This window comes from Halichoeres trimaculatus, unplaced genomic scaffold, assembly GCF_033239565.1.
Source record: "Halichoeres trimaculatus isolate MK-OKI-2021-1 unplaced genomic scaffold, fHalTri1.1 fHalTri1_scaffold_22, whole genome shotgun sequence".
Taxonomy (NCBI): Eukaryota; Metazoa; Chordata; class Actinopteri; order Labriformes; family Labridae; genus Halichoeres; species Halichoeres trimaculatus.
The window spans coordinates 13,793,603-14,759,796 of record NW_027437200.1 but is presented as its reverse complement, the minus strand read 5'-3'; the positions used below and the strand labels follow the sequence as shown (position 1 = coordinate 14,759,796).

The 966,194-nt window shown below is 39.9% G+C and overlaps 5 protein-coding genes and 2 long non-coding RNA genes across 44 annotated transcripts; 2 read left to right on the top strand and 5 right to left on the bottom strand.

Annotated features, from left to right (window-relative positions):
* The first annotated feature begins 19,681 nt into the window (after nucleotides 1-19,681).
* On the top strand, nucleotides 19,682-79,906 carry mpdz (multiple PDZ domain crumbs cell polarity complex component). 12 transcript variants are annotated; one of them, XM_074698920.1, is made up of 49 exons: nucleotides 19,682-19,833; nucleotides 23,044-23,122; nucleotides 26,730-26,896; nucleotides 31,626-31,787; nucleotides 32,106-32,245; nucleotides 32,342-32,555; nucleotides 33,790-33,912; nucleotides 34,681-34,881; nucleotides 35,405-35,507; nucleotides 37,134-37,222; nucleotides 37,754-38,003; nucleotides 39,778-39,864; nucleotides 40,169-40,248; nucleotides 40,373-40,519; nucleotides 41,930-42,103; nucleotides 42,512-42,712; nucleotides 42,885-43,094; nucleotides 44,079-44,234; nucleotides 44,476-44,628; nucleotides 48,146-48,445; nucleotides 49,709-49,820; nucleotides 51,190-51,388; nucleotides 52,676-52,717; nucleotides 53,843-53,968; nucleotides 54,266-54,346; nucleotides 55,194-55,371; nucleotides 55,542-55,652; nucleotides 57,885-57,971; nucleotides 59,914-59,979; nucleotides 60,194-60,265; nucleotides 62,794-62,974; nucleotides 63,766-63,962; nucleotides 64,053-64,144; nucleotides 65,976-66,054; nucleotides 66,390-66,458; nucleotides 67,147-67,242; nucleotides 68,630-68,704; nucleotides 68,871-68,964; nucleotides 69,104-69,249; nucleotides 69,784-69,867; nucleotides 71,858-72,051; nucleotides 73,502-73,649; nucleotides 73,731-73,817; nucleotides 73,898-73,979; nucleotides 74,073-74,236; nucleotides 76,284-76,388; nucleotides 76,633-76,727; nucleotides 78,209-78,332; nucleotides 78,413-79,906. In XM_074698920.1, exons 2-49 carry the CDS (start codon nucleotides 23,107-23,109, stop codon nucleotides 78,557-78,559), a joined length of 6,306 nt encoding a protein of 2,101 aa, XP_074555021.1. In that variant the 5' UTR covers nucleotides 19,682-19,833; nucleotides 23,044-23,106; the 3' UTR covers nucleotides 78,560-79,906. The 12 variants fall into 12 exon arrangements, with proteins under 12 accessions (XP_074555021.1, XP_074555016.1, XP_074555014.1 ...); XM_074698915.1 differs by having other exon boundaries at nucleotides 42,515-42,712; nucleotides 73,898-74,236; XM_074698913.1 differs by having other exon boundaries at nucleotides 73,898-74,236.
* Nucleotides 79,907-103,858: 23,952 nt separating this feature from the next.
* lurap1l (leucine rich adaptor protein 1 like) lies at nucleotides 103,859-110,748 on the bottom strand. Its single transcript, XM_074661991.1, has 2 exons — nucleotides 110,269-110,748; nucleotides 103,859-105,233 (listed from the first exon to the last, which is right to left on the bottom strand). The coding sequence occupies exons 1-2, from the start codon at nucleotides 110,482-110,484 to the stop codon at nucleotides 104,844-104,846; spliced, it is 606 nt and encodes a 201-aa protein (XP_074518092.1). The 5' UTR covers nucleotides 110,485-110,748; the 3' UTR covers nucleotides 103,859-104,843.
* An 840-nt stretch (nucleotides 110,749-111,588) lies between these two features.
* On the bottom strand, nucleotides 111,589-115,850 carry LOC141784172 (5,6-dihydroxyindole-2-carboxylic acid oxidase-like). Its single transcript, XM_074661908.1, has 7 exons — nucleotides 115,430-115,850; nucleotides 114,709-115,031; nucleotides 113,657-113,861; nucleotides 113,400-113,567; nucleotides 113,132-113,311; nucleotides 112,204-112,350; nucleotides 111,589-112,107 (listed from the first exon to the last, which is right to left on the bottom strand). The coding sequence occupies exons 1-7, from the start codon at nucleotides 115,782-115,784 to the stop codon at nucleotides 111,920-111,922; spliced, it is 1,566 nt and encodes a 521-aa protein (XP_074518009.1). The 5' UTR covers nucleotides 115,785-115,850; the 3' UTR covers nucleotides 111,589-111,919.
* A 169,666-nt stretch (nucleotides 115,851-285,516) lies between these two features.
* Nucleotides 285,517-757,487, top strand: LOC141784311 (receptor-type tyrosine-protein phosphatase delta). Of its 25 annotated transcripts, none has more exons than XM_074662101.1 (45): nucleotides 285,517-285,673; nucleotides 285,832-285,945; nucleotides 286,079-286,114; nucleotides 427,917-427,940; nucleotides 488,854-488,926; nucleotides 495,245-495,356; nucleotides 509,371-509,414; nucleotides 540,483-540,530; nucleotides 590,987-591,024; nucleotides 656,564-656,749; nucleotides 686,299-686,444; nucleotides 688,359-688,500; nucleotides 707,544-707,732; nucleotides 708,921-708,929; nucleotides 709,675-709,692; nucleotides 711,636-711,746; nucleotides 712,622-712,633; nucleotides 714,953-715,222; nucleotides 716,277-716,858; nucleotides 717,228-717,373; nucleotides 717,527-717,671; nucleotides 719,280-719,585; nucleotides 720,452-720,645; nucleotides 720,958-720,984; nucleotides 721,429-721,546; nucleotides 722,411-722,998; nucleotides 723,401-723,498; nucleotides 723,603-723,859; nucleotides 724,958-725,051; nucleotides 726,641-726,850; nucleotides 727,815-727,975; nucleotides 729,886-729,897; nucleotides 731,340-731,452; nucleotides 735,081-735,178; nucleotides 737,754-737,877; nucleotides 742,062-742,237; nucleotides 743,907-744,026; nucleotides 744,139-744,293; nucleotides 750,362-750,647; nucleotides 751,504-751,682; nucleotides 751,887-752,013; nucleotides 752,253-752,378; nucleotides 753,319-753,473; nucleotides 753,624-753,759; nucleotides 754,273-757,487. In XM_074662101.1, the coding sequence occupies exons 10-45, from the start codon at nucleotides 656,647-656,649 to the stop codon at nucleotides 754,339-754,341; spliced, it is 5,802 nt and encodes a 1,933-aa protein (XP_074518202.1). In that variant the 5' UTR covers nucleotides 285,517-285,673; nucleotides 285,832-285,945; nucleotides 286,079-286,114; nucleotides 427,917-427,940; nucleotides 488,854-488,926; nucleotides 495,245-495,356; nucleotides 509,371-509,414; nucleotides 540,483-540,530; nucleotides 590,987-591,024; nucleotides 656,564-656,646; the 3' UTR covers nucleotides 754,342-757,487. The 25 variants fall into 25 exon arrangements, with proteins under 25 accessions (XP_074518202.1, XP_074518199.1, XP_074518200.1 ...); XM_074662098.1 differs by having other exon boundaries at nucleotides 723,398-723,498; XM_074662099.1 differs by having other exon boundaries at nucleotides 686,299-686,447.
* On the bottom strand, nucleotides 668,735-744,167 carry LOC141784316 (uncharacterized). Its single transcript, XR_012597432.1, has 3 exons — nucleotides 744,096-744,167; nucleotides 695,363-695,423; nucleotides 668,735-669,190 (listed from the first exon to the last, which is right to left on the bottom strand). It is a non-coding gene; the product is annotated as an uncharacterized LOC141784316 (long non-coding RNA).
* Nucleotides 757,488-813,480: 55,993 nt separating the features above from the next.
* Nucleotides 813,481-917,833, bottom strand: LOC141811047 (uncharacterized). The gene is made up of 3 exons (XR_012600142.1): nucleotides 917,548-917,833; nucleotides 852,398-852,462; nucleotides 813,481-813,521 (listed from the first exon to the last, which is right to left on the bottom strand). It is a non-coding gene; the product is annotated as an uncharacterized LOC141811047 (long non-coding RNA).
* A 5,191-nt stretch (nucleotides 917,834-923,024) lies between these two features.
* usp53a (ubiquitin specific peptidase 53a) lies at nucleotides 923,025-965,956 on the bottom strand. Of its 3 annotated transcripts, none has more exons than XM_074662128.1 (18): nucleotides 965,500-965,956; nucleotides 965,290-965,411; nucleotides 953,393-953,925; nucleotides 952,605-952,697; nucleotides 949,904-950,038; nucleotides 948,900-949,010; nucleotides 946,190-946,272; nucleotides 945,851-945,935; nucleotides 945,464-945,610; nucleotides 942,876-943,025; nucleotides 939,636-939,804; nucleotides 937,436-937,576; nucleotides 935,615-935,761; nucleotides 933,109-933,895; nucleotides 932,221-932,288; nucleotides 925,802-925,868; nucleotides 924,409-925,142; nucleotides 923,025-924,320 (listed from the first exon to the last, which is right to left on the bottom strand). In XM_074662128.1, exons 3-18 carry the CDS (start codon nucleotides 953,534-953,536, stop codon nucleotides 924,244-924,246), a joined length of 3,138 nt encoding a protein of 1,045 aa, XP_074518229.1. In that variant the 5' UTR covers nucleotides 953,537-953,925; nucleotides 965,290-965,411; nucleotides 965,500-965,956; the 3' UTR covers nucleotides 923,025-924,243. The 3 variants fall into 3 exon arrangements, with proteins under 3 accessions (XP_074518229.1, XP_074518228.1, XP_074518226.1); XM_074662127.1 differs by having other exon boundaries at nucleotides 965,290-965,408; XM_074662125.1 differs by having other exon boundaries at nucleotides 965,290-965,956.
* Nucleotides 965,957-966,194: the final 238 nt, after the last annotated feature.

Sequence of the window (966,194 nt, the reverse complement as noted above, 5' to 3'; positions counted from 1 at the left end):
CTGGTTCCTTACCCTTTAAAAAAAATGTACTTATTAAAAAATGAATTCTGATTAACAGGATAGGCCTATATATATATAAAATTGAAAAAAAAAAAAGTACTTACAAAGATTAGAACCAGTTTTTAGGAGGTATTAAACCTTTGTTTTTAAATGGTCTGAAAATTCCATCTTTTTTTTTTTTAAGCTCTTGACATATCATTACATCACATTACCAACACTCACTTTTTAATGATGGGATCAGAATCTCAAATCTCAAAGAAGCTCTTTTTTTAATGACAGCAGGATTACTTAATGGTGAACTAGCTAGTCAAAATTAGGCTAATCACTATTAACTGATTAGACCACCAGATGTCATGCTGTCTCTCTCCATGTAAATGAGATTATATATCCTGTTCATACATTTGACAACAAGGTTGCACTGTCTGTGACATCACCCTTTGCTTTCTGAAAAAGTATTTTGAATAAACACGCAAACAAACCTCTATCTTTTAATCTTGCACCTGTCAATCTGGACAAGTAACAGAAAAAGTACCCATCGTACAGTGTTTACTGATAAAGAAATTAGCTGTTAGGACAGAAGTCTGGTTGGAGAATAATTTCATTTTAAAAATAGTTCTTAATCATAAATCATATTACACATGCACATGGTGCACATGGTCTCTGTGTTGTCAGCCATCTGTTTCTGATACAGCACTTTAAAAGCCATTTTTTAAAAGTCATTTTGGAAATGCTGAACTCAACCTAGCTTTGTTGAAGTTTAGACAAGGCAAGGAGGTGGGCCTTTGGCCTCTTTGCAGACAGCTAGAAGGCTCACCTGTCTGTCAAGTCAGCTGTGCCCATACATGGGCAAAAATCATAACTTAAGAAATAACTAGCATTTAGGATTGATTTTAATGTTTTACTGCTTGTTTCTAAAGCCCTCAACAGTCAGGCTTCCGCTTATATCTGTGACCTTCTTACTCCCTATGGGCCTGGTTGTTGCCTGAGATCCTCCAGCAGGGCCCAACTACTGGTACCAAGATTTAGAATGGTCACAAAAGGGGGCAGAGCCTTTGCTGTTGATTTTCTTCTTTTTTTTATTGTTATATTAATGTGATCTTAACTGTATTGTATTTAATTGTCAAGCACCTTGGACCTTTGTATTGAAGGGGTTAAACAAATAAAGCTGGATTAATTGGATTAAAAAGACTCCCCCAACCCACCAACACCCCTTACAATGTGTGCCTATAGTAAATGTAGCCAATCCAACCAAAACTATTTTTAACTGAGTTGTAAATACGTTAATGGCACAAAAAAAAAGAAAAACTTTTTTGGCTTGGTTTCAACTATGGGACTTTGTGGGTTCTTGTAACCATCCCCTAGTGGATACTAGAAGAACTGCATTTTTTAAAAACGTTCATATTCCCTTCAAATTTACAATACCTTAAAAACCCACCAGAGGATAAGAGCTCCCATTTCACAGGCTCTCTTTACATTACCATGACTCTTCACCATTTGGGCCGGAAAGGAAATACAAACAGCACCTTAGAGAAAAAAAGACATGCTTTGTGGTTAGATCTCAGGTATACTGCATAGGAATCTACACATAAAGTGTCCAGTCACAGGCAATTATTGATTGAGTGCTTCAATTGCAACTCCTCAACCATTTGGACATTCAAAAGTGTTCAAACAGTTGCTTAGAGGAGAAATAATAAACTTTCCGGGCAGGATCTCTGACTCTTTTAAGGGCTGTTACGGCCTGTATGATATTTGGTTGATAAAGTGTTAGAAATATGTATGAATGCATTTCCACTTAGTCTTGTCATGGTGAAACCATAAGGATTATTTTGCTGGCGACTGTTGCAACTAGGGATGGGTACCGAATTGGTACTTTTATAGGTACCAACTGAATTCTGTCAAAAGTACCGGGTATCAATTCAAGTAAAACCAAACAGTACCATGTTTAGGTACCCAAATGTATCCTTGTGACTGTGAGGGAGTGGGAAAGTAGGTGATTTTCCATACTAGAAATATACATTGAAAGGTTATATATTGAAGAATAAATGTGTTAGATTGAGAAAAATTTGAATTTCATTATTAAACAAATTGACATATTTTTTTCCACAAAAACACAAAGAAGTACCGAAACTTGGCACTGTAGAGTACTGGTACCGATTGCCAGGTACTGGGCATCGGTACTAACCTGACAAGCCAGACGGACAGTTCCATATATCCACCACGGAATTATTTCACAAGTCCATCTGGGTAGCAGCTCTTCCGATTTGTTTTCAGAGGCGGGACTTTTAAAAAAAATCTGCAGCTGGTGATTGGACGACCGTTCTGATTAACACACTCACCACGGACCAATCCACATCAAGCCACGCAATGACGTATGCTTCTAAGAAACAATAGATGAACAACTACTGAATCACGAGAAACAGTTGTAAAAAAGGCGTTAGACGACAGCTTCCGTTTTTATAAATTTAACTTAAAAATCAAAGGAACACAAGGTTACATCGGTACCGTATCGTTTCAAATGTGAAAGGTATCCATCCCTAGTTTGGACCCCATTGTTTATTTCCCAAAATTGAGAACTCTTCTCGACTGCTAAAATTGACATAAAACAGATGGTGCCAAACAATCTGATCAGAAATGGATCAAGTAACTAAACAAGAACAAAGACAAAATCATTTTAAGTTCCAGATTTAGTTTTAAATCTTGTTGTTTGTGAGACTTACACAGCCTTTTTTTTCCAAAAGTACTTCCTAAAAGAGGAGTTCATGGTCCTTTTTCTCACCAGAATCATGTTGGTCAACTCACTGGAGGCAGCTCATCCTACACATTTCTTGTAAATTGATTTTTCTTTAGTTTTCTACATTAACTCATGAGTTTATGCTCAACAAAACAACACAAAATATTCTGTTGACCTTTGGGTGCCCAAACAGCTGCACATCTACCAGCTGGAACCAGCCTGCCTCAACCTCTCAATCATCCCCTAGTCAATTAATCACTTTAATAATCCTCATTACAATCAAACAATAACAAGTAATCATGCAATCACTCACCCAGTGTTGCACTAATGAGCCCAGTGCCAACACAGGCCTGCCAAAAGCAGGTTTTTGCACTTGTTTCCTGTCTCAGAAACACCTTGAACTCCTGCACTCCCTGATGAAAAATAACCGTCTGCCTGTTATCTTTCCCCAACACTCCCCCCTCGCCAATGCAAATGGATTACTCCAGGTAGAGCGCTGACCAAAGCCGTCTTCCATTCCACTTACATAAACGGCAAAGCTTCAAAGCGATACTTTAAGTGCCATGCAATAAGCTGCAGCCATCTTCCCTACTTAAGATATACACAAGAAATACAAATAGCAGTCCATACATTAGTCCATACATTAGGAGTGACGTGGATATTATGCCCCTGTTGAGATGCACATGCCAAGAGACTCATAGAGTATCTGTCAGATTCAGATCAGCTCCTTTTTATCTCCTGAATAACACACTCTTCATCATCCAAGTATAAACAACATTGCTCGTCCTTCGCTGGAACAGAAAAAAGCATTTCAAAAACATGGAGATGAAGGCGAGTTAGACCTCAGACAGCTAGTTTTATTGAAGAAAAAAGATGAAAAAAATCATAAGAGTGAGAGGAAATATCCCTGAACTGCATGGAAATGTTTCAGTTTTCTTCTTCAGATGTAAAAGGAAGGCTAACTGAAACTAAAAATGATGATCAAGAATTACTTCTGAAAGATTTAAAATAAATCTGCTTGTCCTCTGTTAAACAAAGAGCTTAAACACTGGTTAAATGACCTTTTATAAGTCGATCTGTAAGAAACCAGACTATCATGCGTATTGAAAATCCCATTGAACCCCTCTGTATTTTATTTTTTAGAGTAAGTGGACTAGCACAAGGATTCCTTCTTTGCTGTATGCTGGGGTAGATTTCTGCATGTTAATAATGATAAATGATGGATTCAAGATAAGAGCTAACATCACTGCCATTGAGTCAAATCGAAATCCACATAAAGCATCCTCCAGGAATTCAACAGAAAACTGTTCATTTTTAAATCCAGCTTGTTAAGTGCAAGATTACAATGAGTTCATTTTTTGGAGGTGAAGTGGTTTACTACAAATGTAACACCCACTCACATTCATCATGAAACAAACAGCAGAAGTGTTTTTTTTCTACTGAAAAGGACAAAAGGGTGTTTAAACCATCTTTAATTGCAAAAACCTCAACAGGGACTAGAACAATGGATCCCTTCTTTGAATTGTGCCAATGCCAATTCAACCTTTAAAGCTCAGGTCAATGTTTCTACGTGAAGTTAGACATAAATACTATGTGTATGTGAAAGGTTTTGATCAAAAACATAAAACAGACTGTGGCAATACCCGACTAAGACAATGATTCTCTTTTTGTAAACATATTTTGAGAATGTGCTAAAAAGGCGCTGTTTGAATCCAACCTTTAACCCTTTCCTGCATGTCAGCCCCTACTTTTACTGCATAAAAGTTGAATACTAAAAAAAAAAAAAAAAAAAAAAAAAGATTTAAAACTAACCAGTTAGCTTTACCCTAGTGTGTGGCCTAAGAACTCCACTAAACCCCCCAAAAGTTGCCTCAGTAAAAGTTCACTGAAAGTTTTAGAGACTTCATAAAGAAGATTAGATATTTGTGGACATGGCTATCTGCAGGAAATGCAGGACAACAGTGACTGCAAAAAAGAGAAGAAAAATGGATTGAGAAAAAGCTCCAGACATGATCTGTGGACATTAAGCCAAGAACATTGACCTGAGAAGTTGTCAATGATGACCCAACTCCACTGTAATACTTTCTGTCAAGAGCATCCTAAGCTCTTTGTGTTCTGTGGACCTATGTCTTCACTGTTTTGTTACTCCCAAACAGCAAATTTCAGTTAACAGAAGGCAGCTGTTTTAGGAAATAGCTCAAAGGACATCTGTCAACAAACAAAAGGCAAGAAGAAGAGGATAATGACAACGAAGAAGATCAGAGTTTTAACAAAGTGGTGACTTCTAGTGTATAGAAATGGAATCAATACAGAAGTGCTAAAGCATTGCAGTTCCTTTAGTGTCCCCTTGGAGCTGGTTCCAAAAGCAAGGGAAACCCCATCAAGTCCATAATCAAAATGTTGAAGTTTACAGCAGGATGATACTGTTTACAGTGAAAAAGAGTTAGAAAAATGTGTTAGTATCTAAAGCCAGCTAGAGTTATTTAATAACCCATCTATTTTTAAGTATATTTAGAAGAAGAGTTATTCATATTAAGCCTTTGGCCTCAACTTCGCCTCCTGGCCAGTTTCTTGCTTAACTAAAATGTAGTTGAAGTCACCATTTCCAATGAGGTGACCACACGTTAGGATTCATAGCGCCCTTTCAGGAAACAGTGGGTGACATCACCAAGGCTATGTCCATAATTAGCTCTGTCTAAGCGGTAAGGATGGGCTTGCTGTTGACAAATGGCCTAAAATATGAACACCAATGTCCTACGTAAGCTTAGCAATGTCACCCATTTATTTCTGAAGAGGTGCTGGGATGCCCAGAGACGGTGGTTGCCAATAGGTAATGCTAACTCTAACTTTGGGCAAATCAAAAAGGAGGCATTTGGAGTTGAGGCCACGGCCTGGCCACCTGTCAAAAAGCTTCCACACATCCATTTGTCAAATCAGCAGAGTCCTTTTATGTTGCATCCAACATGGTTTGCTTTGCTTTGGGGGCATGCCCCAAGTGGACCCTTGAGGAACTGCAGTTTTTCTGCACTTCTACTTTGGCTTCGACTTCAACACTGTGGTTGCTGCTTGACGATTGTTATGTATTTGAATGTGTTTCTGCTGAAGACCAGGTCTGATTACCTGGCACATTTTGAAAATAAAAAGCTTGCACATTAAAAACAAAATGTTGAAACTTCCAAGAAATTCTCATGTGGTTGCTTTGGGGGACAGAACATTAGCACAATTCATAAATCCAAAGGGAATTTGGTGCTAGATGAAACCGAAATGACTTTGTTCGGCAAAATTAACAAATAAAATTCTCAGTATACCTGTATCAGACTGAATGTAGTCTACCTTTTTTTTTTTTTATTTCCTCTTGTTTTGATTTTAAGTGTAACAAAGCAAAACACAGTGAGATGTTAATGAATCCACTTAGCCACAGAGAAGGAGGAAAATCTTGGAAACATATTTACTGAGCCATTCAGAGCTGTTTGAGTAACAACAAACTCATTTCAATGTCTCTTCCTTTGTAAACAACAACATTTCAGCTCGAAGGCAATATGGATAATTGTGTGCGTAACATGCTAATGCTAAACATCCAGCTGCCAAAAAAGGATTTTCTAAATACAGAGAGTTAAGCACCTGAGACAGCGTCATAATTGAACGCCATAAAGTGATGCACGGCTCCATAAAACCTCTGTACAGCCACTCACCATGCTGTTGTTAGAAACTCATGCCAAATATAAAGCTGTTCAGGAAAATTAAGGCTTATGGGGACAGTTGTTGTGCAAAGTGAATCCAATAATGCAGAAGCTATTTTCCTTGTTTATCCATGCTAGCAAGCTGAGGAATTATCATCTCCACTGTGCTGACACTTACAAATGCAGCCGTGCTTAAAGCGCTCAGGAAAGTAGATGCTCTCCTTTGGATGTTTGTGGGGAGCGGAGTGGATGTGCGCTTAGCCTGGGAGAGTGAGTCATGAAAAATGGAGAGTTAAAGTTGCTGATACAAGCACATAGAATGAAAAGGTCGCAGGGTTCAAGATAAAGGTTTGTTATGGGGGTTCAGGCTGGTCCAAAGTGGTTAGAAACGCCTTTCTTCATCGCCTTTAAAACTAAGAACACCATTATCTTTAGAACTACATTGTTTTGAGAAAGTTTCTAACCTGTAATAGTTGTCTCAATGGCTTAAGATGCAGTGATATTATGGTCATTTACAAATAACCTACTATGCCAATACTACATTAATGTACGCACCCTAAATTTTTGCTATCATCCATTTAAAGAGGAGGTATTACGCTTACAGATATTTAAAATATACTAAGCTCATGCAAATTTTCTAAACAGAAACATGTTAATATGCTGTAGAATTCCTTGTCGCCATGTGAAAACTGCTTGAAACTGTCTGTTACAAAAATAGCCCAAGCTCTTCACAAAAACTTCACAAGACTTGCTGAAATGATGGGGAGTTGTTGTAAGGATCCCCTAACAAGCCCATAGCTTGGTCACTGGCAGGCCTCTAGAGGACTGGCCAATCCGAAGGAAGGGGTTTTTTGGAGCTGGTAGCCTTAAAGAGGCAGCAGTTAGATGGTTATTTGGATGGGTTTTTTTTTTTTAGCTTTAAATCATGTAAAGCAACAATAGGTGTATCAGGGGGACAGTACAAACTCAAGTGACAAAGGGACAAGTGACAAACTAACCACACAAACCATATCAAATTATTTATAAAAAAGTAGTATAGCATATATCACTACAGCCTGTTTACACTGAGGCAAAAACGACACACAAATTCCGATATAGACAAAATATACGTTTTGGTCTCGGGCTGGTCATGAGGGTATGGAAGCACACAGGCATGACGTCAGATCCAAGGTATATGACTGCTGCGATCGTTTCTCTCGACAATCATTTTAAAAAATAGCGTGGGTGTTAGAGGGCTGTGTTGGACCAAAACAGTGTAACATAAGCCAAAAAGTCTCTAAAGCTGCAGCAGTGCTCTCTGTGTCTCATTGTGCTGACTCTGAAGAGATTACGCTTTGTGTAAATGGACACTTCACGATGAAGAAGGCGAGCCATGGGTGTGCCTAAAGTCTGGTTTATATTGCGGAACGCATGCTGGGGGACTGAGTATGGCCAGTGTGACCGACTTGATGCAGTTGTGATAATAGCAACAGTAGCCCCATTTACATGGGTAGTTTTCCGAAATCAATCGGGTTAAGTGAATCTGATTTAATTTGTACACATGAAGTTTAAGTAAAGAGATCTTATTCGCGTATACATGGCCCTAGCTGGATCCAATTGTATAGGTTTGGGACGCTTATTGTGTCCAGTTTTTCTGTTTGTTTGCCATGTTTGTTTTCGTTTGGCTGTGTGTTGCTTTGCGAACGTCACTTCCGTGCTTACATACTACACCTACGTGCCTCTTACATGCTAGGGAGCGCATGCGCAGACCAAACAATCCTTTCTATCAACCCAAACCGCTCCACTCAGCCATTTACATGGAGCCTAAAGCTGATAATCAATTGGCGTAGACTACCTCTTACAATCCGACCCAAAATACAATCAGAACTCGGTGAATCAGATTGGCTAAGGTGTTTACATGAGACATTTTAAGTTTGATTGACCTTTCACTCTGATTGTAAATAGGATTTTTTGACCCATGTAAACAGGGCTAATGTGTAAAACTGCAACATTTGCCTTTTCTGTTTTAAAACGTGTTGACTGCAAGGCCCTGAGAAGATGGAGAGCTGAACAAAGACAGAAATGCCAGCCTTAATAACCCTGTAGACGTCTTACTTCAGTTTGTTTAAATCAACCTTCAAATAAGAAGTCCACTGTTTTTCAAGCTTGACTGAAAATTGAGATGCTCACTTGAATGTTAATCCATTCTGCATAAAAAAAAAAAAAATCTGACCCTGGAGTCAGAAACGGATAAAATAAATATTTCTAAACCAACAAAATAACATTCAAATTAACGTTTTGTGACAATGAGTTTCTGTCCTTGGTGGTTGCAGGGAAATAAGTGTGGTGATTATTTCATAAACAGGTGGTTATGCAAATAAGAATCCTTCCAGGGTGGCTCTAAATTGATTTGTTGCTACTTCCAGGTTACAGTTAAACCAACCAAAAGTTTGTCCCTATTTGTAACAGTTGGGCTGGTATCTGAACAGGACTCTCAAATGCATTTTCTGTCAGCGGTGGAAGATTTTCATGAAGGCATTTGCCGATCTATGTTAATGCGTATTAAACCCCCTTTGTAGGTGTTCCTTTAGATGTCTGTATTTAACTCCTGTGGATGTAGGCAGGCACGGTCTGCCCACAGACTGTGGGAAGACCATGCCTACATACAGCATTACATCAGCAGCAATAAACTTCACCAAGCAACACCTACCTTTCTCTCACCCACTACAGCTTTAATTCTTCAGCAGGGGAATGATCCAGTTCACAAAAAATAATCCCACATTTGAGAAAAATACATCCAGTGTTAAACTCTAGCCAAATGAAATGACTCAGAGAGAGGAATGCTGCTTGAACCATTGTAAATCAGTTAACACAGAGCAGGATCACAGTCGAGGATTGATTGTATTTATGCGCGTGTGTATATGTGTGTTTATATTGGCATCTTTTGTGCTCGGGTGGTTTTCTCTTTCCTTTCATATGATGACCAAGATGTACTGGATTCAGTTGAAGAATTCTTCAAATACTTGATTCCTTCACAAATACCCCACCGTCTGAATATCGACTGCTATCCACTTGAGATTAATCTGAGCCCTAATGAATTGCAGTATAATGATTTTGACACAAACTTGTAAAAAATGAGCGCATAATTGAACGGTCTGAAATTAAACTCTGATCGATAACTCTCTCTGCTTTGTTGGATGAGCTGTAGAGGGCTTGTGTGTGTGTGTAAGAGTGTGTGGGAGCGATGCTAGATAAACACACCTACTGACATGTAGGCAAAGGTTGTGTGTTGGGAAAAATATTAAAAAACCTTTGTTTTCTGACCTTTTAAAAATATTTTTAGAGAAGTATGACCTGAACGTTTCTAAAGCTCGCTAAGTTACATATAAAGTGCACTAGCTGCTTGTATTATTTCAAATTTCATACCATGACAGCTGCACACATACACACCACAAAAGCTAAGACACTTTTGTGTCAAAAAGAGGCTCCCTCAAACCACATGAGAACATTTGCTATTTGTGACATGTTGTTTTTATGCACCACATGCAAAATCTGAAGGTTATTTGTGAAATTTCTGAATATATTAACAGTGCCACTGGAGCTTTTCATGCTATTTAAAGGTGCAGGTAAGTTTTTGAGAGAAAGGAGATCAGATCTAGAGACATTCAAACCGACACAATAATGCATGTCCTACTTCTGCTCCTCCAGTTTCAGAGTTCTCACCGTTGGAGAGATTTCCACACACACCTCTGTTTGAAATTGGATCACAGGGAGGCGAATGAATTGTTATACGAATATATCTGTTTTGGTCAATACAATACTAAAATACCTTTCACAAACCACTTCTGAAAAACAACAGAGTTCACTGTGCTTCTTGCCTTAGGAGGAGCCTGAAGTCTGAATCGACCTGAACAGGAAAGAGCAAAAAGACATTTATAGCTCATTTCACCTGACTGTGGTTAGTACTGCGTTTTGATTGGTTTAAACCACATAACAAAAGTGATGCCTGAAAAGGGCAACCTGATCACATGCCACATCCAATCAATCTGCAGAAAGGAAGTCTGAAACATTTCAGCCATGAGAGTTAGGAAGTAATGACAGTTCCAGGGCGCAAATTTGAGCCCAAAGTTTTATCCTGTCCTGCAATCCAGACACCGGCAACAGGGCTGGTGAGTGTGAGTGTTGATTTTTCCAACCCTCGTACTGACCCTACACCAGTGTTTCTCAATTCCAGTCCTGGGGCCCCCCTGCCCTGCATGTTTTAGATGTTACCCTACTCTCTCTACCCTACCCCACCAGCACATCTGATTCAAATGAATGGCTCGTTATCAGGCTTGAGCAGAGCTTGATGACGAGCTGATCGTTTGAATCAGGTGTGTTGGATTCGGGTAACATCTAAAACATGTAAGGCAGGGGGGCCCCAGGACCGGAATTGAGAAACATTGCCCTAAACCAACCCCAATCCTTAACCCCAACCCTAACCGTAACCCTGCCAACCCAACAGTTCCACTGAGTTGTCAGAAGTCATCAAGCGAGTGTCATCAACTAAACCCTAAAGCCTACCAACCCTAAACCCTAACCCTTGATCTTTTCTTACCCTAATCCTAGTCCTAACCCTTTTCCAACCCTAAGTCTGACCATAATAACCCCAACCCTAGGTCTAACTGTAGAATCTCTAATCCTAAACCCTAACCTTTGACTTTTTCTACCCTAACCCCTGGTCCCAAGCCTTCTTCTAACCTTAATCCTAACCCTACTAACCCTAATCCCAAACCATAACCTTTGATTTTTTTCCCCCCTACTAACCCAACCCTAACCCTAACTGTCCTCTCTAAGTTTTTCAGGCAACTTTGTAATGCTGCAGTTTTAATTTTTTTTAAATTTAATTCTTCTACATTTGAACAACAAAAAAAAACAAAACAAAACTTTTTGCAAAAAAAGAATTTCAACTTGTGCTTCATTAAATGCAAAAGCATCTTATATCATATGCCATTTAGGGTATTTTCATACATGTTTGTACAGAGAGAGCACAGTTCAATAGTCAAGAGCCAAATTCTTTATAATCTTTTTGAAGATACTTGGGGAATAAAGGTTTATCTGAGTCTGAAGCTAAATCTCTGTGTTGACTTTGTAAAGAAGTATTAAGTTAAGCGTTCATTTATTTCTGTAAATATTTTGCAAAAGTGTTGAAGTCTTAAGTTGGTAGCAACAAAATCAGTGGGATAATGAACAATGAATGGGTGATTATACAAATGAGAATCTAATTCTACATCTGATGATGTAAACACATGAATGAGGTGATTTCCACTGCAGAGTCTTAGTGCTGTCTGAGAACCAGAAAATCATGGCTAATCTAATTCTTATTTGCATTGCCACCTATTCACTTCACATTATATTAAGTTCATAAATAGACTGCTGCAAATTAAAATGTTTAATTTTAAATGAGTCATGTAAAAACAAAATGTACTTGTTACCTTAAGAAGGCCTGAAGCGAAGAAAAATGAATGCCATCAAATATGGAGCTGTAATTAGAACAGTCTGAAAAAGGAACAGATTGAAAATTCCTTGTCAAAAAAAAAAACAAACTTGTGTTTTGGCTCATTGCTTTAACAGTTAAAGAAAACAGTCACACACTTTTGGAAGTACTCTTAGTTTGTCCTCTCTGTGAGCAAAAAGCAAAGATCAATATAACTCTGATGTCTGAGCATTCGCTTGTGGAAGAGGCAATTAGCTGAGTTTATCATAAAGACTGGAGGCAGAGGAAACAGCCAGGCTGGCTCTCTCCTAAGTTCAAAATCTTGTGGAGCAGCACCTCTAAAGCTCACTAATTAATGCAGTGAATCGCACTTGTTTCATCCTTATACATACAAATCTGCAAGAATGTCACTTTGAAGCAGTAGTTGCATAAGGGACGTGTTGCTGGGGAGCTAATGGTTTTAGAAACAACAAACAACAAACAACAACAAATTAATATTCCTACAGAAGATATTCTTACTTTTAACTAGAATTCACATGAGGATTAAAAAATGTACAATGCAAGGGAGGAAGAGAGTGTACAGTCGAACAGTATCCAGTTTAGCAGCATTAATGAAACATGACTGCAGCAGTGCTTAAAGAGGGCTCACTGGTCTTTTTTTTTAAGGCTTTCTACTGTCCTTCTTGTACCCCTGTAGTACCTTCACAGCAAATAAAAGTCCCTAATGTTCTCATAAGTGTTTCAGGAGACTTCCTGATCCACAAACCAGCTTCCTTCTGGTTGGCCAGCCCTCTCAAAGGTTGGTGTATGAAGCTTGCCCCCTCCAAAGTGTATTTAACCAGCTAGGAAATCCTCATGTGATGACCTCATCTTACCAGCAAGTCTGTAATGTTCTCGTGAAGATCTTGTGTTATGTTTGGAACAGACCATTTTGGGCTGTTCACAGATGAATTCTAGGGTTTCTACAACTCGTAATGATGCAGCTGTTTAAAAATTTGTCCATGTTTGATGTGAACATCTGGCATTTACCTTGTATCCATGTTTAAAAAATGTGAAAGCAGAACAGCCCTCTTTGAATCCCTCCGTGATTGAACATGTAAACACTGTGTTTGGGTTGAAATGTCAGCACATATGGATAGGTAGAGTTAACTCACAGGAAACAACACAAAACAGAAACCAAAGCCGTGTTTCCACCAAGCAGTCCAAGTACAGTTTGGCACGGTTTGGTTTGGTTAAGCCTGATCCTGTTTGCGTTTCCACAGCAAACTGTGCCCTCTTGTGGCTGTTAATCAATAGAGTGATGCTGTAGCAGTGCAACACAGTCTACCCCGCTAATAAATCCAACGAAGAAGAAAAACTTGACACAGTAAACAAAGGGCGTAGATGGAAGACATGCAGCATTTCATCCTCTCTGTGGTTGGCATGTAGCTCTTTGAAAAAAACGCAGCAGCTGTCGGGGTAAGTGACGATTCTTTTGACCAATCAACAGTCTGCAGTGTTGTAGCTCCACCTTCCAAGAGCGGATCGGTTCACTCTGGCACCCATACGAAAGGGTCCCCAAAAGTGGGACAGCTCATCTCGGTTATTTGGGATCTGTCCTGGGATAAGTCAGTGGAAACGCCACAAAATGCGCGCTGTACCAAGACGAACCAAACTGGTCTACTTGGTGGAAACGCGGCCAAAACTTACTAAAGCATTGTCACTTCTACTGATAGCTCCAGTTTCTTCAATTCCAAATATGTAGTGGTTTGCTTGACCAGCTTGTTAGACACTACACCCAGAAGAAGACAGAGACAAGGAGCAGTGTTTACGGGTTTTATTGTAATTGTGATGATGGAACATGCTGAATCCAGAGTCCGGTTTATGACACAGAGAGAGTGCTGACCGAGTGCAGGTGATCCTGAGCTGCAGGAGTCGCTGAAGGAGGCACTGGAACAGGAGAGAGACACAAAGGCGTTAGACATAGGTAAACTTGCACAAAGCATGAATAATGCAAGGAATCAATCAAGATACTCTTGCTGTGTACCAGGTTCAGAGCTGAATCTACTGGCGCCGGTCCTCCCTTGCGCGAGAGCCTAAGAGCCGGTGCTCTTGATAGCTGAATGGAAGACAGGTGAGTGAAGAGCCAGCGTGGGGGAGCCCGGGAATCCAAACAGAGAGGGAGGAGGGGAGAAAGGAAAGTGAGCTCCACACAGTCCACAGGAACCATAACAAAATAGGTTGTGTTTCATGCTATGTTACATGTACTTTGAGCAAGTCTACGCTACTGTCAATCAGCATGGGTAAGACGCTGAGTAGAGGATGCTCTGGGTCCATGGGTTTCGCATCACTCTCGGTCTTGACCCTCTCCTGGGATCTCTTTGTCTTGGGAGACCCTACCAGGGTCAAATGCTCCCGACAAATGCTCGCAGCTTCCTAGTTCACAGGGACACACAAACCCCCTCTACCATGGTAAGGTGACGATTCATCGAGCCAAGATCATGAAGCAATAACTCATCACCTATCTTTGAAGGAACCCCCCTAAGCACTTCTTTTTACCTTATGTTTAACACCCCTGTTCCACGGTGCATTCAAAGGCCTCTGATTCTTCCAGACATTAAAGCCTCTGCAAAAAGAAGCGAAGAGCAGACCACACTGCTGGATTTCTGCTTTAAAGCCCTAATTTCAGCACTCAGACACACTGAGGTCAGATTTTGCGGCAGTATAGGCCAGTTAACTGCTCTCAAAGCCCTTCCAGCTGATGCAGTGTTGTAATTTCCACTAAATGTAATGTTACAGAAACTTAGAAAGAAAATGGAGGCAATAAATTGTCTATAATAAGCTAGCACGCCAGGTGAAACCACTTAGCAATAGCAAGATAACCCACAGCTGCCAGCTCTCGCACATTAGAAGTAATTGACCTGTACCACACATACTCAAGCCAAACCACAGACTTAAGGTCCATTTGTTCTGTTTTTCACTTGTTTTAACTTACACATTGATGCATTTCAGACGTTTAAGGCTGTAAACCAATGGTCTGAGTTCAAAGGTCATCACAGAATGGGTGCAACATGTTTTTTGGTGCTTCAATTCCAATTCCTGCAGAGAAACAACTCAACTGATTTTGATTACCTTCTTTAGACTCCACTTTTAGACAAAGTTCTCCTACAAACCCAAAAGGACACCCTTGGATGGTGTCATTCCATTAACATCAGATATTGATTACCCATGATCTATGAGACCTTTGCACCTCAACGCTTTCCAATCCAAGTCATCTGACCCCGAAGACCCACTGAAATCAGGTGTTGAACCCCTGAAGGCCCTAACCCCTAAAATAAGCCTGTTTTGCTATGAAGCATCAAACTTTAAATGAACGACCCAACGTACAATCCCCCAGGTTAAGTCTGAAATACTTGGTAATGGTTGCAAGATGCAATAAAAACAGAAAGAGTGTTTCAATTGAATAATGAGACATCTGCCTCTCGCTGAGTTATTGTTTCATTTTGCCTCATACTGAGCTCTCATACTTTCTTTGAATCCTTCAACTTGAATTGAGATGTTATAGTTCCAAAGACTATTTGAATGGTGATGGTGTCATTAAATCTGTGTTTCTTTCAAGGATTTATAAAAACACTCTGTTGGTTACCCATAAAAAAATCTTGTCCAAAAATCTGATGTTTTTAAGCAAAATTGATATTTTAATAGGGTATGGCTGTCATCTTTGTAAAGTACAGTGACCTTGAGTTTTACACTTTGATCAATATCAAGCACTGTCAGCCAAGTATGCTAACATGGCTAAAACAAGATTCAAGCCACAAACTTTGGTGGTTATTTACTGGTACATTGTCTGCAAGGTTTTCCCTATTATCTTAGAGATGTATTTACTGGGAGATTTCTGTATGTCAGAGCAAAAGTTAAAACCCTCAAAGAAAAGCTAACATACTCTCCCATATTTTTAACATAAATGTGTGTAGACTTACAGACCTATTTGTTATAGAAATCCCAGACTCTGCATGTCTAATGATCAAAATGGTCTGTTCTGAAAATGGGATGAAATTTTAACAAGATTTTCATCTGACTCCTACATTGATGAGGTCATTACATCGTGGTTTTTAAACTAAATATTTCAAAAATACCTGTGCATGAAAGTTATTTGTAAATGTGCTCTTTAAGTTTTTCAGGCATCTGTAATACACTGTATTATTGAGTGTTTTCTTAGCTTTATTATTCATTTTTACTAACCATAACCCTAGGTGACTAGGATCCCAACACTAACCTAACCCTAACCCCAGCCAACCTAACCCTAACCACTTTCTTCATCAAGTTTTTCAAGTATCTGTAATCTACTGTAGTATTAAGTTTTGTGACTTCTGTCTTTCATATTTGAACACATATCTCTGAACTTTCTAAAAAAGGGATTCAACTTGTGCTTCATTAAATGCTAAAGTATCTTGTTACGAACAGCTCTACACCTATAAGACTGGTTCTGCATTAGGTTTGTGCTTGTGAAAACAAAGTTTACTCCATTCAAGTGCCTGCTCATGGTGGATTGATGTTTGGTGTCCATAACAGAGCGAAGGGTACCGTAGACCTGCCCTTGGTAAAAAAAATATGAACACATATTTTTGCTGTGAAAGTACTGCAAGTTTTCCCATCTGTACACCATAGATAATGTGACATGTAAGACACAGAGGGGTCTAACTGTGTTAATCATGATGCCCTATAGGTATGCTTGTACAAATTAAATATAATTTCTTTTGCATGTAGTCAATGAGAAAATCTTACCACAATCTCCCTTAATAAAGGAAAAAGCTTTGTGCCAGCTATTAGCAAATTGCAGCTATTAGCCTATAGTACTTGGTAACATCATCATCATAGCCTCTTTGTCAGTTTCAAAAGATTACATGAAATGAGGTAGCACTGAATATAAAACTACGGTTTGAATTAAATCACATACAGATCAGATGCCTAATGCTCCTAAAACAACTATTGCCAAGGGCTTTTGATAAGCAGGTATTAAAATACAAAATGCTTAAAATGCCCAGCACTGGGCTGAAAATTGTTCTTTCCTTTTCCTTTCTTGTTACAATCGCCCGTCTTTTCCAGCGTTCAGCTGAGTCAGACCTCCCACATAAAAGTGGCTTATTGTCAAAGTAAGAGTGGAGTTATTGGGTGGATAAGAGAGAAAGGTAGAAGCAAAGATATAAATGGTGAAGGGATTTTGTCGGTATCAGCTCTCTGAAAGCTGCTTGTATCCCTTTCCCCCTTGTTGAAATGACTTCTTACAGAGTGACCCTGCTCTTCCTTCCTCCACTGTGGATGTGTTGATCCGTAAAAACTGAAAGTTTTGAAGATACTTAGCTCTGAGGTCAAAGGACAAATGGACAGTATGGAACATCTACCTGAGTTACCAAAAGCACACCTTTCCTTACAGCGAAAAGAAAACTGTTAATCTACCTTATTGGTGCTGTTAGATATGAGTCAGAAGTTAACAGCTTCTTTCCCAGTAACCGTTCATTTTGAGTAACTGCTTATATCAGACTTGATAAGCATGGCACTTGCCGCCTGAAATGGAGTGCATAATCCCATAAACAGGACACAGACAGAGAAATCTTGTTTTATCAGCATGCTGTGTCCTTTTCCAAGGTGCTTTCTGGACTCAAAACACTTTCCTTTCCTCCAGTAATAAAAATCACACCAGGCTTAAATTACCAAATGGTATATTCATCTAAAAGTAGGTGTGAATTGATATCTGACTAATACAAGATAAATGCATGGCCAGGTGAATGAAATGGATTTGGGAGCTGACTTACTCATGCTTTTAAGCAGAATGACACATGCAGTTCACGCCTGGCTGGATTGTTTTATTCAGAAACTCATAGCAAAGAGAAAGAGATTTAAAAAAAAAAAAAAAAGAGGAAAAGATATTCATGAAATCTGAATTACAACACAGCTTCATGTCCATTCTGCCAACTGAATCTCCTACGGCAAAGACCGTGAAAACATTAAGAATTCAGGTCTGGGTTATTGTCCCAGAATGACTCCAGTATGACTAAAAGACTGAGTGCAGTATTATTCATCCTTTTATAGTTTACAGAGCTTAGCATTTAGCTCAAGGACATATAAACAATGGACTCCTGCACCTGTGACACCGGAACTCTCAGGCCAATTATCCTCAAATGGTATCATTTCAAGGACTTAACTCAGCTGCTACAGACATAACAGCGTGGCAGTTTACCCTGCACATCAAGATGACCTTCAAAGACGCTCACATATTGTTTACCACTGTTAAGACCATGAAAACTGCCTTAATGGTTTTCCTCTTTTAAACTTTAACATTACATAATAGGAAGGACTTTTTAAATTCAGCTTTATTATGCTGAGGGAGTGTTGTTCTGAATATCAGCACAGCTGCTCAGTATAACAGCCTCCTCCTTGTGTTATAAATTCAAAACTGTGTTTAGGTACATGATAAAACAAGAGCAGCTTACGAGAATCTTTATGAGGCTATACATTTTGTATTGTAAAATAACTAGTTCTATAACTTACATTGAGTTGAATTCTTCTTTAAAACAAGCATGTATGCACATAAACCAGGTGTTTCAAAACCTTTTCAAAGTCAGCCATATTTGATTCTGTGAAAAATGTCCCAGAAGCCAGTGAGTTTTGTAAACATGCAAAATATCTTATTTATCGTTTTTTTTAAACTCTTTTTTTGTGATGATTTCTCATTAAAATAAATATAAAAAATGAGTCACTAAATGGTTTGAAACATACTTGTGTCATATTTGTGAGCCCTCCAACACATTTCAACTCTTGATAAATACATTTAAAATGTCTTACTCTGTACGCTATTTTATTATTATTATTGAGCATTTTTACCTGCTACCTGTAAAACTTCTTGAGTTTCTGCAGACTGTACGTAGCTTTGGTTTTCTATAAGTAGCCTATACACAGTGCAATATACTTTTATTCTTATTTATTTATTTATTTATCCATTTTGGGTGAAAATATAAGCATATACATAATTTAGAACAGGATCAATTTAAATGCCACAATTAATACAGTGTAAGACAAAGGCAATTGCTGTGTCTGAAATGGCTTACTTCTGTACTTACTTACACTTACAGAATAGAAAAATGTAACACACCTTGATTACTCAGCTTGTGCGCTCAGAACGGTCAAAAAGTTGAGTATGAAACGTGCCTGAACCACACAGTCCAAACCATTGACTCTATAATTAATGGATGTAGTGTCTGTGTGTCCCCAACAACAACAGCTACAAAGCGCCCACCTGTCAATCAGCTAAGCTGTGCCTCTGATTGACAGGTGGGTGCAAATTTGCATGCTAATATCTTCTAAACTCTCAAGTTAGAAAAAAAATCACCCATGTACAGTGTGTGTCTTTAGAGAAATACGCCATTCAGATGGGAGACATTTTTTTTGTACCGCAGTGTAAAAATGTTTGTTTCTTCTATGAAAATGCCTTTTTGTTGCTTGGTATATGTGAGGTTTCTAGTACTTCCGGAGCCAGCTTCAAGCGGACACTTGACAAACTGCAAGTTGTAGCACTTCCGCGCTATACAGGAGAGTGCTGCTTGGTCCGAACATACGGAGTAACACTGATACTGCTGGTACCCCAAACATAATGTTCAACTATAAATTATTTTTTTAATGTACAGTTTTTGCCATGCATGTATCATGATAACTGAACCTGTAGTATGTGATGTAAGTCAGAATTGCTGCAGCTATGAGCTGTGGGTTCAAAAACCAGGGCCTGACATTTGAGGCCTAGTCGTCAGGTCAACCAGCAAGCGGCGCTTCAGCCCCAGCTCAACTCTCAGTCCCGCTATCGCTGAAAATGTCCACAGAGGATCGAGTTACACGACGCCCCATCTTTAAGCCCCAGTCGGAGCGCCGTTAGCCGCAGGACAACAGGGGAAGAATAGGGGACTGGCCGTCGGGGAAGTAAAGGGCTCCACACTCATGTAAGTGGCTATTTCTGGACTTATCTAGCTTAAAGAAACGCATATGTACGTTTAGGAACGTATAAGTAACGTCAACTGGTCTAACGGTCGCCTTTGTCCGCTGCATTACTGCTAATTAGAGGCGAAATATTCTGAGACGTTTGTTGTCGCTGGGGATCACTCAGCTCAGAAAACGGAATTCACACACCCTTCACAGTCTTTTTTTTTTGTAACAAAGTGAGATTTAGTCCTATATCATGGGAGTTTCAGCTTTGAATCTATGAAACAATGTTAACTTCTCGACCGTCTCTCCCTCGGAAGCCTGTTGCTTCTTTTCGCTCCACGGAGGAGATGGGGAAGGAGGAGGAGTTGGGAAAAGCGGATTGTCCCGAGTATCATGGCGACTTTATTCAAAATACGATGAAACATAGCTGTTGACTTCAGAAATATACAGTCATATGCATGTAACGCATTATAAAATACAAGAAGACGTGAGCTATGCCTCTAATATTGTGATATAACCCGGCGAAGAGCAGCACCAGAACGTAGCAACCTGTTATAAATGAGGAATTACGGTTCACAGCAACGCTAATATAAGGCTTTAAGACCCCAACGAATGCCACAAAACAGCGTTGATTAGTTGAACTCCAGAGGTTTCAAGTGAATCCTTAAAAGCATATATGCAGCCTGAATCACTTGGCCAACTAATGCTAGGGAGTGTAGCTCAAGTAACGCAATAATTCAACAATAACTGTACCAGAGATTCCGGGGAACATGCACGATAAGGCTCTGTTATCTGAGAAATGTGCATTTAAAGGGTTAAATGCATGAGCTATTTCTTATCAGCAGCCTATTCAACTGTATGATTATCTGAAATGTATATTTCCTGCTGCTGAAAGGTATGTGGTATTCAGATGATCAAAAATATAAAGGGGTTGTATTAAAATATCTTATCTATACATTTTTTTAAACTTAACAGTTATTCAGTGCAAAAAATATACAGCCAGACTCAAAACAGTGTTCAGTTCACACTTGTTGCAAACACAACTTAATATTGACCACCATAATGTACAAGCCTGGCAATAAATACACAGAGGTTACCCTGCTATATTTAGAAAAGCCACCAATCAGTGGGAGCAGTATAAACACACATTAGATAAAGCAAATTACACAAAAGTAAATAAATGTTGCTGTGATCTGGCGGCAACATACTGTAGCTATTCTAAGACTGTATACAGGGCTTTCAATTATCCCACCAATCTCTTCTAATCGTGTAATGTCTCCCTGGCTCATGACAGGCGTGTGACAAAGCCTCCTCTAAAGTCATGTATGACAGTGCTGGTATGGGAGAGACAGTAGCTTGTGAAGTGTGGGAGTTGGATGTAAACCTTTAGTTATAACCGTTACTTTCTCCATGAGTTGTTTATGTCTGATCAGGCAGCACCTGACAAACACATTTAAGTTGACAACGTAGCTTTTACATTTTTTATATACTTACAACGTACAATCCCATTTTCCCTCACAGTTGGGGTGCTTTATGAAATGCTTATAAAAATAGAATCTGCTGGTTTGCAAATCATTTAAAGTTGTTATTGCAAAGAAAACACATGTTGAAGCTGCAAAAAAGCATCTTATGGAAAATTGCTGCTTTTAAATTTTATGGCAGCGAATAAAGGGACAAAACAGTCAGGTTGTGTAATGTTGGAAAAGAAAAAAAACACCACAGGGAACATTACTTGACTACAGTTAACATGGCATACAAAAGAGGCTGAGTCTTTCAGAAGTAAAAATGAGGAGGTTCACCATGAGAAATGCTAGGTGAGGGAACTGTACAGCAGTTATAGAGTAATGTTCCTAAATATGAAGATTGAGAATTTTAAAACATTATCTTTATACAAAATGAAATAACACAAAACAGAAAAACCCAATCCTGATAACTGATACTAGATGGATGTGTTATGTTTTAATGAAAAAAGAAATGACTCTGTAGTGGAAACCACTGCATGGGCTTAAGATTGCATCCAAGAATCACTGTCTATAGTAAATTAATTAAGCTATAAATCCAGTTCAAACAGTGCATTGAGGAAACCATACAACCTAGTTTGTTATCAGTGCTCAGTTTAAAAGCTAGCATCCCTAATAGAAAGGGGGTACGAAGGTGCCCATGGCGTGGCTTGGTTTTTCGGATCTGGTACCAATAATGGTGAACATACAGGCCTCAATGCAGCATATTCTACCCCTTAGACCTTTTTTTCCCCAGAGAGAAAAAGACCTTGCATATTTCAGCAAAAAGATATCTTGACACGAAAACAACAACATCATCAACGACAACAAAAGAGGCCTGAAAATGTTGGGCAGTTTGCAAATCTTCAAAATTTGGTTGTAATATGTTTTTTTTAACGATATGTTCACGGGATTACTCTTCTCTCAATCTAATACAAGATACGATGGGTACCCAACAGTGTATTGACTTCATTGATGCTAATATATGAATTAAGTGATTCAGTGTGCACAAGATCAACAAAATATATCTGATTAACTTAGGAAAACAAAATGATCCTTTAAGGTAAAGTATAGGCTAATGTTGTCAATGTCTCAATAGGAATCACAAAGTAATAAGGCCATGTATCAAACTGGAAGGGATATCAGATTGAAGAGCTGTATTTTAGAATTAAAATGCCATTATTTGGCCTCAGGGAGCCGATAAATTGCCGTATCGAAATTGTGTCATATACTAAAATATGGGTCATCTAAGTTAATGGAAGCTACAGATGACAGAATAGCTGTCAAAGTGTACCAAATAAAGTCCAAGCAATGCCAGATACCAAGTGTAAATCCACCTATAGAAGCATTGGCAAAATATAAGGAAATTGAAAACCTGCAATAGATGTTTCTCAACCAGCCTCGCTGCACCACCACACTGGAAACTCAGTAAATAGCCTGCAGTCCTTCAGCTCAATGGTTCCTCTGTGATGTTATTGTGAAGCTTTCTTAAGAGATAAATATGGCCTTGACTGAAAGGAAATAAATCCATTTTCCCTTTCATGTTGACCTTTTCGATAGAGAGCGTTTAAGAAGTTGAATTCAGAGGAGTATAGGGCTTTCCAGCTCTTATTTTTTTGTTTGTAAAGAGTGCTTTTAAGGAGTTCTAAAATATGATGGACTTTGTGCCCTTACATTCAGTTTTATGATTGCTTTGAGAAAGATCTAACATATCCTGTTGTTTTGCAGGCCGTGAAAGAGGAAAGAGGAGTTGTTAATGGGGTCAAACCGCATCCAACAGGAATTCTAAACATGATTGAAACAATGGGTGAGTAATGTCATTTCATTGCTTTTTTAGTTATGAACTGGAGAGTTATGTGCTGGAATCAAGGATGAATAGTACTTCAAATTAATTTAATGACTGTTTCTACCATAAACTAATGAGTCGTTTAGGCTCTGAAAAAAGCCAGTGGTATTGAGACAAAGGCAAATTTTTCTTTTCTTGCTCCATCATATCCAAACCCTGTAAATTCCTCATTTAATTACATCAATTCAAAGGAAATTTACTTATTTTATGCGAGTCAAATGATCTGTCTTCCTTACGGAGATGAATTGCCCAGATCCCTCTCATATACTAAGCTTGATCAAGATCAGAAGTTATTGTTATGAGCTAGACAAAACATGAAATACTGACTCTGCACACCAGGCTTTATTTATTTTTAGTCTCCATTTCTTAAACTAACATTTTTTTGCAAAGGGTTTTGGTCCAGTCACTTGGGAGTCAGTCTAAGCTGGCCCTGCATTCCAGTTTTGGCTCCTGCTTGGAGTGTTTCTCAACCAGCGTAAGAAGCCCTGGCTTACATTCAAGGCGTATGGACTGCCAATGTTGCCATATCTGATAATGTTGCCACATACTTGATTGTTTGTTTGTCCTCATAGAGATTTATTTGTCCAACTGTCAAGTATGGAGCCAGACTGGTGCTGCCAGCTTCTTTCTTTAATGCCTCAAGCTGTGGTCACTCTCAAGACTGGCATGTTGACTGAGTGCTCTGAAAGGAAGGTTGGGGAAATGGGGGCTTGATAAAACAGCATTCAAATTCAGGCCCACAGGAACTGAGAATATGAAAAGAGAAATATTTTTGGAAGAAATCAAATTTGATGCAGTTCAAATTTGAATCTTGTCATCTCCATTCTCTGCTTTTCAACCAAACATTGGATTTATCCAGAAAGATGAATCTGGTTAACAAAGATAAGATTCCATGTCACCAATATTAGAGTTAATTTCTCAAACAGGAATGCAGTCAGCTCTTATTCAATCGTTGTCATGCATTTTTTTCTCACCCAAATGACTGAGCAAAGGCTTCTTCCTGAGACTAAGAACCTGACTGAAATATAAGTTTAAGCAAACACTATAAACCAGTTTTAGTGCAGAACACTGTCTGCTTGACTGTGATTCTGCAGAAGTGCTTAAAGGACTTAACACAACATAAGCACACAGTATTAAAAAGATGACACTATTTTAATATCTTCTTTACCACTGTATTCTCTACCTTAATTTTCTTCTTTTTTGGTCCATTTGAGAACAATAGCGGCATATGTCTTCCCTAAAATCTTGGCTGATATTTTTGCTTGGCCGATATCAGCTAAGACGAAACCAGTAAGCTTCTTAATCATTGTATTTGCAAGTTGTGTATCATCCAGTAACTCATTTAACCATATTCCTTTGTCCGTTAGATATAGGCCACAATATCTGTGTCGATATTTCTCATCAAGGCCTATATCCGCCAATAATAGCTGAACAATAAACTCTGTTTGGCTTAACCCTACTACTGTATTCTGAATGGTAGTTTTCTTTCTTTTGGACTGTATTATAAATTGTATCAGCAAATACTTATGTAATATCTTTACTTAAATTTTTTTGCTGGGCCATTATCACTCAAAAACAAAACAGGGATTATTATGTCCAATCCAATCAGTATTTATTTTCTATTCCTATATCATTCAGTAATATCTTTAACCATATCTCTTTGACAACTTATCTGCCAACATTATTGGTGCCGATATTCTGTATGAAGGCCAATATTGACCAATAAAAGCTGCACTCGTAACTCTTTGCTTGGCCTATCTTAAAAACCATACAAGCGAATACTTATGGAAATTTTGGACAATGTCAGCCAAAACAAATACTTATGTACCAGTGATAGGTTGCTAGGCAGAATGACGTCTTTTTTGGTATTGATTTGTCACTACTGCCAAGACAAGATAGGCAGATAATATCAGGGACAATATTTTCTTGACACATATTGGCCAATATTTGTTTGGCCTGTAATGGCCACAGATATCTACCGTGACATTTCTTTGCCATGCCGATAGTGATGGGTACCTTTCACATTTGAAACGATATGGTAACGATGCCTGGTACCTGGCAATCGGTGCCGGTACTCAACTGTACCAATTATCGGTACTTTTTTGTGGTAAAAAATATACATTTGTTAAACAATAAAATGTCATTTTGTTTCAATTTGACATATTTTTTCTTCAGAGTATAACCTTGCAATGCTGTGTTTATGTCCAGCATGGAAAATCACCTACTCTTCCAGTCCCACACAGTCACAAGGATGCATTTAAGTACCTAAACATGGTACCTTTTGATTCCATGTGAATTGGCAGACAGAATCCGGTCGATACCTGTAAAAGCACCTAATTCGGTACCCATCCCTACATGCCGATAATAACTGTGCAATATTTCTTTATCAGGCCAATATAAGACACTTGTATTGATAGGTAACTTTACAAAGCCGGTATTGGCCACGTACATCTGTGTCCATGTGTTTATCAAAGCAATATTGGCCAACAAGAACTATATCGATATTTTTCTGGCAGGCCATCTGTTGAGACATTTCTCTACTGGGCTCATAATAACCAGAAATTCTTTGACACACCTTTATCTTTTCTGGGACAGTAATCAGCCCATATCATCGTTATTTACCTTTATTTACTAGGCATAATATCTGTCAGCCCATATTTTTTTTAACTTTGCTTAAATCAGCTGTACCAGTTTTTCTTTGTTAGGGCCCTATCAGCCAGTAGTATCAAACTCTGTATATTGGCCCTACCAAACACTCTGTCATCTGTTCCTACCCTAAGTTAGGAGTGACAGTGACCTGCATGGGATCAGAAGTGAACATAAAATGTCTGCTCAGGCTGCTCTCTTACCGGCTTGTTTACAACCTTTGTTCGAACAACAAAGCGTCTAAGTGCAAAAAGTGCTCTGGACCTTGTGCACGCCCTATTAGGTGTTAGTCACAGTTGGTGAGCTTTTGAAATTGCTTCATTTCTGTTTCGATGACGTTGGGCTGGCCCATCCGCTCTAACAAGCCACTCTGGAGTTGCTCGATTGTGGGGCTTATGCAGGGTCCAGCAAACAAACTGTGAAGTGCTTGAGTCTTTTATCTTCCCTCCTGATACCCATTCTTCACTGCTGTGCAACCCACCACTGACCCTATATGGCAGAAAGGAAACATTGCTGTTCTGCAAACAAGCTGCGTGCTGAGAATCAAGTTTTTCTTTCTTCTGGTGCTCAACCTGATGCTTTGTGATTTCGATATCGTCAGGTGTGCTGGTCCCCAGTCAGCCTCAGCAAAACCTGCGAGGACTATCCATTCCTCTTTATGCTTTATTTATTGTTAAGCCAAAAGAGGAAGAGAAAAGGTGTAAACAAAACTGTCAGAGCGTAATTTTATATTCAAAATGTAATCAAATAATGCTGTTTAAGAAGAAAGAGCCATGCCCAGACAGTTCCCTGACTCACTATCTTGGTTACTCATGTGCTGATAAAGCCTCCATCCTCATCACCTCTCCTGACCTCTATCTCTCCCAACATCCACTCCTCCACCCTGGCTGGCCCTGTCACTGAAATATGCGACGGCTTGCAGATACACAGCGTGCCTTGCAGGCGGTGGAGCGTCTCCAGGCCAAACTGAAGGAGAGGGGGGAGGTGCCCACGGAGGAGAAGCTCAACCTGCTGAAATCAGTGCTCCAGAGCCCCCTCTTCCACCAGATCCTGGCCTTGCAGAAGTCCGTGCAGCATCTCAGAGACCAGGTACACTTCTCACTGACATTTAAAACTTACCAAATCAACACAGCCACTATCTGTGATTCCTTTTTAATTGTAATATGCCTATAAACAATGCAGTATTCATTAATGGAAGCTTATCTATGACTGCTGAGTTGTTAGATATGAATAACTATCCAGGATATGAGTGACTCTCTGCTCCCAGAAAGCAAAGTTGCAAAGGTTATAGTCAATGAGAGGTTTGCATTATTGATGTATGAACATTAACTTCCAAAATGGCAGATGGCAGCATCAAACTAGTCCAGTTTACAACTAAAACACACAGTAGCAGTCATTTTAAACGAGTACAAGGAGCTAATTTGTGTTCTTTTATGATCATGTTTTTTGCAGAGAAGGAGGCATATTGGCATTTTTATGTTTTGACAACAAAAGGGGTTGTGATATGTGGGACATGGTTTTTTAAATGTAAAGTTCAACACTTACAAGTACGAGTGTATTGAAAGTCAAAAGCAGGAATGAGACTGAGGAGACTCAGGGGGTGTCGTGGTGAGTGAATTTATAATGTTATAATGAAGATAAGGTTGATTCATAGAATGTGGACATTAGAGATAGACCGTTATTAATTTTTCAGTGCCGATACCGATACCGATCATTAGTAGGCAAGGAGGCTGATATTTGAAGCCGATATTCATTTGCAGTCAAAGTGAAAATATTGGTGTAAAAGTTTTGAACAATACAAACTCCAACACTTAACTGCATTCAAATGCCTTCAAGCATATGTTTATTTAATAGCTCCCAGACTTAGCTGCATGTTTTATAAAGTTAAATAAAAACTTAACTTAAAAAAATAAATTGCTAAAGTTTTCTACAGTAAATAAAGTTTTCCAAAATTTCAATGTAACTGCAATCAAACTAAACTGAATTGTGTTTATGCTGCTTTGCTAATGCAGTTGAATTAATTTTCCGTTTGGTTTTACATGACTGAGTCTACATTTTTGACCATCTGGGGCTTCCATAGGGTTGACAGGGAGAAATTCTGTGCAGAAAAGCATCAACAAGTAGCTCCTGAATGTCTGCAGTTCAAAACATTTCTTACCATTATTTAAGAGGCAGAAAAATGAGGTTTGACTTTTGTGTCTTTATTACAATTTCGGGAGAGTTTGCTGTCTTAACTTACCTTTAAAACATATCTGCTATCCAGAGTTTCTCCACTTGATGAAACCTTTTTTCATCTGTGTTGTGCGTGTGTACAGCTTTCACTGCTGATTGGCTGTTACCTGAACCATGGCTCTGCTTGTAACCAATCAGATGGTACTGTGGGTGGGACAGTGCTGGGAACTGAGAAGTGACTGCAGACAGCTGCACAGCTGCATCAGAGCCGAAACAGCTCAGTTTTAAATTGGTTTCTTATCTGCCGTCGAATTAAAAAAAAAGGCAGATGCCGATATGCCCCAAAATGCCAAATATCAGCCCTGATAATAGGCCCTGCCGATAAACGGTCTATCCCTGGTGGATATGGATCTGTTTGTAGAACTGTTGTTGTCATCCTTTATACTTCGCTAATTTAGCAATGTGTCCTGTACTCCAGTGTCCATTCCAGTACGTTATGATCGACAAGTCCACATGCTTTAGTTGGAAGGATTGGAAGATGAGACAAAAACAAAAAATCAGTATCAGCAGGTCAGGCTTTTTAAAGATCTGTGATCTGTGATAGTTTCACCCTCTGCAAGAGAAAAGTGGTAACTTTTTTCCAATCCAGTTTATAAACAAAGACTGAATGAATTTGAAATTTGAATTTGAAAAAAAATGACTTTGAATGAATCAAAAGGAACAGATAGAACAAAAAAATCCTGATTTTGATATTGTCAAACAAATAATCCCAATATATCGATTGTCGATTCTTTCTCTTACCCCTAGCTGACAGCAACAAAACCCTGCAAATTTTTTAATATTCCTGAGCCGGAATTCCCACAGAAACATTCGAATTGAAATTTACCTAAAATTTTCCATCTTTTTTTTCAACTATTGTGTGGATACAGACAAAGAATTGACTAGTTTAGTAAACCTTGTTTATTAAATTTCTATAGAGGAACATCAGACTTCATGAGTTCAGTTTTCAGCAAGTGAATGTCTGATTTTCTTGTTTTCTAAATTTGGGCTGATGAAAGCAAAGACCTTTGAAGGAATGATGACAGCGTCTTAATATTTTGTTTTATAGGTGATTGTTTGGCCCGTAATTTTGTACTTCTAGCCTGAATCTTTCTGTGATGTAATGTGACGTGACGTCAGAATCAAAAGAAAGTCTTAGATGCTAATTTGAAAACAGTAACTTTCCTTTTTACAAACTCATGCCTTGCAAATCATAAAAACAATGATTAAGTTTTCAGCAGCTGTTTTCAAAGTCATGAACTGTTCCTGTTGCTCTTTAAGAAGCTCCAGTTTGAAACTATCAACAGTATGGTGACAATACTTTCAAAGACAGGCAAGGTAAGGTAGATTTTAACATTACATCAGCATGTCTGAGCACAATAAAGGACTAATTAGTTTTTCTGTTATTCATTTTGCTCATTCTTTCTCTAATACATTCGAAAGAGTTAAGCAATATTGTGTCCAAACTAGAGCCAGTCTTCCAAAATTAAGTTCATTTATTCACTTAAACCTCATCTCCATGTTTCCTAACTGAACTGCAGTAGAGAAGCAGCAGCACAAAGACAGAGTTTTACTCTCAAAAGTCCGTGCCCTTGGGAAGATGCCCATTTAATTACACTAATTCAGCATATTGAAGGCTCATAACTGGTTTGGCTGAACTTTCGAATGCATTATTGCACAGAAAGTAGAGTGTGGAATCACATTAGGAAGGGAGCTCTCAACAGCTGGTACGGAGAAGAGAAACAACTGCAGTGACCAGTAAAAGTGTTGATGAACATATGGGCGTGTTGATTCTGTTTTAAGAGTGAAAAATGTGCAGAAACTTGTGGTTAGTGTTAAAACCAGTGAGGTTTGGAAAGGATTCACTTTATCTTTCCTGCATCCCAAGCGACCTCACTGATTCAGTTTTTGGCTCCTGTCAAGACACAAACCCTCGCCCTCTTTCAATCCCCATCCCCATCCCCTGTGGTGTTTCTGCCGTGGCAAAATTGCTGTCAAGGTTCACACAAGCCAGATATAATATGGGAACATGAGCAGAGATAGTTGCTCCAAGTCAGGGACTTCTTTTTCAAGCTGATTCTGTCCATTGAGAATTGAACATTTAAGTGGGAGGAAAGAGCTCTTAAGTCAGAGTGGAGAGAGGGCCTGGGCCTGTGTTTGAGAAATAGAGACAGAAATATGTGAGCTATGCAGGGGGAGGCAGGGATGCTGGAGCTTTTTACCCCTTGTGGAATTTAGATTATAAAAGCCCTGCTGGCATTTTGTGTGTGCTGGTGATTTGAGCTTATTTCAAAAGAGGTACATTCCAAAGTGTGTTTATTTAAATAAGCTAAATTATCAAGCAGCCTTTTATTGGAAATTCCTGTAAGATATCAAAACTATTCACTCCACGATGAAACAGAAACAAACAGACACATTTAAAGCTACAGAAGTCTGTGTAATGTTTTAACAGAGTGTCAGAACCCGACTGCTCTTGATGAGCCCTTCAGTAAAACCAATTTGGACCGGTTTTGTGTCCAGACAAGTGCCAGACACATAAACACAGACACACTGTCCGTCCCTTTGGCTCTGCTAGTTAGGCCTTGCACAGTCCGTGTCGCTATGGCGACAAGACCCCCACTCCTCCAATGAGAAAGAGGCTGCTGTGTGAAGTGGGGCAGAAACAATTTCTTAAATGTGCAAGAACCAAACTGGAACTTTAATCCTCTTAGCCAGGCCCCAGCTAACAAAGCTCATGCATGAGGATAGCAACTTAGCAGCATGCTACGCTAACTTAGCCTGGCCCAGAGGGCTTTGTTTGCAGTGTGCTGCCCTAACGTGGCCTGTCCTATAGAGCTTTGTTTCTCAGGATTAATCTGGGACTGTGTTTAAAGAACACGTCTGAAAGTTCACGTCTGTATGGATATACACAAGTTCACGAGGACGGCTTCAGCCGGGCATCGCCATATGTTAAATGGACTGTTTATGACATGATTGCACTGCATAATGTCCAATCTTTTAAATCCAGCTCAGATGGTCATGAACGTCCCGCCCTTTGGCTAATGAAACCGGGAAACACTGTTTTATGTCGTTGTAGCTTTCATGTAATTCATCTGTCACACAAGTAAAGTCATCGCGGTAATTAAAGCCCCAGCTTATTAAGGCATCCAGATGGCCAGCGATGCTTTCCCCCCACCATGATGGAAATATTGTATTTGGAGTTGAGTCATTGTTGGAACATCAGCTAAGAGCCATTATCTCCTGAAGGATTAGGCTGCCATGGATTCAGCTAATCGTGCTGGGATAACTAACTCTCTGGCATCCCCGTGGCTTCACACAACTACACTTCAGGGTTTTAGCGTCCAAATTAAATTTGCTAAATTTAAACGTTAGCTGGTAGGAATGGATCGTGGTGCTTTTTTGTTCCAAGTTTTAATTGTATTTGCTTGGATTGAAGCCAAAAGTTTGTCTCTCTAGTGGGGGATTTTGCAGATATTGAAACCTGTTATGTGAGCGGCACACTGGATCTCATCCTTTGGGGTTATTTTATGCAAATTTTTTTGCAAAGCTGTCCAGAAAATAAACATCAGCTGTTCAAAACATTACTTTCTCCCTTTTGTTTTCACAGGGGACTGTCCCAGGCTCCCATGGAAGTGATCTAGGTGATCATGTCGCAGCAATCAAACCTAATGGTGGACATGTTCCCTACTCAGATGCTCCAGCTGCGACGCAAAGCAACGGGAAGACGGCATCTGAAGAATTTGATCACATTATACAGTCCATGGCACAGGTAGAGACGATTTGAAATCCAAGGCAATCATCTGGGTGTTCCTGCTTTTGATTGTGGTCTATGTAATTATAAAACACATGAATATTTGGCTTATTTCTAAAAAATATTTAATTGTTTTGATCATTTCCAAACAGGGAGGAAACCTTGATTAAGATTTACTCAAAGGAATATTCAGAGAATTAAAAACAAGAACTACAGACCGCCAACTGAGTTCTTTTCTCTTGAGGCAGGCACTGCGAGTAGACTTCAGACGGCTGCCGGTAGCTTTGATGCTACACTGAAGCCAAATATTATACTCTGTACGTCTGTTTGATGTAGGGCCGCTACGTCACAAACGTGGACTTGCAGAAGCCGGTGTCAGGAGGTCTTGGCTTCAGCGTGGTGGGGCTTAAGAGCGAGAATCACGGCGAGCTCGGCATCTTTATCCAGGAGATTCAACCAGGAAGTGTCGCGCACTGGTTTGTCAGAATCGACACCATTAAAAGAAGAAACTTATCCACTGAGTAAAACCTTAATTCATCATCCCTCTGTCTCTCTGCTTCTTTGCCCTGCAGTGACGGGAAGCTCAGGGAAGCAGATCAGATCTTAGCCATCAACGGCCAGCCTCTGGACCAGAAAGTGACCCACCAGCAGGCCATCTGCATCCTGCAGAGTGCTTCAGAGAGGGTGCAGCTCACAGTGGCAAGAGGGCCCATACCTCAGCTGGCCAGCCCTGCAGTGTCACGCACGCCTTCTGCTGCCAGTACACTCTCTGCTAACTCCAGTGCGGTACAGACACTGTCCATTTCAACTCTAATATCATGATCAGAAATGTGCACTAGTCAGCACAGCTGTCATTCTTTAAGAGTGTTACTGGCAAAGAAACACAGCTACACAAGATTTCCTTATAAGGCTGTTCAGAAATCTACATGCAGGTGCTCACCAAATGATCATAGGTCCACACAGTTAGGGAAGGAACAATGGATACAGCAGACAAATGGCAAAATTTCCTGTTTAGAATAATATTAATTAATTCCACTGGATGTCCAAATCTCAAGTTACTGTAAAGCCTTTTCAGGTATTGATACTGGGCCGGGTGAGCTTCAGCAAAGCCCTGTTCTTTTCTACTTTTACATTTCCATAGTGTACTGTGGAATAACATTTGTACCTTAGTTTGGGAATTTTTTTAAAGTTCACCATGGCACAGTTTAACATCCGTTTAATCTCTGTTCTGACTACATTTCACCACTGTTGTGCCTTCATTTCATACTTGTGATTTCATCACTTTTTGCTTCTATTTTATCTTAATTATGCCATGTCTTTATCAATTTCAACCATATTTTATCTCTGACTCTAGTTCAGCTTAATGTTACCCCTCTTTAATCTCTGTATTTTATCCCCATTTTGCCTTAATTGAATTTTGATTATGTGTCCAACTCATCTTTTTTCTCCTATTTCTCTTATCTCATTTCCATCATGTGCCTAGTTTATCTCTTTTTTACCTCTCTTTAATCTCTATCATGTGCCTGTATTTCATTTCTTTGTCTTGATTGCAGCTCACTATTGCCTCTATCATCTCCTTTATTTTAATTGTTAAGCCTTTTTCATCTCTAGTTCATCTTTATTTTATCTCTGTTATGACGTTTTCACCCATATTTTGTCTTTTATATCTTCTGCTTTGCCTCTGTATCACTCTCTTACACCTTTGGGACACATCTTGTAAAACCTCTTTTAGCAGCCTCTTTGCCTCATGCTAACGTTGGTTGCACATTCAGAGGCAGATTAACGCCAATCACCTTTAATTGGTGTTGAAATTTACATTAAGGAGGCAGAACAGAAATGTCACAGTCCCATTTCGGGCATATTGTGAAAGATGGTCCAAGTAAACATTGGCTGTAATAGTCAGTGACATTACCTGCAATGATCAGCTTATAGGTTTATATATTCCTTTACAAAAGTTGGAAATTCTCAAATTGATGCTCATATAGAACGCTTATTGGGCTCATTGTGTTTTTCTCACTAGTGGCAGCACGTGGAGACAATCGAGCTGGTCAATGATGGCACTGGTCTAGGCTTTGGTATTGTGGGAGGTAAAACCACCGGAGTAATTGTAAAAACCATCCTTCCAGGAGGCATCGCTGATCAGGTAATTAACACCGCCAAGGAGGTTATTTTTTGGAGATTTTGTCTGTTTGTTTGTTTGTCTGTGAACAACATAACTCAAAAAGTAACGAACCGATCTTGATGAAATTTTCCGGAAATGTTCAAAATAAGATAAGAAAGAAGTGATTACATTTTGGAGGTGATCTTGATCACTGTCTGGATCCAGGATTTTTTTGAAGGATTCTTTATAATGGTGAGATAGGGCCGTTTTCACCATATGTGTACATAACTCCACTATAAATGGTCAGATTGCTTTGTAAAACAATACAAGACAAGGTCACCATCATTTCTGACAGATGTAAAAGTACAATCCAGATCCTGGCAATATTCTGGATACTGAGATCAGGAATATGAAATATGTGCTGAGTCATCATAATTTTCAACACTGTCAGGTAACAAATAATCGTACAAACCTGCAACTAACACTAAATTGTAGCAGACAGTCTGCTGAAAGGGAGTATAACATTAAAGTAGGACTAAAGTTTTGCATGACAATTACAATATGCTTGGTGGAGGTCTGCGCTCTTTGAGTGCTTTTCTAGTTATAAATGCATCTCTACGTTATTAGGCTACTGAGAGGTTAGATGTATTCAGAGTACTCTTGATTACTTAAAAAAAAAACAGCAAAGAAACACTTTCTGTTGTAGAGAGTGTTGTCTCCTTGGTTTGGGAACTGTTTTGTCTTTTTTGATATTTTCTGCCAAGCTACAGTCAAAACTGAGTCAGAAAATAAGTTATTTTTCTATCTCAGGACGGCCGCCTGCGCAGTGGGGACCACATCTTGAGGATCGGAGACACCGACCTGTTCGGCATGGGCAGCGAACAGGTGGCGCAGGTCCTCAGGCAGTGTGGCAACAGGGTGAAGCTGGTTGTAACCAGGGGTCCTGTAGATGAGCCTCCTTCTGTCTCTGCTGTCATGCCCATAGTGCTCCCCACTGTCACTGAACAACAGGTGAGAAAAGATGAGTCACTCAATGAAATATTAATGCTGTTCCTTCATAATGAATCATCAAACTGACAATATGTGTCCAGTTGATAATTGGACACACATTTAAAGTCAAACACTTCCATCTGAAACATTTCAGTGCTCAAATTCAGCTTTTCATCTCCAGTTATTCTTTCTTCTGCTTGACAGTCTGAATCAATAGGAATAAAAAGAGTTGAAGCTTACATCACTCGTAATTCACACTTTCACACTTTCAGAGCAGATATTGCGTTACTTTCTCTGAATTTCATGGCTATTTTCAACACTCACTCCTGTTGCAGTTTGAATCAAATTCAATGACTCACTTTCTGAATGACAAACAGCATATTCTTTCCACTGCACGGTACTTTATACAGCTGACATGTTCAGATTGCTTAGATTTGAACTTGAAAAGTGTGTTTGATGTGCACTCCGATGACTGATGAATCAGCTGTTATTTCTTTTTAGCTCTCATTATTTGTGCCTGTCATCCACTTTATTGCTTTCACAGGGATATGAGGATGAGGAGGCTGAAGCTTTTGATGTGAGCCTTACAAAGAACACACAGGGACTGGGGATCACTATCGCTGGCTACGTTGGAGATAAAAATTCAGGTAAAAACAAGAGAGAGATTACTTTCTGATTAAGGGCATTTGTGAGGCGTCTTAAGCTGCTAATGAAACAGGTTGGAATCAAAACAGTCCCCTTTTTGAGCTACACAGGCTAATAAAAAAAAACAAAAATATGCATAGACTGACTTATTCAAGTTATTTTGAAGGCTGGAAACCACTGCTGTAGGGTAGGTGTTGTTATTTACATCATATCCATGACGCTATGCCAAGCTTCCAGCATGCTTGAGGCTTTCCTCTCACTGGGGTCGTCTGCTTAAAGCTACTGGCCTGGAGTGCATAACATTGATGTGAAGGGGGATGACTTATCTCACATATAAAAGTTACATCATGAAGTGAGGATCTTTTTCAAAATCAATGCCAAACAGAAGTTCCTCAAAGAAGCTTTAAAGATCTCCTTTGAATCATCAAAATGAGCCTACTGATTTAGTTTTATGCCCTAAGATGTGAGTAATTTTCAAACTGCCCACATATTTTGGCAACAGAAGCAACATTTAGCCTTTGTGATTCAATCAAGTTACAATCTTTAAAATCTGAAACAAAATTAAGCATAAAATGTCTGGTTAATCCATAGTTGGTTTTTACCTCCCCAAGGAAGTAATGTTTTTTGGGGAGTTTGTCTGTCTGTTAACAACATAACTCAAAAAGGGACAAACGGATCTTGATGAAATTTTCAGGAAATGTTCAAAATAAGATAAGGAAGAAGTGATTAAATTTTGGAGGTGATTCAGATCACCATCTGGATCCAGGATTTTTTTAAATGATTCTTTACCATTGTTGAATAGGGCCGTTTCCACTATATGTGTATATAACTCCACCATAAATGGTCTGATTGCTTTGCAAAACAAAACAAGACAGGGTCACTATAATATCTGACAGGTGTAAAAGTACGATCTAGATCCTGGCAATATTCTGGATACTAAGATCTGGAATATGAAATATGTACTGGGTCATCATCATTTTCAACACTGTCAGGTAACAAACTATCGTACGAACATGCAACTTACACCAAATTGTAGCAGACAGTCTGCTGAAAGGGAGTATAACATTATTATTCTGGAATGTTAGTTTGCTGTCGGGGCGTAGGGTTGTGCCTTTTTTTTAATGTGAGTGTTTTCTTTGTTGATTTCATCCTCTACACATTTAAGTCCTGTTATTCAACAATAAATCTCATGCTACCTTATTTTGACACTCAGGTGTATGACTGATTGATTATTATTACAGAATGCCAAAAGCTAAATTCTGTTGAGTTTAATTTGTCCCTCTATTTGTATTTCTTACCCAGCTGCTCCAGGCATTACTGAAAACACTACAGAAATAAGCAGTCTTGTCACTGAGGGCTTGCTAATGTAGCCTCTAAAAGGGCAGCAGTGTATTATTCAGTCTGCTCCAATCATCCCAAAGTTGTTCTAACAGTTTAAGTTAAACAGGTTGCCTTTGAAGAAATGCTGTTATGTGTAGGATTTTAATTGGATTTAAAAACTACTTGCTTACATTGGCTAACAACAACAAACGAAACACGTTTGTGTGCATTCTGTAGTTGTATTTCATGTTGTGTTCATGGACCTTTCATCACTTCTTTTGTTTCTTTCTCTCACTCTAATTTTTCAGAGCCTTCTGGTATTTTTGTAAAGAGCATAACAAAAGACAGTGCTGTTGACCAAGACGGACGTATTCATGTTGGAGACCAGATAATTGCTGTAAGTATGCCAACTACTGAATCTGTACCACCCACATTCTTTTTATATTGAAAGAGGTAGAAAGTACAGTAATCATTTAGTGTCAGCCTTACTGTCAAAAGTATGATACAAGTAAGAGAAAATAAAACTGAGACCCATATGATGCAGATGAACAGGGGATGTAATGAATAGAAAAATGACAGGATTTATCTTGCAGACAAATTTGGGGGGTGGGGTGTGTGTGTGGGGGGGGGTGTTTCAGTAAAACTGAGACCCTCTTAAAAAGATGAACAAGCCATAAGTTTGCCAAATTATCATCATGGTCATCAACAACATCATATTATTTAGTCAGTAGTGAACAATCAATAGGCCAGTGTTAATGGCTTCCTCCAGGAGACTTTAAATATAAGATAAAGTTTAAGTTTACAAGAATTAAGTTAAGAAAAAATAAATCACTAAAATGGAATGAATTAATAACCCTGATCTATAAAACTTTTGGAAAATTCTCCACTCATCTTAACCCAAAGACTCTCACGTGATCGCCCCCTACAGGTTGATGGAGTAGACATCCAAGGATACACCAACCAACAGGCAGTGGAAGTGCTCAGACACACAGGCCAGACAGTCCACCTCAAGCTGATCCGGCGGGGCTTCAAGCCTGAGGAGATCCCCCCTGCTGTGACCCCCGTCCTCACCATCCTGACCCCCGGCACCGCCATTCCCGACACCACGGTCACCACAGTCACCACAGTCAAGAGGGAGTTGGAACTGGAGAGGAGGAAGGCTGAGGAAGCTGTCCAAGGTAGGAAGAAGAGAGTAGGAGGAGTTGAACATGGATAGAAAAATGCCTTCTGCTGCTCATCATCCTGACAAAATGATGAGGTTTGAAGTGGAAATGTGGCTCAGGCAGAAGCAGTGATGAGTGACTTAGAAAAGAGATTTGTTTCTCTTTTATCAACTAACACAAGAACAGTTGTTTCTCTAGCTGCTTTCAAAAACTGAGTTATGTTTTGGGAATGGCAAATGTGTACCTTTTATTACCTTTTAATAAATAATCTGACATTATCCTGTCACAGAACAATTTATTGGTTGATATATTTTGATAAAATTTACACTTGTACTGAAAATAATTTTCCTATCAGACAGCTCTTCCTAAGAGCTGTATCGGGTGAAGTACGCCCACATTCATAAGAGAGAGAAATGCACTGATAATTAATCATTTCTGACAAAGTCCAAGAGGACAACAGTATTTTTCCAAACATTAAAATAAACTTAACCACTTTGTTTAACAATTTCTGTTGAGTGCTCCCTTTCGCCTCCATTATTACTGCACACTGACAGAATAATGCAACAACCCTTGACTGTGCTAATAAATTTAGGTGTTGTTTTCTCAATAAAGTCAAGACATTACGATCTCTGACTTTTTTCCTTGTGCATTTCCTGACTCTCTGAATGTGACCAGGCTCACCTTTTGCTTAAAACTGCCCCTAAATTACAGGCACTAAAATGACCCTGTAGTTATAAAGAGAACCAAAGCTTTCTATTGTGTTGTCTAGATCATAGATTATAGTCAGCCATTGATAAGACTTGTCTAACTGGGCATCCCCACCAACAAACTGGTATTCTAGACACAGCTGTGCTCGATAAATTCATGCTACAAGAGATATTTCATTTTTATTCTTCCATAAAATCTTATATTTCCATGATAGAAACATCAAACAGAGAGGAACAAACACTAAGATTCACATCTCCCCTGAACTGACGGGACCTCCAGGCTATTGCAAAAGCTGTCGATTAGGATGGATGGAGCTTGAAAGGGATTAGATTTGGCAGCAGGAAGTTTTTGCTCAAAAACATGCAGGAAAAAATAGCAGTCAGCTGCTACAAGAAATGAAAGAGGCTGACTTCAGAGGAACCTGAGAGTCAGAAAATTAGAGCAGATCACCCTTTTAAAACTTTTAGATTACAAAACAGAGGTAAGAAATGAAAAACAACACTGGAGCTCCCGTTGAGGAGAAAAATGATAAGGTGGCATGTGTGTATGGAAAAATCCTTCAGAGTTAAACTATTTGATGTTGACTCCCTGTCCATATTGCAGACTAGCAAGAATTAGTTTTATATTGGCACGGAAATGCTGCTGATGTACAGTGTAGACCATGGCTTGCTGAAAGTATGGATAGTAATTTCACGGGTGACCAGTTCGGTGCCTTGAGGAACTCCAAAGACATAAACAGAGGCGTGAAGTATTAAAAAAAGCACCAGGATCATTAAACAGGTATTTGAAGTCCTTGAATGTTTATAGACTGACTTTATGGACAACATCAGCAAGGTCTGCATGTCCTCATCCGACCAATTTGGGAATGAGATGGGGTTGTTTCACTACAATTGGACAGGAATGATAAAAGGGTTTGAACTGTTTTGGAGGAGTTTACTTCCCTTTTCTGAATAAAATGATTGTTTTGATACATCTGTGTGCTGATTTTGTAGAGTAACCTCTTTCCTGTGGCCTATCCTGTCGTGTCAGTGCCGCTGCCTGCTTCTGTCCATCTCACCATCCATTGTGTGTTTTTTTACAGTCACCACAGATGAAAAGGCACTCCAGACAAAGAGTGACGGATTGGATGTCAGCGCAGCCATGGATCACCTAACAGAAGACAAACATGGTAGGAGGCTGTGGTTCTCCTTTAAGTACACCAGCAGAGATACTGGGCACACATCTGACAGATAAGGGTTATTGTTGGCAGGAACACACAGGCTGGCTACACACACAGTGAGGAAATAGAGAGATGGGTGTTGTCGCAAAGACAGTGCAGTAGATTTAAAGTTTTTGAAGCTTGGACTACACTAGAGAGCATTTTGCATACAGATACTAGAGTTTCATTCCTTGCTGTGAAAACTGTGTCCAAAATTGGCAGTTTTATGTTGTTTAGTGTGTTAATGTATGCATCATATCTTGTTTTTTCGAAGGAATGAAGCTGACAGCCTTCGAGGAGGATGAACTTACGAAGAAGTGGCAAGAGATTCTGGGTCCAAGTAATGAAGTTGTAGTGAGTGAATTCCTTTCTCTCAAGCATCAATTATGCATTCCTGGACTCCAGGGCAGTTCACTCTTGCAGGTAAACAGCTCAAATGATAACCTCGACTGAAAAATGGGTTTGTTTTGCATGGCAGGTGGCCCAGGTGGAAAAATACAGCGAGAGCAGTGGCCTGGGCATCAGTCTGGAAGCTAGCAGCGGGCATCACTACATCCGCTCTGTTTTACCTGAGGGACCTGTTGGTCGCTGTGGGAAGCTGTTCAGTGGAGATGAACTCTTAGAGGTATCTAATCCCTTCAATAAAAGAGAACATTTCGTTTACAACAGTGTCTAGAGGCATTACAATTACACCAATTTAGCCTACAGTTAGCGATAAATGACTTCCAGCCAAGACTTACTTTTCCATGAGCTGCTTGTTAAATGTGAAGTGTGTTTAGATTACAATCATTGCAAGAATTCCCTCCTCTAGATGTGTGCAGAAAAGATGCCATAATGCCTTGATTCATTACAAGTGTATCCACCTTTTTACCCAGTTCTGAGAAGTCTCGGTTTTACTGAAAAACGCAAGATACAGTGAAACTGGGATACAGATGAACAGGTGCCACTTCAGGAGATGTAATGAACTGAGGAATGACAGCGTTAACTTTGCTGCAAATTAAAGGGTAGTTTCACTGCTGGCAATTAGTTACAGTAAAACTGAGACCTACAAAATAAAGATGAACACGCACTATTTCAGGCAATGTATTAAACCAAGAAGCTTTAGTTTTAAATAAAAAAAAAAAAAATCAGGGAGTCTCAGTTTTACTGTTAATTTGATTAGTTACAGTAAAACTAAGACCTACAAAGTAAAGATGAACAGGCACTACTTCGGGTAATGTAATAAACCAAGACAGCTTTCGTATTGGAAAAAAAACAAGGAGTCTCAGTTTGACTGTAACTACTTAAATTAACAGTAAATCTGAGACTCCCTGATTATTTTGCAACACTAAAGCTATCTTATTTATTTATTTATTCAAACCACCTTTCTACCTGCACCGTAATGTTATTTGTTTATCTGTTATCGCTTAGTCTCAGTTTTACTGTAACTATTTAAAGTAACAGTAAATCTGAGACTCCCTGATTTTTTGCAACACTAAAGCTATCTTATTTATTTATTAATCCAAACCACCTTTATCCTATCATTTATCCAAACTACCTTTCTACCTGCACCGTAACGTTATTTATTTTTCTGTTCTTGCTGAGTCTCAGTTTTACTTAAACTAATTAAATTAACTGTAGATCTAAGACTCAGCAAAAACAGATTAACAAATAACATTACAATGCAGGTGGACAGGTAGTTTGGATTAATAGTTTTGGATGGATTTCAGAAAGTCAGTAAAAAACTGAACAGTGATTGGCTTTTCAACACAGGTATGGATGTAGGGCAGTACCTGCATGAGGATATCTGATTTGAGTTAATTGTTGACAGATTACCACCAGCTAGTCTAGTCTGCCGCATTTACTGCAAAATGAAACTAGAGTGCAAACTAATAGACCCAGGAAACCGATTCTTTAGTTCTATGTAGAGTCTGTAAGTTAGAAAGTAATACAGACCTCAAATTTTAAGCTAAGCTTGAAGCTACCAAACTGCCAGGCTAGAAAGCCTATGAAGTCGTAAACAGATTCATCAACAAAGTTTGTATTTTGTTCACAGGTCAACGGCATATCACTAATTGGTGAGACCCATAAGGAAGTAGTGAGAATCTTAAAGGAGCTCCCCCTCTATGTGTTCATGACTTGCTGCAGGCCCGCCCCCCACCTGCAGACCGACATGGATACTGTTCAACAAGAGCCAGAGGCTCTATCCATTCCTACACCTGCATTAAAGGTACTTTTACTGTGACACTGCAGAATAAAATAAAATTATATTTATAGTAATTTAACTGTCCATTTTAGCTTCCAGGTTGCAAACTCTGATAGATTAAGATGTAGTGATAGTCAGGAAACCTGAGTTTATTATAACCTCTTCTAGCGAGATGTCAGGAACAGTAACCAGCAGCATTTGTTCAAGATATGAGGCATCAAAAGTAGCTTTCCTCTGAGAAAAGAGTTTTTCATCTCTCCAGCTTTATCGGTGATAATGTACTAAAGCCCGAGCATCCCGGAGATATTTCCCTTTTATCTCCTGCCAGAAACCTGAGCCAGAGACACAACTAGAGGCTAACAGCCTCCGGGTTAGGAGTGAAAAGTGAAGCAGGCATGCTGTTACTCAGAGATTTTTGGGCTTTTTCCTCAGCAGAAACAAACAGACCTGAGCAGTGTGCTTCTTACTGAAGACTCAGAAGCGAACACAGCAGCAGCAGCAGGAGCAGCAACACAGGATAATGTCACAGAGGAGGTGATAGGATCTCCTTTGGCGATGTGGGAGCTGGAGATCCAGAATATCGAGCTTGAAAAGGGAGAAGGGGGACTGGGATTCAGCATCCTGGACTATCAGGTGAGAAATCTCTCTGGGACTTAAAGGGAACATTCACTTTAACTGATCGTTTCAAATTTAACACCAAAGAGTCTTATACTTTTTAAGCTTGATATCTTTTGAAACTGAAGGCTGTAAATGCTTACCTCTTGACCTCTTCTCACTGAACTTTTCTGGACCGGCTCTGCTACAGGACCCCATGGACCCGGTCAAGACAGTTATTGTGATCCGCTCTCTGGTTCCTAATGGAGTAGCTGAGCAGGATGGCCGCCTGTTGCCAGGAGACAGGCTAATGTACGTTAACAGCACAGACCTGGAGAACGCCAGCCTGGAAGATGCCGTGCAGGCCTTGAAGGGGGCCAAGCTTGGCATGGTGCAGATAGGAGTTGCCAAACCTCTGCCTGTAAGAATAAGCATTAGTCTCATCACTTTTCTTTGATTTAACCTCGAGTATTTAAGATATGTGTGACTTATGTACGAAGCTGGGAGAATGTGACTTTTCTTGTGTTAAATTTGCAGCATGTCAGGGATTCATCACTGCATGTATGCGCGGCTGTGAGTCAGGCTTGTTTTAAATCATGCAACTTTGTATTCAGTCATGAGGGTTCAGCTTACAAGGCCTTGAATTTTTCATGCAGGGAAAAAAAAGACTCGCTTGCATGGTTAAGCTTTCTACCCTCTGTTCTTTCAAAGGAGGTGCTGCCTAAAATGCCCTGTTCCCTTTTGTTTTATATGATTTTGTTATCGAACTTTCCAGGAGCACAAACCCTGCTGTTACACTTAAACACACCAGCGCACCTGTCAAAATATTTGCTGGGTCCAACTGCTTGTTCACCGCTTCAGGCACCTGTACTCTGCAAAACTTCTTGCATTCTTTCAGCTTTAGAGCTGAATCTCTCTCTCGTATTGAACGTGCCCCTGGAGAGGGAGACCTCTGGGCTGCTAAGGCTAGCTGGATTACAGAGCTGTATGAAGGAAGCCTCTGTGGAGTTAACCAACTCTCCTGCAGGACGTGGAATGTGCTTCTGCAGGATATTTTATTGTATTGCCTCCCAAGATTGAGTCTTACAGGGGTAATCCTCCAGTATGCTTTCCTTCGTTTTGTGTCTGGGCTGCATGCTACACTCAATCAATATCAGGAGCTCTGGAGAAAATGTGAAATGTTAAAGGAATTAATTCAGTCAAATCATAAATGTGCCATTTTGAACATTCTTTCTGCTTGAACGCTTGTGACACTGGATCAATACTAAACTCTACTTAGTGTTTAAAAGTCTCTCTACCTCCTAACATCTTTCTCCATTCCATACTAACATTCAAGTGCTTGATTTAAACAAAAATCAATTAACGTAAAGCTGGAGACACTTAAAGAATCTCTCCACTTTCCTAGGATTTAGGATATTCCCACTCTCCACACCCATATGGTGAGCAGGAAATTACTCCATCATCCACCATCCATTCATTTGCCTTCAACAGTATTATGGTTGAAGAAGGAGAGGAAGGAGGACTGGCTGAGGGCATCGTTTTCCGAGCTGAGCCTGCATTGGTTAGTTAGCTATTGGGGGGAAAAACTACTAAAAACATGAGAACATCCCAAGGAACTGGACAGAAACTGTACTTGCTTGGATAAAGGGCTGTGATGTGTTTTGTCATAAGGTATTTTTAGCATTAGTGATTCTGAACAGATGAAGTAAGATGCTAGTTTTAGCTTTCAGTGAGTTCATAATTCAAATAATAAAAGCCTGATTGTGTCTTAGTAACTTACTGAGTGATACTTTTTGCAACAGATTGACACCGGTGAAGCAGACCTCTCTGATGAAAAGGTCTTAGATCACTCATACTCTGGGATCGAGGACGACACTTTCCAAGCATCCATGATCGCTTTACATGGGAGCAGCTGCAGCGCAGACTTGGACTTCCTACACTCATCTACACCGAAGGTAAAAAATAACAAACAATGTTTGTATCATATAGCAATGTATGTAACATGTCACATGTTAAAGAAATTTTAGGAATCTTGACACTTGATGAAGAAGACTCAGGAGACTCAGATGGCTTAAGTTGAAATAGTTTATATAGCTCGATCGAGGAGAATATGACAGACAGTACACATGGTGCCCAGTGTAATGCAAAGTCAGTTCTAACAGCCCAGTCCGTGTGCTCAGTATTTAGTATTCTTGAGATTGGGATTGTTATGTCTGTCTATCAGAAAGGGGGGTTCAGCTTAGCTTGGGAACTCTATGTGAGAAACAGCATTCAAGGAGACAGGAACGTGTGAATCGGTTCCAACCCAGACTAAGAAAAACACTGTCTCTGTGTACAGATAACTTTAAGTCAAATACAGGTATTATTGTGACACATATAGAGACAATTTAGAGAATTAACTAAGGAAAGGCATAAAGCAATATGAAAATTCCACCACATCACAGAGCATGGTCATCAGAGCTTTCATTAAAGAAAGCGCTAATATCATATTTAATGATATGATGCATAATTATGCAATAACATATGATTCAGTCCAATAGCATACTGTAAGTACCACGTATATGTTATACAAAACAATATGGCATGGCAACATGACATATTCCAGCTGGTGTCTGAATTGCGATTCCTATAGAGATTAACTTTTTCAATGTACATATCCCCCTGCTGTTAATCTCTCTTCACTAGCTTCCAGAGGCAGCTCAAATCAAAGTCAAAGCTCTTCTTCTGACTCACAAAACATTGACAAGAACGGCTCCTGCCTACCAGGTCTACACTCCTTTCTGACCACTACGCTCTGCTTGTGAAAGATGCCTGGTTCTCCCAGCCCAGCCTGGCTCCAAATCTCTAGCCAGACTCTTCTTGTTCCCAAATGGTGGAATAAATTACCTAACTCTGTATGATACACAGAGTCCTTTTCTACTTTGAAGAGATGTCTGAAGACTCATCTGTTCAGGGAACACTTGAGCACTTAATCTGACCCTTCTCCTCTTTGTCTTCAGGGTAGAATGAGTCAGAAGGTCTCAGACTCAGCTTTTAGTGAATATTCGGCGCTAATTACTGAATGTTGTTGGTAGTATAGGTTGAAGTTGAAGTATATTGTTGCAGCAATTGATTGTGGTTAGTTGGCTAGATTATTCTACATTATTTTAAAAGAAATAGTTGCACTTAATAGCAGATCAGGCAGCCAAATAACTTGTAGATCTTTTGTCGCACTAACTAGGTTTTTCCTTTTGTCTAAATTATTGCTTGTGTTGTATGTCGCTATGGACAAAAACGTCTACTAAACGAAACTGTGGAACTGTAAAACTGTAGTGCAGTTAATTAGATGAGTTGTAGTAAGATTAGATATGATACAATACAATTATTATGACAGGGTACAAAATGATGTGTTACTATATAATAGGATTCTATTATGACAATTCAGTATAATTTGATATGATAGGTAAGGTAAGATAAGTTATGATATAATACAATATGTTGAGATAGAATTTGATATATGATGCATTACATTAGGATACAACACAAAACAATACATTATGTTAGGATAGATGATTTGATACAATACAATACAATAAAATTCAATATGATGAGATATGACATCATACATTTTGATATAATACCTTATGATACAATATGATGTGATACAATACAATGGTAAGAAAAAATATGATTAAATACTTAATGATGTGATTTATATGATAGCATTTGTGAAGATAAGATATGATAATATAATACAATTTAATTCAATAAGACCTGATACCACACATTTTAAATATTCTGCTAAGATATAATAGGATTCAATACAATGGTGTTCAGTGTGATAAGGGAGATACCACACTTTTTGATATGATATGATACGGGCTGATATACGATTCACTATAATGCATTAAAATTCTATACGCTTTGATACCATACAATAAGATATCCCAAGTTATGATATGATACAACACAATAAGACCAGATTAAAGCCATGAAAGTTGGTTGCACCATACCAATATTGCACGTTTGGTATATCACACAACACAAATCAGTGAAAGAAATCAGCACATGAAATACGTTTTACAGTTTAAAAATCTTGGATATAAGAAATATTTGTTGTTTTTGTCTCAGAATTAAGAACTGGACTGATTTATTGTGCTAAGATTGCAGCTTTTTTCTATCTCTGTGCCCACAAGTATCTACACAAACTGAATACGAAATTTTGAGGAAAGTAAACAAAAACAGCGAGGGGCGCACAAAACTGTTTCCTGAGGGTTTCTCTGCTTCCAGTTTTCCCAAAGGTCACAGTTGACCCTATTTAAAAGGCTTTTCTTAGATATGTTGACAGTAATACGGCATCCTAGAGGGACAAAAATAGGCCAAAACAACTTTAGCTATTTTATATTACTTTGGGATTTCATGAAACCTGATTTCGAATGTTTGTATGAAGCCAGACAGCTCGCTCTTCTCGCCATGATGAACACTTTTCCTCCCTAAAGCCCCAGAGAGAAGGTGCTGATAAATCTCAGCTCTACTTCAGTGACAGTAAACTGTGGCTCAGCTTTTCAAACCCACTGACAGTATCTGAGGTGATATTTTTTTAAAGAATATGGATGTTTTGTTCCTGTCTGGTCCATAACTGTTTATGGGACAACAGTATAAAGGTCAGCGGGGAGTTAAAGATCAAATAAGCTCAGTCAGCCCACAAAGTCGGCCTCCAACGTCACTGTCGATGAAACACTGACAGCTTCTTTTTCTCACGATTGCATTGATAGATTGCTGGTTGGCTACTTTGCTTTTTGGTTGTCTGGCTTTGAATGGAGTTATTCATGTGCACATGCTGTGGATTTCTCTCTTCAAGGCTACAGAAAAGTCAATTTTGGATATTTTTCAGCACTCTGGACTTAAACTTGTTGTGAGGAAGACTGTGCCTTCATAAAATAATGATACAATAAGTGTCACAAGCCAAATAAGTCACCAATAATCATCTATAATTGAAAATACTTTTGATTTTTCTTATGTTTTTTTGTTTCTTACCTCTTAATCTACCGAGTAGTTTTACATGTACTTTTCACTGCCTAGTCCACCCCATATTCATAACTATAATGTATTGAAATGAAACCTCCTAATCTTTTTTTAACTCTCCTTTTCAAGTTTGTGATTTGAGCCACATTTAAATCTGCATATTTAACTTTTCTTCAGATTTATGCGTCTGTATCAAGCTCCCAGGGGAAAGTGCTTGATGAGATTTATCACCACTCTGCCTAACTCCTAAATGGAGTTATGGTTTAAAAAAAACTCCATTTTGTGCCTGGCAAGCTTAAGATCCCCAGTAATTTCTGCTGTTCTCTATCGGCCACTGATGGCTTTTCTATGGCTCATTACAAGGAGGGCAGGACGGCGACTGAGCGAGATGAATTCCCCCTGTTGGGCAATTGTCTCTCTAACAGAGTGGAACGTTCACTCAGCTTGCTGTGCTTTGTTTTACCCCAGCTGACAGCTCGCCTCGACTTGCTGGAGGAGCGTCCCTGCTATGCAGCAGCATCCAGCCTCGAGGACAACACTCAGGCATTCTCAGCAGAGACATCGGCCTGTTTCACTCCTCAGAGTCTGAGTAGTTTTAACCCCATGCTGAGCGGTAATGAGCAGTACCTGGCACCACAACTGACCAAAGATGAACCAGCGGAGAGTTCGAACTCTTATAGCACGTTTGCTAACGCCCTAGAGGAGCCTGCTGAGCATCCTTACCAGGAGCCACCCATGTCTTTTGGAGATATGAAGATTCTGATGAAGGTAAAGAAGCAACTTCTGAAGATTTGAAAGGATGCAGGGAATTATATTGCCTTATTAAGGGGCACATAATTCAGCAGCCACTAAATGTACTAACTACTACATATCTGATGTATCTCATTAATTTAATCCCATTTAACAATATAAATACACTTTTTTATGGTTTAATTTATTATTTTTTTTATCTGATTTTCTTGGTATTAATGCATTAATTTAATTTTAACATTTTTAATATTTATTAGATTACATGGATTTGGAAAAAATCGATGCTGATATTGATGTTGATGTTAACTTAAAGCAGACGTGTTTTTTTATTTTTATTTTTTTGCTTTATACTGTCCCTCTGGTAACTAATAATTAGGGTACTATAGTAGCTTTAAATTATTAACAGCACCTCAAAAATCTATATTTTTCACACATTTGTGTTTGGAAAAAAAAACTTTTTTTCAACACAGGTATAAAACACGTCATTTTAGCTGCTGTCGCTTTAAGACTCTCAGGGCCTCAAAGCCCCTTCCCTCTGATTGGCCACCCCTCTGGAGGCCTGTCCCTCCAACATTCCAAATCAGTTAGGAGGTTCTTACTCTAAGTCAAGCATTTCTTTGACATATGATATGAACAGGTTTTCCAGCATCGTGATTTTATATCTGTGTTTAAAGTATGGGAAAGCGCAATACCCCCTCTTTAAAAAAATATTGAAACAAAGGCCCGAATAACATACAGTAATCATTACCGATTCAATATGATAATCAATCAGGCTCAACCATAAAAATAAACCAGTGGGTACAGACAGTTAGGTTAAAAAAAACAATACTGAAACTTTTGCTAAATTGTTATTTCAACTTTGCAATCTGTATTGGCCCTGAATCTGTGAATCTATGAAATGCTGGATGCAACAAGTTTGCAATATAATAAGCTGGGAAAGTAAGATTAGAAACTGTAACTGCTGGAGATGAATGAGAATTGGTGATTGGCACTCAATGAGCCTCTCTTATTGAGTTTCCCAAACTAAGTTTGAAAAACCACAAAATAATCAACCTTGATCTTCTTTCAAACAGAATTTTAAATGTAACTCTCTAACCTCACCTCAGTTAGACACGGGGATCTTTTCAACTACATAAACAATGGTTCTGAGCTTATTTGTTTTGAAATTATTTCCCTTGCACTCCGTCTACCCTTTCAGTAGAGACCCCTGCTTTATTCAGCTCTTGGCCCTCTGTTTTCATTCACTCTGTTGAATAACTATGTTGAATTACCCTCCTCAAGGACGAGGACGTCGCCGTGAAAGAGTCAACAGAAGACGGTGACAAGGAGGCGCTGACCTCAGGGAGCAACTTTGAAAGGACCATCACTGTTGTCAAAGGCAACTCCAGCCTTGGTTTGTGTAAATTTCTTCACAGTGTTTAATTTGTGTTGATAATTTATTTCTCCTCTGCTCCCCTCCTAAGAAGTGTAAATGAGGTCGTGGGACTGAAAGGCGTACTGGCCTTTACTTCTGTGTCATATTAGTTATGAATGCCAGATGGGAAGCAAAGCGATAGAAAAGATTTTTTGGCTGTTTTCCAGTCTGAAAGGGTAACTTCACTGCTGCACGGGGTACTTTGCATTTCAAAACTCACCCAGGGAACTGCTACTGTCTCAGTGAATACTAAGTTTTACCTTCCAAAACAAAAAGGTATAATGAAAGCACTGTTTATACGCTCAAACGAAGAAGCTCATTTGCTCCTCAGTTGTCTTTTAAGCTTGATAGCCCCAGCTGGAGTCAATACTTATGAGTTTTGTATTCTACTAAAAAAACTGTACACGCTGTTGTTTCTTGAACTATTTCAATGAATCCCTGCACATGAAGGCCATTTAAAAATCATAGAAATCTTGTGTATAAATATATTTCACCATGCTCGAAAGTTACTCCGTTGAGTATGAATTAGAGGTTAAATCTGAGAGTGTTTTTATAGTTTCAAGGATGAAATACTGGCAAACGAAAAGGTCTTTTATTCCTTTAAAGTACAGAAAATCCTTGTGTAAATCTACACTTGATAATTCTGTATTCACATAATTAGACAGTGAAACTGTACACCCATAAGCAGTATGGTGTAACATCAAGGCCAAAAGTTTTCAAGTCTTTCATAAAATTTGCAACTGAAAAGAAATAAAACATCAAATCCTAGAATACATATGAAAGTAAAAATAAAGAATAAATCAATTTTATTTAACTTGAAAAAAACTTTTAATATACCTATTTTTATCTTGAATACATTTATGTATTTCTCAAAGTTCAGTTTATTTTTTTAGATGTTTAAACTTTGGCCCTGATACAACACCATAAAGAAGAGTTTTTTAAAGCCTCATTTTTACTCTTAAGAAAAACTTTATTCTTGTTGATTCCAAGTAAATGATACAATATTTCAAAGTGAAGCCTCAGTGTAACTTGCTATTAACAGTGAAACTGAGACTCACCAGAAACAGATAAGCCTAAAGAGACATTTTTTTTGGAGATGTTTTATAGAGGTGGTTACTTAGTCTATTTTTATCTGATCACATAGTTGCATCTCATATTGCTAACTGGATAAAACAATACAACACACAAAAAAGCAATCTTTGTAGGATTTTATTGATTATCAACTCCTGGAATACCCCAAAACTGAACTATTACCTCTGTGGGTTTTTGTACCATGTATTCTTAAGAATATATGGTACAGATCAAGATGCAAACATAAAACATCACATTTTTTAATGATATCTTACAGGGATGACAGTGAGCGCCATGAAAGACGGTCTGGGAATGCTGGTTCGCAGTATAATCCACGGTGGCTCCATAAGCCGTGATGGGCGTCTGGGCGTTGGCGATCTCCTCCTGGCCATCAACGGAGAACCAACGTCTAATCTGACGAATGCTCAGGCTCGAGCCATGCTGAGACGACACTCCCTTATTGGACCTGACCTGGGGTAAGAAACTGATGGTGACATGATGAAAAAAAAAGTCTAAGTGCACAATACACACAAGTTCAGTGACTTTTGACTCCTTAGTAGAACTTTAAGAGCAAGTAGCTGCATTTTGCATTTTGTCACAGCATGATTGTCCATGTCATAATTCAAGGGCTTTTAGAAAACAACAAAAAGAAATACTTATTTATACTGTATTGACATATTTATTTTTATCATTTTATTTTTTATTTATTTTTTATTTATTTATTTATTTATTTTTTTTTAATTTATTTTATTTTATTTTATTTTATTGGTTTAGGCAGTTATGCCATGAGACTGTTTTTTTTTTTTTTTTATTTAAAATGTAATTAAAAAAAACTATTTGTTTTTTCAACTCAACTTTTGACTCTACTTGAAAATGGACCTGGTGATTTCCCTATCTGAACTTTGCTTATGTTTATTACTGTTGTCATTTTTGACATTATACCTCTTTATCTAACATCATTGTAATTGAAATTAAGCATTAATGTAATAGTCTAGCTAATTAAGACATAATAACAAGTAATTGTGATGACAGAAACCAGGTTTAAGATATCATTATTTTTAACCCATGTCCCATGAGTCAGTCTCCAGGTTATTTAGCTTCACTTTTGGGGAGCTGTCACGTCATCCATCTTTTTTTTTTTTTTTTTTTTTTTTTTTCCTTTCTTACAGTCTTTGGTCTGAACCTTTTCAGGTTGATTGTCACTGATCTCTCCTCTCTGACCTGATTCCTCATCCATCATTATTTTTTAATTTCCTCTTCTTCCCAGTGACAAAGTTTGTATGCAGAACAAGCCGCTAATTAAGACTTACACCATTTCTGCTCCAGTGATTTCAGATTCAAATCTTCCGAGGCAGTCTGTGCTGATCTTTACTTATAAAACTGAATTTAAATTCTCTTTATGGTGTAATTATGGTGCTGAGTTATGAACTGTTTGGACATGAGGCAGGCTGCTCTGTTTGTTTTGGAGTTTCATAAGGTTGAACTTCTGACTCATTAAGCATTGAGTGTTTTGCTCTTGTACTTCAATGAATGTTTTTTTCTGAGAGGTATGTTCAAATCATCACTTTTCTTTCCTTTAAAATCTCCAAACCCAATCACATCAGGATGGTTTCACTTACTTCTTTGAGTCACATGTTGTTGCATTGACAGAAGTGCGATTTCTCCCATTCCTGGTTGTGGTGTTTCTCAAGTTCTCTTTGCTGAAATTAACGTGGCAGTTGTGTTAGCTTCGGTGCATAAAAAGCCAACTTTTCACGTTCTAGATCTGCTTGTGCACCTGAGGAAGATCTGTGCCCATTTTATGTGTGAGTATGACTAACTTCCACGCTGGGGTTGTTTCGTTTATTTGCAAAGAAGCTGCCATCTTGGTTTTCCTGCCTTTCAGTCTCTCCATCTGCTTTTGGGCTTCGTTGCAGTCCGTTGAGTTTTATCCAGAGACAAAAAGCTTAAATTTGGCAAAGTTTTAAAACAATATTAAGAAAGTCTTACCTCTGTTTATTAGACTATAACTGGGGAAGAGTTTTCATGTGATTAATCAACACTTTAATCAAGTGTGATGGTGTGTGCTTTGATTAACATAAGAAAAGAAGACATCACTTCTCACATCTTAACACTCTCTGTCATCTGGATAAATCATGACTGACTGCAACACTTATTGACTCAACTTTGCTGGCTGTGTTACTCATTTTTCTATCATCCTTATGACTAACAACCTCACCGGTTACCAGCATGCTCCTCATTTCCTCCTGCAGCATTTATAACCTGCTTTTATAACTCACTGATTTCATTTTAATCATTGCTTCTCCGAGCTCCACCTCGTCTCTCGCAGCACGTTCCTGACAAACTCACCTATCTGTTTCATTACCACCCCTCAGTTCATTTCCCCTCTCTGTTTGCATGCCATCAAACCAAATCAAGCTGACTGTTTCTCTCAAATGTGTTATTGTGCCTGACAAACACAGCATCGCTCTGAAATGTTTGGAAATTGGACTCTAAGTGGGTGTTATTTCTGGAAGTGAATTAGCAACTTTCACTCAACATAATGATCGATACCCCAGTCAGATGTCAAATTAATTGCCCTGTGTGGTTTGAGGACATGAAAAATACATTTAAGACACATTCAGTACAGTTGACTGAATTCTTGTGTTTGTATACAGGCAGCTTTGATAAGGAAAAACTGCTACATGTGAAAAACAAGGTTTGAAAGAGCCTCTTTTGTTTCATTGCTTTCAAATCAATCTGCACTTGAATGAAATTCTCCATTTTTGGTAAATCACCATGTAGTGAACGCTGGTTTAATTGCCACTGAGGTGGGTAATGGCTGAAAACAAGAGGTGCCAAATTGTGCTTTTCAGAAAGAAATGTTTGACTCATTTGTTTGCGTGTGTGTGTGTCTGTGCTTGTGTGTGAATCTGTGTGTGTGTGTTCAGCATCACATATGTTCCAGCAGAGTACCTGGAGGAGTACAAGGCCAGCCTTGAGCAGACTACGGATGCAGAGGATGTTTTTTCTGAAACAGCTCCAGCTCCAAATCCAGCAGCATCGTCAGCTCCAAAGTATGTCATTAAAACTTGTGCTCTTCAGAACATTTTTTAATGTTTTTACCTCTAAAAAAAACCCTTGTGATCGTGCCTTGTTTAAATGCATTCTAGCATGCTAGCAGTGTTCCTACTTACACTACTTTCCTGCTTTACTGCCACCACCTGGCACAAAGTGGTATAGCATGAAACAAAAGAATAGTAGCATGATGATGAGGTGCTCATTACTTAAACATTACCCATGTTTTTTTTTTCTATTTAGAGCTTTTTGGGCTCTTATAGTTGTACCTTGTTCTTCTGTTGTTGTTTGTTCAGAGATATTTCCAACCTCCCTGAACGAGAAGATGGAGAGGGAGAGGAGAGCACAAGTTACGGCAACTGGAACCAACCAAGAAAGTGAGTGTACAGACTTTATAAATGCTTGCTGGTTTCTAGATTTGGACCATTAAAAAAAAACAAACAGACAAAAAACAACAGTACACAAAACACAAGATATCACAAAGCTAACAGATACTAAACAGAGTCTGGGATAGTATTCCAACAGAAGAAGAAGAAGAAGAAGAAGAAGAGAACTTTGTCATTGTAACAAGTACAACGAAATTGAAGTCACAGCAGCAATCAAGAAAAAACAAAGTAAGAAAGCGTATAGAAAGTGCAAAAAGCTCCATAACAAAATAGATGATGACATCTTGTCTATCATTCTCCAGTTCAGCCAGCCTCCACCTCCACAGGGTCCAGGACTGAGCTTCTTGATGTTAGCTCCGTTAGCCATGTCTGTGCCCTCTGGTATTCCTCTGTTGCTGGGTTAGCATGGCTAGCCCGTCCATCCTATTGGTGATAGATCTTACATTCCCAATAAGGGTGGATGGAAGGACAGGTTGATGTCGTCACTTCTTAGCTCACACCTCAGTCATCAGGCCTTGCACCAGTTAGCATTGACATGCTACAGGCTGCAAACAGCTGAGTTCACATGTAAACAGTGCAGCCATGGTTTCATGTAGGATCTCCAGACAAACACAGCAGCAAAAATAGTAAAAATTTCGCTGAAGCCACAGAAAGTTTGGTGTCCATGACCAACAAATGAGCCATACAAAGTAATGATCCACTCCAAATACAAAGATTACGAAAAAGAGACGAAAAAATTACAAGAAATGGACAAAGAAGAGAGAGGCGCTGCAAAAGGCAGCCATAGCCAACAGGGCTTTCATTTCCCAAAATATCAACAACTTGTATCTTTTTTCAGAGTGGAGCTCCTCCGTGCACCAGGCAAATCCTTAGGGATCAGTATCGTTGGTGGTCGTGGGATGGGCAGCCGTCTGAGCAATGGAGAGGTGATGAGGGGAATTTTCATTAAACACATCCTGGAGGACAGTCCTGCTGGACAGAACGGGACCTTAAAGACTGGAGACAGGATAGTAGAGGTAAAAGAACAGTTATTAATTGTATAAATGTATTTTTTTTAACATATTTTTAATTTTCACGAAAACTTAATCCATTGTTAGTTGAGAAGAATTTGAAATCCCCAAACATAAAAGTCACTTATTGAGTTTAAATTGTGTGAACTTATTTCTCCCTGCTGTGTCTTTTTCAGGTGGATGGAGTTGACCTCAGAGATGCCACTCATGAGGAGGCAGTAGAGGCCATACGCAGAGCAGGCAACCCTGTCTCTTTCCTGGTCCAGAGTATCATCCACAGGCCCAGGGTAAGTCTGTATTTGTAACTACCTCACCATCTTATGCATAAAAATTTCTCATTCTGAAGCTTTATTCATGTAAATCAAAGATCTCAAGCCATTTAGGGCACTTTCAAATTTGAAATGAACAATAGAAAACCCCTGTGGTATCTGGTTTGAATTTTAAAGGAAGTCAGTTTAAAATCTTTTGTCAAAGCAACAACAAACCCTGCATGGCATATTAAATACATTAGCAAGTTTAAACCTCACTCATTGAAAATCAACGTGTCCACAGCATCGTTTGTTGTTTGAAAGTGCCCTCAGGCTTTAAAAGCATGACTAAGTAGTTTCCTGCTGGGGCTGCATCTGGCTTTGTTCCAGCATCAGATCTCTCACACTCAATCACTTTTCGTGCATCATGAACTATTCCCACATGCTTTCCTTCAAACATTCTGGTTACTCATCTTTACGCCTTGTAGCAAGTCATAATCTAATGAAGCACAGGCAGAGGAGGGACACGAAGAGGGGCAGGAATTCACTACAGCTTTCGAAAAAAAGAGTGAAACTGAACTGTGGTGACTCAGTATTCATACACACATTTGTTAGTCTATCAGCATTGTTTCAGCTACAGCAGGCAGCTAAGAAAGCAATTCTGCCTCCATTTAAGGTTGCCACCACAATGATAAACTGCTGGACAATCTCTGCCTCTGCTCTACCCTGCTAGATTGGGTGTAGCTTTTCTAACAGAGAAACTTAGAGAGATTTATAGAAGAAATAATTTGGCAAGCAATCAAGCCAAAGCTCCTTTTACCACCTTTCAAATTGAAGGACACATTATCAATAAAGTAAACAAATTAACCATAGTGCAAGACTTGAAAAGGTAAAAAAATACTTTTATTTTCAAACTCACTTCTCATTAGCTTTACAATAAATTCAGTTGCTAAAAACCTTAAAATCTTAAATGTCTCATATCATGAGATGTAAATTGTCACATTCCTAATTGGAAATGTGTTAAACGAGTTTAGAGGTAGCTGATGTGTTTGAGCTATCAAATCAAAGCTGACAGAATGCTAAAGCTAGCTTGTAAAGCTAAGTTTGTTTTAATATATTTGGCCTGTTTACATTAAATTTGCTGCATCAGAATTCATAAAAAGAACATCTTTCTTTGGTGCTAAAATTTCCTTATATTACAGGAAAAAGTACACACTGTAAAGCTAATGTTGTAGCTTTCTTATTGTTAGCTTAATGTCAAAAAAGCTAACCAGCTATACCAGCTACCATCAATACTGTAAACGTTTTCTAGAGTGTTTTTCTAAAATTTTTCAGCACCACTTAAACAATGCTAAAGACTGAAATAAACAAATCTACTTCAATTGTATGCTAGCTTAATACAGAGTGAGCGCTCAAACCAGCACAGGAAAAGTCAGTGAACAGTGGGGCTAACTGTCCAGAAAAAGTTAAATCTGGTCATAGTTACCTCACACCTTAATAGTCTTCATAGCTCTTATGTAGTTAGCTCAGCAACTACATAAGCTAGCTGTCTGCTAGCACTTGTTTCAAATTTAGCATAGCACAGGAAAAGTCAGTGAACAGCGGGGCTAACTGTCCAGAAGAAGTTTAATCTGGTCAGTTATCTCACACCTTAATAGTCTTCATAGCCCTTATGTAGTTAGCTCAGCAATTACATAAGCTAGCAGTCAGCTAACACTTGTTTTTAATGTAGCATACAGACATGAGTGCCTTTCCATGTCATTTAAGGGGAAAAGCATTGAAAGTTTCCAAAATGTTCCTATATCTATTCCTTGAAAGGGGTTAAAGGCTGTTTTTGTCAGCTAACAGCAAAAAGACAAAATTAGCAACTGTACAGTCAAGGCCAGTTATTAAATTTAGCTGCTGTTAGCTTCAGAAAAAAATGAGGTGTTTCCCTCAGTTCTTAATTTGGACCAATTAACTAGTTACCGGCAAAGTGAATATTGAAGAGGAACATCTTTTGCTTTTTAAGTAACTCCTCAACACAATAGTTCACTTCAAGGGTAAATTATGAAGGTATGAAACTAGCTAGCGTGAAAACAGCTAGCATAGCTCTTTCTTACCATTACTACAACAGCTTATATTGAACAAAGTCATGCTAGCTCATTCCCTCTAGTTTCAACTGCAGTTAACGTGCTACGGGGTAAAACACCCTCACACCAACAGTTGTTTTTATTTATTGCTTCCAATGCCTCAAATCTTCACCCCTGCTCCTCTGCACTGCTTCCTCAGCCTGAGTCCATATATAGCCCAGCTCCATCACCAGACGTAAAGAAACACACTACCGCTTTCACATGCATGCCACACGCCTCATGTCAGGTAATTTGTCTCTCCCTTCTCATTTCTGTTGCATCAGCTATCCATCACAACTAATCTTTGTTATGTTATCTTCCCTGCCTTCCTCTTCCCTTTGTGTCTCTCACACCGTTAGCTCAGTCTTTCTTCTTAGCTGCATCCTTGACTTTGATACACACATAATGTGAATGGAAATAAAGACGGAGGAGAATTGGAGATGCCTCCTGGGAGAGGAAGAAGAGTGGGTTTATTTTAATATCCTGACTTCTTATTCTGTTTTTCATAACAGAGGGATCTAACTGTATTAATGGCATGACCCACGTTGATGTTTTTAATGAAAGGGGACAGCTAGGGGTGAAATCAATTTTGTTACTTGTGATTGCAAGAAACCTTTGAGTGAAAGGTGTGTTGTGTAAAAATATACAACACAAATCCTGACTGGATTCTTTTTTTATAATTTAATCATGAGAGATGTGGAAATTATATTAATATGAAAGGAGCTCTTCAAAGAAACAATAAAAAAGCAGATAGAAAATGATTCCCTCTGCGTGGCTGAAGGGCTGTGAAATCATCAACAACTGAGACATCTTTTCAATCAACTCTCAAGTCCCTTCGTCAGAAATAACCACGGAGTGAAAAGTTTGAGCACATTATTTTGATTGGATGATATCTCAAAGTGCTTAAGGCAGGTCAGTTTTCAAGAGCAGCCACTGGGGGCCACCTGGAGAATATAATAGCCGTTTCCCTTCAAGTTTTCCAATCCTTCTCTCATACGCAGTGAATAATCTCCCGTTAGCCTGGAGGAATCTTTGAAACATTTTGTTAAAGCGTTTCACAGAAAGAGCCTTTGCTCTGATTTTTTTTCTGATGTGCAGGAAACGGCTGTCCTCAAGGAAGCCGCTCGATTTAATAGCCTCTCATTTAAATAAAAGCTGAGGTGCCTGTCCCGCCGTCCTCCACGCACTCACCCTTTCATTTTTCTTCTTCCTCCCAGGCGGTCTCTGATTCAATTTCGTCCAAAAGTCTCAGCCATCGTATTAAATATTTGTCATGTTGTCTTGTCGGCTTGTTGGTCCCTTTTGTATGTTGCTTTTAGAAGCCGCCCCTGCCCTTTCTGAAGCTTAATAGCCACTGCGGGTCCAGCCTTCGCTGCACTAATCAAAACTACTTAGCCCCTGCCCTCCCTCAGGTTAGAAAGCTGCCTTTTGTCTGTGTCTGTCTGCTTGTGTGTGTTCTGCTGTCACCTTTACTCCTTCAAGTTTTTCAAGAAAGAAGAAGAAAAGAAGCCTGGACATGTTTCTGTGATTCTTTTTTTGTCCTTTAAACTTCTGGGCAGGCATTAAAGTAATTCTCCTTTACTTTCTGTGTTTGTTTTTTTGTTATCTATGCTTTTATTTATCGTTTACTTCTTTATGGGCTGTGCTTTAAGTGCTTTTTATTTCCTCCTGTCCCCAGCTTTGACAGACCAATTTCTTCCCATTATTCCTTCGAACACCGTCTCAAGCGGCTCACTGCCTGTGTAAAGAAAACAACTTGATTTGACAATCAGCACTCAACACAAATACAGTTATATGAGGAGCTATATTCTGCTGTATGTCCTCTCAGAATGCCAGACTGACTGGCTAAAGCTTGGGTAGACATTTTATGCTGGGTAAGCTTTAGCAACCAGCATGTTCTTATTTTGGCACTGGTGTCCCAGGCGATGAGCTGGAGCAAAGATTGATTTTTTTGTTTTTCCTTTGGTAGTTACATTTACAAACAGATGGCTTTTCATGATTACAGCATATGGTGCTTAAAGCTTGTTTTAATCCGTGCAAACACTTCAAACTTAGTGCAAACTTTTTTACATTTATGGTGTTTCCTTGTCTGCAATATGGCACAACATGCTGCACTATAATTCACTGTTTATTTAACTATTTGTACTCCATTCTTTAGTTGTTTACATTCATATCTGTCTTACACAAAGCAGTCATCAAACACAGACTCCAATGAGGAGAGAGCTGCAGCTATGACGAGGGACAACAAGGACAAGGTCAGTAATTCAAACTATTAACCAATCACTGGTTGATAAAAATGTTCTTTACAGCAAAAAAAAAACAACAGATTTTGGAGTGCATGATTAAGATTCAGTAACTAGATGTGTTCAACTTTTCATTTTAAGAAATGTTGCTTTGTTTAGTAGGTGTAGGTGTGTGTCTCAAATGTGTTGTCTCATAAAGTTGTCGCCCTTTGTTTCTTCTCTGTAGGAGGCTGACAGTCACAGTAGACTTGTCCTCCGCCTCTCCCCAACTAACCCTTTCACTCCTACCCCGTTTAAGGTTTGTGGGTCTCTGTGTTGTGTTTCCCTTTCTGTGTATGCATGTACAGCTTTGTTTATGCACTACAGTACAGTCCGGGCTGTGCGAAAAATGGCGATATTGAAACTTTGTTTTTGTGGCAGTATATAGGTTGTTCAGCTGGTCGCCTGGCTGCTTGAGCCGTAAGCAGCTCAAGCTAACGGTGGTAGAGTGAAATAGAAGGGAAGCTGAGAAATCAAAATGGTAAAAGAAAGAATCGTGGATTTGTTTTGTGGATTTTTCCACATGGACAGCTCTGTACAAATGCACAAGAAGGAGCTACATTGTGTTTGTACGCAGCTGCTCTGTATACTGCCTGCTGTGTGTGTCTCTGCTCTGCTCTCTGTCAGACCAGCAGCTACGCAGACTGTTTAAACTCACACATCTTGAAATACCTATGTCTCCTTAAATCTATTTGGCTTCTTAGGCTGTTTACACGACACCGGTTTTAGTGTGAAAGGCAAAAGTGTTGTTGTGTTTCAGCCTTGTTTATACGGAAATGGCGTCAGCCGACCTAAAACGCAAACTTTTGAAAAGGGCTTCCAGAGTGGGATTTTTCTGAAACACTACCAACACCGTTGCCATGTAAACAGTAAGCCGGCGTTTTCGGTGGAAACGCTGACGTCACACTCCGCTTTGCCCGAGCGCATACAACAGGACAACAGAACCAATTTTACCGTTCGCCACGAACTACCGTGTTGTGCTTGTGCCGCTCAATCTGCTTAATCTGATGACTCTCTTTCAACAAAATGGGCATCCTTACTTCGCTTCTGAACTTAGTATTCCCCAATACACCAGATGATCAGCCCATCTCTACTTCGGTGGAGATCTACATGAAGTGGCTTCTGGACAAGACAGTTATAGCGCCGACTGTAGGCCTGGCATGCTTACTACAGCGTTTTCAGTCCCTCGACTTTTCGGTGTCAACGCAGTCTCCCTTCTAGATATATGCTCAATCATAATCCACACTTTATAATCGGATTATCTGAGCCTATGTAGGCTATTTCGAAATGCTGCTTCATAACTTCTTTGTAGCTTCCAGCAGGACTGGATTGATTTACAGCACGTCTAGGTCTCTATGGCAACACCTCACCAGCTGACCAAGTTTAGTAGTGAGGAGAGAGATCTGTGTTTTTCTCCGATGAAAATGATTTCTGCGATTAATTTTGTGGTGATGGTGGACACAGGAGCCTAACTGTCAGACATAAAAAGGACAGAAGAGCAGAAGAAAGCTAATGGCTAAGAGGGCTTAACTGTTTGTGATAATGCTCATCCCAACCCACAGTCAGCAGTTATTCTGCAGTGGTCTGTTCAAACTTGAGAGTCTATCAATAAAATGAAGAGTGAGGTCATGTTAGCTCTGTATTAGCATCGTCTGTCAGCGCTACACATGGACGGCTACTAAACTACTGTATGAACTGACAGTTTGCTTGTTGTTACCTAGCCTAGGAATACGTTGTAGCACTGGGCTGGTATTAGCGCTACATATAGCATGCTACGGGCAAACGGTACAAACTTACATTAGTTTTTTGTCACACTTCAAACAACAGTGCTATGTAGCTGTTCTGATAAATACCTTACGTTTTGCGTCGTTTTAAAAAGTTGTCTTGAACAAAGAAAATTAGTTTAAAAAAAAGTCACAGTTTTACGACAGTGTGCTTGCGTCTCCAGGCCAGAAGGTGGCAAGGCAGTCCAATTAAATCAGATCCTCCCCTCATAGCATCTTTTGTATAGTTGAATTTGTACCTTTTGCAGAACATTGTGCATTTTGCACCATGTCTGTATTTTAAGATATTCCTATTGTTGTTTTTGGTAGATTTTGATTTCAAGTAGTTAATATTTTTGGTCCTGACAGCCCATTGTTCTAATTAATTAGAAGAGAAAGTTATGCGTAGCTCCACCTTGTGACGTGTATTGTAGTGTGTGTTTCCTAACAAGCTGTACATACATACACCAGTATGTGGCCTAACAACACCTTTGTCTCTCTGATTTTTTACAAATCAGAACTTTCTTTTTTTTCCTTTTCCTCTGATGAAGCAACAGAATCACTATAATGTTCGTCAGTTTGAGTTTGTTGGAGTATTTTCCTTTAAGACTGATGTTATCTCAAAGGGACAATATGATCTGTTGCTCTCGGGCTCTCTGTAAGTGTAGATATTCATTTCTGACAAGTGAGTTTTAATTTAAGTACTAATTTAATTTTAAGTAATTACATGGGCAATAATTGAGTGATTAAACCCTGTAATTATTCCAATGTAACTTAAGGCAGTAGCTTAAATAGGCTGATCAGGCTGTTAATGATTCTCTCTCTCTGAGCCGAACATGTACAGCTCAATCTGATGAAGCTCTTCATGTAGACCAAAACTGAAGCTCCTCTGAATTACACCAACGGCTCTCAGAGTTCCTAATTTTACAATAACTCAACATCAAGTTGATTCACCTCATATAAAAAAAGGAGCCTGAACTTTTACTCATAAACTTTTCTCTGAACTCCTTCTGTGGCGTGACAGCTGGTGAAGCGTGAAGCAGCGAAGGCGGCTCCAACCAGCGTCATCCTCCCCCTGCCAGTGGTGCCCCATGTGGGAGAGACCGATACGGACACGCTGACAGAGATTCCTGGCAGGCCTGCTGAGGCAGAGGAAGAGAAGGAGGTGGAGGAGGAGGTGGAGGATGAGTTTGGATACAGCTGGAGTGAGTTTGCTTTTGTTGTCCGAGCTGATATTCTTTTGAAGAAGTGGCAAAAATGAGTGGTGTAAATTTCAGAGAGATTTAGTCATTAAAAATTAGATTTATGGCACCATTCAGTAAATGTATGTGCTCCATGTGACATGTTTCACTGCCTACCTGCCACAAGAGGTCCCCCAAGTTCCATATTAGTCTGCTCATAAATCCATCCTCACCCTACTCTAAAGGATCCAGATACCTCTGAAGGACTCCATGTCCTAATTAAGCTATTAGCATGGTAAAGTCAACTCTAGGACGAACTTATCGCTTCAAGGAGAACGGTCAGTTTCATTCAGCTCAGGCAGCCAGCATAAAGGACAGACATCCAGCCTCCAAACACCTGGGACTGTGGTGAATGTGTGTGCGTGTGTGTTGGAGAGTGTGCCCGTCCTGTGGGGATAAGATTGATGAGGTTGGGCCCGGGGAGGTGAGTTGTGGAGATTAGTACAGGACTGATGGTTCAACAGTGGCAGGGAGCCCAGAACAACAGGAGCCCGTCGGTGTGAACAGCGGCTATCTTAACACACCAGAGACAGGAGGGACAGAGAAGGGACTGGAGGGAGAAGAGAGGGGAGAACAACGGAGACAAGACTGAGACAAAGAAACAGAAAGCGAGACTGAAAGAAAACTTTAGCAAAAGTTTGAGCTTTTTCTCTCGCGTGTCTGTGAGTCTGCAACAAAACCTGACACAAATATCATGTCAAACTTGGCACTTCTCCGGCGTATTGTCTGCTAACATCTGTCTGTCACACCTTCAGAGAACATAATCCAGCGCTACTGCAGCCTCCCAGGTGTCCTACACATGATCGAGCTGGAGAAAGGCAAGACAGGCCTGGGACTCAGCCTGGCAGGGAACAGGGACCGCTCACGCATGAGTGTGTTCGTGGTGGGAATAGACCCCAGTGGGGCGGCCGGCAGGGACGGACGGATGGTGGTGGGAGACGAGCTGCTGGAGGTGGGTAGATGTGGCTCTTTGAAGTTATGTCATCCAAAATTTAAATGTATCCGAAACACACTTTACAGTCTGTTGATCTGTTTTTTACAGATTAACGGACAAGTCCTGTATGGCCATAGTCACCAGAACGCCTCCTCCATCATCAAGAGCTCGCCATCCAAAGTCAAAATCATCTTTGTCAGGTACAGGAACACTTTCATCCTCCAATCAGAGCTTTGCAACACCATCAGCATTTAAAAATACTGACCTGAGAAAGCCTGGATCTGTTGCAGTTTCAAACAACATCCAATAGAGGGAGCTGTTGTATTTCAACTGAAAAAGCACATGCAGGGGAGGTTTTACAATTCATGACAAGAATTAAACTACAGAATAATCATCATGCATACTGAAGATTTTACAATTTTTTTTACCTAAAATGATAATCTCATGTATGTTTTAAAGCTTTAATTCTGGCTTTAAAAATGGATTTGCCCTCCTCATTGTCCTAAATTGTTACTACTTGTGCAGTAAAAACCAGGCTTTGTTTGTTTATTTGAGAGAAAAGTGAGTGGGTACACCCTACATAAGAAAATAGCTGTCTAGTTAGTTTCTAATTGAAAAAAAGCAACTTGATATTTTATGGGTCGTGGAAAATCGAAAAGCTCAAGAAAAGCCAAACAAAAGGAGCATTTTAACGGTTTTGTGTTAGAATTTATGAGTAAACGTTAATTTGCTGAAAACTAAAATATTGTTAATGGGATAAACCCTAGACTGTATGTAAAATTGGACAGCATGACAGCCCCCACAAAAGTGAAGCCAAAACATATGTAGCTCCTCCTACTGACCTGGCACAGTAAAAGTCATAAAACCGCTTCTTCTTTGTTAACAGTTAGGACATGGGTAGATTTTTGAATACAAGATACAACTCTGATAGATTTTACTTTGTTTTAAAATGTTATAATCGATTATATACTCACTCAATTTATGACTAACCTTGAAAAGGGGATGGGTTTCATTTAAATTCTACCAAAACCCTGTTTCCACCAAGCAGTCCAGTTAAGGTCAGTACGGTTTGGTACAGGTTGGTTCAGTTAAGCTTGGTCCTTTTGGCATTTCCACAGCCAACCGTGCCCCCTGGTGGTAGGCCGGGTGTAAGCTTGATGCCTAGCAGCATTAGTAACGCATGACGCCAAAGCAGCACGACACAGTGTACCCAGCCAATAAATCCAACGAAGAAGAAAAAAGGACACAGTAAACAAAGAGCAACGATAGAAGACATCTAGCATTTTGTTCTCTTTGTGATTGGCATGTGGCTCTTTGATACAAAGTGCAATCAAGCTCACCGCTTGGTGGAAATGGGGCTTAAGGCTGTTGTCATTAAGCAAAGTTGCAAGTTCAATCCAAATAGTTTTTCACAATTTACCAAAAAATCCACTCTTTTTTATTTTATTTTTATTTCTTTTGGCTCTTTTTTTATACCTGTGTGCTTAGAAAAATGGGAAGCTTCATCACGCTTGAGGTGGCCATGTTCATCCAACATTTTCCAGATGAATAAAACTTTTGCTATTTGTGCCTGTAACTCAGTCAATTCACGCCCTTAGCAACAGACAACAGGAGCTTAAGTCTACTCGTGTCTTTACATTGATGTTTCATGTATTTCACTTATGCAACAGATGATACAGATTTGGCTCCATATGAACAAGAAGTCAGCACTTAATGCAGGAAGGATTTTGGCTTCACTTTAGGGAGATGGAGACACTGTCCATCAGTTTATACAGTCAGTTTATACAAACTGTACACAGCCATAATTCAGTTTTCAGCTGCTGAAATATCAACACAGAGTCACACACGTATGACCTTTGACCCTCCTCCAAACAGTCCTTGACAAGCTGACACTACTTAACCTTCGACTTCACTTGCATCCCTTTCCTGACCCCCCCCTGAAGAGACTGTGATCAACACCTGTAAATCACAGTTTCACTGTCATGAAGTGGAGGAGCAGCCATTAACGTGAGTTATGACTCTCTGGAACAGGAGCACTGAGGCGCTGAACCAGATGGCTGTGGGACCGGTGAGAGAGCACGAGGGAGACACAGCGGAGCCCCACACAGAGGTAGGAACGTGTTTGTGGCCACACAGGTACACAAATATGCACAGAGACGACGACAGACAAAAAAAGTTGATTTCAAAAGCTGATCCTGCAACACAGGTGTTGGAGAGAGTGAAGTGAAATCAGTGGTTTTAAAACTTCTTTAAGTGCCAGGTTTTACCCTTAATTTTAACCAGAAAGTCTCTGTGTGGTCCTAGAGGTCGCAACCCTCCAAGCATGACTCCTATGACTACCCAAAACCACAAACAGTGCAGTAGAAGCCCAAACACTCATCACTGTCCTCCTACCACACAACACTCTCAGCCATTCACTTCTTACTGTACCAACTTCTCTTCCAGCTGGAAACAACGACAGCCAACGGCGACGCAGACACTTCAAAGCACGTGAATCACATCATAAAGCTGAAGGTGAGAGACACTGGCCCCCCCGAAGGAACAAAAAGGATTCTTTGAAATAGCAAAATAAAGATTATAATAGAGAAAGTTGGAAGCAGTGGAAGAATGAGGGAGTGTACACAAGAAGAGTCAATGGGGTGTGACAGAAAGAGACAGGGAGCACACAGGAGCACTGGAGTCTGAAAGACAGACAGGAAGCAGACGAGAGTCAAATAAAAGGTCAAAAGGATATAAAAAGGCCAGTGAATGGGAGATGAGCAGGGACATAAAGGTTCAATGCAACAAATAACACAAAGAAGAGATTTTTACCTCCTGTGGTTTCCACTTTATACACATTCAGTTTTTTCAGTAATGTTTGCTCAGATTTAATGAATAAAAACATCACATTTGTGAAACCTCAAGAGTGAGAGCTTTACAGAAAAAATAGGGCCACATTGTAACTGTTGATGAAAAACAGGTTTCCCCTGTTTTTTTGTTGCAATAGAGCCAGATAAATTTATTTACACCTGATTCATTAATTCTTCTTGGGGGACAAAGGTGGATAACTGCAGACAGCAATGATTGTTTTGGTTTTAGCTGTTGCAGATCTGTTATTTAGTGTCTGTGAGAGCTATATGCGTCAGCCTGAATGTTTTTGCACCACATTGTGGCTTACTTTTAATCCTTGTTGAATTATGTATGCTGTTGTCCCTATCAACAGGATGAAGGAGGACATGGCATCACCTTCACTGAGGGAAACACAGACGCTGGAGTCGAGATTCAGAGTTTATGTGAAATGGAAGGACACGCCAGCGAGGTATGAAGTCCTGCAAAGGAGATCATTCTGATCAGGGGTGCACAAGCAATGATCCTGTGCAAAGGGGGAAAATGAGCGTACCGTGACATCACGTTTTTGCCCACACAACAGCACTAAACTACTGAGAAAATGGTAAAGCTGTGATACAATTGGCTAAGTAGTTACATTGCATCAGATTCAAAGTAACACATTGGTGGTTGACATTAAATTTGAAGGTTTTGTGTTTTCTTTAAACCATAACAGAGAACAGGCTGAAACTTTCAATGTTTTTGACATTTACTGAGATTCAGATCAATAACTGAAGAGTTTTGAGGGTTTGTTAGAATCCATTTACACACAATTTGGGGGCATTATTTTGTACCAGAATGAAAATTGAAATAAGTGCAGCAATCGTCTCAAAGTTGCAGGTTGCTCAGTTCTGGTTATTATTATTCTTCAAGCAAAATATGAAGGATGTAGCATTTTGCATTCTTGAGATTTCTTTTTTAGCATAACCCTAGTTTTGAATCACCTCAAACTAGGTATGTTGAGTATTTTGGGTGTGGCTCCTCAGGAATTTAAGGTATTCAACTACAAATCCAAATTTGAAAACTTCAAACGATATAAGACAAGTTTTGTACAACAAAGATCATTTTTCGATGTTACTTTTGCATATCTAATCACCTTAACCTTATTTTACCAAATGTGCCATATTTGATCTATAAGTTTCAAAGACATCTGTCTCATCATCATGATAAATGATATACTTAAAACCTGTTAAAAATGTGAAAAAAAATGTTCTACCTCCTTGAGGATTATCATTCCAATATAGGCAGCTAAAGTTGTTTTTACAGCCCTTTTTAAAATGCCTGCTGTTTTTTAGAAAATAAATAATTTATTTATAATAAATAATAATAATAATAAATATTTTTAAAAAAAGGGTTAATAAACATCTCAGTTCCAAAATAAACAACAATTTTCCAGCTATTTTTGACAGGTCAGTTAACTAGGGGTGCACTGATCACAGTTTTCTGGCTGATCACTGATTACCAATCTTTAAAAAGCCTGACCTGCTGATAACGATTTGGGCAGATACCAATTTTTACTTTTTATTTTTTATAACTGACAGCAAAAACCTTCAATTTTCCAATCTTATTTTATTGAAGAAAAAACTGAAACAGCCAATAAAGAGTTTTGGGTCTCAGTGCAAAAAGCGAAAATGGCTGGCTGTCAGACCTTAGTGGAGGTATATAAAATCAGTGTCATATGTAAGGATGGGGAGGTCACCAATTTCTGATCTTTGATCACCGAATTCAGGTTAGCTTTAACTTGTATGTATAAGATAAAATGACTTGCATATGGGACTTAAAGGGCTCATTTAATCCTGAGTGTGATCTGCGTCCTGCAGGAGGACCAAGTGAAACCAGGGGACAAACTCTTATCTGTGAACGGTGAATCAGTGTCCAGCTACAGTGTTGAAAAGGTACGCTAAACAAGCTGGATTATCAATCCATGATTATTGGAATTAAAATCAATAGGAATAGTGACAAGAAGGAGATTGAGTCTGATAAGTAGTTTCACTGTCTAAGGTCAGCTTTCTCCTGGGAAAGTCACATGGTCTTCAGAAGCTAACCTTCTCCTCTCCCTAGTCAACCTGCCAGGATGGTGACACCTCTAGCCTACCCAGCATGCCAAGCGCCACGGTGTGTACGCTGAGTCCACCAGAGGCAGAGGCAGCTATAAGTAAGTCTGCTTTAACAAAGCATGATATCATTCTGACTTGTTGTAGGATGAATTTTTCTGTTCCTCATGGCGTAGTCTCAAACTGTGTTTCCTCCATTTAGGACAGAAAAATTTAATAATTTCTAAATTTATTTTTCAGGTCTAAGTCGCTCTTCCACCCCTTCCACTTTGACCTGCGACCCAGCGACCTGTCCCATCATCCCTGGTTGTGAGACCACCATCGACATCTCCAAAGGCCGCACAGGCCTGGGCCTGAGCATCGTGGGAGGCTGTGACACCCTGCTGGTAGGAGAGTGAAGAAACACAGCTCCTAGGAATGACTTCTATTCGATACGTCTGATTTAAAACCTGATCTGAAAAAAAGGAGGTATCTGCACCTGTAGCTTACCACCAACTCTGCCACCCACTGAGAACCTTTAGCAGAGGTTTGAAATAGCCGTGGCAGCTCAGGAATGTAGGAAATAATGTTGTCACAGCCTTCCTCCACCTCCTCCTCTTTCTCTCCTCCCATCCATTCTGTCTGCTCAGTCAGGCTTGGTAGGGAGCTGCTCTTTGTCTGCTCCTCTGCCTCGGCCACAGCAGACAATATCCAGCCCAGGAATGTAACCTCTGAACCCAGAATGACACCCACACTGGAGCGCAGAGAAAACACAGTGGAAGCCAGAAAGATACATATGTTTAAAATAATGCATGTGGACACAGCATTTTTGCAATTAGTTGTGCTTTTTCCTCCCAATTTACCGTCTTTTAAAACAACTCTTATGTCATCTCCAGCTGTTCTTCTTCACCTTCTTCTCCTTTGTTTTCCTCTCACTCCAGGGGGCCATCATTATCCACGAAGTATACGAAGAAGGGGCAGCCTCCAAAGATGGCAGACTCTGGGCAGGAGACCAAATCCTGGAGGTGCGGTACATTGCGACGCGGTACAATGAGCATCACATATGACCTAGATCTAAAAGAGAGTCTGAGCGAGACGTAGCCGCCTGAGGAGTTAGTACAGAAAAGCTAAGCTAATCTAACTGAGCACTTAAAGCCCCAAACAACTTGTAGCTGTTAGCGAGACAATGAGGTGATTGTGCGTGAAAAAGAAAGAGCAAAGTAAACACGAGTGTGGATCCGGTTTGTATTACAACAAGAGACGAGTTAAGTATCCAGCTCAACTTGGATTTGCCCGGAGTTTGACCTCCTGCTTTGTCACCGAGGGAGGGCCGGGGTGTGGTAGCTCGATCCCTAAACCTGAATTGAAAAGCACACACTCACACACACACACACACACACACACCCTGATGACTTAATTGCCCTCTACTATTCCTTTCTGTCCCCGAGCCAAGCCGATGTGTTTAGAAAGAGAGGGTCAGAGAGGAGAAGTGAAAAGAGCGGTTTCCCAGTCCGCAGTCATGCTACTGGCTGGGAAAAGTCCTCTGTAGGTCCATGGCTGAAGCTAATGTGGTATTTCCCCTCTTTAATGTGGTTTAAAAATAAAAAGAGAGATGAACTTCAAAACCTTTAAGTGGCTGCTTATGCTTCTAGCAGACGCTTGTGGGAAAATATGACAAGGGATGAGGAACATCACTCTGTGATTTTTCAATTTCAGCATCAAATTAGCACATTGTTCACAGACTCTGCCCAAAAAGAAAGAAAAGGGAGCTGAGCCTCTTAGAAATTTTTGTGTTAATGCCATAATCTCTATTTATAGATTCCACCCAAAAGTCCAGTACAGATTTAGGTCTTGGGGGTGTTCTAGTTTCTGTTTGTAGTCCTCTTGTAGCCCAAGTAGTTTTAACCAGTCATGGATCCAATCACAAACTTCCAGCCTACAAAACCAAGCGCTCAGGCATGGTCAGTTTTGGCCATCTGTGCTGTGCCCAATGATCCTTCAGCTCTAAAGTCCAGTTTTTTTTACGAGTGTGATTGCAAGTGTAAACAGGACAGGACAGAAACTAACTAAAGTCGTAGACATGTTCTCTCTGTCTCATTTTGCGGACTGATGAGGCCACGCTTCCTGTAAACAGACGCTTCATGATGACTCAGGCGGGCCAAGCATCCGTCGTACTATTGTGTGATGAAATATCTGCAAAAGGGTGCTTGGCTCTGGTTCATATTGGAGTAGTGTTTTCCCTATCGGCCAGCGGGGTATGGAGTGGCGTAGGGGCAAACATACCTAGGTTCTTAAGGTGTATTCATACCTGGACTGTTTGGTCCACTTTAAACGGACCAGGATTTGTTTCCCACGCTGGTGCGGACTTTTCATGCAGGTGTCAATAGACACAAACAAACCCTGGTGCGGACCAAACAACCGGACCGAGACCCACTTTTTGAGGTGGTCTCGGTCCGCTTCCAAACGAACTCTGGTGCAGTTTGCGGTTCTCTGGTGCAGGTCTGAATACAAACCAAGGTCCATCCGAACCAATTACAGGACACATGCGCCTTTTGGGCCTATAAAGCCACCGTAACCTAACTGTCTTTAGTTCATACCTGATCCTCCGTCTTCTGTTTAGCCACGCTGTTGCTCGCATGTTGTGGGTCAGGACACGCAGGGCATAGCGTCTCCTTGCTGCGCGCATTCGTCTTCACTGTTCCAAAATTTGAAACGGTGTTGTTAAGCCTGCTTTGAAGGAGCTGCTCTTGAAACTGAAAATGATTTTGCAGCTCTAATAAGAGCACAAACACACATGTTTACCTCCATTTCCAGGTCTGTACTCTGATGTGATGGAGCAGAAAAAAGAAGAGGAATATTTTGCTTAACTTGTCTGATTACTCAGTCACTTCTTGATTGTGACTTACACGTTAAACAATTGAAGCACAGAGAATTTTTGTCATCTTTTTTCGTAACTCCATGCATTGCTTTATTAAAAGCTGTATTTCTGCATATTCACCTTTTCTCTCACCGCAGGTAAATGGCATCGACCTGCGTGCAGCCACTCACGACGAAGCAATCAACGTGCTGCGCCAGACTCCACAGAGAGTGCGTCTGACCGTCTACAGGGACGAGGCTCAGTACAAGGAGGAGGACCTGTGGGACTCTTTCACTGTGGAGCTCCACAAGAAGCCTGGACAGGGCCTGGGCCTGAGTATAGTGGGGAGGAGGTGAGAAATATGGACAATTACCATGTTAGAAACGCTAAGAGACTGTTTGCACGTTTTTGCACATCAGTACCAAGCTACAGATTACAGTCATGATCCCAAACTTGACAGCTAATTTGGTCGGACTTGCATTAATTTTCTTTTTCTGCACAGGTCTCGGCAGCACAGGTAATTATTATCAGGCCTGTATAGTTTTATAGAAACTAGCATGTAGAAAGTTAAAGAACTGTTTAAGAATCCTTTAAAATACTGACAGGATTAAAACATAGCTTTTAGATTTGTCATCTTTAGACTGCTTGCTCTGAAACCCTAGAATAAATCAGTTTGGTCAAAATTATATTATTTCTGCAGAACAATTTAAAAATCTTAGTTCTGTCACAGCTAGACTGCTAAAATGTTAAATTTTGAAGAAATTAGAACCTGAGAAAATAGAGTAGTTTGTTTTAATAAATACTTTAAACTTCTGAAAACATCAAATCAACTCAGGCTTTGAGGGAAAAGGTCACACGCTGACAGTCTGTTGCTTTCAGGTGTGATTGATCTCACCCCCAGGAAAACACGCAGGAATGTCTAATACAGACCATACATGCGTATTTACAGCTCTTCCAGTGTGTGTGTGTGTTTAATGCAGCTGTAAATCTCTGCCCCTGTCCGAGCAGTTTTTCGACACACAAGGAAAAAAGCAAGAAAAGTGCTCAGCAGGATGGAAAAGGCAGCATCGTAAGAGACAATCTAAAGGCTTGGTCTAAAATGGAAAGTGCAAGCTAGCAGTTAGTGGTGGAGCGGTGACAGCCAAGTGTCTCTGGCACTGGGGGATGGAGTGGGATGGAGTGGGATAGAGTTGCGCTGCTTCACAGCTTCTGCTTGTGTTCGTTTTATCTACGTGGAGATTGGCACTCGGGATACAGAAAGTCCTCAGAGGGGATGTGCTTTTGGATAACAGATACAGGCAGAGGACGCTTCACTGTCGTCCCTGTAGTTTACTTAATTTCCCAGAGGACTGTGCTTAAAGAAGAAGCTCGGATCTTTTCACTCTGATAAGCTTTGCAGAAAAACAAGAATCTGAAGTTAGAAAACAGGAGGAAGTCACTGCAGCTGACTCTTGTTGATTCACATCACCTTGGTCCTAAAGCGTGTCCTCTGTGTGCTCAACAGAGCGAAGAAAAAGATGTTAAAAAAAAAAGATGGAAAAGACATTCATCGAGGTCACTTCTGGGGGGTAAACACACTCTTTTGCAATTAAATATTCCATCAAACCAGCTGTTCGACTGCCACTTTCCAACGAGCATAAGCCACATTAATGCAGAGGTCCACTGGAAAGAGAGGAAACTGTATCCTCAATTTCATCTTCAGAAACAGAGTCAGCAGTTCGACAAAACTAAAGACGACTCTTACAGAAAGTTGTGCTCAACAGCTTAAAGATATTAACACGTTATCTCATCTTTGTGAACAGGAACGACACAGGGGTCTTTGTGTCTGATATCGTAAAAGGAGGTTTGGCAGACACTGATGGCAAACTGATGCAGGGCGACCAGATCCTGTCGGTCAACGGGGAGGACGTCAGATCAACAACTCAGGAAGCAGTGGCTGCTCTGCTCAAAGTAACTCTTTAACCAAATGTGTAGTTAATGAATGAAACTATACAGGAGATGTTTCAAAAACAGTGTTTTTTTGTGTTGCAGTGCTGCGTCGGGCCTATAAAAATGGAAATTGGAAGGTTTAAAGCAGGTCCATTCCACTCTGAAAGACGACTGTCCCAAAATAGTCTGGTACTATATTTTCTTTCTTCTTCTTAAGTAAAAAAATCTCTCTTAAATATTTATTAAAGAGGACTTCATGCCTTTTTCAGATGGGTGAATCAGGCAGCTCCAAGCTGGCCTCCCTGTCCTGTTCTGACCCTGGAAACCTCGCCAGCGACGCTGACAAAATAAGTAAGAGCCCAGATTCGAAGCATCCATGTGTTGAAAGCAGCTGTAAACTGCAGACATCATATCCTTTCCTCACATTTGTTGTGTATTTTTCAGCTGCAGAGCATCAGGACACCCGTACAGTCGAGTTCACCAAAGGTCCCAATGAGTCTCTTGGTATCAGTATAGCAGGCGGCGTCGGCAGCCCTCTGGGGGACATACCAATCTTCATCGCCATGATGAATCCAGTGGGCGTGGCTGCTCAGACCCAGAAACTCAAGGTACGAGAGACACGTCACCCTTTGAGATACCTTTAAGATGATGTGAGGTACTTCACATTAGTTGAGGATACAACAAACAAATGGGGGGAAAAATTAGCAAGTGGAAATTTTGCAGTCATGATGCACCCTGGTGTTTTCCACTCATAGACAACATCTGGGTAGACAGATTTTGATCATTTTACCTCTTTACCAACAAAAGTCTTCAATTCTGTTAACCAGTTTTCTATTTCTATTAACAATCACATAAAGTTGTTTCAAAGTTTGATATCAAAAGTGGAACTTAAAGAGGAAGTATCATGCTTTTTTAAGTTCATACTGTTCCTCTGGGTTTACTTTTTTACTCAAAAAACAACAGCAAAAAAACTGAATCCCTTTTTTCCTCTCACTGGTGGTTTAAGCCACGTTTCCACCAAGCAGTTCCTGTTTGCCTTTCCACAGCCAACCATGCCCCCTCATGGTAGGGGGCGTGTAAGCAGGATGCCGATAGCTGCATCAGTTATCAAAGGCCATAGCAGCACGACACAGCGTACCCCGCTAATAAAACCAATGAAGAAGAAAAATGCAACACAGTAAAGAAAAAGCAAATATGAAAAGCATCTAGCAATTCGCCGTCTTTGTTATTGGCATGTGGCATTTTGATACAAAGTGCAATCAAGGTTTGTTTTTTGGGGGGTCTGTCCCTGGATTAGTCAGTGGAAACGCCATAAAATGAGACAAACCGAACTGAACCGCTTGGTAGACACAGGGCTTTAGACAAGCCTTATTTCAGCCTCTGTCTAAAATGCTTTGGTTTAGCTGCTGTGTCTTTAAGGCTCCCCACTCTACAAACCCCCTGGCCTCTGATTGGCCAGCCACCTGGATAGGCCCTAGTGTGTTATAAACCAATTTATCTTAATGTGATGATCTCATAATTTTAACAACTATCATGAAGGCCTCGTGCTTTTTTTTTCTTTTCAAACCAAGCTTTATGAGCAGAACAAAAAGATAAAGGGATCTCTAACCCTAACCCTACAACATATGAATATGCAGCTGTTTTAAACTCTGGCCACATTTAGGATGACCATCCAGAAATCTTATTTTATATCTGTGTTAAATATGGGAAAGCAGAATAGATGAAAAATACTCTATCTCGTCATTATATGTCTGACAGATGCAGCGTGAACAGCAAACGCCTGTTGCTACAAGACTCTTCCTGACATCTGACGTGGACTTTTAGAACACCGTGTTACACCCTGAGTAAAAACATGAACCCAACATTATGAATCACACTGTGAGTGGGAGGCATCATCACATCCTTCGTCAACGTGCACAGCAGTAATTCTTGTGCGCAATTCAATGTGAATCCCAAATTCTCAGAGTGATGTCTTTCCCACTCACTTTGTGAATCTCAAGTCCTCCCAAAGGTCAAGAGCCTGCAGCCTTTCACTGTGACCTTCACGGCCTAATGACAATAGTATCTGTGTTACGCACACTGGAGGAGGACAACAGCCAATGCCAGTGTGGATAATAAATCTCCCACTCCTGCATTCAGATCAGTGAGCAGACAGAAGGGCTCATTGAAAAGAACAGGGCTGGATCTTGAATCGTATATTCATGCTGCTTCATCATTTCAGACAGAATGGGAGATGAGAACTCAACATAATTGAATTACTCAGCTGAGCACAGGCGTAGTTTTGCTTTTGTGTGGTGTGGAGCTTTAAAGCTTCTGTCAGTATTAGCTAGTGTCTCATATCCTGTTATCACGCTGAGCTCTCCTCACTTTGAAGCAGGAGCATAAGACTGATAGAAACAGCAGCTCTGTGAATTTAAAAAGAGCTCCTGCTGTGCTGCTTCATATTCAAACACTTTCAGAGGAAAAGAGAATATCAGTGTGTTCATTATTTAAAGTAGGTCACATGTTTCAAACCTGGAGCTGAAATGAGTTGCGCAAAGTCACCCCTGAGTCTCATCTGTGTCTGAAATTGCAAACTTCTTCGGAAATGTGAACGTTCCAAGTGGTTTTTCTTTCCTAATATCCCATCAAGTTGTATTTGACTCAATTTTCCAGATCGGGGATCGCATCGTCAGTATCTGTGGAACCTCTGCGGAAGGCATGACCCACTCACAGGCAGTCGCTCTGCTCAAAAACGCCACAGGCACAGTACAGCTTCAGGTCAACACACACACACACACACACACACGCCTGTTTTCTCACCTCTTCTGTTCTCATTAGATAACCCTGCAGACACAGTTAGATAATCTGCAATAAAAAATATTCTGCTCTTATCTGTGTGCAGACAGAGGAGTCGCACCGGCACACTTTGATGTTCTATTAAACTCAACGCCCTCATCCTGCTATCAGCTTTTAGCACGCCATAAAAATGTGCCCTTGTTTTCGTGCTTTGATGAACCTACAGGTAGTAGCAGGCGGTGACACCACAGTGACGGGCCCCTCTCAGGAGCAGGCAGCTGGAGCTCTCACACCAAGCTGCATCTTTCAGGACGACCTCGGGTATGAACTGTTTGTTACGTTGACGCTTCTTCCCCTCATCCGGCGTTGTATCAGTGTTCAGAGTTTTTGTAAGCTGATATCTACCGTTTTTTCGCACGTTGTGAGTGAAATTTTCCAACACCTGAAAATATCAGCTATAATGTTAATTGAGAAAAATACATAATAAATAAAAAAATATAAAGTTCTGTATGTTCTTCCCTTAAAATAGATGTAAAAAAAATGAGAATTTAATGTAGAGAAACTTACTGAGTGACAGGAGGGACTTTCCATTTCCTCATACAATCACAGAATCAGGCGGGCATTGACACACTGTCTTTCAGCACATAATCAAATCAATATTAAATAAACTAATATCATTAAATAAATTTAATTTGTTTGGCTATACATTGAGTTTTATTTGTCTAATTGCTGGTAAATGCAAGTTAATGGACATGTATCATTTTTCAGAGCATGTGTGTGATAGTGGTTTAATCAGTTAGAGTTCAGGAATGTTAGCTGCCAAATTGTCAAATAAACAGAAAGCAACCAGAAACACTTATAGTATTAAAGGACAAAAGGACTGTGTAAAATTATTTTGAAAAAAAAAAAAAAAATTAAGATAACAATGTTTTGTTGTGCCTTAGGGGCTGTATAAAATTTATTTGTAGGAACCGTTAAAGAAAAAAGTACTGAAGAATACATAAGGGACTGTATGAAAATTATTTCCACAAACCATTTAAGAAAAACGTCATCACACTGTGTTTAAGGGACTGAGTGAAAAATGAAATGCTAATTCTTTTTGAAAAAGAAGAAACTGAATGGTATGCAAGGGACTGTATTAAAATCATTTGCAGCAATCATAGAAATCATTGAAGTAAGGGGTTACAAAGAGCCTCATTAAAACAATAAATTTCATAATTCTTCAGAACTGATGATAATACACAAGGGACTGTATGAAAATTTATTCATAAACCATTGAAGAAAAACAACAACGTCACACTGAGTCTAAGGGACTATGTAAAAATTAAATGCTGAACCTTTTTGAAAAAGAAGAAACTGAACTTTATGCAAGGGACTGTATGAAAATTATTTGCAGCTATCATAGCAATTATTGAAGTAAGGGGTAACAAGGGGCCTAATTAAAACAATAAATTTAATAATTCTACAGAACTGATAATATAATCAGTTACTTTAAAAAATATATACACTAATTGCACTTAATTCTTAGATTAAACAACTTTAATTTAAAATAGTAATATCGCACCAAATTGCCACGTGACACCTGAGAATATTATACTGCTTTTTTTTTTATATTACATTAAAATATTTAAGTTTTGTATTTGCTGATTAGTTCCTTAATATGGCTGTGAGCAGTATTTAATCACCATTATTTTTGGTTCCTGGACTAAAAAGTTTGGGAACTCCTGGTCTAAGGGGCTGTGTGTAAATTAAATTCAAGAACTATAAGTTTCCACGCAGTTTCTGTCTTCTTCTCCCATCAGGCCACCTCAGTATAAAACCATCACTCTTGACCGTGGACCTGACGGACTTGGTTTCAGTATTGTGGGAGGATACGGCAGTCCACACGGAGACTTGCCCATCTATGTGAAAACAGTGTTTGGAAAGGTAGGTGATAAATGAGCTACACCATTTGTAGGATCATCAAAGTGTGATATCAGTCCTATCTCTACCTTGCTTTTGCTCAGGGAGCGGCAGCAGAAGACGGCCGCCTGAAGAGAGGGGACCAGATAATGGCGGTTAACGGGCAGACTTTGGACGGCGTCACTCATGAAGAGGCCGTTGGCATCCTGAAAAGGACCAAAGGAACAGTCACTCTCACTGTTTTATCATAGAAACACACAGAAACAAGACTGTCACTACCTTTGTTACTCTCATCACACGTAGTCATTTCATATCAAGAACTCCTTAGCAGCACATGACACAGGTGTGACGTCAGATCTAGCTGAAGAACTCAAACCAGTGAAACACCTGTGAATACGAGCACACTGAAACACGAACTGTACACTGATAATCATGAAGAACCTGAATCTCAATGTAGCTTTAAACACTGTGATCCATGTAAGCCTACTGTAGGTAGATATTTGTACAGAATGTGTCATTTTAAAGAGCTTTTATCACTGAAACAATCACCCAAACTGCTCCTACAATAGTATGTAAAGAACTTTAAACCGTTAGCCTTGTGAAGTTTTATGAAGGTGTCCAGAGAGTCTCAAACAGGCTGTAAATAGTATTGAAAAGTGTTAAGACACATGGCTCCAGATACATTCCAAGGCTCTGGTGCAAAATGAAGGATTCATGACACTTTGCAACCCAAATATTTTCTGTGTTCTGTCCTGAATTTATGGCCCAGCGCTATTTTTTAGGAGTATTTACAACAGAAAGGGCCCGAAAGTTTCAGGAAAATCTCCACAGAGAGCAGCCTTTTAATCAAACGTTTTAACAGTATTTGGTCAACTAAAAGCAGAGACACCCTGCTGAACTAAGAGCACAAGCCAGCATGAAACCACATGAACACACTCTTGGGGGCAGTTAAGTCATTAGCAGGATTTAGCTAATGGCTTTATTAGCTGATAATAGCATTATTTGTCTCTTGCTCTGCACTGCTGTTGACAAGTTTTCCTGAAAGGCAAATGCTGCGGTAATTGATTTAAATCAATTTTATGATGAAGTTGTTTCAACAAAGAGGGGAAGAGAGCCTCTGTTAAGTGCTGACGTCCACAGAACTGATGGAACTACATAGCAGGTTAACATTCCCTGGATGGAAAGATGTGAATTCTTTGATGTGTTGGTCCTTAAAGTGAAGAACGTGTGTGTATGTGTGTGAGTATGACCTCTTCATTAAAGTATAGTGCTGCTAAAGCTGAAACATTAGGTATTATATCACAGTATTTGGATTTTAAAGTATTATGCTCACTACATGTGACTGTATAACTGGATTGAAAGCTCGTGTGGAATCTATCTCGTGTTTTTCATGAAGTGTTAAATGGTCAAATGTTTATAAAAATGGACCCAAGCCCATTTTGACCTCATTATTTGCCCAAAATAAAGTCATAGAGAGTAGTTTTTAAATCATTAGACACGTGTTGTGTGTCCTAGTTGTTTCAAAGAACTCCCCGTTCTCTAGAACTGTCAAAGCGGCAGTATTGAATTTATTCACACTGAATTAAATAAAAGTGACCTTTGGATTTCATCAATACTTGGTGCTTTTGTCTTTTGTCTATAGTGTGGTTTGAAAATCAGTTTAAATATACATCTACAAAAATATTGCATTAAAAACCCAGCAGAGTGACTATAGATTCAAAATAATAGAGTTATATAAAAAGATGATGATATATAATGATGGTAGTAGAAGTTAAGCATTATGAAATGCTGGGCGTCTCTCCAAGTGCACCAGCTGTTGGAGAATGTAACTGCTCCTTCCTGAACACTCGGGTTATTACCCAGTATACATCACATATAGCATACATCATCTAAATATGTTTTTTATACAGGAGATAAAAGCATGTGCTCTTGCTGGGGGTTCCATTTAAATGAATGGTGAAAGGGTGTAAATCAGAAGAAGATGACATGAAATGAGCAAGGATTTATAGTTATAAGACAACGGAGCCATGTGGAGCAGCACTTGAGTAGACTCTCTCTTGTCACTTGAGACTTAATAAAGCCAGGATAAAGAGACAGAGCACTCCATTAAATTATGGCATCCCATCTGTCTGTATGCTGACAAGCACAGCTGCTTAGCAACCAGTGGCGCTGTTTGTAGCAAGTCCTATTTGAAGGAGTCCACTCCTTGAGTCTGTTAACACCTCACATGGAGGGTATCAATTCATCAGAGGAGTCACAGAGCATTTCAGTTGAAAGTTATTGCTAATGAGGTCCGGTATGTTTACAACCACTGGGCTTTTACAGACACTGTGGTGCTTTTATAGGACAGAAACATTCTCAACTAGTGGGGTGATAGCTTCACTCCAAGGTCAAGAACTAACACTGTGTCCTGCAGCTGCTGCTAACTAAATCAAAAGCTAGCTTAACCGCAAATTGCTTGTTATTTTCTAATAGGGTAGAAAACACTGTGGCAAGCACCACTGGCTGCCTTAACTTAAAGTAAAGGCCAAACAAAGTTCCTTGCAATTGCTGCTAGCTAAAAAAAACTAAACCTTTAGCTAAGTTTCTAAACAAATGAATCACGAAAACCTTTCCCGCTATTTAGTCTAAGATGTTTTTATTTTTCATATGACAGTTATCAAAAAATGCTACCAGTTAATTAAGCTAGCCAATGACACACTAGCTACATCTTTCCTCAAGAACAAACATCTTCTTAGAAGTTAGCCTACCTCCTGCAATGTTCAAGGAGATGCTGGCTGATACCCATGCAGTAAAAGGGTCTACTACACTGTTTGGTGGCTCTTTTATCTTTATATGAAGACTCAACATGTTTCAAATCCTTATGCTAGCTTAACAACAAACGAGCAAAATCACAAGCTAGCTGTCTCCTACACTAAAACTGCTTAGTGATTAAAATTTTTGTGTCATGGTAGGGTTCCCTAAAGCCAACGTGCTGCTGAAAATGCTGAACACAACCAGTACATTGGTACTAATCAGCACTGCAAACTCCACATACAGATAGCCTGTAAAGAGTAAGTCATCTCCAGAAAAACTGTAAATTGTGGATTGAAAGAACTTGCCACTGTCAAACTACCCCTCTAGATTTGACAATACTTTCTGTACAGTTGGGTTACTACTTCACCTCAAGGTCATGACCCAACACAGCTGCATTTACTGCCCCTCAATCCTATGCTAGTTTAAACAAAAGCTAGTCAGTGCCTTCCCTAATGAGTTTTCCTCAAGCATCCGCTGCTAGGTTTGTAATCCATACTCAGGAGAATATAATAGTTGGGACTTTTTTAACAGATGTACCGAACAGTTGGGTGACTTCTTTACCCTGAGGTCAAAGATCTAACACAGTTCCTTGTGTCTGCTGTGAGCAAAACCACAAGCTAGCAACTGCCTGTACTTGACAGCTGAGCATCCCTGAGCACCTGTTGTTTTAATAGCCCCAGTGGATTAGCGACCACCTCCTCTTTGTCCAGGAGACGCTGCTTGGTTTACCTAAGGCTTGTTCAGACAGGCCTTTTTGATGTGATATCAGATGTTGCTACTGCGTCATGCTTGGTTCAAACGTGGGCAAATGGTGTAGAGTTTCAGCAACAATGGGGCCAAAGATAAATTACTTTACAGGACTAAATTATCAAGATGCCAGTCAGGATTTTCCCATGAACAAGACTTCTTTCATGACCTTGCATAACAAAGACACTGTTATGTCCTGTTGCGTACAAAATGTCAACTCCATAACCAAAGAGTGTGACCCTCAGCTTCAGACCATAGCCTGTGAAGTAAGCTTTGTTGCTTTCTGTTCAAACATTTCAGATCTCACTACCATCATGACTCATGCTAGCTTAAGAGGGTGAGCAAATAGAAACCTGAAGTTGATGATTGGACCGTGATGATTCAGCAGCCATGTCTACAGTAACGCCACTGTGCACTTTATTTGCACAATTTCTTTATAGGGCTGTTGACAGGGACATAATGGTGGGAACGTGTTGAGTGACACTTAAAGCAAGTCTTGTTTGGACTTGAAAGAGATAAGTTTCTTCAGGCTGAAGAAATTATCACAAGGGATGTCTTCTTGGGTAGTCATCCTCATTATGTGGTATTAGGAACTGTTTGTCCATGAATGTCTGTCAGTTTGTCAGAGTGCCTTCAAACAGCTGGTCTTATCAGTCAAATCTATCTGTAAAACCACTCGTTACCAATTTCCTCTACTTAGTGCAAGGTTTTCTTCAGACAAGTGTCTTGAACAGACTTGTGTATTTAACAGACAAGAAGGGGCCTGAAGGAAATTTTGTTGTCCTGCTTGACAAAAAGTCAACTAAAGTTCAAAGTCCTGCTTACGGCATGAGTGTAAGGAAAGCAATGTAATCGCTGTAAGATCTTGTACAGCAATTCATGGTTCCTCAATGAGTTCCTTGTATTTTTTCTTACATAACCAGTGGGCTAATGTTGTTTTTGCATCATCTACATATGAGAATCTTGAGAAATCAACAAAAATGCATGACTGATACCAACAATGAATGGCTGAGCCCCTCAGGTCCTTAGTTGGTACTGATAAAAACAGGTTTGACTCTGAGGTGGAAATCACTGCATGGACTCAAAAACAGTTTGTTGAGGAATTCACATATAAAACTATATCATACAAAGAAAAGTAGCTCCAAGGTGTGACAAATCCAAATTTATCAGTCTTTTTGTAAACCATAGATTTCCAAACTCACTGTTCTCTTAGTTCAGGGGTCTGCAAACTTTACTTTACTTTTATAGGAGCCATTTAGCCTCAGCTCAACTGGATTGACGACATTCAGGAGCCACAAAATCCACTTTATCTTCACAATAAAGACAAAAAAAAAAGTATAAAATCCTGAACTTAGTGATAATCTAGTGAAAATTGTCTGAACAAAATGTTTTTTGTGTTTATAAAATTGTAAATGTGATTACAAGGTTTGAAAAATTTGCAAAATTTGTTAAAAAAAAAAAAATTGCTGAAATTGGAAAAAAAATAAATTGTCAAAAATTGCAAAAGTTGCAAAAATTAAATTTGACAAATTTGCTTATTCTTTTAAAAAAGATTTTCTTTTTCTAAATTTGAAAGGAAATTAAAAAGAAATGAAGTTTAAAAAATTAGCTAAATCTTTTTTTTTTTTAAATGATGTTTTCTTATTTTGAAAAATGTCAAAACACTGATTTTTAAAAAATTTGCAAATTATTATTATTTTTTTAATTGAAAGCTTTATTCCAAGGGCTGGCTCATATTTAGTTCAACAAAATATTGATACAATTTTATTTAGTGTCTTTCGCCATCTATACCCTTTGTGAGAAAAATAAAAAATCTCTTTTTCAATATTTTTCAAGCTACAAGGAGCCACTGCAAGGGAGTCAAAGGGCCACATGAGGCTCCAGAGCCACAGGTTGAAGACCTTTGTCTTAGTTGAGAATTGAGGTATTTGGTCTAAATTGACCAGAGCTAGCTTCTTATCCCTCCATTGCTCCCTCTAACAAAGCATGTTGAGTTTCAACGGCCTTAATGGATCGACGCAGCACAGTTTAGCAAAGTAAGGTAGGTAGAATGTAAGTGTGAAAATTAGTGTTTTCAACTTTTTTGTTTTTATGATTTATGATATACTTTCAAAACAATATTTATTTACATTTTTCACAGCATTTAAACCTTTCTTTGGCGCTTAGGTTGTACATGCAAAAGTCGTTTTTGGGCAAAAAACCTGTCATTATACCATTTTTATTACCTGCTACTGTATGTAGTATGTCTTTAATGGGGAATTAGTATACAAGTCTTTTTATTTTCCAAGCTGTCAATCGTGTTGCTAAAAACCTGCCCCCTGGCTGTGGTGATAGGCACTGACAATTACAACAGAAAGAACAGAATTGTTGATGGAGGTCTTGTTTGCTCTTGTAGGCTATTAAGAGGTACTATGGTGAATTTCAGTCAGTCTCATAACTAGCTAAAAACTGCTAACTGTTGCTTTAACTGGGTTGTAAATCACAATGCGTCTGGTACCTAACTCTTACCAAGCATAACTAGCTTTATCGTTTTCATAGTGGGAGCAATTATTAGGAGAGTTATACTATCAATATAAATGATATAAACGATACTATACACTGTTGTGACAAGCTTTTTATAAGTATGTTTGCTTGTTGTCAAGCTAGCACAAGGATTGCTAGCACAAGGATTAGCCTTGCCCAAAAGCTCAGACTTAAAGAGCAGCCAGCAATGCTTGATAAAAAAAAAAAAAATTCTGGGAGCTTGTGATACAAGCTTCACTGAGGCATGTTCTGACTTGTTTGTGCTAAGAACCTGAGTATTTTTATAAGCACAAGCATTTATTTGTGTTTCTAACAAGGGTAAAATCATCCTACAGCCTGCCCTGACATATCAAACAGTCTTAAAGAACATTTGTAGCTTTGAGCAGACATGCTTAGTTTAACAACACACTTCATCTCCTGAGTACCTGATCCACCTTGTGAACTCTGTTTTCTGACATCTCCTTTACATGGTGACTCTTTTTGTTTTGAGTAACACAGGGACTTGAAAGGTCAATTTCCCCAGCTTGAACTAACAGTAGCACGCTCTCCATACACAAACCATCACACATGATTAAATTTCCACTGTGGCCGTGGTGTTGAATTGCTGCGAGCTGAACACACAGCTCCTTCCCTTCATCAACTTTTAAGAGACTCCAAACAGTCTCTGAGGCAGTCATTTGACCTTCTCTGTCAGTGACTGTCGCCTGCAGCCTTTACTTAGCTGTCAGAAAGATTAGCACATCAGAGGTGTGTACAATCCCCCGCATTGTTTGACTCAGCATACATTAGTTGCTCTTTAACAGTCCTTGCTCTTTACACAAAGGGGTTAACTGGAGACAAATTGGATGGGGGTTACTGGTGACAACAGAAACTATCCACTGAAGACAAACAATCTTGCAAACTTTTTGTATGTTGCTAATCAGTACTATTAAATGACTATTAGACATCGGAATGTCACAGCTAACGCAAGAGTGCTGTTTTTACAAGATGAGTCTGTGTGATTAACCTAACTGAAGTGATGATTAATGATAAGCATAGAAAATGAGACTGAACCTCGAGGGGAAATGCTAGTGAAGACTGATAAACAAGTCTTACAACTCAAAGCGGGAATAAGGAATTAACGCAGACTGAATCAAGGACAAACCTTCGCATGACAAATCTCACCCAGCCCATGCTTATGTGGCGTTTTCGTTTGTTTACTGCAGCTTCACGTGTCATTTCCAGGTCAAAAAAAGATATACACTGTCCTCCTGTATTTAGATGGTAGCAATTATATTTTTCAGAGTAAACACTGAAGATACAAACAAACACATACTTTCCTTCCTCCCCACAACCCGAAATTACGCTCGAGTCATACTTTGCAGCCAGGAAACTGGATGTTTTCATGATTTACAGTTGGGGTTTTTCTTTATTACAAGGAAAGCCAGAGCTCAGCACAAAGTCTAGTGCTCCCCTCGTTTAAAGCAAAGCTGGGAGCAAACCAAAGGAGCGATGACATCATCCAAGGTCGGATTTCCTGTTCACCTATGGGGTGTTTGCACAAAGCGGAGTTTGAAAGCCGAGGCTCCTGTTTGCACAGACAACAGAGCGCATGTTCGTTGAGGAAACACCAAACACTAACATTAAATGTTTGTGTTGGCTCTTTAACTCCTCTTATTACATGTTGGCAATACAAACAGTCTAGTCAGCTCAGGCGAGACAGTTTTTAATGACCCATCTTGAACTGTGAACTATCCCTGTCCGACCCAGCACTCAATAACAGGAAGCCACTGCACCTTGTCTTGAGCACACCTTGCGTGTTCCTGCTGGTATGTTTGCATTTCAGTTACTGCCTCAGATTACATCACCCGGCTGAGGCCTGATAAGGCAAAGTGTGTAATCATGGTTTTATGAGCTGTGTGTAAAGTAATGCAGTGACACAGCCGCTGGGATATGTTTGCAGAGCTTAGGGATTTAAGAATTACTTGTGTTTGCTTGTGAGAGGTGAACGTCCAACCTGATAGAAGTATTGAACCAACATTCAGGGACAGAAAACAAAGAACAATGCCCACCCAAATACTGTTCCCCCAGTTAAACACAAACAAAAAAAATCCCAAAACGTTAACTGAGCACAGCACAAGAACAGAGACCTGAAATCTAGGAAATTTTAGCATGCTACTCTGCTCAGATTGTTAGTACTCTATGCCATCTGTAGCTCCCATTCAGCTACAGAAAGTCTGCAGTTGTTAGCATTCATGCTAAACTTGAGCCTCACAAAAATTAGTATCCTATCATTTTCATTGTGAGTATATTTACGTGTTAGCATACCAAATTAGCCCAGCAATTTCTGTTGCGGAGTCTCATGCTGTGTTCAATTTGGGAAGTTGTTAGTTGAAGTGACGTCATCTCTGAGTATAGCGTTCCAGTTGCCAAGTCGGAAAAACTTGACTTAACAGCAGTATTTCTTTATATAAACATCAAATAAAACTACACATACAGCTAATTTATTGTGACAAACACTAGTCTTAACAGGAGCTAAATTACTGTTTACCCCCTAACTCGGAATTTTCTACTAGGAACCTGGGGGTGGTGTGGTCCAACGTCCAAGTCGGAAATTCCGGCCTCGGGGGGCATTCCAGCTGGGCGTTCCCACTTGGAACTTGGAAATTCTGACTTCAGAGTCCAAATAGAATGCAGCGTTACCACAGCATATTTTCCATTTCGGAAAGAAATCTACAAACAGAGCAGTACCTTAGCACAAAGTGTTAGCATTGCGATAGCTTTATCTTAGCCACCATAGAACAACTTTAACATGGCCTAAACCATTAGCTGTCGCAGCAGGCTAATGGTATTGTCATCAAGAGAATATTAGCATGCTGATAATAGGACTTCACCAAAAGGATCACTGTGCCTGAGAAGCTAGCATGACTGTCCCAACAACTCGATAACATCAGTGCTGTAATCCTGTAATACTTAATAGCTAATAACTGATAAATATTTGCGTGATATCAGTATTTAGTGGGAATTAGCATGCTGACATAACAAGCTAGCCATAGGTTGGAAGGGCCTACACCCCAAAACAGTTAGCATAGATGCAGACTCTTGAACTGCAAAGACTATAACTCTGCTTTTAAGTGATAGCATGTGTTAGCTAGCATTAATTCAATTGCCCTGATTAGAACTTCGATTATAAAATGTAAGAGGCCTTATTACTACAATCTTGTATTTTGAAAAATTTTGAGTATATAAGCATGCTAATGCTACTATATAGTCCAAGGCAATTTGTAGCTACATGAGCCCTTACAGAGCAGCCAACATGGCCTCAGGTCAAGCATTAGTACAGCAGTGCTTTGGGCAAATTGATAATGTTAAAATGCTAATTTCTTCAGATTGCCAGTTTTCTTCTGGTCAATGTAGCCTGTGTTCACCTTTAAGTTCACTTTATAGTATCACAAGATGCTGCATTAAGACATGTTGATTTCTGGAAAAACCTTTACAGTGATACCACTGTCATATTTGTACCAAATGCTGTGCTGTTTCATCTTAAAAATGTTGAAAGCCAATATATGAAAATGCAGATACAACAATGTAAACAAATGAGGAGTACCAAAGACAGACTGACTTTGCCTTTAGTTCAGCTCATAAACACAGTATTACAGCACACCTAAGGTCACAGTGATGCTGAGCTTGTTGCAAATCAGTTAATGGTCTGCATCGACCGCCATTCCCGCACAAAACAAAAGCATCCCATTGATTTTAGGGCTGGATGGAAAAATGAGCCTGTGATGAAAGCTCATTCACGCCCCCGGCTCTGAATGTTATTTAAGCTCATTTTCATTCGTGGGACCAACCTGTACTGTTACACTGTAACAAGTCTCAAACGAAACGATGTTCCCTGTTTTTTTTGGGAAGTGCTACCTGCTCCAACTTGAATGTCTCAGTTAGGATCTTTTACAACCCTTCATAAAAATTATTGTGAGATCGATTGAATTTCTGTTATTCAATCTAAAATAAGTCTCTTTACTCTTCTCCGATGTGCTGACTCTTAGAACAGTCTGCTGCCTTTGATCTGGCATGTTTCCAAGTCTTTTTTTTTTTTTTAACTCTCATCATGATCCACTTTCTCTCTTCATCCTCTAATTGTTATAACAAAGGCAACATAGTCTTAAAATTCACCATCTTCAAAGCTATTCAGTATTCTCTCACCTCCAAGCTTCAAAGATATACGTTCAGCCTTTGCAAGGCTCTCTTATTATCGTCTTATCTTCCAGGCAGTGTTTCAGAGACAGCTCCAAATTCCAAACAATATGGGTGGGGTTTAAAGTTTGGATTTTAAGGACATTCTTGCAAGGTTACATTCTCAGACAGAGCCATAAATAGAAAAGAAGAGCCCTGACCCAACAGAGTATCCACAGTTGAAAAAGGCCCTTTATGTGTCAGAATACAGCTTCATTGACTGGTTTAGTAAAAAGTTTGGTTACACACAACAGCTATTGTATTAACTGTGCAAAAGTCAGCTTTGTGAGATGATCACTTTGAGGAAACATTCAACAATAGTCCTTAGTCTTAGAATTGGAACATTCCCAAAACTGACTTAAGGAAATTTCTTTTTTTTTTCCATTGCAAAACATGCCTCTGCTGTGACAGTACCCAAGGTACCATGCTTTACATCCATGATTTACGAGCTCCTCCTCTCGCCTCTAAACGAGACCACAACAGGCTGAACGCAGACCTCAGCAGAGCCTTAAAACATGTTTATATGACCCTGAGCAGGTGAATGTATCCTGCAGCCCTCGTCTGGTTTGTTGCTGTTGAAGTATTTGCAGCCACTGCACATTGTTCCTTCTCCTCAAGACCACAGGTGCTATAAAACCCTGTAGGGAGGCCGTTTTCTTCTTCTTTTTTAACTTCCTGAGTGGATTCCGAGCTTTAAACAGGTGTAACCATGTCCTGTAGTCATTGTAAAACCAGGAAACGAGGAAACAGAAACACGTTCCTCTTATCTCCCATGCAGCCTCGAAATAAATGCAAACGTAACAGCTGCCAAAGGTGCACCCATGGGTGACTCTGTCATTAGATTCCATTGATGCTTATCTGATTCACTGTCACATCAATAATGGAGAAGAAATGCAGCAGGGTGACAATGCTGCATGCACCCTATAGAACACACACTCTAGTTTGGCTAATCCTGCTAACACACCCAAGGGGAGAAGTTTTAAGAGCTTTTAAAAAGCTGGAATCTGTTTTTTTCATGGTGAAGACATGAAACAGCAACGTAAGGAATTTTAAAATGAGAACCTGTCAATCATAGTACAAAGTAAGACACTGAATAAAACATATAGATCAGTGTATGTGTCAGCTTTTTGCCTAAAGGACTTTATTTTATCGAGCTCTCTCTTTGAAATGTAAAAAAAAAAAAAAGTTTAGTAGTCACATATGCACTGTTTCCTCTAGGGCTGAATTATGATGTTCCATTAAACATGCTTCATGCTACAGAGCTGATATGCTAAAATTATGTTGTACACACAAGATTCAGTCTATTGTGCACACAGGAGTAAGTTTCTTCTTCACATGAGATATCCTGTGCACACAAGATATAATGTTGTAAATAAAGATGTTGCCATGAGGTGCAAGCAAGATTTTGTTAGTTTGGGATGTTACAGAGCAATCTCTCTTCCTTGTCAGTTTCTTGTAATTTTTTTCCATCTCTTTTTTTCTTAATTTTTGTATTTGAAGTGGGTCATTACTTTGTATGGTTCATTTGTTGGTCATGGACACCAAACTGGTTTTGTCTTCAGTGATATTTTTGCTATTTTTGCTCCTGTGTTTGTCTGGAAATCCTTCATGTAACCATAAACGCATTGTTTACATGTGAAATCAGCTGTAAGCAGCCTGTAGCATGTCAATGCTAACTGGTGCTAGGCCAGATGTTTCCCCACAAAGTACATGCTGGTACTCAGGTGTAAGCTAAGAAGTGATGACATCGACCTGTCCTTCCATCCATGTTATTGGGAATGATAGGCAGACTACCAAAAAAGCTCAGTCCTGGACCCTGTGGAGGTGGCGGCTGGCTGACCGGAGAATGATGGACAAGCTGTCATCATCTATCTTGCACTTCCTCTATACTTTCTTACTTTTGTTTTCTTGATTGCTGCTGTGACTCCTGAATTTCCCGTTGGAAATACCAGAAAAATATCTTAATACAAGTAACTTTTCTCTTGTTTCATTGGCAAATGCTTTCTTCAAAGAAAGTCATGTGACATCTCAATCAAGACAGATGATACGTTGGAGCTTTGAGACATATGTCACAAGAGAGGACGCAAGACAGAAATGTGTACTCATATGATTAATGTGATCATCTTTGTGAGCCTTCAGAAGTTTTGTTCTGTGCAGCACCATTAAACTTTTTAGAGCAGCAGAGTCACTCAGCGAACACCAAAAAAACGTGTCTCAGTAGTTTTAAAGGCATCCATCAAACTAAAGCTGAAGGGTATTTTTAGGCAGAACTTTCCATTAGACTTGCACGAACCTGTAACTTTCAGGCAGCCGAGGTGATTTATACATTCCTGATAAGCTGCTGTCGATCCACTCACCTACAGGCAAATCAAACCACCCAGGCGTCAACATACATCATCTTTTACAACAATAACATCAGATTCATTTTGCTTGGCAGATTGATCAAATTCCTTCCAATATTACCACAGACATTAGTATGGTGGATGCCATCGCTGTTGTTGTTGTGAAAGTAATAAAGTCAGCGCATTTCGGTATGTTGGTGGGGCTCAGAGAGTGAGCTGCCAACAGACATGGCTGCAGGGCGAAGCTAACACATGGCATCATTAGTGGGCCCTCTCACATGACTTGACAGGCTTCATTTCACTGCGGTGAGATCGACATGCATCTACATCCTGTGCTGTGAGCAGGAATAATGTGACGTTAAAGTCTCTCCTGTCTCCTGCTGTTGTTTTCCATCCAGTAAAGGCTGATGCACTGATTCCTTCAGACTGTTACATGTTTTAAAGAGGGTGGAAAGAGCAGAGGATGACTGTCTTTACCACTTTTAAACTGTAGAAGAAGAGAAATGATCATGATACATTAAATTTCTCCAAAGAAAAAACACTCACAATGGGGAAAACAAGTACTGAACGTGTCAACTTTCTTCTCATTACCTTTATTTCCTAAGCTGCAATTCAAATTAAATTTCTACCAGACATTGGTATTTTCACAATTAATCCACACATGAAAAGAAATCATGATATTCACGTCCATAAATAATGATTATGTGGAATTAAGTACGATAACACAGGAAAAAAGTATTGAGCACACCATGGAAAGGCTGTATACTTTGGCAAGAAAATGCACCATACTACCTGAAATCTGTCAGTAATTATTACTTGAACTTCCAATTAGTGCTAACCAACACCAGCTGGGCTAGAGCAAATTGATGGTCCTATAAAAAAAGGTTGTTTTTTCACCAAGCAGTTAAATACAACACACCTCATGATGGGTAAAGGCAAAGAGCTCTCTGAAGACATTCACAATCTGATTGTTTCTCAGCATCAGAATGGAACTGGTTACAGACTTATACCAAAGCACCTGAATATTCCAGTCAGCACCGTTGGGGCCATTATTCACAAGTGGAAGAAGCACCACCTTACCATCAACAGGCCACGCACAGGAGCTCCTTGCAAGATTTCTGACCAGGGAGTCAGAAAGATAGTCAGAAGAGTACCCAACCAAGGACCACCTGCTCCAGAAAGACTTGGAGGCAGCAGGTACAATTGTTACAGAGAAAACAATAGACAATGCACTCCACCGCCATGGCCTCTATGGACACTCAGCCCGCAAGACTCCATTCCTCAAGAAAAGAAAAGCTTGTTTAAAGTTTGCTAAACAGCACCTTGACAAGCCTGTAGAATACTGGGAGAATGTTGTCTGGTCAGATGAGACCAAAATTGAACCTTTCGGCTGTCATACGACATACCATGTTTGGAGGAGAAATGGCACTGCACATCACCCAAAAAACACTACACCATCAGTGAAGTTTGGAGGTGAAAGCATCATGGCATGGGGTTGTTTCTCATCTCATGGTATTGGCAAACTACATATAATTGATGGAGCAACGAATGGAACCATGTATGGGAAATTCTTGAGATGAATCTGCTGCCATCTACCAGGATGATGAAGATGAGACGTGGCTTTTCATGTGTAGATTATTTGAGTTAATACCAATGTCTGGTAGAAATTTTGTTTGAATTGCATCTTTGGAAATAAATGTAATGAGAAAAAAGGTGACGTGTTCAATACTTATTTTCCCCACTGTAAGTGCAAATTTATAAACACATGTTCTAAGTTATGACTTGTGATAAAGAAATTTACATCAGTTTTGAATCTGTTTAGCTCATCGATGCAGAGTTTAGAGTCTGAGACAGAGTCTGTTTAGTTCTTCAAGCAGATGTTCTGGAGACTTTTAAGATAAAAGCTTTTCAACACAGATGTTAAAGTTTCCAGAATATATCTCAGTGCATTCATGTAAAACAGAAACACACACATGTTACATTAACCCCCAGATCCAAAACTGCATTGAAGCCTTGCAGTCATGCATGCATCCTCTCTCTGTTTTCAGAAGTAGGCTGCAGTGGAATCCCTGCTATGCTACAATGCAGGGCCAACATCCAAGCATTCCCCATGAATTTCACTCCTACATCCCATAAAGAAAAGCATGGCTTGTTGCTGCATTCCAAACTCTGAGTTATACATTTTCAGATACTGTTCCTGAAAGCCATTAGCTGTGTTATTCACAGCTGAATGGATTTACAGTTTCAAAGGCCATGAAACCCAGTTTGCTCTTTCAGCACTTTTTCCATATCAGCAATCTGTGCGGCCATTTGTCTTCATTAGTGCTCAACATCATCACCTGTGTGAGCGAACTGAAAAGGAAGGGGCAGGTTTGACTCTCAGTCTTGTGACGACATAAGCAGACAAGCTGTCGGAGAGCAGGGCAGCAGTTAGTCTGATGATGATCTATGCAGAGACAATCATTAACACAAACTGCCTGCAGCCTGAACACTGGGGTCAGTAATCACTCTGCAGTGGCTGTGCTGTGTGTTTGCTAAGCTGATGTCACTTTGGTTTGCTTTGAACTGCTGTCCCCTAATCCATGTGTCAGCCATTATCTTTGGGTGTCGCTCTGAAGTTGAAGCCTCAAATTCTGTGTAATTAAAGCGTTCAGATCTATCTATCTATCTATCTATCTATCTATCTATCTATCTATCTATCTATCTATCTATCTATCTATCTATCTATCTATCTATCTATCTATCTATCTATCCATCTATCTATCTATGTACAGTAAAAAATAAGGAATCAAGGTTAGACAGCAGTCAGTTTAAGCATTCAACCACTTCCTCATTAACTTAAGCATTAGTCATACATTTGCAACCAATTTATGTTATTGTTTAACAGTTTCACTGAGTAATGTTTGTGGATTGAAACAATGGCTACGTTTACATGCTGTCAGTAACCCTTTCATATTCGGAATACTAGCAATAACCTGGTTTCACAAGGCCATGTAAACACCAAAAACCCTTTTGAAAAAAAAAACGGAATAAGCTCTTAATGTGGTTTTTAAAAACCTGGAAATCAACCCTAGGTTACCCCTTTTCTAACCCAAATATTTGGTCATGTATATGCCTATCGAGAAATCCCCATTGAAATGAACATTAATTTGTGTTCTGGGAATTTTCTGTTCGCAAGGAATCTTGGTCTTTTCGGTACAGGAAGTCTGCCGTCATGCTGCTGTTGTTAGTGTTGCTGCTGTTACTATGGATACAGGAAGATGAAGCAGAAATGACGCGCATTACTGCATGACATTTTCCGTGCATTAAGAGGTTGTCTGTGCGTCGCTGTTTTGATTGGTGTACCATGTAAACAGGAATAACTTGATTGCTCACACATGCAAATGTAGCCAGTGAAACATCACAACCTGTACAAGTCGACAGCAAATAATCAAAATTAGATGGCTTTTCTTGGTGGCCAGAAATGCCAGCCAAATGTTGGGTCTAAGTAGCAATGTAAAGGATAGGGTAGGGTTCATAGGTAGCTATACATTATCCTGTTAATTACCCAGCTACCAACTGTCAAACACACAAATGCTGGCCAAATACAACAGCAAAATAAACAAACTATGATCGCTGGATAAAAATACTTTTGTTGTTTTTGCCTAAACAGCATGCTATCCAAAACTAATGTTTTAGCTACATTCACCAACCAACACTCACCTTCTAGTCTATGATGTCAACATGCAGACACGAGATGTGCTGGAGCTCTTTTCCGCTGAATAGTTAGACATGATGTGTGATCAGTTAGCATCTGGCATTGCTCATGTTACTGAAAGTTAACAACGATAATTCAGGGGATTTGAGCTGTCAGAATCAAGCATCTTACAGAGCCTGAAAATTGGCAAGAAAGCCAGCTAATGAAAAGCTACAACGCTCTGGCGTCCAAATGTAAACACATTTCTATCCTGCAATACAGCACAGTTGAAGAGAATGTTAGCATCTACAGCTTTAGCTTGTGTTACTTAACAAAAAACAGAAACTTCCGGCTGTCCAAACCTGTTACACTATCTAACAGTATTTTTGGTGTTTAACATCTTTTTTACCTGACAGAAATACCATCTGTCACCTTCCTGTCCTTTGATGAGTGCGATGAGTATTGACGCCTGTCACTGGCTCTCTTTATATCAAACACCTTCCCTGAAAATGTTCAGGAATGTAGGGTAAAAGGGGCTCATCAAGGAGTAAGGTTAGCATTTAGCTGCATCCTAGCTTACAAATCTAATATCCACTCTGTTGCTGATATGTGAAAGATTCTAAGTGAATGTAATTTATCAGATTCACATCATTTGTTCATGGCTTTCAACTCTGAACACAACAGCTCACAAGTGCTAGAACCAAAGCTGCAAACTACCTGATCCACTGGTGATTACAAGGACAGTAAGTGAACGGCGTCACCATGGTTCACTGCTGTAACCCCTCCCTTACAGCAGACTCTCCTGAGACCTATCAGTAACAGCCCGCTAAGAGGCTTTCCTCCCCCCCAGGCACAAAGAGCTGTCTGTTAGGCCACGGAGGCATCCCAGGAGTCAGCTAGACAGGTGGCTATCCCCACAGGGTTTGTATGTGGGGGCTGGGAGGCTGAATGCTGGAGTAATCAGAGACAAGTCACGACAAAAGCATTGTGTTGTTTCAGTGGTGTGAGTTTCCAACTGTTGAACGTCTGGGTCAAATGTTTGCTGGAGAGGAACAACAAAATAAGAGGGAAATAATTTAGGTTCAGGAGGAGACTTAGGGTTTTGTAGAGATTTTAAGCATCCCTCTACTACAAGAATTCTGAAATTACTTTCTACTTGCTTATCCAACATATTCAGCTCTGCTCATCAGAGGAATAATCTACCAAAGATAAATTGACTAAACTCTTTTTTCATCTATATGTATCTTATGAATTGTTGCAAAATTTTCATCCTGGAGTCATTTCTATTTTGCACGCTATCTTTGATATTGATGGGGCTTGACAGTAACTCAGGCCATCAAAAATTAGAACTTTGGGTACAATCCAAATCCCCATCAAGTGGCGGCGATGTTTTCTTTGAATCTCTGGATTTGAATGAAGGGGTTTGAAGTTGGCGCCAATGAAACCTTGCCAGTTTTGCATCTTAATCCACCCTGGATATTAAAGCTTTTGATTTCTTAACTATCAGCACTTATGGGGGGATCTTATAGAACTGATTATGGGACACAACCACCTTGGATTGCCTTTAGTACAGTGGCAATTGCTCTAAGCTAGCAAGGGAAGCTCAGCTTCCCCTAAAATGTCCCCAAAAAGTGGTGATATGTACTGCTGTGTGTACATTTCATTGACAAAATATGTGCTAGAATTCCTTCATCTTTTGTTCAGAATCAGCTACCTATCACAGGTAACTGGCTCCACCTCCTTCTCATTCATCCCCGCAGCGTCTCAGCACTTTAACACAGTCGGACACTGAGCGTCTTCTGACTTCAGCGGGGAAGCGTAGAGTGGGTTGTTCCACTGTGGAAACTGGACGGTCATTGGATAAACGCTGGGCTCTGTCCCACCCATCAGACGCTCAGCGTCTCTGGGGGTCTATGAGACAGTGGGCTGGCCTGGTCGCTGGGCTTCTGCATGATGAGTGAATTCGTAGAATTAACTGATTAATTTTTAAAATTTATGATGTAGGCCTAAAAAAAATGAGCTTCCCCTCCTTGACTGACCAGCAGTCGCCACTGCTTTAGTACCTTTACACACCCTTGAGTGCCACCAGACAGCACAACATGGACAAAGGTGGCTCTGTCCATTTGCAAGGAATCGGACATTCAGGAGACTTTGAACAAGAAGAAATAAACATAAATGGAATTAGTATGATCCAAAAATCAGATGATAGGTTAGGATGTATCTCAAAGAGTGACCAAAGTGTTTCAGACACAAGCATCTTTTTAAATATTATAGATAACCTGATTTTAGGTTAAGATCCAAGCTGTTACCCAAAAGTCAAGTCTGAATTGCCACAAGCTCCAACAATGAGAGGATCTTTTGTTCAGGACAGTAAAAGGGAGCGCAGTCCTTGCTCTTTCCCAAGAGGATCACATCTCTTTCCCAGGACTGATGACAGTTTATTTGAGCCTGCAGACAGAATGACGAGGAAAATGGAATCCCACAGTGACAAGAAATCTGTAATATTCCTTCGTACAGCAATGATGATAGAGGACCAAATTCAGAAAAAGGCACGAACTCATGTGGGCAGAAAATAACTCAGAGAATAAAGAACTGTAGAGTCTCACTCTGACTGGAAAAGCTTGGGGCAACAGTAACTGAATTATGAAATCCCTTAGCAGAATTCTTTATGAGACTTGGGAAAGCAAGAAAAATACTTGGAGTAAACACAAGAATCAAGGTTTGTGGGTTGTTTTTTTTCTTCTTGCATACATCTTTTCCACTGAAAAATAAGTTGTGTTTTTGGATAAACACAAATATCAAACTGTAACAGTGAAAGATAAATACAACCTTTAAAAGAGATAACCTCAGAAGAACAAATTTATGACTCATTATGCTAGAAATCAGAAGAATATCTCACTACACTGACTTCACTACAAAGTCATCAGATTAACGTTTCTTGACCTCTTTGGGTCAATCAATTGTAAAGCTTTCCCACTGACCCCAAACTGCCCCTCATTTGACCCAAATGAGCGTCCAGGGAACTACAAAGCAGCCATCCACTGGGAAACATTATGGTCAGCCATGTTTGCCAACAGAGGGCAAGCCCCAGCTCAGCTCCTTTAATGACATGGGGTCATCATGTTGCCAAGCTACGCTTGAAAAGACTGTTGACCTTTTGTCTTCATGGTGCCTGTTTCTGGTAGAGTCTCCCCAATCAACGTCTTCCTTGACTGTGTCCATTTCAAGACACAAATCTGGAAAAGTTTACACTGTAGCTGAAGTAATCTCATGCCACAGCTTCTATAATCTTCAAAGCAACTATGATAACACATACTCCTCACAGTCTCTTTCATGACTCACGACTTTTCTGTCAAAGAGCATTGCAAAAGTTCAAACGCTCTGCCTGGGTCAGTGCCTTCTGTACAGCTGCCTTTGATTCCTAATATAGTCACGGAAAGGCTTCCTGGCCCGGATATAAAGAGAAAAAGGGAGTGAAAAAGGGGGGATCAAATAGGATAGAGGTTTGTTTTGTTCTCTTCTCTCTATCTGGTGAAGGTTCCTGGCTGATGTAGCTTGGTGTTTAATCTCAGCTGGAAGGACAGTGCCCTGCCAGGGCTGCCCTGGAGTGGTCCTGACAAAGGTCCCCAGAGCAAACAGACTGTATGTAGAGTGAAATGTACTGATATTTAGAGTAAAGGTGATAATGGTGATTAATAGGCCAATCCTTGGTTCCTGTCATAAAAAGAAGAAAGGAAACTTTACTGGAGGTATGTTGACATTGGCAGTGGTCACAGTATATAACTGGTTCCACCGGTATAGGCCTGTACTTGGAAATCATTTCACAACACGCCAATGACTGTCACTGGATCACAACATTGTGAAATGTGTAGCTGCATTTGGTGAAGCTTTCGCATTTTATCTTTATCCTGGAAAAAAAAGAAGGTTATGAAATGTCTGAAACAAAAAAATCTTTGTCATGACAGTGACAAAGCTGCTCTTCGCTGATGATATATGAAGGAGTGAAAAGGGCCAAAAGAGGGACAGTTTTGGTGGTCAAACCACAAAATATGGTTTATGAATTCTAATACCTACCTCATGGTAAGTCTGACTCTGATTTATGCACAGTTGATTCTTTACTGTATATAAACAACTTTACTGCCTTTTTAAAACTACCAACGTAACTGTTATTGGGGGCAAGTACTGTAAAATCTTTGCTGTAAAGCCCCGTTTACACGACAACGTTTCATCCGAAATCGCTAAAACGCAGTGAAAAAAATTGCATTTACATGGAATGCTGATGGACAGAAAATACTGTAGTAAGCATGCAGGGCCTGTGGGTGGCGCTGTAACTGTCTTGTCCATAAGGGAGTATTTCTTATAAAGACAGTCAGCAAATTAGCAGATTGAGCAGCACAAGCACAACACAATAGTAGCGACGATTGTAACAACTGTACTGTTGTACCATATGCGTGACGTCAGCATTTCCACTGAAAACACGAGGCCGAATCACAACAAAACTTTTGTGTTTCACCCTAAAACCATTGTTGTGTTAATGGCCCTAAATCACCCCAGTATATAAGGGGTACTCCATTTCAGGGGGCTTTCACTGGTAAAAAGGTTGAAATTATCCTTGATCAGCAATGTGCAGTTTGGTTGCATAAGTGTAGCTCTTTCCTGAATCATCCGTTGTCCTGTCACTACCTGCTGTACGGCAGATGAGCTAAGCAAGGTATTTTTAAATAGTAAGAGGAACAGGCAGACCAACTGCCCACATAATTAGCTCCTAGCTAGCTAGCAAGCTAACATTTTCACTGAATGTAATGTTTAGTAAAGTCTTCAAGGAGTAAAACTCGGGGTGCGTACATGGAAGCACAATTGCCCCTCACCCCCCCAGCCCAGCACAGCCTGCCTATGTCATCATAAAGCGTCTGTTAAAACGAAGCGTGATTTCATCAGAGGAGTGGTCGCAGCATACATAAGTCAAGGATAGTACTTGTGCTCGAGCATGAGGTGTACCGTGCTGAAGCTCACCTCTCTGAAGCGTGCAAAAGCAGAGAAGTGAATCAAGCACGGCACACTTGTGGTCATACTTGCCAAACGAACTGGGCTTAACAGTTAAACAAGCTTAAGCACAGTACGGTTTGCCAGAGTGATAGTGTCTTAAAATTAAAGTTGCAGGTTGAATTTGTATCATTCTTTGAGAAAGTCCCAAAAACTTAAGCAAAAATGGAACAGAATTGTCTCATGGGATGATAACCAATCCACCGTACTGTAACTCCATCTGATAAATAATCCAGCACTCCCTGTGTTTACGCTGATTAAAAATAACCCCATGAACTATGAGTGGAATGCAGCTAACCATCCTTGAAGCTAGCAAGTTCTCAGGCTGGCCTCTTTGAGTATTTGGGTTTCTCAGATACTTTCCCTGTGATGTTTACAAAAGCTTCCTAAGGGTGTTCTTTTCTCCAGCTCAGCTGAGCTAATTTATGAGAGCAGAGGCAGCCATTGTTAATGTTTAATATTTGCACTGACAAGCACAGTGTCTTCTCTGCACAGTGGTTCCCAGGAGCAGAGGAGAGGCTCTTAAGAAGGGATTCAGAGTTCAACATCTTGGAAAAATGCCAAGACTTAAGCTCCCTGAAACTGATGTTTTCCTGACAAGAGGTAGACGTTTATGACTCCGACTTATGTAACAACCAAGTGTTTGCATGGTCTGAAGTTGATAGCCATCATCACGTCAGCGGTGCAGAAAATCTCATGTAAAGCACAACATTATGGCTGTGGCTAACCTTAACATTCATTGCGCATTTTTCCTCAGCGAAACAAGATATTCATGCTATGGGACAAGCCTTATTAAGCTTGCCACAGCTTCATAAATCTCCCAACATGGAGCTCCTCATGTCTGGAAATGTAATAAGGCAGACATAGTGCATCTAATGTGCCTCATCCATCACGAGTACTAGCATTAGCATAGTCGCTTAGCATCAGGGACAAACATTTTTGCCAGAGTTCAACAGAACTCTATATAACCGAGCAGTAATGTCTGAAGGGTTTGCAACTCTATATAAGGCTGCTGGATCTCAGTGAAGCACACCAGATGCCCATAGAAAGAAATCCTAATTAAACCCGTGTGAAGTAACTTGACAATGGTGTACATTTACTGCGGTATCTGCTTCCTGTCTACCTCTTTTGATCCCCTCCTAAAACTGTCTCCAGTAACCACATATCCTGTATCCTCATTTGGTAGCGTGGTGACAGTTTCCCAGATACCAGAGGGTATTGGTTTCATCTCATGGCACAGGCCCAACCACAGCGTCTAATTTGCTAATGGATCCCTGCTGGAAGCTGCTGTTCCAAACGTGTGCGAATGTAGTCATGTCTGCCTGAATGAAGAAACCAACTGAGAGGATAATCAGAGCTCTGCACTCTGAACCCAAACTCAGGAGGCTGATGTTAGCCTTTGTGTGTTTTTGGAAATTCAGGTGTCATTCACCTTTGAACGAGGTATCTAAATCCTGCCAGAAGTCTGCAAACTTCTCTTTAACTTAACAAGAATAACATGGTGCTATGTCGAGTGTTAAAAACAAAAACACTGACATTTAAGCTGGCAGCTAGGGCAAATCTGTTAAACTTCTTCAGCAAAAGACTAAAAATATTTTGTGAAGGCACAACAAATTTTATAGCTTTAAAATGATAAGAGATACATATGAATTTGAAACAACTTGTTTTACATTGAGTTGGACACATGCTATCATGCTGAGGTAGCAGTTAAAGGGCCTGTTTCCACTTGACGCATATTTTACACTGTCAGGCTAACTTTTGCTAGATAAAAAAAGGTAAAAAAAGGCTTTGTAGTTAAACATATGAATTTGAAACAACTTGTTTTACAATGAGTTGGACATATGCTATTTTGCTGAGGTAGCAGTTCAAGGGCCTGTTTCCACTTGACGCATGTTTTACACTGTCAAGCGCCAACTTTTGTTAGATAAAAAAAAGGTAAGAAAGGCTTTGTAGTGAAACATATGAATTTGAAACAACTTGTTTTACAATGAGTTGGACATATGCTATCATGCTGAGTTAACAGTTCAAGGGCCTGTTTCCACTTGACGCATATTTTACACTGTCAAGCGCTAACTTTTGCTAGATAGAAAAAAAGGTAAAAAAGGCTTTGTAGTTAAACATATGAATTTGAAACAACTTGTTTTACAATGAGTTGGACATATGCTATCATGCTGAGTTAACAGTTCAAGGGCCCGTTTCCACTTGACGCATATTTTACACTGTCAAGCGCTAACTTTTGCTAGATAGAAAAAGGTGAAAAAGGCTTTGTAGTTTCACAATGTTTTAAAAACATTCTGTTTGCTCTCTATGTTGACTTTCTTAATGTTTTCTTTTAGTTGTTAAAAAAGATGGACGTAGCATAAGTGTAACTTGGTAATTGTGCTGTTGTTTAAAAATTAAATTAGGTAAGTTTTTGGATCATTAGGAGCCCCACGCCTTCTTGAATTTGATTGGTCAATGATATAGAAGACACACAGATGGGTTCTTGTACTTGGGATGCCCAGCACAGAAAACGCATATCTGATCCTAATGTATTAATTGCTGCGATCATGGGGTTAGCCAAATCATGCCAACATAACCTATATGTTTTTGAATGATGTCAGAGTTGATGTCTTCCATTTTTCTGTATTTTATTTTGCTAATGTAAGCGGCACATTTTTTTAGTGTTACACACAATGTGCCATGCTATATTCCTAATGTTACTTTGCGATGTAAACATGCTACATGTAGCACCAGGAAGTTAACAGTAATCTTGATTACTGGGGCAAAGTTAATGTTTTGGAATGTGTTTGTATACTAGAAAAAAATGCCAAAGAATCAAATGGGTAAAAGTTCAAGTATGTGAAGTGTGTAAGTAGTAAATGTGTGACTGGATTACTCAGGGAAAGACAGCAAATCACCACAACAAACGCGAAGATAACTCATTTTCACTTTCTTGAAGGAAATGAACGCTTTGAAGGAGAGAGAAAGCAACTTGTGTTTCTGTGTAGTGTACCATGAAGCTCAGAGGAATTTTGAGTCATACTTATTTGCAGCAGAAACTCACAGGACCGGTTCTGTGTGTCCAATTCTGTCGAGGCCACTACCTCTCCTCTTTACACCTCCCTGAGGGACATTAGTCTGATCTGACATGGTTGTGTTTGTGAGGAGCTGACACTTTGAGGAAGCTGAGGGAACTTTTTTAGTCCTGTTAATTGAATTTTTGACAGGAAGGTCATGCTGCCATTCATAAAGCTCTGTGGTTTAGTAGCTTGGTTTAACTTGACAGGGAGCTTAAACTCCCCAAAGCCTCTGGGAGGGAGAGATAAGGAAATTGCAGCATAAAACCAAATAAAGCTGCTTTGCTTTTCAAGAGACACAAAGTTTCAAGTACGCTTAAAGTGCCTGGATAAAGTGATTAGATCTGTCTACAACTAACATTAGAGCATCCTTTGTGTCCAATCTTATTTGAGCAAGAGGATTTCAGGGAAACCCTTCATCCGCGATTTCACGAATAGTAGTTCCACATAACATGGGTGAGTAATTGAAGATTGATCCACCAAGGCAACAAGTCTGGTGTCAGATCCCAGTCTGAGAACTCCTCATAGCGTGCCCTGTAGCCATGCCTTCATTTGCAAGCCAAAGAGACCAAGCGTCTCATCTTTCACATAATGACTTTCCCTGTATGGTTTGTCTGGAACTTTAATTATTGAACGAAAGATAAGAAGCGAGTCAGACGCAGAAAAAATAGCATAAAGGCCTCTTATTCTGCCTGGGTTTGATCGGTGTCAGTTTCAAATCACTTCTTGAACTCTTGAAACTCACAAACTTGTGATGTCTGCTCGCTTACATCAGACGCCATTCTCCCACTAACACCCTGAGAACTTTAAAGGGCACACCAAGTTTCCAAATTTAGATCCATCTTCCTGGTTTTTATTAGAGTGAAGTGTTATGGAGAGAGTGAAATTAACGAGGGTCATTTTCCACGCAACATTACACAGGAGCACCGCAAAGCCTGACTCCATTACCGAGAGATTAAGCCCGAGTTAAATTCACCAAAAAAGGAAACCAGCATAATGTTCGCTTTCCATCTCATTAAGATTCTGTGATGGGGTGTGTGAACTGCTTAAGTTTCTTCAAATTGAGATTAAAACAGCAGTTAGAGTGTTTGTTTTCATTAAAAACTTACGCAGTTTGAGGAAAATCATAATATATTATTTCACTTCCACAACAAAATAAACAGCAATCAATTAAAAGAGAAAAACAAATCAACAAAAGCAAAAAAAGAAATCATTTACAGAAATGTAAAGCTTGTTATTTTTTGACAACAGACTTAAAATGTGCTCACAATGCAAACATGTGTCTCACATATGTCCACCACCGACAAATCTCCCATCTGCTGTTCACAGGGTTTTGCCTCCTGGGCTTAAATTATCTATAAGACAATCAAATAGCTTTGGTTTTTTCAGTCAAGCATCTGTGCTTTGAACGTGCCACTAATCTCTTTGTGTGCATATAAACTCCACCACAGCAGAGTGAGGTTCAGCTCAGGAGTCTTCGTCAGTCAAAAGCTGAAAGTAAAAAATGATAAAAAAGCTCAAAGTTTACAGTAGGTGACGCTTGAAATTTGGCATTTAGATAAATTGCACTTGCTGTAACACTTTAAAGAAAATAAAACAGTTAATCTCTTCAATCACTCAGCATAAAATGCCCAATCCTCCAAATTGTAACTAATACCTTATCTTCTTCTTAGCTTGGATCAGCTTATCATGGTCGAGCTGATGCGTCAGTTCATTTTTGACAATTAAGAAGCTGCTCAGCTTATGTTGCTACCACAGTACTTTTAGGCTAACGTGCTCTCCTCTGTAGAAAAAAAAGTAGCTGAGGTACTGTTCAACTCCAAAATAAATACAGAGTGATTCAAAGTAGAGCACCTGATTTAATTGACCTACATAACAGAATATTAAGACAATGAGAGGAGTGAAAAGTTTCACTGCAATTACTGTGACATCACTCAGGAATGGTTTCATGAGGCGTGTTTGATTTACGATGTAAGGAAACTGGTTTCAAGGTAAAAGGTGTCATGAGTCATTTGCCAAGTCCTGGTGACATCTTAGCTTTCGCTGCACACAGAAAAAGTGAAGCGTGAGGGAGAAATAATGTGACAGCCGTGTTATGAATGTTAAACGTCAGTAGTCACTGATTTGACTTGGACTATCCAAAGCAGTAGTATTCATCTGATTCCACCCTGAGTTTCAGAGGGGATTTGCTGAAAGTTTCACCGTCAATGACTGATTTCTCTACGAAACACTCCAGATCTGTGGGTGACGGGTTGTCTGAGAGGTCATCTGCCAGGGTGTCCAAATAGCTGCCCACAGAGAGGCTATCCAGGCCGTCACTGTTCCCATCGTTCAGGCTGTTAAAGCTGCCTCGCAGTGAGGTACCGTCCTGGCTGTCTGACAGACTGTACAAGCTGCCCGTCAGGCTGCCGTCCTGGCTGGCCACGCCCCCTTTGTCGTCTATCATCCAACGGATGGACTCGATTCCCTCGTTGATTGACATCAGCTGCTGCATCAGCTTCCCATCGATGGCTCGCAGATGGGCCTGTGGAGAAAAGACACAAGTATTTTATAAAGAGAGCTGATCAAGACAATGTATTAAACTATTCACCACTTTGTTCTCTCTTCTCATTGGCTGAATGAGTCTGACAGCCTGAACACAGAGTCAGACCCGGCTGTGTTCACCATTTTTAAAGTCTATAGAAACCTCAATACTGAAATCAACAGCCAACACTTCATGCAACAAGGAAGGTGTGTGAAGAGTATGGATGGGTACCTTTCACTTTCAAAATCAACCTGGCTATCAGTATCTGTACTCAACAGCACCAATTTTTGGTACTGTCATGTGCTACTGTGGTAATAAACATTCATTTGTTTAAAAATAAAATCTCAACGTTTTTCAATCTAACATATTTATTTCTCAATATATAAACTTGCAATGCTGTGTTCATGTCCAGCATGGAAAATTGCCTTCTCTTCCACTCCCTCACAGTCACAAGGATGCGTTTAGGTACCAGAACACAGGAGTGTTTGATTTTACATGAATCAGTACTACTTGGTACCTATATAAGGACCTGATTCAGTGCCCATCCCTAAGGAAGAGGAAACAGAGAGTTTAATTTGTGTGCGAGTGCCAACATGATCAAAAAAAAAGAACATGACAACAAGACAAAGAAATTGAGACAACGGAGAAAACACAAAAAGAATGAGACATCCTTAAAGTGATACTCCAGGATGGAACAAGTTGGGTCCTATAACAGGGTTTAGGGCAGAAATTACCCCTACAGCAGTGTTTTTGTGCAGCAGAAGCCCAGAGCACTCGCACCAAACACCTCCTTCCTGCTCCTCTGCCGGTTTCCTCTGCACTCAGACGGGGCCATATTTTACTTGACCAAAAACACAAATAAACGGACTCCCATCGAAAAAAATCTGATATCGGTCTGCATTCACGCTTTATTTCGAGAATTTTCAGCACGTTACTTTCACACAAAAACACCGCTAAATAAGGCTCTAGTTCTCATCATGTCGCAAAACAGCGCTACCTCCGCTGCAGAGCCACAGCTGGCTACAAGGTGCTCGCCGCTAAGAGTATCAGGCCGCGCGCGCAGGGTGCCAGATATAAACAAACGCGGGTAGTCTGCCAGGACGAAGAGACACGACAAGTAAAATATGGCCCCATCTGAGTGCAGAGGAAACCGGCAGAGGAGCAGGGAGGGGGTGTTTGGTGCATGCGCCCTGGGCTTCTGCTGCACAAAAACACTGCTGTAGGGGTAATTTCTGCCCTAAACCTTGTGATAGGACCCAACTTGTTCCATCCCCGAGTATCACTTTAAGGGAACAAAAAAGATGAAAACATATATCAAAAAAAGAAAAGGTGTAGACAAAAATTGGGAAAATTGAACGCCACAAAAATAAAAAAGGGGGCAACAAAAAAGGAAGATGGACAACTAAACAAAGATGTGACACTAAAAATGAAAACTACAACGGCATTAAAACAACAACAGTTGAATTGTTACACTTCCATTTTTGATGTTGTGATTAGCACTTCAAGGCTACCTTAGCCCAGACATGAACAGGGCTTCAGTTAGCCAGCCTGGTTCTCTCTATAGGTAATATCACATAACATACTGTCCAATCACCTCGTTAAAACCAAGTCACAAGCTGGGAAAGGGTTTTTTGACTCTTGGTGTCATTGTTCTCTCTACGCTGGATTTATTGGAAAATCCCAAAACTGTGAAACTGCTGCAGCTCAACAAAGCAGCACGACCCCAAAAGTGCAACTAAGGTCTAAAAAACAAACAAAACTTGCATCACTGCAAACTATTCCTAGAAAGGGTACAAAGTTCATTAAAGACCTGTTAATAATCTCACCACATGGTCGGTGAGTAGCTGTTAAAGCCTCCAGGCCACATCAGACTGAGCCAGAATGAAAGAAATGAGAAGGTTTATTCTACAGATCTCAGCCTGCTGATGGAGATCATGTGATGTGAAAGCTCATACTCAGTTCCTAAACAGCCTGATTCTTGTGGTGACCGTATTTTCTTAGCTTCTGTGAGCTTTCTTGTGTCCTCACATTGCCAGGATGCTTTGTGCTATTTTGTTTAGACTATCAGGCTCTGTTGGGAACAGAAAGACCCGACTATGTGACCCCGGAAAGAGAACTCCAGCCAGGAAACTGCTGCATGCATTAATGTGAATGATGAGACTTCTAAACACACAGTATGGCTTTTGATTTCTCTCCCTGCCATGACAATCAGTGGCATTGACTGGGGCTGGAAGTGGACAGCATGTGGAGTCATTCAAAAGTCCCAGTAAGAGTAAAAAAAAAGAGTTGAGAGGCAGCTGTAACGGCCTGTGAGGTTCAGAACTCAGCAGCCGAGGCTGGCAGCGTGATGGAGACAGCTGGCTGTATTTACAGTGGATCAGCTAGCATCCTTCATTTAACTTGTTTTATTGCTGCCGGTGTGTTTGCTTTGTGAGCGTCACCACCAGCTTCATACGAACAGGGGAGCTGAGCAGATGGAGGGATACTGGAATCTTCTCCAAAGCGTTATCTCGTGTTAATAAGATGGCATCAGTGGGTCCAAATTACAAAGTGGGTGTGGGGGGCTCAGTGGGGGCCAGGAGGTACACTAATATGAACCAACAACAAGACATTTATTATACAAGAATTAGGAGAGCTTGTTCCTCAACTTTCTAGGAAATGGTTCATTTTAATGACTTCTTTAATGGAAGAAGGTCAGAGGTGGGAAAACACGTCAATACAGAAATAGATCAGTCTGACTCTGCTGTTTTTTTACTATTGTATACACTACCTGTATCATGAGGCACACTGTTATTCTCACCCTTACATTGACTTTGTCATTACAATGATGCAAGAACAAGAAATGGGAGTCTTGAGGCTGTTAGTATACCTAAACAGAGCAGCTCAACAGTAACAGTTGGTACAAAATAATGAGGCGAGTAGGCCCACATTCTTCTTGTACTGTTTTTTTTTACATCACAACAACCAATAAGGAGAAGCCTGAATCATCACTGACTATTTAGAAGTGTTATATTTTAACAACGCAGATACTGATACAGCAATTCCTTGTGATACTTTGACCTTTGATAAAATATCAATATTTCAACTCTTAATATCAATATTTTTGTTAGAATACATACTTATATTTCAGGTGAGTTGGCGGTACAAAACATCTTCCACACCTCAAATGCAGTAGATGGCGCCGAAGACCTACTCTGCTGTATGAATCTGTAAGTATATTCAAATTATTTTATTCCTAAACTTGATGGTGTGGGTTTTGATGTCGTAAGCATCAATGTTTTCTGTCTAGTCACACAACCATTTTCACTTTACTTTAGGGCTGCAGCTATCGAATATTTTAGTATTCGAGTATTCTACTGAAAGTCCCATCGATTAATCGGATAAAATACATTTTTGTTTAGTTAAAGAACAGTTATTTTTCAAATGAAATTTTTTCTCTTTAAGAAATTGAATTTTATGATACAGCATGTCAATAAGAGCACTTCCTTTGGTAGCTCCAAAATTTGTAAACACACTTTGACACATTTTTTGTGCCTCGTACGTCTCATCAAATGTTGTGGACCCAAATGGCACCCGTTTCGTAGAATGACCCATTAGTCTCCAAACTCCAGAAAAGAAGCTAGATTTGTTGCTAGTTGCTATTTTGTATAAGAGGTAGCTTGAGGGGTCTGAAAACTCTCTTAATATGGCCTCAGCACTATTTAAAATACCACTCTTTGATCTTTTTTAAAATTAAACGATTCCTCGAAGCGGAGAAAATTACTCAAGTCATTTTTGTAATTGAGCACCTCGAATCATTCAAGGAATCGTTTCAGCTTTACTTTTAACAGTATATTAAGACTGCTAAAATGATAATGTGCAATATTAGACTTTTTTTGAGTAACATTGGTTAAACCAAGTAATATTTAACAGTTTCACCAACTGACCTCATCTTTCACCCAACAATTTTTGGCAACATTAGTTTAATAGCCAGGAGTTTCAGCGACAAAATTGACGCACTTTATGTTTTTAAGTTAGATGTATGTATGTGACAGTACATCTGGCTTTAATTTCAACAACAATAAATAGAAAAGCTGTTTTCAGTCGAACAGTAAACTGAGTAGAATACTGTAGTATATCACTGTATTGTGATATTGTGAGTATCATGATGCGTTTCATATCGTGAAGTTGTTGCCAATACTCAGCCTTATTAGGACTGTTGTTAAGAGTTGTTCAGTTTGCAAAGTGGGCCAATAGATGAGTACTTACTGTGGTGTAACATTCACAGAGCTAAGCCTATCAACACTGCTTCACTGGGTGATCTACCAGTCTGTTCGCCATGATTCAGCTCGGCTACTGTCTGCAAAACTCGGTCAACCAGGCCATCTGCTCAGGAGTCTTAATACCTTTAAGTGACCTGACTTCAAATGGAGGGTTTGCTGTGCCTCAAGGCCTCAGCCAAACAATAATAGCATTTAGGAATAATTTCATGTTGTGTGTTCACAGATGAAACCGTGCACTAGTGAAAATGGACAGAGTAGATTTTCACAGGGTGGTTCGAATCACAACAGAGGGAGGTGACAACAGTCAATCAACAAAGCTCCCTGCTGACTGGAGGTGTGAATGGCTCTCGCTCACTACTGACCACCGGTTTGCAGTGCTTTTAAGGACAATGACTCAACACCCATCACCGAAACTTTGCATTTTACGACCACGTGTGGACCACTGTTGCATTTCCTGTGACTATGGGCATGCTTGCCAACAATACGGCAGCTAACAGAAAGCTGACATATTAAAAGCTTAGCTTAATAAAGCGCATATAAAGCATAAATTGGCTTAAAGTGAGACTTTTCCCATCTATAATTTCTTGTATTTATCATTAAATGTACCTAATATTGACTTGTGTTGCAGTAAAACGACAAGCCGGACAACTTCCAACACCATTACGTACTTTAATTTAATAATTAACTGCATTGCACGTGACCTTTTCCAAACTATTCAGACTGTATTTGTAGTAGTTTCTCGACAATACCACTTAAAATAAGAAGCTACTCACCATTTCTTGTTTCAGGAACAGCATTTTGCTCTCCAGTCTTTTCAAGTCCGCAGAATTACTCCAGAACTTGCAGCCAGATGAGTGCGTTGCTGTAGACTTCTCCTGCTCTTTATGTTTCCCTGCAACAAGAGTCCGAACAAGACTATCCGGTACTTTTCGACCCAGTTTTAGCTCTATATCCTTCAACTCAGGGAAAACGTTGCTTTCCTCGTCCATTGTGTGCTTCCAGGAAGATTATACGTTCTCGCTGTATGATTTGAAGCTGGCAGAGGGGCAAATTACACAGCGCGAGCTCGGAGATATTCCCGGTGATTGGTTGAGTGGACGCGCGCACGAGCTGAATCCGAAGAGGAGCAAGAAGTTGCAACAAGCGCGTGCCTCTCGCAACTTCATTTAACTACTGCACAGGATGAAGTGTCGGGCTAATAACACTTAACAGCGAATACACCACAGCAAAGTTTCAGCAACAGACCTCCCATTGAAGAGTACCGACCAGTAGTGAGAGAGTTTGATGAGAACGTGCTCTGTTTGGACCCTCCCACTGATGAAACCGGACACCAGACAGGTGAGGCGATACTGGGATATCTAAGAACAATTGAGTCAGGAATACAGTGGCATATAATGTCATTGCTGCCACTCATTAGGATTTCTGATGAGGAGTATTTTCTAAATGAAGACTATGACAAGTAGACAAGCACTTAAATATTTTTAAACCAAATATCAACAGTTTCCATCAATTAAAAGTGTGAAGTCAATCAAACCACTCTTTAAGGAAAACAAATTTAATCATTGAAAAAAAAATAAGCAGGCACCAAGATCTCAAAACATTTGTCAATAGTAAAAAGGCAAGAAAAGCAGCGATGGAAATTTAAACATTAGAAATTCATTAAAAAAAACAACCCCCCGAAAAAAAATCTATGTAATTTTCTCTAATCTGTTATTATAATATCATCGTTAATTCTGGTGAATTTATCTTCATACATAATAAGAGACACAATATAAATAAAAAAAACCTCCAAATCTCCCGTCCTAAGACACACTGGCTGCGTTCAAACGTTTATAAATGGATCTATGGCACCCCCTTGTGGTTGTTATAGCTCTATTTCATGAGCAGTGTCTGACATTGTGAATCCAAACCAGAGACCACTGAAACTGTGCAGATTTTATAATCTGTGGATTTAAAATAGACTGTTAATTATAAAGTGGTTGATAATTTTTATCACCTGCATTACTGATGTATTAACTTAAAGTTATTCATCATCTTTACGCCAGGTCCCTTCACATTGCTACCACACCCACACTTTAGATGTCCATGTTCGCTTTATTTGAACACATAAAACATTTCCATTTTTATCTCAAATCTCAAAAATTAAAAAAGTGAATATTTGACAAGCCAAACATGTTAAAGCCACTTCAAATATCTTGAACTTTCATTACAAAAATGTATCTTCAATTACTGTTTGAGCTGTTCACACCTGGACTATTGGTTAAGAAAAATGGACTACATCAGTGTTTGATAAATGGACATGAATGAAGCAAGAAGATCACTTCCTATCACAATTGAGCATTCAGCATCTATTCCTTCTCACTGGTGAAAACAGATTCAAGCTTAGACAAATTTATAAAAGGGAGGACAAAAGGCATGTAGCTGTTATACTACAGACTGGCTGTTTTTGTCATCATAGCGCTGGTACTGATCCCCAAGCAGGGGCTGGTGGCCATCCATCTTGTAAGACCTGGCACGCAAGGCACACGTGGTAGCAGCAAAAATGACAGCAACAACCACAAGGGCTGCAACTATTGCCATTGTGATGATTTCAGTCAAGGTATAAGCTTGGCCTAGAAATGTTTAAAGACATGATTACATTAGTTTGGCATGACTGGAAAAAAGAGCCATACAAATGTTGCTGCGTTAAATCTGTAAAAAAGGGTTACCTGGCCATTGAGCTTCGTAAGAGTAACCAAGATTGTCTGGGGCAGTCGCGAACATCTCAGCGTTAGTCACAGGAGGCCAGAAAGGCACCATGTTGTAGCCCCTGTTGTGGCCAATAGGAGCCATTTCTCCAGGGAACACAGACATGTCTGTTGAAAAATACTTGGCGTTAGCAAAAAAGGTGAAAATGCTAACACGAGGGATAAGAAACACAGGTAAACAACAGATAATTCTGTCAAAAATTGCTAATCATGCTAACAAGGAAACAAAGTAAAACACAGGCATGATGAAGGAAATAGATAAACAATCACTCAGTTTACCGGGAAACTAAGCTAACAGTACAAGCAACAAATCTGTGAAACAAAAAGATATATAAAGCCAGTTAGCCAAAAAGCTTGCCATGATAATAAAAAAAAAAAAAAAAAAAAAAAAAAAAAAAAAACTGTAAAAATGTGGATTTGCTTCTGTTATGGAATACTTGTGGTTAGCCAAATAGATAATTGCATTAATAAAAAAAATGTGTTTAAAGTGCAAACATTATCATAAAGGAAACAGAAATATTTGAAGTTAGCCAGAGTGCTAACTTTGTATTAGATAGAACTGTGTGATATTCAGGTGTTGAAAGGACTTCTAAAGACAACTCTGTCAAGGAAGATTTGGTGTTAGCTTAAAAGCAAATTATGCTAAATGTAAGGTTATTTAGAATGCAGGCATCTTAAAGAGGTACATTTTATCAAGCTATGAGGCTAAAGATTAATTATGCTAACATTAAAAACAGGTAGAGGTGTATTAAAAGTATTAGTTGAAAAAACAACCAAACTCTGTAAAGAAATAGCTGTTGTCAGTCATGAACGAAAGTTAGCCTAAACATGCTAATTGCAAAGCTCTGAGAAGTGCTGACACAAAAAGAAACATAATTTGCTGAAACACCTGGGGCATGTCTCCTCAACCATTCATCAAAGATGGCGTCAGTGAAGGCGTGCAGAAGGACAAAGATGGGGTCATTGGGTGAGAGGTGAGTTGTTCCTCCTGTCCCGTTCAGGAACAGATGAGCCAGGTTGTGGAGGGTCCTCACAATGGGGTCATATTTTCCCTGGGGTGTGCTGTAGCCTGAGTGTGGCAATGTTGAAATGTGTCAGAAAATGTTGTCATAATGTTTGCTAGACAGGAAAAAAAACCAACATATTTTGCCAGTCACCTTCAATTGCATTTCTGAAGCTCTCAGAGGAGGTGGAGTAGTAGGGTGGTGTGTCAAAAGTTGTGACCTGCAGGCATGCCTCCACATCCTGAGGCTCCGGAAGACGCTGCACCATGGGTCTGTCAACATTTCCTGCTGGGTTTCTTCTGATGGGATTAGTCTCAGTGCCTGGAAAAAGAACCACATCAGGCTAAAGTTTGCTTCTTACATATACCCTCATTATACCAACTCCTTTGTTGAATAAACAAAAGCATTACTGTTGCAGATGGTTCCCAGAGTGTCATAGTCCTCTACGCCCTCACAGACCACCCTCCACCGGGAGAAGATGGAGTTGGCGCTCAGGGAGTTTATGTCGAAACTGCTCCTGGCTCCCATCAGGTCATCTGTGCAGATGTCACATGTGTTGCCGCCGATGGCAAAGTTCCAGTAGGGCAGGGCGAACGATGGGTTTTGCAGCATGTCCTGGTTATTTTAACAAGAGAAATCACATTTTGGATATGGATAGGAACTGAAACTGGTGTAAACTGGCTAAAGTTTTGTTACAGTGCCGAGAAAGTCATTTACTAGATAGAAAAAACATTTATAGGTCATAACTTCAAAGTTGGGTGCTTATCTTCTGTTTTTCACAACTTTTTCTCATTGTTACTGCAAAAACATCACCCAATGGACGGGATTAATAAAAGTATTTCTTGGGCTTGACAAGTCATTGAAAAGTTACCAAATCCCACTCTGAAAACCAACAATTTCAGATCTAATCACTTCTAATAAATCACAACCACAACCCAATAAACCAGTTACTAATTTACATCAACTAATGAGAAGCTAAGCTTCATCAGATATTTTTCCACATTTTCTTTTCCCGAAAAAAGCTCCACTTTTTGAAAAACCCAGGCTTTAGTGCATGAATGATCCTATTCTGGGAAAAGACCTGAAGCATTTTGTGGTTATCTTGCACTGTGCGTAAAAGACTGTTTCTGTGCGTAAGAGCTGATCAAACACTGGCTGGATTGTTGAAAGTGTGCTTTCAAGTATACTGTTGGAGGCAATTAGGCATTTATCAAGCATCATTTTGGGGATTAATAAAAGTTTAGTGACTCCTCTGGCTGGAGTGTGATTGAGAGTGTGTGGATCAAATCGAGATTAGGCCCTTGAAATCGCTGTTTGGCTCGCTTATCAAAGTATGGAATTACCCCGACAATCAGGATTTTCATGCTTATACAGCTGAGGTGACACGCATTAAGTAAAACAAACAAGCTGCTGCACTAAATCTAATGGTGTGATTATCTAATTCAATCCTTTTTTTTTTTACCTGCATATCTCGCTCCAGCTGCAGCAGGTGGAACCTGTGCCAGGTGAGAAAACCGGGTCCTTCATGCGAGAAGTCCACACCCCCAAAGCTGGGCTGTCCCGCGCCCAGGAACGTCTTACTGACCGAGTAGTAGTGGGTCCACACGAAGAAATTATAGATGGTGATGTTCTCGAACTGCATCGTGTTCCCATCTGGCCCGAAGATCTCCGGGTAGCGTCGCGTGGCGATCACGATGTCCGGGTGCACTGTGCGCTTGGCCAGATCCAGTGCGTCCACGAACGCACGTTTCTCCTCTGCGCTGAGGAGCATCACGTTTTTTCTTACTGCAGGGATTATAGCAGAGGGAGAGTGGATTAGCTGAATAAGTCATGCGTTAATTTTAACGACTGTGAAAAGAAAATACCAGAAACAGGTAGTTTTGGTCAGTTTAATTTTCTATCAAAACCATTTTTTTCTGCTTGTAAATTAATATAAATGCTTTTCACGTTTAACTTTTGGTGTAATAAATTAACTTAAAAAAAAAGAGCCATTTCAATGAAAACAAAACATAAAAAAATGAACAAAACTTAAACACATTCAAGAAAAATCAGCCTTTAAACGCAACTTAGCAACCTAAAATATGTCCAACACTTCATTTCTCCTTGCTCCAGCCTCAATCACTTAACGTTATTATGCAACGTAATGTTATTATATAATTTGCCCCCTCAGAGCGTGCACTCACCCACAGAGACCCTCTGGTCACAGTTGAATCCCGTCCACCCGTGTTTGCAGCGGCCGCAGTCAAACCCCCCGAAGTTGGCGTTGCACTGACAGGTCCGGTTGAAGAAACGAATGGGCCATAGTTCCCGATCGTCCTGTCCATCGTGGGGGTACTGGGGTCCGTGAGGGCTCGCGTCCACGGAGATGAAAACGCACTGTCCGCGCCCGGTGCTGACGCCACAGGGGTCATTGTTGAGTCCATTCGGCGACGGGCAGCATGTTCCGCTCCTGAGTGCTTCGGGTGTCACACATTCCCGGGGGAACTGGGCGCTCACAACCGTCGCGCCCACGAGAACCAAAAAGCAGCACCGGAACATCCTCCAAACTTTTACGCACGGCTGATTTGGAGTCACTTTGACGTACTGTTTTGCACCTCAGCTAACTCTTTATCCAAAAGTGCCACTTAAACACATCAAAAACCTCTTTCCGTTCTACTAGTGTGGCGAAAAACTTCCCCTCCAATGTGTCCAGACCCCTACTTCTATTTCCCCCGAACCAGTGGAGCGTCCTTCTTAAATACCGGATTAGCGCATGACCAGGCTACCCGGATTTTCTGACTCCCGCGTGATGCCATCACATAACATCATGTTTCCTACTGGGGATGGAGGGAGAGAAGGTAGTGTGATCCATCATACACTGTGCTATTCTTCTGAAAACACACTGCTCTTCTGTAGTGCAACAATAAATTTGAGAAAGTTTTAATTATTTGGTAAATTATTTAACATTAGAACATATATTAATATACATAAGTAGGCTTTTCTGAAGACTTAAAAGTCTGAGGCCTGCAGCTGTCCAATAAGGATTTAGTGGTCATTTTAAAAATAACATTATAGGGTTATAGCTTCATTTTGGGAAAAGTCATCCTTCTACTGCAAGCAAACTCAGTCATAAAAACTTGACATACACTTCTTGTTTTCTTATTTTGAGTGTCCCATCTGTGCCAGAAAACTGAAGGAATCCCCCAAATGCTATAAAATGCCAGGATCTAATCTCAAAATGCCTCAGAGGTTCATGTGTGAGCTAAATGATCCCATTTTGGGTCATTTGACTTCTCATGAAGGCCTTGCTTCCCCCCTTCTTCCCACACCACCACCTCCTCTCCTTGAAACCTCAAGGGTGCGTGTGCCGCCATGAGCACGTGAGAAACCTGAGGTGCATTTGCAAGACGAAAAGAGGGGGGGAAGAAATCCTAACCAAAAAAAAGGAAAAAAAGAAATTCTTTGTGTGAGTTTCATGTTTCAAATCACATGAATCAAACTGGAGAGGTTGAAATGTTATTTATGTATTTACTTTTACCACAGAGTGCATTACAGCTGTAGCCTTTTCTGCCTTGCAGCAAAGAAAGTTTGTGGTCTCTTTATCTCTTTACAACACAATCCTTTCTTTTTATTTATTTTTAAATTCTGTGGTGTAAGTTGACTGGGGAAACTGAATGTGTAAATATTCCATCAGTATTGGCCTGGATCTGTGTTGTAGTTGTGAAAACTTTCAGTCTTTTAAAGGCCATTGAGAATGTTGTCTGAACAGCTTCAAAGATAACAGGAATATACAAGACAATCAGAATCACACTTGCTTGAAAGAGACATGATAGTGAAAGATAAATATTGGGCACAATGTGGGACAAACTGGTACCTCATTAAAAATGTCCTCAGAGTGGTCCAAGTAGTAAGTTACACCCCTTCATACAAAAGGTCGAGTGAAGATCTATTCAAAACCCCAAAACTCAATGTCCAGTTAATTTAGCAATTCTGATGTGTTTTCATTAAACCATTTCCAGGATACATACTTGGACACACTTTTAAGAACTTTTCCTGATTCTACCTAAACTTAGTCTGATTTTTTTTGCCTTGAGAAAGTAAAACTGAAGTGAGACTGGAGTATGGGAATATAAAGTTAAAAGTAGAGGAAGCTAAGGATCATGGCGTACAGTCACACAAGCGACCACAACACCACGACCACGACTGTAGCTTCTATACATGAGGCAAACACTAAGTGCCAGCTGACGCCTCAACTTGGTCAATGTTTTGAGAGGATTTTAACTTTAAATTCTTCTTACAAACTATTTATTGAGGGGAAAAAATATCCAGTGTTCTGTCTTCCTCATGTTTCACTTCAGTTAACATTGCATGCCAAAGTCAATGTACCAACAGGCTACTTGGAAACAATGCTAAGTCCGTGGCTCTAATCATGAACAGGAAGAAGTGACTTGCATGGTAATTATTCCAAAAACTTGAAAAAAAATCTCCTCTGGTGCCATAATCTAGATCCGTGAGAAATTCCATCAATTTTTCTTTCATTACAATGTTTAAATATAGCTTTTTATCATACTTCCATTTACTCCTCTCAATGAAAAGCTGTTTGAATGGGCAGTGTGGCTGGGGGCATAAAAAGAAGAATTGGTCTCAGTGTTCAATCTGCCGCAAACTTTACAGATGTGAAAAAAGACCTGATCTGAATATGTAATAATACCAGTAATTAAAGTAAAAAGAAGACATGTTGTCCGTCCATCGTGCATATACACGCACTGGCCACTTTATTAGGCACACCTGTCCAACTGCTCATTAACGCAAATTTCTAATTGGCCAATCACATTGCAGCAACTCAGTGCACTTAGGCATGGTCAAGACAAAGGGTGATTTAAATGATTTTTAACGTGGCATGGTTGTTGGACTGAGTATTTCAGAAACTGCTGATCTACTGGAATTTTCACTCACAACCATCTCTAAGTTTACAGAGAATGATCCCAAAAAGAGAAAATATCCAGTGAGCAGCAGTTCTGTGGTACTAAATGCCTTGTTGATGCCAGAGGTCAGAGGAGAATGGACAGACTGGTTGGAGCTGATAGAAAGGAAACAGTAACTCAAATAACCACTGGTTAAAATCTCTGAACACACAACACGTCCAACCTTGAGGCAGATGGGCTACAGCAGCAGAAGACCACACCGGGTGACCCTCCTGTCAGCTAAGAACAGGAAACTGAGGCTACAATTCACACAGCAACACCAAAACTGGACAATCGAAGATTGAAGAAACGTTGTCTGGTCTGATGAGTCTGGATTTCTGCTCCACATTCAGATGGTAGGGTCAGAATTTGGCGTCAACAACATGAAAGCATGGATCCATCCTGCCTTGTATCAACAGGTTGCTGCTGGTGGTGTAATGGTGTGGGGGATATTTTCTTGGCTCACTTAGCCCCTTAGTACCAACTGAGCATGGTTTAAAGTCCACAGCCTACCTGAGTATTGTTGCTGACCATGTCCATCCCTTTATGAGCACAGTGTACCCATCTTCTGATGGCTACTTCCAGCAGGATAACGCTCCATGTCATAAAGCTGGAATCATCTCAGACTGGTTTCTTCAACATGACTATGAGTTCACTGTACTCAAATGGCCTCCACAGTCCCCAGATCTCAATCCAATAGAGCACCTTTGGGATGTGGTGGAACGGGAGATTCTCATCATGGATGTTCAGCCGACAAATCTGCAGCAACTGTGTGATGCTATCATGTCAATGTGGACCAAACTCTCTGAGGAATGTTTCCAGTACCTTGTTGAACCTAAAGAGGCCGGTGAGTGTATGTCTGGTTGAAAGTACAAAGTGGACTCAAGGAGTTACATGGAACTCTTTCAGTTATAAAACAGAAATCAAGTTTCAAAATTTGGGTGCCATGAATCAACCCTGCAACAGATTACAACTTGTGCTCTACCATTCATGGAAATTCACATACTGGAAATCCTCAGTCAAATACAAAACAAGACCAGCCTGGTGAATGACCCCATCTTTCCCAGTCCACTCTGCTGATCTGAAAGGCAGGCTTTTTACAGTTTCCCCAAAGGTTAAAGTAACTCGTGATGCGACATCATCAGTAGTTTTTCAAACTCTACAAAGCTTTTCCACAGTCACAGGAGACATCATTCAACTTTTTTTTCCCCACATGTTTATAGTATATTCATGACTGGTGCACAGATGTCTACAAGCAACCAACCAGGATGAGAATGTCAAGTGAAAGTTGCTGCGGTGAAAACGACTAAGACATAGCAATTAAACTGCAACCCTCCTTTGTTTTAGCTTGTGTTTTCTTGCTTACCGTTCTTATAATGAATTGATTTGATTCTCCTCTTGCCTCCAGAGGGTTTGTGCTTCACTGTTATGCAGGTGGAGGAGTCTGAAAACAGAATAGGCTTTTGATTAATGTAAACAAGCTGATCATTGCAGCTGGTTAATCATGATTATTCTGGTTGGCTGCCACTTCAACCACAGCATTTTATTTATCACTGAGGACTTAGAATCTTGATGAGGATCTGTACGGTTGTTTCTTTCCTAAGCATTTCAAAGCTCACAGCTTTTGAATAGTTAACCACAAGCTTCACAAGAAGGTTGAAGAGAGGGCAGCGAGTCGAATGAGCAAAACTGTTTCATGCATTAACTGTTTGAAGTTCTTTCACTACAACCGATAAAGCATCTCAGTAAGTCTGAGGGGAACCAGATCTGGCACTAAGAAAACAGATGCTTGAAAAACTTTTTCATCAAACACTGGTGAAGGTAGAGATGGGAAAATATCAGAGTTAGGATTTCAGTTTTTAATAAGTAGACACCAGAACTTCAAAGAGCAAAGATTTTAGAAAGAGGGGGAGCAGGAGTAGACCTGTGCTCCTTAAAACAAAACAGAAACTAATGCTTAAAAACTAGTTTGAACAGACGAATGTGAAGTCAGTTATTATTACAGCCAATGACAATGACTACATCATTTTTTGCTATGCAACACTTATAACACTTATTAAAAAAAAGGATTGTCTAACCTTTTAAATAGTGACTCCTTTTAAAAATTACACTGTTTTGAATAAGAAATGTTAGTAGTTTCACTAAAGAAATGATGACTTAATGGTTTTATTTGACCAGCTACTGAGGCCAAATTAGGAAAGAGTATTTTTAAAAAGAAGTTCATCACATCAGAAACAGTTAACATGTTGGAAGTGTCATAGTTTCTGTTATTATAAACTTCTCAAAGCCAATGATAAGCTGGTGATCCTTTGGATAAAAATACAAAAAAACAAAACAGCATTATGGTTAGGTAATGCTTAAAAACTACCTGCAACTTGTAATCTCAGAAGGGATGGGTACAGAATTTGGTACTTTTATAGTTACCGACCAGATTCTGTCAAAAGTACCGGGTGTCGATTCACGTAAAACCAAAAGGTACCATGTTTAATAACCTAAATGTATCCTTGTGACTGTGAGGGAGTGGAAAAGTAGGTGATTTTCCATGCTAGAAATGAACACAGCATTGAAAGGTTATATATTGAAGAATAAATGTGTTAAATTAAGACAAAAAAAATCAGTATTAAATACATTAATATTTTTTAGCCACATAAACACAAAGAAGTACCGAAACTTGGTACCGTAGAGTACTGGTAGTGATAGCCAGGTACCGGGCATAGGTACCGCATCATTTCAAATGTGAAAGGTACCCATCCCTACATCTCAGGTTTATGGTGCCAGCTCTTTTAAAAAGCGACAACATACAAATCTGTGAGCAATTACATCATTAACACAAGTCAGGGAATGCAACATCTTTCATACCAGCTTTTAGTCACAAGTTCAGCGTTTCTTTGCAAACATACAGCAGAGTTTGGGAGAAAACAAAATGAGACTTTACTGATAAAGTTGTAATATTATAGTCTTATTGAGAAGTCAAGATGAAATTTTAAAATTAAGTCTAATTTTACAAGAATAAAGCCATAATTTAGCATTAGTAAAGTTGGAATATAACAAGATTTTTGTTCCAGTATTTTGTTACTGAAGTTGAACATTTACAAGAATAAAATCACAGTTTATCAGAAGGTGTTTTGATTCTACCACCAAGTGTTATTGCAAAAATTAAGTCCAAATGTAAGTCTGTCAGAAAAAAAATGAGGAACTTAGAGCAACTGGAGAAGTTTTTTTTTTTTTTTAACTTTTTTTTTTTTTCTTTTTAACTTTTTTTATAAAGGTTAAACAAATAATTAAGAGACTCTTCGAACAGCAGCGCCATATTGTTAAAACATGAGGACATTAAAAAAAAAGAAAAGAAAAGAAAAGAATTAATGATGAATCCGATACTTATGTTTAAGGTGCTTCTTGTTTCACATTCTAGCACAAGCAGATCTTCTGGTTTCCTATCTTGTAATATTACAAATGTATTCTTTTCCCCTTAATATACTTTCTTCAGTATTGTGTCCCAACTCTGCTTTAGGGTATCTTTTTGTTTTACAATAATATTTTCCCAGGTGTAGTCATTTTAAGGCAAGCTAAAGGGTTTTGATTTTGTATATTTGAAACGTAAAGTAATGTAAAAATGCAGCAAGGTGTTATGTTTTGTGACTGTTTTCAGTGATATAATTTCACTATAATACTAATATAAATTAAACAGTCTAATTTTAAGTAAGAAAATTAGACAAAATAGAAAAAAGTAAAAATAATAACATTTATTTTTGTGTCTGAAAAATAAACCCTCATCTTATCAGTAGTTTTTATTAATTATTATAAAGAGAAACGCTGTCTGTCATGATCTCAAACTGAAAGCCAAAGACTCTAACTCACTCAGTCACATGTTTTTCACGCTGGCTGTCAGAACTCCAGCCTGCATGTAAGGTTTCATAATTGGGGCATTTTGGCGAGGGGATTACACAAAGCTAGCACTAAGCTCATTCTCATGCGGTACATTGTAAAAATACAGCTACATTCCTGTCGTATATACAGTTCACATGTTACCATTAGACACTTAAGGTTACTTCAACTATTTGACTTTTTTTCAAACAATATATTTAAAATGTCAAATATAATGCCAGAACAGTGATAGATTATTTGCCTTCAGAGTTTTTAATGGCCCTAAATGAGTGTTCTTTGATCCATCATGCCCTGAGACTTGTGGGTTTTAAATGATTCAAAGTGCCATTGACCTGAACTGCACTGCATTGTTTTTAAGGTCACATTTAAATAGAGGAGGAGCCCACTGCCAGTGGCTGTGTCTGGATGGAGTCTGTTAACATCCTCCCTCCACCAAACGAATGCAAACCTTTTATGACAATAATGAATGAGATAATTTTACATTTTTTATTTCATGTTAGATTTATTTGCACAACAATTAAAAGGTCTGAGTTCATTTCACAGTTAATCTAAAGGTTAAAATGCTCATTGGTACATTAGTCTCTCAAACTGTGCGTACAGCTATAAGCCATTTGACTTATTGTTTAATACCCCACTGCATTATTCTGCTACACAAGTACAGATTGAACAGAGCTCAGTTTGTCCCGTGACCACCACTCAGTCGACCCCCCTCTCTGCGCTCCCCCACTTCCAGCCAGTGTGTGCTCGTGTCTTTGCATGTGTGTGAATAAACCTTGGGCAGGAGTAGATCATGTGAGAAGATGTGACCTGGGCTTAATGGTAATCCTTGCCTTTGGAAAAAAAAATGGCACAGTGGGAGTTGTTATAGGGAGGGAGCTGTATGAGCGGTTCATATGACTGACTGTCTGCCTTCTCCCGCTTTTCCTCTCCTCTGAGACAAAGCCCATCACTGAAAACCAATCCAATTCACTCCCGCACCCCAGGCTAAAACCAATTTGACTCTCACTTTTTCGCCTCTGTGTAAATGACGGGGTGGATCAAAATATTTTTCTAGCTTCCAAATGAGAGAGTCCCATGTGAGCAAACTGCTTTAGCAGTTAGATAATGCTAACAGTCTTCAGCTATGCTAGCAACTTTGGGGGAATGTATGCTAAGAACTGCTTGAGCTAAATGCAGAGTATTTTCAATGGTAATGCATGTTTAAAAGATCTACAAGCTCATTTTATTTGTAGGTTTGCTTTTATAGTTATGCTAGCAACTTTGTAAGCAACATTAGTATACTTAAATTCTTACCTTTAGAATACTTTCACATGTTTTTTTTTTGTTATTCATGCATGCTAGAGTATACTCTGGTGCAGGGGTGGCCAACCAGTCAGAGACCAAGAGCCACAAAAATTACAGTGGTACTTCAGAGAACCACATCACAAACGCACTTCCTCTCACAAATCAACAAAAGGACACAAGATGAAAACGAATACACTACCAAATTTTGAAGTGACATTTATTGCATTTGTAAGTGTGTTTCAATTCATACTTGGAGCCGTGGCTAAGACAAGTTTCTGTTTTTACTGCAGAAGAGACAAAGTTCCATCCATCTATCTATCTAGATAGCTATGAGCATATGTGCAATGTAGAGAAAAGAAACTGAAACTTAAGTATCAATCTCAACACCCAAGTATTGGTCAATACTGATTCTAACGTTGGCATCAATATATCAATATTGGCACACCACTACTCATAACAATATTATATATTTTTTTATCACGAGCCATGTGTGGCTCTTTGCCTTTCGGTGTGTGGCTCTTCGATCCATTAATAAAAAAAAAAATATAAAGTTATAAGTAGCGGTGTACTGATCAATCTAAAATATTGATATACTGATGCCAACGTTGGGATCATTGCTGATCAATGTTTGGGTGTACACATTGATACTTAATTTTCAGTTTCTTTTCTCTAGTGCAAATTTAAACACACAAACACAATAAACCTCGCTTTGAAAATTGGAAATGTATTGATTTTCATTTTATGTTTTTTTTTTGTTTATTTGTGAGAGGAAGTGTATTTGTAAGACCACGTGTGTGACGTGGCTCTCGGTAGTGCCACAGTCATTTTTGTGGCTCTTGGTTCTCTGACAGGTTGGCCACCCCTGGTGTAAACCATAACCATACCGTACAAGTTTTCTGTGTTGGTGTTAAATTGTTGGTGCGAAACACAAGAAAAGTTCGGCAGGTCACAAACTAATAGAGCAGATGGATTTGAACTTTCACGTTTTTGCTGGGTGGATGTCAGAGGATACAAAAAGGTTATTAATCCCAGAAGAGAAGATCAATGTTTTCCCATCGTCATCAGGTTTGACTTTTACTCCCAAATGTCAAGCTGACTGTTTTGTGAACAATGGAAGGTGAGAATTTTGAGATCTTTAGTGTCATTGATGTCATAGTTTATTCTCTCAGTCTTTTTAAGTGGCAATTTCCTGGTATTGCAAAGTGCGCGAATGTTGGTGAACATCATCTGAGTTTTGAGAGCTTTGTTTGTTGGACTAAGATATTACAATGAAACTATCTAAAAGTGATGTTTTCATCGGTAAAAAAAAAAAAAAGAGAAAGGCTGACATGCAGACCCATGACTAAAGTTCTGAGGGCATACTGTAAATAACTCTATTTTTTGTCACCATGCACAGTGCCTGGTTTGTGAGGCTGTGTTAGGCCTCCCCATGGGCTCAAAACAGCTGAGAATGTTTTGTCTGTTGTGCAACTGAGGAGTAAAAAAAACCAAATTGAATCACCAGTGACATCAAATAAAAACATTTTACATGGACTTGTATTCTTTCACAACTGACATATTGTTTCTGTGAAAGAACAATCAATTTTGAACCATGAAAACAATACAAGTCCGTATAATTGACATCTAATCTGAGGCAGGAATAAAAAATAATCTTGGGAATAAGCAAATGCATTCAAAAAGGTTTGAGTTTATGAGCTGAAAAAGTCAGATACTTTTCATCAAGAAAACAATCCTCTCAATGGTGTTTTGTTTTATGGGATAAGCACATTAACAGTCACAAGTTTTAATCCCACTAAGAATAAGTCGTACTGAGTAGCAGATCAAGTTTTTAAGTTTGACCTGAAGCAAGCGCTCTATAACTCATAGAAATGATGAAGGATGAATAAATAATATTAAGGAAAAAAAAATAAACTAAACTTGTATCTGACAAAACATATGTGGATGTAATACTGTGTAAATAACAGCAGAGGGCAGTGACATCTCATGTAAATATTTGTGCTAGTATAAGCATACGACCTCTGTTTGCAATACAACAGACACTGATTTTAGTCAAATTAGACCCACAGCCAACCTTAATCCCAATCTCATCTCCTAAAGTAAACCTCAGGGGGCTTTCGAGGCCCTCTAACTTGTCAATCTCAGAATTAACCAAAGTTAAGGACATTTTGATGCAAGAATTTCTTGAAGATTGATGGTGTGTTGCCCCCAACTTCACATTTAAAGTGCCAAAATTTGGCACAGTAACACTCTGAACTCTTTTGATTGAAGATGACTTCAAATAAAAAAAGAAGCAGAGGTAAAGTAAAAGTGCTCCGGAACTTTCTGTGACATACTTCACATTAGTTTTGCAGAAATACAGAATAAGCATTTTATATGTGACTCAGAGAGAACTTCATTTGTTCCGCCAGGGAACTTCTTGAGAATGTACTGCCAGCTCGGGGTGGAGTGACACGCTGATGAATAGCAGGAGTTAGTCCTTCAAATGAAGGCCTCCGCGAAATATCGGGATACTGTCTACTTAGCACATGCACCAGCATCTTAAATCTGCTTCTTTCCAATACTAAAGCACTTCAGGTGATTTACATAGCAATCATTTAAACAGCAGAGGCTGCGTGACCGGGCGTTTGCAATAAAACTCAGAGATCTACCACCCAGCCTGCCGCTGCCACATGATTGCTTTTTAACAGTCATTAGTCTTGCACGAGTCTCATCATTTTTCGGTCAATCCTGCACTCGGCTTCACAGATTTTTTTTCCACTGATGTATGAAAATGAGGGCGGATATTGACAGGTTGCTGTAAATGGGAGAGGTGAGGGTAATTCAGAAGGAGCGAGGCTGTGTCACAGATCAGCGCAGACAGCGGCGGTAATTAGTGAGAAACACTGGTCTGGCTTTAGGATGGAGCAGGAAAACAGCTGGGTTAGAGGGTTGGAGGGTTGTGCATGCCTCGGCCAATTAAAACACAACAAAAAGGCAGATGATGGCAGGGATTAGAGTTCAGAAAGATCCTGCTCATCATTACCGGGGGAAACACAAACACTTTGTAACAAAAACAGGCGAGGGAGAGGTCGAGAAGAATACCATGTGGCTCCATACATGGAAATCTGCAGTCAAATTTAGAGAAAAGGCTAATTCCCTTACAGTGCACCCCTCAAGATTTGGATCACTACATTTTCAGCTGTATTTGCAATGTAAGCTTAAAAAACATAAAGAATGCAGTCATACAGAGGGAGTGACAGTCATATGATTTATATGCTGTAAACCATAAGTTAATCAAATAAAGGATTATTCTTCAAAGAATGGTCCAAATCAAATCGGCTTTATTGGCCAAGGAATTTGATACCCAGATTTGCATTTCTCTAGATTTACATACATAGAAAGAGACACGTGGTGATAGCTTTACCACTTCCAGGACAGAGGCGTGCGATGGACCCACCTAACATTAAATGTAGCTTTCTTTAGCATCTTTAAATGTACTGTGAGGAGGATCCGGTTAAATTGGGCAACAGGGCAACCTTTAAGCCCATAGTCCCAAGCACACTGTCGTGAAGGCGTGACTTTTCACAAGGTGTGTATTTGTTTGGGAAATAAATGGAGACTGGATCAAGCAGTACAATGCCCCAAGGTAAGGTATTGATCAGTACAGTTATAATACTTCCAAGTTCGTACCATAGTTTAGTAGCTGTCTATATTTAGTGCTACTGGCAGCCCGGTGCTCTAAAACATGTCTGTAACTTGTAATCTTTGTGTGTCCTGGTCATGACCTGCCAGTGTTCATCTACCAAGAAGCGTTACAATAATGCTTTATTGATAGACTCTCAAGTTTGAACAGACCACTGCAGAATAACTGCTGACTGTGGGTTGGAAGGAGCATTGTCACAAACAACTTAGTCCGTGTTTTAAAAAACACAGATCTCTCTTCGCGCTACTATTTTTATTTCTTATTTAGAAATGCTTGTAATAAGTTTAGTATTCATTAGTTTCTGTATTAGTTTTAGTCTTTTTTTTTAACACTATGTGGTAGTTGTCTGGGCAAAATTAAAAAATGTCAGAAAAGCATTGCCTAAAAAAAAAAAAAAAAAAACTCAAAACATGCAACTTTTTGAATGTGTTCCCAAGGACAGATAAACAAGAATAAAGCATGTCACTCAGTTTTATTCTGCAGAAAATTTATGGATAATTAAAAATGGTTAAAAAATAAATTAAAAAATGGTGAGTTGATGTATGTAGACTGACAAAAATGAAAACAGACATTTTCCCTTTCAATTTATTTAATTCCAGTTAGTTTTGTAAATTTGCTAAACAGTTAAGCTTAGTTATTTTTTTCTTTGGCCTGTTTTTTTGTTTATTTTAGTTACCAAAAATGTTTTTTCACCTCTCGTTTTTGTCATTTTGCTAGTTTTCATTAACTGTAATAACCTTGGAAAGTTTAATATGACTCATTATGTGGGAAGTAATGTGTTTCAAGCAATTTCTCTTTGACTTTAAATATGGCCAATAGAAAAAAGGGGGAATATTGTTCATAGATGAAGTATTATCATTCTTCCATGTTGGCTGGAGTATGAGTAACTTAGTAATACAAAAACAGACACAGTCCATTAACCAGGGAAAGAAACCACAATCATTAAGTCAACTGCTGATAGGACAACTGTCCATGAGAAGGATAAACCACAGAAGGTCATATTAAAAGTTTGGTTTTATCTGAGCAGATTAATGAAGAGTGACTGAAACATGTTCAACAGGGAGTGAACACAGTCAACAAAGGTCGATTCCTCCTCTCTGAGGAACGTCAAGAGCCAATGTGCACGTCACATTCTTCATATCAAGCTGCTACTGAACCAGAAACAAACGAACGAAGCATCTTACCTGGTCCAAAGATGAAAATACACAAATGGTTGGCTGCTCAGTCAAGTGAAAACACATAGAGCATTTCTTGCACAATCAAGGAACTGGAGTCTGGAAGAAGAGTTTTGAGGCACAGAATCAAAAGTGGTTCAACTCCAGTGTGAAGTCATCTGACGGTGTCTGACTACAGTGTTTCATAGAGCCCAAAATCAAGACATGCCACCTACCAGGAGGAGACTTAATTCCCTTATCCACAAGGATGTTGATTTTCTGTTCCAGAAGAACTTGGATCCTGCCGACAGCGCCAAAATTACCAAATAATTTGTTGACCATCATGTTACATAATGACTAACCAACTTGCCTCATTAGAACCCAATAGAAAAGAGCTTCATAATATTATTATTCATGAGATGCTGCCATTTCTCTTTGGGTGTGTGCCAGCTCCTCTCAACTCTTCTCCTGACTTGTGCAGCGTAATGTTCAAAATTTCTTCAACCTCTGATCCCCCTGATGCTCTCGTTAGGTATCCCCTTACATCTGTGCCCCGAGACAGCCACCTAAATCCAACAGTCACCAGAAAGAAAGGGATCTGAGGGCAGAGACACAGGATCAGAGGCCTTGGGCAGAGCTTTCTAAGTCCCTTCTCTGGATTCTAGCGTGACTTTTGAGAGCAGACCGCATTAGCTATGAGCACTGAGTATGGATGTTCTCTGAAAGAGAATTCAGACTTTCCAGCTTTAATAAAAGAGAAGTATCATATAATGTACAGTTGCTGCTGTATATGTTGAGTTATTCAGAGTGTGGAGTTATCCACCTCACTCCGTGGGCGGATAAGTCAGGCACTGATGTGGCAAGAGTCTTGCAGAGATAGAAGCACGTTGCCTGTCAGATTGAGGCGTGCATGAACAATATAATAAATCTGGAATAAGACGTGCACTTCTTTTACTTACCAGTGTCAAAGTTGAGGTGTCTACATCTCCGTAAAAAATATCACAGATTCACTTCTATCTTTTTTAGTCATATCTGAGATTGTATCTCGCCTCACAAAATCAACTTCTTTCCTCTGTGCCATGAATATAAAGTTTTGGTGATGTTACCAACTCGTCACAAACTTGGTCTCTGCACATTTCATAATCCTACACTGAATATGCTGCTACAAATAGGTGTGTGCTCAACTTTTCCTGAAGGAAATTAATACAGCCGAGCTTTTAAATATAGATCTGCATTGATCTGTTTTGAAAAAGCGGCTTCTGTTTGGTGGAAACTTTGATAACGACCCGACTTCCCAAAACAAAGGAGATGCAAGGCTCTTTCTGCATTAATGATATCTCGGAAGTCTAAAAGTCAGGAAAATGTAAAGCTCGTTAAACTTCTGAAAACACTCTCAAAGGTGCACAGGAACAGCCGGAGAAGTCTGCGTCTTAATGAGACATAAGGTAAAAACAGGCACCAAAATCTGAAGCTGTGGCGCTTATTATTACAGAGAAGGAATATTCATCTTCAAGAGAAGAGGGCTTAATAGAAAACTCACTTGGGGTTTGTCAGAGATGCAGGAAACTTTGTCAATTAACAGCAACAAAAGGCTCCAACAACTGCGGTATAATGTTAGTAGATACAAAAAATATTAAAATAAACAATTCCTGTGCATCCTTTTCTTTCATTTAAATAAAAAAGAATTATTTCTCCGGGGTTGTTACTTGTGTCTGCTGACGTAAATAAATAATACTCTTTACATTCAACATCAGGCATATTTTGAAGCTGGTTGTTTGCGTGGACTTGCATCAGCCAACATTTAGCTAACGTCACTTTCTCTTTAAACCTCATACTCAGCTTTCCCAGACAGACTCATGAATGTTGTCAGTAATTTTAAGGAAGAATACCAGGTGTATACCACAAATAGGCTCTTAAATATTTGAAAGTAGTGTTGGTGACATGTCCAATTTATTTCTGATTCAGGGTTTTGAAGCCCTTTGTTGACAGGGGCCATATTGGTATACAACCTTGCTTTGTTAGCCTCTTTGCAGTCAGCTATGGGTCCAGCCAACCTTAATAGACTGGACTCTCGAAGAACTGCAGTTTTAAGATTGACACTTCCATAGAGGCTTCATATTTTATACTTTCAATCTGAGGTTTTATCTGATCAATCATTCATTTTTTGCCCGTAGTCCCCCTCTTCCTTTGCCTGGGATAGTCTGTTTTAAACAAATAATCAAGACAGGTGAACTTTGAAGTTAACTTCTAATATCCCAGGGGAATCAAGGGCATTTATAGGGCCAATAAAGTGTTTTTATCTGTGCATGCCATAAACTCCAGGCTTTGGATCATTTTTCTTTTCTTTGTCTACGACACAGCTACTTTCAGTATCCTTAAAATGGCAACATTCAATCTTTTGGCTTGACCATGCTTCCTCTCAAATCCAACACCCCTGTGGTTCCATACAGAGGTACAGGGGGGATCTGTTTTAATTGGACAGCTTCGCCACCTTCTGGCCCAAAGTCTCATGTACACTGTCGTGAAGGCGTGACTTTTCACTGGGTGTGTATTTGTTTTGGAATTAAATGGAGATGGGACCCAAACAAATTTCCTATGTTCAAGACAACTTTTTACTGGATACAACGTGCTGAGGTAAGGTGTTCATCAGTATAGCTACATAGTGCTGTTATTTAAAACCTGACATCAAGCAAACACTGTTAGTAGTAGCCGGCTTTATATAGGTATATGTAGCAGCCGAGGGGTCTACGACATGTTTGTAATGTGTAGTGAAACCTGGTTGTGTCCTACCAGTCATCTACCAAGCAGAGCTAACATAACCTCACTCTTCATTTTATTGATAGACTCTCAAGTTTGAATAGACCACTGCAGAATAACTGCTGACTGTGGGTTGGAATGAACATTAACACAAACAGATTAGCTCGTGTTTTAGCCTTTAGCCCATGCCCTATCACTCTCCTGTTTAGCTTTCTTCTGCTCTTCTGTTTTTTTTTTCTGTCTGACAGTTAGGCTCCTGTGTCCACCATCACTACAAAATTAATCACAGAAATTATTTTCAGCAGAGAAAAACAAAGAAAAGCCAGAATGGTGTTGTCATAGAGACCTAGACGTACGGTTAATCAATCCGATCCTGCTCAACCCGATCAGAGAGCTAAGTAATAGTATCTCAAAATAATCCATAATGGTGCTGATAATCTCATTTTAAAGAGTGGATTATGATCAGGCACGTATCTGGGAGGGAGACTAAGAAACTCCTCACAGCCCCCTAAATGCGTGATGGGCAGATAAATGACAACTGTCTGAAAAAAAAAGTCCTAAAGAGGCTTCTGCCACAGAAATAAATAAGAGTCGAAATCAAGTAAAAACTAAAAAATCTTCACAGGAGTTTTCTATGTCCACTGAATGTTGTTTGAATCAGAGTATGTCTTAACAGATGTTAGCTCTTGGCAATAATTGGATGGATGAATACTGATAAAAGACCAGCCTGATGTGAAGGATACCACTCATGAGCCTTGGAGGTGAATTTGGATTTTGAAAGAACTCTTAAAAATGTTTTTATTCCAATGTGCTCATGACCTCTCAATCATTTTTAGACATCATATAGATATCAAAACCATTTCTATCTTCACTTTCAACCCTTAAATCTGCAGCAGACATATTCTCTCTTAACTCCTCCAGAACTGATGGCAGCAAACCTGCTCCACTACCCGCAGACTCCACATACCTCACTGGTGTGTTAGGTCATTTATTAGCTCTCCATTATGTCATGTAGCTGAATGTATTTCATTTGTTATGCGTGCCGTGGTGACAAAGGTGGAAATGTTCCTGCTAATTTAATGCCTATTGAGACAGAAAATTGGATCTACTTCAGGGAGCCGCGATGAGTGTAGCGATGCCCGAGCTGCCAATTTCTACCCAAGATTAATTAAAATGAAATTTCCATGGGACCTGTGACAGTCGCGGATTTCCTGTACATATTTCTTCATAATTGGAATCACATTCTGTCTCTGGAGGAGGAAGACAGGGGGGGATTGTGTGCGGTGTTTGAGGGAACAAGCAGGGATTTTGCTGAGGTGGAGGTCTGAATGTGCTTGAATTAATAATGAAAAAAAAAAAGAAAAAATCAAACTGTGGAATGCAGGAACAAAAGACCATGAGGAGGTGACATGAATGACTAACACTATAGATGTGTCAGATTAAAGGAAACACTTTGATAGTTCTTTCGTTCGAATGGCTGCTCTTCTACAGTTACAGCGGTGCATTCATCCTAACAGCAGCAAAACAAAAACATGTTGCTCCACAGAGGGTCTGCATTACCACATTTCTCACCCGTTAGTTCGATGTGTTTCGGAAAACAAGGTTTTACAAGTGGACCATAAATATAATGGAACAAAATCTGTGATGTATTACCGTAAAAATGTATTTAAATGGGACCAAGACCAGAAAAAGCTCTGCTGTACAACAGCGCATGAGGTGATAAGTTCACCATAGGTTTGTCTATGACCCCAAAACTACTTAATATCTGTAGGATTCTGAATTTCCTTTAAATCATCATTTTTATCATGTGCACACATGGTATTTTTTTAATGGAATAACTTGTTTTTTTTTTGGTACAATATTGCTAACCAACTAACCACAACCAATTGCTGCAACAATATACTTCAGCCTCCAAAAACATTCGGTAATTAGTGCTGAAAATGTACTAAGAACTGGGTCTGAAACCTCCTGACTCGTTCTACCCCTGAAGATAAAGAGGAGAAGGGTCAGTTTAAGTGCTTAAGTGTTCCCTGAACAGATGAGTTTTCAGACATCTCTTAAAGTATAAAGGGACTCTGTGAATTGTATAGGGTTAGGTAATTCATTCCACCATTTGGGCACAACAGAGGAGAAGAGTCTGGCTAGAGATTTGGAGCGGTGCTGCGCTGGGAGCACAAGACGTCTTTCACAAGCAGATTGTAGTGGGCAGAAAGAGTGTAGACCTGGACGAGGGACCCCAGGCAGGAAATCTCTCTGAGATTAACAATGAAATTTTGATTTCAAATTACTGACATACAGGGGATGTTGCCCAAATGGAGCAAAAATCATTGGGACATTTAGAGATTTTACAATCTGAAGACTTTTTCCAGATATCATGAACAATTTCATTTTAAAGTAAAAGCTGCATTTGATCTGGCTTTAGCACCACTGCCTTGGTCCCATACCTAAGCACTTCCTCTGTAAAAAAGTGTTTTAAGTAGTGATAAACCAGAGTTATTGTCAAAGGCACAAAGTCTACACTGAATGATTAGCAGTTGTATCCCACTACAGGTAGGATTCAAGTCTTATCCTAAAAGTACAGTATGTTTCGTCTACACTATGACACTTAATCAAAGGAACAAACTTCTCTCTGTTTCTTTTCTTTCTGGGTCAACAGAAGCTGAATTACCATCCACTGGATGGATTTAAGCCAGACCTGAGCTTCTTTCACCAAAACATTTTTTTTTGTCGTTTTTGTTTTTGGGATGTTAGCTTGCTTCGAATGACTTGAGTTAAAGCTGGTGCACTTCAAACACAAACACCAAAACTGAGTCACACACATTAAGTAAAACCAAAACACATGCTAACGAAACATCAGGGAGCTAACGAAAGATTTGAACACGAAAACAAGAGGCACAGTGCTGTAACAAGACAATATCAAACTCAGTAATCAAAAAGTGCAAAAGGAAAGATCTTCATCCCTCAGACAGCAAGCGGAAAAACATGGAACTACTGGGATTCCTGCCACTAATTAAGGAACGGAGTAGCAAACAGATTTGTCATTGTTTCCTTTGTAGATTTATTCTTAGCCCACGAGAAAGCTCAAGCAAGGCAACAAGTTTAATCAAAGAATGAGGATTCTGTCTTTTTCTGTCTAGGGAAAGTTGGATTTTTTTAATCTTCGCTGGAGTAGTTGAGATTTGCTGCCACCATAAAAGAGACAGAGCACCCTTAGGTCTCCAATTCTTTCACTTCTTTTTTTGTGACTCATTGCTTTTTTTTATTAACAACTTCCTTCAAATCCCTCCCCTTGGACTGCTGTAATAATGGAGGTGAGGAGCATTAGGTAGTGAGGTTTTAAACAGCAGGAAAGCACATGAACCTGCATCGAATCCCAACTAACCTTATGTGTCCCCTTCTTATTTAAAATTGATCAAAATTCATAGCGTGTGATTTGGGAAAATTCTGAAGTGCTCTCGATTTCTTTAACTATTTAAAGAAATATGAAAAAAAAGGCCTGGAGACTGAATGTGGATTATATTAAAAGTCCTAACTGAAAATGTTTTCTAAGGACACGAGGAAGATTCCTTCCTCGTCTCCTCGCAGTCATTTTAGTTTTGCAACAAAACAAGCAAAAAAAACAAAGACAGTCAGTTTATTATCAAGTAGGCAGAAGCGTCAAACACCTTTAACCAAACAGAGATCATGAGCAAACAAGAGGATTGTAATTAGACATGAAGCAGAATAAATTATACACTGTTGGTAAAGATTGATGATGATTTCTCAAAGTACAAAAGTAATGCCAAAACACCCAGTGACATCTTGCACTTGCAGCAGGGTTCAGAGCCAGTTTGCACAGTAGACATTTTATATTAAAGAATATATGGTTATAATGACAGCACCCATGTCTTTTTGACATTTCTTTTGATTTTTGAGTTTGACCCATGTGTTCTGTGAATAAGAAGGCGGCAGGCTGCATATGACCTGTGCTGTGGCGTGTTGGTAAGGTAAGCTCCAAATGTTCAGGCTTCACTTTATGATAGTTGTTGTGTTGTTCAGCATTCTATCTGGCCACTTCGAGTCAATGTGTCAACTTACGCTAGATCTGCTCTGTTGCAGTCTGGCCGCAACCCTGCACTAGCAGGTCACAGCAGATACGCAACAATCTTTTTTTTGCTGGATGCCAGAGCTTTGATGCCTTAATTTAAGAAAAAGCAGATTGGGTAGGCAGGAAAAGCACCAAAAGTGCATGGTGACTGTCATAATAAAACAAACCACGTCAAAAACAAATTGCACTTAGCTTGAATATGATAACAAATGGATGTAATGAGCACAGCCAAGACAGGAATCAAAAGGTTTGAGGTTTAACAGCTCAACATGAGTGAAGGGAGGCTTAAGCCGCGTTTCCACCAAGCAGTCCGGGTCGGTTCGTCTCGGTACGGTGCACTTTTAGCGGCGTTTTCACAGACTCATCCCGGGACGGATCCCTAAAAACCGAGACGAGCCGTCCCTCTTTTTTGGGACCCTTTCGTATGGGTGCCAGACTGAACCGATCCGCTCTCGGGAGGTGGAGCAACACACTGCAGACGGTTGATTGGTCAAAAGAATCGTCACTCACCCCGACAGCGGCTGCATTTCTCCTTGCGGCTCACAGACTTCTCTGAAACAAAGCTTGATTGCACTCTGTAACAGAGAGTTACATGAAAATCACAGAGAGGACGAAATGCTGCATGTCTTCCATCCGTGCTCTTTGTTTACTGTGTCACGTTTTCTTCTTTGTTGGATTTAATAGCGGGGTAAGCTGCTACGGCGTCGCGCTATTGTTTACCAGCTGCGGCTTCCGGCATGCGGCTTACACGCCGCCCACCACGAGAGGGCACAGTTTGCTGTGGAAACGCAAACGGGATGAGACTTGACTGTCCCAAACCGTACTGAACCGTACTGAACCGACCCGTACTGTTTGGTGGAAACGCAGCTTTAGTGATGGGGCAGGAATCTCAGGAACTCCTCGGTCTCGCGACCCCTGTTGTCTGTTAGTCCTGCACACAACAGAGTGGGGCTGGATTGGGGACCCATCTGGTGTATTGAGGCCGTTAGTCCGGTAGTTTCCAAAGCTAAGGTCGGGACCCCTTGAAGGATCTTGACACATCCCCTTCTCTTACCCCACACACAGACTTCAAGACACCAGTTCAACATTACATTTAGAGGTCCTAAGCTCTGAAGTGTATTAAGCGCACCACTGCGATCAATGTCCTCCTATTCTGCTTTCAAAAAGCATTTGTAGAAACTTCTGTTGCCAGCCTGATCCTTCTAGTCCTTCTAATCGTGTGTTTCTTGCTTTTGCTGCGTCTTTCCTGAATTGTATATGTACTTTGTTATTGCTTCTTTGGTTTGTAGTATTTTTTGCTTCTTTTTCTTTTGTTTTGGGCAGGTGTGGAACTCTGTACAAGCTTGCAGAAGCTTGGTTCCCACCTTGCTCAGTTTTGTACTTGTACTGAACTTGAGCTAAACTAATAAACTAAACTATGAACTAAAAATTAGTTAAAAACAGTTGTCAGACCTAACTTGACAAAAATTGTGTTCCCTGTTAGCATAAAGCAGTACAAGTGGAACATGAAGTCAGGCACCAGAGTAGCACTGAAACATTCAGTTGGTTTCACAGTAAAAGATGATATTGCTCTACCTGTTTTAATGTGAGGAAAAACTGACCAATGAATTCGATTAAAATGATTTATTACATTTTCGATTAAATGAAAGAAACCATGTGTCCAAGCTTTTACATATATGAAAAGACTTAAAGAAAGAGAGGTTTGCTTTAAATGCTCTGGTTACATGATAAATGCTGTTCAATAGCGGAGACCTTCATACATTAGACATCACAGCCTTTATGCGGAGAAGGAAGCAGAATAAAGCTGCAGGCCCATTGGGAGACCAAGTGCACCTTGGTCACCGGAGCAACCTCCACGTCAGTACAGAGACTGCTATCTGGCTTCAACAATATCTTGTCCTCATTTGACATGTTCCTTCAAAGAAATACCCATGCCCACAGAACAGACACGCACAGTAAATGCACATGTCACTGACGCGAAGATGTGGCAGTGTACGCAAGTGTCCACAATGGCATGAACACGCAGGCACACCCACAGCCATTAGAGTAGGAGACAGTACCCTTCCTGTACTTCAAATTTGGACCACTTACATAACCAACCCTTCTGAATTATGTAATGCACCCCCCATTATTAATTTTTTAATGCATCTTCTTTTGAAGCAACTATAATTGGGCATTTATATGTTTTGTGCCTCGTCTCTGAGGCATCGAGGCTCTCTGACGTGTGTTCAGAGGCAGCGAAACAAAAAGTCTCCAAAGCAGAGCGCCCGCGTTCCCTCATTGTTCTCAGGCTGAAAAGAACAGGCTGGATCTCCCCGATTAACACCAAGGAATGAGCGTTTCATGCTGTCATAGGGAATGAAAATGTGACATGCTGCTTTTTTTTTGCTTCCTTCCACTCAGAAAGTTTTGCAGCAGCAGCAGCAGCAGGGAAAGAGGACTTAAGTGTGTTGACTCCACGACAGCTGTCACGAGGCTCTGACAGCTGTTGTTAAGCTTTGTGAGTTTTGATAGCCCTACAATTAAGGCTATAGCAGGTGTGCTAATTTACACAACAGTGAGGTTTAGTCAATACCAGTCCTCTGATGCTAGCTGCTGTGCTCCGACGTTACTTTGACGACAATTTACTGCACAGCTTTCAGAATAACCTCTGGAAAAAATCACAGGGGAGAGTTTTTCAAAACAGTTGCAAGGCTATGGGTCGTTTACAAAGACGTCATCTAAATCTTAATAATCATAATTCAGAACTCCATTCTGTTAGTATGCACAGCTTTACATGCAACACTACAAGCAAAGAATACTGGATGAGGGTTGACGGTTACATTTTCATTGCATTAGCATTGAAAAGGAGACATAAAATAAAAAAAGTTCAACAAACTCTTACAGAGATTAAGCTGTTCGAAATGTAAGGGTTATTGAGAAAAAACTCTGTGAAAAGTTGTCTAATTAAATAAAATCAGGCTGGCTTCCTTTGAGAAAATAATTTCTATACACTTTAAATCAAGAGCTCAAAGCCTTTTGTACTAGGCTGACAAACTACTTCTGTATCCTGTTAAAATAGTAAGCATATTTCTGTAGGGAAAAGAAGCTTCTTTTGCGCTCAGATTCATCAAACATTACACACCATCTCCTGCGTTATAAGCGATTAATGCATTACAGTGATCCAGTCATCAACAATTAAATGTTAATAAGGAGACAGGTTCCAGTCTCACAACTTTCCATATGCAAGCTGAACATTTGTCACTGGAAACACTGGAAATCAATCCATAATCAGAAAAATAGGGCTAAGATGCTTCATTTAGTTTACCAAAAGAAAACCGGGCCACTTATGGGCACTGCCTTATAACACCATTGTTATCCTGGCTTAGTCACTATAGGAAATAAGAAAAAAGATCAAACGTTTCATGTCTCATATTAAATGTAACCCCTATTTTTTTTTTTTTGACAGTAATGGATAAAAAGTTTTTGATCTCAGAAGACATTTCCTGACCCTCTTTTTAGTATTTCATAACCATAGCATGCCATACCATACCAACTCCATTCATAAAGCACTTTTAAAAACAACCACAGCTGTGAACAAAGTGTTGTACAGGTAGATTAAAGAAGAAGAAAAAAACAGATGAAAAAAACTAAGTCTCGCTGAGGTTAAAAGCCAAAGAATAAAAATGTGTTTTGAGATGCGTTTTAAAAGTGGACAGTAAACTAGTCACTACCCAAGGGGTGCAGACCAGGGTTTAACAACGTGGTGCCCATGAGGCATGTCCCAAAAAATAGCACTGGTCACAATGTTGCTCTTTACTACTATGTTATTAAAAAGGGATCTGTGCAATTTTGTTAAAAAAAAAGTTATGAGACAAGTAGCTCTTTGTGCCATTCATTTGCCGCGAGGTAGCCCTTGGTCACAAAAAAGTTGGTGACCCCTGCCATAGACTGTTTAATAAATGAATGTAGTCTCTGTGATGTCATCCATCTGTTTCTAATATGAACTTTTGAAGCAACTTGTCAAAGGAAGCCATGTTGGAAATGAGGCGGGCTTCAAGCCACCACACTAACAGCCATAAGGCGCCTTCCTGTCAGTCAGCTGCCTCTGATTGGGTAAACTTGTCATCTAAAATCTTCCAAACTTCCAAGTTAGGAAAAGAATTCACCCCCCACCCCCTACCCCGTACAGTGTGTGCCAAAATTTTTGTTCCAGGCTGTAAGCATATTAATTTCTGGTGTGAAAATGGCTTTTTTAGCTAAGTGGAACACTTGATAAGCTGGGGTTTGCTGCTTGGTCTGGACCATAGACTCCTGAAACTGTGAAATCAAGCCAATTGATGGACACATTTTGGATATGGCGCAGGCTTTGAGCTTCCTTTATAACAGCTATAGGGTGTCCGTCATGTGAGTTGAGCTGTCTTTGATTGGACAATCAGTCAAAACTAATATCTTCTAAACTGACAGGTTAGAAAAAAAAAATCACCCCCCTTAAAGTGTGTGCTGATATCAAACTCAGATCCAAGCTGGTTTTTGAACAAGGCTGAAAATGTGTTTTTTAATTCCGTAAAAGTTTTTTTTTTTTTTTGTTTGCTTAGTGTGTACGTGGTTTCCAGTCTTTCTGCAGCCAGCCTCAACCAGATTCTGGATGAACAGCAACTTTTAACGCTTCCACAAAGACTTAATTTTTCTCAACTGGATGTTGCCCCTTGGTCCAGACCCCTATTTTGGGAACCACTGTTTCATGTGGTTGTGTGACTGGCATCTGTGGGCTTGTGAAGATCTGGGTAACGTTACTTAGATTCTGTTTATGTGAACATCTGATTTTAATGAGTTCTTTTCGGTATATGAGCTCACTTGAAAATCATCAAAGGCAACTGAAATTCAATGGACTGGGTGATTGCTGTTGCCTTTTTTTCCAGACAGAATAAAAGAACAGACTGAAAATGTTCCCAAAGAAGATAATTTGATTTGGCTTTTGACAAATAAACATATTTATTGGATTGAAAAGATGAGCAGGCTAATTAAATAGATGAAGCAATTATCACTGAGTTGAAACTGTCACTCTGGGACTTGTGAGTTCAGCAGTTTACAGGATTTAAAACACAGCAGAAGAAACTAAAAGACGCTTTAGATTCAACAGCTTCGACTCTGGGTTATACAATCCAGTGTCACAGTGGGCCATGCCATGTCAGATTTCCTCACGGGGATCATGAAAGTTACATCAGGGTTGTGCCACAGACAGGGCAGAGTACATTTTTCATCATGATCTGACATTCAACTCTCATGAAAATCATCCAACATCTAAAATCTTTGAGATCAAAAATTATCACAAATACAAATCTGCTGTTACTGCTTCTGTGCATAAAATCTTAATGTGAACTCTACAGTGCTGTCTGTGTTTAGGCAACTCTTCAACCATTCCTAAAAAATTCATATAGATCTATATATTGTTGTGAGTAGTGGTATGCTGATCAGTCTTAAATACTGATATATTGATGCCTACTTTGGGATCAGTATTGATCAATACTTGGGTGATGAGAATGATACTTAAGTTTCGGTTTCTCTTCCCTACATGTGCTCCTCTCAATCGCTCATGTGCCTATCTAGATAGATAGATGGAAATGTATAGATTTTCATTTTATGTTATTTCCTTTATGTCTGAGAGGAAGTGTATCTCTAAGACTGCGTGTGTGATGTGGCTCTTTGTAGTACCACTGTTATTTTTGTGGCTCTTGGTCTCTGACTGGTTGGCCACTCCTGCTGTAGCATTTAAAGGAGGAAGCCTGGCTGACAGTGAGCACAGATTGTGTCGTCATTCCGTTGATCAGAAGTGCGCCGGTTATTGTGAGATGCCCTTAGGCCTAATTAAATATTAAACCTTTTATTTGCTCCCCGCAAGGTATTTGTAAATACATTTCATGCCAGGGAGAGCATCAAAAATTCCAGATTCCCCCCCTGACACAAAGGTGCGCTTATGCCGCTACACCCCCCGTCCATTCAAACCATTTAGGCGCATTTAGGATGATGAAAGAGGAAGGAAATTGCTGCAGATGGCTTCTAGGGGAATGGATAGTATATACATCTCAGTCTATCTACGCAGGATTATACATTCCCTTCTTTGATGAGGTCATAAACATTGCTTCGTATATGTCTGCCTATAGTTATTCTGATCGGCGGATAAAAAGAAGTGGTTGTTTTAATGAAGCTTGAAAAGAGATACTGCTAGTTTAGTGGCGGTGCAAATTGCAGCTGGGTAATGCACGTTGTTTTACTGCCTCCTGTCTGGGAGTAGTCCCAGTGGGAGGACCTCCCCATTCCAGAGGAAGCCACAGTCAGGTTGGTCATAAACAACAGGTGACAGTGCATTCGGCATGTCTTTACTGGCGTGGCACTTTAATTGATGGTCCTGCCTGGCTCGTGCAGATAAATCAGGAGTCCATCATCAATAGAACCGCCAACTATCAAGTCATAACCCCAAGATGAAATAAATGGAGGGGAGCGTGGAATAAAACATACATTGGCCTTCACTTGCTTGGTATATTCATAATTCAAAGGCATAAATTATCCTGCCTTTGCCTCACTGCTGAGTCTGGCTGTCCCTTTTCGTTTACAGGCAGGGAGCTGAAATGAGTCAGCCACAGGACTGCCGGGACACAAAGTGGAGTTCACAAGACCGAACAGTAGATGGAGCCCCTCGCATTGGCTTCTGTTTCACCGGAAACATTACATCAGTGATTTATTCTCCCTCCAGCTCTGTATCATCACCATTACATGCCGTTTATGTCATTAAGGCTGGGGCTGTGTGGGGGGTTTGTGTGCCTCTGTACGTGCGCATATCAACACTGGAGGAGAAACAAAGGGTGCAGGGAAAACAAAACAAAACAGGAGACCACTGGATGAAGTGGAAGACATAGGGGTCATGAAAGGTTGTGCAGCAATTGACTGCATTCGTCAGCCCTTATTTGCACGGTGGTTGTCTGCTATATTTCCCTTGGGTTAGTTGGTTTCAACTTCTTGGTGCTGTCACTCTCTGTTGACTTCTGAATGCGGGGCAGATGCCATGATTTTTCTGTTTTCTTGACATATTATGTAACAGATTCAGCAGTGATGAGAGGACAAGTTATAGGGACTCCAAAGCCCACATACTGAACCCATGCTTCCAAGACTTTTGTAAACTTTTTACTTGACACTTATCCTAATTTTATCCCACCTTTCTCTATTTCTATTTCATTACAAGCTACCTCAGAGTATTTTTCCAAGAGGCGTTAACGTCATTTGGCCTCTGCCTGTTTGCCAGCATGCAGTTCATCCATCTTTTATCATCTTGTAATCCTACCCCTCCCCACGAAGAGCAGGAATTGATCCACAGTGTAGTGCGATAATGACAGAACACTGGTGCCTGTGTATGTAAGCCTGAGGAACACCATGGGAGATGAACGTGATGGGAGCTGACATTTAAGAGAAAAGGGAGGAAAAAAAAAAGAAGTAGTACAAAATGAAGTAAGCAGTGTGGAAAGCTTGTGGCTCAGGCGTTGAGGCGTGGACTCGCATGGCACTTCCCAGCGCTGATTACTGCCACAGTTGAGGAAACCTGTGGGTGTGTGGGTAGGCCCGCTGGCATTTTGAGCTTTCCTTAACAAAAGACTGGATAGAGCAGTCTCGCAGCTCGTGACATGCTTGAGAAATGTTGCAGTACGAACAACAAGCAAACAGCTGGAGATACCAAGAACGCACTTTTAACTCTGCCAGTTGGGATGCTTTTCAACTCACACACTTAAAATGCCTTCACTGTGGGCAACTGCATCAAGCTGTTGGATACTTTTCACTGTTTGAAAATGTTTTAAACAGCTCAACTCATTCGTCAATAATGTGAGTAACAGCTATTGTTGAAACTGTTAAATTGTGTGCGAGATGGTTTTGCTTTCTTTAAATCAGCTAACTTCCACCAAAAACTGGCACATCAATCTCTTTCAAAACTTTTTGTTTATACTTCAATTTTTTTTTTTTATGAAGAATGATCTTGAATTCCAAAATAACTGTTTTACCAGGATGAATATTTTTTCCCTGTGTAAAAGCCCAGACCTTTCATCATTATCTATTAGCTACAGCAGCCAAAAAACAAACCCTCTCAGTCGGCACAGATGTTGTAGGAGTTCAGATAGCGCTAGGCTAGTCGAAGGGTTCCAAAAGTTTTCAGCTCAACACACTGAAAATATTGGTGCAAAAATCTGCGACCCCCCCTGGCCCTGGGAACACACTAATAGGCTGATCCAAAAATAAACCAAAACAAGAAAAATACCCTAAAATACCTTGTTAAGCTGAACTGTTGAAATAAGACTACCGAGTGCTCTCATTCCTGTGTTTCTTGATAACTGCTTCGTCAAAGGACCCTTCATGTCGTTTGAAGACCTGAAAAGAAACTACAACTGTTTCTGTTATCTTCAGATGTGATCTTTCTTGAAAGCTTATCTGGGTCCTGAAATGATTTTTCCTGTTATGAATGATGTCGAGAGATTTTTCTGTGAGGGGAAACATGTAAATTCATTTCTAGAATGTATCACCTCTTAGTTATTGAGGGCCCAAAATCAGGTTTGCATAAGTCTAGAATGAAGTGGGAGTCAAATACTATCAATGTCTAGTACATACTGATTAACTAAGATGTCAAAACTCCAAATCTGATGTTTTCTGTAAACTCCGGCTGAAGCAAAGATTTTGGAAAACTCTGGTTTCATGGTTTCGTGTAGACGTCGGTAAACAGTTTTTGGTTTTCAAACAACACAACTGAATGATGGGGGCTCATTCTGATTGGCTGGCACAAGGTTTTAGGTCTAGAAAACTTTGACAAATATAGGTTTGAGCCACACATATCAGCAGATTTGCCACCTATGTGTGGACAGAAGTATTTTTAAAAATGAATGAGGAGAGGATATTTGTTTCTGAAAATTCTCGGCCACGTGTGTACAAGAGCCTGAAGTTGGTTCCACTGTATCTGGCATTGTACCAAAGTGAGCCCTTTCTGGTCTGATATTTGCTCCAATTTAATAAGGATCACAGGAATTAGTGTTCCACCAAACCCTGAACTATGTTTATTGGGGTTCTTTACATACACTCACTGTTCTCTAAACACTGTACAACTTTAAATCATGAAAGTTGCTCTATGGCTAAGGAGTGTATTGTAGTGTTATGGAAATCTTATTCTCCCTTTTTGATTGACAGGTGGTCTTATGATTTTTTTTCTTTTCTTTTTCTTTTTCTTTTTAGAAAATGTGTCAGCCATATTTAAACCATTCCTGTACATTTCTTACACATTTCTTGATATCGGAATATTGATATGCTTTTAAACACTACAAAAAGGACCCCCCCCCCCCCAAAAAAAAAAAATAAAAAATAAATAAATAAAAATAATAATAATAATAATAAAAATAAATAAATAAATAAATAAATAAGGTTAGGTTACAAAAGGTTACAAAATAAAATAAAATAAATAAAAAAAAAAAAAAAAAATAAAAAAAAAAATAAATAAATAAAAAATATAATGAAATAAAATAAATAAATAAATGAAAATTAAAATACACAAATAAACAATAAAATAAATAAATCATGTGCTTGTCATGTTAATTTGCTGTCACTAATGCCATCATTTTTATTTTAGCTTGGTCACCTCAGGTGAAACAGACCATACATATTCTTGAAAGAGTATGTTTACAATACTGTACAAAAGTACAATTTTAAGTAGTTTTGATTTTGGAAGGCATATTTGAACCCCTATTCTGTGTGGTGACCCCACTTTTGGTACCACTGTGCCAGTCATTGTCATTAAAGACACAGCTAATAAATACATTTTGATACTATAATAACTCTTTCAAATTTTTACGACGCACTTTTTAAACTGAGAATGTTAAGAGTCACCCCTTAAACTGTAACACTGGTATAGTTTAGAAAAGGACTTAGTCTTCCAATCCCCAGACTTTCCTGTGTCAACATTATGAGTTAAGAGTAATTTGTTTAACCCACTATTAATCCTGACGTTCCCCTATCAGGTCTCCCAGAGGCAAAGGTTCTGTAGTGTCTTCCTGTGCAACATTTTTTTATTGTGGTCAGCAAACACGCAGTTTCTGTGCAGCTGTGTCAGTCTTCCTACTACCATCTGTTCACTGCTCTGTGTACGGTAGTTGAGCTCACCCAACAGGAACGCAGATCATTATAAACAATGGACCCACCGCCTGCAACCAATTTGCCAAGACTTGTGCCATCCACTTCTCGAGTCTCTCGTCTTAAATTGAAGAGTCTTTTAAATCAAATGGCACGCAGAAGCCTACTGCTGTTTTCTTTGCATGCATGGTTATGACCTAATGAGGGGGAAAGATGTTTGAAAGTGGAGCCACCAGCCTCTTCCGCGTCATGACATATCCTAGCACATAACAGCTGCCAAGAATCAGTGGTTGGAGGAGAGTTTTTAAACGCTCCAGGCTATGTTCAGTGCATGGTGGCTGGGGCTGTTGCAGTCATGGAGGAGCACAACATAAACTCTGGTATAATGGGCTTGCAGATATATAACATGCTACAAGTAAGAAAAAACTTTATGCTAAAACTGTAGTCAGTTACTCCAAAAAATAAAAAAAATGGTTTTGCTTTCCCATATTTTAGATATAAAGATACAAAACAACACCACTAGATGTTCATTCTAATCGTGGGCAGTTTTTTGAAAAGCCACATACAGTGGGGACAATAAGTATTGAACGCATCAACTTTTTTCTCTTCCCATTAATTTCCAAATATGCAATTCAAATAAAATTTCTACCAGACATTGGTACTAACTCAAATAATCCACACATGAAAAGAAATCACAACGTTCAGGTCCATAAATAATGATCATGTGGAATTAAGTTCGATAACACAGGAAAAAAGTAAAGTTAAATTTTGGTCTCATATGACCAGACGACATTCTCGCGGTATTCTACAGGCTTGTCAAGATGTTGTTTAGCAAACTAAACAAGCTTCAACATGCCTTTCTTGAGGAATGGAGTCTGGCTGGCTGAGAGTCCATAGAGGCCATGGTGGTGGAGTGCATTGCCTATTGTTTTCTCTGTAACAATTGTACCTGCTGCCTCCAAGTCTTTCTGGAGGACTTTCAGGGGGGTCCTTGGCTCGTTGAGTACTCTTCTGACTATCTTTCTGACTCCCTGGTCAGAAAGATGCTGAGCAACAATCAGATTGTGAATGTCTTCAGAGAGCTCTTTGCCTTTACCCATCATGAGGTGTGTTGAATTTAACTGCTTGGTGAAAAAAAATGACCTTTTTTATAGGACCATCAATTTGCTCTAGCCTCTGATGCTGGTTTGCAGTAATTGGAAGTTCAAGTTATAATTACTGACAGATTTCAGGTGTGTGGTGCATCTCCTTGCCAAAGTACACAGCCTTTCCATGGTGTGTTCAATACTTTTTTCCTGTGTTATCGTACTTAATTCCACATAATCATTATTTATGGACGTGAATGTCATGATTTCCTTTCATGTGTGGATTATTTGAGTTAATACCAATGTCTGGTAGAAATTTTGTTTGAATTGCAGCTTTGGAAATAAATGTGATTTGAAAAAAAAGTTGACACTTTCAATACTTATTTTCCTCACTGTATCTGTATGTTGTGGAACTCCCTGAATCTGTTTTCAAAGTGCTCAAAATGGTCCATTCCAAAAAAAGATAGCACAAGATCACCATGGGACTGCTCAAATGCTGAGGTCACAGAATAAGGATCCCCTAACTGGTTCATGACAAGTTGGAGGGGGGAGGCTCAAACACCAAGGTCTGTCTCTTCCCCCAACAGGCCTCCAGTGGGTTGGCTAGTCTAAGGGAAAGGGGGACGAGGAGCAGGGAGCCTAAAAGAGACAGCAGCTAAATCAAAGTGTTGTTAGAGTTGACAGAGGCTAAAATAAGAGTTTTTTGAGAGAAAAATATGGGTATCTTAGCTAAAATACTGCTACTTTTTAAAACTAAGAGTTGCATCAGGGAGAGTAAAACCTTATAACATCTGTACAATGGCTCGGCCAATTTTTATTCACTGTCACAATCAGGCAGTTCAGCACACCCACACACACTTCTTGCACAGCGGTAGAGCCCTGCCAGATTGCTGTGGCTGAAGATATGTGGTGGAATCATCAATCACCAGAGCCTCCCTCTGGTCAAATCAAGTTTGTCCTGGTGTGAACGGAGCACAATGCCAGCCGTGCAAAGATAGGCCCTCGCTGGCTGACTGGCACGAGGAGCATGCCCGGGCTTTTCAAGACAACCCCAGGCATATCAATCTTGCGGCAGATGGATGGACGGACGATGATTAGGACAAGGCTGTAGTTTCGTAAAACCAACTGGGACGCAGCTTCCATTGGTGACGGATTCCTCTTTTTTTTGTCACTTCTCCCTACAGCGAAAGGAGGAACAGCTGGAGGGATGGAAAGCACTTTGTTCAAGCGTCATCTGTTCCCTGCAAACTCCACATTCGCAAGAGGGCTGGCTTTTTGCCCCAATATCTCGGATGGCAGAGTTATACCACTTGATGATGAAAGTGACCTTAGGTAGTTATGAAAGTACAGAAAGAAGTTGGAGGCTGAGTTATGCACTTGGACCTTCACATGTAGCTTTCCACTGTTGTGAAATCAAGGTTGAACATTTTAAATATGATTAAGATCTTCCAGTCGCCTCTGATACTCGCTGTGAATTTAATCTACAGCCACATTCATGCAAGCCAAGGGCAACATAGCAACTTTATCCTGTGAGTAAGAAAAAAACACAGCTGCATGAAGAAGTTGGTGCACAATGAATGCAGAGGCTTCCCACAGGAGGTGTGGAAGAAGTTGAAGTACTCTCTTGCTGTTTCCATGTTACCCCTCTGTGCATTTCACTCTTTGTCAAGGTCAACTATTTTCCATGGGTTTGGAAAAGGAATCCAGGCTCTAACCATGTTTGAGCAGCAGGGTTCAGGGGGAATGAGAACGCTGAAGTGCAGCTCACAAGTGTAATTGGTCTCCTGGCATCTTCACACAGGGCTTGATTAACATGCCTTTGAAGCATTCCGGGCACATTTGCCCACAGAACAAAGACGAGGCAGATAATGATGATCAGAAATTGACAAATTTCCACCAGTTATTGACAGACAAGGTGTTCCAATGTCTCGGACATCCTGCCTTTGATGTGAATTGATGGCTACGCTCACTCCCTTAAAGGTGGAGTTATCTTCAAAAAGCCAGACAGGATTAAACAGAAACTGGTGCTATTAGGGGTGAGCATTAATATTAAGGCTCTGTCAAGCAAAGGACAGGGGGCCTTTACAGCTGCATTTGCTTTAACCAATCACAGATTGGCTGGATTCTTTAAATGCACGCCAATTAATGTAGACTGATACGAGACTGAATACTTGATCATTTATTTATTGCCTTGATGAGTAATTTCATGCGCGGGTTACTGGAGGCAAGAGTCTAGCACGGCATGGACTCACTAGAGCAAGCAAAGAGAAACTTTCAGAAGAAGGAATACAGCCGCTTTAGGTCACTGCTTTAGTTGCTGATTTAAACCCTTAAATAACATGTAATAATATTTAAGCCGCTCATAAGGAAAACCTCTGTTGTTGGCAAGTTCGGCATTGATTTGCCTCCATGAAGAGGTTTGTGATTTCCCTCGGAATTAGACTGGTTATTCAAGCCGCGTTCCCACCAAGCAGTCCGGTTCAGTTAAGAATGGTTTGGCACAGTTTGGTACAGTTAAGTCTGATCCCGTTGCGTTTCCACAGCAAACTGTGCCCTCACGTAGTAGGCGGCGTGCCTGATGCTGAAAGCCGCAGCTGTTAAACAACAGTGTGACGCCGTAGCAGTGCGACACAGTTTACCCCGCTAATAAATCCAACGAAGAAGAAAAACGCGACACAGTAAACAAAGAGCACAGATGGAAGACATGCAGCATTTTGTCCTCTGTGTGATTAGCATGTAGCTCTTTGATTAAAAATGCAATCAAGCCTCTTTACAGAGAAGTCTGTGTGCCGCCAGGAGAAATGCAGCCACTGTCCGGGTAAGTAACGATTCTTTTGACCAATCAACGGTCTGCAGTGTGTTGCTCCTCCTTCCGAGAGTGGATCAGTTCAGTTTGGCCCCCATACGAAAGGGTCCCAAAAAGTGGGACGGCTCGTCTCAGTTATTCAGGGATCTGTCCCAGGATAAGTCAGTGGAAATACCACAAAATGTGTGCCGTACCAAGACGAACCGAACTGGTCGGCTTGGTGGAAACGCGACTTAAGGTAGCACTTAAGGGTGGGTGTGGTGTCCCAAAAGGCCATCTGACTGACTTTTCAGTGAATGCAAAATGCCTTTTATTAAACACAAATGTAATTCATAGAATGCTAACACTTCACAAAACAGAAAACCATTGATTAATTCTGGAAAAAAACATGTTTTTTTCTGTTTGTTTCTTTTCTTTTTGATTTTTTTGTGTAATTTTTATGTTTTTGCTACCACAAAATATTTGACTTTTAAAGTGTTTTTTTTTAATAAATATGCCTTTGATACAAATAGTTTATTTTATTATTAGTATTATTATTAATTTTTTTTTTTTTTGCTGTCATTTAATGTTTGCACAGTTGACCCTTTGGGCCTCCGTATTCGGTGGTTATGACAATCACACTGAAGACCAGTGATGAAATTTGGTCCCAGATGGGGTGTGTTGGTTTTATCATACCTTTTAAGAACATACAAGTTTCCTGAATAAAAGTTTGAGGGACAAAAACATGGCTGACAATGTGTTTGGTCTGGCTGTAGAGTGAAAAAAAGTCTTTTATATGTTAAAATGACACTCAAGAAGCTTCAAACCCAACAATTCAGGCATATGGAATATTTCACAACAGTTTTTTAAATGTATGGGAAAAAAAATATCCAAAATACACCATTTAAGGGCGGGAGCGTTTAGTTGACATCAAGGTTTGAACCCCTCAACATGAAATACTTATCACACATCACTCTCTGCTGCAACTTCTCAGAAATGATCTGGAGTGCACAAAGCTTGTTACAGCATCATGGGGTCACTCAGTTACATACGTTTCCACTTTGGAAGTGCTTGATTCAAACATTGCGGCCATGACTTGAAGGTTGGCAGGGCCAGTCGGGGGGAAGGAGTACACTACTTACAGTATTTCTATGCTAGCTGTCTAGTATGAGGCATTGCTTTCAGAGAGAACCTTTATAGTTCAAAGACACTCGCTTTGTGAACAACCACAAAGAGCTTTTCAGTTTCAATCCATGGAGTGAAACTATGGAACAGTCTGTCAGTGGGGCTTAAGCTGTGCCTTAACCTTAGACATCTTATTGTGAAGTGTACATACATGTACACTACACAGGATGAAAGAGGAGGTTGGATAATCTATGTAATTTTTATATATATGTTGATATATTATAAGAGAAGCTGAATGACACATCATTTATAAATAAAAATGGAAAAGGTGTGGGATCAAACAAGTCTTACCTAGTCCCACTTAAATTCTGATATGTAAATAGTTTTTGCATTGTTCATCTGTAAGTTTGCTCTTTTTTTGTCAGTCTGTTGTTTTTAGATTAACTTTTTTCCCTTTTATATGTTTGAAATATTTTAATTTCATTACCATAGAAAATGAATGGAAATGCTTATTTTAACTGTTTAATAAATAAAATAATGATTAAAAAATACTTATGACAGAGAGTCAAAATAGAGATTGCAATTGTTTGGATTAAAAAAAAAACGGTTTCTATTTACATATCCCAAAAAGCAGTGGGAACAAGTTACACTTTAGTCTTGTGTATTTGGCTTCTTCCATCAGGGGAACACCTGGAAGGCATCCCTCGGTGGTACCTGTTGTTGCAAGCAGAAGGAAGGGAACTGTATTTCAGTTCATGCTAAAACAAGACAAGAATATGCTAATTTTGTTCCAAGTTTTTTTTTTTTTTTTTTTTTTTCTTTTGACACGCCATATTGCATAATCAAGCTGAGAAGTTGTAGGTTCAGACTGAGAAGCAGACGCAAGGTTGAGGGATTTGAAAGGCCACTAAAGCATCTCTGTCAGTTACTGACAAGAACGCACCAGTTATAGCTGGTCTTACACCTTTTTTCAATGACAGGAAAGAAGCTTCCTCGTCAATCCTGGTCAGGTTAAAGCTTGTTTTATTTCAAGGAACTGGCAACTTATTCCCTCCTGTGGCATAGAAGGAAGAGATACACAGTCCAATAAATTCTTGGACGATAACAGGAATGTTTCAACAACAAAAAAAGAAGAAGCACTGCCACAGCAAGCTAAAAAAAAAGAATCCTCAGTTTTAGATGTTGATCGCTGTTTCAGGACGGTATGACATGATTACAACTTGCAAAAGCCCCAAACTTTTGCTACAGCGAATCTTCTTATGTCATCTGAAAAGCCATCATCGACTGAGGATGCACTGAAGAAATATGAAGCAGCAGCTTGCGTTACCATCACAAATAGAAGAAAACTTTGAAAAAGAATCAATTAAAAAAAAAAAATAAAGTGGACAAAGGTGATTTCAGGTAAGAACTGGTTAGTATAGAAAATGTACATATCCATTCTGCTTTTAAAATTCCAAAAGCTGACAAAATAAATTATTGTTTATCTAATTGGTATTGGCCATCAGGTGCAGATTATAACAGGCTATTGGTATCAGCCCAAGAATAACAATATGACACACCCTAAATAAAATGTATGGAGCATTTACCAGCCTGGGAAACTAACACTAGAACTTAATCACAGCAACAGAGCTTATTTACTGTATGCAAAAGTTTTTAAATCTTCATCCTCTTCCAAAACACTTTGAATTAGATCAAGGCAGAAAACGAGGTTAACTCCTCTTTGAGCATCATCCAGTTTAAGCCAGTTCTTTTTTGATCCAAACTCTCAAACAGTATATATCCTTGGAAGTACATGTGCTCTTCCTCTGCATGCATATTCAAACAGAACAGTGAGGAAATTGGGTAAACAATCCAAGAGACACTGTGGGTTCTTGTGAATCTGGAGCACTATCCTGTTGATTAACTGAATTAATGTAAAACCATGCAATGCGCTGGAGTAGTTCACAACACATGTATACATCATGCAGATATGGAGATGAGCACATGCTGAGGATCCTGAAAGAATCGTCCTTCACCCTTATAAAATGATTCATTACTATGATTACGTCAGAATTAATGAACATTTTATTCCTTGGTCGAGTCAGCACAAGCGCTTCATTTTGTATTACTTTCACACTGCTTTCAGACTTTTTTTTTTCCAAAATAAAAGCACAGCTAAGCTGATTAAGTCATGACAAAGAGCAGCTCCTGGCAGTAGGTCATGAGTGTTACCGTCTAGAAGGTCACATGAGGGGTGTGAGAGTTTTTTGTGATTTAAAGTTTAATAGATGACTTAATTTGTCTCCTTGAAAAAAAATAATTGGATAATGTCATCACCACAGAGGATTCTGCTGAGGAAATTAAGTACTTTCCCTTAAAAGTCCTCTGGTGCCCTTAGTGCTCTCTTGTGTCATGCTCACAGAGGCCCAAAGTTATCTAAATTAATTAAAAGTATAAAATATATATGTGTTTATATATAATTAAAGAAACTTGATTTATTAGTTTGCAGGGGCAGATCCAAAGGGTGGAGTGGGGTGGCATATGCCCTTGCTGAAAGCCTGCCATCCCAGGCTGCAGCCAAAATGCCTTGACTCTGTCGCCTCTACATTTGTGGTAGAAATTATTCACAGCCAAAAACACGCTCTTCATACTCTGGACTGTTTCTAATTTGAGAAGCAAACATATCTTTTGATCACAACAAAGGGAAATTCAGCTACACAGATATTCAACAAAAAACATGATGACATGTATATGCCTTCTCCTTTTCTGTTCCCTCCATCTGGAAATCCCTCCCCACTCGCGACCCATCAACATTCAACTCTCTTTTAATAACTTACCTTTTCTTAAAGTTAGCTTTTAACCTGAGATTGTACTTTGTCTTGTTTTGTTTGACTCATGTTTTGTACTGATTTATACAATTGTTAAATGGCTTTGAGTTTTTCAAAAGTTCTTTTTAAATACAATGAATTGTTATTATTTTTTGGGTCATTTCATCCAACCCTAGCAGCATAGGCTCATCTGTGTCGGGTGAGTCTCAGTTTGACTGTATATAGTAAGCTACCAAGAAACATCAGCCCAGCTCACTACAGCAAAACAACCCCCCCCCCCCCCCCCCCCCCCCCCCCCCAAAAAAAAAAAAAAATAAATAAAAAAAAAAAAAAAATATATATATATATATATATATATATATATATATATATATATATATATATATATATATATATATATATATATATAGATAGATAAAAAATAAAAATAAATAAATAATAACAATAAATAAATAAATAAATAAATAAATAAATAAACAAAAATAAACAAGTAAACAAAACAAAACAAAACAAAACAAAACAGAAAAACCCAAAAACAAAACAAGCCAACAAACCCAGATATACTTATGATTGATTTGCAATTAACAGGTCTTAAGTTTGCTGCAATAAAATTGTAATCCAGATAAATCACAGTCACAGTTTCATTGTAATTAGTGACATGGATGCTTTATTCCGGTTTTCTTTATCACTTATTTTTTAAGATGAATTTACTTTAAATAACTTGGAAAATGTTCAAATTAAGATTGCTAAACAAATATTTTAATGCAGATAGGTTGTAATCTCAGTTTCACTGTAATTGGTCTGTTACAGAGTGGCTACATTCTAGTTTACTTAAGCAGTATGAGTTATCTCAAGATAACTTGCACAATGTGCATCTTAAATTTGCTAAAACAACAGTTTAATACAGATCAGTCATTCATTGGCTTCCTTTATGCCCTGGAGTTGCACCTATTTCTATTCCTATTTCTGGCAAGTCTCAGTTTCACTGTAAATGGCTAGCTACACATACGCTTAACCCTGCCTTGCTACACTAGTAGGTACCTGAAAAAGACAAAATTTTCTCTTTGTGTTTTCTTTCTTAGAGTCCTATGAAGCAAATTTGTCGCTCAAGCTGAACTTGTTCCCAGCTTTCCCAAAATCCAGACATTTGCAGACAGAGATTAAAAACACTGTGGCAGTAATGCTATAATCTGCAGATGCACTGATTTGTACCCACTCCTCAGTCTTCCGGTGTCTTTATTTCCCTGACATAACCACTTATTCTCATTCTCACTTGGCACCCAGGTGTCAGCAAATAAAACCAACATGTTAATTAAGCGCTGCATATTTTATACTAGCCTTGATTATCAACACCTGTGCCACCTATGTCATGTCAGCAGGCAACTGCTTAAGCAAGCTAACACAAGCACAAAGCTGTGACAACTGAAAAAGGAAGTAGAAACCAATTAAATGGTGCGGTTTGCTGTGAATATGAAGAAGCTAAAAATATGCAGCTAAAGTCTGTTTGATAAATGTGTGTTTTTGTAAAGTATCCCCTTCTGCAGCATGTTTTTGATGGCCATATGGGCCTTCAGAGAGAGAAGAGGGGTTCTGCTTATCACCCAAAATATGTCCAAAAGGAAAAAAAATGAAAGACGAGAGTGAATCATCACATTCTGTTCTTTGTTGGTACAAATGAAGGCAGCGCTTTTGAAGTCACATAGGAGTTTGTAATTCCCAAACGGGCGGACTGTTTGAGTTGATGTTTAACTGTTCAAACACAAGTCTGAAAAAAATGAGATGAAGAGGGAGCAAATATCAGCAAAATGCACATTTTAAGGACTCCTCCTACAGCTTTTGATGTCTTTTAGCAGCTTTGAAATCTTAACATATGTACAAGAAGTGGCTCTTGTGCTTTGGGAGTTCTGAATAAAGAAATGCTGCTGGTCACAACCTTTAAGTGATAATGCTCATCCCAGTGGCCCTGGCATGGACAAAATGTTTTCATAAACAAAGGGACAACATTTCAGACGGCCTTGTTGCTCTCCACTCTTTGTCACGCCCTCTTTAATATTTGATAGGGTCAATATTTTGCTTTTTGTTTCCTGGTCAATAATGCATCAAAGTATCAAACGATATTTTAGTCTAACGTGCTCTATCTATCGCCATTTCCATCTTGAAACACTGTCAGTTCTTGGCGAGCTTTTATGCCTGAGATCAAAGCGCATCCAGGCTCCTGTTTTTACCCCGACTGCATAAAAGATCAAGGCACGTAATGAGGCAACCTGAAAGGTGATAGTTCGGAAGATGAAAGTATTGGCTGTTTTTGGGTATGTCAAAGAGATGTATACTCTTCTCAAATTCAGCCTTAACATTCTGTGATGGTCATCACAATTAGGTTTGATTATGTGAGTTACAACTGAGCTCTGCTCACATTCATTTTGAGTAATATCTTTGTATGTCATCTAATGGGTTTTATCCTGGAATAAAGGAAGTGGTTAACAGCTGTGTGTGGGAAGATTTCCAGTTTATAGTGGAGAATGTTTGAATGAACTCATAAACAGGGATTTCTGATTAAAGAGGGGTATTGTTTTTTTTTTTTTTACAGGCTTTATTGTGTCCCTCTGCTTTGTTTAGGCTGCTGGCTCTTTAAGGCTCCCTGTTCCACAAACTCCCTTCACTATAATCCCTCAGCCCCCTGGATTCCTAAGCAGGCCTTGGTGTTTGAGGCCTGACCCTCAAACATGTCATTGATAAAGTAGGATATCCTGATGAGATGACCTCATAATTTCAACAAGTCTTAAGAAGAACTCTTGCTATTTTAGGAGTAGAACATTTTGAGCAGTTTACGTATGAATAGAGGAATTTCTACAAAATATGAATGGAAAATCTGCATGTTTAGGATGGATATCCAGCTGTTTTAAAAAAAAATTATCCATAAAATTAAAAAAGGGGAAAGTACAATACCCCCTCTTTAATTCCAAATACCCCCTTTTTAAATCCAGAGCTAATAACCTTCGCTGACTCCTCATGTTAGTTAAAAGCATCACTATGCTGACATGATTTATAATGACATGTAAAATTTAATATTTAACATCAACATCCAGAGGTCTCACATAGTACACTGATTGTGCGTTCACACCAAAAGAGGCAAAAGCGGCAAGCACGCCCGAGAAAGCGGACAGCGGCCAAAGTGGCAAAATATTTTAGCCACATTGGCCACTCGTCACGTGACTGATGTCAAATGTTTGCTGTTGTTCAACTTCAGTTTAAAGCATTGCATGAACATAATGTAAAATCGCCATCTAATCAGTCACGAGCAGAGCAAGTAAAAACCAGGTCACCGGCGTCTGTTCAGATCCTGGCACACAGTCGGGTATGAAGCTATCCACAGAAGAAATCAGAAAGATTCAGCAGGAGACTGTTTGATTATAAAAGTAACCTCGCCCTCCAGCGTAAACCTCAGATCGTTGCTGAAAAAAGTTAGTCTGGTGCCCTGATGTCATCTCATTCAGATGAAGCAAGAAATGCTTGTATGCTAGGCTACGGTACGTCTTTGCCACAGACTACACTTCACTCCGCTATTTCCTGCTATTACTGCACATACTGCACCAGAACAACCTACCATCTCCACGACACAATCCCAGGCAACATTTTTTCTGTTGTTGGTCACAGTAGCAAAAAAGGCGGACATTAAAAAAGAATAGGATAAGCTACTCTACTCTGATTGGTTGCTACCATTTGCCGCAGAACTGCGTCATAGCTAATTACCATAAAGTTGACAACTTAGTGCTGCTTTTGACGCTTTTGATGCTTTAGCCACTTTAGCCGCTCAGGACGACAGGCTGTCATTGAAAATGGATTAATTTCCGGGGTGCTTTGCTGCTTTCGTCTCTTTTGGTGTGGACGCACAGTAAGTATTCGATGTGAGACCGGATCTGGGGCTGCAGTAGATTTATCAGATAGCTTAGCGGTTGGCAACAGTTAGCTCCACAGCCATCCCAGTGCTCGCCATATTTATTTATTCGACAGTCACACTTCACAATGTGAAGATTTGTACGATTTCAGTTTTGAAAGTCAGGACGAATAGATTCTGTAAGAGTATGATGAGCCTGAATCGGCTTCGTCATTGTATTTCACTGTTCACATTTTAAAAATCGAATAGTTTGGTCCATGTTTTTGGTTTTGCTTTCATTATTTTTTGACAGAACTATTATCCTCTGATTTTTTTTCCACCAAGCCTTAATATCTAATTTGGTTGCTCAGTTTGGTTCTGACAAACAAATCCAACCTTGCAATTAAAATATGCCAGTCACGATGCCGGATACAGCTCTTGCAGCCTTGTTTAGCAAAACAAAAAGGAGAGGTAATGTGTCACAGTAACTCCTCAGAGTGGCAGTCGGTTGATTTCTTGAACATTTTACATTTTTCGCTTTAGCTGCTGCCGAGTGTCGTGTATTACAGAGGAAGGCAGCGTTTGATTGACAGGTGAAAGGGTGGTGACTCAGTTGTTGTTAAAAGTTATATGATGAACTGCAAAGTAACTTTTTGAAAATGACAATCTGAAACAAAAAGTGAGATAATGTGTCATAAAAGATGCAGTGGAAAAAAAGCTGACGGTTAAAAACACCATTGTGGAAAAACATGTCATTACTTTGTCAAAAACTGGCAGAAGGGATATACATTTCACTTATTTTGCTTACGTTTATCATTTCTTCTGTTATTTTGAAAAAATGGCTCATCTGATAATTTAACCTTTTTTTGCACGAGTATTATTTTGGAGGTTGTTTAATTTGTGTTGAACGCAGATAAATCTTTGATCTCTTTGGGGCTTTAGAGTCAAATCGGTGTACCAGTTGATCAAAACACTGAGGCATAACAAAAGAGCCAGTCTTAAAAGCACATCAGAGAGCCTCTCCATGTTGAATCATGCAGTATGGCGCTAAAAGACCGACCCAGTAGGCCATCATTTAATCCAGTTATTATCATTGACCCCTGTAAGAGGAAAGGGCACTGCAATCAGGCAGACACCATGCTGTGATTTAATTCCTGTGGACCATCAATACTGTGAACAAAAGAAAAGCTGAAATGAATCTTTGGGTCATAACGTCAGGCTCGCAGAGAGCAGCAAGACAGATCCGCCCTGGGGTGGTGGAGGTGGGGGGGGTTATTAGCACTTCGTTTTCACTTAACCTCTGGGAAAGAGAGGAATAATCAGATGTACAAGAATTCTCTTGGGGGCTATAAATCTGTCTTTTATAAAAGACATTAGACAAAAGTATTCAGGAATGTCACGCGAGGTATTGATACTAACATGTATCATCTTCCAATAGAGTTGGGATATAAGTAAAACAGCTGTCTCCTAGTGGTCATAATGCTTAAATTAGGGCTGTCAAACAGTCACCAAATTTAACCAAGATTACAATTTCCAAAGTTGAACCATGAAAGTACTTGTACTTTTGATACTTAAAATTTCAATTCAAAATGTCAGATTATTTTAAACAAAGACAGCACAATCACTCTGCAACAAAGTCCAAACAAATACAAAAGCAAATCTCTCTGAGCTTGTGACTTTTAAAAAAGAATAAATTAACAAAAGTGCAAAATAAAACCAACAGCTGTCAGAGCTCAAGTATTTTTTTTTCAATAAACTGAAGTGCAAATTAAAACAGGTTAACTGTTAACTAGTTCAGTGCATTTTTAAAAAAATATTTCATACAAACAAATTTCAGATAATAATTCAGCCATGGGGCTGCACGGTGGTGCAATGGTTAGCGCTGCTCACGGCAAGGAGGTCACCTCCTACAGTCCAAAAACATGCTCACCAGGTTAATTGAACACTCTACATTGCCCATAGGTGTGAGTGTGTGAGTGAGTGGTTGTCTGTCTATGTGGTAGCCCTGTGATTGACTGGCGACGAGTCCAGGGTGTACCCCGCCTCTCGCCCAATGACAGTTGGGATAGGCTCCAGCCACCCGTGACCCTGAACAGGGTAAGCAAAATTTATTTCATTCAGAAAATGAATGAATGAACTCCAGCTATTCAGCATCTTCAGCAATATACATTGTTTAGCTTTTCCTTTCAAATGTCAGCAAATCCATCTGCAGTGCAACACAGCAACAGTGAAACCAGCACAGATACATCCTCGATGCTAACAGGCTAACTGTGGTTATACTCATAAAGATGGCAGTTTTTCCAGCTACTTCTGTTGTTGGGGTTTTGCTTTGTCATTGTTTGACTTCACCTCTACTGGTTCGAAAGAGTTTTTCAATAACTGGACTGATTAACATAATCTATTGAGTGTTTGGCAAATGGTCAAACTCTGGGTGACAAGAGCTATCTAGTTCCAGGGAAAGTTTAATGCAGAACTGAAAGTTCCTGGACCCTCTGGTTGAAAACACTTCTCCTGAGTAACTCATTGAAAATCAACTATAAAAGAAAATATGTTTGTCTTGTCGGGGTCCCATCTGGCATTGCTTTAACGCTGGCTTACTGTTCAAAAGAAGTGCTTCTTAGTCCATTTCTGCTCAAGGTTTGTTTCTGCCTCCACACTATGTTACCAATCAACTGCTTCCTGACAGAGTTTTGAGGCATATATAGGATGTCTAGAATAGAATATAATGCTATTTACTTTGACCACCCTGGTTGAAATGACTAAAAGCCATACTGTATAAATCAACTTTTTACAAACAAAAGCAACAGCTGCGTTAGCATGCTATGAGGCCTTGAAAATACATCTAATACACACAAAGAGGCTGTTCTTTCAGTAACTGACCTTATCTTTAGTGTTGATGAGCAATGATTTGAGACTACAAAAAAATCTCAATTTTTCATGTGCTTTGCAACACAGCAGGGTTTTAATTTGACTCTGACGATGCTCAAACCCTGTGACTAATCCTGTGAGGGGCGCAGCAACACGCTCCAAACATACATAACTGTCACGAGTTTGAGCACGCCCATCGCTTTCTTCAGTGTGCTGGAAGAGAAAAAGCTCAATTTTGGTGGGCCATCTGGAGGAGGCATTACAGCTAAGACCATGCCTATAACAATAGACCATCCAAACCTCATCCAGTGTTGGAAAATATCTGACAAAAGACTTGAAGACAGTCTCCTTCTGTTTGCTTTTAAATACAACATGTTTTATGATGAGGCTACAAAAGAAAGGGTTAGGCAAGGTAACTGAGCACCGGTTTTCCCCACATGATGTCCAGTGACAAGATAACTGAAATAATTGTGTTAAGTATGCTCAGAAAATGACAAGAAACTGTGTCAAAAAGATGAGGATCATGTAACTGTCAGGAGACTGGTTGTTTTGGCCTGCTTTTCGGCCTTTTGAATAATACATTTGTTATTTAACAATCTCTAGCACGCCACTCTTATCCTGTTCCTTTTCATCAAATACATATCAAAGCTATAAAACATGAATGTAAGAAAACACACCTGCAGATGAATTAACTTTGAGATGTGACACCAAAAGAGGGATCCAGATCCAGCCAAAAACCCAAGCACTTAAACTGTTGGTCATATTGAACGTTTATATTAAGTAATGTGGAAAAGGTAGCAACAATGGGTTCAATGTTTTAAGTTGTAATTTTAAGTTTGGTGGTGCTGAAATTGTGTCATCAGCATAAGTCAAATTTTCTCCATTTTTATACATGTAAACAAAAAAGAGATATGAACCAAAAATTGAACCCTGAGGTACACCTCTTCTCTTGTGACTTAAGTGAAAAATGATTTTGCACAATCTGCAACTACTATTTGAATTCTGTTATTTGAACTGTTTTGAAACCAGTTACATGCCCCATCAGCAAGTCCAGCAGGAGACAATCTGTGTAGTAACACAGAGTTGTAACCCGAACCCTAGGTTATAAAACGGGCTACACACTTTTTAAATCTTTATTGAATTTACAGCATAATTAAAAACAAAAGTTGCTGGAGTGCTTAAAAGTGTGTTAGCTGAGAAGCACAAAGAAGAAAGTGAGCTTTGTGTGGACAGAATTGTCAATTTAAATATTCTCACAAAGGTCCTGTTCACCTTGTTGAAGGTTACCTTTAATTAAATGGTTCAAGTTTGACGTGAATTTTCATGAAAAAGCAGGGTAATTATGTCACTTGACAGTGAAATGAAATTCACAGTTTGATAAAAATTCTTCCCATAAGGAGGCTATAAGAATCGGTTACATGGAAGCACTACCAGCCATTGAACTAGGGATGGGTACCGTTCACATTTGGATTGATACAGTACTGATACCCGGTACCTGGCAATCGGTATCAGTACTCAACAGTACCATTTTCGATTCTTTTGTGTGTCTATGTGGTAATAAAAATTAATTTGTGTAATATTAAAATCTCAAACTTCTTCAATTTAACATATTTATTCTCAATATCCAAACTTGCAACGAGGGTTGGGTACCGAATTAGGTACTTTTATAGGTACCGACCGGATTCTGTCAAAAGTACCAGGTACCGATTTATGTAAAATCGAAAAGGTACCATGTTTAAGTACCTAAATGCATTCTTGTGACTGGGAGGGAGTGGAAGAGTAGGTGATTTTCCATGCTGGACATGAAAACAGCATTAAAAGGTTATATATATTGAAGAATAAATATGTTCTATTGAAAAACATTCAAATTTTATTATCAAAAAAAGTGATTTTTTTTTTCACCGTATAAAAAAGTAAACAGGAAAAAAAGTACCAAAATTTGGTACCACCGAGTACCGGTACCGATTGCCAGGTACTGGGCATTGGTACTGTATAGTTTGAAATGTGAAAGGTACCCAACCCTACTTGGAATGCTGTGTTCATGTCCACTATGTAAAATTACCTACTCTTCCACTCCCTCACAGTCACAAGGATGTGTTTTGGTACCTAAACATGGTACCATTTGATTTTACATGAATTGGTACTCAATACTACAGACAGAATTTGGTTGGTACCAAAAAGTACCTAATTTGGTTCCAATCCCTTCATTGAACCTGAGGGACTCTTTTGAAACCTACAATCACCAATCATGTTTTAATCATTGTGGAGTGGGTAGCTAGCTTACAAGCAAGATAATATCAATACAAATATCATATCTGGGTCCTGCTTAATGTCAGGATTCTTGTTTATATAACATGTGCTCACAATACATTATCCCGGTATATACATAGTATTATATACTGGTCCTTGGGTTAGATGAATTTGCCACCCTACAAAGGTAGTTAGCTGTTTTGCTAAAATATGCTAATTGGCTTCTGGCCCCAAAAATGTACAAAGAACTAAAAGTAGCATTCATCTTTTGTTCTAAGTCTTGACAAGAAGGTAATTTGTTTTCACTAGATTATTAATTATATCCTCAAACAACAAGACGCCAATGTGTTCTCCCAATGACTAATCATTTGTTGTTGTATTTAAAGAAGTTACAGTACCAAAAAAGAAAATGCAGGTTTTTTCCCACTCTTGAAATCTCTCAAAGGTTTGAACATTCAGAAGGAATGTGCTGCTTACCAAGAGATCACTCTTTGAAACCGTCTGCACTGAAATTCATTTAACAATTAATGAAACGAGCTAAAGAGACTGAGAGTCGACATGGAGGGAGGGAGGGGGGGGAGTGAATTTCAAACTAAGTCTGCTTTCTCAAGAAGCCTTCTTGAAATGTACTCTCTTCTATCGTCTCGTCCTGCTCCATTTCTGTCAGGAAAGAAATGGAGCACTGTGATATGACATTTTCTTTTCAATCGGCAAATAAACCATGTCAGTAAACATGATTCCACTTCCTGCTCTGTGGTTATGAGAGTTTGCCACTTTTCTATGTAGGACATTGAAACTTTATGTTTAAGCATGACACTCAGATTTGTTGAATCAGTACCACAAGTTCAAACAAAAACATCAATTAAGATTTAGTGACTTATGCAGGAGAATAAAGCAGAAAAACAGCCTTTAAGGGGAATAAACAACACTGGGAGGGACAGTGATGGTGCTGATGTAACTTCTGTAATACAAAGCTAAGTGTATACAACTGCCCATCTCTCAGAGGTTAGGTCAACATATTTGTTGTTGCTACAAATTGTATTTTTATATAGTGTTTTGTAATACTCTTGTATTTTTTAGATGTTATTGTGGTTGAATTCTCTCGCAGCTTCAAAGAAGATAGAGAGCACAGCTTTTCACCTTTATGTGCCGACTTTTTGATAAGCACAGAGAGACATCTAAACCACTTGTCAGTCAGCTACCGTAGCAGCGGTGCCAGAAGACAGGCAGGCCAACAAAACAAACAACCAACACTCCTCCATCTAACCTATCTTGGAATAAATGGACAAAAAGCAACGAAGGAGGCAATAACCAGGCTGCAAAACCCTGCTCCGTTCACTCCAGCACGGCAGCCAATCCAGCATTGAGACACCCAAATGATATTGCGCGTGCAGTGGCTCGGCCCGGCCAAGTGTAAATAAGCATTTCCACGCTCTGCATTGGGTGTATAACATGGTGTCAGGTAGCCACAATGAATGTAGAGAGGCAGAGGGAGCAATCAGCCAACCTTCGCCTCGCTGAGATGGAGGGCCACCACGGCACACACAAACAACCAATCACAGTAGGACAGTGATTGATGTCTCATCCCGCTTTGAAATCTATCATCCCAACCAAGTGGCTGTCGAGACCCTGCCTGACAGGTGGTTTAACACACTTTAATATGCATCACCTTGACAAATACTTCATTAATCCACTATTATATACACTTGAGTTGTGTAACCATCATTGAGTTGTATTAAATACACTTAGCACCATTGAGTCCTGATTGATATGTGATCAGCTAATGGTGTATCCAATTTGCTGTATCCTTTTGAAAAACTTGACACACCAAACTGAAAAGAGCTGTAAACAAGATTAAATAAAGTATAGAGAGTGTGTAAGAAGCGCACACAGCCTCTGGGCTTGAAAGTGAGGCATATGCAGATGGATATTAAAGCTGCATTCTTTAATGGCCACCTGGGGCAAAAAGAAGCCCAATCATATACAAGTCCATGAAGGATGAACTGAGTCTTCACTTGATTTCTTACTTCAGTAAACATTCTAATGAGTCTAGGATTTAAATTTCTAGTTTCAAGTCTAGTTCAATAAAGCATGATGTTCTTCTTAAAAAAAAATGGCACTGCTCAGAGTTAAAGCTCTGGTGGGAAGTTTTTAAGTTTGTTATGAAACAGACTGAAATTAATACCGTCACCCCTATGTGACCTACAAAAGTAAAATACACCATCAGCATGAGGATAGATTATTTTTATCTGCCATTTTTTGATGCCTGTTAATGTTGCCGCAGGGTAGGTGTCAGATGAGGAAGTTAACAGCACCCTGCCAAAACAGCTCTTACTTCAAGAGAAGGATTTCCAGTGAGAGAAAGCAGGGTGAGATTTTTGTTGGAAAGTACAAATTAAAAGGTTTGGAGGATTTAAGGTGCCACTTTGTCCAAAAGGGGGCACTAATATCAAGACAAATGAAAACTTTCACAAAGGGCCTATAAAGTTGGGTTCTGATGCTGCATATGAACCCAGTAGCTATCAGATGTAGTGCCATTTCCAGCCTGACTAGCAACTGCTTTCTTTTTGGAGTTGATTATCTGCACTAGCATGAGATCTGGTTTAAGAAATTAATTTCAGCTAAATTCATGTTATATGAGTGACGTGTTCTACCACTTTTGCTCTGCATAGAAAGGAAGCCCCATGAGTCCTGCTGTTCATTAACCTGCACACTTAGCTAACCAAGCAAGCAAGTGTTCACTGCTAACTTATCAACTTATAAATATCGTATCTCTTTGCCCCAAAAAAGAAAGACATCAAACTGAACTTCAAAGGCACTGCCATTGTGCAGCCAGAGTTTGCAAAATAAAAACGGATGTCTTCCTGCTTGGCTCAAAGTGAGGTCACCAAAAAAAACTGCTCCCCCTGGTGGCTGGCTGCTGTATAGGTGAAAAAATCTGGCTCTCCAGTCATTCCAGATGGGCTGTGGTCAAACTTTAAAAATGAATACATCTTGTAGAAATGTTTCTCACGCCCGATTGTTGTGGTGATTTGGAGATATCATTTGTCTGCCTTGTATTCAAGTCCTCTTTTTTCTGAAAAGTATGAGGTTAAAAACGAGGTGTAACGATGATTGACAGCTGCTGGTCTTGTTTATTTTTTTCGGGGGTTGTAAAATATATCGGGAGGTAGAGTCAAGAAGTGATCAGACTCATGAAAGAAAAATGATAATTATTATTTGTGTCACCCAGCTCCACTCAGATTTACCCAGAATCCCTTATCGTCTCTACTGCACAGACTCTGGCTGCACAGCTGCAACCAATGGCTGCGCCTGTGACAGGGATATTTTGGCTTCAAAACTGTACAGTGGTAAATGACGGAGCCACGCTGTCCACTCTATATACAGTCAATGGTCTTGTCCACACGTAGCTGGGCATTTTCAAAATTGAATACCCACCCTCATTGTTTTTTTTAAATGCTTTTGTCCACACACACCAGGAATACATGCTGAAGAGTGTGGCTCAAAGCATGCCAAACCCATAATTGGCAGTGTTTTTCAGACAAACCTATGCCAGCCAATCAGAATGAACTGTGACAGAGTTTTCAGAAAGTATTGTTTTTAATGACGCAAAGCTGCGTTTTTGTGTGGATGACAGGTGTAAACATATAAAAATATATGCGGTTTCCCAGATAACCGGCTGGACATGGACTTAGAGGGTGTCTCTGTGAGAATCTGAGTTGAGCTGGGTGACAAATATAATATATGTAATCTTACTTTTGAGTGTCTGATCTCTTCCTGGCTCTGCCTCCTAACCTGGTAGAGAATCTGGGTGTTTGCTGTCTTTTGGTTTTGTACATTCAGTACTAAAACCATGTGTCTTTTGTTACTCTGTCAAACTTATATGACTTGAAGAGGAGTGAAACAGTTCATGTTAAATTCATCGGCATATGCAGGATTCCAGTTTTATAAAACAGCATATTCATTTTACCTGTGTTTTTTCATTTACAGTAACATGGGCAGGATCTAAAATCTTTTTATCTTTTACTATTTAAACTTGTTGTAATTTTTTTTTTTTTTTTTTTTTTAATTTTCTTTTCCTTTATCTGGCGGTGGTATTTAGCCTTTGGTATAATGTAATGCCTTAAGCTCCTCCTCACATTTCTTTTTCACTTCACTAGTAATATTGATTCTAAAAAGTGCTTTATAATAATAATAATAATAATAATAATAATAATAATAATAATAATAATAATAATAATAATAATAATAACGATAAAAATTCATTTATTTTTTTAATATTTTATTTAATTTATTTAATTTATTTTTAACTATTTTTATACTCCAGAAACCAATGGGTGGCATCACAGTGGCTTTATCAACTTTCTAAAAATAGCACAAAAAGTAAGGCACTTTATTTCTGTATACTGTTAGAAAGCCTATGTATTTACTTTTAAGTGGTGTTCAATTTTTAAGAAACAGGCATTTATAGGATTGCAGATCTGAGTTTGTGGGTTGTGCCCTTTTGAAAATCTGCCATATCTTCTCTGCCAGTGCCAAACAGTGTATTCTGGAGTAGTTATTGACTTAATCTACCAAACACCAATCCCCTCATTTAACGTAACACTTTTAAGTGATTAGAATTTTAATTGGTGCGTTGACCTCTTAATCACGATACTAATTTGGGTTATGTTTTAATGACTGGAAAAATCAAGCAAATTAAACTGAGTTGGTAAGAAGAGAATATGTGACATTTCTTTCCTCAGCACTTCATTAGCAGAAACACAATCTAAAATTCACTTGTTAGCACTGAGAGGCAGCGGTGTGGTTTATTCTCGGATCTGTGAAAACACGTTGTGTCTCACCGGTGCCATTTATGCCACATCTCCTCACTCTTCAGAGTTTGCTGAGAGGTTGTGTATAACACCGGCAGCCACTCGTCGTCTCAGCAGTCTTTCTAAAGTACCTGTGAGATCTCTCAGAAGCGCACTTTTGTTCAGTTTATGTGGAGAATAAGCACGGAGGAGCTTGCATTAAGTCAGTTCAAATGTAATCCAACAACCCGACAGTGTTTTTTTAACCTCTTAATGGCACTGCCCTTGCGGACCACTTCCTGCACAAACTGTGACTTCTGATCTTCCTGGAAAGGTCTGCATGATGAATGTCGATGTGACATGAGCTGCATTTTTTACAAGCACAAGTGGAGCCACCAGGGGCAAACGGCCCCACTTCTTCCACCCACGTGGAGCTTTCTGTGTATCATTTACCATCTTGACAAGTTGCTCCTCATCCTCACACTTGCACGTCCTACCTCGACTGCTCGTCCCCTCCCTCAGTCGACTGGGGAAGTCAGAGAAAAGAGGGAGGAGAAGTGTCGCTGGGTGAGGGTTATTTTTCTTTCCCCTGATCCCTGTCGGATAAGTGTGTTTTCTCCTTTGTGTCTGGGGCTATTCTTAATCAAGAGGAGGTGGAACCACAAGAATTTGGAGGGGCTGCTGATAAGAAAAGCATGTGTTTAACAGTTTTCCTTACATGCAGGGCGACAGATTTGGCCTCTGGAAATGCAGATAGAAAGAAGTGGAGCTTATAAATGCAGATATATTCAGCTTTAGGTCGAGAATTATAGACAGTATTACCGCTATTAAGCGAGGTTATCTCCAGCGTGAGACTAAATTGAAAGTATCTTTCGGAGAACACTCCCTGCCTTTTTAATTCAGCACAAAAGCCTCATTGTCAGTTGTGGCTCAATTTTCTTGGCACTATGTGGAGATAATTGGTAGAAGTCATGTAATGGACACATCATTGCTTGAGAGGATACAGTATGTAGTTTGTATGCAGGGAAAACCACAAAGGATGACAGTCATCCCTTTTAAGCCAAGTACCCATGACAGGAGAAGAGCGGACACTAATTTAGCATTTCAAAGCCTCTCCACTGTTCACATCCAACTTTATACCTGTAATCGCCTCACACAAATATATTTTTAGCCTCCTCGATTCTGCTGTCCCCACTGGCTGCTTCCCCAGGGAAATAAGCATCCCCAGTTGCTGACATCCACAGTGTGTTCTCTATAGATCAAACAGGCCCGATCCTGAATTGCCAAGGCCCTGAGGGTCCACGCTGCCAAACACATGAACTGTCTTTGTTAATGTCTGCTAGTCCACTATCAATAACTCCTGATGGGGTTTTACTTATTCCTCCAGGACGAGCTACACTTGTGAGCTGAGTATAGTTACCAGATAAAAAAGAAGCTCGGGGAGGAAGGAGGATTGGTTTGAAGATTAGCGCTCCGCCTTTGTAGGAGATCAAATTTAGGTTCCTTCCCTCAGTTTTGAAGCTTCCCGTCTTCTTCCTTCCCACTCTCATCTTTCTAAAGAGCCTCCAATTAACAGGGAAGTATTTGTGTGTGGGCTTTTACTCAGTTCAAACAAAGACCTAATCAGAGAGCATCCCTGGCATCAGGAAAAAAAATATATAAATAAAAAAAAAATAAGGGAAAACAGCGCTTGGCAGAGAGGGAAAGTGCTGGCCTGGATTCTGAGGAAAAGTTTGTTCCACTTTCCCTCCACTTTTCCCTGGTCTCACAGAGCGGCTCGTGTTTGTTGCTCCAAAATCAGAGATCAGCACATTTGTTTAATGTGGAAATTAACTTTCATCCTGTCATGCTAAATTTAACAGAGCACAGAGAATTTTTTATCATTATTCCAGGGAAAAGGAGCCGGATGGTGGATGATGATAGATCTCCTTATTTTTTTTTATTTTTCATTTTTTTTTAGATAAAAACTTCACAGAGCTAAAACAAAATACAACAACAAAAAAAACTCAATTAAATTCTCTTTTTGAGGATTTATTCTCAGAAGAAATTTCCGCTGCATCACTCCATCAAGATGCTGAAATGAGGGAAAAAGACAGCTCTTTCATTCAGAAATCGACCACCACTCATTCATCTCACTTTGTGAAGCCTTCCTGTTATCAGGGGCTCTGTGGTTTCTGCAGAATGCTAAATATTTTATCGGTGCAGTAAAATTTGGGATGCAGAAATGTGCAGAACATCCGACCATAACCTGATAATCTTGATGCTACAATGAAAAGATTATAAAGCCTGAAATAAAACAGTAACTTTCTTATAACGCGCATGTATATAGATTATCAGGAGGCGGTTTGAGGCTTTGTTGCTGAAGTGAAGAGAAGCCAGTGTTTGCAGTGTGATCATTTCATAGAGCTATGGCTTTATTCCCCTTAGCTGTTCTGATCCCTGGGTAGACTCCCAACCCTGTCCCTTGGGTTTAATTATCTGTACGTATAAGAAGCGGTAGAAAGGGGGCAGTCTTAATGCATTCTGACCAGTGTTGGTGCACTTTCCACAGCAGGAGTGATGCTTCACATGGATGAAAGTTTTCATTTTCCTTCCTGGGACAAAGAATAAAGAGGAATTCAACTTGATTGATTCCCGCTGCTTTTCAAATGTCTTTTCAAACACAATCTGCGTCCTATCCTAGAAAAAAAGCGAGTGTTTTCTTTTCTCTTCATCAATATTCATCAGTGCAAATTGTCAGTGTGGCCTTAATAAACTTGATAACATGCTTTTTATACCGTCCCATGTGAGCGCCGCATGATTACAATGAGAGATGAAACAGTGTTTGTATAACAACACCTTTATTATTCATATGTTTCATTTTGAAGTGGCCTCCTCATTAATCTGGGCTAATTATGGCTGTAACACTTTAGAGACTGGATAGCGGAAACATGCTTGGAGAGAGGAATGCTCCCTCAAAGACACTCAGAACAACCACTGAGGCGGTGTAATTCACAACGCGCTGGCCTAGATAACACACAGAAGCTTGTTTGTGCTCATGCATGAATCTTATAGGAGTGTTTACTTTTGCTCCGAGTTCTGTCCTCCTGATGCAAGTTTGGTTAAGAAGTCGCAGTTATTTCAAGTTAAAAGGCAACAGTATTTCCTTTAAAGACACAAAAGCACGAGATACAATGTAAAACGTACAATAAATACCAAAAATCAGAAATCAAAACTACCAGCTTATTTGAAATCATATTGCAGCGAGCAACTGGTCCCTCAGGAGGTTGCTGAAGTTGCACAAAGGTTATGTGCAAAGAATCCTGATGAGTTATCTCATCCCCAAAAGTTAATGATGTTTTCCAAAGATACATAAACATCCAAACATTGAGTCATCTTTTATGTCTGATAAATACAAAACAGCATGTGCCCATAATACGTTTTCAGCAGGCAAGAAAAGAAAAGTGTTTTTAAGTTTTTACAATTTCAGGAAATCATCTGTTATTTGGTCTTTACTGCTACTCTCTTGTGTTTTGATTGTAACTATGTTCCTTAAAGAGGGGGTCTTGTGCTTTCTCATATAAAAAATGTTAAAAAAGTTGCAATGCTGGATGTTTGTATGATATGTACAAATTTTCAACCTGCTACACTTGTCATAAGTCGGGAAATCCATAAATCTGTCTGTAATCAGCTCAAAACAGGATCTTTACCAAACCTTCACAAGGTCCCCACAAGCTCCGCCCCTTACAGGCCTCCAGAGAGCTGACCAACTTTTCACCATTTAGCCTTCAAGCTGAAAATGTAATTATGGTTATAAAAATGTTATCAATCTAGTTGAGCCTAGAGTTCGACTCAACCCTGATCGGCACAACTTCTTGACCTTTCTTAAAGTTTCTGGGAAGTCAACATTTTGGCAAAAAAATCAAGGCTAACCTCACACGTTTATTATTATTATTATTATTATTATTATTATTATTATTATTATTATTATTATTATCATTTTATTTATTTATTTTTTTTTAGTTTTTATTATTATTTTTTTTCCCCAAGGTTTGACTTCTAATTATTGGAGTAAATTCTCTGATATAATATTTTACCTATCAATGGTCATCGAATCCAGCCTAAAAAATGGATTTTAAATAAATAAATAAAAGCCAGACTGAAACTTTGATTGACCTTGATTTCGGTTTTTACAAATTTATGGAAAGAACAAACAAACAAACAAACATAAAACAAACAAACAACAAATAACAACAACAAACAATTAAAAAATATATCAAATAAAACAACTAAAGAGCCCGCCCTTACATTTTTCTTTTTACAGATTTTTGATTTCCAATAGATGCAACAAAGGTTTTATCACAATGGTTGGATTCAGAAAAAAAAAAAAATAAAATAAGTTAAAAAAAACAACAACACCAGCAGAAAAAATCATTGGATGAGATTGGCTTTGACAGGGGACAAATATTCAATCAAATTTACTCCAAAACTGGGAAGTCAAAGTTACAAATAAACAAAAAAACAAAAACAAAACAAAAAACAACGCCTTCAAAAAAAAAAAAAAAAAAAAAAAAAAAATTAAAAGAAAACAACCCCCCCCCCCCCCCCCCCCAAAAAAAAAGCATCAAATAAAACAACTGAAGAGCCATCCCTTACATTTTCGATAGGTGACAAATATTAAATCAAATTTTCTCAAAAAATGGGAAGTCAAAATTACAAAAAGAAAACAAAACAAACAAACAAAGAAAGAAAAAAAATGCTGAGAACATCTTCAATGTCTGCACTCCTATGATTTGACTTCTGGTAATGGAGCCAGCCTCGGAGTTCACCTCAGAGACAATATGTACTCAGTTAACTTAAGTAAAAACACTAAATTCCCTGTGAGACCTGCTGGCAGACTGCTACTAGCTCTTTGAAAGTAAGTAAGAAGATTTAATCAGGTTGTTTGTGATCCAGTTTGCACATTAACTATTGATACCCTGAGCCATATGCTGGATAACTGTATGGCACGGTACGACTAATTACACAGCATTATTATACCAATCACATTCTGTGAAGGGTGACATAAAATTGCTGGCTGACATTTCAACACCAAATGAACATCCAGGGGGCACTAATAGCCTTCAACATAAGACGTGTTGTATTGGATCACATTGGAACTGTTACATCTACTTCTCTGTGCCTCTTCCATCACCACATTGATTGCAATAACACAACCAGACGACTTTATGTGTGCTCCTAAATAAGCAGATCACCTATGGAGAAAGATGCCGTGCTTGTATGTTAATCTATAGAGTGTAAACTGGGGTATATTTTACTTTCATTTTCAAAGTGGTGGGGCCTTATTATTCTGGTTCTGCTGTATGACACTTCTGGGTTGTGTCCCTGTAGAGAACCTCGCTAAAACTGGGTCGAATGTTAAATCGGCTGTTGAATCAAGAACAGAGCAGGAGAGCCTCAAAAGGAGGCTTGATGTTCTCGGAAAGAAGAAGAAAAAAAAAAGAAGGTGTGATGGCAGCAGCGTTTTCTCCGTTATAATCATAGTTTCATCATTTGGATTGATTTGACATTCAAAAGCAGATTAGGTAATGTGTAAATGAACATTAAGCACCACTTGTTAGTTCAGTATTGAATAATAAATTACAAATTTTGCAGAGTGATGAAATTAGTATGCCCTTTGAGAAAAACTCCCCAGAAAGAGAAACATGATGTCTCAAAGGGACTGAGAGATAAATAAAATCAATAAAATAAAATGTTGTGGAGGTTTTTTAATCATAACATCACCACAGCAAGCCTTGGTCGTCTTTTACTGAAACTGCAAAGACATTTCTCCTTTTTCTCTCCAGTGATTTGCATGTTCCCCAGATTTTCATGCTCAGTACGGACTGAACTTGATAATATTCAAATATATGTGCACATAATTTTAGAATGCTCAGTGCAAGTCACCTCCAGATGTAACACCTCCGAGGCTCCATCTTGACAGTGTCATGATGTAAATTGGCCCCTGATGTAGTGTCTCTCTTGCCTCCTGGTGCATGATATTCTCAGCTCTGATATGGGGCAAGAATGTGTGACTGAATATTTTTCAACCCAAATGTTACAAGGGATTACAGGTTATGCATCAAAGTATTTAAAAGTCTTTTGCTGTTTTCTGTCTGATGTGAAGCTAAAACAGTCGAGTTCCTGTTAAGTCTGTGTGTTAGATTGACAAGTTACACATCAGAGCAGGCAGAGAACGCCATCATTAGGAGGCAGTTCTGACAGGCTCCAGGAAGAATCCACTGGGGTAGTCTAAGCTGTCTGATTTGGGGGTGAGGTCAGGGGTGGGTTCATCTGTCTGGTAACAAACTCACTGTGAATATCATGCTTGGAATAATAGAAGAATCAGTGATGCAATTTGTGTAAACGGCTTGCAAAAAGACAAAATACTCCTGCCATGTCAGGAAATGTTTTCTACTTTAATTTCTTAATTGGAACAAAAAAAGGTTGTCCTCCAAGGTAGAACACTTTGAATGTGAGGCTGTGTCTGAACAGTTACAACAGACGCTTGATTAAAGGATTAAAGTCTGCCAAACATGGAAGGAACTTTTCTTTCAAAAGGGACAATTGGAGCAAAGACTCCACACTGAAAACAATACTTACAGTGGGGAAAACGAGTATTGAACGTGTCAACTTTTTTCTTTTCACATTTATTTCCAAAGCTGCAATTCAAACAGACTTTCTACCAGACATTGGTATTAACTCAATTAATCCACACATGAAAAGAAATCACAACATTCAGCTCCATAAATAATGATTATGTGGAACTAAGTAAGATAACACAAGAAGAAAGTATTAAACACACCATGGAAAGGCTGTATACTTTGGCAAGGAATTGCTCCACACCACCTGAAATCTGTCAGGTATTACTACTTGAACTTATAATTAGTGCAAACCAACATCAGCTGGGCTAAAGCAAATTGATGGTCCTATAAAAAAAGGTTTGTTTTTTCACCAAGCAGTTAAACACGACACACCTCATGATGGGTAAAGGCAAAGAGCTCTCTGAAGACATTCACAACCTGATTGTTGCTCAGCATCAGAATGGAACTGGTTACAGACTTTTATCAAAGCACCTGAATATTCCAGTCAGCACCGTTGGGGCCATTATTCGCAAGTGGAAGAAGCACCACCTTACCATCAACAGGCCACACACAGGAGCTCCTTGCAAGATTTCTGACCAGGGAATCAGAAAGATAGTCGGTAGAGTACTCAACGAGCCAAGGACCACCCTGAAAGTGCTCCAGAAAGACTTGGAGGCAGCAGGTACAATTGTTACAGAGAAAACAATAGGCAATGCACCACCATGGCCTCTATGGACACTCAGCCCGCAAGACTCCATTTCCCAAGAAAAGGCATGTAGATTCAAAATAAAACACAATGCACAAACTCTTAAACGTAAATTTCCCCAATATGTTATAACTAAGTCACATCTGGAGGTAAGTGCATCAGGTAAACAGTCGGTCAGAGGGTCCCAGATGCAACAGGACGCTATGGATGAAGAGAAGCTGATCTTCGAAGTTGAGAAGTTAAACAGTCTGTATTATCCCAAACACCCTTTTTTAAAAGGATACAGGCAGAAAGGACAAGGTGTGGACTGACATATCAAAAGTTATGGGAGTGGATGGTGATCGTTATAAGTAAAGCATTACATTTTTCGAGTAACTATCTTAACACTTTCAGAAACATTTTACATGTTCCATGTTCCCTCTGTTTTAATGGAAGAGGTGGCCTTAATGATCTATTCTACAGCCAGTCACTAGGGGGAGCCCTAAAGGTTTTGGTTCAACCTTAAGGGAGCCACTGTTAAAAAAAAAGTCCTGCTGTATTTTTTCTGAGTAAAAAACTAATGGAGCCAAAAGTAGCTCAAATAAACTGTCTGAACAGAAAACACAGCACTTGTGGATCATTAAAAAAAGTTAACTTCAAACTTTCTTTAAACTGCAACTTATTTATGCTTCAAGCAGAAACTGCCTGTTCTCAGAAGCAGATTTTGAGATTTAGTCAAGACTGTAGTGCTACCAAATAACTCTGAAAACAAAGTTTAGTGTTCTGTTTCGACAGCTGCGTTCACTTCACATCTTCTGCAAACAAAAACTTCTTTGACAGGAAATGTTGGTGATACTTAAAACCGCCGTGAGGAGTTTTGGATTGCTGATGAAACAGACTGAAATTTACAGAGATGTCTGTTTATGACCTACAAAAGCAAGCAAGACCATTAGCAACAAGTCAGTTCTTGAATTTTTTATTTCTCATACCTGGAACTTCAGTGAAGGAGTTGGTATCAAACCAGAAGACTGACAGCACGTTGAATAAACAGACATTTTTCCATATTTATATATTTGGAAAGACAGTGGATGAAAACTTGGTAGGGAACACTGTTTTAGAATGCACAGGACAAAATCAGCAAGAGCTTGTAGTACAAACTCTGTCCATACGGGGGCACCAAAATCAACACAAATGAGTTTCCTGACAGGAGCTTTATAGAAAGATTTTAACGCTACCTGAACCTAAATTACAAAGACACGAAAAAGTTTGCACAGGTCAGAGAACTACTAATATATGCAATCTGTTAACGTCAACAAAAGTTCAAAGGTGAGCCCATTGATGGCTTTTGAGTTACGGTGTTTTTTTAAATCCATTTTCTTTCTGGTATTGTCGTTTTATTATTTATCAGAGAGCATGAATATTTTTTGATAATTTACCTTTAGTCTAAAAGATGTAATGATTAAACCATTGTTACTTCAGTAAAAACAAGTGTCCTAAAAATTCTTTGACCAAAGAAAAAATTTTAAAAAGGAAACCTAGCATTACAATGTAGTGCCTTTGGTCTGCATTAGGCTAAACATCCAGATAAGTGTGTGTAAAGGTTGATAGCACACTACCCCTGGTGATTAATTACACAGTGAGAGATACTGTGAACCATCCTAGAGAGAATATCTCCAGCTACAGTCAGAGAAGAATAGGAGAGTCCAGCACTTCTAAGAACTGACACAACCAACGTATTAACCCATCCTTATCTTAGCTGGAAGGAAACTGCATTTCCAGCTCTTGCACAGTAGATAGAGGAAGCACAAATTGCTGGATGGGTCCACTGCACTCAGAAACATATCTAATGAGGTTCTTAAGCAGAACAAGAGGGTTAGTCATGCTCATCAAGTCTCTCAGGAGACTTTTATTTCATAGGATAATGGTGTTGAAAATGTGACAGGGCAGTAGCAGAATTTCATTTGCAGAAGAGGTCAGGTTTTGATTATTGGTGCTGGAAGAATTCCAGCAGGAGTAAAGTTTGCACAGTGGAGTCAGATCAGTATTGTAACGTAGAGAATGGACTGAGATTGTATCTGATAAAACAAGCCATGATAAATGTTTTCATTTATGTGACAAGCCTTCACGTTCTGACTCCAATAGGAGCAGTTTGTGGGCTCCCATTCAGTGTTGAAAACAAGAACCAAAAAGGGGTAACACGGCATGACTAAAGAGAATAAAACCATTGCTATTTGACATGACAAAAGGCAAAGATTTTTCAAGGCAAATGTCTGAATTATCATAATAGAGAAAACAAATTTGTCCACCCCCATTTTGAGGAGGGTGTTCAAATCTAAAAAAAAAAAAAAAAAAGAAAAAAAATTAAAGAGGGGGTGTTTTTCTTTCCCCATATTTTAAACATGCATATAAATTAACAAGGCAAGTCCATACTAAAGTGCACAATTTTTCAAACCAGTTCCTGTTCGTATTTTGTAGAAATCCTTGAATCTGCTTGTAAATCACCAAAATGGAACAACATCTTAACAAGATCTTCATAAGAATTGCTGAAATGATGAGGTCACAAGGGCCTTAAAGAGACAGCAGGCAAAATTGAATTGTTTCAGAAAAAGGCTAGAATCCAATTTTTCTAAAACAGCAGAGCGAGAAAACATTGTTTTTTTTTTTCTTTTTTCTGTTGTCTACATTGTCACCAAAGGGACAGTATAATGCCTAAAAAAGCACTATACCCCTCTTTAATGTATTTTCGAAAGAGATGAAAATGTGACATCATATTGCTACAAAATTAACTGTACAACAATGTGATTTAATGTGACTGAAAAATACTGTTGTTTATAAATGTTTGTAGTGTTTTGAGTATCGCCCATCCAGTAGTTATTGCTCATAAGTTTTGGCTCACAAACTCCACATCATGGGTTTTTCACGGTTCTTTAAGTTTTACCCAAGACATATCCCCCTGCAGATAGAGTGGATGAAGAAAATGTAGTCTTAGCATCATCTCCAAATTTAAGTGTGTCTGGAATAACAGCAGCAGTTTTAAAAATAAAAGTAATTGGGCTGCGACACAGTGTGCTGAAATAATTTATTTCATATACGCACTCAGCTGAGAAATATATCTGCTTTCTGAGCTAACTATTGCATAAATATATTCTGCACATCTACACATCAAAGCAGAAAGTTGACTTCCACATTCATACAAGCAAATTTCTGCATTCTCACACAGCGGTGCGTGTGTTCCAAAATAAGAGCACACACTTCTCCAAGTGTTACTTTTATCAAGTCTACTTTGGAGACCAAGGTGGTTTTTGACACTTGCTTTCCATAAACAACAGTTGGGGGTGAAAAATAGCTTTCTCCCCGTGTATCACAGAGGCAGTTTCTCCAATGAAGAAAACATGTCTTCAGTTGTCAAGCTGCTTTGTGAGCCCTCAAAAGGTGCTGCAGACAAATATACTTCACATCAGGAGAGAAAAGCTGCAGCGGGCTTTCACACGCTCTTCATTTCTCACTCAGAATATGTGCGCCTTAACAGTACAGACCTTTTCGTTCACTTCAGCTTAAATGTACTTTCTTCCTGCTCTTTCTCTTCCAATTGCAGTGCTGCAAAATCTGGCCAGAATGAGAGAAGGCATACGGCATGCAACAGTGTGCCATCCCCAAATCACCAACGGGCAAACAGACGGGAGGCATGCATCATTACTGTGAGTTAATGGAGCAGTAGTTAAGATTCTGCATACATGCAGACTCCTTGATCAAATTGTTTTATGCTTTTTTTATCCTGCATGGAAAGCTGAGTGTGAATGCATGCCTCTTGAAGCACAAAAGACTATTTTTATTCTTAAAGCAAGAAGCAGAGGTTTAAAGTTTATTCTTAAACTGAAGAGTAGAGAAGATTAAGGCGCTTTTACTACAAGGAAAAAGTCCAAAAAACATCAGGGCATGGATTATTCGGAAAAGGCCACCAGCTGTTCCCGCTTGTCTTTAACAATACATCAGCCTGATGGTAATTTTTACTCCATCATGGTGCTCGATTTCTAAAATGGGCTGCCAGACCATTTGATATTTATCGTGGAATTGGCAAGTACTGCTAGCTTCTGTTCTGAAATGTACCAGCAGCCAAGACCCTGCATTACTCATGCACCCGCAGTATGGTCGGCTTTGGCCTATTAATTTTGTTACAGGATATGAGTAATGGCTGTGCCATTCCTCATGTGGCCACAGGGGTATTTACCTTTGATTCCTTAATCATGTGAAACTCAAAAGTTCAAATAATGTCACACTGGGCAAACTTTCTTTTGTATTAAAGGTACAGTATTAGAAAATGGAAATAATTAGGGATATCAAGTGGTCAGAATGCAGAGTAAAATGCCCACTTACACACACCTGGTGTCAGTGGCATCAAAAGCTCCTATGATGCGTTTTTGTGTCTGAAATGTATGCTTAGCTAAATGACGCTGATTATGACGCACTGTGCCTGTAAGTGGTAGAAGTCTTACGGGTAGCTTTAAATAATCATGAATAGAGAGTTTCATTTAAATCTCCCAATGGTGTTTAATAACCATAATCACACAGCAGTGGCTTTGCTGTCTTGTAGCCTTATGCTTATTTTGAATGGGAAAAATACTGCTTTAGTTATTTTAGTTTTGCATCAAAGAAACCTGTACTTAAAGGTCCCATTTTGTGCAAAAATCACTTAATTAAGTCTTATAGTGAAATTTGTGGGTCTTTAGCTTTACTCCTATCCCACAAAATGTGATATTTAGTGACAAAACCTGTACTTAGTAGCGCTTGTGAATGTAAAATCCTGACCGAAAACGAGCTGTTTGGATTTTGGAGATTTGCCAATGTCAGCGATTCCCTTTTTTGACCAATCAGGAGCAAGTCTGACCTGATTGGTCCACTGGAGCAGATACCCCCAAACCCCCTCCCTGCCCACTCCCCTCCCACTCCTCTACCTGCTGCTGGAGAGAAATCTCTCCAGCAGCAGGGTGGAGAATTTCAAAGTTGAAGAGCCATCACTGCTCTGTTTTTGGCTATAAACAGCCACATAGTTAAATGCACAAGCTTCTCATCTTGGAAGAAGACAAGACTAAGTGGCTAGAGTTCATTTATCAAGGAAATATGCCAGCTACACTCAGTAAAACTGTGCATGTGTGTGCTAGTCACTTCACGGCTGACTGCTTTTCCAACTTTGGACAGTACAACAGAGGGCTAGCGAATAGACTGGTCCTGAATCCAGGCACATTACCAACCATCCTCCAACAAACCTCGGACCCTGGAAATGTGAGTATTTTAAATGCTGTGTGCTGTGGAGCAGATGTAAGAGCTTTTCCTCAGTATCCCCCTGTCTCTGTGTTTGCTTCAGGATGCTAACTTTAGCTGTGGTTAGCCTGTTGTTTTAGCCTGTAATGTTACGGTAAATCAGCTTCGCTGTTTTCTAAACATTGTGCACTCGGAGCTCGTGGCGCCGCTCTCAGTGACGCGGAAGAGTGGGGCGGTATCAGTGGTGGCTCATTTACATATGAAGGTCACGCCCACTAAATCAGAGCGTTCTGAACAGAGGGGCTATGAGAGCTTGGAAACAAGTTTTAGTTTTTGTTAGACTAAATAACTTGTTAGCTATGCTCAGCCAACAGCTAATGTTACATTCAAGTAGCTTGCCAGCTTTTGAAATTAAGTTAAAATTAACATCAATATTAAATTTCATTTTTTAGTAATGTACATGAAAAGGAAGTGTAGCTAACCTCAATCGAGCGGGTTGGATGGCCAGTGTCTACGCCCTTAAATCTCAGAATACGCCTACTGTCCCATGACGCTAAGCTAGCATTTAAATAAACTGGCTGCATGTGAAAATACTAAACAAACTAAACAGTCTTTCCTCTAATCCAAACACCCAGCACATACAGCTAAGGTTTGTAATAAGCCTCATCCCCAGCTGACCCCACAGTGTCTGACTTCTCCTTTTTGTCACATTCTTCCTTGTTGTCTGCATTACTCAAGCAAAGAAGGCTGCTCCCTCTCATTCTTTCTCTTGCTCTACTGTCATTTAATCAATGTAAACTTACACCCACAGCCTTCCCGGCAGCGGACGACAAATGATTAGCGATCATTTTGTTTAGGCGGCTGCCGAGGGAAATCTAACTCTCAGGGTTAATGTTCTATATGACACGAGGTAAGCCAAGGAGGAGGGATCTCCCCTCTTATCTGCTCATCAGCACTTTAGATAATTCCTCTTGTGGTGATTTATATTAGGGGAAGTTCAGCTGAGGTAGGAGGTTCTCTGTCATTGTAGGCAAATTATTTGAAAAGAAAGTTACTCTGAGCTCTGATGCTAATCAATTAGCGATTTGAGAGCTACGCTTAATCAATCAGTGCAGAGGGCCAGATCCCTCAGGTTTGTCTTGTCAGGTTTTTGGCCACCAAAGATGCAGTCCTCAACATGCCTGATGCCCCTTCCTGGAACAAAGTGCCTTTCCAATGCCATGGAAGGCCAATTTATGACAAAGTTTTGTGATTTAACTCAACAATCAGGCTTGGGGAATGAAACTAATAAGCACTGAATCTGAGGCACTGAGAAAATCATGGTGAGGATCTATAAAAAGACGGTTTAAAGACGTGAAGTTTTTCAGCAGTGATTTTTCTCTTGCCACCTGCTTTGATTGGTAGAAAAGTGGCCTGAACAATGAGTAAAGGGACAACAATCATCCTCACAGTCAACCAAATAGGTCAGTTCAATCGCCGGCTGCTTTATTTTTCGCTGGTTTTTTTTTCTCTTTTGGTGCCAAAGCAATCTGCCTTGAATCTCACTTTCTTCCCTAAACTTCAAACAGCCCAGTTTGGTTTGTTTATTAAAGCAAGCCATGACATGTGCTGTGAAAAGAAGCAGTTTGAAGGTCCTGGAAAGTTCATGGTTTAATTACTACTTTGTGTATGTGAGAGAAATCTTTAAAGAAATTCATTTCAAAACTCAGAAACCAAATTATCGTTTCTGCGTTTCAGCTTCTAACAAATATCATTCTTTGTTTTTTTTCCCCAGAAGCTGACCTTGCTCTAATTTGATGTGAAAAACAATCACTATATCGGAAAATAAAGAAAAAGTCAATAATTATAATGGAAAGCCCCTGAGAGTTCTTGGACACCATTAATAATGGGTATAATTTCCCCACTGGCTACTCTGTTTCATGATGTGTGACGGATTATATTCCCATGCCAAATTAAACGAAACAGTGCTTACAGTACGAGTCCACATTCTTACAGACAGGGATTGAGAGAAATGCTTGCTAAAGAGTTTTTTGAGTAACACATTTTTTTATTATCTTGTTGGTTGGATATGACAGCTTTAAAGTATCCGTGCGTCTTATATTTAGAACTTTTTCTACAACGTCTGCCCAGAACCCAAGACAGATGAACACAATTAAAGAGAGTATTTTTGTCAGCTTCCACCAGACTGTAACGGGCTCTTCTAATGAACAACAACTCGAAAAACACAACACAAAAAAAGCCCAGAACTTTTGCAAAGGTTAGCTTGAGATCTTTTACACACAGCCCTGAATGGTGAGCACACTCTCTTCTACATAGTAGAGGAAGTAGGAAAAAAAGCAGGTATGTCAGCAAGAAAAGGACCAACTCTGTGGAGTCCAGGTGGGAGCGGTGGAGAGGAGGGGGCAGGTGCTAAGAAAAGAGATGGCGCTGGAAACTGTTAATGAATGGCTATTGGAAACTCTGTGCGGACGCTGCGTTGAAATGCTTACTCGTCTGTGATTAATGGCTACTAGGCTGCCGTAATAGGTACCACTGGGACCTGAGGCACAGGCACCTTTTTATAGAATAGCCCCCAGAAGAAAAAAAGATGAAGTCCCCATTACAGCGCTTCTTCAAGACAAAAAAGGAAAAAGCCTCAGTGAGGCCTGTGGAGCTGGAGTTATATCATAATGCAGCGTTCCTCACACAGCAGAAATGTTTTTGTCAAATCAACAGGAAAAATTAATCACATGAACATCTGAATTTCTTACTGCTCAGCATCACTGAGTCACTTCAACCGTGGACGGTCACATTTCTCTCCAGTGTGTGTGTGGGGGATTGTCATTGTTTTAATTGATGTGGTAATTATCAAAGTGATTACATTTAATTACATTTGTAGCTATGTTTCATTGTATGTCGTATGACTCTGCCGCCTGTTGAAGCAACATTTCTCAGAAAAGAGAGCAAGTAACCAAGAATGAAGGTAAATGTGAGCAGAGTGTGAGAGTGATTAATTTATCCATGATTTAAGCCTCAGGTCAAAGATACTGTTCATGAAAATGCTGATAATCAAGTTGTAAGAAGAAAGAGCAAGAATACAGACACAGACAGCGAATGCTACATTATGTTAGAGGCAAACATAAACACTAACACAAATACTGATATACAGACTTTTTTCCAACGATAAAAGGAAATAAAGTTAATAGTGAGAAGATTTTTTTTTTAAACTTATTTTTTATAGGTTTCACTGACTGGCATCAAAAGACCGTTTTTATGTGACTTCCCAGTCTCCACCTACCCTCACCTGAACAGCCTTTACTGCACTTTTTCCTTTTCTTTGTTTAAGATCTTTAGTGTTTCATCACCTCAGTTGAGCTTTGCTTTTGTCATTGTTCTTGTAAAGTCCTGGTTTTGTTGCAGTTACAACAGTGTTTTTTGTTTTGGTCAAGGTTTTGTGCTTAAGCTTCTCTTTCCTCTTTGTTTTGCGAGATGTTGCTCAGTAACAGTTAGGGTTTCTTGTTTTTTGGTTTGACCTAGTAAGCCTGTTAAGCACAGTGTGGTCTGACACTTTTTTTCCAGGATGTGACCTCTGAACTAATCCTCTGCACTTGTCTATTTATTATTATAGTTAGCTACTAACTTTTCCTACTGTGAAAAAGTTAATATTCTTTATTCTTTTTTTAATGCTCTTCCTTTTATCATGCTATTTTAGCTGATTTTACTTTGCACCTGATACTACACTTTCTCAATTTACCACATTATTTATCCAGCTTTTATTTTATGTTGTTGTATTATTTTATTTATTTATGTATTTATACAATTTCTTGGTATTTGATTATTATTTTTTTTAATTTCATTTATTTATGTATTTTTAATTAATTAATTCCTATTCCAGTTTTAGCTCCTGTGTTTCCTCATCATAATTCAAGATGGCGTTTCCTTAGTCCTCTAATTATAATTCTGTTTTCTGTCAGAATTTCCTTTTTATGTCTTTGTGTGTGTGTATGTTGAATGTGGTTTGGGGGAAGGGGGATTGCGGGGGTCATAAGTTTTCACTTTATTCGATTGTGCAATTTTCTGCTTTTTATTCCACTTCTTGCCATTTCATTTTATTTCATTTTATTTTGTAAAACACTTTCTATTACAAAGTCATGTAAGAAAAGTACTATGCAAATAAAGTTTGGTTGATTGATTGATTGAAAGTTTGTATTTATGATTTTCTAAAATACCTGCCTTTGTATTTACTTGTTGAACTTACTTGTGTCCTAAAGGGGAAACCCTCTGTTGAAGGGGCAGAAAACTGAACAGGATATCTGAAACATTCTGTGGGTGACAGTTCCAAAGTGTTGTTGTTTTTTTTATTTTCTAACACCAGAAGTCCCTCACCAATCCTTACTTGGTTACATTTAAGACAGTATAATACTACAATATCTGGTACATCCTACACCACAATGGGTGGGGAAAATGAATTCTCCCTCATGGATCAGACCTTCTTATTTTAATTATCAGACTAAATAGCCTTATGTAATTCTTCTTATTTACAGAATGGAATATAATTTCTGTCTTTACATGGTCGCGTGTTCACAATGCTCATTGCTCCCTGTTTCTGCACACGGCTGATCTCCACTATGACGTACACAGACACACAGCGTGTTGCAAATAGAGAGTCAGGAAAAAAAATGTTGCAACCACTGTTATTATTGGAGATGATTCTCTTTGGCCACTCTAGTCAGAGAAGACTGACTCTGTCACCGCACAGTATGCGCCACTGGAGGCAGTTATTCTCTGCCCCTCCCTGTTGGATCCATTCACTGAGGCTGTGACTTCATTTCAGTCAAACTTCTGCACCATACATTGAAATAAAGACATGGAGCTGTTGTTTTAGCAGAATGTGGTAATTTCTTCTATTTGAAAAGCCCCAGTCGATGGTTGTTTCATTTAGTTGCACACTGCTGGAGTTGTGACCAAGAAGGTTGAGGTTCAGTTTGTGTTGTAAATGGAAACTGGAATCTTTTATTGTACATAATTATCTGGGTAGGGAGATGTGTGTATTTGCCTCTTCCGCTTCCCAGCATGTTTAGAGTTTCACACACTGACTCAGAAACTAACACTTGTATGTATACGACCACAATGCATGCTGTGGTGGATAAATTATTCAGTTCTCTTTTGTTCTACACATTACCAAATCCTCAGAGTAAAGGAAGAGAGTGCATCTCAGGTTCCGGTTACAATCCATTTGACTTTAAAACAACTTTGACTCTGTGTGTGTTTGTGTGTGTGTACGTATCACCATACTGCTCAGGCCTGAGAGTAACATTAAAACTCTGCTGCTGTATCCAAATAAACATTCATCTTTGCGCTCCAAAAGCCGTTGTTTTTGTGCAATTCATAAACTCTCTAAATTAATCTTGCTGTGTTCCACACGCAGTCAGGCACAGCAATTCTGAAGTGAATTAATCAACCCAAACACAATTGCCTCGTTTGCATTTTCCAAGGTTATTTTCAACTGATTACATGTAAGCAAGGTTGGTTAAGGAGAGAAGCTTTGTTTTGAGTAACAAATAAATGGAAGCTGTTTTGTTGATACCAAATTGTTCAAGTTTCTGAACTGGAGCATTTTAAGGTGCATTTATTAGTTTGTAATGCAGCTGCTGCAGGTTCCAATTTAGTTTCAATTTGTTTCATCTTCATGGTTCTGCAGGTTACTGACAAGGTCTGTCTTTACGCAGAGTGATTTATTTCTTAAATGATATTTACTATCAGCCCATTATTGTCTTATCTGTGAGATTGATTTAGGAGGTAAAGGCCAAAAGGAATTCTGGGACACTTTTCCTGCAGAGATTGAGGAGAGAGTATCAAATATGAAAGACAGACCATGTTTTGGACATAGAGTCTTTCGAACTACTGTACTGACCTTCATACATCTATTCAATATTTTTGAATCACCACCCTTATCCCACTACAGTTTGGTTGTTGAATTGTTAAAACAGATAGTAGCTACAAATATTTTAAAGAGAGCAATTCATAATTTAAAACTGAAAAATGTGTTTGTTTCATGAAACATACTAGCTTGTTTCCAACTGACTTTAAAACAGTTGTTACCTGAACATTGCGGCCAAAGCTGTCCCTGAGCATAAAAATGCATTCAATTCTAGGATTTTATCTACAGTAAGTACATAATATCACAAAAGGTTTCAGAGAATATGAAGAAATCACCTTACAAAGGATACAGCAAGAGTGAAAACTGATACAGCAAGGCCTTGACCTTCAGGCCTTCAGGCGTCCCTGCACTCTAAACAAACATTCCTTTAAACAGTGTGAGAGTACACAATGGCAACACACCATTCACTGTACACTATACACAACAGTTCTTGGCCTGTAAAGGCCTATATACTGTGTTAAAGAGCCTAAAGAAGTTTGCTGGCTGTGTGGTTTTCAGTAGGAAGGTGCTGCATCTCTTTCAGTGAGAAAACCTTGAGTCCAAGCTAAATACCTGTAAACTGGTGACGTTTAAAGTGTAGTTTAGTTGCCTGCTATAGCACAACTGGGCTGCTGTGGCAGCCTGGTAGCGCTAATGAATCTGTCGGCTAGCGTGACAATGAGCAAACTTTGTCAGCTGGCGTGGTGTTCTCATTGAAACCTTGACGTGCCAGTCTTTCTTGGCCTGATTGCGAAGCTAAGAAGTAGCATTAAGGAGTGACCTATATTGGCGCTGGTAATCTCATTTTAAATTGTGGATTACCACTGGGCATATCTAGAAGGGAGAGCTTTTCCAGATCACTTGGAAAGTCCTCACAGTCTCTATAACCTACCTTATATACTTAAATACACACACAAACTCAAAACATCGGATGTCGGAGAGACATGCAGATCAAGTCAGTATTTGGTCAGTCAGTCAAAAACCATATCTAGACGTCAGAGCAATGTGCAAAATAGGTTCAAATTTTGACATCTAAATCTGACTTTTTTTGGACGTTGTTATGACGTTCAGCATCTGGACGTCATTTACAGACCAAGTCTGGACTTCAACGGGACGTTCAAAATGGATCCAAACATTTTAGACGTTAATCTGACCTCCATACGATGTCCGAAAAAGACGTGATAAAAACTTTCATTCTGCACCTTCAGGAGACCTGATTTGGACGTCGAAAATTACGTTAAATATACGTCATTTCAACATCACATTGTGCAGTGGACAATGTTACATTGGGATAACTAGGTAAAGAGTATAAGCAGAAGCATTGTAAATAACATCAGGTCATGTCAACGTGAGATTTCCACATCCTTGCAATTCCTTCTCATTGGAGTAAATCCATGAAGGTAAGTGTGAATTCACACATAAAGCGTGAGTGCCAAGCGCGGTTGTTGGGCACATACCAATTCATACTGGGATCGCAAGTACAGAGGTACAGACACTGCACAATCTCTGTACCACAGGGCTCTGTACCGCCCATAGCAGCTGGATACCCAAGATCACAAGACAATCTACATATCTCCATGGTAATATACTAGTATGTTAAACTCACCTGGCCCTCCCAAAACTCAAGCAGAAAGAAAGAATCAGTAGAAAGAATGTGTTGTGTCATGTAGGATTTAAAGTTTCCCACCTCAAAGATGAACTTTTCCTTGTCTAAATCCTTGCATTTCCTCTGGATCTGACCTGTTGATGACTTCTAGCCTTGTGCCCGTGGCGTAGTTTTGAAAAACAAGAATGAGATTTACAGTCAGGCGCCAGAACATGGTGCTTTATTTTGAAATGACTGGATACTCAGATTGTTTTCATACTTGATTTCCTGTTTGGTATGAACTGCTCTGCAGAAATTGAAGCGTTCTGCAGCGCACTCCGGCAAAAACAGACTTGCATCGAAACAGCAGTGCTCAGCCGATGGTGATCATGGTGCAGCATGCGCTACGTGAATGCAATGATTGACTAGAGTGGTTCCTAAATGGCGTGGCACTAACGCTTTTTAAGATTGGAGATATGAGCTACAGGAGCAATGTAGATTTCACACCTTGTGACATCACAAGTTGATCAGATTCTTAGAGGAGCATCTGGTTGAGTATTATCAGGCAGAGGTTTGGTTTATATCATATTTAGTTAATAGGTGAATAATCCAGACACCCAATCAGGGCAAAATTACCGAGAGCTGGTTTCCATGATAAATCCCCTTCAGAAACGTGCAGACTTATCTGGATGAATGGAATAAACGCTGCTTCTGTTGCCAAAACGTACACGCATATTTTTATGACAGTGGCTGTAAACAGGTCATTAGGCCATAAAGCTGCATTAGTGTTAATTTCACCCCTTTCAGTGATCTGTTAAATGTCCTAACAGGAGCTTTAAGGGAGACTGCCTCAATGTTTGAACAAAACAATGACTTGACATCAAGCTTTCTCAAAAATATACTTCTAGTTTAAGTATTCCTGTTATCGGAACACTGAGATCTTAGACTTGATGCCTCAGATTTATTCACAGGCGACCTTTAGTGTAACGTAAAGAACAGCCTGTTCTTTACATTCACAATGCTGACTCCATTAAGTGGAACATTTTCTCCCAGATGTGACAGCACTACTTTATCAGGATGTAATCACACTCATTACTGACTACAACCTCTCTTCCCTAGTTTACGCTATATGAAATAATCCCTCTTTGTTCCCTTTCAACCCCAAATCCAACATGTTCACAAGCCTCTTTGAAAAAGTCTCTTTTCACACTAGCCATACAGGAGAGCATAAAAAGATTTGGCTCTGAGATTAATTGAAGAGGGACCTTTACGAGAAATAAGAGAGGAACAGTGTGATTGTCCCCAAACCTTAGACAGATAATGGTGTCTTGGCTGCAGGGATCCCTCTGGAGGTGTCTCTAAGCCTCCAACAATGGAAGAAAAATAACCTTGCGGTGGCCCACGCTGACACCGGGCCCACCCAGCACAGATTGGTACCATTGTGCCACACGGGCAATCTTAATTAGTTTTGACGTCACTGTCATGCCGATTGTGTTGATCTAGGGGCCTGTGGTTTATCTCTTGAGATCGCAATTTGTGAGGAGAACTTGCCGTTTGGGGTTTGCGGACCATGACCAATCAACAGTTTCTGAGAATTCAACCTCTTCGGTAAACGGCTAAGCCTTATGTAACTCCTCTGTGTGTCTGGTAGAAATAGAAAAATAAAAATAAACCGACAAATAAAACACCAGATTTGAACTGTGTTCTTGGGAACTGCCCTAAAAAAGTCACATTAAATCTTAATGAGTTCAAACACAAAGATTCAGCTCCAAACATCCAATATGCAAAAAACTTGCCTTCAACTTGTGGGGCTGTTAAATTGAATCTGAACTTGCATGGCCCTCTTCCCTCAGCTTCAATAACCCCAGCAGAACATTTCTATCTGTTTCATGCTTGTTTTGAAAACTTCTTCAACATCGTCCGCTCTCTGAGATTTCAAGGTGCTCGTGAAAGGATTCGAGGCCGTAAGTCAAGCTGCCGTGTGCCGCCACACCTGCGTTATTCCATCTTCACCAGCCCTGCCGGCTTCACCGAAGCCATCCCTCACCGCTCTAAGGTCCTGTCATACATTCTTTATGATGGCCCCGTAACCGGGCTCAGGATTGGCCAGGAATTCAGCTCGCAGGGGGAAAGGAGGAGAGACGAATGGGATGCTGTCAATATATCACGGGAGACAGGGTACAGATTTGATGATCAAGGCCTGACTGAGACAGGTTTAAGAAGCAGCATCAGCAACCTGTTTGTGTCTGCCGTGATCCTGACGGATAAGCAATCTGCCTGCAACATCACCTCAACCCTGACAGAATGGGATGCAGCTTCAACAAGACATGAAAAGATGGCTCTCTGTGCCAGATTAGAAACAAGCAGAAAAGGCACTGTTTACTCTATTTCCTGCTACTCTCTGGCCCCAAAATGGTTAATTTCTGCTTTGGTGAGCATAAATGTGCCAGTTGAGGAGTGTTTTCATAATCAGCCTTGGAGCTCTCTGTACTAAACCACCAAAACAAAACACTATTAACCAAGCTAGTAGTTGTCAATCAAAAGGACAGGTCGTAGGCGTCAGCAAAGGTCTCTGTGGACTGTAAGTGCACTTCTTATGAACCTCCTGTCATGCCTGAGCTCGACATACCATCTCTTCCTTTTAGCAAACTAAGGAAGGCGTCTGTAGCAGCTGCAGCCCGGCTAATGGCAGCTGTATGCTAATGTCCTTGCCTGAGTCAGCAAACGCAGCCAAGTTCATGGCCGACTGCCACAGCTTGCTATTGCTCGAGTCAGTAGTCCTCTCCAACAAGTTGAGGAAGAATCATCATGGAGGAGAGCTGAGCCAGAGGAAAGAATTTTTGCACACGCAAGGGTGTGTGTGCTGCACGTTGTCAAGTTGGAATGTAAAACTTCAAGATCTGGAAGGTGAGGACAGGCAATTGAAGTGATAAATAAATACTAACAGCTTTGATATTAAATACATTTTCCTGTTTTTCCACACCTTGAGTTAACACCTTGCATGTTACATATGCACATTTAAAGCAGATTCTTTTATTCTACATCTTTAAAGGATGTGTTGATTAGTGATCAACACATTGTATGATTTTCATCAGATAAATAATTCACATGAAAAGAAGTGCATACTGTGGCACATGATTACTTTAACATCTTTGGAAAGCAGAGAGTTTAAGTAAAAAGTTCACAAAATGAAAATTATTTATTTGCAAGGCGCAAGAGCATCAGTGCCCAGTAGTTCTGCGCACATTAGAAAATGTCAAAAAAGTCCTTTGGGGATGTGCACATTTGGTAAGTCTAAGTGTCTTAGCAAATGAAGACCAAACCTTGTGCTGATTTAATCAGAGCACGTCTGTGCATGCTGTTACAATGGTCACTCGGTATCACTGGCTTGCTACTCAGCACATGGCCGATGGAGACTCTGAAATGTTCTTGTGGCACATGTTCATCTATCCAATCAATTACTAAAAAGTTTGCTGGCTGTGTGGTTTTCAGTAAGAGGGTGCTGCGGTATGTATCCGTGTATCATTTGTTTATTCCATATCCGTTTCAGAATCCAAAATCAACTTATTTCATTTTCATTTTCAAATAAAAAATCGGAAAACAAATAACGGCCTATTTTTCGCTGTTTTGATTTTGTTTTGAAATTAAAAATAGAATACCAGAGAATGGAATTATCATGGGATTTTTTTGTTCTATTCGTTTTTGGTTTGTATCATTTTCAATGTGTTGTGACCCAGAAGTTGTTGACTTTTTTTTTCTCAAAAAGGTCAGTCAGTCTCTACTGGGTGATTCCATTGACGGGTGAATTGAGCAGCACGATAGCAAACGTTGTATACAGTCTATGCATTTTACAGTTATTATTAGCAAATGTTTTTGTCAAGGATGGCAGACATGTATGTGCTTTTTAAAGAGGGGAAGCGTGTCACAATTAGGATGGAAGATATGACAGTAGATAAAGTCTCTCGTATGTTTTAGGTAAGTTATGCAACTGGCACTAGCGTCAAACCATGGTGTAGAGCTGACGGCTAGGCTAACGTTACATTAAGCAAATATTGACATTTTTTTCAGGTGAACTGCGACTGCCTATACTTAACTGACCACACTAACGTAGCCTTGTGCCCCATGCCGGACGGGTCATTCAATATATTTGCACTGAGCCCAAACTGCCACTACAGGGTGGCAGATGCCACACGCATAGACTGTATAAGAAATGAAATAACAAGTCGTTATTTGTTTTCCGATTTTCAATTCTAAAATGGATGCTGCATCCCTTTCGTCGAGCCCAAATACCCCTGAAAACCCCCCGAACTAAAGACATGTAAATGAAATGTGTTTGTTTTTTCTACTTGTGATCACAGTTAAGTTGCTTACAGTGGGCAACATCTAAATAGATTTAAATTAAAAAAAAAAAAAAAAACAGGAAAAATCCCATTTTTCAAAAAAGGTGGCTAATGTGCCTTTCATCAACAAAAATGCTGACTCATGTTAACTTTTAGTTAACGCAGCAAAATGTAAAAAGGTGGAGTTGAGGTGAGCCTTTATGCTAATAGCTACAGCAAACCCACCTGTCTGCCAAGTCTGGTGCAGCCCACACATAGCAAAACTGTGAACCTTAATGTTCAAATGTTCAAAATGTTCAAAACTAGAAAAATAAATAAATAATTACACATGTGAACAGTGTGTAAAAAGATGAGTGGAGAAAAGGGCAAAATTGCTTGCTAAATGTGTATATAAATGTGTAAATTTCTGCTGTGAAGATGGATTTTTATGTGGATAGTTTCTCTGGCTTGTACTGACTGGCTAGTAGACACCCAAAGAACTGCGCTAGGACTCCTGCACTGGCTCCAAATGTCAATGTGAAAGACTTCAACTTGAGGTAGAGCTAATTAGCTTCCAACTTGGCTGTTAGCTACTGGCTCTAACCTAGCTATTAGCTGTTTGTAGCCATTTGTCAATATAGTCCAGTCTGTGTGGCAGCACTTACCTTCCTTTTTTGGAAGTTAACAAAGCCCATGTCAGCTTAAGAAGCTAACTGCTAACAGAGCTGAGAGCTATGTTACTCTTCCTAAAAAATGCAGGTAAACCTGAAGAGTAACACATCATTTAAAAGAGTGCCATGGCTAACAAGGTAATCAGTTTTCATATCTATTAAATGCACATGTAGCCATGTTGCTTTGCATGTATGAGACTACTGTGGACAACAATGCGTGGCTAAAAAGGATTATGTTTCGTTTCTGCTGGCAAATGCACACATCCACTTTAAGTGCTATTTTTTTTTTCCTTTCGCCAAAGGCTAATATTATGTCTGACAACATTATGTTTAAGGAAATTAAAAAGAGGTATTTTTGTCCACTAATAACAGACTTTCAACACAGAAACAGCTGCTTCATTTGCATGAACGCTAATTATATTTTTGTAAAACATGCTACATTCAAACCCACAAAGAAAACATAAAATGAATCCAGCACAACATGGACTATCATTAACTGTGCTTTGGTTAAAATAAGAGCTGTGAAAGTCCTTAATTTACCACACTGGGTGAGCAGATAGGAAGAGAAACAAAGCATGCTGAAAGGAAAGTAAGAAACAATATTTCAAATTATGGTTTTTATGCTCTTGGGGAGGAGAAAAGTCTGAAAGACAGTTAAAAACTATTGAAGAGTTTATCCAGATGGGACAAAATTAAACACACTGGAGTTAATTTCAGTTCAGAAATTGAAAAAAAAAAATAGACTTCAGTTACAAATGGCTACCAAGTTGAAACAGAATATGTGGCACAGATTTCTCAACAGCCAGTTTAAGCCCATGTTTTATGTAAGACAAAAACATTTCATATCTGTGGGTATGAATGGTAGTGGTGTACTAGATCATTGCATCATATATTGTTGCCTGAAGTCAGTGACTCAAACCAACAGCCTAAGTGGGTAAAGTTAGATTAGTAAATGTTATCAAACTATTAAAATATGGAGGATCTCGTGATGATGTCATTGCCTAATTTGCATAATTTGCCATGTGCACGTCACTGTAATGGATGCTGTGAGTAAAACAACCCCACATTATGTTCAGAACCATAAATTATCTCAATCTAGGGCTGTTTCATCTGTAATTCATTTGCAGTCTGGACTTGAACTCTGTGAGAACCTAGCTTCCTGCGAGTGCGTCAGGAAAGGGAAGGCTGTTCCTTCTGCTTGTTGAGACACAGTGCAATCTGACTCCCATTCATTCCAAAATGCCCTTAAGTCTTCATTGACATGAGAGAAAGTTGCTAAGATTTACACATTGGAAAAAGAGTCCATAAAGAGTCTGTGAAATTGCTAAATGTAGCAACAAAGCCGTTAAGCTAGCAACAATGCTTGTGGTTGCTGGTTATTTGTAATTTGTTTTGGTTTGCGTCAACTTTAACAAATATTTCATTAAATTCCTGAGAAATTTTCACCATTTAGTTGTTGTTATCAATGAGGTTTTCAATACTGATCTAGGCTGAAAGAACATAGTTCAATTCAAATTCAACTGTGTGCCATGAATCATGTGCAAACACCTCCAAGCACATTTGGTCACCATCATCGATCACTACTTCACCAGTCTACAGAATTTTTATGGAGACCACATTTTTGTATTTGGAGTGTTGAAGTCCCATCAATATAGAGAGATTATTTGTTTATCAACAACGCCCGGATGTGCACGCAACTTGGGTGCAGAAGCACTGTGGAGTATAATGGTTTGTCAACTGACATGGGGGAGTTAACCACCAAGAAACGCATTTTTAAACTTAACATCACTTTTACGGATGGTTAACGGCGCCCAAGTTTGTGAAATAGCAGTGAGTGGACAGAAGAGATCAGCAAGTGGACAGATATTAGGTGGGCAGACGATTTTAGCAGATAAATCCAGCGTGTACAACACACAACTGTCACTCGATGCTCATGACTGCATTACCCGTGGACACTTACCAGACTGTGACATACCAGGATGTAAACTCTAAAACCCGCAGACTGCTGGGTCGGAGACCTGGTTCATAATAAAAGAACCAGAAAACTACGTCCTGAGTCAATCATTTACCTGCAGACGTTGCTGGTGTTACAGTGTAAAACGTGACCCTGTTAACTGGTGGCTCTCAGCCGTTAATCACTGATGCTGTCGACTGAGAGCCACCACTTAGCATGGTCGCAATTAACTCCAAAACACCAGTTGCTATGTGACCGTCAAAACTTGGTAGACGTTGCCTCTGTTGTGCAGTATCGTTTCTAAAAACTGACCACAAAACAACCGTCCATTTTTATGCTGCTAACAGGTTGAATTAAGTGTTTGAAAAATGCTAACTCGTCTGAACAAATGGAGCTTAACACTGCTTCTGCGGTCAGGATGCGTGCGCTACTTTATGATGACGTAGACTGATAATCCCTTTATAAGTTCTGAGGATAGTAATGAGGTAAATATCATTAATAGCATGGTTTAATTTTAAGTAATAGACACATCTGAGTTAAAAAAAATGAATATAATATAAAATTTGTATATTTATTGGAGGTCAACAACCCACGAGAGCTAGACTCAGCGAAGGAAAATTTGCCAAAAGTCTCTGAAAATTCTTTGTGTCATTTAATTGCATTACACATTTTTGCATACACGTGTTTATTATAAATTAAGCTGTTTAATGCTGATATATGTATATGACCAGCTAAATATGGTTAGAATAAATTCCCCTAAATTACATTGAAAAAATCTGCAAATTAATGTTATTTGAATTTGAATTTATTTGTTTGGTTGGGACAATGCAGATTAATTTAGTTTCATAACAAGGCATAAATCTGACGTGCTGCACAGAGAGTTTATAGTAAGTGCTAGTTTTCAACTCTTATCCCTAGTTGGGCCTTTGAGTAACTACATTATGTGATGTACATTTACCAGCGATAAAATGACAGTAAAGTTTACAAGTTTACAAAATTCAAAGATTTTTGCAACCCTAGTTTCCAACTTGGTTTTTGCCATGTAGTAATCATTGGCCTCTGAAAACCCCCGCTTTGTGTTGTCCCCTGATTATGGCCTTGGTATTTTAGTTTTTGTTTCAGTTCTTGACGGCTAAATATCATGCAACTGTCATGTGGGCTCCAGAATGCTGAAGCTGAGAAAGAGCAGAAACCCAGTGAAAGCACAGACACTGCCAGGAATTAAAACCAACAGATAGGTTTGAAGTCAGCCGTTAACATGGCTTTTGAAGCACTGGTCTCAATCAGAGATAAGAGGTGAGCTGTCTTGCAAGCTAACCCCTTTGCTGCTCCTTCTACCATAGGTTATTGGAGGGAACCACTTTTCTTCCAGTCCACAGCACATGCCCTTTGTCCTTTTCAGGATAAGATATCAGGAAATAATCAAGTGGGAGCCTCTGTTCAGCCCAGACATATTATTCTCTTTACATCAGCTCTCTAATAAATTCTCCAGCTGAGGCATTTCTTGTACAAAGAGTGACAGCTGTTGAGATAATAAATCAAACATTATTCATGGCCAAGACCTAATTGCTCACATTATGCTGTGAAATAGACTCTTACAGAGCAGAGGAAGAGATAAAGAGGCTCTCATTCAGAGGATGAAATACTGTACCTGCACACACTATTCTTCATGATCAAGGGTCTCATTTTCTATTATTCACTCATCCACTTATGACTATCTCTCAACTTTGTCTCACACTCCAAACTTCATGTCCGCACACACAAAAACACACTATATACCTCACCTCCTAATTCTTCATGATACAGTGCATACAAATTTATGAAAACAAGGTGAAACAACTCCGGTGTGGTGAGCTCATTAATCACACGTTCACAACCATAATTTATCTGGTCCCAAAGTCTGTGTGCTACATGCACCTACACATACACACATACACACACGCACACATGCACACTGTGATATGTAAATGCAGACAGATGCTCTTGCATAACATTTGCAAGTCATTCCTTAAAATTAATAATGATTTAGAAATGGAGCATGCTTTAAAGCAGGTGTGTTTACTCTTCTTTGGAGATGCTTCAGATAGTTTGGAGGGAAAAAAGTAGCTCATAATGGTCTCAAGAAGTCACTAAAAATTTTGAGTGAGGAAATGACAAATCTTTTTTTTTGTCTGGTTTCTATTAAAAAACACAACTGCCTGCCGGCTCCCTGGCATTTCTCTGCAGGCTCCGAGCCGTCAGGGAATGCAACCCTTGAGCTCCGTTCCTGTGCTTGACAAGGAGATGACATCGTGTCAATCAAGAGATGCTGCAGAGATTTTTCCTCTTGAAGCGTTCGCAGCACGGCAGAGTGGTGCAATCCACAAGGTGGCACAGCAATTCCTCACTATCTCAGGTAACCTGCACTGAAATTGCACTCTGCTCTGCTCTGCTCAGACTATCAGCTGCTTTACTCCACATTAGATCTTCTCACGCCAGGCTTCAAACATCTCACTTCTGTGCGAGTTTTTTAAAGTATCACATTCAAACACAGCACAGGGACGACTTTAAACAAATGATTTACTCTGGCTTGTTTTGATGTGGGAATAAACGGATTAGTTCAGCAGAGATAATGTCATTGTTATCGATCTCCTTCATGTTTTATGCTAATTACAAATCCATAAATCTTTACAAACGGATTTAGCTAGTGATGGAATTAATTGTAAGCCATTCTGCTGGGTTTTTCCCTTCATTCCTCCTCAGGTCGGTTGATGTCTTATGGATTTAATGCTGTTAATGATGGATTTGGTTGGCAGAGTTCGCTGAGGAGTGATGCAGAAGAGAACTTTTTCGTGAAACTAAGCCGAATGTATTCATTTTTCATTAACGCTGACTCCCTGCAGTTGTTTTTTTGCATGTAAAAAGGGGCGCATTATTCAATCATGAAGCAGCTAAATATAAACAGATTAAATTTTGAATGTTTGTCGGAGCAGTTCACAGAGGGAACTGTCAGAGTAACCCAGTTTTAAATGTCTCTCTTGTGCAATCATTTCATCTCATTACACAATAGAGATGTGATGAAAAGGGTCACAGAGTACTAACTTAGTCCTTTTATTTTGAGATTATCTTCGCTTGACAGAGGACTTTTTAATATTACATGACCTCTGTCACAGATAATCAGGGTACTAACAGGTCATGTCACCCACAGTTGAATGAAACAAGATATTTAAAGGAGGTTTTTTTTTCAGTCAGCCGAGTGAGGTAATGCAACATGGGAAGCTTTTCATTTCAGAAAGCTTTTACCATGCAAACCACACTGGGTATCAACCGTATAATTTTTTTTTTGATTATTATTTTTTGCCTATTCTTCTCACACTGGTGTTTTAGAGAATCCCCTTTTCAGCCTCTCTCGGAAACTTTTCATTTTAGTTGTTGACTCTTAAAGGCTTCCTGATCCACAAACCCCCTTCACTCTGATTGGCCAGTCCTCTGAAGGTCTGTTAAGGGCGGAGCTATGGGCAGACCTTGGTGTTTAAGGCCCGCCCTTTAACTGAATCAGAGCCCAGTTAGTATGACCTCATTTTTTTTTTCAGTAAATTCCGTGAAGATTTTGATGTTTTTTTTTTTTTTTTTTTTTTTTTTTTTTTTAAATATACCATTTGGAGCAGTTTACAGACAGATTCAGAAATTTATTTAAAAAAAATGTGATAAAAAGTGATTTTAAAATCGATATATTCAACATGGAGAGCCAGCATTGTTACTATAATTGCTTTTTTATTTTTATTTTTTTTACTATTTTTTTAAATGTGTGAAAGCATAGCACCCACTCTTCAATATGCATATTTTAAGAGTTGCAAAACCATCAAACTGATTGCCTAACTCTTAAAAATGTCACCAATCCATAACCTTTCCTTTAATCCGCATTTCTTTTCCCTTTGGGAAAGTGTGTCACCTTTCGATAACAGTGCACCTGCACTAAAAAAGAAAAAGACAAAGAAAAGAAAGTAGTTTAGTCTAGCTTAGTTTTTGCACTCAGCCAAAAACTTTCATCTTTTCATCGTGGGCAAAGGGTCTTTGGTAAAAATCTATTGAGGAAAATCTCAAACTTGGCCACTGCAAATTCAATAGTCTCAATTTAGCTTGTGGAGTCCCACAGGGCTCCATTCTGGGTCCTTTAACATTCCAGCATTTGTGATAAAATCTGTTTTAAAAAATTGTTATTTTATATCTATTGATGGAAATACAAAATATATATAATGAAGTGTTGTCGACATACTGGCTGAAGCCTTGAAGATACTGACCCTGTGCTTGAGGTGTCTGTCCTACTGACTGATGTAAACCCCCCACTCCAAAGTTATCTTTGTGGGGAAAAAACAACAGAGTTCGGCAGAAAACTTCCTGGACGACATTTTATTTGAGGAGAACAGAGTCCAGGGACAGTTTATCTTTGATAAAAAGGAAACAGCTTACTTAAAAGTAGCATGGTGAAAACTGATGACTACCTACGAGTCAAATCACAGGCATTGACACGATTACCTTTTTCCAACTGAGATTATTTGATGAGTCAGAAAATGTCTTTCTCATGCTGACTCAGACAGGAAGTCATGAGTAGCTCATAAACAGGCTGGACTATCGTGATTTGCTGTTTATGAGTCAACATCCATTTGTTACAAGTTATCCAGAACAGGGATGCAGATTCAGGAAAATGTAGTTTCACCAGTCCTTCAAAAACCCGATATATAACCTTTTTATTTATGAAACGGTCAAAATTCTCTCTGTGTCTCATAAAGCACTGCTGGTCCTGGTCCACATTATTTCTTATACATGCTGACAGTTCATAACCTTTGGGCTTCTGTGTTCACAAGTGGATACATCCGTCATGTATCTGGAGCAGTTTTAAAAGTCTGATGAAATGCCATTTAGTATTCATGCACCTTAAAAATAGAAAAGTCTCTCAGCTGATCTTAGTCCAGCTCCTACACTGTCTTCTTTAAAAAAAAGGAAGCACAAAGCTTACTTTTTCAAACTCAAGTGTAGTCTCAAGTGAACACAGAAAGTTTACTTTAGGTTGTCTGTATGTAAGCGTATTTAGTGCTGTTTCCTGTGTAAATTTATGATATGTTCTGGTTATTTGAAAGTTTTTGCTGTTTTATCTGATTTCTAACACACCACTCTGTTTTTATATATTTGATGTCATTGATAAAGTAAAAAAGTAAAGAGACAAGTATGTTCTTTGTTATATAACTGCTCTCAACAATGGACCCCCCAGCCTTTAGACCCAAAATAACAGAGCTGGAGACCTGTGCCCCCCTGCTGCGTTAATACAATAATACAAAAATTGGCACAAACTGCACGTGTTTCCTAAGAAGTCAGCTGCCAATAAGAATCATTGTTAATCATGGTCCTGTCTTGGTCACTGTGAAGGCCTTGTGGTGATAAAGAAATGTAGAAAACAGCCCAAACATTTCCTGTTAGCAAGGGTTTATATGAAATCAAATCCCTCATGAAGGAAATTCTGAGACCTACTTAGGGTCTCAAACCCCACTTTGGGAACCATGGGGCTAGACAGAGAGATTGACGACATTATAGCACCCAAAAAGTGAAACCAAATACCTGTACCAAAAGCACTGGTATTTAAGCCTGCCGTCTCCATGAGAACCGGGGGTGAACTTAAGTAAGGCTAAAGTGGTAAAAATACAGTTTGAATAAATTGTGCTAAAATGACGTTTCTGCCACTTAAGTTAGAAATGTAGGAGTTGTGGAATTTATTGCCAAATGTTATTCTTTTTCTTTTTTTTTGACAGTTTGGCTTTTATTGATTACTAGATACAGTAAAAATGTGGCAGCAGGGCTGCATGGTGGTGCAACTGTTAGCGCTGAAGCCTCACAGCAAGAAGGTCACCAGTTCGATTCCCAGCTTGGCCAGTGGGCCTTTCTGTGTGGAGTTTGCATGTTCTCCCCCTGCACGTGTGGGTCCTCTGGCTTCCTTCCACAGTCCAAAAACATGCTCACCAGGTGCGATTGACTGGTGACCAGTCCAGGGTGTACCCTGCCTCTCGCCCAGTGACAGCTGGGATAGGCTCCAGCGACACTGAACAGGATAAGTGGTTAAGAAAATGAATGAATGAATGAATGAATGAATGAATGTCAATCAGACCTGCAGGAAAATGGCATTGCTGCAGCCCTGTGTACTCCAAAAACAATGTCTAAATCAAACAGAGGCAAGAGCCTGGAGTACTGACCTGAATGCCTTGTAGTGATGTCATGCGCAAAAGATACAGCTCTAAGAATCAATGCTTTGTAGTGAATAGAAGAGCCACTCAGTTCGAGTGTCTCCCTCTTTTGGCAGTAGGTTCTGATACTGTCCTGTGGATTTGTATGCAGTATTTGGTTCATTTGTTTTGTGTGCAAAGAAATTTGATTATAATATTAACCAAAGGTAATACATGCTTTTGTAACAGAGCAAATTCACAAAATTAGGCAATTGGAGTTTTCTCACAAAAACACTGAAGGAAAAAGGGTTCTTCAATACACAAATCATTTATATTTGCAAGGTTTGGCTAAAATATGAGGTTACAAATAATGCCAAATTAGGAACTGAAAGAGCCGGCTCTTCTTTGGGAACTGAACTTTTCATCTTGATACTTTGGCTACAGGAGACCTTCCCTGATGGCTGAGTCTATATCTGGTGACATCAGCTGCACAGTATGCCAAAACACTGTCTTTCATGGAAGGGTATTTTGGCTTCAGGTTTGTACGCTGGAAAAAGGTGGTGATGTTTCAGTTTCATATGCAACACATATGCAGTGTTACTGGTTCTGGTAGCAAGACTCAAACGTCAAAGAAGATTCAAGATGCGCGAGTTACAAAAATCAGATACAGAACTCGTCATTAAAATGAAAGAAGACGACCGGCTGTCAATATATGTATCATTAGTAGACTTTGGAGGCCTTCAGTGATTGGAACCCCAAAACATTTAGAGCGCCCTCTGCTGACTGGATTCTGTAGAGGTAACAAAACCCATCTCCCTAAAATGGGAGTCATTGAACCACATGCAAACTGGTTCATCAAACGGACAACAGTACATTCTTTTCATAAAAAGAGAGGACACTTAGGTCTGCCTTAGTCAGTCTAATGTCCCAAAGGGTGCAGGCCTACCCAACAGGGGAAAAGAAGCTGCTGTACATCTGCAAATGGAAAATATTACACCTCTCCCACTCCTCAGTAATGGATTTTTCCTTGTAGCTCTGACAACTCTCCAGTGCCCTTGACATGGAGCAGCAACCCCTCAGGGTCGATTTCTCCATCCTCCTCCTCAAGCTATTGCTAAATCAAGTAAATGTGAAAAGTGAGGTTTGTTTTGACTAGTTTTGTGGTGTGATTTGGTAAAACGGGCTTCATAATGGACTTGAATTTAAACTGCTGCTGACTCTTTAATAGAGGTCAGTCAAATCCTCAGACATTAGCATAAAGTGGCATGAATTTAGCTTGCTTCTTCTCCTTTTAATGCAACCTGACATTTAAAATCACACCAACACATTGCCCTGTCTGGAAATGACAGTTGCTGTCCTTGGCCCCAAGTAAAACCACTGCTTTATATCTGTTACAGCGAGTCTGATGTATTTGTCAAGAGTGGTTACACAAGACAGGGAAAACAACAAAAAGCACAGCGTAGTCTGACAGATCACAAAGTATTTTTCCATTATGTATTTACACAATCACAGTGCTCTACATATTTCATCTTTCACCCTGTTGCTGTTTTCTGAAAGGTTTCTAGTGTGATAGTGTTATCTAATCATACAAGCAAGAGTAGTCTGAACTTTTCCACCATGATATACTTAGTTTGAATCCATTTTTGCTTATAAATATGGCAGTTTAGAGCAACAACTACCTTATAATCTCATTTCTTTTCTTTTTTTGTTTCAGAGCCCCAAGTTGCTAGGCGCCACCCTGTTGGCTATGGCTGCCTTTTGCAGCTGCTCTCTCTTTTTTTGCCCATTTCTTTTTTTTTTTTTTCATCTCTTTTTCGTAATCTTTGTATTGGAAGTGGATCATTACTTTGTTTGGCTCATTTGTTGGTCATGGTAACCAAACTTTTTGTGGCTTCAGTGATACATTTACGACTTTTTCTCCTGTGTTTGTCTGGAGATCCTACATGTAACCATGGCTGCATTGTTTACATGTGAACTCAGCTGTTTGCAGCCTGTAGCATGTCAGTGCTAACTGGTGTAAGGCCTGATGTCTTCCCACAAAGTGAGGAGAAGAAGGTGAGGACGACGTGCTGGTTCTCAGGTGTGAGCTAAGAAGTGGCAACATGGACCTGTCCTTCCATCCATTGTTGTTGAGAACGTAAGATCTATCTCCAATGAGATGGACGAGCTAGCTGTGCTAACCCAGCAACAGAGAGAATACCAGAGGGCAGAGTAGCATCATGCTATTCACAGACATGGCTAACGGAGCTAACACCAGACACCAATGCCACAGTGGAAGAGCTTCACCTGCTGTGAGCAGACAGGATCCAGGAGACAGAGACTGAACAGACTGCTGAAGAAGCTCAGTCCTGGACCCTGTGGAGGTGGAGACTGGCTGAACTGGAGAATGATGGACAAGCTGTCATTTTCTATTTTCTTATTGAGCTTTTTGCACTTTCTATACACTTTCTTACTTTTGTTTTCTTGATTGTTGCTGTGACTTCAATTTCGTTGTACTTGTTACAATGACAATAAAGTTCCATTCTTATTCTATTCTATTCTTAAACGGGATTGAATCCATCAAGTGGGCCACTGGGCTCATCTCATCTTTACAAAAATGGTGAGGACAAACAGGCAGATGACCTGACATGTAAGAAAGCAGATTGTGGAAAACAAATGAGATCAGGATGGAGGCAGGATGATAGCCTCTGCTCGGTCAACGAGGCGTTTGAAAGGCTAGAGGCGCAGCCATTAAAGGCAGCCGTAACATGAGCTGTGAAAGCAACGGAGGGAGAAACAATCATCATGACTCCTGGATGTATAAACACAATCCATTAAAAAGAGATAATTAAAAAGCAAATGTGTATTTTTTATTTTTGCTCCTCATTTTTACACCGTCAGAACAACCTTTTCAAGCCATGCTTAGCAGCCTGTACAGTCATAATCCTAAACCTCTAGTGCTCACCCCGAGTAATTCTGGCTAAGCAATTAATTATGTCATACAACTACCCATAGATCACTGTATTACAATTCTGCTTTTCAGGAAGAAGTCCCTTATGGAATTAGACTTATTTCAGCATGCTTAATTCTGTTTCTGCAGCAGTGGAGATGACAGTGAAACAAAATAAGACCCAAAAATCATCCAATCCCCTGGCAACAAGAGCTGACAAAACCTATTCACTAACAAGGACATGTCTGCCTATTATGACAATGCAAGTTTTACAAGCCTCCACTAATGTGTCATTCATTATGAGGGCAGCCGGAGAAAAATGCCCAACTTTACGTAACGCATCAGCATAAAATGAGAGCTGAAAACTCTGACTGTACAGAGGGTGTTTCACAATGCATGTCATTCTGACACACCGAGGAAAACGGCAGAGGGAGGATTATAATTACAGATGTATTAACAATATTTTTGTAAAAGACAAATTTATCAAATCTATAATTTATATTAAATACATGATTAAATTCAAAGTGACTGACCTTAACATTATGACATTTGAAGAGGAGAAGTGAACTACATTAATAGTCTTCCTATTAGAGCACCTGTCAGTAGATAGGATGTGTCAGGCAGTAAGGGAACAATTGGTGCCCAAATCTGGCAAATGGGCAAAAGTACAGATGTGAGCGACTTTGACATGGGCTGAGTTATGATGGCTCGATGTCTGGGTCAGAGCATCTCCAAAATCTGCAGCTCATGTGGATGATCCTGATATGCAGGGGTCCAAAAGTGGTCCAAAGAAGGAAAACCAATGAACCACTGACAAGGTCATGGCCAGCCATCACTCAATGATGTAAGGGGTGAAAGCTGGCTCATGTGGTCTGATCCACTGAAAGAGATGGCCTTGATTAAAAAAGAGTTAGAATCCACTCTGCATCCTGAGCAAAACCGGAGTCAAAGACTGATCCAGGGTACCAAAATGCTACAATGTGCACATTAGCATCTGTAATGTATCATAAAGCAATGGAAGAAGGTGGCCTGGAGAAATCAAGACTAGAAGTTCAAGCTGTGATATCTAAAGCCCTGTTTCCACCAAGAGGTTCAGTTCTGTTCGTCTCAGCACGGCTTGCATTTTACAGTGTTTCCACTGACTAATCCCAGGACAGACCCCCACGTGACCGAGACGAGCTGTCCCACTTTTTGGCACCCTCCTGTATGGGTGCCAGACTAAACGGATCCGGTCTTGGAAGGTGGAGCTACAACACTGCAGGGATTTCTCCTCGTAGCACACTGTCTTCTCTGAAACAAAGCTTGATCGCTCCTTGTGTCGAAGAGCCACATGCCAATCACAAAGAGGATGAAATGCTGGATGTCTTCCACTGTGTCCAAACTTCCACTGTTGGATTTATTAGCGGGGGACACTGTGTTGCCCTGCTATGGCGTCACGCTATTATTTAACAGATGTGGCTTTCGGCATCCGGCTTATGCGTTGCCTCCCACACAAAAGGGATTAAGCTTAACCGTACCAAACCATGCAAAACCGTACTGGAGCAAACCAGACTGCTTGGTGGAAACATGGCTTAATTCTCCAAGATCACAATTAGGCCTCTTATGGACAAAAAAAGTCAGACTTAATGAAATTTTTGCTTTGCAAATAACAGGACCTTCAGTACCTGTAGGGTTGGGTACCTTTCACATTTGAAACGATACGGTACTGATGCCCGGTACCTGGCAATCGGTACCGGTACTCAACGGTACCAATTTTCGGTACTTTTTGTGTCTATGTGGTAAAAAATGTCAATTTGTTTAATAATAAGATATATATTTTTTACAACTTAACAAATTTATTCTTCAGTATATAACCTTGAAATGCTGTGTTCATGTCCAGCATGGAAAATCACCTACTCTTCCACTCCCTCACAGTCACAACAATGCGTTTAAGTACCTAAACATGGTACCTTTTGAATCTACATGAATCGATACCCGGTACTTTTGTCATAACTCGGTTGGTACCTAAAAAAGTACCTAAATCGGTACCCATCCCTAAGTACCTGCCATGTACATCTTGGTGCCAGGTACCAAAGCTTACTATCAGAGATCCAGTGGAGTTCATGTCTAATCAGGTCTAGACTGCTTAGGATCCAATCTGGTGAGAAGCAGTCTAACATGGCTGATAAATGATACTGTCATATACTGCCAGTATAGAGGAGTATTAGTAACACTGCTCAAGTAGCAGAAACAGTGGTAGCGGCAGCAGTAAAAGAAAGTAAACAAGTTACAGCAGTAGCAATTCTAGCACCGTCAATAGTAAGAGACTGAAATCGGATTGTAGTACACACATAAGAAGAATCTTCACAGCTTATCTTCTCTATCATCTTTTACATGCACACACCACAAGATTTGGAAATAATGACCAGCACAGACTTCAGGATTACATCAAGATTATCGGGCCAGAGAAAGCAACGCACCACCTGATCCTGTCATTTCACAAGGATGCGAATGTAAACAAACCCCCCCCAAAAATGGAAACTACTGTGCAGCTGCTGGCTGTAGATATTCTTTGATCTTTCTTATGTGCAGAATATGAATCAATAGGTGAAAATGAGATACAAAGGTCCTTTCAGCTGCATCAAGACCTGACAGGGTATTCGCAAACTTGTGACAACAGGCATCAAGGGGTTAAAATAATCTGGACTAAACATCGGGACCGGCCTTGGTTCCTGGACCAATATTCACCAAGGACAGTTGGGAGTTTCGAATCTGTGTCCAGTCAGAATCCTGTTGTGTGAGCCAGGCTTTGTTCTGCACATGAATTTAAGAATAAAGCCGAATTGATGCAACGACAACATTTATGATTGATATTTGTATGCAAAAAAATTACCCGCACTCTGACGTGGTTGACACTGAACACTCAACTTTGTTTGAAATACAAAAAAAAAAAGACAGGTGATCATCAGCATAAAGCAATATACTAATGTCTTGTATCACTACTGCTTTGAGCAGCTCTGACTGACCCAAAGTCACCAGCTCAGTATGTCTGACTCTATTTTAAGGCTTGGGGAATTATTGCATTCAATAATATCTCTTAGTATCAACCATTTGTTTATTTATTTATTTATTTTTACATATCTGATGATCTACAGAGATGGTGGGAAAGCAGCTTTGAAAGCATTCGCCCTTGTCCACAGACCTGATAAACGTCACACACCACACAGACACATCCTACATGGTTCAAGCGAATAAAGATAGACTATCAGTTTCTTCTACTTTCAGAATAAAGCTAATGGAAACTCAGTAAATGCGCATATTCAGCAAATACTGGATAACATTTAATTAGGAGGCCATTACAGTCAGAGTTGGTTCGGCCACACATGTCAACGTATTGATTTGGTATCACAGGGGGGGAACGCTGTAATGCCTCACCATATACCAGAGGAACCCTGTGTTGATAAGGTGTGAGATATTTCACACTTTTTCCATTAGCGTCTCGTATATCCTGGACGGTAAATGGAAGAGGGAGACAAGCTTGGGTGGCAAATGAAAGAGCTATAAACTTTCTAATAAGATGTTGCACATAAACCTTGTTTTAATGTGCAAAAAAAGCAGATATATGGAGCTTAATCAACAGTATGGCAAAATGACTTCAGCTGATATACATATGTGAGCTATTAGGTTCATTTTCACTCCATGATTAAATTGCCTGAATTTATCTTGCACCTCTTTCACGTCTTGTGCATTAAGAAACATACAAATATTACATCCCTTTATTACACTTCCTCATGCCTGATGCATTATGGTCTCTTTTCACCTCTCAGGCCACTGAGAAGTACAGTAAACCACCTGTGAACAGTAATTTGTCTTAATCATCAGGCCACTGTGACGGACAAACTGGAAGCATCGGAGTGGAGCCCAGTGAAGGGAAAAACCCAACAGCAAAAGTATGATCATGCATTAAGATAGATCGCCACATGACAGCAGGAACAAAAAGCAACATCTATCTCTTTATGAATAACCTTGCCTGTTCCAAATTGGTGGGGGCTCAGGGGACAGTTTGGGGGTATGTTTGTGAACACTCACACACAAAACTATCTGCAGCTGAAAGTGTTCTTTTTTCTTCATGAAAAGGAACGTTACCTTGACAAAAAAAGGGGAAACAACAGGATAGATTCATGTGTCCATCCATCTTTCTGACAGTCAGTATTAAGCAACAATCCCCAGATATGAATCTGTGACCGGGATTTGCTTAAAATAATATAAGCTTTTAGAAGTTTCTAAGGTTTACATTTCTTTATTTTTCAAAACCAAAGTAGGAATTGAAAAGTGTGCTCTCAGCCAATGTTTGTCAACTGCAGTTTGCAAAGTTTTGTTACTATTAAGTTGATAATTTCATGTAGCTACATCATGATTTTCTCAAGCAGCATTTAAAAAAAAGCTGCCATAAACAAAGCTAAAAAAAAAAAAAAAAAGAGGAAAAAAAAAAAAAAAATTAAAATAAAAATAAAAATAAACAAAGCTAAGTTATATTAAAAATATCTTTGGTCTAATCATTTGATTTTGCAACACATTCACAATTTGGCAAGAGCCAAATCTTAAAACTGTGGCTCATAAAAGAAATGCAGTCTAGATTCCAGAATAAAACAACCTATTTATGATACAAATTTTAGATTTTTTAATATAAAAATGTATGTAAGATTAAAATGTAGGGATGTAGATATGGCCTGGTGGTTTACGCCTTGAAGTGGAATCCAACCTGTGGCCTCTAACCCGCATATCACTTCCCACATCAGCCCTGTTTCCTCCAATCAGAGGTCAGTTGTGGTGTATACTCACTCCTCTTTATCCCAGAGGACATTTTTATTTATTTCTTATTTTCTTTGTGGAGGCACAGAAAAAATGCACCCCAAATACATTTCTCACCTCTGCCCTATAGGTGGCAGAAGTGAGATACATCCAATAGTTTCAGATTAAAAAATGAGGCTTGTTGTACTTTTGAGTATATCTGCAAGAAATTTGCACCAGGGCCCTGATTAGTAGCTGTTTTTTCAATTTTACTGATTTTTTTTTTTCCTTGCTGTAATTGTTTATCATTAATTCAGCTTGGTGAATACCATAGATTATATAACACATGGCCATAGTCTTTGTGACATCATTCATATGTTTCTAAAGCAGGATATTGAAGACTTTTGTCGGCAGGGGCCATATTGTAATTGTTGACTCAAGAGGTGGGCTTCACCTGCCAGTCAGCTGAGCTGCACCTCTGATTGGTCAAACTTGTGATCTTAATATTCTCTAAGCTGCTCAGTTAGAAAAAAAAAATCTACTCTCTGTACAGTGTGTACCAGGCGAAAAGTCAGCTTTTCAGACCAAACCTGTTTTTTGAACCAGGCAGTAAAATTGTTTTCTAATGCAGTAAAAGTCAGTTTTATTTGGCATGGTGTGTGTGTGGTTTTTGATCTTTCTGATGGACTGTCAACAAACTGCAACTCATAGCACATCCACATAGGCCTTATTTTTTTTTTTAAACTGGATGTTCCCCTTTGGAAAAATCTTGTACTCTATTGCGAAAAAAAAAACCTTTCCATTGTACTCTATATATCTTAAGTTTTACCTTTGGTCTAAAGGTGAGTACACACTACAGGATAATCAAGCTGATTTTTCTGATTGTTATTTTTCTGTGATGTGGGGTCTGTTAAGAGTGATTTCTTCTGGTTTGAGCTGCTTGGAAGGCCTCCAATTCAGAGATTGTAAATAATGAACATATTAAATATTTGCGGCCAAAAATCCTGTAGTGTGAGGAGAGGAGCTGAGCAGATACAGCATGTAATGTCACGTGTACAAGGAGCAAAGCCAATCAAGATGCAAGCTGATTCAGCTGGCAAACCAAAGAGGAAGTAAGAAATCTATCTCTAATTCTTAAAACGGCTATACTCACCTCCAACTCGCATTCATATTTATACAGCCCATATGCCCACCGTCTCCACAACCTTTTCCATAACCCTTTTTATTTTGTGTGTTTGTTTTTTTTTCAAAATGTTAGAGTTCGAAAAAGAACATCTTTACTTTTTCCTGTACGTCCGTCATTTTTGTTTACACCAAAGTCACATTTTACTACGCAAGATTTGGAATATTTAGTGTGAAGAAGCTGAAGCTCTGCTGAAGAGTCTCTTAGTGTGTGTTGTCCTCAGAGTGCAGACCATGCACAGTAAGATCAGGAGAGAGAAGCCTTGTGTGATCTGTCTTTTGTTATCATCAAGTGTGTGCTCTCTAAATGTGCGAAGGTTTGGAGAATCCTGTAATGTGTAACCGAGTTGTACCTACAACACAATCTACGTTTGTGCTTTACAAATGAAATTAAGAAGGTGATAAGTCACAGTATGATCCATATTTAAACTGTTGGTAACTGAAGGGGTTAACGGGTCAGTGGCTTAACTACCAAAACTTAAGTTTGCTCCTTAGAAATCTCCCTCTCTTTCTGTACTGTGTTTTAAAAATCTGCATCTGTGATGGAATATCCCTGCACATTCGACTCACCAGTCCCATTCATAACCCACTATCATAAATGTGATTACAGGAGAACAATATGAAGAAATTGATTGTCCGCTGCATTGTGAACAATGTTCTGGCTCCTTGTTTGCTAGCCTAGTGATGGAATCCTGGGAGTATTGAGTGGAGCCAATTCCCCTGTGTTGCCTGAGTGGATCAAGGGGTAAGCTCTTAATTACTCAGAGGGACAGTTCAGTGGCATTATGAGCTGTGTAAACACACACACACACGGAAACTGGGTTATACGACTCCCCCTTAAGAGGAAGGAAGGTGATGCATCCTGCACATGTAATCTTGAGCATCCTTTTAAAACACTGTAAATAATACATGTTGTACTGTTTGTTTCAGATTGTAAGTAAATCATCAAAAAGAATCAAAGAATGCAAAATTCATGCTCAACATTTGCAGAAAACTCTTGAAAATGTCTCAGTGTCCAGATACTAACTTTTGTAAGGAGATGAAATGGATCAAAAGTAAGACGGCACTTCTTTGTCTGACTATCCAAGTGCATTAAAAGCAAGATCAGTGCTTTCAGAGATGAATAAAACAAAGAGAACAAGGTGTACAAACACTGTGTTTCCATGATCTGACAGCATTATTTATCTTCTCGTTGACAGTGTGCTCGAGTACCACTCTACAGATGTTTGCAGAAAAGTCTGAAACTGCAAAACTCAAATTCAGCTGAGTGGACAAAAACACAGATAGAGAACACAGTGGAACCTTCTTTTTTATTTTCAATATAGACAACACAGAAGACTTGCACTTCTGAACACCTCTTTGAAACTAGAGGATAACTCATGACTCATCCACAGGGCAGCCATGAACACAACATCCTACCCAAGGTCACAAAAAGTGAACTGGGAGCCCCAGGGGACTTCGAACAGGTTCTCTCCAGCTCCTTTTTTGGGTTCATTTCCCACTCGCGCAAGAGGCCGTGTGGATGGCCTTCACTCATCAGTGCCCTCAGAAATCTGCCACCACAGTGCTGCGTAGAACAGCGACAGTAAAATCAATAACATGTTGCTAAACCTCGAGAGAGGTGGGGGCTGTGCTACATGTTTACTGCACTGCAATGACAACAAAATCCATCATTTGTTTGAGAGGCCTTTGTGCTTGGGAGTTGTTCTTTTCTCTTTAGTTTAGGGATTATACCTCATTCAAAATAACTCTCATGTATTTTATTGCTAAATGTTTTGATAAAACTAATCTTGCTGATGGCTGTGTACTTTTATTAGCTAATCAAAAAGGTTATCTAAAGTTATTTAACCTGGGGAAACACTTTCTGAGCTTTTATTGCACAAGCTGAAGCCAACATAATGGTCTTTCACACTGCAGTGGCCCAATCTCAGTTGCTATAAAACGCTTGAGTAATCTCTATTCACAGATTCTACAGGAAAAAAAAAAAGTAGACCGAGTTCATCCGTCTGTGTTTTTGCTGGACTCTTCCTCTTCTCATTGTCGTCGCTTGTAGACTTTGCAGAATTGACCAGGCACAGCCACACAGGAGCAACAGCAGGTGGCAATCTGATTAGTAGGAGTCTAAAAACAGTTCATAATGATAAACAGATATCTACATGCCAGTGCAGCCATCAACTTCTTGTTGGAAAATATTTTTCACAAAGCAACAAATCTGTTGACCCTGTCTTACATCTGCAAATCATTATAAATCAGAAACACTTCCAGCTACTCAAATAAACCAGAGTGAAACTCAAGGACCTGTGTTTCTTAACTGGTGGGTCACGACCCAAAGGCAGGTCCCTGTCTTTGCCTGGAAAAAAAAAAAACCCCAGTGAATTCCTGAAAAAAAAAAAAAAAAAAAATCCTATGCTTTTATTTGAAGGGTAGTTTTTTAGCTGAGTCCTGTCCATTCACACTCCAGAACAGTAGGTGGCAATAACGCCTTATAATGAATACTGAAAATGTTCATTTCTCAGAGCAGAAAAAGCAAACAAGGTTAGTTTGTTTGCGATCGAAATAAGCATGGTGAATAGAAAACAGTGACTAAATTAAATATGGATATGATCAAGTTAGTAAAAAACTAAAGCAGCATTTTGAGAAAAAAAACTCGTCTCTCAAAGAAACTCGATGAGTATTTGTGAAAACAATTTTAGGACCTGAGGATGTCACGCAGTGTCTGACTTCTATGTGCTCAAAGCAAGAACAGGCACTTCATGTATCTAACAAGGTGGAACATGGTTTAAAATGAACCATGTTTTTATCTAATTAAGTTGATAAGTTGAATTTTTTTCCTGATTTGGGTCTTGCTTGTCATAAGCCCCGTTTACATGGGTCCAAAAATCCTATTTACAATCAGATTGAAAGGTCAATCAGACTTAAAATGTCTCAAGTAAACACTAAAGCCAATCTGATTCACCCGGATCTGATTGTATTTCAGGTCAGGTTATAAAAGGTAGTCTATGCCGACTGATAATCAGCTGAGTGGAATGGACTGGGTTGATAGAAAGGATTTTTCGGTCTGTGCATGTGCTCCCTAGTATGTAAGAGGCACGTAGGTGAAGTACGCAGAGCAACACGCGGCCAAACAAAAACAAACATGGCGAACAAACAGAAGAACTGGACACAATAAGTGTCCCCAACAAAACACGACATGGTTCCATCTTTAAGGTAAACAGAAAGCAGGAAGTGCACCTCTTCTTCTCTTACAGATTTACAAGTAGTGGCAGTGTGATGTAATGCGCAGGTAGAAAAAACCAATACAATCAGATTCAGCTAGGGCCATGTACACCCGGATTGAACGTGGATCTCTTTACTTACAGACCAAATCAGATTCACTTAATCCAATTGATTTCAATCAGATTGAGGAAAACTACCCATGTAAACGGGGCTATTGAGGGGTGGTCACTTTTCTTAACAGTGAAGCTGAGACTCCCTGTGCTCATATGAACTTTACAAATCTGCTTCATGTCGTTATTTTGGAAAAAATAATACAACTTAATGCAATTTCTGGTGAATCAAAACAAAAGTACTTTTTTGGGTAAGTTAAAAAAATCTGATAGATGAGAGTCGCTTGCTTTTAACAGTGAAACAAGGACTGGCCAGGAAGAAATAATCAAGGCCTGCTGCAGGGGATTTTTCAAATCAAGTAATAACAATGTTTATTTTCAGATGCATCTTGAAGAAATACTTTCACTTCATCTTTAATTTGAAGGTGTTCACTTTTCAAGTTGCTAATTTGATTGCAAACAACCCACACATGGAAGTAATCCATCACTGACCACTGGTTAAACCAAAAGTAGAAATACAGTGGCCATCTGTCCTCTAGTTAGTTGTCCTCGCCACAGTAAAGTGGATTTGCTCTGCTGATGTGCTAGAGGTAGCAATGAGGTGCTAGATTCACAGGAACATAGATTTAGAAGCATTCAGAGCACAGTCAGATCTGAGTCACATTCAAGCACGATATCATATGCGACAGGATAGAGACTGAAAAACAGGGCACACCATCACTGGCAGCCACGGTAACCATATATGTCATAGGTCACTTCGCTTAGAGGGATTGAGTTTTATGAATCCAGTAAATAAGTTATCTGTTCTGCTTATTGCAAGTTCAAAACTGGATCAAACAGAAACATTTCTTTAAGCTGGTCATTCTATGCTCAAGCTGAGATTGTACACATTGATTTCTTTTTGCCTGCTCTTTCCATTTAATCCCAAAGCTTGCCAAAAGTGTGCCTAAAGGAATTGAAAAGACGTCCTAAAGAGGCATAAGGCGCCGGCCCCACTGTTGGGCAGCCCTGAGCCCTTGTGGACTTATCTGAAACCAGCATCAAAGTGTCTGAGTCAGTGAGGGCGGACATTTGGATTAGACCCATCACTCACACTTCTTCATACCTGCTGGCCATGTTAGGGGATTCAATCCAACATTTTGATACACTTCAGGACTGTCAGACAGACCGAGCACCCAGGATTTTAGGAAAAAATATGTCTCTGAATAGTTTCTTTCTACTAATCTTGTTTAACTTTAGAGAGAAGACAGAACACTTTAGTAACAGCATGCACCAGTTATAACAGAATAACAAGGTGAAGAAAAGGAGGCTGTTCTGAGGTAATTTAGGAAATTCTTCACAGTCAGTGAAAAATGTGAGCTCCACTCCATGATGACGCTTCAGCCCTCTGGCCTTCTTCAAGATCATCTCACACTGAGATACAGGATACCCTATGAAGGTCACACTCTTGCAAACACATGTGGAATTGAGTGGGTAGGAGAAAAGAAAAGCCATGTGGAAGCAGAGTGTTTCACTTTTTGTCTCCTGCCCGAGGTCGGCACTTTACTGAATCCTTTGGTTCCTTCTCTGCAAACAAATCTTCCCCTGACTTTTGTCAACTAGAGACACTTTTCTGCTCACTTTTAGGCAGAGACACTTTAAGTCTCTATTTTAGACCCTCTCTGAAGAAGGAAAACTTCTCTTTCAGAACAAAAAGTTTTAAAATAGCATGAATTTGGTCAGACTGATAGCAAATAATGACGTTACATCAGGCATAGACTAAGATTGCAACCAGACCCATTACCACCTTTCTATCACCAGCCAATCAAACAGACAACAATAACTAAGCAAAGGAAGAACTCTTATGTTAAATAGTCTTTTTAATCAAAAATAAAGATTGCTGGTACAATAGAGGTCAAATTGAAATGAATAAATTGAAATTTCCTGACCCAAAATTCAAAAGCAAACAGAAAACATAGCGTGACCAGAGTAAGGCGATCTGACAGTCATACAGAGCAACTTATAGTTTCATCGTGACTGTTTACATTAGCATGTGGAAATATACAGGTGTAATTGCTAGGCGCAGCCCTGTTGACTATGGCTGCCTTTTGCAGCAGCTCTCTCTTCTTTGTCCGTTTCTTGTAAATTTTCGTCTCTTTTTCGTAATCTTTGTATTTGGAGTGGATCATTACTTTGTTTGGCTCATTTGTTGGTCATGGACACCAAACTTTTTGTGGCTTCAGTGATATTTTTACTACTTTTTCTCCTGTGTTTGTCTGGAGATCCTTAATGTAACCATGGCTGCATTGTTTACATGTGAACTCAGCTGTTAGCAGCCCATAGCATGTCGATGCTAACTGGTGCAAGGCCAGATGTTTCCCCACAAGGTGAGGAGAAGGAGGTGAGGATGACGTGCTGGTTCTCAGGTGTGAGCTAAGAAGTGACGACATCAACCTGTCCTTCCATCCATTGTTACTGGGAACGTAAGATCTATCTCCAATAAGATGGACAAGCTAGCTGTGAGCAGACAGGATCCAGAAGACAGAGATGGAGCATGAAGCTCAGTCCTGGACCCTGTGGAGGTGGAGGCTGACTGAACTGCAGAATGATGGACAAGCTGTCATCATCTATTTTCTTATGGACTTTTTTGCACTTTCTATACACTTTCTTAATTTTGTTTTCTTGATTGCTGCTGTGACTTCGATTTCGTTGTACTTGTTGCAATGACTAAACAAGTTCTATTCTATTCTATTCTAACAGGATGGATGTACTTTTCTTTAGTGACCCTTTGCAAACCTTTGTGGTTTACAAAGGGACAAGAGCCCTGACATTTGTGAATTAGCACAGACCCCGAGGGGTACCATTAGAATCTGTATGAGAAGCCACGGCATCATAATGTGACTGCTCGGGTAAGAAAACTGTCATACGCTCATGATTGATGAATCATGTACACCTGACATGACTGTGTCCCATTTTAACCCTACACAGATGCAAAATGGTGATGTTCCCTCTTCTCAAAGTTTGTCAGTGAGCACTTGGGAGGTGTGTGTATGTGTGGGCAAAACCCCGCTCTGTTCTGAAATGTATATCTTCACGAAGATGCTCGAGATGTGGGGGAAGAAGAGAGGGGAGATTGAAATATGAGGCGCTGACGCGGTGGCGCCGCAGTGATCTGAGGGGTGCCATGGAGACGCCTGTCATGAGGGGGGTGAGTCCTGTGATGTTGACGTGTCTCTGTCTGCAAAGGCTGACAATCTGCTCAAGTCAAACTCCTCAGAAGAGTGCTCTCCAAGTGTGTGTGTGTGCAACCCTGTGAATATATGTGTGCAGGATGTGCAGGAGTGTTTGTGTGTGAGTTTTGCTCAGCGTAGGTGTGCATCGACTCTTTGTAGGTGCATCTGAAAAGAAGGCTCTGCCAGCAGCACAGTGACAGGTTCAAAGGCAGATCGACCTAATTAGGACTTGAAAATTGTATATTTTCTCATTTGGAAGGCATGAGAAGTAGATGCAGCTACAGATCATAACACAAAGGCAAATTATTCTCGTAACCCTTGCCTGAAAAAAAGAGAGGAAGACTTGTATAATTCTACTTTATCAACAGTGAATTAATAAGTCAAACTTGTTCACCCAAGGATTTGAATCAATCTTGCATTCTGTCGTTATCGATGGGCAGACTTTGTTCTGGACTATTTGATTAAGCACCCAAGGCACTTAAAGACCAAAAGAGAGTAGTCAGAGCAAGGACTGCTTTAATCTTTTTGAAAGAGCAAATCAAACTTGTTATGGATTAATTTTGAATTCTGAAGAAGCCATTTGCCTTGGTACCACTATGACATTCATGTTCTCACTTGCAAGGTCTTAAAAACGTGAACTTAAATTTGGCTCCAGTTTTTCTTGACCTTTAAAACCAGGATTTCTTTTTAACCAATGAAACAGCAGGTTGGATAAAGATGAGCTCATTGAAACTCTGCTGCTACCTCATTATGTCGTGCCTCCAAAAGCTTGAACGCCTCAGAGACATTAAGGGAGGTAATACTACAACCCCAATTTAAAAAGGTTGAGACGCTAATAAAATATGAATGCTACAGGTTTTGAAGGTTGCAAGTCAAATGAAAATTTTATTTGATTGAAAATAGTGCAATGACAGCGTAGAGTTAGTAAGGTAAAAAAATGGTTGAAAAAAAAAGTTGATTTTAAAGATGAGAGATTTTATAGACATTTGGACAGGGCTAGTAAGAGAAGCTACCAGCTTCACCAGAATTTCTGGATCATATTTTTACATAATTCTTTTTTTTTTTTTTTTTTACATTTTTAACTTAGTTTGTTGCTGTAGTAAAAAAAGGTGTTTCTACTAACAAAAGTCTGTTTTTTTCCCTTGTCCTTCTGGTGTTTTCCCAAGCAACAACCTCCAGTCTAAAAATATGAGATAATGTGGAAGTGCTAAAATCTGTTGTTTCTCAAGTGTCCATTAAAGGCTGGCCCTGGAAGAAACAGAAGTCACATACACAACAAGTTAAAAAAAAAAGCTGTTTTCATATCAGAAATTAACATATTTACAGCCTGGTTCAAAAAATCTCTTGTCTAAGTCGTTAATTTCACTATCAGCACACACTGTATGTGGGGGTAAATTTTTTTCTAACTCAGCAGTTCAGAGGAAATTGAGATCGCGAGCTCGCTCAGTCAGAGGTACAGCTCTGGTCACGTGACCGACAGTCACCCTATAGCTGTATGCAGTGCTGCCTGATGGCCTTAAGATCTCATTATACCAGGTTCTTGGTCTGGTACATTTGATAGAAAGAGTTTTTTTCTTTTTACATTATTTGAATGTTATTGTGATTTGTAAATGATGAAATGATGAAAATTTTCGCACGTTCAGGCTGAAGAACATAACTTCGAAAACGGTTAAACTGTTTGCCTACACCTACCTAAAAAGGCATTGCTAAGCTGATACTCTTGTATTTGGAGCCAGGCATTACTTATTATGTCTCATTTGTTGGCCATTGAAACCAAGCCTGTGTTTTGCCAGCTGAGGAGAAGGAGACAAGGATGACGTGCTGGTACTGTGGTGTGAGCTAAGAAGAGATGACATCCACCTGTCCATCAATCCATCCATTGTTATGAGGAATGTAAAACCCATCACCAATAAGATGGATGAGCTAGTGATGCTAACACAGCAACAGAGGAAATACCAGAGGGCAGAGTTGCATCATGCTATTTACAGAAATAGCTAACGGAGCTGGTGAAGAAGTCCAGCTCAGTCCAGAACCCCTTGCAGGTGGAGGTTGACAGGGGCATAATCACCAAGCTGTCGTCTCTGATGAACTTTCTTTTTTGAATACAGTGCTTTTTGCATCATTTATTTGTGTCCTGATCTTTCTTGATTTTGGTTACTGCAGAGTTTGTAGTGGTTGTTTTTGTTTGCTTCTTCCTGCATTTTTGACCTCATCTTCAGCATCTTACCGGTAACAGCATCTTGCATTCTTAGTCACAATTCAGTCCCAGATTACCTCTTCCTGCTTTGCTTTCCAAACTCTTGATTTATAGTTTGATGGACTGCTCGCTAACTCCTAGCCAATCTCACCCATATTGCTTAATCAATACATCCGTGGACGAATGTTCACCCTGATGAATCTTGGGTGACGAAAATCAACTCAAGCATTTGCTAGATGCCCCTTCAACTATCCATTTGTAAATGCAAGATGTCCCCATGGTACTGGCCTTGGAGATGTCGCCCCTACTCCATGTAGAGGTCTGTGAAGAATGAAGTGGAAATAAAGTTCATGTCAAGAGATAGCAGCCTCCAACTACCTGTCCTAGTTTCCTGCTGTTCATGTTTATATTGGATGGATTACACCATGTGTAATTATCATATTAACAGATGAGATGAGATAACGCATTGGGGGTGGGGGTAACACTGGTAAGTGATCTCATTGATAAAAAGGTTACAGCTGCTACTATGGTTAAATTTTTAAGTACTTGTGCTTAAAGCATTTTCATTTAATTGCCATTGCAAATTGTTTTAGCGTTGATCTATGATTTTTCTACATTATGTATTATTCATATGACAACCTCAGTTTTGATAGGAAGGAACTTTAGTCATCAATATATTTGATTTATAAATGGTTATGAATGGGGTGTGATTAATTTAGGGGATGGTGGGGATCAACCCCTCCTCTGGTTCTTCCCTACCTCTGCTGAATGAATTTGATCCTATGGAGGGACAACCCCATCAATGATAAAAACACAGTGAAATAACTGGTAGGTTGTGACAGAGTTTTCTTACACAAATAGCCTTCACTGCTGTCACCAACTTTCCCCTGACCCAAGCTGTCGGCAGTCTTAGAATTTGAAAATGTACCCATTAGAGAGAAGAAATTAAGCACATTATAAATGTTCTTCTGTAAAACTTTAACAAGTGACAGTGAAAAATAAATCTAAACCATGACATAACAAGTTTGCAAATGTGACTTGCAAGTGCGTCACCCCAAAATCTCTTGGGAGTTCAGTCTGTTAGCTCAGAGCGGCAACCTCCGGCCTAAGAATAAGAGACAGAGAGGAAGTGCTAAAATCTGCTGTTTCTTGAGTGTCAGCATGGGGCTGGCTCCAGAAGTACCAGGAGTCACATGCACACCAAGCCAAAAAAGTCATTTTCAGAGCAGAAATTAACCTATTTACAGCCAGGTTCAAAAAATGTTTCTTGTATGAGTCGCTAATTTTACTATCAGCACACACTGTACAGGGGGTGAATGTTTTTTTAACTGAGAGGATGTTTAAATCGCAAGCTCACCCAATCAGAGGCACAGCTCAGGGTCACATGACCGACAGGCGCCCTATAGATAGCTATATGTGAAGCCCTTGCCACTACCAATATGGACGCTATAGCCGATGCGCTTCATTTACCATTTCAGAAACAAATGGGTCACGTCGTTTATACAGTCTATGGTTAGCAAACCAAGTCCCTGTTGTTCTTTCCAACATGGGAGGACAAGGAAATATGGATGTTTTTGCCAGAGGAGACAGGGCGATATGCACTGTTTGCTGTGAAAGTGTGGTTTGTAGGACATTAAGTGTGATGCGTCTTTTTGAGACCAAACAGAAAGTCAAATTCCTTGTATTTTTGAGATACTTGGCGAATAAAAGCAATTCTAATGCTGATTCTGAAAAAACTTCAGAGATGAGACAATTGATTGGAGTCAGTTAATACAGCATTAGCAAAGTATGCTAAACAGAACAACACATTCCAGATGTTCTGACCTGTCAGGAACCAGCAGCGGTAGGTAGTTAGGCCATTTCTAACTGCATTGCAAAGCATTGAAAACCATTTCTTGATGGAGAATACATCAAGGAGACTTTCCTCTCGACTGCTGATGTTTTATTTGATGGACTGCCAAATAAAGATACAATTATGTCCAAAATCAAAGAGATGCCTGTTTCAGCAAGAACTGTGAAAAGGCGTGTTAGTGAAACACATAATTTACAAATGATTTTATAAAAGAGGTAAGTATTGGCACTTTGAGCATGGTTGCCTACCCCTGATGTAGACGAATCCCACCCTGGTTATCAATACTGTTAAGAATTATAAGTATAGTTATTTCATGCAGAAAATGATTGAACACCTATGCTTTTATCACCAAGTACTTCTTATGAAGGCATCAGCCATCGCAGTAAAAGAATACGTTGCTTGTAGTGTATAATCTTGTCAGTGTATAATCAGTGCATCTATTTTTCCACTCAAGTTCATACTAATGCCAGCACTTTGTTACCATCACTGTGGAAAACTGAGCGCAAGAATTACAGTTGTCAGAGTATATTTTTCTGCTTTTGCCATTTTTAAGTAATTGGAAAAAACATCAGCACTTCTTCGATGACTGCTTCTTTCAAAACTTAACTTATTCATGTGATGTCGAGGCGTTACTGGGACACAAAAGACAAACTGTGAGTGAGAATGTGTGAGAGTCAGCAGGGGGGAGGGGTGGGGGAGTTATTAGTGAGAAATTGTGTTATTTTTACTTCCATGACTCATCCCTATTTACCAGTACTTTTTTTTTCTTATCAGCGAGAGAGTTGTCTTTGGTGACAAGAAGCAAAACATTTTAAAAAGTTATCGCATGGGAACTCCTCACACTCACATGCTCGGTCCCACTGCAGTATATAAGGGCACAGCCTCAGTATCCCAGCAGCTGCTTCAAAATAGGACACTTACTAATGACATATTCATGACTGTACGACTGCTTTGGTGATTGTTGCACAAGATAGCTTCTGACAGCTGACTTTGATCGGAAGTATCTTGTTTGCGTCAGACTTGCCTACCTCACTTCCTTTGGGCAATGATATAACGAGACCAAAGAAGAAAGCTGGTGCTAAAAGTGCCTCTATTGATGTCATTCTCATTGATAGCAAAAATAGCTTTCTTGCGTGACGTACCCTCATCGAAGTCTGCAGGGAAACCTGCAAAAGGCTGTTTCTCAAGGCGTGCAAGGTAGCTCCTTAGCCAGCAAAAGATATCGGACACAGCAAGCCAGCAGACAAATCTGCCACTGGGAGGTTCTGCTGCCTTTGCCAGCCAAATTCTCCAGTGGAGCATGAGCAATTCTCTAAATAAGCACATCCGTGTGTCCAGAAGGGCCCAAAACCAAAGTCCAATGTCCTTAAAAGTAAAGCAGCTGCCAGGCATGAACCCAGAAATTAGGCTGAGGATGCAGATAGATATGGAGGAACTGGAAGAGGGAAAAGGAGTTGTTTTAAAAAGTAGGTTGGGAAATAAACGCAGTCAGTATTTTTAGATCCATACATCAAACATTTGTTTCTAGGCTGATAGGTGCAGACCTACTTCTGATAGCACTTACTGTTAAACTGCTGAGGCTATATTTTCTCTACATAGACAATTATGTTGAAAAGGGACTACAGAGTCTCATAACATCTATTAGATAGACTCACAGACTGTGGCACTTATTTTAAGGTCCAGTGGTCACTTATTATAAATTGAGAGGACTTACATAACTCTACAGGGAGACCATTTTTATTTGATTCGTAAGGTCTTTCTGTTCTCCTTTTATTCTAATTTTCCTCTTTGCTGTGTTTTGAGTGAAATTGGTTTTGCTGCTTGTAAAAAAATAGTGTTGTCTGGATGTTTTTCATTATACAGGTAGACCAATGAAAATATCTGTGTTCTACTTTTATTTGAGACATAATATTGACTTAAAATGATCAAGACATTCATATAATATAATATAATATAATATAATATAATATAATATAATATAATATAATATAATATAATATAATACAATAAACATAGCCAATTTGCAAAGAATTCCATAGACTCTTGAAAGCATATATCTTGGTGATGTCACTGTTTGTTTCTCAAAAAGGAGACACATGCTTTTTTAAAAGCTTAATGCTATCCCATAGTTATCCTTCAGGCAGCTTTACATGATTTTTACATGACATTTTAGATGGTCTCTCCACTCCACAAACCCCCTTCTCTCTGATTGGCCAGCCCTCTGGAGGCTTGTCCGGGGGGTAAATCTGTGGGCAGACCTTAGTGTTTGAGGCCCTCACTTTCAACGTCATGAGCCAGTTAGGGGATCCATGCAATTACTATTAGTGTATCATTTGTTCATTCCATATCTGTTTTAGAATCCGATATTGGAAAAAAAATATTGACTTATTTCATTTCTTGTTTTCAAATCAAAAATCAGAAAACAAATAATGGCCTATTTTTTGCTGTTTTTTTTTTTTTTTAATTAAAAATAGAATATGAGAGGATGGAACTATTCGTTTCGTTTTTGGTTTGTATCATTTTTGATGTGTTGTGACCCGGGAGTTGTTGACATTTTTTCTTCTCAGGAAAGTCAGTTAGTCTCTATCGGGTCATTGGATCCATAGGTGAATCAAGCAGCACAATAGCTAATGTTGTACAGTTATTCGTAGTCAATGTTTTTGTCAAGGATGGCAGACGTGTATGTGCTTTTTAAAGAGGGGAAGCGTGTCACACTCAGGAGGCATCATGACATTTTCCGCCTGAGGTTGTGTTGGATGCAGATACGTCAGACACTCATTGCAAAACATCTCCGTACACCCATGTCCTGCAACATCTCCGAAATGTCTGTGTGGGTCTTACCAGCTTCAAACACCAGCTTAACAACACCCGCGTATTGTTCTAGTGTGGCCATAGTGGTCTATTTATATGTCACTCACTGTATATCGTGAACCTGGTTTCAAGATCTGCGCGGTTAAAGACTGGCCTCTCTGAGAAAAAAAAGTCAACAACTTCTGGGTCATAACACATCGAAAATGATACAAACCAAAAACGAACAGAACAAAAATCCCATGATAATTCCATTCTCACATACCCTATTTTTAATTTCAAAACAAAATTGAAACATCGAAAAATAGACCGTTATTTGTTTTCCGATTTTTTATCTGAAAACGAGAAAATGAAATAACAAATAGTTATCGGTTTTCCGATTTTGGATTCTAAAATGGATATGGAATGAACAAATGATACACTGATAGATGACCTCACCAATTCAACAAGTCTCTTACAGATCTTGCTAAGATCTCATCAAGATCTTGTGACAGACCAGCGGTCCAAACAGTGTGCCAATGGAGCGCTAAAACTGCAGTGATTTTAGTGTGATGCTAGCACATCTGTAAGTCCTTAAGAAATTTCTTGTGAAATGACAGACTTAAAGTATCAACAAAGACCTCTGGGACCATAGTTATCAGTTTCTAATTTAATGGCATTCAATAGTCGTAAAAGACAGCACCAATGGGTTACTGCAGCCCCTTTTAAGCAAAGTACTGTCTCCTCTTATATCACCTCATTCCCATAATCAACTCAGAATTGGCTTAACAATTTCCCAAATGACACCAATAGACACCTTTATTAGCTGTCTTTATACAGCATTACTTCGGTATTTCATCCAAGACTCCAGCCAGAACAGGACACTTCACTTCAACAAGGATATCAATGCTTAATGCATGACAAACCTCCATGTTGAAGGGCAATATGTGAGAGAGCCATCTTCAACAACTTGCTGTCACACACCTATCTGCATCTGTCACATTTTCTGTTTACAGCCCCCCTGGTCATGTCAAAGAAGACGTTTCAAAGTAGTTGTTGAGAGGAAGGTGTAGGAGTAGGTGAAGAAGGAAAAAGGGGCTGATGAAGAGAAATCAAGCAGTAATGATAAGAAGGGAAGAGAGATACATTAAGGAGTCTCGTAAAGGGAGTAGGAAGGTGAAAGAAAGGAAGGAGGGTGGGAAAAGCAAGCGAGATTGTTAAACCTTGCTAGCTGTAATGGCTTCCAGCTTATTTTATCAACTTTGTAAAATGTAAGTCATCCCTTCTTATAAGGGGTTTGGGGGTTTGATTGACAAGGCACGAAGATGTGCAACAGCCTGAATGATCTTCATCAGAATGTGATGACAGTTGTCAAAAAATTGATGTAGTTTAAACATCAAGCTCCGTCAAAATACAGCCTTTGATTTGTTGGACTATGTCATAATTCCTGGTAGACTGGAGTAGGTAGGATTATTTGGCACAGTCCTGGTACAGCTCAGATTATATCTTAAAGGTGTCAGATATTGAGGAGATGCACTCTTCACTGAACACTGTAAATCTGAGTGGCTTATTGTGACATTTGGAATCCCCCAGGGTTTGCTTCTTGGGTCCCTATCATTCATTACACAAGCTGCCTCTTTGTCCGAGGATGCAACACAATAATGTTGCTTTACAGCTATGCTGATGATGCTTAAATGTACTGATCCCTTATATTTACTCAGTGTTTGGATGTAATTACTTTCCTTTCAGATGGAAAATAAATAAATAAATAAATATATAAATAAATAAATCAAAAGAAAGCACACACAAAAAAAACATCTTTTGGTGACAAAAAAAAAAAAAAAAAAAAAAAAAGTAACCAAAGCTGCTTCTTCAGTCATTGAATACAATAATATTCTTATTTGGGGTGCTTACATTATTCATCTTTAAACACAGAAACAAAATTAGTTTACAAAAACTATAAACTACCAGGTTCAAAATTATTAGCCACCTTAAGAAATGATCTTTTTATTCAGCCAAAGCACAAACACGTGTTGTGAAATTATAGGCTTTAACTTTGTAATGTTCACAGCTTGTCATCAATTGTTAATCAAGTAAAAATTGTGGGTTGTCCTTGACATTTTAACCCCATCATTGGTTTTGGCTGTCACTCAGGAAAGTGTCATGCCAAATACAAAAACTGGATTTCCAAGTGTCAAGAAGTAATGTAAGAAGTATGATCAAGAAGTTCCAAGAGAGAGCACCACACAGCGAAAGAAAATAAAACAACAGAGCACATTTTCCCTTTTCTTGAATCTCAACTTTATTTGATTTCTTGCGGTGCTAATTACAAGTTTCTACTGCCAGTTCACCAATCAATAATTTCAGACCAAAATATATTCCAGTGCTCTCAAAAGACGTGAACACAGTCAGGCATTAACTGTTGCTTGAGAATTATCTAGCTTTCAGCTCCTGAAGTCAGACCCAAATTGATTAAAGCTGCATAAAAACATTTTACCTAATAATTTTAACTGCTCCTTCAGTTTATTTTCAAATCTAAAAGAAGAACTCTGCCATTTTTTTGGACACTTTTGTTGGGAGAGTAGAGAAAGATAGCATCGCAGCTATCAACACTTGGAAGAGCTACAGCTGTGTTTGAAAGCCAGTGTTCCTGTAAAGTATTTAATTCAATGTGGATCACACACTGGGATGATCATATTACGCTGTTTTTAGAGTGTAAAGTCCTGCATTTCCCTGTACATCAGATTAAATGATAACCTTGGTTATATGCAATGCCTGATTCTGATTGGTCCAAACCCCCAACTTCATATCAAACCAACCAGTAAAAAGGAGTCAGACACATTCGATTTCTGCCTGATGACACTGTGCAAAAATGCAAGTTTCCTTTCACATTCTGAATTGACAGGCTCCACATGTCAGCATTTCAATTAATTACAGAGAAAAGTTTTGTCTTTGCTGTATGAGGAAATAACTTTCAAATCAACATAATTTCTGACAGATGTAAAAGTATGATCCAGATCCTGACAATATTCTGGATACTAAGATCTGGAATATGTAATATGGACTGGGTCATCATCATTTTCAACACTGTCAGGTAACAAATTATTGTACAAACCTGCAATTAACACCAAATTGTAGCAGACAGTCTGCTGAAAGGAAGTATAACATTAAAGTAGGACTTAAATGTTGGTGACAATCACGATATGCTTGGTGGAGGTCTGCGCTCTCTGAGTGTTTTCTAGTTTATATCTTTAGTTGGAGGCCAGGTAATGAGTGGTGTAATGTAATGATAGCAGGTGGTTTTAATAAGAATCCTGACATCACCCACTCATTAAGCATTTTCTCTAACTTCGAGCATCTTTCATCAACAAGCCTGAGAAGAAAATTACCATTTAAAAATTCAAAAGCCTAAATCAGATGCACTTAACTTGTACCTCAAATCATAGCGCAGCAAAAGCTCTGACATCATATTGACATACCAATTAGAAGAGTCGTGTAACACCGCCGGTAATATCACCAGACGTAATTGCAGAGCTAAAACAGAATGATAGCCAGATCAATACAGAAAAACCTTAGAGGGAAAGAGTGTTCCTGAGAGTGAGGGAGTGTGTGTGAAAGCAAGGCCGCGCTTCATTGTGTAGAGGTCGATCTATGGAAAGAAAAAAAAAGGTGGTAGAGAGTGGTGGGAGGAGGGTTCCCAAAGGATACCACCATTTCATAGCACAGTCGCAGTCAGTACCTCCTGGGCTGGAACTAATTGGTGCAAGATTAACTTTCCAGTGGGATATAATGACCCCGAGCACTCCAACACGTATTTGGATCAGTGACACCGGAAGAGGCCGGTTTCCTTACCACACGCTCAAAGTGATTATTTGGTCCTGGACTGTCTGGCTACCATGCACTTCAGCCTGACGGGACAAAAATAGCAAAACACTTCGAGGCCATGATATCTTTATGAGAACTTGGAAAGTCTGAGAAGTACTGTGTGTGAGTGTGTGTACCACCTGCTGTAGGGAGGACACATCCATATCAGGTAGGACCACAAATGAAAGGAGACGCTCTGCTTAGAAGTAGCTGCTCACTCAAACATTTTAGAATAATGAGAGCCATGAATTATATCAGCGACTTGTTCTTTGTGTCATCCAGAATAGCTATAGGAGAGTAGTCGGAATAAATGGTTATGTTCTGTAGTTTGTGGAAAGCAGGCAAATGGCATCTCCCTGCAGAGTAAAAGTGAGGACAAATTGGTGTTCTTTCATAGCTGCGTGTACACTTTCTGAATGTGCTTACGCTGCACTGTTTTGGGCTGCACTGGCCCAAAAACAGCTGTTTGTACTCCAAGTACCTTCTCCCACTTCTAACACCTGATCTTGTCAACCAAAGGACACCATGGGTCAATTTCCTGATGTACTATTGGTTGTTATTGGACAGGTGTGTTGTTGACGTGTTGATTTCCTTCACTGTTGATCTTCACCACAATCGATCTTCACCACCCCTGATCCCGCCTCTGTTTAATTATTGGATGACAGCTTGTTTTGGCAGGTTTAGTGTGTACAACATTGCTGTTTGGTCTTTGCAAAGTTGGTGTTGATTCACACAGTGGTATTGAGCTACTCTTGTTGATGGAAAAACCAACACCAATGTGTTATCATAGATTTCTACAGTTCTGTTCTCAAACTTAATTCAAGAGTGTGACCTATAAAGAAAGGTTACTTTCGAAAGTAGTAAAATTTAAATTATGAACAAAATATCCTTCAATAGGTCTGGCCTTGTCTTCCTCTTTTGAAGCATAACCACACACACAAAGAATTAACCATGAAAAATATGCTAATGTTCCGGCTATTGTTTCAAAAGAGCACTGCATTCACATGGGGTATACCTTCCTATCCTTGCCCCTTGTGGCTAATCTTCTTTTTTCTGTTTTCAACACGAGCATTAAAGACAACTCACACAGAAACATGTGTAATTGCTGTCCTTTTCCTGCTATTCTCTTCTTTTTTTATACCATCACTGATCTTCGTCTGCATAGTCCCAAGAGACAAAGATTGTCAATTTTCCCAAGTCGCTCCCTACCATAATAGGTCTTTTGACGGAAAGCAAAGCCGAGTATGAAGTTAAAAAGAAGAAAAAGAAAAAAGAAAAAGTCATTCATCCAGGGAAAGAAGCTGTCTTCTGCTAACAGTTGGAATCTAAGTCAGATGTCTCAGCTATCAGAGCAGACTTGACAAGGTGCAGCCAGCACAACTCATTTCACCTGTCAACAGCAGGTGTATTGACACAGAGGGGAGACGCCGTTTTCATGGGTGAGTGGCACACAGTGGTGGAAACCATTTTGCAAGGTAACCACACTATTTGTGGGTCACATCCCCGTTCGCTATGTGTAGCGTGTTTGAACGCTTGGCCAGCTCTTCACCATCAGTGAAAAACTTGTGTTTTACTTTCAGTTTGACATCCTATCTTCGTTTTGGTGGAGCCACTCTGTCAAAGGCCAGAAATCCGGCCAGTGAAATAAATGAGCACACAAAGTGTTGCTGTTCTGGATGACACAAGGATTGCACCATCTCTGGTTTCATAACATGAAGAAATGCAGCACATTTCAATGTATAATGTAATGCATTCAAATGAGAAGAAGATAATTACATGTTTTTAGGTGCTCTAAAGCTATTTTTCAGTGACTATGTGAAGAGGACAAACACAAGTAAATACAGATCACAGCGTGTGCTGTGTGTGGACCCAGTACCTGACTAAAGTGGTTTCTAAATCCAGCATAGTGTATGGAGCTCATGCTCTGTGTGTGAATCCAGACATGTTATAAAATATTTGAAAAAAAAAAAAAAACCCACAAGAATGGCATCTTTAAACATGACACAAAGCCTCTTTTTTTAACCTCTTATAAGTAATGAAAACTTAATTTTTCAGAAAAAAAGTGGACTTAATCACAAGGCAGCCCAACAATATCTTGAAATTACCACAACAAATGATGTGTGAAACATTTTTAAGAGGTATTTTTTAAAAGTTTGACCACAGCCCATCTGGAATGGCTGGGGAAATGTTTTTTTGTTTTTCCTACACTGCAGGCAGTCACCAGGGGGAGCAAAATTTGTGGTGACCTCACGTCGAACCTATTTAGATAACTTTTTTTGTGGTGTTTTTTTGTACAGTCTTTACTCACAACTACTGTGCTGTTTGGGGTGAAAGCCAAAAAGAAAAAGAAATTACCTAAACTGCAGCCAGTCACCAGGGGGAGCTGTTTTTGTGTCGACCTCACCTCAAACCTAATTAGAAAAAAGAGGACTTGACCACAAGGCAGTCCAACAATATCTTGAAATCACCACAACAAATGATGTGAGAAACATTTCCAAGAGGTATTTTTCAAAAGTTGACCACAGCCCATCTGGAATGGCTGGGGAAATGTTTTTTTTTTTTTTTTTTTTTCTTTCCCTACACTGCAGCCAGTCACCAGGGGGAGCTGTTTTTGTGTCTGTCTCACCTCAAACCTAATTAGATGACGTCATTTTTTTAAAATTTATTTATTTATTTTTTTTACAGTCTATACCCACAACCACTGTGCTGTAGGGGGTTAAAGCCAAAAATACATTTTTTTTTACCTACACTGCAGCCAGTCACCAGGGGGAGCCATTTTTGTAGCGACCTCACCCCAAACCAAATTTGATTACGTCAATTTTTTTTTTTTTTTTTTTTTTTTTTTTTACAGTCTGTATTCTGTGCTGTGGAAGGTGAAAGCCAAAAAGACATTGTGAAGGTCTAAAATAAAGTGGCTTAAGAGTAGTAGGGTAAAATGTTCCGATAAGGTGAGCCAAGAAAAGCTTTCTGAATTTGCCAACAGTCAGAGGAGTTCTTACCATGGACCCTAAAGCAGCTGCTTCCAAGAGACTGAGAAGACAGTTTACAAGAATGGCACTGAAAACAGATGACAGTAAGCCCATCACCAGAGTCATCAGTCAGCTGAAAGCCTAAAGAGATCGTCAAAGGGTTGTTACATTTAACTGAAACAGATGGCCAAAAAACATATAAACAACAAGAAAGTATAATTTTATGGTGCAACATTTAAATAGTAAATACTGGTACAAGTCCTTCATAAAATATAATGAAAACCCATTCTAATTTCAGGGGATTTACTAATTTCTTTTCCCACCAACCTACAATTTGAAGACAGCTAAGCGCAGCCTGTTGCAACACAGCCAAAATTACTTACATTTTTGGGTGACAACTGGGGAAACCTGGATCCATCCCTGCCTCACAACCATATTTGCCCTTTGCACAATTATGGCTTTTAGCACCCCAACCTAAGTACATAAGCATATGTTTCACCAAACGTTAAATTAGACACTGGCAGCCTTTTTGAATGCAACAGAAAACACCTGTTTGTCTGTCTGGAACAGATGCTACCAATCCAAAGTCGACAGTTAACAGTTTAATCTTAAATGTTAATAGTGAAGTCAGATCATAAAACACCACATCTCCACATTCTGATGATTCAAAGAGGATAACATCACACTCTGAGCCAAGAATAAAGACATTTTATCTGTTTTTCACAGTAAAAAGTCATTGGGTCACAGAATGAGGCCGAATAATGTAATGAAGTTTTTATACCATGCCATGTCAGTACCAACAGTGACCTGCTTAGTCAGCCTCTGCTGGCAACATGAGCTGTGGTCACATATTTTTGCCCTAAGGTCTGCCTCCAAAACGAATGTGAGTTAAGGTTTTTGTTTGGTGTCTATAAAGGACCACATTTGTCCATTGGTTTCAGGTCTGAGTTTGTTGGCAAACCAACTAGGAAACCATCCCTGGCTCTTTAGTTTAGTATTTTTCAGACAGTGACTTTTTAACGACAAAACAATGATATACAAGGAGCTGTGAGCTGAGCTTGATTCTCAGAGGAGTTAACGCCACTGAAAATGTCAGTATATAAAAGCAAAAGATTCAGCCATAAATCTACTCCAATTGTGCATTTATTCTGATATTTTTATGTAGGACATTTTATAACTGAGTTCTTTATGCATTAATGAGTGTTATTCTTCACATGGGGCTGTTTCCCTAGGTGAGACTATTGATAGCTCTGTTAAAGCAGCCACTGGACATTTGTATTGCTATGGCAAAGGGTCCATGCATGTATCAGTATACACATTAAAACTTTTATATATGTATATATTTTGTAATTTTTCATCTCTTTTTCATCATTTTTGCATCTGGAGTGGGTCATTACTTGGTACGGTTCATTTGTTGGTCATGGACACCAAACTGTTTTTTTTCTTCAGTGATATTTTTACTATTTTTGCTCATGTGTTTGTCTGGAGATCCTACATGTGACAATGGCCGCATAGTTAACATGTGACATCAGCCGTTAGCAGTTTGTAGCATGTCAGTGCTAACTGTTGCAAGGCCTGATGTTTCCCCACAAGGTGAGGTGAAGGAGGTGAGGATGACGTGCTGGTTCTCAGGTGTGAGCTAAGAAGTGACGACATCGATCTGTCCTTCCATTTATCGTTATTGGGAACGTAAGATCTATCTCCAATAAGATGGACAAGCTAGCCGTGCTAACACAACAACAGAGGAATACTAGAAGGCAGAGTAGCATTATGCTATTCTCAGACATGGCTAATGGAGCTTACAAGAGACACCAACGCCACATTGGAAGAGCTTCACCTGTCGTGAGCAGACAGAATACAGGAGACAGAGACTGAACAGACTGCTGAAGAAGCTCAGTCCTGGACCCTGTGGAGGTGGAGGCTGGCTGAATTGGACAATGATGGACAAGCTGTCATCATCTCTTTTCTTATGGACCTTTTTGCACTTTCTATACACTTTCTTACTTTTGTTTTCTTGATTGCTGCTGTAACTCCTGAATTTCCCCTTGGGGACAAACAAGGTATATTCTATTCTATTCTATTCTATTTCTTTTGCAAACTGATAAAACTAAAGGCAGGCATGAAGACAATGCAGGCTATAAAGGTTTTAGCACGAGAGACGCAGAGGGTGAAACCAGATGTTGCGATCATCAGAGTTTGACATAATCATCACTTCCTGCAGAAGCTGCAGCTGTTATCACACATTCATTCCAGCTAAAACGACTCAAGAACATCACAGCAAGGTGCCAAAGTGAATCCTAGTTTGCTTGAAATGCCTACCCCTGAATAGTGGGTGAAAGTTGACTGTCATCCACCATCAGCTAAACCAGACTCTCTCAAGCTCTCTCAACCTCACATTGTACCAAAAGCTCAGTTTAACCCAAGCAGACAACAGGTGACACTCTCTGACACAAAAATATCTAAAAAACAGACCAAGCACAAGCCTAAAACTGTCGCATAAACTGCATCTCAACAAAGCTATAACCAATGCTGTGTGACAATTACTCCATTTCACACAGGATTCAACCTGTAATGGGGTTCAGCGGGGTGCATGTGTATTTATTTACATCCATTATTCATGAGTTTCGAGAAAGAAATGCTGTTTTTGAGTTGCAAAACGGACCCAAACTCAGGGGAAAAGATTGCCTTGCTTTATAGATATAAAATAATAAAACACCTTGAAAAATTTAATTGGAGGAATATAAATACTGGTAAAAGTAAGGATCAGTGATTTCAGGAGTTACAGCAGTTTAGACCTAGTCTACAAACTGTTTCTACCTTAAATGTTTGCCCCTGTGATACCTTGAAAGATTTATTGATTATACTAACACAGCCCAAGCTAAAGGCTAATTAGCCTTTGCACTCATCTATGTGTGGACATTATGTGCATTGAAATTCAGTGTGACTACACTACAGCCAGTTTTGGGTCATGTTGTGTGGAATCACAAATCATCTTCTTTTAAATGTTTCTACCCGAACAAATAACTGCTCTGTTGCTGAATTTTCTTTTTCCTCTTTTGTTTTTTTCTATGTAATTTAAATGTTGCATCCTCTCTGCACTTCCGTCATGTTTTTGCCAAAAAAGATCAAAAGAAGTTTTCAGACGAGATTTTGAGCATCAATCACCCTCACCGGCCTCATCCTTTTCTTGTTAAGTGAAGAATAACTTAACAGAATTACAGTTATTATGGAAGGCTCATGTTCACCGAGATGTATTTTTTAAAGTCCCATTCGAAAGTGTTTGAAAGTTTAGTTTTGGAATGAAAAAAAAACAAAACATCAGGGATAAAGCTGCAAACAGTGATGTTTGTTAGAAAACAAAAATCAGTCATATCTGAGTTATTAGCATTTTTTGAAGAAATTATTCCTCCAGGTTCAGGAATTCAGAAATGAGCAGGAAATGAGATCCGTGTGTGTGTGTTTGTGAGAGACACACACACAATGTTGACACACACAATGGGAGATCAAAATACACACCAAGAGACTGGTGAATAATTCACAAGCTTACAGGGCTGGGGTTGTTAGGCCTTGTTTTGATTATACCTCTCCAAACCACAGCAGGAGGAGGAAGTATGAGGTCTCTGAAGAGCAGAGGGAGTGAGACATCACTTCTCTGTTTACTTTCTTTGGTGGGTCAGTGCTGATTCCACACAGCATGAGTAAATTACATTTTTATGAAGATGTATTTTGTCCAAATGTGGTTAATATTCATGCACTTTTTAGAACTAATTCTGACTCCTGGATGAGCTGAAGATGCTTATTTACCTCAGACAGTCTCTCTTTGCTCACTTTGTTTATTCTCCTGCCAACTTAATGCCTTTGTTATCTGACTGGGTCACTTTTAGAAACTCATTAGTGATTTTATTTCAAAAGAAAAGGGAGTGAAGAGGTAAAGAGACTTAAAAAGAAGGCATCATGTCTCACAACAGCTGGTGATTGCTTGGAGAGGGTCGAATTATGATGCAAGACTCATGAACCACTTACTCCCTTATCACTACATTAGTGCACATGCCTAGTATGCAGTTTTTACATTCTTAAAGTAATTTCTTGAGAGTTTTTCTCAGATGACTCCGGACCAGGGTGTAGAAGCTGTCAGAGGGCCTACCCTTGACATTTTTTCTCATTCACACATGCACACAGTGTTAAGTTTTCACAGCAAGTTGAGGGGGATAGTAGACACGGGAAGATGTCTTAGGGGGCAAAACATGAAGAACAGGTTGCAAAAGCAACATTGACATGTGTACTGAATAATGGCAGAGAGCAAGCAAAAACCAGCAGTTACTGACGAGATGTTCTTCACTTTTATCAGCACAGTGTGCAAATGCGAAACTCTTAGGCCCCGTTTACACGGAGACTCCCGCAACGATTCTTCCTTTGCGTTTTCAAAAGCCACCCGTGTTAACATGAGGACGGCGTGAAAACGATCCGCGTTCATACGACTCCAGGAGGACAGGTCGCTTCTTCTGTTCTTTCTTTTTCTGCCGTTTTGTTGTGTGAGACGGTCGGCAATCCAACCATAACGCGCAATACCGCCACCAACTGGCTCAACTGGAAATGTGGCTGAACGCGGAGCCTTCACCTGAAACTGCGAGTGCGCATGCGGTGACGTCAGCGTTTCACCCTGAGAAGGTCTTGTCTAAACGGAAGGCCAAAACGCAACAAAATGTTTGCGGAATCGACTGTTTTTTGGCGTCATAAAAACGGGGCCTTAGTACAACGGCCCATTAGGGCCACTTAAAGAAATAAAAAAAATACATTTTCGAAAAATTACACTTGAAATTTTCAAGAAAAAAACTAGAAATTTTCGAGTTTGTTAAGTCACAAGTTTACGACTTATTGAATTTAAAAATGTAATAGTATATAAAGTTGCAATTTTACAACTTTATGGACCAGTAAATTCCGATTTCTCAAAGATTTATATGTGGCTTTGAATGTGTAGATTGTTATGTACTTCACTGCAAGATGGACCGAATTGAAAGCCTCATCAGACTGTACTTTCGAGTTGGTCTCAGCAATAAGACTTTTTTAAACATATTTACAGCCTGGTTCAAAAACGGCTTGGGTCTGAAACACTGATTTAACTAGTAAATTTGTTTCTATAACCGCGGTTAAGAAGTTAATGGGGTCAGTTGATTTCCCAATCAGAGGCACAGCTCAGGTCACATCACCGGCGGGCACCCTGTAGCTGTTGGGAGAAAAACTCAGAGCCGGGGTCATGGCAAATGTGGCTGCATCCGTGGATTGGCTTCATTTCACGGTTTCAGGAACAGACGGGTGACATCGCGGAGACTACGTCCACTCTGAATCGCATGTTTAACCTCATACATTTGTTTCTTTAAGTTTTAAAATATGATGATTCATTAAGACTTGTTCATGTTTGCCTTTGATCTCCTATTGCATTCACTGCCCTTTCCCATGTCAAGTCTCTGATAAGTATGTTAAAACTAAATGAGGGGTTTTCTGTCTTAGCTTTCCCGTGTGATATTATCTGGTTGGCCCTTGTTGGTGGGGCAGTAAAAGTGAAGTGGTTAGCACAAACAAAATAATAAGCAGCAGCTGTGGTCGGCACGCTGTTGGCAAATGAAGCCTCTGGTACTCCAGTGCTTGGACAGAGTATCTACATTTGTGCTTGTTTCGCAACCATCAGAACATCTGGCGTGCAGAAGAACTAAGACAGGTTTACCCCACAGTCAGTACAACATTACCTCTAAGGGATCACAAAGGTAACTCCGGCACATGAATCCTTTCTGTAACAATAAATCACATCCTGTATATGTTAATTTCCCTGACACCACAATGTGAGGTATACACTAGAGAAGCCACAGATTTATTGTAGGGCAGCATGTTTAATGCTAACAGTTTGGAGCTAAAGGTCAAAGGAGCAGGTAGAAGAGGTCATACCACAACAATAAACCTAATCCAATTTCACAACCACAGACAGCTCGGCAGGCTGAGTCCTGACCCAGGGATCAGAAAGGCCAAACAAGCCAGGATTTGATTACATCCATACAACATTCATCAAACAGCCATCAATACAAACATCTCACTGACAAATATCCTAGTAAACTGTGTTAGTTTTACAAGATTTCATTTCCCACATTTTTTGTACTTCATGATTGATGCCAGGGTAGGAACCAAAACGCCAACTATCACTGTAATAAATGGTAGTGGTCGGGGGTTAAAGACAATGTAGAGATGCATTTGTTCTGGTGAATGTTTTTGGCTCTACCACAGTTTGCCCAGGCTGCCACTGGGTTCAACTTTTTCATTTCTCTGGGATGTTTAATTCATGAGGCATTAACACTGTATACATGGGCAAAGTGAAATACAAGATAAGAAAAGTGTAAAAATAGCCAATGGCTGTGTATGAAAACTTTTCGGACAACAAATGTTTCCAAAATGTTTGCACTCTGAGAAGCTTACTCTGGAGACTCTAGTATTTGTTACTTATTACTTGCCAGTCACATTTTGGCCGATCTGTAGAATATTGTGTTATTGCGTTCTGTAGCTATATAAACACAGAAACTACCAAAAGAAAGGGAAGTGTCTTTTTTCATCAGAAAAAAAGCTGTTTATGCCTTTATCTGGTCTTTAAAGATACTTTGAGAAGGATCTGTTTTAGTTGGACCAGTGACGACTGCTCTAAGACTGCAAGGGAAGCTCAGTTTCCCCTAAAATGTCCCTAAAAAAAGTGGTGATATGTACTGCTGTGTGTACATTTCATCGACAAAATATGGGCTAGAATTCCCTCATCTTTTGTTCAGAATCAGCTACCTATCACAGGTAACTGGCTCCACCTCCTTCTCATTTATCCCCACAGCGCCTCAGCGCTTTAACACAGTCGGACGCTGAGCGTCTTCTGACTTCAGTGGAGAAACGTAGAGTGGGTTGTTCCACTGTGGAAACTGGTCAGTCATTGGATAAGCGCTGGGCTTTGTCCCGCCCATCGGACGCTCAGCGTCTCTGGGGGTCTATGAGGCAGTGGGCTGGCCTGGACGCTGGGCTTCTGCATGATGATTGGATGATCTGTCTGAGGCCGAACCCTTTTTGATTGACAGTGAAATGAGCCAGTCAGAGATCTTGAAGTATAACCCTCCACCAGAGCATCTTCTCAGTTGTTCTGGATTGATCTGGAGGCTTCATCGATCTCCAGCGAGTTTACCTTTCTTAAAAACGACGACATTGAGAGCACTGGTAAAATCCCTGGAAAAAACACCTGGTTGGTACGACAGGGTCACAGATCATTTTCTTGAACACCTGGTTGGTACGACAGGGTCACAGATCATTTTCTTGAAAAGGAACAGAGGGTAGAATTTACATTTAAATATATATACAAATTTATGATGTAGATTGGAAAAAAATGAGCTTCCTTGACTGACCAGCAGCAGCTACTGAAGTGGACTGCCTCGCCACCTTCTGGCCCAGAGTCTCAGGTGTACTGTTGTAAAGATGTGACTTTTAACCTGGTGTGTGTTTGTTTGGAACAAATTTTCCTTGTTCAAGACAATCTTTTATCGGATACAACGTGACAAGGTAAGGTATTTGTTGTTGTTTGATACATGACACCAAGCAAACTTTGTAAGCCTGTATCGACATCAGTAGGTTATATGTAGCCCTACTAGCAGCCGGGTGCTACAACGTATGTGTAGGCCAACACGGCAACAAGAAAACTGTCAGTTTATACAGTGGTTAAGTAGCCGTCCATTAGTCGTGCTTCTGACAAAAATTGACTTTTATGATAATAAGTAGCAGTATAAAAGTATTACAAATTGATTCATTGAGTATAAGGGCCATTAAATGGGGGAACCTACGAGCACATCTTCCTGTGTGTTTGTATTTGTACCATCACACTGGTAGAGGTGCAGGATACTTGAGAGCAAAGCTTAGGTAGAGGGAATCTGCAGGGTTCTATCTAACTTTGTGCTGGCAGGGAGCTGCTGTTAAAAATAGCCACAAGCTGAACACACACAAGTTTCCTCCTACTTACCTCACACCAAAACCACACCACAGTGTACAAGAGAAATATATCCAGTACCTCTGTACGGGCAAATCTCTGCCTGCACAGGTGGTGGTGCAGGATTGCTTTCCGTGTTTGTCTTTGTGGTGTAGTACACCTGCTGTGTCTGGATTCAATCTGAGGTGTGTGCTTCCTAAATTGGCACAGATTTCAGACTAAATCCACAAACTGCATCAGGAGAGTATGCAAGTGTACCCTCGGGCCCTTGAACGATTCTGACTAGTCATAAAATAACCAGATTTTCTCTTCACTTTGTTGCACTTTGAATCTGAAACTGTCAAAATAAAAGCACAGGGGAAAGAAAAACAGAGAGGGAAATGCAGGGGACATGGAGCTGATGCTTGTTAGTTCATGTGCACATTAGCTAAAAGGACTTAGGCAAGCTTACAGCAGGAGACAAAGGGGTTAGATGAGGAGACTAAGTATTGAGGGCAGCAAAGGGAAGATGAAAACCAATTTGAGGTGCCGATCTACCAGAACAGAAGAAAAATATCACAATTCTTCTGTAAGAAGTTTGAGTCATATTAAAGTCACAATGTGTCTGGGATTTATTTTACTTTTTTTCCGAGTGATAATGATGACGGCCAATCATGCAAGACAGAGATGGTTCTGTCCTCAGGCCACTCATACACCATTTCTTCAACTTCTCTGAAAAACTGACTCTGACCTCGGTTTAGCAAGCCTGAAAAAGAGCCACATTAGTTTCTCATTCTCTCTTTTTTTTTAACCACCAATGGGTATATCTTAATGGGATCTGTCCATGCACAACCAAACCCTCACTGCAGACCAGCAAAAACACAATCAAATGGTTCAGAACCAGAGGGTCATGAGTACATCAACTTTCAGATTGACTTCACCAGCTTAAACTATTAAAGCTTTTTTTATGTTGATTTTCTGCTAATGAACAATCCAGTTGTCTTTATTAGGGTTTTGCTAGGGGACAATTTTAGACGACCCAGTTGTATTAACCGCCAGCAAGAATAATTACAAAACAAAACAAATCCTGCTGGATGTATTACTTGTTGTCTTATTCACTTAAACTTCTTAACTCACACTCATAAAAAAGTCAAAAACATCCGAAAATTAACTCCACTCTCGTCAAAAATCAGTGCAAGTGAAAAGAGCAAGTGGTTTTATCGGATTTATTTGGCTTCTATGCCAAACAAAAACCCTCCCTATGATCTTTCCTAATCATCTTACATAGTTCATATCAGGTTATTACCATGTATGACCTCTAAAACAAGCCACATATTACAGCATGGGCATTATACATAACAATATTATGCAAAAAATAATCTGACCTAAACTACAGATTTAAGCACTTCATATAAAAACTTAATCTGATGGTAACAAGTAACCATGGATGTCTGAATAACCATGGAAGACAGCAATGTTTCTTTCAGTTACAGTCTACATTACAGAAACAACAAGCTTTTTGTGGTTGTACATAAAGACAGTGTTAATGTAAATTCAGTGCTTATTCTAAAACCTAATGATGGAACCTCATGAAAGTCAGAAGACAAACCATGTCTTTGGAACCAACAAGGCCTCTACCACATTTTTCTTCTTCAGCCAGTCCATCCCATGGATCTTGAGCTGTTGTCCCCGACTGGACAGGGTGAAATTCTTATCAACAATTTCAATATCTTCAGGGACCTTGGATATCTGCAGCAGAACTATCAAACTAATCAATTTGAACTGTACATCAACAAAAGCAACACATCAAAATGTTTGGGGATGTTGTAAAATACAGTGAAGGAAATAGGAGTCATCCATGGAGATGATGAATATCTGTAAAACCTATCACTTACTCTATGACTTACTGTACGCTCACGCCAAAAGAGGCAAAAGTGGCAAGCACGCCAGAAGTTAAACCATTTTCAATGAGAGTCCAGCATCCTGAGTGGCTAAAGCAGCTAAAGCGGCTAAAGCGGCTAAAGTGGCTAAAGTGGCTAAAGCGTCAAAAGCTTCAACAGATGAGAAGTTGAGCCTCGGTCAACTTTATGGTAATTAGCTATGACGCAGTTCAGTGGCAAACAGTGGCAACCAATCAGAGTAGAGATGTCCTTTGACCGAGCGGGCCCTAAAGAACAACGCATTTAACTTCAGTTCCTAGTTCCGTCATCGATACCAAAAAGCTCATAAATTGTGTTTGAGCTCATCCTATTCTTTTTAATGTCAGCCTTTTTGGCCACCGTGACCAACAAAAAAAAATGTTGCCTGGGATTGTATCACTGGTAGGTTTTTCTGGTGAGTTCAAAAAAATGTGCAGTAATAGCAGAAAATATCGAAGTTAAGTGAAGTCTGTGGCAAAGACGTAGCCCAGCCTAGCATACAAGCATTTCTTGCTTCATCTGAATGAGATGACCCCAGGGCTCCAGACTAACTTTTTTCAACAACGATCTGAGTTTTACGCCAGGGTGCAGGTTACTTTTATTATCAAACAGTCTCCTGTTGGATCCTTCTGGATCCTTCCGTGGATGGCTTCGTACCCGACTGTGCACTGGTGGTCTGGTTTTCACTTGCTCTGCTCGTGACTGATAAGATGGTGATTTTACATTATGTTCATGCAATGCTTTAAACTGAAGTTGACCAACAGCAAGCAGCTGCCAAAGTGGCTAAAATATTTTGCCCCTTTGGCCGCTGTCCGCTTTCTCGGGCATGCTTGCCGCTTTTGCCTCTTTTGCTTCTTTTGGTGTGAACGCACAGTTGAGAGTATCAAGTGAACAGACTATGAATTTACAGTAATGACAGTCCCCATGGAGCTTTACTTTAATGGATGAGTAGTGTCAGCTAAAAGCTCCAAAACCTATATCTAGAGAAAGCCAGCTGGTTATCAAATTCATGATAATTTGTCCCCATGCTATACTGTCCTAATAAATAAAAAATATGAGTGTTTAAACTCATGAGTCCCCACAAGAAATGTTGCAACAGTCATTCTACACTGAAATCAGTCCAAGCCAAAATTTTTTATCTTTTGAGAATGCAACATGATACAGTTAAAGGAATGTTAAAGCCTGTAAGAGCCATCCTCTGGGAACCACAAACTTTATGTTTAACAGTAAAAGCATCACGTGAAAGGACCATGAGTTTGCAGCAATGGCTGTCGCTTTGAGGCTGCACTTAATCACAAAAGTAGCGGAGGCTAAATGCTAACACAAATGCCCTATGTTGTAACTAAAAAAATGTCCTTGGATGAAATAAAATATACCACAAATATCAGAAAAGCAATTTGATAATATAATCAATCCAAGCCAAAAATGGGAATGCTACAAAATATGGTTGAGTGGTCAACAAAGCCAGTTGGGGTCGTCCTCTGGGAACCTGAAAAGCTCTATACTACCATGGCCATACAGTACATTGTTTTTGAGAGAAATGGTATAACTCCAACCTAACCCTCACCCCAACCCTAGTGGTGGATTATCTACCGATGAATGATGGATTATCATTAGCCACCCTAAAGACATACAGCTTTGTTAGCTGCATAAAAAAACTAGCTTAACTGTAAATGAAGAAAGAAACAAGCAGCTAGCTGAGAGCAACATAATGGTTCCTGGTAACAAACACAAACAAAGGCCAGGCAGAGGAGGAGGGGGCTGAGACTGGCAGATGGAGAGAGCAAAACAAAACAAAAAGGAATTTAAAACAGCAAAAAGTTGAGACATAGAAGAGAGCAAACACACAGCAGCACAGCCCACACAGTCTAAACTGTCACCCACTCTTCGGATGGCGATTAAGCAGATACCTGTGCGGTGCTCTCGGACACAGAGAATAACAACTGTTTACCTCCGCTATCAGGAACTTCATCTCGATGGCACAGAAGAGGGCAAACTGATTCATCCTGATATGCAGCAGCAGTGGATGTTCCCCTTGAGAAAATTGCAGCCTTGTTTTTCCACTAAAACATTTTGTTTGGTTTTCTGTCCAAGGTGATAAATACGATGGTGCACATGGAAACACAGGTGTTAGGGCTGGTCTGCATATTTTACCAAATGGAGTGCAAATCTGATATGAGCAGGATAGTGTTACAGATGCAGAAAATGAGATCAATGCTCAAGTTCAAACTTGCCTTTTTAAATAAAGCTTAAACTGTTTCTCTTTCATCTTTAAAAGGAGTAATATAAATAAGAATATCATAAACAGATCCAGCCCAAGAACTGGATTAGATCTTAACAATAAAAAAGATATTATTAGGTTGTCAACTCCTCAGTTCAAAAGGTCAGACGAGAAATTGGTGAGTTTCAATTTTATTTCCACTGAGCATTTTTTAGGAATCAGTCTAAGCAACCAGGCAAGGGAGATTTATTTTTTGTGGGACATGACACAAAAGTAAATGAAACTGACAAAGGGTTTGCAACCTGCAGCTTTGGAGCCTCTTTCAGCTCTTTGACTCCTTTGTAGTGGCTCCTTGTAGCTAAAAAATATTACTGAAATAAATATTTTTTGTTTTGAAAATGATTATTGGAAATTAATTAAACTTCAACTTATATTTATTTATTTATTTATTTATTTTTAATAATTGTTCAAACTTTTGCATACTTATTTTAAAAATCTCAAATATGTTTGAAATTAAAGCACATTTTTTGCAATTTTTGTAATTTTTTAAAAATATTTATTTCAAATAAAAAAAATACGTTTTAAGGTTTTTGCAAATTTTGCAAATTATTTAAATTCCATTTTTAAATTTTGAAAATTTTTGAAATTTGCTGAAAAGTTGAATTTTTTGCAAAAATTTGGAATTTCACAATAGTGGGGTCTTTTTTACAACTTCTTGTAATTTAATACATTTTGCTAATTTATGAAATGTTATAAGTAACATTTTTTTAGAATTATATTTCCAAATTTATTAAAAATAAAAACTAAGACATCACATGCACAATTTTACAAACAAATACATGTTTTGTCTTGTTTGTGAAGATAAAGTAGATTTTGTGGCTCCATAATGACTTTAATTCATGTGAGCTGAGGCAAAATGGCTCTTATGATAGTAAAGGTTCCAGACCCTGATCGTGCATGTAGCTAATGATATGGTCCAACATACAATCCAAAGTCTTAACAGCTGTTATCTGCTTAACACATGTATATAAGGTCTAAGCTGTACTATTATTGAATTGAAAGAGGCACATTGATCCGTGCACTCTGCAAAAGTAGCAAGAAACATCTTCCTTTTAGGCTCCCCCTTTGTATTCCTCCTGAACATCAGCAGCTGAAAAAGAGCTACTTATTTTTCTGCTTTACTTATTAATGCAGTGCAAGTTAAAGGCTGATTTTTACATTCTAGTATTCACATACTGTTCCCCGAGGTCAAGTGTTGTTTTCAGTTAACAGAGTAAGTGTACTGCACTCGTGTACACAACATCACAGTGATATGTTGGTGAAGTACCTGCTGATCGTGTTAGTGTGTGTAAAAATAAGACAAAGTGAAAAAAAGAGACGGATGGAGGGAGGGTGAGAGATACTGCCATTTTTTCCACTTGGCTGTTCCTACCTCTCTTTCTGAAACACCCTCCTCCCTTTTTTCTTTTTGCTCTTAACACTCACCCCATACATCAAACCATGCATTTATGCCAAGCAATTGAATTCTTATTGGATATAAATCCAGGCAGTGACAGATGAGGTTTCAGTCTGCGTCTTTGCTGTATAAACTGACATACATCTCTCATGACTGATACCTTTAATTAACAGAGCGGTCTGAGGGATCCATGGCTCTCTGTCTTTCACCTCCAGAGCTCAGACACACTTTCAGAGTGGAGTCTCGGATAACCTTTTTGTTGCCAAGTTAGCTGTGGCCTCAAGGCAGCCTCAGACCTTTTTTTTCTCCAAAGGAATTTATGAGAAGTTTGAGGTTTGGCTAACTTAGAAATACATCACACCAGGTGGACATTTCCTCTGGAAGAAACTTGTGATGAATATTTATAATATTTTCTCCAGTTTTGTGGCCAAGTGCTGACTGACCCATGATAACTGGATAAATAGAAGAGCCATTAAAATGAAACAATAGATGATTGTTATGGTGTTGCACTGAAAACCACAAGTGTAGGATTACTGATTGCAGGAATTTAGGGTTCTGGTTTATTCATATTTCTGGCAAACTGCCATGGCCTGTTGGGGAAACAAGAGCAGAGCTGCCATTTTTAAAGTTAAGAATAACTCCAATGTGTTTACTCCCAATAAAAGTCAAAATGCTTGCTTGGTGAAAAGTGTTTGAATACTAGCTGGTGACTTCAGTGTCAGAAACTAATTGTGACTGACAACAGGTGACTCAGGTAGTGTATCCTGTATTATCCAGGATTTGTTTAATGGAGGTAATAAACAACATGTATTAACTGCTGATGTCAGTACACAGGTAACATGTAGACTTGTGATGTTATTATTAGAAAGGCAGATAAATAAACGCACCATCAAAAGCCAAGACATTTCCGTAGCAGGACTGTACAACAAAGCATATCTTATGGCATGGTATAGTGCTGTATTCTCTTTTTGAATCATTGGCTGCCATTGACGGCTATAGATGTCAATTCGATTACAATCCTTTGTTGTGTCTATAGATGTATGTTTTTCAGCTCGGGGGAGGCAGGGTCTGGGGGCATAGACATGAGTCGAAAAGGTAAGACAGTTCACACTCAACTTGAGGATGTGTGGCGGTAGTTTAAAGAGGAAGAGTGGCACAATCGTGTGACAAGATGACGGAGATCATGGGGAAAATCTAAGGATGGCGCCCAAGATGGGTGAAATCGACAAAAGCACATTTTGTCTGTTTTCTTTTTTTTTTTTTTTTAACCAACAACAGGAAGAGAGACATAAAACAAGAGAGTCCACTCCCCTCAGGTAGTTTTGGCGTCTATATAGACACAGAATACATAAGTTTTTGGGTCTTGAAAGATTGCCGAGGCCACTAAAAACAGCTGGCAGTGAATAAGTAAATATTGTATCATATTGTATCATATCCATTTCAGTCACATTGTACCATTTTTTGGCTAATCTTATGAAATCCTACCATACCATTGGATTATATCATAGCATGTTGTATCCCATCAAATATTTTGCCACATCCTATTATATTGTTTGGTGTCTAGATGAATAATGACTTGATGTAAGACATTTGATCATATCATATCATATCATATCATATCATATCATATCATATCATATCATATCATATCATATCATATCATATCAAATCATATCATATCATATCATATCATATCATATCATATCATATCATATCATATATCATATCATATCTCATAGTGCATTGTATCCTTTAGTAACCTGTTGTCTTTTATCATTGCATCATTTCAAATCACAATATGTGATGCCACAACCAGTTGTCAAATCATAATAAATAATTTCATATCCCTCCTATTATATTATACCTAATCATATACCATTTCATATAATATCTGACCATCTTGTACCCTGTCTTACAGTGCTCTAATAGGTCAATCCCTGCCTAGGCACCACAATTTGGCTGAGAGGCACTGAGGATCATATCTTATCAGTGTTGCCTGACTCCAACCTTGGTGGCACATTTTGGTTGGGAGCACAAAGAGGATGGTATACTCTCATATTGTATTGTCTCGTAGCGATGTTGGCCAATCCCTACCTTTGCAACACAAATTGGTTAGGAGTGCACTGAGGACAATCTGCTGGATCAATACAAGTGTGCTGGGAGTGGAATGCCCGCCCTTCCCTTCCCTCTGAGGGACACAGGAGAGCATGAGGTCCACAGCCCAGGGAAGTGGCCAAGTCCAGCTTTAACTAACAAGAAGGTGAGGGACGTACCTTGACACTTAAGTTCTAACACCAATGGATTTACCAACAGTTTATGGTTCAGACCACTCTGGAGGGCAGTTAGGTGGCTTAAGGGGTAGAGTTTGAGGAGATTCTTTCAGAACTACTGCAGTCTTTGGATGCTCCTGGGTTGACTTCCTTAATCCTGCATGGAGTTTATAAACAGTACTAATGAATCAGCAGGGGTAACAGGTCCTTCCTGCATCACCTTAGGTGCTTTAGAGATGTATGCAGCTGTTATTGAATTCCTAAATAATAATAGTGTTAACCTCTTCAGCTAGAAAATATGTGTCTTTTACAAAGGAAAAAGAGTGTTTTTAAGTGGATGAGTTCAGGTGTCATTGAGTCTCCTTCAGAAGTAACGGTGAAAGGGATCGTAAGCTGGGCAGTCGCTGAGGGCAATCCTCTACATCACTGAAGTCCTGGCATCTGATTGATGTAGGAAAGAGATAGCCGAGCTACAAGGCAAAGCTCTTGATCTTGCAGTCAGACATTTCATAGTAAGAAGCTTAGCAAGTGACCAAAAGATTTAGATTGCAGATACAAGAAGCCAAGGATTCCCATAGGGGGACTTTGTCTTATCTTACGTTAAGGGAAAGATTAAAATCGTTTTCAGCCTGCCTTGAAATGCACATATAAAGAAGAGGTTACTGATGGAGGTTGTAGCCTGAGTGAGGACTCATTCTTATGAACTTTACAGTCTGGAGATGATTCAGAGTCACCCTCTGTTAGGTGGCACTGAGATGGACCTGTTACAGCTGGAGAATGCTGCATGGGCTGCTTTGTTTGACATGTTCCTGTAGCGGCCATGAACAAACAGAAATAGCTGTGCCTGTTAAATCACTACATGTGTGATGTTTTTGTCATTATTACACATTTGCCAGGCGTCAAATTGAACTGAGGGATAACTTATAGGATTTGATTCAAAGATGTGAACGTGAAAGTGCTTGTTCAGACATGGTGTGAGGTCTGTTGGATAAGTGGAACGACGGGCAGGGGTGAGGAATAGTCTCTGGAGGCAGGACATGACACCAGAAGAACAATGCAAAAGCTTCATGTTGGTACTCCACCATTCTATGTCCTATATCTGCACTATTGTGGTTTGGCTCTATCCTCCCTTGTTGCATTGTCCAGGTGCAGCACAGGCTGCAGGGCAGCTGGAATCTCAAAACCCGGGATTAACCATGTGGCCTGTTGAGTCACGCTCAGTATGATTTTTGTTTTATTCTGTCGCTGTTAAATGAAATATGATCTGGCATAACCACAGTATTCTATGTTTTGTGATCATGAACTGTTGTTTTGGTGCCTGACTTCCTGTCTTCCCATCTAACCTTTTTTTTTTTCTTTTTTTTTTTTGATGCACTGTGCCCCATCATCAGGCAATTTTTTGTTTGGAAGGACGTGAATTTTTTTTTTTTTTGTCAATTTTCTCACTCTAAATATATTGAATTGGATAATCAGATATTATCAGGGTGGTATCAAATATTTTAATACACTCTTTTTTTTCTCTCACACCATTTTTGTTTGTCTAATATTTTAGCTGAATAATTTAGCCTACAATTCTTATTTGGTTACCTTGGCTTTGAATTAAAGCACTGTGAATAACACAACTGTATTGCACTTTTATATAGGTATAGTTGATTAAAACTACAGGGAACCCCCCCACCCACCAATAAATAAATAAATAAATAAATAAATAAATAAATAGATAAATAAAGCCACCCAGTGGCTTGTTGTGGCTTTGTCACCAGCCCATACAGAGGGTAAAAAATCATCAGAAAGATCCATTTTGGCAGTACACACTGACACATCACACTAATCAAATGTAAGTGACTTAGTCAACAGTGCCCTCAACCCATGAACAAAAAATGCCACAGAACTGTTTTATAATTTGACACATTAGACCAACAGTAGGGAAATATGGATTTTGAGTGTCCCTTCCTGTCTTGATCTTATTAATGAATACAAAATAGTTTTTATCATTAGGGGTGGGTTTCATCTCTTGTCTTTGTAGCCTGTGTTATAAACTGCCACTAATGGATGGAAAAGCTGCTCCGCAGTGGCTGATTGGTCAAGAGCGGTCACGTGATCTTTAGGTCATTTGAGGTCACGCAAGGTGCATTGGTATGTTGCAAATGCGGAGGTATATTTAGTGACATAGATTTATACAAAATAAATAACATGAATAAGTGTAATATAAATATTGATAAACACATTCATATATACAGATTTTTACCTGGGTTACATCTTTGTGATGGAATAAATGATGGTTGATTTACATTTTCTGCTAGAGTTATCATTGACAAAAGCAACATAGCCCTGCACTATGAAGACGGCTATGATGATTGTATTTATACGAGTGTAATGTGTAAATGGAAGATATCTTCCTGAAAAGACTCTCTCCTAAACCACAGATGTTTAATCCAAAAGCACTTAACTCTACCTACTCACTTGCTCTGAATTTTCCTTCGTATTTTTTCCTTGATTTCAGCCGCATGTTCACGTAGAATTGACAGAAAAGTCAAACAAGTTGTTGCAGTGGATAACTGAGGCAGAGCCTAGAGTAGGAGGGAAAAAGTTGCATGCCGAACACAATTTGTGAACAACTTAATTACATTACCCTCATGTAAACAAAAGACTCGGAATGAAAGATTTTTAGATTGTCTTAATATGCTCCTGATGTAGCATTAAATCTTCAGTTGTCTTTTAGGTTGCTTAGGAGAAGACATGGATCGCTGAGCTTGAGCCACACCAACCTTGAAAATCTCCTCTCTTCCCCTACTTTGTCTCTCTTTCCCTCCCTAATCCTCCTCTCTCTTCCTCCCTGTTCCTCCTTTCTTTCTACCTCCTGCCTTCTTTAACACACAGGGATGTACACCCAGACGCCAGCGCTCCACTCATTTGCGCAGGCTTTCAGTGGGCCAATCGCAGCCTGACATTTTGTCTCACAGTTCAGTGCATAGTAATCCCAAAGGGATCTATTAAGTTATGGTACTCAGTGAGCCAGGGAAGAGGGAACCATGCTGCAGAGTGGATTAGTTAATCAATAATATGTGGAAGCATTAAAATAAATGCATTTATAGGTTGATACAGAACAGAGCTCCATGTCTTCTAGCGGTCTCAATTCCCTGAGGTACTGATCATGAGAAATAATAGGTTGGCGCTTATTTTAGGAGAGTAACTGCAACATTTGGCTATGTTAGCTTGAATTCAGTTTTACTCCCTTAAAGCAATAACAATACACATTGAAAGAACATGTTTTTGTTGCTCTACAGTTACTTCTGTGGAAATATTTGGCTTCAGTGGGGCTAATAACCCTGGAACCCTTTTTTTCTTTGTCATCATGCAAATTTATCTTTAAATCTCAAGGGACACAAAACGAGGAACTAGGCTCATTATTGTGCAACTTTACTGCATTGCTGCACTGCTGCACCCTTTACACTTTTGTTAACATTTGACAAAAAAGCTCTTCTGCTCACCTTGTTCCTGCGCAGGATGCTCAGTCCCGCAAAGTCCCCAAAGGGATTCTCCGTTTAGACTTACAAAGAGCTGTGTGATAAAAGGATTTTTGAGAAAAGCAAGTAGCAACAGTTATCTCAAGCCTGAAGGCACTTTTTATTATGCAATCATACTTGATTGTCAAGTGGACAAAAAGGCCTTGATCTGGGAGTTGTTGAAAATTAAGCAAGGGCAGAATGGAGCAATAAAACATGATGAGGTGGATACAGACTGTGCTGTGTGTTAAGGCCAATGAAAGCATGTAAGTGTGCCTGTACATCAACTTCTACACATTGTTTATGAAGTCCTTTTGATTAATCAGTTTTAGTCCTGAAAGTATTTTGACACTGAAATGTACTAAAAATTTATAGATGAAATGAAAAAGAGCCATGAACTGTGTGTTGTAAATGGGGAAAGTGCAGAGAGCTACATTATACAATAACAAAAAGTACAAGTGCAGTATGAATCAAAAGAATGGGAAGCTCTCTCAAGATTCACATATAAAACATTTCAGATTTTTTCTTTTTCTTTTTTTGACTTCATAAGTTAGGCAAGGCTCATGATGATGTCACTGATCTCATGTGTTTTTTTTAGGGTGAACTATTCTGACTTAGCACGAACATCCAAAATTGTCACTTTATATGTATGTTCAAAATATGAGAAAGCCTCACACACCCCTCTTTAATCATGGACTCAGCACTGGGTACAATTAACAAAAGCCAGCTGAAGGTCTAGTACAGGGGTGGCCAACCTGTGGCTCGTGCGCCACATTGGGCTCTTTGCCTTCTGGTGTGTGGCTCTTCGATCCAACCATAAAAAAGTAATATTGTATATGTATTGTTATGAATAGTAGTGTGTCAATCAATTAAAAATATTGTCAATTGATGCCAACGTTGGATTAGTATTGGTCAATACTTGGGCGATGAGATCAATACTTAAGTTTCAGTTTCTTTTCTCTATATGTGCTCCTCTCAATCGCTCACATGCCAATAGCTATCTATCTAACTAGATAGATAGATAGATAGATAGATAGATAGATAGATAGATAGATAGATAGATAGATAGATAGATAGATAGATAGATAGATTGAAAAAAACTCTGTCTCTTCTGCAGTAACAGCTACTCCTGGTCTAGTACACTTAAGACACTGACGGCCTTCAATAAACAATCTTAGAAAATAGTTTTCTACACAGTATATGCTTTCTACAACGGTCAAGTATTTGCTAGTTTCTTCAAGTCTTGTTGAGTACTTCTCCTTGTCATGTCTAATTCATTGCCAGTGTGGCTTAGATTCTGACTTTGCCTTACAGACCAGGCAAGCACAACTTGCATACGAATGTGAGATATTTTACTGTGGGGATCTGTACTGTAGTGTTTTTAAAACTCAAAAATTCATTGGCGGTATATTTTTCAGTGCTTCGTATTTCCCACAGAATGAAGCTGTACCTGTGGCAGGGAGACAACAGCAGAGGCAAAAGTGTCTTTTGAAAATAGTGACATACATAACTTTCTCCATCTTATTGAAGTGCTTATAAACCCCAAATGACAGAGTGTTGTGTACACACTGATTATTGTGTACACACATCAAAACATATTTAAACTCCATGTTTAATTGTATCAAGTGCCAAGAACAGATTTAAAGCAGAAACAGATGAGAGAGGGACATGTTTGTGTTGCATCAATGGAGTGAAAAGTTGACCCCTTCTTGCCGGATACAGCATTTCAGCTTCTCAACAGTTGTGATCTTTTTATTTTCAGGGTTTTTTTTGTATGATGTGCCAAATGTTTTCAATGGAGGCCAGTTGGAAGGCCAGTTTAGCACCTGGACTTTTCTTCCACAGAGACCTACCGTTGTAACACACACAGAATGTGGTTGCTGAAAAAAATGAAAAGGTCTTCTGAGAAAACAACTGTCTGGATTGCAGCATATGCTACTACAAAACCTGTATATTCAGCTCTAATGAAGGCTTTCCTGATGTGTAAGCTAACCATGCAATGGGAATATGAATACCCTTCAGATCATGACCTTTGAACTGGGAGATGATGACAAACCAGATGGTCTGGATTGTAGCTTATCTCTTTGAATCAAAATAATCAAATTGAATCAAATGTTGATTTGACAGACCACAGAGAAGTTTGTAGGTCCCATATTGTGCTTTTTTTCTGCAGTTTAATATGGATCATTGATTTCTTCATGAAATGGTAGTAACATGTTTTGGTCCAAAAAGCCAATAAATCAAGCACAGCAGCATTGTTTCCAGGCTCTCATAGCCCCTCTGTTCAGAACGGTCTGATTTAGTGGGCGTGGCCTTCACATGTAAATGAGCCACTGCTGATACCACCCCGCTCTTCCACATCACTGAGAGCTGCGCCATGTAGCCATGACTACCGAGCTCCGAGTGTACAATGTTTAGAAATCAGTGAAGCTCGTTAACCATAACATTACAGGCCAAAACAACAGGCTAACAGTAGCTTAAGTTAGCATCTTGAAGAGAAAAGCTCTTACATCTGCTCCACAGCACACAGCATTTAAAATACTCACATTTCCAGGGTCCAAGGTTTGTTGGCGGATGGTTGGTAATACGCCTTGATTCAGGACCAGTCTATTCGCTAGCCCTCTGTCGAACTGTCCAAAATTGGAAAAGCAGTCGGCCGTGAATTGACTAACACACACATGCACAGTTTTACTGAGTGTAGCTGGCACATTTCCCTGATGAATGAACTCTAGCCACTTAGTCTTGTCTTCTTCTGAGATGGGAAGCTTGGGCATGGAACTATGTGGCTGTTTTTCTCCAGCAGCGTGGAGAGGAGTGGGAGGGAGTTCGGAGGTTTCTGCTCCGGTGGACCAATCAGGTCAGACTTGCTCCTGATTGGTCAAAAAAGGGAATCACTGACGTCGACAAATCCCCAAAGTCCAAACAGCTCGTTTTAGGTCAGGATTTTACATTCACAAGCACTACTAAGTACAGGTTTTGTCATTAAATATCACATTTTGTGGGCTGGGAGGAAAGACAAAGACCCACAAATTTCACTAAAAGACTTAATAAAGTGTTTTTTTGCATAATATGGGACCTTTAATGCTTGGAACCAAATCTATCTTGATTATCTTATCTTATCTTTATATATGGTTTTCTTTTCATAAAGTACACTCTGGACTTGCATTTAACTATGCAGATGATTTTAGACCTATGCAGTGATTTCCACTCCAGAGTCATGACTGTGTTTAGTGCAGTATTGTCTGTTGGCCCTAGGATTTGTACTTATTGTGATACACAATAAAACTAATAAACCGCATTGCTGAATACATTATTACTAAATAATGTTTGTTTGGTTGTTGCAAGATAACCTGAACTGCTTGGAAGAAATTTCTGCAAGACCAGGACAACCATACTTCAACAGTCAAGATACTAACCAAAAATGTAAGTGAACCTATATATCAACCTAGCTGGAAAAGAGTGATATTGGTCTATTTTGTTGCTAAAATACCACTTGGGTAAAAAGGAAAAAAAAAGCCTCCAGCTTCAGCATCCAAGACAAGAAAAATATAATTCATCATCAAACCATTAAAAGTCAAAGATGAAAACAGAAATTAGATATGTTTCAAACACAGCTGTCTCATCCAGCACAGACAGCATGACATCACTACCAGGTGTCTCAAACACAGCTAAAAATAGGCCTCGATAGCAAAACGCGTTTGATGTATCAAATTCACCATTGGTAAATGTCAGGTTTTGGTGTCAGCCTTTTTGAATCAAAGAGAAGCAGCTTCTTCCCGGACTCATCAGTTTGCATCAGCTCTCAGCAGTCGTACAGGGCTAACAGAGGAGCCTGGAACGCTTTTCTCTTCACCAAGAGCAGCTGCGGTGAAATGCACTGCCATCCCAGCTTGGGTTGTTTTGTCGAACATGAAATGCAGTGTCCTCTGTGATGTGCTGTTTTGTACTTTGATCAAATGGGCTCAGCATACCGGCTCATTCTCTATTCTCACTTTTCTTCTCTGGAAACACTATTGGACCTTCCGCCTTGGTGTGTGCAGGGCAGAATCTTTCTCTGAAGTTTGTGGGAGCTGGAAGTCATGGTTACCATTTCATCAAATTGATGTTAGTAAGCCATGACCATTCCATAACCTTGTTGTTTTTCCTCCACCAGCCTTCTACCACCTGTGCTGGATGCTACAAGACCACCAAAATGGCCTATTATCAGCTGTTATCTGTCCCATCAGTATGTCTCAGACAGGGCTGACTGCACTAGACACAAGCTAGAAGGTGAATCAGTTATGATTGCACCGCTTTGGTGAATACTCAACTCTGATTGATCAATTACATTATTCTATGCTCTGCAATTTCTTTAAGGCAGACTTCTCCTGTGGATGACAGAGGAATGTTTGTCACAGATTTTCGTGGACTACGTCAGGTCTAATACTTGAAAGAGGTTCGGTGAACACACTGGTAATGTTGACACTTAACTGTGACATTGAGGAAGAAAACTGAGGAGAGATAAGGACATGTTTGAAAAGTCAAACCAGGAGAGATGAAAAATGAAGCCGGAAACTGAAAAATGAAAAATAAAAAATTGAAGCAGATGGATAAAGTGAATGAAAGGTTAACTGTTTACTCCAGGAACCTTGAAAAAAAAATGTGCCAAACTGGAATGAAATGAAAATTACTGGTAGGCTCTTGAATGCCAGCCTAAAAAAAAATGTAGCCTCAATCCAAACCTTGATGAATCAAATAAATTAATCAATTGATTAATTAATTTAAATAAGACGTGTAAATGCTTGAGAATTTTGGGGTGGCTGTTTAGATTTGAGGGCCAGGCCACCCCTCGGATTCACCCCTGCTTGTTTAGCCATTCAGACACACTTTGGATTGTTTTACTAATTTGTAAATAGATGAGTCTTTGGAAACTAAGGACTAGTTTTATTGCTTGAAAATTTAATTTTAAGTAAAAAATAAATCTTTTTTTTTCTGCCAATTTTACTTCGACTTTGTCATTAAACTGTGAGTGAAGCAGGATACTGTTCATTTGATGGAATAACATCCTGACAGTTCTGCTTGTTCTGCAAATTCTTGTTTCAAAATTTTCAAAATACTAGAATAATGGGAACCTGATCACACAAATCATATCATACTATATCAAATGACACTGCTGAGAGAAGTACATTAACATACACATAGTCCACCTTTGCCTGCTCTTACTAAAAAATGCAAGTTTCTGACTAAGGCTTATTCTGAGAATTAGGAAATCATGATGTGGAACAGATGTAGTAGCAGCCTGGGGAGCAACCAGGGCCCAAAAACATTTGTGAAGGAGAAAAGTGAAGCAAGATCCAGTCCTGTGATTACTATTCTCAGGGTCTAAACTGCTGTGAGTCACTCTCTTGCTTAACTTCAAAATTCCTCTGAAATTCTACTGAGCTCTCTTCTTTCAGGAAACTATTACAATATTTTTACCATAAGTTACATAAAACCAATGGACTCCGAAAAAAAAAAAATGATGCAGAATTTCTAATGGAACGCAGCAGTGGAGCTAGTGTGAACCAAATGCATGTGTTTAAGAGTCCAGAGAGGAAATGTGATCATGTGTGTTAAATTTGATCAGACAAAATATGTGAAAGATACCACCACTGAGGTTGGTGGAGTTGAAAATTGATCATGCATGTGAAATTTGAAGCAGACTTGACCTTCTATGAAGATGCTACAATGACTTCCTGGTTAATGGCGAGACATCAGAGTTTGGCATTGCGCCATAGACTGCCTTTAGCTACAGGACACTGGATTCACACATCGTTTGCCATGACTGAATTTTGTGGAATGTTTTGTTGGGACTTTTTTTAATGGTGAAGGAACGCATTACGGTCATCCAGCGTAAACAGAAAGTAATGTGAGATTAATGCCTGATGGGCTTCAGTTCAGCCAATCAGAGACACGTAGCATGGTCCTTCCCTTTCCGGTTTCTCAAAATGTTTTTCATGATTCCTCAAATGTATTTCATGATCCCTCAATTTTTTTGCGCATTGTGAAATGTTTTTGTGCATTTATAAATGTTTTTTTTCAGATATTTAAATGTTTTTGTGCATTCATAAATGTTTTTTCAGATTGTGAAATGTTTTTTCAGATTGTGAAATGTTTTTGTGCATTCAGAAATGTTTTTCAGGTTTTGAAATGTTTTTGTGCATTCATAAATGTTTTTTCAGACTGTGAGATGTTTTTGTGCATTCAGAAATGTATTTTCAGATTGTGAAATGTATTTTCAGATTGTGAAATGTATTTTCAGATTGTGAAATGTTTTTGTGCATTCAGAAATGTTTTTTTCAGATTTTGAAATGTTTTTGTGCATTCATAAATGTTTTTTTCAGATTGTGAAATGTTTTTTCAGATTGTGAAATGTTTTTTCAGATTGTGAAATGTTTTTTCAGATTGTGAAATGTTTTGTCAGATTGTGAAATGTTTTTGCGTATAAATAAATGTTTTTTCAGATTTTGAAATGTTTTTTTCACATTGACCTTCAGGGCCACCGTAGTTTTGACTATATCTTAAAAAAAAGCTCTTTTTTAATGTATTTATAATTTTGGAGAATTAAAACATCCACCCTTTGAATGCAGATTGTACTATTAATAGCCCACCTGCAGATGTTCCTGTCTGTTCTCTCCTGCTTTGCTCCCATTTGTCATTTCTGTCACTCCTTTATCTGTTCTCTCCCTCCATCTTTCTGTCTCATTTTAAGGCCCCTTGGAATCATTATTATGCACTCTCAACCATATCATTGACAAATATCTGTATGCTAATGCCTGTTGTGGGTTTGCTGCTCTAATTAAGGCTGGTGCTGTGACACAGGCGCGCTAACAACCCATGGAGTGCTCTCAGTTGGGGAAGAAAGGAGTAAAACAATCGGTAAACACTGCTGCTCGGTGTGGAAATGTTCTTACCTTCTCCCGATGGGCTGCGAGCTTGTGTTAAACAAAGACTGCACTGATTGGCTGCCATTGGATTGCCTTAAGCTGACCTCCCAATGGGACAGCAGGTAAGTTAATTAGACAGGCGTTAGCTTCTCCCAAGCTAGTTTCTGCGACTGTTAGGACAGGATTTAGGAACATTGTCCCTTCACTCTGTGGTGTGAAGTTTGTACTTTTCAGCCTTTGGGACCAGGGCTAAGCTCCGACCTCATGTTTCTACATTATAACCAAGTGTGCCAGCCCTCCCTCCTGCTTGTTTTATATTTGGACTGAACCCTGAGGAAATGACTGAAACTTTGTTACTGTCAAACTCCCTTCATTTATCCTCTCAGAAAGTATAGGCCCCGGAGCTATTGTATTTTTATTTACTTTTTCATTTGTGATAAAATATCCATGCTATTCACCAAAGGCCTACTGGCCTCAAGTTTAGATGAAATTAGAAATCTATAATTCAGTTCACACTTCAGAAAGTGTGCCCAGCAGAGTAAATGTTTGGTGAGAGAAAAAGGAGAGGGGGAAAGAACAAGTATAGCAGAGAGCGGAAGGGGGAGAAAGGAGATTTAATTTCTTATGCCACAGCCGAATAGACTGCTTGTGGCGCAGCAAAGTCGCACACAACCTTGAATAATGAAGTATAACAATATATTCCTTTTTCATTTTGATATTTATATGAAAAAGGAAAGGCGGTTGCAACGTGGAAAGTAAGAGAACGTCTCCAAACAACAAGCAGGGAATAAACTCTTAACATCAAGACTTTGACGAGTCGTGACATGCAGGCGAGAGAAGAGTTCAACGCTTGATCTTCTGACACAATACTTGACACATTTCTCTGATATAATTGCTCATAGAGGAAACTGTATGAGCTCTTTCCACATCAGCCAACTTTTCTCCTCAAGCCTCTGCCAGCTGATATAGTCACTTCAAAGATTTGAAACTTAGTGGGATGTTATTGAATTTCTGACGGGGGTGGAGGGCGCGCTGGAGAAGATATTGCTCAGGAGTTTTTTTTCAGCCGACACTCAGACCAATATCATCAGATATTAAACATGGGGAGAAATCAACCTTTTTTGAAGAGCAGTGTGAAGGAGAGAGAACAAAGGCAGGAAAACACAAGATCTATTACCTGGGATGTTGACAGAAAAATAGTATATATCAAAAATGGCTTGGGGCGTAAGGCGCTTTAACCAGATTCACACAGACTCTTTACCTTCTCAACGCACACAGCAGGGGTGTTTTGCTGAGTTTAGAACACAGGTGGATGTGTCATTCCCTGACGCAAGTAAGCAGAGACTTTGTTTCTACAGAAGAGGAGAAATACGTAAGAGATCAATCTCAAACTGGTGTTTATACCAAGGTTTTTGCAGATAAACTGGAGGCCAGAGTAAGCAGGTTCTAGACACCTCATGGGCATGATTCTTACGCCAACACTGTGACCAATGACTTAAAAAAGACTTAACCGTTGTTGTGTTGCTATGTTTGATCCAACTGAAACTCAAAGTTTTCAAAGCGCGAGAATAACTTTTTTTTCCTGATGTTTCCCGACTTCACACCTTGAGTTTCCCTCACTTTAATCGTCATCACTGTGCCGTCTCCAAAAGATGAAACAAAATATAAGACCCTGTTTTTTTTTTAATGAGATTCTGTTTTTGGATTCTGTTTCCGTTGTAAACACATGACATCTCCAGTGAGAATTTTCCTGGCGGGTAAGGAAAGAGACTAAAGCTGGTGTCTCAACATGAAATTCAAAAGCACAAACTTGACGACTGGTCATATCTGTATAGTTTTAATGCCTCCAATCACTTCCACTAGAGAGGCATCTATCAAAATGCAGCCTTTATTTACAGCTTCCAGGACAAAAATTCACGGTGACTCATACATCTGACAGTTAAAAGATGACAGGATGAGATAATGTATTAGAAAGTACAAATTATTAATGTGTGGGAAAAAATCAGCTTAGATAACAGAGTTACATTTGTGTCCACAGGGGACAATAGAGTCAGCACAAACATGGGGTTCAACAATGAACCCATTTCAGTTTGTGTTTTCAGGTGTTTTTCAATAACTGCCAGGCACTCAAAACTGAGTGTTTACATTAACGGCTGAACTACACCAGATGTGTCCGTCACAGCAACAGATCAGAAAGGTTTCCATTCAAGTCAATCTGTCAACTCACACTAAATCCGCTGCAGTCCGTCTGCGTGGCTGGTCCGTTGTGCAACAGGTAATACACAGCCATGCTATTTTTGCCAGACGCTGAGCTGTGACACAAAAATTCAGCAAAGGGAGGATTGAGCACGACAGGAAGTTGGGACACAAAACAACCTGTCAACACCCTGTGACTTTCAAAATAAAACAAAACGCATCAAAATTGGTTTGTATTTAGCTTGACTACAAGCTCTGAGCAGAGCCAGACCAGGAGTCAACAGGTTTGAGGTTTTACAGCCCAACATGAATGAAAAGAGGAAGCACATTCAAAATACAGTTCCCACAATGGGCAAATAGCCTCAGTGGTCAAAAGGGTTAATACAAAGAAAAAGTTTTCAGTAATTGAAAAATGTTATGTATAATCAGTCATGCTGAAACTGGAAAAATGTGCTAAAAATTGAAGACATGCTAGAAAATGTGGGGCAAATAGATAAATGATAACAATCTGACAACATACAGAACAAAAAGGAATTAAGTTATATCTACAGATTGTATTACATATGGTTAGAGCTTCTGTGATGTCACTGATTTGTTGCAGATACAGAATTTTGATGCCTTAAGTCGATGGACCATACTGAGAATGCTGAACCAAACCAAGCTTATTTGAAGTTAAGATGGGGTGAAGAGTTGTACCTTAAGCGTCATTGCTGAAGGAACTTACCATACCATAAAACATGGACAAATCTCTCCAATGTCACCCGTCTGTTTCTGAAGTGGAAAGTCAAGCACATCAGCTATGGCGACCATTCTGGTAGTGGCAAGGGCTTTGCGTACAGCTATAGGGCGCCTGTTGGTCACATGACCCTGAGCTGTGCCTCTGATTGGGCGAGCTTGCAATCTTAATATCCTCTGAAAAGTTGTTAGAAAAAGTTCACCCCTGTACAGCGTGTTTTGATAATACAATTAGTAAATATGTTTATTTCTGCTTTGAAAACAGCTTTTTTGGCTTAGTGTGTATGTGACTTCCTGTACTTCCAGAGCCAGCCTTAAGTGGACACTCAAGAAACAGCAGATTTTAGCACTTCCGCATTGTCTCGTATTCTTAGACCGAAGGTTGCCGCTTAGTACAAACAGAGAAATTATGCAGCAAGGGTGTCTCACAATCATGATGACGTACTTCAGGACTGAAGGAGAGCTGAGCGTAACAGTTTTATTTGTACAGTGAAAGGGGCGTGAAAGGAGTTTGAAAGGGATCCTGAAAAATGCCCCAACCATCTATCCATCTTCAGTCGCTTATCAGGGTCGCGTGCGGGGGCAGCAGCCTAAGCAGGGAAGCCCAGACTTCTTTCTCCCTAGCTACTTCATCTAGCTCATCTCAGGGGATCTTGAGATGTTCCTCCCGGATAGCCGGGCTTCTCACCCTATCTCTAAGGGAGAGCCCGGCCACCCTATGGAGGAAACTAATTTCGGCCGCTTGTACCCGAGACCTTGTTCTTTCAGTCACTACCCAAAGCTCATGACCATAGGTGAGGGTGGGAAAAATGAACGAATGAGTGAAAAATGCCCCCCTCTAGATATATACCTGATCGTAATCCACACTTTAAAATGACATAATCCGCGCCAGCATAGGCTATTTCAGAATGCCACTTCATAGCTTCACTGTGGACCTTCCCAATTGGGTCGAGCAAGACAGGGTGAATTCACAGCACACATTCAAGTCTCTATGACAACACCACACCGGCTGACAAAGTTAAGCACATTGCTACATTACTGTACTTATAAATACTTTCTACATCTAACAGAAGATGGCAAGGCAGTCCAATTAAACAGATCCTCCTAACAGCATCCTCAACAAACTGTTCCACATAACTTATAGCACCCCCTAGTGGCCTGGGTCACTACAGCATATTCTGTTGAATTTTGTTTTCTCGGTTTGTGACAATACATTTCAGTATCAAATGTGGTGCCTGTTACAATATCTGTTTTTCATAGCACATGTTTTTATCTACAGCTTGTTTCTGGTCTAAACAAGAGATTTCTTACTATTTTGCCCAAGTACATTTGACGCTTTTGGCCCCTGTATAATCCTCTATTCTAGGTTAGTCAATAACTCACCGAGGGCTTAATGGTGAAGCTAGCATGTAGGGTAAGAAATCAATGTCAGTATCAGTCATTGGGTGTTTCTGTGATGTTGAACACCTGACCTTGAGCAGACATTTGCAGGGGCTTGTGCTGAAAGAAAATAAGTGATACCCAGTGAGGTAGATGAATCGTATGTCTGCTGCAGTTCAGTTTCTGAAGCGCTGAGGGCCAGACCTGTGTGTGAACACACAAAGATGGCTATTCTGTTCACTGGAGTGACAGTGACACAAGGTTATATTTCACTCATAAACAAGGTTAGTATTCAATTTATAACACGTCTTTTTTTTTTTTCTTCTCCAGTCAGCCTTCAGCTGCTTCCACAGTCATATTTGAAACAATGTCTGGAATAACACTGAGTAATAACCTTAATTTGGGTAATATCTGTCATGTATATTTTCAAATGCCTCTGGTTATTTTGACAGCCAGCATGAAAGCATCTCTTTCGCTCTCTTGTCATGTGTGAGACGGATGGATTTTTTCACCCATCATGCTCTGATTTGAGACAAAGTGGAGAACACAGAGAGAGGTGCCGGGGGTGGAGCGCTCTTTTATATCAGCAGAGAAATTCATTCAAGTCGGTTAAAATGACGTGTTAGGATAAACAAAGCAGATGAGTTCAGACCCCAGAGATTCAAATGTAAACTTGGAGATAAAAGGCGAACCTTGTGATGTATTGTCTGAGCAGTTTTTCAACGTGCGATGACTCCATTGAAGGTGTTTTCACTGTACAGGCATTTTATGAGACTTTAACTCCTCTAAATTCGTCTGACAGCTTGTCACTTTTCATAACTGCAAACCCTTCCAGATGACGGAAAAGTGGGTAGGTGTTTCAAATTCTGACAAATTGAAGTTTGAATGTTTTGATTTACTGCGGGAGTTAGATTTTCTAAAATAAAAGATCTCCTCAAAGATGAGCAAACAATCCATAAGCAGGAGGATAAAGTGTCACACAGTGTCATGCTTTTGCAGATGACTTTTTTCGTTACAAGATCCATTTTTTATTTGTTTGCCAAAGTGCTTAAGCAAGGGTCAGATTTTCCTTATTTGGCATTCATGCAAAAACGCCTACAGTTGAGGATGCGTCTGGTTAAGTTTGACAGTGAAAGTAAGTGTGCAAGCAAGCAAGTGGAGCTTTTTTCCCTCTGATTTTCTTTGATTAGTTTTTGGACTCATGTCTGAAACTAAAGCAGGATTAGCAAAGAAAAAAAAAGATCCAACAAAGTATTGATTTGAGCCCTTTGTATGTGAACATTAATACAATGTCATACAGGAGGTGGAAGGTGTATGATGCTGCCTTTTTTTATATAATGAAAAAAAAAAGTTAGTGCAGAAATATTTTCATAGTGGCCGTTTTTTGCTTCATGCACATTTATGTAAGGTTTTTACATGTAGAAGTCCTCTTTTTATAAATGTGTGCACAACTGAGCATGCATGTCCAAAGTGAGGTCTGGGATCCAGTTGTGGTCCACTCCATATTTTTTTCCAAACAGGCCCCAGCTTTTATCTTTCACTGTATGAATTATGGTGCCAAAAAATCATGTTCTCAATAATGTGCCTATTCACATTTTATGTCAGCAGCAGAAACCAAACCAAAGTATCTGTAGTAATGTCTCACTAAACTACATTTGGACCAGTGGCAGTTGCTGGTCAGTCAAGGAGGGGAAGCTCATTTTTTTCCGGCCTACATCATAAATTTGTTTATTTATTCAAACGTAAATTCTACCCTCCGTTCCTTTTCAAGACAATGATCTGTGACCCTGTCGTACCAACCAGGTGTTTTTTCCAGGGATGTTACCAGTGTTCTCTCAACACTCGTCGTTTTTAAGAAAAGTAAACTCGCTGGGGATCGATAAAGCCTCTGGATCAGTCCAGAACAACTGAGAGGATGCTCCGGTGGAGGGTTATACTTCAAGATCGCTGACTGGCTCATTTCACTGTCAATCAAAAAGGGATTCGGCCTCAGACAGATCATCCAATCATCATGCAGAAGCCCAGCGTCCAGGCCAGCCCACTGCCTCATAGACCCCTAGAGACGCTGAGCGTCCGATGGGCGGGACAAAGCCCAGCGTTTATCCAATGACAGCCGTGTTTCCACAGTGGAACAACCCACTGTACGCTGCCCCGCTGAAGTCAGAAGACGCTCAGCGTCCAAATATGTTAAAGCGCTGAGACGCTGCGGGGATGAATGAGAAGAAGGTCGAGCCAGTTACCTGTGATAGGAAGCTGATTCTAAACAAAAGATGAAGGAATTCTAGCACATATTTTGTCAATTAAATGTACACACAACAGTTCTTTTTTGGGGACATTTTAGGGGAAGCTGAGCTTCCCTTGCAGTCTTAGAGCAATCGCCACTGGTTTGGACTGTGCACAGGCTACACATATGAAGCTAAAGCTCTGAACATTTTTCAGAAACGCAACACTTACAGCTGATGTGTTTAAAAAAAAAAAAAACACAACAGAGGACACAAGACTAGATCAAAGTTATGAAACGTTACAGAAAAGGAAAAAAAAATAAAGCATAAAAGTTGTTTTGAATTCAGGGCATAAAATATTTGGGGTTTGAAGTGTTTACGGATCAAAAAAGTCTCAAACATATGACAAACATTGAATCCCGATTCTGCCATTAAAAAGTATATAATAAATTTGAATAAAAGAGAATGAGAAGGAAAAGGAAAGGAAAATGGAGAAGGTTCTCCTTAAGAAGAAGCAGAGTTTGCTGATGTTTATGCAGCACTTCACGGTGCAGAAAACGGACAACTTATCATCTGGTATCAAGAGACACTTGAGGGACAGATGAGGTTTTGTTCATCAGTCTGTAATGATGGCACAAGAATGTTTGATTACACAAGTGTAAGAAGAAATTGTTTTTTTTTTTTAGAGAGCAGTCTGTTACTTTTACTGTTGGACATTGTACAGGGTCTTATATCAACCAAAAGGTCTGTTAATTTGAGTAAATCATGTACTTTGCCTATCTAATGTGAATGTGCCTCATCAACCACTGATGTAAGTGGTAAGTGGTAAGACACAAATAATCAAAGATATTCAATCAAATGCTTCCACAAGTAAATAATAAAACACACTTAAACCACAGTCACTTTTACAGTTTTAAACACACTGATGGGGCTCATGGGAAGTGAAGTCTCTTTACACAAAAGCTAAGGTAGTCATATACACCTGACCACCTTCACCTCATTATAACTCAAAGTGTCTCTTCTTTCCTTTGAGGGTTTCACTGTCTCTACCCATGCGTCAGTGAGTCCATACTGGAAAAAAGCTACATGTAAACACAACTCTGGAAGGCCCTGGATTATCCACACTGACTTCTATGAGTAATATTATGCATTACTAAAATCCAGTAAGCTTGTAATACTGTAGCAAATCTCCATGATGCACTGTGGGATTAGGACAAAGAAATGTGAATCAATGTCTTTTCAATCAATGACTGATAGCTCTGTGATTATGGAAGCCTCAGTTGCTTTTTGAAATAACAGCAGAGGGATAAGATTCTCTGTTCAATCATATCTGCATTGATAAATATATGACTCTTATCTTTTTAAAGTGTCACAGGATTTTAAGATACAATCCAGCAGCACAGCTCCAACACAAACACAACAAATTAAAGGTTTTTGAGAGAATAAAAAAAAAACCTGAAAATGAACACCTTCATTGTGCTAATTAAGAGTTCTTGTGCGTACAGGTGTAGAGTGAAAATGGCCAAACACCATTATCAGACTGAAAGGTGCCACACAGTGATGCGAGGAGCCACTGGGCGAGGAGCCTTGTAGGCCATCTGCCATGGCTCCACCAGAGGAGCACATCTCTGACAGGTAATTAATAAGGGAGCCTCCAGCTGTGGTGGCCAACCTCTGTGGCATATGCTGCTCTGATGACACTGGTTTGTCTGGCGTGGTGTATAACTGAGCTGGATCTGAACTAATTATTCAGCATTTTAGTCACATCCAATTGACGAGGGTTATTTTTTGTCTGTTTTTTCTGTTTTGAATTTTTGAGAAATGTTGAACGAAATATGTACCCTGGCTCACAACAAATGGTTTTAAAAATATTTATCAGGTATTAAAAATCTGAAAGACCACTGATGTCAACATAGGAAAGATTTATCTGAGTAAAAATCTCAAGATGTGAGAATTGGAAATCTCATGAAATCCTTGAAAAACAATGTTTGACAAAACAAACATGGTTGTCAAGCTAAGTGCTGCTTATCTAACCAGTCTATCCATTCCAGGATTTTCTCAAGTTTCTTTATTTCTCTGCTTTTCCCATCAGACACAGCATTTCACAAGTATCTGATATTATTAAGCTGTTTGTACTGAAGCAAATACATCAGATTTACAGGTGTTGTTGGTTTCACATTTGAAACTTGTACTGGAATCATTCTAACGTTATCTTCATCTTGAAGTTATGCTTGCTATAATTCCAGGACTGTTCGAGTTGCTTAACAGTTACCAGGGGTATTGTTGGGCAATGTTTCAGTCGTTGAATTCAGTAACTTACACGTAAGCTCTGCAAGTGGACATATTTCTGCTATTGACTCAAAACTTGTGTAACCAGAGTGTGTTTTGAGTTAAAGCAAATTAAAAAAGTGTACTCATTTTCAACAAATAAAGTGAGGTTTACATAATATAAAAGAGTACTTACAGACAGCAAAGAACAGCTGTAGAAAAGCCCAAAAAAATAGACTTCATAACACGCAATTTGAATTTGCAATGTCCAGTAGAAAAAACAAGGTAACTCAAAGAATATTTCACCATAGACCGTATAACTAATGGACATCGTCTGCCTGATGTCACCCATCGGTTTCTGAAATGGAAAATGAAGCAGATTGGCTATTGCTGCCATATTGGAAGTGGCAAGGGCTTTGCGTAGAGCTATAGGGCACCTGTCAGTCACGTGACCTGAGCTGTGCCTCTAATTGGGCGAGCTCGCAATCTAAATATCCTCTAAACTGCCAAGTTAGAAAAAAATCACCCATGTAAAGCATGTCCTGATGGTAAAATTATCGATTCAGACAGGAGACGTTTTTGGAACCAGGCTGTAAATATTTTGATTTCTGCTTTGAAAACTTTTAAAAAAAACATTTTTTTGCTTGGTGTGTCTGTGACTTCCTGTACTCCCAGAGCCAACCTCAAGCGGAAACTCGAGAAACAGCAGCTTTTAGAACTTCTGCATTGTCTCATGTTCTTAGATCGGAGGCTCCTGCTTGAATGTGACCCATAATTGTAAAATTGAGTCCCTGTCAATTTAGATAGCAATTGAATTTTTACTTGAAAGGTTTCTTTTTCCTCACAAGACTGAGTTAGTATCACACCAAAGGCCAGCAATATCAGTTTGAAATATCAGGGCAGTGGACAGAGCAGGAAACAAGGCGAGAGTGGGGAGTGACATACGGTAAAGGTATCATGGGGCACGCAGCCTAGACTGTTCGTCTACACCACCACCCCATTCAACTATATCTTTGAGTTCAATTAACTTTTCAGGTTTTACAGTGCAGAATTTGCATGAACACTGGTATTCTATAAGATCTTGAAGATTGGGCGTATCTGACATTCATCTATTTTTATTCCTCAAGTTGACTCATGGCTGTGCTTGGCGTGCTTTCTTCTTCAGTCAGCTTTTCTACTTTTTGGTTTAGTGTTCTGTTTTGTGTGCCAACCCACTGGTTCCTCAACTACAACAAGATTTCTGATCATAAATACTGTCTGATCAATATGCAGATATTTCTCTATATACTTCATATCTGGTAAGAGAATCTCTCCAACCATCAAATATCTTGGCTGACTTTGGCTGGAGAGGGTTTACCAGACTGGAGATCAGCCCGCTTATCTTGGAGTGTGTACACCACTGAGGAGGTTTCAGCTTGTAAAGTCTATGAATCTTGGTTTTCTGGCTTGAAAATGCACAACATACATTATTTCCTAGGGAGGCTGACAGGAGCACATGCATTGCAATAGACCCAAAGATCATCAGGAGAAAGAGAATGCAATTTCAGAATTTAAAAAAACATAACAAAAACAAAAAAGTATTCAAAAAGTATCTGTTTCCTTTTAGGGTTGCAGGACATTTCACCTCGTTAACCAATGTTGTTTCAAAGGAACAAGGACGAGATATAACCCTTCTTCTCTGAATTAAAAGATAAACTAAAAATGTGCAATGACTTTGATAGCTGTCCTCAAATTATCCTCGATCATGGACGAAGGTTGCGGTGATACCTTGAGGACAGTTGGAAAGCTTACTCAGGTCAACACTGACAGATGGTCCAAATGTTACACCAAAGGGAAAGCAGAGTGTCTTCTTCTGACCTCAAGTTCAGCTACAGGTCAGATTCAGGTCAGACTTCTCCATGGAGATGAAGGTTGAAACCTTATCACGCTCAGCTCATGATGTGCCCACACACCATAAAGAAAAACAGAGAAATAGAGCAGTGTGGTGTATATCAGTCCACATCTTAAAGCTAAGGTAGTTGGTGAATTGAGCTAACATGGCTGTTATGTTAGATTTATCTTTGTGCCAGGTATAAATGTCAGCCATTGGTTACGGGCTGTAGCTGCACGGAGAGATTCTCAAACGTCTGGCAGAGAGAAGTCATCTTGAAATCTGAAGAGAGACTCCAGCCAGAGGTGTGAGAGTGATTATTCTGGGGAGATCTTGAGACAGGTCAGCACTCAAACTGAATTTATGTGCCCACCATGAGGAGACACAGCTATTAGTAATAGAGAGATGTTGTTCTGAGCAGCTGCTGCAGTTTCAGAGGTGAGGCTTGTCGTGTAGCTTATCGGTACTCTACATCTACAACTGTAGCATACAGAATACAGACATGCTTATGTAACGATCACCCTTACATGTTCACAAAACCCTTTCTGATTATTTCCCTTAACCTGTGAGCAAAATCCTCTCTGCTTACTCGCTGAGAATACAGGGGCATTACACGAGGGTGTTCAAGGAGTTTGTGGGGGTAGATGAGATGAAAGACTATCAGCTATAGTTTTTCATACAACATGAAAACAGAGGACATATAGAAGACGTGCATAAGGTACGTGACAAAATACAGCTCCACCCCTGACCTAATGTGCTAATTCCTCGAGCTCCTGTGGGGAGTTTCCAACTGGCTAAAAAATTAATCTTCATATGTCTTTATGAACTAAAAAAACAAACAAGACCAACCACAGAAAAACTGAATGTTTCTGTGCAGCTATTTTTAATGACGGACATTTCTACCATGTGGACGTATTCACAGCTTAACTTTTTCCATGTGTTGTTGCAGCAGCTCTGTCTTCTTTTTCTGTTTCTTGTAATTTTTTCATCTCTTTTTTGTCATATTTATGTATAGAGTGGGTCATTACTTTGTCATTTTTTACTATTTTTGCTCCTATCTTTGTCTGGAGATCCTACATGTAACCATGGCTGCATTGTTTGCATGTGAACTCAGCTGTTAGCAGCCTGTAGCATGTCAATGCTAACTGGTGCAAGGCCTGATGTTTTTTTTTTTGCACTTTCTATACACTTAAAAAAATGTTTTCTTGATTGCTGTTGTGACTCCTGAATTTCCCCCATGGAGTAAAATAAAGTCTATTCTATTCTATTCTATTCTATTCTATTCTATTCTATTCTATCATAACAAAAAATATGAAAAGACAGTTTTATTTTATTTTATCTTTTTTCCAAGTTGCCTATGGGGGGCACCAAATTGAAAGATTCTTGCAGTAGCTTAAACTTGATGTGACTTTAGGGTTCAAAGCGTACATTCATTTAAGCTTCATGCTGCTTGAGTCTCACTGTAGATCCCCCTTTTGACTGGCTGCCTCCAAAGTGTTATTTTTCTAGCGGCTTTGGTGTCAGCTTCAAATCAAATGAAGAATCTGTTCTTTCATGCTTTATTGGTTCTGTATGATAAGGTATGTGTCGCAGATGTGATGACAGTTCAGAAATGTTACAGCTAGGGTCACTTCTAACAATACCTTATGACCTTTTCACTGAAGTAATGTCAGCACCCATGGAAGTGAAAGCTTCAAATGAGTGTTTCCAGCTGGGGAGGACCGTAAAAACTTTGCTTGTGTGTTTCGCTGTATGTCAGGAGCAGGTGGCTCCAAGCTTTAGGGACTAAAGGAGTGATGCTGATTGGAGCAGTCGACAAACAAAAGGTGAAGAACGGAGCGCACCACAGACAAATGACACAAGCTGGTCTGAAGAAGATCACAAAAGTTCAGTTGTCAAGTGTTTTTGGCTGGATGGTGTGGAGCCAACAGCACTTCACATCTCAACCTGAAAAACATGATTATGGCTCAAGCTGCCAATTTTTTTTTTTGCTGCCAGTGCCAAAATCCCATTAAAAGAAATGGTTCAGCCAGAGAGAGGGAGCTCTTGTAAAAGCCCAAACATGCTATTATCAGTTTTGCAGTTGTGTCATAAGACTCTTTTAAATGTGAGAGTTGTGTGTCAACATGTTCACACAAGTGTCACAAAAAAGAAGCCCAAACCATAAATTTCTTTGTTCACAATCTTTCCTCTTGTTGGCTTTTTATCAGTATTTCTAAGCTCTACTTGGGATTTTTCTCATGGATTCAGTTATTTTCAGTTTGCTGTGAAAATCTAAGTAGTCATAGCTTCAAAAGTGGCAAAGGCAGAAATATAGATACTTGCCTTGCTCCTTTCTTTTGAAAAGCAATCTCAACAGGTGAGCTGCTTGAAAACTAGTTTCAGGGAGGATAAAAAAAGGTTTGAAGAGATTTGAAATGCAGATGTCCTTATCTCTCTCACACACTTTACGCACCAGGCTGAGTGGAGGAAAACAAAATCAGCTCCTCGACTCAATAAAATGGCACGAGGGTGAAACTAGCTTTCTAAAAAGCTGAGGTACATTTGGCTGATACAGCCAGTCTTTACTTATTAGCATACCCACAGATGATGATCATGTGACCATACGCCTCTGTAGGAAGAAGAGGGTTCTCAATTCAGCTCAGGCCTCACAGGTGCTTATTTTGTATTCTACACTACAAAGAGTGGGAGCAATTTTGACATCTCAGCCTTTTACTGTTACTCATATTTTTAGACTAAGTGCTGAGATAATGAAGGGAAAGGAACCTCCATGAAACGTGGAAGTTAAATAAGCTAAAGCTGCTGTTTAATTCTGTCATTTTGTGTTTTCTCAATGCCATCAACTGTATGAGTCATAAATTATAGCTATCAGTGTGAATTTTAGACCGCCGCTTACCTGGTACTGCCGTCTTCTAAGATCTAAAAACAAATCTTCATTTCTTGGGATATTTCTTGGACTGATTAGACGATTGTAGCCTGTGAAGCAAATTAAACTGCCTTTCATTGCCAGGTGCGTCACTCTCCTTTTATGTGGGATCTCGTCAAAAGATTTCAGAGATACAGAAGATTATACTTCTATGAGGACACACCAACTAACTCATCATGTAATGTGAAGATTAAGCATCTCTGCAACAATTTAATTTCATCCATTTATCTGGAGACTGAAGAGTCATGCCGTCATGTGTAGGCCTGCCATCTGGGTGTCACAAATGCTAGGTCAGCCTCTTTTGTCAGGCCATGCTTTATCCATCAATAACCAGAGGATGCCTGCAAAAGGACCATTTGTTCCCCTGCAGCTAGGGAGGGCAAGTATTAGCCTCAAGGCGCACAGAGATGAGTATTTTAGAAAACAGAGGTTTTGAATTAAAAAAGAAAAACTTTTGCCACCCACACAATAATACAATGACAAAGAACAACTATGTTTGATGGGTGTGAATGTGGTTGTTTGATTAAACCTCATACTGAAGTCAACTGGTAGCCTGACATTTGTGAAAGATCAAAACAAAAAATTTCCATGCACAAGCAAGCGTCAGTCAAAAAGTTCATTTTTATCACCCACATAAACGAATGAAGCTGACTTGAAAGAAAGAAAGAAAGAAAGAAAGAAAGAAAGAAAGAAAGAAAGAAAGAAAGAAAGAAAGAAAGAAAATGCAAGATTTTTGCTGAATACCGACAGACATGGACTGGGCCTTAGAGGCAGAAAAAAAGAAAGTGTTATAAAGGAAGCTATTTGACAGTGACTCATGCTCAGAGTGGGAAGTTTGATGTCTGAAAATTGAAAAAAAAAAAAAAAAAAAAAAAAAAAACTCAAGTAACAGGATTTCTTTTGAATGCTTGAGAATTTGGCAGATGAAATGAAAAAAATCCTCAAACGATGAAGCAAAAACATGCAAATCAGTTGAATTTAGCCTTATATTCACAATGTTGAAGGTAAGAGTACATGCTGTAGATATCTACCTGTTTGGCACAAAAAAACAACACATTTTAGTTTGATAACGCAAAAGCCAAAACCAAAAACTTCACAGGACTTGAGCAGCAGCAAGACTCAAACCTCTCAGCGAGACTTGAAAGATCACTCAACCCTGAAATGGTTGTTCTACCACAACCTCATGCTGGGAGGTGTTTCTTGTTCAGAGGTCTGTTACACCGTCCTCTGGCTGTGAGATTGTTTGACATATAGACCAGCTTAGACAGCCTAAAGAGCATTCAGTGGAGTAGTTATTTCCCTTGTGTTGAAAGCTGAAACTCTCTCTGCAAGATAGAGGAGGAGCTCAGCAACCCCCTCTGTGGAGAACAAGGTCATGATGTTACAGTTGGTGCTGGGAAAGAGAAAGCCATCATCCTATACAGAGGGGTTAAATGGCTGCAGTTTGTCTCGACATGGACAAAGATCTTTGAAGCACTGCCACCAAACTTTGCCTTCACAGCACGGCATCAATGGGGGGAAAATATCTGGAAGTATAATCAGTTTTTCTGGCAGTGCAAGACAGTCGGAGTGGTCTCAAAGCCAAAACTAGAGTGCTTGGTGCCAAAGCATATGTATCACTTCTGGTATGGGGTGGATAGCAAAAGTGGGGGAAAGTGGGAGAACTGGGGAACATGGCGACATCAGCAACCACAGCCAAATGTCAGGCTGTGTTAGGCCATTACTTCACGCCCGCCGACAGGGGGGGACAAACAGGTATGTTGTCATGGGCCCTAGGCAGGGGGGGCCCCACAGCTGGGCAGTGATGCGCAAGAAGCCTGCTGCCCCAGAGCGAGGGTCAGACTCAGAGCCAGGCTACCGTGAGAGGGAAGAGAGAGACCGCCCTAATATTTGCGATTCTGCATTTTAAGCGCGATGTGCGTAGGGCTCCATGATTCATGGGGAAACCCATTTTCCACAAGAGGACGCATTTTCCACTATCTGAAGCAGCAAGGATCCACTCTGTGGACTACAGGCCTGATATTTTCATTTAGAATACGACTGTCATTGTTGTTTGTCTGTTTGCAGCGCAGCCGATGTGCACACAAACACTTGAGCTACATACCTCCTGAATCGCTCAGTGTCTTTGGGCACACGCTCTTTCGTATGCTGGTGACCATAAAGACGCAGACAGACGCACATCATAGGGACAGTGATGCATATAAAAACAATCTTGGAAGGATCAAGCCCCAAATACAATCTACTAGTGCACCGGTTTTCAATCTGTGGGTTGAGGCCCATAAGTGGGTCTCAGAGCTGTTTTCAGTGGGTGGTGTATAAATCAGGTAAAATGTGGCAAATTTGTCTCAGTGTATGGAGGCCCTAAGAGGGCAAACATCCCCAAGTGTTTACCCACAAGAAAAAACAGACAACACTGCTTGAAGGTGGGCATGTGTGTTGAACTAAGAAAGAAAACACTTGTGGCAAAAAGATGATCTTGTCCCAGGCCCAGTCAAGGCTGTTAGCTGGCCTGCATTACTTCATAATCATCTTGATGTTGGGTGCTGTGTTTGCTAAGTATTTGCATGTGAAAGTGAAGTGAAAGTGGCTTCAGTAGTGTGTGATAAAGTCATTATCTTTACGTTGCAGATTGACAATTCAATAAAAAAATGTTTTAGGTCTGCTTTTTCTGTGGCTGGGAACACATTCACATTGATTCTAGCTAAATTTGCATGACAGTTCCAATATATGCACAGGCTACATGATTTATCCCAAAAGAACTGTAGAAATTAAGCTTTGAGAGGTTGTTGGCTGATGTCCCTGGGAATGGGAATTCCTTACACACACCAGTTTGGCTCACATTACCCAGCACGTAAACATTCTCCATCAAGGCATACGAGTGACTGGATCTCATTAAGCCACTGTTAACAAAGCTTGGTGGACTGTGACTTCTGAATGTGCAAATGAATGAGGAAATAACTGGGCTGGAAAGCACTTTTCCTTTGTCACTCCCCTCTCAGCTGTGATCTCATATAGGAAGAGAACACGTGCTTGAAATGTGCATCAAGTGGCCTTTTTAATGAGTCAAAAAGACAGAGGGAGAATCTGCAGTGGGGAATGACCTGCAATATGTGACAGCAACCCGGACTCTGCTAATCTAATTGGTACAGATGCGTGCAGTCCTCCAGTGGAACTTTGTTTCATTTGCCGTTAAACTGACAGTGTCTCAGGATGTCGATATCTTCTCATGGTTCTTACTGTGCAGGCTAAGAATATTGTTAGTGTAGAAAAGTTGTACTAGAGAAGAAGTTTCAGCCATTAGGAGTGTTAAGTTGACCGTTTCCAAAATATCAGTCCAATTACAATCAATCACAGTCCTGACTCCTTTCTTTAGAATCAATTCCTGTTGGACTCTTATTATGCCGAGAACCTAGATTGCTCGGGAAAGAATTGATGGCAGTAATTATAATGAATAACCCTCCATCCCTTTCATCTTTTATGAACAAAAGAAGCTTCGGCTTTAACACACATTTGAACACTTGGAGGAAAATTACAGGATGTACAGTTTTAAAAATAAAGTATGAGGAGATTATTCTATCTCACAAAAAATGCTCGGCAAGCCTTTTAAAGGAGGCCGTTTCCTTTCTTTTATCAAGCTTTTTCTTTTAAGTCTGGTGTTTCAGAAGAGAAGGTGTCAGTATCTATAAGTTAAAGAAAAAAACCCACTCATCTTAAAATCATCCTTTGTTTTACTTTAAAAAAATATATATTTTTATGGAACCTTTAACTAGGTTGGGCAGAAACATGCCATAAAAAAAGCCTTGAATTATGAAAAGACAGTTTACAAACAGGTTAAAGAAAACAACAGTTTAACATTGTTAAAACTAATTTAAAGATAACCTGCAGAATCTTGCTCACAGATTACAAATCAGAACACTGGCACTGTCCATTTGTCTTGTATATTTTGTATCATAAGACCTAGCTAGAGGCTTTGAGCAAAATAAGATCTGTCATTTTTCAGTCATTTTGGTAAAGTTCTATGTGGTTGGAGCTGCAAGACTAAACACTCTTTACTAAAGGTTAGTGTGGACACAAGGATCAGACAATTTAAAGACACCACAGGAACGTAGGGCCTTGTGATTTTGGTTCGTTGAAGATTGTTGATTGATTTGCTTTCTAATATCCTAGTTTGAACTTAATTTGTACATGGAGAAAAAAAAAAACAAAAAAAAAAACAAAACTGATACATTATTAAATCCCATTCATCCTGGTGTTTTAATCACCGTTTTTTATTTTTATTTCTTATTTTTTTCATTCAAATAGATAAATTAAAAAAACAAAAAACAAACAAATAGATAAATAAATGAATAAATAAATCAATAAAATAAATCAATAAAATAAAAGTAATTTAAAAATCATCTTTTTGGTAGACTTTTTTCCCCACATAACAACCCACTCAAGGTTAGCACATCCATATTGTTAGTTGTTATTGAACTTACCAGTTTTTGTCTTGAACACAAGATTGAAAACTGGAAAGCTAGTCCTTAGATGTTTTCCATTTTGGTACTGGAAAGAAACATTAAAAAAAAAAAAAATACATTGAAGAGTTGTTTGTTTTATAAAAAACGAAAACAGATACATTCTTAAATCCTATTCATCCTGGTGTTTAAATCATCATTTTTTATTCCATTTTTTTATTTACACAAACAAACAAACAAACAAACAAATAAATAAATTAAAAAAAGTTTTTTAAAGATTATCTTTTTTGGTAGACTTTATTCCCACTTAACATCCCACTCAAGGTTAGCACATCCATATTGTTAGTTATTATTGGACTTACCAATTTTGTCTTGAACACAAGATTGACAACTGGAAAACTAGTCCTTAGATGTTTTCCATTTTGGTACTGGAAATAAACAACTAGTACAATATACTTTTCTGTTGATGAGAAACACTTTTTTTTTCCTGTTACCAAAAAACCCTGCTTCATACTCATATTTAATCCTTTATCCTTAAAAATATAATGTGATATATAACATGAAATGTAAGACATATCACTGTCAGTGAAGTAGACTACTTTGGACACATGAGCCTAACTGTTCAGACAGAAAAAAATACCACTGTGGACCTGCACATAGACAAAAATGGACTTCTCTACGTAGGAGTGATAACTCTCATTCACCACCTGAGTGATAGTGAGGGGTGTTTTTAGAGGCTTTTTATGGTGATAAAATTTGAAAACCCTTCTTTAAAATGCTTTTTCTCTATATGAAAATGACTTTGAATAGCAACATAGGGAGAATCTATCACTTTTAAATATAGCTAGGATAAATGCAGCCACTGAATAGAGCAGTTGTTAAATGTACAAACTAAAAGGGTCTTCGTGTGTCAACAAAACGCTTCAGTTATTTGTATTCTCGAGTCCTTAAAATCCATGCACATCTCTTGCAAGTAAGTGCATACATTTACCCAGAACACTTGAGCTTGGACGATGTTTGGCTTTGAATAGAGTCTGCAGTAGCACTTGACTCAACTCATTTCAAAAGAAGAAAACAGAAAGTAGAACAAGAAGAAGAAAGAAGAAAAAAGGAGGATTGAAAGGTCAAACTGGAGTACTGATCTTGGATCTTTATTTTTCTTCTGAGGATTTTTCAAAATTCACTTCACCAGCAGCAACATTTACCACACCAGCAAGTACACGCCACTCCATCCCCGAGACAGCATCGCATGACTGAAAGTTACCAACTTGCCTGTCTGAGCTGTAAGTTTGCACTACAGGCTGCAGAGCTCCTGGTCGGCCACCATCAGACTGATGCTCACGCTTGGGGACACAGGCTTTTGAATTATTTTGTCACTGTTCACCATCACTTTCAGTGTGATCCTCAAGAGACATAATCTCAGAGGACAGGAGGACTTAGGCCCAATATAATTGTTTGTGACAGGCAAGTTCACATTGGTGCTTGCCCCCAAAACTCAGCTGTCAGTGCAACATTTTTCTGTTGTTGGAAAGAAATGGTGTTTTTTGGAAACAGAGCAGCATGAGGAGGATTGTGTGGTTGTGGATGCAGCAACAGATAACTGATCTTTCAGTGTTTGCTGTCACTCTCACTTGAGGGAAGGCAGGAGTTAGCTTACCATTCAGATCTAAGGATGATAGCATCACAGGGAGGATCTGTGTCCTGTTTCACCTTTGCTGAGGCCCAGTCTCTATTCTATTTCTGAACAAACCCTCATGTATCTCATACTGTTTTATTCTGTGAGAGAAAAAAAAGCTTTTCAGGGCAAACAGGACATTCAAATTGTGAAAATGGTCAAATTAATGCATAAAACTCGACAAATATGTAAATCTGCTCCATCCTATAATCCTGCAATAATCACAAGAGGTACTGAAGAGCTACACAGTCACAGAGCTGCGCCTGGTGAAACTGGTATGAGCGAGAGAACATTTCAAATCATCCCAGTCTCCCAGAATAATACAATGACTCATAAATATCACCTTACTTCTGCGTGAACCAAAGTGAATATCAGATACAAAGCACAAAGCGCGGAGCATAGCTGCTCCCACTCAACTTTTATTTATATTGCATACTTGGCAGAATCCCAGCTATATATTTTTGCCCAATCTAATACTGACTCACAATAAGGCCCTAAATGTGGAATCCCATTTTGTTTAGTGTCAGTTGTTTTCACTTGTATTGCAATGTGACGCCTCTAACGTCACTTTCTCTGTGGTGGAACATGCAGCCAGTCAGTGAGGTCGCTACATTATGTCTGGAATGACTGTATGTGTGAGCTTTAAACTGAACTTAATAGACTACAGAACAAGTCACTAAACTTTGCTTAAAGTGCACAGCTTCAGAGAGTTGTGTAATATTTGTGTTGACACGCTGCACACAAAGCAGATAAAGATGTTTTTAGTCCTTGCGTGGAAAGCGTGTAATTAAAAATGAATGTTTTTAATATTTTATTTTCTCTTTTCCGTACATGACAGCCACCCACTGGATCTGATCAAATCTTCTCTCCTAACTTTTAGATGTTACGTATTGGAAATTTGGTTTTCTGTGTTTCTGTGTAATCTCTGGAGGCTTTGAAGTGCAACTTAAAGGTCCTTTTTTTTCTTTCTTTGACAACTGCTTGACATAGCTTATCTAAAACAGCTGCTGAGAAACTGTTTACATGTTTTAAATTACATAAAGTTGCAAATCTAGAAGGGAAAAGCAGCTGTTTTTAGTTCTGCTGCACCATCCCATAATGAACACAAGCTCTCCTGCCTCTGTACATGTGTGGAGTAGAAGGCTGAAACTATGGGCTGACCTTTCTGATATTCACACCTATAAAACAAAGTATAAGGACGCCGTTATTGCTGTCATCTGCTCTCTGTATCCCCTTCTGTCTGTCTCTTTCACTTCACTTTCATCAGCCTTACAAATCTACAAAAAAAAAAAAAGAACTGAGATTCAGACGCACATAAGGAGAGGGCTCAGACTATGTACAGAGAGGAGAGTAATTACAGACTGAAGTGAGAGTGAAATAAAACTTTGTTCAAAAGAAAAGTGATGTCTCTACAGTTATACTTTTAATTACCTAAAAATAAGACATAAACTGAAGACGTTCGTCCTGATAATGGTGCAAAAATTAGTCAAATAGTCTGTGTGATAAATACACTGATCAAGTTTATAGCAATGAGTTATTATGGACTATAGTTCAACACCTAGAGTTTTCATCCATAGGCTGTACATTATACAGATTTTGTGTCTATGACATCACCCATTCAATTCTGATACAGTGTTTTTGAAGCATTGACAGGGGCCTGATCGGAAATGCTGAACTCAACCTAGCTTATTTGGATGAGGCAAAGAGGCTGGTCTTGTCCACCTGTCCGTCAAGTCAGCCCTTAAATTCAGCCAACCCTCATGTGGACTCTCATAGAACTTGCATTTTCCGGCTTTCCACAGAAACTGCACGTTTGTTGCGAAGTGGTTGCAGCTTGGATTGATATCTGGATTTGATAGATTAAGGCATGTCCAGACACAGACCATGTGTCAAATGATTTAGTGATCTGGAAACAGAAATACAGAGAAAATTGAGCCCTTCACTGGTTTAGTTGAAAAAATAGACTGTATGAAACATTGGTGTAGTCTCATCAGTGACATCACCCGTCTGTTTCTGAAATGGTAAATGAAGAACATCAGCTATAGCGGCCATATTGGTAGTGGCAAGGGCTTCTGGTACAGCTATAGGGCGCCTGTCAGTCATGTGACCCTGAGCTGTGCCTTTGATTGGGCGAGCTCGCGATCTTAATATCCTCTGAATGCCCCCCCCCCCCCCCCCCCCCCCAATTTTTTTTACCCCTATACAGTGTGTGCTGATAATAAAATTAGCGACTCAGACAGGAGATGTTGTTTGAACCAGGCTATAAATCGGTTAACTTCTGCTTTGAAAACAGCTTTTCCTTGTCTTGGTGTGTATGTGACTTCTGGTACTTCAAGAGCCAGCCTCAAGTGAACACTCGGGAAACAACAGATTTTAGCACTTCCGCATTGTTTCATATTCTCAGACTGGAGGTTGCCGCTTGGTTAATAAGCACGCCAAGGAAGATGTGAGAAACAAGCCACAGGCTGGACTCGAACCCGGGCCACCCGGTCAAGGGCAAACCCCAGAAACAGAATACTTAATTGAGTTTAGTTACATCCCTTTCAAAAAATATGAGAAAACAAACATGGGGAAACACAGAAATGGGATGAACCCAGGAGCAGCTAGCCACCCAGCACCCCAGGAGAAGAGAGGGGGGAAAAAAAGGTTAATTCAGACTATTCCCAACAGGTGGTGTAGTTTGAGATTGAGAAAAAAACACCTCAGCATATAGGCACATGATAACAACAAACAAAAACTTGAAGACTTGCACAAATGTCACTGCTGAGGGGCGCGCATGCAGCCTTACTCGGGCATGTGCGCATCAACCTTCTGCAACTGAACTGTAACAGAGCCAAAGAAGGTGTTGAGTCCAAGGTTGTGTGTGCCATGTGACCTCGTGCGTATGTATGTGTAAGCCCATGGACTTTATCCCCACCCAGACTCAACAATGTTTGTGCTGTCTGATGGTGACAAGGTCTATTGCCGTTGAGATGGCCTTGAAGAGTTCTGATCTAAGACCAAGAGCAAGCAGGACAGAACTGAGAATGCTAGGCCATCTGCAACCTTAAGATCCCTTTATCAGCTTTTCTTCTCTGAAAGTCTTTAGGTATCCCAACAATTACAACAAACCAACAACCAGGGACGCAAACACACAATTACAGATGGTTAGCCAAAGCTCGGATCACTTCCCGTTGGGTCTCACTACTCTTTGACTTCCAACAGGCCTGTAGCTGAAGCTGAAAGTCTGTCGTGAGCCTGAAAAAAAATCTTCTGATTGATAGACTAGAGTAGCATTTAGATGTGTATTTATTAGCTTAACCAGTCCAGGTTCATGGAGTAAATAGTTCACCCTCCTTATAAAAGTAACATGAACAATAAGGACTCAACTTCAAGGATCTACTACAACCCATGCCATCAAAGAGATGTTCAACCTTTTGCTGTCCAAAACCTAAATGTTTTGGTTTGAATTGATCTGAATTGAAATGTTGTAATATCTAAATGTTTCTTGAAATGGACTCAATGTGCATGTCTTGTTATGTTTGAGACTTCAATCACACAACTGCCTCGTCAGGGCGACATCAGGGGCTCTTGGGAAAGTCAGGAAATGGAATGTTCACAAGGCACGGCACATCTCTGAAAGGTCAACATCACTTTTGAAATGCAGCACAAAGAACACAGACACAAAGAGCACAACCTTCGGCAATGGACACAAAGGTTATATAAACTACCATTAGCCTATGGATAATCTAACCATGCGATGAGTGATGCATACAAATCCCACTCAATGGACATAGCATCGACCTCTTTGTACTACTTCAATCAAATATAGAATGGGGCTGATTCTTCTTGCTAGTCTCATTCAGCCTCAGAAATATACCCTGTTGATTTCTTCAGTCTCTGTACATAAAACATGTTCACTTCCTGTTTCTTTGAGGAAACATCAAAACAAAACATAGTGATTATATTTTAAGCAATGTGGTAAAAGGATGAAGGGAGTTAGATAATACAAAGAAATTGTACAAAGTATGCTCCAAATAGCAATTCTTCACAACTCTTCTATTATATTTTTGTTCCTGAAAAAGATGGATGGTCAGTTGTTGGAGAATTCAACAGTATCCCTTTAAACACCCATTTAAATGTTCCAACATCCCGACAGGAGGGAAGGTGTGTAAGATTGGTTGGCAGGGGTGTACAGAAGTGCTGTGAACTACCATCAATCAGGGAAGAGGCGAGCTGGTACCGCCTGTGCTGACCCCCTCACACCCCAGCAACATCCTCATCACCAAACTGTCACCTCAAAGTCAGTACAGGTCACCCACCACCTAATGTATGAAATCTCTGCTGCTGCTTTCTCGAACTTTCTGCTTTCATCTTTCCCAACCTGACACAATCACGCAGCCATTTAGCAATTTTTATCCTGACAAATTTTGCATCACCTACATTGTATTGTATGTGAATCAGATAGCCTTGGTTTTGGTTTTGCAAGAATGAAAGGGATGCTCTTCTCTTGGATGGCTGTGGCTCAGTAGAAGAGTGAATTGTTAACAAACAGGAAGGTTGGCAGTTCACTACATGTATCCTTTCAGTCTACAGGATGAAGTGTTCCTACAGAGAGGATCATGAACTCCTCGTTGTCCCCCAAGGTAAGGCTTTGGATGTAAAAGTATGTGTGGATACATTCTGTAAAAATAGGCCTTTCATTGGACCACCATCAGTGTGTGATTGTAACGTGGTCTTAAAGTGTTCCGAGTGGTTGAAAAACTAGCAAAGCCTTGTACAAGAGCAGACCTTTTACCATTCAATCCGAAAACTCAACGTTATCTCACAGGTTAAATTTGAAGGTGCTGTGAGGACTGTTTGTTTGGCATTGACTATGTTCTTATGGGAATAAAGACCCTATTTTCAGTGAGCATCATGAATGAATGAATGAATGAATGAATGAATGAATGAATGAAATTTATTCAGTTCTCTTGCAACACCTGAAACAATTTACAAGTTTGAAGTAATTTTTTGGAATTTCCAATAAAAACCAAAAGGGTGTAGGTCATAGCAAAGCTTATTAACACCTACCCCTCTCATCAGATAAAACAAAACAAAGAAGAAAGATCACAAAATGAGTGAGAAAGAAAAAAAACAAGCCAAAAATAAGAAAAAAAACAACCCAAAACAAAAATAGGGGGTAAAAAATAAAAAATAAATAAAAATAAGAAAAAAGGAAGAAAAAAAGACAAATATAGGGAAAAAGAAAAGAAAAAAAGAAAAAAAGAAAAACTAGAAAAAAAATGAAAAAACAAACGAAAATCAAAAATAAGAAAAAAGGAAGACAAAAGACAAAAATTGGGAAAAATAAAAAAATAAAATATAGAAAATAGAAAAACGGAAAAAAAAACAAATACCCCCCCCACCCCCCCCCCAAAAAAAAAAATAAAAAAAAAAATAGAAAAAATAAAAAACAACAACAAGCAAACTTTGTAAACTCAGTGTATAGCGTAGCTCAGTGCACAGAAGGTGAGAATTTAAATAAAAGTAAAGCTATTTTAAGGTCACTAATATAGGCCCCAAAAGAACTAAAAAAGTCTACAGAAAGGAGATCTCAACTCGTGTCTGTTGACACAAGTTAGCTAATATCTGAGCGTGCCTTTCCAGGATAACAGGAACCATTGTAGACCAATTACTATTCAGTTTCTTTTTTGGCTGCACATACTGTATGATTCTCACTGAAAACAATATTCAAAATTGATGCCATTAAGACAATAAGAGTTGTTTGAAATGCTGCGTCAATTTCTTTGTGGTTTTTATTGGTAGCTGCACAACAAGCTGGTGGATATGTGGGTTAGAAGACCTTCACATCAGGGTCCTGCTTACCTTGGGATCCTCGAGATCATAGGAGAGTTCAATGAAACCACCTGCTCACGATACACTATCACTTACATCAACACTTATTCAAATTAGAAGGAGTAATGGCATGATTAGCTTGTGCTTTTGTGTTTTGACAACCTGGCCAGCCAAAATCAACATAAAAAGGTACTTCCCTTATGAGATGGTTATGGTAATTAAGTTTGGATGTATGTAGTAATTTTATACATATACATACTGATTCATGAAATGGACTAAACAGCCTCAATTGCCCTTTTCCTCTCCAAGTTTCAGGAATCGACCCTCTGACTAATAAATAACAATAACTGAAGGAAAGTACAGCATTCTTCCTTTACACTGTTACAGCAGCATTGATTTAGAGTAGCTGCGGGCAGCTGTACAGAACATGATGGATGGAGAGTGTGTCAAGAAGTCCAGTCCAGTGATGGTCTCAGGGAATCATGGATTATCCCCTGGATCTTATTTTATCTCATTTCCCTACAGGGTGTGTGTCTCAGTGGACAGCTGCTCCTGAGCTCAAGGGTTGCCCAGGATGGCACAGTTAAGGGTATAAATGGACTTCTTTGTGGCATTAATGGAAGCCCAACTGTTCCCCCTGCTGTACAGAGATCAGACTGGGCATCAACAGCGCTTTCTTCAAAGTGACTTGAACACCATGTATTTATAGCTTTTATTTTTCTACATTCAGAGACGATTCATCTGCCACTAAAAGACCATTTGGAAAATAAAACCTCTTTCAATCTACAATGGAACCTAGACATGAGAGAGAGCTTCAGTCAGTGGAGAAGTCATTTGGTTGCTGCTCAAGTGCAGTTTGATGAAATGAGAATAATTTCGTTGACTTCAAGACAATCAGAAGGATTTTGGATGTTCAATAACAAGACAGACAGTCTGTTTGTTTGCATGTGGCTCTTTGAGACTGCCTGACATCAACTATTCTGAATGGAAAGAAAGTGAAGAGACATTTCTGCTATTCTTGGATACCCCCAGGAAGGCTAAATATTATACTCAGTCTGGGGATGGTGCCAAAGTAAATGCCTTTGTATCGCAAGACAGTAATAGTTTTACATTCTGGGAAATACACTTTACTCTCTTGCTGTGCCTTTGATGGGAAGATTGATACCTCTCTGGTATCTTTCTGGTTGTTTGAAACTCCAGCCAGGATATGGCTTAGCTTGGCACAAAATCCACAACCAAGGGAAAACACTGAAGGCTGTGTTATGCTTTCCAGGTGAACGTGACGTGCGGAAAAGAGACGTGCATGAGAATGTGTGGAGCTTTTATGCTTTTGGACATCCCACGCGGCGTCCATTGGTGTCCATTCACAAACTGCAGGGCGTGAGGTTTCACAAAAGTACGTCTACCAGGGTACCAAACAAGAGTCAAAGAAGTTTGCCTTTGTTTACAACACATTTACATATCTGTCCTGGAGATTTGTTCCAGGTTTGTTTGACGGATTCCTCTCCTCTGCTGAACCATTGACCACTCGGTTATCACGGTGTTCTATGTGTCATGAGTCACACAGATGCCTGTATTTCTACACTTCAACAACTTCCATACCATACCATACCATACCATACCATACCATACCATACCATACCATACCATACCAACTTCATTTATAGAGCACTTAAAAAAAAACAACCACAACTGTTAACAAAGTGCTGTACAGGTAGATCAAAATAAAATGATAAAAACAAATAAGGAAAAACAGACACATAAAAAAAATGGTAAAAACAACTGAAAGCAAATAAAAACAAATAAAAGGGAATAAAAGAAAATAAAAGGGAATAAAGCTGGGCCAAGGAACTAAGTCTTGCTCAGTTAAAAGCCAAAGAATAAAAATGGGTTTTAAGATGATTTAAGAAGATTATTTTTCTACATCTGATCAGCGCATCTACTTTTGACAGGTTAGAAATCTTCAAGTGTGTGCAGTGCTAAATTTTTTTCACTTGAAAAGAGTCGCGTGAGGGGGCGTATGTGCTAAACTGACGTCATTTGTCTGCATGAAGCCTCACAGACCCCACTGATGTGTCAAGCATAAATCAGTCTTTAGTCTGGCCTGAGTACGTAAGAAACTTGATGATTTACACATCATTTACGTTCTGTTCATTTGTACAAAACCAAAATTTGCACAGTGAAGGGATATTATGGTCCTTATCATATTCCATAGGAATTAGGGATGGTACCAAATTTGGCACTTTTACAGGTACCGACCGAATTCTCTCCAAAGTTACGGGTACTGATTCACATAAAATCAAAAGGTACCATGTTTAGGTACCTAAACATATCCTTGTGACTGTGAGTGAGTGGAAGAGTAGAAGATTTTCCATGCTGGACATAAACACGGCATTGCAAGGTTATATATTGAAGAATAATATATATTTTTAAATGTTTCACTATTAAACAAATTGATATTTTGTAACTGCCTGAACACAAAAAAAGTAGCCAAAATTGGTACCATTTGGGTATTGCCAGGAACTGGGCATCAGTTTTGCTTAATTTTTGCCAAAAGACAGCACAGAAAGTGCACTTGTTCATGAAAAGTCAGCTCCATTTTTAACTGTGAAGTGTATTCTGCCCCTCCTGTGCGATATTTGACAAATACTTCAAAACCTGCACCTGAAATCCCAGCTAGAAATATTTTCATGATGAACGGACGGGCAACGAGAATGTACTCGGTGCCAGAAAAGATGTTCCTGTTTAAACAGCTCCAACATTTTCCACTTAAATTGTACATTTCCCCATTCAACTTCCTCTTGTCATTAAACATCCCATACACCAGAAGAAGAAATCCCTCATTAAAAGTAATTCTGTATCTATTTAGAAACACAAATGAGCACCATCTGAGAGAGAGAAAAAAATCCTTCAGATCTGACTAAAAAGGAAATTTGTGACTCAATTCTGCTTAAAAGCATCATAAGATCAACACCATCAATTACTACAACTGTTATTTCAAAGAAACTGCACCAAACCTTATATCATCAACATATTCTTTTCTCTTTTATCTGTGATAACTGCTTCAACGCCTGCCCTAGCAGCCTTTGGATTGTAATAAAATTATAGGTCAAGATTACAGTCATTATACATCTTGTTGCTTTTGTTGAATTAGTCACAAATCCGTCCAACCCAGGAAATACCAAATCCTAACTCCCACAGCATGCTCGATATCTCTACTGTCTGCTCATACCCAGTGTTCTGTGTCAAACATACACATGATGAACAGATGAAAAGCACTGTTGAAGCTTATTGTTGCTATTTCTATCCACCCAGTCACTGTAATCTTTGTTAAAGAAAATTATGCACAGGTGTACGACAACAACAGCAACAAATTCATGTATGTGTCTGATGGTAGTAAACAAACGTGAAAAACTGCAGGTCTCTGAAACATGAACAGCCAGCGTGGAGCCAGCATTTAATTTAACACGTGAACTTTCCCTGCTGTTAGATGTGGAAGTGTCCTCTGTGAAAAAAGGCACATACGGCAGAAAATGTCACCTGATATGAACTCCTGCACCACAGCTCTGCTTGTTTTAAGGTTCTCAAACTAGTGTTTTTATAGAGCAAGAATCAGATTTTTCTACTGCATTAAAAGCAGATCCAGACAGTTGTTGCTGAGGTGTCTCATCAGGATGGTATGAGGTTTGTGTTGCATCCACTTTTTTATTTTTATTTTTTAAATCTCAACTCATGATGTAACATTTTAATGATTCCTGGAAGATATTTTTCCTCTGCCAGGGCATAATTAAGGGGTTTATCCTAAGGTTATGAGTTTATAAATGGAAGCAAAAAAAAAAAATACCTTTTTGAGCTGGCTATGAAAATGAGGTCATTTTATTGGTCACTGTTTTATCATTGTCTTTATGACAGTTTTATCCCAGTTTGATTTTTATTCAACTTTTTACTGCTTGTTTTTGTTGTACGTGAAAACCTACATACCTTGTTCTGTCTTTTTTTTTTTTTTTTTGTGAATTACTAAATTACTATTCTGTCAACTTTATTTATTTATTTATTTTTTTTGCAAAAATTGGTTGCACCTTGGGGGGCCAATAAGATTTTCAGGGGGGAGCCACCCCAAACCCTGACTCCAGGTCTGGCCCTGGCAGCATAATTTGTAGGAAACATGAAACATTCAGGTCTATGTACAATGTTGAGATGAAATTTGAAAAGTTAACAAATGTTACATCTTGGAAAACTTGCTTTTGATGATGTTTACCATTTTCTCTCCCAAGTTTTCATGAAGTCTGAGAAATTAAAAAGCAACATCAAAAAGAGGATTTAAAGTAAGGTTTAACTAACTGTAATTTAAAGCTCATTATAATACTGAGCTCAGTGTAATAAGTTGCATTCCAACTTCAGTTTAAGGTTTTGAGGCTCCAGGCTGTAACTGAGCTGCTGCTTTCATCCAACAACCTACAGGTGCAGACACAAAGCTGTAATGTTGCAAGGTATGCACGTTAAGGAATTTTTATTTATCTATTTATAGACCTTCATTGCCTCATTAAGGGATTAACTGGCTGTCGATTCCTGCCTGGTGGAAAACATCCCGTCACCAGCTGCTCCCCTAACCGGCCACCAAGCGGCCGGAGAGGGAAGTGCAGCTCTGAGCGCAGCATCCCTGCCGTCTCTTCCTTTCCCTCCCTCTCTCTCCAGCCGTCGCCGGGAGCAGCGTGCGAGTGTGTGTTGAGAGAGTGTGTGTGTGCTGGTTTTTAATCTGACAGCACGCTGGGGCTGCGTTTCCTCAGAAAAGCTCAGCTCTCTCAGTTTTTCTGCTCGTCTTATTGCCGCTCTCATTGTCTTTGTCGACAGTGATAAAGAGAGCAGGTACCAGCTGTCCATTCCGCCAATTTATCTCGAGTTGCTTTTTTTTCTTCTTTCACAGATGTTATGTCAACACTTTTTGGGTGGTGGAGGAGGAGGTGGGGGGACTCCCGGTACTAATGGAATTTGTTGTGGCTCTTTTGGTCTCTTCTCTCTTACAGTTAAACCAGTGGGCCTGTTTTTGGAATAAGAAAAGCATTGCTGTTTTCTGACTTTGGTGGAAGAAAGAAGGGACTCCTCTGGAATTTCCTCAGGAATTTATTCGGACAGCCCCGGTAAGAAGACACACTGACATCTATACAGCGAAATAATTGAGAATGCATGCACTTTTTCCACCATAAAGACTTTATAATTGTGGACGATGAAACTCGTCGCTCATCTATTTCTCCTTTTTGCACTTAATTGCAGTTACCAGGGCTTTGCGTTCTACCGCCTGGCTCTATAGTAAGTAGAATAGACTTTTCCTCTGCTGCATGTGTGTTGAAATCAGCTCGTGATGTGTTTTTGTGTGGAATTAAGTGTTGGCTCGGTGTCTACTCCAAGTTGTGTGTCGTGCCTCGCTGTGAGTAGGAGCCCAGGGCGCATATTTTTGCATATCTTGGAGCTGCGTTATGGATATCGTAGCGCACAGCGTGCACCGCTCTGCTGCTCGCTGTTTTACTCTCCAGATGGTGGCGAGATATTTACAGATTATTTTTTAACGTCATCATTTATGACCCATTCGGTGCTTAAAAAACAGAGCCATGTCTCGAACCTGCTAATGACGCTCCAAAATGTGAAGAAGGCACGCGCAGCCTGCTCAGAATGTGTGTGTATGCGAGTGTGCGCGTGAGAGAGCTGTTGGACGTGTTCGGAAAGTTTGGTTGAACGTGTGGGGCCGTAAACTGACTCGGTTCGTCTTTTTCAGTGTGCGCGCGTGCTTGTGCGCGCGCCAAAGGGCTCCTGGCTCAGGTGATGTAGACGGTGGGTGGGCTGTGACTCACCTACTTTTTTCTGCTGCTGTTATCTGACAGGCTTTGATGTCAGATTTGACTGGTGATTGACAGTTGATCATGCGCAGTCGTGTGTCAGCACAGACCCTCCTCCCTCTTTATCTCTAGCAGCTATATTTGGAAGTTACCACATCCTAACTTTTGTCTAACCTCATTTTCTGTGTAAAAAAAAAAAAAAGAAGAGTATTTGTCACTACTACAGATGAGTGATTCACATACAGCCAATTACCCGTGATTTCAGTCACATTTTGCAGTCCGAGGGGGAAGAAAAATAGTGGAAGAGCGTCTAAAAGGCGAGATAATGAACTGAAAAGTTTGTGCGCCTCTGTTATTGTAGCAAGCAGACACAAATGAGGGGCAAGGACGGCTCACACAGGCAGAGAGATGTGTGTTAGTGCGGCCAGTGTGGAGTGACAGAGGGCTAAGTGAGCATGACCATTGAGGAGAGGTAATAGCATTACGGTCTGCCAGTCAAGAGGCAGAGAGATAGGCTACTGCTGTAGTGAATGGGCAGCAAACACAGACAGGGAAATATGACACAAAGGGGAGTTTGTCTAATATTTAAGCTATTTTTTTAAGCTAGTTTAAATCCAATAATCATTTTGTCTCCACGTTGAGGGTTTTGTGCTGTGAAGTAGCTTAAGTGGGATGTGGAAATCCTTTTTGGGCTGTGATTAAGGCCGGATTTGGTACGATAATGTCGCCCTGGGGTCAGAGATTTGCAGATTTTTAGCTCATTTGTTCTGACTTTCTATCCATCTATCCATCCTTTTATCCATGCAAGTCACTGACGGCTTTACAAACACTGTGGACATCATCCAAATTCATCTGTGTATCTCCAATAAACAATGAATATGTAAATAAACTGCCGACGCTAATGTGGACATAAACAAATCCAACAGAAACAGCAACGGGAGACTAATGCACATCCTCGCGCAACAAACTGTAACATGATGAAATGCTGGAGCACAGCAATGCTATGAGCTGGTGCTCCCTGAGTGTAAAGACAGTTTGGAGCTCAGAAGTGGATCTGAATCATTCGCTGTCAGTTGCAGCGAGTTTTCTGGCAAAGCTTTCAAGGATTAGTCCCAGGTAGGAATAACCCCCCTCCCACTTCTTTTCTTCTGCCTATCCTTTCGCCAGCAGCGCTCCCATCGTACAAACTGGCAACATCCTGCAATTTTCCTTTCCTTTCCTTTCCTTTGAGTGATGCTTCCCCAAACTGCTTGCCAGGCCTCGGCATCAATCACTGCTGGATGGGGTTTGAGTAGAAAGGGAAGGTTAGGGAGCGAGGGAGACAGGTCTGCTCATTCACGATTGCACAGGTTGACCCAGAGAGCTGCGGCTTTGGAGCCTTGCTTCTGCAGACCTTTTTTCTTCTCTTGGCAATTATGGTTTAACACATGAGAGTGGGGTGAAGCTGTGTTGACAGCACAGACCTCTGCCTTGGTACACCTTCCAGGCAGGGGTGTGCCTAAAGGGGTGGTTGAAGGTGGCATGAACCCAATTGAAATCTGACTGGCAAACACAAGGGCCTCTTAAAACTTCTCCTTGTCTTTTTTTTTTTTTTTTAAATCATTTTGGGCTGTGTTTCCCATGATTTTGTCTTTTTAATGTGTGTAAATGTGGCACATTCTCTTCTATTTTGTGAAAGAAGAAGACAGATGTGCAGGAAATGAATACGTTTATAAAATATTGTTAGCATACTTCTGCACACTTCCCCACATTAGCCCTGTCTACAAAACATTGCCTACAAATGTGTTGCATGCTGCTTCCGTTTTCAATTACTTTTACTGGAAACATTGCATTTGCTTTAGAAATCATTAAAGATTCATGGCTAGCAGTAAAAAATGTAAGCACACCATGTTCCTTTTTTAAGTTTATAAATTAGATACAGACATTTGATACACGTCTGACACTTTCATGTTGGCAGCTAAAGTAGATATGTAAAGTTAATGAATGATGCTTGTTTCTTCATGTGCACACAAAGTTCATGCCACCCCTGTTATTCCCTCAGTTGGGAATAACTGGGCACTTCCCTGCTCCCAGGAGAAGACGAGCAGTGCACTGTAATTACGACTTATAAACTTCACCCAGGTGACACAATTGGGACATGGCTTTAAAAACAGCTGCCAATGCATTCTTTTTTCTGTTGTGTCGCACATGTTCTTAAAATCTGTGCAGTTTTCTGTTGCACATTGCACACAAAAAGTACGGTATATTTGTGGTTTTTAAGCAACAGACGGAGGAAAAGTTTAAGAAGTAAGCAAATATCACTCTTCTAAAATTAGTGGGGTATGAGCTGTGAGAAGAACACTTCATTGTGGTCCAAGCCTCGGCAAGCTGACTAGCCCACTCCCAGGGGCCGCTTTATAATGAGCCCGCGCTGTCAGATAATTAGATACACCTGACGCAGGCGTTTGCAGGAAATTCTGATTCATCCCAAAATAAAAAATCTCCGCGCCTGCCAACATGAAAGCCGGAAAAAAACCCATCCCGCTGCCACATTGCCTCTCCTCTTCTCCTCTCTCATGGTGGCAATGTTATATTTATTTATCCACATCTTAATGCTCTTGGATGAGGCGGGATTCATTTTGTGCTGATGCATTAGCTGCCAAAGTTCCTCATCTTGTTCCCATCCCATGTAGCCAAGACTCCCTTTGGCTGCGTGATGCGCAGAAGATACCATCACTTTCGGTTCTTTTAAGACATAAACATGATGACAAAAATTCACTCTTTAGAAAAATGCGCTTAAGGTAAGTGCAAACAGTCATCGGTTTCTGTAAAATGTGAGTCACACATGTAGAAGAGAGGCATATTTATCTTAAGCCATGTGTGTTTTTCTTTTGTGCTCCCCTCATTATGTTTGAATACAGAAGTGAAATGGTTGCAGATTTTAGATTTGATGGATGATCACACGACTCATCAGCCATCTCATGCACATGCAGCGTACAGCAAGCGTTGAATGATTAATTGAGTTCACACACATGTACACACACACACGTTTACACACAGGCTCATGTATACAGCCTGAAACATACGTGTCCGTGTTTTGGCTGCTGCTTCGAAAATGCTGCATAAGATAAAAACTGCTCACCTGTGTTTATTTATTAGGGCACATGGCTGCAGTCATAAATCAGACACTCATTAAGTTATTAAACAACAACTTTTGTCTCCTGCAGGAGACGTGAATGCTATTAAGCCTGATGTATGTGATATCATAAGACGGTGAATCACTGCAGGCTGCTTTTGTTAACTGATTAAGAAAAGCTCTCTTTCCTGTCTCTAAGTTGTCTGCATTTAAAATGTTTAAGGCTAATACTCATCTGGACTACTTGGCTGTTGTCCAGAGATTAGCTTTGATTTCTTTCTCTGTCAAAGACTTGAATATTCAGTAAGTTTGATAAATACACACAGGGGTATGTGTGTATGTAGAAAAACTGTTAAAAGCCCTGTTATAATGTACAGCTTACTTTACATGGAATGCGTTGGAATATTTCTGTCTTCCAACTTCACATGGCAGAAACATTTGCTGATCACAAATTAGCAATGCTAATTTAAAGTGAGCACCAAGCTAATGTTCGTAGACCAAGGCCAAAGATAAATTTTAAAAAGCACAAATCATGATTACACTGTGGAAACTAATTTAAGTCATGCAATACACTGAGTGTTATTAAGCGATAACCTACAAACTCAGTTAGTTCAGTTAGCATTAGCTTCGATAAACCCCTAGTTACTTATAGTAAAGCTGCTGCTTCAACTTTTTGAGCTAACAATTTTTTGTTGTTGTGTAAATGTGCTATTGACCAATGACCTCCAGTGCTGAGAAAAAAAAATGAAAGCACCAACAAAAGCTGTAGTTCACTGAGTGGCCCCTTGAGGCAGGGTCCAAAGGTAAGCCAACAACCATTAGCTCACAGTACAAATTTTAGCTTTTAGCTGGCAGAATCAAACTAGAGTCTGGTATTTATTTATTTATTTATTCTAAAAAAATCCTCTTTAATCCTCTGAGCAGTTATTTTTCCTACCAATATAAGCAGATATTCCTGTACCTGGCCTTATACTTACATATATTAAGGTAATATTCACGTTGTAAAGTCTAATCATGATTGTAGCTTTGTAGCTGAGGGATGTTTACTCCACTTGTGACTTCTGGCCAGAATTCATAAAGGCAAAGAGGTGGGGTTGAGGTGGGCCTTGGGCCTCCTGGCAACCATCTTAAACTTGCTCGCCTGTCAGTCACGCAGCCACTGCTCTAATTATGCAAATCTATTTATGAGTCTTAGCCTAGAAGTAGACAGAAGAGTTCATAAAACACATTCCCTGTGAGTACAGTGTGTTTGTTTAAAAAAACAAGATATTTAAGACCAAAATGTGTGTTGTACTAGATTTTAATCAGGTTTGACTTTGCTCGAAGACTTGACCCCAACACAGTCAAGGCAGATGTCTGTTTAACATGAGCCTGGTTCTGTCCGAGGTTTCACTTCTTCCATTGTAACTTGCTAAATGCTGCAAAATCCTGTACCCATGGTGGGTTAAGATGAGATAAGACTTTTTATCTTGTCTTGATGTTGGGTTTCTGTTAAAACTTTAACCTGTTTATGTTTTTGTTAAGTGTCTTGAGATAAGGTTTGTTATGATTTGGCGCAACACAAATAAAGGCTGATTGATTGTTTGACTGATTGGCATTTTAAAATGAGTGTTGATGAGGCTTCCTTTACTTACAGCCAGCCCTTAGTGGACACTTGAGGAACTGCAGTCTGTTGCATTTGACATGAGCATTATTTTTCAATTCTAGAAGTTGCTGCTGGGTACTGAAAGTTTTTTGGTATTTTAGTTTTTTTTTAAGATACTTTAGCACTAATTTGCAAAAGAGTGCTATCACCTGTGAACATATCCACTGTTTGCCTCACATTGATTAATATATGGTGATGCAGGGTAATTCATGTCGCTTGCTTTTCTCCATAGTAAAGAAGCCTATCAGGAGCAAGCTCTAGTCATCTGTGCCCTAAAGGCCTCATTTGGTTCTTTTGTCCCACAATAAATTTAGTGTGCTGCATTTATACAGAGTAGTTGCTAATTCAAAAGACTCACACTGGCCACATCTTGCACATTGATAGCATCTCCTCTCCTAAAACATTAGTCAATCCTGGCTTCAAAACACCATGTTGGATGACCAACCAATTCAACAAATGAAACCTCAAACTCAAAGGACTGAAAAGAAGAAACAAGGATGACATGTTGATGGCTCTGTTCATTATTCATACAGCCGATGCTTGGAAACTCAAACCATTATTTCATGCATTCATCACATAAATATTTACCACCTTTGAAAAGCATCTGAGGCAGCTAGAGTCCAGCAGGGGTGCCGTTGAAGGGACATGTCTGGTAGCAAATCTGATGTCAGTTTGATCACATCATCTAATCCAGAGCATATTGTCTCCCCGTGAACAGTCAACAAGGTTCCCTGGCCTTCCTGCTTTGCTGGCAAGGCAGTGAAAGAAATTCAGCTCTGAGCAACTGTCACAACATGTCATGATTGCCAATTGTTTGGTTTAAATTGCCATTGCTTTCTTGCTCTGCATTGCATTCAAAGTAACACCGTGGGGCAAAGGCAATAATATTTGACCTATGCCATCTAATTCTGTAACATTTGAATATGCTGCATTGACATTTAAATGGATTATAGAAAGCTGGTGTACTGTTCAGTAGTTGTGCTGCATGAAATATACATTTGCGAGGATTGAGGTTGTGATGTCTTTCATTAGATTCATCTGTCATCTTAAACCTATGAAAAACTAAGCAGCATCCGTGCTTTATGGTACTTTTCTTCCTACTGAACTCCTCTTATGGTAGTAAGAGTTTCAGCCCAGGTTCAGCGATGCATGATTTGAAATTCATCTCATCCGTGAAGGCTGCGGCGGATGTTTCCCTTCTCTGCTCGACTTCCTGTATCGTTATCGCCTAAAGAAAACCCCTGCGTCTGTGCTGTGCAGTTGAACTTGGAAAGAAACAAAACAACAACCACAACAGAGTAAAAAATGAGCAGCGGTTGCCTTCTGTCTGCTCTGACATGACAGGAGCTCACAAAACTGACCGATACTGACAAAACTGGAAGACAAGACGAGAATTTCTGCGGATGCGCTGCCCGGGGTCAGAACCACTGCCCTGGGTAACAAGGATGTACACTCAGCTGGACAAAATATCATGAAAACTGCACAAGCCAGCAACACTAAGTCAGATTTTGCATACCGTTCAAAATGCTATATGACACATAAATAGGGATATCCATTGGTGTGGATTAAAAGTGGATCTGCTAGCATGTTGCACAGCTTGATGCTAGTTATTACTTGAAATAATGACTACAATAGAGCAGATACACCCTGACCTTTCTTTGTACCACATGTACTTCCACATGGTGTGAATCCTCTCTGCACAAGCTACAGCTGCAGCATTCCTCTGCTTTCTTTCTCCCAAACAGATTTGAGCGGGCACCGGTATGTTCAGTATTGGCATTATAGTCTTCTGGGATATGGAGGCACAGAAGAAAAACAGAGAGGAATAATGCAGGCAAGCTGGAGCCAAGGTACTCTGCACAGCTCGATGCTGCTGCCTCTAACCGACATGAACAAGAGAAATCAATTAGACCTACTCGGTTGCTATCCAAGGGACATCCACCATGGGAAAGGGTAGAGGGAATCAAAGTGTTAGGGAGGAAAAAAAAACAAAAAGAAAGCAGGGGAAAGAGGAAGAGAGTGAACTCAAGTGTCAGTTTGTTGTGGTCTTTGTCAGATCAGCCGCCTCTGACCTCAAGATAACATCCCATTCAACCCATGCTTGCTTTATAATTCCAGACACTTGCCCATCTCTTTTTAACCAGCAATGTGACGCTTCCTCTCTTGCTTTCCTTTCAGGTCAGTAATGAGAAAAATGAAAGGCTGGCACAAATATACCTTGCAAGAATATCTTGATGAAGCACTCACAGCAACCTCAATGTTCCCAACAAGCTTTATATTCAACGTGAAATCTTTATATTCCTACCTTTAAGCTGTCCCAGAAGTCACCCGGAGGTCACTGTGAACATTTTCTGGTGGGCGCCCGGCTTGTTTTGCTAAAAGAAAGAAAAAAAGTCAGACTGTGGGGTTCACAAGCTTTAAAAGTTGCATTCAAACTGAGCTTAAGGTTTTAAAAAACTCCTTATTTGGCTTTAAGAAAAAATTTCAGAGTCCCTGAAGATTAAAAATAAGATTCTTCACACTGAATATAAAATAGTCTGACTATTATGGTAGGATCAGAGAGGCTAGTATCCACAGCGTATCATTTATTAATCATATTTTACAGCCAGCCAAAGCACAGTCTTGCTCTAATTTGAAAATATATGCTGTGCTACAGTAAATGTAGAGATCCTACTTACAATCCTGATTAAACGGACATTTAAAATCAATATGTAGATTTCCAGAAGATCATGAGAAAATTATTGTGCTTCACTGGCGGAGATGATCGAAAGAGATAAGCCAATTGATGCTTTATGCATATTTCATTGACTGGTGTTGTGCACAGCTTTGTAAATACTGAGGTTGAGTGTGCACAGCGCGGATTTCACAGGACCCGGAGGCCTCATCGGCTTTGATCAGACTGAAAGAAGACACTTTTTGATCGAGCCCCACCTCGGACATTTAAATCAAAACCCCCTGACAGGCTCAGCCGCACTAAAGCCGGGAGATAGGATGTAATCTCTACACATAGGAGAAAGTGGACACCCATGGAAGTGTGCTAGAGTCTATTATACTGTACGTTTTGAATTACCCCTCCCTCCTGCTTCCCCTTGATGAATATCTTGCATGTGGTGATAGAAGAGAAGAAATCCAATTTTACACAGGAGACCTGTCTCAGGGAGTCCTTTAAATGGTTATGATTGCATAAAGTCTGCAGTATAACCAACCTGGAAGGAGTAATGAACAGGAATCCATAACTTTTCCTCAGTCTGGATGGGCATTAATGATAAATCTACCATGAAAGAAATTGGGAATGGATAAAAAAATTGTTATAATCTAACCAGCTGAACTGCCAAATATTTTAGCAAGTGTGTGACTTAAGGCTCCCGTGACATTTTTTTTGCATGTTACGAAACACTCAGAAATGAATACCCATGCCTGTTTGTAACCTCTAGAAACTGAAGACAGTGGAAAGAGATCATAATCATTCTTCTCAGTTGTTGTTTATGTCTTCAGCTGCTGCTGGGGTTGGTAGCAGAAGCAGTGATAAACAGCAAACGGCAGAGACAGATTTGTTTTTACAATTTGCAAAGAAAATAAACTCAATGAGTGATACCTTCAACAGTTTGAGTGAAGCAGGTTAGGAGTTTTCGTACTAAACATGACTATTGTGTCTGGGTCTATGGGGAAAACTACCTCACTGAACGTATAAAACCAATACCACAAAATGAGGATTCGATCTGAAATGGAAATTACAGGAAAATATGTTACAGAATAATACATTACCAAGGGGTCAGCCCTTTGTTCCCACATTTTTTTAGGTCTTGTGCTTCTGCATCCCGCTTCAATTCAAGCCCTATCCTCCTACAAGATTTTGGAAGTACTTAATAGAAACGAATGAGTAATTTTATTTTGATCAGCAGCAGCAGAAATGGTCACAATCATAGTCATTACAAGAAAAAAAAAACAATAGGGCGATCGAATCAAGGGTTTCAGCTGAAGCAGGGAAAATAGATGCGGAACTCTTGATTTCATTTCCTTAAAGGCAGGGTCTGCAGGAACTTTTGTTACTTGTTAGTAAATACAACATTCAAACCAAGCTCCTCCTCCTTGGATCAGTGCCTGGGATAAACCTCCTGAACTCACTCATAAGCCCAACAACTAACAGTGGAAGACACTCAAGAGCTGTGCACCTGACTTAGCATTTAGCACAAGCTAATCAGCTAAGCTAATTTGACACGTACCTAGTTAGCAGAAAGACAACTCGCTTTGCTTTTCACCCTGTACGCTCCCCCAGTGCCCCTAAAATGAAAGTTGGACCAAGCTTCACCCTCGTTTATGACAAAGCTTGATCTGTTTGGTGTTTTGTTTCCCTTTAGTTATACTCTTCTTGCACCATGTTAGGTTTGCTATTGTAGCCTCTTGGTTCACAGCTGTCTTGATGCCTTCAGAACTGACGGTCAAAAACACAAACATCTGCACTTAATGCATAGCTAACAGCAGAGCTGTTACTATATAAACACTGGAGTCTGTATGTGTGGCAGTGGACATGTACGACGACGTGAGGGAGGTGCGTTGTTATGACAACGTGACTTGTTTTTGTGAAAAAGGGGGTTTCCATTGCACTTTTGCAAAAAGACTTTGGTATCAAAACTTTGGAAAAAACACCTCATGAGAGCGTAAAAACTTTTATGGAAATTCAAGAGGTTTTTAAAAATTACAGAGTTTCCATATTTTTTTTTTATTGGGATATTTAGGTATCGCACAACTCTAGGTGTAACAGAATTAAAGCCACTGTCACACATGTATAAAGCCTAGAAGTAATGATTGAGCTGGTCTGCATTCTTTTTGGCACCCATTCCCGTGAGCACATAAATCCCATTCTTCAAGATTCCCACTGGCTTCCTGTCCCGTACCGTATCAAGTTTAAAATCCTTCTTCTTACTCACAAAGCACTCCACAACCAGGCCCCCTCATACCTTACTGACATGCTCCACCCCGACACCCCTTCCTGCACCCTCTGCTCCTCAAACCTCCTGACCGTTCCAAGGACCAAGCACCAAACCTGGAGGGACAGAGCCTTCTATGTCGCTGCCCCCTCCCTTTGGAACTCACTCCCACAACACCTCCGTGTTACTGCTGACCCCACCGCCTTCAAAATGAAACTCAAAACTCACCACAAACTCTTCCACAAAGCTTTTAACTTAAACTTTCAAAGCCCAGTCCTGACCATGTCTTTTCTTGCAGCTTTTAACTGTTTTTGTCTGGTCTTCTTCCTCTATACATGTTTTTTTTTTTACGGTTATTTCATTATTTTTTATATTTGTATCTGTTTTGTAGTTGTTTTTTGAAAAGTGTCTGAGTTTTTGAAAAGCGCTCTATAAATATAATATATATGAATATAAATTATTTTTTTTATTCCCGTAAAAGTTGACATTTTACTCCTGCAGACTGTACCATTAAGTTTCACAAAAAAAAAAAAAAAAAAAAAGATTTTAGAAAATAAATCCTTAGAAATGTGGGAACTGTTAAAACATGGGGTTTAATTTTGAAAAATAAATCTTAGAAATATGAGAACATAGGCCTGTGCACTGTTACAGCATGGGACATTATAGTATAATACATGATCATACTAAACTTTACTACATGATTCATGATGATACGGTATAATAAAATGCTGTAACATATCCACCATTATGATTGGACAGACTATGATGTTGCTCAATGGAATATAATCTGTTATGGCACGTTATGGTTCAATAGAACACAAGTTGATGTGATACAAAAATATAATCCAGTGTGCTGAGGAAGGATACGCTAGGATGTGATACCACTAAGTGATATAGAACATAGTATATGATTTAATATGGTTTTATGTGATATTCATCTTAAGGTTGGAGCACATTTTTGAATTTTTTTTAAATAGTCCACGTCCATCATGTTGCAGCAGTTTGCTGCCTTTGAGCAGTTAAAATGGAACAAATTCTGAGTACAGAAAGCATTCAGAGCAACCAACCCTGGGATCACAATAAACTGGGTTCCATAATTTTTTATGGTCTGAGCAGCTATTTATGTTCAGTCTGCCATGAAGAGATGCAACCCTTCGGAGTGGAATTTAAAATTAAAACGGAAAAAGTCGATCACGAGCCCATCTGATGATGAAATTTCAAACAGAAGAAGCTTAGGAAGTTGTATTCCATCTATAATCCTGTGTGTGCAGTTCGCTCAGTCCCCCGACAGAGCACACATGTAAACACAACGCCCCCACCTCCCACTCAGCCCTGCTGTAGGTTTGGCTGTGGGTGCTCAGCAGATCCCTCGGCATCATGAGAGAATAACAATGAGGGTTTTGGAAGGGATCAGTTCCCCAGCACAGAGCCATACTTGGTAGGGTTTATGTAAGACCCTGGCTTCCTGAGCTTGCTGCCAGTTTAAGATGACAAAGGGATGCCAACGAAGGAGGGAGGTAGAGAGTTGAGGAGGGGGGGCTGCATTTCTGTTTCATCCTCCCATCACACACAAACACCCTCCTTCTGTTCACGCACTAGCTTGGTTATGTGTCGCGGCTTGCGATAGCAGGTCTCATGTGTATCCAAGCAAGTTGATGTGTGTTTTCACACCATTTGTTGGATCTGCAGCGCCGTTGCCTGGTTTTTTGAAGACACCCACTCCTTCCCCTCGTATCCACCTTTTCCTCCCTTTGTTTTCCCCTTCAATATGTTCCAATGAAAGACGGCTGAGATCTGTCAGAACCCATCCTTTCCTCTGTCTTGCTTGTCAACTTTTTTAAGGTAGACTGCCACGGAAATTCACTCAGCCCTGACACCCCAGTGGTTCTTCAGATTTCAAAAAACCGGTAGGAGCTGGAGTGCTGTCTGTTTCAATGAGACAATTTTGGCGTAAAAGTCTGCGATTTCTGTTTTCTAAACATGACGTAAGGTGTTAATGGTGTGGTTTGAGTCACTGCTATCCTAAAGCTTATTCAGAGCTCTGATGAGTCAAGGATTATTAAGGATCTATAAATAGAGCTAGATGTACGCAATCCATTTTAGACATCTCCATTTGTTCCCTCCATGTGTGATTATTCATGTGAGATAAAATGTGATGTGTTTTCTAAATGGTGTTATGAGGTTGACGTTAGAAATGCTGGATGATGGAGAGGACAAAAATACAAGCAGACATGAAAAAGAGCTTCTCAGTTGCTGACAAAAGACATACTGTATGTAGTGTGTGGTGGTATGCAGTCCAGACGATGGTCTCCCTGTATTCCTGCACGGCACTGAAATACACCACAGATAACATTAGGATCCACTGACTTGGGAATAAGCAGGAAAATCGATGCCGGGTGAAAATTAAATTTGGCCCAGAGAGCCTTTAGGCAAAGTGCAATTTGAAAACACATCTTTTACTTTCCCCTGAGTGTCTGATCAGGGCGGGCAGGAGATGGACGGAAGATCTAACCGCCATGGAAAAAGCCAGGGGTATTCTGGGTATGAAGGCAAGGGAAACACCTCATCTCGCTCCTAATGTGCCCCCCCACCTTTGGTTGTCTAATTCGGTTTGGGCCGTGTGTCTGTTATCGGATCATATCAAAGGTCAGAGGCGTCCTGTAGACAGATCAATCTCGCCGTCTGAGGAGGCGCAGAGGAAACATGGATAGAGGGAGAGCAGATCCATCTAGTGGACCTAGAGTGAGGGTGGATGAGGATAAAGAGGGGTGGGGGCTGGAAAAATAATGGCATCTGCTGCTAGGAGAGAAGTGGGCGAGGAAGGTGAGATTGAACTGTTGACTTGGGGAATGTGTGAGGAAAAAAAAAAAAGAGTTCACATTATTGCTTGTAAGATTAGAGCTGCTACATCATTGCTAACCAGATCAGATGCACCAAATATCAAATTAAATACTTAATTCCAAAAGGATCGTAGCACAAGGATTATGAATGGTTCTTTTCAAAGATATTAATTAAAGTTGGCCATTTTCACAAGAAATAAAAAAAGGAATCACAGTCCCTGGGTGGCCACCACTGCCAGACACTATTAGTGATTTGTACTAATAAGTGTGAAAATAATCCAAAGGCTTCATGATTCATGCATGGCTTCCAACAGTGAGTTCAGTTTCAGTAACTGGTCTTCCTGTACAATTCACAACTGAAAACCTATAAAATCAAGTCAGTAAAGTTTGAGGAAAATTTAACGTATTTCTGAGCAGATTAAACCTCTCACAATCGCTAGCCTACCCATTCTTTTTGGGCATATTGCTAAGTCAGGCTCTTGGTACGTTAGCAACACCCACCTATGCTTCTACAAAATGTGTGCATGACAACAAGTGTCCATTCAAAAAGCTAATTTTAGCTTACAACCAAGTGAGCCAGAAGTTTCTGAGTGTCCAACATGAGAAGAGCTGTTCAAAGTTTTCAGATTATAAAGGAAAGAAGCTCTGTTGCTTCTTTTGACATACAATGCACAGGAACATCCTCATCTTCAAGAACTGTTCTTCCTCAATGCATGTTGTTTGATGCAGCCATATAAATAAGGAAATTCTTTTTGTAGTCCATAGGTGGTGGAGTGTTGTTCTTACATTTAATGTTTTCCATCAGGGTCTTACATGTTGGCCAACCAGTCAGGGACCAAGAGCCACAAAAATCGCCATAGTACAACAAAGAGCCACATCACGCACGTGGTCTTACAAACGCACTTCTTCTCACACATATACGAAATTACATAAAATGAAAATCAATACATTTTTAATTTTCAAAGCGAGATTTATTGTGTTTATAAATGTGTTTAAACTCGTATTTGAAGCTGTGTCAAATACAAATGTCTGTTTTACTGCAGAAGAGAAAGGTCCATTGATCGATCTATCTATCTAGATAGATAGATAGATAGATAGATAGATATGAGCACATGAGCTATTAAGAGGAGCACATGTAGAGAAAAGAAACTGAAACTTAAGTATCAATCTCATCACCTAAGTATTGATCAATAATGAACCCAACTTTGGCATCAGTATATTCATATTTTAGATTGATCGGTACACCGTTACTCATAACTATATAGCCCATAGAAGAGCCGCACACCGAAAGGCAAAGAGCCACATGGGGCTCACGAGTCGCAGGTTGGCCACCCCTGTGTTAGATGTTTGTTTAAATGTGTGGGTGTCATAGTATTTTATTTGACATTTCTACCATTTTAATCAATGAAAGAATCAGTCCCTTTGAATTGTCAAATGGTGTCACCACAAAAACATGACAAGTATATTTCAAATAATTCACCTTTCTGGAAGGTTATGGAAGTGTACTGTTGAAATAAGGTATTTGTTGTGAAATATCATCTCAAGGTATAATTAAAATATCAGTACGCCGTAGACATCAATGTTTTCTCAGTGCAGTGGGTTTAAAATCATTTTAAATTCAATCATTACAGTGTAGTGGACAGCTAAAACCATACTCGTAGCTTTTTTGCACAATATCAGGGTTTTTAATGAGAAACATTGGTTACGCTAATTGACATTTCTCAGTTACACCATATGGCAACATCTCTCACCCTGCTTCTTGTTGGAAAAACCCCTGAGAGTAAAGATAACCAAACCGGATATGCAGCTTTAATTACATTACAATGTAATCTCTCTTAAGAACGACTAATTTCTGTTTGTATTCAAGGTGGTCCTGACTTATCCCTCTCATCATCCCAGTGTTGAGAAATGGTAACAAAAATTAAAAATCCCTTATTTTTTCCTATATTAAGTTGTTGGCCATCTGTGTTTTGGTGTACTACCAACAAGAGCAACGCATATACAAAACTGGCGTATGGACATTGACCTGCAGGACAGCTTGTATGAGGCTGCTGCTAACTCTGCTAGTGTTAGCAACCCCTGAGTAAACCAAATTAAACCCTTTTACCTATAAACTCTCAGAAGGTTTTATGCAACTTTTGTTTTGTTTTTGGGAGTGTTTCCTGATCTTTAGATCCATCTATTTGTTAGAATTGTGGCATCGTCCCATCTAACTACATAACTCTTAGGACAGTCAGCATTGCAGAGTGCATATTGCTTTTTCAGTAGTTTTTAGAGACTTGTCATTTGCCCCACAAAGCTACAAAATAGAAAGAAATTTTGAGATCTTGTCTTTAACTTTTTTCTTTTTTTAAATGACACTCGTATAAATCAAAGATCAAATGAACAGAAGACGTTTCTCATATTAACAGCAATAAAAACATTCATTAACAGAGTGAAAACTGGGTTACACCAAAGGTTATTTAATAAAACTCTCCACTGAACCACCATTTATCCTTTCACCTCATTGAATACTTAAAGTTACACTCCAGACCTTTTAGAAATCCTATGAACAAATAGTCATAATTAAACTACTCATGCATAAACACTGTAGTGGTGGGCTGCGGTTCTGGGCAGAGTTTAAAGGTAAGGATAAATCATCCACAGTTTAATGGCAACGAGATGTTTAATTTGGAACCCCTGAGTGCGTAATTAGTTCAATTAGCCCCAATCCTGAACAAGCAGAATGGACCCAGGTTGCCCTGTGGTCCGCCTGCATTAAAAGCCAACAGTTTATTTCCTGCTGTAAGATTAAAACTCTCTGTGCAATAACTCACCGGAGCCTCCCCTCCAGACACCGTAGCGAAGGTTCAGTGTGAGATAATGTTTGCTCAAGCAACTCTCAATGAGATTCAGCGCTCCGGTGACACCATTACTCTAAGCTCATTGCCTAGTCAGGTTGGGTGGGTCCACCCTGCCTTGGAAAGTCGAAGTGCACAGGCGCCAGAGGAGAGAAAGAGCACCTCTCAAGACAGATTACACGTCTGTAGACAAGCGAATAGGCTTGCACTTCACCTCTGCCTGAGACAAGCAGGTTATTATCCCTCTTTTTTTTTGCACGCTCTTGCCAGTCATGTAATGCATCCAGGACAAGATGCTCACCCTGCAGCCTGAGCAGGTGGACGACAAGGCAGCTTACACGTCCTCGCTAATTGCAGGCAGTCAGTGAGACGTATCTGAAATGAAGATGATGGCACAAGCCCGCAGTGAAAGTCAAAGCAGCCCAGGCCTGAGCCAAAGTGTTTTAAATGGATTACGCCAGTGTGTCATTGCGATTACACGCTCCTTGCAGGGACCGCGACAAGATGAATTGTGTTTTATGGCTTTACGGCGGATCTTTTTCTTTCTTTTCTCCTCCAACTTGAATGCATTTTTTCCCTTGCACTATGCAACGTGATCTGAATGTGGGATTGTTTTTTGCCTTTGAACTACCTTGCAAAACAGTTCATCTGTAATACTTCTGCTGTAAGGGACATTTTCTGTTTATCTCAGAGTAGAGACACCGTGTATACATATACATTTCCATGCTTTTTAAATGATATTCTCAGACTTGTTATGTATGGCTAAAGCACCAGCGTTTGCCCTTAACTTGCACTGTACACCATAGCATTTCAAAACACCCTCTCAGCTGTGAACTCCAAGAGGCTTCAGAGGATGCCACAGAAAAACGAAAACAGCTTTTTTTTTCTTTTTTCTTTTTGTTCCTTCAATGCACCCGTATACAGTGAGGGTTCAATAATTCACTTCATGTTCAATAAAACTGTCTGATCTTTCTTTCTTGTCTGCTGCACATTTCTCTCACACACTTGTCATTTACAAGGCCAGGCATCACTTGTATGCACCATGCATTATGTGTCACAAAGCTCACGGTTAAAGCGCGATTTAATAAAAAAAAACGCTTCGAGAGCGTCCTCCAATCCCAACTTCATCTCAGCAGAGGATCAATATTTACAGCAGATGTGAGTGTAAGCAGGCAGAAGTGGTTATGAAATCATATGTCATAAAGAGGTAGAGGGAAAAAAAGGGGGGAGGAAACCATTAAGTAGGAAGAGGCCACAAGGTTAAACACCAGAGTTCAACCACAAACCAGAACAACATGCGTTCCTAACACACCCACCAATCTCCCTTTAGGAGGCAGTTCTATCATTAGCATTACACAAACAACAACTTTTAATTGCACCGACTTTATGCTTCCTGTGATGCACACTCTTAACAGGACTTGTTGAGGCACACTGTTTGCAGTCAGTGTGATGTGGGGGTGTATTACATCTGGTGCTGTGCTGGTGGATTTAACCCCTCACACTCAGGCAGAAACTGTGAGATTTGTGTTTATGCATGCTGCTACAGAAAATTGACAAAGGTGTGAAGTTGTTACAGTTATACGATGTTGTAAATAGCCTGGGAAGTAGGAGATGAAGTCTGTCCATTGACCTAATAATAGCGTACATACATCAGGCTTGACAGTCTAAAAAATATAAAATCTAAGTTGTTTATATGATAGAAAGAGGCTACACATTTAAAACTGTTCACCACAAGTGACTTTTTTGTTTTGTTTTGGTTTTGTTTTGCATGTAATTACGTCCCTTATGGCACAACATAGTTAAGATGCTGCAGCATTTTCCTGCTGCTACCATGATGGAAAATAATGACACCAAGTTCTTATCTAAGGGCACTTGTAACTTTAAGAAACATCCAGAAAAAAATAGAAACTGCTGCCGTAAAGTTAGCTTGACTGGGCTTCTTTTTATTTTTTTTTATTTTTAAACATTCAAAAAAAGGCAAACCACAAGGGGGCGCTAGCAGACCACCACAAGTTTGTGTGCCACAATTTGAAAAACACTGCTCTGTATTGTTAAAAAGCCCTTTAAAACTGTGTTGAAATTCAAATCTGCAATGTTAATCATGAAATTAATCACAATAAACTACTAAATTCAGCAATTAATCATGATTTAACAAGCAAGTTTTTGACTGCCCCAGTGAATGTATAGGGCTGTGTACATCCCTCACAAACTTCAGTATAAATGATTTGCTTTGCCCTATTTGTAATGATGAACAGTAGGTACCTTTCGTTTTTAACAAAGTTGGGGGTAAAAAAAGTCCTGTATTCTTCAAACAAACAATAAAGCAAACTAGATAATATCTGTCGAGGCTATGTCTTTCATGGGTTTACTTTTTCTGTTTATCTATAGTGCCTCCACTATCAAACAGGAAATTTAAGACTTTGTTTTTATGGTTTTCCTGCGTTATATTTTACAAACAAACAACAAAACCTACCTTTCTTCATGATATTCCCTTTCCATGAGTTGAATCCAAACTTCTTCACATTACTCCATATTCAGTTTGGCTTACTCCCTTGATTCCGCTTTAATAATAAAAACAAACAGTTCATTCCATGAATAAGATCAACACGTCTTTTCACTTGATGGTTTAACTCGGTGTCGATAAACTGGTGTCTTCATGTTTGGCTTTCAAACTGACGTCTGCTGTGGCTGCAGGAGCTCGTTAGGACAAGTGGCTGCAGCTGGAGGACCAGGGTGTGACTGTGACACTCTCTGTCAGGTATAAAATGCTGCTGCTGTGTGCAGTGTCTGTTTCTCCTTTGTTTGGTTTTGTTGGTTTAGCTGCATACACTCATATTCCCACACTACTAATTCTGTAGGTATTTTTGACTTGTGTCTTGTATAATTAAGCTATCTTTGGTCTGTATTCTTTATTAAAACCTCCATTGCTGTGTTCACTTAACATTGAGTCATAGTTGCTTGCAAATTGGAAAGTCTTGTTAGCTTAGCTATCAATCCCTCAATGTAAAAAAAAATTGCCTCAAAACATGGAAGGTGATACTCCTGAGAAATGTAGAAAGCTAAGCTACAGCAGTCTAATCAAATTAGCTTTCTACTAACTATACTTGAATCAATCTGGAATGATAAAACATCTTGCTACATAGTGGTTAGCTCTTTAACTTGTGTGAGCTGCTGCTAGCAGGCTGTACTAAAAAGCAAGTTAGCCTTGTCAAGCGTTAGCCGTATTTGCCAAGTTAGCCATCTCAGGTTAACACAAGCTAGCCTTCCTGGTCTCTCACTAGAGACATTTCAGGGGTGAAAATGTGTGCAAAAATCACTGGCTTCATTTTTTCAGGCAACAACAGGACTCGACACCAAACTGTAGCAAGTGTAGGGGCTATCACATCACTTAATTAGCCATGCTGCTGATAAATGTAGTTTAGAAATCTATCCCATGAAGTTTGTGCAATGGGCTCACACACAAAAACCAGAAGAAAAGAGTGCAACCACTTTAAACTAAGATGCTTTTAGCTAATGTTGGAGTCTTTCTTAACACATTTAATAGTACTTTTAATGCCACATAAAAAATTGTAATGGATAATCTCCCTGAACGTGATGGCACCATATCTAGCCTTAATAGCACCTTGTTAGCTACACTGTGATAAATCAATGCAAAGATAGCCTAAGCTAATCCTATAATTGATTGCCACAGGATAAATTACAATCTCCCACCCGATGTAGTCAACCCTTTGCTTCTCAGAAATCTCCGCCTTGGCTGCCCTCGGCACTGAAACCATCCCTCAGTCTCTCCTCCTCAAGTGCCTATCACACTTAATGCTCTTACCAGGTTTTATATCAGAGACAGCACTTACTCCTCAAGCTAATCACAGCTCTGCCATCCACTAAATTTGATCTGTCTTAACAATGACCATTGTGCACCCGTATTGAACACCACAAAAATTAGCCTCTGTACTAGTGACCAGTGGGACAATGTATTCTGCTGGCTTTATCACATCTTGCCCTGGCCTCCTATTAATCTTGTGGGCTGTATGGGATGAATTAATGCACTGAGGGATTTGTAAAGGCTATGGATATGGATTACATTGTCTAACGGTATGTTTGAATTGGTCTCTGGATGTAATTCTTGTGGACTGAGATTAAATTCAGGTGATAGGAGCCGGCTGTAACAAACCACGTTATTATTGGCCTTGTCAGTCTGTTGTGCATGGTAAAATGAAGCAGTGCTCCTTTAATCCTTCTCATCTGCAAGAGGTCTGCATCTCTGATTGAATTTCATAAAAACAGTTGGAGCAGATTGGGGGAAAAGTGATTGCCATTTTTCTCCGCAGACTCACTTTCTTATTGTTTTTTTTCTCTTATATTCCTCTCCTGACTGTACTTCCTTTGCTTATGAATAAATGGATTGCAAACACATGCAATATTTTCTAATGTTGGTCTGTACTAAAAAGATAAGAGGCCACGAAGATTGTAACATTCAGAGGAGCATCCTCCCCTTTAACCACAGGGATGTGGAGTCTGGGTGCCTTTCAGTTTCTCTACATCTAGTATTACATCAGATAACCATATCAAAGCACCCTTTCTAAAAATACAAAAAAAAAGAAAAAAAAGAAAAAAAATAGTCTTTATCTAATCCCAACATAAAGTGTTTTTTTGGGCTCATAATTGAAAAATTATGTTCTTTAATGGCTCGTTAAGTGTTGCACGCTCTCTCCCACTTTCTGAAAGCCTTTCCTCATCCTTTTTGTTTTTTATTTGACAGTCACATTAAGACAAGTTAATGCGTCGTGTGTATTCCAAGCATCTGCACACAGCTGAGTGCAATTTCACAACATTCGCAAGCCAGAAAATCTGCAACCCCCTGACTGTGCCTAGCAAACAACACTGGCACCTACGCAGTAATTGGGTTCAGATTTTTTTGAATTATTCCTTTTTTTTTTTTTTTTGTACATCTTTCACCCATGGGTGGTATAGTGAGGCCAAGTGCTTGTAGATTCTTGTGGATTCTGGCAAGCATTGTGCGGTACCACATAAGCTGCCAGAGAGAAGAGGAGAAAATGAATTAGCATTCAGCTCCAGGCTGTGCCACAATCATGGTGGAGTATCTCCAAAAAAGAAAACACAAGCATCCACATTTAAACTTGCAAACTAAATAAATGTAGTGAGGAGTCACCGACAACTCTTCCCCTTCATTTCAACACCGCCTCTGCAAACATGCGTGCATGCATATGACACTGATGATGCAATAGCCAGGGGCGCATCTATAAGTTTCTGACTGTGCAGAGATGGAGAGGCGCATGAAGTGTGGGCACTATTTAAATAGCGTTTATGTTTTATTTTTTAAAGGTCCCATATTATGCAAAAATCACTTTCTTAAGTCTTTTAGTGAAATTTGTGGGTCTTTTGTTTTCCTCCCAGCCCACAAAATGTGATATTTAATGACAAAACCTGTACTTAGTAGTGCTTGTGAATGTAAAATCCTCACCTAAAATGAGCTGGAGGAGCAAGTCTGACCTGATTGGTCCACCAGAGAGAAATCTCTCCAGCAGCGGGGAGGGGAATGCCAAAGTTAGAGCCATCACTGCTCTGTTTTTGGCTGTAAACAGCCACATAATTCCATGCACAAGCTTCCCATCTCGAAAGAAGACAAGACTAAGTGGCTAGGGTTCATTTATGTGGGAAATGTGACAGCTACACTCAGTAAAACTGTGCATGTGTGTACTGGTCACTTCACGGCCAACTGCTTTTCCAACTTTGGACAGTCCAACAGAGGGCTAGCGAATAGACTGGTCCTGAATCCAGGCGCAATACCAACCATCCACCAACAAACCTCGGACCCTGGAAATGTGAGTATTTTGTGTGCTGTGGAGCAGATGTAAGAGCTTTTCCTCAGTGTCCCCCCTGTCTCTGTGTTAGCTTCAGGATGCTAACTTTAGCTGCAGTTAGCCTGTTGTTTTAGCCCGTAATGTCACGGTAAACGAGCTTCGCTGTTTTCTAAACATTGTGCACTCGGAGCTCTTGGTGTCACTCTCAGTGACACGGGAGAGTGGGGCGGTATCAGCGGTGGCTAATATATATATGAAGGCCACGCCCACTAAATCAGAGCGTTCTGAACAGAGGGGCTATGAGAGCCTGGAAACAATGCTGCTGTGCTTGATTTATTGGCTTTTTGGACCAAAACATGTTACTACTATTTCATGAAGCAGTAATGATCCATATTAAACTGCAGAAAAGGAGCATAATATGGGACCTTTAAAAGCACCCACTTTTTACTTGCTTGGCCAGTATGGAGGCACATTTCAATCCGAGCCACTTTCCATACCTGCTTCTGATCAGGACACTGTTATGTTAAGTTTCCTTTGCGGCCTAATGAGCCAGTGAATTTTGTTACACACTTTCCCAAGATGCGCATCAATCTATGGAAGACAACAGGAAAGCCTGAGAGAGCAACTGAGTCAGATTCAGTTGCAAAAACGAGGGGAAACTTCAGGGTCCTCGCAATATGCCGTCTTACATCAAGCGTTAATGGACACCTGCTGCTGCGCCTGCTGAACTCACAAGGAGCTGGCAGCGCTCGCTTCATCGCAGCTGTAAACAAGACTGCATCACTGCATGTTTTGTTTTTTTCAGCGCTTACAGCTGACCCCACCATCCATTTGGCCCTGCTTTATGATTACCATAAATGCCTGGATTGCCTACATAAAAGTGTGGAGTGGAGACTACGGGGCCTCCGCTTCCATTAGTGGCCGCTTTTTACTGGAAGGGGCCAAGTGAGTCTCCTGGGTAAGGCCAAAACTCTTACTGTCCTCAACAGTCTGTCAAATAGACTCTGTAATCAAGGACTGGGCTAAGTGGATGGCTGCACTGATGGTTGTGTTGATAAAAAGATTACTCATGGAGGATGCATTGCATGTGTGTTGTAGAGGTAACAGAGGGCAGGAGTGTTTCCAGATTGAGAGATCATCTTTGAGAATTAAATCTCAATTAGGGAAAAACCATTTGTATTGTCTTGTATTGAATAACCTTGAATTTTGAGCTCTCTTATTAAATTGACTTTGTTAAAATTAATCCTTAATGATAGCCTCAAGGAAATTAAGGCTGAAAAATACACATTTAATTACACCGTCCAATGTGGTCAAGCATTAAGAAAACAATCAAAAAACATGAACTTTTCCATTTCTTGAATAAGAAAGCAATAACATGAAAGCAGGGGGCTGTCAGCTTTAAGGACGTAGTGCATTGTAATCCATGCCTCATATATTTTTCAGGTCATTTATTCATTTGGGATCCAGGCTCAGTTTTAATATCAGCAAGCGTGCAGAAATGTCCAGGCGCCGCATCGGGTTGTAAGGTCTTGCTGAGACAGTACATACGTATAATAAAATTGCCTCGTCTTATTCGGGGATTTGAGTTTCAATTTGGCCTCACGCTGTTTGTTTAGAGAGAGCAACTTTTTCCTCAGCGTAGATCCCTGCGAGTAAGAAATATATGGAAATCCAGGAAGTAATTCAAAGGATGCACTGCATACCAAGTACTAGTACTGTAACCGTGGTGATTAGCATTGACTGTGCAGTGGAGTGCCTTTTCTTTAAGTGGAGAGATTAAAATGTGAAAGCAACTCCCATAGGAGCTCATGGGAAAGCAGCAGAATTATATATGCGAGAGGAAGAAGCGGGGGGGACTATTATGAGCATGATGACAAGAGATCAATGTTGCCTCTTATTCCCAGTGACAGACTGAAACTAATATACTCATTAGTGCTAATGCCACCGTGATATAAATTGAACGGCTTTTATTTTTAATAGTGCTGCTTCTGTCTGCATTGGGTAAAGAGTGGTGCTCTCTGAGACTGAATCTGTCATGTGTCCTTGGGCATCAGTGGCTAACAGAGGGGTTGAAATTGGAAAGCGATTGTGAAAATTGTAGAGGGAATTGTGCTATATCGTGGACCTTAAAAACACCTTTATTTTGTGCTGCCGTGCCCTCACTTTGAAGTAGTGTCAGTGGATGGCAGCGGATAGGGAGGGCATTTTAACAAGCGAGATGAAGAACTCATTTTCTTTTGTACAGATTTAGAAGTAAAGTTTGCTTTGTTGTCAAAATGAAGAGTAATTATGTTTTTCTTTTTATTTAAGACTCCATTCTGAGAGCCGTGCTCCACCAAACATAAAGATTATGTTCCAGTTATGATCTAAGTGTTCCAGTGCGGTCTTGTCTGTTTGCTAACTATGAGTTCCATTTTTGAATAAACACCCCCCAAGACCAGCCCAATTATTGTACCTAGCTGTCCAAAAATCAAACTTGCAGCTCCTCTAGGAGAGCTTAGTGGCTCCAGTATATAAGCAACACCTCATTTGCTGTTGTATTACTTACAGAAAGCTAATGTGAATCAGCCCTATTAATAAACATAGCCAATTTTTCATTGTTAAATTATCAATCATGTAAAGCACAACATGTTTTGGTCCAAATGAGTGTTTTGGGAGGACAAAAAAATACTGCTGGAAGGAAAAACAGCTAAGCTGCTGAGGCTGGGAAGTTTCCACAGCTGCTGCTGCTGCTGCTGGCTAACAGCAACAACAAAGCCAGGAGCTGGGATTAAAACCAAAAGAAGTTAGTAGAATGTACCAGAGCTGACTTTTAATGAGTGAAAGCAATTTCCTGCTTTTTCTGAGTCATGTATTTGTAATAAAGCGGTGAGTAGATTGGATCATTAGTGGGAGACTGTTAGATCTATGGCCGGTCCTGCACCCAGCAATGTGATTTAATGTACAATTCATTGGCAACATTTCCAACAAGGTCCTCGCTCTATATTTGCCAAGTTAAGCGCGACACTTTGAGAATTTGTTTCCATTTAATGGGAATTTAAAGATAATTGAGTTTATAATTAGAAACAAGAAACAGATAAGAGCGGGTTGTAAGCGTTTCAGCAATGTGCGAGTAATTAAGGTGCCAGTTGGAACTTAGTACAGGAGATACCATCAGTTTTATGAATGTAATGATATTACATTGTAGTGACATTATTTAGCATTTTTTGACGGCAGGCTTTTACAGTTCATAAATGTATATGTATGAGGACATAGATGATTAAGAAATGGCACTAGAGTGTCCCCTCCTCTTTACACTGCAATTACACCAAAACTGAAAACTCATAGCGGCTTCCTAAGTCCATGATATGCTATGTTCATTCCAGCTAGCATTTTATTGCTAAGTTTTGATCAGAATCCAATATTTTGAACTGTGAATTCAAAGTATTCAGTATGCATGTTTAAGCTTATGTATATTTTAACAAAATACTGCATGGACAGTTTCAAACACAGCCATTCACAGTTATGTGACCCACTGGTTTCCAAAGGAGTGTTCTAGCACTCATTAATGGTTGCTTCCAGCCACTGGATCTACTGACCACCCACCTGTGTTGACTATTTCAGTTTAGGAAGCTAATGGTTGATAGTTGTTTAAAGTGATTAGTATTGGGCATCTCTGGAGGGGGTTATTTGGAAAACAAGATGTCATTAGCTCCTGCTACGGAGATTCACCACCATCATGGGATAGCCTGCTTAGCTTGCAGTAGGTGGTAGGCTAACAGCTCAAAATGATGTGGAAAAGCCAACATTTTGATACAAAAAATTGTCTTGACTCTATAGGATAACTTTCACACAGCAAGATTTGTCACATTTGCCAAAATAATACCAAAGAGTCAAGGTATTTCATGTCTGGTTTCTATTAGAAGTGGAAAGGAAACACAGAATTTTTATTCTGTAAGTCAAGTGCCATGTGAACATACAAAGGCATTGAAGCCCAAAATTATACAAAAAAAAAAAAAAAAAAAAAAGAAAAAAGGGGGACCCATCCCAAAGGTTTGGGCAAAGCCCCCCTGATTTATTTTCATTGGCTCAGGCCCTGTTGTTGAACTCTGGCCTTTTTTTTTTTTTTTTTTTTTTTTTAGAAACACATCTTTTGAACAGTAATTAACATTTATAACTGTCTTTTTATGTTTTTGTTTAAAGCCATATTATGCTACGATAGTCCATATAGAGCCATTTACATTAACTTTATGCCAGAATTCCATTGGCTATTTACACTCACACTCAAATGGACAAACGCCTTTGAGAAGTTTCCCCTGCAGAATGAGTGCAAGTGACCGCTAACACCGGTAACCCTGTAGCCCAGTGTTTTGCAGAGCAAAAAGACAAATAGTCTCCAGTCACACCTTCTGACAAAGAAAAAGCACGCCACTGGATTCCACCGCCGGTTAGGTTACACAGGGCGGGCCTACAGATCAATACGAGCCTGCCAATGACAATGTGTGTGTTAATGCCTCTGCCTGCTGCTGCATTCTTACTCACACAGCCATCCTGCCAATCCCTGCCTCTAATTACACATGCATCCTTTGCTTTCTCTATGTCAATTCTCTGCTACAATCCTATAAGGGAACACTCTCATTCCTTCATCTCACTTACTGCCAGCAGATTGATTAAATATTCACTCAGTTATGCCAAGAATGCCAAGTCGGAGCCCTGAGTGTGACGAGTGCTCACGCTGGAATGAAGGGTTGTGTAATTGTGTGCTTCTTGCTGCATCATAATCATGTGCTCGCATTTGATTGATCACATTTGTGCCTACGTCCCGTACCTGGGCTTCTTGTGTCGACAGATGCATAAGAAAAAAAAAATGGTGGAGAAATTTTAGAACAAAAGAAAAAGATGGAAGACGCATGAGGGTGGAGACGAAAAGGGAACAAAGACGAGACAAGAAAGAGGAAGGAATATATTTCTGTGTGTATGAATTATTCAGACGGCTGCAAGAAGCAACCACATTATTGGTGCTGTTGTGCTCTAATATCTCCAATACCGACTTTTTTCTCCCCCCCTCCCTCTGATTTTTGCACTCAGATTGCAAAATGAGTTAATCTTTTATAGACTGGTGATGTTTCATGACCTCAAAACAAGAAATGAATGCAGAATGTCTGTGAAGAAATTGAATAAGGGCAAGTTGTCAGGAGGAAAACTTTCACTTTTGATACAGTATAACTGAAGCCATAGTTTAAAACCTTAGAAACTGACACTTAAATAATAATAAACTTAGCTTTTTGAAATGTGGTAGCACTCAAAAAGCCTTTAATGTGGTTTGTCTGGGTGTGTGATTGACAGGCGTTTTCTTTTCACTCTGTCCTTTGATCTGCAGCAGGTTCAAAAGGTGCAACACACACTTATTAGCCCCTTTCAAAATAAGACATAAAATATTGAGTGATTTTCCTATTTTGGGTTATTTAATGTTTTTTTCATCCAGCTTTTGCTCCACTGAAAACATTTGATCAATTTCAAAACCAAGGAGGAACAAGGTAAAGAAAAATCACTCCTACACAAAGCCTTCAGTTCTCTACTCTTGCATCCAGCAGGCTTTGTGTTCGCCACCTCAGCTGCGAGCTTGTGTTTGTCTAACCGAGCTGTGCCAGCTGGGAGGAACTGTATGCAAGAGGAGGGTTTTTTTTTTTTTTCTTTTTTTTGTGCATGTTTGTGTGCTTCCTTCCATTTGTGTTTGCACATCCTCATTGAAATTCAATTTGTTGAGAGAGGGAGAAAAACACTGAAATCCACTAAAAAAAGGCTCTGTCCTTGTCTTTAACATGGAAAACATCATCAAAGTATGGTATAGTTTAATTTAGCTAACACGCTTGTCAAAACATCGATGTGGATGGGACAAATTATTTATAAACTGTCACAATTTGGATGTATAATTTACTATTTAAAATGCTGTTTGGGAATAAATAATCTCATATTGCAGCCTATTTCTGGGTGTCTTACGGAATGGTCATTGGGTGAATTTAGGGGATTTGCACTGTCAGTTGGACTTAACTGCCCTGAAACTTAGGCTGTAGTTTCTCCCTGTTTGTCAAATCTTTAGGATGAACTTCAGAGTCAAATACTCTTAATACCAAAGAGAGTTGCAGATTGTGATAAAGTTCTGTAAGACCAACTTAACCCTGCAAAACCTGACTAGTCAAAAAGTAGCAAGATGGTTCTAAATTTTTGGAACTAAAATGTTTATTAACCCTTTAAAAGAGAGTGCTGTATCATTTTGTTAACATAGTATACACAACATATTTTTTGTGTCAAATTTTGTGAATTGGGTGGTTTGGCAACTTTTTTTTTCCCCAAGTCAAGTTTTCAGGGAATATGCATTCTTTCAATGCAGAAAAGATATATTCTTAAAAATGAGTAGCAATTTAGATGTTATTCTTACCGCAACTTCTTGTAAATTAGCAATGATTTTTCCAAAACAAAACCAAAAAACAAACAAACAAACAAATAAAAAATAAAAAAATAAATATTACATTTACAAAATATACATTTTTTCTTTTTTCTTTTACAGGTTTTTAAGGAGACTATCATGATAATTGGATAGAGATCTTTGAAACTCATGTATCAAATATTTTACTTTTGGCATCATAGAGGTAAATAATAAGGGCCTGTGTCCACTCATGCTGCTCCTTTCATTTATTCATTCATTTGTTTATTTTCTGGCAGCTACTATGTTTATATTTTTGTATACAGCTCAGCTCAGCATTCTCATTGAAAAAAAAAAAAAGAAATCCCTCAGATATTTTCAAAAGCTCAATATTAGGTCTTTAGCTACTATGAATGCTGGGACATGCTCCCATCAGATTAGTTTTGCAGTTTATTAGAAAATTGTCTTTAAATAGCAAATTTAAACACTATTACAATATATTAGCACTACCAAGGGTGAAAGTAACACAAGTTGGCTTTTAAAATATTTCAGCTGGAAACACCGGTGAGTTGTGGACCTTGATGTTGTATATATGCTCCTGATGGACATAGGCCCTTATTGTACTTGAATGTGCTTTTCTTATAGTTCCTCCCCATTTACACACTGATCCAAAGAGCACCCAGCAGCAAATGATTGCAAGTCACTGCTTTAAAAAAGCACTTTAAACATGTTAATATACTACAATACTCTCATGGGTCAACCATGTCTTCTTTTGGAGCTGAGCTTCCAGCATGCATTCATATGACATGTGCTCAAATTATTGCTTCCTCTGCAAAATCATCCAGTATCTCTTTCCCTCCAAATGAAAATGAAAATGACGTTGCATGTTCTTCTGCACTCCTGCCAATTTGGCACCTGCAAGAAAATCCTTTTCTGTAAGTTTTGCATTCATCTTAGCTGTGCCCACCCCCTGCAAATCCGTAGATGGCTCCTGCCTGCCTTATACGCATAATGGTGTACAGGTGTTCAGCATGTTAATACTGTTTGGGACTTCATTACTTGTGCAAGAAGGAAAGGGGTGGGGATGGGGGGTATGAGTCTGGAGAGATTGGTGTGCTTAAGGTAGAAGGAGCAGTGGTAAGAAGCAGCTGATTTCCCTCAGTCACTTTGCAAAGCAGGGGAAAGTGGGGCAGAGGAAAACGGGAAGAAGAGGAGGGAGCAAGAAAGAGAGAAGCGGAGAGATAGGAGACACATGCGCTTCTGCAAAACAGGATTTTAATATTCACAATACAAAGCCTTGTTAATTTTACAGTCGGACAGCGTGTACCTGAGCTCCAGCGTTAATGATGATGTTATGGCGAAGGTTTGAGAGACTTCTAAAGATTAAAGACTTTCTTTGTGGCGCTGCAAAAATCCTGTATACCACCTGCTGGCAGTCTCTCTGCAAAGTTCATTTTTGGGGAGCTTCTCATTAAATTTATGAATGCTTGGAGGAAGCCAGATCTTCTATTCTCTCCATCTGTATTTTTTTGTCCATATGGGACGAAGTGCTAACTTTGTTCATTCCTCTCTTGTCTTTCTATTGACGTCAGTCCCCTTTTTTTTTCTTCTCTAGTTTGCTGAGAAAGGAAAAACTGCATACATGAGCTATCTCATCTATGTCTTTCGAATTTTCCAACAAAGGGGGGTGATCATGCTGTGTGGCTGCAACAATGTAGGAGGGTCCACTTTATCTTTCATTTCCTACTTCCTAGGCTGATAGGTGGGGACCTACTTTATCTTCCACTCTCTTATTTTTGCTACTTTCTGGGCAGTTGCAGGGAGCACTACTTTATCTCTTACTCAACACTTTATGACCTGATGTTGTGAGCCTTACTTTATCTCTTATACCCCACTTTCTTTGGCTGATGTAGGAAGCCCTACTTAATTTCTCACTTGCCACTTTTTAAGTAGACGTAGGGGGAGGTGACTTGATCACTTATTCACCAATTTCTACTCTTTAGTAGGGATCACTTGTTAATTTCTTACCTCATTTTTGGCTGATGTGAGATGCCCTTCGTCACTTTTATACAACACTTACACCAGTGCTGATTTACAGAGGGCTACTCCATTATCATTCACCACTTTCTTGACGGATGTTTCGAGCCCTACTTTATCTCTTATACACCAGATTCTGGACTGACGTAAGAAGCCCTTCTTAATTCCTCCTCACCACTCTCTAGGCTTACATAGGAAGCCTTTTCTATGTGTGCGTCTCAAAGCTCCAAAGTTCCGTCCTTCCTTCCTCCAATTGCGTCTTAGTCCCTCCCACCAGAGATGCATGGGAAAGATGTGAGGAAATAAGGAAAGGAGAGAGGATTTGAGGAGATTTGTTTTTAGAGGAATGAGACGTCCTCCCTTCCGGAGCGTCACATGTGTTTCAGTGATGTTGGCGTCAGCTGATCAGCTCTAGATCATCTGTCAGTCAGCTCTAACAGCTGTTTGTATGTCTGCACATGTGTGCTGTAATAACTCTTTGAAACACAAACAATGACAGAGCGTTGTCTGTTCCTTTAACCTGTTAAACCAACATGTTACCATGAAGAAAACCTGCTCTCTGTAAACTCTAAAACTTGTAAATATAACCCAGTTTATTGTGTTTCAGAAAGACAGTATTTATTAGATTTCAGTTTTCAGTATTGACCCTCCGTTACAATGATTTGATGATGGTTGTGTTCAATAATTAGTGCTGTAAACTCACAAAAAACACTTTTTATTCCCAGATTTATAATCCAGCTCGTCTTTTTTCCCTCATTAAACTCTGTTGTGTTTGTGAAGTTTCATGTAGAGAAGTGGAGCCACTGCAGTGTCCAATCAGAGAGTGATATTCCATATGGGGGCGCGTCTGTCAGTGAAAAGACTTCCTCAAATCCAGCTGTCATGTTTCCTTAGTGATCACTCCTCCCATCAGTCTCCTCCATCCTCTCTCCTCTGAACACAATTATCACTTTGGGGTAGCCTTCAAAATGGCAACTCAGAAAGTACTTCCCCTGCCACGGAGGAGAGAGGAGAGAGGAGGCTGCAGTTTATCACTTTGAGACGCACCCTATGTCTTTTTCACCATTTTCTGGCCTTTTTTGTTGTAGCGAGCCCTTCTTTATTGCTTGTTCACCGTTTGCTGGGTTGTTGTGGGGAACCCTAGTTTATCTTTTACTCACCTCATTCTTGGCTGATGTAGGAAGCTCTACTTCATTTTTATTCACCACTTCCTGAGCTGATGTAGTGAGGTATAAGTCAAGGGTGTGAGACGGTGGGGGAGTGTTCGGAAGGTCAATGCCACACTGTTAGCGATGGCGAGTAATAAATAAAGAAATAGATAAATAAAAATAGGGCCAGGTAGTTAGCAGTGTAATGAGACAGCTGCGCCCATCAGCAATCGATGAGCTCCAGAGACAGTAATCACTACAGCTTCCTTAACACTCTTCTAATTGGATGCCAGTCATTTGCAAAGCTGCTGCAACAACGTTTCTCGACGTAGAGTGACAACGTGATCTAGGTGTGTCTGCAGATTTGTGCCCGGAGACGGTATATATGTGTCTAATTATAATACATTTGTGTATGTTTCAGTGTGTGTGAGTACAGCAGCACTCACCACTCATTAGCATTGATTTTTTTCCAGGAGGGGCCTCAGTCTTTCCCTCCCCGTTGATCTGTAGCACGCAAATAGCCATAACTTCTGCTCTCACGGTCTCGGTCGCTATGGGCCCCTCCGCCCTCCTGCAGTGTGTGTAAAAGATGGCAGTCATCGATCGGGGCATCTGGATGCCTACCCCTCCCTCTCCTCTCTGCTGAAGAATCCCTCTGTCGATGGGAATCTCAGGTAAGTTACGAGCGAGCCTGCACCGCTTCCAATTAACTAACAGACTGCCTGCCAACAGATTTCTCAGCTGTTAGCGTCAAACTGCGTAGCCACACTTAGCTGCTTTTGGAGAACTACATGGAAATGCCACGTCTCAGGTATTTGCGGTGAAGAGTGACAGCCTCTTGTTTCTTATTCTCCCTTCTTCCAAAAAAAAAAAAAAAACACCTCTGTCACCTTGGATGGTGATTATCATTCACAACCAGCACAACAGTTTAATCATAAAAAAATAACTGTCTGGCCTTTCTGTGAAAAACGCCCTATCTTAAATGCACAGCTGATTACTTCAGACGTGATTTGCCTGGGAGTAATCGTACACATAACAGCTCACCTGAAAGAAAAAAAGGGGATATTTCATGCAAAGTCACAGGGTAGGATAGCTAAAGCAGTCATTTTCCCTGCTGAGCAGAGAAACCCCAGTAGCTGCTTCTGTAATGTCATTATTCCTCGTCTGCATTGATTAAAAACTGAGAGACGTGAGAGTATTTAATTAGTTTCATCATGACAGACATCACCTTCGTGACATACAGTATTCTCTGCTCTTTTCTATCATGTTCAGAACACATGGGTCGGGCAACCAACCCCAACATTTGATTAGTTCATTAGCACAGAACATCCTAGCTATTGTATTTACAGTATCTCCCATCTGCGTTATTTGCATACATGCTTATTGTGCTTCACATGTAATCAAACAAAACCGGCCTTTCAAACATGGAATGCAGTGCCAAAAACACCAGAGTTAATCTGTAAATAAGACAACAAACAGCCGAGCGAAAAAATGAGCAGGAAAATAAATAAAAAGCTTCACAGCTGTGTGCCACTAAAGCTGAAACCCCGGCTGCTCAAGCTGCAATTAATATTCCAAGACCACGGCTCAACTGCCACCGATTATTCCAAGTGCCATTGTTTTTTTCTCCCGCCACTGAAGAGGCTTAATCATCTTAATGTTTTAGCGAGAAGAAGTGAGAAGCCTGACATTTTAGTTTTTTTTTCTTTTTCGTTTCACTCGATGTAATAGGGCAGGAGATGTTTGCAAGCTGGAGCACATTAGGACCTGATTACTCCAATTTTCTTCCATCTCCATTCTCAATCCCACGTCTTCCCCCTCCCAAAGTAAAACCCGGGGAATCTGTCATTTTGCCAGGCAGCTGTTTTTTGGCAGCTTCTCTCTCTGTCTCTGTCTTTCTTTCTTTCTCTCTTAGGCACTAAGCCCACTGGGCCCAGTGGGGAAGATCTAGCAATCCGCGTAATGTGAGCATAATAACACCAACAAAACATCTCATTCCACGTCTAATTCAGTGTAGCGTCTGGGCCTCCGTGTGTGGGATAGAAGACAATCCTCTCTGCCTCTCTTCCTTTTCTCAATAGATTTTCATTGCAGTAAATAGGATGGATGCATGCGGCTCTGTCTCGTAGTTCAAGCAAGACAAACCCCAGTGTGGTATTTAATTTTTCAACAGCATCAGAATGGTAGCGTTTGAGCGTAGTGTGACCCTTTGCGCAGATAAGCTGCCATGAATAAAAAATCTACCTGATTTCAGTTGCGTTTTAGGTTATTGCATTATAAGGAAAGCCAGTGGCGGTGTAATCAAAGGCTTTTTATGCTTTCTCTTTCTGAATTCCAGCCCATGGGGTGCAGATTTCACCAGCTATATTACAGCTCTCATTACCTCGGAAAAAATACACAGTGGCCACGTTTTTAAGTCACTGCTCTCTTTATGAGCTTCTTTTGCCCCAAGCGTTGATATCATCAGGTTCTTTATTGCATCTCTATTGTCCGTTTCCCCCCTTGCAGTTGAGGCATTTGAGTCTTGATTTTTGATTTGGCTCATGTCTGACCGGAGCTGGAGAACTACAAAGCTCCAGGAATCTGGGTGTCATGATTGATGATCAGCTGACCTTTAAGGTTCATGTGGCCTCGATTGCTCGATCTTGTCGATATGCTCTCTATAACATCAGGAGGATCAGACCCTATCTGACACAAGTCACGCAGCTTCTGGTACAGGCCCTTGTGATATCACGCATCGACTCCTGCAATTCCCTTCTAGCAGGCCTCCCTGCGTGTACATACAAACCTCTACAGATGATCCAGAATGCAGCAGCACGTCTGGTCTTTAACCAGCCCAAAACAGTACACGTCACCCAGCTGTTAATCTCTCTTCACTGGCTTCCAGTAGCAGCTTGAATCAAACTTAAAGCTCTTCTTCTGGCTTACAAAACATTGACAAGAATGGCTCCTGCCTATCTGGGATCTCTCATCCAGGTCTACACTCCTTCTCACCCACTACGCTCTGCTTGCAAAAGATGCCTGGTGCTCCCAACCCAGCGTGGCTCCAAATCTCTAGCCAGACTCTTCTTGGTGGAATGAATTACCTAACTCTATATGATCCACAGTGTCCCTTTCTACTTTTAAGAGATGTTTGAAAACTCATCTGTTCAGGGAACACTTGTGTACTTAAGCTGACCTTTCTCCTCTTTGCCCTCAGGGGTAGAATGAGTCAGTAGGTCCAAGACTCAGCTCTTGTGATTTTTTTAGCACTAATACTGAATGTTGTTGAAGTTTGAAGGATACTGTTGCAGTAATTTATTGTGGTTTGATGGCTTGATAATTTTACCCCCCATTTATATATATGTATATATATATATATATATATATATATATATATATATATATATATATATATATATATATATATATATATATATATATATATAAAAGTGCTGGGCAAGTTAACGCGTTATTTTCGTGTTAACCCTTCAATCTATTAGCGCCGTTAAATATTTTATCGCACATTAGTGCATGTTGTTGTTGTTTCACATGCTTTTATTTTGTAAATGTCTGTCGCTGACCGGAAGTGAAATTGATGGAGAAACACTATGAGTAACCAAAACAAGCATGGAGAAGAGGGGCAACGCCACGGAACTTAAAGGCGCTCGTCGCTTAGTGTATCAGTCCATGCGCACGGCGTGCCAGATATAAACAAACACAGGTAGTCTGCCAGGACGAAGAGACACGACGAGAACTAGGGCCTTATTTAGCAGTGTTTTTGTGTCACTTTAATGCCCTGATAGTGGCAATAAGCTTTAATTTTGTATTTACATTTTGTAAATTTGATTTGCACTAAATATGTGATTAAACTATTACTGTATAACAAGTACTGATTTAGTGTTTGCATGACAGATGTTATGGCACTTTCACAATGCGATTAATTATGATGAATCAGGGAAATCATTCGATTAATTACAAATAAAAGTTTTATATATATATATATATATATATATATATATATATATATATATATATATATATATATATATATATATATAAATATATATATATATATATATATATATATATATATATATATATATATATATATATATATATATAACTTAATGGCAGCACTAACTAGGTTTCCTTCTGTCTAAATTCATCTGCTAAATGAAACTGTAGAACTGCAGCTCTGCATGTATCAGGAGTCAAGTTTTTAATCTTTGCATACATGAATTAGTCATTCATACCCCTGAAATAATTATTGGCACCTTTGAATTAGTCAATTTGTTGAAGAACGTAACAGTTAGAGTTGATGTATTATTAAAAATATGAATTAAAAATGTTAAGTTATGTGGTCAGCTAGAGAGAGTGGTATCATAGCTGAGTAAAATCATGAAACCCTTTTCAAAGTGTTGACTCGGTAGAAAATAGAGCTTATGACTTTCAGATAATGTATTAGATTGAATGTGCAAATGTCTAATCAGTGTGCATGGATGATTAATAAATCTCAGCTCTGCTCTGGTAGCAGGAGCACTGAATGTATAGGCGTTTCAAACACAAATGCAAACATGCATATATCCCCGCAAAAGAAAAATCTCATTTGTTATGCAGATGAGCTTCTAATCTGTAAATCACTCTGAGAATAAAACAGTCCAAGAACCAGAAACCTTCCTCACTTTTCTCCCCTGACTTGTCTGTCATTCTCAGTCATAAGCAAAACTCTTGTTAGCACTTTGCTCACGCTACCGAGGCCCTAATTAAATCTCAAACCCAAATGCTAATCATCCAGAAAAAAAGTACAACCTTCCCCCAGCTCCCAGAGTGCCACAGTTAAATCCCCGAACCGCAGACACTAACACAAACACAACAAGACTTTACTCCCAGTCCTGGGTTGTCTTGGTTAGCAGAGGAAATCATAGAGTGCCAGGAAGTGGTGTGTAAACAGTGTGCTCTCTATGCAGCCAAGCGAAAACAAAGCCACTTAGCATTATCAACACAGGTGACAAAGGCGTGAAGAGATAAGACACTTAGTGTGACACTTACTCTTTTGGAATCTGTAGTTAGCATTAAGAGCTCTTGTGTTCAGAGTTGACATCCAAAAACCATACATTCAAATCCCCGACTGTGTTGACTATCAAATACCTATATGCATATGTCCAGATCGCAATAGTAATCCTACGTCTAATGCTAATAATTTAGCCACTCTGAACTACTTACAGTAAAAGCCATACACGGTTGACTGATCCATCCATAGAACTCTATATTAAAATGTGCCTGTATGCATACAAGCATCCCTGCTTCTTTATTTCTGGCACAATTAACAGCTTAGCTGCGCCGTTGTGACACAGGCACCTGGAGGGAAGAGGGAGAGGAAGCTCAAAGGGCTGCCTCCACTGATGAATACTAATTCACCTTTTCACTCCATTTTTCTTCTCTAAATATTCCAACTTTTGTTTGTACTTTCCGCTATAATCCCCTGCTTTTCTCCTCGCTCTTAGGGCGCCATTTTCTGAAACTTTTTCTCCCCCCTCTTCTTTTGATTGTAGCACATTCTCCTTTTAACCTGAACAGTGTTTTTCATCACCCTCCTTCTGTTGTGATTTCTTTCTCCCTCCTGTTTTCCCTCAAACAATAGAGCTCGGATGTATGTTTTAAATAGGCCAATCAATGCTTTCAAGTCTGTAAATAGCTTTTGACAAAAGCCTGTCTGACGAGGGTGTCAGAGCAGCCATCAGATTCATTCAGAACAATTGAACGCTGTCACACCTGGCAGGGACAATAACGTTGATATGACTGGTTACTTATGACTAGAAAACACAAATATGGGCCTATTGTTAAAAGAGTACAACAGAGCAAACTGGGTCAACAATAATTACCTTTCTTTTTTTCTTTTTTTTTCACGGTAGTCCCGCTGATGCTGCAGAGCTTGGAACAAATGCAGCTGCTAAAACATGTCTTATTAAAACTAGGACCATCGTTCTTTTGGTCCAACTCTGACCTAAATGTTGCAGGCACAAGCTGTTCATACAGAAATATGCGCTGTCCAAGGTCCTGAAACTTCATGCATTCAGCCCAAGCAAACAGCTCAGCTGAAAACAGTTTTGTTTGGGTGGCATCTCATCTTTCTGATTTTCATCTCTGCTCTATCCAAACCTGACCTGGAAATCGATTGGCTCTGTCATCATACCAGACGTCTTTGTCTCTAATGAGGACCGAGGGGCACGAAGGCTTCCCAAAGGAGGCTTCAGAGAGGATACAGTACAAGAACTTCACGTACAAACCACACTGAAACCATCTTCACAGCACTAGAACCAAGTTGGAAAAAGTACACTCGTGAAATTTCTGTGCATTTTCCGAATAATGAAGACGATAAAAGACATTTGGCCTTTTTCACATTTCTACATGAGAAAAAATTCCTCCGCAAATGAACTCTGACTTTTAATTTGCTCTTTAAAAGTAGAACCAGAAAGGCCAGTGAACAAAAGTTCCCCTTAGGGCCAATTTCATTACAAAGGTTACCTTTTTGGAGTTTTTTTTTAACAAAGAAGCAATTTCTATTTGCCCCATCTGTGTCATATAGTCAGTGAACAATAAAATGAACCCCCCTGCTTTGTTCAAAGGGTTTTTCTTTTACTCTATAATTATTTTTGCATCCTCCTCTGTAAATTACAAACCATCCAGTCACAGTCTGAAATTAAAGAATTCTAAATTACAGGGTAAATAAATGTATTCTGATGTTGCTGCACATCGCTCGAAGCCAAACTTCTGTACTTAGTGTTTAAGTATCACCTGTAAATACCTTTTAGTTTCATTTTCATTTCCTACATTACCCCAGAAACACTTATGTGGTAAGCTTTTTATTTTTATTACAGCTTATTATTTTATTCTTGGCTTCAATGCTGCCATCCCAATCACTCATTTTCCCCCTACAGCTGACCAGCTATCCACATGCCATCATCAAGAGCAACGAAAGACGCCTATTAGGAGAGCTACTGATGCATGCCTGGCACTGGGTAAAACAACATAGTTTAGCTGTCTAAGCTGTCATAAGGAAACTACAGATTTCCTGCTGCAACCCATTCCAAAGGGCAGCATGCAGAGGGTGATCATTTCATCATCATTTGTAGAAGGACACCATGCATAACCCCGGCAGCAACATCACCCTATCAGCGCAAACATCAAGTCAGTGGCAGCATGATGGCTAACAAGCCATGGCTAAGAAGCCCACTCACATGTTTTCCAACTGTGCAACCATCAAGAGTAACTGACCGCGTCTGACAAAGACGACCTGAGTGTTCTTCTCCCGTGTCTGTTCCTCTGTTCTTTTGTGGGTCTTCTAAAGGGAAAGATGTTACTCGAGGAAGAAGCTGAAGTAACTGCTGTTAATGTTGTGAATAGCTGTGGCTGTCCGCTGTGCTGAGCGGACCATTTCCAGCTGGGATAATCTGTATTAAATAAATACCACATGAAGTCTGAGTAACTAAATAACACACATTTAGGGCTCTCAAGGAGCACTGTGAAAATAAGTCTGTATCTATCTTATTTCTGCTCAATTCAAAGCAAAGACATTTGTTCCGACTTTTAAAGGTCAGCATTGCACCAAACCAAGAGGCTCATTTCTTAGACATTTTACAGAGGGAAGTAAAATCAGAGAGACATTAAAACATTTTTATTAAATTATCAGTGTTTCGACTCTTATCACTGCTGGTTTATCTAGGGATGAGCAAGTACCAATACCAGGTATCAGTATTGGGTCAACACCAGCATTTTTGGCCTCATGAAGGCTGCCTATACCAGCATCAGATACTCAAGGCAAGAAAATCTTACAACGAGCAAGTCCTCCTTGCCACTAGTTGCTGCTACTTGCTGCAGTTTAACACCACAGCAAATGTGCGTCAGGTCCTTTTCAGACAATATGAATAAACCAGGGAGAGTTAAACAGTTTTATTTGCTCTTTAGTTAATTAAAAAAAAAATTAAATTGAAATTAAAAAAAATATTTAAACTGACAGTTGTTAGTTTTATTATATATATATATATATATATATATATATATATATATATATATATATATATATATATATATATATATATATATATATATATATATATATATATATATAAATATATATTCAAATTTTTTTAATCCAGAGACAGTTGTTCATGTTTTATTATGTACTTAACGACAGAGGGACTGTGCTGTCTTTGATCAAAATTATCTGTCACTGTTAATTGAAATGTTATGAATCAAAAGTACTAGTAGTATTGGTACATGCTATTGGTGAGTACCTAAGAGGGAGTACTTGTACTGGTATTGGTCCGCCAACAAGCACTATCAAACTTGCCTTGGTTTTAACCGAACTAAAGTCAGTGGCAGCTCAGCTGGCAGACCCCAAATCCCTCAATCCACCCATTATAGACATCATGATGCTGTTTTTCACTGGTTTTGAGTATTTTTTTTTTGTTTTTATTTGACTTAAAACCTCCTTCATGATGCAATATAAAAAAATCTCCATCCAAATAATTGAAGTGAAACTGCTTATTCTATGTTTTTATTGCTGATTTTTATCATAGGCTTGTTCTTTCTGGAGACCATGGTGGATGGAAGATCAAGTCAAAGGGAGTTCAGGGGTAGCTCAGCTGGTGGACTCCAAAGAGTAGCAAAGGGAATGAAATCTAAGCCAATAAACATGGGAAAACTGCCTTTATTCAGTGTTATTACTGCTTTTATCACTCAGTCGGCTCCTGTTAAAAAAAAAAAAAAAAAAAAAAAAAAAAAAAACTGTCACTACAGAAACATCTTTTTAAGTGTTAAGTATCTGGTTTCAATATTTTCACAGATACTTGAACTAAAAATAACTACAGTTTTATTATTTTAGTCATTAGAATATAAAAAATTACCCTGCAAAAATGCCAACATGAGATTTAAATTGTTCCCTTCAAAAATGTTGAACTACCATCTGAGAATTATCCCATGGAAGTTCCACCTTGAATTATCATACAGGTATTGTTCATGGTTCCAACAATAATTCTGTCTGTGTCACCGGACATTTTGTGAGCATACTCCTTCTGCACCTGTTTTGCCTCCTCTGCTAAAACAGGAAGCTGAAGTGCAGCTTGCTCACATCTTAGGGTCAAAGGTCTTCTCTCATTTTCCAAGTGGATTCATATCTTCGTGTTACCACCCCTGAGATTTCCCCGCTGCATGGAGCCTTTCTCAGAGGAATCCCGTCTCCAACCGCTTGACCTCCCTTTCATTAAGCCCTGACTCCCAAATGTCTTCCTGTTAAGAGTGCAGACTTCCAGGGGTGGAGATCCACACCCCCGCCACGCGACCTTTTCACCCCGTCACTCCCCATTCATTAGCAGGGAGGGTATACACAGAGAAGACTGCTATCAGTGCAATAATACTGTGCACTTGCAAAGGAACCCATTGTTCAAAGACATCATTAATCGTGCACTGTTAGTTCTCCTGAGTTTAACTCGCGGCAATGTGCTGAATGGGCACTCAGCCTAACCCTATAATCCTCTCGCACTGCGGCGTGTACGTCTTCCTACAGTCCTCCATCGCCGCTCCTGTTTAATATCAAACAAGGCTTTATTTGTGTTACTGCAACACACTGCTACAATCCACACCAACCCCGGCCTACTTATGTGAGGAGAAATATCCACCTTCATTATGCATAGGACTCTTGACAATCCCCTCCTAGGATTAGGTACGTGTGTGACAGTGAGGGTGCAAGCAGGCAGGGCTCAGTCGAAAATGGGAAAAGGAGAAAAAAAAAAAAGCAAGGTTACAGATTTCCCCCCCTCTGGTCTGTCTCCTTCTTTTCTATCTCATGCACCCCCATCTTACTGAAATCGTGTATTAAACATTAAACTGTAAGTAATGACAGAGCTCAAGTACACTCTAGTCAGCAATAATAAGGAAGCCTCGGGGATTTTTTAGAGACTTGCGTGCACAAGCATATGGAAATGTAAAGATTACCCACAATGCAGCTTCCTCTTCTTTTTTTGTCTTTATTCTCAGTTGCTGGTGAGCAAGGTGTGATGCTACATCGAATTATAATCAATATTCGAGGATGTCTACCATGCTTGCAGCTACAGATGCGACTATGCTAAACCAACTGCCATGGGACATGAATGCTAATGGCCCACAGGAAATGCTTGTTTGTTTCTCTCATAAAAAAAATCTAAATCAGCACTCATATCAAGAGACCAACAGATGGAGTGAAGTTTTCAATATCAATGTGCCAAAGTGGATTCTTGGTCTTACTTTTTGTGTGTTGTTATTGAGCTAGATAGCTTAGAAAGACGACAACTTCCTTATTCGAAACCGTCCTCTGACATCATGTTTGAAGCTCAAAATGTAGATTAAAAAAAAAATCATCAGGATTTCACTTTTAATAGAAGAGGAATTCAGAATTTGCCAGTACAAATGTGGAATGTCATCATGCTGTAAATTAAGGGTAATCAACATGTAGCATGCGACAACATGCTGCCACTTAAGTTATGACAGCCAACAGTAGTTTTTAGCTAATTCCTGGCTAATGTTTTATGATAATGATAGTTCGAGCTAATAGTATTTACAGGGGAGTTTGTATTTTTATCTAAAAGAAAAAAGAAAAGAAACAAAATCAAACATCACTTGCAACTAAGAAAATAGTTAATGCTAATGTTACCTTATGTAAAATTCTTGTTTAAAAGTTCTCTCTCTCTCTTTTTTTTTTTTTTTTTAATTTTAAATTGTATTTTACTCGATTTTTAGGAAGTTAAAGCGCCCCCCCCCCCCCCCCCCCCCCCCCCCCAAAAAAAAAAAAAAAAAAAAAAAAAAAGTTACAATATCAGTAGGTTATTGTACCCAGGAAGTGGCTGATTGCTAATGTTAGCGTCTGTTGTGGTCCTAATTTACCATACATGACACTGAAATCTCTGCTTTTTTTATTCTTTAGGTGTCTCCACTGTTTTCTCATTTTATAATTAGCAAAGTAGCATTCAGCTGTTTAACATTACACCACAGCTAATATTAGCATTCAGGATTGATCTAGCTATCATTAGCAGTACATTGTTAGCTAGTTAACATTTTACTTTCCTCTTGGCTTGAGAGACATCATTACATGTATCAGTTCCGATGCTAGTGGGAAATAGAAAATGGACATGTGCTAACATTCACTGAGGTCAAACTGACTCAATAAGTTCTAAAAATATGTTACTACTGCTGTGACCATAGCATGTGTCTCTATTGCTCATCAAAACCCCAAAATTGAGCTGTGAAATAAAAATAATGTGTCTGGATATGTTATTTCACTTTAAGTTACAGCAGCTTATGTTAGCGCTCAACAGTGTTTTTGCTAATAGCCAAAACCTTTTTTAGCAAGCTAACATACTGCAGCCTTGAGGTATGTAATTTTTACATAAGCAATAAAGAGAGACTTTCTATCATGTATGTCATAACATCAACAGGTTATGTCAGAATGTGGTTAAAGCTAATGCTAGCTGCTAAATTGTGGCTAATAATTCTTCAAAACATTGGTTCAGCTTGGTGAAACTTGTCCCAATAATCCTTTCAGGTTTGACAACCAGCTGTTTTTTTCTGTTGCTGGTAATGAAGCTGTGAAAACTGCAGTTAAGCTCCTCACCCTGTGAGTGATGTAAGAAGACAATAGCTGCTCTGAAGATACAATGTACTCCCCATGTAACATAAATTAGCTGAAGAAAAAGGACGTTTTCCTTTTGTGGGGGAGATTTGTGATGGATTTAGTTTGCACGAGCTGTGGGGAACCTTACATGTTCTCACTAAATGAAATGAAGGCCACGTATTTCAACACCTTTTTCAGATTTTGCCTATAGATTAACATTTTCTCCTTCATCATCACTGCATAGATGCTGCCGCTCTTCTGTCTTCACAGCTCCAAGCGTGAGAGATTTCATTAAAGTAGCTGCTTAATTATGTAGGTGTTGAAATTTAATTAATGAAAGGCTGGAGCGACTCCATTACTTTGACACATTTTTGACGCTTGCTGAGAAAAAGAAAGAGAGATCTCATTTTAAAGAAGCAATGTCCCTTGAAGACGTCTTTCTTTTTCTTTTTTTCTTCTCCTGTCTGTGTCTGGCCTATAGTACCTGTCTTTCTGGTGGCTAAGCTTACACCTCACCATCGATCATCCAAAACGGTGTCAGAGGAGTTGACAGCGAGATTCTCCTATCGCTGAGCTTTACAGTCCCAGTAGTGGAAAAAAAGAACAGTAACAGACAGTTAATGCCACCCTTTCTGCTGATGTACACTTGTCTCAAAATTGTCCATGTGTTGTGCATTACATCTTGGATTTTTTACACTTGTCTTTTTGCTCTCTATACAAGACGTCTTCATTAAAAAAGAACAAAAGCTCAATGGATTTAAGACTTGTATGTATATTAAAAGTAGAAAATAAGTCGTTCCTAGCAAGAAATACTCAAAATGACATACTTTAAGGACCACAAATCGAAAGTATTTGACCAACATTCTAAACTTAGCACATTACTCACACCATGCTTAATATTTAGGAGAACTACAGGGTTGTCCTAAAGTGTTATGATTCATGCAGAGACATTCACACACGAACGTGGGAGGAGTAATGTTCATTGTCGACAATGAGGTACATAAAAGATACCATTTGGGTGAAAAATGAATCATTTTTATGACTGGCTGTGTGGGATGCAAATGAAGGCACATGCTCTCTCCTAAACGCACACTTTCACACATTATGCAGCTGTGCAAGAGTGAGGATTCACGTCTGTCATCGACAAAAAGTTTGATTTGACGAAGCAAAATTTGATAGCTCCAGACAACCCCTCAAACAATTTCACTATTAAGATGCAGAAGCTGCTTTGTGAAGATAGTGGTCTGATAACTGGTGCGATGGTGAAAAGATGAAGAGAAAGAAAAAGAAAGAAAATTACTTTAACCTTTAATTACCTTCCTTACCAAGTCTGCCACAGCATGTTTTCAGTTTTAAAAGCTGCCTTCCCTTTTTTCTTTCTTTTTTCTTTTTTAAATGACTTTGCTAGACATAAATATAACCCTACATCCCAAACTTTAATAATCTGTAAAGACTTACTCAATAACTACATAAAATTTTTATAAAGTGCAACAAAGCATATAAAAAAATCAATTTTACGCATGTTTTTCTAAGATCAGAAAAGCCATGGCTGTATCTCTTAAAAAATATAAATATTAAAAAAATAAACAAATGTGACAAAGTGTATTCAATGTAAGAAGAGATGTGAACAATCCCAGTATGGATTGTGATGTTTTTGTTGTTTATGCTTTGTCATGGATTTCTGCTAACACATTAGTGGAAAGAAACAGCGCTCAAGGACATTTTGAAAATGCACTACGAAAGTATAACTCCCCAGATTTTATATGCAAAAAAAAATGACCAATCTATGTTATCATGCTTTAAATCTACCGTCAGTTGAAACTCAGTGTGCAAATTGTAGCGCTAGTGCTATGCTGGACTCTATTTGGTTAACCCAGTTGCTGTTTGCAGCATCAGTAGTGCAACCAATGCAAAATATGTCATTTGATGATATTGCATGGATATGTGATGTAAAATCAAGACAAATGATGAATTTAAAATTTTAAGTGGCACATTTAATGTGCAGCTAACGTATGAAGGTAGTAACAACATAGAGAATCTGACATCCGAGTTGTAATCAGCTCAGTATCCCAAGTCTGAAAATTAAGCTATGTGTCCAAATAGCTAGCTATATTCAGCTAAAATAACTGTTTCAAATTTGATCATTAAATAGTGAGAAATGCAGCACTAGAACATACATGAAAACTATGTTAGCTGATGCTACGCTAGCTCTGAACTGGTTGAGTGCTAACACCTGATGTTAGCTGCCAATTACTCCTGAAATATTGTTCGGTGTCTCTCAAAAATTCTCACTACTTATCCTTGTCTCAGTTGCTTTTCAGCAGATAATCAGACAAATTATTATATTTGTCTGATTTCAAGCAATAAAGAAAAGAACAATAGTCCAACATTTTAAGTGTTGCACGCTGGATGGGCCATCAAAGGAAAATTGCTGCTATGAGACTATTTCTAAACTGTTGTTTAATACCCGTGCTGTACACACAAAAATGATTTATTCATAAATAATATTAAATGACAGGAGAGGGCTATTATAGTACACATATAAAGACAGAGAGGATAATGGGAATAAAACACAAAGATTAAGATGACTCAAAGTATAGAAATGCACTTTTAAGTGATTTCTTCCAGAGCCTTCTCTAACCTGGTGTCATGTGCATAAAGCCTTCTCCAATAACACTCACAAGTACAAGCGCACACACAGAAGAATCGACCCCAGGTGCAATCTCATCTTCCCAGCAGGTGCCTGACTGGCCGGGTGCCCTGGCGCCTCCCTTAGAGAAACGCTGTGTCTCACAGTGCACTGGAGTGACCTCCCCTCCCGAAGGCTGGAAGCCTGGAACAATGTGAGCCACTTAGCGACACAACTTTGACATCTTTTGCACAAGAAGTACAACTTCTTCAAAGTTGGCCTGGAAAGAAATTTGCTGTGCTGCAGCAGCAGCAGCAAAACCTGCGCTCATGATGGAGATATAGGACTGTACAGGTGTCCAATTCTTCCGAATCATTCCGTCACCAGCTCTTTAGAGCAAATCTGAGAAAGCTTCAGGGCAAGATTCGCCACTGCAGGTTTGCCGGCGTTTCTCTCCCTCAGCTTGCGTGACCAGCTATGCCAGCAAGTGGCTGTTACACAATCTGTGGCTCTCTGATTTCTGAGAAACAGAGGTTGAAGCAAAGGGACAAGGGGCATGCTGGTGTGTCAGAGAGCAAGAGAGCCGGATGGAGGATGACAGGACTAAAACGAAAGAACAAAGTCGGTGGCTCTCCAGCTGCAGTGTAGGATGTCAATACAGTATTAAACCAGAGATGGCCCTTAGTGCTGCAGTTCCAGCCGACCGGCCAGCTCAGCTGAGGCTGTGCCACAGACTCCCTTTGATGTTTGGGGGGGAAGGGAAGTAGAGGGAGAGGGGTGGTGAGGGGAGGGTAGACTGCAGCTGTTTTGGCCTCCCAACTGTCACAGCTGACACGGTGAGAGCCAACAATAATTCTTCTCTGTAGTTCAACCCTCATGCACCCCCATGATCGCCACCTTTCCCGCCCTCTACCAGGATGGATGCCCGCCTTTCTGTCTGCAAACTGAACGCATAGAAAATGAAGCAAAAAGAGGCTAAGTGATGCATAAAAAGACTGGGTGTCTGACTGATGCTGTTTGAAACCGTCTCTTACAAGTACATAAACTGTCTGCGTGAAAATGCTTTCACTGTAGAACAATGTCAGATAAAAGCTGTGAAAATAGGATTGGTTGAACTTTTGGAATTTGAGTGTTTATTCCTTACAATTTATTGGCAGCACTTCTCAGCTTGGTGTTGAACCACCTATAGCTGGTATTCCACTTCAGAAGTTTCCAAGCCGTTTTCTTACAAAGCAAAATGAACAGGGAACAATACTGTCATAACCAAGCTAACGCCACCTGCTTCTTAGACTTAGAAGACAAAACATTCTTAGACTCCTTGACTTTTCAGTGTGTGGGTTAGTTTTCCCAGCAAGAGCAACCGGAGTATGAGTGAATTAATTCATCTAAGTGACTGTTTAACACCTCCAGTGAACAGCAATTATGCCATCATTGCTTATCGCTCCTAACTAGGCCCGACTTGCCTGTCATGCTTTGATTTTTTTCGAATGTTGAGGGGATGTCTGCAGGGGGTGTAAGTACAACACTCACTTAAGACTTTAAATTGTTTTCAATAGCCTTTGCAGCATGAAACCACAAGATGAAAAGTGTAATAAACTATTTGGATTGTGTGCCAATCCTCTCTGCTAGCTTAAAATCTATAACAAAGAAGCATGTTACTTTTGGGTTGTAATCAAAACGAGCACTTTCCATGATGATATATCCACTTTGTGGTATTTTCCAACACGGTTAAAGCTAGTCCCAAATAATACAAAATCAAACTGATGGCTAACTTAAGCAACTCTGTTCTACCAATGTTGTTTCTCATGTTGCTCTGGATTTGGTGTGTCCTGTTTTTCTTTCTCATTGGATTAATTTAGCAGGAAACACTGGTTGTGCCCAAAATCATTCAGTCATTCTCTACTCACTACTCACTTTATAGTGAATTAGATGTAGTGGACTATTAAAGTCCACTACTCAAACACTGCAAAATGGTATTTATTTCAGTGATAACTAATATTTTACTTAGCTTATTTTCCACAACAGCCACTACAATAGAAACATATATTACACTTTTTTTTAATAAAGAAACCATATATTTATGTGGAACGTATGCTGTGATTGAGAATTACAAGGTCCAGTGAATGCATCACCCGGGATGAACGGTTTAGCGGCTAACATCTGTGTTGTTTGTTTCTCTGCTGGAAGTTGTGAGACGGGCTCGTCCGAAAGTTAAACAGAGAGCTAAGTGTTATTTTCTGACAGTTTTTAATGTTTTTTTTTTTTTTTTAATTTTATCAGTAATTATCAATCATGTAATTAGCCATTTCTTCTGTTTGAACCACAATGCATGATGGTATATATTGCTCATATAGTGAGCATCGCTAATACACTACTTTTCAAAATGGATTGTGGGATACATTGAGTGGACTATATAGTGAATTACTATGCTCACTCAGATTTTAGACAGCACTACTAAATGGTGTATTCACTATATAGAGCACTATATAGTGAATAAGGAGTGATTTTGGATTGCTAACCAGCTCTAAACAATTAGCAAGTGATCACTGGAAACCTGAAGATGGGGGTTGACACAACTAAAAGTTCTCCAATTTGATACAGCTATCGAGACTGAGTGCACTGTAAAGACAGATTTATAAAAAAAAAGCTACATGAAATACTTTTGAATTCAGGCTTGATATTTCCAACCAAAACAAGGGGCTAGCATCAACTCACTACCACTGTTAGCTAAACATTAAGCTAAAGTTACCGACCAATTGTGGCTAGCTACCTTTTTTTAATTTCTAATTTCTTTACATTAATATTCTCAAGCAAAGGTTACAGTATTAAGCCTTTGACGCAATAAACATGAATGTTGTGAAATCAAAATTAGCATTAAAAAACAGAGGTTGAGTCTTGTTTTGAACATTTCACATCAATAGACTTTGAGCTCAGTTGTTTATGTAGCCTGCGTCACATATCAGAAGAGCTGTAGCTGAACTAGAGTGGTTGTGGAGAGATACCCAACTGATTTTAAAGTGTGAGTTAGTTTAACATCTGAAGTGACATGCCATCACAGGTTAATTATGGGCGACTCTAATACATACAGGGAACTCCTGGTTACCTCTGTCTGCTGGAGAACTCACTCCAGTTCCAGTGACTCACATAAACCCTCTGATTTCCAGCTCCTACACTTCCCTCCCTGTATTCTATGGGTGTCTGATTCATACTGTGCAGTGTGAGTTTTTTTAAGTGTCTTCTTTTTTTAGAAAAAAAAAAAAAAGAAGAACCTTCCTCTTTGAAGTTCATTTTTAGACACCCAGTGGATTACACCCCATGCTCAGTGGAATAGGTTAAACATGTCCAGATGTGCTGTGAAGAACTAAATGAAGGGTAGACAATTTTCATTGTGATCCATAGATAATTCTCAACTTTTTAATGATGCCCCGTGGCTCCTTTGGAACATGATACACCTGCAGGCATTAGCACCGTTCGAGCACAAAGGGAAGAGTCATCTTTGTAATAGTGAAAGCACATTTCCCACGGTGTGCAACAGTACCTAAAATGGAGCGCTGATTGGGATTTATGTCTTGCATGTCTGTGTGCCTTTGTGGGTGCGTTAAAACTTACAGTGGAATTTAAAAAAGATATCTGTTCAACTTCTCGAGGGGACTTGGATCATTGAATGGTGTGCTTCATTGTGTGGCTTTTATCTGAGATCATGCTTATGGGACTGCTGTGCTACTTGCTGAGATTGTTATTTAAAGATTATCCACGTTTTAGGGTAGTCTCTAAATGTGTCGGCTCTGGATAAGCTTGTCAGGGGCTTAATAGTGTTAATATTTACACCATGCCTCTGAATCAACATGGCAGCTTGGCTGTTGACCCAAGACTTCATAGGTACCCTTAAGCTATCATTTTTGACTTTCTCCATAGATAGTTAAAAAACTACAGATTAGAGGGTTAACGCTGGAAATAGTCAATAACAATAACGTCATTTGTTTTTGCACCAGCATTCCATTGTATCAGCACACTAACCTGCATATCTGAACATGCATCCAAACTTTAAATTGCACAGCTCCACATTGCACCATGTATCCTCTTTCTCATTATTATTGTTATTTTGTTTTTCTATAAATATTCTTTATTCTTATTTTATTTAATTTTCTATTTTTTTTGTATATTTTTATACCAAGTAAGATTCCTTGTATGTGCAAATGTACTTGGCAATAAAACTCGATTCTGATTCTGATTCTGTTTCTGATATGACTTCACAGAAAACTGTTTCCTCTGGTAAAAAATATTAGTCTCATTCTGTCTTTGGAAAATATAAGTAACTTTTAACTCCATGCTTTTCTTCCCGAGTTCTATAAGTACAGTTATATAGGAAGTGCAGAGTGACAAAAGAGAGGAAAAGACAGGAAATAAAATAAAGACAGAAAAAGTGACAAAAAGTCAACAGTCATGTAAACTTGTTAATCTTGTCCGTTACTTTTAAAAATAAACTGGACAAGTCTATTTCAAAGCTTCACATGCTTTGCTAACAGTAACTTCATATGTTGCAACATCCTTTTCAAAAAGTTCTGCCACTTCAATATTTACATAAAACCAAAAAATATAATTAGAGTTTGATGCAAAACATTGAAATTCTACTTTAAAATCTAAATTTCTTCTTTCATGTATTGTGTACTTTCAAATAAACCTGAGATTCTGATTTTAATCTTTCAAAATAAAAGCGTGGATTAGTACAGTGGGAAATAAAAGACACAAAAACTTAAAAACATTTTTGCTCTAAAATTACTCTTTTCCCTGTTATTATTTGTGTAACTTTTTAAATGTTCTTTAAAAAAGCCAGCTACTAGATATACCAAGCCGTATCTAGCAGCTAGCCTGAAGATGATTATGCGACGAAGAGGAGCATTTCATGTTGGTTTGGGGTCAGTGAGGAAGCTCTTTTAAATCTTTCAAAATAAAAGCCTGAAACTCAGAACAGGAAACCAAGTGACTTAAATATAAAAGCATAACAGAAACAAAAGCACTAACAACCTCTTCTTAAAAAGAAAAAGAAAAAGAAGAATGCTGGTCAACTTCCTGTTGCATTATTTTATTATTGACTTTGCTGTTTTATTTTGATTGGAAGGGCAATGTATAATTAAGTTGCATTAAGTTTGAGTCAGTTAAGAAAAAAATATGTTGTAAAAACGAGATTCAAAAAGCAAAGTTCTCTTCTGGATATGTCTTAACAGTCTTGCATTAAACACTCAAATTACACCAAATGTAGTCAACATCTGTCTGTAGAGTGTAATAATTTCAGGGTTTAAGAAAAAAAACAAAAAAAAAACCAACCATCGCTCATTCATGTTAGCAGGACTCCACATTAACAATCAAGGCAAGACCTTCAGTGGACAAAGTATTGATGTATCTTTACACAAAATATTTCTGACACATACAAAACATTATTTTTTCCATTCCAGGTATTTGTGTCCATAAATATGGCTGCCACATTATACATTAAAATTATTTATGCCTGGATTAATTTGATCCATCAAAATGAGAGTAAGGTCTCCATGATTCTCTAAAGCCTCATTGTTATTCTCAGATCAGTCAGCTATGAACTGCGTTATAAAATCGCTCTCACACTGACAAAAATGAATGCAGACTTGATGTTAATTGTGATGTATTACACAACTCCAGCTACTTTCAAGAGTCCAGCCGATGATTTTTTTTTTTATAATGAAATGGATGGAAACCAATGGCAGCTTGAAGAGAAAAGAAAAAGCTTTGGAAATTTGTGCATGCTGTTCATAACAAGTAATTAATAAGTGGCTGGAAATCTGCAAACATAACTGTCAGTTTCTCAAAAATTGTGAGGTCAAGAGGAAGTTGGCTGTCGATGTCTTCCAATTTCATCTGTTAAATGGGGCTTCGGTGATCTAATAGTTTGAAGCTTTAAATCATCTCACGAGGGAAAGTATCAAGTTTGTGTCTTGAACAGATACAATCATGAAATCAAACTACACGAAAGCCTTTTCTCAACAACGTTATCCAAATGCCTGCATCATCTGACTTTATCCTCAAGACATGTGGTTCACACCTCTTTAATTCTTCTCTGTACAGTGATCGAGACTCTGCAATGCAACTTTGGTATTCCAACCGAGTATGTCTTTGCTTTCCCAGGAGGAAGTTCATGCATAATGGATTAATTGTTGCACACATCCACATGTAAAACGGCCCACAGGTTAGTATTCCTGAAGTCTCACAACGCTCAATAGGTCACCCAAATGGCCATGCCCGACGATACCCCTGCAAATCTATTGAAATAGTTCAATTAAGTCCACAAGTGCTCTACAGACTGCAGTGTGAGACTGCTAAAGAGCCGTAATAGGCACCTGTCGAGTATTCACGGATGCTGGTGTGTCTTAAATTGACACATGCACTCTGCTTCTTGCACATACACATATATGTAAAAGCCTGGGTCCTCGGGGAGAAGACTTTGTGAATGTCAATGCAATTCAGCGGTGACAGCAAGCCGTGTCAGCAGCAAAATGGGCCCGATGTTGAGCTGAATGTAATGACTCACAGGACAATTGTCGGCGAATATGGAATGGCTTCCACTTTGTTGTGACGCGCTGAGGACAGGTGACAGGGGGACTTGCGAGGGAGCGCGCAAGAGCTCTTCGAGGAGGTCTCCCCTCCTCTCCCCTCCTCTACTCTCCTCTCCTGTTCGTGTGTGTTCCTTCGCAAACATCTCCACTCCAGCTTTCTATTTATGCCGGCTCCCTTGCTGAATTCTCAGGGATATTGGTTCTGTCTGCAGCTGAGTGAAAGGTCCAGCTCTACTTTTCTTCTTGTAACTGCACCTCTTAGCATTTGGTATTTATCTGCCAAAGAGAAGACCAACAGGGCAAGAACACTGTAGCATCTTAGACGGATGATAGTAGCTTAAAAGCTGCTTTTAAACAACCTGAGGATCTCTCACATCCAGACAGGTTTGGGGAATTGTTGGAGAAAGTAGTTTGTCACAGTAAAACTTTTCTGTTTCTCATAAATTCTCCCACCTCTGGCAGCAGTGAAGCATCACTATTTTATGAAACACTGACATGCAGCTTGAACGAAGCATAACTGATATAATCCCCTTTTTTTATTGACAGTATAATTCGACTCTTTACACGCTGCATTTTAACAAATGTGCTCACACTACAAGAGATATACCCTGACGCCAGAGCAGTCATTTGTTTCTGTCCTTGTTGACAAGCTAATCTGAAATAATACACTTGAATTGAATCACCACATAGAGTAAAGTATTCCGCTGTAGATGAGGAAATTGAGCTCTGCAAATATCATCTGCATAACAGACGCGCCACAAATGATGTTGATGTTACCCTGTGCATAAATATTTTGCTTGAATACATCCTACCTGTGAATGAGCAACACCGAAATGACTGCCACATCTCGCAGCCTGCTCTTTCTCTCCTTAAAAAGCACAATTAGACGCTGGGAGATTTGAATTCTATACAGAAAGCCTCTTCATTTCAAACGCTGCTTTGATCACCTGCCTGACAAGAGCAACAATTGAGCATCAGCATTCAAAGTAGAGAGCAAGAAGAAGGGTTTTTTTTCAGCTGTAATATGTGTGCATGTGCCAGGGACAAAATATGGAAAGAGCGACAAAGGAAGCGAATAAGAACAATAAGAGCGCAACTGTAGCAGAAATAATTAGAATCAGAGTAAAACTGCTTTAAATTGGAAGGAAAGCAAAAAAGTAAGAGAAGCACAAGTCTTCAGAGGATGACTAAAACAGTGTCAGAGTTTGGCTGGCAGGGGGAAACACCAGCCATTTTAAGCCCTAATGAACTCATGATAAACATCGCAGCACTAGTAAGCCTGTGGAAGAAGGACACAGTGGGAGAAAAAGGGGCTTAAAGCCCAGTAGCCGTGGAGCAGAGAGATGAATCACACAGCCAAACGCTGGAGAAACACAAGGCTGCAGATTTAACAAGCCACCTCCAGTCGTTCCTCCAAAAGAGAAGCGTGCAAAGATCAAAGGTGGTCATTGTTGCTGCCAAGGACGTCTTATCAAGGATATCTAATTTTTGGATCTTTTAATTGGAGAAAGTTTCCGCAGAGTGCTGAAACAACAAAAGTTAACGAGTTCGATTCAGAAAATGTCCAGGCTGTGACCATTTTGTCATTTTCTTACTTTAGAAACTTTGCACATTTGATGTTCTTTTACTTTTTTCTTCTCAGTTTGATTCATTGGATCATTTTCAGCTATAGGGTTGCATAACAACAATTTGGAGACGTAGAAGCTGATCTACCCTGGCTTTGTTTCCTTGATGTCCTTGTTTTTGTCTATTTCACTGGATGGTGGGATTCAAAATTGTCAATATTCATGAAATCAGTCGATTCTGTGGAATGAATTATTGTCATTTGTCTGTTGTTGCCAAAATTATTACTGATTAAAAGAAAGATGAGCATAGTCTAGATATGTAACACAGCATATGCACCATCACCTGTTGGCTTGTTGACACCAGTTGCGTTTGCAGTCCAGCAAGCCTTACTTCTCACTCCAATAATAAGTCTCTGTTTATTCATTTTGGACTGTAAAACCTCAAACCTGTCGACTCCTGGTCTGTCTCCACTTGTGTCTGTCGTCATGGTCAATCTAAATATGATCTGGTTTTGACAAAGTTTGTTTGATTTTAAAAGTCACTTAATGTTTTTGAGTAGTATCCATACACAACTTCCTGCCCCACTCTTCTCTATGGTGAATTAAAAAATCTTCCTGCCAGACAATCCAAGCAGACAATAAAAGCTTAGGTCAAGGGTCTGCAACCTGCGGCTCTGGAGCCTCATAGGGCTCTTTGACTCCGTTGCAGTAGCTCCATAATGAATGCATCTTGCAATAAAGCTTTCAGTTTTGTTTTGTTTTTTTGTAGATTTTTGCAAATTTAGACATTTTTGCAAATATTTTTTTTTTTTGCAAATTATTTAAATTTGATAAAAAATGTTTAAAAAAAAAATAAAAAAATCTTGCAGTTTCTTAAAATTTAGCTATTTTTGGGACATTTTTCTGAACATTTTTTTTTTTTTTGCAACTTATTGAAATTTCACCAAGTTTGCAGATTTATGAAATATATGACATCACTCATTTGTCACTTTTTCAAATATTTGCAGATTTATTTAAAATAATTTAAAAAAAAGAAACTAAGGCAATGCATGTACAATTTTATAGACACAAAAACATCTCGTGTAGATAATTGCTCACAAGATTTTTACTATATTTAGAGTTTAAAAGGTTGCAGACCCATGGGTTAGGTCATTCTTGTTATATGGGATGTTGTTTCCAGTAACTTTTATACAAAAAAAAAGTCAAAGACTTAATGTTTGGTTTTAGAGCCTTTTCCAAAAATGATGTTTCCAGTCGATAATGGAGCAGATTCAGTGTAAGCTAATACATTGAAGTGATTCAGAATCAGAATCGCTTTTATTCACCAAGTATCTCAAGAATACAAGGAATTTGACTTCAGTTAACCTCTTTCTGTACAGTCTTTATAAATAAATACTAAATATTACAAAAATAGAAAAAAGCTAGAGCTTAAGTAATTCAAAAAATATAAAAAATATATAATAATAATAATAATAATAATAATAATAATAATAATAATAATAATAATAATAATAATAATAAAGAGCTTTGTAAAAATAAGAATAAAAAAGTATACACATGAGTTACAATAAAATAAAAAAAATAAAAATAGGGCACTGAAAGGATGTCAAAGGACTGTGCAATTTGAAAAAAAAAAAAAAGAAATATAATTGTGCAAGAATAGAATGGAAACCTGTCTGATCTGGTGCTGTGACGGAGTGGAGACGGACTGCAGATGCATCTGGTGTATTTCAGCCACAATGCCACTGGCACAGCCATCCCTACTTTTAGTTCAGACACATCAGAATAACAATTAATAAATAGTTTTGGGGTTATACTGAAGGTTAGGACTGAACTTTATACCCAATTTATTTAACATTTTGTCAATTTAATGAAATACTGAAATTGCCAGCAGCTATAGATATTCACTGATGCTCCTTTTATTTTTTTTTTTACTTAACTAATCAGAATGAGAAGATTGCCTGTAATTTTTGAGTCTTGTGGGGTCATGGTTAATATATTTTTCTACAGACTTGGATAAATAACTCGGTCCTGTTTCAGTAGAGGCAGCTCCTTGAAATTGAGGTTAATGTTCCGTACAAAAGACAAACCAGCTGGCAAACTGCAGCATTTAAAACATCAGCCATTAATTCTGCTCTTATCCTCAAGCTTATCATTCAACACTCATACAAACACAAATGGCATCCCACTGCTACGGGTTCCCTTAACCCAATGAGTCCTCTGGATTGAAACGTCTTTAAGTACTCAAGCTCAGTCGATTACTGTTGACTTACAGTAAAAGACCAATCAATTCCTTCTCTTTCCCTGCGTGTCGTTGACTCTTGCTGAGGCAACACAATGTTTTGTGTGTGTGTGTGTGTTTTTTTTTTTTTTCATAGGGGCACAAAACAGTTTAAGCGTTCTACTTTTCTTCTTTTCAGCAAGGACAATTTGCTGCGGCAGGAGCAGTCTCAGAATATCAACAGCGTGAGCGAAAACACCGGCTGCATACATCATAAGCTGCACACTGGAGGAGCCATCTGAAGCTGGCTCCCCAAAACACGTGCACCTTTTTGAGTGACACCGCCAACAGATTCTGCTTTTCGGCTGTCAGATGGCACCTCAGCTTAAGCATACGACACAATGAGAGATGTTATATTTTCTTGTCAGTGTGGGTATTAGGAAAAAAGAAAGTCATGATATTGAACTGATAAAAACAAGACATCTGCAAATTACACTGGGCTCGCTGCTGACGTGTGGCTCCCAGTGTGACACATTTATTTCAATCCATTTCCATAACAATTTGTAGTCTCGTAGCTTTATTTTGATCTAGCTTCACTACAGCACAAAACTAGATAACCTGTCAAAATCTCTTTGCTGAATAAATCCTGAAACTCCAGTGTAAGTTCTGCACTGCTGTCCTGTGCACAAAGCTCTGATTGGCTGCTTCGAATGTTATCTCTGTAGATGAACAGTGCTATAACAAAAAAAAAAAAAAAAACGATGATAAGCCAGGAAAGAATAATTGGAGATCTAATCTGAGTTATTGACTCTCAGATGACCAACTTAAAGCTCTGATGAGGATTTAAAAAAAGAATAAATCTTACTTAAAACAAAACTTAAAGCAAAAGAAGGCCATCAGTGACTATATAACTTTTTGTGTTTTTGAATAGGGATGGGAATTGATATGATTTTTTCACTACCGATGCCCTTATCGATTCTGCTTATCAATCTGATTCTTTATCAATTCCCTTACCAATTCCTGTTGTGAATTTTCTTGGTACAAAAAGTAGCTTTACAAGTTTTCTGTGTCAACAACATTTAATTGAGTTTATACTGTAAGTGAATAAAATGTAATTGGTCCCTGAGTCTGGATATTTCTGGGCATAATCATACAGAAACAGTTAAAATCTGCACACAATGTGACGTTGATGTACATGTGCCATCTAGTGTCTCAAAGTGGTTATAGCAATGGTTTAAGTTGTTTGGAACCTTTCTGTAGTTATGACGTCAGCCACGAGCCTTTCAATTGCCTGTTAGCTTTTGACATTTGAAATTCTCAGTATTTTTTACAAAGAGTTAATGTGATATGTTTCTGTGATGAAAGTTGAAATTCTATCCTGAAGCTGAAATTATGCTGATGTATGCTAACTGCTTGCATATCAATGCAGTTTCCCTTATACGTTAGCTTCAAGCTTGCACTATTTTGTTATTTTAGTAAGTAAGGTGATTTATACCATTTGAATGTACTGAATATGAATCTCCTGAGAGAGAGGAATGTACATTTCTTTATGAAGTCAGTTCTTCAGTAAAACTTCAAGCTGAAAATCCTGAATCAGAGTTTTCTTGGGAAACATTATCTAGCTGCTAGGCTAAGATAGCTGCAGCAGACTAGTTAACGTAAGACCCAGCGGCTCCGGCACAATGTAAAGAATTGATAAGAGAATCATTAATCACAAAGACTAAGGATATCAATGTATTGAAACATTTCTAATCGATTCTCAACAGGAACCGTTTTTCGATTCCCATCGCTATCTTTATTAAGGCTTGACATTGCAGGGTAGTGTCAGACACAGTGATTTGCATTATGCTGATGAAAAAGCTGTTTTTAGACAGTTTTCCACAGATACTCTCGGTGCGGGGTTTGACTGACTGACAATGAGCACAGAGCCAATTTGGCGTAATTGAGATGGACCAGACCTGGGCCTGGTGGAAGTATGGTGCTAGTAGGGTGCAGACCCTGAACTGGAACCCTAAAATGCAAGGGGGTTGGGGAATATGACAGCTGAAGAGAGTCACTAGGCATGGAAAGGAGACAAAATTTCAAAGTCTTGAACAAATAGATCAGAAATGTATAAATTGACATCTGTAGTGGTATGCATGGTCCAATTACTTCCAAAGCAAAATAAATCCATCTTGATTCCTGGATTCTGCTGTCAGGAGTTTTCCCACTTAAGAAACCCAATTGCAGAGCTTTATCTCTGACATAAATCAGCCTCGCCTGGAATCATCATTTCATGGATCACAAGGCTCCTCTACTGTGGAATTTAATATTCATTTTCAAAAGACTGCTTGCACAGTACAAGTCTGTTACAGGCCTGGCTCATTTTGAGGGTCAGTTAATAGCTCAAAAGGTTGCTAGGTGCAGTCACACCCTGCGGCACTCAGTTGGAGCCACTGGGAGCAGCTCGTGTTGGTCGATGTCACAGGAGCACTTCCACTGTCTCCCGGTCAGCTGAATATTTCATAAGTTCAGAATAGAGAAGGTGCTGCTCTACTCAGGGGCAACTGACCTGTCAGCTTTACGCTACAATGGAAAATATTTCTACCCTACGACCTCCTCTTCCACCTCAGTGCCTGGCCTGATCTGAAAAACATACACTGCAAAACACCATGTGCTCATGTTAGTGTCAGTGTTTCTACCTGATGAGACAGTTCTTGGGCTGATCGAGCGATATCATGTAATGAAAATTAATTGCTGTATAGTTGGATATTGATTGCTGCTGTGATGAGTCACTGCTCCCTTCACTGATGTTGTCAGGAGCCGGATATTGAGGATTGAGGGAAACAATGGAGATCAGGGGTATAACTTAGAGAGTCACTGGTGCATTGTTTTTTGGTAAAGTGCAGCTTTGACGTCTCCGTTGGAAAGACCTGTTCTCAAAAGCTCAATACAAGGTGCAAAACTGAGCAGAAAACACAATTAAATAATTAATCTTATTTTGTACACAAGGAGATTGGCCGGCAAAATCTATAAAAGGTAGTTATAGCATTAGATCAACCTTAAGTTTGTTTGAAGAAGTACGATATGAATCTTTTTGGTCCAACATGACCAAAGTTAACCAACTCGTTAACCAAGCAAACTGCTAAAAATTCATCCAGCTGACTAACTGGCAACAAAGTTACCAGTCATTTCAAAGATTAAGTAATAGTTTCATCTTGATAAACCTAAAGTTATGGTCACTTTTGCGCAGCCACCCACTGCTAGCTGGGGATTTAGCATTGCTAACAAAGTAGAAGTTAAAAATTGAAATGAAATGAACAATTTATTGATCGGTTTAGAAGTTGTCCTGCAGAATCCAAAGCTGGTGTTCGGTCTTTGACAGTTTGTTGATGTTGATCCATCCATCTTTTGACTGCCCTTGCTGTCCCTGGTCTGTTTTCCCTGCTGGTGACTGACCAGCTTTAAACCACCAATCACAACTTTTGTTCTCCCTAAATCAACTTAGAGTACTATTTAAAGCAACCTTAACATTTTTGCCACAGTGTCAACAAGCACAAGTGAAGTTTGAGCGATTCCTTTTTCTTGATTGATTTAACTTGATTGCTGTGGTGTTTCCACCAATCAGAATCAAGTATTGGACAAAGCTGGGTAACAATTTGAAAATAGGGGGAAAACTGTATTTGGGGAGACTTAAATTTTCAAAAAGGAAAACAGCACTTCTCTTATCTGTTTCCATAAGATCAGATGTCCCTGCTTTTGGCACCCCCTGCTGGCTTAAAGAAAGAATGCATCTGAGGATTGGCTTCCCTTTAAACCCAGAAGGGTCCCCACACAAATAACAACTATGTTGCATTAAGACAGTTTAAGATAGTGTTGTACAAGGACAAATAAGACTGAAACTTTTGGGTTTTGCCTTTTATTAGTTTGCTAATTTGAATGTTCCAGCAGCAGGGCGTTATCTAAATATCCTGAAATTATTCAGAGAGTCTGTGCTAACAATACATTCTTTTCTATAGAACTTTGTTTCCTCACCTCATGGCAGGTCTTGGTGAAGTTTAAGAGGTGATGGCCTTTTGTCCTGGTAGCTCTAACCCCCCTTCAGGAAATCAGATCAGTTCATCAGGGGGAAGCCAAAAATCTATGACTTTTCTAAACTGTTTTTGAGAGGGCCGTTTAGTTCAACAGCTCAGGGCTACTTCAGCTTACATCCTACTCAATCCGAGGAAAACATCCAAACATAGACTCTGGCAGTTCAGATACTTCAATACCCACTTGTATTCCCTTCGTCACTCTTTCCACAGCCAGCACCATAACTGCAAAAATAGACAAACTGTATCTACAGGGGGACTGTCAGTTACAGTGCAGAGGTTAAAATTTAATGAGCGTGTGGACGTGCCTCTACCCTGAGTTTCCTACTAAACTGAAATGATGTGGGCCCTGTAGGAGGACGGTTCTGTGTTAATACAGGTTCAAGCACACTGTCATGAGTTGACACAAACGCATTGTTCAATTCACTCCACTGCTTCCACTATTAAACACAGTGTCGAACCTTGTTATGCTAGCCGCAGAATGTGGAGTGTTCAGCTCAGGGGACACCTTGGGTGCATCACGTGCCAGATATCAAAGGACTGAAGAGCTCTATGTAACAGTGGATGCTTTATCCACCTCTCTCATGTCTGTTTAGTGAGAGCTGCTTCTGAAATAGGAGGAGTAAGAGCTTTCAGCGTGAAGGAAATGTTGTGTGGGAGTTGGAGGCATCCCTGTTCCTGCTAACATGATTAGCATTTTGTGCTGCTGTAATGCTGCTGTAAGCCAAATGTTGGACGGTAACAGGCTTGTGTTTACTTACAAGTGTTTATATTGTCGTAGTTTGCACGGTTCATGGTGTTGTTTATCTGTCGTATCACAGTGAGGTCTGGTGAATTTATTGCTAGGAAATGCTGTTAGGAAGCTTAACTCAGCATTCTATTACTATGTATATGTTTTTTTCCCACAAAGCACAAAAAAGGAACAGAAATATCACCTGAATCATAATAATTCTTCTAAAAAAATCTCTTTTTATTCACTTTTTCTTGCATTTTTTTGTGGGGCATTTTGGAACATCTCCATTAAAAGAAGGTGTGGGTTGTCCTTTCTGCATCATAAATGATGGAAGAAGAGGTTTTGGTGCCAGATGGTGGCTGCGACACATCTTAAAGTTGTTTTATAACTACATTTCAAAAAGAGAAGAAGAAAAATATGGATTTGTTTTATACTTCAAAAACAATAAATTGGAAGAATCAAATGCTCTGAATAGTGATGAGCTGATGACAAGAGTATTCACATGTGATTAACTATCCCAATAATACAGCTGTAACCAAGCAATACATGCTATTTGGCTTATGTACAGTAAGAAGCAGTATGTGATTTCTTTATTTTTCAAAAATGACTGAACTCACTACTTTGTAGACATCCAGCCATAGCCAAGCTCCTACAGGTAACTGTGGCACTTTCACATGAATGCTTACTATTTTCACACGCAGCGGTGGCACTTTGTACAGCATTTCTCGTAAATAAAGTGTCAAGGAATTTAAACAAAATAGGCCATAGAGTATTTACTGCAATCCAGATCTCCTCCCAACATAGCAAATGAGTGATAATTAATATAATTTCACACAAAGCAGTTTTATCAGGCGCTCTGTGTCACAGATAGCGTTATGGCTCTGGGGTTTGATCATACTGATAAAGAGGTGAAAACAGCTCTAATGTGTGGGGAGGAGCAGAGCTGTGGAGGAAAACAGCCCTCTGTAAGTAAGAAAAAAAAATTGCAACAGTGCAGCCCTTATTTTCCTCCCGATTGATACTAATTGGCAGCAGAATGCCTTCCTGACAAGCCTCTCGCCCTCAGCACCTCCTGCATGCGATCGTGATGAACTGCCAACTCCGGAAATAATCCCAAGTTTAGCTGGGGAGGATCATCAAGGCCTTTAAAAATCTGCTGGGAAGTGAGAGATTTTTTTTTTCTCTCTTTACTTTCCTGGCACTTTCACTGACATCTGAAGCTTGTTCTATTTGTCAGGCCAACAAAGTGAAAAAGAGCTAATTTGCCATTTCAGAGGGAAAAAGACATTACATGGATTTATATTTAAAAACAGGCGTACAAAATCCTCAGCTTTCTATTACAGTGTCATATAAGAATTTATTAGAAAGAGTAAAATGGGAAAAAAAAGCCACCTGCTGTTTAAAGCATTAACTGTCAGTGCTCATTCATCACTGTGTGATCTCTGGGGCTTGGTTATTTTGATTGTTTTCAAAGCCCAATTGGAGCCATATTAAATATCCCAGGATATAGATCCCCACAAATATCACAAATTAATTTACCAAACCTCGCTCTGACAATTTTCTTCCCTCACATTTTTTGAAAATCGACTTCAGAGTAGAAAGATCATTCAGGTTTGTGAGGTTTGGGATGGATCCCTTTTTTCCCCCTGCAGGAGTGTAATTTGACACTTGACAAAGTGCAGCGGGTTTCTTGGATGAATGAGCGTGTCCATCTATCAGGTCTGCTGGAGGAGCTTTCATTTAGCCATACAGTTCAGTGTGCTGTATTTTTTCCCCTTAGTTGAACCTGTAACAATGTGCTTTTGGGCAGACACTATGTAATGTCAATCAGATTTTGGAAGAGGATGGACATATTCTGTATATAATAGTGATGTGCCTTAAAACTGTGTTCTTTCTGATGGCCAGCAGGGGGGCCAAAAGAACCATATAATACAGCAGCAGAAAAACAAAAAAACAAAACCCTGTTTGTCTGACAACTTCTTACCTTCTTCCACATTAATAATTGGTCCATAAAGCTAGTGTTTTTTTTCTTCTTTTTTTTTTAATGAAAGGCTTTAGTTCCAATTTGTTTTTAAGTTATTCTTTTCAGGCTGAAATGATACGGCACTGATGTCCAGTACCTAGCAATCTATCGGTATTTAACAGTACTATTTTTTGGTACTTGTTGTGTGTGTATGTGGTGATAAATATGAATTTGTTCAATAACAAAATCTCAAAGGTCCATCTTGCCAGGCTCCATTGACCAATGAACTCACTCAGCTAAATTCTAACCAATCAGGGAAGAGAGGCGGAAGCTGCGGGAGCAGAGGAAGTGGTGAGAAGATGTGACGTCAGCAGACTTTCGTTCTTGTCAGTGCTCCTTTGATTCTTAAGTTAACTTTACAAAAAAGGCAGCAGTCGTCTAACCCCAAAATCACAGCTGTTTCTCATGTTCCTGTAGTTGTTTGTCTATTGTCCCTCAGCAGCAGCGCACATAAGCTACATCATACCATGGCTTGAGGTGGATTGGTCTGGTCGCCCAATCACCAGCTGCTGATTTTTTTGAAGGTCCCGCCTCTGAAAACAAATCCAAAGAGCTGCTACCCAGATGGACTAGTGAAATATTTCGGATATATGAAACTGTCCGTCTGGTGTGTCAGGTTAACTCGGTACTACAGCCGGAATTTAGTTGGTACCAATATAAATACCTAATTCAGTACCCATTTCTATTCATCATAGAGGGCAGGACAGTGGATAAAGTAGGAAACAAATAGGGTGAGAGTGAGTAGTGACACATCATCCACATCAAAGCAAATCAGTCTGTAGATAATCCTGTCTTCTCTGCCTGTTGACACTGTGGCAAAAACATCAGCTTTAGCATTTAGCATGCTAAATCGGCAAACAAAACGGAAGGTATTTCCATTTACAGTTTAAGATGACATAAATTATGCTTTGTTATAGGCTGATTTGTCAACCCTGAATAGAATAAGGGGAAGGCTCCCTGCCTGTTGACACTGTGGCAAAAACGTCAGTTTATTGTTGTATGCTAAACTGACAAGAAAGGTTTGTGGTAAAATGCTTTTGACCTATGTGATGAACACTGTGATAAGCACTTCTACGTGTTTACACTGTGGTAAAAATATTAATTGTTGACATTCTAACTGTCAAAATAGATTTCACGATTTAAAAAAAGGGTTTAAAAATGTGGATTTTTTGATCAGTCATTAAAGACCTGCAGTTTTTGTGACCATGGCAAAGGCAATTTATTTACTGCTAAACAATGCATCATTAAGAATATGGACAGTGTTTTTCCCCCTTAATTTCATTTTCAAGACAGGCTAGGGGAAATTTTTCAATTCATTTGGATGCTCTTTAGAAGTGTCATCAATCCAAGAGGCATTATGGCTCTTTTTTCCCCACTGTCTCTTTTAGAAAGAAGAAGAGTTATGTGCAGATGATAAATTGAGTTTATGCTGAGCTGCTAAATTCTATCACTGGTGCTAAATCTCTCTCCTGTTCCTTCTTTCTTGCTAACTTCTCTAATCACAGGCAGTTCAAGTCAGGGCACCTTTGTGGCCCTGTTGACATTTGAAACAAATCAGCTCTGACGGGTCAGCATCCCTTCAGAATCACTGCCCCACAAAGAGGTCAATCACTGGATGAATGATTTATCTTGGGGAGGATAAAGTGTTCCTTTCCAGCTGAAACGGCTCATCCCTGAGAAAGCTCTCTGCCGGCGAAGAGAGTTAAAATATGCTCTGCACAGCCCGACTTGGTGCAACAATGTGTTGAGCATGCTTACCGAGCTGTTAATGTTCAAGACGAGTGTGTTGAAGGAGGTTGAGTGTGTGGAGGTCACCTTTCTTTTTCTGCTTGGCTGACTTTGAACATAAATCCCCTCCAATAACAGGAGCAGAGGTCTATCGAAGACAACATTCACACTCATGTTGTCTGGAGCATGTGATCCCCCCCCCCCCAAGGGTGATACAGTTCACCATGCTGCCAAGCTCTCTTGAATTTGCCAAAATGCTCTCTGCCTTGTGGTGCCCAAACCATGAGGCCTCATAAGAGCAATCTGGGTAAACTGGATTTGTTCGGACTTGCTCCAGCAGTCTGGGAGATCTCTCAGTGTGGTATACCTGTTGATGAAATGATTGTGCATGAACTGTGCTAATGTGTTCTTCTGGTATTCAATTAAGCTGTGTTAATGTCTCCACTGGATGCAGCATCCTCCAGAGTGCTGGATGATCTCTCTTACAGTCAGAACACCCTCAGCTTTCAGCCCTTATCGAGGTCATGTCCTATAGCCATCTGTCTTTACTGCATCAGGAGTAATCCTTGAGTACACTCTCTTCACCTTATTAAAGAGACCAAATACAGGAAGAAAAGCTGCTGCATTTTATAGTCACTTGGACCAGCTGCTAATTTTATCACAGGTTAGTGACATGATGGCAGACATTGCCGACCGTTCCATCTGGTTTGACTGCACAACTCTACATCACTAATACAGTGAAATATTAAAATTCCAATAAAGTTTTGAAACTTAATTTATCATTTTCATCGATTAGAATCCTTATATCCCCGCACGAGGCCAAGGAGTCTTGACAGAACTTATTAGAGCTAGCAAATGTGTGTCAGAGGCTGCCTGCTAGCTCAAACATCCCATAAACCTAAATATATATACAAATCAAAAACAACTTGTATTAGAAGGCCCTTGGACCAGTATCTAGCTAAAAAATGGAAAACAAGCCATTTCATAAGCGTTGCTATGACTTTTTGTGGGCTTAAAATGCTTGAAGAAAAATTTGATGACTCATCCTACATTCCAGGAAGTCAATTTTCGGATGACCAGAATTCTTGCCTAGGTATAGGAGATTAAATACTTTTAGCTCACTAAGCAGAGCATTTGAACCAGAGGCAGCTAACATGTTAGCATACTTGGTTTGTTAGCCTTTTTGATAAACCACAAGTCTCCAGGCTAAATGCTAAGGTGTTAGCCCCCCTTAAAATGTACATATTTGTATATTATTTTAACTTTTCTTTTTGCCACCACAATTCATGGCTAGAAAAATTTTTTTTTTACTGTGCTAGCGTCATGTTTCTCCTTTAAGTCGCCCCCACTATTAACGCTTAACAGGAAATGTGAAAACATTTAAATTCACCTAGCACAATGCTAGCTATTTGGTTATGCTAACCATTTCTGGAGCTAAAAAAAAAAAAAAGCTTTCAGTTATTACAGCAACAACACTCAACATAACTCTATCTTGACCAAATGTTGAGGTCTAAATACCATTACTGTTTTATGTGTGCTCAGCACAGGGACAATTTAAGATAAACAACAACATTAGTCCTTAGAACTCCTTCAAAACAAGAAGTCTACAATCCACAAGGTGTGTTTTTAGAGACACTGACAGTTATTTAATCACATGTCTAAAGCTGACATCATTATACATTACAATTTAATTAAAAGCAGGAGAGCTGACCTCAAGAAAAGTCATACTTCCTCTGTCGGATCTCCCTGCAGCCTGTATCAGGCATATCAATCTACCTGTCTGCAGCCTGATATCAAAGGTGATGGATGACGGCCGACCAATGCTCAAGTCAGCTACTTCTGTGCCGCTATCTGGTTCAGACTCAGTCGAGCACAAATCTGAATGTCACAGTCCCGCTCACATCAAAGGGCCCCTTTTGGATTCATTAATTCTCAGAGACGGTCCTCCCTATCAATTACAGCCATGATTAAAATGTTTTCGAGTTGTCTTGCTCAGACTCGGAATATTTTCACTGAAGGCATAACTTCACAGGAGTGGCTCCTTTCTTCAGAGAAATTGAATCTTTTAAATATTCTTTCTGTTCTGCGGTTCAGAAAATAAAATGCTCTGCAACAATCACACAGGAGCTTAAACCAATTAGTCAAGGCAGCATGGCTTTAGGTACTTTTCAAGGAAAACAGATGCATGACAACTAAGAATACAGCACTGCTTAAACGCAAACAGTAGAGGAGAGGTCACATGATTTACTGTTAATAAACGGAGAGGCTTGATGTAGAGTCATTGTGAATGTAGTAAGCATGGGAATGGTTACTTACACGAATGGTTGTGTGTGTGACAAAGTTGTGTACACCTAAAATCATGAATTCTGAAAATGTGTTTTTATATAGTTTTTTTCAACTGTTTCTGCAAAAAAAAAAAGACAGAAAAAGAAATTACAAAAATGAATGTCGTCTTAGGAGGGGTAGAAAGGTGCAGACTGATGCAGAGGCGGAAATACACCAAAAATAATGAAGCAATGTACTGATAGATAGATAGATAGATAGATAGATAGATAGATAGATAGATAGATAGATAGATAGATAGATAGATAAATAAATAAACAAACAAACAAATAAATAAATAAAATAAAATAACATAAAATAAAATAAAATAAAATAAAATAAATAAACAAATAAATCAATAAATACAAAAATAGAAATAAAAATAAGGGGTCACTTGTCCAAACAGACCATCCTTTGACATGAACAGTCGTTAGCTTTTCTCTGAAACGAGCTCTTTCCTAATGTTATGTACTCTCAGCTGTGAAACATTTCAAAGGGGATTTCAGGAATGGTGCTATGTGGTTAGCCGATGCTAATTGTACTGAATTACATTAATCTACCAAATCTGTTTCTCTCCCTCTCCATGCTAATCAACTTATTTAGCCGCAAAGCTCCACTGAGTAGATACAAATCAAGGGGAAAATGATACAAACAAGTGTACGGCACACATGGCAAGCAGTCTGCTTGGTAAAAACAAACAACTAAGAATGACTTTAAATGGTACGTTTTTGTTAAAATCAGAAGGTCACATGTTTTGACATTTAACAATAGAGCCACTGACATGCCTAGCTCTAACCTTTGCTAACCTTTGACCTCTTGACTGTGCAACGCTGACACAAAACCACTACAGTGTAGGAGGAAGTTGGATCCTTTGAGGAGTGGGATCGGTTTAGCATGTATGCCTATGTAAATACATACAGTACATATGGCAAAACAACACATTCATGTCTTGTATGAATGCATGAATATAGTAATTCATAACGTAGGGGTCATTCCCACTGGACTCCACAAGAGTGAACTTAAAGATTGGGCCTTCAGTATTGATCAGAGTTGTGTCACTCTAAGTTTGACTGGAAGATTAAAGATTTAGGCTTTGCAGCAGAATTTGTCTTCTTCAGTATGTTCAAGTTTTGGATTTACTTCCACAGTGTATAACAACAATCACTTCTGTCTGAACAGTAGAAAGATTTAAAGGTTGAGAGGCCTGAAAAGCATATCTGAATTAAATAGTAAGCACTTAAAAATGTAAATAGTGTTTTATTCCTGCTTGTTTCGAGTACCCCTCCCCCTTTTCCTGAGCAAGTCTTATTTTTCTAATCCATCCAGTCGACTTGAAAGACCCTCTGAAGAATGTCTTTGGAGCTTGTTATTGTGCCTGATGTTTCTGATGTTTATTTCTGCGCAGCCTTGCAATCCGCCGTGGGAGTGAAAATGAAATTGATTGATGACAACTTTGGGTGTATTTTGATGAAGGGGGCAGCAATGCTGTTGATTAGTATGGTTGTTTTTTCACTCTTTTATGCTTTTTTTCGAAGACTTAATTGCTACCAACACTGTTTTCAAGAGCTATACAGTAGAATTATGTGATGCTCCCTGTATGTGCACATCATTTCATCTTCTACTCTTTCCAATAAGCACGACGGAGCAGGTGTTGGTCTAAGCACTCCTTTCTGCTGAGTCCTTTCTTTTCTATGTATTGTTTAGCATCAACAAAATCACCTTTCGACTTAATCCAACACCAGGAAGCAGTATTAGTGAAGTTCAAGACTGCAACACAGCAATTTCCATCTTTGGAAATATCCACAGTGAGACAAGAGATGCTTGGTAAGCTGCATCCCTCAAAAAACAACATGCTAATGTGAAACAGTGGACTGCTGCTGTGTTGCTCTTTGTAGTTTTATTCTCTCAGTCCAGAATCCTCTGACACAAAATGCTTATCTGTGGGAATCAGCGATCTAAAACATGACATGGTTTTCCGAGGCAGACAGCACATAACTGCTTAGCGTTTCACTGCATAGGTAGGCATCCCTCTGACCGTGACGCTTCAGACACACTGGGCCTGATTTCATCAGATTGTTCCATCCGAGGGCGAGACAAAACAAGCTCTGAAGAGCACAGCTTCCTGCTCAGAGCTGCTGTGAAATAGCATGAGCACGGACAGTAAGGATGCCATCTTTTATTCTGTAAAACACTGGACGATTTTTCACTCCTCTGTGGGCAATGTCACACTGTACCAAAACTGTCAAACTACATGGATCGAAGCCGTTTGGTTTTGAGCACAAGACATGTGAAGCATCTATTCTTCACTCTTTTAAAAGCCTGGAGGCCAGTCACAGCTCTCAGGATGTTTGTCTCCACCATTATTTTTCTGCTGGCCTTTACCTTTAGCCATCTAAAGCTAATGAGCAGGCTCAAGGGCCCAAAAGTAAAGTGGCTGAAAACGTAGGTGATCTGCAGTGGTATAAATGATCTCGGTTAGGAGGAATGAACAGACGAATGCAAAAGTCTGACACAAATGTAAGAGTGGAAACGAGCTGAAAATGAAATCATTAAAAGAATGAGCTGCAAAAGGCTGAAAACAGCTGCCAACTTGCTAAACAATGCAAAAACAGAGACTATAAACTAGGGGTGCACCAATCACAATTTTCTGGCCTATCACCGATCACTGATCTTTGAAGAGCCTAACCTGCCAATACTTTCATTTTTATAACTGACAGCATATACCTTCAATGTTTCAATCTTATTTTATTGAAAATCATCAAACAATACCTATGAAACAATAAAATCTTTACGTTTTAACTTAAAAAAAACAATAGTGTCCTGAGTTGTAGGTCTCAGAGCAAAAAGCAACAAAGGCTGGCTGTTAGACCTTCCTGGAGGAATATAAGATCAGTTTCATATGTAAGGATGGGCCGATCACCAATCACCCAAAATTGAGGATATCGGCAACCAACAATCGGTGCATGTCTACTATAAACTGAGATGATTGTCGTAGGAACATAGGTGATTCTTTATTAGAGGCAGTATGGTAAACTGCTCTACTGAGTATCCCTGCAAAGCTTAAACTACTTTTGTCCAGTGGCGTTTTCTCCCGGAGGCCAAGGGAAGCCATGCTTCCTCTTCTTTTTCAGACTGTAGCTGTGATTTAATGAAAATACTCATTTTAACAGTTTTGATCATTCTTCTGTGATTCGTCACTGTCATCTCTTCCTTATTTCTCTCCTCTACTTGTTTAGCATTTTACGATGTGTAAAACAGCGCCCTCCTAAATGTAATGTGGCGAATGAGTGGTGAAAATATGACATTGCACATTGTTGTCCGCAAGGAGGCCAAGCCGAGTTGGCGTACCTTGGTGAAAAAAAACAAGAATGATTAACCAATCAGGTGAGGTTGCAGTCATGACACTGCTCATCTGTGATTGGCCAAGACTGTGTAAGGGGAAGCGACCCCATCTTTGGCCTCTAACCAATCAAATCACAGTATCCTCATCATCATCAAGCTACTGAATGAAATCAGGGAGATTAGCACGTTAGCAGTGTGCATGAAGCAGCCAGTTGTGCATTTGAGTGGGCGGTTGAGTACATTAATAGGATGTTAAAGCTAAGTCAAGAGGACAATGTACATGTGTGAATGAGTGACTGAAGGTGGGAAAGTGAAAGGGCATGTGTCGATGTTCGAAGTGTGGGTTACATAACAAGCATGTGTAAGTAAAATGAGCGTTCTCTTAACAGGTCATTGCATTACAAAAAAATAGTGATATACAAGCTGCAACATAGTCTTTAATGTACCCCACTATTATACAGATTGGAGGCTTTGTTTCACTTGGCTTCCTCAAAAAATAATCCCCACGCTATGCCGCTGCTTTTTTCCTAAGCCATATTTTTTGCTGCACTCAAAAGACCCTCCTTGAAGTTGTCTCAAGTTAGAATGCAAATCTACCTCCAGCAGTGTAAATATCAACTGTGCAACCAGTGCAGCAGGGACCTGAAAAAAAAAAAAAAAAAAAAACAACAGGTGTCCAAAATTGCCAAAGTTCCCTATTTTTGTGAATGGAACAGTTTGAGGCAGGCTGTTAAATAAGTGTTGATATGGTGCTCCAGCTGCTGTCCGTGGTGCTGAAAGGCTGGTTTTCAGGATAAGTGTGTGGCACCTGAAACACTTACATGTTGAAAATAGCAGTTTTTCTCGAGTGGCTATGTATGTGTCCGAGCATGCCATGGTGTTTTACTCCTGGACCTTAAACTGATGCAAATTTAATTTCAACAGGCAGAAACCTTGAGCAGAACCAGAGTAGCTGGTGAACAGCCAACTTCTACAAGTAGAAACAACAGCAACAATTAACAAGATGTGTCTCTATGAAAAAACACACTACTTCAACACAAAGAGTATTTTAAGAGCAATATTTGTACATTTAAATTTATGAAAACAACACAAAGGTTATGTGGCAAGCTGTTTCTGTATTTTTAAAATAACATTGGCATTATCTCCAAAAAGACAACATTGGCTATCTGATTTAGAAATCCCTTTCCAAATGTATAACATTTGACATGCACATAAAATTCTGTCCAAGCTTTTTGGCTTCAATTTCAGCCAAAGACAAATTTTCCATCTTGAAAATGACACTTTCTGTGTCCAAAATGCTTTGCTGTTCCTGATATCAGAGACAGTTTCGATTGCTAAAGAAGAGATATGATTGAAAAGAAGGAACATAAAATGTCAAAACAGCAGTATTAATAATAGTATCATAAAAGAAATATCAGTGTGCATTTAAGGGGAGTAAAATAACTGAGTGAAAGCAAGTAAGAGTAAGACAAGAGAACATTATGTCCTTGGTGTGCAGCTGTTAAAACTGCAGTTTTGTTTAAAAAATATATTTAGTTTCTCCTCCTGTTAGTTTGACAAGATGGCAACTGCTGTGCAAGAAAGTGCTTTGTTGACACATCTAATTATGCAGATCTTCATATTCTTATTTCACCATTTAAAACTCCCTACTTCTTTTTGTTCCGTCCTCCTGGAGTACATTTTCTCTGGCAGAGAAAAAGGCCTGCTGGGAGCTTCTGTGTCACACATTAGTGCTCTCGTGGTTCAAGTGAACCTCAGATCAAAATCCCCAGAACTCCAATAACAGGAGACAAACCATTTCCTCCTCCACCCCTCCCTTCTTCTCCACCTTCATGTCCTTACACCAGAAGTGTTCCTGAAGGCGAGCAATCAATAGAGCTCACGATGAAAGGCTGTAAACCTGAAATAGTACCCATGACAAGCCCTTGCAGGTAATAGGTCAGATGTATTGATTGATCTGTTCATAAACACACATTTTAGGAGGGCGTGGAGTGAAATGCTCCGTCCATGTAGAACGCAGACAGCTGAAAATGTGTTTGATTTATCTGTGTCTGAAGTAAAGACTTTAATGTCCCTCTGGCACTAATTTTACAGGAAATGTTGCTTTGAAAGGTTTGTTGGCTGAGATCATAAATGTATAAATCACGTGTGGCAGCTTCAATTTTCTAAAACTACAAAGTGTCTTCTCAGCCAAACCGCAGCGCCAGAAAAGGATTCATACGTCAGACCACATACCATTGTCCCACCTCTGCTGTCACAGCAGGAGATGTTCTTTTGGCGAGAGGCATCATGAGAATGTGTGCGCAGTAATGAAACGTTGAAGCTACAGTGCAAGCTGACATTTACCACTCACTCAGTCATGTGATTCTTTCATCGTGCCGTGTTCATTCACTCGGGAGAAGTAGACCTTTCACAATATATTGCATGTATAGTGAATGCCTCTAAAATGCATTAAAAACTCCAGTGAGGACATTTCCATTTGGGTTACCTTTCAACCCCCTGTGGATGAAGCAGTGCTTCTTATGTCAAAGAGGATTTTGCCTTCACTTTTTATTACTTTTATTAATAAATGCATCACTCTGCAAGATCTCATTTTGTCAAGTACCTGAAAAAGGCAGTTTCACTGGTTTTCAGGCATTCTCAAACAAAATGTGGAGATAATTGTTCTGTTTGCTTTTGTGGCTCATTTAAAGGCATCATGATTATTTTCAGTCTCTTTTGTGTTCAGTATAAAAATCCTTGAGGGAGCTTAATTTAATTCAATAAAACTCAGTTTTTAGTTTCAGATTATCTTTAAGCAAAGGAAAGTACAAAAAATACTTCTCAATACACCTAAGGGAATTTCTATGACAACATAAAATATCAAACAATATAATTGAACACAACACGGTCTGGTATGACACAATGTAATGTATGAAATTATCCCATTAATCATTTAATGAAATGATAAGATATGATATGATATGATATACTATGATATGATATATGATATGATATGATATGATACGACACAATATGATATCATATGATACGATATGATAGATGATACGATATAATATGATATAATATGGCATGATATGATATGATATGATATGATATGATATGATATGATATGATATGAAATGATATGATATGATATGATATGATATGATATGATATGATATGATATGATATGATATGATATGATATAATATGATATAATATATCATATGATATGATATCATATCATATCATATGATATGGCATGACATGATATGATATCATATGATATCATATGATAAGATATGATATAACATGATATGATACGGCATGATATGATATAATATGCTATACTATGCTACGCTATGATATGATATGATATGATATGATATGATATGATATAATATGCCACCATGACATTACATGTTGAGTTATTAATCATATATGATATTGAAGGGTATGATGGGATATGACATGAAACGATAAGATTTGATACAATAAGATAGAAAACAAGAGAATTTGATGGGGAAATGTCTGATTATAGCATGTTATATGATGAGAATTCTCTTTTTTAACCTGTAGAGTTTTTTATATTTGACTTAAAGCAGTCATCACAAAAAAAGTCATGATTAACAGACATTGCGGCTCAACAAGCTAAGAAGCTATAACATTTGGACTCTGACGTACATGGAAACCCATTCGGCAAATATGAAATAAAGATCACTCTAAAACCCATTTTCAGAGACAGAACTGTCACCATGTGGGAAGTATCTTAAATCTTTAAAAATTCAGACTTCCCTCCTTTCAGTCAAAATAAAAATTTCAATGCCTTCCCCTTTTCTTGACCCTACTTCCACTCATAATAATTTTCATACAGTCCCCAAAGTTGTTGAAAACTTTCCTATGCACAGAGGTAAAAGCTGAATATGCAGGTCAACCACACTGGATTTGCATTTCATCGGAAAGGAATATAAAGGCCTGTAGGAGATGATAACCCTGCCTGGTGTCACTGTAGAATTGCCTTTGCAGACCATTTGAAGTCACGGCACATTTTCACTGTACACTTTTGAAGTCTTAACCACGCCGACGTGACACAGATTCCTACTCATCCTGAGGAGACACTGTGTCCTTCATCAAACTGAAACTGAGACGATGCAATCTCTCCCTCCCTCCCCCTGCCCACCACTCTTCCTCTTCCTCTGTCTCCCATCACTAATAAGCAGGGCTCTTTTCTTCATGCATGAGGGACTTGCAATCGCTCCTCTCCCTCAGTCAGACAGATAGCAGGGGAGATGGATGTGTCAGTCAGTCAGCGATGTCTCATCTCAGTCAGGTGCTGTGTGTACTTCAGGTTATTTAGAGGCCTGCTGGCTGGTAAACCACTCACCGCTCGTATTTTAGGCTTCAAATTTGCCTTTGGAAAGCAGAGCCAAGCTCTTTGTGCTTAGTTGTTTTCCGCCTGTCTTTCCTTGGTACTTCTTAAACTTCAGCATGAATACCAATCTCCAACCTATCACTCAAGTATTTAATAAATACATTAACCAACTTAGTTTTCTTGTAGTACTGAGTGGTGAAGCTGGATCTTCAGGTCCTCTTCTGCCAAGACACTACCACCCCTGCCTGACACAAACTGGAACAGTCAGTTCAGTACATCCCTCCATCTGCCTCTCTGCAGTGTCACATCAATGAATAACAAGCGCCCCAGCCACAATCTCCAATTATGCAAATCGATCGCAGGATCCAGATATAGGGTTGTTTGTGGCGGATCTAAATGCAGATGCACTGATGGTTTAGAGTTCTATCACATTACAGTCATGAATAAAGGACTGCCAGCTAAGACCCTCCACTCAGGCATGTCTGTAAGCTTCTTCTTCGACGTGTTGTACTCTACAGTGATGCTATTAAAGAAATACAAAGGCTGGGGAACATTATTGTTCACCTGCTGACTTTTTTTAAGCTCTTAAAGATACCAGCGTAATCCTGTACGCTGACGATGTGATACAAAACATTGGCAACATTTTTCCAAAGGGCTTCCATCACACATACATTTTATTTACACAAGTTTAATCAATCCCTCTATATTCAAACCATTCAACATCTTTTGTTTTGTTTTACATACTTTCTCTTTTGAGAAACTACTGAGGTTCCAGTTCATTTTGCTTTGGTGATTTATTGGTAAATGCATGACGCAAAAATCAACCCCATTTTATAAAGCTAAAAAACCTTTAAAAAGTATTTCTTTTTCATTATTTTTATTAATTTTAAAATATGTAGATGATTTTCACCTCATCTCAGAGGCTGATGGTTTAATGAGTTAAATAAACAATATACTGGGTATCTCTTTTGAACGAGGGTTAAGACCTGTAATTTGTATTAATTTTCCACAGTGCATGAAGTTCAAGTAGGTCAAACCAAATGCTGGGAATAAAGAAGGCCAGGCAAGGTTTCGCTCTCACAGAATAGGATGGCTTCTTACACTTTCTGCATATTAAGTAGACACAGTGGTGTACTCTGCTCACAAAAGCCAGGTCTCTGTGTGAAGAACGAAGTCAAAGAAATCTCACCTTATGTGAGTTTTTTATGGCTGAATGTGTTTTGCTTAAAAAACAATTTCTTGCATGTCTCTGAGTCTTGAGGGCATAATGTTTTCACCACAGCTTACAAACCTCACCCCTACAGTCTTGATCTGATAACAACGTCGCCTTGAACACTTTTCTTCCACTGGAACATTTCTACAGACAGATCCGCCGTTTCATCGACCCTGATCTTTTAACTTCCAGTTATAGACGTCACGGACAAAACATTGTTTCTTTCTTCCACACAACAAAAGACTTGAGAGCACTTTCTATTCAGGTCAGTAGAGGCTCCGGTGCAATCACAGCCTGTGTGATGATGACCTGATCCCACTTAAAACAGCCTTGCTTGAAGTGCCCTGTGGATCTGCACTGGAGATGCTAGAGACAGCATGAACTGTTGGCTGTTGCAGCAGTCCTTTCTTAAAGAGTGCCACAGCTAATTCCCCCTCTCTACTATTTTCATCTTCCCATCCTTTTTTTGGTGTGTGTGAGTGAGTGTGTGTGTCCATATCTGGGTCGCTCTCATGCCAGCATTCTGCCTCCTTTGTAGTGGAGTTAATTGGCTGGTGTTGCATCTTGATGTGGGGTTTTCATTATCACTTACTATGGAGTTGTCTTTTGTTCAGACTTAGAGAGCCCAGAGGAGGCTCCAACTTAAAGTCTTCAAACCCAAATCTTACATGTCACAACGCTTAGAAGTCATTAGAATTGAGGTTGAGATATGTCACGCAATCAACCAGTGACAAGCTGGTCCATGGAGAATGCTGGAAAGCTGCTTTATCAGTTATCACAGGAGGAAAGGCTGACTTTTGCTGAACAAGATTTCAAAAAATGAAAACATTTTTTAAAATAATGAGCTCAATAAAGAGTAAATTTACGGGTAAGTAAATTGTTGTAAGAAGTTGCCAAGATAGAAGCACAAAAAGTGTCCAAACCATAGACTGTATAATTAATGGATGTAGTCCCGCCCATCTGGTTCTGAAACAGATTTTTGAAGCATATCAGCTATCCCGGCCATATTGGAAGTGGTGGGGGTTTTGAGTACAGTACAGGCCACCCATCAGTCACGTGACCTGAGCTGTGCCTCTTATTGGGCGAGCTCACAATCTTAATAAAAAAAAAAAAAGTCACCCCCTATACAGTGTGTGCCAATAGTGAGGTTAGCGATTAGTGATAGCAACAGGAGACATTTTTGAACCAGGCTATAAACAGGTTAATTTCTGCTTTGAAAACAGCTTTAAATGGCTTGGTGTGACCTCTGGTACTTCCGAAGCTAGCCTCAAGCAGACACTCGAGAAACAGAAGATTTTAGCATTGTCTCATATTCTTAGACCAGAGGTTGCCGCTTGGCCCTAACCCATCACAAACCACCCAGCCGGTGGCATCAAAAAGGTCTCAAAATCACATAGCTGGCATCAGAATAAGTATTACGTGTCATGAATCATCAATATGTTGACTATTGTAGGCTCGATTTCAGGGTTATGAGATTTGTCTAAGCTTTAGCAAAGCAAACTAGCCAAAGCTGTTGCTGTACAGCTCCTGCTGACCTGCACTAATGCTAAACTGTTAAGCGGTAAACAACCACAGGTAACATCTTGAGTCATGGCTTGATCTGGCAATGTTTTGATTTGAAAAACTGGAATATAACATAGGAATGGTGTTGAACTGCAAGGATGATTGAAAGCAAGTTGTGCTACTTCTGCTAAATTTGGCCAAAATCAGCGAAACAACTTGACAGGGTTTCATAAATAAGGCTACATTTGGTCATATTTCATTGTTGATGTTGTTGTTTTTCCTTACCTTTAAACTAGCCAATCAGAACTTATATTTCAGTTAAAATGGAAAGGAAATAATGTGGTTCCAGGAAGAATATTCCAGTTGGTAAAATGTCCTTGCTAATTTTTTGGCCCTTATACCACCAGTTCACTTAACAGATATGATTCATATTTCACTTGGACAGAAATGTTTAATTTAAATAGTAGAAAAGACTGTTGCAAAGTATTGTTTTTAGAATCTGGCCCATTTCTTTACACTCAGATCACTTATGAAAATGTATGCAGAATGTACATTATGGATCTATTTATTGCGCCCCCTTAAGAAAAAATTCCCCTGCCCTCACCGCAATCAACCTTAATCCATACTACAGGGGTTTGAAGAGTAAATGCAGCACAACAAGGCAAAAAGAAATAGTCACTGTTAGAGCCTTCAAAGAAAGGCAAATAGTTCTCCACACTGGTAAAAACACTTTAATGACTCAAAACTTACTGCCAGTATAAAGATGTATTTCATCATCCGACTTGCTATTCTCAGGCCACTATTTAACAGAACTCTTCCATTCTCCTCCCTGCGGAGATGTCTCATTTAAGCACACAAACCGCTAGGAGGGCCAGCCACAAATGTGTAATTGAAACCCTTTTTGGGTTTATGAATAAGAAAACACCATGTGCCCTGAATGACAGAGCGCCTTTTAACGGCAGGGGCATCGCTGCACATGTCGGGCATGTCTAGTGGCTTTTAGATGGGAATGTTACGTAACACATGGGTGCAGGTGCAAGTCATAGAGCGGGGGTATGAATGGCAGGCTGCATCTTGTGAGTGACCATCAGCATGTGAGTGTGATGCACATTTAAGGTGTAATTAGAGGTGAGTGTTGCACTTTAAATTACATGCTGAATCAAGCATGAGACTCGATCATAGTACTCAAACTATTGCAAAGAGAGGATACAAGCATGAAATGTGTGAAAAAGAAAGTGTTTGTGCTTTTAGATTCAGTCTAAGTCTCGCAGTCCCAAGAGATGCACCATATCCAAACAAAGAATGAAACAGAATGGAAGAAATTCATGCTATTTTATCAAAGCAATATCTTTTAAGAGACCCAATAGGACTGAATTCAGAGGGTGTTAGCATGAAATAGGTTTTGTTTCCTCTATGGATGCTGCCTACAAGTTGAAAGCTAAAATAACATGGTTCTTTGCAGGTAAAGTGCTGCATCAAACACCAATCGAATAGATCCAAGTGCAGTTGGATTAGAAGCTGCAAAAGATGGATGTTGTGCGGGAGTGAGCTGCAACACACCCTCAGAGTTGCTAGCAGCTGTTCAGGGTAGGAACTTGGCAGGTACAGATCGCGAGGGATCTCACAAGCAACTCTCTCCGCCCCTCCTCCTCCCTCTGCTAGCGATGGCCTCATTTATCTGTCACCACCCCTCCTACTACTACTCCCCCTTAACCCCCCCTCCCCTTCCCCATCCACTTCAGACATCTTTGTCTAACATGCCTCCGCCGTCGCTGTCGAACCGAAACAACTGCCGTCACTTTTGTTTTTATTCCATCAATTACTCTCCTGCCAAAAGCTGTGATCGGCCACTCTGAAAGCTGCCTGCTGCCCCAACAACTTCACATCCCGGCTGTCACAAGAGCGGTGTCACTTAATGACTTACCAATAGGCTCGACATAAAGACTGTATTAGTCATTCAGATCCCCTGCGCTGCCCTGTTACATGATGGCAAAAATACCTAAGGGCCCCCACAGCGCTCATATTGTTGTCCTCCTCTGAAATATGCCTTCAATTAGAATGTCATATCTCCAGGCCGCCGTCATCTTTTGCCATTGCTTCGAGTGATGGCGGGGGATCGGGCATTAGTTCTCCATCTGACGGATGTCTCCCTGCAGAATTTCTCATTAGTCAAATGCATCTCTATTCCATCACAAGCGACTCACATTGTTGACCACGAGTCTTTTGATGACGACTCACGCCCCTTGCATTCAAAGCCAAATTAATTACCATAGATAGTAGAGGCATAAATATATCACCAGAGCACATGCCAATTTTTCATAAAGTGCAGTGGAATTTACAGTCTGTGCATTTTAATAGGGCGCAGACTCCTTTACTGCATTTTGTGCCTTAAATTTACAACTCAACTTAAATTCTAATATCTTTGCTACTGTTTTGTTGTGTAAAGAATAGATAGTCATTTGAAGGATAGCTTCTATGTGTAATGAAAAAGTGAAGGAGGGAGGCTGTAATAGAAGAACCTGACGCTGTCCCATTTGTTGGGTCAATAAATTGATTTTGAAATAAATATGTTTTCATTTTTGTAATCTTTGCTTCTACAATTATTCAATAATAATAATTATAATAATAATAATAATAATAATAATAATAATAATAATAATAATAATAATAATAATAATAATAATAAATACATAAATAAATACAAATTTTGTGTAACAAGATGGATGGCACAACTGCTCCCCAGAAGTGAAGCCAGAATATCTATCTACCCCATGGTGATTGGCAGCATTAGATATATTGAAGTCGGCCAAACCAGAAAATTATGAAACACATTGAAAAATCTTTAAGAAAGTGAAGTCAGAGCATCTGGAGCTACCCCCTGGTGACTGGTTAAATAATTGCTCATTAAGTATGCATTCTCCATTAAAATAAATGGGACAAAGTCAAATGTAAAAAAAAAAAAAAAAAAAAAGAAGAAGAAGATAAAACCATCCAATAACACTGTTCTGAAAAATGTTTTCTGCTCTACTTTTTATAATGCTCTAGTAAATGCATGTGTTTTTTAAAGAAGTTTGAGTTTAGTTAGTTAATTTATACTCAAAAGAGGAAGTGAAGGATCATGAGGGAAACCTCTGTTTGACAAGTCTGTCCCTTGCTGTGGATCCTTCACTGGCCAAAATTAAAAACCCGACCACAGCTATTTGAATAAAAGTGTCCCCTTCAAATTGACACAAGAATCTTTGCTGCTTTGGACTGTTACAACCAAAGGGATCTTTGCAGTTTTAAGACAAGCTGAATGAACGTTTTTGCTGATGGGACATGACATCAACATTGTGGATTCACTGGCCAGACTGCTTTTGCTCTTAAATATGTCACCTGCATAATGAATTAGCACATATATAAAAAAAAGTGTTTTGGCTTCACTTGTTTGTGTAGTGGTAATGGGTGTGTTGTCCATATTTATATACAGTTAATGGCATACACCAAGAAACTTTGTTTAAAGAAACAGAGTAAATTGACAGCTTATCTGTTCTGTGGTCTCAAAGCTGAAAACTGGATGTCTAATAATGCAGTTTCACATTTGCTTTGATTTGCTCTTAAAATTCAATGTGCTGTATGTTTTTTTGAATACCGTCAGCTATTCTGACTCATGGTGTCTCCATCTTCTCTAAATCTTCTCTGACTGACATCAATCACCTATCTCCCCCTGCTCAATACTACTCGTTGATGAAAGCAGAGTGCCTCAACATTTGGTCGGCCCACGCCAATAACAGAGCTTTCAGTCTGACAATCGGGCCAAGCAGGTGTTTGGCGTTGTGTTGGGGGAATAGAGCAGCTCAGCAGCACATTGGAGGATCAGAGGAGGCTTCAGATGCACCTGGTCACGTGCCAAGGCCTCCCTCCCCACACAATCTGGCCTGTTCTGTTCCCACTCGGTGGCAGACGCACCTCCGCTGGCAGCTCTGATGGACGCTAAGCTCCGTTCTGGTGACAAATGCAGAGATCATTCGCTCCGGCCCACGCAAGCGTTTAATCATGATGCACTGCTACTGCTGCTCACACCTCAGATATGATATCTTGTGAAGGCCTGTTACTCTCATATTCTTGAGCTAAAACAGTTCTGGATATGTAAGGAGTCATTCATGGCTTCCTCATGTCACGTTTTTCCTTGTTAGGAGGGGTCTTACCTGGATTTCTGCCACAGTGAGCTAAAATAAGGTTTATGCACGGTCACATTTAAGTGAGTGAGATCTCTCAAACCCCTGTTTTGAATGCACTGCACGTTCTGGACCCACAGTACACGTCCTCTACCCAGCACATAAGTAATAGGCATGGAAATCCCTGGTTAATATATGAATAATTCTGTGTTGTATATGCAGCCTTTTAGCTGACAATTTCCATCTGACTTTCAAAAAACAAATGGACTGTTCAGTCTGCAATGCTGTGCAGCGGGGAATGTTTATGCATAAAATTGCAGCAGAACAATTTATCTTTACATGAAATCACATTTATTTATCTTATTCTGAATGTGTTTTTCATGCCAGCTCTTCATTACATACAGCCGCCTGAACGCCTGATGGTGTTTAATAGCAGATGTCTCCTTTTCCACTGTATGTGCAGATATAGTTATGAAATCCCCAGCTTTATGCCTGCAGTATAAATTTCTCTACGAACCTGTGTGCAGTGAAGGTATCAACAATATCAAAGGTAGCCTCAGCGATGGGAATGAGAGCATCCCAGAGGGTCTGCGAGCTGAAATAAGACAGATACAGCTGAGTGAGCCTTGATGGAAAAAAAATATATGGAGAGACAGGTCAAAGAGATGGGGCCTGGACCCTGGGGTGTGTGCTTGAAGATGGGAGAGAACATCAGGCATTGTTCACCAAAGCCAGGCTTTCAAAGACTGAACAGTTACTCAGTGACAACAGAGAGCAGGAAGAGACTTTTTAAGCCATTGGAAGGTAAAGTACACCGAGGGGAGGTCATTGCTGTGTTCCTGAGGTCCCATGTTTACTTCAATTGCAGAAGGTTGGCAAGGACCACTTTTTCAGTTTGAGCAGGAGAGGAATGAAGGGAGATAGTTGTTTCAAGTGCAACTTGAAGATGTGGAGATGTACGTCATTGTTTAAATTCAGGAGGAGTGACTGCAAGTTTTTAGAACTGAGTCCTAGAAAGTACAGTATGTAGGCTTTACATTGTGGGTGGAAGATCTCAAAATCTTTACAACGGTCAGAAACAAAAAAGAAATAAAAAATCAAAGACACTAGGAACAAATGTTCATACTCGCATACCTAGAGTTTCACTCAGCTTCATCCATCAGCAGCATATGTATAAAAATTATATTAGGCAAAAGCAGAGGTTGACCTTCACAATTTTTTTTAAAGCCAGAGTATCAGTTCTTTAACTGACAGAAACCGTATCTCATAAGTCATCAAGAAAAACTAGTTTACAGATTTAGTAGGTCTGCAGGATATGGCCTAAAACCAATATCTCGGTATTTTTGAGCTACATCCCAATACACATCTTGTTATTCTGATTTCAATCACTGTACAAATTTTAAATTCAACCCTTTGATGAATAAAACGATACCACTACAATGATCTAAGCAGACCTTTCATTCCCATTTTTAAAATTTGCATTTGCAAATCCCAAACCCGCGACTGACAAGACATGCTAGCGACTGGGATAAAGTCATTTCATCTCACGTGCAACAACCTGCAACATATCCAGTACATTCCATATATCAAACACCTCCAAGTATTTGTCAATTCTTGAACCAGATAAAATTAAAAAAATATCATGTCATCTTCTGTTTTCACTGTTAAACTGCAGACGTTAGCAGTTAGCCTAGCTTCAATGTATACTGAAGCTAGTGGTCAACATCTTGCCTTCACAAACCAAATACTTTGCAGCTAGATGGGAATATAATATTTTCTTAGACTTATGCTCAGAAACACACACCAGGTTGTGCATTGCAGTCAATGCAGATCAGAAGGATTTTTGATGTAGCCCAGATGTGACTTCCCGTGGCCACTAGGTGGCTCCAACCATTGGATATCCCAATCAGGTTTTTTTGCCCCTGAGTTCCAGTCATTTGATTTTAAATATGCTGATACTGAGTCCAAATCCGATACTTCTACTCCTCTACATCGCGCCCCTATATTCTGCTCTGCTTCAAACAATAGTGTCACTGCAGCAAAGAAGTTGATGTCATGCTCCAACCTGTCTGACTCTGTACCACCACATTACGGTAGCAAACACAAAGCTGTTTTTTTTCCTATTTGTTTTGAAATAATATAGATATGATAAAAAAAATACATATATATGAGAATGAATATGTATTAATATACAATCCCTGATGGGGATGTAATGCCTGATTCAAATTGAGTGTGTAACCTTGTGATTGGCCCCGGTTCCCGACCACATGATTGGGTCAGGATGTCCCTAGCATCAACATTAGGGTCCTTGCACTTTTGAGCCTTGTTATTACTAATTTACACTATATAAATGCCAAGGCGTACAACAAAGGTAGTCAACAGAGGCTTGCACAGGCTTTTTGAAAAGCCTTTTGCCTCCAAAGACTGTACTTAGTGTACATTTTTAGCGGGATGCACACCACTGAACACAAATCAGACCTACGTTGATAGAGCCTCTCAGTGTTCAACGAACTGACCCAAAACACAAAGCAAGGAGACAAGAGGAACTGCTTTATCCACAGGGGACCGCAAAATTTGGGGAACTGAAAGTCACCCACTGGAGCTTTAACAGGCATATGTATGCTCTTTGTTCCATTGATTTTAATGCCAAGCAAAACTTACCATCTCATGAGTAAAAAACAAATCTTCTCATAAAGCATGTCTTACTCAGTACAGTGAGCAAGGAAGTATTTTTTTGATTTACACCACTTCTTATAAAACAAACGTCTGGTGGACTGCTCAGGAATACAGCGGTGAGGTATTAAAGTATCAAACTTGAAAGTCACTTAGTTCCATGAGCAAAAGTCTGATCAAGACCTCATTTAGGCTTGACAACTATTGCTGTAAGCCTCTCTCTGTGTTCCCTTAATCACAGCTACCATTTCACGAGTCCTCTACCTTGTAATTTGTTCTAAAACGGTGTCACGATAAATCAGAGATTTGTCCCTGTTTTACAATAAAATGAATCACTGAGGGATCTGCGTACTTGCTTGGATGATTTCATAGATTTTTCAGTGAATCATATGCTAATTGCTGCCTTATGCTGCTGCAAATGAAGTGAGCAATTTGCTGTTGCGACACAATGTTTGCAAATTTGCTCCAGTTGCAAGCATATAATTCATCATTAATATGTGATCCCGCCTGAATCTGATGTCACCCCATGATTGTAGCTGTGTCCTTTTTGTTTCATAATCACATTTGTTTCTTTTTTTTCCTTTTTTTTTTTAACACTGGTCTATATTTAGTGTCACCTTTGCTGTCTCACCTGATGTCCAACTGCGTCCTTGCGGAGCTGATAAAGCTGTGGGACATCAAGGATCATCAAGGTGATGCCTAGTCCAACCAGCCCCGGTGTTTTGCACAGTGCAAAAGGAAAAAAAAAAAGGTTTTAAAATGGAGCAGTGACTGAGCTGAACTGACAGCTGAGAGCTGCAATTATTTCCAGGTTACTGAAAAATGTCACAGCCAAAAAACAGCAGGGATACACCAACAGGAGCACTGTTTAATCAGCCACGTTCGCTTTGTGTTCATATTTAGATCCTCTCTCAGGGATTTTGTTGCTGTTTTCATGGCAGGTATTCAAGTTGTTTTGCCTCCAATTTTTCCTAAAGAGCTATTGATGTGCCTACTTAGGATTGTTTCTTGAGTGAAAAGTGAATAAAGGGTAGCATTTGTGAATGCCGTCTTTCAGCATTCTGCAGAAGTGCTTATGCAAAGAGGAGATCCAACTTGTGTGTGAAGTTTAATCAGCATGTGAACATGTGCTCACGTATGTGGGCAGGGTGTCCATAAGGTGTTGCATGACGGCACGAAGCAGCCGGGCTGTTTCTTCCTGGAAGATTGCTCGGAGGCGAGGACAGCAGGAGTGCAATTTCGCTTTCATTTTCACTCTTACAAATGTTTCGAAATCGATCTGAGATAAATGTCACTGAGGGTATTTAGACCAACACGCTCACTGACACACGTACAGTCGTGGTGAAAGAGTAACAGTCAATAGTGTCACTCTTCAAAAGGACGCTCATCTGACTGTTCCTCTCCTCGCCAGGGCGGTGACTCACTGCAGCCCAATTGTTCTCTGGACACATGGACACAAACTCTGCACGTTTGATTATCATTCTCACGGTGATCTGAGCCACAGCGCAATTACTCAACAGGAACAGTAATCACTCAGAGTCTAAGCATGCATTTAATTACAGGAATATTAACAAAAAATAATCGCTCTTGAACAGCAGTCACACAGAATGAGATTTGGCGAGGGGACTCTGAGATGATTACCGCCTGTAAATCTCGCCATAAAATTGTGGGCTATTATGTCTTGCACTCAAATGGCTTGTTTAACAAAACCCTAATCGCATGCATAATTCCACACGGTTCATTATTGGAGTTCATTAAGAAACAAGAGGTGCTTTTCAGAGTGAAGGCTGCTGCTAAAAGTATTTAATACAGTGCAAAATATTCATTATATTTTCCAGCTCTGTGTGTCAAAACAATGGCTACATACACACTAAATCATAAATGAAGCTGTTGTGCTTAATGTGAACTACAATGAAGCAGCATTCATGGTGGAGGAGAAAACTTTGATTTTCTCTCTAAAACAAAATGTACACGTCTATTTATTGATCACAGACTAACCATCTGTCTGTCTTTCTATGAGCATCTGTCAAAGCAGTGCTTTTTTATTGTGATTAATTGCTGCTGTTTGGTCAGAACTTGCAATTAATTATATATTTAATCACTTCTTTACAGCTTCATTATTTTGCATCTCAGAACAGTTTTTAAATCCATATTAATGATGTTTATATATTCTTTTAAGTGTCTTGATTTGGTTATCAAATAAATGTGATAAAAGATACTTTATAATCTTTGCTAATCTTAGCTTTTGGGCTTCTTAAGTAAATGCTTCTATCTTACGCTTGTTTTGTCTACAAAGTTCTTATTCTGTGAAGTACAGTTTTGATGTTACTTCAAGTTCTATTAAAAAAAAAGTCAGATTTTTGTCAATATAAGCCAGTTCTTAAAAGATAATTTGAATAACTCACTAACATGCAGTGATCCCTGGTTAATGTGTCATCTTTTGCACTCTTCAGAAGTTCCAGTCTTTATCTTTGTTTCAGATAAGTTGTGTATGTGTCAGACTTTTGCTCCTCTAAACCTTAATGTATAAAACTATCATGTATGCCAACCCAAGTAAGTCCCACTCAGTCCCCAAGAGCTGTTAGTAACTTCTTTGATTAAGTTTCATCTAAAGGTGTGATCCACACATTCCAAGATAAGGCTTTGTAGGCCTCTGTTATGTTACTTCCCAGATTAGCTCCACATGTATGTAGAGATGGGTACCTTTCACATTTGAAACGATACAGTACCGATTCCCTGTACCTGGCAATCAATATTGGTACTCATTGGTACCAATTTTTGGTACTTTTGTGCTTTTATGTGGTAAAAATATCAATTTGTTTGATAATAAAACATAAATTCTTTTTAATTTAACATATTTATTCTTGTACAGCATGAAAAATTACCTACTCTTCCACTTCCTCATGGTCACAAGGATGCATTTAGGTACCTAAACATGATACCTTTTGATTTTACATGAATCGGTACTTTTGACAGAATTCGGTTGGTACCTATGAAAGTACCTAATTTGGTACCCTTCCCTACATGTATGATTAACTTTTTTACCTCAAAGCACTTTTTGAGTTATCATAACTCTGCGTAATAGAATAGACTTTGTTTCCCATGAGCACTATCACCACTGTCGAAAGGACGTGAATCTTGTTAAGACATGCATTTGTTTTGGAAAAATATGCCTGAAGGCTGGATCATCTTTTTAACATTACTTTTGTTTTCTTCAAGACAACTTTTTGCGATGAGGTAATGCGTTATTGCTTGATAGCCTGACAGCAAGCAAATTTTGTGTGTAAGTGTCACTTGCAGCCTGGTGCTTTTGGACGGAACTTGTAACATTAGTGAATCCTGGTTATGTCCTGCCAGAGCTCATCTACCAACTCCAACCTCACCAAGCAGAGCTAACGTAACCTCACTCTTCATTTTATTGATAAACTCTCAAGTTTGAACAGACCACTGTAGAATAACTGCTACATGTAGGTTGGAATCAACATCATAGCTTGTGCTCTATCACTCTCCTGTTTAGCTTTCTTCTGTTCATCTGTCCTTTTTTAACCAGTTTAGCTCCAGTTTTCACCATTACTACAAATGTTTCATACTGGTTAAAAACCACAAGTATTAGTAGAATATATAACAGTGACACTTTCAGGGCATTTAACCATGACCTAATGTCTGTGTGCTGAGAGTGAATATCATGCAATTAAAAAATGTAACGAGTTTGGAGTCTAAGCTAACTGCTGCGTAATGTGTCAAAATTAGAGTTTCAGTTGTCATATCAACAGGTGTGAAGGAAACATGATGAATTTCTTTATTTTTGTGCATGCACAGTTATTTGTATTAAAACTGATGTGTGATGTGTTAATTTTCATTAAGTGCTCAGTTCAACACTTTTTTCAACCCTGATTCTTCCAGCTTAAGACATGAGCATCCAGTGCAAAATTAATCAATCTGTTTCAACTGCCTCTAATGTAATATCTCTGCCACCTTAAACAACCCTATACATAGCGTATCATCTCTTACATCATTTATGCAGAACAAACCTTCTGTACACTCTGACTACCACAGCCTGCTGCTGCTTTGTTTCCCTGTTAGATTCCCACACCCTCACTAAGCGATGATAACATGCGACAACACACGGCGTCAGGGGGGTGCTGCGCAGCAGGTGGCCGCCAGGAAACCTTGCTGTCACCCAAGCGACCGGCCTCTGGCAAAAGCTGACCTCGTAACACGGGCGCACACGCACACACTCACACCGCTCTCATACATACTAACCACCTAGTGTGTCAGCCGTTACAGTGTGTGGCGAGCCGGGGAGCTTGTCCGACATGCTGAGTCGACAACAAGGGGAGCTCAAGTGGCGGAAAGGACAGCAGCCTCAGGGGCTTGCTCGCCATGTACCTACGTCACAGCATAAACTGCACGAGGGTTGACAGGCCAAGCAGATAAAACACAGAGGTCTGTGCGGAAACATCACATAGACTCATATGCAAGAGTGGCTGAGCCTCAGTGACTGGGAACCAAAGAGAAAGCTTGTTCAGGGAGTGTAATTGCCCTTTTTGTTGCTGCTTTTATTCACATATTAGCACTAAACAAGGATAAACGCTCTGGAAATCAAGTTTTCAAGCTAGATTAACTTGTTGCCTCTACGTCAGCTTGAGAGCTTGCTCAGTTACAGATCCCAGGGTGGAGAAACAAGCGTTAGAGATTTTTACTGTGAGAGTGACAGAAAGACAGAAACAAATCTTCAATGTATTTCAACCTATGCTCTTGTACTTACGTGGCCCCGCTGCCACCTGGGAACACTTTCCCATTAACATTTAATGACATTCACATTTAAATATTTCACATCCAATCCCACACTCTGCTTCTGGATGGTTTTAAAGTGTGACTAAAACTGCCTGGAGTATAAATAACCGCCTCACAGAAGGAGGAGAAAACAAAAGCCAGGCCTCTCCCAGATACACGAATCGACAATGATAAGTCCACCAGCAGTCGTTTGTCTTCCGTCGAAATTGGTGTTGAAGCCTCCTTCCCGTTCTTATCACACTTGGCAGTTTGCGTTATGTTTATATGCAGTTATACAGTGGGTGCCCTTCTCCCTGACAGCCGGGTGGCTCCCGAGCAGGGAGCGAATATTTCAAGTGAGGGTGCCCTTCTGCCAGCTCACAGGCTTAATGTCAAGGGGGTGGATGAATTGTTGTAGAATTCCTCTGAGATTACCTTTGGTTTAAAGAGACACAGAGGAAGGCGCTGACTGATTGCATGAATGAAAACACAAGAAAACACAAATTGAGCCATCACGGTGGATTTCTGTTCCTGTTATTGCCTCATTTTTTTCCCTGTCTTTCTGCTAAACTTTGCAAAGCTGGAGCACAAAACTTGGTTCATGCAAGATCACACACACCCGCTCCGTGCTTTTATTTTGGTAGAGTATTACAATTCCAGCTAATTTAACACAAAATGCTAACACCAGGTGCTCTAACCTCATCCAAAAACAAAGGTGCTCACAAAAATGCAGAAAAGGCAAAGAATTGAACAATTTCTCACCCCTCTGTGTTAAAAATAAACTCTTTAACACCTTCATTATTCCCCTCCACTTCACAGGAAGTTTAAAATTACCTAACGGCTTCAAATCAGTCGCAATTTGTGCCATTTAAATTTTGGGATAATGCCGCAATCCAAATAGCTTTTTGTCACATGCTAGATTAAATGACTCACTGAAATTACTCATACAGTACACAGCAGCCTGGTGCTGAAGTGATTGAGCAGCCAAAAAAGTGACTTTCTGCAGTTTATCATTCAGACAAACAATGCACTGTACATGCAAGGCACCTGCATTGACTTTTACAATACCCACTGACTAAAGACTCGCTATTACCTGCAATCAGTCGTCTGTTAAGGAACAAGTGCCCCCACTTTGGGTGAAGATTACTGCGGTAAGAGCTCTCCTCACCGGTCTCACAAGCCATTTCCTGTTTTTAAAAAGCATTTGCTGGAAACTGCTGCATTGGCTCAGAGAGCGAGGGCAGATCATTGAGGCGGTGGGTTGTAGTGTAGCCTTTCTCACACCCTGCACATGTTCAATAAGAGGTTAAATCAATACTCTCACACATTTTCTTTGTTGAACACTGCCTTATACAAGGTTAGTTTGATCTAACACCAATTAGTAGAGCAACAAACCTATGAATGCTCAGGATTGGCAGAGTTGTGTCCAGAATTATCAGATAAGGGGGACCCAGCCTGTACAGAGGGGAGGGTATGGCGTCATTTTAGTGTGTTGAAACTACAGAATGTACACACACCACCACTTTATAGGGTAGACCTGATCAGCTGCTTCAATACATGACTATCTAATCAGCCAATCACATGGCAGCTTTGTACTAGCGGCCAACAAAAACAAGAAACTGCAACACAACTTTTTTTTTTTTTTTTCCACTTGCACTGTTTCTCTCATCTTGTTTTATAGATAGCATATTTTTTTATTTTATTATCAATTTATCTTTACTGGTTTTTAGTTTTTCTTGCTTTTTACCTCGTAGCTGCCCTCTTTGTTTCTTTTAGCCTAAGCACTGTTATTACTCTGTCCTGTCTTTGTGTCGCAACACAAGAGCACTCACCTACTCACTGTAAACTGAATTTACCCAAGGGTACAATAACTATTTTGAATCTGAATCTGAACAGCAACTCAATGCGTTTGATCACATAGACATGGTGAAGACGACCTTCTGAGGTTTATACTGAGCATACCGAACCATAGACTGTATACAGAGTGGACAGTGTGGCTCTCCATTTATCATTGTACGGTTTTGAAGCCAAAATACCCCCGTCACAGGCGCAGCCATTGTAGCAGTTGCTGCTAGAGTCTGTGCAGTAGAGACTGTGAGGGATTCTGGGAGAATCTGAGTGGAGCTTGGTGACAAAAACTTTTTTTTTTTTTCCTTTCGAGAGTCTTAACACTTTTTGACTCTACCTCTCGACATATTTTACAATCCCTGAAAAAATACACAAAAACGGCAGCTGTCAATCATCGTTAAGCTTTACATAAAGCCTTGTTTTTAACCTCGTATAACTACTGAAAACGAAACTTTTCAGGAAAAAGAGGACTTGAATACAAGACAGCTAAATGTTATCTTCAAATCACCACAACAATCAGACGTGAGAAACATTTCTATGAGGAGTATTAATTTTTTAAAGTTTGACCACAGCCCATCTGGAATAGCTGGAAAGACGGATTTTTTTAAACCTATACTGCAGCCAGCCACCAGGGGGAGCAGCAAGCGGACGTCCATTTTTTTAACAGTCTATGCTTTGAACAAGGTTTAGGTGTTGGTGACAGGTGGTTTAGTCAGTGTTTCAGAAACTACCAATCTACAGAGATTTCACTGACCATCTCTAAGGTTTACACAGTAATTGGTTTCTTGAGGGGGTTCTGCCTCATTCACTGATAAATGCATAGAAATGTTCTTACTCTGCACAAAATAAATAAATAAAATAAAAGCAACTATGCAAAGCCACAAACCAACTATGTACAAACCAACCAATGTTATTCTTACCATCTTTAGTACATAAGTAAATTAGATATATTTTGTTATTCAACTCTTATTTCAAGATTCAGTATTTCAAGTGTGATAGTGGTGGAAAGGTGTCAGTATCAGGGTTGATTAATTCATTAAGTCAATTCACTGTTATTATTGAATTCTCTCTTTTGCTGAAGGTAGTTTGAATATGTCATACATTCATTTAAAAGAGTATGCGTATGCTTTTTTTCTAAAACAGCTGACTGGCAAGCATGTACAACACACCCACTTTCTAATAAAATATCCCATGATTAGACATAAAAGTTTGACCCTTCGTCAGTTATCATGAATGAAGATATGAGATACAGAGACCAAAACTAATCTCTGCAGGGCCAAAGTGATGCTAAAATAATTAGATTATCAAATTATTACCATAGCGGCATGAAATGATTCATGATCCTGACAGTTCCACCTTTTCATGTAGCAGGCCAGCACCAACTTGTGCAGTGTTTTTTAATCTTTCCCTCCCAGTTTGGGAACCATGGGTTTACAGGGCTGCAGCTGGGGTGGCCAAGAGAGGTAAGAAGGGCCATGCCACCCTTCGAAGACACCCCTGTTCAAAAGCATTCATGTCAGCAGTCTATTATGGCGAGATAATGAGCTGTAATTTCCCTCCACTGATAAAATCCAGTGTTCTGTTTAATAAGGAAACAGTGTTTCAAGATATAAAGGATGTAATTGGTCAGAACAAGCGTGGTGATGTTTACTTTGGCTCTGTTTCTGTCTTTGCTAATCCCTCAGTCTTGGCTTAATCGTTTTTGAAAGATTTGTCACACTTTCACATGTGTCTGTGTTTCATTTTTTTATTTATATATTTCTTTCTTTTTTTTTTTTTTTTACCACTCCTCTGTCTCTAAGCTGCCAATCTGCAGAGTGCAGAGCCAGCGACTGCTCTTAAGTATGCTGTCAGGGACCTGCAGGGCTGTTTTCATTCATCTTTTGTTTTGTTTTTGTCAGATTTTTGGTGCTGTTAAATGATACAGTCTGCTGTAGTGTTTAAAATCAGAAGCATTATGAGGCGTCACTAGCTGGGTTATTTGCTTGCATACTCAGGCCTTGCACCATTTCTATAGGTCTTGCAAAATAATTGGATAAATCAGGTTTGAGATACATGAGACTTAATCCAACTTTATAGTAGATCAGGATAAAAGCATCCTAAATGGATACCTTTGCCTCAGATGAAAATAAAGAAAATCACTGTATGAATATGATAATCATGCTGTTGAATCCAAGCCTTTACCTTAATGTCATGTAATGTAATGGTGTTTGTTGTGAAATCAGTCACCTTTCATAAAAAGCACTAACACTACATCTGCGCCGTATGCAGAGACGCGGCGCAGTGAGCAAGACGGACGATAATACCTGAGGTGTGATCATACCATGTTCCTGCCAAGTAAAAGTGACAGGAGGAGATACTAATCCCTGTTCGTTCTGCTGCAGTTTATGACTGTAATCTCAGATTAATGTCCAGGAAATGTCCTCTCGAAGTGGCTGCACACTGGGCAGATGTTGCAGCGTGTTAAGTCATGTGCCGAGCTGAAGTCGATATAAGAATGAGCGCTCACGTTTGCGGTCTTTCCAGATCTGTTCACCTGCAGAGACCATGTCATGGCACTGTCTTGTCAGAGTTCGGAGGCTTTGTTTTCTTTTTACATGAGTCCTAATATATGAATTCAGCATCTAAGACTTTTCACAACCAACTCTGTTGTGATCCTTGTGGATTTTATGGTTTAGATTTTTTCTTAGAACTGAACTTCAGCACAAATTTTTCCCATTTGCAGGGTTACTTTTTTCTCTGAAAATGTTATTTTCTTGCAGTTTTGCCTTCTGTATCTGAAGGCTGCATTGTTTTTCCTTTCATATGATCTTGGGCTGAGGCTGAAATAATATAAAGGACTGATATGAGGTGTTTCACAGGGGTTTTGTGTGATATTAGGTGGCCAGAATACAGCTTTTTTTTCTTCTTCTTCTTCTTTTTTGGCTTTCAAAGAGAACAAATAGTTATTTTTTCTATGTTCTGTAGAGTTCTACTAAATCTGATTTTCTTTAAAACACTTGCATATATATATATATATATATATATATATATATATATATATATATATATATATATATATATATATATATATATATATATATATATTTATATTTATATTTATATACATATATAGGAACATTTTTTCTTTTTTTTTTGGTTTGTGCTTTTTTGATGTCTGTTTAAAGCTTGGTTTACACATGACGCATCCTAGAGATCTGCGCAACTCTGTGCAGGTCAATAACGCCATTTTAGCAGCCTTTGCCACCGGCACACGTGTTAGTGAAACAGTGCACCCTGCAGTTTGGGAAAAGACGCCAACAAATGCTGCCTTGGAAAGAAAAACAACAAACCATACGCCCTCCCTTGTGCTGATTTTGTGCGTCTCATTTCTGTGTGACACATTTGTGCAGAAACCAGAATCTAGCCTTAAAGCTCCTGTGAGTCGGCATACGTTTCTAGCACTTTGGCGCCCTCTCTGGATGAGTTCTTCCTCTCAAATCTCATCAAATTCAATCTCATCTTCTCTTGTAATTGTTAAAGTTTTTTTTCTGACAGGAAAAAAAAAATCTCCCTTCAAGAAGTAAAAAAAAACACTCAGAGGAGCTTTAAAGTATTTTTAATTAAATTCTCATTTGAGAGGTGACTTGTCAAAAGCAAATCCCATATTTTCCATGCATGATGTACTATTAAAAAAATTGTTGTGGTGATGCATCTGCAGCAGATAAAACAAATTTCTCACTTTGGAAAGCAAATATGAAACTCCCCTTTAACCCTGAGTAAGGAGTGAAGGGGTTAAACCCCTCCAGATGTAGTGGACAGTGGTGAAACCTTGAACAATGACTTAATGCACTCCACTGAGGCTGCTTCACATCCCCCTAATGGATCATTTTTCACCTGGCACCTCAGCTCTCTTAAGATCAACTGAGAGGGATCAGCTTTATCGATTTCTTTCCTCCACACCGATCCAGATCAATAAGGATTCCTGCATTATAAAGCACCCAGCTCATCTCTGCGCTGCTGCACCTCGTCATGATCTCATCCATGTCATCTGATAATGAGTTATGTTGATGCTACTGATTTACCTCCTTAGTAGAGTTGTTTTTGAGAAGAGGGGCTGCGTGGGAAAGTGTTCTTTAAGCAAGGCCACATCTTAGACGTGAATCCTTTCAATAATCTTCTAATTAGAACTGTACAATAACGTCCATTTTTTAGCTCCAGCTGCAGCAGCTTTAAATGACAATCGCTGGGCTCACCAGTGCCTGGATCTATTCCCAGGGTGCATGTTTCTGGCAGATGATTCACTGGCATGTTGAAAAAAAAAAAAGCCGTCGGAAGTCTGCAAGATTGTTAAAAGCTGCAGGGTGAAAAACGCACGCGCTCCATCAGTATGCAATACATCAAAGATGCCGTGATGCCGAGATGATGGGCTCGCTGGCATGATCAAAAACAGCACGCTTAAAATGCAAAATCTCACGGTGATGGCTGAGTTGTGGAAGGAGGATGAACACAAACAACAATCTTGGGGAAAAAAAAAAACAAAGAAAGGTACAGGAGAGCACCTTCAAAGGGAGAATGTCATTTTGATAATGACCCTTAAGCTTGGGTTCAACCTTCATCTATCCACTTATCATACACAAGAAGATCTCCAGTATGATCCATTTTATAGCTATGAGATAAAACCCGCAGCAATTATTTATATGGCTTGTTGACACCAGCATCACTTACTCGGTGAAGGTGCTTTGGTGTCAGATCTCACCGGTAATGTGGTAGGGTGGGCAGAGGAGGGGTGAATGCATTTTCAGCGATACCTGCGGCATTTCCAGTCTTTTATTATGCCAAACTGCATGAGGTTAACGGGATAGGGAGGCCTCTACGCCTCTGAGGATTATTGGCAACGCGTTCTGACAAAACAGCTATGGAAAGCAAATAATTGTCTTAAGGTGAATAACAATACCATGTTATCCCAGCAAGAGGGGGGGTTATACAAACCAAATAGAGCTTATTTCAGCACCCCATGTTTCATTTATGAGATGCACATATGGAGCCTACTACTCTTGGTTTATATTCATGGCTTATGCACAGGGACGCAAGCGGGGCGGGTGAGGGATTTAGCAGAATGCAAAAGGAAATGAACAGGGGTTGCAGGGTCTTGCCAATATGCATCTAACACCGCGGTACAAGGACTCTCCCCTGAGTGAGTTTGGGATTTTGTGAATGAAACCCCTCCTTATCTATTCTGCTCTGGAAGCCGATCAGTAAATGCAGCCTAGGGGCAGAGCCCTCTCTGCAGCATGCAAAGATTCAAACACATTTGCAAATGAGCCTGTTCCTACAGTATGAACAAGGCGGGATTTGGAGGAGCCGGAGGTAAAGTGCATCAGGATGGTCTGACTCGGTCATTACATGGTGGGGGCGAGAAGCATGGCCTCAGGTTAGTAACTGAGCAAGACAAGTGTGACATCAAAACAAAGCTTGTGTTTCTCACCATGCCAGGCCATGCTTGTGACTCATGTTAGGTCAAAAAATTGACTTGTTGATTCAACAGTTCAAAGTTGGTCGGTTGGTTCATGTTCTATGCTGACGACTATCATGTATTCATCTTATATTCACAGGTGCACCATGTTGTTAAGCACTGTTGATTTCCATCCTTTTCTTGACAGTCATTTAATCTTCATAAAGATCTGGTTTTAATTAGCTTTAAGATTGTCACTTTGGTTCCCTCTGCTCGGAAAGCTAACACCATCCGGGGCAATGACTGTTTCTTATCTCATACTGCTCTCTTTAACAGTTGTTCATTACAAATATTTCTGTTTAAGCAGTGTGTACTACATTTCCTCATTAATTCGGTAAATGTGTGCACAAGTCGTTTTTCTTTCTTTCTTTTTTTTTTTTTTTGATGAAGCGTGCACCCAGCTCTTGAGCACGCATCGAGCTGAAGACCGACCTGGAAAGTCGTGCACTCAAACAGCATTTACCATCTGCTCAGTTTCAAAAACAAACACAACAGACTTCCAGCCATAGATCATAACTATTGAGCATAGGCATATTGTTAAATGTAGGGTCTACAGGAATTTTCATTCAAAGTGGACTCCTCTGCCTTGGATCAGTGCCAGTGGCAGCGCACACCCACCGCCTCCAACCATTACTCTGTGAATACATTAACTAGCCCAGCATCCACCTGTATTATTGCGTTTTCCGTGGCTTTTTCAAGACTTGAGAGCCAAACACCAGTTTTGGCATGTTAGCATAAGCTTACATCACAGGTTTTTAAGACATACCACATTGGTAGAAAGCCACCTCACATTGCTCTTTGTCTCGTGCTGCTCTTTAAGTGCGGAAAGCGAGTGAAAGCCTTCACCCAAGCCTTCACCCAAGCTCTATCTGTTTGCTGTTTCACTTTGGTTATGTCTTTCTTTCTCCACGTCCACTATCAAAGCTGCTCTGATTAGCTTCCACCTGCACTCATCAACACGCAAAGTCACTTGCACATTGAGGTTCTATGATTGGCTGATATAACCACGCTAACTCTCTGCCCAGGGGGGTTGAGGCAGACACTGACACTGACACACATGTATAAAGGCAAGAAGAAGACAATAGGGCAGAATTATTTCTGTGAAAGTTGACATTCTATTCTTTAGGGAAATGCTGCAGACCCTACCTTTAAAAGCCAGTACAAATTCAAATAAGTGTGTTTACTACGATAAGTCCTTGAATTTAGCTAGAGCGGTTACAGAACAATGACGTGGAACACATTCACAAATATGAAGCGCACTTTTAAATCTATTGTTACTATGTTGCAAATGCACTAATGGTAGAAGAACACTAGTTATGGAAAAATATACAAGTGAGCTATAATTCAACCACAGAAGGGTGTTTTAACCCAACAGCCTCCCACCTACTTCCTGCCAGTGGTTTCAGACAAAGTAAACAGCTAAACTGAAATTGTTGCTTTACTTGTTGATGGTGACAAAGAGAGGAGAAGAGGTCATTATTCATGTTAGTCCGTCTAAAACTCCTCACTGGAGATTGAAGTAGTGATTGATTATCCTTTCAGAATTGAAGATGTTCAATGTTTTCAGTTATTTTATGTGTGAGCTAATGTCAATACACTCTCACACCAGCACTTGTCCATGTGCTGTAATAAAAAGGGTTGATTGGTCATTGTAGGAATTAGCAGGATTCTGAATCCAGAATAATATCACTGTGATGGAATTTAACATGATGTTGTTAATCAGGAGATTTCTCATGGATTTACAGAACACTACCATACACATGGCTTAGTACAGAGAATCAATAGTTCATACAGAAGTCGCCTTCATACATACTGAACTCATTACTAACATTCATGGGCTCTCACTTGAATACAGAGCATTCTGTTTTGACTTGAGTTTCTTAGGACTCCAAAAAATGAAAATGATACAGAAAATGAAACCAGGCATGCTTAATGCTTTAAATAGATGCTGACTCAATGGATTAAGACAAAGAGGTTTATTCATCTCATTTGTGAGTGCTCACCTAAAAATTAAGTCCTAATCCAGTTTACACACTGAAATCTCTCCCTCTTTTCCTGTTTGATGTGTTTTTTGCCTTGAGCCACGCGCCCTAGTTTTGACATCGAGCGTTTCTCCTCTGTGTTCCCTTAAAAAAAAGGGTCAATTGAAGAAAATGAAGAAAATTGCAATTTAAATATTCATAAGGCTCTTTGTCTTTTCCCATCCCATCTGTGTCACGGAGAGATCATGCTATTCCGCCGTGGATTTTTGGCAATTACCTCTCATTGTCACCCCGGTGTGTCCAAAGTCACCTCAGTGCTCTTGAGAGACACAAGCAACCTTAACATAATTGTGGGGTTAGAAAAGGATGCCAACAGATTGGATACTCCTGAAGCTGACATCATTTCACTGTTGCTGAATAGGAGCACACCCCTGCATTGTCTACCACAAATTAATCCTTACACCATGGCTGTGCGGTCGGGAAAAGATTACATTGTGTAATTGCATGTCGGGCACTGGCAAAATGAGCCATTGTGAGTGCCAAGCAGAGGGTCCCGGTGTGGGGGATTCTGTTTTCTGTTGACACACACTTGTTATTCCCCTCATTTTTGCACTAAGCAGAGAACATGCTTTACTTTTTTAAAAAGGTGTGCTAGTCCCAACAACTGGTAGCCTTCACGCTAAATTAATCCCTTTGAATTTCGACATACCTAACTCTGTGTAGCGACAGCAGTGCCATCAGGGTCTGCACAGCTCAGACAGGATCTTGGCAAAAGGTTTCAGCTAAAGGCCAACACTCCGCCAGCTCTGTCACACTATCATTCCAGCGTGGACTGTAGGGAGCCTGCTCCCTAGTGCTTCTGTTCTCTGAGTGCCAATTATGCCATCCAATTGAATTATGCCCCTGAGTGGTATTATTAGCAGTTGTTGAGGGATCCAAACATTTGTATTCATTAAAGCTTGTTCGTAGGGATGATTGAATGACTGGCCCAGTCTAATTAACATGTGAATAAAAACAATGCGTGACGAATTTAAATGTTTATTAGCGGCACTGTAAAAAAAGCTAATTTGGTCCTTTGCAAATGTCATCTTAATGCTATTGACTCATCTCTGAGCAAGTCTTCCACTCTGGGCAGAAGTTAAACAACACCGCAAGTGTTGAGAAATACTGCATTGACTCAAATATAAGACTTGTTTTTTTTTGTATAAAATAATGTTTTAAAGTGGGGTCGTCTTATAATCGGGGTCTAATCACTGCCACATGCTAATAGTCGTCTAGGGTCGCTCCACTACACTACCCGAAACAGCAGAGGGCGCCAGCTTTTTGTGGCCTCATGGTGGCTGTGGTCATCGTCAATTACAGCAGCTATGAACAGGAGATGAGGAATGGAGAGGTGCGGTGATTGGGAAAGTTAACAGACAACTGAGGTGGAGTTATTGTTTGGTCTGAGTCGATTTTCTATTCTCGCGGTTCAATTCTATTATGATTTTTGGGATTCCGATTTAACTTAATAGTGCAATTATTCGATATTTGCAATTTTTTTGATTGCTTTTTTAACACCAGACTATGCAAAAAAGTTAAATAAGGATGATAATGCCTACAGACCATATGAGTAGCCATATTTTCCCCATAAACTGCACATCACGTGAGTCAGTGAGAAACATTTCCCCCTCTGCTGGAGAAAAGTGGTAACTTTTTTTCCCAAGCCAGTTTATAAACAAAGACTGATATAAAGAATTTGAATTTGAAAAAAAAAAAAAAACATTTTTAACAAAGAATACAGATTCTTATATTGTAAAAAAAAAAAAAAAAAAATCAATTTGCCATTTTTCTCCCACCCCTAGTTATGCTAATTTAAAAAATAATGATGGTCAATGACTGTCTGAAAAATGTGAACTGTAAAGAAAAAAAAAAAAAAAGAAGCTTATCAAGGTTCTCAAAGCAACCTGACAGGAGGGTGTGAGAGTTTGTTATTAAGAAACATAATGAAGGCATGCTCATTGCCAGAGCCGTCATAAGAACTTAATTTGAAATACAGATCTTAGTGACTGCTTTTTTTTTTTTTTTATGGAAAAAAAAAATAGATAAAAGAAAGCAGTCTCTAATTTTTTAAGTGATTTTCACACAATTTCAATAAAAATAGTTTATTCAAACAAAGTAAATTTTGGTAATCAGAGTCTTTTTCTGAAGATTAGTCTTGAAAGGAGGGGAGGTAATCATTTTGATAATGTTTCAAACAGAAGTTTATCTAATTAAAATTAAATTATGATATACATAGAGATAGTGCACTTCCACCTTCTTCTGTAGTATTAAATAAAAAATAAAAAAAAACTAATGCCAACATAAGCACTAAGGTTTGTGCTGGTGATGTATTTTTTTTGTCCAGGCATGCCCAGACGCAATCTGGCTAATGGAGCCAAAACTGACACCACACCCCTCCTGCCAACCAAAACATGCATTCAAAGTATCAGTTTCTAATAAAGTTCAGGAAGTTTTCAGGTAAATTTCCTAAAAAAATAAATCCATTGGAGTTTTGAAATTACTGTGTTGGACATATTTGCATGCATGTCTGCTTTAAAAAACCAAAATGTTTAATATTTATACGTGTATATGACTAGGTAAATGCTGTTAATGTAAATTCCCTAAAAAATTCAACTTGAAAAATTCAAGAAATTTTGCAGCCCTAATAGTAACTGTTTAAGAAACAGATTGAAAAGTGGTTTTATGTAGGGGTTGTGGTAATGAAATGAGCTGCCATATTGACTTGCATTATCATCACTATACAGGATCGTATGCAGTATTGGTCTTCAATACTGACTGATCTTAACTCAGTCTGCAGCTTTTGTGTGCAGCAGACCTAAAGTGGATACAAGTATTCCGTCCCAGATTTATTCAGACCATCAGCACCAGTTTAATCTTTGTGTGGGTATCAGGGGCAACAGCTTGCAGTCATGGAGCGCCCTTTATCAGAGCTGTCAACACCATGCTTGGTCAGGTTTTACTCATTAAAAAGTCTTGTTGACACCAGATGGAAAACAGAATTACACCCGTGCTTGAAATGTTGTCCGTGTTAACTGCCACTCCACACCAAGTTTAGATTCATAAGATGAAAGCAGTCAGTGCTGAATCGGGCTTCTTCAAACACGTTATCATCTTTTCAAAACTCTTCTTTTTCTCAGCCTTAATCATTCCCTTCCTCTGTCCTGGCTCCAGCTCTCCTACTGTGGCACAGCTGATTGGGCTGCTAGCTTTGGTCACAAAGCTCTCTCAGTGGGAGCAAGAAGACAGTTGGCGGAGTCCTTCCTTCACTGAGGCGCTTTAAGTTTCTGAATGCTCTGCTAGTTTCCCCTCGCATTCACCCTGACACAATCACATCCACTGTACGCAGCTATTGTTAGTGGGTCAGACCACTATGTTAGTCAGGGTCAAGAAAGCAGCATGCAGCTCCTTAAGTGTTAAGTCAACCCCGCTGGGAAGCATTGCTCTTTTCTTCCCTATTTATTTTGTTCCCTTTGGCAAAATTCGAGGCGCAGAGTTTGTCTACCAGAGGCTGAAAATCCTCTCCACTTGCCTGCATGGCTGTTGGGCATCTAGAAGTGCTCAGAATTAATGGGAAGGAGCCCAATTTGTCTCAGAATGATTTCATCACATTCAGTGATGTTCTCTTTCCTAACTTTGCAAATACAGCAGCCAAAAGCTGCACGATTGACAATTTGACAATTTAGTTACTGCTGCTGACTGGCTAAATCAGGGACAGTCAAGAAAAAAAGCTACCTCCTGTATGAATTCGAAGCTAACCAACAAACTTTTTAAGGTACAGTAGTGCAGGTATGTTTATGTGCTAAATCCAGTGAGGAACTTTAATGTGGTTATATAACAAACTGATGCTTCCAGCAGATCTTGCAATGAACAACAAGACTGACTTTTATTTCGAAGGACATAACCACTCCCATATTGTGGAGAATAATAATAATTTTTAAAAAATGACATTTTTGACATTTAAGATTCATTGTGTGCGATTCATTTATTTTGAGAGACATTTTCCTTTTAGAGGAAGAGAAGGGAAAAGAAGCAATTCGTACCAAGAGCCGTTTCAAAGACAAATTTCTCTTTTTACTGCAGAACAGACAAAGCTTCATCCATCTATCTATCTAGATAGCCATGAGCACATGTTTGATGTAGAGAAAAGAAACTGAAACTTAAGTATCAATCTCATTACCCAAGTATTGATCAATACTAATCACATCAATATATCAATAATTTAGATTGATTGGTACACCACTCATAACAATAATGAATGGATCAAAGAGTTGCACACCGAAAGGCAAAGAGCCGCATGTGGCTCGTGAGCCGCAGGTTGGCCACCCCTGCTTTGAGACATTTTAGGACAGTTTGAGATTTTTCAAGGATCTACCAGAGCCCTGTGTCCAGGATTTTATACAAGTTACAAAATGTACCTACACTGTACTGCTAACACACCATATACTTGTAACTGAAAACTGCAAAATCATCCCACCTCCAGCATCGATTCAGTCTTCTTTGTCATCTATATTTCAACGGTGTGAAAAGATTAAAACTCCCTGTTATGTTACGTCTTTTGATTATAATTGAATATTCTCTCAGTTTAATTTGTAGTCATTTATTTGGTCGAAAAAAGAAAAAAAAAAAACTTAAATCAAAGGTACAGACTAGGAGGATAAGATCAATCAAAAGCTCCTCTTTTCCCCTCTCAGATTCAGCTTAACAGAGCTGCTACTTCATTCATGTTTAATCCCTCTCCTCATTCCTCCATAACAGTTCCCCTATGCGCTCACATATAATAGGGTGAAGTGTCTTATGACTGAAAAATTGGTTTAGCCAGACTATTCAGCTTAATAGACAGAATAATTGAATAGAAAGTCAGCAGAGTATTTTGATTTAATTTTCGTGTGTATGGCGTCACTCATCTTCTTTTTAATGAAAGAGAAAGTAAAAGCAGCATCCTGAGGGTTACCAATCCAATGGTCTCTGTTACAGGTCTCAGCAGAACAGTGGATGTTGGGGGGAACTTTCTTACTTGTACTTAGATGTAATTTGCACAATTAAATGAAATCCAGTGTAAGGATTGCAGGTAGCACACAGTTTGATTAAAAATTTAACAATGCCATGACAGGAAAATCGAATTAACAACATGGCTGCCTCAGTCAATCAAGTGCTAGGCTGTGGAAACTCATCAGTGTCTTGCTTTTGGAGTGTATGTTTGTGTGTGTGTGCACGTGCATGCATGCAGCCCTGCCATCTCAGTACACTAGATAATCCACATCCTGGACGAGCGCAAACCTCACTCTTCCAGAACACTGCAGAAGGTAATTACAAATTAGGCCAGCTCTTGGATCATGAGGCAGGCGGCATTCTCCAGTGCATCCTATCACCCCTGATTCTCCCCGGCCAAAACAGGCTTAGGCCAGGCGAACAATGACTCAGGCCTCTGCGCGGTGACAAAAACCCGAGCAGGCGTCCTGTGCTAAGCCCATGAGGGACTGTCGCCCTTGGTGGATGGCTTACTGGTGAATTAGCACTTGAGGTCAACGGTTTGGGTGCACATTTGGGTGGTAAAAATTCAAGGGAGGAAAGTGTGTTTAAAAGTTTAAGTCAATCAAACCCTTCCTGTCAGAATAAGAAGAATTTGATGTGCAGCTTTGGCAGGTGATACTTTTCTCGGGGAATAAATGTCTTTCCATCCAAAGATACTTTCCACTCAAGCAGCGGCGGCTTAGTTTCCCCTAACACATAGGTAGACATCTCAGACTGTTCTGATGATGATCATCAAGCTTTAAACCAGCATACAGTCCCTTGACAGGATGTGCACACGCGTATGAGCAAGAGAGAGCTGGTAGCAACTTCGACAGGAAGCCTGTGATCGCTCTTTTGTGAAGCAGAAAGTGTAGGAGAACGTGTGTGAACAAGTGAGGCAGGCACGTCATTATTATAGCCAGCGTGCCGGCGCGCATGCATATGCCGCCTGCCTTCACGGTCATCGGGGCTGATGATGTGTTCAAGGTGGCACGACAGCTCAGGGATGGCGTGCCGGGGCGAATGCTGAGGGGAATACCAGCCATCGAGACGTTCCAGTTCATGAAGTGTGCAAATCAGGCGACAGGGGAGGGAAGAGGAGAGGAGGGGGGAGGGACAGAGATGAGACAGGATTGGAATAGCCAGGGCCAGGGCCGGACCACCTCATCTGGGAAGGAGAAGGAGAAGGGGAGTCGAAGAGGAGGGAGTTTTGAGTGTAGACGCAAAAACAGAAAGAAACTCAGATAATAGTCGAGTGAAAAGATGCCAGACACTGAAGAAGGTGAGTGGGGTACTCCTCTCAGTGGAGCAGGCTTCCTGCAAACAGCTCGGCTTTGACCATCTTCAACATGCATTAACAAGCACACAGAGCCGACTTGACACTTTTGCTCCATTATCAGTGCATAAAAAGCCACCATGCATGTCATTAAAGCCTTAAAGAGAGGAAACTTCAGTCCTGCATCTCAAAGTAGCGTCTTCTGGTTTCAAATGAGCCTTTGTACGCTGACTCCCCCCATCACCCTCTCTCTGTTACCATAGCAACAGGCGTTTAGGATTTTGTAAAAGAAAGCTTTTTAAGAGTTGCCAACATCCACACACAAGTTCTTGGATCCCTGTGCACCTTACTTTTCTCTTTTGCTGTTTTTTTTCTCATATTCCTCAGTAAACCCTTCTCCATTTTCATCCCTGCAGCAGTGTTTTGTTGTTGTTGTTTTGTTTTTTTTTTTGGTTATGTTCAAATAACCAGATTAGTCTTAAGAGCGGTATTGAACTACCAAGGGCGGGAGCAGTGCCAACAAAAGCGCCAGGCAATTATACTTTTCTGAAACAACAGGACACGTTTTAATCGGCTTGTGAGATTTAGCCGCAGACTTGGCAGAGAAACTGGACGGAAGTACCCTTTAATGTGTTCCTTTGCACTGCATTAAAACAAGTTCATTCGCTTGCAGCAGATACACTTTCAAATGCTGATCAAATATCAGTTTTTCAAAGGTTACATGCATAAAATAATAGTACTAACACCCTTATACAGAGAACATGTGCGGTATAAATTCCTCATTTTGCATTGTGCTATTAGAGTTCTGAGTGCTTCAATCCAACCTAGTGCGTTTTTAAAGGTCACGCAGTGATGTGGATTATTTTTCTACATCACGACATGTTATCTATTCTCACAATGTGAAAGCCCTGACTAATGTTGTTCATATTTTTGAGTGATGATAATGAGCGACTCCTCCCTGCTTCGTCTATAAGAGTGTGGAACTAAACGGGCAGATCGGCTGAGTGATTTTGTCAGGGCTTGGGAGTACTGTCTATGTGCATGTGTGTGTATATTTAGCATGGTGGGTTTTTTTGTGTAATGGCGCTTCTCTCTATTAGATCCCATGATGTAATCCATCTTCTGGATAATTAGCAATGAGGGGATAGAAGGGAGGAGGTGGAGGAGCTGGCATACACCGTTATAGATGAAGGCTCCGTGCCTGTACCCTGATGGAGGGTGTTTAATCTGCGCGTGGCATGTTAGGCTCATAAGAAAAACACTGCAGCTTACGCTTGTCCCAGTGCTCTCCTTTTTGCTGCCTGCGCTGTTGTTTGCTCCGGCTTCAACCTTTCATGTGTTGCCAGGGGCTTCACATAGCAGTGGAAATATAAGAAAGCTCCGATGAGTGAGCTCCTGACATTTGTCTGGGAATGCACTGAAAGCAAGTTGCATTTATTTATTTTATTTATTTATTTATTTATTTATTTATTAATTTATTTTATTTTATTTATTTTTTTTTGGGGGGGGTACTGAAATTGATTATTAAATAATTAAAAATAGAATGAATAATCTCTATTATGGTGCTGTTTTTTTAATCAATAGCATGAAAATAAAATCTGAAAAAAAATATATATATATTTTGTGTCAGTGTGTGTCTTGGGAAACAGCTGAAGAAGATCTACTCTGGGAGGTAAAGTTAGAAAACAAACAAACAAACAAAAAAAAAAACAAACAGACACGTATCTATGTGGTAGTTTTGTTAACTAGCTTTCAACCATCCAAGACAGGAAGTGTCTTTTTTTCCAGTTGAAGCTTTTGTATAACTTTATACTTTATAACTTTTATATTTACAATAAAACCAAGACCCACTTGAAACAGATGAAAATGCATTACTCTATAGAGTGTCATCAACCATAAAAGTTTTATCTAGAGGGGTTAGCTTACCTTCCAATAGCAAAAATCACAAGTTTGAAAATGAGGAAGTTAGACAGTGTGAAGCGTCTGTGTAACTTACTATTTACAGTGAAACTGAGACTCACCAAAAGCAGATAAATAGGCAAAAATTGCCTGTTAAATTTTTGAGGTAAATCAAGCTTAGCTTATGTTAGCTGGACCTTTTTTCAATGCAGACATGGAATGGAACTTAACTGCTAGCTACCTTACTACCAAGAAGTTGCCCGATGAGTGACAAGATTGAAAATGAAGGAAGAAATGAACACCCAGTTTGAAGTTCGTGGTATGAATGCACTTTTCTATGGGTAAATTTTGAACTTTGTAATAGTCAAGTGCACACAGTTGCTCAGCTTTACACTGGCTCTGACAAAATACACATTTCACTAAAGACACTGACCAAAGGTAAATTGATTTTCAGAGTAAAAGAGCAGTCACACTGAAGAGACTGCACGTCAATTTGGCTGCGCTTGCAAGTGCAATTATCATTTTCCCCTTCCATCCAGGGACCCTTTATTGTTTTCCAAGAGAGCTCTCTGACTTTCTGAATGCCTCCTGCTCCCTGGCGCCGAAAGTACAAGCAGAAAGGATCAGCAGGAGGAAGTCAAATATATTACAGGAATCTAGAAATGGTGCTGACCGATGACAAGTACAGGCTTCGTGGGGGATATCCTGTTTCAGTTTCCTATACATGGCTTCCAACAAGTGCATTTCAGGTCATGTATATTTAATGTCAGAGCAGTGACCATGGCAAAGTGATGCATGTAAATGTGAGAGTACATGTGTGTGCAGTCATTGATAGCCCTCTAATGCATAAGCGTGTGTGTGTTAATGTGTGTGTGTGCCTGCTTTGGAGTGTGCACACCCTTTATATTGTGCTTGAGCCTGCTCCAGAGGTACTTGTCAGGGCTCGTGGGAGGGGTCAAAGGGAGAGGTCGTTAATCAAGACAGACAGGAGCAACACCCGGGCATTCCCAGGATGACGGCGTAGCTGGGAGCTGCGGGTCCCTCGGCCCAGATCCCTCTCTGATCAGAGCGCCAATTAAGACCCATGCTGCTCCGCTCCTGAGCAGAGGCAAGGAAGACAACCTTTTGTTCCTATGGCCTTACAACACATCACACTTCATGAAAGCCCAGGAGCATTTATGTCCAGCTCACGATTGATACAGAAGAAAACAAAGTAGATTTGGTGCATTCTGTGGTGCTGAGAGGAGGCTCATACTTTGTGAGTGCGTCATTACAATGTATAACTTCGCAGATGTAACACAAAAGTAAAGCAGCGCTTATGTACAAAGCAAATCTCAAGAAGAACAATTGCCAGTCATATCGTAAAGAAAAAACAGTTAGAGTAGAAAAAAATGACTTAAATAGAGCAAGAAACAGCAGTAATCAGAAGGCACAAAAACTACAGCCATTTGTCATCATTGACAAAAGAAAGCATCCCTCAAGGATCTTTCCACGCTTCAACACCACTCATCAAATTGCAGGTCTTCTCTTCTTCAGTCTTTTTTTTCCCTCTTTACCTCCCCCAGACAGCACTAATGATCAATTCCAGCCCCTCAGCATATTTATTCATGAGTGTATTACACCTGGTTCCTCTTTGTTGCCGATGCATTTCCTCAAGTATTATGTGACGCCTTTCCTCCCACGCTTCTGGCTCAGAAGGCATTTCTCTCTTCTGCTTCTCACTATCGGGCTCTGTTGAGCCTCACAACACGCACACTTTCATGTGCACACACGAACGCGCAAGCACACAAATTCTGCTTTTGCACATTGGGTAATCACAGTTCTTTTATGTAGATTCTCTGTTCCTCCCACTGTGAGTCAGTTTTATTATATGTTTGTCAAGGCGGCCATTCTGAGGAAGAGAGAGGGAAGTGTGTGTACTTATGCCAGTTTGCACAAACAAGGAATCCTGTGTTTGTGTGTGTCTATCTTTCCTTTGCTGCATGCGTGCATAAACATGTATACCCTCCAAAAGCTCAAGCCTTACAGTGCTTAATGTCTAGTCAGTACATCTCACTACATAAAAATACAAACTATATCCATCTCACAACTCCAGATAATAATCGGATTGAAACGTTTCTCACTGTCCTGAAACAAAATTGGTGCAGTAGAATCTTGTGTCTACAAATAAGTTTGTATGGACTTATGCTGTATCTATACAGTAGGAAATATATAAAGAGATGTACTGACTAGTAACGTGAAAAATGTGCTTTTAGTTTTTGCAGTCCAGCCCTTAAAAAAGTGTGGATGTGCTCGTTTTGTGTGTGCCTGTGGCAAATTTAGCCGGTTCAGAAATATTATAGTGACCTCATGTTTTTTTGAGAGCGAATAAATCTGTGCCTTGAGAGGCCAAAACAGAGAAACCGTGCAGTGAAAACTGAGAAAGTGAGAAATTCTACTCTGTTCTCTGCAATTTTTCTGTCCACATTATGCTCATGATAACTTTTACTGTTGATAAAATTATTTTTATAAATCATACATATACAGAGGGGAAAGCATCTACCAGAGAAAGAAGTTCCTTTCCCACAGGTCACATGATCTATCTTTATCTGATTTACTTCAGTTTTCAGTGACAAAACAGAAAAAGAAGGAGCTCTATTTTAAGTAGTTAAAAGTGAGGTTTTTTTCTCCACAAATCTTGGAGTTTAAGCAAAGTCAAGCTGGGTTTTTCAAAAAACAATTGATTAAAGATTGATGATTTAATTTAATCAGCAGGGCTCTTTGTCCTTTAGAATGAGAAAGAAATAATGAGCAAAAGGAACAATGAAATCTTTATCTTAGTTCAAATTAATTTAAATTATATTTTTGTTGTCTTTCTACAATTGCAAGTTAGCATGAAAAGTAGATTTTATTATTATTATTATTATTATTATTATTATTATTATTATTATTATTATTATTATTATTATTATTATTAATATCATAAAATACTTACTTACCAATGGACCTAATATTTGTTCCAGAAACAAACAATTACTTAGCTTACTCAGTGACCTCAACCTTTTTTTTTTTTTCTTGTATTTTAAAAATATATTTGTTTTTTTAAAGACAGAACATACAAACCAAGGAAAAAAAAAGAAAACTTTGAAAATAAGTAAAAGCCTATCCCATCACGAATGGAAAGAAAAAAAGTAACAAAGGAAGCACGTCTTTGGCAATAACAACACATTAAATCACATTGAAATCTTAACTTAAGCGGTTCTTATTTGAAAAAAAAAATAACAATGAAGGAATTGAGAAAAAATAGAGACAAATCCTCTCAAGCAAGATAGTGCAACTAAGACACATCACATTATTCTTTGCTACAAAGAAAGTTGAGCAAAGTGTCCCAAATCTTAATGAACACACTTCCCCTGTCTTCATTGTGGAATATCAGTCTCTTAGGATGTAGAATGTTCACCATTTCTCCCTAAACAACTTTTTAGATCCACTTCGAGAGCATACAGCTTGTGTGGATATCAGTTGTTTTCATAGTTTATAAAAAGCCTGAATGATAAGTTTAACTTTCACTTTAAGTTGTTCATTTACCCGTTCACTCACTCACACAATCCCTCAGCCACCAAGTGGTCAAAACAAGGAACTGCATTCGCTTCCCACACTGGTCTCTGAGTTTCTTTCCTGGCTTTATCTGAGCAGTTTTTGCTGCTTGGTGTGGGCTACATCACATCTGTGACTGTGTGTGTCCTTGTTTGCTTCACTCTAAGCGTGTAAACACAGCCACTCTGTTTGTCTGCCCGTTTCATCTCTCCACAAATGCTTCAGCTGGAGTTTCTCGCCTCTCTATCTCTCTCTTTGCCTCCTTATCTCTCTGCTGCTTTCTTTTCTTCCCACCCTCGCTCCTCTCCCTGCGTGGCTGATGGGATGCACCATTTTAGGGCGAGCTCAGCGGTTCGAGTTTCCTCCCACTGATATGATTAGGTGTCATTAGCCGTAGCGGCGTGTCAGGCTCGCCCAGCAGTCAGCAAATGGGAGAGGTCTTTGCTATTGATTGCTTTATTCTTTGGCCTTATTTTCACTCCTTGAACTGAAGCATCCTGTAAGTTTGCCCTGATATACTGAAGCATGGCATGTATATAAATCTCCATGTATATATCCGTTTATCTATCTTCGCACCAATCTGTCTCCCTGACTCCTTTCCTCCTCGTGTCCTGCAGCCATCTTCCTCCCTGAGCTGTGTGGTCGCTGAAGAATATGAAGTTTTAGCTGCGGCTGCCTCGCTGGGGAAATATAAGTCGACTGTCTATTGCATTACTGTTTCTAAGCCTCGCATCAGGAGGTGATCAGATTCCCTGAGGTAGAAGGAGCAGGGGAAATGGAGAAAGGGATGAAAGAATGTGTGTGCTGCTTTGTCTCTCCATGTATGTGTGTGCAAGGCTGTGTGTTTATATATCTTTAGGTGAACATTATGGCTGTTACTCTTCACTAAACCACATTTGGACATGTTTTTTTGTTTGTGTATCTATCTGAATTAAGGAAAGGAGTCATTTTCTGTTGCAGATACAGTGTGCACAGCGAGGTTCCTTTCAGTTTGTTAACACTAACAGGCAGCTCCGTGAAACTGCAAATCCTGTACACCTCTTCTCAACCCATGCAGGAGGAATTCAGTTACTTCCAAACAAAAATCCTTGACTTCTTAATGAGATTTGATTGTCGCTGCCATGACAAGTTGGTTCCAGTTTTGCAAGAACAGCTGCTGTCCGGGGATTTTCAAACAGGGGGATTGTTGCCCAGAGTTGGAGGATGGTGTTTTAAGTAGAAAATATACAGTCAGCATTTTTTTGGCGTGGGGGGAAAAACAACTTGTCACTGAGATGTGTCAGCACAGAGAGCAAAGAATTATTTAAAAAACAACAGTCAAGCCAAAAGTATGCAAATAAAAGCCTTGTGCAACACTCGACTTATTGAACTCCAACGAGGGTGACCTACCTACACTTGATTGAATGAAACAGGTTTGAATTCAGCCTCAATACACAGCGTTAACCTGCATTTTGTCAAAGTGAGTACACGCTGGTTTAATGGTGCAAAGAGTGTCTCCTTGACACATATTAGGCCCCTTGAAACAAATGGAGGATCATTTTCAAGCCACGGTGTACCAAAGCTGTGTTACTGATAAGGTGCATCCTTTCATGGTCACACCCTGCACTTCAAATACAATCATACACCAGGTGACAAAGCAGTCATCATCTCAAGATGCTCTCAGGGACGCAACAATAGCTTCAGCAACTAACTAGCCGTGTCCTTCCACACAGTGAGGGTTTCAGTAAGTCGGATGTCTTTGTTATCTGTAAGTGCCATGAAGTCATCCTGAATGCTTTTGAAGCTTCTTGATGAAAAGACACTGTACCTTTAAGAGATAGACACATCCAGCCCTAATAATTCACAGTTAGTGTGCTAGGTAAAGGAAAGAAAATGGCAAGAATCAGATGTACCATTGGGAACTCTGAAGGCTGCTTAGACAGAAAAAAGGTCATACAAAGGTCTAATTTATTATTCAAAAAATACTTGTTGGTAGGTAAGGTAAAGGTGAGGTAAATTAGTCAAAGATAATAAATAAATAAATAAATAGTAAATAAATAAACACATATTAAATAAATAAATAAATAAATAAATAAATAAATAAATAAATAAATAAATAAATAAATAAATAAATAAATAAATACTAATAAAAAATGTATTTTAAAAATGTGCTTTTTTCCCTTGGCCGTTACCTTGCTTTATCGAATGCCTTCTTCTGATTGATGAATGATCACAGCAGTTCATTCTTAGCAGCTTAAGCAACACCAAATACAACCTGATCCTACAAGACGGATCAAAATCAATCCACTTAAGGAAGTCCAGCACAATGCACCTCTGCCTGTTGACACTGTGGCAAAAAAACTTCCAAAGTTTCTCCGTTCATCGATCCATTTTCTACTGCTTTCAGAGCCAGTGTAACTGTCTTAGGGTAAGAGGCGGGGTTCACCCTGGACTGGTCACCAGTCAGTCACGGGGCTGACACCCAAAGACAAACAACCTCTAAAGTGCACAATCACACCTATAGGGAATTTAGAATCACCAGTTATCCTGATGAGCATGTTTTCAGACTATGGGAAGAGGCCAGAGTACCCAGAGAGAACCCAACACATGGGGAGAACATGCAAACCACCTTGCCCAAAAGTGGGGTTCAAACTGGCAACCTTCTTGCTGTAAGGAAACCCATGCAGTGTTGCAAGTTGTGTAGTCTGTGAGCATCAAATTTCAAATTCCGAGACGAAATGTTGTTTCCTTGTCCTACTCTACATCAATGAGCTAAATTACACAGAAGACATTCTCCATAAAAGGGCTTGTCCTGCAATCCAGGCAGCATCCAAATTCACTTACACCAACTGAAACTGAAATGTCACAGAGTGTCATTAGATTTTTTTGGATGGGCTTCATTCAACAACTAAAGGTCTTTATTACACCAAAACATTGCAACGAATCCTTACACTTTATACATGTGTCAATGTAAGGGAGGGTTATATACACTCTTTAAATGGCACAAGTGATTTGACTAAATATAACAGATCCACATATGTAGATAAAGTTCTGCCACTATTAGAAATCTGTACTGTAAAAGGGAGATAAAGATGTGTTGAATTGGTACTGCTTATAAGTTGACTTTATGTAAACGCCCTACATGTGAAGCATGTGTAGTAAATGGGATAAATGTCAGAGAGTTTAAGGAACCATGTATCCCAATAAAATGGTTTAGAAGTCAAATACAATGTAAGAAATGGCACCAACCTTCCACTACTGCAGGGATATTTATCTGGTCAGAAGTAAAACTATGTGCTTCATTTAGTAAAAAGGCAGGAAGTGTTTAAAAATCATGCAGTGTTAAGCATTCATAGACTTGAAAACCTTCTTTAAAAGTCAAAAATAGAACCATAAAATTGCTTTGTAAGTTTGCACTCTGCTTAAGGTCCCCATCTGAACTCCCTGAGTTTTCTTAAGGCTTATCAGCCTGCTCCTTCCCTTGATTGAATATATATCCCCACCAATCACAAATGAGGTCTTCAGCTATTTAGTTTTCAAAAATCAGGGTAAGCACTTTATCCAGTGGCCTATAAAATGCGAGGACCGGTGATACAGCGAGTGCCCAGAGCAGCGTTTCGACGCTGAGCAGCAGCTTAACTGGCTTATAACGGAGCGGGAGAGCGAGTCAATCAGCTGCTATTGAGTGACTCTGTAATGGCCGGCCTGACCATCACACTCCCCAGAGAGCCAGTTTTGTTTTCCATTAAGGCTGTCATTACACGGAGAGGCCAAGTGAGTGTGTCTTTTGTGTATACGTGAATGATAGGGGAAAGGGGAGGTGAGAATGGAATGGAATGCGGCAAAAATTACAACATTTCTGCTTTAAACCTCATTCCTAAAAAGACACTAGGATAAAGATGTAGTTAATTGAGCTTACGTGCCATTAAGTCGTACCCCATGTGTAATAATCTCTAATATGGAGGTAATTTGTAGTCAAACCTTATCTGTGGTAGTAAAAAGACCAATTATTTCCTTATGGACTCCAACAGTTTCTAAAGATTCCCAAGCAGAATTTGATGCCATCCCTGTCAGCCAGCTCACCGGCCCGAGAGGGGAGAGCCATTAGTTTTAATAAAGCGCCACTCTAATTGAGAGGCCTCCCATCTTCATAAAGATAATTACTAGAAATGTCAGACTCTGCGTGTACTCCCCCCTCTCCTCGACCCGACCTATGAATAGCGATAAACCACAAGTCTGGACATATATCTTTATAAGAGGGCAAAGTCACAACCACTTACTTGACTGGGACAATTAGTCAGCATTAGCTGCAGATGGCCTTATAAGTGAATTAAATGCTGGTGAGTTACTCTACATTATCCCTATTGAATCTTTCGTCCGTGTTCATTTGTTTAAGTTAAAGAGCGAGCCTGAGAGGAAGTATGAAATATATTCTGAGTTGGAAGTACTCTTTATTGACAAGTTTCCTTAAACAGAAAATTATACTGGAATTATGAGTCTAATATTCAGTATTATATATTCTCTAATGTTTTTACTCTGTATCATTGGTATGCAAAGTAAGTCCATGGAGCCCAGCCAGGCTTTAATGTGATAAAAACCTTGAGGGGAGTCTGGATGGTACATCTGAATTAGAATATACTCTAAGTTGGTGGTAGTAATGACTGAGCAGCATCGTATGAATCAGATCCTAACTAGTTCAAGGCAAAAGGCTTTCTACTGAAAATGGAGACTGGACTTCTATAGAGATTAAAGCCTTACATGAGAAGAACTAGACTTCTGTGAGCAGAATTAACCACAGTCCCCACGAGAACAGGGTCAACCAAAGGCTACATGTGTTCAATACAGCCAGTTATAGCAGGTGATTGGTATAATTGAGGTTAAAAATTTACCACAATGTTAAAAGGCAGAAATACTGACTTTATATAAAACAATATTGCATTTTCACTCACGATCATCAACACACAAAGTCACTTGTGCACGCTGGATGCTCTGTGATTGGCTGAGATAACCACGCTGACTCTCCGCCCATAAACGTCCAGATACAACCAGAACATCAACATACAGGCTGAGGAGAGGGTTTGAGGCAGACACAGACACTGACACACATGCATAGAGGTTCAGAAGTAAAAGTCGACTTCTTATTTTTTCCCAGCGAAATCCTGCAGACCCTACCTTTAAAATTATTTTAGTTTCAGCCCCCAAAGTTATACTTGAGGTCAACATTTTGGGATAGTTTAGTTATCAGATTGTTCAGATAATATCATGGGTGTGCAAAAATTGTTACAGCAAAGTATTGGGATGTTTGTTTTCCCCATAGTATATCAATTCCCCCACTCCCTGACATTCATACATTAAATAAATTTTAAAGAATCTTCTTCCGTTAACCTGTAGATGTCAACCCCCATAGGCTGGGTTTATGAGCCTCGAGCTGCAGCAAGCCAGAGGGATAGCGTCAAGTGACACAGAAGGGATGTTAAAGGGCAACTCTGTTTTTTTTTTACACATGGATCTTATTTATAGGTGTGTGCATACTCATATACTCACTTAGACAAATATCATGCAGCTCGGAGTCCTTCAGAAGTTATTTAGATCCAACCGATTTTAGCCGCACTTAACGGGGGCCACGGCAAGGGAGCTTCAGCGCGGGACATAATCTCTGCAAAATCGCTGATTTTGGCTATATTTTTTCATCCATCTCCAGTGTTATCATAAAATCAGCTCTACCGTTGCCATAGGCGAACACTGTCCACAAGCGCACCACCAGTTCGCATTGAGTCGTGCCCCTGTTCTCGAGCCAGCTCTTTGTCTTTCTCCCTCTGCATCATTCTTTCATGAAGCTCCTCGTCCGTGTACTCAGGCTCAAACCTGTAAGGACAACCGTCAAACTTTTGTTTACCAGGTCAACTCTGGGTCAGCTGACCCACCTGAAGACGGTGGACAAGCTGACTTTATGATAACACTGGTGATGGATGAAAAAATATAGCCGAAATCAGCGATTGTGCAGAGATTATGTCCCGCGCTGAAGCTCCCTTGCCATGGCCCCCGCTAAGTGCGGCTAAAATCAGCTGGATCTATATAACTTCTGAAAGACTCCGAGCTGCACAATGTTTGTCTGAGTGAGTATAAGAGCATGCACACACCTATAAATAAGGTCCAGGTGTCAAAAAACCGGAGTTGCCCTTTAAGAGAGCTAGCTCGGCTAATGAAATCAAAGTGGTGAAACAAAATGATGCACATTTATTTTTTATTTTTTCATGATCCTTCACCCTAAGGAATGGAAAACATGTCAACACTTCTGCGCTGAAATGCCAGAGGGAGGAATTTCATTTGTATTCAGCTGCTCCTCATACTGCTGGGTGACTGACGTGTGTCTCTGCTCTGCTCTCCATCACACCTGCAGCTTTTCCACTATAATAAGCGGTTCGCATGCCTCAATACTGACCCTTTGTAAACCTTTTGGTAACTTATTCAGAGTCTTAAGCCAGAACTGATTCTATTGTTTACCAGCAATATCAAGGTAGTTAATCTTATAGCTGGTTGGGTAGTTTTATAGACACGTATGCTGTGTATGTAGTTTGTTCTACACTGATACATCATATCTTATAAGGATCATTCTTTAGTCATCAGTCTAACCCATAATGAAATTAATGAATGCATATTTAAGCTTAACACAGTCTCCCAAAATTCCTGAGTCTCCTCTGCTCTGTGATGCAGCATCTCTGTCTCCTGAACTTTGACTGATGGCTCTCTCTGGGCCGTGCTGGAGTGTCAGGAGAATGGATGAGGTGGCAGAGAGTGACTGACAGCTAGCAGGCAGCAGCTGCTCCCCCAGCAGCCACACTTCAGCCTTCAGCCTATCGTATAAAAGCAGGTTGTAATTGAATAATAAGTACACTTTAGGATTCAGGGGACGTTTGGTAAAAGCCTCCATCACTCTGAAACACAAAGGCTTCCTGATACATCTATGAGGCATCTTTCGCTTTCCTCTTAGCCTCTAATAGGGTTTATTCTAGCTCTTTTTTGTAGGGAATCACTGAAAATCAGTCTTTGGAAGTTAGATTATCCTTTTAATGTGCATTATCATGAAGTTGGATACTCAAGCAAACCAGGGACAGCTGTCACGGTCATGGCTTCTAATCAGCTAGAGATGACGCTCCTCTGAGTGCTAACAAACCCACTGGATCACACATATGGTGATGAACACAAGTGAATACTTATGGATCTATCATATTCCCCTGTACAAGCGTTAATTTGGTCCAACCCACGCACAGGATATCAAGAAATCAATAATGCTTTCCCATGTCTGAGGCTGCGCTAGGTGGGCCTAATTGAAATGTATGAGGGAGCCTGCTAAATGATCTGTGCAGGCAAGGGAGCCGGAGCGATTGCAAACATATGGAACGGTTCCTTAGACAAGAGAAACATTTGCACAATGCCGAGAGAGAAACAGACAGAGGAGCAAAGGAGCACAAGTGAAGGAAAGCAGGAAAAAAAAAAAGGAAAAAGAAAAAAACACAAAGAAGTAGAGTTAGTCCTTAGCTGTACGTGACGTTTCTTAATGTTCATGCAACAGCACTCAGGAGAGATATTTCATAAGAGTTTGACAGCTTTTCAGCTGAGTACTGGAGTTAGTGAGAAAGAGATAGATCAAGGTTGAAATAGCTCAGAGAAATGTAGGCGTTGGCACGTTACCAACTCATTAGAAACAAATGACTGCGAACAAAGAAGTAAGAGTCTATTGTTGCCACGTGAGGCTGAATGCTTAACAGTGACCTGCACGCATGTGGAAATCTCCACAGCGGTTTATATTCATGCTTCCTTCTTTCTGCTTTTCCTCCACCTGTTATCCTTCTCTCCATTTCCTCCACCCTCTCTTTCTCTTTCTCAAATAAGCTATTGACATCTTGTTTAGTAATGACTGCAAGAATAATGGAGCTTGTATCGTGTGGAATGAGCGATAAGTGGAAGTGGCATTTTCTAACATCCACGGCAGGTGGACAACCTCACTCACTCGATTCCAATTGGTCAGCTTAATTGGCCAATCTCAGCTGGGTAAAGGGTAACACCTTTTGGGCACTCAGTTGGCACAACACAGCGTAACTTGTCCACCACGTAGTGATGAGTGGGGGCCATGGTGGTGTGCTACTAAAAATAGCCTGTAAATGCTGATCAATGAGTGCTCTTGACACTGTATTACATATAACGGCCAGCAGGGGGTCTTTGAATTGGTTGGAAACAAAAACCGCATGAAGCCCACAGAGAAAATCATCCTCATCCTCACATAATTTACAAGCTCAGGAAACGTCTTCCTACAGAGTTATGGATCTAAACTCTGAATTGAAATATGGTGTCAACACTATGGCGGACTGAGTTCAAACAATGTGTATCCTTTTCCATCTAATTATGCTAGTTCCTGTCTCTGAAAAAAATAACATGGCATCCATAGTGTTGAATTTTTGTGATTAACTGATGTCGGTTGAGCAAAGGGTGCCATACTCCAGGGAAAGTGGTTCGTCATGGTAGCGTTGCACAACACTTTCCAGGCATGAAATTTGTGGCTAGAATATTGTAGGAGTAGACCTAGCCTTGGAGGGCAATTGGTAGAGCCAATCCAGAAGAATCCTCAAAAGTCCATTTGTCAGAGCACAGAAGACTTGGTGGTATACCCCTGAATTCCACTGCTCTGCGCCTTTGTAACACACTGTGGAGCACTTAGCTTCCATTGTAATCTATCAGGCAAATTCCACTGCAGTCGCAAGAAATACACTTCAGGTCTTTTTTCTACGCAGCCGCTTACAAACCTCGTAAATTCACTGTCGATAAGAAAGCACTAGACAGGAAGTCACCGTGTGAAGTACCCGGAACATTCAAAGTAAAACACAATGCATGAACTCTCCAACATTAATTTTCCCAATATGTTATAAATACGTCACATCTAGAGGCACGTGCATCAGGTAAACAGTCGGCCAGAGGGTCCCAGACGCAACAGGATGCCATAGATGAAGAGAAGCTGATCTTGGAAGTGGAGAAGTTCAACATTCTGTATGATCCCAAACATCATTTTTATAAGGATACAGGCAGAGAGGACAAGGTGCGGACTGACATATCAAAAGTTATGGGAGTGGATGGTGATCATGTGATATCGCTATTCACACAAGAGCCTGTGACTCTCCCAGGACCAGCCCTCCCCCTCCGGATTGAGCGTGGCACCCCAGTGGGGTTTGACAATCAGAGCAAGACCACGGCGCTCTGCTGGGCGGCACGTGTGGTGGAATTAAGGGGTTAGGACTTGCTCCATGGTGGCCCAGGTTCAAATCCAGCCTGTGGCCTCTTTCCTGTACGTCACTCCCCACTTCGCCCTGGTTTCTTGCTATATCCACTGTCCTATCCAATTAAAGGCATAAAAGCCCCCAAAATTTCCTAAAAAAAGACCATTCTTTCTCTTGGCCAGCAGGGGGCCTTTGATGTGGTTGCAAACTGATTTTGAGGGACTCAGAGAACTGCTTAGAGTTAGACTTAAAAAGCCATTTTCAGGTCATCTTCAGCACACCAACACTTTCACTTTGCAAATTATTGTCTACATTTTTTAGAAAGATTGAGACTACAAATGTCTCTGTCATGGCAGCTAGTCAGTTGTTCCAGTCTACGGTCTTTTTTTCAGTGTACAAACATGTTGAGGAAAAACTTTCACTTGCTAGCATGCTAATTATTAGCATTTTGAACAACCTTCTTAAGTTTCTAAGCATTGGAGAAATTCCACTCCAATAGCGGTCTCACAAAAGTATAAGACATGTACTGGGGTGATTTATTAATAAATCCCAGTGAGGCTCATCCTGCACCATGATAGCCTGAGCTAACAATGTGCCTGGTGTAATTTCTAAGCTCATTTCAGTTCCCATATTTTATTCAGTGTTGGTTTTCTTGTGGCTCAGACATAAAAAAAGACCAGTTTGATGTCGAGCAGCAGCCTTCACTTCAGGAAAGATAGAAAGAAAAAAAAAAAAGAAAAAGTAAACATGAAGAGCCTGCCAAAAAAAAGGCATCTTTTCCAAATGGCCTTTTAGCCTTTTGCTAATGCTAGGTTGCTCAGAGTTCACACAGTTTCCTGACGAAATGCGAAGGGATTACTTTATGACAGCCGACTGGCAATAATGTCTCCTTGCAAACACGCCTTAGGGCCACAAACAAAGGTTGAGACACGAGTGGATGGCTCGAGCCCAGCTCATGAGGGAGTGTAAAGTGTGTTAATATAACTCTTAAGTTATCTACACCTTGCATGTCGCTACACATAGAAAAAAATATCTGGATGTTTGAGTGCATGGGTGGGTTTTTCCTCCCTGCATCAAGCTTGACAGGTAGAAAAGGTCAAACATTTGTGCTGTGAGAATTTTGCCCCCTGAGTGATAAAACCCATCGTTATGTAATAATAAAAACAGGTTAATCTGGCACAAAGCATCAAATTTTTCTGCTTTGTAGTCAAGGAGAAATGTCCAAATTTCAACGAGGACGCCCTGGCAGAGGGGTACCACAAAAGAGCATCTATTATTCATTTTGTCAATGTATCGACATGGACAGCTCTGGTTAGAGGAGAGGTAAGGTCAGGACAAAAAGCTCCAAGAAATGGGAGTAAGGAACAACATAGCTACAGAAAGAAAAGTAAAATGGAGACTTTTCTACCAGCAGGCAAGTAAAACAGTCTGCTAAAGAGGGTCATGGGTATAAAATGCAGGTTTTTATTTCACGTGCTCAATATCTGACCTTCAGTTTAAATGCAAATGTATGGCATTTATATGTACACCCTTCTAAGAGCAGGAAATTATATATAGAATGACATATAGATATAGATGTCAGAGGGAAAAAGCTGAGTGACAGCCAAGATTGATTTTGCTGGCACAGGTCTGATTTCCTTCATATGCACAATGCGAGGTTGTTATTTCTCCTGCCACCCTTTCCTGCCTATCCAGTCTAGGTCTTTATCATGCACCAGACGGGTAAGTGTTTTGGAGCGAGCTTGATCCAGCCGAGTGTGTACAGATGTGGTAATCCATTTGTTTAAATACATCTGACATGTTCATTAAGCTGCTAAGCCACACACCCTCACATATTCCCTTTTCTCCCTCTCAATCCCTCCACCAAAAGCTGCTTTTTCTTAGCGCATTGAGACGGTAATTACCATGCAGTCAAATGAGAGGATGGCAAGCAGAAAAAACACTGCACTCGTCTGTGGCTGCCTGCCAGCCAAGCTACTTACACTGTGGAGCACACAGCAGCCAGACAGTGCAGGCCAGAGTCAAGCTGCATACGAGTCGGGCTTCCTGAGCTAATAGAGATCATCTCGTGGTGTGGGGATTTCTGTGAGAACATGATGTAGCTTGTCAACAATCTTTTACAAAAGCTCAGGAGCTGGGTCGAGGGTCATGAAAACACAAAAAAATCCAGCAGACACAGGAAAAAAATATTTTAAATTGATGGATGAGGTCTGGCACTGTCAAATTTCATTTGATACACAAAGCTGTACCAGCACAAACACTAAAGAGTCAAAAGAATCAAAAGGGCGGCCCACACAGAACCAACAACCAAAGGGTCTCCAACATCTTTCCACTCCAAAAGCATTAGAGGCTCTCTGCCTGTTAGCCTGCCTGCTTCTCAGGCACATCGCTGCCAACTTGGCACATTGGAGAGGCGCTACACTGGTGTCGGCATTGAGCCATCTCTGCCAGCTCTATGATTGTCATGATCTGGGTCGTCAAGAGTATTACATGGCCACCTGGAAAGAGCTGAACACCTGGACGCAGCTTAGTGCCCGGCTCAGCCATAATACAGGACTTTTCACTGCCAGTATGTACAACCCCCTCTCCTCCTCCTCCTCCTCTCTCTTTCATAAGGCTCACGCGTGATCAGGCATGGTGTAAGCCTGCTGCTGGTATTCAGCACTTAACATTCTGCAGATTCAAACCACATTCAGTGTTCCAGCCTGAAAGCTGAGGACAATGTCAGCATCCAGGTGATACATTGTGTGATACACAGCAGGTGATACTGGATAATTAAAGCAGACTTTCTGCATGATAAGCTTGAATTATCAATGCTGCATTGTAGATATTCTGAGCCAGGAGAGAGTTCTTTTGTGTAGTCAAGGTCCAGATGGGTAATTACCTCTTTATTCATGTTGAATAAGACTGTAAGGCTGGTATTAGAAATATCTTCCCACCATTTTCCTTTACAATTCTTTTGTTCATTTCCTCAACTTAGCACTGGACATACAGAATCCTTTTCATTAAAGACATATAATTTTAAAATTTCTATATCTGATTGGAGAAAGAGGTTGTTAATGACTAGTTCCAGTTTTAAAGCAGGCTCACAAACTCAAATAGCACTGTATTGCTGTCGCTTACCCCCCCCCAAAAAGAAAAAAAGAAAAAAAAGAAACACTTTTCCCTCTGTAACAACTACTTCAATGCTACAGAAACTGTAGTTTAACTGTTCGGGCATTTACAAAACTTATTTCGGTTGTGTAGTATCTTGAGTATCCGCACTGGCATTGGTATCTATGCCACTATCAGTGTGGACTTATAGATTCTGATATCAATATTCGTATCAGTATCTGTGTCAGTATTACTATCTATGCATGTACCAGGATGGGTATTGATATTGATATTAGTACCAGCATGAATGTTAACATATTTCTCAGTGCCAGAGCTTAAAAATTCAAATTCAAAATAAGCTTTATTGGCATTGAGGTTTTTTTTTGTTTTTTTTGTTTATACATGTTACCAAAGCCATTGTACAAATAGAAGGATTAAGAAAACATGTTAACAATCAAAAACATATTAAGGAAAAATAAATAAATTAAATTAAATTAAATTAAATTAAATTAAATTAAATTAAAATAAATAAATAAATAAATAAATAAATAAATAAATAAATAAATAAATAAATAAATAAATAAATAAAATAAAATAAAATAAAATAAAATAAAATAAAATACAATTAAATTAAATAGAATAAAATAAATAATAAAATTGAAGCCCCAAGGGCCAATAAGCAGGTCCCTGCCCAATGTGCTCCTGTCGGGTATGTCATATTCCTGTCTAGATCTGTGACAAGCTGCCACATATTCGGCTGACAGCTGAACATGGGGTGCTCTCTTCACCCAGAATCTTCTAGATCTCTTCCTCTTTGGGGAGATTAAAGAATGCAATAGTATCAATATCCGTGCTAGTTTTGGTTGGTATTGGTGTCAGGGTCTGTGATAGTACCATTGGTACACAGTATGCATCTTAATATTGGTATTGGTATCAGCATTGGTGTCAGTATCAATATGAGTCTCAGACTAGTACTGGTATCAGTATCTTTGTCAGTAATGGTGTTGGTTCCGGTATCATTGTCAGCAGTATTGGTATTGGTATCAGTTTTGATGTCAGTGTCTGTGTCGATAACAGCATTTGTATTGACATTGAAGGCACATACAAAGACAATGACTGACTTTTTGTTTTATTTTCAAAGGCACAAGCAACAAACTAGCACCTCCATTCCCCTGAGCATTTCTTTATTCTATCCAATCAAACTGATATATATATCTCACAATCTTTTACAGAATATAAGACACTTCCCCCTTTTTTTCAGTTGTCTTCCTCCTGTACTATAAATCATTCAGCATTTTCTGCTCTCAAAGCTGTTAAAAAAATGTGTCCTCACCATGAATTTTCATGACAGTACCGCCATCCTGCGCTCCACCAAAATGAGCCTCTTGACCTCTGTCGCTAAATTTCATTGTGTGTGATCAAATTCAGAATTTATATTGCCTCTTTTTTATTGTTATTGCTGCAGAGGCTTAACCTGTGTTTCCTGATTGTGGGCGCTTAAGTCAGACTGTGAGGATCCATTTTCTGCATCATTCCAATAAATCTGCCCTCCTGTTTACTAAGATAGGCAACTGGTTAAGTTCATGTGTACCCACAGTGGATTATGATCGGATAATACAGTATTCCTCCGGGACAGTTTGTACTCAATTTACCTTTCAATTGTCTCCCATAAGGATAAAGAAAACAAATAAATATTCCTTAATCTTTTATTAAACGTACGTGGTTACTCTTCTTTATGTGGTAATCATGTTTGTCCTTCCCATCTGTTCTAAAGGATAACATGAAGTAGAGGACATGAACTTTCAGACATCTATACTCACAAGGCAGGTGTTGTCTTATCAGAGCATGCTTTATTTATATCACATAATTCACTTCGAAAAGCCTATTCACCTCCTTGAGTTCACCGTATTCATTAAATACGGTTCCCCTTCAGTAAATTCAAGAGTCACAACTCACAAACAGCGGGATATAAAATCATGCCTCAGAGAGCCTGAAGAGGTAAGGTGTCTGACTTTTTGTGATCTTGACAATGGATCTCGCTGGGGGCCATCAAATCCAGACAGTTCTCACAAAGGTATTCAGCAAAGCCCAGTGTCCCATTTAGACATCCCAAATCATCAGAACCATTGTGAGTGCTGAGAAATAAAAAAATGGGACTGGGATTTGAGTCCTGGCTGAACACAGATGCTTAGGAGTGATAGCGACCGTCGCAGGAGAGTGACAGCGCAAAGAAGGACAAACGCAACGACACAGGAAGGTCATAGATGCAAAGAGAGTCAATAAAAAACAATGCCTCCTCATAACAAACAAGGTGGGAGACTCTAAGACTGAGTAAACCGCACCTTGGATTTTGTGCTAATTAGTGGTCCTGTGGGTGGTTGTTAGTCTGCATGTCCACTGCTTAAGTGTGCTTATATAAGCAATCAATGGCTTTAATTAGACTATTAGGTGGGATTGGGTCCCAGAAGACCACCTCCACCCTTAAGTGGGCTTATTGTTTACCTTGCTAATTGCTAAAAGTGAAGCATATTGGGCAGCAGGAGTATTGTAACTATTGATGTCAGGGTTTGGCTGTTTGGTTTGATTCTAAATTTAATAGTAAAAGCAACCTCGATGGATCCATGAGTAATGAAGTTTGATACAAGAAACATTACACAAGTAAGAAATGGTGAATTTTTAACGTATAAACCTGTTAGCATCAGTGTGTTGCTAGGTTTGATTACACCAGTTCATGTGATTTGTAAAAAATAGCTTTAGTTAGCTAGCTTGCATTTTTAGGGAAAGCTTACCTTCTATGATACACACTAGCGACACACTACCATGTGTTTAAGCTAGCAGTTATTGCAGGGTTATGTTGACCATCTTTACAGTTAAAGATGGTTGCTGCTAGCATGCTAATATTTGATGATAATCCAGCTAAACACAGAGTAATAGCATTATTTCTGCGAGCACATAAGTTCTATGTTAATGGGATATTTTTCTCAACACAAGGTTACATTGCACCATTTTTTAAACTTTTTTCCCCCTAACCATGCCATGTTAATGGAGTGTAAGAATTACTGTGAGCAGTATGCATCTTTTCAACTTTGATATTTAACTGCTGATGTCATGGATGAGAAAAGTCACGTTGCACCATGTTTTCAGTTGCTAGTGGCAATGACATTCAAGGTACATGTCCTTTCTGATCATTTCAAGCATGTAAAAAAACTACAAACATCACTGGTCCCATGGTCTGGCATAGTAAAACCTGCCAATGCTAACAGATTTAGCATCCTATAATATGATGCTAACCTCAACAACAACACCAACCACAAACCACTGTCTTTATTGTTATTGTTGTCAGCGTGCTGGAATTTAAAGTAAAAGACTTGGCCTACAACCTTTAACATGAGCATGTTAGCATTCAGTTAGCATTTGTTTCAAGGCAAGTAACAGCTTAACTGAGCTGCCCACCAGTTTACAATATGAAACTTGTTGCAGTTGGAGCTACGTGTTCAACTCACAATGGTTATTTTTTTAAGCATATAAACATTTCACAATAACAATGCAAAGGGTTAAATCAGTGTATGTAAAACCTCAACAGCGTACCTGCAAGTTTTAACATGATGTCCAATGTGCATAAATAAAACATAAAGCCAGTTTCCTGTTCATGTATTCATGTTTGACATGAATGAAAGCAATATTATATCAGTATTCTGTGTTTGTGTGGTCCACAGCTGCTGTCTAATCTTGTATTCTGGTGGAATGTGTCTTTACATTCCCTGGATTTTGCTCTTCTTTTTTCCCTATTTCTTTCTGAGGTGAAGTGCAAGCTGTCAGAGGCCCTCCACTGAATCTCCATAGCAGACTGGTAGATCCAATAACACTGCGTTCACCCAGCAAACGTGCTGAAAAACACTATGTTGCTCCCACATTTTCATATTCAGCACTCCACATCAGGCAGATTCACTGACCCCTCAGAAAAGAAACTGTATGAAATAGAAAACCCTAATGCAGGTATTATTTTCAGCAGCCTTTTATCTTGAAGTGTTGGATTTTATACAAGCAACCTGGGTGACATGAGGAGGAGTTCTCAGTGATAGCTTTTCCACAGGAGGGAGAAACAGAGGTGTAAAGAGAGAAGGAGACTCAAGTGATACAGGATGGGTAATGAAGGGGGGAAAGAGGAGGTAGGGGAGGAGGAGGGGGGAGCAAAAGAATCAGGTCGAGCTCATAAAAAAAGACAAAGGCAGAAAGCGACAGAGAAAGATCCAGTTGAAGGAGCAAATGAGGGAGAGACAGCCAGAACTGGGAGGAGAAGGGGAGTGCTGTTATAACTTCATGCATGTTTAAGCAGAGAGATAACATGAGTTAAATGCCCCGAGGATGTGGGAACCAGCGCCCAGCCAGAGAAATCACACCAGGTGTAATGAATCTCATGAGGAGGGAGGAGGAGGTTATTTTTTAATCATTCATTATAAGTAACCCTTTGAGAAAAATTAGACAAGTTCAAATGCGAAAACTTTTTCCTAACCTCAGAATTTCAGCAACACCCGTAGCATGATGCAGGCCATGGTAGTAGCTGTATGCGTATCAGTGATAGCATACTCTTTCCACAAACAAGGCAGTCATTCACGTTGATCAAAAAAAAAATTAAAAAAATAAAAAAATAAAGATCCTTCAGGCTGGTACAGTCTGGGAACACATTCTCCTTATGATTTAAAGTGAACTGTCATGGCAATGGAAAGTTCAATGACTCTTGGTTTAGTGCCTATCATATCACTCTGTTCCTCCATCACTTCCCCTCCTTTTTTAGCATTTAACAACTAAGTAAAAATAAACTTACTTGAAAACCATCACCTGGATAGAAGTGTGATTAAACTGATGTAACTACTCTTGGCGTCGAGTAAGAAAACCATTACAAGGGGATGGTTAAGTCCAATTCAGCCCTCCTTGGATGATTAGACTGGAATTACTTTTGAGATATTTAAAATAGAAAAGTGACCTACCAAATAAAACTACAAATGGACTAATTTGGGATAATTGGATTGTATTTATTTCCCCTGAGAGAGCAGCCTTCATTTAATCCCACTGGTAATCTTATTTTTGTAATTTAAGCATTAAATCTTTTCTTACTTCTTGTTAATTCCTTTTTCTTGTTGTTGTTTTTTTTTTTTTTTTTTTTTTTTTTCTATGACAACAATGGCAGGCAACCACCCTAGTTCTTTGTCTATAGTATGCAAACTGTTCATCTTTACTAAAGAAGTAATAGAGTTCTCTATATTTCAGCTGTTGAGCCAATATTTATATCTTTAAAAGGTTAAAAAGCATCCACTATTGTTTTTTTTTTTATTTTGTTTATTCGTTTTGTTTCGTTTTAATTTTTGATTGAAACTTAATATATCCTGGAAGAGTGGACATTCAGTAACATTTTATCATTGGACTGTGAGGCCTGTGACTCTACCTCTCTGAACTCCACAAGAATAACTGATTTCGCTTTTTTTGTTGTTGTTGTTCGGGACTCAAAACAAAACTGGAAGGACATTGATTTTACCAGCAATTATAGTGTAATACTTTTGTATTGATCAATCCAAATAAAAATACAATTTAAAAGAAAGAAAGACAGAAAGAAAAATCACCACTTAGAAGTTAGTTTGCATAAAAAGAACTGACCATCAAGAAGAAAACCATGTTTGAGAAAACAGGTCCTTTAATTATATAATTTGAATCCATGTCCCTTCAGTAACAATAGAAAGGGATTACATTGTGACCTTGACACAGCTAGTGACCAGAGGGGGGCTCTAAATGTATCATTTTGGCTAGTGGTTACAAAATGTATTCTGCAAGTTCAGTTTTTTAATCCAGTGTTATCCCGGGGTCAAACATCATATCTACCAAAGATATAACAATGTTCCTACAAGCTTCAGCCGAGAGAAGATAGAGTTGTCGTGGTACAAAAACGAACTTTAAACCAACTGCTGTCTTTTTGTTAGTTTTGCTTATGACAACTGTTGTTTACAAATTTGTATCATAAATTTTCTGTCTTTTTGAACTTGTGAAATAACAAGAAAAAATAAATAAATGACACTGTCTCTTTAAGACTCTCCATGCTAACATCAGCATGCTACACAAAGAAGGAAGCTGATACTGACATTGCTAATATGTTGCAAGAATACAGTGCTTTTGGTAAAAACAAAGAATCAAAAGTATTAGCTTAGTTTGTTAGCAAGTTAGCATGGTCTCTGAATCGTTAAGGCCTAAATAATTTAAACTAAAGCTGCTTCAAAGTGTTGCAATTTCTGTTATATTGATGAGTGTTGCACCACTTATGAGTACAGAAAGTAACTCGGAGTTGTTGCTCAAGCTCCTAGAGTTTTTGGGTGTTTCTGTCAAAGTTTTTAACGCTGGAAGAGGTTTTTGTTGAGCTTGATGAAGTTGTTGAAAAGAATGACTGAATATTGAATTATGTAAGTTTTCAGCACAAAGACGTCAAGTACACATTGGGGTCATACAGGTTAACTGTACAGTATGTTCCGGATAAATGTGTTGTGCTGGGCGCCCATAATGATGTGTCCTTCACTGTCTTTTATCTCCTTACACTCACACACACACTCATACCACCAGGGATAAAAAAAAAAATCTTGTCAGTTAGAAAAATGGAGTTGAACAGATGGCTTCAGAATGATTGAAACAACCTACAATGGTTTCCACACCCTCCATATCTCTCCACCCCAACCGCCCTCAATTGCTGATGACTTCTGTCTCTCTTCAAACCCCCCCTCGGTTCCCTCGTCCCTGCCCAGCTCCACCCCTCGTCTGGATGCCTCATCTCAGACTCTTCAATGCCATCCAGGCTCACAGGTCTTGCCAAAGAGGCTCAGGCTCACTGGAAGCCCCATGGTGCTACACAAAGTCAGCCAAGAGGAAGATGAGAGGAGGGAGGAGGAATGAAAGGTGGAGGAAAGAGGAAGCAAGGATGTGGGGGCTGCATTAAATGTGAATACACAAACTGAATCTTAGATTGTGAATGTTCTCTTTAAGCAGCCATCTTTTCTGTTTCCAAACTACTTTTCCTTTCCTCTTTTGTCCTCTCACCCCATCATCGCCTCCTCTCTGCGCCTTCCTTCGAAACACCTCCAACCAACACCAGGCCTGTTTGCCGAGTGCCAGCCATGCAAATGAGATAGTTAGCAGATCAAAAGGCATGAAGCTGTGTTTTTTTAATAGCAGAAGAGGTGTTGATTAGTGTTGAAGAAGAAGAGACAAGGCTAAGTGCAAGCAGCCTCTATTCCACCCTAAAGCTTTTGGGCATATGTTGATGTGTGAGTGTGTGTGTGCAGTGATGCAAGAGAGAGCGTCAGGGAATATGTGTCATTCTGGGAGCTGCATACCTGCAGACATTTGTCTATGAAAGTACGAAAGTGAGTGTGTGTCATCAAAGTGTGTCCCTTCAGGAGATCATCGTTAATGCATAATACATAACTCCATATTTCCGGCTATAACAGCAATAATGTTGGCGCGCTGAGTTTATAAAAAGGAGATCAGGTGTAGGAGAAAGTGATTACGAGGCATAAACACGGCAACCGATATTCCTTTATTGTGTGAAGAAACTGGCATGAGGTTGACAGTAGCTGAAGGTAGCCTTGGAGAAGGCTGCCAGCAACAATGTTAATGAAGTGCAGTGGTTTGGGGGTTTATGGAAGAAAAACACCCGGATAATGAGATGTGCTGGTAAATTAAATTGAGGCGAATGGGGCTAAGTGTCAGACATAGAGGCATTAAGGCTCCAAATGTGTGTTAAGTCATTAAGTGCCAGTGTATGATGATGATCTGGCTCGGCAATGTTTATTTCTATATGCAATTCACGCCAACAATGGAGATTTATTATTATAATCAGGAGACACTCTACTCTGGCAATCCACTCTGTGTGATTGTGGAGTTAATTACATTCTTGCTCTACACTAAGCAATGTGTGCAGCATTTTTAATTAGATCTCCAGGGGGAGTGTTCTTTTATTATTATTATTGTCTTATAGGCATTACATAACGCTCAGCATTTGTCTTTCAAATTTTATCCAGAGCAAGCTGTCCTCAACTTGGAATCCAAATTTCCACCCAACCTTTAGCAATAAATAAAAAAAGCAGTTCAAAGCCGGCATATATCAGTGGCTCTTCATGCTGTGTCCGGTGGGTTTGCTTGCATGTTTTTTGCTCGTGTCAGAATTTTCATCTCCCTGCTCTCCCCAGCTGCTCTCTCCTTCTCTCCCTCCCGCTCACACAGATGGCAGAGGGCCGGAGCACTTTAATGAATTTTCAAAGGAGGCAGCATTGGCAATATTAAAAGGAGCTCCAAAACTTAAACACGTCTGACACCGGAGTCACGTGCACGCGCGCAAGGACGCTTGCACCCACTCTTTTTAATAAACAATGAATGAATGCCAACACGAGTGATGCACGGACACGCTCAAACCCATTATTACTTTGCTCACCGACACAAAGAGGAAGCGCTACAACCCGCACACCAGTGGGCTCTCTTAATTAACTCCATTAAAATGACAGGCACCCACTGAAAGGTCAAAGGTCAATTTTAATGATGAGCCTACATATGGCAGCCGCCGTGTTGCCTTGCAAGGGAAAAACGAGCGCCACTTCTGCTGATCCATCTGTCCCGTGGTAATGACTGCACCTGGCCTCGCATGGGCTGACGCACACACACACACACACACACACACAGGTAACAGGAGCCCCTCAGAACACGCTCGGCACACAGAGGGAAACACAATTAAAAAGCAATAAGCACGCTTGCATCTTGCAGCCGCATTGTTTACTCATTATGTCTAATTATCTATTTGAGTCAGAGATTTAAAAGACTCCTTTGTAGGAGCTTTTTTGTTTTTTGTTTCGCAGTCAGCGTGAGCGTTTATGCCGCGCTGAGGCTGTAAATGACTGTCATCTTGGTGAATTTCAATTGGAAAAGCAAGTCAATTGTCAGGAGTGTCCTCATGACCTTTGCTAATGGTTTCCTTGTTGGAAGAGGCCAGTGTTTAAGAACCTGATTTGTGTGGTGAGAAAGAAGTGTCAAACATCATTACAGCTTCTCCTTCCCACACCAGACCCCGGAGGAACCACTACAGTCCAAGCTGCTTTTAGCCTGGCCTTGATCACGCCGGCCCGACATACGACCGCCTGTAGGGTTTCCCCCCCTGAACTCATAAGTGGCTGATATGAAAGGCCAAGCTTGAGCAGCGCTGCTGGGGGCATCAAGGCTATTGCCTTTCCCTCTTTTCATTTCTCCTCATCCATTCGGTCTATCCTTCAGTCTTTTTCTCCTGGGGCAAGATGGTCTTTCTACTACCTCTGTGTAGCTGAACCCAGGGTCAGAACTGAGCATGGAGCCCATGGGTCTCTGATCTCCCCAACTTCTGATCACTCATCAAGGTCTGCCAGGCAGAATTTTTTAAAAGCTTGTATTTGAAAAAAGTCCCTTAAATCCCCTCAGTGTGTTCCTGTTTTAACACAAGAGGGTGGGCACAGCCCCTGGGATGATACATCAGACCATGGCAGCATTTGATTTTGCCCTGTCCCTTCAATGATTTTCACTATTTGTTCCCTCATAGCAAAGCAGATGGCCTAGAAGCACAGCAGTTTTCAACATTTTTCATTTTCTAAAATTCTGTTCAAGCCCTCCCTGATCAAAATGTTAAAGACCATATATTTTAGAATGATTTCAAAATAGAGCCAAGGTGTTATTAGCTTGTCTGTCATAATATAATTTGCCTGTAGTCTGACCTGAGGGGAAAAAAATGGCAGCATTGAATTGCAGATCTGTGAATTGAGACGTACAGCGAGATTGCGCATCACTTCTGTTTCCAAACAGGAGACAGCTGCAACAGGAACAGAACATCTGCTGCGGCGCTAACATAAGTGTTCCTCGTTCCCGTACTGTCATGCCTGAGTGGCCTTTTCACCGGACAGCTCGGAGTCTGACAGGCGCCTGATGAAGTTTAGAGTTTCTGTAAGTGAGCTCATCAGGCTGTCACTCACAAAGTACTTATTCACACCTCCTCTTGAAGAGAGATTAAAAACAAGTGAGCAATATTTCTTCTCCTCCTCAAAGAACAGCCTCAGTTTGGGCGCCAATCTGGCTTCTTGTATGACTTGTGTAAACTTCTAGATACTTCAGCAGTCTGTGTGAGCCCGGGCCATCTGTAGCCTCTGTCAGTGCCTCTCTGAGTCTTTGTTGCAACAGAAAAAATAAGAAATGTTTATATCAGCTCAGATGGAGGAGTGCAAGCTCTCTCAGCATCATTGATAACATGGCAGAACTCTTCTCTCTTCTGCTATGTCAGTTTTACACCTCCTCTCATTTTCTTTCTGCACCGGGGCCTTTTCGCTGCGAGCTGGAGCTCGGCCAGCCAAAGCCATTTCGTCCCATTATGTGGTACTGTAAAAAAACAGCTGCTCTGATTCCACACTGGTGAATAGGTTAAATGGTAACACACGGAACAGGGCTTTTTTTGTCACAGTCTAAATTGACCGACAACAGGCTCGGGAGGTTTCACTGTTTCCTTCCGGCTGCCTTCCAGCTCCATTGCTTTTAAATTCCAATTAGTGAGCACTCAGTCCTGCAGCTGAGTCAAACCTCTCTTTCTCTCTCTGGCTCTTTATTCCTATTCATATGAGGTTTCGTTGACATGTAGTTATTTGCAACTGAATGAAAAATAAACACAAAACTCTCAACATGTGGCGGCTCACAGTGATTATCTGCGACTAATCCCTCAAGAGCTCAGTCGGACAGTTTCTAAGACTGTCATCTCCTATCATACAGCATTGGATTAAATCATTATCTTCTCCTATCAAGTTGTACTAAAGTGCTGATCATGTTATTTGGTAAAAAATCATTATGTTCTTTTAATCTCTTGTGTGGTATCAAACTGCACCACACTGTTTGATTTCTTGATTGTCTCTTATCATAATGTGTCTGTCATCTCTTTTTGTATCATGCCATGAAAACATGTTGTCAAGATCTCCAAGATCACAGGGGTGATCAGGGCCCTGTTCTACGGAGCAGGATTACTGCCTAGCGAGGTAGCTTTGAGGATAGGTTCCGGATTCCCTGTTCTACGACATGGGATCACTCCTCAGCGAGGCGAGTCTCCATGGCAACATACGCTGAACGGCTAACCTGCTCCGGTGCAGGTTAGGTTCCAGATTGAACTCGTGGACTATAAAAACCCCGCCCACCGACCAATGACCTCTCACGAACAAATGGCTTGTCCGTTCTTAGTGGATCCCGTGGACATCGGAGCTCGCATTGTCCGAGGAGCACTCCGGCGCGTGAGAGATTTCAGGGACTGCACCGACCCACTCTCTTTTTCGGATGACCACCTTAATGAAAAGTTACTGGTTTTCCAGGGAGTGGTTAGTAGTACATGACACTTTCTACAGGTAGTTAAAGGGAATGAAGAACTCTCATTGCCGTAATAAGATCTTCAGTGCCAACACTTTGTCCATGACAATATTTTATCGTCCATATTAAAATTGTGACAGGAATTCATGTAGGGCTCATGTGGGCTACATATCACACAAAAAATGTAAACACGATAGGAATGAACAAATGAATAAATTCATCTAAGAAATAAATTAGGTATGTTGCATGTTACAGTAAAAGTGCATGGTGAACAGTGCTATTTCAGGATGATAATGGCACAAAAGATTTTTTTTTGCACTACACTTACGCATTTAGACTGTCAGCAATTTTCTGCCAGCACTCCTTCCGTGCTTTAGCAGCGGCGACGGTGTTGCTTTTAACGTTCATTACATGTTTCAGCTCGTCATACTTCCTCATGATCACCTCCTGCTCCTCCTGTGTGATGTATGCGGTCCTTCTCTCTCCGGCCTGCTCTGACGCTCCAGACTGCTCCATGTTAGCGATTAGTCAGATGCAGCGGGCTCCGCCTTATATGTGTGCACTGGCTCATTGCCAAGCTGGATCCACTTATGGGGTTGATAACCAGCGTCGTAAAACCGTGTAGCGAGACCGCCAGCTACCGCGCTTAGTTCAGCGAGGTAGCTCCAAGGCTATCTCGCGAGGCTGAACTTGCTTCGTAGAATAGGGCCCTGGCCAACAGTGGGCAGCAACGCCAGCTAAGTGTACAAATAGATTGGAAAAAGTTTTGTTTGTTTAGTCCAGCGAGCCCAATGACTGACACACAGCTGAAGTCACAAAATCAAGAAGTTTAGCACTTCACACTCCATTGATAAGTCTTCCTTCTTTCTGTTGACTCCTGGTCTGGCTCCACTCATTATAAATGTCGTCATTGGGTGTCATTCAGTCAATTATGATGACTTTTAAGGAAAGTAAACATTGTCTGGGGATGTCTATGTTATAAGAACTTCACATTTACAAAGTGGCAGGTTAGGCTGTCTCTTTAAATGTGAAGTTCTCATAACAAAGACATTCCCATACCATAAGACAGGGGTGGCCAACCAGTCAGAGACCAAGAGCCACAAAAATTACCGTGGTACTACAAAAAGCGACATCACACACGTGGTCTTACAAACGCACTTCCTCCAACACATAAATTAAATTTAAAAAATGAAAATCAATACATTTTCAATTTCAAACCGAGATTTATTGTGTTTGTAAGTTTGTTTAACTTTGTAGTTGGAGCTGTGTCAAAGACAAATTTCTGTTTTTACTGCAGAAGGGACAAAGTTCTATCTATCTATCTATCTATCTATCTATCTATCTATCTATCTATCTATCTATCTATCTATCTATCTATCTATCTATCGATCTATCTATCTATCTATCTATCTATCTATCTATCTGGAAAAGTATGAGCACATGAGTGATTTAGAGCAGTGGTCCCCAACCTTTTTTGTGCCACAGACTGGTTCAATGTCAGACAACATTTTCACAGACCGGCTATTCTTCTGTGTCCTCACTGGCTCTTTTACCCTGCCTAAAGAAACTTTCTAAAGATGTTTGTTATTTTGTCTATTTTGCTAGCTTGGGGGATTTGGTGTCAAGAATGAGTCATGGGCAGGTATGACTGAGAGAATCTGATCATTTTTCAAGATAAAACATAGTTTAGAATTTAAAAATGAATCAAACTGAAGAAATGTAAGTTAAGTAATTTTTATGTGTGACCCGGTATCAATTGACACACGGACCGGTACTGGTCCACGGCCCGGGGGTTGGGGACCTCTGATTTAGAGGAGCGCATGTAGAGAAGAGAAACTAAAACTTAAGTATCAATCTTATCACCCAAGTATTGATCAATACTGATCGCAACGTTGGCATCAATATATCAATTGTTTAGATTGATCGGTACACCACTACTCATAACAATCTACACATCTCTATATTTTTTTTATTAATGGATCGAATAGCAGCACACCAAAAAGCAAAGAGCCACATACAGCTCTCGAGCCACAGGTTGGCCACCCCTGCCATAAGCGAAGACATCTACTCCACCTGGTGCCTCAGCAGAGCTCGCAACATCATTAAGGACAGTTTACATCCTGGTGCCCAGCTGTTTGACCTGTTGCCCTCTGGCAGGTGCTACAGGTGCATCAAAACGAGGACAGACAGACTGAAAAACAGCTTCTTCCCGAGAGCCATTACCACCCTGAACGCTGACACACAACGACTCCAGTGTTCAGCGTAATGTTTAAAGTGCAATATTTCTGCTACTGGCACTGCTACTGCTGCTCCTTTTTTTCACTTTCAGATTCATATTTATATTTTTTCATATTTATTTAGCAATTTGTGTCTACATGCTGTGCAATACAATTGAAAAATCAACCTCATATTGTGCACTAAGAAAAGAAACTACATTGTGCTGTGCACAAGGACTACATCTCATATATATATATATATATATATATATATATATATATATATATATATATATATATATATATATATATATATATATATATATATATATATATATATATTTTCCTTCTTACTATTTATTGCACTGAAAGGAGAGGCTCTCCAATCTCATTGTGCATTATGTCTGATGACAACAATGACAAATGATCATTTTCCTTTTGTATGTTTTTGCCTGCATATACCATTTTCAGCCAAAATTTATCAACAATTGACTGTGTCCTATTCTATTAAAAACATAACTATACAATTAAAATGTAGTGTACAGCACTAAAGTTAGTGCAGTGACGTAGATTTATTACATTGTTTGGCTGTTCCAGGGTTCGTTTGCTGCAGTACCAACTCGTACTCATAATTTATAGGTATTGACAATTTATGCTTAAGAAAAGAACTCAGTTTGTTTCAGTTTGAACCTTTACAGGGTGTTGAGTGGGCTGTGAGTGTACTTCAAATCAAGTGTTTAATAGCGTATGTAAAATTGCATGCTGAGGTTAAGACACTCAACCATAAATGTTATTTTAGATAGTCCATTTCCATAGTAAAACAGAGAACAAGTGCTGTACAAAAGATACTTGTACTTAATGAGTGAATTAGACGTTAAGAATGAAAGACAAGACAAGTGCTTCTTGAGGTACTCATCAAAGCAGAATAATACAGCTTTCTCTTCTCTTAACTGACCTCTCTGTCAGCCTTCAGTCTCTAAGGTATTGAAATTTTACAGGGTGGGGGAGGTTAGTCTAAAACTGACTATTGCAAGAAATGTTTTGACAGAGTTTCCAGTGGCTGGTGAAGAATAATGGCAGAGTGAGTCATGATTAACAACCCTATCAAACCCTCACAGATAAATTGTGGTCATTTGTGTTGAAGGAGATGAAAGTCGAAATGTGTATGGGTATTTCAGACCAGATACAGAAACAGTGAATTATTTCTCTGGGAACTTTTAGGGTAAGAAAGCATCATTTGTGATCACTGTGTAACAAAACCTGCAAATTATGAGTGTAGACATGGTTCCAATTTATAATCTGATAATAGGCTGTTGTTATATATTTAACCACGCATGAAACATGGCAACAGCTCAACAGGGCTAATTTGAAATTGTCAGTAGGTGAAGCTGCCATTCACTGTCAGTGACCAAACAAAGCAGCCTCTCTGACTCCCTCAAAATGCGCTTTTGTCCCCACCATGGTGCAGTGACTGTTGTGTGATGAATGAGAAAAGTCAAGACCCGCTGTGTCAAAAAGAATCTCCCTCGAGGAAACTGATGTCCTTGTCCAAGAGCTGCAAAGTCTCAGAGGACTGAATACACAGCGACGCAAAAACCCAACCAAGGGCAGATGATGTCTCTGTAAAAGTTAAATCCAAATTCCTCAACAAAGCGAGAGCGACATCGCCTTGTTTTTCCATTCATATGAAGAATTTTATGATGAAATACATTCCAGGCTGTCAACACCAGATGTGTTGGAGACAAGCTCTGGCCTCTGTGACGTTTTTAATATTCTGACAGCTACTTTTAAATTATACACTGCATAATCTCTGTATATTCAGCCAAGTAAAGACTTCTACCACCATGCAAGTAGAAATACTGGGCACATCTGCAACTTGTTTACAGTACAAGATCTGACTACCTTAGTACCTATCAATGTGTGCTGCATTTTTGCAGTATCATATTTTATACAAAGAGTCATATGAACTACAGAAACATTCCAATGTACTGCTTCCAGAACACTATTTTAGCACAAGAGATGTCATGGTGAGGAATGGTGATATCAAGGAAAACTGCCTCATAAAAATGTCAAATGGCATATGAAATGAACCACTTTAATCTGGAAGCAGGGGTCATGTTGTGGCTTCCAGTCACTCATTTTGGCATTGCCATTTCTGCCTTATTGCAACAGCTAGTCAAAGCAAAAAAAAAAAAAAAAATTACTAAATTGAGTCCATGCCTTTACAAAAAACCCCACGTCTGAGCAGAGCCATGCTCACTGTGTCGCATCACAGAGGCTTTTTGTAATTCCTCCCAGCACTGACCACTCCAAACATCCCCAAATCCCTCTTGTCAATAAAGAAAAGACAACATGAGGAACGGACTTCTCGGCTTTTCTTTGCCTTGTCAAAAGTTTCCATATCGTGTTGTGAGTTCTACACAGCATAACTAAGACCCTGCAAGCAGCTTATCTGCTTAAAACAGGAGGGCGAGAGAGGGTGGAAAAACAGTCTCCGTCTTCCATCTTTTTCCTGGTTCACAGAGTGGGTTTACTGAAGCCACCAGAGCTTTGGTGTCTCCCTCTAGATCCCTTCTCTGCTATTCCTGCCAGTCTAATCCACTTAGGCCTGTGCTTTTTCCACTGGTTTGATTGGCCAGGCCTCTTAACTTTAACCTCTGGATTCAGGAAAAATCAATTAATATTCCAATTACTAAGGCATATGTATACTACCCTTAGACCATTTCACTGGCCGAAGAGAAACTAGGAATGTCCAAGTTGGAGTTGTCAGGTATCAGCTTCACATCCTATCAGGGGAACGTCCAGAGGAGAGATAAGGGGTGGCACTGCCCACCTTTAAATCTAAATGGCCACCCTAGAACCTCCCCTGAAGTTCTACACAGTGATTGGATATTGTCCAAAAAAAAAAAAAATCTGACTTGGATCATGAACACTTTGATGGGGCTAGTTGGCTTCATGGTCTGAGCATGCATCCTGTACAAAGGGTAGTCTCACTGTGGTTTCTGGTTCAACTCTAAGGCCATGTCGACCCGTAGCCGGGTATTTGGGAAACCGCATATATTTTTTATACGTTTACGCCTGTTGTCCACACAAACCTCAGCTTTACATCACTAAAAACAATGTTTTCTGAAAACTCCGGCCAAAGTGAACATTTTGGAGAACTCCGGTTTCATGGTTTCGTGTGGACGCCAGTAAACAGAGTTTTCGGTTCTCAAACATCACAGCTGAATGACGGAGGCTCATTCCGATTGGCTGGCGTGGGTTTTTTGTCAGTAAAACACTGCCCATAATGGGTTTGGCGTGCTTGGAGCCGCACTCACTTGGGGATTTACCCGATGCGTGTGGTCGAAAGTATTTTTTAAAACAAACGGGGGGGGGTCATCGTTTTTGAAAATACCCAGCCATGTGTGGACATGGCCCAAGGCACAACTCTCTACCCACACACTTACTTTTTTTTCTAATCTCCTGTCTCCCCTAAGCTATCCACTATATAAAAAGAAAGAAAAATAGCTAATACATCACATTTTTAACATCCATGAAAAATATGACAAAATGCAGTTTGGTGTCTCTGATGGACAACATAACTCAACCCTTTCAGAAGACTTTAAACTTTATGTAAGGAATCTGTGCACGTTTTGTATTTGGACACAAGTTGTTGTTTTTTTTTATTTAATTTATTTTTTTATTTCTTGTGGTTAAATAGTCCTGTACTTAGACTTATTGTATCATTTTGTTTCATTCATTCTTTTTTAGTATTACACTTTAAACTTTCTTGTTTGCATCCGTAACTCTGTAAATTTTCTCAGTATGGAACAAATACATGATTAGCTTATCTTAATTTTTTACACTTTTACACTATACACTTTTCATATTTATTTATTTATTTATTTATTTATTTATTTATTTATTTATTTATTTATTTATTTATTATTATTATTATTATTATTATTATTATTATTATTATTATTATTATTATCATTATTATTATTATTATTATTATTATTATTATTATTATTATTATTATTATTATTATTATTATCATTATTATTATCATTATTATTAAATTTAGAACTATGGATAGCACATTGAAATATGAAAATATAACATTGCTAATTTGTGTGAATGGCTGTCCCTTTGATAAGTCGGCGCCCAAGTTGTGGAAACCCAAGTCAAAATAGTCTGGGCATGCCCCTGCCTCCTAAAATAGCTCATTGCACAGATTTAGCACATAAGGTGTTAACTTCGAGTGTAATTTTTTCAAAGCTAGCTAGCAAAGTATTTGTAAGATGTTTTTTTTTTTTTTTCTCATTGTTTTTTTTTGTAATTTGTTCCGTCTTTTTAATCCACTATTATTATGTGTTCTATTCAACCACATGTGATGGTTACTTGGCTTTTGTGATACCAAAGCATGTGTAACAGCAACAACCCACTGTGTTTCAATAGTAGTTGCACTTTACACCGTAATGCATTATATTCTGAATCTTGGTCCATCCCATTCATCTCTTTTCTTTTTATTCTGTTGATGTCACATTACGCTGTCCCTTCAAAAGTCTCAACCTCTCACTCTCCCTCTACCAAACAACCCTCATGCTAATGTCATCGAAACCCCAGGTGCTTCCACAGCCTCTTGAAGTCTGACATCAGTCCCTGCCACCCTCTTTTCCCCCGGGTCCAATTTTCCCTGCATGAAGCTTCAAGGTCCTCAGCTGAGCTCTCTGTTTAGCAACAACAGTAGCTGCAAGTGTGAGTGTGTGTCAGCCTGAATGGTAATGAGCGTCCCAGAGATTGAACCCCTAGTCTTCCCCCCTCCTCCCTCTCTGAAAATAGATTTGTTCTCACGTGCAAAACAGATACTGTAATCGCATTCCTCCATCGTTGATCCCTTTGGGAATTGTTGCATGCACACCAAAATGTAAATGAATGCAGGGGGGGTTAGACATCATCAGCGATAAATCATATTACGGGAAATTCTGCTTAGCAACACAACCAGACTGCACTGTAAGCAATGACCACAGAGCATTAGCCCTGAGTTTAGTATTTCCCAAACAATCCACCGGCTTATTGTCAGCTCACTGCATTTCTTTGTTTTATTGCACATTTACAAGAAAGCAAAACTGTTTTTTAGAGGAGTGCATTTGTAGAGGGAGTAGTTTAATTTGAAGAGGAAAGTGGTGCTGTAACAGAAGTATGTATTTCTCAACAGAGGAAGTAGAGAAGAGGTCTTGTATTACTCATTTCTGTACATTTCTTGCAAAATGTCAGAGAAGCTGTGACATACTGAGAAGGTCGCTAAATGTTGCTTTTTTTTCCTCACTATAAAGTTCATTGTTTGTGTCTGGGCAGCCCTGGGGTCTCTGAGAGTGGTGCGGGACTGACTTATATAACGCCACTGGAACCTTGGTTGTTGGCTGTCAAACTAACAAGCTTTGGGAAATGTAGCAACGGTTGGGTGAGAGATATCTGAGGGCGACTAAATTACCTCAGAGACTTATGGAGAGATGGTTGCACCTTAGTGTGCGTTTGTGTGAGCACATGTTTTTTATTCTGTGGTTACGTTTGCAGAAAAAAAGGGTTCATAGATAAGGTTTCTGCTTATGTTCTCACCACCTCCCCCCTGGAAATCTTAAAACGCTGACAAATATTAATGCAACTTGTGCAAACTTGGGACTCTCAGGGGAAACTATCTCAGATGTTTCATGTCCCTCGATTAATAAATGATGCTCCCCCCTTGACAGGGACTATTCTTAACCACAAGCCTGCGCAATGCTGGAGCAACCGTCATTTTTCAGGGGTGCTTTTGACAGCCTGCATCGAAGTTTAACTTGCTGTACATTGTAATTTGCTGACATTTCTTTTCTCTCTTTCTCTTCCCCCCCTTCTCTTTCTTCTCCCCAATGGCCCACTTACAGATGTGACCAACTATTCCACACTAGGTAAGACTCATTTCATTTCTTTTTACAGCGTTGTTCTCAGGAGTAGAGGAGTGTTTGAGTTGTCATGTGTCCTCAGGAGTGATGTGAATGCAGAAACATGGAGGAGAGTTGGATGGGAGCAATAAGATGCTGCTGTTTTCTCAGTAAGGCTCTGCAATCCTTACCCAACCCACTCTCCCAGATGTGCGCATGAGAATGCACAGTGGTCGATTTTTTTTTTATTCTCTTCTGGCAAGCGGCTTGTGTGCTCTATGCCTTCAATTTTAGTTTTATTCAAATGAGAATCAAATGGCCCAGATTGTTCAAAGAACATGCCGGCAGTGTTGACTTAAACAAGCACAGCACGGATGGTGTCTGTTTCCTCACTGTGGTGAATGTGTGGACATTTCTTATATGGGAAGCTGTGCACCCTTTGCTGTTCCCTTCTCCACCTGTCAACATAAAGCCCCGGTGAAATGTGCCCATATGGTGACACAGCCTCACATGCTCTGTTTGCAGGGCATAACTTAAGCACAGACAGCTCCCAGCTCCCTTTAATCTTTCTCTACACTTATTTTACGATGGACCAAAGTGGCATATGAAGTGGCTCTTACTCTGCGCTGTTGTGTAAAAGGCATCAACACACTTCTCCAGTCTGTCTGTCGCTTATTTATTCCTCACCCACCTGCAGTAGCAGCTTCACCTGTAGGCATGGAGTAACAAATCCTTCTCAGAGTGTCTCTGCGTACATGCTCCAAGTGCCTGCTCAACATTGTAAGTAAAGTCTGGAAATGCAGTCTGGCAGCAAGCAACATGACAGCTCTAAATTGTAGGTTTGGCCATAAAAATCACAAAAAGTTTTCAGTAACTCGAACACGTGAGACCAGCAAAAAAGCAATGCCTGGCTGTAGCAATAAATGAAAATCACTATAGATGACACTCCTCCCTTTTTAACATACAAAAAGTGACACCAATAAATCACTACATATAAAGAAGTTATTTCCAAGTCTCTGTTTTTTGGGGTGTTATGGATCTCAAAAAATGTGGACACTTGAGGAATTGCATTTTTTTGCAATCCTGCATATATGCTCCATATGTGGTATAGTCCTCAGTAATCCTGACAAGTGGAGCCGTGCAATTGACGCCAAAGATAACCAAAGCAACACACGCTGAAACGGGTCATCACAGTCCAAGCAAGAGCAGATTTTGTGCTGATACTACAGAAAGTTCAGAAGCTTTAGTGTGACTGCTCATTAAAACTCATTTTTCTGCTGTGCTAATTAACTAAGGAACACTCTAGCAGTTGTGTTTCTCAGCATAGGGGTCAATCAGATCTTATTACCTCCGCCAAGCAGGTTATGTTTTTGGTTTGTCTGTCTGCGAACAACATAATTCAAAAAGTAATGAACGGATCTTCATGAAATTTTCAGGAAATGTTCAAAATGAGATAAAGAAGAAGTGATTAAATTTTGGAGGTGATCTGGATCACCATCTGGATCCAGGAATTTTTTAAAGGATTCTTCATCATTGTGAGATAGGGCCATTTTCATAATATATTTATATAACTCCACCATAAATGGCCAGATTGCTTTGCAAAACAATACAAGACAAGGTCACCATAATTTCTGACAGATGTAAAAGTACGATCCAGATCCTAGCAATATTGTGGATACTAAGATCAGGAATATGAAATATGTACTGGGTCATCATCATTTTCAAATTATTGTACAAACCTGCAACTAACACCTAATTGTAGCAGACAGTCTGCTGAAAGAGAGTATAACATTAAAGTAGGACTAAAGTGTTGTGTGAAAATCACAATATGCTTGGCAGAGGTCTGTGCTGCCTGAGTGTTTTCCTAGTTTGAGCATCACTTAGCGAATACAAATTGAACTTATATCTTGGCTTCACTTTAGTGGAGCTGGTGTGTCGTCCAATGTTTTTTTTTTTTTGTTTGTTTTTTTTTTTTTTACAGCTTATGGCATAAGTAGTTGAACTAAATGAAAAAAAAACTTGACAAAACATATACTATAAGATATATCTTCCAGTATGCCAACCCTCTCAACCCTAAAAACAAGGGTGTTTTTTTTTTTTTTTTTTTTTTTTTTTTTAAACCTGGTTCATAATTAACCACATTATCATTGCCCTAATAAATTAGCTTATTGTTCTGGTCTGAGATAATTTTTCAGTAAACTACTGTAGCCGCATGTAATTCATATGAGCGTGTTACTTTATGTAACTTATTTTGTAAGACAAAGAAAATCAGAGTTAAATTAGTTCGACAAAGATTTCATCATTTGAATCTGGATTTTGTACATGTTTCTGTGGGATCAGTACCATTCAGTTCATCTGCACATGTAAACATGATGCAGAACTCTTCCCCTGGCAACTGTGGTTCACAGTCGCTTGTTCCAAACCAACACATGAGAAAACAACAGATTTTATATTAGCTGTAACAATGGCTGACAGCAGACCAGCAGGCCCAGTGATACAGGGAACGACTGAACTCTGGTCAAAGCAGACGAACCCAGTGTGAAAACGACCCAAGCTGTTGAATGGCAAGATGAGTGTAGCATCCTACGTTTTGTCAGGCTGTTGTCGAGAGAAGCTCAGCAGGCTGCAGGGGTGTGATAGAGGTCAACTGCATGATTGAATCCACCATAGCAGGGCCTCAGACCTGGACAGCAGGACCTTTCAAAGCTGCCCATGGCTCCAAGCATCTGTTCTTATGGGGAAAATCAATCATCTCATCTCCAAAGTGGAGTGTATTGGACAAATTAGGGAGCTGGCATACCTTCGTGTTACTCTTTCCTGGCTGGCGATTTTTCTCTCAGACACAAAGTTGTTCCTGATGCACTTGACTTTCATACTCAGACAGTTTTGGGAGGCGGCCACCTCATTGTGTAATTGAAAACCCAGCGCCGTGCCACTACACTCGCACAGTTTGGCTACCCGGCGGAGCATCTGCAAGCAGTTCTGGTCCGGCTCTCGACTGTTTGAGGCAGGCGCTGGCTGGGCTGACTGCTCGGAAAGAGAAAACCCCTGGCTAGCTGAGAATAATAAGTACCCATGGGAAGCTGCCAGATGGACATTTACTGTGGAGCCTAGCTGGAGAGGGAGAAATCTGTCAAACATCACACCAGGCATCTGTGGGGGAGCAGTGCAGGTTCACGTCCACCATGTCGGATAAGAGGAGTGCTCTTTGTCGAGACTAAAAGCTGTTAGATTTTTAACACATCATATCTAGTTGATGCATTTACCTTCTTTCAAGGTCAACGACTCACATTACATTAAACCCACCTGTTAGAGCTTTCAATAATGTCTACATAATGGAAGCTTTAAAGACACTTATCATATGTTTGCAGTGGCCAGTACAGACACGCTGAATAGCCTTTCACTTTGACTTAGTTTAATTGCTGTTTCTGGGTGTTCAGCAGCTTATTCATTTAAAAGTTACATATTTTTCCAGATGCTCTGTCGTGCTGAGGCAACAAAGACTACAGACATCTGAGGCCACGTTTACACAAAGACTCCCACAAAGATTCTTCCTTTGTGTTTCCAAAAGCCACCCGCGTTTACATGAGGACAGCAAGAAAACGATCCGCATACGACTCCAAGAGGACAAGTCACAACGATGTAGTGGCCATGCCAGACCAGTAGTTGGCGATGTGGATATATATTTGTATATATGCTATTTGGAAATCGCCATCATTGTTGTGGTTGTTCTTTCTTTTTCTGCCGTTTTATTGTGTGAGACGGTTGGCAATCCAACCTTGAGGCACATTACCGCCACCATCTGGACTGTAATGGCTTAACTGGAAGTTGTGGCTGCGCGCGCAACCTTCACCTGAAACTGCGAGTGCACATGCGGTGACGTCAGCATTTCACCCTGAAACGCTCTGCTCTGTGTTTATACCAGGATGGATGGAGGAGCGTTTTGAAAACTCTCCACTCTGGAGAGCGTTTTCAAAAGTTCCGTTTTCAGACAAAACGCAACGCGGTCTCATCTAAATGCAAGGCCTAAACACAACAAAATGTTATCGGGTTTGACTTTTTTTTGGCGTCGTGTAAACGCGCCATGGGTTTATGTTCAATACTTGTGTCAAATTTGCCAAATAGGCCAAAAAGATAATGCTATCCCCTCCTGGAAATTGGCACAGACTTCTTTAGTCTTTTCTTAGATAGACCTTGAAGCCCCATCTTTTGACTTACAGTAGAAACGTCCAGCATTCCTTTTCTTTTTTCCACACACTCTTCAATACAAAGCTATAGGCGAGGAATTACAATTGGCTCATTATACTCTTGGAAGCTCAAGGGCTCCAGAGACACAAGCAGAGGGAGAACGAGAGAGAAAAGAGCACAAAGAGTTCACCCCGGTACCGTCAGCAGCGAGAGAGGACCTTGGTTCTCTTCGACAAGCTGTGCACCAGTTATTATTGCATTATGTCTGGCAGCACTCCTCTCAGACAGGAACTGAGCCACACTTGATCAGCGATATGACACTGGCAGAGAGGAGAGTGATTGCTGGCTGCTTAGTTAAGCAAATACCATTATGCTGTTGAAGTCTAAAAGTAGATCTGCGCTTGGTGGGAATGATAAAAGACCAGCCCGGACAGTATCCAAAGCACTGGCAGCTTTGTAATCCTCAGGAGTGGATTCTTGTGAAATGGTTTTTTTGGTTTATTCTTCCCTCAGAGAACAAGAACAATGCTATTCATGGATGATACACTGCTTTCAAGTCTCCATCTGGGCTTCTCATGCCCTGGAAAAAGTGATCTTTAACAGGGTTTAGAATATCAAGAATAAATGCCTAATTACGGAGCATTTTCTGATGACTGTGTACATTATGGATGGTGTTCTCTGTGTACACAGCTAAGGTAACAGAATATGTTTTGTAGCAATGATCTGGAGTTCACAGCCCTCATAGGGGTGCTTATATGGAGAACAAGCGAGGAGTCATTACCCCAAGCCGTTAGAGAGCAACCATAGCCTGTTCCTGCAGAGGGTCTTAATATTAGCGCTTTCGTGTCTTTTAGCTGTGCCCTCTGGGTAACGGGCCATTTCGCTAATGGTGAGTTTCTCGAGCATGTGTCAAAAGCCTCCTGGCATATGAAAAGCTCTTGAGGGGGCTTAAAGTGATCGTTTCCTGCTCTTTTTTTAAACACAACTACCGCTGGGTAAATTGTTAACAAGAAATATGACTGATAGCTTGTTAGAGTGACTTCGCATAAGTCCTACTGTAATTAGACAAGAGTGACAGATTCACCGATGTTCACTTTTACAGCCACCCCAGAGAAATCTGCCAACTTTGGATTACATTAGCTGAGCCTGTCAGTCCCCCTCTTTTACTCTCGATAAGCAATTTCTGGTATTTACATAACAGTCACTCATTATAGCAGATGATCTCACATGCTACACACATGCAGACGCTGATACATGATAGTGTGCAACACAATTTGGGAACACACCAAACAGATTCATGCACACTTGGATGCCCCCTTTTTCCTGGGCTGCTGTTTCGAACAGATGGCTTATCTTTAACTTTATCAGTGGCAGAGGTGTCACACGCAAACGCGGGAAGTTTCTCCAGTGCCTGGGGAGAGCGGCATCCGTCAGAAGCTAAAAGCATATGGTGGAGGCACATTAAGGTGTCCTTTCTCTCTTCCCCTGCCTTCCTGTTGGTTGTGCGGTTGCGCAACCAAGCGTCAGATGCTCACTTCACAGGACAAAATATGTACTTGTGTGTGTGTGTGTTTTGGAGTGTGTGGTGGGAAAGTGGGCACTTAATTTAAGATCTTGTGGTTCCTGTTGGATCAGTTTTATGTGTTTTTAAAGCTCTTCAGCTCCTTATTCATCCACCCATCTGCATGTTCTATTTGCATATACTTGTTCTTGTGCTTATAAAGAAATGTTTAACAGTTAAACATTACTTCTACTGGGCATGGTGAAATAATGTTTCTCCATTTTGGAGAGAAATTGCGAAGCAAAATCAGCTGTGTCAAGGAGGTGTTGTTTTCCCTCTCTCTCCCACTAATATCAGCCTCTACTGCCATCCCAACCTAAACGCCCCAGTAAGGCACTCAATTCCAACATTGGAAGGAAAGCGTGTTTACCAGATCCTCCATGTGTTGCATTCCTACATTAAGCTGAGTGTCAATCAAAGCCCTGTTTGGGCTCAGTCTTCCATGCACCAACACGACAGCATGGTGTTGGACACGAATCAGACGCACTCGAGAAATTACATTCTGCTTGTGTGGTTAAGGAAGTGCACAGTAGATGTAGATGTGGAGGTACTGGAAAGCTTGCCTGCTTAGACACAAACTCTGTCTGTGAATATGTTTGTTTCGACAACAGAGGGATGATTAATTAAAACATCGATTCACTTAAGAATCTAATTCCTTATTGGATATATCTTTACATAAAGGTAAATGCCACTTAAATTAATTGGTGAAACATGTATGAAGCAAAATCAATCAATCAAGCAGGCAACCAATTCAAAAATAACAACAAAAAAAAAAGAAAGAAAAAAAAAACTAGAAAACTAATCACCGAAACAGGCAAATCAACTAACTAATTAATTGATAACAAACAGGGGCCGTTTAACAAACCAGACAACCAAACCAACTGATAAATCAACCAAATAACAAGCTACTTAAAGAAATATCCAACAAAAAACCTAAACTAACCATTCAATCGACCTCTATACCAACCAATCCATTAATAAACTAGTAAACTCACCAAATAACCAGCCAATTTGTGGAAAACTAATGATAAAACAGAATAGAATAATACAATAGAATAGAACTTTATATGTCATTGCAACAAAGTATGAAAAAAAATGAAATAATATACAAAAATAAAATTATAATACAAAGAATATATACATTCATATAAAAATTAATTAAATATTATAATTTTATTGATAATTTAATAAAATTGTACAAATGAATATATAGAATTATACAAAATATAAAATAATTAAAATGATAACATAAAATAAAATTAAAAAAAATAGTGAGACAGTCAACCAACCAACCTAGTGGTAAAACAACAAACAGATTTTTTTTTTTTCCTTTTTAAAGAACTAGTCAGTCAAACAACCAAACAGCAAGTTGATGAATTAAACAACAAAACAAAACTAACCCAACTGACTAATCAACCTTCTAGCCAACCACCTAACCAGCCAGGTGATAATTAAAATGGCTAACACAGACAAAGAAGAAGAAGAAGAAGAAGAAGAAGAAGAAAGAAAGAAACAAACAAACAAAAAAAACACCTGCAAAAAAAAAAATCACCCAATTTATCACCCAACCAACCCACCAACCAACCAACCAACTGCTCACCACAGCCATGCATACAAAAAGACAGATCAATCAACTAACCATATAAAATATAGCCTTTAGTTGTTCAACAATGGGGAATTTACAGAATTACAGTTATACAAGACAAAATAAAGTGCAATAAAGACGACAGAGGGTTTCAGCATTAACAGGAGTGAAAATGTCACAGGTACAACTATTACAAGTCCAAAAGTTAACCAACGATCACACCAACCAATCAATAAACAAACCAATCAAATCTTATTTTTTTACGCAAAGTCACAAAAGAAGCACTGAGCAACATAATACCAAATGATAGAAAAAAAATGAAGAACCAATACAAAGAGGAGTACTTGTTAAAAAATGACAGGTAAACCCTGTTTTTAATGGTAAAAAACTGAGCAGACCTGTACTCACTGGTGAGTAGCCGTCTGCAACAACACAAACTGCTTTCCTTTTCTTTCTCGAGCCAATGTTTTATAAACCAAGAAGTTAATACAGTTATAAAATTACTTCCAGCATTTTTCATCTACTGTTTCTTTCTTTTCCTCAGTTTTGACATCTCCTTTGTGCTAGGCTTCAACTCAAGAATGAATTCTCTGATATGTCACAGCATGCATCCCACAAACCCCCTCGAGCTTTTCCTTTTTTTTCCTTTTGTTGTTCCTGTTTTGACGTCTCTCTAATAAGCGCCAGCAATTAGCCTGCTCTTCAAAAATATGATTTTTTATTGTGTATCAGGGTTTGGTCATTAAATGCAACAAAGGCAGTCAAAAAGAGACACAATGGGCTTAGCTGATTAAGGGTGCTGCAGAAATGATGCTTGGTTGAGAAACAATCAAGGAAATTCACTTTATTTTGTATCATCCTGTTAATAATAAGAAAAAGTCCAGCACGTTTTTTAAAGTGCAGTAATGTGTTCTGTTTTGACAGTATTTTTCCATTAAGCATGCAAAAACACACCATTTCTTTCATCTTTATATAAGATCATTTGAATGTGCTGCTGTTTGCATCAAGCCTCAGATTGTTTGTGCTGCTGATAAATCTGACGGGGCCTCAGCTGAAGTCAAGCAGTCTCCCCTGAGACAGCATCTGGCCTAAGTTGACTCAAACCTCCTGCATCCAAACTGGCAGAACATTTTAGAATGATGAAGACCACTGGACAGAATCCATGGCCTTGCTTCTCTAAAGGTTGAATGTCAGAGGTTGCTGGGTGGCCAACCCATCTGCCAGTCTGGCGCCAGCTACATACAGTAGAGGGTGGATGTTAGTAATCGAGTGGCATACTTCGTGGGTGTTTGAGAGGAGACAGGCTGTGTCGTGTTCATCAGAGCATCGCCCTCAGAAAGATTATGTCGTTGTCACCAGCTTGATTAACAATGTTTTGACAGTTGCAAAGTAACCGTGATTAATTTGTTCTTTGTGAGTTGTCAAGGTTTGTTGAGGTATTTAAAGGAAAGACATATGCCTACACGCTTTCAGAAAATACAAGTCAAACCTTGTTCTGTTGAGAAGCAGGATTCCCCTCCTGAAATCACAATGTCCTGAAATCATTTCGAAAGCAAGCAAAGGCTCGTGATCATGGAAGGATTAATCTATTAGTGAGCTGGAGGGAAAAGTTGAATGTTTGGCCCAGTGAACTTCACCACCCTCTTAGAGCCCTAAGTCCATTTTGTATACACTCTGTCAATTCCAAGCTCTTATCAGGTGCAGGCATACAGCAAACAGGACATGGCAGGTGCATTGTATCCCTACACACCTGAAAAGAAGCCAGCTGTGTTACACCAGCCAAAATGTCCTGAGAGAAAGGTGTGTGGCCATTTGATTAAATTAAACCTAATTTTATTTTTCTTTACACAAATTAAACTGAATAGAAGTTGGCTTCTTAGTGAGAACCAAATGTGACAGACTTTGAACTTAAATGAACCATTTTTTCAATAACCTGGGGACAGTGTTGTAATGTAACAAAGTACAAATACTTTGTTACTGTACTAAAGTAACATTTTTTACACATCTGTACTTAACTTTGCATTGGCGTTTTCTCCCGGAGGCCAAGGGAAGCCATGCTTCCTCTCTTTTTTCTGACTGTAGCTGTGAATTAATGAAAATACTCCTTTTTAACAGTTTTGATAATTCTGTGTTTCGTCACTGTCATCTCTTCCTTAATTCTTTCCTCTACTTATTGAGCATTTTACGATGTGTAAAAAAGCGCCCACATAAATGTTCTGTTGTGAATGAGTGGTGAAAATACGATATTGCACATTTTTGCCTGCAAGGAGGCCAAGCCGAGTTGGCGTCTCTTGGTGAAAAAAAACAAGAATGATTAACCAATCAGATGAGGCTGCAGTCATGACACTGCTCACCTGTGATTGGCCAAGACTGTGTCAAGGGAAGCGACCCCGTCTTTGGCCTCAAACCAATCAAATCACTGTATCGTCGTCATCAAACCACTGAATGAAATCAGGGAGATTAGCACATTAGCAGAGTGCATGAAGTGGCCGGTCGTGCATTTGAGTGGGCGGTTGAGTAAATTAATACAATGTTAAAGCTAAGTCAAGAGGCCAATGTATGTGTGTGAATGAGTGACTGAGGGTGGGAGAGTGTAAGGCCGTGTATTGATGTATAAGTAAGTAAAATGAGCGCTCTCTGGGCACTCTAACAGGTCATTCCATTACATGAAATAGCGATATACAAACTGCAACATAGTCTTTTATGTACCCCACTTCCTAAAATTAGAAGAAATTTGAGATAGTGACGTAATGCCTTTTGGTCAACCCAACTGCCAAGTGGGAAGAAGAAATTCAGCTTGTCTGGGCATGTCACATTATCGATGCCATCATGGAAGCACCTGCGGCAAGCACTGATGCTAACGATTCTTTGGTAGCATCTGTTGAGAATGTCGACCACAGCGGCAAACTCTGTGAACTCTGTGGTGCTGCTGCAGAAAGCATTGCACAACCGTGGCTGTGTTTGCATGAAATGGTCTCTTACGTTGGAGTGAAAGATTCTTCCTACCAGATGAAATGCCAAGAGTGACTGAAACAGCAGGGTGCAAGTTTTCGTTGAAGAAGTTAAAGCCTCTTTCTCCTGTGCCTGGATATTGTCTTTTCACTGTAAGAAAGCCACAATAAATTTCAAAATCAAAATTCTAACTGATTACTTTTCAAAAGATACTTTTAATACTTAAGAAGATTTTATATCATGAAAGTACTTTTGATTCTTAAGTATAAAAATCAGGTACTTCAAGACTTTTGCTCAAGTAATATTCTAAAAAGTGACTTTAACTTTTACCTAAGAAGTTGTATGGTAACACACTTGTATTTCTCCTCAAGTACTGCTTTTAAGTAAGACTGCCTGGGGAATAACTAAATGTCTCAAAGTGCTTTATGACTGTTTAATCAGCTCATATTGAATCAGACATGGTGTTTTATTCCAAGCACAAGCTTGATTATATTCTCTAACAGCTTTATTTTCCTGTTTCTTATTTCTTATCACAAGAGCAAATGATGATGAATGTAGCGCGTTAGCCACAATTTAGCCCGAGCGTTGGTCAGTATCTTGAAAAAATATCTCTAAGCATGCTTTTGTTTTGCTTATTATTTGCATTTTGGAAGCAGAGTTCAATGCATACTTGCTGTAGTGAAAGACTTTGTGTTTAAGATGTAAGGGAATAGATTTGAAGCTAAGAACAGCACTCACATACAGCACTATTTGTGCACTAACTGTGGATTACATTAGAGAATAATGTTGTACAAATGCAATTTACATGTCTGTCTGTTCAGGAAGGGTTAAAAGAAGGAACCTTCAATTGCTCTTTGAATGCATTAGCTCTTTGAAGGAGGCAGTTGATGACATTTGATTTAAAAAAAAGAGAGAAGAAATGAACTGTAATGATTCATAGTGATGTACAGCCCCAGTGTTAGTCACATACTGCCGCGTGTCCTCACTGTTACCCAGAATAAGATATTCATCACAGTATTAAGTGATTAGTATGCACAATAGTGCCCTTTTGTTTCTTCTTAATTACTTTTAACTGTGCAGCAAGCATCACTGCACCATGCTTAAGGGCTGCAGAATATTTACCCTGCAGAGCTTTATGTACACACAAAGCCGCTCCCCCATGTCCCCGTGCATTTCTACTTTCGCTTTCTTGACCAATCCCAAAATAGAAACCTGTGTTAATTAGTCCTCTGTGGCCTGCCATACAGAGAATCCAGGTTTGTAAATACAAGAGAGGATGTGTCCTCAATTGTCCCTTGTTACAGATTAAGGCCTGAGGCCAGATGGGAAACTTGAGCCAAGCTGGGGTTTTTTTTCGTTGTTTTTTTTCTCCGGCTCTGTCATTCCTGCAGGTCACAGAGGAAAGGTTTTTGTGTTTGCCAACAGCCTTAAGTGACCACAGGCCTTGATAAAGGGTTACCTTGCAGATTCAAGCCTGTGACACATGGATAGATTGGTGAATTGGTGTGCAGAAATTAGGGCTGTGATCGACAAAGCCAAGTTACAAATTGCAGAGAAACATCTGAATATGCTCAGCACTGCATTTGTCTCAAATGTGCAAATGTGTTTATAGCTGTGCTGAGGTAAGATTTCTTATAATGTCAAGGACACAAGTTGTTATGTAATGAAACGCCTGCCTTCCTCTGCATATGGGCTAATATAAATCTTTGTGATATGAGGAGTTTTGGTTGCAATGGAAAATGAGCAGTATGTAAATCTGACTCTCTTGCCATAACTACAATTTGTCCTTTTCCTAGATGCTGAACAGTAAGTTATAAGAGAAGTCAAGAAAAGGCATTTGGATTTAAAGATCCCATATTGTGCAAAAATCACTTTATTAAGTCTTTTAGTGAAATTTGTGGGTCTTTGGCTTTCCTCCCAGCCCACAAGGTGTGATATTTAATGACAAAACCTGTACTTAGTAGTGCTTGTGAATGTAAAATCCTGACCGTAAACAAGCTGTTGGGATTTTGGGGATTTGCCGATGTCAGCGATTCCCTTTTTTGATCAATCAGGAACAAGTCTGACCTGATTGGTCCACCGGAGCAGATACCCCAAACCCCCTTCCCGCCCACTCCCCTCTCCGCTGCTGGAAGGAAATCTGTCCAGCAGCGGGGAGAAGAATACCAAAGTTGAAGAGCCATCACTGCGGCATAGTTCCATGCACAAGCTTCCCATCCCGGAAGACGACAAGTCTAAGTGGCTAGAGTTCATTTATCAAGGAAATGTGCCAGCTACACTCAGTAAAACTGTGCATGTGTGTGCTAGTCACTTCATGGCCAACTGCTTTTCCAACTTTGGACAGTACAACAGAGGGTTAGCGAAATGACTGGTCCTGAATCCAGGCGCATTAGCAACCATCCACCAACAAACAAACCTGGGACCCTGGAAATGTGAGTATTTTAAATGCTGTGTGCTGTGGAGCAGATGTAAGAGCTTTTCCTCAGTGTCCCCCCTGTCTCTGTGTTAGCTTCAGGATGCTAACTTTAGCTGCGGTTAGCCTGTTGGTTTAGCCTGTAATGTTACGGTAAACGAGCTTCGCTGTTTTCTAAACATTGTGCTCTCAGAGCTCATGGTGCCGCTCTCAGTGATGCTGAAGAGTGGGGCGGTATCAGCGGTGGCTCATTTACATATAAAGGCCACGCCCACTAAATCAGAGCGTTCTGAACAGAGGGGCTATGAGAGCCTGGAAACAATGCTGCTGTGCTTGATTTATTGCCTTTTTGGACCAAAACATGTCACTACCATTTCATGAAGACATCAATGATCCATATTAAACTGCAGAAGAGGAGCAGAATAAGGGACCTTAAAGAAGAGGGGGGAAAGGTCTCTGAATACGATGTTGATAATCACTTCATAACGTTGGTGCATCCCCTTAACTGCATCATCAAATGTATTACATCTCCTGTCACCCAACAAAACAACCCCCTTGATTACACTGGGCTTAAATCTCTTTCAGTAAAATAAACAAGCCTCATGTTCTGGATCAATATCAACTACATTATCAAAGGCAGTGAATACAAAAGCATGTTAAACTACATCAAGCTGTTTCCCAAAGAAAGTTGGCCCCATTGAGGAACAACAAACCACACTGAAAAAAAAAAAAAAAAAAAAAATATGTCTGTACACAATTGTGTAAATCCTGATTTATAAAAAAACAAACACAGCAATTATCAAAATGATTGTTTCAGTCACATTATTCAATGAAAGCATGATAATATCTAATTCTACATTGATTGAATTTAAGTGATGCATTCATTTGGCAAAAAGTGCATCTTAATTTCATGTTAAAATCACATCCATACACAGATATCTACCTATGCATTTACACTCATGTTTCTGCATGAGGCCGTGTATCAATGCAAATCACTTTATCTTTCTACAACTCTGCATTTTCAAGCAGAGAAGGAGCCAATTTTCAAGCCATGTCTCAAAATGACCACCTGTCTTCAACACTTAAAACTAAAGACTCTGTTGTGTTCTTCTGTAACTTTTACAAAGGAAATAACCTCATGTTAGCTCTTGATTCCGGTGCTGCTGATGTCTCTCATCTCTCTGGGGCTAATTAAAAAGATTGTGTCGGTGCATTGTAAGTGGAATTACGTGACTGCCAGGCTACCACACTCGTTCCTCGCCTCCCCACATTGTATTTACTTGGTGTTTCTTCAGAAGTGAAGAGGCTGTTACATGTGTCACAGCGACATCACGCCCCATCATTAATTTTCCATCTTGTTACCGTACATCCACCTCTTACTTCTTTTATTCCCTTGCTCTCAAACTTTCCCTCTTTGCCTCAGCATGATAATCACCTGACTTGAAAGATGGCAAGCAAAGAAAAGGAATCAGGATACTGTATGCAAGAATAACAAGCTGACACTGCACACTCAACGGCAGTGAATAATCTTTCCCACATTTTTATTCCTCCCCCTAGCTTTGCACTGTAAACATTGCCCGTTATCTATTTTTATCCTGCTGCTTTCTTCTGTTCCTGGCAGTAAGATTTTGTTTACCCTTCAGTTTTCTGTTGTTTCAGATTTTAGTGGATTGGAACACAGTGAAGTGATGGTAGGACACCTTTGTTAGTGGCAAATGACCTTTGATACAAAGAGCTTGTGCTTACATCAAAGTAGTTTGCTTTTGACACGCAGAAATATTAAAATATAATCAACTTAACTAAAATTACTTAAGTCTTCTCAGAACATTAGCGTCTTTTTTAAAATCATGTCATCACTCTTTGAACCGTGTTAATCGATGAGTTAGAGCAGGTAATTTACAAGGCACACTTCCGGAGAGGCTGTGTTAAAACCGGTGCATTATGATTTATATTAACATAATCCAGTCTTGCTAAATTGGATCAGCCATATTATTAAAGCTTTCACTCAGTGTGGTTAATTCATCTCATGCTTAACTCCTAATGAGAAATAAGGAAGCAGTTACAAGGCAGGGTACAGACTGAAACGCAGGTAGAGATTATCAGCCTGCCTCGCATGGTCTCATTCTCACTCCCAGCGTGTCTGTGTCATGTCTACAGGGATAGAAACAACGAAAAACCACTCAAGTGTACACTCTTCATCTTGTGGTATCAGTTTGGGTGCCTATGTCTCAGACTTTGTTCTAAACCAAGGAGGATTTTTCATTAAAGGCTCTTTGGAAACTGTGCTCAACAAAGACCTGCTGATACTCGTGAGTTGGAAATAAATGAGGGCTTTAAGTTGAATAATATAAATGTGGAATGCAGGGTTTAAAGCTGGGTACACACTTTAGGATATAGTCAAAATTTGGAGTCAAGCACTTTCCTCTAACAAAAGCCAGCAAAGGCACAAGTTATTATGGTTTTTAAGGTTAGCATACCAGATTTTACTGTGGTGTAAATATGTAAAGACTGATTGACTTCCTCCTATCTGCTTGGAAGATTACCTTGTCTGTTATGTGTGCAAACAAAAACAGGTGGACAACAAAACAAAGTAAAAATCAAAACAAAACAAGAAACAATATTAAAACAACCAATCAGGGACGAGTTAACCGAAGAAGGAAGCACAACTAACACAGTCAGGGCTACAACAGTTAACACAGTAAAAGTTTTTTTGGAGGTCCAAACTAAGGACCAGCTTCCTGCTCTGTGGCAAAGACACAGGTTTTTATTCTTCTCCTGAAAAAGCAACCCTGTCTGACTGTCATGGACGGATGTAAACTGTGGATGTACTTGGTCGTAGGGGTTGCACAATTTCTCATTTTTAACCAAAAAAAAAAAAAGTAGATGGTTTTTTTCTTCAAGAGCTGCAGCGACACAACGATTAGTAGCATGACATCCCAGGTAAATAGAATAGAATAGAAAAGAATAGAAAATACTTTATTTATCCCTGGGGTAAATTCAGGAGGAGTCACGGTAGCAATCAAGAAAACAAAAGTAAGAAAGTGTATGGAAAGTGCAAAAACGTCTACTCCACCCTCTGGTAATCCCTCTGTTGCTGGGTTGGCACAGCTAGCTTGTCCATCTTATTGGAGATAGATCTTACGTTCCCAATAACAATGAATGGAAGAACAGGTCCATGTCCTCACTTCTTAGCTCACACCTGAGAACCAGCACGTCGTCCTCACCTCCTTCTTCTCATCTTGTGGGGAAACATCAGGCCTTGCACCAGTTAGCATTAACATGCTACAGGCTGCTAACAGCTGATATTACATATAAACAATGCAGCCATGGTTAGGATCTCCAGACAAACACAGGAGAAAAAGTAGTAAAAATATCACTGAAGACAAAACCAGTTTGGTGTCCATGACCAACAAATGAGCCATACAAAGTGATGATCCACTCCAAATACAAAGATGACAAAAAAGAGACAAAAAATAAAATAAGATGAAGAGATGAGAAACAGCCTTAGGGCGTTCTCCTTAAATTACAGTTTTAGGAGCTTTTATCAGCTATTATTTGGCATAATTTGCTAACATCTATAGTGGGATTTGAATAAAAAGGTTCCTCTAAATTAGGTTCCAGGAACTAAAATAGTTTATAGCTCCTGCAGTGCAGAGGGTTCCTTCATGTAGTGTGAAATTGCCTGTGCATGTTGGGAACACATTGACTGCTGGCATTTTGCTAACTCCTGACTACCATCACACTGTTGTTTGTCTGAAACCAGTGTTGGTACTGGAGGGTCTGTTCCTAAAATGTGTACACTGCATTATTCAGACAACAATGAAAAATCAAAGGTTTGGAGTCAACAGCACACTCAGATCAAGTGCACATTAATAAATATTAACAATTCTCTGCAGTTTCTTTGTTTTGTCTGCTCTGTCCTCATGCTAATATGTTGTCACAACACATACAATTTGCACTGATTCACAGCAATTATTGTCCCTGCCTGTCGAAAGAGACCTTTAGCAGTTCTGGCGTGTATGAATAAGCTAACATTCTAAATCCCAAACAACACTCCAAGGGGAACCATTCACCGTCTTATCATGCTATCTGTCAACACACGATGCTAATTCAGGTGTGAACGGTAAACTCATTTCCATTTTGTAATCTGGCCATGCTTTCAGAAATATTGGTAGTCTGCCCACCTCGCTGCTTCCCATTGGACACACAAACAAAAACCTGATATCCAGAAAAAATGAGAATGAAATGAGTTAAAAAGAATTAATCAGGATGCTCATGCATAATATGACAGTCAATACCCTATCGATCACTGTAAGATTTTAATTTACCCATAATGACAGAACATTAAGTGAACCTGATTGATAGTTTTTACACATGGGAGGACACAATTATCCTCTGCACAAGCTACACACACACATTCCCTCGCACACAATGCCGACACAAATCCACACACACTCCCCTTCCATAATGTTATTATCTCATTCTCCATGGTCTCATTTTTCACAAAGCCCCGGGGTGTGTGAGGGACAGTCAGGGTTGAGCTCACACAAGCCCCGGCTGCACACCCGACTGCCAGCGAAGGTCTGTGTTAGTACCAAGTGCAGCGCTGCCAGAAGAAACAGGAACAGGGAAATGGAAGGAACCCAGACGATCCTGCAACACAGTTTTCATACTACCAGTGGCAGCAGCTGCTTGACTTTATTGGACAAAACTGATCATTTGGAGGTTTAAATTTGAGGCTTATCAAAAGGGCATTCTTAAAAAGAGAAATGGGTGCACTAAGGTCTGTGCAGCCGCATAAAAAAGAATAACTGCAACATCATAGCAGATGATTGATTCTTACACAGGTCAAATGTTTTCTTTACAGCTCAGTTTTGAGCCTGTGTTCTATTAGAAAGGAAGAAATGTCCAACTTATTTGACTCTTAAGACATCATTTTCAACTTTATCTTTCAGGTCAATTCCTGCATTTTATTAAATAATAAATAATCAATTCATAAGCAAAAAGGCACTGAATGATGCTCGGAAAACTGTTGTTCATCCTCACTGAAATACAACCTATATTTTTCTGTCTGGCACAGAGGGAGGCGAGTTTCTGTCACGACAGGGTTAGTTATCAAACTCTGAAGTGTCGAATCAATACAAGTCTTTGTGCACATCTTCTTTTCAAGTTGCTATGAAGAGAGCATTTTTATTCACACCAACAGTGCTTCCTTGATGTTTAAATAAACTGTGGGATTGATTTTGCATTCAAAACAAACAACTGTCCACTTTCCCATCTGTAAGAACTGAGCCTGGACTGCTCGGACATGACGTCATCATCCAGTGAATCCTTAGCAAAACTGTTTCTTCTTATCTGTGCAGCTGTAGTGAGTAGCTGACTCCAACTTTTACAAGCTGCAATAGATATCCTGCCTCAATCCTTCAGTTTTGTTATTCACACACTGCTTTCTCCTTCTTTTTCCCCTCTACTTTACACCAAAAAGCAAAAGTATTATAAAGTTTTCAAGAGCTCGAGTTGAGTAAATGTCTGCTGTTAGGATTTCGAAGTGGTCAGAGGTTATATAATGCTTATTTTATTACGTCTGTCAACAGAGTTATATTTAGAGTACAGGCTGTCTGCCTGTCTGCTGATGTTTTTGTTGGTTTGTAGCAGGAAATCAACTTAGGAGATTTAATTAAATTTGTTGGAAAAGAGAGGCCAAGGGCCAAGAGAGCATCTGATTAGTTTCCAGCTATGTGGTGATTTATCAAGCATGTTTGTTTTTCTGTTTTTTTTTTTTCACCAAGCTGTTACTCCTGGACTTTGAGCTCGAGAACGGGAAAGCAAATTTTGCCAGCTGAGAGTTCAATTTATTCAACTTTTATCAATTTTTGGCCCATTAAAAAATAGTTGGCAATAAATATCAGCCTGATGTTGGATTGCGTTTCGTGCTAACAACCAAATATTAGCATACTAATATGCCAAAGCTGATCAAACCCTTGGCCTACATCTGCTAAATTTAAGTGCATAAACAATTATATTGTAGGCTATTAAGCAAGCTCACATGAACTCAGAATTCTGACGAGCCCTTAAATGGTGTTAGCATTACAGTTAAGTTAGTTACATTGTTTTTTAATTAGCTACCATAGAAGAATTCCTCTAAGTCTTTGACTTACGCTGAATAGAAGGTTTTCTTTCCACTTGACGTGTCTTTAATTAAATTTACAGATCTCTGTTAAGTCCAGACTTTTCTAAATGTAGCCAGAAATGTGCCCATTTTGCTCTTGATATCCTAGCTTCCCTTACCAAAAGCAGTCATGTTTTTTGGTTAATTTGAGGAGGCATTCAAACAAAGCTGCCACCGTGAAGCTAAGCTATTAACCTTGTTTTCTTTCAAGAGCTTGCTCACTAGAAAATACTGTTAATATAACATAAAGTTAATATTTTAGTGCTATAAACTACCCAAAAACAGACACTTCTGGTAAAAATCTAAACATATAATAATGCAAATTTGGACACAGTACATGATTCATATTTGCCTTTGTTTGTGTAAAGTATAGCAGTGTATGTTAGCATGCTAACCGATGGGAGCAAAGATGATTAAACAAACAATAATCCACTACACTGGAAGCATGATGACAATGGCTTTCCAGGCTTGTAGATGCAGCTCAAAGCACTGTTTGTATGGCCTCACCTAGCTACTAGCATGAGTGTAAAGTTAGCATGATTCTCTTTCAAGTGCTGGCTAGCTCAGTAGGCTTCTGACCAATATTTCTGCTTAATGTCAAGAGTGTGCATTGTCATCATAGGCTTTAAAGCATAGGTTGAAAATACAGCTTAAAGCACAGCTTCGCTAAAATACTGCCTTAAGCTGCTAGTATGAGGGCACACTGATAAGTCTGTGTTATGCTTTCCGCACAAGCTACACGCGGAAATGACAGAAATGCACAAGATCCATACGAGAGAACACGTGAGGCTTGAATGCTTTTTCACACCCCATGTGGCGTCCGTTGGTGTCCATTCTCAAACTGCAGGGGGCGGTGTATCACAAACGTACATCTACTAGAGTACTAAATGAGCTTTGAAAAAGTTTGACTTTGTTTACAACACATTTACATATCTGTCACAGAATTTTTTTCAGATGCTTTTAACTGATTTGTCTTCGCTGCCAGGAATGGCCACAATTTCATGTCGTGAATTGTTTACCACTCGGTTTTTCACCCTTGTTTTTAACCTCTTATAACTAATGAAAACAAAACTCTTCAGAAAAAAGAGGACCTGAATACAAGGCAGCCAAATTATATCTTCAAATCGCCACAATAATCGGACGTTAGAACATTTCTACGAGGTGTATCGATTTCTTTAAGTTTGACCACAGCTCATCTGTAATGGCTGGAGAGCCAGTTTTTGTTGTTTTTGTGGCGATCTCACTTTGAGCTGAGCAAGATGGTGTCCATTTTTTTTTTTTACAGTCTATGGTGAAGAGTCATACAGATGCCTGTATTTCTGCACTTTTATCACTTCTGCCATCTTGTCCCCGCTTCTACGTCCAGCAGGTTAGAAATTTTTCAAGTGTGCACGGCATGAAAATTTCCCAAGTGAAAATGACTGTAGGGGGGGGTGTAGGTGCAAATAAGATGCATCAAGCATAAATCAGCCTCTAGCCTTTGCTGCTTTCAAGTGCTGCATTGTGGCACGGTTTTGGAATTTCAGTGCAAAAGCACATTTAATATTGTTTGGATGAAGGTTTGCATTGTTGTGTAACTGTGAAGACCCCACACTTTAGCTGTGGAACAATCAGTGGACACAGAAGAGACATGTTCCTAGAGTCTGCAAGGTCTGATGAGTGGGCCTCCAGCAGATAGCCACACATATGATCAGTGTCACATCAGCAGCATCACTGAATGTGACACCTCAGACAGGGGCTAGCTGTTACTGTGAGGAGCCAACTCTCCACCACAACTTATTGGTTCAGGGCCAGATTTTTTTATTCATAAGCACATGCTGAAGACAGAAAACCAAATGTCCACAGGTCCCATCCACATTGGCGGACAACTGGAGTCACAGAAATATTGATTCACAAAGCCACAAGTCAGACCAGAAACTCTCAAAACTGCATCTAACATTTGTCAGGGAGGTGCTGTAACATATTCTCCACTTCTCACTTTCCTCATTTACATCTGGAAAGAGGTGACAGGAGTCATGTGGTGTTGGTATCTTGCTGGAAGGTTTGTGCTCCTTACGTACTTCAACAATTATTTGAAACAATGTGATGTATACAAATGTAACAGCAAGCAAGAGTGGGAAGAAATCAAAAGTAACAGCTGTCAACAAAAAATAAAACATGAGGTGTAAAGTTTGCCGTGGGGAAAACACAGACTGATGGTGACAGTGATTTACTGAATAATGCATTACACTTGGGAGACGAGAACATATAGAAACGACATATCGAAGGAACTTTTCTGCTCCCACTTTTGTTGTATGAAAAATACTTTTCTAACACATCTACAAGAATAGCGGTGGCAACATCCTTAAATTTAGAAAGATGAATAACGCCCCCTGAACGTGTGATGAACACTAATTAACAAGTTTCAGCTTGAGAAAACGCTCGTCTCCTGCCTCTTTGCACATTGCGTCCCCTTGTTGCTGCAGCAGTGGCAGGTTGGGTGGATCCCTGAAAAAGAAACCGATTTCACTGCCTCCTGTAAGATGCTGATTTCTGCACTGCTTTTGAAAGAGTCAACTCTCTTTTTACAGCTCCTGGCATTTCCAGAACATCCATATGCTTAACTCTTCAGCGGTGGTTTTTCTTTTTCTCTCACTTTCCTCACCCTGCGTGTCTTCAGGTTTGCCGCGCACACGTTTACAAGAGTGTGAGCAGATGTGCTGTTTATACTGTGAGGTGTTTCGGTAATTGGGACAAATGGTTAATTTGATTTAACACTAATTCCAATCTGTTCTCATCCCTTTTGAAACAAATGGAAGCAACCTTTGATTTTTGGTATTGACACTGTGCTCAGTAAATGGCTGACCATATCACAGTGTGTACCAGCTATAGGTCTCCAGAGAAGCAAATGAACGCTTCCCTCTCAGAGTGCTGGGCGTCATGCCCAGACCTGCCTGATCTGTGTAATAGATCCGCCCCGGCCAGCTAAAGCAAGGCCTTGATCTCAGTCAATACTATTTCCTGTTGTATTTCACACCATGCTGCTGTGGCTAGTCTTGCAGATTAACTGTCACAGGGACATGTTAGGACAGGAGGAGTGCTTAGGCCTGACAGGTATCCCATGACAATCTAATGATTGTATCGTCTTTGGATAAACCTGATCCTCAAAGGTCCAACTCATTCACTCTTGACCACCTTTGAAGCCTCAAAAGTACAATTAAATTCTGTTTACTAGGGCTGGAACAGTATGCTATACTCAGAATTTGATTCTTTTTCGATTTTTGGGATGTGATTTGATTTAAATTTTGTTGGTTGTTTGTTTTTTGACACCAGACCATGTGAAAAAGCTGATGATGAAAATGTCTACAGACTATAACAGGAGCCATATTTCCCCCATAAAATGCACACCTTGTGAGTCAGAGAGAAACATTTCACCCTCTGCTGGAGAAAAGTGGTAACTTTTTTTCCAGTCCAGCTTATAAACAAAGACTGAATTGAAGAATTTGAATTTGAAAAAAAATAATAATGATAATTTTTGACAAAGAATCACAATTTTAATATTGTCAGAAAAAAAATCCAGATACATAAGTGAATCAATTTTTTCCCACCCCTACAATTTAGACATAGCTTAGTTTAAACTTAGCAAAAAGAACGGATACATTTTTGTGGTACTACCACACATGCCCTATCCTTGGTCCAGACACGATCTGGTGTTCAGTTTATGGGGCCACCAGATGATCAAAACAAGAGTCAATAGCAACAGCAGAATTAGCTGTTTGGAATTGGCAGAGAAGATTTGACAGATTTTTCATGGTTGCCGCCCACATACCCCACTTTACTGCTTATACAACTAATTCATGTTCTTTATCAATAGGGATGGGTACCTTTTACATCTGAATCAAAAGGGTACCGATGCCCGGTGCCTGCCAGTTTGTCACCAGTACTCAACAGTGTGGCAACAAATATCAATTTGTTTAATAATCAAATGTATTTCGTTTTTTTTCTAATTTATTATATTTATTCTTTAATATATAACCTTGTAATGCTGTGTTCATTGCCAGCATGGAAAATAACCAACTCTCCCACTCCTTCACAGTCACAAGGTTGCATTTAGATACCTAAACATGGTACCTTTTGATTTCACATGCATCGGTACCTAGTACTTTTGACAGAATTGGGTTGGTAACTATAAGAGTACTTGATTCTGTACCCATCCCTACTTACAAATGTATTGCCAAGAAGCATTTTAATGATAAAGAAATAATCTACCAAACATCAATCTCCTTGCTCTTTTTGCTAAATTTACATTTACGAGATCTATCAAAATATAGGGCAGCTACAGCAAGTTTCTTTCATCCTTTTATTAATAAGCTTTGTTCATTTTGATTTAAGCAGACATTAATAAGTTAAAAAAAAAATCATTATAACTATTTTAAGTCTTCATCTGAATGCTGATGATTGCAGTCATCAGTCGAGACCCCATAATTTTTTCTTTTTAGCTATTGAGGGATAGAGAAGTCACAGATTTGCAGGCTGTTCAAATTTACAAATGAGTGCCCAAAGGCACAAAATCAACAGAAGGCTGCACAAATTTGGCCTGTGGGCTGATCCAACACTAAACTCATGGTGATGTCATTGAAGTCGACTAGATCCCTTGGACCGGACACGGGTAACACCCTCTCAAATGCTGTCCAACATGACTGACTCTGCAGCTGGCAGCAGTACTTGCAATCTAGTAGATCAGCAGTCATCACTAGTTTGATGTGAGTCACTATGCTGATACTGCTTTTAACACAAATACTTCGAGAGCAGCTAACTCCACTAAACAGAGGCTTTTGCAATGCTGAAAACCAACGCTTAATGTGACCATGACTTTAACATTCAGTACCATGAAACATGGCAGGGTAAGTAAGGTATGTCAGCAGGATACCAGTCCATGGTATCTCTGCTCCAATGATGGCTGTCAGTAAAGTCTGCTACACCAATTTTGAAAGAGACAGTGGTAATTATGTGTTATGTTACAACCTGCTCTGCTGCCACCCATTGTGATTGACTCTTCAGCTGACAGCTCTGTCTGCAGCCCAGCAGGACAAACCCTCTGTGGTGTACAGTTTTTATTTTTTCCATAACTTTAAGCAGCAGGTGCACTTTTACTTTCCCTTACTGTGAAAACCTGACATTTTCTCATGACAAACAACAGAGATAGGTTATAAAGTGTGTGTTCTGCTGGTAAAATCGGACTCATGCAGGCTGTAAAAATGGAGGGAAAAACTCTCAACCTGACAAGTCATGTTGTTCAGTTTGAAAGTAAAGAATGTAGAATTTGTTTGACTGAATGGCAGATTGACTAAAGCAACTTCTCTAATAATAATCACAGTGATCTAAATAAACATCTGAATACAGTCAGGACTATACAAAACAATTTCTACATTTTAAACAAAACTAAGCAAATATATAAAACTCTGCTTTGGTTCTCTGATTTCTTTGTCGCCACATGACTGTTACAGTCTGAACATGAAGATTACTTCAACTATTTTCCCAGTTTGGCTGTCGTGATTTATTTATTTATTCATCGGTTTATTTATTTATTTTCCCATGTTGTTCAAATGTCAATTTTTGCTCAACAGCGGCTTTAAACTTAAGTTCATAACAAAGTTTAAGACCATCACCCAGTGTCAGGTGTTTGTCACCACTGCCCTAAAATAACAGTATCCAGTTGAGTTTCGAAACACTTTTTTTGTTTTTGTTTGTTGGTTAATTCACAGGAGTGTTCAAGATCTTAGAATTTAATGCTAAAATACAGTTATTGTTGCCATTCACACATTCTCTAATATACTTTTTGAAAACAAAGGGAGAAAAGAGTAAAGATTATTATTTTTAATTCACAAATCACTGTTATTTACTTGTGTTCCTAAACAGAAAAATAAGTTTCAGTGGTTCTGACTTCTCAGACAATTCCAGTTTTCTGGCTCAAATTAGGAAATAAAATCATAAAATCACTTGAAAACTCCTCACTCCTGTTAATTATGGTGACATAACGGACAATTCTCCAAAGAAAAGAGTCAGAATTAAAGCACTTAATTTGTTAAGCACAATATGTTGAACCACCTGAAGGAACAGTGGATTGGGGTTGTACGTCCCGAGCGTAATTATTTATGGGGTGGTGGGGCAAAACTTTTGAGAACCCCAACATTCAATTACAAGGACTATTACTACTATTAATTACCCCAACATTTAACTACAAGGACAAACCGGTTCAGAGTCAGTTTCTACTAGTGCTGCACGATTTGGGGAAAAGGTGCGATTTGCGATTATGTGGACAATATTGCGATTGCAATTGTGCTTGAGATTTAATAAAAAAAGTTGTGTCATGATGAGTCTACAGACTTGCTTGGTTATCATGGAGAAAAATCTGAATTGCATGTGCTGACATTGCAATTGCGATTGCGATAATCGTGCAGCCCTAGTTTCTACCCAACAGCAGTAAGGGTCCTGAACAAAGGCTGAAATCAGTACCTCATTTGTCATCATGTAATTACCATATCTCCATTACCTCATGTCAATAATGCACCTGAACATGGCAGCTATTTTGCACTTTAAACTGTTTTGTACTGACTGAAGGGCTTTTGCAATTTTGTTGCACTTGTTGCAATGACAAATAAAGTTCTATTCTATTCTATTCTATTCTATTCTATTCTATTTAACTAAATTCTGAAACTAAAATAACCTTTTTGAATTTGTTCTGTTTCATCTGCTTTAGACTGTGACAAAATAATGAACTGTCCATGGTCCTGAAACCATAGACTTGACTTTAAACTGGGCAAAGTAAGTGCATACTGTGAGGTCTAAAGGTGTATAGCTACCTGAACTGAATGGCTGTGTTATAGGTCATAAAACAGGCGTCAAAGTACACATCACATTAACTTTTCTCAAACATGGCCACTGTCATTAAAGTTACCTCTTATCGTGCTGTTTATATTCAAGCTCTGATTCTTTGGTAAGGTTAAGTTTTAGTAAATTTTCTAAGAATGACCGGTCAATGCCCCACCTAAGGGATATCCAGTATTTTATCCTGATGTTGTTACCTTGCAGCTGGGGAAGCAGAAAGGCTTAAAGTAGGTGCCTAATGAAGCTGTCTGTTGGCAGAATGTTTGCCATTCAATGCAGAATCAATAGCTGAAATTAGATACTTTTGGTTATCCTTTGACTTTTCTTCTTGCAAGAACACAAGGTGGAAATGTATACTCCCAACAAAACTAAAAATTCCATTCCATTAAAGTGTGTAGTTATACATTTACCAGCACTGACCAATACTCCTGGTAGAAAGTGTTTCTGCTGTGTACTGGTTGTGAAAATGACTCGTCAATTATTAAAGTTTTTCTGTATTTAATTGTAGCAACCAGAATATTATTGTTGGTGATTTGTTTCCAGTTAACAATCTCTGCAAACTGCTCATTAGTCTTTCTAACGTTGCCTTGTTTGACCGTCAAAATGATCAGCCTCTTTTCAAACAAGCTAAAAATCCTATATTATTCTTGACATCATGAAGGCATCTTTAACTGGAAAGCTCTTTTCATCTCCAAATGTAATACGCTTTAAAAGCAACAGTGAATGTTAACAGAGTTGTAGTTTTATTTAAATACAGCCCTTTATCCCCTTATTAACTGTGCTAACATAAAGGGATAAAACAACGAGTAGACTCTCAAGCATTAATATTGCGCTTTTGCTTAACCACTGCTGGGCGTTGGGTCCCTGCACTGTATTTCTGAGGCTTGTGAAGATGTAACTGGAGAGTCTCTGAGGTGTATTATACACAGAGAAATGGGGCTCACAACCACAGCCTTCATCCAGCAATCACTTTAAAAGGTGTGCAGTTCCCCCCTGGCATCTCACACACACTCTTTTCTTTTATCCATTACGTTCGGTGCCTCACTGTGCTGTTTATCTCAAACACTGCTTTCCTATATTAAAATGCCAGCCAATCAAACCATCATTAATTCCTGATTACATTCATGTAACTCAAGTCACTCAAGCTCTATTAATAAGATTGAGTATCCATGTTTAACACAATCTAATGGATGTATGAAATAAGCCTCAGCTATTAATGCTTAATGTATAATTGAATGTTCTACATGGCCAAACTTGTTTACTGGGATAATTAATGTTTCAGATTTCCCATTTGCCTGAAGAGACAGTAAGAGGGAAGAACACAGACAATGAAAAGAGAAAACTCCTCAGCCAGGCCCTGAAGGTGCCAAGCTCGAGCAACAGAGGTTAAAAGAAATGACACCTGATACAGGGATCATTTTTGAGCACTGAAAAGCTTAACACAACAAAAATATTTAAACCCCAAATTTCTGAGCAAGTGTGTACTATAACCTATAAACTCCTTCACCAACAAATAAAGCTAAATAAATAAACTTCTCCTGGTTTGCTTCCTACAAGGCCTCTGTGCTGGCTCCAAACCAAAGCCTGAGAGCTGCTTGGTTTGTATTTTTGTTTGTTGGATGGTGTGTGCACTTTCTCATTTCTCCTGTTGTGCAGGGTTTGTGTGTTTACCTGAGAAGAACAGCAGGGTGTGACTGAGGTAGGGTGTGAAGTCTCATGGTCCAGTGCACATTAGAAACAGCAGTGTCTCTAGGGTGATTCTTCATGCTTTAAATTTCTCTGTCTTTTTGTCCTTTTTGTGCTCCTCAAAGGGCTGAATGATTTGATTTGGACTAAAATGATTGTTTTCTCACCATCTGTTTTTTTTCTATTAACTAAACATTTTAAACATCAAAAGCTACTCGCTAATTGTTTGTGTTAAAAACGACAAGCAAGCTTCTTGTATCAGATAAAAGAAAACAGCTTCTATAGCACTATAGCAGCTTAAGCTAAGTTGTAAATTCATCTTCACAGACTGGCTGTGAGATTTCTAGGTCTGGATACAAACTCAACTCACTTATTTTCAGTCACATGATGTTCTTCCGTTAATAGCCAACTTTTGACCTTGAATACTTGAGTTTGACTGGTCAAATCCCAATACATTACGCTTTATTTCTGCATGACTGACACTGGTGCCAATTGGTCACAAGCACCGTAGTATAAAATACTACCAAAATTAGTTTCAGTTCATTACTCCAATCCCTTAAACACTGAGGCACTGTGTAGAAAAAATGATGGGAAAAAAAATGTATGATTTTTGTTTGCCAAAAAGTTAAGCCTTATAATTAGTTTAAAACTGTACAATTGAAAAACATTAAACGTTGAACAAATTATTATTATTATTATTATTATTATTATTATTATTATTATTATTATTATTATCATTATCATTATTATTATTATTATTATTATTATTATTATTATTATTATTATTATTATTATTATTATTATTATTATTATCATCATTATCATTATTATTATTTAATTGTTTTTGTAAATTAAACAAATAATTTATTATTATAGTTATCGATAATAATAATAATAATAATAATAATAATAATAATAATAATAATAATAATAATAATAATAATAATAATAATAATTATTATAATAATATACTGTATTTGATGCCAGCAACATTTCTTTAAGATCAGAGGTAAAGGGACAATAAAACAGAACATGTTGGGTAATGCTAACAATGGTGAACATTTTCAAATTCTTGATATTTTTTTAAGAGGTAACTTAAAAAGGAAAGACAGGGGGAGCGTGAGTATTCTAACAGAGATTAATGTAACTCTGTTGACAAAAACGCTGTCAATAAACATGCAACATGGCATCCACAAATGCAAATTAGAACCGTATCTTGAAACTGTACATTCTTTTTGGAAACCAAGGATACAGTGCCCACCGCTCCAAAGAAGAAAAGAGATCCAAAATATCTAGCTGTTTATCACCACAAGGGTCAAAAGCCAGATTTAAAATGATTTTGGACTATTTATTTTATTCCTATATTAACCACATATCCTAAACACTTTAAATAACTGCTGTCGATCTTTTTAATCAATGTAATAGGCTATTTAGGACACAGGCAATGGCTTTTGGAGGTTAGCCTTAAAGAGGATAACTTGGTTGTGCTATACACAAGACCAGAGTGCTTCAAATGCATCTTTTTTTTCAAATCTTTTTTCTACTGCATGCAAACAGCTGTTGCTAATTTAAGTTTGTATGTAGTACTAGTGGTAGATATAACTGTAAGAATACATCAGTTAAGGTTTCTCTGGTTGGACTCACTCTCATTGAAACTTAAGGGCGATTTAGAAAATATATAAAAAAAATAGAAAGTATATATAAAAACAGCAAAACTTTGTGTCATTATATAAAAGTAACATATTTTAAATATAAAAATATGTTGTTTTTTTTATTTCTTGTTTAGCTTTTGACCTAACTACCTGAACTCTTTCAAGTTTCAATTCCCAGAACTTTTTCATGTTTTATCTCCTCTCAACCTCTTCTCACTCTCTGCGAAACTCCTGCCCACATTTCTCTAGGCAATCAATAATCAATGTGCATAGCCTGCCAAAGACAACTCACCTGTTACACTGTTTACTGTGGCTGGACAATGGCCAAGCTTTGATCAACACACACAGGCGCTCACAGATGCACCCTCTCGCCTGCTGGTTTTGTGAGGCTTCACACTCAGGGGACACTTTCCACTCTCCTGCTGGTCCTCTCCGCTACATTTCACACTCCCTCCACACGGGTTGCTTAACCGTGCTGCCTTTGAGTCATTTAGATTTCTCCCAGGTGGTTGAAATTTAGTTTGAACTACAGCCGGGTTTAAGCTGATGAATAGCTTTTATTGAACATGAATAAATTTAAGGATTGAGATTAGTCAGCTCCTTCTCTCTGATGATCTCTGTCCGCCAGAGGATGTGCTCGGCATTTAAAAACTGCATCGAAGGAAACAAAATGCGCGTGGATTGTATTGAAGTCAGAGCTGAGGAGGTGTGTTCTGTGTGGTGTTAAAGATGAGAATCATATACACCCGTTAATGAAAACATCACTTCATGGACATCCGGTAAAATGACTCAGGGAGGCTTATGTCGACTCTTCCGCCTCTAAATCTCCTCTGCTTGCACCCTCTTATCGCTGATGTCGATCCATCCCCCCCTTGTCCATAAACTATCCCCATTATTTAGCCTCTTCAAAATTAAAGCCCGTGACACCAGATCTTGCCCCGATGTGAGAAATATCACAGCCATTGACCTTCCCATCCCTCAAGCAGGCACCGGCCTGCACGCTGATCGATCCTGCTGATGGCCTTGTTGCTAATCTTTCCAGAGGACCGACAGGAGGTGACGGTATTTCACTGTTCAATCTGATCCAATTATCTTCAAAATAAACACATTTTGGAAAGCGGCTGACCTTTCACTGGAAGAGGGCAGGTGGTCGAGATGATTGTGAGCTTGTAGATGACTGTGTGACAGTTGTTTTTAACAACCAAACACCATCATAAAATAAACACTGAAGAACACTCTTTAAACTGTCACACCAGGAGCTGACAGAGACACAGTCAGGCTATCAGGCTTACAGAAGACGAGTGTTAAGAAGTTATTGAAACCAAGTGGTTCACAGCTCTGTGTAACACTTTCATAGACAGTGATGAAATAAAATCCCAGTACCCCATAGTTCCTGGACTTCTGGAAGGTACTACCTCACAAGCGGGACCATTTAAAACAGAACTTTTTCCCTTCAGGGCCAAACAACTTTCCCTTCTCAAAGTGTGTGTAAAAAAATTGTGATGATCGCAGAGGTGTCCAAATGTAAATACTTATTGTTTCCCAGAAAGCCACACATATTAATATATGTTAACAAATATTAATAACCCTTTGATCTTTACAGGAAAAAAAAATCAAAAAATAAATAATAACACTATTAATGAAATATATAACACTATTTATGAAATAAATAATAACCAAATAACCCTTTTTAGGTTTTTCACAGAAAAAAAGACCATGAAATATTAACTTTCTTGTAGACACCACTGTTTGCAGCTCTCTCTCATGAACTTCATTGTGAAAACCAGAAAGCTAGCAGGCTAAGAAACCAAACTATGTGATACAGCACCCACCAGCACAATACATTTAACTAGCAGTATAACAGGATATTTTTTTAAGGGTGGGTTTCGGATAGGGCACAAACTGCAGAAGGGTGGAATAAAAGTTATGTTCTATGCATGTGTAAGTCTCGATCATGTGGTCAGACTGAAAAAAAAAATCACAATGCACCTCTGGTATTGTTCAGGCGGCCGGGCAAAATGTGGAGGCAGGCCATATCTGGCCCCCGGGCCATAGTTTGGGGACCACTGATTTAAAATGTATTTCTGAAGTCAAATAGCAGATAGTTCCTCGAAAAGTCCTGAGTTCCTGTGTCAAATTCCTGCAGTTGAAAAAAGACTTTAAATGGGCTCAGGTCTAAGGAAGGCACTGTTGTCGTGGCACATTTTCTTCTTCTGTTACAGATTGAACTGGCATTTGTGAATGTCATGAGATGCTGTGGATCGACAATGGCTTTCAAAGAGACTTTAAGACAATGCAGTGAATTCCACTACAGAGTCATGCCAGGTTTCTCTACTGGGCTGCTTAAAGGCCCATCCAAGCCATCTGGTACTTTCCCTGTGTTCCCAAAATCTTTCAGCAATATAACATACAGTTGATACTGTAATGCCAAACTTGACACTTAGGGAATTCAATCTTGTTGAGCTTCTTGCTCACGCAGTCACTCACACAGTGTTCAACCTTTTCTCATCTGCACTTTTTAGGGACTCAAACCTGTAGAAAATACCTAATTAATTTACTTCATCAGTGTTTTTTTTTGTCACTCTTACATCATTTTAAATTTGTTGTTGGAATAAGTTTTCAAATGAACCTTTTTTTTTTTTTTCATAAAAGAACAAAAATGTGCTTTTCAACATTTGATGTGTTACTTCAGAGTTCAAACGGTTTTCACAATCCAAATCTGTTTCAATCAACATTTTACATCATGGGTGATCTGTTTCGAAAATAGGGGCTGTAGATGATGAAACTAAATCCCCTTTGGGTTGATTACTACATTGCTTAAATTAAAAGGAATCTGATTAGAGCGCATGTGCTGGATTGAGTATTAATAATCTGTTATATGCCTGAATCTTAGCATTTAATGAGACCAGACATGATCCTTTTGCTTCCTGTGAACTATTACACAAGCACAGTTCGACCTAGGTCATGTCTTTGCCACTGGGGCCAAAGAAGACTAGCCTGTGAATTCTCAGTCTTTGAAGACAGAATCAATCAAGCTCGGCCAGACACGAGCCCTGCTTCCCTTTTAAGAATTCTGCAACAGGCTTCTTACAAAGACATCCCTCTGAGCTACTTTCTCATACACATCCCTAAAAACAACAACAAAACATCAGTGAGCAAAATCAATAAGTGTGATGAGCAGAAATGCATTTTAAGAGTGCAATCAGAAGTTCTGCTAAGCCAAAAAGTAAAGCAAGTCTTTATTTGAGACGACTTGTCAGTTTGTATTCAAGTCGTGTCAATACAAAGACATCCCTGATCAATGCTTATGTTTAAAAGATTAAAGTGGTAGTCTAACTGTATATGCAGCTTGATAAAGGCGATGGCCACTCTGAATAAAAGGAAAGATTACAAAGTAGAAAAGTAGAAGCAGGTATTTAAGTGTTGGATACTAAATCTTCTGAACATTGGAGGCTCACTGAACGACCCCACAAAACACTTTTATCATGGACTTTCTGTTTGTTAAGAAAGTAAAACCTCAAGCAGAGGCAAGGATGAAAACAACTACAAACTTTAAAAAAATGTTTGGTAAGCTAAATAAATGCAGCCAAAGTGAGTGAAGAATGAGTTGTTTGTTTCTTTAATGAGAGTAAAAAACGTTGTACTATATCAACACTAATGTCTGCTTGTTATTCACTTTTCGCTGGGGTGACTAAACTGGGGAATGAGCAGTATTTATTGACACTTTAAATCCACACTAATCAAATTAACTTTTGCTTTAATTCAAGTATTTTAAGATGTTATGTTCTCTGTTTAGTTTAATGTTTTCATCTTCAAAATAATATCAAAAAGCAAAATTTACGTCTTCTTAAAATCTGTAAAAACTCAACAATCTGAGAAGAATTTTGATCACAGCCAATCACGGGTCCAGATTTGGGGTGGCTTTTGGGGTGAATTTCTGGGGTGGGCTATGGCCACCCCTAACTTCTCCGAAGGATCCGCCCCTGCTTAGTGGTGAGAAAGCCTGACTTAGGTCAACCCATTAAGGCAGGGGTGGCCAACCTGTGGTTCGTGAGCCGCATGTGGCTCTTTGGTGTGCGGTTCTTCGATCCATTTTTAAAAAAAAATTTTAAAGCTATAGGTAGCGGTGTGCCAATCAAACTAAAATATTGATATACAGATGCCAACATGGGGATCAGTGTTGATCAATATTTGGGTGTACACATTGATAATTAAGTTTCAGTTTCTCTTCTCTAGTACAAATTTAAACACACTAACAAACACAATAAACCTCGCTTTGAAAATTGTAAATGTATTGATTTTCATTTTATGTCATTTTGTTTATGTGTGAGAGGAAGTGTGTTTATAAAGACCACGTGCGTGATGTGGCTCTCTGTAGTACCATGGTCATTTTTGTGGCTCTTGGTCTCTGACAGGTTGGCCACCCCTGCATTGAGGTAATGAATTAGGGTAACATTTATGTGTAATTCTAAAGTGAGTAAAATGATAATTTCTATTTTTTTGATACTGATTTTTGATTGGCTGACAGGTAATAAATTTGTTTCAGTGGCCTTTTATTGACTGAAACCAGACTCTTATGTTGTAAGTGAATTTGGCATAAACAATAAAAGCCAAACATGACAGAAATGTGGTCTAAACAAATAATCATTCATCATATTTGATCCAAAGACAAAGATTACATTTGGAATAGCTAAAAACTGAGACTAGGTGTTTTACAAATCAAACCGATTGCTTGATTTTTCAGTGATAAGAGGATTCACTTTTTGAACACTGTGACAGAATATCATTCCTGGAGTTTCAAGTTCTGGGTACACTGCCCATTGAAACTTCAGCAGGGACATATGGGTTCAAATCTGGCAATCTCAGTTGATGGACAGTCCCTCTAACCACTATTCCCCCTGCCACTTCCATGAGATACTTTTTCAAAAGCCTGACAGCTGAAGTTCAATTCAGCCACAAACTTTAGACCACTCTCATCAACCTTGGTCTCTGACTACACATTTGGGAATGAACCTCATACACAGCTGATTGTGGCGAGATGGGCATCTGCCTGTCCAGAAGCACTAAAGCAGGGCCTGTTGTTCGAAAACCAAAGGGACAGCGACAAGCACTTAGCCGGTCCCTCAGCAGCCAGTCCCATTTCCTCCCTCTTATCTAAAGTGACAAGAGGAGTTTCTAGCCCTCCTTTGCCTGAGGCTCATCCTGCATTATCTCCCAGTGTACCAGCACCACAAGCTATCTTGTGTCCCTGATTCCCTCCGTCTAAAAATATGCTAAGAAGGATGCTAAATGCAGGAGTGTGAACCTTGTTGTGCTGCTTGAATGTTTTTCAAACGGCTTTTTTTTTTTTTTTTTTTAGAAGTCGTGCCATGTACTGCATTGCCCTTCCCACCAAACGCCTGTAGTTACCGATCCGATAAAGTGTGTGCAGCAGTGAATGCAAAGCGACAAAACATGAACTAAAACGGACACCCTAATGAGATATTGATTGCCCGCACTGATGTTTACACTTTTGCCCGTCTAATACTCTCCAAGTCCACCATAAACAATCAACCATCTGTTCAAGTGCATTCACAGCCCTGCTGTGCGGTTTGGACACATCTGATGTTTGGATGATTTAACTTTAAGTTCCACGTAATTCGTACATTTTCACATACTTTTCATACTTTCATATACTCCCACTGCACAAAGTGGACCAAAACAACCCAAAATAACTAAATGAATATGCATCAGTTTGAAGCAGTTTCACACTGACTCCACCAAAGCATTCCCACACAATTGAGTTTGACACTCCTCGTACACAGCACAAACTGCACCCAAACAAAGCGCATAAAAATGCATGATTTTCAGCTGTTGTGACAATTTTGAAGACTCAAAGGCTACAAGCAAAAAAAAAACACTTTCTCCTTGAGACACAAGGCTGCGAAAACCTCTGCAATTATATCTTTTCTGCCACTCTCGTCTTGCTGCTGAGCACCAAATGGTCCCGTTTTTCCTCAGCTCAATTACAATGTGTATTAATTGTGGAAAAAGTGCCAGGGGACTCAAGTCATTCGCATTGTATTCATTAGTTTATTCTTAATAGCCGGCGAATGCAAAACAGCAAATGATTGAAACAATTTTTTGATTTGCCTCAAGAAAAGATAGCTCACCCCGAGCTCCTTTTTGTTTGTGCAATGGCCTAAAGAAAAGACTGAGAGCTCCTCTGTAATGAACCCGGGAAGCCACTCTTTGCGCAAAATCAATAGTGACGAGCTCCCAACTTTGAGCCTTTGATGCCTGAGAATACATTACGGCCATTAACTAGGGCTCACGTCCGGGCGATAAGCATGCAGCTCACTCCTGCAGGCTCCATTTGCACCCCCCATCCACACACTGAGCTGCACCATTGCTGTCGCAATTACAGTGAACGCCTGGGCTGTAGAGTACTAGCAGCTTTATTTATCACCCTGATGATTTCCCCTCAGCAAATCAAATGCTACAGTTTTATTAAGGCTCATTGATAAACCTGTGGAGCATGGGCATGACTGTAGCTATGGAGTAAGAAGCTACAGGAGAAGTTTTGATGTGTGTGTGTGTGTGTTACGCTCTTTGCATCCTGAGAGCTTCTACCTCTTCACACCCCCCTATACAGAGCCTCCTATTTACATTTAGACCAGCTTTTTCACATATTTCTTACAGTAATTCCAGTGGTAATGCAGATTTTGACGGCTGTTTGCCTGTATCCGTGAACAGATAGAGTACACCTGTGTAGGAGAGTGTGTTTACAAAAATGGAAGGAAGAAGAAATGTTTTGCCTGAATGGTTTCGGCCCTGTGAACCCCACAAAAGCATCAAAGCAGCCATGAATTAAAAAAAATATCCCACCACAGGCCGCCTCTTGCTGCTGTACTCATATTCTCAGTCTAACTTTGTTGCCTTGGCTGTCAAGGTGAGGTGAATTCAATACTCGCAGGCATTTGTTTGTGTTTGTATTAAAGGAAAAAAAGGCTCTCTGCTATGTTATGGCCACATGCTGGGCTGTAATCATGTGTGCCCGGCTTGTTAGCATTTTTTTATTGCCTTGAATTGCAAATGCAAGGAATTAAGTCAAAAGCAAATAGGCTGGATTCTCACCTCGCTGTCCACCATTAACTAATTGGCAGCATTGTGTGCACAGCGAGAACCGGAAAAGAAAAGGAAAAGAAAAAAAAAAAAAACAGTCATCTTCAGAACAAACTGTGAGTAAGACAAGCAGACAGTGAAGAGAGACAAATCCCATGCGCCTCGTCTCACATTTCCACATTAATTTAGAGATGTGAAGCTTTAAATGTTGAACTGAATCACTTTTCCAGAACAAAAGCGTGGTAAATTTAGCAACACGGTGACGCAGACATCTAAAATTGGCATGTGAATATTTGAAATAGCCCCTCTGAATAACCGTTTAACAGCAACACTTGCAGTGTGTGATGCAATGCAGATGAGGCATTTTGGAGTGTGCACTTGTGCATGAAGCTTGCATACATCACTACAGGGTGGCATCATTTATACATCGGAATAAACACATGCAGCTCACGGACTGTTGATTCACAAAGAGACGCTCATACCCGGCAGTGATATGTGTGAGATTACGTCTGTGCTGCAGGGCTTTTAAGTGTGTAAGAGCATTATGCATGTACGATCCCATGTGGGAGGAAAGCTATTTACAGGATATGACCACGGATAGAGTGAAGAGAGAGATCATGGCACAGCGATGTTACACCATGAGGAGAAAAAAAGGTTATTATGATGCCAGTGCTAAACTTTTAACCTCACCTAATAAATATTAATTGTATTATTTGTCTTAATTATAGAATTGAAATGTGAGAGAAGGGCCTTTTAGAGGCCATATCACCATTCTGTTGTCATCTGTTGACTGGAGCAAAATCCCTTTAATGGTCATAAGTCTTGTTGAGATTCTCCAAAAAGCTACTTGTGTGTCTTGGACAGAATTATAAACCCTGTACTGGCTTTGGCAGCAGTTTCTTATTCAGTGGCGCTTGATCTGTGAGCACCTTTGCAGAGAATCTTAAATTGTACATACTTGACATTTGCTAGGCACCGCCCTGTTGGCTATGGCTGCCTTTTGCAGCAGCTCTCTCTTCTTTGTCCATTTCTTGTAATTTTTTTCACCTCTTTTTTTTGTAATCTTTGTATTTGGAGTGGATCATTACTTTGTGTGGCTCATTTGTTGGTCATGGACACCAAACTTTTTGTGGCTTCAGTGATATTTTTACTACTTTTTCTCCTGTGTTTGTCTGGAGATCCTACATGTAACCATGACTGCATTGTTCACATGTGAACTCAGCGGTTAGCAACCTGTAGCATGTCAATGCTAACTGGTGCAAGGCCGGATGTTTCCCCAAAAGGGGGGGAGAAGGAGGTGAGGATGAAGTGCTGGTTCTCAGGTTTGAGCTATAGAAGTGACAACATTGACCTGTTCTTCCATCCATCGTTATTGGAAACGTAAGATCTATCTCCAATAAGATGGACGAGCTAACTGTGCTAACCCAGCAACAGAGGAATACCAGAGGGCAGAGTAGCATCATGCTATTCACAGACATGGCTAACGGAGCTAACATCAGACACCAACTTCTAGGAACTTCACCTGCTGTGAGCAGACAGGATCCAGGAGACAGAGATGGAGCATGACTGAAGAAGCTCAGTCCTGGACCCTGTGGAGGTGGAGGCTGGCTGAACTGGAGAATGATGGACAAGCTGTCAGCATCTATTTTCTTAAGGACCTTTTTGCACTTTCTATACACTTTCTTACTTTTGTTTTCTTGATTGCTGCTATGACTTCAATTTCGTTGTACTAGTTACAATGACAATAAAGTTCTATTCTATTCTATATTGGCCAATACGGATATGTTCAAAAAATGACCAACATCAGCAAATACCAATTTTTTAAAACTACAAGGAGCCACTGCAAAGGAGTCAAAGAGCTACATAAGGCTCCAGAGCCACAGGTTGCAGACCCTTGGTCCATATGTATAAGCTTCATGAAAACATGCAGAAATACAGACAAAATGAACACAGAGCACGGACAGAAGGCTCCAAACGTTGAGCATAAATGGGCCTTTATGTTCCCTTATATCTACGCACTTACAACATCACGGTTGTGGTATTTCCTGACAACAAAAGCATAAACTTATTAGCGATTCTACCGATGAACAACAGAGTAATTCAACTTTGATGGAAAGAATTAGACCCATCCTTTCCACATTTTCACAAAAGCGGTCACTCTGCCAGTGTTGGTTACAGCCATACCTGTCAGTGAGCTCATAGACAGTGACAACACAAATTGGCAATTACAAAATGTCAGCAATCGGAGCAAAAAAGTGTCACAGGCTCGCATAATACAGATGGCTTTGGAGTAACACAGGACATTGAGTTCAGGTGCAAGGTTTAGGTTGTACATTATTAGACCTTCTATCCAAACAGTGACTGATAAAGTTGGACTTAACACCAAACTATGTAGAAATGGAACAACACATTCATGTGTTTCTATCCTGTCTCACATGACGTCAAGTTCTCTTTCACCTTTCAATAATACTTTAACTTCAAGGTGATGTCTACTGGAAATTATTTAAACTGCAAATATTCAGTTTGTTGCTGCTTCTCTGCAGTTTTTCTGTCTAGCCTATGGAAGCCCTACATGGCCAAAATACTCATGTGAAAACTGAACAGAAAAAAATTGCATATGTATTACATGCCTATCAAAGGTAGCAAAAACTTAATTTACTCCACTTTTGTTGCAGTCACACTGAAATTTTGGAAAAACTTTATTTACTGTAGAAAACTTAAGGGAGCCATTTATTTGTTCAGGCTTTCGTTTACTTTATAACAGTTTAATTATAAAAAAATAAATAAATAAATTAAAAACGACTGTAATAGTCTGCTATAACACTGAAAATGCATATCAACAAACTGGGGTTTCTTAGTCAATAAAATCAGCTATTTTTTTAACAATAGGAAAAAAAAAAAAAAACCCGAAAACAAAAAAACACCTTTGTGCCGTGGCGTGCAGACTTTATAAAGGGTAGGGGCAAAAAGAAGGAAAAAAAGCCACATATAGCTTATTTTTACCACTCAAGAAGGCAGTTAAGTGCGTTTTGCCAGCCAGGAGGGCACTTTTTCTTTTCTTTTTTTTTTTTTTGGACCACAAGGGGGGGTGATCGCCCCCCGTGCCCCCTCTGTGCACACCACTGTCTCAGAGATATAACTCCCTCAAAGTTTACCAAATTAATAACTTGGAAAGTATAAATAAAGCTTAACTCTATTGAAGCAAAATACAAAAAAAGTAAATTATTACATAATATTAATATTAAGCGAATCATTTTTACGATAATGAAGGGGTCCTAGGAAAAATGTCTAACCTGAAAGGGGTCCATGGTCTAAAAACGTGTGAGACATGCTGCTGACTAGAAGCTGATTAATAAGTATATGCTTAAATGCATTTGAATGAAGTTAAGTGTTGGGGTTTGTATTATTCAAAATTTTGATCCCAATATTTGTACTTTTATTGCAAATAAAAATCAGTTATCTGCCTCCTTCACTTCCAATAATCAATATCTGTATTGACCCTTACAAAACCGTACTTAGCTTAGCTAATATCCTGGCTTCATATGTGATGCACAGTCATAAGAGTGAGACAGATCTCTCCACTTAACTCTCGGCAAGAGGCTAAATGTGTGTGTTTTCCAATATGGATCAATTTCTTTGACATTTGCACATATTTTCAGCTTTGATTTATGGTCTCTGATGACACTTGCGAAACATCTTTCCCATCCAAGGACACATTGCTCTTTAGACACCTTTCCAGCCAAAAATCCTCCATCATAAAATGGGAATGTAATCATGCAAATTGAAAAATATATCCTCACCCAGCTCAAGACTTTTACCCTTACCATTGCCAATATAGATGTTCTATTTCTTTGCAACATCCCAGTTTTCTCAGGCACACTTCCCTTTTCTACTGGAAGATTTATATGATGGCAGTGTTCTGGTGCACACATTGCAGTAAAATGTTCTAGAAAACTATTCCCACTTGCACCACATGCTGAATCATTTCCAAACAGCACCTGGAAAAAAAAAATCTTGACCAGACAAAACACACACACACATGCACACAAAAAAACACACGCACACACACTTGACTAGAAAAAATCAGGAGCAGCACAATCAGCAAAGCCATTTTTAATGAGCCTCTTTCCCTCTCCATCAATCAGAGTGGAATTAGGACAGCACTCTGCAGCTGAGGGGAGTGAGGCTGGGAGAACGGGGGCAGAAGGAGAAAAGTCTTCATTAAGGACAGAGAAAGTGGAGGTAAGGAGGGAAAAGAAAGAAAGACTTAAGTGATCCAAAAATCTCTCCTCCCTTCTCTATCTCCCGCCTAATCAGGGAGACAAAGTTATGCCGGTCAGACGGTTTATTATTCCAGCTAATCCCTCATCACGGTATTTCATCAGGTTTGGCATTTGGCTATCTGCATTAATTAGATGTTAGAATGGACACGGCGTTAATAACTGACACACGGCTGATAATGAGAAACGGTCTGCAGCACCGTATCCTCTCGGCATCGCCCTCCCTTTGTCAGTGCTGATACCTCTGAGCTTGAAACAATGTGTCGTGTTTACCTGTGCCGGATTTCATTTATTGATGATTCAGCCTGTTTTTAGCACCACTGGCGATAATGTACTGTCTGCACTCTGGGAGATAAGCGCCGCAGTTTGGGCTTGTTCGGATTGTCTCTCCTTCTGTCTCCTTCTTCTATTTTTATCTCCGTTCTCCTACCAAAATTTTTCTTCTGCTTTCTCTTTTTATTTTATCCCACAAGCACCCTCGCCATTCTCACACATTCACTCTTTCTCTATCTCACCTGTCTTTGTTTTTTTTTTCCAAAGCCTCCCAGTGGAGAGTCAGAGCTCCTATCGCTCCTTTGCACACTTGCCTCACTTTTAGACGCTCTCTTTCTCTTCCTCCCATCTTTGCACCACCATGTGAATATCCCACTCTCTAATATTCACTTTCACTATTTTCTTTATTCCTCTCCTCTTTCTCTGCTTGTTTTTTCTCTGTGGTTTTCAGCTAACACTCGAACCTTTAATATTCTGTCATCCTTCCTGTTAATGGTGGTGGCAGTAGTGAATTGTGATGGTTATGGGAGTGGGATGGAGGAGGCATTGCTTGCAGCCTGTCCTTAAGATTCTTTGACAACAACCGACAACCAGTAATTTAACATGAAATAAACCAACATTCAGTTAGCCTTGGCTAATTAAAAGAAATGGGCATTTACAAATGCAGCATTTAGAGGGTTAACTATTAATCGATAAGGTTTTATTTTGGGGACAAAAACTGAGAGGACAAACACTCTGTTTCTGCCTTACAGGTGCCAGACTGCAACTCAGGAAAGAACAATGTCTTTGCATTTATTTGCATTTGCATTTGCAATGAAAACATATACAAGTAAAGAAAAATACAAGTATAATTTTATTTTGAAAGTCACCGGTTGTGTTTGGGTAGTTTTTGGTCACGACTTCCTGCTCAATCTTCCCTACGCTGTATGCATGCGTCACAGCTCCATGTCCATCAAAAATAGGATGGAAACCTTTCTGATCCGTTGCTGAGATGAAACGGAGATGGACTGCAAAGGCATCCGGTGTATTTCAGCTGTTAAAGTTAAATTTTTACCATCAATTATATTTTCTTCTGTACTATCATCAAAACTTACATTGACAGGACTTAGACTCTAAATCCAGAATTATGTTTACAATTAAAATAATGTAGGCTTTCAACTGTTACGGTCCCCAGAACGGCTCGCATTAAGGAGACACAAACATAATTAAAAACAGTCAAGAATTACCATATTGAGGTTTTATTGGCAGGAAAAAAAAAACAGGTTTGGTGACCAAATCAGATAAAAATAAACACCATAACTAGTTCCCAACCAAATACCCCAGAAAAGAAACTAACAAAATGCTGGTGGGCCAGCTAAAAGGAACAAAAGAAAGGGAGCCATCGCTGTCCAGCCCATGTGAGGGCCGCCGGAACAGGATTCTCCCTTCTACCTAAAAGAAAACCCCTAAATATTTAACCAATAAAAATAAAACCGAAAACTGGACCACTGGACCCACCAGAAATTAAAATGAAAAGAAATCTACTTAAGGTCACACAGTAACGGCCCTCTGCTTTCTTAGCCGCTCCTGCAGCTGCTGCTGTGTTGGTTGCCTGTGATCATCTGCAAGCTGCAGTCTTCCCTCTCTTCACAGCTCCCCAATCACTGCTCAGCCACACCTGTGTAAAGAGCAGAGTCAGTGAGGCTGATCAGCCAGAGAGCAGAGAGAGAGAGAGCATGTAACATCCCCACCCTAAGTTACTGAACAATGTATAATAAGGAAAATATAAGAGAAAAAATAAACTTACAGTCTTTACAGGATACATTGTTCAGGAACATCAACTTACGAGCGTGACAATGCGTCAGCCAGAACATTATCCCTGCCACGGATATGTCTGATTTCCACATTGAAGGCCTGCAACCGCAAACTCCAATTCATCAAACGTCTGTTCTTGTTTCGCATCCTATGTAGAAACACAAGTGGATTGTGATCTGTATAGACGACTACAGGAGCGATAGCATGACCGACATAAACCTCAAAATGTTCCAGAGCCATAATAAGTGCCAGCGCTTCCTTTTCAATAGTAGAATACCACTTCTGATGAACATTGAGTTTCTTAGAAAAATAAGAAACTGGATGCTCCACGCCATCTGAACCTTCTTGAAGAAGAACAGCACCGACACCAGTATCGCTGGCGTCCACAGCCAGCTTGAAGGGTTGGTCAAACCGAGGGGCAACAAGAACAGGTGCATGCTCTAAGAGACTTTTTGTCTGCTCAAATGCCAACTGACAGGCTTTAGACCATTTAAAGCTTACCTTAGGGCTTAACAAATCAGTTAAGGGTGAGGCCACAGCAGAAAAATTTTTACAGAAGCCCCTATAATACCCAACCATTGCGAGGTAACGGCGAAGCTCTGTTCGATTAGTTGGAACAGGAAAGGCCTCAATGCACTCCACCTTTGCTCGCACAGGACGGACTTGACCTCCCCCCACTACTTTCCCAAGGTAAGTCACTGTAGCCTGCCCAAACTCACACTTGGAAAGGTTCACGGTCAAACCTGCCTCCTCCAAGCGACAAAACACTGCACGCAAATGCTCCAAATGCTCAGACCATGACTCAGAGCAGACAACTAGATCATCCAGATATGCTTCACAAAATGACAGACCAGACAGAACCACATTCATCAAACGCTGAAAGGTGGCCGGCGCATTACGCATCCCAAAGGCCATGACTGTATATTGCAGGAAGTCATCAGGTGTTACAAATGCAGAGATCTCCTTTGCCCTCTCAGTCAAAGGGACCTGCCAATAGCCCTTCAGCAAGTCCAACTTTGTTACAAACCTGGCACCTCCAACACGATCCACACAATCCTCCATTCTGGGAAGAGGGTAACAGTCAGGCTTTGTCACACCATTTACCTTGCGAAAGTCTGTACAAAAACGATCTTCACCGTTAGCTTTGTCTGCAAGCAAGCATGGGGAGCTCCAAGCACTATTACTGGGCTCAGCAATATTATGCTGTACCATATACTCCACCTGCCGCTTAAGTCGACGCCGCTTGTCTGGATTCACTCGATATGGATGTTGTTTAATCGGCAGTGAATCCCCGACATCAATGTCATGCTCTAATAAATGCGTCTGAGAAGGAACATCAGAAAACAGTGATTTTTTTGATTCAATCAATTCAATCAGATCTGAGCACTGCGGCTCAGAGAGATGAGACAAATGAGCAGGAAGATCTTTCAAGATCTCAGAGTTTGATAACTTACCCCTGGTCAAGGCCTCAGATAAACCCCTGTCCTCAGTTCAGCACTGGACAGCGCCGAAACCTTCCCTGTCATCAGAGTAACACATGGTGCAACAGGTTCAGCACCGGACAGCACCACAGGGGGCACCTCACCTGCCTCAGAACTAGATTTTACCTGCACCTCTGCCCTATCACAGTAGGATTTTAACATATTAATGTGACAAAGACGATTTCTGCGACGGCGATCTGGAGTGGCTACCAGATAATCTCTATCACCCACCTTTTCTTGAATCAGGTAAGGACCACAGTAGCCTGCAGGCTAGACCCAGGGATTGGCAGCAACACTAAAACCTTGTCACCAGGCTGAAATTCTCTGCTTTTAGCATATTTATCAAACCATCCCTTCATTCTCGCCTGTGCTATCTCAAGATTAGCTCTGGCTATCTCACATGCACGGCGCAGCTTGAATCTGAAATCACTCACATAATCCAACAAGTTTTGTTCTGTCCCTTCACACAACCACTTCTCACCCAAAAGCTTCAAAGGACCACGTACAGAATGGGCAAATACCAGCTCAGATGGACTAAACCCCAGAGATTCCTGGACCACCTCCCTTATTGCAAACATCTGCATGTGAACCCCATCATCCCAGTCTTTTTCAAACTCCAGACAATATGTACGCAACATGGTCTTCAATGTCTGGTGAAAACGCTCAAGAGCGCCCTGGCTTTCAGGATGGTAAGCACTGGAATGACAGTGTTTAATTTTTAGCTGCTTTAACACCTGTGCAAACACACGTGACATGAAGTTTGAACCCTGGTCCGTCTGTACAACTTTTGGCAAGCCAAACAATGAAAAAAACTTTGTCAGAGCCTTTACAACAACAGGAGTTGTGATCTTACGGACAGGAAACACTTCTGGAAATCGTGTTGATGCACACATCACTGTCACCAAAAACTTGTTACCAGCCTTTGTGCGAGGAAGTGGACCCACACAGTCCACCAAAACACGCTCAAAAGGCTCACACACCACAGGAATTGGATACAAAGGAGCAGGAGGAATGGTTTGGTTTGGCTTCCCAGCCACCTGACACACATGACAAGACTTACAGTAACTTGCCACATCCTTTTTCAGTCCTGGCCAAAAGAAATGTCGCAAAATGCGGTCATATGTTTTTGTAACACCTAAATGACCAGCAAGAGGGTTATCATGAGCCAGATTCAAAATTGTCATGCGGTATGGAACAGGAACTACAATCTGAGTAACCACACTCCAATCATCTCCAACTGAGGTAGTCAATGGTGTCCATTTTCGCATTAGCAACCCATCCCTGATAAAGTAACCACTTGACATCGAATCCACTTTATCCCCAGCTACCACAGCTTCGAACAAGGGAGACAAAGTAGAATCATTCTTCTGCTCAGCAATCAACTGGTCACGAGTCAAGGACAAATGCTCAACCTCAGAGAAAGGCCCTACATCCATACCCTTACTCTCAACAGTAACCTGAGGAATCTGCGAACTAACACCGGGATTGCAAATAAAGCTGTCACTCAAATCAACTTCAGCTTCATCCTTTTTAGAACGAGACCGAGTAACAGCACAAGCTGCAAAAACCTTGGGAAACTTCACAGCGAGCTCATCAGGAGACTGCCTGACAGGAACTGGCGTCACTTCAGGAGTAACCAGCACCTTTCCTGCAGCCAAATCATTGCCCATCAAGAAAGAAACCCCCTGAATTGGGAAACAAGGACGCACGCCGACATTCACTTCACCTGAAACAAGGTCAGACTGCACACAGACCCTGTGCAAAGGGACGCCTATGTCCTTCATGCCAAAACCCAACACAGGAACATCAGAACCAACTGCAGACTTATCACTGAATGGTAAGACTCCTTCCAAAATAAAAGACTGGGAAGCAGCAGTATCCCTCAGCATTTTCACTGGAACTTTGTGACTGCACCCAGGTAAGGAGACAAAACCATCCATAACAAATGGAGCAAAATCTGCCAAGTCACTGGTTACCGCCGGAAACTCATCTAAAGTTGCATTACATCTGTTGACCAAAGCAACTGGTTTAGAATTCCGCTTTTTCAACACAGGACAAGTTGCTACTATATGCCCCTTTTTCTTACAATAGAAGCACATCACATTATCTTTTTCCCTTAGTTCATCCCTCTCAAGCTTAACCTCAGGTTCTAAGGGACCAGAACATCTGACCAGCTCAGACCCCACAGCTGTACTTTTAGTGCTATCCTTCACAGCACTATTCACGCTTTCAAGAGGCTTACCACTATAGGGACGGTCCACAAAAACTGACTTATGAGTCAGAACATACTCATCCACTAAGACAGCTGCTTTAAACACATCTGAAACCTTCTGCTCATTCAAATATGTTTGCACTCTTTCAGGGAGACAATTCTTAAAGTCCTCCATCAACAGCAACTGTCGAAGCTGCTCAAAATTTTCAGCCTTGCTGGATGTACACCAACGATCAAAAAGAGACTCCTTCTCTCGAGCAAACTCAAGGAGTCTGATACCCTGGCTTCTTCAACCTGCGAAACTTCTGACGATAAGCCTCAGGTACTAGCTCATATGCCCCAAGCACAGCAGCTTTTACTTTATCAAAGTCAAGGCTATCTTCTGCTGGAAGAGATGAGTAAACCCTCTGTGCTTTACCACTCAAAACGCACTGTAACAACAATGTCCACACATTTTTCGGCCACTTCAATGTTGTTGCCACCCGCTCAAACAAGATAAAATATTTATCAACATCCTTCTCATTAAAAGGTGGAACTAAGCGGATGTTTTTACTCACGTCAAATTCAGTAGATCTACCAGTAACTGAAGAAGTGGCACCAAGCTCTAATTCAAGTATGCGGAGCCTAGTTTGTTGTTCAAGCTTTTTAGTTTCAAGATCATTGATATAGTGCAACTCTTTTTCTCTTAAAGCCAGACGCTGCAACTCGACCTCTAATTCTTTCAACCTGACTGTTTCATCCACAGACCGACTCGACTGCTCTTGAGTACTCTGTATCTGGGGCAAAATACCTTTACTCACTAAGGCAGCATACAAGTCAGTTTTAATAGTTTGTTTTTTAGCCTGCTTTAAAACAGATATCTCATAATGATCAGCCAATGCCACTAGATCAGCCTTAGTACCCCGATCAAAAACCTCAAGAGATGGAGAATCGATAAACTCAGTCAACTTAAATTCCATGTTTTAACAACTCAACTTTCAGCAGAAAACAGTCACACTAGAAGGCCTCCATACAAATGTAACTCTTGACCATCAAATTACTGCACACACAGTACAGCTACAAACACTGTTAATTGTAAGCCAACAAAACTGTGTTCACAAAGTTACCAAATACACAAAAGGCAACACACAGTACAAAAGGCTACAACCACAAATTACAAAAACATTAACATTTACCTGGCCCTACCTCAACTAAGCCACCAAAGCTAGATGTTACAAAACCACACTGAAAAACAGAAGTTAGTTAGGACGAGCCCCCAAAATTATGTTACGGTCCCCAGAACGGCTCGCATTAAGGAGACACAAACATAATTAAAAACAGTCAAGAATTACCATATTGAGGTTTTATTGGCAGGAAAAAAAAACAGGTTTGGTGACCAAATCAGATAAAAATAAACACCATAACTAGTTCCCAACCAAATACCCCAGAAAAGAAACTAACAAAATGCTGGTGGGCCAGCTAAAAGGAACAAAAGAAAGGGAGCCATCGCTGTCCAGCCCATGTGAGGGCCGCCGGAACAGGATTCTCCCTTCTACCTAAAAGAAAACCCCTAAATATTTAACCAATAAAAATAAAACCGAAAACTGGACCACTGGACCCACCAGAAATTAAAATGAAAAGAAATCTACTTAAGGTCACACAGTAACGGCCCTCTGCTTTCTTAGCCGCTCCTGCAGCTGCTGCTGTGTTGGTTGCCTGTGATCATCTGCAAGCTGCAGTCTTCCCTCTCTTCACAGCTCCCCAATCACTGCTCAGCCACACCTGTGTAAAGAGCAGAGTCAGTGAGGCTGATCAGCCAGAGAGCAGAGAGAGAGAGAGCATGTAACATCAACCAAGATCATTTTTTAAAACCTTATTAAAGTTGATAAGAAAAACATAAACTTGAAAATTTCTTTTCTTCCTTCCAAACACAAATTTTCTAAAAAAAAAAAAAAGTTTAAAAAAAATCCTTAAAAAAAGCAAAAAAAAAAACAAAACTGAAAATTTTCAATAAAAGTTACCACTGAAATTTTCCACCCCTTTGCAGCCATTGGCTGTATGTAGAGTGGACAGCATGGCTCTTTACCATTGTATGGTTTTGAAGCCGAAATCCCCTGGGCAGTAGAGACTGTGAGGGATTCTGGGAGATCTTAGGAGAATCTTAGGGGAGCCAGGTGACAAAAAAAATATTTTTTTTAGTTTTTCTTTCAAGAGTCGAATCTCTCCTTGACTCTACCTCCTGACATATTTTACAATCCCTGAAAAAATACACAAAAACAGCTGCTGTCATTCATTGTTAAACGTGACGTAAATCTTGTTTTTAACCTCTTACAACTACTGAAAATGATACTTTACAGAAAAAAAGAGGACTTGAATACAAGGCAGCCAAATGATATCTTCAAATCACCACAACAATCAGACGTGTGAAACATTTCTATGAGGTGTATTAATTTTTTAAGGTTTGACCACAGCCCATCTGGAATGACTGGGGAGCCAGATTTTTTTTTTTTACCTATACTGCAGCCAGCCACCAGGGGGAGCAGTTTTTGTGGAAACCTCACTTTGAGCCGAGCAAGATTACGTCCATTATTTTCCCAGTCTACATTTGCAACCCAATACAGAACTGACAAAGGAAGCAGCTCTGATAGGTTGAATACTCAAATAAGTTCAGCAAAATGTACAACAGATACATTATCATGGCTGGCTGCCTGCATCTATAATGGAGATAAACAGATTTGGGGGAGGCTTCAGAAAAGAAATGTATCATTCTAAAAGCAGACTTAGAGCTAGCTAGCTAGCTGGTGACTATAGCTGCCTTTGATCCAAATCACACAACACATTAAAAGTTTCTTTCATTTCGTGAGCATTTTTCCCTAGGCTCCAGTTCAAGTACTTCTTAAAACTTATTTATTTAAAATTATTTACTGTAGATTGGCAGCGCCTAGATCAGGCTAGCTGGCAGTGCCTTCGTGTTGCATTGGTTGCTAGAAAAGTCCCACCAACTGTTGCAAACATTACTTAAAACCACACAACACATGACAAGTGTCTTAAGATCAGTCCATGACTTATTGTGCAATTTAATGTAGCTTGTTCAGATGGTCCATTTTTGTCTGCCAAAGAGCATCCTCTTTGTTCAGATTAGTTTAAACTTTTTCCATCAAAATTGTCTCCATTCCAAACTCTTCAGTTCACAATCAGCTGACGCACATGAGTGTAATGTGTGTTAATGCTTTCCAAGATAACAACCTTGAGCATGGGGAATGGGGGTGGGGTCCTCCTAACTGTCTTTCTCCGTTTTCTCACTCTCCTTTCCCTTCCTCCTTCCTGTGACATGACTCTCTCTTTAGTATTCTGGAAGTCATGGCCAGGTGTATAGCAATGCACCTCACTCTGTCACAGCTCTCGCTTCAGCAGCAATCATGGAGAAACAGTGTCTTTGACCTTACCCTCTTCTTGACTGTATCTTAAACTAAAAAGAGTCTCTTGTTATTCGTTGCTTTCTACACCCGCGTCCTTTCTGGAGTCTGTCCTGGTGTTATTCTTTCACTCTTTTTCACTCCATGCTGCTCCTTCTTTACAGCCAAACACTTTATCAGACCGGGCATGTTGACTAGGAACACATTCTTATTTACAGAAAGAGCCTCAGGGAGTAGGCGCAGAGGCAGAGGGTCATACTTATTTACACCTTCACTCCTGGGAGCTGCCCAGCAGCTTGTGCATTTGGAGTGCCTTGCTAAGGGGCACTTGAGAAAACCTGAAAGACTTCTCGGGTCATCTGGAAATTCTGTCCATTTCTCCGCTCTTCGTTCTACTTAAAGCTTTCACCTTTTTTCTTCAAACCGTCCCTCAGCTGCTTCTTTTCCTCCATCCTTCCACATTTACTTCTCCCTCTGCGTTTCCCATCTGTCCCTTGCTGTCACACATCAGGAGTGTGTCAGCGAGGATTCGGAATATGTCAGAGTACCGTCTGGTCACTCACTTTTTTTTTTTCTTCCCCTCTCCTTCATCCGTCTCCTTCCTCCTCTTCCATCTTCCCCTGCCATTGTAAACAACCGATTATGCCTTTGAGGTATTCTATCAGGGTGTTTTTTTTTCCCCAGCTCTAATGATTCTTGTCATGGTGCAGCGACGAAAATTGAAGCACTCACAGATCCCCAAGTGTAACCAAGCCTTTATCTTTCAACTTTCAAATCCCAGACGCTCCTTAAGTCCTCTCTTTGGAGAGCCGGCACCAAAAGCCAAATCTCTCAGTCAATTTACCAGGCGGCTGTTATTATTTTGTGCATACCGCCATGATCTTACCATCATTAAAATTCGTCCCTTACGTAACCATCAAGGACGAAGAAGCCTCTTGCTGAGAAAAAGGACAGAGTAGAAGATGCTTCTCAGCTTGTTATTTTTATGTTTTCACATACTTATTTACTTCCTGCTCTCAGTTTTTGGAAGATCCAAAAGGAGTGAATACTAAATAAACACAGGCTCAGAGTAAAATATTCAAGAGGTGCCCTATTTACAAAGGCTGGAGAGTTTCTCTCCCACTGCCGTCACATGTTTGTTATGTGATATAAAAAGAGAAGCATCGGCAACTCCTGAGACCTCATCCACAGATTTAATGCGCCAAGAGGAATCTGTTTATAGCAAGTGTAAACACATTTGCTCAGTGCATTAAAATCTACTTGAAATGTAGGCAAAGTTGGACTAAGGGATGAGCGGTGTCTCTGTGTACGAAAGGTTTAGGACGCCTCAGTGTGTGAGTTTTTCTGGGGAAGACGGAAGAAGAGGTTTCATCTGTATTTATGCAAAGATCCAGGGTGCTCCGACTCCTGCGTGTGAAGAAATGCATCTGTGTGTGAGTTTGTGTGTTTTTTGCGGACCAGCTGCCAGACTGCCAGGCTGCTATCTTGGTGAGTCAGACAGGCAAGGGGAGCTGGCGAGGCACGCCGATCGCTTGAAGTGCTACACTCCCCCCCTGAAAAAGTTCGATCCGCCCTGCGGAGAATTTGTCATGTTGTTCCACCTTTCTGATTCCCGTATGGTGGGTGTAGAGCCAAGGGTATTTGTTCCTATTTGCTGTGGACACACTACGTAAGTGTAACAGACCGGTAAAGGTAACACAGAAATTTGTTTGGCCTTGCTGTGAAACCCTCTCTGTCCTTTTCTCCCCTGGTTTCAGAAAGATGTGCACTAGAAAAAAACTGAAATCTTATCAAGTGGTTTTGTCTTATTTTCAGTGGAGAATGTCTTTTTAGACTTGATTTGAGCCACATTCTCCTGACCAGTCCTGAAAATGTCTTGTTTCAAGTTATGTAATGACAAAAATGAGGTCTAAATTGCTTGTTACAAGTAAAAAAAAAAACTGCCAATGGAACAAGAGAAAAATTACCTCTGTTGAGACTTTTATTCTAGTTTTTAGCAAACTTTTCTTGTTCCACTTGAAGTTTTTTTTCTAGTTACAAGCAATTCAGACCTCATTTTTGTATTTACATAACTTGTTAGATGAATGTGGCTCAAATCAAGTATAACAAGACACTTTTTAATTAAAATAAGACAAAAACACTTGAAATGTCTCAGAGAAAGAGGGGAATACATTTATCTTTTCTGGCACTGTAAATTCACATCACAGCTCTGGTCCTGAGCAGCAGAAGAGCTTAGTGGCATTCTTGAAACTAAAGTAACCAAGGATCCTGACCTTTTTTTTACATGGCCCACCATCTACGTCAGTGGCACTCCCTTCTCTTAAATTCAAATGTTTTGATAAATTCTAACTTTTGGAAAGGAAAAGTATACTGTTGAGTTGGATCAAGGACAAACCTCCAACTGTTACTATGTGATACAAAGAGATTTTTTCTGAACTTTCACATGAGAGGATTAGCTTAGTGCTAAAAGGCAATGAACAGTTATTCTTGATCACTTGGAAACCACTCATGGACTATTTCCCCACAGAGAGTCTTGACTTATTGTCCAATTGTTCTCTTACCCAAATTGAAAGCCCTCTGGATTAAATACCGGAACTGGACATTCCCATCCAGGCTAAGGCTGGATTTCAATGTAACGGACTATGGCATTATTATTATTTTTATTTTTTTTTTTGGTAATGGTTGATTTTAGTCCTGTTAGTTATGTCTACATGTCTTTTAACTGTTATATTTTTTGAAGATTTCAAATAAAATTCATTCATTTTCTGAACCGCTTATCCTGTTCAGTGTCATGGGTGTCTGGAGCCTATCCCAGCTGTCATTGGGTGAGAGGTGGGGTACACCCTGGACTAGTCGCCAGTCAATCACAGGGCTGACACATATTTGGCCCTTTTCTACTAGCACGCCTTGGCCCTATTCTACTCGGCTCTACTCGATTTACAGCATGCTTTCACTAGCCTGGTATCTCCAAAAAACAAGCCAATTTTAGTACCTACCATGCTCTGGTTCTAAGCAAGCTGAGTCGATACTAAAAAAGATGACGTCGCCGATTGCCAGCTACTGATTGGTCAGACAATGTTGTCATTGATGAGTCATGAGCGCGACACCCAAAACAAGATGGGACATAAGAGGACGAGAGCCACCCGGCATTTTTAGATAACAACTTCAAGAATGATGTCCCGACAAGTTACCAACAACGAGGTCCAGACTTTTTTGGGTTTGGTGGCCGAGGACAGGAGCTGGACGGAGCCACAAGAAATGAAAAAGTCTACCAGGAAGTCTCAAGGCTGATGGATGAGCATGGCTACCACCGCACTTCCCAACAGTGCTGGGAGAAATTGAAAAAACTTAAGAGTGATTATAGGGCCCGCACACACTCACACCTATGGACAATTTAAAGTGTTCAATTAACCTGATGAGCATGTTTTTGGACTGTGAGAGGAAGCTGGAGAACCTGCACAGGGAGAACATGCAAACTCCACACACAGAAAGGCCCACTGGCCAAGCTGGGGATCAAACTGGTGACCCTCTAGCTGTGAGGCTGCTGCACTAACCGTTAATAAATAAAATTGTTATTGGAAAAAAAAAAGGCGAAAACACTTGACAAGATTTCAGTTTTTAGCAGTGTGGGCTAAAGTACATTTCATCCAGTTTTTCACACAAAACTTCATCATTTATCCATCTTTACTTAAACAACTTGCTCAATTCTCTTTCCTTTTCTTCAACCTTCCCCTTTCCCATAAGACTTTACATCTCTTTGCACTTTTTGATCGTGAACATCCTATTTCTCAGCTCTGTCCACCTCCTCCCTCCTTTATCTAACACCATCTCCCCAACTCGGTCTTGTCATTCTGTCTGGATTGAACACCTTTTCAAGCATTGGTTAATTAAAGCACTCCTCTCACTCTCACATTATTAACACAACTCCTCTGAGATCCATCAGATCCCCGGGCCTGTAAGTAAAAACGAAGCTGAAAGAGGGTTATGTGGAAGGCGAGTGATAGAAAGACATAGGTGGGAACTGGAGGGGAGGGAGAGAGCATATTGTGTAGAGAGCCTCAAGAGTGATTCAGCCATTGTTACTCATCCCCTCCTTTTTGCAAGAGGGCTCATGTCATGAGTATTTTAAGTGCTCTCCATTCCGTTGTTCTCCTTTAATCCTGTTAGATAACTCCCTTCCTCCCTCCTCCTTCTGCGCCTTTTTCTTTCTATTTCTCTCCTTTTCCTCCTCCGCTCCCCGCTGCCCACTCAGCAAACGGCGAGTCTTGTGCTCTCTGCCACGGAAAAAAATAAAAGGCTGGAGTGTGCCTAAACAAGCTGGGAAAAGGAGGGAGAGGGAGCAGGGTGGGGTAGGGAGGAAGTGAGAGGGAAGATGACAAAGATGTGGCGGTGCTCGGTAGGTGCTGGAGAAATCTGCTGGCCGGTGCGGGCTCATTTGTTATGAGGAGGAATGAGTGTGGACCAGAGCCAGGACGGTGGCGAGTGAGTTGTGAGGCGGAGCTTGCACACAGCTTGTGGTTAAGACGCACAGGGGGACAAAAATGAAACAGGATGGAGTTTGAGTGAAATGGTTAAATTCGAACATCAATATTCCAAAAAAGTAAACAGAGCAGCATTTAGTCACTTCTCTATCAGCTGTCCAAACACAGACTCACGTCACAGAAAGTGGGGTTGGTAACCACAAAAAGAGCCTTTTTCTCCCCATTCCCCTGCATTTCAAAATGTTTGATGATAAGCGGTTGAATCACACTGGATTTACACCAAATAACACGTGATGCAATGTCTCAAACCTGCCTTGTAACCGCAACACAAAACCAGCAACACTCCATCAACCTCGACTCCACAAGAAATACGCTTCCCACAAGCCTCCCCTCTTCCCTTACCCACCCCATCCCACATCCCTGGCCCCATCATTTACATGAGGACAATTACAAATGAGCACAATGTAGAGAGCAGGGGCTTGGCAGTGTAGTTCATTTGCCAAGATGGGGGCAGCCACTTAGCACAGGTGAGGTGGGGCTACATTCGGCTACATTCCTGCAGCTTCCTTGTAAGTGGGGGAAAAAAATAGGTCAAAAGAAAAGATGGAGAAATTGCAAGAGCAATAGCACAGACTAGTGGCAAAGGTGAAAAACTGCTGGTGTCAAATCTAACATCAGTTGATTTCAGGAATACACAGAGGATTTCAACAGCAGTGATTTCAGGGATCTCTGGGAGGAGATATTCGCCTTTGATACATCAAAGGGCACCATCACCACCACTCGCTTTAACAAGAACAATCTCTTCATTTACACAGTAAGCGCTGACAAGGAGATTAATCCAAAAACAACAGGAGGAAGGTGGAGCTCTCGCTGAGAAAAATTTGCATGACCCAAAAATGCCCCGTCTGTGCCCTGACTCCATAAATCAAAGCGAGGAACAGAATCCCCCTGACGCTTTCATTCTTTGTCCTCAAAGGTGATAAATTGATCCTGTGTTGGCTAATAAGCAGAGGCACAGGGGCGGCCACAACTTCCCTAAGATTTATTCTGCGACAAGTGGATTTATAGAGGAGCTATGTGGAGAACAAAATCTATTTACTTCATTCGTTCGCATGGTACTCATGAGATTTGAGATTTGAGGAAGTCCTCAGGGAAACCCGGCGAAGAAGTATCAGGACGATAGAAATAGAGTATCCGTCATGGAGGCAATGAATGTGATGGAATTACCTTCTCTTGATTGATGTACATGTGCTTCCGATTAGGAAAAGTCTCAATCCATGAGCCCACCGCCTTTAGCTGGGTCACAATTCAATACAACTCCGGAGTAGATTTCCTTCCCCTTCTCCGACTTTGCCCCCCTTTCATTAAATCTGATCTAATAACAGAGCTGGTTGCGAGAATCGATATGACGGACACTTTCTGAGGTATGTCAGCAGTCTCACTGAAGAATGTGGAAAATAATCTCTGTCAGGCATATGAAAAACCTTTTAAAGCAACTCAAGCAGTCATCCTAATAACACAAGGTGATACTGTGACAGGAAAAGCGGTCTTTTAAGAACATGATCAATGCTATCATTTTCTCCACAGCTGACTGGAAAGAGGCACAACATACAGAAGCGTAGAGTTTCCGAACAGAGCGGCTGTGCTCCTTGCCTCTTATCTTCGCTTTGAGTTCTGCGACTTTATTCCCCTAATGTGTTTTCCGTCTTCCTGATTCATACTGGGTTTCATCACCCCCACCTCAACCCTCACCTCTTTCCCCTCTTTGTCTCTCACACAACACTTTCCTTTCTCATACCTCCTCTTGCTTTCACACCCTGACAGCACGCTTATCCTGTTGTGTTGATGAGATATTTGAGTGATTAACATCAGGCATGCTGAGCAGATTATGATAGCCTTTGGGGAGCAGCAGTTTGGGCATGATGGAAAGTTTCCAGCATGATAGAAAACTCAGCTGAAAAGACAGATTTGATTGCTGACAAGGGAAAGGTAGCGTATTAAAGTCTGTACTCACCGATTCGTCAACGACTCCACAGAGGCCCTCCACTTTTTATCATTCTAAGAGAAAAATGGACAGAAAAAAATGAGTTTACTTCAGATTTGTTTTTAACTAATGAGTCCAAAGGACAAAACTTGACTAAGAATAAAAAATTAGGCTTTTAATGAAAGCCATTCAATTAGCAGTGCCAGTTTTATTAATAGAGCTCTAACACATTTCCATTTTTCATGCCAGCTCTGTGCATAACTCAGAAGTTAAAGTTGCTGCTTCATAAATAGATGTTAAAGACTTTTATCTTTGAGGTTAGATGAGAACATCTCACTGAGACAGCTCACATGGTGGATTTGATGTCCCGTCAACATCATTCTGACTTTCGCAAACGTATGCAAATGTGTCTAAAATATCAGACCGACTCCCACCCGGAGCGCTTCTTTTTTGGGTCACATGACGTCAACTATGAATAAAAAAACATGATGTACCGTATAACTAATTCTATCTACGTCTGGCAATGACGCTATCCTGTGCCACTGAGGCAGCTGTTGGTGCGGGAAGAGAGAGGGGAAAGCGAATGGCAGATCACTTCCCAAATGCTCATTTTTAGCTGGCTTGTTTGGGCACAGCGCACCAGAGCTGACGAGCTGAGCACAGAGTTTTTGACACAATGGTGTCAAACTGGAGACTGTGATGTTCGGCTCACACAAGTGAAAAGCATCGCACCTGCTGGCAACATGCAGACCGAGACACAAACAGACTGTTGTCAAATCTGTGTCGCAATTAGTGTGTTTGGAGGGGATGCTGCGGATGCTGATGACACACTTGCCTTACAATGTTTCATTAAAGAGGCTGCCAGGGGAGACGGCATATGGAATTTATTGGACAGGGTGATCAATGAGAAAATGTCAGTCGTAATCATGTTGGGAATCATACAGCACTGTGGTTTAACGCTAACAGACTAGAGCTAGAGCTTCTGGGAAACAGGAAGGAAGGTGAGGCCAGTGCCGCATCAGATCTAAACTTAGCTACTGCGTAATGTCAGAGTGGTTGTCTTAAGGGTTTTATTTCTCCTCTCTCCTGTTCTTTGAAATTATTTAACAGATGGGAGCATCACTGTATCCAGTGCCAAGCTGTGTTAGCGTTAAGATGAAGTCTACTTTTTAATGTTTAACCCTTTTACTGAAATGCTCACAGAGGCTAGCAAAGATGCATACTTTGATTAAGCATCCCAGTCTGATACAATGTGACCAGCAAAACGTTTTGTTAGCCCACATTTCCCATGATGCTTTGGCATTTTGGTGCTACAAATCATAAACTTGATGGTTTTGTGTTATTTAATCACAGCTTTACTTACTTTACTTCCAACATTGATGGTCTTAGCACAGCTTCTATGCTAGCTTTAAACACAAAACTGTGGTATTAAAGCAGCTGCTATTGGATGGCCAGAAAACTGTAGCATCACAAACAGTTGTTGAAAAACAGAATAATTTAGCAACTAGTGCTGTTTCAGTAGCTTTTAGCATTTTTTAGCTCATTATTTTGGTTTTAATCTGGAACTTTCTGAACTGTAGAGAAAATTAGCAACCACATCCTGAACTTAGCATGTGTGCTAAGTGTTAAATATAAATCTGGGAAAAATAACTCACAATAAACAACTTTTGAGAGTCTACAACACGTCATGTAAAAAATTTAACTTGTGTTGATGAATCCAAAACAAATTAGCTATGTGGCTAAGTTCAATTATTATCTGGGGTTTCAGTATTTTTAAGCTCATTGTTCTGCTTCAGCTGCCCACAATTATCCATATTTTGGTCAAGATCTTATCAACCTTGAAATGTCAGGGGCCAAATATCACTGTATGCTAGCTGTCAACACTAAATACAACAACACTAATAAATTAGCAACTAGCTCTATTTAAGCAACTTTTAGCATTTTTCAGCTCATTTGTTTGGTTTTAATCAGGAACCTTCTGAACTGTATCTAAGCTTTAAGCTAGCTGTAAAAAAAAGAAAATTAGCAACCACATCCTGAACTTAGCATATGTGCTAAGTGTAACAAATCAACCTGTTCTCCTTCTCATTGGGGAAAAATAACTCACAATGGACAAGTTTTGAGAGTCTACAACACATCCTGTAGAAGATTTGACTTGCGTTGATGAAGCCAAAACAAATTAGCTATTAGCTTTGTGGCTAAGCTCAATTATTCTATGGGGTTTCAGTATCTTTAAGCTCATTGTTCTGCTTCAGCTGCCCACAATTATCCATATTTTGGTCAAGATCTTATCAACCTTGAAATGTCAGGGGCCAAATCCCACTGTATGCTAGCTGTCAACACTAAACGGTACAGAGAAAGCAAGCTAGCAACTAACTGCTTACTACTACATGGACCAGAATTGAGAAATTGTATACTTGTATTAATTGGATGAAAGGAGAAGTAAAATAAAAAAAATTGGGCACAGTTCCTCCCTGACTGTGTGTGAAAGAAGCCTCGTTTGATTGATAACTAGCTTAGCCTTTTTGCTACTTATCAGTCTGCTCCCTTGTAATTGTAACATGGCTGATCTTTATGGTGTGTTTAAATGACTTTAAAGAGTTGGCTGTTACCAAAAAATTAGGCTCAGTATTATGTGTGAAAAGAGGTAGAGTATGTGTCTGACATGTTACTTTGTGTTTCAGAAGTCCATTAAAATTGTTTGTGAAGTCCTGTAAATGTAATACTCAAACCACTACTTTCTGCACAGAATGGTGTGAGCAGTTAGTAAAAAAAACAATATTTTTTTCGACAGTTCTGGACTGTTAAACTAGCGTTGTTTGTCACATATTGAAATGACCTACAATTATCATATTACACACAATGGTGAAACCCCTGCGCTGTTAATACAAGCGCATGGCAACATACTCCCTGGTCTCCCCTGTGCTGTAAATTAACAGTTATATACGACTGTCAGTGATGTTCCCTGGGTTCAATTGTAGCGCTAAAAGAAGTAAACAAATACAGATTGGATTTTTTTTTTTAACTGCTCCCACTTGACTGGCATTTTAGAAGTTGTGTATGGATAAGTAATATCTCCACCTCCACCTCAACATTCTGGAGGTTTTATGAGTTGAAGCCTGCGTCTCTGTTGGTTACTGTTCAGGGGAAGGTCATAAACGGGCGATTTATGTGCCAAGTGCAGCCAGGAATGCTGATGCTACTGTCAGGGAGCAGAGCTACTGTCTGCTTTGACTCCACATTTAATGGAAACTGTAAAGTTCACAACTGCATGTCCTCACTCATGCTCTTTACAGTATGTGCTCAGGGAGAGAAGAAGTTAAAATAACTGGCAGACAGGAGATATAGAGGGTTGCATAATAGGACAGATGGGAGATAAATTAGGTCCTTGTGACACTAAAAGCAGGTTTTACACTTTCAGCATATTACATCACATTTCAAGTCTAATTTGGGGTCTAAGTGCACCAAATGTGCTGCCAGCGTTGAAGTTAATGGCCATAGTGAAAAATAAAAACACTTCATTAGCTCTCAGTCTCCAAGTGGGGTCTACACTCGTTAAAATATTATTCAATCCAAACACATAGCTTGCACCACATTCTCATAAAACCGCACAACACTAGGGAGATGTTGCTCTATAGATTACTGTGCCACCTACTTCCCTTCTCAGCTCTTATCTGGACTTGAAGGCCACCATTGTTAAGCTATGGGCATTTTAATTGCAATGGACAGAGGTCCATTAGCATAGCTTCTTGGGTGGCCATGGCCATGTTTCTCTGAATCATTAAGCTAATTATACAAGCTAATTAATCAGTATGCTAGGAATGGGGCTGTGTGAGCAGACACTGCTCTTTGTTGGCTTGCATAATGCAAGGAGTCCATTTTTAGATGTGGAAGTGAAGGAGGAGGAGGGAAGGAGTGGAAACTTTGATCTGGAAAGTAAACATGATTTTTGCATATCATAGCAAACCAGAAAAAAAAGAGCCATTATGGATGCAAAAAGTCAAGCTAGATTCACATTTGTGGTGCTTTGAAGATGCAGGGTATCGTGTGTGGATGGTAGATAAAACAAGTAGGGCTGTGTACGGTGACCAACATCCAATTATCAGTGTCATTGAAGACAAAAAGACAGAGATCTGTCGCTTAATGGCACCTCTTTGACGTCTGAAGTTCTGGAATAATAAATAAAAACCATATTTCACTGAAATTAGCCTGGTCTTTCAAATTTAAAAGGAAAGAACATAAGACCTGTCTGCACATTTCTATGAATGAGAAGGAAGTCCTGGGTGTAATTTCAGGTCCCTTGCTACCCTATTATTTTCCAATCATCACTCTGATCCCAGCTCTTGACAAAATCAATTAACGTCCAATATATGTGCACCGCTCACCTCTTACTTGGCATGTACGTGGCATTTGCTTGTGTGTGTGTCTGGTACTAATATGCAACTTTGCCACACGCATATTCATGCTTTCTTGAACATAGTTAAGGGTGTGTGAGAGTGACTCGCTGTCAGAAATTATTACTTACAAGCAGACACAACCAAACATCCAGCTCTCCTGTCTTCAGTGTGGAGGAGACGCTGTCAGCTTTCAAGCAGGAGTCTATTTTTAGCCTCTCTCATTATGCACAACTGAAAATCACCTCCTCAAAGTACATGAAGCATGTTTACCAAACCTAATGGGACTATGCTGATAACACAGCAACGGATAGTGGCTACTGTGTACGTTGTTTTACACCCATCTTCATAATACTCAATGTGCAATTATGTACACAAACAGAGCATTTATCCATGGTACTGTGAACCAAGTGTGAAATTGTGAATGGTACAACACATCGTGACACTGTCTCTCTTTTTGTCTCTTCAGGGAGATTCTGAGGAGTTCTCTTCTTTCATCACTCTGGTCCGAGGCAGCAATCGCAATCAATTATTCCAAACAGGTGAGACCCATATCTTATTATTCTGGGTAAAAGGCTTCCTTGAAATTGTATTGTTGGATAAAACACTCCATCTTTGACAATAACCTATGACTTAAAATGTCAATTCAAATGCCAGTGCAGCCGCAGAAATCCACAATTTAATAACGTCAATCCATGGAAATCAAATCAAGGGTCAAACAACTAAACGCTGTTAGTATGGATGAAAAGATGGGAAATTCATGTCTGAACATGATCTATTGTTCAGCCTCAGAGAGTCGATGTCCTCCCTGCTCGACTCTGGTGCATTATTTTTGACAAATTCTGAATTATCTTTTGAAAAAGACTTCAGGTGTTAAAACAAAGGTGCTCTGAAGGGTGACCAGAGGTGGTATGCTTCATTTATTTGTTTATTGATTGAAGTGATTGTGGTTGGAGATTCAGAATTATTCTTTGCTTATCACTTGATATTTTCGTATCCCTTTTGGAACACTAAGGTGAAGTAGCCATATGGAGGGCTTTCGCATGGCACAGTCTGGTTCTGGCTCTGGAACTGGTTCCACTCTGGATTCTTAAGCCGTGTTTCCACCAAGCAGGCCGGTTCGATTAGTCTGTACGGCCATGCATTTTGTGGCGTTTCCACTGACTTATTCTGGGACAGATCCCCAAATAACCGAGACGAGCTGTCCCCCTTTTTGACACCCTTGCGTATGGGTGCCAGACTGAACCGATCCGCTCTCAGAAGGTGGAGCAACACACTGCAGACCCCTGATTGGTTAAAAGAATCGTCACTTACCCCGACAGCGGCTGTATTTCTCCTGGTGGCACACAGACTTCTCTAAAACAAAGCTTGATTGCACTTTGTAACAAAGAGCTACATGCCAATCATAGAGAGGACGGAATGCTGCTTGTCTTCCATCTATGCTCTTTGTTTACTTTGTCGCGTTTTTCTTCTTCGTTGGATTTATTAGGGGGTAAACTGTGTCACACTGCTACGGCGTCATGCTATTATTTAACAGCTGCGGCTTTCGGCATCTGGCTTACATGCCGCCTACCACAAGAGTGCACAGTTTTACTGTGGAAACGCAAACGGGATCCGGCTTAACTGTATCAAACCGTGCCAAACTGTACTGTACTGAACCGAACTGGACTGCTTGGTGGAAATGCAGCTTTAGGTACTTGGTGCTTTCGAACAAACCAGCCCACGTTCGTGCTGGTTTGACCAAAGCTAAAGCAGGAGGGTGTAATCTTAACTTTCTGCTTGTTTAATCAACACAGAATATAACACAACCACCAATAATGTCATGGTTCGCTAATTGGAAGCAACTTTTTTTGGTTCCAGCATTGAACCAACTGTTAAGTTTCTGGAAAAAAATACAAGTTAAAGTTAAAGTCCAACTGAATTGAAACACCAAAGAAAAATTTAAAAAAAGCTGCACCTGCACGCTTAAACCAAGCATGCAGGTGCAGCTAGTAAAAATGATGTCAGGAGGCTACCACATGACAAAGGCTAGCAGAGCTCTGTATATAAGAGAGTGTAAATCACTAGTCCTGTGGTTGACACTAACATAGAGGTTGGTTACAGCTCTTGCTCAATGGATGGTAATCAACAGCAGGCAATGTAACAAGAGTTTCATGCATACAAAACATATCAGAGAGAGAAAGCAAACTTAAACTGCTGGAAAGTTTGTTCATGTGATTACAAGATTGAGACATCAACTTTGGACAAACATATTTTTGAGTCCATGAAGAATCAAGAAAAAAAAAAGAGAAAGATTGAGTAATATAATTAATCTGCCTGAGTTTAACATCTATGTGATACTTTTATGCTAGTTAAGTTGATATGGTTAGTAGGGACAGTGGAGGTGAATAAGCTATATTTATTCCTGTGCGTGTGTGCTCATGCACTTCATTCCAGCCCTGCATGACTCACTGACCCCAGCCAAAAAAAGGTCTGGATGTGCTCCTGGTTGTAGCAAAGTCAGTGCCTTAAAAAAGAAAGAAATCTGTGTTCAAGTTTAAACCTTTTTCTTTTTTTACTCATATCAAAGAGTTGACTAGCTGACCACTGCTATTAAACCTGTCAAATTGCTGCTTTCCTGAATTGTGGCTCATTTTTTGAATTTGCATCTGGTGTTGCTCTGTAAAACCTGATGTCACACAAAAAGCATGCTAATGGTGCCCTCTGGAGTACAAAATTCTCCACTGCTGCTGCTTCTGCTCATCTGCTGTTTGTAGCAGAGGTCTGTTCTCACATTAAGACCGCAAAGCTGCTGCTTCTTTTCACACTTCTTATGGCAGTTGGATGGATGGATGGATGGATGGGGGACTGACAGGTGCATTTAGCACATTTCACATTTACACAGAGGCTGACACGCAGAGGCTTCCTGAGAAAACAAAAACAAGCCAGTGGCAGGAGATGACCCAGTTGAAAACACATTGAATCTCTGGAATCATCTGTCAAAATAACGCAGTCACGGAAATATATCAACACCAAGCGGCCTCCTTCTTGTTTCATACACACATAAAAAAATATCCTGCTTCTACTCCAGCATGTCTCCGGTTAGTTACATTACTAATAGCAATAACTAATAATTAAAAGTTAAACTTTAATGGTTGGAAAAACATCTTCAGAAATAGGAAGCTACCCCCTTTTGTCACAGTGCTGGTTTATAGATCAATGAGCAGTTCAGTGGTTCTCCCCAAAGGACCAGCGGGTGCAACCATAATTGGAGCATTTGTGCTGCTGCGAGTTCCTGCTCCCCAGGCAGAATCCAGCATGCACCAGAACATTTCTATACAGGTCCATAAGGTTTTCAATGAACTTATCAAACAGCTGCAAGGAAAGTTTAGCAGTGTGCTATTTTTGAAATCAACTCATGGTAGTCCCATTTAAAACCCAGTGTCTCATAAATGGGACACAGCCCCCACGTGCTTTTACTTCTCTTCCTCACCTCCTGGTCCCAATTCATTCCCAAGTGTATGTAATAGGTGACTGAAAGCACAACAAGGAGATGAGTTTGATTTTTTTTTTACTCTGAGCATTTCACACATATGATGTCCTCTGTCCCTCGTGGCAATTACTGGGACAAACTGTGAAATTTTGTTCCAGGCTCAGGTAGCAAAGTGATTCAAATTAAGGATGACAGTGACAAATACAGCTTCAAAGGAAAGGCCAGACCAAAACAGTTAAGCGCAGACAAGTGGGTTGGACTAAGTTTGTTCTTGAGGTATCGTAAACGACAGATGCAAAATTGTCACCACGGAATAGCCTGTTGGAGTCCATTTGGATGTCCTGTTCAGAAGCCATTAAGGCATTAAAATTGAATCGAAACTTCTGTTCTCTCTCAGAGAAAGTCTCTAAAACCCTTGTTAACTGACGTTGTAGTGCATTTAACTGATGACAGTTGGTACGTAGGAGCCGGCACGCCTGTCAGATGGAGTTGTGTTACATAAAGATGAATTTTGCAGCAGTAGTAAGTGACCTGAATTAGAGTAGTGATGAGTCCAGCAGTTTAAAAGAAAAAAAAAAGAAATCTGAAAGGCTGCCTTTTAAAACTGCTTACAAGATGCAAAGTAACCTGTTAACTGTTAAAAAAAATACTGTCTCAGACAGCAGAGTCTATTTCTAACAGTACTACAAACAAAAGCACATGCAGCCTACTTCCTTGAGGAAAGCACTTCCTCTGACTCAGCTTTGTTCACACAGTGGCAATTTTCACCAAATTCCACACTCAGAGTGGGACACTAAAGGTAATGATAATTCAACCAGTCAGAGACCAAGAGCCACAAAAATTACCGTGGTACTACAAAGAGCCACATCAAAAATGCACTTCCTCTCACACATAAACAAAAGGACATAAGATGAAAATCAATACACTTCCAAATTTTGAAGTGACATTTATTGCGTTTCCAAGTGTGTTTGAATCTGTACCTGGAGCCGTGTCTAAGACAAATTTCTATTTTTAGAGCAGAAAAGACAAATTTCCATCCATCTATTTATCTAGATTGCTATGAGCACATGTGCAATGTAGACAAAAGAAACTGAAACTTAAGTATCAATCTCATCACCCAAGTATTGATCAATACTGATCACAATGTTGGTATCAGTATACTAATATTTTAGATTGATTGGCACACTACTACTCATAACAAAACATATAACTTTTTTTTTTATGAATCAATCAAACACACGGAAAGGCAAAGAGCAGCATGTGGCTCGCAAGCCGCAGGTTGGCCACCCCTAATTCAAATGTTTGATATTTCAAAAACAAAATATTTTAAAATCTTCTAAATATTAGACACCACAATGTTGTGAAGTGTGAAAATCTGAAAAGAGACTGAGCAAGATAATGAGCTAAGAAAAAAAAAATGTTTTCCATCAATTTTTGTGTCAGCACAGGACTTAAGCTAACAAAATTGCACAGTCACTCCTTAGCTAATGTTACACAATCTGGAAATTTGATTCCTGTGTAGCTTGCTAACATTTGCTGGTATGTTACACATTCCTTCTTGCAACATGTTACATTACATACACTCAAAAATCGTTCATGCTAACTTTAATATTAGCCTGTGAATAGCTGTAAGCTAACATTCGCTATTAGCCTTTGGGTAAAGAACACAAGCCAAAAACTCAAATTACATGTTGAGGACAATGTATTGTTAGCTGGTAGTTATCATTACACCAACAAGATTTAGCTTGTATTGTCTGTTTGAACTCAAAATCTTTAGAAATTGAAAATAAAGGAATCTTAAATAATGGAATTGCAACTGTGGTTAAACACAGTAAGTTTTTGAAATTCTGTGATGACTCAAAGTGAAAATCTTTATACTTTGACAGCCCTGATGTTTACTAGACGGGAAATACTTAGTTAGCACAATGTTATCTCGTAATTCACTAACATCTTATTTTGTTCTTTAACAGCACAAAATGAAAAAATAATAATTGATTAATAAACAAAAATAAGAAAGCTCTCTGCCATTCCCTCGCTAAATGTTTAGCTTGCTTGATAAAGCTGTGAAGCATCGCAAACTATCATCAGGTTTTAGAGTTTTTTAGTGTTTGCTTTAAGACCATGTTTACAGACGCCAAACGGGCGAATCCGATAACATTTCTTGCGTTCTGGCCTTGCGTTTAGATGAGACTGCGTTTTGTCCAAAAAACTGAAATTTTTGAAAACGCTCCCCAGAGTGGAGAGTTTTTTTTTACCTGGAACACAGCAGCTAAACATTAAAGTAGCACCTGTGCTTCCCACTTCCTGTGTTCTGTCAATAGGAAATACCTGCCTGCTAAAATAGCCTTGTTACACATGGTTCACATATCACTGTTTTCTTTTTCCTGCCCCTGGCTAATTTACATGTGTTATTAGGTAAGAGAATTTTAGAAGTAGGTTAGGAGTTAAATATTATAGGCATTCTTTAGGCTGAGAATAGGCCTTCTACTGGGATGTATAACTGATGGCCCATCCTGCTACCTCCAAGGGTCAGGCTGCCTCATATGATTGTGTTTTCAAGCTTCTTAAATTAACTACACTGTGTTATGACCAGCATTGAGTGCTTGTGTGTGCATCTAAGCATGTGTCGCGGTCCAACCCCAGCTGCGATGATTTATTATCCTGCTTGAAGGGACTTGTACTTTCATGAGGTCACATGAGTAACATGGCAGCCAGGCATAGCACACTGTTCTCTTTTGGCCCTGCCGGGGACAGGGAGGCATGCCAACGCAGCTCAAACAATTCCAGTTTGCTCATATGCAGGTACACAGCTAAGCATATATGCATTGTACACACGATCCAGACAGACACACACACAAGCACACGAGCAAAATCAAATACTGTAATCCAGGATTAATACTGCTTTATCACCTGCACAGGAGGCAAACGTTATGCAAATTCACATTTCAGCTATTCCAAAGGCACGTCACATTTGGGCTCATCTTTAATGTGTCTTTAGAGAGGTTAAGTCTATGCAAATGAAGCCTCATAAGTTTAAAAACACTGGGGATATTTTTGTTCTAAGGGCTTTAGAGAGAGGCCAACGGGACGTAAATTAGAGACTTTTAGATTTATCTTGGTGGTTAGTTCTGGCTAGATTTTCACCTCAGGGTACCCAGAAATTTGTTTTTTATTTTATTTTACTTTATTTTAATTGAATATTAGAAGCTGTCATTTTGCCCTGCTGAACTTAGTTTTTGTAAAGCTGAATAATGTTTTGACAACTCACTCAGTTAATGACACTGAAATTGACGAACAAACAGCTTTAAGCCTGATTAATGTATTTTGTAATTCATTTACATTTTTATTTATATATAAAACCTCAATGATTCTTTCTCTCTCCTTACAGGTGGGGGCAAAGGGGGCAATTTGTTTCAGTGGTGTGTCGGCGGGGTAATCCAAACAGCACTGGGCAGCATGTTGGCACCTGCATGAACCCAGCAGTGAAGCCTCATTTCTTGGTGAGTCGGAAAAAGGATTTTTTTTGCTTGAACAAAAACGCACACAGAGCAGCTATTACCCTCAGAAAAGGTTTGCCATATGACACTCCACAATTTGAAGGAGCTATTAATTATGACTCATCTTATTCAAGGATTTTTTTTTCTAAAGCTCAATTGCAAAACGAGCTTGAGCATATTTGTCTTCAATTTCAGCCTTAATGAGAGAAAAGGAGCTCTAAGAATGAAATGAAACAGAATTGTTTAATTAAAAACACAGCGCCCTTTTCAATTCAACCCCAAACTAAAAGATTGAGTAAATATTTCATTACCTGTTTCTTTTACTTCATTTCTTTAAGAGTACCAGTCTTTGAATAACAGGGATTTAGAGAACTGGCCTATCATGGGGCTAACATGAAAAAACAACCCTTTCACTTACACATACACCTACTAGCAGTCTAGCTTGATCAATCTACTAGAAGAATATATTTATATGGACTGCTGGAAGGGGAAAATTGAAGTGACTGGAGAAAAACCACAAATGCACAAGGAGTCCATGCAAACTCCACACAGAAAAGCCCCTCATCAGTATCAAGTAATACCAAATTGTAGCATTCGAAATTGAGTGACTAAGAGGATGTTGAGATTATGATGCCAGACCAAAAATCAGCAAGAGTTGTTAGGGTAAACAGCTTTTTAGTATTCTGCTAAACGAAAAAAAAAGTTTACTTTGTCAGAACCAGTTTTTGAGAAACAAACAAAAAAAAAATCCATTGTATTAGAGCCACAACAGAACTGAAAAGTTAGGTCAATTGGAAAGACTCAATAAAAAAATACAGCCATTTGAGTGTCCACTTAAGGTTAGCTACCAAAAGACAAGGAAATACCATTAGAAGTAAATTTAAAATAAACGTTTTTACAGCAAAGTTTTGGTCTGAATAGCTCTTTTCTATCTCTCTACACTGTTTGGGGGAAGAAATTTTTTTATAACAAGCCCTCTTTAAGATCCTAAGGTGATACATTTTGCATAATTAGACAGAAATTGAGGCATAGCTAATTAAACTGAAAAGCAAACATGCTGTAGCTGTACGCCACAAAGCTAAACTCTGCCTTGGTGTTTCTTTTCACCTTACGCTAGGTTGACTGAAAGTGAGGTTGAGTCATCACTTTAGTTATGATAGCCAACATCTTTAGGCTTCAAAATCAAGGAAACCAGTGGGTGACATCTCCAATACAACATTTAGGTTTCACACATTAAAGGGTTTGACATGAAGACACCTGGTGCTCCCAGCCCAGCGTGGCTCTAAATCTGTAGCCAGACTCTTCTCCTTTGTTGTGCCCAAATGGTGGAATAAATTTCTTAACTCTTTACGATCGTTAGAGTCCCTTTCTACTTTAAGAGATGTCTGAAAACTCATCTGTTCAGGGAATACTTAAGCACTTAATCTGACCCTTCTCCTCTTTGTCCTCAGGGGTAGAATGAGTCAGTAGGTCTAAGACTCAGCTCTTGACGAATTTTCAGCACTAATTACTGAATGTTGTTAAATGTTTAAGTATATTATTGCAGCAATTGATTGTGGTTAGATATCTTTTTTAAAAAAGTTGCACTTAATGGCAGCACCTTAGGCCAAATAATTTTTGGCACTTTGTCGCACTGACTAGTTTTTTCCTTCTGCCTAAGTTCTTGCTTGTGTTGTACGTCGCTTTAGACGAAAGCATCTGCTAAATAAAACTATAGAGCTGTAGATGAAGACCTTTCAGAGAAAAAAATGGAGGCTGAGAACACAAAAGAGGAAAGTTGTTTATCATCTGCATAGACTGTTAACTCAGTGTTGTCTGTCAGTTTGCTGCAGTCTCACACCTGATTTCTAGTCTTGAGTGTAACTATAAGGGTGGACAGAGGGAGGATTGTTTTCGTGCAGTTTAAACCAGAGTCAAATTCCTTGTATTCTTGAAAATACTTGGAGAATAAAGGTGATTCTGATTCTGAAATAACTGATGAATCTTTCTGCATTTCATCGCCAACTGACAAGCAACTATAATTTGTTATTCACAAACAGCCTCTGTAATGGCTTCAACACTTCTCCTTTGAGAGTGAATACACACAAAATACCCTTACACACTCTCTCAAACACACTTCCTCCTTATGGTGTAATGGGCAATGACCTGAATGGCACAGGACATGGCATTTCTTACCAGGTCTGCAGAGACTTTTGACTACTTCCCACTCAAGTCACATCACCCTCAGGCTCAACTGTAGAAATATGATTCTAACCCCCCCAAAAAAACATGAACCAAACAAATATTCATGGAAGCTCCACTGTTTTTCTGCAGCTGTATACTCTTGCTTGAATAAATTTAGCTGAATAACTGAGTCAGCCAGATGTTGGTGCGCCATAATATCCTTGGCACTCACATTTGAGGTTGCCTTTTTCTGAAAAATATGGAGGTTACGAATCCATGTTGAATTAGTTTGCAAATTTTGTGGGATGTAGACTTTGTCAAGCGAAGTAATGCTGGAAGGAAAACACAAAATTTACGGAGCTGCCTGACAAACACAGAAATCACCGTTGAAGAAAATATTCAACATTCTGCCACCAGAAACTCCACAAATGACACACAGAGAGTGAACTGAGCTTTCTGTTGTTAAAAAATGACCATGTAGTCATAACCAGCTGGTATCCACAAATGTATGAAGCACTGGTGAAAAACAACAATATCAAGTTTAAAAGCTAATTAAAGTTATATGAATCAGTGGTTTAGTGCTTAATGATTACTTTACATAATCAGCTCATTTCATTGTAACATTTCACAATGGCTCTTCATCTAATTGCTTGAATCTTCAAAAGAGCACCATCATTAAGGCAAGAGTACTCCAAATCCAAAAAGATTTTCTCCCTTTCTTGTTTCCATTAACACCTCTCGGCTTTGGAGACAATTCTCTGACCGCGTTTTCAGTCATTTAAAATTCATGCGGAGGTTTTTGGAGGGAGAGGGAAATAAATTTGGAATGAAGTAACACAAACAAAGAAGAGAGACGAAGGAATGAAGACTGGCCAAAACAAGATAGACTCTAATGAGAATTCAATCTTGGTCGAAATAAAGAGAATATTTTAAAGCAGGACTTTAATTACTGTTGCCAGATTTTGAAAATCATGTAGTTACCTCCTGAATAATTCAGTTTATTGCTATATAACTGTTGAAAATGAGGCCATGGGCTTTATATTGTTCTAAATTCTGAAAACAGTTTTAACAGACATCGTTTTGAGCATGCAAAATGTGATCATGGGACAACTTTTAAGAACTGTTTCCAAGATTTCACTCACGATACAAATACTAAAAAAAACTGTCCCAAGAGAAGAAAACCCCTGCCCAGGCCCTGAGTGATGATGTAGCCGAGAAAATACATTCAGCAGGATATAAATATTGCACAGCCAGTACATGGAGAGCATTTTGGCCAATGAATTATTGCAAAGTCCGGTGGCTTTATGCCAGACTCGGAGTATATCTCGCTCAGCTTCACCCTGCCATAAGCTGCGGCTGGGGAATAGCAGTTATGGGCACTCCACAAATAACTACCAGCGATACCAGAGATCCATCACACTCATCCCACATGTTGTGTGCTTACACTTGAGTGCACTCGACAACAGACGGATAGCAAAAAGAACACTGTATGGGTGTCAGCGTTACCTGGGAGGCATGAGTCAGGGCATAAAAGCCCACATACTGCAGTCCAGAAAGCACATACAGTGCAGTAAAAGTGATATTTGTCACATGAATGAATGCAGAAAAGCCTTAGTCTTCTCCATGAACATGAATATTTTCTGTTTTTGTAAAATGGTTCGTCCCCAAAAGCAGTAAACTGAGTCAACTTTTCGTGCAGTGGTGCAGTCTGATCGAATAATAATGAGTCCATATGCCTTACATTAGTCAAACAAGATTGTGAAACTAATCCAACTTTTTTCCGCCCCCTGCTAAATCACTTTTCATTTGCACAAGATAATAATGTAACTCAGTGGAGCATGAAGTTAATGGTTAATACATCTGATAGAAGCAGCACAATGAGAAGAAAAGACGATCAAAATAAGCATCTAAATGGGAAAAGGACTTTTGCTCAGCACAGTGTATTGTGGAAGCAAAGAAATGTCGGGCAGGTTGTGTCTTTTGGTGATTAGTAAGAGAAAAAAAAGAAAAACATAATCCCCAGACTGCTGACATATTTCTTTTGAAAAGCTCACCCTGTCTGAAAAAGACAGATACGCGCTGGAAAATGGATCAAATCTGTTTCATGTCAGATAGCAAGCAAGGGTTTCCCAGGGTGAATATCTACAAAACCACAAACAGACAGGATTAGAGATTGAAGTTCTGGACAAAGTAGATCAGGAAAACACAGAGAAGATGGTTTTATTATGCTTCAACCCGTGATAACCTACTAATTACTTCCTTAAATATTGAACTTACTCGTGCACTGTGCGCAGGAAGAATCTGCAGGTTTATTCAGAGGATGTGTTCTAAGAGTATGAATTTAAAACCATAATTTGTCTTAATATAAGTGCTAATTTTCTCACACTGCATTCCTGTTGTGATTATAAGAAAACAAGCATTGCAAATTAATTCTATTCCTCTTAGAAGGAGGAGTGACTCTGCAGCAGAGCGGCTGAGACTGTGTGTGTTTAATGAAATGCACCGATTTATCTCAAGGCACTACGGAGGATGAGGTGTTTAACTCTGGTGCATATTTCATGACTGTTAAATGAACGCCGGCTGCTCGTTAGTCATGTGACAGGTAAGGGCGCCTTTTAAGGAGGTATTAGAAGATCTCAGTCTTGGGCACACAAATGAGAACACATGTGGACACAGGCTTTACGGGAAAGGAAGCACTAATGGAGCAAAATGAGAATTCGTTATTACTCATAGGTTTGATTAATTGCACAGCTTGTCGTTTGATATTATAGTGCAATACCACTGATTGCAAATGTTCTCACAGTGAAACAGTATTTATGGTCAATTCAATTAGAAAGTCTGCATACTTAACCTGAGCATCCAACTTTTACCAATCACATCAGAAAGAATGCTGGACTCTTTCACAGCACTGTTAGGATAAAGCTCCTCCAGAAGGATACAGCCACAAGATGGTGCTGTGCATCACAATTTGGCTACAGAGGCTTCATCTGAGGCTGTGACATCAACCTTGTTTCAATGCAGTGGGTGGCTTTCGATAGTTTTGGTGTCCTTGATTTTCAAGCAAAAGTTTAACACATGAAGATAGATTGCATTTATGTATCCTTATTATATAATTAAGCATAATCATCCTCTTTTTGTCATGTAAAATACATGATAGACAAAAAAAATCACACTTCTAAAAGAGTATGACTCACGTAATCACTATACATTAGCTTAATCACAGACACTGTGCAATAATTGTATGGCAGAAACAGAAGAAAGTGTGGCTTGATAGCGAAGCAGAGTAAATCATAAAATGATACTGGGTCATAAACTACAGTAGGGAAGAGGATAAGGGCCACTGAAAAATAATCCTAATTTTATTGATACTACTATTTTTTCCTGAGGAAAAAAAGTCAGAACTCAGAGATTCTATTTTTTATTTTATTTTATTTATTTATTTATTTATTTATTTATTTATTTACTTTTTAAATTCTAAGAAAAAATAGTCATAAAAAGGTGATTTTTTAATTATTATTATTATTATTATTATTTTTTTTGTATTTTTTCTTGTGGCCCTAATCATCTTCCGTACTTCAGTGATCATGGTATTCTATTTATTATTTCAACTTACATGAACTTTAGCAACCCTGGAAATAATTATGAAACTTCAGATAAACACAAATGTTCACACGCAATTTTTTAAAATTATTATAACTGCATTTTTTGCATATATGAATGCTTGTATTTCAAGTATACTTTCTTTAAATTAAGTTTCACTTTAAATTAAATTTATCATGTATAAATGCAAATGACAAATGACTGCAATGTATGCAGTCGAGTTCATAATGGAAAAAAGAGATTATATTGAAATTATAGTAAAATCCAGTAGATGGCAGTCTGTCAATACAGAATCCTTCCACCCACAGCCTCCTCACACACACTCTCCCTCTAGTAGGTGTGACTCTCGTCATCAGGAGAGGTCTCTCACTTGTAATGTCGACCCTGCACACTGTGACGGGTGAGAGGAAAAAGTGATGCTGAAAATCTAACTTCTATCACAGCAGTAACGAAGCAGACCAGATATTTCACAGTGGAAGATGAAACAAAAGCATGTAGATTAATGTCTTCATGATAGAGTCGCTGCTCTCACACACCTCTGCAGTGTTTTCCCTCCATCGTTTTCTCCCCTTCCATCCCTCACACTTGTACAAAGCCGAATGGCGTCACCACCCACCACACACACTCCCTGCATTACACACACACATACACACACACCTCCTCGCCATCTGTCTGTGCAGCGGCCCGTGTCTCTGGCACTGGGAGCAGTTGGGAGCAAAGAGAGTGAAAGAGAAAGTGTCTCCTGGCTCTGTGGTCCTGAATCCCACTTCCTGTCTTTTTGCCCCTGCTGCGTTGTTGTCTATCAAGCGCTCTCACGACATCACGCCGCCTGCCGTCGGGCCCTCCCCGCTATCGTAACACCTATCCTTGGTGCCATTTGGAGACAAATCAAATTCTCTCTGAAGCGATGGAGGTTGCGCGCTCTGTGATTTCTGTGAGCTCATTTCAGCTTAGTTCATTAACTCCAGGGTGCACATTTCCTCTTTAATGCTAAAGCCTGCAACTCACCACCAGGACAAATAAACATGCTTGATTAGCTTATGTATTAGCCGTTTCTTATGGTTGCTGCAGATGGTGGAACTGTGCTCACTTTTTTTATTTCTGAGGGGCAGAAATATAAAGCAAAGAATCAGAGAAGGACAAACTGTTTATGTTTCCTGAGAAAGATGTTGCTTTACTTAGTGAAATCATCACACGTGAATTTCGTTGCTCTTTTTCAGCTTGACTTTTTGTACATACAAATAAAAACAAAAACATGAAACTCTTGGTTCTGAAAACCAGGAAACAACAAAATGAGAAAGAAATCCACAGTAATATCAGGCTCAATCTCTGTCATCAAGTCTGTTTTCTGTACAAGCCTCCCTTCTCTTTCAGTGAACGCTCATAACCATGCGGCTTTACGGGCAGCTTTGTAGGCAGCTTAAGTAATTTGAACAAAAATGCATTCCTTCTCTCTCTCAGTCTCTGTCATTTCGACTGCAAGCAAAAGTGCCTCCATACCGGCGCTATATTCAACCCCAGTGATAAGAAATGGCAGCTATCAGCAGGCAGTTTGGAAGCGGCATATAACTGTTATTGTGTGTGTGTATGTATAAAAATTGATTTATGTGCCCCATCACTTAGCAGGCGCAATATGTGGATGAATACAGGCTAATATAATATTATAGAGGGTATGGAAAGGGCCAGGTGCTGCCTGAAGGTGGAAAAACTGTGATCAAAGTCCAGAGACACTGAATAAGACGTATCATTAGTCGATGAAAGAGGCTGCATTTCAATATCTAAAGCTTCTTTACAGTGTGCAGGGTAATGCAGGGGTACATTGTAGTCTCATTTGAGCTTTGATTGGCACAGCTGCTGCAATTTAAATTTCATTTATTAACAAATCAAAGGAAAATTACATGTGAAATAAATTATAAAATGATTCCTTAAATTTAAATCTTGCTGTAAAAAATGAGGGGTTTGGGGAGAAACAGGCAATTTCAACAGAAGGGTTCACATTGAGCCATCTACCTGTTGGAGATGGATTAGCATGTAGTACAACAGCTTACCAAAGGAAAGTCTCAATATGCAATGAAAATTTGAACAATATAGTGACACTTTAAGTAATATATATTTTTCCCTACAAAAAACAAAGGGGTTTTACGTTGACGGGTTAAATGGAACAATGTAGCTAAGTTAAACCAAACTGATGCATTGTTTTCCTGAATTAAAGACTGGCTGGGGAAGTACATGTTTAAGGAAAAGTGGTGCACTTCTATTCTAATTGACATTCCCCATTGTGCATGGAAAATAAGATATTTTAAACAGTTGTACCATTTTTTTTTTTTTAAATTTTACATTTTAAATCTAACTGCCATTCAAAGAAAACATGAACAAGTGTCTTATTGTTCAGTTATTCCAGATTATAGGCCTTAGTGAATTAATGAATTCAACCAAAGAGAAAGAAAGAAAGAAAGAAAGAAAGAAAGAAAGAAAGAAAGAAAGAAAGAAAGAAAGAAAGAAAGAAAAAAAGTCTAGGTTGGCTTTTAGATATTAGCAAGAAAGAAAGAAAGAAAGCCCAGGTTATCTTTTAGGTATCAGGAACAGTGGTGAATGTCAATGGACCATAGTTTTCCCCATTCTAAATTCAAAACTGAATTTTTGGCAGACACTATAATCAATCTTAAAGTATATAAAATAAAAGAGTTTTAATAAATCAAATTGAAAAAAAAAAGTCAGGTTTTATAATACATTAACTCATTTTAGGAATAGTCTATAGTAGCATCATTCCCATAACTGCAGCACAAAAAAACACTCTTTTTTGAAAAATAAAAAAAAAAGTATTTCCAGTTTTCAAAAAATACATGGAAGTCAATAAAATCTATCGGTGAACATTTTTTAACTTCTTATCATACATGCAAACTGATTGTCAAGGGAGATTAAATAATTGATGATTTGGCCTCTTTGTGGTCAGAGTTGATTATGAAAGGTCAACAGGTCATTTATGTTTGGTTTATGATTAGTTTTGCCTGAAAAGTTAAAGTACAATATTTTTCAGAAATAAACTATTCTAATGATGTTAGAACCTAATAAATAATTGTATCTATGCTCCACAGTGCAACCTTAATGACATGGTGTCTTTGCAAATCAAGCTTGTATTGAGACTTCCAAGATCTTTTCAAAGGGGTTTACTGCAGTCATGTAAACAAATCACAAATCTGAACAGCTCCTTTTTCTGCCATGAATATCAGTCTCTACTCCTATTAGATGCAGTTGAGAGAAATAGGCCTGGCGGTAGCAAACAGCTCCATGTTTACCCGCAGAGCTGCTGCCATGTCCAGACTTGTAAATCAGGCCCATTGAGGTAGCATAATGCTGATGATTATGACAGCCAGTCGCATGGGAGTGATAGAGGGAGCACTGAGTTATGAGCTCGGGGGAAGGATGCCCAGAACTGAAGAGTCTCACAAATGGAGGAGCACTTTCACAGAAACACAAGTCCCCAGATGGGGACTAATGCTGCAGTTGGCGGCTGTGCCGCCCAAATGAGCGCACATTAGCCGCTCTGAACACACAGGATAGTGAAGTATGTTTGTTTTTTTTCTTTTTATGTTACTGCTCTTTTGCTTTGCTCTATTACTGCCACATTAGCCTCGAAAGACTGAATAAAAGAGAAAGACAGTTGAAGCTTTTAGAAAGTGTTTTGTACTGCAGCTGACACGCAATGCATCACTTAACTAGATGACTTCAGGATTCCATTGCCTCTATTACTAAATAATGTACTGTTTGCATTCTGCTGTATTCAGTCTACTCCCCTGTGCCGTCCAACGATCATTCATCGACATTGATCGTCAGCCATGATAATATAATCAGGCGTAAAGCCCGACAAGGCTGGCCGCTCCGATAGATCAGAGCTGCTGACAGCAGAGCTATGCACAGGTCATAAACCCTCACCTTCCCTGTTTGACCCCCCATCAATTTGGCTCTTTCCAATATGAATGCAAATAACAATGCATTTTTGGTGACATGTTTATGGTTATCTCTGTATCTGTGCACGCTCCGCCTGCTGCCCCTAAATGTGCTGATGTTACCCTGCTAATAGGATTGAAAGAGGTAACCTATTGCTCACTAGTGGTCAGCTCGCCCACTCGACTCCCCCTCCCCTCCCAAAAAAACATAAACACAAGCGCATGCCCTTCGTCTCACACACACACACACACACACCTACATGTCCTCCACCCCAGTCACTTGTGTATGCATTGAGCTGATAAGTACTGCGGTTCATTTTCCCCATGGCAAAGCACAGTAAAAAACTGGGGAGTAATAATTGCTTTGGGGGATGGGGGGGAGAGGGGGGGGTGAGGATGGCTAAATATGCTTGATTGCCTCCTAAGCTTCGGTGCTGTGTAATGAAATATGGCTGCTGCAGACAGGGGCTTGGGCGCGATAGCTTTCTTGTCACTTTCTCACTTTTTTTTTCTTTCTTTTTTTTTCTTTTTTTTTTTTATTCAACCCTTTGCTCTTCTGTTCTGGCATTTTCTGTCTTCCCTCACCCGTCGGAGTCCATCAAAGCGTTTGTTGCCATTGAACACTTATCTGAGCTATAATGTAATAATTACGGGGGCCAAATCCGGCCTAATTGAGTATTCCTCGCCACATCAAAACGGCAGGCGCCCTAATATTCCTCTGTTCTACAATTTAATTTGTGGATTCATTAGCATGAACAGGGTGTACAGGGGAGAAGCCAGATAACTGGTGACTGACTTAGCAAAGCACACATTTGATGAAGTCAAACCTGGCTAATTTTGTTAGCACATGCTAGTGCCCTAAAACTCCAAATTTTACCCCCACTAATGTCTGTGACGACTTTTAATACTAAGAATGAAGTCGGCTTGTTTCTGCTTTTGCACAGAAACCAGCGACTTCATTCACACAGAAAATTGCCCCCACAAATGAGAAGTATTGGGCCGAAAGTCTACTGTAATCACGGCATTCATAATCATCACTGCTAATCATCTCATTGGGCTGCCATAAAGCCCTACATTAACGTTTTTGAAAAGATAATGAGTCAAATTAAAGCTCAGCCAGTGTAGCAAAGGAAAGAAATGTTTATCCCCAACTCATTTTTGTTGTACCCACCCAAAGCACATTCCTCCCTGTTGGTTAAATAAGCAGCTAATCATTTACAAGAATACGAGTCCACAGGCTTGTATGGGCGCAGCAGCATCTGCGAAAAGCATTTAGCAAGAAAACAGCCTGAGAAAATCTTCCCAGCACATTAAATGCTGGAGTCTACACTCTTTCTCTCCTTCTTTTGCTTCCAGAATAACTCACCAGCCTAATTTGTTGTGCTACTTAAAGGAAAATGTAATTACACTTGTTTTCATTATGATTCACAAAGCCAATCGATAACTGTGGTGAAGTCATTCTCCACTGCACTTGCAATTTGCTGCTCCTTTGGCTGAAATTTGGTTACAAAACAAGTATTCTGTGTGTTTACATGAGGATAAATATTTTCTTTATAATGGCAGCGAGTCAATCGACCAATGAGATGAAAAGCAGAAGAGCTTTAACTGCAAATCCTCAGTGGTTAAGTTCATTTGTACATAATTCCTTGGTTGGTGCTCCTTGTTTTTGTTATTAACGAACTGAAATGCATGTTTTTTTTCTAGTCAACTGACAAAAACATTTGCAAATATGCCAATCAGTTGCACACTGCAAATGTTCTGGCTATTCCTTTGTTAGTTTTAATACTACTGAAGTGCCTATTCTGATTTTTTGCAGACAGTTCGTTTTAAATTCTGAGAATAAACAAATTTGCTTTCAAACGAGCTGTCTGATAATTAAATCGGTATTTATAGGGTAACCTTGTTTGCTGGTTTTTACTTGATGGAACTTTGGTGGTAAACAACTATCACTCCAATATGCTAGTAGCATTAGGAATAAAAGTTAGTAAGTTAACCTCTTAAGACCTGAGCTTTTGTCTGGCGTGCATTTTTTTAGTCTCCTTGCTATTTAGAATAAGTAAGACTGAATAAGTGTAATAACTAATCCTAGTCTTTGCGCTGGGAGTTTGATTATTTGTGTTATGAGTTCTCTGTTAGTGTTATTGTACTTGAATACATTGGGGTTTTTTTTTTCCCTAAAACGGGTGTAATGTTGTGATTTCACCCAAAGATGATGTGGGCAGTGTCTCTAAATGTGGCTAACAGGTCAAAGTTTTAAAACAAGAAGTATCATGGGTCTGAGAGGCAGAAATGTCATGTCCACGTATGTGGACTCCAGGTCTTAAGAAGTTAAATCAAGCACAAGTGGAGTTTTCTTTTAATGCAAAATGCTCGGAATAAACTGCTTAAACCCAGAGCACCAATATTGTTTGCTTTTCACCCATGTGATTGTGGTCATGTGATTTTTATTGTGCTGCTGCTGTCTGAGTTGCAAGGGTTCCCTGATGACTTCAGACTGGTCACTGATGCTATCAAAGGGAGGCGCGTTTCCAGGCTCCCATCTCTGCTCTCCCTGTTTTTTTTCACCCAAAGTTAAAGGGTGAAACATTTTATCATTATTTATTATTGATTAAAATAAAGTTATTGTTACAGACTTCACTCGACAAGGCTCACATGTCCAAAGAATGGGGGGTTGGGGCAAAGAAAGAGTTCCCAGCTCAAGATGTATATGCAAGCAAATTACAGAACTGTACTTTGCCATATATTGTTGTACTTAAATTCATTGTGATGAGAAATATTTTTATTGGGTGTTTTATACCAAGCAGAATATACCTGAAATTAGTGATGGTGTTACTGTTTGTTACATTAATGTTCTGGGTTCTATGTCACTCAAGAGCAGCTGATTATGAGACACATTTTGTTAAACAATGGCAGTGAGGAAACTGACTAATTTAATGAAAGACAAGGGCTGTTTTCCTAACCGTCAACTACATACTACGTGTGGATGTAGTGTGTGGTAGGCACTGCATACTGCCTACTGCTTTCCCATAGCATGTAGTATGACGGTTCTATTGGGTCTGTTTTGTAGTGTACTACTCTGGTTTTCAGTTTTGGAAGGCAGAGCTCCAGCTGATGACTTTGTTAATCATACCACAGCAAATAAATCATATTTTATTTCTTAATCTAAAACAACAGTTATATTGATTATTTTAATAAATCTGGAAGGGATTGAGTTATTATTTTTATAGTTTATGGAAAAAACCACGTCAATGTAATCCTTGTATGGTTAAAAAAAAAGGTACTTATTAGTTTATATGGGCTTTAGTGAATTTGTAGAAGTAAACACCTCTTTTACAACTAGAAGTGACAAGATTTATTGGTGTTTCTGTCACATCACTTCACTTGTATTTCACAGATTGTCTAACATTAATGTTGTGTTGTAGTTGTAGCACTGACTCATTACAGTAGATGGCGGTAATTCACCTAAACCTGCCACCCATATTGAAAAATAGTGTTAGTGCCATGCGTAATGGGAAACAATATGCCAAGTAGACTGGTACGTTGCATACTGAGAAATTTTCCTGAATCAGTAGGACATCAGGAGATTGTTGGCAGACTGCAGATTTTGCAAGTTTTTGCATGCTGTCTACTAGATACTGAATTTTGGCCAAAATAGTAGGCACTGCTAGTGTAGTAGGTGGTTTGGAAGACAGCCAATGTGTATTTTACAAAACATTTTTGATTATATTTTTTATTTTTTAGCAGAATAGTATTTTTTCTCCCTTCTCTTGTCTGAAATATCTTGTTTGCTCTTAATAATGAAAGAAATGTTAACTTCCTGAGAAGTCCATCTATCCAGATTGTGATGCACATGCTTATCACTGGGCTGCATGGGTTGCTAACAGGAGCACCTTCGAGAGCTCTGGTTCTTTCTATCCATTTTTTTTCAAAGTCTTACAACATCTGTGGTGTGGTAGGTTAATTCTAATTGGAAAAATGCAAAGTAAGATTAAAATAGGATTAAAAAATGTGACTGTGACTTTATGAAACAAGATCGGCTGAGACAGTTTTACCTACGGGGAGCCCAAGATGAAATGAAGGAAAGCAACACACAGGAGCTTCAAATATACAGAAAATAAACAAATTACAATCAAAATAAGATTCTTTTTTGTATTTAACTTTCAAATATTGTCTTTTTTTGTTTCTTTGATTGAAATTGAGTTGCCCAGAAATATTCCAGAAGCTTTAATACTACACCCATAATTTCCACTCTGTATATGGCAGGATTCCTCACTTTCCTGTCCCTCTCTGTGTTTCTCATCTTGCAGTTCTCTTTCCTGAGACTTCAACCACAGGATGAGGCCTGCGGCAGGTAAGAGAGCAGAGGGAAGGAAAATTCTGACCTCTGTTTGGCATCATTTTACATTTCCTTGAACTCAATGTGGCACGGCAGGGGGAGGACTTCAAATCCTGTGTTTTGTTCAATTTTCAAACTTACCAAGCAAATTTGAACTAGTAATACATCCATCCATCCATCTTTGTTTGAGAGGAAGTCTGCTAATTTTGAGTGAAGAGAAAGGCCAGAGAATATGTCAAGTGCTGTTGAATCAAGAGCTAAGCTACTTCAATCCCTCGATCTCCTGACCTATAGCAGGGCAGGAGGGGGAAACAGACTATATCTGGCAACCTAAACCTTTTTAAAGTGACTGAGGGAGTGGAGGAGACTGACTGGCACTGATGGGACCAGACTAGCAGTGTGCGATGCTGTGCTATAGTGCGCCGGGGCCCCACAAGCCTGATTGATAGAGTGTGATGAGACTGTCACTGAGCAAGGAGAGCGGCGCAGAGATAGCAGAGATGGAGGGAGGGGAAGTGGGCTGACCAGTGGAGAGAGAGGAGATGGAGAGAGAAATAAATTTGAGAACATGTGAAGGATGAAGTGGGGGAATGGAGTGGCTGGATGGAATGTGTTTCGGACATATGAAGGATGGAGAGGTGAGGGGGTGATACTGGAGAGGTGAAGCAGATACAGGAGGCATGGAGACTTTGATTATATGCAAGTCAGGGCTGGCTGTGGTAGGTTTAGATATAGATATACGGATCAAACTACAGAAGCCTCAGGTGGCCATAAATCCACACATTTAATCTTCATGATACTTTTCCTTATTTTAAACATGGATATAATATTACAAAAGTGAAAATCTCCAAACCAAACAAATATTCAAACCCACATATTTAAACATTGTAGAAACTCCTGAATCAATCCTTAAACTTCCTGAAATGGTTAGTTTTAAAAAAGTAAATTAATTAAAAAAAAAAAAAAAGCACAATCACTTCGTGACAGGTTTTAAGGGGCGGGCCTCAAACACCAAAGTCTGCCCATATTTCACTCACCAACAGGCCTCCAGGGGGCTGACCAATCAGAGGGAAGGTGGTTTGTGGAGCGGGAAGCCTTAAAGAGACAGCTGTTAAATTAAAGCTTTTGAAAGAGGCTGAAATGAAGGATTTTTAAAAGTTTCAGAAAATAGTTTTTATATATCATTAAAGCTACAGGGGCACTAAAAGGACAGAATATAGCAGGGGTAGGCAACCTAGGGCACGGGTGCCATAGCTGGCACCTGAGGCTATTTATGTTGGCATGCAGACAATGAGGCAGAGGACAAAAAATGAATAAATAAATAAATAAATAAAGTACTCATAAAATTATTGTTTTGTATTCTATTTAACACTTGACAAGAAACTGAGCACACTATAAATGTTCTAACAAAAAAAATAACTAATAACATCAAAAAGTAAATTTAGATCATGACCTTACCAGTGCGAAAATATCGCTAGCAAGTGCGTCAACACATATCTCCTGGGAGTTCAGTCTGCTAGCTTGCAATTTTCATCCATTTAGCGGTGTATTCATGGCAAAGAGACCAAGTTCAAGTCATTCTTCCCAACATAGTTGGACAAAGGAGAATGTATTTATTGCCAGAGGAGACCAGGTAAGATGCACCCTTTGCTGTGAAAGTGTGGTATTTAGGACATCAGTTGTGCAGCATCTTTTTGAGAATAAACACAGTGTTAGTAAAGTATGCTAAACAGAGCAGTACATTCAAAATATTCTGTACTGAAGGAAGTTATAACATTTCTTGCTGTGTGAAGCATGGAAAAGCATTCGCTGATGGGGAATACATAAAAGAGTCTTCCTTATTGACTGCTGACGTTTTATTCGACGAGGGTTACCATGTCCACAATCAAAGAGATGCCCCTTTTTGGCAAGAGCTGTGGAAAGGTGTGTTAGTGAAATGCCAGAAAATGTGTTACAGCAGCAAAATTCTGCTCTCAAAGATGCTCCTGTATTTAGCGTGGCTGTGGATGACAACGTCATCAATGTCCTACACTTGGCCATTGTGGCGAGATACAGTGATAGAAGACAGATAAGTCTGCTGTGAGAATGTTTAAATACAGCAAAAATACTATGAAAACAGCTCATTTACCAACAGCTTTATAAAAGAAGTAAGTATTGGCACTTGAGGCACAAGTGTATTTTGAAGTGGCACAAGTCATGGAAAAGGTTGCCTACTCCTGGTATAAAGCCTTGAAAAAACTTGTTCACTCTTCTAAAAAGATATCTGTAAAAAGCAGAGTAAGTTGGTTAATTGACTGAAGTATTATTAATAAAATTAGATTTTTTTTTCAAAAAAAGAAGAAAATGTTTGTTCTGGACATAAGAAAGTATTTCATAATGAACACTTTATTTGCTTTTCAGACAATGCCTGTCTTTGAAACACAACATCTGCTGTCTTAGTTTAATGCAGAGGTGGAGTTGATGCAGATGCAACAACTAGCTTACAGTGTGCTCACCATTTTGTTATCATAAAATAAATAAGGTAATTTAGGTCTAAACTAGTTAAAAGGGGACCAGAGAGGCATCACCAATAGTTTTAGGTTGTTTACGTGTTTCTCGAAAGCTTGAACATGAACTGGATGGTCAAAAACTTTAAAGTTGTTTTATCTCTCCTGGTGAGTATAGTGTCACATTGTTAGTAGTTTCTTTAATTGAAGTTGAAAGGTTGATTTTAAATACAGAAAAATATTTAATAAGAAAATATTAAATTTGTCTGTTCTTGTAGTATGGTCCAGCAGTAACGTTTGCAGAATTAACACTGTCATGTTCGGTCATTAAAGTAAAACACACTGAGATTAGGAATGACTTAGTTAAATAATAATGACATAAGCACTGAATCAAAAATTGTCTTTTGTTTTGTTGTTTTGCACCTTGTACAATCCCCTATTCACACATCTCTATGTCTTGTACAGTCTCTAAAAAGCAGCCCTTGCGTAATTGAAAAATCAAGCGTCGAGCATAAACCAGGCAGTTATTGAGTTTCCTTCATAATAAATTTGGCCAAACAAGCAGGGTAGAGACTCAAATTAAAAAAGACATGTCGGCTTTATAAAACATTAACAGTTGGAAATACTGCCAAAACCTGGAGATTTTAATTTTAGTAATAAGTTCCTCAGGAAATCGGTTACCTGTTATTCAGCAACAACGCTCATACAAAGCTACATACTTCCTGTACAGTATGTCCCCCTTGTGAATCTCATAAATATTTTACAGGCTTGTTTATCAGACTATCAGACCCGGCTTAGGACACAATATTAGATCTTGTGGACACATGGTAGCCTGGCAGTGAATGGGATACAGGCTGAACTAAAGCCCTGTTCTGGGAATTCCACAGTTAGTGATTTCAGACTCAATAAAGGCACCATGTTTTACTTTTATCCTTGCCTGAGGAAAGAAGGCTGACTCACCAGAACGCTAAAGTTATTATTAGCGGCTCACATGTGTGGAGAAAAGCTGTGTGTATGTGCGTCTGAGTGTGTGAAAGACACTGAGAGAAAGAGGGAGAGGGAGGGGAGTGGGAAGTGCGTGCAGGAGCAGCATGAGGAGCTCTTATCTGCCGCCTGCCAAGCCCTGACCAGGGCCCTGACTCCTCCAGCTCCCCCCCAAAACACCCTCTCCTCCATCTCTAGCGGGGGCTTCCCACTAGTCTGCTTTAGGCTAGGCGGCCAGGTGAAATGAGCAATTCCCATTCAGGGACAGCAGCGGCGCGCAGACTGGCCCTGTGAAATGGCTGCTCACTTTGGCAGATCAATGCACTCTCTTTTCCTCGTGCACTGCCACTGAGCGATAGCCAGGAAGAAAAAGAAGGGGGAAAAATGAGTATGGCCAGAGAGAAGGATGAGGTTGTTTGGTATGTGTGTTTGTTTGTGTATATGTGTGAGTAGAGTGTGTGTAGAGTGTTAGCAGGGGCATTTAATGATATTTGCCATGGCTGCTCTGAGTGAGTGCTGTCGGAGGAAAATGGGAAACGCTTTGCATAAACTCAAAAGACATGCAATATTGCGGCTGCCTGTAAAGGGAAGTAAAAGTGACGTTCCAAACCCTGCCGGATATGAGAAAATCAACCACTGAACTGGAATATTTTCCAATATAAATGATATTAGTGACGTACTGAAATGTAGCAACATGAATTTACTCTCAACAAGCTCACATTTGTTAGCATAAAGACAGGTTAAACATCATGCTGCTCCAAGGAAAGTTCTGTGGAACAAAATGTGTATTATCAAAGCTAATTATCCATCAGTTAGTTGTGACTGACTTTGACATTGATGATCCATTTGCATTGGCCTGTGACTCCCTGGATCTGTTCAGGACCTGGTTTTAGGGTAATTATCTAGTTAGCTGAGGGTTTGTTGTGTGTTTCCACAGCCTGTGGTCTGTGTCTTCAACTTTCCAAGACTCAAACACCGACCTTTTACCTTTCACAAGAGTATCATTAGCTTAGTTGGTTATCCAGGGACGAAACATCACTGCACTGGACCGGTGAAGCAATTTGCCACCTTGACCTCAGTGGTGAAGTCATGTGGACTTAATATGGAGGAAAGAAACTTTCCAGAAGACTGCCCATCTGTAAGCTTTATAGAAAAGTGGTTACATACTTTAGCTACAAGACTTATTTCACCTGAACTTTTGCTATACTGCTAGCATTAGCAAGCTGCAGCACCAGCAGAACTGAATGAGCTATGGGGACTGATAGCACCAAGAAGTGCAAATCATTTGCTCCCACTTTTCACTTTGTCTCTATGGAAACATTCAGGACAAAATTCAAATGAAAATGCAAACATGAAAATGAAAATGCACAAAAGTAAATGCATTTTCATTTCAAGAATATAGGCAAAAAGTTGAGTCAAATACTCAAATACTCAAATACTGTAAATTGAATCATGTAGAGGCTTTTGTAGCTTTCAGGCTTTACATCGTGTGTTTTCCTGGTGCTGAAATCAGGTACAAATAAATGTCAGGATATGATTTCTGTCCACATGTCAAATCAATGTCGAGTCCAACTCTCCATAATTTTACGTCATATGCCACATTTTAACCCGTCTTGTTGTGTTTACTGCTGCACTCCACGATGCTAAATTTCTTGATAAAAAAAATAAACACAAAGACATGCTGTTTGCGAAATGACACATCTTAAATTTGTTCTTGCTCATTCTAAGTAAACACTTAATCATTTATTAATAAATACTGAATCCTGTTCATTTGTTGTTCTGTATACCATCAGATTTAATTATTCATCTATTTATCAGATAACAGCTATCATGGTCTTAAAATAATTGGGTAGTTTAGACAGAGAAACGCACCCTCCTAATAAAACTCCTTCCTTCATTGTGTTTGTTCTTTTGCAGTCTCTGTTTGTAGCAAATGAATGCTAAATAACACCAGCAATAAAAATTCAGAGTTATGAGAAGGCAAGGCCACACAAAGTGAAATCATTTTGTTTACCCAGTTTCATTACTGCAAGTTTGTATCATATTCCATAATGCAGGAGACCCATAATTATGCTCTTCACCTCGGTTTAAACATAGAGTTTAAAAATTTTACAGTGGTGCAAACTCTTCCCTCACATTTAAAACATTAAAACCTCCATCATAGAAAATATGAAATGGCTGACCCGAGAACACTCCCCACCCTTTCTTACCACATCCTGCACTGGCAGAGACCTTGTTCCCAGTTTGGTCAGAGATGACTTTAACAAAGCACTCCCTTGATTGGTTATTGGTTACATCATTCGTCCAAGCTAGTATGAGTCCAAAGTGATTCATGGGGAAATCTATAATTTAAACGTCAAAACTGAGCCATAAAGCTGTCATTTGTATGACTAACACACATATTTTGGTCATGTGATCAGAGACAACAGAACCGTAGACGCAACAGTTTTCAACTATTTTGATCTGCAGACATTTTTCAATCCTTCTTGGTAATAATGAAAGTATTACATGTTTTTTTTTTTTTAGGTTAAGGAAAGTGTAAATATTGTTCAGGCCTTTTTAGCATGGTAGCTCCAGTTACAAAACATGCCTGTTGGGGTGGTACACAGGTCTCACAAATATGGATGAACATGTGTGACAATCAGAATTTAATGTTTTGTCCGATCTTCAAGGGGAAAGAAAAAGCTACTTAATGATTCAGAATTCTTAGGTAAAACACTGATTAGAAAACATAGTCACCACAGTCTTTTTTGTCCACTCTACCAAAACATTGCTGTATTTTGGAGCAAGACTGCAGAATATTTTTTTGGAGTTGGTAAAGATCTCCACAAGTTACTACTTCTCATTCCTAAGAATAACACCAAGATTTGAAATTCAAAGACATTTCTTTACCTTTTTGTAGAGCTGGCTGAAAATGAAGTGAACATGTAAAAAATAGAAAAGAAAAGAAAAGTGTGCACTTGATGCTGGCTCCAAAAGCCAAGTTGTACTCTTGTCAGGCCTTGGCTAAAATGTTAATTTTTAAACAGGATTTTACATGTTTACAGCCTGGATCAAGAGCAGGTTCTGGATGTTGAACTAAATTTATTTATTAGCACACATTGCATTGAGGTTGATTTTAACATGCATGTGAGGTGATATGAGGGCTTGGAAGACAAACATTAACACCAGTCTAGTTGAGGTTGCTGTTGCTAGGTTGACCAAAGTAATGTCTAGGTAGCTTTTCCAATATGGTGACCACCATCAAAAACATCTCACTAGAAGCCAATGGGTGGAGTCGCAGTTACTGCACCCATTGTTTTAGGAATGCACGATATGTCAGTATCAATAGCAGTAGGGATGGGTACCTTGGTATCGGTACTCAAGAGTACCAATTTTTGGCACTTTTTGTGTCAATGTGGCAAAAAATGTCAATTTGTTTTAATAATAAAATGTTATTTCTTTTTTCAATTTCATATATTTATTGTTCAGTCTTTATCCGTGTAATGCTGTGTTCATGTCCAGCATGGAAAATCATCTACTCTTCCACTCCCTCACAGTCTCAAGGACGCATTTAGGTACCTAAACATGGTACCTTTTAATTTTAAGTGAATCGATACCAGGTACTTTTGACAGAAATCGGTAAGTACCTATAAAAGTACCTAATTTGGTACCCATCCCTAAGTACACTGTAAAAAGTAAACTGAAAACAGTTTTGTGAAAGTAAAGAAAACATTGACGCTTATGACATCAAAACCCACATCTAAGTTAAGGACTAAAACAATTGGAATATACTTATAAATTCCAGTTATTATACAGTTTATGTAAATGTAGTAAATGTACCTAATTCGGTACCCATCCCTGAATATCATATCATTTTTTCTAACATATTGGCATTGGCATTTACTCATTAGCTGCCAGCCATTTTCAGAGTATCTTGAATGATCTTTCAAGACCCAAATAATATTGTTTTCAATGACCATGTAAACACCAAAGCTACCTAAAAGAGGGATATATTGAAAAATTTTGTTTGCATGCTTTTCAGTATGTTCACAATTTGATTATCTCAGATTGTTTTTGTTTTTTTTCATCAATATTGATATCGGTAAATTTCGACTATCGGCCATAACAGCAATATTAATATGGGATATCAGTGTTGGCCAAAATTTTCATATCGGTGCATCCCTACATTGTTTTATGAAGCCTATGCTCTGTCTCGCCAAAGAGAAACCACAGAATGGTTTATCGGGTCCCCCACTTTTTCTTTTCATCATTTCTTTTCCACCATAACCTCACAGTGATGACAACACTTTCTCCAAGATGAAACTATGACATTCGCTTGGGCATCAGTTGGTGGTGTTTTGAGATCTGAGGCACTCCCATGAGGTGCTCCCCTCCCTCAGTGAAGGGGCAGTATAATTGTGTGAAATCTCTTACCCCACTCTTGTAAATCACAAAGAAGTGATTGTCTCAATGCAATCCAGACCACTTCAGATTCATTAAAGTGTGCTTGCCAATTCTGTGCAGACTTATAATAGCACACTGAACAAACTGAAAAACTCAAGCCTTGATGAACGAGGGATGAATTAGGGATTCGCCGTGAACAAGAAAGTGGAGGAGAACTTGACCTGAAGCTCAGTTTTATTCTGTGTATAATAAAAGAAAGAGCCTTTTACGGCTTCTTCGTAATTGCTGCTAGAGTCTTAATCATTTGGGAGTGCATGTACTCCAATGTGGTTAGATGAAATTAATTTTTACAGTCTTTCTACTCAATTTTACAAGCTCATGAGACATTTCCCAGTGAATCCAAATGGAAAGCTAACTGAATCATAGATGGAGCCAAAAAAAAAAGGATGAGTCATACTAAAACCTCCATAGATTTTGACAAGGAATTGAGACTTTATGTGTAACTCACATTGAGGGATGTATATTTCAGTAGCACTCAAATTGATTTAATTTCCTATATTATAAAAACGATGGCTGCAAGTCAAATTCATATCAAGTATTCATTGAGTTGTTCTTTTTTCCTTAATCTTCAGAACCCCTGTCAAGTCTCTGAGCATCACTGAGGGCCAAGTTATAAATAAAGCCAGACCTATGCAGACATGGCAGAAACAAAGTGCACATGATTACATGGTTGAAAGCAAGGACAAGAAGACAGAAAAGCACAGGATAAGAAAATAGAAAAGAGTGCAGCCTCACAGCTTTGATCGCGTCTCCAAGTTAGAAAGTCTGGTTTGTGTGCAGTCTTGGCAGAGGCAGGTGCAGGGAGGTTGAATATTGGTCATCAGCTGTCAAGGCGGTAATGAACAGTGTTTACAAGTAATACCACGCGCTGCCACATTTTTAGGGTGTGAAATGTCAAAGTGTCCATTTTCCCCCCCATGCTAGTCAGAAGCAACACTGTCAAGGCTTGGGCTGTAAACAATGGGAAAAGCGAGGCGAGACAGCAGCGGGGCGCTTTCTCTGTTACACCCATTACAGTCAGCGAGAGGTGGGGGGAGGGTAGCAGGGGGATGTCAAAGCCTGGAAAAATAGAGATGCTCGCAAAGTGTAGAAAAAGTGGAATCCAAGTGGATTCCATTTGGCAGAGCAGTAATGATAGCTGTTAAACCAAACTGGGGGAAAGGAAAGCAGAGGAGGCTGAGAGACAGGGAGGAAGACAGGCAGAGAGACACCTGCTGTTGCATCACCGGCTGTAATAATAGTGTTGACATTCAAATAGAGAGCTCTGACAATAGGAGCAGGCTGAGGCAGCACCCAGTATGCAAATAAAAAGAACACATCAGGAAATATTAGCTAGCGTCAGGACTTTTCGTAGCACACATTGAAAACCACTTGACCCCTTTGGCTTCCCACAAGTGCTTATGTATTATATGCATGTGTGCGCAAGCGAGCACGGTTGACACATTAAATGAGCTGATTTACCACTTGAGTCTATTCATTTCATACTAACTGCACATCCAAGGCAAGAATAGAAGTGGGCTTGCATTGTTTGTTCAACTCAAAGCCTGTTGGAGTTAATTATTTCTCTGCTTTCCGATGCAATTAGTTAAACCTGCGCCAGAGTGTGTGTGTGCACAGAGTTTGTTTATCTTGATTGGCATTCCAATTCCACTCACACCTCCACTCCTACATTCTCCCTGTCACGCTATCTCAAATGCCCAGGTTAAACATAATTCAAAAACGGAAAGGATCATTAGTCGGCAAATTCATTCTCGACTCTCTCTTTCATGCGCCCCACATGGCCCCAAAGGGCCTATCAATCAAAACCCGATTCAGCTGATATCACATTCACCATTGCACATATTTTATTCCCTTTTAAGTGCTCAGCAGTCTTTTGTATCAATGAGAACCTGTGGTGATAGGAGTAGAAACTTTCCATGTTTGAACTCAGTGGGGTTTGAAGGACTGCAGACCTCAGCAGAACCTCGCTGATGCACAGGTCAATACCTATTATAGTAAAAGTAGTAGTCAATGTGGTGCTCACACATTACCAGCTTCAGATGGTGTTGCTTTCAAAAAGCTTTGACCCTTTTTTCAGCCCTTTGATGACATATCTGATGGTTTAACCGCACTGTGATTGTTTGTCTTGTCAGATTTTGTTTCTGTGCCGTGGGAGGAAAGAATCAAAAAGATGGGGCATGGAGAGGAGAGCTTTTTTATCTTTACAACACATCGAATAAACTATATATTGGCAGAGACTTGACTGATAGGGACTTTGCTGTAAATTCCCTCGGTATAGCAGCAGCCAAGCTTGGACTAAGGTTTTAAAATATTAACTGTATCATTTTCCAAGTATTTCAGCATCACAGGTTAGCTTTCTGTGGCTCACTCCTTGACACAATTCTCTAAATCCATGAGTACAGTCATAAACAACAAATTCAGAACAGTCCAAACACAGCTCTCTAACACTTTAAACCTGCATATTGAGGTTGCCCCATCAATTTTCAATTCAGTAACCACTTCAATTTATTTTTTTCAGTTTGATAGCTACATTAAAGACTGTTTAAATTTTCCCCTGAATAGCCTTTTTGACTGTTTTAAACCTTACATACTGTTTCTGGTCAAACTTTACCCAGTATTCAAAGATGGATTATCAAGGATAATGGTTTTATTAAGGTTTTTTGAAACTGCACAGGCCATGTTTCTTAAGTTTGTTGCCCACTGTCACAGGAAATCATGATATGAAGGTAACAGTTTTTAACAGATAAGTGGAAGTCAAAAACTTCTCATATGGAGACAACTTCTAATTTAATTTTCTGCACATCTTGAGGTATTCTGCTTCATTAAGTTTTTTGATTTTTGTTGAACTTAATGGCAAAATGTCAAACAAAGATAAAGAATTGCTATTTCATTTCTTTAACAATCTTAACTTGGTTATATCATCCATAGTTTCTTAGAAAAATAATGATAGGCTGAAAATGAGACTGTGATTTTTTTTTTCTTTCTCTGCCTTGGTATTATTAGATTATCAAAAAGGACCCAATATTGAGCCCTGTGGTACTCCATGATTAAAATGAAAAATTGTTCTCTACTATAATATTAGCACTATATTTACTCAAATGTGGTCCTCTAAAAACAGTTAGGCTTGGATCTACTTTTGTAAGATTCTGTGGTAAACTTTTGGTTTTAGCTGATTATGGTGCCCCTTGTGGACAAACTGGTGCTGCCCATCACTTACATGAGTTGTGTCTTCAAAAAGTTAAAGGTACATCTCATTTTTGTTTTTAAACATGTAAACAAAGACAGCTTGATTAAAAAAAAAGAAATAGGACAGAAAGAAAAAATAATCTAGGTAATGAGAGGCTTTGTAATTAATTAATTGCAATTAATCACATTTAAATGCTAACAGTATTTGACACAGAAGGCTGCATTTGTCATTTCAAATGGATGATTGAATCAATTAATAGACATATGCAAAAGTACTAATTAAAAACAAAGGTTCATTTTAAATTAAATAATTTTTTAAAATGTCAAATGCAGTTTAAGGAACATTGCTGCATTTTTAGCAGGCAATGTTTGCAAGGCTTAACTACTAAATTCAATGTCTTGAGGAATTTTTGTAAACTCATAATAATTAATCTGTTAAAATCACAACTTTGATTTCAAATTTAACATTAAATAATGCTGGAGATGACCAGACCCTACCTCCACTTCTATCAGTGTATAACAGTATCCACTTTATGGATACTGTTGGCCATGCTATAAGGACTCTACCAGCAGTGTTGCTGTAGTTTGGAGATTCTCCAGTTTACTTTGCAGGTTGGAGTTCTCTTTGTAGGTTTGTTTTTAAGATGTTTGTATAAATTTGTGGTGTTGCCACCGCATTTTATTTATTTCTGCAAAAACTGAAGCTCACAGTCTTTTGGTCAGCTGCTGTAGAATAACAGCAAAGTGTGCTCATCTAAGCCATCCTCACAGCAACACTCACAGCAAAGCAGGAAAGGGGGCAGAGTGTGCATGAGCAGAGTGAGTAAGAGAAGCACGCAGAGAGAAAAGAAACTGAAACTTCACTATCAATCTTATGATCAATACTGATACTAACAATGCTTTTAAACACACTTCCATTCCATATTTTAATTAATTGATTAATTGTAAGTAATGTTTTTTAGTCCCAGCCCTAATAAATGATAATAATAGATGACACCTGTATTAGAGCTTGCCCATTCCTTGTCCTCGCAGGTTTTTTGCACCTCATCCTACTGTGTTGTCACTGAAAGTCGCTATTTCCTCCAAAACACAAAACACTGATTTCCATTTTTCAGATTTAAAGGAGGAAGTACTTTGATGTGTATGTGCAGCAGGAAGAGGCATGGTTTCATTTATTCTGTATCCCCTTTATTCTCTACACTGTCAACCTGCCTGTGACCACACTTGTCAAGAGAATAATTACCGATAAAAAAAATGCAGAGAAGCAAAAAGAAATTAAAAAAAAGAAAGAAAGAAAAATAGTCAGAATAGCTCAACACCAGAGGTCTGTCTGGCGATATGGTTAGTACATTAATTTTGTCATAACAAAGGAGTTGCAATTATAGCCATTGTGCTTGTCACTTGCTATATCTTAGTCACACATGGAGGGAAATTATTAAAAAGAACAAGAGTGAAGAATTTGAATATCTGAATGTATTCAAAAATGAGAAAAAAAAGAAAGAGAAGACATGCTCTGATTTATACAAGGGAGCAGGGGAGTGCAGACAAGCTTGAGCGACTTTAAAGTTTTCTATGGGAAATGAGATTTGGAATATGACAGAGCTTCTAATATCCTCGCGCACAGCTTCCCAGCATGTATGCTAATGCCCCTGTCCTGACTGCTAATACACAACGGGGAAAGTGGGCTAAGTAAAATGAAGGAGGGAGCTGTGAAATATAATTCTGAATGGCTATAACGACTACAGTGTTGGGCGTCTTGGATCTGTACTTCTTCATTCGGATGTTCTCATTTGTATCCACACCTGTGTCATTCACAGCCTTACGTCTTAACCTAATTTCATGGTCTGCGGGTTTGGATGGATGGCTCTGCTGCAACTTGTACACTGAGGGGAGGAGAGAAAGTGCCGTGGCTGTGCGAGTGTGTGCTCACACAATAACACAATTGTGGCTGAGGGAATGAAGGAGAGAGAAAGAGGAAGAGGGGGGAAGGATGCGCTGTACAATAGCGTAGAGAATTGTGCTCACTGCCAGATATTAACCTTTTAACCTTGTACTTTTCTGTTAGAAAAACTACATTAAGCCCCTCTGGATAGCTGACAGAGAATCATGGTTTTACAGACTTTCACTGAGCCTGACTGCGTGATCAGAGGTGAATCCATTTTGTGGTAATGTGCTTCAATTACAGCACAAGTCTGCTAAAACACACAAGTTGAAGCAGGATGTCGTACTGCAGGATTAGGTGAAAGCAAATGTTTTTGACATTTATGATCCAAATTTTCCACGACCCATGCTTGAATGGAAATAAAAAAAAGAAGAGCAAAGGAAACAATGTAATACACAGAAAACTGTTGATTAAATAAGTGACATTTGGAGGATAAATTCCTATTAATTCCACTACGAATCGTCCTAAAAGCTTTGTACAGCAAAGTGCCTTTAAACCGTTTTTGTCAATGCAATTTCTCAGTGTTGTCTAAAGCAAAGTGTCAGCAGTGCCCTTTTAGTTTGCCAGAGTATCTTCTGGTGCAACGGCTTATTTAGCCAAACCAGGCATGACACCAATTATACTGGAGGGAAATCGATTCCAACAGAGCACTCTGCTGGGACCAACAATAAAATGATCAAAGTGACTGGATGTTTTGTTTGCGACGGGCAGCGAAATTAGTTTATACTTTAAACTTAGTTTTTAACCCAGTCAAAATCGGCAATTTTTGAGGCTTTAAACCGTATTCTCTGGAGTGACATTATTGCACGGAAACAAAGTGACAGAAAAATAAGCGAGAAAGCAGAGACAAAGAGGGAAGAGATGAAAGCATATCGGCTTCTTTTTGTTGCAGCAAAACAAGAACGATTCTACCATCATTTGTTTTTTTTCCACTGAAGTTTCGAGCTTGCTATGAAAGAGAAGATAATTGCTTTGCCACACATTAATTGATAAAGTTGGTGACATTTTAGTTGAAGAAGCTGTGGTGCCAAATGCCAATTTGTGTCCAGTTTGTAAGCTGCTGTTTTCAAAAGCTTTGTTGTAATACGTCAGTCAAAAACAGTAAGAGAAATGTCAGAAGACGGAATCTGTTCTTGATTTATAGCCTCGCATGACAAATCCCTGTAATCTCCCGTGTTTACTTAAAGCTCCTGTGAGGGTTTTTCAGCTGGTAGGAAAACATACTGCAATTTATACTGATACCTCAATGTGACCTGCAAAAGCAAACAATACCATAAACAGCAAGATTCATGATTACTGAACAGGAATTTTAAACATGTGCAGCTACTAGAATGCTAATAACAGAACAACACCTACAGAGCCTGTGTTTGCATTTTCAGTAGCAAGGGCTAATCATGGGGTAAATCTAACTGTTAAAAGACAGCAGGGTGAGGTTTTTCATCTGGGAACACTACTTCAGCTTGTAGAGAGTGCAGGAGATAAAGGTCACTGCTTTTTCCACAAGGGAGTAAAAACAAAGTGCTCTTAAAGTTCCTCGCAGGAGCTTCAGTGTATATGTTAAATTGATTCTGGTGACCCTGAGGGTGACAAAGTCAGTCTGTGATAAAAACTGCATTTCCCATCACTTACTATCATAAAGCTGTGATTTTCCACTATGCATATGTTATAAAGCAATCAATGGGATATAAATATTTTTAGATACTTTTCTTTATTCAAGACGTCTTTTGCAGAGTGAGTGATTAATTTATTTCGAGCTACATAAAATGAAGAGATGTAACTTAATAACAGAGCTTTCTCAACTCTAAAGTCTGGTTTATACTTCTATGTCAACCCTTCGCCTTAGTGGCTGACACAGTCGTGAGCACTACTTAGTTACACGCTGATGTGTCTACACTGCTCTGCAATACTCCTCCAAAACACATGAGGGCAGTGTGGTTTCTGTGATTGCCTGATTTCTGTTCTACATTTTTACATACCCTAAGGAGGTTATGTTTTTGGGAGAGTTTTTCTGTCTGTGAACAACATAACTCAAAAAGTAACAAACAGATCTTAAAGAATTTTTCTGAAAATGTTTACAATGGGATAAGGAAGAAGTGCTTACATTTTGGTGGTGATCCAGATCACCATCTGGATCTAGGATTCTTTTAAAGGAGCCTTTATCATTGTGCAATAGGGATGGGAATTGATAAAATTTTATTGTTTCAGATGCCTTCATGGATTCTCTTATCAATTCCTCATTCCTGTGTCAACAAAATTTTATTGAGTTTATAAGTAAATAAATATGAACTTGGTTACTGGATCTGGATTTCTCTGCACGTAAATAAGCAACAATAAGTAAAAGCTGCATGTCAAGAGACGAGGTACTGTTTTGTAAAAGGTCATCTAGTGTCTCAAAATGGTTATAGCTAAGCCACAAGTTGTTTCGAACCTTGCTTTAGTTATAAAGTCAGCCATGAGCCTGGACGTAACTTTCCTTTCATTCCCCTGTTAGTATTTTTGAATTGTTTAGCACAGTTGACAAAGAGTAACTGTGGTATGTGTTTGTGATGAAAGTTGAAATTCTGGTGTAAAAACAAAGTTAAAATGAAGTATGCTAACCACTAGCATATCAAGCAACTTCCCATTAGCATCAAGCTAGCACTATTTTGTTCATATTGTTTTTGGGAAATAAGGAAATTGAAGATGTTGAATAGGAAGTTGTGTGAGAGACTAATATACATTACTTTGTGTGTTCAGTCTTAAGTACAACTTGAAGCTGAAATCCTGAAATCAGCATTTTCTTGGAAATCTTTTAACTGACTGCTAAGCTAAGATAGCGGCTGCAGACTAGTCATAATGTTAAGAATTGATAAAGGCATCGTTGAGCATTAAGGCTAATGATATTGATAGATTGAAAAATTTCTTATTAATTCTTAACAGGAACCGGTTTTCGATTCCCTACCTTAATAGGGCCGTTTTCACCATATGTGTATATAACTCCATGATAAATGGGCGTATTGCTTTGCAAAATGATGCAAGACAAGGTCACCATAATTTCTGTCAGATGTAAAAGTACGATCCAGATCCTGGCAACATTCTGGATACTAAGATCTGGAATATGAAATATGTACTGGGTCATCATAATTTTCAACACTGTCAGGTAACAAATTATAGTACAAATCTGCAACTAACACCAAATTGTAGCAGACAGTCTGCTGAAAGGGAGTATAACATTAAAGTAAGACTGAAGTGTTGGAGACAATCACAATATGCTAGGCAGAGGTCTGTGCTCTCTGAGTGCTTTTCTAGCTTTCTTATGTTTCACAGCGATTTAGATTGTATGTTATATCATAGCTAATACATGACACCACTTATCATATTGCAGTTACTTTAAGGAAAGATAGAGAGAATAGAAGGTTATGAAATGTGATTCTGATGAACCAATGACGATGAGTCTCTGTCCTTTGTTTGTAAAAAATGTACCAGCTGAGTTCTTAACATAGACACTTCAAGGTGAGTGTTTGGCTCTACCTCAGTGCTAACATTCACTTTAACAATGAACCAATCAAACCAATTGATCAAAAATAGACATGTTCAATATCAATTAAAAATTCCCTTAAGGGACTCCTGTTTACCAAGTAACCTTTGTCTGGCACCATGTGGTTAAAAACTACAATGGCTGTATTTTGCTACATATCGGCTTTTCTCTGGAGCATCACATTTTCCATTACCAACCTAAATGCTGAAGTCCAGAAGGGAATACAGTTGCAAAAAGCCTATCACTGAGATTACTTAATTAACTCACTCGTGCTCTGATGGTGCAGTCATTGTAGACATGTGGAATGTTGAGAATAATATTAAAATCATCATGAATATGCTAATCATCACACTGCATATTCATAACCATTTAATGGTTCTTGATTCTTATGAGACAGCACCACATTATGTAAGCTATGACGAGAGCATGTGATCATTGGTGTTATAATACAGTCAGCTCAAACCATCACTTTACACTCAGGAAAGACAACACATAAAGAGCTAGAGTTCAGTTTGTTTTTTTAGCTCCCTGCAACAAAGTGCCACTCCATGTCAATCTTCATCCCTGTTTCCAGACACTGGCCTGTTTAAAAGAGATCGCTCATATGTCAGAACCACATCTACGATTTCCTGGAGTCTGTGCTGTGACTGTCAGGCTCTGCAGACCATGAAACCAGTTTATTTGATGCCTAAAATTACCTCATGGCAGCATGCCTTGGACTGCCACTTATGCGTGGTCACAGAAATCCCCGCGAGAGACACCGAGGGAACTTGATGACACTTTTGAGGCAGGTAACAAATGAAATGGAAGCTGTCTCACATCCAAAGGCAGAAACACAGAATGTCTATTTTACAGTATGTGGCAAAGAAATCAGTTTGAGTGTATGTTATTTAGTTAATAGTGTCCAGAACTTTCAGCAGGTTGAACGAATACAGAATGATGTGTTGCTGGGTTTTTTTTTTTCAGAATGTGTCTGACTTTTCAGGATTAGCTTTTCAATGTCAGCACTTGGCCTTGCTTTTTTAACAAGAGGTACCTGAGGTGAAAGAGAGAGGAAGAAGAAGAAACCCAACTCTCTCCGGTACAATTACACAAGTGCACTGCAGTCACTTAGCCCGCTAATACACGGTGTGATATTAATTACTGTTTGTAAACAATGCACTTTGCAGAGATTATTGCATGCACTCGGCGTCCTCCATTTGTGTTCGGTAATTCTCACAAGTGATTAAGTGGTGAAGCTAGGACAGCTGTTCAAGATGAGTTCATTGGCATGTTTAATTAATTGCACTTGAGATAATTATTCAATCATTACTTTGATTAATTTTCAGCGTCCCAGATAATGCATCAAACGTCTGCTTGATGTCAATAGTTTGGAGAGTGTATGTAGAGCGAGGCTTAACATTTTGGGGGGCTTGATTTAGGACATAATTCTGCTTTGTGGTGAAAATAATGCTAATTACAGCCAGCCGTGATAGGGATTCATTATTATTGCTGCATGCAAAATCTAAACAAAGCTACTATATCTGTCCTTACACCCACACCTGGAAGAATTGCAGTTTTTCAGTGCATCTCTGTACAACACCCTGATGCTGCTCACTTTAATGTTTTGAGTGGATCCAGTGTTTGAAACATGCTTATTCCTCACCCCCTCAGATATGCAGGGCAGTGGCAACATCCGACTGAAGGAAAGCCAGGCAAATCGTTTGTGAGAGATCTTGTCAAACAGATTAATTCCCACCCTGGGCCTCAGGGTTCTGGACCGTTTTTCTGTCATGCTGCTTTGCCAGGCTCCCTCTTGATAATACCCCAAAGATAAAATTAATTGTGCAGGGAGATGTGGGATGGGGAGTATCTAAAAAGACCTTGAGCAACACATGAAGCTCTCTTTCTCTCCCTCTTTCTATCTCTCCTCGCTCCTCTTCATGTGAAAACAGAAACAATCAAACCGTCAGGAGCATGGCACATTGCACGGACGATCGCTAACTCTGTTAGGAAGTTGCTGGAAGTGAGGAGTTCTGAGAGAGATGTGAAGAGACAGAATCAGCCCCTATGAAACAACCTCGTCTGAGGATGTCTGGAGTCAAATTACCATCAAAGGAGAATCCTTTATTTCATCAGCAGTTTATGAAAGTGGATTGGCACACCAATGTTTGTCTTGATTGGGATCATGTTGCCTTCTTTGAGTCTTAGAGTGAATTCAAAGGTATGACAGGCAAGAGTCTTCAGGCATTGTTCAAGCTTTGTGGGACTGTATTACTGTATTACGGCACTCTGTGTAAAGGTGTTAATTGCTAGCATAGCCCTTTTGACCTTTCATATTCACTATTATGATTGAAGGTCATCCTTTTTTACTGAAAATTTTTCATAAATTGAGATTTGGCTACAGCCACTGTTTATTTAAGTTATCAACTTTCCAACTAGTCAATCAAACAAATAAAAAAAAGTAGCACATCAACAACAAAGAGAAACTTTGTTTACTGAAAGACCACTAATGTATGCCATCTGATACTTCCTTAGGAGCTTTAAGGCATTTCTCCATTAATGCCATTTTTTGAGCTGACAGTCCCTATTTGCTACTCGAGCTAGCATCAGGCATCCAAAGTGCCCCCAGAACACTGCTATACTCTTTTTGATCTTTTGAAAAATAATTGATGTTCTTACGGAGAAGAAACTAAAGAAATGTGTTTTTTCAGGAGATGGTTTAGAGAAATGAAGCCTACACGGAAGTGCTAAAAGTTGCTGTTCACTGGGAATTAGCTTGAGGCTGGCTGCAGAAAGACCAAAAGTCACGTACACACCCAGCCAAATAAAAAAAAAAAAATCATACTTTTACTGCATTAAAAAGCACATTTACAGCCTGGTTCAAAAACAGCTTGGGTCTGAAAATGAGATTTCGATATCTGCATACACTGTGATTTTTTTCTAACTCAGCTCTTGTGACTGACAGGTGCACTGTAGCTGTTGGAAAGGAAGCTCAAAGCCAGCGTCATATTAAATGTGGCGGCGTCCATGGATTAGCTTCATTTCATAGTATCAGGAACAGACGGATGGTGTCGCGGAGACTACGTCCATGTTTCATGCAGTCTATGGTCTAGAGTTGCTGCTAATGCTACAACATGATATATATTAACTTCTCGGACAATGCTTTGACAGGAATTATGAAGCATCCAAAAAAAACCTACAAAACCGATTTATTGGTCACTATGAAGTTGCTAGGCGCTGCCCGGTTGGCTATGGCTGCCTTTTGCAGCAGCTCTCTCTTTTTTGTCTGTTTCTTGAAATTTTTTAAGTCTCGTTTTCGTAATCTTTTTTTTGGAGTGGATCATTACTTTGTATGGCTCATTTGTTGGTCATGGACACCCAACTTTTTGTGGCTTCAGTGATTTTTCTTACTAATTTTGCTCCTGTGTTTGTCTGAAGATCCTACATGTAACCATGGCCACATTGTTTACATGTGAACTCAGCTGATAGCAGTCTGTAGCATGTCAATGCTAACTGGTGTAAGGCCAGATGTCTTCCCACAAGGTGAGCAGGAGGTGAGGACGACGTGCTGGTTCTCAGGTGTGAGCTAAGAAGTGACAACATCAACCTGTTCTTCCATCCATCGTTATTGGGAACGTAAGATCTATCTCCAATAAGATGGACGAGCTAGCTGTGCTAACCCAGCAACAGAGGGTATACCATTGGGCAGAGTAGCATCATGTTATTAACAGACATGGCTAATGGAGCTAACACTGGACACCAACGCACTGCACTTTGTATACACTTTCTTACTTTTGTTTTCTTGATTGCTGCTGTGACTTCAATTCCGTTGTACTTGTTACAATGACAATGAAGTTCTATTCTATTCAATTCTATGAAGGAAAGTAAAAACACTAAAGGACAACTGTAGTAAAGTGAATTCTATGTATATTGAATTTTATTCTCTTCAACTTATTATTTTGTTTGCCATTATACTGAGAGATATTAAAGCTAGCCTGAGCGTTAACTTAGCTTTTAAGGCTAATGTCCCAGACTGCTTTGCTTTGAAAACAAAAATGTATGAGCTTGTGGGGATATGAGGTTAGAAAACAAGGATAAGTGTAGCGAAGGGTTTAGATGCCAAATCCAGCCATAGTCAAAGTGTTTATCAGTCTTTTCTCCAAGTATTGATATGGATTCACCCTTCATGCTAACAGCGCTAACTCATACACAGTTGCTAAACAGTAATTCAGTTCAACAAAAGGCTCTAAGTGATTAAGTACCAAAGGAAAAGCCAGCACATTGTACATATGTCAGTGTGTGATTTCACGGCACTCCATCCTAAAAGACATGTTCCATCCTCTAAATTAGCATTGTGAAAAGCTAAGCTATCCAAAAAAGTCGTCCCACTGCAGCATCATCACACTGTATAGCAGTCAAATGCAGTCACAGTCTAAGTGAAGCAGACCTTTCCCACAACCTCCTGCCACCACAAACAGCTCAGAACATTTGCTTACCCTGCTGTGACAGTGTGCTAGCACACAATGTCTCAGGCTTTCATCACCTCTGGTCTTCAAATGCCAGTGAAAGACCAATTTAACCAAGAAATATTTCCATGGAAAGCTAAGCAGAAGAGCAGGTAGATGGTGGCAGCTGGATTTCTTTTTTCAATAGCCCTTTGGCACCCAGGCTGCCCCTGTCGCCTCCACGAACAGATGGTGCAAATGAGCCTTTATATGCTGCTGCTAGACGCTGTGACACTGAAACAAAAGTGTTGCTCTCAGGACTGTCATAGTCAAAACACATCAGCGACTGCTTCAGAGGTGGTTTGTACAACTACTAGAGCTTAAATCATGGATTTGTCGTCTACTGTCTTCCTCTGCTGTGACAAATACAGACGAGAGCGACTTGGCTGTTGTCGTTATTTTTACATTCTTTTTGTAGCACACACTGAGACGCCAGTGCTGTCAACATTCATAGTGCTGTATGAATAAGAGATGAGATCATTGGGATTGTTTGTCGGAGCAGAATGCACATTCAGTTCTTTGTGCGCTGATTCTCAATGTAGTCCAAGAACGCGTCTGTGATTACAGTGAAAGAGGAAATGACTGTTTGGCAGTTTCCCTGGTAGAAGTATTTAGGTCTCTTTTTAGTGAGTGTATCCCACACATGCACAACAGCACACACAGAACGACTCAGAGTCCCAGCAGTTCGCATCCAACAGCTTTGAGCTCAAGTAGTCACTGCTGTCACAGTGTGACATCATCAACGGGGCTGGCAGTGTCCCAGTGGTGTCCTCCTTTGGAGCCAGAGATATCCTTCAACAGAGCTCATCCTGTGACGCTGCCGTGTCACTCAGGGGCCCAGACAGTGGATGACAGCCTTGGAATGAGAGCTCAAGAGCAGGTAAAAACTATTGACTGGACCCCAGGGAGCAATTATGAGCAAAGCCCAAGGGCTTGCTCAAAAGAAACCTACGGCTTGTTTAAGTCTATCAAAAACACAGCTAGGGATAACGCTTCTTCCTTGTTAGTCACAAACGTATGTTTGAAGCTCAACTGGTGACAGATTAATCACATAAACACCACAGGGGCTGTCAAACTTAAGAGTTAAGCTTGGAAGTAAATTAAAGTATTTGGCTTTTGCGTCAGTAAAACCTTGTCAGTCCTCATCTGTGAATCTGTGATACAGCAAACGTGGTGATGTGATTAACAAGCTGACCTTTTTCCCAGCTTTCTCCTTCCTCAGCATTTGTATTCCAAAGCTTGTAAAAATCCAACAGGAATAAATTCAATAGCTTGACACTCAGGACATCACTCTCCATGAAATACCTGCAAATGATCAAGGCAGACCGATAATGGCTATGGAGAGGACTCGGCTTGCTGCCCTGTGACAGACATTTCCAATTAAAAAGGGTAAATAACTTGAGAATCATCTATTTCGTCCTGTCCCGACATTTATCAGTGCATCAGGCTTTAAATCTGCTCACCCCTGAAATGGTAATATCACAGATTTGGATTTCCTAGGCAAAGAAAAATGTCATATAGTTCCAAAAATCCTCACACTCCTATTAAAATCTCCCTGCCCTGTCTGTATTAGAGCTTTCATGTAGCAACCCGAGCGTGGGAGGAAGTTAGTGATATCAGTACACCAACAAGATACAAACCCAAGCTGAGGCTGAGTTTGTTGGACTGTTTGGATCCCATTGTGTACTTTCAGGGACAGTTTGGATTTTTCAGAGTATGTCGAAAGTCCGAATATTGTCTTCTGTAGATGTCAGGCAGTTTGGTACAAGTTTGGAGAAGTCAGCCAGAATATTGATGTGGGAGCCAAACCAAGGACTATTTAAGAGAGGGGTTAAAGGGAATAGAAATGACAAGAATAGAATAGAAAAGTAAATACTTCATTTTAACCCCAAGGGGAAATTCAGGAGGAGTCACAGCAGCAATCAAGAAAACAAAAGTAACAAAGTGTATAGAAAGTGCAAAAAGGTCCATAAGAAAATAGATGATGACAGCTTGTCCATCATTCTCCAGTTCAGCCAGCCTCCACCTCCACAGGGTCCAGGACTGAGCTTCTCCAGCAGTCCGTTCAGTCTCTGTCTCCTGTATCCTGTCTGCTCAGGACAGGTGAAGCTCTTCCAATGTGGCAATCATGTCCAGTGTTAGCTCCATTAGCCATGTCTGTAAATAACTACTCTGCCTTCTGGTATTCCCTCTGTTGCTGGGTTAGCACGGCTAGCTTGTCTATCTTATTGAAGATAGATCTTACGTTCCCAATAACGATGGATGGAAGAACAGGTTGATGTTGTCACTTCTTAGCTCACACCTGAAAACCAGCACGTCATCCTCACCTCCTCCTCACTTTGTGGGGAACATCAGGCCTTGCACCAGTTAGCATTGACATGCTATAGCTGATTTCACATGTAAACAATGTGGCCATGATTATATGCAGGATCTCCAGTATAAATATCACTGAAGACAAAACCAGTTTGGTGTCCACAACCATCAAATGAGCCACACAAAGTAATGATCCACTCCAAATACAAAGATGATGAAAAAGAGGTGAAAAATTTACAAGAAACAGACAAGGCAGCCATAACAGGGTGGCACCTAGCAACAATGATACAATAATTAAATGAACAGTAAATTGCATCAAAAAATCAGGAAAATTAAACTTACTGCAATGTGAATGAGTGATTTCTTTCTCAAGGCCTGCTGTGAATTAATATCTTATTGATTTGAGGGGGAAATGATACCTTCTTTTGCTTGCATTACCTGCTTCAATAATATTAACCACTGCTCATTCACAGCTAGAGAACATTCTGCTGACATGCACTGTCCAATCATGAAAGTGTACTTAAGTGTGTCCATTATAATCAAAGGCTGTAATCATGTTCAAAATCCTTTAACCACCCGCTACTTACGACTCACTGTCAAGGCAGTTCAGGGGTCATTATTCTCAAATGTTAGGTCGACACAACAGATGATTAGCGCCACATGAAGGAAGAATAAAACCGAGATTCTCCGAATAAAGTCATGAGTTTACAAAAGTGACGTATAATTATAAACAAGCTGTAGATTTTCAGAAGAGCTACAAATATACAAGAATAAACTACACTGCCTGGCCCAGAAAAAAATTGTTGCCACCAAAAAAAAGGTCACACACTGTAATATTTCATTGAACCACCTTTAGCTTACTGCACACATGCACTGTGGCAATGTCACCAGATTTATTTCCATCCAGTATTGCATTAATTTTTCACCAAGATCTTGCATTAATGCTGGTAGAGTCTGACCACTGTGCAAAGTCTTCTCCAGCACATCCCAGAGATTGTCAATGGGGTTAAGGTCTGGACTCTGTGGTGGCCAATCCATGACTGAAAATGATGTCACATGCTCCCTGAACCACTCTTTCACAATCTGAGCCCAATGATTCCTGGCATTGTCATCTCTGAATATGGCCGTGCCATCAGGGAAGAAAAACCCCATTGATGGAATAACTTGTTCATTCAGTATATTCAGGTAGTCAGCTGACCTCATTCTTTAAGCACAGACTGTTGCTGAACCTAGACCCGACCAACTGCAGCAACCCCAGATCATAGCACTGCCCCCACAGGCTTGGACAGTAGGCACTAGGCATGATGGGTGATCACTTCATCTGCCTCTCTTCTTACCCTGATGGCCCATCACTCTAGAACAGGTTCAATCTGGACTCATTAGACCCTAAAGAGTCCACCTTCATGCTCCCTAGCAAATTGAAGCATTTTTCTTAAGGCTACACAGCTGCTGAGTCCCATTTTCTTGAGTTGCCTTCCCATGTCTTCCTGGAAGACGATGGGTCCCCACTATCCTTCCAGTTTTTAGTAATGCATTGGACAGTTCTTAACCCAATTTTAGTAGTTTCTGCAATCTTCTTAGATGTTATCTCGGCTTGATGCATGCTAATGATTTGACCCTTCTCAAACAGACTTACATCTTGTCCACCACTAGAGGATGTGTCTTTCCACATGGTTTGTTTCAGAAATGAGAAGCAATTGCTTGTTCCAGTTGGGGTTAAATAACTTGTTGCAAGCTGAAAGATAATCGCCCATGCAGTAATTATCTAATAGGAGTCTTGTACCTTTTTGCTTAGTTGAATCCAGGTGGTGACTTTTTTTTGGCCGGGCAGTGTAATATTAGAACTTAGTATATAAGAAGTACTTAATCAGGTCGCCACATCACAAATCAATGAACTCTGTCCATAGCGGGCTTTATTGAGAGTATTGCGTGGTATTAAACAGTGTACTCAGAGGATTTAAATCTAAGTTGTTTGTACAGTAGTCAAAGGTTTTACTTCACATTCTAGATCCCTTATTGATTGTCTATATCAAACTGTAAAAAATGGCTGTAACCGCTATAAGAACTGATATAGTAGATGTTTCAAAAGCAACCTCAACCCGAAAGAGACTTCTAACTTCAAACTGGCTGGCTGAAATATGACCCAAATTTGGCACAGCTGGTGGCTCAAACTTATGCCATAGGTGTGATTAATGAGTCGCCTTTGGCCCAAAGTGCTAATAACTTGAGCTGATCCCGAGCCAAAATAGCTTCATGTCTGTACCACCCGAAATCCAGCCAAACATGCTCCTCTGGTTTAAGGATATAACCAAACTGTGTTCAGCCAACTTGGCTGGCTATGGATCCATTCTCTCTTTTTTGATTAACTTCAGTCAACATGAACAGAATGCCGCATCAGGATAGTGGAATCCATCCATTTGGAAAAAGAAAAGTCTCCTTTTTTTGTAAATAAAGTGACATGACTCATTAATGTGATGAATGACCATGCAATTCCCTGGGATCTCAGCATCAAGCACCCACCCTTCCTCCAAACCCCTTCAGGCCTCTTGTGGGCCATTCTGGGTGAAAGCCGAACATTTAAAACGTGTGCCTGGAAGTGCTGAGGCAAGCAAGTCCGGCGGCCAAATGGTCGCTCTATTCAGCTGTTGGAGCACCCAAGGACCCATCACACTGTTAACATCAAATCATTAAATTCACCCCTTACTCAGTCAAGTCGGAGTGACAGAGAGAAAGATAAAAAGACAAAGAGGAAGGGTAAAAAAAAAAGCAGCCATGTTGAGCTGCGAAGCTTTAAATAAGGGTTGAAAACATTGAATAAAAACTGACATTTCTGTCTGGTTTGGCTCCTTCCTGTGAAGCAGAAATGCTAATCTCTTAGTGCAATTTTACTTCCTAAGAGAAGAGAAGAGATCAATAAAATATGATTTGGCTAATGTGTCACTGTCAAAGCGCAGGGCTTGAGATTATTCTGCTGTATTAAAAATTTAATTGCATCTCCAGTGGTGTCTAAAAAATCTCTGATAGCATCGTACCTTTAACTTGTGTGAATACACACTCCAAAGTAAGCTGAAAATTAAATCTTTCTGGCAGATTTCTGAATACTTCTTACTGGGTTGCTTATTTCATACAACACTGCTGGTTGTTTTCTTCTTTGAGGTGTTGGGTTTGACTAAAGGTAACCTTGATGTACACAGTTGTTTTCAGAGTTCATCTATTGTTTTATTCCATGCCATCACAGTATCAAGTTTTAACTATGCATTTGCTGCTTGCGGATCATTCTTGCATCTGATTCATTTCAGGAATGTTATTGAAACTATGATAACATAAATGTGCAGCCGTTCTCTAAACCATTTGATACATTGTCACATAATGGAAACGCGTGCCTAGCACACATTATCAGACAGCCTTTGACGTCCATTCTCCTGGTACTGAATGTACCCAGATCCACAACAACCCCTCAATTATAATATTTAACTATGGCAGCGCCTCAGAATGACTGGATTTTTTTCTTTGTAACACATTCTCAAGTTCATATGCAATCACTCACTTCAATTTAATCTGTTGCGTCTATCTGAATATAACCACTGAAAAGGCACTCAGACAGTTGTTCTCTTATTGTAATCGGTCAGCCGGACTTTGTTTCTATGGGAACCTTTGTGAAACACATTTAGTTAAATAAGGACACAGCCCTGGTGGTCATGGCATAAGCAGTAAGAAAGAGAAGGAACAGAATGTAGAGTGATAAAGAAAAAAGCAGAGTTAAATATGAGCTCATTTTAAACTTGATACCAGCAGAATGTCAAAAAGGTGAAGCAAAGGCTTTTTAACTATTGTGTTGTTACAACATAGGTGTGAAGTCTGGACTTTAGGCAGCCACGCTGTTGCAATACATGCAGAAAGTGGTTTGGTTGGTTGTTTATTTATTTGTTTATTCATTTATTGATTGATTACTGCTGACACATGATGGTTCTTCAGTTAATTAAAAAATAAATAAATAAATAAAACATATTGTTGCTCCAAGGCCTGTGTCTGCTATTTAGCATCAATAGCACATTTCAAGATGTGTGAGATGTATTGTTGAGGATGCAGTAATTAACAATCCTCACCTTGAGTGTTTTTATTTTTTCTTTCTTTTTTTGTAGTTGTTGTTTGTTTTTTTGTTTTTTAAATTTTTGGAAGTGGTACTGATATATGCAATGATTCCCACTACAGAGTCAGGTCTGTTTTTTATACAGTGCTAAAAATCACTTCCATTCAGTTTTGTTTTTCAGTCTCTTATGAGATTCTGCTTAATCTTCTTAAGTCTTAAGGTCATCTACACACTAGAGATGTTCAGTAATTTTGCAATCTAACTCAAAGTCATTTTTCTTAAATGTCGAATAATTAGCTTGTAGGGTCTACAGCAGGGGTGGCCAATGAGTCAGGGACCAAGAGCCACAAAAAGTACCGTGATACTAAGAAGAGCCACAAAGACGTGGTCTTGCAAATGCACTATCAATCTATCTTTCTATCTATCTACCAATGTATGTATGTATGTATGTATGTATGCATGTATGTATGTATCTATCTATCTATCTATCTATCTATCTATCTATCTATCTATCTATCTATCTATCTATCTATCTATCTATCTATCAGTAGAGTATTAAAGTAGTAGAGTGTAAAAGAAAAAAAAACTATGATTACACAAACGATTGAGAGGAGCAAATATAGAGAAAAGAAACTGAAACTTAAGTATCAATCTCATCACCCAAGTATTGATCGATATTGGTGCAAACTTTTGATACAATACATCAGTTTTATGAGTGGATCGAAGAGCCGCACACCGAAAGTCAAAGAGCCACATGCAGGGCGCGAGCCACAGGTTAGCCACCTCTAGTCAACAGTCTCTCAGAGTGGTGAACCTCATTACGGGAGTTTTTCAGTGTTCTGTTGTATCTTTTTAAACTTGTTACTGGCGTCAATCTTAAGTGGGCATATGTGTATTTCACCAAACAAATCTCATGTCTTTGTTTAAGAATATGATATTTAACTTAGTTTGTTTTCACTTAAACATGGGATTAAATGACATGCCAACCATTAAAATCTTATCCTAGTAACAATTCACAGAGCGTCCCAGTATTTTGAAATTTAGTTTTTAATAACAATCAAATACTTAGAGCCAGACACTGAAAATGGATAAAACATCCAAACAGAAAAAAAAACTGGACACCTCTGGAAAACTCTTGGGGTGGCTTTGTAGACCAAGTCATCATGTTTGATCAAGTTTTATTTGAGGTTTCAAACATAAAGCCTCCGTCAAATAGAAAATGAAAGAAATGGCTCCATATCAGTTTGCTTCCTCTGCATTCAGACTGTGCATCAACCAGCAATTGATTGCTAAATCAATCCTGAAACAGAATGAGCAATTTATTCCATCCAATGATTTTTGCAGCATCTGTATTAATGTGTGTGTCTTTTTTGGTGAGTTCTTGAATTATATATCTTAATGACTCTGATTGACAAAGAAATTATGTGAAATACACCTTCACTTTGCAAGCAGTGTGTGATGCCTATTAATTAGCTACTCCAGTGAATCATGGAGGCAAATTTCAAGTCAAGATCACATCAGTTTCCACTGGCTATGAGTCATGCATTCAACTTTGTGTAAAGCATCTACTGTTATTTCATCAAAGATAAAGGTGATTGTTTTTGCATGGAGTTTTTATGTCTTTGTTATTTCATTTGTGAGTGCACAAATATCAAGTACAGGCAAGTTTGTGAACAACCCTAAAAAAAGTTGAACACCCCTCAGATGCTTCCCTCCAAGGGCTGGCTGTTTTTGGCAAGCATCCCTCTGACCTGCGTACATGGCATGAATAGAGCAGGAAGCAAATGTGTCCCTCCTTATGGTGGGTCAGACTACAAGGCAGCCCAGATTTTTCAGGGACTTTATTAAAGGGCGGAATCAAAAACTGAATTTCAACACAGTGGCATCTGAAGCTTTTGCCTCAAGGGCCTGATTTCCTGGTTCTCTGGTGTTTTAACAATGAGGCTGCACTTGACAGTCGGATCTGAGGCCGGCGTGTTTGAGTGGCCCTGGATTTCAGCTTGTGTTTTTCTTTTTTTTGCACAACAGCGTTAAAAGCCCCACAGAGGAATGGGGTTGGAAACTCATTGGATTTGAGGCTAATGAAATCCTAAAAGACCAATCCTATCAGAAACATCAAAAATCAACCAAACTCATAACTAGATAGAACGCACATTAAAGTGATGTCAAACTTTTCTCGTTGAGTTGTGAAGCTTCTACAAGTACAAACAGGAGCCAGGGATTTGTCTCCAAGTTTCAAGATATTTGCTGCTTATCTTAATCCACAGAGGCTTTTCTGTGGTGGTTCTTAAAATCATCAGGTCATAAAAAACACTCAGTTAAACTTGAATTAGGGAGTGCTGTTTATCTCAAGAGCACCCTGAGAACACATTAAAGGTTAACATTTTCATTTTAGCCTTAAAAACGAGAGTTTTACAATAAAACCATCCTCAAGATGGCACCTCCTGAGACACTTTTCTTTAAAAGACTTATGAAATCCCCTCATTTAAGAAATTTCTTAATTTGTTTTACACAACAATAAATATAATCATTTAGCCTTATTGGGGAATCTGCCAGTGAGGTCATATCATGAGTTCTATGTTACAAAGCTACAAAGCTAAGTTTCATTATCATAATTCAAGTCAAAATCCTCTGCAAACTTTCAGTTGTCTTTCTAAAGTAGACTTCTTACAGAGTCCGTCCATCTGGCACCTCTTACCTCAAAACAAACCGGCACAGAGTATGAAACAAGGGCGGACTGGCGTATGGGGATACGGGGGATTTCCCTGATGGGCCGATGGGCCAGTGGGCCGGTGGGCCGTGGCTGCAACACGAGAGAGAGGGGGCGGGGCGGATGAGGCTGTGGCAGAGTCGCCTGTCAATCACACTGCTCGAACGGGGACAGTGCCAGACAGCTTTGTTGGAGGATTTGAAGATTGCGTAATCTTCTAGGAAATTTGGGACTTTTCCCGAACAGCCGGTCTTTTCCAGACCCTAACCGGCTGGTGGTTGGAGCAGTTTTTTTTTTTTCAATTAATGATGTCAGGGGCGGACTGGTCATCTTAACGCTCTGGAAAATACCAGAACGGCCGGTGCTGCCAGTCGGCCGACGACCAGTACTGCCGCAGGGGGGTTGCTGCCGGTCTACCGATGTGTCCCATTGTTGTGGGCTGGGCTGAGTCAAAGTCCCAGGCTGTTTTTCAGTCCCAGTCCGCCACTGGTATGAACCCACTCTTCAAGAATGAGTGTTCCTTAGCACTCCTAGTGTTCAAACTCAATGAGACACCTTCAACTTTCAGATATTGTAATCACCATACAACCCCTTCTTTTAGATTTGATGGACTTACTTCTCCATCATCAGTTCTGTTTTAGCTGAAGCTGTATGAAATTTCCCGTGCACCTGTTTTTGAGCTAGCACCACACTGCCACCACAGACGAGCTGATCCTCTAATTCTCTCAGCAGTCTGGGACACTATTCCCTCTACTTACTTTTGCCAATTTGCTCCTGGGAGCCCCTGAGCCCTTGTCTTCATTAAGGGAGTTCCTCATTGATCAATCACTGTCAGAGGAGCTCCTCTGTAATTGCAATGTGGCCTAATCATGACTGACGTCTCACACCCCTCCTCCCCCCACCCCTTTCTGCTTTGTCACAGGTCTCAGGAGAGAGGATGTTCCATGACTTTCACACCTTCGACCTCAAGGTAGGCCTCTCTAAAGATCCTACTCTTCCCTAAGTGGTCTATCTTAAGCACTGTGTGGTGTTTAATAGAAGTGGTAAATCAAATGTGAATAATGTCAGGGTTCTGGACAGGTGGGTAAGGATAGGGTTATGTGTGGAGGATATTTCCACATTTGGCCAACACAAAAGGGTTCACAAATCATTCAAAGTACAATGTAATATGGTTCCAGCTGCAGCTCCTGCCGTGAGCTCTTAATATTCATCAATCATGTCGCATTTTCATGGTGCACTGATTGATGTTTGCTGTAGGACTTGCACTCTGTTTGTCACATTCAGTGAATAGACCTCTACATTAGTCAACTGTACAGCAGTGAATGTTAGACCAAACACAAATCATAACTGCGACAAATTAACAGGCTTTGACATCAAACAAGGCACGCACAGTATTCCACCTAACTATTCCAGAACAGGAGAGTCGCCTCCGTAGTACGCTTCATATTCTATATCACTGAAACCACTGTCTGACTTTCGGCTTTAGTTTAAATTTAATGTGCCTCAAGTATATTCGACAGCACCCCAGATCCATGCATTACGAGCCATTAGTTCATGCTCAAATGCTCATGCACCCCTCTGGTGCCCAAAGAAAAGCAAACACACCCAGTGTACACAAAATCAAAATGCACAGTCCAAACAAATGTTTTCTCTCTTGACGCATTATCGTGTTTGATGCTCTCACCTTGAAAGGTCATGTTCAGAAACACATCACATGCTAAAGGTTGGAATGGTGGAAAAAATGCCTCAATGACAAAAGAGACAAATTTAAGACATGAAGAACACAGCATTTTAAAAAGTTCAAGCGTACAAGTGTTTTATCGTTAAGTTCATAAAATACCGCCTATAGGACACTATGCACTGTATAATGAAGTTTGATGGAGTTCAGGGCCCTTGTTTAATTTTTTTCTACCAATTTATATGTGACCTTGGACTTGTGAACCACCTCCAGCCTGGTTGTTGTATGCTGAAATTCCTCACCTGGTTCACACTGAGAGCAAAAAACACTTTCATTTCTGTCTCACCTCGAGTGGTGAGCAGACAAGGCTGCAGAACAGCATGCAACAAGCAGCAGAAGTCAGAAAGAGTGAAAATCATCATCAATAAGATTCATATAATAAGAGTTGCAAAATTATAGGGATTTTCAAATTAAGAAGCCTACCATGGGAATTTTTGGAAATTAAAGGGAGATTGCCTGATTTTGGGGGAATTTATATAAAATGCATTTATTTGGTTATGTTCATGTATAAATATTAAAGGTTTTGCTTTTTATAAGCAGACATGCATGCAAACATGTCTAATACAATATTTCAAAAATAAGTTGATGACAAAAAGTAAAGCTCTGAAAACTTCCAAAATTTCCAGAGAATTGAAAAAAGAAAAATTCAGTCGACGGCAACAAAACCCTTAAAATTTCTAATATTCCTCAGCTTAAACTTTCAATTTTGCACACCTTTGCAAGTCTAGTTGTCAAGCTTAGGTGAAAGAATAACACCCTGTTATTTTATTTTATTTTATTTTTTTATTCTATGCTTCTGTGAATTTCGTCCCCACTGTTGCACTATAGTTAAAGCTTCTTTTGCTTCTTCAAGCTCTATTACCATGATGGAAGATTTTCCTACAAAACCCAGATAGCTCAGCTGACAACTCCACAGTAGCACTTGGTGATGAATGGAATAAAACCATCACCAAGGCACTCTGATTTTGAGCTTCTATCGATGAGCTAAGCATACAGGTGCGGCTCATCAGCATGCAACTGCATCACAAAAACCAGTAGGGCTTTAGATCAGGGTGTGGGAATCACCCCTAAACCACCCATAAAGAGCTTACACTTAGTTCATTCATTTGGTTCATAAATAATGATCCTTGATACGTTCATCATGTGATTAACTATTTGATCATGAACTATTGGGATTAACTATTAGAATGCAACTAATTGGGATTTAGAAACTGTTTGACAGCCCTGAAGAGGTCACTTTGAACAAGTCTGTTCATCTTTTCTTACAATAATGCAGCAGCTGGTGTTGGGACATTAAAAAAAAACATGTCAGGTAGTGATACTTCTTCTCATGATCCTAAAGCCACAGTTTGAAGAGAGCAGTATATCAGTAAACTCCTGCTGTTAACTTTTTACTCCTGCGGAACACAGTCAGAATGATGACAACCGAGTTTGCCATCAGCTCCATAATCTGCGCCGTCACACTGACACACAGATTTCTGAAGAACAAATTGGAAAAGATGCAAAGTGATGTAAAAAGAAGATGGTAGTGATTTTACGGCCTGAAATTGATATCTGTGCCATGATATTAGACCCACTGGGATGCAAAAGTTTGGAAAACTTGATGTGATTTTGTGAAATGATTTGTGCGTCTCTTATTTTTGCAGCTGAAAGAGGTTTAACATGGGTGTGATGGCAGAGATTAGTCTCAGTCCTCTTCTGATCTTACATTAGCACAAGGTTATTCAAGCTTACACGCAATGACTGGGCTGAACGCCTGCTTCCCCTCTGTAAACATGCTAAAACTCTGCTCTAAACACATCAATATCCTTATTTTTAAATCGTTTTGTTGTAGAACCGTAGTCAGTATAACTCATGTAGGATTTCACGCTTGTACGTACATGACATGATCTGTCATCTCCAAGAGAGGGCATGGACACAATTGCAAATCCCCCCTTCTCTCCCCTCCTCCTCCTCCTCCTGATATGCTAATGCTTCATCCCGTGCCGTATTTCATGCAAATGCCTTTCATCGCATATTTTCAAATGTCATTTAGAAGACAGCTGTAGCACAAGCATCCATAATGTTTTGACTAGGGGGGGAATTGCAACATGGATCTCAGTCATTGTGAATTCTGCCCACAAAGACAGGAAGTCAGGAATGCTGAACTGTGTCTCTGACAAAAACATGAGTGTTTTATAAACGTTAGAAAATATGTTTATGATTAATGCTGTAGAGCAAGGGTCTGCAACCTGCAGCTCTGGAGCCTCATGCGGCTCCTTGACTCTTTTGCAGTGGCTCCTTGTAGCTTTAAAAAAATATGATTACAATAAAGAATTTTGTTTTTGTTACAGAGGTTATTTATGATAAAAAAACCCTGAAATAAAATCATGGATTAACATTTCATTGAACTAAAAACGCATCAAATCTTGCAATAAAACTTTCATTTTTTTTATTTTTTTTTTTTTAGATTTTTGCAATTTTTTTATTTATTTTTTTTTTTACATTTTTTCAAGTAAGAAAAAAAACATGTTTTTTTGAACATGTCAGATTCTTTATATATTTCATTATATTTGAACTTAATTTTTCAAAAATATTTAGACAATTTTTGAAACTACACATTTTTTAATGTTTTGCAAATAAACACAATTTTAGCAATTTGGGGGAATTTTCGCACATTTTTCAAAAATTTCAAATTCTTCAGTTTTTTTTTTTATTTTAAAATTTTTGAAAAATTTTGCAAATCTTTAAGTTTCATAAAATTTGAAAATTCATGTAATTCATGACATTGCAATTTTTTCCAAATTTAAAAAGTATTTTTAAATTTATCAAAAATAAAAAAAATAAGACATTACATGTACAAGTTTATTAACACAAAAAAAATAGTGTTCAGATAATTTTTCGCTAGATTTTTACTTTGTATAGGGTTTTATTACCCTTTTGTCTTCATTGTGAATTTCAAAGTACATTGTGTGGCGCCTGAATGGCAAAATGGCTCTTATTAAAACAAAGGTTGCAGACCCCTGCTGTAGAGGAAATGCCTAAAAAGGGGTTATCCCAAAATTTTATTTGAAATTTTGGAGAATAAACCTATTTTTTTTTCCTTTTTTTAAAGCAGAAATTATCATCTGAGGTACATTTTCTGAATTGTATGTTCTTAAACCCTCCAAAGCAGCTATTCAGGACATTTAATGCAGCAATATAAAGTTAAAAGTGTACAACTACTGTCTGTAAAACTGCAGCCACCTTGGCATTTGCTATTCCTGCGATGTCATTGTCTATAATACTGTTCCCGACGATGAACTAGGAGGAAAGTTTTAAATTTAAAATGTAATCAGCACAATCACCACAAGCAATCAGTTCCTCTTCATTCCACCTGATCGAGCCCCCCGCTAAAAAATCCAGCCTGTTAAATAGAGCATCTTATCAGGCCTGGATTAAGTTTGACTTTGATTAACATCTGTCGTCGCAGTTTAGAATGTCAAAGTTCAAGTTTGGGGAAAATTTAGTTTCTGACAATACAAGAGCACAAGATGTCAGGGAAGACTTCAGGGTATGATGAATGAAGAGGATGAAGAGGAGAGCAGAGCTTTTTAGTTTTTTTCTGCACACTTCTTTGAAGCCAATATTCAAACCATACAGTAAAAACTTAAATCTTGATTTGTCAGTTGATTGTCAAATTAAAAGGCAGCGTGACGTTTCTTTTAGCTCAGTCAGAGTTGGGGGAGGAGATTGATCCTTCTCTTTTATCGTGAAGGTGGTTGTCATCTGTTGGCTTTGGCTTCCCTCCACAGAAAAAGAGTGATGACTGGCTGTCTGCTTCAGTCTCACTGTTAAAGTGACAAAGTGATGACACATATGGAAGTTAATGCAGTAAAAAATCAAAACTGATGCACTCTTAGTGTCTCCTGTTACCCTCAGATGTAACACCTTTCACCACATGAAAAATACTCCATCTCTGTTATTCACTGGAAATTATTTGTGATAAAGAAGAGATATTTACTAATTGGCAGTTTAGTGGGCTGATGGGGCATATTGATTTGTGCGATATGACCTGCTGTTTTGTGTGGATACTTTGCTTGATGACTGATGAACACATGAAGTTCAAAGAAGCTGTGAGCGTTACAACTCAATCAGCTCATAGAGCTTGTGTTGTCTATTTTTAAAAAGTCAAAAATTGTGGTAACTTGGTTATTAAAACTTACAAACAGCATTAAAATGAACATGTCTGATGTTGCTTCTGGTGTCCCGGGGCTCCTGGCACACTAAAGTTGTAATTTCGAGCAGGCTTCTAATATTTAAAGAAAAAAGTTCAGCTAATTTTTTTTTGAAACAAACTAAAAACTTCATGTTTTCAATGAACAGAGATATCTTTGTATTCAGTAATGTCCATAAATATTACCATACCTTGATTTCTTCTCTTATTGTCACAAATAGCTTGGGTTGTGTTTTAGAAGGGGCTCTTATTGTATAGTGATTCTATCCAGAAAGTTGAGGAAAAAATGCAGAGTATAGAGTGAGCTGTAAATGGAACAGCAACTTTGAAATGAATCTTATGAACTACTAGTGTCTGTTGTCTTTTGAACCCCTGTGTAGGACACAAAAATCATCAATCATATAGAAAAGAAATATCGATAGAAAAGGCATATTTTTAACTGACTGAATCCCAACAGAACTAGTTCCCAGCCAAAAAATCTGAAGTACAAGTTGCACTGGTATTTTAAAAAATGGTTCTTTTTAACTAGCTATTTATAAATCCTCACAATGAGAAGTGGTTTCTTTGTAGTTCTTTCTTGGACCACCTTTTTCTGCATGTGGAGTTTGCAATCCAGTAATCCAGTAAGTGACTGGTAAGACAGCCACATATCAAATCCTTAGCTTTAAATCTTGTAATATAACCAGACATCATAAAAAAAAGGAAAGGAAAGGATCGGAAGAAGAAAGTATTAAAAGGTATAATTTGCACCAGGGACTGTTTCACGATTTCAGTTTTGGGTGGGCCAAACCAATTTAGGGTGGGCCTTGAATTACAAAAGTAAGTAGTAAGTAGTTAGTATGTTTTCTGTTTTAAAGCAGACTTGGTTGCTTTTTGACCCTTTAATATTTTATGAAATTTTAGTGCATCAAACAGCAATGGCTCTCAGTGGTATTGGCCAAAGAGTAGTGCTTTAATGCAACAGTGGGCTGCGCTGCCCAAACTTTCCATGTATACTAGGCTGTAAGAGGAGCAGCATAAACCATAGTTAAATAAAAGAAAAAAATCTACAGTCTTTCCCAAAATCATTCTCTGTTCCGACTGGTGTAATATGAGACTGAATGAGTCTTAACTTTTACCAACAGGCTAAAGATTGCCAAACTTAGCTCATTTTATGGACTTGGAATCTTACAATAACAAACCAAGCATAAAATGACAACATTTTTATAATATTCCTCTTAAAAAAAAAAAAAAAATTAAAAAAGAAAGAAAAATAATTTCAAAGGAAGTTCTCAAAACCTCCTCATACTTTATTAAAGGGAGTCTGGCAGTCCCCAATGTTAAAAACCCTGGCACTGCACTAGGTTTTAGTTCATCTGTGGCTTTAAACACAAGACGCAAACTTGCCATGAAATTATTCTCCCATTGCACTTTGCAACATGAGATTATCAACTTAGACCCATTGTTCGTCCAGACTGACATGTATTTAAATGTCTATTCTGTATCTGCTGCAGGAGTCCTGCCACTTCTTGATAGCATTGTTTAATAAAAGAATAGCAAAGTGCTAAATATTGTTTTCCTATTTTCTGGGTAATTGTTTTTAGATAAAAACTGCTGATACAGCTTTGCAAGGCAATCAGCTTTAAGAAAAGGCCTGATGATTGGAATGATTTGGAGAAATTAAAACACACCAAAGAGCTGTATTTGCTGTTATCCAGAGTTCGTTATAAAATGCTCAACAAGCAGCGCTGACAGACCAACTCCAAACTCTTTATGAATTTCAATGTCACTACAGCTGGGTTCATTTGGGGGAAAAGGCAAAGCAAGCACACTGAGGCCACATCCAGACATAATAAAGCGTTGCTGTGTTCACAGAGGCGTGGAGAGGTGAGAACACCTCCCCAGCACATCCTCAGACACATCTGTGCCCATGCACCTCAAATGATGTTCCTTTTTCAGAGGAAACAGGTCAGCCGTGAATACCTGGCTCTTTCCATTTCAGGAAATCTTTAAACACACTTAATTAAGAGTGTAAATATGTGGGTTTATTGGCTGTGAATCCAAAAATGTTGACTTCTTATGACTTTTTAAGTATCCTCACAAAGATCTGCTTTCAAAAGCGGATTCATTAGGATGTGTTAAGGCACAAAAATGCCAACTTGGCCCTCATTTAGACACCAAATCAATCAGATTGCACTGCTGTGATTGCTTAATTAAATGCTCGACTGTGTAATGACTTTACTTGAAAGGGGAATTAAACGTCTAAACGCTGCAGAATCTGCGTTGAGGCTGAGCAGAAATCAATGGGACATAGTGCTGGAACCCAAGGTGTTTTCCGACTTGTTTAGGGCAAGAGTTTTGTATTGATGCCATCCTTCAGTCAGTGAGTCAAAAGCTCATTCCTCTCGGTCCAAAGCATTGATTGGAGGCATACAAACTGTCTGCTTACTTTGTGCTTTCAGTGAAGGTCCAGGAGGCGAGTTTTCAATGCTTTACAATCGAGAAGTGAATGTAAAGCTCCATTTTAAAAGGATCAAAAAAGAATTTAAAAATGGATAAAGGATTTAAAAAAAACTTTGACCCACAGACAGCGAAAAGTATACATACAAACTCAAAAGAATGTTCATATAAAAACATATTTACATAAACTTTAGTCTGTTCAATGGATGGACTGTGAGTGATTTCTCAGGATGCCAAAGCAAATATCAATTCTGATTATTGCTGGTTCACTATGTATAAATGATCATTGGAAAACATTTTTATTAACCATAAAAATAAAATCATATGACCCAACAATCAGTTGACCACTAGCTTAGACTGTCATACGTAAACAATGAGCTTAATGGATTAGCAAAAAATAGTTTTTAGAGATTTATATTTACAGATGAATGAATTATTATTATTATTTTGGCTATTTGGCCCTCTTTTGTAGATTTTACTTTTTTTTCTCAACAAATGTAGGAAAAATCATCATGAAAACCAACATTATTTTCAAGCTTCCTTAAGATTGTTCCAGAACAGCCTGGTAATCAGAGTATTTGCAAGAAATAGCCCAACACATGCACAAATCAGTCCACAAATGCTCCTGTTTGCAATATTATTAATTATTTTACTAATTTCACAAGTTGGTAGAATATTTGGTATTTAACTGGATTGAAGAAAGTTATAAAGCTATTTTTAAAAATCTACAACATAACTCAACACGCCCTTTAGTTCTAGGAAATTGTATGTTGTTTTTGGGGGCCTAGCATAGGGCAAAACAATAGTAGATGCCAAGACGCCAAGACCTCAACCAACTAGCAAAGCTAGTTATTTTGGGCTTGGTTCTGACATTGGTAAATGATACCACAGGTTATTACCATCCAGGACTGAGAGTTACTGGAAAAGTCAGCACTGATGAACAGGAGCAGGCTGGCTGAACCAATGAGCTCAATGAATTGATGATCAGACTGCCAAAGTTAGATTTGCTGGAACTAAAGTAAAAAAAAATAAATAAAACAATGTCTGTGTTGCATGGATGAATAAAGGAAAGTTCACAGTTGGCTCTGCTAACAAAGCTGTCATTCATCTGTGAGCTAAGAGTTAGGGTTTGAAGAAAGGAAGGTGTCTTTTATGGCGTGAGTGTGAAATATACTTTATTAGCATTAGCTTTAACCCTCCTATTGCACAAGTGTAGCATCACAGAGCTCTTAGAATGACTGTCAACTATCATCTATTCCTCACACAGTCCAAGTTCAGAAAGATCCAGACTCAGTGATTCATATTATCTATTCTCCATTATGTCTGATAAGTGGTTTGAGTTTATAGACCGTCTGCATTTTTCCATCTTGATCCTTAAATGGCAGCAAAGCATGGTACCATTTTTTACTCAAAACAACTTCCAGTGTCCGCAACCATCAGTCTTTAAGTATTTTTTGAGTGTTTTGACAATGAAAGCCCAAAGGAAAACATTAAAAATCCAATGCACATAGAAATAGTTCTTGAAAGGAGTGCAACCCACTAATCTCACAAACATTTGATTGAACCAAAGGACCTTTAGAAAACAGCCAAAGCTGGGAAGGGCATACAACTCTGAAAATGACAACCGATTATCAAACTGCCTCTGGCTCGAGACACTGTAATCCCCCAGATGTTTGCAGACTATGAAATATGAGAGTCTGAATTAGATCTCTCAAACAATGTCGGCTTGTCTGCATCCCGTAAACCCTCGGCATTTAAGTCACAAAATTAAGTTGACCCCGTCGGAAAGCTTAAGGACATGTAACAAAGCCCCCGGCCGTCTTATTACTTCATCTGCTTTCGTCTCATCTCCTCTGTGTAATAAGTTCCCACTCCAGCAAGACCACTGGGGCTAATAAGGGTTTTATCTGCTTTTGATATTAGATATTAGCACCTCATCAAAGTTAAGCCAGCGGTGGGCTCTCGTCCTCCCTCCGAATTTACATTAGCCTAACAATGTCTCCAAAAGAAATCTTATCAAATTCAAATTAAGGGCGAGTTGAATAGCCAGAAGGACACTGCTACCCATCACTCAAGGAACTTGTAATTTGGTTCTGCAGCAAATAATACAAGCCTGCTTTGTAAATCACTGAGATCACAGTTTTGGTGCAGTAATTCTTTGAATACCTCATAATTTGTAGCATGTAAATAATGAATGTTTGGCTGCTGGGTATGAGAAGTTTCAGCAACACATTCAGGATTTGCTGTTTGGAAAGTCTATAAATAGCAACGACTCCAGTCTGCCAGTCTGTGTGTTTTTTTTTTACCTGAGGGAAAGCACTTTTGTAAAACATGTTGTTTTGTTTTCATCAGATGCTAAATGCAGCATGTAACCTCACCGTTAGATGTAGGAGTCTATGATCTCATAAAAGCACTCCAGAAATCAAATTAAACAATAATGTTTCAGAGTTAATCACGAGGAGAAGACAATATATAGCTTGTTCGTCTCAAAGGAGAGCACAAGGATGTTGTTTTAAGTGTCTCGATTATTTCAGAAGTCTTGTTTCTCTGAGACAAATCTCTAGGTAAATCCTGTATCTGCAGAAAGAGTGCAAAGGTTTCAGACTTCTTATCATCCCTCGTGGCATCCTTTGTCAGGTTGTGTGGCGGGGAAAAAAATGAAATATTAACTGGAAAATATAGCTCGGAGAGATAGAAAATAAATTACTTCAGTGTGGCAGGGAAAAGAAGATTGTGAGATTTATCAAGTCAAGATGGAAATGCCTGCTACGTCTGTGCCCCTACCTTGAAAAATTAAAGAGAAATCAAACGCCTCAGAGTACACAGCGATTGTGATATAAAGGTGTGTGTGTGTTTATGCGTGTGTGTGTGCTTGCATACTTGTTCCCTCAGTTATTTATTGTTGAAATGCACTTTCTTAATGCCAGCTATTTCATCTCTGGTGACATGCGATAAAAAATAGAAGGCGCTTCTCTGACACAGCCATGCTTTTTACAGTAAGGCTCTTGTTGTATGTGTTTGGTTGATCCTGCAGAGCTTATAAACACAGGCTGCAATTAGCCAGAGCTCTACGGTCCAGTCTTTGAGCACTCAACAGATTTTCTGTGAAACAGCTTGACTGGCAAAATCTATAATTGTACAGATAAGTGAACATGTTAGCTAGATAAAGGTTAAACTATCAGGGATATGTTCTCCATCCATCTAAAGCCAATTTTACACATTCAGCTCAAGCCGTTGTGGGTGGGGAAGTGAGAGGAGGAAAAAAAATACTGGCAAGTCAATATTGATTGATCTGGAGCCTTAGCAATTACCTCCATGTGCAGAAGACCATGTTAAGGTCAGTATTATCTTAGCTCATTTTATGGGTCAGCGCTCTGGCTTTAGCAGAAATAAATTAATGGGGTAAACACTTTAAGCTCACCTTGATGAAATTTACAGCAAGTGTTGAAGCTTTGCATAGGTGGAAGGTGCTGAGCAGGAGAGTGACCCTTGATATTTTGCTGAACCTTCATCAGCATAGGTGGTAAAAAATGCAGTCCATAAATCACGCTGATTCCCCTGCAATAAAACAAGAGCAACATTATACACTTTAACTGCAGCAGCCTGTTAAATTAACGACGTTTTTGTCTGCTATTTTAACTTCAGAGCAATGACTGGTTTAAAAAATTGTGTCATGAGTGAAAAATAGCTACATTTACAAAGATGAATAGACCTTTCTCTGCCTCAAACACATGCCATACACACAAATACTTACAACAAAGCCTACTGGGTGTTTCAACAACACTTAATAGATCTGTAAGTAACTGCGTGCTTGTTTGCAGCACTGTGCCCAAGGCTGCAGTCATCACTGAAAGTAGGCTAACAGCATTTCAGCCACAGGAAACCCAAATGCACAACAGCCTTCTTGCAATTTGGGTCACAGAGGTCAGCATCTAAAGATTATTAAAAACTACAAAACAGTGGTTATAGGTAAATTGGTGTTTGGATTTTTGAATTGCTTTCGGTACTTTATTTGTCTACAGTTCTACAGTTTTATTTAGCAGACACTTTTGTCCAAAGCGACGTACAACACAAGCAAGTTATTCCGCCACAGGTGCTGCCATTAAGTGCAAGTTTTTTGTTGTTGTTGTTGTTTTTTTTTTTGTTTTTTTTTTGGGGGGGGGGGGGGCTTACAGTAATCAACAAGCCAACAAACCACAATTAATTGCTGCAACAGTATACCTCAAACTTCAACAACATTCAGTAGTAGTGCTTAGAAATCAAAAGAGCTGAGTCTTAGACCTACCGACCCATTCTACCCCTGAGGGCAAAGAGGAGAACGGTCAGCTTAAGTGCTTAAGTATTCCCTGAACAGATGAGTTTTAAGACATCTCTTAAAAGTAGAAAGGGACTTTGTGAATCATATGGAGTTAGGTAATTCATTCCACCATTTGGGCACAACAGTGGAGAAGAGTCTGGCTAGTGATTTGGAGCCACGCTGGGCTGGGAGCACCAGGCATCTTTCACAAGCAGAGCATAGTGGGTGAAAAGGAGTGTAGACCTGGATAGGGACCCCAGGTAGGCAGGAGATGTTCTTGTCAATGTTTTGTCAATTTATTTTTGAACCAGGCTGCTACCAAAAAAAAAAAATCCTGTGGACATGGACTGTCATTTGCAGTTCTGTGCCAGTTATAATTTCTAGTGCCCTGATTGGGTTAATGGTAATGAAAATGGGACAGTAGTTATATAGAGTTTTTCCAGTCTCTCTGACCACTCAAAGAGTTCTACACTGCTAGTCTCATTCACCCATCCACACCACATTCACACACTAATGGTGAAGGGAGTCCTAGGGAACCATCAGTTTTTACCTAACCATTCATACCATTTCACTGAGCAACAGCAAGAGCAATTTGGGGTTCAGTGTCCTGCTCAAGGGCACTTTGGCATGTGACTGCAGGAACTGGAAATGGAACCCCCAACCTTCCTGTTGAGAGGTGACTACTCTACCACTGAACCACAGCTGTTCCGGTTGCCTGTTGGTTTTTCTTAGTTTTTTTCTGTCCAAGTTTAAGCTAGCAATGTTTGAAATATATCATTCTAACATATCAACTAAAAGTGTTAATTCAGAGCACTGGGAGAGTAACCTTAGCTCATTGAGAATGAAGCTACACTGCAAAAAATTAAACAATAAAAAAATAACATCTTTTCAAGTGTTTTTGTCTAATATTAGTAAAAAAATAAAAATCCTGTAGCACTCAATATGAGCCACATTCACCCAACTAGTACAGAAAAACGTCTGTAAAGACAAAATTAAAGACAAAATTGAGGTCTGAATTTCTTGTAACAAGTAAAAATAAAACTGCCAATGAGAGAAAATACAAGTAACATTTCTCTTTTTCTCTTCGTTTTTTGAGATTTCAGATTTTTGCAGTGTAACACCACTGTGGTTTCATTAATGGCACTAACCGGGCATGTTATGTTGAGTGGCTTTTTTATGTGCCATTTTCTGCTTTGATTTCCACCAAGGCAACTCAAAAATACTTTTCCATCTGTACCAGGCAAAAATGTGCAAAATATGTGTGCACATTAAGGGAAATGGGGACAAAATTTGCCTCGATAAAAGAAAAGGCAGAACAGTAAAACCAAGCATTTTTTTTTAAAAGGCTCTTTGGAACTTTTAAAGGGGTTGTATTGACCCAGGCGGTCATGAATGTTTAACATGACTCACTTCTGATTTTCCACAGTGGAAGCATCCTAACTGATTCATGCAAAACCTCCTGGTTGTAAGGAAGGGCCACGACACACAGCCTAACATTAACAGCACAGTCCCTGACTGTGACACCTGTTTTTTTTCCACTCCAAGGAGCAGACGAGTGCCATTAGTCAACCAAACATTCCATCAGATTTCACCATGTTGGCATTCTTCTGTGGCCTTCAGGGCTGACTCAGAAACAGCTCTGTTATGCTCTTAAGTCCAAAATAAATTCAATTTCCAATGCAGTGATCTCCTTAATGAAAAGTCAATGTCCCTTACTCATTGGCAAGCTCCCACGGGGACAGTCTGGAAGATGAATTTATCAACGGGCCGGACACTGCGCCCTGGGGGACACCACCCCTTATGATCAAACAGAATGCTACAGAGTGTGTTCAACCAGTCCTCCATTATTACCCAGCTTGTGCTCTTAATGTGAGCCGACAGAGGAGGGATGACAGTATTGATCGTATGAAAGTGCTATTTATATTCTCACAGATCCTTTCACCAGTGATTACAAAAGCACTTCACCACTGTGGCTACTCTGTTCCCCATTTGTTAAGTGCAGAGAGGGAGAGTTTCTTTGACTTAGATGTAGTGTTATCTTGGTTATTTCTGCATCAGACTGTGTGCCAAACAAAAACAGGCCTTCACTGAATCTTAGTATCAGATCGACATCTTTCTTGAGCTGCTATCTAAAAATAAAACACAGCTTTAATCAATATTAAAACAATTTTGCATTATAAATGTTGTTCAGTTTTCTTTTTTTTAATTGTGTAATTGCAGTTGTTAGTTCTGCTTTGTTGGGCTTGAACATTTCAGAGGTTTTTGATTATTAATAACATCATGTCTTGTCAGCAGCTAACCCTGTGATAAGGAGGACATGAGGTTGATGTCACGGCACATGGGTAACTGTAGTGAAGATAAGCCGTAATCCCCAGTTGCTTCAATGTAATGCACAGAAAAAAAGAAAAAGCGAAGGGAGCACTGAGCACACATTGACAGCATGATGAAATAGCTCTGTGTCAAAATTACCCACCACAGAGACAAGAACATGCAAAAGGTTGCTTATAATGCACGTGTAATTCATGCACATTGCATTCATTATTCCATAAGTGCAGCCCCTGTGTGGTTTTTTCTCACATGACCCACAATAGGAAATCATGTCTGATTTAACATGCATGAACATTCAATCTACCTCTGGCAATGCACTCATGAATAAAACACTGAAATATAGATAATTAGTGACCTCATATGATTAACCGTGCACTTCCACCTTGCAGAAAATCTGTGCACGTGAGCACCACCTACAACCCACTGCTGCACAATGAGACTTTGAGGGTGGGTGAGGTTTGAATGTAATGTCAGAGAAGTGATCACAATATCTGCACAAATTATTGTCAACGTCCTCTAATTGTGTATTCAGAGCACATCAGTTTACAGTCACCTCTGAAGTATAATATTGGCAGGTAATTGGTGTGCACTGATATCATGTACAAAAAAAATCAATATCCCACGCTTTGCTTGGGGATGAAATAAAAAAAAAAAAAAAAAGGTGGTTGCAGAAAAAGAAGTATGCTCAAACATATAGCTCAGTTATTGGATGGAAATTGTCTTTACGTTTCTGTTTGATCTTTGGGGATTGTTTTGAACACAGGGCAGGGTTTCCTCCAGGGGTTTTTGAAACTGTGGGGGAGCCCCTCAGTTTTAGCCTTATCTAATGACAAAGTTTGCAGCCTTGCTGAGATCTATCGTCTTTATTAAAAACTACTTTAAATTTATTAGACTGGCTGATGCACATGACATTTTTATACTTATATCCTACACTGGAATACAATAGACATCATAGTTACTCATAGTTGCTAAAGTAAAGGGTGAAATTAAAGGAGATAAACAGTGATAACTTGTATTTATGCACACCCTGGCCACCCCTACTTAACCGTATCCGTGTCACCCCACTCTGAAAGTCTGGACACGCCCCTGCACAGAGACATATAGTAACAGTGGTAACAGTGGTATGAAAGCTAACAGGCTTTCAGGTTTGTTCAACAAAAGCTGGGGTACAGTTCCTCTGTTGATTTTCAAAGAATGAAGGGAAAGATAGACAAACTGCAACTTCTGTCCCACGGGCAGCACAAAGGTGACTTCTGGAGCGCCAGGAGGGTTAACGATCAGCTGGTGCATAACATGCGCCACTGGATTCGCTGCACCTATCATCATGACAGTCTCCACAGTGATCGGGATAAAGTTTAAAGTGAATGTAAACCACACAGAGGGACAGGGGGAACTTCTGCTCGTGCTGACATTATATACGAATATAAACATTGCAATGCAGCTCAGAAAACTAAAGTTAACTTTGCAACTCACAGGATATTTATGATGTGACTTGTGCATCATTATATAATATAAAGCATACAGCTAAATGATAACATCTATCTGTAAACACTGATTCATAATCAAAGTAAGCACATAATTTTTTTTTCCCCCTAACTGTCTGTCCATCTGGGCTGAATTTTGCCATGCGGTATGAAAAAAGCTGAAAATTGTGAATCGCAAAGACCCGACCAAGCTCTGTCTGTTATTGGTTTTTGATCACAATATGATCCTTCCACCAGTGTGAGTTTTAGTCTGGGCAACTTTGGTTGCATGTACAATGTACAAGAGCCATGTACAGTATAATTCACATTTGAAACATATGGGAAAAAAAAAAGATCACAGTTCTGAAGGCAGTGCACCACTGTTATTTACATGTAGTGGAAACCCTGTAGGGGGCGCCAGAATCAACGCAAACAAGGTTCCATGTAGGAGCTTTGACAATAAAGGGGGCAAATTACCTAGCGCTCTAGGTCGTGCTTCATGACGTTCGCCCTTAATCGGGTAGCCCGGGTTTGAGTCCAGCCTGTGGAATTTTTCCCCTATGTTACACCTCACTGTCGCCCCCTTTCCTAAAACATCAGCTGTCCTCTAATATTTTATTAATTGCATTAAAAAACATGCTTTTTTGCTTGACACTATTCAGCAATTAGTACCACCCATATTCATTTTTGATTGTTTCATTACTACAAATATTTGCATCCCATGTTTTAAGAGCCAAATTTGTAGAAAGGGAGATGAATAAATATGATTACTTCACCATAATATTTCTTAGTCGCTCTTGGTAATGTGAAACATTACCAGCAATTTTTGCTGGATTGCAAAACTATCTTGAATCTTATGGGATTGTATTTAGAAATTCTGTATTGTCCGTAAGAGTCGGTAGTTAATCTCAAATAAGAGCGACAGGCAGTGATTGGTTTTATTTTTTAACAAGCTCGATAGGGTACATTTGTTCCATAAAACTTTTACAGCCCCTGCAACCAGAAAAACTCTGCCAACATCTTGAAATCATAAACCACATGCAACTTAGGGTATTTAACTTTTATAATATTATGGGTCAGATTATCTTTACATCCCCCTGAGAAAATCCATACCATCCGCTGAGGAAAGCGTCTAATTTATTGGATCCTTCACAGATAGAGGATCTGTGTGCATCCTAGTCCCCACAGTGTGAGTCTCTCTCTAATGTGGCTGTACTGCCCATAAACAGACAGTGAGTGATTAGCGCTGCTCCGCCATTGACATCATTTGCATTTTAATAGACCATAATTACAACTCGGGGAAAATAAATTGCAGTTTGAAGAATGTTTGAATTACTCCAACTCTCCGGCTCCTCTGCTTGCGAGATAGCAGCGAGCGTATGCAGGAGCTGCCTGGATGGTTAATATCAGGTTTGGAAATGTACAGAGAAGCCAGATTGCAAAAAGGAAGCGGCAGTATAAGACAATGTGGGCTTTTTAAATGCCATTCTGGGGTAATCAAAGTGTTTGAAGTTGCACATTTTCTTTAATTTAACTGAAAAGAAACAAAGATGCATGCTTATTGTCTTTCCTGTGGGTGTTTTACTGTACGAAAAGGCTAATTTCAGAGTCAAATCTTTGACTTTTCAGCCATTGAAAGCCCATGGAATGATTAGGCCGCCGTGCTGCCCTCCTGTATTGTTTGGTTTCTCGTTAATGCTTGTGATAATTACAGTTTGTCCATTTAACACCCCCATGTGAGTCTTATCGTTGCACCTCACCTGCTGAGATGTGACACCTTCCCAGGATTTGCTGAGGGACGTCTAACCCCAGCAGCTAAAGCCCATGTGACCCTATAAGCAAGAGTGACAACACAATAATACTCCCCGCGCCCAATCTTTCATTGGTGGATTATCAGATTAGAGGCTCCAGTTGTTTATGGGCTCAGTGACTATCGAAAAAGTTGATCTGTCAAGTTTATCTTACACTTGTCGTATCAAGGCAGCGTCGGACCATACAGTTGGCTGTGGATAGAAGATAAGGGCCGACACGGCTGAATGAAACCTCCAGAAAATGAGAAACGAGGCTTTTCTTTTTACGTCGACGATACACTTTATCTAGTTTCAGGAATGAGCCCACCAAAAGCACAAGTCTTTTGGATTCACTTGATGTCTTTGACCTCTTTTGGTGTGACCCACCTGCCTTTTTTTTTTTTCATTCCGTAAGGAGATATCAGAAATCATCCACTAGTTTAACACCCAGACTAGTGGTGTGGAATAGCAAGTTTCAAATGGGAAGTAATCCACCCTCTTTCAAGCTGCCCTTTTGTTGTATTGCAAAGACTTAAACTCTGATACAGATTTCCAACCAATCCGTTGTTTTGAAAGATGAACAAGATAGAGGGGGAGCGTGATTGGATCTTTGGAGGTGGTTCATGAATTCCAGCTAAGTGGTTTCTTACCATTACAAAGCAGTGGCTTGAAAAGTCATGACCTCTTCGAACGTGATGGTGCGGAATATTAATTAGAGTCAGTGATAAGATCATGTCTTGACAGATGTGCTCTGGGTTGAAGCAGCTATTTTTGAAATCTCCACTAGTATGATGCTAAGCTGAACTGTAAAGTGCAAGAGACACAGCCTTAATATGAGGAATGAAATAAAGGTAAAAACCTCATTGGGATAAAAAAAATAATAATAATAAAAAAAATCATAGTTATTTACAGAGTGTCCATTTTTAAATGTTTTTTAAAGGTCTCTGTGGGAGCAATCTTAACCTTTCACACTCTTTTTCTATTTTAAAAAAGGCAGGATTTTTTTTTTCCACCATGCAAATGTTAACAGTTCATACCCACAAACTAAGGATTGGCAGCTTAAGTGTATGAATCACATGAATCACTGAATCACATCCTTACTTTGTGGATGGCAATGTCAAACTTGCAGCTCTTTGGTTGGACGCTCCACCATTAGTCTGACATTAGTCACAACATGCTGAATAGAATTCTGTGAAATGTGGTTCAAGCATCCAAGGTTACTGCATGCTTGTACCACATGTTCTATATTAGCCCAATAGAAATCTATTACACTGCAATGTATGAACTTAGTTAATAAAGCAATTTTCAAGTCTTTGGTTTTTTACACTGATGCTCAGAGATGCTTTCATGAGGTTATTTAACTCTACAATGCAAAGCATATAGAATAGAATAGAATAGAATAGAATAGAATAGAATAGAATAGAATAGAATAGAATAGAACTTTATTGTCATTGTAACAAGTACAACGAAATTGAAGTCCCAGCAGCAATCAAGAAAACAAAAGTAAGAAAGTGTATAGAAAGTGCAAAAAGGTCCATAAGAAAATAGATGATAACAGCTTGTCCATCATTGTCCAGTTCAGCCAGCCTCCACCTCCACAGGGTCCAGGACTGAGCTTCTTCAGCAGTCTGTTCAGTCTCTGTCTCCTGGATCCTGTCTGCTCACAGCAGGTGGAGCTCTTCCAATGTGGCATTGGTGTCTGATGTTGGCTCCATTAGCCATGTCTGTTAATAGCATGATGCTACTCTGCCTCTGGTATTCCCTCTGTTGCTGGGTTAGCACAGCTAGCTTATCCATCTTATTGGAGATAGATCTCACGTTCCCAATAACGATGGATGGAAGAACAGGACCATGTCGTCACTTCTTAGCTCACACCTGAGAACCAGCACGCCGTCCTCACCTCCTTCTCCTCACCTTGGGAAGACATCAGGCCTTACACCAGTTAGCATTGACATGCTACAGGCTGCTAACGGCTGAGTTCACATGTAAGCAATGCAGCCATGGTTACATGTGGGATCTCCAGACAAACACATGAGAAAAGTAGTAAAAATATCACTGAAGCCACAAAAAGTTTGGTGTCCATGACCAACAAATGAGCCATACAAAGTAATGATCCACTCCAAATACAAAGATTACAAAAAAGAGACAAAAAAACACAAGAAACAGACAAAGGATAGATAGATAGATAGATAGATAGATAGATAGATAGATAGATAGATAGATAGATAGATAGATAGATAGATAGATAGATAGATAGATAGATAGATAGTTTTGAGACAAGTCAGGTTGCCCTTGTGAGAACTTAGTTACCCCATAACTTTTATATTTGGCTATCATCTGTTTTAACAGCAAACGATGACCAGCAACCTTATCCTTAGAGTACACAGCACAGTTAGCATGCTACCACCCTTAATGCTAACGGAGAAAATCTCCCTTTTTATAATGATGTCTCAAAGTTGTCCATAAAAGCATGCTAACATCTTAGCTTACTGACATTAGAATAAATCTCAAAGCCCTGTACTGCCTCTCAGAGCCTCACAGAACCAGTGGCATTGCTGCAGACTCTGAAGTCTCTTTCGTTGCAGGCAGGTCTGGATATACATTAATAACCTCAGCACAAGAAGCAGTGACACATTTTTAGAGAGAAAACAGCTGAATTTACAGAGTGCTTTGAGCCTGACACACTGAATCCTGTCACCAATCCTCTGCCAACTATGTTGCACATTCACTGTATTCATTGGAGCACAGTCATCAAACTGGGCTTAACTGTTTAAGGGTTGCATGTCATCACAGTTGTGATTCATCTGAAGCCCCTTTGAGTGTCGGGGCACTGTGTCGTGCCAAACAACCTTAGTTTGAATGTTTAAGCCCTTGCTTTATATTTTAGAATAGTAACAGCAGAACAGCATCCTAAAAGGATAATCATAATTTTCCCTCTGCCCCATTCCCATCTTATTTATGGCACAGCGCACTGGATTGTCACTCCCAGCCAGTGTGATTATTCACCTGGCGAGCATATTATTCTAGCAAATACCACAGCTATAAAAAATTTTCATATTTCATTCCAGGGGGTTTGATGAGAATGCGCTGAATCCCATTTTCCAAAATATTGGGTATTCTGCACGACAAGAATATGGCTTTCCTGATTACATTATGCCTCTGAGCTGTGTTTAGCCAAACGTGCATGACTTGCAAGTGTAATGTACAATGGGCTGCTGCTGGTGTGTCACATTAAGAGGAAAAAAAGATGGAAAGAAAGGAGTACAGAGAGGTGCCATTTCAGCGTACTATTTACATACAGATGAACTCCTCAGTGTTCAATCTGTCTGTTGGTGGAAATTAAAACCCTGTAAGGTCATATCCCCTTGGTTACAAAATAGAAACTGAGGGGATCTCACAGTTTTTTGATTGAAATAGAAGGATTTCAGGCCTTGATTTTTGAGATTTTAAATTGTATTCTGGAAGCATGAAAAATATTTTTTGTGTCCAGATAAAGATAGATGTGTGAAGCATTGTAATTCAGGGCAATCACTCTGTACCAAGCTTTTTTACTGATCTGTAAGAGGCTTGATTCTGATTGGTCAGAGCCTCTTGACAATCTCTTGACAACAGTTGTACCCCAGGGGCAAAATGATCAAAGGTGAGGAAAAAACATAAACAATAGCTTCTGTTAGCATCATATTGGTAAAAATAAATAAATAAATAAATAAATAAAATCGCTTAAATGTTAGTATTGGTTAGCATGCTAATTCAGCAGGCTAAACAACATGGATGTTTTTGTACTGGATCCCAACCAGCAATCCATATCCATTCGATTAATGGTTGTCGCAAAGAACCATAAGCGGTGGGGCCGGTACGATATGCTTTTCTTGCGGTTCAATTCTACCACCAATTTCAGGGTGCCGATTCAATTTTAATTGTGATTCTTCAATATTTATGATTTTTGCAATTTTTAGTTTGCTTTTTTTTGGCACATGTAGAAAAAGTTAAATGATGATGACAATGTCAAGAGACTGTGTAAGGAGCCATATTTTTTACCCCATAAAATGCACATCATGTGAGTCAGAGGGAAACATTATACCCTCTGCTAGAGAAAAGTGGTAATTTTTTTTCCAATCCAGTTTATAAAAAAGACTCAAATGAAGAATTTGAATTTGGGGGAGAAAAAAAAAAAAATATATATATATATATATATATATATATATATATATATATATATATATATATATATATATATATATATATATATATATATATATATTGAAAAAGAATCCTAAAATTGATATCGTCGAACGGAAAATCCCCAAAAAAGAGATTTACATTAAAAAATTATGGCATTTGCTATGTTTATTTTCATAGGTGCATCAACTGCAGAGCTCAGATAAGAACAAGAGCTGAATGAGGACAGTTCAGTTTAATGTTAGCTTGACCACAACAGGAAAAGAAGAATCCAATATTAACTGCTGTCAAAACACTGGGAAAACTTATAAACAGTTTTAAATAAAAAAAAATGTTACCTTTTAATCAATCTTTTCCACCAACTTTTTTGTATCATTAGTTATTAGCTAGGCAATAAGTACGATAATGTAGTAGGCAGTTGTTGGATTTAGATTCCTTTCATTGCCAACAAGATCCCTCCTCCTGTCACATCCTGTGGAAGGTTTAAATTCTATCACTAACAGTTAACCACACATTATCCCCTGTGTAAAACACCATACTGTATGGTAGTACACAGTGTAGTTTGTTATATTAGGGTAGGTTTGGTACAGTTCTGTATTGTATTGAAAGTATGTCATATGCAATGCTTGAGCATTGTATCACATAACTTTGCGTCATATCAGACCTTACAGTATTGTTTATGGTTGTATCATATCATGTCAAATACAGTTTAATAAAGCAAGAGGACAGCAGACAGCTGCAGCAGTCATGACATCCCTTTCAGTTGAAATTCATATATAGGCCTAAGATCAGACTATTTTGGGCATACATGAGAAACAACAAATAAACATGATGACAGTTGAGCTGGCTTGATTGATTCTCATTTACACAGTTGCATTTGATAGTTGTAGCACTACATTGCACCAGCACAGCGTTCTCCTCTCTGGAAGCAAAGGGTATTCAGCATTTGAGAGCAGAATCATCCCTTGATACAAACACATAGTGACCTGAGCCACAACTCGAAGCAGTCTGGAGCACAGATGTCCACCACATGGACTGGACGCAACTCATTTGTTGCACTTTGCAGTTATTTATTTCTTTCCCAGCTCTGATATAGGGAAACATCTGTCACCTTTGCCTAAGTGGCTGCATGCATGATCCATGGACTATGTTTCAGAATAAAACATCCACATATTGTTTGGCTCTGCAGTCCTGAGCTCAGGTGCAGGATCCTCTTAGGCATTTGGAAAGCTTGCTGCTGCATTAGAGGCAGGCAGTTCCCAAACACCTGGAGACCTCCTGTGTGCCACCAGATTTAGCCATCACTGCCAAGCCATCACATGTCTGGCTTATGTTTCCAGTGTTGAAACCTTCCATTTTTTTTTGAACCATGTATCTTTAATAGCTTTAATAGTAAGCAATAAATATTGAAGCCTTGATTTTCCGTGGTTCAATTTTGGAACAAATAAATCACCTTCAATTCTCATGCTCTGGAATGGACAGTGTCATATACAGGCTCCATTTCTCATATGGCCCTTTCCATAGTCTTTAATCCAAATGGCAGTCTGCCCACCCCCAAAGCAAATTAATTAAATGGGCATCGTGCCACAACTTGTGGAACAAAATCTGAAGCTTGTGTCTGAAGTATTTGAAGTGTCACCCAAGATAAAGGATGTCGGAGGGGTTTTAATTCTCACAGCCCGGCCCCAAATAGCACCAGTAGCCATCTGTATTCTCGTTTCTGCGGCGCTCGCTAAATCAACACACTCGACACAAGCCTGAGGATGCCTCGGCACATTCATGCATGACAACATCAAAGCTTTTCCTTATTGCCTCTCCTCTTCATTTTCTCCCTCCTCAGTCTCTCTTAGCTGCTATCTGAAGCTAAAAGCAGTGGTACCACTGCAAATATTATCTTTGGGGTGGTGCAAGCGCTGAAAATTCGAGCTGTGTCTAGTAAATGGTTTGGCTCAAAGATGATGGCAGCATTGGGGAATGATTTTATCCTTGCATAAGGTGCCAGTATAGTCTGATCTGTGGCCTTCGGAAAGTCTTTCCATTTTAATGTCAAATGTCTTTGTTTGGCATTTTTCATGAGATTTTCTTAATTTCCTGTGTTTGTTCCAACCTCAACATATTGACAACAATAAATCTTTAAAATGTCGTATGAGCCCAAACCCCATATTTCCATGAGCGGAATGTCGCAATGATAAGCTGGATCTGTCATAGGGGAGCCACTCAGCACCCACAAACAGATTGAGCAGGCACCCAAGATGGATCTGTCGACACTTCATTCTGCATATCTCTATTTAATGATATTATATTTCATTTCCCGAGCAAAGAAAACACCATTACCCAAAGCAGCGAGTCGGAACGAGCCATTCTGCGACAGATTCCAGGCCTCCTTGGTGGTACAGTAATTGAATTACAATCGGCATATGACACAAAGTTTGGAAATGAGTGTATTTGTTTCCATTTGTTCCCTCAGTGTTACATGCTAAGCCAAACTTTGCAGACAATGAATCAGCTTATTGCTCTTTTCTTCTTTATATGATCATTATCTACGAGTGTATGATTTTTAAGAAGCTGGGGATGGATAAAAGCACAATACAGATGACAGTCCTTTCTTTTTTTGAACCCATACACAGGCAATCTGTGCAGCTAGCTAGCAAAGAGGTCAAGGGAAATAGTCCTCTGGCAGCCTTTAGTTGGGTGTCTGATGCTTACTTTGCCAGACTCATATCGATAAGTACCCGAAATCCATTTCTCTGGTAACTGTGGTTAAGTGCTTTGAAGCCAATGGGGTTTTCAAAAGTGTGCCTCGTTGTTTTGACCACAGATTGAAAAGCAGTTATCATTTCAATAGGAGTGATCTGCTCATAGGGAAAAGGACAAAGAGGTCAGCAGAAGTGGAGTAAGTGCTCCCTCCGGCACAAACACGCAGCCATTCTAAAGGCCCCACAGAGAGTCCAGGGGAAATTGATTTCAGCTTTATTCCTGGTCAAATGCATGACTGTGCTGGCGGGTGACCTGGTGGTGGACCTGTCCACTCAAATTAGGAAACCATTTGGAAGATATGGCCACATGTGAATGGCCAATCACACTCCATGAATACTGCGCCATAATAACATTATTTCACACATCAAAACATCTAGAGGTCATCTGGTGCTCCTGTTTGGTGAGGGATGATCTTTTTGTTGTGGGGTAGACTCTCTTTTTAGTGGTTCGAAATGAGTGCTCTGTGTGGTCGACTCTGGCAAAACTGAGGAGTACCACTGTAAAATGTTTTTTGGGGCAGTGTCATTGGCACAAATTACATAAAGACATAAAAGCTTTCGCTAGTAGCTGCATGCATTCTGACAAAAGAGGGATTGGCACATACTCTTCGGCATTGATAATGGAACCAGAGTGCTTTCAACTACACTGAAAAACTGAAAAGCACCCCCTGACACTAAGCACACATCATTCATCTGGAGAAGAGTACAGGGATGAAGGTAAGGGGTCAAAGTGTGGAAGGCAAGCTGTCTTAAAGTTTTAATATCAGCTCAGGTGACCTGCCGTGAAAGGATGTCCATCTTTTGGGTCAACTCTTTGGTAATCCGCTGTAAGAGTCCACATCTCATGTGACTTTAGGTGTAAAGGATATAGTGTTAAAAATAATCTAATCTGGCTTTTGATCATTTCTATTGAAAGACTTTTGACCAAATGAGCCGTTCATCAGAATTTATTTCACTGGCAATTCAGCAAATTTGTACAGTTAAGGTCTTTGCACACTGGGTCCGTTTTTTGTGGCCAAAACTTACGCAAGTAAAAAATAAATTCAATCCCATGTTGTGTCAATCATGTTTGCATACTTGCTGTGAAACTTTCGTCCGTCATTATTTTCTTCAGAACAGGTTCGATTTTTTTCGCGTTTTTCGCATCCTCCCAGCTCATTTCCTGGGTATTTTGACTATTCAGAGACACTGTAGGCTACTTAGAACATAACATTCTCACATTTTGACATATTTTCTCTACACATTTTTCTCAATGGTGAAGAGGGCTGCACGGTGTCACGATGGGTAGCGCTGCAGCCTAACAGCAAAGACGTCACCGGTTCGATTCCCAGCTTTGCTGGTGGGCCTTTCTGTGCGGTTTCTCTAGCTACTCCGGCTTCCTCCCACAGTCCAGAAACATGCTCATCCGGTTAATTGATCACTCTAAATTGTCCGTAGGTGTGAGTGTGTGTGTGAATGGTTGTTTGTCTCTATGTGTCAGCCCTGCGATTGGCTGGCGACCAGTCCAGGGTGTACCCCGCCTCTTGCCCAATGACAGCTAAGCGGCTAAGAAAATGGATGGATGGATGGATGGATAGATGAGGAAGACTTGTGTACATGTGAGTGTGATGGTGTCTGTGTGCCTGTGCAGTGCTACCAACTTGGCGACTTTGTTGCTATTTTTAGCGACTTTCTGGAACCTACAGCGAGAAAATGAGAGAAAAGCAAATCTAGCGACTTTTTTGGTGGTTGGAGGCTCCAAGATCTCGGGAGAAAAGTTTTTAAAAAAGCACTGTTTCCCTCTTTCCTGGTTCATGCATGGCCAGCTGTACACTACGGGCACTAAGACAGCTCAGTTGACAGGTAGAAAAAAAACCAGACTCAGTGTGCAAAGACCTTAAGTCTGTATTTCAATCCAATCTTGTGTCTGCGCACCAAGAGAAGCTGTAATTTCAGTTATTTAAAAGCCATTTGTTAAACATTCATGCACCATGGGAACTCTCCTCTCACAGCCCTGTTCTGTGTACATACAAGATTTATGTATGGTTTGTTTGCTTTGCCGCCTGACGCAAATCTGTTCCAGTTAGAAGCTCATTTCAGCCAAAACAGGGAAGAAAAACTGCCCATGTCTTTTTTCACCCACAACCACCATGTTTATTCACATCACTACAGTATATGAAGCAAGACAGGAGGCACTGGTACGGAAAAGAGGGCTGTACCAACCATGGCCATGTTGCTTCAACTCCACGGACCTCTGGGCTTCTCTCGCTGCCAAGCTGCAGTCACCCATGGAGCCGTGTGCTTATTTTCTCTGCCCTCTTCTTGACCATATGGAGCAGAAGGGTCATAGGGACACGGTGTATCACAGATTTGTCTGTGTGTGTGAGAGAGCGTGCGTTCATGTGTGTGTGCGTGTGTATGTATTGCCTGTTTGCGAAATGAGCCAAATCTGCTCGCTAGTGACTGTGGATTTGGCAGCAGGGTGCATTGATTTTGTCAGCATTTGCATTTTCCTGCCAGCCAAGAGTACTTTTATTAGCTCTACCAATATAGATGCAGAACACATCATAGTCCTTTCACATTCGGCTGGGCTGGTCCTAACACAATGGCTGCGTTGTTTTCTCCGTTTATTTAGGGATTCCTTTTTAGGCATGAAATTCAAAAGCATAAACCGCTGAGCTGTTTCTAGTCATGTAAACGATGAGCTTTTCCGTTCCACAGGTACAAGGAAAACCTGTGGTGATGAATGTTAATGCCAAAGGTCAAAGACTCTTTATAGGTGTGAGATGATGAAGTGTCTTTACTCCACTGCCAGCTGATCCAGGGTCAGCTTGTCAGAGCTGACACGCTGACATAGTAGCAACCTCTCATTTAATCACCATATTAATTCAGCCATCACAAAGCCCTAATGACACAGCCGCTGGCCGATTAATCTCCGAATTTGATTTAGCGAGTGTCCATTCATCATAACTGACTGTTTCCGTATGCAATCAATATGGCCCCTTTTAGCACCTCGGACACCTAGACCTCAAGAGGTACACAGTCGTGGTGTGAAGAGCGTTGTGATAAAGTAAACGCTCGCCCAGGCCAAAGGGGAGAGGCATCAATCATGTAGTAGTGTACATCAGCTGCACCTTTTACCTCAGGTTCTCTTGAGGTGCGTCTGACAAGAAGCAGCGATGGAGTAGTTATGGACTGCAGTGATCACATCTGTTACACAAGAGAGTCTCATCACGAGTATCGTAAATGTAGCTAATGCCAAACAAGTCTGGAAAAGGGTTTTGTAATGTGTGCTCCACCATGCATGAAATTAGCTAGATTGACCACAAATCTTTATTTCTTCATCACTGTAGCACAAACAGCCCACTGCACTGAACTGCTACAGCTCATATGATCACATACACTGTTTGATGGAACTTGTTTCAACGTGAACGTATGATGTAAAGGGCTGCCTCAAAATATGTTAGGTCAAAAAATAAATTTTGTTGTTCTAACGCCAACAGAAGTTATATTCATTAAATTATATGCCTTGTGTTAACCTTTGTCTCAGTTTGGTTGATTTAGACTTGTTGGTTAACTCAACTTCTTAATGTCGTTTTTTGACATAATTATTCTATTTCAGCTCAACTAAAGGTTTTAGTTATTGGTAACACTTTACTTTAGCGGTCCACAAATTTCATTGCACTTAGGTAATAATTAGACAAAGTTCTTTCTTATTTCTTTGAAATTAGCCCTGAAATTTCATGAGAATTTGATTTAAAAAAAATAGCACATAACTTCTGGCCAGATTCTGTTTTGCAGTGCGCCTGTACTCACAGTGTCTATCACAATCAGCTAAGACCAATTTACAACCCCACTCTTGGTGAATATCACATCTGAAGCCTTCAGTTGTATCATGTAAAACATTATAGGCCTAATCATGAAGGTATATCATTTTACATGTGATCTCAATTATGCATATCAACAAACTGGGTACTAAAGAACTTGGTTGAATAAATAACAAATCGCTCAGTATCAACTGCTTATTGGAAAATTGAAATATTCACTCAACATTTTAAAGGTAATTATCAGAGGAAACAATGAACCTAACTTCAGTGTTCAAGAACTAAGCCGCTATTTATCACCTGCTTCTCTGGAAATGGATACGTTGGTGGGTTGGGATTTAATTTCTAATAAATTATTTGCTAATAGCCACCTTCTTACCATGCTGAGCTCAACTTAGCTTCATTTGCACAGTGTGTGCCAACAGAGAAATCAGGTACTCACAACAGAGTCATTTCTTGAACCAGGTTGTAAATGTTTTTATTCTTGCTGTAGAAATCAGTTTGGGTTTTGGTTGGGTGTATGTGGTTTCTAGTGTTTCTGGTTCTAGGCAAGGCAGATGTCTGTCTAACATAAGTCTGGTTCTGTCCGAGGTTTCTGCCTGCTGCAAAGTCCTGTACTCATGGTGGGTTAAGATGAGATAAGACTCCTTATCTTGTCTTGACCGGGTCTAGACCTGTAAATGTTTTTGTAAAGTGTCTTGAGATAATATTTGTTATGATTTGGTGCGATACAAATAAAAACTGATTGATTGATTGGTTGCTTGATTGATACTAGATGCTAGCAGAATCTAAAAGTAGTGCAGTTTTTGGATTTTCCCAAAGAGCTTCATATTTTAGACTTTGGTTTTGACCAATAAGAGTTTAGAATCTGACGCAGTTTGGTGATTAATAAGAAAAATGGTTTTGATTACATGCAGTAAGAATCAAGCAATTAAAAAACAAAAATTGCAGTTACGTTAAACATTTTCAACAAGCAGAATCAAGAAGGCTGCGAGCTGAGCTGCTGAATCACTGTGCTGATTTTTACATTGGCACACCCTTATCGATTGGTATTTTTTAGGTTTACATGGAATTAAAGGTGCAGTGGGCAATTAGCCGTTATTTTTTTTTTTTCAGAGTAGACTTGGTTGAAAAGTGTATAATATTTATTGTTAAGTTTTAGTAGCATAAGACGATGGTGGTTGTTGTGTGTAAAATAAACTGTATTAAGAGGTGTGTTTGATGGTGAGAACTTGACAAATGAAAGATCGCACAGCTCCTCAGGGTTAATGTTTACATCCATTTATTTTTCCAGGTCTCACGCTAGTGTCACATTGATTTTACATACTGGCTGGTTTGTGAAGTCATGTTAGTTAAGGAAGAGACAAAGGCCAATCATCCCAGGCAGGTATACCTTCTCATGCCACTTTAATTTACTTGTGAACAAGTGTTAATACTCCTGTATCGTGAAATAAGCTGCGTAGCCAGTGCACCTTGTCACTATCCCTGCATGCTCGCACTTGGACACACTCCCCCCCTTCCCACACACACACACACACACCATCAAGCCGCAGGGTGAAAGCAGCTCTGCTCACTCAAGGGGAAAGTGAACAGCTGTGCCTGTGACAGCTGGAGCAGTCATGACATCCCTTCACCAAATATCAGGGATGGCTTAGGACGCAATGGCGTATCAGCCCGAGAGGGGTCCATTTACAACCTGGACGAGACGCGTGGAGGCTTTAGCCTGCGACTGAGCTCAGTCTTTCCTCCTCGCGTTTGTGGTGATAATGTGAGAAGTAATGAGTTTCTCCTTGGTCCTCAGCCCATATAATGGTCCCCTATTTGCTTCAAAACAAGCCCAATGGAGCAAATTAGAAAATATTGTGCCTATGAAAAATGACCTGAATGCTAATGTTTATGATCCGGTTTCACTGATCAGATTCTCACCACAATCTAGTTTGACTGCTTACATTTCATTACAAATGCAGGGAAAACCTGGTGTAACTCACTCAAGACAAGTAGAAACACACCCGCCAGATGTCACAAATAAAAAAAAAAAAGTTATACATTTAGAATTCAGTCTGTTCAACTAACAGCAGTGGCACGTCAATCATGTCGCCTTACCCTGGAGACACATCAAGAATGCAAGTTTTTATCGCGCGTAAACACTTTTCTAATCATCCTGGAGTTTGGGTTTTTGTTTGAAATATAAAAAAATGACGGATGTCTAAAAATGTGTTAGAAGCAGTTGTAATTGTGAAGGCAGCGTTTAGAAAAAAAGAGAAAGAAATCAGTGTACTATGCAAATGAGCATAATCACCTTCAGCCCCTTTAGCACCAGACCGATTTTAATTACACCTTAATTTCATGTATAAATACCCCCTATTCAGACGGAGTGTGGCAGTAAACCCCTGCAGAAAAGACTGAGTGGGAGGACTGTATAGGTACAGATAATTACAACTCACTGTTATGGACTCCTGATTATATGAGGTGCCGGCCAACATACTGTCTCCAAATATCACTGAATAACCTCCACTGAGGTGATAGATTAAAGTCTGTCAGCACTGTGACAGGGCGGCCTGTAAAAAGGAGCAGCACTTCATACATGGTCAGGACGTTTGCTTTATCTGCGAGGTGCAGCTTGGACGGTCCAGTGTGTGTGATGTTAAAGCAAGATAACTATGACAGTTGGCTTGACATGCTGTAAAACCAATAGTATATGACAGAGGTTTTATAAGGTTAGATTAAAAAAATCTATATATTAATAAAAAACGGAGGAGCAGGATTCCTCACTGTAAGGTGTTTTTAAAATTTTTGTGCAAGCAAAAAATATGTTGGAACTGTTGGATGTTTGTTTCCATCCTGAATGAAGTCATATAAAAATTACAACTTTCATGTCCTGTCCACAGTTCAGCCTGTCTTGCAGTTCCTTGTGGTTCCAACTCAAGCATGCGTTCCAGTATTTGAGATGGTGGACTCTTATGAGGTTATATTTGTGCCACCAGAAACTGAATTCAAATTAAAATTTGGAATTTGTAAAGCATGATGTGTAATGGAATTTAATGTTTTGAAACTGTATTGTTTTTTTTTAAATTGAATTAATCTTTCTTCAACTGAATTTGAAATTGTATTTTTTATTACCTATGAAAATTCAACTCTTTTTGTGCTTTAAAGTCAAAACACAGAATTTGATATAAAGTAAAAAAAGAATCAGATTAAGTTTTACAATTCAATGTCAATTTAGAGTTGTGTTGTGTCTAGCTGTACTCCTCCCCTGAGCGGGATGACCGTCAGTTCAACGATGGCTGAAGACCAGCAGCTGAATAGTCAGGTTTGAAATCACATACACATGGTTGTCTGTCTACTGTGCTACCCTGCAATCGACTGGCGACCAGTACCGCCTCTTGCCCAATGACAGCTGGGATAGGCTCGTGCACCCACCCCGACAACGCAGAAGGGATAGCTAGTAAAGAAACTGATGAAATCACATACACGCCCCTTTCGTCAGAGCAAAACAGCTGGAACACCCCCTGAGGTCAGAGTTGACAATCGAAGATGGCTGCCCCCCTTTCTAAACAGTTATCAAGCTCCTGTAATAATCAGTTCATAAGCACTTCTGACAAATATTTGTAACAGCCGTATACATAGTATTGTTCAACTTATATTTGTAGAAATGCTGCCACAGTGTTATTTATATCCCTTGTGTGGTATAGGAACTAAAACGCAGGGGGTGATAACAACGGCTAACACAACAGGCCTGGTATGTTAGCACTTTTTTTTTTTTTTTTTTCAAAATTAAAGCTGATTCGGAGAAGACGTCACTCTAAGTTCCTCCTTCCGAGTTCCAAAATTGAAATATTAAACTGAATCTGCCTTTTGTGGATTGAAATTGAATTCTATGTCTTTGAATTAAAATATAAAAAGAGTTGAATTTTCAAAGGTAAGATACTATTTCAAATTCAATTAAAAATACATTTTCAAAACATTAAATTACATTAAACATCATGCTTTTCAAATTCAATATTTAAATTCAAATTCAGTTTCTGGTGGCACAAATATAACCTCATACAGTAGTTTATAATCGAGTACTGATGCTGTGCATTATTTTCATGTATATACAGGGTGTGTTTGTTGTTGCCTTTATTCCATCTTCACTGTGTCAGTTAAAGAATAAAGGAGAAAGTCAGAGGCCTGAGTGAAGTTAGTTATACCTGTGCCCACATTAAACAACACAAATAACAACTAATTTTTTGGATACAAATATCACATTCAAACAAACAACTTATTTTCACTGGTAAAATTAATATACTTGATCCCAGGACTTAAACAAACATGAAATGCTTCGTGGAAAATACACCAGATGGAAAAACCACAGAGCTACAGTCCATCTTAAAGAACCGTTAAAGATGAACATCTATAAATAGAGTAAATAGAGCTTTTTTCTTCCTCCTGCGGGAACTTAAGATTGAGCATTGTTGAAAACACCGGAGGAGCATATGCTTAGACACAGCTTGCCGCAGCCTCAGATGTTTCTTAACAGTTGATTTCCTCAAGTTGCATTTTCTTTTTTCCCCCCACTGTGTTATTGTGCTAATTATTTTTCGGCACGTTCCACATGGGTGGGCTCACGGCTTCGGACCGCAAACAGACTCAACCCAGTTTTCTCCTTCTTAGCCCCAGAAGCTACCAACACAGGGAGTGCTGAATGTAAGCCCAGCTGTGTGGCACATCGGATCCACAACACTATTGACTGCTTTGAAATGCTTATGAGAGCTGATGGAGCGTTTTCGTGCTCTCCACGTTTGCAGCTAAATAAGATCTGTGCACGGAGAATTTCCTGCAGAGCTGCTCTTGCAGAGTTGATATTCAGGTAAATTCATATATGAAAGAATCAAATTATTGTTTATAGAGCCTGTTTGGAGTGGTTTGTATTCTACTGTGCATGCACCACCTCCCGCCACGCTGGAAGGCTCTGAAAATATGAACCAAGTACTTTCATTTCTCAAACAGTGCCACCTCTAATCACCGTAGACAACGGCATGTGCTGACATGAAGCAGAACAGCAAAGCAGTTGAAGAGAAGTGTGTTATGGCACTGGTTGTCACACACATTTTCCGGGTATACATTTTTCACATCTCCCACAGACCTCACAAACATGAAGTGGAACCATTTTTGTCTGCCATGATGTGAAATTGGTCTGTAGCTGGTGTGCTTGCCTCGTACCGATGCCACACTTTAAACCAGAACTGTTTCCCCTCCTCTGCGGTTTGACCCGACTGTAAAAACCTCCTGACTTCAGCGTGCCAGATATGATCTGAAATGGCATCAGAGAAAGTCAGACTGAATATGTCACTCGCTGTCATTTTTCTGATCTTTTTCTGTTGCCTCTACGAGCAACATGATAAAAAAAAAATCAAGCCTGTGGGTGTTTTTTTTTTTATCTTGTCGAGAAAAAAATAAATCAGCTAATGCATATTTCACGTTCTTTTAGGGGAAGGGAAAAGTGCTGGCTGTTCTATAATTTCAGACTTGCCGACTGAGGTCAGGGGTTCCATGCTTGAATGCCTGCATTTGCATCTTTGACTCGCTCGGGCCTAGTGAGGAAGAATGAGCTGTTGCATCTCCTGTGATGTGCAAAAAAAGTGAGAATGTACAACAGAATTCAGTGAACTACGTGCGCTTCACTGAACTCAGCATGAAACTATTTCACCACATCAGGGTCTGCATTCTCTCTCAGAAACTGTACAAATGCAAAAAGAGAAAAAAAAGAAAGAAAAGAGAAAAATGCATGAAAGTGGGGCCACACGAATAACTGCACCCAAACACAATAAGGCGACGTAGTCATGCAAATATGTGCTGCTTCATTCTTTTTACATTTATTTTTACTCCCCTGTGCCATAATTCTGTGTTTAATTTTTGTTGTTTATTTCAAAGGTGGCTCTTTGCCTCTTGATGTGTGGCTCTTCAATTCATTCTGTTGGGATTAGTATTGATAAATACTTGGGCCTAGAGACTAGTGCTTAAGTTTCAGTTTCTCTTCAACATGTCTACATCATAGACTGTATATAGAGTGGACAGTGTGGCTCTGCCATTCACCATTGTACGGTTTTGAAGCCAAAATACCCCATCACAGGCGCAGCCATTGGCAGCAATTGCAGCCAGAGTCTGCGCAGTAGAGACTGTGAGGGATTCTGGGAGAATCTGAGTGGAGCTGGGTGACAAAAATAGTAATCATTTTTTTCTTTCGAGAGTCTAATCACTTCTCAACTCTACTTCTAAACATATTTTACAATCCCCGAAAAAAATAAACGGGAACGGCTGATGTTAATCATCAATAAACCTTATGTAAAGCCTTGTTTTTAACCTTGTATAACTAATGAAAACAAACTTTTTCAGAAAAACGAGAACTTGAATACAAGGCAGCCAAATGATATCTTCAAATCACCACAACAATCAGACGTGAGAAACATTTCTATGAGTAGTATTAATTTTATAAAGATTGACCACAGCCCAACTGGAATGGATGGAAAGCCAGATTTTTTAACCTATAAATCTACCAGCCACCAGGGGGAGCAGTTTTTGTGGAGACCTTACTTCGAGCTGAGCAAGATGACTTCCTTTTTTTTAGTCTATGGACTACATGTGCTCCTCTCAGTCACTTAGTTCTCATAGCTATCTATGTATCTAGATAGATAGATAGATAGATAGATAGATAGATAGATAGATAGATAGATAGATAGATAGATAGATAGATAGATAGATAGATAGATAGATAGATAGATAGAACTTTGTCTCTTCTGCAGTAAATACAGAAATGTGTCTTTGACACAGCTCCAAGTACAAATTTAAACACACTTACAAACACAACAAATCTTGCTTTGAAAACTGGAAACATATTAATTTTCTTTTTCGTCATTTCGCTATGTGTGAGATAAAATGTGTTTGTTAAACCTTGTGTGTAAGGTGGCTCTTTGTAGTACCACGGTAATATTTATGGCTCTTGGTCTCTGACTGGTTGGCTACCCCTGGTTTATTTGAATATCTTCACGTGGAAGGTATCTGTTCTTGTCTGCAGTTTTCAAATCCCCAATTGTCACACAGCATCACAACGAGCGTGACCAAAGGCCTCTGCAGTGCCGTGGCCATATGACCCTAGTTTGTCATTCTCTACGCTACAAACCGACAAGGTGAAATCTGCATCCATTCCTCTTTTTATTTACATGTGAACTAATGATTCCCCTGTGGGCTCACTTTGGCCATCCAAATACTCTGCATGGTGCAACCGTGGGTGATGTATGTATGATACTAGTGGGCAAGTGAAGCCGGTGACTAACCCGGTATGAGACATGGTTTCACAGCCTAATTGCAGCTCCCAGCTGAATAGGCCATAAGCCAACAGAGACCTACTGACCTTGGTGGAAGAATGAAAAAAAAGGGCCCCATGCCTCTACATGACCCATTTTGTTGGTGAAAAATCTTTGCTCGACGTTAAACAACTCTGAAAGGCTATTGCGAATTTGCCAAGTTACCACATGAGCGGGGATGTCAGGAAAGCTGCTGGTGTGGTGCAGCGAGAAAGACGTTAACATCTGTCACACACCCTAGGGAGAGCACTGTGAAGTTTTTACAGTAAGCAGTGCTTTACTCGTGTTTGTATTAGACGGTGTTTTAAAAGAAAGGGTAACAGAGCAGCATCAGACAGGCAGTTATTTCTGCACCAACTGTTCACGTCCAGGATAACACCATCAAAACAACTCGTCTGTTTGTATAACTTTACCAAAACTGGTGCATTATGCTTCACTTTATCAGACACACCTGGAGGTAATCTGCTCCAGTGGTGGTATGCCACACAAAGACATGTATGGAAAAAATTAAAATAACACGCCATCTTTCACAGAGGCAGATGCTGCCCTCTTTGTTCCCTATCACCCGTCTTCCTACCCCATCGAAGCCAACAGCTGTTCTTTTGCTGCACGCTCAAACAGCTAAGTAAAAGGCAGGAAACAGATAATTGAAAATGTCGATCTCATTAATTATGGCCCTGGAAGTTGAAGAAGTAGCTTTCATTGGGAAATAAATGACTCATCCCGAAACGTTTCCGACCTGAGGGCTTGTAAAGCGGAATCCTCTTTCATGGTGAAACCATTTTGCTAAATCTTAAAGTGATCTAAGAGCTGCTTTTCATGTTATATTTATTAATAATAGGTTAAATGATTGTCCAATATGGAGTTGGGGGAAGCTGAAAGTGGTGTTTAAATGGAGTATTCTTTTCTCTACAGAGTTCAGCTAATGATTCAGGTTACACAGTCCTAACTTTGGGGCTCTGCTTCATCCTCACTTGTCTCATAACACTTTTTGAAAAAAAACAAAAACAAATATGAAGTGAATTATCCATAAAATGTGTAAAATGTTGCAATAACGGAAATTGAGACCCTTCATTGTTGAATGTTATTTGGACTTTCATTGTACAAGCAGCCTGGGAAGACAATGAGTAAAAGCCAGTGTAGCTTAGCTGTAATTTTTGTGGCATTTGAACCACACTCAAACCTTCAACACTGCTGAAGTCAAAGTTGTTCACCACATACAAGGAAATCCAATGGACAGAGTCCTGCTTTTTAAATCTAAAAGAGACTTTATGAAAAGAAGGATTATACTGACAAACTAATAGTGAGTAACCCTTTAGCTGCATTTCCACCAAGCAGACTGGTTTGGTTCCTCTCGCTGTGGCTTTCGGCATCCAGCTTGCATGCCGCCTGCCCAGAGAGGGCACAGTTTGCTGTGAAAATGCAAACGAGATCAGGCTTAACTGTCCTAAACCGTACTGAACCAAACCGGACTGCTTGGTGGAAACGCGGCTTTTGACTCTATGGCCACCAGCAAGCCTTTAACAGGAGGTGACTGTTGGATCAACACCACTTTAAAACCACGAGACTGCAGGAATATGTCGTATGTTGTAGTAATCAAACATGACTTTGGAAGACAATCAATCATGAAGGATGGTCAGTGTGACACATGAATTATTCTCCATGCTGAGCTTTGTATTTATTTTTATTTTTATATCCCACCTGGCTTGGGGTACAGTTGTGCTTACATTTGCTTCTATCTTCACAAGCTTCAGAAAGAAGATTGTAAGATTTGGTGGAAGGTTCTGCCTTTCACATTGGTTAGTGTGGGTATTGCATTAGAGGCAGTTGGGCCTTGAATCATTACCATCCAACATGATATTATAATATTATTTTGATAAATAATCAGATACGACAAGCCCAGATTCAGATCACTATGAGTACCAAAACTAGCCAAAAGTGGTCTAGTGTGACCAGTTTAAGCATTAAACAGTTCATTGCTGTAGTCAGTTGTTTTGCTTACTTATCTAGACATAGTTCCTCTATCGCACTATTTCATTTATGCACTTTTTGAATGCAGAAAAAGCCTGATTAATCTTATGGATTTTACATGATCAACATGTAATAGCAGAAAGACAGAATCAGCAACTAGCTAGGCTGAACCATATCGGTGACATTGACTTTTAATTGTGGTTAGCTGTGGCATTATTTTACATGGGGAAAAAACAAGCAAAAAAAAAAAAGAAAAGAAAAGCACCCCCAGCCAAATAACTTGAAGTTGTCACGCTAAATAAGGTTTTCACTTTTTCCAAATTTTTGCTTGTGCTGTATGTCACTTTGGACCAAAGTGTCTGGTAAATAAAAAATGTAAAATTGTAGCTAGGAAATATAGTGGAGCATTTCAAATCTTAATAGCTTCTGAAGTTTGTAGGAGCTAGTATTAATGTGTAAACTGAGATGTATATAAGGAAAAAACTCATTAATATTAAATTGTAACTCCAAAGATCAGCTGACAGTCCTGTTGTGGTTGTTATGGTGCATATTGACACCTTTGTGCTTCTAAGTAGCATATAGCCTTACAAGCAGATGTTTTGTTGACAAGTCGAAGAAATGGAATTAAAATATATTGAAGTTCTTCAGAAAGACAGTGCAGCAGCTTACCTGTGTTGTGCCTAAAAGGACAGAATAACACAGGATTAAAGAAAATAAAGCTCTCATTTGGAACTTTGGTCACATTAGGATTAATATGTTAATGTTGACAGCCTTAAGAGAAACATTACTGAATTTGTAACATCCAGGTCATACTACCTGTTTAGATTTGTGGAATGAGCATTAATAAGGTCATGAATGTCTCGCTTAAGCTCCTACAGTTTCTCCTCAGCCAACAAGTCTGGGATAAGTCATGGATCTCTGGTGGGATATATCAGTTAATAGTAGAAGTGTCCTTCTGATGCCCTTCTGTAATAGCCAAGCATCATTAGAGAGAGGGTTAGAGAGGGCCCAGCCATCCATATGTTTCAATAATTACCTTGCACTTCTGTCAAGGCACATACAGAAAGACCGAGCTTACATCAAGGCTCTACGGACAAAATGAATGATGAGAAAAAATGAGTCTAAATTGATCTCTTTCATCATATAGTCTCTTTTTCTTGCTGCGTTTCTTCCAGGACATTAAAAGCAGGTGAAAGGTTGGGCTTTGCAGGGTTTATCACATGAAAGAAGCAGTGCGTCATGCTTAAGTCTTGACTGCCGTGGCAGCAGACTCCTCTGTGAGTGACACATTATTTCTCTGTAACCCCCACCATTCCCATCCTAACTCCCCCAAATCACAGCCCCCCTATCTATTTTCTGCCTGGCTAGCCTTATGAAACTGCATATATTCTGTCAGATTACTCCCACCATATTCCCATACTGTTTGGTTCAGCAGAGTTTGAGGTGCACACTCTGAATTGAAACTGAAACGTTGGGGAAAGTGTGAGCTAGTCATAGACAAGCTGCACCTGGGAGATGTAAAGATAGACTTGCAGTGGGAACCATTCTTTTGTTTTTCAGGCATTTCTATAAGAAATGAACATCCTTGTTTGATGAACTTTTTTATTATTAGAAAAGATACATATGAATTTTTCTTATCCCTCTTTTGTCTCTAAAGAGGTGCTTTATTTTGAAAGGCACATCATTATTCTCAAACAAAAAATAAGATAAGCTAATTGTAATTATTATGATACCGTTAAATGACAGTTTCTACTTCATTTTCTTGGGAGTTAACTTGATATCAGATTGCTTTCTGATCCTTATGTATTGCACAAAATTGGCATTTAAAAAAAATTGTGTAGCAAGTAAAAGGCATGAAAAAAGAAACAAAAAACAGATCAGAACTTACAGTATGGAAGCATTTGACGTGCAGCCTAAAGGACTCTGCATCAGGCCACCACTGTGTCTGACAAGTGACATGAGAGGCAAATTGTCGGTTGTTATCTTTCCTCCCTCTTTTTTTTTTTTTTTTAATCTGCCACTCAAGGACAGCTAAACAATCTGTTACAACACAAGATTACTACCACCTGAATCTGCTGTGTAGAGTGTGACAGCTAGAGGAGAAAATATGGATGTAAACTTTGAAAAGTATGCACTCTTTTCACAGTTAGGTTAGGAAACTGTTCACATGCCATGGTTCTAAAACATTGAGCTGAAAAACATGACCTCATTTACGTTTTAAGCTTGTTTCAATTTCAATCCTTAGATAGGTAAAACATACAGATGTTGAGCATGGAAAGTTTTCTTGTCTCTGTCATATGTCTACAGTTTAAGTAGTATTGACCAATCATGACTAAGTATACTCTGATGAATTAGGGTGTTGTTGTTTTGGTTACTTGATTCACCACAAAAGGGTGCATGGACACTGCTTTTGGAGGGGAAATATATACATTGCAGATTCAAATGCAGCATGAAATCGTTCATACCTATGTTACTATTTTGCAAACGTTATCATCAGTGGTGGCTGCTGGTCAGTCAAGGAGGGGAGGCTCATTTTTTTCCGGCCAACATCATAATTTTTTTTTTTTTTTTTTTAAATTTAAACGTAAATTCTACCCTCCGTGTCAGCTTGCTAGCAGCTGGAGCTGCTACGTGAGACTACGACAGACTGTAAGTGTGAGTGACAGGGGGAGAAGCTCCGCAGCTGTATCTGTAGCTGCTTATTGGTGAAAAGAGAGAGAATGTTTAAACACAACGCTCATTGTTTTTACGAAAAGCTCATTGTTTTTAAGAAAAGTAAACTCACTGGGGATCGATAAAGCCTCCAGATTAGTCCAGAACAACTGAGAAGATGCTCCAGCGGATGGTTATACTTCAAGATCGCTGACTGGCTCATTTCACTGTCAATCAAAAAGGGATTCGGCCTCAGACAGATCATCCAATCATCATGCAGAAGCCCAGCGTCCAGGCCAGCCCACTGTCTCATAGACCCCCAGAGACCCTCAGCATCCGAGGGCGGGACAAAGCCCAGCGTTTATCCAATGACCGTCCAGTTTCCACAGTGGAACAACCCACTCTACGCTTTCCCGCTGAAGTCAGAAGACGCTCAGCGTCCGACTGTGTTAAAGCGCTGAGCCGCTGCGGGAATGAATGAGAAGGAGGTTGAGCCAGTTACCTGTGATAGGTAGCTGATTCTGAACAAAAGATGAAGGAATTCTAACGCATATTTTGTCAATGAAATGTACACACAGCAGTACATATCACCACTTTTTGGGGACATTTTAGGGGAAGCTGAGCTTCCCTTGCAGTCTTAGAGCAATCGCCACTGGTTATCATACACTCTCTTCTTGACATTAAGGTAATCGCTTCAGGTTTTTCAGTTGGCACAGGTATGACGGTAAGCATTGGCTCTCAACTGATGGGTCAAATAGATTTTTCCAGATGAGGCAAAACAACCTCAGTGTGCTTTTGTTTTTTTGTGAGACTCTCTGTGCCTGCAGTAGTCAGATATTTAATTCACACTTCCACACTGTGGGTGGCAGTAACACACCTTAGCACTGGTTGTCATCCACCAGTAAAGGTCTAGTTTTAAATATTTTGGTCATGTGTTGCTCAGTATTTGGTGTTAATTTCTGGAGGCTACTCCTAGACTTGAGGATCAATGACAAAAAATGATATTCCTGTGGCATTTAAGCTTGGTGTTGAAAAGAAAAATCCTGAGTCAAAGTGTAATGTCTGTGTAAAGGCTGCAGCTTTGCTCCAGACTGAACAGGACGTTGACTTTGGTACCGTTATATTTCTCATCTTTGGCTGGAATAAGCTTTACATCCAGTAATGCTGACAGCTCTGGACCTTTATTCAAAGCCCAGCAGAGCATAAAAGGGAAAATGGCAAATGCACCGGTTGACAAAGTCAGGATTGTACTCATTGTCTATGCAGCAGCCACAGTGTGAGCAGCATGAGTTTTATCATCCAATAATGTGAATCCGAAAGACTTCCTGCCACTTTGACCAAAGCTGATTGATTTATTAGCCTTTTTCTGATGAGCATTAGGACAATTCAATTGTTGTTTTTTTCCAAATTCAAATCAGTGGAGAGCAGACTTAGGGACATTAGGGTATTGGTTTAATTGTTTGGCACTGCACGACTTACCAAAGGAGGAAACTAAAATCAATTGCATCAAGATTAAAAGTGCCTTTTTTATCACTACCATCTTTGTGATGGTGTTATCAAATGTTCCACATGCTGAGGCTGTGTACTGATGTCAAACTTGCAAGATTATTGCAGTAAATTGTATCACACATCTATAAAATGTCACCCTTCCAAAGATCTGCCCTGAATTTCATCCTTTAACACTGAAAGCAATTTTGCCTTTATTTACCAAACTGCAATCATGTCTTGCTCCCCTGCTGTTGCAGTCAGATGTAGTGTAATTGGCTATCATCATCATGGTTCTTCAAACATGAACACTTTGTGCAAAAAAAAAAAAGACATATTTCAAACAGGATGTGGAATAATAGCAAGCTCCCTGGCATGTATCTGTTGGCTCATGTCAAAGTGCTCATATCTGGCTGTCCTCTAAATGCAGTACACAACTTGTTTCCTCATGCATTCATTCAATCCCTGTCCTGTCTGCTCTCCCGTGAATGAAAATCTCCTCCAACAGCACACCACAAAAAGAAGTTGCTAAGCCATTGGGATCAAGAATCTCCCCAGGCAAATCAGCAATTAGTGCCTAAGCTGCCTTGTAAAATCAATTAGGAGTTGTAGTATGTGTTACAGGTACAACGCTGGCTGGCACTTCTTGAAATGGACCAGGAGGAGGTTTAAATCTTGCTTTGCAAGACTTTTTTATTTGGAGTGTTCTGGAATAATAACTTTGCAGTATTTTTTTATGCATTCAGGATTGTTTTATTCTGAAGGTTGGAGCCTCTGACAAACTAGTTCACAGATTTGACAGTCAGTGTACACACTACTGTCTGGAACTCAAAATGTTGGAGCTGAAATGTGCATTCTTTAAGGGAAATGTGCTCCGTTTTGGTATAAGAAATGCAGCGCTATTAATGCGATTATATGGTAGTGTGGACACATACACAATAGTATTTTAAAGGGGCTGTGAGGAGTTTGAAAGTGATCTTGAAAAATGCTCCTTTCTAGGTGTATGCCTGATCGTAACCCACTCTTTAAAATGAGATTATCAGCACCAATATTGCTGGTTACATGCTATTTTAATAGCTACCTCTTAGCTTCCACTTTAGGTCGTCCAGGACCAGATTAATGTACGGCATGTCAAGGTCTTTATGACAACGCCACACCAACTGCCAAAGTTTAGTATCAAGATAAGATAATTAAAATATTTTGTAGTGATGGTGGACACAGGGGCCTAACAGTCAGACAGAAAAAGAACAGAAGAGCAGAAGAAAGCTAAACTGATACAGCCCGAGCTAAAAGCCAATTAGCTTTTAGCTCGGGCTGTAGCACTCTGTAATAAAAGGGCTAAACTGTTTGTAATAGCGTCCATTCCTATTCAAACTTGAGAGTCTATCAGTAAAACAAAGAGTGAGGTTATGTTAGCTCTGCTTGGTAGATGACAGGCAGGAGAAAGCTAACCAGGATTTACTGACGTTACACATTACAGAGATGTCTTAGAGCACTGGGCTGCTAACTGTGCTAAATATAGACAGCTACTAAACTACTTACAAACTGACAGTGTTTACTTGTTGTCACGTTAGCCTACAGATAAGTCAAAGCACCAAGCTAGTATATAGCCAGCTGCTACGTTTGCGGGAATAGTAACCTTGTCCATAAGTTTCAGATTCAGAGTTGCCGTGCTACTGATAAATACCTTACATCGGCGCCTTGTATCCAGTAAAAAGTTGTCTTCAACAGAGAAAGTTTGTTTCGATCCAATCTCCATTTAATTCCAAAACAAATACACGCCTCACCAAGAGTAGTTTACAACAGTGGACAGAGACTCCGGGCCAGAAGGTGGCGAGGGAGTGCAATCAAAACAGATCCTCCTCATAGCATTTTTAACGTACAAGATGACACTAAGTATTCATTTAGAAAATTATAAAAACACTGACTTTAGTTTTCTTGTTTTGTGTTTGTCTCTCATCTACAGGCCAAAAGCAAAATTTAGATATTGTCTTCACCTTTCTTGATCATGTGGGATGTTTTCAACCCAAACTAGCACCCTGATGCTGCACTCAATCCGACAGAAAATGACTACACATCTAATTTCCAGAACACTTGACATATTACATGATATGCAGACGACTAACTACTGTATTTCACAGCATGTTGTCACCATCAGGGGTAAAGAAACTCTTGATGGACTTGGAGGTTTCAAAAAAGGCTGCTTTCAGAAGCTGATGGCACTCTGGGCTGCACATAAAATTACAACAATTGCTTAATCTTTGCTACATCAAAGCTTTTCCATTGGCAGCAGATTCAATTTAACTCCAGACGACCCACTTCAACTCCATTAACTTTCTTTGCTGAATGGGATCAGGGAAAGATGCTTCACCATAATGCCAGCTCGCTTTAGGGCAATTTTTCAGCTTGGAAGCTGCAGTCCTCTCTGATGTTAATGGACCCAACAGTTACCCTCCCCGGTCCATGCAAAACATGCGTACATCCCCCAGGTACATCGCAGTGTGACCCAGCCAACTGGAGCTTTTGTTCATGTGGTCCTGTAGCTATGGGCAAAAATTGATGCTGCTACACAATGGACTAAAAGCTTTGGCGGATGGCGAGAGTCCCCAACACAATAGCTGTAGCTGGGCCAGGAGAAGCAGTTGGAAATAGCTTCACTCCCTCAGACATATGCAGCACTTATACAATGTAGCTGAAATGTCCTTCTGCTAAGCAGCATGTGGAAGACTGCTACACATTATTAGAGCATTATTAGGTTGTGAAGTGGACAAGATGCAGTTCAAAAGGCTGAAATACAACTCAAAGTTTACAATTACACAGCATTTTATTATATCAGGTGTCTTTACACAACGTTTCTGCTCACCATGTGGTTGATTTTATCTCCAGGCAGGGTAGGCAGAGTCCAGCAGAAGCCCAGCTGAGTGGTTGATGAAAAACAAGGCCTGGTGAAGCATTTTAGTCCATTTTCACTCAGGGTTCGACTGGAAAAACCATTCTCCCCTCCAAATTAGCCAGCTCTGCTCTTTCTGTCTTGATTTAATTTAAATAATTCCCGCTTGACTTCTCCTAGCTTGACCTTTCCCTCGACATTACATGGATGAATTCATTTAAAAGGGTTGCATTGGTCTCTACCAGCGCTAACTCTGTGGTGACCCTATGACCCCTCAATGAGATGGATGGTGCCAACATCACAAGAATTGTTTTCCCCACAACCTTTCTTCTCATTACTGGTGGTGGTCTTGCAGCTCGCTAGGTGGCTCGGCCCATCTGGCATTCAGCGAAAGTGCCAGATTGCCAGTGCGAGCCGCCTTTGGACCACCTCCACACGTTTTCTGCCTGGCACAAAACAAACACCTCTGCCTGGTCCATAACACCACAGCAGTTCCTACATCCATCTCTCCCAGTTGCTAATTGAGACAGGCGAAAAAGCTTCAGCCGTTCCATTCTTTCCCTAAACGGCTATTGGACGCTGGAGACCAGATGGTCTGTCAGCGGATGTCACTGGTGGCCAGTTGTTACATTTGACAATGTGGGCTGATCTGGCAAGTATCAGTACAATTTTTTTTTCTGCCTTCAAGAAGGAGCAACTGAGAAAACAGCACTTGGATTGATTTCATCCCTCATTCGGCGCACAGCAAATATTTCTGACAAAGACATATGGTGGAGAGAAGTGCACAGCAGCAGGCTGGCCAGCCTCAAGCCTGAGCTGTTTTCACTTGATTGTTTCAGGCAACATGCGCATTTAGACAAGCAATGTATGCAATGTTTGCATGCAGGCAAGCAGAGAGGCATATGCTTCTTGGCTCTGACACAGCCACAGAGGCAAGTCATAAATCTCTGCAGAGCCACAGATATTCATCCTTTACTGTACCTTCCCATAAGCTTTTCCTTTTTTGGCAAAGCTTCATAATGTTTACAATAATAAAACAGCACATTATGACTTATGGGTGTTACTGAATCATGTTCGTCAGCCTATTACAGTGAAACTATGAGAGTCCAATCCCTAGCACTGCATGCCAGATGTTGGCAGTAACATGTCAGGAAGGAAGCAGCTCAGTCACCCCGTCTTCAGCCGAGCCAATCTTTGAGAAATAGAGTCTTTCACCTTCAGTCTATTTGGAATTGGGGGAACCAACCTGACGTTCAAAGTTGCTTGCTGAAGCAGAGTCCCTGTCTGGGCTTTGGCAGCTGGACTGATAGCCAGCCCTGTGGAATGGCAGCTGTTGAAGGGCTTTTTAAATTGCACCCAGGTTGATGGGTGGCTGTCAGGAGGGCAATGGACGAAGGATTTCGAAAGGGGGAGAAAAAATCTTAAGGAACCGAGGGTGGAGGGGATGGGGTTAGTGGAGCAGGGCGGACATTGACCCTGACGCCAAGGTGTGCGGGAGAAGAAATGTCTCTTATCCTAAAATAATTTGAGTACATAAACATGGACAGTGGAGATGGGGGGAAGTTTGGTTTGGGAAGAAATGGAGCAACAAAGCCTGTCAGCACCAGGGTGACTCAGGTAGGCAGCTCATCATCACTGTTCATCAGGTTTGATATTCACAGACTATGTTTACATACAGCAGGATAATATCACTTTCTTTGCCGGCTTGATCGGCTGTCACAGATACAAATGGAAATGTCGACAGTGCTTTCATTTCCCTTTTCTCCTTTGTGCCAGTCCAATCTCACCATTCTATTAATCACAATAGCAGAGGCGTGTTTCTTTTGGCCTCTGAATAAAATTGCTGTGAATGGGAATGCACGATTGTATTTCAAATTAAACAAAATGGAGATACTGCGATTTGCCATTTACAGAGCAGTGAAACACCATGGGTGTCAAATAATGGGACTATTTCAGCCTCGCAGGCTAATCTTGCCTTGCTGAGGTTGTGCTGTGCAACAGATGGTGTTTTAAGAAGGTCATCATGTCTATTCTCTCAGCGCTTACACATTTCACTTTCATTATTTTGGGGATATTTAAAGCGTAATCTCAAACCTGTCGAGGTGTTGTCTGACTGCAGCTGAACGGACACAGTGCTTGTTAAATCTATTAGCCTCTGCGGGGCTCTCTGTGGAGTTTTTAAGATTGAAATGTGGCGGCTGTACACTCAGGAGCCAAATATGTTATTAAACTGTCCAATTAGTGCTGTTAAATGTGTTATTTTACAGTCCAATGACAAGCAGTAACGTCTGCTATCTTAATCTTTCTATACAAAAAAGTGAATACAAGCTTGGGCACATTTAACAGGGCTCTCTGTTTGGAAAGAAGTCATCTTAACGTCTAAAGTTTCTAAGAAACTCTCAAGAATTTGAAGCTGCTCTCTCAGCTGAGACAGTCTCAGTATTTAAAGTGTCTCATAATCTATCAGTCAAATCAGTCGATCATATCACCTCCTTCTGTTTGTTTCTCCAACCAGCTGGTCTGTTGTGGTTCTGCTTGTACAGGAAAGTCTTCACTCATGCTCGATTAGCAGACAGAAATTCATAAGAAGGTGGTAGGACCTCTGACAGGTGGCCTTGGTACTGCCTGCTGTTTGCTGGACACAACCTGTTAATGATTTCCTGTGTCCCCCACTGGTTAGGGAATGTTCGGAATACAACGGATGGATTAGACCTAATGGTGCACCAATTATGTCTAACCTAACCCTGTTCTATACTTCACCGGTTTGTATTTGCAGACATGGTGTGGAGTATTATTTTAAAAAAGGAACTATGGGTAAAAAAAGGGGAAATAGCTTTGAAGGGTTGTAAAATGATGATTATACACCAATCTATTACATAATCAGATAGCTATTAGAAGATTTTAACTTAGCTGAAAAAAATTCAAGCAAGGATCCCAAACTCTAAAGCAAATGGGGATGACAGAGCAAGACTATGCCAGGCCTATAGGTGGTGCTATAACTGTCTTGTCCAGATGCAGCTTTTGGGAGATCCCCACTGAAGTAGAGTTGAGCCGATCATCTGGTGTATTAGTGAATGCTAAGAGCAGAAGTGGAGCAACAGATGCACATTTTGTTGAAAAACAGTCGGCAGATTCAGCAGCACAAGCACAACATGGTAGTCCATGACAAATGTAACAATGGGGCTGTGGATGTGTTGTATACACTTGCGCAAAGCAAGGAGTGACATCAGAGTTCCCACTGAAAAAAAAAAACGGCTTACTGTTTACCATTTTCAAAAAATTGTGTCTTAGGTTGGCTAAAACAAGGAGAAGAAACGCAACAAAACTTTTGCGTTTCACCCTAAAACCCTTGTCGTGTAAAAGACCCGATAAGGGGTTGGCACATTGTTGGGTTTGACCACAGAGTGTAAAAAAAATGAACGTCATCTTGCTCAGCTTCAAGTGAGGTCGTCACGAAAACTGCTCCCCCTGGTGGCTGGCTGCAGTATAAGTCAAAAAATTAGGCTCCCCAGTCATTCTAGATGGGCTGTGGTCAAACTTTAAAAAATGAATACATCTCATAGAAATATTTATCATGTATTTTAAAAAAAAGCAAAAGTTAAAAAATACAGGGATCTTTAAATATTTATTATGATAAAGCCTGTCTTTTTATGAGATCATTTTTATACAGGGTCAGATCACGGCAGAAGTAATTTAAGGGTACCTCCCTTATAGATCAGGTCTCTAACTTGTTCTTTTATTTTTTATATAACAGACTAAATAGTCTCATGTTATATCTCAATTACATGATGGAATCTCGTTCTTTCTCTACATCGTTGCATGTTCTCAAAAGTCCTTCCTCTGTGCCCTGTAGCCCACACGGCGCACAAGTTCAGCTTAGATGCACACAGACACACAAAACACATGCGTGTAAACACACACCGACAGACCAATACACTTCACATAGCGTACACAGAGATGGGAAAAATAAGGTGAAACCGACACAAGAAAACAGAAAAATCTCTGGGTCCCATGGTCACAGAGTTTCAGAGACTGCAGAGGTGTGCTTACTGAATAGTGTAATGTTTTGAAATGTGGACAAATATGTATTTCTTAACATAGACGTTTGTTTACATTGTATATATAATAACAGTTTATTCTATTTAACATGCACGAACACAATTTTGAGAACCTCATAGCTTCAGATCAGTCAAAGTCCTGCGCACCCCCTGAGCTCTCTGGTGCCCCCCTATTGGGGGTGCAGACCCTAGGTTGGGAACCACTGCTCTAAAACATGTTGTCAAATGTAAATGAAAGTGTTACGCCCCAGATTTTATTTGAAAGAATAATGATTGGTCGAGCTTATCTGGTTTCAAATCTATCGCCAATTGAAACTTTATATGCAAATGAGATCTCCAGGGCTCTAAAGGGTTAACTGGTGCAAACTCACGATGTCAGGTCAGTGGAGCAGAGTGCTGCTCCTTTGTAGAAGATCAGAGACAAATTCTTTAACCTCTCTATAAATGCACTGATTACTGAGTGATGTCTCGCATCATGTATTAACCCTTTAAAGCCAGTGTTTTGATCGTTTCATGCAGCTTCTTCCAGTGAAGTTCCACCTGCTGTCTGAATTCAATCTAGAATTAAGCTGCTGCATTTTTCCAGTAACCACATATCTTAATTTTGCAATCACCTCAATTTCTGGCAACGCTGCATTGGTCGTTGCCTTGGCTGGGGGGATATGAGCACATCTCTAATGAGATCTACCACAAACGTGATAACTCCATGATGCAATCTGTAGCGATTAATTACCTCACTTTATTACCCAGCGGTGTTAAACAGTTAATCCTGAGTGGTTGAGCCCCCAGAACAAGTGTAATCAATCCTCAGTTGCAAAAGTGCTGCCAGGGACAACCTGATCACAATCAATCAATGGAAAGGAGTTCTGGCAGGTTTCACCTTTGCCTGTTGACAATGTGGCAAAATATTTAAGCTAATGTCTTGAAAGTGAACGATAGATGTGAGAGTGGCTGAGCCCCAATCACAAATCATTTTTAAAACTTATATTTTGTGATTTCATGGTGGTAGACAGGAAAAACTGGGTGATGTAAAGTGAATGGGTGGTGATGCAAAGTAGAATCCCTTTAGATCCTCATTGTGTAAGAACACTGCTCACCCTGCAGGGTTCTAATTTGCAACCACCTGCTCGCCATGGCGCTGGATTATTTCTAAATGTCTTGAGACTGTCATGTTAAAGCCAATGTGTGCTTTTATTCTGAACAATGAACCAGGCACAGCAAACAGAAGCCTGTCAACAGCTTTTTGACAGCAGCTATTGAAACACATAGCCCTCATACACAGCAGTCATAATACTCAGCCAGAATCAACTGCGGCCAAAGCCAAGCACTGAACCTTTTCCTAGCTGGGGAAAAAGAAGAAAGAAAAAGGAACACAGCATGGAGATGCGCTGTTTATCAGTCACTCCACTAATTCTTCTCCCATCTCTCTTGGCCCTCCCTTTGAAAGTGAACTTGGTATTAATCAACAAGACCTTGAGCGTCTTATGCACACAATCAGCAGTGACGTGGCCCTTTTTTCTCTTTTTTTTCCTGGTCAATCTCTGACCTTTCAAGTGCCGCCCACATTTTAATTAGTACTGCACTAAAAAGCTGCTCAGCCCACCACCCCCACTCTTTTGAGTCACATTTCCCCTTTGTTCTTGCAGCCCCTTTTTTGTGCCCCCATGAAATCCATGGGAGATATACCACATACAAGCAGTGATTGAATATCAGTGGCGGAGAAGCAGTTTATTGTAACGGGTTGGAAAATTACAAGGGCTTAAGTGTCAGACACATATGCCTGCCAAATGTAATCAGTGGGTAATAAATGTTTGCCCTTTACACTGAAAAAAGGAACGGCAGTGCTGAATGTGCGCTCAGTTCACGCCGGCAGATTGCTGTGTGCTTGTAGCTGTAATTATAATAATTCGACAACAAAATTCACAGCTATCTTCACCCATGCCTCTTGAACTCTTCCCCATCACCTTCCTATCATTGCTCTTTTTACAACAGTGTGAGCCATCTCTAATCCAAAGTGTTCTTTTCTTGTTGTCCTGCAGCTCTTGAACTGTTGGGAAGGTTGCTTGAGTGCAGAAAGGTAAGCCTTTGCGATCACATTCTCTACAGAAAAAAATTAAACGGATGGTGAAGACATGTCACTTCATTTTCAGCTGGGTTTTTACTGCGTGTGTTCTCAGTCTGTGGGCTGTGTTAAAGCTAGATGCAGCAGAAACACAGCCTCAGAGGACGGAGAGTGAAGGCCTCTTGCTCTTTTTCTCCCTACTGTTTAATTAGCACGGTCTCAGAGACTGGGGGTGCCGCTTTAGCAATCACGAATCCTGCGCAGCCAATAAGAACTTGTGTTCAAGCGCGGCTGACAGAGATAAATGGCATGCTGCAACATCTCAGCCTCAGTCGTCATCTCTTAGCCATGCAATAGTGCATTGTGGGAAGATTAGAAGGGGTACAAAAATGGGAATGAGGGTCATGTGATGGCAATACAAATCCATGTGGGTGATACTTTAGAGTGTTTGTGTGTGCACATCTTGGTATCAAGGGATTAGTCACACATTTTCCAATGCAAGAGGACTGTGAAGAGAAAGCAAGATGAGATTTCTGTTAAGACTAAAAAAAACAACAATTTTTTAAGGTTTTTGAAAAGATTAGCAGAGTTTTTTTTTCCACAGAGGGCGCAAAATCAACACAAAATAAAAGTTCCTCTCTGGAGTTTTGAAGAGTGGTACATTTGACCTGAAGATTGGATTAAAAAAAAAAAAAACATATTAATGATCTTGGTTTTTCAAAAAGAGAACTGACAAAATTATACACACCACCATCCTATTATCCTGTTTTTCGAGCCAGATGCTAAATTTCTTCCAAGTACATGCTAATGTGTCCAGAACCATCACTTCATGTGGGCACAGAAACAGAAACTCATCCATTTCAGCAGCCTGAATCATGCAGTAAGATTGCAGAACATCGCCCACACTCCAAAAATAAATAATAAAGCCTAATTTTAGATATCCAGCTCTGGTAATAGCCACTGGTGAACTTCCCAGTTCAACAAAATATGACAATGAATCACCCACAGACTCAGTGCTCGGTCCAGAAAAGAGTGAAGTCGCTGAGCTGTACTTGATCAGAGTTTCCAGTCCAAACACTGAATCATGGATTTAATTTGAAGAGAACTTAAGTAACAGTAAATGTTCGCACTGAAACAATCAGCTGTTTGGCACACAGGCTAATCTAAATAAACAGACACTAAGTCTGACCAACCCTTGGAAATGGTTTTTTAGTCATTAAAGCAAAAAGTCTTTGTACAAAATCGTGATTTAAGATTCAAAAGATGAAACTGATTCGGCTGATTTTCAGTACAGGTGCTCACAGAAAAAGCACCGTCATCTTTGTCTCCAGTCTAGACGGTGGGACAACTTAAAGAGCCTTGCCAGATGAGCTAAAGCTCAGAGTGGGCTCGTAAAAAGTTAAAAGGTCAGCAGTAGAGCTTAGGGCCAGACCTTCCTGTGGTTTGAAAGCAAGCTATGAGATGCTAAATCAAGTCTACAAGTCACAGGTACTTGGTGTAGGTGTGCTAAAACATAAGGGGTGTGATCATCACATTTCACGTTAAATTTCTTGCTGTAGCTTTTAGGATGAGCTGGAAGGAGTCAGTGAAATCTGAAACGTTGACTACATGTTGGTGGAGCCATTTCACAAATAATGCAGCTGGAAGGGTTGCCAACTGTCCCATATCGGCCGGGACATCCTGTGTTTTGGGCTAAATTGGTTTGTCACATACGAGACCTCAGTTATCCCATATATTGACATATTAACTCTTGTAAATTCAGCAGACTGCACTCAAAAGATCCCAGATCAGATATAACAGCAGTGGCAGACCACGTAAGACACAGATTTTAATTTAAGAAGTAATGATAAGTTATTTTTTTGTAACTCTGTCCTGATGTTTTTTGTTTCAGCTTACATTTTTAATTCAACATTTAATAAAAAAAAACAAAAAACGCCCCTACTCTCAAAGCACTATCACGGTGGTCGCTTTTTCTATGCTAGCTAACGTAACATTCAACATAAACATTTTAAATCATCTCTTCCCATTAAGCTTTCAATGAGTAAATTAGCTCTAGGTTTTGAATTGACTTATTTGAAATAGATTTGAGACATATAATGTGAAAGTTGTTGTATACAGCAGAAATGTGTCAAGTCAAGTTTTTTATGAACATAAAAAAAAAATGGGGGAAAAAAAGGCAAAACAAAGTTAAGGTACTGTATAGTGTTATTGGGTTGGTTTGGCAAAAGAAATTTGGATAACCTGCAAAAAAGACTGTAAAATAAATGGACGTCATCTTGCTTAGCTCGAAGCGACAGCCCCGGTGTCCGGCTGCAGTGTAGTCAAAAAATCTGGCTCCCCAGTCATTCCAGATGGGGTGTGGTCAAACTTTTGAAAAATAATACACCTCGTAGAAATGTTTCTCACATCTGGTTGTTGTGATGATTTGAGGATAATATTGGACTGTCTTGTGTTCAAGTCCTCTTTTTTCTGAAAAGTTTCACTTTCATTAATTATTCGTGGTTAAAAAAAGAGCTTTTACGTCACGTTTAGCGATGATTGACAGCTGCTGTTCTTGTGTATTTTTTTCGGGGACTGGAAAAAATATGTCAGGATGTAGAGTCAAGAAGAAAAAAAATAATTATAATCTTTGTCACCGGGCTCCACTCAGAATTTTCCCAGAATCCCTCACAGTCTCTACTGCACAGACTCTGGCTGCACAACTGCTGCCAATAGCTGCGCCTGTGACGGGTGTATTTTGGCTTCAAAATCGTACAATGGTAAATGGCGGAGCCATGCTGTCCACTCTATATACAGTCTATCGTCAATCAAAATATGAATTGAACTCACACGTCATGCTCACACCACCATGGCACCGTTCACATGTCGCATATTTAGTATTGAGAAATTTAGCAACCCTAGCAGCTGGTGGTACAAAGTTACTGTTAGTTCTCTGGCCTAAAAAACTGGATCATAGTCCTCGTACCACCCAAACAAAGCCCTAGACTGAGGAACATAGAGCTGACGCATGCACCAAAGAGCAGGAAAGTTCATGAGGAGGTTTTCATCAGCATGAAAAAATTCCTGACACCTTTTTAAGACTAACATGCTCTTCACTTACGGGCTGGTTTCAGCTGTAATTGCTGCGGCCTTTTCCCCTGTCTCCTTTTTCAGTGGATCATAGTGGAGGAGCAGTTTGTAGCGGTGGGGGCATAATTAGTGATAGGCCTTGGACATGTCATACTCTGTTAGTCAGCCTCGCTTTAATTCCTTTGTCTCCCCTCAGCATTTACCCAGGCTGTGTGTGTGCGATTATGTGACTCTTTACTCAGATAATACTGGGTGTGTGTATGTGTGTGTATGTGTGTGTGGGTTTAATACATCCTGTAAATTAAATTTGGCCCCATAAACTGTAGCATTAAGGTTGTGCTGGATGGTATTTGATCAGAATCTGAGTTTGTCTGTACACGGCTTGTGTTTGAATATCTTATATGATGCCTGTGTGAGTCACCTGATGGTTTCAAAAGAAAACAAATCATCAATTTTGTCTCCATCTGAACAAGAAAGGCTTCAATATTCAGCTCGCTCATTTTGGCTACAATTAGAGGAAGCCCTTTCAGGCTTCCTTTCAGCTCGGTGTAGCAACAAAATGCAAGAAAAAAGGGTTTTGTTTGACGCCAAAAAGGTAGACTGCTGATTACTGTCAAAGGATGCTTTTTGGCTTGATGAATGTGTGTCTATGTGTGTGTGTGGAGTCTGCAGAGGGGTTTCTCAACCCAGGATGTTGATGCGAGGGATGAAAGCCACTTTGAGGCTGCAGTACACGGCGAGGAAGGGAAAGCTTCTCCATCCTTTTTCTTTCCTTCAATTTCCCCCCTCTCACTACTTCATCTGGCTCTCTAGTTCTTCTGCTGCTATCTCCTCTTCACCACCTCTCCTCCGCCCTTCTGTTGTTTCCCTATCCAATTTTCCCTATACATCCAGCCCACTCTTCCTCTGGAGCCCTTTTCCCCTGCCGGAGCTGTCTTCATGCCTGCGCTCATCTGTGTCAGCCTCTCTCCGTCCTCCCTGTTTTACTTTTATCCCTTCACTCCTGACCCTGCTCTCTTTTTCCTCCCATGTGAGGCTGGCAGGAGTGAAGGACAAATGCAGCAGCATGATGATTAGACTGAGAAACATTCCCAGAATTTGGGGGATTACAAGCATGAATGTAAAAAGCCTTCGTCCAGCATATCATTCATGTTTCTCTGGGATTTTCCGCCTGAGAATTTCAGTTACACTCAAGTTTATGCAGCGAGTGCGGCTTTAAAAGCACAACACATTTCAGAATGTTGGGCATGGGGTTCAGGTGTGTGCCCAGAGCGATTTTCTGGAATGTTCCTTCAGCCACAGCACATGGCACCTCTGCAGATAGCAAGCCATGTGTGTCTGTTCTTTTGTCACGCTCTTTAAGCTTTGGAAGAAAAGAAAATCTGCGCTGTGTTTGGAAATGAACCTTGGGCTTGAAGTTCCATCAAACAAAAAAATAAATATAAAAATAAAAGGTGAGACTCTACTTGATTGGATAATTCTTTAGATAACCTCCTGACCCCACAGTTGGTGCCGATGCTGTACAACGAGAAGCAGCTAAAAAGAAAGCAAAGTGTGTTTGTATTGATCCTTGTTATTGCGGGGTAGATGGTGTGCAACAGCCCAAATGATCTTAACGAAGAGAATCCTGCTGCCAGTGCTCTTGAGATGAAAACTGAAAAACACATGCATAAGTCCAAAACCACTGCAACTGAGTGAATGTGTTGCAAATTACAACAAGGTGCAGCACCAGGCTGAAACAGCTGCATCAATGGCAAACATGTAACAAATGCACAACCAAGAAAACAGTTTAGGACAGAAAGTTTCGTTGAAGCAAAGAGGCTAAGCCTAGCTCAAGCCAGCTTCAGAGCTCTGATACTTGCGTGTGTTTTCTTCAAGCGATTAAAACTCTTTGTCTCATTATTTTCAAGACAGGACACTAATGAAATGCACTGTAGTTTGCTGAAATATACGAGGTGGGAGAAGAAAGTATTTGTAAATCTTTATTTCTTTTTTATAACTGGCTTTTTGACAGCTAAGATAGACCTCATGTGTAAATGACCACATTTGGTCTTAAAGGTCCCATATTCTGCTCCTTTTCTGAAATTTAATATGGATCATTGATGTCTTCATGAAATGGTAGTAACATGTTTTGGTCCTAAAAGCCAATAAATCAAGCACAGCAGCATTGTTTCCAGGCTCTCATAGCCCCTCTGTTCAGAACGCTCTGATTTAGTGGGCGTGGCCTTCATATGTAAATGAGCCACCACTGATACCGCCCCGCTCATCCGTGTCACTGAGAGCGGCACCACGAGCTCCGAGTGCACAATGTTTAGAAAACAGCGAAGCTAGTTTACCGTAACATTACAGGCTAAAACAACAGGCTAACCGCAGCTCAAGTTAGCATCCTGAAGCTAACACAGAGACAGGGAGGACACTGAGGAAAAGCTCTTACATCTGCTCCGCAGCATACAGCATTTAAAATACTTACATTTCCAGGGTCCGAGGTTTGTTGGCGGGTGGTTGGTAATGCGCCTGGATTCAGGACCAGTCTATAGCCCTCTGTTGTACTGTCCAAAGTTGGAAAAGCAGTCGGCCGTGAAGTGACTAGCACACACATGCACAGTTTTACTGAGTATAGCTGGCACATTTCCTTGATAAATGAACTCTAGCCACTTAGTCTTGTCTTCTTCCGAGATGGGAAGCTTATGCATGGAACTATGTGGCTGTTTACAGCCAAAAACAAAGCAGTGATGGCAGTGATGGCTGCTGGAGCAGCTGCGGGAAAGGGAGTGGGCGGAGAGGGGGTTTGGGGGTATCTGCTCCGGTGGACCAATCAGGTCAGACTTGCTTCTGATTGGTCAAAAAAGGGAATCGCTGACGTCGGCAAATCCCCAAAATCCAAACAGCTCGTTTTAGGTCAGGATTTTACATTCATAAGCACTACTAAGTACAGGTTTTGTCATTAAATATCACACCTTGTGGGCTGGGAGGAAAACCAAAGACCCACAAATTTCAGTAAAAGACTTAATAAAGTGATTTTTGCATAATATGGGACCATGAAAGCGATCAACGCATAAATGTTGCATCAGGTCTAAAGTAAAGGGGTACAGAGAGAGAGAGATTTAAAGTGAGTTCACTCAGGTCCCACAGCTGTAGATTCATCATTACACAGTCATGCCACCCACCTCCACTGGTCTCCTTTTGTCTTAAAGTGAGGAGCAATCTTAGTCAAACTGGCACTGTTTTATGCCACAAATAGTTAACCACAACATAAATGGAGCACAGCCCATGTTCAAAACACAGAAAAAATGGTACTAAAGCACACCGAGCTTCATGGCCAGTATTGTGGGTACATTTTATGCAAGTAAATCAGACTATTCATTGTTGAATGAATCCCAAATAATAAAGATTGCATCAAGGTTGTTTTTCATTACAGTAAACCTTTATTCTTTCCATTACCCCTCATTAACTCACAGACTCTGGCTTTAGCTCATTCATACTCCAGATACACATCAAAGTCCAGCAGCTGCACAAAGCTTTTTCACTCTAAACTATCTTAAGCAGGACTTATTTTCTGTGGATTAAGGGTAATTTAGGACTGTTTCAAACTCATAAATATGGCCAGCTGAGATAAAGGTAGGGCTTTTAAAAACATATTCCTGGAGGAGATTTTAAAAGTTGCAAGGACATTTTAGATTCAATATTCAGAGGAGAAACAGCAACAAAACATGCTTTCCAAAAGGGGTGGGTGTCGTTTTAGGTAGACTCTGTCATGTAGGTCTATACAAGTAAATAAAGTTAAATAAATTGTCATGTAATGATATTGTAGATAAAAGAGAACGTTGTAAATTTCTCTTTATGCAGATGATACCATAAAATATTCCACTGTGTCCTTCCATAGTCAACTACTTCCAAATTACATAGTGAGCATGGTATAGTTTTAACCTGCATTTGTGGATGTGCATTGTCTGTGTGGACACAGAAAATGTTTTAGGAAGTGAATTTGAGACCATGCAGTGATTTACACAACAGATTTATACCTAATTTTGAGTAGTGTTGCCCCAAGGCCCAAAGATCATGGCAATTTATAGTTGGTTTTAGCCTAAGTCCTCTTAAAACAGAGATTTTTGTAGATCCTCTGACATGTAAGTGATAATCATATGCACCCCAAATTTTTAATTGGGTGATGTTCCAGCAATACACAGCTTGTTTTCCCCTGTCCAGACTTTTAGGAACTTACTGCTAGAACCAAATTTTAACATACCCATAATTATATATATATATATATATATATATATATATATATATATATATATATATATATATATATATATATATATATATATATATAATTTCTTTTTTTTCTGAACACAATTTCTTACTGTATTCATTGTTTTTTATTTGTTTTGATTTGCCTTGTATTGCTGTAGTTCATCACAGGTAAACACACCTCAGTCTCAATGGCTGCTTCCAAGATGTGTTTTTAAGTTATTATGAAACAGGCCGAAATTTATGATGATGTCTCTCTATGACCCATAAAATGTAAACAACCATGGTTTCAATATCTGAAACCTCTTGTGACAAGTGACAGTTTTACACAGCTGATACAGTCACTTTCATGTCCCAAGGCAGAGGTTTCCAATCAGTGAATGTGAGAGGAGATCAAGATAAGATGATACACGTGTACAGTCTGCACCTCAGTATGGGGTGCCAAACTCAACTCACACTAAAGGATCCTCACAGACACTTTTCATGAAGGATTAAGATAAAAAAAAAAAAAAAAGTATTCATAAATGCCGCAAAGAAAAACAACTGACAACTCCACCGCTTAAGTAATATGAAATTTTATGGGGTTAATGTTAAAAAAGGGCCCTATAAGGACGACAAGATTACCTGAAAACTCAACATAAGTAGGGTAACAAGGTACGCATTCTTTGTTGACGCAAACAATAGGAAAAACAAGACAAGGCCATGAAAATCAATCAACAGTGATCCAATAATTCTTCAGAGATTTCCCCTTGGACACATCTTAAAGGAGCTGTATCTCATCCTGCATTCAAGCTAAAGCTTGTGTCAATCCCATGTGCTTATACTTGCTCATACCTTGGGCATTATGAGCCTGATTGTAATTCTTCGTCTACTATTTGAAGAGCCCGGCCTGCTTGTTTGCTATCGATTTTATTTACAAGGCTTCTTCTATATTTTACTTGGTGCAAATCAGAGCAATTGTTTCCAAGTGCATGCATGAATCAATGCTTTCCCAGGAGAACTGGGCTGGCGACTGCATGCAGGTCAATACCTCCAATTTATGTTTTAATTACGATGATCTACTAAGTGTTGGGGAGCCCGGCCTTGCTCTCACGACCGGGATCAACGAGCACAACAGCGTGCTTTGTATTGTACATCGAGTTTTACTGTCCACATAGACAGACAGTGGCTTAGATAACATTCTTCACACTGCACTTTGTCTCATTTTTATACTGTATTGAAGGTGTGATGCACAATTTTTTGAGATTTTTTTTTTAATCTAAAAAGGGAGCATTGTAGAAAAAGCTTGAAAGCGCTGCAGTTTTATCCATATATGAGCATTCTGTTGACTTTCAAAAGCCACTAAAATACCAGAGCAGCTCATGATTTGCCATCAATTGTAGCTCAGACAGAGTATAAAAACAACTGCTGCTCTGCTCTGACAGCCTTGTTTGGCAATGTGGCTCCAGACTGGATTTTATACCCCCTTACCCCCTCCATGTTTGTTCTGTGCTGTTTTTTGTTTGGCACAGTCGTATATCATTTGATCGCTTGCCATTAGAGGTGATTGCTTAACTCAGTACGCCATATAAGTGGCTTCTGGCAGGCCTGAAAGCCATAAATTTTATTGACTCCTGTAATTAGGACAGATCAATAAAAGGCAGTTTCTTTCACTGCTTCCAGAGGACTGTAGTGCTTGGTGCACTTTTCTGGGCTTTGCCTCCATTGCTGCCACTCAATACAGTGACGTATAAGAGCTGTGGAAAGCCGGATAGAGCATTTTTATGGTTTATTTTACAAACATACATATAGAACACAACAGCTTTTACTGTATCTATCACACATTGAGAAGAAAACAATGCCATTTCCTCAAAAAAGCAACCACCAGGGTTCCATTCTGCTCTGATATTTCCTTCCATGATGATTTGTTGCTGTTGTTTCGTGTTACGCCATTTGCAGATGCTCCACCAGTAATACCTATTATAATACAGTAGGAAAACGGCCCCATAGTGTGTTGCTGTCAGGCCTCTTAAGTTGATAGCTGTGTCTTTGCACACTGCGGGAAGAATCCCTTTCTGTCAAACAACAGCTGGCGAAGACAAGATGATGCGGAGGGCCACGGACGAGTGAGCCATCAAACCTCCGTCTCTGACAGGAATTTGGCAAGCCGCGTTTCATAAGAGTCTGTCTTACTCTGCCCTGCTTTTATGGTGCATGAATCAATGATAATTGTGTCGTGTTGCAGCCTGAATAGTGGAAGTATCCCCCTGTGCAGCTACAGTCAAAAAAGAGGGGGTGGTGTGGAAGGAGGGAGGGATGGATCAAGGAATACCCAGAAATTAGCATGAATGGAATGAATCACGGTTCCCCTGGGATTATGATTCATTAGCTGGAAAATGTTCAGTGCAGGAGGCATTGGCAGCGCAGAGCCAATACAGCTAATATAAATTATAAGGAGTGATGAAAAGTGAGGTTACCCCGTACGGATGACGCATGCTTTTGTTGACTTGAGTTCAAAGACGAGATGTGAGAAGTAGAGAATCTATAAGCTGCTCTATGATCCAGGCAGGTGTAGAGGGCAAATGAAAAATTCCCTTTGGAGACTTTTTTGTTATTTTCTTTGTATTTTACTTAAGCTGTGTGGAAAATGTTGCAAATGCTGTTAAGATTTGATCAAACATGCTTCTCAAAAGCTTTCAAGCAAACTGTGAGACCAAATCAAAGCCCAACAACCTTATCCTCAGCTCCATCAGGGCCTAATTCCAAACCAAACCAAGCCCCCATTCTCCTTTCCCTTATCCCCTCTGAAAAGCTCAGTGATTAGAAGTAGACTTAAAGTCGACTATAGCACCCCCCTCCCTACCTCACCGAACACCTTCCCAGCCAGGGCCGCCTTGAATCCCCAAAAGCCTCGGCCAGTTTATCTGTGGGATCAGAAAGTCTCCCCGCCTCTCCACGTCAAACAGCGAGCCCAATGTGCTCCGAGGCCTTTCGGTGTAATCTCTGTGGCTGTCGACAGATCTAGCGAGGGGTCAGCTGTGATAACAGGATCACTCAGGTGGAGACAGGGGAAGGGGGGACTGCTAAAGAAAGGGACAGAAGCTAGAAAGAGAGAAATGTGGGAGAGTGCAAGGTGAGTTTGGAGCTGGCAGTTCAGGAGAGGGAGAAGCAGATGCAAAGCCTTGGCATGGAGCTAAGAGTTACATGCCCACACATGAACTCGTCTGCGTGCCAAAGTAAACTACCCCAACTGATTTTTGTAGGCGGTAGCTAAGGCTGGAAAAACATATCCCTCAAAACAATTTTTATCTAATTGTTAGAGTTGGCAGGTTCCACGATTTGAGAATGCAAAAATAATATGGTTTGAGGCCAACCCTTAGAGCACACCATACTGATCAAAATCTGACACACAGAAGCAGAATTTCCTGATGCATCTTTAGCTTTTGAACCAGACAAAAATCTTGATGAGCAATGGCCAGCAGCAGTGTGATAATCCAGTTTGTCATCACATAGGCAACACTTTTAATGTCCACCAGGTGAGATGGTAAGGTCATTCAGGACAATAAGTGTAACTATTAGGAAGTATGCTGAGTGTTTGCTAGTTTTGGTGGTTATAGGGTGCTGGTGTGATTGGGTTTTTATCACTTGAGTCAGAGTAAAGCTATAGTCCTGTGCATCAGGAATAAATGTGCACTGAGACTGTCTAAATGTCTTCATCCCCTCTCCTGGGACTACTCTGAAGGTGTCTTAAGCCCTGTTTCCACCAAGTGGTTCACTTTGATTTGTCTCAACATGGCACGCATTTTAGAGCATTTTCGCTGACTTATCCCAGGACAAACCCCCAAATAACCAAGACGAGCCGTCCCACTTTTTGGGACCGATCTGATCCTGGAGGGTGGAACTACAACACTGCAGACCGCCCACAGCAGCTGTATTTCTCCACGCAGCACACAGTCTTCTCTGAAACAAGGCTTGATTGTTCTTTGTAATTAAGGCCCACATAGAAATCACAAAGAAAACAAATTGCTGGATGTCTCCCATTGCTGCTCTTTGTTTACTGCGTCAAATTTTCCTTCTTCATTGGATTTATTAGCAGAGAACACTGTGTCATGCTGCTATGGTGTCACGCTGTTGTTTAACAGATGCAGCTATCGGCACCTGGCTTACACACCACCCACCACAAGGGGGCACAGCTGGCTGTGGAAATGCAAACAGGACCAGGCTTAACCAAGCCAACCCGTGCCAAACCGCACTGGTCCAAAACAGACTGCTTGGTAGAAACAGGATCCACAGACCCACTACCAACTCTATCAATCAGAATTTCAGCTTGGCTAAAAACTTGGACCCAAGGGTTGATTCATTTTTAGGTTGACAGCTAAAATATGGATGCGTCTGCAGTGCGTCTCCGCTCCATCACGGCAAACAAATCAAATAGGTTTCATTCAAATCAATGAGTCAACTTAAACCAGATCCATTCTGTTGCAGTACATCTGTGAGGCTGGTCCGTCATGTTGCATTGTTATACGCGTGAGGCATAAATTCAGCGTAGGGAAGATCAAGCTGGACGGGAAGTTGTGACTGGAAACTACCTAAAAACATCCAGTGACTTTCAAAATAAAACAAACCGTGTCAAAATCAGTTAGCATTTAGCTTGACTTTGATAACAAACGGACATAATGAGTGGAAACAGACCAGGAGTCAACAGGTTTGAGGTTTTACAGCCCAACATGAATGAAGAGAGACTTATCAATGGAGTGGGAACTCCTCATTCTTTGACTCCAGCTGTCTATCAGTCACGCTGCTTGTTGGACTGAACACACAGCCAGTGTAAGTTGACGAATGCAGTCAAGACTCAGTGCAATGGAGCCACAATGGAGTCGCAATGCAGACATATCTGGTGTATTTCAGGCATGACATTAGTATTAAGTAAAATTTCATATTAAGCCAATCAGAGCCAGAGTTCAGGTAGGTGGGTGTTGTTACAAACCTCAAAGCACCACAAAAAGCCACAAGAGAATCAGACATGCAACAATGGAGAGTCCAGAGTGGTCTGTAAAGCGAGGCAAGAACATATACGTGAAGTGAACTCATACTAGTAGAAGACAGTTTTCGAATAGGGGTCCACGTATGTGACTACTGAGCTCTTAGGAGTGAATACAAAAATAGAACAAGGAACTCTTGTACTGTAAAAAACAGAGAAGTTGAGCAGCACCATTAGCACTGGAATGGACCAAAATAAACTTCTGCTTGGAGAAATATAATTGTGTTCCAACTATTACAGTGGAAATAATGGAAAATTCGATACTGGGTTACAAACGGAGCCCTATTTGGCATGGCTGGATGCCTGACGGAGCAGCGAGGCGCCCTGACAGAGCTACTTTAGCCTGTCTCGCCCGGTCTGCCTCTTGCTGAATCCACTAGTACTCTGACCTGGCATCTTATTAAAACTGCCATCAGCCATAGGGAAGGGGGGAAAAGGAGCAGCAGTGGACATAAATAGTGGAAATAAATGGAGAAAGTGAAAGGTCATAGAAAAGTGACAAGCTACAGTATCAATTTTCCGCTTGGGCATCCATTTGACACACATAAGCCATTACTTACGCCCTTTCAAACATGCTAGAATATAAGTTTTACAAACATATTTTGTATGCAAACAGACACGCCAACATTCATAGACTTTCTCTCTGCCTCTCTCTGACACACACACGCTGAGAGGCAGCATGGTAGGCAGTGACACAAAGCTAATGCCTTGTCACACAGGCTGTCAGCAGATTAGCCAGTGGATTACACCCCAGCCATTAGATGTGCACAGAGCGAAAGGCCACAAACATGGCAGAGAGGGAGAGAGGAAAGGAGGAGAGGAGGGGAGAGAAGAGTGAGGCTGGCAGTGATTGGGCATGTTCTGTATGGGAGAGGTGGAAAAAGTTAAAAGAGATGGAGGGAGGAAAAAAGGACGGCTGGTTAAGTAGTGCATAAGAAGAAGTCAGAGTGACACGAAGGATATGATGAAGAGGAAGATATAAAGATAGGAAAAAAAGAGGGATGGGGTCAGGAAAATTTGAAGCTGGGGCAGAGGTAACAAGATAATCAGATAGGGGAGGAAGGGAACGTAATAACCACAAAAAGGAGTCGGGAGAGAAATCAAGGAAGAGGAGAAAAGATGAGTTTTGCTGTGCTCAAGTGGAAAAAAGGCAAAGCAAATGGATAAGAAGAGTAGAAGGATAGAAGGAAAAAGAGGATGCTTGAAAAACAGAAATAGGAGGAAAAGAGAGGAGACAGGGATGGAAATTTAAAAAAAAAAACAAGTGCAGAGATAAGAAGGAAGAGATGGGATGTGAAGCATCAAGAGAAGAGGATGATGAATACTCTGCAGTGTATTACATACACACAGCGGCATAGACAAAAGAAATAGACAGTTAGGAGTGAAAGATGAAGAGTCTGACAGGGAAAACATAAGGATGGGTTGAGTGAAGGACAATGGGACAAACCAATACCTTCTAACACCCTGCTCTTCAAACAGCTGCAGCTGGTTGCTAACACAAGCTTTAAAACAGTGCCACTCAAGTTAGCAACATGCTACATCCTGTCAGACAGTCAACTAAAGCAGTATATGTATGTGTATGTTAAGAGCTATGACACAGACACCAAACTAAAGCACACCAGTTTTCACTTTTCATGTATGGTCATTTCTGGAGTGGGTATCATTTTGTCCACAGGGGGGCGCAATAATTATCACAACATTTCTCACAGGAGCTTTAACAAAATTGTTTTTGGGTTTGAAAGGTCAGAAACTGAAGCATGTCTAATAACTATTAATCAGTCTTCAAATCATAAGCCTCATAGCACATTTGTCTCAATAAAAGAAATTTGAATAAAATATATTAACAAAAACAACAATAATAAAAATAATTTAATATATATATAAACCTCATAACATTGTGTTAAAAATAGTCAAAAATAAATAAATAAATGAATAAGTAAATATTGCATAAAAATGTGTTTTTCTTCTTGTCTCAAACTTCAAAATATGATTTGGTCAGTAATGCTACGAGGCTAACACATAGCTACATCACCACACAATCTCCATCTGTATCCCCATAATCTGACTAATAATAACAATTTATCAAATTGCATTGCACTCTGTTTAACAAATTGACACTGTTTATTTATTAACGCATATCCACTTTTAAAATCTTGCAAAAATTCAAGATAACTCGGTTATAATTACTGCCAGCACAAACTGCAGTCTCCAGGCCTCATGAGAGACTTTAAAAGACACGCTGTTACTCGTCAAATGTGGACACATTGCTCCCTGCGACGTTACTTACTGCAGATGGCAGCAATGATGACAGCAGTATGAGAAAGTTTTCAAGCACTTATCTGTTCAACTTTTAACACAACACTTTTGTACTACCATCTGCCGAGTAGAAAGAAAGAAAGAAAGAAGGAAAGAAAGAAAGAAAGAAAGAAAGAAAGAAAGAAAGAAAGAAAGAAAGAAAGAAAGAAAGAAAGAAAGAAAGAAAAACAACTACTTCCTGCATACAAGATAATATCAGGCTGAGTGTTTTGTGCTTTTTCAATCAGTCTGGTTTCTCATGGCGAGTGTCAGGCCTTCTCAGTTGGTGTTTCATTTTATGATAATCTCCTCCGATGCCTCTACCTTCACCACCTACAGTCTTCTCCTAACACAAAACCACTTTGTGGATGTAATGACACGTAATTGTCTGCTGAATTTGCCTGTATGGAGCTTCATTCCAGCTGGTGTTTGCGCAAAAATGGAAGGGGGAAGATGTCAAGCTAACAAGGGCTAATGGGAAATTCTGATACCCTTTCAGAGTGGCAATTGTGCCGAGAAATGCCATGAGAAGCATGTCATTCTGTGTTCACACAGAAAGTGTGTGGTTAGTGTGTAAATTGCGTGTTGTATACCTTTGAGAACACAGCGGTATCACCAGTGATTATTCTTGAGGTGAGAAATGCTTTGAATGTGTGGGTATGCATGATCTGTGTTCTGACATTCGTGCGTGCATTATTGTGTTCAAGTATGCATACATGAGAGTATGTGTGTGTGTGTGTGTGTTTGACAGTCAGTCTGATGTCATTCAGGGCGCTTTAGCTGGTTGAGTGATTTGAATGTGTGCTGCAGAATGAGCCGAGTCTCAGAAGTGCCGGAGGGAGATTGAAGGGAGGTTTGGGTAGTGGGGGGCCGACTAAATGTGTGAATCCCCGCGGGAGATTTTAGACTGTTTATTATGATAAGCCTGCGTGCGCACACATCCGCCACAAGTGCACACATAACCTTGTGTGCGCACACATGTAAGGAAGGAAATAAAGACAAACAGAGAAAGAAAGAAAGAGACACGATTCACTTCGCACAGTGATAGGCTCGTAGTTCACAACCCATAAAAGCTAATTCCACACTAGCCTATCCATAGCCATCTCATGTGGGAGCTATTCCACCTTTCAAACCCTCCTCTCACTTAAAGCAGGCCCAGATGTAAGTCAAGGGGCTGCTTTGGATTAGCCAGAGAGGAAAACTCATTTCCTTTGCCTTTTTACGAGCATTTAATTTGAAACAATTAAGATATTACGGTGCCGCGGATTCACTACACAGAGTGACAGCTGGGAGCAATCCCATAAACCCCTGAGCCAGTGAATGAGGCACCTTGCTACTCTTTCTCTCCTCCTCCTCCCCCTTCTCCTCCATCTCCTCTCTCTGTGTTTTCATTCAAGCATTCAGCTTTAGGCTCTGCTGAGGTGAGTGTGCTACCTTAGCCTCAGCTGAGTTCTCACCACGATCGACAATTACTTCAGCAGCTCATAAATGCACCAGTTGGCTGATGATGGAATGGCCTAATTTCCCAAGACTAAGAGGGAGGAAGTGGGCGCAGAGAATGTTTACCTTCTGGATGGCTTTTATTGTGTTACTGGATTTACGGCACAAGTTGTGTGACTCATCTTTAGAGATGCAAACTAGGGGGCAGCAAATGGCAAGCTTGGATTGCGAACGCTGTACTCTGTGCATGTTTTCCGTAGAAACTTCAGGGTGCATCTGAACTGGAGCACCAGTGCGACGTCACGCAGGTGTTTATTTGTGGATCACAATGGCTCACGTGTTGGTGACCTGTCTGTCCTTTACTCAAAAAGCTTCTGAATCCAAGCCCGCTTTGTCAGCACCTAACCATCAATTCACAGCCCTCCTCCTCCTCCTCTTCCTACCTTCCACACTGGCATGGGAGGGCATTGGAGGTGTGAAATTGATGAAGGTGCGCTTGTGAAAATGTCAGCGGGACATCACTGGCCAGAGAAAGAGAAAAATACAGAGAGGGGGAGTAGGGGAGAGAGTATATTTTGGGGCGGAGGGGGTGTCAAACGCTGCTTTTCATGAACACTGAACTGTAAAATGGAGGACCTGGCCAAACAATGGCCGTGATCAATCGGCTATGGTGAGAGGCTTCTCGTAAACGCCCGATGCCAGCCTGAAAGAGAGAAAGGGAAAGAAAGAGACAGTAACAGAGAGACATGGGCAGAGATGAGGTGTGTGTCAGTATCAGTTTGGGGAAGGGAAATCAGGGAGGTAGAGAGCAGAAGGGGTAGATGTAGAGACGGAGTGAGACAATGGACAAATAAGAGCCCAAAGTAGGATAAGATGACGGCAGGAGAAGGTAAAAAGGCTTTTAGAGTGGAGGGGGAGGTTTAAATAAATGAAAGGATGATGACAAGAGTGGAGGAAGATAGGGGAGAGATAAACAGAGAGTAAAAGCAGGAGAGCATGGTTTTTGTCTAGATGCACCTTTTTGAAATCAGGTTCCAGCTTTTACAACAATCGGGACTTTGTTTATTTGAAGTGGGAGTGTGACGTATGACCATAAAGTTGACTCAGACCCATGATCTAACTAGAAACACACTCAGAGATGATGATTGTCACGCAACACTTCAGTCCTACTTTAATGTTATACTCCCTTTCAGCAGACTGTCTGCTACAATTTAGTGTTAGTTGCAGGTTTGTCCGATAATTTGTTACCTGACAGTGTTGAAAATTATGATGACCCAGTTCATATTTCATATTCCAGATCTTAGTATTCAGAATATTGCCAAGATCTGGATCATACTTTTACATCCATCAGAAATTATGCTGAACTTGTCTTGTATCGTATGCAAAGCAATCCGACCATTTATTGTGGAGTTATATACACATATGGTGAAAACAGCCCTATCTCACACTAATAATGAATCCTTTAAAAAAATCCTAGATTCAGATGGTGATCCGGATCACCTCCAAAATGTTATCACTTCTTCCTTATCCCATTCTGCATATTTCCTGAAAATTTCATCAAGATCCGTTTGTTACTTTTTGGGTTATGTTGTTCACAGACAAACTCCCAAAAACATAACCTCCTTGGTGAAACTAAATATGTCTTCATTGATTAAGAGCTTTTATAATGTGTTATTGCCCACGTAATTTCAAATGTACCCTTGGTGCCGCACTGGTATGGCTTAGTTGATTAGCAAAGTGTCAGTACGGATTCTACAGTCCCCTCTATAGGAGAGCAGTTAATCTCAAGTTGTTTCAAATGGTTAATTAGCGTTCACCTAAACATTAGCCCGTACATTTTAATTGGTGTTGATTACTTTAATGATCATGAACTAGTCCAGCTATTGAATCAATACAAAAATACATGTGAGCCCATGGTGCTCACGCGTCACATGCTTTGTCTTCCTGAATGTTTTGCATTAGCATGAAAGCAACCTATATTAGAACTCAAAAAGCAGAACAGCTGATGCATCTATTAGTATCCATGGTGATAGATGCCATTACCGTACAGAGGAGAGTGAAGAAGGAGCCTGACAGTTTCTCTGCTCTTATTTACCCTCCATTTTAAACATGCTAGCCCTCTAAAGCCATAATTTCATGCTGATTGAAAATCAAAGAGGTAGTAGGGCTCGGGCCAGTTTTGGGATGGAGGTATTTAGCTCTTGAACTCACCCCGCCTCCAATCCCAGCTTCATGCATGCTCACAGCCTGATGCCCACTCAATGAGTGCTTCCTACAGCGAGCTCACAGTGCACAACTCACACATCCAGGTGCAAATTCACACAGTTTCACAGGACAGATGTCCAGAGCGAGGTTCCACAGAGGGACCCAGTCAGGCAGGAGTTGACTCAATCTGTCTAAACCTGTTTTCCTCTCCTCTGCCTCTCTCTCTTTGTCTCTGAGCGCAGGCTGCTGCGCACCATGGCTGCTCACACCATCCCAGTTGATCTCTTAATGGACCTAATTGCTTTTCAGCTCATTGCACCCCATGCCAACACTAAGCTAAATCAAACCGAGGTCCCGTCCGCAAGCCTCACCGTGAATCTGAATCGGCTTGACATCATAATAAGGTGATATTGACTACTCATGACTCAGCACTTTCAGAAGAGATGAGCAAGCGCGAGCCTCTCGTCAAAGCTCGCCCCCTGACAGGCCGAGCTGCCTGGGTCATGGATGAGTTCAAGTTGCCCTCCTTAGGAGTGCAGCTCGTTGTGTTCATATTGGCAGCATGCTTGTGATGGTGGCCGTGGCAGAACATATATTATGTAATGTTGCACTCTGAGCCAAAGAGCTAATTTCCAAACTTGATAATGTGGGTTTTTGTTGCACTAACCAAGTCAGTATGCCATAGACATCACTGTTTTCCTTGGTCCTTTTGGTTTAGAGTAATGTTTTGATTTTCATAAACATCATCTCTATTTTTTCTTAGTTAACTGTAGAATATTGCAATATATTACAATACTGTGATATTGTGATACATCGTGATATTATTGTATTGTGACCTAAGTATTGTGATACGTATCATATCGAGAGGTTCTTGCCAATACCCATCCCTACTAAATGCCCAACTTAACTCTGTTTCACTTGCTAGGTTAAGAAAAAGTTAGCCAGAGTCAGCTTTTCTAACCACTATTACATTGCTTCTTGCCTTGGAAACCAATGTACAATATATCGCGCTGAGACTACAACCATGTACATACAGTAAATGTGCATCACAGACAAGTTATCAAGCCATGCCATTAAAATGTACTCTTATGTTAGGATTAACAATAAAACAAGCTAGTTTAAAAAATAAAGTTTCTTTGAAAATGTGACAGGTTACTTTGTTACTTGTGTAAATAAAAAACATGATTTGACACAGAAAATGTTATAAAACTTTAATCTTCTTAGACTGCGGCTTGATGGTGATAAGTGTTTTGATTTCTGAGTAGCAGCAGGATGCTGCAGTAGCAGAAAGTACCTCCATTCATCTGCATCCAACCTAATGACAGCCGTGACACGCAATTAGCTATGTAGATATAGTCTCTCTTCCAGATGATAGTCTGGTTTGTTTTTAGGTTATGTAGAGAAACAAGTGTTTAATTGAAGCTGTTTCATAAGCACTTAAGGTCTCTTCTCAGTATGTTTATGCTAAAAACATTTGAATCAGATGTGATTGAACTTCACAAGCATGCCTCTGATGACGCAGATCAGCATCGTGATGATGCGAGTGTAAAGCTTTGAATAGCTAAAGCTGTTTCCCCTCTTTTTTTTCTGACTTTGACTGCTCATTTGGGCATTAACATTTGATGTTACAGCAAATGCAGCGCCAGAACTCTCAGGGTTCATACCTATTTTCATCTCAGTGTGTGCACTAGTCGTCATTACACAACCACGCTGTGTCCAGGTAACTCTCTATGGGGATCATCTGGAAACACAAATAAGGTTAATTTAATAACTTGGCTTGGGGATGTGCTGAGGAGTGTTCTGCCTTTAGGGGGAACATGTCGTACAGCTGTCATTGTTTCCAACTTATGTAGGTCACTGAGTGAATTATAGATGTTATCACTGATTGTGTAAGGGCTCTGCATACAGCTGCCTGGCATCGGACCAATAATCTGAACCACTTCCAGGCTATCATGTTCATAATTATGACAACCATTGCCGGTCTAAGGCTTACAATAACAAAATAATTTCCTATACATCATAAAATCTTGTGTTTACTCTCTGATGAACTTTGCAACTCTTAAATCCTCGGATTACGACTTTAAGTTAATTGCTCGTGAAAGCGTGACGGTGTGCTCAGCCATCCATCATGTGTGACAGAATCTATGGAGTAGAGGTATTAAATGTCTCAGCCAAGGACTACAGTTTGGTGTTGGTTTACATTTTTCCTGCCTTGGAGTTGTGTGTAATATCACCTTGGCATTTGTCACTCTCACCCCCCGCCCACCACCGTTCCTTCCCTCTCTTGACTGCTTGGGCAGCGGCCATAAACAAGTCAATCTCAACACATTGGATTAGATTTATCCGCTTAAGATAGATTGTCATCCCAAGGAGCGCAGGTCTCGCTTGATGGGGAAATTAATTTTACGATGACTGGTTTACTTGATCAGGGTTGCAGGGGGAAGGTGGGGACTGTAAATGTATCAACTCTGGGGCGCGAGAGCAGGAAAACAACAATCCTTGTTTTCCTGATTCAGATAAGTTGTGCCTCCTCTCCGCTGTATTATACACCGTGTTGTCTTTGGGTCGCAGAATCTGGAGTAACGACTCGACTGACAGTCATTTGTAAAGTGATGGCAGCTTGTCAAGGGTGAAAGGGCCCACAGCTGCTGTGACAGGAAGATTGACAGGGAGAGATATTGTGCTTTCACGTCTGTTTGTCTGGCATGAAAATGAGCAATTGACGGTTTTGTATGCAGAAATATAAATAGTCTCTTTGATAAAAAAGTACAGTGCAACAGATCTGGACTTGAAAAGCTCCAAAAGAAGAATCCTTTAAAAAGTTGTCAGACCTCTCAAAACTGAAGTGTTCAACTCACACATGAGTTATGGGATTGAGTTACAATGGAAACTACCTCGGCCTATTGTGCAACAATCGCCAGTCTGAACCTATTCCTTTAAAAATTCTGACAAGCATCACTTTAATGCCTTTTCAAACATACTAAAGGTTTTTCTTTTGCAATTTAAATTGAAGCTTGATTGATTTTCTATCTGGATGTGAACCAGGTGTTTTAAAGATGAAACAAAATAGAGAAGTGCAACTTCAAGACATCTGAGAACAACATTGCAACATGACAATGAAATCTTCCCAGTTTTTGTGAGTGTTTTTATTTACAAAGTAGCATGAATACTTTACAATCAGGCTGTCAAGAACTCAGCATGTGTCTGAGAGCATTTTACAGGAATGCAGAGCTGTAGCAGCAACAAAAACAAAAGTTAGCTGGCTGTTGAATTACATATCTTACATGGTAATACTCGGATCCTTTGATTTTCAATAAGTTGAGGTTTGAAGCACCGTTACCCCAAATATTTTTAACAGTTGAAGTAAATCAAGTAGGTTATGAGAAAATTGAAGTATTCAATGAAAGTTTGACCAAAGGATAGTACAAACAGTGGCTGCTACTGGTCAGTCAAGGAGGGGAAGCTCATTTTTTACATTGCCTACATCATACATTTGTTTATTTATTTATTTAAACGTAAATTCTACCCTCTGTCCCATTTCAGGAAAATGATCTGTGACCCTGTCGTACCAACCAGGTGTTTTTTCCAGGGATGTTGCCAGCGTTCTCTCAATGGCCAGCAGAGCTAGACTGCTTAAATGGCCTTGGCCCATTGTGTTGCGTGCGTAAGACTTCAGCCGCTTTGAACAGGAGTAGCTCCTCTCTGCAGAAGATGCTCCAATGGAGGGTTATACTTCAAGATCGCTGACTGGCTCATTTCACTGTTGATCAAAAAAGGATTCAGCCTCAGACAGATCATCTAATCATGCAGAAGCCCAGCGTCCAGGCCAGCCCACTGTCTCACAGACCCCCAGAGACGCTGAGCGTCCGATGGGCGGGACAAAGCCCAGCGTTTATCCAATGATCGTCCAGTTTCCACAGTGGAACAACCCACTCTATGCTTCCCCACTGAAGTCAGAAGACGCTCAGCGTCCGACTGTGTTAAAGCGCTGAGACGCTGCGGGGATGAATGAAAAGGAGGTCGATACCAGTTACCTGTGATAGGTAGCTGATTCTGAACAAAGATGAAGGAATTCTAGTGCATATTTTGTCAATGAAATGTGCACACAGCAGTACATATCACCACTTTTTTGGGAACATTTTAGGGGTAGCTGAGCTTCCTTTGCAGTCTTAGAGCAATTGCCACTGAGTACAAAATATAGCTTGCTTGTCATCAAACTTTGTTAAATCTCAGCCAAAGATGCGCATAAAGGTCTGGACCATCACTTTTAATACATTTTATTCCAAAACACAAACTAAAACCTCTTTCATTAGTTTGAAGAGTGCAGGGCATCTTGAAACCAGAGGGCTTTATCCTCGGTTGAACATTTTTTTGTGTGATTTTGAAGCTGGAGCGCTGTCTGTGCTAGAGAAGAGGTTCACATAATATCAACATTTATATCCTCTGGGGATCATAAATGCCTGTTAAGTCTCTGTAGCAGTTCATCTGACAGTTGCCAAGACACTTCAAGTTTTAAGTTTCAAGTTTCATCATTCCTTCTAAAACAGACAAATATTTGGACTAGATTTGGTGGCTATTAATCAAGAAGTGTTAAATGAAAGATCTCCAAACATTTCATTGGGAAGAGCAAAAAAAGTAATAAAAAGCTTCATTTAAAAGTTTGGAATGCCGCAGGGGTCTAATCAGAAAATTTTTCCTCTGAAGACCAGTAATATCTGTTCTATCCAAACATCAGATTTATGCGAAGATATTTCCCAGGATAAGTTAAATTTCCACTAGCTTTTGGCACAAATAGAAATATCAAGCAGTAATAATGTGTATGTGCTCATTCTCCACAAACTTTTATTGCATCCATTCTTCAGGTGCAAAGATTTTGATGCTTAACATGACTTCAAAGAACACAAATGTTCATGGTGTAAGAGAAATGTATCCTCTACCGTCATTACTGACATAAAACTCAGTTTGTTATTATAAGGCAAAAAGGTCACACATTGATAAATAAAACAACTGTAAGTGTATGATGTGAACAAATACATTCAGTCCAAAAATATGTCATTATCCGATGTTAATGTCTTTGTAAAGGAAGAATCAACAGGGGTCCCCACAGATTTACTGTGTAGGTAGGTAAACAGAGAAACACATACATCAAAAGACTTGCCTACATTATTCATCCAAAGCAAACACATATAACCTTTAGCATCCTTAGCTCCATTTGCATCGCATTTACATAGTAAATGTCAATCACTGCTCCACTTTGCATGACCCCGCACACGTATGAATGTAAACATACCTGAGGCAATATATCAACTGTTGGATCACATAATGGTAATGTGTTGTCATTGTCCTACAACAGTGAAAACATTTCCAGAGAGGAATAGCTTTCACACTGTCAGGAATAATGATAGAGAAACTGTCTTAGGCTAGCTTCCAGGTTTTCTCCATCTTGGATCCTTCTTATTGAAGGACAGTTGGTTTATGGACTACGGTGTCCTATAAGGCGACAAAGTTCAGTTATGATAGGCCGGCATGGCAAGCTCTTAATAAATCTTAGCTGTTCCTTCATTTATCAACAAGTGCTGCTGTACAACTACTATAGCTGGTGCCAAGAATTTAAAAGCACAAGGTTAGATGCAGAGCAGAATAATAAATCTAACTACTGCCATTCAGTTATGTCTAAAAATCATAAATACTGGTGAGGGATTTGGAAGATATAAGTAGCTCCCTTCACTCTGATTATGTGCTTTTAAAACAGAGAAATGAGGCTAATCAACCAAAATATTCATAGTTTGGATTTTCTGGGGATGGCGTAACTTTTTTCACAAGCATTCCAACCTTCAGCCCGTACTGGTAAACAATAACATCTTCCAAATAATCAGTAACAGTCAGATAATCAGACATCTGTGATTTTCAGTACATTCTGCCGCTAGACACAACCAGCCATAACTCCCACAATGCTCTCTGTTAGCCAGCAGTCAAGGGCAACAGTTCACATAACAGTAATTTCATCAAGTTTCTCTATTGTTCATTGTCATAGACAGAAAAAAAACACTTTCTTTTTGGTTAATAAATCTACATGTGAAGGCTGGATCAGACTGTGTGTTGAGGAAACGGAGCAGGGTGTAATTTGCAGGTATAAATCAGCATCAGCGTTGCTCAATCAGATACACGACATGTCTGAGAGCAGGTAAGAAAACAGATCTGCTGAGTGCGGTAGTCTGTCTCTCTGTCTTCAGATGCGCTATTGTTGGATGCTAGATGTTTGTGACTGCGGGGCAAGGTTGTTCATCAGAAGGAAGGTTTGGGTTGCTGCCACAAAAGCAACTTTTCTCAAAACACAATTGGTCATAGTCATCTGTCTCCGGGGGCCATAGCTGTTATTTTTCTGTAGCTCTACATCAGAAGGCTGTGCACTTGATGGTGTTATCACAAGCAGTATTATCCCTTTAAGCACTGTTTTGCACCCGTACAGTGTCAGACATGACTGTCCTGGAATGATTACTAGATATGTTTGTTCATTACACAAGGTGAAAGAGGTTATTGCTGGACTTGTTGCTCAAACTGGCTGACCTTGAACATAGCAAAGTAAGTAAATTCAGCTCTTTACATGAAAGAAATGCTTTGTTAAATCATCAACAATACAGAGACAATGTGCCTTCAACAAAAGGAAGCCATGTGCTTACATTTAAGAGTCTGACAAAATCAATACAATATACCTACAGAGGCTTTAAGAGTGTTAAGAGCTGTTCATGGTGAGTTTGCAGGGGCTTTATTGAGCATGATGGCAGTTTTTGAGGAATATGGGCTAACACTCACCTTAACATGCAGTTTTATGAACGTCAGGCGCCAGAATCAGGTAACTTTAAATTAAAATAGTGTTTTGAAATATGGTTCACTCGTAACCAGTAGATCCAAAACAGGGTTGGTTGACGGGGGTGGCAGCTTGAGGCACCACCAGCACAGAAAGTTTGATCAGGACTCGGTAATTCATCTACATTGCAACAGGCTTCCAAAGTTTTTTTTTTAAGACACCTTTTGCACTTACTTAAATTGTTAATGCATTTATTACACAACTATTACAGACATGCAAATATTTCAGACAGACAACACAGAGGGGGCATCAGCCTTTCAGAAACAGTGGAATAAAAAAGTTGCAAATGTCATGTTAGTATTTTTTTTTTTTAAAGGAAAAAAAAAGTAAACTTGGTGGGTTGCAGTTTTGACCCAGGAGCTGAGTTGCATGCTCCCATATGGAGAAGCTGTGGTCCTCCAGCAGGTGGCCTGGGTTGCACTTCAACCTGTCCACCCTTTTCCCACATGTCACTCCCTATTTCTTGCTGCTTTCCTGGTCTGAATAAACGCAAAGTCCAGGAAATCCATCAGTCTCTGAAGATGTCTATTTAGAATTATAACTTTATTCTCTTGTTACTTTCAAATAAAATCAGAATTAACAGAAGTAAAAACATAACTTAATGTTCACAAATTTACTGCTTATTATCATAGGAGGAAAAGAGAGGGTCTGAATTAATTATATTTATTTGTTTGTGCTTAAACCTCTGCATGTCAGCACCTCAGCTGCCAGACAAAGAAAGTTCAGATGCCTATGGCACTGTCAGTGTTTAATCAGTATAATGTAATCATGGGTAATTTTTTCTACAATATAATCATCAACTTCATGATGTGTTCAATGACAATGCTTTTTCACACTTTTTATAATTCAAAATAAAAAGTGTGTTTTTCAAAATAAATTTATGATTGATTTATTAAAAATTGCATTCGGCAACTCACTTAATTCCACATTTTGGTTATTCACTTGGCTATCTGCACATTTGTTACACTCATGACAGGGGAAAAGGATGATGGATAATTTGAGTGAAGTTTTCAGTTTTGTATCGCTCCTTACAGTACAGCCCTCTGAAATACCGAGGGTTTGCTATCCCCTGTCATTATGACAAAACTGCAAACTGTGAAATAACCAACAGCTCGGCAACACACATGCACTCATATTCACAGTGCAACTGAAAATAATTACCGAGTCAGACCCAAACACTCACCCACGCACTCACACACACCCACGCCTCTCTTAAACACAAATGTCTCCCTGAAATAGCCGCGTCCAAGTGTACATTCCTGCAGTGGACTTCGGGGGAAAGTTGATCCAGGAGAGTTGGGAAAGTGGGACCTCGTTGAGTGACGTCACCCCTCCTACACACACCTCTCTCTCTCCCTCTCGCTGCCTCTCTTTCAGTCTCCAGTTTTTCACTGCCTGAGGTTTCAGTCCGTGCGCGGGTCTCGGCAAAGAGAGAAACAGACAGACAGACGGACGGACTGACACAGACAGAGAGAAGGAGAGAGAGAAGGAGAGAAGGAGACAGAGTGAGTGAGCGAGGGAGTGAGAGAAGGAGAGGGGCTGTGTGTCCCAGCCACACCGCACTCTTCAAACACAACCACAGTCTCGCCACGTTCAATCCAATGAAGAGCTAACGAGCACAACACAGACTGCCTAAAACCAGTGAATACATCACACGCGCCGCACGTGCGCGTCCATCGCCCGTTATCGCCCCGAAGAACGAGAATGCGTTTGTGACGGACAACTCGAGGGAAGAAGACGAAGGAAGGGGGGACCAACAGAAGAAGAACAACCTGGATTTCTTTCCTCCACGTTATTTCATTCGGACTTGGCTGTCTAAAGTGGATGTAAAAGAGAAACTCTCCCTGACAGAAATAAAGGAGAGACAGAGTTTCAAACTGGCAGCAAAATGGTGATAAGGTAAGGAGAGTGTTTGACGAGCGCGTGAGTTTGGAGGTTGTGACAGTGGGAAGTGAAGTGGCTGCCGCAGTGATTTCAGGTGTGCGTAGAGCCTTGTGAAGTTGGTTCAAACAAACAAGCTGTGGTCGCATGCATCTATTTGGACAGGGTTAATCCTGCATTCTTTCTGCTAACTTGCTTCTTTGTTGAAATAACCGTTTTATTCACGTGTTATGCGCATAGTTTATTATTATGAGCGCGCGCAGCCGTTGACACGGCGGTAACGCTTTTAGAGTCATATCACCATTGTGCCATTAAAATACCCTCCGACCGGTAAAATGTCTGTTTGAATATGAACCTGCGCACAAACTTCATGCTTGAATGTGCAGGTGGAATAGCGTTGCATTTTACAGCAGCATGTGTTGATGTCGAATGAGAAAATTGGTGTTATTTTTGAGCTCTATAGCCACAAAATCGCATTTAATGCGGCGATATTAGTCATGTTTCGTTTGAGGATGCCTCAAAACCTGATCGTTCAAACGTGTTATTTTCAACTCTTTTTAACTCCAGCACTGTCGTGAATACAGTTCACCTGGTTGCCCCTTTATCAGAAAGAGTTGTGGAAGTCTTTTCCAGCACGCAGATTGTGAATAATTTTTCAAAGTGAATTCCTGCAACTCTCCAGAGATCACAGGTCTCGTCTGTCTTATATTATTTTTAGCACGCGTTTTATTTTGAAAGTGCTTTTTAGGGAACTAACTTTTAAAAAGAGGCAAAAATATCAGCGAGGACAGGCAGAGACAGCCAGTCACGCAAGCAGTCTGTCAATCAGGTGAAAGCGAACCTTTATTTCCAGTAGACACACACACCACCTGTGCTCAGTGTGCCAGTTGGGCCACTAGGGGACTCAATCTCTCCAGTCAGTTAGAAGAATGCAGCAGAGGGGGATACAAGTCATGGAGAAGAGATTCCAGGTGCTCCACCTGAGCTTTTATTGACAAAAAAAAAAAAAAAAAAAAAAAAAACTAACTACATGGGGAGGGAAAAAAAATAATTTTTATTTATTTTTTGTTTAAAAAGTTTAAAAAAATGTGAACACAGTGGTTTTGTATGCAGAAAAAAAATAGAAAAAAAATGATCTGGTAGTCACAGACAGTGTTTTTATTTTTGGATATAAAAACCCATTTCTGGCAGAGTCAAATGAAGACCCCTGTTTGAAACCAAAGCAGGCCAGTCAGGTTTTCCAAAGGCCAATATGTGTGTGTGTGTTCAAGCATGCAAATTGGTGTGCATGTGTGTTTGCTCAAGCAATTCCCAGTTTATTGCCAGTAAGCACTCCAAGGAGAGCACACCCCAGCATCTCCACTGTCTTCCATGTTTTACAGTTCCCGGCTCAAACAATTAGCACTCGCCCAATTTTGACACGGCGCAATTAACGCTGTCACCACACGTTCGATTTCCAATTTTGCTGTTGCGACAGCAGCACTCAAAAAGAGGAGACAAAATGGATATGCACTAAAGGTGGTGCTGGCGTAAAGTGCTGCCATCCAAAGTCGCTGAAGGGAGGAAAGTGTCTCGCTCATGGAAAAGCGGCATTGACGCGGCCATTTTCTTTCAAACCCTCATCCTTTACTCTGTGGCTTTTTTTTTCTTTCTTTTTTCTTTAAAGCCTTCAAAAAGATATAAAGCTTTTCGTGATATATCTTGATATAAATTTGGTAAAGGTATTCAGGATAAAGGAAATGAAAAGAGGAGTGAGTCCAGCTTTCCTGTGTCATTCAGCACCAGTGTGTGTGCGTGTGTGTATGTGTGAAGGATACAAACAGTTCATGGCATGCAAGCCATTAAACTGAAAAATGATATAAGCGGTTGGAAAGTGCCTATGAGGGAGTTGGGCCATTTCTGCGTGCCTGCCGATGTACCTTTTTCTCCAGCTTTTTGTGCCCGGAGCCTATTCTGAAATCACATCCCACATTTCTGACAGTGTCTAGGAGGGACAACAGAGTGTTTTTGAGAGTGAATGTTTGAGGAAAGTCGGCAATGTCTTTCAGATGTCCTTTGTGTTTGTTTTATTTCCCCGGTGTACACTGGGAAAGTGTTATAAGTGCTGTGACATATGGGGGTTAAATGCTAAGCTCATATGTGTAAGCTTATTGGCAGGAGTTTATTTAACGAAGGAGTGCTTTTAACGTTTCCATATCCAAGTCCTTCCTCCAGCGCAAACTCAGGCTTTCCTTACAAACAAGTGTGTCTGCACCTCACATTCATTGTTTTAGCACAGCCAGGCAGCTTTAACTCACCGTTTATTTTCAAGAGCAGGCAAAAAAGAGAGGTAGAGAGAAGTTTGCAGTGTGTCTGTGTGTGTGCCTTTGCTTGTGTGTGAGCTCCACTTCAGGAATTCCAAGGCCAGGGCCCCTATTACAAGTGTGGAATGAGAAATCAACACTTACATTACAAAAATGGATACGTAAACATGGAGGCCACAATTATCAGGCGCCGTCGGGTTGGAACTGGAGGAGATGGAGTGCCAATAGGTCTGTTAGCAATCACCCTCCCCCCTCCCCCTTGCTGCCTGCCCTCTGTAATCCAGTGGGTGTACTCCAGCTTATTTGGTGCCAGGAACGGCCCTTTACAACTACTCACCGACTGGCAGGCAGGCCGACTGGTGATGCCGGCAGGGTGGGTGTTTGGTGGAGGTTTGTGTTCTGGAGGTCAAATTGGAGAGGGGAAAAAAAGGTGGTGTGCTGTGTTTGTGTCGCACGTTGATGTATGTACAGTCATGTGTGTTCCTTGCAGTGGAAGTCCCTCAACCGGAGCGTGCGCTTGTGCATCAGGGGCCTCCAGCCGACTACAAACCCTGCTTCATGCGGGCCCGCCTTGATGCATTGTGACAAATGAGAAAGCAGTTTGATTTCGCACAACACTGAGCTGCACTCCAGCATAATGAAGTGATCATGACTTTACCCTTGGTTCACTTTGGCCCCGGTCCCGCTGTGTTTTCCCCCCTCTATTCAATCGCTTCACTCACTTATTTACTTGGCAAGCATTTCCTGCCGTAACCTCTAGTACTGCATAACTAGCGTCAAGGGTGGGTTGCTTGATAAAAACCACCGCTACGGGGCATTGGTTTTACACATAGGGGAACGCAAGCAGTTTTTATTGATATTCAAGTTGCCACTGGGTTGGAATAATAAGGAGCCTATTTTCACGCCCAGGCAAAATCACCTCTACTGTCCATCACCCTGTCAGGGCAGAAAGCTGAGGCATAAATATTATTTGGCAGTGGAGGGAGCTCGGAGCAGGAGCTAAACTTGTTCTTCCCTCATCGCTGTACTTTTCTACTCTTATACTCTGAATCCTCTCTATCTTTTTGTTCTCTCCTCTCTTAAGCCATAAAATCAAACCTAATTTCTACCAGATCCATTTTAATGCCTCATGAAAAACGTGAGAGTATTCCATAACACCAAAAGCAGCGTGTCACTTTCAACATGTTTCATCTAGGCATAGGGTACGACGTGGAACATTTTGCCCTGAGGCTCTGCCTCCAGGCGGTACACAGGGGGCAGTACCGATGTGTCAGAAACACGAAGGTTTTTTTTTTTTTCAGCCGCAGCTGTCCTTTGCTTGCAGATTAGGTTTCAGGAGATATGATGGATGCCAAACGCCTGTAGCCAGTTGTGAAGACGTAGAGAGAGGAGGGCATGTCGGTATGGATTTGGATCGGGGTCAGTGGCACTGGCAGGGGATTGGAATTTTGCCCTTGACCTCCATTTTGGATCATCCCCCATCAAGTAACTAACAGCCTGTCACTTTGAAAGAGTCTGAATATCTCTGCTCCTGCTTGCTGATATTTTTAAGACTTCAATTTGACTTTGTTGCAACTCAAAACATTATTTCTTTTTATGCCCTTCCTTTTGTCTCATTTTCTCTTATCTTATTTTTTTTCTGAAAGACTGAGAACAGACTCCACCGAGGTTCATTTGAATAACCGTCAGAATGAGGAAATAAAAGCTGGGGGAAGAAACAGAAGTGGCGGCCAGCTTTTTGCATTCATGTCACACAGCTTTATCAAATTATTCCACAATAGCAGCCACACAAGTGATGGAATTTCAATTAAAGTATGACAGTTTTTAGAATTTGTTTCTGCTCTGAGAAGAGATCATGGGGTTGTGTTTCATGGGTTGGGGGCGGCAGAATAAGTATTTTCTAGTCTATATTCTCTTTATACCAAACTCCCTACTTGTTCACCCCCCGTCCTCCCTAAAAAGAATGACTTGACTGAAACCCCTTTTTGTTCAGAGGCACTCTGCGGTTACAGCATGATGTCAGGCACAAAAAAAGGAGGTGTTATGATAAAGGTCTTGGCAAAAGAGAAGTCAAAAACAGGGCCTTTAGTTTGAAAGGCTCTTTCCAAGAACAATTACGCTACCTGCTGTGCCAAATAGAAGGTTAGAAGAGATAAGTGCAAAGGAGGGGTGCTCTGCTCAGACTGGTGGCTAGCTCGTAAACTGGAAAAGAGCAACGTATATATGACCCTCAGGGACTATAAACTGTTTGGGGGCTGAATTTGTAACACACGCAAGCTCGCAAACACTCGGCACATGCCAAAAATAAGCAGGTATGAAAAAACTGTGACAAAAAAAGACAGACATAATCCTCAGAACAGACAAAAATACAGTGTTTATAACTGAAGCAGCTCAGGAAAGATTTATTTGCAACAAGCAAGACCCAGTGTTTATCTTAAATGAAGCTTAAGAACAAAAGTAATCGAGATTTGGGTTATTTTACAGATCTGCTTTTCCCAGACTCCCACAGGAATTGGCAAAGAGCAGAAAATTCCATTACTAAGTGCAGTGACATTGCCACATTGCAATTTCACGAATGAGGAATGCATTTAATAGTGGATGGATTTTTCATAATTTGGAAGTGTTTCCCCAATTTGTGCTGTAATTCTTCAAGTGACACGTGCTATAATGGGATCCAGAGCGTCCACTCAATCTGTGTCTGGAAAGCACACGTCCAAAGGGAGATGTTCCCTATTAAAGCCACAATATCAGGAAAAAAAAACATCAGCTCATTGACTTTATTTTGTAAATATCTGCTCTTTGCAATCTCCTTCTTTCCTCAGAGTCCATATTTGAATTCCTGCATCACTGCAAGGTTAGGAGTCAATGTTTAAATTCTGTGTAACCCCAGCATTCTCCCTCTACTCAATCTGCAATTATAGCTAGCTGCTTTGAAGAAGCCAGGCGGAACTAAAATGACTTTTCATGTCCGGTATAATGACTGCCATTTGGAAGCGGGCATGGAGAGAGCGGGTGAGAGAGTTACAGCAACAGAGGAGAGGGTGAAAAAAGACGGAGGGAGGGGCAGAAAGAGGGGGACAATCAGTGGACGAAAATGGCTTAGGTCACCTCTGCTTGTGACCAGACAGCACAAACCCACTGCCGTCCTCTCGCATGAATCTCCTCCGTTTCCTCCCTCCTGTTGGTGCAGAAACTTCTCTTCTGTTCCCTCTGTCTCCATCTTCCCTTTGCTGTTGCTGTCCATTCATTTACCATCAACGGAAGCTTAGCAGCTTTAAGGCGGATTACAAGATGAATTGCACGGGGCAAGACGCCGTATATTCTCTTTAGGGTGGGCTGCTGCTGCCAAAGGCCAGAGCTGAGTGCCGTCACCTGGGCTAGCAGCTGGCTATCTTTTACACTTCACTCGCTAATGAGGCCAGACAGTTGGGGCTGAAGTTATAGCACAGGCTGGAAGCTGTGTTGGCAATCTATTATTTAGACTCTCGTGGGGAGGCCGGTCTCAAGAATTTCATGCATGCATTTTGCAAAGCAAATGGTAGCCCGGGGGGAATACAGAGCTCTGTGTGGGAAAAAAAATGAGCAAGTATTAGACACTAATGTGAGCTGTGGCTCTCTCTTGTCCTGTCTATATCAAACCTGCCAAGATCATAGAGGAAACTTTTGGTATTTTGTCACTTTTTCATCACACTGGGAAAGAAATCAAAAATCAAATGTGCCTCAGCGACACAAGCGATGCTGACAACTCCATCACATGCATGAGTCCGCTTTGTCTTTTCATTCACTGCTTCTTCTCATCTCCTTTCCTTCTTTTATTTTGTCTCTCATTGTGATATTTTATGGATGCCAGATGAAGGTTGTGCTTGAGTCATCAAACAGTCGACACAGAAGAACGGGTTTATCTTTCCGTTCTCTTTCATGTATATTTAAGGGCCTATTTCAGAGGGGTTTCGAAGAGTTGCATCACTCTGTTATAGATAACGGTGCACAGACAGGACTTGTTTATATTTAGTCAGGCTAGAAAACTATGGCGCGCATGACCCCCACAAGGTATTTATAGAACAATACCAACGTTAAAACTTTCTCTGTCACTAGAGGTTGATGTGGCAGTTATTCAGAACATGAATTTCCCAGCAGTTCTCATCACTAACGCTGGGCAACCAAACATTAGATTCAGCCAAACGTAAAGTCTCAAACTCAGCAAATAAATCCATGAGGCGTCACTTTCCACTAACTTATACAGCCCCATGAACCCTTTTGGCATTTAACTATATTTGGACCTGTGTAAATGCAAATCTACTGGGAAATGAGATGGCAACAGTTAAACATAGAAAGGCAGTTATAGCCAGAGCTGGCGAGCAGACTTGGGTTACTCTTAAATGAAGTTCAGAAAGGCTCAGGATACCACAAATAGCTCGGAGTTCTCCATGTCATAAATAAGCTTCAGATACCAACAGCCATGAAGTCATCGAGTTATTTACCTCACATGTATCCACATCATGTGAGATTGATATTCACCAAATCTGGAATCAAAGGAAGAAGCTCATCACGTCATGAGGGTTGGACGTATTGGTTGTGTAGTGGTGTCACAGTTCAAAGTAGAGCGATATGGGATTTTGGGGGCTGATGTCGATACCGATACTGGGGGCAAAAAGAAGCCGATATCCAATATATCGGCCGATATCCAATATATTGACTGGTATCCAATATATTGACTGATATATGTAATAAATTAATTGATATACACAGGGTAAATACTGTTTATGAACACAAATTATTACTAGCTATTAAAAAGTTCCATCTCCCATTTAATGCATGGGACTGCTTTCAAAACATGCAATAAATACAATTACAACAAAATACATTGAAACATTTTCAAAAATTATTTCAACCAAAACAATAACTGGTGAATTTATAAGCCCAGGTTAATCCTGCATGGCATTATAAAGTGAGACGCTGTGTAGTAGCCTTATATGAATTAACACACAGAAACAGGAGCGACAGAATCTCCGCGGGGCAAAATTTTATATAATCGGCTACATTTTGGCTGATGTTGATTAATCGGTGACAGGCCGATTAATCGGCCCGATTAATCAGGTGGGCCGATTAATCGGTCGGGCTCTAGTTTAAAGCACAGTTAGAAAGAAGTATCCTAAAGTGCATTTCTGAGATCACCTCACAGGTGGTGCAGAGGTTAGAGAAAACCAAAAGGCATCCATGAAATCCCCAAAACCAACAGTGAGAGGAACAGACACCTTTACGACCTCTTAATGCAAAGATTTACAGGAACATTTCTCACATCAGGTGTACGTTGGCGTAAGCTGCCACTCGTAATCCCTCACCTAACCCTACTTTGTCTTTGCATGTGTTCGCCCGTTGATCTACCCTAAAGAAACATTCCAGGAGAGTTTTAGCGTCGCTGTAACTGGACACCTTTAGCCATTCCTGGTGTTGGAGTTTGACAGTGAGAAAGAGAGTTTGAACGTGGGAACTGGAATGCTTGGGCTCAGCCTCCTCTTTTAATGAAACTGGTGAAAGTGAAACACAACAGGCTACTTTGGTTTCATGATGTCAGGCACAGAATCAGCCTAAGAGGAGGTTCTTGTAATGCAAAGTCTTTAAGAGACAAGACTTGGACGGGATGGAAGAGTCTGATATTTGTGACTATGAACATGATAAAGCAAAGAGAAGAATTGCTGATGTGATGAAAGCTATCAAAAAAGAAGATATCACATAATTTTGGCACCCAATCAAATTGTTTTCCAGGCAACTCAAGAAAAACTAAACCTTTCTATTCAGACTGTTGTTGAAAATGAGATTTCGACTCCCAGTGAAATGGCTTCCTTACTTTAATAGTCATTTATATTTGATAGCTTGCCTCAGGTGGAGAGCGGAAAGGTGTCAATTTCAGCAATTAAGAAAGTTAGAAAAAGCTAATATGCATTGAAAAATGGATGTGGATGGACTAAGAATGGGCTGTTGATTCTTACCCCTCAAGCTTTGAATATTGGACATGTTTTTCCTCTCTCAACAGCTGATATTTCGACAGTCTTCATGGTTCCTTGGTAGCCATGAAAACCCATTACAATGCAATCCCTTCCTTCCCCCTCCTTCTGCTCTCGCTCCTGTCTTCCCACCCTCTGCCGTTATTTGGAACCCTTCCCAAACCGTCCATTGTGATAAGCTAAACACAAAGCTGTGAGGAGGACGTCCTGCGCTAGCTGCTAGCCATATTGTTGTCTTGCTTCTCTGCATGGACTGCCAGCCTGCATAACACTGCACCAGGGAATTAACCTCTGCTGCTGTTCCTTTCATATTGAATAAATTTTTGCGACGGCCACTCCAGCAGAGCCGCGGGGGGAAAGTACTGTAGATGTTGCCAAATTACTGACAGCTTCTCTTGAGCCTCCACTGCATAAACACACAGAGGATGTGATAAACAGCTCAGACTCTTTTTGCTTGTTGCTGCTGCTTCTTCTGCAACCTTTACCAAAATAAAAGGGCATGACATTTTTTTTTCATTTTTTTTTAAAAGACAAGTTCGCTGACATGGGAGTGGGACGTTAAACAAAGAAGAGTGAAGTTCACTGGATGGGACATCACTACATTGTCACAGTTTGTGACCTTTCCCATTTGTTCAGACAAGCAAGGGTTGCTCTTTGTCAAGATGGCCCACGCCGTTTGTAAGCGATTCCTCCCTTCCTGTTCCTCTTTTTTTTTCATATCTGCCATCTGTGGTGTCTGCATGACGCCACAGCTTCTGTGTCATCATTGACAACGTTCTCACACACACACAGGGACCAGACAAGAGAGATCGGGAGAGGAAGAAAGAGGGGAGACAGAAGAGACAGTGAGAAAAGAGAGCTTACTTCATCCTTTAATTGTGCCTCTGAATATCCCTGTGGACTTCATTACCCAGGCATCCTAAGAAATCTCACTTGTTTGCTCTTGGAAACATGTAAAAAGCGTTTGTAGTTCTTTTTATGTCTGTACAGCAGAATGAAGAGCTCAGGCAAGGAAAAATTTCTCTATAACACAGATCGAAGTGTAATTCAAACAGCCAGTAAAACCAAGGGTTTCTTTGCAGTAAGAAAAGTTTAGAAGATTATGTGTCGGCCTGATGCATCTAACGGATGCTCTTAGCAGATCCGTCCAGTTCATTTTCTACAGGCAGCAGATTCAAAGGAAGTCCAACCGAAGCTAAAAACACAAATCTACGTCATGGCCTATGGTTTAGAGTAACTCAAAACTAAGTGCAAGAATAAAGTCAGGTGAAAGCACATCAGTGAAATTTTGCCAGCCTTTCATCATTACAGACATGTTCACCTGCATTGCTTTCATTAGGACTGTGGAAATTAGCCAAAATAGAATATAATTTATCAGTTATTTGAAAAAAAAATCCTGTATTTATTTTCCAACACCCCCTTCTGGCAAAAAATAAAATAAAAAAGAGAGAGTATTATTCTAGATTTTCAAATATCCTCATTTCCTGGATAACGCCATTAGTCATTTCATTAACCAGCATGTTTTTGAAAATAACCCCTTTCGAACACAATTTAAAGAAAATTTCAGTGACACATTCAGCTTTTGTAGACCTCACCGACGGATTGGAGGTAATTTTTGACTTCATTAAATCCGAGGCTAAAAATCTACAGCATCTCTGCATAAAAACACAGCAGGCGAGGTGATTATCTTTGGAAATTAGCTCACTCATTTAGAGCTGTGTGGATGCAGATGCCTCCGTTCAATGGAAGCCTATTATTCCAAACGACTCTCATTAAGCTGTAGTGAAATAAGGCAAGCTGTGGAAGCGGTGAAATAAAATCTTTAGACTGGCTGTGCAGAACTCGGCAGCGGTGCGCTACGCTGTCTTCATTAAGAGCTCTGACGTCAGGAGTGAAACGCAGAAAATGACTCGTGTAAAAAGGAAAATTGTATGCAGCTGATTTCTACCTCTTATGCCCTATAGGAGGTTATTTAGTGTTTGTACTCCGAGCGGAGGGAACCGACAATACAGTCTGAGCTTAATGAGTGAGTTTATCTAACTCTGAGGCGCATGAGTCACAGCTGATCTTTAATTTCTTTATTCTGATGAAGACTTGCTGATCAGAAGCGCTTTCTCACAGCATTCATAGCACGCTACTTCCCTGATCAGTCAAGCTGGAAGTGTTCATTTCTATATGACGCCCCTAACAGTGCTTCAAACATTATCCATGGGAAATGAGAATAATTTTCATCCAAGTTTTTTCCACTCTCTGGCTCAGGTGGGTTAAGTCATTGAGGGCAAAGACTCTATCGTGTTCTGGTTAAAGCTCCTGTGAGGAACTTTGTGTTTGTGTTGACTTTGGCACCCCCTGTGGACAACTTCTTGCAGCTTTTCTGATTTTATCCCCTGCATGTGTAAGTTGTGATTTCAATTAAAAAAATCTCATCAGGATATTGGAAAGGCTGTTTTGGCTCTATGAGGTGTCTCAACTTGCCTGACACCTACCCCTCACCAATAGTTTTAGATCATCAAAATAACTATTTTTATTTTACAAGTCCCTGTGCTGATGGTCTTATAGCTTTTGTAGGCCTGTATTTGAGTCTGTTTCGCAAACAGCTAACTAGAGCTGTAACGATTCCTCGAATGATTTGAGGCACTCGATTACAAAAAATACTCGAGTAATTTTCTCTGCCTTGAGGAATCATTTAATTTTAAAAAAGATCAAAGAGTGGTATTTTAAATAGAGCTGAGGCCATATTAAGAGAGTTTTCAGACCCCTCAAGCTACCAAGCTACCAAGCTATCAAGCTAGCGACTGGCAACAAATCTAGCTTCTTTTCTGGAGTTTGGAGACTAATGGGTCATTCTACAAAACGGGTGTCATTTGGGTCCACAACATTTGATGAGATGTACAAGGCACAAAAAATGTGTCAAAGTGTGTTTACAAATTTTGGAGCTACCAAAGCAAGTGCTCTTATTGACATGCTGTATCAGAAAATTCTATTTCTTTAAGAGAAAAAAAATCATTTGAAAAATAACTGCTCTTCAACTAAACAAAAATGTATTTTATCCGATTACTCGATTAATGGATGGGATTTTCAGTAGAATACTCGAATACTAAAATATTCAATAGCTGCAGCCCTACAGCTAACATCCCCTCACATGAGCTTTAAGTGCCTCAACAAGAAGGGTAAACCACCTTTCTTTACAAAATCAGATACAGATTTTTGTTGAGGAACATTCGAGCTGTATTACTTTACAAAGAAGCACTTCGATAAAACAAATAAGTTGTAAGAATTCTGTTTTTCAGAATGTTGCCTGCTTCAGATTGACTGTTGACATCCTGACCCATTTACGTGGAAAAGCCAGTGCAGATTGTGTGTTCATCTGCTGGGAGAATCAGTGACGCTCACTTGCTAGGTCGCAGTTTGGCCAGCTTACTATAATTTGCATAAGCTTTGCAACCGCAGTGCCTCAAATATTTGCATGTGCTAAATCTATAGAAACTGTTGGCAATGCAAACACACCAGCAACTCTCACTCACTCTAAAACTTCAAAAGAAAGCATCGCTGAGGTATGCTTTCTGTTTGATGTGCAATTAGAAGAATTATAGGACGACGTGCCAAAATGACAGTATTAACCAATGCTTCATTACGAAGCACCATGGGGCCATGGAGCATCTGGGCTTTTTTTTCCCCCAGCATCCATTTTGAGTGTTTAACACCAGGGGAGCTCGGTTAGAGGGCCGGGGTAGGAGGGGAGATTAGATGGAATCTTGTCGAACTACTGATGGGTCTCACTGTTCCCCGTGGTGTCAACAACGCAGCGGGTGGCTTTCATTTGCATGTCCCGTGAGCTTACCTCCTCCCTCCCACTCTCCAGTTTATTTATTACAATGGCCGCAGGTGCAAATCAGATGACTGTCAAATCATGCTGATGTCAACCGAGGTTCTACAGCGTGTGTATGCACATGGACGAATGCACCAATGAGCAGACAGTCTGTTTATTCCTGCTCTATGATAACCTCAATCCATAGATTCATGTACCACTTGGTCTTAAACATCAGTGGGCTGTAAGAAGTGATGGAATGTCCACATTAAAATTCCATCTCCTGCATCGGTTCATCCAGTGCTAGTTGGGACAGAAACTATAAATTGCTGGCCATTATTTTCGATTAACCACACTGACACCATGGCCCATGACATTTCTCCCAATTTTTAGCCCCTGTCACAGTGGCTCCATATTTTCCAGTGCTGTTTCATTTAGATTGTCCCAAAGCATGATAACGCAGGAGCTGGGAAACCTCAGGACTCAAGCCACCAGGCGATCTTATTAATGGCTGAGCCGCGATAACACTAGCTGTCCACGTCCTCCGTTGGTATCTTGATCTTCAGGCACATCCTTCCCTGGGCCTGAAGAGCAGAGGCGTCATAGTGGGTGAAAAGGGGCTAAGACTTGACAGTTTATCATTGATATGCTGGGAAAGTTTAATACTCTGCATTCCAAGTACAGCAAGCAGAGACTCCAAAAATAAGGCTTTTTAAACCTCCTTGTAAAAAGAGGTTTACTGTCCATACTTAGAAGTAATTATGGTGAAGGGTTCAGTAATTTCATAATGTCACATGGGGAAAAGTTGGAAAAAAAAAAGGAAAATGGTTATGGCCATTCGCCATCCAGCATCAGGAAAAACAGATGCACAACACAGGAGGAGCAGCACTTTTATCAATAGCCCATTCTTTAAAAGAAAGGCTCGAGTCGAGGGAAACCACTGCCAAAATTCTGTTCCTATCAGTGTCATAATCACATCATCATTCTTATTCCGAAACCACAGCTTTTGTCCTTTTCTCAAAAATGTCCAACTCCTGGTTTTAATACAAAAGAGATAGCTGATATTAAAATTGTACTCAGGGCCAAAGCTCATTTGAAGAACGAGTTCAAAAGGACAAAAGAGTAAACAGAATCAGTGAAAACAATCTGACTGCTCGGCCCACGCTCTGACAGAAACAAATTGTTGTCTGTGCAGGAAAGTACTTCTCTTAGTTCTTAATGAGTTTATTGGCAATCAATACTCCTTTCTCGTTCACTGGCAAGTGACACTGAGGCCATGACCCAGGAGGAACCCTGAGTCGGCAGAGTTGAGTGGGTCAGTGAGGACTGAGGGATGCTTGATCATGCTTAGGCCGACGGGAATGCCACAGATTCCTTTCAGGTGAGGAAATTAAAGAAGCTTAATCTCTGCACTTGAGCAGCGTCTGTGGCTTTAGCCTCGTAGCTGGAATGCCCAATGCGTCTCTCCATGTCAAATGAGGCAACTGACTTCCTAATTCTGTACTCGCTCCCTCTGCTGTGAACGCCAACGGATTTGGCTTGTGACCAATTCTCTTTGAAAGTAGACCCCCTGAAAAGAGCTGGGTTTGCGTCCCTGTCAAATTCTGCACAAAATGCTACTTTGGCTGTCAATCAAAACTTCTAAGTAAGGCCTCTCTTCCAGTGATTCTGTTAGTGTCCTGCTGATTCCAGCATTTTTCCTCTGTGTTTTTTGGGGGGGGAAGATGGGGCCTGGCCTCCCGGTGGGGGTCAGGAAAGTTGACCTTACCCTAGCGGGGCTCTTACTCTGCCTGCAATGATTTTATTCAGACCCACTCAGTAGAACAGCGGGGTGTGACCCGGGTCGATGTGGCACTGCCAAAACTGATTCCATTGAGAAACTCTGGGCTTTTTCAGAGGCTCTGTTCAAGGGTGCCGGATGTTTTGGGTTCACACTGCTGAGCCTCTAGACTGGTGGAGTCAACTCAGTCTGATGAAACTGGGTTTGTTGTCTGCTGGTAGGATGCAACAAAGCTCTACCTTCATACAAATCTCTTTATTTTTGTTGTGAGATATTGCAGAAAGTGTATCATACACATTGTTTGATGTGAGCCTGATACAACCTGATACAAAGCAGCAAAAAGAAGAAAGACTCGAGGATATCCAGCAAATGAAAAACAATCTGGCCAGGTGCCAGACTCAAGTGAAGCATGTGAGCTCAATAAAGCACACAGTATCGATTTGCCAGTTATTCATTATTTGTTTTGGATGTTGGAGAAAGTCTTTGGAAAATGATTTTGGTGTGCAGTTCAGGCTGTGAAATAAATGGTTTGACAGATTATCAATGACCACAGAATATGATAGTAAATGGCCTGGTATTGATTTATTTCCCAATGCCCCCCCTCCATCTCCTCTCATGAACTGCTGTCCTTAAAGCAAGACCAAACACTCTCCTGAGTATTGGATTTTTTTCCCACCATGCTTTCAGATGTGAAAATGAGGATTTATTTTGTCCCGCCGCCTGAGTGATGCTTATGGGAGAGCATGGATTGGATGAGATAAATGGAGATGGTGAAAGGATATACATCACGCCGCTCTTAATATGTCCCGTGACAACAAACAGCCTTGCAGGTGGTAATACGCAAGCATCCAGACTCTCAAAATGCAAAAATGGCAGCTTTGTTTACTGCATTCAAAATAAATGGCCGAGGCCCCGCTGTCACTCACAGATGGCACTTCCTTTGAGATGAAGAAAAAAAAAAAAAAAAGCAGAGCCAGTGAATCGTAATAATGCGCTGGCATGGCGGCAGCCATTTTGCACAACCTCCGGAGGCGCTGATCGTCACAGAGAGGCGTTGGCATTGTCTTGGCAGCGGCCCGACCGCAGGCTCGGTGTAGTAACTGATAGCCAAGCTGGAGCTTGTCAGGCCTGACTCTTATCACTTTTGACATCTGTCCACGCCATCTCCCTTCCCTGGTCTGTTAACGGCCCCAGAACACTGACCTTGGGATCTTTCTCGGTGTAGCTCAACGGCCTCAAACCTCCCTCCCCCTCCCCCTATGTCCTCATTTGGCACTGCTTCTCTGTGTGTTGTTTCGAGGCTATCATTTAGCCTTTCAGACCTTGCTTTGTGGTCAGACATGACTTGCAAACCGATGTTTAAGCACTGACAAGCCCCCCGTCTCATTTGGATTCCTGCTGCTGTGCAATAATAAGTAGATGTAGTCCGTGTATTAAGTGTAATCCTATCTTGTCTTGTAAGTCAGGGCACTCCAGAATATTTATGAAGGTTAGATTTTTTGAAGCATACTTCACAAATACATCCTTGAAAGAGATATTTTCAAAGTGTTTGTGGCTCTTACAGATAACCATGTTAACTATGTTTTAACTTGAAGCAGATTTCTGCCTGCAGATGGTAAGATTTGTTCTATATTGCTGGTTTCTGTGTTTGCGCCAACAAGACAAAGTGAATGGGAGAATAAAAAAGACGATCTGCCACCCACAGCCCAGCGTTGACAGGCTGGCAGGAAATGTCTGACACATTGTGTTGTGAGGGAGTTCTCTTTGCTACTGCTGCTGCTGCTGCTGCCAGGGTGCTGTGTGGCGCTTCGACAGCTTCAAGAAAGGGTCAGCGTGGCAAACACATCCAGACACGTACAGTACGTCCATATGGCTGTCTGTTGTGGTTGACGGGAAAAATGTGTTGATTGGTTTTCACGAGTAATCAGGGGCCAAACGCTTGTGAAGCCTGCGAGTTAGGGAGGTCCTGTGATTTCATGTTTTCACAAAGCAGCTGAAATATTAGGAGAGAGTTAACTCCCACACTGCTTGCAATCACAGATCATTTCAGCTGAATATTCTTTGCGACTGAGTCATCATTAATCAAAATTCACAGATCGGTTGTATTAAAAGGGGCACGTTTCATTTCCCGGTGCTGCATTGCACATCTTTTTGCTACTGTGAGTGACTCACCAGCAGCCCTCACCCCTGGCCTCCCTCATGAGGTAATTAAGCCCCTGGTTGTTTGTTTAGCTGTCTGCATGTGTGTCCTGTATAAAACACAGGGGGGCATATGTTCTTCCTACCATAAACCCATTCAAACAGCGGGACGTGAGTGGTGAGGAGGGGTCGACTCAGCCTCAGTGTGTGTGTTCATGTGTGTGTTTGTGCTCTAATTAGGCAGGCAGGAGTGTATTAGCCTCACTGGGCAACAGCCAGCTGGGAGCATCTGGAGTCGTCTTTCATACTCACTAGGGCTGCAGCTATGGAATATTTTAGCATTCGAGTATTCTACTGAAAATCCCATCGAGTAATCAAGTAATCGAGTAATCGGATAAAATACATTGTTGTTTAGTTAAAGCGCAGTTATTTTTCAAATGAAAATTTTTCTCTTTAAGAAATAGAATTTTCTGATACAGCTTGTCAATAAGAGCACTTGCTTTGGTAGCTCCAAAATCTGTAAACACACTGTGACACATTTTTTGTGCCTTGTACATCTCATCAAATGTTGCGGACCCAAATGGCACCCGTTTCGTAGAATGACCCATTAGTCTCCAAACTCCAGAAAAGAAGCTAGATTTGTTGCTAGTTGCTATTTTGTGTAAGAGGTAGCTTGAGGGGTCTGAAAACTCTCTTAATATGGCCTCAGCTCTATTTGAAATGCCACTCTTTGATCTTTTTTGAAATTAAACGATTCCTCGAGGCGGAGAAAATTACTCGAGTATTTTTTGTAATCGAGTACCTCGAATCATTCGAGGAATCGTTTCAGCTCTAATACTCACCAACTTCCCCGCTACACACACACACACACACACACACACACACACACACACACACACACACACACACACACACACACAATTAGAAGAGATATCTATGGAACAGAAGTGTAATAAGAGAGAGCGTGGGTCAGGCATGACGGGTCATATGCACAGCTATTTAGGTCCTCCGCATTTTAAGCCTCCCTCTCATCACAGCCCCCATACCCACATGCCCGCCTGGAGTCCTTGTTTTAGAAGAACGGTGCCTCTCTCACATCTCTCTCGAGGATGGAATACCAACACAAAAAAAAATAGTGAGAGGGGAGGACCCTGGTCATTCCTGAAAGCTTCTGAACTCCAAAAGCTCCCACAGGACCTGAGGAATTTGGTTTCAAAGCAGGGTCAATATCTAAAATAATCCTCTGAGCTGATTGCAATCACTCTGCTCTCTGTTTGTTTTCACAATCCTGGATGAAATAGCTTCTTTGGCTGCCTTTTATTCGGTCAGCATTTCATTATTTCATTCTTTTAAACCACTTCTTAAAACTTGAGTCTAAATAAACAGTGAAGATTTTCTCTTGTTGATCTCAGAGACATACTTCAGCTGCTCCTGTCCGAAACCACACAAGATAGATCACTTCCGGTGGATCAATTTAATACATTAAAAGAAATACTGCTGCTGCGCACTGTAGCGGGGAAAAAACAAACAGGAAAAAAAATACCAAAACGAATGAGTTGGCATCTTCAGTATTTCTCCAGTAGAGAGAGCTCAGTGAGCCAGCTGAAATACTGTTTCTCTGCGCTATCGATTAGCTGGTTAGGCCATGAAAAGCCAGGGACAAGACAGCAACTGAGCTCCCTTCCTTTGGCTTACTGTTGCATGCTAGTAAATCCATTCTCTCACTTTTCTCTCTGTTATGCCCCCCCTTTATGTGCTTTTTTCACTCAATTTACCCAAATCCTCTCCGTGTACTCTATTTGTCGCCCCCTTTCTCGTGCTATTCTCGTGTGTTTTACTATTCCACTCACAGAGAAAGAGCCCCAGCGAGCCGCGTGCAGAGTTAGATCACAGGAACCCAGCTGTTCACAGTCAAGGGCTGCTTCTTTTATTAGCCGTCACTAGGCCGACCTGTAAGAGCAGCGAGAGGAGAGAAAGAGTGGGTGGCAGGAGGAGGGGGAGGAGGAGGGCGAGGGCAGCAGGGGGCACAGATTTCCCAGCTGTTAGTCCACAAGCTCTGCCCCCCCTGTCAGAGATTAGGTAGATCAGCGGGAACGGAGGAACATACACACAGGCGAGAGGAGACAGCTGACAGAAAACGGATTGAGTTGGAAAGAGGATCGTTGTCTCAGACGGGCTAAAAACTCTTAAAGTTTCTGCGGCTGAGGACTGTAAAGTTTTTCACACTGCCCCACAGGAATGTACAGTGGGATAAGGCCGTGCCATGCCTTAATACTCCAACAAATCCCCTTCTCTTGCCTCCCTTTTATTTTCCCCTACCATCTCACAAACCCATGCCGCCTTGCAGTCTGTGGAGGACTGTTTTATTAGTGAGCTCCTTGTCTAGAGGGACACAAAGGACCTGAGTGTAAAATTATATCTGCAGCTATATAACCACCCCTCCATTGTGCCTTTTTTACGATATTATTTTCATCAAGATTGCAGGGATGTGTGTTTTTGTTTGGTCTTTGTTGTGCCTTCCCCTTCGATCTGCCTCCCTTCAAACCTCAGTGGAAACAAACCACTCAAAAGAAGTGGCAGTGATGAGAGAGGCGCACAGTGCTCCCATTTCGCGTGATTAAATTTACTGTGATAAGTAAGCATGCTGTGTTCTGGCAGAACATGTTGCTTTGGGAACCCGGAAACTTCTGGAAAAAAATGTGGCCCACATGAGGTGATCAGAGGGCGTCACTTGAGATTTGAGAAAGGGTCTTTGGGAAGTCCTTTGTGGTCCTGAAGTGCTGGAGATGTCTGTTGTATTTGCATATTTATGAGAAATGAGCGTCACAGTGATTAAGTTAACAGGGAGCCAGTTCTGCAGAGTGTGGATAATGAAATCATATAAAATGTGAAAGTCAAAGGACATTTTCTTTGAAAATATTTCCTCAACTTTTGGCACAGGTTTTTTAGGAATTGGTTGTTTTGAAAACAAAGTATGTGCAACCCCAAATAGAAGAGTTTGTGAATTCTGTGAAATGTTGATAAAAGCAGATTTTGATGGTGTTGATAAGCTAACATTTAAAGATCCTATTAAGTTGAAAATAGTGCAAAGATGTGTCATGAAACACACTTCTTCTGGCACTTTTTATGGCACCTTTGGACACAGAGCTGACAGACTGGTTGAAGTATATTCACATTTTCCACACAAGGTACTTCGAACCTTGCTGTGTATGACTTCATATCTATAGATATCATTTTCATGAGCTGCTTTGTATGTTGCTATCCAACATGTTGCAGAACCTGTGTGCCTTTATATGATCTGTGGTGAGTGACAAATTCATAAAAGATTGATTGTCACTGACAACAATGAGACATTTCACTTCCAAGAAACCGATCTCATTGGTTGAGAGTAGACATCCATCGATCGACCGGTGCTGATTTCCTTAATTTTGGGGGATCAGTGATCAGGGATCAGTGATCCTTACATATGAAACTGATCTTATATACCGTATTTTCCGCACTACAAGGCGCACCTAAAAGCCTTCAGTTTTCTCAAAAGCCGACAGTGCACCTTATAATCCGATGCGCCTTATATATGGATCAATATTGATTAATCATGGCTACCATAGTTAGGGGGCGTCGCCGGAGTAACAGTGGTAAGCAGTAAGAACCTGTAAAGAGGAATTCTGCTAAGTGCTAACATTAGCTCACAGGCTGGCCCGGGCTTCTTCTCTTGTTTATTGTTGGAGCAAAACAGCGCCCCTCAAAGGTCTGGCATTTGAACTGATCTCTGGAAACGGCTTTTGTGGATGGCAGAAACGGCTTCGTCTTTACAGCGCATTTTTTTGGAAAAAGGCACAGAAATAGTTGGATAGAAAAATGTGCGGCTCCGTGTGGATGTAGCCTGAGTTTGACTGACTTACTGACTGTTTTGTTGACATTCCCTTTAGCGCAGTTCTATCTAGTGGATGCATAACGCAACCCCATTCACTACTGTAGCTTCTACTCTATGCACCTTATAATGCGGTGCGTCCTATATATGAAAACAGTTTTCAAATAGGCCAGTCATTGAAGGTGCTCTGAGACCTAAAACTCAGGACACTTTATTGGTTGTTGAAGTTAAAACATAACGTAAGATTTTATTGTTTAACAGGTATTTTTCAATGATTTCCAATAAAATAAGATTGGAACATTAAAGGTATATGCTGTCAGTTATAGAAACAAAAAACAAAAAATCGGTATCGGCCCAAATCGGTATCAGCAGGTCAGGCTTGTTAAAAGATCGTTGATTGGCCAGAAAACTGTGATTGGTGTACCCCTAGTTGAGAGTGTTGGCGCAAGAGGAAGTGATGCAACTTGATCGCAAACATTCCCCTGTTCTAAGTTTTTGGAAGATGCTAAGCTAATATTGATTGAATAACAGCATAACTTTTAATTTTCAACATTTGGTTTGTTGCATTGGCACTGCTGAGTTTTCAGAGAGTTTAAATGACTTTCAAACTACCAAATTCTGTTTCTAAGTAACATTTACACAGCATGACAACTTTTAAGATTCCTGCGATTAAGTTACGTTCTCAAAAAAAAAAAAAAAAAAAAAAAGTAAGGCGTCTAAGGACTCTACCAGTTAGGTAACGTCTACCTAAATTTAACAACTGAATTGTATTCCTTAAGAAAATAACTGAAGCGAAGTGCAAAGCTAAAGCGCAGTCCCAGCAAGGCTCCTTTTTTTCATGAAATCCACATTGTCTTAAATAAATGTGGAACCAATCTGGCCTTCATTATGAAGTGCTTGAGACCAGTGTAGCTCAGTGGCCCCAGACAGGTAATTAGAGTTCACACTGAGACCTTCCTCTAAAATACAGTCATTATCCCAGGCAAAAATACAACCTTTCCAGGTCACATCACTTTGTTTGCAGCAGTAAAGTAAGTTTATTTCTGCATTGAGTCACCATTATAGTAGCCCCAATCCGCATGCCAGCCTTTTATGGAGCACCGAGTGATTGGAGGCGACTGAGAGATTCAATAAAAAAGTGTCAGCTCAAGTGGCTCAACACAAAGGTACCATGTGAGCAAGACAGTTTGGAGTGGAATTTCAGCTCCATTATGGTATCATTTTATATACCAGTGTATGTGCAGCAGCATAGTTTTCATCACCCTAATTTAACAAGCGCCTGCTGAATGAAGCCCCAAACGAAGGCACCAAATGCTTTACAGCCCCCTGAAGAGCTAATCAGCCATCTTGCAATGAAACACTAGAGTTATATAGGCCCTTCTCACACAATAGTCCCAGAGTACGCTGGTTGTTGGGCTCAGAGGTCTTGGCAGGAATAAAACTCATCCTGTTGCTTTCTTTGAGATTACTTAAAGCAGACAAGCGGAGGGGGAGTGGAAAGGCAATAATCTGGGAGGAGAAAAAATAAGTCCAAAGTATTTTTGGCAACTGGGAGCCTAACAGTGGGCAGAAGTTTCTCACAACAATGGGGAAATGTCACTCTGGAAAAAGGAAAGAAAAAAATGCCCTTGGATTGTGAGATCAGCCGTGAATTTTCAATCAACTCAGCTTTCCTCCTGCGAGACTTCTGAATCAGCAAAACATCTTGTAAATATGATGTCGAACCAGTTTTCAGGGACACAGTTTGCAGAGCTCCATTGGGTTGGATCTGTTTGCTTTTGAAAATGTATGACTAAGATAAATATACTTGTTTGTGCTAGTTTTTTGTATAGCTCAAATGAAGTTAGTGCAATGCTTTGTTTAAGGTGAAGTTTTGAAAAGAAGTTGGAGCACGGGTAAAACACAATGAATCCAGTTTGTAATAATGTTTTACAGTAAACAGAAGAGAAATCTCTATTTATCCAGACAGAGAACATGATGTTACTTTAGCAACACTGTGACTCTATGCTGACTCATTTGGAGAGCTGAAATTTACAAGCTTTTTGGACCTTTTAGACCAAATCCAATGAAGTGCTCCCCCTCGTTTTTCCCAAGAGCCCCCACTTGAACGAGGACACGTGGGAGGATCCTGCTCAAAAAACTCTGACTTTCAGCACGCCGAGACCTGGCCTGTACTTTCAAAGGCTCTACACTTCATCAAACGCAGGAGTGAGGGATTAGAGGAAGGGGAGGATGACCCCACTCCCATATACACAACACTACTGCCACCATCGCCCAATTTATCACACGTAATTTCCTCAGCTCTTGACCTCTGACCCCACTCTCAGGCTGTGTTTGTATTGAGGGCAATGTGCCACTGTCTGAACCGTCTATCTAAAAGGCTCCCTTGAGGGATGCAGCGGTGTTTGCAGGAGAAATCTGCTGCTCAAGCCACTGATGGTGAATTCCACCCTGGTGCTCAGCATATGTCTCTGTCTCTGTAAATATGTCTATCACTGTCTTCTCTGCCCTCTGGTGTTTTATGCATGCTGCTCATTAGCTAGACAATGACCACTTGGGGTGAAATACCATTCAGGGCACTGTGTCAGCAATCCCTTGGGACAGAAAGAGAGTCAAGGAGCTGAAATGAAACAGAAAGGGGGTATATATAGTAGAGCTGAAACGATTCCTCGAATGATTCGAGGTACTTGATTACAAAAAATACTCGAGTAATTTTCTTCGCCTCGAGGAATCGTTTAATTTTTAAAAAGATCAAAGAGTGGTATTTCAAATAGAGCTGAGGCCATATTAAGAGAGCTCTCAGACCCCTCAAGCTACCTCTTATACAAAATAGCAACTAGCAACAAATCTAGCTTCTTTTCTGGAGTTTGGAGACTAATGGCTCATTCTACGAAACGGGTGCCATTTGGGTCCGCAACATTTGATGAGATGTACAAGGCACAAAAAATGTGTCAAAGTGTGTTTACAAATTTTGGAGCTACCAAAGCAAGTGCTCTTATTGACATGCTGTATCAGAAAATTCTATTTCTTAAAGAGAAAAATTTTCATTTGAAAAATAACTGTTCTTTAACTAAACAAAAATGTATTTTATCCGATTACTCGATTAATAGATGGGATCTTCAGTAGAATACTTGAAAACTGAAATATTCGATAGCTGCAGCCCTACTATATAGTGACAAAGAAAGCTTGTGCAGCACATTAGAGGGGATGCTGTTTGCTTTTCCTCGCACAAGCCTGAGTAAAGAATCTAGAAGACCTCGATTTGACCGAACAACCTGCCTTATCTAACAGTCAAATTACAAGCAAGCCCAATGAGTCAGAATGCCCTGACCTCTTGTGCTTGCGAGTGCAAGTGGAACAAGGCAGTTGTTGCCGCAGCTCCGTGCATGCACCAGCCGCACCGCTGCAGCCCTTCACTGAGGCATGAGCTCCATCCAGTGTGTGCCGTCTTCCCTCCCCTTACATCACTGCGTCTGGAGGCGGAAGATGGGGAGGGGTACAAGATTAATGATGGTGCTAACAGCGTATTTATCATCCGGCTGGAGAGTAATGCGACACCTTTCTAATCTGAATATATTTCATTGGGCTGTTATGGCACTCAGCCCTGGGCCCCATGCATTTATGTGTATGTGTGTGTGTGTGTGTGTGTGTGTGTGTGTGTGTGTGTGTGTGTGTGTGTGTGTGTGTGTGGCTGCAACTCTGTGCGTCACTGGAAGTGTATTTGAATCTTAATCATATCTGCATAAGTTTTTGCATGAGCATGCGTGAGCTTGTAAAGGCATGAGCTGTGATACCAACCAGCCACCGTACCCGCCTGCACTATCTACCCTGGCAAAAACAGCCCGTGGTAATTAGATAAAGATGAAGTTCCTCTTTCCAGCATGTTGAGGCCATGCGCCTCCAGATCCTCTTCTCTGATTCTCAGCTGCCTTATCAAGTAAAAACCTTTCTTCCATCCACATCCTCCATCTCTTGGTCTCATTCTCTGGCTACTTCTTTTTGGCACTCAGCAGAAATCAAGATAGATGTCTCCCCCAACAGAGATTGGAAGATAGGGAATGTGCAAGGCCAAGATGAGGCCTGATAGGGTCTGCATTGGAGCGCCTGTTAGATTGGTTCCACTGTAACCAGGGCTGCCAGATCTACCGAGGAACTCTGAAGCAGAAACTATCTTATTTGGACGAAATTGCACCCGTGGGTGTTTTCAGATGGGGAATTAACAAGCTGATTTGGGTACTTGTCCATGCTTGGGCATGCAAAAGACCACACAAGTGTTGAATAATGTGATAATTTTGTTTCCTTAGATAACATCATATTTTTGAATCCATTAAAGTGGTGGAGTTTGTCAGCATGTCAACTACAGATAGTTTGAAGTTCTGCTCATGATTCTCCAAAATTTGCAGAATTCAATGACATGACAAACTCTTTAAAAAATATTTCTCTGACTTCATGACTTCATGTTAGGGCTGCAGCTATGGAATATTTAAGTATTCGAGTATTGTACTGAAAATCCTATCGATCAATCGAGTAATCGGATAATATACATTTTTGTTTAGTTAAAGAACAGTTATTTTTCAAATGAAAATTTTTCTCTTTAAGAAATAGAATTTTCTGATACAGCATGTCAATAAGAGCACTTGCTTTGGTAGTTCCAAAATCTGTAAACACACATTTTTTGTGCCTTGTACATCTCATCAAATGTTGCGGACCCAAATGGCACCCGTTTCGTAGAATGAGCCATTAGTCTCCAAACTCCAGAAAAGAAGCTAGATTTGTTGCTAGTTGCTATTTTGTATAAGAGGTAGCTTGAGACGTCTGAAAACTCTCTTGATATGGCCTCAGCTCTATTTGAAATACCACTCTTTGATCTATTTAAAATTAAACGATTCCTCGAGGCGGAGAAAATGACTCGAGTATTTTTTGTAATCGAGTACCTCGAAGCATTCGAGGAATCGTTTCACCTCTACTTCATGTCAAAGTCTGTTGCTGATTAAAACTAGTTTACAAGGTACAGCCTTGTCCCAACCACAGCCACCGTACCTTCATGAATCTCTGTTTGAGTATCAGGCAGATAGGATTATATTCCACCCAACAATCAAAGCAGCGGCCAGGTCGTCTAAATTTTATTCTGAAAAGGAGCTGCACATTTGCAAGCGTTCATGCATAAAGAGGTTTTCTCTCAGAGATTATGCGTCTTGCTGTCTTGTGTACCCTTTGCCAATTTACTGTTTCTGCAACTGAATACATTTCAGACTCTTAAGCTTCATTGTTCAAGTGAATTCTTTAGTGGCAACAAAAGAAGAGAGGGAGTCAGACGACAGATTTTCAAGTGGGAGATTTGTATAAGGTGTCCTACCCACTGATTGCCTTATCCACTGACTTGTGCTTGCATTACAACCTTCAAAATGAAATCAGGTGCTAGCAGAAAGTAAAGTGGACAAGTGGGTAAACCACTGTTATCTACTCCTTGGTGTTTCACATCACTGTTTAGAAAAAAATGACAGCTTCTTGACGCCTTTCCTTGTGTCCAACATAAATAAACCAGAGCAGACATTAAATTCACTATTAAGTTTGTCATCCTCCGTGACTCAGGCACAGATTTCTCACCTGTCTTGTCCGAGATCCAGGTTCATTTCCGCACTCGTGCAGGAACCTCTCCAACCTCAATCATGTCAGAGAAGAATAATAGGTCTGATGCTGCAGCAGCGGCAGCAGCTCTGACTGACTCATGATGTTTCAGTGTCATTATAGCCCTGAGCATCCCTGGCCAGACTTCAGCACCACTCCCCACCATCGTGCTCATGCGATTCCCCAGAGGGAGGGACAGTTTATCTGAAGCAGTTAGCAGCTGGTGTCTGCCCCAAAGTCTCTGATAGCCTTTAGCTAGCGTTTGCCACTTCAGATGCTAGTCATTTAGCAAACAAGTCAATCATGCATAAGGCAACTGCCAGCAACTTGCCAATGTCCCCAGTGATCCCGGATACAGAGATGAGAGGGCAAAGGGGAGTCATGGAAATCAGGTCAAATTGGTCATAAGCAAACTATGTGGGTCTTGCATTGTGCTCGAATGATTGGTGAAGTCGAAATTGTTTGTAATGAGAAACGATCAGGGGCCCTTGGTGTCATCCAAAGTCCATTTCTCTCCTTTGTTTTTAGCCCCAAATAGCCTAGTGTAGTGGATTTCATAACTAATTTTAGAATAATGATGAACTGAAAATCTTGCTCCAATGTCCCTGTGCTAAAATATGTCACTATACACGCCAAGAGCCAGTTACACAACCATGGCATGGATTTACAAAGGCATTTTTAGCAACCCAGAAATGTAAGATGCACTTTACTGGTGGTACATTTGTCTCTGTGGCTTTGAAGATCTTAAATACTGCAGAAAATAACAGCTCTTACTGAAATCAATTACAATTTTTCCTTTCCAACTAAGCCCCACATCAGGAAAGTCAATGTCAGTGGTACACATCTTAATGAATAATTGTATTATCATAGCTTCTGTCTTGCAGATAAAAAGATACAATGCCTTTTGTATCTCATCTCATGTCTGAAAAAAACACTTAAGATGAGGCATTGGTAACCTCGGGGCTTTCGCTGTTGTAGCAAGAGGAGTTTGATTGCTGACAATGTGAGCAGCATTATCTCACTGTCTTTTTGTGTGTGTGTGTGCGTGTGTGTTAGAGAGAACTTAACAGGAGTGTTTGAATGCAAATTCCCCAACCATTGGATTCAATTAGCCTCACAGAAATGGGAGATGTTTTGACTTTGTAGTGTTTCTTTTCTTTTATGTCTGGCAGAGCTCAGTACTCTCAAATGTTCTTCTTCAGTCAGTAAATGTGTTTGTCTTGAAATGTCAGTTTTGCACAGAAATAGTTGTGACAACTAAAGCAGACTTTGAACTCACAGTAACACATTTACTCAACATGTCTCCAACAACAGTTTATGAGATGTTGCTTTCAATCATAAAAGGTTGCACTGAATATGAAAAGAGAAGAATTACATATCTCTTCAGTGCGAAGATGAGCAGCAAATTGTTCATTAAGCTAGTGTAGAATGTAGATCATCTGTTAAAGGAGTTTTCATTTGCTGAGGAAACAAATACTAATGTCTTTTTATGCTCTACAGAAGCAAGCAAGTCAAATCCTCAGAAACAAAATGGCGTGTAAAATACTTGATCCTGTTTGGTCAGAACTCCTTACAGTGGCACCAAGACAACCAGATAACACACATCAATTTTATGTATTGAAAGGAGCTCAGTACATATAAACATAGTGGGAAAAATGCTACTTTTTACTAACATTTTTAAACAACATTTTAAGGGTATTACTCTCAGAGTAGTTTGAGGGCACAAAACTTTGCTGAGTGAAACACATGTCGAGCAAATTGAGGAAAACAAGACAGAAAGTCACCACAACCAAAGTGATGTGATTCATTAGCATAAAGCTAGCTAATGTACAGACTTGTCAAGAATGTAAATTTTAGACCCATAAGTTGGTTGAAGTGTACTGCTGCCATGGAAGTGTTCGCAACAATCATATCTAATGTCTGATTTGTTGGCTGCATCAAAAGATATTTTTTAAATCAAATAAATGATCTCTAAATTCATATCAACAGTAGGGATGGGTATGAATTATGTACTTTAATAGGTACCGACCGAATTCAGTCTAAAGCACTGGGTACCGATTCACGTAAAACCAAAAGGTACCATGTTTGGGTATCTAAAGGCATCTTTGTGACTGTGAGGGAATGGAAGAGTTTTCCATGCGGGACATGAACACGGCATTGCAAGGTTATATATTGAAGAATAAATATGTTAAATTGAAAAAATGTAATGTTTTATTATTAAACAAATTAATATTTTCTACCACATAAACACAAAAAAGTACCGAAAAGTGGTACCGTTGAGTACCGGTACCGATTGCCAGGTACCGGGCATCGGTACAGTATCGTTTCAAATGTGAAAGGTACCCATCCCTAATCAACAGTCATTTTTTCTCCTGTTGGTCGTCTGGTAAAGAAAAAAGTAGGATCACGGAACATGGTTGTTTGATCATGTGAATCGAATTTGGGGTGGTACGAAGCCTTGATGGGAAGGTTTTACGTGTGCGTCATGTCAGTTAGCTTCATGCTACCAAAGCAGTCTTCAGTATATATAATATTCTCTGAGATTAACAACAAATGACGCATTTTAGTGTTAGATAATCCAGTGTGCAAGATAATTACATCAGAAAATAGTAAAGAAGTACCACTTTTATTCACAGGGGGCTCCAAAATCAACACAGACCAAACATGCCAACATGTTACTGTCAAAGTTCCTTTGGATGTAAATAAGTCTTAAAAGTTGTTGTTTTCTTCAGATGTGCTAGTAGAATCAAGTGCCAAACATTTCAAACTGCAAAGTAAACAAAAAGACGTCCACGAGACATCCATGCTAAGTGGGTAACCCTTGAATTCAAGGTTACACATGCATCCACGCATGCATGCACAGGCAAATATGCTTCCTCCCTGTAGTGCCCTCCTTGGCAAAATCTCAGTGCCAGTCTCTTAATGAAATGCTCAATTAGGATCTTTAAATAGGTAATTATGCAGTGCCTAATCCCTTAGCTCCTGGGCCCTATCTCATTTAGATGACACTTGGGCAGGCTGGATGGGAGGGGCAGGCACTGAGGCCTTAGTTTCTGTCATCAAAGCCCCTCTGTGGTGGCGCAGGCGGCTCTGTTAATGATAAGGCACATCCAGGCAGTCAGTCAACAGCGACTCCCAGTGAGGGCCACTGACAGCATGGGAGATGGCGATGTCAGGCTTGACAGTGTCTTAATCATGTTTGTGAGTGTTCGGGGGTGGGCTGTGTTAGGTCATTGGGGGGGGGCTGTATAAAGGTTTCTAAGAGGCTGTTAGATGCTGAGAGAGAGCAGCAAAACTATTTGTCTGATGTGGGTTTTTGTGTGTCTTTACTGGCAATTTCAAAGTTAATTTTATAAGAAACAAAGACAGAGAGGAGGAGAAAATCACTTCCAAATGTCAAACTGTGTATTCTGCTTGATGCCAGGCATAGACAGAGCGGTTCTGATTTCTTCGACTGACATTTGTATGAAGGTGGCATTTGATTTGAATTTCAATCTCCAAACTGTGGCTGGAGAAAAGGACCTTTTCATTCATTCTCAGCAGCATAATAAAATGTCTTGTTTGAGCGCTACAATATAGCATCACTGACGGGGAAACTGCTCTTGTTTGTCGCTAACGCAGCTATGGCAGGCATTTGTCTTAGTGAAACGACAAAAGGGGAATTGTTGCTTTTGCCTTGGGGTGAACCATTTCTTTCCCTCGACAGAGTTGCACAAGCAGCCTGCTCTGCCTTTCATGAGAACAATAGCTTAGCTTGGCTAAAAACACCTTTCAAGGGCGTCCAAGAACTCAAAAAAAAGTTTAGCTTTGCAAATCTATTAATCAGCAGGGCCCACATCAAAGCGCTCAGCAGACTTTAGTAAGAATACTTGAAGCTCTAAAATATTGAAACAGCTTTCTGAAGGGCTGTTCACTCCCACCCTGGACGTCCTTTGACAGTCTTATCAGGATATAGATGGAAAAGCAGAAACAACACAATTTCACCTCCAATCGTGTGTTCAGCAAAAACAGCTCATATCTGTGATAATATTTTTGTCCCATTGCCCTCCCTGTTGGCACTGATGTATTTTCATGCATAACGCTTTGATAAGCGGCGGGTTCTAATGCTGCCTGTCTGTTCCTGCGGTTGTTGACTCAGGCTTTCTTATCAACTGTGAGTCAAGGAGAAAATCACAAGTGCCCTAAATGCACTGGGAACAACGATTGCTGCTAGTTTGACCGTTGTACTCTGGACTCAGACACTGAGTATTATGCGCAGCCTTCTATTAAAATGGACTTCATCTTTTGCAGCATTTTCACCGACTGATTTGGCCTCGTTTTGACATCCAAAGATCAGCTGCTGTGAATCTCAGAAATACACACCAAAGCCATATGACAAGTTCACTTCATAAAACATCCGCTACATCACCCCAGGTAAAAGACAGAGTACAGTTTGCTCGGCTAATTGAAGGGAAATTTACCCGCCGTCGCCTTAGTTCACTACCATAATGTGGCGTTACATCTTAGCTCGGGCTATATTGAGGCAAATTAGCATTTAGATAATGGGAGACACTTGGCATTTTAATTATTTTGCTGCCCTATGAGTGTAGTGTGTATGCCCCGAGCGCCTCCCTACATCCTTCATGTACGGCTAAGTAGTGCATTTACATACCAAACGGCTTGGCTTTTGTATAAACGGCACAGAAATGTCACCAGCGCACAACGCACCGTCAATTGTTTGAAAAAGATAAGAAGGCATATTGTGGATGACTTATGCCGTGTTATGTGTTCAGGGAGCATCACAATTCCCAGTTCTGCGTTCGTCAGTTTTCTGAGTGGCACAGTACAGCTGTTTTTGTCTCTTTAAAACCACACGACAACCCCTTCGCCCTCCTTCCCTCCCTCTTATTTTCTCTGCCGCTTGGAAGTGAGATTATTCATCCTCCCACAGACCGACGCCGTGCTGGGGGTCGATGTCAGAGTGCCAGGAGCATGCGGTGCAAAGGGTGTGCATGCCTGCGATTTGCCTGTATGTGTTTATTTGTGCACATGAATGCTTGAGTTTACACTTGTGAGTGCACGCGTAGGTGTGTCTTCACGCTGGATCTCTGTGATTGGACGTGGACCTGAGCGGGAGTTGGTGTTCCTGAGTGTTCAGGTGGATTCACGTGTGGAGTTTTCTTTTTTTACCTGCTGTCATCTGGCCTCACAACTATCACCCTGCCTTTTCAACCTCAATCCCTCATTCGCCGCTTCTGTTCGGCACACAGGCACAGACGGCGCATGAGAAAAGCTGGCACAGTCCCTCCCTTCTCCACCCTGCAGCACTCTCTCCTCTCCTCCTCACTCATCCTTCCTTCCTTCCTTCCTCTCCCTCCTAATCCCCTCCTTTCTCTCACCACCTCTCTGCCTCGTTGCTCCCCTTATCCATTATATTTCCACCCCTCTGCTCCGCCCTCTACACACTCCCTCTTCAATTTTTTTTTTTTTCTGGTTCATAATATGTAACATGATTTCGCCCTCCCTTGTTCATGCGGCATAAATTTAATCCCTGCTGCTGCTGTGTCTACAATTTTTCTCATTGTCACCCCTATCCTGCCACACTCTGCTTCCAAAACAGTAGACCCCTCAAGATCCAGCATGTTTGCATGATTAAAAAAATTATCTAGATGCCAAGGTCAAGCACAAAACACAAAACTGCACACCCATACTGCGACAAGCACACATAGTGCATGCAAAGGCCACCCAACATGTGGGAATTCACTCAATAGTGTACATGGCCAACATGCTCACCTGCAGGTTTTATCTGCTGCCCATTGAGAAGACATTAGTTACAACCTTTAGAGTTCAATATTGTGTTTACAAGTGTCATCAAGGTTAAAGGAGGTGACCCCAACATGCACACAAAGATGAAATATGTGGCTTTTCTCTTTTTTTCCCACAGTGTCCCTAAAGCATACCCACTAGCTCTGTAACCTTGCGTATGTTTGTGTGCTGTGTGTTGGTTTGCTTTCAGAGAGCAGCACAACAAGGCGCAGGGATAATCAGTCACTCGACTGCAGGTCAGGGTCTTGCACTGTGGGGACCATCCATCTGAACCTAGCAGCTGCTGGGAAAAACGTGGCAGGAGGAATGAGCCGGGAGAAAAGGATAGGTGAAGAGAGAAAAAAGAAGCGAAAGACAGAGAGAGAAAGAAAGTGGCGAGGTAGACCAGGTAGAGAGAAAAGTCAAGGAGAGACAGTTGAGAACAAATCACACACAGACACGCACGCACATACACAGAATGAGTGGGAGGAGAGGGGGAGTGTTTGTGCTACGTGGTCATTTGAGTTACCAAAGTGGAGGCTCAAGGTTGCTTTGGGTGGGCCGAATTCTTATGAGGACACAACCTTGCTCTTTGCACCCAAACAAGGTAACAGTTTACAAATTGCATCTCCATCCTCTCCTTGACCTGTGTTCTTCCTAAAACAAAGCTGTTCTTTGGGACAGTTTCACCTCCATGAAGATTCATAACTTTTAGTTTCAGCAGATAAAGAAGAAACTGTCGTAAGAAAGCTTAAAAAAAAACATTCAATTATTCAAGATGAAGGTGGATAACTGCTATTTTACGCCATTCATGCTGTGACATTTCAACATCCTGATTTATCTGCAGACAAAAGCAGGAGGCCTGCTTTGAGAACCGGTGATATTAATTTGCGGTGGACTCACAGCTGAGATGGATCCGTGATAGCTTTCTTGTCCAACAGGCGCAGCAGGTGCTTTTAAAGCAATTATTAGACAGACAAATGTCATCGGAGCCAATTAGCTCCCTGCTGGGCCTTGCATGTTGGGTGATCCATTCATAAGAAAACAAGACATATCCATCAGCCGGAGCATTGGCAGCCTTTCCCTGTCAAGAATTAGTCAGGCTCGCGGGCAGAACTGTAAAACCTCTGACTTTCTCAGACAGAAAGTCGGCTGCACCACCCAAAGGATGGTTTATGACCGTGGGAGGCTTGTAGCAGGGAGGTCAGGGGAGGCGAGAAGGAAGGGGGAGAAAAAAGAAAATAAATAAGTATTGCAAATAAACTCCTCTGATGTGCAGTTGTCAGGGTCTTTCATGTGGAGGCTGCACTTGAGGGCATAGCTTAGCTTAGCTTGAGGGATGTTATTACACATGCCGGCTGATCGGGAGCGATGTGTGAGAAACGGCCTTGTCACTCGGTCTTAAATCACACCATCGCAGGCGGAAGAAAGTAGTAGTGGGAGAGAGGAAAAAAAATCAGAGGAAAACATAGAGGGGAGAGACAAAAAGCAAAGGGAGGAGGGTGAAGGAAAGAAAGGACTTCACATAAGGGTCTTTAAGCAGCGAAGAGAGACTGACAGACTTTATGCTGTGGCATTAAAGAAAAGACAACAAAAGAAAAAGATAAAAGGTAGCTGCAGCCAGCATGTGAAACACATTGTGACTTCACCCAAACTTAACCTCTCTGATGAGGAAGTGGGGATTGGTGAAGGAAATGGTTTGCGTGTAGCTTTTGCCTTTGATGAGCTTATTTTATAAATCTGGTCATATGATGTTTAAAACACCCTTGGGGCACAGTGGGTGGGTGCCTGTCACAGGCAGCCATGTTTGAGAGCTACCAGATCTTTTGAACAAAGAGGAAATGGTTTCACACAGCAAACAGTGCAGGATTCAAACAACTTTGACCTTCAGGGTTTTGATTGGTGCAACTTTGACTCCCTCAGGTGTCCTGAGCTTCTCAAGAGCAACAGAAGTAAAGTGTTACACTGAGGGCAGCTTACTGACACATCCTGTACCACAAATTTAAGTCATTATAATCTTCATGAGCTTCTGAAAAATATCAATTAATATCAAACAGCTTCTTAAAGAACTCATTAAATACTTTTATCCTAGCAAGCATATGCGATTGATAAAAAATGAATGAGCATTCCTATTAGTATTCTCACAATAGTTTTGCAATTACATATTTATAACTGGCCGTGTTTGTTTTTACACGATGCAAAGATGAATAATCAGAGATGTTTTATTGGTTATGTGGTAATGGACTGTCAAATTACAGATAGTTATAGATTGTTCATGTTTAGACTCGGAGTCAGGACCAGGTCTGTCGCATGCATTCTGCATTCTGAATAAACAGAAGACTGAATTTAACACAGCAAATTAAAAATATATATATATAAATATCTATTGTTCTTTTCTTTTAATATTTTTTCACTCCGAGGCAAAGATTTGAGACACTGGATGGAGGGAGGCTGGGGTGTAGAAACTGTACTTTTACACTAGTAGGATGAGGATAAATTGATTGGTTCATTTGGGGGTAGGGATTGATTTAGGGGATTTTTTTTTATAAATTCAGAAGCAAACTATTTAAGTATTTTTTAAAACATAAAAAATGCATGAAATACATATAGCTTTTAAGTTATATATAGTCTCTACTTATTTTAATTTGGCACATTGCATGTTTTTCCTCACATCATGCAGGACTATTTCACTCATACAGGAAATATTCTCACTGTGACTTTTTGTGTTTTGAGGTAACCATAGAAACAAATGATTTTGAAACATAAAACGATATCATATGAAAATGTAGAATTTGTGCATATCTTAAAATTCTGAATAATGTTCATGTCTGTTGTTCACAAAACTTAAGATAATATGTTAAAAATAATTTGAGTTTTCTTTGAGTTATATTAATTTTTTTTCAACTGTTTGCCAAAGTTATCAAAATTAAAATAGAGAAATGCTTTGAACATTTTCATATAAGAGTACTGTCTTGAAACATAGATGGATAGTTAATAAAACTGCTTGAACCATATGTTGTCCTATAGATGCACTGGTGTTTTTTGTATACTGGTGCGGAAAAAGCTGCAGAAATGACCAGTGAACAAAACAAAACAGATTCAGATTGATGGAATCGATTTGCTCAAGTAGGAATACTATTGAATTGCTTTTACACAAGACAGAAAAGGCAAATTGACAATGGTTTATACTTTTTGCTTGTCTGAAAATATACACTGGGTGGTTCACACCAAGGTTGCTGATTTTTAAGGTGTTGAAATGAAATCTGATACTGGGGTTGTCTTTCTCAGCATCAGTCAAAAATAAAGGATCACAGTACCCTTCCATGTCCCTGAATATCACTGTAGTTTGAAAGCGTGTGTGTGTGTATGTGTGTGTGTGGGGTAATTACTGCATTCTTTGACTCTGCCAGTCTGGAGGGAAATAGAAAGTCCTGCCTCATAAAACGAAACAAAGTCTCATTTGCCGTGCCTGGCTGGCCATGATACTGAGCAACTTTTTTTTTTTTATATCACAATGCAGTATGGATCACATCCTCGGTCCTCTTGTGGTGCTTCGTCCTTGCATGTGTCGGGATAATTACAGAGGGATTGGCCTTAATAGATTTTGGTGGCATTTTTGTGGCTGCTTCGGTCTGTTAGGATAACATCCCACGAATGCACAATTTCCTTCAAGTTCAATTGAGTTTGTTCTTGAGCCTGAAATTAAAAACACCCAATTTAAAAAAGAAAACCCTGGAGCAGTTGGGAGTGAAATTAGTCAACTTGCTTGAAAGATGGGCATAATGTGGCGCAACTGCCCTGCTCAAACCAATGTGGAATTATCTGGAATGGCACGATCAGGAGCAGCATGTCAGTGTTAATCTTCCGACCGTTTGGACTGGACCTGCGTGGATGTGGCAGAAAATGTGAAGATAGAACTGGTGTGAAGCCGCTGCTTTAAGAAGCTCATAACTTTTCTTCCAGTTCTCACTCCCATAACGCGTTTACTGCAGTGTGGCTGGAATACAAGATAAATATGACTGATTCTTTTGTGTCCCCCTTTAATAATATTGCTTGTCTAAATAGAGCAGAACACCACACATGCACACAGGCTGGAATGAGAAAAGAGGCCGACCATTATGGAGAATATAAACATCCCACCCTCCTTCCCTTTCACATTTCTGATAAGGATCACGGGGAAGGAGAGAGAGTAGACAGCTCAACAGCCCCTTTCTTTTTTCCTCGCCCCCTCCTCCCTTTTTCTAATTAACATTGTGCATGTTGTCAGGCTTTGTTTAATAATGCATGATTGCTATCAGCAGCAAAATCCTTTGAATGAAGCACCACTGAATGGAAACACAATAATACCACCAGGGGCTCAGGAAGAAAGACAAGATTTTTTTTTTTTTTGCTGGTTCTATTGTAATAAATGTTCAATGGGAAGCATCAGTGCCGCCAAACGCATGGGAGGAAAGGTGGAGAGTGCAAGACGCCGCCATGTTGGGGGTAAAACAGGCACAGGTGGTGGGTCTGCTTCAACTCATCTTGGTCTGGGAAATCTTTGAGAGACTGTTATGCATTTGGGCATCCTTTGCCCTCGGTATTGTCTGACAGGGGCTCATGCTCCTCAGGTGCACCTCCATTTTTGATTGGATCAGGATTTCCATGAGTGTGTTTTCCCTGCACTTACATTAGCTTCCCCTTGTATTTACTCTAGTGCTGAAACGATTCCTCGAATGATTCGAGGTACTCGATTACAAAAATTACTCGAGTAATTTTCTCCGCCTCGAGGAATCGTTTATTTTTAAAAAAAGATCAAAGAGTATTTCAAATAGAGCTGAGGCCATATTAAGAGAGTTTTCAGACCCCTCAAGCTACCTCTTATACAAAATAGCAACTAGCAACAAATCTAGCTTCTTTTCTGGAGTTTGGAGACTAATGGGTCATTCTACGAAACGGGTGCCGTTTGGGTCCACAACATTCGATGAGACGTACAAGGCACAAAAAATGTGTCAAAGTGTGTTTACAAATTTTGGAGCTACCAAAGCAAGTGCTCTTTTTGACATGCTGTATCAGAAAATTCTATTTCTTAAAGAGAAAAATTTCATTTGAAAAATAACTGCTCTTTAACTGAACAAAAATGTATTTTATCCGATTACTCGATGAATCGATGTGATTTTCAGTAGAATACTCGAATACTAAAATATTCGATAGCTGCAGCCCTAATTTACTCACATAGCGTAGCCTCTTGGTTGTCTCACCGGTGGTTACACAACATACAGATGGTTTTGTTTGCCTCTATCAGCATGTGTGTGTGTGTGAATGTAAATGGGTGTGTGCAGACGGGGTGTGAAAAGAGAAGGGGAGGGCTGCTGAGTATCATTTTTTGCGCGCTGCCTAATGTCATGTCATTATGGAAATTCACACATTAATTAACTCAAAGGCTATCACTTAGATTTGCAGGGGGGGGTGAAGCAATAACCTGAGGAGACAAACAGCTGTACCTGCACCGTGTATGGATCACACTGCAGATTTATCCCATCATGCTCTGCTCTGGTTTTTCAGTCCACTTGATTCTAATCAAATCCACAGTCGCTACAAACACTACTCATGTGAAAATTCTGTCTTGTGTGCTCCAATGTATGTATATGCATACGCATTTGTGTTTGTGTGTCAGCGGCGGTGCGAGCGGGGGATGAGATTGCCTCAAATTGATTCCCTTCGCACACACGTCCCCCGCTCCCGCGCTCGCTGCTAGCCCCGCGGCGCTCAGAGACAGGTAGTCGTGTCTATTTCCCCCCGACACAAATCGAGTGTGACAGGTGCGCTATCTTCCCGTCTTTTCTGCCATTTACAGCCTACAGAAATGAAAGAGGGAGAGCTGGGAGCAAGAAAGAGGATGATTGGTAACAGGGAAATGAGGTACTTTGTCATCATGGGGCCTGCTGATTGAGCTTAGGAGGGCTTGTTTTTTTCTTTCTCTCCTGTCGGTGGGTGGCGGTCAAATGTGCACCCAAACCAGCGAACTATTATTCCTCGCAACAGTTTTTGTATACACAGTTGCTGCGTATCGAAACCACAGAATCCCAAACTACAAGAGATCTCAGGATTTGTGTGTTTGATCTTTTGGAACATAAAGTGCCTGAAATGTCACGGCACACAGACCGTGCCTCAAACAGCTGAAACAACAGCATCCTGCAAGAGAAACCAGGCAGGCGAGCTAGCATGCTAACCGGCAGTGTCATCAAAGCTCACACTTGGATTAGCCTGGAGCTGAAGACTACCGCAGAGCATCCATCACTGAGGATCAAGCTCTGGCTTAAGCAAATGGATGACAAGGGGATAGAGCGGGTGTGCGGCTAATACTGGCTCACTGTATCACATTGATTTTCACAGCCATGTCGAGAGTGGCCCTTTCGATAAAGGGGCTGAAACATGAATGGCAACACTTGGCCACTCTGTCTTATGGATTTTCGTTTGTTGTTGGAGCTAAGCTAAGCTACTCCATCACTTTGTATAGGCACTTAGGGCTATTAAAGCATCTAATATGGATTAAATGTGGCAGAAGAAGCATGATTATGTGCTTCAGATGAATTGGTTTATTGAATGCATTTATCATAATATGACTAAAAGATGGCGTTATGACTTGTATTGTGCTCAAGAAAGTCTCTGTGGTCAGATGTGTTTAAACTGCCAAATGAAGAAGCATGAGGAGGCTCGCAGCGTTCATGAATATTTCCTCCATTTCTTTTTTTGGCTGTTCTTACAGGCAACAGAAGCGCTTTAATGTGAAACAGATATCAACACTGATCTAAGCAGGACTTAAAATGTACTCTTATTATGCGGCGCATTTAATTGGTGCTCGCCACCAAAGCTGTGAAGACAAAATCTTATTAGTCCGCCCTTTCATCTGTGTGGTTTCTCCCTCTCTCTTGCACTCTCCGTCTCTCCCCCTCTCACGCACGCGTGCACACGCATTGTGTGAAGTGACTATTCCATTTAGAGAACTGTCAGAACATACCCTGTGAGCACATCAGCCTCTTCCTATCCTCTGTCAGCTCCAGCCGAGGCTGTGTGGGGGTATGTCAGAAATGTGCAGGGATAGATAAAACCCGTGGAGCCAAACAGCTTTGTTTCATTCACTCACTCCCTCTCTCCCTTTTTCTCTCCTTTTTCCTCCCTCCTTACTCCCTGTCCCCATCTTCCTTCCCCTCCTTGCCTTGCCTAGGCTGTGAATACCCTGCATCTGAGAAATCAGACCAGACTGACTCACAGGGCTCTGTGAGCCAGCGCCACCGAGGCTGCCAAAGCATGCTGGTGCCAAGCTGTCCCACCATGCACAGAGCCAGACCCACGCTGCTGCTGCCGCTGCTGCTCATCCTGGGTCTGTTCCTCCACCTCGCCGACGCTCAAAGTAAGTGGACCGCTGGCTTTCACGTGGGCCCTGAGTGTGGTGTCCTGCTGGGATGGGGGCGGGGTGGCATGGTTGGGATTGGTTTGATTTGTCTATGTGTTTATCCAGCATCAGATTGGTGCAAAGTTCATGAAACAAATATACACATTAAACTCATTTTGCATCAAATGTACAGAACTCATGCGCATCAGAGAACATCTGTACAGCTGCTGACGTAACAGAACTACAGTATCAGTGCTGATTGCTGATTTCAGTGTCATAATAAAGCATAATCACATCATATCATATAAATAGCAAACATGGATTTTTTTTTTTTTTTTTTTTTTAAAGAAAAAAAGATGCTCCACATATTTAAAGCTCCAGTGAGTTCTTTTCTTTAAAGGTAATGAAATCCAATGAAAATTATCGTCAGTATTTATATTCAGAATGTGTCTTACTATTAAAAGAGAATGAGAGGAGTTCATTTGATCAGAACCATTAAAGACAAGTATAAGAAATTTTCTCCACAAGGGGGAGCCAAAGTTGTCACAAACAGAATCCCTCACAGGATCTTTAAATCCTTTGTTCACTCCCAATTCCATTTTTTCTTTCTTTCTATTTTCTTTTTTTAAACATTCTATTACTTTTGTGGTAGAAAAAGTAGTCCTTGAAATGAAGTCAATCAGTGGACGCAGCCATATTTGCTATCAAGCTGGCTGAGTTTTTCCGAACAGCAACAGGGCGCCTGCCAATCACATGACCTGAGCTGTGCCTCTGATTGGACAATCAAAGGATCCTGATACTTTTTTTACTGCAGAGTTAGAAAAAAAAATACTGTACAGTGTGTGCAGATAGTAAAATTGGCGTTTTAGACGCAAAACTTTTTTAAAACCCAGGCTGTAAATGTATTTTTTAATGCCGTAAAAGTCTGTTTTTAAAGCTGGGTGTGTACATGACTTCCGGTCTTTCTGCAGCCAGCAGATTCTCAATGAACAGAAACTTTTAGCACTTCTACAAAGGCTTCATTTTTCATTTTCTGTTGCCCCTTGCTAAAAACTATATTTTGAAACATTATTTTCCCAAAAGCAGAAAACTAGGTTCATGTTCTTTGAGGATCTTGTCAACAAAATGACTCAGCTTCTTCATATACAAACACAAAAAGCATTCTGGACAATTTATAAAGAAAAGATTTCTATGAGTAAAAGTGACATCCTTAAAACCCTTTTTTAACTCAAGCAGTTATCTTGGAGTACAACCTGGCTTCTCCCTTCACTCCACACCTATAAATATCTCAGTGATTCAACTTTTTCACTAAACTATCCAGACGTCTATAAGTCTTTCTTTTCCAGCTTTTTCCTCTGCTGCAAAAACGATCATGTGAACCAGAAAACGCTGAGGCCTCAGCCGAGAATCTCATGATGAGAAGTCATTGGAATTGAGTTACTTGACATCAGACACCTGCTCAGTGATGTGTGACAACAGTTTTCAAACCTCATTGAGCTCTGGTCCTGCACCAAAGCATCCCTCCCCCTTTCCCATCGTTTCTTTTTTTTTTCTTTTACACTAAGACCCATGAATCATTAGCTTCTGGAGCCACAGAGGGATGAATAAAAGTTTTATTGCACCCTTTGCACCGACTGAAATCCCCTCAGTTCGCCTGAATATCTCTGAATGAAGGGATCGTTCACCCAAGGTCATACACGACAGAGCCACGCAAAGTGAAATTGATGGCTGAGATTTTCAACTTTGTGCTTGAGAAATGTTCCCTGCAATCCGTTCAAATGTGTTTTATTTCTGTTCTCCGCCTCTTGCCACATATGTGTCATGGCGGGGGGTAAGGCAAATGGAGAAACGTATTCTCCGTTTATCCGCTGTTTTATGTGCAACTCAAGGATTTATTGACACAATTTAATTACGGGACCTTCCCAAAATGGCGTTAACAGTCGATAAACGTTAGCATCAAGGGGGCTTTTAGTAGTTATATTTCAGAAACTCCCATCTCCCTCAGACTCGTGTGAGTTCACTTAACAGCCTTTGATTAGCAGAAAAACTCGGCTTCCAAAACCTTCCACAAACAACTGCCGTGACAAAACCTCTGCTCTCGTGTGTCCAGACATTCCTCGGTCACATTCAAGCACTAATGTAACACTCAGCACCCCCAATTCTTGACGCCTCTGTGTGCCCCACCCCCTCCCAAAAGTCCCCCATTAATTTCCTTCCCTTTGCCGTCTGGCTGTGTGTGAGCAGCTGCTGCTACCTCATACCCTGCTCAGACAGCTGTGCTGGGTCATCATTCCAAAGCCAAAACAAACTTATCACGAGGTAGCCACAGTGGCTGTCTGTTAATGACTGAGGAGTACAGGGGAGACTGGGGGAGGAGGGGGTGTCAGGGATGAGGTGAGTGAATGTGTGTTCATCGTCAGAATTGGATTTATATTTGCTCCATTCTGCTTGATCTCACATGTGTACGTGTTTGTTCCTCACCTCCCAAACTCCCCTCCATTGTTTCTCTTCCAAATCCATCTCCTGCCAAATTTCTCCTTTTTTTGCCTCCCTCTGCCTGCATCTTTGTCATCTCCCCACCTTCTCTCCGTGCTGTTGGAAGCACTGCAAAAGCACCTTCCGGCATCAGAGAAGCTTCTAAATTTCCTCAAAAGGCAAAACCAGCGCAGACGCTTTCTTTCACAAAGACCCCAAAAGACCTCCACTTAATTTACCCCCGCTCCAGACGAACCCCCTGGAGCAAATCTCCGGCTGCGTGTTCGGAAAGGAAAGCTGCCCTCTGTCGGTGCTCTGGATCCATTTGGGTGTGAGCTAGCCTCCGGCTGTGGATATGGGTGGAGGATATGAGACACGCGAGAGCAGAAAATGGCTGAGTCGGCCTGCTCAACAGATGGCGCGATCCTCGGAGCCAGTCCTCCTCGCCACCGCACACAGTGGACGCTAGAGCCCCCTCTTAAGAAAAATGCCAGTCAGCCTTGCCATTAAACACACATTGCAGTAAATGTGTTAACAGGAGTGTTAAAAAACTGTTCTTTCTGCAACTGTTTCAAGAGAGAAGTTTTCATAACAATCCAAGAGCTCTGTGGAGCCGTATTTCTCTGTTGGACTGTCTCTCTTTCTCTCACTCATTTTCTCCTTCACCCCGTCCCCCTCGCTCTTCTAATGCAGCCCCAATTAATTTGTGTGGCAAATTGGGCTTGGCGATGGCTTGAAAGAAGGGCATAATTGTCCCCGGTGAGCCAAGGGGACAGAGAGCGAAAGAAAGGGACCCAACAAACAATTCCTCTGTGTTTGTAATGCAAAAATGCAAAAAGGGAGTGTCAGAGGATGAGAAGATGAGAGGAGCCGTGAGCGCTTTGCATCTTCACCTGTGCAGCGAGGACAACTTCCATATGTGCATCTGTGCTGAATTACTGGGCTGTGCATTAAGTTGATGGATTGTTTTATGAGTTAAACACTGATAAGAAAATGGAACAAACCTGGCGAGTGAAGTTAAACAGTCTTCTGATTGTGTGTAACTGGAGCTGGAGCAGTATTCAATTAGTGTTTGAACCAGAAGCAGAAGACTTCCATATGAAGCAGAAGATGTCTGGTGTCTGGGGCCAAAGCAAACTAAACTCAAACTTGAAATGTAAACGTTCTTGATTTTCAGCTCTTCTAATGGCCAGTAGGGGGAGACTCTACTGCCCCCAGTGGGATTGTATGAAACAAGTTGATTTAACACATTTGGCCATGTACCGTATTCTCCCAAATATAACCTCAATGAACACAAGACAACCCCAAGACCAGTTTTAAAAAAGAAAAACACATTCTTGAGACCAAAAGTTAATTCTGAAATGAAAACATTTTGAATCCAAAATAATAAAATACCTGTAAGTCTGTTCATTGAGGATGGTCACTGTGTCTCTCCATCATTTATTTTCCTGCTGAGCGACGGTTTGGCCTCAGTCATAAAGGATATGATCATATTGCAGACAAGTGGGGATTTCTACGGTTATGGATGAATATTGTCTTGTCAGCTGTTGGTTTATGAAGCCAAGTTCAAGAGTCAATGGTCCTCAATTTAGAAAAGCTGAGTCAACTTAACCTTGACCAAGCAAGAAGCAAAGAGGCAGAGCCATGTAAAACCAGTCAGCTATGTCCCTTATCAGGTCTAATTTTGCAAAACTTACTTTAATTTATTTAAAATAGGTAAGTTATAAAAGCATTTCATCCCCATTAAAGTGTAAAGACATAGAAAAAAAATGTTTGTACCAGACTGGATACATGTTTATTAGGGATGGACGAGTATTGATACCAAGTATCAGTATCAGGCCGATACCAGCCTTTTTTCAAGGTATCGGTACTCGTGAAGGTTGCTGATACCAGCAGCTGATACTCAAGGCAAGATCTTGCTGGGGTTTGACACCAAGGCAAATGTACGTTAGGTCCTGTTCAGACAACTTGAATGAGCCAGGGAGTGTTAAAAGTTAAATTGTTTTATTTTGCACTCCAGTTTAAAAAAAAAAAAACTTAATCGCTGACAGTTGTTAGTTTTACTGTGCACTTTAAATATTATTTTTTCAATTCTTGGTAAAAATAACAAAACAAATACAACGTAAACTCAGAGAGAGTTGTTTGTGTTTTATTTGGACTTAATGACAGAGAGACTGTGCTGTCTTTGTTCAAAATGATCTGTCACTGTTAATGGAAATTTTATGTATCAAAAGCACTAGTATTGGTACCCAGTAAGATTATTCTAGAGGGAGTATTCGTACTGGTATCTGTCTGAAAAAAAGTGATATCAATCATCCCTAATGATTATCTCTGCTGTAAAAAAGCATTTAAACATAGGTGTTAAAAAGTGTTATTAGTGTCATTTGTTCTTTTAGAATGAGCCTCATTCTGAAGAAACCACATTTTTTTCTTTCTTTTGATTAAAAAAATCTCTGTCTTGTTTTCAGGTAAATGTGGTAGTTTGTGGCTTAGATGGCTTAGTTAAAAACAAAGTTTTTTTTTTTTTTCATTAGTGAAATTATTGTCCCAGTAAGTATAATAAACACTAAGGTGGACAGTCACCCCTGTCACCCAAATAAGGTCACTTCTGCCCACCAAAACATGACACTGTATCAGGCAAAAAGACAAATTCAAGGACATAGACACTACAAAAAAAAGTTAAAACAAACAAGGACTTCAGGGGATCTAGATTCAAATCTGCCGCTTATTTGTCTGCTTGTTTGCCTGTTTTGACTGGGACAGCCTTTAGCTTTACCAGAGTTAGCTATTAGCCCAGTGGCTACATGAATTTAAAACACACCCATGAGGAACTCTTGATAAAGCAACATTGGCAGCTCCATCACCGAAAATATAATCAAAATTGCACCCACCACACCAGATTAGTGGGAAATTTTCTGAAGTACATCTGCACAGAATCTGGAAAAAGCGTTTCCCATTCAGCTCTAATGCATGCTGTGTTGGACCACGTCAAACCCTGGGCCTTAATGGTGTTTTAATTGATTCCCCCTGTTGATGGCGGGTGGCATGGTGAGTCCCAGTGAGCCAGCACACTTTCTTTTTAACACGTCAGATGAATATCGACAGGCTCCTCCGGCCTCTCGAAGCATTAAGATGTTAACACCCAAACCTCATTTCTCTCACTTATGCCTTTTTTAACACAGAAGCACGCAAACACACAGGTGCTCACACACAATATCCACAAGCATCAAATGCAAGCGCAATCCTTCTCTGAGCCAGAAATCAAAAGGTGGACCACATGGGACAAAAAACAGCAGATCGTCTATTGATGCAGCTCTGTTTGAGCTGCTTCAGTGGGAAAACGAGAAGCAGTACTACGACAGCGGAATGACTCACATTTAGTGACGCAAAATGCTTGTGTATAGGTGTTTGTTTGATGAGCAGAAGAAAGAATCCTTTTTATAAAAATCAGACACATGCGCCAGGTTGCATTCCTGACACCTGTTTCCCATATGCTCACTTTAAGATACACTGAAGCAAGTTATACATTTATGATCAGTGTTTACCACTCTTTGTGGAGTCATTTGTTTGGCAGAGCAGCAGTAACTATCCAACAGCATCTGCCAGGGTTACAGTCAGATCTTGTATTTTGTGAGTGGAATTCATTTTATCATAACTATGATTTGTAGAGGTGTTGGTTTGTCTGTTACAAAGAATCAGGGAGATTAATGTTTGGATGCACACAGAAAAACGGATACACTTAGACGTCCATAAACATGAGAACACTGCTCTAAAACACAACACAAGTTTCATTTTCTGTGCATAAAGATGAATGGAGGAGTCCCAGCTCATGCATGCTTACTCACACACACACACATTTGCAAGACAGGATCACCTTGTAGCAAGTCCGAAAGCTAATGATGCACAATTCCCTGGATGACATGAAGCTGTAATATGTGTGTTTTATGCATGCCCAGCCTAATATGAATTATTGTAAAATAGTGTTGCATTTGCATATGAGCTTCCGGGCTATGCTGAAATTAGCATTTTTACAACAGCTCAAATTAAATCCCTCTGCTTAATTTGCCTGCATGCTAATTTGATTTAAATTGAGTCTATTCCATCCCCTTTTACCCACATGGTGCTGACATACAAGCCACACACACTAATTCAAGCACGTATGACTGCACAATATGTACTTTTAAGAGCTGCAGCGCTCATCCAGGCCCCACACACACTGACTGGAACTTAGTGAATTAGACTGAAATTAATACATCCTCAACTTTTTTTGTTTTGTGTTCACATTAAATCACAGGGAGAACACAACATATGGCTGTTTTCATTTTTCTCAGTGCATCCAACACCTCGTTCATCACCCTGGCGGACACCGCTCAAGTGGAAATCTCATTGTCGGCTCCACTTGTTCATTTCAAACATGCCTTACCTACTACAGTACATCTTTGAAAACACAGCTACAAGAGGGGGGGGGGGGGGGGGCATCATGTTCACACTTCAAATAAATGTTGTGAAAACACCTTGGCTGTGAGTGCCAGCACTTAATTACCATCTTGTTGTTTGGATGAAGACCTCGTGACAAGACTGGGAATCTGAGATAAAACAATGTTATCAGTGCCATGCAAGATGCTTCTCGCTCGCAGGTTGAACTAAACGAGTAAGAAGTCATTATCATTTTCTTTGGCTGAGGATGCCTGTACCGACTCCTTGTCAACAATGTGCTTTGCAATTATGTTTAAAGGTTGTATCAGGCCCCATTATTAACTCCATGAATGCCGATTTTCTCTGGCAACTAAGCCCAAGTGTATTATTTAAGGCCATTAGCCTCATCTATGGATTGCAGTCATTTCGCCTCGCACTTAGACTTCAGAATCGCACAAAAGCCGAGCGTTTTTTGCCACTCCTGACCCTCCCACTCAAGAAAAAGCAGATAATCACACACAATATGGAGATGTTGTACAGAGCCGAGATGCAGGTAATTAAAGGCTAGCCCCCAAGCACTAATGCTATATCTAAGTGCACTTATGTCTCCGAGACACATTGACTTGAAAATGGTGGTACAATTTAACCACGCTGGACCATTCATGTCTCAGAGTGGGAATATTGACAGAACAAAAGCACCATAAGCTAAATCGTAAACTCATTGGAGTGGCAATCAACAAAGCTCAAGAAAGCTGTTCTACAAATCCAAATATTTGAAAACCTCTGCGGGAAATGACAGGATCTTTCATGCCATGAGACTGTATGGATTTCAGTCAGCACCTCCTTATCTGTCCTTGGAGCATTTAAGGTGCCAGAAAAAACAATAGAGGACCATGTTAACGCAGTGCACCAGACAAGTCTGTCGCAAACTCACACTTACACACACTCTCACACAAAGGGTACCTTGTAGCATGCCTTTGAAGCCCGGATCAGCCGGTGAGCTGAGCACAATGCCAGCTGTTTTGCATCTGCTCGGCTTATACTTGGCATGATTCTGGCCTTGCTGGCATATGTACTAAATCTGATCACCCTTCATACGCTGTGGCGGTGAACTGTATAACAATGCAGGTGTTTCATGACATTGCCCCAGTGACAGTGCAATTAATAGATTGATGCTCTCACCGCAGTAATGGGATTACTGGACCAGTCAAGTCTGAAATACATCAGCCTCTGCCTGTGGAGAAGATGTTTTACCGCAGGGTGAAGTCAGAACAACGAGGAGCTGGAGTACGTTTCATTCACACGTACTGTAATCTAAAACAAGGAACAGTGAAGGCTCAGAGAGTTGAGACATCTTTATGCAGAGAGAGCTTCTTTATTTTAGGTCTCAAATAAGAACCATGTCCTTGTGACGAGGCAAGAAAGCATGGCAAGACTCCTACCAGTGATATGCCAGCAACATGTGAAAAAAGTTACATTGGTTTTCCAGCTGAATCAACACATACAGGAATTAATCCACAAAGGACAAATCAGAGATGCATGTGTTAGTATTCCATGAGCAAAACTGGCATCTAAAATCTACAGGAGGGCAGGAGGTACATTTAGAGTTTGTAGAGTCTGCATGACGCCAGGACTCATTAGTCATCGTGTTAATTATTCTCTTTAAAATTCTGTAGAAGAGCCACCTGAAAATTGCTGATGAGTGCATCACTATTTTAAATTCTCACCTCCTGGATAGGGATCTACCATATTATCGGCACAATATCAGTATCGGCTGATAAAAGCTTAAAAACACAGTTGTCGGTATCGGCAGATATGAAAAATTCTGTCGATAGTCCCAGCCGATAAGGTGCTATTCAGTTAAGATTATTATTATTTTCCATCTGAAAAATAAGCTCCTTAAATAAAATGTAGCACTTCATTTATTTGCACTGTAGAGCTCTGTGTCTGTCACCAGGTTGTTACAGTAGCTCTAAAATAATCAAATGCAACTTGGTTATGTTTAAAAATGCATTGTACATTTAAAGTTCATGTGATCTAAAGAAATTATTTTTCTGTATTTCAATACTGAATGTCTTGAGTTTGAAAAAATAATACATTTCTTATTTATGGTAAAATCAAATGTTTTTTGTCTTGTTTTATGTGTGTTTCTTAAACAAATAAGACCGTCACAATACGAGTATCATATAAATTCCAGTACAGGATAGACTTAGCTTTCTTTACAGTGAAAAAAACAAACAAACTCGTGATTATCAGTATCGGCAAAAAGGGGTTTCGATATATCGGCATATCGGATATCGGCAAAAATCCAGTATCGTGCATCCCTACTCCTGGATATTTATAAGGCTAAATGATGCATTTGTGTCAATTTTCATTCTTATTGCATCTATTATGGCAATATAGAGGTAGTTCTTTAGTGTCTGTCTCAGAAATTTATCTCTGTGTGTGTATGTGTGTGTGTGTGGTCGTCCATGTAAGCCTGTGTGGGTAACACCTGGCCCCAGGCTGAAGCTTTGGTCTCACTCCAGGGGTCCTGAGATTGCGACACATTGCACTGATCTCGGCGCAGCACATTTGTGTGCCTGTGGGGTATGTTGGGATTCTGCGGTGGGGTTAATGGTCTAAACCATTCATCTCCGTGGAGTGCCTCAGGGCAGTCTCTCAGTCCCAGGCAGAGAGCTTACAACCCCACCTTCTTACCTACAGCGCTCTCCAACGCTTGACGCCGATTGGGAATCTTTACACCCTAAGCTCCTCTTGTCAAAGTTGATTTACATTCAGCCGAGTGATGGAGTGAGTGCTCAAAGTCTGTCTTTGGAGAAGCTAACACACACACACACACACACACACACACTAGATCTGTCACTGTTTTCTGTCCCCCCGCCCTCTCACTTTGTTTGTTCGCTTGCTCACTCATTAACTCGCACTTCTTCACACACACTTGCAGACTTCTCCGCAACACCAAGTGAGTCATGCCGTCTGAGAAGCTGAGATTTATAGTGACACACAGCTTTATTGTGCTTTACCAGTTATAGCAAATGAGAGTGAAAGCTTCCAGCGAGAGGCGAAAATGCTCTAACGCCACAGCCAGACCTGAGGGCTTTTCCCAGCTGAAAGCAAGCCAAGCCCTTGTTTCTAATGGTGCATCACTCTTGGTGGATTATGTATTCTCACACGAGTCCCCGGACGTTTACGAGGTGTTTATACGACATCCATCATAACATCCATGAACAGTCTGTTTCCTCTTAGCTTTAATACTCCCTTGGTGCAGTTTCATGTCATTCATCATTCCCTCATCATCTAATTAATTATCGCAATCCCTTCCATCATTTCAGTCATAATGAAGGATATCCCAAGTTAAGTGCAGATAATTCATGTACAGCAGGATGTTAAGGCTGACAAAGGAATCCAGAGTGGTCATTTCCCTCCAAGACCTTATCTCATCTCCAGCCCTCCTTTTCAAGGTACATGCAGTCAAACATATTTCATCACAAACTTTTAGTACTTCATTTGAGTTCAATCTCACTCCCTCCTTACTCAGTCATCCTTTAATCCACTCATCTCCCCACTTTTATCTTTCCTATCCTCAGACTGATGGTAAGCACTGCAGAGCACATATGGAGGGAATGTGGGGGGAGCAGGGAGAGGAGGGAAGTGGAGCAGACTCGATGATGTCAGGATTTATGCCTACATGGATTTCTTTAAGTACACCTTCCAAATAAGATTTTCCCACCCTCCCCCTCTTCCCAGTGCCCCATCGGAGAAGGGGAAAAAATAACACATGATCAGAGAGTCTGGAAGAAATTCCCATTCCCTTAACCAAATCTCTTTCCTGCTGCTGTCTTGCTAAGACAGAAATTTCACACTGCATGATCTGTTGCCTCTCATTACACGGCGTGATTCACTCGGCTGTGCCCTTCTCCCCGTTGTGATTGTTCAAGAAGAGTCGTCCACGGAGAGACTAAGCTATGGTTTTGTCATTTAGTCTCACAGGGGAAGCTTTGTTTGTGTATTTAGCCAAATAATGCTAACACTAGTGGGAAGGCAATGAGAATGGTAAAAGGAAATTAGCCAGTTAGCAGGTAGCCAACTGAAAACCTTAAACAGCAGCAAAGGGGATCAATATTAGGAGAGTTTGGCCAAATATCTTCTGGAGATAGTTTTCATTTTGCCCCATCCCCAGGACACTTAGCTACCTGGAGAACTACAACTGATGTACAGGTTTAGCCTGTTAGCTTAGTCACACAACCCCTGGAGGTTTTTGTTAATTATATAAAAAAAAAATGAAATAAATACTAACCCTAAATGACACATGATTTTCATAATAGTATTAAGTGAGGTGTCAGACAATTAACTGAATGATGCAAAGACAATACTTTGTTTTTCAGACAAGATCAGCAAAAAGACAAATCATGCTGCTTTGTTAAACGAGATGCATCAAAACCATTACCATACCATACCATACCAGCTTTATTTATAGAGCACTTTTAAAAACAACCACAGCTGTAGACAAAGTGCTGACTTTGACTGTATAAAACATGGATGGAGTCTCCCCGACCTCACCTGTCTGTTTTTGAAAACGGTTAAGGAACCTCGTCGGCTATCGCGGCCATACTGAAAGTGGCAGAGGCTTCATGTACAGCTATAGGGCGCCTGTCGGTCACGTGACCTGAACTGTGCCTCTGATTGGGCGAGCTTGCGATCTTAATATCCTCTGAACTGCTGAGTTAGAAAAAATGTGTGTGCCAATAGTAAAATTAGCGACTCAGACGGGAGACGTTTCACCCTGAAACGCTCTGCTCTGTGTTTATACCAGGATGGATGGAGGAGCGTTTTGAAAACTCTCCACTCTGGAGAGCATTTTCAAATTTCGGACAAAACGCAACGCGGTCTCATCTAAACGCAAGGCCAAAACGCAATGAAATGTTAGCGGATTTGACTGTTTTTGGGGTTGTGTAAATGCAGCCTAAAATGCTAAAAAAGACCTCACAAAACTCTAAATTGGGCAAATTTATTAACGCACTTACCACAGAGTCTTCAGGTACAAAAATTCAAATTGTTTCTCAAGTGTTGCTACAGTTAGAGCTAGCCCAACAAACTCTTGGTCCTCCTTGAAAGTTAACACCTACATATGTCTGTGCTAGTAACTCATTGCTTTTATCTCATGGTCATCTGTAGTGTAAAAGCAGCCTGCATACAACTTTATTTCTATGTACAGATCAAAACACTTTCAAACCACACCGAACGACGTAATATTATCTGTCATTTGTACTTGTTGACATCTTGGCTTTCAAACAGTTAAAAGCATGAACTGTGTCTACATCTCTTACTTTTGACTATGGCTTCTACACAATTTACACATGATATATGACGGGGATACAGTATGGGTATTTTGTTAAACATGCAAGAAATTTGGTGATAATTAGCTTTTCCTACATTTTAATAAATATGCTTACCCCTAGTTTTCATCTTACGGTACTCAGGTGTTCTTTTAGTTGTAAAGTACCAGCTCTGCAACATGCACATGTACAAATATAGTTCTGTGTTCTTGCTTCCAAAGCCGGGCACCTAATGGAACAAAGAGATGGAGAATACAGCATATCAGTAATAATGTGCTTTCATTCCCCATCACTGCCAAAGAGCACCTCTGATCAGATGGTCGGGAAAATCTACTCGGACCTATGCTAAAAATAACCCCACGCTTCAATACCTGCCTCTGTAATTTGATGTACGCACTGCATATGGATGAGAGTATTTTTCTGGAGGAGACAGCCAAGTTTTTCTCAAAACATCTTAACCATAAATAAACTGACAGAACTCATGGAAAGAAAGCAAGGGTTTGGTAAGACAACCAAGGCCCTGTAACCGTGGAAAAACAAGTAATCTAAGAGAACTGTGGGTCTGTGAAAGATAGAGAAGAGAGAGGAGAGAAACATTGGAGGGAAAGAGCTGAGATAGAGATTAACTAAAAGAATAGATGGGCTGACTTTCTCAGGCTTTGGGACCTGATGAGGTGATAAAAAGGAAGTTAAGTCACAGGGGTTTCTTTTATGTTTCTTTAATGCTTAGTCACGTCTCCTTTTTTCTCACCAAAGCTTCGAGATAATTCCACAAAAAATGTTATCTGTGAGCCTAAAACTTTAATCCATAAGATGAAATTAGGGTGCTCTATCTTGTGCAGTTACCTTAATTTTTTTCATTTGAAAATTATTTAACTTTGTGATGAAAGTAAACAGATTAAAGACACTTTATTTGACATTTAATCTTTAATCAATCCTGGAGTCACATGCTGAAATGATTTAAGAAGTATCAGCTGTTCACAAAAAAAGTTGAAGCAATTTGAAAATGATATTTGTGAAGCCAGAGCTAAGTTTTTTATTCATGTGAACAAAGGGGAGCTCTTTGGTTTGTGGTGTTATTATTTGAGAAAAAAGAACTGATGCATTATGGGAGAAAAATAGAAGAATAATGCGGGTTTATAATGTGTGGCGGGTGAGGAAAAAGTCAGCTGAAAATGCAATCTTATGTTAAAATCATAATCCATTGCAACAGACAGTGAAGCAATAAGCAGTGAAAATAACCCAAGTCGAGGCAACTTAGCAGTAATCAATTGGTTGCATAGAGACTAAAGCGATTCAGGGATGGAGACGGGAGTCACAATAACAGCAAACAAAAAGCAAAACAGAAGCATGAGAGGCTGTTCTTATCTGGAGATGACTGCTATCTGGTGGAAGACAGCCACTTTTGTTTTGCCATGCCTCATTGTGTGGCGTCTTTGAAATCCACGAGGGCCTGTTACACAGCATTCATTTTGTTTCATCACTCGCACAAAGGCTTGACTGGCATTATTTGAGATAGTTTGTTTCAGGTACAATGAGAGTAATTATTTGGGCTGCATCGAGCACAGAGAGAGCACCGGCAGAAAGTAAGCAATATTATCAGCAATGGTGGAATATTACAGCAAATTGTTAATAAAAGCCGCACAAATAGGAGCCTCAATTTTATCAGGCACCACTGCTGCTGCTGCTGCTGCATGAGTGGCTTTTTGAGTTTGATTACAAGATCTGAGCAAAATCAGACTAAAATGACCTCATATGCCTCTGCTTATGGTACCTGCATTAGGACATGAGAAAACATTAAGGTCGGAGTTCAATGAGACGCAAAACTTTGAGTCATCACAGTTGCCACTTTTGGGTTAAAACACGTTTTTCTTCAAGAAATATCCAAATAATTAGCTAAATAAGGTCTGTTATTATTTTCCAGAACTCTGCCCAAATGTTTTTCCTCTTTTGAGTTTGTTTCCACCACCAACAAGCACCTTCATCCCACTTCAAACCACCACTTTCTTGAGTGCATGCAAGTAAGAGTGAGTAAATACAAACCTGAGTCATCTGATAAGCAAAAATCCTCAAAACTTTTATAAAAAACAGCAGAAGATGGAATAGTTTTGTAGCTTTGGTTTTGTCACAGTGTCGTGTAAAAAGTTTTTGGTAAGACATGCAGAGAGGCACGTTCTTGTCCCTGTTCCAGCTTGCCCCCCTTTAATTCCCACACAGGACTTTCCAGAAGGCCGATCCATGCACCCGGTCACTGCTCTACATCTGTACAAGATCTGGAAATATTGATTAGAAGATAATTAAATTGTCCATCCCAGCTTGATATGGATTAATAATTGCCCACTAATGCCCTCCTGACATTTTGCAGTATTGACTCGATACTGTTTGCAGCAGTGCGCCGATAATTATGACGCTTGGCATTCTTCATTTTGTCCCTAATGAGACCAATCAGAGTTGGCTCGACTTTTGCCTAAGAATTAGAAAGGAGTGAGAGGGAGTGAGAAGGAGGGGTGGATTTTCTCATAGGGGCCATTATTCAAAGCTTCAGGATCATCACAAAGAGGTTTCCTCGTCTTACAGGAGTGCTACTTTTCTGTTTCAAATTTTTTGACATGCAGTTGGTGGATGAGCTGTGATACTGTGTTCATTTGGATTATGTAAAAAGGACATCTTGGGACAAACAACAGCACCATGACTATAAATACAGAGACGAGAAGGTGGTATGGGCATCTTGCCACATCACTGCTTCGACTTCCTCACTGCCATCTGTGAGTGTTCCTCCTCTGGCATTCTCACAAAGGCCTTTTGTGCCTTTTCCCCCTTTGTCCCTGTTTGCTAGGTTTAATTAGGTTATTTACTTGAGCTTCACCTCCCAGTGTTTCATTACAGTGGGCATTGCAGATAGGGCTTCACACAGGGCAGGGGCAGATAAAAAGTTAGGACAAAAGATGATAAATGTCGCAAGCGGGGACCAGAATGCAATCTGGCCGCCGTGATGCAGAGATGCTCTAATGGCTTCCCAGCCAGGAAAGGAAGGGAAGGAAAAGGAAGGGGGGAGCTCAGCAGAGATGGCAACGTGATAAATGGTCCCAGGATTGGCTGTAAGGACTGTGGGCAAGACAAAGGAAAAGAAAAGAGTCATGGATGGAGGGAAAACGAAGATGACCACAAAATGGAATCTAATTAATCTGGACTCGCTTCCCCATCGTGACAAACTCAGTTCAGAGAAAGAAGAAGGAAAGGAAGGAAAATTGTTCTTTAGGGACACATTCAGCCTCCCTTACACCCGAACCCCCTCTCCTCCCAGGTTGAAAAGGCAAAAGGACGTATGGGTTCTGACAGTGGCCCTGCACCTGTGGAATGATTAATGACCTGAGACCTGCCTTACACGCTGCTGAGTGAAAAAACCTGCCCCAAAAACATGCCAAGGAGAGCTCAGACATTAAAAAAACATCTTCTGTTTACTGGTGTCAAACTGTTAGTCTGACCACACTGCTTTTTTGTTTCTTAGGAATCTTTGCAAGGGTCTTATTTTGCTTTGGTTTCAACAAATATTTTAACGGTCTAACAATCTAGGCTGGAGTAAGAAAACTCTCAAAATGTAACACAATGATCTAAAGTAGCTTCTTGGAGTCAACCCGAAATGTAATTTAAAAAAAATGTAATAAAACCGAAAATAGTGGTTAATGTATCAGAAGTACTGAGTCTGAAATGTAATTTTAAAAAATTTATATAAAACTCAAAATGTAAGAATTCTGAGCCCAAAACATTAAAACTTTTTGTCCAACTTTTGATTACATTTTAGACTAGCTGCAAAACACTTAATTTTTGATTTACTGAAGTTACACTGCAATGTTTAAAAAAAATATTACTGTTAAAAAACTGATGAATGAGCAGCTTCCTGTGTGATTATAGCGACTAATAAACATCATATCCCAATTTCCTTCAATTAAAGTATCCTGTAGGAAAGAAGTAGTTTGTAGCTTTGACTGACGTTCAGCCTAGGGATGGGTACCTTTAACATTTGAAACGATACAGTCCCGATTCCCGGTACCTGACAGTTGGTATCGGTACTCAATGGCACCAATTTTTGGTACTTATTTTGTGTTTATGTGGTAAAAATCATAAAATGTATTTTTTTAATTAAACATATTTATTCTTAAATATATAACCTTATTATGCTGTGTTCATGCCCAGCATGGAAAATTGCCTTCTCTTCCATTCCCTTACTGTCACAAGGATGCATTTAAGTACCTGCACATTGGTACCTTTTGGTTTTACATGAATCGGTACCTGGTACTTTTGACAGAATTAAGTCTGTACCTATAAAAATACCTAATTTGGTACCCATCCCTAGTTCAGCCAGAAAACAAACACTTTATTATTTTATCAAGTCCACTTCATTTCCATCCATTCTGTCCATTTGTTAAAGAGACACTTGTATCTGTCATAAAATGCTTGTTTTGGCCTGAGTGGTGCAAGAAAACTGCCTCTCAAAGTCGTAAAAACCTGTCACGTTGATCCTTAATGTGCGCTACATTTCCTTGAATACTCACGGCGCTAACGATCACAATCACAGAGTCAATGTGCCAACTTGCTCTTTAACCTTTAATCTATGAGAGAAGAAGGGCTGAAGTCATTACTTACTGAGGACTGGTTTTACCTTGTGGCATTTTCTGACAATGTCATTGGCTTTTTAACTCTCTTCTTCGCAGCTTTACGACTCAACATTAAAAGCTAATAGCCCCGGCACTTACTCACAGTTGTTGCTTGTAGAATAATTCAGATAGGTGTTAAAGTAGAATGTGGAGAGACAGGTCTTTGTATTGTGAATGACACACCTTCCCTTCGCAAATACACCAACATGTTATTAAGACCCACAACTCTATACAATGTCTGTACAGTAGGTCCATTCACATGCATATATACATAGTCTTAATGGACAAAACCCACACACACACATACACTCACTCAGTAGCCTGGAGCCCATTACTGCTGGCAAACATTTGCACACGAGGCCAGCGCCTTTGTGTACACTCACTCTGTAAACTGAGGCTCCGTTTGGCAGAGGGTGAAAAAAGAAGGGAGGGGAGAAGGGCAGCTAACGCCACCAGACCAAAGGCCTCATCTCCGGTCCCCAATAGTCTCGCACCCTAAGGAGTCTCTTCATCTTTAGAAATCAGAGGAAAAATGACTCTGCTTTTTTATTAAATCTTTCACTTGGGAAAAAATGTCCCTCAAATGTTTCTGACAAAAAATGCATGAAGCCATTAGCTGTTTTAAGGAGACTCTTGTTTGTTTCTTCTTTGAATCCCAACAGAAATCATCATGTGTTTTCTTTGACTCACTCTGTCTGATTTCAAGCCAAACAGGTGAAATAAATATCCAGTATTCCTTGCGTCACCTCAAAAGCAGCACACATCTTTCCAGGGTTGCGTCAACATCCCTCTTCGCGCTTGTCTCTTCTTTCTAGGTAGAAGTTTTGGTACCACAGTGACTGTATTGCGTGTATCTTTTCTCCCAGGTTGACATTTTTTTATTTTTATTTTTTAGAAAATGTGAAAACACTCTTAAGAAGTGCAGAGCAGAAAGAGAAAGAGTAGAGTAACACCTACGCACTGTAAACAGACAGAAACATGCACACACAAAGTCATCCTCTTCATGCTTCTAATCATCTCTGGATGAATCATCCCTCCATCCACGCACATCAAGAAAGACTCCTTCAAAAGTGATCTGAAGCCCTTAATTTCACTGGATTATTTTAATTATGTCCCCTGAGGCTTGTTTTTATTTCCCTCTCACTTCTTTTGCTCCTGGGGTGACATTGCACTGTTTGTATCTGAGTGAATACCCCTCTCTGCCAGTCTGACCCTGATACCAACCGCCCTCATTTGTTTCCCATCTGTACCTCTTCAAAGACAGACACACACAACACACACAAACACACACTTTTCCTTGGTGGTTGGCAATTAAGAATTCAAAGACCTGAACCTCGATTTACTGTGAGTGTTTGAGTTTGAGACATACCAATAGGATGTAGTGGATGAAAATAGCCCTCAGAGACGTGGCAAATAGGTTATTTTCATCATGTAAAAATAACTCAGGTATGTCCTTTTAGCTGCTGACAGCATGTTGTGATTGTGTCTCAGTTTCTAACCTTATTGTACATACAGTGATCTCAGTGGGTGGGGAAGCTATGGTAATGAGGCCCTCAATCAGTGGCTGGATGTTGTCTGAGGGGGGAGCATAGACTGTTGGACACTGGACGAAGTATGAACATAGTCTTCTTGACGTCGCCTGTCTGTTCCTGAAATAGTGAAATACAGCCAATCATCAGACACGACCATATTGGATATGGTGCAGGCTTTGAGCTTCCTTTCCAACAGCTATAGGGCACATAATGGTCACATGAGCTGAGCAGTGTCCCAGATTGGATAATCAGACTACCTGATATCGTCTTAACTGCTGAGTTAGAAAAAGATTCACCAGTGTGTATCCATAGGAATATTAGTATTTTAGGGTTAGGCTGTGTTATGCTTTCCGCGCGAATGTGACGTGCGGAAATGGGACGCACAAGAAAATGCATAGGACTTTTATGCTTTGTAACACCCCGCACAGCGTCTATTGGTGTCCATTCCCAAACTGCAGGGGGCAGTGCATTGTTAATGTACATCTACCAGAGTATTAAACTAGAGTCAAAGAAGTTTGCCTTTGTTTACAACATGACATATGTGTCCCAGAGATTTTTCCAGGTTCTTTTAACCGATTCCTCTTCTCTGCCCAGAGTGGCCACATTTTTATGCTATGAAGTATTTACCACTTGGTTATCATGGTGATCTCTGTGTAGGGATGGGTACCTTTCACATTTGAAATGATATGATACCAATGGCAATCAATATTGCTACTCAACAGTACCAATTTTTGGTACTTTTTGTGTTTATATGGTAAAAAATATCAATTTGTTTGATCATAAAATGTATTTTTTTTTAAATTTAACATATTTCTTCTTCAGTATATAACCTTGTAATGCTGTGTTCATGTCCAGCATAGGAAATCCACTACTCTTCCACTCCGTCACAGTCACAAGGATGCATTTAGGTACCTAAACATGGTACCTTTTCATTTTACTTGAAGTGGTACCCGGTACTTTGGACAGAATTAGGTCAGTACCTATAAAAGTACCTAATTCGGTACCCATCCCTATCTCTGTGTGAAAAGTCATACAGATGCCTGTATTTCTGCACTTCCACCACTAGGAGATCCCTGTTCTTGGCGCTGAAGTTTTTGGCCTGAAAGGGACCATGTGAGGAGGCGTAGGTGCAAAAATGACGTCATTCTTTTGCAAAGACGCTGCAGACACGTCAAGTATGAATCAGCCTTTACGCAGAGATGTAATGGCATCCAAAAATTCTTGTGTTAAACTGTAAATATTAATGGAAAGTGGCGATGTTAAGCCTTGCAATGTTGCTACGGCAATGTTGATGAAGCATTTCAAGGTAAAGTTGGTGGCTAAAACAAACAAATGAGTATGTTTGACTTTGTTGAAAACAAATCCTGCCAATTTTATAATCACCTGCTTATTTTTGTTAAAATCAATGTGACTCAAAAGTCATGACGTGAAAAATGAATTGTAAAGTGACTAATTTTTGAACATGTGCAGTACCACTGAAAGATACTAGTGTTAAAACTCACAACTATGTCCTTTCTTATGTTATTCTTGAAGTGAATCGCTGACATTTTACACAGTGTTTTAATCCTGCTGTATTCTGACAGATAACACTGGCTGTCTGCTTCAAAGAGGAAAAGGTGATTTTTACCCCAAAGACGTTTCAATTACCGCCATTTTTCTTCCTCTATTTTATATGCAATACTCTTCCCTTCACTGCTGCGTAAAATTAGTGGCCTGTGAAAGGTCACTTTGCTCCCTGAGTGACTGTTTGTGGTACCTCCTCTGCACACTCTTTGCCCCAGAGATAGGATTTTGGTTTGAGGATGGCGAAGACTACAGCCGGGTGCATAGAGGTGATATATTTCATTATACTGTCATAAACATTTAATCCAATCAGATTAGTGAATTCTTTCCTTAACTTTAAAAATCATCATAATTAAAGGCATAATTACCTCTTGGTTTAAGTGTAACCTGGTTTTGCTGAAGTTTGAAACATTCACAGGATACCTGATCCGCTCAGAGGAAGCCAGTTGTCGTCTCGCAGAGTTTCTGGAGCATGAGCTAGTTTGCGTGTAAGCGCCTGAGAAAACACAGCACATGGAATGTGTCGCCTCTTACGGCCTGACAACTGGCATCTTCTGGAAATGGCCGTGCACTACTTAACTATAAAATTAGAGCCTGTTTAAAACGGACAAAGCTGAGTCTCTGGTATGATTAGAGACATAATTCATCTTTGCTTCATGGAGTGGCAAATATAAGGCCAGCTTTCCCGCTCTTTGAGGGCGGGGACAGTTTGTGCTGTATGGAACGAGCACAGTGGAATCCGGTCTTAAATGGAGACATGCAAATATGTTGCTTATTTGATTTTCCACCCTGATTTTGCAATCTGTATCTTATGATTTATGCTACATGTGGTAGAAAGGCAGCAGCTTTGCAGATTTTCATCTGCCCATGCCGTCGCAGTGATATCCTCTTATCAATCTCACATAAAATGCACATCACACGTGAGGCAGAGTTATGAGAATCATACCACATCATGTTCCCTTATTATCTCCACATGTCATTACATTGGAAGTAAGCTGACATGGCCAGAGAGCGTTTATCACTTTTGCCATTTTTAACATCTTTTCAAGTCTGTGCAGCCCCCCAGCCTGATAACTATTGGTCCATTTTGCTGCAGCACTGCCATTTAATGAATCGTTCCATTGCCTGGTGGATAACAGAATGAACGAATGGCTTTCTGTGTTAGCGGCTGCCACTGCCTATCCTATCAGATAATTAACTTTTTGCAAATAGACTGCGCTGACTACCAAACAGAGTAAGCCTGCACAATTAGAATTACTTATCTATGTTCTCTCTCTGTTTTTTTCCCCCAGACGTCGGAGGGAAAAAAACAAACAAGACAAACAAATCCAAATTTCATACTTCTTGCTTGACTGTTTTCCCCTCAAATGGTCACACACCAGTTGGCTTGGTTCGAGATTTCCGTATTCACACATTAATGAACAAGTAATGAATAAGAGGGAGAAAAAGGAGTCTTATTGAAATTAAAGCCTTTATTATTTGGCGCTGGCGTTTGACAAGCTCGGCCCAGATGTTCAGAATTTCCATCAGGAGGGTCTAGTGTTTACCACCTCGCTCCCTCCTCCTCGTGTAGTTTTTTCTCCCTCTTCCTCTCTAGTGGATGGTCTCACGTCGACGGTGTCGCAATTCAATATTTATATGTTTCCTTCTGTTTGGTTTCCACCGCAAAGGGAGGCGGGCTTTCATGTGTCTGATTTAACACAGCAGCGATTCGGTTCCAGCTTTTAAAGCGTCGGGGGCCGTTTGAACAAAGCCATCTGTTTGAGTGGGCCGTTTTATTAAGTGACAAACTGGATCCCTCTACCTCGCTAATGTGTCCCGTGGGAGAGCGCTGCAGCTCATGTGCGTGTGTGTGTGTGTGTGAGAGACAAACACAGGAGGAGAGGGAAGGAGGTAGAGGAGGTACAAGATTCCTCTTGCAAACATTGTTACAAACCAGGAGAGGAGACTTCATCACTTATGTAGCCGTCACTGCCGACGGGTTTTAGCTTTTATGAATCTGCAACGATAATTGAATAAGGAGGGCTTTCAGCTTCCAAACACAGACTGAGAAAGCCGTCACCGCTCTATAAATAACCCTTTATATTTATTTAATGGAACCTTCCAGAATTTTCCTTTTGTCCTCCACACACCAGCCCAATTTATTAATGTCCCATTTGCAATGTTCGCTTCCGTTCTGCAGGAATATTCCAGCACCCTTAGGAGCGTGTGTCTGTGCATGGGTGCACATGTGCATGATTGGTCTTGCCAGAGAATCTGTCATTGCATTGAATGTGGGACAACAGCATTAGACATTCCTTTTGAAGCTTTTGTCAGTGCAGAAAAAGTGCCCTAGACTCCAACAGAACCACAGCCAGAAGCTCAGACTTAGCATAGCAGTGCCACAGAGCATGAGTAATACACAGTAAAGACCCGTCCCGTTGGAATATGATTTTCGCAACCTTAGTCACTGGGCTGTGTTTTTGTGTTTTTGGCAAGGACAATACACTGGTGACTTGTGTGTCACTGTGTGTGCTTGAGTTTTCCTGCCTTTGAAGCTCTCTCAGTGATGATGCGCGTTTATTTATTCGCCGGAGACCCTCATTTGGGACCTGATCCCAGAATGGACCTTGTATCCTCATGCAGCCTCAATATTAATGTGTCATTAAGCTGCATTCTTCTACATTCCATTGAATTAGTTTTACATAATGACTGTGGTGAATTTTGCTTACAGAGCACATTGAAGCAGTCAGGAAGGGGGCGGGGGCAGTGTAGGAGAAGGCTTGTATTATGAACTTCATTATGTGTGACAAGCAGCGCAATATTGATGGAAGAGCGAGTCCCCATCATTGCACCGCGTTAAAACCTCTGCAGTGAATTAATGTACTATTCCTGATCCAGTAATTAACAATCATTCGGAGGCCATATCCCTTTTCAAGTAATCGCTAATTGCAATAAGAATTTCAGTTTCCATTTAAGGCCAGATTACCGATGAGCATGCAATGCAAATCAGGCAACACTTCTAATTAAGCTCCGATTCCTTTCTCTTTCTCACTGCCTGGGCCCTTTGTGAGTGCGTACAATGTGGAGTTTGTTTTCTCAGCATTACAAAAGACGATTTTTTTATCATAATGCTGCAGATAGAGGGCTGTGTAGTGCCCCAAAGAGAACGGTTTCTGCTTGTGTCTCTCATTGATTAGTATGTGTGGTTTATCTTCCCCCCTTCCTCCTCCCCCACATATTTTCTTTTGCATTGTTTGTTTCTGTGTTTGCGTGTCTGCATTGCTACTTTTTGTTCTCTCATTGGCATTGTGAGACAGATGTTTTCTGAACGTTGTACAGACAGTTAATTAATCCACAGAGATGGTGTTACCTCACATCCACTAATGTTTCTACAACAACCAACATTTTATCTCGTCATCTAAACACCATAATGATGAACTTCAGAGCACTTATAGATTACACAGAGTCAAATGTCATCAGCATATACACTTAATACTCCACTTTTACCCTCTCCCAACATTTATGCCACTTGCTGGCGTTGTAGCGATTTATCAATATCGCAGGACTGAAAAGCTGCGGCTTAAAGATGTCAAATGAGGTTAATGGCATCTTTAAGCGCTCCTTTCTTCCTCCCGTATGTCCAAATGGAGCGGGGTATTTGCAGACTGCCACCCAATGTGTAAGGATTAATTATCGCCCTCCACAACCCCGCCTCACCCTGCAAGTTAAAGATTCAGAGAGGAAATGGCCCCTTTCATGCAAATGAAATTGAATATGTCAGTCAGTATAATTGTGAAAACCGAGCCGTCTTGGACTTGTGTCTGTGTCGAATAGAGGTTCCAACTGAAAGTGGGTTTATTAATGTTCTCCTCTCCACTCTTTGATTTGTGCTTTTTAATGGGCTGGCAGATCAAACTTGAGTCCGTGGCAGAATCCGGATGATTTGAAATGTTTTCGGCATCATGAATGAAAGTCAGACTCACACATTTAAATGCAATGTTTGGCTGAGTTAAGCCAGTATCAAACAAACTTGTAATGAATGCAGATTTGCGAGATACTCTGAATCTTGGGAGCTGAATGATTCAACTGGACAAAAGAAAATCATTAAATCATTGGCAGCAGGTTGTATTTATACAGCCCATTCACACTGAAGTCCAGGCTCTAACAGGTACTCAAAGCCAAGCAAGCCAACACTCAGAGGATTAAAGGGATATCAGTGATAAATAAGGAAGTGTCGCTAACAAATACAAAACAAAAAAGAAAAAGCTTTTGAAGGGCTTTTTCCTAACAGGAGAGTTTGTTGTCTGTCTGTGAACAACATAACTCAAAAAGTAACGAATAGATCTGGATAAAATTTTAAGGAAATCTTCCAAATGGGATAAGGAAGAAGTAATTATATTTTGGAGGTGACCCAGATTACTGTCTGGAACCAGGCCTTTTTTAAAGGATTCTTTATCATTGTGAGATAGGGCTGTTTTCACCATGTGTGTTTAGAACTCCACGATAAATGGTCGAATTGCTTTGCAAGACAATACAAGACAAGATCACCATAATTTCTGACAGATGTAAAAGTACGATCCAGATCCTGGCAATATTCTGGATACCAAGATCTGGAATATGAAATATGTACTGGGTCATCATCATTTTCAACACTGTCAGGAAACAAATTATCGTACAAACCTGCAACTAACACCAAATTGTAGCAGACAGTCTGCTGAAAGGGAGTATAACATTAAAGTAGGACTAAAGTTTTGCCTGACAATCACAATCACAACTCTCTCAGTGCTTTTCTAATTTGATAATTTATTATTTAATTCAACAGTTTTGACTAAATTGTTGTAATCAGGTTGTTAACTCAGTCCCACTTTCAAATATTCAATACTGTAGGGTATTGTAAAGTGTCACTGTACATATATTGTACAGCATATCACAAGGTCCCAGCCATCTCCCCTGTGTGTGTAAACGTTATAGTTACATCGGTAGCAGAGTTAAACTATTTTTAGCCTCTCAGCCATCCCATTGTTTAAAATCCACCTTCAGTGACATTATTTGCATTCGTCCTCTGCTCTAACCACAGAACTATCAGCAAGCAGGGCAGAGAGTGCATTGTTTCCCAGCTGCAGTTTCCCCTCCTGTAGAATGCAGGCCTGATATGATTGGCTCTGTCTTGGTCGACACTGACTAGAAATGTCTTGGAACATCATTAGGAAATTACAGACATAGTTCGACCTGTTACATGTTGTTTTCCTCTCCGAGCGGTACTGAAAATGATCTCACACACTGGCTTGGTCGTGACCCAAAGCCCGAATACAAACTTCCTCTGCAAGTTATTAACTGTAGTAAGCAGCAGCAGTTTCAACAGGCTCATTTTTGATAGCTGACATTTCTGTGAAATTTGCTACGAAAGTTAAAACTTAAGTGTAACATGACTCCACTGGTGTGGTGGTTTTAAGTAGAAAATCTCGCTCACAAAATGACTGATACAGAGCTGAAATGAGAAAGGAGGACTGAGTAAAGCAGCAGCAATACTTTGTGTTTAAAGATTGTACAACCCACTTAGTGGAAGGCTTCCATTTTTTTAATGTCTATCCATTAACAGTAGATATATAAATGCATACATACAACCGTGAAGCAGTCAGCCCCCTCAGCCCTGTGGACATGGGTGTTCTCAGAACAGTAAAGGTGTTCCAGTCAGCCACAAAATCATTAACATGTTGTTGATGCCTGAAAAATAGAGCAAGTCGACACCATTAAACAGCATCTTCTTCTCCAAAGGTGGTGGCGCATGTGAACAAGGTTACATAATGACCTCGAGGGAGAGTGGGCACCAGCCCATGTCTCAAACCTTTTAGCTCGTGGCAGGCTTCACACTTCTCATTTGTTTGCAGGCGACAGCTTAGCACTGGATTAACAGGTGCCTAGCCAAGGTATTAATTCAAGCAGATCAGGGTTAACTCTTAAAGGAGTCTGCAGCGTGTAGTAGAGGTGACGGGGGCAGTCTTTAGATTGGATTAATTTATTATGAGATTAATTCATATGCTTAAGGGCAAAACAATGTCCACACATTATGCAGACGGCGTTCTGGATATCCATATTTTTTTCCTCTTATAATGCTTTTAGAGGTAACCAGATGGAAGATATAGTGAACTACTTTCTCATAGCTTTTCTAACATGGTTGAAAATGAGGGTTCTGTCTGAAAAGCTTTCTCCCTGCTGTAAAATATTTGTCCTCAGTGTCTTTTTGGTTGCTGTCAAGTCACTTGTCGTGGTATTGTCCAGAGGTTTCAATCAGCCTCTGTCTACCTGAAGGTGTAAGAGGACTCTACCAAAATGGATGTTTGTCAGCAGCAGACCTAAAATGGGGGTATGATGATGATATCAGCGGCCATGTCTGTGAAAACACCATTACCTCCATGTCACGCCTCAATCACTCCCCATTGTGCGATGACTTTCCCCCAGCCCCCCTCACCTCCAGTGCTGATCTCCCCGTACATGTCCTCGCAGTCTATCACAGCCGGCGTGGGGAGACGCACCGAGCCGTAATGGATGGCCCCGGAGCGAAAACAGCCCCAATAGCATATCAATTACCCATCAGCGCCCTCTTGGCTGGATGCCAGTGAGCACCACGCCCCGGCCAAGCCAATGAGATAAGGTGCAAATGCAGATATAATGGTTCTTTCTGCTGCGTACAAATTACACGGTGTCAACTCTGCTGCCCACCTGTCGGATCTGTCAGCCGCTGGATGAGAGAGCGCTTCTGAGGGTTTGTAAATGTGTGCGTGCATGCAAGAACGTGTGCATGACGCCACGCAATCAGGTGATTTCCCAGACTCATTTTCCTGGTGGAAGCCCAGCTGCTTGCCTGTTTATCTGTTCGCTCTTTTGATTGCTGACCACACATCTTATGTCACCTCTCCACAAATCCTGCAGGTTAATTCTCCCCTCATTCCCCGAGCCGCGGCGGACGCTGCTGGGCACAGGAAATCATTCCACACACAGGCACACGAACAAGCCTGATCGCACACACACACACACACACACACACGTTCGCACAGATGAGGTAATTCAGATGGTTGGCATTACCGCAGCTGTGTGGCCCCTAATGGCCCGCTGAAGTGATTGATAAAAGGCAAACAGTTGCTCCACAGGGGGACAGATGGAGCTACACCTCCCACTGAAGCTGGCACTCCAGCTTCAGAGGAACCCACGGAGGGAGTCTGGCTTAGCACTATGACATTATTGCTGTTGAAATTAGCCTTGATCATGGTGATAGGGCTGGAATGGAAATCTAACAATCAAAATCTCATCAGGGAGAGAAAGATTCCTTTGATTGTTTTCTACCTGCATGTGTTCAGTTTTTTTTGTCCTGGTTGTGAAGAGAAACGTGAGCGGGTTGATTGTCCTGGAGAGAGAAAGCAGGTGTAGCATCACTTAATTATTGAATCTGAAAGTAAATGAAAAATTGCTCCAACAAGTTGATTACATTTGGGAGTGAAAAAGCACCCAGCTTGTTCCTGCAATTCTCTCCTCTGTCGTCACCAGCGCCTGAGAAAATTCTATTGTCCAGTGTTGTGAAACCACCACTGTAACTGGGAACGTCCATGCCATGTCCACACAAAGCAGTCACTGTTCCACCCTGCTATTCTCTCACCTCAACTCCCCTGCATTTTTAGCATTTTTATCCTGCCTTTACACTTGACTTGCCGAGCTGAATTGAGGGACCAATTAGTGGCAAGAGAATGGTCACATCGGCAATCAGAGCATTGCGAGGACCTTATCAGGTGCGTGTTTCATTTGCGTGGGGCAGGAGCACTGTTCCGATTGGTGGGTTTTGGGGGAAGATTAGGGCTGTGTGGGGCTGGTGGACTGATAGACATGCTTCTCTTTCTCTGCAACAGTTGAACATGTTTTTCTTTGTCATTGAAACACAATGGCTAAGTGATTTTTGTCCTTTGGAATGGTACAGTATACAATGTGAAGGGTTGATCTCTAATAAACCTTCTAGATATTTAGTGCCGTAATGTTATACTCCCTTTCAGCAGACTGTCTGCTACAATTTGCTGTTAGTTGCAGGTTTTTACAATGATTTGTTTCCTGATGGTGTTGAAATTTATGATGACCCAGTACATATTTCATATCCCAGATACTGACCTTTTCTTGTATTGTTTTGCAAAGCAATCCTTCCATTTAATATGGAGTTATATACACATATGGGGAAAACGGCCCTATCTCACAATGTTAAAAAAAATCCTTCAAAAAAATCCAAACAGTGATCTAGATCGCCTCTAGAATTTAATCACTTCTTCCTTATCCCATGTTGAACATTTCCTGAAAATTTCATGAAGACCCGTTGGTAATTTTTTAAATTATGTTGTCCTCAGACAAACAAACAAAAGAACAGACAAACGTTCCCAAATGATTAATTGCTTGACTTCAGTCATTTTTTGCTATACTGGTGATTTACAAATCAGTAAATGCTTTAAGTTTTACTTTAAGATCTTGACTTCGAGGTTCATTAGAGGAAAAAAACAATTTTAAAGTTCCTGTAGTTAAAAGTTACCTATTTAGCCAGAAGGGCTGGGACGATATGTTTTTCTCCTGATTTGATTCTTATATGATTTTTTAGGCCTCCGATTCAGATGATGTCTACAGACTTTATCAGGAGCTTTGTTTTCCCAAAACAATGCACGCGAGTCAGTTTTTAGGATTTATTCAGGGAATCTGAACTGTCAACTATTTTCCATCCCAGCTTATAAACAAAGACTAAAATGAAGGACTTAAATTTGAAAAAAAGAGGCGATTGTTAAACAAAAAATCGAGATTTTTCATTTTTTTTCTCCACCTGCTATCAGCCAGTTCTATCTTCTTCTTGATTGAATTTCACCAGCAGGTCTGTGGTGATTTTCACACTCCAAAACAGATGAAAAACTGTTGTTTGTGAAGTGGTTGTCCTCTGACATCAGCCTGCTAGCTACACGTGTATGCTTTGCTTTGGACAATCGCTCAAACCGGAAGTACTCCTATGATGTTTTAATTCTGTGAGACTTAGTTCTGCAGGCGACTCTTGACTTGCCAACTTTACCATCCAGGAGTTTATCTAAGTTCAGTAAACTTAAAGTAAAGTTCAGTTAATGGAGCAGTGTAATCTTTTTCCATTACGACAGGAGCTTGAAGCAGGAAGACACTGCAGAGTGCTTAAATACCTCACAATAAACTCATCAACACTGACTGAGTTAAACTTATGGTTTACCTTTTACTGTAGTTTAGAAAAGTTTTAATCTTATCATTTCATATCCAACACACAGTCCTTTTATGCAAAAACTGTGACCTAAACTTATTACAAAGTTGTAAACTTATATTCTTCAGGGATTTCAGTCTTTCTCTGACAACAAGATTTTTTACCTGATCCCAACCGCTGGTTATTTATGTCCACTTTTACAACAAATTCATTACAAATCATTGTTTCATCTTCCAAAAAAAAAAAATCTCACAAACAACTCCATGCTGAAATCTGCAACTGGCCTGACTTCTGGGTGTGTACAATTTAATGCTAAGCATGATAACTAACCGTTTTTGTTCTCTTCTCTTCTCCTTTGTGTCTGCAGCACCACCAAAGTTTTTAAGAACCCCCAATGACCAAACAGGCGTGCAAGGAGGAGTGGCATCCTTTATTTGCCAAGCTACCGGAGATCCACGGCCGAAGATTGTGTGGAACAAGAAGGGGAAGAAAGTCAGCAACCAGAGATTTGAGGTATTAGGTCTATTGTTCTGATGTAAAATGCTCGACAAAATTGGAATGCTTCAAGCACTGCTTTTGGCTCTGCTCACACATAATCCATCGCACCAAGCCCCGCTCGCCTGCTTTTTTGCCCTGACTTGCCACCACGCATTAGCAGGCTCTAATAATCATGCTGGCCAGGCTTTTAAACATGCTGGAGTTTTAATGAGGAAGTTTACAAAAGATCTGGGGACAGATTTGTAATTTGATAAAAGACAAGAAATGAGCAGTTGCATAGCAGAGAAAACAACTTGTGGTGTGACCCAGATACCTATATTAGCATCATGCCACATTTGCCAGCTTATGCAAAGTGAAAGGGGAAGCAGCACTTTCACTTCGAAATATCCTTTTGCTTCGTGGCATCTTTATCTAAATGCATGTCCTACCCTCCTTATTTTGGCTGCGGCTTTGATTTCTGGTCAGCTTTAATCTGCACTTGGGCTCAATACCCATGAGAAATAACACATCATTGCAGAACACTGATAAGATTTCTATTAATTTCTGTGTCAGTCCTCGGGACTATCATGGTGCCACTTTTTCCCCTCTGCTCTTGATGCCATATTTGCTTGCTTCTGCACAGCAGCAATGGCTTAACAGAGCATGGAAACCTCGCCCTGCTTCTTCTTCAGGTCTCATAACGACAGAAATCTAATCTTATCAGAGTTCATCGCGTTTGCATCGCACGTTGCGCTGAATGCTAACACACTAGTTTTTATTCCCTCATCGCCCCGCAGGGTTTGCCGGCTGCAGCCATTTCACGCCCATTCAATCATACGCTGCTGCCTCATCTTCTAACAAACACCCATTTCCTTTAGTCCTCTCTCAACTTCCTCTCTAATTCACCTCTCAAACCTGACTAAGACAAAGGGCTGTTTTTGCTTTCACCTGCTGTCAGCTTGAATGCTAACATAGCTAAATCGCTCGGCCAATGAAATGTTAAAATGTATAATGACTAACACGTGCACAGATTTTGTGAATTATAAGAAATGTTTGTAGGCTGTTGTGTGGATGTGTGTGTGTGTGCGCGTGTGTGTGAGTGGTATATCTGAAGAAGAGGTGTAAGGCCTATCTTTATTGCGATCTACCTCAATGCTTAAAAGAGATTGAGTTATGACACAAGGCTTTCTAAAGTCAGTGAGTATTCAACATGTAGCATGCAAAAAAAAAACATAGCTGAATAAGCTACAACAAACACCTGTTTGTGAGCATTTTTATGTGTCGTTCGTCCAAAACAGTCGGTCCTGTCTTTTGTACCACAATGTCACCTCATGGTACAACTGTCCGTAACCGTTTATCGAGCCACTTTTAACTGTTTGTGCTTGTTTCTGTCCCATCCACACAATCCAGTGTGATGCATTTTTTTAGGATAGTCAGTTAACTTTAAGAGTGGGACACATTCGGATTTAAAATCTGCTACGAACAGGGTTTCAGAGCCAAAAATTCCAACTGAGATAAGCATCCCCATTCTTAAAGTTAGTCAGCCGCATTGATTATGTTAGCAATTAATGCACAGAGCTTCAGTTTGTAGATAACTGTCTAAACACATAAGAAGTTATGCAATCCACTCCTGCAATAAGAGGAGTTCACCTTTAAAGCCACATATACTTTCTTGCTAGATAGATCCTGAAGTGAAATACTGTAAATGTTAAAGCACAGTTTCACAAAAAACACAGAACCACAGGCTTTCAATGTATGGTAGGCACTAGCTTTTGTCTCTGTCATAGGAAGCACATTGTGTCACCATCAGTGTTGTTAGCCAAACGTCCTCAAAAGTCTCGCTGTTTATCTGTCTGTTCTTCTACCTGTTTGTTTTTGTCTGCTGAAGGTCCCTCACCCATTGTGAACAAAAAAATCTCCTTTAACATATCCTGTCTCTCGCACCTGCAGGTGATAGAGTTCGACGACGGCTCTGGTTCAGTGCTAAGAATTCAGCCTTTGCGCACGCCCCGAGACGAAGCCATTTACGAGTGCGTCGCCTCCAACAGTGTTGGAGAGACGAGCGCTACCACCAGACTCACTGTTTTACGTGGTAGGTCGCCAGAAGGCTAAAAATACACACCACTAACATGCCCCTTTTTCTCCCAGCTAACCCAGGTAAGCATTCCTTGTTTTATGTCTGTCCTGTCCTATCCTCCTTCTTTGTTTTCTCACTGTCTTGACGTACAGTCAAACCCAATTAGAGACCCTGGTTACACTCACGTTGTGTATTCTAACTTGATAAGATTTAGTCCATTAGCCATTTAGCGGAGTAAGTTTCCGTTTCTAAGTGACTTAAGTCATTTGCATACAGATTCCTGACACAATAATTAAGATGCCAGTTAAATTATGCAAATAGCCATCCACTCCTAGCCTGGGGTGGTTTAATGGAAAAGCTCAGCAATAATTTTCAAATCAGTCATTTTTCATCGCTGCACTTCAGCTTTGATATTCGTTTGACCGTGTAGAAAATAAAGCAGTGTACTCCTATGGGATTAGCCAGCGTGTTTTGTTTGTTGCAGCGTTCCCAGTGCCAGTATCTTTCAGTGACCGGTGGCTGTTAATAGCTGGCACTCCTTCACACAAACACGAGTGTAACAAACGAGGCGAGAAAGGTCAGCTGCTTTGTTTACTTCCACTGAGCTAAGAGAATAAAAGTCAAATGACAAACATCAAGTTGGTTGAAGGTGGCTCTTTTATAATAAGGACCGAGCAAAAATTTTATCTTGATTACACAAAACATTCCATTCAAAGGCAAATATGTGGTGTCCCGGAGCTCAAAAGGCGGCATAATATCTCTCTAAAACATGACTTGTTTGGCTGTGAATGGAGAAAATGGCTTTAGAAAAGAGCCTTGGGCAGGCCTGAATGAGGTGTGCTCCATTATGAGCCACAATTACACAACATGGCAAATGAGTTCCTATTGAGAGGGGTGCTTCCATCCTATAGACAGAAAAAAGCTGGCTCTGCGAGTCTCTGAAGCCCCCACCTTTCCTGCTTCTTATCTCTCCAATGAGCCAACAAAAGGCCCTTTGCACTGTCTCCAGGGGCTGATTCAAAGAGAAAGGTGGCACGTTCACATGCAGCTCTCCCCCTGTTTACTCTGCAGCATAAAGCATATGTGTGTATGTGTGTGTGCGCGTGCTCTCATAAGCAATATTGTGCACATTTCCTGTTCACTCCCACTCTGTCACTATCTCTGTTTTTCCTCTCCACACACACACACCAATAGATAGCTGAGGGACGGGTAGAGACGCAGCTCTTCCCGGCTCCGCAGCCTAGCATTAGCATGTTTATTACCATTTCCATTTTGCTCTTCTGCGCGCTCTCCTTTTCCATCAATGTATTGAAGGTGAGTAGAGGCCTATCGCAAATCAACAAAACAGGAAAGAGCTTTTTCTCTCTTGGCTTTGGTGCAAATAAAAAGGTGTGCTCACTGTCCCTGGATACGTATGAGAAAAAATACAGGGATTGTCAGGGATTTAGCAGTAGTCTACACGACTCTTACATTTACACATGTTCACCTACAGTATCAGAGCGCAAACTTAACCATGACATCCAGCTAGGGCAGTTTTGCTACTTCTGCAGGGTGTCTGCTCAATTATTCAATTGATACCATACAAGTGATTCAGGTTTTTTAAAACCACTGGATTGCATCAAAACCCATTTCAACAACACTCTGTAAATGGGAACCAAAAGATTAGTTTTGGAAGTGAATCCTGAAAATTTCAGCTGCTCAGCAGTTTAGGGTCGCCTTTGTTGTCATTTTGTGATGCACCTTGAGTTTTCAGCGCAGGCAGGCCAGTTTGGCACCAGGGCCTTTCTACTTCCTGTTGTCCATATAACTAATTCACTCGCTGTTTTCTGCAAAACCGTCCCTGATTTACGCGTCGTCTGGATGACAGCATGTATTACTCCAGTATTAATGGTGCCTTTTTAGATTTGTTAGCTACAAATGCCATAAGCACTTATCCATCCCCATGGCCTTATAGATGATGGCTTTTCAAATGATGACAAGCCGAGTGGTTCGTCTTTGCAGCAGAGAACAGGGCGCCCATAACTTCTGAAAAGCGTATTGATTTGTCAGACTACAGGACAGCTTTCCTCTTCATCTCAGTCTGTCTTAAATGGGCTCAGACCCCAAGAAGCTACCAGGGATTTTATGTTCACGACCATGTTTATATTTGGTTTCCTCTTTGCAAGACACAGTTTAACCCACATCTGTAAATGCAGCCATGCCATTTGAATCGATCTCAAACAGTTGTCGCTTTAAATTATTGATACACAAAACCCCCTCAAACCACTATCGACCACGTTTACCCAGCTCTGACTCTCTCAAGACTTCTAGTAAGCTGCAGCATCACACTGCAGCATGCTCTACGAGTATTTGGAGGTAACATAAGGTCAGCTCAAGGATGCTCTATGTATTATTTAGGAGACCAAAAAGCTTCCTTCCACCGCAACTACTTTGTACAGTACAATAAATACAGCACAGTTTGTTTCCCACTTATCATTCCACATGACATAAACTGCACTTTGAAAAATACAGCAGCACTTTTTTTTTTTTTTACCCACGGTTTGTCTCCATGACCTGCAAAAAATGTCTTCTGTCCTCTTTTGGGTGTTTTAGAGGAGAAATACATTCCATGTGTGGAGCAGTCGAGAAGGGATTAATAAATAAGCAAACAAAGATAAGTGATACCACACAAAGCCAAATACATATAAAGTGAGTGTTAGTTTACTACATTTGGGTGCCAATGGCGTGTGTTAACGACTGCAAAAGCATCTGTTGAGAGGAGCTCACCACAGGGGGGGGGGGGGCTAATTCCATGTTTCGAAAGCACATTGTTGTAATTGCCATGCTTAAGGACAGGGGGAACTGAGGTGACAAATTCAAAGTACTCTGGCATATTGGCCTCTAACTTGATGGGAAGCGCCATTAGTAATGAACTTCCAGGCTCAGGGAAGCTATTTGCATGAAAGGCGAACCCTGGATCGTAATGATGTTTCAAGTCAAATCTGCTCGGCCATGGCATGAGGTTTTCCACGGAGCACTTTTTCTGTGTGCTCTGTTTTGATTAAATAGGAGATGACCCAGCTCATATGCGACTCGTGTCTTTGAATTAAGGCTGTCTTGATTTGCTTTGTAATTGAGAATGACAGGGAGAGATTGAAAATAAGGAAGCAGCAGATTTTGGGTGTCATGGCTGAGATATAATTTCAGGGAAGTGATACTTGATTTAATTTATGAACAGTCTTCTGCAAGATACCAGCGTGGAGACATGTACTTTTTTGGAGGCTATGCATTCTCAAAATTAAGTAAACAAAAGAAATGGAAAATGCAGCAAAACCTGCTCATGCAGCCCAGACCCTGCTTCCAGCAGTTCCAGCAGAGTGATGTGTGAATTTCACTGCTGCAGTTCATGATTCAGGCATGATTAAGGATTTATATTGCATCCTCATACTCCCATTATGCTGTCAACAGCCATTTCCTGTAGCCCCGTACACAAGTGTGCAAACTTATGCAGCTGTGCACAACTTGACAGTGGGAGCGGAAAATGGGAAGCCGCTCTCCTGTGACGGAAAAACAGAATGCATCATTTCCATTTGTATGGGATAGAGCGATGGCACAGTGGAAGCCGTGTAGCTGAGACGGATCTTTCCACATACAATGAAAGGGCTGCTACATGATCAGTGATTATTCATAGACAATGCAGGCACTCAGGCTTTACGTCATTGTTAGGAGAAAAATGGTCTCTGGAGTTAATAAAAACACACCGAAAGCTGTTTTTATTGATCTTTCCAGCAGAGTTAAAGTCTGGTCACCAAAAAACTGTCCTGTACAGCAGCAAAAAAGACAAGAACAGCTTAAACTCACACTACACAGCTCACACCTAACCATCATTTGTCCTCTGTGCACCATTTTGTGAATGCATAATGCTTTCATTCTAAGAAAGTACAGAGAGAAAGAGCAAGCCGAACAAAAGCTGGTCTGCATGCTCAAATTGCTTAGGAAGATAAATGCTGTGTCAGCGGTCTCGGACTGTCGGAGCAGGGGATGCAGTGGGGATGAAGCAAGTGACCGTTGTAAAATTACTGTGCTTGTGATCAGTGGCTCAAGAGAGAAGGGAAAGTAAGGGGGGCGGCAGCTACCGTGCAATTCTCTGCTTTACTGGCAGGAGCTCTATAGATGGCAGGACCTGGGCCGCCACATGGAACACTCAATTTTGTTGGAAAAATACAAAAATTGTCCTGAGGAAACTTGCTGACTCACTGAAGGAACTGAAAGCTGTTTCTGACTTTACATCAAAAACAATGTTCATAACTTTCCGCAGAAATACGCATTTATGTTTCAGAGGCTGCTCCTCTTTTACCTTAATAAGAAGCCGCTCTATTACAAATATTTATCCCTCTTACTTCATTATGATGGGATGAGAGAGCCACTGAGTCACACACTTTCAATTATCTTCCTGTCCATTAGATGTTTTATTATTTATTTTTGCTTGGAATATGGCCAGTAATGTCTTTAATGCAATTCTCCCCTGAATTCTAGTCCTTACTTTCTCATATGTCACAAAAATAGAGCAAAGGATGACAAGTTATTCATGAGTGTAATTAAAAAGATGGAGCTGGCTATCCTCGCATGCATTGATCGAGATGGAGAAAAAAGGAAAGAAAACTTTAAAGAAAGAATGCCCACACTGGTTTTTACCTTACTGTGCGGTTAATGTTAGGAACTGATTGGGTTTCTGTAGCCTCATTTCCACAAAATGGTCCAGTATGGACCAGTACAGTTTGGTGCAGGTCTAATCGGGTAAAACAGATAGTTTTGGGTTTCCACAACTAACCGTATCCTTCTTGGTGGGTGATGTGTAAGCCAGATGCTGACACCTGTGTCAGCAAGTGTGACTGCATAGCAGTGAGCCATTTTCCAAACAGAAAGAAATCCACAAATTATCTTCACAAAGTTGACTAGAGATTCAAAAATGGCAAGGTCACATGTTGTTCTTTATTACCACTGTTGCAAAGGAAGTGACGATTTTTTCAACCAATAAACGGACTACAGTGTTTCTGGCTCCACCTTGTCTGGCATATGTCTGGCAACCCGACAGAAGGGTACCAAAAAGAGTAAGTCGGGGTCTTGTCCCACTTTCAGTCAAAGAAAACACCACAAAATGCATACGATACCGAAATGAATCGCTTGATGGAAACGGTTTAAGATGGCTCCTTCCTGTACCTGGGGTCCATCTACCAGGTCTACACTCCTTCTGGCCCACTAGCTCTGCTTGTGAAAGACGCCTGGTGCTCCCAGCCCAGGGCGGCTCCAAATCTCTAGCCAGACTCTTCTCCTCTGTTGTGCCCAAATGGTGGAATGAATTACCTAACTCTATACAATCGGCAGAGTCCCTTTCTACTCTACTTAAGAACTTAATCCGACCCTACTCCTCTTTGTCCTCAGGGGTAGAATGAGTCAGAAGGTCTCAGACCCAGCTCTTAGTGAATTTTCAGCACCAATTACTGAATGTTGTTGAAGGTCAAAGTATATTATTGCAGCAATTAATTGTAGTTAGTTGGCTAGGTTATTCTACATTATTAAAAAAAAAGAAGAAAAAAAATATCTTGCACTTAATGGCAACACCTGCAGCCAAATATCTTATAGCACTTGTCGCACTAAATGAAACTGTAGAACTGTAGAGATCTGTAGACAAAACCACTGCCAACAAGTTAAACGTTAGATATTTACATGTGTGCAGTGTGAGGAAACATTTACTGGAGCCACATTGGTGCTTAGACTTTGCATTACACCCATCAGAAATATTTTTTAAGTGCCAATCATGGTTTGAATTTGGACTCTCAGGTTTTGACAGACCACAAGGTCGCACAGCTAAGAGTGTGTAGTGTGAGCCAGGTAGTCACAGGGTGCTAATATTAGTAGCTTTGATCTTAGCTGCATTCAAAAGTAATTTGCTATGAGATTAATTGACTACCGCAGGGTCATCCTTAATGCATCTAATGATCTTGAAACTTTTTCAAACTGTGCAAGGCTGAAAGCTAATTACATCCAAACAGCTCGGTGTAGGGAGCGTGATGTGGCTTGAACTGAATTTTGGGTCTAATTGGTTGTCTATACATTATTACCGTCAGTACAGCAAATATGAGTGCAATAACTCATTGGGCATTTTAAAGAGAAAGGAGAACGCCTTACAGGTTTCTAAAGCAGCTCTACTTCCATCTTTTAAATCTCAAACTCTTATATAATGAATTCCATAAAAATAATTCACCCCCCTTTCTGCTGTCACAACCATCCTCCTCACATGTGGAGAATGACTTTCTGCTAAGTTTCAACAGCCTGATGTAACCCCACTTTTCCATTAGGGGTCCTCTCCCTGCAGGATGTTAGCAAGCATGAATAATCTCCAGACTTCCCTCTGCCATGGCAAGCTTTTAACTGTATCAATTATTGAAACGGCTGCTACGATTTCCTTTTCTCTGGAGGAAATGAGCTTGTATGCAGCCGTTAACTCAGGCAGTTGTACCACAAGTTTCCCGGAGTACTAGTCTGGGTCTGATGATACGAGTCTAGCCTGTGACCCATAAACATATCTGACAATGTCATGCAGAAAATGCAAAGAGGGATTAAAGTTCAGAGGATTTTGTGGGAGTGCTCTGACAGCTGATGGGATGTTTGCTTGCAAGTGCAGTAATACACACCTACGCTTACGCATGAGGAGTCTAACACAGGTTGACTTTTTATGCAGATGACATTCCACTTCCCAATCTGAGCCAAGTGATTTAAAACAACGCTTGATCAAACTGACCCTGGGACTGTATAGAACATGAAGGTTAATGAAGCGGCTTCATGTCACACAGTTATGCCTTCTGTCTTTTTTTCCCCACCCGATAGGAAGACTCACCTGGTCGCTGACTTTCTCTCGAGTCCCTGCTGGCTCCGGCTTCTGGTCTTTATCGGCCTCCCTTCAAAAGATAAAATACGCAACATATTTAGTTCAGATTTATTTAATGATAAATGTTGAGCCACAGACATATTCTTTATTAAACTTTGAAACATCAAGCTGCATATAGCCATCCCAAGTGGGCGGTAAGAGGGTAAATATACAATGACTAAGCCTGGAACATAAAAAGAGAACAGATGTCTGGCAGTATATGCTTCAAAGTGACAGGAGTGTCTCTGAGAATGGAGGCGTCTCTGAGGAGAAGGTACCGTGTGGTTGTTTATATATTCCCTGCCACTTCCTCTTTATTTATGAATGCTTAATGTACTCAGGAGGATCAAATGAGGGTTGATGGACTGTTAAGAAAAGAGCTAAAAAAGAAGAGAGGCTTCCTCAGGTGCATTTCTGAGAAATGATAAAGAAAAGACGTCATCCATTTTAGCTTTGTGTTTGGCAAATAGCTCAAAGCTTTGTCAAATAGTTTTTCTCTTCTTTGGAATATTACTTATTATATCAGTAAAAAATGCTGATGGCAGATACGAAGACAAGAGTAGAGGAGTTCTTTTATTTTTTCTTTCCCAAACTCTAAATAAATGGGGCACTGTTTTCTGAAGTAAATGGAATCATTGCTCAAGGTAACAACCAGCAAATGGAATATGCAAAGTGAAATCCTGAAGAGGGCGGGTAAGGGACAGAAGGCGAGGAAGGCGGGAGACAGACAGAGACAGATCGAGCTACTTTGAAAGTCTAAGACTAGCAGCGACTGCATCCAGGCAGAAGAAGTCAGTGAGTACGGGAAGCGCAAAAAGCCGATGGAGAAGAGAAGCGTGGAGGGAAAAAAGATATGATTGTAGGTAGAGGAGGTCTTAAAATCCTTCTGTCTGCCTCTCCACCTTCCCCCTAGGTGATCTTTACTCAGAACGGTACATCTGGCTCAGCTGACGTGCAGTCTGTAAAGCAAGAAGAGGGGGGGCATCTGAGCGTAAATGGAGCTTTGTGCCTGGCTTCCTGCCTGCCTCGCTGCTTGCCCAGCCAGGCCTGTAGAGAAAGACCCCCTCTCCGCCCTTCCTGCTCCATCTCTTCTTTTCATCTCCCTCTTTACCCATCCATTTTAGCACTACCCCTAAGGGGCATCTGACACTAACACTCACTCTGCTGCTTTCATTCTCTTTCCTCCCACTCCCTTCGCTTATGTTGTAAATGGAGGGATATCACAGCTAATCCGTCATGTTTATGAATGACACGGGGCCTAGGGAGAGTTGGGGCGCCTAGCCAGGAGTGGCGTACATCTCTGTTGCGTGCCCTCTGCTTGGCTGATCCAATCTGCCCCAGCAGCGATGGCCATAAAAAATGTCTATGAGGGGATGGCAGGCTTGGGGGAACATTAGGTGGGGTCATTTCAAAAGCATAACTCCAGCCACTTCCTGGCTCGAATCCTGGTGCTCCACCATCTTCCAAGTTTCACTCAAATTCCAACCCAAACTCGCTGAGACTTCCTGCAAATGAAAGTTCGAGAGGGACAAGATAATACCCTAAAAGATGAGTTTGGATCAGCTCTCAATGCCTCCCTTTATCTCCACTATAGTCCCTAAGATTAAGTCTGTATTGCAACACATAGATGCAGAAAACTACTATTCAATTATTATGGGACTTTTTTTCGTGATCTAAAAATTAGGGATTCTTCATGCATGAGAGCATTTTGAAGAAAAACTAATGAGAAGAAGAGACACCATGACGCCACTATGTTGGTGAAGGGTTTAACAAGTTCCCCAATGTCATTCAGAATGAGTTTACGGCTCAAATTGTTCATCTGTGAAGGTTTTTCTGGAGGAAAAAAGGCCTGATGATTAATAGATTGACTCCACAATGGTTTCCTCATAATCTCAGGCATTAGGCGAGGGGTTTTAATGACAAATAAGCTGCATTCAATTAATTATACAATCTCAAAGGGGATTTATGGAAGAAACAATCAGTGCAGGGCAAAGGGGGAGAGGATGCTATTTTTCATTGAGACAGAGTGCCATGAACCTCGGGTTAAGGGAGCTCTCTGCGCCTTCACCTTCCTCCTCTTATATTTTGTTCCGACGTTCATCATCACGAGAGATTTAAGCCACACACTGGGTTGTATTTCACAATCCGTTCCTATTTTGCACCCTAAGGCAACATGGATGGAATAAAATTTGAGCAGAAGCAAGACTGTCTCTCGTTGTCTGCCCTTGGGTTTTAGCAATTTTCTCAAAGAGGCTGTATTTGTACAGCAAATTACTGAACTACCTTTTAGCAGTACCAAGCTTGAGAGAAGTAATACCACTTTGTGTTGGAGTGGGAATGTTCCTCTTAAAACTCTATTACAGAAAATTGGAATTAGCTGCTTGAGCCAACTGTGGCACATTCAAAGTAATATTCATTAGCGTTCTCTGTACCTGTAAAAATCAACTAATGAAGTCTTGCGAAGCATATTTTCATCAGCCCAGCTTTGCTCTTAGTGCTGATTTCTTCTGCACAGAGGTTGACAAATGCTGCTGCACAGAATATAGTATTCTCGGGAACATTTGCAAAAATATGTCACCAATGCTCTGGTTTTCTGACAGCCTGTGTGTGGGCAGCTGTCATCTGAATTTAACAGGTAAATTACGGAACATGACGACTATGTTACTTGTTATGTTTCACTTTAAATCAGCTACCCTTATATGTAGGAAATGGTTTAGAAATGTTATGTGAAAATGGGGCACTTTTAATTAAAAGGACTACTGACAGAATTCTTTTTCTGAGTTTGTAATTATAAAGATTAAAACATACATTTGCACCCTCTGTAGAGATAAATGGGTCACGGACTGACATAAAAAGCATGAACTCTCCAGCACTCTGCCATATACAACAGGATTAGTTCTGACCTGCGAGTCCTACACAGACACATTTGTAAACCTAAACTGGAAAGCAGTCATGCCTTGCCACTTAACATTTTCTCATCACTTCGCCTGAGGCCCTGGAACATAAAGCTGTGGCCCTGGGGCATAAAATTGGGACATGGTCTCACATTTGAGCTCCTATAGAGTCTTTTCCAGTCGGGGCAATCATTAAAAAACACATTAATTTAGATACAGGCCATGTTTTAAAACAGTTTGAAGGTTGACTCAGAGTTCAGTGGCCTGTGAACTCTTAAAAAAACCCTGGACGGTGAATCTCCAGATTGCTCCCCCCACACATACTCGTCTGGGTCTTATTAGATGAAAGTGCTGAGCGTTTTCTTCTCCATTATTGGATTAGTCAAGCAGTACTTACCTTGCGCAGGTGCCAGGAGGCTTATTTGCGAAATCTGTCTCAAAAGAAGCTCTAAGGAAAAACCTAATCTTGTTTAGACTGGACCACAAATCTGCCAAACAGCAGTGGGATGTATCAATGAGATAAATACAGGCTTTGGATTCTCTGAGGGCATTTAGGGAAAAATTTAGACATTTTAATTTGTCGTTCCTTCTTTTCTGCCCAGCAGTGATGCACATGAGCTTTTATGCCCTGCATACGTGTCTGACTTGTTGCTTTCAAAGTGAACAGTTAAATCTGCCACTCATGAATGATCTCTAATGCCAAACTTCTACTCTTACTATGCTAGGTATTTTACTTGAGGCAATGCTTAATACAAGGCCCAGGCATGTGTGTAATACTAACTATTGCAACGTCTCAGGTTAGGGAGTTAATTTGTTGTTGCGGCATGTTGTTCAAGTGGTGTGAAATGTTGATTAAAAACAGAATTTGATGGTTTGGAAATCAGCTAATTCCTTCAGGTGATTGAAAATTGGGTATTGAAAATGGGCCAAAAAAACCTCAATGTTTTAAGAAAAAAAAGATTTTTTTTTATTTGATGCCAGCTAAACAAATTAGAAAAGTTTGGACAGGGACAACACAACAGAGAACATTTTTTAAATGCTAAAAAACACACCTGGAGGAACATCTTGCAAAAAGTTCTCTCAGTGTACTTTTGCACTTACTCTTGCTATTTTGAGTGCATTAGTGCGTTCATGTTGACAGTATGGAAGAACGCAGTGCACTTTGATTTCTCAGCTGTCACACTTAAAACAGTCAGAAACTCGAGTGTGGAACGTTGGACACTTCTAACACTTACTGGTCGCCATATTGGCTATGTAGAGGAAAGGGTGGGAAGGGATCGAATTATGGTTGATGGATGTAATCAATATAAAGGAGAAGAACAGGTGTGAACAGTTGTGAAATCGGAACGTTGTTTCCGTGTTGGATTTGGGACAACACTACCGGATAAGATTTTGTTTAGTGCTCCAGTAAGTGCATAATGTACACAGTGCACTTCATGCAAATGTAATTTAAGAAGATTTGGGACACAGCATAGGTATGAAACAGGCATTTAGAAAATAAGACAGCATCGGTATATTTTCAGAATTATCTTCCTTTTGCAAAGAATTATAGGATTTTACCATCTAGGGCACATGGGATCAGTAAAATATTCAGAAATCTCTTTTAAAAGGGACAAAAACAGAGTTTCAAGGAAGCACAGTATTAAAACACATATGACTCTGTCACTGTTTGGGTTCAAAATCACAAAAGCAAAAAAAAAAAAAAAAAGTGTTTCCCGTGAATGTATTTCCTTGCTGCGTTGACAAAAGCAGGTTTGATCTGTAAAATTTAAAGAGGAAACCATTTAAAAACATGGTAAAAAAAAATGCCTGACTTCTCCAGGCCTGGGCATTGAAGATCATCCTACGTGATGTGTATGTTTTTTCATTTCAGGGACATCGATAAATGACTCTTCATTTGTCAAGTTTAATTTTTTTTAAAAAAGGGTTTTAAGCTCTATAAAGCTGAAAGTATCATGTCTCTATGGTCAAAACAAATGTGGGGACAAGTTCCACCTGTGTAGAAGTTTATGAGCAGAATGATGGATGGAGTGTTGAGCAAAGCAACTTTGTCCAAGTCCAAGTTTGTAAGTATTGAACCCAGCTGCAGGTAGCTGATAAAGCCAAGGGTAGGCTCAGATTTAGAAGCTGTCAATCATTTAGTGCTAGATTGTAAAAGTACACCTTTTAACCACAGTGTAAAGTGTACCTTCTAAGTGGAGCAAAGAAATCAACAACGATGTGGGTGAAAGTGGTGGAACATTAGGGAGACAGGGGGAAAGAGAAAAATGGAACAGATGCCGTCATAGAATTGGCACAAAATGGAACTGCTGTCTGCCTTTGTTAATCAAGAGCTCTTACGTTTGGTTGAGTAATTTTGTTTGTGTGAAAACAAAAGCATAATTAACAGTTCCCTCTCCCATGCCAAAGAAAAAAATATATAATTGAATACGGCAGTTGAACGGAAGCCTAACAGAACATTTTGTTAAAGAGGATTCAGGTCGTCTCTGAACGGATGTACTCACAAGGAATGCATGGTGTTAAATGCGTGATGTTAAACAGATCTTAAGACAAATAATAGACAATATTTTACTGTTATTGTGGGGTTTTTTTAATCAAAAACCTAATTTCATCAAAATCACCCATGTGTTTTTAATGTCATCTGTATTTATTTACCAGAAAGTGCCCGTAGTTCTTAAAGTTTTTTGACACTTTAACTTAAAAGTTGCTGTATCACATTTTCCCTCTTCAGTAACCTTGTACTGTTAAAAAATGTTAATTTTTAATTTAATCTAGGTCAGTTAATGTGTTAGCAAACCATGAAACATGCCAAATTCTGAGTGCTGTCCTTGTTAGCCACAAGAGTGCTGTTTGATTAACATGATTAGCACCCTAACCCTCCTAAATTCGCCTGTCTTCGTCCTCACTTCTTACGGATTCTTGAGCATGGAAAGAGCTTTAATCAGTGTCCCTCAACTTTAAATTATACGCTTTAGCATGGTGGGGAAAAATGGCTTTGGCTCAAGCTGCTGAGAAAAATAAGCACTGCTGTCACACTCCATGGGTAATGTTTTGTGGCTCATCTTTTGTGTTGGCTCAAATCTTATCTGGGGAGTGGTAGAAGGGATCAGATTGATTCCTTAAACTGGGCGAAAAATAATCTTTAGACCAGAGGGAAAAGAAGTGTAAAATGCACGAGTGTCATACTTGAGGACATCTGCACCAAATTCCCACAGTTCCATAATCCTGCATCTTTCCAAGGCAGGATTCCCAAACAACAATAAGTCTTGACACACACTATTCTCCACCACACTGCCACAGCAAGTGACCTGTGACAGCCTCTTTGAGGAGATTGTATCCACTCAAATACGTTCAACAAATATATCTTATTATGGCCGGCAGGGATTTTCCCTGAAGAATAACCTCAACCGCCGGGTGAAAAGTCTTGTTCCGCTTGAGAAGAAAGGGGTCGGACCAAATCCAATTCTTGTGCAGCAACCAAGGAACAAAAGGCAGAATGTGACCGGAAAGGTTTATGTTTTTATGTTTTAAGTCTAGAGCAGCAAAGGCTTTTTTTTCTTCTGAAGTTTTTTTGGACTTACTGGGTAATTTGGAGCTAAATGTGGTTTCAGTGGTTTAAGACAGATTCATATCTCATTTAATTAGACTTAACACTCAGAATTCATTAAACGGTGATGGGGTAAAAAAGAGGATTTTTTTTTGTTTGTTTTGAGTGCATGATAAAATATGCCACCAAGTCAAAAAATTCACACATTTTTTTTAATTAAATATGTATTTTATAAATGTTGATCATCCTTAGAATGAAATGTTAAATTAACATTACTTAGCTGTGAGACTTATGTCACAATAACATTTGTTTTTTTCCTACAGAGACACTTAGACCTCAAGGAATCTACTGTTACAGCTTCCCTCCTAGGGATGGGATGGGTACCAAATTAGGTACTTTAATAGGTACCCACTGAATCCTGTATGTAGTTCTGATTCACGTAGAATCAAACAGTACCATGTTTCGGTACCTGAACACATCCTTGTGGCTTTTAGGGAGTGGATCAGTAGGCAAATTTCCATGCTGGACATGAACGCAGCATTGCAAGTTTATATATTGAGAAATAAACATGTTAAATTGAAAAACCCATCCCTAATCCCTCCACTTCTTGTAGAGAAGAAAAAAATAATCTACATTATTGAATACATTGATTCAATCTGAACAATACAGCTTTACTGTAAGGAAATAATAGGATTTAATCTGCCATGATGACTTGAGCTCTCGTGCTTCAGAGAGCTGTTACCTTGGCATACATTGTGTAGATGCCACACATGCTTTTGATTTGGGTTTACTGGGTTAAAATGTCTCCCAGCTGTCAGCGTCTGGCCTTATTTTAACTGTCTGGTACTAATGAATTCCAGTACAAAGATGTTACTGCATTAGTCCCGTGTTAACCTTGTAAACATTCCTCTAGACTGCACATAAACACACGCTCCTTGGTGAAGAAATAACTGAGCAAACATGTAAACAGGACCAGAGCATGTCTGAATGGTACCTCTATCTATTTAGAAGACTCTATTAAGCTAATTCAATTAGAGCTGAAACAGGGAGGAAATTACTAAGTTTGTCACTCAGAGCATTGCAGCACTACAGCAGGTGAGAAATATACAGTAAACAGAGAGTGGGGGTGTACTGGTAGCAGTGTGAAGACAAATTGCGTTGAATTTATGTTGCACTCTGGAGCTACATTTCGGAGGCTGAAATGGCTGCTGTTGTCATACAAGGCAAATTTGATTTCACCCGCTCGTATTTTGTATGAGTGATCAATAGATATAATCTGCTAATGGGTTGAGTTTATGTCCACTGGCCTTATGTCTTCGGCAAAAATCTGCACACTGAGGTACTTTTGGAGCCAATGTCCTTTTTATACTCCTCCCATACTTGGCAGCGCACACTCATACAGCCTGATAGCCTGGCAGTGGCTAATGTGTGCAAATTGTCATTGGGAGTCTTTTTATATCAAGCACCAGTGCTCAGCACTTCTCCAGAAGGTGACTTCAGCATTTCTCTGCCTTCCATCTCATTTAGTGTGTAGATCCATTGTTGAATATACAGTATGGGTCTGTAAAGCAGAAAATGCCCTTGTCTTAGGCCGTCCTTGAGATTGCAGTTCTGTGAAGTAGATTAAGGAAGTGGTGGAAATCTATAAATCCCCATTTTTGCTGCACATTTTCCCAGCTTTGACTTTGTACAGGTGAGCTTTCTGCTATACCTCCAGGTTCTTGGAGATTACAGGAAAGTAAGCCAGGAAACAGATGCACTAAAGGAACACTAAACTTACCCAAATTCTATTTTATCAGGATGCAGCTCAGACTAACCGAAGTGATAATGAAGTCTCCCCTAATAGTTTATGGAGCCACAGGATAAAGAATAACAACTTGACTGTGAACAAAACTCCAACATGTTGCCCCCATGTTAATTACTTATCTTATTATTTTCATTTAACAAGTTGTCAACAACCAAACTTCTCCCACACCACTCAACAAACTTGTCAAGGTTCAATTAAAAAAGTGATTAACCAGATTTCCTTTTGTAGTCTTGGCCTTGGAAGGAAAACACTGCTGCCGCTCTGTTGACATGAGTCTTAATCACAGTACAAGCTGGTAAATGTGTTCAATTTCTCCTCCTTTATTTCACTTCACAATTCCTTTTGTGAAGTAAATGAGCTGCGAGTTGTGAAGAACTAGAGAACATCAGGGTTCCTACTTTTTGCAATCGTGTTTCTTAATCTAAAGTTCTGTGAGAGAAACTTTTTGGATACCTCACAGCTGATGTCATGACTTTGCGGCTGTTTTCTATGAGCACGAGTGCACAAAGCAGCTGTAAAATACATTTCTGGGCTAAGCAAGAATGCATTCAACAGGCCAGAAACCTTTGTAACAGATCATTAATTTTAAATGCACTGCCTTGAGTCATATCAGCTGCCTGCAATAGGGCTAGCATCATGTCTCACTTGCGTTATATAGGACAGGGACGATGGCTTTGAGAATGTGGCCTTTTGACCCTCCTTCATTTTTATTGGCTTGAAACAGCTTCAGTGAGCCATACTGTTGGTAATCATTAGTGAAAATCAAACATAAACACTGTGATTTCTCAGTCATTGCATTTTTGGGAGCCTGATTTTTGAGAAGCTATCATTTTGACCATTCATAAATGAAAACAAAAGTTGTCACACAACCTGTTCTTATCTGTTCAGAGCAGAAGAAAAACAGTGACATATACTGCAGCAAGAGAAGTGCTCTGACTTCAAAAGGGACAGCTAAATTATGATCTCTGAGCACTTTGTTTTAGAATACATCGCAATTTCACAGGAGTTGCTTTTTCAACTCGCATGGATTGTCATATCCAATTACAATATTCAACACGCATCTATGCTCCCAGGCTCGCTTCTGGCGATTGTGTTTGATCAGGTATACTCTCGACTCACTGTAGAATCGACTAATTGTGTGCTAGACCTTGAAAAAGCTAAGGGGAGCTCGGACAGGGTCTACCATGTGCAATTAATTCATTTCCCCTTCCCTCCTGGTCTCCCTCTCTCTGATCTGAATCCGCCCCTTCAAAGTGTTGCAGTTCACACTGGACTATTTTGAAATTCTTTAATGCTTGTTTATAAAATGCTTCTGAAATGATGAGCTAGGACAAAAATGTTTCTGTGCTTGTGTTTTTTTTTTGCGCTGGATTTGTTGAGTTTGCTTTTTTGTCAAAGTCACAGATTTTAAAATATGAAAAATCCACTTTTCAGTCTGTTCCTTCTTGAATTGGTTGATAAAAAACACAGATTAGTTGAAAAAAAAAAAAACACAGATGGAGATATGACAGTCTTATAAGTTATCAGATTTCTACCACACCTACTGTTTTAATGTTTTCCAAAGTTGATTTCACTTCAAATTGGATATATAGCTGAGTCTAAGCTTGTTATAAAATACACCATCCATAACCAAGCAGAAATGAACTGTCAAACATTGACAAATACAGCAGGACAAATGGATTATTGCTAAATGTTCTGACCTAGAATTGGTTCTGCTCCTCTTTCCAACTATGATGTTAACTACTGTTAAATGTAAGTCATTGTGTGACGGGGTGACTCCACTAAGTCGTTATTGGATTTAATGAGCATCACAATTTGGTGCAAAACAACCAGCAAACAGTGCAAGACACCAACAAACTTTTAACAAGGGTAGAGCTGGAACATCTCTCATTACCTTAATGGATACTAAAAGCCATAAAGGTAACATACATCACATGTCAAGGACTCCCAGTGATAAACCACACAAGGGAGCACAGGCCAAGTTTTCCAGCACGAGTACACAACAGCCCACAACTGCCAAGAAAACAAGCAGAGCTGGGAGTGTACATTATATATGGTTTGACTTCATTAAACCCAATTTAAAAAATGCTGCAGGATGATTGGCTGTTTAGAAACACAGAACAAACAACACCTTTCCATCACTGTCAAAACACATCAGTTCAGGCAGGGACACAGAGTTGCAATGGGAAAGTTTTGCAGTTCAGTCTGAAGTCACTCATTTGTAATACAGCCTCTTTCTGAGAAGATTTATCCATCGAGGTGTTTTCTCATGCCAGATACCCAAAAGCATTGTTGGAAGGCGGCCATGATTGTCGTTTGGCTGTGCGCAGGCTATGGCATCTCAAAGCTGTTTCCAGACTGATGTCTCCTCATGAAAATTTAATGAAGAAAGCGTTTCCAAAAAGGTGCCGTTTACAAGAGCGACGGAAGACACTAATTAGCCATATCACAGCAGGGAAAGGAAAACTTAAGGTGCACATAAACCTCATTGGCATTCAGAATAAGCAGGTCTTGTTTTGCAGATTAGCACTTAGCTAACATCGCAGAGAGGCAGACGCTTTGCATGTGTGCTTGGAATATTCCTCTCTGTACTCTCAAGATCATCTTTTGCTGCAAGCCAAAAATACTTCCCGGTTCAGAGCGGTGAGCTTCAGACAAAGCTGCTCAAGGCTTTTCTTTTCATTGTTCTGCTAAAAGAACATGATTGGAGTGAGGAGCAAAGTGAGTTATCTTCTCTCACATCTTAAGCCCACCCATGTTCTGTCAGTTAGTTTACTCAAGGCATGAACAAAATAGCTTACACACACACTAGAGGCACCTGAACTTCAAAGTCCTACCTGCATATGTGAAGTTGTTTTTCCCTTTTCTTTGATGACGAGGAAGAAAAAACACATTGGGGGAAATTGAGAATTGGCTTTCTTGCAGAGAACTAGATGAGGCACAATATGGTGATTCTTTAGTAAATAGAGTGAAGCTATTATTAAAGGGTCTCAAACCTGCACTTATTCTGAAACCCTGTTTCCACCAAGCGGTTCAGTTCGGTTCGTCTTGGCACAGCACGCATTTTACAGCGTTTTCACTGACTAATCTTGGGACGGACCCCCAAATAACCAAGACAAGCCGTGGTTTTCTTCTTCGTTGGATTAATTAGCGGGGGTACACTGTATTGCACTGCTATAACAACACACTATCATGTAACTGATGCAGCTATCTCTGCTTACACACCACTTATCACAAGGGGGCACGGTTGGCCTTGGAAACGTAAACAAGACCAAGCTTAACAAATCCTACCCGTTCCAAACAATACTTATCCAAACCGGACTGCTTGGTGGGAACAGGGCTAAACAGTAAGCAGGGGTCACTTCTCATGTGTTACGAAGCCAATGCCCCCCTCTTTTCGTCTTAATGCTAAGCTAGGTCATAGCGCTAACCAAATAAATGTAATATATCCGTGTCTGGTATCTATCTTCTCAGCTGACTCTCAACAAGAAAGTGATTTGGTCTATTTCCATCAAACACTAACCTGTTACATTAATGCTATCCAGATAATCACTGAGCTGTGCCGTTGTCTTCTGTCATTCTCTGTTCATTGTTCATATTGTGTCCTTGTCACTGGAAGAAACTGTTTTGAATGTCAAGCTTTGGCAAACAACTGAAAGTTTTTCTGTGAGTAAACACTGTAAAGACAAACATGAAAATACTTTCTTTCTGATACTTTATATTTCCCTACTGTAAATGAACATGGAGATGAGGATCGCTCTGCTTTAGCTTTCACCTATTCTGTTGCTCTGTACCTCACATTACCTCTGGCTCTACCTCCCCATTGGCTCAGCCCCGGCTTGGAGGAGGACCAGTGACTTTCTGAATCCGACCTCTGCTACAATCTCTTTAATCTTTTTCCAGAGGACCAGCTGCCCCCTGGTTTCCCCACCATAGACATGGGCCCACAGTTAAAAGTGGTGGAGCGAACACGCACCGCCACCATGCTCTGTGCCGCCAGTGGCAACCCTGACCCTGACATCTCGTGGTTCAAAGACTTCCTCCCAGTCAACACCACCAACAACAATGGACGCATTAAGCAGCTCAGATCAGGTAGGTTTCCTGTGCTTGAAGCTGAATTATGACACAGGGATTCCTGGTTCTTGTTATCTTCTATCTGATCTGCTCCCCCTGTTCTGTTCTTTCATCCTCTTCTTCCTCCCATAATTTAACTTCTCATTTGGCTTTTCATTTTGTAGGTAATGGCATTGTTTCTACTATTTCCTGTCCTCTACTCTCTGTACGCCCTGGTGTGTGTTGTCTGTATGTGTGACCCCTGCCCCCCTACTTTGTCTTCCAGTGTTGTCTTGGGCTGTTGGGATTGTTGCCCCTTCTGTTTGCTGGCTTCTGCCCTAACTTCTGCCCTCATTGCTCACTGCTGTGACTTTTTACAATGGGTTACTTTTGCTGTTTTGCGTTGATTTCTTTTCCACTGCATTGGTGCAGTGTTTCTTATTTTTTCCTTTTCAATCCATTCTCTTCATTTCTTATGTGTTTTTTTATGATTAATATTCAACATTCGGCTTCATCCAGAATCTGCTAAAGAGTGCACATGACTTTAAACTCAGAAAACAAGCAGAAAAGCAAATTAAACATTGTCCTTGTGCATTAATTAAAATTCTACTTTGCAAAGAGGGATTCTTAAGCCTCCTTTGAATAAAAATTTGTTGTTTTTTTTCTTTGCACAACTTTATCTCAATGAAGAAAAACCTCTAAGTCTGTACAATCAGCCACAGTAGTGCGTAAAACTCCCTAAGGCTTCTCCCTTCTCCCTAATTCTTTGGATTTAAAGCCCCCGCTTCAATGTGTTAATGCTAGCTTTGGTTTTTATTTGCCTGTAACGCATCCTTATATATCCATCCACCTGAATATTCCAAGTTTTATTTCAATATCTTAATAAAATAGAGAGTATTCTACAACATAAATGTAACAGACACCATAGCTTGCCGCTTTATGTGCTAGCTAACAACAACACCTTAGCTTAACTACTTGGAAATTTGAAGTCTTGTTTGTCTGACCACCTGTCTTCACGGATTTCACAGTTGTCCTTCTGTTAACTCGTCTTGTTAACCTTACTTGTTTTCAACAGAACTGTGTAAAAACTAACCTTATTTCTAATGTGCGACTTTGATTCACGTAGTAATTAAAGCTTTAACGAAACCTTGTCAACTAAACTTCCATAAAGAGTATAATCGTATTCTTATGCTGTCTTTCTTCTCTCTATATCTTTAAATTTTACAGAATCCTTTGGTAAGTGCTTAGCTCTAAAGCACACATCACCCCCACTAATTTTTCATGTTTCCAACAACTATTAAAATGCATGGCATGCATTTTACTAACAGATAGCTGAGTTAGGGCTTCTGCTATAGGCACACACACTCTTTCCTCACTCCAAGGTGTACAAGTGTCCTACCACTGCCAGCTGTAGTATCACCTTCAAGATTATAACCATCAGACTTTAGCTCAGCTTTGTCATATACTGACCTAAGTAATGACTTCTCCTCACATGTTACTCACTCACTGACCCACCACTCACTCACTTATTTAATGTTTTAACACCAGCACATTAGAGAAAGGACATGTCCAAGGAGTTTTAGGGAGGTGACCAGCTCAGGTGAAGAAAAGCGATCTCAGGTTTTTCTGAAATATGTCTGCTCTTAATCTCATACACAAAGTCCTCAAAGTCTTTCCCCTCAGTAGATGCTCTTCAGAAGCCATTGCCACTTCCAAAAATGGCACCTCCCCCGTGGTACACCAATGTACAAGTTCTTCTCTGACCTATGATTTTCTATGATGAATCCTGTCTTTCTCTGCCACTAGAGTACAGAAAAGTTCTTCTTCTTCTCTTTCTATCTCCTTTCTCTTTCCTCTAGTACCTTTATTTACGTACCCTGTTAAATCTAATTTGATTCTTCTTCCAAAGCCCCCAGCCTCTATCTACTCGTACTAATGCTTCTTCTTTCTAATCTTATTTGCATTCATATTATCCACCCAGGTGGTACACCAATAAGAGGTAAGAGTGCTGAACTGACGTTCACAGAATGAAAATAATACAAATTCATTCTTGCTGTCAACCCATCCATTCACTTGAATCAACTCCATTTTTGTCCTGTTTACCAAGACCAAATTCCATTTCGTTCATATGGACCTTCCTTCTTATTTGTCCTGTTCTGTTGACTAAATTTGTAGTCCATCTTTTTGTCTCTGCTTTATTTACTCCTTTGTATTCTGGTTTCAAGAGCCTGTTTAGCTCAGTTGTGATATGCTTGCCCTGGCTCAAATAAGCATATCCAATGACAATTATTTTTTTAAACTCTATTTTTTCCGTTCATTTTTGTTTTCTTTTTGGCCATAGCGAATCATGTGTCCCTCTTTTTGTCCAACTAAAACAACCAAGCATTTTTCCCCCTTAGCTGTTCTTGTTCAGCACTAAAAATATGCACAGATGCTGTGGAATCCCGCAGGCATGCTGAAGACAACATTGCCTCTCCTCTGCTTTTTTCTCCCAAAGAATTCTTTCTATCTTTGCAAACTATTTTTTTCCATTTCTTCTATTTGCTTTCCTCTCCTGTACCTCTACAAAAAAGCCCAAACAACCACTTTTTTGATAAAGTTTCTACGGTGCTTTTTTCTCTTTCACCTATTTTTCTTACTTTTCTTGGGTTTGGAGAATATTTTACTTTTTGACTTTTTTTCTTCAGGGTTTGGGAAAGGCAAACAGTAGAGTCTGGCGAGGACCCGATTGGCCCATTTTTGCCGTGTGATGAGAAGCTGGAGAGTTGTTGATGCATAAAGCCATTTTTCCCCTTTGTCATGTGACACCACACTGCTGATCCCATTGGTGGATTTTTATGGGTGTCTTTTGTAGCTTTCACAAGCTAAAGCAGTGGTTGGTTATTTTCTTGTCGGCTCAAGCCGATATTTTGAATTTTGTCTTCTAATAAAAAATGCATTTTATTTTTCAGCTAAGGGTTGTCAGAAGGTTGTAAGTTGTGCCGACATACATTTCTTGCCAAGATTTGCATGTCAAACACTTTTGTTACAGAGGGTTATATGTTGCTTTTACCTTATAAAGTCTCTAATTATTTTTTCCTCAAACATGAGCAGCATTTTTCAATTTTTTGTACCAGCTGCATTTTTTTTGACAGTGACTTCCCTGAAAGAAGTCCCAAATTATTATGTAACTGTTACGCTTGATTTGTGATTGAATATGCTAAAATTCATACCAAAACTTCTTTCTTTCGATTGTCCTCCCTTGTTATGCTGCTTTCTTATACTGTAAACCTCTTTTGTTTGATCCATGTTTCCCTGAAGCAGTATCACTCATCCCCATATTGACCAGTCCAGTGACATGTTGTATATCGAAGGGCTTGCCCCTTTTCTTAGACTTAAATTGTAACATCTCTTTTTTTATTGGCATTAGGATGAGTGTCTTTTGAAACCCTATAGAACAAGTAGTAATCACTATTTTTCTCTAACAAACCAAGGTAAATTTATGACTAACAGAGGATCAATTAGGTGTTCTTATCTTTATTTGGATTCATTTGACAATGTTATTTTCATTTTCTTTGTTGTTCGTTAGGCCTGTTAAGAGGAACAATGTATTTGTGTTGCAACGTCTTGCATGACTACCATTTGCAGCTGTCCCTCGCCTTTAGTACGATAATATTTTACCTCTGCAAGTGAACAAGGCTGTAACAAAGATGGGGGGATAACTTTAAATATAAAAGTAAAGTGTCTAAGTCATGCAGTTTAAAGAGTATTATTAAATTTGCAGCTTATCTCTTACTGTTCGACTGCTGAAACCTAAAAGCTAAGCTAGAGCTGAGGCGGTTTACCCAGCCCCCTTGAGGCTCAAAAAAAAAGTTATTTTCTGTTCATTTTGTTTTGTGAACTTGCATTCGACCTCATTTTAACCACACACACTCCGCTACCCCATTTGCTGTTCCCAACCAGGAGCCCTCCAGATAGAGCAGAGCGAAGAGTCCGACCAGGGGAAATATGAATGTGTGGCCACCAACAACGATGGGACCCGCTACTCTGCTCCGGCAAATCTTTATGTCAGAGGTAGGAAAGGCTGAAGAACAACACGTGCATGCTCTGATCAAAAATGATATTAATCACTACTTTGAATTCATGGGTAATCTTTAAATCAGCCAGTACAGTCTGGGGAGAAAACCCTTTAGGCCACTGTAAGTATGGTTTGTTTTGGATTTGGTTTTGCACTGAACTTACCTGCACTGGTTTGAACCTACAGCTGCTCTTGTATGTGTTTCTGGTCCTACCTGTTGATTATCCTGAGTCTCACCATCGATGTCTAGACTGCTTGCTGGTTTTAGCTTCTAGAGTTAGTATCAGGCCTAATTCTTTCCCCAGCAGAGAATAGATCCTTTATGACCTTGTTTACTCCCAGCTGATCAACATGAGAAGGACAAATACAGTCTCATTACTCATGACACTTGTGAAACAAAAGTTACATTTTGTCAAAGAATTAACATGAAAAAAATTCTAGTTTTCTTTTTTATCTTAATATAAAATGAGAAAAGTTAACTTTTGCTTGCTACACTAAGGGATGCTTTTCAGTCTTTTGCTTAGCTTTCATGGTTATCAACTAGTATAATCAAAAGTACTTCATTGCAATTTACACAATATAACATGAAAAGCAATACAGTGTAACTATCAGTTTGACATTTTTGCCAATCCACAACTTCACGTTTTAACATAATTTTACAAAACTAATGATTGAGTATGATAGGTCAGACGTGAATTTTGTACTGTGTGTTTTTACAAAAGGCTGCCTGCACCTCTGAGACAGAAGGTCCTTCGAATTGTTTAGTAGCATTTGCACACCTGAAACATGGCCTTTTACTCTCTGTGTTTCCCTTGTTTTTCTCCTTTCCTTATTTTATTTTGTTCTGCATCAATTTTCCTACATCCCTCAGAGCTGCGAGAAGGTTGGTGGGTTTTTAATTCTAAAACACAACACGACACTGAAGTTCATTCATTTTCAACACTATTCATTCTCGAGGTTTATTTATTTATTTTACTTCTAGTGGTTATATTTTGTTCTTTTGGTGTATTAAATGTTTCATTAAGAATGCCCCTGGTCATTGTCAGAATGCTTCATGTTCAACAGGTGGTGCATGTTGGAGCTGGGAGGGTTGAGGATGATGTTTAGAACAGACTGAGGCTCTGTTTGCATGCTTCACTCTTTAAACATTTTATTACCTTTCCCGTGTCCTGACCCTTCACCTGTCAGTGTTACTGCTTTGTTTATCTGATACTAAAGCGTTTAAATATGAATAGAACATATAAAAAAGCAGAACATGTTGTTCATGATGACACAAACTACACCAGGAGATAAACTGTCCTTAATTTCTCTGCCCTCCCTGTTAAAAGCGACTGCTCTACATGCTCTCTTTGTTTTTCTGTATGAGCTCTGAAGCTCCCTCTCTCTCACAACAATTTAAGCATTACTACACTGAAATTTTCCCTGTGGTGCTCTCTCCAATTCAAGTTTCTCAGAGATAAAAATATGTCAAAGCAAAATCCATCCTTTGTTGTAATTGGCACTAAAGTCGAAGCACAAAGCTGTAAAAACAGCCTCGCCCTCAGAGATTATACACTTCCTCTGACACCGATCTTTCTGCGCAGTAAGTCATGAAAGAGTGATGTATTTAGAGTGTTATCCAGCAGACTTGACAAATGTAATGATATTCAAATGAGCAGGATAATATTATGTCTGTGGGGAGTGTGATCCAATTGGATATTAATTAAATATTGAGCGAGAGAAACGCTGTATTTAATAATGCAAGCAGTTCCCCTGGTTTGCCTCTCTGGAGGGCGGCAGCCTGCTTAACGGAACGGGCTGTGTGCATGAGGAGCAGGCAGCAGGAAGTGCCAGTGTTTTTGTCTAATATGGTAAATACCTGCACAAATAAGCCCACAGCCACAGCAGCACGACAGGAACTGCTTAAACTTGGATAAATATCAGTATACAAACCTAAAAAGCAGCTTCTTCCTTGAAAACTTACAGTGAGCAGTAACACTGATTTTACTTTTCATTTTAAGTCCTAAATGTAATTTGAATTCTGATTTGTTGACTGTCCCCTACCACTGCACTGTATTTTTTTATTCTTACCTGTTTTGAATATTTCATTTTTTTTCCTTCTTAATTTTTTTTTAACCCAAATCCTCAGGTTTTCCCTCTCTATGGCCCAGTTAAATTCCTCACCCTTTCTTTTTTTACAATTTAATACATCATCTCCCCTTCGACCCTGCCACTGCTCAATCTGCTCTTTCAGCCATATTCTTTATCTGACCCCCCAAATTATGTGCCCCACTGCGTTTTCTTTTTCCCATATGCATGGTAGATTCATGCCCCCTCCTCTGCAAAGAGTCTCAAAGCCATCTATGGATGTTTGGAGTTTTATTTCATTTCAAAGTGTAACTTTTTATTTGAAATTGTACCTTATGTTTTTTGTCGAACTGTTTTTGAAAAATGTTTATCTACCAGAGCTGTCAAATGATAAAAAAAATGTCAGAGAGACCAATATCAACATTGCCAGAATGAAATGTAATCCTTCTGATAATTTCTCTGTAGAGGTGAAAGTGCTGAAGTTGTCAGAATCTGAAAAATTATTACATCATGTCAACTCTAATTCAAACACCCTTATTATTGATTTTTTTTCTGCAGATTAGTTTTATTAAATATTACAATGGACTTTTGGTATGCATACTCTTAAATTAAAGCTTTATTTCCCTATTCAATCTGAATAATTCTCTCCAAAATTAACCTTAATCTGCATGTGCAGATGGAATGAGGAAACATGTTGATCCAAACTTTGAATACCTTACATTTGACAGCTCTAGTTTTGTCCTGAACCTGCAGAGCAAAGCAGATCAAAACATTTCTCCTTCTTTGCCTCGACACTGGAGAATCACAACAGTTGTTTTGTTTTGTTTGTGTGATGTGAGGATGTGACAAAGCGCATCATCTCACATCAGCTGGAAGTGCACCACCTAAAAACTGTCGTGTAATACGACTGAGGAGTGCCGTCATCTGTCCAGCACTTATGTGCAAAGTATTTTGTGCATGTTGCTTTTCACTCATTTGTCTGAATATGTCTTTAATTAAATGTGTTAATGTGTTCATTTCCTTCAGACAGATTTCATTTGTATGCACAGATTGATCTTTGCTCTTTGCCTCATTAGGTGTTGCATAAATTTGGAATCTTCAGACAGTTTTTCACTCCATGCCTCGTCTTTTTCAGTGCGTCGGGTGCCCCCACGATTCTCCATTCCACCCACAGACAATGAGATCATGCCGGGCGGCAGTGTCAATATCACATGTGTGGCTGTGGGTTCACCCATGCCATATGTCAAGTGGATGCTGGGTGCTGAGGACCTCACGCCGGAAGACGACATGCCCATTGGGCGCAACGTGTTAGAGCTTACAGACGTCCGGCAGTCAGCCAACTACACCTGTGTGGCCATGTCCACTCTGGGGGTGATCGAGGCTATGGCTCAGATAACAGTGAAAGGTAAAAATCCTTTAGAGGATAAAGCCAAAATGCTTTTCAAAACAAACTATTTGAAATTCTGTTTACATTTGTGAATTTATATTCAGAATATTTCAGCCAGAGAGTTTTAGAAAACAAGTATCCAAGCAGGGACAACTGGTAGCGCTTTAAAGAAAGATATTTAGCTCGATAAATCTTCTGTGGATTCCTTAAAGCTTTAGACAAGCTCTGGCACCGGCCTCAGTGCACTAGATGCCAGATTGAGAATATAGTGAAGTGCTTATCTCTCAGCTGGAGAGCTACAAAGCCACAAGCTCACCATCTCTGCTAGCAAGAGGTAGAGAGGAGGAGGGGTGTGAAACGTTGTGAGTATTGTTTGGTGTCCTCAGTAGGCATGGTACTTATCTGAGTGTAATCATATCTACACTGCAGCGTACCAGAGAGATATCCCAGATTGGTGTCGCCCTGTTCACGTGCACACAGGGGACACACTCACATACACACACTCTCTGCTTTGTTTTTTCCTAGACATAACAGAGATATTAGTCACAATATAGCAGTCTGGCAGCAGGCTCCCCCAGAAGCACACTTCAGATGGCATATAAAGACAATATATTGCCCTGAAATCTTTTGCCATGTGCCACGGTGCAGGGAATTAAAGCAATAAATTTACCTGTTAAATTATTAAAGTGATAAACACTGGGAGATCAGAGATTAACGACAACAGCACACTCAGCTGCTGAACAGGGGGTGTGCGAGGCTTTAATCTGGCACATTAATTCATACCAAACTTTCTTGTTTTTACGATTGTAAACTTGAAAAGTGGAATAACATTAAGACTTTCCGCCCACCTTACAAAGCACCCTTGTGACTTTAGATTTACTGTATATCATCAGTATCAAGTGCAATGAGCTGGTAAATTAATGTGATCAATATAATTCAACCATTTGCAAATTAAAACTAAGTCTCGAAGGCCTGTAATTTCAAATAAATGCTTCTTCTGAGGTTCGACTTTTAATGTTTGCTCTGGTTTGCATTCCCCATAAATATATGTATGTAATACTCGTTATTGCAGCTTTGCCCAAAGCCCCTGGTATTCCTGTGGTGACTGAGCGAACCGCCACCAGCATAACACTGACTTGGGACTCTGGAAATCCTGAACCAGTGTCCTATTACATCATCCAACACAAGTCCAAGTACTCAGAGGACTCGTACAAAGAGATAGACGGCGTAGCGACCACGAGGTACAGTGTGGGAGGCCTCAGCCCGTACTCAGACTATGAGTTTCGTGTAGTGGCGGTGAACAACATTGGGAGAGGACCATCAAGCGAGAGCATCGAGGCCAAGACGGCAGAGCAGGCCCCAAGCACAGCGCCAAGGCAGGTCAGAGGTCACATGCTGAGTGCCACAACAGCAGTCATCCACTGGGACGAGCCAGAGGAGGCCAACGGGCAGATCATGGGCTACAGAGTCTACTACACCATGGACTCCACTCAGCACGTCAACCTGTGGGAGAAACAGATTGTTCGAGGGTCCAACTTTGTCACCATCCAAGGCCTCATCCCAAACAAAACCTACTACATCAAGGTTCTCGCCTACACATCAGTCGGTGATGGACCGCTTTCCCCAGATCTTCAGATCATCGCAAAGACAGGAGGTGAGCCCAACTCAGGGAGTCCACAGCAAATGAGCTCCAAGGTTAACACAAATTCAAACTCCACAATCAGACTGTGAGTGTCACAATTATTCTTGAAGCCGTGAGTTTTTGTTACTCATCCTCATTAGTGGATGAAACCGAGCTGTAAACAAACATTTCTAGGCTGTCAGCTGAAAGTTCAATTGGCTTTCTAATACAAGAAAAAAATTCTTATTAGAAAAGTTTAAACTCCAAAATTCAGATTCTTCCAGCATGACTTTGGCTGAAACAACAGTACCTCCAAAAACCAAACATGGCTGACTTCTACTCTGTACAAGTATCACTGTAATGATGAAAAGTAATGATTTAATGTCCTCATTCCATTTGCAGTTCCCTCCCAACCAACAGACTTCAAAGGAGAAGCCAAATCAGAAACAAGTATTTTGCTGTCATGGATCGCCCCGGCACAGACTGGACAGGAGAACCAGATCACAGGATATGAGCTGATGTACAGGAAGAGGGATGAAAAAGAGGAGGTGATTATTTCCTGACCATTTTTGTTTGTAAAGACTTTCAATATGTATTATTTTGGCAAATATACAGCTTATCTCTTGACTGTTTCTCTCCTGTATTCTTCTAAAAGCTCCTGTGTTTTCTGAAAACCTGACGCTTTAAAACTTTCCTCACAGAGACGAATCAGCTTCGAGCCGACAACAACGTACCTGCTGAAGGAGCTGAAGCCCTTTACAACTTACACTTTCCGACTGGCTGCCCGTAGTAAACATGGAGTGGGAGCTTACACCAATGAGATCTCAGCAGAGACTCCTCAGACACGTAGGTCTTCTTCCTTATCTGACAGAGTTTCGACTATTCTGGGAGGAAACACATTTTCAAATGCATTCTGATTCTTATGTGTGCTGAGAAATCCACAAAGCGACAATATTGTCCAGATGGTCCTGAGCACAGATAAAGCCAAGCTGATTCTTCATGCATTTGAAAAGCTGTAAACATTTGAAAGAGTGACTAAGTGTTGCAAAGTCTACCTGCCCATGCAGTATTCACTTTGAAAAGGTTGCATGGACAGAGTACACAGACTGTCCTGTAAAGTCAGGAGACAAGGTTACACAAACTGCCTCTCTTTACACCTTTGTTGTGCAAAAACAGTCTGTACTCAAATAAATGATAAAATCTCGAATTATTCATATCAGTGCCCGCATCTTTGATACCACACAGTTTTTCTATGAGCAAAGGGCGTTTTAGGATGCCTTGTCTCCTGACATTGCACGTCAGCCAAAAAAAGAGAATAGTAGATCTTAGAGCCTGAGCTTTCTATGCAGAGACGCTGACAAGAACCAAGTCCACAGACTTCAAAGGGATTTCCCATTTTGGCTTCAAAATTCATACTTACATTAAATCAGAATCAATAAAGCTATGACGAAACCACATCATAGAAAGCTCAAAGCAAGTATTGTTTCTTAAGTTAGGGACATTTCAACCAACCAGACCTCGGATTTATGAGCTAAACCAAATTTGACAAATTAGATTCTGTTCATTGAGAAGATTAACCAAATCAGTCTGACTTGTTTAAGAATTCCCCTAAAGTCTTAAGTTTGACAGCACATCTGAAATAAATCTGAGGTCTCTTAAAGACCAGGGCAGAGATCAGGTGGGTAAATGAAAACTGAGCAGTGTGTATGTTCTGCAGTCAGTGATGCAGTAAATGGAAAGTGCATGCCAATGTTATCAGACTTGAATAAATCAGTCATGTCTCCTTGGGAAGTTCTCTGTTGTACAATCAGGCTTTTACCACAAACCAACAGGCTTCGGAAAGGTTGGTGACCAATACAACATTCTTCTATTTTGAACTAGTTGAAGCATCAACCTTTATGTTTTTGGATTGATGGTAACTGCTTGCCAAACTTATCAGAGTTTATTTGTATGTTTCTTTTGGAATGGTTTACAGTGAATTATTTCTCAAGTTCTTTGAAATAATTTCAGGTTTTTGTTGTAGAATATAAGATTCGAAGAACAGTATATATTAGGATATATGATTTTTGTTTCCCTTTGTTTTTACAATTCATTTTTTTCATGGCAAAGGTAGGTTACAGATGTTCAAGCTGTCCTTTTTCCCAGTCAACACCTTCCATTTATCATCAGTGTGAACACTATTTTGTTGGTCTTTGCCTTTTGGTTTGTCTTTATTTGTGATGTTTCGTTAAGTCATGGTATTTTTTATTTATCCATATAAGTCCTTGTGCTTTATCCTCATTTTGTGTGTTTTTATTTCCCTTTTTTTTCCTTTGTTTGGTCAATTCTACCATCATCACCCTGATCAAACCAAAAACTGAAACTCCTTTGAAACAAAAATCCAACTCAATGAATGGCCTGACCAAACAAAAACCCTGCACCTACACCTGCACCAAAATCCAACCCACCAACCAGAACCCTCGGGCCCACCTCAGGAAGTCAAGTGCTATAGCCCCAGCTCCACCAACATCGTGGTAAGTTGGCGGCCACCCCCGATGGAATTACAAAATGGGATCATAACGCAATACACCATCCGATACGCTGCGACCGAAGGGGAGGATACGACGACCCATGAAATCTCTGGCATTCAACCAGAAAGGTTCCAGTACCTTTTGGAGAACTTGGAAAAATGGACAGAGTACCGTGTGACGGTCACTGCTCATACAGATGTCGGAGCAGGACCAGAGAGCCTGCCACAGCTCATCCGCACTGAGGAGGATGGTATGTGTTCGCAAAAACAAAGCCCCCAGCTGCAAAATCAGTCTACCTCTCTTAACCTACCCCGACAGATACTAACAAGCTCGCTTAAATCTACAACTCCTTCCACTTCTCTCCCCTCTGCCTGCCTCTAACACGACTGTCACCACTTGCTACTTTTAATCCCTATTTTTGGACTTTTTTGCCTCAACAAACTGACTCACTTTTTCTTTTTACCCCTACGCTGCTCAATTTCAACACATGGTATGGCTTTTTTCATTTGCAGGCCTCCAACTTCCAGTCCCAACTGTCATTTTTTAAACTTTTTTGAAACATGCCCTGCAATATTTTTGAACGGCAGCATAACAATACAACTTGTTTTTTTTTTTAAGAACTTGACAAAGGACAAGTTCAGGACAGTGGGAGAACCAAAAGGTGGAAGATTTTTTTTTTGAAGGCCATTTTTTTATTTTTTTTTCCCCCTCATGTGATAGAACCATTTTTTGCTCATTTTTCCTAACTCCATAGCCAAAATTCTTGTTGTGCTTCAAGCATTTGAAACACTTGAAGCCTCCCCCTTTGGCTCCACTTTTCTATTTTGACAAAACACATTTTTTATTCCATGTTTTAAAAAATTCCACTCTACCCATTTTTAATGTTTCAAGATTAGGTCAGCTGTCAGACCTGTTTTTGCTGTTGTTTTTTTCCCCCTTACCATTGTTGAAATATTGATGTCATGCAGTGGTTGTTGCAGTTCGCTGCACTTTTGTGATTTTTTTGTCACTGCAGCATTTTGCGCTACAGCTTTTGGGCAAGATTAGAAAAACAAGCGGGTGAAGGGCTTCTCTATAATTTGACCTTTTTTCTTCTATCCCATGGTGTTCCTCCAGTTCCTAGCGGGCCACCTCGTAAAGTTGAGGTGGAGGCTGTCAACTCCTCATCAATTAAAGTGATCTGGCGTTCACCGATGCCAACCAAGCAGCACGGTCAGATCCGAGGGTACCAGGTGCACTATGTCAGGATGGTTAATGGGGAGCCCACAGGACAGCCAGTCATCAAGGACATACTGATTGATGATGCCCAGGTACAACTACTCAGCCAGACACCTCCTCTCAGACATTTAGTATTGCTTTCTCTGTCAAACTTTTAAATGCCTTACAGCCAAGTCTTTTATTTGGAGTGGGACTGAGCTAATTTACACCGGGTTGTATCAGTAATTTAACTGGGTGCTAAAGTAGGACATACATCGACACACTGCTTCTTTTACTTTGATGATTTCAATGAATCTGGTGGTGGGAAACAGACTGTGTGTGTATATTTTCTCAGCAGTGATCAGTCTCTGTTCTCAGCCTTATCTGTTGTCTCTTTTCTCTCTGCATTCTTGTATCATAATCAGTGGGAATATGATGATTCAACTGATCATGTGAGTAGTTTAACACATCAAAATACCAATTTTGCTTTTCACTGCCCTGATCTTTTGCATGAATGGCATGTGGCTTTTGTGCAGTAGAGACGTTTGAGACTTGAAAAGACATTACTGTTAAACTGCAGACTGAATCCTTGGCTAAGATTTTTGTTCAAATACATTGAAGTAAACTCACCTGTAGTTGAAATCCTTGCTTACAATTTTTCTTTTTTGGTTGAGCACGAAAGAAACAGTCTTTCAGTTCAGGATGTTTATTCGCTTTTCAACACATTCCTTCTTTAACTGAAGCATGCCTTATCTTCAAGTGTGCACCAAGAGAATGTGTTTGTTACTCCTTGTGATGTCTGTGCTGACATTCCATCCCATATTCATCTCTCGACTTGCTTCTAACTGCAAATCAGATTGTGACTGTCCTCCAACTAAAGTCCTGCCTCTCCACAGGAAATGATCATCTCAGAGCTGCAGGCTGAGACCACATATTCAGTCACTGTGGCAGCCTACACCACAAAAGGCGATGGCGCACGCAGCAAGCCGAAACTGATCACCACCACTGGCGCAGGTAACATGACCCTCGCTGGTGATGGAAAGAATGATTCTTCAGGTTCATATACTGAAAGTGTTAATATGTTATAAACTAAGGGATGGGTATTTGTGTATACTAGACTTGCATTCTGGAGGCAGATAAGGAACAAACTCTCCAGCTTACACAGAAATGTCAGAGTTTCAAATTTTAGCTCTGATTTCCCCTTCAACAAGTAGCAGAGTGCGAGTCAAAACATTGATAATAGTCACACCTCCAATCTGCTTGTTTGTTCCTCTGATTGAACAACAAGCCAAGAAATTTGAACTCAGTCAAAAAGGCAGGGAAGGCTCCTTGGTTTTTGTTCTGATAAAATTCTAAAAAGTGATTGTTAATTTTCTTAGAATTAGCTTACTTGCATGGGAGAGCTGACCCCATCCACAGCAGTTGATAACTTAGCTATTGTTCAAGTTTGTCCCCCCAACAAAGGGCCTGAGCTGACTGGCACCCCCTGTAGGTATCACACTTGCTGTTGTTGTGTACTTCACAAGAACCAAACTGTCTCTTAACACACTATATCTGCTGTGCGAGACTTTGAAACTCCAGCCAGCAGGGGAAGAAAAGCACCAGGCAAGCTTTTATGTCAGTGAGCATTTAAAGTGTGAATGCAGCTAATTGCTGTCTCATTTAGTGCAATGACTCTTACCCACTGGTGTGACACTGCGATGCTGAAGGCACTTTTAAAGTAATGGAAAATGTAGAGAGTGTGAAAGTCAGACTAAAATAGGCCTCTCCAGCTCAGGTTTTTCTCACCTCTTGAGACAGCAGATTTGGAGCAAATATGACAGGATGTAAACGTGGTTTAGTGTATCCATAACAAGTTGTTTCTTTGTCATGTCACAGTTCCTGAAAAACCTCGACTTATGGTCAGTACTACCAACATGGGCACAGCTCTCCTCCAGTGGCACCCCCCAGCAATAACCCATGGTCCTCTGCAAGGCTACCGCCTCCGATTTGGCCGTAAAGATGTGGATCCACTGACTGTCATTGAGTTCCCTGAGCGGGAGAACCACTACACTACCAAGGAGATCCATAAGGGAGCCTCGTACACTTTCCGCCTTTCAGCCCGAAACAAGGTGGGCTTCGGTGAAGAGACGGTTAAAGAAGTCACTACAAACGAGGACGTCCCAAGCGGCTACCCTCAGATCATCACGGCAGAGGGTGCCACCACCTCGACCATTCAAGTTAGCTGGCAGCCTGTTTTGTTGGCAGAGCGAAATGGCAAGATAGTGAAATATGCTTTGCAGTATAAGGACATCAACAGCCCACGCAGTCCCTCAGAACTCTTCATCACCGCCCCGGAATCAACAGTCATCCTGGACGGCCTTAAAGCAGATACCACTTATGATATTAAAATGTGTGCCTTCACCAGCAAGGGCTCTGGTCCCTATAGCCCAAGTGTCCAATTCAGGACACAGCCTTTGGATCAAGGTAGGACCAGCCCCTGAACCTTTTTAGCCCTTTCCCTTCTAAATCAACCTTTCCAAACACAGCAGCTTACCCCAAAAGCCTCAAATGGCAGAAGTTGATGAAGGACTTTGGCATTTAAATACTACCTACCCCTTACACCCTAATCTTTCCATAATTTAGAAACTCTCATTGTGTAAGTATGTTTGTTTCTTTGTGTCTTGTCAGTCAAGCAAAGGTCAGTCATTAATTTAAGATGGTGTTGGTAAGAAGGTAAGAGGACAGTGTTGAGTTCAGTGTAGTACTGATTTCAGCCTGGTTTTGAAGGAGAAGTTCTCAGGTAAGCTCTGGTGTGGGACCACTGGTGTAGTTAGCCAAAAAGGATGTTGCGTGTCTAAATTGTCTGCTCCCCCTTTCTTTTAGCAGTGTTTGCAAAAAATTTTCACGTGAGAGCTGCAATGAAGACATCAGTGTTGCTGACTTGGGAAATCCCAGACACCTATAATCCGGCTCAACCTTTCACTGTGAGCACTCCTGCAACTCTTCACATTGATTCGATAAAACAGATTAAGTTTTCGCCAACAAACAGGACTTGAATGTCTGTATAACACGACTTATCTGCACGCAGATCCTGTATGATAATGGGCAGAGCGTGGAGGTGGATGGGAAGCTAACGCAGAAGCTGATCGTGGGTCTTCAGCCAGAGACACAGTACTCCTTCCTCTTGACCAATCGCGGAAACAGTGCTGGAGGTTTGCAGCATCGTGTATCTACTATGACCGCTCCAGATATCCTCAGAACCAAACCCTTCCTGATGGGGAAGACCAACTCGGATGGTATGGTGACTGTGCAGCTACCGACAGTGCAGACATCTGAGAAAGTGAGGTGAGTGGACCCAAACTTTGACGACTGTTAACATTGTAATATAAAAGTATGACTAGCTATATCCTGCCTCAGAATGACCCCAGACTCAGTGGACTGACCTGCTGTACCATCTAAATTAGCTGATTTTCCAGATTTAAGCACTGCCCCACTCGAATGTGCTAAGTTTGACTCTCACTAGTTAGTTCTGAATGTATAGCATGTAAAGAGATCAGTGTGACAGAGTGGACCTTTCTCTAACTGTTGCTAATGTCCATATTACTGCCTATTATCTACTACTGGTGCTGAGTAAATGGGAATAAACAAGTTGACATGATAGCTGACCTTGTCAGAGGTAATTCTCTCAAAATAGAGTCATTTATATTCATCACTACTTTTCAGTGTGATATCCACTTCACCTCAGTCATTACAGTCTGAAGCAGCTCGACTCATTTAAGCACACTCCTCTAAGCCCTGTAAAATCTCTTACAGCTTTTCAACAAAGCCAGGGTTGTCTGGGGGCCAAGGAGCACATCCGATTGTAGACTGACGCCTCAAACCCATCTTAGTTTTCTCTTTTTTTTTTGATCTTGTTGGATGCATTTTGCCCACTGTCTCCCATGCCAGAGCTTAAGCTAATTAGGTTCCCATTAGCCTGCCACACTGCCTTCCTGGCTAACACGAGCTAGTGCAGTGGCCAACCAGGAAGCCCGCAACACTCTGGCAGAGGCCGTTATCTCTCTTGCCACCCTGATATAGGGATGAAAATCCCTCTAATTCTGTATCTTCTCTGCGTTCACAGAGGTCTCCTAATTAGCCAATGGGGGCTTCGAGTGAGGTGAAACTGTATCGCTCAACCTCTCTGAGCATGCTTGAATTTAATAGAAAACAGGGAGGAAAATTGTCCTAATCAGGGTGTAGACCGGTGTGATTATGCATCTTAGTTTCTGGGTAGCACATTACCCTTTCTAATACAGGTCAACATAGTCTGAGGATGTTTGTTTCCACTTCAGTTCAGAGATTTATTTCCACGGGGAACAGAACGTGGAAATACGACTGTTGTAGACTCTTTTCTGACCTTATCTGAAATAGTGATAAATTGTACTTTGTATTTTTTTACAGGGGCTATTACATCGTTGTCGTCCCTTTGAAGAAGCAGAGCCCTGGCAAGTTCTTCAAACCATGGGACAATCCTGATGAGATGAATTTGGAGGAGGTAGGTTTAAAGGAAGAGCTTCTTAAAATGACTCAGAGGGTTAACCAGCCATTGTTCTCTCCTCTAAACACAGCTAAGGTAACTATGTGCACATTCTACTTTTCTTTTCTCTAAACTGGAAAATAAGTTGAGACAGTTGAGAGGGCAGGAAGAACAGGGGATGAGTCTCGCTGATTGACGCAAATAGCTGCAGAGAGCACTGTTCATATGGAAATGAGAACATGAGGTAGCCATCAAGTACACTGCAAACTCAACCCCCATCCCTACCACCACCTCCTCCTCCTCCTCTTTATGTCTGTGGTAATTACCTGAAGAGCTGCATCAGGCCTTGATGTCTCTTCTCATTCCAGGCGAAACTAGGCTCCTACGTATGCACTAAATACTTGACAACCTTTATATTTAGCCAGCTGGGATTGTTCTGGAGCTTCAGTGCATTCAGACCTGACAATGTGTGAGCAAATGAAAGTTTTAGGACTTTGTGCTCAAAGCTGTTACTGCATTTCAGGTATTTTTACATTCAAAGCTAATGGTGTTATTTTCACTGCAGCAGATTCGTTGTGTAGAATCTCTCCTTGAAATGTGAAGAAGTAGCATCTTCTGCATGATATTCTCCTTAAGGATACAACAACTCAGAATCCAGACTATAATTACTGTGCAAAAAAGCAAGACAAATGTAGCTTTAATATTTTTCCAAAGTATGAATTTCTGATGCATAAACATCTCAACTCATCTCATGTTAAGACAAAGAGACTACACGCCATGTCTCATCTTGCAGCTCATGCCTACAGGCCCGTGTCTGCAGCCTTGACCGATTGCCCAAATGTCGCCCCTCTGTCAGAATTTATTTGTTTGTCAATACTGGCACTCACCTTTTCACAACTTTTCCCAAGGGCGGCTAGATTTAGCCGTGTTGACAGCAGAGATGATTGAAGACATTATCGGGCTGCACCAACAGCCCTGCAGCCAAAACAGAGCACACACGAGGACGCACACACTCTAATGTGAATGACAGGCACACGCAGTGTACACACTAACTCGGCCATGCACACCAGTAAAAAGATATGATATCAGACGCCCTAACTGCTAGCCAGGGATGATTAGCATAATTATGATGAACATTCTGCAGTGGAGGTAGTGAGTCAGATGGTAGAGACTTAAATGAAGGGCACACTGGTGTTTTATTATCACTTTTCACTTCTGAAGGTCCAAGGGTTTGTTTTATTTCTTTTTGAATCAGTGTTTTGTGTCAATCTGTGCATTTAAAGTAAAACATTTGATAGAACCAAATTAATTTAGTCATTTTTCTTGTTTGGCACTGTTGGGTAATCCCTTTTCTTCTGTGCTGGAAATGTACACAATCTTTTAATTTCACCATCTTTTATGTGAAAAAAAAGGATGAAATAAGTCGTTGATGTTTTCTGAAATTTTCTGTTTCCTGCAATCAGCATTTTCAGCTCAGCAATCCAAAAAGAGAAAGAAAGGGGGGAAAAAAGGAACTGCAATTGTGTTAGATGTGGTTTGTGTGTAAATGTGTATTCATGTGTGTCCCTGTGCGTTATCGACTGTCTGCTTCTTTCTCCTCACTGTAGCTGCTAAAGGAGATAAACCGAACGAGCAGAGGCCTTCGCTTCCTGAGGCAGGCAGAACCCAAAGCCTATATCGCTGCTTACTTCAAAGACCTGCCCAAAGACTTCACCCTGGGAGACGGCAAGTTCTACGGGGACTTTGAAAACAAGCAACTGCAGAACGGCCAGGAGTACATTTTCTTTGTGCTTGCAGTCCTGGAGATGTCTGACAACGTAAGTCTGCTTTTGTACATGTTTTATCTCGAAGTTGACTGTACATTGAACATGAGTTCAGCTGAAGAGATGAATGGGTTACCCTGTGCTACTGATATGAGTTAAAAATTGAACACGTGAACAGTCAGAGCGAGGGTTAAACCAGCTGCGTTTGCTGCTGGTCTGATGTGTTACACTGAGCCTCTGTGAGGCTTTGACTCAAAAACTTCAAGCTGCAGCTGGCCTGAGAAGCTGACCCCTGCTGCTTTAGGGAGAGAAACCCCTTAAGACCTTTGCCGATCACAGGAAAACCTCGATAACGGGGCTCCTCTTTAATTGCGTCCAATGTGTGGTCCACCTTATCTCCCCCGCTGCAGCAAGTGTGTACGTGTGCATATGTCTGTCTACCAGAAAGCAGCGTGATTAGGCTGCTGCAGGCGTGATGATGGATTTGATGAGCTCCGGGGTCTATAGTGCTGCCTTGCACTCTCAACACTAACCTAGAGTTCAGGTAGAGCAAAAAAAAACGATAATGACGGACGGAGGGAAATCTCTAATTTGCCCAGTGAAGCATATATTTTCCTCCCACAGGACCTTCTTTTTTATCTCCTCTTAGAATGTGAAATAGTTCAATCAAGGCTCCTGTATAGGGGAGATATTGAAGATCATTTGACTGGCTGAACTGCAGCTTTGCAGAAACTGCACATCTAAACTTCAGACTGGCTATTATTTTGGATTGATGGTCACGCTGTCATCGGCTTTTAGAGGAGCTTATTGGAAGGGCAAAATCAATTTAAGTCCTATTGTAATAGACACATTTTACTTTGCCTGTGTATAAAAAATGTGAATAGTTAGCTTGAAAGAATCTTTTTTGCTCACCCTCAGATAAACAGTTAGTAGTCTTAAGATAAGAAATAGTCTAAAGAAGTAAACAACACTGATTTTTCTGAGATATATTTGATCTTTTTCCTTTTTCTTGGCTCAGACTTTGTATGCGACAAGTCCCTACTCAGACCCCGTGGTGTCAGCTGACATCGACCCTCAGCCAATCATTGATGAGGAGGAGGGCCTCATCTGGGTGGTGGGCCCTGTGCTAGCTGTCGTCTTCATCATATGCATCGTCATTGCTATTCTTCTCTACAAAAGGTGAGGATGTTTGATGATCTATCTGAATATAAAACCCCATGCAAATATTGCAAATAAGCTGGGTCGATTACTTCTGTGTGTAACATTTATAAAATAGTGGAATTTGTTTACTGCTCAGAAAAAAGGACAAACCATGTGTTACAATTCATGTAGAGCAAATCAACATTTATGAATGACAATCTAGAATTTCACATTCAGAGCAGCTACACATTACTCTGCATAAATCTCCAATTAGTGAATTTGAATGCATACACTGAATGTAAGACTTGAACTTAAAGCCTGCGGCACAATGATCCTCACACTCTCTAAATCTCAGACGAGTAAATCCAAGCAAACAGCAACCAAAACCGCCTGCAAATGCAGACACCCACAATCCTTCACAAAGACACGTGCATTGACTGATAGTTAATCAGACACATCCATCTCTCCCCTGCACGCACAAACACACACTTTCAATCACATGTAAAACTAGCAAACACTTGCACTAGTGCACTTCAGTCTGAATCAAAGCAGTCTCTTTGTCTGAAACCCCCTAGTGGAGGCGAGACCTCGAGCTGTCAGGGCTCATCAGTCAAGCGAAGGAGGGGGGGATTTGACTATCTGCTGCATGTCACTGCATGTATGTGCAGCTTTAGACGGACCCAGGGGCCTGGGCAAAAGTCCCTTCATCCTCAAATCCTTCCAGTTTACGTCTGCCAAATTCACACGAGACAGTACCCTGATTCTGATCTGACGTTGCCCTTTTGCTCAGCAATGTCAAACGCGTGTATGCGTTCACAATCTGTCTCCTCTCATTTTACAAGTAGTGTAATTTCTGTGAAGTTTTTCTATCAAATATCCAGAAATTCAGTCTTATTTTGAAGTAGAAATTCATAGACCTGATGATTAGTTACATGATTGCTGACAACATGGATCAATATCACTTGAGTGTCAGAGTGTAATGCTTTCAGCTTTGCTCAGGGTCTCTCAAACAACTTATTGTCCTTGGATTCAATTCATGTCAGCTTCTCATTTAACTAACATAAAGGTGAATTGAAAGTGAACAAAAGGTGTGTGCGGGGGCTTCACAGCTCCCATTTGTGGTAGGCAGATTTACGCATCGATTACCCAGCCGCTGTCACCACCACGTTAAGAAACATTCAGTGCATAACCAGGAGATATTTCTCTTGTCAAGATCAATTTTTATGTGACAGAGTGCTCCTCTTGTGCAAAACAAAGGGCAACAACCATGTTGTGTTGAGCTCTGGGGAAAGGACACGGGGATAACAATGTGCAGCTTCATCACAGAGAACATAAATCAGACTACATGTGCATATAGAATAATTGAAATTCAAGTCATGTCTGCTAAGAAACTAACAGTTTCTGATATTCTTTTGAATACAGAAGATATTTGATTGGAAAAAAAAGAAAACAGTGCAAGGTAAATTAATGCACATTCATTCCAAATTTAAATCCCACATGTTTGCATTTGTAGTTACTAATGCATGAAGCTTGAATATGCATAAATCTTGGCTTTAATAAATGCACAATTGTAAGTTTATTGCTGAAAAAGACACACGCAGCAATTAAGAGTCAAGTGATGACTTTTATGCTTGAACAAGAAGCAATCAGCTGAAACTGCTTGAAAGAGCAGAAATACAAAGTACAAACCCTGGATGCACCTGGGAATCTGTGGTGTTTGAGACAAAGAGCCTCAGGGCTGCATAATTGAGCATAATCTCTGGAGTGAAGCATCTCTAATCTTGCACGTAAAGCTAAAATGAGATATGATTGGTATGATTTGTATCTTCTCAAGTCATTCGCTCACTGTGTACCCCGGAAAGTTTCTGGATTTTTCTGTTGTGTAAAGCCAAAGGTCTTACCACCTAATGTTGTGTCGATATTTCTTTTCTTGCTGACCAATGGAGCAGCAAACCAGACAGGTAAGAGTGAGGAAGAAGCAGAGGAAAACTAATCCCCTTTAAACCGCTTTGCTCCCTGGACTGTTCATATTATATCTAAACATAGAGAAATTTCTGGCCCACTGGAGCTGATGTAATTGGTGAAATCATGCTATTTGCTTAATCAAAATGAACACATGTAAAACACCTTTTACTCTACCAGAAGAGCATGAATGTTTTGCCTTTTTTACTGCCTTAAATTTTTTGCATTTTTATACACAGTAGCACCAGTTATAACCAACTGAATATGTCGACCATCTGACATGATTATTATAAATACACAGATTGCTTTGTAAGGAGTGTCCAAGGACATGAAGCTGAAAGCTTTCCAAAGCAATAACCTCAGAGTTCATGACATCTTTGTTTATGAAATGCAGGTTACAGTTTAGGGCTGCAACGACGAATCGATACAATCCATAAAAAATAGATTGGTAAAAGCGACAACATTTTTTCAAAATCGATGCACCTTTTTGGCCCAAGTTCTTAATCTGATGACATAATTTATTTTCTGTTATTTATCCCATATTGTTAATACTTGAAGTAAAAATACTTCTATATCAATTTTTATTTTTATAATATATATATATATATATATATATATATATATATATATATATATATATATATATATATATATATATATATATATATATATATACATATATATATATATATATATATATATATATTTATATATGTGTGTGTGTGTGTGTGTATATATATATATATATATATATATATATATATATATATATATATATATATATATATAATTATTAAAATATTATATAAATAAATAAAACAAAAATTGTATTATTATATAATATTTTATTTATTTATTTTTCATTTTTATTTAAATTAATATATTTTATTTTATGCTATAAATGTAGCATCTGGTCAGTGTAATTATATTCAAATATGTTGTTTCTTTGTATGTATCATTAAGAAAACTAAGTCATCAACTTAAATAACATCACGTTTGGTTTTGCTTATTTTACTATTATGCATTCTGATCCTTTTTTTTCCCCAATACATCGATTGATTGTTAATATAATCGTCAGAGTAATCGATTACTAAAATAACCATTAGTTGCAGCCCTATTACAGTTAATCAAAGTTCAATTCCCAGTCTGAACTACTGTTTCCAGTAGCATTGACTTTCTGACACTATCTATGTGAAGTTATTACTACTTCGCAATTTAGTTAGTATTTGGAGCTACTGAAAAGGCTTTGTCTTGTGTAAAGAGATGATGTTTTTAACCCTTCCCACTTTAGCTTTGTTCACTGTAAGAATTCAGTCAATTTAACATTTACCTGCTGATTTTACAAACCCACAAGGTATACTTGAGGTTGTAATATATAAAGAGAACAGAAAGTAGTTGATTTTTAGCATTACTTAATGAAAATGTCTTCTTTGGCCTCCAGAAAAAGAGCAGAATCTGAAGCTAGGAAAGGCAGCCTCCCCAACAGCAAAGAAATGCCCCTTCATCATCCAACCGACCCTGTAGAGCTACGACGTCTCAACTTTCAAACTCCAGGTATGTGTTTTAACTGATGGACTGTGAATTTGTTACTGATTACACACAGTGGGAAATGAAGCTGAAGCTGCAGATTCTCAATTAGCTGTATCATTCACTGTTTGTTCATTTGCTTCCATCGCTAATTCCATAATGTCCTAAAAATGACACGCCACCTTTTTCAGCGAGATTAGCATAAAACAAGAGAGAGCAGTTTGCAGGTAGAAAGGGGACAGGTGCTTAGAGGAAGCATGGAGGGTCAAAACTGACAGTTTCCTCCCCGGAGACACTTCTCAGTGGAAAATGAAGAGGCAGAAATGCAAACTTGACAGTTTCATGGCAGCTGTCGTCTTTCTCTGCACCTGCGTTATCGAGGTCATCAAGACCTGTCATGCTTACTCAGAATAGTGCCGACCTGCTTGGATGCTATCCTGCTGCTAGGACTCACAGGGTGCTGCACTGGAAGGTGAAGGAAACGAAAAACTGACACATATTCTATGCTAACAAATATATGCAACTCACGTGTGTTAACAAGCTGTAAACAAAAGTGTTTACTTGCTCTGAACTTTGTGCTGAGGTGAGCTGTGGTCAAAAGTCCAACTCTGGATTCTTCTAGTTTCTTGTTTGTGGGGAAAAATGGGATCTGAAGTCTGTTTATCATCTGAAAAGGAGGTGTGCAATTTTGCCCCCGTCCTGACTAAGAGAGAGACACACGTAGCTGCTGTTTGAGTTCCTTTGGCACCAACTGCTTTGGGACAGGTGTTCACAGACTGCCAATAATGTTGTAGTATCAAAGCCATATTTTTCAGGTCAGTTCGTATGAAAGGAGAATGAATTATCCCTGCAGGCTCATTTTTTGAAAAAGATTATGCATATTTATGAAAGCTCTTCAATGATGTTAGGACCATTACTGGCTGTTTCATCCTGGCAGAGGGGTATTTTTCCTTTTGGCTCAGAGTGATCTCAACCATCCTCCCACTATTTCACTCGCCTCTCAAGCCATCATTTCTGCCCCCTCCCATCAGCCTTTTTTGAGAGCCGGTATCTTGGCTTTCTTGCTGCTCGAATAGGACCAAACATTTTTTTTTTCCTCCTACCACGTGACTGTTCCCTCTCAAGCCCTGAAGCGCTTCCACATTAGACCACCTCTTTCCCCTTCTCTCTCAACCCGTTCCCTCACCTCTTTACCCCTCAATGGACATTTTCATCTTAAGGATGCTTGATGTTTGAGCGACGGCGTGTTGGAAATGGTACTTTCATTGTCCCCTAGTGATGGAAATGGATTTTGAGTAGCGGGCTGCAATAGAAACACCCCTTACCGTCTTTCAGAGAGATGGGAGAGTGGGTGGGAAAGCAAGGCACAGCTTCCATTAGCTAATGCCCACTTGTGCCAGCCGCTGAAATGAAACATCACCGCAGTGGTGGAGGGGGAGAGACTGTCACCCAACTGGTGTCTCAAAATGACACCTGTATTCTTTGGTCTAGATATTTGGCCAAATGCTAGAGTGTGACAGCATGCTACAAAGGTGTCAGGGAGAATGTAATATGTTGTTCAAAGCTACCATTTTGTTTGGCTCTATCTAAGCCTTTGTATACCGTTGAAATATATATCACTCATATTTAGCTGTTTCAGTTCTACTTTGTCAAAGTCAAGAGAGCTCAAGCCCAAACTTTGTTCAAGAACTGTACAACAAAAGCCCTTTGCACACCAGACACGTATTTTTCATGTTAATATTTTCCAGGTTATTTATTTTTTTGGAACCTACTGTTTTTTAATGCAAGCTTTCACACCAACAACAATCTTTTGCTGAGCAAAATTGTAGCTTTCATCTAGAGATGTCCAGATCAGGATCAGAAATCGGGGCCAATCACGTGGTTACAGACCTGATCGGATCAAGATCAGGATGTGATGGGATCCTACTGCTGTGTGGTGGTACAGAGTCAGACTGTCTCAACCCCACGCAGAAACAATGTAGGGCATGACATCACAACAGTGACACTATTGGTTGAATGCCGTAAAGTAGAGCAGAACATGGCAGGAGCTTTAAGCTGGGGGTGCGACGTATCAGAATAGAAGTATTGGATGGGGACTCGGTATCGGCCGATACTTAAAATGAATTGACTTGGACTCGGGGGCAAAAATATCTGGTTGGGACATCCCTACTTTTATTTTTTGGGACAGAGGTTGATTTTTCCAAAGTTTCGCGTGCAACAAGTTAGGGCTGAACAATTAATGGATTTTAAACCGACATTGCAATGTAATAGAATGCAATTGTCAAATCACAAAGGCTGCAATTAGGAAAAAAAAAAGTTTAATGTACACAGACCTGGAAGAAATATAGTAACTTGTCCTCCCTTAAAACCAGCAAAAGTCAAAATGCTGTTTTTTCTGATGGTGATGCTGATTTTTTACTTTTACTGACAACTGGAGGTCAGTAAAATTTCATAGTGTTCTTTCTTCTTTTTCAATTAAGAAATGCAAAAAAGACTTATTTAAATGTCAACAGCATCTTTTGTCATGTTAGTCATACTAAAAAATGACTTAAAACTTGTGTTAAGTGAACAATGCAGAAGAAAAACGTCCCCCCAAAAACTCTTATGCTAAATCGCAATTGCAACCACAATTGCAATCCCGATATTGGTTTGAAAAATTCAGGAGAGTAGCTGCGGAGATTGAAAATAATGCCTCCAAATTTTTTGCAATTTAGTGCTGTTTATTTGTATTGCCGTTGGTGTGCAAAAGACCTTAAGTCAGCATCTTGGGGAACATAAATATCAAATTAATCCAGAAGTATTTTTTGTTTCTGCTGCTAGGATTTGAATTTCCTGCACGTTTTCTTATTTCTCAGAAATAAGCATGCTTGCATAGCCAGGCTTCCAGCATGAAAAGTCGTGTGTTACTAATGAATGTCTCATTTAGAAAACACATAATCACCCAACTACCTGTCATCACCTTACAGTTCCTACCTTCTGTTTGTAGAGAAAAACAAATAGTCATCACATTGCTGTAACACCTGCAGTGTACTTAATTACACCGCCGTTTCCTCCACAGGTTCAGGTGCGTCCAGTCACCCCAGTAACCTCCATTTGTCAAGTTAGTTGGTCTCGATTATGCATTTGACATGATTTGTTTTGGGGTTGATTTCTTAGCTTTTATTCCCTTCTTTTCTGCCAAGTCTTGAATTTCCATCTTCATCTAATCCATCGGGTGTTAATGCTATGACATCACAGGAGGCGGAGTTTGAAATGACAGTCTGAAAACATGTCATCACTCAAAGCGAACATCAACATCTGGCCTAACATTTCCAATGTTGTTTTGTTTGTTTGTTTTTCTGGGATGTTTGTGTCTGCGTCTTCCTGTCATGCTCACTGTCCACGGCAGCTTCCTGTGCAAATAACGTTCTTCTCTCTCACTAGGGAGAGTCCCAGTATGCTGGATGACTTCTCATTGGCTTCTGTGTCCATATTCTCTCTATGAGCATGGCTGCTGCTTTGAGTGAACAAACTAGCCGATAACAAGATCCACTTTTCCATTCCTCCCCCTGTTAAACACACATGCTGCTTCTCTAATGATTCACTGTTGGCTTGTGCTTGGGTGATGCCCTCATGTGAAGACGGGTGACTGACCTTCAGTGTGTCTGATTGACAGGTATGGCCAGCCACCCTCCAATTCCAGTTATGGACTTTGCCGATCATCAGGAGCGACTGAAAGCCAACGACAACCTCAAATTCTCACAGGAGTACGAGGTAATTGCCAAATCCTACAGTGTTGCATGAACAGTACTGTCCTTGAGCCTTATCTTATCCTAACACCAACCTTACACCTGTCACACCAGGCCAGCTGACTTTGGTGTATGATTGCCAAACTACCATCACTCAAAATATTACACCAGGCTGACTCCTGGGTTGATAATTACCTTGTATGTCTTTTCTGATGGCAGGCCATTTAAATGTCAGGGTGAGAAACACACAGGTGTTATTATAATATTAGAAATAGCTTACATCCTCTTGCAGTTCCCAGACCTTGCTTTTGTGCTGCCTGGCTGCTTGTCATGACTAAATGAGACATTTGAATCAACAGGAGGTCACTGTTAATGTTTTTGGTAACACTTGTGATAGGTGACTAATTTTAGTGTGAATGTGGAGATAAAATAGCCATGTCATACTAAAAAACCCACAAAGGAACATATCAGAGTGACACATTTCTTCTAAAATACAATATAAAAAGTCATTTATGAGCTCAAGTCTGTTTTTTTTTAACTTCGGATTTTTAAATCCAATATGCTCGGATTGATATATCTTAAATTTGTACCCTGAATGCCACTAAAATCAGATGTTTTTACAATGTAAAATCAATCAAGAATTAACATGACCGAAAGTCACCCAGACGACAGCTGAAAAGCTCAAATGCATCCATAACATGTCAGACAACATATTCTGAACGATCATTTTGAAGGTTTTTCTTCAAGTTTATTTTGAATTTTGTCTTCTTTGGCTTCATTTTTTACAATTTGGAACGAGCCAATCAGCTTTAATCTGTGGTAAATCTTGTGTCATTGTCCCCCTTTTGCAGTTTTTGCTACAGGAAAAATTACATCATGAACAAAGTTCACAGTGTTATCTATGTTTTCTGTTTAGGGAGTGTTTGTAAGATAGGAAAGGTCCCTTTTCTCCTCCTCCACCCATTTCTCTCTGTGGGTCCTGCAACGGCTCCAAATTCTATGAGGTCACTGTATGGGTGGCTGCCAAGCTGCCCAATCATTACTGCAGCTTAAGTACATTGAATTCCAATTTCAAAGTGCTTATTCCAGAGCAGGGGGAAAGCAATTTTGTGAGCACAATGAAATGAAGACTTTTATTATGAGCAATGTTGCAGCCTAGTGTTTCAACATATATTGTGATAAAATATCAGGTTTAAGCAGGGGTGTGTCTGCGGCATGTCAGCACTGAACATGATGCTGCTGATCAACTCACATCCACTTCATATGATCAGTAATGTACGTCCTCTTACAGTCATGGTATAATTGTAAAGTTTTCATCATTTAACTGGTGTAAAATAAATAATACAGTTAATTTATTGGCCATATTGCTCCTGCTGTGTATCTTGAAGGAGTCATAAAAGTATGATTAGATGCAGATGGATTATAGGAAGGTCAGCATGGCTTTGTGTTGCTATTGCAGCAGAGTTTCTGCTTCTGTCACTAGAGATTAAGACATAAAAGAAGTCCATACTCATTAGGAACACAAGCACAATGTTTTCCCGCTAATACAAAATGAAATGTGAGCTTTCATGTCTTTGTAATTTCCCTTTGTGATATTATATTTTATAGTTCGTTTATGGCTGATGAGGGATCATTATCAATCTCTGCTTTACAAAGCTGAAAGAGGGCTTGGATAGCAAATTGTGTCTCAAGTAGTCTCAAGTGAGGAATTCTAGTGTACGCCGTAAAGTCCAAAAAAATTAAACCAGGAAAGCCGATGGAATACAACGATTCCTCTGAGGCCGATTCAGAATGTGTCTTTGTCTAAATCGGATCATATCTGCGCAGAGGTTATCTGACGCCAAAGACAACACAGGTCACACTGTTAGAAAAAGTGAACTTATTTAGATTCATGTGAAGCTTAAGACCTGAAAAGTTTTTATTCTGTCTTATTCCAACATCACTAGAGAAAAGTGTTTGCTTTGATTAGTCTGACACTTTAAGATGATGTAGAGCCTGAATATGGTTTTGTACAATATATATTATTAGAGGTGTCAAAATAACCCCTTCATTTATACTGGGAGTGACGGAACATCTACATCAATGAGTTTTTTCATTGAAACCTTTTTTTAATCTTTTTATAAAAAAAGAGTTAATTCAGTCAGGAGATGTCGAGGCTCAGCCCTCGCGAATATTGGCTGTGCCATAATGCAAAACAGAGTGCTATATCTAATTTTAGTTTGAATAAGTTGTCTTTTGCAAACTAGCAGCAGAGTGAGCTGGATGTAAACTGAAATTTGTGTCACATCTGTCATAAATCAAGTCCTAAATAAAACAGTAAGGACTTACTCTCTGAGAGCTGTTCACTTTGTGAGTCAAACATTGAGACAGAGCAAATAGTGGGTATAATTCATTCTAGGTGAGCTCCCCCAAGACTGTGTTCTTTAACACATCTTTAAGCATTAGCAGGGATTTAAACAAAAATCTAAGTGATCTTTTGTAGAGTGTATTTCTGACATCTTTGTCATGTGCATCAACCAGTTATTGAAGCTCATTCCTTGTAAAGAAGTGTTGCATCAAAATGTGTAAAACATTACTTTTAACAAGCCTTTTCTTCACAGTCCATCGACCCTGGCCAGCAGTTCACATGGGAGCACTCCAACCTGGAGGTCAACAAACCAAAGAACAGATATGCCAACGTGATTGCCTACGACCATTCCAGAGTCCTGCTCTCTGCTATTGATGGTACGCCGCCCACCAACATCTTCCCTCCCCGCTGCTGTATTGACTCCACAAACAGCCAGAGCAGCTGCACCTTTCAGACCTCAGGAGCTCACCACACTCTACTTCTACAACAGGCGCTGACACGAGAAAGTCAGAATACTTATTACTTTCTATGCCTTGGGTTCTTGCAAAAGAGAAGGCGTCTGAAAAGGCAACTTTCCCTCCTAAACAGCCTACAGAAAGAGAAGCAGCTAAGGTCGCACAGGGTGTTTTTCTCTGGCTTGATCAGGTGATTCCCTGATTGGAAAGCAAGCTATGAAGCCATTTCAAATTAAGGCAAAGCATTTTTTCTTACAGAGTTTAAAAACTAAACTTACAGTCATGCCAGTTAATTCAGAGTTACTTTGTTCACAACACAGCTTTTAAGAAATGAAAGGCCACTCTGAAGTGGCCAGCTAAGTACAAGCGCCTCCACCAGTTTATTGGATTAAACACAATTCCACATGCACACACAGCTATTAATTAACCATTTTCATTGAGCTGCTCCCATGGAGGGAGGAGGAAATAAACAAAATGGCTAATGTGACAGAACGGATGGACAAAGACTCAGAGAGCCCTTTCTACAGGCTTTCAGAAACAACACACAGCCGGAGTGTTGATGGAACTCCATTAGCCAAACAGATAAAAACATCTGCACAACCACACTGGAGCCTTTGTGTGACAGAGAGCCAGTAGATCTCAGCCAGGGCGACATGAGGGACTTCCTCTTCTCGGTCTGAAGCTTGAACAAAGCTTTTTGGCATGCGATGTGTCTATTGTTTACTTTGATTGCGGTTTTTGAAAGTAAGGGATTTGGGAGTTAACGTCAGCACCAGTACTTTAGAATGTGTTGCAAGGATGGAGTGAGCAGAATCTTTGGGATACATGCATCTGTGGACTTAAAGAGTTTAGGACATCACTCTGAGTTTTCTTTATTTTTGTCATCAGTAAAGTTGACAGACCAGACAAAATAAGAGCAAAGCAGGAGTAAACAAGTTTCTTGGTGATGCCTTTGGATGGAATCAGTTGTGCTTTTAGGGTGAACAACTCTAGTTCCTTGAAGTACCATCCCTCTCTGTCCCAAAGAAGTTACTCTTGTCACTCTTGCTAACTTGTAGGCTACAGATCAAGGAGGTTATTTGTTAATTTGTTGCTATATAAAATTATTGACTGACAACAAAACTTTTTAAACTAATCCAAACTTCTTGTAACCCCAACTGCTGACAACTGGGTTGCTGATCTACTAAAGGTTTGCGTGTATAAAAACGTGCAAAACTTGATAGTGCATACAAAGCTGATTTACTAACCACGTGTGCCGGGGATTGCGCCTGTCAAAAGAGCAAAAAAGCGTAGTGCAAAACCATTTTGCATGTTTGCCTGATATGCAGATCATCTGAACGAGCAAAATTCTGGAAGGAGATGGAAATGTTCTCATTTAGCCCCCTCGATGTAATTTATCAAACTTAAAAGTATTAGCGGCCACTGTTTTTGGGTCTTCGTTTAGTATCTGAAAGCTAGGTGCAAACTGGCACAGCGTTACACACAAGCGGCTGGGGTTTTTGTGGTGAGAAAGAGGCAGAGGTGCAACGACAGGCAAGGGAGAGAATCTTGCCCGTATCAACATATTTGGACCGTTGAAAATAAAAACAGTGGAGACATATTGTCTAACCAACAATTCCATTTCTGAGCTTTGATTTTTTAACTGGGGCTTTATGCTTTTACCAGATGCGCAGGTCTCCATCCGCTCTCTCCAGAGAGCACAGGAGATGAACCTCCCTTTTCATTCGCCATCAGCTCAGTTAAAGGACCACAGCCACTGAATGGTCTCTGGACTGTTACCAGGGTATTGATGGTCACTTTCAGCCCAGACACAGCACTGACCAGCTGCTTCGTGTGCCCAACAATGTCCTGAGTGTCACAGTGGAGGGCGCCACATTAAACACAGCTCTCACCTCCTGTGCAGCAGCCTGTTACCCATCCGTCTGATTCCTCCAACTACATGGCTTCAAACTTCATTTTTCATTGATTGTCTGTGTGCTTTCCCAAACTCTCCATGGTGACAGCAGGTAGCACGCACTAAATCCTCATATAAACAGGGCGTTTTGCAGCTGTGATCGATTGCACACACTGTTTTAGTGGATCACCTGCAACACGCCCACTAGTACATGCAACTTTTTAGTTTGAATATGCAAACTAGTGCTTGTTATTTGGGATCTTAGTAGACCAGGCCCTAAGTGTCCTATATCAGCGACTAGGGGTACCAGAAGCTCCAAAAGAGTCAGTAGCGACAGCAGAATAAGCTGTTTGGCAGCAGAGAGGACTTGGCAAATTTTTCATGGGCACAATTCACATACACAGTTCTGCTGCTCATCTCACGAATGTGTGTGCCTTACAAATGCAGCACCATTTAAAAAAGAAACAGGCCAGATCCACCAAACACAAGTTCCCTTACTTCTTACGCTAAGAGAATTATCTTTACAAAAAGTGACCAAATGTGACCAGAAATGTATATACATAAAAAAGCCTCCTCCAGCCAGCCAACTTACTTCTCCCACTGAAAGCTCAGTTCCAAACATAAACACTTCAAGGTGAGTGTTGAGTAGAAAATTATATTCAAACTTAGTACCAGTCTAGTCCATGATAATCTCATTTTATCATGAAGAGACATCAGTAGTGCAGTGAGAAAAAGTCTGTGAAAAACTCCCAACACTGCCTTTAACTACAGTCTTTATTTTCAATCCTTTATTCATTGAAAAAAAAAGACTCAAGTTTCACAGGACTACTTTATTTATGACTGTACTCAATTAAGTCTGACACATGACAAGCTTTTTCTTTATTCAATCAAAAACGCAATTTACTGTTACTGTTTCCCTTTTCACCAAAGAAGTTAATTCATCAGGATAATATGATCAAATTTTACAGCTTCAGGACTCTGTTCTGTAGTAAAAACAAGGACACGTCTGAGAACTAGTGTTACCATCTGCTCACAGATGCACAATGATTCCACATAAGTATACTGCTACCACTGCTCAAAGCCATAACTCTTATCGTTACTGTGCTGCAGCCTAAAATGTTTCCTTTGAGATTCCTGCGCTTTCTCTGAGCTGAGTGCTAAACAACACTGGGCCAGTGTTTATTCCTCAATTAGCATAGTGTCGGAGAAAATGGCAGACTTTGAACAAATCCTGACTGACAGAAAGCATAAATGCAAAATCAATTTGCCAATGTGCATTAAATAAGTTGCTTCATTCTCATTAAAGCAACAGTAATGTCTCTTTTTCTGCTTTTGCTTTTCAATTTGAACACGCACTGGGCTTAATTGTTTTTATCCCTTGTCCATCACTGCAAAAAACACACAGCTGCTTGGCTGTGTGGACAATTTCAGTGGCTGGAGAGAAGGCGGGGGATATTTTAAAAAATAATAAAGAGTGTGGGTGGTTTTTTGAATGTGTTCATATTCTATTTTCTTTTCCGTTTTTCTGATGAATAAGTTACCTGGGAGTGAAAGGGAGTCTGGGGGAAAGAGGAGAGGAAGCAGTTGGAGTGAGGGGATTCTCTGATACGTGGCGTCCATGCAGATGAGACTTATCTTGGTCGACCATGTGTGCACGAAGCCCCTAAACTGCCAGTCCTCCAGCATTGACTAGCTGTCAGCTCTGTCTCTTTCGCCCAGATTGGAAAAAGGCTGCTGTGGCTTTCATTTAATATAAGCAAAGGGAAGGAGGGGGACTGAAGAGGGGAAGGGGGAATTGTTTTGCTAGTTTTTTTGTGGATTTGTTTTTCTCCGTGTGAGGTGATAGACTTTTACAGACCAGGCTTTATCTGGAAGTCAGTTGCAGATATGGAAGAGGTGCACAAAAACTGGATTTAAATGTGTTGCTGATAGAAAATACAAATCCTGATGGACTGTTACATTGGTTGCAAATATGACAGTTTTTATGCTGTTTTTCCATTTAATACTTGCAGGAAACAGGCGATAGTCTCTTTATGTGAGGAGAAAATCTGACATTATCTCAAACAACTGCAGGGAAAATCAAGACTCAGTTCAACAAAGAAAGCAAACTCTCTACTTTCTGACTTTTATTGTCCTGCTAACAATGTGTTGGACAAATAAAGATGTGTTTTATTCGATCCATAACTAAACTGAGCTCTCCTTTCTATTTTAGGTATCCCTGGAAGTGACTACATCAACGCCAACTACATCGATGGCTACAGGAAGCAGAATGCCTACATTGCCACCCAAGGGTCCCTGCCAGAAACATTTGGTGAATTCTGGAGGATGATTTGGGAGCAGAGGAGCGCCATCATTGTCATGATGACCAAATTGGAGGAGAGGTCCAGGGTAGGAGTGAATACAGACACAGCCATATTTCATGCAGTGCTTCCTATCTTTAGTTCTATTAAAAATAGATAAGACGGCTTTATTCTTGCTGCATAGATCCTCCAAACTCTTCACAGCTTATCAGTGGCGTGATCAGCCTGATGTCTTTTCAGCTTATCTCTTTTCTATGACCCTGTTTAATTTGAAGTTTGCCGTACTCTGGCCCTCCCTGGCTGCCTCCTTATTTATTCTCCAAGAGAAGCCAGGTAGCATTCTGTTACCTCCTGATATCCTCGATCCTGTCTCTAAAACACTCTCTGTTGTTGTTTATCCTGACTGATTAGGCGCATCTCTCCCTTCATTAGCCCGGCTCTGCTGAAGGCGCCGGATTACAATCAGTGATCAAAGGCTAGAGACTAGCACTGCATGCACTTAACCACTCTTTTAAGGTTGACATGGACAAAAGGCACTTTCTCTCCCTCTCTCTGGCGCATCTCGCAGTGTTTGACGGAGCACATGAAAGCTTAAGAGACTCTGCAAGCTTATGACCTTCACACTTGTGTGGCTTTTCTAAGAGCTTGGCGTCGTGTTAACAGGGGTGCTGACTCAATTCAGGGAGCAGTTTTCATTCAATATCCCAACAATCTGCAAAGCAAATAAACTCCTCTGGCTGCGTTTATTATTGCATGCACCGTAAAATGCATGATTCACTGATTTCATTCAGAACACACTGTCAGGTGCCTGTTCAACATTACAGATGCTTTTTTGATGCAAGATTCTTGGCCCTGATTTTAAAGCTTCCTGAGAGACATCCTCCTCCCTGATCCTGCAATGCTATTAAGTTGTTTGACATTTGTAGTACATAATAATGTGCCTTTGTTGCTGCCAACAGTTCCTGTCTTTCATATTAATCAGTCGTATCATTCACAGAGAGGCTCTCAAGCTGTCTTTTTATGTTTTGCATATATAAAGCTTGTGTATTTGCAAGTAAATGCTGTTATGAATCATCATATACCCCTGATGTCACAATCCTTCTGTGCTCCTGGTGTCAGAGCTACAACAGCTGCTTTGGAAACGCAGTCCGTTCGTGGTAGATGTTTGAGGGGCTTGAAAACTTCAACGTGCTGCTCCACAGTCACAGAGCATAAAGACGCAATATGCTGAACGCGATAACGTTTCGATTTTGTGTCGAGGTCTTAACGGACAATATGAAGAAAAACAATTGAATTGGATGGCAGTTATTCCCTCCACAACACCAACACTGCTTCTCTTTTTTTTTCAGCTGAGTGGTAATGCTATCATGGAAGTGTTTTATTGGCCGTTAACTGCGAAACAAAGCTGTACACTCAAATAGCAATAAAGCTGAGGCGATAATATGATTGGAAACTGTGGTTACCTTTTGTAATTATAGAGTATGGCAGGACAATTAATAGCACTGTCGACTCCATACAAATGTTTCAGGCCATTTCATTGATTAGAAAATCTAACTTTGTCAGCAGGAAGGAGGGGAATGTGGGTATTTACTTTACTGTTATTTGTCAGGAGCTATATTTGTACACAGTCTACACACCTCTGTGGATTTATGCTTTCAAAACATCACAGAATGCATCAAGGTTTTTCTGCTAAGGCATTTAAAGTTCAAGTATTTCTACCTGGACCTTGTCTAATCAGCTGTTTCTCTCCATTGAAGGTGAAGTGTGACCAGTACTGGCCAACAAGAGGGACAGAGACATATGGTCTCATCCAAGTGACACTGCTGGACACAGTAGAGCTGGCTACATACTGTGTCAGGACATTTGCACTTTTTAAAGTAAGGAGGGATTGTGCTGTCTTATGTCAGAGTAGTTTCATTTTTTTGTGAGTGATGTTGGTCACTCACCTCTCTCCTCCTTCTCCTCCTCCTCCTCTTTCTCCATATTCAGAACGGCTCCAGCGAGAAGAGAGAGGTGCGGCAGTTCCAGTTCACGGCTTGGCCGGACCACGGGGTACCGGAGCACCCCACCCCGTTCCTGGCCTTCCTGAGACGGGTGAAAGCTTGCAATCCTCCAGATGCAGGGCCCATGGTGGTACACTGCAGGTAAGAAACGACATGGTTTCCTGAAAACAACCTGAAGCATGAAATTGATTTTGTTCTCTCCATTTGCTGTAATGAATATATGAATACATATGACAAGATGCAATACATTCAGGGTTATTTAGATGGTTAAATCTGCTTCATTTCTGTACACACACTGGTCTTTTTTTTAATGAGAATTGAACCAGAAGGTAACATTTTGTCTCAAGAGGAATATTTTACAGGGAGGGAAACGTAAGCCCAAACAAATCAGCCTGCTAGCTCTCACAGACGGCACTTTAAATGTGAAGGTGTTTTCGACATGATAGCACAAAGAGTACAAGTGTCATTGCCCTCAGCAAACTTAAACATCTCCTCCCACACACTGACACACAGACACTCGCAGACCTGTCGTGTTCCCCCGCTACACGGCTAACATGTCGCACATCAGCAGCCCACAAGTCCCCGGCTTATCCCTCGGGTTATTGCATCTGAAACAAATAACTTTCACTTTCACGCCAACTTCACTTCCCAGAGCTACATAAGCGGCCAGACTCCCTACAGAGAGGCACGGGGATATAGCACAGACTTCTGGCTCCTCTCAACTCAGGAAGTCATCAGAGGCTCAGCGCAGAGAGAGCCAGTGACTGAAGAGGAGAAAAGAAAAAAAGTAGAAATGAAGCAACAGCGATAGTGAGTGTAATAGATACAAAGTTGTGTCAGAAAGTGACAAAAAAGGGATAAGGGATTACTGGAGAATTAGAATTACCACATGCTGAAGTTAATTAGAGCTAGTTGCCGAATGGCTTCAAATTGAAAATCCGGTCTTTTTTACAATGAAGCAGAATGCAGGAATTAATGTCACTGTGCAGATGGGAGGTTTTTTTTTTTAAATTCCTCTGGCTCTCCATCAGATAGAGCCATTTCCAAGCTCCAAATCCTTTGAGCAGCATCCTTTTCACTTCATGTTGGACCACAGTTTTAAATAGAGACATCTTTAACATTTGCAAATTTGCATGAAAATGTTGGGAGCGTTTTGTGGCGACGCAGGAATATACTGTAGATAAAGACATTTTGCTGAGGCTGTTTATGCACATGCAGAGCAGCCCTAAATAAAAGCTTAAAGGGAAGAAAGAAGAACATTTGTTGCACATAATTAACAACGTGGTACAGTATCTTGAGCTGCCTATTAATTAGCTCCTGCACCAAACACAGCAGCTTACTATGTTTGTGCACGCCGAGGGGGCTTCTCAAAAGACCATTAAGACATAAAATAAACAATCAAGGGCTCGGGGTTTTGTTTTGTTTTTTTATTTTGTTGGGAGTTAGTTTAAAATTTGGACTGCTAACTGCTTCTGTGCTCTGAAAACAACAGCCTATAAACATAACTATTTATCAGAAACATCAACAACTAATAGACAGGTATCTATTACAACCTGTTCAGGCGCAAAGCATAGGTTAACCCTGTAAGATACATTTGTCTTGAAAAACTGACACAGCCAGTTTTGGGATTCTCACGTTGCTCAAATTGCAAAATAATTCTTTTGATAGAGGCGAGACTACCCTTTGATTGCACAGATGTTCTTGAGATTAGTGGTTAACCACTGCTTCCTAAGACTCTAGCTCTGGATCATGATTGTCTCATGCTAAACTCAGGTTTTGTATATCATTTGTACTTTGTGGTTGAGCGTATTTCAATGACCACAAATGATGATGCAAGATATACACTCGGATTCAGGATACATTCATTTGATCCGTCTCCAGTTTTGATTATGAAGTGTCTGTAGCACATTTCCTGTCCGCCTGGTTCCTGCTGTTCTCACTAACCCAGAGGTCAGGGACCGTTGTGCTCACCCAGCTAAAAGACTACCCAGGCGTTCTGAAGGTGACGGAGGAAGCCAAAAGTACATGATTGAATGTCATGGAGATCACTGGCCTCTCCCAGTGACTCAGAGGGGAAAGTTTTGATGGAACAGTCCAGAGTTTTAAAGACTTCTGACATCCTTTATATCACTGCAGCTCACTTTGTTTCTCTCTTTGTAACTGTCTCGTTGTAACTCATTCATGGCACAGTAACTTTATTAGTTTGAAATCACAAAAAATAAACAACTTTAGTGCCAGAAAGACACAGCAGTTGTGCATTTCCTCTGTATCAACCTTTAAAACAGTTCACCCCTGTGTACAGCGGCACCTCCCAGTGACTTCAGAACAAATAAATACAAAAGAATCTTAGTAAATACTAGGGATAGACTGATTATCGGCCTGGCCGATGTTTGGCATTTTAGGGCATATCGGCATCAGCCTTTTTTTTAATACAACGGCCGATACGAAACCCATTCAAAACTGTGTTGTTTTGGCTCTGATGCTTCTCTGCACAGAATTCTTCCTGTCTACACTAAGGAAGACCTGGATGGTCATTTAAACCCAGTTATGTAAAACCAAACAGAAAATTAATTCAACTGCACTACATGCCAGTAAAAAGCAGCACAAACTTAATGCTGCCCAGTTTTATTGCAGTCACATAGAAATTTGGAAAACTTAAATTTCCTGTAGAAAACTTTTGCAATTTATTTTTCAAGTTTTCATTTAACTTTAGAAAACATGCTGCTGACCCTGGGAGCTTTTTAAAAAATATATGCTTGAAGGCATTTGATTTCAGTTGAGTGTTGGAGTTTGTCGTGTTCAAAATTTTTTACGCCAAAATTTTCACTTTGACCGCAAATGAATATCGGCTTCAAACATCGGTTATCAGCCTTCTCACCTACTAATAACCAGTATCAGTATCACCCCTCAAAAATCCACATCAGTCTATCTGTAGTAAACACTACAAAACCTCACATTCAAGTAAAAAAACTGACAGATTTTGGACGTATTCTTTTAAAGCCCATGTAAGGGACTTTGAACTTTGTTGAATTAGCACCCCCCAAAACACTACCTTTACTCTATGTCCTATTAGTCTCTACACGTGTAACTGGGGCATTTTTGACAAAAGAGTATCCTTTCTTTCACAAGTTATATGTTTAAGTTGTGGCATGGAAAATGTAAAAAGAAAAGTGTGATAAGGCATACAGTTCATCCCTGGCTTTCCGACATTGAAAACAACAATAGTTAACTTTTATGCTGATGATACCGTTTGATTTCTTTATGTTATAAGGAGGCATCAAATTAGTTTGAGTTTGTTTTGTTACCAGTTAAAAAGTCCTCACAGCTGCTTTAATCAATTACAGAAACTAGACACTGATCTTAATGGAACAATTACTTGCTAATCAAGTTGCAATTGCAAACTTGTTGAGGCGCTAAGCTGGACAATGCCCCATCTGTTCATGTGTGTGATCAAAAGTGCAAGTTTTTGGAAAGTAAATTAGTGTAGAAACAGAATAGAATAGAATAGAATAGAATAGAATAGAATAGAATAGAATATAACTTAATTTCATTGTAACAAGTACAACAAAATTGAAGTCACAGCAGCAATCAAGAAAACAAAAGTAAGAAAGTGTATAGACGGTCCATAAGAAAATAGATGATGACAGCTTGTCCATCATTCTCCAGTTCAGCCAGCCTCCACCTCCACAGGGTCCAGGACTGAGCTTCTTCAGTCATGCTCCATCTCTGTCTCCTAGATCCTGTCTGCTCACAGCAGAAATCAAACACGGCTGCCTTGTTACCCTGAGATCATCAGCTCGGCTACAAAGTACCTGTGCTCGAGCAAAAGGTCAACCTCCGTGATTCTCATTTAGGAGAGAGATGACTCAGGAGCCGCAAAACCCCACCTCCCTGTCATCATGGCGTACTTTCATGAAAGGGGAACTTCCAAACTGTAATGGCCAGTCACAATGCACAAATATGGCAGCCAACACCATCTTGTGGTTCGTGGAAAAAGTGCCTGAACCTACGAGGTCCAGTTAGAGGGAGCAGTCTGTTTTCGAGAACAAAATATGAAACCTCAAAGTTGGAAAAAGATGAATGTTTTGATTTGCTTTCCCAGTGAGTAATTCAAGCGTCATACAAAGAGACTTAAACCATTATTGACTCCATTAACAGCAGCACAGTGACTGGTGAGTTTTGAGTTCACGAGGGTGCGTTGAATAGTCAGCGTGAGGAAATGGTGACAGGTTAGCTGACAGCGGGAGATTTGGTAACAATACATATGTAATTGCTTTCACTGCTGCTCGTGCTTTATCTTCTCAGGACTCATTGCAGCTGTATTTTAGACAGCACTCTCGCTCTTTCCCATCTCCTATTCCCCAAACTCCTGGAAAGCATATTAGTCTGACACTTAATGTGTGTCCAAGTCCAAAGCAGCTGGTCTTGACTGGCTGAAAAGGCAGTGTCAGGTCATTAGTGCAGTCAGTCTGCCAACTCCCCTTCAACTGCCAAATGTAGCTTCGGCTTTCTGCACCACCTCATCCAACCACACACACACACGCTTGCTTTTTGTTGATAAATATTGCATATTTTCTGAGCCTTTCCTGGTTCGACATTTAGTGGAAATGTGGTTAATATACTGCAAATTCCTGCTGCTTCATCTCTTTAAAAACTAACTTCAGAACTGCACAACTATTTTGCATCTTTTTCTGCATAACAACTCAACCTCACCTCCCCCCTTACACCCATCCCTCCTTATCTCCTTCTGTCTCCGTCTCTATAGCTCAACGCTGTCACTCTGTCACTTACTCTCTCGCAGGTCATCACTCTCCCACGTTCAGGCCCGCACTGTAAAATGTTTTCAGATTGGAAACAGCTGGGGTAAAGGGAGAAATCTCCGCTAGTTCCTGCATCCCTTGCCCAAGGGCTGAGGTGTTCTCAGCCCTGGAAGTGATTCATTCTTCAAATATCTATCAGACACTGTTCTTAGCAGGCTGATTTTGCCTTTGAGTCCCAGTGCAAATTTTAACATCCCCTGAGAGCTGTGAGGAGTTTTGTCAAAAGAAAAGGAAAAAAAAAAAAGTTGTCAGCCATTTTGGACGTGATCATGAGATAATTTGTTAAAGCCAATGACTCCCATATGTGTCTTTATTCCATTTGCAGCACAGTTCCAGTGCAGCATGGCACATTAACCAGACTTGGCCCCTGGGGACTGACTTTACTCCCTCTTGAGTTTCCCCTTCTCAAACCTCTCTGCCTGCGTTCCTCAAAGCAAATGAAAAACAAATGCTCCATCAGAAGTAGGAGAGCACAAGAGCATGGCTCACACCTCATAGGCATGTCAGCTTAATGGATTGAATAACCTATTTACTTTGGAGTGCCAAGTGCAAGGACTTGTCTCGTCAGTGCCGTGCTCTGCGGGTAAGGTGGGAGGAGAGTTAACGAAGAAGATTTAAACCACCCTGTCGCCTGGCGGTAAATAAACTGTCATCAGAGAACGTCTTCAGTGCTGAGGCATGCACGATTAAAACATCTAAATGTGCAGGGGTGAACGTTTTAAGATTGTCAGCGGTCTGCGAAAAAAAGGAGTGTTTGTGCAGGATGTCTCAAACTGGTGTTCGGGAAAAAGTTGGAGATTTTCTTTCAGCTTCTATTTTTCACCCTTGTATTATTATTTAAACTAATGAACAAATGTGTCATGTGAATTCTAATCAACAGCCCTGCCTCTCAGTGCCTCTTCTAAAGCTTGTGTGCCATTTAGCTGTTCCATACGCACCTAATGGCATCAATTGAAGTCAGCTGCACTTCTCAGAAGTTGCCCGACACATTAACAAAGCCCTCAAAAAATCACGGCTGCGACTTTTTGCACGCGCATTATTGCAGAGGCTCTTTGTGGAACGATACGATAAGGGTTAAATGTAACTGTTGCGTAAGTGATTAGTCCTGATGGGCTGGAGTGCACAGGTGGAGTTCCGGGAGGACTAGATTGCAAAGCCAGCAGTGAGCCCACTGGAGGCTGTGACTGCATAGCTCTCCACAAAGTGCCACTTCAGATTTAATTACACTCCAAGCCGAAGAGTTCGTCCAACAGAGGCAAACTTGGCGTAGAGACTTTATGGCACTGCGACGAGAAAGCAAGCCCCCCCTTAAAAGTTTCCAAAACACCTCAACCTCATTGTTCCAGTTGACTTTACTAACAACCTTCCTTTGTCTCTTTGTGACCACAGTGCTGGAGTGGGGCGCACAGGTTGCTTCATCGTGATTGATGCCATGCTGGAACGTATCAAGCACGAGAAGACTGTGGACATCTATGGGCACGTGACGCTAATGCGTGCCCAGCGCAACTACATGGTGCAGACAGAGGACCAGTACGTCTTCATACATGACGCACTCCAGGAAGCCGTCAACTGCGGCACCACCGAAGTGCCCGCCAGAAACCTATACGCCTACATCCAGAAACTGACGCAGATAGAGGGTGGAGAGAATGTCACTGGCATGGAACTTGAGTTCAAGGTATGAAGGGTTTACATCCCCAGAGCCTTCAACAGACCAGCAGCAATATGCAAAACACATTTACAGACATCCCAGTGGCACCTCATGTTCTCAGTCACATCCAGGCCTTGGTGTCGCTGATTGGCCTTTTCTTTCTACGACTTCTTCCCCAGTTCCCATTAGGCCCACCAGACAGCAAGGGGCCTGTGGTTTCCTCTCTTCAGACTTGCTTGTGAAACTCAACATAGGATAAATTCTCCCATTCCTCTGGTAACAGGGGTCTTGGTTTACATTAAAAAAAAAATGCCAACCACCACTGAACATTTGCCAGAGGGACTTGTAGTCTGCATTCACAAAGAGAGGCCCAATGAACCTTACACAACCCCTCGCAGTCTGTGGTGTTGCTTTTCGCGTGGTATTGCCTTGCTTGTCACGCACTCTCTCTCTTTGCACTGTGATGGATGCTGATTCCACTAAGAGATGATAAACAGGTTAGATTGCTGTGCACTTCTGTCCACTCCTGGCTCGCCTGGGTATCCATTTTCTTGTCTTTTCATCATATTGGCTATTTTTCCCTGGCAACAGCAAGCTGTGATAGTAATCACTTTGATGCCATTTCCATACTTTAAGGCCACATGAAGTAGTATATAACCACAGTGCACTAAAGGCCAGTGTGGTTTAGATGTCATCAACAGCAGTGTAGAGCTTATTATGTAGGATTTCTTATACTGCCTTGAGAAATCAAAGTCATGCAATTGATCACAGTACATGGATATCTGGTGTCAAACACAGGCTGTAACCATGGAGAAAAACAAACAACATCTTGTTTCCTCTCCAGCATGCTTATAGACGTCTCTTTTTCTGTGTCCCAATGCAGCGTTTAGCCAACACTAAAGCCCATACATCACGATTCATCAGTGCCAATCTCCCCTGCAACAAGTTCAAGAACCGCCTTGTTAACATAATGCCATACGAGTCAACGCGAGTGTGTCTTCAACCTATTCGAGGAGTTGAGGGCTCTGACTACATCAATGCCAGCTTCATTGATGGGTACAGGTAAGGGCTTCAACCTCTGGATCTAAGAGTGGTTCCATGTTTCACTGAAGCAGCACTTGTAGCTTCAGAAAGAGAAAGCTAACCTGTAAAAGAAAAAGACAGACAGGTTTCCATTTTAAGAAATGATTCAAAGTATCAAGTGTTCAGTTGAATTTCTTAGCCCTCACTTCGTTAGCTGATACATCTTGTGTTGTATTCCCACAGGCAACAGAAAGCCTACATCGCCACACAGGGACCACTGGCAGAGACCACAGAGGACTTCTGGAGAATGCTCTGGGAGCACAACTCTACTATTGTTGTTATGCTAACCAAGCTTAGAGAAATGGGCAGGGTATGCATCGTTGTACTTTCTTCACAGTGTTATTTGGCAAGCTCCCCTCATTGGCCTGGCTACAGAACACAAAAAGACGTATAGCCCCATACTGAAATTTGGCTGTGACAAAAGAAGCTTTCACAAAGTTGATACAGTTTGAATTGAATTAAAGAATTCTGGGAATGAACACAATGAATCTCAGTGTATGAAGAGAATGTTGTGGTTCATTGTGGTAATCTATTTTTCACTCACTACAGGAAAAATGCCACCAGTACTGGCCAGCAGAGAGATCGGCCAGATACCAGTACTTTGTGGTGGACCCAATGGCCGAGTATAACATGCCCCAGTACATCCTGAGAGAGTTCAAAGTGACTGATGCCAGGGTAAGCACACATTGTTTCACTGAGTTAAGTTTAAAGATTGGCATTTGAGACTGTGGAAGTGGCTCATTTGATCAAAAACTATTCTTCTAGGGTTCAGTCTGGTGTGTTGTTTTCCTGGATCGTGGCCTCAGCACTGGACTGAGTGGGTCACCCAGGGTTCAATATTCAAATAAAACTAGTAGCTTGTTTATTTTTCCTCCTTATTTGCATCTGCATAATTTTATTTGCACAGACTGGAGATTTGACTGACAATGTTGAGCACGCAGGATGGTGACTGGATTTAACATTGCAGGCGTCTTTAGCTCAGAGTTTTGGCATTGTATCAAATATTTGTTTATACCAAACTATGGCCTTAAGTTAAGCATAATCAGAAGTATATTTGTGGGAATTATGACACATGTCAATGTGTAAAAAAAACAAATGTGGTGCCGGCAGCAGCGAGCTGCCAGAGTTTTAATTCCATCAAAGGCTTACGCAGATAAATGGCACAGGCTTCCTCCTTTGTAGTGCATGTTACACTGTCTCGTCAATGGGATTGCTCGTCTTATCAAGGGGATACAATATCACTTAAGCAATGCACACCCTCAAAGTCAATTCTCCAAGCACCCTGTCGAGGGGGACACATCAAAGGATTTAGTATCTAAAGTGTTTGTGTTTAATACGTTCAGGTAAATGGCAGGCATCTTGGATGACAAAACATTCTCTGATGCTCAAAACTTGGCGCTGATACCAGATTTTTTCAATAAGTGTTTTTTTTTTGTGTGCTGTGGAAATTGTAACAGCACAGTGAAATATGACAGAGTTAGAGCTGAAGTGACTTCCATGGATGTGAAATACGTAAGATAAGCATCCTCATATTTTTTAACTCCCTGCCATCTGAAGGTTGTTCTGCATGAAGAGTAAACTGTTCCCCTCTCTTTTTTTAACCCTTTGCTCTCAGGACGGTCAGTCACGGACAGTAAGGCAGTTTCAGTTCACAGACTGGCCTGAACAAGGAGTGCCAAAATCAGGAGAGGGCTTCATCGATTTCATCGGGCAAGTACATAAAACAAAGGAGCAGTTTGGTCAAGATGGGCCGATCTCGGTCCACTGTAGGTAAGTAACCAACCAGCAAAACCATCAAATCACAAGCTGTGCAATCTCAAGCTCACTGTTCATCTTTTCAGTGCATTTAATTTGAAAATTGATGCACTGTTCCTCGATGGAGTGCAAACTTTTTCTGACCTTTGTGCCCTCTCTGCTCAGCGCGGGTGTTGGTAGGACTGGAGTTTTCATCACCCTCAGCATTGTCTTGGAACGAATGAGATATGAAGGCGTAGTAGACATCTTTCAGACAGTGAAAATGTTGAGAACACAGAGACCAGCCATGGTGCAGACAGAGGTGAGCTGTTTTTTTCTTCTTTCCTGTTTTTTCCAACTTTAAAATGCAAAGAAAACTGAACTCACAAACTGCACTGGAGAGTAATACAGCTACTCTGACTTTAAGTGCGCAGCAGCTTGCTGGATAAGTCACTGGAATGTATAATAGAGACAATGAGATTTAAATGATCAGTTTGGGCAAAACAGATGAACCAAGGCAAGCATCTGGTGAAGACTGTTTCAAACAGCCTTTCACAATTCTGTTCTCTGCTTCAGATCTATCTCATTGATCTGGAACAACTATTTGTAATATTTCTTACATTTTGGTTCACTTTGCATATAAAGGATTCAATATTAAAAATGGAAAAAATAATGAAAGCAGGACAGGTGTCACAAAGAAGCAGCCAGCACATTTGATGTGACAGGAAACATAAAGGATGTACAAATTAAATAATGAAAAAAACTACAGGAGATGTGGTTAAAAAAAATCCCTGAGAGGGAGTGGAAGCTTGAATTTTCTCTTCTTTGTCTCCAGGATCAATACCAGTTCTGCTACAGAGCTGGCCTGGAGTACCTGGGGAGCTTTGATCACTATGCAACGTAAGAGACCCAGTATCGGAAGAAAAAAGCAGAGGGCCCTTTGGAAAGAAAACCCAGTGAGCCTCTCTTCTGAGCCATAAATTCTTGCTTGAGAAAGTACTCCTTAACTCCTTGCTAACAACTCATTAAGTGTTGGATGTGCGACATGACTTGTCAAAAAATGAAAAAGATGATTCCCGGAGGACCAAGTATTTCCAAACCCCGACTGAAACCTCGCTTTGAAACAGAGCGGGGGAATCCTGACTGTTGGAGCATCACATGGAATTACCTTTTCTTTTGCTTCAAGGATTCACTTTGGGGCTCATAAAACTGAATGAAAACCAACACAACAAAAAAGTCAATGAACAATAATGACATCATCAGAAATGCATCAGTGATTATGAACCATTACGAGAGGCATTGGAGGCACACAGAACCGCGGGAGAGGGGGGAAGAAACTTGATGCACATTGTAAAGAAAAAAAAATCTATTTCACAATCAAGTACACACTGACAACCCATCGAAAAAGAAGACGACGCTTGGTCCAGCAGGACAGACTCAAAGTAATAATGAATAAATACCCCTTTCCTGTCACAATGTTCATCATCTAAATTCTGGGGTGAGGGTAAAGTTCAAATGATCTATGAAATAAAGAAAATTATTGATTTAGTTTTTTAGTACTTTATTATACAGCTGATGTGCTTTTTTTGAACTGTGTGAATTTCCTTTTTTTACACAAATTTATCGCTTGGAAGGAAGTGATAAAACGTATTAAATGTTAATTTTTTTTAAAGCTGTAGAACTGTTCTGACGTATGTGCTATTTTGCAGAGAATCTCTTCTTTCTTTTTTTTCTTTTTAACTTTTCTTCCCCCTCATTTGTTGCACTTAGTGCACATGATGGAATTCACACTACCAAAATGTTGAGTTTGTTCAAGAGATATATTTTTTTTGGTCTTGATTTTGATGTTTGTTTCCTGTCCATGACCACATACATGGTAACTCAATTACACCCGTAAAGATAAACTGGGGCTTTGTGGAATCAACAGGGATGAGCAAAGTATGAAGCTGCTGCTACCGATTATCTTAGTTCTTCCATGTGAGAAAGGTGAAACCAGAGGACCTAAAGAATTGGATACGATCTATGAATAAGCAAATATATGGTACAGATTGTCAAATATATATAAAAGAAATATAAAATTATAATTAAAACATTCTAAATATATTGATAAAGTAAATAATTTATGAGAAATAGAGTATATATCATGTAATTGTTTATGAAAGCTTCAAAATTGAGATGTGTGCTATGGGGGAAATGAAATGAGATTTTTTCACTGGAATGCACATCAGTAGGACAAAATTGTATTCTGATTCAGTGCATCTTTTCTTGTGCAATAAATATGTGTATTTTTAGATAGGGGGTTTTTATGTGGATATGTCATTCACTCATGACATTGTTGTCGTTCCCCGAGTGAGCGTGGTGTGGGAGTGGGAGTGACAGATGCCAGTCAGAGCATCACCGGTGCATTTTTTTCCCTCACACAGGAGTGTAATTAGAGACAGAGGGGTCACACAGCCGCAGTCACAGCTCCACACAATAGGGCAAAGGTACAAAGACGTCACCTTCTCGTGGTTCTTTCAAGCATTCAATGGTAAACGGTATTATTTTTCATTTTGCATTTAGAGTGCCTTATATTTATGCCTGTTTTTATAATGTTTCATTTAACATATTAATGTATCCTTTGAGTAATCTAGGCATTTAGTGTAAATGTAATTGTATAGTTTATTTACCTGTCGTATTCATTTGTCACATGATGAGATTATATATGCAAATAAGAACATTTCAAAGCTCATATTTTTCATTTTCAGTGGCCTTATTGTGGCTGAGTGAAATAGAATTTAAAAAAGTTTATATATAACTGAGCGCAACAGTCAAGAATACATTTAATAAGAAGCAACACAACTCAAACATTTTCAGACACAGAGCCAGGGATGAGATTGCAGATCATGTGTCTCAAAAAGTAAAGACGTCACAACATGTTTCAATGAGATAAACGTTTAGATTTAAAAACTTTCAACAGATTGGGTTTTAAAGGGAATGCCTAATGCGCAGGTCATCACTGAAGGGTTTCTTCTTCATGCCTTAGGTTTGACTTCGCATGTGTCACTACAGAGAGAAGATACAGAGAAATACATTCTGCAAAAATCACGTCTGTTCTCATGACAATCCTACAGTTTGTCCTTTTTCTTCTGAAGCAGACACAAACAGAGGGTTAAGTTTGGTTTGGGTCTTTATGTTGGGCAGCATCTTTAACGTCTCCATCCCCTCTTCGATGGCTTTGTGGATGTGCATTCCAGGTGCTTTCTTTCCCTTGGTAACTCAAGCAGCTATGTGTTTTATTTTTGCTTCACTGATTCTTTTTTGTGATCATTTTAAGATATAAAAGTGCTATTATTTAACCTCATGGTGGCTAATGTTACGTCCTTGTTTATTTTCTCATCTCAGTTTTAACTTTTCTTTTATTGATTTTTCATACGCATGGTGAAACGTTGCAGAACGGCCAGAGCTGGCCTGGTAGGAAGATTTGCACTTTCTCTATCTTTGTACTATGCACTGCCCTATTGATTCTAAACCCAATAATATATTACTTGAACCCATCTATGAAAAAAAATCTCCTTAAACGTTCACTTTGTGTGTATGTAAATAACACAAAAAAAGGTATCAACTCTTGAAAAAGACAAAAAAAAAATAAAGTTTGTGGCAAAAAAGAGCATCCGTTCTGATGCCATGGTAACTCCAGCAGATGACTTCAGAAAAATTCTGTCCCCCAACCATCTGTTCTTGTGGCTTTGCCATTCAAGCTTGGAGTGTCATTAACAGAAATAAACGTTGTGTTCTCTGCTCTCTCTATCTATCTCTCGTCTGGATGCATAGACTGAAAATTAAATAATGAAATTGTAAAAAAAAAAAAAATGGCTTGTTAAAAAGATCATACAATTACCTCTGATTAGTTGTAAGCGTAAACTGTTTCTTTTTCTGAATGAAAGGAGTGCTTTTTATTTTCTTACTTAGGTTACATTGGTGGCGAAAGAAGTCTGTATGAAAATCAGTTCTTTGCTGACACAAGTTCCATTTGTTATAAATGAATTCTATTAAAAAATGTCAGTGTTATGCATCGGCGTTTCACTTGTTTCCCTCCACCTCACTTTGACTCCAAAAGACTGATGGAGCTATTTTACCCCCTGCTGGTCCGGGTCCAACATATTATCCACAGTTCTCTCATGAACGGGGAAATTGAGCCTCACCACATTTGAATAGATTTCCATCGCTCTGCTTTTCCTGTCACTGATGTCAGCTCCAATGAATCATCAGGGGGAACCTTTGACGGATGAAGTGCGATGTTTTTCGAAGCTGCCCTGGTTTTAACAGGCGTTTTTTAATCCAACCAAAGTGGCATGGTACTGTTTCACATTTTCTTAACCACACTCCCATTACACTCGGTAACCCTGCAGTACTCAACGCTGGGATTTTTATCTTTGCTCCTCATTTATTTTAGATTTATTGCTTAACTTCATACAGAAGAATGACACCAGTTAAACCGCTGACCTCAAGTGAAGCCACAATAAATGAGTGATTAAAAAAAACGTCAGAGCAAAATGAGCTGGAATGAGTTTTGAACAGTTAAACTGAGGATGCAGTGGCTGTTATTCATTATGATTTCTGCTGTAGGGCTGAACTGTGAGTGAGTATAATGTTGGAAAAACAAATTTACAGCTTTAAAAGGCTTATTATGAATAAATAAAGATACATTTAAAAAATTAGATGATACCTTCCTGGGCAGTTCCTCTGATATTTGAAGAATTAAGTGTCACATGTATCTGAATCTATACACAATATTATCAAACAGTTGTCTCAGTATTAACAGTTTTTCTCGACATAAATGATAAAACTATATGAATGAATATATTTCCCATTATTAACATTATACATTTAAAATCTGGATCTTTACAAGGCATCCACTTGTTTGTGAAGCATCTTTTTATTTGCATTCAACTGACTGTTGAATTGTAGTTTTGGAAATGGCCAAAACTCATCTACCAAAACTTAGTAAATCCTGAAATGTTGCAGCGTCTTAGCGGACAAAAGGTGACAAGACATCCTGGTTTAACATTACCCTCCACAGCCCTGGTGTCATTATGTGCGCTCTAGTTCCCAAAGAAATATCTGAGTCATATAGATACAGTTGTTCATAGCTATTTAACTCTTTCTACAGGTCTACAGTTTCATTTAGCAAGCGCTTTTGTCCAAAGCGTCGTGTAACACAAGCAAGAATTCAGACAGAAGGAAGGCCTTGTTAGTGCAACCACAATGCTACAAGTACACGGCTCTGCAGGCGCTGCAATTAAGTGTAATTTTTTTTTTTTTAATAGATGTGTAAAATAATCAACCCAACTAACCACAATTAATTGCTGTAACAATATACTTCAACCTTCAACAACGTTCAGTAATCAGTGCTGAAAATTCACTAAGAGTCTGAGACCTTCCGACTTATTCTACCACTAAGGACAAAGAGGAGAAGGATCAGGTTGGGGTTTTAGGGTGAAACCCAAAAGTTTTGTTGCGTTTCAGCCTTGTGTTTACACGGAAACGGCGTCAAGCGACCGAATGCAAAGCTTTGAAAATGGCCTCCAGAGTGGGATTTTTCTGATGCCCTGTCGACACCGTTGCCATGTTAACAGTAAGCCTGCATTTTCAGTGGAAATGCTGATGTCACACTCAGCTTCGTGCAACAGTACCGTTGTTCGATCGTCGCGAACTACCATGTTGTGCTTGTGCTGCTCAATCTGCTGACTGTCTTTGTACAAAATGTGCATCTGTTGCTCCACTTTTTCACTTGGTATTCTCCAAAACACCAGATGATCGGCTCAACTCTACTTCAGAGGAGATCTCCCAAAAGCTACCTCTGGACAAGACAGTTGTAGCACCACCAGGCCTGACATGCTTACTACTGTGTTTTCAGTCTCTCTGCGTTTCTGTGTAAACGCAGATTTTTTTCCACTGCGTTTTAGCGTTTTTAGATGAAACACCATGTAATTGGGGCCTAAGTGTTACCTGAATAGATGAGTCTTCAGACATCTCTTAAAGTAGAAAGGGACTCTGAGGATCATAGGTAGGTAATTCATTCCACCATTTGGGCGCAACAGAGGAGAAAAGTCTGGCTAGAGATTTGGAGCCACACTGGGCTGGGAGGACCAGGCGTCTTTCAGAAGCAGAGCGTAGAGGGCCAGAAGGAGTTAAGACCTGGATTAGAGATCCCAGGTAGGCACGAGCCACTCTTGTCAATATTTTGTAGGCCAGAAGAAGAGCTTTGAATTTGATTGGAATGAACCTTAAAGGTCAGCTGGTCATCAATCATGACTCCCAGATTTCTGGCAGAGTTTGTGGGCAAAGGTTGATTGACCTTTGACCTTGCAGAGCCCAGTCTACTGGTGGAAAATGTCGCAGAGAGATCATTTCTTTGTTGAGAATATCATGAACAGTGTAAGATCAAAATCAGTGAAAAGCAGCTCACAGTTTGCCTTCGAAGCAGAGGTCACATTTTAGTCTAACTACTCTGCTCCTTATTTAACTCTTAAACTCAGATATAGAGCTTTTTACTGACACTTTTTTAGAATCACTGCCAGAAAACAGGTTTTCATTAAAGATGTTTTTCCCTCACTTTCTTGAAAAGATAAAAATGTGGACTCCAGTGTTCCTGTCTTTAGCTCTTTTCTCCAAAATATTCAAAATAAAGTCAGTGCAGAGGGAATGTACACAGACGGGACACTCTGAAATATTCATTCTACACTGTCTGAGATGGTGAACGTGTTTATTTTTCACAGCAGACAGGCTCACCACGTTAAGCATTGAAGAGAAGCGGTTATGAGGAGTCACCCTCATGTGACACAATCCATTTACCATCTGTTACTGAAACTAACTGCACAGTACATCATATTAGATTTTTGTCAGAAGCTCTAATCTATAGCAGTTCTCCTAAAGTGCCAATAACCTGAGGGGAAAAAGTCCAAGCACAAAAAAAAAAGTAGTCTAAAAGTTGTTTGACAGCTCGGGAACATTTTTTAAGTCACAAACTGTTTACCTGGAGGAGTTTTTCAGGATCCAGAAACCGAACCACGCACCCAATCAGAAAAAATCAAATAACACACCCCAGATGATAACAAATGACAGATGCTGTCAGGTACGACACGATTCAGGAACACTGTTCCAGAGTCTGCTTTGAGGAGTCTGAATGAATAACTTTGCAAATGTATACAAAAAGTAGCAATCATAGAAGAGTTAAGGTAGTCTATTCGTGATGTTTTACGGCGAGGTTTCTTGTTACATTTTCAGGCATCAAATGTATGAATGTCAGATTTATTCACTTTTCCCATCCGAACATATGTATGTGCTCTAAATACCTCACAAGATTGAGGGACCATGAAATAAGACGCAAAAGAAAGCTGGAGGAGACAGTCTGCCTAAGTTTCATATTACCACCCGTACAGAATTACACATGACGTGGGGGAGAATGTTCACAGATTGCTGGATGGAAAGAGCAATTATTGCTTCATCTTGTTCCTGACAATTTGATGGAAATTGGCCAAAATGCATCTCTAAACTTCCTGAGCAATCATTCCGACGCAGATGTCTGCCTCAACAAGACGAGAATGTGACAACAAAAAGGAACTCCTACTGTCATCAGCTTTGTTATTTTTCACCGGTTACTGCGCTTCATATGTGTCGAGCAGATGTTCTGTCTCCGTCTCTCGGCTGCTTTTGCAGAATTACAAAACCAACCAGGCAGTCACAATACTGCGCACAAGTCATTTCTCATTTATCCCCCCTTTTCGCCCCTTTAAAAACGACAGCTTGCCTCCTTCCCCTGATGCTTTATTTTCTACTTCCTAAATTTGATGAAACATGTCCAAATGGAGGCTGGGGAGAAGTGCGGCATTGTTGTCAACAGTAATGAGTGGGACTGGAGGAGATGTTTCTCTTTATTTGCTCAGTTTTGAAAGAACTGTCTGTACCCAAATCTACTGCGGCAAAATAATTACATAACTATGTTTTCAAAGAACTCAATTATATTAGCACTCTACTTTGATCAAGTAGTCTGACACTCACAGCATCGCCACCCACTGTGTCCTCAGCCCTCTGTTATTGTGATGATCAACAATCACCTGTTAGCACTTCTCAACTCATACGTCAGGCTGTGACTAATTGTCATTCTCTCTAATCACACCCTATTGGCTGTGAAATTCTGCAGGCCTCCTTCTTCTTCATACAGTTCTGCCGTGTTCTGAACTCTGCAGGTGCACATTTGGCAGGAAAAGAACAAACTCCTCAAAAAGATGAGGGCTGTAAGAGAACAGCCAAAAGAAATTTTAAAAAGCAATTTAAAATGTAAACATGAGAGGACTGATTTACATCTGGGAGGAAAAAAAAAGAACTGCAACACCACTCTTTAACAGTAGAGGGTGACAACAAGTAGCAGCTATCAGTAACAGGTTTCAGCAGGTCAAATTTAAGACTTTTTAAGTATTTTTAAAGCCAACTTAAATGAAATTTAAGGGTGAAAATGCTGTAAATATTTGTGATGATGGGGGGATTCTGCTGTGTTGAATTCCAAACTGATATCATCTAGCTAACCCCTAAATGAATTTGCACTTAGTTCCAGACTGGCTAACTAGCATACAGATAATTTATATCACAGGGGTTAAAGCAAAAAAGGAAAGAAAAGAAAAAAAAAAACACTGAAAACTATTTTTCTAAAGAAAGAAAACAACAGTTTTTTCTTTAATTTTTTGAGGAATTAAACTGACACTTTTTTTTCCTTTTTTTTTAAAGCTTAAGATCTGGGCTGACAGATATGAGCTTGCCACTATTTTAATACATACAAAATATATAAAATATATAATATAAATAAAAATAAATAAATAAAAAAATAGATTTTTTTTTTAAAATTACTAGCTCTGCCCCCAAAATTCAAGACCTCTGGGTAATGTATTTTATACCAGCATATTACATTTTCAACTTTTCAAGGCCATAATTTTAGATATCTGAATTTAAGACTTTTTAAGACTTTTCAAGGATGCGTTAACACCCTGCGGAGGTCTGTGCAGGCCAGTTTGTTTTAACAGCTTCTAGTGGTAGCATTGCTCAGTATCCAGCCCAATGAAAAAAACATTTATGTGGGGGTCACAAGGGTCACAGTTTAAAGAGGGGGTATTCTGCTTTTCCATATTTTAAACATGGGTGTAGAGTCAAAATGCTGGTTGACCATCCTAAATGTGTGTACTCTTTTAAAAAGCTACATACTGATATGTTAAGGAAATCCATGACTATGTCTGTAAACTGCTCAGAATGGTTCATTCACCTGACACCTTTATGAGATCTAAACAAGACTTGCTGAAATGATGAGGTCATCGCATAAGGATCTCCTTTCTGGTTTATTTCATGTTGTAGGAGCAGGCCTCAAACACAAAGGTTTGTACGAAGTTCTGCCCTTGACGGGCCTCTAGAGGGCTGGCCAATCAGAGGGGTGGGGTTTTGTGGAGCAGAGGGCCTTAAAGAGACAGCAGCTAAAACAAAGTGTTTTAGACAGAAGCCAGAATGAGCCAGAATGCAATCAGCTGTCAATAAACTGTGATAAACACAGTCACACTGTGTAACATGACTGTTCTTATTTAGGTTTTTTCACAATTTATCCACTTCATTGGGACTTCTGCTAGTTGCATTTCTTCAGGAAAGCAGCTTGTACTCCTCATGTGTTACACCAGCATTTCCATACTGTTACGTTAGCTGAACAACAGCATAACGTGCACCTTGGGGTAAATGTATCATAGCTTAAGGTGGGCACACATCACAGGATAAAGGGGCTGATTTTTTTCCCGATCTCCTCCTTACAATCAAAGCCAGCAAAGGCCCGATTGTCTGATGTCTGCAAATGACACTGTGTGGGATTTTCCTGTGGTGTGGGGTGTGTTAAGAGCCACTCAGAAAGCCTCCGACTGAGAGATATTATAATCCTGTGGTGTGTGGGGTTCTTCAACAGGAACTGGGCAGGTTATCTATTTATTTTTTTTATAAAAAAAAAATAATAATTTAAGCGGCCGAAAACAATCATCATTGCTTTTTCCTATTCATCTGTCATGTTTGTTTACATTGAAGTCATGTTTCACTACTTGAGATTTGGAATATTGAGCATGAAGAAGCTCACACTATAAGATCATGATCTATCAAGACTTGTTATCAAGTGTGTGGTCTCTAAATGTGTGAAGGTTTAAAGAACCCTGTAATGTTTGCCAGCCTTCAGAAACCACTGTTGAACAAGATAAAGATGGTGATGCGTATATCTTGTATTGTTGTATCACCATTCCTCACACATAACCTCACAACATTAAGTTTTAAACACAATCGCACTTCCAACAAATTTCATCAAATGTGATCCTATTTAGAATCCTCTGATGTAACATTGTGTTGTTCAACAACAGGAGAGGGCTTCGTTTCATCTCTAAGCCTCTTCTCCTGCTTTCTTTAAATAGCTTCTTCCACAGTCCAAAAATAACTGCACTGAGTGATGAAATGAACATGAAGCAAAACAGCCCTGACCTGAAATTTGGAGCCAGTTTCAAACACTTGCCTCAAGGTGACATTTCCAGGTGCAGTGTGTTTTTAACGCCATGTTGTAACTAGCTAAGTTAGATTCACTTTTTCTCACCTGCTGTGATTCGTCTAATCAGAGTTTACAACGCGAGCCTTGAGCAGTGATTTCATAGACTTGTTTAGCACAGATCTCACACTGGAGTCACTAATGCACTGTCACAGTTGGCTGCCGCAGTATTAAACAGGAGAGCTTCAGCTGAGAGCATGGACATCACACTTCCTGGGTTCTCAGCTTGATTGGACTGAAGGCACAATGCAAGGGGAGTGACTGTGTGCCACTAATTGAACGGACAGCTATGGGTCCAAGAGCACTGAGACCCAGGGGCCTCTTCGGGGCAAAGTGGAGGAAGGCTGCTGTGCAGCAGAGAGACAGACAGTGCCTTGCAGCAGCCTGATGATGATGATCCATATGGGGATCCTCAATCGAGCGGGCTCCCAGTTCAACGATGACAAACTCAGATAAGAGCTGACACTGCTGCCAACGCTACATTGACTTTGTCTGCAACATCGCATTAGAGCTACTTCAGAGGCAAGAGGGGGGTTTGACCTTTTAACGTGACTGCAGCCGCACAGGGAAGGAAACAAAGACCAACACAAAAGGCTGCTGAAAGAAAGCAGTTATCAGGGTGATTATGCATTTTAGTCTTTAGAGCGTCCTTTATTACAAGCTGCTGGGTTAAGAGGGAGGGTTTCTTTGACTGAGTGACCAGGAAAACAAGAGGAAGGGAAAGAAAGAAGGTTATAATTGGGAGAAATAAAGAGGGACTTCAGTGAAAAGGTTGACTAGTGACGGTGGGAAGAGAGAAAGCTAGAGAGGAATCCAGCGTGAGCCAACAGTTGCCGCAGTGTACAAAACCTCTGAAGGTTAATTTCTCCGGCTCAGCATCTTGCCAATATCCCTGTGATCAGAACCTCTGTAGGCCGGCCATCTGCTTCCCCTTCCCTCTCTGCTGCTGTGCTCCGCTTTCTGAGCTGGCTTCATCTGGGAGTGGACATGCATCAGGGCACTTTTAGGAGCTAATCTCTGAATGCGAATGAGGAGAGGAGGGAGAGGGGTTGTTTTTCCATTTTATATGAAAAGTATCTACTTTCTGCTGTTGTGATGAATCAATATCAATAGTCTGCAGTTCAATCTTGGAAGAAACCACCTCCTTATTTAATGCATCCTTAACAGGCAGATGAAAATACAGTGTCTAGTGCAACTGGAAGTGAGGGGACAGCCAAACAGTTTTTCCCCTGATTATCACAAGGATGCAAGCAATGATTTGTTCGATCAAGCTGATCACATGCACTGCTGAATGAGAGATCTTTGCAAATACCACAAAATGCCATCAAGATAACAGAGATGCTAAAATTAAGACCCTTTTAAACAACATCAAAGATCGAAAAGTTCATAATATGATGAATTAGACATTATTTGATATTGCTGACTGTTATTAATCAAAAGCAAATTGAATTTTTTTTATAACTACTACTGTTATAAAAGCTAATTCATGTAACTGGACATGCTATTTCAGCCCTAGCTATACTGGATTAAACATTTACTCAGATGATGCATTCACCCCATTAAACCATCTACTCCCTATTAACTGAACACATGACTGCAAAAGATGGCGGTGTGCCATTTGCTTTGACATACAACAGTGTTTAGTGGATGTTTTCCACTTCTCCAGGTGAAGATAACATGACCGCACTGTGATGTTGGTGTTCTAAAAGACGGAATACTTCAAGTGTTAACTCAACAAACCTTCTGAGTCATACAAAACGACGTCATTGCAAAGAAAATGTGTTAAAGAAATACGAAGCTGCTGAAGCTGCAGCTAGCACAAGTACCAAAAAGAACTAGCAAGATATCTAGAGCTGAATCAACTTACCAGGTTATCAGAGAAGAAAGCAACTTGTGACAAGAGAGCTGAATCAAAAGCACCTCATGACCACCTATTTCTCATTTGAAGACGAAGGGTTTCACAAGCTAATAGCAAATTTGGAATTGTATCTGAAAATGTAAGTAAAAAAGTAACGAACAGATCTTGATGAAATTTTCAGGACATGTTCAAAATGGGATAAGGAAGAAGTGATTAAATTTTGGAAGTAATCGGGATCACCATCTGGATCCAGGAATTTTTTTAAACAATTCTTTACCATTTTGAGATAGGGCCGTTTTCACCATATGTGTATATAACTCCATGATAAATGGTTGGATTGCTTTACAAAACAATACAAGACAAGGTCACCATAATTTCTGACAGATTTAAAAGTACGATCCAGATCCTGCAATATTCTGGATACTAAGATCTAGAATATGAAATATGTACTGGGTCATCATCATTTTCAACACTATCACGTAACAAATTATCATACAAACCTGCAACTAACAGCAAACTTTAGCAGACAGTCTGCAGAAAGGGAGTATAACATTAAAGTAGGACTAAAGTGTTGGGGACAATCATAATATGCTTGGTGGAGGTCTGCGCTCTCTGATTGCTTTTCTAGTTAAAACTAGAATTAGTAAAAATGAATCATTATGTATCATTGTTCACTCAGTCTTTCATTAACTGTTATCAGTCATGCGCAAAATCCTCATCAAGCCTCCCAAATCTATATTTCCTCTTTTAAATATCAAACTGTTCATACATTACTTAAACAGTGAGCTAGGACTGAAGTTATTTCCAAACCTGACCTGAAGTAAAACCCCCATAATCCCCTGTGGCCTTTGAGACCTGACAAACAAAGAGAAATTTATACAACACAAAGGCTAGTTGAAGTCAATTGGAAGTTCACAGCGCACATCAATTATCCTGTCAAGGCTGGAAAAAAAAGAACAGGAAATATAATTCATTACGTCCCCGACAGGTTTTGTTGCAACCTAAAGCAATAATACACCTTCAGTTGGGTGCTCAGGTGCAATCTTTTCATATACTGCCACTTCACCAATGGGATAAGTACTGAGGGTATATTTTTTTGTGACCTCAGAGGACACAGTGTCAATTATTCTGGATATGGCTCTGTGGAGGACTTCATTCCCTAATCAAAATAAATGGCCAGGGCAGCAAAAAGTGAATGGAGCTAAGCCCCCAATATTCCTACGAGACAGGGGGGAGGGGGGCTTGGGCTGCAAACAAATCCATTACCACAAGGTAAATAGGACACATCAGCACTCTGGGCCCATTTGAATGGTTCTAGCCCCGTGACCACCCCTGTTCAGGACTCTTCCACTTTAGACGCAGGAGCTGATAGCAACACTTTCGTTTTTTTTTTTTTTTCCTTCCTTACACGCCAACCCTGCAGTCAATCTTACATAATACATTCTGATGATAAAACTCGTCCGCGTATGGCAGCCGCGCCAGCTGACAGTGGCTGTGACTAACTCACTGTAATGGGAAAATTCAGCTTCCTGCGTATAACGGCTGAAACGTGGAGGAAGTGTAAGTTCAAACTTTACTGCAAGGCTGTAGCCTAATGTGATCTTAAGCAATTCACAGAGGGGGTTGGAGGTTAGGTTGGGGATATAATTAAAATGAGCTGTCATGAAATTAAATGTTTTTTTCTCCCCTCTTATTTTTGCTCCAGCAGCTGGTAGTCATTTCACTGTCAGGGTGTGTATAATTTTCAGCTGATACTGGAGACAGCTTTGCACTAAAGCAACCTTTTTCTTCGTCTGCAGAAAGAGAGCTTTCAGGGCCTCCACGTACGCACTGCCTGTCTTCATCCTGATGTCTTGCTTACAATAGTTCTGCTTTTGACATTAGATAAAACTCCATCAGTGGTAACATGAAGCTGTCATCGTGTTGTGCAGATGTTTAGAGAGTCAGGCGGTGATATGCTGGACCAAAAAGCTTCATCATAAAAGCACTTTTCTTTTCTTTATTTCTTTTTTTTTTTTTGGAAAGTAAAGGTGTGAACAGGCATGATTGGGAGATGTCAGATGCATTCTGCAGCAGATCTGACTTGAATTGGATCAAAACATGAATTCACTTATATTTCTCACTCCCACAAAAGCAGACACAATACACTCCATTAGAGTGCAGCCTCAGAAGGAATACTGACTCATCTGTGGTAACTGCTATCACAGTTGTAATAGTTCTTTTGCCCTGCGCCGGGGAGGTTGTTAAAGCATATCCACTACTGAAGGCCAGGGCGAGGAGTCGGCGGCCTTCAGCGCGGTCGGTGGCAGATTCCATTTTCTCTGCCAGGCGGGGATTCTCACCTGAAGCCACTGGAGCACAGAAATTGTTGTCATTTAAAAAACATTTAGTGGCGCCGCTATCTGCTAGCCCACGGCTCGGGGTGTGGGGTGATCAATGTATTGTGACTCCCAAAGTGGTTACTTTTAAATGAACGCTAATGAGTGCGAGGAATCCTGCTGGATTTTGCGTTTTGGAACAAGTAGCTCTATAAAAATGACTCCATATTTGCTGAAAGGCAGCAGATGGAGCGAGGACTGTCTTTCCTAAGCTCTTTGATGGAACTTAAAATACACTGTCTATCTTTTTTGAAGCAATCAAGCAAACAATCTATTCAGTATAGAAATACAAAACAGGATTAAGAACAGCTACCTTGAAATGAGCTTTTCTCTTCCTTGTGTAATGCCTTAGAAAGAGGTTTGAACACATTCCCATGAGAGCGAGTACAGCACAGAGGCAGAGAAGGTTGACTGCAACAGCTCAGGGCCATACAAGAGCATTTAACTAGCAGAGATTAACTACTGTATTCCCACTGGTGGCCTGGATGTCCTAGTGTACCGCCTCAGGGAGGAAAGATACCAGAGAGGGAGCAAAGGAGGGAGAAAAAGAAAAGAGGAGGTGGGGGTTCAGTGTCTTTGCAGTGCAGACAGCTCCGGTCACTTGAGAGTATGGAGTGACGTGATAGAAAACATAAACAGGCTCCCTGACTTCATTGTGTCAGTGAGAAGTGATTGCTTTTTTCAATGAAATAGCGGATATAACCACATGATGACTGTTTCACTCATGTGTCTGCTTCTTGAGTGAAGTCAAGCTTTCCAAACCTTTTTTTTTAAACCTAGAAGTTCAAGAAGTGGAACAACAGCTGTGTTCAGGAGTCCATTTCTTCCTTCCTTAAACCTGTCTCTCATTTCTCCCTCCTGTCTATCACACCTCGACCTGACAGCAGTCACTCTAACTCCAACAGACTCCTCATCCGTCTGTGACACACTCTCAGGCCTTTGCTTGTTAGGGCCCATAAAATCAGACATACCCACTGGCATCCGTGTGATAAATACTGTATGTGATGTGTATCACTCAAATCAGTCACGGACAGTTCAGATGCTAGGCTGAGCTGCTGGGTTACAGTGTTGGAGATGTCCAGTCAAATGATGAAACTCCACCTCTTCAACTTCAGGCATCGTTTTCTAAAACTCAGTCTGCTCTTCCTCTGCTTTTACAGCGTGATGCAATCTATCTGACGAGGAATCAATGGCTTCAACCCAACAACAGAATGTCAAACAATCAAACTTTACATTGCTTGTGATGTGAGCTAAAGCTATCTTGTAACTATTTATATTGTTATAGAGAGTGTTCCTTTTTTCTTAACAAAGCACAATCCTCAAGCAGAACCAGACTCTGGTGGAAAGCCATCTGCCAACACCAGCTGGGCCAAGAAAGTGGAATAAAGATAAACAACAATAAAGGGATGGACAGGCAGACCCACAGACAGACTGACAAACCCTCTGGGAGATGTAAAATACATCATGAAGACAAAATATTTTGCAGTATCTCTGTTTGCATGCCTGTCCCTTTTGGTTACAACATACTACAAAGCGCTGGAAAAAAAGGAAAAAGATTGACAGTTTCTGTCTCAGGCTGTTGAAAGTTGAATGTCTGATGTGGTGGCATGAGGTAATGCTAATACACACATCAAAAACTGATCTTAATCTTCCCTATTTCGTATTTTGTTTCTCCATGAGCCCATAGGTTTGTAGAGAAACTCACAATTGGCTTGTCATTTTAGTGATAGAAGTCACTGAGCGTATAAATATCAATATTCTCATCAACCAATGATAGAAAAAAAAACACACACGAAAGCAGATGAGGGAGTATAAGAATATGGCAGACTCAGTGTTAATGCGTTAATCTGTCATATATAAGTCCCAACCTCTGATGTTATCAAGTTTCGCCAACAAAAGAGAGTTAAAACCTGTCCATCTGCCAGGAGAAGCACAGGAAAACTCACTTATAAATAAATAACAAATACCCTGTTTTAAAAGCAGGGGCAAACATGTACAAGTTGAATTAACTCATTTTACACTATAGACTTTTTTTTTTCTTTTATTTGTTTCATTTCATAGAAATGACATTAAGTGGTTTGGATAAAAAAAATTATAAAATAAAAAAAATCATGACAACATGATTTGGTTGTGGCTGTCTTAACCATAGAATGTAAAAAAGAACGGTCATCTTGCTCGGCTCGAAGTGAGGTCGCCACAAAAACTGCTCCCCCTGGTGGCTGGCTGCAGTATAGATTAAAAAAATCCAGCTTTCCAGCCATTCCAGATGGGCTGTGGTCAAACTTTAAAAAATTAATACGCCCCATAGAAATGTTTCTCGTGTCTGATTGTCATGGTGGTTTGAAGATATCATTCGGCTGCCTTGTATTCAAGTCCTCTTTTTTCTGAAAATTTTGTTTTCATTAGTCATAAGAGGTTAAAAACAAGGCTTTACGTCACATTTAACGATGGTTGACAGCTGCTGTTCTCATGTATTTTTTTCGGGGATTGTAAAATATGTCTAGAGGTAGAGTCAAGAAGTGATTAGACTCTTGAAAGAAAAAAAATATATATTTTTGTCACCCAGCTCCAAGCAGACTGTGGTTGCACCACTGCTACAATGGCTGTGCCTGTGACGGGGGTATTTTGGCTTCAAAATCGTACAATGGTAAATGGCGGAGCCATGCTGTCCACTCAACATACAGTCAATGGTCTTAACTGATAGCTTAGCACATTGTAGCCATTTGCCATGAGGCTGAAGTCCAGAACTTTTGATACAACAACGAAAAGCAACTTGCAGCCTGAAGTAAGCCTAACTGCATATTCTCACAGTGTAACTGCATTTGCTATGAAATCATTTGTAATACATAACTTGGAGGACTGTTAAAAAGAGGATGTCAGTCTGCTCAGAAAAGTTTCTCCTGAAACTTTAATTCCAGATTTCTTAACGGAATATCACAGAATCAAAACCAAGCAGCAAACCCTGTTCTGAAAATATGCAATCCACAGGGAAGTGCTAAAAACTGTTCTTCAGAATTCTTCTTTGGACTGGACACTCTTTCCATATATTATACAGTCTCTGATCAAAACACTCCCTGTACTTTGTTGATTTTCTTTTTCTATTCTCTTAGGCTCACATGCTCCTGTTGAATCAGCCAAAACTGACAGCCTTTGCTTCTGTATCACATAATAGCAGTATCTTTTTGATAAAGCCTAAAATTTTCATGAGACACCAATCACGATAAAACATTGCCACCCCCCACTGGATATTACAGCCTTTTAAGAAAGGAGCAGGAAAAAGTCAGGTGGATCTGGGTTGGAAATTTTGGCTGGTCTAATGGCAGGGTAGTTTATTTAGTTTTTAAGTTTAGTGGCCATTGATCTAAAGCAACTCTGGTCATTTTAAATTTCCCAACATAACCGTGATGATTAGCCCCCCTCTATGAGCATGGATCCTCTGAAGGAACACCACCGAGCTGTTTACCACATCAACAGCTTACAGTGAAAGCTTCCCGCATGTCCTCTATGTGCATGTGAATGATAAGAGGGCAGGAAACACGCAGCGGGACCACTTTGTCTTTTTTCTTTGCCTCCTTCGACCATCAAGCATTTTGCTTTCCTCCCTTCCTCTCCGTCTCTTTCTCGCTCTGCCTCCCTGCGTCTTTTCTCTGTGTTTCTGTCTGGAAGTGGAACAGATCGTTCTGGATTCTCTCCCCCATCGCTGGAAAAAAAAAAAAAGAGAAGCCTCTTCTACTTGTGATGCAGAGCGAGGGGGGGGCAGGAATATGGCGTGTCTCCAGCATCGTTTGGTTCTGAGAGGAGGAGTGCAGCATTTTGTATGCAGGCAGGATTAGCCTAATTGAAGTGTCAGCCTGAGAAAATTGTGGATGCGTGCGGGTTAATGTCTGGGTATAGCAGAGCCTTCACTCATCTCAGTGATGATGAGGAATTTGGCTATCATTGCAGGCCTCATTTGACGACGCGTGTGTGTGTGTGTGTGTGTGTTTGAGCGTGTAGTGTGTGTGTATTTGCATTTGACCCCACCCTATGGAGATGCTAATTGTAAAAGCTACCATCTAGTGTATTTATGATGCTGAGACAGCAAGGTGGTAGCTGTTGGCAATATAATTAATTTACGCCATTGGTCCATTACATTAACAATTCACAGTTAAAAACAGCAGTAGTCTTGATTAATTAAACTGATGTGCAAACTTGTGAACAAACTGATGAACCAAAATTAGATAGGTTGCTAAGCGCCGCCCTGTTGGCAATGGCTGCCTTTTGCAGCAGCTCTCTTTTCTTTGTCCGTTTCTTGGAAATTTTTCGTCTCTTTTTTGTAATCTTTGTATTTGGAGTGGATCATTACTTTGTATGGCTCATTTGTTGGTCATGGACACCAAACTTTTTGTGGCTTCAGGGATATTTTTACTACTTTTTCTCCTGTGTTTGTCTGGAGATCCTACATGTAACCATGGCTGCATTGTTTACATGTGAACTCAGCTGTTTGCAGCCTGTAGCATGTCAATGCTAACTGGTGTAAGGCCTGATGTCTTCCCACAAGGTGAGGAGAAGGAGGTGAGGACAACGCGCTGGTTCTCAGGTGTGAGCTAAGAAGTGACGACATCAACCTGTCTACCTCCAATAAGATGGACGAGCTAGCTGTGCTAACCCAGCAACAGAGGGAATACCAGAGGGCAGAGTTGAATCATGCTATTCACAGACATGGCTAACGGAGCTAACATTAAACACCAACGCCATGTTGGAAGAGCTTCACCTGCTGTGAACAGGAAACAGAGATGGAGCATTGCACTTTCTGTACACTTTCTTACTTTTGTTTTCATGATTGCTGCTGTGACTTCGATTTCGTTGTACTTGTTACAATGACAATAAAGTTCTATTCTATTCTAGCCTCTTCAAACACTCACATAAAGGTGGTGTGAGGTGACTTATGTGGGGCCATATATCTCTGTCTTTCTCTTCTGTTTCCATCAATGTCATAATCAAAGTAATTGAAATGTGTCTGTTTGACAGTTGAAACCGTGAATTAGCTCTGAATCTAAAAGAAGTTTAAAAAAAAAAAAAAAACGAACAGCCAAACCCTAAACACAGCAGCCTGTGTCCTCTGATGTCTGTATGAGCATAAAAGCTATGATTTCCCTGTGACAGTCTGAAACAAAAATGAGCACCTTGAACAGGTCTCATTCACCGTGATGTCAAACTGTGGATTCACTCACAAGACTTTTAAAGAAGCAGAGTTAAAAGTATCCTGAGCAGCATGACAGCACTTCCTCTCTTTCTTAAACAAATACCGATAGCTAATTTCACACTACACTTAGCTTTCTGTTTCCCTGTTGAACAACTAAATTCCAGCTGAAACCCTCAAGTGGCACCTTTTGTTTGCAGGGAGCTGATAAGGCTTTTCCTGCTTTCTCATCGCAGTGTCTTCCAGAAAAGGGGCTTCACATGCATTAATTTACTGAGGTAAAAAAAAAAGACACCCCAGAGGTATTTTCAATTCTAAATGTACAGCATTTAGGCTGAATCCTGTAAAATCTACATCAGCGTTTTAACAACCCTAATAGCTATCTGCTGTGTCATGCATTCTATGACACTATTTAAAATTTCTAACAGCAAGAGACCATTTTAATTAGCTCTGGGCTGTCGTCTGGATGCTGAAAGTTTCGCCTGGTGACGGTGGATATCATGGGCTGGTTTATCTGCCTGTGGCAAATTTCATCATCTGTAATTACCGGCTGTCAGTTGGACAATTTTGTGTTTGTCTTGTTTTGTGTTTTCTAGTGCCAAAGTGTGTAGCATTGGCTAGACAAAGAAACACTCCAGCCTCCAATTTTGCTGTTTAAAAAGACCAAAACATACTTTCTGTCTGGGTTTTAGTAACAATGCTGAGCGGGTAGTTGTTTTCTGCTGGTTCCGGTCATCAGCATCTTAATAGCTTCTTGAATATTCTGTTAATAAGACAGTTTGTTTAGTGGTCTTTTGTCTAAAATGCTGATTCAGCTCCAAAAGAAAAAACAAACTCATGCTCCAAAGTTGTGGGTATCTCATACTGATGACTTCACTCCAAAAGGTTATAATAAAGAATCTTCTTGGCTCAGTATAAACTATAACGCCGCTATGAGAATGATGTCATCCAATATAAAATGGGTTCTTCTATCAAAGAGCCAATTAACTTAATGTGTATGAGATGGGATTGGTGGCTTTGCTCATGTCCGCCAAGGGGTTACCCTGCTGGAAGACTACCTTGCAGTTTATTATTGCTGAGTCATTCAATCCTGAGGATGAGGTCAGCCTAAAATGCTGCTGTAGTGATGTGGCACCTGGGGTGATTTCACTGAGCGGTGCTGCTGTCAGGGTAAAGACCTCAGTGAGTCCTTTCGGCCCTCGGCAAGCCCCGCAAAGAGAATCAGCCATTCATGAATCAGCTGTGTTACAGTGTTAGTGGTGCAGGCATAAGTTGTAAAATGAGTTATGTTTATATGCTCTAATGCACTCATCATGACCTGTTTCTATTTTCTTCTGATAAAATAAAAAAGATTCCATCCTAACCCAAGCAAAATATGTTTATTATCTGTCAACAGTGAATAAAAATCCAATCTTCATGTTATGCACTTGTAATCAAACACATCTAGAAGTCCTGTCTGAGAGTGTCAGACCCACTTTGCAGGAGGTAAACACCCAAATTACAGTTAATTTACACTGATGAGAAGGAGTGGGTGAGCAACTGATAAATACTTAGTGGAAGAGTAGCCAGTGTCTTAGGAAGAGAGCCCGCCTCAGAGCTGGCAGAGACTCATGTGGGATGGATTAGTGTCTTCATGTTTACTGCGCTTTAATAGGATTTGATTTTATAGATTGTGTTGGCAACTCCACCACCTCCGAAAGCACCATCTAAGGGCTGAAAAAGATACATAATATGGATTAAGGAATGAATTCTTTGAGGAAAATGTGTCTGATGCTTTGCTATAACCCTGACTTTTAAGCATCTATAAGCCCAGATATATTACAGTCAAAGGGTGTGTATTTTTGGGCATTTATAGAAAAAGTGTGCAAGTGAAACTTCAGTCTCAGATAAATACTACAAAGAACTGTCTTTGAGTGAGTCGATTGTTCTTTTACAGCGTGAAGTCATGTCTTCTTAAAGCAACACAGCGAGGATTAGAGTCCTAATTCAATGCTTATTTAGATCATGTGCTGTTTGAATGAATACCATATGTTGCGTTACATTGGAGTTAGGAAAATATCTTTCATTAAAAAATAACTGCTCCTCCTTTGAGCATAAACTGTGTAAGAAACACTTCACAACTACCAGAGAACTCAGAGAGTGCAGACCCCCACCAAGCATATTGGGATTGTCACCAACATTTAAGTCCTACTTTAATGTTATACTTCCTTTCAGCAGACTGTCTGCTACAATTTGGTGTTATTTGCAGGTTTGTACAATAATTTGTTACCTGACAGTGTTGAAAATGATGATGATGACCCAGTACATATTTCATATTCTGGATCTGTCAGAAATTATGGTGACCTTGTCTTGTATTGTTTTACAAAGAAATCCGACCACTTATCGTGGAGTTATATGCACATATGGTGAAAACGGCCCTATCTCACAATGCTAAAGAATCATTTAATTGAATCCTGGATCCAGATGGCGATTCACATCACCTTCAAAATTTAATCACTTCTTCTTCATCCTATTTTGGTCATTTCCTGACAATTTCACTAAGATCCGTTGGTTAGTTTTTGAGTAATGTTGTTCACAAACAGACATACTCTCCCAAAACATAACCTCCTTGGCAAAGGTAATGAGCAGTTGAGTTATGTTACCTTCCTAAAACTATAAAAACCTTTCGGATAAAATGAAATATTGATCTTGTGAGACTTTTGTTATTGTTACAACAGATTACAAAACAAACTGGCTGTATACGGGAGGTTCATGTGCTGTAATTTACACACTAAGAGTAAAAAGCTTAAGGTTACAGATACAACATAGTCATTTATCTGAAACAACCAGACAACTGAGCAGGGATGTTAGGATTATGTACTTGACAAACACACCACATTCCCCCCTTTGGAGAAATGTCGACAGTCTGCTCTCTTTGCCGCAAGCTACATGTTATAATATTACGCTAATTACTCCACTGGATGATCAGAAGCTACATGGACGACCCCCACTTTCAAACTGAATGTAAATATTTCAAGATTCTGTCCCCAGGAGTCAAAAAGTAAAAGCGTCATTTTGTTGGGAGGTATGAATTGGAGCTGCAGTGTGTTTTCAGCATGCATATTACACCTTGGTAATAATTTTTGGGAATGAGACACTGGCTTTGCCATCTGAAGTGGAAAGGTTTCGCCTCTTAACTTGACAGTCATTTTATAGCAGCTATTAAAGTCTGAAGAGCCTGTGGTTGTTACCGTGATAGGAACAGAGACAGAACAGTCTAAGAGAAGTAGAGAAATGAGACATATGCTGTGAAGAGTATGGTTTCTAATGTGTTATATATGTTGAGGCCTAAAGAGAGTGGGTGTCGATTAACAGAGCAGAGTTAAAATTAGCTTGGGCGTCGTCCAATCTCTGTTAGCCTGCGAATGCAACCCGTTAGATATATTCCCCCCCTTTGGCCTTACTCTTTAATATAACGAGGCAGTGAGAGAGCTTCCTTTCGACTACAGACTTTAAAATTGTGTGTCATATTTTTACCTTATCTGTATTAATTCCACTGACAGCCCGCAGATAAATTCAGAGCTGTCTCGCAGCTACAATGACAGCTCCGGGAAATCCTCTGTGGCACAGATACTTGTCTTTTTCCCTCCCTCACTGCAGCATAAGGCTGAAAACCCTTATTCTGCTTAACCTGCTTTATGCATGTAGATTCCTCAGCAGGAATAATATTATACTCATAGATTTTCATATAATACAAACAATTAAATGTTGCCTTAAACCTCTTCTTGCATATATCGGACTGGGTATGATTTTCTTGGGAGCAGGGAATGGAGGTTAGTGGGGTAGAAACAGAGAGAGGGATTTGGAGAGAAAATAAATGGAAGCTTCTCAGTTGGTTTGCTGCAGTGTCTCCCAGCTCCAGAGAAGGAAACTATCCACTATGTAACATGTCAAATCTCTGCTCAGGAGTCATCACAATCCTTGTCATATTCCTCCCTCAAGTCTGACTTTCAGAAAACTTTAGAAATATCTTTAAAAACCAAACCAGGGTGTACTTTTTCTTAGATATTTATACCCTCATTCACACCTCCTGTTTTCATTCAGTCATTTCCATGATGAGTTATGATGGACATTCACCAGAGGTAAGCAAACAAGAATGACTAATAAATATAACAAACGCCAAGTTACGTTAAGTGTCAAAATCTAACACTTATTTGACGGCCCTTTCAATGCACCAATGGCCCTAATGGGCAGCATTGTCACTCCTGCAGCTGAAACCTCCCTTCATCCACCCTGCCTCCATCCCTCTTTTCCCACGGCACTGCCTCCTCTCTTCAACTGTCTTGGCAGCAAATTGTTGAGCTGAAAAAAAGCAATGGGAGATACAACTGCTGCTCTCTTGTCATTGGGGTGGCCAGCCGTTGATGACAACAGTCATGTCAACAGACTGCCCTGTATGTAGGCTTGTATCTGAAGCAACAAAAGTTCAATCAAAATAAAACAGCAAGTTCATAAAGGGAGAATTATATCTTAGATTATAATCTTGTGACATAACAGAGCTTAATTTTCAACTTTACAATGCAAAATTAAACAGGATTTGAAGGCTTTTAAGATTGTATTAATTATTTCTATTTACTGGTTGTGTTAAATACTTCACTGTGATTGGTCAAAACCCCTTAAGAAAAGTGAATCATTCTCAACAAGGCAGGAGTGAAGATTTTGGAGAGATATTTTACCTCTGTTTGTTGATCATAGATTGTGAAAAAAAATGGACGTCCTCTTGCTCGGCTCAAAGTGAGGTTGCCACAAAAACTGCTCCCCCTGGTGGCTGGCTACAGTCTGGTCATCATCAACAATCTGTCTCTCCAGTCATTCCAGATGGGCTGTGGTTAAACTTTAAAAAAATAATACACCTCGTAGAAATATTTCTCACGACTGATTGTTGTGGTAATTTGAAGATACCATTTGGCTGCCTTGTATTCAAGTCCTCTTTATTCTGAAAAGTTTTGTTTTCATTAGTCAGAAGAGGTTAAAAACAAGGCTTTACGTCACGTTTAATGATGATTGACAGCTGCCATTCTTTTGTATCTTTTTCGGGGATTGTAAAATATGTCAGGTAGAGACAAGAAGTGATTAGACTCTTAAAAGAAAAAAGAATATATATTATTTTTGTCACCCGGCTCCACTCAGATTCTCGCATAATCCCTCAAACACTGTCCACTTTATATACTGTCTATGTTGTTGTCACTGTGGCCTAAAAAGTAGTTTGTATTTGTAAAGAGGAAATAATGATTGACATCAGGCACAGAAGTGAGCAGTGGCAGCTGTCCAAAAGAGGGCGCTAGAGCGCTAGAGCAGGGACAAATAGCCAATACGAGACTGTTGCTGGGGTAGTATGTGGGCATATTAACATGAATTTGGCCAATCAAGTGTTGTAGAAAATAATTGTAGAAAAAATAATTAGTCGTTGGGTAAATTTGGTGAGTCTCAGTTGTTGAAGTTTTATGGCACTGACAATGAAGGATGCTGACACTGCACGACAACTCTGTGCTCTCTTCTCCAAAATATGTTTCAGTAATAAACCATAAGTAAAAAATTACAGGAAAAAAAGAAACTGTACCAGATCAGCCAGACATTAAAATCAGCCAACAAGCAAGTAAAAGAGGTAAAACCAGAAAATGCTGACTAGTTGTGGGATGGTTAAAAACTGGCACAGCACAGCGCCACTTAGAATATGGAAGTGAGATTAGCTCCATAAACGGCTGGTCCCCAACCAATCCTCCAAATTGGAGGAGATCTTGTCCTGCAATCCAAGCTACAGCAGGAAAGCTGAAGAGTGATCCCTAAGATTTCAGTTCCTACAAAGCTATTCATGCAACAATGAAAGCTATATAAGTGTTAAAAGTTGACATTTGTGATTACTTCATAGAGTGAATGGACCATATTTATATCTATAGATGCATAAAATTTAAATCAGTATTATAATCCTAACAGCAATACTGGGTCAACTTAATCCTGTTTTTAGTTGATTGCAGACTAATAAGGTTAATTAATGGTGTATCCCTTACACAATCAGGCGAGGAATCACATTTTTTCCTGATTTCAACATTTTTTCAGAGTAAAATACATCCCTCCTCTGACTGGCACGCATAATACACAAGTAATGGCACACTTGGAGCAGAGGTTCCTTTAAGTGATGCTTGAGTTTTAGCTTGCATATTATTCTGTATTTGGAGGATGCAGGCATTGTTATCTATGATATTTGCCGACTTCAAGCTAAATTCATCTCCTCATATTCTGAAGGGAAACCCAAAACATAATTTCAATAAATTAAATTTAAAAGCTGTAAACCAACAGAAAAGTATTGTAGATATGTCTATGCAAATTTCAGTAAAATACATAATTAAGACAATGTGACTGCAGCTTTAAACCCCTGGCCTTACCTTTTTTGATAGGTATTAAATCTCCTGCTAATGAGTTTAGACTGATTTCTGTGTTTTTGACTCTGACTTGTGTTTATTCAGGCCTGTTGTAGATTCACTGCACAGAACTACATGATATACTGTGTTGCACTTTTAACACCTGCTTTTTCTCACCACTTCAGAGCAGATTGATGAAGTATCCCAGGAAAATAAATCCAAATACTATGACTTTTACTGTTGTGGTTGGACAAGCATATGGTCACCATCAGTCTTAAAAGAAAATACAGGAAATCCTGGGTTTCATTCAAGGGAAGGAGAGAGAACAGCTGCTGTCTAAGCAGTGGGAACTAGTTTAGGTGTGCTGAAAGGGAGGACAATTTCAATGTGGAAACCAGGCATTTTGCCCTATGATGTCATAGCCTTGTCCAAATATAAGGCGAGCATGCAAGTTGGAAGCCAAGGGTCTGTCATCCCTCATGGTTATTTGGGACGACACGTGCTTAACAGCGCAGTATGACCCCACTGTCGAGGAATGGAGACTTGGGAAGGGAAGAGGGGAGCGAAAGTGGGGGTAAGTACAGTCCAGAAAGGCTAAGCACTGTGCAAACAAACTCTTGGCAGCCCAACAGAGACCACTGTAGGAGGCCTCGGATTACACCAACCGTCCAAAGAGCAGTCACACTTTGACGTGTGAGATCAGTATGCTTGGCCATACATCCCTGAATATGTGGTTAATTTCAAATGTGAGGCCTGAAAAACATAAAAAAGGATCAGCCTCTGATGTTACCAAATGCAAAATCAAGGACATGCCGTTCGAGGAATTTGTTTATCACCACCAACTGCCCCTGAAATATCATCTAGTTTCAGATACTTTGACCAACGAGTGCAATGCTTCAAAAGCTACAAGAATTCAAGTATTCTGGGTTTTGTAAGATATTATTTTCAATGCTAATGTATTTTTCCCTCTCCCAATGGCAACACAACATAATCATTAAAGCCTTGACCATAGACTGTGTTAAACACTGCCTATGACTGCCTGCCTGACAAACGTAGAGATGCTATTAGACAACACGAGTGCTCTTCACCAAGCCCTCTAGCCTCTATATCACATTTAACAATTGCAACATATTGTTGTGATTTCTTTTACTGTGATCGTTTCTTCTGGTCATATGGAAACTACTCAATGACCACAATAATGGCATTCTGCTCTGCCACAAGGCTGCTCTATTCAGAGGCTCGATGAGATGAAAAGAAGTTTAATGCACAAAATACACAAAGGTAAAAAAAGCAGAGAGGCTTTGGTGAGGATCAATAGCTGAAACGCAACACCAGTGCTGAGTTACAGTGGTGTCTGAATTCAATGTCAGTCAAAGTTTAAGACACGTCTGTGACATAAATTAAATATGGAAGATGGGACTGGGGATTCTGTTTGCCTGAGTGATCACTGTACTTGACAAACAGGACAGATATAAAGCATTCAGAGGTTTATAGGTTTAGAACAAGGAGGATTTGTGGATTGTTTCCAACAAAATCCCACTATTTTCAACCTCATTAGGTTCCATATATGTGGGGGATTTCATCTGATCAATAAAGCTGAGAGATGTTCATCCTAAAGGCTAAACTTTGTGTTACGGTTAATGCAGGCAGGCATTTCTACTCCAGCTACACACCAGAGGAGGTTTCCTGCAGGCTGTGGTGCAGATTCATGAAAAGAAAAGAACCAAAGCTGATAAACACAGGTTGGTAGTGAGGAATGTATGGTTAGTCAGATATAGGTTGAGAAAATGCTTTGTGTTGCTTTTAAAGCACAGGTTAATAAATTACCCTCCAGCTTTGTAAGAAACAGTTACAAATAAAGATATATAGAAAATTTAATAGCTCTGCTATTTTAAGAAATGTATTAGTAGCAGTTAATGTAGTAGCAGTTGCTACTTTTCACTTGCTTTTTACGTGTCTTTTTCATAAACTTTGTATTTGTAGTGGATCATTACTTTGTATGGCTCATTTGTTGGTCATGGACACCAACTTTTTTGTGGCTTCAGTGATATTTTTACTACTTTTTCTCCTGTGTTTGTCTAGAGATCCTACATGTAACCATGGCTGCATTGTTTTAATATGAACTCAGCTGTTAGCAGCCTGTAGCATGTCAACGCTAACTGGTGTAAGGCCTGATGTCTTCCCACAAGGTGAGGAGAAGGAGGTGAGGACGACATGCTGGTTCTCAGGTGTGAGCTAAGAAGTGACGACATCAACCTGTCCTTCCATCCATCGTTATTGGGAATGTAAGACCTATCTCCAATAAGATGGACGAGCTAGCCATGCTAACCCAGCAACAGAAGGAATACCAGAGGGCAGAGTAGCATCATGCTATTCACAGACATGGCTAACGGAGCTAACATCAGACACCAATGCCATGTTAGAAGAACTTAACCTGCTGTGAGTAGACAAGATCTAGGAGACATAGACTGAACAGACTGCTGAAGAAGCTCAGTCCTGGACCCTGTGGAGGTGGAGGCTGGCTGAACTGGACAATGATGGACAAGCTGTTATCATCTATTTTCTTATGGACCTTTTTGCACTTTCTATGCACTTTCTTACTTTTGTTTTCTTGATTGCTGCTGTGACTTCAATTTCATTGTACTTATTACAATGACAATAAAGTTCTATTCTTTTCTAATCCGTGTTGAATCCAGCACCTCCTGTGGACAAAGCCATAATTTTCCACTTATCTTGTCCTGGGCATCTGTAAGCATCACTTTGTGACCAATTGTCTCATCATGCTTTCAACAGCAAACTTCAGGCTGATTTAAGCATGAGAAACTACTTTGTGAAGTTTTAGTGTGCTATTGTGAGCATTATGATTAAGATGAATAGATGAAGAGAGACAAATAATGAAGTGCTCAATGAAAGACTAAAAGCTAAGATGCATCACCTTGTTAACACCTATGCCGCTGGCCTTGAACACATTAATTGTACTGGATGTTAATGATGCAAATTAGTTATCACGTCTGGCAGCGTGTGCACTGATGAGACTTCTATGCTGTAAAAAAGAAGACAACAAAACTTGTTTGAATGCAACAGTAAAGGGCCCAAAAATAGACTGCGCACATTTGTTGTCTTTCCCAGAGGACTGTAAACATCATGCAAATAAACAACAGGGAAAACAGAGAGTAGCCAGCAAAAACGTCAACATGTGTTCTTTTTGCATACCAACAGACTGCAAACATTAACCACTGTATGTACATAAGGGAGAGTTGGATTGTCTTGCAGGGATTGTGAAAAAAAATCACATTAAAAATCTCATTAAAATCGGGTAATCATGCTTTGCCTCAGGACTGGGGAGAGGAGAAGGGGGGGGTTAGGGAGAGGAAATGCTCACAAGTTGAATCAGCCTGGGGAAGAATACATCTGCTTTTGCTGCATGCCTTAATGCTCACGAGTATTATTAATGTTGAGAGGAAATAGATCCCATGTGGTACGCTGGAAAAAATAGAAAGGGATGTTGCCTCTTCTCATCCTGCATTAGGTCATCAAGTGATTTACTACTGTGGCTGCTTGGTGGTGCAGTAGAAAGCGCGATCCAGCATTGTATTCCCACGCTGGATGAGGCAGGTGGCTTGGGGAAATAAACCTAGCGTGGGGGAGCGGTCACTGAAAGTATCATCATGACGTGTGTTCCAAATATCCTTCTGGTATTGCTTTTGTTCCTCAGGGAGTAGTCATTGTAGCGTATGTGAATAGAAATACAATCCATACATCAAACTATAAAACTGGACACATAAAAAAAGAAGGTGAGGCCCTTTGGTTTGGCTCTTTTTCCTTCGCCCTGCATATGGTTACGTTTACCACCCATAGAGGAGGAGATGAGCCGTGAGGTTTTTAGAACAGTAATCCAAACTTAAGTCTTGTTATTTAACGTGGATTTCCTTTATGTGGAGTAATCCTCTCTAGCCTGAAATATCTAAATATTATTGCAGACAGAATTAACAGTCCTTGGATTGTTGTTGGAAATGTACATCCATAATACTGTCTAACTTTAAGCTCATGGTGAAACAAAAAAAAAAAGAAGAAGAAAAAAAAAAGAGAGAATATTTGATCCCTGTTAACCTCACATCATCCACGCCAGTTCACATCTCATATGCAAAAGGTCAAATGGAGTTAAAGAAGAAAAAAAGGCTGAATGCATGTTCCACATTAAGCAGATTTCCTGCTGTTGGTTCCTACTTATTCCTGGCATTGCACTTTTTTTTTTAAGTCTTTCTGTTTGCTTTGGCCTCCTGCAGGTCATGGCACTGAATTCAAATAACAGGCACCATATGTTGTGCTGCAGCTTTGTTATTATTTCCACGTAGGCTATTGTTTGACACAAGTTGGGATGTATTCTCATTTTATGTCATTTATGATCTTAGCATGGGGGATTTGATGGGAACCAAGTATCAGGGCTTTGTTTTAAGGAGTAAATGTATCTTCTCTAATTGGCTCTGCTAGATGTTGGGCTTTTGCACAGAACCTGTCTATTTTTTTTTTTTTTTTCTGCGACACCAGCCGTGGAAAACACTGGAAGCTAACTTAAAACCTGATGTGTTTTTTCCACTAAGCGCATCAGCTCTGACATCTAGCATAAAGGATTTAAAACAGGTAACAGAGTGGTAGCATTTAAACCTGCTGAATTAGCTTAAGCTCTCAAAAACACGATGTTTGCTGTGATGCCTCACTACCTTGATGTAAACAAGCACATTCGACAAATGGTATCTTGCTCCACTGTTGTGTATAGGCTGTGTAAAATTAGGTTGATGTAAAACTACCGTACTAAAGCAATGTGGAACCAGCACAAGCAAGTGGACTCAAAGCTGAGAAGAGGGTAGAAGGTTGTGGTGCTAACACTTTGAATGTCAGCTGCACTCAACAACGGGTAGTTTGGTATACCATCAAACTCACAAGGTAAGACAACACATTACACAGTTAGTATGCCGACTGTTTAGATCAAAGAATCCTTACAGTGAAAAGTGATGTTTCATGAATGTCAAGTCAAATTGGATATAAAGGGCTGAGAAGACTTAAAAATTGCTTTTAGTTCTAGTTAAACTAAAGTAGGACTAAATTAGTATCTACAGAGAAAAAAAAAACGATGGCTTATTTATGTTGGTAAGGAAACTTTAAATCTTAATCTATGAACATTGATGAATAAGTGGGAAGGTAGATAAAAAGGCAAAACAGCTTAAGCCAAAAATGGTTAAGAAAAGTAAACATTTTATTTGAGGTCAAGTAAAAGAATTTAAAAAGAGAGAAAAAAGAAATTTATTTTTGAGTTGAAACTATAGACTGTAAAAAAAATGGACGTCTGCTTGCTCAGCTCGAAGTGAGGTCTCCACAAAAACTGCTCCCCCTGGTGGCTGGCTACAGTATAGGTTAAAAAAAATCAGTCTCTCCACTCATTCCAGATGGGCTGTGGTCAAACTTGAAAAAAAAATACTCCTCGTAGATTTGTTTTTCCCGTCCTATTGTTGTGGTGATTTGAAGATATCATTTGGCTGCCTTGTATTCAAGTCCTCATTTTTCTGAAAAGTTTCATTTTCATTAGTTATATAAGGTTAAAAACGAGGCTTTACATAACATTTAACGATGATTGACAGATGCTGTTTTTGTTTATTTTTTTCAGGGATTGTAAAATATGAAGAAGGTTCAAATAGGAGGTAGAGTGAAGAAGTGATTAGACTCTTGAAAGAAAAAAAAAAGATTATTATTTTTGTCACCCAGCTCCACTCAGATCCTCCCAGAATCCCTCATCATCTCTACTGCGCAGACTGTGGCTGCAAACTGCTACAATAGCTGCGCCTGTGACAGGGGAATTTGGGCTCTAAAACTGTACAATGATAAATGGTGGAGCCACACTGTCCACTTCATATACAGTCTATAGTTGTAACATATTTTAAAGCTGTAGTTAAGTTTCATCTGTGGTTGGATTGTAAACAGAGTAATTTTGTAGATTTTTTTTCTCTTTAAGGATGCATAAACTACATGCTTGTTTTGAATGGAGTATGAGATATCTAAACATTTTTATACATTTTAAGGGTTTTTACCTTGAAACAGCATTAAGAAAAAGAAAAAGGAAATCAAAGGTGAAACTAAAAAGAGCCTGTCTGGTGGGCTTTGATGAGTGCTTTAGGCAGTTTATCATTCCTTTTTCAAGTTATAGGACTGCACAGCCAGGAGAAACCTCACAATGTGACAGAATAAAACACCACTGCTACTTCGAATCAATGCAATAGATAGCAGTAGACTGGAAAACCAAGAATCTGCTCCGGGAAATAGGTTTTGATAGTATGGCGGTATGATAGTTTAATTCACTTATTTACTTCTGCAGAATTTGGTCTTCAATTTTTTGAATGGCTACAATAAATTTTCACTAATTCCCTGGATTATTCAAGTGTTGCTCTGACTACTGAGCTGGCTCATCAAGAGAGACCCAGAGCTAAAAATCCAGTAACATGTTTTGATATAACAGAGTACAGTGCTTTCCCACCATTACCGACCTTAACCACGACAAGTGAAAGAGCAGATAACAAGAACAGGCAGTGAACAATGCTCGCTGATGGTGTTGGGTGTTTATCCCTAAATGGAGTTAAGATTGATCTGCAATGACCATGTGCATCATTTGTGTGCACACAAAGGTCAGGTGATATCAATCAGAAGCCCCCTGATTCCAAAGGTCTCCTTGCGAACACCACAGGGAAAAATTATCCTCTGCCTGCCTTTTAACGCTTGACAACTGACATTAATTACGGTACTTTGCTTCCTTTTAATTACGCCCAATTATGTGGCATATGTAATGATGGTCCACACACGCCAAACAGTGAACGTTGAGATGATAGGTAGATTGATAGTTGGATGGATTGGCCGAATGTCCTTTTTGTGCCTGGCCCCAAAATTAACACAGCAATTACTTTATTTTTAATAGCTCATGCAGAGAAGGGAAGTTGGACATCTCTACCATTACCACCCAACAGGAAGGAGAAAAAATATCGCTGTGAATCAAGCAGGCTATCTACAGTGGAGTATCACACACCAGGCTGCTGTAAACTCTGGAGACATTAAGAAGGATGTGGGGACCTAAAAGCGTGGAATTTATGAGCGTGAATTTATATTCTCATTGCTGCAGCGGGCCTACTTTGAAAGGATGATTGATTCCTCCTCCTCATTACAGAGCTATTCAAACTCTACTATAGATTTTTCTCCCTCATAATGATGCAAATGGGGAAAGATAAACAAAACAAAAACAGATCTGATAGAGCTGGAAATGCTTTGTTGATCACATGAAATTGCAGGCGTATTCATGTCAAGATGGGCTCTTGTTTTTCTAAGGCTGACTGCGGGACCTCTAACCACAGTCTCTATGTGTTTTTTTTTTTACTTTTTACTTTTGTTCATCACAGCTTAACTGCAACAAAAATGTTTTGGCGTAGGCTTTCATGGCCTTGAGATTCTGTTTTAGTGGGTCCTTTTGAGGCTTTTCTGTGGGCACGAATACAAAAGGACTTCGGGGGAAAAAAAAAGCATTGCACAAAATCAACAAGTGGCTATTTGGAAAGTAAACACTATCTGCTACGTCAAGTACAGGAGCCTAAAAACACAGAAAGCTGACTTCAAAGCGTTTTTGTTTTTTAAAATAATTTTCCCATGAATCATCCTTTCTGGAATACCGCTGTAAAACCGGAAAACCCCAGCAGAGTGGAATTGCACTTATAGGCAACCATAAATTCTCAAAACATCCGTGGTGATTTCTTAATGGTACATCATCATCAAAAATTCATTGCGGAACTATTAAGTATAGGTTCTTTGAATGGAAAAGGAAGTTATGAACTAACGGGAGAAATTATGCCGCTTGAAATCTGTAATTGCTCCTAACATGTCTGAAAATGTACTTGAGATCGGGTCTCTTTTCAGAGAAAAGCAGCCAATAAATCTCAGAAACAGCTGTGGGAATGATAAACTCAGAATAGTAATCAGCAGTGGATGTAAAACTGGATGTACTTTTCCAAAAAGACACATAAATACGAGGGTTTACTCTTCTAAATATAACATAAAACTTGTCCAAAATCTTTAAACAATAATCCAAACAGTGTCTTATTTTTTCTGTTAAGAATATGAAGCCAGATTTAGAGATGTGGATGATTTAAAAAATGCTTTTAGACAGTCTGTGACTCCAGATCTACTTAAAACATCATTTTGAGCAGCTTCTTGCCACATTATCTTTCCTATTTTTGTTCTGCAACCTTTTTTTTTTCGCTTCCCCCGTCTACTGCTCTCCCTCATCACACAGCCCTCAGTGTTTTGCTCTCCTCTCATTCATTTTTAATGAATTGTTTCAGGTGCAGGCACGAGAAGAGCAAATCAAGGGGACATTTAGCACTGGGAGAAAGGAGGTGACTATTGAGCCGATAAACCAAAGTAATGAAAACAGGAGCTCCAATCTCAATGCTCTCCGCAGGACGTTTGTCTTTTTCTCATAAGCGGCGCGCCAACTCAGTGGCTCTGCCTCTCGTGAACCATAAGAGTGTCAGCCTGGAGATTGTAAAGGGTGAAACTTGGGCCGTGGGCCTGTTGTGTGAATGGATTCCCACATTTGCTTTGAGTTCACTTGGGCTGCCGCGCTGCATTAGGCCTGGTGAACATTTTGGTTTTTGTGGGTGCCTGTGCGTACACTTTGTGGGTGGTCTAAAATTAGCCTATTTGTGAGAGATGGAAGCCATAGGAAATTCACCATGAGGTCATTAGTGATGATAGGCTGAGGGTGTCTGTGTGGGAACCATTGAATGTGAAGCAGTGGGATGTATTTGGCAGTCTATAGGGCTGTCATTTTTCATCTTTCATTTTCTCACATAGAGAGGCCCATAAATGGGGAAGGACTGACCTAACAGAACCAGCTCTCCATATTGTGGTTACTGTAAAAACAATGTGATTACGTTGACATCATAGCACTTTGGTTATGTGATGGACTATTATCCTCTGACCACACTGTCATTGGTCTTGGCTAGTGGCGGGAAACACTTACGTAATGGCAAGAAGTAGTGTGGGATCAAACTTGGATTTAGTGTTTTTTTGGCAGGAAGGAAAACATGAATCCTTCTGTGCCAGGGTGGCACATTGAAACTCAGACTGAGCTCCTCAGAGAGAAGCCTTTTGATACAACAGAAATATCTGCTGATGTGACAATAGAAGACTTGCCTTTCAAACTCAGCCTCTTAACTCTTTCAAGATGTTATCCTCCATTGGATGATGGACAAGAGCATCAAAACCACCCTGTCCTCCAAATACAATTGTTGCACAATAGATCTGCACAATGATTCAGATCAAGGAAAACTACCGACCAGTGACATTTTAACTCAGTTTAGGAGTTTAAAATAGCCAGTAGGTGTCAGATGATTTGCCAAAGCAAAAATCATGAATGCAAAAGCAAAAACATGAATGCAATGGCCATAACACGAATGCAAAAGTGACGACAAAACGGTAGTATAGCCGCAACGGAAGTTAAAAGAGCTAAGTTATCCCAGCGGACACAGAAAAGTTGTAAAAATGTATGTAAATGATTTTCTTTTTGACTTCAGCAATGATAAATAAAGCTACACAGAGGTTTCACATTGTGATATCCTTCATCGTACTTATATTTTTATATTTACTAGCAATGTGCCATCTTATATTTAGCTCTTCGAATCACACGTCATTACAGAGATTATTATCAATACAATTACACCAGCAAATTTACTCACCAAGAAGCTACAGATCACACATAGTATGCCAGCCATGAAGTTGGCGTGAGGCACCACACGTTTCTATCGTCCTGTCACTCTTGATACATCTGAACTTTTCTGTGAAAAAGAGTGAACGCCACAGTTTTGTGCGCACACTCTTTGTACATGAGGCCTCATGACTAAAATACACCAGGTGCGTCTGCAGTGCATCTCCGTTTTGTTACGGCAAACAGATCAAATAGGTTTCATTCAAATCAATCTGTTAACTCACACAGGTTCCGTTCTGTTACAGTACGTGTTACAGTCTGTCTGCATGGCTGGTCCGTCATGTCGCAGGTAATACACAGCCATCCTATTTTTGACAGACGTAGAGCTGTGACACATAAATTCGGTGTAGGGAAGAGCTAGCGAGACAGGAAGTGGTGACCAGAGACTACCTAAAAACACCTAGTGACTTTCAAAATAAAACAGACCATGTCAAAATCAGTTTGTATTTAGCTTGACTACAATGACAAACAGACATGATGAGCAGAGCCAGACCAGGAGTCAACAGGTTTGAGGTTTTACAGCCCAACATGAATAAAGAGAGACTTATCAATGGAGTGTGGGAACTCCTTGTTCTGTGACTCCAGCTGTCTGTCAGTCATGCAGCTTGTCAGACACGCAGCCGGTGTGAGTTGATAAACGCAGTCAAGACACAGTGCAATGAAGTCTCATTGTAGATGTATCTGGTGTATTTTAAGCACTAGATGTTAAAACTTAGGAGTTGCCTCGTGTCCAATCAAATTACTGGTTGACACAAAAGGTCACATGTTACCTCTGTAAGGTTTTCCAGCAAGAAGAATAACTGATTGCTGCCGCAGCAGACTAAAAATCCACTGCCAAAGTGTGTTTTTGTGAAATTTACAAAAAAAAAAAAAAAAAAAGAAAGCTATAAACATTAAAATTAGACTCACACATGTTGCCTTTACAAGAGTAATGAGTGGACAGTGCTCTGTTTTTAGTCTCTGTGGTGACAGTAAGTGTGGCACCTATTTTGGTCTCATTTATTCTTTGGTAAGAGTACACACATGCTCACAGCACAATGCACGGAACCCCTCACTGATTATAATTATCATAATATCACCTAATTTTCTACCTGGATTGCATGAATTATGTTATTTTTGAAATGAGAGTGGGCTGCATACCCACAGTCTGTCAAAGTGACAAGCACCAACACACTCTCACAGAGCAGCTTCTGTTGCTCTGCTTTGTCTTCTCAGATAAACTTCTTTACTCAAAGCAGCCAACCCTCCCTGCCTCAGCATGGCAGAGGCAACATTACACTTTAAATGCCGATGACAATGTGAATCATAAAAAAAGATTGCTAAAACCCTTTCAGGGAGAAAGTATCTGACTCCAGAAATGGAAAAGCTCACCGCCTAAGAACAAACATGAATCACAAAATTGAGGTGTAATGATGTCAATTCCAAGAGTTTGTGGCAAATGGCAGCCCACCTGCTGTGAAAAGACAATCTGCTCAGCAGGGGGCCACCATCCACAGTGCACTCTATTATGAACTCGCTTAATAAAACACATTTTTCAGATGGAAGTTCAATATAAAAATGGTAATGTATAATCAACACTTCATGAGACTGATGGCATTTGCCAATCAACAGCAGATGAGCTGAATCTATTAGTGGTAAGCATCCCCTCACCTCATTGTTAAGCACCAGATTTAATCTATTTAATGTCAAGCAGAAAAACAATGTGTGTAGAATCAGTAATTACCAGTTTTGTTTCTTTGTTTTTTCATGGTCCATAAGTTTGGAAAGATAAATCAATGTGACAGAGTTCATCAGAGGAAAACACATTTTTTAATTCAATGTTTTTTTTTTTCTTTCAAATATAGACCTGTACTATATTTCTTCTCGCTCCACCTAGGAAAACAATGCACAGACTCAAAATATACACTGATCATTAGTGCTTGTCTCATGTACTATGGCAGGGGTGGCCAACCTGCGGCTGGAGAGCCACATGCGTCTCTTTGACTTTTGGTGTGCGGCTCTTTGATCTATTCATTATTGTTATGAGTAGTGGTGTGCCAATCAATCTAAATTATTGATATATTGATGTTGTGATCAGTATTGATCAATACTTGGGTGATGAGATTGATACTTAAGTTTCAGTTTCTTTTCTCGACTTGCACATGTGCTCATAGCTATCTATCTAGATAGATGGATGAAACTTTGTCTCTTTTGCAGTAAAAACAGAAACTTGTCTTGGACATGGCTCCAAGTTTGAATTGAAACACGCTTACAAACACAATAAATGTCACTTCAAAATTTGGAAGTGTATTGATTTTCATCTTGTGTTCTTTCGTTGATATGCGAGAGGAAGTGTGTTTTTGATGTGGCTCTTTGTAGTACCGCAGTAATTTTTGTGGCTCTTGGTCTGTGACTGGTTGGCCACCCCTGTACTATGGTCTTAAATGCTAACGCCAAGTGCATTATCCTATTTCATTTTTAACATTTGAACAGTCATGTTCAATTCACTCAATCTGATTTACTCAGACAGAAACAAGATGCACTTGAGATTTTCAGAACAGCATCTTTCACCTGTTTTTACTGTTTCTGATCCATGTGACAGTTGAAACCCTGACTTGTGTCCATCAAGCTTAATACCTGAACTCTGTAATCTAGAGTAAATATTCTTATTTTTCAGAATTATAATCTGTGAAGTTAACAGTTATGCAAAAGGGTTTTATTTGTCACTTGTAGGGCCTAAAAGAAGCAGCCTCATGGTCAGTAACCTGTAATCAAATCAAAACTGGAAAAAAAAACAAAAAAAAAAAACAATGTTAACATCAAGTATCAGCTCCTATTAAATCACATATCTAAATTTGATGTCTTTTCAAACAGTCAAAGATGAGAGACACATTAAAAGGCTCATTTTGTTTATTTATGTGAACTTAGTGTGGCTGTCTCGTTAGTTTAACCAAGGCATAAAAATGGCATGAGTATCATCAATCGAGGGGGGGGCTAGATTTTAACAAAAACAAATCTTGTATGTTACCTAAGATGCACTGAAGAAATACAAAACAGCAGTGGCTGCGGCTAGCATTAGCACCATAGAAAAGCTGCTGTGCTGATTGAACATTGGATGAGAACTGCAGAAAGTTTACAAGAAACAACTGAAAAGCTGAAGCATTTAATGACCCACCTTTTCCTGTGGCAGAATGCTCTGCCTAAGGATTTCTCCAGCTAATGGCTTATTTGGAGCAGTATTCTGAGCTGCTGCTAATCTTAAGGCGTATCCCTACCTGCCCTGTATGACACTGTCTGCACAGTCACAGTCTGATCAGCGACAATGGAAGTGGTGTGATTTCAGTGATTATGCTGAGTTTGACGGTCCATTGGCTGCATTGAGATATTATTACACACACACACAAGAGTGCTCTGTTATCTGATATTATTGTTTATCAGATATCAGTATGGGCAAATATCCACACAGCACATCCCTGATTAATACAATTTTTATTCTGAATGCTCAAGAAAGTCAGATTTCATTTTGCCAATTTGGTCTAGCAGGGCTCTCACCAGTGAGCCCTATTGTGACTGATCTTTCAGTTTTAAATGTCAAATCGAGCAGTGACCAATCCCCCTCTCGCTGTCAGACACAGAGGACAAAAATTTGGGTTGTGTTGGTGTTTTATTATCGACTGCAGAGATGTGACATCCATGCTGTTAACATGCACTTGCTGAGAAAGCACTTAAATCAATTATTTGACAGCGGCAATATTTGTTGAGCGGAGGAGCAAACAGCTGCAGCTCTACAGAGTGACACCCACAGAGACAGAAACAGCATACTATTAATTTGGACGGCTCCTATCTGTGTCAGATGCTGTTTCGCTTCACACACTGAACTGGGTGAATTTGTCATCTGTCACATCACGTCACGTCAGTTCTTCAGTGTATCACTGCCGCCAGGTTTTAAAAAGAAATTAGACCCCTTGCTGGACTGCAGTAGGGAGAATTTCTTTCCCTAAAATGATTTTTTTAGAAGTTGACTTGCTCTCAATCATGACAGGCTGCAGCCTCTGTACACCAAAGGCGGCTTAATCACTGTTTTTGTATATAAAGTGTGTATCTTTATAGCTAATTTGCATCTCTGCCATCTCCATGAGGTTCAGAGAATCTGCCGAAGGGGTGTGTTAATTATGTCTAATTTTACACTTCGTCTTTTTGAGAGGGACCCAATTTGGAGTCTGGCCCCCTTAGCTTCCTTAACCTGCCATTTAGCACTCATCACTACAAAGTAAACAGCCTGAACAATGGATAATCAGAGAGGGGAATGATGAGCGCAGTGTGGCAGATGCGGCTCTGCAATGCAGATATCTGCTGCCTCTGCTTTCAAATCAATCGGCAATTAGCGCCATTTCACCGCAGCTGTTATGGAGCGATTTATTTCAGTGGAGTGATCCCCTTTTCTGATCAGCCCCCAAACGTAATTGCAGAACTCTCCAAGGCCCCGCTGAAAGGAAGACAGAGACAGCAAGGGTGAGGCGGAGAGAGAGATGGATGGGGAGAGAAGTAGCGCATGAGAGGGAGAGGATGAGACTGATGGAGGGAGGGGGGGGGGCACATTGACTGAATTATCTGGGTTCAACAGCACAGGAGACGGCGGCTCTGAATTGTAGTTGACGTTTCAACAGCTGAGCGCATTTCCAGAGCCTTGAAAGTGTGCTTTGAAAGTATGAAAAAATGTTCAAATTCTGTACTTTTTCATCCACTTTCAGACAGTGTAAGATAAACTGGGGAAGACATGCTCCTCTGCTCTGTGGAATATTGTTCTTCTCAAAAGCCAGGGTAGGTAGTTTCATATATATATCTCCAGTAATGCTCCATCATGCTGGAACATTCCCTGTGGAGCAACGTGCACTTACAGTAAACCAAGTAACTCATGAGCCCACGTGCTGTGATTTAATGGTACAGCAATCCTCTGGAGAGGCAGAAGACATCAGCATAGCTTGCATTAATTCATCTTTTGACCATTTGGGGTCAGCGAAAACAAGTTATAACCCCTAGAATGACATGCTACTGTATTTTATAATAGATGTTATTGACAACTTGCTTTTCACACACTACAAAGCTCACAGGAAATCAAGAGAATCAAAGACGACATCGTCTTCAGCGGTCTTCAAGGACAAATAAATAGAAGGGAAAATGTCACGGACTCGGAGAGAGTTAAGGCAGAAAACGCACTCATGAGCAGCACTGGTCCTTGAGTCCAGCTCACCTTGTTGTACAATCAGTAAATGTTCAATTAAACGGGAGTGATAACCGCCAGGTTCCCTCTTCTTTCAAAGCTACAGACTTAATTAGTACAGTACGGTTAATCTAATCTAATCCTTATCATGATTTAAGGACATGCAATTATGTAACTGCATGAGGCTAAGATTTACGAGTTAAAATGCTAAGTGTGTGTCCATGTGTTAAACTTTTTAATGTCTCCTACTCCTTTCAACTGCTCTAACTCTTTGTGGCATTTTGGTAAAAGAAAACTCACAAATGAAGAACAAGTAACAATGTTAGAAAAATGTTTCTCTCAAACACAAGCACTCTGGCTGACACAAGTTCTTTACAGTTTGTCTCAGCAGCGCAATGGTTACAATGTAAGTTTGACCTCCTATTAGTAAAATGCTCTTGCTTTAATAGTCTGTTTTCTACAGTGTACCGTTAAGAAGCTTGCTAATCTTCCGTTCTGAATCAAAACTCAAACTTCTTTAGCTTGACCTTTATCTTTACTTAGATAATTCCAAATCAAAACATTATCACCTGCAAAAACATTAACAGGTCAGGACCTACATTTTTTTAAAAGAGAACAAAACAAACCTTATAATGCAATACATTAGATCACAAAATTTCCAGTTCATTTTGACTTTTAGCAAATCCTGCAGCCCTGGAGTTAAGTGCTTCTCTAAGACCAGTGGTTCTAAAACTTTTTCAGTGATGCACCCCCTGTGAAAGTTTTGTTGTTGTTTTTTCTACCAAGAACCCTTTTACAAGGGCAAAGCAGTTTTGGTTGGAAAAAAACAACGTAAAACACAGCGCTGTACTATTTGTGTCATCTTGATATAACATTCAGTTCATATGCTTATACATTAATTGGATGCAATCACTCACTTATTGGATATATGGGGTTAAAGGAATTTTGCTTGGTTGCTATTTTTACCCCCACCAAGGAGGTTATGTTTTGGGAGAGTCTGTCTTTCTCTTTGTCTGTGAACAACATAACTCAAAAAGTAACACATGAGTCTTCATGAAATTTTCAGGAAATGTTCAAAATGCCATAAGGAAGAAGTGATTCAATTTTGGAGATGATCCGGATCACCGTCTGGATACAGGATTTTTTTAAAGGATTCTTTATCATTGTGGGATAGGGCTGTTTGTGTATATAACTCCACCATAAATGTTGGATTGCTTTGCAAAACAATACAAGAAAAGGTCACCATAATTTCTGACAGATGGAAAAGTGCCATCCAGATTCTGGTAATAGTCTAGTTACTTAGATCCTGATATGAAATATGTAATGGGTCATCATAATTTTCAACACTGTCGGGTAACAAATTATGGTACAAACCTGCAACTAACACCAAATTGTAGCAGACAGTCTGCTGAAAGGGAGTATAACATTAAAGTAGGACTAAAGTGCTGGTGACAATCACAATACGCTTGGCGGAGGTCTGCCCCTTGCATACCCCCTTTTAAAAATCACTGCCCCAGACCACAGTCTGAATAAGCTAATGGATGGCACAATACCACCTTGATGGTGAATTCAAAGAATGCTCAAAATAAAAATCCAATTTTTTTAAAGATTGCTATATTACATGATAAAGCACAAGACTTGTTGAATTGTCTGCTGGTCTGACACAGGAATGTGTTCTGCTGTGGATCGCACCGACCTGAGGGATTTTTGATGCATCAGTATTCAAAGTTAAATGTAAGATTTAGTTTGTAGAAAGGGAACTGTTCATGTGTGAAAACTTTTGGCTTCACCTCTACAAGCTGGAAAGTATTATCCAACAATGTTCATACTTCACACCGCTGTAATTTTCTCAGAGTTAACAGATCCATAAAACACGTCACATTTTTTTCCTACTATAAAAAAATAACCATAGTCCTGACATCAGAGACGCAGAGGTGTACAATGTCATTTCAAATATTACTCATGGAGCCAAAGCAGTTAGAAACCAAAGCCTGCAATTACAGCTGGCCTTGATGTCATACTGTCCCAGAAGTCTTAACGGAAGGAATTTGGTTTCTAGAAAATGCTTTTACATTCAGTAATAGAACATATTCTCAAATTGCGAGGTGGGAAAGCGTGCCGACTGTGAAATGTAATAAATGACACGTCAATGTGGCACCACACATATTAGCTTCCATGTGTTTAAACAAGCTGACATGATAAGTGGTTTGAAGAAAATCAAATAGATGTTCTTTTTTTGATCCTTAGCGAGCAAACAATTGAAAAAGTGTAGAATTTTTTATCCATTCTTTTATTTTGATCTTTCACTGACTGACATCTATTCCAATGCAAATGATTTTGCAAAGTAACATGTTCTGACATGTTTGACATGTACACAGCGTCATCAACTCGATTACAGATGAATGTGTGATAACAAGGAGCCCTTCAGACATGGCGGTATGTGACAAATGATCACAGCCACAGCTGTTCCTTTATTTTGAATCCTGCCTGCATGTGTGTATTAAGCATGTCAGGGGATTGGTGATAAAAATGTATATCTTCTCTCTCTTCATCATTAAGTCATCTCTGAAACTCAGAGTCTTATCAGCAGCTCAGTAAAAAGTATGAAATGAAGTTAGCGCAAGAAATGTTGATAAGGTATCAGCTGACTGGCAACAAGCTGCTGATTTTATCAGCCAGAGTGAGGAACTGAGTAATTATACCAATTTTTACTTTGTCCTCTTTTCCCCTTTATTTATAGCATTAAAACAAAACATTTGTGCTGTTTCATCTTGAATGTACAGATGGGATAATTCCAAAACTGGATGCATTGTTGTGCGAATGGATAAGCAGAGACATTATTTTTAATTTCTTACATCTTAATCTTCAATCCAACTTTCAGATACATGATCATAGGGCTTTCTTCACAACTTGCTTTTATTCGCTTTGAAGTCCACTTAAGATGACAAAAGCAGCCATCTGCAAAGATGTATAGCCTCAAATTATGTCCCAATTTTTTCTTTGCTTTTGCTGATGGCACTTTAGGAGCAAAGCGATAGCAAGTCGGGAGAAAGCAAAGCAAAGTGGCCGGGTCTTTGTGACCTATTGCTGTGTCTGCCAACTGCAGGGATCAATTAGTCTTCCTTGTGTAATAGCTGAGAGCAGAAAAAGCACACAAATACATACTTTCTGCAGAGTAATAACAGGGTTTCAACTAGTCAGACTCATGGCTCATGATAGTGTCCACAGTTTTGTACACAAAAAATGAGAAAAACAAATGTGTCCCGACCCATGTTGAAATAAGAAGCTAATTGTAAAGCTTCGCGGCTATAATTTATCTCCACTCCAGCTCCGCGACATAGAAATGCGTGTCCCCTGCTGTTGTGTCTGGGCTGCAGTGATTGACTTCAGGAGGAATGAAGTGGAGGCTGCCGAGCTGACACCATCAAAGCGCCACATTTAATGGAACACACCCATGTACAGCATGTATCTTTCCGGTCAGATGCTCTTTTCCCAAGCTATATGTTTGGTCTGAACATCACAAAGTCCATCCTGTGAGCTACATAATCGATGGTTTGCCTTCTGGCAGCCTTGGGGTGATCTGGCAGAGCACTGCATGTCTGCTCCATGAAGAAAAAAAAAAAAAAACAGTCTGTAGCATTTCTGATCTTTAAAGGGATGTTGGGGCAGAACAGTTTCATTCCTGTACCAATTTTTTTCTCCCTTGGGTGACAACTTGACGGTGGCGTCAGGGGGACAAATGTTAATTGAGAGTGACACCCTGAGATGCTCTTGTGAAAAGGGTCGTCACGCCAGGAAATAACTGCACTTTATCAATCTTCACATGTTTTTCAATCCACGCACTCGATGGCTCCTGCAGTTGAAAGAAAACACTCAGAGAGAAATGAGTGAAAGTTTAACCCAGCTGGTAGCCTATAGAAACATACGTTTGAAAAAACATAGAAATGTTTCATGAATTAAGATTCTGTGCAGCGCTTCACACTGTAGTAAGGATTCTCTCATCATTTCAGACTCCAATATCTCAAGAAAAACCTTGACTTGAAAATAAAACTCATCCAGAAATGTTGTTTTGCAATCAGGAACAATACTTTGTTTTAAACGCCAGAAGTAAAAGTCTCTATGTGAATACCTTTCTCAAGCTCTCAGTTTTAACTCGCTTAGTGCAACACAGTTAGGAATGTCTACCACAGTAAACATGCAGCAGTGTCGTCTTGCTTCATGCTGCCACCATGATAGAAAATCACAATCCAGTTACCAAAGCATACAGGGACTGAAGCGTTTTAAATCATTAACATGGACTTCAAACTGTTTTGAAATCTAAGATGATGGAATTTAACAAGGGATTAAAATTGCATTTTAAAAAATGAAATTGTTAGAAATTGTTTTCCATTCTACAGGCAGCAAGTTTTACCAAACACTGTCAACACACGCTGATCAAGCAGTAGTTATATAGTTGTTCAAAATCAAAGCTTTCAAGAAAGATAAAACAGGAAAAAATTGAAAAGCACTCAGAGAGCGCAGACCTCCACCAAGCATATTGTGATTGTCACCAACACTTTAGTCCGACTTTAATGTTACACTCCCTTTCAGCTGACTGTCTGCTGCAATATGGTGTTAGTTGCAGGTTTGTACAATAATTTGATACCTGAAAGAATTGAAAATGATGATGACCTAGTGCATATTTCATATTCCAGATCTTAGTATCCAGAATATTGCTAGGATCTGGATCGTACTTTTACATCTGTCAGAAATTATGGTGACCTTGTCTTGTATTGTTTTGCAAAGCAATCTGACCATTTATCATGGAGTTATGTACAAATACGGTGAAAACAGCCCTATCTCACAATGATAAAGAATCCTTTAAAAAAGTCCTGGATCCAGAACGTAAACCGGATCACTTCCAAATTTTCATCACTTCTTCCTTATCCCATTTTGAACATTTCCTGAAAATTTCATTAAGATTCATTTGTTACTTTTTGAGTTATGTTGTTCACAGATAGATAAATAAACAGACAAACTATCCCTAAAACATCCTTGGCAGAGGAAAAAAAAAAGTGGGTATATAAAAACAGGGTGGCCCTGGTCAGAATTAAAATCCATTTTAAAGAAGTCTTCAGCTTAGACATAAGAAGTCCAAGATCAGTAACATTACGGATGTCTAGGGGTAGCTTGTTCCACAATGTAAATCTACATTTGGCTTGCGGTCTCCCTCTCCTGAGTGTGTCATCATTTTCATCTTTCTTCTTTTCATCCATCAACAATTCACTTTACCTCTGAAAATCATCTCCATAGCGTCTTTCTTTACCATAAGCTGTCTTCTGTAGCTGATTGCTTTGGCCTTCATGTCCACCTGTGGCTCACTTTTCAAACTCTAGCATTTAAAATGGGCTAACCTCCTCATTTAAAATCAATTACTCCCACTGTGAAACATAATTCTATAGTAAATGGAGTCTGTGTGGAGCAACCTGTAGAGAGCTCTTCAGTTTGAAAGAGATTTTATCTGTTATGAAAGAACCAGCTGAAGGGGTTAAAAAGAAATTGTAGAGACAGATGGTACTCAAAGTGCTATCAGCTTTGTTTGGCCTTAGAGTAAATGTTGTATCTGTGATAGAGATGTGGAATTTATAGCTCCTCAAAACAAGGTTAGGAGTTTCTAATCATTTTACCATCCTGAGTTATCACATTCAGATTAAATACTATGGACGAACACAATGTGGCACGCAGAGGGATTTTATGAGGAAGTAAGAATTGTATGCAGCACTTAGAAATATTAATGATAATAATCTTTAAGAAGAGTGGTTACAATAGATTTTAAATTGATGTTGGCTGTTTGAAATAGTTTAATGGGATTTGTCTGTTAGAGCTATGAAGGTCTGATATTTCTGAACAGTAGACCACAGCTCAGATCAACTGAAATTGTTGGATGGCCAACCCACTTTACATTATTTCTTGCACAGCACATCATCCAAATGACAATACAACTGCCATTTTTTTTTTTTTTACCCCAGCCACCGCCTTGCAACTGGAGACAAACAGAAAGTCATCATCTGAGTGTCATTATCTGACAACTTTTATTTGTGGAGTAACCACGAAGACCACATTCTGAGTTTATTAGTGACTCTGTGTATTTGGATTAATATTGGAATCTGACTACATTTTTTGTCAACTAACTTAGAAAACAATTGTTTTTATTAAGTCAGGCTAAAAACTAAACAAGAGCTTTGGCCCAGTTTTCTGGGATACTTAAAACTTTCAGTCTCTGGGAGTTATTTACAATTTACTCCATGCTATATAACAGTGAAACAGTTTATAATGAAGAAAACACAAAAATAGAATTTGAATTTAAGATGTTTAGTGAAGGAAAAGAAATCATATCAAAGATATATATCACATTTTAAAGGATACACTTAAAATGTGAACAATGTTTAAAAAAAAACTCTTACATTCTTTCTTCTTTGTCTCTTACTTTGTGAAAAAAAAAGGTCTCTGACAGCACCACCAGAACCTCCAGCATCCCTCAGCTAGCACACAAGCCACTTGAGGATGGCTGCTCCTCATCATGAGACAAACTGAAAGTGGAGGAGAAAAATACACAGCTGGTCACACACACTGTATGGTACAAACTAGGCATTGCACATTGCTCTACAAAGGTTAGCACACAATACAAGTCTCAAATCAAAGGAAAGAAAAAATAAGTTGCACGACATGCACACCTACACATACAAAGAACGAACAGCATGGTACTTTGTTCTACAAAGATCGCAACATATTAACACTGAATCATGCATGATTTTAATAATAGGACTCGGTATACTGTTCTAAGAAAATTCACCACACAATGCAAGCATCAATCTGCATGTACAATTATGTTAACAAGGTTAAAACTTAATAGAGAGAGCTTCAGTCATCCTGAGTTTTAGCTCACTGAACGTTACCTTTTATACACATGAAGTTGCTCCTTCAGATGCTCCTTCGGTCTCAAAATCATGCAGAAACCTCAGCGGAGGTTCAGAAACCCAAGACAATCTTCTTTTTGGCATTTATGGACAAACACAGCTCAGTTTTTCTGTGCCTTCCTTTTATCCATCTGCTCAGCACTCTGTGTGTTTTTGGGGTTCCTTAAATTCCTGAGCGGCATTACCTGGGTTTACCACATATTGAAAGAGCAACAGCTTAGCTTTTACAAACTGTTGGAGTTTTTCTGATTGTGCCAGCCGTTTAATCACACTTGTAGAACATATCTTACTAAAGGGTTAAGTGGAGCTTCAGCCTCGGCTAAAGGTGGGTGGCTGAATTACAGCTAAAAATATATATATATGACTGAGATTTTGGTTCTATAAGTATCAAAAAATATTAATTCATTCAACTAAAATTGTTACCTTGGCACTGCAAGGCAAGGGTTCCAACATTCCATTGCTTGGCACAATAAAAATTGGAAACTCCACTGGGTGAGAATGTGTGGTAACCAAAAGAATAGCACAGCTGCAGAGATCAAGACAGTTTAAACCTTTATTTCCCTTTGAGAGATCACAAATGTCTTGTTTACCAGTGCAATATATGATCCAGATTTTTCAGGAACTGAAACATGTCAAACATCAAGTCCACAGGACGCCTTGACTTTTGTGTTATCCGTTACCATAGCGTTAAATGCTGAGGCTGATGCAAAGTGAGTCATAATGACCTTAATGTCACAAACAAGTGTTTCAAAAGCTCAGTGCTGCTTTAGGTGCAGACATTTTACAAGAGATTTATGAATCCGGACTGTTTTGGTTATTAGGTTTATTCTCAGTGACATAAATAGCTTTAGTGACAATGGGCAGATATTCTAACCTAAGTATTGCTATAGCTGCGCCTACATTCTGAACTTTGAATCGACTCGAAAATACCGTTTTAATTTTGTCAGACTTCTTCAGTCTGGCTCCACTTTTTGCAGAAAAAAAAGCAGCACAGACTCATTTCATGGAGGGCTGTGTGCATCTTGTATCTCAGAGAAAAATCCAACAAGTCAACTCGCGAAGATTACAGAGAGCTCACGTATTTATTTTGCTGCCACAAGTAACATAAAAGGGAACTGACAGTCCTTGCTAGAGTGTTTGTGTGGACTCGTGTTTTTCAGCACAGTCAAGGGATGTGTTTTTGTGAGCATCAAGAGAAAATAGTGCAGAAAAATATGACACTGAGACAGGCGGTACTTTGAAACAGTGCATGAATCTAAAGCCTTTTTCTGAAGGGATTTATTCATCTTGGAGACGCTGGGTGATTTTAATATTGCACGCACTGATCGCTAATTTTAATGACGTCTGAAACAAGCACCGGCGTTTCTTCTCTGCCTCTGAATTAACAGGAAAAAAACACCTCCTTCCTTTCAGCTCTCCCGTAATCTCAGCCACGTCCAGACAGACACCTTGTGCTTTCAAGTCTGTCTGAAATTTCTGCTTGCTCCTCGGTTTTATCAGCTCAACATGCAGCTTGACTTTTCTGTGACAGTATAAGCAGTAGGAGCCCACAGTGAATGCAAACTCATCAACAACAACAAGCAGTCCAATTTGGGACGCCATAGGCATGGCTGCAATCTGTTGAGCTGCAGAGTAAGCACTTATGAATCTGGCAGTTGGGTGAATGAATACACGCAGTGGAAAAACAAGCTTCTTATTGTAACATGCTGCAAAGCGCTGCCCCTTTTTTACTATTCACACAGCGTTCAGTTATAATTTATTAGATCTAAACTTAGGTCCCCGGTGTTCAAACATCCACCAATCAGCCACAGGCATATCCTCATCTACAGGAGGGAGATGCATTGTAATTGAGGGCCAAGCATTTATACCCTATCTATCTGCAAATACATTCAGTATGCAGAGTTAATTCAATATACTTGTTTGTTTGATTTAATTCTAAGTGCTGACTTAACTCATCTGGAATGTTGGACATATATTTGCTTTTTTCCCCGAGGTATTAAAAAGATTAAAAGACCATGACATTAGCTGTGAATAACCGGTGTAGCAGCCACAACAGTCCCCCTGCCAAAGACGTTTCAGCTGAGCAGGTTCCTCCCCCCCATGTCAAAAAAAAGAGCGCTCTTGTTATGTGTTGTGCCCCAGAATGCAGAGCTTCACAGCTGACTGGCTTCCATCATCATTCCAGCTACCTAATGAGTGATTGTTTGTGGGCTGATAAAATTAAATTGCAAGCCTGGCTGATTTCAGCAACAGGTGTTTTTCTCTGTCTCATAATAACACAAGAGACGGGGCTTTTCACCGCCTACTCGGAATGATAATGTATTCTGCTTTACCGATTCTGTTGGTTTACCATTCCCCTCCCACAAGCAATGAAAAAGAAAAGAGATTTCAACAATTATGCTTCATGGAAGTTCATTAGGGGAGCTTATATATTTCTCATGGAAAGTGTTTGCAGAGGAATGACTTGCACTTCTCTGACATTTTTAAATATCCCTTCATTGTTCTTAAAATTTAAATTCTCCCTGTTAAAATTCACTGTTTGGGTTTATGCATCGTACACTCCAGTGGAATCCAAGTTGCCCTCAGATGCAAGGTTTTCCACAAATCAAGGATTGCATGTGTAGTGTAATTTTATCTGCCTGATGACAGCCTGGCTGTTTACTGTTTGCTCTCTTTACACCATGACGGAGCTGAATTCAGTCTAATGCAAACAGAATGTTCTACGGCTGCTGCTGCTTCACATGAAAAGCGTCTCACTGGCCAAAACTCAGGGTGGGCTGTGTTATGAGGAAGCCACAGAAAAAGCAATGTATTTGTCACGGCAGTGCTAACTGAAAACATGCATCTCAAAATATACCCACGAGACGGCTTGTGCTTTTATTTATGTGTCAGATAGGCAGCATTAAATGTTGAATGGAATGATGGTGGAAGAAGAAAGAGCTGTAATGAGATCATAAATGAAGGACTGCAGACAACAGATCTGAATTGTGCTCTGGTGTGGGATGTCTGAGCTGACTGCATCTCTGCTTTGCATATACTTATTTTTTTGTATAATTCAAGGTGTCCAACAGTTTTTAGTACTGTGATTGAACGATAGCTACAAATTGTGTGTGGTTCTCGTTTTTGAAAAGCTGATGAAACTTTTGACAGCCTGGAAATGTTCTGAAATGTGGAACAGTGGCAGGCTTTTAGGCTCCTGGAAAACTGTAACATGCAAGGTAGCTTGGCTATTCCTCTAATGATGCACAACTGTACATTACTCTTCGCCTTTAAGAATGATGTAACATACATGTCCATAATTACAGTGCCTATGAATGGAGAAATGAACCCTCAGGCAAGAACTGGTTTTTGAACAGTACTGAGCATATTTATGCTATTAACCTCTTAAGACCCAGCGTGGACATTACATTTCTGCCTCTCAGACCCATGATCCTTTATTTTCATAAATGTTGACCTATTAGCCATATTTAGGGACACTGCCCATGTCATCTTTTGGTGAAATCACAACATTAAAACAATTCTAATGAAAAAAAAATCTCTTTAACTACAACTAGACATGCACGATCGATTGGTGCCGATTTCCTTAATTTTGGGGGATCGTGATTGGCCAACCTCTGGGAAGGTCTGACAGCCAGCCTTTGTTGCTTTTTGCTCTGAGACCTAAAACTCAGGACACTTTATTGGTTGTTAAAGTTAACATTTAAATATTTTATTTTTTCAAAGGTATTATTCAATGATTTTCAATAAAATGAGATTGGAACATTGAAGGTATATGCTGTCAGTTATAAAAAATAAAAAGTAAAAATCAGTATCAGCAGGTCAGGCTTTTTATCAGTGATTGGTCAGAAAATTGTGATTGGTGCACCCATAACAACAACTGATTGAGAACTCATACCACAAATCAAACTTCCTGTACAAAGACCAAGATTAGTTATTTTACGTATTAGATCTTACTTATCCCAAATAGCAAGGTGAATTAAAAAATGCACACCATACAAAAGCTCGAGGTTAAAATGGCCAAGTAGCATGGGTTTTGTGGAGGTCCTATGGCTTTAGCAGCAAACCTCAAGTGGACACTTAAGGAATTGCAGTTTCTTTTGATTTGAAATTTGACTCCATCTTCAACACCAGAGGTCACCAGTTCCATAAAACACTTGAAAATCAAAACTTAACATGTAGAAACAACCAGTGCTGTCACTGATGGTCTTTCTAGGTCTTAAAAAGTATCAATGGATACTTCAAGGAAGCGACTTTTGATGCTTATGGATGCCTTCCTTTCTGAGCTTGTTAAGAATAGCTACATGTCACATCTTCCATCTTAGTATCCTTGTTTTTTTCCCACTTGTTTAAAGCTCATGGTGGTTTAATTTCAAAATCTTTGGTCTTGTTTGTTCAGTTCGTCAATCAACTCTTTTTTTTCTCCTCTTTAAATAATCTAATTTCATTGTTCTATGAAGCATCAGACCATGTTGTTCTCCCCACAGTTGCTCTAAATGTAGCTAATTCAAACTCCCAACAACATTTGAAGATTGCATGGATAACTTAAGGATACTGTCTTGATCTAACACCTTCTATGAAAAAGTTATTGCATACAACAGTGTTGTGAAGGAAGCAAATTGTTAATATGGAGCACACTGGGTGTGATTTTTACCTTTATACAGCAGTCAAACCATTTGAAATGATACTAACGTTCAACAGCTTTGCTTTTAAAATCCAATAGGATTTCATCGTTTGTCAGATTGTAAGTAGTAGCAGTCAATTTGTTTTTCCGTTCAACCCACATGCTGATGGTTTTTGGGATATGGCACTGACTCTGGTGAGTCTCACTTTTTTTAAACCGGGTTATACCACTTTATCATCTTCTCATTCATGTCATTTATCTAATATGTGACTTTTGTGAAAGGTTGTTGTTGACACAGCGGATATTTCTTGCTTGTTTTTACCTGAATTAAGGTACCAGCGTCGAAACCTGCATTTCAGCTGCTTTATTCATCAGAATTTAAATTGTTCCTTCATCCAAGACCCTTGTTAATGGAATCGTATCTGCAAGTACTTAATATGATAATCTCAATTATGATCAATTGTTGGGGTGTGAATATGCCATGACTTCTGTAAACAAAAGTAGTTCTGCTCACTGCTAGGATTCACTTCCAAGCCTTCAGAGAAATAAAATGTTTTAATAGCCTCTTTTCCTGTTAATGATATTCCGTTCATTCTTAACACACCATTGCACAGATATTGAAACCATTCATTTCTGTAATAGGGAAAAGGAGCCCACAGAGAACTCAATCTGAATCCTGTATTCTTGACAGTTTGTTTTCTGTGATAACACTTTGAACATCCTGCGCCATCATCTATTCGGTCGATTTACTGATTTTATGGCTGTTTTGCAGCTTGATCTTCTGTTATGGTCAATTCCAGTTCACAACAGCTAAAGAACCTCCTCATTTATTAGTGACAACACTCTAATACAGTACTCAGAGGAATATCAAAAAGGTATGAAGTGAAGGATCACGCTAAGCTCCAAAGGTCAGTGAAACAGTATTCTGACACACACAGGACAGCACTCTGCTGTTGTAGTGTGTTTCACTATGAGTAATACTTATTAAAAGGAAAGCCTTGTGCTCTTGCCATGACCTCAAAGAATTCAGCAATAACTTGCCTGGGGAAAGAAAACTTAATACAAACACATTAGTGAAAGCCTCACACAAGAATAGCTGCCAACCATGTCGGCATCCCAACAGTCTTTAAAAAAAAATCTTCTTTTAAGCTGCTTCTGCAAGTCCTACTCATATGCTTGACTACGGTAAATGTCAAGGTCGTTGTCACTGGAATTACCTCAGGGTGACGACGAGGAGGCATTTTATGAAAGATTACAACTTCATGGTTGCTGTCTTTCATTTGCATTTGTATTAAATTCCAATCTAAGCTCATGGTCATGAATCTATAAAAGCTTACACATTCTCAAACCCTGTACAGCTTGTATCAAAAGAAGTATCAGCGCCACATTCACTGTCTTCAGTTTAGTAGTCTGAAACCACATTCGTGAGCAGTAACTTCACGCTAGATGTTAGTAGAATCCAGTTCCAAAATGACAGTCAAATCTAAAAGAGCTAACAGTGCAAACAGCACCCGGGGGGCTTTACCGAACACAGTGTCTGCAGAGTTAAGTTAAAAGCTTTATTCAGATCAATAGACAACACATTAACCTTTAGCTCTCCAACACAACGAGATCAATAAGCTCACACAGTTAACTCACTGCAGAGGACTGCAGCAGTGTGGTTCAGATGTGAACAATCTGGTTGTCGGAGTATTTCATTAAACAAGGTCTAAATAAATGATGAGGGTCATGTGGACACTGTGATTCGAGAGTGTCACTGATGCCTGGTGTTAGTGTCCGTCACATTGATTATGTAATGATGTGTGTCACTAATAAGCATTGGGCACGCGTCATTGCCAAACAATAGATGTCAGGTTGTAGAGGAAAGGAATAACAGTGATGTTTGGGTCAAAGATATTACAGAGTAAAGAGCTTCCTGACCACCTAACAAAGCTTTAAGTGAACTGAATGATGATATTCTGCTTCAGATTTAGTCTCCCACTATACCCCTGTTAACTGAACATTTCTACAAAGGCTTGAACAGTCGCAGAATATTAATCTGCCCTTGAATCTCAAGGGAATGTCCCAGCACTTTCCCCCATTCACATCTGCCATTTGAACGCACTTATCTCCACGTATACAAATTGGTTTGAAACACGAAAGGACAACAGATTGTACTTATCTGTGGATGCTGTGCCTGTGTTTGCATTTGAGTGGCAGGCGCACACAGCCGGCAGATTTTCCAGCTTTAAATTACACCGCACTGCAGAGTGGCAGAATGCGAAAAACTGATTTGTCATAAGAAAACATTCGTCGACATGTTGGGGTGTTGTTATGTTTAATGCAGCTCTCTGGGGTAATGCCGTTTTCTATGTAGGTTAGCAAAGTGTTGTGCTGTTACTGCAGTATTGGGTTGGAATTGATGTATTATACAGTCAGCCAAATAACGCCGAAATAAACAGCCGAAAGGTGGCCTTGGTGGAGTAAACAAAGGAATGAGTGTACAAAGACAGACTCAAACTCCCTGTATGACAAAAGAAAAAGGCAGCCAACGTCCAGCTGGCATTTTTTTTTTATTCACGGAAAAGACAAATGAGATAGGAGCCACCAGACTTAACCACACATTTCCCCCTCTGGAAGAAGCTTTCACCCACACCTGCATTGTTTTTCATTGTCGTTTATGCCATAAATTGATGCTACTTCTGTCTCCAGATGAGTGTGCACCATTCTCCTCACTCCACTTGTACAGGGAGCAATCTTGACATGTCATCGCATCAGTTAATTTCACACTTCACTTGATACTTTGTGATGTAATGAGAAGCCATATTGGCAGGGTCTTGCGCAGTCAGCCCAATCATATTCAGTGAGAATATGAAGAGGGAGAATATGTAAAGGAGTAGCTGGAATTACTGCGGGATTTCATTGTGGTATCATTTTGGACTGCGGCAGGAGGAGGGTGAGGAAGATAAGGTGAGGGCGCTGTGTGTGTATGTGTGTTAAGAGTGTGTGGGTAGGTGAAAGTCTCTGAAGACAGAGGTTGGAATGATCTGGAGAGAGGCCCAAACACCCAGAGAAATGGGGCTTTCCTTATCATGCAGTCACATGATTTTATGACTGAAAGGACGGCTCATCTGGTGGTGGCTCTGACTTTGAGGCAGGTCACGGCTGTGCTGCTTTTTTCCAGCTCTATTCCACACCTGTGTTACCTTTTATACATTTATGTATCAGCAATTTTCAACCTGGAAAGATGGGGGGAAATCCGCCTCAGTGTACCACCATCGCATACTCAGATAATCGACTTTGCACTTTTTTTATTAACAGCAATAAAGTATTGAAATATTGAGTTTTATTTGAGTTTTTTCGTAACAATTTCATGGAGTATGCCGTTATTCTGCAGGAAGTTATGATGCACTGGATTTGGTCGAGGCAAACTGAGGCAAAGTCCTCTCCTGGAGTTCAATAGTCTCGACTTTGGAGAAAATTCTGTTTATTTGCCGTTATATCACTCCAAATATACAGAGGCATAAACAAAAAGGAGACCGTCTAGAGGAAGTTTAGGGGAAAGTTTGTCCGTGCTGTCACACACAGAGCTGCTGCTTGTTGTCACAGCAAACATCAGCTGTGGCACTCGTCCAGTGGCTGTTTGTGGCCAAAAGACACAGGCTGAAAAACCACTTGAGTGATCAAAGGGAGCCAAAAGTTCACTTTGCTTTGTATTTAAATGCAGCTTTCTCATTATCTCCAACTGAGGGAAAACAGACTTCGAAAAAATCCCCACCAAAGCACTCGACTCCTCTCTAAGCACAGCCAGTTTTAAACACCACACTGCAGTCAACTTTAAAAGACGCCACAATATTTCTAATACCTTTGCAATAAAGAGGGACTACATCACTTGTTTGTTTGCTGAAAGCAACATAACTTGTGTCTCTATACATCAAAGATGTAAAGGATTACTTTTTAACCCCTGAAAACCCTTCAGTCGTGCATTGTGTAGCCATAGTTACTTTTTGGGTGGCCAGCAGTTTTTTAAACCATCAATCAAGGTTTTCAAGACCAGGACTTTTCTCCTTCCCTTTGATGTTTTTGTTGATTCCATTAACTCCAGGCAGATTTTCCAGAAGCATATTGATATAATGCAGATATTTGTGAAAAAAGCTGGTGTATCAGCTGCTCATTTTGACAACCTCAAGAAGTTAGATGGCCTGAAGAGATGTCAGGATGGTTTGTGGTTGTAAGGATTTCATTATTCTCAAGCGTCAACCTCCATTCTAAGAATATGAGGCAGTGCTTAAATGGGAGTGCTTGAATCTGCAGTTCTTTGAGTGTCCACTTGAGGCTGGCCCCAAAAGTACCAAGAACCACATACACACCAAGCCCAAAAATGATTTTTACAGCGGACGATATATTGTCCCACAATTAATGACGGCAGGGGATATTATTGACAATATTATTTTGAGACCAAATTGACCACTAATGTAAAACAATAAATGTCATAATAGCACACCCTTTCTAATGCAATAAATGTTGTAACACTTAACTTTAGAATTCCACAAATTTCATCACACTTAAGTAATAATTAGAAAAAGTTTTTTTCTTATTTCTTTAAAATTATCCCCCAAATTTTATGAGAATTTGGTGAAAACTAGCTCATAACTTCAGGCCAGATTCTATTTTGCAGTGCCCCTGTACTCACAATGTCTTTCACAATCAGGTAAGGCCAATTTACAACCCAATTCTTGGTGAATATCACATCTGAAGCCTTCAGTTGGATCATGTAAATCAGTATAGGCCTAATCATAAAGGTATATCATTATCAAATAATATAATATAATAATCAAATAATATATTATCATTATCAAATGCTTATTGGAAAATTGAACTATTCACTTAACATCTCAAAGGTAATTATCAGAGGAAACAATAAACCTAACTTCTGTTTTCAAGAACTAAGCAGTTATTTATAACCTGCTTCTCTGGAAATAGCAGAAACATTGGGATACTCCTAGGAACATTTTGTGGTGGGTTGTGATTTAATTCCAAATAAATTATTTGCTAATCGTCACCTTCTTACCTTGCAATTTGGAATAAATTTCTAAGAAACTGAAAAAAAAAACAGTAACCTTCAAATTGTGACTTGCAACAATAAATTTGGACTTACTTTAAAGTTAAATGCTAATTTAAAAGAATTTATGTGCTTATTTTAAAGAAATTAGAAAAAAAAACTTTTTTAAATTATTACCAAAGTTTGATGAAATTTGCAGACCTCTAAAGTAAAGTGATACCATAAACGTTGATATCTCTTGCATTTTTTACTAGTGTAATTGGAATATTAATAACTTTGAAAAAACAAGCAAACAAACAAAAATAAAATGGGCTCCCAGTCAAAAATTGCACTTGAATAAAGAACTGAGTTAAAATGCAGAATTTATTCTGTGATGAAGCAAACTACACTCCCTGCAGTCCATGTAAATTCTTACTCATCCAGGTCAGAGTTATTCTAAATGCTCCAAACCGAGGCAACTGGTCCGTTTCATCTCAAACTACAAAAACAAACACGCATGTGCATGATGATATATTGAGGTTGACAAACTTATTGAGTTTATTTCAGTTATTTAACGATTAACTGATTTTTTGACTGTTGTCCCAGGCCTAATCGCAAGCCCAACTAGATGTACAGCTCACGTGACTGATGGGCGGTCACCCAATGGAAATAAGTGACGAGATTCAAAGTCTGACCAACGATTAACTTCAAGATGATGTCTATTTATTATCCAGTCTATGGTTACCCTACACCTCTTTTGCCCACTACACAAATGTTCATGCTTACAGTCAATCACCTCTTACAAAACCAACAGTCGAAGTCATCATTATGTGATGGTTAATCTCACAATGGTGACCTAAGCTCACTGTTGAAGCCGTCAAAGAAACACGTTTCAGATCTAGTTTGCTGTAAACACAACAGCTGAATACAGCTGAGCACAAATACTGGAGCGTGCGAAAAGATCCAATGTGGGAAATAACATTAGAAATGACTTCCACACTTATGGACCATAAACATGAGAGCAAACTCAGATCAATGAGATTCCATTACCACCCTATCTCATTTCCCACAGCTGAATTGGAAATGGGTTCGAGATGGATCGTGTCATTACCAATTCCAGCAGATCCACGGGAGCCATAGATGAGCATGTGTGTGAGTGTACGCATGTGTGAGCGTACGTGTGTGTGTGGGTGGGGGGGTGTTATCTGCAGCCAATGAATAGTTTTTTTTAGTGACAAGCAGGAGGTGAGCAGGAGTTCACACACTATCACTACAATCATAGTTGTTAATAGGCAGAGCTGCTGGAGGTTTCCAAACTCCTCTGTTTCTGGCAGCTCCTTGTTTTGAGAGTGAACTATGGCCTGTTTGTAATCACTTTTTGATGGCTAGGATACTTTTAAATGAAAAAAATAATTAAAGAGTCTCCAGTTAACTCACTGATGGATGGACTGGAGAATGAACTGCGCGTAATTTGTGCCTCCTCTGTTCCATTAGAGGATTTTCTATACATTGTGCCTTAAATACAGTTCCGTACAGCTGTGTAAACAATTGAGAAATCCTTCCCAATACCTCATTTAACCTCAACAAAAACTAACAATGCCTATAAGCCCAGAAAATATAAGCATTTAAAGCTTTTTACTTTCCCTTTCTCTAATGTCTTTATCTTTCACACTCAAGCTTGCTGCACCTCCATAATCCTCCTTTGCCAAATATTACTTGACCGCCCACGGATGTTCCACTAAGTAGACATGTCATAAATAAAGGAGTCTTTTAAACACCAAGTTATAAGCCCATAAAAAAGATTATGCCATCTTTCCCTGGGCCACATCCATTACTGAACATTATTGATTTAAAAAGAAATCTTGTCTCAGATCAGCCGATTCAGCTGCTTCAGTCGTACCATTTCAACCCCTATTCCTCTGCCTGACCCATTCTTTTCTCACAAGCAGGTAGGTCACAGCAGTAAAAGACTAGATACATGTCGTTTATAGACCCAAAGAGGTAGCGGTGATGTAAACTCACTGGAGCAGAAACAACAGCACAGGGTGTGTGTCTTTTTCCTCTGGAATGGAGGGTCTGTTCTGTAAAAGACATGGAGGGAGAATATTAACCTTAAAGGGAGGGAAAGGAAGAACATGTGAAAAACACAGTTTGTTAAAGTTCAAGAGCACTGAAAACTATAGTCACAACGAACACAGAATAGAGTACATTTTAGTGATACAGGGCTGCAAAGGTCTTGTAAGAAATGACCTGGTGGTTTCAAGAAATCTATGTGGTTTTTCTCCTACAGATAGGCCAACACCTAAGGGAGTGGTATCTTTGTGTGCTTGTTACAGCAAATGACACTTGACTGACATGAAATTAAATGTTAAATTTAGCATGATGCATTAGGAGACATTTCCACACAATACTTGGAGTTGCTTTGCAACGTTTTTGCATAGACAAAAAGAAACAGAGGGATCTGCTGGAACAATTTACAGAGAGGTATGTAAGTTGTTAAATATCTTCAAATCACCACAACAATCCAACGTGAGAAACATTTCTACGAGGTATATTCATTTTTAAAAGTTTGACCATAGCCCATCTGGAATGGCTGAGGAATGGATTTTTTTTTACATATATATACTGCAGCCAGCCACCAGGGGGAGCAGTTTTTGTGGCAACCTCACTTCAAGCCTAGCAAAATGACGTCCATTTTTTTTTTACAGTCTATGCAAAGAACAGAACAGCTTTGCCGAGTAGCATGTCAATAGCAAACTACCCAGCACACATCAAGCATAAAACTATTATCACAATTTTATGGTGGCCCTGAGAGCTCACACTGCTGCAACTTAAGAGGACACATGCAAAAAAAACGAAATGCAAGCAACTTGAGATAACATCTTCACCATTTTGACAACACGCACACATTTAGAAAACACGCTGAAAAGACCACCACACAATATATTGGAGGAACGCGCTGCAAATACACTACAACACAATGAAAGTGTTTCCAGAGGACATTTAAAAGTGATGCACATGTGCAGACATGCTTGTTGTTGCAGCAGATTTTCAGTCACAGCTCTATTACACATACTCTAATACAATGTTACACTAGAAAAGCACTCTGAGAGCGCAGACCTCCACCAAGCACATTGTGATTGTCATGTAACACTATAGTCCGACTTTAATGTTATACTTCCTTTCAGCAGACCGTCTGCTACAATTTGGTGTTAGTTGCAGGTTTGTACAATAATTTGTTACCTGACAGAGTTGAAAATTATGATAAACCAGTACATATTTCATATTCTGGATCTCAGTATCCAGAATATTGCCAGGATCTGGATCATACTTTAACATCTGTCAGAAATGATGGTGACCTTGTCTTGTATTGTTTTGCAAAGCAATCCAACCATATATCATGGAGTTATATACACATATGGTGAAAACGGCCCTATCTCACAATGATAAAGGGTCCTTAAAAAATCCTGGATCCAGACAGTGATCCGGATCACCACCAAAATTAAATCACTTCTTCCTCATCTTATTTTGAACATTTCTTGAAAATTTCATCAAGATCTGTTTGTTACTTTTTAAATTGTGTTGTTCACAGACAAACAGACAAACTCTCCCAAAATCATAACCTCCTTGGCGGAAGTAACAAATCAAAAACACGCTTTTCACCTCATTTCCCAGTACAACTGATGGGAAGAGAACCGTAACAGAGGTGTGACGTTTTTCAAATGTGTTGTGTTGTGGTCTTTGCAGCGCACTTTCTAAATGCTGTGCACATGTCATCAGATTGATGAAGATATTCTCTGAATTTGCTTGTGTTTGGTCTTTTTGTATGTGTTTTCTTGAGCTGCAGCGCTGTGAGCTCTCAGGGCCACCGTACATTTTGGACACCAAAACATTCCTTTTACACAAAAAAATTCTGTTCTACTGATGAAATCCGAGTATTTAGTGATGCATCTCATTGTGTTTCACCGTTAAATGGAGAATGTCATCATAGACTATTTCTTTACATCACACCCTCGCTGAGAAACTAATTGCCAGTGAGACAAGACTGCTCACAGCCATAAGTGAAATGAGACAAGAGCTGTCGCCTTCCAGAAAAGCAGACATGCTGAGAGAACTACGTTCACCTACAGCAATGACAGCTGGAATGACAATGATTACACGGTGCATACAACTCGAGTGTGTCTGTCAGCATACTTGGTGCTGTTCATTTAATTTGCATCAGCAGAATGTTGATGCAACTCCAGATGCTCAAAACTAAGGGCAATGCAGCTCCTCCAGCGTCCACTAGGGGCTGACTTCAAAAGAACACATATTGGACATTTACTGCTGCTGTCTTACACGGTCATCTCAACTCCACCTCTTTGCCAGTTTCTAAATGAGCTGCCTGTATGATTGAGTTTGTTTTCCCAATATTGTGTGAGCTGATTTAAAGCTTCATCACTCCTCTTCAGACAAAAATAGCTGACACTACTGAGACCCTGTGCATGTCTGACAGTCTGTGACACTGAATTCAAAAACAGAGATATTCTCCCGTCCCCAGCCAGCTGACCTGAAAGCAGGCCAACAGTGGAAGATGAAAAAGTGCACAGATGCCATTCAGTGCAACAGTTGATTAGACAAGCAGGTAATAGTTAGTCTTGCACAGCCAGACTTTTATCCATCCCTTGAAATAGACCTGTACTGGGAAAAGAAACAAATAATGGCCAAACACATAATTGTACACTGAGGAAGAGGATAATGAACCATTTGCACGACTAAGTCAACAACCTGGATAGACCACTGCAAGCAACTCTTGTCATGTGAAACCTTTAAACTTTTTTTCCCCAAAAATGAAGAAATATGCAACAGTCCTTGGAGCAAAGCTAATACTAAAAACGCATATTTTCTACATATTTAAGACCAGATCTGCTAATGCTGGTTTTAAAGCCAGGTAGAAATTGTCTTCCCGCTACGCTACAAATAATTTTACAGCACACAGATGGGTGAATTGTATGTAATAAAGCTAAAAGCAGGGTTTTAAATCTATAGGATTCATCTATCAGTATTTTCCAGTTAGGATATTTTATATAAGGTAAAAAGAAGGGGTTTAGAGCAGGGGTGGCCAACCTGTCTTTTGGTGTGCGGCTCTTTAATCCATTCATAAAAAAATATTATATTGTTATGAGTAGTGGTGTGCCAATCCATCTTAAATATTGATATATTAAAGCCAACGTTGTGATAAGTATTGATCAATACTTGGGTGATGGAATTGATACTGAAGTTTCAGTTTCTTTTCTCTACATCGCACATGTGCTCATAGCCATCTGAATAGATGGATGGAACTTTGTCTCTGCAGTAAAAACAGAAATTTGTCTTAGACACGGCTCCAAGTACGAATTAAAACACGCTTACAAACACAGTAAATGTTGCTTTTAGAATTGGAAATCTATTGATTTTCATCTTATGTCATTCCATGACAGAGGAAGTGTGTGTGGGTGGTCTGGCTCTTCGTAGTAGCATGGTCATTTTTGTGGCTTTTGGTCTCTGACTGGTTGGCTAATGGTTAATGTAACACATGTTTCCATATCTCTCGTCTTTCAAAAAGTGATCACATAGTTGTCATAACTGACATCCCATATTTTCTATTTTCCTCAGTCACATAAACCGTGCATTTTAGTCAGAAACTAGTGATCCTTTTCAAAACTCTGATTGCTATCCCTGCATGTCTCCAAACTGCCTGTGGTGAATAATCCATTACAAGTTAATTGAAAATATTTGTTTTTCATTTGTAAAATACCGCGGCCATCAAGGCTTCCTTCTTTCTTAACCCTGTATTTAACATCTTATACCTTCTCTGTGTATCAGTGAATAGAATACAGGTTTAAAACTGCATGTGTCTGCAGCTGTAACATTACGCAGACATTTCAATATAACTGATGATTAAGTTTGATGCCTGTGCCCTCCAGCGCGAGAAAAGCAGCCATAAAGGTAAGAAAGGAAAGAAGTGATATGGCATAAAGTCCTATAGTCATTTTAATGGCTTGACAGAGCAGTAATGTCTTCTCCCTCGAGTCAATATTCAGTGGAGAATGTCAATTTGAGCCAAGATGTCTCTGTTTAAATGATAAAGAGGGAGCGTTTTCCCCAGTTAATAACATTAAAGTAAGGTCGCAGACGCCATCACTCATTCATTTGTGTAATAAGAGGCATTTTGTTGTTCAAAAAGTCTAAATTTATTCTTTTCACACACGTTTATTTGTTTGTAAAATATGGAAGAGCATCCTACAGCTGCAGAATGAACGTAAGAGAAGCTATAGCTTCAAGAAGTCAAATAAGGCCTGCAGGATGACAGCTGGAAACAACACAACTGTAACTGTTCCTGTTAGTGTCATCACTTCGTTATCGCTTACAGTATGCAAAGGCGGATGAAAGTTCAGTGAAAGTTGAGCAGCATTTTTTTTTTTTTTTTTTTTAGCGTTCCTGCTTTCACTCTGCCTTTTTGCTGTTACTCACAGACAAGCTTTGACAAACTGTAAAGATACGGGAGCACAAAAGCAGCCTAATCTGACCCCTAACACAATGAGACAGCCAGGAGAAAACTTCAACATTTCTTTAAAAATAGCTTAAAAAGGCCCTGAAGTTATTGTGGAACAAGGTGTGTATGCTTGTATTAAATACATGCCACACAAATAGCTTCCTTTAAAGTGGGTTGAGTAAACCTCAAGCAGCGACCAGACCCAGCAAATCCAGGGGATTCACAATCAATACAGGGAAAGACATTCACAGGAATCTGTTTTAACATCATAATGTACAAATACTGGGAAAAGGGGAGAAGAAAGTGACTGACAGAGGGTGGGAGTAGTGAAGAAATAAAACCATGTTGGTTCAGCACAGGCAGAGGGGTGAGTTTGGAAAGACCAGATTAGACCAACTACAGACAGTGGTACTTTGATGAGCAGAGCTGCTCATATTTATGATTAAAAATCGTCCGCTTCTCTCTGCCAATAAGCCCTTATCTCGGCTGCATGCATATAAGTCTGATAGCGCCTCTAGCCATGGTGGAAGATACAAAAATAATTAGCTAACATTCAGCTTTGAGCGCACAGAAATTTTTAAGTGAAGGAAAAATACACTGGAGAAGAAAATGGGAAGAGAAGCAGCAGTTTTACTCACAGTGTGTTCTTATAATAAATAGTCAGTTTATTCCTTTTTGTTAAATCAACATGTTTCCCCTTTACTAAAAGCAGGAAATTATGTGGGGGGTAAGAAAAAAATATGAGAAAAAAATGCACTTATACCTTGCTGTTGAAGTAAAATCAGCTTTTAGGGGCCAGAAGAAGCTTTGCAATCATTAACAAATTTATCTTTTTATTTATTTATTTACTTTTTTAATGTATTTATTTTATTTTATTTTATTTTATTTTATTTTATCTTATTTATTTATTTATTTTTATTTATTTATTTATTTTTTTTTTTTTTTTTTTTTTGGGGGGGGGGGGGGTTATTGGGTTATTTCCAATAATATGAAAAACAAGACAACAGTAATGTCTATCATGATACAATATCAGTGATGAGATTAATTGTGCAGGTTTCGTTTTTAACCCACATCATACCCCCCCCCCCCCCCCCCCCCCCAAAAAAAAATAACAATAATAACAATAATAATAATAATAATAATAATAATAATAATAATAATAATAAAAATAATAATAATAATAATAATAATAATCATAAAATTAGATAAATAAATAAATCAATAATGAAAAAATAAAAATAAAAAATTAATAAATGAATACAAAGAAAAGGGGAAGTAAAAGAAAAAAGAAAAAGTAGGGAAAAAAGAAAAGAAGGACAAAATGCAAATAAATTATGAAAATAAATAAATGAATAAAAAAATAAAAATATATATAAGTAATAATAACAAATTTATATATTTTTCTAATTAACAGGTTTAAAAGGAAAAGATCATATATTAAGAAAATTCATGTCATGTCAATCAAATGTAACTCCATGCAGGAGACGTCACAAGCCCTTTTTTTCTTTTTCTTTTTTTTTACCCATCTGCTTTGTTTTATTTCCTGATGTTTGTTGAAATAACATACAACATGAAGTTAAAATATCACCTGACAAATCCACAGTTCTGCTATACCAATCCAAAGATGGCAATCTTCAGGAAACAGAGTCAACACCCAGTGCTTCAATGTGTTGTTGCAACAAGATGCCTTCACATGTTACCAATTAAAAGATTGGCATTTGTTTAAGGAATAAAAAGGAAGACTTAAAGAGTGCCAGGATCTAATTAGCAACTTGTTTGATCTAGACAACTTCCAATCTGTCACTAAGATGATTAAAGTACTGTACATCTTGACGGAGCTCTTTTTAAAAACTGCCCCAAACGTCACAATCTGTCGTGCTTAAGATGAGTCTTGGGCTGTATGGAGACACATGAAGGAAACAAGGCGGCAAGTTCTGGTTCATCCAAACCATAAAGCTGTGGAGTCTGAGCAAACCATGGTTGGATTATTTAATCCAGCACTCTGAACAGAGATCACTAAAGCAAAAAAAAAAAAAAAAAAAAAGTACATTAAGCAGGATTCCTTTGATAAAATGTCACAAACGTGTTTTCAGGCATATGGTATGAAAGCAAAAGTGATGTTGTGTACTGTCACTTTGTGTGTGTTTTCAGTTAGGTTGCCACACTGTACTGGTTGGTGCCAACGCTGTGAAAATAACAAAAAAGTCAAGAATCATTGTTGTGTTTTTACCATCGATCAAAAATCTGTACTGTATGAAGCTCAAAAAATTCTCTAAAATAGTTCTAATAATTTACTTTATTCCCTCGACTATAATGTCACTCCCAGGGAACAAGAGAGCATTAATGTGTTCTTCTGAGAGCTCAGTGTTGTCAAAGACACTAAAGATCAAATACAAGCTTAAAATGTGACAGAGGAGGACAGAAGAGTTTTGAACTAATGTTCTTATCTTCCCCAAAAAAATCCCAACAAACCTTTTCATTTACAACATGATTAGACCATTTAACCACCACATGGAGATAGGTCAGCTCTAATTAGAAACGCTAATGGAAAATTACAGAGGATTGTTTGCTTTCTAGGGTTGAGTAAGAATTTTAACAAGGACATGAATGAATCCAAACATTATTCCACAGGCAGCCTATCGCAACCTAAAACTGAGGAGACAAGGGCCAGAGACTCCAGCTTATGTTTGCAAAAAATAGTGATCAAATATATCTACAAAGCATAAATCAGCATCCTGACTTTTGTTATAAAATGATCAATATGATGATAGTAATATGGCCTTTTTGAACGGAAGAAATACATATGTTACTGCATCATTTGATATGTTAACTGCTCATTGCAGCAGCTCTCTTTGTTGTTGTTTTTTTCCAAGTAATATTCGTATTTGGAGCTTGTCACAACCTCATTTGCTCATGTGTTGGCCCTTGAAACCAAATTGGTTCTGTTTGCAGTGTTGTTTCTACTTTTTTTGGGAGCTTACACGAAGGAGCTTACATGTAACCATGGTTGCACTGTTCACACACAAATCCAGCAGTAAGCATGTAGCATGCTAACCAGTGCTGGGCTCCCCGATGTTCTCCTCAAGCGGGGGAGAAGGTGGAGAGGATGAGGTGATGGAAATGCGTTGCAAGCTAAAAAGCCTTCCATCCTCATAAGATCTACTGCCAGTAAGATGGCTGAGCTAGTGGTGCTAGCCTGGCACCAGAGTGAATACCACAGAGCAACGTTGTATCATGCTTTTCACACACACACACACAGCTAACGGAGCTAACAACGGACACCAATGCCACATTGAAGGATTTCACCTGCCGTCAGTAGGTAGGATACAAGAGAGCAGGAAGCTAGTGAAGAAGGTCAGCTGAGTCGTGGACCCTGTGGTGGTAGAGGCTAACCTGACAGGAGAATTATGGCCAAGCTGTCGTCTCTTGATGGGAATTCTTGCGCTATATACTTTCTTGTTTGCTTCTGTGATTCCTGAATATCCCTTCGGAGATTAGTAAAGTACATTCTATTCTATTCTATTCTATTCTATTCTATATCTGTCATGATGGCATCATTTACCATGGCATCTAGTATCATAGTGTACCAGACCAGACTGTGTAACTGTTTCCCAGCTTGATTGGAAAACACAGGCAGCAGGTGAGACGTCAACTTTTACTCTAAATATGGATTTTTCGTAACAAGCTGGAGCTCTAGCTCAATTGATAGCTCAGTTCCTGAACTTTTTTTCTTTTTTTGCATTTAAATGCATAAACTCATAAAAGTTGAAAACTTCTCTCTTTGTCTGTTGGAGAAAATAACGTTTCTCTCATACCTGCCCCAAGCCATCCACAATAATCCCACACATAAGGTGAAACACTGGACCTTGTTTTGAACTATGCTGCCTGAACGCACCACGGTGAAGTCATGCAGTTTCACTGAAAAACAAAACTTGGTCCTCTAAACCCACTGCTTAGAGGGACCTACCAGTATATGCTTTTTCAAACTTGCCACTCAATAAGGGTTATGAAGGTCATGTACTTTAGTTCATATGCATATGAAGCTTCATTGACAAAAGGCTAAATAATCGCCCAGAACTATTCAAGACAATGGTGAACCAGGGGCTGAGACAAACAAACTAGACAAAAATGGTTCAGTTTTGTTGTCGTAACTCTGCAACCAAACTGAGACACAAATGGGTAAAAATTATTCCTCCAACCAAGTGTTCTGGTCATTTAAATTGGAAATTCTGTTCTAATATTGATGGAGCAAATGCAGCTCCCATCAGGATGAAACGACAATGGCTGATTTCAGACTTGATTCTCTGAGAATAATTGGATTAGAGGCCTGGTTGCTGCAGACAGAAAAGGGAAGATAGACTAAGGAGCTTTTTTCTTCAATCATTCATTCCCCTTTGTGTGGATGGAGGTGATTATTACACATCAACGCAGGCAAGTTTCATTGAGCTGTCTGTGTAAATAAAGCCTTTACCAAGAAGTCCTCACTATGTATGTATCAAATACACACTGTTCAAAGCACTCTCCTTCACACTGCTCTCATCAGATACTTGAAAGGTCCATAACTGAAGCATGTTTGGTATAAAACTTGATTTCAGAAGAATAACACATGAACATGGAAGTCTGAAATAGTACATATAATCGTATAAATATATGATATTTTGTAATAGTATTAGATTCTTGCATCTTTGCTTTGAAAAATCAAAACACTGCAGCACAAGCACACATTTCTTTTATTTATATATTTAACTACCTGAGTTGCTGAACCCCTGTGAAATTAATCTTCATCTCCTCTTCTGGAGAGCCAGTGAACCTAATAACCCAGTCCATGATAGCACCCAAGAAGGCTCCCCTATTTTCTCTCTGGTACAGGAAAATGGACGCCACTTCATCAGCTCTCAGGCGGCCCTACTTCAGTGAAAGAGGTGGAGGTGAGGGTTAGGTTAGGATCCTTGATTTGAGAGTGCAATATGAGAAGATGCAAATGAGATGAGAGCAGCCCTTACACATAGGATACCGCACAGTGTAAGGAGTGGCTATAAATCAAACATGGGAGCATTAAAATGCCAGTTATTAAGAAGATAGACACCTGAAATTTTCCTTCAGATGTTTAAAAGACATTCTGATGCAACCTTTTTTTTCATCACATTACCTTCTAAAGACTGGTGTATTAATCTGAAATTTGATTTAGAAAGTCATTAAGTTGAAAGATTAATTAAATATGTCTTCTAACATTACCATACCTCCACTTGACAGATATATCATCTATATTTCCTACAAAATCAATAGGAATTAAAGAGTTATAGAGGCTCAGTGCTGGAGAAGTGCAATTTGACTTCCAGAGGAAATGTCAAAAACAAACCAGGCCAGGATATTGTGCAGTGTCTTCAGACAAACCATGCTTCAAATCTGAAGATCTGAACTGTATTTAGCTGTAGTTTGAACCATTTCTCCGCCCTGAGTTTGAACAGCACAACAAAAGGCTTGTCAATACATTTATGAGAAAGAATCAGTTTATTCTAGGTTAGTACTAAGGAGAAGTTTCTCAAATCATTAACATTAAGGTGGCGTACACCCCTTACATTGTATTTGCTGTTGATGTTCATGTACTCAGTTAGCTCTTGAATTATCCCAGCACCTAATTAATCATGCAATGTGTCAAACACTGCACCACACAGACATTTCGCCCCAAGCATGAGGCTGCAGAGACTCAGAAAAACATCAAACTAAATAACCCAGCTTTGTTTTGACTACTCTGTTCTTCTTTAGTTTGCCACAGTCTGGTAAAGTCCCGAGTGCTCATTTCATGTCGCTGTCTGCTCTGACAGGGTGAGTCATTACTCAGATCCAATTTGCCTGCAAGCCTATATGTTGGCTGCTTTGCTCGTGTGTCTTTCTGTTGACATATAAAAAAGCTATCTCTTGCTATCCCTGGCATGTGACCAGCATGTTTCTCCCTATTTTCCCAACATCAGTTGGTGAGAGGAGCAATGAGTGGACGAGATGCCACTTTAACCGAGGGCAAAAGAAAATGAAGCCATTCATCTCTCACTGGGTCATGAAAAGAGATGGGAAACTCGGAGGGAAAACACTGGTCTGCTCTCTGCTATGTTTCTGTATGATGGCAAAGCTGAGTGGATGTTTCCCATTAGAGCAGTCTGCCTCTTTTCAAGCCCCCCACCCCTGTGGCACTGACTATGACTGGGCTGGCTGCTGCCTCTGTGCCCAGCTGTGAACAGATGGGTGGCACAGAACAGGCCAATATGTCAGGCCTGATGGTGGATTGAAGAAATATGAAGATTTGCTCTGTGGCTCTCTGTTCAGATTTAGTAAATGCAGTAAAAAGATAAGAAGTGTGGACTAAAAAGAGTATCATGATACTGTTGAACCTTAAAGACACTTTGATGAGGCTCAACTAAACCTTATTACATCTTGAAAACCCTTTTACTATTTTTAGTCATCGTGGTTCTTACTGCTTTTACTCAAAAACTATTAAACTATCAACTCATGCCACGAGCAGTTGATATTTTTAGCACAAGAGACTTTGCAGAGACTCCTCTAATAATGTAAAGTTTCATGTTTGATGAATATTCTTTGACAGTGCCGTGTGGGTTTTTTCAAAAAAGGAATAAGAGCTCTATTAGGTAATATATAACCTATTTTAAGTCCATGGAGGCTGATGAATTATTAAGGTTAAAAGTTTGTATCAGGAGTCTGCTCTGGAAAGTTGCAGGCACAACATAAGAGATGAGGCTAAAAGTTTTTGTCATGATGGTGAGCAAAAAAAAACAAGATATACCAGTTTAAACGCCAAAGTGTTTTCAGGCTTCATATTTTATCAAGACAAGACTGTCAGTGATTTTTGCATACTGGTGCCAGCATAGCATCAGCTCCTGGTACAAACTTAAAGGTCCCATATTATACAAAAATCACTTTATTAAGTCTTTTAGTGAAATTTGTGGGTCTTTGGTATTCCTCCCAGCCCACAAAATGTGATATTTAGTGACAAAACCTGTACTTAGTAGTGCTTGTGAATTTAAAATCCTGACCTAAACAAGCTGTTTGGATTTGGGGATTTGCTGATGTCAGCGATTGCCTTTTTTGACCAATTAGGAGCAAGTCTGACCTGATTGGTCCACCGAAGCAGATACCCCCGAACCCCCTCCCTAGAGAATGCCAAAGTTGAAGAGCCATCACTGCTCTGTTTTTGGCTGTAAACAGCCACATAGTTCCATGCACAAGCTTCCCATCTCGGAAGAAGACAAGACTAAGTGGCTAGAGTTCATTTATCAAGGAAATGTTCCAGCTACACTCAGTAAAACTGTGCATGTGTGTGCTAGTCACTTCACGGCCGACTGCTTTTCCAACTTTTGGACAGTACAACAGAGGGCTAGCGAATAGACTGGACCTGAATCCAGGCGCATTACACACCATCCGCCAACAAACCTCGGACCCTGGAAATGTGAGTATTTTAAAAGCTGTGTGCTGTGGAGCAGATGTAAGAGCCTTTCCTCAGTGTCTCCCCATGTCTCTGTGTTAGCTCCATGATGCTAACTTTAGCTGCGGTTAGCCTGTTGTTTTAGCCTGTCATGTTACAATGAATGAGCTTCGCTGTTTTCTAAACATTGTGCACTCAGAGCTCATGGTGCCGCTCTCAGTGATGCCGAAGAGCGGGGCGGTATCAGCGGTGACTCATTTACATATGAAGACCACGCCCACTAAATCAGACCGTTCTGAACAGAGGGGCTATGAGAGCCTGGAAACAATACTGCTGTGCTTGATTTATTGGCTTTTTGGACCAAAACATGTTACTACCATTTCATGAAGACATCAATGATCCATATTAAACTGCAGAAGAGGAGCAGAACATGGGACCTTTAAAATGTTGTGTAGGGTATTGGAGAATGGAAGGATACTTTTACCTAGGAGATAAGAAAGTTGAAAGTTTCAGGAAAATTGAGTTCAGAATTTGAGTCAAGGAACTGATGACGATGAAGTTAAAGGGATGTCTGATCTTTAAAATGAAATAAACATGTATTTTTGTAGATCAGTGAAAGTACACGTAGTTCTCACTTAAGCATTGCTCAATAGTGTGAATCACAGTCTGTATTAAAAATTTTGCAAAGAATTTCAAGGAAAGCTTTACTTTTAAATTCCCGGGTATGATGGGAGTATGATGGGATGTCTTCAGCCAACACAGCATTTGCAACAGACCCCTAATGTTTTGTCATTTCTACACACTCCATGATGCCACTTTTAAATGCGTTCTGGTGCTGAAAGCAGCCAGTGCCGCACAGCTTGTCCTTTCCCCCCTCCAAAAAACAAGATGGACTCAACTGATAAATGATTAGCTTGATGAGGAATCATGATCTAGATCAAGAGCAGGCTAATGTCAGCAATCTGTGTTGTCCATCTGTCTCATTAACCAACCAACCACCTAACTCGCTCCACACCTACTGGAAAGATAGATCTGGTTCCTGCAGCTGTGGATGGATTTCTACCCCACTTTTTGGCTCATTTCACCTCAAGAGGCTAGTGAGACACTCATGTATAATGTATGACCTGTGTGGTTTTTGCTTCTGTTTCCTGACACGCTAACCTCAGAGCTTGTTTCTTATGTGTGGCTAAACCTTTACAAGGTTGTGCTTTATATTTAATCCACAAGACATTGTAGGTGTAACAGTTTAAGACAAATATTAGAAAAAAATGAAGCTTAAAAAGGGAGAATTGTTGCCCTTAAGAAACGTTGTCAGGTTGGATTTCATATTTGCTGTGCTTTTCACAGAACGACAATAAATCTGCAACTGTTTGTGGTAAGGTGCTAATTTTGCTATCTGTGCTTACAGTGACTGAGTGTAATATGCCATTTAGGAAAATGAATGTGGTCGTTTTACAGAGATATATTCATAGCTTGTTGAATAAAGGATAAAAACTGGATGGTTGAATTTCATTCATGCTCCAGGCAAATGTTAAAGCTTCTTCTGGAAAAAAAAAAAAAAAAAAACACATATTCAAAGACTAGGCAACAACCTGACACTGTCCGCTTATTATTATTATTTTAACAAGGCTTCTATTTGGGGAAAATGTTATTGTATTCAAAGAAAGGGGAGAGGACAAAATACAGCCTGTCATCAAATTGAAAAGAAAACATTCTGTATACCGTCACCATGAACACCTTGCCTCTAATACCGGTATTTATGTCACAGCGAGACATCTGAAAGGTACTTGTCACATGGCTACACATGCGGGTGATGTAGAGAATAATGGTGAGTGATGTGGTGAAATGGCTCACAAAATGAAGTCCTGCTCACTTGAGCTTTGCCATGTAGAGCACCATCCATTTGAATTATCTGCGGTCTGGTAAACACACCTTGTGTGGCATGCAGTGTTCATGTGAAAGCTCTCAAAAACCTCCGCACATTATGTGAGCTGGCAAGTGTGAGATGCACCCACACTGTCATTTTTCACCTGTTACATGACAAGGAGGTTAAAGTGTTGTATGTGCAGCTTTCTTTGGAAAGTGTCATGGAAAATAAATGGCTGGTGTTGTTTGCACTCGATGGATCTCGCAGATTTTGCATGGAGGACAGGGGAAGAGTTTTCAGCATCTGCCTACAGGTGAGTGTGGGAGTGTGTGCTGCGGCTCAAGCTGCATTTTTTTTCTGCTCACACAAACATGCACAAACAGGGCACAGATTAATGGCAAACAGGTGGGAAGGTAAGAAATTATCTCTTGCTTTTAACCAATTACCACCTCTGACTTGATGCCAAGCAACAAACAACGCCAGCGTGATGCTACCTTGTGCCATGCATTACTTTGTTATGTTGCATTACATTAGGCAGACAGAACTAAACACACATTTTAGCAGGGAGGAAGTGACATTGGTCACACATCACTTGTTCCATGGGTACCTGGCATCTGTAAGCAGAGTGCCAATCCTGCCAACCTCCATCCTGGCAGGGAGCTGACCCAGACTGCTGCCGAAGGCATTATCACCAGCCTCCCCGCCCTCCCTGGCATGTCATGTCTGGCTAATCTCACAGTCACTTTGTATCTTGGCTTGGACGAGGTCCGTCATGAGGTCTTTTAGCTGGTGCAGGGACAACTTTTTATGCCATCAGAGGGAGTGCAGAGGGAGTGTTAAGTCTGATCCTGCTGTCAGGTTTATTCATTACAACAGAATCAAACAGCTCAGATACCAGCAACTAAAGACAGGCAGCATGTCCTTTTCTCTGTGTATGCCAACTGTACAAGCAAGGGACATGTTAGAGTTAATAGAAAAGGTGGCAGGTACTTTACTCAAACTAATATTCATCAACAGTTGTAATCCAACAACAAGAATCCGTAGTCCAAACTGCATAAGCAAAAAATATGAATGTAAAATTAAATATTGACAATGTTAACGTAGAAAGAGTAAATGACATCAAATTCCTTGGTGTAATTCTTGACCACAAAATTTGCTGGAAGCCACATATTAAATATGTTCAGGGGAAGTTGGCATGGAGCATTGCTGTCCTGGGAAAAACAAGGCAAATTTTCAGCCAGAGAGCACTTTATATTTTATATTGTACATTAATTTTGCCATATCTGTCATGCTGCCTAGAGGTATGGAGAAACGCGTACAAAAGTAATCTCCAAACACTGATAAAAATGCAGAAAAGAGCCATCAGATTCATCAATAAAGCAGGATTTAGAGACCACACAGATTTCTCCTAGAATTACAAACTCTAAAACTTCAAGATATGATCCAGCTTAAGACAGCACAAATAATATTCAAAGCAAGAAATAATTTACTTCCAGACAACATAAAAAAACTGTTTACAGAAAGAGATGGAGGTTATAGTTTAAGAGGGGAGCTGAACTTTAAAATGCACCATGCTAGAACAACATTAAAAAGTATGTGTTGGTCAATATGCATATTAAAATTAAAAGAAAACGAAGACTGCAGAAACGACCTATTTTCCGTTTTCTTTGCATGTTTGAAATAAAATTCATTCATTCTTTTATACTCGCACAGATACATTAAAAAGCCAAAAGACAGGCATCTAATATGGAGATATTATTACATTTGTGACAATTTTTGATGTTATGTGTTTTAACAGCTTCCAACCTGCACGTCAGGTTCCTTTACATCTGTAACATTTAATCCTTCTAGACTCGAACTTTTCAACGATACCTGTGGATAAAATTCAGAATGTTAGTGATTAGGTCTTTAGCAGTGATGTGGCCCAGCGGGATAGGGCCATGGTTAAAAGTGAAGACCTGCCAGACTGACAGACCAACCATGGCTGCAAAAATGAAGAAATATTACCTTTGGGAAAGGACTGTGAACCTTAAACCCCGAGGCCATATATTATCCCGATAAGTCATGTCGACCCATGCCAGTGGACCCATTGTCAGGCCCCACCACCTAATGACGGGAAACTGATAAGGGGCCATACCATGTCAGCGGCGATGTAAAACAAAAATAGATTCAATTAATCATATGAATTGCCATTAAAGAAAAAAAGAAGATGATGGGGTCGGCTTCAGTCAGGTATGAGAGTCTAATGAAGAATAATCCGTCAGTGGATCAGTGGGATTTGAGTGGAAGAACATGAGATTTGACTGCGTGGATAAAAAATGGATAATGTCAGACTTTCTTTGAGAAGGGGACCAAAAAGTATGAGGAGTCATGAATATTCTGTGATGCAGTATTTTTAAAAAGGAGGCAAGCAGTACCGCCTTTGAAAGAACATGCTGTTAAAATATTTGTCAAGTGATGCAAGAGGAAGAACACATGAGGAGAAAACTTCATCATTATAGCTTAATACAAGAAAAATCTAATTTAAAGCACTAAAGAACATCAGATGCTGCACTGTCTTGCTATCTCACAGCTTGTTAAAGTGCACTGCCTAGCTTGGAGACATTGTCGATGCCCTGTGAAATGTGAAATTAATATCTGTATCTTTGGGCAAGTAAGGAGAGACAAGTCTAATAGCCTGCACACTGAGTCATTTATTTATAGATCACATTTATGTCCAACAGACTTTTTCACTTCTATGCTGATAAACTTATTATAGTATGAGGGTTATATAATAGCATATTTTAAAGTGGCTGATAAAAGCTTCCAGAAGTGTCCTCTAACTGAGAGAGTCAAGAAAAGCTTTTCTTTAAGGGATTATACAACTCCCCTGCATAAAGTTGACATTATGTTGTTTATACTTTCACATTGAACAACTTTTACAACCATCTGCAGCAGCAATACTCAACTAAGTCCGAGTCTCCGTTCCACCACATCCCAAAGGTGCTCTATTGGACTGAGATCTGGTGACTGTGGAGGCCATTTGAGTACAGGGAACTAATCGTCATGTTGAAGAAACCAGTCTGAGATGATTCCTGCTTTATGACATGGAGCGTTATCCTGCTGGAAGTAGCATCAGAAGAAGGGTACACTGTGCTCATAAAGGGATGGACATGGTCAGCAACAATACTCAGGTAGGCTGTGGACTTTAAACCATGCTCAGTTGGTACTAGGGGGCCCAAAGTGAGCCAAGAAAATATCCCCCACACCATTACACCACCACCAGCAGCCTGAACCGTTGATACAAGGCAGGATGGATCCATGCTTTCATGTTGTTGACGCCAAATTCTGACTCTACCATCTGAATGTGGAGCAGAAATCCAGACCCATCAGACCAGGCAACGTTTTTCCAATCTTCTATTGTCCAGTTTTGGTGTTGCTGTGTGAATTGTAGCCTCAGTTTCCTGTTATTAGCTGACAGGAGGGTCACCCGGTGTGGTCTTCTGCTGCTGTAGCCCATCTGCCTCAAGGTTGGACGTGTTGTGAGTTCAGAGATGCTCTTCTGCAGACCTCGGTTGTAACCAGTGGTTCTTTGAGTTACTGTTGCCTGTCTATCAGTTCCAACCAGTCTGTCCATTCTCCTCTGACCTCTGGCATCAACAAGGCATTTTGGCCCACAGAACTGCTGCTTACTGGATATTTTCCCTTTTTGGGACCATTCTCTGTAAACTTAGAGATGGTTGTGCGTGAAAATCCTAGTGGATCAGCAGTTTCTGAAATACTCAGACCAACCCGTCTGGCACCAACAACCAAAGTCCCTTAAATCACCTTTCTTCCCCATTCTGATGCTCAGTTTGAACTGCAGCAGATTGTCTCGACCATGTCTACATGTCTAAATGCATTCAATTGCTGCCATGTGATTGGCTGCTTAGAAATTTAAGTTAACGAGCTGTTGGACAGCATGTTTACCTCTTAGGCTATGTGCAGACACATTATGGACTTGTGGTATCAAGGTTGTAAGTTCATGACATTCATTTTCAGAAACTTACTGAAGGGCTACACAAGAAAACTTCACATTTCTAGTACTTGTAAGGAAAATTTATAAGCAGCTAATAATGTGTGCAGTTGGTCTTTGCTTTTCATAATTCCTCAACCCCCACCTTGTTAACCTGACTTTGTTCTCCTGACTGATCCCTCTTTTATTCCTCTGCTACAGTTCATATGTTGCTCCTCAACCTCATTAAATTCCCTCTTTCTCCTCGGCCTCACCCTTTTCCGCATGTCCCTTTTTACTCCGCACGTTCACTATCTCACTTCCACAGAGGGCACATAAGCACAATGTTCCGGGTGCTTGCAAAGCATCTGGCTCCTGAGCGCATTCACCCAGCCGGCCAATATATTTGCTCCCACAATGTCTGTACACAAAGTACACTTGTGACTGCTTGCTTGACTTGTCAAACACAAATTACTGGCCAGCGGGCGTCTGAGCCTCACTGCGGCTCTAAAGACCTCATTTCTGTTGCTTTATTTTGTTTACAAAAAAGAAGATTACCTGTTCAATAGCTGAGGCTGAAAATAGAAAGTATTTTTCAGACAAACCAAAGGATAAGGCAATGTTGTCTTGAACTATATGGACAATTATAACAGGCACAAAAGTGCCCTAAACATCAACTACTCTCCTGTTTGCAATATGTCATTTACTTCAGAGTTTTGTAAAAATGCAGTAATGGTCTGTGGCAGTACTGTCTAACACCAGCCAGCTACTAAGAGCTGCTGCAGGCCTTCAGGCAAAACAGTAGGAAGTGCTCTATGCTGCATATGGGATTGTTTTAGTTCAGTTAGCTATCAAAACACTGTTTGCATTAAGCAGAATCATACTGACACAAAAAAGGAGGAAGATATCACCTTCCCTTTCTTATGAGCCCAAGTCTTTGTGAAGTCTGTTGTTCCATGCAGATACACAGACAGATAGACAGAAACGCCACAAAATGACGAGAGAGGTGTCCACAGCGGTGGCAGCAGAGACGGCCTGTGTGTCCTTCTGACAAGCCGCAGTAGGATTCACACAACAGAGATCTGCTGATGTCGACAGAGTTTCCACTCCATTTCCATGATTAAGCTCACCATGAGGACGACACAGCACCGTGCCGTATATTATGACTCCATCTGCAAGACGATTAGCGTGTTTATGGATGCAGGGACATCACTTTCAGAGCTCGCTATTGGTTCGGTCAGGGAGTCTCTATCAGAGTAAATAAACGTGATTATCTTGGTAATAATTGATTGTACTGCTCCTGTTGGGGTAATTGAGAGGGCTGAGTCCCTCCTCGGCAAGGTTTATGACAGATTAGCTGAAATGCTTGTAATCTTACAAAAATAGAAAAAGAAAACTAGTGAATATGAGGAACTAATCAACTAATGTGTGCAAACATCCACCGTAGTATTTGGATACACAACATGCCAGTTAGGCTCAGTTGGTGGAGAAGACGTTACCCCATGCGGAGAGGCCACAGCCCACATTGGACTGGTTATATGGACTGATCCAATGGAACACACGTCCAGTAGGTGCTGGATATATTTACCCCGGACTGCAAATTTGTCACTTTTTATCAATCAAAAAATAAATCAATCCATCATTGTCCATATAGTCCCATATCAGGTCCAGACTTTTACTGTTAACATTTTGTTTTATTAGCAGAGACCCAAGGTTCTGAAATAGCTAAAGAGTCTAGATAGACTTATCAGGACAGCCAGATAAAAGAGTAGCCTGGAGGAAATGTAAGTATGGACCAGTTTTTCTGCATCACTTGGAGACAAGAAGACTCTGATTTAGAACAAAGATGAAAAACACAGTCCTTGAAACCTGTAGGATGTGAGAGTTAAAAGACAAGTCCTGATCAACAAAAACTCTCAGGTTTCTAATAAAGTTGCTGGATGCCAGGCTGATGACGTCCCAGGTGGTAATCTTGTCATAAAAAGCCTCTAAGGGCTTTTTCTGAGTTCAGCAGTAAGACATTTCTGCTCATCCAGGTCCTTACGTCTGTGAGGCATGCTTTAACTTTAGATGAGCAGCTGGTTTCTTCTGGTTTAATTGACAAGTACAGCTGAGTATCATCCACACAACAGTAAAAGTAAAAGTTTATGTAGTGTTTCCTCGAAATACTGCAGAAGAAGCATAAAAAGATGTAAAGAATTGGTCCAAGCACTGACCCTTGAGGAACTCCGTAACGCACTCTGGTGTGTACAGAGGATTTATTGTTCACATAAACAAACTGAGATCAATCCCACAGATTCAATTCATGCTAAGCTAAAGCAGTTCCTGTAATGTGAAGTAGTTTCTCTAATCTCTGCAGGAGGATCTGGTGGTCTATAATGCCAAAAAAAGCACTAAGTCAAGTCTGGTCAACTACTCTCTCTTCATAGCAGCAACACCTCAGCAGTCTTCTTGTTCCTGGTTTTTCAGGGACTTTGTCATTTTCAATAAAGTAATGCTGCGTTCTATTTGTACTCGGAACTGGTAAGTCTGGAGTGGGAATGACGTCATTTCCAAGGTTCAGCGTTCCAGTTCCCAAGTTTCTGTAAATAAACATCAAATAATACTATGTATATGGCTGACTTATTGCGACAAACACCAGTCAGAAATTCTAAAATAGAAAGAATACAACAGAAGCTAAATTACTGTTTACCCCTGAACTCAGAATGTCCTACTGGGAACTCAGGGGTGGTGTGGGTGCTCCAACTTACAGGTCAGAAATCCCGACCTTGGGTGGGTGTTCCAATTGGGCGTACCCACTCGGAACTCAGAAATTCCGACTTCCGAGCTGTGTCCTTATTATATTCTGTTGTAGAGCTATACATAACAAGCTAATGGATTTTTTCTTTCAATGCTTTCTTGAAGAAGCAAGTTGGGGTTTTAATTTTCATCCAAACAACAGGAGGATAAGTCGCCTCAAAACATCCTTATGACTGGAACAAATTAAAAGACACTAGCCTTTTTTGACTGACTGAATAGAAGTTCAAGGCTACAGTAAAACCTCTTCCAGTTAGACTATGTTTCTTCAGAACTTATAAATTGTTTCAGAATGATGCATGGACTTCAGTTCTGGCTCAACACAATATCAGAGGTGTTTGCTAATCTTGTATAAATGTAGGCACTACTCTAGCTTTTTCCATGACTGTTGTCACTCTTAAGAGAATGATGTATTCGTGACCATGAAGCCAAAACAGAACTTCTAAAACTGTGCAATAACTCCAGGCCTGTGTCCTCCCTGCGTCTTATTGAGCAGCTATTGGCAGCTGTTCACAGGAGTTAGGCCCTTCAGGTGTATACACTCCAATAGTGGTCCATTCCTCTCCATTAATTCGTCATCAATATGGATCCATGTTTTGTTGATGGTGGCACGCTTGCACCTTGCTTGCCCTGTTGCCGTGGCCAGGACAACCCTGCTTGAATAGAAATGAAGCCAATTTCTTCCACCGTGGCAGTCATTGTGCCATTTGTTGAGTAAAACACGCGGGTCCATTATTGGAGTGTCATGACGCTGTGTGTTTGGAACGCGACAAATCACTGCAGCCTGTCACCCCAGCAGTTTGGTGGCATTACTCTCGGCAGAAGGGAATGCCGTTAATGCTGACAAACACTGGAGAACAGCGGTCATTTACAACACATCCATTAAGCAGGTGCCAATACTCTGGGCACAGCAGAGACATCTCTCACTCTCACAGGGTCACGTTCGCACTCTGCTGCCCAATATCAAATCTTACTCTGAGACTTTGTTCAAAACACACATCAGAAGCATTCCATCCAATGTCAGTTTCATCTTTCTATTCTTCCATTAGATTAAAATGGCAATTGTTCGTCCCTGGCTATGATTTCCTTTTATCACTGATCAAACCAAGAGAGCCACATGTTTGTTTTTTGTCAAACACCCAGAGAAGCCTCTCAGGGTTGCCTGGCACAGTGTTTTCTACAGAGGATAGGAGAGAGATCACAGACTCCAAATCCTTTTCAAAGCTCCTGCTCAAGGCTCCAGTTAAAGCTCATTAAAAATCTAATCAAACCACAGCAAAAGCATTACACGTAAAGTTAATTTTCAAGTATTTTTTTTTCTTGATGAGCAAGAGACCGTAACAATATGAACCCTCTTGGCCCCAATGAAATATTAGAGATAGGATCAGCTACGATATCCAAGTTACAGCTCACCTCATTGTGAATTCTCAGGAAAATGTAATTTATGACTAAACTCAGAACTCAATTTTTCTTTCTAATTGTTCAAGTTGCCTTAAGGTACTTGTCTTTGTTGGAGTTCTAATTTACCTAAATGACTGAAAATTATTTTTCACTTTCGTCCCCACCCCTAGGAAGTCAGGTGTGGAGACGCTTATTTCCTGTGACAGTTCATTCCACATTATGCGTTTAATTCCCAAAAAGCTGAGATGCTATGTAATATGTTAATGAAAACATGATTGGGTTGCAAATCACTTAAATCCTATATTTAACTAAAAACAGTGCAAAGACAGTATTTTCCAACTAAAAATAAGAATTTTTTTATGTACAATGTAAGGATATAAATTTGATGCAAGAAACACTTGAATTTGAATTTATGGTGTGTGTTTTTTAATGGGTGACAAATTAGAGTTGCAGGCAAGGCAAGTTTGGGGCCCAGACTTTTCAGCTATAGAGCCATGCTGCAGTAATAGGTGCACAATGTACTTAAGCGTTGTCTAGCTTTAGGACAGAATGTTATAAAACAGGGGAGAACGGGGTTGGCTGTCACAATTTGTACTCTAGTGTGAATTGCTCGTCATCAAAAAATCTTTCAAAGTCATTTTACATTTCACTGAAACTTAAGATGTTGGCTTGACATGTGCGTTCCTCTCATTTTTAAACCCATGTTAACAAAAAGGTAATTCATTACAAAAGACACTGGAGATGGTTGTCACAAAATTATTATTAACAAAAAACTTTAAAAAAAAAAGGGAAAATAGGGTACACTTAGTATCACAGTGGTTTAGTGGAATGACTATGTGCTTGGCTATGGGAAAAATAATATTTAGTAAATTCTTTCAAGATAAAAACTTGCCACATAGCTTGAACTAGGCTAGTGATGTCTGTAACTGTGGTTGTTGTGGTCATTGTGGTCATTGTGGTCGTAGTGGCGGAAAATGTTTTCTGACAAAATGTTTTAGGTTGACAAATCATAAATACAGACAGAAAAATGCAGCAACTTTTTGTATTTTTTTATTATTACTTGTGTTTTTGTTATAATTATTATTTTCAAATGCATTTGTCTTTGGAATGTATTTAATTTTAATTGTGTGTCTCATTGTGTGACCACCAACCTGTGTCATAACCTACCCCGTTCTCCCCTACAATTTAAGTGTATAATAATGCATTTTCATTTACCCACCAGAACCCTTGCACCAAATGAGATATTATTAATTAAATAGAGGATTTATATGATTTGCAAACTGTCTAAGTATACAATTTACAAAAATCTACATTCTACATTCTACACAGTCCCTGTTTCTTTTCATTGGGTTGTACGACAGAACCAAAAATACAGTTGTTGTTTTGTTTTTGTTTTTTTTGTTTTTTTACAGTTTTTTTTTTCTTGCAGGAAGAATTTCAAAAATAAACATCCTTTCTGACACATCGTTAGAGCTGCCATGATGGATGGCTGAGACATTTCAATTCTGACATGAAATATGAATCACTGGAAGTGACATTTGCTGACCTGTTCCCATGTGAAGAGTATTAAAGGTCCTCTCTCTTTGAATAGACAGCTGGAGTCTCATAAATATGACATAGAAGCACCTATGACCAATTTTGGGGCTGGCACTGAGCACTGAGATAAAACTAACACTGCTAATCTGCACATTTCATGCATCATTAAAACATCAGTTCAGAGGACTGGAGAGAAGGTCATTTCAAAGTAGCATGCTGTTACAAATGGCGTTTAATCAACCAGTGAATTATCTGTTTGGAGTCGAGAAATTCAAACTTTAGCTCAGCTGTACAGACTCAAGATTTCAATTAGGAGTTTGGCTTGATTCGTGTGTTACTGTATACAGAGCAACTCAGAGTATATCACACGGTCCAGTCACCAGTGACTCATTCTGAAAATATCACCATCACTCACAGGATTGTTATGATTCATATGAAATTCTCCATGAATCAACTCTTATAGACTGTTGTGGTTATCGTGGTGGCAATGATGCACCACAATAGTATGCTTCAAACCATCTGTGACAGCCACTTAAGCTACAAGCATAAACACAAGAGTTCAAACATTTTCCCCATAGAAACGGTAATTATAGGATACAGATCAAGATCGCTGGCATGTGTAACAGCAATGAATGAAAATGGTCTGTTTATGTCAGAGGGCGGGAATGGCTTTCTGGCTGTGGGAGCACTCAAGAAACAAAGAATGAGTGGCAATGTCAAACTAATTCCTGACACATCTGCTATAAGAGTGAAAGATGTGAGTCAAACTGGGCACTTAGGCGTGGGCAATACAAAGACGAGGTTAAAAGTTCCTTTTCAAACCACCAGGTATACAAACAATAATTTCCATAGACATACTTTTACCCGTTAAAAACAACAGATAAATAACTGAATGTTGCTCACAGTATTACAGGGTGTGGACAGGGATTGACCAACTCACAAATAGTTATAAAACATCTTTGTTTCATGGATAAGTATATTCAAACATCTTAAAAGGTGTATTAAAGTAGTTCTTATGTGAAGATGAGAGTAGTCAATGGGTTTTTGACAGCCTCTCTTGATTGATTTTCAATAGGAACCGGTTTTTGGATTTCCATCCTTACATGCAAACTAGCATAACCGGTGGTGAATCTTTGAGATGCTGATTGCTGTAGATTAGCTTGAACCATAAGTTGTACCAACAATAACAAATGTGTTAAGAGTTGACATTTGCTTCATTCATGTTCATAATGGAAGAGCGATGGAGCATGGACCAAGACCTTTTAGCTGTATCAATAAATCATTTTTAAGTTAATCTTTAAATTCACAACTGCAATATTTTTTTATGTAAGAAAAGTTTTCCCTTCCAAATAGTTTGATGCTGAATCACAAAATTACATGTTTTTTTTTTCTATTATGCCAAAATGCTAATGACTAAATCACATTAGTTGTGATGTTTTCATTTATTCTTATACTATAGAGGTACTTGTGTATTCTCAGCACTTAAGTCCATAATTAATTTCCACAAAGTTATCATATCATGTTGTATAACATTAGACTTAATCATCACCACATCATAAATATGTTAAGCAGGGATCTCAAACTCGTGCCATGGAGGGCCAAGAGGCTGCAGGTTTTCCTTCCAACCAAAAACTCCATCAGATTGGTCAATGATTGGTCCCTGCTCTCTGCTTGAAGGTGAGGTAATCAGTGAAATCAGCAGATGGAGTTTTTGGTTGGGAAAAAAAACCTGTAGCCTCTTGGTCCTCCATGGCACGAGTTTGAGATCCCTGATGTAAAGTATAGTTTCACATGGTACCATAGCATATGTTCTCACATCATATTTTGCTGCATTGTATCCTGTCACCTCATCTTGTAATGCATTGTCAACAACCTTCTTGTATCATTTGAAAAACTAAAACCCAAATTTTGTCCTTCCCACAGCTTAGTATAACAGCCTTTCAATGCCAGCATCCTCTCAAAGATTCACACTAAAGTTTTATGCATAAGGAAGAAGGAATGTTGTTTTGTACTGAATTTTGAGGTTTTTTATAGAGAAGTGGAGGAGGAACATTAGGTGGGCTCTCACAAACACTACAATTAAAACAGAGAGGAACATTTGCATGAAATAAGTATATCATTAACTCACAGGGACACAGAGACGATGTAGTCTCCAAGGTGACGTCCAAAGATAGCCCTTAAATCCACCCTATGAAGGTGGTTACCACAGCAAGCTCTTCAAGCTGTAATGGTAACCTGACAAGGTTTTTATCCCATTCCTATTATTTCTCTGCTGCGCCACAATACCAGCATTTTGATCAGATATTGGGGGAAAAAGACTTGAGTTTTTTAAGAATAGCCTGTGAGTAGCATGGCCAATCAGCTGAGAGGGTAACAGACATAAATACAGACATGTATCACACCATTATTCAACAGGTTTCATGCTATATGCTATCAAACGAGGACTGTTGATAACTGACTCCCTAGAAATAGGTATGACTATAGAAAAAGTCTGTTTCAAGGGGTTTTCTGCTACTCATCAATTGCAACTACTTTTGTCCTCATTTTTTGAAAACAATATCAAATAGCATTGTCCAGAATACAGGAACCCAACTTTTCAAGAGAAAAATGCAAATGTAGATCCTCACTTTGCTACCATCTTAAGGCCCATTTATACTCACTTTTCTTACAAAAATTAGGGATGGGCAAGTACCAATACCAGGTATCAGTATTGAGCTGATACCAGCCTTTTTTCAAGGCTTCTGTAATCATGAAGGCTGCCCGTGTGCGGAGACACCGGGCCACAAGGTGGCAAGGGAGTGCAATCAAAACAGATCCTCTTCATAGCATCTTTAAACTCTGAAAGTTGTTAGTTTTATTGTGCATTTTTAAAATCATTTTTTAAATATGTATATAAAAAAACATATTTTCAGAGAGAGTTGTTTGTTTTTTTTATTTTGGACTTAATGTCAGAGGGACCATGCTGTCTTGGATCAAAATGATGTCTCACTGTTAATTTTAATTTTATGTATCAAAAGTACTAGTAGTATCAGTACTGGGTATCAGTGAGTACTCAAAAAGGAGTACTCGTAACGGTATTGGTCTGAAAAAAAGTGGCATCGAACATCCCTAACAAAAATGTCTATGTCCTTTTAAAACAATGTTACCATCACTGCTCTTATACTTCCATGAGTCTTTTCGCCCAGAGTCAAAAGTTTATGACAACAACAAACTCAAAAACAAATATGGCTACTGTGGAGGACTGCTCATGTACCACTAACATAAAAGATATAAACAGAGGTAGTGTTGTAGGAGGTGGTGGTTGGTGAGGCTGTTGAATACATCGCGAAAGTTCCGCCATTGTTATTTTTTCTTCATGTCTCACTAAAGCTACATATTGGATAGCAACAGCAACACTGCCACCACAGTTTATGGTGGTACTGCTCTGTTTGATCCATATCTCTAAGCTTTCTGGAAATGTGCAGAGCACAGACAGAAGGCTCTGTATGGATCCAGATCCATATTTAACATAAACAGGCCCTTTATAGGATCTTTAAAGTGTCATGTTTGGTGTAACAGTCATGACAACTGCAACTGTTCACACTCCACTTGCCAAACACACTTCTTCTTGACTCAATTCATAGACACTGAGGTTGTGTTAAATGTTGAAATGTGCTCACAATCCAAGCAAAAATCCACCACTCATTTCTTACTGTTGTATTTGAGCCTGAGGAAATATCTCCTGATGAGTGATATTCTTAAGTCCTTCTTCTTATTCCAAACCAAAAGCCAGTTACAAATATGCTTAAGAATCATTTGCAGATTTAGCACCCACAGCTGACAGGGTGCAATGAACGGGTTTAAAAGAAACCAATAAAAGCAGCTTTAAGAATTTCAGAAAAATCCAATGTAAACAAAACCTATTCATTATGGCAAATACACCCATATGGAACTCCCTGCACTGGAGCCTCTGGGTTCATATGATACCACTTGAGGTGAGAGCTGGAGACGAGGGAGAAAGTGAGGAATTCTCACATTATTTATGGTCGACTCCAAAGGTCACAAATTGTCAGTTTGTCAGAGAAAGTCGTAGCAAAACCTCTGTCAGCTCTCGGCGAAAAACCAGGCAACCACCTCAACTGAGAGTGGAGTCCTGGGAAAGTAGTCTGAGAGTGAGGTAGTGGCCATCAATCCTGTGGAAGAAGTGTTCATTTACTGAAAGAGGATTCACCCCAAGAGGAAAAAAGGGATCTATCATGGGAACTGAGCAGGCTGTCACACTCACTGAATTCAGTAGCTTTTTAAAAAATGCTTATATGTAGTGTTGATGATTTTCATTTGACATACAAACTAAGATCAGAGCATTGACTTTTGATGAAAGAGCTGTCCGAGCACAAACAAAAAAAACATCTCTATTGTAATTTTTCATGAATCCCAACTGCTGAACTGGCTTTTTAATCCAAAAAAGATTTTAATGTTCAATATTTGAGCTTTATTTCTGATAAAATAGTGGGAGGTTTTTGCAAGAATTGAAAACAAGTGAGCATTGCAAAGTTTTGTGGTGTCTAATGTGGTGAATTAGTAATCACAGTGTAATTGAACGTTGAAATCACAGTTTCCACGTCCTAAATCCTGCTGTTTGTCATCACCATAGTGACTTTGAGGGCAGCTGTTGGCTAACTGGAGCATCATCTGATTGGCAAATTGGTGTGAAAGCAGGGCTATCTAACAGATTTGAAATTTAAACATGACGGGCACAGAACAATGCTGCCCTCATCCAAAAAGAATTATTTTATTTTATCCAGAATCAGGGAGTCTCTACACTGTGTGTTTTTCTTTGTACATGCTTATATCGTATTGGACTTATTGTTCAGCCTCATTCTAATCAGTGTGTTGAGTTTATAAGCAGGTAAATAATTTTTTGGTTAAGTAGCTTATATTCAGTCTGTTCAGTGAAAGTGAAAAGTGAAAAGATTACTGCAGAGGCAGAATCAGCGAATTACAGGAGTACATTGCTGCCACACCAGAAATGATTGTTTTAATATGATAATTTTTGCGTTTAAATGTGATACTGAATTATCACATTATTCCATGATACTAATTTTTTAACCTCAAGATACTGAAATATGACATTGGCGTACTGAAAAGCAAAAACCCTTCACTGCTGCTGTCTTGGCCATCACACTCTTGAAAACAAGATTTTTAAAATCAATGAGATTTTCTCCTTTTTAATAAAGGTTAATAAATTGTAAAACAACAAATATCCATGTAGGTACATTTGTGTGTTGGTATTTGCTTGGGGGACAGAGAATGAAGACAGAGTTAACCTGCAAGAAGCATCTGTTGCTTTGGTCTGTTGTCCATTCATAATTTGAGCCTCTAATGTACTTTCATGCTACAATTAAAAAACAAAAACAAACAAACGAAAAAGGAAAAAAAATAAATAAAACAACCTTAAACAAGACCAGTGGTGGCATTGTACTGGTGCAGCTTGAATCTGTGGCGGCTATGATCCACCGTGCTCAATAACCGCAGAATCTGTCCCTGTCTTAACCCAAGCATTAGGTAAAATTTAATCAAATCAACAATACAGGTTTAACAAAAAAGTACACATTACAATGTGACAACTTAGTATCACATTATGACATGAAACTTATCACGTTATTATGTGATACTGTTGGGATTTTTATTTCAGCCATACACTTCTATAGTGAAACACTTGCAGCAGTTTCTAAAACCTAGAAGTACCTGAATTGTGATTACTGTTTGGTAATTTTAAGTTTTTATAGGCCCAGAGAAAGCAACAAGTTGAACTCCCCATACAACCACCCTTTGTCCCAACGTTGGCTCATTCAAGATCTTATAAACTATCAGTTTAGTATCAAAATTACTAAATATAACACAACTCAGGTGAGGAAAAAGGAATGAGCTCGCTTTCACAAATTTTAATGAGCCTGGACTAGCCTACCAACTTGAGGTAAAAATGATGACTAAAGAGGGATGTCTTTATTTATGCTAAGTATTAGTAAAGTGCACAAGAACTATGGCCAGAGAAGCTTTGACTACTACCAGCAAAGCTGATGGTATAGATAGATTAAAAAAAACAAAAACAAAAACAAACAGGAAGTTCAGAGTTTGAAATGAGTGGTGAAATATGCAAGCTATGTGAATGCAGCAAGACAGTAGACATCCATCCCACAAGGTGCCACCTTAATCAGCCTTTACTAACAACAGGTAGGTCTGATACACAGGTTCAGTGTGTGCCAAGCCAAACATCATGAAACAAAAGTTTCAGCCTCCCTTAACTCGTAATTTTCCTCAACTTCTCTACAGGCTCTGGAGTTCACAAAAGCACTGTATGCTTTATTTGTAAAGAGTTGTGCACCAACATTGTTGTTTACAACACCAGCCTCAGGCTGCTGATTAATTAGTGTGAGCCATGTTATGCAATCCTCCCTCGATGGTTCTTTACAGAAACTGTGGCCAGCAAGTTGCATGCATTTGTAAAATGAACAACAATGGACACTTGCTGCGAATAGAAGTGGACTCTAAGTTAAAATACTTTTGTCGTATCAAAAGGCGATAGGAAACAGCTCTTATTTTTGGAACTGAAAGAATAGACAATATATTGCTCTTTCTAATGGATGTGGGAATACAAACATAATATTTTGTTTACATCTTAAATCTCCTAAGGCCTGTTTTTTATGTTTCCCGAGTTGTGGGATCCACAGAACTATCGTTTGCAGTTATTCACAACAATAAAGAACAGCTGTTGTAGTAAATTCTGTGTCTGTCATGAGACTGTGGAAAAACCCCTCCCAGGTAAGAGTTACAGCTTGAGTTACGTCCCGTTCATGTCTTGCTGTATGTTCATTGTGTTCACATCCAAACAGGGCTGACAGTTTTATATACAGGCAGATGCAGACAATGATCTTATTTTTAATTTCTGGTTTTCTTGGTGAGTGCATGACCCGACTCAGCATCTGACCCTCCTTGTCCTCACCTCCCCTGAACTCTGTGGGAGGAAGGAGGAACGAGTGACTCATACAATCGTTACAGTTTTGACTGGTGGTTGGGCCTCACTGGGTGGTTTTGCTTTTCTTCATAATGGTTGAACATGAACCCAACAAAGCGTAGGAAAACACTTTTTTGTCTTTAAAATGAAAGATTCATGTTGACATCACTCAGATAGTGTTTACAGAACAGACATAAGCTTTACTTCTATCCTGTCACAGGAACTGTGTTGTCAGAGGCTGAACCCAAACCATGAATGCTCACAGAGCATATAAACAGAGACGTGTCACTTTGCAATCACGTGCAATCCAGCTTTCTGTGGTCAGCCTCCACATTGATACGCTTCTGTCAGACACGAAGGGGAAAGAACTACATTGCAAGCAATGTAAAAATAGCCACCATTGGATGAGGTTAGGTTGAAAGTTTAACCTGAGGGGCCTCTCTGATTACCAAGAAACTTTCAGGTTAGTTTTCATTTCCCTAACCTGACAGGCTAGTAGGTCAGTTTCATATACCCGCCACAGAAATATTTCACTAGTCCATCTGGGTCGCAGCTCTCCGGCTTTGTTTTCAGAGGTGGGACCTTCAAGAAAAATCAGCAGCTGGTGATTGGACAACCGTTCTGATTGACAAACTCACCACAGACCAATCCACATCAAGCCACAGTATAACGTAGCTTATGTGTGCTGCTGCTGAGAAATAATAGACGAACAACTACAGGAACACAAGAAACGGCTGTGATAATGGCGTTAGACAACTGCTGCCTTTTTTGTTAAGTTAACTTAAGAATCAAAGGAACGCTGACAAGTACTTAAGTCTGCTGACGTCACGTCTGCTCGTCACTCCTGCAGCTCCCGCCTCTCTTCCCTGATTGGGCCGGTTAGACTTTAGCCGAGTGAATTTGTTGGTCAATGAAGCCTGGCAAGATGGACCTGCTGAACTGAATCAGGCAGGTCCATCTGCTCTGCAAGCTTATCATTTCTCATGCAACCTTTCAAAATCAGGTGGTAAGAGCTGAATACCTTCAGTTTCCATCAAAGAGCCCATCGCTACACTATCACCCATTTTACCCTCTGTTGCATTCACTTGCATTTTACCCATGAAATAGTACAACTATACAGTTTAAATACGATAAACAGACATTTAAGACGTGACTGCCATGTACTTGTCAAAAATAAAGCAACCTCTTGGTAAAGCCTAGTCTCAAATCAACAGCAAAGTAACCAGTAAAGGCTTGAACTGCAATCTTTCATCAGGTACAAGCAACGTATGACTATGCTATGTCAGGGATGTGCTGGAGATGGATTTACAGTCATTTTGGGAAGATGAAAGTCTAAGGGTCTGTGAGGAATTTCTTGAAAAGCTAGCATTAGCACTAGCAAGTGGAACTCCCCATCCTATGAGCACTTGCTCCACACTGTTGCCAGGACATGACTCTTAACCAGACATGTGTTGGTATTAAAAAATGGAGATCAAATCTTTTTTTAATCCTACATAACTCTTTCCAAGAAGAATTTTTACAGAATACAACATGACCAGGTAATATATTCATCAACAATAACATAGAGCTTTTGTTTGAACTGAGATAACAAGAAATCTTTGTAAACCCAGTTATTAGCCTAGTTTAGTAGCTGGCTATGTTTAGCCCTACAGCTAGTTCTCTGAGATGTGTCCTCACCTTGTAATGTTAGCAAACCCAGTGCTCATCTACCAAGCAGAGCTAACGTAACCTCACTCTTCATTTTATTGATAGACCCTTAAGTTGGAACAGACCACTGCAGAATAACTGCTGCATGTGGGTTGGAATGAACATCATCTCACACAGCTTAACCCGTGTTTTGGCCTTTGGCTTGTGTTTTGCCTTTTTGCTCTATCACTCTCCTGTTTAACTCTCCTCCGCTCTTCTGTCCTTTTTTCTATCACTCAGCTCAACTTTATTTATGAAGTACTTTAAAACAACCACAGCTGAAACAAAGTTCTGTACATAAAAGGTGGTGCAGGAATAAATAACACTGAAACAATTGATAAAAAACTAAAACAAATCTTAGCACTAAAACATGAGCAGAGTCTCAAGGTGGGTTAAAAGCCAAAGAATAAAAATAGGTTTTAAGACATTTTTTTTAAAAAAGATCAGTTGTGTCCACCATCACTATAATGAATTGTTTTCAGCAAAGAAAAACTCAGAATTCTTACTGCTAAACTTTGTTAGGCTGGTGTGAAGTTGTCATGGGAACTTTTGTGTGCTGTAAATCAATCTGGTCCTGTCCAACCTGATCACGATGCTGAGAAAAAGCATTCAGAAATAACCTCTATCAGTGCTGATAATCTCATTTTCAAGTGTGGATTATGATCTGGTATATATCTAGAGGTGAGACTTTTTCAAGATCACTTACAAAGTCCCTTTAAGGCTGTGCTAAAGTTGAGCAAAAAAAAGTCTGAAATGCAGAGTCAAGACAGACATTTGACGGTAGGAAAGTTCGAAAGAACTGGGTTGATGAGGTTTGTTTATGTGGGTGGCAGTGGTGGTAAAGCCACAACAAGTGAGGAGGTAAAAACAGAACAACACAGTCAAGGCTGTTTGACATAGATAAATTCTGCTTATTCAGAGTAACCGGAGGGTGCGGAGCAAAAATAATAGGGCCATTTGCAGGATGGAAGCTTGCCAGATCTCATTCTTTTGTTGAGGGGATGCAAAGCCAAAAAGTGCATTTGGGAAAGCTGATGAATATACGCCAATACGGCATTTACTCCATATTTTATTCCTGTTGTTTTAACCCAGGCTGCAGTGTTGACACAAAGCATCAAATCAGAGTCTTTCTCTCTGCATTTAAAGAACAGTTCTGTTGCAAAGCAATCAATAAATCCATACATCCCTCTCTGTTCAGCCACTATGTATGATTGACTTCCGTGGTGATGTTATTGATTCACGTACACCTCTATAACTACGCTTTTGCTACCTGCACAGGAAGCAAACCAGGCGTAGATCATTGTTAAGTCAAGCTGGACCTTCATAGGTCACTGACAGAGATAGATATGAAATAATATCTTTGCAAAGGACCCGCATAAAAATCCATCACACGAGGGGGGACAAAGAAGAGCCCCTGTTAACAGCTTAACATCAGGAGGCCATGCTGGGAGGCATTTTTTAGGAACTGCTGCTGGTAGGAGCTCTGATTGGAGAGACATAATCTGGTTTGAGCTTTTGGGCTTTTGGTTGACAGAGCCAAGATCCATTGTGACGGCTTACCCTGGCAGGTCTAAATGGATGATGCCTTAGTGTCACCGGCTCAGTTACGGCTTGTAATCCAACAAAGCAGGGCTAAACATTTATTTCTTCTTGGTTGTTAGTGTTTAAGAAGCTCACGGCTGACTAAACTAAGAAAGTGGTTTGGACACTACAAGTCCAAAAAAATTAGGACCAGAAAGTTGGTTGGACAGAACTTGGATCATCATTGGTACAGGATGTTTGCAGAGGACAGTTAAATATTTTGTGCTTATACAGACACAAACAAGGCCAGATTTTGCAAACTGAACAAACAGAGACAAAAAATAGGGAATACAATTTTGAATAGTAAATCAATTTTAAGCACTCACATATGATCAGACCTGCAGAATTATTAAGTCTCAAACAACAATGTTTGATCACTTTGTCTTTACAAACTAAGTCTTTGGTTATTTGACTGTCAGAAAACCAGAGCTTTATTTATACATCACAGATGGCTGGGGGAATATGAAATAAGCCATGTCTCGCAGTGTCTTCTGTGCAATATGGTCACACAGCTGTGGATCCTGGTTCCATTGTTGGGTAAATCCAAATTTAGCTGTCCAGTTGGCTGCAAACAGCTAGCCTGCAGCATAATTCTTTCACTGGGAAGCCAAAATGCAGAAGAATGTTCGACATAGATTATGCTAGAAGCCTGTTGAATTTTCAACAATGAAATCCAGTGTAATGTTGAGGAAGGAACAATGAGCTGTAGACCTTTTTTGGTTTCTCAGGCTGCTTGTGACGTCAACTCCTACTGGTTGACTGAACTCTACGCTGTAATCAGGACACAAAAGAAACTTGTCTTATGTTCTGTCTTCACTGCTTAAATTACTGTTTTTAGTCTCATTTTGAAACAATACCTCTCTAAATGCACCCCTTTAAGCTCCTTGATAGAGTGGATGGAGACTGATCATTTTGTGACATCTTTTGTCTTAAAAATGCTATTGCTGAATTTAAAGGATTCAAGCTTTGTATGGATAGCATTCACTATTACTTTCATGTTAGTTTATAAACAAACTCACTGTGAAAAACTTAAGAGAACTCTGAAAACTGTGCAGGAAATTATTCAAGTCTTAAGAAATGCAACCCAGAGAAATTCAGAAATATATAAAATGCACCAAAGAGAAAAATCAAGACATAAGGTTTAAGTGGTTGAGCACCCCCAAATCTAAAATGAGGCACAGACTGCAGTGGAAGAGAGGCAAAGATCTTTCTCCAAGGCTCATTACTCCCCTCATAGCATGCCAAGTGCTGACCCAGCAACATCCCAGCCCCCTATCCTCCTCTTGCCCTTCAACCCCCCTCCTCCTCCTCCTCCAGCAGGTGAGGGGAGTCACATGCTGGAAGGCACCCCCGCCATCAGCCCATTTGGTCTGTGACACCCATAAAAGCGATGCAGGATGGTAGTGCTCCAAGAGCCTTTGAAGCAGCCAATGGCTACTTTAATGGATGGATACACTATTTAGCTTAATTCATGCTCTGTTAAAGCCTTACAGGGAGGATTTGACCTCTCTCAGGTTAAATAATGGTCCCAGCGTAGATGGGACAGTCGGGGGGCAAGGAGGAGATAAATGCGCTGTGACATTCGGCTCACTCCAGCGTCCCCCGATGTGTGATTTGAGAGCAGTCTATTAGGCACTCGCTTTGCTTAAACATGGGAAGAGTTATTAGACGGGGCAGCGATGACTGGGGGGCTGGGCATAAGGCAGCAGCTGAAGAGCGGGTGTGGGCAGAGCTTGACAGCGATTCATCAAAGCAGAGCTGGAGAAAGAATGCAAGAATCCACTTAAGGAGTTCATATGACAAATGTGAAAGCTGTGCTGCCATCATGTCATTAGGTTTTCAACTGTTGGCCCTGTTACATGATCTCCAGCAAATTACTGACACCTCTAGACCAGGGGTGGCCAAATTCTTTTCAGTAAAGGGCCAAAAAAGAATCAGAGAGGAGGGTCGTGGGCCAAAACTAAACATTTAGGTTGCAGTTCATGATATTAAATATGCACTTTTCTTAACTGTATTTCACAGTATAAAGTTACTGAACAACCATATGACACAAATACTAGTCCTATGTCTCCAAAGACATTTGGCACGATACAGCCTAAACAGCATGGGACACAACATGCTCCAATGAAACCAAAATAGTGCATTTTCCATCCCTTTAGAATAAGAAATAGTAATAAAACTGGATACCTGCTCCAGATTTTTTCCTATGAATGACGACTGTATCTACATTACTTTAAAAAAGTATGTAATAAAAAATCAAACATGGGCAGTGGACTGAAAAAAAATCGCTCGCAGGCCAAAATTGGCCCGTGGGGCCCAAATTGGACATTTAAAACAATTACAAAATAGCAACTCTTGGGCAGTATCTCACCATTCTGTTTTCACTTATATCCTTGAGAAGGTAGCCTACAAAAGCTAAATAACTAGCAAACCCTTTACAGCTTGCATAATGCTAATAATCAGCAGGGTTTGATTATCTAAATTACTGTAATTGAAAAAGATTTAATTAGCTGAAAATAAATGCTGGCTCATATATATTTTTCTCATTAAAGGAATGCCACTTGTTGCTCAGGAAATTCAACTTAAGTGGACAAAATCTAATAAGCTGATGGAGTGTCTCGTCTACCCAAGGAATAACTTACATCTGAAAAGTCAGACATTTTTTGTGATATTGTACAGGTGTTGGTCCCTAATTCTTGCTAAAAATTACAGATTTCTGTCTCACATTTAAATATGCACATATCCATTGTGCATACAAAGGAATGACATCACACCCTTTTGAGTGCACACTCCACACTATTGTTTAAGGCCTCTAGAGACCGCACTTAACATTTGTGGGAATGATTTCACTGATATGACATCTCACAGAAACTAGCTTCATACTTAACTTCAAAGATAAACAGACATGGAGGGTGAATGGAGCTGTGCTCTAATCAGAGCTATTGTGGGTATACAGCTAGAGCAGTGTTTCTCAGTTCCAGTCCTGGGGCCCTGCATGTTTTAGATGTTACCCGAATCCAGCACACCTGATTTAAATGATCAGCTCGTCATCAAGCTCTGCTCAAGCCTGATAACGAGCCATTCAATTGAATCAGGTGTGCTGGAGGAGGGTAACATCTAAAACATGCAGGGCAGGGGGGCCCCAGGACCGGAATTGAGAAACACTGAGCTAGAGGCAGACAACACTGGACTTATAAACCACAACCATATCCAAATGACATCTCACACTGGGATATTACTTCGAAATATAGTTGGTTACAATAAGTCTTAAAAGTGATTCAAAATCATTGAACGTGGTGTATGGTCAGAAAATTCTGGGAATTTTCAGTTTTAAGCTTTCCACATGAATTTGAAGAAAGAAAGGAATTTAAGGGAGTAAACTGGGAATTTATAATAAAGAACTCAAAAGTAGATGGGGCATATATATTGTAGCATAATTTAGGCCAAAAGAACCACATCCAAGTTCACTTGCATGTTAATGCTATTTCTTATCCACATAGCAGTTTTTGGTAGATGAATACCACTGAGTGTAATGCCGCCTGAGGTTCGCATAAAGTCATTCAAGTTTTTATCAAAAAATTCATAATATCTCAACATTTTCTGGAAATTTACCACCCCTTTGTGACCCTAATGTGTTGCCAGCCTAGAACTCATTTCACAGCCTAATTGTGATGGGAATATTTACTGCAGAATGACCTAAATTACACTAACTTCTTAACTCAGTATTGTAGCAGCAGCTGTTTGAAATTTTGCATTCAAAGTAAAAGAAAAAAATCAATCTTTTCAGATCACATCTTACAAACACACTTCCTCTCGCACATAAACGAAATGACATAAAATGAAAATCAATACATTTCCAATTTTCAAGGCGAGGTTTATTGTGTTTGTTAGTGTGTTTAAATTTGTGCTAGAGAAGAGAAACTGAAACTTAAGTATCAATGTGTACACCCAAACATTGATCAATACTGATCCCAACGTTGGCATCAGTACATCAATATTTTAGATTGATCAGTACACCGCTACTCATAGCTTTATATAAACATCTTTATAAATGGATCGAAGAGCCGCACACCGAAAGGCAGAGAGCCACATGCGGCTCGCAAGCCACAGGTTGGCCACCCCTGCTTTAGCATACAACCTTGCAATGCTGTGTTAATGTCCAGTGTGGAAAATCACCTACTCTTCCACACAGTCACAAGGATGCATTTAAGTATCAAAACATGGTACCTTGTGATTCTACGTGAATCGATTCTCTGTACCTAATAAGGTACCTAATGCGGTACCCATCCCTTGCCTTCACGAATAAAGCTCAAAAGCCCAAAAGGCCCAAAAAAACAGCTTTTCTGTAAGTGTTCCACTATTGGATGACCTTTCTGCTTCCAAAAATTCACATTTTGAGACTGTTGTACACACAGTCACAAGGAGGGTCGAATGTGTAAAACTGTTTTCACCAATACTGAATGACGGAAAATTGTGACTCAATTCAGAGTGCATAGTGCAGTCCTGTCAGAATAAACTTCAGCAGTGTAAAAAATCAACAACATCAACAAAGCATAGGCCAGGAAGACACCGAGTGATTACTGCACTCATGACGGTCACATTTCTTTGTTTTGAGTTTTTTTGCTTGTTTGTTTTGGGGATTTTTGGAGAGGGATCCAACATGACATAAGTTGGTGTCCACATCTACATCTTGTTCGCATATTTTGCTTTGCATACAAAAGAACACAGCTGTGTTTTGTGGCAAGATCCTCTTTTACAAACTCCACTAACTTTCTAAACAGTTACCTTGCAAGGCTTTTCTGCTTCTGCAATTCCTGTTCAAAGACAGAAGCAACTAAGATCGAACTCGCTTTCAACACCTTACCCTGTATAACTCCTTCATCCTAACATCATTCCTGCTACCAGATCAGAAAGAAGCGAGAAAACAAAAACAAAACCTCAATATAGCAACGAAACCAGTTTTGTGTCTCTAGTTTCCATGATTTCTATGTTTTGCAGAATGAAGTGACAAACAGTGAATGTAAAATTATTGGTTTCTCCACAAATATTTGGAATTCTGTGAGAGAAGCTGTAAAAACTGACAGAAACAACTGGAAAGTTTTCTTACTTTGTGGCACTCAATTTCCATTGTTTTACATTTGGCAAACTGACTCTTAAGAGTAAGGCTTACTTGCCTCTTTGAGTGGCAGCTCCACTGAATCACGCTGAACAAAAGCAGTCCATGGGCGCACAAATATGTCTGAAAGAAAAAGTACATGAAAGGTTATTTTTTGACAAAAAAATAAAGGAAACCAAGGGTAATAAACAAAAACCACCACTTGCTCATCTGTCAGTCGCTAGCTGAAGGAACAGCTAGTGGTAGAAAGCTTTTTTACTTCATAAAACTGCAAAATCTGTTAATGCATCAGTGATTATGTTTTGTAATGGCACTTTCAATTGCTGTTTTTTAAATGAAAGCTACAGGTAATAATCAAAAGAGTTAAAAGAAAGCTGGCAAGGTAAGTGAAGCCACTTTGTTCTGCAGCGTGTATTACACAATGTTTCTATGATTTAGAAACTTTAGTGTTTTAGGAGTTTTAAAGTGACAAGTCAACAAGGTTTTTACAGCTAATAATGAGAGAAAGATTGTTTGATTAAATGTTAATGATGCGAGAATTCATAGCACCATCGCTGCTTTGTTAGATAAAAAAGTGCCCTTGATTTATGCTTTTGATTACGACTAGCTTGCTGCTAATTTATGGTACAATAAATTGAAATTATTGTTTGAAGCTCTTGTGCTCATTAACAGTGAATAATTACTCATATTTTATGTTGAAAAGTGTGAGGAATTAAGCATTTAAAGGGCCTGTTAAAATGTAAGAAAGGAGCCATTAAGTCAGTGACCCATGAGTGCCAAAGTATGAGAACACACAGCCCTGTCCTTTTCCATCCCTGTGAATTCATCTTCACCCTGAGGGGTCAGGAGGAGTCTGTTTCTTTAGCTGCAGGTTAGCGAGGACGTGTGTGTGTAAGGGTCAGGCATAGTTTGGCCACGCTGTCTCTCTCCATCTTTCTCTCTGTGCACAACCTAACATCCGCCCCCATCTGCATATTCCCCGAGTGACAAAACTAGTTAGCTGAGTAATAAATCAAACCTCGGCTGCCCAATTTAGTTTCCTAATGCAATTAATAAGTGCTAAAAGCATTTAACTGGTCATAATTTGCGGATGCCACTTTGAAGTGACTATTTAAGGAAAACTTTGTGTGCGTGTAGGAGAAAATGTTTTGCTGGCACTGATATCTTTGCAAGGAGTTGTATGCAACTGCATGCATCGCAAGCCACAACCGGAATACTTATCTATATAATTAACAAAATACAGTGGAGGCAGGAAAAAAATGGATGGCTTCATCAAGATCCATCAACATGTTATAATCAGTGATGGGGAATTACAGATAGATCTGATAAAGACTTAGTAATCCAATCAAGTTTGAGGGCAAAAAGTGGAAAAGGGGATTTGGTGCAGCACACTCACATGAATTCAGAATCGCTTTTATTCGCAGAGTACCTCCAGAATACAAGGAATTTGACTGCGGTTAACCATACCCTCACTGTACAATCATTATTAACACATAATAGATATTACAAAAATAGAAAAAAATAGAGCTTAAGTAGTAGAAAAAATAAAGATAGTAACAATCATACTGCTAATACAGAGAAGAATAAAAAAATAATTAAGCATGTTAAAATAAAATAAAATTTAATTTAACTTAATTTAATTAGATTAAATAAAATTAAATTAAATTAAATTAAATTAAATTAAAAATTAAAATCAAAAATAGTGCACTGATGTCAAAGAACTGTGCAATTTGCAAAAGAAAAAAAAAAGAAACAATTGTGCAAAGAGAAACAGAGCTTATTTTACAGGATGTCAGGTAAAGGTAGCACATCATTTCTGATCTATTGAAAGGGAGATACTGTATCTGAACTTAACGAAACATCTAGACATTTACTGTTCTTCTTAAATCCATATTTTTTCCCTGATTAGACTTCCTGATCCTGGCGTTTTAATAAATGACTTTTCTTCTAAGTCCCCTGCATTAATCATTATCGACACCTCTAACACCGCACTACAGCCTATCAAAAAGATTGACCGTCTCAGTTAGGATCTATCAATTAAATCTCTATTACTTCCGACCCAATCCTTGCAGTCACTTCCAGACTTGTTTAATCCGCTTCCTCGCCTCCTCTCTGCAGCACACCACTGCAAGCAGAGTGCAGACAGCAGCAAGCAGAGGGAAGGCGAGAGGGAGGAAGTGGAGAGGGGTGAGTGCTGAGGAGCAGAGCTTGTCATGAGTGGATTTATGGCTGGGGAGACAGCGGCGGGAGGCGGGCGAATTGATGGGTGACACATAATCAGCCTCCTTATCGCAGCCCCGCAAAACTGGATTGCATCCAGAGGCTTGTGATCCGTCCGGATTTGGCTAATGTCTCCCACTCCTCTCCTGAGCCCCGACAGCTCTCCGTTATCAGGGCCTGGCCTGGGCTTCCTCTCCTTCCCTCAGACTGTTATGCCTCCACCCCTCAACCCGCCGCCTCCTCCATGCTGTCTGCATCTTGACAGTGTGTCAGGTAAAGAGGCAACTAAGGGTTTGTTGACCAGCTCTGTCCATCCACCTCACTTCCTGCCTCCTTCTGGCTCTAAAATACTATTTTAGCCTCTCTCCAACTCCCTCTACCTTTTTCAGCAGACTCCTTTGAATGCCACACCAAAGTTTCCACAAAATAAACCTCCAGATTTCTGCCTCAAATCACTTTCAAATGTTTTCAGGATTTTTGGCAGAAACAGAACCAAACTGTAATGTGTCACTGCTGTTGAAAACAACGAAATGAGTCTTTAAACGATTCTTGTTTGCTTTTAAAAACCCCACATGCCAGATTTTGTCTGGGATGTTTATTGTTTCGTGACTGGAGTTACAAAAGCACAAGTTGAAAGACGGAAGGAGTGAATCACAGCTTCCAGCGTGGCTGGGTTCAAAGTTTCAGAAAGCGGTTTTGGGGTGAAATGGAGCTTTCCTATGACATAATGATCTGGTTCACTCACATGAGCTCTGCACTGCTCCCAGAAAACTCACGACATGGATGCTGGAACATGCAGTTTTCTGTAACGTGTTAAAGAATTAACTTGGACGACTGCAAGAGGTACAGACGCGAAACTTGTCCAACTAAACCACTTCAGACATTCACCAGGGGATTCACCTCCTGGGATTTTCACGCACAACCATCTCTAGGGTTTACAGAGAATGGTCCCATAAAGAGAAAATATCCAGTGAGCAGTTCTGTGGGCCAAAATGTCTTGTTGATGCCAGAGGTCAGAGGAGAATGGACAGACTGGTTGGAGCTGATAGAAAGGCAACAGTAACTCAAATAACCACTGGTCCCAACCGAGGTCTGCAGAAGAGCATCTCTGAACACACAACACGTCCAACCTTGAGGCAGATGGTCTACAGCAGCAGAAGACCACACCGGGTGACCCTCCTGTCAGCTAAGAACAGGAAACTGAGGCTACAATTCACACAGCAACACCAAAACTGGACAATAGAAGATTGGAAAAACGTTGCCTGGTCTGATGATGATGAGTCACGATTTCTGCTCCACATTCAGATGGTAGAGTCAGAATTTGGTGTCAACAACATGAAAGCATGGATCCATCCTGCCTTGTATCAACGGTTCAGGCTGCTGCTGCTGGTGTAATGGTGTGGGGGATATTTTCTTGGCTCACTTTTGGCCCCTTGGTACCAACTGAGCCTGGTTTAAAGTCCACAGCCTACCTGAGTATTGTTGCTGACCATGTCCATCCCTTTATGGGCACAGTGTACCCATCTTCTGATGCTACTTCCAGCAGGATAACGCTCCATGTCATAAAGCTGGAATCATCTCAGACTGGTTCCTTCAACATGACAATGAGTTCCCTGTACTCAAATGTCCTCCACAGTCCCCAGATCTCAATCCAACAGATCACCTTTGGGATGTGGTGGAACAGGAGATTCTCATCATGGATGTTCAGCTGACAAATCTGCAGCAACTGTGTGATGCTATCATGTCAATATGGAGAAAACTCTCTGAGGAATGTTTCCAGTACCTTGTTGAATCTATGCCACGAAGGATTAAGGCAGTTCTGAAGGCAAATGAGGAACATAAGGGTAAATGGAAAAATAAACTGAATCTATTGTAGATTCAAAGTAAAACCTTTAGCTTGAGTAGCAGATGCCATGATAAAACATCTCTATTGAAGTAAAAAATATATATATATATCAACACTGCCAGAGACGTACTGCTGTAATTGCTGCAAAAGGTGGACAAACAAAATATTAACGTTAAATATAGATAAAAACAGTAGGAGTCTCTTCATCTGATCTGATATTTGTTGAGTTCAGAGCAACCAGCAGCATGTCTTCTGATCACGCTTTGAAAGAAAAAATGTCAGCATTTTTAGATCTGTGAGGTGTTCTGATCGTTTGGCCACCTCTATATATCCAAATTATTAACCCAAACTGTAACTCTATACACTCAGAACATGTTTCAGTATCATTTTTTCTCCAACACTAAGCAAAATCAAACACTGCTCTTACATCAAAGATCTTGTCATGCCCACCTGTTGCAATCTTATTTGCAACCCCCAAAATTCTGGACTGTGGTTGGCTATTTTGCAATTTCAGAGGCAGGACTGCTGACCATTTGAACTATGTTGCAAGAAGCTGCTGTAGCTTAATTTTTTCATCTACTTCAACAAATGTTTTCCTTTTTCTTTTTTTCAAACATTGCCAGGTGAACTGAAATTACATATAAGATTACATAAAAAGTCTCCTGCCTGAATCACTAATTTCTCTAACACCACACACTGGAGTAAATTTTTTGTCTAACCTGGGAGTTCAGATAGGTATGAAGAACACAAGTTCGCCCAATCAGAGGCAGAGCTCAGCTGATTGACAGGCCTTATACCTGTGAGTGTGGAGGTTCAAAGCCTGCCTCATTTACAATATAGCCTCAACCATCCTGTTCAGAACTGTTTCAGAAACAGACAGGTGATGTCACAAAGACTACGACCATTTATTACACAGTCTACTGACCACACACATACTTTTTGGATACTCGTAAAAACACTAACAGTTTTCCCACTTTAATGCATAAATGCACAATACTAGGATTCTCAACCAGAGGGAAAAGGCTGCAGTTTGAAAGTACTTGACTGAAAATGCTCCTCTGCAGGAAAAGATTGTTTTTCCTCCTATATTTCTGCGTGGGTTGCACGGCTAATCTAATACAGGCTTTGATCTCTGCTAGCAAAAGGAACAAATGCTGTCCCCATGTGTTGTAAGAAATAATGAATTGGAAAATTATCTACCACATGAAAACATAAGTCCATAGCTTTGTTAAATTAACGGTGCAGAGCTGCAAACCCAGGTTTTTCTAGACCCCTGTTAGTCAAACTCTACCAGAGGACTCCACCAGTCGGGTCCAAAAAGAGGCTACGTCTCAAAAAGGTCTTTGTATAAATGCATTTTGCTGACATGGCCAATCTCCACCTTAACTCCGGTACAAAGCAAGAAAATTAGCACACAAAATGACACCGTTCTGTGGCACTTTCTGAGCTTTCTGTGTTGGCAAGTAGAATGCAGAGACAGTAATGAGCTTAATTGCTTTGCTTCAGAGCTAACATGAAGCTGCGTTGCCAGGCTGCAGAGCTGAAAACATTTACAGCCTCGCCTGAGTGAGACTCATCAAATAAAAAGACAACATACCAAGAACAGGCTATTGAAAACAACAAAATGCTTATTTGAATAACAGAGTATTCAGTATCTCCAGGACCATTTCATAGAGCTAATGATGAAAACATATCAATCTTCACCTGGAGACAGGATGGAACCAATGCAATAATACTGTAATAAGCCCACAAACACGAGCCTGTGTTAACCTGTTTGGTGCTGAATAACTCAATCAGCTATTTACAACAGTGAGTGGAAAAAGACACTGCTGTTTACTTAAATACAACCAACAGTGATCTCACAGTTTGCCTTATTCACAGTTAAGTGCTGACACAAGGCTTCAGCACTTCATGGTTCATTAAAGCACTGTGCAAAGATACAAAAAGACACAGTAAGCAAAAAGTCACATTTCCAGTCATGTGATATCGCTTGTAGCTGATAAATGTGTCGGAAATTGAGATTGTATTGACGTTGAATCAAGTTGAAACATATCCCCCTGTATGATCTCTAGCTTGATTTTGTAGAGTAACATACCAGGTTATAATGCTGATCTGGGCTGTCTCCCTATACAACACAAAACAAAACCAGCCAATGTTTGCATCATACAACACACTTATTACAAAGGAAATACATTTACATATAAATTGAATTAAAAGAACATCCACTCTGCTGTTCCTTAGTATCAGTGAGTCTTATCAGTAGAGAAAGAGGTGATTTAGAATAAAAAAAAATACTGTTGACATTGCATTACAAAAGGGACAACAGTGCTATTGTTATACTGTTGTATTGGAAAGCATTACCAGCAGTGCTGACAAAGTCAGTCCAGTGAATGACCTCTGAGTGAAATACCTAAGCTGCATGATGACTTCTGAGTTTTGATGGATTTACATGTTGACAGACTTTCATATGAGAAAAAAAATAAAGCTGCATGAAAAGGCGAAATCTAACAGTGAAAAAGTTGGACATGTTGAGTTCGCTTCAAAACAGAATTGAGAACAATCCTGCAAAATAAAAATGCAAAGGCAGAAAAACATCAATAACTCCACAAAATCAGCTTGAAGGTGTGTTTGTTTTTAAAAGCAAATCAATGGAGAGCAGGTCTCTTTGACTCTACTTTTCTTAGTTCAAGACAACTTTTCACAGGCTACAAAGTGCCGAGGTAATTTATTTTTTTAACTGTTACATAGAGCTATTTTCTGAAACATGACAAACTTCGTTTGTACTATAGTTTAGCAGCTGGCAATATGTAGTGCTACTCACAGCCTGGTGCCCTGAGACGTGTCTGCGAATTGTATTGTTAGTGAATCCTCATTATGTCCTACCAGTGCTTACAACCTCACCAAGCAGCACTAACAGGACTTTGCTCTTCAAAGACTCAAGTTTGAACAGACCACTGCAGTATAACTGCTGTATGTGAGCTGCAATGCACGTTTTCACAAACAGCTTAACCCATGTTTTAGCATTTAGCCCGTGCTCTATCACTCTCCTGTTTAGCTTTCCTCTGCTCTTCTGCCCTTCTCTTTTTGACAGACCAGCTCCAGTATCCAACATTACTACAGAACAAAAAGGTCAGATCTTGTTTTTGACTTGGTCTGCCAGTGAAGTTTAATCACAGGGGCCTTAGGTCTTCATGCCATATATGGGAACATTAAAAACCAAGCGGCAACTTTCGGTCTAAGAATATGAGACAATGTGGAAGGGCTAAAATCTGCTGTTTCTCGAGTGTTCGCTTCAGGCTGGCTCCAAAAGTACAGGAAGTCACATACACACCAAGCCAAAAAAATTTACAGCCTGGTTCAAAAAACATCTCCTGTCTGAGTCGCTAATTTTACTCTCGGCACACACTGTACGGGGGGTGAATTTCTTTCTAATGCGGCCGTTCAGACGATATTAAGATCACGAGCTCCCCCAATAAGAGGCACAGCTGAGGGTCATGTGACCAACAGGCGCCCTAGGCAAAGCCCTTGCCCTTGCCACTACCAATATGGCGGCTATAGCTGATGTGCTTCATTTTCCGTTTCAGAAACAGACGGGTGACTTTGGCGAGACTACGTCCATGTTTTATACAGTTGATGATTAAAACCCAATGACTGATACTTTGAAATTGGTTTTGAAATAACCATTTCATTGATGCTAATAACGTCATTTTAAATAGTGAATTATGAATTTGTAAATATTTAAAAAATGGACTTTTTAAGATCAGTTTTAAATTCCTCAAAGTGCCTTTAACAAGACAGGGAATGTCTTTAGTTTTTTTTCTTTTGTTTTTTATTTTGTTTTTTGGTGTTTTGTTTGTTTTTTTTCTGTTTTTTTTATGTTTGGTGGCAAACTGAAGTATTTGACACATCCTCAGTGGTGCCATTGATTAAAGGCTTAAAGGTCACCATTTTTAATACTATTCTGATGGGGAAATAGAACTAATACAATCCATCCAGCATTTTAAAATGTTTAAAAATTATTATATCATGAATGTGTACACCAAAGGGTAATTCAATCTACTGATGCAAGATCCAAAGTCAACAACACCAAATCCTGTTGTCATCGTCACACTAAACCCATCGTGGAAATTTGGAACCTCTGGACTAGAAGTAACCAACTTTAAGCCAGGACAGACGGTATAGCAGATATCAGATAAAGTCTGTCTCTGTGTTTGTCATGTTGACCATCTTTGAGATGTCAATGTTCACATCTTAGATATGCAGAATAATGATGAGATGAATTATATTCTCTGTTTCAGAGATTCCAGAGCACAAACAGTGAGACGTGAAGATGTGTGCTGCCATTCTGAGTCCTGCACTCTTTGATTCTCCTTAATGATGCTGAAAAGTGGCCGTATACAAAAGGTGGCTACGTGACTGTGCCTGCTATCTCTCAGTCAGTCATTCTCCACATCCTCCTCCTCCTTCTCCTGTAGGGCTGCAATTTTCCCAAGATGCAACAGCCGAATGACAAATGGTTGCTTAAAAAGCAGTTTAAGAGGATTACTGTCTCTGTGCTGTGTGTGTATGTGTGTGAGCAGAGTGTGTGTACGCGTGAATATATGAGAGCTTGAGTGAGAGAAAAGAGAGGCCAAGGAACATCAGCCCACCCGTACTGATTTATTGTTTGAGGCACTACACGAGGAAAACATTTACTTTGGTGAGTTAGCTTAAGGAAGGAGGAACATGATGATTTACTTCATCACCAAGAAGTGATGAAGCCCTCTGGAGGCTTGCTACAAATTTTCATAGCTGTAAAACAGCCCAAACATCCATCCACACTTGGTGTGTTTGAGTCATTGTAAATACAGTTTCAACGTCCCCCTCCTCGCTTTGGAAAGGTTTTCAAAGATTTCAGAGCCAGGCTCAAAGAGGAGGGTGTTTTGATACTAGAAGGTGAAGTCTGTGTTGAGCCTGATGGTTTGCTTTGAAAAATCCATAAGTATGACCTTCTATGTGCTTCTTGAAAGGAGCATTTAGATGGTGGAGCTCATTGTCAGGAACTTTGTTGTAATCCCTTCTGATGCTATTTCTTTTTAAAACCAGTGTGGGTGTTTGCTCAGGGCAGAAAAATGATTGAATTCTGTTGTTTTGGACCTGGAAGATGGGCTTTCATTTTCTTGAATGAGTGCCCCATGACAGCCATTACTTATCACACAGCACCATCCCATATTGATCACCTGCAGTGGTCAGGCTATCTGATACCACCTTGTCTCAGCCATCAGCTATGGAGAGATTCACCAAGACAGACAGAAAAAAAAAACTTGTCCAGAGAGCACATATCATGTGTGAAGGCATTTCTTGTCAAAACACAGCCCTCAGTATTGACTACAGTGATGGACATATTTGACCGCTGGAAGTAAAACACTGCAACCAAATAAAGGGAGTGAAATTCAACTCTTCCCATGTGCCCCGCACAAAGTTAATGTAATTATGAATGTTTGATGTGGATCATGGGAACTGCTTGCATTATGATAAATAATAGGTCTGTCCATTTATAGAGAATACTGGAGTTGTTCGTGTGGGCTGCTTGGCAAGCGTGGCCTGAGGTTTGGAAGCTAACATGGTGTATGTGGTCAGCAGGTCAGATATGTCTGGCAGCTCATTGTTCAACTGTTCCACTGCCTGCAGACTCAAAGTGCTTTCTTTCAACAAGAACAATACTTCTAGAAGTCAGCCTTTGAATGTAAGGAAAGTTACCTCTGGACATAATTTTAACAGAATGTCAAACTAGTCGAAGTAACTGTGGAAAAACTTTTTCGATCTTCTACCTACTTCATTTCTGCACCATATTGTACGGCCAGGCTAAAATGCCAATTTTACTATTTAGATTTTATAGTTGTATGATAATTATTTGTTAGAAAAGTTAAAAATATACATATATTCAGTGCTGATATTATGGCATCTATACACTTTTATCTATAGTTTCTTGACAGTTCTGTCTTGCTCGTAAAGGCCCTTTCAGGACTTGATAAGTAATAATGAAATAGTCCTATTGTGTGATTTATATACTCCTATGTCCATTATCAATGGTTTGAAACTAGCTTATCTGTATTAATAAATGTATTTCTTAGTTTCCATGGTTGACCAGACTGATGTATTTACAGCATATGGCTCAAAAGTCCCTATGACAACACTACGCTGAGCAGCAAAGTTGAGCAGTGAGAAGTAAGATCTGTCCTTTTCTCTGAAAATAACAAATGTTTAAAAAAAGGATGAAGGGCAGAAGAAGGCTAAACGGGAGAATAATAGAGCAGCAGTTATATAAAATACGACTTTGATGTTTCAGTCTTATTTAAATAGTCTGACTCTTAAATAATTCTCCTGTTCTTAATCCATGATTCAAATTGATATCAGTGCCAATAATCTGTGACTGCTAAATGTATTTCTCATTGCTGGTGCTCAGGTTTGGACTTTCCCCAGATAGAACAAATCCATTTACCTTAAGTCCCTGTTGGGGCTGAACGATTTTGGAAAATAATCAAATTGCGATTATTTTGGACCAATATTGCAATTGTGATTTAGCATGTGATTTTTTTTTTTTGGGGGGGGGGGGGGGGGGGGGGGGGTGTTTATCCTCCATATTATTTATTTAACACAAGCAATAAACTGTTCTATAGTATGACCAACACAACAAAAGATACTGTCAATGTATAAACAAGTCTTTCCTGTAATGAGATGAATCGATGCATGAAATGATATGATCAACGTATCTGACTATTACAATCACAGTAGAATATCGACTGATTGATTGAACTTCAAGCAGAACAAGAGGCCTAGTATGAATAATAATCTAAAAAGTAAATATGAATCCTCTCTTCTATGAATCTCACACTAAATAAACTGCAAAAATGTGAATAAGACCAAATCTCTGGCTAAACTATTGAAATATGTCAACATGTGTCATGCACTGTTTTAAGAAATGAAAAAGAAACAGTGTGAACATAAATATCAAATGTATCAAAATCTTACTGATCTCTCATCAGTAACAAAACACAAACTTAAGTGCAGAAATGTAAATAAAAAAGCTTTGGTTCAACTACTAAAATATGTAAACTTTTGGAGTGCTCTTTAAAATGCACTTTAAAACTTAAAAAAAAAATTGCAGCTTTTGGGATTTGAAAACTGCATCTTATTACATTCTGACACTGGCTGCCAAAGTTTAGCAAGCGAGTTGACCAAGTGAGAAGAAAGAAGTGACTTTTTCTTTGAAGAGAACTTTTTCTTGGATTTATTTCACCGTAATGGCAGACGCTGGGGCTGAACAGTCAGACAGAAAAAGGACAGAAGAGCAGATGAAAGCTAAACAGTACAGTGATAAAGCACGGGCTAAGACGTTGGTTAAAATGTCTGTGTTTATGTCCGTTCCAACCTACATGCAGCAGTTATTCTGCAGTGGTCTGTTCAAACTAGAGAGAATAAACTGAAGACTGAGGTTACGTTCGCTCTGATTGGTAGATGACTGGCAGGACATGACCAGGATTCACTAACGTTACACATTACCAAGACGTCTTAGAGCACCAGGCTGTGAGGAACATTAAACAGATAGTCTACTCACCTTCTGTATATTAAACCTCACTACAAACTGAGTTAACAAAGATTGCCACTTTTCAAACAATAGTGCCATGTTACTATTAATTAAGACATTTCCTCCTCACTTTGAATAATGCAAAAAGTTTTCTTGAACAAAGAAAAGTTGTGTTGAGACGAGGAGTTACATCCCAACAACAGTGGGTGACTGTGTTCATGGGTAATTGAGTCTTCATCCCTTAAAAACATTATTGATCCCAGTTAGCCCTCAAAGTGCCATTGAATAGCACACTTGGTTTATATGGAATAGAAAAGCATAAATGGAAACTTCTTTTAAGGAAACACCTTTACTCCCAGGCTGTGTTTTAAATGTGTGCTGCTGCTGTCCTCCGACTCAAAAGAATATATTATTGTCATTAGGTGAAACTCCCATCTGCTTACAGTATGTATCACCTTACAAGTTCAGAAATTTTGATCTTTCGTCAACATCTTCCTCTAATTTCAGCTCAAAAAATGACATCTCATTGAGGCTGTGATAAAACTTTCAGCTCATGATTTAGTTGTATTTTTGTCTCTTCCTCAGCCTGCAGACCCAAACAACTGATCAGTGTACAGCAAGCAAAGCAACAGGTTGCTCACATCATGTGAAATCAAAGAGGCTTTATGAATTAAAGTGCAAAATGGTGAAGTGCAAACTTCCACACTAATTACTGACTTGGTCAGTAGTTGACAGCAAAGCTTTCCAGCGCTTGGGCTCTGGAAGTGTAAGCCCCCAAATACTATTATTGACAAGTGGAAACTACCTCTTTAGATGTAGATTTACTGCTTTAAAAATGAGGGACCAGAAGCTGTAGACTGGTTCCTTCCAAAATTTGAGGGATGTGACAAAAATGTTTATCAATGTTAGTTCAAACCCAAAAAAAAGGTTGTTAATTACTTAGGGAGTCAAAACAGTTTCATAGTGATTGTCATCAAAAGCGCAGTTGATTTGTCGCTTTCGCAACTGAGAAATAAGACTGCCAGCAGGGCTACAAAGCTGCCAAATTGTTACCACTTTGGCAACTAGAGGCCTGACTGTGAGTGAAAAAGAAACTTCAAAATGCCCTGAGGTGACATCAGGAGGTGCCAGCTCATGTGTCGGGATGGTATTCATAAAAGCGACGTTGCCAGAGAGCAATTAGCTTTGTATGTCATTTGTAATTCTTTCAAGAATGCAATTTAAGCCAAAAAAGAACAAGAGCTAAATCTGGTGTATTTTCCCTTTCACACATAGCAGGAAAGACTGATTCAAAGAATGCCTTAAAACCTACACTGCTGCATACCAGGACACTTGCTGGTAGGAAAACCTGTCCGACATTAATAAATTGAGGTGAAAAGAGGAGGGAGCATGGAAAACGTCCTTTGTGACACCTCCGCTCAGTCTGGTGAACACGCATTGAAGTGCTCCCTCCCTCTCTGATCTATGGACTGTCAGGATGAATATTTGCAGAAATTCTTTATCCCATTTCTGCCGCCCCACTATGAAATACCACTGACACTAGCTTAGGGAAAAGGGGAGCTTAGAGGAACCATGTGACACCTCTTTACACTATGTGGACATAACAGTTTAAATGAGAAAACCTGACAATAAAAAGCGTGGTAGTCTGATTCTAAACCCATGTTGTGTTGTTTCTCCAGTTTTGTAATGGGGAAAGTGATTCACGCAGTCGATTCAGCCACCAGCACTGTGGCTGAAACCTTGACATTTTGACTCCAATTTAGGCCTGGGATTATTCACCGGCAGGATCCAGTGAAGGCAGCGTGCCCTCCGGAAAGGACACATGTGGCTAACCTCAGAGCAGCAACATCCCTCAACAACAAGTCTCTCTCTTTGTTTGTCTATTTGTTCCACTCAGCAAAAATACAGAGATAATTTAGTGGTTAGCGTCTCTCCACGGACACACACACAGGGACCTCCACTTTCTTCAAACTAAATAACATCATAGGGCCCTTGTGAGTCGCCTGACTTTCCTGAATATAGGAAAAAAATAGCTGGTACAAAAAAAGGACTGCTAAAACAAAAAAAAAAAAAGAATGCATCCCCAGTGAGTCCCCGGGAAAACAACTGTCAGTTTGGGCTTTGTGTTGATTTGTGGGTTTTGGCAGCCTGACATGGTCATTAAACAGAGGCCACTGTTTACCACACAACCCAACTATGGTGGCCAAAGTTAATACTTCCGGATGCGACATGTTTATTTACAGCAAGTCATCAATATTTAGGAGCCAGACAGTGTTTGTATATCTGTCTGAACCACTTTTGATAACATTTACTATACAGTGAGCAAAAAGTAAAAGACTATGTTCATTGTGTGGGCCAGGAAACAAAAGACTGACAACCTTGAATAACTCTTCAGTGAGACTGCGCAACGGTGTGTGAAATGCTGTCTGTGTTAGTGGAACAACCTCTAAAGTAAAAACGTATGTAACCTTTAATTTTCACAATTAAGACCATTTTCTTAAATGGTTACCAGCAATGTTTGACCATCCAAGCAAAAATTTGTATCAAACCTCCAACCTCTGGTTATGATCTCCCTCATTTGTTGCACTAATTTAATCCAACAGTAAGAAAAACTAACATCCTACCACAAAAGACTTTCATTCCCCCTCGTCTGCACTGTTCTAGGGTTGTAACTAAAGCAAAAAGGTCTCTGAGAATCTACGACAGCTCCACCAACATTAACATTTTCATTCTCCTCTCATCGCTAACAGCCCCGGGGAGACTCAACCATGCGTATTCTATTAACAAAAGGCACGCCCAGTGCTCCCAAGTCTCAGTCTCGATTCATACACATCCACAAATCCCTTGGCAAAAGCTGTTTGTGTTCACTAGAGCCTACAAGAGGGACAGAAAGAAAAAAACACACAGAGACAGACAAAGGCGGAAAAAGGGGAAAAAGATGTAAGAAAAGCTGAAAAACAAACCTACAGATAAATGACACTTTTTGCATCAGTACACAGCCCATGGCCCAGCTTCTTTACGTTCTTCTGGGGAAAACCAGCTTTTGGCTTTGGAGGCTAAACTCTAAACTCTCAGTAGACTGTAAATCCAATAAAGCACCACACACCTCTAAATTTCCATGATTATACCTGCCTGCTCAGGAGCTCAATCTAACAGTTCAGTCCTCTGTTTCCTTTCCCACTCATGTATGAGACTGCTGTTTGAAGATCCCTAAAAACAAGAATCATATCTCGAGTATCGATCACTGTTTTTTAATTTTTCAACTCTAACCCTGAACAGCTGATTTCTCTTACAGCACACACTGTACAGAAGGTACTTTTTTTTTTTCTAACTCAGCCGTTAAGAAGATATTAAGAACGTGCCCATTCAAAAGCCCAGCTCAGCTGATGGACAGTCAATCGCCCTACAGCTGTTGGTGTGAATGCTCAAAGCCCCCCTCATTTCCACATAGCTTCCATTGATAATTTGCTTCAAAACTCTACTTCAGGAACAGACTGGTGAAAAAAGTCTCGGGGACTACATCCATTTATTATACACATGCAGTAAAGGAGCAGCAGATTGGACTCGAATCGATTTTGACCACTTAAGATTAGGGATGGGTACCGAATTAAGTACTTTTATAGGTATCGACCTAATTCCGTCAAAAGTACCAAGTACCAATTCACGTAAAATCAAAAGGTACCATGTTTAGGTACCTAAACACATCATTGTGACTGTGAGGGAGTGGAAGAGTTGGCAGTTTTCCATGCTGGACATGAACACAGCATCGCAAGGTTATATACTGAAGAATAGATATGTTAAATGGAAAATAATTTAGATTTTATTATTAAACAAATTGATATTTTTTTTACTACATAAACACACAAAAATACAGAAAAGTGGTACTGTTGAGGACCAATACCGATTGATTGCCAGGTACCGGGAATCAGTACCGTATCGTTTCAAATCTGAAAGGTACCCATTCCTACTTAAGATGTATTTGCCATCGCGCTTGAAGTACATTTGTTTTGGATCTACAACCCGAAAGTCAGTAGACACTATATGTCATAGTTTGAATACCCAAAGTTAGGGTGCTTTAATCCATATCCCTCAAGCTAATTCCCCAAACAAAGCACCACAAACAGAAAAACCGTTACTGTATTGTGTGAACTGTCAGCAGGATGAGCCTGTGCTGAATGCACCGAGAGTGCCGTTGTATATCTGACGTTGGTTGCCATTCATTACAGTGCTCGGCAACTCGGTTTAACTATCAGCACCTTTTGGTGCTCCCTCAGATTGTGAGTGGCCGTTCACTGCCCCACCTTCATTAGTTATAAACTGAGCAGTTCAGTTCATTGTTCATGAAAATATTAGCACAATGAACGTGTCCAATTTTACTCATTCACAGACAACACTGTATATTTGTGTGTGTTCTAGCTAAATTCTAGCAGACTATTGTTAGAATTCACCATGCCCAAAAACAAAGAAACACTTTTTAACCATTTAAACTCACTTTACTACAGAAAACGATACAAACTGAACCAAAAGCCAACTTCCAGCATGCTAGTTATGCGAATACTTGATCATACAGTTGTTTTAAAATTTGTTGTAAACACATCTGTGATGAACTCAAAAAGCAGACACAACGTATTGTGCAAAATACTAAAAGGTAAAACCAAAGTACACTAGAGTTCAGGTGAAGACGTGAGAGATCTTACAAGAAGCTCTTAAACAAAAAAGAAACAATGATTTTGCTAGAAAGTATTTGGTTTTAACTTGTAATCTTCCATCTAGTCTTATCCTTTGGTTTGTGAATTTTCCTGATCCTTATTATCTCACGTTTCAAGTGCAAATTGTTAACTGAGTTGACTTTAAATATGCAACCTTTAAGTTAGAGTTGACATTTAAAGTGAAAGTTTAAGGTGGAGTACAGGCTGCACAATCAACATGTTTTTCATTATCAACTGGATTCGAGCACTCGCTTGTCTCATGCACATACTGAATGTATTTACTGTGCATTTCAGTGTTTGCCTACCACACAGAGCCCTGGTTACTCACAGCATGCATTCACACCACACCACAGCAGCAAGCAGTTAGCTACAGTCAGATAAACTGATGTTACTTTGCTGTGAAGGGAGATGAAGGTTATTATGCTTGACATGTTGACAAGACATGTTGAAAAATACAGTATTCATGTTATTTCTAATTATTCTGGACTCAGGAGAGACAACTTGTTTTGAAGATACAGAGACAGGTAGGATGTAAACACGTCAAACAGCAAGGACTAATGTTTCCACAAGCAGAGAAGTTGAAGGTCGTCTTGATCACAGTTTTCATTCACAAGAGCTGATCGTGCTAAAAGTCAACATTTAGCTTCAACTGCTGTTGCTTTCTTTTCAGACAGCTGAATCTGATGCACTGTGCTCGTAAGGTAAAATGAGTGTTTTGCTTCCTGGAGCATCTTTGTAGGTTTTTGTACTGCAAACAGGCGGACAGCAGGACTCATTTTCTTCTCTGATAGAAATTGAATGCATAGTTAATTTCACAGTGGGTACAAGTGAAGCCAAGTGGAATTGCTGATGGTGGAAGTTGTATGCCCAGCAGGTGGGCAACACATCACTGACATTTGCCTCTATTCATTTGTGCTAGGTCTCAAGCCTGCTGTGAGCTCGACCGGTCTGAATAGTAAAATGGTCGCCCCGGTGAAGAAACAATCACACTTAAGAGCTGCCTTCACACAGGCTGCAATGAAACGTGCATGGTCGTAGAGAGAATGAATTTGGGAATGGCTTCAGGTATATTTTAGGCCAATAACAACCTTAAGTCATCACTTTATTAGTGTCCTTAAGTCTGTGGCAAAGACAAGTTTTCAAATGTTTACATTAAAGGTTGTTCTGTCATAAATATACTTTTAATGCCAACAATACAGCGCCATGATGTCCAGACCCAATGTCAGGATTAGGTGTCCGAAACAGAAAAGATTTTATGTATTCAAAAATTAAAAAAAAAAATTAAAAAAAAAAAATCTGAATGAGAGTAGAATAGCCTTTGTTCACCAAGTATCTAAAGAAAAAAAGGAAATTGACTGGGGTCTATACCACACTCTTTCTGTACAACTGTTGTAAATAAACACTAAATACTACAAAAAAAAAAAAGAAAAAGTTTAAATAGTAAGAAAAAATAATAATGATTAAAATAATAATCAAGAACTTTGTATATATATATATATATATATATATATATATATATATATATATATATATATATATATATATATATATATATATAGATATATTTATAGATATATATATAGATATATATATAGATATATATAGATAGATAGATAGATAGATAGATAGATAGATAGATAGATAGATAGATAGATAGATAGATAGATAGATAGATATACATATACACACACACATACACACACACATTTCAGCTAAAATGAAAATAAATGTTAAAAAAAAGAAAAAAAGTGAATCCCACAGAAAATTTCAAAACTGATTCAGTTGATTTGCAGCAGATCAGATTATCCCATCATTACAGTAACAAGTCTTACTCATGCACCTGCTCTTGCTGCTTTTTTTTTTACAAAACTTGAGCTCATACAGCATTACATGTGAGACCCAGCTTTTCATTTTCAACAAACTGAATCCACTAGGTACGAAAATACTCATCAGGATATAAACATACAACTTCTGCAGCCACAGCTTCAGCTCACAGAGCCAGATTTTAGCAAAATCAACTGTTTTACAGCAGCTACTGCAACTCTCCAGGAACATGTTATTACACCAAAAGCAAAAGCACAACAAATACAGAACCGTCAGCTGCAAGAAAAGAATTGTATGGAAGTACGTTGGCAAAAAAAAAATGGCGGTAATGATATTTGGTGTTAAACATGTACACCAAAGAATACTAGTTTGTTGCTTGACCACATGCGCTTAGAGCACAAGGAGAAAACACCAGGAACAGAAAACAGGCAGTCTTCCATCACGTCATTTGCTAGCTCTGTTATTACATGTCCTTGTGACGAAACCAGGGCTTCAGAGAGCTGATGGCGTTTGTCAAACAGGAGTACAAGCCACCATCACCGAGAACAACAGCTGCAAGAGTGGAAAAGATGTATGTCAAGCCTATAATTACAGTGTGAGAGGTGTGTGTCCGACCAACCCTTTTTGTGGTTTGTTTAAAAACTTTTAGATCAAGGTTCACCTATGTAAGATACCAGGTGAGCAAGTGGTACAACAATTTTCCAAGCACTGGTCCTTGGTATAAAACTGAAAATACTTTGAGGGAGTTTTATCTTTGAAATGTAATATCATTAAAAGACTAAGAGAATGGAGAAATCTGTACAAAACGGACAAGGCTGAAGACCAACACTGGATGGCCGGGTTGCTTTAAAACATGACTGTAGTGGATATCACTGTACGGGCTGAAAATCACATCCTGAAATCCTTTTTATGATTACATTTTTTTACTGCATGCATAAATGTGGGTTAAAGCTGAAAATTACAACGGAACTATTCATACCACTAAGAGGACACAACAGTGACTTCTATTGGTCCTAGCCTATTTCAGATGAACAGAGGTGAAGTAGTGAACTAAATTTGACATTTAATGTAAATCAAGGATGCTGTGTTGTTTTCACTAAAGGGGGGAAGCACTGACTGACATTTTAGCAGCTCAGCTCAAAAGCTTAAAAGCCATAATCCCTAACAGTATGAAGGTACAAATGTGCCCATTGCATGGATTACTTACACACCTGGAAATGCAGGATTAATGGTGTGAAGACTTTGAGAATAGAACAAAACAACAAACTAGTAAGCAGCTGTTATCTTGTAGCAGCCACAGATAGGGACAACATTAAACTTTCAAAAACTATACGTATACATGGACCCAAATTCACCGCTTGCGTTGGGTTTATTTGCTCAAACGGAAAGAATTCAACCTTTGTATACACCTCATTCCGAAAAAGAAAAGTGACAATCCGAATGGAGATTTAATCAGTTTCACGGAGGTGGAATATTCCTTTCCCCAAACCGATTCAGTATCCACTCAAATGGAAAGTTGTCAGGGTGCGTTCCCTCAGGGCATGTTCAGATATGACGTAAGACGCAACTAGAGACGTTCCTCAATTTGTTTACGTTTGTTTGCACATGCCCCATTGACTATTATGTTTGATTATAGCGGCGAATGTAGACCAGTGATTGGAATATTCCTTTCCATGTATACCATTGTTTTTGGAAAAGTCATTCAGAAAGATTCCATTCGGAAAGACAAAAAACTCCTCATGTAGCTGTGGCTATTGACCCCACGTCAAACTGACTTGAAATGTGCTGCTGGAATCAAAAATCAAAGGAGCAAAGTTTTTTGACAGTACAATAAAAAAATAGTTTTAAGATTTGTTAAGTTTTTATTTTTTCATTATTTTAAATTAATTTCAGGGTTTATCTAATTTACCATCCATCAAATTCTATTTTTCAACATTTATTCATTTGTTTTCAAGATTTTTTTTGTTTTCTTACATAGACTGAAGAACGTGTTCATTAATAAGTGTTAACAGTATTTCTCTATGAAACATCTTGTATTTTAACATTTTCTTCTACTGCACATTTCAGTTCAAGAATCAGTCCTACAAGTTTTCTCTTGCCATTTCTGAAACCAACTTTCCTGGACTCTGTGTACTGCGCTGGGCTCTGATAGTGAAAGGTGTTTATCATGTATTGGTATCCACAGTGGAGCCACTGCAGGGTGCAGATAGCAAGCTGCTGTTTTCAGATCAGTTCTGTTCCAGCAGTCATAATGGTTGTTGCTATGATTAAAGATGAAGAGACAATTCTTGGACCTTCTTTGCTCCCACCAGGCAGGTCAGGACAGAAGCAGTTCATCGCTCAAATGTAAGACACACAAATGACTGTGACTGGGTTTCTTGAATTATCAGAGAGCAATGCTTAGTTCTGTATGATGCTTCTCCCTAAACCTGCAAATTCTTCAAGTTTATTTTCAAAAGTTTCATGTGTGCTTTAGTTCTGAAGAATAAGGAAGGCAATACAAACACATGAGCTTTAGTAAGAATGTAATAATTATCCAGATGTGTATAGGAGTTTATGTAATACCTATGCTAGAACAGTAGTGTAGAGTTTCATCTTCGCCTTGTTTCACCTCAGTGGGCTGAGATACCTTCTTCCCAAATCTTCCAAACACTGCAGGGATGAGGGAAAAACTTTGTCCAAAAGCAAAATGGTAAAAAGGGAGCAACATCCTTGTGCTACTGCATCAGTAGTAGTTGCATGAGACAAGGTAAGGCAACACTGCCCCCTATGTGCAGAGAGTGTAATAATATCCAGCAAGGCAGAGTGAGGTTATGAGGAAAGATGCCATTGAAAGGATGTAGTCTTACACCTGCACAACTTTATAAAAAACTAAGATAGGTAGTTTTCCTAAAGTCATTATATAAAAGCACTTAATTCACTTTGGCAGTTAGATAGCAATTCTAAAAATCAGTTTTGTTCTGAAGTTTAACATAAACGAAATACCTTAAGAGTCTTTCCTCTTAACCACAAATTTCTCTGTATAAATCTGTGAGATCAGGTTTCTCTGTACCTCCAAATCATTAAGTCAAGATCAAAAGAGTATCATGAGCGCCACAAATCAGAGCTCGACAACCATCTCCATCAAAACAAGCAGTGAGCCCATCAACAGCTCTTGGATCCGCTCTCTTCCTTTCACTCCGTCTCTTATATGCAGCTCAACTCGTTGCGCCTGGCTGTAGCTAATCTGGCTCTAAGCAGCGTGGGCGGTAGCGGGCAAGGGCACAAAGGGGCTGCTGGGCAAAAAAACTGTAGGGAGACAGCGGTGATTGACGGCTATAATTAGCCTGCTCAAGTTGTGCCGACGGAACGAGGCCGAGGGGAGGAGCCGGGGTGTTGTGAGAGTATCTAGTATACATGGATACACACAAACTTCCTCGTTTTTTTTTTTTTATGTAATCAAGTGTCACAATGTATAGACTTGGAAATATGCATTCCTGACACAAAGAAAGTCAGTACAAGACACACATGTAGGGTTAAACTTAGAAAAGGCTCACACACTTTTGAATGCACAACCAAAAAACCTTTTCGTAAAATATTTCAAAAAAAAAAAGGAAAAACTAAAAGGCAGATCTCACTGTTACATTCACTGGGCACTAAAACCCAGAATCCCAGTAACGCCATTAACAACACTCAGAGTATAAACACACAGCAACATAATGGGCAACACTGACAAGGCCTTGAAGCAACACAACTTCTGATCCCATTAATGGAAGTTTTGCACCCCGTCTAGCTCCTCTCGGCTCCTTTTATGTGGAATATCATGTCACTGTCAGCGTGGCCATTAAGGCAGAACGGGGGAAAGAGGGGCGCAACGCGCTGCCAAATGGTCCAGAGAAATGAAGATTCCATCAGGCTGACAGACCCCTCGCCGGCTTTCTGAAAAGGTGTCATTTGCTTTAATTTGATTGTTTTTTGGAGGCCAATAATATGGCTTTTATTTAGCCCACCTGCGGATCTTCTCCAGTCTGTCCTTGAGCAAACAGGCTTATGTGTACATGCATGCAGACCATTTCAGACCATTTACTATCTAGAGGTACAGCAAAGAACTGTGTTTAAATGATGCATCTTTGCAGCTGTAACTATCAGCAACAACATTATCATCAATACAGAATCTGAACTTAAATTTTAAGCACTGATGCATTTTCATAAAAGTCTTTATTGTATTCTCAAATTGGGGTTAAAGTACAGGTTTTACTTTGCACTTCTTTCCTCTCATTTTATTTCCCCTCCAAATTTAGGATCAGATATTTATAGACTAAGTATTTGAACTGAGCTGTTGTTACCATGGATAGGGATAGGTACCGTAACAGATACTTTTATAGGTACTGACGAAATCCTGACTGTACTACCGAGTACCAATTCAAGAAACCAAACACTACCATGTTTAGGTACCTACACACATCCTTCTGACTGTGAGGGAGTGGAAAAGTAGGTGATTCCCCATGCTGGACATGAACACAGCATTGCAAGTTTATATATTGAGAAATAAATACGTTAAACTGAAAAACTCTGAGATTTCATTATGAAACAAACTAATCTTTATTATCACATTAACGCATACAAAAGAACCAAAAATTGGTACCATTGAGTTCTGGTACCAATTGCCAGGTACTGGGCACCAGTATAATATTGTTTCAAATGTGAAAGGTACCCATCCCTTAACATGGAGGAAGAAAAAAAATGTTGATATAGGGTTTTGACCAATCAGAATTAAGTAATTATCTGTAATAAAAACACTTTGTTACTGTGACATTGTCTGTCCTGAATACCATTTAATTTCTGAAAAGTTGTTCTCAGGCTGCTTTCAGAGTGTGCGATGCAAATATAGATGGTTTAACTAAATCTCATGTAACTACTGACAGCCTGGCTAAACTCAACCAGATCTGCGTCTGGTCCATCTCCACGCCATCATGACACCAGAGCTGGTAGATAATTAGTGTGTGAACTTCTCATGGCTCTACTCTGTCATGTTCCAGCTATTGACTTTTGCTGTATACCAGAACACAATGCCTTAACGTGCACAGAAACGGTTGAGCAAAACAGGAAATCAAGCACCAAGACATTATCAAAACATCCTGTTGATTTTCAGAATAAAACACTCTTTAAGCTCATCTTCTGATTAAGTACAACAACGAACTGTCATATAATTTCAGTCAACAGGTTAGAGACTTCTAGAGGCCAATAAGACACTGCCCATGAGACGAGGTTCACTTTTGGGTTGGGGAGTGTAAGAAATCAGGGGTGGGTATCAGACTCTGTTTTAATAACTTGAAGCAAATCTATTATGGTATCACTGCAATATTGCAATGACAACTTGAAAATATGTCAAGGGATGGGGAACAAGCAACTTCTTGTGAATATGTGTTGAGACCTAATGTACCCATACCTCAAGTTTTGATAATACACTGAGTTTATGATACATGTTAAAAAACACAGTTCTCCTTTAATTATAATGACAGGAAATGCTTACAAATGAGCATAATTCTTCTTAATCAAAAACACAGTAAGCTTGACAACACTTTACATCCCAGGTGATAAGCTGTGGCGTAAGTAACTCAGAGCAGCTGAAGAAGAGAAGGAAAAAGTAGCATGAGTTCAGAAAGAGGATACAACCCAGGAAGAAAGTGTTGCCACTGATCCGAGTAGAAAGTATGACTCCATATCTATTGTGCATGGCAGTGCATTGAAGCACCACTGCTGGCCTGTGAATCACAATATTTTTCTACCCACTATGATTGACAAGTACTCACTCTCTGGAGACCTTGTTGGTACACTCAGGAAATTAGAAAATGAAAGCAGATTAGAAAAATGCCACAGGACTGCTTCTCTCCATGGCAGATAAAATGGCCTCGCTGTGTATCACTACAGTCACATGTCAACCATATCGACTTCATGCACCTTTCTACGGCTCTGCTGCAATCTTGGGAAGAAAAAAAAAACAAACAAACACAAACTTTGCTTTCCTGCTGCTCTCAAACTCTGATGGTTTAGCTCGGTCTGTCTAGCCGGAGGCTTAAACTGGCGTGTTATTTGTCTTCTTCTGAAAATGTTCACATACTAGTAAAGTTATTTGCTGTCAAGAAGGCAGGAGGCATGTCGTATACTAAGATTTGTGGAGCACCTTCAGTGGCTGCACAGTTTGGGAGACAGCATAGATCCCTTTAGGGGCTTTCACACTGACAGTTCAGTACAGTCCACATGAAAATTTGATAGGAAGCAATTTTTAGCATGTTTGCAAACCAATGAACTGTGTCTGACCTGGGTACATAGTTCTAGACACGTAAGGGCAATTAAATTTCAGGAAACTGACAGTTGTTAGAATTAGCATAATACATTGAACATGGCGAAACACAGTGTTATAGAGCCACAGGGCAATCTAATAAGTTTGTCAGGTGTCTTTATTGTTTGTAGTGTTTATTGGTGCACAAGTTAAATACCAATGATACTCATGTCTTATCATTAAATGACAATTTACTGCAATATTTCCTTAATTAATGAGAAATAACTGGCTAACAAGTCCTCCAGTTAAACAAAACGAAATATAATCTCTCTGCTTAATTCTTTTTTGGCGATAATCAGTTAATTCTGAAAATTTGCCATTTCTTCTCTATGAGACAATTTCCTACCCTTTCAAGCTGTTCTCCTTCATGCACACAGTCTCCTATCTCCTTTTTTTCTGCCCTAAAAACAGACAATGAGACTAATATTGTGCAGCTCTAAAGCCACTGTTTACCAGCAGGTTTAATGCAGCAAGCCCTTAATTGCATTCATTATCTAAAGCCCCAGGTCTGGGCCAAGGTTGCGGAAAGAGATGGGGGATTTCAGTTATCTCTTGTTTATTCAAAAATATATATAATAATAACTGCCAGTACTGTAGATAATAAGTAATGAGCACATATTGGGAAAATAAATAATAAAAAGGGAAAGGATTGCCTCTGCACTTTTATCATCCCCGTTTTCAATACAGAAGAGAAATAAGGAGGTGTAGGCCATCATAGCTTAAGACGTATTGAAAGTCTCGAGGAAAATGGAAGTTTCTTTGTGTGAGAGGACACATAATGGAGTCCTCCCCATCCCCTGAGGTGAAGTGGGGAATGGGGACATAATTGAAAGGCAGTGCATGAACATTAAAGAAGAGTATTTGAATTTACCTAAGGCATGCCATGTCAGCGGACATTAAACGGAATCCAAGTTGGGAGGATATCTGTATACGAGCCGCTATAATCAAAATTTTAACGCCGAACATTTCACACTTTCTTTTTCTTTTCCTTTTTACAGTCAGGTACTTCAGTGCAGTTTGGGTCTTTTTTAACTCTACAGAGTCATTTTTAAAGCTGGAAATTCATAATTTTAAGCAACCATGGGTTTAGGAGTCAGGCACATTCTAATGCAAACTCTCCTATCAAACTCTAAAATTATGACAAGTATCATCACATATGGCTGCCACTGAAAGACTCAGTGAAGAACTTGTTGAATGCTTGTTCTCACTGAATAACGCCTCAAATACACCAGATATGTCTGCAGTAGAGATAGACCGATATAGATTTTTGGGGGCTGATACCGATACTGATTATTAGTAGGCAAGGAGGCAGATAACTGATATTTAAAGCCGATATTAACTTGGAGTCAAAGTGAAAATATTGGCGTAAAAAATTTTGAACAATACAAACTCCAACACTTAACTGTATTCAAATGCCTACAAGCATACAGCTCCCACGCTTAGCAGCATGTTTTCTAAAGTTAAATGAAAACTTTAAAAAAATAAATAGCTAAAGTTTTCAACAGTAAAAAAAAGTTTACAAAAAATTCTATGTAACTTCAATAAAAACTGGACAGCATTGAGTTTGTGCTGCCTTTTACAGGCATATAATGCAGTGGAATTAATTTTCTGTTTGGTTTTACATGACTGATTTTTAATGACCATCCAGGGCTTCCATAGTGTAGACAGGGAGAAATTCTGTGCAGAGAAGCATCAGTTATTCCCACCAATTTCTTTTTCAGATAATTAGTGGGCATCCAAGGTTTTAATATGAGATGTTAATGTCAAAAGAAAAAGCAAAAAGCAGAAAAAATAGAGCGCCAAATGCAACACAAGGAAAGAGGCTTTCTTTTCTCGCTTCTTTAGATGAGTGAAGAGCAAAAGAAGAAATCTTAAATTATATCAGCCAAGCTAGTTAGAGCACTTTCCCTACGAGGAGTGCGACTGGGATCAGCTACTGTAAAATCTCAGTTTAACTGGCATCCTGTCATAGAAAAAAGGAGCAGCATATTAGCCCCTGAATGAAGGTATTACAACCAGCTGGCTGCCAGGCATGTGCTGATTCTGACTCAGTAAGGTGTGAGCTCCCATCCCAGTGAGTTACATAAGATGACATATGCACGGGCAGATGGGATGGATAGTTCTTCCAGGTTTATTTATCAGGGATGTCGGCAGCATGTTGTACCAACTGATCTAGCCAGGTGCCAAATCAGATAACAACTGATTGATGAAAACAGCTTCAACAAACACCCACCTGAATAGGAGAACAATGAGAGGTGGTTAGTCAACCCAAAACACTCCTGTCAAACATTCTCAACTGAATGTGTTAAAGAAAAAAAAACTAATAATTTGGTTTGTTATTTATAAGTTAGTAAAACTAAATGTCGGTTTCCGGCTTTTTGACCATTTCAAAGTAACCTAAAAAGCTCTTAGACCAGATCACAGTTGCTTCACTATTATGTGACACAAAATGCTGTTACTATGGATGAAATATCAAACACATCTTGTGTGTGTGTGTCACAAGGCGTGACGAGCTGAAAGCATAAGCACACACTCCCAGTCCGTGAGGACGCTGCTGGCTTCATGTGGCTGCCATGACCATATGGTCCTCTCTCATTCTTTCAATATTCACTCATTTCCCTCTTTCATTCTCTCCGTCTCCATCAACAGTGGAGCTGGCAGACGTCCCAGAGTACACAGCAGCCCCAACAGGCTCTCTGGAGATTTCTCTCCCAAACTCCCACTCTGTGTTGCCCTTTCAACTTTTACCTTCCTTTCTTCCCGTTCCATCGCTCAGTCGCATGCACACACTGTCAGCTCACTACCCACATGCAGTGCACACAGCGCTTCTGGAAATAGAGGAACTGTATGCAGAAAATCACTGAGTCATGTGACAAGTCACAGTGAGCCATGTGCAAAAAATAAGCAGGGAATCAGGGCAGGTAGCCACCTACACCTCCCACCCTTTGAGTCCACTTTCAGCCACAACGATGGAGATAAGACAGCTCTTACCACCTCTTAAATATCTTCATCACTGCACGGAGCTATTACTTTATTTATGAGAAAACAGTCCCAGCAAACACAAGGTAATCAACAAGTCATCCACACAAGTGGTTTGTAAAACATGCAGAGTTCAAAAACATTGGGTTTTATGAATGGTTTTAGATTTTTACATTAGATTAGACAAGAAACAAAAATACTACACGAGCTAAGGCCACAGTCAACGTCACACTGCTTGTACATCTAGACCAGGCATGGGCAAACTACGGCCCAGGGGCCACATGCGGCCCGTTACACGTTTTAATCAGGCCCGCCGAACTTGAAAAAATTAAATGAATAAACCTTGTTAATGTTTTATTTTCCCTGCAATTCTGATGTTTTCTATATCCAGAGTTCACATTTAATATCAAAATATCACACAAACAATTTTGACACGATCTTTTATTATTATTATTGTTATTATCATTATTATTAGTAGTAGTATTATTAGTATTATTATTAGTATTATTATTATTTTAAACCAGGACAGAAAAACCAAGTTTTTTCTGTTTTTCTGTAATTGCGTTTTTCCGTTTTGGTTTTAAAACAGAAAAACAAAAAAACAAGTCCTTTTTTCGTTTTTTGTTTTTTTTTTTTTAAATTTTGTTTTGAAACAGAATAACAAAAGAACTAACCATACACAGATTAAAAATCCCATTATAATTCCATTCTCTTATATTCTAATTTTAATTTCAAAACAAAATCAAAACAGCAAAAAATAGACCGTTATTTGTTTTCTGATTTTTGATTTGAAAACGAAAAATTGAATAACAAGTCGTTATCCGTTTTCCGATTTTGGATTCTAAAACAGATATGGAATGAACAAATTATACCCTGATAGTTACCAAAGCACTCCATCCATCTGCTCCTGGTCTGGCCCCTTTGTCAAATGTTAGAACCCATTGTGGCCCACGAAACAAAAAGTTTGCCCATCCCTGATCTAGACCTACAAGCACGACATCCTTCACTCTCTCCCACATCTTTCTGAAGCAATCCTATCCAGTGATGGTTGAGCGTTAAAACGTGGTTTGCAAAAGGAAGCAAAAACCCCAGCAGGTAAAAAACAATTACTTTTTTTTCACAGGGAAACATACAAGGGAAGGAAAAATGAACCTTTTTTAAAAAAAAAAAATGAACAAGAATGGGCTACAAAAGCCAACGCCGATGCCAGTCCTGACCCGTTCAACCTAACTAATGCCATGCAAAAAAATAAGTCAAGTTCAGGATAAAGATTCAGAGTGGGCTTCACTTTTTGCTATGAGCAGAAAAACAGGCACAGGTTGATTACACAGGAAAAGAGGTTGACTTTTGCATTTTCATGAAAAAAAAAAATGCATTCAGTATTTCATTGTTCACTTCGTTGTCTATTTTAGTCTGCAGCATCATTAAAAAAGAGACAGTCAAGTTATTTCAGTAATGGTTTTGCCACATTGCTGAATTTATAACCCTTTTAATGTGGCAGAAGATGGCAGAAAGGGAAGAGGAAGGGGGGGGAGACGATTTTTATCTCAAAGAGGAAGAATGACAGTTCCATTACCTGAGAGTCGCAGATGCTGCCAGCAATCCAACAAGTCGACTTTTTTCCCCCCCAAATGAGAGCTTATCAATACTGAAGGCGTGCCATTTTGAGGCATCAGCAGTGAGGGCTCGCATCGATCACAGCCGGGAAAAGTCAATCATGGTTTTCACTAATCAAAGGGCAGAGAGATCTGAGTCATCTTTAGACTGCTCTCACATGGAGCGGCATGTGAACCGTCAACTGTACTAATAAAGTCAAAGTCACTAAAGCTGTGACAGCACTGACAAGTTCTCACTGTAATGATAAAACAGGCAGGTTAACCTCACACTCCCTGGATTATTGAACCTGAATGTAGACTTACTAATATTTGCTTTAGAGTATTGATATAACCCCTCAGTATCTCAGAGTGTTTTAAACAGAGGGAATCCCTATGTTCAGTCTGTTACCTGAGGGTTTTAAAATACAGCAGGTAGGGGTGTAACAAAAAATTCAAAAAAAAAAAAAAAAAAAAAAACTAAAGATACACAAGATACATAAAATCAAGTAAAAAAAAAATAAAAAGGCTCAAATTTTAGTGTGTCATTACAGGTACTCGCAAAATGTTCAGTTTCCACAAAATATTCATCTGTCCCTGATTGTGTCGCCACAGTTACTTTGAAAAAGTAATCTCATTACTGATTACTCCTTTAAAAAGTAACTAAATTACTTTACTGACTACTTGATTTTAAAAGTAACTAAATTAGATTACAAATTACTTTATTAGTTACTTTCAGCTGCCGGCAACACCTGAAGCTGTATAATTTGCCAAAATTGTGTGATGCAGTTAAAATGAATAATAATTTGAGTCTACATGTTTTGTTTTAAAGTAACATGCAGACATTGGCAGTTGTAAAATGTGTACTTTACAATTAAAAAAAATATTAGTTTCATACATTTTGAATTTCAAAATACAACTGAAGAAAGCTTTTACAATACTATTTTTGGTGCAACTGTTCAGTTACATTTCAAATTTAAATTATTTTCTTTTTAAATGGTTTGTTTTAGTCTAGTTTTTTTTTTTTGTTAAAGCTGGAGCTGTCAATCATTCTCCTTCTCACCAGCTTACACTCACATGAGCTGGAGCTAATGCACTTGCACTGAACTACTAGCCCCACAGTGTTAAGTGAAAGTCTTTTATAACAGGTGGTTGTTAGAAGGTCTTCAGATCTGAGGGGCTAAACAGGGCAGATGTTTTGCCGTTTTTTTTCTTCTTTTTTTTTAAGACAGTTTGTTTGGAAGGGTGCGTTTGATTTATCCACCTGGAGTGTCCTGTTTGTGGAATAGCTATTGTGGATGGGTGTCATTTTTCATTAGGATAGAACAATGATTTCAAAGGCAAACTCTATTAGCCATGTATTGTGCTTGAACATGATAAATTTACTGTAAATCCTAATATTACTCCTAATTCTAAAGATAATGATGCCACTTCTGTCAGTCAGACAGAGGAAAATCAATGTGACTCTTCTCTGTGATATTGTGAACAAAAGTTATTTTATATCATGAGCCCTGTATTGCATTTTTTTATTGTATTGTGAGCTGACTATTTCATTACACCCCTAACAGCAGCAGCTCAGAGTCCAAAGGGTCAAGTGAGATAACAGATGATAACAAGCCAAACCCCAAGTATCAGGATAATGACAAGCTGAAACTTCTATCCTAAGTCATATCATTACCATGCAGGACATTCATGGTGTGAGTGAAAATAGTATCAGTCATGCAAAATCAAGACAAGCCAGAAATTTAACACAATTAACACTTAACTTTGGAGGATTTAACTTGTTATTATTCAACTAGATGGAAAATAACTTGAAGAATCAGTAACTGAGCCACGTTCACAGACAGAGAAAGAGGCTGTGCTATCCACTACCTAATCTTTGCACAAATACAGTTGAACTGCATCTAATCAACAATAACCAATTACTACCGCCAAGGCAGCTAATCAGGCTCCCATTCTGTTAAATGTCAAAGAGGCTAATGTTTCTCTAATGCTGATTAAACTTTAAATAAAGATCATTTAGCAGCCATCTGAGAGGCATCACAGGCCAAGATGTCAAATGGAAACCAGGCTTGAATAATCAATTTGCCAAAATCAATGAGAAAAATCAGGAATTAAAAAAAAAACACTTCATGAAGCATTGTTTTGTCTGTGGTGATCGATGTTGCCTTCTTTATTCACTCTGTCTTGTTTGACCCAGAGTAGTGGTCTATTTCCAGCTGTTGAACGCTAAAAAATGAAAGAGGAATATGCATACAAAGCCTGCCTTTGTTATTATCTCGAATAAACTTTTATCCAGTGAAAAACACTGTTCTAAAAGGCGCTCAGTATCTCTGAACAGTTAAGCTAATATCATCTAATGTTAATGACCTTTATTTCAAAGCCATACGACTGCACACCCAGGAGTCAGTGGGTTTAAACTTTAATATCTATGAATAATTAAAGCTCTGGGAAAAGACCATTTAGCTGGCCAATAAAGATGAAGGGAACTGCCATGTTAAATGTTGAAGGTTTGAATAGGCTGAGAATAGCCCTCATTTGGAAAGTATTACATTATACTGATTCACTTCTTGGTCAATAAGGTTAAAAGCCGTCACAGGCTAAGTAATGGAAAAGAAGATCTCCCTCCCAGATGGTCCAAATACAGCATACCCGAAATGCTATTTCCAGCTACCTGCCCATTCTAATAATATTTGTCCAAGTTATGAGCTTGTTAGGGCTTGTTTGAGCTTTACAGGGCCCCTGCAGTACCAACAGGATTACAGAGCTGTGGGATGAGACAGAGCCAGAGAGTCTATGTCTATGCTGAGCAAGCTTTCCCAGCAACTACAAAAACCAGTGTTTGTATGTGTGTGTACACTACAGTCTGACTAGAGAGGGATCATTTTGATAACTATAGCCTTGGCAGTGCAGAGACACACATTGGAAAAGACTAAGTAGAGAGAGATAAATTAAATCGCCTTGTCATCCAGCGTTGATGCCAAGTGCCATTACACACAGCAGGAGGAGAGAATGAAATGTCTTAAAGAAAACATGAAGCAGCCACACTTTTAATGTGAGTACTCTAAGACATCATCTGCACAAGCATTAATGGCATTTGCAATCACTACTGGGCAAAAAAACTTCATTACACAAGCACAGATATTCATAAAGACTCAAACTAGGGCCGCTGGGTAAACAAGGCTGGCTCTTTTTCCAATAGAATCCATAATGAGTAGTTTCAAAGTCGTACACTCTCGCCTGATACATTAAAACAAGAAAACCTCATTAGTGTTATTCACATCCAAGTATGTCTGGCAAAGAGATACTTTCTACTCAGAATCCCTCAAACTTCCCTCGAAAAGTCCCAACCCTGACAGGAAGCAGAATCTGGACCCAGCTGCCTGTGCGGGACAGATGTCCACCGTTCTGTCCGGTTCACCTCAAGGTCTCTGCTTGTTGAAAGAGACATTTTTTACTTGCCACTGGTGCCAACTGTTCACTTATTGGATGATTCAGTTTGGCCTTTGTCAACATTATAAAAAAAAAAAAAAAAACCTGCGCCTTCTGCCACCAGCAAACCCTCCAACAGTACGGTACTGACAGGGACTCTAATCATGAGGATTTTATCAATTTCATATCAAGTTTTGGTTTTGATACCAACATGACCGTCATATACTTGTACTTGTCTATATTGGTCAACTATTCGGCAGCATTTCTTACTGAAACACTGGACCCAGAGGCTGCTCAGTCAATGACCAGCAGCGTTAGCAGCAGTGTTGGCAACAGAGTTAGCGCCTTTGCTGTAGTAGTCAAAAAAAAGGTACTGCTTCCATGGATGGGTACTGAATTAGGTACTTCTACAGGTACCAACCGAATTCTGTCAAAAGTACCGGGTACTGATTCACGTAAAATCAAAGGGTACCATGTTTAGGTACCTAAATCCATCCTTGAAACTGTGAGGAAGTCGAACAGTAGGAGATCTTCCATGCTGGACATGAACACAACATTGCAAGATTATATACTGAAGATTGAATATGCTAAATTGAAAAAATTGTATATTCAATTATAAAAATGTGATATTGTTTTAGAACATAAACCCAAAGCAGTACCGAAAAATTGGTACCATTGAGTACCGGTACTGATTGCCAGGTACCGTGCATCGGTACCATATCATTTCAAACATGAAAGGTACCCACCTCTAACTGCTTCAGACTTGAAAAATGTGGAACTGGTGGTTTAAAATGCTGCTGGTGTTACCTCCAATAGACACAAATACATTTTTGCAGAAGTTGCACAAAGATGCATTAGGGGTCGATATACTTAGATGATCTCAGACATTCAGACCATTTGCTCTGTGTGCCATTCAGACCTAGCAGACTTCCTCCAGTACGAAACAAAGAGGGCAAATGCCACCAAAACGAAGCAACTGTACAACAAAGTAATCAGAGTACAATGAAGTAAGTATTAGTAAGTAGAGTACAAAGTAATTTAAATACAGAATGTTTATTAAAATCCCCCGAGGGGCTCCATACGTCCATAAGCTTTAGAGTACTTTGAGTACTGACTTATCTCATACCGTCACAGTCCATAAATTAGAGTTGGAGAAACATTTAAGCTGAAAGCAAGAGTTCATTTCAACCCATTCTCCACTTCTGTCAACCACAAGCAAAGTCTCAAATTTTAGATGGTTCCAAAAATTACTTTACCTTGTGGTATAAGGTATGTTGGGAGTGACTTCATTTGCCGGATCTGCAGGGAAGATGGCACAGGTGATTTAAAATAACACTTTCTATTAGTCATGCTCAGTTAGATTCTTCTCCTGTATTTGGGTAAACTCATGAACACACTGTGGAAGACGCCTCAGCAGAATGATGTTAACCTGACGTCACCTCTCTGTGTGATATACATTGCAGATGAGGCATAAAAGCTATGCCTTGAACCCCCAATGTAAAATGTGTTACTGAACAAAGCCTTGACCTGCGACATAGGCTAAAACTTCTGCCATGATTTGGCACAAAATCTCTAAAATTGATTGACAAACTTAAAAAAAGTCACCATGTCAGTCAGCACAAAGGGGCACTGACCTAACATTGCCATCCCTGTCATGGCAAACCTCTACTGCTTCCCTCAGTCACTTCTTGTCGTCTTCAGCGTGCTCCGTCCTTCAGGCTGACGGAGAGGGCAAACGGGCCAAACTTGGCCCGTCGTCCCACCCGTGATGGATGGGTTTGGGCATGTCGGGTGTTGGGCTGTAAGACGCCATGCCTCAGATAAATGCCTGCGCTTAAGGTTTTAAAGCATTCTCCTCCACTAATAAAGATGTCTATCATTTGTGAATAAGTAACCTTGTCGACCCGCCAAGTCGGCACTGAGCACGGGGTGGAGGGCAGGATCAGCAACCCACAAATCAATCACGCATAAACAACACGACAAGATGAACTGGCCTACGATAACATTTCCAAGAGAATATTGCAGCATAAAAATGGATAATGAAAGCCAAGAAGCCATGCCAGTAATAGCATCAAGCTAATAAAAGAGATAAGCAATCAAATGGGAAGCTGACTTGCGGTAAAGGGAACAATATCAGTTCTCATTCTTTCTGATGGCACTGGGGGGAGGGGGGGCTTTTCAGAGCTGGAGTCACTCTGATTAAAAGTCAGGCGTTTCAAAACATCACCAAACTTAAAACTAGTTTCTTATTAAAATTAATAACATTAAGACAAAGAGACATTATCTGACAGGAATGGTTGTAATGTTGAAGCAACAGAGATTTTCAAAGGTGGTGTGTGATTGCACCGTCTGTTTTCTCCTGTTTTGCAAAAGTGCATAAATAATTCTACATGTGTTCTTGTAAGCGAGATGCCAATGCTGTGAGAATATAAATAATACATTATGTCCCATGCAGTGAGAGAGCAGAGGTATTTTGATGGGATGAAGCAGGGACAAATAATCCGTCCAAATACCAAATTCTTGTTAATGTGACATATTAAATCTCTGCTCATCATTTTATATTCCCTGTTCAGCGCCACTGCACAGACATGTTTTAGAACAACACAGGGTTCATATAGGATCGCAGCAGTACAAACACAGACAGGCTACAGAGAGGATCAGAAAAAAAAGGAAGATGAGCTGAGGGGAGAAGATGGTATTGGCAGGAAGGTACAGGACAGGAGCTATGTGACTGGAATCCGTGTCATCCTCCTCACTCCATCAACTCCAATACACCCGCTCAGATGATGCATGAAAATCCATTTATGCTACAAGCCAGGAGGGAAGACAATGCTGAGAGAAGAGAGATACAAAGGAGGGATAGAAGGGTAAATGCTGGTTGAGCATGGTCCAAGCTAATGGTACCACTGAGCAGGTCAAACCCCACATGTGTCAACAGTTCAGTGTGGAGTTCTCAGCAGTAGATCAATGTAAAAATGTTCAGTCAGTAATATTCAGAGGCAATGAGAAACCGTATTTCACTGTGTTGATGTCAGGGAAAACCTAAAGAGGGTTGCATAGTGTGCTGCTTAAAAAATGGAGAAATGTTATGGTATGATTTTTGAACCACGTTGTGAGGAAACATTAAGTTTTATGATTTCAGCTTGAATGCATGTGAAATCATCAACCTTATTGAGCTCTTCACACTGAGACTAAGACCTTGGATGTGTTGCCCACAGTACTGCAGTCCATCAACTGTGCTTTAGCCATCTCTGAGCACATCTAGGTTTTACAGATTTGTTCCTAACAGTGGCATGGAGTTATTTTGTAAGATTCCACAAAAAACATAGAAATTCAATCCCACAAATTTAAAAATCATAACCAGGGAAAATTCAACTGCTTTCTTGCAATGTTTTTATCAAAAAGCTGTCAACCTTTGCTGGGAAACTGCTTGCATTTTACTTGAACATCACCCCATGTAAGCATGCACATATTGTCTGTTTCCACCTCAGTCAGTTACCCAATGAAAAAAACAGATCAACAGACAATATAAAGCTAAAAGTAGAGTTTAAGATCACAATATGTCATTCCTGTTCAGTATAAAGAAATTAAAGTTATTTTATAGACATGACTTTAAATTTAAAAAAGGAAAAGTAGAGCCGATTAATTAATCGGTGGGGCCGATTAATTAATCGGTGGGGCCGATTAATTGGTCGGGTCAATTATAGCCTGTCATCGATTAATCAACATCCGCCAAAATGTAGCCGGTTATAAAAAAATTTTGCTTCGCAGAGATTCTGTCGCTCCTGTTCCTGTGTGTCTGTGTGTTGGGCTGCACACTGCCCGAGTGCCCGGCCCCTCCCCATTACATGCAGACCATACTTTGCAGCCCCTCCTTTCACCCACTCACACTCAGTCAAAAACACACAGTCATGACAAAAACACACTGTTAAGACATGCCAAGAAGAGCATTCAAGTTTTTTTTTTCACGTAAGTTTTAAAGAGTGTGTAACAATGTTTTACATTGTGTAAGTTGCACCTTTGTGAAATAAACGAAGATGTATGTAACAGTAAATTCACACGTCCACCATTATCTAATGAAAGACTATAATACAGTGTTTTAACGTCATGTAAGTTGCTCATTGTGTGTTTACAGTCTAACTTTTTTTCTACGTACTGTGTTTAAAGTTTGACTTATTTATTCAAGGTGTTTACAGTTTGACTTCTTTATTTATCATTGTGTGAACAGATTGTACTTATTTATCATTGGATTATATTACAGTTTTTATGTTGACAGTTTTATAATCAAAGTTCCTTGTTTTAATACAATAGTGCCGTCTCTGCCTTGAATCATGTGGGTACTATAATAATTTGTGTTCATATACAGGTTATATCCTGTGTATATTAATAAATTTAATAAATTTGTTTATATATATATATATATATATATATATATATATATATATATATATATATATATATATATATATATATATATATATATATATATATATATATATATATATATATATCAGCTGATATATCGGATATGGGTCAATGTATCGGATATTTTTTGCCACCAGTATTGGTATCAGCACTGGCCCCAAAAATCCCATATCGGTCTGGCTCTAAGAAAAAGTAAATCCAACAGATGTATTCACTGATGTGAAAGTGGCCTACTCATTTCTAATTTCTCATTGATTGCATGCAACACCTTTACATCAAAGTCATTAAACTCCTGCTTGAACAATCATGCTATATAAGAGATCGACTGTATTACCCTCTTCAAACACTCAACTCATTGAGGAAATCATTCCCCTCTTTTTATAAAGCAGTTAAAAGCTTTTATTTTAACCTAATCACATTTATGGACATAGTGGGGGAGATTACAAGCTGTGTTGACTGCCATGTTAAACTGAGCTGTGTTCAGTCCAGACACGGCGCCCAGGGGTGTGAAAGCATGAGAGCTGCACTCCATAAATTGGACCTCACAACCTATCAAAGGGCACTTCAGTAAAAATGGACTTTAATATACGTACTCGCTGCCGTGCCACATTAAGAAATGTATTAACTTGAGCGCTGCAAAATAAACAGAGTGCTAGATAACGTCAGACACTTTCTTTAATTAATTCTTAGTGTAGCTAATAAGTTTGCCTTTTCACTCTGAACACCGTCCTACTTAACGTCCATTTCTGTTCCAATTACATCTTTTATATTATGTCACCTGTAAATTATGCTCTGACACATTATGGGGTCTTTATGTAACATTCTTTACTACAGGAGCCCTTTCATGGTTTTTCTGCTACTGAGTCTCTCTGCTGGCTCCAAATGCAAGAAATATTTGACATGTATGGTATAAATATGTTTCCTGGAGCCTTTTCCCCAATAAACACCTCAAAAAGAGTGAATGAGCACTCAGATGTGTCATTCTGGATGTTCTCAAGCTCCCATCTCACTTGTGGACCCAGGTGTTGGACACATCTATAATTGCCCCCCCACGGTTTGGCTGTCTGTAGCACACCTGGACTTCCAGAAAACACACCAAGAGGGGCACAAAAGTTTGTTCGCACGTGTCTTGTCATGAAGGACAGAAATTGTTTTTTGACAGCCCACAGAATTCCCTCTACTTTATGTGTCAACAAACTTGACAATTAGTTTGGACAGATTATTTTCATGCATGCAGTAAGGAGAGTGAAAAAATGATGCTTCAAGCATGCATGGCTGCAGGTTTACAGAAGTGTCTCGGAATTTCAGTTCTGTGTTCTTTCTTGAGCTCAGACATTCATGCTTCGACCACCATATCCTGTTGCATCTCTAATTATTTGAGACTCCAACCCCATGCCACACGATGGTCTCAGGAGATGGGAAAGAGCAAACAAGCAAGTGTTTGTTTATCAAAGCTGGGCTGGTGTGTGATCTGACTGCTGGTCAAAAGTCCATTTATCTTGCTGAACAAGGTGGCAGAGGCCGGCCAGGATTAAAGAACTGGGTCTCTGGCTGACTCTCACCTTCAGCGCTCTCTCAACTGGGAATGAGAGTGCTCCATCATCCCACGCGCTCTGTGACATCGGCCGGGCATGCAGGGGGAAAGAGCAATGGGATGTCGCGCTCTCCACAAGCACCTTCCTCGTGGCAGGAACGGGGGCCTGCTTCGGTTTCATCTCACGCGCCAACAGCGTATAAACAAAGAGGAAGCACCTTGGTGACCACTCATGATCAAGGCCATTACCACTGTTGACAATACACAAGCTAAGTAGTTCATCTTTTCTACATAGTGATTTCAGCTCAGGATTTCATCGATGGATCGGTGTAACTATGAGCAGGAGATTGGAAGGCTTCACAGGTTGTATCACTATCAACACAATATATGCAGCAACAACAGCTTAAGTAACAAAACATTACTGCAACCCCCTCTCCTTCCTATAGCCCTGCAAAATGAGAGTCCCCTGAATGACTTTCTCCCCTTCAACTTGTTTTCTAACAAGAAAATGCTTCCCGTTGTTTGCATCACATTCATTTTAATTAGAGTGTGTGGGCATCGCGAGACACACATGCATTTTAATTTAATCTAATTACCTGAAAAGCAGGACTCTATCCATAACTGTCACTTTTTAATCATGAGGTTCCTTTACAAGAGCAACAAAATAAGTGGAACTGGGGGAGTTTCTCATCACAGTATCACAACCTCTGGGGCATTAGAAATGCTTTTTGGAAAAAGTTTGCCTTTAACAAATAAGAAACACATCATTTCCAGTCACTCAGAAGCTTCAGTCTTTACAACCCTTGCTATTAATTGCGATGCACTGCATGCACGCTCCACTTTAAGATATAGAAAATATATACGTGGAATGCAAGGGGAGTTCTTTCACATTTGGCCCCAAACAGTCATGCTGAAAATCTAAGGCAAATTTTCATTTTACGGCCCGTCAGCTCCCTGATACAGAGCAAATGAATGCAGTAGCAAACAAATCTATCAAATCCTACATCAAAACAACTGCACTGGCTCTCCTTCTCTCCCTCTCTCTGTTTTCTCTGTGACTTAAGGACACAGTCATAGCAGAGCAGAGGAGAGGAGAGGAGAAGTGGTGGGGAAAGAAAACGGCAGGAACAGTGGAGACCACTGAATGTATGAACCATCCTGCTACTTTCAGAAATGGCCTCAGGAAAGAAGTCCTTTGGCTCCAATCCTAGAAACTCTGTTTGACCAGGGTAAGAAAATGATTGCTCCTCTGATCATGTCTTCCACACTGAAACATTCCTCTGCAGTGAGGGGTAGCGGTGAATATAAGGAGCTACGATATAAAGAGCACCACTGTAGACTAACATAAGAGCTGCAGGATGTGTTGGCACCTTAAGGTAGTATTGTAGAATATAAAACCGTTTCAGGTAACAATAAAAACTGGACTATGCTTCCCGCATGATCAAGATGCACGGAAATTAGACGCAAGGAATCAGCAGGAGTCTTTAAAATGCCAAAGTTTTTGTACTTCAAACACAAGGAACTCCAGAGGTGTGCGACACAGAAATTTTCTGCTTGAAAGAAACCATGCGAGGGGGCCAAACAACGTCACTCACACAAAGTCATGTGGTCCTCGCAGATGCGTCAAGCATAAACCAAGCTTGATAAATGCAACATTCTTGACAAAAGTGGTTCTCTTTCACTGCAATGAATCAGGAAGAGGGGCCGATGTAATGTGTGAGTAAAAACAAAAGAAACTGCAGTTATTTAGTGTTGCCTGATTTTTTTTTTTGTTTCACCACCTTTGTTGCAGTCCAGGTTAGCTCCTATAATTCAGATTTACCTGTCACTGAAATAAAATGAAAACAGACAACTTGTTTAAAAAATAAAATAAAATGGAAAAAAAAAACATTCTGTAGCACCCATTTGCTAACACTATTGTATTGTTTTACTAATTTTCATATGTGACAAACAACACAGATGGGCCAAAATCTTTAAGCATGTAGAGGAAGCTTACTAGTTTATACTACACCAACAAATTTCTTCCAATTGTATAATATCAGAGCCCACAAGCTAGCAACAAGCAACATGCATATCTAGATACTTAACTTTGTATGTGGCCACTAGGGATGTTCCTATACAGATTTTTTGACTTTGGATCCAATTTTTTCATGATGTGTTAACTGATCCTTTACCGATACCCTTCTCTGATAAATCCCGTACTCCGGAGGGTGATTCTGTTGTAAATGACGAATGACATTAGAGTAGAGTCAAAGTGAGCCCTGTTGGTACAAATGTTGCAAAACGCTGTTTGCTTTCCAAAGAGAAGTATTCCCATACAGCGGACATGTTTGCAACGTGGTTTGATATACAGCAGCAAAAAAACATGACAGTGCTGAAAACATGTGAAAATCCAATGCTATACGACCCTTCAAAAAAAAAGGCAAATTGGGCACGAATACCAATCAGTGTATCAGATGAGGACATCCCTAGTGGCCGCTACAAAAAATAAATAAATCTAGTATTAATGCCACTGGATGAGTAACTGATGATTATAGGTGTACAAGCTTTTGTGCCACTGTGTGGTGCATGTAGGTGTGTGCAGCTAGCTGCTGCTGCACAGCCCTCACAAGAATAAGAAACCAAATTGTAGGAATGTGGGTTAAATTAGCTAAAGAGGCTGCTGTTTTAAGTCACTAGGGGGTGCCATGGAGCAGGTATTTGCACACTGAGAATGAAACGAAACTGTGGGACAAAACCAAGCCACATATCGTACTGTGGGTTAGCTGCTAGTTGCACCCCCAGTAATGCCAACATTAAGGCTTAACTAATTCTTAGAACTAATAATTAATATAAGACGACACATCACCAGCAAATGTTATAAAACATAAGCACCACAAAGGATATCAGCTCCCAAAGCTATATTTATCATCGCTGAACTTGTTTTCACAACTTTCCTGTATGTTGGGAAATCAGTCCTTTGGAAAACTGGTAAAGTTGGCCTCTTTTGACATCCGTTGTGTCTGTACTTTGAGTTTTGGTTTTTGCACCTAACGACCACTGTAAAATGAGGTGGAGATACGTTGATACATAACCAAGCAAATGTTGGCTGTGTCAGTTTCAACATTTGGGGGAATTTCAAAGTGAATTTTTAACACATTGACATGGCTGATATGTTGAAGCCCCAGCAATACTGTAAGATGATGGACAGTGCCTCGAGTTATTCTGTCACTGATTAAAGAATTCTGTAAAAGACCAAAAATATTCACTTGGAAAAGAAACTTTCCAAATACCTTGCAGCCTTTAAGAACGTAACACGAAGCCAGAAAAGGACCGAGCCCCTTAGAATCCCAGCCTGTTCAATGGGACCCATTTGGACCAGCATTGCCTCTCTCCCTCAGGGATTCCACCAAAGATGAGAAAGTGTATTTTCAACACAGGCTGGGAAAACAATGGATCTGTCAGGAGGCTTTGAGGCGTGAAGACGGCAAATCAAAGTACAGGTTGGAACGACTACGAGTGCACTGACATATCTGTTCAGTTCAATGCTTCTCGTATGGCATTATGGTGGGTTGAAAATGTCAATTTCATGCCATATAGACTTTGATTAAAGAGCCTAATGGATACCTGTCGGGAACATGACAGGTTAATCAGTGTCTTTCATACAGCTTTTTGTCCATCTTTGCTTGAGCGTCCCTTGCCTTCAACAGCAATGGTAAGAAAAGAAATGGAAAAGACGTGCACAAGATGAGACATTAGACCTTTAATTAGAGACACACTTTTGAGCCTCTGTGTCTACCTCAGTGCCTCCACTAAATGCACGCTGCATATTGATGTTCTCCAGAATACTCTGAGGCACTTAGATTGTTCTTGGCCCAGCGAGCATGATGACATAACCCCACCTTTAATATGAGATGACAGTGGTTGATTCAATAATGAGAAAAGAAGTGGGATGTAGACGTCACACTTGTCCTGACACAGAATCAGAGTGAACACGTGCTTACACGTCCCTCTTATGCTAACAGTCGCTTCTAAACGTTATATTTATGGTATAGCGACAGGTTTATTACCAGCACTGATAAGAACTACTACAATTATGCCCTCTCTTCATCCGAGGTTTTATTTTTCCAGCAAGTCAGTGCACTTGAAATGATGACTTTGGAGAAATTAATGTGCTGCTGGGTTACTTTCAAAAGGCTCGGGGTACTGTGAGGGGGAGAAACGCAATCAGTCATCAATGGCCATAAATTTCATTGCAGAGTGAAGAGAGACTGCCGCATTTGTGCTGACACCGTAAAATAGTTTGACAGAGCGCTGGCTGGTTTTACAGTTATTTTTTTGCAATGAGCTTTTCCATTAGGGAAATATCTACTCGGAGTCTACACCTCCACGGAGGTGCTGAATGTGTGTGTGCGTTTACTGTAAGGGTGTTTATGTATACATCACTGCAGCCAAAGACAGGGAGCACGCGGATGGTGATTGAGGTCATTTCCAGTGAGAGAAGTGTTGGTGACACCATTTAATTTATTAAGACATAACTCGCTGTGTTGCAGGGACATATTACTTAGTAACCTGTGTGATGAATTGAGCTTTAAAAGCAAGTAAATGGAAATGGAAATCTTCTTTTTAATGAGCATGTGTACTGAATCACATCAACTGGCACCTCATAGACACCGATGAAGCTTTGATGCTTCAGGGTCACAAAGTTTATATACCTCATCAGAGGAAATCCAGTATTTCACTCTGATGAAAGGTGCCACATCAACATGGACTGAAACAAACTCAAAAATGAAAACAGGATCCAAAAGTGGAGAACATGCACTGTCGGAGCGATTGTTAGAGTAACTGGGCTGCAAAAGTGTTCAGGGTTTTGTGCCATGCTCAAGGGCAGTAACAAGACAGCTGGCACAGCCTCAACCCACGCCAAGCTCCAGACTTAACTACTTGTGCTAAATGTTTGAGAAATCACTACTCCTTAAAAATAAAGTGAGACTGGCATTATGGATAACGTTTTGGAGTGCACTACATGGGAAACATAGCCTTGCACAGAGTTCTGAGATCTGAACCAATTTCAAAGATGTGAGAGAGCCGAACATGACCACAAATAATTTGTTTTGTCCAGATAGTGTGTGGTGTTTGGCAAGGTTTCCAATATAATGCATCACGCATGAACAGCTCATCTTCACTAAGAACTGGAGACCTGATTATCAACACTGAAAACCTTCCAAATTTTCCACAGTCTCACCATGAGCTGGTTATTGTTAGCTGCTTGAATTTCCAGGGTGTTGATTCAACTGCTCTCCTTGTCAGTTTGATTGGTATGTTTAACCAACACTTGGTAAAATGCTTGAACTGTCACATGTATTGGTACCAACAGGTTACTCAAGTGCAGTCGTTCTTTGAGTTAATCCTCACACAAAAGATATTCTGATATGAAATACTGTTTTTTTTTTAAGACTTTCAAATCAGAGAGGCCTTCAGTGTCTTCCGAGCAGATCAGGGCAAATAAAAGTTTGAATAGCACAGGAAAATCTTACAAGAAACCACTGGAATCATATGATCTCTGAGCCTTTGCAGAATTTTACCAGAAGAGGGGAAATCAGGCCCAAACTCTACCCTGAATCCATTTGACACTTAGCTTTTATTGTTGATACAGTTGGATACTGTAGCCAACATTAATTTCCAGTAGTTCAAATGAATAACATTGTAAAATGGAAAAGCATACCCCTTGCAAAGCCAGTTAAAGATGCAGTTTTAGAAAGCTGAAATATTTTAACTTTCTAAATATCAGCCAATAGGAATTGTTTACATCTACAGGATAAAAGATTAACAACCCTGCACAAGTGAGTCATTGTTTTTAATCCAACACAATATTGGCCAGTAGGGTAAAGATTTTAAGCAACTTTTCCAACTTTTTTCTTGTTTTCTTCTTTGTTGTAGTGTGCTATGTAAATGCAATTATTTTAATGTGATTTTAAAAAATGCAGCAGTATGACTTGAGTTACAAAACAAATAAACACAGTTTTTAGTAAAAAACCTGTAGACATGTAATCCGAATGGATCTCTAAAGAAAAATTATTATACCTCTGGGAGACCCATTAAGACAGATTATTTTATTTCTATGCAAATTTTCCAGACATACAAACTTTTTTCCCATTCTTTTCTAACTTCTAAACAGATTTGTCTTGTTTTTCAACTTTTCTCTATTGCAAATTGCACATTTTTCTGTCATCTATTTAGTGCACTATTTTTTAACTTAGTTGTGTATATATTTTTATTCTACTCTGTACAAAGTTCTTTTTTTTAATATTGTAATTATTATTATTTTTCTCTACAACTTAAGCTCTATTTTTTTCTTCTTTTTGTAATATTTAGTGTTTCTCTTAGGGTCTTTCTTCTTGAAAATACTTGGCGAATAAAGGTGATTCTGATTCTGATTCTGATTCTGAGCTTTTATTTGTTTGAACCAGTAACACTGGTACAACCTCTTGCAAGATCACCTCTTTGTAAATTTGATGTCTTATGTTAAATCAGTGAATTTAAAATGGCAGATAATGAAGGGAATACTGAGTGTTAGAGACAAAAATCCAGTGGTCAAGCAACATTATCAGTTATTAAAGTCTTTGCTACAAATTTTGCAAGCTAGCACAGCACCCTTACCCTTTTGCAAGTCCCCACTACTCTATCCCCACCCCACCTCATGCAAACACACACTTTAATCATTTAGATTTCCATTATCACAGCTTCCCTTTCTCATTACTCAACCTGGTTCTCCCCACTGCTGAGCCATGAACCAAAATTAATTCATTACCCTGTCGTCACCACAAGATTGCTATCTTAGCTGGATCGGAGTCCTCATTTCAAACTCAAACATTTGACGTTTTCTGTATTTTCTCACAAAACCAGGCTGGATTAATTAGAGTGAGTAAGCTGAAACAGAGAGGAGACGGAGTACAATGAGACTGCTTGAGTGAATATGCAAAAGAAGAATAAGACTACAGACTGCCTCGGTATCACTGAGGCAATTTCATAGAGACAGGGAAGTGTGACTGGGGGGTTTCCATCTACTGCCGCGTGTCAGTCTCAGAAACCTGTGCATATCTGCTTCAACACTGTGTGCCACCATGCTCAGCTTGTTCTTTTACTCCTGTCGACACCCCACCCCTCCCGCTGCCTATTTCCCTCCTGCTTCACTGCATTTCACATCTAAGGGAAAACAAACAAGCAATGTCATTCCTCTATTATTTGCCAGGAAGCCCACTACTCAAGCCTTGACACTTGCATAATGAGAAGTAGATGTACACGCGGTCCCTGCTCAGATGAGAGCTCTATTAAATGATCTGCAGCAACAGCCCATGGAGTTTGAAGAGTTTGTTGGATAAGGAAAAATACTGAGGTAAAATATATGGATATTTGCTCCAGTAATGGCAAAAATGTCCTCTGCAGCTGCTTTTTATGTGCTCCTAAAATACTTTTTACACAGTTTGTTGACAATCTATTTTCAAAAAATGTGGAGGAATCATATTAGTTTATCTGTTGAACATCTTCTGGCAATTCTTGGTGTGCTAGTTACCCTCTTCTGTGACCTGAAAATTGTGGGAAACAACTTTTTAAATTCCCCAGACAAGATCAGCTTCATAAACAGCACTGAGATTGGATTGTTCTGTCTCTTGGTTGGCATATAAATATACAGACAGTCTCAGGAAGCTCAACTTAGACGCTCTGTGGATAGAAACAACAACAAAAAGGAAAGGTAAAAAAGAGGAAAAAATAATTGGGAAACTCTGAGCCTGAGTGTGATTGTGACTTTGATCAATGACTGGGGAAACTCATTACTAGCGTGGGCCAGTGCGTGAGGCGGACTCTAATTGCGTGCCAGTCTGTAATTCTGCGCTGTAATTGACAGCTGGATGAAGCAGGTGTGCCCGGTGACACGGTGGCGCGATGAGAGAGACAAAGGAGGAAGGGACAGAGGGATCACAGGATGGGATGAGGGGCCGGGAGTGCTAATGGATTAAAAAAGGCAGAGGGAGATTCTAACTGCTCCTTGGCACAGTTCCTTAAAGCTAGGGTGATGAAAAGGGGAAGGCCTAAAACTGACTCTGTTTGTGTGAGGAGGAAAAGCTGAGGTCAGTTAACGGAGCAGACACCGCAGGATGAGCAGGAGGAGAAAAAGAGAAATGTGGATGTCCCTGTAGTTTTGTCTTCTGCTAAAATGGGACTACATTACTACTAAAACTGATCTTTAAGGGGATACTGACCACTTCTAACTGCTCTCTTTAACGGCAACAGTTTCTGTCTCTACGCTGGTCTCAATTCATTCAGTGAAAGGGGGCAACAATGCAGATTTTAGTGCCACAGCAATCTCTGGTAGGGAGAGTAAAAAAAGGAAACACAGGGGTACCGTTATTGAATTGGCTGTGGGACTCCACAGTGTGATGAAAACTTGTTTTCATTCTTATATTATATTTATTTCATATTTATTTTTTTATTTCTTTAAGTGTTTAGCCACTCACACTGTGCATTTGATTTTTTTTAAATAAAAAAAAAGTTATTTTCCTGTACTTAGGCATTTCAAAGGGGCTGGGAGGAGCTTGAAAGTGATCTTGAAACGATTTCCCTCTTACATATATGCCTACATACTATTTTAATTGCTACTTCTTAGCTTTCTGATCGGGCCGACCAGGACTGGATTGGTTTACGTCACATCTAGGTCTCTATGACAACACCACGCTGGCTGACAAAGTTTAGTAGTGAGAAGAGATAAAACACAGAGATCTGTGTTTTTCTTTGCTAAAAAGGATTTCTATAACTAATTTTGTAGTGATGGTGGACACAGGAGCCTAACTGTCCGACAGAAAAAGGACAGAAGAGCAGAAGAAAGCTATACGGGAGAGCGATACCGCCCGGGCTGAAGGCTAATTAGCCTTTAGCTCGAGCTGTATCACTCTATAACACAGGGGCTAAACTGTGATAATGTCCATTCCAACCCATAGTCAGCAGTTATTCCGCAGTGGTCTGTTCAAACTTGAGAGTCTATCAACAAATAAAGAGTGAGGTTACGTTAGCTCTGCTTGGTAGATGACTAGCAGGAAATAACTAACCAGGGTTTTCTAACATTACACATTACAAACATGTCTTAGAGCACCAGGCTGCCAGCTGCACTAAATATAAACGGATCCCAAACTATATACAAACAGTGTTTACTTGTTGTCATGTTAGCCTACAGAAACATTTGAGCACCGGGCTGATGATGTTGCTAACATATAGCCGGCTGCTACAATGTGTGCTTGATGTTGCGTTTTAAACCGTAGTGTGTAACGTAACTGTACTGATAAATACCTTACCTCGGTGCGTTGTATTTAGCAAAAAGTTGTCTTGAACAAAGAAAATTTGTTTCAATCCTATCTCCATTTAATTCCAAAACAAATACACGCCTCGCTAGAAGTAACTTACCACAGTGTTTGGAGACTCCGGGCCAGAAGGTGGCGAGGGTGTGCAATTAAAACAGATCCTCCTCATGGCATCTTAAATACATTCAAAGTAATAATTTACTCATTTCATCAGTAATTTTCCTTACCCAAATCACAGTCATATAATTCAGAATAGAGGTCTTCAACAGGGGGTTTGTGGCCCCTAAGGGGTCCATGAAAGTACTGGTCTGTGACATTTTTAGTTAAATGGACAATTATGGGGTATTTTTAAGAAATTATTCCTAAATATTTTATTTTTACTTGTGTTACTGTCTTTAAACACACCAATGGATATATGGAGAATGAGCACATTCAGCAGCACAGCGTTTCTCTCAAACTGCACATAGGTTCACCCATCAATCACTTCCAAGCTCCTCAGGACAGAAGAAGACCCACCTCTATCACTGCTGTGCCAACCACAAGGTCGCATGTTTTATACTGGTTCTGTCAGGTTCCCCAGATTAGCTTTAAGAAAAGTGGAGAAATTGTAGAAATTCAGTAAAATTGAGCAATAAAAGAATTACTTTCATTAAAGAGCTCAATTTGAAAACACTGAAGCGTCTGCATGTGGTGTATCAGCAGCAGGCTAAATGTAACCGAGTCAGATTGTGTTCATGAGGTACAATACATCTATTCAGAAGCACCCTCCAAACACGGCCTGCACGCTCGCCTGAAGTGATACAGCGATACAGGGGGGCTTTTTGCCATCTCAGGTGAGCTCTCATACACCAGGGGCAGAAAATGTTGAATTCAATAAGGCACACCATAATTCCTTGCAGTGTGTGTAAGTGCAGCTGACTCACAGGCGTCTAATGGCTGCTCATAATCAAGCACCATGATTAAGCACTTGGGGAAGTGGGCACACACTGAAAACCCTTTGGAGATGTCCTTTCCCTTCGAGCTAAGTACACTCATTACCTTGCGACAGCGGGAACGTGGGTGCTTCATTAGCTTTTATGCGGCGTCGCCTGTATTTGCTCATAGTTTTTCTGATTTCCATAGAGTGAAAAAGGCTCCCAAAGAGCCCTTTACTGTAACAGTTTGAAATCTGTACACCAGCTCCGTGGCTCCAGGAAAGTCTCAAACTGGAGTAATTACAACTTTCATGGGCTCACTCCAGGCAGGAAATGGAAGATCGATTTTTTTGACCAAAACAGTCTATTGCAGCCATAATCATTTTACATAATGCACTTAGAAATTACAGAGTGGTTTGATTCGTAACACACTTTTGAATAAGTGACACTGGCATGATTACTTCTGTAAGGCACAGACGGCCATTCTGCAGCTCTGACATTATAGACACTTTAGTGCACTTATAAAACTTTGAATAATCTCACCTCTATCGTCTCTGCAGATGCTGTTTCTTCAGTTCTGCAGCAGCGAAAAAGTAGCAGTTCACCTGATCCCAAATCATACTTTGCTTTTTCTGGAGTTTGGATTAAAACATGAGAAATAAAGACTTTTACAGGTTAAAAAAAGCAGTTTTAAAGGTCATGGTCAGCTCAAAGTAGAGCAAACCTCTCAGGATGCCTTGGTAGTGAACTAATTATAATGTTAACCCTGAGAAGAAAGACTTGACTGTGGCCAGAGGCCAGATGGAGGATGACATTCTCCACATGGCGAGCTACATTAAGACATTCAGACAGATGCTTGAGCTGCACAGACTCATTAGTAAGGGCCACAGAGGTTTTGAACCAGGAACCACAACTTTGACCACAGCCATCTGTAATCCAAAAACATTGTGTGTGTGTTTAAAGAGCATCATTTAGTCATACGTGTGTCTTCAGGTTTGAAACATACTCATCTTTAACAAAGTGCAGCCTCAAATCTAACAAAAGGAATACTGAGACTGATGATGGCAGTTAGAACAGGCGGGTAAATTCAGACCTTTCATATCTGTGCATGTGCGTGCACACACACTCAAACACACAAAGCCTTGCCCTGAGGCACAGCAGAAGATGGATTGCCACTAAGCGCTTTCTGAATCATATTACAGTCCATAGATTATATCCATTATAGGTAAACCTCCTGGCAAAAAGATTAGTCTAATTAGTTCTCTCTTCAACTGTGCTCGTCTTTTGTTGGACGCGTTCATGATGCATTGCCTCTTTAAAATTTAGAGAGGCAAGTAGAATGCCACTTTAATCGAGTGTTTTACATCTTCCAATCTGTTTACCCTTGTCATCATAATGAGACTTGAAATGCTTAAATGGCTCTCGAAGCGATTTATTGATGACGATTTGCCTAATATTTGTTTGAAAAGCTCGACCACAAAAACACTCGAAAAACAGAAGAATCAGCCGAGCTGCAGCTTTGCCTCCTCCACATCAAAGACATCACCATCAACTTGGAGCCATTTTTCCTCCTCAAAATATGGGTTTGATGATACTCATCTCTCACTCCTAAAATAAGCAGACAGATGTCTGACAAATGTCCTGATATCTATCAAACTACTATCTCCGTGTCTTGTTTTTTTCTGATCCATGCAGCTGCTGATGATACATCACTGCCTTTGATCCCACCTGTCTAAGTGTCTGCTGAATGTCACACGAGTTTTCTAGCAGGCTGTGTGGACAAACAGTGTGTGTAATGTGTGCGAGGTATGTGTAGTTCCATGACGCAGAGCACTGCTGTCATCTGTGTGTTTGTGCACAGGTGCATGTGTGCGCACATCCGAGCACAAGCTTTATCCAGAGAAGGATAAATCCAATCCATTACCTGGCGGGGCTCAGGGCAGCTCAATCGATGGCGCTCTCAGTGGCTGCTGATGAACTTCCTCCTCTGACAAGGTGTATCATTCAGACCTGTCGCAGAGCAGGACTCTGTCCAGCATTTTAAGGCACTGAGGAAACTCAAGGCCATAATTTGAACTTCAGAGAAACTGAGCAGGCAAAGTCGACATTACTAAAAGTATGTCTGATGCACATTTCTCTCCAGTAACTTGAAACACTGCAAGTCAGCAAAGTATCACAACACATTCACAGTCAGCCTCAAAATATAAACTAACACGAGTTAAATTAAGCATGAAATCCAGTTGGGATGAAGGGGGAAAATCAATCTAATACAGTATTGTGATATTTGGTATTAAAATGTTCTACCAATTAGGATCCACCAAGAACAGATATTTTACTGTTTCATTTGAAATTCAAAGTCTTCAATAAAATATTTTGCTTTTACAATCGACTTTTTCAGGTTTTTGGATTTTTGCCAAAGTCTGCAGAGATGTTCACAACAGAGAAAGCAAATCAACTGAACATGGAAGTAAACGTAAAGACTCCCCTGTCCCTGGGTCAAATAAGTGGATCACGTTGGTTTCAGGACTTCAACTTAGGGATTTAAATTTTGAAGTTCTCATACAAATACAGATATCTAGGTTTTGGTAGATACTGATACTGATCTAAGCCGATACTAGCTTTATTTGATCATTCTCTATTCCTATACTCATCAGCTACCAGACGTTTTCAGAGCAGAGAGCCCCTTACTGCCAGACATTTTAGAGCATTTTGACTGATCTTTCATAGAGAACTACCAAAACAAAGAGAAGACTCCTGTTTCATCAGGGAAAAATAGTTTATTTCAACCTTTTTTTCTGTTTTTTTTTTTTTTTTTTTTTTTTTTTTTTTTTTTTTTTTGTGTGTTTGGCAGTAGAAGATAGGCTGGTTTTCACCTAAGACACCTATTTTTGACCAAAAAGCTTAGAAAACAAACTTTGATTAGTTTTTAGTGCTCATCTCATGATCAGCTGAGTAAATCTCCAACACTAACGGGAATTTAAATTTAACTGTAAACCTCAGCGTTGGATAAAGGAGGAATTAAACTTGCTTATGTAACATGATGCCTTCAGAGTTTTCTTGCAAGACAAAATGTGAATCCTCCAAAACACTGAGAGGCTTTAGTAACCTTCCATCATTTCACCTCAGTATGGTAACAACACAAAGAACTTTTACATTGGTCATGTAATTCACATACATGTCAGTTGTCTGACACAGTTAAGTCTGAAAAAGAGTTAAAGAGGTTGGCCCCATAAACTGCTCATTCGTTTTTGATATCAGATCTGACTTTTTGAATCAGCATCAAACTAATACCTAACATGGAATATATATATATATATATATATATATATATATATATATATATATATATATATATATATATATATATATATATATAAATATATATATATATATATATATATTCCATGTCATGTTAGGTATTAGTTTGATGCTGATTCAAAAAGTCAGATATATTAATATATATATATATATATATATATATATATATATATATATATATATATATATATATATATATATATATATATATATTTTTTTTTTTTTTTTTTTTTTTTTTTTTTTTTTACTTAATATCCCCCCCAAAAAATATGTTAAATTAAAGATCAAAAAATTGTAATCGTTCTTTTCTTTTCTTTCTTTTTTTTTTTTTTTTTTAATTTTCATGGTGGAATGATGAAATTATTGTGTGAAATAGGCCCATAAATAATATAGGCCCTGTTAAAAAAAAAAAAAAAAAAAAAAAAAAAAAAAAGGAAAAATGTCCTGGTAACATCACAAATCAGAGCTGTGTGTATCACCCATGTCTCATTCAAAGACCTTGTCTCTCTTTTTCTGCACTACTTCATGCAAGTACTATCAATCCATGCATGGGTTGAACATACACTGTAATTATATTCAATCTCAGCAAGTAAGAAAACACTGAATAACGCTCTCCTGGATGTCAAATCTGTACTCATCGACAAGCATGTTTTCTTATCGTCTGGCTGCCACTTCCCTTCAGCCTGAAAAAAAACAAGAGGGATGGAGGGATGGAGGAGCAGTCAGTGTGAAGGAGGAGGAGGAGATCAAATGGCAGGGCGGTTATGAGATGTGTGTCTGATGCCTTTTCAGACTGCGCTGTTTTGGCCGCCGCACCAGTCAATCACGATTACAATGGCGAGGAGAGATGGGAGCAGTGGTGCAGAAAGAGCAGGAGTGATAATTACAATGCAAGGGACAAGATAATGGGAACACGCTGCACTCTCCCAATCATTTCATGTATCAGCAGCTGACTGACCCCCTCCCCCTTCCACACACCCCTCCCCAACTGACAACCAGCAATCACAGGTCATATTTGTGAAATTCAAAATGAATTAATTTGATGACAGCAGCAGGGGGTTGGGATCTGACTCTGTGTGCATGTGTCTGAGTGCAGTTTTGTCAAGTGTCAAAGAATATTGACTTGTACTTTTTCCCTATAAATAAGCATATGAACATGACATCATCAGTGTAGGACGAAGGCAGGAGGGATGCTGCACTGCAAACTGCTCGATGCGTAGATGACAATGGGTATCAATTCCCAGCCCTGGACTATCCTCAGATTAACTGGTGTCAGTTTGTTGGTTACAAAAGGTGTTTTGGATTCAGGAGGGACATTTCAAATAGAGGTATTGTTTAGACACAATGAGCATAGAGTATGAGTCACAGTCAGTGTGGGGTTATTAAAGTACAGGACAGACATCTGTCCAGATGCAACAGAAAACCAAGCAAGATGCACCAGACAAGTACAAACTAACAGGTTGAAAACTAATGCTACTTAATCACTGGGCCAAAGATGTTTGGTTAGTTAATATTCTATCTAAAAGCAAATAGGTTGAAGGCATTTTGGTGTTTGTGATCCCACTGCAGCGTAACTGGTGAGTGCATCTCCCCATTCAGAGAGGCAAAGTGTGCAGTTACACTTGACACAGTCACCGTAAAGTTCTGCAGTATTATTGGTATCCAAGATCTGCAGACATGCTGACAGGATCAGTCAGAATCTAATGTCAGCCCATGCTTGTAAAGTGAATGGTTGAAGTGAAACAGCAGCCATCCATGTGATGTCATTAACTTGACTACAACAAGGACTGGACTCTGGCTCGGTCTCAGAATGTGACACATGAATCACGTTTTCAAGGATCAACACAACAACACAAGGGAAGTTTTGTGAATTAACAAAACAATATCGACAGACCATAACTGATGTGTAAAAGTGACCACTGATGAAGAGACTAAAACACAGGGGACAGGAGTCTTCCCAAAGCCCATGACGTGTAAGATTCTCCAATGGAATCCGGCTGGGCTGCTTTAGATTCAGCTGTGGGGGGACACTAGCCACAGTTACATGAGGAGTTTTTTCGTCTTTCTGAATGACTTTTCCGAAAACAATAATATACATGAAAAGGAAAGGAATATTCCAATCTCTGGTATACGTGTGCCGCTATAATCAAACAGAATAGACAATGGGGCATGCACAAACAAACGTAATCAAATCAAGGAATGTCTCTAGATGCGTCTTACGTCATATCTGAGCATGTGCTGAAAGAACGCACCCTGACAACTTTCCATTTGAGTGGATACATAATACTTCAATCGGTTTGGGGAAAGGGATATTCCACCCCTGTAAAACCAATTGAATGTCCATTCAAATTGGCACTTTTCTGTCAGAATGAGGTGTATACAAATGTTAAATTCTTTCCATTTGAGCAAATAAATCAAATGCAGGCGGAATATTTGGGTTCATGTATACATGGCTACTGAGAGTCATTAAGACCTGGGAGCACAGGATTTGGCTACAATATTTATGTGACATGAAGGGGGAACAAAAATGACATCATCTGCACGTGGACAGTGATGGCCAGTGTCCCTGGGAGAAGAAAGTGCAATGAGAGGGGGTTTTCAGCCAGTCAGAAACCTCAACCCTCTGCGATGGACATCTACGACAATGAAAGGGGAACTCAGTTCTGACTCAGTTATTTGTGATTTGACTCCAACACTGGTCACAGTTAACATGCAGAATTTAACATGTTTATTGGTAAGGGCGGGAGAAAAAAATCTCTATACCATATGTCAGGATATTCTTTTTTTTTTTTTCAAATTCAAATTCTTCATTTCAGTATTTGTTTATAACCTGGATTGGAAAAAAATTACCACTTTTCTCCAGCAGAGGGTGAAATGTTTCTCTCTGACTCAGGTGATGTGCATTTTATGGGAAAATATGGCTCCTGATACAGTCTGTGGACATTATCATTATTATTTAACTTTCTCACATGGGCAGGTGTTAAAGAAGCAAACTAAAAACAAACAAAAAAAAAAAAAACATAAATATAAAAAAATCAGAGTTAAAACACATCGGCTCCCCAAAAACTGTAATAGATCCGGAGAATGGCATATCGTCCCAGCTCTATTTATTAGCTACACTTCATGCCATTATTTTGACATATTATCAAAAAATGAAAAATGATTTCAGCTTTCAAAACTTTAAATATATGTGTACTACAAAAATCTGCCATCAATGCAATTGTTATAAATTGAATTAGAATTCAATCTATAACATTTTGCTATTTGTTAAAAATGCAACCTGAGATGAAGCTTAACTTTAGTATTCTGTTCTAAAATGAAATGATAATGCTTATCATACTGTGTTTAAAAAGTTAGGTTTAATTTAAAAAAAAAGCCATGTAGATAAAAATCACCCTGTTTTCTCACAACTCAATACACCTCACATGGAAACAATTAATTAACAGTCTTCTGCTGCCCTGCCACATGACATGCACTGCTGCCTAAATCTCCCTTCCATTATGTGTATCCTTTCAGGAAGCCGGGAGCGGTGCATGTTATTACATCAGCCCCTCTTAAGTATATTCAGCTTAGAACATTAATCATAAGATGGTCAAAATTAAATTTAGCATAAAGCGTAAAGAGGCTTAATGAAAATTAAGTTGTTTATGATGTGCATGATTACAAGGGTATCTTCTCTTTGCTGCTCGTACTCCAGATGAGCAATGGGATTTGGGCCATTTGGAAAGGAACAACTCTGATCGCAGAGTTGATGCACAGAAGCATTCAGGCAGGGTATGTAGGCACGATCAATCACTGTAACTGACTTGTATTCCTGTGTTTTTTTCATGTTCACATTTGTATTACTGAGCCCCTCAATGGTGAAGGTTTTAAGATGATTTTTTTTTGCTGGAAATAAATGTTAAAATGAATATCATAATCAGGGATGTGCATGTACTGTCAACCAATCAATTAACCAGCATCATCTGCATGAGTCAGCGTCAGAATTACTCATCATTTGCATGAATCAGGAATGGTTTTGTCATTGTTGATTCAAAATGCCAGTAATGTGTTGTGTCTGAGCTGTAGCGTAATGCTAAACTGTAAAAACAACAGAAGAATGGATGACAGGTGGCATCTCACGACTCATGTTTAGCAGTATTATGACAATATGGAGATATGGTTGAGATACAGTGGTGGAAAAAAAGTTTTCAGACACCCAATGCATTTGTGAACTGTAGCAATAAAAACCACTCTTTGGTCTTTAACTGAAGGTTCTTTTTGTCACTGTCACAGCCAAAATACTAACAAAATTCTTAAAAACAGCCAATAAAACTTAAAATGGATTAGCTCCATTAAAATACATAAGAAATGTTGAGTACTGGATCATTCTGGTACCAGTGACCCACTGAAGAAGGTTGTGCTTTTTATTAAAAGACACATTTCTTGTTGCTGGGCTGTGTGTCTATATCAGGGGTGGCCAATTGGTCAGAGACCCAGAGCCACAAAAATTACCGTGGTACTACAAAGAGCCACATCACACACGTGGTCTAACAAACTCACGGCCTCTCACACATAAACCAAATGACATAAAAAGAAAATAAATATATTTCCATCTTTCTATATATCTATCAATCTAGACAGATAGATAGCTATGAGCACATGAGAGATTGAGAGGAGCACATGTAGAGAAGAGAAACCGAAACTTAAGTATAAGTCTCATCACCCAAGTATTGATCAATACTGATCCCAACATAGGCATCAATATATCGATATTTTAGATTGATCAGCACACCACTACCTATACCAAGAAATAGATCTATACATATTTTATTAGGAATGGATCGAAGAGCCACACACTGAAAGGCAAAGCGCCACATGTGGCTTGCTAACTAGCCACAGGTTGGCCACCCCTTGTCTATATAAAGCAAAAATGGCTGAAATAAGGAGCCTAATGCATGAAGATCGAGGTTTTCAGCCCTGAAGGGTACAGTTGCCACCAGATAGCCAGGAAGTGCAGATGAAGTCTATCAGCAAAACGCTGCAGAAATACAGATGAACCAACAACCTGGAAGAAAAAAAAACAAGATCTGGGGAACAAAAGACAAAAGAGTTTCTTCAGCGAGAAACGACCACATCCTGATCTGCATGTGTAGAGACAACCATCCAATGGTGTCACAGGAGCTTCAGCAGCAGCCTTATCTGCCTCCTGTTAATGTAAGGGTATGCAGAAGGCTAGGTGAAGCATCATCTCCAGCATGTACCGTACCTACTGTCAAGGAGGAGGATCAAAAGAATCCCTCAGAGTCATAGATTATTAATCACAAGATGGTCAAAATTAAATGTAGCATAAAGCGTAAAGAGGCTCAATGAAAATTAAGACACCGAGTCCTCCATCTATGTTTAGGTACCTCACAGTTAGGCACCTAAACATGGTGCCTTTTGATTTTACCTGAATTGGTACGCAGTACTTTTGACAGGATTTGGTCAGTACCTATTAAAGTACCTAATGTGATACCCATCCCTACTTGTGAAACACAAAAAGATATTTCCATAGATATTTAATGATAATATTAGAGATTGTGTAAAGTTGTAGTCCAAACACTAACCTGGAACTCCTCTGCGTTTACCAGATTAATACATTCTGCATAGTTCTGACAATTTTCTGCATGTTTCCTTATCTTGGACAAGTTGCTTATTCAACAATTGAATTTCTGCGTAAACCATTGGGAAACTTGTCCCTTCAGCACAGCCCTAATTGCCATAACTTTTTCAAAAGACTCACACAAAACAGCACATTCTTTATGTGAGCTCCTGCCAAATAACTGCAGGGTTTGTAACAATCCCAGCCTGGGCTAAATAATGCCCTGTGCTTTGACCGTCTGAGAACACAAGAACTTAAGACTTGATTATTCTTTGCATGCAAAGAAAAAACAAACAAAACACACATCTCCTGAATACTAGACATCTTTCAGAGCATCATTGGTGTCTGCTTTCACAATGTCAATCAACTGATATTTGTAACCAAAGCTATTCATGCAGAAATCTGAGGAGCAGATGACAGAAATAAACACTTTGTGTATTTATGGTCTGTTTGAACAAACATTAAAGATAAGGCTGCTTGGCCTGCTTGGTGACAAAACTGTAAAACTATATGTAAAAAGAAGAGAAGATATGAAATCACCTTTTGACCTCATATTAAGGCCTAGACAAGACACTACATTTACTCTTTCTTATGTTGCATGTATAATTGAAGAAACTTGGCATTAAATAGCTCAAATAATTAAGGACAATATAAATTGGAGGAAATCAAAGTCTAAAGTGCTCTTTGTGCACACATGCACTCCTGCACACTGTGTGTAAATAGAGACAAAAGAAAGCAGGTGGAAGAGAAAGAGACCACACGGTTAAAGCTGCTTGAGGGGAAAGGCAGAGCTAATCCGCGGTTATCAACACTTTTAAGCCTGCAGACTTCAGAGCCATTTGCAAACACCCCCCTCCTACTTCTACTCTGCCTTCCATTTTCCCTGGCACACCAAGATGCTTGTGTTTCCACCTGAATCCGTGACAGACCGCCTGCAAGTGGCAGCGCAGTAATGGTTTCCAGGGAGACAGCAAAAGCAACGCTCCTGGATGTACAGGGATACGATACGTTCCGCCCCATTTCTGCTCGCAGGCACAAGCCACCGAGTCCTCCATCCAAAAAGCTTCCACTCAAGCCTGTGGTTACTCCGTCAACAGTGAGGAGTGAGGGAGTGGGTGCCACCCACTAATGACTGAGAAATTACTCCATATATGACCACTCACTGTGTTTGTACACTGTTAATCAACAACCAACAAAGACAAGCATTGCAAACTTTAAATATGAGCCATGTGAAACATTTTGAAGGGGGCGTTCAGTTTCAAATAACTTCTATATCCTTCAGCTGCAGTCTAGGACAAACTAGTACAGAAACTGTATTTTTAGAAGTTTTAACTGGAAGTTAAAGCTGAAAACAAATGACTGCTTTGGAAAGTAAATTAGGCTGTTTGCTAACCTACAATGTCAAATAAATTGCTGTTAATTTCAATGTGACAATGTAACCACAGGGTGATGTTGTCAGAAATAAATAAGTGCATTGATATGAAGAGTATGAATTAAAACATGAACCAGGTATATTTAGGGATGGGTACCGAATTAGGTACTTTTATAGGTACCGACTGAATTCTGTCAAAAGTACCGGGTACCAATTCACGTAAGGTACCATGTTTAGGTACCTGAATGCATCTTTGTGCCTGTGAGGGAGTGGAAGAGTAGGTGATTTTTCATGCTGGACATGAACACAGCATTGCAAGGTTATATATTGAAGATTAAATATGTTAAATTGAAAAAATGTAATATTTTATTATTACACAAATTAATATTTTATACCACATAAACACAAAAAAGTACTGAAAAGTGGTACCGTTGAGTACTGTTGAGTAGGGCTGCAGCTATCGAATATTTTAGTATTTGAGTATTCTACTGAAAATCACATGAAATATGATGAAATTTTTTCTCTTTAAGAAATAGAATTTTCTGATACAGCATGTCAATAAGAGCACTTGCTTTGGTAGCTCCAAAATTTGTAAATACACTTTGACACATTTTTTGTGCCTTGTACATCTCATCAAATGTTGTGGACCCAAATGGCACCCGTTCCGTAGAATGACCCATTAGTCTCCAAACTCCAGAAAAGAAGCTAGATTTGTTGCTAGTTGCTATTTTGTATAAGAGGTAGCTTGAGGGGTCTGAAAACTCTCTTAATATGGCCTATTTGAAATACCACTCTTTGATCTTTTTTTAAATTAAACGATTCCTCGAAGTGGAGAAAATTACTCCAGTATTTTTTGTAATCGAGTACCTCGAATCATTTGAGGAATAGTTTCAGCTCTACTGTTCAGTACCGGTACGGATTGCCAGGTATCATGTATCGGTACCGTATCGTTTCAAACGTGAAAGGTACCCATCCCTAGGTATAGTACACACCCTTTAACCACATATCAAAAGGATTTGTAGCTTTCTTACAACAAAACCAGCTCCAAAGGCTGATATTTATGGATATCAAACTGAAACTATTCATATCAACGACTTTAAGAAACAGCTATGGCATATAGTCAGTCATAAGATATCTAACATTAAACCTATTTAACTCTAAGCACACGGTCAAACACATAAAGCTTTACTTTTTTGCATTAATATTCACAGTTCAATGTTAACTTTAGGAGCTCAGTGATCAAGGCAGAAAAAGAAAAAGTGAGCAAGAAAAGGAAAAAAGAAAAAAGGAGGGAAATGAACAGTTTTCCGAACCAGTTTTCAGAACGATCTGCCGGGGTCGAAGCACTAGCATGCAATCAGAGCAGCCTCTGTGTGAGGCAGGAAGATTATGGATGGAACAAAAAAACTGTTTTCTCAGCTAAAGGAAGGATTAGACTTTCTAAAATTGCAATTAGAAACACTCAAAAGTCAGAGGCAGAAAAAGTTAAGGGCTAGTGCTTATTAATGAAAGACACATTCCCCTATTCAGACTCTTGCACTGTCTTTATTCTCACCCTGGTTATAGCTTTCAGTGTATAGTCTGTGCCTCTGTCTCCGTCTTGGCTTGATATTGATTTGTTTCAGGTGAGAAAGCCTGTAACAGTTCATGGAAGGTGTGGAGAACTAAACAACATGTCTGAAGAGGCCACAAAAGCAAACAGAGCAGCATTATGTTGTCAAAGAACACCATTTTTGTTGGAAATACACAGAGCAGGAAGCTAAATATTAGAAAAAATATGAGGATTATGGAGACGTGGAGACAGGAGGAGACAGATGAGGAGGCAAACAGCAAGTGGAGCACACCACAACAATCTCTGTGTGATGCTGCAAAGCAGGTGGTCCTGAAGCCTCTACCTCAGCAACTGCAGCTTTCTAATAAGACATGAGAGAAGTATGATGTGACAAATCTGAACGTGTGTCTACACTGCTGTCCTTATTCTGGAATAAAACAAACAAATAAAAAAATGCTCTGCTATGCCTGCCCTCATATTTCCAGCGCGACAGCTCTTTCCTCTCACTCCACTGCGAGCGTTTCATTGCACTGTGCCATCATCATAGTGATTTGGTTTCACGCAGGCAAGTGGAAGAAGCTCGTAAATGGAAGTGGTGGAAACTGGCAAGGGGTCTTAGCCAAATAGCCTCAGGATAGAGTGGAGCACACACACAATGCTTTAATGCCCCCCAGTGGTGGATTATGATAATGCTGCTTTAGATACTGATTGTTATGTGTCCTGTAAATGCAGATGTTTGTACAGATAGAAGAGAAACATCTGAAGAGATTACACAGATGATAAAAAGCATCAAGACAGAGAGAAACCATCATCATGTATTAGATTATTGAAAAGACAATGATTAAACTTTCAGAGCTCTTTAAATCTTTATTTGGTGATATGAATTCTAATATAAAATAATATAAAATGTCACGTTAATGTTCCAGCAACAACCAAACTAAACTTTCCAAAGAAGCGCTGGAGGAAAGGTAGCACTGGCCAGCAATGCGCCCTGCTGCTTCATCTCTCTGTCCTCTATTAGACTGCTCTCCAGAGCCTGAAAATGTAGAAAATCTCTGGAACAGAGCTACACCCTCCTGCTATACATCTTCAGCTGCTCATATATTTAGAATTCCATCGACCTCACAGGATCCCATTTTTCAAATCTTCCAAAGCAATCAGATTTCACACTTTCTTCTGCCCCAAGTAAGAGGGTCTCTACCCATAATCCTGTTCCTACTGCTTGTCAGGATGACAACAAGAACAGAAACCCCAAGGCTGTGTGTGTGCGAGTCTTTATGTGTGTGTGGTAACACACATTTCCACATCTGGGAACCAGGGGGTCCGAGGAGAAGACAGGGGTGTCAGGGGAGGAAAACAGAGTGTTCACCAAAACTATAGTGATACACCTCATTCTGTTTAACTAGCAATTCTGAATTTCAGGTTCAAGTTTAAACTAAGTGTAGAATAAAGGCAACACTCAAAAAGTCCTCTACAAACTTACGAGCCTGACATAAAAGTGAATGATTCAAACTGAGCCACTTTGTCAGTCTTCTCAAACGGGACACAGTAACAACCTCCCCTCACAGCCTGAGATGTTAATAAACTCGCAGCTTACAGCTGAAATTCATCACTCTATAAATGTTGCTGCCCTTTACAACAACGATCCAGGGGGTAAAGTTTGACCGCATAAGAAAAATACAGCAGCAACAAATGCATTTTTACAGAATGAGAGTGACGGGCTTCTTTCTAGCAGGTGTACTTCTTCCTAGAGAGCCAGAGTTAAATTTCATCAGGTGGTCTCAATATTCTGCTCCAAGAAAACTCACCTTCATTCTACATTCTTGATTTTCTGTAACCTGTCAGACATGAGTTTTGCACTCAAAAGTCAGACAGTCATCAAACCAAATATAAAACAGGTAACAGAAAAAAAGAAACACATTTTCTTTTCAAGAAAATCAAGACGATTACATCACTAGCCGAGTCCCTGAGTGTGACTGAAAAGAAGCACTTCAGAGTGAAGCAGCTGACAGCGTGCCCAAACAGTGGTAAACATTGTTACCCTGAGGCTAGCATTAGCTGGCACGCTACTGTCGACGAAAAAAAAAAAAAAATTCTGCAGTTTAAAATCTGACTTTTGTGAAGTTTCTCGTCACAGAAGCACTTGAATTGATGTGTGGCCAAATAGCATGCAGGGCAATATGAAAGTATTTCATTGGCATTTGGGAGGAGTACCATGGAGTGTGATAGTGCCAATTCATGCAACTTGGGGGACAAATGTTGCACTGCATGTAAAGAGGGATTGTTTTCTATCTGTGGACAGTTACTATGACTGCTATTGTCATCATGGAGGTATCAAACAATCATACTTTCAATACACATGAAACACAAAGGAGAGAAATTTCACAATTTCTGTAAAGTGCAAAAAAAAATCCAATGAACATCTTGTGACATAATAATAATAATAATAATAATAATAATAATAATAATAATAATAATAATAATAATAATAATAATAATAATGATAATAATAATTCAATGGGGAGGGGAGTGGATGGTTAGGTTGAATGCTTTGGTGAACAAGTGGTATTGGCCAGTCTCCCTAAACTACATTTAGACTGTGCATAGACTACTTTTTTAAAGTGATACTCCGGGATGGAACAAGTTGGGTCCTATCACAAGGTTTAGAGCAGAAATGACCCCTACAGCAGTGTTTTTGTGTGCAGAAGCCCAGGGCGCTCGCACCACACACCCCCTCCCTGCTCCTCTGCCGGTTTCCTCTTCACTCAGACGGAGCCATTTTTTACTTGACCAAAAACAAAAATAAACGGACTCCCACCGAAATAATCTGATATCAGTCTGCATTCACGCTTTATTTAGATAATTTTTCAGCACGTGACTTTCACACAAAAACACCGCTAAATAAGGCTCTAGTTCTCATGGTGTCGTAGAACGGCGCAACCTCCGCTGCAGAGCCACAGCTGGCTACGAGGCGCTCACCGCTTATTGTATCAGTCCGTGTGCGCGGCGTGCCAGATATAAACAAATGCAGGTAGTCTGCCAGGATGAAGAGACAGGGAGTCTGTTTATTTGTGTTTTTGGTCAAGTAAAATATGGCCCCGTCTGAGTGCAGAGGAAACCAGCAGAGGAGCAGGGAGGGGGTGTTTGGTGCGAGCGCTCTGGGCTTCTGCTGCACAAAAACACTGCTGTAGGGATAATTTCTGCCCTAAACCTTGTGATAGGACCCAACTTGTTCCATCCCAGAGTATCACTTTGATGTACACCAATAATTTAAAAAACACATTAGAAGACACAAGACTAGATTCAAATTTCAAAGTGGTGCAGAAAAGCCAAAATTTTGTGCATAAAAAACTGTTCAAAACATAGGTTAAGAAATATTTTGAGCTAAAATGCTGTTCACATGTCAATTTGGTCTTAAAACCACCCATCTCCTGATCTCGCCACAAATTAATCCTGACATATTTTTTATCACCGCATTAACTGAGAAGATTTCCCTAAGAGGAAGCAGAGTTTGCTGATGTTTATGCAGCAGGTAACACAGCAGAAAACCGACCACCTATCAGCTGGTATCGAGAGACAACTGAGGGACAGATGAGGTTTTGTTTCAACCATTGACTGTATAATTAATGGACATAGTCTCCTCGACGTCACCAGTCTGTTTCTGAAACAGATTTTTGAAGCATATTGGCTATCATAGCCATATTGGAAGTGGTGGGGGCTTCGCATACAGCTACAGGGCATCCATCAGTCACATGAGCTGAGCTGGTCCTTCATAATTTTCCATAATTTTCCCCTGCAGTATGAGTAAAGTGGCATACCACTTTCAAACTCACTGTTAGTCTCACCTCATGTTCACTTTGCACCTGATGTCTAAATCAGTCATGGGTTAAACGCTGCTGTAGTCTGGAATTATGGTAAGTGCTCAAGTTTTTCTAAGTGAGGTAAAGATGCAGTACTGTTAGTAATAATGATTCTACTTCGACTGGAACATAAAGCTGTACATATTCTCTGCTATCATGAAAAGGTCAGTGAGAGACAAACATAGGCAACAACAACACTCCAGCAGTTACAGCGTGCAAATCGATTCAACTCTGTTGGCACTTCAGGTTCACCAGAAACCCAAGAATAAAAGTATTTATTCTTATTAACCCACCAGGTGGCCTTAGGCAAAGTCAGTGGCTTCTAAATAAACAACTTCTGACCACACACAAAGCTTAAATATTCTTCCACCTTCTACCAGAGAACATTAAGTTTCATAAGCACTTTGAGAACTGTTGGTTTTTCACAGCAGATGTTTTGTGTTGTCATACACCAACAGCACAAGTTTAACACTGTGTAAACATGGCTGAGTTAGCCCTAATTAATATCATAAAAACACCTGTAATTTTCCTGCTCTGACAAGTCGAAGATAACTTGAATTCATAACAGTTCCTAAAAGAGGTTGTGTCCTCAAAAGCAAAAACAAAATACGAAGTAAGCGTTAAGTCAAAGTGCAAATGCTGCACTGATGCTGTCAACCTGGAGATTTTTGTGGACGTTTTTTGGAGGACGTTAGAGAAGGGCCTACTTAAAACTCATGAGCGTCAAGGAAAAAAAAAACACTTTGTTAAACCTAAACAGATAAAACTAAAGAGAACAAGGACTCACCAAGAAGAAAGTGTCAATGTGGACAAGAGGTGGCTCTCAATGCTCTTTCCCTGGGCCTAGGTGGTCTTGAAAATCTGAGTCTTCCCATAAAACAAGTGGAAAGCAAGCTCTATATTTGAGTTTCGTCGACGTTACTGTATTTGAACGTATTTTTTTCTTCTTTATATTTTTTATTACGTTTCATAGGATAAAATTTGCGATGGCAAAGCCTACCAGTTGCTTTCTAACTGTATTTCACGCAGGCAAACTGTCAGTTTTGTTGTTGTCCTTGTGTTTCACACGACGCAGCGACCAGGTGCTCCTAATTGGGCAGTTACGTATTGCACGTGCTCGTCCAAAGCTGCGTTCAGGGACTCCCCGTTAAGCCCCACTTCACAATACGTCTGAGCGGCGTCAAATACTTTTTTAACGTTAAGAAAATGGGGAAATACTGGTGAATTACGTCTTTGGGATGATCTGGAAAAGACATTAATAATTTATGGCTCCAACGTAAGCTTTCTTGATGGTAAATATAGGATTTTATGGCAGAAATTCACAGGCAAGTGCCGTTTTTACAGTTCAGAAGAAGTGACATTAGTGTCAGGCTTTGACCATTAAATAATCACGTTCATAAATTATACTCTTTAAAGTTTTAATAACCAGTACAGTCCCCAGAAAACGGCATAGTTCGTGTATTTTATTACTATCATTTTTATTTTTTCAACTATTGGCACTTTATATTGAGCATGTAGTTAACTCACCAGCTCCAGCCCATGCCAGTTTAGCTTAAGTGTATCCTTTATGGGGCCCAAAATAGACAGCCCAACTGGGCATAGCATGTGGAACCCAGGTTACATATCCCATATGGGTCCCACATAGTCTTACCAGCTCTGGCCCATGCCCACTTAACCCACATGCATCCCCTTTTGGGGCCTATACACTTTGCCCACTTCATAAATACATGTTGGCTGGGATATTTCTACTTGTGGCTTAAAGATACATTGCATCATATTCTCCACGACTTGGGGCAACTGTGGTGGACACAACTTCAAACTTGTCCTGTTAATTATGAATAAACTCCACCTCTACAAAACTGTGATTGTGTTACACTTGTTTTGATAATGGGATATGAGTCATATTCTTTAAATGCATTATATTCATACTAGTATCAACACAAGAGTCATGTTGACTGGAAGAAAAACACTGAACAGAAAATGGGCAAAAATTGAGGGAAAGGAAAAAGAGCAAGTGAGGTCAGGGGAAATTTTTGCGAGAGGGAACAGGCTGAGGTAAGTTGACAGGGTGAGAAATCACATGAGGATGAAGGACGTGAGTGAGCTTGAGGGACAGTTTGCAAGAGAGGGAGAAAGAAGGAGGCAGAAAGAAGAGTGCAAAGGGAGGAGAAACGAAAAAACAGAAGTCTGACTCTGACAGTGGAGCACTGAGCTCAGCTGATGGCCCCTAATGAAGTACGGCAGCTGCAGAGGAGGAACAGACGCTGACAGGCCAAGTCCCACTCTCTGACGGATGGTGGAGAAGACACACACACTTTACACTCAGTGAGAAGACAGCTAAGTTTAAGGCAAAACCAAAAATATGATAGACATGCCATGCAATGAGAAGAAGAGATTCTGACTGGCAGAACATTGCCAAAAATATCAGAAAATATTGCATCGTGTATTTTTATTCCATTTCCTCAAGATAATCTTGGAGCAATCCCTTTCAGTCTGTCATGGTATCAAAACAATCTATGTTTCTTCCTTTAAGTTTGGATTCATTTTCATTTGACACAGGTTTCAGGGGTACAAATCCACTCCTAATGTTTGTTTTTTTGAGTTTGTTATAAAGTTGCCTTTTGGTAACAACACAAATCAATTTTATATCCATATATTCATGTCATCTTGAAAATTTTTCTTCTTTTATATTTGGGGCATTTCAAATGCCAATAAAATCCTGGAATAGCTGGAATGAGTCATATTCTCTGCTCCTGTCAGATGATGAAGACATTTAAAGGGACAACTTGCTTCGACTTGCTAAAATTCACATTGAAGACAATTCAAGAAAACCCTGCTCAACAGAAGAGCAATTGATCTTTATTTACAGCCAATGATAAATGAAGGATACTCCTTCACTCCCACCTGCTTCATATCTTGAAATATCAGTCAAAATTTAATAATGAAATCATTTCAAAGTTAATACGCTGTGAATGTCAAAGTAAAGCTGCAGCTTCCTCAGTGCCTCAAAGTTCTCTACTCCCCTCTAGAGGATTCAAAAGGTATGACCATGTATTTTATGTTATGAATCATCAGGATGGACCAGATGATAATTCAGGGATCATTAAAAGGATTCAGACAACACTGACATTATAACAAAAACCAGAAACCTGGAAAACTTCACATTTTCAAAAACATTTGTTCAAAATAGACTTGTGAATTGCTGCATCAATACTTTTTTGTAAGGAAAAAACAAACAAAAAAAACCCTGCTGTCCAGGGGGGTATTGCACAAAACCAGGATAAGGGATTAAGCTGGCAAACATTGGTTATCCTGGATGAAGTTAGCCTCAAATCGGTTGAACAAAAGCTGGCCAAGTTTATCCCTGACTAGTTACCATGGTGATTTATTCTCTGCAGCTAGCCTGCTCCAGACCAGGCTAACTACCAGGATAAGATTAATCCTGTGCTGGCTCTGCTCTCTGTAATGTAAGAAATGAGCATGGTTTACAGCATTTCCATGCTTTTTCTACACATTACATCATTTAATCATCCTGCACCCAAATCTTACAACTGTAGTCATTGCATTTGCTGGTTGACTTCAGTGTTATTTATTTGCACAGATTATATGAAGACAAAAATAACTTTTAACACAGACAGTTGATAATCTTTTCTTTATAAATACAAGTCCCACAATAAAAATTAAAATTATTATAAAGAAAATGGAAAAAAAAAAACAGGCCTTACTGAAATTGGTACTAAACCAAACGGATGTAAAAAAAATAAAAAAAACAACCCTAAACCTACAGAATGAGAAATAGGGGAAACAAAGGAAATATAAAAATATCACACCACTGAAATGGACTACAACAGAGGACAGACAGAATATAACTTTGTCTGAACTGTCTCCTGAAAATAGGGAAAGCGTCCTGTTTTAGGACTCCACCTTTCGGAGTGAAAGGGTCCCACATCATTCTGACTCCACTTTCTAACTTAAACAATCTTTCTATTCATTCATTCGGTCTCTTTGTCAGCCCTATTGTTATATTGCAATACTAATAAAGACAGCTTGTCAAATTGCTGTCAGAGGTTTAATTAATATGTATATCACTATCTGTCACAGTCCCCCCTAGATCCCCTCCATCACTGGCCTCCTTTTATTCAAGTCAAGTGCCAGCTCCTCTGCTGGGGTCAGGTCCTGGCTTGGTGGGCCACCCCCTGTGCTGGTTTGATGTGTCTTTTTTTCACAGCTAAAATCGTACAGAAATTCTTTCTCAGCAGACAACAAATGTATCACTTCATTTTATAATTGCTCTTTGGGCTACGCATAAGTAAATTACCAGACTGCAGAATATTTTTATATTTGGTTTTCACCTGCTGCCAGGTTCTTTTCTGGCCAGACAGGTTTGTTCTTCATGACAGATGAGGGATGATATATATATATATATATATATATATATATATATATATATATATATATATATATATATATATATATATATATATATATATATATATATATATATATAGATATATATAAATATATTTATATATATATATAGATAGATAGATAGATAGATAGATAGATAGATAGATAGATAGATAGATAGATAGATACTTTATTGATCCCCCGTAGGAGAAATTCACTTGTTCAGCAGCTGTACATACACACACATACTCATTCAAAAACAGGTTAAAAAAGAACACAGAACACAACACAACACAACACAGAACACAACATAAGATAAATTGATTCAATAGATAACACCGACACAGAGTTGAAATTTTCTTTGAACTTAATTATACTTCAAATAACCTGAGTAACATGCACTTCTATGGGCCACATTAAAGAAAAAACATAAGTAGGTATTGATTAGCGGACTTGAAAAGTCATCAGCTTCGCATCCTAAAACTGTAATTATGACAGTGTGCGGAGTACTGTTTCTTAATTTCACATGTTCGCGCTACTTGCGCATTAAGCCGGTCCGTTATTAACTGTCAGGCTTTTTCCCCCTCTGCTTTTTTTTTAACCACACTCCTGTTGCCTTTCTTGTGGATTATATGTTTTCCTTCTTCATATAGTTGAAGAAGTATTGCCTGCTCGTCCCGCGTGAAGAAAGATGCACGTCCTTGTTCCATTTTCAATCTATGATTCTGTGATCGATCTCGTGGTCTTCTTAAGAAGGCTGTGAACGCGCACTTATCCAAATGATCCACACCTGGCTTGACTAAGCCGCGTCTTTTCATCCTGGCTCGGCAAACGTGCAACCAATTAATCCGAGAAAGCGCAGTTTAGGCTTATTCAAGCCGCGCCTGCTTACTTATCCTGGATGTATTTATCCTACTTTTGTGCAATACCCCTCAGATGTGTCTTTGAGAAGTAATGTTTTTTTTTTTTGTTGTTGTTGTTTTTGCAAAAAATTAAAGTGAGACAGGAGGGGAAAGAAAAGAGAAGAAGGAAAAAGAAGTGAGGGAAGAAGAGACGGAACAGGAAAGAAGGAAAAGGGAGAAAGAAAGGAAGGAGAGGAAGGAGGGTAGAGGGAGGAAGAAAGGAAGATAGTAAGACAGGAAAGGGGGGAGAAAGAAAGAAAGAAAGGAGAGGAGAATAAGAAAAGGGAGGATGGGAGAGGAAGGAGGGAAAATGGAGGAAGAAGGTAAGCGAGGAAGGACGGAGAAAGGGAGGAGAGGTAGGGGAAAGGGAGGTTAAAAAAAGGTTAAAAAATGTAGGAAGAAATAAAAATGGAAGGGAAAGGGGAAGGTATGAGAAAATGGAGAAAAAAGGGAGGACAAAACAAAAGACAGGAGGGAGGAGAAAATGAGGAAAAGAGAAAGGAAGGGGACAAGAGAATGAAAAAGGATGAAGGAAGGAAAGGAAAAGGAAATGGCGGGAGGAAGGGAAGGAAACCAAAGAGCAAAGGTTAATTCAGAAATTCAGCAGCCAGTGCCTGAAAGTAAAAGTTGCCTTAACAATACACAACAGCAGGTGGCAGCAAAACACTATATTACCCAGAATTCAATATTCTCACCAGCATTTGGAATCGATAGGAAACTGTAAGCTTTGAAAGATGTAGATCAATGGGAAATCTAGATACAGATAATTTGACAAATTGTTTCTTTATTTGGATAACAAAGATCCAATAATTAGAAGTGTTTGTGCTCTTGATAAAAAGTACCATGACACACATATGGTTAAATAAAATTGTTTATTTACCAATTGTTAATCAATAAAAATAAAATTAAATGTTACAAAAAATCTTTAAAATCAAAGAATTGTACAAATCATGGCTCCAATTTCATTTTGTCAGGACATAGAAAAATACAAAAGGCACTGTGCATTAGAGTCTGCTGCATATAGAAAACATTTTGAACCAAAAAATAGTCCACTACTTAAATTTACAACGTGTAATTATTGTTAATAACCCTTTCAAAATAAAGCAAACCACATCTGGCTCTAGATGACAAATGTTGAAGAAACAGGGCAGAAGAGTGAATATTTAATCCAGATATAGACAAACAGTTGAAGTTAATAGCTGTGACAGGTGTAAAAATAAAAATAATCAACCAGGAGTACAGTGCAAAGACATTTAAAACAGGAAATATTGAAGCAAGGTGGGATGTGAAGAGTAGTGAAGGTGCCTTGAGTACGTTTGAACCGATTATCTTAAATATATAAACCTATAACCACATAGCATAGTCCCTGAACACCCAGCAGGGATGGTGAGACATGGGTTCATGAATTTAAAATTTTATAAAAGGAGAGTCAGAGAGAATGTTGTAGGACAATAAATCCTGTGTACCGAGAGGAATCTGAGGTTTTCAGTTTTCATATCTGTCATGTGATCTGGTGTCCTGGAGCATCACATTCACACAGATCCTTGGGATCCATTTTTAGAGATGTGCCAAAATAGTGTCTAATATGTTAATTACCTTTAAAATTATGTGAGGAAACCCACTGACCTGAACCCTGAACCCTCTTAAACTGCTGAAAGGTAGTAATATTGTGTCAGAAAAGAAGAAAACAGGGATGAGCATCCAATAACACTGACATAGGAGTGGTTAAGAAACAAAAACATAAGAGCTTCCATGGAGTGAAGAAAAACTGAACAAAAAAGTTTATGTTATATAATCTCTTGTGTGATAAAGTGGCTTTTTGTGACACATTCTTTACATACAAACCCTTTGCTTTTGAGCTAACGTCATCACCAGCAAAACGTTTAGGCATTTTTCTCTCTGTACCTTTTTTTCCTTTTTTTGGTGCTTTCTTCTGTGCAAATTCACTTTTCATTCAAAGCTTTTAAAGTAGTTCATACCAGAACAGAAAGATAGTTATTCAGGACACCAGCATTCCTTTTTTTCTTTTACAATTTCTTTGGCATCCAGTTTCAGGTCCAACTTTGCTATTTTGATGGAGAAAATTGACATCCCAGTTAGAAGTGTAGCAGTCATAGTGCAGGGATTCCTTTTGGGCATCCGGTTGCTGGATCGTGTTGATGCTCGAGCCAGAATCAGAGGAAACCGTGCTCATCGAGTCCTTTTGGAGTGACTGGGTTCCACTTTGCAGTAGTTTTTGTGGTTGAGTAGCCTGCAAACAAACAGAAAGACTGTGTTAATCCAGAAAAGGGAGAACAGACATTCAATGAGTTTGAGAGATATCAAGAAAAACCTGTTACCTGATTCCACTTTGGTTTTTGAAGGCTCTGATGGCTGAACATCTGGCAAAGGTAGCCCCTTCACTTCTAAATCACTCTCCCCTGACGACGTGTGGTCCTCTGCCTTCATGTACAGAGCAGGTCTTTTGTGGTATTTAGCTCGGTAAGTGTCTGTCATACAGTTATCCACAGAGAAGTATGTTGTGGGAAGAACCATATCTGTGACACCAGGGGAGTCTGTACCGTCTTCATGTCCTGGATTTGGACTTGGTAGCCTCTCATCACTCTCACTGGCCGACAGATCATTCCTGTCCTGGTCTGACGACCCCGACTTGGAGCTGGCGTCTGATGAAAGCCTCTGCTCGGCAGGGGTCTCGATCCAGCGCCGCAAGGTGGTGTGCGAGAGTGGGGACAGGCCGTTTCTGGGTTCATGACGAGGGCTCAGCCTCGCTGGCACCTCCAGCGGTTGTGTGTGGACGCCAGACAGGTCTGTGTGACTGCTGCCAAAGGTTTTTGGAGGTAAAGGCGGGGGGTAGTTGTGCGAGAAAGGGTCATTAAGGGCAGCATTGCCAGTCTCTTCTTGTTCAGAGAACGGTCCAGCAAGGTCATCAGAGCTGTTCCACTCTGAACTGCTGGTCTTTGCTAAGTAGGGGGGAACAGGGCTCACAGGGCTACCATCCACGTTTTCCTCTCGCTCTGGGTCCAAGCCGTTGTTCTTTTCCAAGATCCCAGGAGTGTATCTGAAGGCTCTTCTTCTGCAGCAGAACAAAAACAACACAACTTCAACTTGTGACAAAGTTAGTATATAACATGTTCTATTACAGCCTTATGGCTGACGTGATAACCCATTGGTAACCCATTTGACAGTTACCACTTTACTCACAGTCTTATGACCAATCAGCTAAAACAACTTTCATGTGATTTTCGTTAAAGTAGAATACTAAAAATACCTTTTGCTGATTGTTTTTTTGTTTTTTTTTGGCATCATCAAGAAAATCAAAGCTACAATGCTCCTGTGATCCACCTGCTTTTGCTCTCCATAGAGACTGTTTTTTCTGCAATACTTAGCCTGTTGGTGTCATTGGTCAGTACTTTATCTCTTTTAAAGGTACTTCAATTAGTAACGCCAACACTCCCTATTCTAAGACCTAGACTCTTGCCCACAGGTCCAACACATAAAAAAACAATGCAAGTGGACAGAGTTTTAAATATTTTAATTTACCTTATCAGATCATATCAAATGTTTATGCCATAGATTTGGCATTTCTCTGTGTGAATTTCAGTGCATAAAAGTTGTGTATTATCCTGTATGTTGATTTATATTTTTCTTGTCCATTGTCTTTCTTTTTATTGTGCTACTTCACAAAAATAAATAGTTCACTAAAAATGGCAATGTACAAAAACAAGCCTTTACCTGTGTATTGGAAGACCAGACAGCATGTGTTCATCTTGTAAATCTGGAGATGTCCGCCCTTGTTCACCTTAATAAGAAAAAAAAAAGAAAAATAAGTCTCATTTTTAAATCACAATCAGTAAAATTTGCCATCAATCCCAGATGGTCAGCGAAACAGAGCGAGCTAACATCTGTCATGGATTTCTTTTGAAACACAGCTACAATTTTTTTTTTTCCCCATCTCCCCAGCAAAGACAAGTTATCTAACAGGGGTCATGATGAGGTCCAATGCCCGGTGCTGGGAGAGGAAGTATCAAAGCAGCTAGTCTGGCAGAGAGCCCTCAGGCCCCCTGTGTACCAATCTGACTGTCTGATCCAGCCAAAGAACATAGCCCCTCGAAGGGAATTTGGGTTCAAATCCAGGGCCTGTTAGCATCGAACTCACAACACTAATGAAACAATAAGGACCTTGTTTGAACTCGTGCAAATTTAGACTTAGTATCTCTTAAAAAAGATTCCATCATTTTTTTATGTAATTTACGTCATGGGGTGTGGAAAATGAATTACACTGCACTTGTTTAAAAATAAAAGCTGATTTCACCCATTAGATCAGCACAAGCTGGTTTAGAAATAGTTCCCCGGGTGGGGGCCGGTGTGGAGTTTAGCCAAGTTAGCATGGCTGGTGTGATTTACAAGGCCCGAGACAGACAACAGCTGACCAACAGGACGAGGAAGAGAGGGAGAGTGGTGGAGGACCATCTGTGATGTGTCAGCATACCCCCTTTTTTCCCCCGTGTGCTCTCTCAAAGCATTAGTGGCTAAATCCTTTGTGCTGGCATGCAATTACGCCGGGGTCAGACTCCAGACTCCAGATCCCCTCTGCTACACTATTGCATTTTTAAGCCGCTAAGTCCATGTGGCAATTCACAATTTGATGACGCTGATCTGCAGTGTTGGCAAGCAAATCTAACAATATCTATTTCTGAAAGAAAAACAAAAAGAGATGCAGTGAATGATGCTAGAAAATCCCCTGCTCTTTATGCTAGCATGCATTTTGCCAGGAAAAAGCTTGAAGGACAAAACAGCTTGGTTCTGCCTGTTCCTGCTGAAATCAAGAATTTTTGGACACGATGGATGAAAAAAGCCGACTAATTCCATACATGTAAATCAAATCTCCAGGTTTACGCTGTGGCTGATGTCCAGAAGACATTCATTTCCGTAGAATTTTTGGGATCACTGCTGCAGCCAGCAAAAACAGATGTACTCAAGGTGTTCTGCTGTTTACACGGCCTACTGCACTTTCCTGGGAATCTGTCCATGTGCTGTGATTGCTTGGATTAGACTGTGGCTCAGTGGCATTCAATGTACTGTCTAAACTGCACCAAGTGGTGTGCAGAATAAACCCCTGACATTCCCATGCTAAGTGGGAAGAACAAGGATGATTTGGTACACAGGGTTAAAGGAATTCAAGTTTCATATGAAGTAAAAAATCAATTTAACACTTTAGAAAATTAAAGCAGTCTGGTAAATTAAAACAGTCACAGGAGTGTCTCTGATCTCATCACAGGTAATTCTGAGAAAAGTTAAAGAGAGGCACCTGTTTGAAGCTATTTTCCTCTAAAAACATATTGAGGACAGTTAACTGAGAGAAACTGAAAACAGACACGATCCGACATCATTTCAGTTATTCCATCTGCCGGAGAGAGAAGCTCTCAGAGGAAACAGAAAATATGCTTCCACACAGACCATGAAAGTAAACCCTAACTAGGTATGAATAAATTGTTCAAGCAAAATTTCCTGACAGGCCCTTTGAAGTTTTGTTGATGTGACAAAAAAGAAAAAAAAAAAAAAAACTCAACATTTTTTAGTAAGGAGGCTGTCAAATTGAGATTTGTAGTTCTGTGCTGTCTGGGGAACTTAAGATTCTTCAACATCAATCAGACTCACAAGCACATTTGTGGCTGAGCTTTTCATTAAGATCTGAACTGAAAAGAAAACCCTGGAAAAAAGTCAAGATTTTAACTCTTGTATCTGACAGTGACTGAGAAAAGTCACAACAAACTCCTGAGCGGATGAGTCTTACACAGATATCAATATGCCAACGTATTTAGATACAACCAATATTACAACTGTGCTAAAATAAAAGCACATCCAATCTTTTTTTGGTTTCAATGATATAAAATACTACCCACAGAGTAATTAAATGAACAAACAAACAAAAAATAAATAAATAAACAAATAAAAAAAAGGGTGAATGAATAAATACAAACAATTTCAGAACTTTTTTTCTGTCAACATGCTTAGTAACAGTCTGTTGGTTTTTCTGTTTTGGCTTTTTGGTTGTTTGTTTGTCATTAATGACTCATGTTGCATTTTACCATTGAATATATAAGCAATAAAAGCCTGGGTAATTTTTTTTCCTTGAGTGTTTTAATAATATATATATATATATATATATATATATATATATATATATATATATATTTTGGGGGGGGGGGGTTATTTATTTATTTATTTTATTTCAATTCTTTCAAAAAGTTACAGACACATCAGCTCAACTAGATGGAATAAACTGATTTTTTTTTCTTACTTTTTGGAAATTCAATCAGTAATTTTTTATTTTTACGCTTTGATTTTTTTTCTAACATATTTTCATGAATTTAAACTTTGTATAGTTGATAAGTTTTTTAACCCCCTGATGTTTGCAACTTCCTGAAAAAAGTATATATATATTTCTGAAAAAAAGAGAAAACAATTTTGTCATGCCTGAAAAATAATGAAAACACCTTAGGAAAATATTTTGACACAGGCTATTATGCAGTTCCTCCATGGAAACCATTGCATTTAGTAGAAAATGATAATAAGGATAATAAAGAACTCAATTTTTTCAACTTGAACATATTTCTATTTTATTTTTGTCTGAAAGCTATGTAATTTTAACATCTTTCTGAATTTAAAGAAAAAATACAGATAAAGAACAAAATCACCTCCTCTTTTATTTCCTTTATATTTGTCTCACAAACATTTCCTTGCACCATCAACCCAAAAAAGTCAAATGTGAAGTTTATCCAAGACTTTACTGTTTGTATAATTATACTGTTGCATGTAGCGTTGCAGTGTAAAGCCTTTGTTTTTTCACGGTCTCCCTTCTTTTTTGGGGTTTACAGGAACCAAAAGAGGCAGAACAAATTCAAAAAGGTTAAATTTACTGTCATGATCCCAGGTTGAAGGGCACCCATCTCCTGACAGCCCTGACCTTTCACACGAGCTTTGACAGGACACTCTGCTTCTGTTTCCTTTTCGGTCTGATGTGGCCTAAGGACTTAAGGTTATCGAGGTGACTCAGAGAAGCCACGATGCAAACCTCAGATCTCTTATTTGTTGCCAAAGAAAAATTTATAATAACAACCAAAACAATGAACCGCAGCGGTCAAAAAATTGTGAGCTGAACTCCTCGCCTGCCCACCCACATCTGTGTGCTTTTAGAAAGGATTTTGGACTTTAATGGACTGCTGGAATCTGCTCAGGCTTCTCTGAAACAGCAGCTCACGCCAGACTACCGCCGCTGAACTCAAGCCAAATTGACTTTGGAAACATTTACTGCGGCTTGTCAATACAATTTCCAGACAGAGGGGCATAAATATCACAGAGTGGCTTGAAAACAACGACTGGGGAAAAGACCCCAAAAGGCCTTTGAACAGAATAGTAGCCAGTTTAAGATTTAGCAATAAACAGATCAGCATTTCAAAGCATTAGTCAAATTAAAGAGCATTAAGTCAAGAAACAACTGTAAATACTTTCAACATAGAAAAAATAAGCTTTGTGATGGTATCAAAAAAGAGGCATGAGTACTGGACTGTTATACCTCACTTTAAACACTAGGGGGCAGACAACCTGGATGAGTTTGTGCAGTGTTGATCACACCAACATTTCACCTCTACCTGAGTGCAAAAAGTAGATTGTGTAATCAATTAATGAACTCTTCAGATAAAGTGAGGCTTAAAAATGTGCATGAATTAAGAAGAAATATATATTAGTAAGTATAATAAGTGCTACAAAGAAAAGTGGTATTTAGGTTTTCTCATGTTTGATTACCACCTCCTGACAGGCCCACTCATGGCATTTTCCACCCGGCTGGGCACAGCTGGGTGGCCCCTGCGAACTCACTCATCTCCTGCTCTTATTGAGGATTAACTCATGTACTCCTGGTCAAAGAATTAGTGAGGCATTTTTTAAATATTTGTTCATTTATTAAGATATTTCCCCCTGCTGCTGATGGGTATATTATGAGCAGGCAGGAGGCATATAAAAAGCATGTGACAACCCCCCACCCCCTCCGCTGTTCATGTAATCTACCTTCATCCTGTCTGGGAGATAAAAATAACTATTTTAGCAACTTGTTACATGACTCATAATTTTCCACTCTAAATTTGTTCAGTCAGCTTCCCTCTTTTAAATACATACATATAATGGGCTTGGCATTAACTTTTTTTGCTCACCAGCCACTGTGGCTAGTGGTTCCCCAGAGTTACTAGCCACAATTTTGTTGTTGGATAATTATGTTTAATATGATTAAAGTGGATGAAGACCTGGTAAAGTTAACTTGAAATAGATTTACAACCTTTTTTTAATGTAAATGATCCCTTTACACACTCAAATAAAGACTACATAAATAAGGTATTGAAAGGAGTTCATTATTGCATTTAATGAAAGTTGTGAAGGTTGAAGATTAATTGAAAATATAAAAACTAAACTGAAAAATCTAGCTAGAAACACTGTCTGCTTAAATATTTATTTACAACAGTAATTTTTTAGTAATAAAATAAGTACCGTACTTTCTGGACTATAAGTCCCTCTGGACTATAATTTCACATTTTCTTGAAGTCGTATCAGTCAAAAAATGTGTCTTGAAGACGAAAACAACAGATATAAGTCACACTGGACCATAAGTTTCATTCATTTAGAATGATTTGGTTTGTTTACAGTATTTCCAGAGTGAACTATTTACATATAACCTTGATAAGTGTTAGTGTATTAGGAGGTTTAAATATTGTTTCTTCAACTCTTCTCATCTGTAACCAGTTTCTCTTCTCTCCTCTCCCCCTTCCCTCCCCTCCCCTGCACATATATTTATGTTTTACAAAACATTTTAGTTCCATTACAAGTTTCTTTTTCAACAGCTTATGAATTAAAATACAAATAAGCAAATAATTCAAGATTTTTAAGTTTTTTTTAGAGTTTGTGTTTTCTTTATTATCAATCAACAGTTTTTTACCATGCTTTTGTTGACCTCACATTTCGTTCTTTTTTGTTGTTCCTCTTCAAGCCCTGCATTAGGGCTGAACGATTTTGGAAAATAACCGAAATGCATGTTTTTAGACCAATATTGCAACTGCGATTTAGCGTGCAATTTTTTTATTTTATTTTATTTTATTTATTTATTTATTTTTTTTTTTTTGGGGGGGGGTGATAATCTTGCATTGTTCACTTAACACAAGTTTTAAGTCATTTTATAGTATGTCTAACCAACATAAGATACTGTTAGCATTTAAACAAGTCTTTTTTGCATTTCTTAATTGAAAAAGAAAAAGGAACACTGAAATTTTACTGACCTCCAGTTGTCAGTAAGAGTAACAAACCATACAGAAAAAAGTGACCAAGGGGTAAGGCTCTGCGATCTATTGGATGGATCTTTTTTAGCTCACAGGGTTTTGTTTGCAAGAAAAAAACAGCATTTTGACTTGGTTTTAGCTGGTTTTAAGGCAGAACAAGTACAAGTTACTATATCCCTACAGGTCTGTGTATATGAAACTTTTTTTTCTGTTATTGCAGCCTTTACGATTTGAAAATTGCATTCTATTACATTGCGATGTCTGTTTAAAATTGATTAATTGTTCAGCCCTACCCTGCATAAGTCTAACATATACTTAATGTTGTTTCCTGTTTGTCTTGCATGTGCTTTGGGTTGCCTATTTTGACATCTGACCAGGGACTATGAGTACAAACAGTCCTTTTTTCCCTTTGCACATTTTCTACATGTTGCATGACGTACACTTTGCACTGGAGAAAAGGTCAAAGCCTGTTAGTGAGGTACCAAAGCACACTTATTCCCACCCAGTATCCCCTAAATCAGACTGTGACATTAACAGCACTGCTGGAGCAATAAATCAGGATAATTACTCTATACATTTTAAATGTTGTAAATCCTGATAAAATACAAAAGTGCTTTTTTTCTTGACTCTAAAAGCTGAACTTTTTAGAGAGAGTGCAACTTAAACTTAGGGCTCTGAGATGACATTTGCTTTCAGTTTCTCAGTTATAATTCAAAAGTTTAGACCTGAATATTTTTAACACTTATACTTTTAGTTTCATAAAACTTCTGTCATCGCTTTGCTTGTGTTCAGAAAATAAATCTTGTCAAAGTATCAAGAGTTACTCACCAGCGGAAAATGCAGAGTGCAAAACGTCAGCCTTGGAGTCATCATTTCTTCTCTGAGGGAAGTGATCCCTAAAATACAAAATAAATTCAATTATTCATGCATTGGGGATTGCCACAAGAAATCCCAGGGCTTGATCTTTTACCAACCACTTAAAAGGAATAAGATGGATACTTGCTGTGAGCATCAAAGCGGCAATAAACCCTCATAACCTCCACCTAAATAAATATTTTTATCATGAATGATTTAAGGTGAAATCTGATAGTAATTCCTGCATCATTCTTTTCCCGACTCTGAGGATTGCACATGTGTTAATACCGTCCAAACATTGAATTCTTTTCATTTGCATTACTGTTGTAATTATTACTGTTGATAGTTATTGTCTATCTGCAAGCAAGTGGTAAAAAGGTGTTGCACTAATAGAGTGAAAACTGGTGAAAAACAAAAGTAAAAAGTTATAATCTAAATTTAATCACTTTGGTGAAAATCTTTCCCTCAATGAGATTTACTAATCAAATGAGCTTTTCTAAAATACCTTCAACACACAGGCTTAAATAATGCACACATGGTAAAAGAAGTCAGCTTTCTGCTCACTCTCTTCTCTGAGCACATGAGGTGTCAGCTAGTTGGGATCATTAACTCCAAACAAGACCTGCACAACAAAGCCAACAAACAACAGCTCCAGCAGAACAAGGCTGCTGTGTCTGCCTTGTGTGCGTTTATGTTAAATGGGTCTGGCTATTCTTAGAAGCATTCGTGTCTTGTGTTTAATCATTCACAAATGGCAGCACTTTTGAGAGTTGGGTATGACAAAGCAGCAGAAACTGTGCAATAGCTGTTTGGGTGACAAACTTTGCAGGGACAATGTTTTGTCTCAGATGGATATTTTACCTCGATAGGTGCAGCTCAGGAATGGGCCGGAGGTCCTTGGAGGACAGGTTCTCCACAACAGGAGAGTCCAGGTTTGCCGAGCCATTACTCAGCCTGTCGCTGCTTTCATATCCAGACTCAGTTCTCTGGATTTTCCAGTTGTCATTCCGCACTTTAAGGGTTGCTGAGCCCTTCGATCTGTCCTTGTCGCTGTAGCCGCCCCGGCTGTCTGAGTCCAGCGAGCTCCTGCTGCCTCCAGTTTCATGCCTCTGCTCGTCCTCGTAGATTGTCATCAGGCTCTTGGGTTTGCGCTCTTCTCGTCCTCCCCATGTATAGTCTCTATCCCGCTCTCGGTCACGGGATGGCGACTGGCTGCTGGGTCTCCTTCGTGGGCTGTGCTGCCTTCGCTCTTGAATAACTGAATTCCCACCACTGCTGCTCAAAACCTTGTCTACATTCAGCGCCTCCCGCATGGGCTTCCAGGGACGGCTGGCCCTGCTGCGGCCGTTCCCTCCACTTCCAGGACGCTCCCTGGAGTCCTGGCTGCTGTCCGTGTCATAACCATTGGAGACCTGCTCCAGCCTCCGGCTGTGATGCCCACTGCTGATGCTGGGCACGTTAGGCAGCACTTGGACTCTTGAGTGAGAGCGAGTGGGCTCGTGTGAAGACCTTCCACCAAAATGAGGTGTTCGCTCAGTCCGGGTGGGACCTTTACCTTGGCTGCTGTACAGCCGTGTTTCAAGATGTTGTCTGAAGCCGTTTTCTGGAGGGGAGACGGAGCGGGAGTAGGTCCTGTCATGGCCTGGATCTGGATACCAAAATACAAGGTTTATGTAAATTAAGGATCAAATCACAGCAGATGCTTGAATTGTCTGTAAGAAAACTCAGTTTGCTAAGACAAACAAGAACTTGAAGTAATTTAAAGAAGAAGAATTTGCTTGAACATGTAACAGAGACATGTCTTTATGCAGTTGGGATTACATGAAAATATAGGAAATAAAGGGCCGACTTTCACTCCTGCTCTGCAGTAGCAAGGCTTGGGGTGTTCTGGTCACAGTGCAGGTTGTGCAGAAAGTGAGAGAAGGGCATGATGACAACAGGGTCACTGACATTTATGTCTGCGGATGACGGGAGGTGTAAATTACAGCCGACGGGAGTCGATTTTCCTCGTGGTGTGAACACAGAGGGTAGTCAGCTCATGCACGAACAGGTGATGAAAAAATTGTGCTCTTGTGTTCTCACATACATGCATGTTTTTTTCCAAATGCAGTGAGGAGTGACAAGCCTGTGTGCATGTGTGTGTGCGTGTGTGTGTGGGCTCCTCCAAGGACACTTTGGAAATATATACGAGCAGACATCCTTCCTGGAAAGCAGTTCATTCCTGTCAAAGTGGACATGCACCCACACACAGTTCTTTCTCCTGAGCACTAAAACATCTCAAATCAAGTCTGACAAATTCTGCAAAGAACTTTTCTTTGACGGCTGACGGCGCTTGAATCATGGATAACATGTTTGGTATCCAAGTTGTCCTGAAAAATCTGTTGTAATGTGTTTGAGGAAACAAAAAGGGGATTTAATGCTACATATAACTGTCAGTCCTTGAAAATAAACCACCAGAGATTGAGATCCTATTGCTTTGGATTTTGCTGACTGAAAGCCCCAGTTAAATCGCTCTAAACACTGTTCTCTTCATTCCAGCTCATATATATATGATACCAGTATGTTTTCAAGAGTTCCAGCCTCTGTGCTGTCGGCAGTAAACAAGGCTGTGGATCATTTTGTGAGAATGGAAATATGTCTACATTATTACAGCCATAGATCACTCACAAACACCTCAGGACTTCCCCAGTTACTTGAGCATTTCTCGAGTTTTGAGCAAAGTGCTGGCCTGGGCCACAAGCTGTGCTGCGGTAAATTCTTACCACTTACATTAGCTGTAGTGTCACCTACAGCCCCCGCATTCATCACAACAACGACTCGAGCCCCCTTTAGCCTCCAGCATTCAATCATAATGGGACATGAGCTTGCTGCTAACACAGGCTGCTGCTGTTGATGTGGTGGATTTGGGAGGGTGTTACAACTGTTGCACAATAATCCCTTCAGTGAATCTTAATTGAGCGGGGTGATGCTCTAAAAGAGAATTAAAGGAGAGAAGCGTTCAGAACAAAACACACTTCAGCTCTGATGAATAAGGAAGGAGGGGGATACGGGAAAAAAGTGGCAGGACTGTAAAGCTTTCACCCTCTAATTAAATGATACAGCGTTAATCTCTGTTTGGGTTTATCTGCTTAGTTTAACTTTATGTTTGTTCAGAAGGGAAGAGAGCGGCTCGGAGTATGAGAGAGTGAGATGAAGGCAGGCTCCGTCTACAGACGTCAGCACTTAATCCCCTTTCTGACACATTGCTCCTGGTTACATAAGGGGGCTGGGGAAGAGGAGGGCTAGCCTTTTGTACCTAAAAGCCTGCCTATCCTCATGTTTACCTCCTTTCACACGTACATCCACGTTGTGTCCAGAAAGAGCTCACCTCTGTAGCGTGACTCCAGCCTCCGTTGACCGCTCCTATCAGGGTCTCTTCTGGATGGATGCATCCCGCGCACCTCTCCTGCTTTCTGGGCAACTTCTCGAGAAATATCCCTGAGGCGACTCTTGGGATCGCTGGAACTCATTTGCACTGCGAAAAATGAAAAAATGTCAGGTTTAACATCAGGAACTTCATACAATTTCCAGAACGGGGACAGAATATATAAATATCTATATTTTGTCTTAGCTGAACCTGAGCTGCAGCGGGGGGGGGATTTCCACCACTGTGCCGTCACCATTAAGAGTATTTCTGTCTCAGTGTATGCATATACATCTATTGTCACCACATCCTCATCTGATATCTATTCCCATCTCTTGGTCCTTAGCATCCTTAAGGCACTGAGTGTGTACACACAGTCAAACTTTACACACACTGCGGTACATTTTCTGCAACATGAGTGGAATGGCATAAGTGTGGAAACATGGCAGCACTGAGACTTTTTTGGCCCGTCTCTGACAGATATTCACTTTGAAACGCAATGATTAGTCCTGGCAGTGGAAAACATGAAAACATGATCGTACTGTGGGCTCTGTTAGCTGTCTGAGCTTTCAGCAGGAATCACTGTGAGGAGGAGATGACATTTCTTCACATATCAGGTTGTTTTTGAGGTGATATTTCAGATTCAGTCGTCTCAGCACCAACACTACAACTTTACACAGCAGGATTATTAAACCAGCTACAAGTTTTAAGTTTTCAATGCTCTGACAAGTAGGGATGCACGATATTATCGGCACAATATCGGTATCGGCTGACAAAAGCTTAAAAACACGTTTATCGGTATCTGCAGATATGAAAATTTCTGCCGATAAGATGCTATTCAGTTAGGATTATTATTATTTACCAACTGAAAAATAAGCTCCTTAAATAAAATGTAGCACTTCACTTATTTACACTGCAGAGCTCTGTGTCTGTCACCAGGTTGTTACAGTAGCTCTAAAATAATCAAATGCAGCTTGGTTATGTTTAAAAATGCATTGTACATTTAAAGTTCATGTGATCTAAAGAAATTATTTTTCTGTATTTCAATACTGAATGTCTTGAGTTTGAAAAAATTTCTTATTTATAGTAAAATCAAATGTTTTTTTGTCTTGTTTTATGTGTGTTTCTTACACAAATAAGACCGTCACATTAAGAGTAACATATAAATTCCAGTACAGGATAGACTTAGCTTTCTTTATGGTGAAAAAAACAAACAAACTTGTGATTATCTGTATTGGTATCAGCCAAAAGGAATTTCGATATATGGGCATATCGGATATCGGCAAAAATCCAATATCGTGCATCCCTACTGACACTGTTTTCTTCATTGCCTTTCAGAAATCTATTCTTCTGCACCTTCTAATTTAACCTGATCATTCAGAAGTATGTGCAGAATTTGCAGCATTGTGTGACATCTCTCCTAAATAAGTTCCCTAATCCCCTCTCTTTTCCAAGCACGGAAAAGCCTGACATAGTTTTGCAGCAAAGGACATTTAATAATTTCTTCCTCTAGTTGCTTCACCAGAATTGAGTTTGTCAACACACTCTGTGGTTACAAATATTTAGAAATCAGAAAATATTTCAAGGCTACACCCACTACTACCATCTCACAAGCATCTCTTGTGCTGACATCCTGGTTTTCAGGCTTTCTCTTTTACATTTACCTTAAACAAAGATTCAGTTTTCAAGAGGAACTGGTGCAAAGAAGCTTTTCGGGTTTTCAAATTCAAATGAACTAAATCATCCCTCCATGCATATTGGCGTTTTTAATAGTTTCTATCTTACCTGGTCCCCGTCCTGCACTGGTCTGACCGCTTCCTCTGCTGAAGTTTGAAGGACTCTTCTGTTTGAAAGAACCCTGGCCCAGAAAAGCATTCAGATTCTCCCTGGTGAGGTCCAATTTCTTTGGGGTTAAGACTGGGGAATCTGCAAAACAAAACACACACACAAATAAATAAATAAATACAAATCAAACCTTTCAAGCAGAAGCCATAAAGCAGGATTGTCTCTCCAACAAAAAATGCAATAAACCTTGTTACATAAGTTTTACGATCCAACATAAATTTGATACAAACAAATACCACGGCACCTGAAAATAAGAAAGACAAACTGACTGAAACAATCCTCACTATATTCTCTTTGATTCTGAAGGATGATCCAGTTTGGTCCGGCGCCCTGTCAGCTCTGATGGCCAGTGAGCTGATGCTACAGCTTGGACCTGGGGCTGGGCCAGCACACAGAGTTGGAGGAGGATCTTTTAAGGGGATAAAAACCTCCCCAACCAAACAAATCCAGGGATATATAATCCAAACTGCAGAGCTGCTCATAAACAAATTTTCATTACTGCCTGCAAAGGCAACTTATGATCCGGGATTTAACACGCTCTCTAAAGACTTGTTTTTCTGTGTGCTGATTTTTCCCTGAACCTGGCGATTTGTAAATGAAGAGTTTTACTGAATATTATGAAAACACGTTGAATTATATCATTTATGACATAGCCCGGATTATGATAACGACCTAAAATGTAATAAAACCTGAAATATAATAACTTGTTGCCCAAAATGTAACAACTTGTTACATTTTGGGTTTTATTACTTTTTTTTTAATTTTATTTTGGGCTTGGCACATTTCTTACATTATTGACCAGTTATTGCATTTCAGGTTTATTACATTTCTTTTTATTACATTTTGGGTCATTGTTACATCACGGGCTCTAAAAAAAGCAGTCACAGTGTTTCAGCTTGGGGTGCAGGGTGAATCACACCTCGCATCTACGCCACAGAAATTTGCATTTTAAGATTTAAACAGAAATAACTTCAGACAAAAAGAGAGTTTTATTAAGAAGAGATCACAAATCTATCAGCTGAATATTGATATCAGCCTGTACCATACAAAAATGGGCCTACCCTTTGTGCAGTAGCTGATACATGTCGATTGTGGTTATATATTTAATTGTTAATTGATAAATTGCTGGCCGCATGTTTCTGCCTTCTCTGATGTACTTTTATAATCAAAAAAGAGACAATTTTGCACTAAAAACAAGAAAGCCTGATGGTGGAAATACTCATTATTTTTATCTTAAATTCTTATACTTAAAAACTGATTTTGTTGCTTTGCTTTGCTTTGCTTTGTGATGACTAAAACTTCATCTTACTGGGTTTGGGTTGATAGAGAAGACCGACAGAAAACTTTGGACCAATTTTTTTTTTATTTTTTATTTTTGACATAACTGTTTCACGTTAAAGACTTTCAATTTGAAGGGCTCTTTGTAAACCTTTGTGACTAAGTTTATGCTCAACTAGAGACATTTCAAGAAAGTTCTCACTTATATAAACAGTTCCCCCTGCGAATGAATGACTTCAATGTAGAACAATATGACAAAACAAGTCGAATCAAAACAATCAAACAAAAAAAAGTATCAAAATAGTTTGGAAGCTTATTGTCGTTTTTAACAAAAGAAATGCTATATGTGCAGTTCTTATTGATTAGCGCATTCCTAGTTTAGACACTTTATTAAATATTTCTGTGATTGTTTTCAATATTTTGGACTAAATAAATGAAAAAGGTACAGCCTTTAGCCCCAATAAGGTCCATTAAAATTGGCATGTGGTTTATTACTAAATCAAAAGCTGTTCGGCATTGGCAAAAAAGATTTTGCTTTTTTTTTTCAAACTCAGCTCTGCAGCACATGCTACAAATGCATGAACCTTAAAATGTGGCACCACTTAATAGAGAAACAAACAGGCTCTCCAAAGGTGTAAAAGGCATTGTTATAACGAGTTAATAATCTATCAAACACAAACTGCCTGAAGTTTTTGAGCTAAGTTTACGTAATCTTTCTCGCTGCCAAGAAAAAGGTCTACAGCTCAAGTGAAAATAATTAGTTTGGGTAATAATGTGAAAGTTTTTCCAGTCTCTTTACTTCAGTGAATCACAAATGAACACTGACAAACACAGAATAATAACCCCTGTGTGGGGACACTACCTTGTGCATCTCCATTCACGGTGGTCTTGTAGTGCGACTGGCTGCTGTTCTGTCTTGAGGCATCATCAGCGGTGATTGCACTCCCGTCAGGGTTGGAGTAAAAGAGTAGGAGAGGCTGGAAGTGACCTTTAATACATTTGCTGACAACATCTTTCCACCTGGATCCAATCTGAAACACGAGACAGAGAAAAGGTGTTCAAAGCATGCAATCAGAAGTATGAAAACCTTACACTTAGGAGTAGAAGAGAGGTAGATATTAAATACATTTGATCAAACTGATGTTGCAAAAACAGGTTTGAAATTATGGATTTTCATGGTGGAAAAGCCAGCAACCAGGATCAGTTTCAGAAACTGACGCACAGGATAATGTGCTTTGTAGTGAGGCAAACCATCAAATCATGGAAAAGTATCAAAAAAGTAAGTGAAAGTACAGCTTTTAGCTGCAAACTATAGCCTCATATTAAGACCAGCATACTCTAAAATGTGAATGAATATAACACAATGAAGCCAAATCACACAATCACATTAGCTGAGTAAGCTGAGTAAGGTGCGTGTCTCGCCATCGAGGCACAACAAAGGCAGGCTGCAGGCTAACAGATGCTTGTGTGCTTCTTAATTAAGCAAATGAAGGTGGAGGAGGAGGGAGGAGAAGGCGGGAGCAGTTGGGATGGAGAGAGGGGCTTAAGAAATAGTAATGCAAAATAAAACATCCCTCTTCGTTGAACATACAGATTTTCTCGCTGTGGAAAAACAGAGATGAAGCTCCACCACAGCAGTCATTTAGCAGCTGGGATTTGGGGAGTCACAGAAATGCTGGCAAGTTTCGACCCAGGTATGGGGGCTTGGCAGGCGCTGCTGAGCACTGTAGCTCCTCCATCTCAGGTGGGGGATGAGGGAGGGGAGGGGAGGGGAGTCGAGAGGGAGGATGGGAGGGGGGTCTGCACACACAGCACAAGCTGCTGATGGATTGACACGGAGCCAGCCAGCCGCTGCACCACAGTCCCAGAGAAAATTGCGAGCTTGTGAGACAAAAGGCGCGCTCATATTTGCACACCATGAAAATAAATCCAACATTTAGAAAAATGGAAAGGGATGAGGATTCATCCTGTACTCTGTGCATACACACAACAGATACACAAAGCAATAGCTTGCCAGATCAAAACACACACACACATAAAGCTTCCTAACACATGAACAGAACACACACCTGCACAAATCTCCTCAGGATTCTAAATAACCCTTCAGATGTAACCAGAGAGCGATCAGTGAAGTAATGTCTTCACTTCACTACTGCAGTACTTTGTGGTGACAGGGTTGGGGTACTGCAGTGGAAATGGGGTGGGGGGTTGGGAGAGGGCTGACTCTTCGGTGCCATAAAGGCTCATCAACCCAGAGGCTCATGAAGGGCAATCGATGCAGGCCTTATTGGGCGGTAAAGAGGCTTTGTGATGGAGATCTGAGGCTGAAAACTGTGACACTCCGCTGCTGTGAGTGACTCTGAACTACACATTTTTATATTTAGACATTAACAAAAATGTAAACTTTGCACCATGCGTGTAGAGACAACATGGTGTCCCATCTGTGAGCATTTTAGAATTTCTCTTTCCCATCTGGCTTCACTTGACCCAACGAAACATTCTCAACACTCACACAGCACTTGGTATTAACCTGACAATTCCACTAAGACTCACAGTGACTGTGACCGTGTGAAAACTACAAACAAGAGCAAGCTTGCTGTCAGTAAACCATAAACAACCATACAAACCAAACAAACCATTACATAAGATAACTATATAGAAGTTAAGGAACAAAATCAGGGCTAAAATCCACATTTTGAAAAGTGAGCAGTCAGCCCTGAAGTCACCTAGAAAACTGTAAGTTACCAAACTTTTTAGCTGTGCGCCAATTTCACATACTCCTGTAGTTACACTCGCTATTTTGAGTGCATAAGTGTGTTTACACTGACAGTATAGAAAAATTTAGTGCACTTTGATTTCTCAGCTGACACACTCAAATTGGTTAAAAAGTTAAGCGTGCAACACTGGAAACTTCTGACCCTTAACAGTCGCCATGCTAGCTACATAGATGAGCTATGATGGCGAACAGATCAAACGATGGATGACTGTTGCGATTAGTGAAGAGCAGAAGAACGAAGAAGCATTGTTTGATTTGAAACAACTCTACGATTCTACACTTCTACAGTTTCATTCAGCAGGCGCTTTTGTCTAAAGTGACGTACAAAACACGCAAGAACTTCGACTGGAGGGACAAGGTGCTTCAAGTTTGACTGGCCAAGCTGCTGCCATTTAGAGCCAGAAGAAGTTCACATCTAATGATCCAACATCAATAATATTATCCAACATTCAATATGCACATTTTGTGCACGGCTCTAGTACAAACACGATATGTGTTTGTAATTAGGGATATCGGTGGATTGTTGCCCCTCAAAGCTGGATCGGTTTTGGTGGAAAGGGCCGATCCAGGCTACCGGCTTTCTCCCTTTTCTATTTATGCAGCGCTCTTAGATATTTGATTTGGAATGTTACCTCTGATGCATTTTCTTTGTTTTTTGCTAAATTACCAGTCTACAGGGTAAAAAAATATTACAATTGAATGTTAATTTCTGCACATTTTGAAGAATTGTTTTTACCAAACTTCTGGTAAACATTTAAATATTTTAAAGTTTAAATAAACATTAACTTCAGTAATTACAGATAATCACTTTTTTGCCTTTTACCTAGAACATTACCAGTCTTATCCCACAGTAGGCTCATGCAGGTTATTATTAAACACTGGTACTAGATTGTTATCGGTACTGGTCAATGCCCAAAGCCCAGGTATCGGTATCCATTTCAGAACCAGAAAAGTTGGATCGGTGCATCCCTATTTGTAATGTTGGCAGACTTGTACTTACAATGTATGTGTTTTTAACTGAGATTACAGTGTCAAGGTTTAAAGTTTAATTTATTTTACACTTGGGAAAATGCCCCCAAAAATCAAATAATTATGCTACTGCTTAGCTCTTGTCCAAATACTGTAAAGAGATAATGACACAATGAGATCTTTGGATGCTTTGCAAGTTTCCCAAATCCATGGCTTTGATAGTTTGGATGATATCTTAACTTTAAGTATTTCAAACCTAAAAATGGAATCTGCCATAAGAAGTAGTTAACTGAATAATTCATCACCAAAACTGTAAACCTATCAGTTGATTTCTGTTCAGAACAGATTCCCCCTCACCTCCTTCACCGTGGCGTCGTCAAAGAAGACCCATTTGGAGGACTTGGTGTGGAAGGCGAAGGCACAGTAGTGGCGGCTGGAGTAGCAGATCATTCCCACCAGGAGCAGCTCTCCCTTTTTGGCGTGCTCATCTGTCACTCTGTAGAAGAGCTGTGACCACACACACACACACACACACGCATAAATTTTTCATTCTATAAACCAATTATTCATTGACAGTCACAGTTCATACAGAAGGTGGGCTGGCAGGTGAGTGATGCTGATAGCTGGTGGAATCAGTGAGTCCATTTGTTATAGATCAGGGTCTGAGGGAATGAACTGGTATTGATTTGATCATCAGGAGCAATGAGAGCTCATTTCAATCAGTGTCTTTGCAGCAGGAACCCATGTCTTGACTATTACTAGAATCGCCTCGAGGACTTATTTCACGCCTGAACTATAAAAAAGTGATGCTCTTTGTTTTTTATCCTGCTTTTACTGGACGTTACAGCAAATATATAAAAAAAAAAAGAATCAAAAGGATGAAAAAATGGTTTAACACAGAAAGAATACTTTAGATTTCATCTCAGGCTGGATATTACTAGGGTGTTTCTATATCTTTTAAAATAATCGTTAATCCTATTTTTGCTAAAATATATTACTCAGAAAGAGATGATTTTATAACCTGTGTTTCATTTTGATGCAGAGGTAATTTGCAGGTTTAACCTCACATTATCTCCATCACTAAAAGAACAATTATGTGGTAAACTATCATGTAATGGGACGGAAGACAAAAAAGAGGCATGTGAGGTCAGAGCTGGATAAATCTGATCACTCGTCTCTCATTTCAAGGCTGAATTTTTTAAGTAAATTAAGCAAAGCCGTCTTAAGCCCTTGGGAGGAACTTTGCCAATTCCCCCCTTTACATATGTATTTATTGTTTATTCACAACAAAAATCTCATTCCTCTGTCTTCTAGCAGTCAACTGTATAACTGGTTGAGAATTTAACCACAGCTTGAGTGAAAAAGGCAGCGTGCATTCACATTTGATCTCGAACCAACTCCCTGTCAGTGCCTCCAGACATGAGAAAATAAGCATCAATCTTATTGTTTACATTCTTCCATGCTGTTTTGTGTCATGAACAGACATTGAGAATAATATCAGCCTGATTCAAAAACATCTAAAAACTCCTCATATGAGATTTTAGGTTGAAAGGAGTAAAAATAATGGTTTAAAATTAGGGTTTCTCTTATGTGAGGATGACCTAGGCTGCTGTTGGTCTTAGCTTCTTCAAAGGGGATTCACTTGGCCTTTACGCTTAAATAGTTATGACTCTATAACAGTACCATAACAAATCTCTGCTGTCAAAATGCTTCTTTTACTGTGTGAGACTTGACATTGTGTGTGTGTGTCACTCAGTGAGGTTGAATGGTAGTGATCTGAATCAGATTCTGGAGGGAAACTCGGAGGAACTAGTCTCAAAAAGTAAGAGCAGCATTCAGTAGAAATGTTGGTTGGACAGCTCCTTGCGTCTCCCTCCCACATTTCCTGCACAACCAGTTCTCTGTGCCCCTCTCCCTCTGCCTCAAACAATAGACTCAAAGCAAACGACAGGGGTGGAGGTCTCCCTCCAACACTCAAAAAAAAGTCACATGAAACGTTCTCTGATGAATCAGGGTCTTTGTGGCACACTTGTGGGAGGGCCATCAGACGAATTCTTCTTACAGTGCCTGCAAGAGGGAGCCGTCAAAAAAGCAGTTTGAAACATCAATCGGGCAGTTATGTAATGAAATGCTTGCCCTGATCTCTGTTACACTGATTGATTTTTTTTATTTTTTCAGCAAATGCAGCTTGGTGATTCCAACTGGCTTGAGAGGAGCAGTCAAATCAGGCCATACATATTTCATGTAAACACTTCAAACAACTTGTGTTCATGAGTGAAGCTGAGCGTCTTCAGACAGAAAAGAAGCACCACATGCCCACACCGTGCATACTTAGGATCAAGAATGTGTGAACATTATGCTTCAACAAAAGCAGTCTTGAAAACATGTTTTCTTCTGTATTTCAGTGACGTCTGTTCTGCCCACATGTTCCCTCAGACACACAAACACATGCTTCGAAAAACACAGAGAAGACGAAGAAGGAGGAGGGGCTTTTTGACAGGCTGACCAAGGCCAGCATGGGCTTTTTGCTCCACGGTGAGAGCCAACTGGGCATTGGGCGTTAACTGCTTACGCAACAGCCCTGACTTACAGAGAAATAAATCCTCACTTTATTCCCCACATATGTTCGATTGCACCAAAAAAAATAGCGGGAGACAAAACGGCAGCTGTGTGAGTTAGCTGATCCCAAAAAGATAACACTGAAACTGCGCTAAGCAATTACTTCCTCTAAAAAGTACAAAGACATGCTCAAGCCAGATGCTGCTGGATCATTTTTAGACAACCTTGTTCTTTAATCTGAACCAAAGCTGTGACATTTTCTTTTTCTGAAATAATCTATGTGGAATTTCTCATCACTTTGGGTCACAAAATGTTAATGGAGGAATTAAAATCAACCAATGTAAACAAAATGCAGCTCTGCCAATCGTCTGCCAGCGTAAACTTACAGCAGAAAGACTGAGATGAGGCCCCAGTGATCTGATAACATCCTCTGTGAGGTCTGACTGCTCGGAGTCCCAGACGAAACCAATGGTAACTATCTCAGGGGAGTTCATGAGGACCCGTCTGATCCTTATCCTCTGGCCACAGTTGCTCTGGAAAAAAAAAAGAGAGAGAGACAAAAAATGATTCAAGTTTCACCCAAAAGCAACTCTACCCAATTACCAAGCAAAACTCCAAAACTGGCTAGTCAGTAAAAATCTGCATCAAAAAGCAGACAAAACTGCACAGAAGAAGAAAGTTTATCCAACAAATAAGAGATCAGACTAACCACTGATGAATAGTTTCTGAAGGAAACTGGAGCATTTATACACACTGCTGTTCAAAACACTTACTGGACAGTTACGAAGGTCTCCGACTGTACTCGCAGCTTGTAACAGTTCCCCAAAAGACTCATCCCTGCGCTGAAGCATCTGTTGACTGGAAAAAAAAAAAAGAGTGCGAGAGAAAGGCTTTGTCAGCAGAACAAGGATGTAAGAGGAAAAAAGACAGACAGAGACAAATAAAGACGAAGCAGTGTGGACAAAGAAAAACTGTTGCGTGTGAAATTTCAGCTTAAACTTGGTCCTGGTGACAAATGTGCAGAGAAAGGCAGGAGACAGCAGAAACACAGAAGAGGAGGACAGATGACGAGGGAGGAAAGTGAGGAAAGTTTCCTGTTGCCTGTGCCTTACCAGAGTGCGGTGGTGGAGACATAATGTACCAGCTCTGTAAACGGCAGTGGGTCAGAGGATGCCCCACAGCTACGGCACACCGACTGCAGAGGGAGAGGGAACGAGAGGGGCATGAAGACAAAATATGCATCTGTCAAAGGCTTCATTAGTGAGATCGCATACAGGGATGAAATAAAATGAGAAATAATAATTTATTATAACTAGGGCTGGGCAGTGATTAAAACTTTTAATTGTAATTAATTGCATGATTTCCCTGATTAATCATAATTAATCGCATTGTGAAAGTGCCATAACATCTGTCATGCAAACACTAAATCAGTACTTGTTATACAGTAATAGTTAAATCACATATTTAGTGCAAATCAAATTTACAAAATGTAAATACAAAATTAAAGCTTATTGCCACTGTCAGGGCATTAAGGTGATACTCTGGGATGGAACAAGTTGGGTCCTATCACAAGGTTTAGGGCAGACATTACCCCTACAGCAGTGTTTTTGTGCAGCAGAAGCCCAGAGCGCTCGCACCAAACACCCCCTCCCTGCTCCTCTGCTGGTTTCCTCTGCACTCAGACGGGGCCATATTTTACTTGACCAAAAACACAAATAAACAAACTCCCACCAAAAAACTCTGATATCGGTCTGCATTCACGCTTTATTTAGAGAAATTTTAGCGCGTTACTTTCACACAGAAACACCGCTAAATAAGGCTCTAGTTCTCATCGTGTCTCTTCATCCTGGCAGACTACCTGCGTTTGTTTAGATCTGGCATGCCGTGCGCGCGGACTGATACACTAAGCGGCCTTTAAGTTCTGTGGCGTTGCCCCTCTTCTCCATGCTTGTTTTGGTTACTCATAGTGTTTTTCCATCAATTTCACTTCCGGTTCCACCGTGGTCAGCAACAGACATTTACAAAATAAAAGCATGTGAGCAACATGCACTAATGTGCGAAAATAACGCGTTAACTTGCCCAGCACTAATTATAACTGTAAATTTATAAACTGGACCTTAAAACTGGACCTTAAATTCCTCACAACATAACACTGTAAACCCAGGAAACAAAGGCACAAAAGCCTCATACACTGCAAAAAACTGAAATCTTATCAATTTTTTTTGTCTTTTTTTAAGTAAAAATTGTCTTCTTATACTCGATATGAGCCACTTTCAACTTATCAATCCAGAAAAATGTCTTGTTTCAAGTTATCAGAGTACAAAAATGAGGTTTGAATCACGTGTAACCATTAAAAAAAATCTGCCAATGGAACAAGAAAAAATTGCTTGAAAATTTCCTTGAGACTAGAACAATGTCTTAATACAAGTAACTTTTCTCTTATTACATTGGCAGATTTTTTTTACTGGTTACGAGCAATTCAGACCTCATTTTTGTCCTTAAATAACTTTGAACAAGACATTTTTCTGGATTGGTCATGTGAATTTGGCTCATATTGAGTCTAAAAAGGAATTTTCTTCTGAAAATAAGACAAAAACACTTGATAAGATTTCTGTTTTTGCAGTGTAGAGTTCTCCTTTGAACAAATGGCAAATACTTTTTCAGAGAGTGACATAATGAGGTTTTTCTTTCATTTGTCAACATTTCAGTAACTGAAGGTCAATGCAAAAAAAAAGGCAAGGGCTGGTTTTATTATTACATTAAAGCTGATATTGGGGGGAAAAAAAGCAAGGAAACAATACACAAATCATCGTTATCTGGAAAATCAATAAGTGATACCGAAAATAAATCAGTAAGCAGATGTAATAAAAGTTAAGGGTTGTAATTTAAATTCTGAGAGAAACCTCCCACAAAATAACAACAAATAAGAAAAAAATCAGTCAATTCCATCTTAAACAGGCTCTCTGGAAAAATTTAAAAGAAACAATATTCATCTATGGGTCTCAAAAAGTTTAATTCTTGATTTGCACGTGTGAGATTTACACATGTCTGCCTTTTTGAGCTCCTTGTTATGACTTATAAACCACAGAGTGTGGAAATCCTCACTCAGGCCTCAATAATATTTACTGGATTGGGTGCTCTGGAGTCAGGGTGGAACGAAATCCACTCTGTGCCCCCGAGGGATTTAGTACAAAGGCGTATTATCTGTTTGATACTGAGATAGAACTGGTTTGGGATGGTGTCAATGATGGGCATCTCAAAGTCACGGAAGGATGTGTGTGTGTGTGTGTGTGTGTGTGTGTGTGTGTGTGTGTGTGTGTGTGTGTGTGTGTGTGTGTGTGTGTGTGTGTGTGTGTGTGTGTGTGTGTGTGTGTGTGTGTGTGTGTGTGTGTGTGCTGAAATTTATGTGCACACCATCTGTAATTTATCTGGTGCTGCTTCTTCTTGGTGAAATCGGACCAGAAAAACCTCCCTTATTCCACTGGGGCGACCCGGAATCAAAACATGACGGATTGGATTTCTAGCGTCTCAGACAGTGATTCATGTACTTGTCTGTGTGTGTGTGTGTGTGTGTGTGTGTGTGTGTGAGTGTGTGCTGCTTAATCTCAACATTGGTTAGTGTGTTTAGCCCCCACTCACAAACTGTAAAGGTTGTGCAAACAAACCCTAGATGAAGCATTACATCTGTAGTTTAAGAATAAAGGCATAATAAAAATAAAAATCACATGTTTTTTGTTTTTTTTTTTTAATGCAGAAGTGTGTTGCAGAAAATCAACACTTTAAGAAAAATGAAAAACACAAATCTTTGGTTTTCTCGCTAACCTGCTCATAAAGTGTCATCGCAAACTTCTGATGTGTGATGCAAGACTTTGAAGTGCAGGCGTCCGTCTCCTCCGGCACGATGTGCAGGTGGATCCTCTCCAGAATGTTCTCCTGTGACACAAAAAAGGATTATCTAGAGCTCCTTTTTAGGAGGATTGTTGTTAACCTGACAGCAGAAGGGACACATTTAAACAGGCAGCTATTCTCTGTTTTAGCGCCCACCTGTTTCTAAGGAGTGCTTGTGAGTTTATAAAATATTAAGGCTGCAGTAGGCCTGCAAAGGTTACAGGCACAACTTCACAGCCTGTTAATCTGACACTGGCTAACTCCTCACATAAATTCTGCAGCGGCATGCTGCTGCCAATGCTGGACATGGTGGATGCTCAAGGGCAAATATATATGTGGGATTAAAAATTCAGATTGTCTTTAAAAGAGAAACTTTTCCACATAAGCTCTTGTTTTTTATGGGAAAGAATAGAGCAGCAAAGTTGTTTGTTTAAAAGTAAAGGGAGAAGAATAACTAGATACTAAACTGAGCAAGAAATGCTGCAGGGTCTATTTGATATTAATACATTTGAGTTTATAATAAAACTGATGATTTGAAATTTACAGACAAAACTTTATTTGTTGTTCCTCAAAAAAGCAGAAAAACTATGATGTGAAAAATGAAGACAGGCGTATGAAATCGACTTCTACAAAGGCCTTTGGACACCACAACATAATACGGTGGCACAAAATAGAGAGGTTCCAACAGAACTGTGGCCCTTATATAACCTGTCATGATGATATTTAACGGCAATGTGGCAGGGGGTGATGGGAGGGGAAGGGAGGGACAGAAGCTCTTTCAGTGACCTCGCCAAACAGTTTGTTGCTGTGCAATACCCAAACTGAGGCAGCAGGATAACACTCACAAGAACACACACACACACACACACACAGACACACACAAACACACAACACTGGACTCCCTCCCTCAGGACAGCAGAGTTGCCACGGGAACTTACAAAGCATTCTGCGGCATCATCCATGAAGCCCAGCTGGAAGCGCTGCTCGTCCTTAAAGGTCTCTGCCAAGGCGTGACGCAGGTTGTCGGAGGGCAGGGCACGCTCCCTGCTGTGTTGAAACTGGGAGAAAATTCCCTGAAGAGGACAACAAGGTTTTTGATTGCTCTTGGACAATGAGACACTGAGTGTATTAAAAGCACATGTGTCACCCTCATTACTCCTGACAGCCTGGATGTGTGACACAAACAAACCTAATATTTGGTGAGTGCCAAAAAAGTGTCATATCAAAGAGGAATTTGAGTATTTAAACATGTTTGGAAAGTTGTTACACTATATTAGCATTGAAAATCCTCTTAAAGCCCTCTCCTCCTCAGAGCAGAGGGGGCTCTCTTTGTATGATAGAGTTTTGACCTGTGTTTGTGGATGGAGAAACAAACTGTTTCTAATGCAAAGATCACAGGCCTTCAGTATTGGTTTTGAGTCATGTACCATTTTTACAAAGCTCTGAATCTTTCATTTGTAATATGTGCTGTAGATAATACAATCTCAATCTCTTAAATATTATTCTGAAGAACATTCTTTCATATTGCTGAAATACCCTCTCGGGGTAAGGATGTCAAGTTGAAAATACTATTTGAAAGTCATTTGCTGATTATTCAAACAGTTCCTCATCCCACTCTGCAGACTTATGGGTATAGAGATCCATTAAGTGACTGTGCAAAGTCATTGTAGCCTGGTTTAATATATATTTTCCAGCTCTGTCTGCAGTTTGCACCAAAACTATTTTTTTTGGATACAAGTTCTTCCTAGAACTTTTTAGCTCTCTGTGTCTTTCTCCAGCTATGAATCTCACAGTGCTGCTCCTGTTTTACCAGCAACTGCCACTTATGCTTTCTCATGTTATTTGGATTATTATTCAAATACAAAGAAGATTGTAAGTGTTTTAGTGTTCTTTTTTAAAGACAAAAAAGTATGGTGACCTTGCTGACGGGGCTCCTCCCCCCGCCTCGCCGGGCTAGTGGAGAAACGAAAAGAGTAGTGGTATTTCACACCCTCTTTATTCTACACCCCTCATGTCTCAGGAATAAGTGGGACGCCGGTGAAATACCACTACTCTTATCATTTCTCCACTAACCCGGCGAGGCGGGGAGAGGAGCCTCGTCAGCAAGGTAACCATACTTTTTTGTCTTTAAAAAAGAACACTAAAACACTTATGTTCTAAGAAGACAAGATGAACCTAATCAGTTACATAGAAGATTGTTATCTTTATTAAAAGACCAAAAATGAACAGCTTTCAGGTGCTCTTTTGGTGGTAAAATTACATTACAATCATGGGCAATAAAAACAATGGAAAAAAAAAAATTCAAGATGTGATAATGGAACGTGTACTATTCAGTTTTTTACTACTAAAAGAGTATTTGAATATTCAAAAATCACCCAACCCCCACTGTTTTCCCATGCAGCCTCTTACAGAGTGCTGAAACTCTTCACATCTTGAATTCTGAGAGCCTCTGTCTCTAAAATGTCTTTTGTAACTTGTTGCAAATTAACCTAAAAACTTCAGAGATGTTCCCCTAGTTTCTTTACTCCCCACACATTTCTCAGTGCGTTGTCCTTGTCCTTACTTTTTCAAACATCCTGAAGCAAATTGAGCACATACTGTTCATAAATAATCACATTTTCAGTTTCAACTCTGATATGTTGTCTGTGTATCTGTATTTGAAAACATAAGTTTTAAATTACTTGAAGTCTGCTGAATTCAGTTGTCATTAAGGTTTTCAAAGACATTCCATCATTTTTTAAAATTTGGCTGCATCATGAGGAAATTTCAGCTCATGAAAGAGGCAGGGACAAGAACTAAGTAAACATGCTTCACCGAACAAATATGCTGTCAAGGACAATGTCGCAACAGTTAAAGCCTAATTTGCCACAAGAGGCACAGGCGAAACCTAGTATCGTTTCTAAAATGTGTAAAAAATATGTTACATATCTAAATCTGATATTTAAGTCCATTTCATTATAAACTGTTTGTTACATCTTGAAGAAATTTAATTTACTTTGTGAGTGAGTTGTACAGCTTTTGTTTTGAACACCTTTCACACAGTGATGCAGCAACATTCCTATCTGTCTGAGTCCGTCCCGCCCTCCTGCTCTCTATGAATGTGCACTGGGAGCTTATGTCCCGTCATGTGCACAGCATACAGTCACCTTCAGTGTTTGTGCAATCAATGCAATTCCTCATGTGTTCTGTAATACATTATTCTGCTGGTATCTGTCAGACAGACGCTCTCAGCGGACAAGTGGGTGAAGAAATACTGGCGGCTGCAACAATAAAAAGCCAAGTGGGAGCTTCATGTTTTCCATAAACCAAACACAGACATTGAAGAAATTTTTTTTTGTTTGTTTGAGCAACATTTTTGTTCCTTTTCCTCTTTAAAAATAATAAATTAGGTCTAGAGATTTTTTTGCATGAACGTTTCTGTTAAGACAAAGAGGGGTTACTTTAGATTATACTTAAGGCTGTAATCTGAAAGGTTTGGGTTCAATAATTTTCAACAAACTCACCCTTTTAAATAACAACTGAATCCAGTGTATATCATGGCAAAGTGGTATTACTACCACATTTTTGTCTTGAAATGCACATTTTTGTTCTCCAAAGGAAGCTTAATGTCCCCTTCAAATATATTCGACTGTGTTTTACCTTCAGTGCACAGAAGATGCAGGAATCTCCCAGACAGAAGTGTCCCGGTAGCTGCCTTAAGCTGCGTCTGAAGATGTCCAGCTGCCATAGTACCTACATGAGAAAAAGAAAAGGAGGTTTAAAGCGTGATATCAGAGCAGGAATAATAAATGAAGCTCACGCAGGGTTCTCTTTTTGTCAGTGGGAGGCATCTTAGTATGCACAAAAACTTTTACATCCTTGGGTCTTTTGTTACATAAGACATTATGGCAATAGGACAAAGTCTCCAAGGTCTCAAGAAAGAGAAATAACAACAAGAATAATTCTCCATGCAAAAACAACGCCTGAGGTAATGATCATCTTCAACCAGCTCATCGGTTGGCTCACCCTGTGACTCACAGTCCCTGAGAGTGACCTCACTGTGGCTGACTGCAACGAGGAGCCAACTCGCCCGCCAGTTTCCCAAGAGTCGAACCCAACCTTCAAGAAGATTTCCTAATTGTTGGGAAGGTCTGACGAATTTAGACACTGACTAATCCTAAGAATCGCTGCATAAATGCTCATATTTTAAAAAAGTGAGTCAGAAAACAGGAGGAAGGCAGCAACAAGTGAAGAAATGTTACTGCCAAAGATGTCCAAGTAAGTTAAAAGTGGTCATTTATTTTCTTGATAAGAAAATGAGTAGTATTGAGAAATGTTTAGGTTTTTTTTTTTTTTGGAGTCTTCTAACTCTTATTAAAAACTAACTTCAGGAAAGCTGAATCAGGTCCAGACACATTCAAGAAAAGCAGAAAGGGATGCAGACTAACCTGCACAGCGCTATTGAGGAAACAGCTGTTCTGGCCCGGCTCGTTCAGCAGTCCTTTGGTGGGGGCCAGAGACAGCATGCTCCCCGGCTGGTACGATTTCCCCAGATTGCCCCCCGGCTTCCTGAAGAACTTGACCCATGCCATTGGATAGTGGGGTCTGCTTTTGGACAGGTGGGTTAGTCAGACGACAACAGGAAGGGGATGAGGGAGTTGGGGGCTAAGTAATTCCAAGAGCTGCAGAAGCTGCCCTGCTACACATGGGCTTCTAGTCCATATCTGCAGTTCATGGAGAAGCTCCTTTTATTCAGTCTGCTTCCCAAAAAAATAAAAAAATAAAAACTCAAAAGAAAAAGTTACAATCCAAGTCTTTGTATGGGGAAGCCTTTGATGATCAGTGTCCTGACACTTGTTATACAATGTGATATGAATTCAAAGGAGCACGCCCCTGTCATCCTTTGGTCTTGAAGGCTTGGCTTCACAACATCTTCAGAAGGGAACACAGATTCCTGGGGAGCACATTTCGCCACATGGTCCTGACGAAAAAAAAGAAAAAAAGAAAAATCAGCAGCAGTCAAATGTCAATCTGACACTTTCATCCATTGTAAAAGTTTGAGCACAAAGCTGGGGAGACAGACAGAGAAACAATAAATCAGATTAAAGATGTCAGTATGGAGCCTTTCATAACTTATTGGTGGTTTCATGGAATGATTAGGTTATTACTGTTCATGACAACCCAACAACAAACTGAAAATCAGGGCCTGGTTTCTGTGCCTGATCTCGCTCAGATGTCACACTGGTTTCTAAGACATGTAAACAAAGCTTATACATTAACTTTGTGCGGCACCCTTTGCACTGGAGGTGTGTCAAAACAAAGCTGGGCCCCTGCTCCAGTTGCATATTAACATGCAGAACGACTTATCCCAAGCTCTCGACTACCGGGCAGCAAACAGCCAGGGCAACTTAAGGCTATGTTTACTTAAGGCTGGATTTGCATATAAGAGCTACAAGAAGATACAATCAGAAAGAATGGGAAAAAAAACTAAAACTAGTCTAGTTGGGAAAGACTTGACGAATTTGGTGAAGATTTACTTTATTCAATTCCAGTCACGTTATGCTAAGAAGAACTCAACATCTAACACATTCTGCAGAAAACCTATCGACTCTACAGACAAGTCTTGGCTGAGTATTGATAACTGCTGACCAAACTCTTCCCAAGCTCTTAATACTTCCTCCAACTGGAAAGCACAACTCAGGATATTTACATTATTGATTGACCTGTTGCTTTTTATCTGATCAAAAGATCTGTGATGCTTCAGAAACAGGGAGACGTGAATGTCCGATCCAACCAGCAGGGGTGGTGAGGAGGAAGTACGAGTAACATGAAGGAAAACACTGAGAGTTAAAAACTTTATTTCCTGCATTTTCATGAATCCCTCTGCACAGATTTATCTGTGTCCTGCAACTTTCTCTTGAAAGGGGACATATCATGCTTGTTTCTCCTTTTCACTATGCCAGACTAGGATGCCTGTAAAGCATTTCTGCCCTCAGTACAAGTCATTTAGTTCCTTCATTGCCCCACAATAGCGTTCTCAATATCCTCATTTTAGGCCATTCTGAAGATCTCGTTGAAACGCTCCATTTCAAGAATGACCTCCAGTAACCTCGCAACGTCACAGCCCTTTGTGCTCTGATTGGTCAGTTCTATCAGAGGGACGGAGGGGGTAGAGCCAGGGGGCGGTTTTTGCAGCATGGCAGTATTTACAAAATCGCCATATTGGATGGGGTAGACCGAGCGAGTTTGCTGTTTGCCAAAACTTCACCGTAAGGCATTGATAGCACTAATAAAACGGCAGGGTGTAGGATACGTCCTTTTGTATTGGACCCCGAGTCAGACCCGGACGGTTCTGTAGCTCAGGAGGAAGAAAATCCACCTGGACACAGATCATCTCAGGAATGCTTCAGTGTGGTGAGTCAAACCGGTACTGTAACATGTATAGTTTATACATGGAAATATAGGCAGACCTCACCAATAAACCATTTCTATAACAGGGCTCCATCCTGCTCCTTCACTTTTCTCTGTCTGTTTTATCCATCATGCTGAAAGTGTAGTCTAAAGATCGCCTCTACCGTCAGTTCTTCACTATGTTATTACTGCAGCATTATTGTGGTCCAGGTTCACAGTGCATGTCAGAACAAGCATGCAAATATCACAGTCTCACAAGTATTATGACGTCTGCTAAAACTACAGTGTTTTAACTGCTAATTCACCACGTAAAGCCGAGATGCTCAGCAGAGCAAGGTCCCTGCATCCAGCACTCAGTCAAGTTAGCCAGAGCTAGTAGGGAGTTTTATTTATACTCAGCTCTTGGTGGGTGTATCCCTTGGTGGCGGTTGTGTGACTTACTGACATCACAGAGGAGGAGCTGCTTTATCAGATTACTCCAATAAAAAGAAAGGTACGACTGTCAAAATCTCACGGCCAAATGGCAATGACCTATTTTCAGAGGCATCAAATCTCGTTCTAGGATATCAGAAAAAATACAATATCTCATTTTTTGAAAATTCAGGGGGTGAAAGGTCTTGATTTCAAATTTTTTATATTATATGTAAGTATTAAATCAGGGATCAGCATGATATGTCCCCTTTAAGATTTTTGGGTGTTTTATCCTCTTTTTGTCTTCAGCTATATTTCTAACCTACATGCAGCTTGATGGTCCAGCTTAGTCGCAGTCTTAGATCCAGGAAATTGTTTAGTTTCATTAAATGCAATAAAAGGTTTATTCCATAAATTTATTTTTTTAAATCCTGCATTTAAAACAAAGAACTGAAAAAGTAATTATTCAGGGACAAGCACAGCACACATTAACTCACAGATACCAGCTTTATCATTATGTGCAGAGATGAATGAAAGCATACGTTGCTTTAAGACCATGTTAGGAAATAATGACCCAGCAACGTCATTGCTACATCTGCACGTAAAGCTCAAGCTGAACATGAGTTTTATGGGTCAACTATTCAGCTCTAAATATCAAGAATAAAAAAAATAAGGAATCAAGACAAATCAGAAAAATTACATTCCTGAACACTGGGCTAAGTCTGTTTCTGACTGACTGATAACTCCTGCTGAATGCATATTTTACTCATAGATTGATTGTACAGCTTTCTCCCCATTAAAAACACAGTCAGCTTCCACACTGACATGTTTTTGTATCTTTTTTTATACAGAAGTTGCACTTTAGTGTGGAGACAGAGACCTAACAAACGGTCAGCAACCTTGACATTTCTGCACTTAAAAAATACCGCCTCAAATTTCTTCTGTGCTCTCAGTTTTCCAGGGATTGTCATTCTTTTCAAAACTCAACAACAAAAGAGTGCTGGCATGACCTATTTCCAACACGGGAGGAGCAGCTGAGGACAACGTTAGAACCCACTGAAGATGCAGTTCATTCTTTGAACGTTGCGGCTTGAACAACGTGGTGAGAAACATCATGAGTGAGCTGGTGGAGGCTGTGTCTGGGTTATTACAAGAACAAAAGCAAAGTCGAGGGCAGATATGTCTTCATGTCAATCATTTTTTTTCTCCGGGTTTGTTCAGATTTTGACAGAAAACTTCAGCTGAGGCAAAGTAGATCTTTCTCCAGCATTAAAACGTAAACGCAAAAAAAAAAAACAAAGAAAGAGCCCGACATGTGCGATGTAAAGTGATTCATCCTGGTACCTTAAAACAATAACCTAAAAGAAGAAACCTCAAACCTTTTGTTATTCAAAATCAACACTAAAAACCTTGCCCTACTTTGCACATACAATGAAGGTTCCCTCTCATGACAGTCTCACTAAGTTTCACCCAGAACAGGAAGAACAACATTTCCATACTGGCATTTCAGGAATCTTTGATGGAAGACGATGTTGAAACAATGAGACCTTTAAGCAGGTTAATGGAGCAAGCTCAGGTTTAGTATTCACAGTCTCAACAACATGCTAACGTTGCTGCCCCAGTATTCTGCTTTGGAATGCTGCCGTTATGAAGTTGCAATCACTTAAGCTGCACAGTTGCTTAGGATCAGCTGTTTTCAGATAAGTTTCAGCAGTGGAAAGGGTGATAAGTAAACCATACACTCTTCTAGAGCTGAAACGATTCCTCGAATGATTCGAGGTACTCGATTACAAAAAATACTCGAGTAATTTTCTCCACCTCGAGGAATCATTTAATTTTAAAGAGATCAAAGAGTGCTATTTCAAATAGAGCTGAGGCCATATTAAGAGAGTTTTCAGACCCCTCAAGCTACCTCTTATACAAAATAGCAACTAGCAACAAATCTAGCTTCTTTTCTGGAGTTTGGAGACTAATGGGTCATTCTACGAAACGGATGCCATTTGGGTGCGCAACATTTGATGAGATGTACAAGGCACAAAAAATGTGTCAAAGTGTGTTTACAAATTTTGGAGCTACCAAAGCAAGTGCTCTTATTGACATGCTGTATCAGAAAATTATATTTTTTAAAGAGAAAAAATTTCATTCGAAAAATAACTGCTCTTTAACTAAACAAAAATGCATTTTATCCGATTACTCGATTAATCGGTGGGATTTTCAGTAGAATACTCGAATACTAAAATATTTGATAGCTGCAGCCCTACACTCCTCCACCTGTACATCACACCTTCACCAAAGACACTCCTACTTAACACACACTCAACAGTTAGCATGTGATCAAATAGATGAACCACGCTCTGTGAGGCGTTGTTCTTACATCTATTTTTAGTGAGAACACTTTCAAATTGGCCCTTTAGCGTCTCCTCCATATCACTGTGCAAGCATGCAAGAACAGCAGCACACATCCCGATGTCCACATCATTCAACGTCAATATGACGGCATGGAGAATGAAGCCAGCGCATGTTTTCTATTGAGGCATTGCTGACAACAGTGAGAGTAAATACGGCTCTGCCTTTCTGCTCCTAGAGATTTTATTACATTACAGAGGTCCGCTTGAAAACCTGCCAGCCTCACTTATGTTCAGCAATATTTCAGGGTGAGCAGAAACTGGCACGTGCTGACTGCAGTTCAGTGATATCATTTTGAAAGAATCTGTTGCTTCACTGCAAAGAGAATTATTTTTACAGCATCTTTGTTTGTTTCTTGTACATTTACTTAAATTCTGTAAATATCTGCAGCATCTTTGTCCCAGCAAACAAGAAATGGAAAAAAGTATACATGATATCTGGGGCTTATCAGATTAGGCGTGACACCTTTCGCCTGACGACATCACGTGACTGACACCGTGTTGTGATTTCACTGCAGGACAGGCACACATTTTTAGACATGGACTGGCTGAGTCACAATCCAGGGAGGTTAAAAAGCCACACAGTACATCTAATCTACGAGCAGGGGAACAAATAGTTCTGTCAGCACTCATGACTAAATATGCTAAATATTAATGTCCTCACTTTTTAATTAACCTGCTTTTTATCATTTTCACACAGAGATAATAAATAAGAAACGAATCAGAACAGATCCTGCAATCAGATGCTGAAAATCTGCATCTCGGTAAACTCGGGTGGAGAAAATGACTCAGCTGCCAGGTCACAATATTGACCTGCAGCCAGGTTTATGTCATCACCTGAGGTAAGCCGACACGTCTCGTGCTGTTGTCTTCCCTTACACTGGCTTGCTCAATCTTTTTTTCTGATTTCCTTGTTTTAATGCACCAAACATCAATCTTTGATGACACCAGATGACTTGAAGTTTTTTCCTACACGCCCTGAGCCTAAAGAAAGTAAGGTATCAGTAACACGTTACACCAACAGATTTGAAGCAGCGTGTTCGACATGGGATAAGATGAAATCATTGAACCCCTTGGGGAGGAATTAGGTCAATATTGCAGTAAAATCTTAACCATTACAAACAGCTTTCATAGAAAGAGCTGGACTCTAAAGGTACCCTCGAGTGAAATGGTAACTGAATTATCATAACTGAATGACTAATTGATACATCTGAAGAATAAAATGGAATATTACTGCTTTGTTTGAGGCATATGAGTAGAGAAAGGTTAACATTGATAAGTCTTTGGCTGGTTCAGGTCCCAGCCTTTCTCAACATGCTGATTTTGATTTTTGTTGAATTTCTTTTTGTTTTTTTTGTAACTTTTCTTGCTGGAAATTTCATTCTCTGTTTACTTAAAAACTCAGATTTACCCCCCAGAAATTTAAATCTTTTAAGATTAAAACAGCAGCTCTTATGCATTTGTGGTTAAATGAAACTCACTCACTGAATATTAAAATAACATGAACAGAGAAGTTTTCTGCTTCATTATCTTCTACTTCCTGTCAGCTAAAAGGATTTGAAAAATATCTGGCAAAAATGCACTCCCTCGCAACCTTCTGGCCCGAAGGCTCTGCCCACTGTCATAAATTAATTTTAGCGACGCGTATGTTTGTTTTGAAATTAAATGGAAATCGGATCGAAACCAATTTTCTTTGTTTCCGACAACTCTTTACTGGATACAACGCACTGAGGTAAGATATTTTTCAGTACAGCTACGTAGCGCTTCAGTTTGAAACGTGACGTCAAGCAAACATTGTAGCAACCAGCTATATGTTAGCCCGGTGCTCTGACGTAGCTGTAGGCTAACATGACAACAAGTAAACACTGACAGTTTGTAAGTAGTTTAGTAGCCGTTTATATTTAGCACAGCTGGCAGCCCAGTGCTCTAAGACATGTCTATAATGTGTAACGTCAGTAAATCCTGGTTAGCTATGTCCTGCCAATCATCTACCAAGCAGAGCTAACGTAACCTCACTCTTCATTTTATTGAAAGACTCTCAAGTTTGAACAGAGGCTAATTAGCCTTAAGCTCGGGTTGTATCACTAGGGATAGGTACCGAATTAGGCAAAAGTACCGGGAACCGATTCATTTAAAACCAAAAGGTACCATGTTTAGGTACCTAAATGCATCTTTGTGACTGTGAGGGAGTGGAAGACTGGGCGATTTTCCATGCTGGACACGAACACAGCATTGTAAGGTTATATTTTGAGAAACAAGTATGTTAAATTGAAATTAAATTGAAAAAAATAGTATTTTATCATTAAACAAGTTAATATTTTTTACCACATAAACACAAAAAAGTACCGAAAAGTGGTACTGTTGAGTACCAGTACCGATTGCCAGGTATCGGGCATTGGTACCATATCGTTTCAAACGTGAAAGGTACCCTTCCCTATGTATCACTCTCCTGTTTATCTTTCTACTGCTCTTCTGTCCTTTTTCTGCCTCACAGTTAGGCTCCTGAGTCCACCATCACTACAAAATGAATCACAGAAATTGTTTCCAGCGGAAAAAAACACAGTTTTCTGTGTTTTCTCTCTTTTGTCTTCTTAACTTCATTAAACCGGTAGTGTTTTCATAGAGACCTAGACGTGCCGTAAATCAATCCGGTCCTTGACGACCCGAACTGGAAACTAAGAAGTAGCAATTTAAAATAACCTGTAACCAGCAATATTGGTGCTGATAATCTCATTTTAAAGTGTGGATTAAGATCAGGCATGTATCTAGAAGGGAGACTTTTTCAAGATCACTTTCAAACTCCTCACAGCACCTTTAACTATCAATATGCATGAATTAATTGAGTGAGCTCCTTCCTACAAAGTCTGGTGGGGTGTCATACGTTTTGTACCTCAGACGCCGTCTCATATGAAGAAGTCTTTCACAGTTTCAGTGCAGATCAGCTGAGTGTCGACATGCTCACTTTTGAGTCTTGCTGCTACTAAGCATAAAGTGTGTCTCTCATGTGTCTAAATCCAATTTAGACACAAGAAAATCAGGTGGTCGATAGCAGACTGTCAATCACCTCTAAAAAAGCATCTGTAACATTTCTAGCTAATCTATATGAAAGGTTTAGTTTTTCTCCTTCTCTGCAACAACCTCTGAAAGCATCTTTCTACACTGCTGTGTATTTTGTAACTGAGCAAAGACAACGCTCCCTGCAGGTTTTGTGTCAGTTTTGAACTCTGCTTGAACTTTCCTAAGTTAGTTCCCAAGCATTTTTCAACAACAGAAACACCAGAATCAAATCATCAATTCAGTATATAGGAGTGATTTTACTACACAAAGTACAAATGTATGACTGTATGTATTCAAGGTGGCAGGAAAACTTAAAGGTTAAAAAGTACATCACCAACATCACTCTCCCTGTGTTATTATCTTACTTTAAATACATTAAGGATGCGAGCACAAGCCACACAAAAGAAGTGAATTCACTTTTAGTCTCAGGAGCACCGTACAGGAACTCCACTCTTCCTTTCTAAACAAAGCCTTTCCCACTCATGTTGAGCACACTTCAGGATTGACTCTCGTTCCTTCCCCGTCATGTGGGAAACGCTAAGGTTAGCATCTTGGAGCAATCAGCCAATGAGTGTATGTGTCGTGCATCAGCACCTCTGGCAAGCCAGGGGAGTCGCTGGGATGTGGGCATGCTGGTGTGAAGGCACGGGGAGTTGGATGCTTTAATTTATCTATTAGTGATCCGTTGATGGATAGCCTCATTAAGAATGATTCAATTGATTCGTCTCTATGTGGTGATGCCGGGAGCCCCTGATGAATCAATCTGTGGGAAATTGAGTCAGGCTAATTCAATGTCTAAAAGATGCGAGGATAGAAAGCGGCGTGGGAGCAGAAGAAAAGGAGGAGGAAGAATTTGACATGAATAAAGAAGTCTTTGTTGGTGTTTAGCTTACAGGTGCTTCTACTATTACAATCACAAAAGGGGACGACTCTGACATCATCACTCTCTGAAAGTCACAAACACGTGTTTCACGGCATCCTACCCACTTTTCACAGAACAGTACAACTTAAAGCCCCATAAAAAGTCATTTCTGTAGTTCACGCTTGTGCATCATGAAAGTATAAGACAGCTGTGTGTTTTCCCTGGTTACGACACACCCATGACTCACTGAGGATGACTTGCTGTCATGTCTTACTTATTTTTACCCTCTTGCAGGGACATTTTCTCATGAATTACATGATCATACTTGCAAGAAACGGATGAACATATGAGCTAAGTTGAGTTTCTGACTTTGAAATGGAAAAAATAATCTCCCACACCTCTCCACACCTACACTTGTGTAGCCGACGAAGCTGATGTGAAACAAACATTCACTCAACAAGCTGCCAGACAACATAATTAGATCCTATCTCGCACTGAGGAGGCTGCTGCTCCTGTCATAAAGATAAACTTTCATACAAACAAACTTCATGTCATAGTATTTTTTTAACACACTACCATTCTTTAGCAACCCCTAAAAACTAACTCAGAACTGTCATGCCAAAGTTGCAAAAGTGAAATGAAAACTGCTGAGCAAGATAACAAATATAGAGCTGAAACGATTCCTTGAATGATTCGAGGTACTTGATTACAAAAAATACTCGAGTAATTTTCTCCGCCTCGAGGAATCGTTTAATTTTTAAAAAGATCAAAGAGTGGTATGTCAAATAGAGCTGAGGCCATATTAAGAGAGTTTTCAGACCCCTCAAGCTACCTCTTATACAAAATAGCAACTAGCAACAAATCTAGCTTCTTTTCTGGAGTTTGGAGACTAATGGGTCATTCTACCAAACGGGTGCCATTTGGGTCCGCAACATTTGATGAGATGTACAAGGCAACATTTGTACAAGGCACAAAAAACGTGTCAAAGTGTGTTAACAAATTTTGGAGCTACCAAAGCAAGTGCTCATATTGACATGCTGTATCAGAAAATTCTATTTCTTAAAGAGAAAAAAATTCATTTGAAAAATGACTGCTCTTTGACTAAACAAAAAAGTATTTTATCCGATTACTCGATTAATCGGTGGGATTTTCAGTAGAATACTCGAAACTAAAATATTCGATAGCTGCAGCCCTAAACAAATATGCATTATATTTTGGTTAAAATGCATTTTCAAAAGCTGCACAGTTCCTATCAGCAAGTGCACAAGTTTGACTCTGGTGTTGAATCATGCCTTTCTAAAGTGACACCTAACAAGTGAACTATAGCTGACATTTTCCTCGCAACAACTAGCCTCAAGGAGGGAAAAAAAATCTTCTATTTTGGGCTATTTTACTCATGATAAGTTCTTAGAGGTCTGACTCATGATAAGGGATGAGATCAGATCTTTTAATCACTCCTGACACTGCCCACTCAGACCCGTGCTTCCACTTTGTCTGCTTTATATAAACTCGTGTCTAACATTACAGACATAAATGCTCGATTTCCGCTCCCCTCTGGACAGCATGTTCCAGTTTTCTACAGTTTAACACCCACAATTCTCCTGTCAGGCTGTTTATTTTAATTAGGGGCTGGGACGGGTAAAACACACAAACCTCTGAGAGTGTACCAAAGCCTTAGCACAAGCTGTCACTGCATAAAAGAGAAGGAACAGTAAAATGTGACCCTGCATGCTCGAACCCTAAAATAACAGAGAAACTGGACTGTAAAACTCTCACCGGACTACAGACATGGTTAAAGCCTTGAGGCAACAATGCAGCGGGTCGTTTCCTGCGTGGGCTTCCTGCTCAAAGGCTCGCCGCCTTCCAGCGCACGGTCACCGCGTTCAAGCCTGTGAAACTGAACAGGTCACCCACACCACGCTGAGTCACCCATTATTCCTTGCTGTGTCCAAGGGAGGAAGAGGGAGAACAAAAGCACATGTTCCTTGTTCTCATCCTGAACACAACCTGATTGAAATATAACATCCTCCTCTGTGTTCTTATGATTGCTTCCTTAATGGTCATTCCACAGCAGCTTGCCAACGGTAATAAATTTTAAGTGTGATGAACCTGACTTTTGTCCACTTTCCCACATCTTCAACCTCATAGAAGTAAAAATCACTCACTTCAAAATTAAACATGTAGGGTTAAATAATCTAGGTCATGTTAAAAATCACCTGTCACAATGTTGGTACAGTTTATTATAAAAATAATCCTCATGAAAACACACAGAGGCCTGCTCCAAGTCCTCCTGCTCAACACGCTCTAAAACAAAGACGTGACACAAGGCTTGCAGTCAAAACTGGTTCTCCTGCATGCCTCCATATTGACTTGGCCATCTCTGTCCTGAAGGAAAATCTTCCTCAGCCAACATAAAGGATGAGTGTGCCTGATGTTAATAGGGCTGATGATCTCACTGCTCCATCATCACTCTGCTCAGGGGCTTTTCAAACCACAGAAATTATTTAAAGTGAGAGAAACCTGTTCTTTAAGGGCACATCGAACACATATTGCAGATTATTGTTTTATCTAAATAGTTGTTGGTGTGCAAAAATGACGCAATGTGAAAAGCCTCAGTCCACACCAAAGCATGAGAGCAGACTTGGCAGTAAGCTCAGACTGCTTGTTTATCCTGAGGTGACACCACACCATAAAAAAAAACAGAGGAAAACGATAATTCAGAGAGAAATGGCCTGAAAAACAAATTACCAGCCAGATAAAACATATATCCTAACACTGAGGAGCTGTTTGTCAGGATATGAACCATATACAAATGAAGTTGCAATTTAAGTCCACAGTTTGTCACGCTTGTGGCGTGTTGTAAATAAAATATGACAAAACGAGACACAGCTTGTTGGCTGTCAACAAACAGCAGGGAGGCAACGGGCGACTTAATAAAATAAAGTTGCAACGATAACTAAACGTTATACAAAAACACCACCCTGTTAGAGTCTCAAGGTGTTTTAAGCACCTTAAAACATAACACTTAACAAGAGCGCTAACTGCATAAGCTACGTGACCGACGAGAAGCTAGGCCTACCTGGTTTCCTACTTACCTGAGTTCCCAGGTGAGGCTACATTTTCCGCCCAAAGCACTGCTGCTAAAACACAAACTAGTCACGTTTTGATAGAAACACTTCAGTCAAACTTCTTCACTCACCTTACAGAGAAGAATATCCCAGAGTGCTGTAATATCCTCCAGCGGGAAGAGTAGTTGAAGTGTTTGTGCTGAGTTTCGAGGGGAGGTGCTGAGAAGTCGTTGGAGTCGCTTGTTAAAATCTACTTCAGGGACAGAAACAGACGTCGGAAACTACAACACCAACCAGGAACAAAGTGTTTCCTTGCCGCTGCTGAAACTTCACGCACTCACTCAGGGTGTAGCTGTGTTTCTTCTCTCTTTGAAATCCCACCCTGCACCCAGCAGCCGTGTCCGTCCACTTGCGGTAGGCTATATTCCGTTTGTTTTCAGGAGGTGTGTGCTGTTCTGCTGCAGTTCGCTGACGCGCGGCGGTAGTGAGCAATGGTCGCTCGGTCGACTTCGGCACCTGAAATACTGGATTAGAGATGTTTTGAGAGCTGAGATGTCAAACCCCGCCTCTTCAACTGTGTATTTACTGCAGTCTGCCATGCTACTGTACACCGCTGCCACAGCTCCAGCGCGAGCGCACACACACTGAGGCGCGCGGACACACACTCACAGAGCGCCAACTCTGCTGGCTGGCTGGTTAATGTTGCTTCACGGTGCAGGGGTTTGCAGTTTGCTGCCCACTACAATGCGTACCACACATATGCAACTCCACTACAGCGTATCTGCGTCTTTAACGTACTTAAACACGTGTCAAAGTCGCTTTTCTCAAACAAAAGCTGTTGAATCAGTTAACATTGATTGTAATACAGCACATGTCACATTGTTCCCTTTATCCTGGGTGCAAACGACCAGCTACTTCCTCGACATTTCCTGCATGCATACATTTGCAAATAAAGTGTGCATTGCAGTAGTGAAGTTGGCAATGGTCACACGTGCTTCATTGCTGCACCTCAATTTTACACTGACCGCCACACCAG

Coding starts and splice junctions, on each gene's coding strand:
- mpdz (XM_074698913.1), top strand. Junction 72,052..73,501: donor CTGAGTATAGTGGGGAGGAG/GTGAGAAATATG, acceptor CTTTGTGAACAG/GAACGACACAGGGGTCTTTG. Junction 74,237..76,283: donor CTCAGACCCAGAAACTCAAG/GTACGAGAGACA, acceptor TCAATTTTCCAG/ATCGGGGATCGCATCGTCAG.
- lurap1l (XM_074661991.1), bottom strand. CDS start 110,484: ATGGACGAGGAAAGCAACGTTTTCCCTGAGTTGAAGGATATAGAGCTA. Junction 105,234..110,268: donor TGTTCCTGAAACAAGAAATG/GTGAGTAGCTTC, acceptor TTTTCTCCACAG/GCCCATCTGCGAGCCATCGA.
- LOC141784172 (XM_074661908.1), bottom strand. CDS start 115,784: ATGTTCCGGTGCTGCTTTTTGGTTCTCGTGGGCGCGACGGTTGTGAGC. Junction 113,568..113,656: donor TCTGGGAACCATCTGCAACA/GTAATGCTTTTG, acceptor TTCTTTTTCCAG/GCACTGAGACTAATCCCATC. Junction 112,351..113,131: donor GTTGAGGAGACATGCCCCAG/GTGTTTCAGCAA, acceptor ATTTTTCAACAG/ACATGTCTGTGTTCCCTGGA.
- LOC141784311 (XM_074662096.1), top strand. CDS start 656,647: ATGCTGGTGCCAAGCTGTCCCACCATGCACAGAGCCAGACCCACGCTG. Junction 715,223..716,276: donor GGCTCAGATAACAGTGAAAG/GTAAAAATCCTT, acceptor TCGTTATTGCAG/CTTTGCCCAAAGCCCCTGGT. Junction 720,646..720,957: donor TACTGATTGATGATGCCCAG/GTACAACTACTC, acceptor TATCATAATCAG/TGGGAATATGATGATTCAAC.
- usp53a (XM_074662125.1), bottom strand. CDS start 953,536: ATGGCATGGGTCAAGTTCTTCAGGAAGCCGGGGGGCAATCTGGGGAAA. Junction 950,039..952,604: donor GCATCTTCTGTGCACTGAAG/GTAAAACACAGT, acceptor TGTCCTCTTCAG/GGAATTTTCTCCCAGTTTCA. Junction 932,289..933,108: donor CCTGAGCTGCACCTATCGAG/GTAAAATATCCA, acceptor TTTGTATTTTAG/GGATCACTTCCCTCAGAGAA.